Source organism: Pelodiscus sinensis, chromosome 1 (genome assembly GCF_052426305.1).
Source record: "Pelodiscus sinensis isolate ZL-2025 chromosome 1, ASM5242630v1, whole genome shotgun sequence".
Lineage (NCBI taxonomy): Eukaryota > Metazoa > Chordata > Testudines > Trionychidae > Pelodiscus > Pelodiscus sinensis.
This window is the reverse complement of record NC_143052.1, coordinates 151,477,742-152,566,198: the sequence shown is the minus strand read 5'-3', so window position 1 is coordinate 152,566,198 and position 1,088,457 is coordinate 151,477,742. Positions and strand designations below refer to the sequence as shown.

The 1,088,457-nt window shown below is 43.3% G+C and overlaps 5 protein-coding genes and 1 long non-coding RNA gene across 47 annotated transcripts in view; 3 read left to right on the top strand and 3 right to left on the bottom strand.

Annotated features, from left to right (window-relative positions):
* Positions 1-4,463: 4,463 nt before the first annotated feature.
* Positions 4,464-32,787, bottom strand: CCDC191 (coiled-coil domain containing 191). Of its 6 annotated transcripts, none has more exons than XM_075906459.2 (17): positions 32,582-32,787; positions 31,188-31,226; positions 29,151-29,292; positions 26,091-26,237; positions 24,817-24,995; positions 23,646-23,869; positions 22,774-22,924; positions 21,149-21,339; positions 19,950-20,199; positions 18,107-18,582; positions 17,360-17,454; positions 12,143-12,225; positions 11,206-11,307; positions 9,314-9,457; positions 7,214-7,366; positions 6,602-6,756; positions 4,464-5,192 (listed from the first exon to the last, which is right to left on the bottom strand). In XM_075906459.2, the coding sequence occupies exons 1-17, from the start codon at positions 32,648-32,650 to the stop codon at positions 5,060-5,062; spliced, it is 2,733 nt and encodes a 910-aa protein (XP_075762574.2). In that variant the 5' UTR covers positions 32,651-32,787; the 3' UTR covers positions 4,464-5,059. The 6 variants fall into 6 exon arrangements, with proteins under 6 accessions (XP_075762574.2, XP_014433200.3, XP_075762559.2 ...); XM_014577714.4 differs by lacking the exon at positions 32,582-32,787 and adding an exon at positions 30,526-30,626 and having other exon boundaries at positions 31,188-32,532; XM_075906444.2 differs by having other exon boundaries at positions 29,151-32,074; positions 32,582-32,703.
* Positions 32,788-32,804: 17 nt separating this feature from the next.
* On the top strand, positions 32,805-52,648 carry QTRT2 (queuine tRNA-ribosyltransferase accessory subunit 2). 2 transcript variants are annotated; one of them, XM_075906536.2, is made up of 9 exons: positions 32,805-32,960; positions 34,428-34,657; positions 35,465-35,520; positions 36,800-36,876; positions 39,779-39,988; positions 42,631-42,830; positions 47,397-47,548; positions 49,621-49,738; positions 50,331-52,648. In XM_075906536.2, the coding sequence occupies exons 2-9, from the start codon at positions 34,458-34,460 to the stop codon at positions 50,608-50,610; spliced, it is 1,293 nt and encodes a 430-aa protein (XP_075762651.2). In that variant the 5' UTR covers positions 32,805-32,960; positions 34,428-34,457; the 3' UTR covers positions 50,611-52,648. The 2 variants fall into 2 exon arrangements, with proteins under 2 accessions (XP_075762651.2, XP_089628677.1); XM_089772551.1 differs by lacking the exon at positions 32,805-32,960 and adding an exon at positions 36,334-36,440 and having other exon boundaries at positions 34,576-34,657.
* Positions 52,649-60,142: 7,494 nt separating this feature from the next.
* Positions 60,143-76,552, bottom strand: DRD3 (dopamine receptor D3). Its single transcript, XM_006112237.5, has 6 exons — positions 76,271-76,552; positions 65,699-65,811; positions 64,340-64,482; positions 63,399-63,595; positions 61,624-61,954; positions 60,143-60,941 (listed from the first exon to the last, which is right to left on the bottom strand). Exons 1-6 carry the CDS (start codon positions 76,550-76,552, stop codon positions 60,745-60,747), a joined length of 1,263 nt encoding a protein of 420 aa, XP_006112299.4. The 3' UTR covers positions 60,143-60,744.
* A 62,791-nt stretch (positions 76,553-139,343) lies between these two features.
* ZBTB20 (zinc finger and BTB domain containing 20) lies at positions 139,344-854,377 on the bottom strand. 35 transcript variants are annotated; one of them, XM_075906072.2, is made up of 16 exons: positions 807,895-808,261; positions 722,906-722,965; positions 695,745-695,906; positions 670,546-670,667; positions 594,089-594,168; positions 588,573-588,648; positions 490,513-490,597; positions 438,602-438,738; positions 302,382-302,436; positions 262,949-263,089; positions 226,246-226,330; positions 193,269-193,370; positions 189,422-189,517; positions 186,520-186,707; positions 152,673-154,274; positions 139,344-140,829 (listed from the first exon to the last, which is right to left on the bottom strand). In XM_075906072.2, coding segments are annotated over exons 13-16 (2,202 nt in total). In that variant the 5' UTR covers positions 189,424-189,517; positions 193,269-193,370; positions 226,246-226,330; positions 262,949-263,089; positions 302,382-302,436; positions 438,602-438,738; positions 490,513-490,597; positions 588,573-588,648; positions 594,089-594,168; positions 670,546-670,667; positions 695,745-695,906; positions 722,906-722,965; positions 807,895-808,261; the 3' UTR covers positions 139,344-140,419. The 35 variants fall into 35 exon arrangements, 34 of the variants coding, with proteins under 34 accessions (XP_075762187.1, XP_075762205.1, XP_075762186.1 ...); XM_075906090.2 differs by lacking the exons at positions 594,089-594,168; positions 695,745-695,906 and adding exons at positions 271,327-271,479; positions 375,571-375,657; XM_075906071.2 differs by lacking the exons at positions 594,089-594,168; positions 807,895-808,261 and adding an exon at positions 854,261-854,377.
* On the top strand, positions 853,543-854,673 carry LOC102452025 (uncharacterized). The gene is made up of 2 exons (XR_016347723.1): positions 853,543-853,721; positions 854,497-854,673. It is a non-coding gene; the product is annotated as an uncharacterized LOC102452025 (long non-coding RNA).
* Positions 854,674-1,060,851: 206,178 nt separating this feature from the next.
* Positions 1,060,852-1,088,457, top strand: part of GAP43 (growth associated protein 43) — an 85,127-nt gene continuing 57,521 nt past the window's right edge. Inside the window, exon 1 of one of the 2 annotated variants that reach the window (XM_075906409.2) lies at positions 1,060,852-1,060,999. In XM_075906409.2, the coding sequence (XP_075762524.2) occupies positions 1,060,982-1,060,999 (18 nt within the window). In that variant the 5' untranslated portion in view covers positions 1,060,852-1,060,981. Of the gene's footprint in view, positions 1,061,000-1,069,347; positions 1,069,682-1,088,457 lie in introns of those variants that run through there. The other variant, XM_006112240.5, reaches the window with a different exon arrangement.

The window sequence follows — 1,088,457 nt, the reverse complement described above, 5'->3', positions numbered from 1 at the left end:
AAGGGAAAAGGATTGAATGTCCCTGCTTACTACAAGGCCAGGATTAATTTTTATTTCAGGAAAAACTATGCCTTGCGGGCTGCCTGTGCCTTAGCAGCCCCAGAGCTGAGGGCTTCAGGCCTCTTGGCATCATTCTCCAAATAAACAAAGCCATAAATAATATATAAATATGAGCCAAGTCTTTGCTGTGCCATGGCTGGGACCGACAAATACTGTGGCAAGTTGGTGTTGGTGGGAAGTGAGTATATTTTAATCCTGTAAATATTTCAGGCACCCAGTGAAAGGTGACACAATATCCATGAGGTTTGCATGCCCCTTTGTTCTGTTACAGGATTCATCTGCATGACACTCCAGCTTGCTGTTCAGCAGTTTCTCTCTGAAAGTTCATTTATGACAAAGATGATAAATTAGGACTTTGCTCCATTACCAGCTAGACGTGGGGTGTATCTGCACTAGGCATTTCCCAAGCTGCCACCAGTTCATCTCCAATTGTGGGAGGCACTAGAGTAAATAAGGCTCTAGGTAACTGCCACTGTTTGTCTTCTCTCACCCTGCTTAGAGCAGGCTCAGATTAAAACAGGTAACACTGCTATGAGCACTTTCTGGTTGTGCTGCACTGGAGGGAGTTTTTAAGGAAAATACCAGTGTAAGCATGACCATAGCTCTGGTGGCTGAAACTATAAATGCACCAATGAGTGGAGGGGGCATCTGTAAATTGCACTGAGGACTTGAAGTTGGCTAGGTTGATCCTCCACTGGCTAGCCTCTACCTGGCTACGTCTAGACTGGCATGATTTTCTGCAAATGCTTTTAATGGAAAAGTTTTCCGTTAAAAGCATTTGTGGAAAAAAGCGGCTAGATTGGCACGGACGCTTTTCCACAAAAACACTTTTTGCGGAAAAGCATCCGTGCCAATCTAGGCACGCTTTTGCGCAAAACAAATCTGTGCTGTCTACACTGGCCCTTTTACGCAAAAGCGACTTTTGCCCGAACGGGAGCAGCATAGCATTTCCGCAAGAACCTACTGTCTGAAATCAGTGCAAGTCAGTCAGTGTTCTTGCAGAAATTCAAGCGGCCAGTGTAGACAGCTGGCAAGTTTTTCCGCAAAAGCAGCTGCTTTTGCGGAAAAACTTGCCAGTCTAGACACAGCTCCTGTGTCCTCTATCTGCTGATCTTTCTTCATAGCAGAACTTATCCCTTCTGCAGTGCCACCTGGTCTATGGATATTTCACTCTGAAAGTGGGAAAGGGTTCCAAAGAAATGCCTTTCATCAGTGCCGAATTCATTCACTAAAACAACCTCCCCCCCGTTTTCCAGTGGGAGGATGCATCTGGCCATGGAACACCTTCCTTCTAAGCACGTATCAGCAAGGAATGAATCTGAGCCAAGCTGTTGGGCTGATGCCCACATGATTCCTCATAAATATAGTTTTCTACCATTAAATTCAACACCAATTCAAGCTTTAAAGCAGGAGGCAAACTCTAAAACAGTCACCGAGGTTGAATTGATTTTTCTCAGCATGCCAAATCTCTTACACCTTGCCTCCTTTGTGGAAAGTATTTGGTGGGATAAAACTTTGTCTGGAAAACCTTCGTGTCTACTTGAATTATTATAAAGATGTCCTGTATGCTCTGCCAACAGCATTATCAGAAGGACCCTGGGCTCTGGATGCTCTGTGTGCAGTTAGTTCAGCTGTTTGGCTGAAATCAGCATGTGGCAAGGGCTAATTCAGAAGAAAACTGGTGTCATGATAGAGTTTCATGCCTGTGGACTGCAGTCCTGAGAGCTGTTTTTCTAATTCATTCACTAGCACTAGATTCATGAGAAACTATACCTATGTTAAATCCTAGACTGTGAGAAACATAATGGCAGTACCCGGGGCCTTCACAGGCACTTGAAAAAAAAGCTAAGTACAGTACCTCCCAGTGACATGCTTGCTGCTTGAATCCTCCAAACCAGGCAGTCTACCTGAGAATGGGTGGGCCTGCTAAACTAACAGGAAGACAAGGGAGCAATTAAGAAGGCTGAAGATGCTGAAGAGAGCTTAGGGCCCACCTATCAGGTATGGCCACTGGTTTAAGGTGCCCTGTGTTGTGTGCTCTTCCCAAGAGGCATTATTTTCAGAGGCATTGCTGAACACTAACTCAAGTTAGTAAGAACTGCATGTGCTCAGATCAAAACTAAGTTGTCACAAGTCAGGCATCCAAAAACTGAACCCATCCTTTTCAAGCCATAAGAGGGGTTTGTTCAAAAGACCCTTTCCCCAAAGTGAGGTAATCCCAGGCTCTTCCATTGCCATTACCAGAGACAGGATATGGGTGGATGAGAGCTTTTCCAGTACAGTAATTCTTTTGTTTCCACAACTACCCCTGACAAAGCCCTGAACTGCCCAGTCACCAGTTACCTGCAGCTCTATATTGATGAGAAACCCAGTGTGACCCTTTCTTTCTGCTGCTTTGTCATTTCACTAACTGCAATTATTTTAGCTATGCCAAGAACCCAGCCTTAGTTGGGGGAGCAGAATAGACTGTTCCCACATGACAACTTCCTGACTGGTGAATAAATACAGCAGGCTGAAGGAGGATTAAATGGTCTCTCTATAAAAAGGATGCCAGTAACCTGAGAACGGAAGGACCGGCTCTATTGCATCCTAGTATGCAGAGACTGCACTGGCGGAATTTCAGCAGGGTGAATGTGCACCAAGAAGCAGAACTGCTGCTGCACTATCCTCACACATTAGCCATTAATGCACCAACAAGTGGAGGGGCATCTCTAAATTGCACTGAGGACTTGAAGTTAACTAGGTTGGTCCTCCACTTTATTCCTCTAACCATGTCTCCTATCTGCTGATCTTTCTCCACAGCAGAGCTTATCCCTTCTGCAGTGCTCACACAAATGACCCCCCCCCCATGCTCTTTCCAGCTGCTGTTCTCTATCACAACCTGACCACGATGCTTCCAGCTGATTCCCCCACCACTCTCACCTACTCTCCACCCACACTTTCAACTCCTTTCCACCCCTAGATAAGTGCCCAGGTGACTAAACAGCAGTCAGGTATGGAACCAAGGTTTGGGTAACGGGGTGTGCATTGCATTCCTTCACATTTGGGAAGTAGGCAGTGGGAGGGAAAATTAGAAAATGATAGTCTTAACTTGTTAGGCCAGAACTGAGAACCTCACCCTACTCTCAATCCAGTCCTGGCACCCAAGCAGGAAAAGCCTGAGAAGAGAGGAACCCTTGTCTCCAGCTTTGTTACATCAATGGGAGAGAAGCAAATTCCAGTCTCCACTGCTCAGGTGTTCAGAGCAGAGGACTTTTAGCAACAGCAGATCTCAGCTGGCACATCAATCACAACTACCTAATATAGACAGGAGGGATGTAAAATCCCAGTTAATCAGTTAACTGGTTAAATGTTGTTTATCTGACTATGCGGGATCCAGGCTGGGGTTGCCACTGGCTCTCAGCCCCCATTGCAGCAGTCCCTGTCTGCGGCAGGCCTGGGCTCCCAGTGGACAGAGGCTGCTCCAGACACTGGAGCAGCACCCCCCTGCAGGATAACCAGGCCTGCTGCGGACAGGAACTGCTCCAGATAAGACCAGCCCTTGTCCAGGGCAAGCCCCCAGCCTGTGGCAGGTAGGGAGCTGCTCCAGTCCCCACCAGTTACCAGTTAATCAGAACCGGTAAGCATCACCTATTTAGGGTGATGCTTACTGGTTAACCTTTTACATCCCTAACAGATTTTTTTAAACAACCATACTAACCAAATTCCAAGGTAGCCTATAAACCACTCCATCTGTGGGCTCAGTTGCTACACTGTAACATGTTAAAATCTAATATTAACTAAGATGTAAAGGGGTGATGGTAGCTCATGTTAGCTATAAAGACAAAGCAAGTTGTACTTTGGCCTATGCTAACCTGGTAGAGTTAAATTAACTGGAGTTGAGGGGCAAGTTTCAGTACCACTAATTTAGCTTATGCTAAAGTTCTGGACCTTGTTCTGGACTAGAGTTTTAGACATCATCTGATCATGGGAGCTAGCTTGAGCTACCTCCCAATGCACCTTTAAAGCCTAGTCAAGACAAGGTCTGTGTGTGCCTACAAAGGAACTGTCAGCAATAGGAAAAATGGTGCTTTTTAAAAAATGGTGCTAGTTGCCATGATTTGAAACACCACTCAGCACCAAATGTAGACAGTTTCATGCCTACACACTTGAGTTAGCAAGTTGTGTTATAATTTAGAATTGCTGGGAGGGTCGATCCCCAAACTAATGGTTTTAACTAGTCAAGTGTCTACACAAAGTGCTTTGTTTGTGTTTCAGATCCTGTTACCATCTCAACTGCAAAGCTCCATCTAAGGTTTAGCTTCCCTATCATCCCTCGATATAATGGTTTAGTAACAGTTCCTCATGTGGACTGGGTTTTGTGAAAGGCTTAACAGGATGTGAATCACAGATAAGACGGTAAAAAGACTCCATCCATTTATTAGTCAGATACAGCCACACTGTGTCCAATCACAAGGCGAAATCACTGACAAGAGACAGGCATTCAGGGCTCTGTTCCAGCACAAAAAGGCACGTTTCAGTTCCTGTACCTTACGGAAGAAGTGCAGTGTCTCAGTTCGACACTGCACTGCTAAAGGCAACAAAAATCTCTGGGGAGGTTTGGAAATAAAGTTGGCATCTGGCCTGGAATTTATCCTGTCTTGATTCTTGTGCTCTAGCCTTGCTCACTGCCTGCCTGACGGGTTGTTTCTCTGGTGTGCAGACAGTCAAAAATATCCCATGCCAGGTAAGAACAACTCCCCAAATACATTTACCTGTCACTGTGGGAGAGCAGTCTGGTGGCTAGAGAGTGACGGCAATAATCCAGGTTCCTCGGTTTAGAGTGAATGTTAAAAGCACCACTCAAAATACCATCCTAGAACACCATCTCCACCCCCTGTTGCACCAAACCAGGAAGAGCCCCTGTCATTCACAGGGCTGAGCTCACATCGCTAGTTACATTCTTCGGCAGAGATCCATTTTGCTCATCAAGTATGGAGCGTGCCCAGAGTCCTTCCGGTCATTTCTGGAAGTCCAGGAGAATTTCAGCTACTCTCTTGCGTAACTGCTCTCTCCTTGCCTCTTTCTCTCTTTCCTCTTTCATCATTGCTGGGTACTGCCTCCAGGCCCTGAACATGGTCAGTGTTATTCTCCTTTTAGAAAGGGAGAGGAAAAGAGATGAATGGTCCAGACAGCCATTAAAAGCCTTGGCGCTATTCTAGAGTAGCCACAGACCTCCAGGATTCACCCCCTCTATTGCTATTGCCTGGCAGTGACAGGTTAAAACTCTCCAGTGCGGGCAGTTTAATTACAGATGTCAGTCATCCCAGAATACTAACACTTTGCCCTTCTCTCTTGCCCTCCCTCCAGCTCTCACTGGCAGGATTCATTAGTCATTGTCTGCTGAGAGCTCTGAGGATGAAAGGTGTTATATGAAGGCTAATGAGATCCTTTCAAAAGAGGAGGTGAAGGCAGCTTCTTTATGGGAAGCTCCCACATAGAAGGAGTGAGTGAGAAGAGCAGCTTCGTTCAGTGCAATTCAGTGGCTTGCCAGCCTAGTCACCTCACTTCCAGTCTCTCCAGATCCTCCTCTACTCCTCCAGTTCACTGTGCCTGTCACTGCTAACCAGGCACTATCCCGAACCTGCTGCCTTAGCCATGACAATCAGGTTAGGCATTAAACTGTACACGAGCGTGAGGTAAATTTGCAAACTAAAAGCAGAAAAACACATTGATTTCACTGATTCTTCCCAAGAGCCAGTGATGGAGCTTGTCTGCACAGATCCCATGTTTACTATACCCCATGTGCACCGCTGAAATATGATTTCAGTCAAGAGTAGGAATGGGATTTGACTTCTCTGCTACCTGCAGGGTCTTTGAGACTTAGCTCTTCACTGTACTGACTATAACCAAAGTCCTGTTAAACCTGTACTACAACACAGCTCTGGGCGGCTTAATTTGGAATCTATTCAGCTTCATTCATCCTCAACAAAACTGTCAGTTGAGTTCTCACTGCAGAATTGGGTAAGGAGCAGAAAGAAACACCTGGATTCTCAGCTCCCAAGTGGCATTTGCAGCTAATCAGTTTTGGATTCATAAACTCAGTCCATTCAGTCAGCAGTCACCCAGAACAGCAGCTCTGGAAACCCTGCAATGTTATTCCTACACACTCACTTGACTTACTATCAATGTACTTAAAAGTTTTTTCTAAGCTGGCTTTTTAACAGGAGCTGTGTGGCCAGATCCACTGACTGACTCTGAAAGTTTCAACCATTCATCACCTTTCCCCACTCCTCCTCCTTCAGTGAATTCAGAATTGCTGAAAAGGTTAAGAACCAATCTTCCCTTTCCAATCTGCATGGAGCCATCTGGCCTCAGATGCTGGGCACGGAGCTGACAGTGGGTGCAGGATGTGAGACCAGAACATCGGAAGCAAGACCCACCTTTCACATGTATTGGCTAAATACGGTATTGCCTAAATACGGTGGGTTTAAGAAGAAAAGCCAGACAGTCAAAAATATCCCATAGGTAAGAACAACTCCCACTAGGGGAATACATTTACCTATCGCTGTGCTCAGCTGCAATCTTCTGCTTTTCCCATAATGCACTTTTCTCCTCATTGAGCAGGTCAAACCATGCCCAGAACAGCTTCTTCTTGAGAGAGGCTGCATGGAGCCTGCTCGCTCTCTCTTCCAGAGCAGAGAGACCATCCTTGTACTGGGGAATGGAGACAGGGAAAGAGGTAAGCATGTTCTCCTGTCCTCCTCACTAAACAACTATAGCAGAGTGACAAGAAAACCCTAAGTGAAGGTAATGGGCACGGGAATGAGAAAGACAGGCATGAAGGAGCACCAGGCTATGGAGTAAACAGGTAATGACTCAGGGGCACAAAGAGGAGGAAGTGATTGAAGAGGTCAGAAGAAGAGCAATAGGAAGAGGGAGTGACAAGGTCAGGCATGAGGTGATGTTAGTAGAGGAGAAAAGGGCTGAAGAGACAAGGGACAGACATGAAAGGGAGGTTAGGGTGACAAAGCAGGCAGCACACAATGCAATGCCACTGTGATGCAGGGCCCACCTGGAGCCCACAGGTGCATGTGGGTAGGTCACAAAGTTGGGTTTGGAGTGTTCAAGCAGCTGGTTGGGTTCATAACATCCTCCCCCATTTTGGGCTCACCTTTAACCAGCTCCGGAAGCCTCTTCTGAGTAATATACGGGAAGAGAATTCCTCAGCCCGAGCCATCTTCTCAACAAGGCTCTCCTGGACATGCTGGAACCAGGCTAGCAGGCACTTTCTTTGCAGTCCTAAGCAGTGATGGTTTTGTGCCACCTGAGCAGAGTTAGGAGGGGAGAAAAGAGATAGTTACCTAAACAAATATGTTGTAGGGCTGCAGTCATGGAAATTCCACAGTAAAATTACCTCAGCTTGAATGTAACGGTCCCGTGACACACCATGCCCAACTGTGCCATGCTTACACGGCCTGCCTGTGTCTTCCTGACCAAGTGCTGATCAGCTTGTGGCCGAAGAGTGAGGACTGACAAATGATTTGCTGCCAATTAGGGGCATCTGAGTAAAGCAGATGCATTCCTTACTCAGACATAACGTCACACTGACTCTTACCATACTTCAGGGGATAGCCAAGTTAATCTGTACAGAAAAAAACAACAAATGGTCTGGTAGCACTTTATAGACTAACAAAACATGTAGATGATATGTTTTGTTAGTCTATAAAGTGCTACCAGACCATTTGTTGTTTTTTTCTGTACAGACTATCAGCCTCAGATCATGGGAATCACAGGGAATCGCATGTTCATCAGAAATTATTTGCTTTAAATTTGCTGTTTTTGTTTCACTGTGTGCCATTTTGATCTTGTATTCAGGAACCCGTGTCCAGTTAAGGTTTATTCTACCCTGCTTTATTTCATTTAAAACTACCATGTCTCCTTTCACTCTTCTCCTTTCAAATTAAATAGTATTAAGGTCAAATTTTCAAAAGTACTATGGCTCAGAGCCTCAAAGACATTTATGTACTTGATATTAATTGGTGTAAGGTGCCTAAATACCTTTGAGGATCTAAGCTGGTGTCCAATGTTTCCTCTATTTTTTCCATCCATGTGCAAAATAAATGTTGTTATATGCACTGAGGCTGTGAAGATGTGCACCACAAGCAGAAATGCATGCTGCCATCTCTGGGGGGCTGTGGGCATTCTGCCACTCAGCTGGGCGGCATTTGAATCTCTCCTGGGTGGCCACCCAAGCGCTCAGCTTACAGGGAACACTGCCTGTGTCCCATTCACTTCCAGTGAAACTTCAGGGTCCAACATGCTTAATTTACTTTTGCAAATAGACCCTGAACTCATAAGTAATCTAAGCACCTGTGAAAGTGTTAATTTTCCCTCTAATCTTCTACAGCCACATGTGCCTTTTATCACCTTCAGTGCCCTTTTCTGGACCTTCTGTGCCTAGATTTTGAAGAAGAGATGGCCAAACCTGAAAGATAGGCTTGAGCCCTGCAAAGTAACCTGAATTCCATAGGACCCACATACAAGGGCTAGGTCTGAAAACAATGCAACACCCCTGGGCTCTGGGTGGGTTGTCTCTGATCACCTCCTGCCTGTGGGGTTGGCACAGAGTGGCTGTATGCGCTGCTCCTGCCAGCCACCTCAGTCTCACTGAGCTGTGTGTGCTGCAGAGTGAGCGTGCAGACGAGTAACCGCGCCTTTCACCTGCAGTGCACATTGTGCAAAGACGCAGCAGCAGCCAGCAAGTATAAGGCACACAGCCGCACCCACCTGGGTCCACAAATGGGAGGCAACTGGAGATAGACAGTGGACATGGGGAGCTGGAAGCCCCCAACCAGGCTGAGCTCCAAGGATGATCTGGTGATGATGCTGACACAGATTCAGGGGAAAGTGTCGGAGTCAGGTCAGGACCGAAAATGACTCAAAAGTCTCAGATCAAGTTTGAAGGGACTGTGCTTGGCTTGGGTATGGGCCCAAGCCAGGCTTTAAAATGAGGCCCAACAGACCTCTACCCTGGCTAAGATCCTGCTGCATGAATTTAATATTGGAAACATCCTCTGTTCAGGAATGGTACAGTGCCTGCTCTTGGGGGGGAGAGGACTTGGTCAGCTAATAGTTTTTTCTATCTCCCTCTGACTTCAGAGCCCCATTACCCATTTCTCCCCCACAATCCCACTTGGGTCGCTGCTTCCCTTATTTCTCTTCCCCTCTCAAGAGCCCCCTTCCTCAGTTCTGTCCTCAGTAGACACTTTACCGCCATGTTTTCCTTGGCCTGTTCCCTTAGCCTCTTCCAGGGTTCCAGCCCCTGCTTTCTCAGGAGGACCTTCTCATAATGGTCTCTTGCTTTTGCCATCAGCTGCTGCTCTCTCTCCAGCCTTCTCTGCTTCTCCAGTTCTTTCTGCAATTCAAAGAGCAGCAGTTTAATTTATCCCGGGTAAAATGGATGGTAAGGCACACAACCACAAACAGCAAGTAGATGGGCATCCTGATCTGGCCAGAAATAGGAATCTGCAGATTGTTTAGCTTCAACCACAAGGTGGCCAAACATCTCTTACACACAAATGCATCAGCTGGTACAAGAATGAGCCAACAATGGCTGCGCACTGCAAAGGGAACAGTCTCCCTCAAGAAATCAAAAAGGCTTGCAATAAGGATGCAAAATCCCAGTTAATCAGTTAACCAGTTAAACATTAGGTCAACCTAATGCTTGACTAAGCACGATCTCACCTTTCCACACCCCTAGCCCATGGGGCTCCCAGCCCCCGTGCTGGGGCTGGCTGTGCTGGCTCGCAGCCCCACTACAGCCGGGCTGGATTGGCCCCTGCCACAGATGGGGCTGCTCTGGTCACCCGGAGCGGCCCCTGCCACAGATGGGGCTGCTCTGGTCACCCGGAGCAGCCCCTGCCTGTGACATACTGAGGCCACTGCAGATAGGGGCAGCTTTGGATGCCCGGAGAGAATCTTGCCTGTCATGCGTCGGGTCTGCCACGGACAGAAGCAGTTCAGCCAGTTTGCAGTGAGCCCTGCATGGCTGGACCAGCCCCCTCTCCACGGCAGGTGGGGTGCTACTCCAGCCCCTAACTAGTTAACCTTTCACATCCCTAGCTTGCAACCATTATGGAAGAATGATCACAGTACTAGGGAACGTCACTCCCCACTTGTATGTCAAAGGAATGGAGAGTCTAGGACACTTATACATTGGTATGGGTGTGTTTCTCAGGGTATGAATCACTTATCCCAACCTCGCCCCCAGTGTAGAAAGTGTTATGCCAATGAGAGAATTCTTCCACTGACCTAGCTTCAGCCTGTGGGGAGGTTGATTATCTACACCGACGTAAGAATTCCTGTTGGCTTAGGTAACATCTACACTGAAATGCTACAGTAGCATGTAGGTCACTGAATGGGAGAGAGGAAGCATCTCTCTGGGGTTTAAAATCATTCTGCCACTTGGGCTATAGCTACAGCTCATTCCCAAGCAATCACCTTGAGATGGCAGTTCCTGCCAGGCAGAAACAGATGATGTACCAGAGGAGACATTCCCATTCTTTGGGGGGAAGCTGAGCACTGGGAACTCTCTAGGGCAGTGTTTCTCAAACTGTGCTCCGTGGAGCCCTCTCCAGGGACTCCGTGAGGCTGACAAACTGGAAACATCGATAAGTACAACACATACAATCAGTGGACCGCTGGGGCGCCGCATACATTTTTACACATGTAAAGGGCTCCAGATCCCCAAAAGTTTGAGAACTGCTGCTCTAGGGCTTAGTTAGCATTGGCTATATATTTGTTACTGATGCAGCAGGGGATAGGGACATGAATGAAAGGAGCAACCCAGAACAAGGTATGAGTACAACACAGCCAGCCACAGTGCAGGCTCCCCTCATACAGTCTCCCCGATGCACCTCAAACCTGACAAAGCCTCTGCGGGGATGGACAGAGAGTTCAGTGTCCATGACCTATTCAGTCCTCGGCCTCTGCTGATACACTAGTAAGGAAGCATCCAACAGTGCTAGTGAGTTTTATTCTCTGGATATTAGGACACTGACTGAGATTCTAACTCATTTTATCATGGCCACTGAATAGCTGCCACGGGGCTTTTACTCTCTATGGACGTGGTTGTGAGGTAAAGGCATGGAGTGTCCTGTGCACCAGTTTCTGCTGTCTCCTCTCCTCTCGCCTCTTCTCCAGCTGGGCCTCTTTTTCAGCAGCCTCCTTCCTCTGATGCTCTTCCTCTTCAGCCTTCAGCTGCACCTTGGAAAGAAGGACATGGCTGGGACAAAATTTACTGCATTTGAACTTTAACAGGGACAAAGGACATTCAGACCAATGACCAGGGTGAGCATGCTGCTTTCAGCAGTGACCAGTAACTGTTGTGCAGTGATGTACATGAGGGTGGGGAAGGACACTGCTTCCTGAGACCTACAAGTGATCACTGTATATAGCCTGAAGCACTGCATTTGACAACCCTTCTCTTTGCCTGAATAACTTTACACATTCCTGAAGGTTATCCAGCCCCAGTGTCTCACTTGGCCATGATTTCCACAGGCTGCCTGCCTCTATGATCTGTGATGTTCTACTTTTATTCCCATGCAAAAAACATCAAAGTTAGTGTTATGGTGGCTCAGCTGTATTTCCCTGATGCGCCATGGACACTCAAAGTCAAGGAAGCTGTTTCACTGAGGCAACATTCAGACCCAGCACAACGCTCTTCTCCAAACATTCATCTATTTGCTTATGTTGTGAAATAATCTGGATCCGTGCCTGCTCACCAATTAAAACCTTTCTAAGGTTTGATTAAGCCTCCTCTACCCAGCTCCTTCAGGATCCTTTTCAGGTCGAGCGTGGACGGGGGCTGCTCTGGCCAGTAAGAGTGAGAGTTACTGGTTAACCCTTCACATCTCTAGTTGATATAGGGCTTAGAGAGGGTTTTTTTATAGTTTTTTGGAGTGTCTATTATAATTCACCTATGGGCTCAAGTTAAACATTTAAATGAAGGTGTTTTTCCCAGCACTTGACTGTGAGGGGCTTCCTTTCACGGTCCCTCTCTGAGCCAGGGTGTCTCCATTTAGTTCTTGGCTTTACATACCAGTTTCTCCTCCTCTCTTTTTCTCTTGATCTCTTCCAGTTCCCTCCTCCGTTCTGCTCGGTGAATTGCTCTCTCTTCCATGGCTAGAGAATTAGGACCAAGGGGACATGAAGTTTAAGTTTATAAAAGCTACAAGGCCATGGTAGCAATTGGGAACAGGATAGATGTGCAGTTCTGTCTCCAAACTCTCACTCAAGCTTGGCATGGTCAGTATTGAGGAGCTTGGGTCCTGCCAGGTCTTTAGACTGGCAATGCAGGGAAGGACTTGTAGGAAGAGTTCGGAGTGCTGACACTGACTACGACTGACTCCCTGTGGCCATCTTTCAGAGCAACTCACTGATGGGCTCTGGAAGGATTCATGTCCAGAGTGTCTGTAGCACAGAACTTTTAAGAGAAAGTGATACATGCAGAGAATCTGTTCCTTTCCTCTCTCCCACCCCTATGAGAGACATGATTGACCTTAGCAAGAAGCTGTGCGTGTGGCCAGGTATGATAAGAGCATTGAGCAGATCATACAAAAGTGTTGGTTAAATACATTCTACCAACAGCCCTTCTTTATCCCTGAAAATGGCCAGTTTAGGTGTAAGCAGAGTGTTCCCATGGATTTTGCTTGAGAAGATAAGCAATACTTTCTTGCAGTGCTTGGGGGATTATTCAGTATGGTAGGTTATAAATTATTGCAGCATCCACAACAGTCTCAGCAGCCAGTCAGCAAAAATTACACACATCTGGGGTAACAAACAGAAAAGGATACTCTTAATCCCCCCTCCCACCCACCGGAAGGCCTTTTGAACTGGGCTCTTGCTACAGTTCAAAAGCAGAGGTGCTGGTTCCCTTATAGACTAATCAAATAGCCATGGAAATCCCATTGACGATTTGATTAGTTAATTAATCTAAACTGAACAACTCTATTCTTAGGACTTTAAGAATGGTTTGAAACCAAACTCCAAGAAGGGCTGAGGTTCTTATTAACTTGTGAAAAGGGTCCAGGGAGGGAAACCAAAGCAGGGTGCCATAGAACTGCCACACAGGGGCACTTAAGAGACAGCTGATCTTGCTGCAAGTCCAAGACCCAGTCCCTCCACTCTACAATGGCTGGGGGTGTAACATCCCTTATCAGTAAAAACTGGCAGTACACCTCAAGTCAGACTTCGAGGACACTCACATGGAGAATTTTCTTCTTATTTTTCTGTTTGGATGAAGAGGTGCAATACAGCTGATTTAAGGGAACCTGCAATGGGATCACCAAGAGACCTGGACATATTGGCTGGGGAGAGAGGTAAAATCCATGACTATGGATTTAGGGTTCAGTCTTGGAGACCTTACTCACAAAGGACTTCAGGATGGATCTCTTGGGGTACGTGTACAGTTATAGAGTTGGCATTACTTCTCACATGGCTGTTGTGAGATCAGTTGAAATGCAGCAATCTCATTGGTCAGCAGGTAGGTGATGTCATCAAGGAGTCTCTCCTGTATGTTCTGTCAGAGCCAGTCTTTGCCCCTCTGTGTCAGAGTGACGCAGTGGCAGGTGCAGTCCCCAACCCAAAGGTAGTTTAGTCTTTTTAGCACAGTAAAGAAATTGCTTCCCCAGCTCTGCCTGGGCTTTCAAAGCCAGGCTGTTTTGCTATTATAGATGGGCCCAAGTCAACTGAATATGGACTATGATCCCTTCCTTCAAAGATTGTGGGATTTTGCTAGGGTCTGGGGTTTGGGTTCAAACCCATCTCGAGTTGATACAGGGATAACAACAGAGCCGGGGAGTGGGAACCATCAGCAAAGCATCTGATCTTCCAACAGATAAGTGCAATGAGTCACTGGACTGTAATTAGCAGTTGTTAGTAGGGATGGCTACCCACTTTCCAGCTGTCACTCTGTAGGAGTGGGGAAGAGAAAGCGGGGCTCCCAGGTCTCCCTGAGCTCACACTCATTGGTGTGTTCATATAAATACAAGAGATGGGACTAAGGTTTTAAATTCAAATCCAGATTTCATACACTGCAGTGTCTGATTGTATTTGGTTGGATCCATTATATGAATTGGGAGGCGAATGTGACCAGCTCAAATTTTGGTCCAAATTCCAAACCTATCTCGAATTTGGGAGTCCTTTGATCTGTGAATTTGGTTCATGCCCCTTCCGCCTTAGTATAGCCCAATACTGACTAAAATGAGGCAGCCTGAGAGAAAGTAAGAGACAGAGGTGTTAAATCAATGCAACATAGCACAGAAAGGACCCATGGGCTGAGGGGACTTCATGAGTTTTGATAAGTTTCTGCCAGAGAACAGAACAAAGAGTGAATAGGAATTATTCACAGCTTGACATGCTAGTAGTATCAGACTAAAGCCAAAGAAGGAAACACAACTGAGACCCAAAGGAAATATAGTAAGTAGGATTAGTTATTGGAATAAACTAGCAATGGCAGTTCCACCAGTGCAGAGATTCGAGAAAAGGCTTTAGCACAAATGGCATTTGGGTGGGATTTTTAATAGTACCTAAGTGAGGTAAGAGTATAATCAAAATCAATGAGACTTGTATTCCTAAAGCACATTTTGATTCCACTCATAGAGCTATGTCAATTGTGTAGCTTAAGTCAAAATAGCTTATTTCGGCTTTTGGTGCTCCAAAGCCCAAAATTTGGTGGTGATGGGGGATTTCAACTATCCAGATATATATTGGGAAAATAACACAGCAGGGCACAGACTATCCAATAAGTTCTTGGACTGCACTGGAGACAACTTTTTATATCAGAAGGTTGAAAAAGCTACCATGGGGGAAGTTGTTCTAGATTTGATCCTAACAAATAAGCAGGAACTGGTTGAGAATTTGAAAGTAGAAGGCAGCTTGGGTGAAAGTGATCATGAAATCATAGAGTTCACAATTCTAAGGAAGGGTAGAAGGGAGAACAGCAAAATAGAGATAATAGATTTCGGGAAGGCGGATTTTGGTAAGCTCAGAGAGCTGATAGGTAAGGTCCCATAGGAATCAAGATTGAAGGAAAAAACAACAGAGGAGGTGCATAACTGGCTGGATAATCGTACTCAGAGAGTAGTTATTAATGGTTCACAATCCTGCTGGAAAGGTATAACTAGTGGGGTTCTGCAGGAGTCTGTTTTGGGACCGGCTCTGTTCAATATCTTTATAAACCATTTAGATATTGGCATAGAAAGTACGCTTATTAAGTTTGCAGATGATACCAAGCTGGGAGGGGTTGAGGATAGGGTCATAATTCAAAATGATCTGGACAAATTGGAGAAATGGTCTGAGGTAAACAGGATGAAGTTTAATAAAGACAAATGTAAAGTGCTCCACTTAGGAAGGAACAATCAGTTTCACATGTACAGAATGGGAAGCGACTGTCTAGGAAGAAGTACGGCAGAAATGGATCTAGGGGTTATAGTGGACCACAAACTGAATATGAGTCAGCAGTATGATGCTGTTGCAAAAAAGCAAACATGATTCTGGGACGCATTAACAGGTGTGTTGTGAGCAAGACTTGAGAAGTTATTCTTCTGCTCTGCTCTGCGCTGGTTAGGCCTCAGTTGGAGTATTGTGTCCAGTTCTGGGCACCACATTTCAAGAAAGATGTGGAGAAATTGGAGAGGGTCCAGAGAAGAGCAACAGGAATGATTAAAGGTCTAGAGAACATGACCTATGAAGAAAGGCTGAAAGAATTGGGTTTGTTCAGTTTAGAAAAGAGAAGACTGAGGGGGGACATGATAGCCAATTTCAGGTATCTAAAAGGGTGTTATGAGGAGGGAGAAAAATTGTTCATCTTGGCCTCTGAGGATAGAACAAGAAGCAATGGGCTTAAACTGCAGCAAGAGAGGTTTAGGTTGGACATTAGGAAAAAGTTCCTGTCAGGGTAGCCAAACACATAAATTGCCCAGGGAGGTTGTGGAATCTCCATCTCTGGAGATATTTAAGAGTAGGTTAGATAACTGTCTATCAGATATGGTCTAGACTGTATCTGGTCCTGCCACGAGGGCAAGGGACTGGACTCGATGACCTCTTGAGGTCCCTTCCAGTCCTAGTATTCTATGTCCCCCTCTCAGTCTTCTCTTTTCCAAACTAAACAAGCCCAGTTCTTTGTCTTCCCTCATAGCTCATGTTTTCTAGACCTTTAATCATTTTTGTTGCTCTTCTCTGGACCTTCTCCAATTTCTCCACATTTTTCTTTGGGCCCAGAACTGGACACAACATTTCAATTGAAGCCTAATCAGCATGGAGTAGAGCCAAAGAATTACTTCTTATGTCTTGCTCACAACACCTCTGTTAACACATCCCAGGACCAGGTTTGATTTTTTTTGCAACAGTGTCACACGGTTGACTCATTTTGCTTGTGGTCCACTATGACCCCTAGTTCCCTTTCTGCAGTACTCCCTTCCTAGACAGTTGCTTCCCATTTTGTATGTGTGAAACTAATTTTTCCTTCATTCCTAGCTGAATGAATTAAAAGGGGGGGGAGGCGCTTTCCCTTCTAAACGATCTGATTCTACTCAAGAGATGGAGGCAGGACACTGGCCCATAGGGACCAATGGTCTGAGGCAATAATTATAAATCCAGTGCATATATTAGGTGTGTGATCCTGGCTAATATGCTTGGGGTTAAACAGGCTGCTGATTTGGGGCTGAGGATTTTTATCTCCAGATTAGATTGGTGGTTTTTTTGGCCTTCCTCTGCAGCATCAAGTGGCTTCATCTTCTAGGGTCCCCTAGGCCTACTGCATAAAAACCAGCTTTCTGCCATTGCAAGGGGCTTGCTTTTTAGAGCACCTTGGCCCTGCCTGTTTTCTAGCTGCTAGCTAAGAATAGTTTAGTTGCCTGGAACCTCCACATTTTGCAGCTTAATTAGCCCTGATTTGGATTTTATACAGCCGTGATAAAATTAACATGGAGCAACTGTAGTGTGAGATGTTTCTATTATAAAATCACTACTGTCAGATGATACAGAGAGGCTGCTATGGGCACTAGATCCACAGAGTTGGGAGCGTGAGATGAAATGTCTCGATGTTCCCTCATCATCTGCTGGACAAGTGGCACAGGCCCTGCCCTTGGCCTGAAAGATTGTCTGGAGCCACATGAGCAAGGCTGACAAGTGGGATTCAGATTCCCTGCAAAGGGAGGACTATTCAGAAGCAGGGCCAGAGGGATATAGATAGGAAGAAGCTCTATTCTCTGGAAAGGAGGGCAGAAATGGTCTTTGCTACCACGCTGAACAATACCTTTCAGTATGGGATGAGCCGAGGGCAGCAGATTTGAGTTCCTCCTGCTTTGGGTCACTGTTTTTGTGCTCTCTGGCCCCAACGACACAGGTGAACTGAGAAGTGGGGGGAAAAAAAAACACTAGCATCATCATCTTCCAGAGGACTGGAGGTCTTGTGTATAATAATCCAGGGTGAGAGTCAGGAGTCAGGGCATCTCTTCTCAGTTTTGCTGCAGTCTCATTGTGTGACCTTGGGGAAGTCACTCAGCTTCTCTATGTCCCAGTTTCCCTATCTGTAAAACAGGGTTAATGATATATTCCTACATCACAAGTGGGTTTTGAGACTCAATTAATTAATGCCTGTGAAGGGAAATAAGATCCTTGGCTAAGGCTTTTACAGAAACATAAAGTAGCAGATAGTGTTGTAGTAAATAAATCCATTTTGCTCCTATCATTAACAACAACAGAGCATCTTGCGTCCCAAAGTGCCTTACATGTTTAACATGCCTTTAAATGCAATGGGCAATGCAAAGTACTCAGAGAAGCATAAAGGATTTGACCCAGCTAACACCACCCTGAGCATTGGCTCAAAAGGAAGAGCAACACCTAATGCATCATTAACACCACTTTCAGCTGCATGGAGTTATGATGTGGAGATCTGCCATGCAAGTGCTGACCTAAATAACTTTGTTCATCTTATCAGAAGGACTAAGATGCTCTGGATAGTACAGTCTACCCCCACTATGGCTCAGTAAGATCTCTGTACCTTAAAGATGACATACTCTTGCAGCTTGACTGATCTCCTCTCTTCAGCATTTTTTCTTTAGTTTTTGGGACTGGATTGTTGAGTGCCATGGTGGCAGCTGTGGCTTGCTCTGCTTCCTGCTTAGCCCTCCTCAGCCGTTCGTTTTCCTGCAGTTCAAGGATCATCTCCCGTTGTTCTTGAAGCTGCCTCTTCTGCTCTTCAATCAGCTGCTGCTGGAAGGCATGGCGGTGCTCAAAATGGCTTCTGAAGGCGGGGGCCATTTTTTTGTCAGAGGTCCCAAACCACTGTACTGGAGCGAGTGTTTGATTACTGGATTCAGTGTGATCCTGTGAATTCCCAGCAGCATGTTGCAGGGCACCCTGCCAGGCATACTTGGGCTTCTTACATGAACGAAGACTGGGTGCGTGACGAGCATCTTGACAGTGAGTCTCTACTGGATTGTTGGGCTCTGCCAGAAAAAGGGACGTTTCAGTTACCTGCAAGGGAAGGATTTGTCATTGACTGAAGTCAAGAACTCCACTGCTCTTGAATAGCTAGGAGCATTTTTCTGAATGAAGCAACAATAAACTCAGTCTGAGAGGCAGGGTAACCTCATGTGTGTACTCTCGCTATAATTTTTACTAATTGTAGTGCTATCCCAGGGAGGGAGGAAGTACAGGAGCTACTAGGTGGGCAGAGGAGCTCCTGAACTAGCCAAAACCAGTGGATTTAAACCCAAAGAAGGATTAACACAATCTTATTTGGACTGGGGTGTTCTGATTAGGCATGAAGGCTTAGATTAAAAGAAATACAGATGCAACAAGGTAGTCTACAGGACCAATCTATCTGGGTAGTTAAGGAAGACATAAAAGGGACTGGTTTACAATGGCACTATGGCAGCTTTACACCTCAGAGCTGCACAGAAATCAAAATAGTTAAATAGTCATAAAACTATTTGGTGATAAACTAGGCTCAAACTTTTAAAACATGTGGCCTTCCCTCTCAGAATTGTATGACTAGTGAATACTGAGATCTGCTTCATAAGCCAAATTCTCCCCTCAGTTACAAATATGACACTCCCATTAGAATGGTGTATCTTAGCGAAGGATTCACTGGGGCTGCAAAGATGGAACTGGGAAATTTTGCTTTCACTTATCTCTATGCAACCCCACCGAGCTCAGAAGAGTTACATTGGCATAAGTGAAGGAAAATTTTGGTCTGACACAAGTATAATTTTTTTATTATTTATCTATATTATGGTAGCATCTAAAGGCCTCAATCAAGTATCAGAGCCTTGTCACTCTAGGAATTATACATACCTAAGGAAGACAGTCCTAGCTGACAGCTTACAATCCAACTATGCACATGCTTATTCTCTTCTTTGTGATGTAGATTAGACACTTCTTGGGCCAAATTCAGTTATCTTGTTCTTTAAACTCAATGGGATTACATTCATTTAACTAAGGGTAGAATTTGGCATTTTCTTCTAAGACCTTGACTATTGTCAATGTATATGATTCTTTGGCATATATAGTCATAAAAAGAGTAACTTTAATCTCCCTTCAAAAGAGATCCACATGGTGCGAGTCTCTACTTGGAAAACATCGTGGGATTATACTTAAAAAAAACCCAGTCTCTAGTGCTTTACCTTCCCATTCACCTCTAATCTTTAAAAACACATTTCTATAGTGCCTGAACAATAGGGCACGCCTAGAAAATGCACATGATGCAGCAGATCCATGAAGCTGTACTAGGGGAGTACTGAGCACTGTGTCATAAAGCACCAAGGAGGTCAATTTTTAGAGCTGTGATTCATGACTGTGGGAGGTATGGGGATGAGGAACTATATGAGAGAGAACTTTACCTCCTCTTGCCTCACAGGTTGATCCAGGGTCACTTTTTTCATCCTGGTCCTGCTAACATCCCATGATCCGTCTGTGTCAAGTTTCCCCGCTGATGCTGCCTCCAGTAGCTGCACCATCTTCTTCCTAGTTTCCTCCTGTTTCAACTGTAGCTCTCTCTTTTCAGCCTCAGCTCGGCTCCAGAGCTGCCACTCTGTAAAGCAGCAACGTAAAACCCGTTTCCGATTATGCTCAATAGCCAACATCTTTTTCCTGGAAAATAAAGCATTTCGGTTAACAGACATGAAACAGGCCTCTCTACTAGCATGCTTAAAATGAATAATATCCCACTCTTATGTAGCGTTTTTCATCAGTAGCTCTCCAAGTGCTTTACAAAGAAACTCAATGTAATTATCCCCATTTTAAAGATGGGGAAACAGAAACACCAAGGCATGAAGTGACTTGCCCAAGGACACCCAGCAAGCTAGTGGAAGAGCTGGGCCTAAAATCCAGATCTCCTAAATACCAGCCCAGTGCTCTATCCATTGGGCCACCATGTCTTGCCAGGTGGTGACCTTTACCAAATGGATGGAACAATCCAGAACATCATCAAATTTCATATTTTTCTGAGTTCTGCTTGATATCACTCGATTCTTTGAAAATCATCTACTACATTTACAAAAGATTAAAGGATGCTTATGATATATACAGATGACATAAATTGGGTTCTTTAAATATATTTTCCAGCTTGTTTTACAATCCCCATCCTCCTATATGGGAGTGAAAAGGATACAGTCCTGCCCACTCCAGCTGTCTAGAGGTGAGGGGTAGCCCCACCTGCAGAATATGCTACTGTCTGTGGGAGTCCAGCCAGCAAGTTCTTCTTGAAGGCATCAAGCCTAACTAATCTCTGATGTAACTCCAGTGAATCACTGGATTCATCAGTATGAATTTGGCTCTACATATATTTGGGACCTGGAGGAAAGAGTGAGCCAATGAAGGAAGTTCCATGAAAGACACTCAAATAGAGAAATTGGAGGTTGTTGGAAAGAGGGGTTCAAGTCCTTGATCAGATCCAGCTTCATTTCTCGAACTGCAGGTGATGTGTAGATTTATTAGGAACAAGACTTTCCACATACTCAGAAAGAGACCATACTATTTCACAACCTTCTGCTTAGCACTAGATTCTGTTTGAAGGCTGCTAGTTTCTAAGAGCCACTACCTGTTTTGATCTCTGAGATGAGTCTCCAACTGCTGAGTCTCCTGTTCCAACTTCTGGAACCACGTATAGTCCCTCCAGGCTCGCAGGGCCTTCTGCTGGCACTTCCAGTCAGCCAGGGCCCTGGCTTTCCCCATTTTAATCCTATGATCCAGAATGAGTTTGTACCAGGCAGAGAAATGCTGCTGTAGGCACTGCAACAAAAAAGCGTATGGAGCCATTGAGCAAGAACATTTCATCACACAAATACTGATCCTCGCAACCCTTCCCTTGGTCTTTCCTTTTGAACAACCTTGTTCAAACCCACAGCAAAGACTTGAGAACTAATATAAAAATAGCAATATTTATTATGCAGTTCTACTCTGAAAAGTGACTGTAAAAACAGCATCATGGAATCCATGTTCATTGTTTCATGGTGACTCCAAAGCAAAATGTGCTCAATTTACAAGTAAAAAGGAATAACTCATGAGAGAGAAATACAAAAATAAAATTCTAGAATTAGGATTGTCCCTAAATGCAGAAAGCACACGTTTCTAGAGAAGACTGCCCTGCATGTAGAACTCTTTTACAAATTACTCCATAAACTGCTTGCTTGGTTTTTAAAAAGCATCTTAATAAAGATAATTCCCAGTGCTAAAATTTACAATGTGACATAGAGTCACCCTCATTTTGCTGGGAAGTTGGCCCCCACCTCCCTCAATTATACTGGCTGCCTCTGCAAGCGATTTACACCTTGGACAGAAGAGTAATTTGCTATCTAATCTATCTCTTAATTCTAGCCCTGTCACAGGAGATGCTCCAAGTGGGTCAGCTCATAACAGTTCTTTAGCTGTTCTTTTGTTATTACCTCCTGTATTAATTGCATCAGCATTCCCAGACATGGAAATCCAGAGACTTATAAAGAGAACAACATGTTAGCTACTTAAGTTAATAATGAAGGATTCATTATTGCTTATCTCTGCTCAGTTTCTGCCCTTGAAAATGTACAGCTCAGATTATCCCATTCTTAAATCCCTCTGTAGTTTCATTTGGACTCTTCACTCCCTGTCTTAATTGTGATGTTGTGTTGCTAGGCATGCTCCACTCCAGTAGCACGGCATTTGAATTGTAGACAAAGTGATCCTTAGGGCTAGATGGCTTCTCAATTTGAGTATTAAAGGGTTCTACTGTATTAAATGTGCTTCAGGTATATATAATGTGATGACGAATGATTTATTCATTAAAAATATAGTGTAATGTCATTCATACCTCCGCACATGAACATTATTCCTTATAATGAGCTTATTCACTCTATAGGGTGTTCACTACAAGAGGCTTTCCATTTCCAAATGTTTAATAAACCTACACTTTTAGCACAGACTGGACACCCAGCAACCCAGAGGCAGAACAAGGATTACGATTCAGGAGTCCTCTATTCCCAGTGCCCCCTTCTAACCACTAGGCAAGAGTTTCCCAAACCATCTTCTACTTTCTCTCAGTGGATTTTTTATCTTACTCTCCCCACACAAGACACTCAGGAGGAGGCAGAAGGTCTGTCAGCCAGGGCTTCAGACTTCAGTGAGAGTTGTGTGAGTACATAGCTGAGCGCAGAATTTGGCTCAGAGTGCTAAATACAGGAAGATGCTCACTCTCTGGTTTTCACTGTGGATCTTGCTCAGCAGCTCTTGCAGTCTCCTTTGTTTCTCCTCTTTCTCCTGCTCCCGGGGTATTGGTGTAGTGTGAGACAGGCCCACTGCTGCCAATTTCTGAGCTTTTTCTAATTCTTGTCTTTTTCTCTCTCTGCAAGTAAGAATCAAAGGCAGATAGTAAATAAAGGAGGAATGCTGTGGGTATGGGTCTCACCCCTTTCTGAACCAATTTGCTGAGAATGACCTCTCTGGCTTGAGGTTCCAGAACACAGTAGTAGAAGAGTATCAAGAAAGCACACACTAAGAACTAGGATCCCATAGATGCCTATGGGATAGGTGACAGTTGCCACTGTGGAAAGTGCAAGCCTATGGAGAAAAGTGGCAGTCGCAGTGCCGCCATGGGCTAAAGCAGTGTGGAAGGTATGAGCCTAAGGAGCTCCTATGCTCAGCAGACCCAAAGATCCTGCCACTGAACAGTTTTGAGCTGCATTGGCCATGAACAGATACTTTCTTTCCCCTCTCCTAAAAGGAGATGGCTCCAATTGTAAATGCCAGAGTTCTGATGTGTACACGTTGATAGATGTTGGCACCGGATTCATTTTTTAAAACTGCCAGCTGCTGTGAAGTAACTAGAGACTGCAGTGGTGCTGCCTCCAGAGTTAATCATTTAAAATATGTACCTTATGAGGGCTCAGGACCCCAGGAGGCAGGGTTTTTTGACACTACAATGTCTTATATTTTTAGTCTGAGCTCACTGCATCCAGTAGCCAATGACTAAAGAAATTCCTTTTCATTTGGGGTCCAGAGGCCCTGTAGATCAAATAATTAGATGGAGCTTGAGTACCATTCTCTCCCTCCCCACTCCATCTTACATTTTTCGTGCTTCTCCCATGATGTGCCTCTTCTCTGCCATCTTTTTCCTCAGCTTCACCATCTCCCTCTGGAGCGCCTCCTCCTCCTTCCTGGCCTCCAGAGCCTGCCTTTTGTTCTCCTCCTGCACTCGCTGCTTGGCCTCAACAAGGGCTAATTTTTTCAAGATCTTTTCTCGTCTCTGGAGCTCTAGCTCCTTCTGACGCCTTAAACAGTTTTCTTTCACCTGGGAAGGAAGATCACAGCAATGAGTCAAGGCAGCAGTAGTGACAAGAGTTGTATCATCTGAAGAAAGACTTCTGGGGTTCTTTTTAAACTGTGAGAAGGTGAGTCTCAATCAGGTGGCCCATACAGGGAAGGTCACACCACACAAAAGCTCATTTTTTCCTTGTACTCCTCCCTTGATCTGTGCATTTCTACCTGTTTGTCTCTTGTCTTACTCTGAGACTGTAAGTTCTGTGTGGCAGGGCCCCAGGAGGCAGGGTTTTTTGACACTACCATGCCTTGTATTTTTAGACAGAGCTCACTGGTTCAGTGTTTGTATAGTACTTAGCCCAGTGGAGTCCTGTTCCCTGACAGGGGCTTCTGGGTGCTCTGATGATAATAATAGAAATTATCTACTATATATATATATATTTGAGAGAGTTTGGCTGTCTGTGAGTGAGTGAGCTTCAGCCCTTACCTCCTCCCCACATAACTTAAAGCAAGGCAAAGGTTTGGTTATGATAAAAGGAAGCTGTATACCAAATTTTGTGGTCCTTGCTCTTACTATTTAGGAGTTCTTAAACAAACAGACAGACAGATGACTGACTCAATCACTCAAAAACTCTCTCAGATATAGTAGATAGCCAACTGTAAGGTCATATCCAAGAAACAGAATGCAGGGTATATTTATAGGAGTGAGGAGTCTATTCCAGTAAGCAGGTACTCTGGGAAAAAAAACTTCTCTTTTCGTCTATGTAAGTTTTCATACCATATTCACTGCTAGCACTTTCCATTAGAGCCCTTAACTAATGCAAATGCTATCCTCATTCACAGAAACGCCTAATACTTTTGAGAACTGTCCTATGCTATTTGCCTCAATTATACCATGTAACGAGTTTCACAAGTTAATCTGTGTTCCATAAAGAGTGTTTCCTCATGTAGCTTTCCACGTGTTGCCTTTTCCTTTACCTGCTTGTGTCTTAGCTCCATGGTAATTCGTGGGTCCCTTGTTTTTTTCTTCTCCTTGATTTCTTCAGTCCTGAGGTCTTGCAATATCCCACAGCTTACCACTTCATTTTGCAGAAGATTCTGCAGAAAATCCTGAACAGTGGTACTTTCCATTTCTTGTTCCAGATAACCACACAAATCTGTAATAAAAAATCCAGATCACCTCATAGTAGTTTGTAATTAACAAACCACAGAGCCTAATGCCATCAAGCATAACATGATTAAACAGAGAACTGCTCAGTTTGTGATAAGGAAGTTAAATTGTGGTTATCTGACTAATCGTGTAGTCAATTTGTGATTAGTTGATAAGGGCCGGTCTACAGAGCTGCAGCGGGGGTAGCTCCAAGAGCCAGCTCAAGCCATACCGGCTCCAAGAGCCACCTGTGCTGCGGCTGTGCATTTTAAATGTAGTAAGAGCCGCTGGGATCTTACTACATTTAAAATGCAGAGATGCAGCGTCTTGAACCAGTGCAAATCTGAACTGCTTTGTCCCGGGGCTCGCACTGAGTCCAGCAGCCCCTGTTTGTGGAGGCCAGCCCTGTTCACTGCAAACATGGTGAGCCTCGGCCCGCTGCAGGCAGAGGCTGCTTCATAGCAGCCTCTCCTATCTCCCCCTGCTGCCTTTTAAACTGGTTCCCCCAGCACCAGCTTAAGCTGGATCCCCCAGCACCAGCACACAGAGGCAGCAAGGCGGGGGAAGTGAATACTCGATACTTCACTTGACTATCTGATAAGCTTATGCTTATCGGGTAGTTGACTACATGCTAACATCCTTAGTTTCTGAATGTAATCCTGCCTAAAGAAGTCATGTTCACTGCACTCCATTTCTCTTCAAGAAACTAAAGCAGTCTCAAATTCAGTATGTTTAGATGATGATGATGATGATATGATAACAATAATACTTTCCCAATCTTTACTGGCTTGTATTTGAGGATCTCAAACTGTTGTATAAATCTTACGTGCTTTATAGACATTCTGAGTTGGGGACATATTATCTCCATTTTACACAAGCAGAAAATGAAGCACAGAGTTTAAGAGGCCTATTTATGTAATGTCAACAGCAAGTTAATGTCAGAGCTGGGAAAAACCAGAGGATCTACTGACCCCGGTTGTTTTTAAGGAGACTCTTACCTTGGTATGTACATGACTTCTGGCTTTCAAGTCTATGAACTAACCACTATTATCCCTAACCAGTCTTTAAAATTAAGTTAAGAAATGTTTTGCTATGCTCTCACCATCAAACCTCTCATACTTCAGAAAGCCAGCAGGGGGCTCTTCAGCAGAAGTAGAGTCAGCAGCTGCGTCTCCAACATTCTCTTCTTGGTCACATTCTAGCTCTAATCTCAGTTTGGAATTCATCCAATCATTGAGCAGTTCCTGGGCTACAGGGAAAGGGATCAAGGGTTTTACTAGGGTTAGAAATATCGCAGTAAGTATAGAATGGTAAGACTCTGTCCTCTTGGGATTGCTATGCAATGTGCTTTGCAGTTTGTTTTAAATGACCAAAGGGTGATCTGTAAAGGAAAATCTCACTGAATTGACGCTTCCCCACCTCTTCCATTCTTCATATGTGAATAGGCTTGAAAGGTGGAGAGGCTTATTTTATGTGTGTTATATGTATTAGAAATTCAGGTCTTGTCTAGTCTGTTTTTCCTGCAAGACTCTCAATTATACCATGACAGTAAGAGAATTATTAAGATCATGACATCATAGATACCAATAAGGTGAAAACTGATTGACAGATGAAGTTTTCAGTTTTTTTAAACTGACTCCTTGAAACGTTTGTGTTTTCACTCAGGCCCCGATCCTGCAAATGTGTGCATGTAGCCTCAACATGGCTACACATAGGCATAAAGTTAAAACCATATGTTTTGTAGAAATGAGGCCATTTTTTGGCTAATATTTAACTCAAATGCCCAACAGTTGTAAGAAAAGCTTTTAAAAAATAAATACAAAACTCTACCCCTTTAATGAAGAACTAAGAAATAACTCACTCCAAGTCTTTGGTACTACAAATAAGTTATAAAATAAAAATGATGGAGGATATATCTTAGCATTCCAGATACATCTAAGGAAAAATATAAAAAATGAAAAAACAAAACCCAGCACAGCCGAAAATTTCCTTTTCGGGCTTCTGTAAACATTCTAAAAAAGTTCAAAAACAAACAAACAGAAAGACACAAACTCAGAATTTAATCCCTTTCAAGTCCTTGTATCCCAATTTTCAGTCTATAATTAGCCCAATTTAACAACCACAAAGTTTATTCAATCAGAAAAACAGAAGTCAGTTTATCTTGTTCAGGCTGTGTCATTTTTGGACAAAGTGCAGACTCCTCATGTTTGGAATAAAGGAGATTTTAACACTTATTACAGTAATATGTTTCTTAACATAGTGAGGTGACTGCAGAAAATCAATATTCCTATGCATCATAATTGTAGGGAATAGATAAAAGGCTTACAGGCAGTTCTGGGACACTCATGAAAAGATTACTATATATGTAAAGGAAAAAAAACCAAGAAAGACAGGGATTAAAAAATAAGGCATCTTCCATACTTCAGACACTTGAAGAGAGTCAGCTCCATCTCTGAGAGACATTTGAAATTATATACAGAAATCAAAGTGTACACAGATTTATCTGTGCTATTAATAGTGCCACATTATTATAAGTGAAAGAACTGACTTTGAATTTATTAGAAAGAGAGCTTTTTGAGAGACTTTGTATTTGTTTGTTCTGTTCTGTGGATAGCACATTTTTAAGTGTTGCAAAATAATGCAGAGTTATAAAAATCCAATTTGCTTCTAATTTTTTTTACTGACAGTTTAGCTTTTGCATTTCCTTCACTTCAGACAGCACAAATAAAAGTTAATTTCCCTTATGCTTATAGACATTTAAATTTCAAATTTGCAGCATTTGGAATGCAGACATTTCACAAGAAACTAGGGATGTGATAGTGTACATGGTTAAACAGTTAACCAATGAGCGTGGGCTCATCAGTTAACCTTCACAGTAAGGATGGAACTTCCATCGACTAGTCGATAGGCACTTCCGCATTCCTCTTTTGAAAGGAGGAATGTGGAAGTACGCATGCAGCCTGGGGCCAGCATCCCCCGCTCACAGTCCCCCGCAGACCCTGGGCTCCATGCTGCACTGCCACTTTAAAATGCTACGCAGAGCCGGAGTCAGCTGGAGACTTGCCAGCTGATCCCAGGCTGCAGCGCAGCATAGTGCAGAACCCGGAATCAGCTGGGGACTCCCACATGTGCAGCGCCACACAGCTGATCCAGCGTGTGGAGCCCAGGGTCAGTTGGGGACTCCCCAGCTGATCCAGGGTTCCAGCACAGCATTTCGAGGAACCTGGGATCAGCTGGGGAATTCCCGGGGTCAGTTGGGGATTCCCCAGCTGACCCCAGGCTCCATGCACACAGTGCCACACAGCTGATGCCGGGATCAGTTGTGCGATGCTGCCCCTCTGAAACAATGAGGCATTTGCTCCTCTGAAACAATGAGGCATAGTCAACTAGTCTTTAACATCCCTACTTCACAGTTACACATAACTCCCCCCAACCCTGTGCTGCTGCTTCTGATACAGAGGCAGCAGCATAGGGCAAGGGGGGAAGAGGCAGGTGGCTTCGCGGGAACTGATGCTAGCAGGGAGATGGCTTAAATGCCAGCTCTCCGTGCACACCAGCTCTTGCAAAGCCACCTCCTCTTCCCCCTCGTGTAAATGTTTAATTGCTGAAAATTTCTGCAATTACATGTTTACAATTAAAAACTCTTTTTAATATCCCTACAAGAAAAAATTATTTATTGGAAAAAATCTTCCACGGGAATGTAAAAGATCAAATAAAATTATTCATAGATTTTATGAAACTATTTAGGTCATCTAATCCTACCTCCGTATAACAAACAATTGTATGCAGTTAGTTGTGTAGGGAATCTCAACAGCATGTGTTTGACTAAAGCAATTCTTCCAAAAATGCATCTGGTCTTGATTTGAAGACTTCAGAGAGAATCCACCACTTCCCTTGTTTGTTCCAATGGTTAATCAGCCTCACTGTCAAATATGTATCCCTTATTTCTAATCTGAAATTGTCTGACTTCAGCTTCCAGCCATTGATTCTCATTAGACCTTTCTTTTCCAGATTAACGAGCTCAAGTCTATCTCATATTATGAAATATCTATTTATTCTCAGGTTTTGTAAAAAATCAGTTATACACACATCTACCTATTGGCCCATTTGGATTTCACAGGGTCCCTATAAGCAGCTCAGGGTAGGTACTATTCAAACTTACCTTCTGCATAAGCCTCATCATGATCCTGCAGCTGCTCTTTTGTTTCCAGATTCATCACAGGAGCACGTGACCTTTGAGGGTAAGCTGACTTTTTAAGAGAAAAAGCTTCAGAAACAGCAAACTCGGAGGCTTCTTCCACTCGCTTTAAAATAAATAAGGGAAGAAAAACATTTCTCATAACTTTTGCATACTCAGTTTCTAATACTACAGATTCCTGGTCCTGATCCTTTAAGATACTCGGGAGGAGTGGACTCCTGCACATGTGCAGAGCACCAGTAACTTCAGTGGGACCTACATGAAATAACATTCATCAATGTACACGGCACTGGGGCCCTAAGCATTACTACAGTCTCATTGGCATGAAGCTGTAGACAAGGCTGAGATCAGATTCTGTCCTTGGGTGCTTATAATTTTCCAAAAATATTACCCCAGTAGAAGATTTATCTGGTGTTGCTCGGGTCCTTAACTCAAATAAGTTTTGTTTTTCTTCATTTAAATCATTGCTCCAGAGTGGGGTTGAAGATGAGGGATTCAGTGTGCAGGCTGCCCCCGGGAAAGAAGACAACCCCAGCCCTCTCTCACAGCAGCAGCTTGGGGCTAGGTGAGAAGCACCTCTCCTTGCAGCAGGGAGAGCAGGGGAAGAGGTGCATGTCCTCTGGCTTAGAGACAGATAAACAGACACACAAACAAACAAAAACTCTCTGAAATATATAGTAGATAGCTGTCCCTTTCTCCACCCCTGTTGCCCCAATGGGGTTATAGATGTCCTGGTTCCCATCTCTGGCCCCTTGCTGTCCTCCTGTGGTCATGCTGCAGTATAACTCCCTCTTACCAGACTTCTCCATTTCCATTTTACGTGCAACACTTGAATTCCATGCACATCCCATTCTCCTGGCACAACCAACCCTGCTTTGCTAGGGATGTTAGCTATTGTGTAATTGAATAGTTGTGTAACTACATGAAATGTTAGTAGTTACACAACTATTTGACAGTTCCTACGGGCAGGGCCAGGGCTGGCAGCCAGTGCACTCCCAGCCCCACTCCCGGGGAGCCCCTTGTGGGGTGTCAGCTTTTGGTTTTTTTAAAATAATGCATTGTGAAGGTAGCACTGAAAACATAAATCAGCCAATAGGCTTGAGGGAACATGGAACAGTGGAGTTTCACTTCTACAGCAGAAGGACCTAAACACACTCATACATGCTTTTTATAACAAAGCATGTCCTAAGCAATCATAAAATCCCTCCCCTAAATTCTCAGACTGGCTCTCAGCATTGCACTGTAATAACAAGGAACAGATATGTGTTATAAGTGGAACTGGGGTCAGACAAATGTGTGTTTAATAAGCCTATGCCAAAATGTTAAGGGGAGCTCTTACTGTGTAACTGATGTCACTGGAATGTGGCAGCTATTTGATAACACACAGTAAAACTTCACAACAGGACAGGACATACAAAATACTGTACGTAGGTCCAACTCCTAGGAAAATGCAGGGGGACAGAATGTAATTACCAAACTGGGACTTGTCTAGGATAATTGACACCCTTACTCCTGCAAAAGGTTTCACAGGATTTTTTTTTAAACAACCACTAGCAGCCTGGATCTCAAATTTACATTTTAAAGAAGGCACTACGAATACCATAGAGACCGTGTGCATCTTGCACTGTGTGGGCTAACTACCATCTACTCACTGAATCATCATCACATCCTGCAGTTACATAATGCATCCAGGAAAAATTGTATCCAGGTATTTACTGGTTCAAAGAAGTAGTAAAAGGATTATAACAAAAGGGAATGTGGACTGCCACAAAAATTTGGGTTTTTTTTTTGTTTTTTGTTTTAACTTCACACTTCTCATGGACTTATTACCTTTGACATGTTTGAAGATACTTGATTTATATAGAATTAAGTTATAAGCACTGGTATGATAGTTATTTCCAGACTGAAAGGATTTCTGTCCTACTTTCATCCCCCTGAGCCTGCATGGTCCCTGACTTCATTATTTTTCTGTTTCCCAAGTTCATTTGCAAAAGCCCTTACCTTGATCCAGTGCTCCACATTATCAGAGTCAAAATTTGGCTGGAAATAAGATGTAAAATGTTAACTTAAAAATACTTGTTTACTTTTAACTCTCATTATAATGTTGTCAGGCCTAGAGCTGGTCACTTGACTAAAATGAAAAAGCCTGTGTTCTTTATCCAGAAATATTACTCCCCTCCTCAAACACCTCTCCATCTTTCTCATTCATTTCTGAATCAGATGATCTTATAGTTAAAACACTGGATGAGGACTTGAGATCTGGATTCAGTTTCAAGACATGGTCCATTTTATATGTGACCTTGAGCAAGCCTCCTAGCTCTTGATGCTGCAGAGATAAGCTCATCTGAAAAAGTGGGTTTTGCCCATGAAAGCTCATGATACTATATGTATTTTTGTTCATCTCTAAGGTGCCACAGGACTACTGGATACCTTTATCTGCTGCGCATGAGCTATCCAGTTGACTTCAATAGCACTACTCAAATGCTTAAAATTAAGTATATTTGTAAATCTTTGCAGAGTTGGAAACTAAATTGCTCTTTGCCTTAGTTTCCCTTTTGTAAAATGGAGGTACCATTTCTTTGGATTTCTGCCTTTCATTGTATTGTCTATTACAGTATAGCCAAGTCAAAATTGCCCTTCTTGCTTTATTAAAACCATTATGTCATTGACTTCGGGGATGCCCTAATAGTATCAATGACTTCTGTAAAGTTATCACATGCCTCCCTATAATTTGTTTTTCCTGAAAGCCCCAGCTCCTGGAGTCAAGTGATTACATAGGAATCTCTGCTGTCCTTTAAAAAAGAAAAAAAAAAAAAAGGTGGAAGCAATTCCAGTAGGCCAAGAAAAGCTTGAAAACGGAGCCACAGTGAACTCAAACACTGGGAAACCTGCAGGCAAATAACAACACACACAGTTTTTTAAAATAAATCTTCTGATTTTAAGGCAATCTCATGGTTTCCGAAGGCCCAGGCTAGACCTGTGCCCTAGTTGGGGGCAGCTGAGCTCGGGGGGGGGGGGGGGCAGCTGATGGGTTTGGCCCCATTGAGCCCCACAGGAAGGCCGGGGGCCGAACAGAGGCAGAGACCTCGACTGCCCGGGCTGACCTGGGACTCCCCTGCTGTGCAGCGCTGACGGACCCCGCGGGGTGACTGTGGGAGCGCCCTGATTGGCCAGCGGGGACCAGGGCGCCCCGCCTGGGAGTGACATTGACCCCGGGGGGGGGGCCCTGATTGGGCGATGGTGACCCCGGGGGAACAGGATTGGGCGGGGGTGCTGTGGGGCGCCCCAGGGATTTCCTGGTGACCTCCCGTGTAGCCCCCCCCCGGGCAGCGCTGAGCTCCGGGATTGGGCGCCGGGGAGATGCGGGGGCGCGTGGCAACGGCCCCTCCCGTTACCTTGGGCCTGGCCGCGGGGGTGAGGCGCTGCCAGCGATAGAGCTGAGGCCTGTGCGCCGGGAAGGCCATTGCCAAGGTTCGGGCAGGGACAGCAACCCCCAAACTCCGGCTCAGCCACACGGGGGGAGCGGTGCCGTCTGGGAAACGGAGTCCCGCATTCGACTCGACGCTCGGGAAAATGGGCCCCGAGAGAACTACAAGACCCAGGATTCCCCGCGCCTGCAGGGTCCCATCCCTATGGCAACCGCGCGGCCGCTTTTATCGCCCGTCCACGCGACCGCGGCGCTGGGGCGACGCTTCGTGATGACGTTTCGGGTGCTGATTGGGCCTGTCAACAGAGCGAGGGGCTCGTGCGACGGAGACGGCCGGCGCGAGTCAGGTAAAAGGGGCCGCTCCCGGTCGGCGGCTCGGGAGGCTGTTGGGGTCACGCGCGTTTGGTGCGGCTGCGTCTCCTCCCCCCCCCCCCGTAGGGACTCGGGCGATGCAGCAACCGCCGCGTCTGGACTCGCTCCCCACCCCCCCTACGGCTGGGTCCGACACCCGCCTCCCCCCCCCCCCTTTCCAGGGTGGGGAGGGGGAATGAAATAACTCCCGCAGCGTTGGTGCCCCCCCCCCCCGCTCAATATCCTGCGTTAGCCCCCCCCCCCCCCCCGCCGTGATCGGCTTTCACGGCAGGAGTCCTCTGCGCCTTCTGAGTCGCGCGCCTCCATTTTCAACCCCCCCCCCCCCCGCCCGGAGCACTAAAATCTGACTTCTTAAAATGCAAGCTGGGGCTCTAGGGGGTTTTTGTTTGTTTTGCAAGACTCCAGCGTTCAGGGGTTTATGATCAACATTGAATATGGGGCTGCCCGTCAAACTGTGATACTTAAAAATCACAGGAGTCCGCAACTCTGCACCTGGTTGTTCTCGTCCTTTATCAGCCAGTCGTTTTTAAACCACAGCTATTGTGCAGAGGTTTTCCTTGATCTGCCCCATGTTGTTGGTTTTTTTTAAATTTTTTATGGTTTTTTAAAATTTTTTAACGTTTTTACCGGTCACTTAGTTTCTCTCCTCCTCCCCAGTGTTGGTGAATAGTTCCGATTATTCTTTGCAATGTGCGTTACCTGGCATTTGTGGACACTGAATTTTATCTGCCTTTGTACTATCTTAATTAAATCTCTCTGGAATTCCTCACAGTTGTCTTTGTCTTGACTAATCTAAGTAAAACTTAAAAAAAAAAAAAAAGCTATTAGTCTTGCAGCACCTTAGAAACTAAAAAATAACAGATGGTATCATGAGATTTTTTTTTTTTACCGTCTACATTTTTGTTAGTCTTTAAGGTGCTGCAAGACTATTCAGTTTTTTTAATGTTTTTTTCCAGATACAGACTAAAATGGCTATTCCTCTGAAACTAATAATAATCTAGTAATTTGTATTGACACCCAGAGGTCCTAGTAATGCATGTGAGCCTTGTTGTACTTAGTGCTATAAAATATAGTGAGGGACAATTCTTGCCCAGAAAAGTTTGCAATCTATATAGACAAGACAGGCAAAGGGTGGGAGTGGAAACAGAAGCATGGGGAAATGAAGTGACTTATCCAAGGTCACACAGCAGCTGAACTAGTAATAGATCAAGGTCTTCTGAGTGAAAGTCCACACCATAATACCTATCTTGTTAGCTACCTTTTCCCCCATGGCTACCAATAGATCCACTGCATGCTTATTGCAATGGGGGGAATCCCCAGTAGCTTTAGAAACAAACAATTTACTTTTCCATTTCCTTGAGTTTCTAAGCTTTTACAGATACTAATATTAACCCAAAATTTTAAAGGAGAAAGACCTGCTTAAATAATGTCTTTCTTTAAAGGATTTGGACACTGTCTGCCAGTTAACCAGAATGAAGCTGAGTCTCTCCAAAGTGGTCAGTGGGTGTCGTCTTGGGACACTGACAAATCTTGGCAAGAATGGGGTTCAAACTGTGGAGCTTCCAGGCTGCCTACTGTATACCAAAACAGGATCCCCACCACACCTCACCCATGACACATTGCAGACAATTAAAGGGGTTCCTGACATTGTGCAGCTCACGCTTTCAACTCTGTAAGTATCAAGAACAACTGAGACATTGCTTTTGTGTACTCGGTTTTCCCACTGGAAACAAGAAACAATACTTCCTTGCTTCACCAGAAAGGGTTGAGACTTCTCAAAGTGAGACCATGAAATGAGAGACTGTTATAGCCCCAACTAGAAAATACTGACATTTTAGCTCAAGATGTAGCTGCTCGTGATTTTTAGCAAAGGAAGTCCCTGATTCAATCCCTGGTGTGTTGGCTGAAATGTTGGCCATCATGCTCTCTACTTTATGATTGGATTTCTTGGGGACGGATGGGTTGCTGTGCATTTATTGTAGGTGGGACCTACAAGCAAATATTCAAGGGGAAGCCTTCTTTTCAAAAGGCAACAGGATGGTATAACTGGCCTTTCCCTATTTCTTTATAACTTTTTGCAAAATTCTGTAATGAGCAACCTTTTATCACCCTAATATAATTCTAAGAGCTGCATTTTTAGGCTGCACATACATTGATAAAAATGGGACCTGTAACTCTCCACTTGTGCAGCTCCACTGTGGTACCAATGGTGGAAGTTGTAGTATAGACAGGGTTTAGGCTTCTTTTCCATTGTCTAGTAGTCTAATCCAAGTTTGGACAACCCTTTGATAAAGATGCCTGAGTCTTGTCTGCATGACAGTTCCGTCTTGCAGGGATAGGGGCAAGATCTTGTAAAATTTGGTGTATTGACTTTGCCATTCCTCCATGTCACTCCAATTGTGTCTTCTGATATACTGAACAATTAACTCATTCTCATTGGTTTTTTTTTAATGTGTATTTTTTTTATGTTTGGACACAGGGTAGAACTTCATGATGTCTTGGAGGAATTTAAAGAAGGAGTTGGGAAATTTATAGGTAAAGTTCTGTGTGTGTATTTAGTTGTAGTCTGATCCTATCTAAAGCATTTTCTAAACAGGGTGGCATAAGGGATCATTCGGCAAAGGCTTCCCCAGCTAACAGATCCGAGTCTAGACTGCTGCACTCTACCGGATCAGCTGATCGTCGGCACAGCACGGCAGCCATGTTTATTTTAATGAAGCGGGGATTATTTAAATCCCCACTTCATTGACTATGTCGGGTAGCTTAATCTACATGCCTCTGTCGGCAGAGGAATGTAGTCTAGACTTATCCTAACATTCACAGTTGTATGCACGGGGAGCTGACTTAAAATCTGGTTCTTCATATGCACTGGCTCTTGGGGAGACAACTGCCCCAACCAAAAATTTATGTGAGTAAAGGCCTGACTCTGCATTCCTTATGCACTGAAAGCTCCTACAAGGGGGAGTTCTGAGTGCAGAGAATGCCCAGTCAGGCCTTTGTGTGATTGTATTAGGTGTTGGGGCTGTTCAGCTCAATACAATATGACAGACTTTTAAAACCACCGAAAGGATTTAGAGACACCTTTCATTAATTGTCATGGAAGTTATAGCTGGAATTTTCAAAGGAGTCTAAGGATTTTAGGTGAAATTCATGTCCCCATACATTTTTGTGTCATTTAGGTAACTAACTCATTGGACTTCTTTGAAAGTCCCAGCCTATGCATCAAATCTACTACATGGTGTTGAAAAACCTCTACCTATATCTCTAAAACAGAGACCTTTATTGCATTAATTGCATCAAGCTTGTTCAATTACATGTGAAATGATCATACATCTCTTATTGCTGCAGCTCATTCTACTATCTTGGTGTAAACTCCAGGTCTGAGACTGGTTAGGTCACCCAGCCTGGATGATGTCAAGTGTCAGATGTCCCCAGAGCTTTCATTCAGCGGACAAGTGAGTCAGCTGTCATTGCTTCTGGTTTACTTTTGGCAGCAATAGCATTACTCAAGTAAACGGTCCAAAGGCTACTTGTAGTTTGTGGCATTATATAATGCTACTCCTTTGGTTTTATTCTCCCCTCTGTACAACCGATAGAGTGCAGACAGAGCTGTCCAACTGAATGTTTTGTAGCTATGGAGGTCAAACAAGCCATGTCTGTCTCTGACAAAGATGTCAGGTCTGTGCATTTATTTCCAGATTATCCTTTTGTGAATTCATAGCCATCTCTTAGCAAGTAGCTAATGTACCTATAGTGGTCTACAAGATTATATTTGACTATTTTTAAATTTTTTTTCTGGTGTGTGTGCCTGCAGGTATGCCAGATTCAGTGCTGTACTGCTCTCTCCATGACCCTGGTACTCCCTGCCCATTTGGCTACAATAACAACAAGGTATTGTAAGTGTAAAAACTTAAGAGAGTCCAACAAAACTTATGTCTCCCAAACGCCAAAGAGTCAGTGTCCACATCTACCACTGTATGTGCCCTGCTTAGCAGCTACAGACTGCCCTCTTTGGGGTTATAGGAAAGTGAACCAGTGAATTCTAGGATATAGTGTCCACATTTTCCCCACAGCTTTTGATGGGGTTTAAAGTAGAGGTATGATCAGATAGATGCATTTAGTTAAGCATCAGACTTGTTCCCGAGTGCCCATGGTCTATCTGCTGACTTTGTAGGGCTACACAAATATGGATGAGCAGACTGGATTCGTGTGCAGTTGATAATTTGTCAGTTAAAAAAGTTGTGGCTTGTAATTTGAGCATATTTTCTCTGGAGCCATTGACAATAAACATGGGATCCCATGAGACCACGTAATATTTGGATTCTCTCTATGGACCCATACATTCAAGAGGACCACATGAAAGGAAACTTAATGCTGGTGGAAGGTGCTGACATGAGTGCCCAAGAGAGAGGAAGCCTTGTGTGTATTCACAGATTATGTACAGGAGCAATTCATGTTCCTCACACACATTTTGCTCTGCCCTTACTGCTTACCGTGCTGCCTCAGCCTGTGAGGGCTGGGAGACCAAGTTTAGTCTTCATGGACCATTCATTCTTGGAAGTACCTGATGAAGGTGTCAGCAAAAGGGGGTGATTATTTTCTTATTTTGTGGTGGCGATATTTGGGAAGAGGATGCCACAACTGGGCTGAGTCCCACCCAACTCATGTCATACAGGCTACAATGCTGTCAGTTGGCAGCAACTTTCTGTTACTATTTGCTTAAGGCTTGATCCTGCTGTCATTGAAGTCAGTAGCAATTTTAACTTAAAAAGGAATAAAATCAGGCCAGTTGGACCTGATACTGTAACTGGAATTGCACTGGCAGATGCTTACCTTGGTATGAAGTCTCATTAAAGTTACTAGGAATTGGATCATAAAGAATTGCTTTTCAGAATCAGTGACCCAGGTTGGATTTGAACCTCGGGTGTGAGATTCTGTGGGCCATGTTGTTCCCCATGATTTAGTTTTATTAAGTAAAAGAATTGCCATTCTGGTTAAAAAACAAACAGACCCAAAACAGTGTTTACATGTTCTACATCAACTTGAGAAGTGAAACAAATCAGATTAGTTTCATTTTGTGGGTCTTGTGCACTGACTCAGTGCTTATTATTATGGGTTCCCATTGCAGCAGTAAAGTGAATTTTATATTTAAATATAGAAAAGCTGTTCAGTGAACCAAAAAAATTATGAAAACACATGTATTCATATTAGTTTTTGAGTGTGATATATATCTCTGTCTCACTATCTAATGTAGAGGCCTAAAATACTTGGGTGCCCATGAAAAAGCTAACATCCCAAGCATTACCAGACCAATAACAACTCAGCCGGAGCAATTGCCAGACAGCCTACACGTTGTAACCCTTCCTGAACTCTCATGTTCAGGCTTATGCATGACACCATAGAGGGCTGACACTTAGAGCAACCCTTTCATTTGTTCAGAAGCTTGCATGCAAGGATTACAATGTTGGGCCAATGCTTTGTCTTCCTAATATAAAAAGCGTGCATGGCATAATATGAGAATAACGAAAATGGAAGATGAAGGTTCATGCTCACAGACATGCTAGAGAGAATGGGAAAACATATAAGAACTTAATTTCAGGCCTCACATCTGCTCTTAGGAAATGGTGGAATTGCCCTCAGGAATGTGTGTATGTATACATTCATTGTTCAAAGACTGTGTATGTGTGGAAGGCACTAGGGATGTTAATGCGTATCTGTGAACACGGTTAACTGATAAGCCTGGGGCTAAACCCTCATGGTTAATCCTCACGGTTACACGCACCCCATGCCCCCCACTGCCTCAGCTTTTAAGCTGGCTCCCCGCATGTGCTGGCTCCTGTGGAACTTCCTTCCCCCCTCACCCTCCACACTGCTGCCTCCCACAGTGGCAGCAGGGGGAGCAGGCTGAAGCCAATGCTTAAAGGCCAGCTCTCCACACGTACTGGCTCCCATGGAGCTACCCCCCCCCCCAATCCCTCCCATGTGCTGCCTCTATATCAGAGGCAGCAGTGGGAGGGGGGGTAGGCAGGAGCTGGTAAACACAGGAAGCCATCTTTCAAGCCGGCTCCCTGCACATACTGGCTCCCATGGAACCACCTGCCCCCCAAACTGCAGCGTCTGTATCAGAAACAGCAGCAGGGGGTGCCGGGTGGTAGGTGGAAACTGGTGCTTTTGGGGATCCAGCTTAAAAGCCGGTTCCAGCTGCCACCTGCCCCCTGCATGTAAACATGTAACTGCTAAAATATTCAGCGATTACATGTTTACACAAATAAATGTATTTTAACATCCCTAGTAGGCACTGCAGAATTACCTGCCATTCCTTTTGCTACAGTTGGTGGCTATTCATGGGGTAGAGCAAGTGCTGGGAGTCAGGAGATCTTGGTGATTTCTCACACTGCTACAGATTTGTTGGCTGTCCCTGAGAAAGTCACTTCAGCTCTTAAGCCTGGTTTCCAACATCCCTGGTAGGTAGTTTAGTGTTGCCATCTCCATTGTAAAGATGGGGAAACCGAAACTCTGAGATGACTTGACTTGCTAAAGGTCACACAGAGAGTTGGTGTCACAAGCAACAGAACCCAGCGCTCCTAATTACCAGTCTCCTGCTCTAACCACCAGACCTTCATGCTGTATGCTACAGGCAGTTGCTTTCCTGATTTATTATCTTTGAGAGCTTGCCGAGGGAATATTTTTGCAGTAGTACACTTTTTACCAGGACCTCTCTGTTCCCTTGAAAGGTCTCTTAACTTCCCCAATTAACATCCATCCCTTTGTTCCCTTTGATTGCCTCTGACAGTCAGTATCTATATGGGGATACGGAGGACGCGTGGAAATGACAACTTCCAAGTTTATGAACATGCAACGTGCTTTCAAGCCAGACTGGATTCAGTGTCTCTCAGATGGAGACACTATTTCTGGTGAAACCTCCAGAAAGCGGGCCAAGAAATCTGTGGACAGATCTCTTTCTTTCCTGGATGAGTGCATTCAGCTGCAGGAGAAATCACCAGTAAGATCCAAATGTGTCATGGACAGCAGCACTGTAGCTGCTTTTCTGTGTGTGCTGTGCCTTGTGAAGATCCCAGAATGTTAGCAAAAGGAGAACTGAGGCACACAGTGGGTTTGACCTGGGTGACTTTGTCTGGAGTGGAGACGGATGTCTTTAGTCTGTCCATAGATCAGATATAACATAGGCAGCAGCCCAGAAAATTTCCCTCGTGCTGCCCCTGTCCTTGGTCCTCACTCTTGACCCAGAGGGACTAACCTATAGGTGAGGAAGAATTCAGCCTCCATGACTTGTAACTCATTCTGTTTTCACAAGACAATTGTCTTCTGTCCTTTAGAGCAGAGATGGGCAATAATTTTTGATGAGGGGCCATTCCAAGGTTTTGGAAAGTGGTCAAGGGCCACACTTCAGTGTGGAGGGGGTGTGGGGTTTGGGATGGAGTGTGGGCGCAGAAGGGAGCTTGCAGGGGAACCGCCAGCCACTTTGAACAGCTTCGGGGTCTCGGGAGGGTGGGCCGTGGACCAGATCAAGCAGCATGGCAGGCCGTATTTTGATCACCCTTGCTTTAGAGTCACTTTATATTCCTGGGAAGAGCAGGGAATAGATTTTCTCCTTGTTCAGAAATCCAAGAACTCACCCACCCTGTCTTTCCATTTTATTTTTTCCACCTTTAACCCTGTCAAGCCCTGTTTTCTAACCATAGTCTTCCTAGCTGAGGGGGACTAAACAGGACTTGTCAGTGCTATTTCTTAGTCCTTTCAGTGGGTTTGAGAGACGTATCGCCCCTAGTGGTGGGGGACATGCCTAGCCTGATGAGGAGACCAAGAGCTCAGCTGGAGGCTGCCAGTATCTGAGGCTGGAAATCCCTTGAAAGGCTATGGGACATCAGTAGTGGTGGGTGACAGGCATAGTAGTTGCAAGGCATTGGGGCTAGTGAATAAAAGTATGAACTGTGTAACCAAGAAACATTGTATCAGTTACACGGTTAACTGCTCCTGGCTCCCAGCCTCATGAGGCTCTGGGGACTGCTGGCGCTCCTGGCTCCCAGTCCTACGGCGTACTAGTGCTCTCAGGGCTCCTGGCCTTGTGGAGCTGGCAAGGCTTCCAGCCCCGCAGGGCTGCTGGCAGCCCTGTGCAGAGTTTAACTAGTAACGATAATAAATAAGCATCAGGTTATCGGTTAACAGGTTAAACTCTTACATCCCTAAGTGGGGCAGGATCTTCTATTGTGTTCTCTATTGATACTTCACATTTCTGTAGAGCATTTGCCTAAGAAATACACAACAGGTGGCAAAGGTGGGTAAGTCTTATTACCTCTTTATGGGAGATGAGGATAATGAGAGCCAGAGGTGAAATGAGTGGCAGGCAGAAGACCTGTCATATTCATCTGTTCTAAATACTAGACTACACCATGTCCTAAATAGTCCTAATTGGTACAATTAGGGATGTTAATGGGTAACTGGTTACCCAGTAAGCATCACCCTTAACAAGTGTTGCTCACCGGGTAACAGTTAACCAGTATCTGGGGAACAGCCCTGCTGGGTCTCTGTGCAGGACTGCCAGCTCCCAGCCCAGGCAGGTTAGGAGCCGGCAGTCCTATGTGAGGCCAGTAGCAGCAGCTCTCAGAAACAGTGTGGGGCTGCCACTTCTGGGGGTTGCTGGCCCCACATGGGGCTGCCACTACCAGCTAGGGATGTAAGCAACTACTTGAGTAGTAGTACTCTGTCAGAGGCAGCAAGGGTGGGGGAAGCAGGAACCAGTGCTGGAGGAAGCTGGCTTAAAAAGCTGGTTCCCCCCAGCACCGTCTCAGCGGGACGGGGGGGAAGGAAAGGCAGAGCCACAGTGGTCTTGGAGCCAGGGCGAGCTGGGTCTACTCAGTCCCTCCTTGCGCCGGCTCTGGGAGCCACCCGCACTGTGGCTCCGCATTTTAAATGTAGCAAGAGCCTGGCAGCTCTTACTATGTTTAAAATGCAAAGCCACAGCGGTCCTGGAGCTGGTGCAAGCTGGGACTGTTGAGTCCTGGCTCACGCCGCATCCCCTGCTGCGGCTCTGCCTTTTAAATGTAGTAAGAGCCAGGCAGCTCTTACTACACTAATAGCAAAGCCGCAGCAGCCATCAGTGGGGACCTATCCCAGACCTAACCCTGCTGTGGTGCTGCAGTTTAAATGTAGTAGGAGCCGAAATGCCTGTGCACCCAGCTCCTACTACATTTAAACTGCAGAGCTGCAGCTTATCGACTAATCGTGTACTCAATACAATTTGTATTGAATTCATGATTAATCACTTACCCATTTCTTAACATCCTTATTACCAGTCTTGCGCAGGCTGGGCTATGGCAGCTCCTCCCAGAGAATGGTCTTGCCACTCCCATTTCATCAGTTAATCAGTTAAACTTAACATTTAACTGGTTAACTAATTAAATGGGGTTTTACATCCTTAGTTGAGGGAGGTCCTCATTTGTCTTAATTGGTACAGCTTGAGGAGGATAAACTACCATTGCATTCAAAGGTGCCCAAGAAGCAAAGGTACAGTGCCAAGTGTCCAGACTCTGTGCCAATGCACCAGTTCCTGGGTGGTGATGGGCTTTCATGGAACATATTTGTTTAGTGAATTTCACTTAAGTTTGTAACTTTTGCCTGATCCAGGAGCTGCAGAGCAGTGTGATGATTGGAGTAATTGAAGGCGGAGATGTGTTGGAGGAGAGGCTCAGGTCAGCTAGAGAGACTGCCAAGCGACCCGTGGGTGGTTTCCTGCTGGATGGTTTTCAAGGACTTGCCATGGCCAAGGAGACCAAGCTGAAACTGATGGACTCTGTCACAGCAGAGCTGCCGGAGGATAAACCGAGGTCAGATTTAAGGGGAGAGACATCAAAACACACTTGTTCTAGTGTAATTACCACAGGATGACAGTGTCCAGGAAATCCATATATTATCCTGAAGATTTTTATATGAGCCAAATGCTGACTTAAAAGGCCCCAATTTTACTTTTAAGCCACAGTTGGCACAAGGTGCGAAATGGGGAACTGCCTACAATATGTATGTGATATCTTTCTTTCAGGAGGATTTAGGATTTGGGTTTAAACCTATTTCTAGACAGAATCGTGTGTGGGATTGGCATGATCCCTTCACCTTTACCCTCCAAGGATCATGACTGACTTGAAACACAGCTAAAAACAATTTTCAGTTGTTGCAGTTTGAAGTGAATGTATATCCACCTATCAGAAACTCCTGCCTATTTTTCTCTGTCTCCTGTAAGAGGACTGGAATAGCAATTCAGGAGTGATGGGCATTGGCAGAAGATGGTAGGGGATGTTCTGCATGAATTATGCCTGGCTCCAACCATTACTAATAATTTCCTGAATCTTATAAATGATAGACACTCATTCATGATTCCCTGAAACGTTTATAAACATTCCAGAGGCTCCAAAAACTACAAACCAGTGCAAGCTAAGAGTGCCAAGATGGTGTAGTTGGAGTTTTTTGAGGGGAAGGGTAACAAACAGACCCTTCATTTATATCCCTGTGTGGCTCTTCCAGAGCTCATAATTCATTGAGTTGAAACATGCCTTCCAGTGTCTCATGAAGAGAATGATTCAGGCACTACTACCTCCTGTAGCTGAGTTGCCCTTTCAGTGGGCCCTTGTCCTGGCCACCTTCTGAGACTTGAGCCAAAGAAAGGAAAATGCAAGAGCATGATTCTAGCTTTGCAGTACTCTCTTGCTCAGAGATACCTGGAGTTTGGAGCGCTTCATGACTAGTGTTGCTGCCATCCAAGCTATCTTAAATGAACCTTTGGGTCTTATCAACCCAGCTGACCTGAGTGACTGTACAAGTACATCCACCTTATCTATCAAACATTTTACTTCTCTGTTTCAGACAAGTGATAATGACCGCTCTTTTTAAGAGTAAAGGTGTTAACCGTTAGGGTTCTGTTTGAATTTCACTTGGTACTTACATCCTATTTCTCTACATTTACTTCTAAAAGCTATTTTACACAGATGCACACTATTAAAAATGTGTTGTATATTTGGTGAAGAACAGCTGCTGTGTTCCATTCCAAAGGTGACTGTGGTGAAGAAGTATAGTCTATGTGCTTAGCCTCTAAAGCCCTTTCTGGTCTCTTAGAATGAAAGATGCTACCTAAACCTATTGCTTACTCTCTATAAGAAACATTGCTATAAAGCGAGTTAATCACATAAACAATAAATGCTGATTTGATTATTAAACAGTATTTTCTTCCTATTGCAAGAACATGGAATGTAACAAAATCATCATGTAAGCTTCTCCCGTCCAAGTTCGCTGCTCATGCAGGGTCTTAGTGTAATTATGGTCATAAAAATGGCGCCTGATTTCTGCACATTTTAGTCTCTTTTTGCCTTGTGTTCTGTTCAGTTCATTGCTTTCGATTAGCTCTTACTGTTGTCAGCACAGCCAGTGCACCTGCGAGAATGCATGTCTATTGTATTCTCTTCTGCCTCATCCATTCTTAGCAAAGCTGCCAGCTGAATTTGGTTGGAGCAATATCTGTTTTACCATTGGTGATGTAAGAGGCAGGAAGAGCCCAGCTGGATTGCCAAGTCCCAAGGGGAGTTGATAGTGCTGGCTGTTGTTGGGAATTGCCTCTTGAGGAAAATCAGCTGAAAGAAATCCCTTGTGTAAACTGGGCATAGGAAGGGGAGGAAAACTGAGCCCTCCCAGAATGGTATTTCTCATTAGTGCTTCTTTATGTAGATAGATCCCAAAACTCATTATAAAGTAAATGTGTGCTTCCCAAAAGAAGAATGATTCTCCATCGCTGAGTTGTATCATCCCCTAACATCCTTTGCACCTGTTGGAAGTTACTCCCAGAGCCTTCCAAATACCTTCTACTTGAGGGTCATCTGTAGATTATTTCCCATGCACTGTGATGAAACAGTACAGTGAAATGTGGATAAATTCCTTTCTTTGCTCAGAGGACCCAGTTTTGTAAACATGAGTATTCCCATTGCCTTAAGGAGGACCACATACAAGTAAAGTCACTCACATTAACTGTGTGTTTACAATTTCTGGCTTTGGGACTCTGCCTCCACCCACTGTCTTTTGGGTGGATTTTGTGACTTTGTTGTGGAACTCAAAAGGACCCTCTGGCATGAAATGGTGCGTTACTAGTTTGGAGCCAGGTGTAGTAAATAATCCCCATACCTGGTAACCATTTGCTACGCAGGGCACAGAATATGCAACAAAGTATTCTGTGGCAGAACATAAGGTATGAGATGGATCACAACATAGAATCGATGTACATGGATGTGTAGGGATCTAGATCACATTGAACACAACTGATAAGGTTTTAACATTATCCTGGGGTTAATGTGTAGCTATTGTAGCCTTTCAAACAAAGACAGAAGAGTGGGCACTAGGAGGTAAGGGGAATTCAACTGTGCTGTGGTGTACCAGACAGATGGGATGTGGGAGAGGCATGGCCTCATGATTGGTGATAGCCCATGCATCAGATTTCAGCCTGTTAAGCAACTGCCTGGCTCACACGTTGCTGTTTTTACTGGCTTAAACACATTCCATTGTATTCCACAATTGTCCACTCTTGAGGTTTTTTATGTCTTTTACTGTTGAGGAATTCTGCCCCAGAATTAAAAATTTTATGCACCGTATTTTCAAATTCTGCAAAATTCTGTATACAGTAAAACCTGTGTTATCCGGCATGCTCAGGGATTAGGGTGTTCCGGTTATCTAAAAATTCTGGTTATCTGAGGGTCCCATCAACCTAGGAAAAACCAATGGACAATAATAGTAAAACTCAAGTTTTTAATACTGGTGGTTCTGTAGTGTGAGGCAGTTGGTCTCACATTTCTATTTTGAGTTAAAGATGATTAGTACTTCTTAAAAAATTGTTAAGCCAATCATGGTAAACCACGCCAGGCCTGTGCACCTGAAGATGTAACAGTATTGTGGCTGGGGGTAATGCCGGTTAACAAAGGTTTCTGGAATGATGGATTACAAGGGTTTCACTATATTTTATTTGCCAAAATAATACAATATAATCACACTGGTTTCAATTATTTGGGGTCATTTATTTCAAAATACTTGTCAGCAAGCATGTCTGTAACAGTACAGACACACACAAAATTCAGAAAATGTTTTTTGACAAATTGATTCCTTATTAGGCATATTAATACAGAACTCTGAGTAAAAATTCATTTAAACTGCAATACAAAAATATATTTTCTGCATCCCCCAGAAGCAATGCAAAGGCTAATGTGATTCAAGCGTGCTGAGGGAGAGGGAGACAATTGCTGGGAAGAAGGGGCCTAGAGGTGAATTTGGAGGGTTGATGGGTGTGGATGTGAAAAATATGGAACCAGGTGTTTTGGAGGAGCAAGGAGGGACTTAGAGCTCTTCCCCTAAGTAGACTCTGGCTGAACTCGCTAGCTTCTCCCATTCAGTCAGGCCCATGTGTCCTTCTATCTCCAATCAGACACTCACTCCCCCGATCCTGCCCGCCACCCTCCTCCCTTCCTATGAGTCTCTGTGCCCCCCCTTAATGCCTTTGTCTTTGTGACCCTGAACTCCCCCATCACCAGGTGTCCCTGTTCCCCCACTTAGCCACTCCCCTGTGATTCCAGTTCCATTCAGCCCCTGCCTCAGTCTGTCCTTTCCCACTAGTAGTTATGAGCTCCTGACTGACCCATGACCCAGCATTCTATGTTGTGTCCCACCATACCCCCTGTCTCCTGACTTGGCCCCACAGGTGTTTTGAAGAAGACACTGAAGCATGGGTGGTCAGTGAATGTAGGGCTGGGAGAGGCAGGCCCCAGCCCCACCTACAGCCCCGCCCCTTCTGCTGAAGCCCTGCCTCCCCACCATGGGGAGGGGAGGGGAGAAGGGGCGCACACCCCATACTCCCTGTCCCAGAGCACCGGGAAGAGAGGAGGGCGCATGGCTCCAGCCTCCCTGGCCCAGAGCACAGAGATGGCAAGCGTTCAGGGGCAGCAACCATTCACCCTCTTCACCCTGGGGGCTGTGTGTGGGTGGGGCCATGCCTGGAGATTTGGGAAAGCAAAGCCCTCCCCTGCCTAGGCTACCAGTCGCCCATTCACTGATAGTTCTTTCTCTTTCTCAGCTGCCTGTTGTATTCTATCACCACCGAGCCCTCTGAAGGGCAAGAGGCAAAACTTTCAGCAGAAGCTTTTTTATATGCCAAAAGTTAAAAATATGTGTTATTAATTATGTATGCACACAGTGGTGTAGAATTCCCCCAGGCATACCCTTTTCTGAACTATTGTATACTTGTTACTGTGAGGGGCAGGATGCTGGAATGTGTGACTTTAAGGCCCGATCCATTAAGGCAGTTTCTACATACCTGTTTTCTCTCCCTGTTGACTGCAATGATCCAGTATATTGTTGTATCTCTCTCTTAGACTCATCCATGGTATCGGTAAGCCAGACGAAGTACTGGAGTGCATCGAAAGAGGAGTGGACATTTTTGAGAGCTTTTTCCCCTACCAAGTGACCGAGCGGGGCTGTGCCCTATCCTTCAGCTACAATTACAATCCTGACCCTGAAGCTGCAGGTAGATTTTCACGCAAACCTTGCCATTAGGGTCGTAAGCTGACAAAATAGTGGTACCGTACCCTAATAGCTCACGCTCCACTGTCATGGTCTCATTTGTCATGGGAAAAAGTATTATAACGACTAGAGTCAGAAAAACAGCTGAGTCCTGCTTGTTCTGGGGAGAAATTGCTGTGAGTAGTAGTTAAGCAAAGAGAACTTGAGGCTTTCATTTAGGACTTGGGTTATCCAAATACAGTTAACCCCAAATGTTGTTATACATCCTCTGAGGTTCACTGAACAGAAGTCTTTGTATGCCCGATCCTTCTGTGTGCTGAGTCCATCTTCTTTTGGGCTTATACCCACTGAAATCTAGAGCAGAATTGCCCTTACCTTTAGCTGGCAGGAATGAGCCTATACATTTTAATGGAATTTGAAGGCACTTGGCAGTGTTAAATTTAGTGTGTAATGTAACTCCTCTGCAGCTGTGCAGTATTGGGGAAGCCAGTCTTCTTGGGCAATTCTTCTTTTCTGCTTTCACCCAGTTTGCTCCCTTGATTAATATAAATGCTGCCAAAAATAATGGAAGTTACTGAAATCCCTATAACACAAGATATCTGCTTAAATGAGCAAGTAAAGGCTTGATATTACACATGATCCTATCAAATGTCTCAGCAATGCAGAGAGACTGCCATGCTTCTTATATATGTCTTTTAATACAAAAAAAATCTAAATGTTCTTTTACTGGCTGGAACCTAGTTTTGTGTTTTGTGCCTGAGTAATTCTTATAGGTATGTTTTAAGTTCTTTGGACACGGGGCTATTCTTTTTTTCTGTGTTTGTACAGTGCCTAGCACAATGAGGTCCTGGTCCAAAACAGGGTCTTGTTGACATTATCAATTCACAATACAAAAAATACATCATCGTAATAATTTCCCACCATTGAGAACAAGCCTGAGAAATTTCAGATGTCAGAGTAATGATTTGTAAAAGATATGTGCTGCTGAAAATCCAGGTTTGGAATCTTCACCCATCTCTGCCAGCACAGTCAAAAATCTTTTACTTCAACCAAAGAAAATCAAACTGAGACATTACAGAAAAGTGGATTGGATGCATGTGAATCCCTTGTAAACTCCAGCAGAGGCTAAACTAATCTGTAGTATATAAACTGTAATTTAAAATGGTCTCTGTACCAGATGACTGATGGCTATCCAATGTAATGCTTATTTTTTTAAAAGGCTCCAGAGGGAATCCTGGAAATTAAGCCTAAGCAAATTGATTGAAACTAGAGTAGACTGTAGTAAAGAACAGAATGATCAGACACACAGATGAACATGATATGTTGGGGGAAGAATCAGCACTGCTTTTTGAAAAGGGAAATCATGCATCAGCAATGTATTTGAATTATTTCAACATGTGTGGATAAAGGTGATCCAGTTACATAGTATTCTTGGACATTGTGAAAGCCTTTCACAAGGGTCCTCCCCAAAATCTCCTAAGAAAAGTAAACTGTCATAGAATAAGAAGAAAGGTGTCTCAGGGATCAGTGATTGATTAAAAGATGGTCAGGGGCACAACTGCATGCTCTGTAAACCTCTGCCAAAAGCTGGGACTAGATAAATTGCCCTGTTCTATTTATTCCCTCTAAAGCAATTGGCACTGTCCACTATCAGAAGACAGGATACTGGGCTCAATGGACCATTGGTCTGACCCAGTATGGCCAGTCTAGTGTTCTTGCATTATGTTAAATAGATCAGTAATTTAGGTGATCCTACACTGCAAAATGCAATTTAGACTGCAAGGATTTTTAATGATCTTTAGAAAAGGCATTAAGCTCAGATCAACAAAAAAACTGCAACTATTTCAGTTCTGAATTTTTATCAGATTAGTTGATTCCCTCCGACCTGGCTCTTCTAATCAGTTTGATCACTTGAATTTATGTGGCTTAACTGTTGTGTGATAATTGTAGGGGGATAATGGAGATGGAAGTGTAGTCTGTAACAAAGGGGCAGCTGAGATGCCTCTTGTCAGAACACTTTTCACCCTGAGTTGTACGCTTCTGCCTACTGATGAAGTGATATTTGTTTTGTCATAGTCATTAAACAAAACGGGATCCAGGACACAGGAAAAAGTCACACTGAAAAAGACATAAATGAAACATCAAAAGCTGATCCAGAAATAACTTCATTCGAGATATTTTTGAAGGAAAAAAGGTAAGTGGATTTGTGTATACTAGCTTTTAAATAGTGTCTGTAGCCATCCCTCTTTGTGCTGTGATTTCATCCTTCAGACAGGGACACACTTGGACAGTTATTGGACAAGGAATGTCCATTGAACAGTTACGGTACGTCTACACTAGCCCCCTACATCGATCTAGGGAGGCTAATGAGGGTGACCGAAATTTCAGATCAAGCTCGGGATTTAAATGCCGCAGGTGTGTGACTTTAAAAGCTGAAGGAGGCATCAGTAATTTGATTTGATAATGCCATACAATAAGGCAAACAAAGCTGTTAATGACTTATTTTTTGCATGGCTGTAGTATCCCTGCTCACATAGCTTGTCAACTGACATTAAAACAATGCTTACTGCACTCAGTTTATGAACCTATGTGCAGTGCTCTTTGCAATGCAGTTAGTGTCAGTGAGTGGGTGTGGAGTCTGATGCAGTCCCTAATGAGCTGGACTGAAACCCTGAAAGCGCTTGATTCAAGCCACTAAACAGCTGCTTCATGGTAACTATGAGTGTTCCCTACTACTTGAAATGATTTTTTTTCCCATTGCCATTCTACTCCATCTGTTTTATTAGGTACCGGGATGATTTTGGTCCGTTGGTACATGGATGCACCTGTTACTGCTGTCAGAACCATAGTCGAGCCTATGTCCATCACCTCCTGGTGACCAATGAGCTGCTGGCTGGCGTCCTGCTCATGATGCATAATTTTCAACACTACTTCAGCTTCTTCCACTCCATTCGAGATGCACTGAGAGACGACAGGTTGGATCAGCTGAAGGAGCTCATCTTCAGGCAGGCATGTGAGACCCAGGAAATGCATAGCCAGGCCAGTGAGTGTAGGGGCAGGAGGTAAGAAAAAACTGGTGATTTTTCACTTCCTACTGAAAAGCTGGAGTGCCTGCAGTGTCTTCCAGATTTGAAAGGCCAGAAGATGGATTTGAACAGGGGACTAACTTGAAAAGACCTTCAAGGACCAGTGCAGCTATCTTTGTATTCATTGATCAAACAGCATTTCTGGGGACAACAAAATTATTTTGCTTGGGGGTGGAAAGAAAAGGAGACAAATGCATCATGGGAGACTCCCAGCTGCTATTTTGGGCAGTTGCTTCAACCTCTGTGACTATAACAGATGAATGTCAGTCTAGCTAGGATTTGTGTCTCTTTAAAGAAATCCCTGTGGGGGGCATGGGAAGGGAGAGTCTTCCCGTATTTTCTTGGGATGAGGTTCAGCCCCATCCTAACACCTCTCTTCTCAGGCTACAGCCTGATGATGGCTGCATGGGACACTTTCGAAGCTGTTCAATCCCAGGCCCTCTTCCTTACCTCCTTCATGCTGCTTAGCAGTTCCAGTTCAGGGAGAGAGGGATTGCATAAAACTATCTCCCATGTCACAAGGCAAAGTACTTGCCACTAAGTCAGCACTCCAATCCCCTTTGCCAGTCTGGGATCCTCTAACCTTAGTCTGGACTTGCATGGTACTTCAGGGAACCAGTCGCAGAGCTGTTCCCCATCTGTGGCTCTTTAGGCATTTGATTTATATAAGTGGGTCACCAATCAGTTGATTGGATTGACTGGTTGATGCTATGGAGTCTTCCAGTCGATCATGATTGGCTGGCAGGCTGCATGCCTGCCCCAACCCCACACCGCCAGCTCAGTCCCAAAAGTGGCCAGCATGGCTCCTGGTGTGGGAAGTGGGGCACTGGCTAATGGGAGCTGACTGGTGGGTGCCCGCAGAAAGGGACGGCGTGCAGAACCATGTTATTTTCTCTAGGACCACAGGAGTATGTTGGCCCCTTTCGGGAATGGCATGGGGCTGTGGGCAGGCAGGGAGCCTGCCTCAGCCTTGCTGTGCTGCCAATGTGAAGCCATTGGCGGTAAGCACTGCTCAGTGGGAGGCCCCCTCTTAGAGCCAGAGCCAGCACCTGCACCACCTCATGCACCCCAGCCCTATGTCACAGTCCGGTGAAAATGAGGTAGAGGGGAATGGACTGAGTGGGGTAGGACTTTGGGGAAGAAGCAAGGTAGATCTTGGGTTGCCCTTAAAATCAAAAAGAGATCTTGGGCATATAAAAAGGGTTGGAGACCACTGATCTATACACTTTCTAGCTATGTATTCTGCTTCAGGGTTTTTTTTTACTCTTCTTTCTGCCTTTATGAGCTAGAATCTCAGGGTATGTCTACACTAGCCCCCTAGTTCGAACTAGGGAGGCTAATGAGGGCGACTGAAATTGCAAATGAAGTGCGGGATTTAAATATCCCACGCTTCATTAGCATGTCCCCGGGCGGTCGCCATTTTGGAAATTGACTAGCCCGGAATAACTGCCTGCGTCTTCATGCGGCAGTGAAACGGGAATTCGAAGTAAAGCCCTTAATTCGAATTAGCTGGTAAACCCCATTCCAGGAGGAATAACAGCTAATTCGAGTTAGGGCTTTACTTCTAACTCCCGTTTCACTGCCGCATGAAGACGCAGGCAGTTCTTCTGGGCTAGTCAATTTCCAAAATGCCATATTTCCATATTTAAATCCCGCGCTTCATTTGCAATTTCGGTTGCCCTCATTAGCCTCCCTAGTTCGAACTAGGGGGCTAGTGTAGACATACCCTCACTCCCATACTGGCATGTGGATGGCACTGAACATGACACAGTCATGTTGGCTACTTCTGACTGCTGAGATCCTAGTGGATTACACAAACGCTGAGGTGAGATGAAGACATATAAATGATCGAAACCCAATAAGACAAAGCTTTGTTTTAAAACCATATGTCTCCTTTTTAATATTATTTTGCTCTATTATATTTCTCTTACCAGGTTTTTTATGTCTGTTCTACTGGAACCCTTGATGTATTTATCTCATTTTATGAAAATATCAATAAAACTATTTTTTACACTGAATTGTTTCCTAGTCTGAGCAGCCTAGCACAGGCCATACAGTTTCCCCTGTATTAATTCCTACTTCTTTCATATGGCCTTCAAACCTACATAGGAGCTGCATCCTTTTCTCCTGAAGAATCACAGGAACTTTTCAAGTCTCTTTTGTCAGCCCCACAAACACCTCCTTCCCATGTCCTGACTTCAGCAGGGCATTATGGATTTATATTATTTTTTACACGATGTTATGTGCCAGGCTTTAATTTCTTTTCCAGACTCTCATGAGCTGTTGGTGCATGCCATCATGACAGGTGGTTTGGTTGTGGTTTTTTGGTTTGTCAGTAGAGATGGATACCTTGATTATTTTTCTTTTTCACCAGTTGGAAACTAGGATTAAACCAAAACTAATATGAATGATTAAATATGCCTGTGTGGAGCTAGATTCTGAATGCCCCTGTATGGATATGCAAAGTGGCAGAAAGGTCACATACTCCATACTTTGTGACCCCAGAATTCCCATGGTTGTGCTTGAATATAACGTGCAGGTCAAAAGAAACACCAAAGAAGGTGGTGTGGGCTACAGCACTGCCTCTTCATACCACCTGGTGTTACTTGAAAAGGCACGTGCATGCAACATCCCCAAAAAAGTGTAAGAACTGCACCACCCACACCTACCAAAGATATTCTGCCTGCCAGAAAATTCCCTGAGCAGAATGTCTCTGGGAGCAGCTTCTGTTGACAGCGCCTCCACGCCACTCCCCAATACCTGTGCTTAGATGTTTTTATTTGTTATGAACAGACAGTAGCCTAGCTTTCATCCAGTAACAATGGCCAGTTTCAGACGCTTCTGTGAAAACCCAGACCATAGATAATGGTGTTAGTCAAGGATGTTCAGTGACAAGAGTAAGCAGCTCTTTTCTTGGTAATAGACCAACATCTCAGATCTGCTTTCAACTAAATATCTAGTTTCATTTGGGGCCCAAAATATCCTCCTTGCTATAAGCCAATTTCCTCTCCTTATCTGTTTAGTTACAGAGAAGCAAAAACTAGAAGAGCTGCATTTTATTTTGGTATTAAGCCAGCAGATCAGATGGGAAACAATCAAAAGATCCCTCCCAACTAAATTGCAAGCAAAAAGTGAGTTCCACTTGGCAAGATGGCAACTATTCTTCCCTGAGCCTGTCCCTGGTAGGTTGTGTTGTCTTTTGGAGCTGTATGTAAAGATTGTCAAGTTGCAATTGCGTGAAGGAGCTTAGTGCACACTGAGTCTTATACCACATTCTAGCTGCTAGATCCGCTGATCAAAACTATAAGGATTTTTGGAGAGAATTAACTGCCTCATATGGTATCTTTGTTTTGTGTCTTTTTCTGCTCCATATTCCAGTAGGTTGTTTCATTTTAAGTCTGGATGGAACACGGTTTGGTAAATACAAGGAGGTACATAATCTCTTCAACCAATGATGTAATTGAGCCAATCGGTCAGACAGATTCAGCAACAAAATGGCAGGGTCAAAAGTTGTTGAAGAAACATGTCTGCCACTCTATTTCTATACCCTGGCTGAAGGCAGCTTCCCCTTCCTAAAGCTTGTTTTTACCTTCTTCTCTTTCACCTAAAGAGAACACAACAGCCCAGATGTTGTGGTTGCTTCTTGCAAACGTAACCCTCAAGTGAGTATGGGTTACAGGCTCTTTTTATGTCTGATCAGCAGACAATGTCCACAGCAAAGACTGTTGCCGCTAATGGGTTCTTTTGGTGGCAGAGGCCAAAGATTGAATGGAACCATCAAGACTGAACTTCCCTCATCCTTCGAGGCTGTCTTTCCAAGTCGGGTGAGACACACCATGCTTACATCTGATTTATGCAGCACAGGTAGATGGAGAGAGGATGTCAATCTCCAGGACTGTCAAAATGGCGTATGGAATGTTTCCTGCCACAACAGAAACCAGATGGGGGGCAGGCCTTTCCCTGATTTGGTGGACTCCACCCACCATCCCAGTTCTTAAATAGATTGGCATCTCTCAACAGCCGTGAAAGAGCCACATGCTGGTGCTCAGTGCTGCTGGTGGCCTGTTTATAGCATAGTACCCAGCCTGGTTAAGGCACTTTTGCTGCCTGGCAGGTAAGGAGTGAAGGGGAAAGAACTATTACTGTTAAAACCCAGGTACCCGCTGCATAAACCTTCCCTGTCCCCTACTAATTGTCAGGTCACAATGGCAACACAGGGTTCTTTTTCATTCCCTAGCAGGGAGCCACATGACAGCACCTGCGAGGCTGATCCCTTTCTGTCCTGACCTCCAGGAGTACATTTATTTAGTCTATCTCCCCTAATGTGATTATCCAGATCTTAATGAAAATCAATAAAATAGCCAACCTACAAAATGAGACAACTCAGGCCATCAGGTGTCCCTGAGCACAGAACACAAAGTTAATGCTCATCTCTCCCCTCCTGTTGTTTTATAAGAAAAAAACAAACCAAATACGCAGCAAGGGCAAACATAATAGGAACTGGAAGTTAAGAGAAAGTATCTCAATTAAGAAACAAGGGAAGGAGTACAGTCCACTAGTCAGAGCAAGGGATCATGAAGCAGAACTCCTGAATTCTCACCCCAGTGTGACCACTGATGTGCTGAGACCTTGGAGATCGTTTCCCAGCATTCCTTGGAGGGACAGTAGCATTACCATCCCTGTGGTGAAACAAGGTTGCAGAACAGTGAAGTGACTCACCCAATGGTGCATGCTGGCAGAGCTGGTCAAAAGGATGTTTGCTTGTAAAATGAGCTGTCTGAAATACTCTGCGGGAAAGGCACTAACTAGAGATGCGAAGCATTAACTGGAGCCAAACTCTGCCTGTGTGACACACTGGCCCAGGATGATTGGAATGCTGAAAAAATCTTTACTTGTTTGGTAAGCAGTTTGTATTTGCAAGATCAGTGACTGTTTTAAGATCTGATATCTCCTAGCTTATTAACAAATAGGGATATACATTCATACTATATAGTGTATCAGTGGAAAGCTAGTCACTGCACACAGCGGGTCTTTCAGATCTCTGGTGATTCCCAAGAAATTTGAGCTTACAGCTTAGACCTTTATCACTGCCCTCTAAATGGCTCTCTCAATTCTGAAATGGTTTTAGAGGTTAGAGAACAGTTCAGTCTTGAATCAACAAGGTACCATTTGAGAGACTTTGTTCTCACTTTCTGCAGATTATTTATGTCACAGTACAGGTTAACCTCTCTGGTCTGGGATTCTGTGGTCTGGCTGGACCACAAATATTGCTGGCCCAGCGAGCCCAGACTGCTGCCAGCTGAGGGTATGGTTGCAGAGGGGCCAGTGGCTGGCAGCTCCAGGGGCTGGTAGTGAAACCTAGCCAGAAGCTGCTGGGGACTCACAGTGGCGTGCAGCTCAGCAGCTGCTGAAGCCAAGAGCAGAGCCCAGCTACCTTGGCATCTGCCAGGGGCAGGGTTGGTGGCCAGGAGGGGAGCCCTGACCCTCCCCTGGTCTGGCAAACTCCCTCGTCCAGGATCAATCAGTTCCCGATGGTGCCGATCCATGGAGGTCCAACCTGTATAGGAGACCCTGTCATGGACTAGGACCCCATAGCACTAAGCACTGTATAAACACAGAGCAACTGAGGTTGGTGCTGCTACGCTCTGCCATAATGCAAGTAATAAACAGAGGTTTTCACAGGGGACAGTGAGCTTCTTGGCTCAGAGCACTAGCATCAAGACAAGCTAAATTCCCCTACCCTGAATGTTCCACTTACTGAAAATACTCTATGACAATTGCTGCTGCTCTGAACGAACGACTAGCCCTGTGAAAGAATGACGCCACGGGCTTGTTTTAGCACATAGCAGAAACGTGTCTGCCATGTTTTTCAAAGTACAAATATTACGATGTGATCTTACCAGTGTTTGCAGCACAGACTGATTTCCAGCTATTTATAGGCCACTAGACAAATCTTCTGTGTGCCTCATATTCGCATATTGTAAAAAGAGAGGGGGAGGAGGTGCCAATCTCACAGGGGTTTTGGGTGGCCAACCATCGTTTTCATGTTTGTAAAGCCCTTTGGGAACTGCAGATGAAGGGTGTTATAGAAGTGCCAATATCATACCAAGCCACAATCTCAGACTGCAAACTTGCTTTGCATTGTTTTATTTGATTAATGCTGTTTCCAAGGCACCTTCTGAAACAAACAGACCCAATGGTGCCAATTTCTTGCATCCAAAAGGACATTAATAGATCTCAGCTATCTAGTCCAAAAGCTAAGGGGAATATTTATCCTTTATGCTAAAGAGAAGGGAAACACTTCCCAAAGCAGTTGTTAGGCAAGGGCAGAACTAGATGGACAGCTTCAAATGACAAGTGAAACTAGAACTAGATGGACAGCTTCAAATGACAGTGACAACACACTGGAGTCTGATCTCAGGAGCAAGAAAAGAAACTGAATTGGTTCCACTGATGACTCAGACTTAATATTGTACCTATGAGTGACTCTGAAGGAAATATGTTGAGATCAGCCAGGGAAGGGCTTCTTGTGAATGGAGATAAGCTCTTGAGATGAGACCCATACTACACAGGACTGATGTGATCAACCTATATAATACAGCAGAGCAACCGTTGCATTCAGGAATGACAAGGGATGATGAATATCCACCAACCAGGGAAGGAAGTGTAAAGGGACAGTAGTCAGCAACTCAGTCAGTCAAAGTGGTCAGGGGCTAGTGGGTTAAATCATTCAGTGATGGTCATCTCGCTGCATCTGTATCTCTTTCTATCTATTGGTTCCCATGTAGCAGCAAGAAGACCATTCATGGCAGAAGATAGAAATATGTGGCTGTCACTCACATTACAGTGGAATCCCAACTAATACCACTTGTTAAATGGCCCTGAGAGATGATAGCATATATTGTAGCTCATTAATTGCCAATTTATTGCTTGTCCTTGGGTTAGGCAGAAAGGCAGCATTATACATATGGCAACCTAGTGCATTTCTACTGATGCAATCTAATTAATTAATACAAATTTCACTAAGGGCACAACTATTCCACCTGCATGAAGTGTCATCACCATAGACTCTGTGTATGCAAGCTATACTATATTGGTATCACAACTGATTCTACAATTATTTAATTTTAGGCACAATTTATGTTTAACAACAAAAAAGGTACCAGCAGCAAAGAGGCTATGTGAAGTGAATGACAGCACTGCTAAGAGTGAAAGGACAACCTAAGCTTTGAAATCTACACTCAGGTCTTTCTATCAGATCCTAAGATAATGTAGACGGGCTGAGTGCTAGTGACTTCAGCGGAGCTATGCTGATTTACACCAGCAGAGGATCTGGCCCTGAGCTGATTTAATGGCTCATTTTATCCTCTTTTGTAGGTTTTCCTACTACACTCCTCTGTAATTTCTGAGTGCTTGGATTGTGTGGTCTGTTTTAACTACAAAAACTGAACTAATTGTAGAGGACAATGCCTCGATAACAGGAAAACAGTGAGACAACAGGAAAACACTGGGTCCTCTGTGAATTACTTACTAGCTGACTTAGGGTGTGTCTAGACTATAGGGTTTTTTCAAAGAAAGTAGCCTTTTTTTAAAAAAAAAAAAAAGTCACCTGCATCTAGACTGCTGTTGCGTTCTTTCTAAATTAAATCGAAAGAATGCCGCAGTTTTTTCGACTGCAGAAAACCTCATTTTATGAGGAACAAGGCCTTTTTTCAAAAGCGCTCTTTCAAAAAAAGGCTCCATTGAATGCAAACAGGGCTTTTTCGAAAGAGAGCATCCAGACTGCCTGGCGACTTGCTTTTTCGAAAGAAGTGATTGCTGTCTAGATGCTCTCTTTCGAAAGAGGCTTATAGTATAGCCGTACCCTCTGTCTCATCAGTAGATTTGCAGGTAGCACTTTCTCTCTTGCTCTCATACACTCTGGTGGGCACATTCCTAGCAGCTCATCAAGACTTAGTACAAACACACTTGCAGGTAGCAATGCACTTTCCACAGTGAGAGAACGCAGCAATGAAAGGATGAGTCAGTTCTCAAAGCATATGCACGGAAGCTAAAGGTATGCCTACACTACAGTCTGAGGTGTCAGTGCAGCACATACGGACAGACCCAAACAAGCTTTAATCTAGCTAGTATGCATGTTAGCCACAGTGGCAGCAGTTCAGTGTAGGCTGTACAAGCCCACCCAGGCCCTGGCTACTTACTTGGGCAACCAGCGCACACTTAAGTTTATGCTATCACAATGGCACTGCTATTGGTACATATGTTAGCTAGGGGCTCATCTACGCACGTTTGTGGCAAGCTGGGCTGTGGATCTACTCTCACTGGTCTGCCAGGGACTAACTCAGCGGTGCACAACATGTGGCGGGGGGGTTGCGGCACTAGGCCAGCTGCCATTTTGTTTTCTTGGCTTGGTGTCTGACATAGTGCAGCGGGGAGAGTGGCAGGGGAGCGGACCAACACTTCAAATTAAAGGGACCTCAACAAAAATGTTTCAGCTGGCGGGTTTTATTTTTTTTGCTCAACCAAAATTTTCCTGGCCCTGGGGGTCGCAAATTAAAAAGGTTGAGTATCACTGGACTAACCTGCTGATGTGCATTAACAGTGCATGGAAAACTTAACTCATGGTAGGCTTGTCTGGGACAGGGTCACACCCCATCTTGCTGCAAATGAAATGTGTGTGTGGATAAGCCCTAGATGACAGCTAACTTGAGTATGTTTACACATGCTGGAATCAGACTGCCCATCACACTGTAGACTAGTGGTGGGCAACCTGTGGCCCGAGGAGTGCATGTGGCCCATTGGGGCTCTGTATGGCTCAAGAGACATTTTGTTTACTGTTACCTATGTGCAGGGCTGCTGTATTCTGCTGGTTTTCGTACGCATCGTTTTTTTTCCTGTCACCATTAATGTGCTTGCACTTAAAGCAAGGGCATGTGAAGTAAGGTGCATGCTGATTGCATGCAACATTGTGAGAGCTGTGTGCTCCCTCTGCACCCAGTCAAAACGCTGCCATGGTGCAAGCAGCACTCGTGGCCCACTCGCTAGCCTAGGTTGCCCCTCACTGGTGCAGAAAGACTCCAAGTCTCCCATGTATCTTCTATAGTCCTAAAGACTAGAGATGCCTGAGGACTCTTAGGCTACATCTACACTGCAGGCTTTTTGTGCAAGAATGGCTGTTCTTGAGCAAAAACTTGTCCGGTGTCTACACTGCACGCGCGTTCTTGCGCAAGTAAATTTACAGTCCAGTGTCGGAAAATAGGGCTTCTTCCCAAAGAGTTATTCCTCTCCCCACAAGGAATAAGCCCTCTTGCTCAAGAGCTCTTCCACAAGAAGGCAGTGTAGACAGGCAACATGATTTCTTGCGCAAGAAAGCCCTATGGCTAAAATGGCCATCAGCTTTCTTGCGCAAGAGCGTGTCCACACTGCCATGGACGCTCTTGCACAAAAGCACATCTCTTCCACAACAGCACATGGCAGTGTGGACGCGCTCTTGTGGAAGACCTTTTGCACAAGAACTCTTGTGTAAAACAGTTCTTGCGCAAGAAGCCCGCAGTGTAGATGTAGCCATAATGAGGACACACTGTTGTGATTAATGTTCCAGCATGTGCTTGTATTCGAATTGGAGAGCCACTGAGGTGGGTGCTGATGAAGTTGCTTCTTTGGCTCTCTACCTCCCCAGAAACTTTAGTTATGCTTTTGAGGAAACCTTAAGCAGTTAAGGGAATCCACGTGAGAGCTTTGTGATTCAGCGAATGAAGCCCAGCCAACCTTCTCCCACTCCCATTTGTTTTGCACTAGTTAGGGTAGGTGCTCTTCATTCCAGAGAACACAGCTCCTGACCTGCTAGAGGATGTGGGGTCAGGCTGCTTTCTAGTGGCTACAGCTTGCAGGGGATAGAAACCCTGATAGGATAACGATCAATGGCAATTCTTCTTTAGCTGAAGTATTTGAGACTTGTGTGATAGAAGGCCCTGAATTCTCCTCCCGCTGATGGCTGAAAGTGTTTAATCATACGGCCTCTCACGATGGGACAAATCTCAGTAGATTCCCGCCTGCCTCACCCTTCTGGGTTTATTATTAAATCAAGCCTTTGTTCTTCCATGGACCGTCCCTGTCAGCAACACAAGATCTTGAGGAAAGCTTTGCGGAACTCGGTGTTAAAAGTTGTGTAGATGATGGGGTTGAGAGCGCTGTTTACATAACCAAGCCATGTGGTGGCACTATAGAGCTCTGGGGTGATGTGACAAGCCTGGCAGTGGGTGTTCAGGATGTGGGTCATGAAGAATGGCAGCCAGCAGACTACGAATGTCCCTAGGGTTTAAAGGAAAGATGAGAGAACACATTGACTTTGGATTCATGCTGTTGCTGTGGGCTAAACGTTGCCCCCACTTATACCTATTCCAGACTGTGTTCTGCTACATGTGTGACTGGGCAAGTCACTTCACTGCTCCATGCCTTAATTTCCCCTTTTGTAAAGTGAGGTTCCCGAAACCTACCACAATTATGTTTCCTATATGCACATGTTCACCAACTCAGACGGGTTCCTGCTCTTTAAGGCTCATGTAATTCACTAAACTACAGAAACCAACAGAAACGTAGAGTCTGATTTAGAGAGAGAGAGACACACTCATAATCTAAGGGACTTTTCTTATAGACACACACCTAGGATGATGGTGGTAAAAAATAAGCGATAATCAAAAGAATCACTGTCCAGATGGGCTCCCAAAAGTTGGGATGACTATCCAGAACTTTTAAGTAACCTTGCCCCTTGCCAGTTTCTTCTGCAAAAGAAGAGATCTTTCTGAATTTGGTGGAGCCACGACAATTCACACTGGCTGGAGCTTGCAGTTACAAAAGTCCCTTATATCACTTCACGCCAGTATTTTGAATGTCAATAGCATCTATCATGTGACGATCTGGAAGCACTCTCCAAACACACAGCCTCACTGAACCCCACCCCAGGATATGGTTAAACAAAATGCCCCTCACTCACCAAGAACAATAGCCAGCATCTGTGTGGCCTTCCTTTCTCTCAGCTGTACTGTCCGGGGCTGCTGGCTCGCTAGTCTCAAAGAGGTCAAGGTTTTGCCATTGCTGAGTTGATGCACCTCCAAGCCCTGGTTGCTGCTTCTCCTCTCCTCTTTTAGCTCATTTCCATTGGTCCCCACCCCGGAGAAGGAAGCTTGGTGGCAGAAGCTGCAGTACTGCTGCTGATCAGAGGGGGTCAGCAGCTTCTTTTCGGGAGAGAGCGCTTGGACTGGGGATTTTACCTGCAGACGGGCTGAGAGAGGGTCATGGTGCAAAGATTTCCTCTCTTTGTGCTCCTGAAAAGGAGGAATCCACAGAAAAGTCAGGCGCTATGGGTGAACAATACCGTGCCAGACCATATGTAAGGTGGGGCTCAGAGGAGCACCTTGTTCCCTTTTGGTGGCAAGCAGTAGGCCTGAATCAATGCCTGGGACGCAAATTACCCAAACTTTGGGGAGATTCAGATCCATTCTTGGAGCTGGAGCTGAACTTTGCACCCTGTCTCACAGTGGGACAACCTGGAATCCTGAATATCTACTTTGCTCCGAGGCCTAGATCCTCAAAGGTGTTCAGACTTCTAACGTCTATTAGTATCAGTGGAAGTTAGGAGACTATATTCCTTTGTGGAGCTATGCCTCAGCTTTATCTTTAATGGGATGGACAAGAGACCCAGATGTGAACCTTCCACTTCCCTATCACCCGACTTTGGAGCGTATTATGCTTAGTGGTATTCCCTGCCTCTCCTCATCCATATTTTCCAGTTGTGAGTAGGGTTGCCAGGTGGTTTCAGAAAACATACAGAACAACAACAAAAAAAGCATGCCAGGAAAAAGTTTGTTGAGCAACAAAAAAACAAAAACAAAACAAAACAAAAAAACACTGTGGCCCCTTTAAAAACCACGTGGTGAGGCTTTTTGGCCCTAACAGGCTGATGGCAGCCACCCGCCATCTTGCCTCTCTGCGCCGGGCCAAACAGCTCCCCCGTAAGCACTAGGGTTGTCAGGCTGCTTCCGTATTGAGCTGGACAGCCTGGGATTTTTGCCTCCTGGCTGGGAAAAAATCAGAAAGTGCCAGAGAACAACAACAATAAAAGGTGTCCAGTATTTTCTGAAATTTTTTACCAGACAGGAGGCGAAAATAACAGACTGTCTGGTTCAATACCGGACACCTGGCAACTCTAGTTGTGAGAAAACCTCACATGTTAATGTCATCTTGTGGAGTCACATACAGAGCAGAGCAAGCAGAATTCTGTAGCTGTTTGCCCCTTGGAGCCTGCTAGGTGAGGAGCCCGATAGCAGTTTACAGTCTCTGAGGCCCTGATAATTCAAGTATCCTTAAACAATGAAAAAAAAGTCAGCATGCGTCAGGGTCATTCTGTCACCGTTCTGAAAAAAACATTGATTTGTGCTGTGCCCTTTTCTGCTGTGATGGTCTTGGAGAGTGGAGATATGGGTACAAGTTCAAGAACAGCATCCTCCCCTTTGAGGACTGGGCAAGGCTTTGCATAAAGCCCATAATCTGTTGAGCAACAGGAGGGATTTTTCTTCCTCGGGGCCTGGCACTGAATGTCTTGACTCCTACCCCCTCCCTGACTGAGCAGCAAGAGCCGAACTCAGGTTTCCGATGTAGCAATGGAAAGTGCAAAGCAATAGGTCCTCAGGGTCAGTGCAAGGGATGGGAGGGGAGGCAGTGAAGGCCCTGACATTTGATGAGTTCACATTGCTTTCACGTGGGTCTTACTTGCTGTGTGTAATGGGCTTTGACACTGATGCTATGGCTGCCCTGCCTGGAGAGGCTTCGTTTCCTCTGTCTCTGCCTCAGCACAAAATAAATCCGGACATAAAGCAGCAGAGTGACCACGAAGGGAAGGTAGAAGGATACCACTGAGGAATAGATGACAAAATCAGGGTTGGATATGGAACAGACACTAGGATCCCCTGGAGGAAAGAGAGAGAGAGCAGAAAGAGGTTAGGCTGCTATGCACTTTAGGATGTTTTGGTGCACATCAAGGTGAACCAGTGTATGGCTAATGGGCCAAAAGTGGCCTGTATTTAATTCAGCTTAGGGCAGTGTTTCTTAAACTGTGTTCCGTGGCACACCAGTGTGCCGTGAGGCAGTCGGAGCTGTGCTGCAGAGAACAACAGATTTCAAAATGGCCACCCCTAAAGGGGCAGGCAACTTTTTTTTTTCTCGATAACTTTCCCTCGACTCTTTTTTTTTTGTTCAACAAAAAATCCTTGGTGTTCCTCATAAAAAATTATTGTTTGGTGTTCCTCAGTCTTAAAAAGTTTAAGAAACACTGGCCTAGGGCCTACATCACACAAATACAGCTCTAGAGATATAGGTCAGCATGACAAGTTACATCTTGGCCTGTCTTGCCTGCCTATCTATCTGCTCATCACAGTGGTATATGAATGCCTCCACTCTCTGGGTAAAGTCTAGGGTGAGCTGATCAAGCACAGATCAGTGGACTAGAACAGCAGCAGGTCCCAAAGTCCAATGCCAAACTGCAGAATGTCCTCAAATATAGGATCTCCTTGCGAATTAAATCCTTGCCCTTATTTAGATGCAGGATTTGTAGCTGTCAACAGCTGCCTTTGACAGACTTTGTAGGCCACATTTGGCCATTGAGCCACACTTTGGGCACCCCCCATATCTAATCCTGCTCTGGAAATTGTTACCTGTGGTATTGAAGCCAAACAGGAGGGGGCAGGACACAGCAAATGCCAGCATCCAGACCATCCCGATCATAATGGAAACCCTCTTGCAGGACTTCTTCCCTGTGCCGCACTGATACTGAACTGGCATCACCACAGCCGTGTACCTGCAAAAGGAATCCGCTCCAGAGAGGGAAAGGAGGTGGAAAGGAAAGGAGAAAAGGATCAAAACAAAGGGCCCAGATTTGACAGGAAGGAACAAAGGCAGTGTGGGAATGGGAATAGGATAGTGAAAGTAGTGGATATAGGAGAGGGGGAGAGAACCAGAAGATTGAATAATGGGAACAAAGTTTTAAAATGGCAGTAAGCAGGGTGGGAACAGGAACAACAGAAACAAGAGGAAAGCAGATGGTCATTTATCATACCAAGGATAAAATGTTGATTGAACAGCTGATATTGCCCCAGTGGTGAAACAGAATGTTAGAATGGAGGCTGCCAGCTGCGGATGCCATGAGAACTGGGGAAGCTCTCACATCTGGAAACTCAGAGCATGAGCCAACTCATTGATCCTGTCAATGATATCCATGAGAAGACTCCCACCAACTTCAGTGGACTTCGGACCAGGCCCCCTATGAGGCTGGTTTTGCACGGTTTCCTCTGAATCATCTCAGAAGGGGAATGGCAGGATGTGTTTCTAACCCCCAGCGCCAACCCCAGGGAGCTTCAGTTCCCTAAAGCTGCATCTCCCGAGGCCTCTGCTGAGTTTTGTGGCCATCTTTATCACCAGCACCCAGCCACAGATGCTCACTGGAAGTTGTTTTAAATAATAATCCCTTGAGTCCCACAATATAACCAATCATCTGCTCCACTTCAGGGTGCATTACAACTATGGCAAGACCAGAGAGCATGTCAAGATAATTTTTCTCTTTTTTTGCTGTGTTTATGAAAACCTTACAGGGGAGACTTTCACAGGCAAAAGGCACTGTAAGTGCCTGCTCCCATTGAAAGTCGATGGGCGTTAAATGCCTAACTCACTCCCCCCTCTATTATCGAGGCCTGGGATGACACCCCCGATCATTTTCCTTGAACAAGCTGTTTCTTTTCCTCTGTTTCCCTGCCTTTTCATAGCTCTTTCCGGCGGGGACTGTGCCATCTTTTGTGTTTGCACAGCATCTAGCACATGGGAGGCGTGATTGTAGCAGCAATACTAGTTTTAATGATGATGGTGGCTGGAGATTTTTAAGAAAGGACTCTCGTAAGTGTCTGGTGTTTAGACAAGATATCGATACCCAACCATTACGCAGGCACATCCAGCCTGCTGTCCCTTCCAGGCCCAGTGCCAAGACCTACCCCGAATTTCATGTTAATCTTCTTGGCTCCTACCTGTCAATGCTGATGGCACAGAGGTTTAAAATGCTAGCTGAGCACATCATCACGTCCATGGTGACAAAGATGTCACAGCAGGCACGGCTGAAATTCCAGACTCCTCCAGTCACCTGAGCATCAATTTCAGAATATTAGCCTTGCTTCACACTGGTTACTAATGTATTGCACTTCTATTCACCCTTCCATCTGAGGATATCAAAGGCCTGTAGGAACATTATTGTTGCATTATTATGCCTTTTTTTACAGAGGAGGAAACCGAAGCCTGAAATGTTTAAGCAATTTGCCCCAAATCACACAGTAATAGACCAAGAATAGCACCCAGGAGTCCTAATTTCCCATTCCACTGCTCTGTGTGTTCTGCAAGGAAATGAAGGTGAGAAAATTAAGAGAAAACTGCCCCTGCGTCAACATGTTAGCATGAAGACAGCCTTGGAAATTGAATTACAACTGATGTAATACATAGGTCCTCTGTTTAAGGAAAATCGCAGACAAAGCAAATAAAAAATGAGTGGCTAAGAATATTTCCCAGCTTGGTTTCTGGAATTATTACAGAGCCAATGAATTGGAAAAGTGACTCTGTTGCCCAGGGCTTCTGCATATTCATATGTCATGCAGATTCTTCTGGGATCCAGTTACTTCTCCAGGATCTTGTCTGAAATCTTATTTTACTTGTTCTAAAGAAGGGCCTGAGCTGCCAATGTTATTAGATCGGAATGTTATTAGATCTATTTGAATGTTATTAGATCTGAATCCAAACTTTCCCAGAATTCAAAGGATGGTGAAATTTGAGGTTTTCTATTTTCCTTTCCTTTACATTTAAAATATAATGTTGAATATGTGCAATAATGTTCTGGAGGTGACCAGTAATGGGTAAATCGTATGCTCAGCCCAACTTTTCAAGATTTTAGTGAGAATTTTTTTTCAAATTATGCACACAGTGTGGCATATAAATGCCTGTTTTATCTAGCTCAGCACCAGTGCAGAGGCTCAATTACAGGATTATAATAATGTCATCTTTACGTGCTAGTGTCAGGAGGTTGAATCTACAAGAGGAGCTTTGGGAATTTTGAACATACCAAAGGTCAGATGTGAACACCTCCTAGATTTAGATACTGAAGAACAAGCCATAGCTCCTTGGATCATTCATTGTCTCCAGAGTTGTAATAAAGACTCATGTCACTGATTCACCTCTGACAGTGAATCCAGGCAAGATAGACAGATTGCCACCTCCACTGGCTAAGTTGTAAAGCACTAAGGATCATTAAGCTCCGTGGAGCCCTTGAAGAACCGTCCATTATTGGACCTGTAATGAAATTGTTGCTAGCAGATCCTGAACTGTGATCCACAGAAAATCAAGGGCATACTCAGGATCACAGTTCAGGATCTGCACGAGTCTCATCCACTTCAATGCAATGACAGCAGTAATGACCAGGAGCACTTGATCAGGCTGTTGTGACCTTTCCTTTCAGATGTGGTTCATTGCAATGTGCTTTACACCTGAAAACCCTTTGGCCAAATCAGCGAAGTGCAGAATGTGGCTGCCAGCTCTTTGAATTGGGGCTTAGAGAGCACATTGTCCCTGCTGCTCTGTGATCTGGACTGGCTCCCAGTTAATTTCTGGGATATGTTGGGTTTAAATGATAAATCCTCAAACAGGATGGGGGTGCTGGTTATTGCAGCAGCTTCCTCCTACCATGGGCGATCTCTTGACAGCTCTGATCAGCAAAGGTACTCAGGTTTGCTATCCCCCAGTTGACATGGAAAGAGGATGGAGGTGGGGCATTTGACTCCAGAAGTAATTTTCTTCGTTGTTCCACAGGAGCCAGAAATTGTTAATTTTCAGGTCATGGTACAAAGACCATCCATTCTTCCAGGCTTTTTCCTGGGGAGGAGGGAAGTTGAGCGGGTGATAGAGAATCCAAGTCCAGGTGAGATCAGGAGGTGTTGGATCTGGACATTGAGTTATATTTTTACACTGACACCATTTTTAGATTACTCAAAAACAAATTAAATGAATGTTGACCCTAGAGGGGCCAGCTTTAGGGCTGACAGGGTTGTTCAGGCTCCATTGTCCCTTCAGTCCCTGAACTGTGTGCTGAAACTGCCAGCACGGAGTGGCTACTGTGAGATGGACAGCTGCCCACTACAAAGTGTAATAAGTCAGTGAAGAGCAATTGGATTTTAACCAATTGTTAGTCACTGCTGATGAATGGCTTTTCTCATGTGTAATTATCATTCGAACCAGCAACCTAGCACTTCAAAGTCTCTGTAGCTAGCATAGGCCTCTAGCACTTCTCTCCCTCCCCCAAGCAGCTAATGAACCTAGCCTCCTGATTGGTTGAAGACTCCAACAGGCACTTTCTTAACACCTGGAGCAGGGCTGGCTCTCTAGTTGTTCAGTACAGCTCTGTACTTGCAGCTGTGTTTCTAGTGCTGGTGCCTGCTGTGTCTCTGGTTCTGACTCTTGGGCCTTGCTTCTGGCTTTCTCCCTGGACTTGGTAACTGGGCTCCTCATTTGGGTCTTAGCCATGAGGCCTGATCAAGCAGTAAGCCAGCCGCCTGTCCTGGCCATTAGGTAAGGCTGCCCACAGCATGCTTCTTAAGACCTATGCCTTTCTCCATGCTGGAAAAGGGAGAGGGAGCTTTCAAAAAATAAAACCAAGTGACTGTGTTACCTATGGGAGCATGGTATGGCTGTAATAATCACCTCTGCTTCCCAGCTATTGGGCTGGAGTGAGGTCTTGTTCCCCAGCTTTTGCTGCCTTAGTGGCCTGTGTAGGAGAGGAAACCAGGAAGATGCTTGGCATCCGTAAACTAAATATAATCAGATGAGCAAAGGATGGCACAGTTAGTGCCAGGGTCTCAGTTTATCCTCCGGAGCAGTGGTTCTCAAAGTGTGCTCTGTGACCATCTTGCAATGGCCTTGGCCCTCTCCTGCAGTGGGGAGCCTGTGCTGGTGCTCCAGCCACCCACCACAGCTTGCAAAGTTGGTGCGAGTGTGCCATCCTCCTGCTGTGTGGGAGAGGGGGAGCCCCAAGTCTTGTGGGTCTGATCTGGCTTGTGGAGGGAAGGAAACGGCTCTGTGCACTGCCACTCCCGGCTGGGGAAACAGCCATTCCCCAGCTCCTACCGCGTTTTAAATTGCAGCACGTTAGAAGGGTTTGGTCCGGGGACTGAGTCAGGTTATTTGCTCACCCAGCTCCTCCTAGTCTCTTCATTTAAAATGTAGTAGGAGCCAGGTGGGCAGGCAGCCCTGCTTAGTCTCTCCTTGTGCTGGGTCTGGGACCAAATCCTGCTGTGACTCTGCAATTTAAAATGCAGCAGGGAGCAGGCTGCCCAGCTCTTGCTGCATTTTACATTGCAGAGCCACAGCAGGGTTTGGTCCCAGTGTGAGCCTGGACTGAGCTAGGCAACCTGCCCAGCTGGCAGCAGCCCCTGTTGATAGGAGGTCCCAGCAGGGAGTTGGGACCTCCCACAAACAGGGGCTGCTGCTGGAGCAGCCTTCCTCCCTCCTTTTGCCCCCCCCCCCGCACTGCTGCCTCTGCAGCAGTGGGGAGGGAGGTGGCACCACAGACAGTGCTGGGGGAACTGGCTCCTGTTCTCTCTCTTTTCCCCCCCCCCCCCTCCCACCTTACTGCCTCTGAGATAGAGGCAGCAAGGGAGGGGGGAAATGTGAGTAGTTGACTCAACTAGTTGATTACTCACTTAGAGCCTTAGGCCAGACCCCTCCCACCTTCACCCTGCTCCTATACCTTCCCTTTCACCCAGATCTAGCATTCCCTGTCCCCCTTTAGACCCATTTTGTCATCATGGGTGGCTATTTGGAGGTCCGTGGAAAGGTTTGTGTTGAGCAGGGTGGGCCATGAGCCAAAAACTTTGAGACCCCCTGTTCCAGAGGGGAAGCCTGTGGGGAGAAGTAAGGAGGAATCCAAATTCTCATTGCAGGAGGTTAGATTTGCCCTCCTTTTGCAGAAGGACTGGGGGTTCAGCTTCCAAACTCTGCAGATTTCCTGAAATCCAAGGGGATCCTGGATATCAAGCAGACATTTGCACTGGCCCCCTGCCAACCTGCCCTAGCTTCCTGATAAGCATGGCTTCAAGGACTCCTCAAGAGACAGCTGCATCCCCATAAGGGGATGCAGCACAGCAGAGCGGCTCTGCAGGAAAGCTAATGAGGAATCGGAGTGTAATTAATTTCCCTTCCCACTTCCTGTGGAGTAAGTATGGAGTGATGGGCTCTCTCTTATCCCCAGTCTGCATCCGAACTTCCAGAACCCACAGAAAGTGATGCGTGAGGTCTGAAGCACAGAATGATGGTGTTACGAAGGTGGCTTCCTACCCCTTGATGGGCAAAGGTGTCCAATTCCCTTCCTCAGGAACACTAACGCAAGGTCAGTCAGTAAGTGGTGCTGTTGTTAATCTTTGCTTCCAATGTAACAGACAGTATGGAAAGTGCAGAAATCTAGAAAGCAAATGAGGAGGCAATTCTCTGAAAGGAAACCACTCTGCTGCTTAGGGATTTTAGTTACCGAAAACTGCTTAAGTGACTAGAACATTTAGCATCTGTTCAACTCCCTTTCAAAGTCCTACTGCCCAATATCTGAAAAATCTTGTTGTTATTCACTAGCTGTTTTGTGTTTCCTGTTAGCATTCCAGCAGTCTCTCAACCTTTTTTTTTATAAAGTACCCCTTTAAAAAACCCCAAAACTATAAGTACCCCCAGTACCTACAGTTTTCAGACACACAAATATTTTTCTACCATTGCAACATATTTGTTTAAATAACTTAATTGTAGCCGGGTGGGTGATGACATTTTTGGGTGTAAAAAGTACAAAAATAATAAAGCACTGTAGAACTTAAAACAATTCAGTTTTCTCCAAACTTCAGTTATGTTGACGTATCTCCCCTCCCCCCTCACACACACACTTCTCTTGAGCACCCCTAAGGGTACTCGTACCACTGGTGGAGAGACACTGCCTGCAGAGATGTGCAAACAGGTTAGAAACAGAGCTGGGCTAAATACAGTGTTCTATTGTGCTAGCTGGTGCTTTTCATGAAAGCGAAGATTCTTACCTAATCATGAGTCTCCTGGAGACCCACAAGATGAGAATCTTAGTTTTCATTAGGGGTACGTCTAGACTACATGCCTCTGTCACCAGAGGCATGTAGGTTAGGCTACCAGGCATAGGAAAATGAAGCGGCGATTTAAATAATCGCTGCTTCATTTAAATTTACATGGCTGCCACGCTGAGCCGACAAACAGCTGATCAGAGCGATAGTCTGGACGCGCGGGTGTCGACATCAAAGGCATTTGTCGACCACCCAGGTATACCTCCTGGGATGAGGAGGCGACAAATGCCTTTGATGTCGACACCCGCGTGTCCAGACTACAGCGCTGAGCCGACAAACAGCTGATCAGCTGTTTGTCGGCTCAGCTCGGCAGCCATGTAAATTTAAATGAAGCGGCGATTATTTAAATCGCCGCTTCACTTTCCTATGCCTGGTAGCCTAACCTACATGCCTCTGGCGACAGAGGCATGTAGTCTAGATGTACCCTAAGTTTCTAGCCCATATGGCTGTGGAGAAAAGCCTGAAAGCCCCGATGGTTCAGATTATGATACTAGAAAACAGACTCTGCAAGTTATTTTTTTAAATCTAAATTTGTAAGCCGATGTAATGATATTTTGAGACCAAACTAATGATTTTATTGTTAATATGTGAAGTTGATAATATTGAAACCCTTTTTGTAATTCTGTTGTAAAAGTTATCTGGTTTCACAGTTTGATGCAAACACACAACTCATTGCAAGTCTGTCGTAAGATCTGTGAGGGTTCAGAAGCCTTTCACCAGAAGTCAGGGGTTTGCATCAAAGCCAGGTGCAGATGACACAGTTGGCATTTGTATGTCCAATGTGGTAGCTTCCAAAGTTCTGGGCTCATTAGCACAGAATGCTGGGAACATGAACCACTGGAAGTGAAAAATGAAGAGACTCTTGGCAGAAAAGACTCTGAAGTGCAATCTCTCAGGGTCACACATTCAGACTAGACTGACTACATACCGAGATATCTAGCATATCGAAGAGGGGCGTCTGTCAGATCAAAGTGATGGGTTGAAATGTGTTCTCGTTTGTCCCAATCAGCACTTGTAAATGTGGAGTAACTCCATTGAAGTCAAGAGGAGTTACTCAATATTTATCCAGGGGTAGCTGAGACCAGAATTTGACACAGATTATTACATCTGAAAAAAAAATATAGACCTAATTTGCTTTTTTGCTATGTTTGATTGTTCTTTATTTCTATTCCATTTAGCTTCATTAATGAAACTAGAATTTGCCAGTTTGCCTTTCTGGTTCACATATGCTAGTGGGATATTTATGACCTTCCTAGTGTCTTTCATCTGAGGATCTCAAAGCATTTCATAACAATTAACTAACTTAGTCTTCACAATCACCCTTGTGAATTAAGTGGGTATTAACTCCATTTCACAGATGGAGAACCTAAGACACACATGGGTGAGTGGAAGACAGGCTTCTGAGATCACATAGTGAGGCAATGACATGCTTGGGAATGGAGCCCCTAGGTGAAATCATGGCAAAACTTGTACTGGCTTCAGATTTAACTACCTGTCCAATGCTTTATCTGCAAGACACAATGTAAGGTTTAGATTTTCCAACACTGTTGGAAATATTGCAGTGAAAGGTATTGAATTGATAGCCATGGAGAGACCCAAAAAAAGGTAGAAAGTATAAATGGAAAAAAATTAATGTGAATGTCTCAAACAGTTTGAATGATAGGGTTGCATTCTTATATAGAACCAAATAGTATGTCTATCTGCAGATTTGGGAAGTTGTATCTGGGCATTGATTCCCTCTCAAGGAGTCCAGGAGCAATGATGAACCGCATAAAAACACGAATTTAAGAGTTGCTTTGATACCAGGGAGCAAACATGCACCCTTAGTTGAAAGCTATTGTTGACTTGATTTTCTACTTTATTGTGCTTTTCATTGTCAATTAGTCTTATCTCTCTTATTCCAACTTGGCTTCCACCATCTGATCTGCATCTGGACTGCAAACTCTACCAGATACTGGTGATAGCTACCTTCTGCATCTGGGGAAAAGTTGCTGGGTATCATTGGTATTCTGATGTTTGCCTTTACAGAGCTATAAGAGATGAAAGACTGTGCTGTAGGACTCCAGGACAGAGAGGCCATCAAAGGGACAAACAGTTGCCCACCCCCAAAAGCATAGTATGCCCACACCTTGAATACTACATACAGATGTGGTCGCCTCATCTCAAAAAACATATATTGGCATTGAAAAATATATTGGCATTCGGAGAAGAGCAACAAAAATGATTAGGGGTTTGGAACAGGTCTCATGAAAAGAGATTAAAAAGACTTTGACTTTTCAGCTTAAAAAAGGGGGGGATATGATAGAGGTCTATAAAATCATTACTGATGTGGAAAAAGTGAAGAAGGAAAACGTATTTACTTGTTCTCATAACGTAAGAACTAGGGTTCACCAAATGAAATTAACAGGTAGCAGGTTTAAAACAAACAAGAGGAAGTCTGTCTTCACACAGCACACAGTCAACCTGTGGAACTCCTTGCCAGAGGAGGTTGTGAAGACCAGGACTTTAACAGGGTTCAAAAAAGAACTAGATAAATTCACGGCGGTTAGGTCCATCAATGGCTATTAGCCAGGATGGATAGGAATGGTGTCCCTAGCCTCTGTTTGTCTGGAAATAAATGACAGGAGAGGGATCTATTATGATGATCTGTTGTGCTCACTCCCTCTGGGGCATCTGGCATTGACCACTGTTGGCAGAAAGATACTGGGCTTGATGGACCTTTAGTCTGACCCAGTATGGCTGTTATGTTCTTATTCTGAGATGTCAGACCATTTCATCTACCTCTGTGGCTCCAAAACTACATGGAGGTTCCACTCATGTGAACAGCAGCTCACTATCAATAGGATGAAAGGGTGAGGTTTTTTTGTTTTTTGAAGAATCGATCAGTAAAGGGGACTGGACCTTATTCAGTTCCCTCAGGAAATCATCAATCACTGCAGTGAATGGATGTTTTCTGTGCCTAAAAACCTGACTGGCAGGGCTCCAAGAATTTGAGGCTTTACAATGCTGCCATGGTTGGCCTGCTACCATCATCTCTGAAGCTTTCTCAGAAAGGGATGGTTATAGGCTGAATGACATTGGGCAAGGACAATAGGATCCAGAGTTAATTTCTTGTGCAGGGATCAGGGCACAGGTTGGGTGAAGGCTGCCTATTTATAAAAAAAAAAATGTTACCAAGTGCTTTGGGGTAACAAATGACTTGTAATTATAAATCCTTCAGTCACCTTTGGTTGTACCGTAAATCGTGACACACATGGCAGTAGGCTTCTGATGTGCCTTGGCTGTTCCTAAGGGGATGCAGAGCCTGAGGCCCTGCCCCTGCTCCACCCATGCTTTGCTCCCTCCCTTGAGCTTCATTGGCCCAGGGGATATGGGGCATGGCATGGGGAGGCAGCAGGGGTCCCCCTCGGCACTAAGCATGGCAGTGGAGAATAGGAGCAGCCTGGCAGCCTTCTCTGCCCCATTGTTCTGCCCTCCAGCCTGCTGTGCTCCGCTTCTCCATGGCAGCAGGAAGTGGAGGGCCCTGGGGCAGGGGTGCTCTCCTGCCCACTGCTGTGGGAAAATGGAGCACAGATCTCCAGGGAGAGGGTGGCATGGCAGAGAAGAGCAGACTGCCAGTCTGCTCCAGATCCCACTGCCACAATGAGTATGGGGGGTTGACCCCTTCTGCCACCCTGTGACAGGCTCTCTAATCCCCCAGGACCCTCCTTTTAGTAGGATAGTTGAGGCTTCCATCATGGGGACCCCCCCCCCCCAAGCCTGGGGCTGGGGCAGCCACCCCAGTTATTTAGGGTCTATGTTTGCCAAGACCAGCTATCCCTGGTCTTGGCAAACATAGACCCTAAACTGCATTGTTAAACAAAATGCAACAGTCACCCTCATACTAAGGAATGATACTCACAGGTGGGAGATTGAAGCCAACAGGTTGGGTAATCTACAAACAGAAAAATCCACCTTCTGTCTTTGAGTTTCTCACTTTTATATTACTAGATGCATAAAAGTGCTGTGTAGTGATCAAAGTAATAGATTGGGAGTCAGGAGGACTCCTGAGTACTCTTGGTAGTCTTCCTTTGGATAAGGCACTTTACTTCTGTGTTCCAACAGTGTAAAGATTTTTTTTTGTGCTGCTACAAAGTGGACCACCTTCCCATTCTTAAGCTGTTCCCACAAATAATTCTGCATTGAGATAGAATTCACACTCCAACATGCCTCAGATCCCTGATCCATAAAATGTGGATAACACAAGGACTGCCAAACTCATTAATGCTTACAGAGCACTCTTCATCCTGGGATATCAAGATACTGTATGTGCAGATTGTTACTGGTCTGAAGTGAGGAGAGTTTTCTAACAGCATTTCTCTTCCACTATTAAATTCCATTCATCTGGTCTCTCTCTCCTGAGCATTTTTTTTCTTTATTACACTTTATTTTGCCCCTCTTTTTTTCCCCCCCCTCCATTCCATCTGTTTTCTCCTTTTGAGATCATAGATATCACACCTTAATACTAGATATCCCTTATGTTAGCAACGGGATAGTTTTATACAGATTTTTCTTTATTTTGCTATTAACGTAATTACAAATGTGATGTGGCATGCAACATGGTATTCTGCCATTTCTGATCCACTGTGATGTGTCAAATGACCATCGGTGTTGCTATTCATATCACCTCTGAATAGAGCAGGTTCTTCATGGTGATTGTGCAGTCCACATCAGTTTAGGAGAATGACACGGACAATTTAAAGGAAACATTAATGGAATAACAGCCTCCAAAACCTTTGTAGGTTTAGCCGGTCTTAATGACTATAATCAATGCACATAAGTTACAATTGTTACATATCTCATACGTCGTTCTCTCTGAACTTGTGCAAAAATAGCTTTAAAAAGCCCCACATGTCACAAACCATCATGGATTTCCATCAATAAAAGTGAGTGAGCCAGGAGTGGCCCAATAGTTTGTGCTCTACGCTTCTGTATGAGGGAGCTTGAATTCTAGGGTCTGATTCTCCATTGCTCTGCACCACATGTAGTCATTTACACCCATTCTAAGCCAAAAGGTACAATTTTCTATCCATTTAGCATTGATGTGTTTGCCTGCAAGGGAACCAGGACAATGGAAAGTCAGGCTTCCATCTCCTCCCCCGCTCTACCCGCCTGTGCTAGCAGGGCTTAGAAATTATTGCCAGCCCCAGCAATAAACCCCATTAGCTCTCTGCTACACTTTGTAGGAAATCTGTATTCAGCTTCTTTCTCCTGGCCTCTTGCTACTCTAGCTCACCAGAAGGTGGGGCCAGTCTGGACCTTGGGCTCAGCTTGTGAAAATACAGGAATGGGGAATGTTCAACAGTGATATTCCTGCCTGATTCAGGAGAGGCCTCTGTGTAAATGCCCCAAAGTGGTGATGCTATTTAAACACAGCAGTGTGAGCTAAGATGTACTCACCTCCAGGTATACCACCCACGGCATCACCAGCATGGCCACCAGCAAGTCGGCTACAGCCAGGCTCACCACCAGGTAATTCGTTGTGGTTTGCAAGGTGCGTTCTCTTAGCACTGCCAAGCAGACCAGCACGTTCCCAAAGACGATGGCCAGAATCAGGGTGCAGTAGCAGAGGGGGTAGTAGGTATGGGAGTGTGGCAGGCCAGGCTCTGTCGAGTTTTCCTGCTGATGTGCGACTGAGCTAGTGATGTTGAGGTAGCTGTTGACTCTAGCGAAGAGCGCCATTGCGAGGCAGAGGGAGAGCTGAAAATAGACATTGAGCAGCAATAATTTTATCTATGACCTGTCTTTCATCCAAATGCTTCCACAGCCCTCTACAGGCTGAGAGCCAGACCCTGAAGCCTTTGCGCAGGTGGAGTTCTTGAAGTGAATGGGAATGTTGCCTGAGTATGAACTGAGAAAAGGATTCAGGATTTTAAGCTGCTGTGTTGATGCAGCTAATGCATGTTTCCTCTCCCAATGAGGTGGTCATGTGGCATGGGGCAACTGTTTAGCAACCTGTAGCAACACTGCACAACGGCATAAGAATTGGTTGAAAACACAATGCAACTGCGAGAGCAGGGGGGATCCAGGAGGGCAGACTGTATTTATAAGAGCAAAATTTGGCCAGAACCCTGAGGGCTAACCTCTCTTCAGCAAAAACTGCTATGGACTCTCTGCATGTGATCAGGATCTTGGTTGTATAGTTTGGCTGAACAATGTTGCTTCCAGTATCAGGAACACTCTATAGTCATAGCTGATCTTAGCACTGAACCTAAATCAGAGGGAAAGATGCTAATTTGCAAACAGGGGAAGTTGGGAGGGAGTTCTCCAGGTTAAGGAGGCGTGATTACGGGACCTTTAAGGTAAGTGCCTGGCTGTCGTGTGTGTTTTTTGTTCAGGGGTTACTTGCTGGTTGCTAGAAACTGTGTGCTGAGCTGGTGTCTGTCAATTCAAGTGCTGAGCTGTTTGTTTGAAGGACCATGTGCTGTGGCCGGCAGTTGGAAGCTGTGTGCTTCTTAACAAGGATTTGAAATCTAGAACCCTCTATTCATTGGACGAGCCTTAGCTGGGGGCGGGGCTATCAGGAAGGCCAAGGCTTTATAAAGCCTGTAAGTAAGTGACTAGAGAGCTTCAAAAAGATCTCACCAAACTAAGTGACTGGCCAACAAAATGGCAAATGACATTTAATATTGACAAATGTAAAGTAATGCACGTTAGAAAAAATAATCCCAACCGTATGTACAATATGATGGGGACTAATTTAGCTACAACTACTCGAGAGAGAGATCTTGGAGTCATTGTAGATCGTTCTCTGAAAACAGCCACTCGGTGTGAAGCGGTGGTCAAAAGCAAATAGAATATTAGGAATCATTAAAGGGATAGAGAATAAGACAGAAAAATATCGTAATGCCTCTATATAAAACCACAGTACATCCACATCCTTCAGATGTGGTCACCTCATCTCAGATATATTGGCATTGGAAAAGATTCAGAAAAGGGCAACAAAAATGATTAGGGGGTTTGGAATGGGTCCCCTATGAAGAGACACTAAAGGGACGGGGACTTTTCAGTTTAGAAAAGAGGAGACTAAGGGGGGGGGGAATATGATAGAGATCTATAAAATCATGACTGGTGTAGAAAAAGTGAATAAGGAAAAGTTATTTATTTAATTATTGCCACAAGATAAGATCTAGGGGTCACCAAATGAACTTAATCGGCACCAGGTTTAAAACAAACAAAAGGAAGTTTTTCTTCACACAGTGCACAGTCAACCTGTGGAACTCCTTGCCAGAGGAGGTTGTGAAGACCAGGACTTTAACAGGGTTCAAAAAAGAACTAGATAGATTAATGGAGGCTAGGTCCATCAATGGCTGTTAGCCAGGATGGGTCAGAATGGTGTCCCTAACCTCTGTTTGTCCAGAGGTGGGTGACAGAGGAGGGATCACATTAGGAGAGGCATAAGGATCTTGCGCAAAAAGGAAACGTCCATGCTGTTTGGTTTGCGCAAAAACCCCCTGCGCAAAAATGGACCTGAAGAAATTATGCAAACGAAGTATGAGAAAATGCTAATCTGCGCTTCATTTGCATTGCCTCTTCAGGCAAAGCATGCACTGTAGACAAAGTCCTAGAGAAGAGCTTGTACCAAGAATCTGCACCCATGTCCTAACAACATGGTCGCCAAAGGGCCAGTACAATGTTAATGAAAAGCTGAACAACACTGTATTGGAAATGGTTTTACTAGTAGAGCTAAATTGCTATTTTAGCTCCTTCTACCTTTGCATGACAATCTTGACTTGCTTCCTCCCCGTTATGCCAGTTGGGGGGCCCCAGACAGCTTTTGCCGATGAGAGAGTGACCTTCAGTCTTGTGCTGGAACGTTATCCCCTTCCCCAACGTACCCACCCACACTGCCCTGCTATTCCTGGTATCCCCACATGCAGCTCTACCAGTGTCACCTCCATCCTGACCTGTTTCTCCTTCCCTCCTGGCTCCCCACGTGGCTCTGGTAGCATGCCACACACCGGATCTGCAGCACCCCTTACTATTCCAGCCCGAAGCCTATCTTGAGCTCAGATGCCCTAGCATAAATTATGCTATAGTTTGTAGTGTGCAATATGGACAGATATCAGCTAGGGACTCCTTAAATAGGATTAGTCATTTCCTCCATGCATATGCACACAACTGCTCTGTAGGCTAATGGGAGCACCCGGAATGTGCATGCAAAGAGACAGCTGTGCTATCTCCTGTAGGGGGAGAGCACAGCTGGAGAGTGGACAGACCTTTCAAGTCCAAGATCCAAAGCTACAAGAATGTACAGAGAATTACATCAAATCAAGGAAGCAGCAAACTGTCTTAAAGAAACAGTACAGTAATTACTCATTTAACACGTGCCCACTTAACACGTTTTCACAATAACATGATTTTTTTTTTAGGGAATGTTTTTCAAATAATATGACTGTCCCTGAAATAACATGAAAATAATCAAGTGCCAGACTACTTCACGTGGCAGTATAAGTTGGTGAAAACAGTGGTAATAAGCATGAGCGGATGAATACACGTGGTCACAGCACTCCTCAGCTCACTTGTTTCTTTGTGTTTTAACAAACTGTGGCGACTTATGTTGCTAGTTATCCTGGGTTGCTAGATATCTAATGTCGTTGACGACCCTGCACCAACAAAAAATGGACTTTGCCACCACCACCACCTGAAACACAACCCCCACCTTTTCCATTATTTTTAATGGAAAAATTGACCCCGCATAGCACATTTTTGCTTAGCACGAACATTTTCAGAAATGCATCTATAGTGTTAAATGAGGAATTACTGTAACCAGTGTACCCAGCAAAATAAGGGTTAGGTGAAACTTCAGCCTTTAGCTCTCTTTCAGTGATTTCACTGTGAATGATATACATCTCTCTCATTCTGTTGGGGACAGATTGTGCCTGCTGTAGTGATAGTCTGGTTAGAGAGATGACCGATCAAAGCAGAGTTGATCCAGTGTGAGTTTTGATTCTGTTTCCTGTTGTGGTCTTTTGGGATACTACAGTCTGGAGAGGCAGTAACAACTTTGACATGCATCTGACGAAGTGGGTCTTTGCCCACGAAAGCTTATGCTCCAATAAATCTGTTAGTCTATAAGGTGCCACAGGACTTCTCGTTGTTTATGCAGATTCAGACTAACACAGCTACCCCTCTGATACTAGTAACAATTTTGTGAATCTTTTTCTCTGTTCCTATATTCTATCTCTTTCCCTTTTCTCCACATCTTTCCTGGCTCTCTCAACAGGTAGGCATTCCCCATTCAAATTCAAGGACAAAAACGAGGAGATGACCTAGAAGTGGCAGACCTTAGAAGCAGAGCCTTAAATATCCATAGCCCAACACAAACACTGGTACCTTAATATCAGACTCCATATGCTGCTGCTGTCATTTTGTGTGCGCATGTGTGTGTGTAAATCAAATGCACAGAGTGGAAGTAAAGCTGAGCTGCTATGAATCCTTTTAAAAAAAGGTTACTAAATGAACTTAATATCCTACCGTATGCACACGTTTGAAAATGCCATCAATAAAGACAATGCACAGAATTCCCATTTTAATTAGCATTTCTCTGTTGGAGAATCTTTTTTTCTCTGAAAACCTGTCTCCTTTGAAATATGTGATGCTTTAAAAGGAAGAGTCTCTGTCAGAGCTTTCTAAATTGGCACTCGGTAACATTAAAATGAAGAAATCTAAAGTAAGAGTCTCAACATTATTTCTTTTTTTTCCAGTCCCTTTTTAATGCCTCTTCAGTGTGAAAGAGGTTAATGAGCCTCTGAAAATCCAAGTAATTTTTCTTTTCACAAATAAACAAGGAAGAAAGAAAAGGTTGGTACCGGTCCCCCCCCCCCCCACACACAAACACTCAGACCCACAGGAGAGATTTTTGCAGACAAGATTGTAGTCAGCGAGCAATGTTTTTAGAGCAATAATTCCTTTTTCTTTTGGACTGAGTATATTCATACAGCCTTGTAGAAACCATAAGCCAGCTCTTCACAGACACATTTAAGAAACAACAGAGAGAAATAATGACTTACCCTCAAAATGTGGTTGTGTTCCTGAAGAATGTTAAGCTGAACACCTAAGCCCCTGGAGCTGCTTGGAGCTGACTGGTCATACCTGAGGGAGGCAAACTTCAAACAGAACCTGAGTGAATGATGGGAGACACAATCTGCCCATGTTCGACTCCAAAGTGGAGTCTGTGCTATGACTGTTCCTCAGGCACCCCGTGGCATCATACTTTGTGCCATGGAGCTGATTTTAGAGCCATATGTTTTCTTGATGATTTTGGAAGGGTCTCTGAGGGCTAACATGGACCAGCTGCTCCAAGTCTTCAGCCTTGACACTGACAAGATAAAAGATGGAAGGATTGCTCTGGTTCTCTCTCCCGCCTCTCTCTTCCCTTCAGGATAGATACTCACACTTTTTTTTCTCTCACACCTAATTCTGCATCATCTCATTGTCTCTTTCATCTGATGTTATCACTTGACTCTCTCCCTTTAAATCACCACCACCTCTCTCTTTCCCCACCTCCCAGTATTGCTATAGCAGCTGGTCCATCTTTTTCTTTCCTCTTTTTGTTGGGATGAGTTCTTGCAGTGCCATTTGAGATGTGAGACAGGATTGGGGACTGCAAACCATCAATATACAACAAGGCTTTATAGGGGGGGAAAATGCAGTTTAAAGGAGAAGACTTTAATAGGGTAAGCCTCAGATCAGATTGCTTGGAAGCAAGTTAAAATTCAGGGCTCAAATCCGGTCAGGCTTAAATTTGAGCTCTTCATCCTTTTGCATGTCCTTCAGTTTACTTTGCATGGGTTTTCCTGCTGAGAACTTGAGGACCTGTGTAGAGGCATTAAGGCCAATGCTTTCAAAGCTGGGGATCTAAAGCCAAGATCCTAAATTCCTGTTCAAACCCCTACAGAAAAGTGGCCTGATTTTCAGAGGCGCAGAGCAAGTCTGGCTTCTGCTGAAGGCAAGGGGAGCATCAGGTTCTCTCAGCAAATCAGGCTGCTTCCATGTTGGTGCCTGAAACAGAGATTTAGGAGCTTGTCTGTAGACTGCCACTTTTGAACATGTTGGCCTAAAGAATTCCCCCCTCTCCATGTATGAGTGGGGTTTTTTCTTTGGCCACAATTTTCCTTCTCCAAGCAATTGTGTTGTGTGCTGGTTGACTGTCACCTTATATCTTCCAGACAGCTTCACTTGAGAGATTCTAGGAGTTGTGTAGCTCAAATACTTTGGGTTAAAAATTGCTGTTTTAAAGGTAAAAATAATTAATGCTTGAAAGAACCCTACCAAAGGGGAGAGAATCTAAGTTGAGGCACAAAGAAAAGGGAGACTATTAAACACACCTATGAAAACTCAGATCGAAAGAGGAAAAAGGGCTGGACACTAGAGTCTACAAACAGCAGGAAAAATATAATCACAGCTGCTCTGTTGCCTGCATGATTTAGCTGTACATGGCTCTAGAAGTTCTATTCAGTAATACTTGGCTTGACAAGCTATCAAGCATGCCTAATACAAAAGAACAATAGAAATGTAAGATTGGAAAGGACCTCAAAAGGTCATTGAGTCTATCCCCCTGGTCTGAAGTCCCAGATGTCTGTACAAATCTGCCCAGGATAGGGCTTTACGGGATGCTTGAGATTTGATCCCCTTTATCCATGTACCATTACTGTCTATTCCTGATGTTGCAGTGACGTGTTCTCTAGTGTGATGCTATCTTTATTGGCTCTCCTATTTTTTGCAGCATTAGGCACATTTACTTCTCCCATTTTTAGCTCCATTTAGCTAAATAATACCATGGAATGTGTTGCCGCACAGGTGGATAGAATTTAAAACCATTTTTGATTTCTGCCTTCCTCAGGTGTATTTATTGACAAACTCATGGGAAACCCAAGCCCTCTTGACCAACCAAAATTAAAAAGGCCCTTGTGGCAAGCATCCCGATGTTTTTGGGATCCAACGGGAAACAGAGAAATGGGAAAGGAGGAAAAAATGTACTGCAGCCTGACACAGCAAATCCAGACCCACCCTTTTCATTGTGAAATGTTTGCCTTGGTTGTGACTGGTCTCATTAGTCACCTATGGATCCACCAGCAGTAACGAAAAGTGGAAGAACTGAAGCAGGTGATTGGTGGAATTAGCTTTTAGGAAAAGTGTTGTTCCTCTGATGTACAAAAGTTAGTGACATTGGGTGAGCTCATTGACAGACGAGAAGGAGAGGAAATGTAATTTCCATTTAGCTTACAAGTGGCCTAGCTTGGCTGGTATACCTTGGGAATTTCACTGGCTTGGTTATAAAGCCACACTGGTAATGCCTAAGAGATCCTTGTCCTAGGATGAAAAATGGGGCAGAGTTACACTTGATTCATATCTGCATGTGTGAAGTTGGAGAGTGCTTACATTGGACTGCTTGGGAGAAAAAGAGAAGGGGAGTGGGGAACAAAGCAAAACAAGTCTGCTAGACTGGATGTGGTGGGACAGACTGAGAGGAATCACAGGTTTTTACTTCTAAGTTAGGCTTTCAAATCCAACCCAGTTCCGGAGTAACACTTGTTACCATCCTAAAGCTCTTCAGTGGCCGATAGCAGATGAATGCGGTGAGTCTCAGTCCAGTTCTTAATAGACAGTTGTTCATAACCCATAAACTGATGCCCTAATTGGCCTCTTTGTTGGTGGGCCCAGCAGAAACAGGCCAAAGTCTGAATGACCATGGAGACTCAGGATACGTCTACATTGCATTCCTCTTTTCAGCAAGGAATGCAAATGCAGCTGAGCAAAATTGCAAATGAAGCGCGGATTTGAATTTCCTGCGCTTCATTTGCATAATTGCGCCTGGGCACTATTTCAAAATACCCTATTTCGAAAAAAGAAACACTGTCTAGATGCGGTTATTTCGAAAGAAAACCCTTCTTTTGAAATTGCCCTTATTCCTTCTAAAATGAGGTTGAAGGGTAATTTCAAAAGAAGGGTTTTCTTTCGGAATAACCACATCTACACGGCGTTTCTTTTTTCAAAATAGTGCCTGGATGTGATTATGCAAATGAAGCATGGGAAATTCAAATCTGCGCTTCATTTGCAATTTCGCTCAGCTGCATTTGCATTCCTCTCTTGAAAGAGGAATGCAGTGTAGACCTATCTACAGCGAGCCTCTTACCTGAAACACTGCATGTGGGTGCAGCGAGAGACACAGCAACAGAAGTTTTATTGCCTGTGCTGTAATTGTTCTGTGGATGAACAGAGAACCTCAGCTGTTAGTCCTGCTCTGCTCACCAACAGGGAATTCACTTTGAAATGAATGACGCACTTCTGGAAGAATATCTGAACAGGGGCACTTTAATGTCTAACAGGGAATATGCTGAGCTGGGAAACCAACCAATACTCCCACATCTTGGTACTAAAATCAAGGAGAGCAATAATGATCATTTCCATATATTTGAGGAGCACAGGAAAAAAACATTCCCAATCATCACGCTGACATTTAAGAAGGAGAAGCAGTAGGAAACAAAGGGCTGGAGTTTTTGGTCAGGCTATTGCGGAGATATTGGAGGCCTTTCACTGGCATTTGAAGAAAAGATGGCCCCTGCCAACAGTTAATTTTTACTTGACTGACCAAATCACCTCTTTCTGTACCAGCAAGGTCAAGGCGATGAAGTTAGGAAGGATGCTCCTATGGTTAAGGCATACTGCCAGCTCTGGAATGAATTTCTTTGGATATATACCTTTATATACCTCAGCTCCCCATCTGTAAAATCAGGAACCATAATGCTTTCCCTTTCCCACCCTTAATCTGTTCTGCCTATTAAAGGTAGTGCTACCTGTAGTTAAGGTTGCCTAATCTCCCGGAAGGGGCAGGACTGGGGGCCGCTAGCCCTCAGCACTGTCAGGAGCTACCCTCCCCCAGCGTTTACAGCTGCTGGGCATGCACCGCATGGTGCTCCAGCAGCAATTTAAATGGCCCAGGGTGCTGCTGCTCCTGCAGTAGAAACAGCTGGGAGCTCCAGGCCCTTGACAATCACTGGGCCCATTTCCCTCTTTGCCTCTCCCGCTTCCTCTCCCCCACCTTGTCAGCAGGTCTGGTCACAGACCCTTCTGTTTTTGTAACCCCAAACCTGGCCCTGTTTGCCTCTGCCCGCTCCAGCCCACCTCTGTGCCAGTCCTGTCTGCCCCAAGCTCTTCCTCAGCCTAGATCCCGCATTTCAGCATTAGCCTCCTGACTTGCCCAGTCCCAGTATCCTAGGCTTTTCGTTCCGGTTCCAGTCTCAGCAGTGGAGCTCTGCATCCAAGTGTCAGGCTTTCCCCAATCCCAGTTGCCAGCTCCATTCTCCCTCACCAGTCTCCTTGCCCAGCCAATCCCAGGCCCATCCCCAGCTCCTTGTCTGAGCTCATCTTTTGCCCTCTGTTGGATCCCAGCCCAGACTCCTTCCCCAGCCACGCTTCCCTGCTTCCCTGATTTCTTGTCCTGTGTGTGTGTGTGTGTGTGTGTGTGTGTGTGTGTGTACTTCCTCCCAAGCACTCAATTCCAATCCCCCATCCTAGTCCTCCCCCAATCTCCCAGTCACAGTCTCTTTGTTCAGCCAGTCTCAATATGCTCCTTGGCTTTCAATTCCCCCAGACTTTCCCCTCCTCCCGGGTTCCTTGACTTAATCTAGAATTACTACCATGTGTCCACAGGCCCAGCTCCTATCATCCCTCTTCATTACACTTCATTCCAAAAACACTAAGGGTATGTCTACACTGCATTCCTCTTTTGAGAGAGGGTATGTCTACACTGCATTCCTCTTTTGAGAGAGGAATGCAAATGCAGATGAATGAAATTGCAAATGAAGTGCGGATTTGATTTTCCCGTGCTTCATTTGCATAATCGCGTCCGGGCGCTATTTCGAAATACCCTATTTTGAAAAAAGAATTGCTGTCTAGACGCGGTTATTTTGAAAGAAAACCCTTCTTTTGAAATTACCCTTAACTTCATTTTATAAGGAGTAAGAGTAATTTTGAAAGAAGGGTTTCTTTTGAAATAACCGCGTCTACACAGCATTTCTTTTTTCAAAATAGCGCCTGGATGCGATTATGAAAATGAAGCACGGGAAATTCACATCCATGCTTCATTTGCAATTTCATTCATCTGCATTTGCATTCTTCTCTCGAAAGTGAAATGCGGTGTAGTCATACTCTAAGGTACACCACTACCCCACCTCCCATGGCAATATTTGTGTTGGTTTCATGTAATGTAACCATAACAGCGGACAGCATGCTTGGTGCAACTCTTAACACGTGCCTTTCAGACTCAGTAAACCTTTAGAATTCATTCCACAAAATAATAAAACCATTCACAATTAGTATTTTAAAAACACCGTGCCCAACCTATATAGGGTAAGTGTAACCCACATACCTTCTGGGTCTGGTGTACTGTCCCATAGTGTACTTGCTATCACTATGTCCCATGTAGTGGCACTTAGACCACTTGAAGAGAATGAGTTTACTGTATGGCCTTAGCTGATAGCAAGCTGGTGCTTAGCTCACACTGTGGACTCGTAGACTAAGTTCCAGAGTTCCCAGGTTCGGGTCTGCCTCTCGGCGTTACATAAGCACCTCCTGTCTAGTCCAGGAAAATCCAAGATGGTCATGAAGCTGCTGAGAATTATTTGTATTTCAATTAAGGAAAAAAGAATCTGCATACTGGCCCAGGCTGCTTTAATTTGCTTATTAAAGGTCCCCAATTTTACAGCTGCCACCAAGGTAAAAGAAATTCAAATCTGCTTGTGTAACTCAGAGGCGCTGAGAAAGGGAGAGGGAAGTCTGCTCCCAAGACTTGCATTTCAGCACCACGCCACTTGTGCCAAAAAGGTTTTGGTTTTGGTCTAATGTGGACCGAAAACAAACTTTGGAACCTTGGAAATGGTCACAGAACAGTCATCCCTGAGTCAGTGTTCTGCTGAACCCCATTTGATTCAGAGATGTCCTTGTGGAGAGAGGATAACCAGTGCTGTATGCAGTCAAATCAGATGAAGCCTGGAAGTTGAGAGTTTTAGGGAAGGAGGTTGACTTTTGAACTGCTTCCTGAAATGAACTGGGGGCAGGCGGAAATGTTGGAGAATGAGAATAATCTGATTCTGCTGCCTTGAATGGGTCAGTCTACATGCAGGCGTGCTCTGCACATCAGTCTGGGGATCTAGGACTTGAGGAGACCAAGCAATGGTCTTGCAGGAGGATATTCAGAGGGATGGAATCCACAGGTGATATCATGGAAGTGGTATCGAGCATCAAAGATTTAGATGGGGAGTGAAGAAAGCTCAGGGAAACAGAGGATGCCAGATCTATGTGCAGGTGTATGAGGGATCTGAGTCAAAGAATGTGATAGGAATGTGTTTGAGGATACACTTCTGTTTCCAGTGAAACATTGTCACTTCTTAGCAGTCTTGAGCCAAAGAGGCCATGGACTCAACAGGCCATAGAGGCTACTTTTCCCTCTCCCCATTAGGGAGGGGGTCCCTCCAGGCCAGGTCTGAGGTACGCTGCTGGGGTTGCTCTACATGTTCTATGGTGAAATGCAGTGTGCTGTCACATTAACACTTTTCAGTGGTGTTTAATTCAACAATAATGCTCAAACCCACTAACGATCTCACTTTTGGTTATTGCCAGTCCTGGTCACTTCCACAAGTTGCGTTTTCTTTATACTCCTGTTTAGAGAGCCTGTTGTCTATGAAAAAGGGATGGATCCCTTTAGGAATATGACTGTTTACATTTAATTGCTCAGATTAAACAACAGTGTTGATCCTAGGGTTATGGATATTTTGGCAGATCACAGTATTGTCACTCTTACTTCTGTGCTGCTGCCTTCAGAGCTGAGCAGCTGGAGAATGGCAGCTGCAGACTTGAGGGCCCAGCTCTGCAGACAACAGCGCAGAAGTATGGGTGACATTGGCCATACCGAACCATGTCATTCTTACTTCTGTGCTGCCGCTGGAGGTGGCTCTGCCTTCAGAGCAGGACTCCTGGCCAGCAGCAGCACAGAAATAAGAGAATCAGTACTACAACCTCATCTGCAATAACCTTGCCACCTTCCCTCTACAACGCCTCTTTGAGTCAGGACCCCTTCCATTACAACACCATAACATTTCAGATTTAAATAACTGAAATAATGAAAATTACAATTTTTAAAATCCTGTGACCATGAAATGGACCAAAATGGACCGTGAATTTGGTAAGTCCCAAGCTCTGGGGTCTGAATTAGCTGTCACCATTCAAGAAACAGATTTCATAGAATCATAGAATCATAGAATAGAATAATAGGACTGGAAGGGACCTCAAGAGGTCATCGAGCCCAGCCCCCTGCCCTCAAGGCAGGACCAAGCTCCGTCTACACCATCCCTGACAGATGTCTATCTAACCTGTTCTTAAATATCTCCAGAGAGGGAGATTCCACCACCTCCCTTGGCAATTTATTCCAATATTTGACCACCCTGACAGTTAGGAATTTTTTCCTAATGTCCAATCTAAACCTCCCCTGCTGCACTTTAAGCCCATTACTCCTTGTCCTGTCCTCAGAAACCAAGAGGAACAAATTTTCTCCTTCCTCCTTGTGACAGCCTTTTAGATATTTGAAAACCGCTATCATGTCCCCCCTTAATCTTCTTTTTTCCAAACTAAACAAGCCCAGTTCATGAAGCCTGGCTTCATAGGTCATGTTCTCTAGACCTTTAATCATTCTTGTCGCTCTTCTCTGTACCCTTTCCAATTTCTCCACATCTTTCTTGAAATGTGGCGCCCAGAACTGGACACAGTACTCCAGCTGAGGCCTAACTAGTGCAGAGTAGAGCGGCAGAATGACTTCACGAGTTTTGCTTACAACATACCTGTTGATACAACCTAGAATCATATTTGCTTTTTTTGCAACAGCATCACACTGTTGACTCATATTCAACTTGTGGTCCACTATGACCCCTAGATCCCTTTCCGCCATGCTCCTTCCTAGACAGTCGCTTCCCATCTTGTATGTATGGAACTGATTGTTCCTTCCTAAGTGGAGCACTTTAGGAGTCATTGTGGATATTTTTCTGAAAACATCCACTCTATGTACAGTGGCAGGGTACATTATGAAAGGGATGGATAACACAGAAAATATGATATTGGCTCTCTGTTTATCCATGTTGAATACTGTGTTCAGATGTGGCTTAAAAAGATATGTTGGAATTGGAAAAGTTCAGAAAAGGGCAACAAAAATATTTAGGGTATGGTGTGGCTTCCACATTTGGCGAGATTAATAAGCTTGAGACTCTTCAGCTAGGAAAAGAGATGACTAAGAAGGGATATGATAGAGGTCTATAAAATCATGACTAGTCTGGAAAAAGTAAATAAGGAAGTGTTATTTACGTCTCATAGCACAAGAATGAAGTGCTCGCCAAACAAAATTAATAGGCAGCAGGTTTAAAACACACACAAGGAAGGATTTCTTCATGCAACACCTAGTCAGCATGCAAAACTCTACCTCAAGCTAGGATGGATGACTTGATGATTCTCTGTTCTGTTCATTCCCTCTGGGACATCTGGCAGTGGCCGCTGTCAGAAGACAGGATTCTAAGCTAGATGGACCTTTGATCTGTCCCAGAATGGCTATTCTTATGTTCTAACCAAAAATCTAGTTCCATACATCCCTTGGCATTCTTTTCTAACTTTCATCACTTCTGGATTTACCCTGGTTGGTTGCTTGTGTCACTGACACATACACAAGACAGCACTTAAATTTTCAGACACGTTTATGCTGCTTTGAATCTTTTGGTTTATATATCATGTAGCCTCTTGCAGCATACTGGGTTTTCTTGCATATTCATTTTCAGTAATTGCACAAGTGACTTTAATTACAAATCCCATGGCATCCTATTCTCCCACTCAAGCCTGGCAACTTAGCACCCACATGTTCTCGGCTTGAATTTCATTTTCTGACATCTCTGTTCTACTCTCAGGGAAAATGTTTATTTTTATCACATTCCTATCAAAAGACTTAGATAATCTAGTTTCTCTCTTGCATGAGAAAATGGTGTGTGTGTTTTCAGAGCTCTTGTGGGAAGGGCTGCTTTGATGCCTTTCTCCTGTTTGCTGTTAACTCATCTCCAGCTAGCTGAGTAGCTAACTGGAGATGAGGCTATGGATCTGACAAAAGTTAATTGTGAAAACCATCACTTAGGGTGAAATGTTATTGCACCTCAACATTTTTTGTTAGACAGCTAATTTGTGCATTGTTAGTGCAGCTGTCTCTCCCTTATAACTAAGATTGGTAGGCAAGTCTTAAAGAATCTACTGTTTATAAGAAGTACTTTTTTTTTTCAGATGCTTCACTTTTTTCAAATCCAATTTTCCAAACTGCTACAAAGCACTTCTTATACCTACCTTCTAAATTATTGCTGTGCGAACAAAATGGCATTAGCTATATTTTATAAAGAGGAACTCAAAAGTAGTCCTGTGGCACCTTAGAGACTAACAAGAATATATAATATTGTGAGCTTTTGCGGGTAAAAAACCATTTCCTCAGATGAACTGTAGTGGGTTTTGCCCATGAAAGCTCATGATACTATATATTCTTGTTAGCCTTTAAGGTGCCACAGGACTACTGGTTGTTTTTAAAGTTACAGACTAACACCCTCTGAGACCTCATAAAGAGGAAAGTATATGTTCCCCTCATAATCTTCCTTTTGAAAAGCGCCCTAATCATTTTTGCTCATAACACCTTGTGATCATTAGGCTGAGGGCAGAATTGTATAATTACAGCCCCCAAAGTGACAATGCCAGGAAATCATGAGGAAACGTAGAAAGGAAATGCTCTGGTAACCTTAACTATAGCCTTCAGTAGTGTCACCTATCACATGCACATGCAGAGCACATAATAAAATAATCCCAAGTGAAAATTGCTTCTGTGGACTTAAGGTGTATGCACTAGACAGGTAACTCCTGGGGTGTGAACTTGCAATCTCTCTGTGTTGCCCTCATTTTTCCAGTCAAGGCACCCTTTTATTCCTTTCAGCTCACAGCTCAGCGATTGACTTGCTGACTCAAGTCCCCCAGAGTGGTCCTTCTAGTAAGCTCGGCAGAAACTGCCTTGCTGCCTGTTTTGAAAATCTTACAGTGCATATTTTTGCCACGTTCTCTTGCTGGTGGGGAGGACAAATAAGACATGTTGCTGCCTCTGTGTTTGTACAGTCCCTGAAGTGCACCTAGAAGAGAAGAACAGACTGTCTAACTCTCTTCTTACATGCGTTTGCCTTTTTACTCTCCATTTACAGACTGCTAAATTTTAAAATCTTGGTTAAAGGCAGTTCCCGAGGGACCTAATAGCAGCTTCATCAGAATCTATCTGCCCTGCTCTTGCTTTTGTGAAATCTTAATGCAGCCAGGCTACGCTTTATTTCTTTCAGTAAAATCAGAGCTCTGTGAAAAGAACTGACTGGAATTCGGAGATATTGATGTACAGCCCTGCACCAATGATAGAGTTTCTTGGAGTTTTCTTTTAGTGATGTATAGATTAGTCAGAGCAGGGTGAATGTGAGTGAGAACAATAGGGATGTCATGCTGGGAAGCTATAATGGAGAAAGATACACTTGATAAGTTCTATAGCCGATCAAACTGTTCAGAATTACTGTAACTGATACAATCAACGAGGTGTGTGTGTGTGCTTTTAAGAGCACTGGAACAAATCCAAGCCTCTGTGGTCTGGGTGAAATTGTTTTCAGTATTGCCATTCCCAAAGGTCACAGGATTGGCTTAAATATCAAGAGTGGTTTTTTTTGTTTTTTTTTAATCACTACATACTGGTTTTTATTTGCCTTCTGGTTCCCTGGCCTTTAGGGTTTGAATCTTCAAGCTTTTCTAAGTAACCACAAAGGCTAGAAATCTTTTTTTCTTTTAAAATGAAACCTGAAACTTCTCCCATAATCACATGCTTCTATGTGTTGGGGTTTTAAGAAAAACACCAAAGATCATAAAACTCATGATGCGCTGATGAGAGATGGCAAGACTAATTCTCTGCTGCCTGCCTTTTTTCTTCTTCTCCGTCTCCTCCATCTTCCTCTTTTTCTTCTTTTCATTCTCTGAATGCTAAAGTTTAAGATATAAGGGGGAGGGGAAGTCACCAGTTTAGTGCATGGCAAGATATACATTTTGGGGCAAATTTTCCACATGCTGATAACTGGCTTCCCTTTTTTGCGGGGGAGAATCGGATCAAATGTACCTCTGATTACTTGATTACCTGCAAAAGGGAGGCCAACTTTTTGAACCTACCGTCATTGGTGACAGATGTCTGATTGACAGCTCTGGTGAAGTTCCTCGCTTATCTCTCAGAACAGGCAGTGATACAAGCTTGTCCAAAGTCTCTTGCCAGCATGCTCCCACCCTGACCATGGGGGCCCACTCTAGCAGTGAGAAGAATAATTCAGTCTCTGTCAAGAGAGGACTGACAAGAGGACCGATTATGGCAGTGTGTGTGGTGTGATTAGCTTGATCACTGGGCGCTTGAGTCAGCAAAGCGGGTGGGGAAAGAGCAAAGGGGACTGTTGCCTGGGGACCCAGTGCTTCAAAAGGGCCTGGAGCTCCTGGCAGCTGCTGCTGTAGGAGAGGAGGTGGCCTATCCCCTGGGCCCTTTAAATTGCCACTGGAACACTGCATGATGTACTCCAGGGGGCTATGAGGACTGGTAGAGGGGGCAGTGTGGCACAGTCCCAGCTGCACAGAGGGCTAGCTGCCCCAGCTCCACCCCTTCTGTCCGAGGCCCCGCCCCGCCCCTTCCAGGAGTACAGAGCCACCCCACTCTGCCTTGCCCAGGGGCGTGACGAGTCTGTTGGCTCTCTGCTTAATTCACTACTAGTGCGGGCTGGATGTGAATCAGTGATGCTAACAAAAGCACTATATGCCAGTGCCGGTCACTGGAGCCATTTGGTTGATGAATGGACTGTAAGGTGGATCGAAAACTGGCTAGATCATCGGGCTCAGCAGGTAGTGATCAATGGCTCGATGTCTGGTTGGCAGTCGGTATCAAGTGGGGTGCCCCAAGGGTCAGTTCTGGAGTCAGTTTTAACATCTTTATTAATGACCTGGATGAGGGGATGGATTGCAGCCTCAGCAAGTTCACAGATGACACTAAGCTAAGGGGAGAGCTAGATCTGTTGGAAGGCAGGGTCCAGAGTGACCTAGACAAATTGGAGGATTGGGCCAAAAGAAATCTGATGAGGTTCATCAAGGACAAGTGTAGAGTCCTGCACTTGGTAGGGAAGAATCCCAAGCATTGTTACAGGCTGGAGACCGATTGTTACAGGCTGGGGACTGCAGTGGATGAGAAGCGGGATATGAGTCAACAGTGGGCCCTTGTAGCCAAGAAAACTAATGGCATATTAGGTTGCATTAGGAGAAGCATTGTCAGCAGATCTAGAGTCATGATTATTCCCCTTTATTCAGCACTGGTGAGGCCACATCTGGAGCATGTTATCCAGTTCTGAGCCCCTCATTACAGAAAGGGTGTGAACACATTGGAGAGAATCCTGAAGAGGGCAATAAAAATGACTGAGGAGAGGCTGAGAGATTTGGGCTTATTTAGTCAACAGAAGAGAAGAGTGAAGGGGGATTTTATAGCAGCCTTGAACTACACGAGGGGGGGGGGGTTTCCAAAGAGGATGGAGAAAGGCTGTTTGTTCTCAGTGGTGACATATGGCAGAAAGAGGAGCAATGGTTTCCTTGTTGCAGTGGGGGAAGTCTAGGCTGGATATTAGGAAAAACTATTTCCCTAGGAGGGTGGTAAAGCACTGGGGAATGGGTAACCTCGGAAGGTGGTAGAATCTCCATCCCTAGAGGTTTTTAAGTCCCAGCTTGACAAAGCCCTGGCTGGGATGATTTAGTTGGGGTTGGTCCTGCTTTGTACAGGGGGTTGGACTCAATGACCTCCTGAGGTCTCTTCTAACCCTATGACTCTCCAAACTGGGGACTCTGTTAATCCCTCCAGTGTGTTTTGACTGAACACTCTACTCAGATGGAATGAAGAGTCTCCCTCAACAAATGTACTGATTGATTAGTGCAAAAACACACCACCCTGTTGGGGCACATATGAGTGAGGAACACACATTAGGATGCTTGTACGGTTTCTATACTCTGGACAGAATCCATTTGAGAGTTGGATGGAATGGTCATATTGAAGAAAGATTTTACTGGAAGCGGAGGTAGTGATGGTAAAATTGTCAGTTGATTCAATATGATAAGATGTGCCTATATCTGATTTGTATGATTTATTAAATAGATTGACAGCACCAGTGTATTTCACAGTTCATCGAACATTGAGGGAGACAGTGTTCTATGAACTGTGAAATACACTGGTGGTAAGCAAATTGGAATATATGACGTGCCATACTAGATTAGACCAACAGACCATCTCCTTCGGTATCTGACAGTACCTTTATTACAGGCAACACAGGTAATACCGCCTGTAGTCACTTTCCATTATAAAACCTTATTAGTTGCTTCTAACTATGGCAAAGTTTGCCAAGTAGGTTGCATTTGTTAACAGGAAAATGTTGTTAGGCTCACGATGTACTTGTAATCCACAAGTGCGCGCGTGTGTGTTTGCGTGTTTGTTTTTGGCAGGTTTTTACAGATTCCAATCTGGATCTGATGCGCAGAGGATATGCATGTATTATACTTTTCTTTTTAGTTGTAGCAACACATTTTGTCTCTGGAGGTCCCTAGTTCAGTCCCTGGTATGGAACCATAAGGTAACAAAAAAATCTATAATTCTGAGCAGATCAGAATTTTTTCTGAAGATGCAACAGAGAAGAAAATGGACAGAGGTGAGACTGGAGAGGTAGTGGGGCTGGGTGAGGCTAGAGTGTTGGTGAGAGGTGTCAGAGGAGCTATGGAGAAAGCTGTGTGGGCAGCGAGAAAGGTGGCATGGCAAAGCGGAGTGAGGCCAGATCAGGGCAGGGAAGGAATGAATTAGTAAGTGTGATGCAGAGAGAGTGGCAACCATGTTCTTAGACTGAGTCTAGAGCTGCCTGGAAGCTTTGTTGGTAATTGATGGGCCTAGAACAATAAGCTGAATCAGTTTGTTGGAAGCGAGAAGGCAGAGCTTCTTGCATATGAAACTGCCCTCTGGAGCAAGACTGGAGGTAACTGGGCTCTGGCAATGTATTAGAAAGTGACGGCTCACTTAGCAGATCCATGATGGTCTTTGTCATTCCCTTGCTCCTCTTTCTTTCCTCTTAGTCTTTTAGATTTGTTGTTGTCATTTTAACAATAAACGCAGGATTTAGTCCCGATAATGGCTAGGGACATTTTAAAGAAAAATTCTTGCTTTTTTCATGAGCAGCTTTCCTTTGAACAGTTTCTACCCACTGCTTCATTGCACAGTCCCACTGGGACACCATGTGGCCATGGAGCAAACTGCAAAATGTGAAGTTCAAGTGCCGGCAGATAAACAGATGCATGAGAGGCCAGTCTGTTGCTCCCCCATCTGCAGTGTAAACCTAATCCATTTCAATCCCAGGCAGATTGACCATGTGGCATAGTCTTAGCACCAGCTCTGCATTGGCCATTTCCAACAGTGGAAGGCACTTCACTGACATCTGTAGAGTAGTGCTTGCTAACACAAAGGATGAATTGGGAACACAAAGTGAAGCTGGGCCTATAGGAGGGGTGGCCAAGTTTACCATCCCTCCAAACTGTTTATGATGATCTTCAGAAGTTTGAGAACTGGGGCGTGCCTTCTGGAGGTCTGGGTCCTGTTCCTACTGAAACTCGGAGCCCTGGTAGGTGTGCCCCATGGAGCTGAAACCCCGAGACTCCCCTTCTCTGCTGGGCAGAAGCCCTACTCCACCACCCTGCTGCAAGGCAGAAGTCCCGAGCTCTCCCCACTGGTAGATGAAGAATGGTGAAGGTGGGGGGCGGGCTCCGAGAGTCACACTTGAACTGTAAAAGAGCTGCATGTGGCTCATGAGCTGCAGTTTGGCTACACCTGGCCTGTAGAGTCATGTCTCCCATCCCAGTCCCAGAGCACAGCTCTCTCAGTGCAGAGACCTTGAGCTGTGTATTGAGCATGGTGAGAAATAAAATATAGCATTGTCCCCACTCCCAGAAAGTTATTAAAATTATACACAGTAGCTCCCTAGAGTGAATTCTGGAGGAGGACAAGAAATGTACTTTGCCTGTGTTCCTCCTAGGATGCGACACTGCAGCTGGTGACTAAGGCTGATGAAAATTGATTTTTTTTTGTTTTATTGCAAAACAATGAGACCCCAAGACTCTATTGTCTCACCACTGGTCAGGCTGAAGCTGGTTACCAGCTTTCAGCATTTTACTTGGTGTGTGTGGGGAGGGGGGGGGGAGAGGGCGGGTTATGTGGAACCTTCACGTTGAACTTTTTCACTGAACTTTTTCAATTCAAACACTGTCTCGAGGCTTTTTCCCATCAAAAGTTGATGGTGCCTCTGCTCAGCATTAACTACAGTTTAATGAAGGGGCTTTTTGACCTGACAACCTGGTATGAAGTTGGCTGCAGACAGGGACTGGAAGAACAGAGTGCACAAGAGCAAGAATAAGGTGTATTCCTATTGCTGTGTATGGCCCTGCACTAGCATAGCAGAGCATGTTGCCGATCCAGCTTTATGATGCACAGGCAGAGCTATGTGGGAGCTCAGGATTGCAAATGCAGGAAGTGGTGTAGGTCAGAATGGAGGTTTCCTGACAAATCCGCCCGGGACGAGAACACCAGGGTATCCTGCAGGGCAGGGGTGAGGGTCACTGGCAGAGATAATGTTTGGGGTAGGGAGAAGTAAAAGAGATCCTAAAATTACGGCAGATGGAATGTTTCATACACCTGTTCACTCTAGGGCTGTGTATGGGAATGTGCCATTCTCACAGGCTGTATGGGTGGCTCCTTTGTATGCAGGACAGAGGGCATGATCTTCAAGGAGACTCAGCTGTGTGTTCTATGTTGGGGGGTGCACTCTGGAGTCAGAGGGTAACAGTGGGGGCAGCATTAACACTCTGCTGCTATGCCCCCTCTTCTGGCTGCAAAAGAGCGGCGCTGCTTTAACTGCTCTCATTTCCTTTTCACCCGCGGTGGCTAGGGTCAGAGCTCAGTGTGGTGTCTTCACCTCACATTTTCACTCTGAGATTTGAGGCCTTTTTTTCTATATGGTAGTAATAATAGTACTTTAGGTGAGGCTTAAGTCTTGGCTTGGCATAGAGTAGTTGGCCATCCTATGTGTTACTCTCCCCAGGGTTCAAGAGTTGTCCATCGTGTAAGGGGCGGGGCAGCCTAAGAGCAACCCTCCCCCCCCCCACCCCCCCGAGGTGCTTGTAATGCCTCGGTGAGGGACACATTACAGAGATGTGCTCAGTCTGCAAATCCTTCACCACCGGGACTCAGGTGATGAGACTTGCAGCTGCACCTTCCACAGAAAACAGCCATAAATATTGCTCTGCAAGGACGCCCTGGCATAAGGGGCATGCTGGAGATGGAGGGTCTTGGCGTACAGCACTGCAGAGATGGTTGGTTGGGCTGTGGCCCACAGAACAACCTTGGGAAGGTTTTTGTAACTTGCCTGGGCCTTGAGTCAATCTCCAGAGAGCCCAACCCCACCCATCCCCTTGAGCTGCAAATTCTTTGTTCTGATGTTTTGTCAGGTCCATTCTTGAGGCAGGCAATGTAGTCTTAAGCAGTATGTTTGAGCCCCAGGTATTCATAATTCATAAATCCACCAGAGCCTCGCTTGTATAGCATCCAAGCCTATGACCCAGCCAACAATCACTGCATATGGCCTAAATCCCCAAGAAAAGCAGTGCCCTGAGAATATCCTCCTAAGCCCAGGCCATAAAGCAGTGGTCTCCAACCTTTTTGAACCACAAGATCATTTTTTCAATTTAAGTGCAATGAAAGATCTACCTCAAACCCAAATACCCTTAACCCGCTTCCTTCCCAACCGTTCACCACAGCCTTACCTGCTCATTCCATCCCCCTTCCTTCCCCATCCTCACTCACTTTCATCAGGCTGGGATAAGGGGTTGGGGTGCAGGCTCTGGTCTTGAGCCAAGGAGTTTGGAGTGTGGGAGGGGCTCCAGGCTTAGCCAAGGGTTGGGGATTGGGGTTCAGGAGGGGTTTCAGGATACAAGCTCTGGGAAGGAGTTTGGGTGCAGAGTGAGTCATGTCATGGGCAGGAGGTTGGGTGTAGGAGGTGGTGGTTCAGGGCTGGGACAGTCAAAAACCAAAAACAACATACTTTGCAAGCAGTGAAAGAAGTAACAATAACCTCCATGTATGTGTTGGGTTGGGAGATGAAGGGAAGGAGAGTGTGTGTGTGTGTGTGTGTGAGTGAGTGTGAGAGAGAGTGACAGACACCCACAGTGTGTGAGAGTGACAGAGATTTGCATTGCCAATCTCTCTCTGTCCCCTTCTCTCTGTTTGGAGATAGGGTACAGAAGTAGGGGGAAGAGGGACACCTTGACATCAGCGTCCCTTCCTCTTCCTTCTCCCACACCCTACACAGCAAGCAGGAGGCTCCCAAGGGGCAGCTCCAAGGCAGAGAGCAGGAGCAGCATGACAGTAGGTGGAGGGTCAACTGAAGTGCCAGTGTTTGATAGCTTCCTGGCCAAACCAGTCAGGATCCCCTGTCAGCGGCTCCAAGGTCTACTGGTAGATCCTGATCTACTGGTTGGTGCCCGCTGCCATAGATCAACACTGATTATGGGTTTTTGTTGGCTTCTGCATTATTTGGCTCTGACAAGCTGCCAAAAATAAGTTGCTTGGTTCAACAACAAGTTTTTTGAAGTTACTGCTTAGAATGTAAGTAGCTGCCAAAGGAAACCAGAGCCCTATTATGGTTGCTCTTGTGGTTCGGTGATCTTCAAAGCTCTCAAGACAATGCGCAGAGACCTAAAATGAAGATTGAAGGTCACCAAATTCCTGGGAGTATTTAGAAGTTGGAGGTCCTGTTCTGGCTTCTCAGATGCATTCAGGGCATCCAGAGATGGAAAGAGATAACAGTGTGTTTATACTCCGAAGAGGTCTGGCACTACTGGGCTCAGACACATTTTTCTGTCTGAATAGGTCAAACCATTTAGAAAACTGAGATGCTGTTTGAATCACAGTAATAGTCCAACCAGTCCAATATTGTGTTTGACAAAAACAAAGCTACCCTCCCAGATACTAGTGCGTACACTGATTAAAAGCTATCCCACTAAAAGAAAACACTGCACATACGATTTTCCTCCTGTGGGAAGAGAAACAATCACATGCAACAGGTATTAGTCATGTCATTTTAGTGCATTGCTGGAAGTTGCTCAAATATTATGGTAAGCTATAGAGACTAGAACAAAATAGAGGCCAATGCCAGAGAGGCTTCAGGAGATGGCGCAAGAAACTGTAATGCAGAACTGTAGAAAAATCTGCTCATAAAGTTTCTTTCTCACCTAAGATAGTTAACAGCTGGCTCATGCACGAGCACTTATGTCTCTTACTTGTTTTTCCTGACTTCTGTAGCCATATATGTTCTAATTATCCATGTAAGTGTCCAATCATCTTTTGAACCTTGCTAATATCTTGGCTGCAGTGATAGCTGGTGCCAGTGAGTTACACAGGTTAATTGCATGTTATGTAACAGGATGTGTCCTTTGTCAGTGTTAAATTGGTCGCTTTTTAACATAACCAAATGTCTCGTATATGAGAGGATAAATAGGAGTGCACAGTTTCTCTTCACCACTCATTATTTTATATACTTCTTATTTATCTCCTCACTTAGCTATGAGACCTGTACTTTGCCAATTAAAGGCAGTATTTGACTAAATAGTGAGGAGTGTTTTTCTGCCTCTCTAATGGTGTAGTAATAGAAAATGAAACTCCGGTCATCTGTGCTCACGAAAGCTCACGATACCATCTACATGTTTTGTTAGTCTATAAAGTGCTACCAGACCATTTGTTGTTTTTTAAGTGTATCCTGTACAGACTAACTCAGCTACCTCGTGAAGCTAACAGAAATGAATTAGTGTAGCTTTCAATCTTTATTTCTTTGTTGTGCTAAGGATCAGACCGGCTACAATGGGTACATGAGGGGGCAGGACCAGATCTGGCAATCACTAGCAGCAGAGGATGTCCTAGTCCGGAAGGTCTCTGCAGTTTTCTCTGCCTTCCCAGTTGCCAGGCTTCACAGACTTCAAGGTCAGAAGGGACCATCATGATAGTCTGCTCTGCCTGCTTGCTCATCGCAGGCCACAGAATTCCACCCCCCCCCCCCCCGTTATACACCCCTAACCGAGTTACTGAAGGCCTCAAACCATGATCCGAATACTTCAAGCTATAGAGAATCCACCACTTACTCTAGTTTAAACTGCAGGTAACCTGTATCCTATGCTTCAGAGGAAGGCCCTGACCGGGATCAGGGTTCTCATTGTGCTAAGCACTGTGTAAACACAGAGTTTTTCAGACCCTGTGTTTTTGGAGCCTGATGTGCCGTAACCTAGGAAAAAGAAGGTTTTGACATCCTTGGCCAGGTGGTGCTGTCTTGGAATGTCAGGATTTAAATGCAGCATCTGATTGAAATGGCCAGATCAGAGCGAGGAGCAACGGCAGCCCCTCTTCTTGGCCCCGAGGGGCATTGAAAATATTTTGTTAGTGGCTGGAGGGACCGCATGTTTGGCTTTGACTGCCCTGGCCATCCCTACCTTTTTGGCTAACCTGGGCATTTGTCCCATTTGTTCTTGCCAAATGATTATCTGCTGGTGAGAACAAACTGCACGTTTGTCAAAAGATGAGGCGGGAGCCCGAGCAGGCCAAAGAAGAACGTGCAGAGGTTGGGAGGGGTGAGTGGCAATGCCAGGCCAGCACTGGTGGGAAGGCGAGGGGGAGCAGATGAGCTGGCTGGCTCCCTGCATTGGTGGGCAGCCAGAGGGCTCAGTCTGGCCTCATGCACAGCGGGGAGAGGGGACCTCAGGCTGGTCCCACGTGCGTGTGGGTGGCCTGCTGTGGAGGGGCTTGGAGGACCAGTCCACGTACAGAAGATAGGTTGCAGGGAGGCTCAGAGGCTTGGGCCAGCCTTGTTTGTGGGGGGAGAAGGTGGCCTTGGGTGGACCACTGGGAGGACAGTGGTGGGGGCTGGGGCTAGCCAAGGGGTGTCCTGTTTTCCCTTATGGAAAATACGGACACTCGATTAGTGGCCAAAAAGGGAAGAGAATGAGGGCCATTGCTCACACCTCTGTGTTTCCTGTGCCGGGAGCCCAAGACCGGAATGGCAGGGGGTGTGCTCCTGGGGAAGATAGAGGTGCATTGGCAGGGCTGTGTTTCATATCGTGTTTAAGGAGCTAAGGCCAGATTTCCTCTTGCAATCTGGTCCTTTTACACTGCTGTGAAAGCAAATGTGACTGAAAATTGGCCGTATCTTCCCAGCTGACAATTTCTCCAGTGTGGAGGAATCCTCAGTTTACATGAGAACAAGCATAGTTGGCTCTTACACTCCACCACCCCTAGGCCCAGCGTGGGGCTAAGGACAGGAGGAGGCTGGGCCAGTCCTGGGGCATTCCAGCTATCCTCAGGTAGCCCCCTGGGGCCTGTTACTAGCCTTGCTCTGGAGTTTGCCTGGAGCTGGCCTGGGAATCAGGAAGATGTAACGGGCTCCTTGGAGGTGCCGCATCTCTCAGAAAGCAGGCCCAGAAGAGAGACAGTCTCTGCATACAAATGACCAGACTCACTGAATCCATATGGGAGACTTTACTCTGTGAGAAACCACCACTCCCATTAATTGGTTTGATACCCCGTTTGCTAGTTTCTCCATGTGGCTCTAATGGCCATTGGAAATCCAGGTGCTAGCAAGGAGACCGCATCGCATGTCTGTTGCTAAGGCTGGCCCACCAACATCCACCACTCCAAACTCAGTCCTGTCCTGTAAGCTGAGTTTTTAGCTCCTGAAAACCAAGTAAGCAACAAACTGCCCCACCCTTGATGGCTGCAGCAGCAAGTGCGTGAAGCACAGCACCATGACGACAAAACGTAAAGAACAGTCTGGACATGTGTCAAGGGCACATCAGAATGTGATAGGCACGTTGCTGATGTCAGCAGTACATGCTTGTGCTGTGCTCTGAAGCACAAAGAACATTCTATGTATGCCGACTGTCCACCAAACATGCCACAAGAATAAGCATAGAGGGTTGTGGTTATGATATTATATTTGAGATGATCTTTCCAGTGTAACCTCCAATTTTCAATTGCATGCAGCTTCCCTCCCTCCCCCACACACACATCCAATTGCCTTTTGGGCTAAAATTTCGCTCACAAAGTATCAATTCATAGGTGAACCTTTGTATGGAGAAGCTTCATATGTTAACTCATCTTTCTAAGTTTTCCAAATGTGTGGCAGTGGAATGGAGCAGGTGTTGTGGAATTCAGGACGGTATCCAGTGATGTAGTTAAGTGAAAGTTTTTTCTTGTTGAGAGTTATTTTTGGCTAGAAATTTAACCAGATGTGTCTGCCTCTAAGAACAGCTGGGCTGCCTGTTTGCTGAACCAAGGGAGAAGGTCTCAGGGAGGTAGCTGTGCTAGTCTGTAACTTTAAAAACAAGTGGTCCGGTGGCATAGAGATGTTAAATTTTGATTACCTAATCGAATAGTTGATGGAATTTCCATCAATAGTCGATTAAGGACTAATACAGCATTCTGCCTTTGAAATGTACAAGAGCCCCTGCTGGGCTGAGTCCCCTGCTGGCCTCAGGCTCCTTGCAGTAATTCCTCTTTGAAATGTACAAGAGCCCCAAAGGGGACTCTTGTACATTTCAAAGTTGGAACGCTGCCGCTGCGCACCTACCACAGAGCTGGAGCTGGGGAGAACCAGCTTTTAAGCCCGCTCCACCCAGCATCCCCTTCTCTTCCCCTCCGCTGCCTCTTTCTGATAGAGGCAGCAATGGGGGTGGGGTAGGGAGGGAAGCGATTAGTCGACTGATGTCGACAATCCAATAAGCTTTTACTCATTGGCTAGTCGACTAGTCAGTTGGTCGCTTACAATCCCTACTGTGGCACCTTAGAGACGGACAAAAATATATAGAATCATGAGATTTTGTGGGTAAAACCTACTGCCTCAGATGCGTTAGAGAAGAAAAAAACAGATATACATGTAAAACAACAGAAGCACCTGTCAATTGTAGGACCCATATTAATGAGGCTAGCTATGTGTCCCATTTGTAGCTTTTGATGTGAAAATGTGAATATTTAAGGCAGGAGAAATTGGCTTTGTAATGCACCCATCAGTTAATGTCTTTATTCAAGCCCTGGGTAACAGTGTCAAATTTGTATATGAATTCCAGTTCTGCAGTCTCTCTGTAATTGGCTAATGAAATTCCTTTGTAGAAGAATAGTTACAATTAAATTCATGACTGAATGACCAGGGAGGTTAAAATGTTCCCCTGCAGGTTTCTGTGTTACCATTTCTGATGTCTGGTTTGTGTCCATTTTATCCAGTTTAGCCAACATACATGGCAGTGGGGCATTGCTGGCACTTGATGGCATATCTCACATTAGAGAATATGCTGGTATAGGAGCCCCTGGTGTTGTGGCTTATATGGTTAGGTCCTGTGATGGTGTTGCTTGTACAGATGTGTGGACAGAGTTGGCGGCAGGGTTTACTGCAGGTGTGGGTTGCTGATGTGTGGCTTCTGGAAAGGAATTGCTTCAGGTTGGGAGGTTGTCTGAGGATTGGCCTGTCTCCCAAGGCCTGGGAGAGTGAAGGGTCATTTTCAAGGATAGGTTGTAAATTGTCAATGATGTGCTGGAGGCTATTGGTGATGACCAGTGGTGTTTTGTTATGTTCCTTGTTGGGCCTTTCTTGAAGTAGTTGACTGCTGGGTACTCATCTGGATCTGTCAGTCTGTTTCCTCATTCTCCAGGTGGGTTTTCCCTGTAAGCTGTAGTTCTACGCGAGGTCTTTAAGCAAAAATGTGATGTCCGACCAACTCCTTTTCTTTGGGAGGGGGCATCATTGTGTTGCGGGGGAGGGAGACCTCAGCTGCCAACTTGCTCTGAACTTTTGTGACTTATCGTCTCCTGGTGCTTCTACCTCCAGGGTCGGGGTAAGGTACTCTCTCAGAGATGCCAGCCAATAGCTGCCTCAACTAATATCCCCGTTCAGGCAAATTTAAATCAAAGAGGTTTTATTGGCAACTGTACAGAAATGGAGCAGGGGTGGAGGAAGATGGTGAGGGGGCTAGATCATCGGCTTCCATTGTGCTTTTCCAGTATACAGTTGTGGTAATACAGTGATGAATCAGGTCCTGAGTCTCAAGGCCTCAAAGCTGGTATGATACCCATGTCAAGGTCAGTCAGGTATAAGGAAGTGTCAGTTACGCCAACCTGAAGATACAAGTTACTTGCAGAGTTGAGGGAATTCAAGTGCAGGTGATGCGGGAAGATCCAGAACTACCTGAGACAGTGTGGAAGACAGGAGGTGCTTGAATGGCACAAAGCAATCTAGATAAGCTGCCTGTGTCATGTACTTCTACCATTCTGTTGTGCAGTGGAGTATGGTGCATGGCATGGAGATGCAGACAGCAGACTACATTGAAACTCTTTAAGCTATTCCATTGGCATTTAGAGTGGGAATATTCTGGGGATAAATTTCAGAGACTGATGATCTGCCAGCCTCGTAAGCTCTTATTCCAACAAGATTTCTTGCAGCTAGGAAATTGGATCTGCAACTACGTGATTTCTGAACAAGGGCATGGTCTCTTCCTCTCCTCCTCCCCCTCATAGTATCAAAGTGGAGATATCTTTTTGGAACTAAAACTAACCAGATGCTCAGGGCAGCCACGCTGGCTTTACCGTTATTTTAGAGATGGCTGCTGCTCTTCTATACCTTTTTAAGGTGAGTTCTTTAAGGTGGACTGTTCTTTTATGCAAAACCACAATCCAATATCAGCCCATAACTGTACGTACCTGCAAGAATACTGTTGCTTGTAGGAGCAAGGGTAGCCTTACAGAACATGTGGGCTCAAGCAGAGAAGGTGCCAAGTGACCACATCAAAACAGCAAGCCTCCCTTCCTACTATGCTGTTTTAAGAGGGACACTGGATTGAGAGCTCCTCCTTCCTCTCTCTCCCCTGCCCCCCCCCTGCACTTCAACCCAGTTGCAGCAGGGAACTGGAAGATGTCTCCTTCTGGGACAGTTGCTATGGTGTATAGTTTCTCCCCTGCATGCTTCACGTATAGTTCTAGGGATCAGCTATCTTCTTATGATTTCTTATAAGCTACTGTAGAGACCTGGGAGTCAGGGATCCTGGGTTTTATTCCTAATTCTGCTATTCATTTGCTGTGTGACATCGGGCAAGTGAGTTTGACCTTTCTGTGCTTCACTGGACACTAGTGGTATCTGAAATTGAGTAGCGGGGGGAGGAAGAGAGACTTACCATTTTCTTGCATTTGGGTCCCTCTTTTTTTTCCCATCAGCTGCTTTCTTTTTAGTCTTGCTCATTACAGGAATCGCATTAAAACTTTGCTAGCTCTGTCCTAGCCCTCTGGAAGCATAATTAGTGCTAATTGACATGAGCTTATTGAAAATAGAATTTCTCAAATGAATTTAATATTTTTGATGAGATTACAAATTTGTTTGATAATTGTGTTGATGTAATATACTTAGATTTCTATAAGGCATTTGACTTGACACTAAATGACACTTTGATTAAAAAACTAGAACAATACAAAATCACATGGCGTACTTTAAATGGATTTAAACTGAGACACCTTACAATTTCAGAAGGTTGGGTGGTTTTTTTTTTTTGAGGTGGGGGTTGTTTAGTGGGATCCTGCAGGTTCTTGGTCCTCTGCTATTTAATATTTTTATCCAAGATCTGAAGAACACATACAATCACCAATGGATAAAGTTTGCAGATTGGAGGAATGGTATGTAATGAAGAGGGTAGATCCTTGATACTGAACAATCTACAGTATATTGTTTAATAAACTGGATGCAAGCAAACAATGTATGTTTCAATACAGCCAAAGTCAAACATCTTGGAACAAAGAATGCAGGCCATGTTTAACTTTTCTGTTCTTATTCATTCATAGCATCTTTCATCCAAATGTGTAAAAGCTCAGAGACACTTTTTATGTACCCCCTCACCCCTTTTTTTTTTTTTTTTTTATGGTTGCCCAAAATGAACATTTGGGTTGACCAATACAATTCATGTGTTCAGGTCAATTTTGGACACTTGTATTGGTTTAAAAAAGTAGACCTGTTGAAATATTTTGTTTTGGAAATGCCAAAACAAACCATCTTTCTGAAACAAAAAAGGCAAAATGTGTTCACTTGGGAATTTCTCTCAATTTCAAGTTAAAATGTTTAAAAATATTAAACCTCAAAAACAAATATAACAATTTTGGAATCCTTTTGTTTTGGGTTGACCTTAAAAAGAAGCTTTGTTTTTCAGACCTGCCCCCTGAATTGAGTATTCAGTTACTTGGACAGCACTAATGCCAAACACTTTCCACATTAATGATTTAAAACTTTCAGTAACTCAATTAGGGATGTATTATTATCCTTAGTTTACAGATGGGGTAACTGAGGCACATGGTGGCTACATGACTTACCTGAGTTAGTAGCAGAAGTAGGAACAGAATAAAGAGCCGTTACTTGGTTCTTTTGCTCTGACAGCAATTCCTGCACCAATATAAATGAGTGTGTGTCTGGAGCAACTACATTTTTGCTTCTGATTCTAGTTTTTAAGTCCTGTGAGATTGTGAGGACAGGAGTGGCATTGGGGCATGGAGAGAGGAGAGTTAGTACTGCGAACATAAACTAGTAATATGAATTAGCTGCTCAAAAAAACCCAACCAAACAGAAAACCTTGCCTCTACATTCAAGACACTTTTATCCCATAGAAATATATAAGTTGCCCTACAGATCAAACTATGGATCATCTAAGTCAGAATAATGTCACCAGCAGCAATTCTGTACATAGAGCTTCAAAGGCGAACCTGCCCATGGTTTTCCCTACTCCCAAAAACCAGCCACCAAGTGAATACACAAAAACCCAAATCTCCAAAAAACTGTTGTTGGTATTTCCAAGCCTTTTGAGCCATATTAATATTTGAAACCAAGCGTTTCCCAAATTCCATGTCCAAGAAAGTAGAGTAATTTTAAATGAGTTGTGCATAAGTACCTTTGAGTGCTAATCTAAAGCTGTTGGGATGTTTGCTTATGGCAGTTGTATACAGCCATGTAAACGTATTTCTATCTTTCCTAACCTGGACAGATTCCTTCCTCTTTACTGAGATGAGACAGCAATATTACCACTCAGTCCTGGGCTCCTGTACATTGATCAAAGAATAGGCATGACCTTGGCCCTTCTGGGACCATCTTCCCTTAGGGCATGTCTACACTGCAAGGCAAAAGTCAAATTAAGATATGCAACTTCAGCTATATCAATTGCGTAGATGAAGTCAAAATAGCTTAATTCGGCTTTTGGCGCTGTTTACGCTATGGGAAGTCGAAGGAAGAACACTCTTCCTTTGACTTCCCTTACTCCTTGTGAAATGGGGGTTACCAGGAGTCGGAGTAAAAAGTCCTCCAGCTCAACATTATTTTGAAATAATGGCTTGCAGTGTAGACACACTCTGTTATTTCGAAATAACATCAGTTTATTCCACATGGGATTAATTAGGAATAATGAAACTGCTTCAAATTCACATAGTACGTTATTCTGGATTAATTTTTGCAAGTAGACAAATATGTAGAACTGCATGAATAGTCTGCAAGCTGTACTGACCCCCTCCCTCCCCCAAAAAAGATGCTAAACCAAAAAGTAGAAAACTAATTCATTCCAGGTCAAATGATTTTTTTTATTTGACTAAAAAGGAAATGTTTAGGTTTTGAAGTTTGCTAACTTAAATAAAATTGAAGTACATTTTGAAACAATTGTTTTGAATAAAAAATTGAAATATTTTGTCGTGATGTTTTCAAAATTATTTTTTTTTAGATACAATTTTTGAACATGACTTCCTGCAAGTTTCAGATGACTCAAATCTAGATTTTTCTGTGTGTGGGGGGGCAAGAAATTCTAGCTGAAAAATTTCATCTGTTTCTAATTAAGAGCATAAGAATGGTATTTTTGACACTTTTAAAAAGTCACCTCTCTAAGCTTATTTGGCGATTTTTATTTTGCAATTGAAGAATTAGCACCATCCAAAATATCCTTTTTCTTTCCCTAAAGTAGATTCATTTTATGGGTGATACAGCCAACATTATTATTTTTTTAACACTTATCTTTTCCCTGTTACTAATAAATTATATTATTAAAGCTTGAAAAGTTTTAATATATAATTTACTTTTCATCACAAACTTCTATGGTTTGTGTTCTGATTATTTACTTTTTGCATTTCTCACTTAGCTTGGACTATAAAGCTAGATTGGTTGATGTTACTTTCTGTTTATGATCATTTCTCCTTCAGCTCATTCTGTACTCTGCCAGATCCATTTACTTGAATTACAAAAGCAAAGATGGGTGACTGCACTTAGAGGGAAAGAGAGAGAGGAAGTGATCTGCCCCAGATGTGGCTTGTGAATTTGGCTCTAGTAATACTTGATGGCTGTGTCCTACATTGGCACCCTTTTCCGGAAAAGGGATGCTAATGAGACAAGTCGGAATTGCAAATGCCGTGGGGGATTTAAATATCCCCCGCGGCATTTGCATGAACATGGCTGCCGCTTTTTTCCGGCTCGGGGCTTTGCCGGAGAAAAGCGCCAGTCTAGACGGGATCTTTCGGAAAATAAAGCCTTTTCCAGAAGATCCCTTATTCCTGATTTTAAGAGGAATAAGGGATCTTCCGGAAAAGGCTTTATTTTCCGAAAGATCCCATCTAGACTGGCGCTTTTCTCCGGCAAAGCCCCGAGCCGGAAAAAAGTGGCAGCCATGTTCATGCAAATGCCGTGGGGGATATTTAAATCCCCCGCGGCATTTGCAATTCCGACTTGTCTCATTAGCATCCCTTTTCCGGAAAAGGATGCCAATGTAGACACAGCTGATTACTATATAGGGAGTTTGAGGATTAATTAGGGCCAAATTCAATCCTAAATACAAGGGTACAATTCTCGCTATAGGGGCCTGGTGCTGCTGGGGAAAGGGGAGAAACATACAATATTTGGTAGGGGTTTTCAGAACCGCAGCAGGGGAGCAATTTAACTATTTCATTTCAGTTGGTGTAAGGAATACATTGATAGGAACACAGCAATTCTGTCTGATCAAGGATTAAATGCAAGCAAGCATTCTTTTGTCTACTGTTACAGTTTATTTGATTTTAAGTACACACAGACATGAGAAATAGGTTTAGAAGATCCCAGATATTTACCTAACATCTGCAACAGTATTAAGTAATTAACAGCAAGTTCCCGTGGCCAGTTGCTCACCTGCTGGGGATATAGGGTGTCAGGAAAAACATCAGGATGGCTTCAGAGGACTGCTCTGAAGTCTAGTCTATTGGCTAATCTTTTATAACTAACTTCTAGAAAACACATAGGTCATAATGACTCGTACTGGATCACCTTTTTTCTAACTTTCAGTACACTTTTCCTATCTGAGGCATAAGGATTCAAGGTTTCCAACCACCAAGATTTTCAATCGGTTGCCTATTTGCATGGGCAGCCAGTGACCTGGCCGCCCAGGGAGTCTAGCCCTGGACACTCCCACTTCTACCTCCTCACCCCCACAGGAGCCCCAAATGCACTTATTGTGGCCCACCACCCCAGCACTGCATGGCTGAGAGCAGGGAGGCAAGTCCCCAGCCCTGGTGTGCTGCAGCTTCAGCACCCACAGCTTCTCAGTGGCACGATCACGGCACCCAGAGCTCCAGGCCCCAAAGCCCTGGGCTGGCAACATGTCCAACCTCGACTCCCTGTGGGAAGTACTCTGGCCTGGGAGAGGGGCCACCATAGGCTGTTTGGGTATGCTTAGCCTGCCCCTGCCTACAATACCGGCTGCCCATGCTATTCTATCCATAGTATATTAACCCATAAAGGAGTCAGACAGATTCCAGTTCTGTGTCTGTCGGTGTCCTGCTGAGACATGGAGACCTTGGCATGAGCTGGCAACGAGTCTCCCAACATCACCGCATCTATTTAAGGAGAGATTTTAAGTTAGTATAAATAAGGTAAAATGTCACACACATGGAGAAGCACTGTAGGCATTTCTGTAAACTCTGATCTCATTGTATAAGCCTTCAAAACAGGCCAGAACTAGAGCCAATACTGGTTCAGTATGGAAAGGAGGATGCACGCCCACACATGCGCAGACATTTTACCTTTTGTTTCATGTTAGAAGGAATCCACAACATCAAACCAAAACAGATGTAAGTTTGAAATGGTCTGGAAATGGGGGATTTTACTTGGTTCTCTTGGAAAGCCATGGAACCAACTCCGGCATGCTTGAAAGTTCTATAGCTCTTCCTGTGTACCTCAGGGCTCTTTCATAACAACACTGTGCTTGTCAGCATGGGTCCATGGCACTAAATGTGCATGGCCACGGTACATGGCTTTATTCCTGGCATTTAAAAGTGCCACAAAGTTATTACTGATCTGGAACAGCCAGAGTAATCCTGGATGACCACAAGGCTGCCACCTGTCTGTGGCCGGGCAACGTCTCTTCCTGACCATAAGTCCATTCTTCAAGGTTCTGTGTGCAGGGACTTGATCGCTAAATGACCAGGCTAAACAATCGGAAAGTTCCAGCTGGCAGTGACCAATGGGGACTTCAACCCTCTTGAGGCAAGTTCTCAGTAATACACCCCTATTGCTGATAAAAATCAGTCAAAAATGCCCGTCAGTTGCAGATAACACCGCATGTGAAATGTCTCCCATCTCCTCCTACCACTTGGCGTAAGACCCAGACTGTCCTGAAGAAGCAGGGTGCCCTCTCATCAGAGCCAGGATAGGAGGGTTTCTTGGTCAAGTCTGGGGTCTGATTCTGACTTTATAAACTACCTGCAACAAAATCATTTTACCAATCATTGTTTTCCACTCACATTTATCATTAACCTCTCTTGCGCACACTCATTGCATGATTTTGAACTCCTTTATATTTAAAAAAATGGTGATCCACATTTACAAAAAAAACACCCCACCCCCAAATTCCTGTGTATGGCCCTGTCTTGGGTCCCTCCTCATCCCCTAGAGCTGAAGGTGAAGACATGGTTCATTTTTTCCCCATCTGGGCTGAATGCATCTCAGCATCTTCTCTTAGATGAGTGTGAGGAAGGTCTTCTGAGTCAGCAGAGAACAGTGTGTGTATTTGGGTCCTCATTCTTTCCAGCTGCTTGCTGAGAGCACATTTCAGGTTCCTCTGAAGTGTGAAAGTGTCTCTCAGTAATCACCCCCCTTTTTTTCTTTCACTAGCTACTATGTGGGCACCCATCAATTCCTGCAGGAGTGTGTGTCCATTTCATGCCCCATTCAATCCCACTGCCTCATACTGGGGTTCCCAGCTAACTGGGAGGGTATGTTCTATGCCCCCCCCCTTGGAACAGAGGGGGAAGGATGGTGGAAACTTGAGCAGCTGTTAGAATTTAAGATGAGCCTGGCCTCAACCTGTGGGCAGGAATCCTGCCTATACTCGGAGGAAGTTTGGATCTGAATAATAACTAGCCTTTGGGCTTGTCTCTGGTTTAAAATGATTGAAGGGGAAAAAAACCTTCTGGCTTTGTTTTGTAGAAACAAACTCTGAAAATTCAGGTGCTGCCTCATGTCCCGCAGAAGGTTCCCTCCAACAGCAGCAGGAAGGACTGCAGATCCTCACACCGCGCCACATGCAGCTCAGCAGAGGCCAGGGTGGCATCCACCATCAATGTGGGAGCTCAGGAGGAGTCTGATGATGGTTGTGACTATTTCAACATCCTGTGACACACAAGCCAGAGCAGCAGGAGCACCGTGGTACAAACGGGGTAGCAGAGTGGGGAGGAGGGAGTTTTGGTTTTGGGGAGGCATAGCATTCCTGCATCATTCCTTTTGTCGAAAACTTGCTGCTTCCTCCTTTCAAGTCCTGTAAAATGGTCTGGAGGTTGGCTGGTCAAGCGGAAGGGGAAGTGTGGTGGTGGGAGTGAGAAGCACAGAGCATTCTTGTAGACAGACTCAGGATATTTGCCCCGGATGAATCAAGATATTGGGAAGGGCCTTCACCTTCTAGAGTTTTGCTCAAAATCCATCCATACTGTAGCAATGAGGAGTTGTTACTAACTGAAGGGCGGCATGGAGGTCTCAGGGTAGTTTCCTAAGGGTGCCGGTGAAAACTGGTTCAGTGGAGAAGCAAGGTGATGACTGAGCCATGCATATTGACTTCTCTTATTTCTGGAGATGGTCTCTTGAGTTGAAGAACAGTAATTGGCGGGGGGGGGGGAGAATAGGTGTGGGAATGGTGCCAGCCCAGTGGCTGCGGCTTGGGTTAGACTTGATCTCAGGGATAACTAGAGGACTTGAATCTCCAGAACTGTCAGTGCAGCACCATTCACTAGCAACAGAATTTAAGCATGAAAACGGCCATGGGGCAGCCAATTGACACTCACATTGTATATGGGACCTGCTAGATGTTGGAAGCAGCCTTTTGATCTCACTAGACCCTGGTGGTTAATGACATGCCTTAGTGTTGCAATCCTCCAGCTGAGAACCACTGGGATACATCCCTGGATTACCAATGTGGCCTTGGGGTGCAGATTTGGTGAGTTTCCCTTGTTTTGAGAAGTGCATCTCCTGGCTGTAGAAAGAGAAAATCATTCTAGATTCCCAATAAAATGCTCTTTCAACCCCCAGTATGGAAATGACGGTGCACTGTGTGTCTGTGTACTCTCATCTTCTAGCAATAGCATGGCTTCTGCCCTGAATTAAGTGCTTTGGAGGTGAACCTGTGGTCCTGTTGTGTCACAGGGAGGTTTGTTCTTAATTTCAGTGGGACCAGGAGTTGGTCAGGGATATGCAAGAAAAATAAAAACTAGCAATTGAGTTTGGGGAGGGATTTTAAAGTATCATTTGACCAAAAAGCTTCTATTTTTAAGAAGCCTGTTTTTGCCATGTTTTGTGATATGCTTCCAATCAGTGATTTCTCTGCTGTGTCACAGGGGCCTCTGGAGAAGCTTAGCCCCTGAGTCAAATGTTGCACTGTAGTCATACAGTGTTGCCAATGTGGTTCTGTCCTCTTATCTGCAGGATAGTGTTCTTACATGCACACTTGAGTGTTCTAGGAGGGAAATAAATCCACAAAGACACCTGCCAAGCTTTTTACTTTTTTTTACTTATTCCTTCATATTCAAACTTCACAAACAGTGTGAACTTGTACAATACCTCAGAAAGTGAAACTTACAAAAAAAGTGCTGGTAACATTAAAAAAAACCCAAAAACAAACAAACAAAAAAACAAAAAAACAAACATCATTCTTAGCAACATCAATTACTCTTCCACACAAAACAGAAACCTTGTAAAATTTATTTCCGTATTTTTAAGGCGTAATACTTCCGTATAAAGTATATGCAAGAGATAAAACTTCACAGTATTCCAAAATGTCACAATAATAATAATAATAATAATATAGTATAATGAAGCGCTACAGTTAATTTTCTTTTTTTCTTTTTTTTCTGTTTTAAATAACAAATACAAGTCACAGGTAAATATACGTGAGAAAAATACGAGGCTAATATTAAATGGCAGGTAAGGATACTCTCACTGTAAGAAAAAACTGGCAGGATGTGTGTATTTATTCTATATTTTAAAGCACTTGATAGAAAAGGCGTATGCAAGGGTATTTTTAAACAATTTTCTGGTTGCTTGTTTAATAACTGACATACCATTTACAGCATATAATAAGAGAAACAAAAGGAACTCATAGCCCCTCAAAACTTTTGACCTGCTCTTCATATCTTCACATACCATGTCTCTGGAGATGTCTGTGTAGCAGTGTGTGTGTGAGTGTATAGAAACTCAAAGAGCCACAACAACACACATTAGTAGAGGCAAAGGCCTGTCTCCTGAGGCGCAGCTTTGCTTGCTGGGGACCAAATCATGAAGTCTTTATTCTGGCATAACTGCCACTGAAAGCAGGGGGATGGGGGCTGCCTGCCCAAAGACTTCAGGATTTAGGCCTGAATGCAGTTTCCCATTCGCTCAGCTTTGAATGATTGTTGGGAGTTTCTTTGTTCCCAATAAGGAAATGTCCCCTTCATTCATCCGAAAAGGGCAGGGACAGGTTAAGAAATTTCCCTCTAAATTCAAAACAATGCACTGAGGAATAGGAACACAGATGGAGCGTCAGGCACACACATCATCACAGCAGGGTGTGCATATGTGTGTGTGCGCACATGCAGCGTTTCATAGAAAGGCCTGTGTGTACATGGAATGCACTAGGCGCATACAGCCATACCTGTGCCCTGGCACACGTGTGTACATGTTAACAGCCAGCCACTCAGCCAACAGGTAACAAAAAGACAGCAGATAGCGTAACACATCAATAAGGTGCTCAAAGAAAAAAGGTGGCTACCACTCCTGGAATGGGAAGCCACATTAAGGTGCTTCAAAAAGTGTTTATTTTCTTTTTTTCTTTTTTTTTTCTTCATTTCAGTCATTTGAAAGGGACTTATTTTGCATGTGGTAATTGAGAGCAAGGCCAAGAGTTTTGAGATTTCTGACATTTTCCATAAACAAGGGCTTTTTCAGGATAGGGTTTATTTTTGTGGGAGGATTATCTCTTGTTTTACAGATTTATTGTTTTAGTTACTGCCCCCCCCCCCCCCATACAACCAAGCTGAGAATTGGTATAGCACTTGAATTGTGTTATTGGACCAAGAGGGTTTTTGCCCATTCATTCAGTTGCCTTCAGTTAGCACCGTTCCTTTTTATTCTGGTTACAACCCACACCTAGTATAGTTATTGAACGTATAGAAAGAACCAAAGTCACTTGCAAATAGCTGTTTTCATTTTTTGTGATGTGTTTCAAGAGCCAACCGTATTCCTCTGCTGCCTTTGTGTTTGTATAGCATCTGATTTTGTGAGCTTAACTATAGACAGACTCTTTATTTAAGTTTTGTGTGTCTTGGTGTGTGTCTATGGATAGGGGTATGTATACACGTATCTGTCTATATACACACACCACAGAGTATATTTTAACTGGAGATAAAGTGAACTGGGTTCAGACACTCATGCACTATCTTCCTTCTGTATATTTGAAACCGTCTGGAGCGTTAATTTTTTTAAAGTGCATTTAAAGCAAATTAAATGGCATTCACGTACCCCATGGAAAAACACTTGTAGCTGTGGGGAAAGCCTAACTCATCCTCCTTGCACTGAACAATGCCAAGAATAGATGAGGCCATGCATGACGGGCCTCTCGCTGGGCAGCTATTCTTGAACAAACTGGACTCCTGCCAGTGTAGCAGCACCATTGGTGGGAAGAGGGGGAGAAAAGGTGGAAGAGATATTGCTCATATTCGGAATGTTTAAAATTGTCCAGGTTTCAAGGTGACCATATCAGTCCCACCATGGCTTCAGTTATCTTAGCTAATAACCTCTATCCTCCCTGTGTGTGGCCCTGAGGTACATTTTGACTCTTCCCTCAGTCTGTTATTTTTGAGGCTGAACTTGTGTGTGCATGGGCGTGGGTGTGTGTTTGAGTGCCAGCATCTATTAGGAATAAGGCACTGTAGAAGTCACAACTTTACAAAAGTGGGGGTGGGGGAAAAGGGGGAACCAGCCAACCAATCCATTTCCCACAATACTCTTCCACGTCTCAAAAGATTGCATGCAATACAAGTTGTTCTTGTGTTTGTAACTGTCTTTCTTCCAGGTCTTGGAAAAGAGGTTTAACCCAGTCACCACCAAAGACCTCTAGAAATGCATCCCTGTCTCCACTTCCTCCCCCAATATATGCGATAGTATGGGAAACAAATTCTCTGTACTCTCCAAGCTCTAAAGTTTAATATTCAAGTAGACATTTCAAGGCCTTGTCCAAGGTTAGCAACTCTTTATATTTATGGTGGAGAAATTTTTTACAAAAATCTTCCTTTGTGGTGTTTGCTAGTGATTAGAACACTGTGGGAAATTTGGACCAATTAACCCTTCCCCTTGCTTGCCAAATTCCCATTCCCAATGTAAATGTGTTTTTGTAAGTTTGCTAAAGGAGAGTGATGCCTCGCACTGAATCTTAAAATGAAAAGCCCCAGCCAATGCATCCTGCCTACCCTTGGCCCCCCCCAAAATAACTCTGTGCAACAATATGCCGGGGAAACTAGGTCAGAGTTTGGGGTTACTGATTCCGACAGTCTCACATTAAACTGTCCATCTTTGAACAGTAGCAGTTGTGGGGTGGTAGCTTAGTTTTAATGGAGCCAGAGTAATTTTGGTTTGTGGTCTTTAGACTGGGGCCAACACAGGTGCATAACAAGGTAGGGGGGTCTGCTGACCCTAGGAATACTGTGGCCAGCTCATCAGACACGTCTTTTGCTCTAGCAGCTGTTACACCTTTCCGCCTCTAAAACCAAATCAGCCACTTTTCTTAAGCCACCACAACCCTTCTATTGGGTCCCTGTGATACTCAAGTTGAATAGTAAAGCTGAATAGTAGGGAAGCACCGAATTTGATTGGCAGTCCAAATGTAACCTCTCGTCTACCAGCTTCACCTCCATCATTGCCACTACCCTCAGGATGGACTGAAAAAAGGGTGCTGAAGACTGACTAGAAAATTGAGTCAAATGACTTTGGGTACAAAGCGGGTTGGCCCTTTTTAGTGGGTTCAAAATCATTTTGATAAGGCCACAAACTTTCTTTTGTCAGTGTAACTTAAAGTGGTGTCAACCTGGACCAAGAGAAATTGTTTCACTGTGCAAGTATGGGAATGGGAGCAAAACACCCTCCCCCCCCCATTCCTATTACAATTGGTTTGCGGGTAAAAGGGATGTTTGGAAAAGCGAGGAAGAAGGCTCACTGGAAAGATTGGTGTTACGTGTGCGAAGAGAAAAGATTTAATAAAACAAACATCTCCCTCCTCCCCCCGTTGTTTTGCTGGAGTCCAGTTGACAAGTAGCACTTTTGACAGCATCCTCTGTCTCTTATGCGTGTGAGCCATGAGGAGGGGAAAAGGTTGGCTTAGTTACATAAGGGGAGGAAAGAAGGCACATGATTTTTAGTCAGTCTTGACTGAACCCCATGTTTTGAAAGCAAGGTCAGTTTAGCTGGAGGGTGAAAAGTGCTTACTGGAACAGAGGCCCACACTGTAGTAGCTTCAGGGGGAAGGGAAAGAGAAAGAGGCAGAGAAAGACTAAAAGGCAGGAGAACTGAAGGCCACGGTTTAGCTTTGTCTGTTTGACAATCTCAAGATTTGGCTCTGTTATTGTCCAGAATAGAAAAGATTCTGGTTGGCCTGGAATGTAGCCCAGTTACATATCTCCAGTTGATTGTTACAGCTGTTGGTGGCTCTCCTTTCCCTTCCCTCTAACCCACTGAGCTTTTAGATCACAGCTTTTACTCTTACTTTAGCCCTCTTTTTGTTTTTTTTCCTTCCAAACTAGAAACATGGAGAAGTTATGTGGCAACCTACAGCCTTTATCCCACCTGCTTAACAGATAGCTAGGTCTGGAAGGCAGGAGTGCCAAAGAAGCTGGACTTTGGTGACCAAAAATACAACCCATCCTAGAGCCCCAGTTTACAGAAAGCAATTGGAAACAAAGTGACAGAAGCCTAGAGGCTCAGCTGGGTTGGTAGGTTACACAGATCTTGGTGCTGTTACTTGGTGAGCTTTGCTGAGGCTTAGAAGAGTAGGGGCATGATAACTGAGAAACCACGATGTCATTTACAGATATGGATATGAGCACCGCTGTTCTCACTCAGCCCCATGCATTCTAAGCCCCAGGCTGAGATGTTATAAGCACCTCTCCTGCTCCTCACACTGCTACATGGAAGAGGAGGCCACAATACAACTTGACCTTTGCTTTTTCCAGCTTCTGTGTTGATGATTCGTTTGTTTCTACCTCCCACCGCCATCAGCTCTACCCTGTCACCCATCTGCCCCCAAATTCACCTCATTTGGCAAGAGGAAGGGAAAATAGGGTCACCAACAGCTCTATGAAGACACAGGGTGGTAAAACGCTTCCACACAAACTCACAGTCCAGTGTTTGTGACATTTCATAAATAACTTTCTTAAAAAAAATAAGAACAATCCCTTTACTTACTCATCTGAAACAATATTTAACAGCAGTGGATATAAACTTCTTCTTGTAACAATTACAAAAAAACCCCCAACAATACAATCCCCCAACTTAACACATCATGATTTTTTTAAACCTCAGAACTGCAGCATATCCTTAAGGGCAAACTTTTCAATTAGTTTTTTCTTTCTTTTCTTTTTTTTTTAAATAATGTCTTCACGAGAAAAAAATCCACAAAAGTCTTGTACCAAGAAAATGCATTCAAAAATAGAAAATATTACACAACAAAAATATGTACCCTTCCTTTCCAAATAAAGCTTCAAAATGTAGAGAAAAAAATCGGACTTTTTTTTTCCTTTCCTAAACATTTATCTTTCAGCCTAGGGCACAGTTATTTGATTTTAAATGTATGTTTTTGCATAAAACATGGAAGATACAAACCAACTGGTAGGACTGTGAAGAGACAAACAGTGGATTCTGCCTTCTCCCCACCCACATCCCCTCCTTTGAAAACAAAATAGAAGAAAGCAAACATTTCAACATATGACTTTGAGCCAGCAGGCTAGGAAAAATCATAAGCTGATATAGGGAAATCCAAAGACTATGGCATGAGGGGAAATCATCTGCCTTATTAAAAATGTTGCATCTTTGTAGTTTATTTCAACCAGAACATCAGCTCAACAGCATTCACCTGACAGGAGCCATGCTGCAGGGATATTGCTCAGGGCTGAACAAGCTATAAAGAGAACACGATCTGGGGAGGGTATTCTATTTCTTTTATTTGCAAAGAACTTTGTGGTCATTTTGGAAGACACACAGGACTTTCCTGTATGCCTGGAAAGTGCAAGGGAGTGAGGGACTTTGTTTGGATCAGACTATGGAAAAGATTTACTGTTTTGAGTACTCAAAATCAAATTTCCTGCACAGGGCAGGCTCTCTGCATTAGTGTCTGATCAGATCAATTTTTACCAATGGGGTGAATTACAACTGAAGTTTGGCAGGCAATGGGTTTTGCCTACTCTCCACTGAGCAACCTCCACTGGCTATTATGCTAATAGGGCATCTGACCAAAAGACCATTTTGACATTAATAACAACAATGGCTGTAGGAAGTAGTGTGCCATGGGGAAGTCTTGAGGTAGATTGCACATATATAGTCAAATCTACCTCTGGTGTAACTCACTTCATTGCAATTACAGATGGAATAAATTTGGCTCATGTGGGGCTGGATGTCACAACTGTTGCCCAACCCGGGAAACTCTGTGTCAAACACTCCCAGGTGCACTGCTGGGACCAACATTGCTGCTTTTGGCTTTTGTTTGGGCTTTTTAGTTTCTACGTACAAGGACATATTTTAGAGGACATCCCAAAATACAAAGGGTGATTTTTTTCCTTAGCCTATTCCGTTATGTGAGTATGACTTCCTTTTGAACCAGTCAAATGTTTTCAATTTTACTTCCAGTGCATTTTTTTCTCAAATTCAAAATAAAAGGAAAAAAATTCCTGTCCTTCAAAAAGAAACCAATAGAGTGCTAAAAATACAATACAATAAAAATCAGGCATTGTAAAAGACAACATTGTGTGCATCTGCAGTAACGCAAAAGAAATATATATATAAAAAAAATAGAATACAAGCGTGACTGGGCAGGGAAACCTATCCAAACCCACTACTGGGTGACTAATGAGAACTGGTTAAGAAATAGATTTCTAACTTAACATGATTAACCATTGCTTCTTGCTCACTTTTTTCCCCCTAATTCACTAACTGGTCTTATATGATTAGAAGTGGACTTTTCTTTTTCTTTTTTTGGTCTGAAGAAAAACGACACATTAAAACAAAACCAACTTATCACGAGAGGTTGGCAACAGCCACAGTGCAGAAGAGAGAACTCAGAACAGTTAGATTCCATTTTTAAAACCTGGCTGCCAGCAGGGACTGAGCAAACCAATTGGGAGAAGTAAGCAGGAGAGGATATAGGCTTATATAACCTCCTAGCAAATTGAGCCTGGCCTCTATTGTGCTGTAGTCCTCAAGGACTTCAGCAATCAGGCCCAACTCAGCATAGTAGCTTCTGTCATTTGGACCAAAAACGTATCTGTCCTCCACTCATTAGTAAACACTCTGTTGCCTTGATGGAAAAACAAAAGGTGGGGGCCGGGGTGGAGGGGGAGAGGGAAACAAAGATACGTCAGTGGGGCCAAGTAAGTATTTTGGGGTATGTCTACACTACCCTCCTAGTTCGAACTAGAGGGTAATGTATGCATACCGCACTTGCTAATGAGGCCCGGGATTTGAATTTCCCGGGCTTCATTAGCATAAGCGGGGAGCCGCCATTTTTAAATCCCCGCTGCTTCGAACCCCGTGTAGCGCGGCTACACGGGGCTCGAACCAGGTAGTTCGGACTAGGGTGCCTATTCCGAACTACCGGTACACCTCGTTTCACGAGGAGTACCGGTAGTTCGGAATAGGACCCTAGTCCGAACTACCTAGTTCGAGCCCCGTGTAGCCGCGCTACACGGGGTTCGAAGCAGCGGGGATTTAAAAATGGCGGCTCCCCGCTTATGCTAATGAAGCCCGGGAAATTCAAATCCCGGGCTTCATTAGCAAGTGCGGTATGCATACATTACCCCGCTAGTTCGAACTAGCGGGGTAGTGTAGACATACCCCCGGTGTTCTTGGTAGCCTTTAAAATACATCAGGGCATTTCAGAACCTGGCCTAACAAGAATGCCCTGGCGGGCCAGGGAAAGAGAGAGAGAATGAGTTTGAAGTTCTGCATCAAAGTAAGACTTCACCAGACAGTGTGAACATCTGAGATTTCTCAGCCTTCCGCTTGGGGGAGGATTAGTCTGGAGAAATGTGCAAGGTCACCCTTTGAGTGTGATCTCTCACTTTTGCAAGGAAAGGGATGCATAACCTTTCTACTGATTTGAAAACAGCCTTTAAGGTATTCACACATGACCAGCTGCCAGAAACACGTTCCCTATAAGCTTCGCTATATCACTGTTACTATAGGCTGTAATGTTTTCTAGGCATTTTCTGTTCTGATACTGCTAAAAAGTCATTTTCATTTCTCCCAGCCCTCGTCACAGTTAGTGTCAAATTACTGCTTGTAGAGCCATTGTAATGCAAACACCATTAATATCTTTTTGACCCATTGCTATGTCACACCATTCTGGATAGCACGCAGACATAGTGTTGCTCAATGATTGGAAAGAGAAGATATACAAACACACCAATGATTAACTTAGTAAGGCGCAGTTCTGTTTTGGATCTAACCAACTGCCCAGTGCCATTTTGGTTTAAGAGAAAAGTAGCACGATGACAAGTGGAGGAAGATTGTGGAAAAATTACGTTTCTCCATCTAGAGATAACCCAGGTCATTAAATTATGGGGCATCTCTAGGATTCTTAATATAAACCTCACATTAGCCTTAGTGTCTCATTCAAGCATAGGCTATAGTGGGCTTTGGAACCATGCTGGAAAATTTTGTTTTGTATTTAAACTCAGGGTGAGTTAAACTGGTTTCAAACAGGGCTTGGCTAAACATATAAATGGGAACAACCTATTTCAAAACCATTAAAAAGAAACAACCATACTTGCACAAGGTGGGAATCTAGTTGAACAGTGGCACTGTGAAAGAAGTGAGGCTTTCAAAAGCAGTATTAGACTAACCTGGCCTCATTTATAAGGATGAGCCAAACTTTGGATGAAACTAGTTTGGCTGGAATCGAGTTTAACCTGAATTCCAACCTCCTTTTTGAGCATGGTTCAAAGCCCAGTGGAGATAGGGCCTTTAATTCTTCAGTTTGCATTGTTAGAATCTAGTGCAAAATGTCATCTTATCACAGCAGTGCAGGCACGCAGTGTCCTACCCCCCCGGCAAAAGATGGCCATCATCCTGTCAGATCTCACAGAAGGAGTTTGCAGCAATCAGCCAGAAGAGCTCAAATTAAAGAAGGTTGTTATTTTACCCCAGTAGGAAAGGCACTCTGGCAGGGCCGGCCCACAACATTTTGGCACCTGAGGCGGGGAGCTCAAATGACGCCCCCATACCTCCTCGCTTGTGCCAAAACTTTGAAAGGTCTCAATTCTCTGGGTCATAGTGGTGACCCCCCACAGTCTGGCACCTGAGGTGGCCCTGCACTCTGGACCCAGCAGCCTCAGTCAACCCTCAGCATCATTCTTTCCTGACATAGTCATGGGACTGCCACTAGCAACACATGCAGTTGGCTTTACTACAGCAGAAGACAGCTCTACTTACTCTCTTCCAAACTTTACCAAAAGGGGTGGTTAAAACTAACCAGTCACTGGTACTTCAGGGCTCCCTAGAGACACACTCTCCTCAAACCAAACACTGCTTCCCCAGATAGAGATGTTTTCTCCCTGCCCTCTAGAACAGCCCTCCCCAATAGTCTAACAATTTTCTCAAGTAACCCTCTTTCTGACTACAGGGTTCAGTTCCAATGTTTCCTTCACACCAAGGTACTTGTGAAGCCAGATGTTTACTTCTGCTATGAAACTTGCTGGTTTGTAGAGAAGTAGGAGGAGGCTTTCAAGGGGGTAAATGGACAGATAGGGACACAACTATGCACTCAACTCCCATTGTTCAGCTTTTGAAAATCTTCACTCCCTGACCTTTTTTTGGGCCAAGAGTTGACTCCTGCACAGCAGGACTGGAGCAGGTACGCTCAAAGGCTTGGTCTTCTTCACAAAGGGCAGTGTTTCCATAGTTGGAGTAATTTGATTAATCTCTACCCTCTACCACTCTTTAATTCTATTACACTTGAGCAATTCAGTGCTCTATTGTGAGGTTGTGGCCCACATGCAGTTATAGCAGGGGTGAATCTGGCTCCATATTGCTAACAGTTCTTTTGTATTATTCATGTTCAAGTCAAGGTATAGACCAACCTACTTCATGGCTAGTTCAACTCTGGATTCTGTTTGTTTCCTGCCAAAAGACTCCATTAAGCTTAGCTATCCATGTGAAGGGCACATGAAAGAATCTTGGAACACTGATCAATCTCAAAAGGAACTTATAAATGCTACTGGGGATGTTCTGTATAAGCAAGAATATTGCAAATTTGGGCAGTTACATTGCATCCCTCCCCCGACACACAGGCTTGACCAGCACTTCTTAAAACACATGTTCATAATTCTTGTTTATTGCACTGTTCCCTTAACAGCCCTCTGAAAGAAGTGCTATTTCAATGACCTTCCTTCTTTTGGTAGCCTGTTTCACCCTTTGGGCTGAGAGTTCTTGCTTGGACTAAAGGAATACAAACTAGGGATACGGAGCAATCGAGTGCTTGGCTAGGAGTACGTCCAATGTTTGAATCTGTACTTGAGATTAGTGACTTTGTGCTGAAGCCTAGAACAGGGCCTAGAATGTCATATTGAGCAGTTCTCCGAGATCTCCTTCAGTCCGCACAGAAAACTCAGCAGAAAAATGAAGATTTATAACGCCCTGAAACCACTTGTCCTAGGATGCCTATTTAGTTTCAACTGCTGTGCTCTTTCTCCTATAAACTGATGGACAGAAGACATTCAGCAGAGCTGTCTCAGTATCTGACCAGTTGCCTGGAGTAAAGATAGCTCCAGTGTTATCCCGCCAGATGAAGATGGATCTGAAAAGATGTAGTGTTTTGCTACTCTCTATGCTCTGTCCCTACCCCTTCTCTTTTCCTTCACTTGGCCCCTGCATACCATTCCAATCCCACCATATGTAAATACATTTCAGTAGTGCAATGCAGTGCAGTCATACTTAGTGCAAAAATAAAAAGTCTTACACAGACCAAAAGCTCAAACCTCCCCCACCCCAACTCAACTCTCATTAAAGCATACACATTACTCCAAACCAAGTGGGATTTGCAGTCTCCCAATCATACTTCCACATGCCCTGTCTTCTCTCCGCCTGTTCATTGCCGTTCAATGCAGAGTTGTCATTAGCATATGTAACCTTTATTACTTGAAACAAAAAGGAACAATAAAAGTCAAATGGCTGAAAAGCAGAGGAAGCAGGCCACTGTGGAGGGGCAGTATGAGGAAGGGGGAATTGAATGGATACAAAAAAAGATCAGTAGTGGTTGTCACAAAAAGATTACCAGATGGCTCCATTGTAAAGGGCCTGTCTAAGTGTAGAAAAGATATAACTTTCTCTGTTCCCAAAACACAGGCCTTAATTTAACAGTGCCCAGTTGAAGGTTCTGTAGTGCAATCAACTCTTTGAAGTGGCAACTCTCAACAGCCACCTTAAAACAATCAGACAGATCAACACTAGCCTTAGTTCCCTCTCTCTCTCTCTCTCTCTCTCTCTCTCTCTCTCTCTCTCTCTCTCTCTCACACACACACACACACACACACACACACACACACAAAAAATCTATTTTCAGGGTGTTAAAATAAGTACAGATCTAAACTGTTGAGTATATGAAAGCAAAAATACACAAGGCAAACTAAATAAAACACACTTATAAAATGGAAAGCGGGTTACAGAATCCCAGTAAATCTGCGGTGCTCACCTTCCCTGTTTGTTTGTTTTTTAAATTTAAAACAATAACAATCCAGGGCTTTCCACTTTGTAAATGATCAATAGAAGATTATCTTGGAAAGAACCGGAAGGACCTGGTGCTACTCAATAGTTTGAAGATTATTTACACGTCTATCTTCAAGAGCCCCTGTTTACAACTCACAAAATTAGAAAAGAGTGTGGGGGAGCAATTGAGAACATGAAAATGGAACAGGGCCCATCATGGAGCAATGAGCAAAAACAAAGCGTTATATAATAGGAAATATTTGTCCACTACTATTTACCAGGATATTGAGTCCGGACAAACACCCCCAACCCTTGAATTTAACTGAAAGTGGGGAGAGGGGAGAGAAAAGACCTACTTTTCCCCTCTTAGGCCAGGTTTCCACTAGGGGAGAAAGTTGACCTAAGATACGCAACTCCTGCTACGTAAATAGAGTAGCTGTGTCAATGTACCTCAGGTCGAATTTCTACAGCATTCCTACTGCAGGAGATCAACGGGAGACCTGGTCGAGTACCAGTCAACGGGGGGTGTAATCAGTGGTCAATTTAATAGATCTCTGCTACTACTAAATCGACACCCAGGAGATCAATCTCCACAGCATCAATCTTCTAGTAAGTGGAGATGAACTGTTACCCTTCTGGGGAAGACAAGAGGATGCCTCACATTCTGTTCCACTTCAGTGCAGGGAAGATTTAACATGGTTTCAAATAATTCAAAAGAAGAAAGGAAGAAAACATATTCCAAGGCCAGAAGGGATCACTGTGATCAGCTGAATACCACCACCCAAAGTATTTTCCCCCAAATAATTAACAGAACAGATCTTTCAGAAAAATATTAATCTTGATTTCAAAAGCTATTAGAGATAGAGAATCCACTCCCACCCCTACTCTCCCTGGCAAATTGTTCCAATGGCTGATTACCCTTATGGCTAAAAATGTACAACTTATTTCCAGTTTGAAATTGGTCTAACTTCAATTTCCAGCCAATGGATCATGTTAGCTATATGGAACCAAAATTGATAGAGATGGAAAAGATGTTCAGGCAAGTCCCATGACATACTAAAGGGAGGAGGTGACATTGATATTTAGGGTTGTAGTTCTCTATATGGCTAGCTTTGCCTTCTTAATGCGAGTGGGGGTGCACAGAAGCCAAGAAGAATGTTCACATGACTAAGGCTTGCAGGATTAGGCCCACAAAGTAGTGCTCAGAGCCCCTTATGATAGCATGAAATGATTCCATTGATTTGACTAAGAATGTTCATCCCTTGTATTCTGACTAGCTCCTACTGCCCAGTTTTCTAGGCTAAGTTACTGTTACAGATAGAGTTCATGGGAAACTCAGTACTTTCCAGAGTTTTTTCTGAGCCTTTGAATCTGAAGTTCAGATCAAAACTTCAGGGATCTGCACCTGCAACACATCTGCACTGAGGAATAAAAAGACAGGTTTGGAGATGCTGCTTACCTACATCCAGACATTAATTAAAAAGATGAGGCAAACTACAAAACGGTGGAATTTGTTCAGGGTGCTTATGAACATACTTAGCCCTGACTCAAGTAACTGCACCCCACCAATAAAAAAGCATTCTGAATTTAAATTACAAAAGAAGCAGAGAAGACGCAATAGTTGAAACGTCACACTTTTCCTGTATTGGGCATGGGTCAACCAAAGTCCCTTCTGTAGAGTACCCTCCTTTTTCCTAGGAAGTCTCCCTTTCTTTGGTGCAATACTTCTCATTTTGGTGCAAGGGCTCCAAAGGAGAAACTTTCCCTCCTTTATTATCAAACCATACAGCAAAGACCTTTTTTATCCATGTATAAGTAGCACAAACTATGTTCTGTAATGGTAGGCGTGTTAGTCTGTAACTTTAAAAACAAGTAGTCCTGTGGCATCCATGAGGTAAGCCTACACAGCAGGGGAAATTTCAAATTAAGCTACACAACTTCAGCTATGTCAATTGTGCAGCTGAAGTCGAAATAGCTTAATTCGGCTTTTAGCATTGTCTACACAGCAGGAAGTCGAAGGAAGAACACTCTTCCTTTGACGTCTCTTACTCCTTGAAAAATGAGGGTTACAGGAGTTGGAATAAGAAGTCTTCCAGCTCACCATTATTTTAAAATAATGGCTTGCAGTGTAGATGTGCTCTTCGTTATTTCGGAATAACATTAGTTATTCCAAAATTACGCAGATGTGTAGGCGTACCTTAGAGACTAACACAAATATATAGATTCATGAGCTTTCATGGGTAAAACCCATCTGATGAAATGGGTTTTACCCATGAAAGCTCATGATAGTATACATTTTTGTTAAGTCTCTAAGTTGCCACAGGACTACTACTTGTTTTTAATTAACCTGTTGTGTTATTCAGCTGCTGTGTAATAATAGCAAAAAAGGAACTTGAGATAGATGTCTGCTAAATACAAGTGCTACAGCTTGCATTAGCACAGAAGCCCTACTTAATCAGATAAGCACTAGAAAGATAAAGTAATAATGAACGATATGTTGGAATAATACTTTTCCTTGATGTCTAAGCCCAGGTAGGTATCAAATTCAGGAATCTATATGTTTTTAAAGCCAGTATTCTCTTAAGGAGGACAATAAGAAAATGACAAAGAATGCTAGTTTAAAAATGGGTCCCTAGAACATCACAATCCTTCTGATTTATATTTCTAGAAAGAAAAGACAAGAATTCAAAATACTGCTCAAATGCAAGATTTCTGGATAACAAATGACTGTTTTGATATGTTAAATAAGGTTTCACCAGCTGGTTATTTTGTTAGTTTCACTTTCATTTAGGCAATTGTATCTTGTACACTCTATATTCTAAAAGTACAATCTCTAGTGTGGATAATCTATAGGTCTGTTGCCATCCTGTTTGTCAGACCACTTTTTAGCCTAAAAATACACACTGTAAACTGCATAGTTGTAAAATGAACCGAGGTTTTGCAAAAATAACAACAAATAAAATGCACTGGAAAAATAAAGGCAGTAGGAAAGATATCAAATCAGGAGACATGATGATAACTAATGCTTTATCCTAAGTGAATTACTGTACTTACAAAGACATAAGTTGCAAAGGAAAGTGTGCAATGGGTGTGTAGCTGCTTAAATGATCAGGCATTCACACCATGGAGAAAAAGCTCTTTAGGAAAAAATATGATTTTGAAAGTAACTGAAGGACAAGGCAAAGGTTGTGATGAGAAATCATGGACCTTTGGCTCAGTGCTCTCTGATGGGCTAAATGAAATTAACTTTATGAACATGGCAAGCTATAATTCCTTAGATTAACTAGACCAGGAAGTGCTTATCAGCAAGAAAAGTTCTCTTCTATCTCACAACATTGTAGTTTGTTACCTAATACAATTGCTTGAGGGAAACAATTCCCATTCCCCTCCCATCTCAAAGAGTCAAAATGATACGTAGAGAACAAAGAAAGGTTGGATGTTGACTTCATCACTGGAAGACCACAACATTTAAATTGCAAGTGGAAATGGGGCAAGGAAAGTAATGGGATGTTGTAATAGTCTGGTTTCCATGAAAGTACTTGTTAGACGTGTCTGAAGTCCCTACTTTATTATTGTATAAACTCAGTAAGAGTCAGTCTGTACTTCACAAGCTGCAGCTGTGTTGCCTATTTCAGTGGGAAGGCTTCTCCCATCAACCTAGGTAATCCTCCTCCTGTTGACATAGTATTATCTATACTGGGAGTTAGTCAGTATAACTGCATTGCTCAGAGGTGTGGAAATTCCCGAGTGACATAGTTATACAGACATAAGCTGCAAGTGTAAACTAAGGCCAGGTCTATACTAGACCCAGAATGTCAGCTTAAGGTACGTATCTTCGGATTCAGAAATAATGTAAATAATACAGCTGGAGTTGAGGTACCTTAAACTGAGCTTGATGCCATCTTCACAGCAGGAAGCTGATAGGAGCAAATGCTCCCGTCTGCTTCCCTTACTCCTTGCAAATTGAGGAGAACTGGCACTGACAAGGGGCACCCTCAGCATTTGATTTAGCAGGTCTCTACTAAACCCTCTAAATCGAATGCTAGAAGATGGATCTCCAGCATGGCAAGTGGAGACATGGCCTAAACCTGAGGATAATGTTTTCCCTCCACCCCCAGTTCCAAATAAACTGATTTACAGTGACATATTGGGGAAAGTACAGCTTCTATTTGGACTGTCCCTCATTCCCACCAGCTCTGTACAGAGAATGAAGAAATTAGGTACAACAAATACTTCATCCCCATCCATTTAGTTTTAATCTTATTCAGTTAGGAGAGAATGATAAATCTTGCCCGAAGAGAAATGTTCCTGAAACAGAACAGATCTAAATTCCCCCAAACTCATATGCAGTTTAGATCTGGACTTGTAGTTTGGGCTCACCTGGTATATCAACACTGATTCTATGATGAAAGAATAAGGGGCAAGAAAAGTCACCCTGTAATTTCAATCAGTGGAGGCACACCTGTTGCATTGACTCTAAAGAAGAGTCTGAATCATGAAGTCTGGCTCTAGGTCAAATCTTCCCCACAGTTTAGGAGCATTTGGAGATGGGGTTTAGTTAAGCCTTTCTCTAGTTAAATCTTTTCAGCAATTCTTTGGAGATAAAGTGACTCTAGATAAAATAAGATCTGGTCCAGACCTCAAATCAATTAGGCATTTTTGGAGTGTTGCATGAAAAAAAAACATCCAACATGAACATGAAACCATGACACCTCCTCAGCTGACACTAATATCTACTTGAGGTTGATGGCATCTGAAAATGGGGAAGGCAAAGATGACACTTAAGGTGGGATCAGAACATGTGTATGGTAACAGGTAAAGATAATTCTGTACCTTCCTGATATCGAACTCCACTGGTCACATTCAAGATAACAGCAGAGGATTTTGTTGCCACTACTGTTACATTAGCTTGGTGGGGAATCTAAGGAAGTCAAAATCTTTCCTTTGGAAACTTTTAAAACCAGAATAGAAAAGAGTGAAGAGATCGAGATACTTCATGGCACCAATCTTCAAGGCCAGTAATGGAAGAGGGAAACCTGCCACATGCCTTCCCAAAATGAAAATGAAACAATGAATCTGAATATCCTTGAAGAGAGCTCACAGATACCTTCATTTTTTTTATTATTTGTTTTTCTGATATAAAAGGGCTATCAAGAAACAACTATGAAGTTTTTGTAGAGCCTAATACTGTTTTCTGTTGGGGGTTTTTTTACATTCACTTTCTTACGTTTTGCTAAAAAGACTGATTAAAAAAACCTAGAAAAGAAAATCTGTAAAGAGAATATACAAGCCAATAATACGAAAAGCAAACAAGAGTTGTAATGATGATCATTAAATGCTTCAAAAATATCTGCGGCAGGTGTGTGGTGAATGATAAATGTAAAAAATAATTTTTGTATGATCATAGACAGATGCAAAATGTAAAATGAATATACTATGTATATATAGATATAGAGTTTATATATTGCGTACTGTATGTTCTAGTTTTTAGAAATACTGCCTTGTAGTGTACTGTATTTAACTAAGCAGAACTAAATAGCAACTTTTCTTCTTCCACCAAGTCACTACTACTGTTAATAAAAATAACCTATTTTTCCAATAAAAGAAATACCTACAATGACAGTCACAGACATTTTAACTATAGAAAGACAATGTACATTTAACAAAACAAAAAGAAAAGAAAACAAGAAATCGTTGCATTTGTTGCCTAACTTAAACGGGGAAGGAATATGCCACCAATACTTGAAGATACGGAAAGAGAAATAACATTTACTCAACTCTGTATGAGCAAAACAATATATATATAGACCTATGTCACAACAGCAAAACCCCAATCTGGCAAAAGAATTCCAGAGTGAAGAAATTGGTTTATATTATTTGAGGGCTATCATGTTTCCACTGTAGGAGACCAAAGCCAAACTTGCTCATTTAGCCCACTAAATAAACTAGTGACACATGATTTTTGGCAGTCTGATGTATGCCTGAACTACACATAGAATACTTATAGCTCACTGAAATTTTCCTCCTTCTGTAGTCTATTGGTCTGTTAGACACAGTAAAAACACACACTCCTAGAAAGACTTTGGCAAAGGCCACCTTGGTTTCAGGGGAGACAATTCATGAATTATCGTTAGTTGTTGCAAAAGCACACTGGATCACCAGATATATGTGTACCTGTATGAACAGGCCTATGCATAGCACAAGAGCTGGAGAAAGAGCCATTTGATACAGGACTTAAGAGATTCTGGGCCTTGATGTCCCCTGGCTAGTCCTCATTCTCTTTGATGCAGTGTGCTCCTGACTCTGATTTGCTAATTTCAGCTCCTATTCTTTTTTAGGGGGATGGAGGCATCAAATAACTCCATTACTGCTGCTGTGCTCAGATTGTGTAACTAGTTTGTGTTCTTAACTCAAGGACATGATAGCAGCAGATGGAAATAAGTGACTGATCTTGGGAGCAGAGCTCCAGAGCAGAGAGCCTTCATGTGTTAACATGTCTGTTGCAGTGAGGAATGCAGTGCTGGGCTATCTCAATAGTGTTGTAAGGCCACAGGAGGTGCTGTGAGGCACACATGGCCATCCCTGCAGTACTGATACATGTCACATGAAAATACACTGGGCAAAAGCTTGAGTCAATACTCAATTTTTAACTAAGATCTTGTTTGGGCAAGGACCCACTTAACAGCATTTGGCCCACAGAAATGGGTGTGTTTATAAAATAGAAAGACATGCATATATGTTGTATACATACATATATATCCATAATGTATTACAGAGTCAATTAAAGTTGCAACAATCCTTTCTATCTAAGCTCCAATTCTGATCACGCTTTTTGTTCAACCTTCTCCACTCTCAAACAAAACAGCCCCATATATAAAGAGCTAAACTAGAAGTCTTTAATCAGTTCTTATTCCAGCAAAGACCTCACTAATTTATGTCAATGAGAGTTCAGACTAAAGGAAAACTGACTAAGGACTTCATAGAAAGATCACAGGAAAAAGCTGCAATGGACTTCAATGAAATGTACGTTTGTGTGATTATGTCATAATTCTTCAGGAAGGCGACATTCATTTTCTATCTAATATTACATATTCAGTAATTAGGGTGATTTTGGAGACAACACAAGCATCAACAAATATTGACAGCATCAGTGCTACAAACTAGAGGTAAGAAGAGAGGAAAACCTAGATGGACAAGGCACCTAGTTAAAACTAGGAATCACACCATATACCTGGCTGTTACTAAGGAACATGTATTTGTAGAACCGAGAAGCCCCAGTTTGGGGTACATGTTTAGTGAATGAAACATCTCTTGAGAACATTTTTGAACACGATGGTGGAAATCGCCTGTGAGTCAGTTGCATGAGATGTACACAATGCATATTGCTGCAATTCTTCTTTTAAGAGCCTGTCTACGCTAGGACACTTTTTTTACCGCAGATGGACTATTGCTCCAAGTAGCCTAAGGAGTAGAGAAGACTGTGTGCAGATCTTTTTGCCACAATGTCACCTGAGTCTTGCCTTCCCTAGAACTGATATTGACAGCAGTGGTGCAGCCTGCACTATTGCTGAAAAACTGGTACAAAACGTCTTAGCATAAGCAAGGTTTAGCTAATAATGTAATTACATTGCATTAGGAAAGGAAATGCAAGCCTGTACCTCATGGGATTAATCTGACAGAAATATCATGCATGTTGGGACCTCAGCGATTCATCCACGGTAGGAAAAAGATTATGGGAGGCACTACATTTTCCCTCACAGAAGTCATCACTCAACACTACAAAGGGCCAATGTCTGCTGTCGGTCACACCCGTACAATCCCGACATCAAGGGGTCACATTGGCGTATACTAAAGACAGAATTTAACAAAGATTTGTAGGAAAGAAAGAGAAAGAAAGAAAATCTTCATAATAGTAGGGAAGTAACTTTTCAGTGGAGTCTCTCTCTCATCAATTCTCTCGGGATTGGTGGCTTTGTGTGCGCAGGCCAAATCATAAAGACTGTACTCAAGTAATAATATCAAGAGAGTGCTGCTTGACTGAGATCAGGACCTGTCCTGTAAAGAGTTCTGATGAGATATTGCCAAGAGCATGAAAATGACAGGAGAACTACAGATCCTGCACCTGGAGCCATCGCTGAAATTAACAGACAGCTGAGAGTGCAGTGCAAATATATTCCAGGTAACTTCTACATTAGCACTCAAGACTTTCCCGCTGGTGAAGTTGTCACAGCTCGTCTGTCCTCTCGCATCCCAAGAGCTGCTGCTCCTCTCATACAGGAAACACAAAATACTGCATTTCACATAAATAAATGTTTCAAATCTGACCTAATTTACACAGTGATTAAAAAAAATAAACTCCACTCTCCACAGAGGGATTTCTGTTTTAAGGCAGCAATTCTGCAAAACGATGCAATAAATTTGCTTCCCCAAGAAACAGTCCATTTGATCCTTCCTTACCTAGGTTTCCAACCATAGTACTAGGGGTGTGTGTGTGGGGGGGGAGGGTGTCTCATTTTATTTATTTATTTATTTTTAGCACAAACATGTAATGCTGAGAGTTAAAATCTAAATTAACAGTATTCTTTGGAAGATACTCCTCCTTCCTGACCCCACTCACTCCAATTTAGTACTCTTTTTCTCTCCCATTTCTCCCTGGAAGTCCTTACTCATAAGGACACAAATTCCTTGTTTTCCCTGCATGGCTGTATCTTGCCATGCAGAGTCCAGGCCAAAACAAAGGGCGGTACAGGTTACAGATGCTATCAATAATCAGATCTATGCTAAATTTTTGTTAAAGAAAGATTAGATGCTTGCCTTTAATATTTCGTTTTGTGCAGACAAGCTCATTTTACCGAGTGCAGGGAAGTGAATGGCAATAGGGAAGTAGATTTAATTTTAGGCTGGAGACATGGGATCCTATTTTTAACTTAAGAAACCACAAAGGTCACCTCTCAAGTTAATTGCACTCGTTATGTTAGCAAATGTCTCAGAACCTATGCAAGTTTGTCTCCTTTGTTGTTATTTTGGATAATTTTCAAATGATAATTTAAGGGAGGATATTATTAGATTAAAACCCCCTGGCCAACTCCATTCCTTGTGTGACAGCTAACTTCACTGCAGTTACAACTGGGATGAGTTTGACCCCCTCCCATTTTATAACAAACACACAATTATCCATACTTGTGTCACTAACAACACCTTAAGTCACTAGCCTGCATGGATGTTACAATTCCAATTTACCTTTCCTCATTCCATTTTAGTTCCAGCTCATTCATGCCATGGGCAGTGATACCTGTCAGTTTCGCCTTCTGGTTCTCATGCATTAGCACCTTGCTGGAGACTGTTTAATTGCAACCAAAAAATACTGTTTGGCTGTTAAACAATACTACGAGAACATTTCTATTTGGGTAGTAAAACATTCTTTTGTTTTCTTTTAAGCTAGAGAACCTATAGTTTGGACTAAAAGGACTTCACAGTGTCCTTTTTCACAACTAGAAATATTAGGGTAGATTTGGTAAGTTAACATAAGGGTGTAAAATCCTGTTTTATTGGATAACCAGTTAAATGTTGTTTAACCAGATAATTGATTATACAGTGGGCGGGGCCACAGTGGGAGGGGCCACTCCAGCCCAGCTTGGGGTAGCCCCATGCATGCAGCAATCACACTGGGGCAGGACCCTTGCTGCGCATGGGGGCTGCTCTGGTTGAACTGGAGCGTCCCAGGCCCACTGTAGACAAGGGCTGCTCTGGCTGGGTTGGAGCACCCCTGCCTGCAGCAGGTCCCATGCGGTTAGGACAACCCTCTGCCCACAGTAGTTACTGGTTAACTGTAACTGGTAAGCCTCACCTGTTAAGGGTGAGGCTTAACATCCCTAATAAAACATTGGGTCTGATTCTCCTCTTATTCAGACCAGTTTCACACTGATTATTCCTGGTGCTGATATCCTTGATGTCAGTTGAGTTACTGCCAGTTTACACTGGTGAGAGATCAGAATTACTAAAGCTTCCTCCTCTTTGTAGAGACGCTATTGTAGCTGAATAGATATTAGCATCAGAAATAATCAGAATAAAAACCTTGGCCTCTTTCTCCCATCTTGTTATTCGTTCCACCCCCTAAACTCTCTCTGTTTCTGATGGTCTTACAATATATTTAAACATTTCCCACCACTGTCACTGCAAGAACAATGAAACACATAGCCTTTTAGTCTTAATATATAATAGAATGAGGCTGCTTCACTTTTAGACAGGTGCTTCTTGACCTGGGTAAGCGGCATGGCAACTGACTGACTGTAGTGGTCTACTCCATGCTCAAGAGACTTTAAGCTTTCTTTTGGATTTTGCCCTGGGTTAGGCTAATCTGTATGAATAACATGCACCTTTCCTTCTTCAGACCACATAGTTTTACTTTGTTTTGACACTTTTTTCCCATCTCCCCTGTGACAAAGTAAGTGGGGGGTGTGAAGGGAAGAAAGCGGCAATTGTTTTCTGGCTAAATCGGATGCTGCTTCAATTTGACCCCCTGCTGAATTCATTTATACTGTGTTTATTTCCAAGACTCATACAAGCTGACATGGGGATAAACTGATGAGATAATCATAGATCTAGCTTCCCTTGATAGAGGACATATCAGGTACTAAATTGATACTATACTTATTCGTAGAGAAAAAATTGTTTGGAGACATCCTTTTCTTTAGGTATGGGAGGAGAGAGAGGGTCATGGGCACTCGGAGTAAGTCAGCAGTCTCATCTGTGCGGCTGTGGAAAGATGAGAGTGGGCAAATCTGAGCATAAGGCAAGAGAAAACCAGCAGGATAAGCAAAGCAGGTGAGAGAGAGATTTGTGCCATTGTGGTGGCAACCCCTGCTGTTTAAGAAACAGAAGGGACACTGGAAGCAGGGAAGTTCACTCTGAACCACTGAGACAGACATTGCTGTGATGCTGCCAGGGATGAGGAGAAGGAAGGGTTGGGCAGCCTCCGGCACCGCAGTATGTCCACACAGCATTTGGGACTAAGCGAGAGCAAGTCTCCCAGCCCAGGTGGACAGACTCAGGCTAGCAGCACTCTAAAAATAGCCAATCTCCCTCCCCAGGCTTCAGACCCCAAGCTCCAGGCCAACTCACAACTTCTAAGTTCTGTCTATATGCTTAGAGTGTTAATGCAATCCCCTCTAGCCCAAGTCTATCAATGGGGGGGGGGGGGAGAGGAGAGGTGTCTGAGGGAGACTTGGTCTTGCTCAGTTCAAAATGCTGGGTAGACATACCTCGAGGGGCTGGCCATATTTGAAATGGTTTGGTCTGGATGTTTCACACTTCAGTCTGGATTCAAGTATCTTGAAATGGGTCTCTCTTGTTTCTCTTCTCTCAGTGCTTTTAGTTTCACCCCTAACAGAAGGTCCCAGTGAAAAACACCTGCTGGATGCAAGAAGTTTGTTTCCCAAGCTTGCTGCTTGCAGAGTGACTGATCCAGCATTAAGTGGGCATCTCATACTCCACTGGGAGTTCTGTGTGGAAGAAATGAGGGCCTGGACTCACAGTGGTTATACGCACATCTCTCTTGGATTAAAACAATACTAACATCAAAGACAAATGGACTTTGCTTGGTCTCTGATCCTGGTGCAAATCTCGTTCTCCAAGGGCATCCGTGGCAGCCTTAAGTGCTTATTGTTGCCTTTCCAAAAATGTCCCTGTCGTTCTAATAGAAATTCATGACAAAGTGGGGTGAATCTGAGTGCAGCTAAGAGCATTGGCAGGAAGCAGACATAATGGAGACAGCTGTTGTGAAAGAGTCTTCAAAGTATCTTATGCAAAATACCCACACCTTTCCACTCCTCTTCTTCCCCTTATGAGATTATTAATTGTGCCAAACTGTGTGAGACTTCTGTAAGAGGGATAAACCCTAGGGCCTTGTATAAAACTCATCCTATTCAAGTCTCCAGATGCGTAAAGCTGGTGACTTCAGTCACTATTCTAGATAGCTCCTATGAAATACAAATTGTGCCTTCACCTCCTTTGCAAGAGATAGTTATAGTAGGACCTCACTAATTCACACACCTCAGAATTCACACCCATTAAAAAACAAGGCCTACACATTCAAAGATGAGTGCCTAAAAGGCTCTTGAGTCCATAACAAGGCACTGAAATAAGTGGTCTGATTTTCAAATGCTGAGCATTTATCTACTAGTGCTAAATCCAAACTGCAGAGTACACTGCCCTTTAGAAAAACCAGGCCTCTTACACTGAACCTAACCATGTACTTAAAATTGGTTTAAATTTAAGGCAACCATTTTTGAAAATCTTGGCCTAAACTGCTTGTCAAATCATTTAAAGCTCATTTGGGGATGCATTACTCTTGTTTATTTATTTGCAACCTATTTCCTTGCTTATTCTTTACTTGGCTCAGTTGAATCAATCACAATGGGTCTTTAATTAACTTGTGAGAATTGATGAGGTTCTGCTATAAATCTGCATTTGGAAGATGATGCTAGTTTGATTTAGGGAAGGTTGAAAATTGAAGATTTCTAATCTGAACATGATTGTTCTGTCTACATTCAACTTTCTGAGGCTGTAAATCTTGATCTTATGTCCTCTCTGGTATATCTCCCTTGACATCAGACTAATATTGCAACTATTCAATGTCTTGGCTTCTTAAAAAAAGTCTCAATGGCAAATTTCTGCAGGCCTCAGCTGATGAATGGGCACGCTATAAATATAAAGGTGTGGGAAATCTTTCATTCGGCTGAATGAGACAACACAGCTTTGTCTGATCATGTCACTAGATATCAGAAAACTCCTTTCATCCAAGGGACATCGTCAAATACTTTTGTATAGTCTCCCCTTCTCCCTGCCACGTAATGGGAACATTTTTTCCTGCACAGATTTAGTGGGTTCTGTATTTGGCAAACATTGCCTTTTACCCTTTGTATCGTAGGCTCTCTCTCTGTCACTTCCTGGTTCATCATGACAGCATGAATACTATCGATATGACGTGAGAATAATATTTGCTAATTAACTTGTGTTCCTTTTAGAGTCAAGCCAAAATATTGGAGAATTATACAAACATGTCACTTCAAAAAACTGGTGACAGAAAAACGTAATTAAAAAAAATTTAGGTCCTGGTTCTTATTTACATTTAAACCTGCATTGATGTTCCTTTGTACCATCTTATTGTAACTAAAATCACGCCTTTCATATTTAAGATGTTAAGGATATGGTATAAAAAACATGAGCCTAAAATATCTGACAGTATCCCCTTAAGCCAATAATCATATATTCCTGACCCAAAGCAACTAAGTCACCTATGCTAATTTACAGAGATCTGAAATAAAAGTTGTAGGGTTAAGAAACACTTAGCATGTAGTGAGAAAATCTACCGATTCAATTTTTTGAAAGTTGCCTAGCACTGGAAGAAGGTCTCCGAAATATTCAGATTTTACAAGCAAAGTTTTGTAAACCTAAGAAAGTTTAATTTAAATGCAGACACATTTAAAATCTAAAGAAATAATTTTTTTCTTTTCTTTCTTACTCTTTTTGTGTGCATATTACTGTTAGGTGGTCTTCTCTGCCTAAAATATTAAGTCCAAGTGCTAATCCTAGATAAGGATTTCAAACATTACTAAGTGTCAGACACTGTTTTAGATGAAAGAATCCACGTACGTTGAGAGTTTGCATTGGAAAGAATTCTCACAAATGTTTTAAGTGGGGGAGGTGAGGTACAACGTCAGGCCAGAAACAACAGAACAAAATAAAAGACAGTGACATACATGCTGATCAGGAATCTTAAGTGTTGGTCTTGCATTCAGTATATAGTTTTGGGTGCACAAAGAATGCAAGATATGTCCTTTGATTTGACATTTTTGCAACTGAAAGGGAAGGGCAGGTTATTTGAAATCGTAAGGAAAGTTATTTTGGCATCAATACAAATGAATGGGAAATCAGTTTTCCACACAGCTATGGAAGATCCGTAGTGAGCAAGATGGAAGTGTGACAGTAATACAGCAGATTACTTTTCTCCAGTGACCGCAAAGAAGGGAAATCCTATCCTTCAGATCTTACATACTTTTTGACTATCAATTCTATCATTCCAGAGGCAAAATGAACATTGCTAGAAAACCTGCTTCTCACAATGAACCTCCCCTTCAGTAGGAACAAAACCCTAGAGGGAACACCAAGAAAGAAATAACAGGGCCTGGATAAGAGCCAAAAGAGAAACACATATCCAAAAAAAGTACCAGTTCAAATGATACTGCAGGATGGACAGACTGAAAATGGTAGATGACCTCACAGTGCCCTCACAGACCCAGGTAATTCTCAAAACAATAAAAAACAAAGGAACCCGCCCCCCCCCAGTAATACTAGAAGAGAAAATGACGAAAATCCTTCCTCTTTTAAAAACAAAAATCAGGATAATTTCCCTCCCTCCCACTACCCCCTCCCAATCTGGAAGCAGGTTAGCTAACCGTAACAGTCTTAATTTAATATTTTTTATATATATATATATATATATAAATAAACACACATACACACATATATGTGTGTATATATATATATATCTATATAAGAGAGAAGATATTAGTGGCAGTGTATGCAAAACAAAAAAAGAAAACAAAGAAAAATTACTTTTAACAATCTCACTTTTTTGTTTTTTTTTTACACAAATACTGTTGTAAATATATTTAAAAAATCAGCATTCTATCTGGTAAATGTCACTTTTACCCCTCTATAAAATTTTCAATTAAAAAAGTCCCATGAACTATTTTTTTTTAAATTATCCCCTCCCTCCCACCGTCTATTCCTCTTTCTTCCACAAGAATAAATCCTGGTGCAACTTTTTTTTTTTTGCAAAGATTGTGGGAACTAATCCTTCTCTTGTACCTAGATCCGCAGGTTGCAAACCTCATTATTTGTTTTTCCTCTGCGTTTCTCTTTGCCTTCTGTGAAAGTCCCTCTTGATTGTGCTGAGGCTCTGGGCTCAGCGAAGACACTGAATAAATTACAAAAGAAAGCCACCGTTGCTTGCTGTCTGAATCTTCCCGGTGTCTGCTGGAAGGTGGTATTGGTGGTGAGGGGAAAGCAGGAGGGGAGGGTGAGCTAAAGAGTGTGGGATGGAGCAGAATCCAGGAGAAGAATGTGATTCTTATTCCTGATCCTGTGAAGGGACATCACACCATCCAACCCAAACTCCCTTGCCCTCTCCTCAGCCCTTTTAGTGTGTGTGTGTGTGTGAGAGAGTGTGTATGTGTATGTGTATGTGTGTTTGTGTGTGAGCAAGAGAGAAAGATAAAGCAGACAAATGGTGGAAACCAGCAGGGCCTTGTTTTGTCTGGCTGCTGCTCAAGCAGTAGTGATATATTCCACAGTTCTAACTGGATACTGTGAAGTCCAAGAGCGGTCAGAATTGTGAATGACGTCCATTGAAACACTGCAAGCGGTGTACTTAAAACGACAGTAGGCCTTGTAGATTTCGTAGTATACTCGTTTTGTTTTTTGTAGTGCTCTTCACAAGTGAGAAAAAAAAGATTTTTTTTGTTATTTTTTTGTGTTTTTTTTTTTTTGTAGTAAAGAAGGGTTGTATTTAGAGGCCAGTAGCTAGAGATCCAACCAGTGGAGCTCCTGAAGCACTACCTGGCCTTAAGGCCACCATCCAAGGGAGGTCGGGAAAACTATTATTCACCCAGCCTCCGGAAATGTAATGTACCAGCAGGCAAAAACAGTTCTTCATGTAGTACAAAACCAACAAAACTAAAAATAAAGAAAAAAAAGGAAGAAAGAAAAAGGTAAAAAGGAAACAAAAACATTTCGTAAATTCTAGTGCCATAGCTTTTTTGTTGTTTCTATTTTTTTGTTCATAACAAAGAGACAGAAATTCTACTTATCCGTCTGACACATGCATCCTCATGTGGTCGTTGAAATGCTCGATTTGGTCAAACTTAGCTGGACAGACAGAGCAGACGTACGTGGTCCCCTCCGTGCAGGCCACCACTCCGGCAGGGACAGCCCTGTTGCCGGTGCCGGTTGTGCCGTTGGTGGCACTGTGCAGAGCCACATGCCTCTCGAGAAGGGTCTTGTGGGAGAACTTCTTTTTGCAGATGTAGCACTCGTAGGACTTCTCCCCGCGGTGGAGGCGCATATGCACGTTGAGGGAGCTCTTCTGGGTGAAGCGCTTGTTGCAGATACTGCACTGGTAGGCCCTCACGCCGGTGTGCGTCACCATGTGTTTGATTAGGTAATCCTTTAAGGAGAAGGAGCGCCAACAGATGCTGCATTGGTGAGGCTTCTCACCTGCCCAGTGCCAGAGAGAGAGAGAAACATAAACAAACAAACAGACAACTATTTTTTAACAAATTAAACTCAGTTCAGTGAGGCTCTCTGGAATAGGCTAGTTCCAGGTCTTTCTGGAATCTCTGGAGACATGATCTGGGGGAGGAAGAATGGTCTTGTTAATAATAATTCAAAACTTGGGACATAAACAATACTTTTCATCCACAAATCTCAAAATGCTTTACAAAGGGGATCATCATTATCCCCAATTAAGCAGCTGGTGAAAGTGATTCAGCTCAGATTTGTAAAGGTATTAGCCATTGTTGTGCTCAGCATTGAAATGCCAGGCTCAGAAGACTACATCTCATTTTTAGAAGTGATCTAGGAATTCAGAAGTCTAAATTCTATCAACTGTCAGTGGTATTTTGAATCCTAAGTGCCTCTAAATCCTTTTAGAAATGAAACACAGGCTTCTAAATTTGTTTGGCATTGCACGAATGAGCATAGCAATACCTAAATATGTTTTAAAATCTGGACCTAGCTGACTTGTCCAAGGTCACACAGCAAGTCACTACAGAATCAGGAACACAACCCAACTATCCCTTGTAACCAATTATCCCTTAGCTCCATGTTCTAAGCCACAGTTGCTGGGAATTAAAAAGTGTGTTTCATTCATGTTTTCCAGCGCTCACCTTCTGGCTGGCCTTGGTCAAGTCACTTCATCTCTCTGTGCCTCAGTTTCTCCACCTGTAAATGTTGGATGGGGATAATGATACAGACACTAACCCACCTCACATGAGAGCTGCAACCCTTAATACATTTATGTTTGTAAAGTGCTTTGAGATTCTCAGATGGAAAATGCTAGAGAAGGGCAAAGGATTATCATTTCATAAAAAAGGTTCAACTTTGTTGCTCCTTGATCTGGTCAAATGTGGCAGCTAAACAATTTGCAAGAATAATAACAAAGGATATTTGAATACACAAAAATTCATGGCTCAGCTGAACAAAGCAAAGGCTGATACAATGGATACATCTCCAGTATCAGAGGGGTAGCTGTGTTAATCTGTATCTGCAGCTGCAAAAACAATGAGTCCTGTGGCCCTATAAAGACTAACAGATTTTTTTGGGCACGAGCTTTCATGGGCAAAGACCCACTCCGTCAGATGCAAATTAAACTGTGACGGCCGATTCAATTAAACACCAAAAAAGCGTGGAAATCTATCACAGAGTATTCTTCACCCATAGCCAATCTAAGATTGCCCTCAGTTTGATCCAGGAAATGCAGTGACCAGAAGAGTGCAACTGATGGCATCCTTTAGTTCAATATATGTGATAGATTTGTCCAGATTAGCTTCAATTGTCCTATGTGATATTCCTCCCTTTATTTTGGGAGACAGACCTCAGCCTCATATGCAGTATTATCAATGTATTCATGATCTTCACTACACATCTTATCATTCATCTAAATCCCTAAACACCAGCATAACTCCATTTTATTTCTTAAATTAAATGTAGGGTATTCAAGTGTTTAATTCATTATTCCAAGACTTCATGGTCACAGAGAGGGATTCTAACATTATACTTGAAAAATATTATAATGGCACTTTTTTCCCCCCACTTTAAAAGCATTTTCCTTTGGTCACTCATCAATTTCCTGTCTCCTGGAGTTTCACTTTTATGATGAGGCATTTCTTTTTTCTTTTAAAGTATGTGTTGGCTAATTTAAACTCTAAGATGGCCTAGTCTCATGTCAATGTGCAGAGACAGTACCATGTCATTGGCAACGTTTAATTTGTTCCCTGTGCTGTGAGATTATGTATATGGTTCAAACTGGTGCCAGAAAACAATTTAATTTGGACTGGGCAGGGCAGGATTTACACTTTTATTATGAGCCTATATTCCTCTCCAGCTGTTTTGCAGTAGACACGGAATGCATGGGGACAAACCAGAGGCTAGTGCAAGTTAATGCAATTCCACTGTCTCCAGGCACTGCACTTCCTTAAATCAGTGGTGAATCTGTCCCATAGCTGGCAAAGTTGTTGGCAAAAGCACTTCCTCTCCTCCCCTTTGTGCACCAAAGTGGTGCAAATTTACACCCCTTGTTCTGATATCTGCCTCTCTGAATAATAAATTCTTTCATCTCTAGAATTTAAGCAAAAGCTTTAGCAACCCTTGCCAGTCATCAGGGTCAAAGGTTTGCAATAATCTGCCTAGATAAATGCAGCTTAAGGGAGATCTTCCTTCCCATCTGCTATGGCAAACAGTTAAGGTTTTCACCTCTGCGGTCTTTGAAGAGATTGGTCGAAAGAACTGCTGGGTGTGATGACCTCAGACATTGTGTAATTGAGTTTTCTGAGCAAATGAAGCAGAGTCCGGTTGCCATCCCGCCATTTGCACATCCCCATTTTACCTCCTTCTTAGTGCAAGTGTGTATTAATCTGGATGGTACAAATACACAAAAGTAAGGACCTGTTCTCCACTATAGGTTTTTATTGAGGTTTTAAATGGGTAATAGCAGGTAGTGTGACTGACTCTAAAAAACATGGCAAGCACGTGATTTCTAAACATGATTTTCTGACTGTGTCTGTAGCTAATTTAATCATCTCATCCGAACTATACTTCCCCAGAGCCAATCTTGCTCTCCCTGAAGCAAATAAGTGTTTTGCCCATTGATTTCAATGGGGGCAGAAGCCAACCCATTACAATGCCTACTCCACACATTGTGTATGTATGTCAAGCAGGAAATCTCCCTTTTCACATCCTTCTGATTTCCTCTTCCCCAGCTTTTCAGTTAGTAAATGGTTTCCTAGCCAGGAAAATGTATTCTCCTGCCCTCCACTCTATGTTTGCTGGTGTTTGCATTATTATATCCTAATACAGATTGTAATATGGTATTTACCCTTGTCATTTGATTCAAACTCTTTGTGTGGAGTCTTCTCTCCTAGGAATATCACAAATACATCATTTTTTTCAGATGCAAATTTATTCCCTTACCATACAATGCTTCTGTCATGTTTCCTTACTGAGAGTAATTTGCCATAAAACAAGTAGAACCATGAAAAAATGGTCATTAACCTTTCTGTAACTCGGTCTTTGAGGTGTTTTGCACATGTGCATTTCAGTGTAGGTATGTGCATGCTCCATGCACAGTTGCCAGATTTTTTCCCCCAGTGGTAGCTATTGGATCAGCTTCTGATGTCCCCAAGTGCTGCACACGCATAACACTACTATCAAGGACCCTACTGACCCTGTGCCACCTCAGTGCCTTCTTTACCAGCTGACTGTGACTAGAGAGGAAGGGAGTCACAGTTTTCAATGGGCATGTACAACACATCTCGAAGAACATCAGCTACAGAAAGGTTAATTAACCTTTTTTCTTCTTCCAGCTCTTGCACTTGTCCATCCCAAGCAGTTACATAGGAGGTGGACTTAAGAGTTAATGAACATGCTGACTGCAACATTGCTCGGTCAAAGCTGGCATTGTCTCTGGCCTGCTAGACTGAATGTGCTATGCAGAACTCCCTTAGATTGATGCCTGACACAGAGGGGAAGAGCATGCTCCCCCGTGCCTGTCGAGGTAGGACATAACTGTTGAGTTGTTTGGGAGAGCTAAAATGACCTTGTTCACACTTTGAGGCAGGAATGCCAAGGAGGCTAGGGAAACCACCCTGACCACTCTGATGTTGATATGGAGATCTCTCTTCTTGGGACCAGAGACCCTGCATCTGAATGGACTACAGATAGGTTAGGTACATCTGAGAACAAAGACATTGAAGGTTGGGCCACAAAAAGGATACACCCATGCAGACCGTGCAATGGTCCAGCCACCTCTCCATAAAGCTGAGGACTTAAGAAGGTATGATGAGAACTGAGTCCAGATGAGGATGGGAAGGTGAATAAACTGTGGCAAGCCACACCAGAAGAAATCTGAGATACAGCCTTGTGTGCTGGCACAATGCCATGTGACCCAAGAGACTCAGACAGCTCTGTGTTGTCAAAACTGGCGGGGCCTTGAAGGACATTATCACACAAAATCAATCTCGTGAGCAAGGCACCAGCCTGAATGGAGTTAAGAACTGCCTCTAGATTTTTGGGGTCCTGCACTTTAGATCTTGCTTCTGCCAGTCCTTGGTGATCTCTTTCATAGATAGTTGAATTTACTAGGTATCTGAGGCTCACTGAATGGCCCACCACCATCAGTTTGTTCAGTAGGCTATGAGAGAACTTCTTGATCACCTCTGCCTGGATGCCCAGATTTGAGGTCACCCTCTTTAATTGGTGAGCTTTGTGGTTATCCTAAGGGGAAAGCACACCAAGGGTCATTCAAGCCTCGCCTGGAGATGAGTAGGAGGAAGGCAGCACTGGCTGGGGGGCCCTCCACCCCTCTTTTCATTTTGGCCCACACTCACAAGGCCTGCTTTTGAAGTTCAGTGCTACAGTGGTGAAGTCTACAATGAGACTATCAAAGATAGTAAACAATCCTGGTACCAGGCCATAGCTGGGGGCAGATGGTTTCCCTGTCACTCAGTGGCACTGGTGGCATCCATTACTGCACTGCCGAAGACCGAGACATTAGCAATGACAGGAGGTCCTTGGCTCTGTGAATGCCTCGCGCTGACAGCATTATAAACACACTGGAACCATGTTGCCTGTCTGAGGTGGGTGCCTCCCACGCCAGCAGAACCTGTGTATGTTATTGACTGTTGAGGTGCTGAGGTGGAAGATTGGCTTAGCATGGATCTCACTTTATCCCGCTGACTTTAGTGCTGGGGACTGAACTCTCTCAAGCTGCTCCTTATTTTTCTTTTAGGCACTGGAGAGGGATTGGTGCTGAGACTCCTGCCTGATAGGCAGAGTGCTCTGCACTGATGCCAAATTACTTATACCAAGCCCAAGTGATTCAGCTCTGAAGCAGGGCTCAGAGTTTTCTCCATGAGAATGACTTTCAATCTCACTTCCTAGTCCTTTTTTGTGAGAGGTGTAAAGTCCCTATAGATCTAGCAGTACTGCTGCCTATGAACCTCTCCCAAGCACTTGAGAAACCGGGAACGCATGTCACTCAATGACAATGACTTGCTGCAGGAAACACAGGGCTTTGAGCCTGGTGAGCAATCAGGATGTTAGCACATAGTCGATTAAACAATTCACCGATAAGCCATGCACTCTGTCCCTATTGCTGCTGTATCAGAGGCAGCATGGGGGAGGGGCGAGTGGGAGCTGGTGCCTGTCAGGAGCTGGCTGCTCCCCCACTCTCCAGTGCTGCTGCCTTGGATAGACAGACAGCAGCGCAGAGGGGGAGGGAGGAGGCTGGAGCCGATATGCGCGGGGAGCTGGCTTTCAATCTAGCTCCCTGCATTGATGGCTCCTGTGGATCTGTCTGCCCTTCTCCTTGCAGCCTCTGTAAGAGGAACCGGGGAGGGGTGGGGGGTGAGGCAAGAGCTGGTGCTGAGGGAAGTCGGCTTAAAAACCAGTTCCCCCCAGTACCAGCTCTGCAGTGCTGCCTGCCTCTCCATGCTGCTGATAGAGCGGGGAAGGCAGAGGAGGCTGCTGTGAAGAAGCCTCTGTCCACAGGAGGTCTGAGCTCCCCATGGACAGAGGCTGCGCCGCATCCCATGGTAGAGAGTCAGTAGCACGGGGTGGGGGTGGGGGCGGGGCAAGGGGCTGCCGGCTCCGCCCCTGAGGACTACTGAATAGTCGTGTAACCGATAATATTTTATTCAGTTATACAACTATTCAGTTGCAAGTTATCTAACATCCCTAGTATGCAAGGTATGCCCGGGCACTGGGAGACAGATAAACACTGCCAATTGATTGGGGAAGGGGTCCAACTCTAACATAACTAAAAACTGGCTAACTACAAACAACTGATTAACCATTTACACTAGAAAGATTGTGAAAAAAGCACTGGAGAATATACCAAAGCAACCACAGGATTCACAGCAACCACCACGGGGACAACAAGGCCAGCAGGGCTCTTTATACTGGCACAGAGTTCACAGTACCAGAGGGCACTGCAGCTGACCCAAGGAATACCATTGGGAAAAAAATTCCAGCGACTGTGCTTGGGACATGCACACACCTGCACTGGAATGGACATGTGCAAGCACTCAAAGAAGAAAGTACGATTATAGGAAACATTGCTTTTAAGGAAATGAATTCCATATCAGTTTTACTCATGTGTGTGCACCTTTCAAATGCATGTGTTCCTTATATTGGAGCTTTGTACCATCTCTGAATCTCACTAAGGAGAGTGGCATGAGATACTGACCAAAATTATCAAAGCATGAACATAAGAACGGCCATACTGGGTCAGACCAAAGGTCAATCTAACCCAGTATCCTGTCTGCTGACAGTGGCCAACGCCAGATGCCTCAGAAGGCGTGAACGGAACAGGGAATCATCAAGTGGTTCCTCTCCTGTCATTCACTTCCAGCCTCTGACAAACAGAGACTGGGGACCCTATTCCTATCCATTCTGGCTAATAGCCATTGATGGACCTTACCTCCATGAATCTATCTAGTTCTTTCTGGAACCCTGTTAAAGTCCTGGTCTTCACAACATCCTCTGGCAAGGAGTTTCACAGGTTGATTGTGTGCTGCATGAAGAAAAACTTGCTTTTGTTTGTTCAAAACCTGCTATCTATTAATTTCATTTGGTGACCCCTAGTTCTTAAATTATGGGGTCAAGTAAATAACTTCTCCTTATTCACTCTCTCCATAACAGTCATGATTTTATAGACGTCTATCATATCCCCCCCTTGTCTCCTGTTTTCTAAGCTGAAAAGTCCTCGTCCCTTTAGTGTCTCTTCATATGGGACTCTTTCCAAACCCCTAGTCATTTTTGTTGCCCTTTTCTGAACCTTTTTCAATGCCAATATATCTTTATTGAGATTAGGTGATCACATCTGTACGCAGTAGTCAAGATGTGGGCATACCATGGTTTTATATAGAGGCAATAAGTCTCTGTCTTATTTTCTATCCCTTTTTTAACAATTCCCAATGGAATGAAAGAAAAGGCAGTGAGGCTTTAAAATGTGTAAGGAAGGCTTTCTAGGGTTTTAGTTTAATAATATGGCATATCTTAGTTAAATGATTGCACTGTAGGATAGGTTAGTATCAGTCCACATGAAGCAGCTGAGAGTACGGATCCTGTACGTGTGGGAGTGAGCCATGTGTGTGTACTGCAGCATGTTTGTTACATGCAACTCCCACCAACATTTAGTTTTTGGAAGCTGAGCAGAGATTCCATAGCTCCAGGTCTCTGAATTCTCATCTGGGCTCAGAGTCTCCCATTGTTTCCTTTTGGGACTATATTTCATACAGCAAGCCCAGTCCTCAGCTTCTGCATTTTATGCTTCCCCACTTGTTCACTGCTGCTCTGATGCTTTTCCAAAGGTTCTGTGCTGAGATTCTTTTCAACCAATGGAGCACTCTGACACTAAAGCCACTCTTCCAGCCAGCTAAACAGTGAACGCAATTGGTCATCTATTCCCCTGGCTTTTGCTGTTTGCCCAAGGACCTAGTGCCTCTAAATCTGAACAGGATGGTAAGGGAATACGCTAAAGACTCCTTGTGTGTGTCTGGTATCTGCTCACCCAAGCTCTGGTTTTCAAGAGCAATCTGGGAGCCAATGAGCTCCCAAATGGAAATGTAAGTCACTCGTTAAGAGTTCCCCTTTGCCTCTTTGCCTACGGAAGCACTTGTCAACGAAAATATATGAACTCTAAATTCTCCAATGCAGTGTTTCTCAGCTAGTGTTATGAGTACCCTTATGGGTACTTGAGAGAAGTCTGGGGGGTACTTCAACACAACTGAAATTTGGAGAAAACTGAATTTTTGTTTTACATTTTACAGTGCTTTATTATTTTTGTACTTTTTACATCCAAAAATTTTATCGCTTGCCCGGCTACAATTAAGTTGTTTAAAGAAATGTGTTGCAATGGTAGAAAAAAAAATTGTGTGTCTGAAAACTGTAGGTACTGGGGGTACTTTTTTTTTTTTGTTTGAAAAAGGGGTACTTTATAAAAAAGGTTAAGAAATACTGCTCCAATCCACCCAGAATCCTGACTCAGAACTGAGAACATCTAGATAATCAGTGGCAGGTCCAGGTCAAATATTTAGGCAGGACCCTGAATGCTTCCTTAACTAGTCTGTGCGTGCCATCCTTCTGCATGCTTGAAGCTCCTCTTGCAACTGCAGTAAATATTCTGAGCTGCTGAAACTCTGTGACTTGATTTTCTGAATTGCCTGAGTGAGGCCATACCACCAATGCAGACCCTTTAGCTACATATCCATGGCTGGAAAGATGGAGCTCAGCCATGGCCACACATGGCATTTTTGGGATTCAGGATTGCTGATGCTCAGCAATCATGTTGTGCTTTAGTCATTAGGAGTGGCAGCTTTTACTCCTCAGAGTTTCACCATTCATTTGCTTTATATTTGGCCTAAAGGGAGAGGAAGTGAGATGTACAGGCAGTCCCCGGGTTACGTACAAGATAGGGACTGTAGGTTTGTTCTTAAGTTGAATCTGTATGTAAGTCGGAACTGGCATCCAGATTCAGCCGCTGCTGAAACTGATCATTTTCAACAGCGGCTGAATCTGGACACCAGTTCCGACTTACATACAGATTCAATTTAAGAACCTCAGGCATCCCCAAGTCAGCTGCTGCTGAAACTGATCAGCAGCTGATTCCAGGAAGCCCGGGGCAGAGCAACTCTGCCTCGGGCTTCCTGTAGTCAGCCGCTGGTCAGTTTCAGCAGCAGCTGACTTGGGGACGCCTGGGGCAGAGCAGCTCGGGTGCTGCTGGGTTGGTCCAGTAGCGCGGCCGCTCCTCGGCGCTACTGGACCAACCCAGCAGCACCCCAGCTGCTCTGCCCCAGGCGTCCTGATTCAGCTGCTGCTAAAACTGATCAGCAGCGGCTGAATCAGGACTCCTGGGGCAGAGCAGCTGGGGTGCTGCCGGGTTGGTCCAGTAGCACCAAGGAGCGGTGCTGCGGGACCAACCGGCAGCACCCCACCTGCTCTACCACAGGCCCCGGGCTTTGCTCCACGTCTCCCTGGTCTGCGTCCCCCCCTAGCAGACCAGGGAGACGCTGAGCAAAGTGGCGGAGGACTCGGGGCCGGACCCGCGGCGCTTCCAGATCAGCTGGAAACGCCACGGGTCTGGCCCGAGTCCTCCGCCACTTTGCTCCGCGTCTCCCTGGTCTGCTGGGGGGGGACACAGCTAGTGCCCCCCCCAGCAGACCAGGGAGACGTGGAGCAAAGCCCGGGGCCTGTGGTAGAGCAGGTGGGGCGCTGGATCAGCTGAAAGCGCCGCGGGTCCGGCCCCGGGTCCTCCGCTGCTTTGCTCAGCGTCTCCCTGGTCTGCAGACCAGGGAGATGCTGAGCAAAGCGGTGGAGGACGCGGGCCAGACCCGCGGCGCTTCCAGATCAGCGCGGCGGGTCCGGCCCGGGTCCTCCGCAGCTTTGCTCCGCGTCTCCCTAGTCTGCTGGCTCCCCCAGCAGACCAGGGAGACGGGGAGCAGCTTTTCTCGCCCCAGAGGAAGCGGGCGGCGGGACCAGGCATCCCGCCGCTCCAGTCCTCCGGGGCGAGAAAATCCCCGTTCGTAACTGCGGATCCGACATAAGTCGGATACGTGTAACTCGGGGACTGCCTGTATATGGAAATGCTCCACTTGGGACAAGCAAGGTGAACCTCATGTTGAACTGGTTCACTTGGGTGCATTTCTATGGTGGATTCTGGCTATTTCTCAACTACTAGTCTAATGAACGATGAACGACTGTATCAGCCAATGAACGACTGTATCAGCTGGGAACGGTAAGATATCCCGAGCCACAAGTGCTGCATGGACAGGAGAGACTGGCAAGAGGCTGCTATATGCCAGTTTTTCTGTGTCAGCCTTGAATGCTGCAATACTTTTGTACATAGCAGCTCCCTGCAGCCCAGCCCAACCCTGAGTAACTCTTAAGTGATTCTATAGTGTGTATGAATGGCTGAAGGAAGAAACTTCAATTCAGCTTGATGATTTTTAAGACTGCTTTCTATGCATTTACATGAAAGATTTCCCTCAATGATGCTCATGTGATTTACCTAAAACAACCTGCATAACTATATCCGATAACAGGGCTACTCAACTTTGGAAGCCCTGGGGGCCACAATGATACAGTACATGCTGAGGGCCGCAATTTAAGTGTGGTTGCACATACATGCAAATAAATATGCTTCTTTCACACTGATGGGCATGAATACAAAGTACTTCCCACAATGCTTTGGCGCTCCCGACACCTCCTTCCTGGGGGCTAGAAACGCTGACACTCTGTACCCAGCCAGCCTGCCCGCTTGCATCTTTCAATGTTCACCCCACCTGGAAGACTCCTCGCTGTTGTGGAGCATGTTCTCAGTGGAGGCCATGTTCAAAGGATCCCACCCACAGGCCGCACGTTATGCTGCACATAAACCCAAACTGCACAGTGGGCCGCATGTGGCCCGTGGGCCATGTGTTGAGTAGCCCTGTCCTATAAGGTTTAATAAGGCAGAAATCTTTATGTTTCCTGTAACATTTACTGTTTATATAGCAAGTACATATATCAGTGCTATGGGACTTTTATACGTGGTTTATAAAATGATATAATGTATATCTTAGACGTTTTAGAGCATACTTCACAACAGCATCTAAGTGCTAATTATATATAAATATAAATAAAAATACACATACACACACATATGCCAGGTGTGTGGAAGTGATGTGAGAGATTGAAGAGGCATGAGACACGTCTCTCTCTCCTGTGACTGCCTCTCCTACACTCTGCCCATTTTCCATCCCATCCATAAATAATTCTAATAATTCAGTGTTTACATAGCACCTGTTTTGTTGATAATTGCTAGATATTCTTCTTTCTCTTTCCAAATGTGAAATTCCTCTCAGAATCGTAACTGTCTGTCAGCCAGGATTTGGTCCTGAATCAAGGACAAGATTTTCCATACAAGAAATGTCATTGCTTTGAAGTCTCAAGCCTCTACAGGGCTAGAAAAAGGAGCTTTAACCAACGAGAAGTATAAAGTCCCAGTTTCCCAATAGGGCACAAATCTTTTGCTTCTAACCCTAGAAGGTTCCAATACACCAGCCTTTAAAGTAGATGCATTTTAAATGCATAAGAAAGCTGTGTTAGGTCATTTTTGCAAGGTTGTTTTGGTAGTTAGACTGACCTGCATAAACTCAGAGATGGCTTCATCATTCATAAGTAATGCAACCAATAGAACCTTATGCCACCACCAGGTATTTCAAGCATATCAGTGAATGACACAATACTAATGACCCTTCCTCCAACAGACAAATTCTGTCTTCCATGGGTCTGTTAAAGATTTCTCATATTGTTTCCAATCACATTTTATTTGACCTTTAATCAAATATTAATATGTACTAAGCAACACATGTTAATTAAATCCTTGGACAGGCAGTTATGATACGTTTCATTGTACTGAAAGAGTTTCCTTCCCTTGACACTGTTAGACTACTAAAGGGACCATTTGGAAATGTAACCAGAAGCCTGCCTGTGATCCTTACTCATCCACTGACTTCAACAGGAGTCCTATGTGAGAAAAGGCCGATGAATCAGGCACCCAAGTGTTTTCCCCTCCCACGTTGTAGTGAACACAAGTTATAATCTCAGCACGGCCATCACATTTAATTGGTGTAATGATTCTTGAACAGTAAGAGTGGCCAGCGATAACTGGAAACCTGTGAAGATCTGAAGGCTGTCAGGGACTAACAAGTTGGGAAACGGAACACCTGTCAAAAGCAACTGCACATTGGTAAAGGCCCATCTCTGGGCTTGCCCTATGAGCCTCATGGCCATGCACTCACCTGTGTGTACAAACATGTGCTTGACGTAGTTCTGTTTGGCGGTGAAAGTCTTGTTGCAGAGAGTGCACTCGTAAGGCTTTTTTTCACCCTGCCCACCTGCTGTGCTGTGGCCCGCAGATGGGGCCAAGGGCTGTGGGGCTGGCAGCTGGGCAGTAAAGGTTGACAGGCCAGGCTGGGACACTGTCACAAACTGTGTCTGTTGGCCAGCTAAGGGCTGGGGCAGGCTGAAAAGGAAAGGTTTAGGTCCGCTGCCAGCAGATTGTGTGGTAAAGAGGGCAGGCAGGTAAGTGTTGCCAGCTGTGCCAATGACCTGTGTGTTGCTGGTCAGGGTCAGTGGCATCCTCAGATTGCTGGTGAGGGTTTCTGTCTGGCGTAAGTAGAGCTGGGTGCTTGGCAATGGTTGGGCGACTGTTGTGTTGACAGAAGGCTGCAAGGCCCCCTTTTCGTTGCTGTTATTGACAGTGATCACTTTGCTGTCCATTTCAATGTCATTGCTCCTCTCCGGCGAGGAAGTGTTGGCATCTAGGTGCTGCGGCTGGGGGTGCACGCCTTCAGGGGGGACTTCATTTTGCTCTGCTTGGGAAGGTTCCTGCTGACCCTCTCGACCCAGGTTAGCCATGAATTGCTGCTCCACCAAGTCAGGCTCGGTCCCAATGGAGGAACTGACTCCAGAGTCAAAACTTTCCCCCTTGGGCTCACTCTCAGTGCCTTCCGCTTGGTCAGTGTCCTCATTGCATTCCTCAGACTCATTACGCTCCAGGATCTGCACCCTCTGCTGGCCATAGTAGTCATAGTCATCCTCCATCTCCTGCTTGATGTGGATGTTGCCCACTAGGGTCTGGATCCGGACGGGGCGTGGCTGCTTGCGGCAGTGTGTGGTCTCTGGAGTCGTGGAGAGGTACCGCTCCATCTGCTGTGAGCGCTCGTGGATCCGTGTAATCCAACTGGGGTCTTCCATGTGATGGTCTCTGGGGAGCCCCAGGGCCGTTTCGTGGTGACTGACCACTGCCCCACTGTAGAAGGAGCGCTCCCCACTGCCATTCTGCATGGAACAGGCATAGAGAGCTGAGTAAATCCTGTCCACGCTGTGCTGAGAGTGGCTCTGCAGGTAGCCAGACTCCGTGTCGCTGCTCTGCCCTGAGGTGCCCGATTCGGGGGTCCCCCTGGGCGTCTCCTGCCCAGAGTCCTGAATCACTGGGTAGACCTCCCCCACATTCTGCGAGACGATCCTTGTGCATTCATCAATCACAGTCTTGATCTGCAGGATGCTGGCAGCTGTGAGGATCTGCAGAGCCTCTGACTGTGAGACCCGCAGCACCCCACTGTACATGAAGTCAATGAGCTTTTGCACAGACTGGACTGATACCACTGAGGGGATCTCGATGTCGCTGTACCCCAGCAGCAGCTTGTCCTGGAAGAAGGGGCTGCCAGCCGCCAGCACGCAGCGGTGGGCACGTAGCATGCTCCCGTGGATGCGGACCGTCACGTCACAGAAGTGGCCACGGTTGCGCTGCTCGTTGAGGGTCTCGAGCACAGAATTGCTGAAATTGTGAAGGTTGATGCTGTGAATGCGCTCTGTCATCCCCTTGCAACTGATGTTACCTGTAGCAAAGGATGAGACAAAACACAAGGTCAGATCGGAGCTTGACTTCTGCATGTCCACAGCTGAGATGCTGGCTAAAACATATGTCCACTGGCTATATGCCACAGGGGACACCTTAGCAGTACCATAAAGGGGCACTCTGTGCACGGCAGCACCTCCATGTGTGGAGACAATAAACGCGCCAGAAAAAAGATTTAGCAGGGTCTCTATGATCTGGATGAGCAGCGACCCACACCTTGAGTCTGGAGGCAAAACTAGACAAGGCACTAAGGGTTAGATTCTCACTTATACTAATGACCTTTACACAACATTGGTAAAATTATGAGGCTATAGTTTTAAAAAAACTGGCCCTCTATCTAGATCTGGATTTTGAAATGACCAAAGTTAGAGCATAATTGAAGCCGAGGTATTGTCATTCTGCTCTTAATAAAAGGTGGCATCTGCAAAATTCAACTCTGGACTGTGGTTTGGATTTGAAACCTTCCCAAAATTCCAACAGTATACAAATCAGTCAAGAATCAAAGGAGTTTAATTTTCACTGAACCTTGGGGTTTCTCACACTATATTGGCTGGGACAAGAACTGCTGCAATACTAAGACAAATGCTGTCCTTGAGGGTATTTATTGCCTGACTTGAAGTGTTCTCAGGAGAACTTCACCAACTTGGCTTAATCAAGGAGTCTGCACAGTTTGCACAAGACCTAGAAAAGCATCTGAATGTTCAGGTACAGATCTAGCTGATCCTTTTTTTTTTACCTCCCACTGCTTTTACAGCTGGCTAAAAATACCTATTTAATCTCTCAATCCACTTTTCTCTCTCCCAAGAATTTTTGCTTTAATATTTCCTCCCTTTCTCCCTCTTTTGTTTGTTTATATCAGTGGATCTCAACCAGGGTTATATATAGCCCTGGGGGTACGCAAAGGTCTTCCAGAGGGTACATCAATTCATTTTGATATTTGCCTAGTTCTACAACAGGCTACATAAAAAGCAGTGGGGAAGTCAGTACAAACTAAAATTTCATACGAAGACTAGTTTATACTGCTCAAGATACTATACACTGGAATGCAAGTACAATATTTATATTCCAGTTGATTTATTTTTAAATTATATGGTAAAAATGAGAAAGTGAGCAATTTTTCAGTAATAGCATACGGGGCCCCTTTGCATTTCATAAGTACGTTGTTTTTAAGTGATGTGAAGCGTGGGGGCATGCAAGACAAATCAGACACCTGAAAGGTACAGTAGTCTGCAAAGTTTCAGAGTCAGTGGTTTAGATTTCAAGAATTTGGAAGCAGAGTTTTGTTTTTCTATGTGACTATGAAAATGTAGCACCCTCTGAAGGCTAAATAAATAATAGCCTTATTAATTATCTCTCACACAGTATGGTTGCATCTACACTGCACCCTTAGCTTGAAATAAGCTATGCAATTTGAGCGACGCAATTGTCAATTATTTCGAGGTAATTTCGAAATAGCTTATTTCGTAATTTTGAAATACACTACTATTCTGAAATGACCCTTAATCCTCATGGAACGAGGCTTACAGGGATGTTGGAATGGCAAGCTGATTATATTTCGAAATAGCGGGCTTGTTTCAAAGATGCGGAATAGCTATTTCGGGATACCGGAAGTATCCCGACAGCGCTGCAGTGTAGTTGTTGCCTATGAGAGTACTAAGATTCAAGATCAGTGCGCATACTACGTAAGCATGTTTGTGAATGTTCTATCAGAAATGTTCCCATCCCCTGTGCAAGCCACACTCAATGCCATCATGTGCTAGTGAATGAGAAACTGAAACATTCTATAAAAATCAGTAAAACAGACTCGTTTATTTTTATTACGAACAATCTACAGCTAATAAACAGCATCTGAGGTGATACTAATAACTAATGTAAGAATGTTTAAATTTTTGAATCTATGATTTTTAACCTGATAATGTTCTTCTAAATCCAACATAAAGAGTCGCTGATGTTATTCCCATCTTAGAGACAGGCAATAAAATATGACCAACTGCAATTTGCTGAACAATGGGGCACCCTTTCTCTCATGCCTCTTCCTCCTCATTTACCCACTCCTATTATCTCAAGCACCTTTTCTTCTGGTGCTTCAAAGAGCAACCATGTTAGACACAGGTGTGTATTTGAATTCTCTGAAACAGCTATGATAAAAGAGGACCAAAAAGGTCAGGAACTGGAAATCCTGAAAGGAACAAGGTGTCCAAATGAGCCTGATGCTAGCAGAAGGAAACATGCCAATATCAGGGAGTATGCTACTTTCCATTTGAAATTGGTCTCCTGGTGATGCTCACATGGCAGCAATGTTTGGAAAATTGCTAGTGGAATCAGTTAAGAGACTGGCGGCTCTTAATACATTTAAAAGGTGGAGCCGCAGTGCCAGAAGCTAACCCTGCTGAGGCTCTGCAGTTTCCCACCCTTATCAGCTAATCGAGTAGTCGATGGAAATTCCATCAACTAGTCGATTAGCTGATTAAATGCCATTTAACATCCGTAGTTTCAGCAGCAGCTCCCACACTAGAAGGAAGACTGACTTCAGATCTATCCTTTGTATCTGTTCCTTACCTATACAAAGTGTCAAACCAAAAAGTCCAAAGTAAAAATGTGAGCTTTGCTGTAGGGGCCCGAATCTAAAACAGACATTATCTAGTTACAAGGAATACAGAGTGCATGAACACAACCTGGTACACAAGAAAGAGTGTCAGTTTTCTCTTGCTCGCTCGCTCTCTCTCTCTTATGCCTGGCACAGGGGAAAAGACTGCAGTCTTAGACTAGTCCCAGTCTCATCACTCTTTTTAGAGTTAAGACAGCGGGAAACCTTTCTATGAAATTTCAAGCAGCCTTTGTCTCATGTTCCCTTTCTTTTCACCCAGTGAACAGCAACATATAGCTCCTGAGGGACTCATTCAGAGAAGCAACTGTAAGAAGGTTTTGTTAAAGTAAGTTCTGATTGGAAGGGTATTCAAAAATTGGGTAAGAAAGAAAGAGTGTGATAATGCAAAAGCCATTAGATAGACAGATAGATAGAGATAAATAGAGAGAGAGAGAGAGAGAGAAAGAGAGAGAGGGAGGGAGGGAGGGAAGAAGGAAGGAAACAGATTATATACATTTGCAGCTGTCCTGGGATTGGGAAGCTGTCATGGTATAAAGGTGAACTATATCACTATGCATGTCTGAAAAATGCTTAGTTTCCCCATAAGAAAATCTATTGATTATATTGATTAAATTATCAGATTATTCACAGAAATATGCATGGAATTCATCCTGAAGGAGCACAACATGGATGGGAAAGGGGAAAGACTTTTGTTGAGTAATACATGATAATTGTGCAATTAGTTTGTTTCTTTTCTAAATCCAGCTCTTCCTTCTAACCCATGTGTCCTAAAGGAAGTAGGTTTCAACATTAGAATAAAAATGAGAAAGGGAATTAATGCACAGTCTTCTAGGGAAAAGGGAGGGCAGAAGCAAAGAGCATGTAACAGTTTCCTGAAATATGTTATGGAAAATGTAAATGGTTGTGATGAAGAGTTGAATTATGGTATAATTTAAAATGTGAATTTCTGTGCGCAAAAATACTGCAGGAAGAGCTGTGCAAATGTTGACAGCTCTGGTCAATAAAGATGACCATATGTTCAACAAATGAAGAAATTGATCCTTGCAAACCTTCAGTAACGATTCAGTTAGTGGGGGATGTTTTGGTGCTGAAGACCATTACAGCCACCCATCAGTGTTAGGTACTTTAAAACTTATTTACTGCAGTTAAGTTTCTTGTGTGTGCCACTAGGTGTCCTCCATTGCAAAGTAAATGCTTGATTCTTCAATGCTGACAGCTGAAAAGTATCACAGAATTTGATTTTCTACAGTGTTCTTCATCATGATATCTCAAAGCTCATTACAATGTAATGACTATGGCACTGCTAGAGGTGCAGTGACTAGGCAACCACAGAAGCCATTAGAGCTTAACCGTATCTCTATAGACAGCCTCGTATTTTAAACCTCTTTGACACAGAAAGAGAATGGTGGGCAGGATCCCAACATTATCCCTTATTCTTTTTTGAAACATATGTGGAGATTTTTAATTTGGCTGACTAGGAAGCGGAGAAGGGGCCTGCTTCACTATCTCACCTGAAGGGCAAAAAGAAAGATGAGCCTGGAAGGGTTTTCTTTGCTGGACTCAGTCTTTGCCTAGATTATCTCCAGATACAATGGAAAATCATTTGGAAATCTGTGAAACTGATATCTGTACAGTATTAACTAGACCTAGTCATTCATCACTAATCATCTTATACTCCTGGGAGACAGATGGGCCAAACCCCAAACCCTGCCACCCAACTCCCTCACCCTGTGGCAGTATCTGAAATGCGATGTTGGCACTTGATTCAAATTTTGTATAGGAGTATTTTGTTTTAAAATGGATGCAACAAAAGCCCTCTTTGGCTCCAAATACCCTTCAATTTGAGTCGCTCTAAATAAAAATCTGGGAGTCAATTCTCCATGCAAAAGCTACAAGGGGTTGGGGAAAATTTCCCCCTCTTCAGTAGGAATATGGGGCTGATATAAACCCAGAACCTGGAGGATGCAAAAGTGGCATAAAGCCCTATCCCTCCAATCTGTGTCCCATGGAACTTTCTTCTGCTACTGCAGCACTGCTGAGCTGAGTCAGTTGTACAGAAAAGTGTTTCCACTTGTGCACCTACATTTTTCACATAGTGTGTTGTCAATGATTCAACAAGATATCCTGCTCTTCCCTGGAACAGCATGCCCCTAGATTAGTCAGTCCTGGATTAGCCTGGCTTTGAGCTGGAGAATCTGAATGTTGGGGTGGTGAAGGAGTCCCGCGTCCTCTGTGAGCTGGTGAGGCACAAAGGGAAGGAACCATGTGGGGGTTGTGGCCATCTAATTCAGGTATGGAAACCAGGTTTTTCTGGGCCTTGTTGGTGCAATTATTTTGGAGTGGTCCTTCTTGATCCTGTGAAGAACACAACTCAGCAGTGAAATCAGGGGAAGGCATACATCAGAGAGCTTCTCATTTTTTGAGGAAGGCATCCCACAGGGAATTTTGTCCACATCCTGTCCAGGAGCATATTGTGGGCCTTAGGCACTGTGGGACATTGCACAAAGGTTTACTGAGGGAAAGTTCCATTGTTGGAATATAATTGTCAGGATTCCTGGGTCCAATCCCATTTGTGCACTTGCAAGAAGTTTCTGCGTAGTTTCTGTATCTCCTGGAACACAGGCTGCCATGAGATCTATGTTGTGGGAGAGGCCCAATTCCCAGAGGTGAACTGCTTCTGTACAGAGTGCATAAGATTGGGCACTGACTTGGTGATTTACGTAAAACATAGCAACCAAGTTGTCCGTGCAGATCTCTACATTTTTGTTGTGTATTGGGGCAGAACATGGAAGCCTGATTTCGGACCGCCCAAAGCTTCAATTTATGTGGAGCATGGATTCTTCTAGTGATCATCAGCCCTGGATGGTACTCTTGGATGGGTGTGCGCCCCATCCCATGAGAGAGGCATCCATAGTGATTGTTGCCAATGGGGTATGTTGGTGGAATGGGACACATGTGCAAATGTTTATTTGATTTGTCCAACACATGAGTGAGTCTTACCCTGCGAGGCATTGTCAGTCATCTGTGGATGGAGTTTCTTTGACAAGTGTTAGACAGCATGGAACCAGGTTTGTAATAGGGATGTGAATGACTAGTTTACTATCCCATAAGCAAATGCTTATTGGACAGTCGACAGGCTAGTCGACTAGTCATTTCCCCCCGCACTTGCTGTCTCTATCAGAAAGAGGCAGCAAAGGAGGGGAGAGGGAGGAGAGGGTACTTCAAAGCAGCGGCACTGCGTGGAGCCTGAAGCTACTTTTGAAACCAGGATTGTAGTGAGGCAAAGGGCATCTTGGTATGTTGAAGCTTTCAGCAGACTGTCATCTAGGTAGGGAAATATAATCACACCCTGTCTGCAAAGGGGCGCTATGACCACAGCGAGAATGTTGGGGCCCTGGATAATCCAAAGGGGAGCAATCTGTACTGGTTGTGGAGGCTCCTGAGTGTAAAGTGGAGGAACCTTCTGCTCTCGTGATGAATAGTGACATGGAGGTATGCGTTTTGGAGATCAAGAGCCAAGAGCCAATCTCTTTTTTCTAATCCAGAATTATGAAGATAGTGTTACCACTTTGAAGGACTGTGTTCTGACAAACTTGTTTAGTTTGCACAAGTCCATGATGGGTCTCCATTCACATGTTTTCTTCTGGGCGAGGAAACAGAATGAATAAAACCCACTCCCCCGAGGCTCAGCAGGTACGGGTTCTACAACACCTAGTTGCAGGAGGTGGTTTATTTCCTGATATAACAGGTGCTCGTGAGATGGGTCCCTGTCAAGGGATAGGAAAGGGTGGTAGGTAGATGGGATAGAGGTAAAAGGGATGGAATAGCCCTTGCATATGATTTTCAGAACCCACTTGTCTAATGTAATGGTTGCCCAGACTGGGTAGTAAGGTGTGAGGCAGTAACAAAATGAGCTGGAATTTAGGAGTGACTTCAGCAATGGGGTATATGGGGCTTTCATGCCCTTGACGAACACTTCAAAATTCTTGTCTGGAATTGGGTGGTTGAGACACTAATGGCACTGGTTATAATGTCTTTGACACTGGGCATACGAGGCGGCATGGAAGTGCTAGGTGTAAAATCTGCCCTGTTTGTTTCTGTTACCAGGTACATATATTCCCAGAGTTTTCAGCGTGGCAGGGGACCATTTGAAGGTGTGTAAGGGTATGTCTACACTACAGCACTAATTCGAACTAACTTAATTCGAATTAGTTAATTCGAACTAAGCTAATTCAAACTAGTGCATGTAGACCTAAAAACTAGTTCAAATTAGCGTTTTGCTAATTCGAACTAGCATGTCCACATTGAGTGGACCCTGAACCGAGGTTAAGACTGGCCGGAAGCAGTGCTAGCAGGGCATCAGATTAGGACTCAGAGCGTGGAGCTGCTGTCTCAGGCTAGCCGAGGGCTGTGCTTAAAGGGACCCGACCCCCATCCCGGACAGACAGTTCTCAGGGGTGCCCCACTTGCAAAGCAGTCCTGGCTTGGAGTGCCCTGAGTGCCCACACTTGGCACATCACACCACTCGGCCATCAGCCCGGCTGCACTTGCCGCAGGCTGCCATCTCGGGGGGGCACTCGGGGGGCTGCAGGAGAGCTTCCACCCCGAGGAGCCTGCAGAGCCACCCCAGTCCTCCCCATCGGGGGGCTCATGCCCCATTCCTCCCTCACCTCCTTCCACTTACCCCTCCCTAGCCCCCTTTCTTGATGTACAAAATAAAGATGGTGAGTTTAAATGGAATCTGTCTTTATTGAACAAAACTGGGGGAGACTGGGAAAAGGAGGTGGGAGAGGGGAAGAGAGAGGGTGGGAGAGGGGAGGGCAACTAAAATGATCAGGGGGTTTGGAACAGGTCCCATATGAAGAGAGGCTAAAGAGACTGGGACTTTTCAGCTTAGAAAAGAGGAGATGGAGGGGGGATATGATTGAGGTCTATAAAAGCATGAGTGGTGTGGAGAGGGTGCATAAAGAAAAGTTCTTCATTAGTTCCCATAATAGAAGGACTAGAGGACACCAAATGAAATGAGTAGGTAGCAGGCTTCAAACTAACAACAGAAAGTTCTTCTTCACAAAGCAAATAGTCAACCTGTGGAACTCCTTGCTGCAGGAGGCTGTGAAGGCTAGAACTAGAACAGAGTTTAAAGACAACTGAGATAAATTCATGGAGGTTGGGTCCATGGAGTGGTATTAGCCACGGGGTAGAAATGGTGTCCCTGGCCTCTGTTTGTGGAAGGCTGGAGAGGGATGGCACGAGACAAATGGCTTGGTCATTGTCTTCAGTCCATCCCCTCCAGGGTACCTAGTGTTGGCCGCTGTCGGCAGACAGGCTACTGGGCTAGATGGACCTTTGGTCTGACCCAGTACAGCCGTTCTAAGCTCAGGGCTCAGTGTCGGGGGTCTCAGTGGACCACCTTGATTTTCATGCAAACTTGCTCCTGGGTGGCCCAGCTAGCAGCTATCCTGCCCTAGACGGCCACTTTCCTGTGTCTAGTGCGGAGGTCGTGGATGAGGTCCATGATGTCCGCACTAGACCAGGCGGGCGCCCGCCTCTTGCGGACCCGGGCAGGCTCCCGGGAGATGCCAGCCTGGGCCCGGGAAGAGGCGGAGGGCTGGGTGGCAGCGGGTGGCTGGCTCGAGCCGTGCCAGGTGCAGGGTCTGCTGGCTGGGTGCTGGCAGGCTTGCACCTGGCACGGGCACTGTAGCCAGCCCGTGCCCCTTTAAGGGCTCCGGGGCCAGGAGGGGGGGGGCAGAAGAGTTTCCCTGGTGTTGGCCAGAGTGGCCACCAGGGAAAGCTGGGGAAGGCTAGCCTCCCACTAGTTCGAATTAAGTGGCTACACAGCCCTTAATTCGAACTAGGCGTTAGTCCTCGTGGAATGAGGTTTACCTAGTTCGAATTAAGCGCTCTGCTAGTTCGAATTAAGTTCGAACTAGCGGTTCGCGTGTGTAGCGCCTATCAAAGTTAATTCAAACTAACATCTGTTAGTTCGAATTAATTTTGTAGTGTAGACATACCCTTAGGCTGCATCTGTGCTGTCAGTGAAGAGCTTCTATCCTTCAAAGAATAAGTCCTTGACAGTCACCTGAAGTTCTCTGGGGGAACTTGAAAGGTGGAGCCATGCTGCCCTCCGCATGACTATGGATGTGGCAAGGCAGTGGGTCACTGTGTCAGCAGAGTCCAAAAATGCCTGTAAGGCCATTCTGGCAGTGAGGGAGCCCTTTGTGAAATTGGCTTTGTATTGTTCTTTGTTAAATGAAAGGTTATGTTTGTGCAGAGATGTTGTGTCTGTACTTGGCCAGTAACACGGAGCAGTTTGCTAAGCAAAACTGAAGGGTCGCCGATGAACAGACCTTCCTGTCAAAGAGGTCAAGAAGTTTCCGATCTTTATCAGAAGGGGTGGTCTGAGCCAGATGTTGCTTTCCCCTTTGACTGACAGCTATCACCTCTAATGAATTTGGGGGAGGGCGGGTGAACAGAAACTCAGCTCCCTTAGCTGGCACATAGTACTTCTTATCCAATCTTTTACAAGGAAGTGGAGCTGTAGCTGGTGTCTGCCAGACAATTTTTGCTGGGTTTATGATGGCAGCATTGATGGGCAATGCAACCTTGGCAGCAGAAGAAGCATGGAGTGTCTCTGGCAGCTCTGCCAAGGAAATATCAAGGGAGTCAGCCACACATTTAAACAATTCTTGGAAAGATTTAAAGTCATCTCCTGATGTAGGAGGAGGAGGAGGCATTATTGTGTCCATCAGGAGATGATGAAGAAATGTAAGTGGATGAGAGAATGTCACCCTCTGGCGGCGCCTCAATCCTTTCTCCTTCCTCCTTTGAGGGCTTCTGGGGAGGCTGGGACAGAAGGTGAGGGTGATTTTGTTGATCTTGGATGTTCTGGACCCAGGTGGGTTGGATGCCTCAATATTCTGGGCCCTATAAAAAGCTCCTGTGACATAATATGGCTAGTTTGGCAGGGAAGCCACCATATGGCCTGCTGCTGAGAAGGTCCAGGTTTGGGCAACAAATAGTGAGGGATGCACATTCCTGCTGCCACTTCCTCCTCCTCCTCACTAGAAAGAGGAGGGCTGAGCTTGCAGAGGTATTAGTCAGACTTAGCCTTTGGTACCACTGATGCCAAGGAGAGGCATACCAGCAATAGGACTGACAAAGGTCTGCTGGACAGACAAACTACTGCAGCATGGTAGGGATGGAATTGGCATGCTATGCCTGGGGAGCACTGTCAGTGTTGCCCAGCCTGGAGGCTTGCTAGAAGTGTATTGGTGCTGCAGGAGGTGCCATTGCACCACTTGGTGGTGAGGTTTTCTTCTGCTCCATTGGTGCCGAGGTAACAGGCTTAGATTTGATATGATTTGGCACGCTGGGTCTTTTGCTCCGCGAGCGGTCCCGGGACCAGCTGGTGCCTCACATTCTGGAGCTCTATGTGCCAATGGTGCTGGGGCAGATTTGGCAATTGAAGATCGCTTTTTATGAAGTGAGTCTCTCTGGGATGAGGAATTGAACCAATTTTTTAGGCTTTTTGGAGGGACTGGGACCTTTGGAGCTGTCTTTGAAGAGGATCCCATGTCCGATGTGGATGAGCTCTGGCAAAGAGATGTCCTGGGCTCAGCATCAAAAGTGGATCAAAGGGATTTCTCCATCATCACTAGTTTTAGTTGGTGATCCATAGCTTTTCTTTTCCATGCTGTCAATTTTTGGCAAGGCTGGCACTTCTGGGCAAGGTGTATCTGCCCCGGACAACAGACACACCCTGCCTGCCAGTAGCTCCAATTGCACTCAAAATGGCTGCTCCTTGTGGCTGCTCTCTGGGCGCTGGGGAGAGGGGGAGGCTTTGTGCACTACCTCAGCAAAATCTCTATTGCCCAGTTTCTGCACAAAGCCTCCCTCTCCCCCTAGTGCCCAGTACAGAGAGCCACAGGGAGCAGACAGCTGCTTAAAGTGGCATGGGACTGCTCTGAAGCAGCTGGATGCTCTGTGTCTGAGCATCCTGGCAGGGAGGCCCATGGGCCGTAGATTGCCCTCCCACGATCTAGACTAAAAGACACTGTAGTCTCAGTCAATGTTTCCTTTCATTTCCCCCAAATTAACTTTCTGAGATGGGAACCACATTTTCATACGAACTGAAATAGCCACAAAATCCTCCAGATCCAAGGAATTCTTCATTTAATATTTAAAACATTATCCATTGTTGCCCCAATAAAAATGTTACAGGTTTTCATTAAAAAGCAAACCCACTTCTGAGTGAAAAGGAACTTTATTTGGGAGTGAAAACTTCAAGATCTGTGTAAATTTGACACTTAGTTCAGCTGCAGCTCAGCTTTCACATCAAAACACATGGACATGCTGGCAGTCCTGTGATTTGAGGAGAAACCAGTTTCCTAAATATTTTGAATTTTCAGAGCTGGAAGAACCTAGAATGGAATGCTAACATCTTTTCATAAAATGTCACCAAAAGGTTTTGTAGTCAACTGCCTCATTCTGGCTGAGACTATCTGATAAGCTCACATGATAAAGAACAGGTCACAGAAAGGGGAACTGAATCAGGTTTCTAAATCCTCAACTCACACTCTAACCACCATACTATTTTCCCTTTCCATTTCACAGGTTGTGGGATGGATTCACCATTGTTTTACTTTCCATTGAGATCAATGGGGTTACACCAAAACGAGACTGAAGTAACACAGTACAGCCTCTCCCCAAATTACGAATGAGTTACGGACCAAACACTTGGCCATAACTCGATCTGTTTGTAACTCGGACCCCACTGAGTTACACGCGACTGCGCTGTTTGTAAGTGCGGGTCGAGTTCGTAACTTGGGGATCACCTTTACGACCACTCCATGGGAGCTTTGGTCATGAGTGCGAATGGTCGTAACTGGACCATTTGCAACTCGGGGAGCGGCTGTACAATGATTTTATATTCCAAGCCTGTAGCAGGGTCCTACCTCCTGAAGCCAAGCCTACTGTGAGAACTTGCTGTTGATCTGCTTTTACATCAAAATGGCTACGTCTACACTACGAGTTTTCGCGGCAAAAATATGCTAATGAGGGACTCATTTGCATGAGTCATGATCTCATTTGCATATTTTCTGCCGATCCATTCTTGTACTGGGGTTTTTGTGCAAAAACAAGCAGAGTGGACATTTTCTTTTTGCGCAAAAACAAGCAGTGTGGATATTTTCTTTTTGTGCAAAAAGAAAACGTCCACCCTGCTTGTTTTTGCGCAAAAACGGATCAGCAGAAAATATGCAAATGAGATTGCGACTCATGCTAGAGTCCCTCATTAGCATATTTTCTGCCGAGAAAACTCGTAGTGTAGATGTAGCCAATGTGTGGAAAAGAGATCTATCTTGTCCTGCTCAGATTAGTACTTGTGAATGTACGGCCTGCTCAAAAAGGGACTTGAAGGGGAAATGCTTGTAGAGAACTGCAGGATGGAGGAACATTTGCAAACTCTGCAGGAGAGCTGACCAGGGACACCCCTGCTTTCTGTTGCTTTAAAGGTTTACTGGAGTTTTCGCCTTATCATCTGCTTGAACATCTTGAAAATCAGTATCTCTTTGTATACTATCTGTCTAAAACAAACACCAGATGACACCACACAAGTTGCCTTTAACCCTACCAGATTGTTGCGAGAATCAAAATATGTAGCAGTCTACATCTAACAGCAAGTACTGTATTTTTACTAACATAACAACTCTCAGTAATGTATTCTGTGTAAGAGAACACTGTGCGGTAAAATCTACCTAATGTCTTTGGATTTCTTAGTCCAGTAACTAAATCCATCTAAAAGAAAGAAAACACCCTTCCCCTCCCCAATGTGACTAAACATTTTCGAAGCTCTCCAGGTGTCTGGCGAATGAGTAAGGATTTGCAATTCTCATTGATTTCCTACCTTTGCCTTGAAATCTTATCTGTAATTATTTTTATTATTTGTAACACAGTTTCTTCTCCTTTCCTGCGTGAATCGTCCTGCACAATTGCCTGCTCTTCTGCCTAATTATGACAAATCCATTTTGCATCTAAACAAAGACTAACTACAGATCTTCCTTGAATAAAACTGCATGGTGCCCAGGATATGAATGTCCTACATCCAACAAGCATGGACCCCAGAGCTAGTGATGGCAGCCTCTATATTACCCTATGGGCCAGAGGAGCCGTCACTGTGGTTCTGCTTGCTCTCTGCTTCTTTACTTCAGCTTTGTGAGATGGAGGCAGTGGGTGTCTATCACCATCTTGTACCACAGCTTCCTCATCTGTAAAATGGGGATAAGACTACTGGTCCTAACCCACAGAAGTGATGTGAACCTTACATGACCATTGCAAACTGTCCTTGGATGAAAGGCACCAGAGATTGGGCAGGTATTAGCTCCTCTGCTTCCGTTAGAGTTTTGTTCTTTAAGCTTGAACACGCTGAGTTTTCGGTCTATGCTTTTTCAAAGCCTTGATCCCCACCTATGTCTCTGGACACTCTGCAGCCTACTTAAAATTGCAATGCGCTGGTTAGGAGCAGCAGCTTCCCTTCACAGTATCTTGGGGTATGTCTACACTACAACGTTAATTCGAACTAAGCTAATTCGAACTAACGGATCCAGACTAAAAAACTAGTTCGAATTAGCGTTTTGCTAATTTGAACTAGCATGTCCACATTAAGTGGACCCTGAACCGGGCTTAAGGATGGCCGGAAGCAGTGCCGGCAGGGCATCAGAGGAGGACTTAGAGCGTGGAGATGCTGTCTCAGGCTAGCCGAGGGCTGTGCTTAAAGCGTCCCGACCCCCACCCCGGACAGACAGTTCTCAGGGGTGCCCCGCTTGCAAAGCAGTCCTGGCTTGGAGTGTCCGGAGTACCCACACTGGGCACATCACACCACTCGGCCATCAGCCCGGCTGCACTTTCCGCAGGCTGACATCTGGGGAGAGGGGGCAATTGGGGGGCTGCAGGAGAGCTTCCACCCCCAGAAGCCCGCAGAGCCAGCCCAGTCCTCCCCATCGGGGGCTCGTACCCCATTCCTCCCTCACCTCCTTCCACTTACCCTTTCCTAGCCCCCTTCCTGATGTACAAAATAAAGATAACGTGTCTTCCAAAATGGAATCTGTCTTTATTGAACAAAACTGGGGGAGACTGGGAAAAGGAGGTGGGAGAGGGGAAGAGAGAGGGTGGGAGAGGGGAGGGTAACTAAAATGATCAGGGATTGGGAACAGGTCCCATATGAAGAGAGGCTAAAGAGACTGGGACTTTTCAGCTTAGAAAAGAGGAGACGGAGGGGGGACAGGATAGAGGTCTCTAAAAGCAGGAGTGGTGTGGAGAGGGTGCATACAGAAAAGTTCTTCATTAATTCCCATAAAGAAGGACTAGAGGACACCAAAGGAAAGGAATGGGTAGCAGGCTTCAAACTAGTAACAGAAAGTTGTTCTTCACAAAGCAAAGAGTCAACCTGTGGTACTCCTTGCTGCAGGAGTCTGTGAAGGCTAGAACTCGAACAGAGTTTAAAGGGAAGTGAGATAAAGTGATGGAAGTTGGGTCCATGGAGTGCTATTAGCCAGGGGGTAGGAGTGGTGTCCCTGGCCAAGGTTTGTGGAAGGCTGGAGAGGGATGGCACGAGAAAAACGGCTTGGTCACTGTCTTCGGTCCATCCCCTCCAGGGTCCCTAGGGTTGGCCGCTGTCGGCAGACAGGCTACTGGGCTAGATGGACCTTTGGTCTGACCCAGGATGGCCCTTGTAAGCTCAGGGCTCAGGGTCGGGGGTCTCAGTGGACCCCCTTGATTCTCTTGCACACCTGCTCCTGGGTGGCCAGGCTGGCAGCTCTCCTGCCCTAGCCGGCCACTTTCCTGTGCCTAGTACAGAGATCGTGGACGAGGTCCACGATGTCTGCACTAGCCCAGGCAGGCGCCCGCCTCTTGCGGAAGAGGGGGAGGGCTGGGGGGCATCGGGTGGGTGGCTCGATCCGTGCCAGGTGCAGGGTCTGCTGGCTGGGTGCTGGCAGGCTTGCACCTGGCACGGGCACTGTAGCCAGCCTGTGCCCCTTTAAGGGGTCCGGGGCCGGGAGGGGGGCATAGAGTTTCCCTGGTGTTGGCCAGAGTGGCCACCAGGGAAAGCTGGGGAGGGCTAGCCTCCCACTAGTTCGAAGTAAGGAGCTACACACCCCTTAATTCGAACTAGCTAGTTCGAACTAGGCTTAATCCTCGTAAAATGAGGTTTTCCTAGTTCGAACTAAGCGCTCCGCTAGTTTGAATTAAGTTCGAACTAACGGAGCGCTAGTGTAGCGGCTATGAATGTTAGTTCGAACTAACGTCCGTTAGTTCGAATTAACTTTGTAGTGTAGACATACCCTTGGTGAGCACAGGATTCTAAATGCCAATGACATGCTCAATGCTTTTTAAGTTAAAAGATTTGTTCCAGTTAAGAGCGGAAGTCAGGCAAAGTGGAAGAGATGAGAGGTCCTGCTTGCAAGCAGCATCCTGCACCTGTACAATTCCTTGCAATTCAGGGGAATGTTTTAAAAACTCATGCAATGTAGCTCACCTTTCCTCCCTTCTGCCACAGAAAAGTGCCTCTACCTTGAGGTGTACTGGAACAAGTTTCCTGATTCCGTCCTCCATCCTTGCACAGTGGAACTGCACTAGCACTACTGTGGTTAGGCCTTTCATGCCCACAAGGAGGCACAGAGCAGAAGGCATTTATCTTACAGTCGTTGGTGTTCTTTCCATTTTTGATAATTTGTTTTCTGATTTTAACTCACACATCACCTCCTCCAGCATCAATGTGTGTGCACATGCATGCACGCACGCGCACACACGTTCTTACTTTCCTTCTCTCCGTCCTGTGCCAGGGTTTGCTGATGTTTATCTCCAAGACTAACCGCAAGCCGGACTGAAAACAGCATGGAATCAGATGATCAATCAAAAACTACAGAGCCAGGTCTTCAGCTGGTAAAAAGAAGCATAGCTTCATTGACTTCACCCTAGCCACCTCCTACCACATATACTTAAAAAAACCCCAAACAGTGGTTTATAAAAGTGCCCTCCCCTGGAAACAAACAAAATAAAACAGCCACATGATGGCACCACTTCCTCAAAGGAGAAATCAAGCTACAGGTTGAAACTCTTAATCTGGATTCTCTGCTCTGGCAACATCCATGATCCGGCATGGACGTTGTGGGACCAGACAGTCCCCATGGGGAGTGAGCAGCAGCGACCCCTGCGGGGCCGTCAGGGCAGTGGGCTGCCCCCAGCAAGCCTGCTGTCAGCATGGCCTTCCCAGAGGGGTTGGGAGACACGTGTGTGGCTCCCTGGCGAGGCTGGGAGCTGTGGTAGCTCAGTGGGGCAGGGATCTGGCTGCCCAGCAGGTCCCGGAACCCCAGCATGGTGTGTGCAGCTGCCCTGCAGGACGCAGAGCCCCTGTGTGGCACGTATGGATGCCCTGCGGGTTCCAGATCCTCAGCATGGTGCACGTGGCTGCCCTGTGGGACCCAGAGCCAGGCAGCAATGACTACCCAGCAGGGTTGGCAGGGCAGCAGGCCCAGCAGGAGGTGAGGAGTTGGCTGGGAGGCCAGTGGGCCTAGAAATGACCTCCCCTGGTCCAGCAAAATCCCTCATCTAGGACTGGTCAGGTCCCGAAGGTGCCGGACGAGGGAGGTCCAACCTGTATTACTACTGCTACTGCCTTTATTACTGAACTTTTTTTAGGTCTCAAAGCAGACTCGTTCCATCCATAGGATGGTTGGGCAGTTGCTCCAGGCCCTGCCTTTTGGGGGTCCAGCGGCAGTTGCCCTCATCATCCATAGGATGGGACCCAGAGGATTATCTGGGGTCAGGGACCTGGCGTGGCAGCAGCAGGTGTCACAATCCCACACTCGCGATGGTGGCGGGAGCTGGAGCAGCCTGCCCTGCTCTGCCCCACCATGCTGCTCCCACTGCCATGGAGAGTGGGGGAAACAACTCCTGCTGTCACCATGCCAGGTCCCCAGTAATCTCCCGGGTTGCATTGCAGGTGGAGAGGGTAGGGGAGCCGGGAGGAGGTGGAGCCAGAGTAGAGCTTGAGGAAGGGGTGGAGCAGGAGCAGGATGGGGCCTGCAGCAGGGGAGGTACCCTGGGCTCCCCCCTCAGAAGGACCTTATCTCAATAAAAACTATTTCTCTGTTGTGCTCTCCTGTTCCCAGAGCTACAGGAGTTAAACCTGCTTACACCAGATTCAAATCTGGCCAAGGTTTCCTTCATCTGCTATGAGCTTAAGGCTACTTGACTGAAAATCCAGGTTGTTCTAGTGCTAATATTTTCCTAATGGAGCCAATCTGTATTACTCATAGGATATGCTGTACTCATTACAGTGTAACTACCTCTGAACAAATGATATGGAGTCAACAATGCCATGGAGTTCCTATGTTTTTGAGGGTTCTTCCTTTAAGTTTGAAATGGAGAGATGTTTACTGGTAGGGTTGCCAGGTGCCCAGTTTTGAACCAGACACTCCGGTATTTGATCTTTCTGTCTGGGAAACAAACTGAGAAAATACTGGACATATAAAATGTCTGGTATTTTCTATTAGGTTAGTTTTATTATTATTAGGAGTATCAGTATGTAGTTGCATACTGCCTGGCTGGCAGACATGCTCACACTGTGGGAGCATGTCTACCAGACAGGCAATACGTAGATACGCGATGGGGGGGGGGGGGAGAAGGGGGAATCCCCAGGGCCGGACTTGCTCGTGCTTCACCAGGACCATGCACGGGATGGGCAGCGCCCCAGGATCTGCGTGCGCCGGGGTCAGCTCCCCCCGAGCAGCCTTGCTTCCTGCTGGCTGGTTCTTCCCTCTCCTTCTCCCTATTTCCCCTGGCCAGCCCCGCTGCCCCCGACCCCCCCCCCAGCCAGCCCTGCTTCCCGCCAGCCAGACCCCTCCACCCCATCTCCCCCAGCCAGCCCTGCTTCATGCCAAACAGCGCCCCTGATATCTCCCGCCCTCCATCTCCCCCGGCTGGTCCCGCTGCCCCCGACCCTCCCCCAGTCCTGCTTCCCGCCAGCCAGCCCCCCCCCCTCCCGGCCAGCCCTGATCCCCTCCCAGCCGGAGCCCCACGCCTCCCCCCAATCTGAGATCAAGCGTGTTTGGTATTTTTTTAAAGCTACCTGGTAACCCTATTTAATGTACAAGGGAGGGGTTTGTTTCTAGGGAAATCTGAGCTTCCCTGGCAACATATATTTCTTCTATGAGGTGACTTTGGGCAAACCTTCAAGGGGCCCCTGAAATTGAAGCCCCATAAGAAATATGAGTGTGGGCCAGTAGTAGGCCACACGTGGTCCACCAGGGATCAATGTGTGGCTGATGAGACATTTTAGTAACTGCTGCACAAGTGCAGGGTTGCCAGATTCCACTGGTTTCTGTCCGCGTAGGTTTTTTCCTCAATATTAGTGAAGTGACATGCACATAGAAAAGGGGCACGTGAAGTGAGCTGTGCTGATTGCACACAACATTGTGAGAATTGTGCTCTCCCTCTGCATCCAATCACAGCGTTGCTACGGTTCAGCTGGCACACCCCACAAATTCTAGGTACCCAAGCGCAATTAGCAAAACTACTCTGTCCTGGGAGGCAGTCCTGATTATGATAATCTTGCGGCCCTCTGAGATGAAGGAGGGCATCTCATGCAGCCCCTTCACTAGCCAAGGTTGCCCATCGCTGGTGTGGACACTTGATTATTTCTCTGCATTTGACTGTAGGGATCCACACCATCAATGAAAAGTTCTTAATAGCAGAGTGATAGAAATAACAGGGGCTCCTGCACTGATGACCATTTCTCTAAATGGTAACTGTTAGCCTTTAAGCATTTCTGGATTTGTCCCTGTATCATTATCATTTCCTAAGAATGGAAGGAAGTTTCTCAGTTTGAGTGTGGTTAAATACAGTAAATCTGAAAGCCTGTGGTCTTTGGGTAAAAGGAAAATACAGATTCCCTTAAGATAATTACCTGCTTAGACTGTTTCTATTCAACCAAGAATCCTCTATAGGTAATGTTTGTACCAGTCTCTTAAGGAAAGGGAGGCTTTATAGGAAAGGAGAGTGCGGAATTTGTTCTATTTACAGACAGAGCAGCTGATCAGAAAAATGTGGAGTGGGTAAACAGCTATGAAAACGTGAGTCCAAAGTGGGATAGGGGTTTCTGTCTGGATAGAAGCTACCATCGGATAGCAGGCAGCAGGGAAGGAACTGAGGGCAGGGAGATCTTACAGCACTACATATACATCCAATGTATAGAACGAAAGAGGGAAGATGTGCATAGGTGGTCTGATAGACACTGCTATTGAAGATTTCCAATTCCAGACACAAAGGCACTGACATACCTACAGTGGAGCTCTCATGGGGAATTGCTTAGCCTCTTGATTTGTCTCCTTGCTCCCTTAACTAAAGGGTAATTTTTTAACTAGTAAGACTGGCTGCTGCATTAAATTTTTGAACCCTAGAAATATAATGGGGGGGGGAGGGAGAGGGAGAGAGAGATCTTCAGTGATGGACAGTGGCTTTTTTTGGTTGAGTTTTCAGGGCTAGGCGGTAAGGATGTGAACTTGTACTTGAGTACACGGTTAACCGATGAGCCTGGACTCATTGGTTAACCCTTACAGTTACCCGTGGAGCTGCTTGTCCCCATCTACCTGCGCTGCTGTTTCCCACAGAGGCAGCAATGAAGGGGATGAGGGGGCAGGCGGGAGCCAGTGCTCGCAGGGCGCTGGCTGAAAAGCCGGATACCTGTGAGCACTGGCTCCTGCCTCCCGCTCCCCCACATGTAAATGTGTAATCACTGAAAATTTCAGCAGTTACACGTTTACACAAATAAACACCTTTTAACATCCCTAGTACGAGGGAGCTTTCTCTCCCCAGAAGGAACACCAGAGAGCAGGAGTGCACAGACAGCTATTGTGAAAGCTCCACACAGGGAAGAAGCTCTAAGCATCCTTCAATCCCTGCACGGCTGCTTAGCAGCTGCTTGTGATCTATCTAGCCCATGTGACCAGAGTGATAATGGCACATACTCAGCATAAGATATGATTTTGTTTCTGGACATTACAGCCTGCTAAAACAATTCTGTCCTCTGCTACACCCGTGAAATACCAAGCAAAGATTTATCTCCAGCATCATCTTGTTCAGTTTTGGTGTGATGGGAACTTTAAATAATAAATGCAGATTCAGCCTTAGGCTACTGTTAGGGTTATTTGATGTTATTAGACTCATCTGTGGCACTACACAGATACACTTGAACCTCTTTCATCCGGCAATCCTGGGAAACAGGGTAGATTAAGGAAGTTTTGTAAATCATGGAGGGTGCTGGGGTATGGTCTGAGAGGGAGGGAGGGAGGGAGGGAGGGAGGGAGGATGCATGAGGGAGGTGGGGCACTTACCTGGCACCTCAATCTTAGGGGCACACATGGCTCTGTGTCCCCTACCACTATTAAACACAGTGTGGTTGTGTAAGGTATCCACGAATCTGTGCAGAGAAGTCACCCTTTTTGTTTTTACCTTCTCCAGGACACTCCTCCCCACCAAAAAAATAAATTGTCTCTTTTTCTCTGTCTGTATAACATCAATAAGTTACGTTACCCCTCTTATCTAGGTATAAAGAACTTTTCAAGATTTGTAATAGATGCACAATATTGCCATACTTGCATTGTCATTGGTTAGAACTCAAAAATAGCTATCGAGAGACTACTTTTAACTTACGCTACTTCTCTCTTGGGGGCTTTCATTGAGAAACATTATCCCCACATGTCACATACTGGTACAGAGTATACTGTGTATCCTAGCTATGCAGAGATTGTTTCAGTGTTTAACATAGCAAAGCACAGTGCACAATAGAGGGATGTGTGAGGGTTCGAGTATTTGTTTTTACATGTTTTTTATTTGTTCTGAAAATACCTCTAGGTACCTTACATAGTGAGGAATTAACTAGAGATCTAGATTTGTCACTGTATTTCAATACCAGCGTGGTAGAAATATAAGACTGGATCTCATGTTATTTTGTCCTTATAAATGATTCCATGAAACAAAGAAAATATTCACAGCAAATATAAATACTGAGACAGCACTGAACATATTGTTGGTGCCATTATAAATAGGAATACATGAATTGCTATGGAACCCAAATGCAAAATGTTTTCATTAAGACAACTGTGTTTAATCATCACACAGCATTACCTTTGGGAGAATTCTGCGTAAAAAAATTCAAAATTATGCACCAAAAATTTTAAAAATCTGCCCACAATATTTTAAAATTCTGTAAAATTCTGCCTATTTTATTTCTTAAAATGATGTGATATAGTCATGCTGGTTTCAATTGTTTTGGTAGTTTTATTTAATCAGTACAATGGATGGAGAATGCGATTGGGGAGCATTGGAGGAAATCCCCAAATCCTCTCTAACAATAATGTAGTTAGAATCTTTATTTCTAGTTATTAGTCAACAAATATATTCACCCATATTCTCAGTGTTACAACACAGGCAATTAAAGAGCATGTGAGAGCTGAGGGTTCAAACTCTCAATTTGTATTGACTATAGGTTGATCCTCTCTAGTCTGGTACTCTCTGGTCTCCCAACATCTGTGGTCTGGCATGATTTCAGTTAACTGGAAGTCCACTTATCATGGGTGTGGACCGTAACATTTGTTTGCAGCCACCAGTCCTGGCTCTCAGTGTTCTGTGCTGTTATTTGGCTCTAATTTACCCCTAAATGTTTTCTAAGAGCCCAGTAAGCAATGGAAGCATTGGTAAAGGTGCTAGGCAGTACTGACCTCCCCATGGTCCAGCAATTTCTCTGGTTTGGAACCAGTCAGGTTCCCAGGTTGCCAGCCTAGAGTGTTTCAACATGGACTGATCATCTCCAGAAAGGTCAGTAGTGAACAGTTCATGGACCACATTTTGATAGGGAATTTTTTGAGTCCAAAAATTTAGAGCAGTTCTAATCAGTAAAGAATCCTAAGCATTTATAAGGTCATACTGTCCTTTACAACAGGGCTCCTTTACAGTGGTCTTGCAATGTAAAGGAGCCTTAATATTTTGATACCTGTTTTATACTCGTGTAGGAATTCATTAAGAACAATCAGAACAATTAACTAAGCAGGTGGGCTGCTAAATTCTGCTCTGCTTGAGGGGAAAAGAGCTTGCTCCACATCTGCCTCCTCAGAACTACCCCCAAAGCCTTGTCTCTCCATGCTGAACATGCCACAAGAACACAATGTCTCTCGCTCTCACATGCATGACTGCCCTGTCCCTTTTCCTGGGAAGTGATTTTTCATTTCTACCAGGTGCTCTGGGCACTCAACCTGACCTGCACTTCTGGTGAGGGACTCATGACTACTGTTGTGGCTTCTCTTTACTTCCCCATCACAAGTCATTTTTCTCTGGGGAAGCAAAGAAATCAGCGGGGGCCATGAATTCTGCACATGCAGAATACCCCCAGGAGTAACTGAGCAGGTTGGAGGGACACGGTATCCCTGACAAAAGCAGCAGGCCGATCAAAAGTTTGAGTGGCCCTCTTCAGTCACACGTATCTTATTTTCAAAAAGTTCAAAGCATATCGTGTGTACAGTAATACTATACTCTTCAGTAGTGTCTTACACCAGTGAATGAAAAAATGCTTTGTAAACATTTATGGACTGTAACAACCAGGAGCTCAGTTTTATGTTTTAGTACTTCCAGCATGCAAGACCCCTCCTCAGCCAAGAACATCTCTTTAAATAGCATCTGGCTTTTACTTCTCCTTCAGGTGTTGATCAGGCACTACTCTATTTGGAGTAACTGTATGGGATCATGGTACAAAGTATTAAGATTGCTTACAAGAGAGAAAGCAAGAGGAGTGTGGAGCAAGTGAGTATGGAACACCGAAGGATGCTTAGCATAAAGTGATCACAACATCATAGTGATAAGCGAGCAAAACATCACAGTAAAGTAACATCACAGTGATGAAGAACAAAACAGCAAGAAAATCTACCCTACCAATAATTGTTAAATTTGGTTACTCAAAGTAGTTGGGTAAGAGGACATGGTCTTGAGAGATAATGCCTCGATCCCTTATATCAATGTTTTCCTAACATGTGTGCTGCACATTTTAAGGGAGTGCAAATGGCTGGCCAGGAGGGGCATGGAAGATGTGTATGATGAGCAGGCCTTTTCAACATGAAGCAGTGCTGAAAGGGGAGTGATTAGTTTTCATTTTCTTGATGGGAGACATATGACTGTTGAATGAGACAGCTCATTCTGGAGCATACTAGGAAGGAACAATTCTTAACTAAAAGTCTTCACACCAGAGTAGGACACAGGAGATGGGTCAGGAAATATGTGTAGTTAAGTCATCAAATCACAATGACAAGAATATGGAGGAAGGAGGAAAGGAGGAAGGAGAAAATTTGTTCCTCTTGGTTTCTGAGGACAGGACAAGGAGTAATGGGCTTAAAGTGCAGCAGGGGAGGTTTAGATTGGACATTAGGAAAAAATTCCTAACTGTCAGGATGGTCAAATATTGGAATAAATTGCCAAGGGAGGTGGTGGAACCTCCCTCTCTGGAGATATTTAAGAACAGGTTAGATAGACATCTGTCAGGGATGGTGTAGACGGAGCTTGGTCCTGCCTTGAGGGCGGGGGGCTGGACTCGATGACCTCTCGAGGTCCCCTCCAGTCCTATTATTCTATGATTCTATGAAGTTTGACACCCTTACAAAAAGATCATATCAGAAGGTAGGCTCTGACAAGCAACTTCAAGGAGGAGGATTATTAAGAAAATTGATTAGTTTGAAAGAGCTGAAAGGAAAGATAAGAAATTAAAATCTATAAAAACAGCAGGGAGGTGGCCTTAAAAATTCTTTAATAGGATCAGTATACATATTCCAGGAAAAAGCAACAAAAACCAAAAGAAGTGGACTAACACCAGGATGGTTAAATAACAAGGCACAAGGCTTTACGAAGGCTGAAAAAGTTTCCTTCCAAACATGGAAATCATGCCTAAGTGATGCTAATAGAATGGAACATAAACTGCACCAGGCAAGATGTAACATGGAGATTAAAGAAGTGAAGAGGAAATTTTAAGAAAAATAGCTGAAGGTATAAAGAAAGTACTGTAATAACAAGTTCTTTAAATACATCAGAAAGAAAATGCTCACAAGGCGATGACTAGTGCCTAGGAAATACCTCAGATAGCGGAGACAGACAGTTTAAATAGACAAATAAAGTTACTTAGCCCTGGTCTACACTAGGGCTTTATTTTGAAATAAGGTCCAATTTATAAGTGGAGTGTCCACACTACCAACCCTGTTATTTTGAAATAACAGGCCACGTATTTAGAATTAGCTTTTCTTGGGGAATAATGCTAATTGCAAAATAGTTATTTCAAAATAGTGGTAGTGTGCATGCTCCGGTGCTGCTATTTTGAAACAACTACTCCCCAGAGTCATTCACACTAGTTATTGCCCGGTGCTTCTTGGGGCTCTAAGATGAGGTAGCGTGTCCACATGAATGGAGCCTGCCTCGGACTAATTTCAAGGCTTCCCCATAATGGGGACATGCTATTTAGATTTTATAAAACTGGGAGTAATTAAGTTGAATTTAGTTATTTCAAAATAATTTCCTAGTGTAGACATGCCCTTAGTGGGTTAGCTAGACCAACACTTCATAAAAAAGTAGAGAAATCAGAGGACACAGATATTTTACAATCTATGGGATTTTTTTTAAATTGATTTTCAGCATGCAGGATGGTGGGAGAAGGAAAACTCTCTCAGGGTGTGAAGGTGATGGAACTGTCCAGGAAAACATTATAAAATAAACACATAAGCAAGTAGGTAAGTAAAATAAATAAATAAATGGGAGATAATAGACTTTCTTATGAAATTAAACTATAATGGCTGGCATTCATCAAGGAACTAAGAATGAAGCTGCTGAGCTACTAATACAAGTATGTAATGGGATTACAGGGTTACACACGCCCTTGAGGTGGTACTAATGGGTGACCTTGAGAATTAGAGAGACTAATTTTATTTTGATGTCAGAAAAATTGTTGGGAAATGTTAGTGGATAGTTATATCTAGGTAAGTGCATGATTCACAAACAAAAGTACTGCCAACCCGAAGTGTGCAAAAATCATGTGAGCAATAAATAAGTAAATAAATAATTATAATGGTGGCTCCCCCCCCCCTTTTTTTGCTGTCTGGTTTTCAGACCTTTAAGATACACTAGGAATAGGCTTTCAAGCTTTTCTCTGCAATCTTGAAGGCTAGAAACTCTTTCTTTTTTCTTTCCAAGGAAAGGAAAGTTGAGTCTCTTACATAATCATTTCACTCCAGAAGCTGGAGCTTTAAGAAAAGCACCAAATATCATGAGACTTGACAACACTGCTTTACTTAACATGAAGGTCACTCAACAAGGAAATTAGCAATTAAGGTCTCAATTAAGGTCACTACATAACGTTTTCAAATGTACCTAAACGACTTATGATCCTAAGAGCCATTGACTTAAACATCAATGGAATTTAAAGATCCCACTTCACTTATGTGCTTTTGAAAATCTACCCATTAACTAGGTAGCTGAAATACCATTCAACATCAAATGTGGGTTAACAAAAATATAGCAGAGAAAACTGTTAATGTGAATATGCTGCCTTCAATGGGAACAGGACTGGGGCTTTGCTGAGGTGCATTGTAACAATATGTCCCATTGTCTTCCCTGTGCTGCCCTGGGCTTCAAGGGCTCCATACAGTCCATAGGAGGCTGAGCATTGAAGCCCAGGAGACAGCAGGCTGGCACATGTCCTTCTTGTTCCTACTACAGAATCATGGGGAGTGCTGGGGGGGGGGGGGGGGCGGAGGGAAGAGGGGGCACATGAAAATTAAAACAAACCCCATAAATGACAAAGTCCTGAAACTTCACAGAAGCACAGCACTAACGTGAGGCAAAGCAGCCTTACTGAGTCACAAGGAGTGTGTATAGACCAGGATCTGGCAAAGTATAATCTGTGGGTTGGATCCAGCCTGCCATATCTTCTGATACGACCTGCCTATGATCCTCTGGGCCACCAATGTCCTGTGACCCAGTGGGACCTTTGGGCAGTCTCCCGGTCTGCTACAATCTGTACACTGCTCAAAGCAGCTGGCTGCAGCGCATGCCTTTAGGGGAGGTGTCTCTGTGCGCCGTCCCTGCCCCCAATATAATCCTTGCAGCTCCCATTGGATAGAAAGTGGCCAATAGGAACTGCCTGACCTGTCTTTGCAGCACATGCAGTGCACAAAACTCCTTCCCCCAAGGGGCATGCAGTTGAGAGAAGCACAGACACTTTGAAGCACAGAGAAGCCAGACACTTTGCAGGTGGGGAACTTGCCTGAGTGTCTTGCTGGGTTGCTAGCCAGGAGCCGCCTAGGGTAAGCACCTCCCAACCAGAGCCTGCAACTGGCACGCCCTTCCCACACCACCAGCTCCTTGCCCACGGTCACATCCCCATTCTGCCTCTGGTCACAAAACAAACTCTTTCTCCCCTTTTGCATGCCTGCCCCTGGTCACAACTCCCTCCCAGACCCTGCACCCCCTTCTACACTCCTCTCCAACATCAGAAACCTTTCCTGCTCCCAAACCACCTCCTGGACCCTGCACTCCCTCCTGCACCGCAATACCTCTGCCAGTTCACTCCTCCTCCCTCTTTCACACAAGCTTCTTCCTAAACCCTACACTTCCTCCATTAATATCATAGAACATCCCTTGACCACTTACCAAATTCTTGGAGTGGCCCTCATAACAAATTATTGCCCACCCTGGTATAGACCAGTATTTACTGCTCAGGAAACATCCCTGCACATCCTTCCCTACTACGTCAGTGTCATGTGGAGTTTAGAAATCCTGCAGGATATCTGCCTCCCTCTCTCTTTCCCTTAAAGGCCCTGTGGAGTTTAAAACACAAAATAAGGAAGTCAGATTTTACTAAGAGAAATAGGCAAATAGAATCTGGCACAATGTTCCTATCCTGATCTTCAATGCTGTGAAGCTCAGATTTGGATCTGATCAGATGCAAAATGTGGGAGTGTGCGGACATAGGGCTGTGATTCAAATCCATCACCAGAGATTAAAAAGTGCATTCCTTTCTGTCTGCAAGAACTGTCTTGGCCCCCAATTAAAAATAAATGACCTCCGCAATCCTACACCCCCACTATTTACAACTGCAGTTACACATTTCTTCTTTATCTTTGCTTTACTGTCCTGCATGGACTTGCACTGACCCTCACAATTTACCTTCAGCCCCCCCCACTTTTCTATGTCCACTTAAATCATAAACCCAATCCTTCCCTTTTTTCCCCCAATAATCAGACAAGCTGTCTTGTCTCTCAGTCCCATGGAAACTCTTTGCTAAAGTGTTGTCTTTCCCTTATCTGGAACAAATTTCTCCACAGATGGGCCATCTTTGCCCTTCCAAAGTCCAAGAATAATGCTTTTAAGTATCAGCAGACACAAAAAGATTCAGCTGTACCATTCCTGTGGGATTCCTATGAATTTAGACACATCTACTAAGATATCTATATCAGAGTCTGAATGGAGCTTTATTTTTATTATATCCTTGAGCAGTTGTTGAAATTTTCTGCCAGGATGTTCTTATCTTCTGGCACTCCCAAAAGAGGTCTCGAGAGTCACTGATGTTGTCTGAACAGCTCCTGTTGTCTGCCCTCTCTAAAGCCTAACCTATGTACAAAAAACCCCCCAACAAATGGTCTGGTAGCACTTTATAGACTAACAAAACATGTAGATGGTATCATGAGCTTTCGTGGGCACAGCCCATCTTCAGTGCCCACGAAAGCTCATGATACCAGCTACATATTTTGTTAGTCTATAAAGTGCTACCAGACCATTTGTTGGTTTTTTAGATAAATAGGTTGTTGTTTTTTTCTGTAACAGCCTAACTCAGCTACTCCCTGAAGCCCTATTTTATATAGGGCCATGTTCTGAAGTCCTTATTCACTCTAAATTCATCAAAACCAAGTGGAGTTTTGCCTGAGTAGAAGAGTAGAGCATGGCTCTACTGAGTAGGAGTTTTGCTTCAGTAGAGTACAGCATGGTCCTGGGATTTGGCTCCTACCGACCATTACCACTTGTTCTACTGATGATCAGGAAAGTGTGTGGAAGGAGTGCACTGATTATAGCCTCAATGCTTACTTATAACTATTCCTGATTTTATAGGATCGGATTTTCAACGGAGCCTCTTAGCTTGTGTCTAAATTTTGCACCCACAAATTTTAATTAGCATGCACACAAGCATCTGCATGTGCCCAATGAGATATTTAGAAATCTGACTGGGAATTAAAAAAAAATACACCAAAAAACAAATGGTCTGGTAGCACTTTATAGACTAACAAAACATGTAGATAGTATCATGAGCTTTCGTGGGCACAGCCCGTGTACAGACTAACTCGGCTACCCCCTGAAGCTTCTGGGAATTCAAAGTTCTGGTTGCTAGCTGCAAAGCATTAGGAATCAGCTAGCTCAGAAACAGCCTCTCTGAATTACTACTCCACACACTTTTGCCTGCAACGCTGAAGCTCATCTCTCCCAAGAAGGAACTTGAGGCAATGCATCCTAGACTGAGTCTCCTTGCTCCAGGAATTTCCTGTCAATAGTAATATGTTCTAAGTCCAATATTAGGAACATTTAAGATCCAACCCTGTATGGGGAAGAGTCAATGTGACTTTAAAGAGGGTTCATGGCACACTGCAGCACATAGGAGGCACTTACCGCCTTGCAGGAGGGGGCCCATATAGAGTGTTGTATAATACATCTCTTTGCCCAACATTTTTGCTAACGGCTTGTCAGAGCACCCTGGGCATTCAAACTCCTGCCTAGAATTTCTTCATCTCTGTTTTTTAAAAATGAGGTTCAGCTGGCTGCCTTGGGGTATTTGCTACCTATATTTGGGAAATTGCTCTTAAACTGAGTCATGTCTGGAGGACCCAGACACTATGGGGAAAATTAACTTGTAAATGTTTTTTGCTTTTAAAATAGTGAATGCACATTCCAAACCTGTTTTGAAAATACTGTCCATAAAATTTAAATCTCTCTTCCAAATGCATGTACAATAAATGAAGACTCGTGTAACCTGCTGTAATAGATCCTGCTACACTTATCTAGTGCTTCAACCACCTTCCTGTTAACTAGTTCTTTATGTTTATTACTGTTTCCGTGAAATAGTCCTGTCCAAGATTCTTATATAATCATAGTTTTAAAACTATAGTTTTAGATTATTTCCCAAGTTTGCAAGCTCTTTACCATGTGACGAATTTCCCTCTTCTAGCCTCTTTCTTAAGAACAAGTCCTGCAGGAACTTACTTTGACTTCAATGGAGGTCTTGCCTTAAAGGAGCATGCTTAATTTTGAAAGTTCCCATTAGAACCATTTGAAAACTTCTATTTTCCAATGAGAGAAATACTAGCTCCCTGAGAGTAACAGCTTTCAGGAACTTGAGATAAGAGTCATATAAGTAATAGCTCTGCAGACCAGTACTACACCTTAGCTCAAACAGTCTCCAGTCTTTGCCAAAGTAATTCTGTTTCAGCCTTGGGAGCCCCACTAACATTAAAGGGGATGTGGTCAAGTTATCTGTAGAAACCAGGAATTTTATGGTATTGGAAGCAGCTGATAGAGGGAAATAACAACATGTTGGTTCATGTTCATGAAGACACGGGAAGTAATTCTCAAGACACGAGAAGTCATTCTTCTGCTCCTCTCTGCACTGTTTAGGCTGCAGTTGGAGTACTGTGTCCAGTTCTGGGTGCCACATTTCAAGAAAGATGTGGAGAAACTGGAGAAGGTCCACAGACGAGCCACAAAAATGATTAAGATCTAGAAAACACGACCTATGAGGGAAGACTGAAAAAACTGGTCTTGTTTAGTTTAGAAAAGAGAAGATTGAGAGGGAACATGATGGCAGTTTTCAAATATCTAAAAGAGTGTTATAAGGAGGAGGGAGAAAAAATTTTCTCCTTGGCCTTTGAGGATAGGACAAGAAGCGATGGGCTTAAATTGCAGCAAGGAAGGTTTAGGTTGGACATCAGGAAAAAATTCCTGCCTGTCAGGGTGGTTAACACTGGAATAAATTGCCTAGGGGGGGTTGTGGAATCTCCATCACTGGACATATTTAAGAGCAGGTTATACAGACACCTGTCAAGGATGATCTAGACAGTTCTTGGTCCTGCTATAAAGGCAGAGGACTGGACTTGATGATCTCTCGAGGTCACTTCCAGTTCTAGTGTTCTATGATTCTCTCTCTTCACACCCTATATTCAAATAATGCTAGCAATTTTTCATCTCCATCATCTAACAGGAGGAGGGATGGGAGGGTCAACAGGACATCAGCTCTTCCCACAGAGTTAAGTATCCTTAACTCATACTCTGGCCCATGTGTACATGCAATTACATAAGGCTCTTCTATTACTTAACTATACAGGTATAATAGATATCTAATGATGCAACTGTTTACATATGTCTGAAATATAAATAAAAGTGTAGTTCCTTTATATTTCCTTTTACTGTGTTTGATAAATAATTTCAGCAATGAAGATATAATGATATAATGCCTCTGTTAAAGCACAGGTACAGGAGGACGAGGTTGAGTTTCCCTGATTATAATTCTTTGTAGTAACTCATGCGTCTGGTTTCCCATCTCTGGCCTTACAAGATATTTTTAATCCCACAAAAAGATATGATTAAAAATATCTTGTAAGGCCAGAGATGGGAAAACAGACGCATGAGTTACTACAAAGAATTATTTTCCAGGTGTCTGGTCACCCACGTGCCCAGGGTGTAACTGATCGCCATGTTGGGGTCCCGAGGGAATTTTCCCCCAGGTCAGGTTGGCAGAGACCCTTCTCTCTGAAGATCAGACTATATGAGAAAGGATGGACTGATCTGGGGTTTGAGTCTTGTCATTCACATTTTAGTATTGAATTTAGTGTTGGTGGAAAGCATGCTTAACACTGACAGATTTATAGATTGAAATCATCTGTCAGCAGAACAGGTACAGCATGGGCAGCAGCAAAGCAAACTTCCCCCACACTGCTCCCTGCCAATGTGTGTCACCCTTCATCTTGACCACATCCAGAGTCAAGGAAAGGAATTAATTCCACACGGCTTATTAAGTGCTTACTAGTTTCTGCAGTAAGGCTGCTTTTGTGGCTTTCTATTTGTGCTGTCAAAAATATCAGTATGACATTTCACATCTCATTAATGAATTTTTTTCATCTTTGTGAATAGGATAAGTCTATTTGTTTGAAAATAAGGATTTTTTTGTCATACTCATTTTCAGGCCTTTTCGCTTGCCTTTTGCTTTCCAAAAACATTACAAAGTAAACCCAACTCTTAGTTTTATCCAGTAGTCAGGTGTCTCAAAGTTAAAGGGCATTCTCCTTTACATCAAATTGTACAGTGCTTCTTCTTCCATCATCTCATACCTCTTTCTCTCTTCTCAAAGCATTGGGCCAGCTTTAGGAAAGCCTTTCAGTGTTGTTTATTGGTTCTATCACAACTGAGATCTCAAGAAGAGGCCTTAATGAACAAAGTCAGAAGGTGGAAGGAATGAATTGTTGTAGAAATGATTTGTATAGCAATGATCCCAACAATTTGGTTGCTTCCAAGACTGACCCCCAGGCAGGTTATTTAAGGATGTCTTATTTTTTACCTGATATTTTTATTGCTTTGTGCATATTTTCTTTTTATTGGCCTCTGCAAAGTTTAGCTGTCTTCTGAGTTCTTGGAAGCTGGCTGCTTCTTCCTACTCCTTCCTTTTGTACATTTTACAATATCTTAAAAACCACTCCAAAAGAGGTAAACTATATCACCTAGAAACTGATGAATGTGAGGCCTGACACAACCCAATGAAGGGATGATTGTAAAATTGCAATATATTGAAGATCTGATGTGTATTTCTGTCTTTTCAAAATCCAGTTCCAATTACTCATTTCCTTTTTTTTTTCTTTTTGAGGAGGGGGGTTATTGGTATCCTGGATAAAATGGAAAAGGTCAGGAAACCTGTGCGGACTCATCTTTGAGTTAATACAATAAAAATATACATACAGCAAAGGTGTTGGGCCTATTTGATTGTACTGGGCCCTGAGTCTTCCAGGTCCCCAACATGCATCTCACAAAGCATCATCCTGATCCTGTGCCCGAAGTTGCATCTCTGGGTCTGCCAGAGATTTGCATTCCCTAATTGCTCTCCTCCATTGTGGGTTGGGGTTGCAGCCAGAAGACAAGCCAGAATGAGGAGAAACAGAGTTACAGGAAGACAAGGAACCCCAGTTGTAGGGAGGGAGCTGGTGGGGAGTCCTGCACATATTACTTTACAGAAATTAGAGCCAGCCCTGCATATCTGACCTGTGTCACTTTCTCAGCTTTCTTAGGCTGACTGAATAATCATGATCTTATCACAGAAAACTTTCTGGAAAGTATTCTGAAGGAGACAAAAATAAATAAATAAAAGAGAGAGAAAGGGAAGCCTGAGGAGGCCTTGCTGATGACATTATGGAAATAACATGCAACAGGCTGAGAAAGCTGATCTAGTGTGTGGAACGGTGTTTCACCAGTTCCCAGCGACTTGTCAGTGCGTTGGTGTACTCACAATCAGATGACCCTGTGTGCACGGGCAGGTTTGTTGGTGACTGTGATGAGTGGGTGAGGGCTGGGCTCAGAGGCGGAACAGCTTCAAGGTTCAGGCAGGAAAGGCCTGGCTTGGCGCTGCATGCACCCGTCTGAGTAATCTCATTCTCCTCAGACGCCTTCTGGTTTTCAGCTGTCTTGGGTTTCTTCCTGAAAATAAACAAAGAGACTTTTGAAGGGACTAACTGCATATTTTGGAAAAGGCATCTTTAGAATCTCTTAAAGATAACTTGCTTTTTTTCCCCTCTCCTTAAAGCAGGGTAGCAGGGAGGATTCTCCTCCACGCCTCTTGTTTGGAAACAAACTGCTCCTTGTTTTCACTCTGATGCAGTGGCCCTGAGATCACACTAAAGTATATAGGCCACGTGAGAAGCTCCCCATTCTGTTCCTACTGACTATATATGTTAGAAGCTGTCCGAGTACTTTACACAGTCTGAGCTCCATGTGACAAATATTGATCAAGGCTTTATCACTGTGAATTGAAAATTATACAGACATATAACAAATTTATCTGGAAAACAAAGAAACACTTGATGTTTCCAGTTCAAGAAGTGTGAAAGTGAAGCTGGTATGTTCAGAAGAAGATTATGGGAGCATGGGGCAAGGATGGTGAAAGGGATTGATTCAGAAAGGCAAAGGTCATCTATACAGGTGAAGCAATAGGACTTAGAGCCTTATAAAATCAGCAATAGCCACGCTGTGGGATGGCTTCCTTTACTGCTCTTAAAAGAAGAGCCCTTACCTACTAAATCTAATATTTGTACTTTAGTGCACTCTAAGGCACTTTGAAAATATTGAGACTAAAGCTTCAAAAATACCATGTGAGGTGAAGAAGCATTATTATACTCATTTTACAGGTGGGAAAACTGAGGCATGAAGAGGAGACTAAAGCTTCAAGAATACCATGTGAGGTGAAGAAGCATTATTATACTCATTTTACAGGTGGGAAAACTGAGGCATGAAGAGGAGAAGTGACTTTCTTAAGGGCATACAGCAAGTTTGTCACAGAAAGGAAAAAAAGCCCAGATCTCTGTGCTTTAAGTCCTAGAAAAATGCTACCTCCTCTTTACAGACTTAAGTTACAGCTGGAGCTCTAAATGGAAGTTTAATTCACAAAATCATTATCCTGGAGAAGCAATAACCTGCAACTGTTGGCCAACAAAGTGGCTGCCCTAGTGTATGTCTAAATGCATCCAGGTGCAGTGCTAATAGAAGTAGTGAGCAGAAAGTTGCTGGGGTGGGAAGTAAACACGACAGTCCACAAACTACCTGCCATAATGGCAGGACGTGTCACGTACAGCTGTTCATAGGTATAACCCAATGAAACTGGATTTCAAATGCTTTTTTATTTGGCCTAGAATGATGCGAACTTCAAACACAAATAACTGTTGAAGAAAGAAACCGTCCTACAACGTTTTCTCTACAATGGTTATGCATTAGTTTTCAGCCCTTAATTTGTGTAACAGAAGCTCTGCAGGTTCTCCTATTGTTTTATCCAGTTTCCCCACTTCACAGCAAGGAGAGAGAGCACTAGACTACAAACAGAGCACCAAACTAACCATTGCCATAATTCCTGAAATGGCTGGAATGGATGCTAAGTCAGAAGCCTGTTTCCCTGGTAAATGCAAATAAATAACACAACCAGATTCCTCCTATATTCTACTCCACCAAAATCCCCACTTCATGTGTCCTGAAAAGACACAAGTTCATTAAGACAGCAAAATCCTACCTTTGAGAAACAGTCCTGCTGCTTGCCTATCCTTAAAAAACAAACAGATTTTACAAAACCTTTTCTAGAGTCCAAGCACCAGAAATGAAAAAAAGAATAAAAGACAAGGAAGAGACATACACACAAGAAGGAAAGAGCATCTATCACGCAACAGAGAGCAAAGCCACTTTGCCATTAATCAAGAACATTGTCTCCAGTTATATAAAAGAATTATATAAGCGTGGCATTTCTGAGGGCATAGCATGTGGAAGCTCTTGTTAAACCTCGGTGTCTGCCAGTTCTAGCTGGTCACCCTCAGAGGGCAGCAGAGCACTGCCTGGCTTCAGGCTATTCTGCAGTGAGACAAAACCTCCCTAGAATCTTCCTCCTGATCACCATGCCAGAGGGTAGTCTGCCAAGCTCTCTTTAAAAAAAAAAAAAAAAAAAGGCTTTGCCGTAAGTGTTAAAATTATACACTCCAATGAAGTGTCTCCTCAGCCAGAAAATGAAGGCTCAACTAAAAAGTTAAATAGGTCCGCCCTCCCCCACTACTCCCTCCCCCAACAAAACCCAACTGAGCACCCAGACACAAAGTAACACAATAGAGAAAAAAAAGGGGGGAAGGAAAATGCGAAAAAGAAGAAGAAATAAAGGAAAGGCAAATGCTACATAAACACAAAGCAAAACTGGGTGCATGCACATACGCACAGAGGCATGCTGAATCTGGGCCAAGAACCACGGGTTTCCTCATGTTCGGGGTCAGTTGTCAAAACTACGTGGCTGCAGCCATCTGTCTTATGCTGGTCAGTTCTTATTGGACTTCCCAAATTGGATGAAAAGCACAAAAACATTTTGGCCTTCCTGCTGCTCAAGTTTCTGATTCCAGAGGCTGCTTCAGGGTTTCAGATACAAGTTTTTAGGTGACTCGAGGCTGACTTACACTTGCTGTTAACCCCAGTGGTGCTGACAGCTATAGTGTGCTTTATGTTGGGGGAGCTGCCCTTCCCAAAATCAGTACAGTGGAGAACCATATTCCCATACACTGTATGGAAGGGAACATGTATTAAAAATACATTGAAAATATAATGGGCTAAATTCTGAACTCACACCAGAGTAAAACGGAAGTAACTCTGTTAGCTTCAGTTGAGCTACTTACATTTTTTATTGGAATAACAGGCTAGAACTGTATCACTGCAAACTGCATGAAAATCAGCCAGTTTTGAAATATTGTAAGTGTACTTCAGAGAAAAGCCTGAAAAAGAAATTGAGCATATCAGCCCCCCAGATCTCAGCATGCTTGAAGAAATCTGGATTCCAGTTCTGCTGCTAAAATCTACCTCCAGCCAGAGCCAATTGCCACATGGCAATATATTTTAGAAACGTGAGTAAGGAAAGTACATGAGAACACTTCAAACAACCACACAGACTAACTCTTGTTGCATTTCCTATGGCCAGTAGAGAAATATCCACCAAAGCTCTCATCCTCAGTAGCTTCCTCCCTCCGCACATGTGTACATCCCCACCCCTTTTTGCAGCACTATTAAGTTGTGAAGCTTTCAGGCAATGCAAGTTCTTGTTCAGCCAACAGTGGATCTAGGACCAGAGTGGTTGGAGAGGCTGGACATATGCAGACATCCTTGTCCTTGGTAACATATTTACAATATATTATAAGGGTTAGTCTTCACTGAAAGTCAAGTAACTCTAGTGTGGCTACTAACTCATGTCCCATCATCACACACAAACCCTGCGCTTGAGCTGGGTGACACTTTTCACTTGAGTTAGCTGACCTGTGATAGAGCATAGGCAACCCCTCTTATTAGCACAATTTGCCAGCTGACACCACTAGCACTTTGTGCTGCTAATCCAGCCATTGTGTGAAGTTCTAGGATCAGTCTGCAGTGTGGTTGCTCTCAACATGGACTAGGCTAACTTGAGAGGAGTTAATTCAAGTGTAGATAACGTAAGTTAACTCTACAATGAAGAGAGAGCCTGAGTCAATGTTGCTAAATAATTACAACTTCTCTGGCGCCATAAGCACCCAGAATCATGTACAGAGGCAGCTGGGCTGCGCAATGGCCTTTCCAGCTCTCCTCCCCATCTCATCGCGTGCTGACTCCAAGCCCCTCTCCCTGCATTGGGCCATGCTCCCAACCCCCACCACCTGCTGGACCACAGATGTTGCCGGACCAGAGAGTCCCAGTTTATAGAGGTGCAACCTGTAGTAATAGGCCCCTGCATACTATAACAGCCAGCTATTTACTGCTAGTTACTAGAGTTACTCAGTTTCATAAGGCCCCAGATGTTCATGGTATCAGGTTTGATTCCCATGGAAGACCATGCTCTTTCTTTGTATGTGGTCATGGTGTATTATATTAGCTCATTCATTTATTATATTAGTCATTCAAGCGGAGTATGAAAACACTCAAGGCACCATTATCATTTTTACCCCTCAAAATAAACAAAAACAGTGGACCATGAGGAAAAGGGGGACAGACAATGGGGAAAAGGACACTATGAGAGATGGCCCTGATGTATAGAATCCTAGAAGTTAGATACAACTTATTTATCTTAGTCAGTGCAGGATTGTATCTTAGTATTTATTTAGTATGGTTTCATCCAGTATTGTTTTAAATGGCCCTTGTAGCGAGGCTTTAACACGATTCTTTTGGAAGATTCGTCCTCAGCAAGATACATCTCTTAGGAAGTGTTTCATGATATTTACCACTTAAAATACTTCCCCTTCTTTCTTCGCTATATACTCTTCATATATCCACAGAGTGGTATAAGTCCACACCATGCATTAGTCATCGTTTAACCAAACTGCACTTATTTAATAGATCCTTCAAACTTTTCTTGTAAACCGATTCCTCCAGCCTCTGAGCCCTCCAAAGTGACAATATCTTTTTGGTAACTAAGTATCTCCTCCTCCCCCTTTTATGTATATAAGCACTGCAGTATTCTGTCATAAAGGTGTAGAAAACTGACATCTCACAATAATGCAGCTACAACATGATTTTAGGAACAGAATGTAAAGCAGCACGAATTTTTGTTTGTTTTAAAAGCAGATCAGATCAGAACTGATCGGGTGTGGCGCACAGCTTGAGAAAAAGAGGCCTATCTCCTTGCTTCAGAATGTCTCTGAAACCCAAAATTGCACTTATTTTTCTTGCTACGACATTACAATTCAACTCATACACAATTTGCTGTCCAGCAATCCTCCTCAGTCTCTTTCAAACATTATGTCTCCCCAGGTTTCTCCCTCACAACAATTATCTGTGTTCAGGATTAATTTCCCCCAGATGTATTAACATGTCACAACAAGCCAACCTCTCAGTCTGGTCTCTTTTAAAGATAGGCAATGTAGTTTGCTCAGCAGCTCGCATTTCTCCCATGTCAGCTAGCAAACATTTGAGGGCCCTTTTGAAACAGACATCGGCCAATGTCCCAGTTCTGAAAATGGACCCAAATGCTCTATGTCTGAGGTTCTCCGCTTTTAGAAGCATGCCAAGCCAATTTAAATTGATGCAGGTTATTAAAAAGATTCAATTTCTCTTGGTTACTCTTTAGTCAGGTGTGATCTGGGATTAGTGGATGAGACAGGGCAACTGAGTGGTTTTTTTAAGAGTTTCTAGTTACTTTCTCAAGCCCCATCTCAGAGCACAGATCAAAGAGCTAATCTGAGCAAAGGATAGGTGAGCCCAAAGGCAATATGCACAGAGCCCTTTAGATCAACATCTATTAGCACAGGGAGGCTCTGCGTTGGTAAAGGTGGTGGCTGAACTCTCCAGCCTCTAAAAAAGGAAATTGTTCATGGTCAGGCATGGGGCCCTATGGCTGCAGAGAAAATACAGAGAAGGTGCCTGTCACATTGTTTAGAGGAAAGCTTTTCAGTGATAAAAACAAAGCTGAATTATTTACTGGTCAAATTATGACTGCCCTGTGTCAATACACTGGGAAAGACAGGTGACAAAAAGGTTAGAATAAGCTCTGCCTTCCCTAATGCATCTGTAAAGGAGGCAGTCACAATGAGGCCATTTGCATTCCCTGAGTACAAGAGGTCAAGCAGATATGGCATGTAACTGTGGATTTTGTGTGTGGGGGGGAGGGGGAGAGAGAGACACACAATTTAAAGGTTCTGGTGATATTCAGCGGGGTTCAGGATAGGGCACGTACTAAGGATGTTAACTTTTTTTGTGTAAACGTGTAACCGCTTGAAATTTTAGCACTGGGATCCAACCGAGCAGGATAAAGCTATAATGGGAGGCACAAAAACCTGTCCATGAAAGCAGGAAGCTACAGTTAATTTCACCAGAGAAGGTTTTTTGCTTAAAAAAACAAAACCAAGCCAAACCTTATATTAAGGAGAACAGAGATCTGACCATTACATTTTAAAACTGGAAGATTACACAATCTAAGGCAGAGAGTAAGAGATCATTTCAGAACACCGTGAAACTACAAAAGACAGAAAACCCACTGAGAACGTCAGTGAGAAGCATGGGGATTCAACCAAGCTTCTGCAAAACTTCAGTGACAGAGAGACCCAACTTGAAAAGTACAGAGCTACAAGAACAACTGAGACTTTACAAAAGCAGTTCAAAACTTTAACGAGTTGCAGGGAAATCAAACTGCAACAAGAAGGAATATACATTGATTGCATCAAACTAGTAACTCTACAAAAGACAAAGAAATCTGCTAAAAATATAGGGCAAAATGCCACAGAGACATCAAGACTTGAATTTAAAATAATAGTCAGGGATATCCTAGTAGAGTAAGGCACAGCTAAAGGATGTAAGGAGGTCAAAGCTCTGCTGAACTATACTTACCAACTTTTTACTGATTTTTTACACCCACTTATTTCCCAGGTAAATGCGTAAAGTCAAATTTAACTTTTGTTGACCAGCAGTGGCCAGGTGTTAAAGGTTTTGGGGTGGGGGTTTTGTTTGTTTTCTGTTTCCTTTTTTGCTGAATCAAGAAGTTTTTCATAGGACATAAAATTTACTTACAGTGGTTTCCAAATGGTGTCACTCTTCTGGTAAATCACTCCAAGCTTTGGCCCTAGTGCAGATGTTCATTGGGGCAGGGGACAGAGAGAGGCTGTGTCTGTACTGCAAAGAAACAAAAGGAAAAGAGACGGGGGAATTGTTAATTATTTATCAAGAGTGAGAGTATTTGCTGCAAAGTTAATCAGTATTCTCCACGTCTATATGACAGAGTGAAACCTAACAGGGCTAAATTCTGTCCCGTGTTCCATCTGGGAAAACCCAGCTATAAATGAGGATAGATTCTGATCCCTTGTCTCCATGGCCCAACTATCCACCTATTTTGGGTAGGTAAGATAGGGAGAATCAAGCAGCAGACTGTCACACAATAGAATTCCTTCCTGGTCTTGCAGGTTTACTGATATGATTGCAGGTGCGCTGATCAACAGCAGGAGCCTTAGTGCAGAAGAGGCACCAAAGTTTTTCCTGTCATGTAACCTAACCCTGCTCAGAGCAGAAGACAGGAAGAATTGGCTCTAAGCTAAAATAGAGTTGAAGGGAGGAAAAAGACCTACCATGCTCCCCCCTACTTTCTTTGTATAAAAAAAAACAGCAGGTAAATAAAAGTGTATCCATCCAAAGGCAGAAACTCCACCTACTCACTCATTTGGACACCAGTGGGTATTACTTTAGTGACCCAAAATTAATTATAAAAACACCCCAAACCGAAACCAAGGATATGATTTATTCTTAGTCATTAAGCTACCATCAAACCCCAAGTAGCAATTTTATGCCTGAAATATCTTCTCTGGAGGCCATGTCCTGCTCTGAGAAAGGGGTAAACTCAATGGTTTAATTCAGAATGGGCCCAAAGAAAAACTCAGATCTAACCATTCAACAGTTAAACTTGACTTTTACAAATGACCCTTGCTTTTATAAGTGGCCAAACCACATCATTGCATCTGAACTCTACTAAAACACTAGGATTTTTAAAATCTTTTGTGATTGAACCCATCACTAGAGTAACAGGGCTGCGGGGGATGGAAACATATCTGAAACCAGCATCCAGATGATGAGCTAAATCATGAAGACATGCAAGTATCCCCATGGATATCAGTGTCTCCAATCCTGCCCATGCTGAAGCCAATGTGGCTACTCATAGGAACACTGGATTTTCAGTACAATCAATGAAGAAAAATGAATATTTGCTTCATCAACAAAATCAAACAAAGCCACAGGTGAATAAAAATGATACAGAGTGTCATTGTTATTTTACAGGTAATTAACATTACTGAGCAGGTCTGAATGCATGCTAGGAAACGCATCACAATAATATTCAAAACCACTAATCAATATAGCAGACAGACTGGAATGAGTGCCTACCAACACAATTAAGCATTTTCTCAGTGCATTTTAGATGACACTATAATAATGCATTTCACAAAGTATACTTTCAGGAACAGTTTAATGTACATGTTTTGTAATAACGATGGTTAATGGCAAGCTGGATCTGTGTAAATAGACAGACTATGCACTACTTGGCAGTTACACTTCACAGGGGCGCAAGCACACGTTTTCTCCAAGGTTCCAGTTTGTGTTGGCACATCCCCATCCCTAAAGTTTGTTTTGAATCTCATATTTAAGCAAATTTGAAAACTCAATACAAAACTTATTCAGAACCGCCAAGTTTCACCTGTGTTTGGAGTGGAACCATGAGGGAGCTCCTGATTTGCTTGAAAGGTTCACAAACCACAATGACAAATGTGAAGGGTTGAATTTCAAGAATATAATGATGCCCAATATGTGCACAGTTTTAGATTTCATTGCTAACATTCAGCACCAGTTTTCCTTTCAGACCTTCTCCCTGCTTATCTTGTTTTCCACTCAGCCCTTATCTGCCTTACTACTAATTTCAATCTTATTTCATCCATGTCATTCTTTCATTCTGCTTCTCTTCCCATCTTTATTCTGGAGTCTTTACAGAGGATCCAATCCTACAGGCTATCTGCATGTTTAACACCCAAAGAAGTTTTTGAGCCAGTAAGACCAAAGGATCAGCTCCCCTCCCCCGTCATCCTTAGAATCATAGAGCTGGAAGAGACCTTAGGAGGTCATCAAGTCCAGCCCCCTGCCCAAGGCAGGACCAATCCCAACTAAATCATCCCAACCAGGGCTTTGTCAAGCTGAGACTTAAAAACCTCTAGGGATGGTGTGACGGCGCGTTGGGGTCCCCCGTCTCCTGCACCCCGGAATGGCACAAACAGACTGCACCAGCCGGTGGAATAGAGGAAGTTTATTGCCTCTTCAGGATACAGCACAGCACAGATGTAATCTGGTCACAGAGCTGGGCTAGGATGCCTCAGGCCCCCTTGAGATGGGGGGAGACTGGGCCCCTAAACTCCAGCCCCGTTCCCTAGGCTGTCTCCTCCATGCTCCCAGACAGCCAGCAACCAACTAACTCTCTTCCAGCCCTGCTCCCCAGCCAGGCAGCATTCCACCTTCCTTTGTTCCTCTCCATGGGGGGTGTCAGGCAATACTGGTTTGCATAGTGACTCATCCTGTTTTGCTGGGTCGTGGGCAACCAGTGGGGGTTACCCCAGAGCCAGCAGCATAGTAACCAGCCAGGTACCCCCACTACGTCACAGATGGAGAGTCCACCACCTCCCTAGGTAACCCACTTCAGTCAGACAAAATAACTACTGACTTGGAGTTTCACACAAACCAAGACTATTGGAGGACAGAGTTAGCCATATGTGTTTTGTTAACACCTCTTTCTTTCTGTGCCATTTGTTGTGCCTCTGGTATTTGGGACCCTAATCTAGTTGATCCTTGGTTGTGGTGTGACTAGCACTCACTTTGTGGTTCATAACCAAGTATGGCAGAAAGAAAGGATGTTGGGAATGGGCTGTTCACAATCACATATGGGAATCAGATATTGAATTCCCACTGAAAGTCTCGGTTAGATTCTTTTAAAACTCCACTCTGGATGAAGAGCGTGAAGAAAGTGGTAAGTTCCAGAACACTAAGACAGCTTCATTGTTCCTTTTTTCAACACTTCTTGTAAGGCCTGCTGAATAGTGTGGCTGTTTTCATTTAAAATTAAAAACATATTGTACTGGTATACATGACAGCCCATTACAAAAATCAATTAAACTAAAGGTTGACTGGCCCATGAGAGGACACAATGGGAAAATCAGCATTCAGAAATACTAGGAAAGAGTCTCGAGCCAGATGGGGAGGCCAATAGGTGACATAGACTTTAGAGCATCAGAACATTAGTTCAAAAAATATCCATCACAAATGACAGTAAGAAAGCAGGGGACTGGGAATCAGGATTCCTAGGATCAATTTGTGATTCTGCCACTGACTCACTGTGGGCACATCTACACAGCAGAGCTAATGCCGACATAAACTACACAACTTGAGCTACACCAATTGAGTACTTTAAGTTGAACTAGCTTATTTCAGCATTTGGTGCTGTCTACAGAGCAGGAAGTCCAAGAAAGAGCACTCTTCCTCTGATTTCCCTTACTCCCCATGAAATGAGGGTTACAGGAGTCAGAGTAAGAGGTCCTCCAGCTCAACATTATTTTGACATTATGTGTAAACAAACTCTGGGAGAGCTCAGGAAACTCACAGAGTCCCTCTGCACCTTGGTTCCTCCTGCTATAAAACAAGAATATTAGCTTCTACTCTACAGGGCTGTTGTGAGGCATAATTTAGATTTTGGAGACACTGAATTTCTTGCATGAATGCACTATGGAAGTACAAAGTACTGGTTAAAACTTTTCCATTCATGTTATTAACTTGAGTATAATATATCTATCTATCTATCTATCTATCTATCTATCTATCTATCTATCTATCTATCTATCTATCTATATTTACATGCATTCCAACCTGCCTAACTCTTATTTAGTATTTTAGAGGGAGAAAGACACATTAATTGTTTCATTATTTTTATTACAGAATGTCCATTTTATGATAGTAGTGAGGTAATTCAGATAGTGATTTAAGAGGGGCACTTTCTGTGTTGGCTTCAGTGAAGTTGCAAGGGGCATAAAATCAGTACAAAACGTGGTCCTTTATAATAGCGCTGATCATTAATGGCTCCCTTACCATAACTCCACATGCCGATGTTCTGATCTTCCTCCTTCCCCTTCTATAATTTGTGTCTTCACCCTTATTTGTAATCTGCCATATATGAACTGTTTGCTAATCAGCACCACTGATCAAAAATGGTCTGTCACAGCCTATCATCTGAATTTCACATAAGCAGGTGGTGTTTCTATTCTGTTCCCAATAAAAAACACACTATAGGTTGTACCTCCCTTAACCGGGACTCCTTGATCTGGTATTTAGGGGGCACTGGCAACTCAGCTAGGAGCCCAGTGTCAGTGAAGGGGAGGAGGAATGGGTAGCATGGCAGGGAGTTCTGGCCAAAGCGGCTGCCAAGGAGCTCCAGCCCTGGCCATGAAGCTCCAGCCCCAGCCCCAGCCCCATTCTGGGAGCTCCACCCCAACTCCAGCTACAGACAGGGAGCTCTGGCCTCAGCCCCGCTGCACAGCTCCAGCCCCAGCCACGGAGATGGGTGGCTGCAGAGCTCTGCCCCAGCTGTGGAGCTCTGGCCATGGCACTCCAGCCCCAGCGGCAGCGGGGTTGGCAGCACCTGAGGGACTGGGACAGCAATGAGGGCAGGCTGGCGCTCTAACCCAGTGGCAGCATGGGCCAGGAGGGGAGGAACCTCTTCTGGTCCAGCAAATCCCCTCGTTTGGGATCAGTCAGGTACTGAGGGTACTGGACCAGAGAGGTCCAATCTGAAGCAATATAATTAGGATGTATCCACTTTCTTGCGGTTTCCTTTCATGTGATCTTAAATAACAGCAAACAGAAGTTTCCTGCCAGTGCCTGGACCTGAACTTGGCTGATTCAAGGGGTTGTTTCTTGCAGGGTGTGGGGGTTTCAGGGTGCGATCACCCCCTCTTGCCCAAAGAGGGGGGGTCAGCGAACCCTCGTGCCCCCCTTCTTGTGCCTAGTTGGCCTCGGGGCCCATAACGGGGAACTCCCGGTAATGGGTGCGATCACCCCCTCCCAGGAGGAAGGGGGAGGTCAGCGAACCCGGCGACAGTCACCCGTCTATGCGGGGTGGGGCAGCCGGCCCCTGGTTCAGCGTTTCCCCTTGCGGGGTCGTGACTTACAACGGCTCTCCGCTCAAGCCGCGGGGAGTGGTACACTCCCTTCAGGGAGGGAGGGGGACCCGGTCCCGCCCTCTCTCCGGGTCCCAGCCCGGGGCCCTAGGCGCCGGGGCTTGCTAATGCCCCGACGCGGTGGACGAGGGAGCTAATCCCTCCGAAACTCGTCCACCCAAGGTCGCCAAAAGCGCACTGCCCCGGACTCCTTCCTCCCCCCGGGCGGCGCCCGCCAATCGGGCCCGCCGCATTCACACCTACCCTGGTTCGGGGTCTCGCGGTGTCTCACTTCCCGACGTAGCCTTGGGGGATCGCTCTGTGGCGCTGTTCCGCCTCCGTGTGTCCCGCTCCTGTTGGGCGCGACGTGGTGGGGTACGCCCCCCGTCTGCTGATGGGCTGAGGGACCGCCAGGGGCAGTGGCTGTCCCGAAGACCCCGGGCCCAGCGCCGGTCTGGCAGCTGCGGGGTATGCCGCCCGGGCTCCGTCCTGCCTCCGGCTCGGCTCCTGTGCTCCTGCCGGGAGCCTGCCCCCTTCTCCGCCGGCGGCCAGCCCTTTTGAGCTGGCCCGCCGTATCCGCCGCTTCCTGGGGCCCCGCCCCTTCCGGGCACGCCGGCGTGCAGCGTCCCGCCGCCCAGCTGATACGCCCCCCCCACCCAGGGACGCGGGGAAGGAGTCGGCATGGCGCAGCCGGCGCAGGCGCGGGGGGAGTTCCCCCGCCCGCCGCCGCCGCCCGCTCGAGCTGGGGGAACGCCGGAGAGCTGGTTCCCCGGCGTCAGTCTCCTGGGGACCGGGGTTCTGGCCGCCCCGACCAGTGACAAGCTGTCACACAGGGCCTCTCACTTTCGGTCCCTATCTCTAGTTCCTTTTATTTTAGACACCCTCCAGTTCCTTTTCTACTTCCTATTTGGAGTTAATGAGACTCACAAGATCTAGATGTCATGGTCAATCAGGAAAATAGTCAGGAATAATTCTAGGTGTCCTTTACTGTTCTTTTGTAATGGGATGAAATGCACCTTGACTAATATGTACTGCAGACTGCTAGCATGCTAGGTAGGTACTAGCAGAGCCATGGAGAAGCCGGACTCTCCTCCTAGCAGTCAGCTTTTTGCACCAAGGAAGGAGAGGAAGATAGAAAAGTGTGTGTGTGTGTGTGTGTGTGTGTGTATGTATACACGTACACTACTCCACACAGTGCACACATACAACAGTGAGCAGAACTTGTCCCTCAGAAAATGTGAGATCTCAGGAGCACAGGACACCATGTAAGAAGGTCAGAGTGTGGTTTGTTTATAGCAGGTAGAACTTTAATAAATACCACCACTGAAGGGTGGTGCCTTGCCTTTTCCCTACCTTGCTAGGAGCACTGCATATCTATTTCAGACAATATTTCCTCTATGGATTAGATATTTGCAGATAAACCATTTGAATGAGATGCACTGGGATGCTAGTCTGGTTCAGGCCAGTTTCCCATAAATACATCTTTGCAAAAGTACTGGAGAGAAATACTTTCCCTCAAATCCCAAGGGTTTCTATTGAAATCTGGAATAGCAATTCATGTTTATAGTAAAAAGCTACATCATGTTCCCAGTATTTGTCATACAAAATCTCTTTACTTATCTATATCTGTTTCTCTCTCTCTCTCTCTAGTCTCCCCTCTTCCCCCCGCCTTTTTATCTGACACTAACATTTCACCACATTTACGCAGCAATTCTTTGCTTATGATGGAATTTGGCACTTTAAAAAAGAATACATTTCCAGACCCCGTTATAATATATTGAATTGTCAGTTCCTGGAGAACTAGAAGACCTAAGAAGAGGATTTATCAAGGGGTTCTTGTGCATTTTTGTGCTCCTCTGGCACTGATTGGATTGCCTCTTAAGTAGCATTCACAGTCAGTATTGGGTCGTCTTTTCCCCTTTGCAATGAGTATTCCCAGTTCACAGTCTCTTCTATCACAGAGCAGGGGTCTAAAGAACAAGTACCTTCTTGCCAAAATCCCATGGAGTAGAGTGATCCCTCCTGCTGCAATGTGCTGCTTGTCATTGTGTCAACCCAAACACCAGTGCCCTAACACTGTGATAGAGGGCACTGGAGAGGCTGTCTTGCACTTGAGATATAAAACAGAAGACCCAACTACTTGTTATTAACAAAGATTTCATCAAATCCAAATTTAGGCAACAGGCATAGGTAAGAAACACTCCCTCTCTTTCACACACAAACATGGTATGGTTCATATAGAATTGATATGATTTCCTTTTCTAAATTTTTAAAATATCTTATTCACATTTTGAAATTATAAATTAGATATTAAATAAATCACATCTAATTTTGTCTATCAACATTTTGCTAAAGTACCTGTCATTACTGTATTTGAGTGGTTCACAAAATTACAAAGTATAATCATTTCCTATTGCCTGATAAAAGTCAGACCTGAGTGAGACTAATATTTGAGGCAAGATTCTAGTTTTACTTACAGTGATGGAAATAAGGAAGAACTCTCCAGTTGTGAATGGAGTTACACCTGCATTAGTCCTCTGGGGTATGGTCTGTTTGGCTGCACAGTTATTTTGGAATAAACTATTCTGGAATAGTTATTCTGAAATAGCTTATTTCAAAATAGCACGTCTACACTGCACAGAAGCCTCAAAATTAGTCTGTAGCAGGCTTCCCTAATGTAGACGTGCTATCTCAATTTACAGCCCCAGGAGGAATAACTTAGAATGGCCCTGATGAGGGGCTATTTTGAAATAGCAGAAATGGAGCATCAACACGCGCCTTATTTCAAAATAGCTATTCTTCATAGAATGAGGCTTATAGAAGTTGGAATAAGCTGTCTGTTATTTTGAAATTATTTCAAAATAATGGAATTGGTGAGTAGACACTCACATTGTTATTTCGGAATAATGACCGTTATTTCAAAATAACGTTGCTGTGTAGACGCACCCTTTCATACTTCCATTAGTAAAGTACTGAGCACAATGGAGCCCCAATCCTGACAAGAATTTTGGGTGCTGTCCTAAAATATATATATTTACTACAGGTGGTCCCCAACTTGCGACACGATTGGTTCCTGGAGAAGCGTCGCAAGTCAGGGGCATCGTAACTCGAACCCTCATTTAGGATAGGCACCATGAGCCATCATAAATGCGGGCCAAAGACATAAGTCAGGGGTTTTTGGCCCCTTCCACACTTACAAAAATGGTTGTAAGTGTGGGGGGGAGGGGTTGTAACTTGGGCAGTCGGAAATCAGGTGTTTCCTGGTACTTCTACCAGTAAAACCTGTGTGAGCGTGGAGAGTCCCACAAATGTATGTGCCGAGAACCAACACTAAGTCACAGTCTTGTACTTAATTACAGGTTTCAATGAATCACATGTATAAGATAGGAATTCAAAAAGGTCACAGATGGAGAAAGAACTAAAGAAGAGAAAAAGCAGCTCTTCAGATGTTTTTGAAGCCATAAACAGCAGTGGTCACTGAAGATGGCCAGTGCAGGGTGAGGGCAGTTGCTGTATCCCCGAGAAAGGCATCTGGCCAAAGTGACATTGTCTTGCAATTGCAGTCAGCAGAGAATAAAGGTGACTCCATTCCCTGAAAACATGACTATGACTGAAAGATGAGTTGCCATCACTGCATCCACTAGAGACCAAGAAAATGACAGTGAATTAACATTGCAACAGTAATGTATCCATCCCATCCCCTGCTTTGGCTAGTTATGACAGATGAGCTTCATGAACATTTCATTGCCAAGGAACCCTGTCAAAATATTGGTGATTTCTCCAAATCTGTTCAGCATCACAGAGATGTCAAACGAAGTCTGAAAGGACATTTTTGAGGCAGAACAAAACAATTCAAGCATCAGAGAGAATGGCTGGTCTAGTCTTCACAAACCGGTTCAATTGATTGCTGTGTTTGCAAACTTCTCAGCACATCCCCCAAACAAAAGGCTCAGAGCTCTGTAGGGGTCAACAAAAGGAAGAATTCCTCAAAGAGGAAAAGAGCTCCATTTCTCATTTATAAGGGGACTGCAGATTGATAATCAATTTTCACATGCCTATGTTCACTGACTGTACAACGTAACAATAAGTAGATTTTGGATGATGACTATCTCCTGGCAACTGTCCTGGAGAGAACAGTCAGAAGTACAACTTCAGAAGTGTAGTAAAATTTGGTCCTTTTTGATGGTGACAAAATCCTTGGTTCTCACCCTTTCAAGTTATTTGCACCCTGGGTTCCTCCCTTTCTAGCTAAGGAAAAGAAACTACCTGTTAATTGATCCACTCCTAAGGTTCACCTTTACAGGAGATATGCTGCAATGTAAGTCACAATCATTCCTAGTGAGGTTCCACTGATGTCCATAGAGTTATATCAGGTATGTATTTGTCTTTCCAGACCAACTTGTCACAGAGTTACAGAGAACAAAAAGAAGCACATGAAAAATCTGGATTCATCATGCATCATCTACTCATTTGTTTCTAACACACCGAACACCAAAAAAAATAAAAAAATAAAACTGGGAAATGCAAGAATTAAAAATATCTCAGCCTCATGTAAGTAAAATTCTTCTCCTCTCAGCAAGATTTTATCAGATGGCTTTATCTGGAGGGCATAACTTGCCAGCTGATATGAGAGTATGATGATCTATACTACAGCATGGACCTCTCTGGTCCAGCACCCTCAGGACCAACTAGAGGGATTTTGCCAGACCAGGAGAGGTCATTTTTGTACACCTGTCACCAGTCACTGGCCTCCCAGCAGGCTCCCCACCTCCTGCTGGCCCAGCTACCCCACTGCCCTGATGACCCGCTGGGCAGCCTGTTGCTGGGGCTCCTGGTAGCTGCATGCACTATGGCTCTATGAGCAGCTCCACGCATCACACGCTGGGGCTCCCTGGGTAGCTGCATGTGTGCCACACGCCAGGGCTCCCAATCCTGCTGGGCGTCCCCGCTGCCACATGTTGGGCAGCCCTGCCATCAACTCCCTGAGGGCAGTCCACTGGCCTGCTGGCCCCGCAGGGATCCTTACTTTTGGCCCTCCATTGGGACTCTCTGGTCCTGCAACATCGATGCCAGATCATGGATATTGCTGGACAGGGGAATCCTGGTTGAGAGAGTTTCAAACTGTATTCTGATCATCAATGTTATAAAACTTTGACAAAGTATGCACAAAGTGTACCTTGTGATAGATCATTTGAAAATTCATAATCTGATGAACATTCCTGTCCTGGTAAAATATATGTATCAACATTGTGTATAAAGTTATGTTTCTACCGCTTCAACATGCTCCAAATTTAAGAAAAGCAGGCCCAAACCAATTTCTCTGGAACAAAAAGAACATCCAGCCAGGTGTTAAAGATCTATCACCTGCTTAAGCAGCCATTCTACAACTACTGGAAGGTGTAAACAAGAAATTCATATTTCATCACAGGGATGGCCAACCCTGCCATCCACAAGACTTCTTGTTGTTTGCAACCCACCTGGAGGTAATGCTCAAAGAGGGGCAGGTCGTATGAGAGAGAGAGAGAGAGAGAGAGAGAGACAGTGGCCTCCATTTTTTCCTCCTCCATCTCTGCTCATGACATCGACTCTCAAAAAACTGAACTAATGGAGGAGCCAAGGCTGAAAGGAGACACAGCCTATGAAATTTACTACAATATATGATGAGACAAAACCTTTTGCTTTTAATTCATTTAGCTTGTTGAAGTTAGGTAAGTTATCTTGAGTTTTATTTTTTATTTTTCTTTTGCAACCAATCCTAACTTTTATGCATCATCTTTTAAAATCTGTCTTTCTATAGTTAATAAACATATCTTATTGTTTGGTCTTAACCACTGTGTTTGGTTTAGAGCAAGGTATTCATAGCCAAACATTCTTCAGCGAGAATGTCTCCCCGCTCCTGAAATTCTCACCATGCTAAAAATGCTACATTTCACATGCTGTTACCTCCCAGCAGTATTCCCAATTCTCCTGCAAGTCAACAGTGTTGAGTCAGTAATCAACCCAATGAAAGGATTAGGCAAAAGAATCAGCAACATCCGTCTCCAGAGGTCTATACTGCTCTTCCTGTATACATGATGCTTTCTGATTCAAATTACACAACTGAATGCTCATTCAATTTATATTGAAAAGGATTAAAGAAAAATACACAGGATCCATGGTGAGAGAGGGAAAGGCTGAGCTGAGGTTCCATTTCCCACTAAGGGGTAACTGGTTGCAGTCTTGGAATCTGAAGAGTTGATCAAAGAGTTTGCTTCACGAAAAGCCAGGAGAAAGCCACTGCAGACTTCCTGTTTCACACTTCAGTGACAAAACACAAAGTTAAAAATGTTGAGATGAACACATAAATGTATTCCAAACCATTTTTTAATTGAAATGAAGGTTATGCACAGTTGTGAAACACAGAATTTTAAATGTCAAGTGACTGAATGTAGCAGGTCCTGAGATGTGATGTGTATGCGTGATAATTATTTGATATTTGGATTCCTGAAGTAAGTCTAAATGTAAAGATATCAGCTCAAGCTGCCAGATGAGGATCTGGCTTTCAAACATGTCAGGAAGGTTTTAGAATTTGACTGCAGGTCCCCCCTTTTTTGTGAGACTATGTCTACACTGTAGGCTTCTTTTGGAAGATTCTTTTCTGGAAGAGATCTTCCAGAAAAACTTATTTAGAAAGAGGGTGTCCACACAGCAAAAGCGTAAGGAAAAAGCGATCTGCTTTTTTGAAAGACAGCATCCACATTGATTGGACACTATGTTGCATTTAAGTTGTGATTAGTATGGACAGAGTGGCCCCCAGGGCACTTGTGATATTTCCTGGAGGCCTCTTTCTTCAAAATAACTCCCTCTTCTGAATCCACACATGCCTTTAAAAAAAAAAAAGGCAGCCTTTTCAGAAAAAGGCTTCTTCCTCGTAGAACGAGGTTTACTGCTGTCAGAAAAACCCTTCCGTTCTTTCGACTTTCTGTTTTTTTTCTGGAAAAATGCTTCATTGTGGCCCCTGTTGCATATGGCATAAGTGCATAAATAGGAATAACATAATACTAAATATTACTGTAATTGTTCTTATTTCAGTATTTGCCAGTCTTATTCTCTTGGGTTTATTAAAGTTCAATATTTAGCTCTCCCCTATGCATCTAAAGGGATCTTTATCTAGCTATTTCGAAAAACTGAAGGCAGTTGCCTCGACTGTTAGATAAGTGCTGCTAAAGTACAAGTGTTGTTTTCTGAGTACTAAAAAGAGCATTTCCAACTCCTTAATTTCTTCCCCTATGACAGCAAAAGTTACTACGTAGAATGGTTTAATTGCCTTTTGCTGACATTTACAGCTGTCTTCCAGGTGCTGCAGGGAGTGGCCCACGGACATTGTTCCTGGGGGAGCTAACAGCTATTGCAACATTTGCCTTTCCCAGAAAGTGGCACTGTAGGCAACGGTGTAAGTGTGTTGGTTTTGTGGGGCTCACAAATACTCCAACTCATATCAGCAATAGGCTATGACAAGACTGGTGCCGGATCAGCTGTTAGGGAAACTCTCTGGTGCCAGCAGAAATCACTGCAAAGAATGATGTAGATAAGCAGGGCTGTGGTGGTGTTCACTGTTACTGTGAACCTTGCCTCTCCCAGCAGGAGGTACTAGAGAGAATGACGGAGAAGTGCTGACTACCTGAGCACTCACAGAGAGTTTAGGTACAATCAGACTTCACAATTTGCTCTAATGAAGAGTGTTGGCCAAAGTTCAAAGCTACTCCTGGTCTCAACTCTTCTGCACATTACTTTAAAAATGATGTAGAAGTGTTAACTACAGAGAAGCCAAAAGCTGTCTTGATTCCATCCTTCACCAGAAGAAGTAACTGAGAAAACAGAGGAGGAGTGCTAGTTCTGCTCATAGGGTGTGTCTACCCAGTGGCGCTATTTTGGGATAACGTTTTCTGTGTCTTGACAGTGAGCCCGGTATTTCAAAATAGCTTTTAAAATAACAGGTGCGCTATCCCAATGTCTCTGTAAATCTTGTTCCATGAGGATTAAGGGATGTTTCAGAATAGCGCTCTATTTCAAAATTAACTCGAAATAAGCCACACAATTTGCGTAGCTCAAATTGCATAGCTTATTTCGAGATAAGGGTGCAGTGTAGACACACCATAGCTACTTCAGTCTCACACAGCATCACACAGACACTACTGGGAATGATGTAAAGAATGCTGACTACAGTCCATTGTCAAAGCTCCTGCAGACTCAGCCTCTCCGTGCAAGGCCACTGACACAGACGCATCAACTCAGTGAATCTGGGAGACTTCAAGAGATCCAGAATTAGCAGCAAACTCCGCTCCTGAAAACCCAAGTGCTCTGCTTGAGAGGCAGAAGGTAGAAGGAGAATGGCTGTACTCAGCCGGCATTGATTTCTCCAGCCTTTTGTCTGTGTCTGCTTTCTGTCTCGTTTAGAGGTGGTTTCTGTTACTACAAGTAGCATGAATCATGTCTCTGTTAAAAAACAGAGCTTCAATTGTCTTACATAACCCCTGGTAACTGAACGTCTAATAATAGCAAGCCATTTCCAGGTAGGGAATCTGTCTACCTCCCAGACATACACACACTCGCAGTGCCTCACTACAGGGAGGGAGTAAAGGTGATTTAAAAAAAACCATGCACTATACCTATTCTGAATTACAGGAGCTGGTGACTATTATTTTAAAATGCAGCTCATATATTAAACACCTCAGGAATGAAAATCTAATGTGAAATTCTTTCTGCAGAAACAGAGCACACAGAGAAAGCCAGTGCCTCTGAGCTTGAGACAAGTTTGAGCTGCAAAATTCGCATTTGGATCCTGATCTGAAAGCCCATGTCTTCAGAAGGCAGGCAACTTCTGAAAATATTTCATAACTGTATTATTCCAGGGGTGGGGGAAAGTTAAAACTGAGAATGTGTCACTTTGAAACAATACCATTTTTAAGGGGTACTTTTTAAAACTAAGTGCTAGAAACTCAGGAAATTCAAAAGTCTTCACCACCAATCTTCTTTCTGATCTACCCCAAACCCTCCACACTCCCACATGAAGTAGTAGAATAAGAGAACCTCACCAAGAGCCTAATTCAAAGCCCACTGAAGTTACTGTGAGTCTTTCCACAGACTTGAATATTGAGTTTTGGATCTAGCCCCAAATGACATAAGAAACTTAAATCTGCCCCTTAAAAGTATGGGGGCAGTTGTAAGATATGCCACTTCTCACCTACCATCCTTTCAACCTACATCAGGTACACAGCGATTCTTGCTGGGTGTTAGAATAGATTTACGGTAAATCCTTATACTTTGGGATTTTAATGAGAAGTGAGTTTTATTAGCTTGAGAATTAAAGAGCTGCAATTTAAACTAGGCAGGACAGTCTTTTTGTTAAAGCCCATGATTTGGGTTTTGGCACTTCTGTTTTTCCCCAGCTTCTGAAACCTGGTTAAGTTGCTTAGTTGCTCCATGCTTCATTTTCATCACATGTAAAACTGGGGTATTAAAACAAACTCCATTACTAAGGAACTCAGACTAAATTAATTCATGTTTCTATGGCACCTTTAGATTAAGGCATTGATAGACATTCAAAGTATTATTGTAACTCAAAAGTATTTTTCAGGAAGACAGTGGACAATTATATAGTGTGAATGAAATCTCACAGAAATTATAAACATTTAGACTATAAAACTAAAAAAAAAACCCATCTTGATATTTGATGTTTTGCAGGATTCTTTATCATCTGTACTTTTGTCTAATGGGACAAAACTTAGCACCTGATCTGTCATAGAGTATATTCTGGCCATCTCATTTCAAGACAGACATATTAAAATTGAAAAAAGTACAGAATCATAGAATACTGACTGAAAGGGACCTGGAGAGGTCATCGAGTCCAGTCCCCTGCCCTCATGGCAGGACCAAATACTGTCTAGACCATCCCTGACAGACATTTATCTAACCTACTCTTAAATATCTCCAGAGATGGAGATTCCACAACCTCCCTGGGGAATTTATTCCAGTGTTTGACTACCCTGACAGTTAGGAACTTTTTCCTAATGTCCAACCTAAACCTCCTTTGCTGCAGTTTAAGCCCATTGCTTCTTGTTCTATCCTCAGAGGCCAATATGAGCAAATTTTCTCCCTCCTCCTTCTGACACCCTTTTAGATACCTGAAAACTGCTATCATGTCCCCCCTCAATCTTCTCTTTTCTAAACTAAACAAACCCAATTCTTTCAGCCTTCCTTCATAGGTCATGTTCTCTAGACCTTTAATCATTCCTGTTGCTCTTCTCTGGACCCCCTCCAATTTCTCCACATCCTTCTTGAAATGCGGTGCCCAGAACTGGACACAATACTCCAATTGAGGCCTAACTAGCGCAGAGTAGAGTGGAAGAATGACTTCTCGTGTCTTGCTCACAACACACCTGTTAATGCATCCTAGAATCATGTTTACTTTCTTTGCAACAGCATCACCCTGCTGACTCATATTCAGCTTGTGGTCCACTATAACCCCTAGATCCCTTTCTGCCATACTCCTTCCTAGACAGTCACTTCCCATTCTGTATGTGTGAAACTGATTGTTCCTTCCAAGTGGAGCACTTTGCATTTGTCTTTATTAAACTTCATCCTGTTTACCTCAGACCATTTCTCCAATTTGTCCAGATCATTTTGAATTATGACCCTATCCCCCAGAGCATTCACAACCCCTCCCAGCTTGGTATCATCTACAAACTTAATAAGCGTACTTTCTATGCCAATATCTAAATCGCTGATGAAGATATTGAACAGAGCTGGTCCCAAAACAGACCCCATGCGGAACCCCACTTGTTATACCTTTCCAGCAGGATTGTGAGCCATTAATAACTACTCTCTGAGTACAGTTATCCAGCCAGTTATGCACCCACCTTATAGTAGCCCCCTCTAAGTTGTATTTGCCAAGTTTATTGATAAGAATATCATGTGAGACCGTATCAAATGCCTTACTAAAGTAGATATACCACATCCACCGCTTCTCCCTTATCTACAAGACTCGTTATCCTATCAAAGAAAGCTATCAGATTGGTTTGACATGATTTATTCTTTACAAATCCATGCTGGCTGTTCCCTATCACCTTGCCACCTTCCAAGTGTTTACAGATGATTTCCTTAAATACTTGATCCATTATCTTCCGTGGCCTCTTTCGTGGCACAGAAGTTAAACTAACTGGTCTGTAGTTTCCTGGGTTGTTCTTATTTCCCTTTTTATAAATGGGCATTATATTTGCCCTTTTCCAGTTTTCTGGAATCTCTGCTGTCTCCTATGATTTTCCAAAGATGATAGCTAGAGGCTCAGATACCTCCTCTATCAGCTCCTTGAGTATTCTAGGATGCATTTCATCAGTCCCAGGTGACTTGCTGGCATCTAACTTTTCTAGGTGATTTTTAACTTGTTCTTTTTTTATTTTATCTTCTAAACCTACCCCCTTCCCACTATCATTCGCTATGTTAGTCATTCCTTCAGACTTCTCGGTGAAGACCGAAACACAGAAGACATTAAGCATCTCTGCCATTTCCAAGTTTCCTGTTACTGTTTCTCCCACCTAACTGACCAGTGGGCCTACCCTGTCCTTGGACTTTCTCTTGCTTCTAATGTATTTATAAAAAGTCTTCTTGGTTTAGAAGTTAAGATCAACTGTTTAGGGTAAAAATTTGCATGTAACAAGTTTCTTAGCTGGCTTTTTTGTTTATTTTAATTTAGTAACTTACTTTGATCTGTTTTTATTTGCAACTACTTAAATCCTACTTTTTATACTAAATTAAAACATTATTGTCTATTATCAAGCACAGTATAAATAATTTTTATCCGGGGGGAGGGGAAGAACCACCGTGCATATGTCTTTTTTGTTGATAAAGAGGACTGACCTTATGATCTTCTCTATATAAAGTTTTACACAGACGGATTTATTTAGGGGTTTGGTCTCTTTTAGGACTTGAGCCCATATAGCTGAGCCCTCCCAGAGCTGAACTGGTTCACTGTCTGTGTTGTTCTGGAGGGAGGAGGTGACCTCAACTCTATGCCTTGGCTGGAGAAAAACAGTATGCTTCTGGCTCAGCAGGACGAGGTGGGAGGGAAGCACCAGAGGGCAGGAAGGTGGGTCTCAGTGGCTAGATCAACACACTAAGGGACAACCCCGAAGGGATTTCTGTGATCCAACGTGTCACAAGGGGTACACAGCAGCTTCCATATGAGGAGAGATTTAGAAGACTAGAACAGTTTAGTTAAGAAAACAGATAAATATGGTGGAGGTCTATAAAATCATAATTACGTAAACAAAATAAATAGTGTTATTTACCCCTCCATACCACACATGAACCAGAGGTCACCCAATGAAATCAACAGACAGCAGGTTTAAAACAAACAAAAGGAAGTACTTCACACAACACAGAGACAGCCTATGGAACCCATTGCCAAGGATGTGGTGAAGGCCAACACTATAACTGTATTCAAAAAAGGATTAGGTAAGTTCATGGAGGTTAGATCCAGTTACAAGCCAAAATGGTCAGGAGTGCAACCACATGTTCTGGGTGATCTCTGACAGATGCTTGGAGAGGCAACAGGATGATGATTGGCCTTGTCTAGATAGATCTTTGGACTGACCCAGTATGGTGGTTTTAAGTTCTTATTGCATAATAATGCCCCGCAGAGAACAAATTCTTGAAGTTTTTACCCTGACATGACATTAGACTATCTTGGATCTCCAAAATGAACTCAGATCCTGATCATCCCAAATTGCTATATTGTGACATGTTTAAAATGGGTCTGAGCAATGAATTTTGGAAGTAGATTTGAACTTTCCTAAAGTTCAGGGCTGCTCAGATCTGGACTTTCAATTTACACTTATCCCTGTTGTGTACTGCTGGCTTACAGCAAGTGGTCAATTTAATTGAGGACCTATTGAGGAAAATGGTCAGTTACAACGGTTATTTCTCATCTTAATTATTTCCTTAGCCATGACTATGTTTCCAACAAGTCTGTCACTCTTAAACATTGGAGAAATGATGAGGCCCAGTGTACAAGGTACCAAACTAACTACACATCAGGTGATTCTGTTTTATTCCAAATTATGTCAGTGACTCATTGTATGACTATGGGAAAAACAATTCTCCCTGGAGATAATGCTACCTACCTGCTTTGGGACCTGTGGATTATATCTAACTGTCAGGGTGGTTAAACACTGGAATAAACTGCCTAAGGAGTTTGTGGAATCTCCATCATTTGAGATACAGGCAGTCTCCGGGTTACGTACAATATAGGAACTGTAGGTTTGTTCTTAAGTTGAATTTGTATGTAAGTCGGAACTGGTACATATTGTAGGGGAAACTCTAGCCAAACATTTCTCCAGAGCTCAGTTTTATTCTCCCACACCTCACTTCCCTCAGTTCTTTATTCTCAAGCTGAGGTGTCTGCTGAGAAAAGCCGCTCCGCGTCTCCCTGCTCTGCTGGGGGGGAGGGGGAGGGAGGCGCTAGCTTCGTGTCTCCCTGGTCTGCTGGGGGGAAGCAGCTAGTGCGGGGTTGCCTCACCCCGTTTGTAAGTAGGGATCCGATGTAAGTCGGATCCATGTAACCTGGGGACTGCCTGTATTTAAGAGCAGGTTGGATGGTCATCTACCAGGGATGGTCTAGATGGTGCTTAGTCCTGCTGTAAGGGCAGGGGACTGGACTTGGTGACCTTCCGAGTTCCCTTCCAGTTCTAGTATTCTATGATTTTATGATTTGGGATATAATAAGTGTTGTTATTGTGAAAACAAGGTGGTTCTGGAGTTATCAAAAGCATTTGAAATAGGGCTGAGCCTGAACCCAAATTTTTTTAGGGGTGTTTGAAATTAAGATATGGTTCAAAAACTTCCATGGGACCAATCTCTCTTAGAAATATTTTATGCAACAAATACCCTTATTTTTCATTTGATGACAAAAAGGAGACCAAATGTATTTTATATCCAAAGACCATTGCTGGCCCGAAACAAAAAATGTCAAACTAAAGGATTTCAACAAAGGTTTTAAGGATCATTAACACAGCTTCTTAAAACTGCAGGCAAAACCATCACTACCATCCTGGTAGCATTGCTAGTGCAATGCTACAATATGTAGCAATGCCACTGACTCAAATGTTTGCTCAAGCACATTAGCACCAGGGGAAATGAAAGAAAATGGAGCAGGTTTTTCTCTTTCAGTCTTTGGCTGTGCATGGGTTCCACAGAACCAGCCAAAGGCAGGCTAGTTACCCTGTGCATGGGTATGTGCGCACATGTGCAACCTTTAGAGACTTCAGCATGTTTTTGGTGGCACCGATGTGCACTGCAGCAACTACAGTAATAAAGTCACTGTTCTTGTGGAGGACTAAATCCTTCCTCCCTGTACAAAGCTGAAGTAAATGTACAAACCTGCTGCCTTGGAGAGAGTTGTGACTTAGGGTAGAGGGCAGGAGGGTGCAGAGAGTTTGGATTGTGACCTGGGGTAGAAGATTGAGGTACAGGTTCCAGGAGTGGGTATGGGTGCAGGAGAGGATTCTGGCCCGGGGGAGGGGCACAGAAAGGGATGCAGGGGCTGGGAGGGAGTTGGGTGTGGGAGGTGGTGGGGTGCCAGAGGCAGGTTCTGGCTGGGAGGTGCTTACCTAAGCAGCCCTCTCAAGCAGACTTCCTAGCTGGCTGTTCCATGTGGCTCTCTGTGCAGAGGGGGCAAGGAGTGACAGGGGGACTTTGTGTGCTGCTCCCGCCCCCAACAAAATCTCTTAGCTCCTATTGGCTGGAAACTGTGGTTTGAATGGCACTGCTCCATATTGGGAGTGGGCCATGGGTTGGATTAGAAGGTTTGGTGGGCTAGATCTGGCTCATAGGCCATATCTTGCCCACGCGTACTCTACAGTTATTTCCTTTCTCCCTGAAACACACTGCCCTCCCCCTCTCTCACACCCAAACCCCTCTGTTTAATCACAGATCTTCTTGCCATGTCCTGCCTCTGTCCCCATTCCTTTATGCTATGGATGGTGCGCCTGCAGATGGCAGCCCTCCAGTATGCAAGCAATTCAGACACACTTCCTATAAAAACTCTTTGAAGTCTGTTCTTCTCTTTCCTGATCTACAGATCTATTTCAAAACTAGGGGTGCATCTACACAGCAGGGCTTAGCTCAAAATAAGCTACGCACTTATTTCAAAATAGAGTACTCTTCCTCTGGGTTCCTTTACTCCTCATACAATGAAGCTTACAGGAGTCGGAGTAAGAAGTCCTCCAGCTTGACAGTATTTTGACACTATTTCAAAATAACTGCCTGCTGTATAGACACAGACTAAGTTATTTCGGAATAGTGCTAGTTATTTCGAAATAGCGTTGCAGTGTAGACATACCCTAGGTTTCTATTACTGCCTATTACATATTCTACACATCTGTAAAAAAAGCCGAAAACTGGGCATAGCAAAACACCGCTGAAGTGGCTCACTAAAATCTGTAATCCAGGAAGGGAGTGGACAATGTTAATTCCTGGGCAGATCCGAATCCATTAGAAGTGTCAAGCAGTTTAGGATTCACTCAGAGAAGTGATTTATTTCACATCTTAAAAAAACCTAAATAACAGCCTTCCCTTAAAAAGTGGAGATGTAGTGAGGACTGATGAAAGCTAATCAGCAATAACTGACTTTCATGTAGCCAACCAAATGCTGCCCTCAGCTACAGCAATGCAACCTTGTTAATTGGCCTGGATGGGAATAACTGAAGTAAAAAATTGGGCTAGTAACTTAATTTGTAGTAAAAAAAACAAAATGCATAAAAACAGTGCTTTGTTGCACTAGTCTTCACTGTAAAAACTTGAAGGATCCAAACAAGGAAAAATTCCCCAAAAGCATGCTGGGCTGTAACTGCAGATGACTTCTATTATGTAGACATGGTCACAGGATTGCATTATTGCCCTGAGGCAAGGAGTGTTCCTTTTCCATAGCTCCTGAAAGAAACTTTTCTCCACATGTCAGGCAGTGACACATTCAGGGGTTGGTCACTGTGCTACTGCTTAAAAGTTAGAGAGAAAGATGCAGGAAAGAAGCTTATTGAAGCCTGAGTGTGGCCATGAGTTTCTGAATCTATAACACTAATTTGGGAATAACAGGGTTAATCTCAAAGCTGATCACAGCATTATGTCCAGGATGTATTCTCCTAGATAGCTCGGCACACACAAGTCCCTAGTGCACCCTGACAATTTTTCTTTCGATTGAAGGTAGTACAGAAAATTGTCACAAGCAACATAGTGAAGGGTTAACAGAAGTTAGACTCGAGTTTACAGAGCCATCTGAACTGGCTTCAAGTAGACGTGAAACATCAATGCATCTGGAAAATGGAACTTGCCATAGACTGTTCTTTACCATCTGGTCTCAAGAACATTTTCTGCTTGGGAGTTGCATAAGCAATGAAAAAAAGCACACAAACAACTTCCTGTACCATGTTTTCGGTCACTTATAATGACGCATTACAAAGTAAATCAGCTAAATATGTGCAACTGTGTCTCAGTCCAGATGACAACATGTATTATATAACAGCAATCCCTGACAGAGAGAGACTTAATATAAGAGATTAGGACACAGAGCATACCCAGGGTAAATACTCTGTGTGTGCAAGGCTTGGGGGCAAGCTTTGCTTCCATCTCAAAAACCCCAAATCCATTCTAGAAGCCCGAATAGTGAGGGGACACACTTCGTTGTTACAAATTAAAACAATATGACTTGTTGCTTCTGTGCTCTGAAATGGAGTTTAACTGTCAGCTTTGGGTTTGTTTGTTTGTTTGTTTAAAGCTGATTTAACACATTTTAGATTCAAAATGGATTTTAACCAAAATTAATTCCTTTAAAGATATGTCACTTGCTTGGGCTGGTTCTTATCTTTTGAGAGACTATGGCCAGATTCACCCCTTTCAGGGTCTCTAACAAGAGTAAACTCACAGAAAAGAACTGCCATAAAACAGAGCAATATTGTCCATCTATCTAAACTGGTAAAAGGTGATGTCTAATTGTGTAGCTTACAGCAGCACAGTTGTGTCGCTACAGTTATGCTGTTGTAACATACACAACTGTAGCTGCTGTTTGCTGGCAGGAGAGAGCTCTCCTGAGGACAACACAAAACCACCACCACCAACAGGCAGTAGCTTTGTGGATGGGAGAGGTGTCTGCAGCTAACAAAGTGCTGCACACACTGGCATTTTTTGTTATTAAACCTTTTGTTGGTCAGTTTTGTTGGTTATTAAACTTCACCCTATTTACCTCAGACCATTTCTCCAGTTTGTCCAGATCATTTTGAATTGTGACCCTATCCTCCAAAGCAGTTGCAACTCCTCCCAGCTTCATATAATCTATAAACTTAATAAAGTATACTCTCTATGGCCAATATCTAAATCATTGATGTAGATATTCAACAGAACCAGTCCCAAAACAGACCTCTGTGGAATCCCACTTGTTATGCCCTTCCAGCAGGATTGTGAACCATTAATAACTACTCTCTGAGAATGGTTATTCAGCCAGGTATGCACCCACCTTATATTAGCCCCATCTAAGTTATATTTGTCTAGTTTATTAGTAAGAATATCATGCAAGACCATATCAAATGCCTTGAGAAGTATGGAAAAAGTCACTGCTGAAGCCATACCCTCAGGCCTAAGGACCACATGATGAAAAGAGGAAACTGATTTATCAATCCAATGTCTACAGCAGTCAAAAGCAGCCCGAGGTTACTTCTCTTCCCTCAGCCTACTCCACTTTTGTTTTTAAATGGCTCATCCAACAGCAGCAAGGCTTCAGGTTAGTACAAACTGTTGTGAGATTTCACCTGAAATCAACCAGGTATGCAACTCATGCAGATCACCTCTGTATGATGGGAACATTACTAATAGCCACTTCATTTACAACAAAGTCTGAACTGCATCCACCCTTCTCCCCTGCCTATTCTACCGGCTCTAGAACACAAACACCTCTTTCCCTATCTCTAATATTTAACCACCACTCATCTGAAAGATTCTAGCGTAAATGCACCTCTTATTTACAAGGGTATCTCTCATGTTGATTTTAGTAGGTGGTGCATTCATGTAAATAAAAACAGGAAGACTAATGATCAAATAATTTTCTCACATCTCTGTTTGCACTTTCACAGTGTGGTTACATTGATTTGTGTCTCATAAGTAGACGTTTCCTTTCTTGGTTACAAATCAATGTTATAGACCAAGGCTGACTGCACATTTTCCCCCTCCTTCTTGCTTGTGTGAAAAAACAAAGTGTGGTTTCAATTCTGCTTGCTTTATACATATGAACTTTCTTAATCAACCGTACCAAAAAAAAAAAAAAAAAAAAAAAAAAAGGCTGAAATTCCAGCTCTCCCTTCAAAAACAGGAAATGTCTTTGCTTACATTTCTAATTACTGAAATGCTTTATGGTATGATAAACACCTTTATCATTCTGGTCCTGCCACTGCTTTGTTAACCTAGTTATAATCCTCTCCTTCAGACATCACAAGATTTCCCATAGTCGCCCACAGTGATATCACAGACAGCTATGACTTCATGTTGTGAGTAACGAAAAAGTAGGCAAAGGTTTTGGTCTGCAGCAGGATTGAGCTGCCATACAAATCTCCCAAGAAAAAAGGGAAAAAAGGATTTTCAGTTGGTTACAGAGAGGCAATGAGATTTCTGACTAGTGTATGAAAATATAACACTGAAGATAGCTAGGTATTTTATTACAAGTGGATAAGCACAAAAAAGAAAAGGATCAACAAGAAAACAGAATAATCAATCAGAATGTACCAAGCAAAGTAAGCTATGGGTGAAAATGCAGAGCAGCACACTTTAATTTGCATACAGTAAAAGAGCTATGCACATCTTTTTTTCAACCTCAAAAAGCCCTGATCAGGTTTGATTTGAAACAGTTTAGGCATGTCTTAAAGTTCTGCTAGTTTAGTAGAAAATACGTCTGCCAACAAAATAGCAGCTCTAATACAGAAGAAATAATCAAAAATAAGTTTTTAAAACAAAAACATTATTCCATCTTTGTTATAATTATTATCCAACAGAATATTCACCAAAGAAAGGGAAGCATGATCTAATGGTTGAAGTACATGGAAAGGAGTCATGAGATCTGCATTCTGTTCCCAGCTCTGCCACTCAGGCTATACATGGCTCTGTCCTTCTCCTCAGCTTTCCCATCTGGAAAATCAGGATAATACATATACTGACATATTCATTAATGCCTTGACCTGCTTGTGTGGAAGGTACTATAGAAGAATGTCAGAGAAGGAATGACGAGATGAGGGAGATGCTAAACACCCCCCTCCCAATTCACCACCAATCAGAATCCATAATACTAACTGCCTCTTGGGAAGCAGGCAAGGACATCAGACCACTTCTTGCCCTGGATGTCATCTTTTTCAATGATTCTCATATTACAGTGGTGGATGTGGTACAAAAAACTAGATAGAATAAACATGTAGAATGGGATAAGACACAGATAAATAGAGATTGGGATAGAGCCACTAGGCTACAGTATAGGTCTAAATAACAACCTCACTGTGTATAGGTCTAAATAACAGCCAAAGATGTAAGGCAGACAACAATCAGATCTACAGAATCTTCATATGTGTTGAGAAGCTTTGTCTGGGTTATCTGTTGGTTTGTTTTAAACCAACTTCAATTATGACTGTAGAGACTCAAATAAAATCGGTATCTGATTAGGACTGCCAAGCATCCAGTTTTTTATAAGAAAGCCTGGTTGAAAAGGGACCCTGGCAGTTCCGGTAAGCACTGTTGACCGAGTAACTAAAAGTCCTGTCAGTGGCACAGTGGCATGCCTAGCTCTTAGGTACAGAGGCTGCCTGGCTCTGTAGGTCCTATTAGCTGGAAACTGTGGACAACCGGAGCTATGGGGATGGTTCCTGCAGACACAGGCAGTGCAAAGAGCCCCCTTGTCCTTCCACCTAGGAGCCAGATATGCTGACCGCTTCCGGGAGCTGCCCAGTGCTGCCCTGACAGACTCTGCATCCCTACCCATGAAATCTCTTGCACCCCAACCGCCCACCTCACGTTGGTAACCCCTGATACATCCTAACTCCCTCCCAAGCCCACGCCCCAACCTCCTGCCCCAGGTTGGTACCCCCTCCTGTACCACAAGCCCCTTATCCTCAGCTCTACCCCAAAGCCCTTACCCACTCCCAGAGTCCAACTTGCTGCCCCAACCAAGAATATCCTCCCATACTATGAACCCCTCAGCTTCAGCCCAGATCCCCCTCCTGCATCCAAACCCTTCATCCCTGATCTCACCCTAAAGCCTACACCCCAAGCTGGAGGCCTCACCCCCTCCGACATCCTAGCACCTTGCCCCAGGGTACGGGTGGGAAAGAATGAACAACAGTGTGAGGGGGTCCGGGAGTGACCTGGGAGAGAGCCTCTGAGAAGAGGAAGAGCCCCAGGAGAAGGAGCAGGAGTGTTCAGTTTTGCTTGATTAGAAATTTGGCAATCCTGTATCTGAATCCAAACTTCTTCAGAGTTCAGATGTATGTGGATATGGGGTTTTGTTTCTGTCCACTCTTTATTTAGGTGGAAGTCATCCATCTGGTTTCAACTCCTCCAGAAGTTCAGGAGGGAGAAGTCGTCTGGAGCCCACATTTTGCTACAGACCCCCATGTCACTCTCCTGAGGGGACTACCCTTGGATATGCAAGATACCACACTTACCATAACATTACAAACAGCTGCACTTGATTGAGTTTAGTAGGAGCTGTATGGCTAACTGAATGCAACTCTGATATACATGGGGAAAAGTGGTGTAAAACCCAGTCCATGCGAGTTTTTTTCAGGACATAAGTGTAGCTGAGCCATTAGATAACAGTGACCATAACAATAGCCACACAGGGAGATCATACCAAAAGTTCAGTGACAAACTGAAGAAAGGGGAATTTAAACAAGAGGGTTTCAATCAGAAGTGGCCTGAAGGAAAAATTAAGTTCAGTTCCATAGAAACAGCATGGAGATTGCCAAATAAACTTGAATAAGACCCCCAGATGGTGGCAATAGTCCAAACAAAACACAAAAAAGTCTAGAAAAATTTGCACCATTAAAAAATTGAGCAATCACATCACTTGAACAGTAAGGTACAGTAACAGTCGTTATATGATTCAGCAGTGACATCACCTGGAATGCTACATTGATTTCTGGGCACTGCCTCATCAGAGTGATAGAAGAGAGTTCAGAGAAAAGCCACATACATGAATTAGGTGCTGGAAGGACTGACTTAGTAGCTGACATTAATAGCTCAATCTGTATAGCTTCCGGTTAAGTGATGGTGATTAACAGGGGAGAGACATGATAACAGTCTATATGTAGCTGAAAGGTGTAGATACCAAAAAAGGAGAGGAGTTTCTTAGAACACTACAAAAGATGTAGATATAAAATTAAGGGTTGGAAAATTTAGGTTGACAACAAAATATACTAGGCTGTTGAACAGTCTCTTAAGGAAAGAGATAGTAGCTCCTTCCCCTTTTAAAACTAGTTTGGAAAAAGCATTAGCGCTGTGATGCAGAGAACAATCCTGCCCTGGATCCTGCAGGGAGATAGATTTGCTGGGAAGGATCTGACATGACAGTTTTTACAATTCCATGACAGTAAGGTACAAGACTTTCTGGTCAAAACCCTGATTTGTTTTAAAAATATAGAAACGCACAAAACAAACTTCAGCAGACAAAATGATGACTAGTCAGAAGGAGACTAAATTAATGCTCCATTGAATTAGTCCCAGGTGGCACTGTAAAGAGACTGACGAATAAGCAGTGGGAAACTGTGTTCTGAGGGCATGGGGGAAATGGGCCTTTTCAACACAGTCTTTCCTCACTACATCACCTCTCTAGTGGAGCAGGATAATGGCTAGGGTGAATGGAGAGATACTGCTATGGAACAAGGATCAGATGTAACTATGAGTGGGGGCAAGTGACTCCACAGGGGGCAAATGGCCTTCTGAATCCTGGTAAGTGGCCCATTGAGGGAATAACTTGTGTCACTGCATTCAGCAGATATTTTAAACTCTGCAAACCGGGCCCTGCAAAGAAAGTCAAAACTTCCAGTGACATCAAGAGGAGCAGGAGCAAACTACAACAGAGAGGTCAATCTACATTAGTAAGGTAATTGTGAAAGGGAAAAACAACTCTCTCCCTAACTGAGGCATTTCTCAGGGTACTATTTAAGGAGGTATCTGAGAAATGTATGGTTCATCACTGCCCTCATGCCCCATGTGCAAACAAAGTAAAAAAGTTAATTTACATCAAAAAGTTTATTTATATCAACAGGTGAATATTTTTCTTACCCCAGGGTTCTGATCAACCTGCCCATCCCTGCAATCCTTCCCCCTAGGGCACAGCTGTTGTGACTGAAAGCTGATAGCATCTTTAAACATTTGAGCAGAGAATTACAAAACTCACTAGTGACTGTAGCAGTTTGAAAATAATATAGTTTTTCACCATTTTAATAATATTCAGAACAACTGTGAAAAGCACAAAGTGTTTTTCAGTTTTATTTACTAAGGTTTATAAAATTTAACCTATCCAAAAACACCTAGGCACAGATATAAGTTAAACCAAAAACTCAAATACAAAAAAGAGACTGGCCCACTGTTACCACTAAAACATTCCCAGGCCACAGAAACCAAACCCTCCCTTCTTCCCTCAATTCACTCACCCTCTCTTCAGTTCAGTCTCTCAGAAAAAGCTTGGGAAATAGATAGTCTTTTTCACTGAAAGTCAACAAACTTTGGCTCTCCCAAACCAAGAGAGGAAAATGAATGTCAGAGCTGATCATTCACCAAAGAGACACTACAGAATGACACTACAGGAATGCCAAGCACCCCCATCATTTGCTAAGTAAAAGCACCAGGAGAGTGTTAAATATGTAGGTCCCACACCCTCCACACTCAAAACCCCATCTCCAATGAACTCCCCACACCTGGACAACCCTGATGAGTCACCTGTAGCCCCTCCACCCCACCTAGCCCCACTCCCCCAACATCCAGACACTCCTGCTCAGGCACATGTAGACTCTTCCTGCCAAGCTCCAACCACTTCCCCCTGGATCCTCCTGCTGAGTCCCATTCCCCCCCTGCACCTGGTACCCTCCCCAATAAGCCCCTAAGCATCCAGATCCTTTGGTTTCCAAACCCAGATCCTCACTGAGCTGCCTAAATCCAAACTGCCCCACACAGAACCCTCTCACAACACATCGGGATTTCCCCCAACCCTAAGTCCTTCCACACTTAGATCCAGAGCTTGCTCACTCCACATCTGGCTGGGGGCCAGGGTTGGGTGTGCGTGTGAGACTCTGCTCCTCTTCCTTACTACCTTGGTGTACCTGGCATGGAGGGGGAGGGCCCCATGTATTTCTGGAGAAGACCTGCTCCTTACACTTGTCAGGGCTGAATGCAGCCTCACTGCCTAAACTCTGTTGTGGATAGGTGTTGCAGAGTGATCCCACCTCTGAGCAGCCAGCAGTCTGAGCTCCCCACTGCCATGCTGGAACGTCCACATTTATGTATTGACAAAATATGCAGAATTTTAAAATATGCAAAACATGTTTTGGCAGAGAACTCTTAATCCTGCAGGACAGAGTTCCCTTAGGAATAATCAGATCTAAATGCAAAGTTAGGACCTTTTAACATGACCCCCCCCCATGATATTACCAGATTGGGTTGACAATCTTACACAAAAAAGCCTCATCAGACAGAAACAATGCAGCACACGCCTATCCTACCACCATTGTGGGGCTACACAACAATAATGCCAGCAAAGAGCTGTACCTCCAGTGCACTAGCAATTTGGGTGCATCTACTGCTAGTAGTAACAGATGCTACAATAAGAAAACCCAGCTACCAGAGTGGAAGGATTAATAGGATATTAACGTGACACCTCATTTGTGGCTATTTAAATGCTAACAGGGAGTTATCCAACACACAAACTTAGAGTGCGAACCACGGATCTTAATTATGAAACATCTGGGGCCAAATTCTGCCCTGTGGATATGCACAAAGTGATTCTGCTGAAACTAATGGGAGGCCCGTGAACCATGTGGAAGGGCTATGCCTTGCTGTAGAAAAGAACTATTTTAACACTCAAGTAGAAGGTTAATTTTTACCAAAGACCTCATTTAAAAAAAAAGCCAAACATCCTTTCTTCTTTTTTAAAATAATCATCACCTAAACTCCTGGGTTGATCAGGCATGCCCTGATTTGCATTCTTCACTAATGTCCTTGAAAAACTTTAAATTTTTAAACTTTTAAAGCCTATCCTACCACCATTGTGGGGCTGCACAATAATAAAGCCAGCAAAGAGCTGCACCTCCGGTGCACTAGCAATTTGGGTGCATCTACTGCTAGTAGTAACAGATGCTACCACAGGAAAACCCAGTTTGTTGAATGAATGTTCTGTGAAATCTGGCAGATTTTGCCCAGGGTTTTCTATTGACCCTACTTTCAAATTTCTTTTTGACATTCTTCTGATGCACCTTTTCCCATCCAGAGGGCTTTTTATGGTCCAAAGATATTTTCTGCTCAGGCAAAGCAATTTTTCTCCTCCTTCCCACCTCCTAGAAGAATATTCCAGGGCAGATCAGGAATATGGACACAGCAACTCTTGCCTCACTGCTAACAGATCTGTTCGATTCCAAATCTTCTAGGCAGAAGTAGGTAAACACAAATTTTATTTTAATAGCTCAGTTACTGTTAAGTGAGCATCTGACCAAGTTAAAAAAAATAAACCTATTGCGGGTGTGTGTGGGGGTGGGGTGGGGGATAAGAGTCATTATATTTTGCTTCAGTTTGAATTTTGCCACGAGGACTTAGTCCCAGTGAGATTTTGGTTTCCAGCAAATTCAGAAAGCATTTCCCACTGCTTTGCCCCTTTATGACCATGCAAAATGACTGAAAAATATTCCTATTGGTGTTAGAACATTCTGATTTCTGGTTTGGTGACATCATACACCCATTTTGAACTAGTGACAGTAACTCCACAAAGCAATCAAGAATCAGGCCCATTATGTTCTTTGCTACATTTTAGAGGCAAGTCACCACAACTGTTAGTGGGTAGGGTTGCCAGATGGTTTCAACAAAAATACCGGACACACTTGACGTTACATCAAAATCTACATTACATCTTATTTAGAAAATACTGGACATTTCTATTTTCTCAATTTGTTTCCTGAACAGAAAGCTCAAATACTGGACTGTTCGGTTCAAAACTGGACACCTGGCAACCCTATCAGTAGGGCAGGAGGGGCAGGCAATGACAACACAGGAGAAACTGACTCTTCCTACTCTGGTGCCGAAATACCAACCCAGCACAGTCTGCAGCTACCCAGAATTGTGATTGCAGGGATAGTCCTGCTCAGCTCCCAGCTGCAGAATGCTCAGTGTGGACAAGATCTCCAGAGATCGAGACTAGCATATCTCTACTGAACATCGGTAACAGTGATTTTTCAGAGGCTTATAGCTTGGACAAATGTGGACAGATTTTCACCAGGATGCAAAAAGGAAGGTTACCTCATGACCAAATTTCAAGTCCTTACTTCAAAGCATGGGGGTGTTACAGCCATTCAAAGAAAAAGTTACCAGAATATTTTAACATGGGCAAAACCCCTTATTTTTTCCCTAGCTTCATTTCTGGATATGACTTAACAGCTTTGGATGAAAATTTCCACAACAACTCAGTCTAAATAACATATGCAGTATAGAAAAATTCAACCCAAATGTTTAAAATTTGGCAACGTTATAAGCAACTTAAAACAGGTCTTCTAATGAGAAATGGGCCAACTTAACAACTGGCACCGTTACCAGCCCCACCCATAACCCAGAAAAAATTCTGCCCCTCAGCCACACACACACTACAATATATGCATTAGCATTTAACGAAGTGCTCTATTTTAACCTTGATTTGTAGGCTTTTAGTCAGGAAACTCTCATTAGCATTAATGTATGCTGTTAAGAATATAAGGTGGGATTTTTCAAAAGCAGCTACCTGAGTTAGGAGCACCCGTCCTGTTTTATTTCAATGAGATTTGTGCATCTATTTCAGTTAGGCAGTTTTCAAAATCAGCCCCATATCTTTTAGAATGGATATTTTTATGAATGAATGCATTATAAATGTACCTGGTTGCTTCACCTCATTTTTCCCTTTTCCTTTTCTTACCATTTGGCTGCCCCTTACTCATCTTTTGTCCTTTAACATTCCACTTATTTGCTGTACTCAGATTTACTTACTTTATGATAATCATCTAAATTTATTTTCTTGCATTTTCTGTCCATGTCACCCATCAGGGTAACATGTAAGTGCAGGGTCACAATTTTTGTTTACCTTTAGCTTGCCTTTATTATGATAAACTCTCTCAGCCTTACTCCCACAATTTCAGTTAACTCTTATTTCCTAATCTCAGTTCATACCAAGCACAGAGGGGAATTAAATACTTACAGAAGCAATGCTGGCTGTCAGAGATTGATTGACAGCAAGCACAGCATCTGCAAGTGCCAAGATGCTACAGCGTATACAATGAGGTGAGACCTCTGTGCACAATATGCCTTCCTTGATTGGATAGACATTTTGAGTGTGACTGCTGATCATTGTTAGCCCAATGACTCCCTACATCCTCCTTCACTTCCTTCTTCCAGGCTGTCAGTCTGGTAAGCTCAGGAGAAATCACAGGTTTTCTTACTGGGTTTCTGCCTGCACAGAAGAGAAACCTAAATTCAGGCCAGATCTGTAACAATGATGAAGAAGCTACCACACAGATTCCAACCCTAATTACTATAAGTAAGTAAGTAAGTAAGGAAAGGGAAAGGGAAAAGGAAAAGAAAAGAAAAAGATTATTTGCAAAAATGTACAAACATTCCCTAAAGTCACACATTATTTTACCCATGGTTAATGTATTTCACATGTAACAAACACTCTTGAGGGCACATAAGACTCAGATGGTCCTATAACTAGCTTAGCAGAGGGAATCCATGCTAGCTTCAAAGATGTCAGACTGGAGATCACCGTTGGGGCTAAGTGGCCCTGTTCAATCTTCTTGACTGCTGCCTGCATGGATGTTTGGGAGGCATCATGCAACTCATTCCAAGGATACTTCCTTAGTGAATCTGTGACTGCCTCTGGTAAAGGGAAGGAATGTCCAGCAATATGGTCTGCCCTGAAGGAGTTTTTCTATGCTCAGGATGAGTAGCTGGGGAATTCAGCCAGGATATGCAGCTGCAACAGGCTGTGACACTGACTCTGTAGATGTAACATTTCCTTGGGTTTAACTAGAATAGGATGGGCCTTTGGCAGGTCATTTTTCAGCAAAGTGAGGATAAAAGTTATCTAAGTCTTACACAGCTCTAAAGCTCTTGAACAGTGATGTCTCTGGTGTTCTGATAGAAGGCAGAAGACACAGACAGTGAATCTCCTTAGTTTATGAGTGCTTTTATGGATACCCTTAGCTTACATAGCTCAATACCTCGTGACTACTGCAATAACAAAGAGTTGCTTTTTTTTTGCTATTTTTTCCAGGGCTCATGGGAAGCTTATTTTGCATACACTGAGAGTGTTTGCCTGATAAATCGCACGTACTATATGTCTGTCTGGCACAAATGAGAGCAATTTGTCCTCTCATTTACAACAGTCTATTTATAGTGGTACTTACATGACTGACCCATGGACTCATGGACTTCCTGTTCCCTCACAAACACTGAAACAGAGGTTTTCCACTGAGGGTGGTCACAAGGACCACAAATGCCTATGAAAGGTTCAGAAATCCACATACCTCAGGTTGCTGTGAGGCACCAAAGATGGAGATCAGGTGTCTTTGAACACATAAGGAATGTGGTGTTTGCTGTTACTATCTCCTCCTGAAATATAAAAAGTCATGTCCTGAGAGAAGCTATGCAGGTGCTGAACACCCAGGATCTGCCCCGAAGTACTTTGTAAAATTAGCTTAATAAGCTCTCAACCACTGTGATAAAATCTCTCCAGCATGAACTTCTGTCACCCAGTCAGATACATTCTTTATAATGTCCATTTTATAAAATAGCATGTACCATATATTTAGAACCGATATCCCTGCATTGGATTGCATAGGTATATGCTAAATAAATTTATCAGAGGCCTGCATAATCAATATACCACAAATCCTCTTTCTTAAGGCTTATCCTAATATTTGAAAACATTGTGCATCTTCAAACAACTACCATTTAAAAGGATTCAACAAGCTTGAGAAACAATTCCTACTTCTCCTCACAGATGCATACTTCCTACTTAAAAATCACACCTCCCCATGACATGGAGGTTCCATATTGCCTAAGGGACAAGTTTTCTATCTATACAAATATCACTGCTTTAACACCTCATATTTTGCAATGGAAGAAAGGAGAGATTTATCTTACGGGGAAGGACAGGTTCCTAACTTCCTAATGGGCCAAGCAGTACTCCTAGCCCTGACTGTGCCCAAGATATCCCAATTAATGTAATGTTATTCATAGGCTATTTTGGGTCATTTGTAGGGTTTTGATATTTATTAGTTTTAATATTTTCCTTCCACTGTGCCCAGCACTGGTGGATTTGTGTACTTAAGGGCCCTGGCTCTGCAGATGAAGACAGGTGACATACTGTTCCAATACATTTAAAAAACTCTCTACATTTTCCTGAAATATTTTCCCTATAATGTACATGGCATCTACAGAATACATAAAGCTTTGTTCAGCACCCAGGCTTGTTTGTGATGTGCTGTGTAAGTCACAAGTGAAGAAATAAATCAACCCAAACTCATGCAATAAATCCTTTATATCAGACTCTGCCCTGTGGTAGTGTCCAAGATAAAAACTGCATTATTATCTTCTCTGGACTATGCTCAGTAAACCAGGATCTCAGGGATTTCTGTTATTCTAATTCTCAGGGCAGTTTCAACAGCTGCCCCTCCAGCCTTTTTAAAAAATCACCATTCATGAAACTACTTCCTTTTTTGCCCTCAAATTGCCCAAGGCTTGAATAGCAATTTTCAGCCCTGGAACAGCAACTGGTTTAAGGTCTGGAGTTTGAACCCATGTGGAGAATTATATTCCTAAAGGAAAGAGGATATTCTTAGTTTCCAAATGGGACCCACTGAATATGCTTACTGCTCTGGAAAGTCCTAAATGATTGGACCATATAATCACATTATGTATTGAAATGCTATTTGAGGCTGAGCTGTAGAAGATTCTAAAATTCATTCTTAATTCTTCTCAACCTCCGAACCTGAGAAGGTGAGGCTAGATAGAGCTGTCAGTAGTAGTCATTGTGAATACATCACTAATCTCAGCATGTCTATCCAGCAGAAGCAGTGCACAGGCTAGTCTACCAAGCTTCTTTGAATCTGGCTGGTGTAAGTTACATTAGCAGAGAAGCCAGACAAAATGAGCAAAGTATGTAGTACCCACGGTTTGTGCCAGGCTTGTGCTACCCACGGTGAAGCCTGTACTACTAGTTTCTATTGCTACTATTTACCTGAGCTAGTTAGATTCAAGATAGCTTGGGCAGGTTAGCCAATATGCAGCTTTTACTGTGCAGATGAACCCCCATTTACCCTTTTTTCCCCCGTTTGTGAAGTTTTTGTCAGGCAAGGTAAATTTTACAAACATATTTGCTATTCCTAAGTATTTACTGTGTGACCTGGATGAATAAGTTTCATCCTCTTGACTGTCTGTGAACTACAGGTTGGACCTCCCTTGTCCAGTACCCTCGGGACCGGAGTGGTCCCGAACTATGGAGTTTGTTGGACCAGGGGAGGTCAAGGTCCCCCACCTGGCTGTAGGCTCTGCTCCCGGATGGAGCTGCACTCCCTGTCGCCTGTCCCGCTGCCTCCAGTCTCAGCTAGGGTCGTGCTTCCCCTGGCGCCAGCCTGGGCTACACGACCAGCTTCTGGCCCTGCCTCCAGCCCTGACCAGAGCTGTGCTCCCCACCACACCAGCCCTGGGAGGGATTGCACTTCTGACTGCTGGCTCTACTGCCTCCAGCCCTAGCTGGGGCTGCATTCCTTGGCATCAGCCCTGGCCGAGGCTGTGCTCCCCACCGCTCTGGCCCTGCTGGTACTGTGCTCCTCACCATCAGCCCAGCCTTGGCTGTGCTTCTGAAACTGGTCCACTGGGGCTCTCTGGTCCAGCAATGTCCATGGTCCTGCTGGAATACAGATGTTGCCGGACTAGAGAGTCTCAGATTTCAGAGGTTCAACCTATATTCACTTTTAAATTTTTTATTCATATTGCTCTATTCATGGGTCCACTAAGTCAAATGAATTGATTTCTGTTCCTTGATTTGCTGAGAAACTTTTCAAATAGAAGAATAAACACTAACAGGCTTACTAAGAATAACGAATATTCTTGTTCATCCACAAGAAAGCTTTCCACATATGGATATCTGTATGAATAGCCAGCCATTCTCCAAATATTAATGGATTTTTAAAATTTAAAATTAAATATTTTAAAATTGAAGTACATGTTTCTTTTGGAAAAATAAACCTATTTAAAATTAAATTTGAAATTATGAATGTTTATGTTAAGGCCTAAACTTATTATATTCTATGAATCATTTATATTACATTTTAAAAATAATTGGAAGCAGTGTATTTGCTGCCAAGGTTTAAAGTCAAACCACTGAAATGGTTGACGATCTGGAGTACGAAACTAGCTTTTGTCAAAAGTATTCTTTTCTGCAGCTGCAGTGAAAATATTTTACTAATTTCAGTTTATTCAAATTGCTCATTTCAATGACTCATTCAAAGAAAGAAATTAATCAGGAGTTGAAAAAGTAGAAAAACATTGTTTTCCTCTTCCAATATTTGAATAAAAACTAGATGTAAGAGGATGAGTTCTATTAGTTCTAAAATTTTGAAGGACATGGTAACTAGAAACAATCAGTTTAATTCAATAACTACAGATAATACTTCCTTTGTTTAACAAATCAATTATGTTTTAAATGCAAAATATATTTTGATAAACTTTCTGAAATATTTTTTTTCCTTCTGTATCCAGCCCATTTAAGGAAAAAGAGTGCTGGGCCTGTGCATTTTTAATTTAATTTGCATTTGCATCCAAATAGAGCTTGAAATAAAGCCCAAGTAAAAATTAATTATCATCTAGTAAATAAGAAATGCATCATTCACCACTGTAACATAATACAAATTGTAAACATAATAATAAACATAATCATAGCTTACATATGTGTAGATGGTGTGCAGACACTATGTATCTGCTTAGCTACTGAAAAAAAAGGAAGCACCAAATATAATGCAAAGGCTATATTTTTTATAAACCAACACTTTTTAACAGTCATTTCCAAGCTATGAGAAGCAATTTTTTTAAAAAAGAGAAATAACTAAAAAGTACAAATGCACAATGAGATTAAAATCAATGGTTTAAATCATGATTGAAATGAGTGGTTGAAAGCAGTCCACCCAAATGCTAACTAAAGACTTTTCACACGAATATTTGCAAAATTGCAGTAAAAAAAAATACATAAATATGGTCATCTCAAATATATATTAAAAATGTAAGCATATATTCATAGATAATGTTTTTACAGTATCCTGCGAGCTCTGGTATTAAGGTATTTTTAAAAGAGGAGAGATAAGACAGTTTATACAAACAACATAAACTCTCACATTTGCAAACACATATTTGCCGTAATATAAATAAGCCGCATATGAATTACATGAGAGTGTGGAATGGGAAAAAGGATTTCCCAGCACTCATGTTGGAAGTTCTACATGACTTACCTACTGATGATTTTTCTGCTTGCAAGAAACACGGTCATCCCACACTCATGCTGTACGGGGAGATTTCAGCAAACCCAGTAATGTGCCTGAACCGCTATTGCTTACTGCTTGAACTTTAGCAACCAAGCTAACAGGCCCAAAATAGGCCTAGACAGCATGACCAAGTCAGGGAGGAGGAAGAAGCGGAGTTTGGGTGCCACAGAGAGGGCAGCTTGACCCCGCGTCCTTCCTGAGGCCCAAATCTCTAGTGAAATCGCTGAGCTATACATTAAGAAAAACAGGAAGTTTGTCTAAATGCCTTAAAACATATATCTGTCAGGGCCCCTGAGCATGGAGTCTCTGAAAAAGAAAAAATGCATCTGGTGAAAGTGATGATCAGAAGAGAACCTCTTGCCTAATCTTGAAAAAGTGCTTGCCTAACAAGTTTTTGAGTTATTGTAAAATACTAATGGATAAATAGGGAAGGAAAGTTTGAGTTGGGGGGGGGGGGCAATTTTGGGAACACTTGGAAGGGACGCCTCGAGGACTTCTTGAGGACTCTTCACTTCTGGACACATCTTCGTCACCACTAGCAGACGGAAGACTGGCCATCGGAAGCCTGCTCGGTGTCACTCGAGAGCCACACTCAACTTTGGTAATTATCGAGGGTGCGGGTGTTTTACTACCCTGTTGCAGACGTGTGTAAGTGCTTGAAACTAAGTAAAGTTTAGCTTTAAGTGAAAGCACTCTTGTGTTGTCCTGTTTGTACCATCCATCTATCGGTCGGACGACCGTGTCTCCCCTGAATTATTTCCTGACACTACCTCGCAGAGAGTAAAATTTACCGGGGGTTTGGGTTGAAAGAACCTCAGGTAACAATGCCTTTAAAGACTTTATGCCACACAGCCTTGTCATGTACACTTTATTTACATTACATCAATACGAACTTAAATTTACACATTAGTTATGTGATTTAGCCTATTTCATGGGGATTTCAATTTGGGTCCACTTACTCCGCTACCAATAGAGGCTGAGAGAGCTATGGAGGCAGCAGACATAATTGCTGGGAGAAATGAATACGTGTCACTTTCTAGTGATCCCTCTGGTGATGGTAGAGAGCACCACTGACCTCACTGCAGTAGAGTCTGAAGATGGTAGCAGTGGGGAATAAATTGTGAGGTGTATAGGGAACTTACATGGTTCTTCCTCTCCCCACTGAAAAAAGTCAATGGATCGATTTATGCAAGAGTCCATCACCATCTCAAAAGCAAGTCTATCAGCTGGCTGCTTCCTTGCAAACTTTTGTTTTCACCTTAACTGAATTTACTAAGTGAGATAGTTGTGCTTTCACAGAGTAGGACACAGAACAATGAATACAGAAGGGAAGATGTTTGCCTGTTAGCACCACGGACAGAGCAGTCAGCAAAAGGGAATCTCTTTTGTGTCTGGGAGAACAAAAACAAAACCAGTTTTGTGAGTTGCAGTGGAACCTAAAATTGGGACTTAGGCACCTAATTAGTTTTGCGACTCTAGGCCTAATGTGACTTGCCCAAGATCACAGAGGAAATTTTTCATTCAGCAGGGAACTGAACTCTGGTTCCCCAAGTATCAGCCCAATGGCTTTACCACTGGATCATCCTTCCTTCTCCATTTTGGTTTTGAAGTAGGGAAGTAATAGGATAGGCGATTAACTGATAAGCAAAAGCTTATAGGTTAATGCTATAGACTACAAGCATTTCCTCTGTCCCCCCTTTGTCAGTACATTTTTTAGCAGGTTGGCCAGCAGCCCGACTCATTCCTGGCTTGCACCAGGTCCAGGACCTACCCCTGCTGCGGTTCTGCACTTAAAGTGTATTAGGAGCCAGGCAGGCAGGCAGCCCAGCTCAGTTCTGGCTCGCATGCAATCTAGGAGCTCAGACCCACCCCTCCCCCTGGACAGGGGCTGCTGCCACCCCACACTGGGCAGCAGTGTGGGATGACAGGCAACCGGCCCATAAGAGGAGCTGGTTTTTAAACTGGCTCCCCACATAGACCAGCTCCCGCCTGGCACCCCATGCTGTTAATAAAGAGGCAGCAGTGCAGAGTGGCAAAGTCATTTCTTTCCCCGCTTAGGAGCAGGACTATTCTGAGGGTTTCATGAGCTGGGTTTATTTTATTATATTCATTATATCTGTTGCTGAAGATAAACAGCCCTGCATCATATTGTGTATTTAATTTCTGTATAGAGTGCTTGGAGCATAGCACAGGGGTTGTACCACTTGACTGGAGAATTGCTAATATAGTTCCTATTTTTAAGAAAGGGGAAAAAAGCGACCCGGGTAACTATAGACCTGTTAGTTTGACATCTGTAGTATGCAAGATCTTGGAAAAAATTTTGAAGGAGAAAGTAGTTAGAGACATTGAGGCTAATGGCAATTGGGACAAATTACAACATGGTTTTACAAAAGGTAGATTGTGCCAAACCAACCTGATCTCCTTTTTTGAGAAAGTAACAGATATTTTAGATACAGGAAATGCAGTGGATCTAATCTACCTCAACTTTAGTAAGGCATTTGATACAGTACCACATGGGGAATTATTGGTTAAATTAGAAAAGATAGGGATTAATATGAAAGTTGAGAGGTGGATAAGCAACTGGTTAAGGGGAAACTATAGCGGGTCATACTGAAAGGTGAACTGTCAGGTTGGAGGAAGGTTACTAGCGGAGTTCCTCAGGGATCAGTTTTGGGGCCAATTTTATTTAATCTTTTTATTGATGACCTTGGAACCAAAAGTGGAAGTGTCCTGATAAAATTTGTGGATGACACAAAGTTGGGAGGTATTGCCAATTCAGAAAAGGATCGGGATATCATACAGGAAGATCTGGATGACCTTGTAAATTGGAGTGATAGCAATAGGATGAAATTTAATAGTGAGAAATGTAAGGTTATGCATTTAGGGATTAATAGCAAGAATTTTAGTTATAAGCTGGGGACACATCAGTTGGAAGTAACGGAGGAGAAGGACCTCGGAGTCCTGGTTGATTTTAGGATGACTATGAGCCGCCATTGTGACATGGCCGTGAAAAAGGCTAATACGGTCTTGGGATGTATTAGGCAAGGTATTTCCAGTAGAGATAAGGAGGTGTTAGTGCCATTATACAAGGCATTGGTGAGACCCCATTTGGAATACTGTGTGCAGTTCTGGTCTCCCATGTTTAAGAAGGATGAATTCAAACTGGAACAGGTACAAGGAAGGGCCACTAGGATGATCCGAGGAATGGAAAACCTGTCTTATGAAAGGAGACTCAAGGAGCTTGGCTTGTTTACCTTAACCAAAAGAAGGCTGAGGGGGGACATGATTGCACTCTTTAAACATATTAGAGGGATAAATACCAGGGAGGGAGAGGAATTATTTAAGCTTAATACCAATGTGGACACAAGAACAAATGGATATAAACTGGCTAGTAGGAAGTTTAGACTTGAGATTAGACGAAGGTTTCTAACCATTAGAGGAGTGAGGTTCTGGAACGGCCTTCTAAGGGAAGTAGTGGGGGCAAAAGATCTAGCTGGCTTCAAGATTAAACTAGATGGATTTATGAAGGGGATGGTTTGATGAGATAACATGATCTTGGTAACTAATTGACCATTCATTATCAGTGATAAATAGGTCAATGGAGCGATGATAGGAGATACTATAGAGTACTTTCTGGGTGTCTGGCCTGTGAGTCTTGCCCACATGCTCAGGGTTTAGCTGATCGCCATATTTGGGGTCGGGAAGGAATTTTCCTCCAGGGTAGATTGGCAGAGGCCCTGGAGGTTTTTCGCCTTCCTCTGTAGCATGGGGTACAGATCACAGCTGGAGGATTCTCTGCATCTTGGGGTCTTCAAACTATTTGAAGGCTTCAATATCTGAGATATAGGTGAGAGGATTATCCTAGGAGGGGGTGGGTGAGATTCTGTGACCTGCATTGTGCAGGGGGTCAGACTAGATGATCATAATGGTCCCTTCTGACCTTAAAGTCTATGAGTCTATAGAGCCTTTTATAAATCTAAATAAACACATCATTAAATACATGGGACTCACTTCCACAGCATGGTAATTCCCCACCCCTATTTCTCCTCTCTTCCTTTTCTTCGCCAGCATCTCCTGCTGCGCCAATCTATTGCATGGTGGCCAGTGAAAGACAGGCAAAGGGACACCAACCCTCGTTGCTTAGAGGTTCTCTCTGTTTATTTTTGCCACAACTACTGACTCAGGCTAAATGGCACTGGCAGTGACACACAACAGGGACCATGCAACCCTGCTCTGAAGAGACCACGGGCCTAGGGCCTGGCATGAAACAGTCCTCTCTTGGGGCAGAAGCTCTGTGTTTTTACATGTCAATCCATCCCAAAGCACAAGACAGGAGCTTGCCAAATAAGATGTGAGAAAATGAAGGTAGAGAGCAGTTCCATGACAGGCACAAATGGATAAGTCTTACATACTTCTGTTCCATGTCCCATGTACTGGCTCTAGGGTACATCCTTAAGCAGGGATTTCTTGGCTGTTATTCATCTTGCATTCTACTTTTAAAGCTCTGCCAGTGTAATTTTAATGTTAGAATTTATTATTCAGTTTACTGCATAAAAAGTTTCCAACCATATTAGAAACAAGGCTCCAGTTCTGGATTTTGGCATGGATATTTTCTGCTGAGATTTTGAATCCATTGCTATTATTGAATGGTGTTTCCCCAGATTTTATTCTTGTGCCTATCTCGGGATAACACTAAGGTGGGTCAGCACCTGGAGTTTTTTTGGCTTTCCAACACCCAGACTACAGCAATGACATCTCTTAAACTCCAGTGAGAGAAGATATGCTTTTTCTGTCTGGCAGCATTTCAGAGGCATTAAGTGTAAGAGGGAAGGTAAGTAATTCGCCATGCTTCCCCATTTCTGTAATGGGGGAGGACATCTTGATACATTTACAATACTCCTCTGGGGATATTTCATCAGTTATACCTAACTCTAATGGACAATAATTGATTTGAACTTTCTACTTAGCAGAGAGCTGTAAACAGCTTCACTCCAGGCTTCAGCAATGAACTGGCATTTTGTAAAAGGAGGGAAATTTTGGAAAACTATTGTAAGCATTAAGAAACAGCTTGTCCTCTTGATTTTAATAACAGAGCTAACAGTTACAAACTTAGATATTTTATATATATATATATATATATATATTCCATTATAATACCCCAATATTCTTTCATCAGGGATTTATACTACAGCTACATAAATTCACTTTCAGATGAGATTAGCCATACCAGGATACAATATGTGAATGTATTTTTATTAGCAACATATTAAATAAGTCAGGTGTTTTTTTTTCTTTTTCTAGAATCTAGAAGGGCAGATTCCCCATCTCCTGTTCATGGACAACAATTCCTAACTGCTAGTGCCCATTTACAAAGTATGCTCTAAGGTTGGTGGATGGATTTTTTTCTGGGCCATGCCTTGTTTTGTTTCACTGTTGGGCATAACAGCAAAATTCCATCATTCTAGATTTTACAAAATTTGGCAAAAATAACATGAAATCCTTGCCAAGGTTTGCAAAGTGAAAATACTGAGTTTCTTCTAGCTTTGCTAGGGAATAATTGAGCAACTCTTGCTATCACATGCTGTGTATGTAATGCATGTTGTATTAGAGAGTTATACAAAAGGTAGCAATTGCTCCAAATGATCACATCAATAATCTACAGTTTATAAAAACTCCCTATATATACACATATTTGCACCATAGTAAGCATAATGGTAAGCCCTGAAAACACTTTTTTAAGGGGTTAACTTTCCTTTACAAACAATATCATCCTTCGCAGAAGATAAGCAAAAAAGCTGTGTTTTCTGTTAACAAAGTTAAGGTTGGAGTACAGACAGAAAAATTGAAAGTTAAGACCAGCTCTGCTGATTTTATCTCAGAATAGCAAACATCATGTGGTCTGACAGTATTCAAGCACTCTCTCTGTTGTATGGGGGACACAGGGAACCCTTTTTTCTGCCTCATAGTCTAGAACCACCGCTGGAAACAATTTACTGAGTATGAAAGCTTTTTTACTGAGCCATAAAAGTGTTTCTAACACTGGCAGGTCACTAGAAATATGTCTAAACGGCAATTAAAGATCTGCAGTTCACCTGTGCTAGCTGACCCAGGCTCAAAGGGCTCTGGCTAAAGGGCTATTTTATTGCAGTGTAGACATTCAGGTAGGGGCTAGAGCCCAGGCTCTAGGACCCTATGAAGTAGGAGGATATCAAAGCTCCGGCTGCAGCTTCAGCTTGAATGTCTACATTGCAAATAAATAGACCCTTAGCCTAATTCCCAGAAACAAAAGTCAGCTGGCTCTGGCCAACTGGCATGGGCCAGCCACGGGTGTCTAACTGCAGACACAAAATCTATAAGACTTAAAAACGAACACAGTTGGGATGTTTTTACTGTCATGCTATTTGAAAACTGGTTTCTCAGCCTACCTTCAGATGATATCAAATACTGAGATCTGATTCTGAGGCCTCTCTCATGGTAGTAGTCTCATTTTCTCATATGGATAAGCCCTAAGATCAGAACCTTGATTTCCAGTTCTATTGGTTCTCAAGATCGTAGCCATGAAAATCATGTCTGAACTGAAATGACTAAAAGAGCAGGATCACCAGAATGATGTGACTTTAAGATTTCATTTATCATGGGCTGTCATAGTGAGCAATGAAAAGCATGCATTAAACCGCTGAAAGTTGAGAACCAGAGTTTTCCATGGGATACGGCAAACATTTGCTGCTCTGGTGATTTATCATATATTAGCTATTATATTACTACTGGTCTCCTAATTTGACAGTGCTTTTGGACCTCATCCAGAACTGACACATATAGTTCACAGTAAATTTTATTCCTTAGCATGTATGGTAGTACCTATGAAGGACCCCCAATGGTTCCAGCCATTGTTTCCTGTCTCCATTCTCATTTGGAGATTGTGATTACCTCTACAGTAGTCCCACTATTGATCAAACTTTGCATCTGCCTGTTGGAGCAAGGTATGAGGTCAAAGACAAGAATTCTATGTCTGCATGTTGAATGCAAGCATCTCTTTGTTTATTTCTTTGGGGGATTTTTATAATACAGTTTTGATGGCTTGATGTTACAATAATGGGCATAGCCATATTCTAAGTGTCCTAGTATGACCCTGTTCTCAGGGACAGATCTCTTAAAACAATATCTTATTCAGGATCATTGTGAGACAAACTTGCAATCTGGGAATGGTAGAAGGCGAATAAGAAGAAAAGCTTAAACAGACACAGAGCACAATGGATTTCAGCTGAGTATTCCACCGCTCCAGCAAATCGTAGAGGGAAATTCACTATGAATTACATTACAAAAGTAAGGCCATGTACACAGAATGGCTGAAATAATTAGACTTCAATATAATTACACCAGCAACATTTTTGGTTCAATTTCTTCCCCCCATTTTCAAGCAGATATTGACTGAACTACATGGTCCCCTTTATTTTTCCCATTTGTAACCTTCTTTCATATGGCTTAAAAACCAGCAACTTTAGATGTTAAGTCCAAACCGGTAAACCAACTGCTTCAGCTGTCACAGATTGGATGATAGAGATACCACCAGAATATAATCACTCGAGACATTGGTTGACACTACGTTTTGCAGCATGAAGTTCATTTCTGCAGTTACAAATAGGATTGTGTCTCAGTCCCCATTAATGGAAGAGGTAGATGCATCTGTCGTGGGAATTGCAGATGCAATTCAATATCATTGCTGGGAGTTGAAAAGCTACTGGATCCTGGAGGAGACTTTTGTTTAGGATGTTGAAATCTTTCCACCTTGCTCATCAGTGATCTTTAGGAGGAAAACCCTGAGCCTTTGAACACTTGCACTGAATGCCAAAAAAGGTTTTCTAGATTTAATTTTGAATCTCAATATTTTATTAGCTCTCCGTGTATTCAGAGACCCTACTTCCCTGGAATGCAATGGGACTTCCAAAGGATTCTTGTATCACAATGCATGTGGGGTTTGTGGATATGTGGGAAGCCATAGCTGTGGTGTTGATTTTACTGTGCTGGTAATGATCTGTATGGCAGTGTTAAGTTGCGAATTGACGAGTGATGTGTAGGAGCTGCTGTCAAGAAGGGTGAGGAATATTCGTCAGTGGTGCAGTAAACAAGAGCTAGTGAATTGGTCCATAGAGTTTTTGCGTTGGCTCTCCAAATTGTTCCTGCCAGTTTCTGAACAGAATTTACACACACCTTTATTCTGTCATGTCAATTAGTGCTTACGTCACACAGTACTGAGGTTTGCAGATGCCAAGAAGTGGCAGAAGATCTGACACTTAATGCTTTGAAATTTCCTCTTCTGTTGCAACAATAGTTAAGAATATAGGAATTGCCATACCAGATAAGAACAGCAATTCATTTAGTCAATTATTTTGCCTCCCACGATGGGCAGATACTTTAGAGGAAGGTGTGACGTCTCCATAAAGAAACAGTTACGGAACAACCTGGACACAGCAATAATTTCTAGCTTTAAATGTCCTCTAGTTTCAAACTATCTACCTGCTATTGAAATAATTTCACTAGTCTAATTCACAGACCACCCATAGATCTTTTCAAAGATAGGCAATTTTTGCTACCCTGCAGTTAGCAATTCAGCCACTTCATTCTTAAATTTCTTCAGAGCTCTTGGATGAATACCATTTGATCCTCAATGGCTCGTTGCTACTTATCTGATTGTTCTGACACTTCCTCTTTTGACACATTTATTTCATATGTATTACTTGAAGAGTAGGACTCTTCCTCAACATATGCAGTGATGATGCATTGAATTGATGCAAAGAAGTTGTTTACCTTTTCTGCAATATCCGTATCCTCCTTAACTGCTCCCTTTATTCCAGCAGTCCCACTTATTCTCTCTCAGACTCCCCCTGTTCTCACATACAAATTATCTTTATGCCATAGGTTTGGTAATTTGCTTTTTAAATTACCTCAGAGTCCTTCTTTTCCTCTTTCTTTTACCCACCATGTTCCTTTCCCATAACTTCATTTGGGTTGGATATGTGTTTGGCAAGAATAACCATTTATACGTCTACCATTTAACTCTGCTGGACTTTTCCCCTTGTCTTCCTGCTTCCTTTTTTGTTTTTGGCATGCATGTCTTCTGTGACACTGTTATAGCATGATAAAGTAAACTTTATGCTAATTTCAATTTCTTCATCTGAATATTAGGATCTTTTTTTACTAGTTTCCTCATTTCATTTAAAAAACTCACCCTCGTTCAAAACCAAAACAGATAAAAATAGTTAAAGGTGAATTGGATGGATGGTGCTAGTTTTTGGAACTTATTAATAAAAGCACTAAACCTGAAGCAATTCCTTAACATTTTGTAGCAAACTCCAAGTTCCTAAAAGATACTTGCTATGCAATGGACACAATCCCAAGCATATGATTTAGTTCCTTATCACTTTTATCTTAACAAGTGTAATTATTTTATTATTATTAATTTATCTTTACAAGAACCATATAGATGCAACAGCTGGCTTCAAGAGATATTCTGATTTTTACACTATTGCATATTTAAAGTGGATGAAGCCCAGAGAGATGAAATGACCTTCCAGAAAATATATAAGCAGAAAGAGGCTCAGCTCTGACAAGATGACAGGACCTTTTTAGCTCACACCCTTTACTATCCATTAACACTGTCCCCTCTATACAAGAAATAAATTAACGGATATACTGATAGTCACAAGAGGATTCTGGCAGTATGTTTAAGTCTTTGGGAACCAAACTAGATAGTCAGGGGTACAGAAAAAGTTTAATTTCAAGTAATTTCTTGAGTGTGTAAAACTACCTATGTACAATTTTTAATGTGGACTCCCCATATAGTATTATTAAAAGGGTTCTATTTTCCTTGCAGAACGTAGCAGATGTGATCAAAGCTTATACAAAATGCGAGTCTGATTTCCAGAATGTTTTTTGCTCATGGTGCTGGGTACATTCAACAGATGGCTGAAAGAAGGAAATGCCTCGGGGCACCCTTTTTATGGAATAAATTGGTAAAGGTGTAAAATAAATCACACCAATCCTTTATTCATGTGGTTTAGCATGGTTCCAGATGGAAGAAAGCTATTAGAACATCACTCCCATCACCTGCTAAGGGTAAGATATAGTCAAGATTGTAGGAAAAAAGTAAAGAAGGAGCAGCTCTCACCCTAAAATGCTCAGGTTAGCCCCTGACTGACTGGTTCTAGTCCTTGGAGAAAGGATTAAACATAAAGAGGCCTGTAGCACAGAGAGAGGACTGGGGATATTCAAAAAAGAATGAAGACACGCCTCCCATTCTGTGGTTATGCAAGCTATTAAACAGGATTCCTCCATGCATGCATCTATCTCAAACTTTAGAGCTCCAAAGCCAGTCACTGTGGTCCATTCCCCTATCTAGAACTCTTTACCAAAACTAACACATCTTGCATTTCTTCTACCAACCAAACTATTTAGTCAATTAAGTATAACAACAATTTTAATCAGAATACAGGCAGTCCCCGGGTTACATGGATCCAACTTACATCGGATCCCTACTTACAAACGGGCTGAGGCAACCCCGCACTAGCTGCTTCCCCCCAGCAGACCAGGGAGACGCGGAGTGGCTTTTCTCAGCAGACACCTCAGCTTGAGAATAAAGGACTGAGGGAAGTGAGGTGTGGGAGAATAAAACTGAGCTCTGGAGAAATGTTTGGCTAGAGTTTCCCCTACAATATGTACCAGTTCCGACTTACATACAAATTCAACTTAAGATCAAACCTACAGTCCCTATCTTGTACGTAACCCGGGGACTGTCTGTATGGGCAGCATATAACTGGGGAGGCCAGTGCTTTAATAGATATAATCAAGAAGCAACTAAACTAGAAGATCAGGAAGGGAAAGCCTATAGTGCCAATGCTGTTCTAACAGAGAGGTAACCTCTCTGTGGGTGCCAGAGGAAGACAAGTTGATTGGCCAAACTCAGGACTCGAATGTCTCTGCCTCTGGGAACTGCTACTTTCCGTCCCAAGGGATGGAAAGATTGCCCAAAGTGGTGCTATTGGCTGCTGCTGCTGTTGGCCACCATTTGCACTGCTGGTGAATATACTCCCAAGGAATGTAGGGCATCCCTAGAACTGTTGAAGGGGTGAAGAGTTTTGTCTGAGAAGAGCACACAACCATCCAAGAGCAAGTCCTCTATAGCATGCTGCACATCAGGGCCAATGCAACAGGATGCCCTTCTCCTGGTCACTGCCAGTTGAGGCAAACACTTTGGCTGAAGTGCTTGCAACATCTAATGCAAACTGTAGTGATATCATGGTCATAAAGCAGCCTTTAGTGATGAACACCCAAAATTTCTCCCTGGCGGTTTTAGGTGGCTGATCTGTAAATTCAGACATAGCTGTCCAATTAATAAAGTCATATTTGGACAACAATGCCTGCTGGTTTGCATTCTGAGTTTCCGGGGAGGAAGAGGTATAGATCTGTCCATCCATTAAAAGTCTAACTTCTTGGAATCTCTGTCATTAGGGGTACACTTAAATCTGTCCTCATGAGCTTGGTTGTTCACTGCAGTTACTCCAGAGAATTGGGGTCACGTGAAAGTAAAAGCCCTCAAAACCCTGTGCCAGTACAAAGTAGTGTTTCTCTAACCACACTGTACTAGGTAGAACCAAAGCCAGCATGTTTCAAGGATCACATCATTAAAGGGCAGAGTCCACTCTCCTTGGGTGCTGATGCCTGCTGAATATTCAACAGCTCATGAATATTCTCCTGTTTCAACTCTGCCTGAGTGCTCAGAGAAGCAGCCGCACATTACAAAAGGCTCTGGTAGGCCTTGAAGTCCTCAGGCGCTGAAGGGGAAAAGGAGACAGGCACCACTGAATCATTTAGGGATGAAGAAGAGGTAGTTATCTGCACCAATCCGGGATCCCACTCCTTAACTGATGGACCCAAATGAGACAATTTCGGAGGCTCCGCAAAAGGAAGATCACCTGGGACCTGAACATGTGGTGGGTTGACAGCTCCAGCCACCAACATGACTGGTGATCTTGCCCTGCAGTGGTAAAGAGCAGAGCGACCTCCATGACCGAGGAGCATCCCCATGGTTTCCATGGAGGCTACTGGGCATAAAGGTAGGGCATTAGAGACCACAAAGCACTAGGCAAGGGCACCTATACTAAGAGACAAGTGCCAATTTTGGTATCCAGGTTGCTCCATGAAAAGCCCTCGATGTGGGCCAGGTGATGGAGAGGGGGAAGAGGATCCCAACCTGGATGCTGAGGCATCTTGGGTTTCTGGGGATAAGGACTGAGCCAGCACTGAAGGCAGAAGCAACCAATCCAACAAATCTGTTGCTCAAAATATTGGAGGAACTGCTGTTGCTGGTTGAAACAGCACTAAGTACACCTCCACTGTCTCTGGTGCTGGGTGTGCTGTTGGTACTGAAGGCAGCGGTGGTGCCAATGCAGCTGACGATGGAGGTGGAGGGTGGAAAGTGTCACTACAGTAACATCAACAGTGAAAAGTGCAGAGTGATGAAGAGGCTGACTCCAGCACAGGTCTCACTTTCTATAGTCTAGGCATGGAAATATTGGGATATGGTGCCAATGGACCTAAACGTTCAGCAATCTTTCCAGACAGTGAGCTTGTAAACAACATAGACCTAGCGAAGCCCTGGACCAATGGAAAACTCATGATGAAAAGGCAGAGGTTTACTACCTCCAGATATGCCACCAGTGAGAAAGGAGCTGGTGCCAGCATCACCACCACTAGTAGTAGATTCAACAGATGCATGAGGGCCAGAGCCAACTGTTTAAAGTCTCTCACTTTCCAATGTATAGCAAGGAGAAGTTGGAAGGACATGCTCCATTCCACAGGATTGCAGTAATGCTATGCCGCTCCGTACCATTCCTGAAGGAGGAAGAACAGTCTTCACAAGACTTTATAGGTCTCAGGAGGCCTTTTTCTTGGTGAAATTGAGGGAAAACAGCTTCTCAGTCTTTTCAGAACGGCATCAATTCCAGAGCACGCAACAGTGGTATTCTCTGAACCGAAGGATGACCTCAAATCTAATGGAGGCCTCAGTGACAAAGCAGGTCGCACAGCCTGTTTGAAAAGGTGCTACTTTATGTGAAGGTTCCTAGCCATCCAAGTCCATTTTGTGAATAATTTACAAATCAAACACCACTCTTTGGTATGGACCTTCCTAAGCAAAGCAAGTCCCTCATGGTCATTCCTCCACATGCTGGACAGTGTTTGAACCCTAATGAAAGCATCATCACAGAATATTTAATTAAATTTAAGTAACACTAAGTGTATTAACTAACTATATACCACATGAGGAAGCCTCTAAATGGATAAAGGAATTGTGGGCTTAAGAAGCATATAGAGCTCTGTTTCCAGCTACAATAAGAAAGAAGGAACTGAGGAGGGGTTGGGGTCATGCTATCTCATTGGAGGGGCTCTGACCAAGAGGCACAAATGTTACCCCTACAGGTACTGCTAGGCAATGTTCTCTAGTTCCAGTACACTAGGCATGTGGAATACGTGGCTGTATCTACTCAAACAAGAATAATGCTCTTTCCTTGCTTAGGAAGATATTCAAGTGACCTCTTATTATGACCTTAAATGTGTCCAATGAGCATGATCCATAGATGCAGCCAATCCTCTCACATCAGTGGAAATTACACATGCTAGGGGACAAAGGCAAAAACTTATATGGACTGACATCTAGACTACAAACCAATGAAAACCAGTGATCCTTAACAGTAACTCATAGTCAAAAGCATACAAGCTGACTCCACAGTAGGCATATGGTGATGGAGGATTGGGAGAAATCCCACTCTCATGGATGAAGGATCAACCAGCCATCAATCCAATTTATCCCATAGATGAATGAATAATACAGACACATTAACAGCCATTTCCCCACAGTCCTAAATCTTGACTTCTAACCTAGGCTGTGTCCAGACTCCATGCCTCCGTCGACGGAGGCATGTAGATTAGCCAGATCGGAAGAGGGAAATGAAGCCGCGATTAAAATAATCGCGGCTTCATTTAAATTTAAATGGCTGCCCCGATCTGCCGATCAGCTGTTTGTCGGCAGATCGGGAGAGTCTGGACGCGATGCCCCGACAAAGAAGCCTTTCTTCATCGACACAGGTAAACCTGGTTTCACGAGGCTTACCTGTGTCGATGAAGAAAGGCTTCTTTGTCGGGGCATCGCGTCCAGACTCCCCCGATCTGCCGACAAACAGCTGATCGGCAGATCGGGGCAGCCATTTAAATTTAAATGAAGCCGCGATTATTTTAATCGCGGCTTCATTTCCCTCTTCCGATCTGGCTAATCTACATGCCTCCGTCGACGGAGGCATGGAGTCTGGACACAGCCCTAGTGTCAGAAATACACAATCAGAAATTCTGTTCACTACAGAAAGGAAACCCTGCAGGATGCTTTAGTACCCAAAGCTGCTTTTTCATTCCATTTGCTCCCCATACAGGAGAGTATCCACATCAAAATGAACTAAAACACACGGGAGTAAATTTCAATGTGCTGCACAGGGATTTAGCCACATGATTCCCATTGATGTTAATGGGAAAGGAGTATCTAAATCCCCATGTAATAGGTTGAAATTTTATCCAAACGAGTCTAGCCACAGAGGAGCTCATCAACACCTCTTCTTAAAAGTGCAGAGAACACGTCAATTCTGCCCTGCTTGATATGTCTTCACTGGTCCAGTTGATCTCTTTAAAAACTCCCCTCTCCCTCCAAATGTACCTCTATTTCAGCATTTAAAACCATCTGCCTTTAAACTGCTCGACTGCTGAGTAATGTACCTAATACACAGGCTAAAGGGCATGACAGAAGCTGACCTTGCACTAGTCGTGTCACTTTGACAGGAAAACAGTTCAATGGAAAACAGAAATAAAGGGATTACTGAATGAATGAATGAATGAATGAATGAATGAATGAATGAATGAATGAATGAATGAATGAGTTCAGATCCAGGAACAAATGCTCAATTTCTAGCGATAAGGACATCCTGCTATAAAATACATCATGAGGAGCTTCTAACCACAGCCAATATCAATAGGCTGTAAGGAATTCAAGAAAGATGCTAAGTCCCTTAGCTTTATTCCTGCCTTAAGGAGGATGGAGATAAGCATTTATTTTCCAATTATAAAGATACAGTCAAGTACAAGACCGCACATTTCTAAGATCCAAAATCTACCACCAAATCTTCTATATGGATCTCAGATAAAACATGAAACTACTGTATATGGATCTGATTTTTTTTTCATTCACATTGTTACTTTTGAGTTACACGAGTGTAAATTAGAAAAGAACCATGTCCTTTTCCAACTGGCATGGTGGTGATGTGCCAGTGAATCTTCCCGTCTTCCAAATAATGTTTTGTGCTTTGGTTGTTTCCTTTCTACGCTGGTGGTCAGAGATTCTCCCCTTGCCGGTCCCAAAATGGGGGAGGGTAGAGGAGGTGGTTTGACCAAACAATAATGTTTTGACATACCCTTTCATTAAAGTGGATTTTACTATACTAGTACTGGCTTAAATGTAGTCTGGTTCAGGCTGAATAATTGAAAAACAGCAGCATTCATATAAACATAGAGCTAGCAAAAAAGGTTGGTGTATATTTGTATTTTTACATATGTCTTTGCTAATATTAAAGTCTCAGGGCAAATATTAGAATTCAAGATTATGTGGATTTTTGATATACCTTGAAGATTTTGATCACAGTAGATATAAACAGCTTTTGTATGTTTCATGAAAGTTAAAGGGAAGAACATAAATTTTGTGCCAGCCATTGCACTGCAGTATCTAAAGATAAGCCACATTTTTCAGAATGTATGCACTCTGAAATACTGTAGATGTGAAAATTAATCTGGCATCCTCTTTTGAAACTGCAGGCTTCTGGGATGAGCAAATGGGTACAGTTTTCTTTTAACTGTTTTTGAACACCATGTGTTGAGAGAAAACAACAGAACGGAAATTGCTCATCCAAAATGTTAACTTGTGGCATGGCACAGCCAAAAAGCAGGTGTGTGGCATGCCGTTCACTTCATTGACATGCCTACCACATGTCACTCAGTTCTGTCACCCCCATAATTTTCTTTTGGTATTTATCTTCTTGCAGACGGTAAAATGTGGTTTGACAGAGAGGCTAGCATAGAAATGACATGACCTTTTAGTGAGCAGACATTTTGGGAAAACATTCACTGGGATAATCCATCACAGAATAATCCTTTGGATTATCTCTTGTGACCCTGGTCTTCCAGCACAAACATAAATGTGCTTCCGATAATGTTATTCCCATTAGCATAATATTTTGTATACCATCAGGACAGAGAATACAATCTTGCTAATTCACATTAATGACTGAGAGACTGACCCATCGCAAGTGAGTAAATGTTTTAAATTAGCAAAAACGTGAACAGACAATACCAAATAAAAATAAATATAAAGGATAATACATCACAGAACATACTTTGTGCATTTATTTTGACAACTGCTTAGTTTTAATTTATGAAAATACTTTACAATGTATCAGTAAATGTGCTATAGTAAACTTTATAAAAATAATGAAGTCTTCATATTGTGTGTGTGACTGTCTATTTATTGCACCAATTATAGTGGTAAATGGGAACCAAGAATGCAACAGCTCACTATATGGCACTTGTCTCATTTGTCTATGGGAGAAAATGTGTGAGAGAAAGCAGCATTATTGGTTGGTTTTCCTTCCTCACAGCTCTCTGTGCAGTTGGATATCCCTAAGCGCACTGCCTCATAGACAGCAAGTTTCACACATTGCGAATGACCTCTGTGCAATCTATCCTTCTGCTGAAATGTTATAAAATAACTGCCCAGTTCTTCCCAGAATGCACACTGCATATTGTGGCTAAGCAGATGTGAACCCACAAATATGTCTGGCATGTGTGTGTTATGAGAAAAAATTACAACTCAACTGGATCAGATGGGAGCGTTATGACCCGTCACTAAAGCGCACCTATACTTGTACTGTGAATAGGTCCGAGGGGTCAACTTTTTAAAGGGTCCTCAAACTGACATGTAAAATTGCAGGAGTCTTCTCCCAGTCACGATGTATATAACTACACTTATTTGAAATGAAGTAACTTGTGCGCACTGAGCACAGTTTAATCCGCTTTAAAAATTTTGCATTTGTAAGATCACATTGAGAGAGGTATGGGAATTATAGAATTTACTTTTGGAAATATAAACCTACCTGGTATAAAACATTAATCGAGCCAGCCTTTGGGGCTTTTTTTATTTTATGGATGCAAGCGAAAATGTTCTCTTTTCTGAAGAGGAAAGATACGATGCTTTTTGGGAGTGGCACTTTTCTATGAACTATGTTCTGGTCTACAACATCTAATTAAAGAAAAGGATATTTCATCTATATAATGTGAGAGGTGGTAGAGCTATGTGGAGGATTAACCTCAGGAATTATCAATCACTCTCTGCCTTTGAGAGGCACCAAACTAAACTGTTTACCGGTTTTGTTACTCCATTTGTCCAGTCTGGGTCCAAAATGCTACAAATACTGTTCCACAACTCTTTCATTGAAGAGTGCATGGAATTCTTGATACACTTTTGTAGGGGTTTCAAGGTTTTATGGGTCCCCTGTCAGAGAATGTGCTTTTTTCCTAACTTTTCCACTGATGAAACAGTATTTCCATTTGGGCATAAAATTCCTTTTCCCAGATAGACAGTGCAATGTCTGCCTGCAATTGGAATATTTTAAAGCTTCAAAAATGTAAACGAAGCAAAGCAGAATAAAATTTTCCTATTAAATGAGAGATGGGCATGGAAGAAGTTTAGAACATCCAGATAATAATGGAGCAAGTTATCAGGCTGGATGAAATGTGATAACTTCGAGTCAAGCAACTTCATAATGGCTGATTTAGTGGACAGATTGAGTAGCACTGGTCTATTGGCTGTACTGAGTGACTTTGCAGAATTTAAGTTTTCATTTAAAAACAACTACAAAGTTTTTACTCCTTCAAGTGGCTAAAGGAACCTGCTATGTGTGACCAGATGCAGGGTTTTCTATCTGAGGCTGCTGTTAAAAGAGCTTTAGGCAACAGTTTTAAGTTATCTGCCCCATTCAACTCCATTGGGTGTTAACTCTGATACCTAAAGATGAAAGGGGCAGCGTTAATTTCTTCTCTTCATCCATGAAATAGAAATTGAAGGGGGAAAAGTAGTTGAGGACAAGGTGTTGTGAGTGAGATGGACTGAATCAATGATGCAATCCTTTGCAGGGGATTTAAATAGACTGGAATGAGGTGGGAGTTAGAGAAGTATTGCATGCCAATGGCACATTAATTTACCCCAATATAGGCCCGATCATGCAGCTTCTCCCTACTCAAGTAAAATTTTCATTGTCTGGACTGGAGATAAAAAAAGGCTACAGAATTGGCCCCAATGGTTGCATAAGGGTTAACTTAGTAAAATGCAATGCTGCAGTGAATACCGTTAACATATTTATTACACAAATATTGTGTAGTTTACTGCTTAGTTGTCTTGAACTGTCACACAGTATTTCCAGGTGAAGAAGTATTTCCTCTCTGCCGCTTGCCAATGTAGACAGCACTGATGGAATGAAAGACTTACAGTTCCCCCCGGTCAAAAAGATAAATAACTCAAACAATCTCATGCTATTTCAAAATTTTGAATGGAAATGGGAGAACCAGGTCAGCACTCTGCACAAATGCAATTGCTCCACTGGTAGCTTTCCCCTCCTCTTCAGAATGGAATGTATTATCATAGCTCAGAGCTACGACTTCATTCTTGGTGGTTGCTTTTGTGTCCAAATTTCTCTTTGCTAGCTGCTTAGGCTGGGTGGGAGGAGCATCACCCTGGAGGATCATTCTGTTAGAGGACAAGAGATAGCTCAAAACACTGTTTTTTTAACCCTCATCTCATTTTCACTCTGCAGTGGTATATATGTAGTTCAGATAAGCAGTGAAAAGAGAAGATGAAATGTCCATGATGACATATAGAGGCATTAAAGTAAGAGAAAGCTGTCTCTCTTACTTATGGGTTTGAAGTTAGCACACCTACTAAAATGTATACAGTGGAAAAATGAAAATGTTTTTAACAAAAGGCGACTTGAGCCTTCCTTAAGATTGCTCAGAGATTTCACAGCACTGGAGAAAACAAGCCTAGGCGAACAGGCGAGTTATAAACCGTGTCCCTTTGGCCTGGTCCACCTTATATGGGAAGGTCGAAGTAGGATCCGCAACTTCAGCTACGTAAATTACATAGCTGGAGGCTACCTATCTTAAATCTCCATCCACACAGCGGGAGGTCGACGGGAAGAAATGCTCCTGTTGGCTTCCGTTACTCCTCACAAGGACTGGAGTACCAGTGCTGACAGGGACACCCTTTGAATTCAATCAAGCAGGTCTCTACTACAATCACTAAATCAAACCCCAGAAGATCGACTGTGCCAGCATCGATCTTCCATGTAGTGTAGACGTGACCGTAGAGAGCTGCACATTGGCTGTTGTTCTGCCTGTGCACTTCAACATCTTTCTATTATGCCATATACCTGAGACACCAGATTGATACCCTCTGTTCTGTTACAGCACCTGAAATTGTCAATGGAGTCAGTAGTGGCAAAGGCTGAGTCTTTTCTGTCAAAGGCCTGACTCTGGAAGGCAGTATTCTCTCATACTTGCCAAAACACATCTGTGGCACCCTTCAAATCAGGACTTAAGCCTCTTTTGTTTCTTTCTGCTGTTAAATGGGTGGGTGGGGGCAGAAGGGCGGCATCCGCCGTGTAGTTTTAAGGAAGGGGTGCTGGGTGTTGTTGGAAGCTTTGTCCATGCCACCTTATTCAGAATAAACTATGTTTTTATTTATTGTAACATATCAAGAAGTCCCAAGGCACGACAGGGTTTACAGCATTTGAGCTTAAGAGGGATGGAACTCAGATACTCCTTTAAAAGCAAAAGACCTTAGCTCGTGAGCTCTCAACTCTTCCCTCTTTCCCTGGGGTCTGTAGCCAAGGCAGGCTTTGTACATGCCCTCATTCCACATGGCTCCCAGAAGCAGATGACAGATTCCTGTAGCAGCCCCCTGGCGTGGGGTGAATAGGCAGAGGGGAGGGGTGCGGAGTCCCAGTGGTGCTTACCATGGTGCCTGGAAGCAGTCTCCAGGTCTCTTCAATCCCTAGGTACATGAGCAACCAGGGAGGCTCAGTGCACTGCCCAGACCATGCGCTAGTTCTCCAACTCCCACTGGCCAGGAAGCGAGACCAATAGGATCTGTGAGGGTGTCATGAAGGCAACGTGTGGTGCCTACCTGGCCACCCATGCACCTAGTGGCTATAGGGACCTGGAGGCTAGTTCCAGGAGCCATGGTAAGCGCTACCAGGACTCTGCACCTCTCCCTTCTGCTCCAACTCAGAACCCCCTCCCTCAAACACCTCATCCCTGGCCCAACCCCAGAACCTGGACCCCCATCAAGGTTCCTCACACCCCACCCACACCCCAGCACCCTGTCCCAGCTCGGTGAAAGTGAGTGAGGACGCAGGAGAGTGAACAACAGAAGGAGGGGAGCTGGGGTGAGTAGAGATCAGGGCCTCAGAGAAGAGGGCAGGGCGGGGGGTCCCCAAAAAATTCAAAACGAGAGTCCTCAGTTTGCTAAAATATGAGACTGCTGCTCTTAGCCACCCATCACGATGGCGATACAATAAAAAGCTCAGACTTCATTTCTTCCACATCTGAAGGACTTCAACAGCTTGTCTTACAAGGAAAGACAAAATCCGGGAAATGCAATCAAGTCACTGCTGTTTAGAACTAAACTCTCCTGGAACAAATTTCCCTGGCCTGTCACATCACGAGAGAGAGTATCAATAAACTTTGCAGTCCCCGTCATTGCATATGTAATACCCTGTCAAAACATTGACTAGCTGACATCCTCTCAGGTAGGGAGTCTGCTGTTGTCACTCAGTCGTGTACAGTACGGTGTCTGGGGATGAAACAAGGTAGAAACAACAGTGGAAACAGAATGCTGCGTCAGGATGCTTACTGCAACTTGCTGGCTTGCTCTTTTAGATCAGATGCAACAAATATCCCAACTCAGGAGGAGCTAGGCCAACCTTCCTCAAGGTGTCTCTTTTTCCAGTTTCGATTTTGCACCTTTTCTCATGCCACTGCAAGCGTTGACTCTGTAACTTTGCTCTCCTATTAGTGTGTTTTGTTCCTTTGAACTATTAATATATTAACATATTCAAAGCAAGGAAAATATAGAGATTCAAATCTTCAAATAAACAAATTCACAAAAGAATATCCAACAATCTCATTATTATGGCCCTTATCCTTCTCTTCCTCCTCAAATTTGGGCAATACTCACTGTGCTATGGTATCATTCTGTCTAACTGACAGCCAGTTCCTGAGGAATGCTGAGTGCCTACCACCTCTATGGAAGTCAGTGGGAGTAACAGATGCTCATCACCTTGGTCCTTACACAACAGGGCCACTGATTTCAATGGGAGTTAGGAACCAAAATATATGTAAGAATTTTGGTCTAACTTCCTTAGGGCACGGAGCTCTTGTTTTGTGTGTCAAGTGTCAGGCACATGAATAGCTTTGCAGAAATAATTAATAATATGAAAAGCAATGGACAAAGTCAAAATCTTGTTCCATCACTTCAACAACCAATTCTCTTCTGGTATGTCTCTACTGCAGTTAGGCACCCACAGCTGGCCCACCTCAAAAGGTCCTAGAGCCCAGGTCCCCACCCAAGACTGAATGTCTACACCACAGTTAAATAGCAGCTTAGTCCATATTCCAAGAACCTGAGTCAGCTGACATGGGCCAGCCACGGGTGTCTAACAGTAATGTAGACATACTCTTGGGATCTCACCTTGCTGAGTTTGGAATTCATAACAAGTCTCCAATTGACTTTAACAGTGTAAGAACATGACCTTATGGAGGACTCCAGCCATGACTTATTATACATTGCCTTGTAAAACCATAAAAAAGACATGCAGGATGGAATAAAGTCCTACTTCCCTCTTCCCACATACCACACCTGATAAATAAGCCTGGAATGAGGGCTTGCAAACTGGCTGCATATAGCAATCAGAAGCTCAGATCTAGGTCTAAGTTAGCCTTACTTACAGGGACAAAGGATAAAGATTTAAAGAAAACACATGAATGAACAGAGAGTTAAAACTACTAGAGAATACTCCCTGGGATTATCTGTACTATCAAGACAGGAAAACTTTGCAGATGCTACTGTCTCTCTAGAGGCACAAATGCTTGCATTTTAATATTCTCAGCAGCTGGTTCCTGTTGAATGCCATCAGGATGATTCAGCCACCCACCAGGAACACCAGTAAGCACCAAGTGCACGCGCACACAGAGAAAATCTGCACAAGTTTCTGCTGTTAGTACTAGGGCCGTTATTCAGGCAGTCCGATCTCTGTTAACAGTTCATCATTAAGTTTAGCTTCGTGTCAGGATGGTAAAACCGAAGAACTAGTTCACAGTCTCACAAAGATCCCCATAATCATTCCATCTGCCTCATGTCTATAGTGCATCTGACAACCCATATCCTCAGCAATTTACTCTGCTGTTATTTCACTCACCTTCAGCTTGGCCACAGACATCACATGCCTCCTATCAGCTTGTTTCATCAGACTAATGGTTCACGCTGTCTAGTATTGTTCCCTTGCTTCAGTGGCCAACACCTACTACTTCCATTGAAGGGGACAATCCCCAATAATATATGTAGCTAATTACTCAGCTCTACACAGTCTTTCTGATTCCACTGATGGTCAGTAGTATGAGGGTTGCTATCTCGTCTTGTTTTCCTAATCTCAGTGGCTTTCCAATTGTGGCCCATGGAGTGTGTGCTGGTAGTTTATGGAGCTGCTTCAGTAAGCAATGATGAAGCATCTGCCCCTCCTGAAGGAGCAAGGCTTCCTGATAGCTGTAGCCCAGGTCAGATCACTTAGGGATTTTAGGAGGAGAGGGGATTAAACTCCTGGAAAACTCAAAACAAAACACCCCTTTTCTGCCCATTCTGTGGCAGATTTGTGTCTCTCTTCGGTATAAATTCTATCACGATCAACTCTGCAGATACCCAAATTGGAGACAGCAGAAGCCACACAGAGGGCAGACCCAAGCTGCACACTGGCCTGGTGAGATTAGAGTAATGGGAGCTACACTTAGCAGGGGAAGCTTAATTTGAACCACAGCCAGGGAATGGAAACAAATAGCCCAGGTACAGAATGGGGAGAAGTAAAAAGCAAACCAATGCATGTTCTTGCTCTTCTCATCTGAAGGAGCAGATTGTGCACAAAAACAACGAATGGTCCTGCAGCACATAAGACACTAACAAAAATGTAGATCAGGGCTACTCAACACGTGGCCCATGGGCCACATGCGGCCCATTTATTTGTGGACCACAGTGTGGTTTGGGTTTATGAGGGGCTCAACATGTGACGAGCAGGTGGGATCCTTTAAACATGGCCTCCACAAAGGCGAGTAAATATAATGATCTACTGTTGATATGCGTTTTAGTAGTTAAATTCCTGAACTGTCATTGCTCATTAAAAGTGCTGTCACATGGGTGGAAATCAGGTAAATATTGCATGTTATTAATATCAGCAGAACTGACTTAAATGAAAGAAGCTATTTACATATATAAATATATAAATGCATATTTGCATATATATTTGCATGTATATGCAACCACACTTAAGTTATGGCCCTCCGCATGTGCTGTGAGTATCATTGTGGCTCCCGGGGGTTTCCCAAGTTAAGTAGCCCTAATGTAGATAGTGTCATGAGCTTTCATGGGCACAACCCACTTGTTCAGATGAATGGAGAAAGAACATACTTTGGTTTCCTTTGTTACCTCTGGCCCACTTGCTCCTTTCATTTGAAAAAGTGGGTTGTGCCCACAAAAGCTCATGACACTATCTACGTTTTGTTAGTCTCTAAGGAGCTGCAGGACCATTCACTGTTTTTTTAAGTCATTTCAAATGTTATAGATTTAATGTTATACCTTTCCTGGGGACTGTATCCTGAAGTGGTAGAGAGATTTGTGTGTTTCATGACCCTATGAGCTATGCAGGTGAGAGGTTTAACTTCTGGTCAAAGGTAGGGAGTAGACAAAATGCACTCTACAGCTCCTCTTGGTTGGGAGATGAGTAAAAGCCTAACAACAAGCCCGCCTATAAAATATTAAGTTATCAAAACACAACTCGGTTGCCATTGTGGCAAACAGCACGACAGACAGGAAGAGCAGAGCACTGTTATACAGGGAGATTTCGGCAAATCCAGTAATGTACCTGAACCACTACTGCTTACTGCTTGAACTTTAGCAACCAAGCTAACAGGCCCAAAATAGGCCTAGACAGCATGATCAAGTCAGGGAGGGGGAAGAAGCGGAGTTTGGGTGCCACAGAGAGGGCAGCTTGACCCCGCATCCTTCCTGAGGCCCAAATCTCTAGTGAAATCGTCAAGCTATACATTAAGAAAAACAGGAAGTTTGTCTAAATGCCCTAAGACATATATCTGTAAGGGCCCCCGAGCAAGGAGTCTCTGAAAAAAAAATGCATCTGGTGAAAGTGATGATCAGAAGAGAACCTCTTCAGGAACCTTTAAAAAGTGCTTGCCTAAGAAGTTTTTGAGTGACATGTTATTGTAATACTAACGGATAAATAGGGAAAGAAAGTTTGAGTTGGGGGGACAATTTTGGGAACACTTGGAGGGATGCCTCGAGGACTCCTTGAGGACTCTTCACTTCTGGACGCATCTGTTTTATATCCTGTAACCAATTGCACCCTGGATTCACACCTTACACATTTTTGTAATAGCCTCTGTACTAAATATGACTTATCAGGTATTCTTTGAGAACTAATAACTCACTGATGGATAATATCATGAAATATGTATAGCAGCAGTATATATAAAGTTCAGCTTATATTTTTAAGTTATAGCTGAAATATGTTTAACAGACAAGTCTAGGGAAGTGATAAACCTGTTTCTCAAAGACAAAGGGCAAGCTGATATCTCTAGCCAGGTGCCATCAAAGTTAATTGACAATCACGTGTCAAGTGATCATTCTTTGGCAAAGTGGGGGACAGGAACAGATCTGTCTTTTAAAACAACAATATGGAAACTCTTTCATCATGAGACTCCAAATCTCTGTTCTCTGTGTGGATTGGAACCTTATTGAGGGGTAACTCTCAGGAAAATGAATTTCAAAGGGTAACAGGACTATAAAAGCTTCAGAGGGATAGCCTAGCCGAGTTAGTCTGTAAATGGAAAAAACTAAAAAAAAGGAATAGTCTAGTAGCACCTTAAAGACTAACAAAACATGTAGGTGGTATAATGAGATTTCATAGTCAAAACCCACTTTTTCAGATGACTGGAGTATTAAAAGTCCAGATCGATAGACTATAAAAGTGAGGGGCAAAAACACCCCAGGTATCTCTTTCTTTCTCCACCTTCCTCCCTCCCACCTATGAAGACAAAGGAATGAGCCTTTGGATTTTGAGAGGGGTTCTGTCCTGAGAATTTGGTCAGTCTGTTGCTATTATCTCTTGGTAAGGATTTTACCTTGAGCTATGTGCAATTTGTAAAGTTTTAGGCTACACTATACATAAGGCAGCTTACATCTACCTAATTATGTCAGAGTTTACACTAAATCCTCGTCCTGCCAATGTAAGTGCCTGACTATGCTGACATCATAACTTCACCTCTACAGGAGGTGTTGGGCTTATATCAGTGTAGTTAGGGCAATGCAGTGTGTGCATAGATACTTGTTAATTACACCAACTATTAGTGCTGGAGCTGTGAAAATGACAAGAAAGCCAGAGAGCTAGAGTCTCACTGCTCCCTGCTTTCAGACCCCACTCTCAAATGGAATCTGTGGGGGGAAGCCCACATGGTTGGATCCTGCTCCTGGCAAGGAACAGGGAGGCAAGGAACCCTGGACAGCTTCCCCTACTTTAAGTAGGGAATGGGGATCTGAGGGCAGACAGACTGCCAGGAGTCTGTGGGGCAGCTGGGCTCCTGGCAGGGAGTAGCCAGTGGAGCTGAGAGATTAGATTCTTTTCTCCCCACATGAGCTCTTTTAGGTCAATGAAAGCACTCCAGGTGACGACATGCACCTTCGAACCAAGGAATATTGGGTGGACATGAACCCCTAGAGAAATTACTGCTGTAGCTAGACACTGGCTTAATATAGGTTGACTTAGGTTTTTAGTGTGGACATACATTTTGTTCTCAGAAAGCATTTTTTGCTTCTCTGGGAACATTTTCGACTTTAATGCCTTAAACTTGTACACACTTAGATTCTCTTTCTTTGTAGTTAAATAAACTTATTTTATTCTCTAATCAAAACTAATCCAGTGTTGTGTTTAAACTGAATTGTTTAGTAAATCCAGTTACAGCAATAAGCTATTGTACATTGACTGCTTAAAGGGACAATGGACTTACAACATTTGAACTGTCCAGGAGAGAATGGGCCAGCACAGAACACATGTTTGAGGGGAAATTCAGGACTAGGAATGTGTTGAGCCTAGGGATCTGAATGGTTAACCGGTAAGCATCACTCTTGCTGGGTGATGCTTAGCCGTTACGGTTACCTGGTGGACATGGTTGGACTGCAGCAGCTCACCACACTGTGGGTGAGGGTCGCCCCAGCCCAGCCGAAGCAGCTCCCCACATGGGTGTGGAGGGGGAAGGTAATGACGGGCCCACCGTGCCACACCGTGGGTCTTCTCCCACTTACCCAGGCTGGACAGTTCCCCCTACCTGTCCCTGTTTAAGCAGTTAACTAGTTAAACATAACATTTATCCAGTTAACTGATTAAACGAGATTTTACATCCCTTGCTGTGCTCACCCTTCAAGAGGTAACTATAGCTGCTGGAAGCCAGAGTGTGATTGGCATGTTTGAGATGGGCTGCTGGGGTCAGAGGTGCTGGACCAGGGCAGCAGCTATTAACAGACGCTGTGTGTACACTGCACGCTGTTTGATGGTTTGTAAGCAGCCCAGGTGGAAGCTACAGAAGCAAAGCACTGTCAAGTACCCAACATTGCAGGCAGATAGTAACACAACCCATCACCGATGTATACTGCACCCCCAGAACGAGATATTCCCTTTGCCTATCTTCAAAGGGGTAGCTGTGTCAGTCTGAAATGGGAAAAACTTAAAAAACAACAAATAGTCGGCTAGCACCACCGAGATTAACAAAACATGTAGATGGTATCATGAGCTTTTGTGGGCACAACCCACTTCTAGCCCCCCCCCAGGGGCTGTTGGGGCCCCCGAACACAGGGCTGCGGGACACCCAAGGGCAGCCAAGGCCTCCAGAAATGAATAGGGGAGGCACCAATCCCAGCCCCACTCCTGAGCGCCCCATTCCCCGTCCTCCCCTGTTCCAAGTTCTTTCCCCAGCTCCTCCTCTGTTTTATATCCTTCAAATAAAGAGACTTGTTTGTTCCAAGAAAAAAGGCTTTTTTATTCTCTCTGCAGGGGAGGAGGAAGGTGGGAAAGGAGGGTAGGAGAAGGAAGAGGAAAGGCACACAGGGGCAATGCAGGGACCCCCTTTTGAAAGGCCTGAGGGACAGTCTCACAGGTGGCCTTGGCGGAAACTCTCCTTCAAAGCTACCTGGATGAGCAAAGCCCCTTGACGTGCTCGTTAAATTGCACTGGTGACCAGCTGCTCATAAGCCCTGGACAGCTGTTCAGCCTCTGTCCCCCACCCTGGTGGGCAAGTCTCCCCCTTGCTCTCACAAAGGTTGTGGACCACATAGCTGGCCACCACCAAGAGGATGCTTCACTGGCTGAGGTCCAGCTGGGTGAGGCAACTCCTGAACCTCCCCTTCAAGTGGCCAAACACACACTTCACTACAATGTGGCACCTGCTGAGCCTGGTGTTAAAGTGCTCTTTAGTGGGGTCCAGGCTGCCGACGTAGGACTTCATCAGCCAGGGGAGCCAGGGGTAGGCTGTGTTGCCCAGGATGCAGCTGGGTATGTCCACCTCCCAGACCCTGATGGTGCAGTCGGGGAAAAAAGTGCTGGTGTGCATCTTCTGGAACAGGCAGGAGTTTTGGAAGACGCGTCGTGTACCTTCCCTGATCAGCCGATGTTGATGTCCGTGAACCAGCCTTTATGGTCTACCATTGAAAAGTACCCCTTCCTGTTTATATAGTCCGAGGCACAGTGGTCGGGGGCCAGGATGGGGATATGAGTCTCTATGCCCCCCCCCCTGGAGTTGGGAAAGCCCATGGTGGCAAAGCTATTGATGATGTTGTCAATGTTCCCCAGAGTGGTGACCCTCTGTAGCAGCATGTTGTTGATGGCCTTGGCTACCTGAAGAACCATGGCCCCGACTGTGGATTTCCCTACGCCGAACTGGTTCCCAATGGAGTGGTAACTGTCTGGCACAGTGAGCTTCCAAAGTGCGATGGCGGGTCTCAACTGGGTGTCCTGTTGCCTGAGGACAGGGGTGAGCCATTCTCAGAGCTCCAGGAAGGTAGTCTTCTGCATCCGGAAGTTCTGGAGCCACTGCTGGTCATCTCATCGCTGTAGGACAATGTGGTCCTACCAGTCAAAACTGGTCTCCCTCTGAAAGAAGCGGCTGGCCACGGTGTGCAGGGGGGTTAAGGGTATTTGCAGCAGCAGGAGTGCCAGCACTGGGGTGAAGGGGTCCTCCAGTTCGAGCTGCTCGTTGCCCTGCTGGAGCAGCATGTGGGCAGCGTTGACATACTGTGCCATGAGCGCAGCATGACATAAGTTAGCCTGCCATTGCTTGGCAGCAGCTCTGGCTCCATGTTAGTGCTGTGGTGTCCACAAGGGCAAACAGAGAACACTGCATCAGTTTGGTGTCCCATGAGGGGAGAGACAGCAGAGGAGTGGCATGTGAGATGCGGCCATTGAGAGGAGCCCCTGAAAGCATGTGTGTCAGCTTGCTGGACCAAGCAGCCACAGGAAGTGTCTGCCCTCCTGGTGCCCTGCCCAGAATGCTTCCGGGGGCTCTAAGTCCAAGGCAGGCTCCAATCAGCATGGATACGATATTTCAAAATAATTCTGAGTAATTTCAATGCTGCCTTATAGTGTGGGTGTGTTATTTTGAGGTTTTTTTATTGTACTTATTTTGAAATTATTTCCTAGTGTAGATATGCCCTACGTGTACTACAAAAGCATGTATCATGTTAAAAGTCACACTGATTGGTGAAAATTAGCAGTATCAGTGTTTAGTCTACAGTAGCTGCTTAGTCTGATCCTCTTTGTTTTTGTGGGCTGATTAGAACTCAGAACTGTGATTTCAAGAGGAAATCTAAGTCCTTCTAAAAATGCTTTTTTTTTCTGAATAGAAGCCAACTCTACTGCTACCTTGGCCAAATGAACTTATCAAGATTTAAGAAAGTGCTAATACATTACTTTCAATGTGTAGGGAATTTATTATCTTCACACATAGTACTCTTATAATATTACTGACCAGCATTATATCAAACTTATTTTACAAGTTAATAAAAAATACAAGACAGACTGGGAATCCGAGGGTACATCTAGACTGTGAGGATCTATTGGAAAAAGATACACAAAACACGCTCTGCATTTTGTGCATCTTTTTCCTATACTTTTGTCGGAAGAGGCTTTCCTGAAATTTGGCCCGTCTAGACTAGGCCAAATTTTGGAAAAAAAACCTCTTTTGAAAGCCCCTTCTTCCTCATGGAATGAAGAATACAGGGGCTTCTGAAAGAGCGCGTTTGCTCTTCCGCAAAAAAAAGCAGAGGAGCAAATGTGTTCTCTGGATGCAACAGAGTTTTTTCGGGATACCTCTGGTATCCCGAAAAATCTCAGCAGTCTAGCCGTACTCTGACAGACAAAGAAGTTCTCTAAAAATAACTGTTCAAGAGTCTAAGGGTATGCCTACAGGCTACAGGCTTTTGTCGACAAAGAGTGTCTAGACTGCATCCAGTTCTGTCGACAAAGCAAGCTGCTTTGTCAACATGAAGGCATAGATGCAAAGGACAGTGTATATGCAATAACGCCTTCTGGTGACAGAACTCTGTCGACAAACGGTATTATTCCTCATAGAATGAGGTTTACCGCCGTTGACAAAACTGCCGAGCTCTGTGGACGCTATGTTGACAGAACTCAGCGGTAGTGTTGACACAGGTATAGTTTTGTCGACAAAAGTCCACTTTTATCAACAAAACCCTGTAGTCTAGACACACCCAAAGATTAATAACACCTTTCTGTTCTATAACCCTTTGCTTCTAACTATCTCAAAGGATTGTACACGCCTTGCTGAAGTAAGAGTCTAATACTCTGTGAGGTAGAGAATTATTAGTCCCATGTTACAGTTAAATAAACTCAAGGAAATGAAATGACTTGCACAAGGTTGCATGCTGAATCTGTAGCAGAGTTGGAAACAGACAGATCAATGACTGAATCCTGTAGCCTAACCACCAGAACATACTTTCTACAGAAGAGCCAATATATCATTTCAATACTACAGCAAAGTATTCACACCAGAACAAACTTGAGAATCAAAATAACATTTACACAAAGACAGATTTACTTGGAAAGCTCAATTCTTTGGTCCCTTTGCTATTAATGAAGATAGCTGGGTATTAAGAAATGCTTTCTCCCTTCTAACTTATCTTCACTTTTGTTGGATCCTGAAGGCTAGGACTTTAATACTGAGGGGTGATGGGCCCACGTACCAAAGCTGAGATTCAAATTTCCCCCAGATTTGCACATGTGCAGGCCATAGGCTGAAAAATTTACAAGTCCCCTACTAATGTGATCACTGAAGACAACATTTTTAAAATAATCAAAGTGACCTAGGAGCCAAAGGGCTATTCCTCTGAAGGTATATATACAGTTTTTAAAAAGATGGCCCTAAGTTTCTATTAGTCAGGGTGAATATACACATGTAAAGCCACATTCCCTTCATTTTAAAACAACAGTTTGCTGTTTATTAAGTCCTGTATTAAACTGTAACATTGTTAATCTTCTTGGCATATTTTTAACATAACTTACTCTGTCTCACATACTTTAGTATTGTCTTCTCATTACTACTAGCTCATTTAACTTTTTTCTCTTTTTTGCCTATTGTTTTCACATCTCTTTCAAATGCTTCTCTTTCACCCCAATAATTTTCTCTTTCCTTTTTTCCAGTGGGTTCTCCATCTTTTTACGTATTTTTTTTCTTTTCCACCTTGCCCACCTATGAAAAAAATTTCTCTTCCAAAGTGTGATGCTTTTCTTTTCTGACACATCCATCAGCTTTCCATCCTACATCCCTACAACATCCTGTCCATCCACAAGCTAACTTCACCTGTACGCTCACCCCTGACCCTTCAACTGCACTCTGACAGACAAAGAAGTTCAGCAGACATCTAGCAGCCAGAGCACCAAGCTAAGGACTAAGTACCTACATGGGGAACCGCTTTCTGACAGTAGAGGGCTCTTTAATCCAGCAGACTAAAGCATAACAAGATTTAGTGTTTAGAATCTGAAAGTCAGCACATTCAGACTAGAAAAAAGGAGTAAATATTTAACAAGGAGGATAACTAACCATTGGAATATATGGTCTAGGGTTGCGGTAAAATCTCTAGAACTTAAAAGTTTATACATCAAGAGTAGATGTCTAAGAGAGATGCTATAGCTCAATCAGAAAATATGGGTCTGAAGCAGGAATCACCACTTGAGGTTCTATAGCCTGTGTGTGCAGGTCAGGTTAGTGTCACAATGTTCCCTTCTAGCCTTAACATCTATGAATATATTTCAATCAATGCTCCAGGTAGAAGCCAAGCCACTGCCAACTGGCCACCTCTGGATTCTGTTGGGCAGTTTTATCTTTTGATGCCTCCAGCTAGTAAGTGTTTAATAAATAAAAGCCACCCAGCTCCCCTTTGACTATTAGGAAAATTCTCCTTGTTCTTGGGTTGCCTCTCCCACCCCAGAGCTGCAGCTGCTGAAAGAGCAGCAGTGATGGGTATCTCCATTAATATACTCTCCTCCACATTCTCCACTTTTGGTTGGTCCTTCCTTGTGCACAGTTCCAGTGTCTGCCACAACTGCTGCTGTTCAGAGCTTTTGCCAAAGAGCCTCAGACGGAAGCTGACCTGATCCGTGTCAGCTTCACAAGGGTGCCCACCTGCAGCAACAACTGTCAAGAGTGGTCAGTTTTTCCCTTCTGTAGTTTGGCAAAAACTTTCAGCAGTGACACAGCTGTAAGGCTGCAGACGTATGAAATCAACAGAACCTTGATTTAAACTAAATTTACATTTGAACAATCATCTTCACAAACATAAGGGCTAGAAACTGACCCTTAAATCTGCAATTTTTACTCTTTTAACAGTCACTCAGGTATGTTTTCTACTGGCCTAAGCTGAATGAACTTTTCAAGCCCTGCTTAGACGCATTCCAAATTTTGGATTTATGGCACTGCTGTAACTTACTATAACATTTACACAGTGCTTTCAGATGACGAAGTATTATTGCTGTTGCCAAGATCTTACTTACAAGATCTAACTGTTGCACAGTTAAATAAAGAGAGAACATTAGTTGAGAGTGCGCAAATCACTGTTTAAAACAAATAGCTTTGGTAACTATTAGCAAATGTGGCAATATAATAGATGACAGTTTGTGTGAAAGAGAAACCAACATTAATAACAACTTACATTTGTAGTGGCAGCGTGGCCTACTGGTTAGAGTGTGGGCCTGTGATTCAGGATTCCAGAGTTTTCTTCTCAGCTATGCCAAGGATTCACTGTGTGAATTTAGACAGTCACTCAAAACTTGCTGTGCCTCAGTTTCCTCACCTGTAAAATGGAGATAATAGACTCATCAGCTGCGTATTGTGGAACTTAAATCACTGATGTTTATAAAGAATTGCATTTTCTTTAATTTCATGCTGCTGTAAAGTGAAATGTTTTAATGCTACTATTTTTGTTTACATTTCATCCTGACTGGATTCCCATATATTCTATTTTACTTATTTATCATTGAAACTCAGCAGTCTCTGGATGGGAGATAATGTAAGTGGCTTGTGCCTACGAAAGCTCATGATACCATCTACATTTTTTGTTAATCTCTAAAGTGCAGCAAGACTATTCACAAGAACATAAGAATGGCCATTCTGCATCACACCAATGGATCATCTACCTCAGCATCCTGTCTTCTGACAGTGGGTGATGCTGACTTTTTTCAGAGGGAATGAACAGAATATGTAATTATCAAGCGATCCATCTCTTGTTGCCCATTCCCAGCTTCTGGCAAACAGAAGCTAGGGGCAATTCTGACCATGGTTTTGCATCTGGTGCACTGTGACTAACAGTCATCAGATCTATCCTCTGCCAACTTATCTAGTTCTTTTTTGAATCCTGTTATAGTTTTGGCCTTCACAACATTCCCTGGCAAAGAGTTCCAAAGGTTGACAGTGCATTGTATTAACTACAGGTTGAACCTATCTAATCCAGAACTCTCTGGTCCAGAAACATCCATGGACCAGCATGATTTTAGTTAGCTGGATGACCACTTTTCATTGGTGGCGCCAAATTTCCTGTGGTCCCATGAAGTTTGTTTATAGCCACTAGTCCTGGCTCTCAGTGTTCTGTACTGTTAATAAGCTCTAATTTACCCCTAAATGTCCTCTAACAGCCCACAAGCAGCACCATATTGGTGCTGATGCTAGACAATATTGACCTCCCGTGGTCCGGAAAATTCTCTGTTTCGGAACTGGTCAGGTCCTGAGGGTGCTGGACTAGAGAGGTTCAACCTTTTGTTTGTTTTAAACTTTATGCCTGTTAATTTCATTTGGTGACCCCTAATCCTTGTGTTACAAGAAGGAGTAAATAACATTTTCTTATTTATGTTCTCCACACAGTCATGGTTTTACAGACTTCTATCATAACTGTGCCCAGAAACACTTTCGCAGCAGTTCAGGAATTAAAGAAAAGTACTATATCCAACTGAATTTAAGGAGACAGAATATAATGACCACAACTGAAATTCAGTCAGGACACAAATGCCAATCACCTACCTCTACAGGCAGGGGAACCTGATGGGGTTGGCAGCAAAGGTGGCCAGTCCTAACAGTGAGAGAGGGGACACTTTCTGAGGGACACCAGTTAGCTCTTCTCCTCTGAGACATTCTGACACGCAGATGAGAAGGAAGAGTGCTTACTAGACAGCACTTTTTAGCTCCCAGGATTTAACCTGGAGTGTGGGCGCTGCCGGGACAGACCTTCCACTCATGGCGAGCAGGTCTCCATACTCCATAACAGCTGTACTCCTTTGCATTTTGACAACAACTGCTGCTGTTGAAAATGCTGAGTATCAATTTGCTGCTGCAATGGAGATGAAAGAGACTCCACATAGTCCGCACTTCAGGTTGAATCCTCAGTGCTGGGGAATGCTAGCCATTTAGTGCCAGAGATTAGTTACCTGGTTTCCCTCAGCAAATGTCCCTTCCCTTGCTTCTGGGACTTTCCCCTTTCACTGCCAGTCCCATCAAGTTCCTGCACCCAAGGAGTCTTTTGAGACTGAACACAAATGGCCTAGATATCTATTTTACATTCTACCCAAAAGACAGCTCTTCCAGCACCAGAGATCCCTGCTACCCCACACAGAGGCATTGGGTCAGCAGTGATCAGATACAACAGTGCCCCCTACTCAAATACTGACTCCACTTTCTGCAGTGCACTTAGATGTCATGAAGGTCCTCCAGGACAAATACTGGCCAAGCCTGATCCTGCCTGAAAGGAACAAAATACAAGGTAGCATGGCTGCAAATTGCAGACTTACATTATATATGTTACTGTATGTTATATTTTCTCTTTATGAATATCTCCTTCAGAAAAGACATATAAATAGATTGGACCTTTAACTGTGCTATCAGGAGAGGCCATGTGATCAATGCCCACTCCTACCATGCCTTCAAGACACAGCTCTCCCACTACCTTTATGCAGGGAATTCCATACATAGAGCAGTTGCAAGATTGGACCCCGGGGGAAAAAGTTATTAGTTACAGAGGTAAAAATTCCCTATATTTGACACCCTGGGGCCCTGCAGCACATAGGCAGGAACAGTACAGTACGTAAAATACAGAGCAGCCTGCTGGCTCATTTCATTAGTGGGGAAGCCTGCAGTTGATCAGCTCTGTTTTCCTCTCTCCAGCTGTATAGTGTTGTTGTGGCACTGGGAATTTGCTGTGGCTTCTGAAGATTATGGGGATATGCTTCAGCAAGCCAGAAAAAGTCACAAACAAAATTTAAAAAAAAGAAAAGAAAAAATTTAAGAACAGCTGATTTCCTCGCTGGAGAAGACTCTGGCACCTTCCTACATATGCACAAGGAATTTTCTTTGGTATTTCCCAGTTTTCTGATCAGAAAAACAAATCATCACACAACTTTTTTATGGGGGGAGGGAATAAAAATTGTATCTCATTCTAGTTCTTCAAGCTTTATGGGCTATGTAGTTGAGATTAACAGGGAACAACTTATATGATGAAGGCTATTCAAAAATATTCTAAGTAATTTTTTTACTGCTCTCAAAACCGTTAAAACTGTAAATGCCATCTGACATAAAAGAAGTTTTTGGAAAATGCCATGAGAAATCTTATCCAAAGGATCCAGTTCTGTTCTGACACTGACTCCAGAAACGTACTTTATCTTAAATTAAATGCTATAATTGTAAATTTAACTGCTCAAAAGTCTGGAAATTAAATGTTCTCTTTTTCAACAGTGATGCACTCAACCCACAAAATATGGATCTGGATTCTCCATGATTCCAAATGTTCAGGAGTGTTTGGATTTGAGTTTCTGGGGGCACCTGTTAGATGCCTATATTTTCCTAGGCTTCTGAAAATGAGGATGTAAGAGAAGTGGCATCTGCAATGAGGAAGATGTACTGTGGTTACAGAAACCACTGCATAGATTTTTTTTAATTAAAAATTGTAAATTTACATACTTAAAGAAATTAGTTGCTTAAAATTTTATTAACCATTAATAATTACAATAGGAATGGACAAATAATGTATTTCAGTAATTAATCAGAAAATACAAATGTTTTGTTTGCCCAGTAGTAAAAACTCAAACAATTTTTTATGCTTTTAGTTTTCAAAATAATACTCACCTCTGAGCCGACAAATATTAGCCACTTCAGCACAGATTTATTTATTTATTGTGAAAGTGGCAAACTCCTGAAAATTGGTGCTTATGATGAAAATATGATATCGCCAATAAATAAATAATAAATAATAATAATAAACTCATCTAATAAATACATGTAAAATATATCTGGCACAACTAAACAAAAATTGCAAAACCTGCCCTGATATGGCAAATATAGAGTAGAGGAATGGAACATTCTGCAAAATACTAAATGAGCTTATCCTTTCTTGTACACCCTTGTTTTCACCAAGAAATTTAACTGCAGACTTCTGGTATCTGAAAGCAGCAGTGTAACCTATCATGCTAAAAGAAAACTCTCTGTCTATTGTCACCTAAGCCACCCAACAATAACTCTCTGATGCACTAAAGATACAGTACATGTGTTATACAAACTGGTTTCCCCTTGGCTATCACCCACCCAAATAACGATCAGGCCCAACTCTGCTTGGCTTTTAAAAATCAGATGGGAGTAGTCACATTGAACCAAGCACAACCCTGGCGTAATTTCAGTAGCTACAAGTTACATGAATGGAGTTATACAAGTCATGAATTTAGCCGAAGACCATTGCAGCCCTATACTACATTCTGCTACTGTCACTTCAGTTTTAATTTTCTAGACTCTGCAATCTCATGATGCACCTATATATCTACAATATTGTTCTTTGGATTTACATAAACATCACAATTTAATAATCTATTCTGCATATAAACAAGTTAAAAAGTTTCAGGGAGTGGTTGTTCTAGGATCAAGAGAATAAGTAGAGCACCTCCTGATCATATGGTCAAAGCTTGTAAGATGGGTTTATAAGTCTTCTAACATCACCTCTAGAAAGGTCTTCAGCTATAAATCTATCCCTCTACTGATTGTCAAGTCAACTAGATCCATGGGTGGCTAGGAGAATGATCTTGCAAATAAATATTTGCAGCTATGACTATTCAGAACATTAGTACGTGCTTAAAGCAACAAAGAACATAATGTACCATGCAGGAACAGGACATACTTTTAAATGTTCATAACAGTTGCTTGAAAACCAAATTTCTTCCAGCATGACAAACCCTAGCTATTAATTCAGGACCATGTATGTGCCTAAATAGGAAATGCTGAAAGAAAGACAGAAACAGACAGACAGATCTTCAAAATGTCTTAAGTGGCTAAAGGTTCTTTTTTATTCAGGCCTAGATGGCTGCAAAAAAGGGACATACATTGTCAGAAAACTGTTGAGACAGAACATGAAATATTTCTTAGAAAACTACCACTGAGGCTGAAAGAGAGGTGATGAAAAATAAGGTTTAAGAATGGAAGGGCCATTTCAATCACAGCTACAGCATCTCTACCGCAAAGACTGAGTGTTGTATATTATACATGTATGTTATTCTATGTGATTTTATGCATATATACATTATTTTTTCTGTTTACAGTTATAAGTGAATGGCCTATTCCTTAAGTCCAAACTCTTGTTTTCACTTCTGCTTTACTTGGACATACATTGAATTCAACAGAGTCAGCTCTGGATAAAAAAATAAGTAGGGACTTCTGTATTTAGAGTAAGACTGATATGAAGCCACCTCTTGGTCTGTAACAAAGTCTGTTATTAGTGACATATGTCTGACATATGGGACTTGAAGTGTTCATCTGCTGACTCAAATATAAACTAATAATAAAGTGGCCCATTTCTTATATCACAGCCTATCCACACATGTACCATCTATCCAAAATATAACATACTAACTGTATATACAAAATACAAATGTTCCTTCCACTTGAGGATGGCAACCAGCCAGTGCACAGCAGGTTGTAGAGCAGTGTGGGGAGAGGATATTTTGGCCCTGGAAAACCAAGGCAAAATGTCCACTTATTATAAAGAGTTCCACAGGTTTTCTAATGACTCTCTATAGCAGACAGGACCTGGTTTTTAAAGCCTCCTCCAATATAGACCTAAATACACTGAGTTTTAAAAAAATTAAACAATAATCTGCATATGAGTGATTTACTGTTAAAACCAGCACAAGTGGGGAACACAGTCATCTCCCTTAGCTAAAAGGAAGGTCCCTACAATAAATGCTGTTTCCATAAGGATTGCTCAAATGGTCATACGGCTCTAATTCTCAGTGGCTTTCTTCCCCTCCCCCACAATTATTAGCCATCAATGCTCAGTTACAGGCAACTTCCATTGTAACATACACACCCTGGTCTGATTTATATCCTGTACTTTATTCTGCATTTCCTGTGCAAGATATTTTTGTTTCCTAACAGCCTCTGCCTGAACTTCCACTGTTGTTCATACGGATACAGAAAAGCTCAGTCTGGAGTTCATGATCCATGCAGATTTCATACTCAATAAATAGATCATGTCAATTATATGTATACATATATGCATACATAGAAACAAACCTACAAAGAAACATACGTTGAATGAAGTGAAACTCGCAGGACAGGTCTGAATCAGCTATCAAAGGTCCAGTGTTTCTCTTGCTTACATTAAGACAGGTGGTTCCTAACTTATCCCACTAAAGTAGAAAGAAAAGAGGTATGTATGCATATATGTGTGTGTGTGTGTGTGTTTGTGTATGTGTGTGTGCGTACATATATAAGGAATAATAAAGGTAGTAAAAGGGAAAAATGACAGAAGTAAAACCAAAAAGAGGTATTTTTTTCAAAATCTACAGTGGAGTTAAATTTTGGCAGATGATTATAATCAGCCGTTTAATGCTTTGTCTTTAAATAAAGCATCGGAACAAAAAGCTGAGAAAATGAAAGCACAACAGACACACACACACACACAGACAGAGGGGAATAAGGGAGAAGGAAATGAAAGAAAAAGAAAACAAACAGAATCCTAACAGGCCCATTCTGCTAAAGGGAGTCCAAATAAGGAGTCATATGATATCTGATAGTGCAGGACACGTCGCCAGGAGCTGGAGCAGATTGCCTGCAGGAAGAAAGAGCCAGTGTGTTCATGCTCAAAGAGCTTTTCTTTCCTTGTTTTCTATCCCCCCCCCCCTTTTCTTTCCTACTGTGAATGTGTTACTCTCAGGTCAGGTCCATGAAGAATCCCAGAAAGACAGCTATCGTCACTCACTGTACTTTGGGAAGCAGAGATAGCCGGCAGAAGATGCTTTCCAGTAGAGACTGAGGGGGACTTATGTAGATTACAGTTCTGCATGCCCTGCTCCTTCTGTTGCCACCTCTGGGGTTGCAGACACAAAATGCTCATGTAGCACATTGCAGAAAAAGAAAATAAAAATATGTTGGGGGGAGGGGATGAGATCTCTTCCTATGGGAAACTTCAAAGACCAAGTTTCTTCTCACTGTGTTTTTGTTTACCTTTTTAGATTTAAAAAAAAATTGGGAAGGGGGAGAGAAGAAATCACAGAAAACATTAAAACAACGAGAAGTCAGGATGTGAGGAAAAGTCTCCCAAATGCAGAAGGAAATGAGGACTTAAATACCACAAAATAGGAGAGAATTATTGACATTCCTAATTGTTTGTCAATAGGTCACTAAACTTCTTGCAGTGTCCACCACTTTCTCCCACCCTTCTCATTACTCTGGCATTTCACACACAACTATGAAGCCCATGAGATACTTTGGACCCTGCTCTACCCTCAATTACACCACTGTAAATTCAGAGTACCTCCACTGACTCTAAGGAAGTTACTCTGAACTTAAAACATTGTAACTTATAGAAGAACGTGGCCCTTTCATCTTCCCTCAAAACATTAATTCCGAATATACACCTATTAAATGAATGGGATTGCCAAAACACTGTCATATAAATGTATGCAGGACATATGTATCTATCTATAAAAGATCACTTCTTGGGAAAGAGGCATGCAGCATGAATAAAAGAAAAAATAATACTAATGATTTTTTGTATTCAGAAACAATTATGAGAACTGCCTTTGATCTAGTTCTATACATTGTGTTTATGATTTTTTTTGGATGTGTATATATTGCTTTCCATCTTGTTTGCTGCACAATTGATAAATAATGTAGTTTTTTATCTGAAATTTGACAAAACAAGGAAAATATAAATCAATGAAGGAAGGAAGAGTTTGGCTAAAAACAGCATTTCCTTGAGCGTGCGAATTTGCAGCGGTCTATGTGTACTCAAACATCTGAACAAATGTACAGGAGGCACTATAGATGATATTTAATGTATTTTATATATTGTACACACATACATTTAATATATAAGCATCTGCTTTACCACAATATACAATTAGTTTGTGCCTATTTGTGATATCCTATGTATTTTACATGTACAAGTGCACATAAGAATATGCACATTACACAAAATGCACACACATACAAACCTATAACGCATATAAACCCATTGTGCAATCATTATCTGTGGCTCCATTAGAGAACTAAGCACAATTTATAGATGAAACGTAGCTACTCTGGAGAAGGTCCAATCTAGCCAAAGGAACCCCCCTCCTTCCAAATCCTAAACAAGCCCCCCCAGCAAACAAAAACTCAACAAAATCCAGAGTCCCACTAAACATCTGAGGCTGCCAATGACAGGTGACTTTTAGAAAGATGGCCAGGAAAAAGCTGTGGCCCTGGATGCCTGCCGTAGTGCCCCATCTGTATTTTAGAAACCCAGTTTCCACAAGCCATTACTAACTTTTTTGCTAAGTGGCAGAAAGTGAAAGATTCCTGCCCCACTCATTTATTTATTTTCCATCCCATCCGCCCTCATTTCCCCAATGAGAATCTGGTTGCTTGTTATTTTCTTTTGTTTTTGTTTTTTTTAAGTAAACAAACTGCTCACAGCATAACTTTTATGGTGGAAAAAAAAAGCCAGGTAAAGTCAGCAAAGCAGCAGTTGGATTTAGAGAGAGATTAAAAAAGAAGAAAAGAGCAACATATTACACTCACTTGATCCCGTTACCCCCTCTATCTCTCCTTTGATTTATTCCAAAATATAATTTTGGGGGTAAGGAAACTGAATCTCCTTTCAATATATTTTGTTGCTGTTGCATATTCTGTAGTCTGCTTCTGTCGCTTTCCTTTAAGGAGAAAAAAACCACCCTAATAAAAATAGAAAAACATATCTTAGGCATTAAGCTCGCTCTTCCCCTACCCTTTGTAAAGAACTCTTTGTTCTCTAGTGAAAATGCTGAAAAAATCCCCGGGCAGCGACTCCCTGAAACAAGTGCAAAACACTTAGAGGCTTTTGGGCTGGCTAAGAGCCAGAAACCCTCCCGCTGTCTGGTTAGGAAGAGAGGGAAAAGAGAGAGAGAGAGAGAGAGAGAGGGGAAAAAAATTGGAGCTTCCTTTAATAGATATAGGAAGCTTTTTTTTTTTTTCAAAACTGGCGGTCAAGCGTTAAGTAACTCCCCGTTTAAATCCACCTGCTGGAAATGAACTTGGGTAACCCCCCAGGAGTGCACAAAGAGAGGAGACACAGTAACATACTCCATACTCTTCTCCCCACCCCCCTCTTTTGCCCTGCTTCCATTCTTCCTGCTCCCATCACACGAATGCCCACAGAGTCTCTCCCCCTCCATCCAACAACAAACATACCAAAATAAATGCTCGCTCCATCTCCTTAAAAAAAAAAAAAGCTTTCCATCTTGCTGGCGACACAGTGATAAGGGGTAGGGAACATCTCATACCTGGTGTGAATGCTAATCAGCCAGGAGTTCTCCTTTTTTCCCAAGACAGGGAACTGTTTCCTTCCAAATTTATTAGAACCTCCTCCACTGCCTCTTTGAAAAACCTTCTTTGTCACCCTCTTCCCAAGTCCTGATACTTCTTTAAAAAAAAAATGGCTTCGGAGCTCCTTCTATTCTTGATATTGATTCTCTCTCTCTCCCCCCCCCCCACCCCTCCTCCTTTCTCCTGTCTCTGTCTCTTCTGAGTGGTCTATTGATAAGTCCCTAGAGGCACTGGGTCAGCCTGCCCGTAGGAAACCAGACACAATGCACAAATCTCCGAGTGCCATTCTGCCATCAGCAAGCAGACCACGTTTAGGAGAGAGAGAAAAAAAAAACAGTAGAGCAAAAGACAGAGAGAGAGAGAGAGTGTGAGAAAAAGACTGATTGGAACAGGAGGGAGGGAGAGAGAGAGAAAGCAAGCGAGAGAGTGAGAGACCGGGAGAGAGAGAGAGAGAGAGAGAGAGCGACGCTGCCAGTCAGGTTAATCATCCCTACTTTAATTAGCTGTTCGGCTTAGACATAAAACAATTGAATTTGAATGATCTGTCAGTGGGCTCAGTTGAACCAAAGGGGAAATGTGAATATTACAAAAAAGACTGTTGGTGTATTCTGATAAGCTAGCCTGAAAAATCCTCGAAGGGTAACTAGTAAAACTTACCACCAAACAAAAAGTACAAATACAAATGGCATTATACAGAGGCCCTCCCTAAAATGCTGGGAGATTCCTTCTCTCTCAAACATACCGCAGAAGGTTCTATTGATGGACCAAACACAAACAATTCTGGAACTCAATGTGGGTATATCTTTGGTATCAGTGGCTAAATAGGGTAGAGAGATGCCACAGATAACAGTTGTAGATGGATGGATACTGTAGATAGAAAGCCAAGCCCAGGTATTCTGGATAGATAAGTTCTAAGCATATCACCGAGTCTTCTTAAAGGCAAAATTTCCAACTACAAATAGGTGCAAAGCAATCTAGTCATTCTGCTCCGGGTTGCAATCTGAAGAGCTGCTAAAATGGATTAATTAGAGTGATAAACAGTGCTGTGGAAGTACTGTCTGGCAGGCAAGGGAAATATTTATGCCACTTCTGAAAACTCTGCTTTTAACAGATATGGAATTGCTACCTTCACTGCCTAAAAGAAGGGGAAGCAGGTAACATCACTGCTGCTACCAGATGTTTAATCCTCAGGACAGGATGTGCACAGAATATCCATTTATCAAAAAGGTTGTAATCTGCCACCCCAACACACACATGGAAAATGTATTGTATGCAGGGGGCATGGTGTGTTCTAGATATTCCAAATGGGGCTAGGGCTGGAGACCTAAATCCATAAATTCTACTTTATGAATATCTGCTGTAGATCACCATTTGCATAGATGTGGGGAGATGATGTAGAGCAGATGTACAATTGGTAATGTAGAGCAGATATTCATAATGTAGAATTTATGGATTTAGTTCTCTAGCTCTCACCCCATTTGGAATACCTAGAACACACTATACCCCCTGCATGCAATACATTTTCCGTACGTGTGTTAGAGGAGGCAGCTTCCAACCATTTTGATTTTGGAGGTGCGCAAAAGAAAATCACAGAGAAATACAGTGCAGTCAAGACCCCACAAAGGCGAAGGTCCCTCACTGTAGAAAAGAAGTGTCTAGAAAGCACCAAACTTGTACTCTTTTCTTTGGGTCAGTACTGAACTAGTAACCCAATGAGCTGCTAAATGGCCCTGGTGGGTGGAAGTGCCACATTTCTGATGAGATACAGCATGGTTCCGATCACCTGAGTCAGGGGTCCAGTGGAAGCAACAGTATGTACACATGCAATCACAAAGACAATTACATATTATCATTACGGAACAAAACAATATTATAATGGCACAAAGGGGCCAAACTAAATTTGCACAGGCAACATTAATAGTGGCATTTCATAATGTTTAATGTTGCAAAGTCAAGAACTCAATCTTATTTTAATGAATTTAAAAAAATATAATTTCCTAATTTTGTAAAAAATGATCAAATTCCACTATGTGTAACCCTACAATCCTGACATGGGTGGAAGACGTAGAGTCAGAGAACAGAATTCGAGCACTTGATCTGTCATAGTTACTGCTAGCAGTTGAACGCATAGCAGTTGAACGCACAAAGCGCACCAGCTATGAAAGAGAGATGAGAAAGTGGGTTTCACACCTATCTGCTGCCAGAAGAAGAATGCTGGAACTCAGGAATCTGGGGTCCAATTCCAGGTGCTGAAGAGAGGGCACTTTAATAGTTACAGACCCACTTGCCTCCATCCCCAACTTGTCTCTTGTGCCCAACTTGTACCACACAGTCTTGGCTCTTGTGATTTCCATATTCCCTTCTGTTTCCTATTCAGCTCCTATGCCCTAAGCAAATCCATGCCATTCCCCCTGTCCTTTTGCTTCTCTGAAACCTATCCCCTTCCACTCCTGCTACTGCTCCCCTCCATTCCTGCTGTCATATCCTGCCAGCCTCTTTCTGTCCCTAATTCTACTACCCCCACTTCTGCAAACTATCCCCATCCTCACCCTTCCCTATTCAAACCAGTCTGCTTCCTACTTCCCATCCATGCTTCCTTCTACATTGAGACTGAGAGCACATGAAAGGCAGTTTCCTTGCACTCACTTCTGATGTCTGCTGCCATTGGCAGCCAGGAGGAGAATTTATAGGAAAAGTAACGTTCGGCCCTTGGTTTGACCATGTCCATCACTATCAGTAGGGGTGGACTATGCTCAATGTGCTTAGTACAGAGCTCAGTACGGATGGTGCGTGCACCATTCCAATGGAATGTTTGGATTTTAGTTCATCTGCCAGTCTCTAATAAACCTCTACGGAACAGGAACATATATTATAATTTGTTCATATTCGGAAGGACTTGCACAGGGAAAAGAAAAGGAGCATCCCTGGCCTCTGGACACACTTTCTCTCCCACTATCCCCAGTCAAATGCAGCACATTGCTTCAAAGCATGGAGGCACCAAAGTGTCTAAAAGAAATATTTGTGAGACTTTTAACATTGGTAGAACACCATATTTTCCCCTCAAGTCATTGTCACAAATGGCTGAATATTTTTTTTCCCCAAAAGATTCAGTGGAACCTGATTAATTGAATTCTTGGTTCACTGTCTTTGTACTAGATGCTATGGTTAAAATCCCAGGCCTTTTGAAGTCAATGGGAAATTTACCATTGATTTCAGTGGGTCCAGGATGTCACCCTAGGTGAATTTGTCCTGCAAGACAGGTATTTCATTAGCAGATAATGAGCTCCTGAATCTCCTATAGTCCCTAGTGTAGAAAACAGCCCTAAAGGTGCTGCTTTCAGTGGGTCTGATTCCACCCTGAGTTACACTGGTCAAACAGCCACTGATTTCAATCAGAATTTCACCTGTATAATTGAGGGTAGATATGAAGTATAAATGGAAGAGTTCAAGAATGGGTCTAGAATTGATCAACACCTTCCACTCAGAAGATTTTACCACAGTTATTAATCCAGTGTTTCTATCACTCTCATTCTTCCTTCATAGAAATTTTTGAAGATGCCTCAGAGTTTTAGCCAAAAAACTGAATGTATCAGGCTGAGTAATATTTGCTGTTTCCATACTAATGAAACAAGTGAACTACAATGGCGGATTTGGGAAGTCCTAATGCATGGTATGCATTCTATAGGTACAGAATAAGTATATAATATAGGAAAGCAATTCGCATACGAACATTGCCAATAGGTTTCCTGTTAGCAAAGAGCAGGATTTATACAAGGAAAAGCCACCGTTAGCATAGCTCTAAACCTGCCAACTCTCTAATGTGTTACAAGTATGACCCATAACTAGGGCTGCAATAAAAATAGAAGGGTAGGAAAGAGCTGGAAATGACAGCATTCACTTCTTTAAGACATATAACTTTTGTGTAAGCCCACTGATGACGTTTAGCATTTCACATGTCAGTTCACATTAACGGGAAATCACCAGGTCTGTGTGGTACAGAGGAAAATTTAGTTCTAAAAAGAGTGAAGTGCTTTGTAATGAAGGAAAGTTAAGAAATAAAATGAGCAGGTTAAGAAATCTGTCTACCTGACAAAAGTAGTGTAACTATATTCTCTCAGGACAATTTGTTTAAATTTATTCTTTTAGACTTCACTTGCCGTTTCAGATATAAAGAGCTCTAAGGTTATGCAATGTGATTTTTATTCAGAGAAGAGGTCTAACTTTGCACAATCTGTTGGAGAGGGTGTGGATAGGGATAACTTTCTAAACAATAGGAATCTTTTGTTCAGGAAGACCTGAAGGTCTGTCCACTGTATACTCACTCCCCTTTCTATAGGTAGACATTACCAAAAAAGTTAGGTGACTCCATGTAGATATCTTGTCTAATAACTTTGCTATCAAACCTAAATCTCTTTTGTCTTAACTTTAGATTCTGATTACAAGGAATTTACCCTTGTTGTGCACAATAAACAGGTTCATTCTTACATCTTTACCCTAAGTATAGACTTCCCAAGCTTACCCCCTAGTGTACCATAATTGGATCTGCTTTCCAGCACCTGTTCTTGAAGCATCTGGTACTGGTTGTGTTCAACTCCCGAAGCACTTCCTCATAGGAATTTGCCTTCATTCCTTAAAATAGCCGGGGTAGCCTTTTGCTTCATCTTCTCCAATCTTATGGAGTGGTTCTATGCTGAAAAGTGACTCAATTAAAATGGCATAATCAGTGTTCCACGTTTATTGTCTCTTAGTGACTCCAAATCAAATGTGCTTATTTTTCCTGGTAAATTAAGCTTTCTTCAATTGCTAGCACTGCAAACTCACTCTGGGATCTAAGAATCAAGTCTTTTTTCCCCTTCTTGACATGATCAGCAATAATAAAATCCTGAAGGCCAAATTATGTCCTCAGAAACATCACTGCAGTCCTATTGCCTTCAATTGGTTTTCAAAAGTTCAGCCTATAGAGACTCTGTAAACAATCTAGTTGATGAGACACAACAAGGAATAGATTGTTGCTCATTTTCTTCTCTCAGCTGCATAGGGTCAAAAAATCAGTAAAAACTTATTTCTATAATTAAAATAAGCAGATCTGACTCACACACACACACACACACACAAATTCGGTAAGTTTCCATTTTTATAGTCACTGTTCAGGGTAGAATTTAAAAAGATACTTAATACTGCACTCTGTGCCTCAAGTAAGGCATGGAAAGATGTTTAGACAGTGAAATCATTGGCTTCCTTTCTTACCTATCACCTCCTCACAATCCATTTTTAAATTTTGATGTTTTAAAATAGAGGTACCATTATCAGTACAATATACTTTATTTTTTAATCAAAATGTAAAATGGTTAAACAGCATAGTATGTTAGATTAACTTAATTTTTTTACTTAAGAGTCTCTATGAACAAGTAAGTACCATCTTTTCAGTGACTTTGGATATGTCTACATTACCCCGCTAGTTCGAACTAGCGGGGGTAATGTAGTCATCCGCAGTTGCAAATGAAGCCCGGGATTTGAATTTCCCGGGCTTCATTTGCATGAAGCTGGCCGGCTAGTTCGAACCCCGTGCCGCGCAGCTACACGCGGCACGGAGTAGCTAGTTCGGATTAGGCTTCTAATCCGAACTAGCTGTACGCCTCGTGGCTTTTCTAGTTCTTTCCACTGAATATAGATTGCAGTTATTTTAATAAGTTTCAGTTAGGACAGAAGGTTGGAACTTTTAGTAAGTTTGAGGATACCACATGCTACTCACTCTCCCTTATAAGGTTGCCCCTAGCTGTCTTGCAAAATATTTTAATCTCTATAATAAAAGTAGAGAGACAGCATGTCTACAGATCACAGCACAAGAGAGGACTTTGAGGCAGGCACTCCTGGAATCATATTTTCTCTCATAGTGACTTGTTATTTATCCTTGAGCAAATTACTTATTTTCTCTTTCTCTCTGGACCTGATTTTCAGCTAATTTATCCTTTTGGCAAGAAAAGAAGTGAGAAAGGAGTGTTAAGAAGGCTTTACAGCACTTCAAGACATCTTTTCTTTTTTTTTTGGATGAAATCCTGGCCACAGCGAAGTAAGTGGTAAAACTTGCACTGTCTTCACTGATGCCAGGATTCACCCATTGTATTTTGGGACCACAAAGAATCATGTATAGCCTGTAGTTTAAATTAAATAGATTCAAGGCTGCTCTGCATTAAACTTTACTTCTAATAGCTCCTTAGAGTGACAGGGAAGTAGAGAATAGCCATGGTGCAGTGTATTCTGATCATGCACATTAGGAAAAATTTTCTAACTGTTGGGGTGGTTAAGCACCAGAATAAATTGCCTAAAGAGACTGTGGAATCACCATCATTGGAGATATTTAAGAGCAGGATAGACATCTGTACGGGATGATCTAGATAGTGCTTGGTCCTGCTGTGAGTGCAGGGGCCTGGACTTGACAACCTCCTGAAGTCCTTTCCAGTTCCAATATTCTGTGATTCTATGCCTTGATATGTCAACAACCCATCCCCTACACTGGGAGCTGGGAGCAGAGTATAAAGCCCTTACATATGTTCTGCACAGGAGAGGCATAAAGGGGCTTTCATGTAATTAAGAATTATGCTCAATGATGGATCTATCTACACTCAATCAATTGTAGGACAGAGCCATAATTACAGCCACTACGGTAGAACTTTTTACAGTTCTATTATATAAGGACAAGATTCTCATTTACATGTAGATCTCATTGAATCATGTTGGCAATGTGAAGTGTAAGGATGCCAAGGACTAGTCTACTATCCGATAAGCAAATGTGTATCAGATAGTCAGTTGACCAGTTGATTCTGCCCCCCTTGCTGCCTCTATCAGACAGAGGGACAAATGGGGGGAGAGGGGAAAGGGGGAAGGGAGCACTTCAATGCAGCAGCGCTGCATTGGTGATCCCAGGATCAGCTGTGTGGCGCTGTCGCTTTGAAACAAGGTTTCAAAGCAGCAGTGCTGAGCAGAGCCTGGGGTCAGTCAGCTGGGGACATTTTGTAACACTTTCTTCTTAAATTAAAGGATAAACTGTGGGCAAAAACACCACTACTTTCCAAACCATGAATGAGTCTAGCTTTAGTAGGATTGGAGAAAGTGCCATCAGTGCTATGGTATTACATAAGACCATGTTAGTAACAGAATAAAGAATCTTTTAAGATGTGAGTGCTATCTGACCTCTTCACAAAGTTCAGGAAGAAGAGCCATATGTCCATACATTCATTTTCTTGCTGGTGTTTAATATGTCAGTTTTTCCTAAGGGTCTATTTTGAGTGAAAAATGTGTGAAATGTGGCTCAATTTTTTGGCAAATGCAAATCATTTTGAAGTTTGCGATGAAATGTGAAAAACAAAATCAAATGTCAAGCAGATTTGCTTTTTGTTGCAAATAACACACTCCTGAGCCTGTAAACACACAGAATCAATTGCAATATTACAACCACGACTGGTCAAATCCCATTAAAATCAATGAGTCACATGGCCAGTTGGTGAATATCAGTATCGTTTTCCTGAAATCAAGGAGCTACGCCAATTTGCATCAGCTGAGGATCTGGCTCCCAAGGAAGCACAATGCCTGATAACAAGTATTTGCAGGATTGGGCTTTATAAGCTTGAAGCACGAGAATGGCAAATAGGAGTAGACCATGCTTGTTAGGAAAATATTTAATTGAAATAATTAACTGAATAAAGAAAGAATACCACACGACACTGCAGACTTTATGTATACTCATTTCTGGTCAAGAGGTGATGTGAGGTTTTCCTTTGAGTCAACCAATGTAGCAGTTAAAAAGGACCTGTATAGCCAGGGGGATTTCCTGAGGCCATTACACACCAGCTCATACACTGTTATGAGAGTTTTGGTTGCATTTGTAACATTTGCTCCAGGTCCCCTAGAGCTTTAAGTGCCACATCACACTGCTTCAAACATGGTACTAACTACACGGCACAGGACTAAGCATCTTCACTTTCTACCCTGGATTTTCAGAAGTCAGATGTCAGTTTTCAGTCTCTTTGTCTTACTTTATTTTATGATGGAGATTTTTTTATTCATGCAGGTTGAAGAAAATGTTACTGGCTTATATATTTTGTTTTGTTTTCGATTGGTGAATAGAAGTTACGTTTATTCAAATAGGTTCATTAATTTTTCTAAACTGAAAGGGTGGAAACCTGCCATTAGCAAAGCCTATCAAGCCTGATTCTGCTCTCCCTTATATTATACTGAATCAGCAGCAATTGTATTTAGGTCAGTGGAATTATTTTGGCATATAAATCATGGAACTGAAAGCAGAATCAGGCCCACTGAGCCAAATGAATTAGTAAGGTTAGTCATGATTAGAGCCCTGCAAATCAACAAATATCTGCTTTATATTCGCAGGTACTTGCATCTACAGATATGGATGTGGATATCTGTGGCCCATTTTTGCAGATATGGATGTGGATGTGAGTACAAATTTTGTATCTGCGCAGAGCTCTAGTCATGGTAGAAGTTAAATGTCAGGTCACAAAATAAAATATCAGAGTTATGAACTGGTCAAACATACACCTCATTTGAAACCAGAAGTACACAATCAGGCAGCAGCAGACACACACAAAAATAAAAAAGCAAATATAATAAAGTACTGTATTAAATGCAAACTACTAAAAATATAAAGAGAAAGCAGCATTTTTCTTTTGTATAGTAAAGTTTCAAAGCAGTAATAAGTAAATGCTCAGTTGTAAACCTTTGAAACAACAACCCTAATATTATGTTAAGTTACAAACACTTCAGTTACAAACAACTTCCACTTCGAAGTATTCATAACTCTGAGACTCTACTGTATGTGGGTAAACTTGCTCCAATTTGCCATTAGGGGTTCCATAAAACAAGCTGAACTTGCATGCTGGGGCAAAAGTCCATGCAGCAGAAAAAGAAACAAATAGGAAAGTATAGGGTGATGAAGTCAGGAGTACGGATATATATCAGTGGAATTCATACTATTTTACCATTACATTGTATTTTTTACCCACTTATGTCCAACATGTAACTCACTGTATGATTTAGGTCACTGCTGAATTTAGCCCCATATGTTTAAACAATTATTTCTAGTGACAGAACTATTTCATTTTAAAAACTGATTTGATCTATAGATTAGCACTAGATTAAGTGATTTAACTACAGGTGGATAGGTGTTTGCCCCATATTAGGCTAGTGTACTGCTGAGCAGGTATAAAGTTTTACATTTTAATGTCTTTATTAATAATTTTAAAGTATGAATTGGCAGAGCAGCCTTTTCTGTGGAACAGCATCGTCAATGTCTCCAAAGTCTAATCAATATCCAAAAGGTCTACTTAAATCTTTTAGGGTACATCTACACTGCAACATTATTTCGAAATAACTAGTGCTATTCTGAAATAACTTATTCCATGTGTACACAGCAGGCAGTTTTTTCAAAATAGTGTCAGAATACTGTCAAGCTGGAGGATTTCTTACTCCGACTCCAGTAACCCTCATTGTACGAGGAATAAGGGAAGTTGGAGAAAGAGGGCCCTATTTTGAAATAAGTGCTGTATAGATGCCCCCAATTTCGAAATAAGCTACGCAATTGACATAACTCGATTTGCATAGCTTATTTCAATTTAAGCTCTGCAGTGTAGATGCCCCCTTAGGGATTAGCTGTGGGTGTGAGCAAGTAATGCTACCTTGAAAGAGAATGAAAAGAATAAAGTTTAATTCCATGCGCAGCACCTTTCAGTACTTATTACAAAAGCCTCAGCAAATAAAGTGCCTTAGTTTCCCCATCTCTAAAGTAGGAATAATATTACCTAATTAATGCAGTGTTATGAGGCTCATTTAGTTCATTTATGCACCAAGTCCCCATTTCAGCACATCACTACAGTTTAAGTTTCAATCCTTTCCTCTTCAGCAAAAAGAATTAAGCATATGCTTAATTTTAAGTATCTGCTTCAGTCCCATTGGAGTCAACAGGACTGAAAAATGTTTAAAAGAAGCATATGCTTACGTAGTTTGCTGATTAAGGGTTTGACTCATTCAGTGCCTCAGTTTTGTCAGGTATAAAATAGAAAATAGAAAAATAATACCTGCCTACCCCACATGTGTGCTGGAAGGCTGAGTTCATTAATATTTGTGAAGCACTTTGAAGTCTATAGATGGAAGACATTAGACAAGTGAAAAATGATATCAGTGAATTGGAGCATAAGAAAACCTGGGCCCTGAACTCATTTCTTGGAAAGTTATAAGCATTTTGAATATATCTTTCCCATGAGAAAACATCTGATCTTGTGTTTTTTCCTTCTAGACCAGCACAGACCAGGAGCATAGTAGGTGCACTGTGCTTAGATCTTGGGGCAGGAGAACTCTAATGATAGTTCCTATTTGGTGGAAGGAGACTTAATCCTCTCTCTACTTTTCTGGAGAGAATGTCTCCATAAAGCTGTTTGGCCTTTGAAAGAATTGGAAGTCCAGAAGGGACAAGTGGAGTAGGGGAGACTTTCAGAGGAGAGAAATCCATCAAAGGCAAAATTTAGAAAATTTGATAATTTTTTGGCTTCTTCTTGTTCCTTTATGCCATTTTTCCTGGTGAGAATCATGGCAGCAGCATGAAGAGGAGAGCGCACAGACCACCTTTTCCTTCACAATAGGGTCCAGCTCCTCCTATTGCATTCCCCAGCTGGAAGACACAATTCCTCCAATGTGTCCTGAATTGGTCTTCGGATCTCTGCCCTGGTATATTTCCAACAGAAGCTTCTCAGGGGACATCCTCCTCAGGTGTCTGAATCACTTAAACTGGCACTTTTCAATTTGGAGGAGTAACAGCTATACGCTGAGGCCCTCCCAAACAGCCAACCTCCTCACCTCATCTCAGAGAGTAAGCCCAGCCTCCGTACAGAGAAACCTCATTTCTCCACTTGTACCTATGATCTTGTCCTTTCAGTCATTACCAAAAGTTCATGACCGTAGGTGAGTATGGGGACACAGAATGACCTGCTTCACTGCCAGCTCAGCACCAATCAACTGGTCGATTTCAAACTCCCGCTTGTCATTGCTCATGAAAAAGATCCCTAGATATTTGAACTCATCCAATAAGGGCAGCTGCTCCCCATCTCAGCTGGAGAGAGCAATCACTTTCTTCCAGGAAAAGACCATGACCCCTGACTTGGAGTTGCTAAGTCTCATCCCAGCTTCACAGTCAGCAGGAAAAGGTTGAGAGTGCAGTCTGAAGAAGTAAGGAAGACATCATCATCTGGAAACAGCAGAGATGTCATCTCTAAGTCCCCATACAGATGCACTCCACAGTTCAGCGACACCCTGATATCCAGTCCATGAAAATTGGAAACAGTAGCAGAGAGAAGACACACCATTGGTAGAGTCCAACACTCACCTTGAATGAACTCGATTTAATGACCAGGATATAAACAAAACCATTACTCCGAGAATAAAACGACCAAACACCATGCAAAAGCGGCACCCGGCATCTCATACTTGTGCAACATTTCCCAAAAGACATGTCAGGGAACATGGTCATATGCCTTCTCTGGGTCTACAAAACAAAGGTAGACCAGATTAGGAAACTCCCATGATCCCTTGCATATTCATGAGAGAGCAAAGAGCCAGTCCATTATCAATGGCTGGGATAGAATCTGCATTCTTCCTCCTGATTCTGAAGTTCAGCTAATGGCATAACCTCTTCTCATTGGAGCACATCCTTTGATCTCCTTTCTTAAAGACTGGAACCACCATCCAAGGTTTGCCTGCCCAGAGATACTGCAATTCCACTTTCTTTCATGCAAAAGGTAATGTGGGCCTATCTCCTGTACTCACTACCCACAAGGTGAAGGGTGAGAGTCAGGTGCTGTGCAAGAAAGGCAGCAGGAGGGATGGACCATGACAGACTGGCCTTCCACATTGGGAAACTGGCTAATTTTATGACAAATAGTAGTTATGTAAACTAAGATGAGTTACTCATATCTCATGCTGAAGAGGCTCCACCTTAGGGCTCAGGAAAGACATAAATTTAGGGTACAACATAGTACAGTTGATCAGGTGTATTTTCAAATTCCTTTGAAACTTCAAGTGATGGACGGGGTGTGGTTTGATCTGGTATATGGTAGAAGTGCTATGCTTCTATTAAATATTACTAGAGTCTCTGAATGATACCCACAGAAGGCAGAGCAGTGCATGAGAAGTAGTGTACATTATGAAAATTAATTGGAACTTTAGTTAAAGGTTAATGTCTTCTTCCCTCCACTTGCCATCAAAATGAACGACGCCCATTCTTGCTCCGGCTGAGGGAAGGACAAGATGAGCTAATAGCTCTTTTCCATCTTTAAATTCTCTGAATCGATGACTAACAGACTGCAGCATTTCATTGCAAAAGATATTAGTCTGTTTTCTAGTTAAGAGAAGCACAAACAGAATCCACAGCCAGTCAGTTTCAGGGTCAGAGGGTTGTTTTCACATTTAGGAAATACTAAAACAGATTTTGGTCTTTAAATTTGTAAAATGAAAGTCTTTCCTGACCTCAGATCTAATTTGCCAAGTTTTAGCTGGCAACAGACTTTTCTAGTTAAGCTAGAATTGTCAGAACAACAGCGTTGTTGTGGGTCATCGCTTCTGAATTTTTAAGACAGAAAATTGATAGACTCTTAACTATGGCATGGCTTCTGACTCACTCTTTATTACTAACATGTACAACTCTCATAGTCACCAACTCAGGAGGCAACCCCATTATTGTTACTTATTACTGGACGATACATTGCCAAGTACCGGGAAACCCAGCAGCTTGAGATGGCTGTTTCATTTGTATTTTCATTGCTTTATTGGCAACAGATTAATGAAAATAGGAACATTAGGATTTCAGAATAGATCTGCGCTAATGAGCTCATTTTAGCACACAGAACCCAGGTATTTCCCCTTGTTTTGTGTCAGTGTTTGTACTCCTCACATTGTCCTCTGCTCCAAGTATAAATGCAAGAAATTTTAACACTAGATGAATGGGTGGGCAATTGCAAAGCTGAAATAAAACACACTGGAAGATATAAACAGTATGAGACAAGGGCTCCTAAATAACCAGTATGGCCAAGCAGGTTACATGCATGCATGCATGCATGGAGAAGGCTTTAGTAAAACAAAATATATGTGAATACTCAAGCATCCAATTTTCAAATGGCCATTGACCAACAGATAAAGCAAAAACAATTTCCCCAGAAGCAAGGCCATGCATTACTCCTCATTGTGAGCTATTTCCATACCATATTTTCAACTTTCATAACCTTTGCCCCTTTCGTGGCTCAGGCTATTCAAAGGAAAGGTGGCAAGGTCATTTTTTTAACGGGACAGGAATAACTCTCTTGTTCACCCCCACTATACACACATGCCCTTCACTATAATGCAGCCAAACCAGTTTTGTTCAAGCTTCTGAAAAATAAAACTTGTTTTTAATTTAAAAAACAAAACAAAACACCTTTGCATTGACTCAAAGCCTGCAAAATTGCAGCCCAAAAGGTGATAGTCTTAGAAAGTTATTAGTGAGTGAAAATGAGGCGCAGAGAATGACAACCATCTGGAAACCATTTTTACAGTGGCCACTGCTGCTCCTGCCACAAGAAATCAATGTTCTTATATAAAGATTGTCCTGCTAAGGGAACTGTACACAATGGAAACTCCTTGGAATGAAGCAGAGGCAAAGAGATTCAGTCTCTAGCAGGCTACATTTATGCATCTGTATTATTAAAAATACGACAGCTCTAACAAGCTCACAGAATGGAGCAAAGTGCTGTAGTTACAGCTGGGAATGTCTCTTCCAAGGCTGCTTCGCTTACTAGATTTTGGCTTGTTTGTCCTTGGGATGGGCAGGGGTTGCACTAGGTGGGGCTTTTTTAAAGGGGACGTTTTGTAAATTCTAGTTTCGATGTAAGTGAATAGGAAAGCAGGGAATTTGCCAGCCTGTTACTCTGTTACTGTATTTCTAGGGCATATAAGAGGCTTACAGATCCTTCAGAGTGGGCCTTAAAAGATGCAACGCCTTCTCCAAGGAGGGATTTATCTCCATCAGATTAGCAAACAATGATTTTAACTTTCATATTTTTTTCCTGTTTTCTCCATCCATTCACCTCAATAAATCACTCTCTGGTTGACCAATACCCCAAATCATATGATGTAAAAGACACCAAGAAGTCTCACTATCCCTCAGTCTGACACCTCTTGGATTGAAAATACTTTAAAGGGTGAATCTTATTATTTCTATAGTAAAAATGTGTCCCATAAACCAAGAATCTCAAAACATTTAAACATTATGGGCAAGAACATCATGATCAGAAGTTTCTTTGCAAAGATGAACAAGTAAAGCTGTTGGAAAAGTGTTCTGTTTGCATCTCTGGTCCTGGATGGAGTCTTTGTGCTCCACTGAGGCACAAGGACTGCTTTTGGTGAGAAATGTAATCAGTACTCGTCCTCTTTTTCGAAAGAATCCTGTAAACCTCATTATTTGAGGAATCAGGGTTCTTTCAAAAAAAAGAGAGGCTTTTGCGCAAAAACCCCTATCCAGACTGCTTTTTTTCCCCCAAAGAATACGTAGAAAAAGGGATTGGAAGAAGATATGCAAATTCGTGTCTGGGTAGTCTAGAGGTGCCCAGAGAGAGCATGTCTGAGGAGTCTTTAGAAGTGATTATTCCCCTTTATTTGGCTCTGGTGAGGCAACATCTGGAGTACTGTGTCCAGTTCTGGGCACCCCACTATAGAAATCATTGAAGCAATTAGGAAACAAAGTCCAATAGAAAATAACAGCATACATCTCTCCAGTTCAGCTCCTCACCCAAGTGGTGAGATTATATTAAATCACTGGCAGAGGTTTCAGACAATAAACCATTGTTACTCGGTTATCAGTTTTATGCTACCTTGAATAATGGTCCTCAGGTCCTAAACTTAGCAACACCTTTTCAACTTCATTAACGTTCAGCTGGGTGGTGGGAGATGCAGAGTTTGAACTGGGGGCAATATATGGAGACAGTGGGTTGTCCAACTATAACTAAGGGCATAGTTTGGCATAAAACATGATCTATTGATGATATATACACAAGATGGAAAGCAGAGCTTGACTTTCAGAGCCCATGGTGAATTTATGGAGCTGATGCTCATGAACAAAAGGGATATTTCCTGTTGTGTCAGGAGGATGCAAACAGGTCTATATGGGGAACACTCCAAGACTTGGAAAAATAAAAATGTACCTGACCAAATCTGGACAGAGAAACTACTCATGAATGGTCTGATGAATGGTCTCCTAAGTTGGTCTGCCAGGCTGTTGCGGACAACTAGAAACTTGGAGGCTTTGTGGTGGATTGAGCTGGTGAAAAAAAAACTCCCAAGGCAATATAGGTTCTTGGCACAGAAGTGATGTTCTGGCTCTTCCCTGTCTGTTCACATCGGATAGCACCACTGCACTAGTCACAAGAACTAGTCATTTCCTTTCCTTGATGTGCAGAGTAAAGCATGACAAGCTAGATGAATGGCTCTCAACTCTGTGTGTGTTCCCAGATGGGCTCCCCACTGTTTCAAGGATAGAGTTAAAGAAAGGTTCCATAAGGAGTCTCTTGAGTATGTAAAATTACTCCAGTGGCTCCTGGAATCTCTTGTGGCTGGACTGTGCTTTGGGCCAAGAGCTGAAATCACTAAGAGCTGAGCTTGCTAGGTTTGGCCCAGAGTCAAATCCACCATAAGCCAACTGAAGATGCGACAAGCAGCATGAGCAGCTACCAGGGCAGTGATGGAGAGGCATGAGGAGCAAACAGCACAGTGGAGACAGCAAGAAGCAATGAATGGCCAGCAGAGTGGGGCCAGAGAGCAGCGAGCAGGTGGATGGCAAGTGACCAGAGGAGTGGGTGAGATGACTCTTACCCCCCCTTCCCTTAGTATGTGAGGTTTACTCTACAGAGGCATCTCTGAACTCTGATCTGCACTGACCAAGGGCCAACTGTGAGTGAGGTGGAGAGAAGGGCTGGGCATGTGAAGGGGACATTTACATTGCTGGACTTGAGAGACTGAGAAGAAAGCGACATTGCCCAACCTACTTGAGCTAGGACATTTATTCGTGGTTTTGGTTATGAACTTTGTGGTGTTTTCCCAAATTAATGTCACATTACTTCTCTCCCCTTTTATTAAAACTTTCTTCACTACACTTAGACTCTGTGCTTGCGAGTGGGGAAGCACTGCCTCTCAGAGATACCTAGGGGGTTGTGTGAATTTCCCAGGTTACTGGGTGAGGGCTCAAGCCAGTTTTGTGTTGGATAGATGGAAAGGAACTCCTAGATACCGAACCCAGCCCTGACTGCTGTTGAAGCCACCTGGCAGAAGGGTTACATTTGTTTTAAACCTTCTGACTTAATGTTATTGTATGAAGCCATATTCTTATATTATTTATAAGGAGTAAATAACACATTCACTTTATCCTCATTATCCAGGCTCCCATACGTCATCTCTTTTCCAAGATGAAAAGTCTGAGTAATTTCAATCTGTCCTTCATCCCCAAGAGTGAAATTGAGAAGACTGCATGCCATGGCACGTGCCTCAGGGGTTGATGGCACAGGGAGAATCTTTGCAGCTGCTGTTGCTGAACCACAGATGATGACATTGCTGAAAAGGATGGCGCACCCTTTTGTATGGGTCTCACTGGTGCTGGTACCAGTATCTGAGCCAGTGCCCCTGCCTGAGATGCTTTCTGTACCAGGGACTGCCTCAGGAGGATTATACTCTGTTCCTCCCAGCTCGTTTCCTGGAGTCTGGTGCTGGGCAACTCTATCTTCTGGATGATGGGTCCCTCCATGCACTCTTCTGGCACTTCTTCTTTGGTATCGGAGAAGGAGAAGGGAGGCAAGACTCTACCATCACAGGAGGAGCTCTTGTAACTGAAGTAGAGGTGCTAGGTGCCCTCCCCAAACTAGAATGCTTTGAGTGTGGGGAAAGGGCTGTCTCCATAACAAGGTGCTTTATTGTTACCTCCCCATCGTTTTTTAGTTCTGGAGTTAACGTCTCTGCAGCTTTGCCACATATTCCTGATGCAAGTTTCTCCCAGGCACTTCAGAAACCTGGAGTCAGAGTCATTGACTAGTACTTTGCACTACTGCAAGGTTTGAAGCTTGGAGACTGAGGCTTGCAGCAGCATTGGATGTCAGTATCTCAAACCAGTGGGAACAGAAGTGTACAGTAAGTACACTAATAAAAAAGGAAACCTACTAATGGAAAACTACACTAAGGCTATAAACAATCATCTGTTAATGAGTGCCCACTATACCATTACCCAGGAGCATGAGGGCACACACCGCAGAGGGTACATGTGCCATCCTGAGGGGTATCTCAAAGGGAAAATCTCCAGCACTAGTGCACTAGGAAAGCACACACCGGAAGTGGAATGGATATGCACAATCATTCAAAGAACAGCTTTTCCCCCCCAGACTGTATATGCATGTGACAAGGGAATCAGTGAGAGACCAGAAATATGGAACTCTACCATGTCACATTTAGAAAGCTGTGTTTGAGAAAAAAAAAAAAGTACTTTGAAGCAAAGGATGAGGAAACATAAGCCATGGGTGCTAATCCTGGCTTTGCTACTACCTTCCTATATGACATGTAGCAAGTCCCTTACAACTTTGTACCTCCCTTTTCCTGTTTGTAAGATGTGAATAACATCAGTTCATAAAGTCACAAGGATGGGTCAAAGTTTAATTCATTAAATTATTGTGAAGAGCTTTGAGATTCACAGAACAATGCTGATACGTATGTTAAAATTATCATTTTATTACAGCATCCATTAACAATGCTATAGTTGAAGCTGAGATACCTGTTTGCCAGCTTTTCTCATGCCTTGTCCTTATTCAAAACTGACATTTTAAAGAAAGTTTCACAAAAATCCAGTAAGCCATTTCTGAATCATCCGAGTACATAAAAAATAGTTTCCTGCTGTTAATTTTTCCATACGCTTTCTGCCCTTAAACATGCTTGTATAATTAAAATATGGATTTGTTTTAAAATATCAAACTTGACATATACATACATAGCCCTGAAAGAAAAGTAGCAACTTTGCCATATTTGAAGGCATTTGGTTTTGAAATAACAAATTATTACCATTTTAGATTAGCTAAGTGAGCATTTACTGCTTTAAAGATTTCAACATACTTTGTTTTATGATCTTCAGATTTTACTTATTACTGAATCTACTGAATTGTGTGAAAAATAATAGAGGTGTGAAGTTAGACTTGCAGACTATTTATTCCAGGGGAATTCTATGTCATTTTCAAAAGCAGAAATAATGTCCTCCACAGATTCCTTCCCCCAGAATTACTGATTCTGACACAGAGGCAAAAGTAAGTTGCAATTACACTCTTCATTCACCAGAGGCTGATGTGGTGCCAGAAGAGAGGACATCTGTCTCAGAGGCTGGAGGAGCAGACATCTGCAGAGAGCGAGGGAGCAGAAGCAGTGTTCTGCCCATGGGACCAGGTGAAGAGGCACAAGATATGGGAGGAGAGAAAGAGTGGGGCACATGGGGCTGCTGGAAGGTGACACAGACTGGAGTTAAAAACAGATAGTGGAGTGTACATACTGGAGTGAAAACACAGGAGCCGAGCCAGGAGTGGAATGGAGATGCAAGGCCACATGGGGATGGGGGTGTAGGTATGCATAGAGTCTGGGGGAAGAGATGGCTGAGTGGGGATGCAGGGACAAATGGTAACAGAGGAAGCTATGCTTGGCTGAATCGTGAGTGGGGGTGCAGGGCCACATGAAGACAGGGGCAGCTATGCTTGGCTAGGTTAGGGTGCGGGGCCACATTAGGACAGGAGATGTGCCTGACTCAATGGGAGAGACTAGGGATCAGCCAGGGTGTACAGGGAGGAGGCTTCCCAACCCTTACCAATCATTCCTCCTCCCAAAAACCTGTTCCATACTTCTCCCATCTACACACAGAAACTCTGCAGGTCTTCCAGGCTCCTTCTCAACAATGACTTCCTTCTCCCTCAACTCTTCCATTATCACTGACTTCCCCCAAGCCCTTATGCCAGTGGTCCCCAACGCGGTGCCCGCGGGCACCATGGTGCCCATCAGGCCATTTCTGTGTGCCCGTCGAGTGATCGGGGCCAGTCCCGCCCCCGGGCATGTGGTGCATGAGTGGTGCCGGCCCCTGGGCACGCAGCACATGTGCGGCCCCGTCCCCGGGCACGCAGTGCATGGGCTGTGCTGGCCCCAGGTGTGCGGCCTATGGGCATCCCCGCCCATGGGCACGCAGCGCAGGAGGGGCGCCAGCCCCAGGTGCACAGCGCGTGGGTGATGCCGGCTCTTGGACATGCAGCACAGGAGCGGTGCCAGCCCCGGGAGTGCAGCGCGTGGGTGGCACAGGCACTGGGCACTCAGCGTATGGGTGGTCCCGCCCCCAGGCACATGTGCTTCCCCGCCCTCAGGCGCCCAGTGCGTGAGTGGCCCTGCCCCTGGGCGCCTGGCAGCCCCCAAAAGGTTGGGGACCACTGCCTTATGCTGTTCCTGAGAAGTAGGGAAAACATGTTTCTGTATTGTAGTTTAAATCAATTATCACTCAGAGTGCTGTATTTATATGGCTAACATGGAATCTATTTGGACAAAAACCATATTGCCTGAATCTTTTTCATTGTCTGTATTATTACAGACATACTTGCTGACAGATATTTTGAAAAAAATTACCAAAATAATTGAAATTGGTATAATTATATTGTGTTATTTTGACAAATAAAATACGTAGAATTTTGCATAATTTTAAAATATTGTCAACAGAATTTTTATTTTTTGGCACAGAATTCTCCTAGGTATTTGAACTATCATTCAGAAAATGTGTATATACTTTAAAAAACTTGGAACTATTACTCAGATGACCAATCAACACCTCGACCCTTTCTCCTGTAACAAAAGCCTTCTATGAACTTTCAGTATATCACCTCTGAATTTTTTTTAAAAATTTTAAAATTAGTATATCAAAATCAAATGATGATAAGCACATTATTTAAGTGCATGCTGGGATGCATACATTATTGACATAAGAAACCAACTAAAAGGCCATTGGCTCAGGGCATGAAAAGAAATGGCCTACTGATAGAGTCTAGAAACTGAGCAGACTTATTATTTTGCTGGAAATGATCTAAATATATCAGGTATTAAAGTCTTCATGCTCTTCTGTGATGGTGTTGGTGTCTCGAAGATTTTGAGCCTCATTCTCCACTGTCCTTTACATCTTTGTATAGTGGGTGTAAAACGGTTCTGGATTAGATTCATGGCATTTTGCATTCACTTTATACAGTCATAAATGACAAAGTACTGGGCTGGTGAGCATCAGCCCCTTAACAATTAATTTAATGTGAAATGTTTTTTTTCTTACCTATTGGAATAATCTGTGGTTATGGTGTGTGGTACCCCAGTGATGGGTATATTAGCAATTCCTAAAACAGATTAGCCTGGATTTGAAAAGTGACTTGGGTTTGATTCCTGATCCTGTTTTCTTATTCCTACAATATAAGAGCACATGTATGAATACACAATGGGGTACAACCACTGGATGAGCTCAGAGTCTCAGCTGGAATTCCTCCTTCAGGTGGAAATAACTCTTTCAGGAGCAAATGGCAGCTGAAACACTTCTGCAAGAATGCAACATGTGCTATTCTTTGGAATTGTCTACACTACCACAATCTAACTTATGCCACTTCACTTACAAGAATAATGTATCTGAAGTCAGTGTAGCTAGATCCACTTACTGCAGCATTTACACCACGCTGTGTGGATAGGAGATGCTCTCCTGCCAATTCATCTTCCTCTTCTTGAGGTGCTGAAATACAGGAGCTGACAAGAAAGTGCTCTGTCACTAACTTAGTGGGTCTTCACCAGACTTGATAAATCAATGCCACAGTTAGGATGTTAAATATCGGTTAACTGAATAGCTGATCAACCTCATGAATTCTTACCGGTTAATCAACTATTCTATAGAACCTGGAGGTGGAGCCAGCAGCCAGTGCACTCCGGTCTCACTCTCAAGGGGCTCCCTGCCACTCTGCGCTGCTGCCTCTTTATCTGTATCAGAGGCAGCAGGGTGAGGTGCCAGACAGGAGCTAGTTCACGAGGAAGCCAGTTTAAAAACCAGCTCCCCTTGTGGACTGGCTGCCTGTCGCTCCGCACTGTTGCCTCTGCTGCAGAGGCAGCAGTGCAGGGTGGCAGCAGCCCCAGTCCAGGGGAGGTCAGAGTCCCAGACCTGGCGAGAGTTGGGACTGAGCCGGGCTGCCTGCCTGCCCAGCTCCTAATATAATTTAAATGCAGAGCTGCAGCAGGGGTAGGTCCTGGACCCATTGCAAACCAAGACTGAGTCAGGCTGCTAGCCAGCCAGCTAAAAAATTTACTGGTGGGGGGAAATTCATGTAGTCTATAGCATTAACCTATAAGCTTTCACTTAACGATTAATTGGTTAATGGACTACACTATTACATCCCTACTCACTGTATCGAAGGTCAAGGTCAGCAGTGGTGTTAGTGGAGCGAAAGCCTTAGGCTATGTCTAGATTGCGGAGTTAAATCAGAAAAAGATATGCAATTTTTTCTGTTTTTTCGGAAGAGTCTACAGGGGGCCACATTTCAGAGAAACAGGAATACAGGGATGCAAAAAGAACGTGTCTGCTTTTTCAGAAACTATTCCGAAAAAGCAGACGCGTTCCTTGGATGTGGCAGAGCATTTCTGGGATGTTGCCTTCTTGCAGAAGTGTTGCAGCTGCCATTTGCTCCTGAGTTATTTCCACCTGAAGCAGGAATTCCAGCTGAGACTCCTAGCTCATCCAGTGGCTGAATAGCTGCAATTTGTACCACATTGTGTATTCATAGCCTTATAGTCTTTGTCCCTCCGGAGCCTGATTTTTCTTTTGTTTATGTGAAAGTCAAGAGAAACCACTGATGTCAATGAAATTACAAATGGCGTATGAGAGAGGAGAATCTGACCTATATGGATACATATGTCTGGTTGTTGCATATGTGAGGAAGAAATTGAGAGTAAGAGAGATTCCTGATGCCCTCTCTCCCATATGTATATCAGTGTTGTGGCCCTATATGCCCATTAGATTAAAATTTGTGTGTGTGTGTTCTGAAAAGCACCAAACATATTATTGGTGCTTAGCAAATAAATAATCTTCACAATATAATTATAGAAAGAACAACAATTCCTTCCCACCTTACCTTCTTTTCTAAAAGTAGCATGTCACATTGCCCAACACACAGCACGTGATTGTGTAGTGAAAGACTTCACTGTAATGAACACAGTTTACGAGGGCAGAGGTAAGGTTGCTGTGGGAACCTTAACTCTGAATTTCCTGAGTTTAGTGAGATTAAAATCTCAATCTCCACATTACATCAGCATAATTTTTGTGTGTGTGCATATCACGCAATCTAAGTGCATTGTTTCGAAATGTAAAAGTACATTTTGTGTGTGAAAGGGCATCTTTTTACATTTTGGCAACTATGAGCCACTTAAATTAGTTTTGATCACTCCACCAACATAATAAAAAGAAAGTTAAAAAAAAAAACCTGCAAAAACAAACCAAGCAACCATCCAACCACATGGTACATTATGTGCTCTGCAGTTCTGAAATTCAGTATCAAGACAAAAGGAGACTGAGACTTTGTCATTCGCTAGCTGTTAATAATCAAGAGAAGATCTGCCAGACAAGCTCTTTGAGGGCTCTGCCTGTCTGGGCCAGGTAGATGCTGCAATATACAAAGGACTTCACACAGGGAGAAAGAAAGAGTGTTCATGGACAATGATGCAGCTTTCTTAATTAAGATTTTCATTACTGATACATACATTAAGGTTTTGCAAATGCAAGTGCCCAAGCACTCTCATGTACAGGTAGATGTCTCTGATTCTATCGTAAGGCACTAGACACACTTTTGCAAAATTATCGTGAACATTCAACAGCTAAGGCTCAAAGTCTGTTCACCTGCCCTTTGCCACAAAGACAAGGAAAATAAATGATATTTCACTTGCCTATCAAAACAAAATTAACCCTTCCTAGGTGAACAAATAAATGGAATTTTCCAAGTCTGTGCTACAGCATATTGAAATGGATTCTGATCTCACTTACACATGTTTTATGTTGTGTAATTTATGGGGTTTTAGTAGAATTAGTCCCGATTTACACTGGAGCAGTGTCTATAAAACTTGAACCAGGACTGTTAAATGTGCCCTCTTACAAATGTTGCACTGTGTGAAAAGTACCAGATAGCCTACTTTTGTGAACCCACAAGTTCCACCAAAGCTAGAGGTTGTGATCCACCCTTATAGAAGAATAAAAGAAGAAGTCGCATAGTGCAACTGCAGTGTCTACGTACCAGATATCTGAAAGGTGACCTCTCTCTTGCAGTAGTTTGCTTATTAGTTACATTAATCATTTTGTTTTGTGTGTAGACAGGGAGGTGGATAAAGAGGTGGAATTGGAATCGGAACCAAGATTCATATTCAAATTTTACAAATGGTCTCTAACTTTACAAGTGGCTATGGATATGAACACACCTAAAATGTGTGGTATTTGAAATCAGTATTTGGTTTCTATATTGTGGGTTTGGCCTACTCTAGCCTGGGAAATTTTGCTGTTTTAAAGAACCAAGCTGTCTACCATCTGCTTAACAAGCTAAAAATTGAAAAACAGAGATCACAGGGTTGACATTGTGGAACTATTAGAGACAGGAATTAGTTTGTTGAGATGGGTCACAATCAGACCTGAATGTTTCCTAAGAGAACCACCAGAAAAAAACTGCCATTTGGGTTGTCTTCAGAAAATTTGGTGTTGGCTGGTGAGCACTCAAATTATTTGAAAAGTATCCTCTGAGCATGAACTGAGTGTACACATGATAGAGAAAAAAGAAAGACAAAAAAAAGTGAAAGGGAAACTGGGAAGAGGAAAACACTGCTTTTGCATATGTTGTGGATCTTTCATCTCTTTCACCCATTTCCAGCCTCTAAATAAATTAATTGTCACAAAGTGTGGTTTGCAAATGGATCATCAGTGACATACATACAGATGTGTGTATCTGTTTGATTGTATATAGGCAGCCAGATGGCAGATGGATTTTTGTTTCAGAGGGGGAAACGGGAAAAGGAAATTGCTGAAACACTCTTAAGAACTAATATTTAAGCAAGGTACCTTATATAGGACACCCAGAATAAATTTGGAACTCTGTCTGGCACTTAGGTCTTTGAGTGGGTATAAAAGTGCCAGTTTGAGCACTCACATGTGAGATCTGGAGCTTCTGTGAAGGCAGTTATAGCTGCAAATTGGGATTTTCAGGGTAACCAGAACACAGTGTTACTCATCTTTACTGCCTGTTTTGCTTCAACATGTCTATAGTATAAATTACACAGAGACAGGTACAATATGGAAGTAGTCAGCACTGGATGAACTAAGCAGAGCTTTGTTGTCTGTAAAAATGTAACAGGGGCACTAGCAATGTACTCAAGGTGATGGTGGCGAATCTTCTTGTGCAATGGTGGACAATATAGGTAGAGAAGAACAACAATGTCAGATCCACCAAGATAATTTTCCACTACAGCAAAGGCACTACTCAGAAAACTGCAACATAGCCTGCAGTCAAACCACTGGCTCTAATGATAAAGGCTTAATATTTGGATGGAAGAACTCTAGATTACTGCAAGCAGCACTGTCATGGATTCAGCAAGTGGCCTTTTCCAACTGAGTCCAGTAATTAATGCAATAGTGTAGAATAAAGGACGACTGGGAAGTTACATGTCTTTCCTCTCTCTTTCCCTGCCTCCCTCTTTTTTTTTTTTTTTTTTGCTTGGTTCCTTCCTTAGTCTAAACTCTCTACTCACCCTGAACTTTCCAGAACCAGATCCAGATTTTGCAGCTGTAGCCTGTTGTGTCTTGGTGAATCCTATAACCCAAATACTTTCAATAACTTGAATTACATTACTCAGATGAGAGATAACATACAACAATATCTGAAGGGAACACTGTTGGAGGGCTCTTTATCCTAAATTGCTCTCTCATTCAAGTTCAACAGATCCAGTGTTGGGCTCTACTACCCATAAGGGATTCCAGGAGAACAGTTATAGTCATCATAGTCTATAAAACTATGTACTCTGAAGAACCTGTCTCTACTTTTCCTCCTTATTTTGACTTCTTGTTCAAATTTGCCATTATCAAGCATTAAATCATTTGAAAATTCACACTTGAACAAACAATATAGCCAAAATCCTAGAGAACACATTGGTTCCCTCTTTTGAATGGATTTCTGCAAGGTCTTCCCAGCTAGATTATCAGAACCTATTCTTAGTAGTTACAATAGGTAGACAATCATGAGGTTCATCTTATTTTTTTCACAACACTCACTTTTCTCATGTAATCCTGTTGCTGAAGTGCCTTCAGCAGTTACAGTTTATGGTAGAGAATTCAATTTATGGTCCTGGCTCTTGTGTTTAAGGTCCTTCATTTCTGGAGTGTCTTCTTAGTCATGTGATGTGACTTCTATACACACAAATATTTTACTCTGTTTCTAATTTCTTGCTTGTGTCATGATTTTTTCTCTTTGCAAATGCCAAGGTAAGAGACTCAGCTCATGTTGCTCCCTTTTCGAAGCACTCTTTCTCTTCAGGAGATATGCAGTAACTAGGAAAGGTACATTTCATTTTGTATCCCAAAATGTTGTATAGTATTACTACCCACTGCAAGCAGATGCTGCATTTCACCTCCAAGGAGATGAATTTCAGAGATGAATGGAGTGAGTCTACTGGATAGTTTGTATATCAGTTTATTACACAAACTGGGATACTTGAGGAGGAACATTACTAGAGACCATAAATGTAAGAGTTATTCTACTATAGACCATCTGTCATGCAAAAACTCTTTCACTGATTCACAGTTAAGGAGAGTTGGCCTGGATGGTCACCTCTCCTGGGAAATAATGGGGGAAATGCTAGTGTATCTAAATACTCAACAACTCTAAGAAACAGAAAGATGCTTTCCAGCATTTTTAATATTGTGACCATTGCTACAGCATTAGTTGGCTGCCACTGGCTCATTCAGTCTGCCTCATATTTCCTGAATTTGCTGAAAGTTAGTTTAGATCATTAAATATACTGACTGTAAAACACCCTTATTCAGGAATTGTATGCATTAAGCTATACCTAATAATCCCTGGCACCAACATGTTCACAGAACCCCAGATAGTCTACCTAATGCAAATAAAGGACATATAAACCAGAAGGATTGATGATTGTTACAGCAGATGTTTCCTGTTGGGGAAACAATAGGGAAGAATGCTATTGGGGGAAAAAGGATCCACTGAAAGATATTATCTTGAAGAACATCAGGGCTCTCAGCCATAAATAATTATGCCTTCATGCATAAAATCAGGTAAACTAAGAGTTCACAGATATTAAAGGAAACCCTATCAGACCATATGAAAGGACATCAGAAAATATGGTCCTGGCAGGGGATTTCTGGCAAAGATGGATCTCTTTGTCTAAAAACCTATTTAAGGACACAAGTTGTGGAATTTAGTTGGAGAATGAAACTGCGCATCCCACCAGTTCCAGTGAAGAAGAAACACAAAGCCAGCTCTTTATCTTACATCAGGAGTGGCAATGGATCTATCTTTCTATATTCTATATAGCACTAAACTAATTTCTGACTGATAATAAATAATTGATATTGAGCATGTTATTCAATAATGTCAACTCATCATTAACTCCAGATATACAAAAATGAAGACTTCTATTCTCATGTGAGGACAGATTATGTGATACTTGTGAGAGACAATGTGGTCTAGTCTAGTGGAGTAGATTTTTAGTACAGTCTCTATCACGGACTTCCTGTGTTGTACTGGACAAGTCACTTATGCTGTCAGTTTCCTCATCTGTAAACTGGGGATAATGATACTAACACACATCACAAGTGTGTTGAGAATGATAATTAGTTGACATTTGTACAGCACTGCTACAGCATGCTGACTATAGGATAATTAATTGACGAGCAAATTTCAGCAGCATGGAACACGCATATAGATATCAGAGACTATTTTGGTATAATCTGTCTAATATAATGAATACTCATGCTCAGACACTGGCAACAGACAGTTTGGAACACTGCCAATTGTGTTTTGACACATATAATTGACCATCTGACTGATGATACTCATATATGTGATGAGGTCAGCTGGATGCCCCTCAGCTTCCTTTAGGTCATCATTGCTCTACTCAAGAGGACTTCATGAAGCTATGGAATAAATGACTTTTTCATAGCACACCATTCAAAAAGATAAGGGTCATTAACACCTTCCAACATAACACACACACACACACACCTCATCTCAGCTCTGCCCTCATCCCAATAGAACTGAAATGTCTACACTATAAATAATTTAGCTTCCAGAAAGAAAAAAAAGATTTACCAAATTAAAACTTATTCAAGCTTACGTATTTATATAACTCACCATATTTATATACATTCCTGAAATAGAGAAGGATACGGTGTTGTGAGGGAGAGGGGAAAGGAAAGGCTTTGGTGTGTGCAACAAACTCCGCTTACAGACACAACTAAATGTGCAGTTCTCTACTGTTGCAGATTAGGAAACCGAGGTTTAGCCAGAAGCAATGATTTGCTCATCATCTCATGGTGAGTCAATGATAGAATGGGATCTGATGCATGAAGCGAGTTCATATCACGGAACTACAACAATGATGAAATGGTCAGCTGCAATAAAAGCTGATGACATGTGGTCCTCCGTATTGCCATACATATTTGTAGATACAGAAAGGGTTAATAAAAATGTACATATTTCAAGCCTCTGAACATCATTCACACTTTCTATCAATACTATGTTTATCTGCAGTGAGAACAATAGGATTTGTAAGGGGCCATTATAAACCAGCCTTGTTGGACAAATATACAATACATGATGGAAAAGGGCTGGTGGGACTTTAATCAATTTCTCAGTCAAATAAATGTCACATTAGATGTAAGCCATACTCCATTTTGAGGGTCTCTGCTCCCCTTGATGCACAAGCCTGACACTGCTACTAACATAAACAGTTCTATACATATACACAGACTCCAACCAATATTCATTTGTATATGTAGCAAATACATCAGAGTGAAAGTGGAGCTGGACATTGTAATTTATGAGTACGGGAAACCCTATAATGAAAGAGAAAGAGGAAAATAACGAAATATGGGGACCTCATAAGCATGATAGGCAAAAGCTATAATTTCTCTTATGTGGAAAAAATGTTCCATTTTTACTTCAGCAACCTAGCAAATGTTGTGAGTCAACTTTAAAGCTCAAAGTTACATGTTGTAATGTTTCATACCAACCAGCCAACACTCTGTGGGATGCCAGAATGTTTCAGCACACAACTGAAGAAATGAAAAATTTCCACCCCCTTTTCAGGTCTTTGTTGAAAAAAATCACAGAATCAAAAAAACTTGCAGATGCGTATAACTTTGTATAAACTTGTGTATAAACTTGCAGATGTACATTCTTCCAGCTAATTAAAAAAGGGCTGCTTGTTACATTGTTTTTCTTGCAAACAGTTTTTAACAGTCAATTGTTCTTCCATGGAACATGTGGAAAAAGTGGAACACATCTTAAAAACCCCAAAGTTTGGATCTGGAGTTTTAGGCCCAACTGTTCAATATCCAGTAATTTTGCATTTCCAACTTAAGAAATTTTGAGCCCCATTTTCAGAGATGTCCCCTTCAGTTGAAGTCTATGCGAGCTGCAGATTCTTAATGCCTCTGCAAATCAGATTCAAAGGGCATCAGTGTATGAAGGCACCCATAAATTGAGGGACAAAAAGTTAGTTGACACTTTTGAAAATTTTGTCCTTAGTGCTGACTTATCTCTAATTACCTGTCACAATTATAGCTGCTTGGCAGTATATTGTATTAGATAATCTTACTGTTTAATAGAATCATTAGATTTCCCAATGCTAATGCATTATGAAATATTAGGAAAATGTGAATTTGTTTAATTAAAAAACCACTATATCCTAGAACTTGGCAACATATTTAAAAAGCAAACCTCAAACCATGAGGATTTTACATTTTTTCTGCCCCGGATCTCAAAAAACAACTCCCTAGATTAAAGCAACTTTTTTTTTTCAATGAAAAAAAAGCCATTGAGCTGACAACTTACATACCAACAACCAAGCCCAAGTGAATCAAAACTGCTAAGAAAAAGCCCTGCATAACACAGGTTTGCAAAGGAAACCACGGACAGATTTTTTAACTCTGGCATGGTTGTGCAGAGATGCCTTGCAAGTGTTGATAGTGGGAGGAGGGGAGGAGAACACAATTTAAACAGCTTTCAAACTTTTTGAGCAGAGCTCCCCCCCCCCCTTGAATTAAAAATATTGGTTGCACCCCCTAAGCCAGACAAAAGGTGAATTGGGTGGAAGTGGTGCTCCCTTTCCAGTCCCACTTGGTTGAAGCCCAAGGCGTCTGGAGGCAGCACTCACCCTCCCCAAAACGCTCCTCCACACTCCCAAGGAGATGTGTCCCAAAGTTTGAAAATCTCTGATTTAAAAGTTCTGGTGGTATGCAGCAGGCCTCAGGGCTGGGATACGAACCTTTGTAGAAATTGGGAGGCGCATATGACCTCTCATGCATCTTCTCTGTTGTTGGGGCATGCTAAAGAAACTATATTACATATACCAAGATTTAAGGAAAGCTATGCTAATTGTCAGTCATACACATTGGTGTTAATGTAAGCAGTGTGGACTTGCATACTGCTGCCAAGTTGCAGTTGCAGGAATCCCAACAAGCACAGGTTGAAATGCTAATGAAATGTTTTTTGTATCTGCTCCAGTCTTGCATGATGTGGAATACAAGCTGCTTTGTGCTGAACAAGACCTCTGGGATGGGATAATACCCATTAGGAAATCTTAGCAGGTTTTCCCCATATCTAACACAAATCTTCCATCCACTGCTTTCCTAATTCAGTCCAGAAATGACCATACCACTTCTGCACATCCTTCCTCTTTTCTTCATCACACAGTAGAAATGAATCATTCGGAGTCTCACAAACTGATGCTGAACAGAAGTTTGGGACAATTAGCTAGAACAAAGATACACACGGAACACCAAGCCTTGCAGTCAAAGAGACCTATAAAATACTTCACAGGGGCTTCAGATTTGCTTGAATAGGTCTTGAATAAAAATGCAACTGGCCACTGAGAGGTACAAAATGCTTAGTACTTACATGAAAGCCAGGAAAGGTTCCTTCAGGAAAAGAGCACAAACTGATCGTCAAGGATCTGAGGGGAAAACAGAAAAAACAGCATGAAGAAATAAAGTAGGTATAAATAAACTACGTGATACAAAAAATAAAAAGGAGACCCAGGAGCCTCAGTGATTCTTGCAATTGCTGCAGAAAAAAATAAATATTTCACTTCACACATCACACAAACCCTGGAAACTCAGAAAATACCAGAAGCTGGGGACTGGATAGCACAGAGGATTGGTAATAGGCATGGGAGCCTTTTATCCCTAGGATGCTAGTTTGAATCCATTCCAAGTCAGCAGAGATTAAGTGATGTTACCATCTGCTGGTTGTTCTGTTGCTTGTGTGAAATAAGATGGTGGTCCCTGTGGACAGGTGTTCTCTTCACAAAGCTCACCACCATAATTGGCACTAATTGGCCTCCTTGTCAGTAGTCTCAGCAGAGAGGTTAAGGATTAAATTGGCCACAGAGAGTGAACTTCTCTTCTTGGCCCTAGATAGAGACCCTCCAGATTAGAAGTGAGGGCACATTATTGGGGCAGAATGGTGAGGAAGCTTACACCACAGCTGCTTGTTTTGGGAAAAATGGCAGAATGTCAGCCTCTTCTGTCTCTGACCTAAAACTGATGCATTACCTATAGCTTAAGGAGAAAAGAGATTGTTATTTCAAGGAGTCATGCAAGGCACTGCATTTAGCTGTATGGAGTGGAAATCTATCAACCTTGCATCTGACAAAGTGGGTCTTTGCCCACTAAAGCTTATGCTCCTACACTTCAGTTAGTCTATAAGGTGCCACAGGACTCCTCACCGCTTATTTCAAGAGAAAATATTTGGAAAAACTACTGCCTTGTGGTAGTCTAAGTACTTTGCAAAATGCAGCCTCTCTGGATTTACTAATATATGTTACGGATTATCTGAGATATACTGTAAACCTGTTGTCCAGCACATATTAATATCGAATGAAATCATGAATTTGAGTCAAACCCTGCAACTCTGATGAACTGTTCCAAGTGGATGATTTGTTCCTATCTGAGAACGAAAGCAAACATTTATACAAAAGACTGATGTTTTGAAGTAGCCATATCATCTCACTGAGATGGTTTGAAGAGCACAGAATTCCAGTGTGTTTTAAATCAAAACTAATAGGTGAGTGGTAAAGCAAGAGTAGGCGCTTGAAAGAAAACATATTTATTCTCAGGAGATAAGGAGGAGAGAAACATATTTAGCATTCTTGAGCCAACAAAAGACTTCACAGAATGGTCTACTTCCCCAGATCCAGGTTCTGAAACAACCTGGATTCAAACAGCATATTAATGCCTTCATTCTTGAATATATTGAGGAAGATGAAGTAGGAGTGGTGATGGTGGTGAAGGAGGAATGGAGATTTGATGTTGGGAGGGAAAAGGTCTTAAACACTGCAGCAATTGTGTGCATAGGGAGGCTGGGAGAGCAAATTCTGGCCAGGAAGAAAAGTTGAGTGGGGAAGAGGAGGAAAGAACCAAAGAAGCTGGTGGATTAGCAAGAGGGAAGAAATAGCTAGAATTCCCATTTAGAGAAGAATCACAAGTAGAATCATTGGGCTGGAAGAGACCTCAGGAAGTCATCAAGTCCAGCCCCTTGCCCAAAGCAGGACCAACCCTATATCATCCCAGCCAGGGCTTTGTCAAGCCGTGACTTAAAAACCTCTAGGGATAGAGATTCCACCACTTCCCTAGGTAACACATTCCAGTACTTCACTACCCTACTATATCCAACATAGACCTCCCCCACTGTAACTTGAGACCATTGCTCCTTGTTCTGCCATCCATCACTAATGAGAACAGCTTTTCTCCATCCTCTTTAGGAAGGTGAAGGCTGCTATCAAATCCCCCCGCCCTCACTCTTCTGTTCTGCAGACTAAATAAACCCAAATCTCTAAGCCTCTCCTTATAGGTCATGTGCTCCAGCCCCCTAATAGTTTTGGTTGCCCTCCACTGGACCCTCTCCAATGCGTCCACATCCTTTTTGTAGTGGGGGGCCCAGAACCAGACACAATACTCCAGATGTGGCCTCACCAGTACCGAATAAAGGGGAATAATCACTTCTCTAGATCTGCTGGCAATGTTCCTCCTAATGCACCTTAATAGTTAGAATTTTTTTTTTTGTCCTAGACATCGAACACTCTGGTCATCTGAAGAAGTAGACTGTGTCCACAAAAGCTCATGATACCATCTACATGTTTTGTTAGTCTATAAAGTGCTACCAGACTTATTTGTTGTTCTTTCAGTTTTCCTAATATGCCATTAGCCTTCTTGGCTACAAAGACACACTCATATCCAGCTTCTCATCCATTGTAATCCCCAGGTCCTTTTTTGCTGACCTGCTATATAGCCAGTCGGTTCCCAGCATATAACAGCGCTTGGGATTCTTCCATCCCAAGTGCAGGACTCTGCACTTGTCCTTGTTGAACCTCATCAGATTTCTAGTACTTCAGGCTAGCTAGCAAATTGCATATAGCTTGAGTGAGACTAACCAACAAACAGGAAGAACTGGAGGCCCTGGCCCAGTCCAAGAAATATGATTTAATTGGGATAACAGAGACTTGGTGGGATGACTCGCATGACTGGAGCGCTGTCATGGAAGGGTATAGACTGTTCAGGAAGAACAGGCAGGGGAGAAAAGGAGGAGGAGTTGCACTATATGTAAGAGAGCATTACGATTGCTCTGAACTCCAGTATAAAGAGGGAGAAAAACCTGTTGAGAATCTAGGGGTTAAGTTTAAAGGAGCAAACAACAGCATTGATGTTGTGGTTGGTGTCTGCTACAGGCCACCGAATCAGGTGGATGAGGTAGATGAGGCTTTCTTCGGACAACTGAGCGAAGCTTCCGGATCTCAGGCCCTGGTTCTCGTGGGGGACTTTAATCACCCTAACATCTGTTGGGAAACCAATACGGCAGTACACAGGCAATCCAGTAAGGTTTTGCAGAATGTTGGGGATAATTTCTTGACACAAGTGCTGAAGGATCCGACCAGGGGCCGTGCGCAGCTTGACCTTCTGCTCACAAACAGGGAGGAACTAATGGGGAAGTAGAGGTGGGTGACAACCTGGGAAGTAGTGATCATGAGATGGTAGATTTCAGGATCCTGACCAAAGGAAGAAAAGAGAGTAGTAAAATACACACCTTGGACTTCAAAAAAGCAGATTTTGACTCCCTCAGAGACCTGATGGGCAGAATCCCCCGGGATGCTAACATGAAGGGGAAAGGAGTCCAGGACAGCTGGCAGTATTTTAAAGAAGCTTTATTGAAGGCACAGAAAGAAACCATCCCGACGCGTAGCAAGAGAGGCAAACATGGTAGGAGAAGGCTTACAGGGGAAATCCTTGGTGAACTTAAGCACAAAAAGGAAGCTTACAAAAAGTGGAAACTTGGACAAATGACCAGGGAGGAGTTTAAATGTATAGCTCGAGAATGCTGGAGGGTTATCAGGAAGGCGAAAGCGTAAATGGAATTGCGACTGGCTAAGGATGTGAAGGATAACAAGAAAGGTTTCTACAGGCATGTTAACAAGAAGAAGGTGATCAGAGAGGGTGTGCGGCTCCTAATGGATGAAGGAGGTAACCGAGTGACAGATGATGTGGGGAAAGCTGAAGTACTCAATGCTTTCTTTGCCTCTGTATTCACGGACAAGGTCGGCTCCTGGACTTCTGTGCTAAGTGACACAAGATGGGATGAAGATGGACAGCCCGTGGTGGGTAAAGAACAGGTTAAGAACTATTTAGAAAAGCTAAACTTACACAAATCCATGGGTCTGGACTTAATGCATCCAAGGGTACTGAGGGAGTTGGCAAATGTCATTGAGGAGCCTTTGGCTATTATCTTTGAAAAGTCGTGGAGATCAGGAGAAATCCCGGATGATTGGAAAAAGGCAAATGTAGTGCCCATCTTCAAAAAAGGGAAGAAGGATGATCCAGGGAACTATAGGCCAGTCAGTCTTACCTCGGTTCCTGGAAAAATCATGGAAGGGATCCTTAAGGAATCCATTTTGAGGCACTTGGATGAGAGGAAAGTGATTAGGAATAGTCAGCATGGATTCACAAAGGGCAAGTCGTGCCTGACCAATCTGATTAGCTTCTATGATGAGGTATCTGGCTCTGTGGACGTGGGAAAGTCAGTGGATGTTATATACCTTGACTTTAGCGAGGCTTTTGATACTGTCTCCCACAATATTTTGCCAGCAAGTTAAGGGAAGGTGGATTGGATAAATGGACAGTAAGATGGATAGAAAGATGGCTAGAAGGCCGGGCCCAGCGTGTAGTGATCAACGGCTCGATGTCAGGATGGCGGTCAGTTTCTAGCGGAGTGTCCCAAGGTTCAGTTCTTGGACCGGTTTTGTTCAATATCTTTATTAATGACCTGGATGAGGGGGTGGATTGCACCCTCAGCAAGTTTGAGGATGACACTAAGCTGGGGGGAGAGGTAGATACGCTTGAGGGCAGAGATAGGGTCCAGAGTGACTTAGACAAACTGGAGGATTGGGCCACAAGAAATCTGATGAGGTTCAACAAGGACAAGTGTAGAGTCCTGCACTTGGGATGGAAGAATCTCAAGCATAGTTACAAGCTGGGGACCAACCACTTAAGTAGTAGTTCTGCAGAAAAGGACCTGGGAGTTACAGCGGATGAGAAGCTGGATATGAGTCAACAGTGTGCCCTTGTAGCCAAGAAGGCTAATGGCATATTAGGTTGCATTAAGAGGAGCATTGCCAGCAGATCCAGAGATGTCATTATTCTCCTTTATTCGGCTTTGGTGAGGCCACATCTGGAGTATTATGTCGAGTTCTGGGCCCCCCACTACAAAAAGGATGTGGACGCATTGAGAAGGTCCAGCGGAGGGCATCCAAAATGATTAGGGGACTGGAGCATATGACTTATGAGGAGAGGCTGAGGGTCCTGGGTCTGTTTAGTCTGCAGAAGTGAAGAGTGAGGGGGGATTTGATAGCAGCCTTCAACTTCCTGAAGGGAGGCTCCAAAGAGGATGGAGAGAGGCTCTTCTCCATAGTGACAGATGGCAGAACAAGGAGCAATGGTCTCAAGTTGTGGTGGGAGAGGTCCAGGTTGGATATTAGGAAAAACTATTTGCCTAGGAGGATAGTGAAGCACTGGAATGGGTTACCTAGGGAAGTAGTGGAGTCTCCATCCCTAGAGGTGTTTAAGTCTCGGCTTGACAAAGCCCTGGCCGGGTTGATTTAGTTGGGATTGGTCCTGCCTAGAGCAGGGGGACCTTCGGAGGTCTCTTCCAGTTCTATGATCTATGATTCTAAGAGCAACATGCTGGCTGGCATAGGTGTCAAGAACAGATCCCTGCACCCCAACTTTTGGGCAAAACCATGCACTTCTCCATGATGAGCAGTTGGCAATAGCAATCAGCATACCAAGTTTTGCCAAAAAAGTGGGGACAGCTGGAACAGGCTTAAAAAAGATACTGTCCCCAGCCTCAATGGAATATATAGTCTCCTTGCCTGGAGCTGCCAAATCCTGTCCATTGGAAACTGGACAGTGTGCTCTCCCCAGCCATTCATCCCTTGCCATGGTGGAGCATGGAAGTGCCAGCAGGAGCCTCCTCAGCCTCTCCCCAGCAGCCAAGTTCATTCAGTCATTCTGATGACTGTGGGCTGCTCTGCCAAACCCAGAAATCTCCTGCCCCCATTTTCTCCAAATGTGGGCTTTCCTACCCCACCCTCTCCAATTTCCTGCACATCACGGATGCCTCATTCCATCCTAAACACTCTTAACTCTTCAAATGCCTTTGGTCAGACAACTCTCCCACACAGCACTAGCGACTTAGGAGCAACAGAACCAAACACCACCAATATATAGCTACTAACTAACATGCACTATAGTAACAAGTATCTTTTTCCCCTGGCTTACAGGGAGGAAGAACCTTGAAAGGATCTGCAGAAGATCTCATGTTCTGCTGAAAATCTTATCTGGAGAGTGAAATGTCCAGAATTTGAGGGTATTTGTGCTCTCTTACAATGATTTATTCTGGTTGTTCACAGAAAAATTACAATTCTTGTAAGTAATGCATACTGTCATGCTATAGAGTCTGCTGTGCTAATGCTATAAATCTGTAAATTGAGTTGAAGCCATTACAAAGACAATCAACATTTGCAAAAACAATTTCCACAAATCACAGCAGCATCTATTCTGAGTATACAACTGTGGTTCTGTCAGATTTAATGGTGACTACTGTATGAACTGGATTGTTAAGTGCATGTGTACATGAGTGTGCGTATGTCCACAAACAGAACATAGTGCAACCTCATCATATCACATAAATACCTACAGCATTAATATGCAAATATGCAATTTTAAAACAAACAATGTTCCAGAATAAGGGTAGATTAAAATAGGGCACATGATCTGGCCCTGTAAGAGAGAGGCATATGTCTGTATTAAATTATAAACTTGTGTATTGTACTGGTTATGGTGCTACAGTAAAAGCCGAATTTTCTGGCCCTGTTCTAACCTGAAAACTCTATAAACCGGCATTTCTAATTTTAATAGAAAATTCAGTTTACAGCCTGGTTGGCACAAGGCCAGCAGGCTCCTAATCTGGGTCTGCCTAGATCCCCAAAAGTAGTGACATGTACCTGGTGCTTCGAGGTGCAGAAATGGCCATGGGAGGTTCAGAGTTGTAGGAGGGAACTCAGGATGCCTGATCTGGGGGGCATTTACTTTGGGCAGCTCCCTACAAGCGGTTTCCTGTCCTTTTGCTCCTGGCATAGGCCTGGCAGGTGGCTTGGCATCCACCCCCTGCCTCACCCTCAGATTGGGGTCCACAGCTCCCATTGGCAAGGAACTACAGCCAATAGGACCTGTGGGGGGCAGCATTTCCATGTGGAAGTGGCATGCAGAACCACTTGCCACGCCTCTGCTTAGGAACAGTTGGGACAAGTCATTTCTTGTGGAGAGCCATCTGAGCAAGAAACACTGAAAAGGCTCTGCTCAGACCGAGCTGCATTGAAAGTATGTGGGACACAGTGGCTGGGTGCACTTGCAACAGTCTGGTGGCATGGGCTACTAGGCTAGACCAGGGGTGCGCAACTTTTTTGCATTCGTGACCCTCGGATCCAATCAAAGGGGTCAGGAAAAATTTTCGTTGAGCCAAAAAAAAAAAAAAAATAAAATAAAAAGTGCAGCCCCTTTAATTACTGCTCCGCCACTCCCCCCACCCCCGCCAGGTATACAGGCACCGAATCAGGAAAAGAAAATACTGGCCAGCCTGGATCAAGGCACTGGGCCCCTCCCGGAGGACAGCCGTGACCTTCACCGGAGGACAGCCTCTAACAAGCCCTTCACCGACAGGGTCTCCTGAACCCATGCTATTTTTAATCCAAGGATTTAGTGTGTCCTTGTTGCAGCATTCCCCATTCTCATCAATCTTTGCTCCTTGTTCCACTCACAGTCTCCCAATCTCAGCTCAATACACCAGGCCCTACCTCTGTTTCTCAGTCCTGGTGCCCTCTTCTCCACACCTTCGTCTCCTTTTCCAACCCCCAGATTTCTGTCCCAGTTACCCCTTAAAGTTTGACCATTACAAGCGACCAAAACGAGTGTTATAATGGGAAGCATCAGTCAACCATAAGCATAGGTATTGCTAACTTGCATCATTTATAGTAATCATTTTAACGCCAAATTATAGGATTGGTCCCTAAATTTATAAAGTTAAGGGCGGAGCATTCATTTAATTTGGCAAGTGAGGGCTCTCACCATTTTGTAGGAGATATTCGGTGGCTTTTGCAAAATTAGGCCACAGAGACTGTATACAAAAATCACAACATTAACTACTGAAAGGCAGTCAACAACTGCCCACAAAGGGTGGTACTCAACAGCCGTTTAACAGTACATAGCAGCATTACAGCAACTTTCAGTAGGAGTAGTGAGGAAAAGAACTATATCCAATGAAAACTGAAAAATTTTAGATGAGTAATTACATTGGGCCTAACTTAGAATTTGGCAAGTCACCAGGGCTAACATTCTGCCAAACGTGCCATAAAATGTTTAATGATCACAAATGGTCCAGGTGCTTGAATTTAAATTGTGTCCAAAAATATAAAAATAAAACTTTGCATGTGAAGTGTTCAAAAAACAGGATGTATCTGAGGAAATTGAATCACTCCATGTTAGATAAGTATAGAAAACATATGACAAATGGGCCAAACTCTACTCTATTGCCCCAGTGCAACCTCACTGACTTGAATGCAACTAAGAGCAGAATTTGACCCATTAAAATGCTAGGGTGTAACTTTTTATGACACAGCACTTTGAGACACAATTTGTCACTAGAGACACACAACCTAATTACATTGCATTAACACAGCAGATTTCTCCAGGACACACTATTATATAATATGTAAAAAATAAAATCTATGAAAATTGACCATTTATTTTCCAGTGCTCCATGTAATAAATGGGATAATCTGACTCATATGCCACTGTTCTCCATCTCTTTTTAATGTCCTATGTTTTCAACCCAAAATTAATATAGCTGACAAGTCTGTACAAGATGACCAAGTGATCTTCTCCTTCTCCAGTTCCCTGGAATATTCAAGTTCCCCAAAAGCCACTACTTAACTTTAGCAGAACTTCATGTTTTACTACCCTCATCCGCACTGAAGCTTATGTAAGTGGATTTTCTGTAAGGGCCCAATGGCGTGTTGTGGAATAAAATCCAAATCCTAACTCACTAGCAAGATTTGGATAATGTAATTAATGCTCCCATAGCTACTACTAAGAGGCAGTGTTGCCCAGCAGATAGGACACTGATCTGGGAGTCCAGACACTCATATGTCCTATTCTTAGCTCTGCCATTAACTCCCAGTGGCCAGATTCTGCCACCTTTACTCACATTGAGTAGTACTTTCCTCTAATATAGTGCCTTGAGCAGTCCTATTTAAATCATGTGACCACTTGTGATCTAAGTTACTACTCCATAGGAGTAAGAATGGGAGAATCTGACCCTTTGAATACATTTTCAAAAACATCTAAGTGATATAGGTGTCCAAATCCCATTCTCAAAGATGACTCCGGCATCTACGAACCTAAATACAATTGAAATGGCAACAGAAAAAAAAAACCAATAAAACTGAGGGCTTATTTTCATAGCAAGCTAATGTGCCCTATTGGGGTATGATGTCTAAAGTTTACTAACATGTTGCACGTTAATTGGTTGGTAGACCCTGATGGTGCACGTTAAAGTTTCCTAGGCGCGATTTAACGTAGAAACATACTAGGCAATCTTTAGTGCGCACCAGAAGGGTCCACACAGACCACTTAATGAGCAATACATTTGGGTGTTTTAGGAAGCATGTCCCCACAGCACATATCGCTGCTCCATGCTGACAAGCTTGTAAGATCTAGTCATTTCTGCAATTGGACACAGGCTCCTAAGTCACTGACTGAGCTTCTGAAAAAGTTTATCATATGTGGCTTAGATAAAGACATTTCAATTTTTTGTACCTGTTTCCCAATCTGTCAAAGAGAAATACTTCCAATTACCTATCTTTTAGTCAAGTGCTTTGAGATTTAACAAATGAAATGCACTGTAGAAGTGCTGTTATTAATTCAAACGTTGGACTGGAACAGAGTGTAACTCCTGAATTCAGTTACACAGGGAAAATGGACACTGGATCCAAGTATTCATGAACTAACTGGACATTCTCCTACCTCAGACTGCCCTCTCCAAGGGCCTATGTGGAACTGGCAAAGACCAGCTCTACCACATGCAGCCTGCCCTGTATACCAACTCCACTGAAAGTTCTGTAAGCTTCCCATGGCCTTTATACTATTGCATGTGCTTTACTCTTGTAGTATCTGATATAGAAGTTAGTGCCAAAGGAGGATAGGGTGAACATGGCAATAGAGAAATCCTAATGTTATTACAGTCTCAATCCAAATAGGGCCCAAACCTATCCAAATCCATGTCTGGAAAAAACTGCAAAACACCAGACCCTTCTGAGCTGAAATTCAATAGAGCCTGTGGATGATCTGAATCTGAGGTGGAGAGAAAGTTCATTGCATGTCTGACACAGGCAGAGACAGATTACAGCAAAATTAAATTGAGGATTTTAGTGGATATAATTGTTGTTTTTATATATTAATGAACAACAATAATACGTGATCCTGAATTGAACATCAAGGCTGACATTTAATCTGAGCCCTCATGCTATCCATAAATGTTCATAAACGTCACAAGACCCCTGCCCCTTTATTGAATTACGACCTAGTATGCAATTTGGGAAACATGGATTAATCTACATAGATTCATATTTCTACAGGTTAAATTATTATTTTCTTGATTTATGCCCCTTTTTGCTAAATGTCCTTTTCATCCAGAACCAGGACAGAGCATGCAAATAGTTGACATGAGAGTGAAAGGATCAACTCAAAATCCAGCAGCCAGCAGCAGATGGAAAACTGGGATAGTGAAACCTGTACTAATTACCTCTTGCTATTTGCAGTCACCTCTGTTAATGGCCAGCAATATCTCAGTCCCTGTGAGATCGCCTATCTCCTTTATATTAACTCACGCTGCAGCAGGTGGCCACCTAAAATGCTTCTGGCAATGTGCTGACCTGCCCACCTGTGTAATAAACTATATTACAATTAGCTTGCAAAAGAGGCCAAAGGTGGAACCTTCTTTAATATTAGGGGTTCACTCCAAGAACATAATTTTTAACCTCCTATCAATGTGTGAGTGAATTGGCAAAAGGCACAGCATTAAATTGAGAGGTGTGCATCAGGAAAAGTGCCTTGGCAGAGCACAAAGAAAACTGATCTAAAAGGACTTCTTTTTACTGTCACGCTGTCTTAAATTACTACCTATTAACAGTTAAAGTACCCGTCATCCTCTTATTGCTTGTTATTAATAGATTTCATGGTCCAATGATATTTGCTTGTGGACTGATTACTATTATTATTTAGTATTTGTATTACTGTAGTGTGTAGGATTGCAGTCATGGACCAGGACCTCAGTGCTGCGTGGCTATTCAACCACAGTGTGTTACAGCATGGGAAAAAATTTCAGCAGCTAGTCAAATGGTGGCGCCCTCACAAATGCTGTTTTCAAGGGCCCAATCTTGCTTCCTTTGAAGTCAAATGAGTTTTCTTATTGGGTATATCCATATAGGAGTTGGAGGTGCAGTTTCCTGCTTATATGTGCTCTAGATTCATAGAATACTAAAACTAAAAGGGACCTCGAGAGGTGTTCAAGTGTAGTCCCCTGTCCTCACAGCAGGACCAAGCTAGCATACTGAAAGTAGCAGTGTTGGTAAGGACAGCCCTTATCTAATCAGCCTCTATCCAATCAAAACAAAGTTATTATAAGGGACGCTGCAAGTCACACTTAAGCAGCAATGGCAGAGCTGTGAGTCTCACATCTGGACTAGAAGTGAGTTGCACAAGTAACAAACAATTCGTGCACACATTTTAAGTTAAGACACTTTTTGATACACAGTGGAGGTCAGTTTATATGCATGTGTTGATTACATTTTTAAGGAAATTTTTAAAAAATAATTTTAAGATAAAAATACATGATACAGTTAAACAATGCGAAAAAGTCACCAAATTAGTGGTTCTGTAAGTTTTGCATAATGAGATGTGATAAAGACTTAACAGTTTTCATTTACTGATGGTATATAGGTTACCTATTTTTCAAGTACAAAGCTTATAAAACATTTCCAGAAGAGACATTTCGTAGGACAGGCAAAATAACTACATTTTCCTTTTCTTTACTTAAAGATAAGAAAGTTGCAGTTTCCTTAATGGCACATTTTTAAATGTACACAATTCATGAGAATGATACATTATCCTCCCTTTAGATAGCATAAAAGTTAGTTTGTCTTGAAATATTATGGTTGCATTTTGCACTTTGTACTGCAACAAAGAGGTTTTCCCCTCCTTTTTTCATTAATTAAAAACAGATGATAGGAACAGCCTTGACTGCAGCTTTTTGCTCTTTTGGTAACATACATGTTAAGGTAACAGAATACTAATTGCATAAGATTTTATATTAAATTATACATTCACACACACAAACACATTACACAGAAACTATTAATAAAGGTGTTCCTACAGCTTTCACTTGAAGATATTAAAGGAACAATTTGGGGAAACAAACATTTGAATAAATGCTGTATGATAGTAAGATTGGCTATACAGTTTTTTACATAAAGATACTGGAAGCTAATAAAATCAAATTTTAACTTTAATTATATAAAAGCTACATTGCACAGGTAACTACACCCAAAAGAAGTCCTAACTGAAGTTTTCATAGCAATCAATGAAAGACACAGGCAGTAAAACAGGCCTCTGGTATCTGAAAACTGAACTCCAATTAACATCCATCAGGAGTCTCTAGCTGCCTTAGGAGAATCTTCAATCTCTGCATACAAAGCACCTTTGAAGAGCGCACCTTCAAAGAAAGTGCGGTAGAGCTCTCCAGAAGATAAGTCATGTCACAACTTCAGCTCAGCTGTTTGCAGTTGAGAACAACTTTCACAAAACACCACAAAGGGTTAATTTTATTTTATCCATAAGCCAAACAAACCTACATCTGGAGCATATATTTTGCTTGAGATATAACAAGAAATCGTTTTAATTCTTATTTGTAATAGCTTGTGGAAATTCATAAAAGGCAGCTTAGGATCAGTTGATTTTAAGTCAATTTATTTAAAAATATTTCCTTTCCTAGCCATTCCTTTAAAAAAAAAAAAAGGCTTAATTGCAATATTTGGATTCAGCTTTAAGGCCTCGATGCAGAACAGCACTTAAAAACATGCCTAAGTTCAAGCATGTGCTAAGTATTATCCTAAATAGAGATGCTTTTCTGAATCACAGTCCAAGAAAACACAGGTTTCCTCTGTCCCCATCAGTGAATGTCAAAGAGATTACAAAGACCCAGAACATCTCAGAAAATTCCTCCCTCATCTGGTCGGAAATCAAAGCCTTTTGTAATATGGTGTTCCAAGACGCTGATGTTAAATTAAAATGAATACTGAAGTGTTAAGCAAACTGAGTATGAGCAACTCAAATACTAAATATTGAAATGTTAACTTGAAGAAAGTTGTAATAGTAAGGACCATGTATTGGTAGTTAATAAAAGCAATTACTAATCTCTGGCTTGCTGTCTAGTATTAATACTTAGATAACTACTTTAAAAGTCCAATGGTTCAGCTGGGGAATTAAGTAAGTTATTGATTGATGGGTTTTATTAATAATTATTACTTTCTTGCTAGGTATTAAAGATTTCTAAGGGTATCCAAAATATCTAGTGTGATCTGATAATAAGTCTATATGGTGGCTTTTAAATTGCAAATGAAACTCAAAGACCGAGGCACCCCAGTGAGTTCTATGTAATTCCTTTCCACCAATGTGAAGACCCCAGGACAGATGCTGCAGGAGAAGATTCAGTTGTATTTGCAGAGCGCTATAAAGACCGAGGAATGGAGTATAAGTAGGCATTAGAAATCAGGTTTATGGTATAGTGGGAGAGCTGTGCGGCCCTTTCAGTGTATTAGAACTGAAACATTAGGGTGCATTATAAGTCAGTGCGAAGTGTCTAAGTAAAATCATGATGAAAAGGCCTGAATATATTAGCCTACATGTATACAACAAAATTCAACACAAAAATTTAGAAAAACAAAATATTTCTTCTCCATCGGTATCCCCAATAACTCAATCATACCATGAGACTAGGCATACATACAGGAACATGCAAAATGGTCAGGCATCACACTCATAAGCAGCAAATCTCGGGCATCTTAAGCTTAATACATACATTTTGTTCTATAGTTTTTACAATTTGTACTGTCTGTAACAAACTGTGCTTTCATGGTAGCATATAATATCTGGAAGTAGACTAAAAGCATTACGGGGAAAATTGTGTTCTCGTTTACACCCCTCCAAACCCACAGCGGTCAATGGGGTTATGCAGCTGCATGAAGAAGTGCAGAATAAAGCTCTCAGTAAATAGAGAATGGCTGTAGTTCAATGGTATTGAACTTTTCCAGCCAGATGGCAAAACAAATAATTTCCAAAAGGCCAAGGAATCACAATCAATATTTCGTGATGATTCTCCATCTTTTTCTGTTCCCCTTTATGCTTCTTAGGAGCTAAAAAGGAAAATCCCTTCAGTTTGGGGAATTCCTAGTTCAAATGGCTTCACGGGCTCCTACACCTCAATTTACACAGTCCCTGACTGCTGATGGTGTGTTGGTACTAGGACAGGTGTTTTGGAGAGAACACCTGCTCTGGCTGAAACGGTAGATGATCCTTCTGGAAACAGCCAGCCAGTGCACTTAAGAGTATCCCTCAGACTCTAACCTACACTGGGGAAAAGAATCAGGTTCCACAGCTGTTCGCTGGCTCTCAACTTTTTCCCTCTCCTCTTCTCCTGAAATGCTCTGGTGGGGCAGCCATTCTTTGTGAATGCTATCCCAGCCTCAGAGAGAGACAGTCAGCCTCTGATCCTTCTCTCCCTAGTGCTTCCAAGTCCCAGCTGTGAAGCAGGCCATGGACCAGAAAGTGCCCTTCAACACTCCCTCCCTCTAGCAACACTAATTTTATGCTTTAGCCCTAACACTAACTGTTGCTTGTCTTGGTCTTAGCTCCCCTCGATAAGTGTCTACACAGCAAAGTTATTCTGAAATAACAAAGACTATGTCTATACTGCCAGCCTTTATTTCAAAATAAAGTTGAGATGGAGGACTTCTTACTCCTGTAACCCTCATTTTATGAGTAAGGGAAGTAGAAGGGAAAGTGTTCTTCCTTTGACTTCCTGCTGTGTAGACAACGCTGAAAGCTGAGTTAAGCTATTTTGACTTCAGCTAGACAACTGACGTATCTCATGTTGTGTAGCTTAATTTGACTTTTGCCCTGCTGCGAAGATGTACCTTCAGTGTCCATTTGTTGTTGCAAATAGGGGAGCATTGTGACATCAGATATAACATGGTTGTCAAGCAGCGGTGAGCCCTGCTCGCCAGCTGCACTGTTCTGCGCTCTGTGCATGCACAGATCATTCTGTGCATGCACAGATCGCTCTGAGCCAGCTCTTCCAGGTTGTAATCTACTCGCCATGAGTGAGTAGATTACTTTATTTGTCGAGCCCTGGATATAACTCATCCTGTCATCACTCACTCTCTTCCAGTAACTTTAACTCCTAACACTAAGCCCTGGTCTTCACTAGGGAGTTATTTTGAAATAACTCCCCTTATTTCAAAATAAGAAGTGGAGCGTGCACACTACCAAGCCCATTATTTCAAAATAATGGGCTGGTTATTTTGAAGTAACTCCTGCTTTCCATGAGGAATAACACCATTTTGAAATAGTGGTAGTATGGATGCTCCACTGCTGCTCTTTTGAAATAACTACCCCCCAGAGTCATTCAAAGTAATTGCTCCCAGTGCTTCCTGGAGCTCTACGTTGAGGTAGCATGTCCACATTAAGGGGGCCTGCCTCAGACTAATTTTGAGACTTACCTGTAGTGTGGACATGCTATTTTGAAATAGTTATTTCAGGAGTTATTCGAAATAAGTAATTTCAAAATAATTTCCTAGTGTAGACATGCCCTAAGTCTGCTGCCTGGACACAAAATTTTTTTCATCCGCACTACAAAACAGACACTGTTTAGCTGGTGTAAAACAGCATTGACTGGGAAAAGGCAAATCATCTTCTCTTGGGCAAAGTTTAGAGGGAGCCATGTGCAAATTTTCATCCTTACTCCAAATTAGCCAACGCAGTTTCTGATCGGAAGCATTCCCTATTATTCCAGTCCTGACCCTCTGCATGACTCCTTCCAGTTTTGACATGCAGTTTCATTTGCTCACTTATTGAAACCAGTGTGATTGTAATATACAATTGCACTGGAGGGAGAAAGTGAGGAGTCGCTGAGTTGTCTGACATCACAGTGCTCCTCTAATGCAGCACCAAATCGGCACTGTGCAGAAATGAGGCTTTTCCCACATTCCAGTTTCCCATTTGTCACCAAATTCAACTGTGTTCTTCTTCCCAATAACACCTAAAACATTCCCTGAAATTTTGGAATTGATCAGATGTGGTCTTCAAATCTTAATATAACACAGAAGAAATTTTTAAAGAAATTCCATCTGCAAATTTTTCATACCTGGATGACAGAAGCCAAACCAAATAGCAGAGAAAAATTTTACAAGTCACCGAGTTATGGTTTTCGTTATTTATTTGTTAGCTTTCCTACAAAGCATAGTTGTCTATTTCACAAAAACAACAACAGAGAGAAGATGATGACAAAGAAGGAAAAAAATCAAGAATGTATCCAAACTCAGTTATGTAGCTCTTCATATTCTTTTCCTGAATGGAAAAAGCCCTCTTGATATGGATTAGATTTGAATATAATGATTAAAGCACTTGCCCAGCTCCTATAAACAATATAAGAATTTACACCAATCAAGGCTGAGTCAGCATAAAGATCAGCACAATAAATAAACTAGCACCACTTTCTAAGAGGATGCCATTTCAGTACATGGACTCGGGCTCTTCTAGTCTCTTGCAGGATTATATTCAACACTAGTAAAGGGAAGAAAGAATCGGCTCCAATGTGTCTTGTAAAGATTTTGTACAGCATAAGAAAAGTGCTGGCTTCATTTTGTAACTCATTATCTCCATAAGAACATGAATCCAGAGATAAACTATGCCAATCTCTTCATAGCTGACTTGTTATAGTATTGTTTGAGTCTTCGCTAATGACTCCTTGAGGTTTGTTATTACTGTGATCAGGAGTTGGGAGGATAGAGGTCTGAGACCTTTCAAAGGAAACATTTTCCCTCAGTGTTTCTACAGAAAATAAAGCCAGCATTAAGGTAACTTTAACAACTCAACCAGGATAATGGGCTGTGTGTGCAGCCACTGCTTCTGTGTTTTAAATGAGGGGAATAAACTGTGCATAAACTGGGATGCTGAGCTAACCAGCTATTCAGTCTTGGGAACTAGGAAGCTATTAATTTGAGCAATGCGAGACTGTAGCAACAAGCAACGATCTAAGGTAGAAGAAAAGAACCATGGTGTAAAGGTTGAGTACTATCTTGGGGAATGTGATTTGCTTCCTTGCTCTATCATGGTCCCTCTGCATGACTGCGGGAAGATTAGTCTCCAGATGCCTGGGTTCTCCAACTTGTAAAATGGGGGATAATAGTATTTCCCTACCACAAAGGTGCATTAAGGATAAATACATTAAATATTCCGATGGGCTTCAATACTACAGTACTGGGAACCGTATAAATACCTTAAATAGACATATTTCCACTGCCCCTGGAATGCACAGAAAGGGTTGTTCTGTTCTGAGGGTCCTCAAATATCAACTGTCATACCATTCCCCCATTGATTTCAACCAGGTAAAGAAATCTGTGCTGTGTCCACAGCATTCTAATAATCACAGGCTGTGTCTAGACTGGCAAGTTTTTCTGCAAAATCATCTGCTTTTGCGGAAAAACTTGCCAGCTGTCTACACTGGCTGCTTGAATTTCTGGAAAAGCACTGATGATCTCATGTAAGATCATCAGTGCTTTTCCGGAAATACTATGCTGCTCCCGTTCGGGCAAAAGTCTTTTTCCGAAAGACTTTTGCGCAAAAGGGCCAGTGTAGACAGCACAGTAGTGTTTTCCGCAAAAAAGCCCCGATCGCGAAAATGGCTTTTGCGGAAAAGCATCCTGCCAATCTAGACGTGCTTTTCCGAAAATGCTTTTAACAGAAAACTTTTCCGTTAAAAGTATTTTCAGAAAATCATGCCAGTATAGACGTAGCCATAGAGTTTAATAAACCACCAGTGATGTCCCATCAGGTGAGCTCATGTATAAATCCTAAGAAAAGGATCAAGGAGAAGTTATGGAGCAGTCCAGACAGTAGATACTACATATACTGTAATAACTGCTATGTTGAAAATGCTGATGTTTCTCCAAAATGTGCCAGGGAAAGGAGCCACCTTGTAACCCCACAGATTATCTGAGTTTTCTAACTTCAGAATGAAAAAAAAAAACCCATGAAAATTGTGGATGATTTAATGGAATCAGCTTGTCAGAATGATGAATCTGAAAAAGCTTTTACAGAATATGTCCAAGACAAAAACTTTAACATTATATATCTAGTGGAGAGTGGTTTTTGTCATGGCAAAAAGGAAGGAATATCATTAATTTAGACACTAAGTGTAAGGTTCTGTTGAAAATCTTCATAGGATAAACCACAGAAATCTAGCCTTGGTTGGCCAGACAAATGCAGCCTGGCAAGCCCCTGTTCTTAGAGGCTATCAAAAAAGCCACTGGGCTTTTAAATTCTGTCATCTCTGGTACAGGATAAGAAAAGGGCGGGGTTGCTTTCTTCAGATCTAACAGCATCTGGTTCCAGTCTTATTGAGGCATATACATGATTGGAATGGAAAATGAGCTCTTTTAAAACTACTTTTTAAAGGGACCCTATTCAAACAGTACAATCCCCCCAAATCCTTTATGGGAAAGAAGCTCATTATGGTCACTGAGACACAGTCACAGCACAGGCAAATGCTGTATATTCTTTCACCCGTTCACCAGCTCAGCTTAACTTGCAGCACCTCCTGCTATTCTAGTTTTGGGCTCCCCACACAGCTCTGTTAATGCACTGCCGCTCTGACCTGCTGCTCCCCCTTTGCCCCGTTATTCCAGTCCAAGCCTTCCCTTGAGCACATAATACCATTCATGCCTAATAGCAAGGTAGAGAAACTTCATTATGTAAGCGTGAACGATTAAAATCTCTGTTCCCTCTCTTTCAGTGTGCCTTTTAAAAAAATAAACAAAAATGGGAAGGCCCAGAGATAGTAGCAGTGTCTCTCATTTCCAGAAAATAAAATTTCAATCCCATGTTAATTTATTTTTTGTGTTAAAACATTTCAGATAGCAGGCCCTTAAAATTCCTTTCCTAGCTGATTGATGGATTTGTCCCTACTATTTGCATCTGCCTCTATGTCAGCACTAGGGGAAATAAAAGCTAAAAATGAGAGCAGATAATTATTTTCAAGGAATAATTTGCTTGACTAATTTAGCTTTTTTTCTGCTTATAGATTATCCATTAGCAGATTGCAATTACCTTTAATGTAAATGGGGGTTTTGTTGCTGTTGTTAGTTGTTTTGGGACAATGTTATGGATGGATCATGAACTGTTTGCTCCAAGTATTTGATAGTTGACACACTGTGTTGGTTAGTTTGAACCAAACAACACAATTCTTTATACATAAGTGCCATGGTATTGGCTTTTGATGAGATTAGTGTTAAACTCCTGTAGGTCCTAAATCCAGCAAAACACTTAAGCATGTGCACACCTTTAAGCGCTTAATTATGTCTCACTGCCTACAATGATACTCAAATGTGATTAAAGTTAAACTCTTTGTTTTACAGGAATGAACTTAAGCATGTGCTTGAAGTTAAGCATATGCTTAAATGCTTTGCTTGGCAGGGATGGAGTCAGTCATGTCCTAAGTGTTTTGCTGAACTGAAGTCATAATTGGGACGAAATCTTAAATAATTCACTGGAATTTTGATGTTCTCAGGAGCAAGGAGTGGTTTAGAGAGAGGAAACAAATAGTTTTAGAGAATTTCATAAACTTTCTAGGCTACGCAACTCTTCCTGTTGCATGACTCCCTAGAATACTAATATTGTCCAACAGATTAGACAGACACAGAGTTTAATTTTCTCTCATAACATTCGCACACAATACTTGCATCTGCATGTACAATGCTAGTGGGAGAAGGTGAGGTCAGACTCCTGTTTGATTCCTTTGTCTGTGTGCCAGTATTCTCCACAGAGGGAGGAGAATCCCACCCTATATAAAATACACGATTTACAGAGCTAATAAATGAGTTAATAGTTCCCTATGTAAAAGTACAAGAGCATTTGATTTTAAAGAGTACTTTTGATTTCATTCATGAGAGTAATGCACACTTGCTTGAATGTTTGCACAAAGCAAACACAAAAGGGGTGTGGGTATGGCCAAAGCAATTTTTTTAATTTTATTTTTTGCAATGTCTACACAACTCTACTTCTGTTAGGCATATATGATCTCTCTGGCTCACATCAAAAAAGGACACATCATTAGTCTGCCTCTGTGAATATTCATACACAGCAGCCTACCTGATCTGTCAATATGCCCCGTGTATGAGAAATGAGTTGGACAGAATCAAAAAGTCAATGCAGGATTGAGAGTAGAGCTGAACGTCAAAGCAGCCATTCCATTGCCTCCATAAAGACAGACATTTTAAACAGCTTTTCCCCTCAAGGAATCAAGAATAGCCTGATATGAATAGCTGCAGAACAAAGTAAGGTCACAGAGGAAAATCTATTATTAGATTGAGTCTATGGTCATTGATTCCAAAAGGTTTAATGTTCATGAGACTTCTTCAAACTATTCTAGTAGCTTCCCTCTTCTCATTTCCCACTTCCCTGAGAATGCTTCAGAACCCCTGGGGCAGAGTACATTCCATTAGCTGGCATGACATGTCCATGTGTCCCTGACTTACAGAGTGTATCATATTCCCGGTGGAATGATACAACATATAACCTCCACATTCCCTACTAAAGGAAAGGATTATAAGGCTCTTAGAATATGAAACATGGCCCCAGTAGTCCCTCTGTCACCTCAATTCCCCTCTCCTTAGCCACATTACACAGCCTCTAAACTAATTTATCTTAGGTAAACAGCAATGAGCATGTTATAAACAGCATCAACTCCTCTTCAACTGTTTATACTTTTTCCCCACATTCTTTATAAACAGAAGTGGAAAAATGTATGTATGTAACAGCAAATGTTCTCTTGCTATTTCTTGTTCTGTTTTTTTAACTGTTTTTATCTTATATAAACAGTGGTGATGGAATTATAAACACCATTATTCCACCTCCATGTTAATACTTTTATTATCTTGCAGAAACAGAAGTGAATGAATATGTACATGACACCAATCAATCCTTTTTTATGAAAAAAGGAGCAGTTTTTATCTTTTGTAAACAGCGAAGGAAGAACTTAATGAATTCAAAATGTAGTTGTCCTGTTTATATTTTTCATGATACAAAAGTAGAAACCAAATGGCTGTATATTAAATGGTGTACATGCTGTCAGTTATGAAACAGTTCCTCTCTGTAAACTCTGCAAACTGATGGCCTGAGTTTACCTACAGAACAAATTTAGGCTGTTTCCCCAACACTTCCCTTGCCTTTTCATGGAGGGATCATTCATAGAAGAGACTAGTCCATGAGGTTTGCATTCCATATTTGGTCATTTTGCTGAGATATTCACAAAAGGCTGGGCTATTTTGGATTATGTGTGATGTGGATATCCGCTTGCTAGAAACTTGGCTCAAATCCCCAAAGCATTTCACACAGGCCATCCAGCCATTGTCATATTGTAATGACTTGTGGGCATTACTAACCTCACTCAGGTATAAATGTCTGACTTCAAACTGATGGGCTCCATAGGCCATTGCAATCCCAATGGTGCCACACAATCCTGAATCTCCAGAACAGTTAGGCGTTACTAGCTGGTCAAGAGGCCAATCTTAATTTCTTTTGAAAGCATGCACATTCTGGACCATGGGATTCTAAGCTGAACACGGAATTAAACCCTGCTTTCCCTTCCTCTGTTCTGCCGGGGCCCTACGTGTCAAAGAGGATCACTTTAAAACAAGGACTTAACTAGGCTGCACAAGAATGACAAAGCAGGAGCATAAGGACCACACACAGTATGATTAGGACTGAAAGAAAAGAGTGAGTGAGCTCTATGTGGGGGCAATTTGCATCGTTAACATCAGCACGGAGAGTAGAAATTTAGTCTTAAAAACAAGCTATTTAGAGATAGGAGGATAGCTCCACAATTACTTTTACATTTCAGCCACCTTTCAAATTGGCTGCCACACTAGCATGGTCCCAATCACCTAGTGCCCCCTGGCCTGAGACATCTGCTTAATACCTGAGACAGACTTCAGAGGTAAAGTCCAGATTTGTCAGATCTGGATCTGAATTTTTCTCGAGTGTGTGGGTGTTCAGATCTAGCACAAGGCCCCTGTCTATTTAAAAGCATCTTTGACAGAAAAATATACACACAAGAAAGAAGTAAGGCCTCTTAGAGGAGGCTAGCCAAATATAGAAGGAAAAACACATTTCACCATTTGTTTTGAAAACACCAAAAATGATTAAAACATATTATAAACTTAAAAAAATGCTTACCATATGAACTAATCCCTTGCCAAGTTTAATTTTTAAATCAAAACAATTTTTAGGCTCATATGTTGAAAAAGAGAGTCTGAAACTAACAAACTTAACTAATTTATTTTTTAAAAGCCACACTCGTTTAACTTGAATCAAAACAGTAATTTTTGTTAAGACCTACCAAGGGAGGAGCCTGCAGTGGTGTGGGTTTAAGCTGTATAAAACCTCTCCAAAACTATGACTCTTTTTGAAACTTATACAAACCATCAAGAAGCAGAGACAGGTGAATCCCATACAACTGGATTTCTTAACCATTAACCATACACTCCAAAATTCAGTGCAAATGTTACTCAGTTTCATTCGATTCAGGAGAGACTGTAAAATCAGAAGCAGATCTGAGGAGACAAACAAATATATACAGCAAGAAAAATACAACATAGCAAGAAGTAGGGTCAGAATGCTAATCAAATACAGAGAGTTAAATATTGAGAAGAGAGAAAAAAGTGAATGAAAATTTAATACCACTTGCACCTGCGCTGCTTTCAGGTTAGCAAAGGTTTTCCTTTAACTAGGATAATACTTTTAAATTTTAATCAACCTGGAAGAAAAAATATGGGTTTATATTTTAGGGGGGAGAAGGACTGCAAGCTGACTAGCTTTGTGAAAATTGCAAATCAACTATATATTTGAGAGAGTTTGTTTGTCTTTCTGTCTGTCCCTGAGTCTGTTTTTATATCTGAGTCAGAATTCCCATAAAAATGAAGATTAAAACAGATATGTGGGTGCTAAGCTAACCTTTTACAGGGGTCTACTGCATTAGGATTCCTTCACTAAGACCTCTATGTTATGACAAATCGTTACCCAGTTAAGTCATTCATAATTTGTTCGTCTACAGACGTGCTATATTAGATCAAGCACTGATGTGGTTTGCGTAATATGAAAAAACAACTTGAATATTAAAGTTGCAGTACCCAAGTGATCCCAATATTACAAGCAAGACCAGGAGGCTGAATTTGGCCTTCACTTACAACTACAAAATGCTCTGTGACTGGATACCTGGTGGCTGAATTTGGCTCCCAAGGTTTTAATCCATCCAAAATAAAAGAGCAGGTTCTGTGAAGTGTGGAGAGCTCAATTCCTACCAACTTCGGTGGGATGTGAGAGCACTCAGCACCTTGTGGGAGAGGAGGCACTTGACAGGACACAGCTTTTAGTCTCTGAGTTTCAAATGTCATCTTCCCTTTCCACAATAGACATGTGTGAACACAGCCTCACTGTGGCAAAGACAGCATAAAAATCACCTAGTTTTGCATGTGTAAAACCTGGCATTTGCTGGGCCAATGGCAAATTTCTAACTTCAGCAAACGTACGAAAAAAAAATTACAATTTAATCAAGAGAGAGATCTCTCACCATTTTTTCCATTCTCAAATTGGCATTTGCTGCCAGAAATGGCAAAGCTGTGACTCAAATCCGCAAATGCTTGTGAAAACATGACTGTTGGCAAGCGAATGCTCACCAAGTGCTTTAGTCACACACAGCTCTATAAATCAAAGTTGAGAAGGAAGCATGGTACATGAGTTAGGGGAGCTTTGCAAATCCGTCATGAAAATGTACCAGCTCTAGGGCAGCAGAAGCTTTTGCAGAAAGGCTTTCCCGCCATGCCACAGTCTGAGACAACGGATCTCTGACACAAACTCTACTTGTTTGCCTTTTAGTACAACAATGAACAACAGCAACAAAAAGAGTCCTGTGTTTAAAAAAACCCAAACAATTCCTTCGGTACCGTTAGATTTATTTTAATGATGATTTCCAGAACAGGACTGTGGTACAAGAAGTCATGAATTCTAATTTCTTTTCTGCTGGTGATGGTCTGGGGCAAGTAACTGGATATGAGAACTTCTTACTGCCCAGAGAAATATGTGGTTTTCCACCAGGCTCTGAAGAGTATGAGAAAGTACAGTAGGAGATTATTAAAATGAATCACCACATTATAGCAACAGTATGTCCTTCTAACGGGTCCATTCTTTAAACAGATGTTTATGCAGTGGCTGCATTGTGCTGTTGCTGGAGCCCCCAAAAATATACAGATTGTTCCATCTCTGATAAATACTGTATGGTCTTACAGCTAGGATATAAAGGCAAGATTCACCTGATCTCAACCCCCCTGAAATGGTTAATATATTACAAGAGGCAGGGCTGACCATCATCTTCAGCTTGCTTTACAGTTTATGTGGCTGTCAACACCACCATGTTGTGCTTGAGACAGAGAATAGGGGATAGAGATCTTATGCCCCATTTCATCCACCTTATCCTGCCTCTGTGCCAAACTATGCCAGCTTCCACCTGGTATTAGTCCAGAGCGCAGGTTTTGGAGGCAGAGTTCACCATATAGGTTTGGGTAGCAAGATGTGAGGGCTCAGAGAAAAACACAACCAGACCTGATCTCTTACCCAGAACTCAAACTGAGGGACTGATCCCAGAGCCACTGCAGTACTGGAATGACCAACAAAATCAACAGTAAGTCCATGCAGAAAACTGATGCATATTTGGGCCTTGAATCTTGCTTGAAGTTTGAAAATTGCAGTTGATTTTTCCTATCCCCCCAATGAATTGTTGTTAGTTGCTTTTTCAATCTACATTTCCAGATTCTATTTACAAACACTTTCTCTGCATAACTGCAGATTCCAAAACTTTAAATTTATTTTCTATCCTTTTGTGTGCTTATCTGAACACACTCTCCCAACTCTTGGACCACCACTCTAAAAGTTATGTGAATGGGGTGCAAGAGAGTCAGGAGACCCATGGTTCCCTCTTAAGTCACTGAGACTTTTGCCTTTGATTTCAAGGATTCAGGATTCACTCCTGGATTCTACGCCCAACTGCATCACTCACTCACTGATGTTGGGAAAACCACTTTCATCTATGTATTCCTCAGTTTCTCCGTTTGGCAAGAGGATATAGTCAGCTATAAAGCAGAGTGCTTTAAAAAAAAAGAGAGATAACACTGCAGGATCAAAAGAACAATCTAGCATCTAAAAATTGCATAAGGAGAACAGCTCCGTAGTTCCATGAGAGCAGAGTCATTTAATATCTCAACAAGAAACAGAGTAACTTAACATAAAGGTTGTGTGTATAGTGAACATGATCAAATCTTCTGTTACTATTTTTAAGAATTGGGAATCCTTTGAAAAAGTGCAACTGGATCGATATAGAAAGCAAGGTCTCAAAAGTAGCCTTGCTCGCTTGCATTCCTTCTGTAGCTTTCTGGAATCAGAATGTTCCAAAGTTTAAAAGGTTAACCTGTAAAAATGCATGAGACTGTGGACTATAAGAGGAGGAAGTATGATCCTGAAGCTGAAGCATTAAGCAATGAGATTGAAAGTCACAATATGTGGATTCTCTGTCAACCCTGTGTATGTCATTTCCTCTTTTAATATTTCAAATGCAACACTGAAGTCATGCAAAATCTGACATAGCCAAGAACACTTTGGCTGCTTTGATAGAGTTTTGCCCTAAGGTTTAGAATTCATTCTATTTTATATGGCCGTCACAGCTTATATGATGTCAGTGTCTGAACATAATCACAATCTTAAATGTATTTATCCTCATGACACCCTGTGATATAAGGAAGTGATACTATTCGTATTTTACAGATGGGGAACTAATCATAGAATACTAGAACTAGAAGGGACCTCAAGAGGTCATCAAGTCCAGTCTTCTGCCCTCACTGTCTAGATCATCCGTGATAGCTGTCTATCTAACCTGTTCTTAAATATCTCCAGTGATAGAAATTTCACAACCCCCCTAGGCAATTTATTCCAGTGTTTAACCTCCCTGACAGTTAGGAAGTTTTTCCTAATGTCCAAATTAAACTCCCTTGCTGCAATTTAAGCCCACTGCTTCTTGTCCTATGACTGGAGGCCAAGGAAAACAGTTTTTCTCCCTCCTCCTTGTAACACCCTTTTAGATACTTTAAAACTGCTATCATATCGCCTCTCAGTCTTCTCTTTTCTATACTAAACAAGCCCAATTCTTTCAGTCTTCCCTCACCTCATGTTTTCTAGGCCTTTATTCATTTTAGTTGCTCTTCTCTGGACCTTCTCCAATTTCTCCATCTCCAATTTCACAACTTTCTTGAAATATGGTGCCCAGAACTGGACACAATACTCCAATTAAGGCCTAATTAGCACAGAATAGAGCGGAAGAATGACTTCTTGTGTTTTGCTCACAACACACTTGTTAATGCATCCTAGAATCACGTTTGCTTTTATTGCAACAGTGTCACACTGTTGACTCATGTTTAATTTGTGGTCCCCTCTGACCCCTAAATCCCTTTCAGAAGTATTCCTTCCCAGACAGTCACTTCCCATTCTGTATGTGTGAAACTGACAGGAAGTAAGTAAGTGGAGTACTTTGCATTTGTCCTCATTAAACTTCATCCGGTTTACCTAAGACCATTTCTGCAGTTTGTCCAGATGATTTTGAATTTTGACCCTATCCTCTGTCTAATGCACAGTCACACAGAAAGAATAGGGTAGAGTAGGTAACTGAACCCAAAGTCCAAGGCTAAAACTTTAACTATTAGTTGATCTTTCCCTCTATCCTCATATAAAACCAAACAACAAATTAATACTTGCAGGGGTTGGCAAAGATAAGGGCTGTTGTGTTTCACACATCTCCGACAAACAGCTTATCCACAGTAAGCACATTCCTTATGCCTCCATGGTTCCTCTACTATGCTAAACTAGGCTCATCCGTTGTTATAATCAAATGGACAATCTTATCATCTGAGCAATACAATACAACATCAATTATCTGAATATCATGCAGGAACAATACATGCATTTTGCTAGTCGATATTTCAGATAACCAAGCAAATTTTTATTGGCATGAGTAGGCATCAAGGGGCATGGCTCTGATTCATATAACTTACAGCTGATCAAAATTATCCTATATTCTAAATTATTATATTTGTTAAAATACAATGATCCTCATATCTCATTCAGTGTCTTCTACCACACTACCATCCAAATATCTTTGCTAATTTTGTCTTCTTTATAAATCTCCATATTTTCCACCAGTCATAGGTAGAAATCAACATTACTAAACTTTCATTTCTTTAGATCAACAATTCAGAGATTTTTTTTCCCACACTGTAAAGCAGAGTTTCTCCCAAATACTAATTTTAGCAGTTTGTAGGAATTATTTACACAGGAAAACACTCTAAGATTGATCCAAATTAATTAATGGTATGTATTTAAATTGCATTTCTTAAACTGTAGTATCCCCTGTTGTGAACACTTTAATTCAGAATTAAAGTGACCTTAATTTGGTGTACCTTAATTCACTTTAATAGTGAATAAACTTAAACTACATTAAAGCCATTTTAACAATGAGTAAAAGTGTCCTTACAGAGGCTCAATGCAGATTAATTTATGTACTTTAAATCACAGGTTTAGGTAGTCCAGATTAATTTCCCTTGGTATTTCTATGTAGACAAGCCCTCAGTCTAACATCTGGTTTGTTTCATTTTTCCATATAATATTGACTCAAACCATTCAATATAACACTAGTTGATATAACACTAGTTGATAGTGATACAAAACCCCTTGACACACAGCATATGGGATTCCAGATAATTTTCAAGTGGAAGTCCAGGCCTCACTTTTTTTTCCTGCACCAAGTCCTCCTTCCCCCCAGTTTTACTTTCTAATAGTTTTACTTTTTGTGCTTAACACAACCCCTTTTCCCACTAATGTTATATAAAAGATGATGTCATGCTAGGGGTCTATTACAGACCATCTAAGTAGGAAGAAGTGGATGAGGCTTTTTTTTAAACCACTAACAAAATCATCCAGAGCACAGGAGTTGGTAGCCATGGGCACTTCAACTACCAAAACATCGGTTTGAAAAATAATACAGCAGACCACACATTATCCAACAAGTTCTTGGAATGTACTGGAGACAATTTTTTATTTCAGAAAACAGAGAAGACTACTAGGGGAAAGCTGTTCCAGATTTGATTTTAACAAATAGGGAAGAACTAGTTGTGAATTTGAAAGTAAAAAGCCATCTGGGTTAAAGTGATCACAAAATGATTGCGTTCATGATTTTAAGAAATGGTAAGAAACAGGGATGTCAAGGTGTAGTTGACTATACGATTAACCGGTAAGCCTAGGAGAGCGGAAGCCAGTGCCCGTGAGGAGCCAGCTTTAAGCAGGCTCCTCAGAAGTACTGGATCCGCCTGCCCGGCCCCACGTTGCTGCCTCTGCTGAGTGGATATGCCTCCAAATAATCAAATAACCCCTCTTTAACATCAGTACAAGTATGTAGGGAAAAAATAGAAAGGCCAACCCATAAAATGAGACAGAACTAGCTGGAGACATAAAGGATAATACAAAGACATTCTACAAGTACATTAGAAGCAAAAGGAAGACTAAGGACAGGGTAGGACTGTTACTCAATGAGGGCGGAAAACAATAAAGGAAAATGTGGAAATGGAAGAGGTGCTTAATGACTTCTTTGTTTTGGTTTTCACCAGGAACGTTATTGGATACCTAACATAACTAACACCTGTGAAAATGAGGTAGGATCAGAAGCCAAAATAGGAAAAGAACAAGTTAAAAATTACTTAGAAAAAATAGATGTTTTCAAGTCACCAGAGTCTGATGAAAAGCATCTTAAAATACTCAAGGATGTGATTGAGGTGATATCTGAGCCATTAAGGATTATCTTTGAAAAGTTGTGGAAGACAGGAGAGATTCCAGAAGACTGGAAGAGGGCAAATATGATGTCCATCTATAAAAAGGGGAATAAAGACAATCCAGGAAATTACAGACCGGTCAACTTAACTTCTATATCTGGAAAGATAATGGATCAAATAATTAAGCAATCAGTTTGCATACGTCTATAAGATAATAAGGTGATAAGTAATAACATGGATTTGTCAAAAACAAATAGTATCAAAGCAACTTGACAGCTTTCTTTGACAGGGTAACAAGCCTTGTGTCTAGTGGGAAAGTGGCAGACATGGTACATCTTGACTTTAGTAAAGTTTCTGATACTATCTCACATGAACTCTTATAAACAAACTAGGGAAATGCAACCTAGAGGACCTACTATAAGATAGGTACAAAACAGGTTGGAAAACCATTTCTAGAGAATAGTTATCAGCAGTTCACAGTCATGCTGGAAGGACATAATGACTATTGTACCAAAGGGATCAGTTCTCGGTCTGGTTCTGTTCAATATCTTCATTGATTATTTAGATAATGGCATAGACAATACATTTATAAAGTTTGCAGACAATACCAAGCAGGATTAAAATTCATAATGATCTGGACAAACTGGAGAAATGGTCTGAGATAAACACGATGAAATTCAGTAAGAACAAATGCAAAATATGCCACTTAGGAAGGAATATTCAGTTTGACACACACAAAGTGGGAAATGACTATCTAAGAAGGAGTATCACAGGGATCTAGGAGACATCGTGCACCACAAGCTGGGATGTATTAAATTAATGGCAATTGCCTATCTCCTAGAACTGGAAGGGACTTTGAAAGGTCATTGAGTCCAGTCCCCTGCCTTCACAGCAGGACCAAGTACCATCCCTGACAAATTTTTTGCCCCAAATCCCTAAACAGCCTCCACAAGGATTGAACTCTCAACCCTGGGTTTAGCAGGCCAATGCTCAAACCACTGAGCCATCCCACACCAAAGTTGCTGCCTCCAGATTAGTAGGAGCAGGGGCAGATGACGATTTTGCGGGACCCAGGGCAGCACAATTTCACGGGGCCCCCTCTTTGACATGGCGCATGCGCGGAACTTCTTGAAGCGCGGGGCCCGGGGCAGCTGCCCCGCTCGCCCTGCCCTATATCTGCCCCTGAGTAGGAGTGTAAGACATGAAGTAATTCTTCTGCTTTACTGTGTTGACTGGGCCTCAACTGGATTACTGTGTCCAGTTCTGGGTGCCATATTTCAGGACAGAGGTGAACAACCAAGAGGAAAGTCCAGGGATCACAACACAAATTATTAAGGATCTAGAAAGTATGACCTATGAGGCAATATTGAAAAAAATGGGTTTGTTTAGTGGAGAAGAAAAGACATAGCTGTTTTCAAGTACATAAAAGGTTATTACAAGGAAGAAGGAGAAAATTTGTCCTTCTTAACCTCTGAGGATAGGACAAGAAGAAATAGGCTTAAATGGAATCAAGGGCACTTTAGGTTGGACATTAGGAAAAACTTCCTAGCTGACAGATTGGGTAAGCACTGGAATATATTCCCTAAGGAGAATAATCTCCATCATTGGAGATTTTTAAGAGCAGATTAGACAAACAGCTGTCAGAAATGGCCTAGATTGGGCTTGGTCCTGAAATGTGTGCAGGTGACTGGATTAGATGACCTCTCAGGGCCCCTTCCAGTCTTATGACTATACGTATGGCCAACCTTAGGGACAGGCGATCAAGTCAGAGGCTCTAGGTATCAACTTTTGGAGGCATCAAATTGCTCAGCCTCGTGGCCATTTTTTTTTTTGGCCCACTACTGAGGAAAGAGAGTTCACCCTGGGCATGAAAACACTAAGGGCTGGCCCTGAACATATATTGCTTTACATCAGAAAGTGCCAGTTTTTGCAAAAAGTGAAATGTTTCAGAGAGACATGTAGATTCTGTTAATTGAAAAAAAAGAAAAGAAAAAAGAAACCAGGGCAGAGTGTTCCAATTAGATCACAACAAAAGATTTACAGTCCTCCCCCTCCCCCGGGCTATACATACTGAGTTAAAGATTGTGAAATTGATGCAGTTTTGCTGTGCATATGAGACTGACAGTGTGGAAAATCTGCACAACTCATAGCTTCTCCTGCACAGAGCTGCACTGTCCCATATGTCTGGATCTGCAGTGGAATGAGGAGTTAGAGGAAGTTTAAGTGAGAAGTAGCAGCATGGCTACAGCAGCTGTGATTATATAGATCCACTGACCACAGAGGATGGATACGACTGCAGCCCTGTGAATACGACCTGTGAATACGACTGCAGCCCTCAACTTGGAATAGATTCTGCAGTAGTTTCAGCCCATCCACAGGTTGGGAAGAAGGGCTTCATCAGTAGGATCCAAGCAGAACAGCTGCGGGCTATATTTAATATACAGTAAAGGGAATTCTTTACTAAGGAGGCTGGTCATAGAGTGACTCTGTAGTTTTCTCTGACTTTTGCCGAAAAACACAACACAAAATCTAACTAAAGGATGGCCTGGATGAAGCAGTCATGGAAGGGACTAGTGACTACACTGAATTTTATTTAAAAAAGAAGAGATCATAACAGAGTGTTTCAATTAGGTCAAAACAAAACATTTACAGTTTCCTCCCCAAGCGATACTTAATCATGTAGAGTGCTGTTGCAGAACCTACCTATACAAAGTCCAGTTACCTAGGCTTGGCACTTGAGCCAGGATAGTAACACAAGGAAATTAAGGATATATCATATAGAAATAAAGCCATAGATAATTCCAAAATGGTAACCCTCAAAGATCCTTCATGTATGTAATGTTGGGCCTCAAACTCCATAATATTCTAAGTATTCTTGTTATGACATGGACAATGATACTTTTGCTTTTTGTCTATGGAGGCAATAATTATCGTCTAGCAAACCAAAAGAGAAAGACATATGAGGACAGAGTTCAGACACGAGAAAACTTTAATGCAACAGCTGACGACTTTAGTACCATAAAGTGCTATAAAAGAAAGGATTCTGGAGAACATTAGGACAGGACATTAGGAGATTAATATTAATCTCTTATGTTCCAGATTCATTTCCTGTCCATGTTAATGTCCTCTTGATTACTATAGAAAACAATGATACAAAAATGTTCAATTACAAACAGTAGTGTGGAGACTTAAAATATTAACAACTTTTAGCGCTTTTAACCAAGTATCTATAATTAAATGGAAAAAAGCAAGGTTAATGCACTCTTAAAGTTGAAGTTTTAATTATTGAAAACTCAAGGAATTTAGAGCCAAAGTTCACACACTATGTTAATGCTGTCACATTGGCTATATTCCGCTCTTAGTTACACTGATGTAAATTTGAAGTATTCTCACAGAATTTCACTAAAATTATTCCAGAATTTTATGGGTGTAAACAAAGGCAGAACTGGACCCCTTATGTGTACATGGATAATAGAACTTAATTATATTTACACTATGTACACAATTCACATCAAAGCAGACACAAAACACTACATATATGAATCAAGAAGTTCATCTGAGTTATAAAACATACACAAGTAAGCTTCATTATACAGTCACTCTGGAAGATCAGTACAGAAAATGCATAATACCTTTCAATTACATTATGCTGTATTATTTGCCAACTAGCATCTTTCATTGCCCAATGTATATCTCATGAAAGATATATAACCCACACTTGCAAGGGAGTGGAGTTGTATTGATTGTGCTTTGCACAAGTAAAATCTCAATCTTAACATTTAATTAAGATATTTTTACAAGACTCTTGTTTTCCAAAAACGGCTTTCATTATAGTTCACAAAATCTTGAGCGTGACATCACATTTTCACACAATCTAGATGAACTATCACTTGCTTCTACAAAGGACAGATCTTTCAGTCACAGAGCCTGATGCTGAATATAACTAGGCTTTGCAACTCTAAATTCTTGTGCACAAGTAATAGAGGGCAAATGATATGTGCACACAACATAACACCTGTAAATACATTAAAGTCTTTGCTCTTTTTCAAAAAGGAAAAGTATTTTAAAATTGGGATAATAAATAACAGTATATTCTATTAGAATAAGTGGGTCATCAAAAATAAAAACACCTACGTTTATTGGAACATCGTGTCCTCATAAATGGCTTAATGGATTTTATTAAAAAAAACTTTCTGAAACAATATTCATCTCTGAGCTTAGAATAAGCTTGAACAATTTCAGCCAAAATAGTAATTGTTTCAGAAAGTTATAAACCACTGAAGATAGTGTGCTTACAATGAAAGTGCTGTCTCAACCATTACTACAATAAATACAGCTAATGAATAAATGCAGTCTGGCACGAACAAAAAACAAAGTCTGATGTGCCCTGCACAGACTACAGGAAGGTAACCAAGGGAGTAAATGTCAAATGAAGGATTATCCTTTTATTGAGGAATCCATTCCAGCACAAAATCAACAGACGACCGCAGCATCCAAAAGCAGTAGGGTTACTTTTTAAGATAAAATAATTTTTTTCCCTTCTATCAGTGTCAGTCTTATCTGAAGCCTGTTAGCAACAGTACATCAAAGATATATATGTTATTACACATACTGGTAATCCTTCATCCAAACAATAAGATGATTTCCTTCCAGAATATGTTGTGCCCAAACCAGTACCAGTGCTACACTTTCAAATATCCAGATATCAACTCTTTGTAACTCTCAGTTGCGTTGTGTCACTCTCATTTACTGACTTTGTTGTGGCACTCAGCTTTAGAATTGTCTAGGCAACAAACTCTGCATTTAACAGACGATAAATGGGAAAACTCAGGGCAGTTATAACTGCTTTGCCTCAGGCACAAAGAACCAAACTCTTAGAAGATATGTTTTCTATAAGGTATTCAGAAGTATCTCCAGGTCTTAATGATTGCCAACTCCAAATAACCGTGCCACAGAGTTCAGGATACAGTCCAGACCAGTAAAGAGTTGTGTCACACTTGCCGTGCAACCTTGGGTGTCTTACAATGCCTTGCTAATGTAGTTCCCAGCTGGGAAACCCACAACGAACCTACAGTCATGTGGGGCCACCCTCACAGTGTCTGTGAGCTAGACAGCCCTGGCTCAATAGCTTTGACCTCAGCAGCCAGTCCATAGCCCCAGAAGTTTAACCCATGCCTAGAACTGACGATATGCTGGATAGCTTGAGCAAAGCTAAAATATCTCAGCTCTGTTGAATTAGTGAATGGATACTGGCAAATTCCTTTATATAATTATGCACAGAAAAAAATCTGCTTTTATTACTAATGTGGAATTGTATGAATTCAAAATGTTACCATTTGGGTTAATGAAAGCAAAAGCCTCTCTTCAGAGGCAGGTCAAGCGAGTGTTAAATGGATTACAGGATTTCACAAGGGTCTATGTCAATGATATAATGATATTTAACAACATTAGACCACAAGAAACATTTGGGGATTGTGTCATCAAAGATCAATAGGAGGAGCCAGAATTTCTTATTTGGGATGTTGAGTAGGTGACGGTTAAGTCTCACCTGATCCTTTAAGGTTCGAAACTATTGTTAATTGGTCTGTATCTCAGTCCGAAAAGCAGATCCAGTCTTTCATAGGTTATGTAAACTATTGCTGACAGTTTGTATATGGTTCAATGACAGTGCAGATACAATTACAGACTTATAAAGCCAAATAAAATAGTATGGTCAAATGCATGTCAAGAGGGTTTTGATCAGGTAAAGAAAATCTTGTCTGAAAAGCTGGTTCTGGCTAGTCTGCACTTTGACAAAATATTTCAGCTAAGTACAGACACATGCCTTGTGAGTTATTATTTGAAAACAGATAACTTGTTGGTTAACAACATAATGGTTAACAACATAACCATATTATACATGAAGTTATCAATTCTCCTTATAGGATGTCACTAGCTGCTCAGTACATAGACATAGAGGCTGTGTCTACACTGGCATGAATTTCCGGAAATGCTTAAAACGGAATACTATTCTGTTTTCAGTTTTTCCGGAAAAGGAGCGTCTACATTGGCAGGCTGCTTTTCCGGAAAAGCCCTTTTTCCGGAAAAGCGTCTGTGGCCAATGTAGACGCGCTTTTCCGGAAAAGAGCCCCGATCACCATTTTCGCGATCGGGGCTTTTTTCCGGAAAAGACTACTGGGCTGTCTACACTGGCCCTTTTCCAGAACAGTGTTCCGGAATAAGGACTTATGCCCGAGCGGGAGCAGAATAGTTTTTCCGGAATAGCAGCTGATTTTGTACAGTAGAGCATCGTTGCTTTTCCGGAAATTCAAGGGCCAGTGTAGACAGCTCGCAGCTTATTCCAGAAAAGCGGCTGATTTTCTGGAATAAGTGGCCCAGTGTAGACACAGCCAGAGTGTGTGCTTATGCCTGACTGTGGTTATCCCAGGCAAACAGCTGCATCAGCAAAGTACTCAGGGTTACGTGGTAAGAGGTGTCACAGCTATTTACTGGTATGCATTGCACATCACAACATCATAATCCCTCACTAGGTTAAACAAGATGCTATTTTTAAATAACCAACTCTTATTTCAGACTCAAACTTCACCAACCATAAGCTAAGCAAAAGTCTATATTCTTGTCTATCTTCAGGCACTAGCACGAACCTTGCATTTGAGGGATTGGAAGGAAAGAGGATGGATTATTTATAAATTGGATTTAACTTTTTCGTTTCAAAGCTGCAACCACAGTTTTGGCTTTGAGTTGTATATAAAGCCAGATGGGCCTTGTTCCTGGTTCCAGTCCAAATGCAGCCAAAAATCTCCCAAGAACAAGCCATTCATGGACAGTTGTGGCACAACATAGCAGAAATCTTGAGAGACAGCTGTTCTTGCATAATTTCCACTGGAGATGTAAAAAATCTCACAAAAAAGAGCTCTTGAAATATCAGTGCAGTCGAATTCAAATTTGAACCCAAACTCTAGCCTTGATTTTACCATAAACCAAAGCTCCAAATTTCAACCTGCACTCAATCCATTTCTGAAATTGGCCTCTTCAGCCTATCTTTAGTATGTTATCCTATAATTATAACATGGGGCTACCCATGACACAAAGAAGCATCTGTGAAGTCAATATTTAATTGAGGGAGAGGAAAAAGCATTTGTCAATTCAAAAGTAACTTTTCCCACACACCCCAAAAAACTCACCCATAACCCAACAACCTATCCCAGACTTGTGAGAAAATACAATCTGAAAGGTAACTATGGGGAAAATTGTAAGTGTGGAAAGAAGAGCCCAGACCTGAAGATGTCACTTATGCATTATTCTCACTGAAGTCAAGGGGAGTTGTGCACACAGAAAGACTGGAGGATCAGGCATCTAAAATCAATGTGCCATCCCACTCTTAACTACAAAAGCTTCTGTTAAAGAGCTCAAGGCCATCCTTTCTTTCTGTGTTCTGCTGAACACAGTACATTGTGCAAAAGGAAAGGAACCAAATGATAAATAATCCACAATACCTTTAAGGGGGTTGCCAATGTGAACAAAGTGTCACCACAGTCATTTAAACATTAATCCAATAGAGCCCACTGTTCAAGCAGGATCCTCTTCAAATCCCACTTTCAAAGAGTCTTATGCCAGTGGTTTGTTAACTTGTTCCAAAAGCCGTTCTGCCCCTTGAATGTCTTTCCTTGCGGTCACTTTAACTTTCAATGGTACAGAACATGAACATCAAGTTTTTCCTTGGAAAATGTTTTCTTTAGAGCATTCAAGGATCTGTGATTGGACTAACTGGATGGACTAAGTCCAGGAAAAAACAAAACCAAATTCTTAAGAAATGGGAAGAACTTTTCAAGCTTGAGAATGAAGACTGGGCAACTAAATCCTTTTTTCAGTATTGACATAGGCAGTTAGGCACGTAGGCTCAAAGCTGTTCAGAAACTTAGCTCCCACTGAAATCAATGGCAATTAGGCATCTAAGCACTTTTTGAGGTTCTAGACCCTGGACCCCAATTCAAAGCCTACTGAAGTCAGTGGTAATTTATTGACTAATAAAAGTAGTGAGCTTTGAATCAGATTCTTATAGTGAGTGCTATTTTTTAAAAATGGACATTTTTGCAACCACAGTATTTTACTATGGTGTTTCTGTATTTCTATACCAAGGTACTTTCACCTTGTTAATTTCATCATAGCACTGAAAATAACAGAATGGTGCAGTTTGGCACAGTTCCTTTGCCAGACAAACTCTATATTTTTGTTTCCTTCATTTGGGTGAGAACATCCTAGATTTAACACAAACGAAATACAGGTTCTCTCATTCTACTTTCATGACTTTGGAAAGCAACAGAAAAAGGGCTGAGCCCTGCTGAGAAAATTCTCCTTGGCCAAGATTTTAAAAAATGGAAGCCTAAAGTTAAGCTAAAAATTCTAGTGAAAAGAATCTCCCATGCATGGTATGTTTGAACATCAGGCCACACATTTAGTGCCAACTATAGACAATGGATCAGAAATCACCATAGCGCCACTGAGATAAATGGAGCCACAATGATTTATATCACCCAAGGAGGTGGCCAGTTGTTTCTGTTGGTCATTCAAGATGTGTTTTGAATTGATATTTCGGCAGCTGTGCTTCCTACTTGCTTGAGAGCTTGAACCACCTTTTCTCTCCAAGTGCCACTGAATGTTTTATCCACTAATCTATGATAGCGAAAACACATACTACAGTGGACAGTTATTGTAATAGGCCCTCTCTCTCTCTAACTGGACTGGGTATGGGGAATATGGTCTATTACTGAGTATTTGTTTATCAAGCCACACCATGCTCTCTATTGGCTAGTTGGAGTTGATTTGTCCATACAGTATTCTAGTGTAGACATGACACCTAACAAACCTGCCATTCTTCTGATCAGTTTCCTCCTTCCTTAGGGAGCAAAGCACGAGGACAATGGGGATACATAAACACTGTGGCGCTATTTTGGGATACTTACAGTATCCCAAAATAGCTATTCCACATCTTGACAATGCACCCATTATTTTGAAATATCTTTCAAAATAACGGGCTCGCTATTCCGAAATCCCTGTAAACCTCGTTCCATGAGGATTAAGGGATGTTTCGGAACAGTGGTTTATTTTGAAATTTGGTGCTGTGTAGACAGCGCCAAATTACAAAATCAACTATTTCGAAATTAACTCAAACTAAACTGCACAATTTGTGTAGCTCACATTGCATAGCTTCTTTCGAGCAAAGGGTTCTGTGTAGACACACCCTAAGTGTGTTGTTCTGGCTTTCTGTGCGGTACTGATTATACATATTTTTCTCCATCCATTAGGAAGTCTATTGTCATTTCATATTTTCCAATTTCCCTTTTGCTCCCCTCTCCTTCTGGTCCTTGTTCAGCTTCTTCCTTGGTGGCTTTTGGGTCAATTCCTCATTGCTCAAAGCTCTTTCAGCACCTGTGTAATGGTTTGAAACCTCTTCCAGCGCTACTGCCCTCTGCTCAAAGCAGAACTGCTAAAGAAGATTTTGCTGTGATTTGAAAGCAGCACACTGGGAGTATTGTGCAGTTCCCAGGTGTAAATGGGACCAGACTGGAAGACACAGAATTCTACCAGTGACTGTTTCTATAACATTAGTGGATAGGGTAACCCAGGGCCAGATTTCAAATGTATGTAAGTACCTGTTGAAGCAAATAGGTGCTTAATGATTATTTCAAAAGTACCTAAGTATTAGATACCTACATCCCAATAATTTCTATGGGAGTTTGGTGCCTAACCTGCTTAGATGTTTTTACAAATATCTCTAGGCACCCACCTGCATCTCTAGGCACCTGAACCACTTGGACAATTTGGCCTGCAATACTCAGTTCCCCAGAATGGGCTGAAAAAATGAGATGGTCATAAGACGACTTTTGGCAAAATACAGCCTACAATATGCTACAATGTGGCCAACTGCCATCCTTCCTTCTGAATATGGAAGTATGTTCCACAGATACTAATGGAGCCCTAAAATGGGCTCATTGGATGCTAACCATAATTGTACATTTGTTTCTAGTTTAATAGTTTGTTTCAATGCACTATTCAGCAAATTTGGGATTGACAATAATTCCAATCATTCAGATCTCTGCTCATCGCCAAGTAGCATACACACATTTCCTGATCATTTATAAGAATAGCCTTATTCCACTGAAATCATCACTAGGAAGAACATTTCCTTAACAAACCAAGTCCAAGCTCTCACAGAAGCCAATAGAAGCTCAGATACCACAGAGATGGGCATGGCATAAAACCAAGATTAGATTAGATACAAACATAGATTGTAACCAGTGGTGGTCTATTCCCTACCTTTCATTCACTTCCCACACCAAGGCATAAACCTAATTGCTTTCAGAGAACTAACCTCTAGTCATTTCGGCTATGGGCTGCTGGGGATTCCCTGCTAGCATACTGAGGAAAGTATATGGGAGCATATACTGCCTCTTTCTGAAGCAGGTATACGGAATGGTGGCCAATATACTCTCCCACGAGCCCTTATGTGCAGGCACAGCGGCATGGAACTCCACTCCCCCATGCTCTTCCAAGGAAGAGAATGAGAATTTTGCCAACCATTCCTAAAATCTGTCCATATCATGCCTTACCAGCACTACTAGCTATGGACTAAACAGTATTTCAAAAGAGTGCAATTAAGTTTTGAGTTTAGGAAGCTCCCAGAGGAAATCTCACAACACATGTGACATATATGCAAAACAACAGATCCTGCCCTATGTTCTGTGTGTGTGCTGAAGGACCCAGGGGGAAAAGCTGCAGGAATATTATTCTCTCCCTTGCACACATTACCTTCTTTCTTCCTTTTTGCCAATAATAACAACATATCTAAGCTACTCAGCCATTAACAATGTGCTCATCACCATGATAGCTATATATCGAAGATTTACCTCTTCTGTCACTCACTCTTCACTAAGCTGTACACCAAATAGTTTCCATTTTCCTTAAAACAGATGCTCAAAATTCAGGATAAACTCAAGCAATGGCTATAGGGTTCACACTCATTACCTTATGTGAGGTTTCCTCTCATCCTCGCCACATGTGAATGGGGTGGAGGGGGAGAGAAGAAAAGAAAACATGCAGACTAAGTTTGGGAGGCCAGCCAGTCAGCCAGGTTCCACGATGCTTGCACAATCACTCCATATAATGTTCCCAGTTTTGGTTCCAGAGTCCTGACTGTCCTCCTAAACAAGGGTCTCTTGTGTGGATCTGTAATATATTGTTGCCAGGTGAATCATTATGAGAGATATTTTAATGGGCTATCTAGACTTGGCAGTGAACAAAGCCCAGGTCTGATCCAGCAGACAACCAGCAAAATGTAACGCTTTCAACAAATAAAATGACTGCACTCATTTTTAAAACTACCTGATACCTATTAAAAAGAACATGGGCTGGAAAAATTTTAACAGCAGACGTGGGGTCCCCTTATTCCCTTTCTTCCATCCACTGTCAGACTACAAATAGTTCATTGTTAGACTAGATATGAACTTTGTGGCTTGGACAATGGGACCCCCTTTTTCTGTTATACTGAAATTAAAATTTACATTTATAGAATAGAGTATAGTATAGTATAGTATAGTATAGTATAGTATAGTATAGTATAGTATAGTATAGTATAGTATAGTATAGTATAGTATATATATATCGAATTTTTCTTGGAGCAGGTCAAAATGTATTGCCATTCACACAAGGGTGACATCATTGTGACATCATTACTAGGCAAGCCAGTGTAGGGTAAAATCAGTGACTGCCTGCATCTATGGCCTTTGGTCAAACAGGGAACTAAGCATTTGAGAGCTGTGGCAGTGTCAACCTGTTTGGCCCCAACCCAAGTCACAATCTTTGCCTTTTCCAAAGAGCCTCCAAAAGGTGAAAGTAAAATTGACAGTCATTTTACAAGTCAAACTGATCTTGATTCTTCTAGTCACTTCGCAATTAATTGCAGGTGGTGCAATTGAGATGTTTACTGGTTGGCAGGTAACCAGAGGAACTGTAGATAATAATGATGGATGGACGATCTTTCCTGCTGACAAGGACAGCAACTCAGCATGGGCCCATGACACTTATCCAAAGCTTATGAGAGCTTAGAACTGTGACAATGTGTACAGACTGTAACAAACACTCCCTTCTTAATGTCAGTGTGTAACTACACTTAAGTCTTTCCAGCTCATACTTAAATTGCATGGCATTGATCAAGATTGTCAATGATGGATTGATTTGTGACCTAAGGTTTACTGTTCCATAAGAAGAAATCTGATCTGTTTAAACACCTAGACATGCCACCTCCCAATGACTCCCATTCATCACTGTTGTCAATGCTTCTCTGAAAAAGAAATGAGCCCAAGCATAGGATAAAGCACTATGGAAGACCTAGAAATGCTACTGTGAAGGGAAGAAATTGATCCTATTTCACTGGGATTTGTACATGCATTGTGAAAGACCTGCATATACTGTCACTGTTCACACCTCATATAAAAGCCAGACAAGTTGGAGAACCACATACCATGCTGACTTTGTTCCAAACATGGGTGTAATGGCTTTGGACTAGTTCACTCATTCACCTGAATGGATTTAAGCAACTGTGGTTGAGAATCAGATCGAAGTCAATCAGAAAACAGTAGAGTCAGTGGTCCAAATTCTTCTCTTGTTTTCACATGTGCAATCTCACTGACTGCTCATGCCTTTATTTTTGTTTTACTGTAAATGGAAAGCAAAAACCACCCTCTCATCCAACATATTGTGAATGCCTTTTGTCTCATCACAAATGCCAATCTATAAGGAAAACAAGGAAATTATATCCTTTATAGTGTTGTTTTAAAAGAAGCTTAGCATGGATGTTCTGTCCATACTCTTCCACAGTTAGGTGACTGTGGCCTTAATTTTCCTGCTCTGAAATGAATATCCATTTCCTCTTTCCCTAGTGAAAGCTGATCAGTCCTGGGCTTCAAAACTCAGTAAATGACCCCAGCGTTATGAAGGTTTTACGTCTCTTTCTAGATTTGTTCCAGATATCCTTCAAATGATCATTGACTTTGATTCTTCCCTGCTTAGCTCTATTAGGGGCCCTGTATTTTCAGAGCCTGTAGCTTATAAAAAAAAGACCATATATTTTTGACCTGTCTTTAATGATATCTTCCAAAAGCATCTTTGATTTTTAAATTCTGTTCAACTCTTTCACTATTAACCTTGACTTCATTTAGGAATTAAAGTAACTACAGTTTTCTTGAAAAGATAATTTAGAAATCTTGTCCTTTCTTGCACTGTTTTTCTTCTCTTTAGTTGGTGACTTAAGTTAGAGGTTACAAAAAAGTAGTCAGTTTAAAATTAATTTTCAGTATGCAACCATTGGTAGGCTATTTCTTTTCCACATTAACATTTTCCAACTAGCTTCACAACTTGCTTGTTAAAATATTAAGCTGCTGACAGGTGGGATGACCCTCGGGATTAGTAATGAACCATAGAGCCCTTCACTAATAAATCAATGGTTCAAATCCTGTCCAGGGTTGGTGAGGCATAACGTTTTCACTAGAGAATGACTGTTTGGTGTCCTCACACCTAGGAAACAAACCTTCACCTCACAAGAAACTCAGCTGCATTTTGTCTCAGCATAAAAGTGCTAAGGGTTGATTGGGTCATTTTTTGTCAGCCCCTTTACATATAAGCAGTATAGTAGATGGAATTTGTCACACTGTGAATGCAGGGCTCAAAAAAGAATAATTAACAGACAAGATTATTTTGACCTGAGGAGATATATGAAGGATGTCTAGCAGGGAATTTTGGGGTCCCTGAATCTTTTCCACTGGAATTTGTAAGGTCTCTGCTGTATGTTTTGACTGGTCTTGAAAAGCCTTGAAATAGTTTAAGATGGTGGGAGAGGCATGATGGCCTCATGTGATAAGGAGGTAGAAGTTTGGGAAGGTGGCATTTCTTTTTACTCAGCTGGCTCTTGGCTTCTTTATAAAATCCTCCTGTGGAGGAAGACCCGAGGGCTCAGATTATTGTTCCTGATATGCCTTCTTACAAGATTGCACCATGAAGAAATGGTCAACATAAGAGGCATTTGGTGAGAGAGTTTCTCCTACTGAATTTCTTTCTGGGGGTGTTCTACAAGGGATGGAGGCTAGAAGGAGGAACCCAATATAGACACCATGAATTGGATGAGGAATCACCCCCCATATACAGGAGAAGGGAAAGTGGTATTGGTACAGATGGTGTATCAGTAGTTACAATAGTTGATTGGCTGGTGAGACAACACAGGAGGAGTCATTACTACAGACAACATTCAACTCATTATCAGCTGGAAATGTCTCTGTGTAACCTCAAAGTCTTTGCATGGGGTTGGTGACTGTGTTGATTCTGGAGGATGAGCCACAACTTAAGTAGGATAACAGTCTAAACAGGCGACAGGAGGTGATTTGGTACCCGTGGAGAGAGTGTCTCCCAATAACCATGAAATAACAATGACTCAGGCTCTTTAGGATTCAAAAGAGCTCATGGAGTAACAACAACCTGAATGTTACCAGGGACTCCGGATAAGATCTGGAGTTCTTGTATTTTGAGGGCATTGAGAACAGTGCCGGTACTGCTCCAAGTTGTTTACTTGATGATTCTCAGTATATGACATAGTCATCTTAGCTGGCTCCATGGTCTTGATACCAGAAGTGATGGAAGTCTCAACAGTGTGATAGGTGAGATCTCCTGAGACAGAGTGATGAGATTACATTTCCCTTGTCTTACCCCATTCTGGAGAATGGGATATTTTATATTTTTGGGCTCTGGATGGTTCTGAAAGGCACCCAGTTCCTTTCCATGGCAGAAGACACAGCTGCCAGGGCTCTCTGGTCAATTGGTTACAAGGGGGTGAATTGGACCTTGGGCATTCCATTAACAGGAATTTTAGTCTGTCCTCTCTCAATTTCTTAGGTCTGAATTTAAAACCTGAGCAGATCTTACATTTGGAGGGCATGTGAATCTCTTTAAGATGGCAGAGATACCCTGAATGTTCTTCACTATAGGGGAAAGACCTATGGCAAATCTTCCAGAGTTAAAACCCAGGTCTTGGGCACAATCTCTACATAAGGGCATGGATCAAGACCTGTAGAAAAACCCCCCAAAGGCCCAGAATTAGTAAATGAAGGTGGTAAGAAGAGCAACCTCCAACATCCTCCAGAGCACAAACAGTGCTAAATGACTGAAAATAAAGACCACACCAAAGAAAAGAAAAGATTAAGTGAGAGAGGTAGCAAGCTGAATAGGAACCAAATGGACAGTGTGATGCTCCATCTCAAGCAACAGACAGTTGAGAAGGAACTACGGTAGCAGCAAATCTGCCTCCTCCCTTTATACTCTTGAACCAGGGCACAAAGACTTTAGAGGCACAAGTGCAGATCCACAAACATCAACAATCTCTGTTCAGGAGTGTAAGGGCATGCACACATCATGATGCGGGGCACCCAAACAATAACTGAGACTCTGTCTAGTCATCTTAAAGGCAACCCAGTAACACATCTGCTCTCTTAGGGCTGGCATCAATTAAAGTCTCAAAGGAAGAGATATTTTCCCTTAGACAATGGTGGAAAACCCATGACATGAGAAACCTGAAACTAGACTCTACAGAACAGTAAAGATGTACTATAGGAAAGAAACTTACATTGGCTGTCAAATACTCCCAGTAGGTATTTTCCAACTCTAAATTCTAAGATTCTCCAACTTTTGTTCCATATCATCTTGACCAAAACTTCTCAAAGAAATATTCAGTGACAACTGAATGAATGTAACAGAAGGTTCACCTCTAGTGGTAAGAAGGGACAGGTTAAGGCTAATCATAGACCGCATCACAAATATTCAAAATAGTTTAAGAATGTCAAAGAATCAAAGAGCTCAAAAATCCTAAGACTTCTTTACACATCCCTGCTACATGCAGGTGTCACTCAGATAAACTTCAGCTCCTTGAAAAAATACCCCATATACAGAACTTGTATCCAAATAAGTCTACCTTTTACTTGCTATTATCCCGTCTTCTTCCCATTTCACTTCTTCTCTTGATTTTTACTTCTCACCCTTTGCTGGAAGAGCTTAGAAGGCCTTGCCTTGAACCCCTTACTCAGGTGAAACTGAGAAATTGAAATGTATTTGTGAACTCCTTGGGGTACTGGAAATGAACATGTCTATCATTTACAGCCTGTGCATGCGCTCATCACCTCAGCCTGTCACCTTAGCTAAAGATCACTGGTGGACTCTAATGCTTCCTTCCCCAAGAGCATTTATCATGCAACCACAATTATCTTCATAGGATATCAGTCCAACACACAGGCCACGGGACTCTCAGCTTTTGCTGAGATGTCATGAGGGAATTGAAATTCAGGCCATCAGATACGTACCCTTTGCCCTGTTTTTCCCATCACTTATTTCACAATCTACGTGAAGCATCTGACAAAACAGCACATGCAGGGTGCTACATGACCTATTTACACCACTTCTCCTCCTCTCCCATTTAAATGTGTGGTGGTAATAAAATCCCACTCTCCAAACAGCCCCAGTCTCCAAACAGCCCTGCGGTCAAGCATGGCTCCCACATTGTGCATTTAAATTTTTGCTTAGGCTCAGTAGAGGAGAATAACATCCTGGTCCTGCTGGAAAGCATTCAGCATTGAGAGGACCCGTCTTTATGCTGATAACACTAAAATATAAAATAATGCCAACAGCTGGTGCTACAAATGGCTTTTAAAAACGATGTTCATTCACTAAAATTCCTCTTGCTACTTTTGACATGAAACACGCAGTCTCTAATTATTCTGATCAAGACGGTGAAATACAAAAACAAACTTTAATTGTGTTTAACAGATATTTAATCAGGACTCACTGAACTACAGATTAAAGCTGAAATTCATAAACCATAATTACCCGATTGTTGCAATCTTTTTGGTCCACATTCTGCTTCCGTCTGGGCGTCTGGCACTTTGCCCCGAATTTCTTTTAGTGTCTTCTCAGCTTTATTGCTGTTCATGTTTTCCAGCAGAGATTTAGCACAGATTATAAAATATCTGTTCTTGGAAACTTTATTATCTGGTTTTTGTTTAAAAAAGTTTATAACCCTACCCTGACTTCAGGTTGCTGGAACAGGCATATGCTGAGGGAACTGATGACACCAACTAAAGACCCAGATCGTCCCTCTGGTGTTTTTCGTGGAGGGTGTCCATCCCCCCCAGCTGATTTACAAGGTGGTCTCCTCTGCACCACTTTGCTCTGACTTTGTAACTCATAGCAATCCAATGTTGCTTTGCACTGTGGACTTCAAAGGCCGAGGCAGAGGTGAAGTGGAGCTGATACTGCTCTCTTGAATACTGTCCCATGCAGAACCCAAAAATTGTAATGTGTACATGCAATCAGGAGGTAACACAATTGGAAGTTATAATACGTCCTTCAGAATTCTCTCCAACTTTACAGCACTGAGGCTGGGTGACCAGGCAAACGCAGTGCTGCTCTTCCTGGACCTATGCTCCCAGAGCCAATGGAGCTACAGTAGAATCATAGAATACTAGGACTGGAAGGGACCTTGAGAGGTCATCGAGTCCAGTCCCCTGCCCTCATGGCAGGACCCAGTACTGTCTAGACCATCCCTGATAGACATTTATCTAACCTACTCTTAAATATCTCCAGAGATGATGATTCCACAACCTCCCTAAGCAATTTATTCCAGTGCTTAACCAATCTGACAGTCCAACCTAAACCTCCCTTGCTGCAGTTTAAGCCCATTGATTCTTGTTCTATCCTCAGAGGCCAGGAAGAACAATTTCATCTCCCTCCTCCTTGTGATACCTTTTAGATACCTGAAAACTGCTATCATGTCCCCTCTCAATCTTTTCTTTTCCAAGCTAAACCAGCCCAATTCTTTCAGTCTTCTTTCATAGGTCATGTTCTCTAGACCTTTAATCATTCTTGTTGCTCTTCTCTGGACCCTCTCCAATTTCTCCACATCTTTCTTGAAATATGGTGCCCAGAACTGGACACAATACTCCAACTGAGGCCTAATCAGTGCAGAGTAGAGCGGAAGAATGACTTCTTGTGTCTTGCTCACAACACACCTGTTAATGCATCCTAGAATCATGTTTTCTTTTTTTGCAACAGCGTCACACTGCTGACTCATATTTAGCTTGTGGTCCACTACAACCCCTACATCCCTTTCTAGACAGTCGCTTCCTATTCTGTATGTGTGAAACTGATTGTTCCTTCCTAAGTGGAGCACACTGCATTTGTCCGTATTAAACTTCATCCTGTTTACCTCAGACCATTTCTCCAATTTGTCCAGATCATTCTGAATTATGACCCTGTTCTCCAAAGCAGTTGCAACCCCTCCCAGCTTGGTATCATCTGAAAACTTAAGAAGCATACTCTCTATGCTGATATCTAAATCATTAATAAAGCTATCGAACAGAACCAGTCCCAAAACAGACCCCTGAGGAACCACACTTGTTATAGCTTTCCAGCAGGATTGTGAACCGTTAATAACTACTCTCTGAGATCGGCTATCCAGCCAGTTATACACCCACCTTATAGTAACCCCATCTAAGTTGTATTTGCCTAGTTTATTGATAAGAATATCATGTGAGACCGTATCAAATGCTTCACTAAAGTTTAGGTATGCCACATCCACTGCCTCTCCCCTATCCACAAGGCTCGTTACCCTATCAAAAAAAGCTATCAGATTGGTTTGACATATTTTGTTCTTTACAAATCCATGCTGGCTATTCCCTATCACCTTATTATCTTCCAAGTGTTTGCAGATGATTTCCTTAATTACTTGTTCCATTATCTTTCCTGGCACAGAAGTTAAACTGATTGGTCTGTAGTTTCCTGGGTTGTTCTTATTTCCCTTTTTATAGATGGGCACTATATTTACCCTTTTCCAGTCTTCTGGAATCTCTCCTGTCATGATTTTTCAAAGATGATAGATAAAGGCTCAGATACCTCCTCTATCAGCTCCTGCATTTCATCAAGCCCTGGTGATTGCAGACATCTAACTTTTCTAAGTGATTTTTAACTTGTTCTTTTTTTATTTTATCTTCTAAACCTACCTCCTCCCCACTAGCATTCACTATGTTAGGCATTCCTTCATCAGACTTCTTGGTGAAGACTGAAACAAAGAAGTCATTAAGCATCTCTGCCATTTCCAAGTTTCCTGTTACTGTTTCTCCCTCCTCACTGAGCAATGGGCCTACCCTGTCCTTGGTCTTCCTATTGCTTCTAATATATTTATAGAATGTCTTCTTGTTTCCCTTTATGCCTGTAGCTAGTTTGAGCTCGTTTTGTGCCTTCGCCTTTCTAATCTTGCCCCTGCATTCCTGTATTGTTTGCCTATACTCATCCTAGTCTGTGTAGGATGGCTCTTGTCTCCATGTGAAAGTGGTCTTCCTCCTGAAGAGCCTCCAAAACCCATGTTTCAAGCTCCTCCCATCAGATGGGACGGCTCCCGGAAAACTCCACAACAGGTCTTCTCACCAGTCCCCTCCTTTGGATTTGTCGATTGGAGATTGTGATCTGGCCTTTAATGTTCAGAAACAGTAGCTCAAATAACTGCAGATCTTCACTGAAACTCACTTTGCACACACCAGAGTGTTGAGGCAGAAGCCTCAGCTCACACCAAACCGGCACAGCAAACCTGCCCAACAATGGGGAAGATGCCATAAAAATCTCATACTTATGGGGTCAGAACTACTCACCTCAGAAACCCTTACAGGGCTGTGGAAAGGTGATGCCGAGGCTAGTCACTGAAGTGTTCCTGTAGACATGCTTCATTGAACTTTCTGTGCTGTGCCCTGTTACAGATCCCTAGCTCAGTTAGTCATTAGGTCCTGCTGGTTGCAAGATGCAGCCATGTTTTTGTTGCCTTGTTGTGACCAATGGGAAACAATTTAAACCTCTGTCATCTTCCTTAGGTCTATTCTGAACCAATGTATGAATAATTGGACCTGCTCTTGCAATACTTCAGTTTCATTAAAAAATGTAAGATGCTATTGAATAAATGCGTTTCTATAGGAATCACTGGGTCCTCATTTCCTCACTTCCTCTATTCCTCTCTCCACAAATCAACTGAACAGACCCTCTCCCACTGCCCAGAGATCTGACATACATGCCTTTACAAAACCTGCGTGGAATATCTCTTGCACAGCAGAAACACACGACACCAGAAATAACTGAAGCAGGTAAGCCAAAACATCACCCCTCTTCTAGACACTTTCTTAGGGTCCTTCATCACAGAGCTAGGCTACGTCTAGACTGGCCACAAAATCCGGAAAAGGGATGCAAATCAGGTAAGTCAGCATAGGGAAGTCCGCGGGGGATTTAAATATCCCCCGCGGATTTAAATAAACATGTCCGCCGCTTTTTTTCCGGCTTGGGGAAAAGCCGGAAAAAAAGCGTCTAGACTGGCGCGATCCTCTGGAATAAAGCCCTTTTCCGGAGGATCTCTTATTCCTACTTTTCCCCAAGCCGGAAAAAAAGCGGCGGACATGTTTATTTAAATCCGCAGGGGATATTTAAAACCCCCGCGGACTTCCCTATGCTGACTTACCTGATTTGCATCCCTTTTCCGGAATTTGTGGCCAGTCTAGACGTAGCCCTAGAGTAAATGGCTCCATTGGTGCTTGTAACCTAAATGTCACAGTTCTGAGATAACACCACAGACCAAGACAGGAAGATAACGAGATGAGGAGACATTTGCAATTTCTTTTTCTTATAAAGCCAAGAGCTCTCTGAAGTACAGGCTGTATTTTCTGATTCTTTAGCTGAACTTGGTAACTCAAAGTCCAGCCTCATTGAGGTCTTTACATCTCACAGACCAGTTTCAGGAGTGGATACGTGTTATTCAGTGGCCCATGGTGCAAGGCAAATAAGATTTTTTTTACTAACAAGTTGCTTTCTAGCTTGGTGCCGTCATCATTCATCCAAGGGTTTCACCTCCATATTTAAACAGAGATAAAGAAATTACTATACAGCGTTACTGTCATTCTTCATTCAGACTGTTCCTCTGAAAACAGCCTACAGCCTTTGAGATACAAAATGTATCACTTTAATGTAGTCGAGGTCCCCACTCACTGCATTGCTAAATCTATTTAGCAGATTTTTCTTAGAATAATCTGTCCCTAGACCTGAGGAAGCTCAATGATTTTAAGTGTTTTAAGCTAATGATAATGGTTAGTACTGAGAACAGATGTACCTGGCTGTGGTGTGATCTATTCTCTTAGGCTGTTATGAGCTGTGTGTTCATACTGACTTGGCATTTTATATCTATTTTCAAGGTGTAATGGCTGGATGGGGTGTAGTCTGCCTTTCTCCCTGATGTGTGATGTGTCATCATATGTATATTTTTGTAAACAGTGGTGGCTATGCCAACAATGGCGTGTGTGTGTGTGTGTGTGTGTGTGTGTGTGTGTGTGTGTGTGTGTTCCCATTTTGATGGCTGTACCACATATTGTGTGTATGTGTACTTCCCCAATGTGTTATGACTGTATTCAGGGGGTACTGTGTGGGTGTATGCAAACACGCACATTTATATATTTCCCAGTGTGAGGCTCGCACAGATGGGCTATAATGTGTGGGCATATGTTCCACATTGTACAGGGACTGCATCAGGTCCTGTGTGATTGTACTTTCCCAGCGTGGTGGCTGCTCGAGACATTGTGTATGCATGACGGTAACACTTCTTGCACTGCCAGTGAAAGACATTTTACTATAGTGTACTTCTCGGTCTACCATGCACTGGAATAAAACTTTGTGGTCATGTATAAAAATGGCACTTCCTGTGCCAGTGAGAGAATGAAGTGAAATTTTCACTGAGAATGCCTCAAATCACACTGCAGACTGGGTACTATTATTCATGAGCACTTTCTCCTGTCCAACTCGGGAGAGATCTATGTGAGATATGTTGCACAGGAGGTCTTATAGTTCCAGGTCTCCATCCTGCAATACGGAAGAAATGTGTCCCTGTTTATATGAGCTGAATCATTTGCCACTCTCCTCATCTGAAGAAGTGGGTTTTACCCACAAAAGCTTATGATACTATCTATGTATTTTTGTTAGTCTCTACGGTGCTGCAGGATGATAGGTTATTTCTTTAAAGTTACAGACTAACACAGCTACTCCTCTGAGATTTCACTGGGGACTGCTAGTGCAAGTAAGAGTTGCAGAACTGCTCTCTCACAAACTAAAAGAACCTTTGATTGGCCCATGCTACCATACTGCAATATTAGGTATACTGATTGAATATGAATACTAATTTTTTAAATAACTCCCATAAGGATAATTGCTACCCAACAAGAATCCTAAAAACAGATGCTCAATGCAAACCACACAAAGTCCCATCAGAAACACCGTATCCATCCTGATTAAATGAATGGAACAAGAAAGATCCAACCAGGTTAAAGCCCAAGATATTTAAACAACTAAAATATGGACAAGCTGGGAGGCATCAGAAAACAAGACAAGGCATGAAGTATCCAACAGAGACAAGTAAATTACTATCTTGAGCTGGGAAGAGTAACTGAAGGCGTCATTGCAGTTCAGATCAAAACACTGTGGGCCACCACAATATAAGTCCAATTATCATGCCTGATTATGGGCTAAGAACCAGTACCGACACTACAGAGTGATTCCAGGATGCACTGAAGTGCCAGAAGAACCATCGGTTAGATAAGAAGTTAACGCAAGATGCCTTCTGGCAAGGCCATTAGGACATAGGATCTATAGATCTATGCCTAAGATCCTACCTCCTGTAGTCATGTCATTCATCAACAACAGAATCTTAGCTTTCCTTGTAAAGCAACATATGTTTCTAGCCCACATAACTGTAAAGAAAACCCTGAAAACATAGAGCAAGTGTAGCAACATCTGCATGAGGATGCAGCAATGTGTGTCCAGGGCCCTGGACTGTCATGGTCCCTTTCAGAACAGAAAGAGCTAAACCCAATGTCCTGGACAACACTCCCATCACTTAATAAAACAAGTTCTGATCACCAAGTCTCTTTGGAAACAGCCCCTCTCCCTGCCATTTCATGGAAGGATCTTATCTAGCTCTTTGTTTTATGCAACTCTTTCAGATCATTTTAATCTGAGATGTGCTCAATAAAGGTATGTTCTTTTATATTCTTGACTTTCAAGACTCTGCATGGCTCTACCCCCACCTTCACCTCTGCTCTCATATCCTACTGCTCCCTCTCTCACATCCTATATTAGATTATATGCTCCTTGGAGCAAGGACCTAATATTGCTTCATTATCTGGAGAGCACCTTGTCCCCGTGATGTTATTTAAACAAACAACAATTATTACTTGGAAACTATGGATCTCACTGCCATAACATATTACATAAAACAAGAATTTAGTAGGATTAAAAATAGGATTAGGCATTTATATGGAGATGAGAACATCAATAGCTACAGTATATAGGATAATAAATTCTAAAAAATAGAAATAATAATGAAAAGCATGTATTTCAGTGGCTGTTAGGGCCACAAGCTAGTGTTCGGTCATTGGGTACCGGCACCGTATTGTGAAGTAGATACCATCCGAACTAGGACAGGTGAGGCATGCACCTGAATGGTACTAGAGAATCAGGTCCCTATTGTGTTACATATTGTGCAATGGCACTATTATATATATATATAATTACACCAGTGCCTAGAGGATCAGGTCCCTATTGGGTTACATACTGTACAAACACATATGAAAGGATGGTCCCTGTGTTTCTGCTTTAAAAAGACAACTTACATGTGATGACTAGCGAGGCAAAGGACACAACAAATCACATACACACATTTGCGATTTCCCCTCTTTTTTATTCTTACATATCAATACAGTAAGTGCCAACTATCCCCATTTATCAACAAATCCAGTTATTAGTAATTGGCAGGTTTTTTAATAATTGTCACAAAAGAAGTACGTTTTAAGGAAAGATCTGAAGGAAGAGCAGGATCTGTGTTTGCAGTCAGTTCAGGGAGAGTGTTCTATGTGTAAGGGGCAGCATGGGAGAAGGCAGAGAGAGGTTTGTGTAAGCAGCTGACAAATGGGTAGGCATAAGGGAGCCAACAGCCTAGCCAGCCAGGTGCATGCGTGGAGCCGGCTCCTTGTTCCTGGAAGGGTCAGGACAGCTAGCATTCATTGCCACCTGGACTACAGTGTGCCCCCATCCCAGTCCTCAGAGCTGCCCAGAGTGTGCTGCACAGCACTCTGGTGGTGATTTAAAGGGCCCAGAGCTCTGGGTGCTACTACTGCAGGCCCTTTAGCATTGCTAGGCTCCAGGGCAATTGCCCCCTTTTGCCCTCTCTGTCAGCAGACCCAGTCGGCATTGCTGGAAGAAGCAAGACAACAGCACAGGAAGAGACAAAACCAGCCAGAGGGGAGGGGTGGAGTTGTGAAGAGCACAGAGGTTTCAAGAGCCTTGAGACACAACAACATTCTAGACTTCCCAAGATCCCTACACAGACCTGGAATATAAAAATGGCCACCCTGGGTCCATCTAACCCAGTGTCTTGTCCTCAGACAATGGTGGTCTTCATGCTTCAAAGGAAATGAACAGATCAGGGTAATTATCAAGTGATCCAATCCCTATCATTACAGTCCCAGTTTCTGACAAGCAGAGACTTGGGGATATCCAGAGCATTGCATCAATGAACATCTTGGCTAATAGCCATTGATGACACTTTCCTCTATGAATTTAATTATTTATTGAATTCAACTATATTTTTGGCCTTCACAACATCCCCTGGCGATGACTTCTGCAGGCTGACTATGCGTTGTGTGACGCAGTATTTCCGTAGGTTTGTTTTAAACCTGCTATTAATTTCTCTGGCTGATCCTGGTTTCTGTGTTATGTGAAGGGGTAAATAACATTTCTCTGGTAAGGAGGTGAATAGACATGATTTTATAGACCTTCATCATATCCCTCCTTAATCATCTCTAAGATGAACAATCACAGTATAATCTCTCCTCATCTGGAAGCTATTCCATACTCTTAATCATTTTAGTTGCCCTTTTCTGTACCCTTTCCAGTTTTAATATATCCTTTTTGAGATGAGGCAACCAGAACTGCATTCAGTATTCAAGATGTAGGCATATCATTGATTTATATAGTGGCATTATGATCTTTTTTGGTTTATTATCTATCTCTTTCCTAATGGTTCCTAATATTCTGTTAACTTTTTTGATGGCTGCTGCACATCGAGAGGATGTTTTCAGAGAACTATCCAAAATGACTCCAAGATCTCTTTCTTCAGCAGCTAATTTAGATCTCAGTTTGTGTGTCTATTTGGAATTATGTTTTCCAATGTGCATTACTTTGCACTTATCAACAATGCATTTTATTTGCCATTTGGTTGTGAAATCTTTTTGTAACACTTGTCAGCCAGCTTTGGACTTTAGTATCCTGAGTAATTTGGTATTATCTGCAAACTGCCACTTCACTGTTTACCTGCTTTCAAGGTGTAGGCATATCTGCTTTCCCAGATCATTTATGAATATGCTGAACAGCACAGAGTTCAGATTCTTAGAAGGCCCAACTATCTACCTCTCTTCAATATGAAAACTAACCACTTATTCCTACTCTTTGTTTCCTATCTTTTAACCAGAAAGGAGCTTAAAAGGACCTTCCCTCTTATCCCACGACTGCTCACTTTGCTTGAAAGCCTTTGGTGAGAGCCCTTGTCAAAGGCCTTCTTAAAGTCTAAGTACACTATATCTGCTGGATCACCATTGTCCAAATGTCTGTTGACCTCCTGAAAGAATTCTAATAGAGAAGTGAGGTGGATTTCCCTTCACAAATGCCATGTATTCTTCCCCAACACATTGTGTTAATATGTGTGTTTGATAATTCTGTTCTTTACTATAGTTTCAATCAATATGCTTAGTATTGAAGTTAGACTTACTTGTCTGTAATTGTCAGGATCACCACTGGAGACTTTTAAAAAAACCTGCATTGAATTTGCTACCCTCCAGTCATCTGGCCCAAAGGCCAACTGAAGCAGTAGCTTAACATATCAGTTTGTAGCTCTGCAATATATTCTAGTTCCTTCAGAACACTTGGATGAAAACTCTCTGGTTCTAGTAACTTATGATTTAATTTACCTATGTATTCCAAATCTTCATTTACTGACATCCCAATCTGGGAGAGTGCCTCTAATCTGTCACTTTAAAAGAAAAGCTTTGGATGGGACTCTCCCTCACCGCCTCTGCAGCGAAGGCAGAAACAAAGAATTAATTTACTGTCTCTGCATTGGCCTAGCCTTCACTGAGTATTCCTTTAGTAATTCCATCATCCAGTGGCCCCACTGATTGTTTGGCAAGATTCCTACTTCTGATGTAATTAAAAATAGTTGCTGTTAGTGTTTGTGTCTTTTGGTATTTGTTCTTCAATTCGTTTTTGATCTGTCTGATGACACTTTTACATTTGACTTGCTAGAGTTCATGCTCCTATTTTCCTACGTAGGATTTGACTCCCATTTTTAAAGGAATATTCCTCTCCCCCCCCCCCCCCTTTTACTCTATTGTTTGGCCATGGTGGATTTTTTTGGGGTCCTCTTATTTTTTTTATATGGGATACCTATGTACTATGAGCCTCTATTATGGTGTTTTTAAATAGCTTCCAGCAGACTGCAGGCATTTCACTCTTGTGACTGTTACTTTTAATTTCTAACTAGCTTCCTCATTTTTGTGTAGTTACCCTTTTTGAAGATAAATACTGCTGTGGTGGATTTCTTTGGTATGTTTCCCCATACCAGGATGTGAAATTTAATTACATTATGATTGCTATTACGGAGCAGTTCAGCTATATTCACCTTTTGGACCAGATCCAAGAACTAGTTGCTCCAAGAAGCAGTCATTAATGATGTCTAGAAATGTTGCATCTGAATCCTGTCCCAAGGTGACATATACTCAGTGAACACAGGAATAGTTATAACCCCATTATTATTGGGGGCTTTTTTTAGCCTCTTTAATCCCCTTAAGCATTTCACTATCACCATCTTGAGTAGGTGACTGGCACCACATTCCTACTACTACACTCTTATTATTAAAGCATGGTATTTATTTTCACAGAGATTCGAAGGTACAGGTTAGACCTCCCTGGTCCGGCATCATCAGGACCTGACTGGTCCAGAATGAAAGAATTTGCTGGACCAGGAGAGGTCTCCAGCCACTGGCTCCCAAGACCCTAAATTGCTGCTGGCAGGCTGCCTCAGCAGGCACCCTGCCTTGCCCCACACACCCAATCCGGCTGGGCTGCTCGACCAGCTGCTACTGGCTTCCTGGGAAGCAGAGGCTCCAGCCCCGGACATCCAGGGGCAGCTAAGGGGCTCTGGCACTGGCTGTGAGCTCCAGGGGGCTGCTGCAGGGCTCGGGCCCTGCACTGCCATGGGGCTCAACTCCAGTCCCATGCACCCGGGAGCTGCCACAATACCCCAACCCCATGGTCCAGGAAGTTGCTAGAAGACTCCAGTCCCACACTGCTGCAGAGCTCCAGCCACTACCCTGAACTCCCAGGGACTCCCGTGGGGCTTCAGCCCAGTGCTACCAGGTGACTCTGGCCCCCGCACTGCCGCAGGCTGCTAGATTTTGCCATGGGGCTCTAGTTCCAGTCTATGTCTGCCCCCAGATGGGCTGCTGACCCTATTGGCCTGGTACTGGCTGGCCTACTTGCCCTTAGGCTCCCGGCTCTCTGGTCCAGGAGCATCCGAGGTCATGCCAAATGACAGATGTTGCCAGACCAGACAATATTGGTTTTTGGAGGTACAACTTGTACAATTTGATCAATTTAAGATTTTTACTATATTTCTTTCTATGCTTTCTTTCACAATCTGCTTGTCATTCCTGTATATTTTGTACCCTCATAAAGCAATAGGCAATGAAGTCTAGTGAGTGAGTCACATGGCTGACTCTGCATCTCAGTGGGCCATGAGATTGTTGTAACCAAAATGGTATCCCCAGGATGTCTCTTGCTCTATGGACACGGGGAAGTTGGTGAACATGATATACCTTGACTTGAGCAAAGCTTTTGACACGGTGTCACAGGGCAGACTCACCACCATAGTGCTTCCAGCCAGCAGTCCTGGGAATTAGCTTATTTGGCTGGCTGGATGCCTCCCTCTAGCTGGTGTCTCCCCGTGTTCCTCTTTGACCATGGTATCCTCTTCAGGACACTGCCCTCCAGAGGTGCCCACTCCAGGGTCTGAGCCCCCTTTCTGGGGGTTGGTGTTTATCCTGCTTGCACTCCAGGGTCCTCCCTTCCCCAGAGCACCCTGTTTTCCTCCCAGGGAACACCCAGTTCCCCTATACCCACCTTGCCTCAGTGACCCACTGCCAGTCTTCATCTAGCCCCTGCCTCCGGGCAAACTGCAGTCTGTAATGGCCACTCATCACTGGCAAACGGGTGTGGACCTGCTGCCTACCATGGTTGCCTCTCTACAGCCCTACTAGCTTCAGGCCCTGCAGCCTGGGAGCTTGCTTGGCCAGAGCTTCCCCAGCCCTGCCTTCCTTCCCCAGCCCTGCTCTGCCCCCAGGAAGCCTCCTCTCCAGAGCAGCAGTCAGCCCCCTCCCTCCGCTCCCTTTATATATCCCCCAGCTGGGCCCTCATTAGCAAGAGCTGCCCAGCTAAGGCTTCACTCTCAGCCTTCACTCAGGTCAGGTTTTGCCCTTCAAGGGCCAGTGCGGAGCAAACACCCTGTCACCCAAGGTCTCTCACAGTATTTTTGCCAGCAAGTTAAAGTAGTGTGGAATGGATAAATGGACTGTCAGGTGGATAGAAAGCTGGCTAGGAGCACTGGGCTCAATAGGTAGTGATCAATGGCTCAATATCTGCTTCGAAGTTGGGATCAAGCGGAGTGCCTCAAGGATAAGTTCTGGGGCCGTTTTTTTCCAACATCTTTATTAATGACCAGGATGAGGGTATGGATTGCACCTTCATCAAGTTCACAGATGACACTAAGCTAGGGGGAGAGGTAGATACATTGGAGGACAGGGATAGGGTCCAGAGTGAGCTAGACAAAAGGGAGGACTAGGCCAAAAGAAATCTGATGAGGGTCAACAATTACAAGTGCAGAATCCTGCACTTGGGACATAAGAATCCCAAGCACTGTTACAGGCTGAGAACTGACTAGCTAAGCAGAAATTCAGCAGAAAAAGACTTGGGCTATGTCTACACTGCATGCTTATTTCAAAAATAACTTACGTTATTTTGAAATAATAGAGTGCACCTCTACACAGCAAGCTTGTTATTTCAAAATTATTTCAAAATAACAGGCTTCTTACTCCAACTTCTGTAACCCTCATTTCATGAGGAGTAAGGGAAAATAGAAGGAAGAGTGTTCCTCCTCCAACCTCCTGATGTGTAGACAGCGCCAAAAGCCAAGTTAAGGTACTTTGTCTTCAGTTACACAATTAATGTAGCTGGAAATTGTGTATCTTAACTCGACTTTAGCCCGCAGTGTAGACATGCCGTTGGGGATTACAATGGATGAGAAGCTGCCTATGAGTCAACAGTGTGCTCTTGTAGCCCAGAAGGCTAACGGCATATTGGCGTGCATTAGCAGGAACATTGCCAGCAGACCTAAGGAAGTGATTATTCCCTTTTATTCGGCAGTGGTGAGGCCACATATGAAATATTGCATCCAATTGAAAGCCCCCCATTTCAGAAAGGATGCAGATGCATTGGAGAAAGTCCAGTGGAGGGCAACAGAAAAGATTAGGGGGCTGGGGCACATGACTTATGAGGTGACGTTGAGGGATTTGGGCTTATTTAGTGTACAGAAGAGAGAGTGAGGGAGGATAGGATAGTAGCCTTTAACTACCTGAAAGAGGGTTCCAAAGAGGATGGGGAGAGGCTGTTCTCAGTGGTGACAGATGGCAGAAAGAAGAGCAATGCTCTCCTTGTTGCAGTGGGGAGAACTAGGTTGGATAGTAGAAAAAAATATTTTATTAGGAGGGTGGTAAAGCACAGGAATGGGCTATCTAGGAAGATGGTGGAATCTCCATCCCTAGAGGTTTTTAATCCAAGCTTGACAAGGTCCTGGCTAAGATGATTTAGTTTGGGTTGGTCCTGCTTTGGGCAGGGGTTGGACTTGATGACTTCCTCAGGTCTCTTCCAACCCTATGATTTTATGATAGGGTAGTTTAGTTAACTGCATTTGCATACTTAGAATTTTCAAGGTATGCCAATTGAAATATAGCTGTGTTTTGATTGGATGCAGAAGGAGCATATGTCTCTCCCAGTCCATGTTGTGTGCAATCAACATGAACCTCACTTACATGTTCTTGCTTTACGTGCATGCCAATTTAGTAATACTGTTGGAGAAAAAACTATATGGCTGGAAACTAGTGGAATCTGGCAAACCTGCTAACAGTAAACAAAATGTTTCATGAGTCACACACAGAACCCTGATGGGACATAGGTTTCCCACCACTGCCCTAATATGACGATATCCCACAGATGACCATTATTCTATCAAGTTTCTGTGATGCATATTGTAGCCAATCTCCTCATTTATTACCAAGCACTCAAACTCACCTATCTGTGGGTATGTCTACACTACCCCGCTAGTTCAAACTAGCAGGGTAATGTATGCATACCGCACTTGCTAATGAAGCCCGGGATTTGAATTTCCCGGGCTTCATTAGCATAAGCGGGGAGCCGCCATTTTTAAATCCCCGCTGCTTCGAACCCCGTGTAGCGCGGCTACACGGGGCTCGAACTAGGTAGTTCGGACTAGGGTCCTATTCCGAACTACCGTTACTCCTCGTGAAACTCCTCGAGTTTTAAATCCCCGCTGCTTCGAACCCCGTGTAGCGCGGCTACACGGGGCTCGAACTAGGTAGTTCGGACTAGGGTCCTATTCCGAACTACCGTTACTCCTCGTGAAACTCCTCGAGGAGTACCGGTAGTTCGGAATAGGACCCTAGTCCGAACTACCTAGTTCGAGCCCCGTGTAGCCGCGCTACACGGGGTTCGAAGCAGCGGGGATTTAAAAATGGCGGCTCCCCGCTTATGCTAATGAAGCCCGGGAAATTCAAATCCCGGGCTTCATTAGCAAGTGCGGTATGCATACATTACCCCGCTAGTTCGAACTAGCGGGGTAGTGTAGACATACCCTAAGTATTTAGACTTCTAGCATTTGTATACAAGCACATACACAATTTGTTAATATTTAGCTGTCCACCTTCATGTGATGTAACTGAATTGGACTCTTTTATGTTTGACTGTTTCTCAGTTCCTGCTTGTTCTTTATCTTCTATTTTCTCCGGTTTATTAGGATATGAAAGCATCCCTTTAATAAATCATCCCTTAGATGATATGTATATTACAGCACCAGGTTCAGAAAGACCTGTCAGCTTTCCTATAGTTCTTACTTTAAAAACTCTTCTACAACTTTTTAATTTTACATACCAATCAAGTTCCATTTTGGTTTAGATGGAGCCCATCCTTCTTTTAGAATATGCTCCTCCTTTCCCAAAAGGTTCCCCCAGCACCTAAGAAACCTAAATCCCTCATCCAAATACCATTGTCTCATCTACACATTAAGACCCTGTGATTCTACTTATCTTCATTGGCCCTGTGCAAAGAACTGGAAGCATTTCAGAGAATGGTGCTGGAGGTCCTGGATTTTAATCTCTTATATAAGTAGCCTAAATTTGGTCTCAATCATTTCATTCCTCTATAATTGGTGCCTATATGTCTCATGACCACCTACTCCTCCCCAGCCCTACACATAAATCTATCAACATGTCTTAAGAGGAACCCAACCTTTGCACCCAGCAGCAAATTTACCATGCAGTCTCCCTGTCATCAGAAACCCAACTACAGTAAAACTCCAATAGTCCGGCACCCAATTGTCCGGCATCAAAATGGCAAGCGCTCCTGACGGAACCCGGAACCGCTCAGGTCAGCCACTATCACGTGGGTGATAGCAGGGAGGGGAGGTGTTTGGCTCTGGAAAAGAGGAGGGGGATTGGGTTACTCACCACATCCTGGCCAGCTGATTGAAAAGCCGGCCGCTCAGCGCACGTGCCCCAGCGCCTGGCAGGAGACGTGCGGCTGCTCCGGACCCAAGCATAAGGTTGGGGGTGGGGAGGAGGGGTGATTGAGTTACAGCAGGGAGGAAAGGTGTTTGGCTCCGGGGAAGGGGAGGACGAGGGGGACTGGGTTACTCATGGCGTCCCAGCCAGCTGATTAAAAAGTCGGCTGCTCAGCGCAAGTGCCCCAATGCATGGGGGGAGACACGGGGTTGTACCAGTGGCTCTGGGGACCCAAGCATAAGATTGGGGGAGGGGAGGAGAGGGATTGGGTTGGGAGTATGCAGTACCTCCTGATACTCTGGTATATCCAATAATCCAGCACCACCTAGGTCCCAAAGGTGCTGGATTATCATAAATCTACTGTACCTCTATTTCTAATAATTGAATGCCACCTTACTATTATCTCTCTCTTCCAAATACCTTGGATCCCTGACCCATGAGGGATACCCTCAAGGCAAGAGGATACCATAACCTCATCTGGAAGGATGATCCCAACTATGGGATTGTTTCACTTCACTCCGGCTCAATGTTCTCCTTCCCAGTCACTTTCTTCCTCCTCAGCAGTACAGAAGCTGTCAGACTGAGGGGTGGATCCCCTTAGCTATGTCCCTGAAAGTCTCCTCTATGCACCTTTCTTCCTTGTTCCTTCAGTTCAGCCATTCTGGACCCAAGAGCCTGTACTTGGTCTCTGAGGGCCATGATTTGCTTGTACTGAAGTGCCCACGTCACCTGCCCACCAGGCAGGCAAACTTACGTGCTGCATTGAGTGCAATAAACTGTATAGGATCTGCTGCAGGATTTCAGTCTGTACTTTTTTTTTTTTTTTTTTTACTATTAAAAGAATGTTTGTTTTGTTTTGTTTTGCAGGGGGTGGAATGGGTGCTTATTGGCTTAAGTTTAGCACATGCTTGCTAGGCATATCTGGTTCTCACACTCTCTCACAAAACTCCCATTTGCTGTTCCCATTCGCTAGCTCTTCTGGTCACTCAGGATTTTTTAATCCTGCTCTCCCTGAGTTAACCTCACCCTCTTGTCAAGGAATCTTAACGGGTGTAGGCATCGAAAGATAGCAGACTAGAGCCTAGGTAGGCAGATCTCAGCCTTGCCTCACAGACACATTAGCGGATTCTTCAACAGGGTGAAATATGCAAAACCAGAGCAGACACTTACCAAATCAGTGACCACAATTTGGAAGTGAAAACTGAGAGGAACAAAACATAGTCTGAAATCAGAGAGGAGGGACTGTTCAGCAACTGAGACAAAGGAGAGATGGAGACAATGGGATTGTTTCTTTTCCAAAGTCCCTAATGGGAGAAAATGTGAGAAAGATATTTCCTCTAATTATCAGGAATCATAAAAGGTAAATTCTCCTCAGAAAGGAATGAGGCAAAACAGTGCCCACGTCTAAGAGACAGGAAAGAGACAGCAAAGATGGCATCATACTCTCAAATCAGGAAAGAGCATTAATGATAAAGTGGAAACAAGGAATCAAACCCCAAGCACAGCATGTTACCCTGGGTCATACCTATCCTTCACAGATATATGGGCTAGGTGTCTCACTGACTGACTTTTTTCTTTTACTTTGGCAGCACCTGTAGAGCTTGTCATGTCAATGACTCCTTCTGGAATGGAAATGAATTGAACTGAATTAGGGAAGAAGCAGGGGAATTGAAAAAGAAGGTGATGTAGCCAGAGTGATGGACAGGGAAGATGATCTTATTCCTTTACACACATAATAATTGCCTCTGTAATCAGAAAGGAAATGAGAAGAAGACAAAAACCCATTTTTACTGATGCTGTGATGAAAATATTAATTACCTTCTAGTAACAATTTTTCTTTTAGTAGCAATCTTTTTAAACTGGCCACAGATATTAATTATAATGTGCTTGTCAAACCTACACCACTGAAATGCTTTGTGCTATGAAAAAAGCATTAAAAACAACCTAAGCCTGTGCCTTTAGGTCTAACACATGCTACCTTCAATCTGACTGCTCAAGTCTACTTATGGAAAAGCTATGGGATTGGACCCTGTATGAGTAGTAAAAGCTGCCCTTCGTTCTTCATTCTTACTATTGCAACAGATACTACGAAAATATAAGATCACTGGGATTTCTATAAGATTTGGCAGCTTTTACATATTTATTTAGACTGCAGGATATCATTTGAATTTGGGATTTGTTTCTCCTTCCCTCTCTAAGAAAAATAATAAGTTATTTGAACTCTAAATAAGTATTTATTAGCGGATCACACATGGATCAGGTATATTATTACAACTACGTTTGTTAGGTATTATTTACATTGTTTGAATGCATATCATCTTATACTGACTTTGATTTTACTATACTTTGGGGGGTGGTTGTTTGGTTTTATGCATTTAGTCACAGTTGGCTGTGTCTTGAACTTTGAAAAAAAAATTAATACAAAGGAAATTAAAAAAAGAAAAAGAAAATATTTTCAAAATGATGTGGAAATCAAATCTAACCCTCAGTAATTTGATTTGTAGGAAATGAAGAGCAAAGCATTACAAAGCATTACAAACAGAATGCCTTGAAGTGCATCATAATTACTTACATGTGCAAATACATTGTCTAGGTTTAAGCACACAGTTAATAACAACAATAATAATTCTATGCCCTTATAGAATTTCATCCAAGGATCTCAAGGCTTTATGCAAACATTCATTAATTAAGCCTCACCATTACATGATGAGCTACTTGTAAGCATTATCCTCCTTTGCCAGATGGTGAAACTGAGGTGCACCAGGCCAAGGCTCAAGGACATACTAAGAGGCAGAGCACAGAACAGGAGTCAGGGGGCAGGGAAGTGCCATGTCCAAATGGGCCAGAGCTGCAGAGAATTGGAGCTGAATTTGACTTTCCCAGCATTTGGGGCCACTTCAGTAAAAGGCTGAGCTGAGTGGTTTTGATCTGTGCTTTCCCAAGGTTTCAGGTGGAATTTGGATCAGAATTGGACCAATTTTTTGTTTCAAAACTCAAAGGCTGGCCAAACTTGTCTGGTTCTGGAATTCATTATCAATGTGAATCTCTCTTAGATCAGGTTTATAGAGGATCCCAGACCTTACAAGCAAATCTGGGACCAATATCAAATGAATATGACAAAAAGTTACAGATTTGCATCAAAACAATGTGAAATTGAGTGGCTTCAACCTGAAAAAAAAAGGAACATTTTGATGGTTTCAACTGAGATACTTTGAACTAGGGATGTTTGAGTGTAAAGAACTAACCATTTAACCAAAAAGCAACTGTCGTTTACACTCAGCGAAGCCTGCTCCCGGGGAGCTGGGCAGATAAGGAGGCATCACTGCTGGCTCCGCTCCCAAGGAGGAGGCTTCGCTGCAGCTGTGAAACCTCCTCCCCAGGAGTCAGGCTGGCAGGGGCTGGCAGCCTCGCTCCTTGGGAGGCTTCGCTGTGGGCTCTGCAGTATAAAGCTTATACAGAATAGGCTTTACACTGCAGAGCCTGCAGCTTGAGTAACTGTGTAATGGCTGAGGTTTTCAGCAGTTACACGGTTGCCCTAATACAAAATTTTTAACATCCCTACTTTGAACTTTTAGGCCATTTGAACCTGAAACTCAAAGCAAACCTCAGGACGTGAGGACAGAAAGTGAAAAAGTTTTGCACAATTCTCTCTAGTGTGAAAATGCTGAGATTCACACAGCTCCAGTGCTGACTTCCAGTCCCCAGCTCTCCCAGGTAAGCTATACCCCTTCCTGAGCCAAGAGTGGAATTCCAAAGTCTTGACTTTTTGGCCCTTTGCTACCTATTAGCTGACAATCTGTGACAATAAGCAATTTCCTCCTTCCTTTTCTCTTCCTCGTTCCCTTGCTCCCACCTTCTGTAGCTGATTCGTTACTGTATAATTTGTTTACTCATTCATTGTATCCCTTTTGTTATATAAAGGTCATACCAATTCACTTCCAGAATATGATCTGAAGAAGTGGGTCTGCCCCACGAAAGCTCATCACCTAATAAACCATCTTGTTAGTCTTGAAAGTGCTATATGACTGCTTTTTTTTGTTTTACCACGATCAGACTAACATGGCTACCTCTCTGTTACTTCCCTCTCTAACAGTCTTTACCTGCTTCATTAGATGACCATGAGCCAAGATTGCCTAGTTATCTTTGCTCTGTCATTTAGGCGCAGTAAAATGCATGCTCTTAATTGCCATCTATTCAAACAGTAATAAAGTGTACTTGTAAACTTACCTGCCCAATTTGACATACAATCTGACAGTTGGTAGGTGAATGACACCACAGTGTCATATTTACAATACAGCCCAAAGTTTCTGAACCATGTAGTTGAAGCAAACACACTTCTGTGTATTTTGATTACCTGTATGTTTTAACTAAGGGAAACACCAGATACTATTTTCTTGCCTGGCAGAAGGGGGAGAAAAAAGCTTCAAACATCACTCCAAGGTGTCACACACATCAAAACTATTTATGTTTCACAACTCTCTAAAGTAATCTCTAACACTGCTTATGGGTTTGGAGGTTGCCCTGACTGCCAACACTGTCCCAGTCTATCTCAGGATAGGTGGTCAGTAGTAACCCTATTCTCGAGGGAATGTTACAATACTGCATTTCCAAATTCTGGGACCAGACATAGTCAAGAGATTTCAAGAAACAGCAGCACTGTCTACATAAGACCAACAGTGTCAGAGCCCATCCAGTGTACAACTCTACACCATGAAATAACTGGGACACAGTCATCTCTGGTGTAACTTCATTGCAGCCAATTGATTTTAACCCAATAGATGATTTTGTCCCACTGACTCATTTTTTTTTTTTTGAAAACGTTCCATCTCCTCCTCTCCGCCGCTCCAAAGGAAGTACAAACTGTACTCAGAAGTGACTCTAGGGACAGATGGGCAGCTGTTCCTCAAAATCATGACTTCATTCTTCTAGTGCAAGCTCAATAAAATCTGTTCTTCTCATTCCCCTTAGTGAACTGAGAAACAATATAGATAGACGTTAGGTCAAGCTAGAAAGCTGCTGGTATGTCCTCTGCCTTTTCATAGGCCTTCTAATGCTAGCAGAGTATCTTGAACTGTGGACTTTACCCAATAAGGGAAAGAAATTGTGGTAACTCGGAAACTGTATTATAGTTCTGCCACAAACCTCAAGATGTTGTACCAGTTTTAAAATGTAGCTAAGGATGATTGAGGGGAGCAGGTAGAGAACAAAAGGTTCTGGAATTCAATCTTGAAAAAAGAAAATTACTACCCACCACCTCAAAATAGAAACAGATATTTATTTAGAGCCTAAAAATACTGTTATCTTGCTTTCTAAATGACAAAAAGAAAAAATGAAAGAAAGAACAAAAGAAAGAGACTTAATAAGGAAGCTTTTTTTAAAAAAAATGTAATGTGACTGTTAAGCACCATTAGAAAAAGTGTGATCAGGGAGCAATCAGTCGAGGGCTGCCAACTTTCTAATTGAACAAAACTGAACACCCTTGCTCCGCTCATTCTCCAAGGCCCCATCCTCTGTTAGTCGAGCCCCTGTCTGTCTGTCACTTACTCTCCCCCACCATCATTAATTTTTGCTAGCCTGGGGTGTGGACTCTGGGGTGGGATCAGAAATGAGGGGCTCAGAGTGCAGAAGGGGAATCTGGGATGGGACAAGGGGCTGGAGTGCATGAGAGATCAGGCTGCAGGTGTGGGTTCCAGTGTGGTGCTGTGGATGATCAGGTTGGGGTACAGGAAAGGGCTCAGAGCTGAGGCAGGAGATTGAGGTGTGAGAGAAAGTGCAGACTGGCTGGAAATGTGAGCTCTGGAGTGGGGCCAGGAAAAAGGGGTTTGGAGTACAGGAATGGGCTCCGGGATAAGGGGTTAGAGGGCAGGAGGAGGTATGGCTCTGGAAGAGGGCTCAGGGTTGGAGAAGCAGGTTAGGGTTCAGACTCTGGGACAGTCTTCAGACTGGGGTAAGGGCTTGGGGTACATGTTCTGGGAGAAAGTTAGGTAGCCACACAGTCAGGTGGCTCTGTATGGCACACACTGCCCACACTCACAGGCACCATCCTCCCAGTTCCATGAGCTGTGGTCCCAGCCAATGGAAGCTGCAGAGACAGTGCTGGGGGCGGGAGCAGTATGCAGAGCTTCCCGCTTTGTTCCCGGGCATAAGTAGGGTTACCATGTGTCCGTTTTTTGCCTGGACAGTCTGTTTTTTCTGGCCCCGTCCAGTAAACCCCCCCCCCCCCCCCCCCCAGAAAATACCAAACATGTAAAATGTCTGGTATTTTCTGTTTCTCTTGGACGGACGATGTTCCTGTGCTGCATCTGGCATGGGCAGGGGAAAGCAAGGAGCTCAAGGATTCTTAAAGGCGCAGCAACCTTTTTTTCTTTTCTTTTTTTTTGCCATGTTCGGGATTTTTGGTGAAAGCATCTGGCAAGCCTAGGCATAAGGCCGCAGGGATATGCTGGCTGGTCCAGGACCAACACGGAACCAGGGCAGGAAGGGAGTCTGCCTTAGCCCTGCTGCACCACCAACTGGACCATTAACAACCAGATCATCAGTGCTGACTGGAGCCACCAGGATCCCTTTTCAACCAAGAATTCAACTTGAAAACTGGATGCCCGACAACCTTAAATCTGACTTTACCACATTTAAAAGGGCCATGTGATGAGGCTGAGAAACCTCACACTAACTAGCACAAAACAGGTTAGAGAGAGTCTCCAGATCTAGTTAGCCCTGCCCTGCAATCCCTACAGCCAATGCCAGACCTGGAAGTAGAAGAAAACAAGAGAACCAGGCTCACTTCAGGGATGACTGGCAAAGAGGCAGGAGAGAGCTCTGTCCGTCTACATCAGGGGAACATTGCTAGGAGCCCGACAACTGGGACAGCCACCAGGGAGAAACACTGAATTCCTGACTGAGGGCAACTACTGAAGAGACAGCAAGTGAACTGTGTGACTGAATTACAGTTATGGAGTTAAGATCCTGCAATTTATTACATATGCTCCCACCAAGAGGGACACCAGGCTAGGGCTAGTTGCCACAAAAAGTCCACAAGGGGGAATCACTCAAGCTGAGCCACTCCAAAGTGTTTGGAGTACAGAAGCCGTGCCGCAAACTGAAGAACAGAGATAGGAAGTGGAGCAGGGCAGAAGATAGAATTTCTGCTGGGTGGATCATCCCATTGTTGCCACACACAGGGCACTGGCTGGAACTTGGAAAAGGAGGAGGGCCTGGGTCTCCCTCCTTCTCCTCAAAGATTGAGGCACTTAGTGGCCAGATATCAGGTGTTCCAATCACTAAGCTGTCCATCCTTTCTAGCACCGTATTAGACACCATAAAGCTGCTAGTGATTTTTTTTTTATTTTAAGATTTCTTAGGAGGCTCTACAAACAAAATATGGACAAAAAGAGAATAATATCTACAATAGTAGATATTTAGTGGTTGGTACTTTTCATTGTCTATTTCAGGAGTAAGGAACTTCAGGCCCGGGGGCTGGCTGCAGCCCCTGGCTTGCTTGGATCTGGGCCTCCCCCACATCAGGGAGCCTGTGCTGTTGTTCCAGTCCACACTGCTCCCCAACCACAGGGCTGGAACACACAAAATATACTAGCCTGCCCCTTCTCAGTTCTGGTGTGCCACGGGAATGTAAGGAGTATCTTTCTCTTTCTTGGTTGGGTGCCAAACAGTGAGGGGTTTTTGTGTGTGGCCCTCAAGTGATTTTTCTGAGAGTCAGTGGCCCTTGACTCAAAAAAGGTTCTCCACCCTTGGTCTAGTTTTTTATGAAAATCAATAAAAAATTAACCACCCATATCCACACAGAAATGGAAGCAAGTAGACAACATCATGTCCTTTCAGTTTTACTCCATGCACAAGCTGCCAATGGTTATCATACTCCAGAGCAGTGGTCCCCAACACGGTGTCCGCGGGTGCCATGGCGCCCACAGGGACATTTTTTTGCGCCCGCCAAGTGCTCAGAGGCTGGCCCCGCCTCCGGCGTGCGGCTGTGGGGGGCGCCAGCCCTGGGCGCACGGCTATGGGGGGCGCTGGCCCCGGGAGCGTGGTGAATTGGCCGCCCCGGCCCCCGGGCATGCAGCTGTGGGGGCGATGGCCCTGGGAGCGCGGCAAATTGGCCTCCCCGCCCCTGGGCATGCAGCTATGGGGGGAGTGCCGGCTTTGGGCGCGCGGCTCTGGAGGACACTGGCACCACGCTTGCTGCGAATGGGCGGCCTCCTCCCCATGGCCATGCAGCTCATAGGGTTGCTGATCTGAGGCACATAGCACATGGGGGTGTGGCGTATGCGCAGCCCTGCCCCCGGGTGCATGAGTGTCCCCACCCTCTGGCGCCCGGCAGGCAAACGGCCATGCCCCCTGGCACCCAGCAGCTTCAAATGGTTGGGGACCACTGCTCCAGATCATGTTTTGAAAACAATTTAACTAGTATATGACTGCCATGGCATTTTCCAGGATTTCTTCTGAGAAGGCATGTTACAGACTATGATCACTGAATGAGGCCTGCTTGCTTAGCAGCATAGAGGCCCCAGGGCACACCACTTACACATATGTTCAAGCATGTGCTCAGCTGATTTGCTGAATCAGAACCAGGACTAACTTTGCTTTTTTCTTTCTACATATCTTTGCATTTGTAGCGCTGTGCAACACTTTTACCATGAGCCTTCTTTTCATTTAGGAATTAATTTTCCCTACTTTGTTACAAATACTACTGTGGCTATTTCAAAGTGAAGGTGTGTTACAGACCTAATTTGCTTTTTCCTGTATAAGCTGTTTATTTTCTGCTTTTCATTCACCTTGGAGAGATGAACTAGACTAGCGGGATTCTCTTTGCAGCGCTCATGCACAAGCACCATGCAGCAGTGCTACAGGGGAATATTTAAATCCAAAGAAAAACGGTTTTCATTGTATTTTTAAAAATCATGAAAACATTTACATGTTTTGTAAATCCCTCCGCCCTTAAACTCCCACATAAAACATGCATTTTGGTCCTACAGTGCACAACAATTGCTCCCCTCCTGATCTCATTGATATCAAAGGCAAAACTCCTATTGACTTTAATAGGAGCAGAAGCAGATCTGGCTCCCGTTTATCCTTTGGATATCAGAGGGGGCTTCGGGAGACAGGTTAAAATGTTATTCTCACTTTCAGACGTGTAACCTCATCAAAGGCAGTGAAAATGCACAGGGACAAGAGAAAATTTTGGCTCAAAACCCATTATCACACAACTGCTGTCTGGAAAAGGCTATGAATATTCACTGTCTTGAAAGAGTTAAACAATACCACTAATACGAGCCCTGTAAGTGGGACAGTTTTGAATGGGGCAAATGAAATGATTGCAGCTCATGTTGGCACTAGCTTAGTTAAGGTTATGTCAGCATTTCCTTTATAAACTCTCTTCTGGAGGTTAATAATCATCCTTTCACATTGCACCAAGCTAAAAACTGGCAAGTAGGCTGGGAACAGAGATACAATTTTATTCTCTTTCTACAAAATTATATTTCAACTAGATCAGCCATAAGAAACCAACCAAAAATGTAGAATTAGTGCAATTTCAGAGGCTTTTCTGTGCCAGCCAATTCTTTACTACAGTAATATCTCTCTCATTGCATTTATAAATTTACAGATTTTTATACTGGCTATAAAGTCATTTTGCAATCAAAATTATCTGAAAAATAAAGAAAGATGAACACTGATAGATCACAGTTTATAGAGGAAAAGAACACAGAAGCACATTAAATTTACCATAAATGAGGGGCTTCATACCACGACAGCAACTGCTAATATAATTCATTTGTCATATAAATTATGTCCATGGGGAGGTCCCATAAAATTAATTAGGTCAGAGACAGAGGAAAAACAAATCAAAAACTTCTAAGAACTCCAGCAAATAAGAGGTTTCAGATAACAGCAGCATCCACAAGATCAGTCAAAAGTTCCTCCCCCTTGTCTTCTTCCCATGAGGCAAACATTGAGAAATATCTCAGGCTCATCAATATGACATAAATTATATTGGTTGTCAGGAAGGTACACAGCAATTTTGAAATTTCAAATTTTACAAGCAACACAGTCTTTCAAGTGGATTAGATTATAAATGGAATGAAAGAATTCCAGAAATGCAATTCACAAATACACTAGGCATTAATTTTGTGGAAGTGACATCAGCAAAAAATCAAGGACATGTTGCATTTATCATACAACATGGAATAAAAAAAATCCCAAGCCAAACATTTTTAAAAATTAGTCCATGGTGTAATTCCACTGAATTTTGTCTATACACAGATGTCAATGGAGTTAAAATGTGACTGAGTAGTCCCATTATATATCTCACATCACACTAGCTTATTTTAGTAACAAACATGTTCTGTTTTTTACTCCTGTTAACACAGCAAGCACAGTCAGCAGCTGCCACATGACACACCCACAGAAGTTTAACATTTGGCGTATGGTTTGTCTGAACTGCAGGGCAAAGGTTTTGAAACAAAGGTGCTCAAGATAAAAATTATCAGAGTTGTTTGGGGATTGATTAGCTGAAACATCCCGCTTCCTGACATTAATAAAAGTTGTGCAGCTAAAACCTGACCAGGCACTTAAGAGTTTAAAAGTTTGATTTTAGACACGGGCCCATCAAAACCTTAGTTTTGGATAACCCTGAACTTCAGTGGGCCTTATCATGCCTTCCAGATCTAATCCTTCCACCCATCTATGAACTTTTTGTGAAGTTTGGATCTGAACTTTGTGTTATAGCCCATCTTTATTGCTGTTCAAAAACATGTTAGAGTGCGGGCTCTGAAGTCTCTCTGTCACAAAATATTTGTGATAGTAAACTTTATAAAACAACTGTGCATCTTACAAGGCATTTGAGCATCTTGCCTCAGCCTTATGGAGGTTTTGGAGGACAGAAGCCATTTTAACTGCATTTTTCAGTTTGGCGAGACCAGGGTAGCCCAATCACTTTGCAGCTTCACTGCTCATTGTCACACTGTTTCACAACAAATTAGATATAGTATGGAAGCACAATACTGGTCAATGCTTCAGACCCACAAGGAATACTCATTTTTACAAAGCAATACAGATAAATATAGATATTATGAGCCAAATTATGCCCTTGCTCCCATCCTCCCATAAACCTCAGCAGGGCTTTAGAGTATGTAATCAAGGAGAGAATTTGCTTCTGTGTAGCAAGTTACCTAGAATTTCTAGCATTATTGCTCTTTGAGGGAACCCACATATAGGTACATAGATAGTAAAAGGTAAAAGCACAAAAAAGGCTGAGTTAGCAATCTCTAAACTTAGAATGTCATTTTTTATTTTTTTTTGTTTTAGCTCAGAGCTTTAAAGCAATTTAAATGTACTGTAATCATCTACATTATGTACATGCACAAACCCAATTACCAAGTGTGGCATGATGGTCGGAGGATAGGATTTTGTTTTAATTTAATTTTGAATTGATATGTTGAATTCTAGTGCACCGGAAACTGAAGCACTGACAGTACTAGTTGAAATTGGGCATTGTACAAACTAACGCTGTGAAAGATTTCATCACTCAGCTATGGCCGTGCACCTCACTCCTGCCCTACAGCCCCCTGGCTATTCCAGCCCTAGGCGCCTCTCACAGCCCTGCCAATGAGCCTCAGTCCCACCCTGCAGCTTCCCTGCTATTCCAGTCCTGGGCTCCCCACACAGCTCTGCCAATGCCCCTCAGTCCTACCCTGTAGCTCCCTTTGTTACTTTAGTCCTGTATTTACCACATAGGTCTATTTTTCCTCCCACCTGCCATGCTATTTCAGAAAAGGGCTTTTATAGGGGCATGACTGACAATCATGCCAACTTGCATGCATGCAGTGGAGATGTGATGCAGACATACAGCAGACTAATCAAAGAACTAATCTCAGACCAGAAAACTCTATTCCCTTCTGCCTTAACCTAAATTTGAACTCAGGTTTTTTCAGGCAAAAGGCTACTAAATTAGTCTGTGTACCTGATGTGTAGGTACAGACAGATATTGTAGGAATACAGATGTCAGCCATTCAAGCGTTCCAACTGGATACAGTCAGGAATATATTGCCAAGGGCTTTTTTGGTTGTGAATCAACAGGTGGCTTGGCACCAAGATTACTGTTTGCTTGTGGTTTTCACCTCTGGTTTCAGGATAGAAAATGTGAGGATACCTTTTCAATGCTGCATTTCAAGCCGACTATATGGAAAGCAATTTCTTTCTTTCTCTCACAACATAGAGGAAAAGTGCCAGCCACTGCCTGCTCTTGCCATCAATCCACAATGCAGATGTTGGGAAAATGCAAAGAAAAGAGGGGGACGGGAAGAAACAATAACATATACAAATTGAGTTTTGCATACATGACAATCAGAATATATAATTACGACATGTACAGAAAACAGTATAAAAAAATTAAAGCGCCATAAAGAAAGCAAATATAAAAATGTTGCTGGTCTGACACAATCAAAGGCTTTCTGAAACTGACAATTATAGGGATAAATTCAAAACAATTTATCCAGGAACAACAACAAAAGAACTCAGATTTTATTTAAAATCATAGCGACTTAACCTACTCCCTCCCCCAAATATTTTGGGGAATGTGCAATAAAATTAAAGAGACACCTGTTAAAAGAATACACCAATTACAAGAACATACTTTGCAGTCGCCAAAACAAAGTATACACAGAAACATACAAAAAAGTGTGTGTATATGCATATGAGTGTTTTCCCAGAAAGAAAAAAAAGATACAATAGTTGACAACAATCTGGTACAAAAAATTAACCTGTTATGAAGGCCATGAACTAAACCCGTCAAATGAAGCCTCCTGAAATTTGGATTAGATCCAGATTCAGATCTAAGCTTTAAGTAGGCTAAACTATAATTCCAGATCCTAATTCTGTACATTTGAAAAATATTCTATTTCTGCCACCTCTTTCTTCTGGGTGTGTCTACACTGCAGCTTTTTTCCGGAAAAACAATACTTGCATCCACACTGCCATTAAATTCTTACGACAGAAAGTCAAAAGAACGGAGGGGTTTTCCCGATGGCGGCAAGCCTCATTCTATGAGGAAGAAGCCTTTTTCCGAAAAAGCTTTTTTGGAAAAAGGTGTGTGTGGATGCAGAAGAGAGAGTTCTTCTGAAAGAAGAGCTCTCCAGTAAATAACACAGGTGCCCTGGTGGCCACTCTGTGAAGACTAATCACAACTTAAATGTGAGATAGCATCCAATTAATGTAAACGCTATCTTTTGAAAAAGCACATTGCTTTTTCGTTGCACTTTTGCTGTGTGGATGCTCTCTTTCTAAATAAGCTTTTCTAGAAGATCTCTTTCGGAAAAGCTTTTTCCAAAAGAAGCTTGTAGTCTAGCTAGGCTATGTCTACATTGGCAGCTTCTTGCGCAAGAACTCTTTAGTGCAAGAGTTCTTGTGTTAAAGTAGTTGCGCATGAGAGCGTCTACACTGGCATGTGCTTTTGTGCAAGAGCATCCTTGCCAGTGTAGACGCTCTCTTGTGCAAGAAAGCTCTGATGGCCATTTTAACCATAGGGCTTTCTTGCACAAGAAATTCATGTTGCCTGTCTACACTGGCCTCTTGCACAAGAATAGTTGCACAAAAGGGCTTATTCCTGAGCGGGAGCATCAGAGTTCTGACACAAGAAGTCCTGATTTCATACATTAGAATGTCAGTTTACTTGTGCAAGAACACGTGGCCAGTGTAGACAGGCAGGAAGTTTTTGCGCAAGAGCGGCCGCCTTTGCGCAAGATCGTGCCAGTGTAGACACAGCTCCATAGTTTGGAATCTTTTGCCCTCTATGTTTTGAGATGATTCAGATATCTGCATACACCTCTTCACTGAGGAACAGGTTCACCTGCTCTTCATGGCAGAGATGATTAGCAATGAAGGTCTGTAATTAGCCAGGACCATCAGAGAAAACTCCCTTTGACTGCATTGGGACCAGGATTTCACACAAAACTGGAGATCAAAAGGCTTCTTCTTAAATCTAGAGCAAGCAACAGTCTATTACATCCTACACCACGTAGCATTTTTATCTAAAGTTTGCATGGCCACAGAGATTAACAGTTTCCTTAGATCAGACAGAGGTTAGTGAGCAGTGATTCTTTGGAACTATACCTCAGAGCTTGGCTTTTGGGTCATCAATACACACTCAAAACTAATGTGCATGCTTGTTGCCATTAAATAACATGAAGAATCAGAGACAAAGTGGAAGGAATAGATGCCAAGAAAAAGAAAACAGCTGAAGCAAAGAGCCTGCATCCAGTGGGTACATTTTTATTCTATTTTACATTCTTATGGAGTTAGTTTGAAGAGACTGCACAGCTGGCAGAGCTACCTAGATGTAGCCTCTGTGCCTGTCATGTTATCATAAACCTAACACTAGTGACATCTACCTCTTACATGCCAAGGGTGGGATTTTTAAAGGCTCTCAATATTATTCTGCTCTAATTGAAGTTTGTGGTAAAACGCTTATGGACTTTAATGGGAACAGAAATTGGCTATGCTGAAAAGGTTTGAAAATCTTGTTCCATACATCTACAGTATCTGATTACGACAATCTCCCAGGAACTGGTGTCTAACAGAGTGATGTGAGCAATGCAAAGTTAAGTTGTACAATAAGCTTTTTGGAACCAAGGGAAAATGTTTCATTTTGGAGATACTTTGTAAGAGATGATTGAAAGGCTGCATCATACTCCAAAAAGAAGTCAGGATTAGGAACAGACTAAGCTGAAATGTTTCCTTGGGTGGAAGTTTTGAATGTCCATTTATATCACAGAATTCTGTAATTGGACCCTTTTGAGCAATGGATAGGAATAACTAAGCCTGGCCTTTTAGACTTCTTAGTCTCTCTCTTCTTTGGGGTAGCGAAATGCAGTAGTGATGATGTGTACAAAATCAATATGGCCACCAGCGGGCCCTTGTTCTTCAGTGACAACATGGGCTCATAAAGGGCAAGGAGCAGGCCTGCCAACAGGGGTGGGGGCAAAGAGCCTGGGGTCTGGCTGGAGACCTGGGCCCTTTAAATTGTCACCAGAGAGTTGCTCTGCAAGGCTCTGAGGGCGGGCGCAAGAAGTGACCGGTGCTGTGGCTGTATGGCGCTGAGGATGCCTCAGAGAAGTCAAGCGATTTTATTGGAAACCACTTAATATTATGATTTAATAGGCTTATTTTCAACCATCTGCCTGAAAGGTCTTTAAACATTCCTTCCATTGCTCATTGCCACTAAGGTACAAGGAACTAATATCAGCTGTTGCCTAGCTCTACAAATCATATTTTAAATTAATCATTGCTGTCCCATGCATCATGTTACTGATTTTTTCTTAAAGAATAGCAAGTGTCAAGTGCATAGGATCCTGTTCTACTCAGAGACAGGTGTGAGCTGCTACGTTTGAATCCAGAACCATATCTGACTTTCCCTGAGCTTGGGATTGTTCAGATTCATAGTTTTGGTTTGACCTGACACAGAGATACATGACAGCAGAGAAATTTGGTACTGGATATGAACCTTCTTGAGATTCAGTGTGCTTGATAGATCTGTGTGAATCATCTGCAAAATATTAAATATTTGAGAAATTTTACATTTTGTTTTTACTTCACAAAATAGTCAACAAAAAGACAGTGCTATTGTCTATCTGTTATACTAGTGGTTCCCAACCTTTTCGAGCGTACGGACCCCTTTTCAATCTATTAAAATTTCACAGACCCACCTCTCTAAAGGAGAAAAAAAGAAAAAGTAAAAGAAAGGAAAAAGAACAGAAAAGTAAAGAGTGGGCTCACTGCAGTGGGCCTTATCCTTATTTTTAAACTTTCCACGGATCCCCTGCAGTTTCATCGCGGACCACAAGGGATCCACGGACCACAGGTTTGGAACCACCGTGCTATACTAAATTATTTTGGGATAGTCTTCTGTGAAGGAAGCCTGTAGATTGTTCAAAATGTGAATTGCAACTTGTGCTACAGTGGTGAGCCATATGGTATTTGTTTGAGAGGTTTACAAAAACCAACCAGCCCCCCAAAAAAGCTAATTGAGAATTGCATAATATATTGTTAAAATTAGCAGCACATGCTAAATGACAGAGAATGAACTGCAAACATATCATTCAAAATTAATTTTTGGTGAATAGCTGGGTATTTGAATGAAAAATGTTTTCATTACTAAAGCTTGAGCATGCAAATCTTCATGGAAAGTGAACACAGTCAAATCAAAATTTCTTTTCAAATGTGAATGAATATCAACCAATTTTCTCCCTGCATTCTAATGTCTCAGTTCAAGTGTTTGGATCTGGGTTTTGCTTCAGGACTCTCTAATTCTGCCATTATCTGGGACACTGCAGATTTGCTGCACAGACTAAAGTAACAATAAATAACAAGATAAGGCCGATGCCCCCATCCATCGCCCCCCATCCACAGATTTATCACAAGAGGTTTTGGGTGAGAAAGTTGAAAGGAAATAAGTGGATGGTTCATAGTAGACTACTGCTTTAGTCACAGATGTCAGAGTACTCCAGAGGTAAGGACAGGACAAAGAGAGACTTTCATACAAGAGGAAACTAATAAAAAACTGGATCTGAAACATGCACAAAACTAGTCTCACTACATTAGAAAGGAGAGGAGAGGGTTGCAGAGAATGCAGCCTGGCCTTGTTTCTGACATTTTATTCATTGCTCCCTGCTTGACAGTCCATCTGACTCTGATCTATTAGGTCAAGGTCTGGCATTAGTGGTTTTAAAAATTATTAATTTTAAAAACTGAACTGAGGGAAATTAATGTTAACGAATTCTGCATGATGCTAGAGAGTCTGGTTCTAATCTTAAAAGTTCTTAATAGTTTACATGGCCTGACTGTCCTAGAGGCTGCCCTCTTCATCTGCCACTCACCAAGGCAACTAAGCTCAAAGGGAGATCATATTATTACTGAAAAATGAGACAAGACCCGATCTATCTGAGCCCTTCACGTGGAGCTTGAACCGAGCCAAGGGATTGTGAAGGCACTGCACACTGGAGTGAATTTCACCCAAGAGGAGCAGTAGGGATGACAAATCCCCAGATAAATCTCTTGCTAGTGACTGTAGTACACTCCAGGTCTCTTGACTGTGCAACTCCTTCGCAGAAAGCATCGGAATGTGCACTAGATGCAGCACATTCAAACCCCATCTTTTTGCACGAGTATTCCACAACAATGCAGGCTCAAGAAGGTCCTGGTTTTGTTTCTCATGAACAAAAGCAGCAGTGACTGAGGCAAGGAGCACAGATTAATTGACAGACATGTAAGGTGACAGTTAATTTTGCATTTTGCAATTTTGTACATACTATGGTGACGCCAATGGTATCAAAACATTCTGGACACAGATACACAGAGAAAGATACTATGGTGATGGCTGCATTAAAAATAGCAAGATTGTTTATCATCTCCTTGATAATATCAGCAATAAACAGCTAATCAGTTGCCGTGATTTGGAATTGGAACTAGGGGAAATCTCAGGGAGGGAATGATCATGCAGGAAACCCTAAATCATTATTTTTTATGTGAAGCCCTGGAGAACGCTACTTCTAGAGATAAGGTGGAGTTTAAACATCAGCAGTTTGGCCTCCTGGGAGGAACCTGTATTTCTTCACCTGCCTGCCTATTATTTTGGGAGGGGACAAGATTGGTAGAAGAGGAGGAAGACATATTTCTTGCAGTGACAAGAATGGTTGAAAGTGCCTGCATTTCAAACTTTGCTAAGAATGTATCTTTTGTTCATTCTCCTGCTTTGTTTCCCTTTAATGATAGCTTTGCAGCAAGTCCCATTTTTGAGCAGCTCTGATAGATGCAAATTTTAACTTGTAAGTAATACTTTTCAAAATACTACATTTGAAAATGAAAATATAAGAGCCTGAGGCATGAGACCTTCCTCACTGTACTCAACTCGCCAGAGTATAGCACTGCATGCCATTACTATTGTTGAATAGCACACAGGGTTCCTGGCACTGTACACATACAATGGAGACAATTTGTGAAGCTCAGGACAGCAGAATGGCTCCTGGATTACTAGGAAAGTCCACAGAGGTATTGAAGAAAGATGCACCCAATCATAATCTCTATCACTTTCTGCTCAGGGATTTCAAGTACTAAAATTCAGGTAGACAGAAAGGTTTCTTATACTTTTTTCACATTTCTTCACCCCGCACAGTCAGAGTTTGGGCATATACTTAATTAATGTTATTGCCTGCCTGCAATTACATATTGCAGTGTGTAACCTTCAAAGCAATATGGCCTAGCAGCTAGGCCATATGTCAAGAGACCTCACTTCTGTTCCTGGCTCTGTTATATGCCATAGGCAACATACTTCATCTCTCTACACCTTCATTTCCTTTCCCACTCTCTGTCTGATCTGCCTTTTTAGCAGGCCCACTGACTGGGGTTTGGGGCAGGGGAGCAAAGGGGGCAATTGCCCTGTGGCCTGGTGATTCTAAGAGGACTGGGATGCCCAGCTGCTGCCTCTGCTTCTGCAGCATTCGTGGCAGCCAGAGCCCTGCCCCCTTTGAAGTGCTGCTCTGTGTAGCTCTGAAGGCTTGAGGAAGGGATGCATGCACCATACCCTTCTACTACAGGCCCTGCCCCTTCGGGGGCACAGAGCTGCCCCCTCATACTTTGCCCCAGGGCAGCTGTCAGTTTCTTAGAATGTATGTTCTCCAATCTCTGTACAATACATAATAATAGGACTCTAGTAGGTTACTTTTGTTTTCCTCATGATTGTCAAAGACACAACAGTCTTATTAATTTATTGTGCTAAAATTAAAGTGTAAACTATCTCTTCAAGCAAAGTTTTAAAAGGTAGACAACCAGCAGCCAGCACAGCCTCATACAATGACAGGGCAGATCCCCAATACCTCTCAGCACTGTTGTGTCCACACTTCCAAGGACCAACCTTCACTTGCCCTCCCAACAAGGGGAAAATACCTGAAGTAAGAGAAAACTCCTGAACAGAATGGTAGCAGGAATATTCCACATTTTCTGCCCAAGGCTTTAGCCAGGAAACCCTCCTTAGTGCTCATGGGAATCACATAGCTAAATGACAGCCCCTTCAGTTACCAATAAGAGTGTAAGGAATGTCTCTACAGCACTAAAGAAAGTCTGTGTGATTGAAGGAAAGAGGTCTCTTTGGACTTGTTTTTCAATCCCCATGTATCCGAGGGTCCCTACTGGGTTCATGAAAAAAATTCCTTAGAATCTGATAGAAAATAAACAATACAAAAATAGAAAAATAAAGAAACAACGCAGATTCTTCAACTGCAACACAGAGCACTGATGCCTGGGCCAGGGGAATTTTTAAGAGCATAAATGCCCATCACTGATGGCAAGCGTTGTCATGTTTTTAAAACAGTCCTGAAGATGTGCCCCACTCCATGTTGAAATGAAGTTCCCTGTGTACAGAAGGGTGGGTTATTCTAAGCTCCTATGTTATTTCCGAGACAATAAAAAGGCAAAACAAAGCAGAAACTGAGAAAGAACAGTACAGACAATTCCTCTTAAAACCCTCATGCTGGACACCACTGATACTGGCCTGATCCTGCATGTTTCACTCACCTAGGAGTTTACTGAAGTTTTAACCCCACCCTGCTTGTATTTTCCTCTGGCTACTGTTCCATAATATGGCATAATGCATATTGCTGCTTCTGCTGCTCAGTAACAAGAGATCCCACTCACCCTTCAGAATCTCTATTCCCCAGAAGAGGAGTCTCACCCCCAATAGGTTAATAGTGGACTATTACAAGTCTACAAGCTGATCACTGAAAAAATGATCACATCACATCCAGAGTTATCATTTAGGGTGAACAAACCTCTCAAGATATGAGTGTTCCCACCCCACCTTCCCATGCTTAAGCAAGGAACAGCTACTATAATTCAAAATAAAGTTTTTTCCCCCTGCTGGTTGTCTATACTTATTGGCCAATGCTGCTGCCTTACCAGTAGCACCACCAGTGTCCATGTGCTCTTGAGCCTCTTTATTTTCCTTCTGCTTCTTGCTTGCCCGAAGCTGTGTTAATTCACCCAGCTGGCTAATTACCTCCACAGACCTATTCAAGAGCCTGCTAGAGTGTATCAGGACTGCTTAAGGCAAGGGGTGGGGGATAAACAGGTTCAGGTGTTCTGGAGATAAAACAGAAAATTGGGCCCACATGAAATTGCACTTGGGGGAAGGAGATATTCCGTATATGTGGAGGAGTCTAGGAACATTGGAAAGGTGAGGGGAGTAGCATTCGGAAGTAGGTAATTACTCCTGGCTCAATCTCCTGTCAACAAAGTAACAGATTGTCATGTAGAACTGTAGTGTAACTAGAGAAGAATTGGAAGTTCATTGAAGGGCATTTCCAGATGTTACCTGAAGTGGAAACAAGAGATTACAGGTACTAGTTGCCACACTAGTAGTTGCTGATGGCTGTTTTTGGAGAATGAACTAAGGATTATTAGAAAGTGATTTGGGGGACATTCAAAAAGTGGTGGGTTTTAGGTGGCATGACTCACTCACAATCTCTTTGAAACTGCCCTCCTGATACACTGATAAACTATTTGGCATTTTGAAGATTCAGTTCTACATTATGGCAGAAATTTCCTAGACAAGCTCACCCAGCAGCACACAGTGATCCATTTCCTTTGGTAGGTCCACAGTGGTAGGAGAGTATATTAACAAGTATATGAAATGAGACTGAGGAAAGGAAACTTTGATACAGAGTTTCAGGTGTTTCCTTTCTCCTTCTAATTCTACTTTGGAAACGGTCATCCCAATCCAAGCTTCTAGAAGTCAGGACCATTTACACCCTTGAACAATGCTGCCTCTGAGATTACAGGGCTCACAAACAGGGCAGGAGAAAATAAATGACTGCTTCTCAACTAGACAGGGGAGTCCTCACTCCACTATGGTGGTAACAGGACCTGGGTGACGTCTCCCATCTCACCCACTCCATCTGACCTTAAAGGAGAAAACTCCAAAGAGGAACTGGAGACACCCCACTAGGTAGGGACAGAAGCAGCAAAGCAGAGACATAGGGAGAGAACTTCCTAGACTGTGTTGACACGACTTTCTCTGAATTGTACTGATTGTTTGCTCTAATCCCTCAACACTGTCTCTTCACTCCAGAGCTGTTTCCCCTAACATCTTCTCCCCCATCAGTCCTCCTCACCCACTTACCTTCCCTTTTTTCCTCATTTAGCTGATTTCTTTTGAAGTATCCACCCCAAAATCACAACAGTGGCACTAAAGTGAAATTTGCTGCCACTATACAGCTGCTTGTGCATTATACCCTGGGCCCAAATATAATTTTTTGGGCCTAGTAAAAAGTTGTATCATAGGCCCTCTCCCACAATTTGCAGCTGGGCTGGCACCCCAGGTAAAGTGGGCCCTGGTAAAGTGTATTCTTCCCTCCCCCATCCTGCATGTGGGGGCCATGAATACCTTTTCCTTTATCTTGCAGCTGTCTGGTTTATTTATATTGTAAGTTCTGTGGTGCAAGGACTGTCTCTTCCTCAGCAAAATGGGGTTTCAGGTTTGGTTATTCCTTATTAATCATGTTAGTTATGGGACCCTAATAACAGTCATTAAAGGATTTTTGCCTATCCATAGTGCATGAGCAAAGCAAAAAAGAGTGTAGGGAATAAATGCAATGGAAGAGATGTTTTTTAACCAGAGTTTCTCTTTATTTTATTTCTCACTCATGCCAAAATAAATTAAAAATGATAGGCCATAATCTGCTCCTCTAATGCTTTTACACTATGTCAACAGGGTTACACCAGTGACTGGGAGTATTTGGCTTGAATTTCAAATCCAGTTTATGAAGAGTGGGGGAGGAGAGGGGAGGGGAAGGGAGGACAGTTTAAGGTGTGGATTCTGAACCTGTGCCTATGGGTTTGATTTTGAGTGTGAGCCAAACCCAGAAATTGCCCATTTTTCCCGTTCCAGTTTGGAGCTGGCTGAAATCTTACCACAGCAGCAGTTATCTTGAGAGTTTTGTCCAAGATTTTCACTATTGGGAGTTGAACTCTCACAAGATTTTGGCACCAGGAAATCTAAATCCAAACTGTTTCCAATTCATCCAGCCCAGATTCCACTCTATGCCTAATCTTGTTCTGCATCCAAACAGTCCTGACCAGAGTTGGTTGTAAATATTTCAGAGCAGCTTTTTTTTGTTGGAAAATGTCAGTTTGTTGAAACTGAAACTTGTCATGGAAACAGAGGGTTGAGGAAATGTTTGCTGAGAAAGGGTGTTCAAAACAGGATTGAATTTCTGGTTGAAAGCAGGGAGAGAGAAATGGAGCAAGAATAACTGAGGATGTGGGTCTCCAGGAGGGCCCTGATTACATGGCTACCCAGTAAGTCTCTCTTTGTGAGTGTGGGTCCTGTTTATACCCATAATTAAACATTCACTGAGGAAATAGAAAGAGGGTGATATGATAGCTCCAAGGTTAATAATACACTCACCTGGGATGCAGAAGACCTAGCTCTAAATCCCTGGTCTGTCTGATACACTCAATAGGGAATGAAAACAAATTCCAAAACCTCACAATTTCTCACAAAACACATTTCTTGTTTTTGAGTCAGCTCTAGCCTCTACCACTATTACACAGAGTATGCCACAACACCACCTTTCACTTCGGCTACGTCGACACTGGCCCCTTCTCCGGAAGAGGCATGCTAATTTCTAACTTTGGAATAGGGAAATCCGCGGGGATTTAAATATCCCCCGCGGGATTTAAATAAACATGGCCGCCGCTTTTTTTCCGGCTTGGGGAAAAGCCGGAAAAGAGCGTCCAGACTGGCGCGATCCTCCGGAATAAAGCCCTATTCTGGAGGATCTCTTATTCCTACTTGAAAGTATTCCTATTCCTTGAAAGTAGGAATAAGAGATCCTCCGGAATAGGGCTTTATTCCGGAGGATCGCGCCAGTCTGGACGCTCTTTTCCGGCTTTTCCCCAAGCCGGAAAAAAAGCGGCGGCCATGTTTATTTAAATCCCGCGGGGGATATTTAAATCCCCCGCGGATTTCCCTATTCCAAAGTTAGAAATTAGCATGCCTCTTCCGGAGAAGGGGCCAGTGTAGACGTAGCCCTCATGTTTTAAATAGCTTCTTTGAAGGATACATAGCTGTATGTAAATATATGAGCTACATCAGATAAAAAAAGAGGAGAAGCCCAAAATGAGAGGGGGGAGGGACTTAGATACCTACCAAGTGGTTTGTGTCTAAAGTGTTGCCAGACGTGAAAGGACTTGACGTGCTAATATCCGTTCATTCAGAGTCTTACAGACATGCTAAGAGCGTGACGGCTGGCAGGCGCTGCATTTAAGTGCTGTTACTGAGGCCCCCAAATATTGACAGAGTGCCAGACTCTAAGAAACTATTGATGTATGCAGCCGGCCGCTGCTCCAGACACCTCTCAGACAGAGTCTTTAAATGTCACAGATTAATGAATTTTCATAAAATGGAGAGTGAGAGAGAAAGAATTTAAAAAAAAAAATCCCACAGCATCTACATTAAAGCAACTTTTATCCCAACATAAATCTCTGCTTTAAAGGGTAGAAATCACTATTGGGTGGCATAGGATCATTACAGTTAGAGGGCGTGGGAAGGCAAAACCCAAGGATCCATTCAGATAATTGTTTCTAAGGATGTTAGCTATCGTGTAATTGAATAGTCATGTAACTGCCTGAATCTTAGTGGTTGCACAACTATTTGATAGGCCCCAGGCCAGTTTAAAAATGCTCTCTCCTCACAGACAGCTGATACAGAGGCAGCAGCTCAGCAAGACAGCAGCCCCTGTCTACGGGGACCTTGGACCTCCACATAGATAGGGACTGCTGCTACGGACCAGCCTCTGTGCATGGTGAGCCTGGGCTGCTGCAGACAGAGGCTGCTTTGCATCAGCCTCCCCAGCTCTCTCCCCAGTACTGCTACCTCTGTTAAAGAGGTGCACCGGAAGGGGAAGGGGGGAGCAGGTGGAACTGTGGAGCTGGTGCTGGGAGAGCAATTGGCTTTAAACCAGCTGCCCACAGCTATGGCTGCTGCCTGCCCCCGCTCACTGCCTCTGAAGGAGGCAGCAAGGGGGGGGCAGGAGGGTCCACAGGAGCTGATATGCACGGGGAGCCTGTTTAAAAGCTGCATGTGTCATCTCCAGCCTGCCTCCCTCACCCTCTGCACTGCTGCCTCTCTATCAGAGGCAGCAGCGTGGGGGTGGGGGTGGGGGCGGGGGCAGAGAGGTGGCAGGCAGACCCTATGCTCATGGGGAGCCTGCTTAAAGCCAGTTTGTCACAGGCACCTGCTCTCTTCTCTTCCCCTTTGCTTCCTCTGATACAGACGTAGCAAGGGGTGTGTGTGCATGTGCATGTAGTTGACAAGATTAACCAATAAGCCAAGGCTTATTGGTTAATTGTGTAGGCCACTACACTTAACATCCCTAATTGTTTCTCAGTCTTTTTGATACCAGGGACCAGTATGCTGCCTTCCTAAACTGTGTCAAAGAGATCTCAGGTCCGGCACTGGTCCACAGACTGGTCATTAAGAAACACCCTATTAGATCATCCTTTACATCAGTGGGTTCTATGCAGGGCCAGCGAGACCATTTTGTTCATCATTGCTCATCAGGGTTGACACATTCTGCTGCTTTCCATCTGTGTAGTTTTTTCCTACCAATATTACTAAAGTGACATACATGTAAAGCAAAGGCATGTGAAGTGAGGTTTGTGCCTATTGCACGCAACATTGTGAGAGATGTGAGCTCCCTCTGTAGCCAAAGTGTTGCTATCATTCAACTGGCTCATCACGCAGGTTCTAGGTACGCAAACACAGTTAGCAAAATCACCCTATCCTGGAAGATTATCTTGGTTACAACAATCTTGCAGCCCGCTCAGATGTAGGAAGGCCTCTCATGTGGCTCACTCACTAGCCCTGGCTGCCCATCACCGTTATACATCTTAGTGCCTAGACAGGATTGAGATGACAATTTTGCAAAACTATAAGCAGAGTTCATACAGATCTGGATCTCCCTTTATCCAAACCCACTAAGGCATGGGTTCTGTTAAACGGTTCTCATTTTGGGTGTAAAAGGACTTACACTACACAAATCTGAATCTGGGTTTTGGACAGCCCTGAATTCAGGACATTCAGGTAGAGAAAGTTCCTGTTTCCTATAAGTATTCTGCTAGATCTTAACCAAGAAGTCATACAAAGTTATCTGACAACATGAAATGTCATGTGATAAGTATGCTGATTATTTTTCTTTTGCATTTATACCAGTGAAGCCAAATATGTATACAAGAGTTCCACACAGCATTAAAATGTAATATGCAAAATGCAGTTGGCTTATAAATGACAACCCTATGCACAAGACATCATTTTAAAGAATGGGAAAATGAGAGGATAATACATGCAAAGGTAAAAACGAGCCTTTTATATCCAAACTACATTAAAAACATTGCTTTAGTGAGCCCCTTGATGTACTGTATGTTGGAGTCATGAAACCACATGCCATTTGTTCTATTGTTTACAGAGGCACAAATATTAATTCCTGACAGGCTGAATTGATCTCATGGCCCCAGCACCAAAACCTTCCTTTTAGATTTCTACTGAACGTAGTGACACCTAGTGGAGTGTGGGAAGAGATATTTAGCTTCTGGCTAGTTTTTCCCCACCTTCAACCTGTTTGCAAGGTCACTTAATAAGACTTGCACAAGAAATAAGGTGCCAGAATCACTAGGATTTAATCTGAGGTCCTGAGAAGCTCAGAGAATATTTCCAAAGCAAATTAAGTTCTGTATTAAAAGTCACCCATCTGTTACGGTCAATTTCCGACATCCCCCTCTCCCCCACGAAATGTGTTTCCAAAAGCAACCATATCCTACACACTGGAGGGGTGAGTAGTCTTAGTTACATATGCTACAAGTTGGGTAGCTGTGTATGATATACACCTGGCAAGTATGGATAGCAGTCCCTTCTACGGAGAGAAAGCGAGGGCTAGCAAGTAACAATCTATAAACTTCATTAACAAAAGACACTGTGGTTCTCTGGTTCCATTTTCAACTATGCGAAAAGTTAAATCTGCCCAGAAATATTCATTTCTGTTTCTTGGCCACCCACATTTTAAGAAGAGGAAACTATGCAAAAGAGGTTTTGTTGCCATATCATCTTGTCACTCAGGTTATTTGTGACTTAATTCCCCCCTTCCCTCCCCACTATATTGGACACTCAAATGAAAGGAATGGCACAGTCGGTTGCCAAAGCAAAATATTTTATTTTTAAACCACAAAACTCCTGTTTTGATAAGTCAAATCAAATTGGTTTATGATCCTTTTGATGCTGAATTCTGACTCCTGGCATCACAGATGACCTTGCTTTTCAGTAAGATGGTGGTGCTTGGAAGTCCTTTTAAACACAGTTCATTTACAGTTTTACCACCGCAGTTCGGCAGGCCACCCTCCTGAGCAACGTTCCCTAATCTTTTCCATCCATTTGCGGAATACATTTAGATGTGCACTGAGGCATGTGTGAACAGTAGAAACAAAACCTAGCAGCAGGCACTCTGCTAATCAGCTGGGTGGCTTTGGGATTTCCCACGAGAGACTGCACAAGTGCACAGCTTACAGGGAACGCCTCCCAACTACTGTTATACTGATCCAAGTACATTTCCCTGGAATGGCATCCAACTCTTTACCCCAGTTCATCCATCCATTGCTATCATCAATTCCAAAGGGAGGCATTTAAATCCTTTACTGCCGCCCAGTGAAGCTGGTTAGATTTGAAACAGGGACCGATAAAGTTGCACATGGAGATTTCAAAATTGTGCATGTGGCTGCAGCACCTCACAGCAACTGCATTCCAGCGTATTGGCCTTCCCTCCAACACTAGCCATCGAACACTTTCTCTCCAATACTGGCCATCAGCAGGGTTTAAATCAGTATCTTCTTCAGTGCTTCACAAAACTCAGCTGCTTGAGCTGAAGACTAAATTCAGGAGCAGGGATGAATAGCAGGCAGCTATCCTCAGTGGATCAGCCATGGAGAAGGGAAACAGAACACACATAGAGCAGTGGGTTACGGTGAGATGCATTTGCACATGGTTGTCAAATAATTGAGCACTCAAATAGGTGAGGCAGCAATGTGTCCAGGTGCTCCTCTTTAAATACTTCATTAATCATTAAAGACAAATTAAATACAAAATTTCACAAGGGACCCATTTAACACATGGCTGGAAACTGCGCTCTGATCGAATATACTTCAATATTCTTTCATTAGAACTTTTGAGCGGTGATTTGAACTATCTCCATATCTCCTCTCTACCACAGGAACTGCTGTACTGGATCAGACCAGTGATCCTTCCAGCCCAGAATCCTGTCTCTAGCAGTGGCCAGCACCAGAGGAAGGTGCAAGAAACCCCACAGTAGGCAGATATTCTCTTACTTCTAATGAAAACTGGCTTCCGCATTGAAACAGAAGATTCTTCTAGAATTTGGTACCATTAACTATTGTAATTGGGTATTCTTGGTATTCATAAAGATGATTAATCCCTGACTCTTGCTCACTCACTCTCAATCACTTGCACTGAAACATGTTTTCCTTGAACGTATTTTCTGCTCCGTTTGAGGCTGCCTTACAGACAGTACAGCATACTGTATTCCCAAGTCTGTGCTGTGAAATGACAGGCTATCACAAATCCCAGTCTGTGATGATCTCTGTCATTGCAAAGGTTGGGTGGACTACTGAGCAACGCAAACTCTGTCTCCTCTATGATCAAGTTGTACAGGTTTAGGTTTCAGATGGAGCTGTTTGCAACAAACTTCCCTGGAAAGTGTGTCTGCATCATCAAGGGGACATAATAAAGCGGGTTAAACAGATTTTTTTTTAAGTAACAGAAGTGGAAGTGAGGATATCAGAAAAGGACAATAGGTGCAACTTTTTAACTCACTTCAGAAATGGTGTATGATTTTTCAATTAGCTTTTGGCATTTTGATCAACTGAGGGTTAGAATAAGTCTTATGACTTACCCACAGTTATGCAAAGAATCACTGGCATAGCCTCATACTGATCACAGAATCATGCTGAGTCCCAGTCCTATTTTATACCCCTAGATGAGCTCTCACTACATCTCATTGCTATTTACTCCAAATAACAGTTCTAAAATCAGTCCTTTCATCTCCATCCCTAAGGCTAAAATCCTGCATCAGCCGAAGTGTGCTGGTGTCCTAGGACAAAATGAGCACAGGCTGATGCTGGTCAGCATTTAGGTGCATTGGCAGAGCTCTGTGGGGCCAAAGTGCAATATGGGGCTCTATAGGTCAGGATATGCACACAAAACTATCAGAACAAGCAGCAGCAGAAAAGAAAGGGTTACTGAATCATTGAAATTAGGGTTCTCATTGGTCATAAAATGGAAATTCCTTCCCCTTGTTTAGGATTACTCCATAGGTTCTCCCTACCTATGCTATATCTTTTGTTGTCTCTGTATCTGTCCCATCAATGAATTTATTCATTCCCTGTAATCAGCTCCGACTAGTGTTGCTTAACATCACTCTTTTTGTTCCCTTTTCTTTTCCTCCCCATCCCCCCCCCTTTTTTTGCTATAGAAAGGTCTCAATCAACCTGTGCACACCCCTGCTTGTTAAAAGTTGCACCTCTCCTGCTGACTTACCACTCTCTCTTAATCAAAAGGGCAGGAGGAAGCAGTTGGGATTCATTCTTCTTTTTATTTTTTTAAACCACACAAATGTCAACTTCCTAAAAGGATGTTTGGCATAGCCGAGTTCAGTCATGTAATGTACAAAGTCGGCATGATCAAAAGGTTGCAGGGCTGCCCACTGCTAAAAAAGAGGAAAAAAGGAAACTAGGTTCTCTTCTGAAGTGTTAGAGAACACAAGAGCCAACTGTCACCACAAGAAATGGTGTTTCTAGTAACAGCAGAGATAGGCTTGAGACACAAAATGTAGATCCAGATCCCAGCAACTAAATCTAAGAGAATTCTGATCCAGCTTTTCCAGCTTGAATAAAGAGGATTTATGTAGCTGTGGCACTGTGGGGGTCTGGTTGTGTTTCCTCTGCATTGCACCTTTACAGTTGTGAGAACTCTGCCTGTGTGGAGAGATAGCAGCTATTTTATCCTCAGTATTCTTGCAGTTTCTCTCTCTCAGGTACGCACAAACACACACAGAGTCAGTTTGGACTGAAAGTTTATCAAAGGCTTACTCTCTGCTGATGGAATCATAAAAGGGGTAGATTAGATGTCAAGGTATTTTTTGTTTTTATCATTCTTCTCTCTACTGTTCTTTCTAAATGATTCCTTGGAAGCTTTAAGAGGAAATAATTTCTCTGCTGAATTTTTTTATTTATATATTTTAAACTAAAGTGGTGCTAATTTCATGCTGGCAAAAGGCACGGGACTTAGCCACATCCTTATCCAAAGGTGTGGATATTGTGGATATCCGTGGATTTGCAGGGCTCTAGGCATAGAGTGGCCTCTTTGGCTCTTCAGTCTTTGGTATCTTTGCTGAGAATGCCCAGGAGGGTAAGTGTCAACTGTGGTATGGACACCTGTTGATTGGGAAGCAGACTGAGACCCATGAAACTCATTTCACATGGCCATCAAATAGTAACAATTTTTGGTTCACTACCAGCTTGGTAGTGCTAGTTATAAACATCTACCTAGAGATGGAAAAAGTCTGTTTCCTATGACAGCTCTGCTGAACTTTTCCTTTCAGTGCAATCACACGTGCAATCCAGTTTGTTATCGTAGGGTTGCTCATGAAAGCTGGGCTGTAGGCATTCATTTGTTCTTCCTTTTTTCTGATGCAATGTTCCTGCTGTTTCAGCCATACCATGTCTGCTCCATTTTTCTCTGCTTCTTATGAGAATTTTCACACTTCTCTGCAGAAGCTCAGCATTAGAGAACAGTTCAACTGTCCCATGGGCTTCAGTCAGATGCCTGAGCTCTCAGAGGCCCTATAGAAACACTGGTGGTCAGAATAGTTTGTGTTAACCCTTCAGTGAGCCGAGATTCAGTTTACCAGTCAGAAGAAAAATCAGAGGATCAATCTCCATTTAGTACCAAAATCTTAATTACAGACAGATTTCAGTCCAAGAATAGTGGATGAGAGCCTGAGATTAATTCTCACAATTTCAAAGCATGTGAATAATAATCAAAATTTGGAATCAATTCCCAAAGGGAAGAGCCGCAGAACTGTATGTCACAGGGATTTGGGGGACATTCCCAGAGGGGAAAATATCAGCTTGGGAATTGATAGAATGGGATTAATGTCCTGCTAATAGAATATTTGAACAGCAATACTCAGTCTGTAATGAAGAAAGGATGTGAACACTACTATCTATATTGTTTCAAAGTCTCTCTGTGTTAGCATACAGATAAAAATGAAGCAGGAAAAACTATGCCAATCATAAGCAAGTCACTGTGAGAGAAGCAGTATCAATGGACAAAATCCTAGGCAGGAAAACAGAGAGCTGGCTTCTATTCCTGACTCTGCCACTGGCCTACTGGGTGACTGTGGCTGAATGATTTCCAGTTCTCCGGGCCTCACTTTCCTTATCTTTTATTAATGGGGATGATGATACTTATTGCCTTTGTAAAGTGTTTTGAGATTAAAAATTCTATGTAAGAGCGAAGTGTTATTATACATTTGTTTATTGTACACAGGAGAAAATATCAATCTGAAAACAGCATTTTATTTTATAGAATAAATGGCATGCAAAGCAAAAGTGATTCTTGTTCTCAAGGAAGTATCAAAGTGGCAGAGGGAGGGGCAAACAACAAGACTCCTGGCGGGAGGGGGAACTCTTAAAAAGTTCCTTAGAATGTACTGAAATGGCTAATTATTTGCCAAGAACAAAAACAAGCGGGCTCTGCAAGTTCCTTTTTTCTTTTACTTTCTGAAATACATAGTTTTCTTTATGTTTTCCTCACAAGTTGGTGACTAATTTTAATTACCATGAAGTAGCCCTGAAGCTACACATGAAAAGACAAATCTACCTTCACATTTTAATGTGTATCATATACTATAGCGAGCTTCATGCTTCAGGTTTTAGCTGATCACTACAAAAGTGTCAGGAAGAAAATCAGTCTACATGCCAGAGTTTCAGTACTGTATTGCCCATTTGGCTCCTTACCCTATAGAAGTGGAAACACTTTCCCCTGAAAAACCAATATTGGCTGCTTCTAAGGTGGAATCAAGATTAGAAGGAGGTAAATACTGTGCTCCAGTAGGGTAAATACTGTGTTTCTCATGGATCTGTTAAGTCTCTTTTAAATATTCCAAAAACATGTTTTTAAACATCCCAAATTGTAGACTCTCCCGACTTATTGTTTGATGCAATGCTTGGAGCATTCACTGAAAGCACACAAGCCAGCTGGGGTTCCCTACTTATCTGCATCCCCCACAAGGCACTCCGATCCATAACTGTCCCAGGATCAATTCCTAATTCTCAAAAAATATCAAATGTGCTGCCTCTGCCAGAAGCCATTAATCATAAACTGCTATTGCTTTCATTTTACTAGTAAGCCCATCTTCTTGTTCAAATCTCTAATCTTCCACAGTGACAGAGCAGTTCTCTATACATCACTCAGCTCCACCAGCTTCCTAGATATGCACAGAATTAAAAAATACAGTCAAGTCCAGTCAGCCTCTTGCTCACTAAAACATGTGCCTTCTACGGATTTTGAAAGACACATATTTGCCTTTTCTTCTGCCAAAGGTGCATCTCCTTTCCCATAACGAAAACAGATCAAATTGTAACTAGTCATTCAGCTTTCTCTTGCGCCCATATCTTGCCCCTACATAAGAAGGTAGATGTTAGGTTAGATGGGAATAAAAAGTATCACTGAACAGGTTAAGAAAACTAAGATTAATAAAGTAAAAATAGCCATAACATTGCACACCCAACCAGCATTTCAGAATTGAGATTCTAATAAGGAGGAAAAGGAAATAGTCACATTACTTACTCTCATATGCAAGCTGGAAGTCTCATACTGAAGACACAAAATGATAATGGTGAGGTATATACATTAAAGCAACCCATCACAGCTCATTTTAAATGACTAATAAAAGAAAAAAAATCTAAACATTGAAAGCCAAAATTATCATCTGTGATTCTATTATTAAATCTACAGCTATGTGACCTAATGGTTAAAGCCAGGGTCTGATGGGAAGGACTCTGGCTCCATTCCTGATTCTGTGTTGAACTCCCAGTTTGATACCAAGAGTCATTCACCAATCTCTACCTTAGTTTCTCCATCTTTGAAACAAGTCTCAGAATCCTTCACAAACATTAATAAATTAAGATTCTCAGTCTTTTAGGGTAGTGGGTCACTGTCATAACCTTCTCTGGAAAACAGAGGAAATGGAGGCACCAAAAAGTGAAGTGACACTAGTTGCTAAACATTATCTTGTAGAGCGCAGGAACTATGATGATGGGCCTCTTAGCAATGCAAGGTATTAGATAGACAGAATTATATTTTAATTTTTAAAAACCTATTGTTTTATTTATTATACTTCCACCAGATTTTAGAAGAAACAGCCTTTGCTTTACATAATTTCTTGACAAAGTAAGTTACAGCCTCTACAGCCTCTTTACATCTAGAATCAGGAAGGTTATCCCATTGTGATATTTTCATTGAGAAGTTGTGTGCGCGGTATGTACATGCATATGGTGTTTATAAATTGTTTTTTAACTTTAGATATTTTATTCATTTTTCCACATGGCATAAGTAGAACACACATCTTTGTTGGATAGATACCAACACAGTAACATAACTTTAGATCTCAGGCACACAAATTCTGCATAAGAACGGCTCCATTCTATGAGCTGGAGGGTTGAATAGAGAACTTGTATCTTCAGGCATCCAGCACCTCACAGAAGGTACTTAGCACTGCATAGTTTCAGTTACCTATTTTGCACAAAATTTAAAAGATAGTGGCCACTTTCATCATTATTAAATGTAGACATGTGGCCCATGGAAACTATGGTTCCCAGCATGCACTGCATTATTTTGATTCCACTGAATGTGGGGGCCTCTTGTCTCCATGGGCTGCACCTTCACCTTCAATATGAGGCCAGCCATAGTCCATGTTTAGCTCTAGAGTGTCAATTTTCCTACATCTGCTTTATGTTTACAATCTAGTCTTTGACAACACCAGTGATCAGAACCTGACACAAACAATGGGGAGAAAGAAAGGATCAGTGGCATCCAAATGATTATTCTCAGAATAAAAGGGTTAAGAAGTTGGCCCAGTAACATTTTGATCATTGTGTTGGATGCCATTTGCATTCCATCGACAGGCAAACAGATTCAGAAATTTATGCATGCAGGTGCATCAGTATATCTCTAGCTTGCTCTAATTAATTCACTGAAAATACCTAACACAGCACTGGATAATGTATTTACACACACTACAAGGTGTAACCCTTTGCTCATGTAAATGGAAGAATGTGTAGCTTGACCATGGTCCAAAGAGAGGTCTGTCCTTTTAATGCAGACTTTCATGCCTCATGTTTATACAAAGTTGCTTATTTAATTTCTACACTGCTACTTCATTTAAACTGTGCCGCTGTCTCAGGTGTCACTTTAAGAAGCAGAGGCATCAATTTAATTGATTTTCCAGGCCAATGGATGCCATATATAGCACCAGAAGGAAAAATTAAAAAACATTTTTAAATCATGGAAGTTTTACTAACTTAACTGAGAGTTTTTTATGTAGAATTTTACATGATTAGATGTAATTGTGTTTAATTTAAATGAAATTTAAGAATGGAAAAATTGGCCCATTTAAAATAAATAAATAAATATATGTAACATCCTACTGCTAAAATTAGTACCTAGTTTTCATACAGAGCTCTCAAGAAAACTTACAGACATACACCCTTGCACATGTGAAGATAAATGTATTTATCCCTGGTGTATTTATCCCTGTCCTAACAGTTGAAGAAACTGAGCTAAAGAGAAGCTAAGATCTCAATTTTCACGTGCATACTGATTTTGGGCACTAATTTTGGGAACCTTATCTTCTTCTCTGTCTCTTGAAACACCAATGTTAGGCTCCTGAACACTGAGGCATACAAAATTAATAGACACGGTTAAAAATTTTGGCCTGTGTGACTTGCCCAAGGTCACACAGTCATTGATCAATAAAGGATTAGCAGTCAGGCTTCCTGACTTATCCAATAACCAATGGCTCACTTCACCTCCTTGATAAAAAACAACAACAACAACAAATATTCCTCAGCCTTCACTCACCCCTTGAAATAAATCCTAATGTGAATTTTAATGTTCGTGCAATGAATCAGATTGATAAACTGAGAGACTGGGAAGTCTTCTGTTTCTTATGAAAACAGAGATGCAGGATCAATACACATTTCTTACACCTTCTCAGTCCTGTAAAGATGAGAGTATATTTCATCTTAAATGGACCATTCCATTTTTGGAATTCTTGTTGAATCTCTAGAGATCCCATTGGTGGTGGGGGAGGGGGATTTCAGCTGTGGATAGATGTCCAGTAGGAGACAGACTGAAACCAATAATATCAATTCAGAGAGGCCACTGAATGGCCTTTATTTTCATTAGTGTCACCTGTGCAGCTAAAATGGAAAACAGGATGATTATAGCCTGGTCATTGCTCCATCCATCTCTTTTTGAGAATATTTGAGGAATCTTTGCTCTCAGAGTATGCAAGGACTGATAGAGTGTGGCAGGGGATGAATGGATAACCAAGGAGAAATCTTGCCTCAAAAGTCCTAACATTCATCAGTTTGACTTTCGCCCTTTGCATTACTGCACTTTTTTTTAAAAAAAAATGTTTAATTCCTTCCTCTCTTGTAGACGGTCACACTCCTGTGAAATTCTGGTTTCACCGTTTAGACACAACAAATCCTGTAGCTTGGCAGGAGGTCAGACTAGCTGACACTTGTGGTCCCTTCTAACCTTATGGGTCTAGGATTCTATGAGCACTCCATTCAATTATGAATCCTTTTCTCATATTTTCTCTCTCTAACTCTGTCTCTTTCCCTAGTAGCATGTCACTCGTGGGACTCCAGGGAATGACTTTAGTGAGGCATGGTATAAATAGGAATGTGCTCTGGTGGATCACAGGATAGCACAATACATTTATCTTCACATGTGCAAGGGTGTATGTCTGTAATTTACAAGTGGGAAAGGTCAGACATGTCAGCTATCATGGTAACAAACACTGGTGAGAGGGGGCATGTGCTTCTTTTGCTGCTCCTAATGTACTTCACCTTCCTGAGTCACATTGGGAGAAAAGACCGAGTTTCCTCAGCACGTTCCCTGTGCACAAAGCCTTGCCTTGTATCTTGACATTCTCGCCTGTTTTATCCTTCTCCCCCACCACTCTGCAAGTTGTGCTGCTTTTCCAACCACTGACTGCAAGGGTGGCAGATAACTGTCATTTTATGGAGCTGCTTGCTACACAAGCCTCTAAAGAGATTTATTATTTATAGGCATGTAGATGAAAACATTAAGTACATACATATGGGCATGCATACCCGGGGGGGAGGGGCAATTACTGCTAGGCAGTAATTTCAGCCTGAAGTTCCTATGACTTAAATAGCCACTTGAGCTCTGCACTTGCAGTTTACGATGTCAATAGAACCCCTAAATGAAATTACAGCCTTCTGATACGCAGCAGGGTAGCTTTTCTTTGCCGTGTAATATACGCGGCCAGGAGAAATTGCTCTATATATGGAGCTTCACTAAAGCAGAGTTTATCATAAGACTGTTCCCACTAAAATATGATTAGGCTTCTTGTTTGCTGGATAACACATCTAATGACTCAGGGTGCACTTGATAGCCATGTTTCTGTGAACTCAGACACATGCCCTGAGGTGAACTGGGCAATCCACTGCTTCAAAGCACCAGGCTATTTCAGTTGCACCGTAATTTGCACCCGCTTTGTTTTGCCAGCATTATAAACCCATGCTAGCTCTGGAACTGACATGTATTATAGGAACTCGAAACACGCACAGAGGAAAACGAAACAATCCAGGAATTCGGGTATCTCATTTGCTGTATTTATATGCTTTTCTATAACACTAATCACTGTATTATATGAGCCTCTCCTAGATGCTAAGGAATGTATGCTCCACTGCCCAGGAAGCAGATTGGGAACTGAGGCACAGGATGGAATTAAGGGACTTGCCAAACTCAGCCAATGAGAGAGGAGCTGGGATTAGAACTCTAATTTCTTGAACTGTAACAACAATCAAGAACTTTGTACCGGCTCCCACACAGGTGCCCATTTTTTAATGCCTCCAACTGAAGGCATGAGTAGAGTGAAAGTTTACATGTCAAAATTTGACAGATACAATTTTAGGTCTTAAAGAGATTAGTTAAATCATGGTACTTCAGGTTTTGGGTGCCCAATTTCAGATACCTTAAAGGTCCCTTAAAGTCATCTTCAGTTGGGCACCCAAAATCACTGATCACTTTTAAAAATCTTAGCCTGTGTCTTGAGAGAAAAATGATCGTTTGACCAGCAAAACGGTAGTGGTATCCCTGCTCCTGTGCACCTCTGTATGTCTGTAGAACTGGAGGAGAGCCCTTTCCCACAGTTTTCCTATGGCAGGCAGGAAAGGACCTCCATTGTTCTGCACAGAAAGGCTAAATCCACATTAGAAAAAATGGGTCAAAGTTAGGTTGAAGTCTTTCAACTAATCACAACTTTTCCTCACATAAGGATGCAGTGCATCCTTTATATCCTTTTTTCATGTTTTATTTAGAGGTAATGCTGTAGGTTTCATTTTTTCATAGGGGCTGCATTACTTATGTAACCTTAATTTAAAATTAATTTTATGCTATTTTCTAGTTTAGGTTGAACTATATCATCATAATAATTAACTGGTTTTCTTTCTTTTTCTTTCTTTCTTTGCTTCCCTGTTTTATTTCAGTAATTTTTCCTGTCATATTATGTGTCTTGTATGAAATCTAGTTTCACTTTTTGTTTTTGATTTACAAGAAGGTGGTTTTGTGACTTTGCCATTAAAGTGTGGATTGCTCTACAAATCTGACAAGAATGGATGTTAAGGCTATTGTTACATTTTCAGAAGAGGCAAATTGAAGATACAAAATTTAGATCTAGATTTAGGACACCTTCAAAATTCCAAGGTGCTTGAAGTGAGGCACTGATTTGGACCATTAAACAGATAGGGGGCATTTGCAAAATCAGCCTCTGGATCTAGCTTAATATTTTTACTTCTGATGTTTATCAAAGGGCGTATTAGTCTGTTCTGAATCCCTCTCTCTGCTGCGTTCATGACGGATGTGAAATTAACAGCTATGGATCAGCAAACATTTAATTGTAAAGTACACCACTGTGAAGATACTGATGACAGCTTTCACTCTGAACAATATACCAGTGCTCAAAAAGTATAGGCTAGTGGTTAAAACACGGGTCTGGAAGTCAGAATTCATTGTTTGCCTTTGGGCAAGTAAGTGTATCTTTCTGTGCCTCAGTTTCACAATGGGGCACCAAATGGGGAATTTTAATTTATCATTGTTTACAAAGCACTCTGAGATCCTCAACTGAAAGGTATTATACAACAGCAGGGCTATGATATGCAGATACCCATATTCATACAAAAATCCAAATACACATTCTATACATATTTGTACTGACTGCAATTGTGATAAAATATTGCACAGTGCACAAAGAGGTTACAGCTAATGTAATCTTTTCTTTAGTGCGCCATTGGCAATCGCTGAAGGGGATGGCTTAGTGGTCTAAGCAGGAGTTAAAATACCTCCAACTCCTTGAAATCACAGATTTTAATCCCATATATTTTAACCCCCAGGAAGCCCTCTTCCATTATAACCCTGAACTGTGGTCTATACAGTTTAAAATGTAGTGTGGAAGATTACACCACAGTTGTACCATAAGTATGAGGAAAGACAACATTGTTTTCTCTTGTTACTTCCAAGGCTTGCAAAATAAATACAACAATTTAAACTCCATGAGATTTAGAACAAGACAAATGTGCTTAAAAACTAAATGTTGTTGTTAAGCACTGCTTTCTCATCTGCAGACTTCTAGTAAAAAATGCCAGTGACAGCTTTGCCTTTGAAGTCTTCTGTGTACCCAGAGAAGAAGAACTGAATGGGCAGCAGAAGTTTCAGACAGAAGCACTTGAGTTTTGAACTTTTCATTTCAGAAGTACTGATGTTTGTCTGATCTACTCTACCTGGAGAGAGACTAAATAAAGGACAAGTTTCAAAGCTCAGATCTTAATCTAAATTCTCTTAAAACATGTGGGTGTCTAGAACCACTATAGAGACAAAGAATAACCTTTGTGTTTGGATCTGGATCTAAACTGCCTGAAAGTTTGGGGATGTTTTGAATTATTGGTTTGTTTCGGCACGTTAGAGAGATGGGGAACCAGCAGCCAAGTTTAGATCCTAAACTCAGCTTCCTCAAAGTTTGGAACTATTTTTATTTGGGCCAATCTCTATCTAGTAAATTATGTCAAGAAAGTTGTTTTACTTACATGTACAACTTCTTTACTGGGAAAAAAAAGGCAAAACCCAAACCACAACATTCACCTAGTTGTGGATTTTGTTAAGAGCTAGACACTTAGTTTAAGTTCATAGGAAGGTTCCCTTGATATCTGTGAATGTTAAGACCAAACCTAAGCCCAGTTTTGAGAAAACATTAGGGCCAGTTTATGGTATTATGTCGATATCATGAAGTCATCACTGATTTTGGTTCTGATGCAAAACCAGATGAAAGTTAGAGTTTGGACTGAGCTCCACTCAGAATTTTCAAATTCAGTCAAATTTAAAGCTGAAACTGAAACTGTGGGGAGGGACTAAGAACATCAAAAGGATCAAAACCACAGAAAATATGTGCAGAAGCAGCCACACAGTGAAATCACCAAACCTTATGTATTGTTTATAAAGAAATATGCAGTTTGCCCCTAAATTAAAATACTTGGTTTCATGCTGGGCTCAATTCTCTGCTTCATCTGAAGTTAATAGCAAAACTGCTAATGATTTCAGCTGGAGAAGGATCAGGTCCAAAGTCTTTATATGTCCTTCACACACCTTAAGAACCCTGATAAGGGGTGGCTGACTTTATGAAGTTCCCCAATATGCACTTATGGGTCAGTGGCAATGGCACGAGGAGTTAAGTCTTCATGGAGGTGGGGGATTCTTATGTGTTGATACACCCATTGAAAGCATCCACTTTAAAAGCAGGGGAGTGGGAGTGGATTACACTCCACAGTTAGTATCCCATGTGAGTTATGTTGGCACCATTAAAGATTTTGTTCATATGCCAAGGACAACATGTTTCAGAGAACAGAATAATACCTAAAAATGCAAATATTTTGACTCATACCCTCTGTTTTTTCCCTATTCCTACTTTACTAACAGTAAAAAAAAAAAAAAAAAAAAAAAAAAAAGCATGTATCTAGAAATCAGCTAAAATGGGAGATGAGAAAGGAGGATCCAAACAACCCACCTACTGCCCTGGCACAACGACAATCACGAGAAGAAGAAAAGTTATCTCTATTTACCATGGACTGGGGAAAAAGATTGGGTGTAGTTTGGGACTAGGAGTAAGAAGCTATGGATTCCATTTCTTGCTCTGTCCCTGACTCCTCCTTGAACAAATCACCTCAACTTTCTGTGCCTCATTTTCCCTATCTGCATAATTCCACCTCAATACCTCACAGTATGTTTTAGTACTTATGTCATTAATGTTTGAATAGGATGTGTATAGCAATTGTATCAAATAAATTATTTTCCTTAATGCCGTGATATACCACTTCTCTATATGGACTCAAAGAGAAAACAAGGCAGGAGAGAGAGCTAGGTCAAAACAAAACAACAACCCCAAACAAAAACCAAACACAAAAATCATGGAGCAGCAATCTACAAACCAACTAGTTCTTCCTATTCCCAGAGGTGGCTTTCATAGAACTACTTTCTTTTCCTATGCGTCCTCTGTAGAGTTTCTTTTCTGCTTGGTTGGGCAATCAGGTATTCAGAGCATAATGTAAATGCTCAGAACACAGAGACATGAAAAGTTGCCAGACAGAAACTCCAAGTGAAGGATTAACATTTTTTCTCTCGCCCCACACCCTCCCCCTTTACAGGCTCGCCATTCTGTCTCCTCCAAGCACCTTGTTAACTATTGCTAAGTCTGACACCCACTGGTGGCAGCAGGAAAGCCTACGAATACAGGATAAGTCACCCTAAACACAGAGTCTATTTGGTCTCTTACTGCCTAGTGAATACAAAGCGCAGTTTCCTCAGCTCTGCAAAAACTGTTAAAAGCTCCATCTTCCAGGGTGATTATTTAAAAAAAATTAAAAGCTTTGCTTCCTGCTTTGCTTCAAAGGCACCAAGAATAGAATCCTTGACACATCAAATTCTGGAACCTCACCACTCACCAAGGCTGCTGTTCTGATCCAAGCAATGACGAAGGAAAATCACCTCACAGTCTCTTGAGAGTGGTAAGGCTTGGCTGCTAAACTCCCCCTGCCCTGTTGGGCTTTTTGAGTTCACTGTGTTCCAGAGCGAGTGCCGAGGCAGAGAAATTAGGGAGGGGAGAGGTGGGAAGGAAAATCACTGGAGCCTCTTACGATCAAACTTCCACTAACCAAGAGGAAATGTCTTATAAATAAACAACAGCAAGAAAAACACAAAAATCCATCTCGTCCTGCCAGAGGAATGTACATTATTGTCTCTCAATGGAAAACTTTACACTACATCAGAAAGCAAGAAAGCAACCATGTCTCCTGAAGCTACCTCCGTCAAAAAAAAAGTGCAACATGAACTTGAAAAAAAAACAAAACAAACCCTTTGTTGGGAAGTTCATGCAATTTCCCAGTAGACAAACAAAACCGTCCAAATTCAACAGATGTCACTGTTCCAATGATTTCTTGTGGCAGCCTATTAACAAAACTTTTTTAGCTCTGATCATCACTGCGCCATCAGGACAGTTTCAGAAGGGAAGTTCAAGGCAAGGGGAAGGAGAAGGAAGGTCAAATAAAATATATAAAGGCATTGATAGGCCATGAGCATTTCAAGGGAGGTACTATTGCTCTCCCATTCTACTCCACCCCCTATTTCTGAGAAGATTTATGGGCTAGTAAGCCAATGCCATGATTCTCATCCCAGAAGACTGGAATTCATATTTACTTATAAGATAGGTTTTATCTTACCATAGGTCACAAGTGAAGTGAGCATGGTGATCTCAATACAATCCCTAGACTCTTGTCTAAAACCAAAACAACTGCACAGCTTGGCACAGTCAAGTGTGAGTCAGAATTCTCTGTTCATGAGAGACCAAAGACTGCAGCAGCAGCAGCACTGAGGGCTAGATTGCAGAGCTATCTTGGGAGAGGGTCCAGGACTGCAACGCCAGAGTGATGCTACAAGTAGACTGGTAAAGCTGTTTGTGGGCCTGGGGCTAGAATAGAATAGGCTGCTAGTAAGAATGAGGTAAACTAAAAAGCTTGGTGTTGGACCACAACAGGAACAGCAAGGGATGCTGCAAGTTAAAAGTCAGTTGTCAGGAAAGAGATGCGGGATGGAAACCATAAAGGGTGTTGGAATAACATTGAGTGAACTGGCAGAGCTGTAAGAGTGTGGTCCCTATTAACCCAATAGAGGCCCTGTTTTTCAAGATACTTTCAATGGAAAAACCACCCACTACTCCCCCATACTGCTTTCCTGTGCTGTGTTCATCAGATACAAATTAAAAATACGACTTTTAATATGGTGCCTTGCTGGTGAAGTGGTGTTCTCTCTTTCTGGACTCTCATCCAAGATAGGTGCTTTACACATGTAGACGGGTTGACAGACACAAGAATGTTTAGCAATGGGTAGCAAAATCAAAACTGAAAGCTGAGTAAATTGAAAGTTATGGATAAATACTGCTCTTCCAGACACGGGCCTCTTTAGGAAGCTATTATCGTTAAAACGTTTTGAGGACCAAAACTTCAAGCGGACCATAAAAAGAAAAAACCCAAAACAAAATAAACAAGAATTTTCAACTTCTCCTCCAGAGACAGAATAGTCTGAATGATATCAGCAACACATTGCATGATGAGCTGAGGGAAAGTGAAAACTTACACTATTTGATCATAAGCTTCAGGGGGTAGCCGAGTTAGTCTGTTAGGGTACGTCTACACTTGCTCCCTAGTTCGAACTAGGGATGCAAATGTAGGCGACCAAAATTGCTAATGAAGTGGGGATTTAAATATCCTGCACTTCATTAGCATGATCTCCGCTCAACAGCTGTTTCAAAAGTGAAAGTGAGCGCCGGGATGCAAAAAAAGAGGAGTAACGTTAGTTCGAACCAAGGGGTTTGGTTCGAACTAACGTGTCCCGGCGCGCACTTTCACTTTCGAAACAGCTGTTGAGCAGAGTAATGCGCCAGCAAGATCATACTAATGAAGCGCGGGATATTTAAATCCCCACTTCATTAGCAATTTCGGTTGCCTACTTTTGCATCCCTAGTTCAAACTAGGGAGCAAGTGTAGACGTACACTTACAGAAAAACAACAACAAATGGTCTGGTAGCACTTTATAAACTAACAAAACATGTAGATGGTATCATGAGCTTTCGTGGGCACAGCCCACTTCCTCAGATGACCGGAGTTATGCGTTTAGGATGTGCAGACTCAAAATAAATAGGAGAGGGGAAGAGGAAGGTGCAAACAGGTTTGCCTTAAGCTGTTTGCACCTTCAACAACTGTTAAGTTGGTGGGTCACTACCAACTTAACAGCTGTTGAAGGTGCAAACAGATCTTTGTGTAGACTCCTATGTCAGGAAGGATACTATCAATTGACTTTGATTCTTATCTGCTTCATTTTAACTACCCAATCTTCATATACTTACTGATTCCCTCTAGCTCCCTGTCTCCCACCCCTTTTCTTCCCCCCCCCCTTCCCTTCCTCTCTCCTATTTATTTTGGGTCTGCACATCCTAAACTCATAACTCCTGTCATCTGAAGAAGTGGGCTGTGCCCACAAAAGCTCATGATACCATCTACATGTTTTGTTAGTTTATAAAGTGCTACCAGACCATTTTTTTTTTACTATTTGATCATGTTAGTCTAACTGGTTAATTTTAGACCTGATGGATGCATAGTGATACCAAGCATTATAATGTGTAATTCGAATCCAAATGAACATTTTATCTAGCACCATCCATAGTAAATAGCTACCCTGAACCAGGCTTGTAAAATCCTGGTTCATCAGTTAACCAGTTAAACATCAGGCTAACCTAACATTTAACTAGTTAATTGATTAACTGAGATCCAGGCAGGGGACTGCTTCAGCCCAGCTGGAGCAGCTCCCAGCAGCCTCTGCACAGGGGTTGGGGCTGTTGCTGGCTTTCAGCCCCTACACCCATGTTCCCTGCAGACAGAGGCTGCTCTGGAAACTGCAACAGCCCCTGGCTGCAGGGGGCCTGGACCTGCCATGGAAAGGGACTGCTCTGGACAAGAGCTGCTCCAGCCCCCACTGATTTACTGGAATTGGTAAGCATCAAATTGGTGCTTACCCATTAACTGGTTAACCTTTCACATCCCTGCTCTTAACCCAAGGTCAGTTTATCAACCTGCTAATCTGACTCTGAAAAAACTTTGCCACATTTCAATTTCTTTTCCTATACACCCATCCTCCTCCTAGCCCCTTTCCTGGTATGTATAGTTTTCATTAAAATCTGTCTGTAGTTTCAAATACACTTAGATTTTTCCAAGTGTGGGTGATTGGTAGAAGTTATTGTCCCAGTAACCTTTGTCTAGTCTAGCCCTATCACTTTAATAGGAATCTCTGAAGATAGTTGGACTCTCCATACACCTTCAGAACACTTCTTCAAGCGCATGACAGGAACACTTGATAGTTTCTATAGAGCCTTCAATCCAAGGGTGTCAAATTATTTATGAACATTAATGTGTTCAGTCTCCCAAAACACACATGAGATATTGCAGGCTAGTATTACTGTCTCCATTTTACAGATGGTGAAACTGAGGCACAGAGAGGCCTAATGTCAAACAATGAATCAGGGGAAAGCCAAGAGCAAAATGCAAAACTCAGACCAGTGTTCTAATCTGCTCCCCAGAACTTATTTTCACCTGTTTTGTCATCTATTGGCTTACTCTCGCTTTCGTTTCTCAACTAGATGTTTTCTGCTTGGCTCTTGAGGAAACACTGAGCCAAATTCTACCCTCATGGCAGGGAAGCCCCATCGAAGTCAGTGAAAAGTCAAAAGGAATAGGTGCTCAGGTAGCATGATGGTGCATATGGTACAAGAACCTGAACAGAATAGAATTGCAGAAAATAATTCCTGACCAAACCTAGTAAAACATCCATCCAACACTTCCACAAAAGGTAAGATTTTCAAGCTGCTCAACTGACCTCGGTTTCCCAATAATTTTCTGAATTCTAGGAATTTGCATAGAGGAAAGTGAGTGTAGTATTTGGCCCTCTGTGATTAATAAGTCCTGTGCTTAATGGCCTAGAAATCAGTAGTAGGCATTAAATTAAGCACACTGGCAACTGGATTATTTAGTATCACTGAGTGTTACAGAAACTTGAAGAACAGGGAAAAGAAGGCAGAATTAAACCTTTAATTAAAAAAAGCCTATGAAGTTTCCCAAAATCAGGACTAAACAAACATCTTATGTAGCAGACACCTTATGAAGATCATGATCTGAATCTCTTGCAGATTGCCAGTCAATTTGGATTCTTTCCATTACAAATTTTAGGAGCCACTCTGAATTTTATTTCACCTCTGTTACCAGCAGCCAGAGCCTCAGTATCACAAGAGCCGAGAGGACAATCATTTTCCTCCAATTCTTTATTTTGACATTTCCCATTTGTGCCCTTTTTCAAAGTTTTAATTTGGTAAAGGCACTTTGCAGCCTGTCTTTTAACAGGTCACTAATAACTTGGGACACACGAGCTCGTATTTCATTTTATGCTGCTACTGCCACTAAATATTTCATTTACCTTCAATGTGGCAGGTAAAGTCTTAGAAGACTTTATTTTTATTTTTTTCTTCGCTGACATTGTTTACACCAGTGGCTCCCAAACTTTTCGGCAGCACGCCCTCCCAATAGCAGCAAAACTTGTTGAGAAAGGAACTGACCAGGGCCAAAAAACAAAAATAGCAGAAAAACTTAGGGGGGGATTGACGGGGGGGGGGGGGGGGGAGGGAGGGCATCTGGGTCGCCTTGCGCCCCCCCCCCCCCCGGAATTTCTTCACACACACCATGGTTTGGGAACCCATGGTTTACATACTGGTTTTAGGGACTTGTTCTTCAGCGTTAGACTCATTTGCTCATACCTAATTAAGGAAAAATAATCAGTTGGCCACAGAAACATCTCCATTCTGTGTACTCTGTGTTCTAGTGAGGTCTCTTTAGAGATTCCTTCTTGAGACTTTTTTTCTTTTTCATTTTTTAAAAAATATACTATGATATATACTACCATCACTGAAGCTTTACTGATACAGCCTTTCTTGCCTGTTATCTCTGGGACTAGAGTTTGGCAGACTGACATGTCAGGCTGTGATTCTACAGGTGCACTCCAAATACACAGCTTACCCAGTATTACTGAACAATGTCCATTAAGAAACACAAGAGCAACTCAGGGGCTCATCTTGCTGCCTGATATATGTTGCAAGAATGTAGATCTCCCAAAGTCTGATATTCTCATGCAAGGCAAAGAAGAGCAAAAACCACCAAAAGTAGGAGGGAGTGCAGGAGACTGACGCAGACACTTGCATATTCTCCTTCTCTTCATGCTGATCACGTTCTGTGGGTCTGGAGTAAGGATGTTAAAATGTGGCTATCTGGCTAATCGTGTAATCGATACAATTTGTATCGACATGATTAGTCAATATGTACTGCTCTGCAGAGCCCCAGCGGGGCTAGCTCCAGGAGCCAGCTCGAGCTGGGACTGAGCAGTCCTGGCTCATGCCAGCTCCAGGAGCCACCCGTGCTGCGACTCTGCATTTTAAATGTAGTAAGAGCCATGATGCTCTTACTACATTTAAAATGCAGAGTTGCAACATCCCAGACCAGCACGAGCCAGGACTGCTCAGTCCCAGCTGTCTGCCACAAACAGAGGCGGCTGCCAGAGCAGCCTCTGTTTGCGGTGGCCAGGGCTGGCCATGGGCAGGGGCTGCTGCCAGAGCAGCTCCTGTGTGCAGCTAGACTGGGCCGCCGTGATAGAGGCAGCAAGGGGGGTCAGGGCAGCACCGTGGAGACAGTGCTGGGGGGGGAACTGGATTTTAAGCCAGCTTTGCCCAACACCGGCTCCTGTCCCCCCACCACCGCTGGGTCTCAGAGAGGAGCAAGGATAGGGAGAAGTGAGTAGTCGATACTCCAGTCAACTACTCGCTAACATCCCTAGTTTGGAGCAGTGGCAGGCAACCTGCACACCAAGGGCTACATGTGGCCCATCAGGGTTCTATGTGCAGTCAGTCCACAAGACATTTTGTCAACACACAGGGTTGCCATGCCCCACTAATTTCCATATATGTAATTTGTGTGTACTAGGTATTACTAAAGTGACACACACATAAAGATTAGAACCCTGGAATCTGGACTGCCTGTACTCATATTCTTCTCTGTCCTAGAGCACACTCAATGACACCTTATCACTCCCAAGGAAATATCTATCCTAGCACATTTTCGCACAGTAATATAAAACTCATTTCACTAATCAAACACTGCCTCAGCCTATGTAACTAAGCTTGGATTTTGTATATGCTGCAGCTCACAAATACTACAAGCCTATGACATATGGGTTATTGTCAATCTTTCTATATATTTAAGAAATGTGTGTCTGTCTGACTGTCTGTTCATCTATCAGTCAGTTTGTTCAAGAACACCTCTTAAAGAGCTAGGACCATCACATTTGGTAGGCAGCTTCCTCTTATCTTAACTGAAAGCAAGGTCAGGGTTTGGTTGTGCCAAGATAATTGGGATGTACATGGAATGTGACTGTTTCATATCAAATGGAAAGGATGTGAGAGCAAGGACAGTTATACTCAGAAATTACAACAGGGGGACAGCAAGCACCAGAGTCACCAGTTGCTGGCCAGCAGCACAGCCCCTGCCACCTCAGCCTGCCCCAGGGAGTAGATGCTGTCCACTATGTTGCTCCAGGGACCACTGGGCTGCCCTGGGGAGATGCTAATGGGTGGTCTGCATGGCCTCCAGGCCGGCCCTGGGGAGAAGACGGTAGGTGGACTACATAGTCCTCACTGCCCCAGGCCAGCCTCCAGGACAAGTTGGAGGGTGGGCTGCATAGCCACCGCTCCGGGCCGGCCCTAACCTTGGGCAACGCTGGGTAAGTCTTCTAGTGCTGTTATGTTAGAGAAACCGGGAGCATGTGTTTAAAGCATTGGAATAGGCTCAAGAGACTTGCGTTTATTTCCACATAGACTCAAAGACTGACTTATCTCTCTGACCTTCACCTCTTTTATCTGTAACTTAGGGCTAATAATATTTCCCTATGACATTGGGGCATTACAAGGATAAACTAATCAATCTATATGGGTATGTTTACACTTGCAACCTAATTCGAACTAGGGCTGCAAATGTAGGCATTCGGAATTGCAAATCAAGCCTGGGATTTAAATATCCTGCGCTTGATTTGCATCTTCCCGGCCGGGCACCACTTTTTAAATTTACAAGCCCGAAGTAACTGCCCACGTCTACACGCGGCAGTGAAACGGGCGTTCAAAATAAAGCCCTAGTTCGAACTACCTGTTAAACCTCACTGCAGGAGGAATAACAGGTAGATCGAACTAGGGATTTATTTCAAATGCCCATTTCACTGCCGCTTGTAGACTCGGGCAGTTACTTCGGGCTTGTAAATTTCGGGCTTTGTAAATATTTAAATCCCGGGCTTGATTTGCAATTCCAAATACCTACATTTGCAGCCCTAGTTCAAATTAGGCTGCAGGTGTAGACATACCCTATCAGATATGATGGTGATTTTTTATAATGGAGATTGCCTATCTCCTAGAACTGGAAGGGACCTTGAAAGGTCATCAAGTCCAGTCCCCTGTTTTCTCAGCAGGACCAAGTACCATCCCTGACAATTTTTGCCCCAAATCCCTAAATGGCCTCTACAAGAATTGAACTCACAACGCTGGGTTTAGCAGGCCAATGCTCAAACCACTGAGCTATCCCTCCCCCATCTAAATAGCTAGATATTGAGGCCATCTAGATATCTAGCTATACTTGCCCTTTGGATGTTGCAGACCATTAGGGAGACTTCCATAACTCTCTTTTTCCAGTTTCTGAATCCTAAGAAAACTAAATTTGCATGGAAAGTTGGCTTCAGAAATGTTCATCTGTCCCATTCAATGAGATCAGTCTAATTGATGATAATGGTCCCTTTTGGCCTTAAAATCTATGATTTTTTTGAATGAGATGTGTGCGTGGCTTGCTTTGCTCTTCAAAATTCTGCTGCATGGCTAATCCTTATATACTTGTCCGCATTTATGAATGGTCACATGAAAGCTTAATCTGGTCTATCTGACAGACTGCTTATCTTCTGAGTGGGAGAATATTCTAGATCATATGACATTATTCCTCTATACTCTGCAGTAGTCCACCATCCAATTTTGGATTCCCAGCAAGGTCCTGGTCTCCATATTTAGGCCCTTTTCTGGTAAAGAACAAGCCTACTCCAGAGACCATTTCTCTCCTCAGACTGCAGAGAGCATACTATACCTAGGTTCTTTTAAAAACCCAATTAGGTACCTTTCAGTCTCTTTAGGCACATAAATACCTTTGGAAATATGGCCGTAAGTGACTTAACTAAAGTCACGCAGGAAAATCTGCAGTAGAGCTAGAAACGGAACTGAGGTCACAAGGTAGCATCCAATGTTCCCTATAATCTTTCCCATCTATCTGCAGAAGATACTTTTTTATGTGCACCAAGGTATGTGCGAATGTGCACAGTTTTGTGGCTTTTTTTCTGTTTTGCAGAAACCATTAAAATGTAACAACCTCCAAGATATTCCTGTGTTTAAAAAAATAGATCATGGATGCAGGAACAATCACTCATGGTTTGAAGTGGGACAAGTAAATAATTTTAACTTGACTGTGCTTTGTATTTGCAACTAGCTTTTCTGCTGTGACCCACTATACTTACCTTGTCTACTGCTCTAACCAACAACATGCCTTTTTAATCTGCCTTCCTGGGGTCTGCATTTGATTACAGCATTCATGTTCTATTTAGATTCTTTTGTATCATGCCCTGTGGTGCAAGCACGAAAGGTGTTATTTATAAAATGAAATTCTGTTGTATTGCAGCTTGAATTCAAAGACGACAAATGATATTAAATACTTACTTTATTTAATAATATCTTATATTTATTAACTCAATTTCTTTACAAGATTAGACATGGGTGGGCAGAGGGGATTATTAACTAATGAAAAGGTTTCAGGCAATCTCCCCCCATCCCATATATATATATTTAGAGGGCCAGAATGTGCACCTCCAGCTTACAATAGTGGCTTTGTGTACAAAAGACACTATATATAAGCATTGTTGGAAACCATGTATGGGGGAAAAATATACTACTCCTTTAAGGGACAACCTGGCAATAATCTAGGAGGCTCTGTCCTACCCTAGGGCTGAGCTATTTAAATACAGGAACAGGAAACTGAAGAGACACAGAAGAGGGAGAAAGAGAGAGGAGAAGCCAAGGAGATTGGAGGGGATGGTGATTTCTCTCTCAGGTGCTAGGAGATAAACCTAACCTGACTCTCAGATTTGGGTTTGTGAACTTTGTTTGGGAACTCTACACCAAGGTCCCAACAAACGGTTTGTTTAATGATTCTTGTCCTGAAAACGTATTAAAAAGGGACATGACATATGGTCAATGTGTATTGGCTTCCCATAAATCCCCTTCCCATAATCCTTTTTCCACTTCTCTTTCCACAGTTCTACTTCATCATGAGCGCCCTTCTTTAGAGGACAGGTCTTGTCTGGGAGGACAGAATGTATAAGGGGAGGAGAAAACTCATCCAACCCTGATACTTTATAGACTGGTACATAAACCATTCTATGATTCTATGATAAGTAGGTGCTTATGACACTTCTAGCCTTCACTCTTACTCAGAGGTGAGTACTACCAGCCTGGGGAGAAAGTGCAAGTATCCAAACCTGTGTCCCACATGTAGAAACATAAACTTTAGATTCAGGCCCATTTCTAAACAAAAACTAAATTCTTCAAGCCCCTGTTCCTAAAAATCTTTTACAAGTTCACGCAATTTGAAATCTGTCAGGTCCACAAGTAATATCTGAGCCTAACAGAGAAAAGAGAAAAAATGTCAATGTCAGGAATGCTATAGGCAGAAAATTCCCACTCTGAGGTGCATGTCAGGTAAAAATTTTCACCCCAGGAGCTATTGCACAGTTAGAGGTGAGTCACCAACATCCAGATTCATTAAACCCAAAGGTGCCACTCAAATCAGACAAGCTATTGCTAGAACAAGAAAGATTAGACTTTTTAAGTATCTGATAGATTAAAAGGAAATTGTCAGGATATGTTAAATGGATATTCAAGTACTTTAGGCCCCAATTTTCACCTACTTAAAGATCTTAAAGCTGGATGTGAGGCAGAGATAAAAAAATAAGGTGTGACAACTTTTTTTTTAACTTACATTGTCAACAACAACCAAGTGCAATGTAAGTAAATGCACTATTTGAAGATTATCAACAGCTGAGAACAGTTGAGGAATAAAAGATATTCAGAACCATGATTTGGGTTAAGGATAATCTCTGGATTTAGGAGAAGAAACCTTCAACATGGATCATCAGGGAGACTATTCCCAATGGAAAAGAGGAATAAAGAGGTTGACCTGGAGTCAAAAGTGAAGAGGGACTGAGAAATAGATGTATGATGAATCTTTCAAAAGTAGGCATAATAACTGCAACCACAAAAACCAGTAATCCACGGCAGCAATAAAAACACATGCCTGGACCCTGTACAGGTAATATGGCTCTTGCCTACCACTCCCACTCTCATCCTGACTCCAAGACACCTTTTATTTGAATTTTATTCCATAAATATTCCATAATGAAAAACTCTACTCTCTTTTTCAGGAAAGCTGGTGAAAACATTCTGGCTAATAAATGGAAGCATTATGATTTCCTGAAAATCACAAGTTTGTCACCATGAGCATGAGAAGTGATCTCAATGGAAAAGCTACAAAAGTACAGGCACAAAAGCTATTCAGTTTATCCATATTATGAATGTCACAAAATGCCACAATTTTAAACTACTGAACAAAATTTTGCTCATTATGTAGATCTCAGTAAAATCTATAAAACGAGCTAAATTAAGCCAAGTTTAAATAACACCGGTTTGGGGCTTATTTTAAATTATGCAGACATAAACTTTTGTTACTAGAACATTTTAGAGAATATATTTCATTCTCTCTCTCTCTCTCACACACACACACACACACACACACACACACACACACACACACACACACACTCTTCAAAAGATATTTTTTATTTTATTTTTTCAGACAAATTCACCTCTGAGCTAAGCATGAAAAATTTCAGCCTCAAATTAGTTTGAGAAAGTTGTGTGCACAGGAAAGTACAACATTTTAGGGGTGTCTATAGAGTATGTTACTATGCCTGAATTTGTTACTAAGGTCAGCATGCAATGAATAAGTAGGGAGTGAAAGTATTCTGTTATCCAAGAACACAGATTATAAATCACTTCTTTGGTGTGCTGCTTTCCAAACCCACCCACCTTCTATTCTTCCATACCTGCTTATTGAAGTTTTTCACATCCCCTTCCATTTGAGCATCACAAAGAAAGCAGAGCAAGGTTGAAAAATCTGTCCCATTGTTTTCAAGCTTTTAAAAAGAGATTAAATCCAGAAAGGCTGCAAAATCTGGATTCACTTCTGAGGGTGTTTGGCTTTGTGGTTTTGGTTCAGGTTCATTTCTAATTAAGTTAATTGAGAATTAGCCAAGAATAAGAAAAATGAGAATACAGAAAAGTACTTGACAGATACATTAAAAACCTAATACAACTCCCATCAAAGTCAAGATGTAACCATCCACAAGCTTCACTGGAGGCAGAGTCCTAAGAGAATGAACTTCAGCTATCTGGTGGGACTGACTGAGCAGCCAATACAGTAATGGGAGAATGGGATATAAACAGTTCAGAATGACGCAGAGTTAGGGAGAACGTTGCTGAATGCACTGTGCATGACTTAGGAGCTGCTGTGATGGATAGTAGTACTGGCCAGCATTCGTTGACTATAGGGTTAAACTCAGGTAGCTGGAGGTGTTGGCAGGGAGCCAGGAGAACCAATGGGAAAAAGTGCTGAAATCTGAATTGGAAGATATGCCAATATATCTGCTGTTTTAATTTGTGCGAGTTTTAAGCCCAGAGTTGGGGTAACAAGATGTGTTGAACCAAGCAGAACTACCATGACTACAAGGAATACTGAGCATGGATATGGACTGGAACGTGAAGCACGGATCATAAGAAGATAGGGAAATGTCTGTTCAGATGTGACCAGGTTATTTTCTTTGTTTTTGGTTAAACTTTTCTGTGCTAAATCTATTTTATGCTGTATCCCAAAGTCATAATTTCTCTGTGTTTTAATCTGTTTTCTTAGTTGCTCTGTAACAGCTAACAACTAAGTATGCTTTATCAAGTACATCTTTTTGTTTTGTTAATAAAATCACCACTTTTAAGGTGATGATTTGACTCTTGGGTCATGGAAGGTAATAAGAAGTCTATTTATGCATGCCTAAGACTGAGAGGTCAGCTATCACAGATTGCAGTTTGTTTTCTTCTTTTTTTCAAGCTCTCCTGTGACAAAAGACCTTGGGGTTTCTCTGTTGAAGAAGTTCAAGTGTTTTCTTCCTGCGTCTAAGAAGAAAGGGGTTTTCACTTAATGGTGGCAGCCTATGTCCCAAGACCAGGGAATCTGTGACGTTGGGGAGCTTTAAAGCAGAAGCCTATAGAGGCAAGGTATTTTTAAGGTCTCTTGCAGGCCTCCACTTTCTGCACTCAGAGTGCCAGAGTGGGAAACAGCTCTGACAGCTGCAATCACCGCAACTGTGATCACTATAGAGCTCTGTCAGTGATGTTACTATTAAGACATGACACACAGCTCACACTGTACCACCTTTCTAAACTGCTACTGCAATGCATTTTGACTTACACTTTCCAACCTCCAATCTGTCCCTCCATCCCTTCCATGCACCCTTTAAGACTCCATCTGAACATCAAAAGCAGATATCCCTCCCCCCCCCCCCAGTGTAAACTTTAAAAATATCAGATTGGAACAGATGTACTTTCACTAAACCATGAATCAAGTCACATCATATTGCAACTTGGGAGAATTCTACCCCCTCTCCAAATGCTCTCCCTGGCTACGTCTAGACTGGCATGATTTTCCGCAAATGCTTTTAACAGAAAAGTTTTTCCGTTAAAAGCATTTGCGGAAAAGAGCGTCTAGATTGGCATGGACGCTTTTCCACAAAAGCACTTTTTGCGGAAAAGTGTCCGTGCCAATCTAGACGCCGTTTTGCGCAAGAAAGCCCCGCTCACCATTTTCGCGATCAGGGCTTTTTTGCGCAAAACAATACTGCGTTGTCTACACAGGCCCTCTTGCGCAAAAGCATTTGCACAAGAGGGCTTTTGCCCGAACGGGAGCAGCATAGCATTTCCGCAAGAACACTGACAATCTTACATGAGATTGTCAGTGTTCTTGCGGAAATTCAAGCGGCCAGTGTATTCAAGCTACTTTTGTGGAAAAACTTGCCAGTCTAGACGCATCCCCTTTGTCAGATATTAGGGAAGTCAACCTTTGAAGCCTATATACAGTGTGTTGCAATAGCTCCTCAGCCCTTTGTCTCTGTAAAACTAACATTATCAGCTCTCTGTGAAATTTGAGGATAATCTATGGTGCAAAAATTACTGTCAAGGGACCTAGTTACAATAAAATTATAACTAAAATGCCATTTTGTTTTGTAGTCCTTAGTGGAAGCACACCATATTTTAAGTTTGTACCCAAAGTATGCTACAGCCTTGGGCTTTGCAAGATGGCACCAAAACTGGGGAACTTAGTTGAAATATAACTGGATTTAATTATAATTAAACACTGAAGTGTGATATAACCAAATGTGTGTGTGTGTGTGTGGGGGGGTAATATTGTTATAAATGAGGCTTCTGTTTCATAGCATAGATGAGATTTAAAACACAAGTTACAGAGAATGCACGTTCTAGCTATTGGAGAAGAGGCTTGGATTTCAGGTCTCCGGAGCACTATTCCCAGCTCTACCACTGACTCGTCTAACTTCAGGCAAGTAATTTTGCCACTTTCTGCCTCAGTTTCCACAACTGTAAAACTGGAACAATTCTTAGAAACTTCACTGGTAGGTGGAGAGCTTCTGAGGCATAGGTCATTAATTTCCATTAAGTGGTTTCTGATTCTCAGATGAAAGGCAAAGTAGTTCCATGATATTAATCAACTATTTTTCCTCACACTGATTTTGCCATAGCACTCTATGGCTGTTGACAGCAGCCAGCAGGTAAAGCAGAGGCATGTGAGATCTCATAAAAGATCACCTACATCTATTTTCTGTAGGTTAAGTTCATTTTCTGTGCCTGTTCTGCAGGCCCTTTGAGATTAAATACAGCTGAACACTATTAAACATTTCGCTTCAGTGCATGAAGAATATATTCTTTTAGCAGTTTTATTCCTTTGTCAATTACTACTTTAAGATGCTTCCACTGTATTATTTTATATCGGCCAGTTGTAAAGATAATTTACTCCCTGAGAAGTTTTATTCCTTTAACATTTCAAAATTTTTGTTCAGTATTTATCACATGACCATTCATGGCAGAAACACAGAGGAATTATTTACGAAAGGGAGATGATACACTGACAGACTTTCGTTCATTTTTACCACACTTCAGGAAAGAGACCTAGATAAGGTTCCTGGTGAAGTGCCATACATAGCTGTAAAGCAAAGTGAAGCACTTTCTCTCCTTTTATTGGGGCAAGCCCTTTACCATGCTTCCAGCTACAGCCATACAAGTATTCACATAGCAAAATATAATCTCATGAGTTTGTTACAAACTTGAAACTCAGCCCGAGTAGCATTGCTCTGTCAAGTGAACCCGGAGGCACTTTGGGTACATCTAGACTACATGGCTCCATCGACGGAGCCATGTAAAATAGTTTACTCGGCATAGTCAATGAAACATGGATTTAAATAATCCCTGCTTCATTAAAATAAAAATGGCCGCCGTGCTGTGCCGATGATCAGCTGATCTGGCACAGCGCAGCAGTCTAGACGCGGCGCGGTCAACAAGAGAACTCTTTGTCAACCACTCCGGTAAACCGTCGACGGAGCCATATAGTCTAGATGTACCCTCTATGTCTTCACAGAGTCCATGCTCAAGCCAAAAGAATTTGGCAGGGACAGAGGCCCACACTGCCACAGAATGAGATTAAACCCAGTAATTTATGTGAAACCCCAACCCAGGGACTGTTGCCTTGATATCAGGCAAGCTTTGAAGTTCTACAGAGCTTTTGCATACATTTTTTAAACCCTCAACACTCACCAGAGTTTTGCTTTGAACACAGAAGTCAAGTTGAAAGGCACACAGATGCTGGTAGATCAAACCTACTAATACCCAGCTCTTATACAGTGCTTTTCATCAGTAGCCCTCAATGAGCTTTACAGGGAGGTCAGATGGGAGAACTGAAGTGAAGAGAGGGGAGGAGACTTTCTCAAGGTCACCCAGCAAGCCAGGGGCAGAGCAGGCACTAGAACTTAGGATTCTTAAATTCCAGTCTAGTTCCCTAGATATGAGGCCACAATGCCTCAAGAAAATGCTTACAAGGTGCCACCACAGAGTTGTATTCAGCTCTGCTCAGCAGCCACAAGCAGGCCAATTCCTTAAACACATCCCTTACATTATAAAATTGAGTTCACTTAGTAGCTCTGGATGAAAAGAAGTGCCTTACTGTCTAGAAAGGTTGGTGTCAATCTTTATCTCTCCAAATAGCTGACTAATTTTAGATTCAAATACAGTTGTAAACTATTAAAGCAGTCTCCCTGGTGCATGGAAAACACACAGTTTGAACAATCTTAGTCCTTCATGAAGGACCAATTCCTGAGCGTTGCACTGTTTCTTTTAACTGCACAGCGTACTTGTTTGCCATGCAGAATGTTTATCTTTGTAAATATCATTTCCTTCTTTCCACAGTTATTTACTGAAGGTTATTTTTTACTTACTTACACACACAAACACACACACACAAACTTGTTGATCAAAGAACATCTTTTTGTGTGCAACTGTAGACTGCCAGTCAGGATGGAGAACATAACTGAGGTATCTTTGTGATTGATTACATGCACATTTCACAGTTTGTACATCTAACCAGATTAGACTGGGGGGAAGGGATGGGGATGAGGGTGGAGAAGGAGACAGATAGAAACTGCCCTTTGTGTAGTTTTCATTTGTTATATGTTCAGTTGATGCATTAAAATGAACAAATATGCTGAGAGAACAGTCACAGCATTCAACTCTCTACTAGTACAGAACTTCCAGTGTTGACCCAATGTCCCCAAAACATAAAGCTATGTTCTATCCTGAATTTTATTTTTGTGTCCAGACTGGAACCAGAAGAATCACTCATTTTCTCCCAATTCTAAATCTAGCTGCAACCACTGAAGTCCTAAGTCCCAACCAACAGCATTGGAGAAAACTCTGATCAGACTTTGCTAATGCTATTCCTTCACTGGTCAGATTATTACTGTTTTATGATATAAAATATGAGGTAATTCTTCCCCTGGTGGCACTGCACCTGTGCTAACTGTACTATTCCAACCTTATGCTGGCTGGTGAAGAAAATGAAACAGACATTTATTTCAGGTTTCCTGTGTGACAGTGAAGATCTCCAAACAGTAAATTATTTTAAACGTTAATTGTTTTATCCTAGAAGGTGGAAGTGAGATATGTACATGAGGTCATGTCAGGTCATCACTGGTAGCTGAGGACATACAGTAAACTTCCGATAATCCTGCACCTTTAGGACCCAGGGGGTGCCGGATTATCAGATATGCCGGACTATCAGAAGGGGGGGCTGAGGGGTCTGGAGTGGGGTGGGAGGGGATGCCACCCCAGACCCCTCATAGCCCCCCCTTACGATAGTCCGGCTCTGCCCCAGGCATCCCTGATTCAGCTGCTGCTGGTCAGTTTCAGCAGCAGCTGAATCGGGGATGCCTGCAATAGAGCAGCTGGGGTGCTGCCGGGTTGGTCCCGCAGCACCATAGGACGGTGCTGCGGGACCAACCTGGCAGGACCCCAGCTGCTCTGCCCCAGGGGTCCCCGATTCAGCCGCTGCTGAAACAGATCAGCGGCTGATTCCAGGAACCCCCGGGAAGAGCTGCTCTGCCCGGGGCTTCCTGGAATCAGCCGCTGATCTGTTTCAGCAGCGGCTGACTTGAGGATCCCGGGGGCAGAGCAGCTGGGGTCCTGCCGGGGTTGGTCCCGCAGCGCCGAGGGGAGGCGCTACCAGACCAACCACCCAGCACCCCAGCTGCTCTGCCCCAGGCGTCCGGATTCAGCCTGCTGGTGAAACTGACACTGCTGGTCAGTTTCAGCAGCGGCTGAATCCCAATGCCTGGGGCAAAGCAGCTGGGGTGCTGCCAGGTTGGTCCCGTAGCGTCACCCCTTGGCGCTGCGGGACCAACCCGGCAGCACTCCAGCTGCTCTGCCCCCGGCATCCCCAAGTCAGCTGCTGCTGAAACAGATCAGCGGCTGATTCCAGGAAGCCCCGGGCAGAGCAGCTCTGCCCGGGGCTTCCTGGAATCAGCCGCTGATCTGTTTCAGCAGCGGCTGAATTGGGGACCCCTGGGGTAGAGCAGCTGGGGTCCTGCCGGGCTGGTCCCGCGGCGCCGTCCTTTGGCGCTGTGGGACCAACCCGGCAGCACTCCAGCTGCTCTGCCCCAGGTGTCCCCAAGAGCAGCTGGGGTGCTGCCGGGTTGGTCCCGCAGCCCCGAGGGGCAGCGCTACGAGACCAACCCGGCAGCACCCCAAATGCTCTGCTCTCAGCTTCCCCAATTCAGCTGCTGGTCAGTTTCAGCGGCAGCTGAATGGGGGAAGCCTGTCTGGCTCCCCCAGCACTTCCGGGTTCCTGATGGTGCCGGACCATCAGGAGTCCCGGAGCATTGGATGCCGGACTAATGGAGTTTTACTATATTTGTCTTTGGCTATCATTTGCAGCAGGGAGGCAACAACAGGTGCTCACCAAATCACATCAGACTTTGGAGATAAAAGGAAAAGAGGCATCTCTCTCACTAGCAGAACTTGGATACGTCAACACTGCGGAGCTGGCTGATGCATGGCTTTCTATATTGCCTTTTCAAAGGAGAGGCGGGACTGACCCCACATCAATCCTAGTATATATGAAAAAATAATGATGGGAATTTTGTCTCTAATGAAAGAATAAGACTGAGCAGTTTTAAAGTTGTTGGGGAGATACAGAACTACATGTGGCAAGGAACATATATGAGTACAGGCAGTCCCCGGGTTAGGTACAAGATAGGGACTGTAGGTTTGTTCTTAAGTTGAATTTGTATGTAAGTCGGAACTGGTACATATTGCAGGGAAAACTCTAGCCAAACATTTCTCCAGAGCTCAGTTTTATTCTCCCACACCTCACTTCCCTCAGTCCTTTATTCTCAAGCTGAGGTGTCTGCTGAGAAAAGCCGCGCCGCATCTCCCTGGTCTGCTGGGGGGAAGCAGCTAGTGCGGGGTTGCCTCACCCCGTTTGTAAGTAGGGATCCGATGTAAGTCGGATCCATGTAACCCGGGGACTGCCTGTATATGTAAAGGACAGCCCTGGGGTTGGAAGGGGCTTCAGCCCCACTTCAGTCAGTGGAAGTGCTCCTTGTAAAAACACACGCTACTGACAGAAGCAGCATAGTGTGGATGCGAACCACCACTTTAATTAATGTGGTGGCTGTATGTCAACTTGACTTAAATTGATTTGATTTTATAGTGCAGACCAGACCTGAGTTTGGGATAGGAGAAAACTGTGTGGACACAATGAATGGCTCCGACAGAAAGAAATAGCAGGACAAGAAGTAGAGCTCAAAAAGGAACAGTAATTCTGAAAGGGAAAAGCCTACAAACATCGTAGCTGGATACCAGGTGATGTACTTGGAAGAAGGAAGAGGAAAAAAACCCCAGATCACTGTTTTTTGTATTAAACCATCTCTTATTTTCTTGAATGAGTCTTGCTTTCCTTTCTGCCCACGTATTTTTCACATGGAAGACTTGGATTGGTTTGGGAATTTGTACTCACACAGTTTGGGCAGAGTGACATTTAAATTCCTGGTCTGCCTAAAGAAATCTAAAACACTTAATGAAATAATGCCTGGTTGCAAAACTCACACATGTGGTTTTAAAGTCAAGATGGAAACTCTTCTTGAAAGTTGACCCATAATATTAAAAAATACAGATTCACAGATGTCAAGGCCAGAAGATGCAACTGTGGTTGTCTAATCTGAACTCTTGCATAAAATAGGCCATACTATTTCATTCAGTAATTTTTTCATGAAGTCCATTAGATAAGAGACATCTTAAACTTGTGGGAGTAGAAGGGAAAAATCAGAGAGTAGAAATCAAAGAAACAAAAGAGCTAGACTAGAGCAGGCACAGAGGAAGATCTATGAGTCAAGCAGATGCACTGAAGGAAGAGAAGTTGCAAATAGCTGCATATCTACTGTATTTAGGTATTTATGGAGGTCCTGGTAAATCAGTAATGATGGCACAGAGAAAAGACAGGAAAGACTCAGAGTGAGTTATGACACTGGAAAAGATAAAGATGAATTCCTCTGTAACAAGAAATGATCAAACCAATTGTAATACATACTTACTAGTTGAAATCTGAACTGTGATACTTGAAATGTGACCACCTGCTCCATGCAAAATTACTGTTCAAAGAGCCAAAGTGAGAAAAGGGAGGGAGAAGGCATTCAGTTCCCAGAAGGCATTTTGAGAAGATATACTACTTACTGCATTTCTCTATAAAGTTTCCTGCCACTCTTACAGATACAGTTGAATAGGCATAATCACTTGGAGTGCAATTATATGAGAGTCCAACTGCAAAAAGCCCCAAACGCAAGACTCATCATTCCTCTTACAAACTGAATCTCTAAGTTTCTACATCATCCTTTATCTGTCCAGAAAAAGCACTCAGATATCTGAAACATTCCTGGAATTAACAAGTATGTGCTGATACCACCTCACTTGTTACTTCCTGATATCTCTCTGGCTGGCACTGATTTACAATGCATGGCATTGTTGTGCTGCAAGAATGCATTTTGCCTTTTTATTTCTTCTTAAATTTCCCAGTAACCGCAAGAGAGAGGTTGAGTCATTGAGCCATAATGTGACTTCTTAAATCAAACAATGAGTAAGTGGAAGCAAGATTTTGTTATGGACAGTTTCTTACAGGTTAAGTCATTTGGCTTCATAAAAGGTCATTTCAATAGACAAACTTTTTGTACTCATGACTTTGTATTAAAACCAGGATAGGAACCTGAGCTGTAAAATGTTCCTTCTAAACTCCACTGTAAAAGTGATGTATATGTTCTGTAGCAAGAGTGAATCTAAGACCCACAGAATACAGAATTTATAACTTGGTAGAAAAAGACAAAAAGAAAACAAAGATGACAAATGTTTATCAATGTCCAAGTCAGTAAAGGTGCAGTGCTCTATGCAATATAAATGAACTGTGGGACATAATACACAAGATAATCAGAAGAGAAAAATCTAATGCGCCCTATTTTTGTGTTTTGATTACATAGAGAAGCCCAAAAAAGATAATTTAACCTGTGGGCTGCCAGCTGAAACTAAGCATGTCCGTCCGTGTATTTAAAAGATTTCTTTAATTAACAAGGAATAAAAGTAAATAAATGTGCATTGCCTGAGTTACTTACAAATACAGTACCAAACTTCAGGTAGTTTTCCTTGGCAATCATCAAGATCGCATAAGAGGGCTTAATCCCTCACTACTGCTTGTGCTTTTGCAGCACATTTTCATGCCAAAAAGCCCTTGCAAACATTATCTAGTTAGTTCTCACAACAGTCTTTGAGATAAGTATTATCTTTGCTATTTTACATATGGGGAAACTTAAAGTGGGAAAATGACTTGCTCAAGACCACAGAAGACAGTTGCTAAAGCCAGGATTATTTGGTGGTAGGACCACCTGGTCGCTATTCCTGTGTCTTAGCCACTGCCTCTCCTTGTTGCACAAATAACTGTGATTAACTCCACTTCCCTTCTTCCAACTCTTCTGTTTTAGGAGAGGGACATGTTTTTATTTGTTTTAAGAATGAACAGGTGACCCTAACTGCGAAGACCCTAAAGACCACTACCCTTTTCCAGTCTGAGTGCACACAAGAACAGGGAAAGCCAAGCAGTTTCTTCAATTTACACTATCATTAATTCCCACACCGATTATTTTTGGATGCCTTCCTAGAAAACTGCCTCTCCCCATTTTCGGAGGCAAGTGAAATCCGGATCTTACAGTTCAGATGTGATTGGGGAAACATTTCTGCAAGGACAAAATGTGCCATTTCTACTTCCTTTACCCAGAAGAAAAGAGTATTATGAAAATTAAAATCAATCTTACCAGTCTTAAGTCAAGATTACTGGGACTGGAGCCATTATATTCAGTCTGTCCCTAGGGTATATATTTTTTATTTTTATATACAAAATATACATACACATACAAGAAGTAACAATATGGAACAGGTTGGAATGGTGGCAGCACAACATACGTGGGACTTGGGCCAGAAGTGGCCTCAATTCATTCTCTTCCTGGCTTAGCAAAGAGTGACTGGAAAGCATGAAGGTGTCATTCTTGCTATCTGTAAGGGAAGGGTAACAGCTGCATAAACTCATCTAGCAATTTTTTCCAGATAAGTCCATACAACTGCTTAGCAAAGGGTCCTCAGAAAACCGAGCTTTCTAGTCTCCCCACTAGACAGAGAGAGGAAATGTACAGATGTGACTTTCCAGTTTAAAAAGATAATTAGGAGTTATCAGGAGTCAGTTTCTTGTCTCAACTCTTCTACATGACCTTGACCATATTATAACACATTTCTGTATCTCAGTTTCCCCATCAGTAAAATGAAGAAAATAATACTCACCTGGCTTTGGGCCACTGTCAGGTTTAATTTATTAATATGTATAAAGAGCTCTGAATCCCTTAAAAAGTGGTACTACATATAACTGTAAAATATTATTTATTAATTTGAGGAAATAAAGTCATGTGGGATGGATTGCATCTATGCTTATTACAGCTGGTTAGGAGACTAAAACCCTATCTGCAAATCTAACAGCAAACAAAACAAACAAACAAAAATCAATAACTCATAAACATGACTGTAGAGATATTGAATTACTATGAGATCACTTTGCCAGTTATTGAAAACTAAACAGCATGGCTATTCTATCTCATAAACATGGGTTTTTACATTCAGTAGTATTAAGAAGTGTATTTGGACTACTAGACCATCAACACCTTGGTTCAGCAGAGGTCAACATAAAACATAGTGGCAATCTATAGTGATATGACCCATGAAACCTAGATAAAACTTAATTCCCTAATTCTCAATTTTCAATACTTAAGCCGCTCAATGATTACTGGAATAAGAAAAGCAGCTTTGATGTTCAAATGGTAAGCTATAGGCCCATCCAGAAATTACAGTACAGTGATACACAACAATAACAATACTGTTCTCTAATTCCTTCTATCAGATAATCTTTATGACTCTTACAAACACTATGGCTGTGTCTACACTGGGCCACTTATTCCGGAAAATCAGCCGCTTTTCCAGAATAAGCTGCGACCTGTCTACACTGGCCCTTGAATTTTCGGAAAAGCAACGATGCTCTACTGTACAAAATCAGCTGCTATTCCGGAAAAACTAATCTGCTCCCGCTCGGGCATAAGTCCTTATTCCGGAACACTGTTCCGGAAAAGGGCCAGTGTAGACAGCCCAGTAGTCTTTTCCGGAAAAAAGCCCCGATCGCGAAAATGGCTTTTTTCCGGAAAAGCACGTCTACATTGGCCACAGACGCTTTTCCGGAAAAAGGGCTTTTCCGGAAAAGCAGCCTGCCAATGTAGATGCTCCTTTTCCGGAAAAACTGAAAACGGAATAGTATTCCGTTTTAAGCATTTCCGGAAATTCATGCCAGTGTAGACACAGCCTATGAATAAAACCTCACATACATCCCTAGTAGTATCATTAATCCCATTTTCTAGATGGGGAAACTGAATCACAAAGCAGTGAAGTGACTTGCAGAAGGCCCACACAACAACTCTGGAAGACCTAGCAAAAGAACATAAAGCTGCCTACTCCCAGTTCTGAGCCTTAACCACAAATATGTCCGCACTGTACTACCATCACAGAAAAGACCTGGAGACTTTGATCCCAATTTTTTAACTTGAGTGTCTAAATTCCACAATGATATAGTCAGACTTGTCATGTAGTACCTATATGGGACATTTAGTCTGTTTTATTAAGGTACATTTCTTTTTTTGTTTAAGCACATAATTTATGAGACACCTAAAGGCCTTTGGGAATCTGGTGAAATAAAAAATTACCATGATCATTTATCTTGGACAGATAAAGGCCTAAGTCAACACTACTGAGAAAAGCAAGGCCACTTACAGGCCAGAGAGCGAAAGCGGGCAGTTATCCTGGGGCCCAACAATTTTAAAGGGTCTAGGGCTTCTGGTTGCCACCTATGCTACCACAGTAACATCAGCTCCTGGCACCCAGGCCCATTAAATCCCCACTGAAGCCCCACATGGTGCAGTCCCAACAGTACTGAGGGCTGGCTAGAAGGGTACGTCTAGACTACATGCCTTCCAGGTCAACAAATGCCTTTGATGTCGACTGCGGAACGTTCAGACTACCGCGCTGAGCCGACAAACAGCTGATCGGCTCAGCGCGGCAGCCATATAAATTTAAATGAAGCGGCAATTATTTAAATTGCCGCTTCATTTTCCCATGCCGGGTAGTCTAATCTACATGCCTCTGTCGCCAGAGGCATGTAGTCTAGACGTACCCGAAGAGGCTAACCCTAGCCCCACCCCTTTTGCCTGATGCCCTGTCCCTTCCAAAGAGCCTGGAGCCAAACTTTCACTACCATCTTGCCCAGAGCCAGGTGAAATCTCTCACCAGCCTTGCTACTGGAACTCAAAACTGTGGCTGCATGAAGTCTATATAACCATAAGCCAGAATTACAGACAGGCTCATGGAACATTAAAGGAAAGGAATTAAAAGAAGAAACAAAATAAACATACAATCCTTTATCTGAACTCATTGAACTTTGGAGATCTAAAAAAACTGAGAGCCAGACATAAACTATCCTCATTTTTGCTTTTCCAAAACCAGTCCTAATTCTGTCCTCTTCTACGCATGAAGTATTGATGGGCCTGAGCCCTGGATACTAATTTTCTCAAGCTTTGGGGAAGTTTTAAGCCCAGAACCAAACTTCGCAGCTCAGATTTATTTCTGCTCAAATGTATTTGATTCTATTTCTTTTCAGAGAAAAAATAAAACTTTTTCTCTGAATATTTTTTCTTGGTAAAGTGGTAGATTTTTCATATTTCCCAATGGAGACTATTCCAAATGCACAGCTGGGAGGATAAAAACTTTGGGATCCCTTCTTCCCTAAAAATAAAAAGGATTTACATGCATGAATTCCAGTAGAATTAGTAGGAGTGCTCTGAGGAAATCTTCCATGTATTGAAATGAGAATATGACCCAGAGTTTAAACAAACTGAAAGTTCAGACATCTGGGGCCCCCTGCAATGAAGAAAAACAAAGAAGCAGAGAATGTAACAGAGCTCAGATTCACAGTAAAAGGACATTTAACCTGGCAAATCCAAGTCTCCTTGATCCAGCAGCAGAAACAATTTCAGGCTAGACATTTAGGAGGATTTGCTTTTAGTTATTGAAACATTTGGGAAACAAAGCTATGTAAACTGAACAGATGTATATTGAAGAGGAGTATCAACCCATTTTTTCTATTTTATTTTATATATAGCAGAGGTAGGACAATTATTTCCCATCACTATGTTACAGCCCTGTCATCTCAGCTTACACTCTACTCCTAAGTACTAGTTCAGGTTGTATTGTAGGGAAAGGATTATAGCCATGTATACTCCACAAAAATGTATTACCTGTTGAGATTATTAAAATATTCAGGTTAACTGTAAGTTCTGTTGGCTTGTTTATTAGAGGTATTAGGAATCTTTCTCATTTCATTTGTTAGAGAGATAGCACACAAGAATAGATAGTTTGTGGTATGTACAAATGGTGATGCATCTGTGGGGTTCAGCAGTGCACTTTGTGCCTAAAGAGAAACCCTATGTAGTGCTAAATTACATCAATATCTTCTTGATTCCTTACAGACTTATCAAGCAACTTAAACACTATATCAAAGAGCAGAGGAGTAAAAGAATAACTCTATAATATATTGCACCTATTTTAGCTTCTAATAATTTGGCCATTTACAGAGCTACTTACAGGGAGGCCAGGTCCAAACTGTATAAACTCCAAACCAAAATACTATTCAAATATCAAATGACATACCACTCAACCCTGTCAAATGCCTTACATGCATTCATGGATCTAAAAGATCTATCTTTGCCAGGCAAATCATGATATTTAGGTTGTCACTAGATCCCAACAAGAATTTGTAACATCTTTTATATGAGAAAAAATATGATAAATTTAGAATTTATGAAGGAATTTAATGTATTAATTCCAGTGTTCCAGACAAATTCCAATCTGGGTAATTAAATGTTATGTATGTATGTCTAATTTCAACTGGGCATAAGACTCTTCGCTTTCTGTCTTAAGCTACTCTGCAGTGTTGCTGCTAAACAGCAGCTGAATTTTACCCCAGAATGGAGAATTTTTATAGTGGATGATAAGATGCTTGCATAGTTTGTATAGAAATTAAAGACATATCATAAAATACTTATACATATTCTTAACTTTAATTGATCAAGCAATCCCACTGAATGTCATTCGGTTCAATGGGGCTATTCATATGCACAAAGTGCATGCACAGGCTCTGGGATAAATGCAGGCTCTGGGGCTAAATTTGTAAAGTGGAAATATTTGAGATCAAGGTAGATATATAAATGCAAAATATTACAACAGTGAATATGTTTGAAAAGTTTAATTACTTTGATTTTTAATACACACCTAGTCAGTGCTGTGGACATATTACAATATTTGTAAATACAATTCACAAAAATAAATGGACCCTCCCAATCAGATCGCTTAAAACAAAGCTCTTTTTCCCTGGCTACTGATGTATTACAAAAGGTAGTGTCCATTACATAATCTTTACTAATCCAGTTGATACCTATCGAGGCCAGGCAAGGCAGAAAGGCAGAAAGAAAAAAAGAGTGAATGTGGTTATAGACATCACATACAATATGCCATTGCCTCTGATTTGAGAACGTGAATACAGAAAGGCATCAGGGAAAGCCTGCTCAGTGATATTCAATCCACCACACTTCAAGCTGTCCTAATACAACACTAAAGAAACACACTGGTGACTTGTATAACTTGCAAAGAGAAATAGTTGTTTTAGTAATCACAGCAGAGTTCTAGACAATGTCTCATTTCTATATACCAGAACCAGATATAAAAGACTCCAGCAAGAATTTTCTGGGAGCACAGGGGTGATTAGATTTAGGTGAAGTGTCTCTAGAAACTGGTAATACAAATAATCTAAGGCCCTACAAAATTCATAATCCATTTTGGTCAAGATTTTTAAAAAGTGATACATTTCATTATTTCCGCTATTTAAATCTGCAATGTCATGCTCTTTTAACTTCAGGGATCCTGACCCACATAGGAATTATGAGGATAAAAAGATTATTGTGTGTGTGTGGGGGGGGGAGTAGTGCTGCCTTTACTTCTTCACTGCTGGTGGTGGTGATGCTGCTTTCAGAACCGGGCAGCTGAAGAGTGGCGGCCAGATTTCACTGTCCATGACGCATTTTTCATGGTCGTGAATTTGGTAGGGCCATACAAATAATCCAGGGGTTGAGATCTGTACTAACTTTAGAAAGTTGTCATGTAGCAAAGAACAAAATATATTTTGCTCAGTATAGTGGCCAGAAAGCCAAATGGCGATTTCTTAAATCTACTTCACAACCATGTGTCATTCTTCATTTGATCTTTTCCTTGGTCTTGCAAAACACTTACAAATCATGAGCTAACCAGGAAATTCAGAAGCCTGAGTATTGAAAAAAAAAATCAATCCCCCTGCATTAATAATGAGCAGATGGCACCAAACCTCTGTGTCACAACTCACACATGATAAGAATATTAGTACTTTCAAGAGCTACATTGATATACCATCCTAGGATCCTGAAGCTCTTTAAAAACATGTATGTATCACCCCAAACATATGTGAGGTAGGTATTTTTATTCCCCCTTTACAGATGTGGGAACTGAGACACAGTAGATTACTCCCAAATATCATGAGGTTTATAAATATGAAAAATAAAAAATAAATAGAGTTACTTGTTTGCTGTTTCCCAACAGGATCAGGTGAGAGACAGAAATGGAAGCCTTTTGTTTTTAGTCTTAGCACAGTGCTTTCATCACTAGACCATGCTTCCTCACATGCCTAATTTAAGAGTATCATCTTTCATGTTGTGAATGAACACAGGACCTAAGCAATGACAATGCTGACATAAGGTGGTTCTTGATGCACGTTACCAACATTGAGAGTGCAGGTCTCCGTAAGCATCCTAAACAACAACATTTTCGTAGTCAGCTTCACTTTTAGGGCAAGATTTTGTAAGCAGGCTCTATTTGTGCATGTATCACTTTGTCCATCCCGTCACTTGTGCATACACGGATAAAACAGACATGTTCAAAACCATTTGCACAACCATTAACATATGTGCACACAAGCGACTGTATGCCAGAAAAAAAACCCTGTGTGTGTACAAATGCCATGTTTTAGAAATGTGGTTCTTAATGGCTTTGTATACAATCTGCAAGATTTTATCGCTCCAACATTACCACATGGTCCCTTCTTGATTGAAAAACCCTTTAACTTGATTTCCAGCAAGAGACTGAAAACAATTTCTATTCTATTCTCCTATACAGTGACAGAGTATGAGAGTCATCAAAGAGTGTTTATTTGTCCCTCTACTTCTCCACTTTACATTTGTCTGCACACTAGACTTTCAGTCAAGACCTTTAAACTCATTTCATTTGTGATCCACAGCAGATGCGAATTTAATTATGCATTATATTAGTCCTCTGGTCTGATTAAAGCCTCCATATCGTCTGTTTCCCTTCCCCCTCTTCCCCTTAATCTCTGAATTCTGTTATGTGGAAGATGCCAACTTTACAGCAGATAGTTCTGAAAAGAAGGCAATTAAAAAAAACACAGTACTTCAGAAATTTAAACAACAGGCCTGTGATCAAAATAATTCATAAAGGAAAGGATTTTGTGAAGTAATTTCACGAGCACACAATGCTTTTTTTTGCTTTGTTTTTTAAATAAATCCGTCAGTACACATGCCAAGGCAACACATCTGAATACAATATCAATGGACACACCCTGAAACAATGTAAATGGGCTGTTCTAGAGCTGCAACAAAAACTAGAAGCTGCCCTTTCCTCCTCCTCTCTTAAAACGATTTTTACTTTTTTTTTAGTTTTGGATATTAGATAAAGCATTTCTTTTCCTCTTTTATCAGTGCTTCCTTTCCTTTCCCCTCACAAAACACATGATCCAATGGATTTTTTTCTCCTACTGACGGTAAGTGTATCTTTAAAAAAAAAAACACAAAGAGATCTAACTTATAATGAATCCCTCTGGCATAAGAAAGCCTGTTCTAATCTCCCTTTATTGGGCTTGAGTGATAGTTTTGCTCAACCACTATTGACAGGGCCGTCCTGTTTCTCAGGCTTTCGTTTTCCCTGAGTTGGAAAAAGGATACAGTGCATTTTCACATTCTTTAAATCTGCAGTTGTTTTTATATAAGAAGTAATTTGCTTGGGTCACATCAGGTCAAATGGGAAGCCTGCCCAGCTCTCGGTTTTAAAGGAAAAACATACAGAAAGACACAAAAACACAGCAGTTTCCTTCATTAAATTCCACTCTACCTGCCATGGGCTTTCAGCCACAATGGAATTTCCCACCCTGGCTGAGCACAGCTCAACTTTTATTTTTAGTTTTTAAAAAATCTTATTTCAAGTGAACTTAGAGGTAAGGGTTATTATAGTCTAGCATAACTGCCCTTTTAAAGAAATAAATAAAATAAAAAAACTACAGATGTGGGGCCAGATTCTGGTCTCTTTTACATTGGCGTAAATCAGAAGGTTTTGCCTGAATAAGGACTGAGAACTACTGGATCTGGCCTTTCAACAATCTTTTGGATGTGTATAAAGACTTCCATCCAGGGAGCTGAAAGCATTTATTTACTACTCTGGACAGTAGCTTGAAGCAGCTTGAGGAGTATGATAGCAGTGCAGGTGAGAATCTTCTCTGTCTCATGCTCATCAATCTGGAGAACAAGTTTGAGGTTTTTTTAAAACTAGATTTTCCTTTCAAACCAAAGTGTGGCTAGCAGGCTTCCTGACCTTTCTCTCTCCATAGTCATATAGTCCATCTCCTCTGTTTTCCTCCTTCACCTGAATTCCTGTGCCCTTCTAGCTGATTCTTCTATTGTCCTCCTTGACATAAATTTCCTTACCTAGCATGTCATTTTCCTCTGGCTATTACAAGCCCTCATCCCAGTTCCTCTTTAAATTTGTTTGCTGAAGCGTTTGTTCCTTCAGCATTGCAAAACATTCATAAACTGGAGATTAGTTCACTTTGTCTGGCTTCCAAAGCCATTTGCTGCTTGAGACCATTTCATGAGCTTGTCTACTCATGTGGATAAACAAAAAAACTCAGTTATAATGTGAATTAGGAAGGGGAAACAGCAGTTACATAGAACAAATACCAGTGAGGGTGAAATTAGAGACAATTACAGGTTTTATTGGTGCTATCGCCCCTGAATAGAGCTGCTTGAGCTATTCTACACAGGCTCATCTTCAGGTAGCAGAATTTTGCAAGTTAAGAGGATATTTCTTCCCAGCAGAATTGACTGACCTACCCTAACATTTTGCTTGTGATTTTACTGCTTCTGCTAACTCTATGCTAAATAACCCCTCGAGTCACAACCTTGTGTCCAGATGATTAATTGGAACATTTTTTCAGCTCCCCAGAGCAGCACGTTAACCCCCCTCAAAAGCTTTGAAAAACCTAGGATTTTACACTACTGTCTGGTTTGCAGATGTACTTACTCTACAGAGGTAACACATCTTCCTTCAAACCAAGGGCCAGAACTATCTGAGTTCAAATTCTCACAGACTTCAGACAGAATATGCTTGTGCCCTGAAGTAGGGAACTAGGGACTGACTGACTGATGAGACAGATACAATATCAGAATTCAGAATTGAATACAATTCTCCATATGTCCTAAGGTCTCCACACCTACCTGCTCATCCTACTTCTTGCAGACTTGTAAAAGATAAGAAACTTGGGTTTCCTCCATTCAAGTATTGCTCACTTGTGTGTTCAGATAAGTGACTTGCAGATGTATGATGCCTACTAAGGCACCAGCAGCTCTTTCTATTTATTATCTATAGAGTTAAGAAGCATAAATCAATTTATTGTTTTTAAAACTAAGCCAGGATGAAAATTTTCTAAGTGACCCAGTTTAGTAACTGTTGCTTTCGGAGTCCAAAGGAAACTCTTTGGTCCTGGCAGCCCATGATAGATTTCTAAATTTTGACCGTGTTGATTGTTTGCAGCTTGAAAAGATGGCCAGAAACAGGCAAAGGAGGTTTAAAGGAGAAACAACAGTTGGAGATGGAAACAACATAATTGTCTAAATTCAATAATATAAGGCCAGCAAGATGGGTTGCTCTCCCAAACCATTCCAGCCAAAAGTAATTAATGACAGAGGGTTCTCACAGTACCTTATAAAATCTGAGTCATCCTCACACGCCCTAGAAGGTTCTCTGAAACCCTATTTATGTAGATAGCTAAGTATGCAATACACTGTGCCCTATTTCTGCAGTTTAAATGCTAGCGATCTGAGTCTCCTCTCACATAAGTTTACAATGGTACAACTCTACAGACTTCAGGCTCCTGACTTACACCAATGTGAGTGAGTGAAGACTAAGTAGCTGCAAACATAAGGGTACTTTTTAAGATGAAGTGCAAGGAATTAAAGGCACAGTGCATTTTCAAATATGATGAAAATGTGCAGATGCTGTTACCAGTTCATCACTGACTGATAAGTGAAAGGGGGGCAAAGCTATACCACCAGATGTGCCGGTAAAGTCTTTAAAAAATGTGTGCGTGCAACTTCTCTGACAGTCAAGTAACTTTAGCAGACTTGAACCCCACAATCAAATAAAGATAATTTAAATTATAATTTTACAAATGACAGCAGAAATGCCTCTCATGACACATATTAGCAGATAAAATGCCTCTAAGGAATTGGATTATAAGGGGGATCCTTACAAATCAAAACAGGAAAAAGGTTCATGGAATACCTCAGGAACATAATCTCTACATTCATTTTCTATACCAGGCATAATTGTCATAAGACATAATTATACTGTATAAGTTCTAGGAGCTAGGGACAGATTCACGGTTACCACTCTAGTACAAGTACTTGGTCTCCCCTTCACCCCAAGACCATCTCCACCTGTCTGAGACAGTTAACAGCTCACTGCCTGTCTCTGCTTCTGTCAGTCAGGAAACCATAGTTCTGGAAACAGTAATCAGGGAACATCATGAACCCCATTGGTTTAGCTTAATCTAGTCCCCACACTTCCCTGTGATACCTGGAATCTTCTTGTGGCCAAGCAATAGCCAAGTATCTTCTGGGGGCAATATACTGTGACTTTTAGCTCAGAGTACTGCTAAACCAACTGCCTTTCAGCTCCAGGCCCAGGTTTCTGAAATCCTTAGCCAGACACGACCCTGGTGGTAGAGGTGTCAAGCAGCAGAAAAAGCTTCTTTATTTCAAGGGTCACCTGTTTCTCCCTCCATAAAATACCGTACTGACATGATACCAGAGCTTCTATACCTAATTAGGCGACTACCGATATTCACCAAGGTGCATCTCCTGGGAACCTGCAATCTAGTCAGGAACTGGCCAGGGGACAACTAGCTTACAAAGATGGCACACTTCATTCCCTATGCACAACTGCCCACCACTGAGGACACTGCCTTTTCGCTTCATCTCTCATTTTTTCTGACTCAATGTCCTCCCAGACACATTACTTCAGATCGAAGAGCCCAGCTTATATCACAGTTTTGGAGGGTTGTTTTCTATTTATTAGTGGTGCATCTCCATACCTCAATCTCATATCATCATCAAAAGACAGTCGATCAGAACGAACGAACTAGGCACTAGAATAGTACTTCAATGCTTCCCAAACTTCCACCAACATTTGTCCGTCAGTGTTCTATACATGGAATTTGCATATAACAAAATGGACCAGGCTTCGACATGACTTAGCCTGTTTTTTTTTGTCACTAACTACTGTTTTCATCCCCATTTTCATCTTGCTCTTCTCCCTGCAGCCTCAGAACTGATTCAGCACTTCCAACAAATCCAAGAGAAGCTAGCACAATATCTTGAGGCAGCTAAGCAGGCACATGCCATTAACAGGAAGGTTTCATTTTCACTCAGAGCCACCTGACCTTGCCACACTGCCTTGCCTGACTCTGTTAGATGCTTTGCTGTACCTTTCCCTATTCTGGCTTTCCCAATAATCAGGCCTCTTGTGCAAACTCTAACTACTGATTTGGACAACCATTTGATCTGCCTGACTTCCAGGCATTACAAAAATGCTCGGCAATGTACATTTTGAATATCATTTATTGTTTAATGTTTTTTTTATAATGCCCAAGAATGTGATAGGCTCTTAAACCAAAGTAAGCAAATGCTACTAGTAAATCCCTGCCCCTAAGGGCTTATAATTTGGATATTTACGATGAAATTCTGAGCCTGCTGAATTCAACAAAAAAATTGCCATTGACTTCAATAGGGTCAGAATTTCATCCTTACAATCTACTCACATTATAAATATCTACAGTATCATAGTACCTAGAGAACTGAGCTAAATATTGTGGAAAGGGATACAAGTGATAAGTTATTTACATATATGGGCCAAAATCTGCTTCATTAATTAGTTCCATGAAGTGAATGGGACTTACTTGCTTCAATAAAGCAAGTGGGATTTGGATCTATAATAGGAGCTTGGGGGATGCACGCTCATATACATATTTGAAGGTTCTGTAAAAACTAAATATGTAGCAAGAGGCTGATTTAGTATATCTGGTAACTTGTAATTTAGGTGGGGAGTAAATACAAGCTTTCAAACATTATTTCTTCTCAGTCACCACCTTTGAAAATAATGCATTTTTCTTTTCAGAAACACTTAGTTGCATTTCTAATATATGTATAACTGGGCCAAAATGACTGCAAACATCTTCAATTCCTGCATCAGAAGAGGGTGATTTAAGGAGCTAGTCAGATACAGTACAGTGCTACAGATATCATGGTGAGATAGGTGTCTTTAGAAATACCCATAATAGAATCAAAGGCTTCAATGAGATTTTCCTTGCTTTAATCGTTTCGAGCTAGAACTTCAGCATTCTTTTATGAATAATAGAAAATACACACTGTACTTTTATAACATCTTTCATCGGAGGATCTCATAACTTAATTAAGAGGGACACTGTCAAGTTACAAATCATATATTTTTATTAAGCAATTTCCTTACCTGTATTACTAATAAGGCTTGGAGGTATTAAGGTGAAACTAACTTAATAATCCTCTATTATTAAGTTTTGAGGTTGATTTATTTTTTACATGCTGCTTATCTTGCGAAATGAAAATTGGTTTCTCAGCTTTATTTTTGTTTCTAATCCTTTTCAGTTGGAGATTTTCCTATGCTAGAACAACGTATTTCCTTTGAGATTGAAAAAAACAATGAGGGGAAATATTTAAATAAAAAAAATCCTATTTCTATGTATATTTTAAAAAAGTAAATAAAATATTTCTATTAATATGAGATTTGTAAGGCACTCAATAAAGCCTACCCTCTGTTTGCCAGAATCTGGGAATGAATGATAGGAAATGGATCATTTGATGATTACTTGTTCTGTTCATTCCCTCTGGAGCAACAAGTACTGTCCACTGTTAGAAGAGAAAATACTAGGCTAAATGGACCCTTGATCTCACCCAGTATGGCCATTCTTATTGTGGTGCAAAGCTATCTAACACTGAGTTCCTGTTAGCCTCAATGCCACCATGAAAAAGGTAAGAACTATTGTAAGTTCTAAGCATACAGAAATGTGGCTTCTCAAGAGAGAAGGATGGCACATTTAAGGAATTTACTTGCCTTAGTCAGCGTCAGCTGACGAAATGTCTAGTTAGCTCACAACAGTCATGCATGGAGGCTTAGCATAATTATTAATTACCATTATTTATATACTAATACTATCTCAATAGTCACTCCCATACTAGTCACATAATTAGATTGTAAGATACTTGGGATAAGGATTGAGTTTTCCTTGTGTGTGCACAAAACCTACAACACTGTTGGCATACCAGAATACAAACAATTAAAATAGTAACAGCAACTATTACAGTACCTATTCTTACAACTTCCCCTTACCACGTGTGTAAACTGAGACACAGAGAAGTTAAATAAGTCACAAAGCATGTCAATGGTAGAACCAAGAATAGACTCTTAACTCCCACTCCACTAACTACTGACTAGCTCATTCTGTATCTCACTTCCATTTCAGTGTATTTTATATCAAGAACAGGAAAGTATTCTTCGCTTCACATTGCTGGCAGCTGAAATTGCAAAAAAACAGTTTTTTACTTCAAGCAACTCTCTTCACTCAGCATGATGTTTCCTCTTTCTCTCCCTTTCCCTTGGTGGAATAATCAGCAAAACAGTAATTTACTTATGTGATTATAGAGATCTTCCTTCACAAGCAAAAAGTTTTACCTTTTGGTTTGCTTTTTCCTGGTCCACTGCTCAGATGATCCCAGGGGACATATGTCAGCTACTAAACTTTTTAAACAGGTGGAGGTTGAAATGGGAAGCAGGTCAGGGAGTCAACAGCAGTGAGTCAGCTCGGCCTGCTGTTTAAAAAGAAAACTGCAATAAGACTGAAAATAATATATAAAAATGATCAAACAGACGGCTAATAGGAATCTCAGGAGTCAGTCAGAAGCAGCACAAGTGCACTAATGGCAACTTTGAAACATGATGATACAGCCTGATATTAAAAATAGATTCTGACACAGTTGTGCAGATGAATATTTTATATAACAAATGTTAGTTTTCTATAGGCTTCCTATAACATTTTTTTGGTACTCATCTGCAAACATTTTCTTGCTACATGTCTAGTTTTCATCCACAGTTTAGTAGCCCAAGATAACATGATATCAGGCCAAGGACTATCTCCTCATAAGAGTGAAAACATTTGCAAGACACAAAAGATCTGAATCAAGCAAACTTGGTATTATTCTATCTAAAAATGTGCGTTCTTTAATAAACACATGGGCTGCATCTAGACAGGCAAGTTTTTCCGCAAAAGTGGTTGCTTTTGCGGAAAAACTTGCCAGCTGTCTACACTGGCTGCTTGATCTTGCACAAAAGCACTGATGTTCTACTGTCCGAAATCAGTGCTTCTTGCCCAAATGCTTTGACCTTCCCATTCGGGCAAAAGCCCTTTTCCGGAAATGCTTTTGTGCAAAAGGGCCAATGTAGACAGCTGAAAACTGTTTTGTGGAAAAACGCCCCGATGGCAAAAATGGCAGTCGGGGTTTTCTTGCGCAAAACTGCGTCTAGATTGGCATGGACGCTTTTCCGCAAAAAGTGTTTTAGCGGAAAAGCGTCCGTGCCAATCTAGATGCTCTTTTCCACAAATGCTTTTAACGGAAAAACTTTTCCGTTAAAAGCATTTGTGGAAAATCATGCCAGTCTAGACGTAGCCATGGGCTATCTTTTGGTTGGCTGACTGGACTTGTAACCTATAGACATGTGTGATCATTTATTTGGTAATTTCTCACTTACTGTAAGAACACTGAAATCAGTCTTTTATTATTACATGTTACATTATCATAGGGAAGTGTCAGTTTTCCATAGCTATCAACTTTTTTTAATCGTTTGTATCTATTCCAGAATCAGAACATAATGTGTAAAACCCTAAATTTACATCCAACTGTGACACAAACTGTGTGTCACTGGTCTAGACTTTCAACTGTTTTGTGCCTCAGTTTCTTCATTTGTAAAGCATCTGGAATACCTGTTCAGAGAGTGCTTGAGTAGTGCACAGTTTTAAAACTATTAACCATATTTATCTTAATAGACCTATTCAATGAACTCCAAATAGTTATGGATGAAATGATCCATTTCAAAGTCCTCAGAAATATATTGATTAATTCAATCTGGAATCCAGAGACAATCATTTGGTGAGCTAAAGTGAGTAGGAATACTTATTTATAACTATTTTCACTGCTCATTAAATGGATCCTTTCAGTGATCAGTTGTATGTATGCATTATATCCACAAAATATAACCTAAAGGATGAAATAGCACTTGGCAAGTATATTGTAACATAATTTTTAAATGCCATTCTCAGGATATCTGAGAATATTCTGCTTTTTTTCATAGGCCACTACTGAAAGCAGAATACGGATTTACAGAAATACTAGTACAGTCAATCCTACTGGCCATATTCGGTCCCTAGTTTTTAATGTGTGCTACAGGCCACATGGCAGTTTAGGACCTATCTTCCTATATGCTCGTTGGGGGCAGAGACTGTCATTTTGTTCGGTGCCAAACACAATAGGTACTGGTCCATGACTAGGGCTTTTAGTCACTATGAAAGTAATACAAATAATTAGCAAAGCCAGTACTGACACCAGTACAGAAAAAGGCACTAACAGCTAATATAACTATCAGGTAATGCTCAAGAGGTAACATTTTTTGCTTCCATTACTAAGGAAAAAATCCAAAGCTACTTGCACCCATTTACAAAATAGTTTTACACAGACTTTGAAGTCTGATATCCTTATCTCAGGGACAGCCTTAACACACAGTGAATATGCTCATTACATAGTATCCTGTATTGCCATAAAGATGAGCCACAACACAGGTTTTACCCAGTGCCCCTATTCCTTTTAACATAAAGGTCAGGATTTTCAAGATGACTATTACAGTATCCTGAAATAATCCTGTTAGGACACGGCATGAGGACATTTATTATGTGTGTCCACTTTAAACAGAGGTAACAAAATATAGGTAGATGATTTTACTTTGTAGAGTTGAGAGCTCATATTGCTTTAAGAAAATACTCAGCTCCACAGCATATACTAAGAAATACAGTAAACAAAATGGTACTGTATGGGATGGCTACTGAAAGAATAAAGGAAGGGCATCTGTTCCACATCACTGTCTCCCTTGCCCATTCTTTCTCATGTGTGTTCATTCTCTAATCCACCCACACGTTGGCTCGTTTAGTTTTTCCTGTATGCTCTCAATCACTCTTACATTCATTCAGGCTCTCCTTCCATCACCCAGACACCCACTCATTTGTTATAACACATTCATTCACCCTCCCTCACCCAGCTACACTCACCTTCACCCAAACACATGCAGGGTCAGGGTGAGTCTCAGTGTACGTCTACACTGCACAGCTATTTCAAAATAAACTATTCCAGAATAGTTATTCTGAACTAGCTTATTTCCAAATAGCACGTCTACACTGCAGGGAAGCCTCAAAATTAGTCTGAGGCAGGCTTCTCTAATGTAGATGTGCTATCTCGATTTACAGCCCCAGGAGGAATAACTTAGAATGGCCCTGGTGAGGGGCTATTTTGAAATAGCAGCAGTGGAGTGTCCACACACACCTTATTTCAAAATAGATATTTCGGAATAGGCATTAGTCCTTGTGGAATGAGATTTACAGAAGTTGGAATAAGCCATCCTTATTGCTATGTAGACACTCACATTATTTCGAAATAACGCTAGTTATCTCGAAATACCGGTGCAGTGTAGATTCACCCTCACTCACTCTTGTCTACCAATAAACTTCCCCTTGAGCTTAGAATTCTCTGCAGGTGCCAGGAAAAGGGGTCCAGAATATCAGACACAACTGCTCCTTTAGCAGATGAGATGGTAAAGAGGAGGAGACAGGACCCTGCTTTTATAAGGGTTGACTACCAGAGGAAAGAGGACACTCCAAAGTAAAAGGGCCTCTCCTGTGTGGAAGAGTGAGAAAGCAAAAGGAGCACAGAAAGGTTCTTGCTCTGTAAGAGAAGTCACTTCAGTGGCATCTGGAGATGAGACAGTTGAGGGAGTGCATTAGGCTCTTTGCATCAAAGAATCAGGCAGGGGAACAGTGTATGTACTACAGCTGACGTTAGGTCAGCACCGCCATGTCATATGGAAGGGGGAACAAAAACTCTGGCTAAGTAGAGCAACACAGATCTGATCTCCTGAATGGGAGCACACTAGCACTCTGGTAAGTGCCATTCTCCTGTCCAGGACTAGTACAAATGCTTATGCTGTCCTATCTGGCAGGGACCCTGATGTGCGTTCTGTCCATAACTATCCATGTGACCTTGGGTAGGTCACTTCACCTTACCATGCCTCAGTTTTGCCATCTGTAAAGGCAATATTTAGTACTAATTTAGTACTTCCCTGTGTTGAAGGCTTCATTCATTAAAAGCTCTAAAGTGCTTTTATATCCTCCCAAGTCTGGTGTTATGTAAGTGCAAATTATTATTCTAGTTCTGAGTATGTCCAAAGCTATTTCAGGTATTACCAAAAGGCTCCACTATCAAACACTAATTGCTATCATACTGAAAAAATAATTAACAACCTACATTTTGGGGTCCATTATTTGAACCATTTGACTGATTAGTGACCAGAATCTTCAAGCTGTCAAGGAAGAAACTAGAAAACATTATAAAGCAGAGTCTAGAAAGGGCAGTGGAAAAAAACCTGAGACTAAGAACTATGCAGTTCATTGCAGCAAAACAGGAGATAAGAGTCAAAGAAATCAGATGCACTGGACAAAAGATGTTCCTGGTGATGCTCTATAAAGATGATCAAAAGAGACTGTAACATGTAATCAATGGACTGAGTCAAAACAACCACTAAAGTAACATAGTGATAGAGATGTAGCCGTGTTAGTCTGGGGTAGCTGAAGCAAAATGCAGGACAATGTAGCACTTTAAAGACTAACAAGATGGTTTATTAGATGATGAGCTTTCGTGGGCCAGACCCACTTCCTCAGATCAAATAGTGGAAGAAAGTAGTCACAACCATATATACCAAAGGATACAATTTAAAAAAATGAACAAATATGAAAAGGACAAATCACATTGCAGAACAGGAGGGGGGTGCGGGGGGGGGGGGGGAGGAAGGAAGGTAAGTGTCTGTGAATTGATGATATTAGAGGTAGGGAGAGTGGGATGTTTGTGAGTTAATGGTATTAGAGGTGATAATTGGGGAAACTATCTTGGTAATGGGTGAGATAGTTCAAATGTTTGTTGAGTCCTTATTGGAAAGTGTCGAATTTTAACATGAATGACATGTTTCGGGAATCCTCTGAACTGTCATTCATGTTAAAATTCGACACTTTCCAAAAAGGACTCAACAAACATTTGAACTATCTCACCCATTACCAAGATAGTTTCCCCAATTATCACCTCTAATACCATTAACTCACAAACCTCCCACTCTCCCTACCTCTAATATCATCAATTCACAGACACTTACCTTCCTTCCTCCCCCCCCCCCCCCCGCATCCCCCTCCTGTTCTGCAATGTGATTTGTCCTTTTCATATTTGTTCATTTTTTTAAATTGTATCCTTTGGTATATATGGTTGTGACTACTTTCTTCCACTATTTGATCTGAGGAAGTGGGTCTGGCCCACGAAAGCTCATCATCTAATAAACCATCTTGTTAGTCTTTAAAGTGCTACATTGTCCTGCATTTTGCTTCAACTAAAGTAACAGGCTATTAAGAATGGTATATACTACCCCAAAAAACATCATACACAACAAGATCTGCTATCTGTAAGAGAAACAGACTGAAGTGGTCTGAGCCTAAGGCTGGGAAGCAGGGAGTTTTGTTCCTGTCCTCAATGCTGTCTGACTGTGGTTTTAGACAAATTACTTTTTGTGTCTATATCCCTGGGGATAACAACATTCATTAGTTCTAGGCCCAAATGTTAACACTGCTAGTGAACATCCCTAAATCTTAGATGCATTTGGATCAAGATCCAAATTGTTGGCTGACCCCAGGATGAGCTGGACTGATATGCTGTGTCCAAATAAACCTCATATTAGAATGAACATTTGTGTATAAACTTTGTGGACCACTTATTTTCTTATCACGGAGTACTACGAGCTTCAGTTCATTAGTAACTGGAAAGTGCTTTGAAGATGAAAAAATCTCTGTAAAAAGTCCCAATTATTATGCATGCGAGAAACATCCAGCACACACAGTGAAACTATAAAGGAAATGGAGCTGTGCTGGTTAAGGAATCTGAGCCAGATCAACAGCTCTAGTGAAATGAGTTCAGCTATGCCAATGTACACAACTCAGAGTCTGGCCCTCAAGGTGCAACTGCAAATATCTGAAAAGCATAAGCTGTATTCTTTATACACATCTGTGGAACTTAGGTGTCATTGAAAGAACCTCTCCTGGTCCTGCCACTAGCGATTCCTTAAAATCCCAAAGGTGCAGAAACTTGTCCTCTTTTCCACTTTTTGTTCAACTATTCTGGTACAGACCTGCAACCCAATATACTAGGCTTCCAGACACTGAGGAATGTCTTGCCCAGGCATCACATGCCCAGCTGTACCCATCAAAAAGGAGAAACTGACAGCATTGTCTGAAAGACACAGCTTGGGATAATTGTTCCTTGTAGATCCACTGTCAGTGAATATTATCATATTCTTTTCATAGATAAGGTTACTGCACCTTTTCATATTCCCTCATGCTCATCCACATAGTAGATTTCTTTCTTTTACTGAACTGGTTCAAATGTAGCATAATGTGAGGTTCCATAGGTTTTAAAATCTTAAGAATGTCCATATACACAGCTGCTCTCATTACTGTTTTATATAGCCTAGTTGTGATGATGTGAGGCAATGGAAAGAAGACAGAAATGTATGTATTTTCATGCACAAGTACCTATTTGGCTTAGGATGGATGTTTATCATTAATATGTTACCATCAAGGCTCCCTCTAAGCTGCGTGGTAGCACAGCCCCGCAGCTGCTTAATCAGTCCTGCCCAGTCAGGCAGCTGGGTGGGGCCGATTAAGCAGCTGCTGGGATGTGCTACCACGCAGCTTAAAGGGAGCCTTGGTTACTATTATCATCATTTTATAAATCTAATAAGATTAGCAAACTTGTAATGCATATTTAAGTATTATAAATACTATTTCTATATTTTAAATGCTTTAATGACAAAACCAATTTATAATCGAATGTTTAGCCTAACAACTGAGCCGGCAGGCCTATGGCCATGATAATTACACATGGAAACTTGTGTAGTCACCAGGGGTCAGCAGTCACAATGATTAGTGCACATTCAACAGTCCCTAAGAGCGTAGAGGGAGTACTTCCAAGCATAGGTCCAAATTTCTACTTTATTCACTTGCCTCATCATATTGAGCTCCTATGCTTATTTTAACTAATTACATAGACCCCATAACCATAAGCAGCTCACAATCTGTAATGCTACATTGTATTTACCCTCACAATGAATCTATGAGGTAGGGAAGCGTTATCCTCCTTCTTTTACAGAGAAGGAACTGAAGTCACACAAGAAGCCTATTACAGAGAGGGGAACCAAATCCAGAACTCAAGTCTCAGACTAGTGCCCTAACCCCTGGCCTTTCCTTCCTTTTTCTCAGGTATGCTCTCCAAATTCTTTAGAAGTTTGTTATTGAAATCCAGGTCCTGTTGAGGTTAATTATAAAAATACGATTGACTTCAGTAGGGCCTGGATTTCACTCCTGATGATTATTTCTAGCATTGTTTGTTGTTTCCATTCTACATTTCTCTCCAGAGACAATATAATTAAAAGTGATATGTGGGGTTTGTTTGTTTGATGCAAATTATCATTTTTGTTACAATGCTAGCTGAGTTACACAACACTGGCCAGAAAAAAAGAATTCAAAGAAAAAAACCCAATCCAATGCTGTTACTTAACATACTATTGTACTCAAAATAGTTAAATCTAAAGACAAAACACAAAGCATCTTGTTTCCATTTCTTACTGCTACAGGCTAAGGTGTTATTGTTATTCTGATGTGAGGAAACAAATTTTGCATGCCTGTTGGACTTTCATGGTGGTCTCTCTGAACCATATTCCCCCGTCAGATGTGTGCATGCTGCTCCCAATATCTATGAGATCAGACTGTGTTGATCTCTTGCCTTTATGTTTGTAATGGAAACTTATATTACTAAAAATACATTAACCTGTGACTTTTAATGCCGCTCCACACCAGTCCCAATTTGGCCCATCTTACTTTGAAACAGAGACGAGTTAGGAGCAAACCCAATTAACCAGCCTGACAGAGTATGCCTATGATATGAGATAGATGTCTCTAGCAGTCTGGAAAATGTAAATGATTAATATAATGTTTAGGTGTTACCAGCATTAAAGTTGATAATTCAAAAAATGTCATTCTTTTTTTTTTTGTAGTCACTAAGGAAGCAATGTCTATAGTCTACTGAATTAATCACTAGTCCAAAGAGCCTACTCTCACCTTATTGTCTGGCAGTTGCATATAGACCCGCAGATACAGATTAAATGTACATACATAGAAAAAAACATATTGGTCTACATTTTCCAAAGTAACTACTTATTTTAGGTGACCAAGCTACACCTTAAAGGGACTTAACTGGGCACCCAAAAACTGAGTAACATAAAAATCAATAGCTAACTTTGGAAATGTAAAGGAATGCACAAGGAATCATATAGATATATTGAATATATTTATTACAATGGTTAACTCTTTCCTATACATTTTGTATGTTGTGAATTGAAACCACTAAAAACAAGACAAATACAAATACATGAACACACACAGAAAATTAAGAGGCCCTTTCTAGAATGAAAAGAAAATTAAGGGTTGAATAAACAACTCAGGATATGATGGAGCAGCTGGAGAACCACGCTGGGGGAACAGAACTTCTAAGTGAATCCATACGCAGTAAAATGTCTCCCTGACAATCTGTTGTTCTTCAAAGAGAATAATGATTCTAGAGATGAGCTTGCATTTGTCTTTGGATGTCACAATAAATGCTAAGAAAACAACTGAGAATTATTATTTTCTGTGCACAGAGGAGGATTTAACTAGAACCTTTACATTCTTGGGATCTGGGCCCAGCAATCTCAGGGGTGAATATGGGCATGTAGCAAGTTAGTGAGATATCCTGCAACTATCCAGGAATTCAGAGGGCTAGTTGGAGGATCTGTAGAAGGAAGATCAAATAATCCAGTGCTCTGAGGACCCAGTTATGCCCTTGAGACATGGGGACATTGGGAGTGGAGAAAGTAAGTGCACTGCTTGGGAAGCAGTGGCAGAAGGCATCTTCCTTGTCTTCAAGGCACACAGTATATACAGCATCTCCATGGACACAGTGCAAAATATACTCAATGTAGGACTTCGCTATATGTATGAAAAAAGCTCTGAGCTGGACTGTAGGAGGCAATGGACCATATCTAAGTCTACATCCTATTCAGATGTTCTCTGCACTGGAAGACTCATCATGTCAGACAGCTTTAGTCGGCTCCTTGTGCTCAAGAGCACAAACTGCCATATTATGGGCATAACATGCCCTCTCCACACAAAAGCATTCATGCAGAGGTGAACATAATCCGGGCCTTAATATAAAATCCAAGCCAACCCCTGAGAAAGCAAATGCTTTTCCACTTAGCTTGACCACTGTAGAAAATCAGCCTTGTTTTCGTTAACAATAAAAGTAGAAACCACTTGCATGAGTATTTAGATTTGGTAATGTCTTCCACAATATGGGCTGCAGTTTGTCCTCTTGCACCCAGTTAGTTTGCAGTCATTGCTTAGTCTCCGAAGTTCAGGCTCTGGCCTTGTTTGATTTTGTTTATAATTGAAAGGGAATGTGTTATAGCCAGAAGAGGAGCTATGTCCTTGTACAGTAAAACTCCAATAGTCCGGCATCCAATTGTACAGCACTCCCGATAGTCCAGCATCAAAATGGCAAGAGCCTAGTGAGTGAGCTTCGGCAAAAAATGAATCACAAGGCAGCAGCAGCAGCAGCTGAACTGAGCGAAAAGGGTAAAAAAGGAGTAAAAAAACTAAAACATTACTGTATACTGTATACAGTATGTACAATAAAAAGGGTTAATACACTTTATATACAGTATATACTGTATATAGTCCGGCATATCCGATAATCGGGCACCACCTAGGACCCAAAGGTTCCAGATTATTGGAAGTCTACTGTACTTGACAGACAGGGGACACAATCCAGAACAGATCACTTCACCCGTGCAGGAGAAGGCATGCACATGCTCTTCCTGTGGACAGTTATACTGTTTGAAAGAAGATATGTGGGACTGACCCATAAAGGTGTCCTTAAAACAAGTACATAGCAACTTGAATGGCAAAGATCACACACAACACTATCCCACCTCCCTTGAGGAGCCTCAGCTGCTGCTTTGGAACACTAGATTCATATTTCTATTAAACCCTTTGTATCTTCTTATTTGCTTACTTCAATGGTACATTTGAATGACTCTGAGTAGCCACACAAGAGCTGAAAGAAACCTGGGATTACGTGGGGGAAAGCATCACAATATTAAAAAGAAAGTGTCCAGGTAAAACACACACAGGAAGCCACTATGATGTACAGTCTCCTGAGCTTATGATCCTATTGTACAAGAGGGAGCAGAAAATGTCTCAACTGAGGAGAAAGGAGGAGGGGAAAATTATCAAAACTCTAACATTCAAAATGGGTCCCTCTTCTTTTTCCTCCCAAGAGAAAGATGGCACATAAATTTTGTCTTGGCAGGACACTGATTTCTAATGTGGTCAAATTAAAAACTGCTAATGGCATTTTGAATGGAAAAATCTCTGAATTTTTTTTTAAACACCCAATTCCAAGTCCTGGATTATTAGGTTAAACTCCATCATACCATATGATTTAACAATAAATAAATAAATAGACGGAAAAGGAGGAAGAGTAAATGTTTGGGTCCCCAATCCCCCAATTTCAACCTTTTACTCCTTGGTATCCAAAGCTGGGAATTCAGGCCCTAAGAATATAAAATGACAAACATGATTATTTTTTCCTTTATATCTTTTCTCAAATCCTTACAGATCATTCAAATCACCCAGTGTTCCAGGATCTCAATACTTTATATTTTAAAATAGAGGAAAGCAGCTCAAAATAAGTGAAGCAGCAGCCAATGATTTTTTCTCTCACACACTGAGAAGTGCTTGTCACAAGTATATGCACTTTATATTTGCTGCTTATGAGGTTTAATGTAATTATTCAGGCCTTCCATTTTCTACTGAAAAACAAATGAGGATGGTGCCCAGGAGTTGTGGATAGTAGGGAGGAAGCATGCCCTGCGGTGGAGGAGGGAGGAGAGTGCCTCAAGGAGATCTCTTCTGACCCCTGAGATCTACTAAGGAGCGGCTTTGAGAGACTCCAGAGGCACTCCTTTCTGATGGTGGGGTCAGGGAAGATTGGTGGGGAAAAAATAAAGGGGATTCCTAGAGAAGAACATGGAGAAGCTTTCCTCACCAACATAACAGAAAGGAAGATAACAAAAACAGCAAGAGATATGCCAATAAAGAAGAGAGATGAACATTAACCAAAAACATTTGACAACCAAATATTCCTGAAGTTTGTGGTGTTTTAAAAGAGGATCTGATTCAGGATTTTGTGGCTTGAGCTCTCCTCAGTAATGAATGCCCCAAAGCCCTGTGCTCTGTAGGCTCTCCTCCCATCCTAAACACCCTTGGAAGCCTTGAGAATTGTGATTATGTTTTTCCTCTTTCCTGGCCATGACTGAGAGGATCTTCCATATCTTATCACCGTCTTGGAATCTAAGAAGTCCCAAAGGGTTTGCAGATTCAAAATTTTGTACAGTACCTTTTCAAAAAAACTAGTTTTGAACTTTTTTTTGTTTTTTGTTTTTTGCATCTTCAATTGTTTGTAAGCATTTGTAGCATTTCCTCCCGAACAGATTCATCCCTTTTCTATATAGTCGACACCTTTTCCTTCCCATGCCCAGGGAACTGAAATTAAAATGCCTCTTTCTGTTCATAAATCCATCACCTTTGCCTTCTTCCCTACCACTTCCTTGCTTCCCTCTGCAACGCTGATGAAGGGAGATAGAGTTAAACAACAGAAATGTTTTCATTTGATTCCTGACTTCTGGCCAGTCCCTCCTCCTATGCACGTCACATTCCCGACCCACTGGCTATATTGAACTCTCTCTGGGTGGATCTGCATGTCTGCCCTACAAACTTAAAGTGACACAGGAGTGATTTTCGTTAAGAAAAAATGCAGTATAAAAAGTGTGGGTGGGAAATAAGCAGTGTAATGGAACTGAACTCCCATAAGGGAAATCAACACAGGCAGTCGCTGATACAGTATTTACTTGGATAAACCATTCATCTTCCTCCTAGGCATGATGACATGAGGTATCACCTACTCAGAATGGCAAGTGCAAATATAAATAAATAATAAATAAATAAAATGATCTGAGGAAGAATTCTAGCTGTAATGGTTTTTGTACAGGACTAAGTTTCAGTTAAACTTAATCCTTGCTGTCTTCTGTCTCTCCAACAGCAGAAACATCTGGTCGGTTTTAGATTCCCCTTGGATTCCCAACTTCAAAGGGAGTTATAAAGAATAACAAATACATGTACTGGCACTGAAAAAAAAATTAGAGCAGCAGGAGAGAATGGTAAAATTGTCCTTATTTGACTGCTAGTGACAGGCACCACAGGCAGAACTGTGAGAAAAAGTCTTAGCGACTAAGGCAAATCAGCAGTTCTTTGGTGACTGGTTCTCTTTAGTAATGGCTCACAAAATCTAGGGGATCTGCCCCCATGCTAGGGGGAAGGCACATATTTTTCCAAGGAAGACGCATGCAGAGGCATGTATGGAGTACAGATTTCATACAAGACATGGTCTAAATACTAGACTTTAAATCAAGAATTTCCTGCATTCTATTTCCAGCTCTTCAACAAACTGTTTTGTGAATATTGTTGGCCTAGATACTAAGGGCCACATTTTGGCTCTCAGGAGCACTGGGGAGAGTGACTATGTTCTCTTCTCAACTCTATTCATGTAGGACCAGCCATAATTTGTTTCTTACCCCAGTCTGTAACCTTCCCTCTGCTACTTCCATTCACAATGAATAAACAGAATGCACACTGCTGAGGTGTTCATCAAATAAATTCCAGTGAATATTGAATTCAGAGACTGATTGATTTGGGGATACTCTTGATTTTTTTTTAAGGCTACACTGGCCTCCAAATCATTTGTTGCAATGTGTGTGTGTTGGCCAAAATCAGAATTCCCCAAGAAAAATAATGATCTTATAGAAAACCCCCTTTCAACACAAGAAATCCTAAATACCTTTTACAAACTAAGGGCTCATTCCTGCAAATGACTCTTCATTGGAAATTCCGGCTCCCCTCTGAATCCTCATTAACATAATGGGACTCTGTGAAAAAGTAGGGAACTGCCTGCTTGTGCACATATGGGAGGATCAGGGTCTTACTGTAACATACAAAACTACCAGATACATGAGATCACAACATCTATCTCTGAAATATAATCACCTCTGGGAGGGAAAGCAACAACTATTTAACTGCAATGCTACAAAACAGCAACATTACAACATAGTTTAGGAAATAAAGTAAGGAAAGATTCCAGATCAACCTGAATCTGTGGGGAAGCAGAAACGAGCCAAATCTATCACTGGTGTAGTCTCAACAGGAGAGACGACAAGATGAGCTTGGCCCAATAATAATTACATGAATTTTGTCCAATATACTGTTTCTAAGACCCATGCTCTTTTGAAAAGTGAAATGAGAAATGTAGACAATGGCCACAAATGATCTCACACATTCTTTTACTTCTGTGAAAGATGATACCTTCAGCAGCATGATGACCTCTAACACGCTGATCCAACCTTGACTCAGAGGGAAGGCTGCTACCTAGTTATTGACTTCTAGGGCTGTTGATTAATCACAATTAGCTCATGTGATAAACTAAATTATTAATTACATTTACAAAAATTAATCACAATTAATCGCACTGTGAAATGATAGAATGCTAATTGAAAATATTAAATACTTTTGGCTGTTTTTCTACATTTTCAAATATATTGATTTCTATTACAACACAGAATACAAAGTGTGCAATGCTCACTTTATATTATTTGATTACAAATATTTGTACATTAAAAGTAATAAACAAAGAGTATTTTTTCCAGTTCACCTTATACAAGTATTATAGAGCAATCTCTTTATTGTAAAAATGTAACTTACACATACGGGCTGTGTCTACACTGGGCCACTTATTCCGGAAAATCGGCTGCTTTTCCAGAATAAGCTGCGAGCTGTCTACACTGGCCCTTGAATTTCCGGAAAAGCAACGATGCTCTACTGTACAAAATCAGCCACTATTCCGGAAAAACTATTCTGCTCCCACTCGGGCATAAGTCCTTATTCCGGAACACTGTTCCGGAAAAGGGCCAGTGTAGACAGCCCAGTAGTCTTTTCCGGAAAAAAGCCCCGATCGCGAAAATGGCGATCGGGGCTCTTTTCCGGAAAGGCGCGTCTACATTGGCCACAGACGCTTTTCCGGAAAAAGGGCTTTTCCGGAAAAGCAGCCTGCCAATGTAGACGCTCCTTTTCCGGAAAAACTGAAAACGGAATAGTATTCCGTTTTAAGCATTTCCGGAAATTCATGCCAGTGTAGACACAGCCACAGATTTTTTCATTACATAACTGCACTCAAAACCAAAACAACCTAAAACTTTAGAGCCTATAACCCATTCAGTCCTATTTCTTGTTCAGCCAATCATTAAGACTAACATGTTTGTTTACATTTACGGGAGATAATGCAGCCTGCTTCTTATTTACAATGTCACCTAAAAGGGAGAATAGGCATCTACATGGGACTTTTGTTACAACGTATTTATGTACCAGGCATACTAAGCATCATTATTGAGCAGAACCCATTATCAGCATGATGCAAGTCTTCTAGAATATTGCTTGAAGCATGAAGGGACTTGTGAATCTTTATACATCTGACACATAAATATCTTGCAACGCCAGATATAAAAGTGCCATATGAATGCCTGTTCTCACTTTTGGGTGACGTAAACAAGAAGTGGGCAGCATTATCTCCTGCAAACTGTAAACAAACTTATTTGTCTGAGCAACAGAAAGAGGACTGAGTGTTCTAAAGTTTGCAGGTTCTAAAGTTTTACATTATTTTATTTTTAATGCATTTTGTGCAATCTATATTTATAAGATCAACTTTCATGATAAAGAGATTGCATTACAGTCTTAGGTGAAATGAAAAATACTACTTCTTTTGGTTTTTACAGTGCAAGTATTGGTAACCAAAGATAAAGTGAGCACTGTATACTGTGTTATAATCAAAATCAATATAAGTGAAAATGTAGAAAACATCCACAAATATTTAAATAAATGGTATTTTTATTATTTAACAGCGCAATTAATCATGTGATTAATTTTTTAAAATCATACAATTGTGATTATTTTTTTAATCAGTTGACAATCCTTCTTACTGTCCCTTTTGTTAACAGCTGCCAGCTTAGAGGTGAATGTAGGTTATCTTTGTCAAAACACTTACAATCTCAATTGGCGAGCAAAATGGCGTACCTGGTATACCGAGCAGAGAGAAAAACAATGCAAAAGACTATGGAGGAATCCTTGGTGCTCCAGCAAAGGCATAGAGAACTCCAAATTGAGGAAGAGTTTCCCAAAGCAACATGTGATATTGTGACATCAGAAGGGTTATATCTTTAGTAGCTAGAGCAGCAGAGCAGCTGAAATAGTGGGCAGTACAGGCTGTACAAGTCAGTTTGGGAGCAAGAGAAAAAGAGGGTATCAGACTTGATCCAAAGCCCACTGAAGTCATGGGGTGGAACTACTCTATGTACATGACAATCTACCTTTCTCTTTACTAACACAAGACACAGCATATGGCAAAAGACATTTAATTATAAATCACATGAAGTCACATTACAAGACTATATCCACCAGAACACTCGCCTCTCCAGACTATAGAGATGGCCTTAACTTTCTGCAGAAAGACTGATGATAGAACCTGGACTCGAGGCAGAGAGAGATTTGATAGTATTCATATATTATAAATATAATAGAAGAAAAGAAAGAAATGGGGGGGAGACTGACAGAGACAGGCTATGTCTATACTGCAGAACTTTTCTGGGATACCAGATGTATCCCAGAAAAGCTCTGACGTGTCCAAGGAATACTTCCACTTTTTTAGAACAGTATCTGAAAAAGTGGACGTGTTCTTTCGGCATGCTTGTATTCCTCATTGTATGAGGAATAAGGGATGTTCCAAAAGAGGTTTTTCCAAAATTTGGCCTCATTTAGACAAGTCAAATTTTGGAAAAGCCTCTTCTGGAAAAAAACAGCACAAAAAGATACGCAATTGCAGTTCACAATTTGTGTATCTTTTCCCACTAGAACTTTGCAGTCTAGACATTGCCAGAGAGAGAGATTTCTTACTGTGTATAGTAAACAGCCAGGCAAGATCTACAGATGCTTACTGTTTGCTTGGGATATTTTATTGCTTATATTATTGCCATTTTCATGTGCTCTGCTTTACTAGCATGCAAAAAAAAATTGAGCATGTCCACATTATAAAATATTATTTTATTTATTTATTTTTACAGCTTTGAATTGGGGGAGCTTTTATTTTTTTTTTTTAAGGTCTAAACACATCAATATTCCAGCTATTCACTTTCGAGGCCAATGGAAAATGTATTCTTCAGATTAAATCAACCTTCTTAGCAATAAATTCAATTTACACTGATACAGGGTGTTACATGCTTAGTCACATACCAAATTCCTTATGAATATAGGAGACACCTGTTGGACAGACATCTCTTCTAACTATTTTATCATAGGCCTGTAACTCTGAAGCAGTGAAACTGCACAGCATTTATTTAATTAACAAAGGGTTTTTTTTTTCTATTTAACAAAGCAAGATGCAAGATCTGAAACAGAAACATAAAGTAAGTTGTTGAATGAAGGCAAAACACTCTTATTTTGGATTTGCATTTTTATGAGAGATTGGCTCAAATTACAAAGTAAGTCCGCAGACACATATATCCCCTAAGTTGAGGGGGGATGGGATGTTAAGATTTTAAATTTTGGATCATTCCCATCTGTAATATACGTAGATCTAGATTCTGACACATTTACTTTTATTAAGAAGGACTTTATTGTATCAGCTGAATGTAGGAAAACTGAACGTGACCAACCAAATTAAAATCTGTGCAGGGCACCACGGTTAATGTCCCAGTGCTTAAAAAAACTGTCCTCAGAACTTAGAATGAAATGTCATTGTGATTCTTATGTCGTAGCTGAAATAGCACTTCCAGCAGTATAGCACTCCCTAGCAATCTGCCCTGGTGCCAATTCAGTGTTTACTCCAGGAGGAAAGCATCCCTACTAGTCACAGATATCACTTCTTAAATCACATGAGCTTTCTATGGAGGTCTCCCATTTAATTATGTTCCAATCTCAGTTCACCAAACCAAACCACTGAGGGTACGTCTACACTACAACGTTAATTCGAACTAACTTAGTTCAAATTAGTTAATTCGAACTAAGCTAATTCAAACTAACGGATCCAGACTAAAAAACTAGTTCAAATTAGCGTTTTGCTAATTCGAACTAGCATGTCCACATTAAGTGGACCCTGAACCGGGGTTAAGGATGGCCGGAAGCAGTGCCGGCAGGGCATCAGAGGAGGACTTAGAGCGTGGAGATGCTGTCTCAGGCTAGCCGAGGGCTGTGCTTAAAGGGACCCAACCCCCACCCTGGACAGACAGTTCTCAAGGGTGCCCCGCTTGCAAAGCAGTCCTGGCTTGGAGTGCCCGGAGTACCCACACTGGGCACATCACACCACTCGGCCATCAGACCGGCTGCACTTGCCGCAGGCTGCCATCTGGGAAGAGGGGGCAATTGGGGGGCTGCAGGAAAGCTTCCACCCCCAGAAGCCCGTAGAACCAGCCCAGTCCTCCCCATCGGGGGCTCGTACCCCATTCCTCCCTCACCTCCTTCCACTTACCCTTCCCTAGCCCCTCTTCTTGATGTACAAAATAAAGATAAAGTGTCTTCCAAAATGGAATCTGTCTTTACTGAACAAAACTGGGGGAGACTGGGAAAAGGAGGTGGGAGAGGGGAAGAGAGAGGCTGGGAGAGGGGAGGGCAACTAAAATGACCAGGGTTGGGAACAGGTCCCATATGAAGAGAGGCTAAAGAGACTGGGACTTTTCAGCTTAGAAAAGAGGAGACGGAGGGGGGACAGGATAGAGGTCTCTAAAAGCAGGAGTTGGGTGGAGAGGGTGCATACAGACAAGTTCTTCATTAGTTCCCATAAAGAAGGACTAGAGGACACCAAAGGAAAGGAATGGGTAGCGGGCTTCAAACTAGTAACAGAAAGTTGTTCTTCACAAAGCAAAGAGTCAACCTGTGGAACTCCTTGCTGCAGGAGGCTGTGAAGGCTACAACTAGAACAGAGTTTAAAGGGAAGTGAGATAAAAGTGATGGAGGTTGGGTCCATGGAGTGCTATTAGCCAGGGGGTAGGAGTGGTGTCCCTGGCCAAGGTTTGTGGAAGGCTGGAGAGGGATGGCACGAGACAAATGGCTTGGTCACTGTCTTCGGTCCATCCCCTCCAGGGTCCCTAGGGTTGGCCGCTGTCGGCAGACAGGCTACTGGGCTAGATGGACCTTTGGTCTGACCCAGGACGGCCATTGTAAGCTCAGGGCTCAGGGTCGGGGGTCTCAGTGGACCCCCTTGATTCTCTTGCACACCTGCTCCTGGGTGGCCAGGCTGGCAGCTCTCCTGCGCTAGCTGGCCACATTCCTGTGCCTAGTGTGAAGATCGTGGACGAGGTCCACGATGTCTGCACTAGCCCAGGCGGGTGCCCACCTCTTGCGGTCCCGAGCAAGCTCCTGGTCCCGGGAAGAGGGGGAGGGCTGGGGGGGCATCGGGTGGGTGGCTCGATCCGTGCCAGGTGCAGGGTCTGCTGGCTGGGTGCTGGCAGGCTTGCACCTGGCACGGGCACCGTAGCCAGCCCGTGCCCCTTTAAGGGGTCCGGGGCCGGGAGGGGGGCAGACGAGTTTCCCTGGTGTTGGCCAGAGTGGCCACCAGGGAAACCTGGGGAGGGCTAGCCTCCCACTAGTTCAAATTAAGGGGCTACACACCCCTTAATTCGAACTAGCTAGTTCGAACTAGGCTTAGTCCTCGTAAAATGAGGTTTTCCTAGTTCGAACTAAGCGCTCCGCTAGTTTGAATTAAATTTTATGAAAAGCCTATGAAAGTTAGTTCGAACTAACGTCCGTTAGTTCGAACTAACTTTGTAGTGTAGACATACTCTGACTGGAGTGGTATAGGCATAGCTGAACTGTTGTGACAGCTGGGACTCAGAGTAAGGATGCTAAAATGCAATTATCTTAATCGTACAGTCAATACAATTTGTATCAACTATGTGACTAGTTGATAAGTGTCACTTTGCAGCGCCACAGCAGGGGTACTTCAAGAACTGATTCGAGCCAGGACCTAGCAGTCCTGGCTCGTGCCGGCTCCAGAGCCACCCAGTCTCCAGCTCTGCATTTTAAATATAGTAAAAGCCACTGGGCTCTTACTACATTTAAAATGCAGAGGCACAGCGATCAGCGCAAGCCAAGACTGTTCAATCCCGGCATGCGCTGAGTGCAGCAGCCCCTGTTTGCAGCGGACAGCCCTGTCCACTGCGAACAGGAGCTGGTGCTGGAGCAGCTTCTGTTTGCGGTGGCCAGGACTGCTCAGGCAGTAGCCCCTGTCTGTGGTCAGCCCTGGCTGCTGTTCATGGCAGCCAGGGCTGGCTGTGGCAGGAGCTCCTTATGGTTAGAGACTGTTCTGGCACCAGCCCCTGTTTATGGCAACTAGAGCTGGACCCTTGCAGACAAGGGCAGCTTTGCAGCAGTGTTCCCTACCTCCCACTGCCGTGTCAGATGGAGGCAGCAGGGGTGGTGGGGGGAGGCGAGGTGGCACCCCAGAGACAGTGCTGGGGGCAACCGGCTTTTAAGCTGGCTCTCCCCAGTACCGGTTCCTGTCCCCACTTCCCCTTGCTGCCTCTCAAGAGAGGCAGCAAGGGGGAGCACTTCAGAGAGCACAAGGCAAGCGGGGACTGCTTGAGTCCGTGCTTGCCTGGGGTTGTTAAAATGAATCAACTAATTGAATAGTCGATGGAATTTCCGTTGACTATTCAATTAGTCGATAAAGGCACTTCTGCTGTGAAGTGTAGCAAGAGCCCTCTGGGCTGTTGCAGCATTCTGCCTTTGAAATGTACAAGAGCCCCAGCAGGGGCTCTTGCGCATTTCAAAGCCTGAAACACAGCATGGAGCCTGGGGCCAGAGGGGGACTCTTGTACATTTCAAAGGAGGAACACAGCCACTGCACCCCTACCGCCTCTCACGGAGCTGGGGGGGAACCGTCTTTTAAGCCAGCTCACCTCAGCATCCTCTCTTCTCCCCCCCCCCTTGTTACCTCTTTGTGATAGAGGCAGCAAGGGGAGTGAAGTGTCTAGTCGATTAGTCTCTTACAACCCTATGCTTGTCCCATGCTCCCTGCGGCACTTCTGCTTTTTAAACATACAGGAGCTCTGCAGAACTCTTGTACATTTCAAAAGCAGAAGGCCCTGCAGTGGGAACCGGTGCAAATGGGGACTAAAGTAGTCCCTGCTCACACTGTTTCCTGCTGTGCCTCTCCTCCCCTGCCTCCTGTTCCTCAGCCTTGTAGCCTCTTCTCTATCACAGAAAGTGAGGTCAACAGTATCATTCCTTTGAAAGATATGAATAAATTGGGGTTCATGAATGTGAGTGACATCAGCTCAAGATGCAGTATAGTCAAATACAACCTGCCTAAGCTTTATCACGTGTCTCACTACTGACTGACTGTAATATATCCTGCTATCTTATTCCTGGACCCTGAGATATTTCTGACCATGCTCTTCAATCCTCCATTGCAGCACCCTCAACATTCCAATTCTGGGCTTCCAAACTGCTCTTCCAAAGTCTCAGCCAGAACTGTGCAAGTCAGAATTTCCATTTCACTGGAACCTTCACTGTTTCTACAGGGATTTTTGTTCCAAATCAGAATGAAATATCAAACTGCAAAAATTCCCAGAAAATAAATATTAAAAAAAATTGTTCTGGGTTAAACCAGATATTTTGTTAAAATAATTTCACTGTTCCTTTTAACACCTTCTTGTAACTATTGTTCTTTGAGATGTGTTGTTCATGTCCATTCTAATCAGATTTGCACACGCCATGTGCATGATTGTGAGAAAGGTTTTCCCTTAACAGCTCCCATCAGGTCATAGAGTGGTGCATTCATAGTGTTGGATATAGATCCATGCCCACCCACTGCCTCCTCAGTTCCTCCTTACTGGCTGCCCCAACAGAGAGGAAGGAAGATGGGTACTGGAATGGACTTGAACATCACATCTCAAAGAACATTTACTTGAATGTGATTAACTGTTTTTAGTTCTTCGGGTGCTTGTTCATGTCAGTTCAAATCAGTTGACACCCAAGTTCTACCCCTGAAGTGGGAGTGGAGTTACAGAATCACTGACTGGCGCCAGGGGCAGCCCGTGAGCCTAGGCAAACTAGGCAGTTGCCTAGGGTGCCGCCGGCCCGGGCGCCCAATGATGACGTCATGGGGCGCCGGGGCACCACGTGATTAAGTCACAGCCATTGACGGCCATGCAGGCGGGGGCGCCAATCGCGTCTTCTGCCTGGGGCGCCAGCTGCCGCAGCCGGCCTCGGTCCACTCCTGACTGTAGCACTGAGCTGCCAAATGCTGCATCATTTGTAGGCCCAGTCTTACGGCAAGGTGAACAAGTCGGTTGCTTTGGGCCCTGCGTCTTCAGGGCCCCACGCTGCAATTGACAAAAAAATTTGGGGTACTAGCTGCCAATCAGATTTCATGTAATGTGCAGGTCTTGAGTTGTGCTAACAGTTATTTTAGCTAAACAGTTATTGTTTAGCGATTAAACCATACAGCTACAAGCATCTTCAATGCATAAAAAAGGCTTGATGAGATTATTTCTTATTTAACATTTTACAAACTCCATAAATTAGCACAGATATGAAAATGTAATTATGTCATGTTTTATTTTGCTACACCCTGACCCTATGTACCATAAAACATCCAACAGAAGTTGGGTCTCAAATAAATGCTGGGTCTTTAATAGAAGCCAGGGGTATGGGGTGATTTGTACTGGCAGGCGCCAGGTCCCTAATGTAAGCCGGCTCTACTATAGAAGCTGGTATGTCAGCCACACATTATTACACCAGCTTACTGAAAAACAGAGTTGATACAATCATCTTCAACTGTCTTGAAAATGGTCTCAAGTTGCCAAAAACCATACAATAACCTCCAAAATAAAATTATTTACTTTCAATATGAGTCTTTTATTCTGTTAGACACCAGGAGTACCGACCAGATGTCTTAATAGACACCAGGACTGTCAAATGAGAAGAATCAGAGGGGTAGCCGTGTTAGTCTGAATCTGCAAAAGCGATGAGGAGTCCTGTGGCACCTTATAGACTAACTGAAGTGTAGGAGCATAAGCTTTCGTGGGCAAAGACCCACTTCGTCAGATGCATGTAGTGGAAATTTCCAGAGGCAGGAATAAATATGCAGGCCAGGATCAGGCTGGAGATGACCAGGTGGATCCAATCAAGGAGGATGAGGCCCACTTCTAGCAGCTGATCTGGAGGTGTGAATTCCAAGAGAATAGAAGCTGCTTTTGTAGTTAGCAAGCCATTCACAGTCTTTGTTTAATCCAGAGTTGATTGTGTCAAACTTAAAGATGAACTGTAGCTCAGCAGTTTCTCTTTGAAGTCTGGTCCTGAAGTTTTTTTGCTGCAGGATGGCTACTTTTAGATCTGCAATTGTGTGTCCAGGAAGATTGAAGTGTTCCCCTACAGGTTTTTGTATGTTGCCATTCCTAATATCAGATTTGTGTCCATTGATTCTTTTACGTAGGGACTGTCCTGTTTGGCCGATGTATATAGCAGTGGGGCATTGTTGGCACATGATGGCATATATTACGTTGGTGGATGTGCAGGAGAATGTACCAGTGACAGTATGGCTGATCTGGTTAGGTCCTGTGATGGTGTTGCTGGTGTATATATGTGGGCAGAGTTGGCACCGAGGTTTGTTGCAAGGATTGGTTCCTGAGTTCGAGTTATTATGGTGCGGTGTGTAGTTGCTGGTGAGAATATGCTTCAGGTTGGCGGGTTGTCTGTGGGCAAGGACCGGCCTACCTCCCAAGGCCTGTGAGAGCGAGGGATCATTGTCCAGGATGGGCTGAAGATCACTAATGATGCGTTGGAGAGGTTTTAGCTGGGGACTGTAGGTGATGGCCAGTGGTGTTCTGTTGGTTTCTTTCTTGGGCTTGTCCCGTAGCAGGAGGCTTCTGGGTACACGTCTGGCTCTGTCAATCTGTCTCCTCACTTCCTCGTGTGGGTATCGCAGTTTACAGAATGCTTGTTGAAGGTCTTGTAGGTGTAGGTCTCTGTCTGAGGGGTTGGAGCATATGCGGTTGTACCTCAGTGCTTGGCTGTAAACAATGGATCGTGTGGTGTGTCCGGGATGGAAACTGGAGGCATGCAGGTAAGTATAGCGGTCGGTAGGTTTTCTGTATAGGGTGGTATTGATATGACCGTCACTTATTTGTATCGTGGTGTCCAGGAAATGGACCTCCCGTGTAGATTGGTCCATGCTGAGGTTGATGGTGGGGTGGAAGCTGTTGAAATCATGGTGAAATTCTTCCAGAGTTTCCTTCCCATGGGTCCAGATGATGAAGATGTCATCAATGTAGCGTAGGTAGAGAAGGGGTGTAAGTGGACGAGAGCTGAGGAAGCGTTGTTCCAGGTCAGCCATAAAAATGTTGGCGTATTGTGGGGCCATGCGGGTGCCCATAGCAGTGCCACTGGTCTGGAGGTATATGTTGTCACCAAATCTGAAATAGTTGTGTGTGAGGATAAATTCACAGAGTTCAGCCACCAGTTGTGCTGTGGCATCATCAGGAATACTGTTCCTGACAGCTTGTACTCCATCTGCATGTGGGATGTTTGTGTAGAGAGCCTCTACATCCATGGTGGCTAGGATGGTGTTTTCTGGAAGATCACCTATGCATTGTAGTTTTCTCAGGAAATCCGTAGTGTCACGAAGGTAACTGGGAGTGCTGGTGGCGTAGGGTCTGAGCAGAGAGTCCACATAGCCAGACAGTCCTTCAGTAAGAGTGCCAATGCCCGAGATGATGGGGCGTCCGGGATTTCCAGGTTTGTGGATCTTGGGTAATAGATAGAACAACCCAGGTCGGGGCTCTAAAGGTGTGTCGATTTGTTCCTGTGTTTGTTTGGGGAGTGTCCTGAGCAGATGGTGCAGTTTCTTAGTATATTCCTTAGTGGGATCTGAGGAAAGTGGCCTGTAGAATTTGGTATTGGAGAGTTGTCTGGCAGCCTCCTTTAGGTAGTCAGGCCTGTTCATGATGACAACAGCACCTCCTTTGTCAGCCTCTTTGATTATAATGTCAGAGTTGTTCCGGAGGCTGTGGATGGCATTGCGTTCTGCATGACTGAGGTTACCAGGCAAGCGATGCTGTTTTTCCACAATTTCTGCCTGTGCACGTCGGCGGAAGCATTCTATGTAGAGGTCCAGACTGCCATTTCGGCCCTCAGGAGGAGTCCATGTGGAGTTCTTCTTCTTGTGCTGTTGGTGGGAAGGTATCTGTGTGTCAGTGCACTGTTCAGTGTCGTGTTGGAAGTATTCCTTGAGACGGAGACGGCGAAAGTAGGCTTCCAGATCACCGCAGAACTGTATCATGTTAGTGGGGGTGGCGGGGCAAAAAGAGAGTCCCCGAGATAGAACAGATTCTTCTGCCGAGCTGAGTGTGTAGTTGGAGAGATTGACGATATTGCTGGGTGAGTTAGGGGTACCATTGTTGTGGCCCCATGTGGCAGGTAGGATTTTAGACAGCTTACAGTCCTTTTTCCTCTGTAGAGAAGTGAAGTGTGTAATGTAGATCTCCTGTCTTGTTTTAGTAAAGTCCATTTGTGCAGAAGGTTGGTGTTTTATGAGAGACTCCAGATTGGAGAGCTCTTTTTTGATGTTTTCCTGTTTGCTGTACAGGATGCTGATCAGGTGGTTCCTCAGTTTTTTGGATAGTATATGGCATAATCTCTCACTGTAGTCTGTGCAGTATGTAGATAGCAATGGATTTTTCACCTTCAGTCCATTTGGTATAATGTCCATCCGTTTGCATTTGGAGAGAAAGATGATATCAGTTTGTACTTGTGCAAGTTTCTTCATGAGGTTGATAGATTTCCACTCCATACGGCTAAATGCAGTGCCTTGCATGGTGTCAAGTATCAGAGGGGTAGCCGTGTTAGTCTGAATCTGCAAAAGCGATGAGGAGTCCTGTGGCACCTTATAGACTAACTGAAGTGTAGGAGCATAAGCTTTCGTGGGCAAAGACCCACTTCGTCAGATGCATGTAGTGGAAATTTCCAGAGGCAGGAATAAATATGCAGGCCAGGATCAGGCTGGAGATGACCAGGTGGATCCAATCAAGGAGGATGAGGCCCACTTCTAGCAGCTGATCTGGAGGTGTGAATTCCAAGAGAATAGAAGCTGCTTTTGTAGTTAGCAAGCCATTCACAGTCTTTGTTTAATCCAGAGTTGATTAACTCTGGATTAAACAAAGACTGTGAATGGCTTGCTAACTACAAAAGCAGCTTCTATTCTCTTGGAATTCACACCTCCAGATCAGCTGCTAGAAGTGGGCCTCATCCTCCTTGATTGGATCCACCTGGTCATCTCCAGCCTGATCCTGGCCTGCATATTTATTCCTGCCTCTGGAAATTTCCACTACATGCATCTGACGAAGTGGGTCTTTGCCCACGAAAGCTTATGCTCCTACACTTCAGTTAGTCTATAAGGTGCCACAGGACTCCTCATCGCTTTTGCAGATTCAGACTAACACGGCTACCCCTCTGATACTTGACACCATGCAAGGCACTGCATTTAGCCGTATGGAGTGGAAATCTATCAACCTCATGAAGAAACTTGCACAAGTACAAACTGATATCATCTTTCTCTCCAAATGCAAACGGATGGACATTATACCAAATGGACTGAAGGTGAAAAATCCATTGCTATCTACATACTGCACAGACTACAGTGAGAGATTATGCCATATACTATCCAAAAAACTGAGGAACCACCTGATCAGCATCCTGTACAGCAAACAGGAAAACATCAAAAAAGAGCTCTCCAATCTGGAGTCTCTCATAAAACACCAACCTTCTGCACAAATGGACTTTACTAAAACAAGACAGGAGATCTACATTACACACTTCACTTCTCTACAGAGGAAAAAGGACTGTAAGCTGTCTAAAATCCTACCTGCCACATGGGGCCACAACAATGGTACCCCTAACTCACCCAGCAATATCGTCAATCTCTCCAACTACACACTCAGCTCGGCAGAAGAATCTGTTCTATCTCGGGGACTCTCTTTTTGCCCCGCCACCCCCACTAACATGATACAGTTCTGCGGTGATCTGGAAGCCTACTTTCGCCGTCTCCGTCTCAAGGAATACTTCCAACACGACACTGAACAGTGCACTGACACACAGATACCTTCCCACCAACAGCACAAGAAGAAGAACTCCACATGGACTCCTCCTGAGGGCCGAAATGGCAGTCTGGACCTCTACATAGAATGCTTCCGCCGACGTGCACAGGCAGAAATTGTGGAAAAACAGCATCGCTTGCCTGGTAACCTCAGTCATGCAGAACGCAATGCCATCCACAGCCTCCGGAACAACTCTGACATTATAATCAAAGAGGCTGACAAAGGAGGTGCTGTTGTCATCATGAACAGGCCTGACTACCTAAAGGAGGCTGCCAGACAACTCTCCAATACCAAATTCTACAGGCCACTTTCCTCAGATCCCACTAAGGAATATACTAAGAAACTGCACCATCTGCTCAGGACACTCCCCAAACAAACACAGGAACAAATCGACACACCTTTAGAGCCCCGACCTGGGTTGTTCTATCTATTACCCAAGATCCACAAACCTGGAAATCCCGGACGCCCCATCATCTCGGGCATTGGCACTCTTACTGAAGGACTGTCTGGCTATGTGGACTCTCTGCTCAGACCCTACGCCACCAGCACTCCCAGTTACCTTCGTGACACTACGGATTTCCTGAGAAAACTACAATGCATAGGTGATCTTCCAGAAAACACCATCCTAGCCACCATGGATGTAGAGGCTCTCTACACAAACATCCCACATGCAGATGGAGTACAAGCTGTCAGGAACAGTATTCCTGATGATGCCACAGCACAACTGGTGGCTGAACTCTGTGAATTTATCCTCACACACAACTATTTCAGATTTGGTGACAACATATACCTCCAGACCAGTGGCACTGCTATGGGCACCCGCATGGCCCCACAATACGCCAACATTTTTATGGCTGACCTGGAACAACGCTTCCTCAGCTCTCGTCCACTTACACCCCTTCTCTACCTACGCTACATTGATGACATCTTCATCATCTGGACCCATGGGAAGGAAACTCTGGAAGAATTTCACCATGATTTCAACAGCTTCCACCCCACCATCAACCTCAGCATGGACCAATCTACACGGGAGGTCCATTTCCTGGACACCACGATACAAATAAGTGACGGTCATATCAATACCACCCTATACAGAAAACCTACCGACCGCTATACTTACCTGCATGCCTCCAGTTTCCATCCCGGACACACCACACGATCCATTGTTTACAGCCAAGCACTGAGGTACAACCGCATATGCTCCAACCCCTCAGACAGAGACCTACACCTACAAGACCTTCAACAAGCATTCTGTAAACTGCGATACCCACACGAGGAAGTGAGGAGACAGATTGACAGAGCCAGACGTGTACCCAGAAGCCTCCTGCTACGGGACAAGCCCAAGAAAGAAACCAACAGAACACCACTGGCCATCACCTACAGTCCCCAGCTAAAACCTCTCCAACGCATCATTAGTGATCTTCAGCCCATCCTGGACAATGATCCCTCGCTCTCACAGGCCTTGGGAGGTAGGCCGGTCCTTGCCCACAGACAACCCGCCAACCTGAAGCATATTCTCACCAGCAACTACACACCGCACCATAATAACTCGAACTCAGGAACCAATCCTTGCAACAAACCTCGGTGCCAACTCTGCCCACATATATACACCAGCAACACCATCACAGGACCTAACCAGATCAGCCATACTGTCACTGGTACATTCTCCTGCACATCCACCAACGTAATATATGCCATCATGTGCCAACAATGCCCCACTGCTATATACATCGGCCAAACAGGACAGTCCCTACGTAAAAGAATCAATGGACACAAATCTGATATTAGGAATGGCAACATACAAAAACCTGTAGGGGAACACTTCAATCTTCCTGGACACACAATTGCAGATCTAAAAGTAGCCATCCTGCAGCAAAAAAACTTCAGGACCAGACTTCAAAGAGAAACTGCTGAGCTACAGTTCATCTTTAAGTTTGACACAATCAACTCTGGATTAAACAAAGACTGTGAATGGCTTGCTAACTACAAAAGCAGCTTCTATTCTCTTGGAATTCACACCTCCAGATCAGCTGCTAGAAGTGGGCCTCATCCTCCTTGATTGGATCCACCTGGTCATCTCCAGCCTGATCCTGGCCTGCATATTTATTCCTGCCTCTGGAAATTTCCACTACATGCATCTGACGAAGTGGGTCTTTGCCCACGAAAGCTTATGCTCCTACACTTCAGTTACTAAATGAGAAGAAGTTACTCACCCTGTGCAGTAACGATGGTTCTTTAAGAGGTGTGCCCCTGTGGGTTCTCCATTCTTGGTCCATCCTCATACTGGTGATTGGTGATTTTTGCCTAGCAGTGCCTTCCCATGTCATTCATACACAGCTGCCATCTCACGCTGTTTTCGTCCATTAGCTGCACACATGGTGTCGGTCCCCCTCCGTTCCTTTTCTACCAGAAATCTTCTAATGGACTCCAAGTAGTATGGAGAAAGGGAGGATAGTGGAGCACCCACAGAGGGACACTTCTCACAGAACCATGGTTACTGCAAAGGGCAAGTAACTTCTTCTTCTCCTTCGAGTAGTGTCCTTGTGGGAGCTCCACTCAAGTGACTCGTCAGCAGTACCTGCCCCTCACAGTGGTGGGTCTTGGAGTCGAATGTGAGAAGAGGCAAGGACCACATCGGCTAATGTAGTGGTGGGTATGGGTCCCTGCTGCAAAGAATAGTATTGTGGGAAACTGTGGAGTGAAGATCACGTTGCTGCTTTACACATTTCTACAAGGGTCACGTTATGCAGAATAGCAGCTGATTAGCCATCACATGAATGGAAAATGCTATAATAGTCCAAGGCGGTTCTTTTCTGCGAAGATAGTATGAGGTTATCCACTTAGAGATACACTGAATGGAGACAGCTGTTCCCCTGCAGGGGCTGGACATAGAAATAAAAGTCTGTCTGATTTTCTGAGTTCCTTGGTTCTATCTATGTAGAGTGCAAGGGCACATCTAACATCCAAAGTATGTAGCATCACCTCTCTCAGGGAGCTGTGGGGTTTTGGAAAATAAGTAAGTAAGTAAACAGGCTCATTAACATGGAAGTCTGATATAACTTTAGGAAGGAATTTTGGGTGAGGTCTAAGGATTTGTTCTTGGTATTAAGAACAATTAATTTCATTAAGGCTGAAATTTGGCTCACCTTTCTGGCAAAGGTTATACCTACTATGAAGGCCACTTTCATTGCTAGATGTTGTGGAGAGGCCGTAGCTAGTGGCTTGAAAGGTGGTCTTGTAAGTGTGCCAAGCACTAAGTCCCAGGCAGCACTGGTGGATGTAAGTGAGGATGTGTCTTTCTCAAGCACACCAAGAAGCACTTTGAAATCTTTGCGAAGAGCAAGAGTGCGTCCACTGTCTCATGGAAAACAGTCATGGCAGACAGGTGGATGCAAATGGCACAGATAGAAAGGCCTGTATCACTAAGATCCAGCAAGTATTCAGGCACAGTAGGTATGAGAACAGTATTTGGCTGCAGCTGATGTTGACAGCACCACTCTTGAAATCTTCTTTTGTTTTGGTAGGTGTATCTGATGGAGGAGTGACGACTATTCAAGAGGATCTGCTTCATTCTCTTGGAACAGGTAAGTTCCTAATTGAATCTTGAAGAAACCATGCCATGAGTTTGAGAGCATCAGGCTGGGGTGAAGAATTTGCCTTGATGTTGGGTCAGAAGATAGGGTATAATTGGGAGGGGAATTGGGTAAGCAACTGCTAGGTGACTCAGGTAGGGAAATCTTGACCAGTAGGGTGCTATTAGAATCACTATGGCTCAGTCCATGCAGATCTTCTTGATCAACTTAGAGAGTAAGGGGATTGGTGGAAAAGCATAAAAAGGGGAGTGTGGTCCCATGGTATTGTGAAGGCATCTCCCTCCAATCTCTTGCCTTGGCTTGCCTTGGAGCATAATCAGTGGCATTTGCAGTTGGCTACTGTCGCAAATAAGTCTATGACTAGGAAACCCCATTGTCTGAAGATTGGGAGAATGACATTGGGGCTGAGTTCCCACTTGTGTTGCTCTGAGAAATGCCTGCTCAGTTTGTCCTCAGTGCTGTTCTGCCAGCCTCGTATGTACGATCCCATTGGAGTTATATCGGTTTTTAGGCACCAGTTCCAGAACTTCATTGCCTCTGCACACAGAGAACATGATTGGGCACCCCCCATCTGTTGATGTAAAACATACAGGGTGTGTTGTCTGTTAGGACACATATAGTTCTGCCTCAGATGAGGGGAAGGAAGTGTGCACATGCGTTGTGAATAGCCCTGAATTCCAAAATGTTGATGTGAAGTCTCATCTCAGACCATGACCATCTGCCTTGGACTGTCTTTGTGTCATGGTGGGCACTCCAGACTAGTTGTGATGTATCGGTTGTTACCACCATTCAAGGATATGGGCAATGAAACGGTGCACCTGTGAGGAGGTTATTTGGGATAATTCACCATTAGAGAGATTTGAGGATTAGTGGGAGAAGTGTGAGATGTGCGAGACTATGTCAGTTGGGAATGTAAACGGATGTGAGACATGCCTGTAGGCAGTGCATGTGTAACCTTGTGAGGGAGACCACAAAGGTGGCAGCTGCCATGTGTCCGAAAATCTGGAGACATGTACGGACAGTTGTGAATTGGGTATGCAAGACACCATTGATAAAGTCGCATAGCATATGAAACCAATGTAAAGGAAGGTAGGCTCTGTCTGTCATGGCCCCAATAAACTCTATCTTCTGGGTTGGCTTAACAGTGGATTTCTGAGTACAGGCAGTCCCCGAGTTACGCGGATCCGACTTACGTCGGATCCGTACTTACGAATGGGGCTTTTCTCGCCCTGGAGGACGCGGGCGGCAGGACCACCCAGACGTGCTGCGGTCCCGCCGCCTGCATCCTCCACGGCTTTGCTCCACATCTCCCTGGTCTGCTGCCCCCCCCCCAGTAGACCAGGGAGACGCGGACCGCCCAGATGCGCTGCGGTGCCGCCGCCCGGGTCCTCCACAGCTTTGCTCCGTGTCTCCCTGGTCTGCTGGGGGGAGGGGGAGCCCGGCAGACCAGGGAGACGCGGAGCAAAGCCACAGAGGACCTGGGCGGCGGCACCACGGCGCGTCTCAGTCCCGCCGCATGCGTCTCCAAGGTCTGCTGGGGGGGGGGGCGCGCAGCTAGTGCCCCCCCCCCGCCCAGCAGACCAGGCTTTTCTCGCGGACGCCTGTGGTAGAGCAGCTGGGGCGCTGCCGGTTGGTCCCGCAGCACCGCTCCTCGGCGCTACTGGACCAACCCGGCAGCACCCAAGCTGCTCTGGCCCAGGCGTCCTGATTCAGCCGCTGCTGGTCAGTTTCAGCAGCGGTTGAATCAGGACACCTGGGGCAGAGCAGCTGGGGTGCTGCTGGGTTGGTCCAGTAGCGCCTAGGAGCGGCGCTACTGGACCAACCTAGCAGCACCCCAGCTGCTCTGCCCCAGGCGTCCCCAAGTCAGCTGCTGCTGAAACTGACCAGCGGCTGACTACAGGAAGCCCAAGGCAGAGTTGCTCTGCCCTGGGCTTCCTGGAATCAGCCGCTGATCAGTTTAAGCAGCAGCTGACTTGGGGACACCTGGGGTAGAGCAGCTGGGGTGCTGCCCGGTCGGTCCCTGGAGCACCACCTCGGCGCTGCGGGGACCTACCCGGCAGCATCCCAGCTGCTCTGTCCCAGGCGTCCAGATTCAGCTGCTGTTGAAACTGATTAGTGGCTGATTCCAGGAAGCCCGGGGCAGAGAAACTCTGGCTCGGGCTTCCTGTAGTCAGCCACTGGTCAGTTTCAGCAGCGGCTGAATCTGGACGCCAGTTCCAACTTAAGTACAAATTCAACTTAAGTACAAACCTACAGTCCCTATCTTGTACGTAACCCGGGGACTGCCTATATTTATAAATAGACCCAGGTGAGGGAAGCAGTCCTTGGAGATACCTTTCATGATAAGTGTTTGCTGGTGTGAAGATCCTTTGATTAATCAGTCGTCGAGGTAGGGAAGTATGATGATGCTTTGTCTCCTGAGGGACGCTGTGACCATGGCTAGAGTTTTGGAAAATACCTGTGAAGCAGTGGAAAGTCTGAAAGGGAGGACTCGATACTAGTAGTGATCTTTGCCTACCTCAAATCTGAGAAACCTTCTCTGTGTGGAATGTATTGTTATATAGAAATATGCGGTCGAGGGCTGAATTATACCTCAGTGCGGGTATAACAGTCCCGAGAGTTACCATTTTGAATTTAGCATTGTGTACAAACTTGTTAAGCTTCCTGAGATCCAAAATGGACCCTCCAACCACCTGTTTTCTTGGCAGTGAGGAAAGAGTTGGAATAAAACTCTCTTCCTTGAAATTTTGGAGGGACTGGCTTTATTGTCCCTAAGCAGAGTAGTTTTTGTACCTCTGCTTGTAGAAGGGGCTCATGGGAGGGGTCCCTGAAGAGGGACAAGGAAGGAGGGGTAGGGAGCATAAACAGAAAGGGAATTGTGGAGTCCATATTGACAATCTTGAGGACCCGTTTGTCCAAAGCGATGAGGGCCCACTGATGACAAAAGGTTTTCCAAATGGTAATGGAAAATAGGGGTCGTATGCACCAAACTGCTGGGGTGGTCGCTCAGACCCTTGAACACATCTCAAATTTGCTGCTTGGATGTGGAAGATTGATTGTTGGAGAGCTGGTTGTGCTGCACTCTACTTCTGTTGGATTGTTTGAGTCTGTAATCATACAGCCTCTACTGCTATCTCTGGCAGTTGATGTCTCTGATATGGAGTGTACCAGCATCTCCTATTAGGTGGGGTGTTCATTCCCAAGGTTCGCAATGTGGTGCAGGAGTCCTTCATGGAATGGAGGACTTTGTCCGTCTTGGCCACAAAAGGTTGGTTCCTGTCAAACGGGAGATCTTCTGCCTTGGTCTGCAACTCCCTTGGGACGCTGGAAGATTGTAACCAGGAACCTCAGTGGTTAGTCTGGAAAAGACCATGTTAAGGTCACAGGAGGGAACAGGCTCTCTGATCTGTGGATGTATCCATCCCAAACCCTTGAGAAAATGGCCAACCATGGGGCTGGTCAAGATGGAGTGTGAAAACCAAAATAGCAGCAAGGTGTACCTTGATGGATGACTCTGCCAGACATTGCTGTTTCAGGTGAAGAGAGGACTCTGTAATGAATGGTATAGGTGCCTGGAGTTAAGGTGTGTGATGCTGCACACTTTGCTAGATGTGTGGTCTTAGAAGAGGTTTTCCTGCTGCCAAGGAGGACCTCCCCTAGTGGCTTCAAGCACAGAAGCTAGATAGGGATTAACCCTAAAGTTTCCAGGCTGTGAAATTGAGGGACTGGAGGTTGGGGTGATGAAGACAACTGTGCTCATGAGTAATCAGGTCAGGGAGGAGTAGCAACATGATCAGAACATCCACTGACAGCTCTATGAGCCTGGTGTGCCAATGTTGGAGGGGTAAGCAGGGCCAAGATTCCAGCCGCAGCCAGGAGCCAACAAGGGTCCTTACGACCACACTCCCTTTGTTGCACCTCTGTGGCTAATTTAGGGAAAGAGTCTGGCCGATGGAGAAGCTGGCAAAGAGCCTACAGCTGGCTACCCACAACTCAGCTTCAGTGAAGAAAGCTGAGGGCTTCTGCTTAAGAAGGACAAGAGGACCTGGTTACCAGAAGGCAGCTCCACAGAGGAAAGCTGTTTAAGGAGTGAATGAGGGGCTAATGAATACAGCCCAATTCCAAACAGATTTGAGGCCGCCTACTTAAGGAAGGACTGAAAAGAAGTAATGCAGAGAAGGACCTGGGAAGGGTTCCAGAAAAAAAAGAGATTGTTTCCTCATGGGGAGCCAGAGACTGCCAGCTGGATTAAGCCCAAGACAATGAATGCCTTTGGGTGTCTCTAAGATTCTATTTATGCCTATGTCTGCTGTTAATAAATGAGACCTTTGGAAGGAGGCACTCTTTGATAAAAAAAAAAAATCCATCAGGACTCATTTCTAATCTGGGTGGAAAAGATCTGTCAGGACTCATTTATAACCTGGGTGAAGGGAAACTGAGGCAGGGATCATATGCTTGACTGAAAGGGAGCACACCAGGTTGACCTCCATTCCACCTCCATTCCACCACATCCACCCATAGACCAATAAGGGAAAATACAATATACCGAACAACTGATGGGGTACATTCATAGAGACCAAAACCAGGCCAAGATGCAGCTAGCCCCTCAGCTCCCCTGTTATTTCAGTCTTCACGTTCTCATGAGAATTTGCTGCTTCCTGTGCCACTCTTTAAAGAGCTATTTTGTACCATGGACAAAATTTCATTAGACATCAAATTAATTTTGCTTCTTACAAAAAGCAAGCTTGTGCATTCAACCCCATTGGAGTGAAAATCTAAGGTATTAAACTAAACAACTGTGCTGATTAGTTCTTCATGAGACCACTATTTCTAACTTGCACTTGGACCTACTGATCTGTGGGATGCCACCCTCTGTGTAACACAGATTGTGAACTTTTAGGGTGCGTCTACACAGCAGAGCTTAACTCGAAATAAGCTATGCAAATTGAGCTATGTCAATTGCATAGCTTATTTTGAAATAGCTTATTTCGAAACTGGGAGCATCTACACAGCACTTATTTTGAAATAGAGCACTATTCCTCCAACTTTCCTTACTCCTCATACAATGAGGGTTACAGGAGTCGGAGTAAGTAGTCCTCCTGCTTGACAGTATTTCAACATTATGTCCAAATAACTGCCGGTCGTGCAGACACAGACTGTTATTTCAATATAATGCTAGTTATTTCAAAATAATGTTGCTGTGTAGACATAGTCTTAGGGTGTGTGAATAGAAGTTAGAGCATGCAGCGGGTGTCTCAGCTACTTGATACTATTAATACAAACACTGTTTGGTTTCAAGGTTATGTTGCAGAGCAACTTCTCACCTGAGGGAGGCTAACTGGACACGAATTAACTCAAAGGTAGATTACTCAAATTAACACTGCAGTAAAGACAAGCCTGCAATGTCTCCTTGGTTGCTTTACATGGGCCCCCGCTGTAATTATACATATTCAGTCTCAAGGGCTTGTTACAGTAGTAAACATACACAAGTCTCATTACCATAGTACAGGGGTTCTCAAAGTTTGTGATACCGCAACCCCCCTCTAAGTTGCTCGCGACCCACCGGGGGGTCAGGACCCACAGTTCGAGAAACGTGGCCATAGTAAATGTACAAAGAGCAAATACTGCCTCCTCCTCCTTGTGCAAGAATGGCCCTTTGCCTATGACCAATGTGGTCCACTCCATGAAGCATGAGGCAGAATTTGGAGAATCCATATGGACACAAACACATCTTATACACCACAGATCTCAACATCATGTACCCTGCTCGCTGCAGTTCAAAGGAGGATTTGGCAGAAGGGCAAATAGACCTTTGTCTACAATCATCCATCACTCACTTCCCCCTACGTCAGACTACAGAGGCATACAGAGGCACCGCAGAAGCTTATTCAGCAATGAACGCCGAACGGTGAACTCCTCTCCACCCTCGTCTCTGAAAAGCTGCCCAGGCCAGCTGCTAGGTTGTTCTTTGTAGTGAATTAAAGCATGTGATAACATGCCATGGAAAGCATCATCATGGTCCAAATACAGATTCACTCCTCTTGCATTCCCAGAAGAGTGTAGCTTTAGCCATCATGCAATCATTAGTGGATGCTTCATTATAAAACTTCATATGAAGTGGGGTTTTAATGGTTTGTTTCTCTGGCTGCTCATGGGTTTTCTCTCTCTAGTCTGTAACCAGTTGTAACCAGTTGTGAATGAGTCCTTATCCCTCTGTGCAACTCACAGGAACTAAAAGAAACCAGTGTTGTTATGCATTTTTTTAAATGTTGCCGTATGGTTAATTATCCATGGTCGATTTACACAATAAATCAACCCATTGTCCACCACCAGGATTTGTAGCCCCACCTGAACTTTACTTTTCATTAATCACTTTATAAAGAAAAGCTAACTAGGTTTTTGCTTTGGTTTACTACTTGTGTTCTGGGTATAAATTGTAGTAATGGTGAGAGAACAAACTGAATTATTCACCCTCAGTTTCATGACTGCTAAGATATTGGGCTTGTCTTTTCTCCATGAACCTAAATAAATGCACAATACAAAACCTCTAGCCTCCTGGAGCAGACACAATCAAAAAAGGATGAAATGTTTTAAAAAACTAAAACTTTGTTTTCTGCCTAGAAGAGAGGGAAAGAAAATAAATGAAAAGCTTCCCTCTGAGAAAAGAAAACCACAATTTAAGATCCCAGTTCAGCAAGTCTTAACACATCGTTAAATGTATACATATGAAATAGACTACTCCTTTACATAAATGTAATTGTGTGTAAATGTTTGTGAAATCTTAGGTTTAACTATGCTCAGTTTAAAGTAGTGCTGCATGTAAGGATGGGGGGAAAAATAGGTGTCCACCTTTCTCTGTAATTTTATTATTTACATAGAACACCTGAACATTTTTGTCCAAAAGGTTTTCTTCTTTTATTATATTTATTATTAGAAAAATCAGGTCTTGTCTATTCTGGAAATCTATACGATGACTGGAGAACTTGTGATGTTCTGATATCACTGGGAGTGCGGGGGAGGGGATAGGGCAGGAGATTTGAAAAGTGAGCAGCTGAGAAAGGAAGGGCTTTTTAGTCAAACTATTTAACATGCATTTTACTGGCATGTATTTAACTCCAATGGATAAGAAATGTTTGGGATAAAAGATAACTGTGCAAAAGATATAAAATGTTCCTAGTATTTCAATTAAGAAAGCTTGAAATATGTATTTTAGATCATCAATAAGCCTTCAAACAAAACCAGAAAAACACTCCAGGCTTTTCTTATTCAACATAAAGTTGTCAAACAATAAGATTACCGCACATCCGGGTTTTACTGGACATTGACTCTTTTTTGAGGCTTCATCCTCTGTCTGGGCAGATTTTTCAAACATCAGGAAATGTCCAGGATTTTTGCAGAGCAGATACTGCAGCTCAAAGAGAGTCCCAAATGGACTGCTTTCTGACTGGTCTCTCTGCTGCATCTGCAGCAGAATGCCCTTGCAGCCACAGCTGCTGGATTTCACCCACCTAGCCTGTGGTTTGCAGTACATCCTGCAGAAAGGTGCTGACTGACAGCTGTCACTGCATCCTTGGCTTGTGGCAACCTCCAGTACCCCCAACTTCCAGTGAATACCTCTATTACAAGTACCTTTGCCAGCACCCTTCCTCTGGCAGTGTCCTCCTTTTGGGAACTTAAAATATATTAATCCTACCAAAAAGGGCGCAACTCTTGTTTTTGTTATGGATTGGATTTTTTTTCTGTCTGAAAAGGGATGTCACAGTTCAAGAATGGGATTTCACTGCACTCTAGGACAGACCTGTACCAAATCTCCTGATTAAAACTCCTGAGCTGGTCTCAACTATTCAACAACAGGAACAAAGCAACAGGAAACTTTTAGAAAGTTGAGGTCCAGATTTAGACCTAAGACACTCAATTTATAATAATAAATATTAGTAACCATAGGCGCCAAGAGAGCTATTTTTGCTTGCATGTTGGTGCTGTTTGAGAATCACCGACATCTGAACGTCAAAGAAACCTGCTGCCTCCTTCTTTGCTTTGCAGATGGCTGGGCTGCTTTAAACTTCATTTGCAAAAAATAAATTAGTTCCCACTTAAGTAAAACTTAAATTTAAAGTAAAATTTAAAACAGCCTACACCTGCCTGCAAAGCAAAGCAGTCACGCTGGAGGAGGTAGGGGTGGACCTCAAGAGAAAATAAACGTTGTTTTAAACCACTCCTGATGTGTATGTCTGCCCTTGCAGCAGTGTGCCATGCCACTACAGCCGCTTCCCATTATAAATGCTAAATTGGGAAATGCTTAACATTCCCTGTTTAATTTTTGCAGTACAAAACAAGAGTGGCTGACTTCTAGAAGCAGAGATGGGCCTGAACCAACATCACGGATCTGTACACCACCAAAGAGAGCAGATCAAGTTCAGTTGCAAACTATGGGATCGAGACTCCTTTATTAAAAATCCATATTCAAACGCATCCCAGAATTTGGGGTAAAGGGAAGCAGGTTCGATTGGATCCAAAATTTGCACCCCTCTTCAGTCAGGAGAAGAGGCATAGCAAATCCAGGGAACATAATCAAAACCTTTACAGAAAAATAATTTAAAAATAGCTGTATTTAAATATCACAAAGCAAAATGTTTTCAGCTATTTCCCTACCCTGTTCTCTTAATCCCTTTCTGCAAATAATCTCTGTGAAAAGATATTGCTATTATTCATTCATAACAAAATAACAATGGCCAGACTAGGTCCATCTATTCCAGTATCCCTTTTTCTGACAGTGGCCAATACCAGGTGCTTCACAGGAAATGAGCTGAATAGGCAATCATCAACTGATCTATCCCCTGTTGTCCATTCCCATCTTATGGGAAACAGGCAAAGAACACCATCCCTGTTCATCGTAGCTAATAGCCATTGACATTTATTGTCTATAAATGTATCTAAATGCATGTAATTAAATGTACATAAATGTATGTAATTAATTGAGTCCTGTTATAGTTTTGGCCTTCACAATATCCTCTGCGAAAGAGTTCCACAGGTTGTGCATTGTGTGAAGAAATACTTCCTTTTGTCTTGCATATTAATTTCATTTGGTGACTCCCATCTCTTGTGTTATGAGAAAAAGTAAATACAAAACCATCTATTTAAAACTCTAGATGGCTTTGGCACTTATTCAGAGCATAGTCATCAAATGGTGAAATTAGCATCTTCTTGCAAGTTTCATAGTCGGAAATTACCACACAGAATACTTAATGACAAAAGTCTTGTCCACAATTGCCAGTATTTGGTGGATCCCAGATTCCTCCAGAGTACATCTAAAGAGATGAGTTTTGCAGTGTGCCCTAAAAGTCAACATGCTTCTTTGGATAAAAGGGTGTGACAAACTCTAAAATTGAGAAAGAGAAGCTGAAAGCTGAGTACTCAGGCTATGTCTGCACGACAGGCTTCTTCCGCAAAAACTTCTTGCACAAGAGCGTATCCACACTGCAAAAGCGCATTGAAAAAGCGATGCGCTTTTGCACATGAGAGTGTCCAGACTGTATGGATGCTCTCTCAAAAGGAAACTCTTATTGCTATGCACAGAATGGCCACCAGGGCAGCTGTGCTTTTTTTTGATTGCCTCTTTTAAAAAAAACCCTCTTCCCTGTCCATACACACCTTTTTGTGCAAGAGCTCTTGTGTAAAAAGGAGTTATTCCTTATAGAAGGAGGAATACCTACACTGGAAAAACTACCTACTTGCGCAAAAACATGCTTGAGGTGTGGTTGCTCCACGAGTTTTTGTGGAAAAACGCCCGTGTTTGCTAAAAAACTCTGTAGTGTAGACCTAGCCCCAATGGAGAATGCTTCACCTGAGTGTCTCTGCTGATCTAAAATGTAGGGGTATCACACGGGGAGAGTGATAGCCCTTCAGCTCAGTAGGCACCAAAACATTTATGGTTTTCTAGGTTAAAACCAACACAAATAAGTTTCATCTGGAAACACCAGCAGGCAATAAATTCAGTTTATGCAGTACTAATGTAATGTGCCTGTGGGTAGACACATAGCTTAGCAAAAGTCTGACTTTCCAAATGGATTCAAGGTGTAATGCCCTGTGGAAAGGTCCAAATCCCAAAGAAAAGTTTGCAATCTCCTAATCAAATAGGCTATGTCTAAACTGCAGAGCTATTTGAGCATACCTGTTATTTGAAAATATAACAAGCTAGCTATTCTAACATCCCCGTAAACCTTGTTCCATGAAGGCTAAGGAGCATTTTGGAATAGCGCTTTATTTTAAAATTGGCGCTGTGTATTTAGAAATTACCTCAAAATAAGCTACGCAGTTTGTGTAGCGCACATTGCACAGCTTATTTCGAGGTAAGGGTGCAGTGTAAATGCATCCATACATATAGGGTGTTCCCTTCCCCCCCCCCCCCCCATCTTGTTCACCAGTCATACTATAGCAATGGTGAAGGACAAAAAAAGAAGTTATAAAAGTGTATCCAAATCATCAGTCAGTAGAAAAAATATTCCCCTGCAGATTTCTGTCAAAAAAAAAAAAATCCCACCCAGCACCTCACTCGTGTATAATGAACGGCTTTTCTCATCAATTCAACATCACTGGATAAAGCATGAGCATGTTTACCGGCTGTTTTTACAGTATTGCCCCCTGTCAATCCCAGGAAAAAGTCAGGTCACATAAATCTTGAGATTGACTTTAAAATCATGAGATTTTTTTTTTTAAAGTAAGCCACTTGAGTTTCTTTTTATTTTCCATCTCTTTTTTGAGACTTCAGATGGTCATATTGTCAAGCTTTTCCCCTTAACATCGAGACCTAAAAACTTGCTTTTTAAACACATGAATGCTCAGTGTCAAAATCACACAATTTGAGGAGCTGAAACTTTCCACAATATGGCAAATATTGAGAGACGAATGAATAAAAATCACATATATGTCAACAATGGGAATTCCTTTAAATAAAGCTCTAGCTAATAAAGTTTCAAAGTGAATTGGCAGTCATTAGAATTCAGCTTTACCACACTGTTGAGTAGAATGGGAGCAGTTCATGCCCCACTTTTTGCTTGTGAACACAGGAAGACAGCACCGCATAAGGTCATATTCCCAGACATTTCTTTGCAAACATAATGGCTAAAAACTTGCTCAAAATTGAAATGAGAGCTTGAATTCTGCAGAAAACATGAAATGTGGGGGCCACCTTAATGTGTATTACAGCCAGATTCTCTGCAGTATGTATTTTCAACTGTTCTACTTCTTGCTTAATGAGTAAGTACAAAGAAAATAATAATAAAAGTATATGTAACAGGACAAAATAGCTAACTCCCTGTTTAGACCTCTTACAAGTACAGGCAGTCCCCGGGTTACGTACAAGATAGGGACTGTAGATTTGTTCTTAAGTTGAATCTGTATGTAAGTCGGAACTGGCGTCCAGATTCAGCCGCTGCTGAAACTGACCGCCAGTTCTGACTTACATACAGAATCAACTTAAGAACCCCAGGCGTCCCCAAGTCAGCTGCGGCTGAAACTGATCAGCAGCTGATTCCAGGAAGCCCGGGGCAGAGCAACTCTGCCTCGGGCTTCCTGTAGTCAGCGCTGGTCAGTTTCAGCAGCAGCTGACTTGGGGACGCCTGGGGCAGAGCAGCTGGGGTGCTGCTGGGTTGCTCCAGTAGCGCCGCTCCTCGGTGCTACTGGACCAACCCAGCAGCACCCCATCTGCTCTGCCCCAGGCGTCCTGATTCAGCCGCTGCTGAAACTGACCAGCAGCGGCTGAATCAGGACCTGGGGCAGAGCAGCTGGGGTGCTGCCGGGTTGGTCCAGTAGTGCCCAGAGCGGCGCTGCAGGACCAATCGGCAGCGCCCCAGCTGCTCTGCCCCAGGGTCCAAAACAAAAGCCTGGTCTGCTGGGGGGGGCACACTAGCTGCGCCCCCCCCCCCAGCAGACCAGGGACACGGGGAGCAGAGCTGCAGCGGCAGCGGGGTGCCGCGCCTCTGAGGCTTTGCTCTGGCAAAGTCTCAGAGGCGCGGGACCCCGCCGTGGCTGCAGCTTCAGTCCCGGTGCCTGTGGTCTGCTGGGGATGGTCCCCAGCAGACCACAGGCACCGGGGCTGAAGCGGCAGCCGCGGCGGGTTCCCGCGCTTCTGAGGCTTTGCAAAGCCTCAGAAGCGCGGGAACCCGCCGCGGCTGCCCCTGGTCTGCTGGAGACGGTCTCCAGCAGACCAGGGGCACTGGAGCAGCTTACGAACGGGGCTTTCTCGCCCCGGAGCTCGCAGGTAGCAATCCGCCACCTTGACCTCCGGGGCGAGAAAGCCCCGTTCGTAAGTGCGGATCCGACGTAAGTCGGGGACTGCCTGTATACACAATGAAATAACAAGGCAACACTGGGGAGCATAGGCCCAATCAGGCTCTGGGGAGGGGTAACAGAGAATCCTATAAAGCAGCTACTTTGTGGTTTGGAAAGAACGAAAAAGTCTTTGAGAAGGAGGAACTGCATGCTTAGTGATTCAGATACTCTATTTCTGTAAACCCACTCTGTGTATCTCTTGTTTTGATTAGTACAGTCCAGAACCCTGATATAAGGTTGCCAGATGGTTTCAACAAAAATACTGGACACACTTGACATTACATCACAATCTACATTACATCTTATTTAGAAAATACCAGATATTTATATTTTCTCATTTATATTTTCTCAATTTGTTTCCCGAACAGAAAGCTCAAATACTGGACTGTCCAGTTCAAAACCGGACACCTGACAACCCTCCTGATGAATCAAACCCTGAAGAAGTCTGTTGAAAGACAGTCATTTTGAGATATCTGAGCCACTCCAACAGCTAACAGTATATTATCTGCAATGCTAATAATCATACTTAGAACTTTCATAAACTTCTTCATCTTCAAAGCAGTTTACAAATGTTAACCAGCTATTAATGAATGTGATTTTATCCCCTTCTACATGTGGTCCTCAAAGTGCTTTACAAACCTTAATGAAGTAGCCTTATAATTTCCCTATGATTTACAGTAGGCCAGACTAGACATAACTATTATCCCCAATGTTCAGAGGGGGAAATAGAAGCAGAGTAGAAGTTACTTGGCCAAGGCTACAGAAGAAGGCTGTGTCAGAAGCAGAAAAGGAAACCAAGCATTCAATAAACTTTTAATTACATACTTACTCCCCAAGATTTTCTGGGAACTACAAAGTCTAATGGTTCAAAAGCTCTTCCTATTTTCACAAAAATGTCTATTTTCATTTGAAGTTTCTATCTCAAGGACAATGGCTGAAAAGAAGTCTATGCATCAAAGATCTCTGTCTGGTAGCTCTAATTCATTTTACTTTTTATTCCTATGGAAATCCTATATGAAATCTTTGGTGATCAGTTATTATGTAAAGGAGAATTCTCTGGGTCTGATTCTCATTTGCACTAATGCTCCTTTACACCACTCTAGTGAATCACATTTATGCTCATTTTATGGCTCCTTAATACTGCCAGAGAGGCATAAAGGAGCCTCAGTATAACTGAGATACAAACCCTGTGACTTTATATTTGTCCAAATACATCCTTTGTGTTACACCAACAAAATCAGCATCATTACACAATGGAAGGATCAAATCAAGTATGTGCACCCAGCAGAGAAATCTGTATGAAGGGAAGAAGAGATCAAAACATAATGCATTTAAATACGATGGGTCAGATCCTCAGCTGGATTAAATCATTGAAGATTCAATGACTTCGATAAATGTAGAAACATTTTTGCTCCTAAAATGTGATCAGTCAAGGAACATCAACATTTTTCACTACAGCTCCTTCCATTTCCTGAACTCCCAGAACCCATTATCTTAATTTCTCTTACAGAGGATATCTATTTCAGTTCATCCATATGTACAAAGAATCCCTTTATATATCTGACAGGCAAAAATTCATTAAAATAGAAAATAAAACAACCCTTATTGGAAGGATTTTGGATCTCTGTGGAAATCAATCAGTTAACTAAAATGAAATATTATACAGGAAAAAATATAAATACCATAACTCTGGTCCACTGTAAAAATGTACTAAGTATCTGCACTTGCCACTGTCATGTTGAGAGTGACCTAATACTGGGGGTTAGGATGCATGGGGAGGGGGAGAAAGCTTCCATTGTATACATCCAAAGTTGAGAGAGAGAGAGAGACTCTGCAGAAGTCACGGATGTTCTAGGAAACATTGCAACAGGAAAATGCTCAATGAGAAATACACAAGCCAAAAAGAGATCTTAAATAGATCCATTGTCTTCCGGTCTAAAGCCTTTAAAAAGGCTAGAAATAAAGTCTGTACTGTGGGCACCCAGGCATTCTGCCCCTTCCTCAGGATATGCATGTTTGAATACAGTTTGTCGTGAGGAAAAACACTAGAGTTATACAGTCTGTTGAGGTAACAAAAGCAAGAAGCAGACAAGGGTTATATAACTTGGCTTTTTGCATAAATATTACATCAAAAGATAGTTTGTTTTCAGAGAAGAGAAAAAAAAGCAAAAACAGACATACACACACTAGAGAAATCTATCCACCCCCCCATCCTCATCCCCTTTCCTGTTCTAAAATTCAAAGAGTACCTTAATTGTTTTTTCTTCTTCTCTTTCCATTAAAACATACATAAAATTAAAACCAAAGCAGCCTTATGCATTTCACAATAATTTTTCTTCTTATATTACCTGGAAAGTGCCCCACATCATGGAAGGTCAAGAAAGTCTTATTTTAACGCAAGTTATGGCACTGGTAATTATGGCTTGTTTTGCTGCCGCCTAGGGCAATTAGAAGTGGCCATGGTTGTTAAACTAACTCCCCTCTCAACAGTCTGAGAGGAGGGAAAAAAAAACTGTAAGTCTCCCCATCTGTTATTTCCTTTTTTTTTTTTTGGCTGTAGAAAAGTAAAATTATGCAAGAGCTCTTGAATGTAAAGGCTGTGTGTGCTTTTTCCCTTTTTGTCTCTGTGTACATGATATGTGATGTTGCGTAACTGAGTACAGAGTGGGCGGTTAGCGTTTACTATTGATTTACACTACTCCGTATAATGAATTCAGAGCACTAAGAGAGGAAATACAAGGAAAGATACAGGGGGCAAGGGAGGGCTGGGAGGTTCAAGAGAGGGAAGGGAAAAGGACCATTTAAAAGGAAGGATTCCACCTGCCTGGAACGATGTTAATTTCCCAACATTTCTGTTCGGTTGCTCTGTGTTTAAGTCTTTGGGAAAATGGATGTGTGGTGCAGCCCTAACATAATGACCTCAAACCTGTGTCTAGTATGAGCCTTGTGTGAGCACCCTAACCGCTATCCCTTATTGTGAAACACTGGCAATATTACTAATTATGTATTATTTTTATTATTAATTATTAATATTATATATTGCAGGGGCACCTAGAAGCCCCAGTCAGGAGTGGTGCCTGTTGTGGTGGGTATAAAATATAGAGGAAGACCCATGTTCTGCCACAGAGTTTATAATCAGTCATGAAGATTAAGGCAAGGCATTATATATTGCATATTATATCAACTGCAGATTTACACCAGTGATTTTTAGCTTATTATGTGGGCTGCATCTAATACTACCTTTATGGCCCTGAGGATGTCACATGATCTGCTGCTCTGCGCTGATTGGGCCACAAGAAGCCTATGGCCATATGATGAGAACCACTGATTTATATGCACTAGAAGGGCTGCATAGATATGAAAGTCACAAGTTGCACTTCAGACATAATAAGAAAAGGCAAATATGCATAGAGCAGCATGCAGATTACATTTTCCCAGCACACCTACTGCCTCCTTCACCTGTTGGGATCTTCCTGCTCCCATACACCATATTCTGAAAAATGCACTTAGGTACCCATACGTCTTTAGCCCTATACTGACATGCACAATGAGTCAAAACTGACCACCTAGTCATTAACTGAATTATTTCTGGGGGGTTATGGATGATGTAAAAAAATGTCAGTCTCTTTTTGATGCGTCAATATCACTACTATGTCCTTATGGTGAAGATATAGAGAAAATTATAGTCAGAGTGGGACTGGATAGCTCAATGGGCTGTAGAGCCTCTTACTAAGTCACCAGCTGAGATCCAGTCCTGGTTCGTAGTGACTGTAAGGTGTTCTGAGCTGAATGCTATTTGAGGTACTCAGTGGAATAAGCTTGGTCTTCTTCAGTCCAGTTCACAGTGAACACATCCCAAAAACTATGGATACAACCTGGCATTAATTGGCTCCCTTATTAATATGGTCATAGCAGTGATGCAGAGCCTGCAAACTGCAGTGAGGACGAACTACCAGCATTTTTCAAGGTTGTACAGGCCCCTTGAAGGGCAATGCTGGGAAAGAATGCACCATCCCTGTGTATTATGTTAAGGGATAATACACTTTCAGCTCTGGATCTCACAATCAGCTTCCAAAATTCAAGAAACAAACCAAATCCTGTTATCACCAAATCCTGTTTTGAGAAAATGCCACAGGTGGTGCCAATTACACACTCAACATTTCTGACACCAGTTCATGAGCTATATTTGCATGCATTTTCTCCTGAAGTTTTGTGTGACAGTGTGAGGCAAGAGTAAGGGTACAGGCAGTCCCCGGGTTACATGGATCCGACTTACATCGGATCCCTACTTACAAACGGGATGAGGCAACCCCGCACTAGCTGCTTCCCCCCAGCAGACCAGGGAGACGCGAAGCTAGCGCCCCCCCCCCCCCCCCAGCAGACCAGGGAGACGCGGAGCAGCTTTTCTCAGCAGACACCTCAGCTTGAGAATAAAGGACTGAGGGAAGTGAGGTGTGGGAGAATAAAACTGAGCTCTGGAGAAATGTTTGGCTAGAGTTTCCCCTACAATATGTACCAGTTTCGACTTACATACAAATTCAACTTAAGAACAAACCTACAGTCCCTATCTTGTACGTAACCCGGGGACTGCCTGTATTTCTCTCTAAAGCACTAATACTCTTCATGGGCAATGCACATGAATCTTGTCCTATGGCATACCCACAAAGGGCAGCCATTACTATTAGAGCCCTACATGGATACACAATTTGTATCTGCATCTCTAGCTGCAAAAACAAGCCACGGATATCTGCATCCTCATCCACGGATGCAGATATCTGCAGATATAAAGCGGATATCTGCAGATTTGCAGGGCTATGCTGGTTAGATACTCTGGAATTCAGTGAAAGGGGAAATCACTGTAACCAAACCATCCAAATTGCATTAGCTGAGACACAAGTTACCTGAGACAGAAAATCTCTGTAAAAGAAATGAGAAAGAATATAATACTATTTATTATTATTAGCCTGATCTTCCAAGGCATTCATGTGTGATCAGCCATTCATTTTCTTGTTGAAGTTCCCTATGTCCTGATCCAGCTCTGACTGAACTGAGTGGCAACACTCCCCTTGACTTCAACAGAGGCATAACAGAAAAAAATACATTTTTTTTTGCCTCAAAGACCTTAGAGCCTCAGAATGTATGTAGCTTTTTTGCTATTTGGAGAATATTATTTAACGAATCCTTCCCACAAAAAGAGATTGTGGGCGTTTGAATACAGGGTGTTTGTTCAGGTCCATCAATACTAATATTCACTATCAACTACTGTCAATCCTGGGTTTCTTTCTGTCAGTACATTGGATAGATTAGATAGGGACTCACACATGCTCATTCATTTTGTTGTCTGCTGGGCAGAACAAAATGCACTGAAATTCCTCTGGGAGAGGTCTGCTGAAAAAGTCACAAGCTGCCCGTTTAACTGTCTGAATTGTTTTAAAATGAAACTGATCTTTACAGAACTGAAGAGAAAGTTATTTGTAAAGGGGGAATAAGGCATGCAATTTGCATTAGGCACACAAATTAAAATAAAGTGGGCTGATAAAAAATGTATTAAGGTGCATTTTCTTTTTTGAATAGGAGAATGCTAATGAAAGGAATGATCTATGGAGGGCATAAACACTACCTCAAAGTCCATGGGTCACTGGCAAAAGGTTTGACAAAGCAGCTCTCAGTGATGCCTTGAAAGATGACTATCTGGCATGTGTAGTATCAACTTAGAAAACAATTTAACAGCCTCACCATCCCACATTAGCTATGAGTTTTAAGGGTTAGGTCAAACACTTCACTTTGATTTCGATATTTAAAAGATTGAATGCAGTATCTACCCTTATAAAATGTTGCATCTCATGAGATATAGAGGGAGGAAAGAAGTACACAAGTAGTACACATGCACTGAGACAAATTCAGCTCTGGACTCAATGAGAGGAACTCCAAATGAATGGCATGATGCCTACTTCACTAGTAATGAACCTGGCCTACAATGTGTATATGTATTATATATAAAGAGATGAGCACTGTGTTATAAATTGCAGATACAGGTCAAGGTCTAAACTTGTTAAAAATTTGAGGGTTCATACCCTGTATCAGGGGTTCTCAAATTTCATTGTACTGCGACCCCCTTCTGACAACCAAAATGATTTCATTACTCCAGGAGGAGAGACTGTGAAGCCTGAGCCTATGCAAGCCCCACCACTCCAGGCAACGAAGGGCCAAAGCTGAAGCTCACAGACTTCAGCTCCAGGCAAGGGGCCTGAAACCTGAATCCTGCTGACTAGGGCTGAAGTCCTTCTGCCCTGGAGACCCAATTTATAGGGGGTTGAGATCCACTTTGCGGTCCCGACCCCTGCATTATACAGTCCTTATTGCAAGCCTGTTTTAAAAATTTGTAGCACCAAATGGAGGGAAGATAATGGAGTAAGTGATTAAGGATTCATCTGCAAACACCTGGAAGAAAATAAGGTGATACGTAACAGCCAGCATGGATTTGTAAAGAACAAATCATGTCAAACCAATCTGATAACTTTTTTGATAGGATAACAAGTCTTGTGGATAAGGGAGAAGCAGTGGATGTGGTATACCTTTAGTAAGGTATGTGACACAGTCTCGCATGACCTTCTTATCAATAAACTAAGGAAATACAACTTAGACGGGGCTACTATAAGGTGGGTGCATAACTGGCTGGATAACCGTACTCAGAGAGTAGCTATTAAAGATTCAAAACCCTGCTGAAAGGGCAATAACAAGTGGGGTTCTGCAGGGGTCTGTTTTAGGGCTGGTTCTGTTCAATATCTTCATCAACGATGTAGATATTGGCATAGAGAGTACGCTTATTAAGTTTGCAGATGATACGAAGCTGGGAGGGATTGCAAGGGCTTTGGGGATAGGATCATAATTCAAAATGATCTGGATAAACTAGAGAAATGGTCTGAGGTAAATAGGATGAAGTTTAATAAGGACAAATGCAAAGTACTCCACTTAGGAAGGAACAATCAGTTTCACACATACAAAATGGGAAGCAACTGTCTAGCAAGGAGTACAGCTGAAAGGAATTTAGGGGTCAGAGTGGATGACAAGTTAAACATGAGTCAACAGTGTGACATTGTTGCAAACAAAAGCAAACATGATTCTGGGATGCATTAACAGGAGTGTTGTGAGCAAGACATGAGAAATAATTTTTCCACTCCATTTTGCACTGATTAGGCATCAATTAGAGTACAGCAGCTCCCCGAGTTATGAACAAGTTACAGACCAACACTTGGTCCGTAACTCGAAGTGTTCGTAACTCGGATCCCATAGAGTTACATGGCAACTGCGCGGATCACTGTTCGTAACTCGGATCCGCATTTACGACCGCTTTGGTCGTAAGTGCAGATGGTCGTAAGTGGAGGTGGTCGTAATTCAGGGAGCGGCTGTATTGTGTCTAGTTCTGGGCACCACATTTCAAGAAAGATATGGAGAAATTAGAGAAGGTCCAGAGAAGAGCAACAAAAATGATTAAAGGTCTAGAAAACATGATCTCTGAGGGAAGACTGAAAGAACTGGGCTTGTTTAGTTTAGAAAAGAGAAAACTGAGAGGAGACATGATAGCGCTTTTCAAATATCTAAAAGGGTGTTTTATGAGGAGGGAGAAAAATTATTCTCCTTGTCCTCTGAGGATAGGACAGGAAACAATGGGCTTAAATTGCAGCAAGGGAAGTTTAAGTTGGACACCAGGAAAAACTTCCTGCCTGTCAGGGTGGTTAAACACTGGAATAAATTGCCTAGGGGGGTTGTGGAATCTCCAACACTGGAGATATTTAAGAGCAGGCTAGACAGACACCTGTCAGGGATGATCTAGACAGTGCTTGGTCCTGCCATAAGGGCAGGGGACTGGACTCAATGACCTCTTGAGGTCCCTTCCAGTTCTAGTGTTCTATAAAAGCAGCTAGGATCAAGGAGCATGGGGTAAAAAGGTCAACTTTGGCAGTAGCACTGGTTCACACCATTGAGAATAGTCTTGCAGCACCTTAGTTGTTTTTTAAGTTTTTCCAGTTATAGACTGAGGGTATGTCTATACTTGCAGCCTACTTCGGAATAGGGCTGCAAATGTAGGCATTTGGAATTGCAAATCAAGCCTGGGATTTTAATATCCCGCACTTGATTTGCATCTTCGCGGCCGGGTGCCATTTTTTGAAATTCACAAGCCTGGAATAACTGCCCGCATCTACGCGTCAGTGAAACTGGTGTTCGAAATAAAGCCCTATTTCAAACTACCTGTTATTCCTCCTGCAATGAGGTTTAACGGGTAATTCGAACTAGGGCTTCATTTCGAATGCCCGTATCACTGACGCGTGTAGACGCAGGCAGTTATTCCGGGCTTGTAAATTTCAAAAAATGGCACCCAACCGGGAAGATGCAAATCAAGAGCAGGATATTTAAATCCCGGGCTTGATTTGCAATTCTGAATGCTTACATTTGCAGCCCTATTCCGAAATAGGCTGCAAGTGTAGACATACCCTAACTTAGCTACCCCTCTGAAACAGCTGAGAATGTTATTTACCAAGTGCAAACTGTTTTCCACAAGAATGAAAACTTTCAGTGAGATATTCAGAAGTGTTTGGGGTTGGCCTGCTCTACTCTTAGGGTACGTCTAAACTACATGGCTCCATTAACGGAGCCATGTAGATTTGTTTGTTCAGCAAAGAGAAATGAAGCCGCGATTTAAATAATCGCGGCTTCATTTAAATTTAAATGGCTGCTGCGCTGGGCCGACAAACAGCTGATCAGCTGTTTGTCAGCTCAGCGCGCTAGTCTGGACGCTCCCCTGCCGACATGAAAGCACTTTATCGACCTCCCCGGTAAACCTCATCCTACAAGGCATAATGGGGAGGTCGATAAAGGGCTTTCAGGTCGACGTGGGAGCGTACAGACTAGCGCGCTGAGCCGACAAACAGCTGATCAGCTGTTTGTTGGCTCAGCGCAGCAGCCATTTAAATTTAAATGAAGCCGCGATTATTTAAATCGCAGCTTCATTTCCCTTTGCTGATCAGCCTAATCTACATGGCTCCATCAATGGAGCCATGTAGTTTAGACACACCCCTAGTGAAATCAATGGAAGTAGGATCAGGGCTTAAATGAATCAAGGGCTCCTATCTCACTGAGAAGCTATAAAATGAGTGAAGCAGCTAAGTGCAGACATTCTTGTCTCTCAGAATATACCCCTCATGTGCTTATGACATTCTGTGATGGAAGGAGTGGGGCCTAGATAAATAATATTCCACTTTCTTCCTTTTTCAAACTTAGGAAATCTCATAAAACACCCACAGTAACGGTTGCATGGTTAAGTACTCAGAAATCCAAAAGTTAAGTTTGCACATGCAAACTTAAATTGGCCTCTTGTGCATGTGCAACATGGTACAGCCTTTAATTTGGCCAATAATAGAGTATGATAATTTTTTCTACAAGCTTAGACGCATATGAGTAGCATAATTTCCATTAATGTTTTTATTTGTTTTGTTGTTGTCTGTAGGATTTGATATACTTAGGGTAATACACAATAGAATCTGAGTGTATCTAAGCTGCAGAAAGAAGTATGATACTATGCTTTTATTATCTGAGAAATAATGTCATTAAAGATTGAATCATTAGGTATATGTACTATGGACAGAGCTAAGTTCATAAGCAATTTTAACACTGGCATTTCTTTAAGGGCTGGCCTGTGCAATCTTAACATTCATTTAATACAAGTTTTGTCTTTTAATGGAATAAACAAAAGGGAAAAGTGTAGTACTATGCTGCTGTGGGCTGACAGTGACAAAATGACTATAAATAAAGGACAGAAATAATGGCCACAGGAAAATAAATGTGGTGGTCTACGGCAACTATTTCTGCCAGAGAAAGAGTCACTAGAACCTTTTGCAGACAAATGATAAAATTGTTTTCATTACAGAGATATAGCTGATAATAAATGTGCTGTACTTTGCTATTTACCTTTATTTTCCTCCCAGGGGCTTCTCTGTTTCATATGAACTTCCCCGGCTCCACCATTTTGGAAACTACCATGACACAGCAGAAGCTAGTGAAAAAAACAACAACACAGCATGTGTAACGGTATGGTTTGTAATGGCTGAATCACACTGACACATTTCCAAGATGTCTGTAGCTACAATGAACTGCTGTGCAACTGGCAGAGAGACTCAGAAAACAACGTCCAAGGAGACAAGAGAGAACTTAGAGAGAGGAAAGCATCTCTGGATATAATGGCCAACCCTGCCAGAATCACTATAATTGAGGTTGTGTCAGCATTTCCATTATCAACCTCATTGTTTAAAAACTTCATAACTCATCTGTCATCATCTGATCCAGGCTGAATCACAATATACATCAGGCTTTTTAAAATGTATCTTTGCAAATACTGAAAACAATACAGTTCAAGCCATTTGCAAGGGTAGAGGGGGAAGGGGGCTTGGGTGCTGGGCAAAAGGAATGTAGCAAATAACATTTGGAAATCAAGGTAAATGCTCTTGGCACTTAGTAGTTTGGTATGATAACCTACCCAGCAGACTTTGAAATTGTACTGTGAGTGGCCTGTAACTAAAAGCCCAATGTAACTACCATTCCAGTAACGGAAAGACATTCTCATAACTACACTCAGACTTGGCTTGGTTCCCATGGGAGGAGCTCTCTTTTGAAAACCAAAATACTTGTTAAACTAACTGGATAATACCATATTAAGCAGTTATAAATTAACTGGTACATAACAGAGATGGCCGCATCAAATGATGATCATATTTACAGTGCAAAAGGAAAACAAAGTATAATATTGACAATATTATGGAAATCCCCAGCTATCTCCAAGTTTTCCCAATGTCTTCATAGAAACGTCAAGAAAGGAAATGTTTCTGCCTTTTGAGAGTGACCTGAATATAGGTGTTGAGGAATATTTTCATCTAATAAGAACAGGACCCTCTTGTGTGAGGAAATCCCACAAGCAAACCAGGGCTGCTCAGTCAACTGCACTAACATACCCTTTCCACAGAGTCTGCATTGGCTCAGGCTTCAGGTTTGTGGCAGCAGGAAAGCCTGAGTCAGATAATCCCCCGGCTCAGGTACTTCCCCAGACTTGTCAGACCTCAGGATCTGTCTATGCAATAGCTCTATTTGGCCAGGAACCCTCCTGCTCCCTCACAGTGCATCTGCCTCTCTGGACTCCCAGCCTGATCCAGTTACTTCCCCAACCCTGCCTAGGCCCCATTCCACTTTTTGTCCTTGCCCTATGTATGGGAAACTGCCCCGTGATAGCCTAAGGGGGTCCCCCAAAGGCAGGATCGATGCCCCTTTTCTAAAGGGATATGTGGTCCCTAAAATATAATTACCTCCTTTTACAGTAAATATGGCCACATGGGCCTGGTCCCAAAGTCCTGTTCTCTCTCTTCAGGGTAAATACGGTCCAAACGCCTACCCAAAAGTATTGTCCCCTCTCTCAGAAGGAATACAGCCCAGTAGGCCTAGTTCAAAAGCACTGTTCTCTCTTTTATGGCCCTGCAGGCCTAGTCTAAAAAGCTCTGTGGTCTCCCTCTGGAAGGCTCTCTGGCCTGGAGGCCTTCGCCTCTGGTGAGTCTCTCCTGGCTATCAGGGAGGCGAGTGTTGCGGGGCAGAGAGGGAGGGGAATCCAGACCCTCTTGCTCCACCGAGTCCCAACCCAGGGCCCTGCTGGCAGTGGACGCTTCCACTGCCTGCTCAGTGGGGCGTCCCGCTGAAACGCGCTGAGCTCCTGGAGGGACAACCTCCGCCCTGGGCCGCTTCCTACTGTCCCTGGTGTTGGGGCTGTCACTGAGGCTACGGTGGCTGCGGCCTGGACGACGGCGGCTGTGGCTGCTGCCTGGGCTGTGGCTCCTGGGGCTGTAGCATCGGCTGCTATGGGAAATGCTCAGAAGCTCCAGCCTGAGCTCCTTCCCTGCTGGTGATCAGCCCAGACTGAGCTGCTCCCCTGGCTTTTATACAGCTCCTGCAGTTGGAGTATGCCCAGTCTGGGAAGAAGGGCGGGACTTCCTCTGTCCACAGGGTCTTAGCTCCCCCCTCTTTCAGTGTGGGGCACATCCGCCCCATCACACCTTACTTTGAGATTGTGCCAAACCTGTTACTGGCACACTCTAGCCTTGCCTCCATCTCCTGATCCTTTCAGACTCTGACCATCCAGCTTCAGCCTTTGGCCTGTATCTGGACTCTGGCTACAGTAGTGATTTAGCTTGTTCACTGACTTTCAGCACTTATCTCAGTTTGCACCTGCATTCTACTTAAGGTACTGACATCGTCAGAAGACTCTAGCCACAGCAGACTCTAACCAGTGGCTTGCACCTGGACTCCGACTATAGTACTGATATTGGCTGGTCTATGGACTCTGATCTCTATTCTGACTCCAGATTGTCCCTGGATCTCAATTCCAGCCTATACTCAGCCTAGTCCTTACCCTACTAAACCTGACTATTGGGAGATAGCGCTATATGTATATCACTATCACCACACAAAAGAATAGTCAAAACTCGGGTTGTCCTACAGGGTCAAACGGACTAAAGAAAAAACTATTTTCACCAGTAAAAGCAGACACAATGTGATTAACAAATGAGAGACAAAGATGCACACTCTTTCTTTCTCACACACCCACACCCTCTTACACACCATTAACCCTGATTTTTTCTCTCATATTTAAATCTTTCCTCATTCATGCCTCCCAAGTTCATTTCCAGAGGCAGGCAGAAATGAAGCAAAGCAGACCTGGCCAGCAATAGAAGAAACAAAGTTGACAATTGTGCATGTGGCTCACTATAAAAATAGAAATCAGAGGTGTGTGCGCTAGGTGGGATGGTTCCCTTTGCACAGAATCTGGGTCAAGATTTTTATATTATTTATTTTTTTTAGAGAAAAAAATACATATTTATACCTTGCTTCCACCTTCTTTCCCCGCCCCCAAGAAGATCACGCTAAAACTTTATCAAGCAAATAATTAAAGGCAATACATCATCCTGCTTAAATGCTCCTGATACTGGAGAGAGAGGTTATTTTCTTACCTCACACTATGCCTTCTGAAATCTGACAGTGTCACCCAGTCAGTCATTTCAATGTCAGCTACTCTTTTATTATATGGAATACAAGTAATAATGAAACTGTGCTGATCTGCTTGCTTTCACTCTATATAGTGTCTATATTTATACACTTATGCTTCTATTTGAATCTATATTTATCTGCTCTATCTGCCTACAGTGCATCTGTTTCTCTACACACATACATAATATATATATACACACACAAAATTGTGTGTGTGTGTATATATACATATATATATATAAACACATGCTGATACACCCAAGAATATGCATCAATTTACTGTATGCTCATGAATTTCCATCAGCAACAACACAAGGGTATAAATACAAACATGTGCAATATATAACACATGCATGATAGAAATGTGTATAAACACACATAATGTTATACACAGCTGAATTCTGAGGATCTGAATAAGTCTTAATAGTAGTTGGCTTTCGGAAGCTTTGTTAGCTACTGGACTACAGATTCAAAGGCCTTGCCTTGGTTGAGGTTTCCTTATGTTTCTCCACTGTTGTAGCTCTGCTGGTGGTAGCAGTGCTGTGAACATCCACATATTACAAGCTTTTGTACTCATCAGGGTTTTTGCTGCCACGTCACACAGACTTGCTATGAAGATGCCTGAGTGGCACAGTAGTTAAAAAGTTGAGTCTCCACGTCAACCACTGTTACAATTATTATACTTGCCCCCGTGCCACAGCAGGACATTTTATGAAAAGGATCAGTAGAAAGCAGCAGGGGAACTAGCAAGAGGTCTGATCGGATGTGCTGTTCGACAACAGGAAGCAGTGCAACCTGCTCCCAGTCATGCCACTCAGGGGAGGAAGTTGGGGGAAAGGGTTGATCTGCCCACACTCTCTGGTCGGGGGGAGCAGAGCAATGTGGCTGGGAGCTGGGGGAGCAGAACAGACTAGAGCTGGGTTGCTTTGCTTCCTTCCACCACCGCTGGTGACTCCTACTGCCAGGCTCCTTGTATCTCTTGGGGCACAGTTTAGGGTAAGAGGTGGGGAGAAGGTAGAGCAGGGGTTGGTTTTGGAGGAAGGGGTGGAACAGGGCCAGGGCAGGAAGAGGCAGGGCCTGGGATGGAGTGGCTGAGGGGAGGAGGCAGGAAGAGTGAGGCTCTCACCCAGGCTAAAATTGGCGTGGGGAGGAGTCACATGGGAGGATGGTCCCATGATTGGTGACCCTCTCTCTCCCCAGCAGTCTCCACTGTACTCAGGGTTGTGAGGAACCTCTCTAGTATCTTCCTTTAGTGTAAAGCAATTTAGTACCATGGATTAGCTCCCTGGAACCGCCAGCTTCTGGCAACACAAGCACTGCTTTCTAGGAAGCCACAAGCCTTGCTTTCTCAGTACAGGTTAACAATAGGCACGCACCCCCCCACACCCCCCCACACACACAAGTTTTTCAAGCATTCCCTGTTGCATCCATTCCCTGATCCACAGAACAAAAAGAGTTATCAGGACTGCTGGTTCCAAAGAAACAGTACGTCACAACTTACCTGTTACACCTCACAACACTGCTCTGCTGAACACACTGAACGTAGATATATTTATAGCAGAAACAAGAATAACTGTATTCGCAAAGAACACAGATTGAAGTGCAAAAATAAGGAGGTTAGTTAAACAGAAATTAAAAGGTACAGTGAGTAAAGTAAAATCCCTGTAAGCTGAATGGATACTTTTCAAAGACGCCATAATAGAGGCCCAACTTAAATGTATACCCCAAATTAAAAAACATAGTAAAAGAAGTAAAAAAGAGCCACTGCGGCTTAACCATGTAAAAGAAGCAGTGAGAGATAAAAAGGCATATTTTAAAAACTGGAAGTCAAATCCTAGTGAGGTAAATAGAAAGGAGCATAAACACTGCCAAATTAAGTGTAAAAATGTAATAAGAAAAGCCAAAAAGGAGATTGAAGAACAGCTAGCCAAAAACTCAAAAGGTAATAATAAAATGTTCTTTAAGTACCTTAGAAGCAGGAAGCCTGCTAAACAACCAGTGGGGCCCCTGGATGACTGAGATACAAAAGGATCACTTAAAGATGATAAAGTCATTGCGGAGAAACTAAATTAATTCTTTGCTTCAGTCTTCATGGCTGAGGACGTTAGGGAGATTCCCAAACCTGACCCATCCTTTGTAGGTGACAAATCTGAGGACTTGTTACATATTGAAGAGTCATTAGAGGAGGTTTTGGAATTAATTGATAAATCGAACAGTAACAAGTCACTGGGACCAGATGGCATTCACCCAAGAGTTCTGAAAGAACTCAAATGTGAAATTGCAGAACTATTAACTATGGTTTGTCACTTATCCTTTAAATCAGCTTCTGTACCCAATGACTGGAAGATAGCCAATATAATGCCAATATTTAAAAAGGGCCCTAGAGGCCCAGCAATTACAGACCGGTAAGTCTAACGTCAGAACCGGGCAAATTAGTTGAAACAATAGTAAAGAATAAAATTGTCAGACAAATAGAAGAACATAATTTGTTGGGCAAAAGTCAACATGGTTTCTGTAAAGGGAAATCCTGTCTTACTAATCTATTAGAGTTCTTTAGGGGTCAACAAACATGTGGACAAGGGGGATCCAGTAGATATAGTGAACTTAGATTTCCAGAAAGCCTTTGACAAGGTCCCTCACCAAAGGATCTTACATAAATTAAGATGTCAAGAGATAAGAGGGAAGATCGTTTCATGGACAGAGAACTGGTTAAAAGACACGAATAAATGGTAAATTTTCAAAACGGAGAGGGGTAACTAGTGGTATTCCTCAAGGGTCAGTCCTACAACCAATCCTATTCAACATATTCATAAATGATCTGGAGAAAGGGGTAAACAGTGAGGTGGCAAAGTTTGCAGATGATACTAAACTGCTCAAGGTAGTTAAAACCAAAGCAGACTGTGAAGAACTTCAAAAAAATCTCACAAAACTAAGCGATTGGGCAACAAAATGCCAAATGAAATGTAAAGTGGATAAATGTAAATTAATGCACATTGGAAAAAATAACCCCAACTATACATATAATATGATGGGGGCTAATTTAACTACAACTAATCAGGAAAGATATCTTGGAGTCATTGTGGATAGTTCTCAAGACATCTATGCAGTGTGCAGCAGCAGTCAAAAAAGCAAACTGGATGTTAGGAATCATTAAAAAACGAGTAAGACAGAGAATATCTTATGGCCCTTATATAAATTCATGGTACGCCCCCATCTTGAGTACTGCGTACAGATGTGGTCACTTCATCTCAAAAAAGATATACTGGCATTAGAAAAGGTTCAGAGAAGGGCAACTAAAATGATTAGGGATTTGGAACGGATCCCATATGAGGAGAGATTAAAGAGACTAGGACTTTTCAGCTTGGAAAAGAGGAGACTAAGGGGTGGGATATGATAGAGATATATAAAATCATGAGTGGTGTGGAGAAAGTGAATAAGGAAACATTATTTACTTGTTCCCATAATATAAGAACTAGGGGCCACCAAATGAAACTAGTGGGCAGCAGGTTTAAAACAAATAAAAGGAAGTTCTTCTTCACACAGTGCATAGTCAATCTGTGGAACTCCTTGCCTGAGGAGGTTGTGAAGGCTAGGACTATAACAGGGTTTAAAAGAGAACTAGATAAATTCATGGGGGTTAAGTCCATTGCCAGTATGGGTAAGGAATGGTGTCGCTAGCTTCTGTTTGTCAGAGGGTGGAGATGGATGGCAGGAGAGAGATCACTTGATCATTACCTGTCCAGTTCACCTGGCATTGGCCACAGTCAGCAGACAGGGTACTGGGCTGGATGGACCTTTGGTCTGACCCAGTACGGCCGTTCTTATGTTCTTATGAAGAATACTGGAAAGAAATGATTTTATATAAAACAAAATTTTAATACTCTTCCTAGATACTTCCTTAACTCATGCTATCCTCCTGTCTAAGAGTTCATCTAATAAAGAAGCCAACTTTCTACTTACACAAAACCAAGCGCACTTGGCCTGATGCCTGCCATGCCCCTCCTCCAAGGTCCTGCCCCAGTCCCTGCCCAACCCTTTCTCCAAGGTTCTGTCCCTGCTCACTCCATTCTTCCCTCTTTCCTGTTGCTTGTTGTCTCTAACCTCACTCACTCTTAGGCGCAAGAAGCAGAGGTGCTTTGCAGCCCACAGTCCCCAGGGGCCGTGCAGGCTCCGCTGTGCTCGGGGTCCTGCTGCCACGTATAGCTGTGGCTAGGTTCCCAGCATTCCTGGAGCAGATGGACTGGAGGCTATTTGTGGCAATGGCATCTGGTCCAGGAGAGTTGGCCACCCTAGGTGTGACCTCAACTTGGGGTGGTGAGGGGCACAAAAAGGTGTAGGGGGCCAGCTGAGCACCCCAAAAAATAGTCCCAGCACCACTACACTCACTTGATCATTTTCACCAGTCCAGGGCAGAGAGCTGAGGTGTGTGTGTGTGGGGGGGAGGGTTCTGGCTGGAAGTGCAGATTCTAGTGTAGGGCTGTTTGAGGGATTTGAGGCACAGGAGGGAGCTCTGGGCAGGGACCAAGGAGTTCAGAATGCTGTAGGGGGATCAAAGCTGGGGCAGAAGGTTGAGATGTGAGGGGGGAGATGGAGGGTTCTGGCTGGGAGTGTTGACTGTGAGGTGGAGCTGGTGATGAGGGGTTTGGAGTGCAGGAGGTGCTCCAGGCTGGGACTGAGATGTTCAGAGGGTGGGCTGGAGCAAGGAATTGGGGTGAGAGGGCTTCAGGTTGCAGAGTCTGGGTGATGCTTACCTCAAGCAACTCCTAGAAGCAGTGGCATGTACTCCCCTAGGTCCTAGGTGGAGACAAGCCAGTCAGCTTTGCACACTGCCCCATTGGCAACAGTTCCCAATGAGAACCAACACTTGGGGTGGCAGCAATGTGCAGCACTCCCTGACTGCCCGTACAGGTAAGAGCGGGAGTGGGGACATGTCACTGCTTCTGGGAGCCATGGCAGACTTTTAATGGCCCAGTCAGCAGTGCAGACCAGAGCCAGCCAGGCTCCCTTTTCAACCAGGTGTTCCAGTTGAAAATTGGATACCTGGCAACCCTATCATCTGACCCAAAGTTTTCTCCTGCATTTTCAACCAAGCTGTTTCATGAATGATGCCTGGGTAGCTGTTTGCACCCCTAAATATACAAACATGAATCTTTGATGTGTACTTCAGGATAGGGCCCACCCCTTCTCTCTGTAGTATACCACTTCCTAATAATTTTCTCTCTTTGAAGAGTTCACAATCGCTCATTAGCATTACATTGAAACTGGTAAGTGGAGGCCCACTGTGAACTATACAATATTTAATTTACATGTGAAAAAGCAGAGAAATACAAAAATGTTGCCTGAAAGATAACCTGTTTTTCCCCTTTGCTGGTGACCAGTCCTTAGACAGTGACCTTATGAACATGACTTTCAGTAGATATCCATAACTTCTTACACAATATCCATACATGCATTTTGCAATGATATTGATGACCAGTGTGACACTGGCTTTTCTTAGACGTCTCACATGACCCCTTTTGGTATCCCAGTTAACACCAGACCCTGTTACCTTTAGGCAGACCTTATGATTGCTGCTAGCTGGTATCAAGAGTTCCCTGGATCACTGTGAATGGATGGACTAGGCTGAGGTCCCCTGATGGAGACCCTGTGGTCCTGACAAACCCCATCCCAAAAAAAGTTCAGTAGAGAGGTCCTCCAAGGTTAGAGTGACTGCAGGGGGAAGCAACCAATCAGGGTCTAGTAAGGCCCTATAAAAGAGCTGCAGAGCAGAGCAGCAGTTAGTTGCTGTGTAGAGCTCAAGGAGTGAAGACTGGGTGGCTGGCTGGAAGAGTAGCAGTGCAGCAGACAGCTCAATGTAGAGAGCTCACAGCAAACAAGACAGAGTCCTGGAGTAGAGTCAAAGACAGCACAGACCATGGGGAAGCGGTTCAAAGGACTGAAACCAGAGGGGATTGGAAAGTGTGAAGATGTTGCTTCCAGGAAGGAAGCCACGAAGGCAACACTCTATTCCAGAGAGGGAACAAATTGAGAGACATTAAAGAAGGCACCAAGAGAGGGCTTGTACCCTGGAAGGGGGTTGTTTTATTTTGCACACATAGGCTGTGTGATTCGGGCAGAGGGCTGAATCACCAAAGAGTCTCTATAAACAAGAGAGAGACAGTGGGCATACACACTCAGTTAGAAGGCGGGAGGGGAGTGCAACCCTATTACACACACAGAATTCTCCATGATTTTTTGAGAGCGAGGTGATTAAGAACATCTGTATACAGCTCTGCTGCATTCAAGATGATGATCACCATTTCAAGAAATACATCTTCTCTTCCCAAGTACTTAGAAGTCATTGAAAACAGAAGTCAGAACTCAATATGGAACTCCTGGCATTTCCAGGAGTGAGTAACCCTGATCCAGTGCTATTTTCCCTCTGATCAGATCCTAAGAATACTGGATATGCAGGTAAAAGGGAAAAAGATAAACGGGGTAGATCCTACTGAGCATCAAGGACAGTTGAAAGACTTTGCCTTACCCCAATCTGTACTTATCAGCCTATTTATCTATAAAATCACACAACAGAGATTTCATCCAGTTGTTTTTTCAACTTTATAGCACCAAAAAAGTGCTTTCAATCCATCAAGGACTGTACTTAAAATCTAGGGTATTATGTATATTAGCTTATAACTACTGACCCTGAAGATTTTTCAAAAAAATGCATACTTTTATGGCATGTTTAAAACCCCTGAACAAGATCTGAAATTTGTGAGTCAAAAATTAAAAATTAAGAAATAAAACCAAACATAACTTTAAGAGACTTTAAAATATTTTGGTGTAAATTACACATGGTAATGTAAGACAGCAATATTATTTGCTAAATGAAACCCATTTAAATATTTTTTTTAGTTCTATGGCCCATGCGTAGCTGCAATGTTCTGTGCTAATTATTAGAAAATGTCTATAATTTGTAACAACCTATATAATCTATAGACAATTTAAAGATACATATAAGAAATCCCTTTTTATATCCTTTTCATATACATGGAAACCCTCCACTCTTTCATTTTTTTCTTTCTTTCTGGTCTTGATAGTCCTAATTTTTGATCCTCACATTAAACTAAGACTGCTAAAGAGGGGCAAACTAAAGTCCTACGCACACTCAAGAATACATCTTAACTCACTCTTAATGTCTGACACAGACAGTTTAAGAGGTTTGGATGACATATTTCATATTGTGCCATGGTTACATTTTTTTAATATTAGTTAAATTAGCAAATTTCATAGTGCTTGAAAAACTCCCTCTCCTAGAAATATAATAAGGATATAAAAGGGAAGAGATGACCATTAGTTAGCATGCTACTTATTTTCAGCACTATCAGATAAGCACCTTTCAGAGAATACTAACAATTAGTTAATAATATTAGTTTTGTGATAACCATAATGACTGAACATTTGTACTAATTTTATCTATGATCATTTAATAACTAGCCTATTAATTTTGCCCCCAGCAAGTCCCTGTCTATAGTTTTAGTGCTTTTAAGAACCCTGCTAAACTGAGAAATTGTATCTAATTATTCATTTTGCACCAGATTGATTACCTAATAGTCTACCTGTAGAGGGTGTCCTATAAAGCAACATTTATACAGAGAGGAGACTATTTAGACTAGTGCAGCCAACCACCTCATTTCTCCCATATTTGTAAAAATTCTGCACAGAGAACGAGTATCTACTACCTACTAAAATGCAAGGAAGTTCTATCTTTTCTTATGAAAAAAGGGGAATATTGCTCAAATTCAGGAAATGCATCTTAATTCTTCAGTAAACAATACATTCAGAAAGTACTGAGTGGGCCCTGCATGTAATGCATCCTATGTTGCTCGAAAGGCTACAAATGGCTATGTAATGTTAATACGCAAACAAATACCTCTTGCTTCTTGGCACCTTGTCTGGAAATAGGTCTTAATATCTGGTGCATGGAAGTACCTCTGTCAGATTTAAAAACCAATTACTACAGTCAGCCAGTATTGAAGCCAGGCTCGCTGGGTCTGTAGGTGGCATCCTTTGCCTCCATGCTACAGCAATAATACTGAACCACTGCCTCTAACCAGTGGCTTTCATGCTAAAGATCTAGAGCTGCAGCCTAGCCAAATCCCAAGCCCCTGACTGACTGGACAAGACAGAGTTCTCATTGGGTATCTGGACTGTATAATGAACAGGAAGAGCAAGCTACCTGAGCAGCAGGCCATTGGTTGCTATCTACACCATCTTGCTACCCTGTTGTTCTGTCTAATCCTGCCTTACTACCCTGTTGCCTTGTCCAGTCCTGCCTTCTTCCTGACCATACCCTGTCTTGTCACCTTGTCTGATCTTGCCTCCCTACTCTGCTATCCCAGCCCCTTGGGTTGGATCTCCCAGCTGCCAATCCTTGTGAGAAATCTGACCTTGCCCCAGGCTGATTGAACTCCTGGCTACCATACTATCCTTGAACCATTTGACTGTGAATCTGAACTATTTTAGTGACTGGGAATTCACTTACAAATATTAAATTAGTACTTGGAGAAGACTTTAATCCTCTGGTAGAACCCAAACTACACAACATGCCCCTCTATTTTCAAATGAACTGAACTCTAAAATATTCAGTACTATCCTTGATTAAATAAAAAATTAGAACACTTTTTAGAGATATAGTTTAGTCCTATAATAGGAAAATAATATACAAGACTGGTACGACACTCCTTTATACCAATACAATTGTGCCAAGAGTAGGGGATGTATTAGCATATATTAATAAATATTGGTATATATTGATAAAAGTACCATACCCCTCCCCAAAACAGTTATACTGATGCAAAAGCTGTGTGTAGACCAGCCTTCTAAATTCAAATGGTACAAAATTTTATTTCCAACCGCCATGATTCCTGATCTATAGGAGTTTATTCAGTGAGGTTGAAACAGCCCCAAGATATATTTTTAAGTGTGATATTTATCTCAGATTATGCACAAGCATACACCTTGCTAGAAGCATAGGATGTTAAAGACCAATCTAGTATTCAGGGATCACTCAGTGCTTAAAGCGTTTGCCAGATCTCTAATTTATTTTTGTGTGGTTCCAACTGATTGAGCATAAAAATAAGACCTTGACTGCACTCCTCTTGGTCTCTGTCTGGAAAGCTCAACTCTTAAATGCACAGTGCCTAATACCACAACCAGATACCCAGATGGAGATTCCCTTCTTATATGTTAAAAATGAAAACATTTGTCTATATATTCAACAGTGTTTTGGAATAAATCACAAAAGGCCATTCTTTTCCCAGGTTTTGTGGGAGATATTTAAAGCATCTATTAGAGGAATGACCGTGATACATACTTCATGCAAATCAAAGGAGCCATTTCATCAGATCCTCTTAGAAAGAAGCTCAAATCTCATCAACAACTGAGCACTGGCTCTTCCCAAAAAACAAAGCTGAAGCTGTAGATATGCATGTACAACTTGGCATCATTATCACATCTCTAGGCAATAGCAGCTCTCTCATATGCCCAACAACGGTTTTTTGAATTTGGAAAAAGAGCCAGCCGTATGCTTTCAAAAATATGCCATTCCACCAATGCCCCAATCATTATATCTCCAACTGAAACAGAAGAAAAACTTGTTAAGAAAGCACCTATTATTAAGTACCAAATCCCCATCCCTCCCCATTTTGAATACCCTCAGGGACCCCTTCTATAACACAAAGGCATACTTTTTCAAGAACACCCAAATCTTGTGGATTATTTAAGAACAAAATGTAATATCTGAAGCAGAGATATTGACAGATGAAGTTCAAAATGGTATATGGGACCTTCCAAATGGCAAATTTCCAAGACTTTAGAAATGAGTTCTATCCATCTTTCCAGGAGCTTTCAGTGCTTTGTATTACTCAAATGTTCTCTCGCTCCCTTGAACTGGGAAAATAGCCCTCTTCCTATTTGGAAGACAGTATAACCATACTCTTGAAAAAAGATGAAAAATTCTGAAGGCTGTAGATCATTTCAACCAATGTAATTTATTAGCCCACAGAATAAAATACAATTGAGAATCTTAGCAAACTAGATATCCCTAGTCCCACCATGACTAATTCAAAGTGTCCAATCTAACTTTATTTCAAGGAGAGCTTTAAACCATATTATTTTATAAATACTAAACATCATTCAACACAATAAACAAACAAAAAAGTTCCTTTTTCCTAACTTTAAGTGTGGAGAAGCTATTCAGTACAGTTCATAAAGCAATAGGGAATTTTAATTTCAGACATCAATTTATAATCTCCATCTAATTGTTAAGAACACAATGTAAGAACATAAGAATGGCCATACTGGGTCAAACCAAAGGTCCACCTAGCCCAATAATATACCTTTTGACAGCTGTCTGTGTCAGATGCTTCAGAGGGAATGAACAGAACAGAGCAATTATTGAATGAACCATCCCCCATCATCTTGTGCCAACTTCTGGAAGAAGTTTAAGGACTTCCCAAGCATGGGGTTGTGTCCCTGATCATTCTGGGTAATAGCCATTGGCAGACCTATCCTCCACGAACTTATCTAATATATCCATCTCTATTGCTTTATTTGGTAGGTTTCTGATCAGAGACTTAGGGCCTAATACAAAGCCCACTGAAATCAAAGGAGAAATTCCCATTGGCTTTTATAGGTTTTAAAAGAACTAAGGCATGGATGTCTTTTGTGAATGCCACTGTTTGCTTTGTCCACTGACCTGCTGTAATAGCTAAAGCAGATTCTCCAGAGATTTGAGACATCACAATCCCTGATAAATAATATAATCTTGCTCTTTTCATTTTGCTTTATCTCAATGAAATGTGACTCTTCATTAAATGCTTCAAATCAGTCTTAGAGATGTACAGTTCAATATCTGTTTTTATGTAAATATGACTAATCAGAGGCAATCATCTTAGGTACCCATTGAACAAGAGATTCTTTAACTTCCTAGGCCTATGGCCACTTAAGAGATTCAAATAACTGGGGTATAGCTTTCATCCATTAGATTATTAATATTAAATCTACAACCCCTTTGACATATCCTAAGTCCAACTTCTAAGATAGCATAATGTACCACTATTTGCAAGTGACTGAGTCAACTTGATAAAAGTGAATGTCCTTTCTTGAGCATTGTACTTCCACTTACTTGATATAAAAAAGGACTCCACAGAGCATTCAGGAATTGTATATGGCATGAAAAGAGACCAAAAAGCAGCTTGCTGGAGCACCAAACACAGAACAAAAATGAAGCAATGACCACTCCAAGTGGAAATTATAAAATGGTTCAGCTGTCATTTAATATGTTTGGGACAGGCTATATTTTACAGAAATTCCCAGCCCCAAAATGAGAAAGCACTGAAGAAGCATGCAGCTCTCTTGTTTATTTTTTACAGTCTCATTTGTGGCAAAACTTCTTTGCTCCCTGAGAATACCAGACAATATCCAATCCTGTGACTCCTCCTGGAAATACAGAAATAGACACTAAAAAGTAATTTGGTACAGAACCAAAATCCTTCTTAACTCTCCTGATACGCAGGCTACCAGGTTTCCCTCCAGTACAGAAAAATGCTAACTTTGAAAAATGGGATGCCAAGGGACTATCAATCACTGGAAACTTTTTCCAGGACACAGCTCTACTGAATTCTGAATAGCTCAGAATTGAATTGAATTTATTTTTTTGGAATTTCTATGTGTATCTACAAGGTAAATGCATTCTAGACAGAGTTACTAAAGCAAAAAATTCCAGAACAACTGATTAACAGAAACGATCAGACAGTGGCCTAAATAAAATAAGTTCCTATCTCTGTTTTACAGTTTCTTTATTGAGAAGAACTTGGTACGTTTTATCTGAAAACACTGGAACTTTTTTTATGTCGCCAAATGAACAATGCAGCTAAATCAGTACATGTTTTCTAAACAACTAAGTTGAGACAAATCTGCATTTTTCACCAAAAAGATTTTCAGCTAGAAAATTTCACCTGCCTCTACTCCTATTGGCCATTCATGACAGGGTCTGATTATAATCTCAGTTACACCTCCGTAAACCTGAAACTGAACCTCAAACATAGATTGTGGGAACTGAGGTAAGAATCAGGCCCTTGATACACTGCTGTGTAGGGATGTGAAAGACTAGCTGATTATCCTGTAAGTAAATGCTCCCCCCCTTGCTGCTTCTATCAGAAAGAGGCAGCAAGGGGGGGGGGGGGACAAGGGGGTACTTCAAAGTGGCAGCGCCACGTGGAGCCTGGGACTAGTCCCCAGGCTCCACATAGCATTGTCGCTTTGAAACGCGTCAGGCTCTGCCTGGCGTTTCAAAGCGGCAGCACCGCACAGAGCCCGGGGTCAGTGGGGAGTCCCCAGCTGATCCCAGGTTCCACCTGGTGCTTTCGCCTTTAAAGTGTAGCAACAGCCCTGGGGCTTTTTCTACACATCAGAGGCGGAGATGCCCTATCGACTAGTCGAATAGCTGATGCGAAATGCATCAACTATTCGATTAGCCAATTACCCAAAATTTAACATCCCTACTGCTGTGTTGGCCCCTTCTTGGTGCAATGAGAAGGTCATGTAGTAATCACACTAATATTTGGACAGTGATAAGAGACTCAAGGCCAACATTAATCTATAATATTACAATTCACAGATCCAAAACACTTTTCCAACGGGAGATATCCCTCTGCATTCTGAAATAGTCATTCTTTCTGTGGCAATGACTTCATTGGGCTTTGATCCTGCTCCATGGGCAAGATGGTATTTTCTTAAAAAAAAAACAAACCCAGTATCATATCAAGCATATAGAATAATGATTGATTTTTTGCATTTTAAAATATGGTACAGCTTCAATTATCCAACCATCAGTGAACCCAAACATGGCCATATCTCCTGTCATTTATTAATTAAATGGTAAATTGACTCTATTATTAAGTATTTCCACAAAGCCATAGGCATGCAGGGCTTTTTGGCTATTGGTAAACTTTATTATTAAAACTTATTCAGTGTCCTTCCTATGTTATTCATACTCTAATAAACACTGACAATTATTTATTAAAACAACATTTACAGCATGTCACTGGGTGGGCTACCACATCTCTAGGTCCCCAGGGATAGAAGCATCCCTATGACTTAGGAAGGCAGTACTCTTGACATGTAAACATACAACATCTCTGTGCACTGTACAAAAAACAAAAGCAAAACTATGTATTGTGTGCACTCTGACAATTTCTAATCCCGCTATGAGTGACCGACTGTCTCAATGGCATGTTATCGGGTAAGATCGTAGATTGGTAAGATCTAAATTGTCTCTTTCCTGAGTCTTACCCCTATTCAATAAAGTTTATGAACTTGTATAAAAGACAAAACTTCCAGAGGTATTAAGTAACATGATGTTCATTCTGATGGCTCTTGCAAAGAAAAAGTGGTCTGCAGTCCAGGCATGATGGGGATGGGGCTGAGCAGCGCCTCCCAGAGGGCTTAAGATATACTGGAAAGAAAAAAAAAAAGCTGACTGCTTGAAGACAATATGCCCAGGAAGAGTCCACTGGGCAACAGGATTTAATATGTCAGGGCATGTCTACAGTACAGGGAAGATCAACCCTCCAGAGGTTGAACTTTTATTGTTTGATTTGGTGGGTCAGTGTAGACCCATAAATCGAATGCTGAGGGCAGCCCTCACCAGCGTCCAATCCTCCTCCTTCTGCAAAGAGTAAGGGAAGCTAGTGGGAGTATGTGCTCCCATCGGGCTCCTACACCATGGACATGCCGGCGGCTCAGTTTAAGGTAAGACAAATCCAGTTAGACCACGCCTCAGAAAAAGATATAGCCCAACTCTTCCCCCGAGTCTCTCTGCCAGTGCAGGGAATGAGTAGAAGCATATCCCTTTTCCCATGCCCTCCATTACAGGCAATAAGATTATGGCTGACTCCTTTTTAGGTGAATTAACTCCACGTACTCTTTATTCCTTCTTTTATACCAACACAGCAATATTCACAACAATGTAGCATTTATTGTTGAAAGGCAGAAGCAGAAACATTACAGGCAGTCCCCGAGTTACGCGGATCCGACTTATGTCGGATCCGCAGTTACGAACGGGGTTTGCTGCCCGTCTCCCTGATCTGATGGAGACCAGCAGACCAGGGAGACAGGAAGCAAAGCCTCTGAGGACGCCGGCAGCGGGTCAGCCAAGGCGTGTCTGGGCTGTCCGCTGCTCACGACTTTGCTCCACGTCTCCCCAGACCAGGGAGACGGGGAGCAAAGCCGGGGAGCACGTGGGCAGCGGACAGCCCAGACGCGCCGCGGCTGTCCCGCTGCCGGCGTGTTCCGCGGCTTTGCTCCCTGTCTCCCTGGTCTGCTGGTCTTCAGCAGACCAGGGAGACGCGGAGCAAAGCCAAGGAGGACCCGGGCGGCAGGACCGCGGTGCGTCTCGGTCCCCCGCCCGCGTCTCCCTGGTCTGCTGGGGGGGTGGGGGCGCAGCTAGTACGCCCCTCCCCCCCAGCAGTCCAGGCTTTTCTCCGGACGCCTGTGGTAGAGCAGCTAGGGTTCTGGTGGATTGGTCCAGTAGTGCCGAGGAGCGGTGCTACTGGAGCAACCCAGCAGCACCCCAGCTGCTCTGCCCCAGGCGTCCCCAAGTCAGCTGCTGCTAAAACTCACCAGCGCTGACTACAGGAAGCCCGAGGCAGAGTTGCTCTGCCCCGGGCTTCCTGGAATCAGCCACTGATCAGTTTCAGCAGCAGCTGACTTGGGGACGCCTGGGATTCTTAAGTTGAATCTGTATGGGTATGTCTACACTACCCTCCTAGTTCGAACTAGCGGGGTAATGTAGGCATACCGCACTTGCAAATGAAGCCCGGGATTTGAATTTCCCAGGCTTCATTTGCATAAGCGGGGAGCCGCCATTTTTAAAACCCCGCTGGTTCGAACCCCGTGCAGCGCGGCTACACGGGGCACGAACTAGGTAGTTCGAACTAGGCTTCCTAGTTCGAACTACCGTTACTCCTCATTTCACGAGTTCGAACTAGCGGGGTAGTGTAGACATACCCTCTGTAAGTCAGAACTGGCGTCTAGATTCAGCCTGTTGAAACTGATCAGAGGCTGATTCCAGGAAGCCCGGGCCAGAGCAACTCTGCCTCCGGCTTCCTGTAGTCAGCCGCTGGTCAGTTTCAGCAGTGGCTGAATCTGGACGCCTGTTCCAACTTTCATACAGATTCAACTTAAGAACAAACCTACAGTCGCTATCTTGTACGTAACCCGGGGACTGCCTGTATACAAATGGTTGAGAAATGGGATGGCCCTCCTTAATATCTCTGGATATTAAGATAGGCCAGCCTGATATTATAACCAGTCACAGGTGAACAGTCACAACACAACTAAATTCTAACTCATTATTCTGTTTCAGAGAGGGACTCTAGACTCAATGGTTGCTACTGCTGATTTACTACTGCGCTGCTGACATGATGGATATTGATTATTAAGACACTAATCTTTCCATGCACATATGCTGCAACAATATATCTTCTCCACTAAGACTCCCCTAAAACCAAAGAACTGGGTGTTACAATACAATATGCATGGTGAGAGAAATGTATGAATAGTCATGAGGTTTGGGGTCTGAAGTGGGATAGTGTAGCCTTCCTCTGACCCGGCGGGGGGGGGGGGGGAGAGAACCACACTCTCTGACCTGGCAAGTGGAGCCAGGTTGAGCTCACCCCACCCACTGGAAGTGGACAGGCGGGGCAGGAAGTGGGAGTGGGAGTGGGAGCTGAACTAGGGAAGGAGACATATGTGTCCTGCTTGCTGCAGCCCACAGACCTTGATGCCAAGCCAGGCAGCACCCTGGACCTGGAGAGGCTCAATGTTGCAGAGGAGCTAGCACTGGTGAGACTGCCAGCAGCTGCTTACCTGGATAAACTAGAGGAACCTGATCTAGAACTTGGGTGGGAAGCAGCCTGTTTTTGTTTAATGACTTTGAGGCTTGACAGCAGGTCAGCATGTTGTGGGAGGATCCCCACTGACCTAGAGGCAAGACACCTCCTTTCCCCACTGTTAGCGCCCTAGACTAGAATACAGTGGCGTTGAATGTGACTGAATTCCCCTATCCTGGACACCCCAGTACAGAGGTAGCAGACTATTCAGCTAATTCCCTCAACAGTGAAGTGTGACATAGTGTAGTTCTACATTGCGAGGATCTATTGGAAAAAGATATGCAAAATGCACTGTCTAGACTGGGCCAAATTTCGGAAAACCCTCTTCTTTCAAAAGCCCCCTTCTTCCTCGTGGAATGAGGAATACAGGGGCTTCTAAAAGAGCATTTGCTCTTCCATTTTTTTTTTTTTTGCAGAAGAGCAAATGTGTTCCCTGGATGCAGCGGAGTTTTCTTGGGATATCTCTGGTATCCCGAAACCCCCCCGCAGTCTAGCTGTACCATTGTAAGGCAGTGTGTACCCCCTCCCCAACTAAGGTAGAAAGAGTGACTGACACATTACAGGGTCTATGTATAGCAGTTTTTCTAAACAGGAAGAAATCTAGCAGAATTTATTCAGTGTGTCAGTCATATACATTGTTATCAATGATGCAGCACTTACTGAGCACCTATCAGAATCAGGAACTCAGAGCCAAACTCTGGTTAATGACCACAATATCCCATGACACCAAATTTCACAAGTTAACTGCATGTTGTGTGAAGAAGTTTATGTTTGTTTAAAACCTGCTGGCTGTTACTTTCATCAGCTGACCCTTGTGGCATGTGAAGAGGTAAATAACAATTACCTATTCACTTTCTCCACACCATTTGTGATTGTATAGCCTTCTATCACATTCTTGCCTCACTAATCTCTTTTCTAAAATGAACAATCTTGGTCTTTTTAATCTCGCCTTGTATAGAAGCTGCCCCATACCCTTAATCATTTTTGTTGCCCTTCTCCATACCTTTTCCAATTGTAATATACCATTTTAGAGATGGAGCAACCTGAATTGCATGCCATATTCAAGTTGTGGGCATTACATGAATTTATTACATAAAAACTACACAAGTAGAACTCTAGACATGCAAATGATAAAAATATTAGGTGGTTTACCTGGCATTGCTTGGGTCCTTAACTCAATTAATTTTTGCTTTTCTTCATTTAAACCATTGAACTGAGAATGAGGAGTTCAACATGCAGGCTGTCCCGGGGGGAGAGGACTACCCCAGCTATCTTTCACCCAGGCAGCTTGGGACCAGGTGAGAAGCACCTCTCCATGTCTGCTGTATCTCCAAAGGGTACAGCCAGGGGAGAGGTGCATATCCCCTGGCTGGGGGATGATGAACAGACAGACACACAAACATACATAAAGTCTCTCAAATATAGAGCAGATAGCTGTCCCTTTCGCCATCCCTGTCCCCTGCTGCTGCAATGGGGTTATAGCTGTCCCAGTCCCCATTTCCGGCCCATTGCTGCCCCCGTGTGGTCATTATACAGTATAAATGTTCCTACTTTCTATCCCATTCCCAATACGTCCCATTTTCCTGGTGGAACCAAACCTTTACCTTGCTTTAAGTTATGATAAGAGGAAGCTGCATACCAAAGTTAGTGACCCTAACTCTTACTGTTTTGGAGGAGATCTTGAACAGACAGACACACACACACATACACACACTCGGAGGCAGACAAACTCAAATACGGTATGTCTACACTACCCCGCTAGTTCGAACTAGCGGGGTAATGTAGGCATACCGCACTTGCAAATGAAGCCCGGGATTTGAATTTCCCGGGCTTCATTTGCATAAGCGGGGAGCCGCCATTTTTAAATCCCCGCTGATTCGAACCCCGTGCCGCGCGGCTACACGGGGCTCGAACTAGGTAGTTTGGACTAGGTTCCTAGGTTCCTAGGTTCCACGAGGTGTACCGGTAGTTCGGAATAGGAACCTAGTCTGAACTACCTAGTTCGAGCCCCGTGTAGCCGTGCTACACGGGGTTCGAACAAGCGGGTATTTAAAAATGGCGGCTCCCCGCTTATGCAAATGAAGCCCGGGAAATTCAAATCCCGGGCTTCATTTGCAAGTGCGGTATGCCTACATTACCCTCCTAGTTCGAAGTAGGAGGGTAGTGTAGACATACCCATATAGAGTAGAAGAAAGCCTCACCCCGGAAATCTGACTTATTTCCTTGTTTTGGGAAACTTTACATAGCACCATTAGAACATAAGAACAGCCATACTGGATGAGACCAACAGTCCATATAGCCCAGTAACCTGTCTGCCGACAATGCCAATTGCCTAGATGCCCCAGCAGTAGGCAACACAACAGGTATTCCTCATGTTATCCCTCCCCCTTCACCCATTTCCAAACAAACAGAGGCTAGGGACACCATTCCTACCCATCCTGGCTAATAGTTATTGATGGACTAACATCAATGAATCTATCTAGCTCTTTTTTGAAACCCATTAAAGTCCTAGCCTTCACCACTTTCTCTGGCAAGGAATTCCAGAGGTTGACAGTGTTTCACCCACACTACTCAAAGAAACAGAAGCAGCTCGCAGCTTAGTCATGGGAAAATGAAAATCCAGTGATAAGGTTAGCAGATTTCAGACAGGGCATTGATCCCATTATTGCTTAATCAAAAATTCATCTTTGTTTCTCTCTATTTCCAGTATCAATGGGCCAAATCCATTCCTACTGAGTTAATTCCATCCAATATGTAAAAACCCAACTGGACAGGACAGTTTTATTTTCTCCAAACTACTTTTGCCTGAAACCTTGATCATACTAATAAACAAAGATTAATCCAGATGCAAAGCTCATATCAAGAACCATATCTAACCTGGTACAAAGTTTAGGGAGTGAGGGTGGGTCCAAACATTTTCTCCCCCCCCCCTTTAGAGAGGCAAGTGCTAGATAATGAGTAATAATAAGAAAGAGATATTCACCTTGTGCAGTAACGGTAGTTCTTTGAGATGTGTGTTCCCGTGGGTGCTCCACTCTGGGTGTTGGTGCATCTTCACGCCGGTGACCGGAGACTTTTCCAGCCGTTTCTACCGCGCCATGCACGCACTGTGGCTCCCCCTTGTGCCGTTGGAGTCTGTTAGTCGAGCACGCATGGCACGACCCCTCCGTTCCTTCTCTATCCATTAGAGCATGGGGCTCCAAAGCAGGGGAAGGAGGGAGGGTAGTGGAGCACCCATGGGGACACACATCTCAAGAACTACCGTTACTGCACAAAGTGAATAACTCTTTCTTCTCCGAGTGGTGTCCCTGTGGGTGCTCCACTCTGGGTGACTACACAGCAACTGTCAGCCCGTGGAGGTGGGTTTGGAGCCCCATGTTAGTCACTGTGGATAGTACTGCTTGTCCCACCGCCCTGGAAGATGCGACTGAAGAGGAGAGAGCATAATGCTGTGTGAATGAATGGTCAGATGACTAGGTGGCAGCATTACAAATGTCCTGGATAGGAACGTTGCTGAGAAAGGCGGTAGTGGAAGACATCACCTTGGTGGAATGTGCTGTGATGGTTTCAGGTAAGTTTTTATCATAGAGTGTATAGCATGTCCGAATACAGGAGGAGATCTATTCTGAGATCCTCTGAAATGAGATTGCTTGTCCCTTGGATCGTTCTGCATAGGACAGAAACAGTCTAGGGGACGCTCACCAGGCTCTGGTGCTGTTAATATAAAATGCAAGTGCCCTGCGGACATCAAGAGTATGCCATGCAGCATGCACCAGATCGGCGTGCGGCTTAGGAAAAAAGGCAGGTAAGTGTATGGGTTCGTTGACGTAACTAATAGGATTAACTGGATTTTTGATGGGTTTTTTTGACAGAGGTCGAAAGGAAAAGAGGCTCCATCTGCTGCCGAGGATGGCAGAGAAGGAACTGAGGGGCCGCACCACGTGTGTGCCTAACAGACTCTAATGGCACAGGGGGGTGCCACAGCGCGTGCGCGGCGGAAACTACAGGAAAAGTCTCTGGCACAAGGATGCACCAGCACCCAGAGTGGAGCACCCACGGGGACACCACTTGAAGGAGAATGGATATTTATACAGCACCTTTAATCTGTAGATCTCAAAGTGCTTTACAAAGGGCTCCATTTAGCAAATAGGGAAACTAAGGCAAAGAGAGACTTTATTAATGAGAGTCAGTGACAGAGATGGGAGTAGAACAATTAGCCACTGTTATGATGCTGTATTTCCCCATAATTTATGGGTGGTCAATCTGAGGTTTTTTAGTTTAGGAGCATCTTGATTAATAATTTCACAAGGAAAAATTATCTGCTTTTCCAATCCCTCTTTCTCCTGAGTGTCTCTGTTTCCTGTTCCTGTAGCTTCCTTTTTTAGTCATCCCTCACCAAGTATTTCAGAAAAAAAATGCTAAATAAAGATCACAGCCTGTTCCATTATGTCCCCTTCTCCTCCTCCTCCTCCCTTCTTGAATTCTGTGCAATGTTGTGGCACCTATTAACTACCAATGTTTTCAGAATGACATTATACAAGGTGCAGGCTGTACCACTGTGCCCTAAAAATATCAACAACTGCATTAGTCTCACAATAATTAATGGCAGGCATTATGCAAATGACAACTTTTTCACTGCAAAATAATGACATTTCTTCATTTTGAGCATAGTTATGCAAAACAATGAATTGGGGATGATAAATCACACATGAGAATTAAGAAAGCCATAACGTTCCTGCCCAAGCAGGCAGAAAGACAGACAGACCGACAATTTAGAACACATTGTTTGTTCTCACTCCACTGTTAAATAATAAAAGCATAGCCAGTTGGCTATTAGAATATATGTGCAGTTTGTTTTTCCCCCTTTAGGCAACTATGCATAAGGGAATGTTAAATTCGAGCAACTGGATCATTACAAGTCAGAAGCAAATTTTTCTTTATTAACCTTAATAAGTCATTCACTCAGAGACTATACTCGTCAGGCAAATAAAAAGTATCACATGTCATTCTCCTACACATTAACTAATTTCTTATGCAAACATCACAATGTATAGCAATTACTGCCGCTCAGAAAAACAAAGTTGTTTTCAATTTATTTTATTGCTTTTGCACTTGGCTATTTCCCAGAGCACTTTATTGTCTTTCCCTACAGCAGCTTTAGGTGCAATTGAAAAGAAATGCATGAGCTAGGAGCTATTTCTTTGGCACATTCTGACATCTTGATTTCCTTAAAGTGACTTAAAGTGCCGGTAGAGGGTGGGACAGATCAGGTACTTACAGGTCCTCAGTGCCTACAAAGCTCACCTGGAATAGCTACGAATGCCCCTGTATCCAAACTTTCTGCACCATTCTCTACAGCGCCACCTGTTGGGACAGAAGGAGCTGGTACTGGAGTACCTATGCACTCCTTAATAGGCAGCTCCCTACACCATTCTTTCTAGTGACTCCTGATACAAGAGACTGATGTATCAAAGAATCATAGAAATTAGAGTTGGAAAGACTCACTGTGATAAACCCTCTCCTCCTCCCACCACCAAGCAGGGGCTTTCCCCTTGCAGTATTTTCTTATGTTTTGTTAGATCTTATTTTAAATGTGCAATTAAACAGTGCTTTTACCCTGTCCTTTGGGAGCTAATTCCACAGCCTAATAAATCATAAAGTGAGAAAGTTTTCCAGATAATCAGCCTAATTTTACTTTTTATTAATTTCATTTTATTAAACAGACATGTTTAATAATCCTGTAACATTTGTTATCGTGTCTCCTGCTGGCAGACTGTGGGACTGAACTAGCTTTGTTGTCCCTTAAAGCAATAGCATCAGCATAGCATCAGCACTATACCCTGAAGTATTTCCCAGGATAAGGGCTCCTCACTGTCAATGAAAGAGACTGGAACTAGAACAGCTGTGAAGTTACCTACTGACAATGCTCTTATACCACTTTACAGTGACTGCTCTTGAGGGATAAGTATAAATACATAAACCAGCCAGCAATTCTATAACATTTTGTTATAATATTATTGCCCTTCCACTTCCACCAACCACACCCCACCACCATCTAGTAATGGCTGTATTTAAAAATACTCAGCGCACAGTCTGTCAGCAACGGGCACATATACCACATGATCTGTGGTGATTAAACGGCATGGCTCCCTTTAAGGTTAATGAGGAGTAGGAGACCAACTACTCATGCATCACAGTGAACAGTCACCTCTAATTGTACCCGAGTCAATAAGAAGAACAAGCGTCACATTGTCTTTCTCCAAAATGTTAAGTACCATTTCTGTCCCTTTACCTTCACCTAGAGACAACTCTGAACATCATTACTGAAGCCATCAGCATGCAAAGGGCTGAAGAGAGATAACTACTTGTAAATAGCTAGGTTGAAAATAACCCTTGCCCTCGTATGCATAGTGGGAGTGATTACCCTCTCCCTTGTTCTTCTACAACCCATTTTACCATTTTTAGATGCAGTATTTCTAACATTCTCCCCCCCCCCCCAATATTTGGAAAAAGTCCTCCTCACACCCTAAAGTTAATAACATTTTGCAGCTCTCCTTAAATAAAATTCAGCCCATGCTGGATCAATAAGAATGATGCCTATTTCCCTAATGGCAGCCGATTGCCATTTGCTATTCAAATCAGACTAGATAAATTACAGTACATGCCAAGGAACAGGCCAGTGAATTAAGACAGGCCTCCTGAGGACCAGCGATATTATTAATCTTTTAAGACACTATCATATTTCTTCTTGACAGTGTGCGTAGACTCACAGACACACTGCACCCAGATTGAAATATCAGCTGCTGCAAAAAATCAATAGTGTTAGAAACACAATCATTTTCAGTCCGCAGGGCCCTAGAAAGCAACACTTGTGTCCCTCTTTCCTTCTGCATCCCTGCCCCAATATGTATAAAAGAAAAATGCCCCAAAACTCCCTTGCTTAGGGAAAGTCACCATCATTGCCACCTTTTGCCACAGAGGCCATACTTTAATAATTTTCAATAAGGAAGTAGGGATGAGGTATGCCATGTTCATCTGTGGAGCCCTGCAAATCTCTGCTTATCTGTGGACTGTGTTTGTAAACCTGGCTCTATTTATCTGCTCACCTTATACACTTTACACCCCCAGTGCAGGTCTGTCTCTGCAAGGATTACAAAGTCAGACACTGCTAGTGCATCTGCTATCACCAGGCAAAATGAAAACAGGGACCTTGGACCTGAACTCACAGCGGGAAACTGTACAAAAAAGCCAAAAACTTAAGGGATTTCTCCGCACTAGCAACAGAGACCCAGTTCAAAGGATTTTGATCTATTCAGACTTGTAAATGAATTCAATAGATGCTGTGTCTGCCAAGTAAGTGCAGTGGAGAAACCAGGGGGACAGCTATGTGAGGAAGGGGAAAGGGATCCTTCAACTGACAATCTAGGAGCAAATCCTTAAAGAGTCAGTAGGGGAGCAGGCCCTGGGGGACTGTATAACTCGAAGGATTCAGAATGAGCTATGGAGAGCCGGATTCTCCCTTGCCTTGCCCGTGCGCAGTTGTTTACTCCTGAGAAAAAGGAAAGTAAGATGCTACTATATCAGAAATCTCTGCTCAGTTCTTACAGTAAGATCATCTTATATCCACTCTGATCAAGGACAAATGACTATACAGGGGGGCAAGGCAGTGGAGATTCAGGCCCAGGAACTTCTAATGGTGGCTTGTTAGCTTGACTCCAGCCCAGGTCAGCAGTGACAAAAAAGCACCTGATGAGCTGTCCAGCATCTTGTGTGACATGAACTGATTGATGGCCCAAATCTAGTTACATTGTGATTGTCATTAACTGCCCCCCTCTCTTCCCCACACATTGTTGGCATAACACTAGAGGGGCCAAAGAGAAATCAACTCTCCTCTTTCACTCATGATAGTCCCTGCTGGTTCATTAACATGCACATAAAGGAGAAACTTGTACTAAGCTTTACTCACACCCTCCTGTCTGGTGGCTAAATGGATGAACTAAGGCACGGAGGGTACATCTACACAGCAGCATTATTTCAGAATAACATCTACACTACAAGCCTTCATTTCAAAGTAATGTCGAGCTGGCGGACTTCTTACTCTGACTCCTGTAACCCTCATTTCGCAAGGAGTAAGGGAAGTGCAATCGAGAGTGTTCTTCGACTTCCTGCTATGTAGACAGTGCCTAAAGTCGACTTAATCTATTTCGACTTAAGCTACGTAATTGACATAGCTGAAGTCACATAGCTTAATTTAACTTTAGCCCTGCTGTGTAGACTTACCCCAAGATTCTCCGTCAAGGACTTTTCCCATTGCACAAACACTCACAGCAGAAGGGGTGTAGAACAAAGTGCCTGAAAACTGATTCAGGGCTAATGGGGAGGGATAATATTAAGCACAGCTGGCCAGAGGACAACAATTCCATTTCGTGACATCTTTCAATTATTCAAAATATATTTCTGTTCTGTATGGGACTGAAAACAACATCTTTCAAAAGCTTTAATGGAAAAGAATTGTGCCAAAATGGCTCGGTTTGGATCAAAGATCTCCCCCCCACCCTGCCTCTTTCGGAGGAGCCAGAGGACCCTAAGCCTCAAAACTCTCTAATCAAAAATTCTGTCAAAACCGATACATCTCTGCAAATCATTTTAGCTTTGAGGAAATGTCCCATTTAATCAAAAATTATCAGGGCTAGCTCTTAATATTAATGTAATGAAATCTACAATACAACCCTTGATTTAAAAAAAAATATTCACACAAATCAGGGCAAGGCTTCAAACCCCCTGAAGTACAACTTCGGAAGTTGATTCTCCACCAGTTTTACCAGCTCCCTTGGCTTCAATGGAGTTGTTTCTGATTTGTGCTAGAGTCTGTGATGGGAGGATGACATCCTTTATTTCTACCACCACATTTCACTAATTCCATTTTGGGGTACGAGAAGGGTTGATAGAAACCCTTGGGTTAAACATTTCATTTACTTCTTCTTTTTTTAAATGTGCTGCCCTCCTAAATTAACCACTAATCTTATTAATCCAGGAAAAACAATATCCTGATTATCTACCACCACATTTGTAAACAGCTGTCTCACCAGTTGCACATTAACCTGGGAAATAAACATGAAAGATGAATTGGGCAGAAGCACTTGCGGCTGCTGATGTTGTCTGAGGGCCTGATCCTATGGTCTTGACTCACAGGTAGTCCAATTAAAGCCAATGGGGTTCACAAAAGAAACTGTTCAAGCTTTTAAACTACAGCGAAAATTATAGTGGTAGCAGCACAGAGCAAAAGGTAAATAGGGAAAAAGAGGTAGTTCAGGTTGCACTGTTGCCTAAAGAAGAAGGAGACCTGAGGTCCCACAAATCACTTATTTATTTGTCACTCCCACCTGCCCATATGATCCTCTGTGTGAGCCATTTCCTTTGACTAAAGGGGAAGTCCCAGAGCAGTAATCCAAAAGCATGGTGCAGTTCACCTGAGATACTACAGCCACCAGCTGCACATTGTACAGAAACAATGACAACTTCTGGGGGAAGATATGGGAGGCAGAAGCTGCATAGCCAGAAATGAGCTTTTTGGTTTAGCCTATTGGCAAGCAACTATGGCTTTCCCACTACTATGCTGCTCCTGGGGTGATTCACTTAGCCTATGCTGAACTCCATAAGGGTGCGTCTAGACTGGCAAGATTTTGCGCAAAAGTGGCCGCTTAGGACTGGCCTCTTGAATTTGCGCAAGAGCACTGACTTTGTAATGTATAAAATCAGTGCTTCTTGCGCAAATACTTTCATGCTCCCGCTCAGGGATAAGCCCTCTTGTGCAAGAATACTTGCGCAAGAGGGCAAGTGTAGACAGGTACCTTAATTTTTTGCGCAAGAAAGCCTGATGGCTAAAATGGCCATTGGAGCTTTCTTGCACAAAAGCACATCTATACTGGGCATGGATGCTTTTGCGCAAAAGCACTTTTTGCGCAAAAGCATCTGTGCCAATCTAGATGCTCTTTTGCAGAAATACTTTTTCCGTTAAAAGTATTTCCGCAAAATCATGCCAGTCTAGACACAGCCTAACTGTACAGAAAGCCACAAGGAACATCATGGGTCACTGTCTTCAGTGGAAATTTCACCCTAAACACAAGGCTACAGATGTCAAAGTGTTTATCAAACAACACATTAAAGAACAGAATTATTCTGGATGAACTTCTATATGTGCACTGACCACTTGGACAGGAATTCAGGGTTTCTAGAATACTGGCTAATGAAGGCTCCTTCACATACCCAAGAGTGTGCATTGAATAATGCAGGGCAAGCTCAACCACACTGTGTGTGCTATTGCTGAGTCTGCAGGGACCTCTGGAAAGTAGCATCATTCACTCAGATCTGTCTGCATACATTTTGTTTAAAAGGTGCTGCTCTAGACTCCTCTTGCCTTCCACATTATACTCTCTACAGCGCTGTGATCTTTTGTGTATTAACTGCCCATCCACCCCTCGTCAGGCCTCAGTGAAAGTAACTTAAAATTTCGTACAGACGCTGTCCTATTGCAACCCAGGTCCCTGACAGTTCTTTAAATAGCTCCCTGCTGGCTTTGCCACAGCTCAGCCAGCTCTTGCTGGAGCGGCACACCAGGGCACACCTCCCTACTTTCACCTCTGCCTCAGAGACATTCGATATTTTTCCCCTGAGAAGCAAGATCATCACAGCAGTGGGATGGCACCAGAAAGGCCATATCACTAGCTGAACTCCTTCATGCTGAAAAATACTCACATGGGATTTAAATGGGGCTGTACACATTTTATTTCTGACATTTCTGTTTTGAAAACAAGGCACTAAACCAAGGGCAAAAGGAATGTTCAAGTAAAGCATTAGGGCCATTGCTGCTGATCAGAGTTTGATCAGGGAAGATTCCTAGGCAAGTCGCTCTGGGTGCATGCTGCCTAGATAGTGTTTTCACACTATAACATTTAAATACCATTCTGAAGTTTAAACACGAGTGACAAAACCCAGTTAGGTTTAAAGCAAGATTTCCATTGCAAAACATCCCTACATGCCATCCTTGTTGACAGGCAATGCTAGGCACTGTTGTCAGCTACAGGTTACAAAAGGAAAAGGAAGAAAGAAAACGTACTGCAAGCTTCGCACACACACACACACACACACACATACACAACCCCCCCCCCCAGTCTCAATCAAAAGATATTGCTCTGGTTGTACAGGGCAGGGAAAGGAAGATCTTTGCACTGAAATCTGTCCTGTATTCCAGCATGTCTGGCTCTGCTCAGGACTGGCTCTTGATCTCCTTTTGATTGGCCTTACTGGTCAAAAGTGCTGAACAAGCCCAGTTGCTAAGGCTATGTCTAGACTGCAGGCTTCTGTCAGAAGAACCGTTTTTTCAGAAGAGATCTTCCAAAAAAGAGCATCCACACACAAAAGTGTATCAAAAAATGTGATCTGCTTTTTCGGAAGATAGCATCCACACTGAATGGGACGCTATCTTGCATTTTAGCTGTGATTACTAAGGACGGAGTGGCCACCAGGGCACCTGTGCTTTTTCCTCTTTCCTCTTCTTTTGAAAGAACTCTCTCTTTCCCATCCACAGACGCCTTTTTCCAAAAGAGCTCTGTGCTTTCGATTGACTTTCAGAAGAATGTGACTACAGTGTTGACGTAACTCAGGTTTTGTCGGAAAAACAGCAATTTTTTATGAAAAAACATTGTAGTATAGACATACCCTTATGCGGAGGCAGCATGGGGAGGGTGAGCAAACTGGTAGGATTTCTCTGTGCCCACTCTGTAAAACCAGAGGTACAGATTGTAGATTTCTTCAGGGGAAGTCAATGGGCAAGGGAGAGCCTGTAAAGGAACTTCAGACGTGGTTAGGAGGGATGAAACAGCGAGTACAGAGGGCAAATTTAAAAGTGTAGGATGTAGGGAATGTAATGTTAGAAAAAGAGGAACCGAAGGAGAATTAGGATGGGTAAAGGAGAGAGAAGAGCCAGAAAGCATGGGAGGAAGGAAGGGATAAAGGCACAGAGCAAGAGCTGGAGTGGAGAACAGAGAATGGAAAGAAGATGATGTGGTTCAAGAGAAATCGGGGGCAGAGGGAGGAAAGGAAAGGAAAGGAAAGGAAAGGAAAGGAAAGGAAAGGAAAGGAAAGGAAAGGAAAGGAAAGGAAAGGAAAGGAAAGGAAAGGAAAGGAAAGGAAAGGAAAGGATAGGGCTGAGTTAGGCATGCTTCAATCTCTAACACTTCCAGCATCTGCATCGGAATGGATAGAAAAATACCCAAATAAAATTAGTGCTGGGGTATTTACCTTTCACCTCTTGGTCACTGGTCCAAATTCAGCCATGCTCAGTGGTGACCAAAAATCATTGCTCTTTAATGGCTGTTCAGTGACCTCCATGAAATGAGTGTGGGGGTGCAGTCCACCTCCCTGAGTACAAATGACTCCAGGGCACATTAAAAAGAAATCCCAGTTGATACTGATTGGCGATTATTCTGGCAGTCTCAGCAGAGAGGCCACAGAGTCGGAGGAACTAATTTTGAGATATGTTGAGAACCTACTATTCCCATTCATTACCCTGAACTGAAGAGCACTAAGCTGCTTGCAAGGAGCAATCAGCATTTCACAACACCAAGCAATGAGCCCTCCTCTGGCCCAAAGAAATTGTCCCTGCATATCAAGGATGAGTCCTGTTAATAGGCCATTAAAGGCAAAACCACTCGTGGTGCGATTCTTGTGTGGGTAAAGAGATGACTTCATGCTGGAGGGCTATCAGTTACTAGCAGTGAATTCCCATGCGCATGCACAACCTCCCCCCACCCTGAAGAAACATCTCTGAAGCCATGACTATTCCCCTAATTCAGTTACGAGATTTTAATTGCAAGGAGACACAACAGATGGTTGGTTCTGCTTGAACCTGCAGGAGTCACTGAAGTCAATGGGAAATGTATTAGAAAGATCCTCAATTTAATTAGCTAGAATATTTTACACCAATTACTTTCCATAGGCAAGTCCTGCCACACCTTACTCAGTACCCATCAGGTTGCTGTCTTTTTCTATGCTATCTCTCCCTGTCTCTTAAGAAACCACTGGCAATGATGATAAACAGATGCAAACAACGTTTTGGTAATTGCAACACTCAGGCTAGTAGTTATTTGAATATCATTTTAGTCCTTCCAAGCAAACAGGTTTCTTGGACTCCACATCGCTAGAGCTTCAGACAGAGGCGATGATGATTATATTATGACATTACAGTGCAGACTGGCAGATCAGACAAAGTGGATTTCACTCAGTAATTAAACAGCAGTATCTTTCGTCTAAAGTCCAGGGCAGGATTAATCGAAAGGTAGCTCTTTATCACTGCGATTAGTGCTGGGATTTGAAGAGCAAGTCCGCAGATTCCTGATTTGATAGCTAGTCCTGAGCACCAGCTGATGGGGTCTGCACATCTGTCTAACTTGCAAAAAATAACATCAGATCAAGAAGCATTTGCAAGGTCATACCCTTTATTTTATTTGTAGCGGAGGTAAATGCAGATTGATTAAAGCATTACAACGTCTGCCACTTTATTTGGTGGTCTGTGGATGACCATTTAAACCACCTGTCCATACAAAATCCCCCCCAGTCCCACCCTATAGAGTAGCTGTGGAATATACTCATCACTTTCTCCGTCTTCTGGATTTTAACCTGCAGAGCCTGAAAACCCCATTTGCCTGTTACAGATAAGCAGCTTCCTTGGCTAGTGCCATTGGTTTCTACAGTACTTACATTTTCATTTAAAAACCAAAAGAACTATATTCCTATGGTGGTAATCAGCATTGCTTCTCTGTTGCAAATAGAGCTATGCTGATTTACACCAGCTAAGGATCTTGCCTTAAATTTCTAGTTTTTATGCTGTATAATATACCTGTCCAATAATGAAGTAACTGCAATTGATGTTGTCTTTCTGAGTCTGCAGAGAGATAGCTCCAGCACCTCTGGTTCTGCCCAGAACTGTACCCAGATGCAGCAAAGTGAAAACAAACCAATATTGCCATTTATCCTCTTCCAGGCAGCTGTGAAATTGATAGAAAGCAGGTCAATTTCACTCTGCTGCTACCTAGGGAAACAATAGTAGAGGCAGACACGAGGATATTCACTGGGGAGGATAACCCCAAAATGGAACAGAATTGGGGGCAGTGGTGGAAATTTCTGCTTTCCCTCTCCCCACAGCAATCAAGAGACTCTATGATGGGAAGATATGGGGTGGTGGTGAGCAGAAACATCACATGAAAAACATCCATATTCACATAAAATTATATTAAAACTTTTAAAAAATGATATACAATTACAATATTTGCACAAAATACATGAATAAAATGAAGAAAAACAACATTTTAAGTGAACATTAAACTTGGATCACTAAAGTAGCATCATCACCAAACTCACACAAAATATTGCTAACACACCAAGTCAACTGAAAAATATCCACGTCACATGTCAAATTACTGAAGGGATAATCACCCTGGCCACAGTCATGGAACCACTAGAGCATCTCAGATCACTCCACCCTGACCTCTGTGTTCCGGTGAGCCATTTCAAAATGGCTAAGTTTGCCTGATGCAGGAAAGAGTTAGCCAGGCAAGAAAAAGACCAAATGTAAGCATAGTATTTCACTCAAAAAACAGAGGCTTTGAGAAAACCAGATCCAAACCACTGAAAAGAAACTGCAAAAAACCCAAAGACGACTAACCAAGTGGAGGCAAGGTAGCAAAAAAATGAAATGCTGTGTCTGAAATCAAACAGAAGGGGCACTTGCAGACACCTCACAAGTAACAGTGAAGAGAACACAGAATTCCCTCTGACAGAACAATCTCTGGGGGAAAAAAACCCATTCTGCAACTATTGCACAGTTTGCTGAAGTATCACAGCCTGGAGTTCGGAAAGGAGCTTATCCAAAAAATATGCCAATTAGATTCTGGTCTCCACAATCGGAGGTATCACCAACATCCCATTTGACCAAGTAGGCACCATCAGGTGAGACAACTTGGTTAACCCAGCTTTGTAAAGACAGAAAACAGGTTCCTGGAGGAGCAACAGCTGTTCCAAGAGCCATACTCTGGAAAAGACCTGAAGCAGATGCACACTTTGCAGCAGACACTGGAATTTTAAAAAAGAGCATTATAGAATGGAAGCAAATCTAAACTATGTACTCAACCAAGTGCCAACAAAAATAGGTGAATTAAAGAGTTGCCCCATGGCAATTGCTGAGACAAGAAAGGGCTGCACTGCTAAGAGCCCAGTAAAATTGAAAATCAAATTTTGCTCTCAGCCCAATTAGTGTGGGCAGAAGATGCCTGTTCATATACTTGTAAACAAGCACTAAGTGCCTGCACGTCACTGTCAGATGTGATAAAAAAAATGAGATATCAGCAGCAAGGCAGACAGATGAATCTGAGAAACATCCGGCACCATTGCACAGAAAGGCCACCATGGCGCAGAAAGGCCAGTAAGACAGCTTCGAGGGTGTGGGGGTAGGAAGAGGGGTAGACAGAGGATAACCCTGATGGATGCCTCTGCAAACTGGGAAGCAGTGACTAAGACTCCCATTTCTTTTTAGGACAATAAAAACATTATAGTATAGTAAAGAAATATCTGAAGAAAACACTGGTCCAATCCTCCTATGTTTTTTAAAAGATAACTGTGGTTAATTCTTTCAAAAGCCTTCTCCTGGTCCACTGAAATAAGCCCCATCTCCAGATTTGCCAACAATAAATACATGACAAACAAAAAATAAATTATAAAAAATACAGCCATTAGGAATACAATATGTTTGATCAGGATATGTAAAAAGCCCAGATAGTCCTGCAGTCAATTGTCCAACGTCTGGATAAAATCTTATAATCAGATAAGAGAAGGGAAATTGGTCTCCAATTTTGTAAGACATCGAGGTTCTCTTTTTGTGCATCAGGGTGTTTATAGTCCTACATCAACTGCGGGGCAATTCTTTCTCCTGCTTAGGCTTCAGCACCACCAGAAAAAAGCACCATCATAGCCTTTTTTCCAACATGAAAAAGAACATTGTGGGATGCCAATATCAAGCAGCAATGTATGTGTTGAACCTTTTTGGTCTGGACCTGACTGATGCCCAACCAGAGAATTTGCCGAACTATGGGAGGTCAATATTGTCCTGCATCATTACCAACACTTCCACCGCTTACTGGACTCTTAGAAGACATTTAGGGGTAAATTATAGCTAAATAACAGCACCAAACACTGAGAGCCATGACTTGTGGCTGTAAACAAACTTTATGGGACCATGGGAAACTTGGCCACACACATGATAAGTGGACACCAGACTAACTAAAATCGTGTCAGACCATGGATGTTGCGGGATCAAAGAGTGCTAGACTACAGAGGTTCAGCTTGTATAATGGACCTGATTCATGGTTTCTTTCTCTTCTTTTCCACCAAATATCTCAGGAGTTGATATGTCTCAGTTAAGGTTTGGTGATACTGCATTGAGTTTCCCAAATCAAGGTTGCCATGAATGTCCAAGAGGTCTCATTCCAGGATATGCACGGCCAGATGCAAGGACTGTGTGGCAACCTGGGTACATTTATGGCAGAACAGTTAGCTCTAGATCTTTCTGAGATCCCACCACTGTCTAATTCATTACTCCACCACCATTTCATACAGCAGCTTATGCTGCTGCCCATGTTCCCAAAACACAGCGAACATTTTCAGTGAAATTCAAGTCTTATAATAATTTGTTATTAAAGTACCAGTGGCAGCACAGGAAGGATGATGGACAGACACATTGACAGAAAAAACAATGATGATCAGAGACATGGAAGACCACACTGGTCTTCATGGTATAAAGGAGATACAGTCTAGCCCTTGAGACCTGCTTGGGAGCAGTATTCAGCTAAGAATACTACATAATCCTGGGGTGAGAGAACCTCCAACCACTTGCTAGCCCTAAAGTCTTCAGGAAACAACACAGCTCTTATAGCTAGGTGAGTGTGTAGCTGCTCCTGGTTCCTGTCTCAAACATAATCTACAGTGTAACTGAAATGTCCTCTCAGGACAATATTACTATCAGAGTCACAGTCAAGCATGTAATGGGCCAGAGTATGCAGAAAGGAAACACAATCTTGTCCCGGAGCAGAGGCATACACAGTAAAAAGATTAAAAACAGTTGTGCCCTGCTAATAGGGGTCTCCATCCAGAGAAACCAGCCCTGCACAAACTCCTTCACAAAGAGGATCTGTGTCCCTGCACTACAGGAAAAGATAACTGCTCTCCCAGTAATGCAACAATTGCACTGGAGCCATGTCTCAAGAAAGCTTTCCCTTCCTATTCCTTCAGCCAGATCAACTGATTATGAGGGTCTTAGTGTGTCTCTTGCAAAAGGAAAACATGAGCCTATTTTTGTCTGAGAAATTCAGAGAGTTGTGCCCTTCTGTGTCCATCTTGGCAGCCTTTAATAGTTAGAGAGCCAAGGGTGAGCAGCACTATAGTGACTAGAAAAAGAAAACAAAGTAGCAGAGGGAAGCACAGTATTTCCACTTTGCAGCACAATGTAAAGTGGAAATACTGTGAACAAAACAAGCCATGGGGTGGGATATTTATCTTAAACAATCCCCACAAACTTCCTCACCTTGTCCAACAACTTTTGGAGACAGAAATGTTTCCTATAATCAACCAAGGTATCTTTCAAGACAAGGGGAGCTGAAGGAATAAAGTGCTGTTAGTTAACTCCCCACTTCCTTTTTGGGCTATCCAAAAGTCACGAATCACCTTCGCGCTTCCTACCTCGGGGTACATCTACACAGCAACATTATTTCGAAATAACTAGCGTTATTTTGAAATAACTTTGTCCGCTTCTACATAGCAGGCAGTTATTTCGAAATAATGTTGAAATACGGTCATGCTGAAGGACTGCTTACGCCACCTCCTGTAACCCTCATTGTACGAGGAGTAAGAGAAGTCAGAAGAGAAGTGCTCTGTTTCAAAATAGGTGCTGTGCAGATGCTCTCAATTTCAAAATAAGCTACGCAATTGACATAGCTCAATTTGCGTAGCTTATTTCAAGTTAAGCTCTGCTATGTAGACGTTCCCTAGCTTCCTGGCTGGACAGCAGGAATCAGTGTGGAATTAAGAAACATTATTGTCATCCTCTCCATCTTCCTCATAAACCACCAACTCAAAAGAACACTGAGCCACCAATGTCACAAGGGCAGCTGGCATATATATATATTCTCAACAGGGATAGGCAATCAAAGGAGACTCACCATAATCACAAGCAGCGTGCAGGAACTTGGCTTCAGGACTCACAAGGTCAGAAGAGGAGAGCCTACCACTGGGAGCTCCATGCATGAAGCAATCACCCAACACAACTTTCTTCTTCTTCTGAGGACACACAGACCTATTCTCACCCACTGCCCGTAACTCAGGAGCTACCATGATCTCAGTCCAAGGAATAGTCACTCATAAATCTATCAGATCCGTCTGTTCTTCACCCTCATCTCTAGAACCTCTCTGTTTTCTTTGCAAGGAGATGCTCCTCAAACACCAGGACTAACTTATGTCCAGGTACAAGTGATGGGTCAAAAGAGAAGGTCCCGGAGAGAGCGCTTTTCCCTGCACAATGGGAGATCTTGTATGGCAGTGGTGAACGGAGAGAGAACCTGGCATGTACAGATGCAGGCTGTCTCCTATTGGCTCCTTGGATGTCCCAAGATCCTCTGCCTTCTACTATCCTGAAGGGTCCCATATTCTTACCAGGGACCTCCGAGCCAGCAGTACATGGGCAGAATCAGGGTTACCACACAGGAAACATTGCAAATTTTCAGAGGTAGCAAATATTATCTGTTCTGTCTATGTGGTGCTTTAAAACCAAGTTCAAGGGCTGTTCAGGGTATTTAGAGCCACATAACATACTCCACATTTGGGTTCTTGCAGACTAATGGAATCATCCTAATAGCAGGAAATACCTTTCCATAATGAGAGAGATGAGACACTGGTGTCTCATTGTGAAGAAAGGGAGGGGGCACTGGTACTTTAGTAGAAGGAGTAAACAAGGGAAAGACTTAAAGAAAAGCCTCCTTGACTCCAATACTACCTGTAATAAATGATTCACAAACTACACTTGGATCAGAAAAATCACTAAAGATTTGGTCATTCAAGAGGCAGATTTTATATTAGCATCTATACTCAGCAATATATCCTCCAAGTTTAGGAAAAAGCAGGCATACACCATGCTTGCAGATTAAATTGCTAAACCCCTATGAAGTGGACCCTATGGAGAAAATTCCTCTAACCACCACCCCCCCCGCTCCCACCCCAAGGAAAAGGATGGATGGGGGTAACCAATAACACTCTGAAAGCAAAGATAATATAACAAAACCACAAGTGTTTTCATTCTGGCTAGGAGACTAAGTCCTTGGGTTTCCCGATGTTGGGTGTATTTTTCAAGCTGTGCCAAATACAAAAGGTGTGAATCAAGGAGCACTGTTCTGAAGCTTTTGTTTGTTTGTTTCCCAACTAAGGTTGTTCAAAACTTTATTTTTCAACAGAAAATTGGGGTTTAAACAAAATGATTTTTTCCTCAGAAATGTCTATTGCCCTTGAAAATATATAATTTGTCAGAAAACTCGCAGTTGAAAACCAAAGTTTTCAATCAACACCCAAGAAATTTTCATCTGAATATTCATGGGATGTGTCCATGTAGGTGATTCCAATAAAAAACTTACTTACACATGAAGACTCAAAATGGCAGAGTGGGGATGGGACATGCAGTGTATGTGCAATTAGGATTTTAAAGGTTTCATTTCATATGAGAAATGAGCACAAATCAAACCCCAGGGTTTCTGAGTATGAGAGATTGGTTTCTGAATCTGGATTAGAAGAACTTCATAAAAGAACTGCATGTTTGTAATGGGACAACTCAAAATCTCAGACACATCTTCTGACATTTTGTTTATACACTATCACTGTTTGTCTGTCTTATTTATTTAGATTGTAAACTCTTTAGTGCTAGGATGGGCTGTTACTCAGTGTTTACATAACACTTACTACACTGCGGCCCTGATCTTATCTGGGGATTCAGGACACTATTGCAATACAAATAATTTATAAACTAAAATAATAACCAACTAAAGAAATGATCAAGCAAACAAGCTATCTTATTTGTAAAGCTTTTTGGAGCTGTTTTTAAATGGATTGCATGGAGAAAAGAATTAATACCCAGCTGTTCATTTTGAAGGACCAGAAAGTAATTTCGAAGATGCATAAATGTTAAAGCCAGAAGGGATCTTTATGATCGTCTAATTTGACCTCCTGCATAAAACAGGGCATAAGATTTCACTCAGCAATACTTGCATGAAGCCCACTAACTTTTTATTGAACTAGGGCATAGCTTTTAGAAAGACATCCAATTTCAACTCAGAGTTCAAGCTACAGAAAAATCACCACATCTCCTTCTAAGTTATTCCAGTGGTTACTGTCACTTCCCAAACACACTATTAGCAGAACTATTAGTCTTTTTTTAAAATCTTAATTAGGAATGGATCCACGCTGTAAAATTCAGGGTTATCAGATGTATATGTTCTGTGAATGCTTGAATGTTAAGGGGTGTTTGAATGTAACAGTTGAGTCAATAAAGACAAAAATCAGTTGCAGTGTTTGGACCTGGATTCACATACTAAAGAGCCATGAATTTTGGAGAGGCTCAGATCTATGCTTGTGATTCACACTCATTGCTAGTTTCAACCATCAACATCCATTATTTTAAATCCCAAATATGAAGTCACCCTTATGGCACTGAGAATATCTGTTATAAATATCCAGGTTTGCTAAAACAATATAAATACAGAAATAAAGGGAAAGTAAATGGGTTTGTAATCAATAATGAATGGAATGAGTGACATTCCCTTATGCAAATCCCTCACTGCTCTTTCACTGCAAGGCAATTCAGCCTTGAGACAGGATTCAGTGTAGCTCCATTGTAAATAAGATAACAGCTTTTCAAACATCCATCATAAGAATGCTTTCAAGCCTGTTGTCAGCAATTCTCCAAGTTTGTTAGAAAGGTATTTCTAAGAACACCTTTATTTTAACCTGCATTGATCTTCTTAAACAGTTGTCTATTTAATTGATAATCATTATTTTTAAGGTGTAAAACTGTATATATACATTGTTTGTAGGCTTGTTAGTTGCTCTGTGGCTGGGATCAGCATCCTATATATAGACTCTCAGGCTACGTCTACACTGGCGCGTTCTAATGCAAAAACTCTTTTGCAGAAGAGTTCTTCTGCAAAAACTCTTCCAGAAGAGAGTGTCTACACTGGCATGTGCTTTTGCGCAAGAGCATCCATGCCAGTGTAGACGCTCTCTTGCGCAAGAAAGCTCTGATGGCCATTTTAACCATAGGGCTTCCTTGCGCAAGAAATTCACGTTGCCTGTCTACACTGGCCTCTTGCACAAGAATAGTTGCACAAAAGGGCTTATTCCTGAGCAGGAGCGTCAGAGTTCTGGCACAAGAAGCCCTGATTTCATACATTAGAACGTCAGTTTACTTGTGCAAGAACACGTGGCCAGTGTAGACAGGCAGGAAGTTTTTGCGCAAGAGCGGCCGCCTTTGCGAAGATCGTGCCAGTGTAGACACTGCCCCATAGTTTGGAATCTTTTGCCCTCTATGTTTTGAGATGATTCAGATATCTGCATACACCTCTTCACTGGGGAACAGGTTCACCTGCTGCTCTTCATGGCAGAGATGATTAGCAATGAACGTCTGTAATTAGAAAGGACCATCAGAGAAAACTCCCTTTGACTATTGGGAGCAGGATTTCACACAAAACTGGAGATCAAAAGGCTTCTTCTTAAATCTAGAGCAAGCAACAGTCTATTACATCCTACACCACGTAGCATTTTTATCTAAAGTTTGCATGGCCACAGAGATTAACAGTTTCCTTAGATCAGAGACAGAGGTTAGTGAGCAGTGATTCTTTGGAACTATACCTCAGAGCTTGGCTTTTGGGTCATCAATACACACTAAAAACTAATGTGCATGCTTGTTGCCATTAAATAACATGAAGAATCAGAGACAAAGTGGAAGGAATAGATGCCAAGAAAAAGAAAACAGCTGAAGCAAAGAGCCCGCATCCAGTGGGTACATTTTTATTCTATTTTACATTCTTATGGAGTTAGTTTGAAGAGACTGCAATAGCACAGCTGGCAGAGCGCAGATCAGTTCAAGGTCCTTCACACAGATACTCAGAGCCAAAAGATTATGTCCCAAGCTTCCCCGTTCCAACTCCAATCATTGCATCTAAGCAAAATCTCAATTTGAAGACCCCCACACTATGTATAAATACTGTTGTCAACCAAATTTCTAATGAAATGCAAGGAAATATTCCATGAGCGCACAACCCCACTGAAGCCACCCCGGAGTGATAATCAGCAGCTAGCTAGACAGACAGGTTGTGAAAAACATCCTGCACTGAAGTGGAGAGAGAAATGCCATCAAGTTGCATTAGACCTTGGACCTGCCAGTCCTTAGTAACAAAGATAAATTATTTATCTTCACTTGTAAATGCATGTGGCTAGACAGAGCAAGCAAATTTTTAATCTGAGTGTCATTTCAATATTCACAGAGTGAAATTCATGCTACTTCAAAGGGCCAGCACAATGCCAAACAAAGTCCCATTGCTTTACTAGTCCTCTGCAGAGGGAGAAATTTCACCAACAAAAGCAATCAGCTTTAGGATCTCAGATGAAATACAAACATCTGTACACTACAAGGTAGTTAATTTATGTTGTTCAAAAGGATAAAGTACTGAGTTCACTGCTGCTGGGATACTGTACTTCATTTGCAGAGATGTCAAAGGTTTGCAAACCTGGATCACTAATCCACCCCTCTGGCCAAAATGAAAATATATTTCAAGTGCAACCTAGCCAAATCCAGGCATTGAATGAATCAGTTCACCAAAATCCTGAAACTGACTAAAAATCATGAGATTGAAAAAAATGCTGTTCAGTCCTTTTTTCTTGACTTGTGGTTTCTGAGCCTTTGCATTATCTTGGAATCACACATTCAAAGTTTCCTCTGCAACTTTCTTTTTAAATGAAAACTGAGATTCTCAGCTAAATGCCTAATTCCAAGAGATGAGGCTTTAAGAAAAGTATCAGAAATTACAAGACTCGCAATCAAATTGTGACAGTTGGCAGTACTATAAAGTGTCAAATAATGCCTTAACATCCCATCAGTCCAAGACAGAGCCATTGGTTTATATATCATAATACAAGCATTGAGATTACTTGTTAAAAACCTGATTCCACATGCTCCTGAGCAGCAATATGGATGTGCTGAGCACCCTAAGCATCCAGTGGCTTCACTATGCATGATAAGCCGTTTATAGCAGTACTTTAAACTTTGTAGAATGGGGCCCAAAAATTCCAAATCCTGATGCACTCACTGGCAACGCTCCTATTAACTTCAATGGGATCAAGATTTGCTCTGTAATAAGATGTAATAAGCATGAGTGTTACAAATATAGGAAACAGTTGACAATCTATGTGACCAAAGGACCTTAGGAACCACATACTCTTTTTTGCATTCCAGCAACCACTTAGAAGAAGAAAAACCTACGAACATGTCTTTCAGAATAATTTTGCTTTTTGAAATTTAAATCAGAGATGAATGCTTGGACAAGATCATAAACAGAGGAAGAGAACACTCAGACACCTATGCCAAAAGTATCTGCATATGTTCTCCAGACTCAGAAGAAACTCTTAGTTATTAGCCCATATGTTATTCAGATGAACTAAGTCAAACCATAAGTCTACAGGAAGATATTCTGGGGGCTGTAACTGTGATACACTGATTAAGAATCTGTACTTCCAAATTAAAGACATATTCATAATTACTTCCACTTGAGTCACCAACACTTTCTGTAATATGTATACCCTCAAAAGATATTTAGTATATATTAAGTGTGTCAATTAATAATATTTTACATAACTGTGGTGCCTTTTATCCAAAAAGCCCAGAGAAGTTGGTAAGTATTAAAGAATCTAGCCTCCCAATACCCCTCCATTAATGGCCCTATTGAAAACATAGGGAAACTGAGGCACAGAGCACCAAGCTCACATAGCAACTCTTGCCAAAGCTGGGAATTCTTTTGATTCCCAGACTTGGGTTATAACCACAAGCCAAGTAATTCAGTTTTTGTGTTCTACAAAACAGTTTTTGTGTTCTACAAAAGCATCAGTGGCTTATCACAGGTCAATTAACAGTGAATATGGCCATAAAGAGTTAGTCAAGGTAACCAATGAGCCTCACCTTTAAGGCATCCTGTCTTTATCAAATCTATTAACCACAACACATGAGAAATACAATTTTCAAGACCAAAAAACAATCTGTGTTCTTTTGATCAAGACAGGCTTTGCTAGTATAGCGCAGTGCCTCATTCCCACTGCATCAGCATTAGGAAGGATTCACAGTCTCTCTATCCCACGCAGTGTTTACAGAAAACAGTATTACTGAACAGCACACAAGATTAACAAATGAGAGGGGGAGGGGAGAAAATAAACCATTCTGAGGATTTCTGTTCTTTTAAGCTTGATTTCAGATAAGGTATCTTAGAACTTAATCTTTCAACCTTGATCAATGACAAAACAGAATTGGTGATTTGTACAGAATGCTTTATGGAAAAGGAGACAAGATTCACAATTTTCAGAAACTCTTCAAATTTTGCTGTTAAAGCAATCTGCTCCTTCATATCTCCTTCAGCTGAATGAACCAAATGCTGTATTTTACTAACTTTTTACTTTGTCTCTGCTTGGGTAAAATACCTAGTAAAATCACTGGGGATTTTGAGTGAATTGGGAAGAAAGTTTATAAAGGACTTCAGAATTTGTCTGATTATTTTCAAGATAAGCAAAAAAGTGTCCAGAAGACCATCAATAAAGGACATGGAAAGAAATGTTTCATGCATACCCATTTGTTTTTAACTGCCCACACACAAACAACACATAGTTACATAGTACAGGTAGACCTGACCTTTGAGGTAAAGATCCAAGGCCAAATCCTTATCTCGTGTAAATTGGTGTAGGACTTCAGAAGAGCTGAGTCATTTTACACCAATTGAGGATTTGAGCCCTTGCCTGTACACAAATCATGCTACATTACTTTAATGGATAGCTAAAAGATACCTCTACTGGCTACTAGGAGAGTATAGTCTCTTGGCTATCATATGATGGGAGTGTAGACAATAAATCATGTGCCAGTCATGGTAATTCTGCATGTTAAGTCACATTTTTATGCTTTCATTCTCCAGATTGTTAGTGCTTGTGTGTTTTTGTAGTTGTACCTTTCCACATCCTCATCGATTTTAGAGCTGTTATTCTCGGTCCATAGCAAATGCAAGAAAATCAAATTCCATCTGTTTCTGGCAAAACAAGAAAGCAGAATGAAGAAATCAACAGAAAACCCTACTTCCTAAACCAAACTATGCACTATCCATGTCTTGGCTGTGATCACTCATGCCCAAGTGATCTGTGCAAAAGAAACTAGCTGCAACTAGTGTGTAAGTCCCATGACCTATTGGATGTGACAGATGGTCACCAGCTGAAAAACAAAGCAATTCTGGCTATCTACACATGATGAGCTCGCTTTCCATTAAGTGTATGGCTCATCCAAATAAGTTCATTGGAGAACAAAACTTTTCAATGTACACCTCAATGAATAAGAATGTTATTAGGATATCTATGCATAGCCAGATTTCTTCTATAATGTAGCTCAGGATTATCACTCAATTAAAGATTTCCAATTTGAGAACGTAAGATTTCTGTATGTCTATTCTGTAGCCTAACCAAAACATATGTAGGCTTTTGGTAACTCTAAAAAAATAGCTGAGATCTATTCACCTCCTTTCTGAATAAGCTGAAGAAAATTGTGGGCCAATCTTGGAATTAAAGAAACAACATTTACCTTTACAAGATTTATTCTGCAAATAAAAAAAATAGCTCTGTGCTGGCAAACTGTACCTAACCAACAAACTTAGGGGAACATATAACATTCCTTTGTGAATATTATAGAAAATAAACTTCTGAATATCTGCCAAGTGAAAAATGAATATTAACTCCCAAATACACAACTCCATTTTTGCAAGATGTTCCAGACCATATCCTCAAGCAAAGCACATAAATCAGCTTGTCGTCTTCAAATGACGTAGTTAGCCAACTTTGGACTAAACCTAATTTTGTTAACATTGCTACTCATGGCTCAATAAACATATGCACACCAATCCAGCTGGGTCCAAAGGGAACTGGGATGAAAACCTCTGCCTTGTTATATTGGTTCAATACTGGAGTAGGATTCAACAAAATGTTTAACGGGCATTTTCATCACCTGCTCTCTGTTTACCCCCAAACCAAAGTTTTATAGATATTATTAGTCTTTAGGAAGATGCTACTGAGCTAAATCAACAGATTGCCAACATTAGAGGTATCATCCCACCATGGCATCTCACACAAGTCTGGTTCTGTGACATAAAAACCTTTTTTTTTTCACTTGAAAGCTTGTAACCTAACATCTCAAATTTTCCTATCCATATACCAACGATTCAGAGCCTTTTCCCTTTAGAAGAAAATACCTTATTTCATTGAACCTTAGAAAATCAGGTTAGAACATCTTTGAAAAGGGTTTCCTATGCCAAAAAAAAATCAATTATTTAATAAGTGAATGGAAGTAAGGAACCTCAACACTCATAATGGCAACAACAACACTTTTCAAGAAACAACCACCTGAGTGAATTCTTCCACTCCCAGGAACATCCACAAGATACATAATATTTTTCCCCATAAATCTCTTTTAATAAGCAATATTCACTAGCAGAACACTCTGGATATTTTCCCAACATTGTCATTCTCTGTCTTCCTCCACAACTCTTTTTGCTTCTCCAGTGCAATTCCACTGACTTCAGTGAAATTACTCCCAATTTTAAACTCTTATATAGTCAGGAGAGTGGTATATAATCAACTTGCTCATTGTATCAATGCCATTTAGGTTTCTGTAAGTACATGCCATTCTCTATCCTTCCAGCATGTGATTCTGTGTGTGTGTGTTTTCAAGCTTAAATTCATTATTGCATGCAGGCTGAGATGTTTCCTTAATAGTTTGAGCATCTAAGAAGGAAAGCATGTATGGCTTTATCACATCAGCCCTTACACCTTCTAATAATATTGGGCACAGTCCTGATGAACATTATCTGCCAAAATTCTTGTCTGAACACATCCTAAAGAACTCAATTTATACCCTGGTGTAAGCTTTGTCTGAGTAAGAGCTGCAGTATTCGACTCACTGGACCAGACCCTCACCAAGTGAAAATCACTGACATAAGCCACATTTTTGGCCCTCTGGTTTTAAAATATTTAGCCTGCTTTTTCTAAAAGGAGTTTTGCTTCTTTGTTCCTGTCCCTTCTCTCTCAAATACTTAAAGCCCTTGGGAAAACCAGCTGACATGAAGAAGCTTCTCTCCAACCTAGAAGAGCGTCTCTCCAAAGACCACACAACTGGCATGTTCTTAGACTTGAAAATATTAATTTACAAACTCAGAGACCAATTCATATTTATTCAAGAGCTCACTGAAATGACAAATACCAGATTGGGGTTTGGATAAAAATAATATCATCTGCTAACAGTGCAATCTTCTGTTCGCTGCACTAAATGAAAAAGCCTAAGATTGGTGGAACCACTCAGGCTGCAGCATAGATTCTGATGGCTCCATAGATTTCCTTTTATTTTATCCATGCTGTCTGGGTTTCATTGGTAGTGCTGCTTTTTAGGTGGCTATATTTCCCCTCCTCCCCCATCTGAACATTAAATATAAGACATTTGATTTAGAGCCCGGAAAGGCTTAGTAGTGCAAAATGCACCCACAAAGGAGACATGGGTTTGGATTGGAAACAATCTTGGGGACATTGGTCAGTGGAGAACAGACATATTATAACCACAAATTAATTGAAAAGGGAGTCTTCTAATGCAGTGTGAAACTGCCATGTTTTCAGCATTTTTTTCTCGCCTTCAGTGCCATGCAACTCTTCAAGAGACATTGTGCCTAGGATTTCAGCAGGAAACCAAGTCAAGACTTCCGGGTTCTATTCCCAGCTCTGCCCCTATGTCTTCCATGACTTCAAGCAAATCATTTAACATAAATATGCATTCATTTACTTACCTGTATTACTGCATGTGGATGTAGCAAGCCTGACTTTCAGTACTTTGAGATCCTCTGAGGAAAACTGCTATAGAAGTAGCAGTATTGTGATTTCTTCTGTATTTTTAAAGCTCCTTATCTGAAGTCATCTTCAGCTTCCTTCCTGAATTGTGAAGACTAGTCTTCCTCTGGAAGTTTCCCTTTTGGATAGCAATGCTGTTAATGGCTGGCATGCAGTTCTTTTAGAGGTATATGAGATGTTGACCTAAGGTCATTTGTAATGCCAGCAGAATACAAGGAGTTATTAATTGTTGTTAAGTCTTGATTGCACAGGAAGAATATAATGGGATATTTTGCTGGCATCTCTCAGTATAATATCTATTTGACTTTTGTTTACAGTTCTGGTAGTGTGTGGGGAGGGAATTCTATGTCCTTTTAATTCCTCCCCCTTCACCACCATAGATTCTTGTGAATTTTCTCTTTGTAGGGAGCCAGTCTCTTGAAAGAGTGTGTTCACTGTTTTCTATGTTGTTGGTTTTTTATTAAGCAAATATATAAATTACCAAACCAGGGGGATAGCTTAGGAGACCTGGTCATTCAAAGAACAAATCACTGCTAATCAAAATGCTAAGGTTCATGTGCAGTAGTTTAGGAATACTTTAGCGAATTCAGTTATATCAATTAATATTTAGAAAAGGCCAATAATCTCAAGCAAAGCCAAATTCAGCCTTTCATGTAAGTTAATTCCATTGTCTTCCACAGGAGTATCCATTTAGTCCCTAACTAAGCTTGACTGACAAAGACAATATATGAGAGACTGGACAGACCAAACAAATCATAACAGCAAATAACGTAGAATTTAATACTGGTTCATATTTTCAAAATGTTGTATAAAAAACTTAAAAAGGCTGAGCCTCTTCACATTCACATAGATATTTTAGTATCCACATTTTACTGGTTGGAAAATTGAGAAGAGAGAAAATTAAGTCCAGTGTTTCCAAAAATGGCCTCTGCTTTTGCGTGCTCATCTTGAGCCTAGTTGTAGGAGATGCTGAGCACATACTGCTCTAACTCCAGGCAGTAAATACTACAAGAATTCAGTATCTCTGTAAATCAATAGATGTTTCGAACGAAGATGGAGGTATGCAAAATGAGAGGCCACTTTTAAAAATTTGAATCCAAGGTCACGTAATGAATCCAACGAGTGCCAGAACCATGATTAAAGCTCAGAATTTGGTGACTAGTTCTTTAGATGGCACGACCTCTCTAATTATATGTGCTACAATCTTGAAATAGTTATTTGGGTCATCCCGTTCTTGCATAGCACATACCATCATTTTAAAGATGGAACAGAAGAGAAGACAGTAGCAGCAGGCCACACTTCAGAGTTCTGCAGGCTGCCCTCTGATCACCGTGAGTAGAAGCCTCTTGACTACCATCTTCATTGAAAAAAATCTACAGTTCATAGATGGAGCTCTCCTGCTTTCGACTGGAAGTCCTCTTTAGGTCATCTGAAAATTGCCTTGGTCAGTGGATACTGTTCTACATTTACAATTGCCTCTTTTTTGCCCCTGTTCAAAAAGTAAATCTATTCACAGACAAATTTGTTGAGTGGGATCTAAGTGTTACCTCAATACTGATGCTACCAAACATGCCAACCAAAGTGGCATAGTGAAGAAGGTATTTAAAATGGTTGCAATCAGAAGAGTCAGAAGTAGTGGGAGAGATACAGAACTACCAAAATAAGTAAGGTGTAGCTCACTGTATAAATTAAATCTAGAACACAAACTACAAACTGTAATAAAAGCAACAATATTAAATACATACATGTATTTAACATGTATCTATTTTACCACATGTGTGAACAACATGTTAAATGAGCAAGTGTGGAAGTATTTCTGCAGCATCTTCCACCACTGTGCCTCTGTCTTCCAGTGCTGTTGATTAGTTTCTCAACTGTCTTATACTCAGACAGTAAACTCTTTGGGGTGGTGACTTGTTCGGTGTTTGTACAGCATCTAGCATAGTGGGATCTTGGGCCATGATAAAATTGTCATCCGCAGTAAACTCTCACAAAAATGTAAAACAAAGGCCATAAATAAAGCAGGGTCAACAATCAGAGCGTGCTGGTATCTGATGTACTTCAAATTGGCCCCATTCCATCGTGCACAATGCCTAGATGTTATGGGAAGGGCACATTAGAATGGCCATAGATTAGATAAATTAGATCAGATAGACAAAATAACAGAATGACTCTTTATTTTGATGGCCACATGAGCATTTATCCCTTCACACCATCACAATAAACTTTTTGTTCGCTACTGGGGTCCAAGATGGCCACAAAGGAATTGGATAAAAGGACAGTTTTTATTGTCCTTTGTTTCCCCTTCACCGAGTGACTTTTTAGGGACTTTCTTGCATGATAAGCATCTTTTTTGCATTGTTTAATATTATCATTAATAATTCATATTTTTGTCTTTCTCCTCTCACTCTGACAACTTTTATTTTTAATCAATGGGCATGTGTCAAATTGCTTTGTTATTTATTTATAATGTAAGCTGACGCGGGGATGGAATATGTGGTGCAAGATTCAGGTTTTTTCGTGGGGCAGACTTCTCTTAGCAATAAAGATTTCCCAGGAGACACTGTGTGTATGTGTATGAAGCCTAGCCCTAATCTCTCAGCTGACACCAAAGGTTTCGGTTTAGCCTGAGGGTGGGAGATGGGGCAGGCGGCTTGGCTTCCTTCTCTGTCCCGCATGTGTTGGGTCTGGCACTGGTGGTGTTCTGCAGAGAGAACTCCTACTCCTGCCTGATGGAGGTGGAGAAGATGTGTGTGAGAGGGGCAGATTATTCTTGCTGGAGAGAGTGCTAATGAACCCAGGCAGGTTCCCATGCATGAGATCAGTCTCCTCCACATCACCATGCTTCCGGGAGCAGATGCTGACTGAGTGCGGGCATGACCCTGCACTGTGTGTGACACTGCTGTGTTGTTCCATGACCACAGAGGCCGGAGTAAAGCAGGCCTCTCCAGGAACCTTGTAAGAAGGACCGAGAGGTTCCTGTGTGAGACTGTCATGGAGCTAAGTGCTCCATACTGGCGCTCCATGTGCACACATGTGAACATGTTACTATGTGACCCCCCCCCACTAGGCCTAGTAGGTCGAGAGAGAGGAGCACTCAGCCCCTAATAGATGGTTGCCTGCACCCATGTGTTAATAGGGAAAGTTATAGAACTCACCTGAAGTGCCCTTCCTAGTTTCCTGTGAACCCTGGGAGATCTCCTGGGATGGGGGGAACAGCTCCAGAGTGAGAAGCAGCTCCTGGCTGGTGGGCATGGTCACCTGGCTGGCCGCCTCCTCCTCCTCCTTACAAATATCCCCCACCCAGAGCCTGTACCCAATCCCACACCACAGCCCCCATCTCAGCCTGGAGTCCCCTCCCAGACTCCCAACACCTCAGCTCCAGCCCCTAGCCCAGAGCCCCCTCCTTCACTCAAGACCCTCATCCCTGACTCTACCCCAAAGCCCACTCTCCCAGCCAGAGTCCTCACCTCCTCCTGTACTCCAACCCTCTCCCTCAAATTGGAACCCTGTGCACTCTGAACCCCTTGGCTCCTTCCCTCAGCCTGTAGCTCCCTCCCACACCACAAATCCTTCATTTCTGGTCCCACCTTAGGGCCCACACCCCAGCTGGAGTTCTGAACTCCTCTTGCACCCCAACTCTCTGCCTCAGCCCAGTGAAAATAAGCGAGTGAGAGTGGGAGAGAGTGAATGATGGGGAGGTGGAATGCAGTGAGCGGGGCACAAGGCCTCGGAAAAGTGGTGGGGCTGGGGTGGGGAAGAGGAGGCAGAGGCAAGGCATGATGCTCAGTTTTCTGTGATTAGAAAGTTGGCAACTCTAAGCAGAGATGAATCCCTTTATTACACTAGACTAACCATCATTAAGAACAATCTGGTGCCAAATCAGATTACATGCCAGCCATGGGGCTAAAATTTGGCCTGGTAGCTAGCAAATTTTATCCAAGGTTTCAAAACACTTTACCAACATTTATTATCAATTATAATAATTACAATAACATTATTGCAACTTTTTGCTGATAAAGAAACAGACACAGAGAATGGCTGATTTGCCTAAGTCACAATATAAATCAGTGGCAGAGCTCGGCATTAACCCAAGAATGCACACTCTCAGTCTCCAATTCTAAATACAATACTGTGTCCCCCTCACCCCTACCCCAAGAAGAACCTTATAGAGTTAATAACCTCCTGTTATCTACACTGCAAAGTACTTGTGAATGGTGCTTCTCAAGGAGATAAGTCCTTTGCCCAGAGACTCGACCACTTCATGCTGTTAAAAAGACAAGAGTCCTAGCCTTTTATCTGTTCAGAAAGATGGCTTCCTATAGCTTAGAAGAGAACGAGAAGTCAGTAATTTGGAAATCAAGACAATAAAGTGTGATTCCACAGCTCTCTCTTAGGTTAAGTAAGCCACTCTTCTCTCCACAGTCCTCTACTCATCTGTGTTGCTAAAAAATGCAGGGAATGAGGTTTATTTAGTCCTCCTATGGGACAACTTAATCCTGTTTAAGGATGGGATTTTCACAAGTACTTAGCATTGGCCTAACTCTTATCCTACTGAAATCAATGGTAAAAACTCCCATTCTTTTCCATTTGAGCAAAATTAGGCCAATGTTGAGCACTTTTGAAAAGCTGATCCTAAAGATAATGCAGAAATCAAATATTAACATTTCGTGCCAGTATATACCTGCCACATAGGTCCTGTCTCCTCTATTTGCTCTCCTCCAGGTATTTTCATTTCACCTCAGCTGAAGTCTCTCCTTCATTCTTCCTCCATAAAGTGACTGATTTTGTTGCAAAGGCACTTAGATACAGTATCTCAGTTGATATGCAAGAGTAAAGAAATCCTAAGGGGGAAGGGAAGGGATTCCCATAGATATTGCAGTTAAATATTCAATGCATGTGTGTGTGTATGTGTGTAATTACAATCTGCCAATAACAGGAGTTATACACAGTTTAAAATATGTTATTTGATATGTGTTTAGACTATAAACTACCACAGTATTAAAAAGGCAGAGCGACCTAGTAAGCCAGCATGACTATGCACAGAATCAATGATTAGAAGATTGGATCCTGCAACAATGATGGTGTTAAAAGAACTGGGCCAGTGGAGAGGAAGCATATTCTGCAAAAGCTGACATCAGTTTGAATTGATGTGCACACTACTGATCTTCTGCTTAAAGCACAGGATTACGGGTCAGGACTTATGGATACTATTCCTAGATTTGCCATTGACTTGCTGTGTGGCCTTAATCAAATAATTTCATTTCTCTGTGCCCCATTTTCTCCACGGGTAAACTGGAGATAATTATACACACCACAGAAACATTGAGAGATGTTGTAATACATTACTGTTTACAGAACAGGTAGAGATCTACATATGAAAGGTGACAATATTATTGTTGATGCGAAACCAAAGGGAATTTATCCTTCGATTTAATCACTTTATTTGGTATATCAGACTACAGTACCAGGCTGTTGTATACACTATATATAATCCAAAATTAATTGCAATAGGATATGAGCCTTGTAATTCAACACAGCGAACCAAATTGTATTTTGATTTATGCCCTGTGCAACCACACTGACTATCAAAGATATAAATCAGGGCAAAATTTAGTCCAGTATGTTACCTCACAACCACTGTTTGCTATTCCATGTCAGATACCTACAATGACCATAATATACTCCCATTCACAGGATTGGATACTGCCTTACACATTTTTAAATATTATTAAAATCAGGTATAAGGAATAGTGTATGTGAAGAGCTTCTTGACTGAAGATGTGCAAAATATCTACAATATTCAGAATTCTTGAATTTGAAATGGGTCCAACTTTTACAAATCTATTGCAACATTTTCATTTACTTTTAAGGAAAATATTTTCCCCTATTAAAACATATGCATTTTTGAATGTCTGTCAAGCCACATGATACCATTTTCACAAAATACAAGCATCTCAGGGGTATGAAAAAGGATGTAATACATTTGCAAAAAAAATTTTTCTGAACAATTGGTTCAGCAGGGTGAAAGACCACAAACCTGGGAAATGTGGTACAACAGAATTTTTATTGCCTGTCCTACTAGTCCCATACTAGAAAATCTTGATTAGTCATCATATTCAGGCAGATGCTTAAGCATACGCCAAACTTGAAACATACATCTCATTGCACTGTATGCTTAATGTTAGGTTTGTACATAAATACCTGAGGGTGTGTCTATACTTGCACCCTGTTTTGAGAGAAGGATGCAAATGCATCTGAGCAAAATTGCAAATGAAGTGCGGATTTGAATTTCCCATGCTTCATTTGCATATTTGCATTACGGCGCTATTTCAAAATGGCGCTATTTCAAAATAACAAACGCTGTGTAGAAGCGGTTATTTCGAAAGAAAACGCTTCTTCTGAAATAACTGGTAAACCTCATTGTAGAAGGAATAAGGGTTATTTCAGAAGAAGGGTTTTCTTTCGAAATAACCGCATGTACACAATGTTTGTTATTTCAAAATAGCGCTATTTCGAAATAGCACCATAATGCGAATATGCAAATGAAGCATGGGACATTAAAATCCACGCTTCATTTGCAATTTCACTTAGTTGCATTTGCATCTCTCTCTCGAAAGAGGGTGCAAGTGTAGACATACCCTAACTGTATTGGGGGTCTGGGTTAGCTGAATTCTAGAAATAAGTCTATATCAATAAGAGTACTCTCCTAGGAAAACAGATACTCATAAAAAGACAACTAAACTCCTTATCAATGCAATGTGCTTACTGCTCCTTATACTCAGAGAGGACATCGGTCTCATGTCCAGATGAGGAATTGGCTAGTGAGGAGCAGATGTCACTGACACTTCTACACAGCCCCTTTTTCCAAGTTCTTGGTTTCTGGTATACACATGACATTTAAGCACTTAATCTTTTTTTCCTGTCCTACTCCACTTTACTCATAATTATTTACAGACCTACCCATCTGGACACCGTGCAAAGAACAGAACCATTCAGCTTAGAAAAGATGAGACGAAGAGGGGATACGACCTACAAGGTCTATAAAATCATGAAAGTTGTGTGGAAAGTGAATAAGAAAGTACTGTTTATCCCTTCATATAACCAAAGGATAACAAGTCATCCAATGAAATTAATAGGCAGTAGGCTTAAATAAAACATAATCAAACATAAACAAGTTCTTCACACAACTTACAATTCACTCATGGAATCTGTCGCCATGGGATATTGAAAAGGCCAAAAGCATAACTGGGTTCAACATAAATTAGGTAAGTTAATGGAGGACAGGTTTATCAATGTCTATTAAACAAGATGGTAGGGAACACAACCCCATGCTCTGGGTGTCCCTAAACTTCCATCTCCCAGAGTTGTGACCGGATGACAAAGGATGGATAACTCGATGCTTGCCTCGCTCTGTTCATTCCCTCTGAAGCATCTGGCCACTATAGGAAGACAGAATACTGTGCTAGATGAGCCATTGGTCTCAACTAGAATTGGCTGTTCTTATGTGCCTGTCTGAGTTGGTTGATTTTTCAGCACCTCTCACTGGAATGCAACCATACAGTCAGAATGAAGGAATTGGGATTTTTAGGTTTCACCTATGATAGAGTTCTTTTCCTTTATTGATTCTCCTAGCCTCTGTCAGCTGCCTGCCATTTTTTCATCTCTGCAAAGTAGGCCAAGTCCCCAGCCAAGAGCCGGTTATTAGTGACAGTACCACTAGTAAAGATGCAAGCATTAAGGGCCAGATTTTCTAAAATGCGCTGGACAATTTCAGATTTTCGAAAGAGCTCACCATGTTTAACTAGAATGTCACAATGAGACATAAGGGAGCTGCTGGATACTGGGATCTTTTAAAAAGCTGGCTCTAAATAAATTAATATCTGCCACAACAATGTAAAGCAGAGGTAGGTTAGAAAGAATAATTTATTTATGCTTTTTAACTTCTTGCACTTTGGGATTCAGTCAAATGGGACTAAAACCACCTCCAACTTCCCATAATGTTGTCCGTTTCTGTTATAATACTTCACTTTGATCTGCTCATTAAGTGTTAAAATACAAAATATTTACATAATATCTCTAAACCTGCATTTTACTATCTGTAAAGGCGATGATAACATCTCCTACCTTATATCAGTACTGTGAGATTGCATCAATTGTTTATGAAGCACTTTGAAATTCTCAGATGAAAGGTGCAACCTGAAAATCTAGAGCAACAAAGTGCTTCACACTTTATAAGTCTCCCCAAATTCCTCTGATGTACGGATTTCTTGTTATCCCCTTTTTGCAGATGGAGAAGCTGAGGCACATAAACACTAACTGGTTTGCCCAAAGCCACACTGACTCTACAGCAGAACCAAAAAGAGAATCCATGCATTTTATTTCTAGCTCCTGCCTCTAGCAACTAGCCAACACTTGCTCCCTAAAGTAGGAGACGGGAATGATGGCACTGTAATTCAAAAGTGGGGTATTACCTGATTTCAGTAACACCAAACCAGCTCTGTCAACTTCACCCACTTATTAGATTCATGTGTTTGTCATCACCAGCCACAAGTGCGAACCACAATGTTTAATGCTGCAGAAGTACAAAGTCATTTGCACTAGATGGAAACTACCTGCTGGCAGCAGCTTGCTTTGTGCTAATCCTACGTGGCAGTTGCTTTTAACTTTTATTTTTTATTTAAAAAGCTTAATTGGGAGGAATGAAAACTCATCAGGATCGTAAGATTTCTGAATGTGAAAAAATGGAGATGGAAAGCTGAAGCAAACAGACATGGATGCTTAGAAAACACAGGACTAGAATTTAAAATGTAGCAATAAAAATGACTGATGCTGCTGTAGGGATTTTTACTGAGTCTTTCCAATGAGAGCCTTTACTTTTTTTTTAAACACATTTGAAAAAGGCGCATATACCAACATCAGATTAAATGGTTAACACCAAAAAGAAAAATTAACAGGAGTGCTGCAGGTACGCAATGTGAAACTTTTCTTCTGGCAGTGAGCTAGTAGATTGAAAAACAGCAATTAGGCCAGGGAGGCTTTGGAGGCAAGGGAGGTAAGAAAAGTGCCAAAAAACTATGTCTAGAGTAAAAAAAGCCATGCAGAGAGATACTTGTGGAGTGCTATGGGTGGGAGCCAAAGCCATAAAAAGTAGAGGTCCTGTGAAAAGGGAAGGGAAAGCAAACTGCGTCTCTAATTGTGAGTTTCTTGAATGAATGTGCTAAGATTCTGTATTAAAATAACTAGCCATCAGCTTCACTGAACATACACATATTGAGAACCTATGAAGAAGTGACTAGATCCATAGATTTTAAGGCCAGAAAGAAATATCATTATTTAGTCTGAATTCATGGATAAGACAGTTTCAGATTGTTGCCCCCCCCCCCCCCATACAGAAGCAGGTTGGGTCTTTTATAAACAGGATGTTTTGGGTGTGGAGTTTTCTTCATTTGTCACAAAGTTCTAATCAAAGATTTGGATGGGATTTTCCTATGACATTACAGACAGCACCAGGAGTAGAAATTCTGTGTGTAGGAAGCAGTAGGAGCTGCAGTTAGGACTTGAATGACTGGCACAAAGTCTTCCTGGCAATATTTTTTCACCACACCACAGCAGAATGATATTTCCTCCCAACAAGGCACCTTGAATACATTTTATTACCCATGGACCCGGCACCTTGCTCTTTCTCCAAAGTAAAACCCATCTTCCTTCTTTGTTCTCCCCCTTGGAGGGAGAAGGAAAATATCCAGGCCACTGGAGTTCGTGGTAGGATTCAGAGCATCAGGCATAAAACAACTGAAAATAAGGTTGTGGAAAAGTCATCATATGGAATAAACTTGGCAAATATGAAGAAGAGAATAACCCAAACCCTGGTCACCTGAGCTAAATTCTCCTCCAGTAAAGTGCACGTCAGGCCAGAATTTGGTCCAACAGAGTCTAAACATCTAGGGCACTAATAGGAAAGAGATGAATCCATTTCTTTGTACTTCATTTCACCCCGCCCCCCATTATTTATGTTAAGCCTGTCTATTGATTTGTGTTAACACCTGCTATTAAGGCAGGGAAGGATTAACACTCTGGAGCTTAAAAGGGGCAGCACATTAGGAGCCTGGGATCCATGCAGCACTGCTCCTTTGAAGTGCCGGTCCAACACTTCAAAGGAGCAGCACAATATGGAGCTGGGTATCAGCTCCCCATTACGCTGCACCTTTGAAGCGCCAGTCTGGAGCTCCAAAGGGGCAGCACAACAGGAGCCGGGGATCAGCTAGAGTGCCCAGCTGATCCCCAGCTCTGCATTGCGCTGCCCCTTTGAAGTGTCAGTCCAGCACTCTGCATTGCGCTACCTCATTTGAAGTGCCAGTCTGACACTGCAGCTGATCCCCGGCACCTGTTCTGCTGCCCCTTTGAAGCTCTGGACTGGCGCTTCAAAGGGGCAGTGTAAAACAGCTGATTCCTGGCTCCGCATTTTGCTCCTCCTCTGAAGCATCGGACTGGCGTTTCCAAGGGGCAGCGCTGCAAGGAACCTGGGGTCAGTTGGGGACTCCAGCTGACCCCGGCCTCCCGCGGTGCTGCCCCTTGGAAATGCCGGGACAGCTTTTTCAAGGGGCAGTGCTCCACCAAGCCAGGGTCAGCTGGGGATTCCCGTTGATCCTGGGCTCCCGCGGTGCTGCCCCTTTGAAATGCTGCCTCAGGCTTTCAAAGGGACACTGCATGCAATGAATCGCAATTAAAGTTTTTATCACTGGATAGCCTTAATTTATGTGTATATAGCATTTACTATCCTTTGCCCCTTAGAAGCATCTGGCATCTCTACTCCACAGCTTGTCCTACTCCCAACACTAAAATCAAGGCAAAGTCTGTCATATAAGACCTCCCTAACATCACAGCAGCTCACAAAGCTAATTCCCTTATCCTTTGTCTCCTGGTGAGTATCATTTCATGATGACTGACAAATGACATGGTCTTGAGGATAACTTGGCCCCACTGATTACACCTATTTTGTCTCATACGCTATCTATTCTTCTTGGCATTTCTCTGAGACTAAATCAGTTTGGGGAAAAGTGAGACTATACATACACATGTGGCGAAATAACCACCATACTCAAGCAATAGGATAGGGGCAAATCACTTCATGAAAACACTACCACAGGCTAAAGTCTATGTACTTTTCACATGTCACCTCAAAGGGCTGTTAAAACTTGAGTCTTCTGACAGGAGGTCCCATTCTGTCAGAGAGAGAAGGCAATCTAAAAAGGTTCTGAAATTTTTGCAAGTTTCACAGTCTTTTGCTAATAAAACTGAAAGTGTTCACTGTACTGTGCTCACTGCTACCTCCACAACACTGAAACCCCATTTAGATTCAAGACCAAAGAGGCTCTCTGGGTCATACTGTACACAGTGCTGCTCTAGGGATGCCTTCTATGCAAACAAAGATTTGATAACAGCCCAGGTAGGCGAGTGTGCATTAGTTTTAATCTAGCTAGCATAAGTAACAGCAGCAGTGAAGCCACGATAGCATAGGCTTCCACATCGAATAACAGCCTGCCATGGACCATGGGTGTGTGCTGAGATTGCTAGCTGAAGCCCATGTGGCCTCATCTATATCATTATAGTGACCAATGCTAGCTAGAATAAAGATAGCACAGGTATGCCTACCCTTTCTACAATCACACCCTCATTTGCAGTGTAGACATGTTCGTAGAAGTGAATTAAATGTGTAGTTATCCGAGCAATGCTTGAAATAGGCATGACAGTGGTGATGCAGTTATAGTGAACTGGAGTTGTTCACTATATGAGTATATGATGTTGCCCATTAATAGTGGGGTCCAGGGAGAGACTAAGGGGCATACTACTATTTATAGTTAAGGGAGCGCTCCTTTAGCTCAACACATAGAAGACACCGGATTTTAATTTTCTGGAACTGAAGGGCCAGGATTCATGTCCAACTCTATGGGTGCAAGAATAAGAGAAGGATACTTGTATATCAGTGGCTTATGTTTGCCACTGACTAGAGGACTCTTCTCAAAATAGTACACTCCAACAAGACTGGTCAGTGATCTCGCCCATTCTCTCCTTTTTCAAATATCTCTTGATCTGTTACTCCCCACCTCTCAAACACTCTAAGACTTTTCAATTCTATCTTCGTTCACATTTAAACTTTTCTCCAATTGTCTGTAGTCTTTTCAACTCTCTCGTTCTAATTTTTATAATTTTGTGCCTGCCGTAGAACTAGGGGATTATCTTTTACAGAGCAATTGTGGGTATACGAAGTTCCAGGCACCTGCATGTGTAGAGCAGACACTGTGATTTTCCCCTAGGAAAAATGTCTGAATAAAATTAATGATCTACAGTGAACTGTGCCCCGCTTCTGTTTTATTTCTTGAATATGATTATTAAGAGTTTATTTCGCAGTAGGGTTTCATGTGTTGTACTTTCCTAGTAACCTAAAGTTTACCGACTAATACTAACACTTGAAAATTATGAAGAGAGGGCCCAGTACCAGTTCATGCTTTGCCCCTCTTTCTTACCTCTCACTACTAGCCTAGGATTCTGAGCAGAATTTGAGTTCTGTGCTTCTTAAACCTTTCTTTTGCACTTAACCAAGGGACACAATCCTCTAGTGATCAAAGCAGAGGACTAAGAGCCAGAACACCTGGGTTCTAATTTTAGCCATGCCATTGAGTCATTGTGTGGCCTTGCATAAATCACTCCATAGGACCACTGACGAGTTCTCACCATTGTATGGAACTGTTTCAGCTAACATGTCTCATTGATTTCAATGATGCTACAGGTAGAACCTCTAAAATCCAGGGCTCTGTATCCAGCAACATCCATAGTCCAGTAGGACCATGGATATTGCTGAACCAAAAAGCTACAGTGGCTGAGAGTGGGAGACGACTAAGGTCAGATATCTGCTTTTTGAAACATATTTGTTACCTTTTGGGTAAGTAAGAAGGCAGAAAGTATGTTTTATCACCTTACTGCTGAAGATGATCAGGGCAGGAGGGAGATTGGGATGAAACTCAATTTCCTCCAGCAACAAAACTCAACATGCAATTGCTTTACATAGAGACAAGTCATCTTCTTATTGAAGCTCTTCTCCTTGATTGGTTTATTGTAAATAGACAGAGATTAAAAAAAAAGTCTGCTACTCTGGATTGGAAGAAGACTGGTCCGGATATTTTAATGTAATTGTTTGTCTTGAATTAATTTCTTGAATTCATATAATTCAAATATCATAGTGCTACCCTAGAAATATTCCCAGACTTTCCTTTTTTTGTTCCAGGAAGGGTAGACCAATGACTGATTCATACTTTCATTATATCACAATTGTGCTTTTGTTTGGCATCCTCATGTCTGTTGCAAGTCACTTTGCAGATGGTCCAGAAGCCACAGAACAAGCTGTGCTTCGTTCTCATTCCAGCCATCACCATTTTATGCAATCTTTCCAGTTTACCACAAGGTACAGATATGTTTTCTACTGAATCTTACTTTTGACATTCAAGCCTTTCAAGGGCTTTCTCTGTTTTAATGTTGAGTGTTAAATTCATTGTCACCACTCAGGGGGAAAAAAACTTGGGTGTCACTACAGCTAGTATAATAAAAGTTGCTCCATGTGCAGTAGCAGTTGAAAATGAAACAAAATGTTCAGATTTATAAGGAAGAGGATGAAAATAGTTGTGAGAATATTGTAAAGCTGTTATATAACTAACTCAATGTTATGGCATCATTCTGGGTCACCCAATCTCAGAAAGGATATAGCAGAAATAGAAGAGGTTTAGAGACAGGTGATGATAATGATTAGAGGTCTGGAGACACTTTCACCTAAAGAGAAGCTGAAAAGATTGAGATTGTTTCAATTGAGTGAAGAAATGAAGAAGAGGGTGTGTGGTAGAGGTGACATGAACATAAGTATATAGATATTATATAAATCAGGCAGTGCAATTTGTCCTTTCACATAATTCAATAACCAGAAGACAGTCACTAAAATTAAAAGGGCACTGAAAACTTAAAAAGAACACACATAGCCTGTAGAACTCACTGTCACAAGGTACAAGAAAGGACAAGAATGTACTAAGATTAAAGAAATGGGGCAGTCTGCTCTGTGCTGACTGCCTATTTGCTCCAACTCTTCCCCTTTCCATCTAGGTCCACCTTCCTCGCAGTCTCTTCACCTAAGTTTCACTTAACACCTGTTCCTCTCACTCTCTTCTCCACTGCTATGTCCCCTTATTAATCCCTTTCTGCAAGTAAAACCCACTTTCGCCTCGCGCCAAAATCATAGAACTAACACAGCATTTGCTGCCATAACACAGATCTTTCTGCTTATGTGGTATACTCCTTTTCCTCTCCTGTGTCTGCCTTATCTATTTTAGACTGTAAACTATTCAGGGGGCAGAAACTGTCTGCTTCTCTTTGTTCAGTGCTGAGCACAATGGACCCCAACCTTTGTTGACCCTTATGAACTACAATAATAAACATATTAAATAATAGAATAAGAAATGATAAAATAATTGGGTAGTCACATGGGTAAAGAGAATATCTATAGTTACATTACAGTATACATCTAAGGACAGTACATCCTCATGGTTTCAGGGCAGAAGCCAATCTCTAATTGATAGTTGTTAAGCAGAAACTTCCCCTATGGACAGGTTAATCCCGAGCTGTTCATTATGGAGGACTCTGGCATTTTTTTTTCTGAAGCATGTGATGCTGTCTACTGTGTTCCTCATTGGGAAGCTTCAAAGAAGGCAGATGATTTAGAAGGTGTACATGTGCTCACCCAGACAGCTGTCAGTTTGCTCAGCTCAGTGCCCAGAGGTCCCTTCAGGTGGCCAGTCTGCTGGCATTTACAAAAAAGCAGAAAAGCCTGCTTCCTGTAAAACCAACAGTGACATGAGGGCAATCCAGGGTATTCGGGGATACTTGTTTAGTCATTCAAAGTGAGCTTGTTTTGATCATTCACATTAATGCAGAGTAGAGTGTGAGCATGGGGAACTGTCACTAAAGGGGTTGGGTTTTTGGTGGCAAAATATTTCACAGGTTTGGCAAAAATTGTTAAAGATGGTTGTGTCCATGTAGACTAATTCAAATACATGTTCACATACATTTGTACTTGCTCATATATACAGTGTATACCAGGGCTACTCAACTATGGAAGCCCTGGGGGCCACAGTGATACTCACAGGACATGCTAAGGGCTGCAACTTAAGTGTGAGTGCATATACATGCAAATATATATGCGAATATATGCAAATAGCTTCTGTCACACTGACGGGCATGAATATAAAGATTAAGCCTTCAGTTGCGCTGCCGGACCCAAACATCGCCAGTGTGAGCCAGTCAGCACCTCTCAGGCTCTTCCTACAAGGCTAAGCAGCCAGCACTTCCAATAATGCCCTGGCACTCCCGGCACCTCCTCACTGGGGGCTAGAATCGCCGACACCCTGTACTTTTGTCTGTTCCAGCCAGCCTGTCCACTTGTGTCTTTCAATGCTCACCCCACCTGGGAGATGCCTTGCCATTGTGGAGCGTGTTCCCAGTGGAAGCCATGTTCAAAGGATACCAGCCACGGGTCGCATGGTGAGTCCCACATAAACCCAAACTGCACTGCGGGCCACAAATAAATGGGCTGCAGGCTGCGTGTTGAGTAGCCCTGGTGTATATTATGCGCATTATGATGCTAATCTTAGACAAACCTACTGATAGGACTATTCTTCTCTACCTATACAATGTGTATGGTGACTAAGGCTGTTAAAATGCAGTTAATTGACTAGTTGACTAGTCGATAGGCACTTCTGCATTCCTCCTTTGAAACGCACAAGAGCCACTACTGGGGTTCTTGTACATTTCAAAAGAGGAATGCGGAACTTGGCGTATAGCCCAGGGGCCAGCGGGAAGTCCCACCTACTCCGGGCTGCATGCGGCGTGCTTGCTTTGAAATGCACAAGAGTGCCCGCGGGGGCTCAATGCTACGCTGCATGCTGTTAGGAGCTTGGGGTCAGCTAGGCACTCCCCAGCTGATCCCAGGTTCTGGGGAAATGCTGCAGGGAGCTCGGAGTCAGCTGGGAGTCCCCATCTGACCATGGGCTGCCCCTCTGTAATGCGTGGAGGCTGTGTTTTAAACGGGCATCTGTCACACAGCTGATCAGCTGTGTGGTGGGCTGCCCCTTTAAAATGCCACCTCAGCACGATTCAAAGGGGCAGCCCTGGAGCCCAGGGACAGCTGGGGACTCCCCAGCTGATCCCAGGCTCCCCGCAGCATTTCCCCAGAACTCAGGATCAGCTGAGGAGTCCCCAGCTGACCCCGGGCTCCAGGGCTGCCCCTTTGAATCACACAGAGGTGGCGTTTTAAGGGGCAGCCCACCGCACAGCCGATCCATGAATCAACTGTGCAGCGGCCGTAACAGTCTCCCTGGTATGCACCACTGGGGGCTTGTGCCTCATTCCTCCCTCATGTCCTTCCACTTACCCCTCCCTAACCCCCCTTCCTGCGGTACAATAAAAGACATGTGCTCATTACAACAAAGCCTCTTTATTGAACAAAACTGGGGTGGGAGGGGAATGAAATTGAGGTGAGCCTGGGGAAAGAAGGTGGGAGAGGGGAGGAGGGAGGGTGGGAGAGGGGAAGGGGAAACCTGGGAGGAGGGAGCTGGCAGGAGGAGGCAAGGGGAGGAAGGGGGAGGAGAAGCTCAGGGCTCAGGGTCTCGCTGGCCCAACTGTATCCTAGCACCACAGGTGCAGGGGCCTCAGAGTCCCTGGGGGTGTGGGGAAGGTGGGAAGGAAGAAGCGGGAGGGGGAGAAGGAGTGGGAGGAGGAGTGGTAGCTGGGGAGGCAGCAGGGGCTGGAGCAGCAGGAGGCAGCAAGCTCTACCCCAGGGTCGATGACCACCTGGGGGGCATGGACCGTCCTGCACCCCAGGATGCGGTCCAGGGCGTCCAAGTAGGGGCAGCTCTCTGGGTCTGCCCCTGGTTGGGAGCTGCCCCCTGTGGCCCTAGCATATGCCTGCCGCAGCTCCTTGATTTTCATCAGAACCTGCTCCTGGGTTCGCATGTGGCCTTTGGTGGCCAGGCTGGCAGCCATCCTCCTGTAGATGAACACGTTCTTCTGTCTAGTGTTGAGATCATGGATGTTGGCGGCATCCCCTCAAACCTCAATCAGGTCCATGATCTCCGCACTGGACCAGGAAGGTGCCTGCCTTCTCCGGCCCCTGGCAGACTCCTGGGAGCTGGCAGACTGGTCCTGGGGAGCGGTGGAGGGCTGGCTGGCAGTGGGTGCCTGGCTTATGCTAGGGCCACTGGGTCAGGTGCAGTGATTGCTGGCTCTGGGCTGGCAGGCTTGGAGCTGGCACAGGCACTGTGGCCAGAGTCTACCCCTTTAAGGGCTCTGGGGAGAGGGGGAGAAAGAGGAGTTTCCTTGGTTGTGCCCAGTGTGGCCATGAGGGCACCCTGGGAAGGGCTAGAGGCAGCCTATTTCGAAATAAGCATCTACACAGCGCTTATTTCGAAATAGCAATTTTGAAATTGGCACTATTCCTCATGAAATGAGGTTTACCAATTTCAAAATAAGCCCTCAGCTATTTCTATTTAATTTTGAAATAGCGGTTTGGCTGTGTAGACGCTGGTAAAGTTATTTAGAAATAATGGCTGTTTGTACTTTTTTTTTAAGTATTTTTTTAAATAGACATATTGGTGCTGATACACAACACGTACAACAGCCTTCAGTGACCCTTCTGCTTCCCCAACTTTTACAACAAACAGCACTGAAACCAAATTTCCAATTTCTTTAAAAACAGAGTATAGTATTCCAGTAAACAACAGCTCGATCTAAATCTTGAGAAGAAACATCCATTAAGACACACATTCATACCTGCATGAGCCTGTAATACCAGCCTTTGTGTGTGTTTTTTTAAATGCACTCTGCAATGTACTGATGCATTTTTTCTAAGTTTCTAGTGCTTGGGAATGCTAAGAATTTAGGAAGAAAGCCATAGCTTAACAGAGCAATTATTTGCCAGTAAATACTCCATTTGCTTGTTCTGTGATTTTTCTTCTCCCAACTTACACATTCAATAATCCATCCCTTGCTGCGTCATGAGGACAAAAAGTCTTTTCTCCAAAGCAAAACACTTTCACCAGTCATTCTCCAAATATGCCAAGCCTCACTTAGCAAAAGGCTATTTTGTTAGCTTTAATTAAGAACTGCCTGTACTGATTGCTTTTTTATAACCTAACTACCTCGAGACCAAGACACAAGAAAGTAGTGAGTCAGTCTGCGGGGCTCAAATGCCATTTATAAGCACCTTCAACTACTTTCAACTGGCTTACAATATTCAGGACAACTCAGCTGAACTACTGCTTTGGGTCCAGTTTGTATTCAGGTGGGACTCATATGATCCTCCTTGTATTCGAGAACTCGTTCAAACCAAGACCCAAGAATGTTTTTTCTGTGATCCTCCATTTTAACTAGACTGCAAAAATGTACTCCAGATGAAATTCTGACAGAGAATTGCTGAACTCAAGAGTATTATTAATAATTTAAAATTATTTTCAAAAAATGAAACCTAATTGCTTTTGGTACAAAGAAGCTTTTAATGCCTATTGCATCAGTAATCCACTTATTACCCCTCTGAAAAAATAGGGAAATGCCCCCACTAAAACTATGTTATAGTAACTATAAGGGCTAAGTATTTATATGCACCCTTCCTTTGCAAATCTAAGCATTTTGGCACGCACATTGCGTCTCAGTCTCTCTTTGTAAATGATTTAGGCACACAACCTATTTTTGGAGAGGATGTAACTCTGCAAGCAGCATCACATAACTAGATTAGTTCATTGCAATGATGGATCGAGTGTGTGTCATTAGAAATCTAGATGTGCACATTCTATTTCCTAAAAAAAATTAAAAAAAATTGAATAGCCAAGTACCACACTACCCATTTAAGAGGAGGTCAATAAATAGTATATTTGGGAAAAGAATAAAATACAACAAGGGTGACTTGACTTACCCATATTAATTGCTAAATGCTGATCTAGAAAATGGAGTGAGAAGCAAGAATACCTTTACAAGACTCAAGGAACAACAGTCTGATGTGACCCAGAGCAGTGGTACTGTAGCTAATCCATCTGGTTCATGCAAAGTAATATATCTAGACAGGTGTATGACAAAGACCCCAAGTTGGATCACTCAGACTGTATCTTAGGGCAGAACATGGTCCTGTTTTCAGTCTCTTTGGGTCTCTTTTTTACTCAGATGAGTAAAAGCAACTTGCGTGAAAGTTTCCAGTTAAGGTGATGTATTTCTTGCTCTTTTGATATACAGATATATTTGGAAGCTCTGCACCTGTTTCAGATGATATGGTCAGATTCTAGCAACTATGGAATTAACCTATTTAGATATGACTTTTAACCTCAATATGATAAAATATGCCAGTGTGCAACAATAATTCCTTATGCGTAAATATAGAATTTAAAGCATCATGCTCTGGATATATGAACTGTATCAACGTTATTAATCTTTCCTAATGAAATGCATTGATTTCGTGTTTTTCACTATATATATCAGCTGCTTAAAAGCATACAAGGTATTCAGAGTTCTTTAAATTTGGTCATACAGCAAGCATGTGAAATTTAGCAAAAAGGAACTAGCGCTAGATTCTTGACTTTTATAAGGGAACTGAACATCTTCTGCATATAGAATGCCTTCTATGTAAAAAATATTAGACAAAAAACAGAGAGGAAGCAAGGCATATCTCAATGTCAAGAGTAAACATCAGCCTATATGGTCATAATTAGGCTATAACAAAATTGTGATATTTTGGGGGGGAAAGTGGCTCAAAGCATGTAACCTACACCTTCCAAAGCAGGGCAGCAGTGCAATGTGTTCCATCTGGCTCTTAAAGAAAAACATGATGGAGGAGTGGTTAAGTCAAATTTGAAAGAATGGTATTGTGATCTAGTGCATGGGGTCCGTGAGACCTCTAAACATTTTGACATCTACAAAAGTTGTGGCATATGTTAAAAGTTGCCGTTTTTTAACAAAATTGCTATCTGCGATTTTCTTACAGCCTTAATTACAATGGTTTCATCTGGCCTTCAAATATATAACTTTGAAAATTCCTATTGAAATTAGTTCAGAAGAGATGTCTCATTAATAGATTAACTGGCTATGCAAGTGTCTACAGAACAAGACAGATTTTCAGCATTTGCTTAAGCTCATTCACACTACCATTCAAGACAACAGCAAAACTCCTATTGATGTCAAAGATGAGGACCCTTTATGAGGGAAAGCCTTTGAAAAATGGAGCCATTTTTGGCTAAGAGAATTTCGGTGGTTTTTTTGCTCATTATACACTCATATATTTTTCCCAAGGGTCTTACCCATGCAATGAAATTCAGGATTAAAGCTGACTTTGATGTCCAGTGTGCAAGACCTATAAATTAAGGGCCTGTAGATCAGCCTTAAGGGATGCTCTGTGGTAAAAGTGTCTGCAATATTTTAGTTTTGTAGAAACATACTTTTATACCATGTAAAACCAAAAAAAATGTATCCATCATTTCATAAAATTTCTCCAAACAAACCCATTATCCTTCAATAAGTATAATACAAACAGGCCAATGTTGTGCTAGTGGTGCTGGCGCTTAGTGTTTTCGAAGTGTAACATTACAGAAAGTCAGATGGTGCTATTGTGGGTGGTCATCTTAGTGCTATTCACCTGAATATGAATTATCAGCTTTGATGTACATTTCTTTAAACATCAAGTATATCATCATTAAAGTCTGTTCTGCCTGAATCTCTCTGGATAAGAATAATTAAGTGTAGCTGTTAACAATTTATTTCCACACAAGGAAACAAAAACATTACATGATGTCAAAATATTACAAATAGTACAATGGCCATCTGGATCTACCTGAGCTTCAGCTTCCCTCTCTGTAAAATGGGGAAGAGTTGATATAATTAATAGAGATAACTATTTAAATGGGAATTTACTGGACCAAGTCAACACACAACAAATTCTCTTTTATCCAATGCAACTCACATAAAATTACATTCTTCTCAACAAAAACTGCATGATAAAAATGGGTATTCAGTTCGCTCAAAAGCTGTCCCTGAGAACTGTTTTTTTTAAATTGTAAGTAATCAGTCAGTACAGCCACTGTCCTCAAGTAACCTCGTGCAGTTGCCATTAGTGCAAAACACTGTTGTTTCTCAGACTTCATACATTCTGATCTGCTTAGTTCTATCACTTTCATCCCCCGAGCAAAAAGTGCACAAGTCCCCCTTTCTGCCACAAGTGTTCATGTGGCATGATGTCTTATAGGCAGCGATGGACTTGACTTGTTTAAACATGCATGTTTTGGAAGGTTTCCCTTCCAAATTTGCCTGAAAAAAGGGCACCCAGTCAATACAATGTCCCTTCTAGGTTTTGCTTGTATTTCTTTTCATTAGAAACTCTTACCACATTTTTTTTTTCAGTTTGAAATTTATACTTATATTCAGAAGTTGGAGACATTCTGAAGTCATGTCTAGTAAGAAAATGGATCTCTCTCCAAATGTCTCAATGCTTTTTATCTATACCACAGAATCTTGTTCTTCCCCACTGAATTGGCTATTAGCATCTATCTATCTAAGCTATAATAGTATAGTTATCGCCCTGCTATCAACCGCATATAAGCATCTGTGACCACAGCAAGTAAGCGGCACTCAGAACACAGAGCAATTAAACTTTGGTAAAATGTAAGAGGTGGGGAAAAGGCATAATAATTACAGAGGCATTACAGTTCAATTTCATCTCTGGTGTAACTCGGCTGAGATCACTGGGGTTAAATGAGGACTGAATATGGCCCAGGAGATCAAAAATCAGTTGGCAAGTCCTGAGGTCCTTATTCAGGCACATTCCTATTTAAGTCAATGAGCCAGTTTCTGTCTATTAGATTCTAAAACAAAGGTAATTCCACTAAAATCAGTAGAGTTAATTCCACATATATGCTGCCATGATTGAGATCAAATTCTGGACCATTGGGGATTTTGCCTGGATGAGGATGAGTATAAAAAGTAAGGGAGTTAGGATTTCACACAGAGAACTTGAAATTAGAAGCCATTTGAAAACAATTTGGCCTCCACTCATGCAACCTGTTCTAGAAGTCAGTGGGACTATCCATGGGCGCAGAGTTCTACTCAAGCAGAACAAGTTGCAGAACTCAGCCTCAGAGAAAAAGGTTGAACACTATCGGTACTAACTATGGGCATAAAACAAAACCCAACTTCAAACATTGATGTTTTCCAAAATCTGGATCTACATTCTGAAGCCTATCCTGAACTTTAATCCTCAATGAAGAAGAAAGCAAATATTAGCACCAATGCAAATAGGGGTGAAGGAAGGAATGCACAAAGTGAGCAAACTTGAGTTTTTATTCTCTTGAGTTACAGATGCTATAACTTACCAATTGTAGAGAAATTTCTTGCTTAATGTTGCTCAAAGTTTACAGAGAAAAGAAATGAAAAGGGGCAAAGTATTAGGAGAAATGACAATAGGTAGAAGATCTGAGAAGTGGTATGAAACTGTGCTTCCCAGTCTTATGATGGAATGTAACTGACACATATGCTTTTTTCTGCCTCCCTGCACAGAGTTGAATTTCTTCTTAAATACAAAATATACTACTACATATGCAACAATATATTATTATTAAAAACATGGAAATAAGGCATAGCTTGGATCAGATGGGAAGGTGTAACGTGCAAAGCATGTCAGAAAGTGAAGAAGGAAGATATGACATGAATGATTAACAGCCACATCCTGTAATAGTATATGCACAGACTTTCATGATAATGAGGGTCTGGTTAGTTTCAAAGACAGAAGAATTATTCTATGGAAATTATAATACATTTTCTGGATGTTAAATAAGCTCTAGCAATACACATTGTCAATCATCACTATTTCCTGCGTTTTAAATTTATTAATAAATATACATCTCCAGTTCCTCTTCATGCAGGACATCTTCTTTTCAAATCTGGCATGAAGATCTAGCATTATAGGCAAAAATGTAATAGCCTGCCCAGTTTTAATATAACATACAACTTACATGTCCATCCAACAGAATTGCTTGCCCTGGGTGGATGGGCAATAGAATTTTTAAGGTTTCAGTGCATATGCACAAATACAGCCTTGTCACTCTGGTGCTCCCAGGTCATATGTTATCAGCTTCTTTAGGTAAGGTCCCAATAAACCAGTGAATAATCAATACCAGGCAGATCATTACTGCCACACGACAGTTGGTAGATAACAGCATAGGAGCCATGGATTTTTGCAGTGGAAAGGAAAAAAGAAAAAAAGAATATGCTTCATTGCCCTAACTACTTGCCAGAAGACCATTTGCTGTAGCCTCATCCCTTTTCAGACCATGTTATGTGGACTCCCATCTTATGCTGTCCAACCTCACTGTCCACTGCGTTGGGAAGGAGGGCTTGCTACAAACAAATACAGCAAGGAAATGGAAGTTCTCAGAAAGCAGCATGGAAGTCCTAACTGCATTGCCCAAGTTATACTAGATTTCCTAACAGACCTCAAAACATCTGTTTGCTGGGAGGAAAAAACTTCACTGTCCATTGTGAACAGTGGAAAAATCCACTGATGCATGTATTAGCCCGCGTCTATATGCGGCAGTCCGATTTAAAGATTAGCTAGTATTCCTCCTGCAATGAGGTTTACCAGCTAATTCAAATTAGGGGCTTTAAATAGGACTCCCGTTTCACTGTCGCATGTAGACGCGGGCAGTTACTCTGGGTTAATGAATTTCTAAAATGGCGACCGGCCAGGAACATGCAAATCAAGCGCGGGATATTTAAATCTCGGGCTTGGTTTGCAACTTCAGTATGTTTCATTTGCCTCCCTACTTCGAAGTAGGGGGCAAATGTAGACATACCCTTAGTTACTGGGGTCATTTCCAGTGTCTGAGGGCCTCACAAATACCCACAGCTGTATTTTCAGAACACTTATGAAGTAGGGAACTAATGTCTCCATTATACAACTGGACAGTGAAAGCAGGGAGCTATTCATTGGCTTGCCCAGGGTCACACAGACAGACACACAAAGAAACCCCAGATTTCCCAAGTCACAATCCTCCTGCTTTGCTTCAAAACCATGGAGTTTTCCACTCAGTATTTTTATAGAAGGATCTGGGCCTAAGTGACAATGTAACAAACAAACAAACAAACAAACAAAAAAAGCCATTTCATCTTCATGAGAAATCTTAACCTTGAAGCAACCTTGAAATAGCAAATATAAGGAAAAACATTATTGTTACTTGTGACTTTAGCATATATGGCTTGAAGGTCAGAGAAAAAGGACTTCCAGAGAATGGAAACTTTTGATTTTACATAGTGCTTTTGCCACAGAAAGAAGAGGCTTCAAAAAAAATCAATGTAAAGTTGGATATGTGAAGTGTTTGTTTGTTATGTTTTGTTTTTAAACAGATTAAAAACTCTTCCTGGCTTAATTACTCTTAACATTGTATTCACCCCATTATTAACTTAATCAGTGCAAAGAAAAAATCAGCTTGACTTTTTGACAGAAAAGTCAAACCAACTGGAAAATTCAACTCCTACAAAAAATGTAGAAAGGGAAAATTTTGGTTAACAACAGTGCATAGAGAAATGTTCTCAAATGAAGCCTCTGCTCCATGACAGTAGAACCTCCTATTTCATTTTACCTACAACCTCTTCACTGCTTTTTGCGAAAAGAAAAAAAGGATGAAAATGTCCCAGGATTCAAACATAGTTTTGGTTTCCACACTCACAGAGAACATAGACATAAAGTCAGGTTCCCTTTGTTATATTTTAGACTGGCTGCACACATCTGCAAAAAAAGTGAATACATGAGATTAGGTTAGGGGCCTGATGGTTATACTTTCAAGATAATTTTGTTCTTAGGGATACCTTTTGCCAGAGACTCTCTCAGCATTTATTTAAGTTGAGTAAGTATTATTTTACCCATTTTACAGACAGGGACAACTCCCTGATGTTTTAGCACTCTCTGGATTCACAGCTCTGTTGTAACCACTAGACAGTATTCTTAATTAATGAATTGATTGATTGATTGAATGAACGAATGAATGAAAAGCTGGAATTCAAAAATATGGAATCTACTCTCTGAAGATATGGATTCCTTTTGCAAGCTAACAGCCAACTGCCCCAAATATATTTGTACCAGAGAATTAATCTCCTTTCGCCTTTCACCATGTTTCATTCACAAGGTTTGGTACTGCAGCTTGAGGAACGTAGTGGCACATGCCCTTTGCATATGGGTTTGAGGGAATTTGGCCAAAGGCATAGCCTGAAACACTACTGTGCAGATAAATAAGAGAAAATAAACAGGGAAACAGATAATCTTTCATAATAACCTCCCATTTTAGTTTTGGCTTGACTTAGTCATGTTTTTCCTTGGCTGTCTGGATTCTCTCTGGTCCGTTGGACTATGGGTTTCATGGAGTCTTGCACTCGAAAACTTTTAATCATTCTGAAAATTCATTGCCAGTATACCTAAGTACTCACCACTGGGTCCTGATAAAAAAGAGGTTACTCATCTTGTGCAGTAACTGGTGTTCTTTGAGATGGGTGTCCCTATGGGTACTCCATTGTAGGTGTCTTGGCGTCTCTGCGCTTATAATCAGAACTTTTTAGCAGCAATACCCCAGGCACCGGAGTGCATGCACTGTGCTGCTCGTGCCATAGCAACCATTTCAGTGTGCGTGCCATCAACTGCTCCTCAATTCTTTCTCTACCATGGAGAGATGTTACAACGTTGAAGCAGAGGGGAGGAGGGAGGACTGTAAAGTGCCCACAGGGACACCCATCTTGAAGAACACCAATTACTGCATGGGGTGAGTAACCCATTTTTTTTTCTTCGAGGAGTGTCCCTGTGGGTGCTCCACTGTAGCTGACTACGGAGCAGTGCCCTGAGAATATGGAAGGAGGGGCTTCGGATTTGAATTGTGAGAGGCGGATGGGATCACCATCCCAAACTTAGTGCACTGAGAGGCATACCTATTACATAATGTTTTGCAAAGGCGTGTTTTGAGGCTCATGTTGTGGCCCTACAAATGTTAGTGATAGGAACATTGTACAGGAAAGCTGTGGCGGTAGCTACCGCTCTGGTGGAGTGAGCCCATACTTGATTTGGAGGTGATACTTTATTGATCACAACACACGTTCTGATGCAATTTATATCCACTTGGAGAGTCTTTGTTTGAAATCACTTGTCCTTTAGGGAAATCACTTGTTCTTTAGGGTAAGACTACACGCTTTTGTCAACAGAGGCTCTGTCGACAGATACCGTCGACAAAGCCTCTGTCGACAAAGAGTGTCTAGACTACAGCCAGTTCTGTAGACAAAGCAAAACGCTTTTTCAACAGAGAGTCTAGACACTCTTTTGAAAAAGCATAGTGTGGATGCAATAACGCCTTTTGTCAACAGAACTCTGTCGACAAAAGGTGTTATTCCTCATAGAATGAGGTTTACCGCCATCGACAAAACTGCCGAGTTCTGTCGACTTACTGTCGACAGAACTCGGCAGTAGTGTAGACGCAGGTATAATTTTGTCAACAAAAGTCCATTTTTGTCCACAAAACCCTGTAGTCTAGACCAGTGTTACCCAAATGATGTTCTACAGAACCCCAGGGTTCCACGAAGTGAAAATAAGGGTTCTATGAGAAAATTCCATTACAATAACATTTTATGATTTTTTTAAAAATATTTAATTTTTGTGTTAAAATATGTGCAATTAAACTAAATGGCCCAAATGATGAAACATGGCCAATCTGAGCGTTAAGTTTTTCTGGTGCTCTCTGTATGACTGCTCATGATTAAGTTACATACGGGTATGTCTACGCTACCCCGCTAGTTCGAACTAGCGGGGGTAATGTAGTCATCTGCAGTTGCAAATGAAGCCCGGGATTTGAATTTCCCAGGCTTCATTTGCATGAAGCCGGCTGGCGCCATTTTTAAATGCCGGCTAGTTCGAACCCCGTGCCGCGCGGCTACACGCGGCACGGAATAGCTAGTTCGGATTAGGCTTCCACGAGGAGTACAGCTAGTTCAGATTAGGAAGCCTAATCCGAACTAGCTACTCCATGCCGCGTGTAGCCGCGCGGCACGGGGTTCGAACTAGACGGCATTTAAAAATGGCGCCAGCCGGCTTCATGCAAATGAAGCCCGGGAAATTCAAATCCCGGGCTTCATTTGCAACTGCAGATGACTACATTACCCCCACTAGTTCGAACTAGCGGGGTAGTGTAGACATACCCTACCTCTTCTAAATAGGTGAGGTTAGGCATTGTCAGCCCTGGACGAGCCAAGCCTGGAGGTGGAGCTTTTGAAGGTCTGAGTGGAAGATCTGACCCTTGTCTTGTGAAAGGAGTTTCACGAAGTGTGGGAGAAGAATCAGGAGAGCAACGGACATCTGAGACAGGTAAGGAAACCAGGTCTTCCTGGACTATGCCGGCGCTATCAACATGACCCTGGGCTTGTCCTGTTTTATTCCCTCTATGACTTTGTTGAGAAGTAGTAGAGGCAGAAAAGCATAGGCTACTTTGTTTGCCCAGTTGAACAACAGAGCATCTCCCATCGAGATCTTGCCCAGGCACACTCTGGAACAGTACTTGGGGCATTTTGCATTGTGAAATGTGGCGAACAAGTCTATGTCTGGAAAACCCCACTTCTGAAACATGGAATGCAGGACTTGAGGTTGGATTTCCCATTCGTATTTCTGATGAAAGACTCGGGTCAGGTAGTCTGCCATTACATTTTGCTTCCCTGGGAGACAGACCATGTGATGGTGGATGCACCAGTGCCACAATGCTGTGGTTTCTTTGCAAGATGGTAGGAGCTGGCTCCACCTTGGAAGTTTATATAAAACATGCACACCATGTTGACTGTGAGTATTCGCACTGACATTTTGAGAATCAGGGGAGGGAAATATTCACAGGCTCATATGACCACCTATAGCTCTACGATAGTGGTATGAAGTTCTGACTCTGGTGGAGACCATCTTTCCTGAATATTGTACTCACTCGTGTGTGCCCCAATATTCTAGCAAAGTGTCTGGGGTCATGCTCATAGAGGGAGGAGCTTGTTGGAATGGTACTCCCTTGCAAAGGCTGTCAGCCTGCAACCACCACTGAAGGATTCTTTTACCCTCTTGGGGAGGAAAGGGGGTGGCTCAGAATTTTGTGCAGATGGTGCTTGTGTGGTCGAAAACATGTGCGAAGCCATGCCTGAAAACATCACATGTGTAATCGGGCATACAGGACCACGTATGTTGTAGCTGACACGTGGCTGAACAACTGCAGGTATTGTCTGGCTGAGATCGTGGGGCTGTCGATGACCAACTAGTACTGTCGATGGGCCAGTATGGCTAGGGATTGAAAATGCTGATGAAGTGAGAGTCTGACTTGTGCTTGGACACAGTCCAGTGTTTTACCCATGAATTCCAGCTCTTGGGAGGGAGCGAGATGGGACTTCAGTATGTTTATCTGTAAGACTAGTGCACTGAACAACCGGATAGTCTTTGCTGTGTACTCTTGTGCCATCTGGGCTGTGGGAACCGTAAAACAGTACATTATACTTAAACAGGGCTTTCCATTCTGAAAGAGCCCAAAGTGCTATACATACACTACTAGAGACACAATCACCTCTGTGGTAAAAATCATCAAGCAGAAAGATAAATAGAATACAGCATAGTGCACTACAGTGGGGAAGGGAAAAGTTGTGGCTGAATATACCAAAGTAGACTCCTCTTCCTCCCAAATTACCCCGATCTCTTTTATATGATGACATCGAGCTAATAGGACCTCAGTTTTAAGGACTCATCTGGAAAACTATTACAGTAAATTCAATGGGTTTCAATTACCTTTCACAGAGGTATGAGGAGCTACATAGGTGTGAGGATTTGGCTCTATTACATAGCCAGGGAGTTTCAATGTTGAAGCTTACACCACTAACCAATCTATCAGGAAATCTATGTGATGTGGTTTTTCTTTATGTTAAGGGATACATATTCACCATGATGATTTAGCTATTGTATTAATGCACTGAAAATGTACCATAGTTCTCCAGCTACCATAATTTATAACAAGGAAGGATGTATCATACACAAGATATTTTCTAGCTGACATTCAAATCCCTCTCTGCAGTACGCTCTCCTCTGGAGACGGGCCACGGAATGAAATGCTGTGGAAAAACAAAATAAACCAAAACCCTGCTGTGGAAACAGGACAAATCTAGTTTTACATCCCCTGCAGAGAGCGAAACAAGACGGAAGTAAAAGGCACCAAATGGAGCTCACAAAGCTTCAGTATGATCTCAGCCTCCACATTCTGGCAGAGACTACAACCTATGATATTTGCTATGCTTCAAGTGAGAGCTGTTTTTTCATTGTACTATGGGTACAAAACTGTAGGGTCTATGAGCAAAATCCTCTTACCCTGAGCAAGTCTGGATTAAAGGGAAGCTGGAGGAGGGGGTAAAGGAAGGGGATGATGGAATTCTCTCCCTAAAGCCTCTTAGCATCCACACTCAACTCTATCCCTGCTACTGCAGCACAGCACTGTAGAAGTCTCCACGTAACTTTCCCCGTAAAGATTCTGTATCCTGCCTGAGTGTGTGGTGGAATCGCTCCATCAGATCCTACACACAGACTTAGTCCTCTATCTAAACCAGATTGTTATCATGCTGGGTTCATTCCTTCTTGAGCAACATGTCTTATTACAGGTGTACACCTCAATTGCTCTTGCACTATACTTTGTTGGCCTAGGTTTCTTGGTGATGACACATCAGCAGGCAAAAACACAGTTTGACATTTCCAGATGCCAACATGAGTTGGTGGCACTGGCAGTTAGAGAGAGCATCCCTTTATGTGAAAAGCGAGCATGTTTGTTTGGGAGTCACTGAGAGATAAACAATGCCAAAGCTCAGTTTTTGAGTAGACTGCATTTAACCAGGACTTTCGTCTGGAAATTTCAAAAAGAATTCACAGATCCAGGTCATACAAGCAAATCTGTCACACATGAAACCAGGTGAGCTACGTATTTTACTGTTAGGCTACTTCTATACTGCAAGGTTTTTGCGCAAAAACCTGTGGCGCTTTCACACCTCAAATGCACTTTTGCGAAAGTAAATCAGCAGTAAATCAGCAGAACAGAGGGCTTTTGCCGGTGCAGGTAAACCTCCTTCTACGAGGCATAACTCCCTTTTGCTCTACAGCTATTGCGCAAGAAGGCAAAAGTGGATGCTCCATAGGGGTTTCATGTGCAAGAAACCCCTATGGGATAAAGCACAAGTGCTCTGATGGCCATTCTGTGAATGGCCATCAAAGCTTTTTTATGCAATAGCATCCATGAAATGTGGACGCTCTCTTGCGCAAAAGCACATCGCTTTTGCAATGCGCTTTGAGGCGTGGACGTGCTCTTGCGCAAGAAGTTTTTGCGCAAAAACTCTTGCACAAAAGGCTTCTTGTGCAACAAGCCTGCAGTGTAGACATAGCCTTAGATTTTCTCTCTCAAAATGGTGTGGATTCTGCATGTTTTGAAATTAAGGGAAGACATGAAAGGTACACAACCTGCTGTAAGGAGGCCCATCATGCAAACACTTTTGCTCCTATGGACCAATTCAAGAAGAATATGATGAGCAAACACTGTTCTGCAAAGATCTTTGCAGGATGCAGATGAATTTGTTCCCTTTGCAGGGGATTTTCCAATACCTGATATGCTACTCAAAGCCTCCCTGCATCCTGCACAGGCTGAGGGAAGATCTGCTCCCATGTTTGGATCTTTCTTTCTATTTGGTTTCTGGCAGCCTGTCTATTCCAGCTTAAGTTTTTACAGCAAGAACATCTTAAAATGCCATATCGCTGGATCCCCTCCTGTTAGTCTTTCTTCCTTTATTTAATAAAACAGACACAATGTTCCGCAGTGTTTTTTGTTGTTAATTAATTCATTTGAGACAATTCCTTAAAATTTCATTTTAACAAATTTTTGTGTGGGTGCATTAATTACATTAAAAGATGCTCACAACTGACACTTACTAAAAGCCTTTGTACACACGCACACACACAAAACAACCTTCCAGTCTTGTCCCCCTCCTCCCTTCTGAGCAGGTACCTGCTATCAACTGCTGGAGTATGTTCACTCTGCACCTAGAGCTATAATTATTTTGCTTTAATTTTACTAAACCTTTTGTTCCATTCCCACGAGCCCACCTGATCCTTATATTACACTCGCTCTATTAAAACACTCATGCAGAACAAAGCACAGTTGTACTGATTCATAAGTAACTATCACCCCCCCTTTCCTTTCATAGTAGAAACACACCACTGGCTGGGTTTTCATGACACTGTCCCTGGTTTCAAATGCTTGGTCCCAGTTTTGTTTCTTTGCTCTTGTTTTTACACATTTAGTGCCTGATTGCACTGTGGCACTGCTGTTGTTTTGAAGAACCATTCTCAGACATTTTACATTCTGCTCTGTGACACTACAAGAGATTCACTGCAGAGAGTGCTGGGGAATTTATCTGAATTATAATCACAGACTACAGGAATTTTTTTCGTTGTATAGTACATACACCAGGGCTAGCCCTGCATTTCTGTGTGCTAGGCAGAATCCTGTCATCCTGTCTGGTACGGCAGGACATAGCAGGGTAGGGTCAGGGTACTCACCACTATCTGGACTTGGAGGGCCTCATCCTCTGGCTTTCAAACAAGGACAAGTACCCTGCCAACTCTTAGGGTGGGATTTTTAGAAAGACCTAAAGGGTTTAGCAGGCCAAATCCCTTTTGAAAATCTTCCCCCTAAATAAACGGAAAATCACAGCAAAAAGATGCTTGTGATTTCTAGGAAGAAAAACAGGGAGACGAGAGCTTCTTACTGGAGGTGGGAGCATCATAAGTGTTTCCTCATCCATCTGCCTTGTAGAATGCAAACTTCTTTGGGCTGAGACAGCCTGTACTTTGTGTCTTATACGGCATCAAACACATTGTCAGCACCAAGCAATGAACAAATAATAGTCAGATAGAAGGGCAAAGATGTGGGCAGAGAAAGTTTTGGCAACTGGGAAAAAGGGTTGGCTTCCTATAGATCAGCTTTTCAAGATGGGGGTAGGAAGTGTCACAATGGTCTCCTCAGTAAGGGACATACTACGTGTGCGTTGGGAGGCGTTGCTGGCAAAGTGAAAACCACATGCCAAAGCACAGAATAGCTGCAGAGCATGCAAGTAAATGTTGCAATTTGCCAAAGAATAACCATTTTGCATATTTTATGAAGCATGTCAAATCTATCAGATTTTCTCTTATGAAATCATCATACTACAGCAACAATCATTCTCTCAATCAATCCTCCATGCTGTTAACTGAGTAATGAGTGATTTGGGAGGAACTGACGTTTACATATATTTTAAAGTCCTGAATACTTTTCTCTATCTGTGTGAGAATTGGGGGTGGAGGCTGTCACCTGGATGATTTTTTTTTGTCATTTGGTTTTGAATGATGGATTCACTGAAAGAAAATTCAAGTTTCAAAATACATACACACATACATGTGCAGTGCACATAAACGTTATATGTTGGCTCTGAAAATTGGCAGTGGGATAGTAACAGATCCATATCACCTTTTGGTGGTAGGTTCAAATCCAGTCCCAGCTGAGATTTTACGATCTGATGGCCATTCTGTGGCTTGTTTGAGACGACTTTTATGAATCATTCTAGTTCGTGCTGGCCAAGAGCCCACATCACAGAAATCATCACCACGAAGGCAATCATTAACTGGCTTCTTTGTATGCAATCTCAGTGGAGATACCATGGAGTAAATCAGCAATGAAGACTGAACTCTCTTCTCATCCCGGTAGTTGACCTCTTCAGTACAGAGGGCGGCATGTGCATGTTTGTGTCCACACATGCAACTTTATAAACAGAGAAATAAAACTATTCAGTTGCGTTCACAACACCAGGAGTAGAAACATATGGACTAATCCTGACAAGTGGAAACGACCCACAAATGCCATTGAAATCAGCAGGTGCTATAAGCACTCTGCTGTCTTTCTGTAGCTTCAAATCAAAGAACAGTAGTGGCCACTGTGTGGCCAGATGAGAACAATCAAAAAGGTATTCCATCCTGTAGCTGAGGTGAGCCTGAGGACGATTATATTACATACTAGGAGGATTTTTACTCTATCTAGCATGTGGTTGATTATCTGATGATTATCAAATCCACTGCACTAAACAAACATCCCAGTGCATTCAAGAACACAGTGAAACTCAGGCAGTTTCCCCCTAGCTCCTGGTTTTTAGGGAGTATGAATCATTAGATTCTCTGAAGAATTAGGTTCTCTAGTTTTTTTATGATATGTTTACTAACCTGAGGGGACTAAAGATCTCAGGACCCGAGAGTAGTTTTAAGTTTTTCACCATCTGTCTGAAGTGCAGCCAATGCAAATTCCACCTTCAGATCTGCACTCCTGTGCCTCCCTGTTATGTTTCATTTCACACTTATTGTCTCTGTTCCTTAGAAACAGGAAAAATACGCATCTGATCAGCTTGCTGAAGTCATGTACATCATATAACCTGAAATTGTTCCTTCAGTAGGTGCTGTTTGGACTTCCATTTACATCTTCAAAATGAGCAAAAACAGAGCTTATTGAACAATAAGAATATTTTATGAATTTTGTTTGAAAAACATTGTTTTATTGAAATTTGTGAAGGTTTTCAAAATTTTTGATAAAAAATGAAATTTATTCATATTTTCCCTCTTCCTTTCTCTAATTTGTTTTTTGTCTCCCTCCTTCCCTCTCTGTCATCTAATTTTGTGACCAAAAAAAGAGGGACAGGTAAAAAACATTTTTTACTATTGTAATTTATTTTCAAAAATCATAAAATGTAAAAAGCAGGAAAATGTCTGCCAAAAATGTATCTTTCTTTAAAAGGCCATTCTTTGACCAAAAATGTTTCAAATTAAATAATGTGGGCATTGTTAATGGGAAACGGATAGAGCACATTATGGGTAAGGTCTGACAGTACAAGTTGTTTTGCTACCATGTTCCTTATGGTCATACACTGAACTTATATTCTGGTTAATAAATGATCTGCAAAAAGTATTGATGAACCCAATCCCAAATACTGAATCTGAACTTCTTCCTTTTCCTGGAAATACATGGTCTCAGTCTGGATTCAAATAGCAGTTCAAACTCATCATGTCAAGAACACTATAGCTCGGCTCAGCTTTTTCAAAGCTTCCATCAATTAAGTATTGTAAAAAGTTGGGAATTTCATGTCCCCAAAATGTCCCAGATTCCCAGTAAAATGTATGAAAATTCTCGATGCAGCAAAACAACTTTTCCAAAGAAATTGGATGAACCTAATTTTGTCCACATAGCTATACAAGTGACACCATCACAGACCTATCCTCATAGGCTGCATCAGGGGTTTATACAGCAGCACATTTTCAAATGTGATATATGCCATCAAGTGCCAGCAATGCCCCTCTGCCATATATACTGGCTAAACCGAATAGTCTCTGCAACGAAGGATTAATGGACACAAATCAGACATCAAGAATGGTAACATGCATAAACATAATTAACATATGGGGAACATTTTAACCTCCCTAGAAAGTCAATAATGGATTTAAAAGTAGCCATTCTTCTACAAAGGAATTTTATCATCAAATTACAGAGGGAAACAGCTGAACTGGAGTTCATTTACAGGTCTCACACTATCAACTTGGGCTTGAATAAAGATACTAACTGGTTAATGCACTAAAATTCAATTTCACCCCGCCTTTGATATTCACATTTCCACATCAAATGCTATGAATGGGACACATCCTGCTTGACTTAATCAGCTTCATTAACAGGTCCTACAATTGACAGCTAACTGTTTTTGCTGTTATATACACCCTGGATTCTGTGATTTCCATTCCAACTCTGATGAAGTGGGTTTTACTGATGGTTCCTCCTTTCTTCCACTCAAGATCATCTCATCTGAAGAAGTGGGTTTTGCCCACAAAAGCTCATGATACTATTCTTTTATTTTGTTAGTCTCTATGGGTATGTCTATACTACAGTGTTATTTCTAAATAAGCTATTTTGAAATAGTTCATTCGAAATAGCTCATTTTGAAATAACACGTCTATACAAAATGCATTTCGAAATAGTGCTTTGCTATTTCGAAATAGCACGTCCACACTGAGTGGATGCTGAATGACATTTAAGGCCGGCCAGAACCAGGTCTGGCAGGGCATCAGGTCAGGATTTACTTTGTGTGGCTGCTGCCTGGGGCTTTCTGAGGCCTGTGCTTAAAGGGACCCCCCCGGACAGCCGGTTCTCACCTTTCCGTGTTTGCTTGTCTAACTCAATGAGGGACAGCAAAGCATTTTGTCTCTATGTGCTCTGGTTGCCCTCACTCAGGACACCACAGCACTCTGCAACATGGAGCCAGAGCTGCCCCTGGGCACTCTGGTGCTTCTCTTGGACGCGTTGCTGTGAGCCTTGCTGTACTTTATGCAAGCTGCCATCCAGGAGGTCCATCGGGGGACTGTCAGTATCCAGGAGGCCCTGCAGGAGAGCTTCCACCCTGAGGCTCACTAACATTCTCCCTGGTCTGCCCCACTGGGGGCTTGTGCCTCATTCCTCCCTCACGTCCTTCGACTCCCCCCCCCCAACCTCCTTCCTGATGTAAAATAAAATACATGTATTTTCATGAATTCAAACTCTCTTTATTTAACAAAACTGTGGGGGGGGGGGGATGAAACTCTGGTGAGACTGGGGAAAGGAGGTGGGAGAGGGGAGGAGAGAGGGTAGGAGAGGGCAGAGGGAAACCTGGGAGGAGGGAGCTGGAAGGGGGAAGCAAGGGGAAGAAGGGGAAGGGGAAACTCAGGGCTCAAGACTGGGGGGGCTCGCTGGACCAACTTGATTGTCATGCGAACCTGCTCCTGGGTTCGCATGTGGCCTTTGGTGGCCAGGCTGGCAGCTATCCTGCCATAGACGGCCACGTTTCCCCATCTAATGCGGAGATCATGGACGTTGGGGACATCTCCCCCAAACCTGAATAAGGTCCACGATCTCCACCCTGGACCAGGAAGGCACCCACCTTTTCCAGCCCCTTACAGGGTCTTGGTTGCTGGCAGAGTGCACCTGGAGAGCGGTGGAGGGCTGGCTGCCAGTGGCTTGCTGGCTCATGTTTTGGGGCCACTGGGTCAGGGGCAGTGACTGCTGGCTCTGGGCTGGCAGGCTTGGAGCTGGCACAGGCACTGTGGCCAGAGTCTACCCCTTTAAGGGCTCTGGGGAGTGAGGGAGGGAGAGGAGTGTACTTGGTTGAGGCTGGAGTGGCCACCAGGGCTCCCTGGGAAGGCTGGAGGCCCCCTATTTCGAAATAAGTGTCTACACAGCACTTATTTCGGAATAGCTATTTCGAATTTGGCATTATTCCTCATAGAATGAAGTTTACCAAATTCAAAATAAGCCCTCCGCTATTTCGAATTTATTTCAAAATAACAGTTTGGCTGTGTAGACGCTAGGAAAGTTATTTCAGAATAAGGGCTGTTATTTCGAAATAACTTTGCTGTGTAGACATACCCTAAGGTGCCACAGGACTGCTCGCTGTTTCTAATTCTATATGACGATCTAACAGAAATAAAGAAACAATGTACCATATAACTCCTCAGACCTAGAAAAAACATTCTTTCTATGAGGTACATCCAAGTGCCTGACACAAAGGATGATGATTAGCTCAAGGGCCAAAAGTTTGGGGGTCTTTGCTTAGTGACTGTGAATCAGAAATCCACAGAATCTCTTCTGACTTTGGGGAGCTACCAGAATGAGGCAACAACTATTAAAAGGAAACTGTATCTTTATTGTAGCAAATGTTTAGTATCCAATATCTGAATTTACAACACAAAGATGACTTGGCCCAGCACAGATAGGAACTGTTACAATGGTGTCCCTCCTTGTAGAAGAGAGAAGGGACTGGTTGTAATGAAAACCAGGGGCATTTCTTCTGAAGCAGTTCATCAGGCAGACTTTGCAGTGCTCTTTAGCTCTTTATAACCTGACTTGATTAACAGTTAAACAAGAGACTGCTGGCTACAGTTACAAAGTTTGCATGAGAGAGGCTGAATTAAAGCGGGATCTATCGAGTGAGGGGTCACCTCCACAGTAAGCTGGGGTGCGCCAGAGGCATTGGGAGCAGAGTCAGGAGCATCACAAACAACTTTGACTTGTGTGTAGGGCCTTTGGTAGGAGTGAATCGGGACCCAATTTTGTCCTAATCCACCTCTGACAAGACTGGATTCAGGTTTTGATTTTAATTCCTACTACCAAGACATGAAAAATAGTTCACAAGAAAGAGCAAATTCAAGAACTGAAGATCTTCCACCCGCCCTTTCTGTCTCTAGGGGTGTGTCTAAACTACACTCCTCTGTCGGCAGAGAGCTGTAAATTAGACACATCAAAAGTGCTAATGAAGCTAGGATTTAAATATCCCGTGGTTCATTTGCCTAATGGTAGTTGCTGCTTTTTTTCAAAACGGGACTTTTCAGGAATAAAAACAAAAACTGGCAGTTTAGACTACTCATTTTTTGAGGAGTACAGGATCTTTCAAAATGGGGCATTTCTGCTGAAAATGCCCCATCTAAACTGCCACTTTTTTTCGAAAAACCCCGTTTAGGGGAAAAAGCAGCGGCCGCCATTATGCAAATGAAGTGCAGAATATTTAAATCTCGGCTTCATTTGCACTTTCGATACTTCTAATTTACATCCCTCTGCTATCTGAGGGGTGTAGTTTAGATGTACCCTAAAAGTTGAAACCTGGGCAGCCCATCAGTTTTATTAGGTGACCTAATAGGCCCTTTCTTCCTATCTGCTCTCATCCACTGTGTATAGAGATTTGCCAGGCACTTCTATTTACATATTTTGCTGGCTCATCACACAAGGTCATTCTGTTTTAACAGAGGTTCAAAATGAACCAAACCAAAAGTTCTTTACTTATTTTTGGTCCTGCAGGAAGAGCAACAATCAATAGTTATTACATGCCTACATACCTATTTCCCATAAAACCCTCTCCACTCTGGCTTAGACATCACTGGGGTTGTATGATGTATGAAATAGAAAAAAATAAAAACAATTTATTTTACTCCAGACCCATACAGATCTACAGGGCAGTGAGGAGCAAAATCTTGTTTGGACTGGCAAATTGAACAAACATCACACAGGAGCCACAGAGGAAGCAATTATATGCAACACCAATTCCTGTAATTTTTATTAAGTTAGGTTTGGGTTAGAATTTTTGTTTGTTTTCTTTTTCCAGTTCCTCCCCCCATCTACTCAATCCAAGACACAGTATAACCTACAGCTGCTAACAAACAGGTTTTTGGGAATGATCTGTGGATAAAGCTTATGCCCCATATTGAAACTGAATGAAAAATAAACATCTCAGCTTTACAAGACTGGGAAGAAATGCAAGACGTAAACTTTCAAGTATTCAGTGAGGCAAAATTCTCACTGTAGTTAGTGAGAATTGAAGTGTCACTGTAGTCACACAAAGACAACCATGATTCCTTAACACATCTCCACCATCTCCTGTATTTAACATTTAAATATACACACCACTTGAGCTGTCATAAGGCTAGTAAACCCAGATTTTTAATTGTCCAGAATGTGCTTTGTTTATTGCACTAAATTTACCCAAATACAGACCATGGATCCAATTCACAAGCCTTCAACATTTGGAATCACTACATGAAGAGGGCAGACCCATCTTGCATGGAAATACTGCCAAAAAGCTGATTTGGAGACTGGGGGAAAATGTGCTGTGAGAGCGGGAAGGGTTGGAGCTGGGAAAGGGTGGGATAGGGAGAATGGAGGAGGTGGAAAAGAGACAGCAAGAGGGAAAACATGGCAGGGCTTGGGCGGGGAGGTTGCCCTGGGCCCAGTGCCGCCCCCCCCCCCCCCCACCTCCAGATGGCCATGATTCTTCCTAACCCCTTGTATGTTGATGTGGTAAACTGAGCAATGAGTACTCAGACCTAGGGACTAAAATCAGAGTTTCAGCATGCTAGTTAGGATCCATGGGGCAAAGGTTCAGGAAAGAGTTCAGGGTCTGTGTTTGAAGGACAGAAGCTGAATCCCAAAGCTGGAGCCAAGGACTGAAGTCAGATCCCCCGAGAGAATAGGTGGAACCGGAGCAGATTTGGAATCAAAGCCAAAGCAGGCCAGAAACAGAGCAGGAACAAGGACTTGAAGCAGACTGCATCAAGGCAAGCGCAGCAACTGGAAGCAAGAGCAGGGCAAGTGCCAATGCATGGTATGTGTTGAGCAGTTACTGATCTGTTGTGGGTGTTAAGCTTATAAGAGGGGCTGCTAAACCAGCAGCCAATCAGGTGCTGTAACTACTATGTCAGTTCCAAGGCAGTGCATCTGGGCTCAGTGCAGTTAGTCAGAGAGCAGACCAACAGCTGGGTCCTAGCTGGATTCTCCCCAACAGCATTCTCCTCCTTTTGGAGCTACCTTCCAAAAGCCGTTTGGCCAGGTTTCTCAGGGCAGGATCAGTGCAAAACAATTTATTTTACTCCAGGCAGTCTGGGACATGGATGTGTTCCACAGGTTCTCACAACTGCTCCTCTGGGCCAGATCGCTCCCAGTCATTCATTACTGGCGGCTTCCTCAGGCTCAGCAAGAGTACAGAATCTGCTTGACCATGTATTTCTTTTGGTCCTATGTGGCTATCGATGCAGAAGGAGGAGGAGACTGGTGTGGGAAGGAATTCTTGTCAAAAGTTTCAAGAGGGAAATAAGGCACAGGGTTGTATCATAAAGGGTTTCTATCAGCTACAATCAAAAGATTGCTAGGTCAAGTTGTTCCGTGATCGCGTCTTGTGTTTTAGTTTCATGGATGGATGGGTGGATTGCCGGTTTTGGGCAGAGAGCCATAATTTTTCTCCTACTTAGAGGCTGGGAGTCAGGTAACAGTGTGTGCTTGTACACTGTTTCAACCTCTTCTAACTGAAATCTAGATTTTCTTGGTAAATGTGCATAGTACATGGCAAGGTGGGCAAAAGTTAAGTGCTGGTGAAAGAAAGACTGCTTGGTGTCACCTCAGAGCCCTGGCTTGCACCACGCAATGTCCCATTTTCAGCCATGGCTATCCCAATCCTTCAGAGTAAGGAGATTAAAAGCCTCCCAGAAAACAGTGAGGAAAAATATATTTGTTTTGTCTATCCCAGTAGCTGGCCGAAACCCTGAAGCATGAGACTTAGAAACATATGACATAAAGCAGAAGTGAGCCCCAAGATTGTTGAACCTAGTCCCCTACCATCACCAGGAACCCCATCATACAATCAGGCACACAATTTTTTCCAGCTCTCTCGAAACTAATTTGCCCTCACAACTCCTGTAGGGAGGCTGTTCCAGAACCCTACCTCCGATGGTCAAAAACCTCCTTCTAATGTCCAACCTGATTGTATTCATGGTCAGTTTATATCCATTGGTTGTTCTTCCAGCATGGTCCTTTAGCTTAAATAGCTCTTCATCCTCCCTGGTGTTTACTTCCCTAACACATTTTTAGAGATCAAGCACATCTTCTTTCAAGTCTTTTTTGGCAAGTCTAAATGAGAAAAGCTCTTTCAATCTCCTAAGATAGCCCCTCCATTCCCGAGATCAGCTGAGGAGCTCTTTTCTCTTCTCCTAGACAAAAACATGCATACAGTGATCACTACATTACAATTAAATAAAATGGAAAAATAACTGTGTCAAAAAGAATTTATTTTTAAATCTATAAAAGGACATCAAATATTTATCTTCACCCTGTAGATAAATTTCTTCTAGGTCAACTCAGGAAATGCCTGCATTTCCTACTTTAGCTTGAGGTTGACAACACAAGAGAAAGTATAGTTAGTACCCTAGCTCCTACACTCTAACACCATGATGAAAGATGAACCACAGCATCTTTAAAATGCTATTCTGTGAAGTACCCTATTACAAAGACTTAAAAATGCTTTGGGTGAAATCTTCACTCTATGGAAAGCAAATGCAAAGCTCCCATTGTCTTCAATGGGGTCAAGATTTCACCCTTTATTCTTTATATATAAAATAGAGGGCCAGAGGATAGTGGGGAGTGGTCTTCAGGCTACACCAGGGTGATAGGAGTTGTTATGGCTGCAAAACCTTTTTGGATATCATAGAGAATTTGCTCAGTTACATCAATTGCTAGACCTGTCATGAACTCCCTCAACACAGCTCTCACATTGCTGGCTGGTGTATGTGGAAGAAAGAGGGGAACGCAATAGGATCACTGCCACACCCCAAGTGTATTCAGACATGCTCCTTTTGTGGGTGGCATGCTCGCAGCAGCACTGAGAGGACTGCTGCCACACAACATCAATATCTGTTGCTTCCTGGCTTGCAGATAAGTACAGCTGAGGGGAGAACAAAGGCACACATATGCTCCTTACCTTCTTTATCCTCCACTTGCACACACAAACAGGGACAGCCATGATTTGGGTCAAAGAACTGAGGCAGCATTAAATAAGGATACATTAAATAAGAGCTTCTGCCCTGGGCATAAGGAGAGTTAAAAAAATTGACAATATATTATATTCTAATCAGTTTTATGCAGAAAGAGTAAAAGATTTCCAAAATTAAAATGTGTCTAATACATAATTAAATATAATAATCACATAGCGAACTGTGGACACGACAGTCTGACAAGATAGGACCATACGAAATATGTCTCACCACTAGAATGCATGTGAAATCTGAAACTGCCTGCATTGCTGAAAGGTAAATTCTATAGGGGAGATTTAAAAGTATGTTAGCTGCTGTTATATTAACAAAAAGTATAATTTACCTTACAGCACTGAAATTCTCCCAGACGCTATTGACTGCAGGAGCGAGAATGTCTTTTCTGTGTCTTAATTTACTTACTAGCAAGTGATCCAGTCCAATGAAATATCTGCACAATTTCAGCTCCCACTGAGAGACACTAACATCATTTAATTAATGGAGACATTGAAAGAGTGACAAGTGATTCAAAACATGATTCTGAGATGAGAGTAAGCCAAACAATGCTGATCTGGATATTGGTTTCAAACCTTCCTCTTTCCTACCATTTTTCATATTTGTGGTTTTGGTTTGGCCCATTATAGAGCAGTGTTCCCTCTAAGCTGTGGGGCAGCACAGCTTCCACAGATGATTATTCAGCCCCACCCAGTCAGTCAGCTCTGTGCCTGGAGCCCTGAGCCTCTGACTGAGCAGAGCTGATTAATCACCTGTGAAGCTGTGTTGCCGCGCAACTTAGAGGAAATGCTGTTATAGAAAGTCAATTATGAAATTTGGATCCAGGTTCAGATTCTGAAATCCCCTGAAGTTCAGTGTCTGGATGCAAGGATTTGGTTCAGGACTACTCATAACATATAGACTGCTGCCTCTTCTGGACTTTGAATATATGAATCAACTATATTCTTGCCTAAATTAATTACAACTCAAGACTGTCAAATAACAGGCTGAATTGGAATTATTTAATCAAAGATTATCAATCAGCAATTACTACAGCACCATACTGAAGGAAGAAAGAATACATTCATTACCACCTTTTGATGTGATGATGATGATGACAAAAAGCTGGCTCTGTATCTCTTCACTGTACCTGGAGGGATGCAGCAAATCCATTCCCCAACTAAGTCCCCAGATTGGTGTCATTATATGGGATTTCTGAACAAAGACAACCTCTTGGCCAAAATAATCATCTTTTGATGTCATTTCTATACATTGTTCATTTATGTGATTTAACAGTGATGGCATGATTATTTATAGCTAAGAGGACTAATGAGATAATATACTACAGTGAATCTTTCTTCTCCTCCTCCTCACATAATTTCTCTTCCCTTTTGCTGGAACAATTTGCTGGTACAATTACTGCTTATCAGATTCCCAGGTTTATATATGCTTATGTAAGCAATATATATTTGCAGGGAATGGTTTCCCAGACTATCTAGATTTCTGTAGATATAGAGTGCCCAGGAATAAAATGTACATACTAACATGGAATTCCCTCAGTAGAATTACTCACTGGTCAAAGACTAGAGTTCTGGGCCTTCTCGGCCTTCAGATGCCACATACTTTTTGTTAATATCCTAAAGAGTCTAAAGAATAGTTGATAAATAAATTAATCAAATATACAGAAAGAAAAGAACTAAAGGGGTGAATATTTACTGCTATATAACAATATAATACATGTTTTACATTATAATTATACACAGTAGTTGCAATTACCTTATTGCACAAAGAATTCATCTGTGTTTCTCCAAAGAGGCATATTCCACACTCCGCTGCTATTTTGTATCATTTTTCCTCTGGGAAGTCGGGTCCCAGAACCCAAGGATCAAGCCTCAATTCCTAATCTGCCCTTAGCAGGGATTCAGGGATGGCACAGAATGAGCAGTGACAGTTCCAATGAAAACAAGCCCATTCAACAGACATATTCCTACATGGAAGGCACAACAGAACAGTAGCAGGAAGAAGAATTTCTCAAAAGCTCCAGGGGGAGTGACTATGAGCATTTTTTTAGAGAAACAATATGAGCAAGAACAAAAGGCTATATTCCTGATAAATAAGATTTTCCCTCCTCCCCAGTCACTAGAAACTCTACTAAACAGACAATGCAACCAGGAGAGCATGTTAGAGATATTAGGAAAACGGACCAAATGAGAAACGGATTTTCCATTTCTATCTTTCCCAAGGAACATGGAAGCCACCTGTCCCAGGCAACCACTATGAAAATGGTACTAGAAATTCTTTAATTCAGGGCTTGATCCTGCAGCCTTTATTATCATTCATGTCCCCAATGAAGCCTACACAAATGAGTTAAAGCTGCAGGATCACAACCTAAGAGGGCTCATTTTCAGCAAGGGTTTGCAGTAATTTGGCATGCAATTCCCATCATTGCTGCTGGGAAATGCATGCCTAATTCCCTGAAAATGTGCTGCTGCTAAGAGTCACAGGACTCCTGATTACTTCTTGCCAGTCTTAAAGAGATTAGATAAGCTTCTTCCATCTTATAAAAGGCTTTCATTATTCAACATTTCCATGAGAACAGTATATGGAACTGGAATGAGACTTTTTAACAATACTTTATAGGCATCTTTAAAAAAAAAACCCCCACCAGAGAAACCAATTGGTTCAAAAGATTTGTTAATGCCATTTCTGATTCAGGGATGCCATCAATATTACTGACATTGAAAACATCTTGCAAAGCCAGACCCTGTTCCAAAGCCCTTTAACAACACATAGCCATCTGACAACTGCTTTCCATTTCCAATTGTGCTTCCCTGCTGCCATTTCCAGCAGGCTCTGTGATGGGTAGGGCTGCAGAAGCAACAGGTTAGGACGAAGTTGTTCCATTTAAATGGAAGATATGGGGAGCTCTGGGATGATGATCAATACAGCACAAAGTATTCTGGAAGCAGACTTCTGTCACTAGAAAATACAGGCATTTTAAAACACAGTCCATGAGAACATTTCCTGTCAGAGCTGAAAAGACTAGGCAGAGTTTGTATTGGCACTAGAGCTGCTGATGTGTCAATGGCTGAACTCCCCAAAGGACTCTTAGAAAAAGGGAGAGGGCAACATTCTGATTCTCATTACACCAGTAATGCAAATTACTGAGACTGATGGATTTACACTGGTGCGACTGAGATAAAAATCTGTCCCAGAAATTATATTGCTGAGGAGGTGTGCTGGTGATGGGTGAGATACAAACAGAGGATCTGATCGAGTGCTAGGATGAGTAAGCGCTACACCACTAGTGGAGGATCCTGCTTTGAGTGTTCATGTATCTCACATATCTGAGGCTTTGACATTTATGGGGATTTATTTAACTATCTCCATCCTAGTCTGCCAAATGCTTGCACCAGTGTAAACCCAGAATAACCATACTGCTTTCAGTGGATTCACTCCTGATTTACACTAGACTAGTTTCTGAATTTGGCTTTATGTGTTGAGAAGAAGAAATCCATTTATAGAAGGGCTGGCAAATGCCAGCATGTCTGTGTCAATTTTTCTTTTTGTAACTGCTTATCTAATAGCATCTCTGGCTATAGATTAACTTTCCTTGCTCAATGTTCTTTAGTCTTTCATCTCCTGTGAAGTGAGACCAGCAAATGCTTTGATAAGTGGAGTGAAAGATTGTCTCGTTTCACTGTAGCCTTTTTAAGTGTTGAAATGCTACAGTATTTTATAACTTACTAAAACAATACTGCTCAGGGACTCAACACTGAAATCCCTACGCCTTCTAAAGTGAGTGAATCACGACCAATATCCCTACGCCTAACAGAGCAACTGTACACTAGAGAGCTGTTTTCTTCTCTCTACCTAATGTAGCAAACACACCACTAAAACAAAAGCTGCATGCTACAATATACTTTCTGCACTTAAGTACAGTCTTAAGGAACGCCAGATATCTAAAACAAAAAATGGATGATGGATATAAATAACGTTCAGTCCTAACTGCTATTTCAGTTGACTTGCAGATGACTGATTAAAGCCAACCTGAAAACAAACAGAAATATCTACTAGGTTACTAGAGTTCCAAGATTATTGTACCCAAAATGGTCTCACTATTGTTCTTTTCAGGAAGTTTAGCTGGAGATTCAAATACAACAAAGAGCCAATCATGAAGTTGCATAATCTCCTGAGAAATTGCTTTTTTTGTAGAAAAGGATTACCATAAGCCCTGATGCATATTTATTCTTCTGATCATCCTCTGTATTTGTGCCATATAAATTATGACCATGTCTCATATCAGAAGACTTACAATAAGATGATTTTTAAGGAAGAAACAAGTAACTTTGTATTTTTCTTATTTAATCTGAAGTTTAAGGACCAGATATCCCAGTAGTGTAAATCAGCATTAGTTCACTAAATTCAGTGAAACTGTGCAGAATGGCATTATCTAGAAATCTGGACCTCAACGTCTACACTAACACCGTCCCCATCTTTGTCTCAGAAATGCGGTATAGAAGTTGTCACTGCCCCTTCAGTACAGAATTGAAGGATACCACCCCACAGAAGGATAAAATTTTCAAAAGTCCCTAAATCCCATTTAAGAGTCTAAACTGAAATCAAATGGAACTTGGATTCCTAAGTCACTTATGCACTTTCAAAAATTGTACCCTAGGTCAGAAGATGCAACAAAACAGACTTGTACCTTCTCAGCCCAGGAACTAATAACTGCCAGGGAAAACAACACGTCTCAGGCATACAATTTTGGTTAAAACGGTACGTTACAAGAGTGGTGAGCAGATGCCCATGTCCCCCAAGTGCTATGATTCTCAATGCACTGTGAAGGAGAACCTGAAGGATACGTTAGGGTTGACTATTGCTCCAAAATATTTTCTTCTTTTACCAGCACTCCTATAGTGGAAGAGGCCCTTCTTAGCCCTGACATTCTGGGATGCCTGCAATCCATATCACTTTGGTTTGGGTTCTAACAGTTCATTTCCTTATGCCTGCAAGCTCAGTTGAACTTACGAAAATTCAAACTGTCTTATGTCTGTTTCATACATCATCAGCAAACATAATTAATAGACAAAATGAATTTGTTCTTTGTAATTTGGAGGCTATGCAAATGTCTCTGCTGTACAGAACAGAGGAGGGGATAAAGTTTGGTAAGCAAGGTTAATTCAGCATGGAGGAAAGTATGAAGACAGACAAACAAAGAAAGGATGTTTGCAATAAAATAATCAACAGTGAGGAGAGTGACATAGGAAGTACTTTTGTAAATTACAATTAGCCTTGATGCCTTTGAGTGACAGAAGAAAACAAAGACACAAGGCAGTTATGAAAGATCACCCCAGTGAGCGCCTATATCTCCATCCCAGGTGTTTTGTGCACACAAGGTATTTGTTAACAATAACAATAATAACAATAACAATTAACACTTCTAAAAGCTTGACAAGCACTAACTAAAGTGTTCACATAGGTATGTCAGTATTATCCATGCCTTAAAATGGACATGAAAAGTGAACTCCAGAGAGGTTAAGTGACCTGTTCAATGCCATGCATGTCTCCATCAGGATAAGAATACAGGATCACTTGGCTGTTAATCCTGCACTCAGACCACTAGGCCACATATGAGCTGAAATTTTTCAAGGCAGCACATACATTAAAAATGTATCTACTGTATGCAATTCTTATAAGTCTCAGATAAGGGAAACATGGTTAAATCCCTAGACACTGCTTCGAAAAATTTATCTCACACCCGTGCATGTTTTGAACAATTTTAGTTCATATGTACAGCATCTTTCCTCTGTGCAAACATCTGACTTCGTTACTGCTCAAGCTTACGGAAAGCAAATACAGTAAAACTCCAATAATCCAGCAACCAATTGTCCAGCATTCCCGATAGTCCGGCATCAAAATGGCAAGCACTCCTGACAGAACCCAGAACTGCTCAGGTCAGCCACTCTCAAGTGGGTTACAGCAGAGTGGAGAAGTGTTTTGCTCCAGGGAAAGGGAAGGGGAGGGGTATTGGGTTACTCACGGCATCACAGCCAGCTGATTGAAAAGCCGGCTGCTCAGCACACGTGCCCCAGCGCCTGGTAGGAGATGTGTGGCTGTACTGGGACCCAAGCATAAGGTTGGGGTGGGGGAGTGGGATCGTATTACAGCAGGGAGGAGAAGTGTTTGGCTCCGGGGAGGGGCAGGGGCAGGGGAAAGAGGATTGGGTTGCGCATGGCATCCCGGCCAGCTGATTGAAAAGCTGACCACTCAGTGCACGTGCCCCAGTGCCTGGAGGGAGACGCGTGTCTGTACTGGCAGCTCCGGGACCCAAGCATAGGTTGGGGGCGGGGAGGGGGAATTGGGTTGGGAGTATGCAGTGTCTCCTGATACTCCATCATATCCTATAATCTGGCACCACCTAGGTCGCAAAGGGGCTGGATTATCGGAAGTCTACTGTACCTGGAACAGAGACTGCTCTTCATAAAGGGCTTGATCCTCTTAGGTGTAGCCCTGATACACCAAAGTAGTTAATCATGTGCTTAAAGTTAAGTATGTGAGTAATCTCTTTGACTTCAGTGAATAAATGTACACCATTAAGTATACATTTAAACACATTGCTGGACTGGGCCCAGAGTGGTCAGCACATTGCAGGTTCAATCTCCCAGCCATTTCCTCTGAATATCATGTCTGTACTTCCTTTAGAACGCCCACTTTTCAGGTGACTGTTGGGCAGACCATCAGTTGCATAAATGGGCATAAACTCCATGGAAGTCAACAGAGTATATGATTTACACCAGCTGAGGAGATGATCCACATTCTGAACAGTAAGATAATGTAGGGAAAAATAGCCTGGGAATCATCTCTCCAGTCTCCAAATTTTAATTTTTTTTTAAATAAGTAGTTCTCTATTTATAGGAAAGCCATATATTGGGATTGGTCTCATCCCAGATCTCAGAAATTAGCAGCCACTGTTCACAATGAACTTCAGTAAGAAACAACACAAAACTTCAAAACATCACTATACATTATAATTGTTTTATGTTACTGCCTACATGGCCACCAAATGTAACAGTAATATCCAGATTTCATTGTTATGATTTGCATATCCAACTATAAAAGTCCCTTCACCATGCTCATCACAGCGTGAGAATAATAAAGCACAGAGATCCTAATATATTTCCAAGGTGGGGCTGTATGCTGAGGCTAGGAGCATTTTGGTGTTTTCAGGCATAATACTTCCGAAAAATGAATTATGGAAGTAACCTGGAGAAAAAGATAATGCATGCCATAAAGGAGAAGTTTAGCTAGGAATGTTTGATAGAGGAAAAGGAAAGACTGAATTGTGTTGAACAAAGAAGGCTGGGGAATCAGGATTCTTTGTCCTATTCCCAATTCTAGCACTGATTCGCTGTGTGACCTGTAGCAAATCACTTAACCTTTCTGCCTCAGTTTCCACATCAGTAAAATGTAGATACTTATGTTCTATTTCTGCAGGTCAGATCCACATTTACCTTTAAAATTGTTTTCCTTAATAACTGATTTCTTGATCTACTTTCCAAGTGATATAGCCCACTCAGCTGGCGGACAATCACCAGGGCCATACACTGCTACACAGTACTCTGCCTCCCTGCTCCATGCAGAACCCAGTGACCATCTGTATCCCAAAGGTTCAAAGAACTAGCCCTAATTCACTTATTGAGCTATTAACTTTTGCTAAGAAAATGTCTAATGTATTCCAAGCAAAATTCTCTTGATTATTATTTTATAATACAGAAGGATTTACAAAAGGGCTTTTAGATTCAGTGTTCATGCATTCCAAAATGTTTTCCCCCAGCCCATCCTCTCTGCCCCCCACAAAGTGTTGTACCATTAGTACCACTAATTCTATAAATATTTTTAACTGAGATCATAGGCTCAGAGTTACAGTGATGACCATGGTGGCCAAGGGTACTGCTTATGGTAGGATGTTAAGAACTACGAGCAGAAAATTTTAAACCCAATTCACTTGCCACAGCCTGCAGTTAATGCCTAGTACTTAACAAAACAATGGCATGCCCCTGCCAGTAATGTAAAAACACAGTGGATTGGTGCCGGAATGGCACAAACTGACTCACTGACTCATGCCTGGCATTCCATTCCTGGAAGGGGTATTATGTACCCGCAGTATGCTGTATCCTTCAGCTAGTCTCCAAAGTATATTCATTAGAGTTAAAAGGGGGTGAAAACCCCTTATGTAACACTTAACACACTGTAACACTTTGTGCTATTAAACAAAGATACCGCTTGAGAAGAATTAAGAAGCTTCTGGATTTCATTACGAAATGTATATTTTGATCTTAAATGAGAAAATAAATCGATTGTGCTTTTTAGTATTTCAAATCTTTTATTGCCCAACTAAAATCCCTTTCCCCCTATCACCTTTAAGATTTTGTTTTGTTTCTTTTTTCTTTTTAAACTTAGAGCATCTGAATCTTTTACATTGTCTGGTCATTCACTTGCCTGTGATTCAGGCACTGAACCTCCAACTACTAATTATTCTTTAGAGTACATTGACAAAACAGCTTCTAAATAAGCATAGAGCAGATTGATATAGACTTTGACAAGCATTTATGGACTAATAGGACTCTTAGAGACAACCTCATCTCTCATTCGAAAACATAAGAAACGTTATTTTGACTGTTTACTAGCACAACAGGGAACACACATATGCCCATTCACAAAAGATTTATGCATTTCTGATCCCATCCAATGTCCTCAGGCAAATGAATACTATTGTGATGTCACCAGAAACTTTCTCTTTCTTTCAATTATTCTTATAACAAAGGACAAAAATGTCTAATGACATCACAAAGGAGAATGAATTCTATTTCTGATGCCATCAGGAACCTTCTACTTCCCATTATTCTGCACCAAAGTGCAGGAATCCTTGGTGACAGGATGACAGAAAATGTATGTCAAATGGGACAAAGCTACAGAGCATTCCTAATAAAATTCGAAACAGCCAGCAGAAAGAATTAGCAATTTGGGATTTGACATAAAACCTGGTAAAGACCTAGCACAACTTCCTTTAAAAAAATGTCATTTAAACTTGTAAATCCCATCCAAGGGCACTCTGACCTTTATCCATGTCCAGTTACTGTGCTAACACTTTTATTGTGTGTGCTGTATTCAGAGAAATACTGACAAAAGGTACCGGAAAAGCTTTTACTTACAGGAATGCAGTGCAGCTTAATCTTTTTGTTTTTAAGGTGCAGTGATTTCAGCATCTAAAATGTAACTTCAGGCAGTCTGAAAAGAAACAGGTTAAAATCTCTTTCAGTTATAATTGGTATTTCAGATTTAATTAAAAATTAAACTTTCATAATGTTTCACCATCCAAAGCAATGCATTATCAGTCAAGCGTGGCTTTTTTTTTTTTTTTTTTTTTTTTGGTTAAAAAAAGCTCTTCCCAGAGTAGTCTGTAATGAAGAAAGAGGGGGGAAAAAGGCAATTCACAAAAGCAAAATATGCCTCTGCATTAAAGGATCTCAGAATAACATGGAAAGAAACCTCCTGCCCCTTAATTTCAACAATCTACCTTCTAAAAGGAAAATCAGGCATAACAATTAAAAATGACAGAAAGACAACATCACATACCGATGAATGTGGAAAAAATGTTAATTTCAGCCAAATAAGGAAACTGTTAAGACCAGAATGTACAAACTGAAAGAGAAAATATGATTTTGAATAATGCTAGCCAAAATATTTTTAAAATCCATTCTACAGCACATAGGACTTTCAGACAATTGTACAGAGAGGAAAAGAAAGACAGGCAAATTTGAAAAGAGGAAATGTGTTGTACAAGGTGTAAAAGGTACGGGACCTATGTATCCTTTTGCTAAAGGATACACCACAGCTGACTTGGTTGTGAAGTTTTTTATGTTGTAACATCAATGCCCTTTTACTGTGCAAAAATTAGATCACAAAGTGATAGCTATCGACATGCACACCACTTGAACAGATGCAAAATCAAAAACAACTTTTATTTTTCAAATAACAGTTGGAATAACATTAAAAACTCCAAGGGTTACATCATAAGCATGAGTTTAAATGTCATTAGAGCATTTAAAATTAATGGGTTTTTTTCAGAAGTAAAACCTCTGAAACAAAAAACCAAAACACCACCCTCCCCAAAAAGGAAAAACCCAGCAATCCAAATGTGAAAAATTATTAATAAATTACAATTTGGCATTAAGCGGGATGGTTTGGGGCTCACAGTAACAAAACTCATTTTTAAAGATGTAAAGTTTTAATGGAAATAAAAACAAACAAGTACATGTCTTGGTTAAATTATTTTATTTTGAATATATGGCAGTGGAACTTTTAAAATGTATACATTCACAAGAAAATCTGTCCTCTTCATTAGGAGAATACAGACAAAGACCCAATTTATAAACTCGGGGTCTGAATCCAGATTCATACTTTGAACATGTCAGAGATCCAGGGTTATTCAAATGTAGAGTTTTAGTTTAGGCCTGCTTCTAATACAGTAATGGGGAACCTTGGTTAGGTCAGGGACCACTGACCCACAGAAAAATCAGCTGGGGGCAACACACAAGTGAGATGCAAAAAAAAAAAAAGAAAAAAAAGAGAGAGATAAAAAACCCCAAATCCTCACTGAAGTGGCCCCCAACTGAGAAGGAGAGACAATCTCCACATTCCCCATACACACCAGTGCCTAGGGGAGCCCAAGCTAGTAGATTTTGTGTGTTCCAGCTCCACAGGGGCATTGCAGGAGGGCCGGAGTGCCAGCATGAGCTCTCCAATGATGGGGAAAAGCCCCAAGCCTCCGGGGCCAGATCCAGAAAAGTCAGGGGCCAACATCCAGTCCCCGGGGTTTAGGTTCCCCACCCCTGCTCTAATAGAAAGTATGGATTTCTAGACACCATTAACTGCTTCTTAGTCCTGGAACACACAAAGAGAGAGGTAATATCTGATTCAATCCTAAGTGGAGCACAGGATCTGATCCAAGAGGGGAATATAGCTCTATGGCTAAATAATAGCAACCATAATGTAATGTAAAGTAATTTAATATCCTTATAGGGAGGTGATACCTTCATCTACACAGAAAAGGGGAAGCTAGTGAAATGAAAATTAAAGGGAACCTGAAGAGTGAAATACCTAACCAGTGCCTAGAAACTATATAAAACACCACAAATAGAGAATAAAACTAAATGTACAGGCAGTCCCCGGGTTACGTACAAGATAGGGACTATAGGTTTGTTCTTAAGTTGAATTTGTATGTAAGTCGGAACTGGCTCCAGATTCAGCGGCTGCTGAAACTGATCAGCGCTGACTACAGGAAGCCCTAGGCAGAGTTGCTCTGCCCCCGGCTTCCTGGAATCAGCCGCTGATCAGTTTCAACAGCGGCTGAATCTGGACTCCTGGGACAGAACAGCTGGGGCGCTGCCGGGTAGGTCCCCACAGGACCAACCCAGCAGCACCCCAGCTGCTCTACCCCAGGCGTCCCGCAACAAAAGCCTGGTCTGCTGGGGGGGGGGGGGGCGCACTAGCTGCGCCCCCTCCCCTCCCAGCAGACCAGGGAGACCCGAGCAAAGCCGTGGAGGCGCAGAGGTCCCGCCGCCTCTGCTCTGTCTCCCTGCTGTGCTGGGGGACTCCCCTCACTGAAGTGGCCCCCAACTGAGAAGGAGAGACAATCTCCACATTCCCCATACACACCAGTGGCTAGGGGAGCCCAAGCTAGTAGATTTTGGTCCCCCGCCTCTGCGGCTTTGCTCCAGTCTCCCCCCAGCTGCTCCGGAGTCCCCCCCAGCACAGCAGGGAGACCCGAGCAAAGCCGCACAGGCGGCGGGACCCCGCTGCCCGTGCGGCTTTGCTCCTTTGCCCCGGAGCAAAGCCGCACAGGCGGCGGGGTCCCCCGCCTCTGCGGCTTTGCTCCTGTCTCCCTGCTGTGCTGGGGGGGACTCCGGAGCAGCTTTTCTCGCCCCGGGAGACCCAGAGCAGCTTTTCTCGCCCCGGAGGACGCGGTGGCGGGACCGGTGCGCTCTGGGAGGTCCCACCGCCCGTGAGCTCCAGAGCGAGAAAAGCCCCGTTCGTAAGTGCGGATCCGACATAAGTCAGATCCGCGTAAGTCGGGGACTGCCTGTATATCTCAAATATAAAAATAAAAAATCAGGAGACCAAAAAATGCCATCATGGTTAAACAGCAAAGTAACGGGCAGATAGAGGCAAAAGGCATCCTTTGAAAACTGGAACTCACATCCTACTTTACCCGGAGGATACCTGATGTAGCACCAAAGCAATCCTGTCAGTTACAGATGAGTAAGTCTAATTTTGATACCAGGCAAATTGGGTTGATACTACAGTAAAGAACACAATTATCAAACCCAAAGATGAACAAAATATGTTAGGGAACAGTCAACATGGCTTTTTTAAAGGGAAACCATGCATCACCAATATACCACAATTATTTTAGGGGACCAAGAAGATTGTGGACAAGGGTGATCCTGCTGACACAGTATACTTGGACAAGAACCAGGGGTCCCCCAATGAAATTAATAGGTAGCCAGTTTAAAACAAACATAAGGAAGAATTTCTGTATCCAGTGTACTGTCAACTTGTGAAACACATTGTCAGATGATGTTATGAAGACCAAAAATAAAACTGAGGTAACCCCCGCCCTCCCAAGAATTAGAAAATGTCACCCATCAATGGCTATTAGTCAAGATGGTCAGAGATGCAATTCCATACTCTGGATATCACTAAACCTTCAATTACTAGAAACTGAGACTAGAGGACAGGGATAAACACTCTGTTCTGTTCATTCTCTCTGAAGCATCTGGCATGGCCACTATCAGAAAACAGGATTCTGAGCTAGATGGACCCCTGGTCTGACCTAAAATGGCCATTCTTATGGATCTCTCCAGTCCTCATAATCACAAAACAGTAAAAGGAGATGGATTCTCTCTCAGGATTGCAGGAGTTTCTGAGGGAGAGGCTGAGTTTGTTATGTGTTGTGAGCACTAGCCATGTTTCTGTTGTGTATGATTTGGTTTTGTTATTTGTTGTTATTTGCTTTAATGGTGTTATTGGTTCCCCATCCCCTTTTCCTTGCAGGGACTAGGGGAGGGAGGTTTTTCTGCTTCAGAGGGGTTTAGCAGTTTGATGCACAAGCATATTTGTTGCATGCTGCTGTCTCTTGCACTGTGGAGGATGTGTTGTGGAGTGTAGGTAAGGTTACTGGCTGTGCTAATATAAAATCTGTCTCTTGAATGAGCAAATTTACAGAGATTTTCTTGGCCCAAGAGTAGTTTGTCTATTGTTTGGTACAGGAAGGACTCTGGACAAAGGAGGCTTTTCTTCAAGTTTTTCCCTTGTTTATGCCCGCTTCCAAAGTAGATTTTTCCAATGTCTCCCATTCCTTCACAATGAGACACCAGTGTCTCATCTCTCTCATTATGGGAGCTATTTCCTGCTATTAGGATGATTCCATGAGCCTGCAAGAACCCAAATATGGGGCATTACAGCACCAGGGTTCTAAATACCCTGGACAGCCCTTGAACTAGGTTTTAAAGCACCACATAGATGGGGCAGATTTTATTGTATTTGCTACCTTTGAAAACATGAAATGTTTTGTGTGGTGACCCTGATCCTGGCCTGTTGGCTTGGGAGCCCCTGGTAAGAATGTGGAACCTTGGGATGGTGGGGGGCAGTGTTGGGACATCCAAGGGGACAGCAGGAGACAGAGCGTGAATGTGCATTGCCAGATTTTGTGTTCCCTCACTACTGCTGTACATTGTTTGCCATTCCCCAGAGAAAAGCACTCCCCATATTCTCTCTTGTGATTCCTTCATGTGACCTGGACAGAAGTTAGTCCTGGAGTATGGGGTGCCCCTCCTTGCAGAGGAAGCAGAGAGAGATTCTAGAGATGGGGGTGAAAAACAGATCAATGACATGGATTTATGCCTATTTCTAAAAGAGCTAAGACTTTGCTGGCCCCTGACTTGCAGGAAGTCGATGAGGATAGAGCTGTGTGCTCTGTGAAGAACAGTGTTGGGTAAGCACTACCAATTGGCATTCCCTGTGAGATACTGTTCTCTGCAGATTTGGTGAGTCCTCAAACCTGGGCCTGTATGCTTGTAGGGATGATGCTGGATCCCAGCCTGGGGCTGCGCTGCTCTTGGGAAAACAGATGTGGTACCTGATCACACAGAACTCTCCTTTTTGAGGATATGTCTATGCTGCAGAGGTTTTTTTCAGAAAAATGGCCATTTTTCTGAAAAAAACTTCACTTATGTCCACACTGCAATTGCATTCTTTTAAAAATATATATAGAAAGAACAGAGGGTTTTTTCCGACATTGGTAAACCTCTTTCTACAAGGAAGAAATCTTCTTCCATATGAGCACTTTCAGAAAAGGTATGTATGGACAGGGAAGAGGGAGTTCTTTCAAAAGAAGAGGAAAGAGGAAAAAGCACAAGTGACCTGGTGGCCACTCCATCCATAGTAATCACAGCTTAAATGTGAGATAGCGTCCATTCAGTGTGGAAGCTATGTTTTGAAAAAGCAGACTGCTTTTTCGATGTGCTTTGGCAGTGTGGGCGCTCTCTTTCCGAAAAAGTTTTTTCGGAAGATCTCTTCCGGAAAAGCTTCTTCCAAAAGAAGCCAGCAATCTAGACATTTCCTAAAAGATGAGAATATTACAATAGCAGCTTAATATTTTTCTGACCTGTTGGAGTCCAGTAGGATCGAGAGGGTGATGACAATCTCATTGACTTCTCACTGGTTTCTGATGTCCCAGCAAGTCAGCTAGATAGGAAGAGGGATACAGCATTAAGGAGATTAGTGACTTTTGGATAGTCCTACCAGGAAGTGAGGAGTTGATTAACAGCACTTCATTCCTGCAGCTCCCCTTGTCTTAAGAGATATCCAGGTTGACTGTAGGAAACATTTCCATCTCAAAAAGTTGTCAAGCAAGGTGAGGAAGATTGTGGGGATTGTTCAAGGTACAGGGCCCACCCCAATTACCTGTTTTGTTTAAAGTATTTTCCATTTTGTATTGTATCCCTCTGTTGTTTTGTTCGCTCCTTCTAGTCTCTATGGCATTGCTCATGCTTGGCTCTCTAATTAATGACTACCAGGATGGACACAGAAGGGCACAACTCTCTGAACTTCTCAGACAAAAATAGGCTCATATTTTCCTTTTGCAAGAGACACACTCAGACCCTCATAATCAGAGGATGTGATTGAAGGAATAGGAAGGGGAAGCTTTTTGAGCGATGGCTCCAATGTGATTGCTGCACTTCTGGGAGAGATATTCTTTCCCAGAGTGAGACAGATGTCAAAAAAGGTGCAGGTCCAACTGTTCTGCCACCAGTATACCCAGGCTGCCACACAATCCTTGCATCAAGCTATGAGTGTCCTAGAAGGGAGACATCTTTGGCCTTCATTGCAACCGTGATATGGGTAACCTGAAGCAGATTCACCAACCTTAACTGAGAAGTACCATCTTTTGAGGTGATTCTAGGAAAAGAATGTACAAGGATCCCTGATCTAGGCCTGATTTTTAATGCCTGGCATCTGCTGTGAAATTTGTAGTTTCCATACAATGTCTATTGGAAGTTTCCCTATTTTTAGCCCACTTTTTCCCGCAGAAGCTCGCTCCTTCAAGAACCTGTTTTCTGTCTTTATTCAGGCTGGGTTGACAAAACAGACACACTAGTTTGTTCCCAGTTGGTCTAGCTGGAAGTTGGCAACAACACTTGCTGTTCAGAGTAGAATATGCTCTGTGCAATTTGACACGGTCTTCTCTGAATTCCAGGCACCACTCCCTCAAAGAGCTGCTTAGTATTTGTAGATTTTTTTCAGGGACTTAGATATCCAGAAAGCCTTTGACAAGGTCCCTCACCAAAGGCTCTTAAGAAAAGTAAATTCTAACGGGATAAGAGGAAAGGTCCTTTCATGGATTGATAACTGATTAAAAGACAGGAAACTAAAGGTAGGAATAAATGGTAAGTTTTCTGAATGGAGAGAGGTAACTAGTGCTGTCCTCCAAGGGTCTGTCCTGGGACCAATCCTATTCAACCTATTTATAAATGATCTGGAGAAAGGGGTAAACAGTGAGGTGGCAAAATATGCAGTTGATACTAAACTGCTCCAGATAGTTAAGACCAAAGCAGACTGTGAAGAGCTTCGAAATGATCTCACCAAATTAAGTGATTGGGCAACAAAATGGCAAATGAATTTTAACGCTGATAAATGTAAAGGAATGCACATTGGAAAAAAAGAATTCCAACTATACATACAATATGATGGGGTATGTCTACACTACAAAGTTAATTCGAACTAACGGATGTTAGTTCGAATTAACTTTGATAGGCGCTACACTAGCGCTCCGCTAGTTCGAACTTAATTCGAACTAGCGGAGCGCTTAGTTCGAACTAGGTAAACCTCATTCCACGAGGACTAAGCCTAGTTCGAACTTACTAGTTCGAATTAAGGGCTGTGTAGCCCCTTAATTCGAACAAGTGGGAGGCTAGCCCTCCCCAGCTTTCTGTGGTGGCCACTCTGGGCACCACCAGGGAAACTCGTATGCCCCTCTCCCGGCCCAGGACCCCTTAAAGAGGCACGGGCTGGCTACGGTGCCCGTGCCAGGTGCAAGCCTGCCAGCACCCAGCCAGCAGACCCTGCACCTGGCATGGCTCGAGCCACCCACCCAATGCTCCCCAGCCCTCCGTCTCTTCCCGGGACCAGGCTGGCGGCTCTCGGGAGCCTGCCTAGGACCGCAAGAGGCGGGCACCCGCCTGAGCTAGTGCAGACATCGTGGACCTCGTCCACGACCTCCGCACTAGGCACAGGAAAGTGGCCGTCTAGGGCAGGAGAGCTGCCAGCCTGGCCACCCAGGAGCAGGTTTGCATGAAAATCAAGGTGGTCCACTGAGCCCCCCGACCCTGAGCCCTGAGCTTAGAATGGCCATACTGGGTCAGACCAAAGGTCCATCTACTCCAGTAGCCTTTCCGCCGACTGCAGCCGACCCTAGGTACTCTGGAGGGGATGGACCAAAGACAGTGACCAAGCCATTTGTCTCGTGCCATCCCTCTCCAGCCTTCCACAAACTTTGGGCAGGGACACCACTCCTACCCCCTGGCTAATAGCACTCCATGGACCCAACCTCCATGAATTGATCTAACTTCTCTTTAAACTCTGTTCTAGTTCTAGCCTTCACAGCCTCCTACATCAAGGAGTTCCACAGGTTGACTATTTGCTTTGTGAAGAATAACTTTCTGTTACTAGTTTGAAGCCTGCTACCCATTCCTTTCCTTTGGTGTCCTCTAGTCCTTCTATTATGAGAACTAATGGAGAACTTTTCTTTATGTACCCTCTCCACACCACTCATACTTTTAGAGACCTCTATCATATCCCCCCTCCGTCTCCTCTTCTCTAAGCTGAAAAGTCCCAGTCTCTTTAGCCTCTCTTCATATGGGACCTGTTCCAAACCCCTGATCATTTTAGCTGCCCTCCCCTCTCCCAGCCTCTCTCTTCCCCTCTCCCACCTCCTTTTCCCAGTCTCCCCCAGTTTTGTTCAATAAAGAGAGATTCTATTTTTGAACACACGTGTCCTTTATTTTGTACATCAGGAAGGGGGGCTAGGGAGAGGTAAGTGGAAGGAGGTGAGGGAGGAATGAGGTACGAGCCCCCGATGGGGAGGACTGGGCTGGCTCTGCGGGCTGCTCGGGGTGGAAGTTCTCCTGCAGCCCCCCGACTGTCCCCTCCCCCCGGATGGCAGCCTGTGGCAAGTGCAGCCGGGCTGATGGCCAAGTGCTGTGATGTTCCGAGTGTGGGCACTCAGGGCACTCCAAGCTAGGACTGCTTTGCAAGCAGGGCACCCCTGAGAACTGTCTGTCCAGGGTGGGGGTCAGGTCCCTTTAAGCACAGCCCTCGGCTAGCCTGAGACAGCAGCTCCACGCTCTAAGTCCTACTCTGATGCCCTGCTGGCACTGCTTCCGGCCATCCTTAACCTCTGTTCAGGGTCCACTCAATGTGGACATGCTAGTTCGAATTAGCAAAACGCTAATTCGAACTAGTTTTTAGGTCTAGATGCGCTAATTCGAATTAGCTTAGTTCGAATTAACTAATTTGAACTAAGTTAGTTCAAATTAGCACTGTAGTGTAGACATACCCATGGGGACTAATTTAGCTACAACTACTCAAGAGAGATCTTGGAGTCATTGTAGATAGTTCTTTGAAAACACCCATGCAGCGGCAGTCAAAAAAGCAAATAGAATTTTAGGAATCATTAAAAAAAGGATAAAGAATAAATAGAGAATATCTTATTGATTCTATATAAAACCATGGTATGCCCACATCTTGAATACTGCGTACAGATGTGGTCAACTCATCTCGATAAAAGAAATATTGGCATTAGAAAAGGTTCAGAGAAGGGCAAAACAAAAAGGATTAGGGGTTTGGAACGGGTTCCATATGAAGAGAGATTAAAAAGATTTGGACTTTTCAGTTTAGAAAAGGGGAGACTAAGGGGGGATATGACAAAGGTCTATAAAATCATGACTGGTGTGGAAAAAGTAAATAAAGAAAAGTTATTTACCTGTTTCTATAATATAAGAACTAGGAGTCACCAAATGAAATTAATAGGTAGCAGGTTTAAAACAAACAAAAGGAAGTTTTTCTTCATACAGCGCACAGTCAATCTGTGGAACTCCTTGCCAGAGGATGTTGTGAAGACTAAGACTTTAACAGGGTTTGAAAAAAGAGCTAGATAAATTCATGGAGGTTAGGTCCATCAATGGCTATTAGCCAGGATGGGTAGGAATGGTGTCCCTAGTCTCTGTCTGGAAATGGATGACAGGAGAGGGATCACGTGGCGATTACCTGTTGTGTTCTCTCCCTCTGGGGCATCTGGCATTGGCCACTATCAGCAGACAGGATACTGGGCTAGACTGACCTTTGGTCTGACCCAATATGGCCATTCTTATTGTTCTTTCGAGGGAGGGGGGAATCCAGTGTCCCATTCACTATCTGTCTGCTCTTCTGAGTCCTTGGCTTGGAGGATGTTGTACAAATCTTCTCTTCACAAGTGCCCTGGTGATTTGCAGTAAAGAATCCTCCATTACATTGTATCAACTAATCGCTTTGTGTATCATATTACCTCTGAGGTCTCTGCACAGGGCTTCTTCTGTTTGTTTTCAGACACAGAATTTCATTTGTTCCCTATCTTGCCCCTCTTTAATTCATCTTTTTGGGTTTTTGCAGCAACTTTCAAGCGTTTGCGACCAGTATGCTCCATGCCCTTGCTTGTTTTCAGAGTAAGATACAATGCTCACATTTGGCTCATTTCCTGTCTGGCTAACATTTTGCTGGGTCAGGCAAAACTAGCCATTTTGAAATCTCACCAGAACAGAGAAGCTAGGGTGGAGCTGTATGATGTGGTAGGGCTGTACCATGCATTGATTACACTTTTGATAAATGGACATGTAATCTGGACACTTTTCAGTTGTCTAGGCACTTACCAATATTTTGAGCGATGATGAAGCTACTTTAGTGAGTCATGTTTATTGTTCACCTAAGATGTGTTTTGCTGTATTTTATTCATATCTTTTGGTATATATTTTGTAAATTTAAAACATTAAATGAATAGTTGTAAAATGTGATTGTATATGAATAAAGGTGTTTTTCACGTCATGCTTCACTGCCTACACACAGTTCTGGTAAGGCACCAATCAGTGTGCTAATATTATACAAGAAGATATTTGCATATGCTTTTGTATCCCTCATATTCATATAATTTACACACTTACCCCAACACATGCTCTTGTGTGCACATATACAAAGTGCATATGTGAATGTGATCCCACAATTCATTCTAATGAATTCAAGTATTACTTTAACTCAGTTGCCAGAGGAACAATTATGATATTTTAGGCAGAAACAATTGAATGAAAGGAAAGGAAATCCATCTATGGGTGTAATACAACAATTCATAAAATAATCTTATTAAAGTAACCCAGGATCAAAAAGTAGCAAATGTTTCACATATCAGTGATAACTGTAATACTTCACATTGCCATCTGAAGATCTCAAAGTGCTTTCTAAACATTAATAATTAAGACTCAGAACCCCCATCAAGGTTGCATGTCATATACCAATTCTTGAGACACAGAAACTGAGGCACAGAGAGGTTAAGTGACTTACACAGTTAGAATCAATGGAAGAACTAGAACTAGAATTCCTGACTTCTTGTGCTATATACTTTGAGTACAAGACTATCCTTTCCTTTCTTGACTGGCATATACACAGCACAAGGAAAGAAATCCAGAAAAATAAACTGAGTCTATAAGAACTAGCTAGTAGTGCAGCTGCCAGGTAAGAGATAAAGTTTCCTGATCTGAATTTCTAGTTCTTTCCTTTTTCCCCCTGGTAACATCTCAAAGCTCACATTGTGGCTTTCTGGCAAAGAAGAGAATGAGGCAGTGAGAGTTGCAGCCAAAAGCGATTCCTTCTGATACATGCAACTGAAAACTAATCTCAACTGAGGAAACAAAAAATTCTGTATGTGAAATTTATCTTTGTGCAGAGAGTTAGCAAAAAGTGTATGTGTGTGTGCCCGCACACATACACCCCGAAGCCCTATTTTGACAGCTTATGTGGGACTTATGTGGTACACAGGCTTTATGTTGGCCCTCTTCACCACGGTGAATTTCACCAATTTTTTTTATTCTGTAGGGGCTCTCCTCTTTCCCAGGTAAATCCAAGCATATATTTAGCTGCCTTAACATGCCTAATTCCAACCTAAAGGCTGACCTCATGACTACTCACATCTTGTTCTATGGTATCTTGCTAGTGTCAGTTTCCCATCTAAAGCTCATGGCTATGGCTACACTGCAGCCTTCTTGCGGAAAAGCTTATGCAAATGAAGCATGGTGTGGAATATCACCATGCTTCATTTGCATAATTAATTGGCAGCTGCTTTTGCGCAAGACAGCTCCTTTTTGCTTGAAAGCCTCTTGCGCAAAAGCGGCTGCCAATTAATTATGAAAATGAAGCACGGCAATATTTCATGCATTGCTTCATTTGAATAAGCTTTTCGGCAAGAAGGCTACAGTGTAGACTGATGCCTACACCATAATCACCCTTTTAGTAAGAAAGGACACAAGAAAATCTAATGTCCAATATGACTCAACAAATCAACCGCTATTGTAGGTTAAAAGGACTCCCTCTTCCCAAAGCAATTCAAGTCTCAAGATCTCTGTCATGTGGCTAGGAGCCACCAGCTCAAGAAACAGGAGCCTCAGCAAGATTGCATGACAGCCTATTTATGTCATAGCATTTTCATTACCATCATGAAGAATTTGGGGGGAAATTGCCATAATTAACACACAATATATGTAACTTACAAATCCTGAGGGGTTATACTAGCTACACATTGGCAATGAAACTGAGTCAAAACATAAAGAAAATACGGCAGGAGTGAGAATATCATTTTGTATCTTATACCACCTTCCGTCCAAACATGTCCAATAACTTTACAAATACAAACGTTCATGCTGTATGCCATAAGTATTATCACCTACATTTGCAGATGGGAAAACCCAGGCATAGAGAAGGGAAATGATTTGCACAAGGTCAGTCTGTGTCAGACTCTGGCTACGTCTAGACTACAAGCCTCTTTCGAAAGAGGCTTTTTTGAAAGAATCTTTCGAAAAAGCCTCTTTCGAAAGAGATCGTCTAGACAGCAACCAGTATTTTCAAAAAAGAGAGCTGCTTTTTCGAAAGAGAGCACCCAGGCAGTCTGGATGCTCTCTTTCGAAAAAGCACTATTCCTTGTAAAATGAGGTTTTCTGTGGTCGAAAAAACTGCCACATTCTTTCGATTTAATTTCGAAAGAATGCGGCAGCAGTCTAGATGCAGGGGAAGTTCTTTCAAAAAAAGGCCACTTTTTTCAAAAAACCCCTGTAGTCTAGGTTTTTCCCCACGCAGGGCAGGTGGATTTAACCATAAGACCAGTTCTACAGGTAAAATGCTGACAGTTTTGAGGCAAGGTGGAGTTGTCTTAGGGTACTCCATTTGTAGCAGCATATGCATCATGTATAGCTACACATGGCAGTAAGAAGCAGGTGTATCCACACACTAAGCTGTGTATCTACATGTATCAGTGAAAGATGCTGACAGGTGCTGGGAGAAAAGGCTTCAGCAACATGGAGCTGCCAAAGCCTCTCTCTGCAGTGGGGGGAATGACTCCAACATCTTTAAAAATAGCAATGTAGAGAGGAGGTAGTCATTGCTCGGGCATGTAGAGAGGGTACATATTCACAGGGTTCAGGTATGCCTTTATTTATATAAGCAGTGCCTCCCTGTCTACATGGTTACTTATAGCTGAGCTATGGGGCTATGTGCTCTGTCACTGAAAGGAGTGTGCAGCATAGATGTACCTCTGATTACTCAGGTGGCTAACTGGCACAAGGAACAATACTCAGGCAACATCTGGTGAGCTTCTGCTCCAGAAAATCCCAAGACTTGGTAGGTACATTGGTAGACATTAGAACAAGTTTTAACTTTTAATTAATGTTTTAAATACAAATCTCATAAATAAGTCAATTTTCCTTCTGTTTGGTCACTCCTATGCTTTAGCAGGATTGCATGAAACTCCAGGATTGGGAAAGCAGAGCTGCCGTGGAAGGATTTAGGTTTACTGGCATAGTTGAATTATAGAAGTTTAATCAGCACCTGTCTTTGCTATGTCTGGTTCAAATCAGTACTCAAAATCTTCCACTTTCATTAGAAATGCATTTATCTGAAATTTGAAAATTAATAAAAAGAAAACCATTCCCTATCAAAGAGCATATTCCCTTTTTTGAAGCCTATTCCTCAGCTGTAGGTCATGCATACTCAGGTGTGAGTCTGAAAGTGCTTGATTTTTCTTAAACACCTGAATTCAGAAGTAATAAATTAATCAGGATTATTTATATTCCTTGATCAATTATTTTAATGTTTTCTGAATAGCAATCAAAGATTGATTTAATTTCCCAATCAAAATAGCACATCTCCTATGATAGCTTTGGGATTCAAATATGGACAATTTATAATATCAGTCAATTAATCATTTTCAGTACTCTTATTACCATCAATTCTATTGGTACTAGAAAAGGCACCAGATCCTGTGGATCTTTCATAACAGAATGTCTACACCAGCTGGTCATGAGGTGCAATGGATAACCACTGAAATCCAAACACTTCCGCAGGTGACGATTGAGTCGGCGTAGGTCCAGGATAGGTCTCCAACCCCCTGATTTCTTCTGGGTGAGGAATTATCGGGACTAAAACCCTTTTCCCCGAAACTGAGTTGGAACCCTCTCCACTGCTCCTATGGCAAGAAGGCGAGACACCTCTTGCTACAGAAGAATCTCGTGAGGGGGTCCCTGAAAAGGGATGGGGAAGGTGGAGAGGGGGGAGGGATTGAGTTGAAAGGGATGACTTATCCTGAAGCGACTATGTCGAGGACCCAACGGTAGGTGGATATAAGAGACCAACAGTGTTGGTAAGGTCTCAACCGGTGGTAAAATAAGCCTCGTGAATCTTGTAGAGCCTCTGTCAAAGGAGTGGTCCCTCGATCAACTTGCTGCCGATCCTGCTGGTGAACGGGTGCTTTGTTAGGTTGTTGCTGTCGTTTTTGTGGATGTTGTCTTTGTCTCTGCTGCTCGTATGGTCATGTGTAGGGTGCCGCATAAGAAAAAGGCCTCTGTTTGTTGTAGGGCATATGCCTCTTCTGCTTGTATGGAGGCGTGCTCATCCCCAGTGTTCTCAGAGTTGTGCGAGAGTCTTTGCCGGAGTGGAAAATCTGATCGGTGGACTGAGCGAAAAGCAGCTGATGATCAAAGGGTAGGTCCTCAACCTTGGCTTGCAGGTCTTTCAGGACAGTAGCCTGATGCAATCAAGATGCATAACGCATGACTATAGCAGTAGCTGCGGTTCATGCCACTGCGTCGGCCGTGTTGAGTGCGATTTGCAATGCTGTTTGCGCTGCTGTGTAGCCCTCCTGTATGACCACCTTTAAAATTTGTTGTTTAGAGTCCAGCAGATGTTCTAAAAGAGGAACCAATTTCGAATAGTTATCAAAATCGTGATTTGAAAGGAGAGCCGCATAATTACACATCCTCAAGGTTGAGGTGGCGGAAGAATAAACTTTCTTTCCTGAAATGTCCAGACGCTTAGCCTCTTTGTCACTGACGGTGGTTTTGGCTTGTGTCGTCTTCGACTGCTCTTGCTCAGCATCCATGACGAGAGAATTGGGTTGGGGTTGGGTAAACAGGAACTCCATCCCCTTCTGGCTTATTGGTTGGAAGAGAAGCTGCTGGAGTCCGCCACTTGTCATTGGCAATCTCCAAGATGGCCTCATCAAAGGGAAGTGCTAGCTTAGATTTTGGGGAAGGCTGCAGATTTTTCAGCAAGTGGTGCTTCTTTTGTTGCACATCAGTGGTTTGCATATCCTGAGATTGAGCCACTCTTTTAAAGAGCTTTTGAAACTGTTTGTGGTCCTCTGTCGACGACAATTCCTCTAGAAAGACTGCATCATCAGGTGACGATGATGACTGACAGGCAGGGGAGCCTGAATGCTGTTGTTCCTGGCATGGGACATGATTGTCACCTTGTTCCTCCTGACTATGGGCCGAGATTATACCCTCCACTGGTTTTGGCAGAACTGCAGGAGGGAGAGGTTCTGGCGGTGGGTGACGTGGAGAAGCTGTATGGCTGCGAAACAGAAATCGCGATCGCGGGTATCATCTGCTGAATGAGCATGGACAGTCAAAGTAATAATGGTCATAATATCGTGTGTGATGATACAACCTTGGCGAGCATCCTGGTGAATACCTTCGTGGTGATCCATAGCGATGTGAATATGCTGAAGGTCTTGAGGACCTTGAGAAAACAGATCTCATGGTGTAACGTGACTGGGAGCAAGAATAGTGATCTCGATAGTACCGTCATTAAGGGGAGTGACGAGGTGACCTGTAATATCGGTCCCTAGTAGATACGTGACATGGTGCACAGTGGTGGCTGGCAGAGCGGGATCATGCTGGTGATAATGGCCCCGGAGAGAAAGCAGTCCAATCTGGAGTGAGGGAGGGCGTTCTAATGCGCTTTGCCTTCTGCTGCGCCCTGGCTGGCACCGAGGAGATGTATGGAGAGGACGGTGCCGTGTGTAGGGGGCTGGCCACTGCAGAGTCAGCTTCAGCAATGCGGCCATTGCCTTCCATGTAAGCCGGTGCCGTTGGCACCATCAGCTGTTCCGGCAGCGGCACCGGTGAAGAGGTGTGCCTGGTGCCCATCTCTGGCCGCCATACCGGTGCCGATGCCTCTGGCACTGGAGAGAGCAACGGTGCTGTAGCCAGCACCACTGTTGCGGGTGCCGGCTGAGTTGCTTCCATCTGCACAGGCACCAGGGAAGCTGATGCCGGTGCGGCCAATGCTGGCTTCTGAATGGCCATTAAAGCTGGTGCCGGTGCCAAGTCGGCCCACGGCCCTTTAGCAGAGGCCGGTACTGGACATTTTGGCAAGGTAGAACTCGGGGCCAATGAAACTACAGTTCTTGCCCATCATCTCAGTCGGGTGCCTTGGTCGTATGCCAGAGGTATCGGGTCTATCCCCCACACTCACTCTGGGAGGGGGACTTGACCTTCTGCGCTGGGGCTGCTTAGTAGCTGGGCGAGTTTCATTCCTGCCTAGGGAGCTCGAGGGCAATTCAGTTTCTTCGGGCGCTTGGAGGGCTTTGTTGAAGAGAAGCATCTGTAGCTTCATCTCCCTATCGCACCTTGCCCTGGCTGTCAGTTTCATGCAGAGCACGCATTAAGCGGAATATGTCCGTCTCCCAGGCACTTGATACACCAGGAATGCCCATCCGATGCAGGCATTGCCTCCCGGCACTAGGAGCATTTCTTAAAGCCAGAAGATCCCGACACGATGATCTTGTAATAAAGTGTTGATTTTAAATACCAGAGAACTGGAACTGAAACAGTTTTTTGTTTTTTTTTAAACCGTGATAAAATCACTACAACTACTAACAGTAATTGCTAACATGAACGCTGAACTAACAAACTACTAACTAAGTACTAAACACTAAAAACTGAATCTCCCTTTCTCCTCAGATCGGAGAGGGAGCACGTCCTATCTCCATCTACGACCGTGGATGGTTAGAAGGAAACTGACAAGACCGGACCACGCTCAGCAGAGAGGCGCAAGCCGGTGGATGCTACTGCTAACAAAAATCCTCTGGTCTGCGGTGCTGGGACAAGCCCAGCACCTCGAGTGGAGCACCCTCGGGGACACTACTCGACAAAGAATAATTTCTTTTGTACAGAAACTGATCATGAGAAATTATGGCCTGAATAATGACAGTTTTAGAACGTATGGGACAAAAGAGGGCTAGCATGGAAACTGCTATGTACACATAATTGTAACGATCATTGCCATGTCGGGGCCTGCTGTAAGGTCAAAACTAGCTCTCTCGATCCCATTTTTCAGTTAGGCCACCTGGATCACAGTCGACTCATCTGAATTATTCAAGGAATGAGAAAGCAGCTCTTCAGAATCCCAGCTGCTAAAGCATATAGAAGCTGAACTTCTCACTTTGCTGAAGTCTCTGTCACTGTATACAAGACCTGGCCTGGAATCCTGAAATGTGTTATAGCTATTATTTGTTTTGCAGCTGAGATGGGACCCAGCACTCCTTTTAATACCTCTTGAAGCTTTCCTCCTACGCTGGGTGATGAAGATAATCAAGCTGGCTGCTGAAAACTCTGATATTCCCTATTCCAACTGTTTTCTTGCACAAGCTGTCCCTAGATCCTGTTTATGTTCCCAAGGAACAGGAATAGTGACAGCATGCAGCTTTTGCAAGGCCTTGCCCAAACAATTCTTTCTATAAAGATACAATTCTCTGTGAAGGCAGCTCTGATACTGGTATTCTCTGAGTATCACTCAGAACACAGCTTGAGTACTTTGCTTATACTTTTTACAAGTCATTGTAGCATATAAACCTCTCCCAGTTCTTTTCAAGGTTCATAATGCTCTGATCTTCAGAGTCCCACTGCTCCTGTTGAATGATATCATCTCCCATGGCTCAAATTATCTTTAGTGCATAAAATGATAATACCTGCTAAGAAGCAGGTTCTATCATATAATCACAGCAGCACCTTCACATTTGCTCTGGTTTAACACAGAAACTTACATCAATAAATGTTTCATTGTGACGGGTGTTTCAGTGCAGTGACAAACTGGGTGGATAAAGGAAATGTGGCGGATATAATTTGTTTGGATTTTAGCAAGGCCTTTGACACTGTACCACACAGGAAGCTCATAGAGAGACTACAGTATTATGGTCTGGATAATAATACAATAAGGTGGATAAAAACTGACAGATAGGAAGCAATGAGTTATTCATCAGTGATGTTAGATGAGAATGGAGGGAGGAATATACTCAGATGCTACAGTGATAGTTGCCAGGACCATTATTATTAAACAGATTTGTTAACGATCAAGAAAGGAATTTAAATTTTCAATAGTGATCAGATTGGTAAGTGACTCAAAGACAGGACATGTACTGAACACAGGCAGAGAACAGAGAGCAGAACTTTATTGAGTTCAGCATAACTGATGTGTCTGGGTCAGAATGGAATTATATTTATTGTAAATTAAAAGCAAAAAAATATTAAATATAGATGCTGCAGAAAACCAGAAATTTAAATCTAGGGTTCCACAGCAAACTGTCCTTTGTAGAAAAATTTTGATCACATGACTTCCAAGCAAGGTCCTGGTCCCTAGTGGGCATTCAAAATATCCTGGCATTTTCCTAACAATAGGATGTTAGCTCTGGTGTCATGGTCAAATTTCAACTCAAGTAATTCGATTTCATTTCCCTAAATCACATTTGGATACATTATTTTTCTCCGCCCCCTTTGTAAAGCTGTTGCGTAGTATGGATGGATACTGTTAGTTGCTGTTTCATGCCACAGGAGGTTGAGTTTCTATGATAGTATGCCCTTTACATCTCTCATTTACATCAAAGTAGTATTATGAAGCTTGATCAGTTAGGCTATGTCTACACAATCAGGTTATTCTGAAATAAGTTACTTGGAAATAATAACTCCTGAAATAACTATTTTGAAATAAGCTTATTGCTCTTCACAAGCAGGAGTTATTATTTTGAAATAACAAGCTCATTATTTCAAAACAACAGAGTTGGTAGTGTGGACGCTCACCTTGTTATTTTGAAAGAGCTCCCCAATGTAGACAGGTCCATAGAGATATGTGGTGGCCACTTACCTGGGAATGCTAGAGGCTACATGGAGTCCCATGTAGGAAACAGATATAAACTGGCTACAAGCATTCTGGAGAGTATGGAAGTGGGCAGTACAGTGCCAGTAGTACTTGCAGCTTCAGAAAAAAACATATATGGGTGAGGCTCAGGCATGTCCACTGTCTTAAGCCCTGTGTTGTCAGCTAGTACTGCAGGTAGTGCTTGCTATGCTTTTCCACAAGTATATCAAATGTTGCTTCCCAAGGAGTTTTCCTCAGTGTCCTAGAGATGTTGCACCTTAAACATATGTAATACCCCAGCTCTTACTCTACAGAGAGGACACCTCCTTCTTCCATCCTGAGTACAATTCTGCCTCCAAGAGTGACAATCTGTCCCATAATGTCTGTGAACTAGTTTAAGATCGTAGATGAAAGATGACAGAGACTTTATAATTGTGTAATGAAAAACCTTATTGCAATGCATACTTTTCAAGGGGCACGATAGAAAGGGTCAGAACAAGAATCTTATCTTCCTGAGTGCTGTGCCACTAAATTCTAAACCTTAACATTCACAGAATAAACTCAGAGAATAAGATAGGGATAAGACTTTCATTTTCCCTACCAAATGCAGGAATCTTTCTTTCTATAATACATTATCTAGCATTCATTTCAGTCTTGCTTTAAGATGTCCCAACAGGTGACAGGGCCTTCTACCATTTCTCTTGGGAGACAGCTTTAAGTCTAAAATTACTCAGCTTCTGGGAGATGTTCATGATTGAGATTCAACCTAAATTTTATTATCCTTAATTTAATCCTAGTTGTAGTCTCTAGAACACAAGCACCAAAATATTTTGCTTATTTGCATTCAATTTCCTTTATTATCTTCAAAAATATCTCAAATTAGTTTTTACAAGACTTTAAAAACATTTTGTCTGGGCTAGCAACTGGAATGTGAGAAAAGATGCATAGGGAAAAATAATACACAGGCCAGATTTAAATGAAGAGGTCATTATCTAGAAAATAGTTAAGAAGAAGAAAACAACCTTTGGAGTACCAACTGATAAACAGAGCAAGTAAAAAAATGCCATCCTGGGATTATACAGAGGTTAGTTAGCAAGAGAGGCTAAATATCACCATTTAATTTTGTTTTGGTAAAACCACAGATAAAATATTGTGAGAGTGCCAATCACCAGACTCTCCAGAGCGAGAGGATTCAAAGGTCATTTAAAATTATACGATGTCTTAAAAGTATGATAGTCATACCAGGGAATAAATTTGGCTAATTAAAAAAGACATATGGGTCAAATCCTAAAGATCTTGGTCTGTACTTAATCTGACCTCCCACTGAAATCATTGAGGAGCTAACCCACAGCCTGTTTAAATCCATGAGAGTATTATCCACTGAGTTCAATGTTCTTTGGATCAGATCTTGCATAAGGAACTCAGGCTTTTGCATTTTAACTTTAGAAATATACTGTCAGTTTGGAAGAACTGGCTGAGCAGGGGCATCAAACTGATTTCCCAACTATTCAATTATGAGGGCTCTGTCTTTTTCTAACACTAACTCAGTCGATGACATGCCACACTTGGCATTACACACAGCTAATACATTTGCTAACATAGCAATTTGGCCCAGGACTACCAGAGACCCTAAAACTACTGGTAACTTTAGAAATGCTTCAAAAATTCCCCAGGACCATGTCCATTATGCGTGCTCTGTTAATGAAGAAGAAGTCTACTAGCCTGGAGTTTTTGTGCAAGACTTTGAAGAAGATTTAACTGGGGTTATCAAGCCTCCCATTTCTGCTGGGAGCCTCCTCAAATTAGGCTTGATCTCCTGGAGGCTCCTGCAGTTAAAGTTCGACAGCTAAAAGTGCAATGGTGCAGTGGGGCTGAGGCAGGATCTCTCTCTGCGCTGGGCTGTGGCATTCCCAGAAGCACAAAGCATGTCCCTCCCTGTGATTATATCTACACTGCAGTTATTTTTCAGAAAAAGGTACACAAATTGCAGTTTGCAATTTGCGTACCTTTTTCTGATTCTTTTTTCGAAAGAGGCTTTTCTGACATGTAGCCCATCTACACAGGGCCAAATGTGGGAAAAACCTCCTCTTTAGGAAGAGCCCTTATTCCTCATAAAAAGAAGAATATAGGGCTTCCGAAAGAGCACGCCTGCTTTTTTTTGGAAACTGATCTGAAAAAGTTGCATTCCTCTGGTATCCCAGAAAAAACTCTGTAATGTAGACATAGCCTGTGAACCCTAAGTGTGTATGTGGGGGAGGGGGGAGGGCGGGGAGATGAACATCTCCACATGCTGCCCCCACCCCAAACAATGATTCCTGAAACTGTGGCCAATGGGAGCTTCAGGAGTGGTGTCTGGAGGCAGAAACGGTGCACGGAGCCTCCTGGTCTCCCCACCTAGGCTACGTCTAGACTGCAAGCCTCTTTCAAGAGAGACTTTTTCGAAAGATACTTTCGAAAAAGCCTCTTTCGAAAAAGAGCGTCTAGACTGCAAGCAGTACTTTCGAAAAAGCAAGCTGCTTTTTCGAAAAAGAGCACCCAGGCAGTCTGGACGCTCTTTCGAAAAAGCCCTGTTTGCATTCAAGAACGCCTTTTTTCGAAAGAGCACTTTCGAAAAAAAGCATTCTTCCTCGTGAAATTAGGTTTTCCGCCATCGAAAGAAAAGCTGCATTCTTTCGATTTAATTTTGAAAGAATGCGGCTGTAGTCTAGACGCAGGAGAAGTTTTTTCGAAAAAAGGCTACTTTTTTCTAAAAAAAACCCTTGAGTCTGGACACAGCCCTAGGGGGGGTCGCAGGGACCTAAGGCTTATTAGATCCCATGTGTTCCATTTTCCCTATAAATGCAGCAATGTCCCCTTCCATAGCACATTATATAGTATTTGATCCAGTCTAGTTTTCAAATATCCAGGAGGTGACAGGGCCTTCTACCACTTCCCGTAGGAAACAGCTGTCAATTTAAAATTACTCAATTTCTGCAAGCTGTTTGTGATTGACATTCAGCCCAAATTTTCTTATCCTTAATTTAATCCTAGTTGTATCCTCTAGAACACATGTAACAACAGTTTTCATTTATTTGCATTTAATTATCTTAAAAATAGCTGAGATTAGTTTCTTCAGACCAGAAGAGGCCAGGATAGGCAGGAGGCTGGGAGCCGCATGAGGTAAGCACCACATGGCCAGAGCCCAAACCTCAACTCCCTGCCCTAGCCTCGAGCCCCTTCCTGCAGTCAATCTCCCTAATAGAACTTGCACCCCTTCTGTACCCTTGTCCAGTCCTGAGACCCCACTCCACCAAGCTTTCTCCCAGAGCCCACACTCCCTCCTGCACCCTAACACCCAGCCCAGACTCTGCTCAGAGCTCCCTTCCACACTCCAAATTCCTCTGGCCCAGCCCAGAGTCCCCACCCTCTCCACACCACAAGCTCCCACCCCATCCCAGTGAAAGTCAGTATGGGGGAGAGTGATGGAGGGAGGAGGGATGGAGGGAGGGGACAGGGCCTCAGAGAAGAGATAAAGTATGGCGTGAGTCAAGGGTGTTTGGACCTGTGTGATTAGACAGTTGACAAACCTAGGTTTAACACAGCTCACAAAGAGCATCAGTGGCAGAGCATACCGCATAAGGTTAAAAGTGCCTCTGGATCTCAAGCTCCACTTAATGCAACAAAAGATTTCATTCAAAATGCATTGGATACCACAGAGGTTGCACAAGATAAAGCCCTTATCCTCTGATATTTGTTGGCGCTGTAATAAAGCAAAAAGAATACTGCTGCATATGCTATGAGACACAGTTTGATATGGAAAGAGGTAGACATGAGAGTTAAAACAGTGCTTGACATCAACAGCCAAACTTCTGCAGAAAATTATATCATTCTAGAATAGTTACCTGATAAGCTGGGTTTAACTCCACCACAAAAACTGGGTTTTGAGGGATGCAATGATCGCCAAGCACATGACTGTACAGAAATTTTACAGAGGCTGATGCCCAGAATAGAGCAGTAGTATTTGACTTGAGGAATAAAGAATGGCTTATCACTGCAGAGATCAGATATATGAATTTAAAGATATCTGGACTCTGTTTCTAGATACATTTGGATAAATATCAGACTGTTCAAAGAATACTAGGCCTCTATTCCACCTAACTCCCTCCTCTCCTCCTTCCCTCTCCCCAGGACCCTCACAATCTTCTCCCTATTCATGAACATCTCCTCGTTTATTAATGTAACCCCTAAATCTAAGTAATATTATCTGTTCTTGTATTGTCTAGTCCAAAGTCTCTCAACCTTTCCAGACTACTGTACCACTTTCAGCATGCTGATTTGGCTCACATGCCCATCCACAAGTTTCACCTCACTTAAAAACTACTTGCTTACAAAATCAGACATACAAATAAAAAGTGCCATTGGGTGCTATTCTTGAAAAATTGCTGACTTTCTCATTTGACCGTATTATTATAAAATAAATCAATTGGTATCTAAGTATTGTACTTACAGTTCAATGCATGTATATAAAGCAGCATAAACAAATCATTGCCTCTATGACATTTTAGTATGTACTGATTTTGCTAGTGCTTTTTATGTAGCTTGTTGTAAAATTAGCCAAATAGCTTCATGAATTGATGCACCCCATGGAAGTCCTTGGACTACACCCATATATGGATTAGAGTCTAGTCTTGCAAGTTGGACAAGTTGTAAAAAGGCACAATTCTTTTGGGGGGCCCATGAAGCATGCTATATTCAGAAGCATACCTTGGCTATAAGTCCTTTCTGTACTTCTAATTTATAAAAAATAATTTGAAGTGTACATCACACAAAAACTGTTTTATTAAGTGAAGACTTGAGCCAAATTCAGAATTCAGACCAGGTATAAAGAGGTGTCACTCCGCTGGAGACACTGGAGTTTTCTCAGTCACAAGTGCACTGCATTTTGACCTTAGTATGGGCAAAACCAAAAATCAGATATATGCTTTATCTTTGGCACATCACATATTCTTTTGCCACTAGACTATTAAACCTAAATTCTGCGGCCAGCTTCAACTGGCACAATACAAAGAGCCATGACCAGAGATTTAGCATTATTCCAGTTTATATAACTGCAGTATTAGAACTTGAGGCCTGGAGAACAATATCTTATTGTATTAGGAAACTAAAACTCAATCTTACAGTAATGCTGTCAGCATAAAAACACTTTCATACATCTCAATGATCCTTGGGTGAGCTTTTTGAAAGAAGTGAATGGGAATTAGGCTTCCAAATCCTCTAGACAAGCTGGAAAATCTGACCCTTATTATTTAAATGTAACCTACCAACGTAAGCCCCCTCATATTTACCAGCACACTCTACGCATAGGGACTCAATCAATCACAAATGATGAAATTCAGACCCACTTTTGAACTTCCCAAAAGTCTGGGGAAATTTGGCTCTTGGAGTTTGGCTTGATTCCAGATCTATTTTACATTTTTCAGGGGAAAGAATACAGAAAAGGAAAAAAAAAATCTAGAAGGCATTCATATGAGTCACCAGAGTTAAACCAGAGAATAATAGGCTGTAGTTGAGGCAGTGGTCATCTGAGTTCGTATATTTGTGTAAACAAACAAACTCTTTTGACTGACATTCATTCCCTGGAGCAGTTAACCACCTCAGCTGAGCAACAACATAATCACTAGATTTAAGGACCAATTAATAGGTTTATGGACAAAGTAAAATAGGGCCATTCTTGCTGAAGGCAGAGAGGATGGAGAGCTTTGAAGGACTGGGGACAGAATACTCAGTACCTTGCTGGGCTGATCCCATAGAGATGATTCCTGCATATATTCCAGGAACCACAGTCCTGATTCTCCATTGTTTTGTATCTTGTGCAATCTCTTACACCTATGTAACTTTTGCCCACTTAGAACATGTGGGGTAACTATAGAGGATATAAGACACATAAAAATTTGACCCAGTGAGTCTGCTGTCCCTTGTAGACTGCTGAATACTAAGAACAGCTGACAACAAACATTGCTTTGGATCCACTTACACCTCAAAAAGAATATGCTTAACATATAAGAAATGATAGCAGAGAGTTAAGGTTGTGTATCCAACCTTACTTGTTCTATACTTAATATGTAAAGAAAACAGAAAAAGACAAATTCATCCTTCGTGATCAGTGAAACTACAGAACTAGGACCAATCTAGCATTTTAAAATAATATTAAAGTTGTGACAAAACTATGTAAAGCAAGAAAATGCAAAGTTAGATTTGTCATATTAGTGTGAATGCCGGGGCAGCAACAACAAAGCCATATGCTAAAAATCTGTCTGAATTTTATCATGGCAGGGCGAGAAAAATTATGGTCTATGCATGGTGGCTAGATTTCTAAATAAAATAATAACTCCGTCATTTTCAAGTCTTTTCCAAAATACCAGAAGTGATTAGAACACATTATGGACCAGTCACTTGCCAAGTTTCATGTTTGAAATCAAAGCTGTTTTTGAATTTCATGAGCAACAAAAAAGCATTTTGAAACCAGTAACCTTCAGTTGTGGGGATATAAAGAAATAGCAGCCAATCTGATTTTTTTGAACACTCCTGAGATAAAACTTCTGTACTAACACTAAGCAGAGAGCAAATATTTAAGAGCAAGGTGGAAATGCAATAAGGGTGCTATTCATAGACAAAGTGTAAGAAAGCACATATTGCATAACCAGACTTTTTTCCATTGAGGAGTGCTGTAGGTATAGTACCATCAGTAATATTTCAGAGATTTATAATGTCCCTAGGACCCCGAGACAAAACTATAGCCAGGTGACATGTTGATGTCTTTATCACTTTCTTACAGATACCTAAAATGATAAACTAGAAAAAAAATTTATCCAGACATTTGTCGAAGGAGGTACCTTTCAGGGTGGACAAAGCTGGCAAGGACTCAAGGGGTAAGTGTACACAGCAGAGCTAAAGTTGAATTAAGCTACGCAACTTCAGCTACGTCAATTGCATATCTTAAGTTGAAATAGTTTAACTTGAGTTTTGGCGCTGTCTACACAGCAGGAAGTCAAAGAAAGAACACTCGTCCTTTGACTTCCCTTTCTCCTCATGAAATGAGGGCTACCAGGAGTTGGTGTAAGATGTCCTCCAGCTCAATGTTATTTCAAAATAAAAGCTTGTAGTGTTGATGTGCACTATGTTATTTCAGAATAATGTCACTTATTCTGAAATAACACTACTGTGTAGATGTACCTAAGGTGACCTCATTCCCACTGAGCTGGGGTTAAGGACAATTGCAGTCTTTGTGCTCATCATAAAGATGAGAACAAGCAGTCCTGTGGCACATAGAGACCAACAAAAATATAAGGTCATGAGCTTTCATGGATGAAACCCACTTCATGAGATGAGTTGGAGTGGAAATTACAGAATTTAGGGTGTATATATAACAGCAAAAGATGTTACCTGTCAGTTGTAGGACCAGTGTTAATGAAGCTAAATAAGTCAAGGTGGATGTGTCTCAGTCACAATATCTGGTTCACAGATGCGAATATCAAAGATGAGGAAATTGTGTTGTATATAGTGTGTTAACCAGTTGAAATCTTTATTCAAGCCTAAGTTGATAGTACTGAACATGTAAATGAACTCCAGTTCAGATGTCTCCCTCTGTAATTAGTCCCTAAAGTGCCACGGGACTGCTCCTTGTTTTTACAGTTAGGGAGGTATCCTGAAATCATGCTGCAGTGTAAACATAACTCTACGGACTAACATGGCTATCCTTCTGAGATGAGATGGGGCAGAACTGGCTAGCTATGGACAGAAGTTTACTTGTTCTCCCTCCATGCACAGGAACTCCACAGTGAACCCTGGGGTTCCCTTTGGTGTAGTTCAGGCCCACTTTGTACCACCACCAATATGGTCCGGAGCCAAAGAGACACAATCTGGACCTACATCTTCCATTTTGGATATACTTGCAAAAGATGAGGAATTTATGAACATTTTATATGAATGGCTTGAATTTGTTATTCCAACTGTACAAAGTGTTTTGCTAACAACTGTTGTATTTCTATTCCAGTCCACCAAGGAAAATGTGTAATTTTAGGATGCCAGATACCATAGCAAAATTTTGGGATGTCCATTTAAAAGGTGACAAATGCCAACAGTCACATATTATATAAACCTATCTTCTTTCATTATACATCTGTGTTTAAATTAACAAAAATAACCAAAAGAATATCACTATATAAAGTAATACTATAACATGTTTTATAATTTCTAGATCAAGTTTAGCCCTTGTTCACACACTATTTAACCCCATGGAAGAAATTTGCCAGTTATAATGGAAGTCATTCCTCTTATATTCCTACTGTTCTTCTTTATAATCATATTCTCATTTTTACAGGTGGGTTTAAATGACTTCCCCCAGCATTACCCAGTCTGTCAGCAGGAGATATGAGAACAGAACAAAGGAATTTCAACTCCAGTTCTCTAATTTAACCATTAGACCACAGATCTCCCATTTGCTTGTCTGTCTCTTTTGACTTAACCTTTTGAGCTTTATTGAGGCCCTACAACATTACTATCTTATATTTTGAAATCATAACGGAATCCCCTGATTGGCCAATGCAAAAATTCTCCCTCTTCTGAACCATAGTTCCAATCTAATTCAAGATTCCAACTCACTCATGTAGTCTCAGCTGTCCTTTTTAACTGGAACTCCTCATTACAGACAAACAATGAGGGCTGCTGGGTCCCTAACCTTCACAGGGACAAATATAGATCTTTCCAAAATGTATTTAAAAGTGTTCCTTTCATTGGGGAACTACAGGAGCAAAGTTGTTTCTCTTTGCTCAAAACCACAGACAGCCCAGGAGGAGGAAGTCCCACACAGTAAATGTGTACAGAACAGTTTCCTACCTCTGTGTGATGCAGAAAATCCCACTGTGTTAAGTAGGGTTCTACGAAGGCCACTTAAACACATTAGCCTATTATACCCTGCATTTCTTTATTATTCTCCAAAGGCTAATGAAATGTTCCAGTGCAGTGTTTATGCCTGAGTACATCTGGAAGGCAATACACTACCGATATTTCTCTTAAAGCAGCAGTTCTCAAACTGTGTTTCTTGCACCACTGGTAGGGCACTTGCTGGTGGCCTGCAGAGAACTGGTTGGTCACGTGGCACTGACTCACCTAATTTCAAGCTGTTAAACTGCATTAAAATGGAAGCTCAAATACATTTAATATTTTACTCTTTCCTATGAGCAGATGTGGCAGCTGTTGCCGAGAGCGCTATGCAACTGCAAACTGAAGGGGAGCCACTTGATTTCAAAGAGGAAGGGAGGTGATCCTGAGACAAATGCCCTCCCTTTGTATTGGAATACTAAAGTGTGTTATACTGTTCAGCCACTGGGTAGAAGTGTGTATAAAATACCTTATTTAAACAAATTTCAGCCACACCTGGAAGAGCATTATATGATTTTATATTGAACACATCTGGGAAAAGACAAGTTGTCAGGAATAAACTACAAACAGAGACAGAAGGAACACCAACAACTTTGCAGACAAAAGTAACAACGTAACAAAATTGTAGGATCTCATCAACAAGCCATTCTTCCATGCATCGAAGAATTTCAACTTTGACAAACCTTCACAATGGACAGACTGGAAGCACTGTTTTGCAAGATTTCAAATTGCAAACAAACTCCACAACGAAACTGAAGATATAAAGGTATCTTCTTTAATGCATATTATGGAGAAACAAGCATATTTTATATCTCAGAGAAGTCTGGTTTATGACAGTGCAGGTCTCCACTAGAGAATTCAAAAATGACAAGCTCTGCATATATTGGCTAAAATTAATTGATTTGCGGAATGCACATTTTGAAAACATCAGACAGGCTAGTTATTGGGTCAACAGATAAAAGGCTTTCACGACAGCTACAACTAATGAGAGATTTCTTTATAACTAGTGCCATTGGCTACTCAAACGGCAAAGCAGTCTAAACTGGTGAGATCACAAAACCAAGAGCAACTTGCCAAACCAGAAAAAACAAGAAACTGGCTTGGAAGATCTTAACAGTTACAACCTGAGTGATAAAATTCATTACCCAGAAGACTCCTGAAGCAAGGAGAGACAATGCCCAGAATAAGAGGAACAAATTCCCGGTGTGTGCAAAACGTGGGGAAAAAATCATATCTCAAGACATGATGCATTTCTAGCCAGAGACACATGATTTAATAAATGCATTAAATATGGACATTTTGCAACTGTTTCCTACACCAAAACAGTCAAAGTACTATTCGTATTACAGATAATCAAGATCCATTGTTTCTGTGACCTATCACTTGTGACGTCATAAAACCTCTCTAGAGAGCAAAATGGACACAGCAAGATTATAGACTTGATGGCTCAGGGGCTGATGCCATATCTCAGAAAGAACTTAAAATCACCTTCAACATCTTCCAGAGCTGAAGTCAGACACAGATATGACTAGCCCTGGGGTATTCTGAACTGCATGGCCCAGTATACCACAGAAACAACTTCAAAAAGACAAAAGTCATGCATTCAGAATGTACAGATTCAGAGTACGTCTAGACTACATGCCTCTGACGACAGAGGCATGTAGATTAGGCTACCCGGCATACGAAAATGAAGCGGTGATTTAAATAATCGCAGCTTCATTTAAATTTAAATGGCTGCCACACTGAGCCGATCAGCTGTTTGTCGGCTCAGCGCAGTAGTCTGGACGCTCCGCAGTCGACATCAAAGGCATTTGTCAACCTCCCAGGTAAACCTCATCCCAGAACATATCCTAAATGACCACAGAACAACAGATTTCTTTGCTGCAGCATGGCAACCATGATGGGCCTAATGAGCAAGGGGTAATAACTCAATGAGATATTTGGTGATATTGGACTTTTTAATGGTGAATGAGTACAAATAACCTTAAGAGACAATGCTAAATATATAGTGTCATCTCTCATAGGATACCTATCCCATTACTCCATAAAGTGGAAAATGAGTTAGCAGTGGTTCCCAAACTTTTCGGCATCACGCCCCCTTTTTGATTTTTGAGAAACCCTCATGCCGCCCCACCCCCCACCCCCAATAGCAGCAAAAATTGTTGAGAAAAGAAAAGGAACTGACTGGGGCCGAAAAACAAAAATAGCAGCAAAACTTAAAGGAGGGGGAGATTAATGGAGGGGAGGACTGGGTCGCCTTGCCCCTCCCCCTCCCCCCCGGGAATTTCTTCACGCCCTCCCAGGAAGGCATGCCCCCCAGTTTGGGAACCCATGAGTTAGAGAGTGGAACAGATTAGTATAACAGAGAAATAGTACTAGTTATAAAGAAAAAATTGAAAATATAAATTTGTGTAGCTCTTGAAAGACTTAAGGAAACTATTGTGAGAGAAAAATATACCCTTTCTGATACTGAATGGACTTCCTTTTCAATGTGAAAATCTTAGATGTCTGGAGTAGATTTTGGCAAATCCTTTTAGCCAACAAAAATGCTAAAATGGCTACATTTATCATACCTTTTGAGTGATTTTCCTTTCATATATTATCCTTTGGGATTAAGAGTTATAACAATCCATACTATTATGGGCATTTTTTGAAAGACTATGATGCAGTTTGTATGACACATGCCTTATAAGGTATCATTTAAAACTCATAAGCTGCTGAATATCATTATACTATTCAAATATATCTAGCAACATTATATGCAAAATTATAAGATTCTACTGCATGATTGTTACCAAAACATGATGTAAATCTGATAACACCTAAAAACTAGTTTTTCAGAGACAAGACTCACTAACCACCATGGACACGTGTTAAAGAGTTATCATCTACTTAAGTGGCCATCTTCCTGATGGAGGGAAGGTATAAACAATAATTTTGCATCATAAATACAGTAATTCCTCATTTAGCACGTTTTTGCGATAGCACTTTTTTTGAATTACACGACCGACTCTGGAATAACACAATTTCCCCAGCCGGCCCAGTGCTGGCAGCTGCGCAGGGCTTCCCCCGTGTCCCTGAAAAGCGGCGGAGGGTTTGCCACTCACCACACCGTTCCTCGCTGACTCCCCCTCCCCAGACGCAGTGCAGGTCCTGACAGACCTGTCACAGGGGCATACAACCCAATCCTCCTCCCCTTTCTTCCCCTTCCTTTCCCCAGAGCCAAACACCTCCCCTCCCTGCTGTAACCCAGCCCTCTTTCTCCCCCAACCTTATGTCCCAGTCCCAACAGACCCCACCACTTGAAACGCAACCCCCACCTTTTCCATTATTTTCAATGGGAAAATTGACCCTGCATAACACGTTTTCACTTAACATGATCATTTTCTGAAACATATCTATAGTGTTAAATGAGGAATTACTGTACAATTCAGATCTCATAACAACAATGGCTTACATGTTACCATTAGCAAGGATGTTTCTAGCACAAAGATTAAAGTATAAAGAAGGAGGAAAACAACTTGACTTCATCTCATCACCTCCCATCTCTCTGCTCATGTCATCAATGATTCACAAATAACTGAATTAAGGAAGAATGGTCCCAGACTAAAAGGAGATCCAGCCTGTAACATTTACAACAGGGTATGGTGTGATAACACTTCTGCTTTTAAATTTACTTTGTTTGATAAGTTAGGTATTGCTCTTATTTTCTTTGTAACCAATCCTCATTCTTATGCATCATCACTTGTAATCACTTATAATCTATTTTCTGTAGTTATTAAACTTATTATTTTATCTTAACACATATGTTAATGTGTGTGTGGGAAACTCCATTTAGGTTAACAAAGTGGATGCATATATCATTTTCCTTTAATAAAATGACAGACTTTGTATGAGCTTGTATTATTCAGTACTGTGCTGGACAGTACAAGAGGAACATTTCTGGGAGATAAGGCTGGTACTAAAAATTCATGATTGTTGCTCTGTAATTAATGAGTGACTGGTCAGAGGGCTCATATATTTAGCTGGGAGTGAATCTACATGCTTAAGGCTGCATTAGCAGGCCAAGACTGGATGTTCTAAAAGCAATGGTAATGGTTTTAAATCATTTTTTCATTTGTGGTCTCCTAAAAAAGTTCAAATGGAATGGTGTACCCCTTTGGAAATCTTAGACATAGTCTGCAGACCCCCAGAGATCCATGAACCGCAGGTTGAAAACCACGGTTTTAAGGTAAAAAGAAGCAGAAGAGAAAAACTCCTGAGACAAAATGAAGAGTATTTTGTTCACACTAGCTGTCCTGGGCTCTATCAAAAAATAAAGATTGAGATGGAGGGAGCTCCTAAACAGAGACCCCATTTCCAAGAAAAATTAAAACCATGTGGCCAAAAGTGGAGTTGCCACTTACTGGTAGTAGTAATCCCACCAGTCTGAGTATAGTTTAATGGAAAACTAAATGCTAAAATAACATGCTGCAGGAATAAAGTTCAAAGCCAAAAACAAGGGTGTAGAGATAAAATAATTAATCATAATTTTGGCACTGCTATTGCGATTTCCACTGCTCATGACAATGCCATTCCACGTCAAGTGAGATACATAAGGTGGGTCAAATCCTGTTTAGGGTTCATTTGGCTTGCCTAGTAAGATAACTTCAGGGACCGTAAAGGCATCTTATATTACGCCTGTCAACACTCCCCATAGAATATCAAAATAGCCTTTATCTTGACAGTAGAAAAGCCCATGCATGTTACTGCAATAGCTATGGATCACATGATACAGCCACAGACTCCTACAGAGTGTGAGTGATACTATGGAGCAACAATGGATTTTAAAAGGGCCAATGTTACCCTTACATGAAGAGAGAAAACAAAATTCACTGAATATGCAAGTGCTCAGTTTCAGCACCAATAGGCAGCTCACTCCCATTCTGTGCTAAACAAGTAGAATCCAAGAAAGATGGAACAACTTGCATCTCAGATAACCAGAATGTGCATATGGGGTGGAACACGGGGGAAGCCATGATATATGGCGCTGGAAGAGGGAAAAATCAGAAAGAGCTCTGTTCATCAGGTGAGAGACAGAGTCTCCAGGAATACAATGAAGAACACCAGGCCTGGGATATACACTGTCATAAAGCCATCTTTCCTGTTAGGGAGGGGTTAGAGGAATTCCAGAAAAATAGGTCATTGCAGGAAAATTTCTGAGGCGGCAGTTAAGGGACAAAAACAGTCAAGGAGCTGGTTCTCAGAAAGAGAAGGTGAGGACAAGTGCTAAGCTAAACGGTAACTACTATTCTCAGCTCCTTTCCCAGCTAACCTATGACTCTCCAAAATGAGGAAATTGGCTCTTCCACCCAGCCAATATGGCTGCGTGTGTGCGAAAAAGTATTTGAAGTGGGTTGACCCCTCTCACTATGGGAAGGCAAGGCAGTGGCACACACAGACAAGCTGTTAAAAGCACATGGCAGGATGGGACCTGGATAGGGAAGGAGGAGATGGAGAGCTCATAAAGGAAACAGATCCTGGCCAAGAAATCTGTAATTTATTGACTTGTTCCTAATTTAGGACTAGATAAGAGAGGTCATCTCAGACACCAAGTCTGAGGAACTTCAACCATGTAGTGGACAACCTTAGAGGCCATGCTTCAAATAGCTATATTTTATTTAGAAACGCAACTGCATAAGGCAAGGGTCTCAAACTCCCAGCCGTGGGCCATCCCTGCCCAAAGGAGTTGTGCAATCCAGCCCAGGAGGCTCAATGGGCTGGGAGGGGCTGTCCATTCTGGTTCACCAAACCCCGCACCTTCCCCACTCTCTCCCCCATGGCACCTGCCCTCTCCCCCCTCCCCCCCCCAAGAGATGTGGCCTCAGGGATTACTTGGGGGGAAAAGGACCTGGCATGGAGCGGCAGCAGCGGTTAGGCCCTCCTGCACTCCCCCAACGAAGTGGAGTGCAGAGGAGTGAATGCACTTGCTGAGTGCGCTCAGCTTCCCCGCGGGTCCCACTGCTGCAGGGAGTACAAAAGGGTCTGACTACTGCTGCCACTCTACACCAGGTCCCTTGGTAAATCCACAGGTTGTCCACCACTGCCGTAACACTTAACGGCTGGAATGCTTCAGCATTTGTCCTGAGGTATCCAACAGAAAATACTACCCAGGAATTGCAGACAGGCAAAATCACAGAGGCATGGAAATGTCTATGAGAGCTGGTCCAATTTAGGTGTCATCATAGTTGACCCTAAATTTAATTAGATGAGATAAGAGCCAGAAGATGCAAGGTTCCCAGCAGAAAGACATGAAGTAGTAGAAGTATTGTGAAACTAAATATGCAGTATAGAAATGTGTACTTTTGGACTAGTCTACTCCTAAAATTTAGGTTCACCTAGCTACATCACTTAGGGCTATGATGAGGGCTGAGCACCAAAGCAAGGTTAAACAAACCTCAGCACAGTTAGGTCAACAGAAGGATTTTTCAACCAACCTAGCTACTGCTTCTCAGAGAGATGGATTATCTACATAAATGACAACTCTCCTTTCACTGATGTAGCAAACATCTACACTATGTATGGCACTACAGTGACACGTCTGCACCACCACAACTGCTACTGTTTCAGCTGTAGTGTAGACATGACCTTAGTTTGTAATGCTCTTTAGTGCAATTTTGTTGCTACAGCATCTTCTAGTCAACGCATCGGTTTACTTCCTATGTCATAGATCACCCAGTGATTCCTGGATGAATCCAACAGGGTTTCATGCCCAAATAGCACTTGTGACTGGAGTGCCACCAGTACGTGCCTTCAGAGTTTGTTGTTGCAGCTAGCACATATGTCAATGCTACCAAACTTCTTGCAGCACTGCTCACACTGGATCAGGCTTATCAAAAACTATATGTGGGTTTGATTACAGCATAAACCACAGATGAGAAATGAGAATAAGCCTGAGTGTTTTCATTAGTTATAACCAAACTGGTATAAAAAAATTGGAAAAACTAAATTACCAGTTATTACATTTATATAATACATTGCCTTTCAGCGAGTGCCTTTCCCAATCAGCTCTAAAACAAAGAGTGCACATTGTGAAGTCTGAAAAATTCTCCTCTTACTGGGATCTGTCTTTATTTTAAAAAGAAATCAAAAACAATCATCATTTAAGAGTTCATCTTAAATCTTCTCTAGTAAGTGACCCCTAATGTATCCCTCAACTTACCCCTTTATGAGGCCAATACAGAATGCTGCACACTGTATAAAGAGCTGTTAAATAAATAGTATCTATTTGCTTTCTAATCGTCCACCTTTCCCTTCTCTGTGGTGAAAAGTTAGTGGTTAGACATGCCTTATCTTTGAGCCACAAACACCAAACCTGCATCACCCACTCATTCTTTTTGGCGAGGACAGAAACACTAGCACATAATCATGCTGCACTGCGAATGTATTAGTTATAAACAAGCTCTCAAATACTGTAAAAAGAAGTGAATTGGCAGTACTCCCATGAATCCTATAAGTGCAGAAGAGCTAATGTATGCACTAATTACAGAAACCAAAGAAGCAAGTGAATAGCTCCAACTGCAGTGAAGATTTTATGGGCCATCTTGAACAAAGGCCTTTGGTAAGTTAGGTATTTCTTTTGTCCCTTCTGAATCATTGGCAGTATCACCACATTCACTGTCTTCATTCTTGATACTAACCATTCCATGTGCAAAGCAGGACTTTTGTAGAGAAATCAGAGCATGGTAAGCCTCACCAATCACGTCCCATAATACCTTCCACTCACAATCCTGGTATTAGAGTTATACCCTGCCATGACAGATTGACTTGCCCTGATGAATAGATGGAGAGGAGGGGTATATTAACTAAGGGGACTGGTGGAAGAAGGGGAGTTTTAGGAGATGTTCATCTCCAATCTAGCTCTAGAACCAAACCAAAAACCATGGATCCAAACGCTCCAGCATATTGGGAAAGGTTGGAAACGTCTCTGGGCCTGAACTTGGTAGCTTAGGCCCAACTCTGCTCTCGTATTCCCTCATGCTGTACTTCACATCCCAACCCTAATGCTTAGTAGCGCACACTAGTGGTTTCCAAACTACAATTTATATTTAGTTCCCATTTCCATCTGCCCACTATAGGCCTGCAACTGTTCCACAAATAGAAATAATTCAAATGCTTTCCTCTAGGCCCCTGCTTAGGATTTCATTATTAATTATATCTGAAGGTTATTCAGTTAAAATACAAACTTTTTATTTAAACATTTATATTAAGCTGCTGAGATTTCTAGCAGCTTAGAAGCATTACTTCTATGTAAGAGAATAAGCCTCTTAGATTCTGCACACAGGCCTCTCATCTAAAATGAAAGATTTTAGAAATGCATTGAAAGGTAACACCAAGTTAATGATGCTTTTTAAACTGAGGACTCAAAGGCTGATCATGCAGAGATCCACTAGTTATTCAGCCCAGTGAACTCACTCTCTCTCTTGTGCTACCATTAAAACTAAGCTGGTGTACCACCAACACTTGTAGTTACTGTAGTTCAAATAGATCTTTCTGAGCCACAGTATAATATCTCTTTGTAGTGGCAAAGTCTCATTTTGTGTGTTAGCTATGGTCAGGATTTATTTCCAGGTTGTTATAATTAAATGCAAAGTGTAACCAAAAGCCTGGATATGAGCACCCCCAATTTTGGCAAAAGGTTGGCTCCAACCAATCGCCAGGCACAATCCATTACTTTGAAGATTTTACTTCCACTGAATAATAAATTCAAACAACTGGAAGTAATTCCCAGAAGATGGCATATAACTAATTTATATTATCGTTACTGGTGATAGTCCAGGTTAGATATGATACCCTGGTTAATGACAATTTTCAGCCAGGAATTCTAGGTGATATACCTGATGAGTCCTGCTCAAAAGAGATCTCTTCCATCCAAATTCTGGGTGTCAATGTGACATGCAATTTTCTCCTACTTTACTAAACAGCTACCCAAATTCTGTCCTCATCTAGACCTGTGTAAATTCAGAGCACCAGCATTATAAAAGTCCATGGACTTAATCTTGATGTACAATAGCATGAGGGAGATTAATTTGTCCTACTGGGCCAGATTTATCTATGGTATATATTAACATCAACTGATTTATACTAGGAATTAATAGGATCCAAAGGGTCACATTTTCAAAAACTACATAGTAGATGGCACCCAAAAGCAATGCAAGACAGACTGCACACAAACAAACAAACAGGTAAGCCTCCTCACCCAAGATGACTGGTGCCATTTCTGCATATATTGAATGTACAATCAGGGACTGATTTTTGGACCCCATTTTTATCCCACCCCCAAAGCTGAACTTTGCATGAACTCTCTATCCACTATACATCTGAAACTCACATATAGAAAGATTAATTTTCAAGCCAACTTTCTATTTCATGGCTGAATCTATCCAATTGTTTGAGTGACTGCACAGACTAACACCTTATACCATCTGCAGAGACAGTTGCAAAAGTGCTTAGGCTTGTCCGCAGGATATATAGAGCTTTGCACCAGCAATGGTAGCACTAAACAATTTTGAGGACAGCTTAAACCCTGTGACCTTCTGTAACATTAAGAATAGTTTCTTGCCTTTTTTTTCAACTCGATAGCCCAAAAAGGAATCTCATGTTTGAGAGACAGATGACCCCCGTTCTTTGATTTATTAAAACAAGGAAACCCAAAAGACAGTGTTCTTTAGTGTGATTACACAATGCCTTATATTGGCTTAGATGGGATCAGGGCAAATGTTGTATAATAGTAACCAGCCAATCACTATGATGGCCTTGAATTACACCAACTGTTATGAAATCATAATATACTTAGCACATAGATAGTGCATTACATCCTTAAAGCTCTATACAAATATTAACTAATGAATGGGATTTATTTAAATGGAAATATTAATTAATGAGTTTCATGCCTTAAAATGAGGAGAGAAAAACTGTTTTTTAATTAAAAAAAAAACACATAGGTCTTGATTTTTTTCCTCCCTAAGTAAATTAGGAGCAAACCTTTTGAATCAGGGGACTTCTACTTGGGTAAAATCAGTGAAAGTTAGATCAGAAGGAGTTCCATAGATTATACATAAAAATCCCTTAAGGATGCCATCTGGCATAAGGGTAGATCCCTTTAAAAAGCCAGCATTCTAAAGCCATCTATAACCTGAGGCATAATGCTACATCATAACCTGTCCTCTCATCTCCCTATGGAAAGGTATGGATTACACACATATACTGCATTTTGATGTAAGAAAGTTAAAGCAGGACAGGCATTTTTGGCACCACTTACTTAGACTTTGTCTCATGTGCCAAGGAGTGAATTTTTAACAGCTGAGTTATAAACCTCTGAAAATAGGGACTTACAATGGAACTACTGACAGACCCTTAACTATAGTGGTACACCCGGCGCCAATAATAGACAAAACTGCCCCATTTTACAGCACACAGAAAGGCTGGAATTCAGCTGTTATCAGGGATAATAATAAACTTCTGCTGGTGACTCAGGCTTTCAGCCTTGGATTTACATTCCCACTGTCACTAAGAGTTTTTAAGTTAAACAATTTTATATAAAAATGCAATAAACAACATTTATATTACCAACAGCATTTGTTCCCACTGCTTTTGCCCTAAAACATTGCACAATTCTCCTCCTGTTCTCCTTCTCCTCCTCCCTTTTGTCTTCTCTCTCACCCACCCTGCTTGCCCCACTGGAACTGCAAACTGCCTGGATAGTTGGACTCTCACGCATCCGAGATTAAACCCAGACGCGCCGATGGCACAGGGCCCATCCCCAGCCCAATGCCAACGGCCGGACTGCTGTGATACTAAGTTATTAACACATAGCTCTGCAAGCCTCAATTCCCCCTGCTCCATACTACAAGCTGTGTGGCAGCTCTCAGTTTAATTACTCTAGAGAGAGAGAAAAAAGAGGTCTACAACATTCCCATTATTTTTTCTTCAACATGGTTTTCACAGCACTCTTTAAACCACATCAAGGAAAAAAAGCTGTGGTTCCACATTTATATCTGCACTCCTTAGAGGGTTTTCCCAATTACGAGTCATAGTCAGAAATGGAGAAAGTAAGTACCAATAAGAGTTGCCTTTTATGTAACACATATTGGAGAAAATATCTGGACTACTGGAGGCGAAAGGTCTTGTGTTGCTACCCGAAATTCTAAAAATCATTTGTTTTCCCCACACTGAAAATGCAGGCAGAGTGACTGTACATAGCTCATGAATCTTTAAGTTTTTCTCTTGCCCAGATAATTCTTATTTAAGAGTAAGAATTGCACCAATCCATTTAAATTTATCTGCCCATGTATTTATTTATTTATTTATTCAGTCTCTCAGGAACAGCTTTTAACACATTTGGATTTTTTTGTCATAAAATATTCTATTTATTTCCCAGCAGCTGGTGTCAAAAAAGTTGTTGTTTTCTTTAAATATTACTCTTAAATAAATAAAATCTGTTTTCATATCATGTAAAATTAGTTTTGCCTGCTGTGAATTTGTGGCATTATGAAGTGATCATTTTCCATGAATTATTTAAAGTGAGGATATCTATATATATAAATATAGATATACAGATATCTAGATATATACGTATATATGAAAACTACACCATGCCATTTAATTGTTATAAATGCAGCATTTGTGCAAATTGGTTGTCATGCACAGCTCTGGTGCTCTACACCTCCTTTGGAGTTAGCGGCTACAGACGATGGACCTGCTGTTTCACAGGAGGTGAATTCTTTTTTGCTCCCAGGTGTCTATAGTGAATTTTTCAGTGGGACAAAAACATAAAAATAAAAATAAGCCACATTAGCCTGCAGCACCACTGATGTTTTAAACAACCCTTTCCTGGTTGTTCATACTGGATTTTGTTTCTAAACTGGCCCTGGATGGCATTTAACTCATTTTATTTATTCTTTGTTTAAATCTGTGGTTTGACAAACTCTCTCTCTTTCATGAAAAACTATTGGCATTGTTAGCAATTCCTTGGGAGTCTTCAGATTACCCTGTCTTTCAGCACTAATATAACTGCGTAGCTGTAATTATTCTCACTTTTTATTCTGTCGGTTTTGGAAGGAGGCGAGGGGTGGGGATTTAATGAATCATTCAAGCTCCCCAAGGCACAGGAAGGTACCATGCTAGATCTACTATGAGTTTTTAAGGTGGAGGGCTTAATGAATTAATAGCAAAACTGCTAATGAACAAAATACTGTTAATCAAAATGATAATAAACTTGAGGTTGAAAAATAAGGCAAGGACTAAAGATTTGTTTTCAACTTGTTTCATTATATATTTTAATATATGGAAGGGAAGGGAAATTCCTTTACCAAAATGGAATACTTCAAGATATACTACTTATTTAGACAACCTACTCTAGTGGTAAGAGAACGGGTTTAGAAGTCAGGAATCTTACAGCTGCCAAAGACTCATGACTACACTGACAGATTATTTAACTTCTCTGTGCCTCAGCTTTTCTCACCCATAAATTATCATCATTAAAATATTTATATCACAGTAATGCCCAGGGTCCCCAATCAAGAATAGGAGCCTTTGTGGTAGACACAGTACAAACACATACAAAGAAATGGTCTTTGCCCCCAGTGGGACAATTACCAACTTCACAAGAGTGATCCTTGTTCTGTGCAATGCTTTGGAGAAGAAAGGGATTATTAAGTTGATAGTATTTTTAAGTAAGAGTAAACTGGGTTGGCCTTCAAGCAAAAGAGACTTTTCTTTAGTTCCTGTTAGTCAACTTCATCCCAAAGGAAGAAGAAATGAGTCCAAACCAAAATCCTGGACCTGAGTGCCCCCTTATTTTGGGAGAAAATTTGAGACAGATCCTAACTTGTTGGCACAGGCCTATTTTCAGGAGAAAGCTGTGAGCTGCAAGCACTAACGTTATGTTCATACCATGATGTCCTTCCAGCATTGAGCACACATGCCTCTCATTAATAAAATCAGGATCAGGACAGACTGTAACCACCAGAGTTGTATATGCCATTATCTGTACCTGTGAGCATTAGTCTTGTCTGACTTTTTTTTTTTTTTTTAATAGACCAGCTTGCTGTATCTCTCTCTTTTTCCTCCACCATTGCCAGACAAATTTTCGCTCTCCTCTACAGTCAGACACAAATTCATGCATACATTTTTAGGAAATTTAAACATAAAAAGTATACAACTCAAGAATACATCATGCCCTCCCCTATGTTGTTCTGTAAGGTGGTCAAAGTAAAACAGAAAACTCCACAAAATCTTACTTGTGGAGACTCTAGTATGCTTTTGTAACAGGAGATGATGGCTATGACAAACATTTTATATTCGGCAGAGAAGGCAGGGAGGCTGAGGCTCCAAATGTCCCAAGAACTCTTGAGAAATCATAGATTTTTCAAACTATGCAAGTGGGGAGTTCGGGTATTTACATTAGTTCCCACTCTGCCTCTCCCACAGCAACACAGCTGCCTTATGACATCCACCTTACCCATGCCTATGACTCTGAAACTCCTTGAAGTATTCCTCTTGAGATTCCTAATGAGGACATTGAACAACACTGTAAGATGATTCAGGACTTTGACTTTGAATATAGATGGTATTCTGTGGACAGCCATGTAGTATATACAGGCAGTCCTCGGATTACATCAATCCAACTTACGTCGGATCCCTAGTAACAAACGGGGGGGGGGGGCGCAGCTAGTGTGGGGTGCCTCCCCCACTGTTGCCGCCTCCGGTGGCGCGGGGGGGGCTTCCCCCCAGCAGACCAGGGAGACATGGAGCGGCTTTTCTCGCCGCGGAGGACGCGGGTCTGCTGGGGGGAACAAGTCACCAGCCAAAAGGGGGCACTCTAGAGCGGAAAAATTAATTTCCTAGGGAACAGCAGGAGCAGCAGGCAGTGAGACCCATTGTGTTACAGTCCCCACCTTGGGAGCAACAGCTCTTTCCCTCTTCAGCATTACAGCTGCAAGTATCTTGTTAGCGTCACGTGAAATTAACAAGTCCCTTCCAGCCTTGCAGAGGTGAAGCTGAAAAATTACCCAGTGGTGTGGGTGGGCAAGAATGGAGAGGAGCAGGACAGAAGGGAAGAGGGGATAAGCCCCAACCCCACACCCTGGCTGGAGCGGAGCAGGGTAAGCCCCGAGGGGATGGGTCTGGTTGCAAAGTGGGTGAGTGGACAATGAGGACCCACCTGTGGCTAAACTCCTGTTCCCAACACAGAATTTTTCTTTAAAATTAATCCTGTGGATGGATTCACACACACACTTCACAGGAAGAGATTTCCATTTTCTGCTCAGCAGAATACAACAACAGCTTTGATTGTATCAATATTTCACTGTGCTCTCCAATGACTATTGATTACACTTAATACCCATTTCACTGAACCATCTGTAGCAAATTCTATTTGGAACAGTAATATGCATTGAATAAACTTTTTTTAGTTATAAAAAACAAAGATTCTGACTATTAAATGAATAACTGGGATCTTTCAGGTACCCCAAAAGGAAGATTTGGATATAGCATGAAACACTGAAACTTATGATCAATTTTAATTAAAATATCAACCAAAAAAACCTTCATATCAAAACAGTATGTGTTTTTCTTAGAATAAGGAAGTTGTATGAGAATCAGGGTCTTTTCCACCTAACTCCAGCTCCCCGTTCCCCCCCCAAAATATGTACCAGTTCCGACTTACATACAAATTCAACTTAAGAACAAACCTACAGTCCCTACCTTGTATGTAACCCGGGGACTGCCTGTACACAATCAGTAATGATCATAGTTGTGTTTTCAGTATCAAGTGCAGAATGGAGAGGGTCCAGCGGAGGGCAACCAAAATGATTAGGGGGCTGAAGCATAAGACCTATGAGGAGAGGCTGAGGGAGTTGGGTCTGTTTAGTCTGCAGAAGCGAAGAGTGAGGGGGGATTTGATAGCAGCCTTCAACTTCCTGAAGGGAGGTTCCAAAGAGGATGGGGAAAGGCTGTTCTCAGTAGTAACAGATGGCAGAACAAGGAGCAATGGTCTCAAGTTGTGGTGGGAGAGGTCCAGCTTGGATATTAGGAAAAACTATTTCACTAGGAGAATGGCGAGGCAAGCACTGGAATGGGTTACCTAGGGAAGTAGTGGAGTCTCCATCCCTAGAGGTGTTTAAGTCTCGGCTTGACAAAGCCCTGGCTGGGTTGATTTATTTGGGATTGGTCCTGCCTAGAGCAAGGGGTTGGACTTGATGACCTTCTGAGGTCTCTTCCAGTTCTATGGTTCTATGATTCTATGAATGACTGAGGACAAACCACCAACAAAGCTCAGGGGAAATATCAGAACCAGCATTAACCTTCATGAGAAATTTGACAGACGCATTGATGAACAAAAACGATGAAGATTCTGTCCAGGACTCTCCTTATATTCTCTCACTGGACAGTTAACAGCTGAGTCTTTCATGCATTCCACACATGCACACCAAAGAATAGAAAGTATGAACTGATTCTCAGGGACCTGACATTGACTAAAATACTTTACCCGTGGCATTTATAAAAAATGGAAACAAACCAAAAAAAACCCACCTCAAGCACACTTCAAAAAATATTGTAATTAAGTAAGCTACTAAATAGAACCATGCACAATTCTACTGACATCAGTGAAGTTGCACCCACATATGCCAAGGCTGAATTTATTGATAAAGAATCAAACGATAGGAATATAATTAATGCCAGTCAACATGATTTTATGGAAAATAGGTCTTGTCAAACAAACCTGATTTCATTCTTTCATGAGATTATAAGTTTGGTTGATAATGGTAACTGTGAAGATGTAATATACTTAGATTTTTGTGAGGCGTTTGACTTAGCACTGCACGACATTCTAATTAAAAAATTAGCATTATACTGTATACATAAAGCACATGTTAAAGAGATTAAGAACTGGCTAACTGACAGATCTCAGAAAGTAGGTGACAATGGGGAGTTATCAAATGGGAATGCTTCTAGTGAGGTGTTTCAGGGATCAATATTAGTTCAAATTCTGTTCAACACTTTCATTAATGATTCGGATTTAAATATAAAATCACTGCTTATAAAATTTGCAGATGACACAGAGATTGGTGGTAATGAGGACAAGGCAGTCATACAGAGCAACCAGGACTGCTTAGTAAAAATATTCAAACAAATATGTTTTTATACAGTCAAATATAAAGTTATACAGCTAGGAAAAAGAAATGGAGGCCACACCTACAATATCGGATAACATATCCTGGAAAGCAGTGACTCTGAAAAGGATGTAGGAAGCATAGTGGACAAGCAATTGAACATGAGCACACAGTGCAGCAGCAAGGCAAAAAAAGGCTGATAGATCTTTTGCTGTATATACAGGGAAATAGTAAGCAAGGAATAGGAGGTGATTCTATTTTTGTATATGGCATCGATGAGATCCCAACTGGAATACTGTTTCTAGTACTGATGTCCATGTATTTAAAAAGTTGAAAAATTGGAGAGGGAGCAGAAAAGAACCACAACATTATTTGGGGGCTCAAGAAAGCACCTTACAGTGAAAGATTTAAAAGGCACAATATGTTTAGATTTGATAGGTGATTTGATTACAGTGTATATGTAGCTTCAAAGGAGAAAAAAATATGAGGTACTAATGGGCTCTTTAATCTAGAGGGAGAAAGGCATAACAAGAAACAATCCCTGAAAGTTGAAGCCATAAAAAATTAAATTAGAAACCAGGCACACATTTTTAATAGTCATGGTGATTAACCATTGGAACAAACTAACAAGGGATTTGGTGGATTCTCCATATTTTGATGTCTTTAAATCAAGCATGAATGTCTTTCTGGAAGATATACTTCAATCAAACATAAACTGTTAGACTAAACATAGGGTTATATTTCATGGCCTGTGGTAGACAAATCAGACTAGATCTAGGTCTAATGCTTCCTTCTGGCCTTAAACTATGTAAACCGCTGAATCCCCCATTAATGACAATTGTAAGGTCATATTTTATGTGACCTGGTGTGTTTAAACTATGTGATGTTCTTCTTGTTGAGTGACCAGAAAAAATGATGTTCACACAAAGATACAGTTGAATGAAGGAGAGTCTATGGGTTTTGCTTCTTCTGAGCTTTGTCCATTTATGGAATCCTGGACCACGGATTGCCTGGAGGATAATGTATTGTGAGTTTTACTCTGAAAAAGGGTTGCTTTGATTAAGTGATTGTCTTTTCATTCTAATATGGTTCATTTAAATGGGTCTTCTACCAAAACCCTTAACTACTGAGTGCTTGAAAATCAGATAAAAATCTTAATTTTATCTGTGACAGCTGTTGCTCAATGTCTAGTTTTTAGGGCTCAGGTTATTAGCGTGCAGGGGTTTTATTGGTTCTGTTCGTTTGTTGTGGAGTCCGGGCCCTCTCATTCCACCAGGCTTCAACCCAGGGCCGTTTGAGGGCTATCAATGATATGACAGTCAAGGATGCTTAAGGCAGCCCTCCCTGGGCCACTTTCCATCACAATTATCCCCAAGTCCTCATTTAAGGTAAGGAAGTAGGAGAGCTGTCAGTTCATTAAAGGCGCTCCTGGTGATGGTGGTAGACATTGCGTCCTTCTGTGGGATAGCCCACATTCCTGGACCAGCTCCGTCCAAGGGCTTTCCTCTGCAGGGCAGTCCAAACAAAAGTAAGAGGTTGAATCAAGCCCAAAGTTCATAACAGAGGGGAGTGCTTCAATGCCAGGCTGTCCCTGCAACAGGCCTGCCTTCTCTGAGGGAGGGTTTTTTGGGGAAGATGTTTTGGGAGAGTTTCTGCCTTCCCTCAGCTAATCTCCCGTGGATTTGCCCACAGCAGGTCTGTTCTCTTTCCTGGTCTGCCCCCAAATGATCTGACATCCTTCCTTTTAAGTCCTCCTCCAGCAAGTGCATTTGCTTCAGGTGTGATGGGATTAGGCTAGCTAAATTCGGGGTAGTTTCATAACCCTTTGTTACTTGATATTGTGGTTATACATCCCATCACAGACTCATATCTACATTCAGTCTTAATCTGAATAGTGAAACTACCCAAAAGGTACTGATGTGTAAAAGGGAAGTCAAATCCCCCGGAGCCATTGATTCCCCTATGAGGGGCACGTACAATATACATACATTGCTAATGCTTAGATATATTTGCTATTTGTATAGGAGTAAGACATGACAAAGGTCAAGGCCTGTCACAGGTAATAACTTATAATAAGGAGACGAGGGGAAGTGAAACCAGTCTTCTGTTAAGTAGAGATATGGATAGATTCCACATCCTTTAAACTTGTGACCGGCTCAAGCAGGAAAGGGAAAAGGGAAGTATGGCTTGCCCATTGTTCAGCAAAAATGAATGAATGTAACACAGCTGTAACTGCAAAGTCAGCAAGTAGGCACTGTATTTAACCTCATTTGGAAAATTAACCTGACCTATAGGAATGCTAAATGTCAAAGATGAAGTAACCTATCATGTTAAGGCACCTAAACCAGGAAAGATGTGAACCCTATAAAAACCCCTGCCTATGAGATGTTGGGGGTCGGCTCTGTTTTGAACATTGAGTTCCTTAGCCGTACCTTGGTTGCAACCAATAAACTTGAGTTGGACCCAGCCTGAAAGCGTGACTCTCTTCTTGGGGTAAATCAGACTAGCCTCCAAGGGGACGAAACCTTGCAATTTATGCAACAGTACTCTATAGAGGGAGTGGGCAATAATTTTTTAGAGAGGACACTGAGAATTTGGAAAGTGGTCAAGGGCTGCACTCTTTCATGATATGAGTGGAGGAGGTGCAGGGTCTGGGATGGAAGTTGGGTGCAGAAGGGAGCTTAGGATAAGGGAAGGAGTTTGGGTGAAGGAGGCAGTTGGGACCTTTGGCACTTGACTTGGGTGCAGGGGTTGGACTGTGATGGAGGGCAGGGAATTGGGATACAGGAGGGGGTGCAGGGATTTGGGTTGTGAGCTAGGGCAGGAGGGGACTGTGATCTATAGCAGTGGATTGGGGTGCCAGATCTGTGAGGGGATATGGTTACAGGAGGGGGCAGAGGACTTGGGTATGTGGAGTGGGGGGCAGAGGGTTGGGAAAGGGAGGGACTGGGGTGCCAGAGGCAGGCTCTGCCAGGAGACTTATCAGCCAGCAGCCATTCCTGAATCAGCCTCCCTGCCTGCCCCGCCTCAGATGCAGCCATGTGCTCTGGGAGCCCCTTGTGCTTTGTGGCTGCCTGTTATTGAAACAGGCAGTTGCCACTGGCCAGATTCTGGCGAGAAACCAGCCAATGGGATTGTGCTGGGGGCAGAAGCAGTTCCTACAGCTTTCTCCTCTCCCCTCCAGACTGACAGTTATTAAAGAAAAAACTCCACTCAGCTGTGTTTCTGAGTGGTGTATGGGTGGGGGGAGGCAAATGGGGAGCCTGCCTGGGATTTCTTGCAGTATCTGCGGATGGGATCCAGTGGTTTGGCGGGCCAGATCCGACCCACAGGCCATATTTTGCCTAGGCATGCTCTACAGTAAACAGTCACATACATACTATAACCAGGGCATACAAAATCTGGCAATTTTCCTTCACAGTGGTTTGTGCTGTGTTTTAACTTTTTTTGGTTTTGGTTCAGGAAGATTAACAACCCCTGAATTCTGCTTTGAGTTTTAGGTTTGAATACACCCATAAAACTGTGAAACCATAGTGCATAAGCCCCAAACAAAAAATCATTTCAGATCCAAACTTCTGTGGATATCCCTAATTTTCATAAAAAGAGGTAATGGGATCTTAAATGGTTACAAATTGTAAGGACCTCAGGTTTTAGGCCTCATCTGAAAGACAAAACCTGCACAAACACATTGTACTTTTAGCACCTTGCTGGCCCTTGTTTCAGAACTGTGTTGGAAAGAAAAGCACCACATTACAGAATCACCATCATACCCACCCTGTAGCATATGTATCTTACCAGCTGCTACTGACCACACCCAGCTCAACTCTGGTTAGGAAAACTAACAAGATTATTGCCCAATGTGGTAGGGCTGCCAGCATGCAAAAGATATAAAATGTTCCTTGACAGTCAGTTTGAAATTTCCCTCCTGCCTTCTATATATGCTTCAGAATATAAATATAATAGATTTTATTATAGTTACAGAGGGTCAGATGCCACTCATCTACATACTCTGCCCGCTGCCTGAACAATAAGATTTAAGGAGTAGGTCTGCAGGAATAAAGGATTCTTCCCAGCAGATTAAAATGTGCGTTTTAAGAAAGAAAACACTCATAGAAAGCAGAGCATGCCTTATGTTTCTGTAGCTTATTCTTCTTCTTAACGAAACAATGTTTTCAGATTCTACAGTAGCAACTGCAAAGACACTTCATTAATCTCCTGCATGCACTGCCTCTCCTTAATACTCTACAGCTACGTCTAGACTGGCATGATTTTCCACAAATGCTTTTAACGGAAAAGTTTTCCGTTAAAAGCATTTGCAGAAAAGAGCGTCTAGATTGGCACGGACACTTTTCCGCAAAAGCACTTTTTGCGGAAAAGCGTCCGTGCCAATCTAGACGTGCTTTTGCGCAAAAAAGCCCCGATCGCCATTTTCGCGATCGGGGCTTTTTTGTGCAAAACAAATCTGAGCTGTCTACACCGGTCCTTTTGCGCAAAAGCTTTGCGCAAAAGGGACTTTTGCCCGAACGGGAGCAGCATAGTATTTCCGCAAGAAGCACTGATTTCAGACAGTAGGAAATCAGTGTTCTTGCGGAAATTCAAGCGGACAGTGTAGACAGTTGGCAAGTTTTTAGACACAGCCTACCTGTAGCGGCCCTGTTCTAGCCTCCTGAAAGTTACCTGCTGGCATTACTTCAATATCCCAGCACAAGAATAAATCAAGGACTGACTTATTGAGCTATTCAAACGCCGCGATTTTGTAGAGAAGGGGCCCAAACCAAAAATTCAAGGCCTTGATATATATTGAAATTTGGGAATCTTCAACAAGTGACAGGAACAACACATATCAGGTTTTATATGTATGGGCAGGGCTCGACAAATTCTGGAAAACCCTACTCCCCGGACAAAAAAGGGACTCGCCACTCTCCCCCCCAAAAAGTGTTTTTTTAATAGCATAAATTCCTAATAAGTATAAGAACAGCAATTACTAATAAGTTATTAATAAATATCACCCAAGTTATTAATAAATATCTTATAAACCTCTACCTTTTCCCTCTGCTGCCATATCTCCTCCCCTTGCTCCATCAGCTCCCCTGGTGCCTGCTGCCCCCCAACCCCTCACCCTCCCCTGCTGTCCTGACTCCTGCCCTTCTCACTGCCCTCAGCCTTCCTGAAGTCTTGCCCCCTTCAACCAGCCCTTCTCTCCTCCCTGTGCCCACTCCTCCAGTAGCCCTACTCTGATCTGATCCTCATCCCCTCTCCTAACACCTCCCTCTACACACCTGCCCTGCCTCTCTCCTCTGGTGATGGTCCCTCTCCTGCAGGTGGCTGCCCTTCTGCTTCACCCCCAGAATCCACTGGCACCTGCACCCTCCTGGTGCCTCCCCCTTCCCTCATTGCCCCTGCCCCCTTTGCTCTCTTTTTCCCTGATGCCCACCCCCTAATCGCCCTCTGCCCCCATTCCCCTCATGACCCTGTGCCCTCACACATGACTTGTTCCATCCCAGCCTTCCTCATGCCTACCCCTTCTTTCTAGCCTTCTCCCAGCACCTCCCCCTCCAGCCCCCAGTGCCTTTACTCTCTCCTCTCCCAGCATCACCGTGTCTCCCCTTCTGCTCTTTACCTCATTGTCTGCACTTGGCCCCTGGCATTTGTCTCTCCTGCACCTCTGTCCCTTGGTGCCTTCCCCTTCCTTCTTCTTCTTCTTCTCCTGACCTCCTCCCCTCCCATTCCCTGCCCTTAACACAAGCCCCTTCCCCATATTTTCCCTCTCCCCTTCCCTCTCCACAGTTCACTCCAGTCCAGTCCAGCCCCTTTCCCTCCCCCGGGGCCAGCTCTAGGTTTTTTTCTGCCCCAAGCAAAACATTTTTGCCCCCCCCCTTTTTTTGTTGTCTTTTACATGTTTGCATTTTGCAATGGGTTTTTTTTTTGTTTTCATTTTTGTCCCAGCATTTTAGCCCTATAAATAGCAAAGAACATTTTCATTTGTTTTTTTCCATAAAGGCAAAGGCGCTTCAAGTGAACTCCCCCTTTCACTCCCTGCTGGGTCATAGCAGCCTTTTCCCTGGCCTGTCCAGCCCCTTCCTATGGACAAGCACCCCTCACTCCTGACCCGCAGGGGAAACAGGGTGCAGGGACAGCACAGAGCCAGAGGGGTGCAGGGAACAGTGGGGGGGTACTGGGGTGGCGCAGGGAATGGGAGGCACAGAGCCAGAGGGATACAGGGTGCGGGGTGGGGTGGAGGCACAGGGAATGGGACGCGGAGAACGGGAGGGGCAGAGGGATCGGGGTCTAGGGGCAGTGCAGGGAACGGGCAGCACAGAGCTGGGGGCAGGGATCGGAGGGGAGCAGGGTGCAAGGGTGGCACAGAGCCAGAGAGTCGCAGGGAAGAGGGAGAGCAGGGGGTCGGAGGTACAGGGGAGCAGGGTGCAGGGGAGCAGGGATGGCGCGGGGAACGGGCGGCATGGAGACAAAGCGGCGCAGGGTGGGTGCAGCGAGCCAGAGCGGTCTCTCACCAGCGAGGGGGTTGGGGCCATGGCAGGACTGGAGCCAGCGGGGCGGATCCTGGCTGCGCTGCAGCCAGTTCCCAGGGCCACGCAGCCAGAGCCGAGCTGCTGCGGCCCTTTAAAATCAGCGGGGCCATGTCACGCCAGCGTCCTGGCGTCTGCCGCCATCCCGCCTCTGGCCCCGCCTTCTTGTGCTGCAGCTGCACACAGGCAGCCCGGCGCTGACAATCACTGCACTTCCCCTTTCCCAGCCGCGCTCCACTCCTCCGCCCAGCCTGAGGATCGGATGGGGCCACACCAGCCGTAGTGCGGGCATTGGCCAGCCCATCACAACCGCCCACCGGGCCAGTCCGCCCCTGCACTCGCCAGCTGATAAAATCTACTTGCAACGGGCAAGCGGGTGAGTGCATTTGTCAAGCCCTGTGTATGAGAAATAAATGAAAGGAGGATCTCTATGTCACTGGTCACCAACAGGCAGATCGGAATCTATCGGTGCATCTTGGAGCATTTGACAGGTGACCCTAACTTCATTTGGTCAGGAAGCTATCAAGAGTTGGCACTTCAATTGACCCTCTACCCACTGTCATGCTGCTCCTGCTCTCTGCCTTGGAGCTTCCCCCTAGGAGCCTCCTGCTTGCTGCGCAGGGTGTGGGAGGAACAAGGGGGGCGCTGATATCAGGATGCCCCTCCTCCCCCCACTCCTGAACTCCATCTCCACACAGAGAGAAGGGGACGGAAGGAGCTTGGCAATGCAAATCTCTGTCACTCTCACACACTGTGTGTGCCTCTGTCATTGTCACAAATACACACTGCTGCACTCCCATCTCCTACCTAACCCAACACATATGTGGGGGGTTGTTGTTACTTCTTTTACTGCTTGCAAAGTGTGTTATTTTGGGGGCTTCGTCTGTGCATTTCATAATTTTTATTTCTCTTTTATGCTTACATTGAATTTTTGGGTAGTGAATTCTAAAATGCCTAACGTGTTGTGGCTGGAGTCATTATCCCTGTGGTAATTGCTGCTCCCGGAAGTAGCTGGCATATCCCTGCAGCCCCTGAGAAAGGCAGAGGAGGCGTCTCCACATGCTGTCCTTGCCTGCAGACACCAGGCCTGCAGCTCCCATTGATCAGTAACAGGGAACCGTGGCCAGTAGAAACTATGGGCTCAATGCCTGTAGATGTGGGGCGCCATGGAGCCATTGCTGTACATGTCAGCTGCTTTCAGGAGTGGTGCAGGGCGAGGGCAGGAGTAAGCCTGCCTTAACCCAATGCTCTACCACCCGGAAGCATCTAAGTTAAGCGGTGCCAAGCAACAGCCCAGTTCCTGAACCCCTCTCCCAGCCCTGAACCTCCTACCACACCAAACCTCCTGCCCCAGATGTGGGTCCCCCTGCACTCAAACTTCTTCCCAGAGCTTGCACCCTGAAACTCCTCCTGGACCCCATCCCCCACCCTAAGCTAAGCCCAGAGCCCCTCCCACACTTTAAACCCCTTGAACCAAATCCAAAGCCTGCACCCCAACCCCTTAAGCCATCCTGGTGAAAGTGAGTGAGGATAGGGAAGGAAGGGGGATGGAGTGAGCAGGGTGAGGCTTTGGCGAAGGGGTGGAGCAAGGGCAGGGCCTCAAAGAAGGGGCAGGAAGGAAGTGGGACAAGGGTATTTGGGTTTGAGGTAGATTTTACATTGCACTTAAATTGAAAAAGTGATCTTGTGGCTTAAAAGGTTGGAAACCACTGCTCTATGTTTAGTAGCTATTCTTTCTGTACACAGAAAGTCAAACGACAGCCTCAGGATCAATATATACCGGGTCAAACAATGCAGTCCATACTCGACCAAACTTCCAGGTTTTTTTAGGAGTAAAGATTATGGGCAGAATTTTCAAAAGTGATTTCAGAGCCCAAGTACCACTGAAAGTCAATAGGACATGTGATTGTGCTCCAAAAGGCACTAGGGTATTTTTTAAAAATATTATTCCACATGACATGGCCCCAAAATTACAGTCTTTGGGTCCTCCTCCCCCACCCCCCCCGCCTTCCTCTGTAGTATTCAGATGGAATCATCTGTTTCTAGGGGCAACAGCAGTGAACCTCAGTCTTTCCCATCTCCTGTTTCTTAATGGAAATATGAAATGCTAATATGGAATGGTCAAAGACTTCTCAGGCTGTAGTGCATGTGAAAACCTGGAAAGAATTTGTATAGGGCTGCTTCCTCTAAAAAGAGTTAGCTACAGAGTCAAGCCATCAGGAAATGAACATTAATCACATTTAACTCTGATGTTGTATTGTGCACTACTTGATATGATATGGTGCTGGTGTGGGTAGATGGAGTTCCTAGTAGAATTGGTCAGAAATTTTCCGATGGAACTTTTTTGTCCGAAAAATGCCAATTTGTCAAAAGTAAAATATTTCATGGAAATATCAATTTTAGCACAGTTTGTTTTTGAAAGAAAAATGGGAAAAAACCCTTTTTGATATGGTTAAAAAGTTCCTTATTCAGCATGTCATGATGAACTATTTTGATATTCCACTTTGAAGCAACCTTGCCTTTCAATTTTGTCACATATTATATTTTGCATATGTATTATTCCATATTATATAATGGAAAAATTGATTTGGAACAAAATATTTTGACTGCATCAAAATAGTTTTTCAATCCAAAACAATTTTTTTAAATTTCATTTTTGGGAAATATCAGTTTTTCTTTTGTTCTGATTTACAATTAAAATAATTTTAAATCATACATTTTTCAAGAAAAGAAAAGAAAAGAAAAGAAAAGAAAAGAAAAGAAAAGAAAAGAAAAGAAAAAAGTTCCCACCCTGCTCCGGTTCCTAGGAAACTAGATAGAACAGGAATTCACTTAGCTGTCCAGCTTGTTCTTGCAGTTTTAATTTAACTCTGTCAGATTAATCTCTTCCTCTTCATAAAACCAGGTGAATGTTTTTTTCTTAACTTGCTTTCAGACTTTTGAGTTTCACTCCAGGCAAGAACCAAAAACAGGACACACAACCTTCCACATCTATGAGTTACATGCATGGAAACAGTGGCAGGGGAAATAAAGTGAAATGAATGAAAATGACAGATGTCTCCAGAACAGAGAGAAGAATTGTTGAATATGTATAGTTTATTCTGATAGTGAAGTGATCTTTTCAATGGAGGCCTCCAATTTACTGAACCTTTGATTTTTATTCAATTGACCATTTCCATTGTAAACTACACAGGGCAGGCACCATGTGTGTTCTATACAGAACACATGGTCAATCTGTGATAGGGGTGTAAGAGTGTAGCCATTTAAACAGGAACCACTTAAGCATGAGCTAATCGGTTACCCAAATGGTTAAATGCCACTCCCAGTCCGGTCCCCAGGGAGCCAACTGCTGCCCCATGCTGCTGCCTCTGTATCAGAGGCAACAATGTGGGGCAGCAACTGGCTCCCCAGAAGCAGAGCGGAATGCAGGATCCATATGACTGGGAAGCTGGCTTTCGGCTACTGGGGAGCTGACTGCCGCCCTGTGCTCACTCTCTGTATGAGAGTCTACAGCACAGGCAGCAGCTAGCTCCCTAAGGGTACATCTACACAGCAGTATTATTTTGGAATAATTGACTTTATTCCGAAATAACATAGCGAGTGTCTACATTACAAGCCTTTATTTCGAAATAATGTTGAGCTTGAAGACTTCTTAATCCGACTCCTGGTAACCCTCATTCCACAAGGAGTAAGGGAAGTAAAAGGGAGAGTGTTCTTCCTTATACTTCCTGCGGTGTAGACAACGCCAAAAGCCAAATTAAGCTGTTTTGACTTCAGCTACGCAATTGACATACGCATATCTTAATTCAACTTTAGCCTGCTCCCTACCCTGAGAGTGGGGACAGCAGCTAGGAGTGCACTGGCTGCCAGCTCCACTGCCAATGAACCAGCGTGTAACCACTAAATTTTTTAGCGGCTACATGGTTACAATAACAACCTTTTCAACATCCCTAAACAGTAATAAAAACTGCTTTCGTGGTAATTATTTGTTACTAAAAGATTTTCCCAGCATTGCTCGGGTCCTCAACTCAATTAATTTTTTTTTTTTGGAAAATAAAATTAAAGGGTGCGTAAGGGGTGGGAGGCTCAGGGCTGGGGCAAGCATGAATGGGGTGGTCCCCTATCAGTGTCTTTTACCTGCCTGGTGATTCTGTCTCTTTTCTGTATTGTTTTCTCAAAAGCAATCTCTTTCCAGGAACATCCCATTTTTCTGGCACAACCAAATCCTTCCCTTGCTTTAAGTTATGATAAAAGGAAGCTGTATACCAAATTTGGTGGTCCTAATTCTTATAGTTTAGGAGAGTACTTGAACAGACAGACAGTAGATATTGGCCCTTTGCAACAGACACCTCTCAGTTTTCACTCCCTCCACCTTCCCCACCCTAAACACAATCATCATTTGCTCAGACATTTGCTGCCCATATAGAGCAATGGCACAGCTAGCCGAGGAAATGCCTGCTAATTTGATAAAACACTATCATTCCACCAACAGGAAAAGAAGAAAGGTAAACCTTTGTTGTTGTGTTGGCTGATTGGTTGGGGGGGGTTGCATTTTTTTAACACAGAGGAAAACAGAAGCCAAAGTAGAGCAGATTAAGAAACAACTAACCAAAGAAAAACAAAACAGGGAAAAACAAAAACAAAAAAGAAAGGGAAAAAGAACAGAGGAAAAACAATTATCCCAAGCACTAGGCAAAAGTCTGTAATATTATCTAGAATGACAGCACAGCCATTGTTAGTGCTGCCAAGGCACTGCATGTTTACTATATCACCCGAGGTCCTGAGAGAATAATAAACTAAGCAGATTAGACTTAGACTGATGCCTCCGTGCCACTTCTACCATCACACAACACACACACTGTTCTGTGTTTCTGAACACATGCAGGTAGGTAAACCCAGAAAATGGGTACTCCATGTTGTCAGGAGGGGAGAGAGACTGCCAACAACCAGGGCCTGTTTATTATTTAACAGTTGGTATTGCTAGAGGCCTGGCACTGCAATAGGGCAATCTCTGTTTCAGCACAAGTAAGCCTGATTACAAGAGTGTATGAGCCAAATCATGTTTACCATAGTCTGTGAGAACCGCGGTGCCCCCAAAAGACATGGAAATTCTTACAACAGCTCTTGTGCAAATGGACAGGAAGATTCCTGCAGCAGAAGTAAAGAGCTGATTTTGCCTCCTATAAAATCCAGGGAAGGAGGAAGGCCCTTGGGAAAAACCACAAAAGTTACAGTCTATTATCTCAATGCCAGTGACCAACTTAGCCTGTCCTTCCTAATTTTCATGAACTGATGACCTGCTCTATTCTTCCTTTCCTTTTCTACTTCTAGTAGCTACCTAAAGTCACCCAACATCCAAACCTAAAATCAACTCCCAGCCTTGGTTGTAAGGTAACGGATGCTTTTAATGAAGAGTCATTACCACCTCTCCAGTCACGACATTCTGCTGGCAGAGAACAAATGAGTCAATTAGTCCAGTGAGGAGCTATGGCCATACAAGAGGGACCTCACTGACAAAGAGCTTCACTTAAAAGGCGAACCCATCATTCCATCCCAGCAGAGAGATCTTAACCTCTGCTAGAAACATCCGGTACCAATGACAAAATCAGAGAGAAAGGCCACTTCAGCAACTCCAAGGCTGTGTCTAGACTGGCAAGTATTTCCGCAAAATCATCTGCTTTTGCGGAAAAACTTGCCAGCTGTCTACACTGGCCGCTTGAATTTCCACAAGAACACTGACGATCTCATGTAAGATCATCAGTGTGCTTGCGGAAATACTATGCTGCTCCCATTCGGGCAAAAGCCCTCTTGCGCAAATCAGTTGCACAAGAGGGCCAGTGTAGATAGCACAGTACTGTTTTGCACAAAAAAGCCCCGATGGCTAAAATGGCGATCGGGGCTTTTTTGTGCAAAAGCGCGTCTAGATTGGCACGGACGCTTTTCCGCAAAAAAAGCTTTTGCGGAAAAGAGTCCGTGCCAATCTAGACGCTCTTTTCCGAAAATGCTTTTAATGGAAAACTTTTCCGTTAAAAGCATTTCCGGAAAATCATGCCAGTGTAGACATAGCCCAATGGTTTAAAATTGTTACAGGAATACTGCCCCAGATTCAAAAGTCTCAGAGGGGGAGCTGTGTTAGTTTGTAACTGAAAAAATGTAAACAACTAATGGTTCCACAGAACATTAGAGACTAACCAAAAATGTAGGTGGTATTATGAGCTTCCAAGGGCACAACGCACTTCTTCAGCTGAATGGAGCAAGCGCATGATACTATCAACATTTTTGGTTAGTCTCTACGGTATTGCAGGATCACTGGTTATTTTTTAAGTTGTCCCAGAATCAGTCAGTCTATAAAATGGATGTCATGGAACATGGAATCTTTTCTCTGTTGAAAATACTATCCTGAAATGAAACAGAACAGGGCCAAACCTGAATAGCTGAATAGAGGACTGAATGGTTCAGATGACTGATGACAGGATACAGAGCTTTCAGGTTTAGCTTGCTGGTTTAAATAGTCCCATTTTGGTTATGTCCTTAAGGGGAGAGCATCTGATGACTGTTCAGAGCTATATATGGAAGGAGTTTGATGGGCCTCAGTTCACTTTGCATATCACCTTTTACCTATCTCACAGATGTGAGTGAAGCGTAATTCAGGGAGTAGAATGACCCAAGATACAGGCCTGGAACTTAGGAGATATGGGTTCTATTTCCAGCTCTGACACGTATGTGATCTTGGGAGAGTCACTTCTCTCTGAATCTGTTTTCCCATTTGCAAAAGGGGAATAGTGGAAAACAACATGGCTACGTCTAGACTGGCATGATTTTCTGCAAATGCTTTTAACGGAAAAGTTTTTCTGTTAAAAGCATTTGCGGAAAAGAGCATCTAGATTGCACTTTTTGTGGAAAAGTGTCCTTGCCAATCTAGACGTGGTTTTGCACAAGAAAGCCCCGATCGCCATTTCGCCATCGGGGCTTTTTTGCGCAAAACAGTTTTTAGCTGTCTACACTGGCTCTCTTCCGCAAAAACACTTCCGGAAAAGGGCTTTTGCCCGAACGGGAATGTCAAAGCATTTGCGCAAGAAGCACTGATTTCGGACAGTAGAACGTCAGTGCTTTTGCGCAAAATCAAGAGGCCAGTGTAGACAGCTGGCAAGTTTGGTTTTTTTTGCTTTTGTGGAAAAACTTGCCAGTCTAGATGCAGTCCATATGTAAGAGCTAATTATTAGTTAATATTGATGAAAAATTTAGTGGCACTGAAATGGAGGGAACAATAGAAATATAATAAAACTGTATTATAGCTCACAAATCAGACTATGACAACTTGCACTAATTGACATGCTAAGCAGAGAGGTAAAGGCCTCAATGTTTCATGGTTACATGAACTATACTCTTACTTTAAGTGGTGACCCTCCAGGTCAGGATTGAGTTAGGGAAGGGGTGGATTAAGGCAGGATCAGAGGATCCACTGATCTTGGTTTCACACTGGAGATGACCCATGGACTCACAATGATGGAATCTGAGGATTCATGAGGAGTTCTACTGTTCCTAGAAAACTGTAATGTGCCATGGGTACTGGGGAACACAAGAGAGTATTTCTAGGACAGGATTTCTAGAAGCAACGCTGCACATCTAGTTCCAGACTGACCCCTCTACTCTGACAGCTTCTTTCTATAAATTTAGACAATTTATAAGCTGTTCTCAGCAGTCTAAGAACAGCTGCACTGTTAGGCTGAATGCTAGCTGCATACTGGAAGTAGGCAGAATGGAAGTGACTGCACTCTTGCTCCCTACCAAACAGAACCTTCGATGGTCAATCATGCCAGAAAAGGATGACCTGATCTGGAGCCGGAGCTGATGCCCTGAACTGATTCATGTCCCACTGAAGGGTTCTCTGTCTACTGTGACTCTGCTGACCAGAGAGGATGTCATAGGCAACCGCTATATCAGTCTTGTCTATCAGTTCTGGAGAAAATGGGACCCATAATTCTCCAATAGTGATAAAAATGGTAGTATAGAAAGGACTCAGGCAGTAGGGAACTGTGTGAAAAGCTTACCCTGCTAACTTTCTTGCTGTACCTGTTCCATGAATACACAGAAGGATTTCAATCTCCCTGGCTGACAATTTAGCACCTTTCACCGGCATGCAATTCACAATAATAATGTTTAAAGGTTCCAACAAAAATATTTTAATGATAGCAATTAGACAATTTACAAGGTACAGTTGTATTAGACATACAGTCCAGGCTGAAAGGCCCTTGACTAAAGAATCCCCACCTTGACAGGCACCAGAGGTGTGCAGGTATATACTATAATTGCAATCCTTGTATATTAGTGTTTTCATAGAAGAAATGCAAGCTGAGCTAGCACAGTGCCTCCTTCCTCAAATAATAACTAACTTTCACATGTGCTTGAAGTACTCTTTATATAGTTCACAGAAAATAGGTTGTGTAAAAATTAAAGCTATGTGAATTGTTCACAACAAAACTCAAAACCTGGTGAAAACGTGCCTAGGACTGGATCTCATTATTAGCTCAAAACTCAATCCAGCTTTGCTTTACTGAAACCATGTGAAGCTTGGTACCAATGGTGGTGGTAGAGAAGGAGGAGAAGGGGGAGGAGGAGAGAAAGGGAGAGGGAGAAAGAGAGTAAAATGACATGGAAGAGGCAGGTGAAAAGGGAAGCAGAAAAATACAAGGGAAGTTTCGTTACCTCCCTTGTACCCCAAGCCAGTGCTATTTCAAGGTGGGAGAGGGGAAGCAATGGCTTAATGACTGTTTGCAGTATTGTTGTAGCTGGATTGGTGTCAGGATATGGAAATAACAAACCAGGCAAGGTAATATCTTTTATTGAACCATCTTCTATTGGTGAAAGGAATAAAGTTCCAGGCTGCACAGAGTTCTGAAGAAGAGAAACTGGCCCAATAAATGATATTATCTTGCCTCTCTTGTTTCTTTCTTTTCCCCTGACTGACAGCTCACAGTGAATACATTTTGCTATATAGCAGCTATACGACAATATCTGGTTGTAGAATGGGACATCTGGATTCAGTACTGGGGAAATGCTCCTTCCTGAGTATGGGGCTACAGGATGCCTGTTCTGCCATTGTGTGATGTGTGTGGTTATAGGATGATTAGCTTCTATACAGAAGCAATGTTCCCTTCATACCCTGGTGAATGTGGTTGTTGAATGCCTGCATCCTATAATGCAGCAATATTTTCTCATTGTGTGGAGTGGGGGAGGATGGGATGCCTGGACTCAGTACTGGGGCAAGACTCTTTCACTGTGTGTATGAGGAGGGGATGCCTAGATTTTGTAGTAGGATAATGTTCCCCCATTGTGCAGTGTGTTCTCATCTGATGTTGTCTTTTCCACATTAAAAAAAAAACTAATAAAAAAGAAAATTAAAAAAGATACAATAATTGTTACTGCACACTCTAATGAATTATTGTGTTCAAGGTTCCTACAAAAAAGTAATATTATACTCGGCTTATGTTTTAATTGATTTATTAATATTTTATCACAGGAATGTAATTTAAGCTCCTCATGATTTAGATCTCATAAACCTTTAGCATTTTGCAAATTCAAATTCCAATTTAAAGCCAGGGCGAGCAATTAACTTTTCTATCATCTTGTCAGGGGAGAAGGTTCGTGTTTAATTTGAGACAAAGTGACAGAAATATATATACACTGTATGTATTACTCCAATTTAATTTATGAGTCAGCACCATCCACCTTCCAAATGTAGATTTAATAGATGGGGAGAGGGGGTGGGAGAAAGGCCCTGCTTTCATAGCATTTGCTGTGATATTTTCCCCAAATTTGCAATGAAAAAATGTCCCTGGTTTGTTGAGATACCAAGCTAGATTGATTATAGGTCTATTTTCAATCCCTTTGTTTTAATTTCCATTCACTCATCGCCTTCTCATATACAGCATATTCTTTCAAATATCACCCACCAGCTCCCAGCCAGTGTTGGACAGTGCTGTCATTGCAGGCTTGTCCTAACGCTTAAAGTACCAGACAATCCAAAGGAATCTGACCACAGAATTTATGAGCTAGTGCCTGTGGGGCAAAATCCAGCAGTCCTTACACACAGGGAAAGCTTCCATTGCAATCAATGCAAGTTTAATCTAATTAAGGAGAGGACTGAAAAGAGTGATGATACCTGGACATTTTAAAAAAATTAATTCCCCTTTAAACTAATAAACCCCTCACACTTATACATAATCGAATAACCCTGGCATCTAAATTTGCCTGGGCAAAAAGCCTCCAAATTTGCATGAACAAAGCAGGTAGTTAGATGGCTGACTACCTGATTTGCACAAGCAAATGTTCTTTTAAGATATGCAGGGAAAGGCTGAAACATGGGCACTGGGTCAGTGATTGTGCAGATCCAGCAGTAGCCACTATGCTCTGTGTGGTATGTCCCTAGAATTCAGCACAAGGACTAAACAGCTATGGAGGAACTGCCCCACATCTTGCCCACTGGATTTTACTGTCTACTTAAATCCCTAAACAAAATTATACACTAGCTCTCCATAGGGAGTGTGTCTGTGTGTGGAGATTGTGTGTCTGTATGTATCTACTGAATTTCACCCTAATAAAGGTTCTGAATGACACTTGATTGTGGCAGAGCTATTTGAAAAGGAATCAGGACTCAAAATCTTGCTCTAATTCCAGTAGTTGTATATAATGGGTGGAACAAACACCTGTCTTCAGAATACAGTAGACTTCCGATAATCCGGAATTTATGGGACCTAGGTGGTGCCCGATTATCAGATAAGCCGGACTATCAGGAGGTCCTATAAGCTGGTTATACATATACTGTATACATTATATACTGTATATAAAGTGTTCCTAACCCTTTTTATTGTACATACTGTATACAGTATACTGTAATGTTTTAGGTTTTTTTAAGCCTTTTTTCCTCTTTTTGCTCAGTTCAGCTGCTGCTGCTGTTACCTTGTGACTCATTTTTTGCCAAAGCTCACTCACTAGGCTCTTGCCATTTTGATGCTGGACTATCAGGACCGCCGGACTACTGGATGCCGGACTATTGGAGTTTTACTGTACTCCTAAAATGCAGATTCTCCAAATTTAAATCCAGACTTTCCTAAATTCTGGGATGTTCAGATTTCATTGTCCATTAGAAAGGTAATGTTCTAGTTGCAAACAGAGAACCAAATCTGCATTCAGATCTGGATACACATGACGGTAATTAGAAGGACTTTAGCAGAGTTGCAGTTATGCCAGCCAATTAATAGCTGGATTGGAGACATGGTTCAAGGTCTAGGTACGTTCAGCCATACCAAAATAGTAGGCTATATAGGACTCTGCAGCCTATGCTGGAAACTTTGTTTCGCAATTTATTCTCTTATGACACTTCACTCAAACTCAGAGCCTTGCCACTTTGAAAATTCAGGTAAAACAGCCTTTGCTGTCATGCATATTTTTAGACAAATTACAGCAGAGTGTCTTGCAATTTCCATTACTTTGTGGTGTCTGCATTGCTGATAGACACCAGCCCACATTGGCATTACTGCCGAGGTGTCCTAATACATGTCTGAAAAATACTATTAACTGCACATCACAGGCATTTGAAGTGCATAAGAAAACCATAAACTTAATTACTTTGGAGGACTAGTGTGATCTCACATGAAATGTGAGCTACTGTTATTAAAAATAGCGAAACTGCATTTACTTAATGCTTCTTACAGTAAACCAGTCAATTTTAAAACTTTCAAGGTTGTATGGTGAGACAAAACAATATTGGAGGTGGGGGAGAAACTGTCTGAAGAACTTAATAGTACAAGTATTTCACATGTCAAACAACAACATTTTGGAATATTCCTGTTAGTAGAATCAACTGAAATTATTGTTACATATTTGGGACAGAACTCTTAGGTTAGAAAGGGTAGGAAAAAATAATTGTCAGAAAGTGTTGGCTGCTGCAAAGAGCTCTTTTTATAATAAATTGTGGACAACAGCCAGAATTCAAAATATTCTCAGACCTATCTCTAGTGTTGTGCAGACATTATTCCCTGTAATCATACTCACAGCAAAAGTAACCTTTCCCACAGCATATCCACACCAGGGGAAGGAAGCAGTACTTTTGCAGTCATAGTATGTAGAATTTGCTTGCATGATCTAGGAAGTTTATTTGAAGGTGAGGGAGGCTTTCCATTTCAAAAGCTGCAGCTGGGGGGGGGGGAGGGAGTTGATTATGAATAAACAAACAAACAAACTCCAACAACCCTGTGACACTTTTTAAATGACTGATTCATGGAAATTTCAGCTTCATCAGTCACAACCAGAAACACTTAACACACCATCTCTCTTAGTTAGCACTCCAGGAAATAGTTAAAAATAGGGCATCACTTGAGCTGCCAGACTATGTAAGAAGGGGAAGGGGAGGGACTACATTATAATAATCCATCATTCCTCCCTGTCTGAACTTCAATATGGCACCAGAGCTGCCACACAGTTGCTACTATTCCATCCTTTTGCTTGAAGCATGCCCTTTCCCCGAAGGCCCAGGCTGGGATCGGTGTCCACAAGGAAATTGGCTTCACACAGTCAAAAAAGGAAGGCACACTTATCTAAGAAGTCGACAAAAACTGACCCATGCTCCCATAAAAGACCAGTGTATAAGTTAAATGTACTCAAGGCAAAAGCATGCTCTGGGTCTAATCCAGTGAGACTCTGAACACCAGCAATCTTGCTGAAAACAGTGGGAGTTGCAGATGTCCAATACCTCTCAGAATGTGGCATTTTATTTCTGAACATTACCACTTACACTGATTATTTTAAATTAGATATTTTTCAGCCTATAAACATCTCAGCCGCACAAATATGTCTTCACATCAGAGTAGTGGTTGAAGCTGGAGCCATGCAAAGGTTAAAGCCTGTGCTTTCAGGGGCTTTGTGCAAAAATTAAGTCCCTTATAACTGATTTTTAAAAACCACAAACTTTTAGACAAATAGCTATTTCCACACAGAAACAAGCTGATTGCCATTCTATTTTCTGGAAATGAGTCAGCTTTCCTCACTTTTCTTTGATGGTGTATATGAACTTTTTGAGGAAACTGTCTGTATCTGAGAAGGTAACAAAACGTAAACTACGCAGGTATTAGTATTTTGTTACAAATATCTCCCATAACACTAGCAACAGCTCCTCTTCTAGTGAATGCCATGCAACAAGCTGCACTGATGGAATGGGAACAGTTCCTGCTTTTTCTACCTCCTGTCTCAAGCTGAACTGTCTATTAAACACTAGGATGTAATAGTATAGCCAATTAACCGATAAGCCAAAGCTGATAGGTTAATGCTATAGAGTACACGTATTTCCCTCCCCCAACCCTTGCCAGTAAATTTTTTAGCAGGCTGGCCAGCAGCCCAGCTCAGTTCTCTACTCTTGCTGCGACTCTGGATTTAAAGTGTTTTAGGAGCCAGGCAGACAGGCATCCTGGCTCAGTTCCAGCTCATGCTGGGTCCAGGAGCTCAGACCCACCTTAGACAGAGGCTGCTGCCACCTTGTTCTGCTGCCTCTTTATTGAGGGTAGCAGCACTGGGCAACTGGCAGCCAGCCAGTCCACAAGGGGAGCTGTTTTAAAATTAGCTCCCCTCGTGGACCAGCTCCCGCCTGACACCTTGCACTGTTGCCTTTGATACAGCAGCTGCCGCCTCCGCCCCTGGGGACTATAGAATATCTGACTAACCAATAAGAATTCATGAGGTTATTCAATTAACCGATATTTAACATCCCTATGTGCATGAGAGTAACAAAGGAGAGAAACCATGGTTGATGTAACACTAGGCAGGTGTCTTTTGAGCCTCATGCATTTACTAGCTATGTTGTGTTAAGCAACACTCTTTTTATTCCTATCCTAAAAAGCACTTTCATATATACATGATTTTACTCACATAAGTAGGCACACATGAGAATATGCATGCGTAAGTGCTTTGCATGATTGAGGCCTAGGAGTCTAGACTCAAATAAGAAAATTAACAACAATGTTTTTGTTAAGTGAGAAATTCAGTACATCTTAAATTAAACTGCACAGGCAGGAAAGTTAGATCATGATATACCACAATTTGTTCTTCCTTACCTGAATGGGGCACACCACATTATAACATAGTGTTCTGAGTAGGTACACTTTATTAATGCCGTCAGTCTCTAAGGGAATATTTATACCATGGCTTGTAGGAAAACAAATCCTTTTTCACAGTAGTCAAGGAAATGATGCTAGAATTGAGATGGCAATAAGCATGCTAACTTGCTATTATGATTTCAAGAATAATGTGGATAAGGATCAAGATGATAAACAGTAGTTCGGCCTAGTGAGAAAGGATGCGTCAAAGACATGCTAAAAAGATATGTCTGTTACGTCCCTTGTTCAAGGGAGTTCCTTAGAATCAAGGAACTGAGACTTAATAGCAAGATATGTAACTGCAGGCCAAACTTTCACTATTTCCCCAATTACACCATAATGCCAGCAGAGCCTTTTGTCCACTGGGGAAAAAAAGGTGTATTTCTAGCATATTAGTTGTAGGGAGAGGGGAAATGCAGCAGGGATCCACTGTGTTCTGGGGCTTCTTCCCCCTGCTGAAAGTATTAGAGATCTCCACAAGGGAATACAAAGATTTTCTATAAAAAGTTCATTCTGGTAGCATTTAATACAGATGACACAATGGATTATCCCAGACTATACTTGCTGACTTCTCAAATGTCCTCTCCTTACACTATACTCCTTTTAAAATGTGAGGTGAATTCTTTTGGGGAAGTCTCTTTGCTTCCTCCAAAGTTCACATGAAGTAAAGTTGTCTGCATAACATTACAAAGGCCATACCAAGAAATCAACATTTTTCTGGATCATAAATTGGTAGACAAAGAGATTATTTACTTTTCAATCTGGCAATAACCGGGATTAAGATATAGAGTATGCAGGACAATGCTAGGGGCAGAGCTGCTTATACCAGAAAGCACTGAACATTCCTCAAAAAATGATTTTCAGATGCGTACCTACAAATTTCACACACTGCTTTACTTAACATTCCTTTTCATGGTTTCTACAAATTCATGTCAAGGATACAGCAACCCATAGTATTTCTATCATAAACCTTCCTGTCCATGATAATCTTCTCTTTCAAATTCAATCCAGGAAAATGAAAAGAAGTAAAATGAAACAACCCCCGTACACAGGTTCACTTGGCATTCCCCAGCTCTTATTGTGCTCTCTCTCTCTCATCAGGTCTCATTTACACAGACAAGACAGAAAGTGTACATAGATCCTATTACATTTTCCCACCCTATTTCTCATTTTGTTTGTAATATTTTCCCCTTCACATAATGCTGATTGTGTCAGAAAGAAAGAAAGAAAGAAAGAAAGAAAGAAAGAAAGAAAGAAAGAAAGAAAGAAAGAAAGAAAGAAAGAAAGAAAGAAAGAAAGAAAGAAAGAAAGAAAGAAAGAAAGAAAGAAAGAAAGAAAGAAAGACCCTTTGTATCTTGATGAAAATAAGTGACTCCTAGGCCTGGTTTCTCTTCATAGCACTCAATCTGGATGAAACAATTATTAGAAAACAGCTTAAATTCCACTGCTTAGAAAATGAAGAGGCCTAGCTAAAGGGAGACAAATTCTACTATCATTTCTGCAGCTCCTACTGACCAGTCAATAGGAGCTGTATGCTTGAATCTTAGGGTAAAATGTACAACATATGGGTGTGCCTAGACCACAGGGTTTTGTTGACAAAAGTGGCCTTTTTTCGACAAAACTATACCTGCGTCTACACTACCGCCGTGTTACGCTGACAGTAAGTAGACAGAACGTTTCAGTTTTATGAGGAAGAAAGCCTTTGTAAACAGAGATCTGTCAAAAAAACGTGTGTGGACGCAGGGAGCCAGTTCTGTCGACAAAAACGCTTCCAGGAAGAAGCCCTGGCAGACAGTCTAGCCTTTACATGAACACCTCTGTGGTTCCTGGCCGCAGGCTCTTAAAGGCACAAGCACCTAGACAGGCCTTACTGTCTGGCAGCTAGCCAGAGCACCACTGCCAGCTGTGACAGCCATGTCCCAGCCTCAAGGCCCCCCTGGCCCTTCTTCGGATAGAGACAAGGAGCCACCCACGGGCACCAAAAGGCGGGCACCAGCCTGGTTAGGGCCAGAAATCCAAAACCTCCTGGAGCTCTTGTCTCAGGAAGAAGCCCTGCAGACATGCTGCAGGAATGCGGACATCTACGAGTGCCTGGCCCAGGGACTGGCCACCAAAGGGCATCACCCCTGCACCATGGCACAAATCAGGACCCAGGTAAAGGAGCTGTGGCAGGACCAGAGCTCCCGCTCCATGGCAGCCCCCAAGACCTGCCCTTACTATGAGGAGTTGGAGCAGATCCTGGGCGGTGGGGAAGCCCAGACTCCACTGCCTGTGGTGGAGTCTGGGTTAACCCACCACATCGTGGACTGACTCCTCCTGACGGAGGAAGACCAGGCAAGAGAGCTGCACCAGGAGGAGGAGGAGGAGGAAGAGGAGGCAGCAGGGACCCAGACCACAAAGGCCTCCCAGGCATCCATGGACATCGGGGAGGGAACATCAGGTGAGTGCTTTGAGGGGTCACCACGCACAGGCGGGTTGGCAGTGTGGGGGACAAGCTAGCCCCATTTCCACTGTGGGGCCCCTGTGAGGCTTTCAGGCCACTGCCCAACTCACACACGGTGTCACGTGTAACACTCCTGAGTTTCCTGTCCAAAGGAGAGTCCCTGACAGCCCCGGCATGCCCTTGGGGACAGCAGGGGTGCACACAGACATTGATTGTCTCCTCCTCTTTTCCTCCACAGCCAGACCCTCTACCCAACAGGGGAGCACCACACCCGCCCCACCATCATCCCGGACCCATGGCACCCGCAGTCACTGGTTGGTGGGTCTACACAGACCTGCTGAGGGAGCACGTAGTGGTCCTGCAGGACCTGAACAGGACTCTCCAGCAGAGGCCGGAGGCAAAGGCCATGTGGCACACCAGGTTGCTGGATGAGCTGGTCCAGCAGCGCACTACCAGCTGTGCCACAATGCTGGAGGTCCTCGGCTTGCCTGCCTCTGTCACGGGCACTGCTCCTCCTGCACGCCAGACCCCTGCTCCTCCAGCTCCCCCAGCCCCTCCAGCTCCCCCTTCTCCCCTAACCCCACCTACCCACCCAGCTCCTGAGCCCTCACAGGCCCAACAGCTGCCCCCCCCCCCCAGGCCAGAACTAGGTCTTGCTCCACCCAATCCCAAGGCCGTGGCGATGCCAGGACACAGGAAGGTGGCAGGAACCTGCAATCAGGGAAGCAGCGGCCTACTTGAGCCCTCCTCCCCCATCCTGGTTTTCAGTCTCGCTCCCCTCTCCAGGTTTTCAGTCTCCTACCACTCCAGTTAAAGGTCATTTCAGTTATATAACAAAATCTTTATTTTTGAGTGAAAGATTTACCTTGTCTATAAACATGTGAACGGTACACAGGGAATTTTTTTTAAACAGTTAGCACATTTTCTTTGCTGATAATGTTTCTAATAAGAAATCAATCTCTGTGTACAAAGAAAACTGTGTGTGTATATATTCTTTATGGAAAGTGGGTAAGAGTAGTGGAGGGACAGGTAGGGGTGGGCCAGGCCAACCCCCCATGGGGGAGGCCCTGGGGAGAGTCAGTGGGCTTCTTCTGAGAATCTCTCCCTCAGGGCCTCTCGGATTTGGACACCAGCCTGGTGAGCCTGGCGGATGGCAGCTGTCCAGGACTGCTGAAATGGCCTCTCCTAGCCATCAGCACCTATTCCCCACCCTGGCAGGAAGGCCTCCCCTTTCCTCTCCACCAGGTTATGGAGGGTGCAACATGCGGCCACCACCTCCGGGATGTTGCGTTCGCCCATCTCCAGCCATGTGAGGAGGCAACGGAACCTTCCTTTCAGACGGCCAAAGGCGCATTCAACCTGGATGCGAACCTGGCTAAGATGTGTGTTGAAAAGCTCCTTGCTTGCATCCAGGTGGCCGGTATAGGGCTTCATGAGCAATGGCATCAGGGAGTAGGCCGCGTTGGCCACTATGCACACCGGCATCTGCACGTTCCCGAGTGCGAGGTGCCGTTGGGGGAAAAATGTTCCTGCCTGCAACCTGCGGTATAGGTAGGAATTCCGGATTAGGCAGGCATCACGTGCCCTCCCCAACCACCCACCACAAATGTCCATAAAGCGTCCCCGGTGGTCAGCCAGGGCCTGCAGCATCATCGAATAGCAGCCCTTCTGGTTTATAAATTGGGCTGCTCGATGGCGTGGTGCATGGATTGCGATGTGTGTCCCATCGAGGGCTTCTCCACAGTTCGGGAATCCAAGCGTGGCAAACCCCGCAATGATGCTGTCCAGGTCCCCGAGACAGATGAGCCTCTTCAGCAGTTCCACATTGATGGCCTCACCACCTGCAGCATGAGACAAATAGACAGAAACCAAGGAATTAGACAGGTTACCTAAGCACTTGGGAGGAGAACCTTCCCCCCACCCCCACAACCTACCCCTCCCCTTGTCAGGACACTCCCCTCCACCGCATCAGTGCAGGGGTGGCCGAGGAACGGCCTCTGAGTGCCATTCTAACCCCCACTCTCTCTTGCCCTTGCGTGGCAGACCTCCTTTCTCAATCCCCCCACACAGCAGGACCTGTCCCCTGACAATGACTTACCTTATTTATACGGCCCCGACGGTAGACCTCCCTACACCAAACTGGTGTCCCACGGAATGGTAGCTGTCAGGGGTGGCCAGCTTCCACAGGGGGATCGTGACCCGCATCTGCAGGGGGATGGCGGGCCGCAGGTGGGTGTCCTGGAGTTCCAGAGCAGGGGTGAGACAGGCACACAGTTCCAGGAATGTGGCCTTCCGCATCCGGAAGTTGCGGAGTCAGTGGTTGTCATTCCAGAGTTGCAGGACGAGCCAATCCCACCAATCCAAAATTGTCTCGTGCCTCCAAAAGTTTGGGGGCAAGGGTAGAGCTCCTGCATCCCGGAGGAGGGTATCCTTGGTGCAGTCCAGGTCCATGTGGGGCAGGAGATTCATGACAGAGTCATGAAGATGCAGCAGAAGTTGTAATATGGCAGCGTGGGGCCATCACCTGCCCAGGGGCAGCTCAGGCTCCATGGCCAAAACCATGGAGAAAAGCAGAAACCCCCCCCCCTGCAAATAAACTGCTGTGGTATCCGAGGAAGCAGGGCAACGAGAGCAAGAACTGCAGCAGCTTTGCTTTCCCTCTAGGAGGTAGGCAAGCCAGAAGCAGGAGCAGAGCAACAGCTGTCCACAGGATTCCTTTAAGCACGTGTCTCTGTAAAGGGCAGGCAGCAGCACATGGAAATAAAGGCTGCCTCCATGCCTTGCCAGAAGCACTTCCGGGTGCCTTCTTTTTTCGACAGAGCGTCTGGCAGTCTGGACACTCTCTTTCGAAAAAGCAGATAAACTTTTCGATTCCCGTAATGTAATCTAAATGCTCTTTTTTGACAGAGGCCTTGTCAACAGATACTGTTGACAAACCCTCTGTCGACAGAGGGATGCAGTCTAGACATAGCCATAGTGTCCGTACCAGCAAGTGAAAGCAGTATAGTCAACATTCAGGGATTTGCTAATTTATGAATGTGAGTAAGATTTGTTCAGAAGGAAAAGAGTTGTTTCCTAAGAAAGTAGTACTGAAAATATACTGATAGAAGGAGCAGGGAACTCTGCACAGACAAGATGGGATGTGGTGTTGTTACAGGCATTATATTTTTTACAAAAGAGAGTAGAAAGGACTTTGAATATAGGAAAAGATTAAAGTCGTACTGGCAACCTTAATAGTGGCATTTCCTAACTTTTTGGTAATTGACTTCATAATTTAATAATATTTTAACAAAGTTTTATGTATTTGTCATTTGCAATATTTTGAAAAAAGCGTACTGAAAATAAACCCAGAAAATCTATCATGTGACATCATACTGAGAAGCACAAGGGACATCCAGGGTATGTCTACACAGTAGCGCGTAGCTTGAAATAAGCTATGCAATTTGAGCTACACAAATTGCATAGCTTATTTTGAGATAGCCTATTTCAAAATCTGGCACTGTCTAAACAATGCTAATTTCAAATTAGAGCGCTATTCCGACGAGTCCCTTAATCCTCATGCAACAAGATTTATGGGACATAGGAATAACAAGCCCGCTATCTAATATAATAAAGAAGAATGTCTGTATGTTTGCGTGCTAATAAGTTGGGCACTATAAAAAGCTACCACAACCAAACTTTGCATGGGGTAACCTTTCCTCCAGGAGAAGGTTTTAAGGTACTTTTGGCAGTGCAGGGAGAAGTGGATTCCCGGGGGAAGTGGCGAGGACAATCACTCACTAAGTCCAGTGGCGAAGGCGCGAGGGGAGGGCGGAGCTCTGAGCGGCAGCTGCCCCACTCGCCTCTACCAGGCTGTTCCACTGCGCAGGCACGTCCGGGGCAGGAGAGCCCCCTCTTCCCTCCCGTGATGTCACTTAGCCAGGGCCCCTCCCCTCAGGCAGTGGCCAAGGGTTGCCGAGCAGCAGTCTGGGGCGGTTGTGGGCGCAGCGGGGCGAGCCCAGCAGGGAAGCGGTGGCGATGCTGGGAGCAGCCTGGGGTCTGGCACAGCTACCTGGTCACGTAGTGGGGAGCCCAGCACCTGCTCGCCATGGCCCACGGGAGAGGGAAGTCCCCGGCACGGCACCATGGTGTGGCAGGTAGCGGGGCGAAAGTTTCAGGGCAGGTGGTGGGGTAGTTGCCCCCCGTGGCACCTGCAGCCCCAGGACACGAGCTGGGCTGCCCCACCTTTAGATTCCTGTACACAGATCTCTGCCCCTTCAGCTAACAAAGTAACTGACAGCAATACGAGGTTATCATCCCCTGGACCAGCATGAGAGAAATACAAGACATGTACTTTCCTAGTGTGTTTCAGAGATATTTGATTACAGCAGAGGAATGGTGAAACTCAGGAATCTTAGGTTCCATTTCAGGTCTAGAAAAGAGTATGCTCTAGTGTGATGATTCTCAACCTATGATTCATAGACCTTCTTCAAGGAGTCCACGGAAGTCAGACTGAATACTCACTGAATAGAATACAGACAACAGATTCCAAATAGGTCCCCATCACAAATCAAGAAAAGGTTGAGAACCACTGCTCTATTGGACACAGACTCTTCGCCCCATTCCATTTCCTCCCTCCATTTGAAGCTTGACATCTTCTGCCCCATAATTCTGCAAAGCATCCTGGTCTTGTCTCAGCTCTACTCCTGGCTCCATGTCCCAGGCCCATTCTCATTGCCTGTCAAATCTCAGTCTCCACTCTTCAGGCTTGTCATCTCAATATTTCCGCCCAGTCAGTGCCAGTTTCCCTGCTCTTGTCCCAGCTCCTTGACTTCAGTTTCCTTTCTTGGATCATCCCAGTCACTCTGCCCCCAGCTCCTCATTCATTCTGTTTCTCTTCCCCAAATCGCCCACTGCCTTCTAATCCTCTCTCCCCCAGCTCCTCATCCAGTCTATGTCCTTCTCAGTCCTTCCCTCCTCCTTGCCACTGTCTTTGCTCACTTAGACCTATTTCTTTCCTCTTACTTCCACTTCTTTTCAGAACTGTCTCCCTTCCTGTCACCCCCACCCCATTTCCTCCCCACTCCAATTTGTAGACCCAATCTCCTTGTCCATCTAGTAGCAGCCTTTCCCCTCCCACCAGGTCCTCATCTGATCTCAGTGTCACTCTCCATCAACAGGTTCCTGACCCCCGTTTTCCTCAGTGGCTCCCAGTTACCCTTCCCTGAACCTGGCTCTAACTCCAGTCTCCTTGCGCAGCTAGTACCAGTCCCAGTTTCAAGTGAGGATGAAATTTTCAGAGATCTTAGCTGTTAAACTCTAAGAAGTCTCTACAGAGCATATGCAAGCCATGATTCTTCAAAGGCTTACAACTGGATTTTCATGAGGTCACAAAAGCCATATCCATGACACAAAGGCTAGCCACTGCCAGATTCCAAGGCCCTGCTGCAAAGCATGAATTGCTAGAGCTGATCAAAGGTCTTCAAAATTTTCTTACACAAACAAAACAACAGTTTTTTCCCTCCCACCTCATTCTTAGAAATGGCTGAATCATTTTGGCTTAAAATGAACTATTCATCCTGATACAGACATCTTGCAAGAAAAACTTCAGATCAAATGGTTAACATTTGACCAAGCTCTAAACAACTGAAAACGGGGTTTTTGTAATGGGAGTTTTGGGCAACCTGAAAAATAGGCACCTCTGTCAGCCACACTACAACATGTGTGTGTGTATGTGCATCTGTGCATGCATACAGTATGCCTACAACAATTTGGCGCACCATATAATAGATGATAGCATGCTAAAGACAGAGTTCAAAGAAAAGGTTCAAGGAACATTCACTACAGGAATGGAGCCTGATTGATTAGGTTAGATTCTTCCTTGGTGTAATTCCATAGTCTGTGGGGTTACACCAGTCCTCCTTCATACATCAAGAGGTGCCCACATCAGCTCCAGAGCGTTCTCACACACCCACATAGAGTTCAAATTGCTGGCAGTAGCAATATGTGAAGAAAGAGAGTATTTGATTTTAAAGAAAAAAGAAAACTGTTAAACCACCATCAGAACAACAGAGCAGAGAGCAGGATCTCTGCCGCCATGAATTTTGGTGTGTGTAACAACTTCAGTCATTTTACTCTAAGGGGAAACATACATCATCCTCATCGCCACGGAATAACCTAAGAGACCAATAGACCTGCTTCCTATTAGACAAAAAGCTAAACTAACTTGATTCCTACCAAATCAATCCTATGCAACTTTCCTTTCATATTCACCTGCATTAATTTGACCAGGGCACGGCATGTCCTGCTCGACTATAATGCCGGCTACAGCAGTCCCTCTGTTCCTTCACATACACAAAGACTAATTGACTGCACTGGAGGAGAGAAAAAAAAAAAGTTCATCTGGTCATGTTCATAAAAAAAGTCTTATTCTAAGCATACACCCAAAACTGCACCACTGCTGCAAATGTATATATTACAAACATATACAGGTCTGGGATTTACAGTCAACAAACAGCAATACAAACAACCACTGGGGAATGTATAAACACTCAGAGCAACATAAATGCTCAGCCTGGCTAAACCACACACAGGTTGTTTATTTATCTCAGTTACATACAATCAATGGGAGAAGACATTCAAAACAACTTTTTAAACAAAGTGTCACTTTGTGTTAGTTTATGCCAGTGGGGCTTCTTCCAACTATTTGTGTCATAATAAGATGTGTATGTGTTAAGATTTTTGTCTTCTTCTTTTACTCCCGTCATGGCAGGCTGGGTATTAGCAAACAGAAGAGGAAAAAGGTTGCTAGTCTAAGCAAGTTACTTTTCTAAAATTCTCATAATCTCTGCAGCCTAAAAGGAAGTTTTGTACATTCTTATCCTGGATACAGGTTACCAATTTACAGTGAGCACCTACAGTTTTTTCTTCATTCCCTATTGTTTCTCTCCTCTAATTTATGTGGTCCACTAACCACACATAGCTGCTGCTGAAGTGAATGGCAGGTGAGGATGTCTGGTACCTCTGAATAAATACACTCTCAAGGAGATCCAAAAGCAGTTTTGCAATGCTGACATTCTGACTTAAAAGATTCCTCAAACCTCAGGAAGCCTACAAGTCTTTGTTATTGCTTCCTTAACTAGTTCTAACCCCTTAGGCCAATACTATGCTGAGTTTTATTCCTCTTGAATTTCTTTAGAAGAATTTATATAAACTGTGAGTTTTTATTGTATATTTACTATAACTTCCTCCAGATCACTAGATTTGCAGTTATGCCATTTAATGATACGCATAATTACCCCCAAACACATTACACTTATATACGGGGAAGAGGGAGTTCTTTCGACAGAAGAGGAAAGAGGAAAAAGCACAGGTGCCCTGGTGGTCCCTTCGTCCATCGTAATCACAGCTTAAATGCGAGATAGCGTCCATTCCAGTGTGGGCACTATCTTTTGAAAAAGCAGATCGCTTTTTCAATGCACTTTGGCAGTGTGGATGCTCTCTTTTGGAAGAAGTTTTTTCAGAAGATCTCTTCTGGAAAAGCTTCTTCCAAAAGAAGCCTGCAGTCTAGACATAACCAGAAAGAGTCCATATCAGATTAAAAATAAAACTCAAATCTCCTGGATTCTAGTCACCAACCTGAGTCAAAAGAGTGACTTTCTGAACTACTCAAAGGCAACAGATATCATGATCATGTCTCAGGAGGGTTTAGACTAATGTGCAAACATGGCAGTGTATCGATTACACTGTGTCAAAATACACAACAACTGTTAGGTTAGAGGTGGTGAGGACCACTCATAGTATAACAAAACCTTTAACTATTTTCCTCATGTCAAAGATTAATTTGTAAAGATTTGAGTGAAGACAAAGGGATACAGTTAAAGCATCACCCTCACTTTCAGACTCACTCCCCTCCCATAAAGCATATACAGCCAATTAATAATGCAAGTGTAAACAGATAATCCAGGCGATATAATCCTAGGACTACCATTCTTCCTAGAGTACAACACCAAATGAGCATCTGCCTCCTCCGAAGCTGCATGATGCCAATGACTTCAGATGAGCAAATAAGGATTTTTTTTCTATTGTGGTTGACTACACACTTTCCCATTGTGTTTCATCAAAGAACTGATGAAGGAGGAGTGGAGTGCTCATAGTCTCCAACGCTTGGGAGAATCCAGCTGCCTGTAAATCTAAGCGAAGGTTAAACCTTTCTGACAGGCTAAATATGGGATTCAAAGACAGTAGTGAACCAAGACGGCTGCTTCCTGACCAGCTCGATTTTACTTGAGCTTCCAGCACTTACTATATCTATCCCAGGCGCCCAGTTATCACATCAGCATTAGATTTTTCTGTTCTCCAGTGATTGGAATGTGTTTAATTTCTGGAGAAACCCATTGTCACTCAATTAAACATTTGCCTAATACCATGGGAAAATCCATCCAGTATTAGAAAGGGAATTTTTGGCAGGGGAGAGTTTTGCCCTTAAGTAGATACTTAAAGCCAAATTCAGTGGCCACTGTTTGACAGACCAAGTGTCTCAGTCTAATCATTCACAAAGATGCAAGCTAATTCCTTATCTGACTTCTATGCTAAGCTTGCCGCTTTGTCTCATGCAAACAGTGTGTACATAATTCCGTCAATGTCATTACCAATATTTATGCTCTGACGGCTATAATATTGCTGTTCTCTGTGTATCAATATGCTTGACATTACCTAACCCCTAGTGGGAATTGTATCTCTAAAGCACAGTAATATAAATGCCATGGAAAAGAAAGTGTCTGTGTGTGAAGTTGCTGTGATTGCTGGTTTATAAATAAAACAAAAGCGACCTGAAACAAGAGGCCAATCAAGATGCCAAACAAGCACTCTGGTGACCACAATATGAATTCAGTTCTGATGGCTTCTTGGACTAGGAAGAAAGTTTGTTTCCATCTCTGAAAAGCATTTGTTATCCACACAGGATGCTGAGTGCACCTTCTAGCTCTGGACAACTAGTGGGCCTCCTGGGGCAACAATTAGTATCACATCAGAGCACAGTAACCAAGCATCTATAGCATGCTGACAAGTTCAGTGGATTCATTTCACACCCACCGAACACAGATTTGCTTGCACAGACGAGTTATTCAGGATGGAAGTAAACATTCCTGGCTACTAGAATCTTCCCACCAGTTGTAAACTATTTTGGATTGGTTAGTAAAAGTCATTGCATTTTGGTTGGTTTTGTTTAGCAACAGTCTTTTAGGCCCACTTCACAATTTTAATATTAGAATGGTGGACATTTATTCACTTTGTACCAACTGACATATATAGTTAAAAAAAACCAATTACATGGTTGTTCCATGAGGTGGAGAGGGAGAATCATTCAGTAGAAGTCAAAAGTGACACAAAACAGCTAGTAAGGACCAAAGTTACTGCTAACAATGAAACAAGAATGGCAGAATACATGTAGTCAGCCTGTGGATTTTACTTCCTCAGACTCGCAAGGCTAAAATCAGGCTTGGCGCAAGTAGATATGACTCCTCTACAGCAGCACCTAGAAAAAAGTCACCAGTGTTTCACAACGGACTGACTAAACTCTCATTGAAGTCCAAGGATCACTTTCCATTATCTTCAGTAGATGCTGAATACTTAAAATAACGAAGATTCGTGCTTCAGGCCATTTGTTCATTGCTGCTGGGGCCAGAAAGGAATTCTTCCCTTCATATATAATATTTGTACAAGTGTCTGGGTATACTAAGGGCTTTTCATTTTCCTCTACAACATCAAGCATAGGCCTCTTTCAGGGTCACGATACCTGACAAGCCATTGAGGTACAGTGATCCTTATGTTCCTGAGATTAGAACAGCAGTTTCTATAAAGGAAACACGCATAGGAATAACAAAGAGACAGTGACATATAAATGTAAACCCGGCCACCGGTCTAAAGACCCTTCTCTTTTCAGGTGAAAATTATTTCCCTAAAATGGCAATAGTTCCATTGAGTGATATTCACTAGCTATAAAGAAGGCAACACACATTCTTTTTTCAAATAATGGTATCAGCTGCAAATTACCAACGTAACTTTTTGTCCTGAATGTTCTTGATGATCTGGCAGTTATTTATAATGGTTAATTTCAAGCATAACTTCCACTGTATTGTTGCCTACTCTGCCCTTTAAGCACTAAATTTATTATTATCTAGTAGCCTCTTGTTTTGATGATTCCAGATTATTTTCAAGGCATTTCCCAAAACATGATAGAAGCAAGTGGTCTCTACTCTGGGTGTCCCAATTCCAAGACCAACACTAAAAATAATTCCTAATCTCCATACACCAGCACTAAAATGTATTGAGATAACAGATATTGCGCAGAAATTAGTTAATCACGAGGCACCACAAAATGGACAAGTTGGACCAACAATAAATTGTAAGGACCAGCAAAGAGCTTACTGGTAAAAGTATGTAACTACCGTACGATTGCAGACTAAAAAGGGCATAATCAAATATGAACCCTTGTAAAAGTAGTCAGAGGAATATCTACTTGTGAATAGGTTACTTAATGAAATTCATTGTGTGTGCTCATCTGATAATCACGTAACATAAACTTTTCTTTGTTGATCATATATTATGTTCCCTCTACCTCCCAAGACTCATTATCTGCATTCTGAGTACAAGTGCTCCAAAGATGGTTCTTTTTGTTAGATTAGGGCAGACTCCCTTAATATTTTCAGCTTCCTTGATTACACATCCCTCCCCACCAAGTGGCAGCCACTTGGACTCCAACCCTCTAGGAAAAATTGCCTGACAAGATTGTCTCATGTGACAACCGCTACAATGCTTCTTTCTACTATGTTTGTCCAAGTCAGTTCACAAAAAGTCTAACAATTAAATGAGTGTCCAACAGGCAGTATGAAAAACAAAAAATCTGCCTTGCTGTGAGAGAAGACATTGCCTTTCCAGAATCACCATCATCAGGGCTCTTTCTTCCCTTTTTTATTTTTTAAAGGAGGCAAAACCCCCGTCATCTCACCTACTCCTCTCTTAATAAGGAATGACTGCCGTGACTTTCTCCATCTCCAAGCGCCATTCACCACCAGCACCTCTGCTCTCCTCATGTGCTTAGAGAACAACTGATTAGCTCTTTGCATAATTAACCTGATTAGCACTGTGCATAATCAAACTGATTAGCACTTTGCATAATTAAAAAGAAATAATAATAATAATAACAATAATAAGCACTAGGTAATATCAAAAGCTATTAGTCCCACATTCTATTTCTTAGTGCCAAGATTAGTTTAGTGCAGCATATTTTATTCCATAAAACTGTACATAGAGAGAAAAGAAAGGAAAGAGAGAGAAAAAACAAAACCTCAAACTACTGAGAATTAAAAGTGGAAATACTAATTATTCCACAACTGTCCTCTACAGGGTTTCCTGCATCTTCTTCTGGAGGAAATTTGACTAGATGAACCATGGGTCTGATTCATTATACCCTATCTTCTACATTCCTATGTTACCAAGTCTGTATATTTAGCTTTCTGTCTGAGGTAGTTATATGGTGTTCATTACCATAGTATGTCAGTATAAACCCAGCAACAGCGATTGGAAAAGGTCCAGGGCTCCTGGTTGCGGCTACTGCTGGCTGGGGTGGAGGAGCGTGGAACAGTCCGAACAACATCTGGGAGCAGAGTCAGGGCCCCATACCCATTTTGCCCAGTGGCCTGGCAATTCTGTTGGTCTTCCTGTCTGAGTACCTCGCAATCTTTAGTGCTTTTGTCCTTATAGCATTGCTGTGAGGAGGAAAGTGTGTGAGGTGCATCACAGGGTAGATAAATTACTTACACAAGGTCACACAGGTAACCTGTAGTGGAACCAGGTCTTTCAAGTCCCAGATTAGCACCCTAACCACTGGACCCCATCCTCCTTCTCCCATCGGACCATTCTTATTTCCTGAATAGACTGGCTACCTAACGCAATTTATCTCCCAGAAATATATGTTTGGGGAAGAAAGGAAAGCACGGCCCTACATGCAATAGCAAAATAGCATTTGTTTCTGTTCCAATTTAAATCCTCTGATTTTTCACTTTGGTTTCAGGTTCACAAATGCTCAAAACTCTACAGAATCTGGTAAAATTGTGCATAGTTTGATTCAAACTGTGTTAAGCCATGAAATTTTCCATAATTCCATTATGTCTAAACTCTTAAAATAGGCCCAAATCTCCCAGGATACATTTGGAAACATTTACAAAATTAGTTCAATTACTGGGAATTTCCCTCATGAAATATATTAAGGGAAAACAACAAAAGGAACCTTACAGTAATTAAATAAAATGTATGACCCAGCCCTTTCTATTGTCATAAGAAAGAACCCAAATGAACAGTGAATTGTCTCCAGAGCCAGTCACCCATTTCACAAGTTGTTTAGTTTCAAAAGAAAAGTGTTGTTGCAGAGATTATTCAATTCCAAATGTTCCTGGGGAAGGTAGTTCCAGTAATTCTGGGAAGGAGGCCAATCCCTTTGGGTTTATATGTAAATATTTGAAAAACATTATTTTATATACATATATTTTATACACATATACATACATGACTTTACACTTCCAGCCTTGCAAAACTGCTATGAAAAATGTACCACTTCAAGCACAAATATCTACTTACAAGAACCATGATAATTGATAAGACTTAAAAAAAATGATCCCCCCCCTGTTAAAGTAGATGTGTTAAACACAAAGGCCCTAACCCTAAAAGCTGTTCTGTTCCTTGGATTTCAATGATACACACATCAGAGGAAACTGCAGAAACCTCTAAAAGAGATGAGAAATAGTTTTTTCTATTCCTAATAAAAGTATGAACATACGTCCATTACTTTAGAACTTACTAGTCTAAACAAACTTTGTGTCTTCTATTCACAAGCTTGTAATCTTCCACTTTAATGGCATAAAGCTCCTACTTCCTTGCATTGTAGGATACTGAAATATCAGATTTAAAATCTTGTGACTTTTTTACCTACAGAAAAACCTTTGCCCCAGGACTGACTCTTGCCCATCCTACAGGCAATAGTATTTTAGAGGGAGAAAAGAGAAATATTTCTGAGGAAAGCTGATTTTAAGTAATTAATTAAATGGTGGCTACTTGAAGCATCTTGGGAGTTGGGATGCTGGAATAAATCTGAGCAGAGAGATTGAGGGCAGAGTGCTGGTCAGGTGGTCAAAAGTGTATGATAAATAAATCATTCCACACCTTTGAAATGTATCACATGACTATCATCTGCACATATGTGGTATACAAAAGCACACACTAATAATTATATTTATCCTCCCATATACACACTATTAAATCATTTCATACAGATATACATAGAGAGCTTGGAGAAATTCTTGGACAAACAGTTTATTAGAAGAAAAGTACATTTTCAGTCTAATTAAAATTATTCATATATTTGATATTAATATTTTAGCCAATCACAAAATGGCCAGAAGAGAAGGAAGTGGCATCACTGCTCACTTGCCCTTATAAGTTTTAGCTCAGCATTATGGTCACTCATCTGGTATGTGAGAGATGCAGGTTCAAGTCACAGTATTGGAACAGAGCTGAAACAGACTTTCTAAATTCACCAACAATTCCAACAAATTTCAGATTTGGTTTGATCTGAACCAACTTTTTTTCCAGGAACTGTCACTGATCTGAAATATCAATTATTCATCCAGCTCTACACATATTAAAATACACATATTTTGTCTCTACCCACATATATGTATCCTAGATGGAGGTGATATAAATATTTCACATATATATAATAAATAATGCTATTTCTGTTAAATATTTAGATCAATGCCACATGTAAGGTATTTGTGTATTTTAACTTATAGGCACATAAAATGTGTAAATGTGTACATAGGTGTAATCTCTTACACAAATACATTCACGAATGGAAAGGCCAAGAGGAGAGCAGACCTTTTACAAAATATTTTAATAGGTTTTGTAAAAATCTTCACCCAAAGTTTGAGGGGTTTCTTTCTTTCTTTTTATTTTTTTCCTGTCTTACATTTTCCACTGCAAAATACACCTGCTTTCTTTTCTTTTCTTTTCTTTCCCCCCTAAACTAAATATTTCTTCCATCTAATGACTCTCTTTATTAGACAGCATCTAATTTGCATACATTTACATACAATTTAACTGCTAGCTTGTGAGAACAAAGAAATGGCTCTGTATTATACTGAAGGACAATACTCAGAAAAGGAAGGTATAAAAAACCCGCTAGCTCAGTGGCTGTGTATTCCCTTTGTTTCAGAAATACCAGGATTTTTACACACACCACTTAAAGGGTGAAAAAGATTATTTCATCAAACAATGAAAAAAGATACAGTGAAGCTCCCTTTTAACACATTTTCTCTCTGGCCTGGTTAATAGGATTTAAGGGTCCATGATTTTTGGGGGTTTTCCCCCCCTTTCCACGGTTTCCTTTTCAAATTGATGGCTTTAATTCTGTCACAAATGTTAGTTCATATTTATTCTTATAACAATCTTCATTGAAGCTCAGTTCCAATGATAATTCATTACCACCTTCTCCTAAGAGTCAGAGTAGGATATGACTGAATGATTTTTGATGGGTATCGAGTACTCTGTCCTCAACATCCAGCACTAATGGATTTTATAGAAAGCTGCCAGGACTTTACCCTACGGCAACAAGTATAGTGATAATGAAAACTTACCATGTAGCTGACTGGGAATCAACAGGAAAGGAAGCAAGGCTGAGCTCCACTTGTGAGAACAGGGAAGGACTGTGGTCAGAGTAAATGCAGGAGGTAAAGGAGAAGTCAAGCCCTCTAGTCCCCTGAAAGAACAGGAGAAAAGAATTTTTGAGGCCTCATGTAAGTGAAAAGTCTTTAGAGAGAGAAGTATATAACTACCAAAGGCCTTCCCTCCAAAAGCTTCACAATGGAAATTCCAGTTATAGTGATTAAGTCAAATCCAATCCATGTGCAAATGACACTAAAGAATCTCATGTGGGGGAGGGGGGAAGTACATAGCAAGATGTGTACTGGTCATCCCATTGTGCCCTCGGATGTGTTCAGCCCCTTGAGAAGTCCAGGTTTGCAGTGCATCCTGTGATTTGTTACTGTATTATGTCATAGCGATGGGCTTTAATTCCTAAATTACTCTGGCCACTCGTGCTTTTGACCTCTTCTCAATGGTGCAATTCTAGAATTTTACATCTTAAAAAGAGGAATGACATGTGGTCACTGACTGAGAAAATTACTGCAGCCATTTTGGGGCACGTGAGTGACCATAGGGGCTTGATCCTACAGAAATGTGCTAATAGGGGTAGCACCTTCTAGTGGGAGCTGATCCATTATAATCAATGGAATGGGATTACTCATGGGAAAAAAACATTCTACCCAGTAGTAATTGTTTCCACATCAGACCCAAGATTTAAAATCCTCATTGATCATTTAGGCTGCTTAGTTTCTCCTAGCCATATTAACATGACAAGTGGGGATCACTCCCTGGTCAAACCTGCACAGGTGTATGGTACTTACTAACAACAAAGCAGGGCTCAAGAGTGCCAGCCCAAATCAGGATCTCAGAGATTACAGGGTTTTTTTTCCTGATTTACCCTTGCTGTACCTCACTGAAGCTCTGGGAATATTACAAAATATTTGCCAATTGAAACATTCAATTAGTGCTCATTGAAATACTGTAACATTTTGAAAAATCTGACTTTTAAAATAATTCAAATGCAGGGATTTATTAAACAGATTTGAGTTATTTCCAAATAGTTTCCTAGGCTAAGTCTACACTGAAGCCTTTTTGCGCAAAAACATATGTAAATGAGGCTAAGCGTGGAATATCGTGTGCCTCATTTGCATAATTAATTAGCACACATTTTTGTGCAAGAGGCTTTTGCGCAAAAAGGAGCCGTCTATGGAAGGAGCCATCTATGCAAAAGCCTCTTGCGCAAAAATGGGCGCTCATTAATTATGCAAATGAGGCATGGCGATATTCCACGCTTAGCCTCATTTGCATATGTTTTTGTGCAAAAAGGCTACAGCAGGGGTGTCCAAACTTTTTTCAAAGAGGGCCAGATTTGATGAAGTGAACATGCGTGAGGGCCGACCATTTTGCCTGACATTCTTTGAACCATTAAAATTAAATGCAAATTAACTATTTTATGCAAAGTTTATTGCAAACGGCATACTTTTCATTTCGTCACATGGATGACAAATCTAAACAGGTGTTAAATCACTCTGCCTTTCATATCTGAAGGCCAGATGGAAAAAAAAATCCAGGAAGCTGAAATATGTCAGGAACATTGTAAAGTACATTACATATTATTGGTAATAAAGGTTGTCTGTCAACTTTTAAGTTCAAAAAATATGAACAGGAACATAACACCAAGTATACATGTTGTGTCCAAATATATTTATAACTGATTTAGACCAACTGACATTAACTGAGATTTTACAATGTATTTATCTCAATACATATGGATTCGTTGGGGGGCCATAAAAGATAGATATTGCCAAATTACCTGTGGGGCCGTATTAAACAGGAACACGGGCTGCAATTGGCCCGCGGGCCGGACTTTGGACATGTCTGGGCTACAGTATAGATGTAGCCCTACTGTAGACATACTCTTAGGGATTTACAGGTCAAAGTCAACACTTTAAATTTCAAATCAGCTAACAGGCAGTACAGCTCATGCAGAGGAAAAGCAATATACTTTTCACGAGTCATTCCACTGAAAAGGCACACTACATCTTTCCACTTAACACACTGAATTAGTGTGTTAAGGTATTGGGCAATACAGTAAACCTATCTTGGGGTGATAAAAGGCAAAGTCCCACATTCAAAATTAAAGGATGCAAGCCTCTTCTCATAAGCAAATAATAAAACCCCTTTTTAGCAATCACTACTACCGTAACATCCAAACTCATCTGAAAACCCCCCAAAACCACACAGGAAATGGACTTACAAATAAACAGCAGGAAAATGCCAGATAGTATACACTTATAATACTGACTACTTGCTTTGGCTTTCCCTACCCTTATATGCATTTCCTCTTGCTTGGAGCAAGTATCAGCTAGCTATCCATCTATTATGTCACCATCTCTGTTGAATACTGAGTAAGTCAATCCACAACACTGGTAAAAGTTAAAGTGATGGGAAAACAACACTGGATGTCAACTGGATTCTGAAGACAATGCAACCAAAATCTCCTCTTATTTGCCCCATTTACATGCAAAATAATAGGGATAACAAAATAAAACCCCACAAGCCTTCTATGAGAGTATACTCAGGGAAGATAAGTAATCATCCAACACTAGCCCAGGGATCTCTCAGAAAATAATTGATTCTCCCATGAGTTACCTCACCAGCACAGCGAACACAGATAAATCACCACCAGTGGTATAGAGCGGGGGAGGAGGAGGTGTCAAACTCTGGGTTGTGGCTTATAAGGGCAAGCTGCTAGCTGGCCAGGAGATGGCCTGAACATACAGAGGCATGGGCGCTTGCTGTTCCCAGTAGCCGCAGTAGACTGTTGCCATCCAGTGGGAGCTGTGGGAAGCGATATCCTATCTGCACCAATTCTCACAGCTGGGAATGGTGTACTGTGGCCACTGCGAAGGTGAGCGTCCATGCTGCGAGCGCTCAGGTAAACAAAGTGTCTCCCAGGCAGCTAGCGGCTTGCCCTAACAAGCCACAATCCAGAGTTTGAAAACCCCTTATATAGAGGCTTCTGACACAGGTAAAAGAACCAGTACACTCAGGATACCTCAGATTCATCCACTTTCAACAGAAGATCAAATGCAAAACACAACCAAAGCCATTGCTAACACACACTGAACCTCGCTAGTCTGGCAACATCCATGGTCCAGCATGATTTCTGTTAGTCAGATGTCCACTTATCATAGGTGTGGTCAAGTTTCCTGTTGTCCCATTAAGTTTTTTTTTAACAGCCACCAGTTCTGGCTCTCAGTGGTCAGTGCTGTTATTTAGCTCTAATTTACCCCTAAATGTCTTCTAAGAGTCCACTAAGCAGTGGAAGTGTTGGTAATGATGCTGGACAATATTGACCTCCCATGGTTCAGCAAATTCTCTGGTTTGGCACTAGTCAGGCCCCAAGAGGACTGGAATAGAGAGGTTCAATCTGTACTTTCTCAACTAAATTGGTTCAGATAGGGTCAAAGAAACCAGAGGACTCTACATACTTTACAGCGGTGTTTCTGAAAGTGTTCTGCGGAATCACTTAGAGAAACACATTAACTGGCTGCCCCGGCGTGTTTATTTACCGGTGTCGTGGCCACAGAGCCTCGTGGCTCCCATTGTCTCCGTTTCACACTTTGCAGCCAAGCAGAGCAGCAGCAGGAAGTGGCGGCCCAACCCACGCCACTTCCCGCGGCTCTCCTTGGCTGCAAAGGACAAAATGGAGCCAGTGGCAGCCGCAAGGCTCCGTGGCCGCGGCACCAGTAAATAAACAAACCGGGACAGCCAGTTAATGTGTTTCTCTAAGTGATTCCACAGAACACATTCAGAAACACTGCTTTACAGTACCCCTAAAGTTGTTTAATCATAATTTCTGGAATAATTTTCCCTCAAGGGACTGAACTAGATGTGGGTCCCTTCCAGCCCCACATTTCTATGGTTTCTATGATTCAAAGGTATCATCTCATTTGAGAACTGAAATGTTAACTTTGCATTTCTTGGGTAACTAGCACTAGAGAAGGTCTTTTTTGTTTTATGCTCTAACAGTTTTGGCAAATAATATGTCTTTAAATTCCTAATGTGGGCCTGCAAATTTAACTTCACATTAACAATTATTTTTTATGGCAGATAAAAGTTAAAATCATGTTTGTCTAATTAGAATTATTTTCTATATTTCCTTTTTCCTGTATACACAAAGGTCTGATTATCCTCCTTTAATGTACAGGCAGTCCCCGACTTACGCGGATCCGACTTATGTCGGATCCGCACTTACGAACAGCACTTTTCTCGCCCCGGAGCTCACGGGCGGCGGGTCGCCACCCGTGTCCTCCGGGGCGAGAAAAGCTTCTCCCGGTCTCCCTGGTCTGCAGGGGCGGTCCAGCAAAGCCGCCGGACCCCCCCAGCAGACCAAGGACACCGGAGCAAAGCTGCCGCCTGGGCGGCTTTGCTCGTTTGCCCAGGCAGCGGGACCCCCGCCGCCTGGGTGGCTTTGCTCCTGTCCCCCTGGTCTGCTGGGGGGGTCCAGCAAAGCCGCTGGACCCCCCCCCCCAGCAGACCAGGGACACCCAAACAAAGCTGCCGCCTGGGCGGCTTTGCTCCTGGGCAAACGAGCAAAGCCGCCCAGGCGGCAGCTTTGCTCTGGTGTCCCTGGTCTGCTGGGGGGGGGGGTCCAGCGGCTTTGCTGGACCCCCCAACAGACCAGGGGAACAGGAGCAAAGCCGCGGAGCACGCCCGCAGCGGGACAGCCCGGGCACGCCTGGGCTGTCCTGCTGCGGGCGTGCTCCGTGGCTTTGCACCCCGTCTCCCTGGTCTGACCAGCAGACCAGGGAGATGGGGAGCAAAGCCTCGGAGCACGCCAGCAGTGGGACAGCGGCGGCGCGCCTGGACTGTCCCGCTGCCCGCGTGCTCTGCGGCTTTGCTCCGCGTCTCCCAGGTCAGCAGAATAATTTTCTTTTCTTGCCTACCCCTGGGGTAGAGCAGCTGGGGGCTGCCGGGTTGGTCCCGCAGCGCCGCTCCGGACCAACCCGGCAGCACCCCAGCTGCTCTGCCTCAGGCGTCCTGATTCAGCCGCTACTGGTCAGTTTCAGCAGCGGCTGAATCAGGACGCCTGGGGCAGAGCAGCTGGGGTGCTGCTGGGTGGCTCCAGTAGCGCCGAGGAGCCGTGCTACTGGAGCAACCCAGCAGCACCCCAGCTGCTCTGCCCCAGGCGTCCAAGTCAGCCACTGCTGAAACTGACCAGCGGCTGACTACAGGAAGCCCGAGGCAGAGTTGCTCTGCCCCAGGCTTCCTGGAATCAGCCACTGATCAGTTTCAGCAGCAGCTGACTTGGGGACGCCTGGGTTTCTTAAGTTGAATCTGTATGTAAGTCAGAACTGGCATCCAGATTCAGCTGCGGTTGAAACTGATCAGTTTCAGCAGCCGCTGACGCCAGTTCCGACTTACATACAGATTCAACTTAAGAACAAACCTACAGTCCCTATCTTGTACGTAACCCGGGGACTGCCTGTAAATCCAGACTAAATCCATTGACATCATCTGTACTACACGAGTGTAAAACTGGTGTAAGTAAGAAGAAAATCAAGTACAAAGTGATTTTGCTTTTTTTATAATGTGTACATAAATTAACTCTTGCTATTATAACCTCTATATTTGGTGCTTCTGTTTCTTTTGTTTTGGGTTTATTTGTTTGGTTGGTTTTGGGGTTTTTGTTTTTGGGTTTTTTGGTACAAACCTTTCTTATTACATTTTAGATTATATGACCTGGATGGAGTTATCAAAAGCAGCAGTGGTCTCACTCTCATTCTACTTAAGCCAGGGGTGGGCAAAATCAGGCTTGGGGGCCGGATTGAGACCCCCAAGCATTTTTCCCAAGCCTACTCAGCTGATTAGCAGAGCATGAATTCTTACAGCTGGCAGCATGTGTTCAGCTATCCCTCACCCTCCTTGCTCTACCTTGCATCCAAGCTGCTTCCAGGGTTCTCCAGCTAGCTGTGCAGAGGGAGTGGGAGTGGAGGTGTATGGGAGTGTTGAAGTCTCATCTCTCCAGAGAAGGGGTCAGGGAGAGGGAGACACACAGCCAAGTTGCTCCAATCTGAAGCATGGATTGTAAGTGACTCAGAGGAGTGCCTGTCTTAAGAGGCAGTACTCTGTTTCTCTCCCACACGCACGCACGCACGCACGCCCCCCCCCCCCATACCTCATCTCTGCAGGCGGGGAGGGAGGAGACAACAGAGCAGGACAGCTTTCCCTGTCTTAAAGAGACAGTGTGTGGCTTCTCTCAGAAACGTGCCCAGCAGGAGCCAGCACACACACTGTCTTTCACAGTCACACAGCCACATCATTTCTGTGCCACACACACACACACACACAGTCACTGTCACACACACACACACACACACACAGTCACTGTCACACACACACACAGTGCCACATACACTCTCCCATCTCTGTGCCACACACTCAATCTGTGTCACAAAGTCTGTCTCTCCATACCTAGTGTCTCCCTTTCACACACACTTTTTCTTTCTCTCTGTTTGTTGCCCCCAGCCCCAATCTTTCTGCCCGAGGCCCCACCCCTTCCAGGAGGCCACAAGCCAGCCCCTGACTATGTAGCAAAATCCATGAAGTGGCCCCCCTGCAAAAATTATTGCCTACCCCTGAATTAACGCAATGTTAAAAATCCACTTAATGACTTAAGTAGAAAGAGAGATCAATTTTCAAAATGAATAGGCAGCAGGTTTAAAACAAATATAAGGAAGCATTTATTTGCACCACACTCAACCAATGGAACTCTTTGCTAGGGGATGTTGTGAAGGCCAAAACCACAACTGGGTTCAAAAAAGAGTGAGATAACTTCATGGAGGATAGGTGCCTCAACAACTATTAGCACCAACCGCTATCAGAAGATGCTAGGTGGATCATTGGACTGACCCAGTATGGCCATTCTTATGTTCTTAGACACATTTTAAATTCCCGCCTCACATCTAGTAAATTTCCATCATTTCTGCATCTACTTTTTGTAGCTACAGTGACAGCACTTACAGCTTTGTCCATTTTAAAAAGATTGGCCCTTCCCTTTTAAGTATGAGAAATATTTAAGAATGAGAAACATGAGAAAGGTATAATGTTTCAATAGGGAAGAAAATTCTAAAGTGTGACCAGTGTGATGAATTATGTGATCAAGGCATAACCCTATTCTCCACCAAGGTTCATCTCCACCAGCTAACCTGCATTAAAATACAACTTGCTCTCTTTACACTGGATTTTAAAACAAGTTTGTTAAAATATTCAAACACCATTTTCACTACTCCAGACAAGGTCCATCTGAGGAACAGTAGCGAATGTAGAAGGCAAGAAGTCTACTCAGACATTCCTCACAACACTCTTCTGTAACATCTCAAAGGAATCAAGATAACCACCATACACCCTGAGGATTATTTAGAAAGAAAACTGCGTCATTTGGGGGGCAGCACAACAAGTTTAAAATTTTCCCACTGAAAACAAAATATAAAATTTCTATATTTAATTGTATTTTAGACCTACATGAGCTAGATATTGGCGCTAGCTACCATACCAAGGAATATTCTGGTGAAATTACCAGATTATCCTCTTAATTGGGACACACTGGTGGATGACCTATCACCCTGATAAATAGGACAAGAGAAGAAGTCATTTGAAAAAAAAAATGTCCAAAGAGATCTGAAATGGAGTAAAATGCTGTACTAAATAAAAATACAAATAGAAAAATTATTTATGCTGTGTTTAATCTTTATTTCTTCTTCTCTTAACCTTTATTTGGCAACTGCTACTTTAAAATATTAGAATTTAAAATTTTGCACCCGTTAAACACCTGGTTAAACACCACTTAACCCACTAGCACCAGCCAAATGTGTCCCTATTAAGCAGAAATATTGGCATCGCTGTCCCGATTAAGAAGCATCTATTGCCATTCAGTGTCATTAAGCTAAATCGGTTCCCTGGGACACAACCTAATTTAACAGATTTCTTGATTAAGAGCATCTCGATTAAGTGGCAAATACAGAACCAGTAAATTTTCATGCAATATGTAAAGGCTTCTGGCCATTGAAGACCTATCCCATCTGTCTGGTTTGTGGGCCAAGCTTAGAATCTCGGGTGTGATGTCCTCTGCCTAAGGAATTGCCTAAGGAGAGTTGCACATTCTAACAGGGCTTCGGAGTTTTTCTAGGAGACAACTGCGTCAACTAGCAAAGTGCAGAATTGAGGGAGCTGGACTGAAATTCTTTCTTGGAAATGGTCATGTGAAACTAAAATCTGTTTCCCTTCCTATGGCTTTTCCTTCTCTGTGATTTGTATCAGCGTAGGAAATCACCCCTACTTGATTGGCATAGAGGTTTTAATTTGCTGGTTACACATACAGCACAGTGTCTTTTATAATCTCTGTAGTATTAGAATGTTGATTGTTTGTTTAATTTTCTAAGTGTGTGAATTCAGTGACAGATTTACGAGCCCAGATAATGAAGTTCTCCATTCATACATCAGATATGACACAGACAGCGGCAATGCAAGCTTCCCCCGTACGCCTCCCAATGTGCTGTAAAGGCTATTCTGATGGGATCACCTGCATGAGTTAGAAAGGAATTGTCTCTGCAATCTATTGAACCCCATGGTCTCTACTGAGACTGCAGACAAGGGTATGAACAAGTGCCAGGTCTGGTGGTAATTTATATTACGTGGGAATTTGTAGGGAAAAACAGACTGAGACTGTTAGGTCTTAGGTTGGATCTAAACAGTGACCTACTCAGAACTGGAAAACTCAAACTACGATGTCCAATCTTGTGCAGTTCCACTTCAGTGTTGACTTGTTAATGGAGTTTAGACAATATCATTTTATATAGGAATGGATTATATCAGTCTGTTGAACGTATGTTACTCCAGGGGCAAAACTTTAGCATAATTTGCATACACTTGGATGATTAACTGAATCAAAGAAAAAGGTTTACAATGGGGCTGAAGGGCCACAGACTGCACTTCCCCCCTTCCCTACCTCCGACCCTCTTATTCACCTTTCAGGTGTCTCTTCCCAGGAGCTTAATGCCCCTCAGCCCATTGGTCCCTACTGCCTACCCTTCCAATTTGAAAGAGTAGCATGGCCACTCAGGTTCGGCCCAGAGAATGAAGTTCTCCATTCACACATCAAGTATGGCCCTGACAAAAAGTGGTCAGGCCATACCTCTGCAGCCTATGGCATATGACTCCTTAAACTGATATTTGACTGATATGTAAATTTATACGCTATATAGTAACTGACCCAAAACTATGGTTATTTCACAGAGAACTATACATTCTGCTGTATGGATGTAAAATCCCACTTAATATGTTAAACAGATAAACTACGTATTTAACTGGTTAACTGGCTGATGCACCACAATGGGCTGAGCCAAGCTGGAGCAGCCCCTCACCCATGCTGCTCCACCTGGGCTGGGCAAGACCCACCATACAGCGCTACGGGCAGGAGCTGCTCTGGCCTAGTTAGCCGGTTACCCATATAAGCATGCCAATAAGGCAATGCTTACCAGACAACAGGTTACCCCTTTACATTCCTATTCTGCAGATCCTTTTTTGTTTTTATTGGCCTACTAGTGACACATAGGAAATCAGAAGGCAAATGTCTACATACTGAAACCTTGGTTATTTCTTAATAACTACTAAGTTAGCTTACAAAAAAAAACCCCTGCTTTCTAACGTACTATTGCTCTCTGTTCATGCATTCATATGACACCCCACTGTCTCCCTAAAGCAACTAACTGTCAGAGGGAGTCTGCATGCACAATTCCCTTTAACGTCAATGAGAGCTGAGGGTGCTCAACACTTCTAAAAATCAGGCCCTGGTCTACTAAGGGACTTAGGACTGTTAGGTGCCTAAAAAAATCACTGGAATGAAATGACAGCCAGCAAGACTGAGTCAGATACCTTGGATCCCTGTACAAATGGGCAGATTGGAAGTTTAGCACAGAACGCAGAAGCCAGCATGTTAGGCAAGGAGATGCCAAAGAGAGGGGTGTGTCCTAATCCCTGTCCCTCTCAGGGAGTAAGGCACCTATTTCTGCTAGATCTCCATCATCAAGAACCCCTCTCCTTGAGTCAGGTGGCTTAGGCAACTAAGCATTTTTTTTAATGAATCAGGCACCTATTTGTCTCCACATGAAAAAGGAGGGGAGGAGAAGAAGAAAGAGATGGAGATGGCCTGCCTTATATGCTTCAACTCAATGGTCTGAGCACACACTTGGGATATGGAAGACTTTGGTCCTCCCTCTTCCTAATAAGGAGAAGTGATCTGAACAGCCAAACCACAATTTCTAATGGTTTATGGTAAAAATAGAGGAGAGGAGGAAAATCTTTAAGGCCCAGTGAAAGAATTTCTGGGCTGCATCTTCATCAGGCATAAATCAGCATAGTTTCATTGACTTTGAAGGCATCAGGCCAATTTACACTAACTGAAGATCTGGCCCTCCTTGTCAAGGCAATAAGTGGTTATACCATAGTTGTATAGCCTATTGTTACAAAACACAAGTAAATGAAAAAAATCACAGTGATTTCTACTATAAACAAGCATCGATGGAAGAAGAGAATGCAATTACACTGAGATCAGAAAATTCAGTGTTCCCACGGCATCTAGCCACTACAATGATGGGCACCCTAAAATGACATGGATAGATTAGATAAATCATTTGAGGAACACCACAGAAGATGAAAAGAAGGGGTAGGTGTGAGGTATGGAATGTGTAAAAGAAGGATGGGAGAAACAGAAGGGGAAAAGGCAGATGTGGACTAGAGCAAGGCCAGGGAAAGGCTTAAAAACAACAACAACCCAGGACAAAGACTCGATGCATAAACTTGATACAGAAACTGTGTGAAATTCACAGGAGAGCTATATTCCGGAATTAATGTTTCAATATGCCATTTTATATTCTCACATCCAAACCCCACACCATGCTGTGTAGATGCCATACTTAACCAAGTGTGCCAGTATGTTTAATCTGAACATAATATTAAGATATGTTACATAATACAAGAAGGCAACCAAGTGACTCGCAATCACTTTTCAAATCTGAGCATATTATAGTACCACTTGAACATTTCTTAGACATTACCAAGCCCCACACTGTGCCAGCAAGACTGTTAGAGTAGCAAATAAATTTGGTGCATGCATTTTAATTTGATACAGCAAGGTATGGTCTACTCAATTTTCTAAGGAGGGAAGAGAGCTCCAGAGCACCTGATCATTATTAAGTCATCTCTTATTGCTTATGAAGAGGAGAGTCTGTGCAGTGCACTGGTTTAAGGATGCAGTTGCAGGAGGAGAAGCATACGCTAGTTCCAGCTCACTACCAGCAACTTTAATTCAGGCATCAGTAATGAGATGGCTAGGCTGGATGGGGAATGGGATACAGGATTTGGAGTATTTTACTGCTCCAAGACCAATGCTGATTTTGGCACAACTTTCACTGTAGTAGTTACAGAAAAACGTGCAGGTGCTAGCAATCTGAGAGACCTCATGCCAGCTACAGCTGCTTCAAACTGATTCAATTACATCTGCCTGAATAGTCCCAGGACATTGATCTAGTTGAGGAGACCCACAGCTTGAAGGGAGACTTAGTCCATCCTGATTTTAGTGTTCTATTAAAAGTGCAAGTCTTCCCTAGCAGAAAAAGAAAAATCCAAAAAGATCTGGAAGCAGGTGGGTATTTCCAATCCCTGGGATAAGAGGGAAGCATGTGTGAACTAATTCTACAATATACTGAAAAAACCTTTGGAGCTCAGGCCTTTAAAATACTCTGAAACAGTCTGACAGCATTGCCTTGTCTCCCAAAACACTGGGTGCAGAATATTTGCGGAACATGCTCTTGAGATCGGGACTTCACTCCAAACCTTGTTTGTGCAGAAAGGGGCCAAGCAGCTGGGAAATTCTGGAGTGCAGCATGTCCTCATTAGTTCCCATCTGCCATCAGAACTCAGCTCATGGCAAGTTTGGCTAAGTCCTGGTGTTCTCAGGTCCAAATCTGGGTCAGTTTTAATTACACTATACAGAATTCAGAGTGCAGTTTTTAAAACCTTATTATACAGCACAGAAGAACGGGCAGCTCTCCAACTAATCAATTTTTTAAAAGTACATATATAAAAATTTTAAACCAGGCTAGACAGACAGTGGGTGGAAAGGAAAAAAAATGTATGAGTGAGTACAGAGGTTAGTTAAGAGAACTGTTAGCAAAAGTGGGTCACTGACGGCAAGTTCTGCTTGAAAACTTCAAAGGAAGGGGAAAAAAACCTCTCTTCATTTAAGACAGAGAAACTGATGTATGTATACAATTCACATTGCTCTTACTGTCAGCATGAGTTACCCACAACAATGCTGCCGCCAGTTTACTGTAAATGCAGGAAAGATAGTTTCATGGACCTGGGTTCTATTCCTGGCTCTGTCACAGTCTCCTTGTGTGGCTTGGCACAGTTATTTTCCTCACTCAGTAGAATGTGGATTATACTTCTTACCGCACACAGATATAGTCTCAAGAGGGGTTCTGAGGCTTACCAGATGAAAAGTATGATGGGATGCTTGGGTAGAAGGTGATAAAGAGTTGCAGGATGATAATATAAAGGCCTACAAAGATAATGCATTTTGAACTGTAAAAGACAGACTTAATTTCTCCCCTTTTTGCGATCCAGTGGTCTGGGTTTGAAAAGAACATAAGATTGCGGACATAAATCACCATCATCAGAGGAACAAGTACTGCATATTGCTAACTAAACAGAAATTTAGATTAAGATTTGGCTCAGGATCCTATCTGTATAAATTGGACCAAAAACTACTTTCAAAGAAATGTCCAGAAACTATCACGTTGGGAATGTTAATCAGATGCAAGGAAGCCAGAACACATTTTCACGGAAAGGTGCTGACATATAGATAGTTCTGGAATGGAGGCGGATGATCAATGAGCAAAGTAAATAAAGATGAATTGACACACGCTAGTCTGGAAAACTATAATATTCTCCCACCCTCTACTCCCAGTGTTTTCTCGTGTTTCTAGTTTTACAGCAATAAGTCATATGCATTAACAAACCAATCCCTTGCTGTTGATTTTACTGTAGTCTTCACCGTGAACTTTACAAATTATACTCCCTTCAAGCTGTTATATGAAAAAGGTGTGATGCCGGATACTCCTTTATAACTGTTTCTTTGGCAAGGATGGTATGCCACGCTACCTCCAAATGCATGCTGCCTTTGTTGCTACTTGTATTTACACAGCACACAGCATACTGCGGCCCATCACAGTGCTCTGTTGGGTGGCTCAAAAGTAACTATGTGAGGCAACACTAAGCAGTCAGGATAGCTCAGTAGTGGTGGCAGATGATGGCTCCTGCTGGGCACCCAGCAGCTTATACCTTTGAGAGTTCCTCACATGTCTGCAAATGGACATGCAGGTTGAGCAGCAGAAATCCATTAGGATGGGGATTTTTTGGAGATGTAGCATTATTGCAATGGAAGTCTAGTCTTCTTTATAAAGACAATATAGGGCAAAACATACACACTCTAATGCAGCTTCCCTTCCTTTCCCTTCCTTTCCCTACCTTATGCTAATAAGAAGCAGTTTATGAATGAGCAGGTATATGAGAATATTAACACACAGGAGTGTACTACTCATTTAAAAGAGCTTGTGACAAAGAATAGTTGAATTAAATATTACAGAAAATTCACATGCATGCCTCAGTTTCTTGTATATTTAGTATGGCTACCCAGTAGGGATGGAGGTGGGGGAAGGATGAAGACTGGTCTCAGAACAGGCTAGGAGACATACAGGTGTTTATCTCCTAGCTGTCTGTGTCTTAATGGGTCATTAAAAAGGACTGGCAGCGGCTTACCCCATATCAGTGGAAAATCAAAGAATATGATGCAAGAGTCAATCAATAGTACATTGACACCTAGCAACCAAAAGCCCAGATGGAGATGGAGCCCCTTGGCTCTTAGATGGAAAGCTTTAAGATCCCAATTTGAGAACAAATGAATGAAGTTGGGAAGATAAAGTGTTGGCTTGATTGAATCATACAATACTAGAATTGCAAGGGACCTCAAAAGGTCATCAAGTTCAGTCCCCTGAATTCATGGCAGGCCCCAGCACCACAAAGCTCATCCCTGACACATGTCTGTTTAACCCATTCTTAAAAATCTCCAATGATGCAGATTCCACAACCTCCCTCAGTAATTTATTCCAGTGCTTAGCTATCCTGACAATTAGGAAGTTTTTCCTAATGTCCAACCTAAACCTCCCTTGCAGCAATTTAAGCTCATTGCTTCTTGTCCTATCCTCAGAGATTAAGGAGAATATTTCTTCTTCTTTCTCCTTGTAACAACCTTTTAGGTAGCTGAAAGCTGCTCACATGTCCCTTCTCAGTCTTCTCTTTTCCAGACTAAACAAACCCAATTCTTTCAATCTTCCCTCATAGGTCATGTTTTCTAGAACTGTAATCATTTTTATTGCTCTTCTCAGAACTTTTTCCAATTTGTCCACATCTTACCTGAAATGTGGTGCCCAGAACTGGACACAATATTCCAGCTGATGCCTAATCAGTGCAAAGTAGAGCAGATGAATTACTTCTCCTGCCTTGCCTACAATCCTGTTAATGCATCCCGCAATGATGTTTCCTTTTTTTCTTTCTTTCTTTTGCAACAATGTTACACGGCTGTTGACTCATATTTAGCTCCTAGATCTTTTTCCACAATACTTCTTCCTCGACAATCACTTTCCATTTTGTATATATGAAACTGATTGTTCATTCGTAAGTGGAGTACTTTGCATTTGTCCTTATTGAATTTCATTCTTTTTACCTTACATCATTTCTCCAGTTTGTCTAGATCATTTTGAATTATAATCCTATCCTACAAAGCACTTGCAACCTCTCCCATATTGGTATCATCCGTAAATTTTAAGCGTGCATGTCATTATCTACATTGTTGATGAAGATATTGAACAGACCTGGTCCCAAAACTGATTTCTAAGGAACCCCACTTGTTATGCCTTTCCAGCATGACTATGAACCATTGATAACCACTCTCTAAGAATGGATAGCCAACCAGTTATGTGCCCACCTTATAGTAAGCCCAATCGAGGTTATATTTCCCTCATGTACAGGCAGTCCCCGAGTTACGTGGATCCGACTTATGTCGGATCCGCAGTTACGAACGGGGTTTGCTGCCCATCTCCCTGGTCTGCTGGAGACCAGCAGACCAGGGAGACGGGGAGCAAAGCCTCTGAGGACGCCGGCAGCAGGACAGCCGCGGCGCGTCTGGGCTGTCCGCTGCCCGCGTGCTCCGCAGCTTTGCTCCACGTCTCCCCAGACCAGGGAGACGGGAGCAAAGCCGGGGAGCACGCGGGCAGCGGACAGCCCAGACGCACCGTGGCTGTCCCGCTGCCGGCGTCCTCAGAGGCTTTGCGCCCCGTCTCCCTGGTCTGCTGGTCTCCAGCAGACCAGCAGACCAGGGAGACGCGGAGCAAAGCCGCGGAGGACCCGGGCGGCGGGACCACTGTGCGTCTCGGTCCCCCACCCGCGTCTCCCTGGTCTGCTGGGGGGGGAGCGCAGCTAGTACACCCCCCCCAGCAGTCCAGGCTTTTCTCCGGACGCGTGTGGTAGAGCAGCTGGGGCGCTGCCGCTTGGTCCCGCAGCACCACTCTGGGCGCTACTGGACCAACCCGGCAGCACCCCAGCTGCTCTGCCCCAGGCGTCCTGATTCAGCCGCTGCTGGTCAGTTTCAGCAGCGGCTGAATCAGGACGCCTGGGGCAGAGCAGCTTGGATGCTGGTGGATTGGTCCAGTAGCGCCGAGGAGCCGCGCTACTGGAGCAACCCAGCAGCACCCCAGCTGCTCTGCCCCAGGCGTCCCCAAGTCAGCCACTGCTGAAACTGACCAGCGCTGACTACAGGAAGCCCGAGGCAGAGTTGCTCTGCCCCGGGCTTCCTGGAATCAGCCGCTGATCAGTTTCAGCAGCAGCTGACTTGGGGACGCCTGGGGTTCTTAAGTTGAATCTGTATGTAAGTCGGGACTGGCATCCAGATTCAGCCTGTTGAAACTGATCAGAGGCTGATTCCAGGAAGCCCGGGGCAGAGCAACTCTGCCTCGGGCTTCCTGTAGTCAGCCGCTGGTCAGTTTCAGCAGCGGCTGAATCTGGACGCCAGTTCCGACTTACATACAGATTCAACTTAAGAACAAACCTACAGTCCCTATCTTGTACATAACCCAGGGACTGCCTGTATTTATAGGAAAGTTCATGCAAGAATGTGACAAATGCTTTACTGAAGTCTAGGTATATTACATCAACCGCTTCCCCCTTATCCACAAGGCTTGTTATCCTATCAAAGAAAGCTATCTGGTTGGTTTGACATGATTTGTTCTTTACAAATCCATGCTGACTGCTTATTATCTTCCAGATGTTTGCCAATGGATTCCTTAATGGTATGTTCTATTATCTTTCCTGGCACAGAAGTTAAGCTGACTGGTTTATAGTTTCCTGAGTTGTTGTTATTCCCCCTTTTATAGATGGGCACTATGTTGCCCTTTTCCCGTCTTCTGGAATCTCTCCCATCTTCCATGACTTTTCAAAGAGGATAGATAATGGCCCAGATACCTCTTCAGTCACCTCCTAGAGTATTCTAGGATGCATTTGATCAGGCCGTGGTTATTTGAAGACATCTAACTTTTTAAAGTAATTTTTAACTTGTTCTTTTCCTATTTTAACTTTTGAGCCTAATTTGTAGAGGAAGCAAGGATCCTGTACACTCAGAAGGAAACTGATCAAGAAGAACAGACTTAGAGAGAAACAGAATCTGAACACATGTTCCATCTACAGCTTGCTCGAGACTCTGGGCTAACCCAAATGTTTTAACCTTTATTTCTCTGTGCTAACCTAAGGACTTGTTTGTGTTCCACATGATATAAAACCTCTACTGTTTTCACAACATTGCCTAAATGAAACTGTAAATACCTGGTGACGTGCATTAATCCCTGAAGAGTGTACAAGGAGTCTATCACTGTTGGACTTCTACAGCACTCAAGGTATAAAGTAGCAATGCTGAAGCACAAAAGGTTCAGTGTCAGGATGCAGTGAGGCCACATACAGGGCACCAATTTCCTACTCATACAAAACAAAACATCTTTGCTCTGCCCCTGTGAGGTCCTGCCTCTGCCTCATCCCTCCTCCAAGGCTCTACTTCTGCTCACTCCATCTTCCCTCCCTCTGCCACTCACTCTTTCACTCATTTTCACCAGCCTGGCTTAGGAGTTGGGGTGCAGTTGTGGTGCAGCCTCTGGGATGGGCCCAAGGATGAGGAGTTTGGGATGCAGGAAAGGGCTCTGGACTGTGGGGAGGACCTGGGGGGTTTGGAGTATGGAAGGGAACTCCAGCCTGTGGCAAGGGGTTGGAGTGTGGGAGGAGATACAGGGTCTGGGCTGAGGTTGAGGGTTCCAGGGTGGGACCAGAAATAAGCGGTTCAGGATACAGGAAGCTGCTCCATGTTGGAACTGAGAGTTCTGGAGCATGGTAGGGGCAACCAGGGCCAGGGCAGAGGGCTGTGGTGTGGGGAGTGGGATAAGGGCTCCAGTTCTATGGTGGGGCTGAGGATAAGGGGTTTAGGGTATAAGAGGATGTTCAAGGCTGGGATCAAGAGGTTTAGAGGGTGGAAGGGGAATTAGGGCTGGGGGAGGGGGATTGGGGCACAGGTGATCTGGTTGAAAAACAGATGCCTGGCAACCCTAACCAGGTGGCCTGCCCTAGAGGAAGAGTGAGATTTCTTGTGGTTTGGCACCCAAAAGGGGTTCCTCCTAAAGACTGTTCCCAAGCTAGGGATGCAGCATTGATCCCTTAGATATGTGACATAACTATGTACTAACCTCCACCCACTGCAAATAATATTTACTGAACTTAAATAAATAAGTGCCAGTCCTGCTTATGCACTTCAGTGTTCCCAAGAGGCTGGTCTTATTGCAGAGCCTTTCACTGTACAGACGCTAACTCAACACCTGCAGTGACAATAGTAACGCAGTCTTGCCTGTAAAATAGAGCTCACTTCAGCCTTGTATTAAAAAAAAACCTCAGCCTCCTATATAAGATCAGTTCCAGTGCACCAAACTCCTTAATGCCATGTATGTTCAATTGTTTTGTTTGGGTGTTGGGCTGATTTAAAACAGTGCCACTGAGTTGTCTCAGGATATAAGGACACATAATGGACATTCAAAGAGGCATTACATGTGCCACCCAATTAATTACAGGCCATTAAGAGTTATGTACCATTAGCTCTCTGGTACTGTATTGTATGCTTGCAGCAGAATTATGAGTTTTCAGCAATGAAAAAATGCCAGATAATTTGCCTCACTTGAGGCTGGTAGTGCAGGCCTGTACCCTTCACAAGAAAAGGACAACAAAAATATTTAGGGATATAGAATAGCTGCCATATGATAGATCAATATGATTCCAACTTTTCAGCTTGGAAAAGAGACAACTAAGGGGGCCTATGACAGAGATCTATAAAATCATGATAGGTATGGAGAAAGTAAATAAGGAAAAGTTACTTTTTCCCATTACACAATAACTAGGGGGCACCAAATGAAATAGGCAGCAGATTTAAAACACAGAAAAGGAAGGATTTCTTCACACATCACACAGTCAAACTGTGGAACTCTAGGCTAGCGGATGTTGTGTAGGTCAGGATTTTAACAGGGTTTTAAAAAAGAACTAGATATATTCATGGAGGATACGTCCATCACTGGCTATTAGCCAGGATGGACAGAAATGATGTTGCTGGCCTGTTTTCCAGAAATTGAGAATGGCAACAGTGGACAGATCACTTGATAATTACTTATTCTGTTCACTCCCTCTGGGGCACTGGGCATTGGCACCTGTCAGAAGACAGGATACTGGGTTAGATGGACCTTTGGTTTGATTCAATATGGCCATTCTTAAGTTCAGCCTTAGTTTAAAATCCCTCAAGCAATTTTTATTTACACATCAATTAATTTAATGAGTTTCAAGAGAAAAGCATGCTCCATGTTTTTGTTTGACTGTTTTCCAGAACTTTCCCTCCCTGCACCCATGATTTTGTTTAAAGTTGCTTTTCACTTTCATCTGCCATGGGCCAGCTAATGAGAGGTATCTAATGCTGTTTTGTACATTTCTGGGCTTTGATAATTACCTGTGGACCAGCAATACCACAAAAGGTATCACTCTCTGTTAATCCAACTGGCTGTATTATAGAGAAGAATGAACACTGGCCTCTGAAGCAACTTTGTACCCCACCTTCAAGACATGTGCAGGTTTTACAGTGGAAGTCAGAAAATTGTTATATTACATCTCCATATAAAAAGAACAAGTATATGAAAATGCAACACCTATTATCATGTGTTTAGTGAACACAGAACTCGTTATTTCAATGTACAGTGCAGGACAGATATTATTTCTGTTTTTTTTTTAAACTAGTCGGGGGGGTTTAAAAACTTGGATGATGAGGTAACTAGGGGGTAAAACGACGAATTTAACTGTTCTCTTCCCACAGAAGTGGCAAAGAGAGGGCTCCGTCTGCTGCCGAGGACGGTAGAGAAGGAACTGAGGAGCCACGCGCGCGCAGGCGCCCTTCAGTCCCAACGACACTAGAGGGCGCCACGGCGCCTGCGCACCGCGGCAGAAACAGCTAGAAAAAGTCTCCGGTCGCCGGCACGAGGACGCACCAGCACCCAGAGTGGAGCACCCACGGGGACCACTCGAAGGAGAACTGATATTACATGTTTGTCATTCCAAAATTAAACTCTGCAGATAAAATCCTGGCCTCACTAAGTCAATGGGAGTTTTGCCATTGATTTCAGTGTGGCCAGAATTGCACCTTGCACAGGCAAATAAAAGACCCAGAACCACAGATCTCAGATTACCAGGCACTCCATACTGATTTACCTTCCTTTTCTGACCAATCTCAAAAGCAGTGGCTAATAAACTCTGAAAGGACTCTATAATGAAGAAGAAATGTGATTTGAGTTTTAAGATGATAAAGGATAATGAGAGTAGACACTCTCTTTGAATGTATGCAAACTCCACAGGACTTAAGGACACAATTAAGAGGAGTTTACAAAAATATTTTTCTTTTTTAAACTATTTCCCATCTGAGGATCTCAATAATTCTGGCATCTTTCTCATCATCCTCATTTTAAAGATGAGGCAATCAATCCACAGGGAAGTTGAGCAATGTGGTTCAGACCATACAGCAAGTCACAGTGGTATTGGTGTAAGAAAACAGGATTCCTTGGCTCCTGGTGCTCTTTCCATTACACCACACTGCCTCTTATTAATTATTAGCCACATTTATATTACGCTTAACTACAAAGTTCAACAGCACTATCAAGTAAAGGTCCATGCCACAAAGTACTCAGATACTCTTCCACTCTTTTTTCATCTTCACTGATAATGTGGCTGTAACACCTTGCACTGTAATCAGTTCCACTGTGTGACTAAAGAAAGTTTCAGAAAAGAAAAGGCTGATACAAGCATAAGTAGAAAACAGACTATAGTGTGTTCAATCCTTCAGGGCTGAATCAGTATGTGCATAAACAGGGTTTAAAGCAATCTCAAATAAGTGCGAAGCTTGTCACTGTGAGGATGGGGGTATCAATAAATTATAATATTTTGAGATTTGGACAATTTGTTTAATTCTACCGATAAAATACAGACTTCCTCTGAGTAGGACAGAAAAGGGATGTTTTATACTAAATAACACAGAGTGGCCACAAAGCTAAAATCAGGGAATATTGTGTGACTGAATCAGTTGCTAAGATAATGCTGAAGGTAGACCCAGACTGGGCATGCAGCAAAGACTGACGTGATTATTAGCCCCAATAGGCAAATGACAAATTTCCCTATGTCAAGAGATCAGAACCAACAAGAAAAATTTGTAAAAACAGTATGAGATTTCCAACCTAAAATGTACACTTGCCACACCCCCAAAAAAACCCAAACCAATAAAAAACACACTGTTTCCAGACTAAGAGTTCTTGTGCTCCACATGGCATCACCGCAATAGTATCTGGGAAAGAGCATGAAATACCCTGAGGTGAGGAATGTCTGTGCTTCTCTCTTTGCCAGTTTAAAAAGCACTGATTCACAATTAATCCCTACCTCACCTCCCTGCCCGTTTCCAATGACAAACTCACCTTAGAGCTCTCTAATTCTTTTCTTGGCTAAGTATGCAACTCCAGGCAACCCAGCCTTGATCACAGGCACAACGGAAGAAAAATCAGCCAAGGCTTTGCCATGATCAGTGCCTGTCACATAACACGAGCAACCTGCTAAGGAGCTGCTATGTGCTCTCTCAAAGTCACAGCTGGCAGCAACAATTGAGCAAGTGCAGCCTAGCTTTTCACAGAATTCTTGCCTGTTGCCCAGGAACCACACAAAGCATAGAGATTTTAAACAGGTGCAAACAGTGCTTTTCTCCCTTGCCTTGTCCTCTAGTGCATCAGACTGCACAGCATCAGCAATGGCTACATAAGATGAACTAAACAGCAGAAAATTAAGTTTTAAAATGGGATCAGAGCCCATATTAATAAGCTACACTTTTATAGTGACGAGAACAATGGTCTGGACTAAAGTGGTGCATAACATGATGCTATACAAAGGATCAGTCATGTTTGCCATTGTGAGGACGTTGTGTGCAGTGTTGTAACCCTGTTGGTCCCAGGATATTAGAGAGAAAAGGTGGGTGAGGTAATATCAATGAATGGACCTACTTCCTCTGTTGGTAACAGAGTAGAGACAAGCTATCTTAATGATGAATGTGATGGGAAATGTAGGATATCACTTCAAAATAGACATTGCAACTTTATTCTTTTAATTTTTTAAACTACAGACATTATCTTTTTTTTCAGGATTTCATGACTATATTACAATTTCTGTTGGAATGAAGAATCCTTTTCAATTCGTCCACATTTTTATCTAAGAAAGGATTTTTAAATTTTTTTAAAAGGCATCACGCTGGAACATTATATGACCACCAAAATAAATGAGTATTTTAAGCAGAATTTTTTAGATAAGAGTATGTGTACAGATTTTATTTAATATATGTATATATAACGTTAAATTGTTAAGTGTACAATAGGCATAGTGTATATACATATAACGGGGCCAATGTTTTCATATAGTGCTGAATACACACACACACACATACACAATTATATACATGCACTCTGCATACTGTATATCTGCAGATAGCTGTTTAACATACTCCTCTTTTAAATACATAGTTCCTGTGCCTGGGTGGTATGCTGCAAACTGAAACATTTCTTTCAGAACTGAAAGTCCACAAGGTAAATATTTTTTAAAAGTAGATTTTGCCAGGAGAGATGTAATGGCTTCACAATGGTTATTTTGTCAGTATCATCCACATCTCATTCAATTCATCTGAGTATATTATGAGCCACAATCTGATATCATTACTTGACTTGAGCAGAAGACTTGCCTGAGCCTGGATCAAGAAGAACTGATTAAGGACTTCAGAACTGGCTCTGTTGCATTATGATTATGGTGGGCTACTGTCCATTTGGGGTGCATTGTAAGACTACTCACCCCAGTAAGTAAGGTCAAAAGTGGAGCAAGACTCAGTATTTCTACAAGATTGCTGTCATAGGAGGGCTTGACTCAAAATAAGCTACGGAAACTGAGCTATGTCAATTGTGTAGCTTATTTTGAAATTGGGAGCGTCTACACAGCACTTATTTCGAAATAGAGCACTCTTCCTTTAACTTCCCTTACTCCTCATACAATGAGGGTTACAGGAGTCGGCGTGAGAAGTCCTCCAGCTTGACAGTATTTCAACATTATTTCAAAACAACTGCCTGCTGTGTAGACGCAGACTAAGCTATTTTGAAATAAGGCTAGTTATTTCAAAATAACATTCCTGTGTAGATGTACCCATACTGACAAACATCAAGGTTGCTGTCTACAATATAACTACTCTGTTAGATTTTGCTTTCTCCAATTCTGCTTTCCAGTTGGATGGAAGGCTGCAAGGGCTGAAGGGTTTGCTTGTACAGAAGCCAGCAAAAACAAAGGTAAACTTAGAATTTTCATTAACTGTAAATTACAAGAGCAAACAGAAATAAGGATTGATGTGAGCAAGAGGGAATGTTAAAGCCTTACCAAATGTAATGTGTAATGCCTCAACCCAAACATATTTCAGGATGACTGCCAGGAAGATGGGTATAAATGTGGGAAGCTTAGCAAAGCACAGTTTGAGCTAAAATGTATAAAGTTTTCATTTGCACTAAGGAAACAGTCAGCACTATATAAAAACAGAGCCCCATTAAAAAACAAATTCTGCAACTAAACTAAATCTTTCTGGGCAAAGCAACCATTCCTAAACTAACCATATACGTAATTTTCAAGATTGTTTATGGTGGCATCTAAGTTTATTATTACGTGTGACACTGCTATAGATCAGTTTGGCAGCTGAACACTGCAATTCTCTTGTCCCCTGAAAGAGCACCTCATCTCTAGATGGTTCAATGCTGTGATGATGGTGACAGTTCCATTTATATAAAGATGAAAATACAGTTACTTATCCAAAGTTTTCTCAATCAGTCACTCAGTCAATCCAACCTCAGTTCTGGTCTATTCCACAAGCATCCCCACAGTCCATTTTGTAATACAGTGGGACCCAAACATCTTCATGTGCATCTTTCTCTCTGTGTCCCTTCCTTTTGTGTACGATTTCAGTTTACATTTGTTGTCAGCCAGCATCCCACCTTGCTTACCATCAAAGCTCTTAAGCAAAATTCCTAAAAGTAGAGGCTGCAGCACATTGAACTGCCGGACAGATTCTATAAAGGGACAATGTCTTTGTGAAGGGCAAACACTTATGGGATTTACATAAGAAACTCAAGTATCCTAGGTGATGGAAAAGGTGGGGTGGAAGAGAGCCATCATAAGAACTCCCACAATCCTGTCTAGATCTTCTCAGCTGTCTAGATCTTCTCATAAGGCACTAAATTGGTTAGGCAGTATGATAGGCATTAAACCATGGCTGTGATTATAGATAAACTGCAATGAAAGTGTATGTGATAAGAACCACATGGCCTGATTAAAGACTAACAAGATGGTTTATTAGGTGATGAGCTTTCGTGGGGCAGATCCACTTCTTCAGATCTGAAGAAGTGGGTATGTCCCACGAAAGCTCATCACCTAATAAGCCATCTTGTTAGTCTTTAAAGTGCTACATGACTGCTTTTTTTGTTTTACCACGATCAGACAGCTACCTCTCTGTTACTTCCCACACAGGCTCATTGTTTACCTTCTGCTTTCAGGCTGTTCTCCATGTTAGAGGACCATCCTCTTCTCTAGGCAAGCAAGGCATCTGCACCACAATTTCTTTTCTTTCGGGGCATATTCATCGTAACAAGATCCCCAAAGAAATTTTACTAGAAACTACTTGAACTTTTGTGACCTGGTTATTTCAGAGGCAAAATCGTGGATTACATTTGGGCTCTGATCCCTTTCCCCCTGGCTTCTGCAATATAAGATTTGTCAGGGGACTTTTAATCTCCCCAATCTGTGTTCATCTTTTTTATAAAGGGCAGACTCCTAAAGCTCTTTATCTCTGAAGATAGGAAAGTCTATACTGCCCCCAGCACCAATGAAACCCTGAGATTCAGGAGTTCTCTAGAGTTTTGCAAAAGGATTTGCAAACCACTCATTTGGCAGAAACCCAGGACCCTCTTGTATTTATTTCCTCCTGCTAAGAGATGATGACAACAAGGAGCCTCCCCCTTTGCAGAAGAGGGAAAATCTGAAAGAATTCTGCTGCTGTGCAATTTTTGTCTCAGTATAGCTGATAAAGACTAAAGCTACTAAAGAGCAATCTTGACAATATACGTACACAGTGCTATTAATCACCAAAAGGAGTTCTTAATTAACATCACTAGGATAGACTCAATAGTCTCTAGCTGTATTAAAATTTGTCTTCATTTTCTCTGGATAATGTTTATCTTCAGCCTACCACTGGCAAGAGAACTTGGAAGAGCAGTTCCAGTTATGTCCTAATTCACATAATCTGGAAATTATGATTCATTGTTTCAATCTAGGGTTGCCATTGACTGCATGCAAAGACACTTCTTAAGTTGTTCAAAGAATACAAACAGATGCTCACCCACTAGCATTTTATGGCATCAGCAATTCCAGGGGCTCTCTCTGAACATACAGTAAGCCATCCATAGGCAGCATGGTACCAGCGAGATACCAGGAGTTTGACTACAACTCTGGAGGCACTGCTATTTCCCCTCTAAAATGAGATGGTCAGAGGCTCTGACAGCTGTCAAAGAAAAAACATTGTTTTACCCAGTAACATCTACAAATAATGGGTTAAAACTTTCATCTGTATTGGTGCCAGACCATAGGGTGCTATTGACACTCCACTCCACATTAAAAGCTATCATACATTTTTAAAAGAGCATCAGTTAGGTATTCAGCCCCAGGAAGACAACAACACATCTTTAGATGTCTTATAGACTGTCCCTTCTTACTCAAGTTAAGGTTATGTAATTCATTATTCCGTAAAAAAAATCATCAAAATATAGCCTAGATATTCAAAAACCTACAGGGTATTCTATACAGATCTAAGCAAATTTGGAGACTACTTTTGAAGACCAATCTGTGTTACCATACATGCTTCTCATGCTTGTGTTTTAGATTAATACACATTAATTCTACGGCAATACCACACTGTTTCTGCAAGTATATTGTATTGCTGTTTGCTCACACAATTACTTACAACTCAATACTTTATCTCTTACTAACTTTCTGTTCTGGTCCAACACAGAGAAAATGTTACTTGCAAGGTAAAAATGCCTTTGAACCCAATACTTTAGAGATCAAATTCTGTCCTTTGGTCTTTGCATACAACCACAGTGAAATGAAGAGACTTACAACTACAATGCAAACAAAATTTCTTCAAACTGGCTCATGGATGCACAATACTCTCTTTTGGATAGAGATGAACCTGGGAACAATAGACATGGATACTGTTCCTGATTCAGGGTCTGAATTGTGGTTTAACCCTGACCAAGTCACTTACATGGTTTGTGCCTCAGTTTCCCCATCTGTAAAATGAAGATACTGACACTTATCATACTTTGTAAAGCACTTTGAGACTCTCAGATTAAAAAACATAAATAAGTAGTAGTATGCTGAAACTTCTAAAATATCCTGTATATCTGAAAGAAGATACAGATTATATTGTGCGTGACTAAATTTTGCTACTGAAGTTTCTTGATATAGTGCTATTAATGCAATGTATTCCTTTCTTTTAACTGTACTTAAATTATCTATATATATTATGTGTATTTTACCAAATTATTTATGGTTATTATAGATAGTATATGAGAATATGAAGATACAGTTCAATGTTAATATAGGATTTTAAATTTTTATGAGATTTTTTAGATTGATCCAATCCATGTTTAAATAAATAGGAATCTTCCAATTGACTTCAATGAAAGGTGGATTGGGCCCTACACTATTTCCTCACAGGCAATGATTTTTCAGCTAAGGTATCATTTAATTTTATGAAGCGTGCGATAATTAGGGAACTAAAACAATAGCAGAACATTGTGTTCTGCTTCCCCCACCCTCTTCTCATCATTATTTGAAAATTATTGCATTTGATATTGAGAACAAAGAAAAGTCACTACAGTATATAAATTCCTGGGAGACAAAGAAAAGTTTACTGTGATAAAGACTGTCAGTCAATGCATCCTTTGGTACGTCTTTAAAAAATCTCAAGCTTATATTTTATATCTGGGGATGGTTTAAATACTAATTTATTATGTATCTTTCAGAACACAAATAAACACATTTTGATGTTTAATAGAAGTTTAAACTAATGCAGACACAATTTGCATCGATTGCACCCTATTAGTCATTTGAGTAGCTTTTGAATTGTTCTTTGAATACTTATCCCATTTGTATATACACTTTCCTGATATAGATGGACATACTCCAAAATAGGCATCACATACACACCACAGTTCAAAGTCCTGCCATTTATAGTTATCTATGTAAGAAAAAATGATGTCAATTTTTTTATTATAGAAAGAAGATATTTTTCCCAGCCTTATATAACAAGAACAGACCAAGGAATTTTCCCCAACCAGTATGTATTTCAGATGTCACCAAGCATGGAAAATTTCAGCACCATAAGATTAATTTTTCTGGAACTCATGAGCAACAGAAAACATGGGGTAAGAATTGATGGAGCTGTTTTGCAAACTTAGTGATAGTATTTGCTGTGTAGTAAATGCTAAAATAATTATGCTGCTGGAAAAATCATGATAGGGCAGACCCCTTTTTCACAAAGTTACAGTACTCAGTTTTAGTTATAGCAGATAGGAATCTGCAGGTGTTAAGTAAGCTAGAGAAGAGCTCTTCTCCAGGTTAAAAATTAGCTATATATTTTAATACAAAGGTACCAATATACAAAACAAAGTTAGATTTACAGTTCTTATCAAGATTTATGTACAGTCAAATGTTAATACAAATTAGTCCTAACTTACTGAGAGTTAAATTTTAAGAATAAAATGCAAAATTTTCCAACATTTTAATCATTCACTCATAAATAAGGCTTGTAGGTGGCATGAATGAAAATGTCTATAGTTAAAAAAATTAAAAGGATAAAGTTGAAATGTCTATTTTGAAGTTATATCCTAATTTCCCCATCAAATTAATAATTAAGATAAGTACTTTCCTGAATTGGAACCTAATAGCATGAGAGTAACTTTAAGCAAGTATTCCCACTGAGGTCAGATGCTTAAAATTATGCACATTTAATCATCTTGCTGAATAACAATCATAATGATAGAACTTTTATTCCACAAGTCATTACTCCAATACTCAGTACATTTGCTGCCATATTGGATTTTGTACCAGTATGTTCCTTTTCCTGTTAACCATGGACTAGATCTTCAGCTGGTATAAACTATCTTTAGCTTTTTTGAATTTAATGAAGCTATATCAATTTATGCCATCTGAGACTATGACCCTGCCTTTGTGCCATAATATAAAAAATATAGCAGTATTGGTTACTACTTTCATCATGTTCCCCTAGTCTCACAGCACTTTAGGGACTATGTATTGTCCTTTATCTATACACAATATCCCATTAGTATCAATGAGAATAGCAAGCCTTAAGTTTTTATTCAAATACATTACTAACATGGATAACAATATGTGGTAAACTCAACACATTTCAGACCTCAGGTCCATCCTACCTGTCTTAAAAACACAATGGTCATTAATCCAATTCTAGGGAAAAACTGCTATTTTCTTAAGTCACTGACTGACAATCACTGTGTACTAGTAAATGTTATGTTTTTAATGACAGCCACACTACCACACGTTAATTGCATAACACCACTACTTACTAACCAAACTCTGAGGTCCCAGTTGAGGTTCTTAGCTCTGATGTATAAAGACATAAAAAAATATCTAGGACTATCTACCTATTATATTTTTAGAGCCCTGCGTTACTTTATGAAAATAGGTAAGTAGTGTCATTATTCCCACTTTCACAGATAGGAGAACCTGCGTATGATTGAGGGAGGAGACCATGCCAAAGCACACACACAGGCCCCTGACGGGATGGCAGGGGAGAAAGAGGGCAACTGCCCAAGGCCCTACTACTTTTAGGAGCACAGAGCCGCCCGACCATTATCACCTTCCCCAGTGTTCCGCCAATTCTGTCAGTACCCCTGCATACACAGACAGTGATAAAACTAGGAACATTACCCATATTCTTTTATTTCCAGTTCCCTGCTCTTTCCACTGGACCTCACTGTCCAGCGTGTCCTACATTACATTTTAGTAGAAACCTAACAGCCAATGGAATTAGAAGCATGTGATTTATGTTGCTATCTATATTGTAAATCCCATCTCGAAGGCAGGTTCTCCTCAACGAAGTGATCTGCTGGCATCTAATGTATAGGCTGCATGTCCTCAGCTCACTGAAGAAGGCAATCAGGAGTGCAGGGCCCATTATTGACATTTGCACATTAATTCATACCGTTCTTTCCTGAAAACAGTCTCCCGCGCACAGGCCCAAGCTGTTCCAGTCAAAAATATATACTCACTTTCCATGCAGAAAATAAAACCAAAAGATACATCCTATCAGTAAAATATATGCTTATTGATAGAATATTTTCTATCAACAAAATATTATGTGCGGTGAAATAGTCATTAATTCACAAGTGAGTTACTCCAGTCTGCTCAGTCCATCCATTTGTCAGTATATCAACAGCAGACTTGTTGGAGATGGGAAGAGAACAATAATGTTCTTTTGGGCACGAAGGTTATCTTGGCCCTCCATCCATTTGCACTCTCTATATTTTACATCTTCCCTCTTGCACCTAATTATCTTTTCAACACCTAGGTTATTGGGGGGAGGGATAGCTCAGTGGTTTGAACATTGGCCTGCTAAACCCAGGGTTGTGAGTTCAATCCTTGCAGAGGGGATTTGGAGCAAAAATTTGTCAGGAGTGGTACTTGGTCCTACTGTGAAGGCAGGGGACTGGACTCAATGACCTTTCAAAGTCCCTTCCAGTTCTAGGAGATAGTCAATCTCTATTATTATTATATATTGTTTTAAGCACCATGTATTCTTAGGACTCTCCATTTTGAAAGTTTGCTCAATGTTAAACCATATTTAAACCAATAAAATAAAACTTCTAACATTTCACACAGTAAATTCCTCACCTACTCATAAAAATTTGCATGTTATAGCATCATGCATATTCCTAATAAGCTTCCAAATGAAAAATCTGAAGGAAATGGAATCATTCTAGGAGTAAAAGAACAACTGATGTCTTTAGGCTGGCTTAAATATATAGCCCCAAATGCATACGTAGTTTGTCATAGGTAACTACCTGGAAGAAGTGAAGGCCAAAACACGGGGAGTTAAATGCTGCCTTAATAGTTTTGCCTGCATACAAATTTCATGGTTTGGCCATAAATGAATAGGGTCACCAAAGAGGAAATGAAGGAGGAATAACACTGAAGCTATATCTAGACTACAGGCTTCTTGCACAAGAAGCTTCTTTTGGAAGATCTCTTCCAAAAAAACTTCTTGTGCAAGAGAGCATCCACACTGCAGAAGCACATTGAAAAAGCGATGGCCAGAATGGCCACCAGGGGACCTATGCTTTTTCCTCTTCCCACTTCTTCCGAAAAAAATCCCTTTTCTCCATCCACACGCCGTTTTGCATGAGAGCTCTTTCGCAAAAAGGCTTCTTCCTCATAGAATGAGGATTACCAATTGCACAAAAAGCCCTCTGTTCTTTTGATTTATTGTCAAAATAATGCACTTGCAGTGTCAACATAACTCAAGTTTCATCGGAAAAACAGCCATTTCTCTGACAAAAACTCTGCAGTCCAAACATAGCCTGAGAGAAACACAATCTATTTAGCACACTAAAAAGAAGGTTAGGGGGATTTCTTGATTACAGACTGTGTATATTTATGTGGGGAACAAATATTTAAAAATAGACTCTTAATGTAGCAAAGAATGGTATCATCAGGATCCAAAGGCTGAAAGTTGAAGCTAGATAAATTCAAACTGGAAATAAAGGGTGAAATTTTGAATGATGAGAGTAATTAACCATTGAAACAATTTACCAAGAATTTTGATCCTTCAACGTTGACCATTTTTAAATTGAGACTGTTTTTTTTCCCCATAAAATCTGCTCTCGGAATTATTTGAGGAAGTTCTACAGCATTTATTATACAGGATGTCAGACTAGATGATCGCAATGGTTCCTCCTGTCCTTGGAATCTATGAATGTATGAAAAGGACGTATTATGAGAAATGATGCGGGGAAAAGGATGAGTAAACAGGAAAATTAGAGGTACGGATAGGAATGGAAGTATAGCAATGGAACTATATTAATTTCTTTAAACCATTTATTTATTAAAATGCACTAACTCTAGATGAAATTTCTTTGCTCAATGCTTAGTAGTATTTCATATTTTATGATAGATTATGCACTAACAAATTGAAAGGAAAAGGGAAGAAAAGGGAACAAATACAGAAATGTGAGAAAAAAGGATTGAGAAGTTAGTTTGGAAGAGAAATATAGCCTGAAATGTAGCCATGTTAAATAGCATAACATGGAGGTGTAGAATATCTCATGCCCTATTATGTTGGTGTTCCTGTATATGGGCTTTTGCCCCATGCAGGGACTGCTGGAGAGATGAAGAAGAACTCTAAACACTTGGGAAACTGTTTGATCTCTCTTTTAATAGAGAATGGAAATCCTATAGAAGTCCCAAGATAACTAAGAAGTTCTTTGGATCAAGAAGAACATTCCACAAAGTCTGATCTTTCTGGAGAAGAAAGCAAGAACAATGAAAGTCAAATTTAGGCATATAATTGGATTAGTGATCCAAGCAGCCATGAAGTCATGTTGCTAGTTTATATTATTTAATGCTTCTGCCTGTAATAATAAAGAGAAAAAGATCATAACAAAAAAGTTGCAAAATTACTGAATGGCCATTTTAAAGTGAATTTTCACTGTACAATTTTTTTCCTTGGTATTCTGACATCTGTCAAACAAGGCATCTACTCCTGGGATATCTGTAGAAAACAAAAATGATGAAAATAACTCCATAAAAATGTTCTGCAATACAGGATCCCTAAAAACTCCACATTTATGAATGTCTCTATGGAGGAGGAGAAATCTTCAGTCTGAGAAATCAGCTACCTTAATTCTCGTAGGACTTCCTTCAACCTTGACAGTGACCCTTATGTGCAATTAAATAACAGACAAAAGAAATCTCATGAGAAGTACAAAACAGAAAAAAGACCACAAAGAATAAGACTTCAGAACTACAATCTATGGAACTTCACAGCAAAACATGGTATGTATTTTATAGGAGAGATCCTCCCCCTTGAAATGTTTTAGGGAAGACTATATGTAAGCCTATGACGGCTCAGCAAAATTTCATATTCAAAGTAACCATATGGCTGATGAAATTACCATAAAACTGGATGTTTACGTATCAAGAGGAAGCCAAAGTAATGGTGGTATACTCAGATCTTTCTTAAGAGTCCCTGTCTATGTTGAACATAACATTTTGTTAGACTCTGATATTGAACCTAAGGGAAGTGTTGGAAGCCTTATTACTTGGGTTGTTTAAAACTCAACGGGACTGCATACCAAAAAATGTTTCATAAAGAACAATTCTGAACTTGAAAAAGTTGGACTTTTCCATAGTGTGGACTACATTTTAAGATGACAGATGTGGTTCATATTATAAAAACATTAGAGAACCTTTCACATATCCAACTGAAAGTGCAGTAGAAATTTAAGGATGCAGAACTTAACTAACACAACTGATATTTAACGAAATCATTGAAGGTTTATGCCCTTAACCTGGGATGGGCAATAATTTTTTATCGGGAGCCACTTCAGAAATTTTTGAAGTGGCCCTGGGCCACACTGGAAGGGGCAGGGCCTCAAGTGGAAGGGGTGGGGCCATGATACTTCCCTGCTTCCCCATCCACAGACCATGATTGGTCTGGGAAGGGGGAGTGCATGAAGTCTTTGCCCTCTCTCCAGAGGTTCCCCCTTGCCAACTTTGTGCGCTCCCCCTTCTGTCCCCAAGCTAATCAGCGTTTGGGGGCAGAGGAGCATGCAAAGTCTCCTCCCACTCTGGCAGAAACTTCGTACCCTTCTCCCTGCTCCTGGGCCCTAATTGGCCTGGGGGCAGGGGAGCAGCAGGGCCTCCGTGGGCCAGATCTAACCCTCAGAGGCCCTTTTGCCCACCCCTGCCCTTAACCATAGGCAACTGTTGCCTGCAGGAGGAGGGATTACATGGAGGGCCACCCAGAGGAACAGGGAGGGGGCACAAGGAAGCACCCCATTTAGCATTTAAGATTTTGATGGGGGCTCAGAGAAGCAGTGCACCTCCTGAGTGCTAACACAAGCTGCTGCTCTTAACCCTTGTGAAAAGTGTCATAAATCTTTACTGGCTAAGACTTTGATTTTGCCTTTCATCCAGAGGGCAGCTGTCTCTTCATTCAAATATAGCCACAATCATTTTACAAAAGCCAACTTTTCATATTATCAACAAAGACTGAGGAAAGAGGAAATTTAGATCCAGAAATGTGTGACTGACTCATCCAGAGGGGGATGGTGAGGGTACAACTGGCAGAAAAATGTGTGTCTTCTGAGGATATTCAGTGAGGAAATTTAACAGACAGCCAAGAAATCTCATTGATCAAATTAGATTTGACCTTATTTTTTAAGTACACTTCCTAATTTAAAAAATAAGCATTACTTATTTTTATTTTAATGGATTATCTTTACTCACATTTTTAGAACAATGCATGAATGTCCTTATCACAGACAACTAATGCAGTTTGTACAAATAAAATCTAATCACTTCAAGATAAGTATATGGCAATGGAAACACCAAGCTGGGACAGAGAGGTCACATATCTTTAAGATGCAAATTAACATCAAGTTCTGCTGATGTTACTGAGAAGACGCAAACCATTCTTCACATTTTTAGTCCTGCTTGGGCTTGTTACTTTGTTTCATAATTAGTTTAACATGAAAACTCTCAGAAGTAATTAAGAAGCAGCTGTTGAGCAATGATGTGGTCTGGAGGAAGGAATAAACCATTTGGAAACAGGAAACCCCTGAACTCTAATCTCAGCTTTTTTTTGCTGATTTGCTGTGGTGCCTTGGATATACCCCTTTGTGGCTCAGTTTCACCATCTGTAAAATAGGGATAACATCTAGCTCACAGGGAATTGTTGGATTACTTAAATGTTTATTCAGTGCTTTGGCCATGTAAGTACTAAGCATACGCTCTAAAAAAGCTAATGTTATATGTTTCTGGAAGTATACTTATGATGTAAATTGTTATTATAGCTGCTACACAGAATTATGATGTAGTTATAAATACTTGACAAATCTATTCTGATATCAGTGTCATTGTACTTGAAGAAGTTAAGCTTTCCTTTAAAAAGTCACTAGCCCCTAAGGATTTCAAAAATATGTTCCAACAGAAATGAAGTGTGACTTGCAGTATTCCTTTCCTTAGTCAGTTGGCCTCTGCTACTGCTCATACTTTTGCAAAGCAGAAGTAGTGAGAAATTAACAAGATTCTGGGTAATTGTCATTGCTGCTAATCAGAACCAGTGATCCCTGTAACCTGTGCATTTATGCGGCGATTCAGGAGAGATTCATATGCTGCCTAGATGATTAGCGGAGTGCCTACGGCTAGGATTTTTGTTTCTACTCGTGGTGCACATTCACACATGTCTCGGTGCACATAACATTTATTCCACACATGTATGGAAAACATCTTCACATGGATGTAGATGCTCTCTTCTGGAAGAGTTTTTGCACAAGAATTCTTCCTCAAAAGAGTTCTTGCGTAAAATCATGCCAGTGTAGACGTAGCCGAGGAGTTTAGGATGGAGAAGCAATCCCAGTCTGGAAGCAGGAGCTCTGCTGAGCCAATGCGGAGTGGGCTAGTATAAAACCAAAGGCTACCAACAGAAATGGCTGCAATGAGGAGGTCTGCAGCCACCCTCTGTGTGTGAGAGAGGGAAAAATCCTGGGAGCTTGGCCCTGAGGAAAGGGCATATCCAGAAAATAGAAGGGAGAAGAAGAATGCCTGTGGGAGGTATGTAGGCAGTAGCCCAGGAGAAAGAAGAAAGTTTGAGGACTGAGCAGCTGTGTTGGCTCTGTTGTAGGGACCCTAAGCTGGAATCCATAGTAGTAGGCAAGCCCAGATTCCCCTACAAGCCATAACAAAGTGAGTAGCAGGTCCAATGAAATTCTGTACCCCAGAGAGGCAAATCACGTAGTGACCTGGCTGAGGACCATATCACAAAAAGGGAGGTGCAGTTTCTAGAGAGAGAAAAGAGCCATAAAGTGAGAGAAACAATTGAGAAATTGCAAGGGGAGGTGTTGGATCTGGAACGGAGCCAATCCCCAGAGCAGCCAGGAGGAGATGACACCTGTAGTGAATGAGTATGCCATATCAAGATCCAAGAATGGTCCCCTACATGATGAACTCTTAGAAAATGTTCTATTTACAGTCTATGCTCAGTAGAGCCTTAGAATCACTATTACTCTTTTATATTTCTTCTTCATCACTGGTGATTTGTGCATTCCCATTATTTTTAATTGCTCTGTATGTTCCCTTCTTTGCCATCCAATAAAAAGTAATTTTAAAAAAGGTGCAGTTAGTAGGTCAGAAGCCTCCATTTAAAACTGCTGTAAATTTAGCTCCTTAAGAACCAATTCCCTATTAGTCTCTCCTCTCTTCACCTTATTTTAACTCCTGCGCAGCACATGTATGGTTTGATTGGTTTATCACATCAAAAATTCAGGGGAGAATGACAAAAATATATCTGTGACCAGAACAGGAATGATTCTATAGTGTGATAAATCTATAAAATGATATAGGTTAGTAGAGAAAGGAAAGTATTCTGAGACAGCTTCTCAGCAACCCATGAGAAATTAGTTGGAAGTACTTTGTTTTCAGTACATAAAGGACAGATGTCCACCCCACAAAAAGATCATACTTTGCACTGATTGGCCATTTTGTTCTCAGCCCTAACTGAGAGATCTGAATGGTCCAGGGAGACTAAATGTCTGACCATTGCAGGAGGGTCACTCCAGGCAAAGAGTAAGCGAAATATGCAGTGTCACTGCCCACATTATGATTTACTTGGATAATTATGATTTAATTTTTATATATTATCAAGCTACCTGATACTATTCACAAGGTCTAAATTTGGTTTAGAAGACTGCATAAAATGGAAGTAGGGGATTTCCTTTGTATGGAGCCAAAATCTGTAGGTATGAATTGACTTCGCTGGGAATTTTATTCAATAAACACCAAAAGATGTGACTCATGGTTTGGTATTGACCAAGAATTAATACATTTTTTATTTAAGCCACTGATTTTTAGAAGTATCTGCCATTGCTATTAAGTGAGTTGGAGGAAACAAACTTGATGTGATCAAAGAAGATTTTCATTAATTGTTTCATCCATTGTGCTCCACTGGACACTAGTTAAAAGGTTCAGTACTGCCTCCAGATGAATGGGAAAAGGATGGAAAAAAGATGGGACCTAATCTGTGTCTTCTTTCAGGTGCATAACATACAAAAGATAGCCATTTTCCCCCTAAAAGAGTTTGGAGTTCTCTACTTACTGGGTAGTGGAAACTGTCAGAACATGAGAATTGCATTTTTTAATTTTTTATATTTATGTCAAAAATAAATGTTGTTTCTCTCTTCACATGTTGTTTCTTTTTTCTTTTCTTTCTTTCTTTTTTTTAAATAAAGCACCTACAACTGCTACTAACATGCAAAAGCTTTCCCCCAGAAGGAACAGTAACTGAATCAGACTCCTGCACATGTAGCCATATATTTAAACAGCGTGTTATAATCTATATCGCACAGGCTATAGTTCACGTGACCTTTCACAATCTTTTTACTCTCCCTTTCCTGTTCCTTTCCATGAAGCCTACATTCCTCTCCATTGTGAGGGATGAAGGAGATGTAAAGAAGCAAAATGCATCTGCTTGAAAGCTCCCTAAGGAAATACAAGGTGGTAAATTGCCTCCAAAGCAAATTCAATGTGAAAGGCCCTGTGCTACATTTTACAGGGTTTAGTTGGGAGGGGTAAAGGAAACAGATGCTCTGTGTGTTAGGAATGGCTCATATCTGCCCTGTAAATTGCTTCTCTTGCTACATATGTTTTTGGTGCATGTCACACTTGTTTGGTATACCCACTAAACATCATATCAATGGACATCACTGTGCTTTGCCAGTTACATTTTTCTGACCATTTCACACCACTCTGTATGTCATTTCAGGATGTGACTCTGAAAATCCTAAACATAACACACATATCTCTGGCATTATCTGAGGTGCTGAACTCACACTGACCAAGACTGAGGCCAACATTTTAAAGCACTACAGTCAGCTATACAAAGCACTGCACAGTCAGTAGAAGATTTACCAGAGCAATAGGATGCTGTTGATTGGACAGGATGATATCTCATTGACTTATTCAAGAATCTAGAGACTCATTTAGGCTCCACTTCAGTGTATTCCTGGCTAGAATAATAGAATCATAGGGTTGGAAGAGACCTCAGGAGGTCATCGATTCCAACCCTATAGTAAAATCTATAGATAGATCTTCCTATGGGGAACAGAAATTGTTGTGGAATCTGTTTCTGTTTAAAAAAATCATACAGCACAATGTCTGCAGAAGTATAACTAATGATAACCTTCCTTGCCCTCCTTTGGAAGAAACCCTATAATAAGGGCTTCCCAAAATGTCAAATACAACTTGTTTCATAACAGTTCTTCTTTGTCCAATCACCATGTTTCCTTTTGATATGCACAGATAATAAACAGTAATGTACAACTAAAAGGCAATATATAGTAGAAATCAACACTAATTTTGCCCAAATATGTCTGGATTAATAAAATGCCATCGTAATGATTATATTATAATGTCATTGCTGTTTTAAACATCAGCGTTAAACATACTTCCATTCCTGATCTGGCTTTATCAGATAACCAGTTGAGATAGAAATGATGGCTTTATACCCCCAATTATTTCCCAATGTGTTAGCTCAGAATAGTTTTTCTACTGACTGTGATAGACCCAAACCAGCACGCTGCCGCACTCCAATGGAGGGCAGGTATACAGGGCTCTGGGTAAATAGCTTTCCCTTCTCCAAATAAGTTCCTAGAGGCTGCTGCCATGAAATGAAAGCAGGCAGACACATGATTTTAAAGGGCTGCCCCAGGTAAAGAGGTGGGGAAGACAAAGAAAGATGGACCAAAAGGAGGACGTGTGGTACAGAAGAGCTGTGTGTGGGTGAGCTGATGACTAGCTAGCAGGTACCAGAGGGAAGGCACTTGGAGGGGATTGTTTGGAGAAGTGGCCCAGGGAAAAAGCAGACATACTGGAAGCAAAACAACCCTGTCTGTTGCTGCTCCTTAAGGGTCTCTGGTCCAGAACTCGGTGTAGTGGGCAGCCCCGGGTTTCCCCTCACCTTCCCCATGCTTAACACAGAGACTGCCTAGAGAAGGGATATGAGGACTATAGAGGGATATCACCCCGAAACCATGAACTAGACTGTGATGAGTATTGCTCAGTAAGCTGTGGACCCTGCCTCTTGTAAAAAAGAAAGAGGTTGTGTGGAGGGCCACATTTAGCCTCTGAGGCTAACACTATCTGCCAGTATCATGAGACCCACGGAGCACAGCTGGAGCTTTGTCACATGACATATTAGTGTTTATGCTGACCTGGAGGCAGCTAATGTGAAAAACCAAGTTTTTCCATAAACCGACATCAATGTGCACAAATGTATTCAGGTACAAATATTCAATTGTATTAAGTAGTAACAGTAGTGACAAAATAAAATCTATTAAAGACTTAATCCTGTAGGACATAATTACCTTAGTAATCCTTAATAACATGAGTAGTCCCAAGTGAAGACCTTATTACGTAAAGGTTGTGAAGGGCATAGAATTATGAAGTGTTTATCATCTGCATTCTACAGATGGGAAACTCAGGTACACAAAGGTGAAGTTACTTAACTAAAGGAATACACAAGGGACAACTGAAAGTTCCAGAAATAAAACCTCATGAATTCTTGGCTTCTTTTCTTGTCTTTTGGACATAAGAACACAGAATCATTGAAAATTAGGGTTGGAAGATATTTCAGGAGATATTCTTTTGACAGCCTTCCTCTGACAATATATTTCCTGAGGTAAATGCAAATTCATCATCTGAAGATCTGTTGTATTTTTATCATTCTCTCAATACACTACTTGTGGATTGTATTCAAGACCATACCACAAGACCATCTTTAGAATCGTTAGGTAAGTTGTAAGTCTACAGTCGTCATACTACATTCCCAGGAGAAAGACGTGGGGATAACTTCTAAGAAAAAAAATCTGTGCGCTCTTCAGGTTGTGCTCCAACAGCAACCCAAAAAGTGATGTTCGTTTAAGTCAGGAAGAAGCAGCTATGCATGAGAAACTGGACCCTGCAGGCTCTATCAGTCAGAATTCAAGGATTTATCTTACTTGCCCTTCTAATTAGCCAGAGAGCCATTGTGCTTCCACTAGCATCACTCAACTTTCTTTTTTTAATTTGGTCTTTTTTCTCCAATGAATTTACATATTTCTCAATCTCTCATCCCATAGAATGTTTTATTTATAATACAGACTTTCTTGATGGTAACTTTAATATGAAGGAGATAGTAATTAGTGTCCATAGCTGCTAGGTTAATTCCTTTCCCACAATGTCTACAGAGAAGTTTAAGGTAACAGTTTACAGACAATATTAAGCTTAATTGTGCTTAATTAGAGTTACTCTCTCTCCTTACTAACTACACCTAGGAGTGTAGCTCTTAGATAAGTTTGCTTTCCAGCCTCCTTCTGGAATGCTAATAGTGCCACTGTGCCCTGTATGTATCATGCTTTAGTCCCTAAAACTACTTCAGGGGAGCCAAGCAAGTGAGATACTTGTTTCCAAATAGATGCCATGGAATACAGCGGATAGTATTAAAATACTGTCCACTTTCGGTAATGAGCAAGTTTCATTGCCTAGCTCTTTAGTGTAGGCAACACATGGAAGATAAGAAAAAAAATCCCAAACAATCTTCTCCACCCAATCTGTGTAGTTGATCCCTAGAAATGTCTCCTGTATAAGTTATTACCTGCTTTCAGTTAACCTAAATTCTAGTTCAATAAAACTGTGCTAACATTTAACACCTCTAAGGGAAATAAAAAATATTTAAGACTTAACTCTACTGTTCATCCATCATGGGCAGGTACAGTGTGCAACCAGCTTTAGGGACAGGATATAATTGTTAGGGATGTTAGATATCATGTAACTGAATAGTCATGTAACCACTTGAAATCTTAGCAGTTACATGACTATTGCCGCAAAACAGCCTCTATCCGTAGCAACCCAGGTTCACCGCAGACAGAGGCTGCTTCGTGCGATGCTGGAGCAGCATCTATCCACAGGGACCTTGGACCCCTCTTGGACAGGGGCTGCTGCTGCGGAGCAGCCTTTGTCTGCGGTGAGCCTGGATTGCTACGGACAGAGACTGTTTTGCGGCAGCCTCTCCTACTCCCCTCAGCCACGCTGTTGCCTCTGTATAGACAGCAGTGGGCGTGGGGGAAGGACTCAGGTAGCACAAGGGAGCTGGTGCTGGAGGGAGCTGACTTAGAAGGTCTCCCCTTCTTGCTGCCTATGTAGGAGGCAGCCGGGGTGGGGAGGGTCCGTGGAGTCAGCACACACGGGGAGCGTGCTTGAAAGTTGGCTTCCCATGCATACTGGCTCCAGCCTGCTCCCCATACCTTCTGCGCTGTATTAGAGGCAGCAGCTCAGGTGGGAGGGCAGGCAGATCCAGTGCTTATGGGGAGCCTGCTTAAAGCCTCATGGGCACCAGCTCCCACCCCCCAACCCCTTGTGCTGCCTCTGTATCAGAAGCAGCAAGGGGGAGTGTAGTTGACAAGATTAACCAATAAGCCCAGGCTTATCGGTTAATCATATTGTGGACTACACATTGACAACCCTAATAACTGCACCAAGATGCCTTCTTAAGATCTTCTTTTTAGATTAGAAATGCGCTCTAATAAAATCTCAGATCCAAACACACTCAGGCTTCAGATGTTAATTATTAGGTTCTGCATCATAATGATGTGGTCTGAGCTTGTGTTCCCTTGAGAAGAAAGAATGGATTTCGGGGTTGTCGCTTTATATTTTGCATTCCCACATTTTATCCTCTGCCATGGCCTTATCTGTTATACCCTTGGGGAACTTTCTGTGATGTAGCTTATCTTCAATGACCTATGAGAATGAAGGCCCTTTGACTCTTTAGGGTGTTAGGATGTCCCTGTAACCCTTTGACTCTATGGGGTGCTTGGATGTCCCTTGTGGATACTGACTGCACAAAGGAAATATCTGAAAACAGTGATTTTGTTTGCCATGAGAGATGAAGCCAGGAAAAATTGTTCTGAAACCAGAGGAGCTCATCCTTTTGATTTATCCAGAGCATTCCAAGGAGTAAGCTCTGCATGCAGCTCCTGTCAAACAAGTGTGAAGTTTGCTAGGTTAAGCACAGGATTTTTTTTTTTTTTGGTCTGGTGAGAATTCTGCATTAGGGATGTAATAGTGTAGTTAATTAACCACTTAATCAATAAGCAAAAGCTTACCAATTAATGCTATAGACTACATGCATTTCCCCTGCCCCCAGCCTCCACCAGTATATTTTTTAGCAGGCTGGCCTGCAGCCCAGTACAGTTCTGGCTTGCGCCGGGACTGGGACCTATCTCTGCTACAGCTCTGCACTTAAGTGCATTAGGGGCCGGGGAGGCAGGCATCCCGGCTCAGTCTTGGCTCGCGTCGGTCCAGGACCTACTTCTGCTGTGGCTCTGCATTTAAAGTGCATTAGGAGCCAGATGGGCAGCCAGTTGAGCTCAGTTCCAGCTCATGCCGGCTCCAGGAGCTCAGACCTCCCTCTGGACAGGGGCTGCTGCCACCCCACACTGCTGCCTCTGTATCAGAAGCAGCATGCGGGGCAACAGGTAGCTGGTCTGCAAGAGGAGCTGGTTTTAAAACTGGCTCCCCTGGTGGCCCAGCACCTTCTGGCATCCCAGAGAGGCAACAGCATGGAGTGGCAGGGGGCTCCGTAGGAGTGGGGCCAAAGCACACTGGCTGCTGACCCCACTCCCAGAGACTACAGAACAGCAAAGTAACTGATAAGAATTCATGAGGTTAATTGACTATTCAGTTAACTGATATTTAACATCCCTATTCTGCATTGGGTTCATGTGTTTTTCCTTACTTTTCCTGCTGAAAAAAAATCATGAACAGAAAATGTGAACATGCAGGCCCAAGTTTAGCGCTGGTGCCACATTGCTGATATGTTAATGGCATTCACTGCATTTGTCTATACTCCAGCTAGCAACATGTTTCCCAGCACATGTAGACAGACATGTACCTATGCTCAAGCATCCATACTTAAAACAGTAGTGTAGCTGGAGGTACTCGGGCAGCAGTGCTGGTTAGGTGCCTGAATATAAACTTGCCTAGACCCTCTACATACATATGTAGGGAGCTAACCCTAGCTGCTACCCCATGTTACCCCAGTTACACTGTTATTTTTAATATGCTAGCTCAAGCAGAGCGATCACGTCTGTACCCATGCTAGGAAGCACGCTCCCAGCCGCAGTGTAGATATACACTTAGTGACACCATGAAAAGACCTGTCTATTCAGTGACAGTATGAGATTCTTCTTGCCCACATGAGTGCTGATAAACAGAGAATCTATTTTGTGAGATGAGAATTCTGCACGCACACACAAACATGTTGTACATCGAAGTAGACGACAGATGTAGAGAGAGTGATTTTACTGGATGGGATCAAAATCCAGCAGTCAGCTTAATGACTTGCAATGCTACAGAAAGACTATGCAGGTCTGGAAACGTGCAAAATGAACCCTCTGACTCGAGAATGAAAACATTCAACACTACTGTCTAATGCTAGTTAAGGGGAAAGGAAGATTACTCCTCACCTGCTGCTTACTTTCAGTTACGGACTTGTAACCATAAACAAAATCCAGGCAACTGAACATTGACCCCTTTGTACTATACTAAAGACCTAGAGAAATTAAAACAAAATACAGGACTATGTAGCACTTTAAAGACTAACAAGATGGTTTATTAGATGATGAGCTTTCGTGGGCCAGACCCACTTCCTCAGATCAAATAGTGGAAGAAAATAGTCACAACCATATATACCAAAGGATACAATTAAAAAAAAGTGAACACATATGAAAAGGACAAATCACATTTCAGAACAGAAGGGGAATGCGGGGGGGCGGGGGAGGGGAAGTAGGTAAATGTCTGTGAGCTAATGGTATTAGAGGTGATAATTGGGGAAGCTATCTTTGTAATGGGTAAGATAGTTAGTGTCTTTGTTGAGACTGTCGAATTTTAGCATGAATGACAGTTCAGAGGATTCCCTTTCAAGTGCAGATTTAAAAGGCTTCTGGAGCAGGATGCAGGTAATTAAGTCGTTGAGACAGTGTCCTTTCTGGTTAAAATGGCAAGAAACTGTTTTTTCTTTGTGATCCTGTCTAGCTCACGGATATTTACCTTTCCCCACCTCTAATACCATTAGCTCACGGACATTTACCTTCCTCCCCCCTCCCCCGCATCCCCCTTCTGTTTGAAATGTGATTTGTCCTTTTCATATGTGTTCACTTTTTTTTAATTGTATCCTTTGGTATATATGGTTGTGACTATTTTCTTCCACTATTTGATCTGAGGAAGTGGGTCTGGCCCACGAAAGCTCATCATCTAATAAACCATCTTGTTAGTCTTTAAAGTGCTACATAGTCCTGTATTTTGTTTCAGCTACACCAGACTAACACAGCTACATTTCTATCACTAGAGAAATTAAGTTACTTGCCAGCACCTGGGATTCTCTTTACGAATTTTCTCCTCAGAAATCCATGTGCGTGACGCTCAGAACCATGAAAAGGAAATTACTTTAGGCAGGGCCACCAATGGGGAGAGGGCAAAAAGGGGCAGCTGCCCTGGGCCCCAGAGATTTAAAGGGACCCAGGGCTCCTGGTCACCACTGCCACTACTGGAGCAGTGGCCTTTAAATCACTGCCAGAGCCCTGAAGACCGCAGGCTGAACAGCACTAAATGGCTGATATACAAACATGCAATAGACATCTTGGGAGTGAATTTAACCTTGTTTGTGTATGTAACTTAAGGTTCCAGTACACTGTGTAAGAATCCTTGGAATTTCACACACCAAAAAATGGTAAATCTCCCAAATGAGTACCCCAATCAAAACTAGAAGCATCTATTCCCAGTCATGATGGTAATCAAAGGAGGTTTTTGAATCGTGGATTGAAGAGTCTAATTAAGCAGGATACTATTATTATTTTATTATATTATCATAATTGTTAGAAGACAGAGTCATGAACCAAGATCCTGTTGTACTAGGTGCTGTACAAACACAGACAAAAATATGGTACCTGCCCCCATAGAGTTCACAATTTTAAATATAAGACAAGAGGTAGACTGAGGGTGTGCCATAGGGAAACAATGGACAATACTGGTTAGCATGACAGATAGTGGTCTCAGCACACCAGCATTATGATATGCCCATATTTAGCACTGCAAAAATACTTTAATGCAGAGAAAATTACTTTTGGTAATTAAGGACCCAAGTTTTCTCCCTGTTGATGACCTGAGGTTATTACTTCAGGAATTTTTTTAAACACTCTCAGGGCTAACTATCAAGGTTACCCTTATTGGTCTCTTGCCACTTGCCAGCAAAAATTAAACAAATTTTCAGCTGCCTGTTTTCTTCCAGAAAAACTTTAAAAACAACAAATAGTCTGGCAGCACATTAAAGACTAACAAATGTAGATGGTATCATGAGCTTTCATGGGTACACCACTTCAAATGAAGTGAGTATTAAAAGTCCAGTTTCAAAATAAATGGGGGTGGGGGGAAGGAAGGGAAAAATAGTAATGAATTAAAGGGTTCATGTTACATGAAGCTGATAGGGAAGGTAGTGTGCTAGCCAGGTAGTGTCTTTATTCATGTCTTTGTGATGGGTCCCAAACCTGTAAATGAAGTTAAGTAGTCTCCACTTACACCTTTTCATATGTGTTCACTTTTTTTTAATTGTATCCTTTGGTATATATGGTTGTGACTATTTTCTTCCACTATTTGATCTGAGGAAGTGGGTCTGGCCCACAAAAGCTCATCATCTAATAAACCATCTTGTTAGTCTTTAAAGTGCTACATAGTCCTGTATTTTGTTTCTTCTCCTTATGGGCACTTACGGCCCATTAACATGAATGATAATTATTCTGATAAGAATCCAAGCACATAGAAAAACAGATATTGTAGACTTTATCCTTCTAAGTCTGAAAGCCCAAATGCAGCTCTGAGAAAACATCTTCCACTTGGTAACATACTGCTGCCATTTCAGTGGTCCAACCCACACACGTGTTGAATTTTTGATGTCTCCAACTCTGCCATTTTATTTGCTTCTTTCTTTTTCTTTTTTTAACCCTGTTGATGGTAATACTACTGTGGTGACTGTATAACTTGAATCAGCCTTGACTGAAAAACTTACAAATTAACTGGGCACCTGGAAATTATACTAGATAACATTACAACACTTATACTAGGTAAATTCCAAGAAGAAAATAACTGACTGAAAAGAGAGAGAAGAAAGTCTCTTATAACTCACCCAGCCAGTAAAAGATACTGCTGTTGAATTTTGTAGGATGCAGCAACATGCTGAAAGCAAAGATTCCAGACCTCCTGCTGGAGATGTTTGTCCCTGTCTTTACAGAAGCTCTGTCAAAACAAGTTCTTATAGTGGTAGCCATGACTGCAGTATCTAAGTGCCTGGTGGCTCTATGGATGTCCCATCAATGAAACTTGCTCAGTGAAAGGCAAAAAAAGCTACTTGACTGAGCTAAGCAAGTGCTTTACTGAATAAAGCTAGTTTGCTCCATGCAGAGACAACAGCAGCTAAAAGAAAACATTTTAAACTTACATCTGGACACAGGCATGTTAGTAAGAAAATGCATAGTGAATGGTTTCTCATTCTTGCTGTTGCAGTACATGAAATCACAGAGATGACAAAGAAATCAGGTGCACCAAAATCTGTTCACTCTGTTCAGACACAAAGGGTCATATGGACCACATTCATCTGATACTAAAAGAAAGCCAGTGGACAAGAGGAAGATGAAAAAACAGGGCTGTGAAGGAAAATCCCTTCCTGACTTCAAACCTGGCAATTAGTTCAATCATGTGCATGTGAGCAAGGATCACTGTGATTATTTACTTCCAAATAGAGCCCAAGTTTCCATCAAGATCCTAGTTATTGTCCACAGTTTTCCTGAATCCCAGTGATTTGAGTTCTGATAGATGAGGACAGGAGTGTTGTCCCATTTACTATACAAAATGCCAATTCGGAATCCTCACAAACAACATAGATCAGAGGAAACTCATCCTAAGATATTCTCTAAATCGGCCAAAACTGCAGTATCTTGCAATTCCATTCTTCCCGTAAAGCTGGACAAGGGGCAACATCACAGCAGAATTTTGCATAGACACTAAACATTTTTGCATGTGATTTGAGAAGTAGCAAGGAAGTGGGGAGGGACTTTTTTCCCCCAAAACACAAACAGACTGACAGAAACTGACCCCTCTCTATTAGCTTTACCAGAACATACACTGAGAAATGCTATGTATATGCATATGTGTAAATACACGCAAAGCTGAGATGTTGGCGGTACAACTGCAGATGTCTATGTAATCTAGGTAGTAATCAGTTGTGAGGGAATAGGAAAAAGTTACAATGTAATTATTAACTAGTACATTGGGCTATTATCCATAGCAGGTAGAGCAGCAGAAGCTACTGCAGCAATGCTGGTGGCCTCTCCCCATCAGGCAGTCCTGTTAACCTTGGCTGGATGCTTAGAACCAACCAAGACAGGAAAAACCACAAAATCCAGTGCCAGCAAAAGTAAGAATTCTCCATCTTGCATGAGGAACACTTCTGCAGAGATGACAACATTCCCTTTAGATTTGCATATCTGGAGTTTAGAGAATGTGACAAATACTGATATTACTATTTACCAACTATACATAGCAACATTATTGATACTACCTATCTAGAATTACTCCCTAAACTGCTGCAAGTGAATGACATTAGTTGTAGCTGGCAAGTATCAAAGTTGATAGGTGTGGCTATACAGGCAGTCCCCGACTTACGCGGATCCGACTTACGTCGGATCCGCACTTACGAACGGAGCTTTCTCGCCCCGGAAGTCGGGGCGAGAAAGCCCCGTTCGTAAGCTGCTCCGGTGCCCCTGGTCTGCTGGAGACCATCTCCAGCAGACCAGGGGCACCGGGCGGGTTCCCGCGCTTCTGAGGCTTTGCCAGAGCAAAGCCTCAGAAGCGCGGGAACCGCTGCTGCTGCCCCTTGAGACCCGGTGCCTGTGGTCTGCTGGGGACGGTCCCCAGCAGACCACAGGCACCCGGACTGAAGCCGCAGCCGCGGGGGGGGGGTCCCGCGCCTCTGAGGCTTTGCCAGAGCAAAGCCTCAGAGGCGCGGGGAACCGCCGCTGCTGCCGCTTTGACAGCTGCTCTGCCCCAGGCGTCCCCAAGTCAGCTTCTGCTGAAACTGACCAGCGCTGACTACAGGAAGCCCCAGGCAGAGTTGCTCTGCCCCGGGCTTCCTGGAATCAGCTGCTGATCAGTTTCAGCAGCAGCTGACTTGGGGACGCCTGGGGTTCTTAAGTTGATTCTGTATGTAAGTCAGAACTGGCGGTCAGTTTCAGCAGTGTCTGAATCTGGACGCCAGTTCCGACTTACATACAGATTCAACTTAAGAACAAACCTACAGTCCCTATCTTGTACGTAACCCGGGGACTGCCTGTACTGTCAGTGCTTGAATAGATAGTAGAAGCATGTCCATTTAATTGAGGGGCTAGTGTATGGATGCCTCTAGCCCTGATAAGCCAAACACCTCACTAAGGATGTAAGCAACTAGTTGACTACCCGATAAGCCTAGGTAGTCGAGAGTCACTACTCAACTAGTTGCTTCCCCTGCCTTGCTACCTCTGTATCAGAGACAGCAAGGGGGGAGAGCAGGAGCCAGTGCTGGAGGGAGCAAGCTCAAAAGCCGGTTTCCCCCCAGCACTGTTTCCACAGCGGACAGGGGAGGCAGAGGCCCAGTGGGGGAAATGGTGTGAGTTGGGACTGAGCAGGTCCCACATGCCGCGGCTCTGCTTTTTAAATGTAGTAAGAGCCACCAGTGCTCTTTAAAAAGTAGAGGCGCAAGATATGTCAGCTGTCCCGGCTTGCGCTGGATCCTACACCCTGTGCCTCTGCCTTCTAAATGTAGCTGGCAGCTCTTACCACATTTAAAAAGCAGAAGCCCAGCAAACCCTATATGGACTAATTGACTACTTGATATTGTCCATTGTCTATTTAACATCCCTACACCTCATAGCCACTCTTCCTGTTTGTTTTTTATCTACAACTCACAGTCTACTATGAAAAAAAAAGAAGACAAGCAAACAAAATCAAATCAGGAAATTCATAACCCTTTGTGCAACCGCTACATAGAAGGCTTTCTAAGAATTATAAAGTAGTATATTAAGGGGAAACCTACCACAAAAACAGCTGTACTTGTTCCAGAGTTGTCTCTGAGCATAAACACCCAGCAGAAATGTTTGATCTCCCATGTTAAGAAGGTGGAGTCATCCTATCCTGCTCTTAAGTTTGTCAGTGATTTAAATTTGCTCAGCTACAAAGATTTACATAGACATCTTCTAAGTTATAGGTTTATTTTTTATTTTCCAAAAGAAGCTTTGGCTGTTTATTTAACAAGACCTTGAAAGAAACTATTTACAAAAACACAAATTCTTCCTTCAACAAACTCTCTCCCTCAGAAAGACTTTTCTCTCTGTGTGGATTATTCATTTACTTTAATGATTTTAAAGAGGCAGTGTTAGAATGGGGGGGGGGGGGAGTGAAGAATCCACTAAGACTCTCCAAAAATAGTTGTTTTAACAAAATGTGCTGTTGTATATGCTGTCTCAAATTTGCTCAAGGACAAAAAAATCCAGAATTTTAGAAGCCCTTTTTCAGATGGAGTACTGGAAGCTGCTAGGCCAGGGGTAGGTAATAAAAAAAAAGGCACCTCACCAGAGATAGTCCCTGGTGGGGCGCCGCCACTATGTTTACCTGCACTTATGCAGGTTGATCACAGTTCTCATTGGCCAATCGTGATGCGCAGCCAACAAAGGCTGCAATTGTCCAATACCTCCAGAGGCAGAGGGAAACATAGAGGTGAAAATATGGAAACAGGTGAATTCATATTAGGAGTTTGCACAACCCATCCCTCCAACATATTAGAGGTCTTAAAAATTAGGGGGAAACTTGATTAGATGCACCTGGAAAACTATAAAAAAAACTTCCCTGAGGAGATTCAAATGCCAGAAATCTCAATGTTTTCTACAAATTTTCCTGCTCTTTAATCATACTTCCACATAGATTTATAGCTTATCTGCACTGCAACTGTGCTCCTCGGAATTAGAGAGATAAAAGCAGGGAGAATTAAAGAGGTGGGAAAGCAATTCTGCACTATGTTGACCACAGTTGGAGCCCAGATCTTTGGCTGTTTGCTTTAAAATACAAAGTTGTTGCTGAGGTTTGAGTTAAAAATCTTGTCAATTTTGACATTTAGGTGAAAGAACTGCTGCTAGCTCCTGAAAAACCTGTATAATTTATCACTACGTGAAATGTCTGAGGCATGCCCAAGTGTGAAGACATTATATGAGTTCACACACCCCATAACTCACTTGCACACATGGTCCATGCTACACAGACAGACAGGGTATGTCTAGACTACATGGCTAAGTCGATGGAGCCATGTAAACTAGTTTACACAGCATAGACAATGAAGCGGGGATTTAAATAATCCCCACTTCATTAAAATAAACATGGTCGCCACGCTGTGCTGACGATCAGCTGATCCGGCACAGTGCAGCAGTCTAGACGCAGATCTGTCGGCTGGGGAAGCCTTTGCCGACCGATCCCTTATGCCTCATGAAACAAGGTTTACAGATTCGGTCGGCAAAGGCTTCCCCAGCCAACAGATCCACGTCTAGACTGCCACGCTGTGCCGGATCTGATGATCGTCAGCACAGCGCGGCGGCCAAGTTTATTTCAATGAAGCGGGGGTTATTTAAATCCCCACTTCATTGACTATTCCGGGTAAACTAGTTTACATGGCTCCATCAACGGAGCCATGTAGTCTAGACATACCCACATAGAGACACACACATATGCAGGTTTGTTGGATCTCCTGTCTCCCTTTCCAGTGTAATGTAATATAAGCTACAGTTTACTACTCTGTAATAAATTATATAACCTATCCTTTTCTAGCTGGAAGGTTTAAGCATGCCTGTAAAAAGAAAAATGATAACAGTCCAGTCTTCTTCGTGCCTTACAGTTAAGCACCTAACAACATTGTGGATTTTTGTGGATAAACAGAAATTCATATTTTGCTTCTCTCAAACTGCCAGATGATTGGGGAAGATCCCATAAACCAAATACATTTTAACAAATGTTTTCCCACACTTTCAGCAAAAAAGAAATTAGAAACTAGGTCTCCAACTTTCTAAACACTTACTTGCTTGCTTAGCTTTAAATACTGCAACTAGTTTTATTGACTTCAATAGGACAACTCACTGTGCCTAAAAAGACATACACATATACGACTTTGCAGGACTGGGCCCTATTTTTAAAAAACAAATTTTGTTGGAAACAATTAAATGGAAAGCGTTAGAATTAGTCTTTAGGCTCAGCCCTGAATAAGTGCTGAGGAGCAGATGCAATCACTTTATGGAGAGCTCAGGAAAGGAACTGTCTTTCAAGGTCAAAATTATCTGCCTGGTTCCTGGGGAAAATAACTCGCTATAGCAGTTTAATAGATTATCCGATTCTTCCCTGTCTGAGCCACCACAGATGGGAGACACAACATAAGGTCCCCCATTTCCTATTCCCTTTCTCCCCACTCTCATACTTTGGGGAAAGGGTGACAGAACACACCAACCACACAGATCCTGCTCTCCCTTTCTCCAAACCCATTTACAGCCAGATCTAGAAGAGTAGCATGGGTGGGGTAGAAGAACATGTCCGCCTTCTATTTATGACCTAGGCAACAATGAAGCACTAGCATTAGAATTTACCCGATTAATCATTTAACTGATAAGGTGAGGCTTACTGGTTAATGATATTGGTTAAACCCAGCCGGCTACTGAGCAAGGTGGCTTAGCTGTAGCAGGGCACCAAAGCCACCTCCCTGGGAGCTTGGCAGAAAGGCAGCTAAGGTTTATATTGCAGTGCCCTCAGTTCTTCTAACCACATAATCACTAACAATTTTAGCTGTTACATGGTTATGGTATTGAATGATTTTAACATCACTATGCAGCACCAGGCAACAGCATGGCTCTTACTTCTAAAACAGGAGAAATATATGCTGCAAATGCTAATTACAGCTGAGCAAATGACTGATAACAATTTAAGAGAGATAAGGTGGATAAAGTAATATATTTTATTGAACCAACTTCTGTTGGTGGAAGAGACAAGATTTCAAGCTTCACAGAGCTCTTCTTCAGGCCTGGGAAAGATAACCAGAGTGTGTCAGCTAACAATAGTTAACCAATTACTTTTTAAAATATGCTCCTGAATTATCTATGCATTATTCTCATAAACTTGTTATTGAAAATTATTTGCCCAAGAATCTGTTTGAATAATTTGAAGTCTGTAACGCATTTGTGGGCAGATCACTATGAGCACTTATATTTGAAAGATAAGATGTTTTGACTGGACATATAAATCATATGTTTTCTCTGACAGGATGAGTAGCTCTCAGCATCTTGTTTCAAGTGCAACTAATTTTCAATGATAATTCAAAATTTGCTTTCTGTGAATATTCTCTAATATTTGCTTAAAATATGCTGTTTTCACAGACAGCTCTGCGTGTAAGTTTGCTCACTCAAATATTTGTTAGAAGGAACAGGAACAGAATCAAAGTTACTCCTTTACAAGTTCAAATGAAAGGTCTTGGGAAATATTTCACCTCTTCAAGATGAATGATAGAAAATGCAAAACTATATTGTGTCTACAAAGTTCACGTTTGAATATTGTCAATGCTTTGTTATACACAGAAGTAAAATAACTGAATATTTTAATTACTTGTTAAGACTTTATTCGCTCAGGCAAAACTCTCACTAAAGGATTCTCATCTGAAAAAGGAGATGCATTTCTCACTGAATTAAAAAAACTTAAATACATACACATATATTATCTATTGCATCATCGTCAATTTTAAATACTTCTGAAAATCCCATTGAGTTCCTTACATTTGTGAACTTGTGTGTGTATATATATAATTATTGATGGTTTCCAATTTGTAAACCATTCTTGTGTAACTTCTGCCAAAATTTACAAACTTTAGCAAAAATTTCTTGTAATGTTTCTTCTCTGCCTCCTGTCTCAGCATCCCTCCTGCTTGACATAATTTTCATTTTTGAGTTTTCTACAACCGTCAGCCTGAGTATGCTAGTTAAATAGCACTGTCAAGCAGATACAACCTGTACACTTAAATACCCAGAAAACATTGCTTAAAATTACCTTTTCTCTTCTGACTTCAAAAGGGTTAAGGGCAGCTCCTAACACTTCTCTTTTATGCAGCTGTAAAGAAAAGAAATGATTATATTTAGGGATTTACTCAGACAACACCTTGAGTTTTCATAACATTCAAATGACTCAGCATTCAGTTGGGGAAGTAGGTGGCTCACTGTGTATATATATCAACATGTATCCATCTGTTGGAATAAGACAAAACAGAGTCCTACACATTCACATACAGCATGCAGGTGAAGAACGTGTAAACAAAAAGTACTAGTAAAGAAAATATCACAACACATGAGTACTTCATAGGGAAAATGTTACACATGAGTACCGTATTATAGAGGCATTCATTCACAGAGACTTCAAAGCTACAAATCCCTTCATTTTTTCTTGTAAGTGGGGTTTTATCATCATTACGGACAAAAGAAATGTTTGTTATAACCAGAATTATACCACTTACTCTTACCTGTCAGAAGCAGTTTTGGAGAAAGTTACGAGTAAATACTTTTAATAGTTCAGAAGTTTTAAAAAAATCATGCATTTTCAAAACTGAAGAACTGGAGTCTAATGCTTTTATAATTATAGAAGACTTTGTTTTAACCCTGAAACTTTAAGATAGCTATATAGGCTCTTTAAAAACTAAAAAGCATCAAAGTTGTTAGCACTATTTATGATGATAACCAAAATTTTCGAAGCTGGGTGCCAAAAGCTAAGAGCAGATTTTTAAACACACACTCTCAATAACCAAGGACTTGTAATGAAAATTAAGTCCTTAACTACCCTCTCTGCCTTTGAAAATCTCCCCAAAATTCCTAACTCAATATTGAGGCATCTAATAAAAGTGGACCAATTATAATTGGTGCTCAGAACTCATCACTCCAAGCAAGCTAATAATTCTCCATTGCCCAAACAATTGAAACTTTTCAGAGTCTAATGGGGCTACTTAATCTAGTGTTATAGCCCTATCATAGAAGGTACCCAACGGGCCCAAAAGCTACCATGGGCCCCGGGGGCAAAGTGTGGGGAGGCCAGCTCCACACCCTGGAAGTGGCTGGGCTTTGGGAAGAAGAGGTGGGGTGAGGGAAGCCAGCTCTTAACACCAACCTGGCCTTCAGTCTTGTGGAGTGGCAGAGCTGTGCTGTTGGCAATTCAAAGAGAGGAAGAGCTCTCGCTGCCACCACTGCCTCAGTAGCAGTGGCCAGGCACCCCAGATCCCTTAGAATAGCTGGGTCCTGGGTAGTGTTCCCTCTAAACATGTGGCAACAGAGCTTCACAGGTGATTAATCAGCCATGCCCAGTCAGAGGCTCAGAGCTCTGTGCAGGGAGCTGACTGACTGGGGGGGGGGTTGTTTAATCACCGGTGAAGTTGTGCTGCCACGCAGCTTAGAGGGGACACTGGTCCCGGGACAATTGCCCTCTTTGCCCCCCATCAATAGACCTGAAGTTACCACATTCAAATCCTGAGAATTTTATTTTTCTTAAGTTTTTCTCAGTAATAATCCTCCCAAAATTTTATGTCAGCAAAAATTCAAGCCACCCCGGAAAGATCCTTTAGTTCCATAGAGCTACAGGGTCAGAAGTCCCATTATGATTAATTGAAGATTTTCATATCCTTTTAAGAGGGAAAAATGTGGGGGTAGGGGCTGGCACAGCCACCGCATTCACCTTACTAGTAACTTGATTAGAGTTTTTCATCATAGCAGAAAGGCATGTGAATACACAACTGATTCCCAACTAGTATAAAATGGTTATATTCATGTCCAGCTCATAAACAACATTAACCCTACAGCTGCACACAAAGTGTGAAAATTCATACGGGATACTCTCACTACAATATTAACTCTGGTTAGATCCTTAACTGCACAAACTTTTCAAAGGATTGAATCTAGATCTGGATCTCAACTTTTCTTCTCTGTTCCATCTGTATCTGAAACTTCACATAACTAGAAAAGCCATGTGTTATGTTTGCAGACAGAGTTAAGGCTGGTATTAGACTGTGCTATATGAATTGTCTCATAAACAGATGGAGTATTGCAGTCTTTACTTACACTATCTTAACTGATCAGTGATTATACTTTAATGACAACTGTTCTCACTATATCATTTTGTAATAGTTATTTTAATTGACAAGCTAAGTTTACATTAACAAAGCTTTATATTCATATTGAACACTGAGTATTTGAAATGGTGACACACAAAGTCCTATGGAAATTGCAAGGAGTCCAAAATCAAAAGCCGTTGGCTAGATTTTCAGTACCATATTTTTAGGTGCACAGATAATTGCTGGTGCAAATCTTACCATTTGAATACCTCATTATCTGATGCACTCACAAAACGTTAAATAGGGATGAAACTGGGTGAGTTTCCTCTAAAAAGCAAGTCCCATATAGTTATCAAAAGTTAATTTTGAGTAGATTTTGCAATATGGGGTCATATTTGACTTACTACTTCCAGGTTGCAAGGTATTAATGCTACTTATATAGGCTGCAGACAGGCAAACACACAGCATTTGCAATTTGCTGGAAATGAGAACTTATGAGAACAAACTCAATAAGATGAACCCACTGATTACTAAAAAAAATTAACTTAGTTAGATACACCCAAACACAGAAGTGCATAGGGACCAGTGTTCCCTCTAAGCAGTGGGGCAGCACAGCTTCACAGGTGATTAATAAGCCCCAATCAGTCAGAGGCTCCAGGCTCCATGAACAGAGCTGACTGAGTGTGCTGGAATGATTATCACCTCTGAAGCTCTGCTGCCCCACAGCTTAGAGGGAACCCTGATAGGGGCCCTAGCAAATGCCTAAACAATTAATATTCAGTAACAAAACAGAGACCAATGAAGTTACATATTGATATAGCCCATATAACAAACATAATATACTGTGTTAAACTAAATTTTTCACCCACAAGCAGTAACAGACTATATGTTAGCTATACTTCATTGCTTCCTTTTTGCACTAATATAAAAATAAGTTGTGTGGCATAATTAACGTCAACTATAAATGGTAAATGCTTGTGACCTTTACTTACAGTACTGATAAAAAGTTTATTCAATGAACTGCAGTCTGACCAAGAGAGACTGAGATAAGCTTAACCTTTCAGTTCAAGAACATCTGTGTTATTTATGTTTGCCCTAGAGTTTACTGAGATTTAAGCATGACTGAAATGGGGAAAAACCTTACAGCATAATAATTTGGGATTCTTAGCTCCCTTTAAGATTCTGTATTCAATAGAATATGCAATTTCCATTCATATTTTTATCATTCCAGCACAACTCTATACCCAGCAAACACATGCAAACCATTTTATTCAGTGTTTCACTATTGATTATGGCAAGAACACAAGAGCCTAAAGGATTTCAGCCAATGTTTCACAGTGTGACCACAAAGAAATCAGTTGGCTCTTCTCATGCTTCATGCAACCCGACATGCACACTATAAAAGCAGGACTTTGTCAAAATGGAGAATGAAACAGAGTTAAGCCCTTTCTTCTAAAAAAAAAAAAAAAGTTTGCCTTAATTTAGTACTTATGCAGCTTTGGAGTTGAAATCCTCTAGCTTGAAAACTGTTATCTTACACAATATTTTAGAAATGCGTGTGTGTTTGTCTGTCTGTGCATCTGTGAGTTTGTTTGTTCAAGAACTCCTCTTAAATGTTAAGAGCTCAGACCACCAAATTTGGTATGCAGCTTCCTCTTACCATAAACTAGCTGGAGTTATCCGGCGTTGCTCGGGGCGAGTGATAGGGTCCTGCCGCGGGTGCCCCGTGTGAGGGGCAGGTGGGAGGGGGTGAGTACGGGACCTGTGGTGGGCGGGACGGCCCAGCTTACACCCGTGGCTACAGGTGCTGCAGCGGGCAATTACCCCACCGCCCGCCCCAAAACTTTTGCCCCACTACTAGCTGTACCATGGGGCCGTGCCGGGGGCTCCCCTTCTCCCAAGGGCTGCAGCGAGCAGGTGCCGGGCTCCCTGCCACGCGACCAGGAAGCTGTGCCAGACCCCAGACCACTCCCAGCACCACCGCCGCAGCAGCCTCCCCGCTGCGCCCACAACCGTCCCAGCCCGCCACTCGGCAACTCTCGGCCACCGCTGGAGGGGCGGGCCTGGGACGGGCCGAGTGACATTATGGGCAGGAGGGAGCTCCCTCGCCCCGGATGCACCTGCGCAGTGGAACAGCCTGGTAGAGGCAAGTGTGGCAGCTGCTGCTCGGAGTGCCTCCCCTCCCCTTGCACCTCTGCCGCCAGTCTTAGTGAGTGATTGTCCCCGCCGCTTCTCCCGGGAAGCCACTTCTCCCCGCACTGCCAAAGTACCTTAAAACCTTCTCCTGGAGGAAAGGTTACCCCATGCAAAGTTTGGTTGCGGTAGTTCTTAAAGTGCCCAACTTATTAGCACAAACATACAAACATTCTCCTTTATATATTAAAGTAAGGTAAGGATTTGGTTGTGCCAGGACAATACAATGTGCTTGTTTCTCATAAAATGGAAAGGGAGAGGTCTGGTAGGAGGGACCTAAATACTGTAGAATGACCACAGGGGGCAACAAGAAGCCAGATATAAGAACCGGGACAGGTTTTCAAGGGCTGATATAGCTGCAAACGACACACTACAGGGCAATTACTACCAACAGAGATGATGATTTTTGTGGTAAAGACACTTGTCCAGTGAAAAATATACTGAGGATCCATCTAAATAATTTTAGGAGTTAAGCTTTTCTGACGGAGTAAAATTTAAAATACATTAACAAACGGCTAGTGCTAATTTACCAGACTCGAAGGTACACAGAAGAATTTCAACAAATAGACCGCAAAATGTAGACTTAATCTGCTGAGTACAAGACAACTAACTAACTACTGATTCTGAAGCTTCAGAGGGGTAACTGAGTTAGTCTGTACAGGATAAACTTAAAAAACAACGAATAGTCTGGTATCACTTTAAAGACTGACAAAACATGTAGATGGTATCATGAGCTTTCATGGGCACAGTCCACTTCTTCAGATGACCTAATTAGCTCTGCTACAAAAGAGGAAGTATGGTATGCTTACATAGCAAGTTCAAAGGAATAATACTCAGCATTACAAATCTGGTCTCAATGTACAAAAAAATTCTTAGGAAACAGGCAATTCAGTTTCTGTGCCAGTCTAAATTCCAACTGAAAAAGCTTATTCCTCCACATTCTTCTTTGGAAAAGTCTAATGTCAATTTGCGGAGGCGAGGGAAGGGAAGGGAAGGGAAGGGAAGGGAAGGGAAGGGAAGGGAAGGGAAGGGAAGGGAAGGGAAGGGAAGGGAAGGGAAGAGAGAGAAAGAGAGAAAGAGAGAGAGAAAGGTTTCCACGATTGTGGAAAAGAAACAGAGAATACCTGCAGCACTGTCCACTACACTGTCCAGACTTTACTTTTATGGGCTGAGTATTTAAATAAATTTAAAAGGAATAACAGTCTGGAACATAAGACATGAAATGTTTCAGGGAGGTAGCTGTCTTAGTCTGTAACTTTAAAAATAATGAGTAGTCCTGTGGCACTTTAGGCTATGTCTAGACTAGAGGCTTCTTTCGGAAGAAGCTTTTTTTCAGAAGAGATCTTCTGAAAAAACTTCTTCTGAAAGATAGTGTCCACACTGCAAAAGTACATCGAAAACGTGATCTACTTTTTCAAAAGAGAGCGTCTACCCTGAATGGATGCTCTCTTGGATGTAAGCTGTGATTGCTATGGATGGAACGGCCAGCAAGGCATCTGTGCTTTTTTCTCTTCTTCCAAAAGAACTCCCTTTTCCCCATCCACACACACCTTTTTGCGAAAGAGCTCTTTCACAAAAAGGCTTCTACCTCGTAGAATGAGTATTACCAATGCCGGAAAACCCCCTCTGTTCTTTCGATTTTCTTGCGGAAGTATGCAATTGCCATGTGGATGTTCCTCAAGTTTTGTTAGAAAAACAGCTGTTTTTCTGACAAAACTCTGTAATGTAGACATACTCTTAGAGACTAAGAAAAATATATATAATATCATGAGCTTTTGTGGGAAAACCTACTTCTTCAGATGAGGTGGAGTGGAAAAAATAGTGGTTTTTGTTAGACTCTAATGTGCCATAAGACTACTCATTGTTTTTAAAGTTACAGACTAACCTGGCCACCCCTCTGAAAAATGCACATAGTATCATGAGGTTTTGTAGACAAAACCCACTTGTTCAGATGAGCTTGAGTGGAGAAAACAAATCTATATATTTTTGTTAGTCTTTAAGTTGCCACAGGACTACTCGTTTGACATGAAATGTATTTTTGCTACATTAGAAAGATAGAAAGCCCAGAAAAGAGGCGCCAGTTGCAATATAGGTTTCTTTACAGAAAGTACCAATATAGATAGGTAAACAAATCATACTATGATAACACATGAAGACTTCAACTGTCAACCAAATCAAGTTATTAATGATCACAAACATTTTTTTACATCTTTAGTTTTTTATGTACCGTTCAATGATCACTCTCACAATTCAGCAGCTTTGTCTTTTAAGGCCAATTACTCCAACTGGTTTCTCTCACAATAGAGTGCTTTCTCTCAGCTTTGGGAAAGGTGAAAATTACCAAGTGATGTCTTCCTCTGCCTAGACCATGTGAACAATTCGAAAAATTTAACTGATTGATTTTCTTTGGGCATATCAGGTATTAATGGTGGGGTAGACAGCTTCCCAGCAAGGGGAAAACAAACAGCATATAATACAAACCTCTTTCTTTTGTCAGGTTTAAGAGGAAGGGTATCAAATGGCTCATAAGTTTTGTAGCAGTTTCTGCCTCTACATTACAGTTTCAAATCTAGTTTATGTCAACAATGATTCAATGTTATAAAATGAGGCGCGTAAAATTATTTGAATGTTGATCTCAGCCTATTTCTCAATAGTCAAGTATTCATCTTCTAAAACCAGATCATCACTATTTGGCCAGATCATTACTGATGACAGCAACGATACTAAACACTGAATGGACAAAGTAGAAAGTATTATTTTCTGCTGCTGGGCCTGGCTCCTCAAGGGGCAGTATCAAATATGTTGATGAGTGAAGTACTTCTTGCCATTGGGATGTTGTGTTGACAAGGAGGACTTTAGATCTCAGAGATGGCAACTTAGCACTTTCACCAAGATGTAATTCACACAACAAAAAGGGCACAGAATATTTCTTTCCCTCAAACTTCTATCCCAACTCCAATATTGGAAAAGATTAAATGTTGGTCATTTTCTTTGTTTGAGCTAAACCTGCCTCCACTCCATTAATAAAAAAAATAAAATAAAATGTTTACCTCCTAACAAAGAAAGTGTCCTTTATCCTTAGTCACTATCATTGAATATCCTGAATCAAAGTTCTCTCAGAACACCATGTGCAGTTGGGGCTGCTATTCGTGTAGGGAGAGAGCAACGGTTGTTGTTAGAATTAACTGCTCCCCATTCTTTCCAGCATGTTTCCCCACACATAATGGTTTATAGTGTGGCTTTGTGTAGCCTTTTTTTTTTTTTTTTTTTGCTCTCTCAGTCTAGGCAGAAGCTTCCTTAACTTACAAATCAGCCCACATGAACCAAATAAAAATAAAACAAAGCCTGCACATCTATAAGAAATACACAGTCTAACATGCTTAATTATTAACAGGTAAACACAACACAACTGAATTATTTATTTAAATCTTTTTTAACTACAAACCTCAGACTTTTAGAGCATGAAATATGTGCATTCTTTAAGGACACAAAACAGTTTCTCTATGCAGCATTTTTAGAAGGAATGCAGGCCTCTTGTTAACCCCATGCTGTCACCCTCCAAGTAGTACTTCTATGGAGCATGGACATAAAAGTCATGTTGCAGTCAGGAGTTTGCAAGTGAATTAGCTCTTTGCTCTGGCCTAGTAACTCTGAATGGAAACATGTTTCCTTTGAGGATATGTATGCACTGTATCTTTAAGTCTGCAGCAGGAATCCCAGAAGGAGGGAGAGAAAGGGAAGGTTCCAAACAGAAGTTCTACAAGTGAAGCAGAGAAAGACTGTTTTCTTTTTTCTAGTAAAGTTTCTTGTTCAATATTAGAACAAAGTAGCTCTTTCTGCCAGGTCAGTGCTTACTTATCTGATTACTATAAATCGAGTCATATCTACTATACCTTGGTTCAGCTTCAGCTTCTACTGATAAGCCATTCTTGTTCTTAAGCTCACTGCAAGAAATTTCTTGTGTGTGTCTTTAAGCAAAAAAAGTCAACATCATATATCCCTCAGGATCTAATCAGGCAATCTCCTAGGACAGACCTCCAGCAGTCTCTGCAGTGAGGTTCCTCCTGTTTCATTATTCTTCCTAGTGCATAAGGACTACTTGGTAGATCTTCAAGTCTTTCACTGCCTGATGTGATGGAATACAGTATACAGGCAGTCCCGAGTTACGCGGATCCGACTTATGTCGGATCCGCACTTACTAACGGGGCCCTCTCCCTGGTCTCCAGCAGACCAGGGAGAGGAAGCAAAGCCGCGGAACACGCGGTCGGCGGGCAGCCCAGACGCGTCTGGGCTGTCCGCCGCCCGCGTGCTCCGCGGCTTTGCTCTGCTTTGCTCCCCGTCCCCCTCCCAGGGGGACGGGGAGCAAAGCAGAGAAAAGCCGCGGAGCCCGAGGGCAGCAGGACAGCCAAGGCGCGTCTGGGCTGTCCCGCTGCCCCCGTGCTCCACGGCTTTGCTCCGGGCAGCTGTGGTACAACAGCTGGAGCGCTGCCGCTACGGGACCAACCCGGCAGCACCCCAGCTGCTCTGCCCCAGGCGTCCTGATTCAGCCACTGCTGGTCAGTTTCAGCAGCGGCTGAATCAGGACGCCTGGGGCAGAGCAGCTTGGGTGCTGCTGGGCTGGTCCAGTAGCGCCGAGGAGCGGCCGCGCTACTGGACCAACCCAGCAGCACCCCAGCTGCTCTGCCCCAGGCGTCCCCAAGTCAGCCGCTGCTGAAACTTCCTGGAATCAGCCGCTGATCAGTTTCAGCAGCAGCTGACTTGGGGATGCCTGGGGTTCTTAAGTTGAATCTGTATGTAAGTCAGAACTGGCGTCCAGATTCAGCCACTGTTGAAACTGATCAGTTTCAGCAGCGGCTGAATCTGGACACCAGTTCTGACTTACATACAGATTCAACTTAAGAACAAACCTACAGTCCCTATCTTGTACGTAACCCGGGGACTGCCTGTACTGATATGTTGGGAGAGCATATGGGATGAGGTGGAGAACAACATAATTCCAGAAAATATGACAGGGCAATGATTGTTGAGGACACGATGTGCCCTTTGAGCTCTTCTGTGTTCAAATCTCAAAGCAATTTTTCTCCCATCTAGCAGAACACACCATTACACATCTGGTTGTCATTACAGATGAGTCCAGGTCATTGTAAAAAGCTAAATTATTGTACTTCAACAAACGTGCTCCCGACTGGCAGGAGGCTTTTCCCAGCCACCATTTCAATGGAAGAGATCACATGACACCTCCTTCTTGTCTTAGGTTCAATAAAAAACATAAGCATACAAACCAAAGTTACACAGTAAATCATGCAAACATTTGCCCTTAAATCTCAACTGCCTCTCCTTGTGCATAAACTTCATCATAAATCTTTAATAATACAATCACATACTACTTCTTAAATAACATTTTACCACATTTAGACACACGTATTTTTAAACATTTTAATCCCTCTCTACTTATTTAATTGTTATTAGGATCCAGCATGATTTTATTGCCTCACACTTATTATATGATGCAGTTTCTTCTTTCTCTGTATTTTAATAATTTAGCCAATACCCATGCACTATACATTTTCATTCCAACCACAGCCTTCCTTAGGTGCAATTCAGGGGATGAGTTGGTTAATTACAGAGGTAACTTAGCTGCTATTTTAGGAGGCCTACATACACTAGCAAAATTGTATTGTCACTTTATACTTAGGGTTAATATGCTACATAAGCAAAGTTAACAGTATACTTTTCATATAAATTAAGTTGTTTGATACCCACAGAGTAATACAATTTGCCACACATATACCTAAGACTCCAGAAAATAATGATAATAAATACCATTTCTCAAATATCTGTAATATATAACTATTAGTTATGGACCATGTTTTACTGCATAGGCTCAAGCGGACAGAGTTAAGATTATATAGTCAACTTTAACATTACCTTTTTAAAAAATAAAAATCTTTCAACCTCAAATCCTATCCTCCAAATCTTTTGTGATATCTTATTGGGAAAGGGACAAAGTATATTTCCTAATTGCAGATACAAAGAATTTCATAACCTTTTTGTATCTCAGAAAACTGAGATGAATGGAGGCCCCTGACCAAGCCATAAGCGCTGTCAGCTGACTTTTTTTCCAAGCACATAAGGTAGCCACAGGCACATGTGTAATGAAACCTTCATTAGTGTAAACAAGTAAGCTTAGCTGGAAAAAAATTAAAAATGTCTTGTGCATGAATGAGAAGCATGACATTTCAAAAGGGTTAGAACTCAGCCAAATCAAAACCAAACTTCCCCAAACTTCAAAAAACACTTTGGTGAGGACCATGCCAAATTCTAACCGTCTACTCCCAACCTTTATGGCTGTAAAGCTGTTCAAAAATGGCCACAAAATATTTGTCTTTATTATGAGAAAAATATATTATGTCCATTCTCCTTGGACTAAAAAATATGCTTGAATTAGGGTACTTCTAGACTACAGGGTTTTGTCGACAGAAGTTTTGTCGACAGTATCTGTTGACAAAACTTCTGTCGACATAGAGCGTCTAGACACATTCAGTTCTGTCGACAAAGCAAGTTGCTTTGTCGACAAAACCCTGTAGTCTAGACGCAACCCTACAGGCAATAACACCTTCTGTCGACAGAACTCTGTCAACAGAAGGTATTATGCCTCGTAAAATGAGGTTTACCAGCGTCGACAAAACTGCTGAGTTCTGTCGACGTTATGTCGACAGAACTCAGCGGTAGTGTAGACGCTGGTATAGTTTTGTCGACAAAAGTCCACTTTTGTCAACAAAACTCAGTAGTCTAGACACACCCTTAGATACAAACTGACCAGACAACTCCGAGGTCCATAGGGACAAGGACATTCTGAAATTAGTTCACTCTCACTAGGGACTGAACTCAATGGGACAAATTCATTCCTGACATGATTTCTCTACTATATGGGTTTACACTAGGAACAGATTTGGCCATGTATCGGGATTTAGAAGTTGAGCCATTGTGGGTGGCTCCTTCTACTACCCACTTTTTATTTGAACAGGGTACACTAAGTGATTATTTTCTGAAGCTGGAAAAATACCCTGGGGTCTCTATCAAGTGCCTCAGTCACACCCCTCTATAGGCACTCGTTTTTCTGAAATTCCCTTAATGTAGGTGAATATTCATTGTGAGAGAAAGACAATCTCAGTAAAATTCTCAGCTGAGATGCCTCTTGTCTTGGTTCTGAAACCCAAAGAATCCCAGTTAAGAAAGTAGATGTCATCCATCGAGAAGTTCTTACTAGCTCCCACGATGCTGTGGATTTTTATATTTCAAAAGCCATAACTTGTCAACAGACTTACAAATCCTTTTACAATGAGCTGTTCAGCTCAGCTAGAAGTTGAAGCTTTAGCAAACAACAGACTTGTCTTCTGGAAAAACTGGATGATCACAGCAACAACGTCTTTTTTTTCATGGTGAGATATTTTTGTACCATTTTTAAAAAAGGAATCTAATTGTTTATTACAATTCCTGACAAATCTCAGTCCCAAAGCTTTTCTTGGTTATGCAGTAGATGTTTGTCAAGTGACATGCAAACCATTTTTTAATTAAGAGAGACACACATACAAAAACAGAATTTCACGTTCCTTTTCTTCTCCTAGTACTTCACTGATTTTTTTCAAAAATATTCCATCACTTCCACACACATATATCATTTAAATGGCATATACTAAAATTACAATAAAGGATTTCTGTTAAGATTTCCTCTAGGAAAAAGTCTACAAAACCTATCTGAAAATAAATATTTTTCCACTTATATACGGAGGAATCCATTAAAAATTCATGTTTGCCACTTTGCTGTCACTGATCCACTGCAGTGGGTTTCTCTTAAGGTAGGTATAGGTCCTTGCACAGTAAATTTTGAATATTCAGTGACACCTAACTCAGAAATAAATGTTCACATGGTTAAAGTTGTTCCTCTTCCTTTCTCTTTTTTAATTAATTCTCTGTAACAGTGTTTCAAAATGTGTATATTTTCCTCCAACCATATATATAATATAAGTATTATATACTTATTTTTTAATATAATGAAAGAGTAGAAATCAATACACACAAACTAAGTATCAAGAATAAACACAAACCTAATGTAATATATTGTTATTTTTACATGAACATTAATTGTTTTATATTAGACAAGATCAATTCCTGGACAATCAGGTCAGTAGGCTATTTAGAATTTTAACACGTAGTTTTAAGGACATTGGGATGACTGGTTTATTAATACCATAATTCAATTCAAAGACGTCGATGAAGTGTGCCCAAATAGTGAAATATCGCTTATTTTTATTATGTTGCAAGCTAGTAAATTTCTTCATGGCAAGAATGTCCCATACTTTGTTGAACCAAAGTCACAAAGTGTATATAGATTCTAGCTTAAAGGATATAACCCAACAAGAGGATTTACCTTTTCAGGTTAAGATTCCTTCTCAGCACTCAGCAGTGCAATGGAGATTTTATTGCATCAAGTCACCTTTGTAGGGCGATACTACTAAAGTCAATGAATTCATATGAAGTATGATTAGCCCAGTCTAATCAATATAATAACATTATTTTTAATTAACAACTTGTTAGTGTAAGTATTTGCTTACATAAAAAGTCTATTTTCTTGGGGAATAGCCACAAAAAATGAATTTGAGATCTCCTGGTTTTTTTGTATTGTTGTCTTATTTCTACATTTTGTGTTTCAAAATGTTTATATTTTCTTCCAACCATATATATAATGATTTCACTGATTTATAAGGTTCCTGAACTGTATAAGGTTCTACTATATTTTCAGAATATATATTATTATAGGCTATGTCTAGACTGCAAGCCTCTTTCGAAAGAGAGCGTCTAGACTGCACGTTGAACTTTCGAAAAAGCGGCTTGCATTTGCGAAAGAAAGCATCCAGTGAGTCTGGATGCTCTCTTTCGAAGAAGCCCTATTTACATTGAAGAACGCCTTCTTTCGAAAGAGGAACTTTCGAAAGAAGGCGTTCTTCCTCGTGAAATGAGGTTTACCGCCATCGAAAGAAAAGCTGCGTTCTTTTGATTTAATTTCGAAAGAACGCGGCTGCAGTCTAGACGCAGGGGAAGTTTTTTCGGAAAAAGGCTACTTTTCCCGAAAAAACCCCTGAGTCTGGACACAGCCATAGTTATTAATTATTTGTATTTCAGTAGCATGTGAGGCCCTAATGAGCCCAGGACTCCGGTATACTAGGCACTGCACAAATACATAGAGGCAGATAGTCCCCCAAATGTCCTCCCCTAAACAGGTTGGAGAGACATATAATGAGAGAAAAGGAGCTCCAATAACACTTCTAGATGGGAAATGGAGGCAAAGAGAGTACTTTGCTTGATCAAGGTCACATAGAAAGGTTGTGGCAGAATGGAAATTTGAATTTACACCAGCTCTACAATACAGACCTAAATAAATAAAATTGTGTTGCTTAGGAGTGTGAATAATCCCTACCCTCTGAGCAACATTGACATGCTGCATCAATAGGAATCCTGTCCTGTCAACATAATTGACCTTCCTTAGAGCTAGTAGCTAATTATGCCAATGAAAGAAGTTCTCCCTTTTTCACTTAAGCACTCCTGTGGCACAGCTGTGCCAATGTAGTAAGTGCAAATCTGGCCTTATATTTCCTGAGTTCCAGTTCAGCTCCTTAACAAGGGTTGTCCTTTCTTCTAAAATATAATACAAACAGGAATTCCTGTTATAAAACTCTGTCAAAATCAGTTTACATTTCTAAACCTAATATTTTACATTTATATAAAGACTTTCACCACAGATCTCAAAGCACCTTTAAGGTTGACTGAAGGCTCACAAGACACCTATAGAAGCAGGCATGTATTATCCCATTTTACAAATCTGGAAACAAGCACAGAGAAATTAAGAGACTTGCCTGAGATAGCAGTACAACAGCAATCAGTGGTGAGATTATGAACACTAACTTCTATCAGATAAACATCAGACATCTAGCGCTACTTCATCTGATCCCAACATACAAATCTTTATGCTGACTGAGGCAAAATAAATTTCAGCCTCCACCCACTCTTCACCCCCGGAATAGTCTCTTAAGATGCATCTACACAGCAGCATTATTTCAGAATAATGTCTGTTATTCCGAAATAACAAATGAGAGCGTCTATACAGCAATTCCGTTATTTCGAAATACATTTGACATAACGGCTTATTCTGACTTCTGTAAACCTCATTCCACGAGGAATAATGCCTATTGTGAAATAAATATTTTGGAACAGCAGTAGTGTGGACATTCCACTGCTGCTACAGTATTTTGAAATAACTCCTCAGTGAGATTTGCTCCTCAGTGCCATTCAAAGTAATTACTTCCCAGTGGCTCTAAATAGAGATAGCACATCCACATTAGGGAAGCCTATCTTGGACTAATTTTGAGGTTTCCCCTGCAGTATAAACGTGCTATTTTGAAATAAGTTATTTCGGAGTATTTCTTCCAGAATAGCTTATTTCAAAATAAGCATGCAGTGTAGATGTACCCTAAGACTGCAAGCACTTTGGAGACAGGCACGCCAGGTTTGTACAGCACTAACCACAAAGGGGATTGTGACAGGGTGGCCCTGCCCCACCCTTTCCCAAAGAAGAACCATACTTAAGTCCTTCAGGAGACTAGAGTGGCTTTTGAGGAACCAGACAATCAGGTGCTAGGAAGGCCTACAAAGGGAGCTTCAAAAGAGAGCAACAGTAGTAGATGGCAGAGCTCAAGCAGTGCAGACTGTGAGGATGGCTGGCTAAGGAAGCTGTATCCAGGAGGGCAAGCACTGGAGGTACCACTCTTTCTGGGTCAGAAACAATCTTAATGTGGAGAGCTTGAGCCTAATGAACTGTGATAAAGCCCTGAGTTGTCTCATGAAGGGGAAGCCCTGGAGGCACCACCTTCTCCGAGTAGAGAAACAGAATGAGAGACACTAGATAAGAGAGCACCAAGATGGGCCCCTATTAAAGGTGGGCCTGAGTAGCTGAAAAGGCTGATAGAGAGTGCAGGCACATACACAAAGGTAGAGGGTGATGTGTGCAAGAGGTGAGGGCCAGTCTGTTACCAGACCCCAATATAGTTCAGCCCTTGATATTCATTCCCAATATAAAATGAAAAATGCAAGAACAATTCATAGCAAAACAAAATGTCCAAAGAAAATCTATAAAAATCAGCTACCAGATGTTGCCTTGAAATTTTAATATTCAACAAAGAAATTTCCTGGAAATTGTTGTTAAAAGGTACCAGCCTGTGGCTGAAATCTCTTTTCAGAATAATGGGAAATATTTTGTCTTATTGTATGTAGGAATACAAAGATCAGGCATCTGCAGGGTTCAGAAAATTCTTGACTCTCACATAGACTTGCAAGGGGAGAAAATTATGGTATTAAACTGCACAATAGAGGATGAAAGGGCCGAACTCATCATGAAAGTAACATTTCAAACTGCCCCTCCAAAGAAGATTAACTTAAACTGAAGATGCTCTCCTTTTACTAAACAGGACAACATGCATAAAAGATACCAACATGTCAACAAGAGAATGAGTTACTCCAGCAGATTCCATTCTAAGTATATACTGCTGCATAATACATGTTGGTGCTCTTGCCACATACTTCATGAGAAAGATTTGCCTTAAAAACACAGGTTATGATGAAGCCACATTACGAGATACTGGTGCTTTCAGTTAGTCACCTTCTGAGACTAGGTCTACACTACCAGAGAAAGTTGACCTCAGATATGAAAAGCGTAGCTGGAGTTGAAATAAGTCCCGTCACATTTCTACGGCGCCCCGACTACAAGAGGTCAATGGGAGAAACTCTCCCGATGACTTCCCTGACCCCTCACTATCCAGTGGAGTAGCATGTTGAAGGGGGCACCATCAGTAGTTGATTTAGCAGGTACTAAATAGATCTGCTAAATTGAACCCCAGGAGCTCAATCTCCAGAGTGTCAGTCTCAGGTTAAGTGAAGACAAGCCCTCAGTCCTAAAAGGGATTAATTTGTCCTTTCAAACATGAACAAATGAATCCTGAAGTGCTAAATTTTGAGTGCAATTTTCTCCTTTGCTCAGTTACTGGCAAAAATCACCAGTTAGAAACATGCAGAAAGCATTTAGGACCTGATTTAGAATACAGCAGTGAAGTGTACTGTATTAACCTGAAGCTTATGTACTCATCATAACCCTAGTAATTAGTGTTGAGCCAGATGCTAGAAACATCGGTCTCCAACTCACATGATTCTTCCCTATATCATGTCTCTCTGTTTATGGTCAAAGTCATATGCCAGGGATTCCCAAACCATGGTTCATAGTGTTGTTCATGTTACAATGGAAAAGCATCAGAGACTAGGGCAGTAGTTAAAGACATCCTCCATCTCTGCTCCTTTGCTTAAGGCGGGAGGAGTCTAACCACACTCCTTTGGCACAATGTAACTCTCTAAAATAAGGCTGAAGCTTGTCTATTGGAGATGGAACTTCCCTGGGGCCAGTCTGATACTGTGGAATGAACTAAATGCCATCAAAATCCTCACCATCTTTCACTTTAAGTGCAAGACAGACTTGTTTGACTGTGCACTGTTTAATATAAATACAGAGTAACAACTGTTTTTAAAAAATGAATCGATAACCCTACCAAAACCTGACTCTCTACTGCACATCTGTCTCCTCACTGTAGAGATGGTGACAGAACAAAAACACAAGTGTTAGTCACTTTGCTTAATGCACTACTGGAAGGCACTCGGGGTATGTCTACACAGCAAAGTTATTTAGAAATAACAGCCCCTATTTCGAAACAACTTTCCTACCGTCTACACAGCCAAACCGCTATTTTGAAATAAATTCAAAATAGCAGAGCACTTATTTTGAATTTGGTAAACCTCATTCTATGAGGAAGAACGCCAAATTCAAAATAGCTATTTTGAAATAAGTGCTGTGTGGACACATTTCGAAATGGGGGGCCTCCAGCCTTCCCAGGGTGCCCTGGTGGCCACTCGAGCAGCCTCAACCAAGAACACTTCTCTTCCCCACCCTCAGAGCCCTTAAAGGGGTAGACTCTGGCCACAGTGCCTATGCCAGCTCCAAGCCTGCCACCCAGAGCCAGCAGTCACTGCCTCTGACCCAGTGACCCCAAAACATGAGCCAGCAAGCCACTGGCAGCCAGCCCTCCACCACTCCCCAGGATCAGTCTGCTAGCTCCCAGGAGCCTGCCAGAGCCCAGAGAAGGTGGGCGCCTTCCTGGTCCAGCATGCAGATCATGGACCTTATTCAGGTTTGGGGGGGATGCCCCCAACATCCAAGATCTCCGCACTAGATGGAAGAATGCAGCCGTCTATGGCAGGATAGCTGCCAGCCTGGCCACCAAAGGCCACATGCAAACCCAGAAGCAGGTTTGCATGACAATCAAGTTGGTCCAGCGAGACCCCCAATACTAAGCTCTGAGCTTCTGCTCCACCTTCTTCCCCTTGCTTCCCCCTTCCAGCTTCCTCCTCCTAGGTTTCCCTCTCCCCTCTCCCACCCTCTCTTCTCTTCCGCCTCCTTTCCCCAGTCTCACCAGAGTTTCATTCCCTCCTTCCCAGTTTTGTTAAATAAAGAGAGTTTGTGTTCATGAAAATATGTATATTTTATTTGACATCAGGAACAGAGGTTAGGGAGGGGTAAGTGGAAGGACGTGAGGAAGGAATGAGGCACAACTCCCAGTGGGGCAGACCAGGGAGGCTCTTAGTGCTCCTCAGGGTGGAAGCTCTCCCACAGGGCCCCCTGGATACTGACAGCCCCCCAATGGACCTCCCGGATGGCAGCCTGCAGAAAGTGCAGCCAGGCTCACAGCAACGCATCCAAGAGAAGCACCAGAGTGCCCAGGAGCAGCTCTGGCTCCATGTTGCTGAGTGCTGAGGTGTCCCACGTGAGGGCAACCAAAGCACGCAGAGACAAAATACTTTGCTGTCCTTCATCAAGGTAGACAAGCAAGCAGGAAAACATGAGAACTGGCTGTCCGGGGGAGAGGGGGGCGTCCCTTTAAGCACACACCTCAGATAGCCTCAGGCAGCAGCCCCACACAGTAAGTCCTGACCTGGCGCCCTGCTGGAACCAGTTCCAGCCAGCCTTAAATGCGATTCAGAGTCCACGCAGTGTGGATGCACTATTTCGAAATGCATTTTGTGTGTAGATGCATTATTTTGAAATAAGCCATTTCAAAATAATTATTTCGAAATAAGAGATTTCAAAATAACACTGTACTGTAGACATACCCTCCGTTACTAATGTGGTATGTGCCATATATGAACCTACAAGGGTGACAAGGGAGGGAGAAGGGAGGAAGAGAAGGACGCAGGATCACCAAGGGGAGGGGGCAAAGAGAGCGGTTACCCCAGGACCCAGAAATGTAAAAGGAACCAGGGTTTCTGTCAGCAGCATCTGGAACTCTGGGCCCTTTATATTGCAGCCAGAGCCTCAGGCAGGGCTGAGGGTTGAGTAGCAGGGGTGGCCAACCTGCGGCTCTTGAGCCGCATGTGCCTCTTTGATTACAAAAATGTGGCTCCTGCTGCTTCTGAGCCACACACCCGGACTGTTCAGGCCGGCTGCTCTGTGCAAGGTGTCCCAGCGTGTGCTCATGGCCGGACGCTCAGCACACTCGCCCCAGTACCTGGAGGGAGAATTGTGTGGCAGCAGCGGTGGCTCCAGGACCCAGGCATTAGGTTAGAGCTAGGGGAGGGGGTTCTGGTGGAGGGCAGGGAGATTGGCTTAGAGCAGGGGGAGTCAGGGGGCTCTGGGGGAGGGGAGCAGTACTGGGTTAGAGTGGGGGGTTGTGCTTGGCTCTGGGGAAGGGGGGGAGGATTGGGTTAGAGCAGGGGGGTGCCTGGCTCTGGGGGAGTGGGAGGGCATTGGGTTAGAATAGCGGGGTCTGGGAATGCCTGGCTTGGAGGAGGGGAGGGGCACTGTTCCCCAGCAACCTCCTCTGGCCAGATGCCTCGCTCCCTCTCTTCTGTCCCCCGCTTGTAGCCGGCCTCCTTGCGTCCGGTGAGGAGGGGTCGCTGGGGAACAGCGCAGTGAGCAGCGAACCTCTACCACTTTGCAAGGAGGCAGGGGAAGCCCCGCACAGCTGCCAGTGACCGGCTAGCTGCAAGTGGGGGGTGGAGGAGAGGGAGCGAGGCATCCGGCCAGATGAGGTCGCCATGGAACAGTGCGGCGAGTGGCAAACCTCTGCCGCTTTTACAGGGAGGCAGGGGAAGCCCCGCACAGCATCGTGTTATTGCGGGGACGGTCGTGTTGTTCGAAAAATGTTCCCTAAAAAAAAAAATTGTGCTATCACAAAAATGTGTTAAGCGGGCACGTGTTAAGTGAGGAATTACTATACTACATTTTATGTACTCTATCTATCTTTCTATAGATAGATATATAAAAATAAATATATAATACGTGACTCTTCACACTCTACTCACCACTATTTTGGCTCTTTGTCTCTAACTGGTTGGCCATCCCTGGTTGAGTGGGACAAGCTAGCTCCCAAACCCGCCCTTTCCGCAAAAGCCCTGTCCCTTCTGGAGGGGCTGGAGCCAAGCACTGCAACCCTACCCAGGGTCCAGTGAAATCTGTTGCCAGCCTAGGACAGAGGACATTTGTAGTGGGTACTCAAGATTGGGGGATCCATCAAAAAGGCTTTATAAACACCTCCAGAAAAAAGGGGGAGGAGTCCGAACAAATAACATGTGCCGGGGCCCAGAAATAATTACATTTCTATTGTTGTGCCTATCAAGTAGAACAGAATTTTCCTCCCATTCTTCCTTGGGCACAGTTCATTAATTCAGGTTGAGATTATGAGACCAGAATTTACCTAAGTGCATGATGTGCTCTAATCGAACACGAACTCTTTCATACATTAACCTCCTAATACTTCCCACTTCAGTTACCAATTTGTCAGTGGTAATTTTCTATAGTGCTTAAAATACCAGCAAACATTATAGGTTCTGGTTATGTGGCAAGTGTACCAGATCCTCAAAATCATCTTCTCCCACCACTCCTTTATCTGGTTTACATCTTGGTAGTTACAAACAATGACAAAAAAATGAATGTGAGCAGCTCACATTCTAATAGTGTAAGCAGGATCTGAAGGAATATTTCCCTTTCAGCTAGCTGGAAGAGGGAAGAGACCCTGGGTATGTCTATGTAAATACAGTTTGCTCCTACTTTACTTAAATTTGTTAGATACTCAGCAGATGGAGTGGTATTTTGCTCAACCCAACACCAGTTATGTTTGGGCTAAACGCAGGGTAGCTGAAATATAGTTGCAATTTTATGGGAATAAAGAAAAGCAGACCTGTACTAAATTCTTCCAAAGGAAAGGGCTCATATTTACCAGAGAGAACCTTGCTAAGCCCGGGTTCATCTTTCAGAGGGCTACATGCCCTCTCCTGGCATTTGGGGCCAATTTGACCTATTCTCCCCCCCATCCCATCCCACCTCCCCACATACTGTTCAAAGAACAGAGCTAAATAGGAATCATTAAAAGCCTCTTTCTTATGTAAATTGCATTGGAGCTGTATTTTTTCCTACCTTGTTTGGAAAGAGTTGAAATTACTGGGAGCTGAAATCACTTGACACTGTTAGGCAGAGGTTAGAGCCAAGAAGTGAATGGCAGCCGATGGCGACTGATAGCCAGCAGGGCAGTGGTGGATATATATGATAAGAGGGAGGCAGCAGAGAGATATGACAAGTGGACAGCAGGGTGGTAGCATGGCAGAAGTAGAGAGCAGTGAACAGGTGGATGGCAAGTGACCATCTGAGTGAGTAAAAGTCCTCTCTACCTATCCCCACCCACATTGGGAGGTGAACTCTGCAGATGCACCTCTGAACTTTGGGTCTGCAATGATATAAGGGCAGAATCTGTGAGTGGGGTGCTGAGAAAGGTTGGGCATGTGTAGCGGATTAGACTTAAGCACCTGAGAGGAAAAGGATACCACCCAACCTACTTGGGGTGGGACTTTAACTCATGGTTCATGTTTATGAACCTTGTTTTTAGTGTTTCCCCCAAATTAATGCCAAGTTACTTCCCTCCCTTTTATTAACAATTTCTTTTCTACACTGAGACTCTATGCTTGCAAGTGGGGAAATACTGCCCCTCAGCGGCACGCATGAGTGGTGTGTGAATTTCCCAGGTTGCTCTGGGCCAGCTCGAACCAGCTCTACATTGGAGGGATAGAGGAACCCAAAGATACTGAACCCAGCCCTGGCTGTTGCTGGCTCCACCTGGCAGAAGAGTTACATTAGTTTTGTCCAAGTGATGTCTGCATCTAGCCCCATAACACAGTGAACTAACCAATTCAGGAATACACAGAGAAATGTGGATAGTGTCAGTCTTAGGAATTTTTCTAACTTAACTGTTAGTTTTTAAGGGAAGGAGGAGAACATCTTAAACTCTGAACTTTCTACCTTTTGCTTATAATTGCCAAGTTATTTAAATATTAACTTTATTTAATTCTTAACTTATACAACAACATTAAATGTTTCATTTTTTCCTTTTCTTTTGTTTTCAGGACGTGCAAAGTGAGAGTTAGGCATTCAAACAAAATAAAACATTACTTCATAGAAGGCTACAGACCATGTAGTGTTTATCTGAGAATAACATCTATTATTTAGCTTGGAGCAAAGGTTAAACAATCTCTTTCAAATGGCAGATTCTTTAGATGTACAGAATGCCCCTGATACAACCAAACAGCTCTTTTTTTAACAGAGGAATCTGTATTAGGCAATTTTTAAAACGTGAATTACAGCATGTACCAGAGATAATTGCTTGAATGTTTACTTATCAATTATTATAAAATCAGGTTATGCTACCAAAGAACAAGGAATTTGTGTGTGTGGAGTGGGGGAGGGGTTAAGAGAGAGACTTTTTATGTAAAATTTCAGTTTTAAACACACAAAGCATTTTTTTAAGTGCTGGATATCTGACAAATAAAGGCAAAAGAGAAGCCAGTTGATGATAATGTAAGAAGAATACATAACTCCATCACCTGCCATCACAGGGTCTCAAAGCACTTTTATTAGGCTGGCACTACTCTTATTTTACAAATGGGGAAAATCAGACCGAGATTAAATGACACAGGGATAGAATGAGGAACTGAAATTAGACGTCCTAACTCCCAGTCCTGCGCTTGGACCATTAAGTTGCTGTTCCTGAGTGCAGGACATTTTGGGCCACTTTTTTATCATACCAATTCCTGTATTTTTAAAGGCCCTCTTGCATGCACAATTGCAAACCCCCATTTTTGTGAGCAATAGCATGACTGCAATCGTACATCCAGTATTTATGCATGAAGATGATCATTAAGTCCCTAAAATCACCATCTTTATGAACAATTTCAACCATTGGGGGTTTGATGTATAAAGCCCTAAATGTTTTGGATCCTGCTATTCAGGAGACTCCCTCCAAACATGCATATTCCTCTCAGTGTGATAACACAGCAATTCCAGGGCAGTGAAGCCCCATTAATTTAAATAAGAAGGTGATGATGGCAGGATGTTCATTGGAAAGGGGCCTCAACTCTTGAACTTGCTTTGCTCACACTGACAAATGCCAGATTTTTAACTTTCCAGATATCCTGCAAATCCATCTTTTCTGTCAGGATTTCAAGTAGATGGGGAGTTAAAGATGGATAATGGGATTGGATGAAGGCAGGTAGCTGAGATGATGATTATGATAATTACTGACTGTGGTTACTTTTTATTATTGTAGGATTATTATCCTTCTTTATGATCTTACGTGCCCATTTCCTTTGAGTTTCCTGTGCCTCTTTGTAATTGGATTAATTATTGTTGTATTTTAAATTACTGTAGCGTACCTACCAGTTCAAATAGTTACACTTAGGTCATGTTTATACTACACGGAAGATTGTTGCAGCTAGAGTCAGTCTTCTGGAGTTAAAATTAGCAGGTTAGTGGTGTTCCCTCTAAGATGCGGGGGCAGCACTGCTTCACAGGTGATTAATCAGCCCCGCCCAGTCAGTCAGCTAAGTGCATGGAGCTCTGAGCCTCTGACTGGGCACTGCTGATTAATCACCTGTGAAGCTATGCTGTGGCACAGTTTAGAGGGAACACTGGTCTAGTGTAAGGGAAGTCGATGGGAGCATTTGCTTCCATCAACCTCCGGCTGTGTGGATGTCCTGAAAGCATGATTTAAGATACTTTGACTTCAGCTACATAATTAACATAGCTGGAGTTGCATATCTTAAGTCAACTTTCCTCTTTAGTGTAGAGCATGCCTTACACTATATATTAGGAATAAAAATCAATGCAAGATTACATGCGTGAAGCTTAATTGAATATACTTTTGTATATGGATTGGGCCTCTACTTACTGGAAAAAAGTCCTTAATAATCAGCTATCAATAAAGAAAGATATTTAAAGAAATGATATTTCATATATATTTTGCAATTTGAGTACTCCAGATACGATTCATAATGAATATGGCCAAAACACTGAGCACCAAGACAGGAACAAACCTTTTGTATTGATGCAAAATTTGAATGGCAGAGAAAACACAGCAGAAGATAAGGGTTTCTTCTCACAATACAATGTAAATTAAAAAAAAACACAGTTACGAAAGAGCTGAAACAAGAAAGGCAATATACAAAACCTACAGTTAACCCTCTGTCATTGCCAGAATCACAAAGCCTAGGAGGCGAGGAGGGGGGAGCTTATCGGGGCTGCCTGAGGTGGCGAGGGTGGCACTGCTAAGGTGGTGACTCCTTGTAAGGAGCCAGGTCAGTGCTCCCCGGCCAGGAGTCCCACCCTCAGTTGGCCTATCCCGTGGCCTGCAGGCTATCTGGCCAGGACCAGACTCTGGAGGCTGCCCCCCCATTCCAGCGGCTTCACCCATGGCCTGCATGCAGTCAGGGGGAGGGGGCAAGGCTCCGGGGGTTGCCCCCAGCCTCTTGCAGCCTTCCCCCGCAGCTTGGGGCTGTTGTGGGGGAAAGGCTCTGGCAGTTCCCCCCCTCCAACTACCCACCCTCCAGCACCCCACCCTGTGGCCTACAGGCTGTCTGTGGAGGGGCCAGGCTCTGAGGGCTGCCCCCTCCTCTCGCAGCCCCCCTCCCCTGTGACCTGCAAGTTCTCCATGAGGTGGCTGTCCTTCCCACCAGCACCCATTCCCATGGCCTGCAGGCTCCACACAGACAAGGGAAGAGGTAGGGTCCAGGTTGGGGAGTTCCTTACCAGTGTGCTGGTAGGCAAGATGGCAGAGCCTGAGCGCTGCCGGTCATTCTCTTGCTGCTGCAGCTGCCCCCAGTGGCTACTCTCAGTGTCGTATTCCTCCTCTCTTTGTGGCCCTCCCTTTCATGTCCTACTCTCTCTGCCCTCTCCCTTTCCATGTTATAGGAAATAGTCCCATTCCTGGCACTTCCCATTTTCCAGGCACCATCAAACCCTGGCCCTGGTTTAAGTAAGGGTAAGAGAAAGCTGCATAGCAAATTTGGTGGACCTAGGTCTTACAGTTTAGAGGAGTTCTTGAATAAACAGACAGACGTACACACAGATGCTCTCTAAAATATATAGTGAGACAATAAAAAGACTACAAAGTTTGGGAGGCAGTACAGAGGTGTGGCAGACTTTTTTATAGTACACAGAGGGCCTGACACTGCTTCCAGAAATATGGCTTGACTTTGACTTTAATGGGAATATTAGTGGGGTCATAGCTTTGCCACAGTAAATCCGATTTCTGTTTAAGGCTCAAATCATAATTGTACTCTAGCAACAAAGCCAAAGAACAGACCACAATTTAATGTGGAAGAGATAACCTGGTGGAAAAGCTTCTGTCTGGATTTGATGCTGTAACTGCATCTGTACATCTGCCCCTCACAAGCCAGATACTTAGATGTCTATAGATACTTATGTGGATTATTAAATGGCCTGTTAGCAGTAGAGGTGGATTCAGGACACTGCCACATTTGAACTCCGTATATGCAATTGGACTCTGACATTTCATTTGGATACTTAAAGCACTAGTGTTATTGAATCATGTAGACCTATATTAACAAGTTTGATTTAACAGATGGGAGCATTTAAAAAATATATAAACAGCTGATCTGAGAGCCAGCGTACCAGAGACAGTCCTTTATACAGACAGACTCTGCAATGAAGTATAACAACTTTACTTTGTGCTCCATCAAACACATGATAACAATAGCATAAAGAGAGCACTTTATATAGTGAAGGATTACAATGAACTTAAAAGGCATATTATATCTCCAGATTTTCTTGTTTCTATCATTTCAAATAAGACTATTCCATTTGTCTTTTTATACTCCTCCTCTGGTGCTCTGTTCCCAGACTTCTTTCCCCAAAAATTTAAGAGCAGAATTTGCCATGTACTCATCAGGGTTGTTAATTTGTTCTGAATCTGAGTGTAGCTAACTGCAATGTTTCTTACTGTGTGTCCTTAAATGTGCCATTGTGCTGTCATTTGCCAAGACCTGAAACAGCTCTCATGGCATCTAACTAAATATTGTGGAACATTTTTTTAAAACATCAGCTACACGGGACCTTCCTGACTAGCTGTCCTCAAATGTGATTATTTGTGAAAGTATAAGTTATGAAACTTTTCCTTAAAAATAAAACTCCCAGTAGCAATAAAACACACCATGCAATGCATTTCTTGTATGAAAGGGGCTTGACCATTCTGGGTGGGTCATCCACTTCAAGTTCTGTCTTATCCAACATATGCAAGTATGTCTCTGATCAAAATTATTACAAATGTTTAATTCTCCAGTTTCACAATTTTTCCACTGCATATATCTTCCTTACCACAGTGGAAGCTTAAAGCAACAACTGTATATCACTAAAGTGTTTTTTCTCTAATGCAGTAATATGGATATATAGCGTCTTATGTGTCCTCAAGTGGATAGTTCTAATTACGGTACTTTTCAGTACAGGAAATTACCCATCGGATGACACTGCCCAGAATCCTTAATAGGAAGTTGAATGCACTTGTATTTCTGGAGTGAAACATGAAGCCTAGTGGATTGTTACTAGTAAACTATAAGGTCTCTGTCTTTATTTACAAACAAAACAAAGCACAAAATGTTATGTACCTCAATGGGTAACAGTCAATCCTTTCCAGCCCCAACCAAGTACAGGTTGGACCTCCCTGGTCCAGCACTGTCAGGACCTGACAGGTCCCAAGCAAGAGAATTTGCTAGACCAGGGGACGCCTCCTGCCACCAAACCACAAGCCCATCACCAGCTACCAGCAGGCTGCCCCAGCAGACACCCTGCCTCGCCTTCTCCCCAAACTGGCTGGGCTGCTTGCTCAGTTTCTGCACGCTCTTTGGGCATCGCAGGCACCTGCTCCTGCTGCGGGGGCTCCAGCCTGGCCCTGCACTCCCAGGAGCTACCACAGGGCTCCAGTCCCAACCACATGTTCCAGGGGGCTGCTTCCAGGCTCTTCCCTGTACTTCTGGGGACTGCCAGGGGACTCCAGCCCCGTGCTGGCATGGGGCTCCAGCCCAAGTGCTGCGTTCCCAGGGGCTGCCACAGGGCTCTGGCCCCGTACCAACATGGACTGCTGAGGGACTCTGGCCCCAGCCCTGCCCTGCCTCCAGCTGAGTTGCTGACCCTGTTTTCCCCTGCCCTGGCTGGCCCTTAAGATTCCCTGGCTCTCTGCTCCAGGAGCATCCATAGTCCTGCTGGGACGCAGATGTTGCCGGATCAGAGAATGCCAATTTTCGGAGGTACAAGATTTTATTAAATAAGATATATGAGGAAAAATAAAAATGCCAGTTCAGTGTAGTCAGTGAAACCAGGTTAGAACCTTACTTACAACATCTATTTAAAATTGACTGCAGTTAGCATGAGATCCCGTGAGGTCAGAATCACACACCCCTCACCCTGTACACAAACATCTATTTCCACAAAGCTCCTCCTCCCAGGAGTCTATAGTATGTGTTTTACATACTGATAAGATTTTCAGGGGGATGAATCTTCATCCCACTCTGCTAGTGACAGTGTTAATACAATTAGAAGTAGTTCAGATACAAAAATCATTAATTTTGTGCTTCTCTGTTTCTAACTTCCATTATCATTTCTCACTTATCTGCTTAGTTCTTTCATTTATTCTCCCAGTGCTTTTGATTCCTCTGCCACTCTTTACAGCTTTATATGACAACTGCTGTCTTTTTGGATATTTGGACATTAATTGGGCAGACTCCACATTCTGTCGCCATGCTAAAATGTTTTTTGAACAACTCTTCACCTGCACTTAGTACTAGATTTTCAGACTTTCAGTCACATTCGTTCCGATTCCCCTTTTTTCCCCTGTCCAGTATTTTTGTAATATAACCTTTATATAAAACAAATGTTTCAGCACACACAGAAGACTAAAAGAAAACAGGATGGAACTTAGCTGTTCTTTACTTTGCATGTGTTTGTTATCTCTGATAATTTTACCCATTTTCATTTTGAACCTAATCTACAAAATTAATTTTTTAAATGTACATAAGCCTGGATGCTCACAGTTTGAAAAAAATGAAATATAACTTGTACCACACACTGTAAGCTGAGAAAAGGACGAGGGACAGTGTTCATTGCCACTCTACCAGTTTTACTTTCTTTAGAGACAACTCAAGGGCATTTGGATCCCCAGTTGTGGTTTGGTCCAATATAGACAGGAACCCTCTATAAAGGTGTGCTCTAGCATCAGATTCCCAACCACTATTCCAATTGTGGGGAGTGCAATATTTGAGTTGGGAATTTTGATTTGGATCATTATAAAGATGGATTTGAGATATGAATACATAGACCTAAGGCCAGAAATGAGTGCTATGATCATTTAGTTTGACCTACTGCATAACAGAGCCTACCAAATTTCAATCCATATTTGCAGTTAAATTCAGATCCAGATCTTACTATATATAGGATTGCCAGATGGTTTAACCAAAAATACTGAACCCCCCCCCTAAAAAAAAACACTGTTGAGGAAAAAAAGGGGGGAGGGAGACCAAAAATGTTGAGCCAAAAAAAGGGATCCCAACAGTTATTACGCAAAAAAGGCCTTTGGGTTTTTTTGGCCGGTGACCATCTTCTTTTCTTACTCTGTGTGGGAAAAGAGCCCCTGAGGAACCAGGTAAGTGGGGAGGAGGGAGGACTCGAGGGGGTTGAAGAGGAGGTCCGTGAGTGGCTCGGAGGCTGGGTCAGGCAGGGGGGTTGCTGAGTGTGGTAAGGTTGCCAGGTGCCTGGTATTTTCACCTCCTGGCAGGGAAAAAACATTTTGGTGGTTTTTTTACCGAACAGGAGGTGAAAATACCGGATTGTCCGGGTCAATACCAGACACCTGGCCACCCTAACTATAAATCAAAGGTGACCCAATCTTCATAAGCTCTTTCCTCTAGTTCTGTTAATATTTCAATAAGCTGTGTGGATTCAGCATGAATCTGCATGAAGAAACTTTATTCCATCATGGACAAAAACTAATTTTCTACTTTTGTCTGAACAGACTTGAACAATGAAAGCATCAGTGGGAGAAAAAACCCTGCTTTTCTGGCAGTGCTCACTGAACGTTAGTCAGGGTGGGAAGGTGGAGTCCAGATAGCTTTAACCAATTGCTCGGGTCTCCATAACATTTCATTGATTTCACCTATTTACAGTTGGTCAACAGCTGTGAGCATGGTGTAGAAAAATACATTTTAAAAATGTTTACATGACACAAAACTGGTGAGCACACATCCAAAGCAGATCAATTGCCTTTATAATTTTCTAAGAACAAAATGTTCCACTAGCAGATTGAAAAGAAGAGCCAAAAAAAATGGAAAACATTCGCTACCAATTTACTGCAGTCACCCATAAACTATTACAAGAACATTATGTATTGGGGTTCAAGCCAGGAAGCTATTAAAGCGGATTGAATGGTATCTTCACTGTAATGCTACTGAAGCATTAATAAGTCCTCAGGGAATTGTATTTATGAAAAAAAATCATATAATCAAAACATTTTTTTAAAAAAGCATCTCTTTAGATGGGCTTTGTACATTTTCTTTCTTCCCCTCATTGACCAATATGTCACCACCTGCACAAATATCATAATCTTCTCATCTTTCTGTCTGGTCCAAACCCTTATGTACATCCTATGTGTTCCAACTTGGACACATTTCAAGATAAGTGGTGCTAATTGACAGTGTTAATGGGTACGGGATGTATCACAACTTCGCCCATTGCCTTTATATGTGAGTGTTTCTCTCTCAATACACACAGATGGACTAAGAGGAAGAAAAGAGTTAAAAGATAATGTTTAAAAAGGGTACGTGGTGTTTTGCTTTGTTTTTTTGCTTGGATACATAAATAATAAATACCCAATGTCTTTCTATGGGATTATGTGTTTAATCCCACTTGTAGGAAAATATCTAATAAATCAAAAAAGCCTCCTTTCTCATTTAAAAGATAACAGTGCTACCCAACAAGATGACTAACCCAATGATCTAATGCTTTTATCTCAACAATCATTATTTTCCCTTGGGTGATAAAGTCCTTATAGCCACACTTATAGCCATCTTTTCAGCTCCTTTGCGTAAAGGCATGGTACACAGGTATAAAAAAATATATGAGGCCCAATAGAAATATGGTAGGTGCCTATCTTGTTGGGAGCTCTTACAATAGGGAGTCCCAATTCTTGGTACTGAAGAGCTGAAATTAATTATAAACCCCCTCATCTCAAATATTTATGATGTATGGAACAAACATTATTAATCTGATCACATGGTACTTATGAAATTGTTTCAAATGGCCTGATCCAGAGAAATGCTAAGTACCTGCAACTCTAGGTATAGTCAATGGTAATTGCAAGTGCTTATCTACTATCTGAACCTTAATTTTTGAAGAAAACATAATCAGCCAAATGTATCCCTGATGTAACTCTACTGGAGTCCATTGTGTTTTTTATCTGATTTATGGCTGACGGAAGTTTTGCTTTCTCAAATACCATGGGTTTTTTCACTTTGTTGTGTAATTAGTTACATTCCAATCAAATATACATTAAAAATAATAAGTAGTAATTTTTACTTGTGCTGGTGCACAGGACACCTGGGAGTAATTTTGCAGCAGCTAAGCAGGCCAAATCTACAACTAAATCTCTCTCCAAGGTTTGTGTGTTCACAGCGGGATTCTAGGCTTTGCTGTCATCAAGACAGCCAATGAGGTTTTCAGTTCCCTGAGTCCCTTTTGACACTTGCAAGAAGACAGTAACATACGCTGGCATGACAGCAAGTCAGGAACTTGTTTTAGACAGACCCTTTGCACAATGCTGAAACCCTTCTTCACGCCTGAGAAGTAGAATGCAAATACTTAAGCAGAAAAATCTACACCCCAGATGAGCTTGGTTAGGTTTTAGATCTCAAGGGTAGCTTTCAGCTAGCATCTTGGGCTTCAGCAAACTAAGTAACTACACCTTCTGTTTGGTTTCATTAGTGCACACATACGTGCACACACATGTACACACACAAACTGTCCTCTGCTTCATTGAAAGGTTTACACTAAGACAGAAGTTTGATGCCCAAGAGAAGTGACAGAGATGTTTCCTATCCAGAGCAGGAAAGTTGTGCCTAAAATGGTTTTGCTGTAAAGGGCAACAGAAGTATGTTATTAATAAAAAATAGACTGTGTTAACTTATGTTAAATCTTTCTCTTCTTTCCAAAAATCACAACTGAAAAAAAAAATTATACTCCACCACCATTAGGGCATAAGCAAGTCCTCTCCATCTGCCAAATATCTAGGTCATTTCAATGAGTGACAGAGACAAAGAGGCCTGATTTTAATTCATGAAATATTCCTGCTAATAGCAAAGTTATTGAGACATCTGTTAAAAGCCTGACCTGTTATAATAGGGGAAAATCTAAAATGACTGGAATTTTTATTTAAATTACTGCTACAGTGTTTTATTGAGCATTTTAAATGGGTATTGCCATTAACAAAAATATTATATAAATTAAAATCAGGCAAACAATAATCCTCCAGATAAACTCTAGTGCTGTGTTATAATGCTATGGTATGAGCTTTAATTTTGTGTGTGTGCGCACACACGTGTGTACTTCAGTATAATAGACACAAAAAAATCCCAGAGTTGTAGCAGCCCAGTTTAAAGTTTGGCAGGGAACAGTTGGCAGAGCATGTGAAAAAAAAGTAAATATGTCTCATGGCCTGTATATAATTGAACATTCTTCAAATTCCTCAAGCGGAAATGTCAATACCATGGAAATCCTTGAAATGTGGACAGATAAATGTGACTGATCAAAGCTAAACACTTCCACCCAGAATGAATAACTGGCCGTCAAACAACATTTCCTCCTCCTCCTCATAAAACTATCCCTCAATAACCATATTGGAAAATACTGTAGCATGTGGGGAGTGGGTCCAACATTAGAAAAAGCAGAAAGGATGACGGCTTTATGAGGCGGAAATTGACAGGTCGGTCTTCCTCTATTTTTTCACTTGAACATAAAAAGGCATACTGGGTCAGACCTATGACCCGTATAACCCAGTATCCTGTCTTCTGACAGTGGTCAATGCCAAATATTTCTGAGGGAATTAAAAGAACAGGGCAGTTTATCTAATGATCCATCTCCTGTCATCCAGTCCCAGCTTCCAGCAGTCATAAGTTTAGGGAAATCCAGACCATGTGTAATGTCAACAGACTCTGCTTGTTTGTGGGCAAAACTGAAGCTGGGCCTTCTGGAATTTAGTACATGGGCCTCTACTACATGAGTTAAAAGCCAGCTAGCTATTACTTAAGGCTGTAGAACAGACTCATTATTTTCTTGATAAGTGATCTCAGTGCCACTAGATGGGATAGTACACCACACTCAAAAGGCGCATGAATTACACGTGGGCTTGTATCCCTGACCATCTTGGCTAAAAGCTATAGATAGACCCATCCTCCATGAATTTATAGAACTATTTTTTTAACCCAATTAATCCCAGGGCAATGAGTTCCACATGTTAATGAGCACTGTGTGAAGAAATACTTCCTTTTTTTAAAAAACCTCAATGCCTATTATTTTAAATGTATGACACCTGATTCTTTTGTTATTCAAAGTGTTAATACTTACCTAAGCATTTTCTCTGCACCACTCATTTTATAGACTTTTATCGTATCTCTGCTCAGTCTTCTCTTTTCCAGGATGAACAATCCCAGTCTTTTCAATCCCTCCTCATAGGTAGCTGTTCCATACCCATAATCATTTTTGTTTTTCTTCTCTGTACATTTCCCAATTCTAATTTAGCTTTTTGAGATTGGGCAATCAGATCTGCACTCAGTATCCAAGATGGAGGCATACCACAGGTTTACATACTGACACCACAATATTTTCTGTTTATTATCTAGCCTTTTCCTAACAGTTCTTAACATTGTTAGCCTTTTTGACTGCTCCTGTACATAGTTTTCAAAGAACTAGCCACAATGACTCCAAGATCTCTTTCTTAAGTGGTAACAGCTAATTGGACCCCATAATTTTGTTTGTATAATTGTGAGTATGTTTTCTAATGAGCTGTATTTTGCATTTATCTATATTTAATGTCATCAGCCATTTTGTTGCCCAGCTTTCTGAGATCCATTTGTAATTCTTCCCTGTGTCCTCTGGACATAACTATCTTAAGTAATTCTGTGTTATCTGCTCTTTCACTTATTCTGGTTTTAGGTGCTATCTGTAACTATTCTAGGTATATTTTTGAGAGAAGTGTGAATTTTAAGATGCCTGTATCCCTCTGAAGTAGAATGCACAATCTTAACTTTTCAGGTTCATAGATTATGTGTGCTTAACAGTACAACTTTAGACATTTTCTTAAATGTTCTTTGTTTGGGGTTTTTTATACAATATATTCTATATACACCCGATTAATAAAGCACAAAACACAAGAGGCAACACATAACTGAGCAATAATGTTCCAGAGAGGGCTAAATCAGGGGACAATTTGTTTAATGTATTTCAGCCCCCTTCCCAAATTTATATCCCTTGAAGCCCAACTTCTACTGGGGCATGTAAAGGACTGGTTTCTAACAAATTCTTCAGCCTTGTATATATGATCCCCAGTTAGATGGCATCAGATTGGAGCCACCAAAAAAGGCCAACGTGTTCAAACTGCCTATAAGTAGCCTATGACATTCTATACCTTGGCAGAGCATCATGTAGCCCCCATATTCCTCATTCATACATAATTGTAATACTGCATACAAAGCAGGCTGTGGGAGGTATCAGGGGAAAGATTATGATCTGCTAAACTTATTGTTCTATCTAGATATGTATATCATTAATACATATGAAGTTATGAGACTATGTTATTTGCCACTAAAATATGCTGTTCCTTGGGAAGCACCCAGATACTAGTTCTCCAGAGATAATGACAATAACTAATGCCTGGGGAGGGCTCTGAAAAAGATCTCACCAGCCATTGTCCAAGAGACAAGTTACAGTTCAATGACTCACCCACAGGAGACCCTCCAACATATTGCTTCACCTTAGGAATAAGCAATGACCACTAGACATGCCCACACTAGTGTTCTCCAATCACTTGGGACTCAGGCCAAGTCTACATTAGCCCTGGAAGGTTGACTTAAGGTACACAACTCTAGCTATGCAGATTATGTATTGGAGTCAGTTTACCTTAAACCAGGAGTGAGTCATAATTTTCACAGGAGGGCCATTTAATGAATTTTGGTACATGGTCACAGGCCAGCTCCACCTCCTGAAGGGGCAGGGCCTGTGGCAGAAGAGGTGGGACTGGGGACTAGCCTCCCCCCAGAGTTGTCTGAGGCTGGAGGCTTTGAATTAAAAACCACAGAAAAGGGCTCCTGGCCCCACTGCTACCACGTTGCCTAGCAGCCACTGTGGTTGCTGTGGCTATTTAAAGGGCTCACAGGTCTGGCCCCTTCTGGGGTAACACCACGATCATGAGACCGGGAGACATTTCAATAGGATCCTGCTACCTGAGCTACCGCGTAGAAATTTGATGGCACAGGCAGCAGGATATAAATAGAAAGCAGCCAGATGCAGTCACTGGGCTGGATCAAAATGTGTTAGGCAGGTTTGATCTGGCCTCCAGGCCATCTCTTGCCCAGCCCTGCCTTAAGCTGAGCTTGTCACCATCCCCACTGCGGGAGGCTAACAGGAGCAAATGTTTCCGTCGGCTTCCCTTACTCCTTGCAACTGCGAGGAGCACAGACACCAGCCGGAGCTGGCCTCAGCATTCAATTTATGGGTCTATACTTGATCCACTAAATCAAACATCAGAACATCCATCTCCAGCACAGCAAGTGAAGATGTGCTCTAAGATTTAAAAAAGAAAACAGTGGCCCCATGCTTCATCTTTTCTTCTCTCCCCCCCTATGCTGCAAATAGCAAGGACCCTCAGGGAATGTCTACCCTAGGAAATTATTGCTAAGTAACTTATTTCAAAATAGTGTGTCCACATTCCAGGGAAGTCTCAAAATTAGTCTGAGCAGACTCCCTTAATGTGGACGTGCTACCTTGACTTAGAGCTCCAGGAAGCACTGGGGAGTAATTACTCTGAGTGACTCTGGGGAGTAGTTATTTCAAAATAGCAGCAGTCAAGTGTCCACACTACTGCTATTTCAAAATAGCTATTTTGAAATAAGCATTACTCCTCATGAAAAGTGGACGCTCTGATTGTTATTTTGAAATCAGGGGAATTATTTTGAAATAACTCCCTAGCATAGACCAGGGCTCCAAAGACCAAAATCTCCAACTGAGGAGACTGGCCCAGGTTTCCAGGGTGAAATCTGTGTACTGTGATATGCAGAAGGGGGATGAAAAAACTTTTTAATCTAGCTATTGCTCATCTAATAGGGTGGACAGTTTAGGCCAAGTGCTTATATTTTCTTTTCGTTTGGTAACTAACTCTTGACTTTTTGCACTTCCAGTCACTTAAAATTCATTTTTATAGTCAATAAACCTGTTTTACTGTTTATTTTAACAGTGAATTTGCCTGAAATGTTTGGTAAATGTGCTCAGATTTACAAAGGCTTGTGTATTATCCACTTTCCCTTGATGAAGTGGTGAACAAATTAATAAACTTGTACCAGTGGCATAGCCAGGATGGGATGCACAAGTGGGCCCCAACTTTGGGTGGGTAGGAAATGATGGGGGACAAGAGCAAAAGGGCCACCTCTTGCCCTTCTCAAGCTGGCTTTGAGAATAGGAATAGAAGGACTGATGCTCTGTCCAGGGGCTCCTATAAAAATGGAGGACTCCATAAAAATGTACACCCCACTCCTCCTGATGCTTGGGGATTGCTCCCTCATCCAGCACTTCTGCCAGAAAGAGGTATTGGGCACAGGGGCTAGCAATTCTCTGACTCCAGTCCCTGACAGAACTGCCAGGTGAGCATAGCAGGGCAAGCCCCCATGTCCCAGCAGGAGTGCCGGGTGGGTAGGGGGAGCAGGACAATGCCCTGATCCACAGCTGGAGCACTGGAGCAGGGCAAGCCCCCCATCTCGATTCCATTCCCCAGCTGGAGCGCTGCATGGGTGGGTGGAGTGGGCCAGATTCTGGGGCACGATTGGAGCCAGAGCAGAAGAGGATGGGCCTGGATTCTCAGCAGTTGGGCCCAGGACAAGATAGGCTCACCCATGGCTATGCCTCTGACTTGCATTGCTCTGTGGCACAAGAGACTGAGTGATAATACCTAACCTCTGATAGAAGGAAGCAGAGTGTGTCACTTGAAGCATTTGGCAAACTACAATGAACTGCCTGTCCCACCCTTTTATTTTTGCAGATGGAAAAGCAGATGCAGAAAGGTACTTGCATAGTTTCCAGCATTTCCAATTCCTAATGATGTGCTTTAACAAAGACAGTATGTTTCCAGTCCAAGGGACAGTTTAGCTAGCATTTCAGGTTTTGGTTTTTTGAGCCCTAGTCCCAGTTCACAGAAATGAAGCAGCTATCTAGTTCTCTCACAATTCATTCAGAAGCTTACTTCACAGACCTTTGTTTGAAGGAAGCAAAAGAAAAAAATCAATCCTCTCCTTTCTTTAGGTTGGAAGGCAGAGATAGTGGATCTTAATGTTAGAAACTGAATTAGAAAGTAAAACTTTCCTTTCAAAGAGTTGCACTGCCACCTTTTCACATCACTGAATGCAAACAAGCATGTTCATACTTACGAAGCATATTATTAATACAAATAAGGAACTCTTACAAAAAGAGAGTTCTTGCACTTGAAAAATCCCATTTGTCTAAAAAAATTTTGTTTTACCATAGTTAAAAGTAAAAGTTAGTGGGAGAAAAATGTACCTAATTTCCAGTGTATCTGTGCTTAACAGGCCTTTATAAACATCTAGTTTCCCTGTTCCTCTCTACAGTTAGTTATGCCTCAATCCTGTGTGCATGCACCCTGAACAAATCCACTAAAGTGAACAGAGTGCCACACAGATTCAAAGATCCAACCATGAAGAGCTCTTTTTGCAGGACTGGAAGCTTAGTTAGTTTTTCCTTTGCTTTTTATATATAATCATTATGGGGTACAAGAAAATCTTCTAAAACTATGAAAGGTTTTTGTTTTATTTCTTGATGTGTCTGTGATTCATAGGGAGCACTATCAAAAACTGGAACTTTAAAAATAATTTAAATGCTAGGGGATTTTTGTTTTGTTTTTTATTCAGATTGACAGTGTTGCTTTGATCTCTAATTATGAAGCCATAAATAATGTAGAAGTTGTTGAGAACTCTTTAAAATGCCCTTGTAAGGAACCTGAAACCAAATGCAATGTTCATCTATGTTAATTTTGCACTTTCTGGCGAATGTGTATATGTGACTCCCACTGGAAGTTTTGCTAAACAGCTAAAACAGCTCCCTTTTCTGGCCACGAAGCTGTGGTGGAGTTTCGAGAAATTACAAGCTATCTACTTGGATATCCTTAACAAAATGTTTAATTTTATTTAACAGAGAAAAGAGATTCCGCAGAAGGAAATAAGAGATCCAAATAGAATTCTAATCAGCCCAGCAGCCAGCAGGCTTCTCCAGCAGCTCTCAAGCTTCACCATAGAAATATCCATATTTAACTAGATGAGATGTAAACACAGTAGGTGCACACCAGTTGCAACAGACTATAAACTGTTCTAGGCACTTCAGTAGGATTACAAAGACTCATAAAGGGCCTTTTCCAGCTCCAATTAAAGACAACAGAAAGACTCCCATTGACTCACCTGTGAAATGGCAGATATCTGTTCAAATCCCCTCCTATCTTTATCCAGGTGGAGGCATAACCTTAAGTGGGAGACTACCCTAAGCACTGAGCTAAAAGATCCCAAGGGTCCTGGTAGGGATGTAAAAGCTTAGTGGATAGTCAGTACACTAGTGGACTAGTCGTTCCCTTCCCTCCTCTTGCTGCTTCTATCAGAAAGATTCCCTGCTGGGGCTCTTGTACATTTCAAAGTGGAGCCTGGGGCCAGCAGGGGACTTAAGAGCAGCCCCAGCAGGGGCTCTTGTACATTTCAAAGGTGAAAAGCCGCATAGCACTTCTACCTTTGAAATATAGCAACAGCCGGAAGGGCTCTTGCTATATTTGAAAGCAGGAGTGCCTTTATTGACTAATCGAATAGTCTGGAAAATCCATTGACTATTCAATTAGTTGATTAATCTAATTTTAACATCCCTAGGTCCTGGCTCAAACTGCAAGCAAGGAGTCTTTTTTTTTTTTTTTTTTTTTTTTGACATGGTCAGTTTTTCCTGCTACAATTTTAGTGCCCTGTGTACATCTAGAACATCATACCAAATGCATTTTCTGTCTGTAAGGGTGTGTTTACACTGCACCCATAACTTGAAATGAGCTATGCAATTTGAGCTACGCAAATTGCATAGCTTATTTCAAGTTAATTTTGAAATAGAGTACTATTCCAAAACATCCGTACTCCTCATGGAACAAGGTTTACAGGGATGTTGAAATAGCAAGCCCATTATATTTTGAAATAATGGGCTTGCTCAAAAGACATGGAATAGCTGTTTCGGGATGCCAGAAGTACCTCGAAATAGCTCGCCATGTAGATGTAGCCTAAGAGGAAATGATGGAGGCTAGGAATGGATGTGACCTAGATAACATCTGGAAGGCAATTTAGGCAGAAGTCTTGGTACAGTACTTAAAACCACCTTGTATTTGTGAAAGATGAGGAGGAGCAAGAAAATGAAGCAATTGCCCCTTCTCTTTTCGCTAAAATAAAAAATGCTAAGAGTATCAGAGGGTTAAGGGAAACAGAGTGCATGCTACAGATGCCAGAAGCTCAAAGGAGGCCATATAATCTATCATGAATCAGGTTCAGGCTTTGAGGAGAGCAGAGAAGAACCTAATCTGAAAATAAACATTTAGGTTACATCTACACTGCAGGCTTCTTGCGCAAGGACTCTTGCACAAAACAGTTCTTGCGCAAGAGTGCATCCACGCTGCCATTTTACCCATAGGGGTTTCTTGCACAAGAAACCCCTGTTGCCCGTCTACACTGCATTCTTGCTCAAGAGCTCTTGCACAAGAGGGCTTATACCTTGTGGGGAGACGAATAACTCTTGCTCAAGAAGCCCTCTGTTCTGACGCCTTACTGTAAATTTATGTGCGCAAGACTGCACGTGCTGTGTCGACACACCGCAAGTTTTTGCGCAAGAACGACTGTTTTTGCACAAAAAGCCTGCAGGGTAGACATAGCCTTAGAAGATATAAACCTACCAGGCTGCCTTACTTAATTTCCCCATCTATAAACTGGAGATAACATTTACCTAACAAGTACAGGGGAACAAAGGTTTGAGAAGTAATTTGCTAATGTTTATAAAATGCTGAAAGTTGATCAAAGGTACAACACAAGTGAAATATCTTGTGATTTATTCTGTTTAAAGTGCTAGAGCTTTCAATGCAGGTCAGTGGCCACATCGTTTGTAGTCTGCATTAGGGAATTTTATGGAGCAAAAGGCTTCATAATTAGGCCATTATCCACGTTACAGTTGTGCTTTGCACCATGTTACTTTTTAGTCCAGGAAACAAACTAGTTCTGAAAAAAATGCTTATGACTAAGCTGGATTCTCAAGACATGACCCAGAACTCATTGAGTTAATGGAAAAACACTCACGGACTTTTGTGGGCAAGCACGATGGCTAGCTTTACAAAGAATCTTAGGTGTTGTGATGCTGAGCATCACCATGCCTAATTTTTAGGTACCTAGAAAATGAGTGAGATTCCAAAACCTGAGATAGGTGCCCCATCTACCTACACAATGAATGGGTCTCACAAAAGCCAACAGGCTAGGCATCTTCCCATCTAAGGTAGCCAATAGGGGGTATCAAGCAAAGGGGTGTATTCTAAGCCCAGTGTGTCTCTTGGACATAGGCGAAAAGTTCATTCTGTGGGGAGGTGGCTCCCTCTGCTTGGGATTCTCAGCTGCAAACTCTCTCTTGGCATTGCATCTACATAATTTTGGAAAGAAGCTGAGAAATGGTGGCCCTCCCACACAACTATTCTCACTTCTGCCAATGAAGTGCTTCATGTCCTTGGGCAAGCCATTTTATCAAGAATTTACAGGTCCTGAAGAAAATCCTCAGCTTTTCCAAAATAAAGGAAATTCTCCTGTCTCTCTCATAAACACTACCTGCATCACTTAACCAAAAAATGCTTCCCTGGGAAGAGGACAAGAAAGATTCTATATAACCACAAAAAGTATCTGCAAATTTCACATCCAGATCCACATTTTTCTAAAACTCCACTCCAAACTTACATTTATAGAAGTCATGTGTTTTATTACCATATGGCTCATTATAAAAAGGCACCTAAGAAAAGACCTAACCTCCTCTGGACCTCAGACAATAAAGATGAGCTTATCTTAAAAAGGGAGCATATAAGAAACTGTCTCAGTTTCTGCTTACCCAGGACTTGAATTAAAATGTCCTACTCTGCCACCGAGGCTCTCTGTCACTTTAAACAAATCATATAGACTCTTTGTGCTTCAATTATCCACCTGTAAAAAGAGAATAGCACTTCCCCAACTCACCGCATTATAAAGATAAATACACTAAAAAGTGTGCGATGCTCCGATACTATGAAAATGCTGGACACAAAAGTTGCATCTTAAGCTTACACTTCTGATGCTCAAGGTCTTGAGTTCTAATCCCACTGGTTAGCCATCATGGATTTTCTGCTAGTTTAGAGCCAGGGGTTTGCACTAGGCCCAGGAGCACATCTCCACCCCAAGACAAGGGCTGCTGCCACTCCATGCTGCTGCCTCTGTATCAGAAGCAGCAGTGCGGGGCAATAGGCAGTTGGTCCACAAGGGGAGCTGGTTTATAAATTGGCTCCCCTCAAGGACCATCTCCCACATGCACCCTGTGCTGCTGCCTCTAACAGAGAGGCAGCAGCATAGAGTGGCAGGGGCCACCACCAGGGACTACAGAATAGTCGAGTCACCGATAAGAATTCATGAGGTTAATCAACTGTTCAATTAACTGATATTTAACATCCCTTGTCCATTCTAGTGCAATTTTTTCAAACGCTTTTAAAATTTGTAACAAGCATTGTATTTATGATATTTCAAACAAGTAGCTATTGGATATAGATACAGAAGCAACTTTTTGGATCTTTTCCCATTGTCCAGTGTTTTAAGGAAGTATTTTGATGGACTAGAGGGATACAGTCCCAAGTATAGTGCCAGCCCCAAAAGTTGGGGCACTTTGAATATTATTCTTACCATCATAAAATAAATATTTCAATTTTTCTTAGACCAGAGAAAGCTTTTAGGGAAGGGAATGTAAGGTGAAGGCATAAGATAAGGATTAGAGAGTCCGCCTTTAGGGAAGAAAAGTGGTTTTCTGCATTTTATTTTCCCATTTGCCTTTAGGAGCCCTTATTTTCAGAGTCAAATCTCCCAACAGTTTCAAATAATATTGGTCTAGAGACTTTGGCATACAGTCCTACCAAGCTAGATTCAACCTTTTATCCCCTCTTTCTTCAATACCATCATTACCCAATAAAAACATGCAACTAATCTATCAAGCTGTTTCTGATTTACAGAGGCAAAACATTTATGTATTTCTCTGGATATTAGATGCTTTTCTTTCCAAACTCTAGACCAAAAACAAGAAGTTAGGCTTTAATGTGGGCTAAGTACTAATGACTGATTAGTTGATGGCAACAAGAATGACATTAAAGAAAGACAAAAAGGAAATGACATGACAGAAACCACAGTGGGTTGATCTATGAGTTTTTAAAAAAAATATATTTAAAATATTTATTTAAAAGTTTTCCAAATAAAATAATTTTATCATTGATCTCTTTCCAAAGAATGGGGGAAAACTCATTAATGAACATTCCATGTAATCAGAGAAATAGAAATCTGGAGAAAAGGGAAACCAATACAGAACACTGCCCTAATCCAATTCTCTCTTGCCCCATTAGTTAGCAAAAAGAGCTGCTCAAATGTACAGAATCAAAAGTAATAGCCCAACTCATCATGGCCTTATGTTGTCATTGTTTATTACTGCCATTTTGTCCTGTTGGGCCAGATTCTTAGGCGATGTAAACTGTAGCTCCACAACAATTTCTGACTTCAGTGGAACTATGTGATTTATGACATCTGAGCATCTCACTATCAATCTTGTCCTTACCATTAATGACCTCAGTAAGAGTATCTCAACCAAAGAGTTTGGGGCAGGAGTGACAATTTCCTCCTGTCTTCCAATTCTCTAGCCTGTTACAACTTTATAGAAACTGGAAACATCTCAAACACAAATATTTAACTTCATGATTGAGACCTGGAACCATGGCAGAGTGCCCCAACTACAAAGTGCAGTGTTCGCTGACATCTCCCAAAGTCAGCAAAATCTGCTCTTGTTGCATGCTTGATGAAAGAGCACATCCACAAACAGTGAACAAAGAAGGAAATTCTTGACCTGCATGTTTAGCATAGAGGGAAGCTAAATTCTGTCTCCACTTAAACAGAACCTTCATTGTCATCAATACAGTCTGTCTTCAAACTGCTTCCATGCCAAACTGAAACTACCAATGACCTTGAGACTCTCTCACCAGATTCCATTCATTATACTACTCAGTCTCACAAAAGCATGGATCAGCGAGACGGACGTACACAGAGCAGCTTTCTGATGAACTCAGTGAGTTATCTTCCTCGGGATTTTATTTTCTGAGCTTTCACGGTGTGGATCGTAACCACAGGTTTTTAAAAATGACTTCACAAAAAGCCTCATTCCTTCCAGTTTGCGACACACCAAACCCTGTAACTCCAAAGGGTGAAGCTTTACCTTCTCGAAATTCTTCACCAAATTCTCACTACACAGTAGCTATTATAATGTTTCTACAGATTCCCCCTAACTGTTCCCTGTCTCATTATTATGCTTGTATATCTAGTAGGGATTTAACTCCCTACTTGTTGCAAAATCCTTTCACAACTAAAATTTCTGCATTCCTCTCACCCTTCCAAAGAATCAGATTCCCATAGATTTTTCCTTGTGTTACTCTGCAGCCCCTCAAATTTGTTGATCTTCCTCCTCCTGAGCCCCATAAACAGACACTTTCCTTTTTTGGTTACTCTGATATCTAATGGACCCTGGGACAACCCATTACTCATCACATAGGTTACATTTTGCAAGAGCGCCTAAAGTTACATCCACATCACAAACAAAAAGCCAGCAACAGTCAGGCACAGCACTAAGGTCAACTGACTCAGGCTCCTTGAGGCTTATGCTATGGAGTTAACAATTGGCTATTTATTACACTCAGGCTAGAGTATAGGCTCTGAAACCAGCAGGAAGGAAGGGGCTTCGGTGCCTCTGAACATCTATTTTTGTGAGTTTTATCCTTGTAATGAAAGTATTACAAGAAGAAGTCAATGGACTCAGCTCTAAGACTTATTATTATGGGTCCTTATTTGTAAACCCTAAGTGACTAAATCGCATTTCCAAAATTGACTTATGTAATTAGGAACCTCAGCCTCACTGACTTTTACTGAGATCTAGTCACCTAATTACACAAGAAACTTTTTACAAATGGGAGTTGTTTGAAAATGTTATCTGAACTGCAGTTGTAGCTGATTCAATACAGAAATTTAGGAACTTCTCTCATAAAAATTTAGATGAAAGTTGCCTGTGTACGAGATGACAGTATGTCAAAAATTGTGTCACAGAGGCAGAGCAAATTCCGGTTATTTCAGTTACAACTATTGAAAAGTGGAGAATAAGAACTTTATAATGCTGTATCCAGTGAGACAATGACATAAAACTGACTCCATTCCAAACATAAAAATCTATTCAGGGGCCAAATTTCACTCCCTGTGAAGCCAATGGCAAAATTTCCACTAAATGCAAGTGACTCCAACACTTAGCCTTTCATCTCAACCAGCTAGTATATAGTCATGCAGAAGCAAATGTCCAACAAGGATGCTGAGACCTGCTATAAAGCCATGCCATTGGGCACAGTTGTCTCTGGAACTCTTGTGATTGGGGCAAATTGATTAAAATGGATAATGCTAAGTCCCTGTCTATTTTCACTAACCAAACAGGTGTGCTTCCAACATACAAAATGATGCTGGTTGACAATGAATACATATATAATACTGAGATGCCAAAATTTAAGACTTGTCTTTTAAAATGACTGTGTAGAAGCCCACTTTATAATTTTTCTAAGGCAAGTTTCAGAGGTGATTGGATTAGGAGTCTTCAGTTTGCATCCAGTTTTAATCTGAATCATGCTAAAGCTTTATCATTTTCTTATTATTTCCTCATGTCCTTTTTTCCCTTCCAAACTTTAAAATTTTATAGCTCTGGAACATGAGGAAAAAAATATACATTTGGATGTGGTCCTCTGGCATTCTCCCGCCTGCCCACCAATCCCAAACTTGCCAATAAGTACTACTCGGATGTGCATATGACAAAGCCAGACACCAAAATGCTTTCTATAATGCCAAGGAATCAAGTGCAATGTTTGGCTGTGTTGACTAGTCTGGATGAGCTCCTGAAGTTGGCTGCTAGAAAGATCTGAGAATCTTTCCAAAAAGTTAAAGCCTGCAGCTCATGAAAGAACCAGCAACACAAAGAATTGGGCTCTTTACCCTTTAAATTACAACCCATGAAGGCACTACAATAAACCCCATAATCTCTTTTTAAGTAGCTATTTTATCCCAACTTCCTCTGTGGTATGTACCCACAAAGTCCCCACATCACAATTCAAGAAATGTATAAGAGATGAGACTCAAGTTACTCAGCTTCAATAACTAACTTCAATAACTAACCATAGTTCAATAACTATAGCTAAATAAATATATAAAAATTCACCCAGAATGGACTGTCTTACCTATTAAGGTTCTCCTACCTGTTGGACACATATATTCACCACTTTAAAAATCTGGTCATGAAATAGGTCAATGCTGAAGGTGGTATAAGCCCTGCTATATGTTTATAGGCACACAGGTTTTTTTATGCTTTTCATGTGCACATTTCTGATCTTGCACCATTCAGAATGCTTCTGAAAACATGATTACCATTTTACAGATGGGGAAAATTAGGCACAGAGTTTAAGGCCTTTATCCTGCATTTAGAACTGCATGAGCAAGACCCCTGCATCCATTTCCATTGCCTAGAGTGGGGGACAAATGTGGGGGAGGCAATGCATGGTTTAAATGAAGGAACTGGGTGCAAGTGACTTGTGCCAAGTCACACAGCAAGTGAGAGAGAAACTGGGCTATTAAACCCAGGTCTCTTATCTCCTAGTCCTTTTTCCTAACTTAGAATAACACCGTGACAGCAAAAGAAAAACCTCACAAACATGTTTTCAAATGAAAGTCTAAATAATTAACTTTATATGGTGGTAATAACTAATTTTACAGATAATGTTTTATTTTCAGATACCAGGGCAAGTTTTCTCCAATCACAGTCCACCTCCTACAAAAAAAGTAGAGTATCTTACTTTGGGACATCATGTTCTTTGAACAAAGATAATTCCACAATTTCATAAATATATGGCTGTGTCTCCACTGAGCAGGAAAGAAAGAGGTGTTAGATTATGAAGATGAAAGTGTGTGATTACATATTTGTCTTCCATTTGATGAGAACATCAAATGATAACACTTAGCCCTTTTACAGCACTTTCCATCTTCAAAGCACTTTGCAAACATTAACTAACCCTCACAATACCCATTATGTAGGCAAATATCATTACATTCATATTACAGATGGGGATACTCAGGCAGTCAAAAAGATTAAGTAATTTACCCAGGACCACAGAGGTAGTCAGTATCAGAGCCAGGAAAAGAACTCAGTAGTTCCTGGCTGTAAGTGCTCTGTTCAAATCATGCCTCTCCATATTAAAGTCAATGTAGGTTGAACCTCTCTAATTCAGCATCCTCTGGACTTCACAAGTGCCAAACCAAAGAATATGCTTAACCACAGGCGGTCACTATTGTTTAGTAGTATTACAAACACCTTCACTGCTTACTGGATTCTTAGAAGACATTTAAGGGTAAATTAGAGCTAAATAACAGCACAGAATACTGAGAGCCAGGGCTGGTGGCTATGAACAAACTTTATGGTACCATTGGAAACTTGGTCACACTCATACATAGACATCTGGCTAACTAAAATCGTGCCAGCCTATGGATAATGCTGAACTGAGAGTGCCAGACTAGAGAAATTCAACCTGTACCATTTTTTTAAATTAAAATATTAATTTTAAGTTTTCCTTTCTGAGGAAGAAATTAGTCTATCAAAATGAAAACTAATGACACTTGTTTTACTTCTTGTGGTCTAGCTAAACATGCTAGCCCCAGAGGAGACATGAGTTTGACTCTGTAGGTTCTAAACAAAAAATATCACTACAGTAACCTTCTGATAAACTGGCATCTTTAGGACCCAGGGGGTGCCGGATTATCAGATATGCCAGACTATCAGAAGAGGGGGGGCAATGAGGGGTCTGGAGTGGGGTGGGAGGGGATGCCATCCCAGACCCCTCATAGCCCCCCCTTACGATAGTCCGGCTCTGCCCCAGGCGTCCCTGATTCAGCCGCTGCTGGTCAGTTTCAGCAGCAGCTGAATCAGGGATGCCTGCAATAGAGCAGCTGGGGTGCTGCCGGGATGGTTCCGCAGCGCCAAAGGACAGCGCTGCGGGACCAACCCGGCAGGACCCCAGCTGCTCTGCCCCAGCGGTCCCTGATTCAGCCGCTGCTGAAACTGGCCAGCAGCGGCTGAATCAGGGACACCTGGGGCAGAGCCGGACTATCGTAAGGGGGGGGCTATGAGGGGTCTGGGGTGGCATCCCCTCCCACCCCACTCCAGACCCGGGCTTCCTGGAATCAGCCGCTGATCTGTTTCAGCAGCGGCTGAATCGGGGACCCCTGGGGCAGAGCAGCTGGGGTCCTGCCGGGTTGGTCCCGCAGCGCTGTCCTTTGGCGCTGCGGGACCAACCCGGCAGCACTCCAGCTGCTCTGCCCCAGGCGTCCCCAAGAGCAGCTGGGGTGCTGCCGGGTTGGTCCCACAGCACCGAGGGGCAGCGCTACGAGACCAACCCGGCAGCACCCCAGATGCTCTGCTCCCGGCTTCCCCGATTCAGCTGCTGGTCAGTTTCAGCAGCAGCTGAATGGAGGAAGCCTGTCTGGCTCCCCCAGCACTTCCGGGTTCCTGATGGTGCCGGACCATCAGAAGTCCCGGAGCATTGGATGCCGGACTAATGGAGTTTTACTGTAGTATGAAAGAGAACATACCACGGAGACAAAGGGTTATGTAGCTAGGAAAAGAGTAGAACATAAATAAATTCCACATTCTACAGTCTAATTTCTCTGTTTAGACATAGGCACTATGATTATTTAGTAAACTTACCTTGCATCTTTACATTTCAACATTTGCATCAGTTCTGAAATATTTGTTTTTGCTTAAACAAAATAAAGTTATCTTTTCTGGAACACATACCTTCACACCTGGGGCTCCCATTTAAAGTCATAACACAGACAAAGAACTACTCTCAAACTGGGAAAAGGATGCTTTGTAGCTCAACCATGGGTTCCCTTTCATTTTATTGATGCATTTCTTTGAACTTTTCTGTCCTAAGTACGGATGTTAATGGGTAACCTGTTAACAGGTTACTCAGTAAGCATCATCCTTGATGGGACCCCCCCGCGGACAGTGGCTTCTGGATCCGGCACGACCCAGGACTGAGCAAGCCTGGCTCAATCCCAGCTTTTGCTGGATCCAGGAGCTAACACAGCTGTGGTGCAGCAGTTTAAATGTAATAGGAGTCGGCTGCCTGCCCACCCAGCTCTTACTACATTTAAACTGCAGAGCCTCAGCAGAGGGGTAACTTCCAGAGGCTTTCTCCCTTATCAACTAATTATGTAGTCTATAGAAATTCTATTGACTACTCGATTAGCTATTTACTTGCTTCCTAACATTCCTAGCTCAAATACAAGACATATTTGTTCTTTTGATTAGTAAAAAAAGATCAGGGAAGAAAAAAATCTGTTGTAATGGAAAAAAGAATATGAGACTTCTAATATAATGTTGAAAATAATTTTGTGCAAGACATCAATTTTAAAAAGGCCAAGAGTATTGTATTTTTGATAGAGAAAAATGAAGGCAATGCATAGTTTTATAGTGAAGGTTTTTTTATATTTTTATTGTAATCTGGCCTGCACTCAGACTGACATTTTCTAGCATACCAGCAGTATTAGTCTCTGCACTATTGCACAACGCTGAACAAGAAGTGTCCTTTTGTGCCAAAAGAGTAAAATTCTAAAAACGGACCATCTTGTATTTAGCTGTGACACCCTGAAGTATCTCTCCCAGACCTGAGGAAGAGCACTGTGTAGCTCAAAAGCACTTTTCTCTCCAATAAAAGATATTACCTCACCCACCTTGTTTCTCAAATATTCAGTGACCAATGTGGTTACAACACTGCACAGAAATTCTAAAAACATACTCTCCCAGTTCTGGGGCCCATCCAGGATTCTCTCTGTAAATCACCAATGTGTCTTTGCTGAATAAAATACTAAATCTGTCATTAATTATTTGGATCTCAATCTGCCTTTTCTCTACCCTTCCCCTATCAAAATTAATTCACCTACTTTTATTACATTGGGATTCAAATTTGCCACTATTTTCACTCTTCCTGAGAAAGTCCATCATAAAGATGAGAAGCAAGGCAAACTAACACAATATATTACTGAAGTCTGGGAAATGCTGGCCAAGTAGCTGTAACAACAGGGTAACTCTTCAAAATATCAGCAATTAAATTTATAATCCCTAGGCTAAATACATGCTCAATGAAAACCTGTATAAAACCCATAATCAAAGTAAAAAGTGCTTTTGAAGAAATCTATCACTTGCAAGGCCCATCTCCCCCACAAAAAAGTCTGATGGAAGTCTTCAAGAAGAAAGTTATCCCTAGCACCACATCTGCCCCTATGTTTTCTTGGTGATGGTCTTCTAGGAGAAATTCTTCCCCCGTGTCCTTGGTGAAAATCTTCAAGAATGTGCCTCTCTCATGAGGAGTGGAAGTCTTCAAAGCCCCTTGCCTCTTTGAAGAAGGCAAAAAGGATATCCACCAAATCCTTTGGTTTACGTAACTTTTTGTTTTTTTGTTTTTACTTACTTATTTTTTTAAAACTTTTAAAAGGTACTTCATACCTCAGCACTGAATGCTTTTTTCTCCTCTTTTTAGTATACTGTTTGACTAGTCATGTTTTTGATTATTTTAATATAATTTTCATTCTAAACTGCATCTGACTCACATAACCTCCATATTTTAGAAAACCACAACAAAAGTGTCCCAATATTAGCTATAGATGAGTCATGAATAGTTAAGGACATTCCATGGAAACACGCATTCCATTTAGTAGAATTTTGCTATTTTATAATTAGTTTAAAAATAACAATTTGGATTACTTGAAAGGAAGAAGTTAAGATGTTTGGGGGGGGGTTATTATTTGTTTTTTAGAGAGGAACTTTGTATTATGTATAAAGGAATCAAAAACTGAGCAGCTACATCAGTGTCCTCATCAGAAACCACTAATTGTTTTTACATACTGAAGTTAAATTGTTTCATAAAGAACTTTATCCTTTTTACTGTGCCATCACACTCTGCAAACTTAATGGGACATCTTGCCACATCTGCAACACCCACTGAAAAGAATGGCTTTAGAGCAGTCACATGATCCGCTACAGCAGTTGAGCACCACTTAGTCAATATTTACTCCTGATCTATTCTGTGCTCAGGTTCAATGGAAGGGAGGGGAAAAACCCTATCACTTCCTACATCGATGCCCATTTTCTTAGCTCTAAGGTCAACACTCACTGCCATGTGACTGAGATACAGGGAAAAAATAGGTGACTTACCAGTAACTATTGTTCTCCAAATACCACAGAGACACATTTGTGAGTCATGCCCTTTACTGCATGCATCACAGAATAAGTGCTTAAATAACTTCATATAGATCCTAACTAGAGACCACAAGTTTGAAATACAATTCCTACAGCACCAAGATCATGTCTATAAAAAGAGGCACAATAGTTCCCATTTTATTACTTTCTGAACAATCATATGAAATACAGAAGCTCTGAAACAGCAAAATACAATAGGTGTATTTAGTCAGGCAGGGTCATCCCAGTGGGTTCCTGATCTGTTGACGATGACAACCTGAAGACTGCTTGTGTATGTGCTCAATGATGTGTGTGCCGTGTCAACTTGTACACTTAGTCAAGTTTATTGTTAAGCGAAGTATAGTAATAGTCAGCAGACTCTACTGAACCACTACGCATATGTAATTCATAATAATGGAATGACTCAATCAGTGGGAAGTCCCACTGCCTGGTAGGTCATCTAAAGACTGTCCCCACAGGACACCACTTTATATACAGGTACAAATAAGTTACACATTACTGCTGATGTGTCAGGTTACCACCCTCTGATGCTTCTTAATACCACCTATCGCCCTATACCTCATGATTTGATTAGATCATCTCTATCCATCATGCTGTCATTTTAAACTCTTTCCTGAATCTGAGTCTGTATCTGTGGGGAGTATATACCACGGTTGGGTTTTGTTTTTGTTTTTAAATGAGCTGGTGGTACTATATGCTGTCAACTTATGACCAGTACCAATTACTGTTTTGCAATCGATACCAAGCACCAATTACAAGTCTATACCAGGCCTATTACCGATTAGTGTTTTGCATTCTCAGCCCTGTTCGTGCCAAGTTCTGTTAGCAGGGGCCTGCTACTTGCTCACAGCCTAGCTTTTCTTTATGTTAGCCATGTTTTGTCAGTTAGCTAGGCCTCAGGCTTCTAAACCGCCTGTGCTACATGGGCTTATATTTTAGGCCTTCATCTTACTACAATGAATAACAGTATGAAAAGACTGATGAAAAAGGTAAAGAAAACTAATCTGCATAATTTAATTCAGAGAATTGGTCCTATACCCCAAGAGAACCAAAGGTAAGTCCCAACTGCAAACCAGAGGAAGTGATCATTGGACTAAGTTGAAGGTGTAATCAGTCTTGTATCCCAATGTATAACCTAGACTGGAGTGTCCCCATACAATAATGTGATGGAAAAATCCACCCATCAAAGGACTGCATCATTCATTGAAGCCATAACATCTCTAGGAGAGCCCCTGTTCACACAGATGTTGAAGTCATCCAGCTGGGTGACTCCAGTACCAGGTCAGAAAAATAGCAGCTCTGACAGTGCTTCTCTTAAGTTTCATACTTGTATAGAGAAAGCTGAGCAAGTCCCAGAAGAAATATCCAGCCAGATTTTGGTTATTCAATAAAAATCATGGACTTCAAAAATCACAGATGACAGTTGCAGATAATCTTATCAGTCAGCAACCGGAAGAGCATGGACTATATTAGTCAACACCCTGAATTCATGAGATAAGATCACACACCTGACCAGTGGGACACACACAGTAAGTGACAAACCACAACTTTGTCAAACCACAGGCTCAAAATTGTGGAATTCTCTGCCTCTTCTTTCTCTGCATGCCTCTGCCATCCAAGAAAAGCTCAGTCCAACAAAAACCATTCACCAACCAGTACTCTATTCACTCAGCTCATGACAGCATTGAGTAACTCTCTCTGTTAAGTATCAGAGGGGTAGCTGTGTTAGTCTGAATCTGCAAAAGCGACGAAGAGTCCTGTGGCACCTTATAGACTAAAAGATTTATTGGAGCATAAACTTTTGTGGGCAAAGACCCACTTCATCATTTGATGAGGTGGGTCTTTTTGCCCACGAAAGCTTATGCTCCAATAAATCTGTTAGTCTATAAGGTGCCACAGGACTCCTCGTCTCTCTGTTAAGACATTTAGGGATAGCCACTTTTACAGCTGAGTACCTAAATAAACAACTCCTGGGTGGACTTCAAGAACAAACTTAAATTCAACAGGTGCGCCACACATCCAATAAAAGAAGGGTATCCCCAAAAGAGATGGGGGAAGAAGGAAATCCTGATTCCTTTCCCATATAATCTCTATATTTTATAAGTATAGCCAAAATAATGGCCCACCCACACAATCAATGCAGGCCAATCTCACCCTTCCTTGGATGGAAGACTTACACTCCCCTTGGTAATTCTGCCAATGAGGCTGGAAGGAGGAGTGAAACCTAATAAGACATACAAATATAACTGGATTTCTTGTTGTATCATTTGCTCTTTTTATTTTTGGACTGTTTATCCACAAAGGTGACATGATCTATAGCAACACAGCTCAGAGGACTAGCCCTAGAACCTTGTATCTCTCTCTGCAACACTGACTCTTGTGCATCTGTGCTGCTTTTTTAAACTCACAATGCTTGATGTTGCAGAAGAGGATCATCCAAACTCAGAAAATTAAATGCAGCAGACAAAGGAATAAAAGAATTCTTATTCTACAGGGTTTAGCCTCCAGCTGGCCATGTGTGCCAAAGAGCTGTGCCAGTAACAATGGAAAAGACACTCCCTGAGAGAATAACTGGGGCAGACAGCCCAAAATTTTCAACCAGTGAGAGACTTATTCTTCTGAGATGGAGGCAAATAGCTAGCTGTCTTCTAAAATGCAACTTTAGACAAGAATTGTTCAAGATGAATGAAGGTGGGATAGGTGATGGGCCAGAATTCTATAGGTTCTATGCACAGATCACACTGGATAAGTATTTTCCCGTGTGCAAAACTGACTGTGTTTCAAATCTAGCCACAATCAGAACCTTCACCAGTGGTCTCCCTACAACTAAATGGCCTGTGTTTTAACTCAGCCAAGAACATTTATAAGACCCAGACGCTATCAGCATACCCTGATCCTCTGGATCAGTGAGAAAGGTACGTATTTGGCTCATCAAGGTATGATTTCCCATTCTGCTTCCAGTGGCTTAAAGGAAAGGAGGACTTATTGATGTTGGGAGTGGTTCTCGGTTTCACATTCAGACTACTATAGAGAACTGTTTTGTTTCCTTTCTCATTGATATATCAACGCAGTCGAACCTTCTTAGGTTAAGTTGCTTCACCTTTAAGGTTCTTCTGCCCACCAATAGGATATGCCTACAAAGCTATCACCCAGATGTGGGTGTTCCAGGCTGCCTAGTGGATGATTATTCAATCCCATTAAAAAGAGTCCCTCATACATGGGATACAATTTTAACAGTGCTACAGTTGCCCCATGTGCTCCACAGCCTATCTTGATACTAGAGAAACTTCTATGCCTGATCCTGGCCTGCATATTTATTCCTGCCTCTGGAAATTTCCACTACATGCATCTGACGAAGTGGGTCTTAGCCCACGAAAGCTTATGCTCCTACACTTCAGTTAGTCTATAAGGTGCCACAGGACTCCTCGTCGCTTTTAGAGAAACTTCTGGAGTTAAGCAAATGCAGCACCTGCACAGGTATTGGGACTGAGCTGGCTCTATGCCAGTGCAGCAGTGAGATGTCTGCATCATAGTCCTGCATGTTTAGTTGACATATATAAAACTGTCAGGGGATTAGGAAAAAATCTCACTCTTTTTACTTGTATCACATTAATTAAGGGCTAACAAAGGTGTCCCCCTTAAGCAGAGTCATCATGCCTATTATGCAGCAGTCAGGGCTGTTAAATATCCTTAGGCTTAAATCAGTTCCCTGGGATTTGTCCTAATTATGCAGGTTTCCTGATTAAGGACACCGAAATTAAACTGAGTACACAGTATTACATCGGTACCATTATCTAGTTGAGGGCTGTAAGCATTTGGGACAGCAGATTATGTACACCTGTACAGATTGTACTTTCTTTAACTGGGACTCTGTGGTCTGGCAATATCCATGGTCCGGCAGGACCACGAATGTTCCTGAACCACAGAGTCCAGGTATAAGGAAGTTGAGCCCCAGGGCAGGAGCGGGGAGCAGGGACTGGGAACCCATGTTGAGGGAGGGGGTGCAGCAGGGAGTTCTGGCCCCTGCTGCTGGGCAGTAGCGGGGAGCAGGCAGCAGCTACAGAGTCCCATGGAGCCTCGGTCCCAGCAGCTGCAACAACCATGGAGCCCAGCAGCCCCAGAACTCCAGCCTGGGGAGCCATGACTGAACAGGCAGTAGTGGGGATCAGTTGGACTCCTAGCTCTGGTCAGCATGGGCCATATTGGGAGGGACCTCTCCTCATTGAGCAAATCCCCTTGTTCAGGACTAGCCAGGTCTCAAGGGTACCGGATGAGGGAGGTACAACCTGAATTTCCTTATAGCCATTTTTCTCTGTATGATTTTACCATCCATATCTATAAAGTGGGGAAGTCGCAGAGAGGTAGTCATCTTAGTCTGTAACTTTAGAGTAGTTGTGTAGCACCTGAGGGTATGTCTACATTACAGTGTTATTTTGAAATAATCTATTTTGGAATAATGACTCCCAAAATAACTATTTTGAAATAACATGTCCACGCTACAAATCCCCATTGAAATAGTGCAGATCTATATTGAAATAGAACGTCCAGACTGCTTGGAGCCCGAATCTCATTTAAGGCCCCCGAAAGCACCTGGGAGGGCATCAGGACAGCAGGCACTTCCTGGAGCTACTGCCTGAGGCTATCTGAGGCTTCTGCTAAAAGGGCTCCCCTCTACAGCTATGTCTCAGACTCTTCTCCATTGCCTACCTCCTAGAGGGACAACAAACACCATGCTGCGTGCTCTGGTTGCCCTTGTGGATTCCACAGCACTCCTGCCATGTAGCTGGAGGTACTGCAAAGCAGTCACTAGCTCTTAGACTTGCTGCTTTACCTCCTGGCACAGTTTATGCAGGCTGCCCTCCTGGCACTGCTTGAGAATGATGATCAGACTGAAATGGGGGAACACCTCACCCTGACCCGGTGCTCCTCATACACTACTTTCCCTCCCAAACTCCCCCAGACACGATGCACCGCTGCTTCTGGCAATGGGAAACCAGTACAGACTGGTGGGACCGGATCATCATGGAGTGGTGGGATGACCAGCAGTGGCTCCAGAACTTCCAGATGCGGAAGGCCACCTTCCTGGAATTCTGCAGGTGGCTTGCCCCTACCATCCAATGATGGAACACTCACATGCCACTCCATCCCCATCCAGAAGTGCATCGGCATTGCTCTTTAGAAGTTTGCCAAGCCAGATAGCTTCTGCTCTGTGAGGAACCAGTTCATTGTGGGGAGATTGACCATCGGGGCTGTGCTCATGTGGTTAAGACTCTCCTACCATTATCCCAGGAGGGTGGGAAAGCACTGGTTCCCAGAGGGGGAGGGAAGAGATGGTAAAATCACAAAGCCCTGGTGGGGATGGGGTGCTTGGGGTTGCTTCAACTCCAGCCACGCACTGCTGCCATCCAACAAGCCCATCAGAGGGCTGTGCACATCCAGGAGGCCCTAAGGGAGAGTTTGAGATAAGGCCAGCTGTGACACTCTCCCCCAGGTCTCCCCAAAAAGGGTCTCTGCATAGCCCATGTGTATCTTTCCTCCCCCCATCCCTCTCTTTCCCTGTCCACCCTTCCCTACTCCTCCCCTGCAGACCAAATGAAAATGACTGTGTTCAAAACAATAAACTCTGATTTGTATTTGGGAAATCTAGAATTGGGGAGGGACTGGAGAAAGAACCCAGGAGGGAGGAGCAGTGGTTCAGGGATGGGGTTGGGAGTGGCGCCTGGCTTAGGTGGTCCCACCACCTTGTGTGTGGGACCAGGTGTGTGGGGGTGGAGGGACTTGGGAGGTTGCGGGGGAGTCTTGGGAAGGAGCAGGTGCAGGGAGAACTTGGGAAGGAGCAAGTATGGGGGGATGGCTCCTGCACTGCTCCGTGGCGGTGACCATGCACTTGATGCCGTTGGTATAAGCCATGCACATGCTCTCACGCTGCCAGGACAACTGCTCTCAGGTGGTGCAGCACAGCTCCTGGTCAGCACAGAGCTCCTGCAGTCCTCCTCAAAGTTTGGTTGAGGGAACAGAGGCACTGCAGGTGTTCCCTTGCCAGGTTATCTTGGGGTCACCCCTGCTGGCGGGTCTTGCAAAGTCAGGAAGATGGTGCAGGAGGTGTTGAACATGCCCCACTTGCTCCAGCTGTGAAGAAAAGCAAGAAAGCCAGTCATCCCAGGAGACCCTGTGCATGAAGCCTAGCTCTAATGTGTGAGCTGACAACAAAAGGCTTTGGTTCAGACGACGACAAAGTGCTTCGAGCAAGGCCATCTGTGGCATAGGCAGGGGCCAATGTCCTGCAGGGGCACAGACATCCTGGGGGAGCCTCACTACACCTATGACCTATGGATAAGCAGGCATGGGAAGGTGCGAGCCAGGCCAGGAGCCGCAGGTGGGACGGGGCAACGGGGAGGCTCGGCTTCCTTCTGTGTTCCACACACGCTGGGTTTGACAGTGACGACATCCCACAGATAAATTCTATCCCTGCCGGCTGGAGGAGAAAAAGAAGGGTGTTGGGGAAAGTGTGTGTTGGTGGCAGAGGCCGCTTTCCGGGAAGGGTGGTACTGGGGTCCCCTCCATTTCCTCTCCCTGGCAAGGTTCCGATGTCCTCCGCCACGCTGTGCTTGATCGGGAATGGATGCTGCCCCGAGAGTGCAGGTATGAGCCTGTACCATGTGCAGCTCTATGATGTGATTCCCTGATCCCAGTCTCCTTAGTGGTGGTTTGTAGTGGAAAGGTGTCACACCATGGAGTCCAGAGTAAGGCAGGCCTGTGCAGGAACCTTGTGAGAAGGACCAACTGGTTCCTGCGTGGCAGCTTCATGGGGCTGTCTGCCCTGGACTGGCGTTCTGTGTGCACCCACGTGCACAAGCTGTTATGTGATCCCTAAGCCAAGAAAGCTGAGTGAGGAGTGCACAGCCCCGTGCAGCCCGCCACCTGCCCCTGCGTGTAGATAGGGAAAGTGATGGAACTCACCTGATGGGCCTTCCCCAGCATTGTCCGAGGCCTAGGAGACATCCTGGGAGAGGGGTACTGGCTCCAGGGACATGATGGCCTTCTGGCTGGCGGGCACCATGTTCTGCCTAGTCTCCTCTTCCTTCTCCACCAACCTCCTTCTCCTCGTCCACAGCCCCAACTTCCTGGAGGCTGATGAGGAGTGTCTCCAGGCCAGAGTCAATGACAAGGGGTTGGAGGGACCAAACACCCCTCCCAGGATGCGATGCAGCTGCTCAAAGTAGCAGCACAACTGGGGTGCCGCGCTGATCAGGAACGTCATTCCCTGGCCTTTGTGTAGGCTTGGTGCAGTTCTTTTATTTTCATGCACACCTATTCCTTCTGGGCCAGGCTGGCAGCCATCCAGGCATAGACTTTGGCATTCCTGCGCCTGGTGTAGAGATCCTGAATGTCCAATGAGATCCAGACCAAGAAGGGGTCCTCTTCTTCTGCCCCTGGCCAGGGGTTTCAGAGTTCGCTGTCGGCTCACTTGCAGCCCGGGGGGCTCGGTGGGAGCTCTGGGGTCGCTCATGGCTCTGCACCAAAGGGTGCTGTTCTGTGGCACAGGGCTGGCAAGGCCAGTGTGGTGGTACAAGCCCTTTCCCTTCTACCTGCACCTCTAAAGGCTGAAGAGGAAGGGAAACAATAGTGTTTTGAGGGATGTGGACAGAGTGGTCACCAGGGCAGTTATGAGAAGCCCTGGAGGCCAATTATTTCGAAATAAGCACAGCTGCACCGTCCACACTCACCCTATTTTGAAATAGCTATTTAGAAATAAGTGTTATTCTTCATGAAATGAGGGTTTATTAATTTGAAATAAGAAGCCCATTATTTCAAAATAATTTCAAAATAATATGTTTGTTGTGTGGACGCTCGCCTTGTTATTTCAAAATAATGTGAGTTATTTCAAAATAATGCTTTATAGTAGACATACCATTAGAGACTGACTAAACAATAAAGTGCGGAGTGACTGAAGTTAGAGATGGCGAAAAATCTAACAATCTTACCCATCCCATATATTACTCTTTACTGTGTATACTTTACTGCTTTGTCAATTCTAGTTTTGTTCTTCAGAACTGTTGTTGCAAATAGTTGCCTAGGAATTGATGAGATGGAGGTCATAGTGTCTTCTTTTCTAAACATGACATTAATGCTGTAAGAAATTATTAAGATTTCCACCACATACTTTGAGAGCTATTCATATATTTAGTACATCTCATTGCCAGGAAGATTTTCTGATATTCACTCAGATGTTCTTATACACAATTTTATCTCATTACTTTTACTCACTGGAGCAACTTAAATAAGTTCTTTTTTGTCTTAATATTTTACACCCTTCAAATACATGTAACTGGTTATTATATGCCTTAGTCATCATTTAATCCAAACTGTGCATATTACATTCTTGTAATCTTTGTTCATAAATTCAGTTTCTACATACAGCCTTTTAACTTCTGTTGATCTTCTATGAATTCTGCCAAATAATTGCTGACAACTTTTTGGCTAAAAAAAGGCCAGAATGGTACAGTGCTGTGGTCTCCTTTAATGCTATATAGAGGGACACAATATCATTTCCAGGGTTCGTGATGTAATACAGAATATTATGCAGTGAAGAAATAGCACTCCTCATTCCCTCATGCCCAACAACATAAACTACTTGTTGTCCAAAATCATCTGTCTTTGTCAGATGTCTGCACCAATGGAGCCCTGCAAATCTGTGGATATTTGCTTTGTATCTGTGGGAATCTGTATCCATGGATGTGGATGCAGATTTCCGTGGTTCGTTTTTGCAGATATAAATTTGTGTTCCCATCCATATCTAGAACCCATGCAAATTTGCAGATATCCACATCCACAGATGTGGATGTCTGTGGATCATTTTTGCATATACAGATACCAGTTTTATATCTGCACAGGGCTATGCATTAACCATTGCTATAAAAATGTGTGTAATTTAAAAAAAAATCACATAAATCTTAACACATATAAAGAATTTAACATTTTCAAAGCAGTGTGAAAATGTTAACTAACTAATCCTCACTGCTTCTTGAGAAGTATATGGAATAATATTTATCTACAATTCTGGTTTTTGGACATTATCACGCAGAAAGGGTATGATATTGAATTTTTAATTTACTCCTGGAGAGCAAGTAGCTCAAAGATCTCAAAAGAAAGTGAGCCAATGTTTTAATACCGTGTACTAAAAGGCATACATCCCAACAAATATAGTATTGGTTTCACCATCACAACCTCATTAATGCAGAGTTATTACCAAAATGTTAACAAGACATTGCAGGAATTCAAGGATGCTTTCTCAAAAACCCTTCACTTTTCAAAGACTGAGCTACTTGAATACAAGGCATTCCCCCAGAAGAAAAAAAAATCAGACAAACATAAAAACCCACTAAGGAGCAAACAAGTTTGGGCTCTCCTCCTTTGAAAGCAAGTCCTGCAGGACTTAAAATCCAAAGCTAATAATGGAAATATCCTTCAGATGACTGAAGCAGCAACATCAGCTATGCAGTGAAGGCTAGACTCACCAAGCAAGATGAAGTGAGTATATATGCTAATAACTTTGCATTATTTAGAACCCAAGCAAGGATTTGCTTTCACTGAGTTTGAATTCCAGTATGGCATAAGAACATAAGAACGGCCGTACTGGGTCAGACCAAAGGTCCATCTAGCCCAGTATCCTGTCTACCGACAGTGGCCAGCACCAGGTGCCCCAGAGAGGGTGGACCGAAGACAATGATCAAGCGATTTGTCTCCTGCCATCCCTCTCCAGCCTCTGACAAACAGAGGCCAAGGACACCATTTTATCCCCTGGCTAATAGCCTTTTATGGACCTAACCTCCATGAAATTATCTAGCTTCTCTTTAAACTCTATTATAGTCCTAGCCTTCACAGCCTCCCCTGGCAAGGAGTTCCACAGGTTGACTACATGCTGTGTGAAGAACTTTATTAGTTTTAAACCTGCTACCCATTAATTTCATTTGGTGTCCTCTAGTTCTTCTATTTAGGGAACTAATAAATAACTTTTCTTTATCGGCCCTCTCCACACCACTCATGATTTTATATACCTCTATCATATCCCCCCTCAGTCTCCTCTTTTCTAAACTGAAAAGTCCCAGTCGCTTTAACCTCTCCTCATATGGGACCATGTGCTTGTAAATGTAGCCCAAGATAAATAAGGGCATGCCTACACCACAGCTGAGAGTGAGCCTCAAAACTGGAAGAAAGAGACTCACACTGGGGAAGTTCGCATTAGTGCACTAAACATATGGGTGGCTGTTCCCCAAAGGAAGTCTCAGGTTTGCAACCCAAGCTCAAAGCCCACCTTACCCTCTGGGTCTGAGCTCAAGTGGCTAATCTAAGCCTCAATCTCATCTGTAATGAAACATCCACAGAGCTTTTTTTAGCACACTGACATGAAACCCGCTACCACAAGTCTGTCTACTGGGCTGCGAGTCTCGCTCTGAGCTGCAGTATGGACATACAAGTGACAGCCCCTCTTCTTACGAACAAAACAGCCTCCTTACACTGGATTGCCAAATATCTAAAGTTGTGAGTATGCACCTCATGCTTTAAAACAAAAATATGATTTTATGAGATGTTAAACTGGATATTTGGGGTATAGGCTAAGTATCTGGTGGGCCCTTCCACCTCAAACACCATGACATTCTAGCAGGAAGTCACAGCAAACAGTAGTAGTCAAAAATCATAGTACAATTACAATTGTATTCGTTCTTCCCTCCTGTACCCCACTAGCTGTAAGGACATATGTGAAAGGGCTTGATCCTGTTCTCATTTTGGTCAGTGGCAAAACCTTTTACTTCAGTGGAGAATGAGAGCAGGTCTTAAATGATGCAGAATTTTTTTCAACAGATGATTATCATAACATTTATTTTCTCTGTCACATCAAATTTAATTGAGTATTAAACACTGTTGTTCAGATTCTCTTTTTGTACAGCCTGATTGCTTTCCAGTTGTGCTACCTATAAGCATAGGCAAGTTTTATATCAGCTATTGCATATATACCATATATTGTGTATTTAATGGTTTTTTCCTGATTAATACGGGCAATCTTGCTTACAATAGAATTCTGCTAATGGCAGTTTACACAAGTCTACCTAATAACTGGAGCTGGAAGCCCAGGACTATATTTACAAAGTGGTAAATTACATACCTGAATCTTATCAAGTCAGTTCTATCAAAGATTAGGGTCTGTACGTTCATGACCATTTTGAATGCTTGCTTCAAATTTTCAAGCATCTATCCCAGCCTCCACACATAACTATTTGGAAAAATTAGTTTTTGCCTTTCACATGTGGACTATGTCTGTGAAACTTCCTATCACTGCTCCAAAATATTAATATGACTTAAAGCTTAGCAGAACATCTGAAATTACATTGGATAGAATCCTAGTTATGTAAGGGATATACACCATGATTGTTCAGAAAAAAAGCCATATATTTGTAGATAGGAAACAATTTCCCCTAAAGGCAAGTTATTCCATAATTGTCCATTACATGGGTTCCTGTATCTTCTTCTGAAGCATCCAATTCTGGTCTTGATTGAAGTCAGGCTACTACATTAGTTTAACTATCTGCCTTATGCAGTTCACCATTCTTATCTTCCCTACAGTTATTCATGCTGACACTCCTAGGTAAAATTAGTACAAAGCGCTGTATACAGAGGCTATTTGTGACTATCAGACAAGAGCTCCAGCTACTGCAAAATGTGATGGTGAACCTACCCAATGGTGTTTCTCTTAGGGTATGTCTACACTACCACCCTAGTTCGAACTAGGGTGGTTAATGTAGTCATATGAACTTGCAAATGAAGCCCGGGATTTGAATTTCCCGGGCTTCATTTGCATGTTGCCGGGCGCCGCCATTTTTAAATGTCCGCTAGTACGGACTCCATGCCTGCGGCTACACGCGGCACGAACTAGATAGTTCGGAATAGGAAGCCTAGTCTGAACTATCTAGTTTGTGCCGTGTGTAGCGGCGGGCACGGAGTCCGCACTAGCGGACATTTAAAAATGGCGGCGCCCGGCAACATGCAAATGAAGCCCGGGAAATTCAAATCCCGGGCTTCATTTGCAAGTTCGTATGACTACATTAACCACCATAGTTCGAACTAGGGTGGTAGTGTAGACATACCCTTAGGAAGTATCTGACACCTCTGTTCTGCAGCATGCACTGGCATTTAGTTAGTTACCAGGTGCAGTATAGTACATTACTTTTACCTAACACCTTGTGAGTAAGATTTTCAATAATGGGTTCCTAAACTAGGCTTCCAAGTCCATATTTAGGCTCCTGATGTTCAAAGGTTCTGAGTACTCAGAAACTCCTGTTAAGTTCACGGGCCATTTATTAGGCTTTTAAGTCCATATCTAGGCTCTTAATTCTAGCCATCCATTTTTAAGAATCTTAGCTTATACAGTCTTAGTCTTAGACTGCTTCTCTTCATGTTTAACCAAGAGAATTGAGATCAGCCAATCCAGTAACGTTTCCGATTTTCAATGCCTTTGAGGCTAAAGAGTATCTATTTCCAGTTATGGGCCTTCAGTTCTACCGTTTGCTTCATCCACTAGTCCGACAGAACTAGAGATTGTTAAGCATCCAGCCATGCTCTCCAGGCCCATCTGTTTGCAGATGGTTTTGTGCAGGGGGGTGCTCCAAGACTTTCATTCTTCTGAGTGGAGATTTCACTGACTCCATAAATTACAATCAATTACCAATTTTTAACTTTAATTAATTAATGTGCTTTTAATGTTATTTGCACCCTCAGAAATAAACTAATTTTAAATAAATACAACCGAGAGCGCAAAAGCAATGATAATACAAACTTACCCTCTATAGATCACTGCCTGAACACTTATCATATTCCGTTTTCATAAGCAGCTTGGACCTCTCTAAGGCTACGTCTACACTGCAGGATTCTTGTGCAAGAAGCCTTTTGCGCAAGCGTTTCAGTGCAAAAACTTCTTGAGAAAGAGCATGTCCACACCTCAAAGCAAGACAGCGTCCACACTGCATGGATGTTCTTGCGCAACAAAGTTCTGATGGCCATTCACAGAATGGCCATCAGAGCACCTGTGCTTTTTCCCCATAGGGGTTTCTTGCGCAAGAAAACCCTCTGGAGCGTCCACAGTTGCCCTTCTGTGCAAGAACTCTTGCACAAAAGAGAGTTATGCCTCGTAAAAGGAGGCTTACCTACAGCAGAAAAAGCCCTCTGTTCTGCTGTTTTACTCTTGATTTCCTTGTGCAAAAGCACATTTGAGGTGTGGACGCTCCATGGGTTTTGTGCAAAAACCTTGCAGTGTAGACATAGCCTAAGAGAAAATGTATTTCACTGAGGTTGGCCAGTCACTGTCAATGGTCCCACCATACTCAGGTTTGGCATGACAACAAGTGAAATACTCATTTATTTTTCCATCCGTCTGATATACATTACCACATCAACTTAATTCTAGCAATGTTGCCGTTAGAGTACATCTACACTGCATCACTATTTTGGGATACTTCTGGTATAGCTATTACGCATCTTTGAAACAAGCCAGTTATTTTGAAATATAACGGGCTCGCTATTCCGACTTTCCACGAGGATTAAAGAATGTTTCAGAATAGCGGTTTATTTTGAAACTTGACGCTATGTAGAAATTTTGAACTTAATTCGAAATAAGCTATTCTATTTGCATATCTCAAATTGCATAGCTTATTTCGAGCTAAGGGTGTAGTATAGACACACCCTTAAGGCCCCAAAAGAAGAATTCAGCTCAGCAGCTGCATTTCCACTCATTTTCTTTTTAAAGTCACCGAATTTTGAATTTTTGACGATATTTACATTTAAAAGCCAGGGCCTTAAGCCCTTTAAAGGGCCGAGGAAGAGGGAGCGCAGCTCATTCTGAACAGTGCTAAGGGCTGGGTGAGCCCAGCCTCAGTTCTTCTGGCAGAGACCCCACCCCTTTGGGGAATGCGGAGCTAGTCTCTCCTCGCTCAATTGCCTGGCAAGACTGTTAGCCCCCCCCCCCCTCCCCCCCGCACCCTTCTCCATAGCACCTTTTATCCCCAATCACTTCACAGCATTCATTGTCATTGAAATTAAGCCATGCTTGGGGCTGACACTCTGCAGCTCTCAGTAAAATGATGGTGTCTAAGGACAGCAGGCCAAACTCCTATTATAAGAAGAGTGCAGTGGGGTCTTTAATTTCTTTCTAGAGTAGGGTGATAATTGAGGTGCACTGTCTTGTTCAGAGTCCCCACATACAGAGATCTGTATGGAAGAGTGTATTTGTTTCTTAAAAGAATGATGAGTGCAGCTAATTCCAGCAGGTTTTAAACCAGTGGTTTAAGGGAGTTTAGATATTTCAACCCTGAAGCTTAGAGCATTAATGGGATCCCTAAATAGAAGTTTATTTCGAAAGAAATTTAAAAGAAGGACCCTGCATTATTTAGCCACTTCATGATCCAAGATCAATAACTGGCTTTGTTGGAGTTTGCCATTACTTTGTTCCCATTCTCATTCTCTGACATCCTGTAAACCAGTCTCAGGAAATGACAGAATTAGTGTACAGGAAATAAGTGGCAATAGGCAATGCAAAAAAGCAACAGATAAAATAAGCTGGAGAAAAGTTTTTTTTTTTTTTTTAGTTTTTCAAAGATGCTAATGAAATTATCTAGATCTGTAACTAAGATCTGTGATTTTTAAAGGAAAGGAGCTTTCTTCTAACCATTATGGAGAACAACTGAATAATACCTATTTTATGTAAATCTAAGTGCTTAACATAATTACAAAGTTCTCTTGTCCTGCCCTAGCGTCCTTAGCCTATGTTTCTACTTCTTCAGCAATCTGGAAGCCAGCTGTACACTGGTCTGCTATGCCCCCCACCCCTCCATCTCAAAGGTGATCACCTGACTCTGTGTGTGTGTGTGTGTGTGAGACACACACACACACCCCTCTGGGATGGGATCCACACAGGAAGAAAGTTCCTATACAATTATTTTTATTGGCTAAGAAATCTGAACCTCATTCCCTATAATAAGCTGGAGGTAATTTCCCCTAATAGTAGTTGGCTATTAGGCATTTAAAAAGTTATGAGGTTATACAGAATGCCTGGTGTTTTTTATCCCCAGAATAAATTCATTCATTATAAATAAAGGCTGTGTCAGTTCATCTTCTTTTGAGATTGCAAGTCATGTCAAAGCTATATCTAGCTCTACTGTGCTTGATTCATCAGGGGCTGGAAACTGTCATGACATTATTATGGTTCTATTTTTATACTGCGCCTACCATTGTGGTATCTGAACATCTTCTGCAAGTGAATCTTAGTTTCCTGAATTCCGAGCTACATCTAATGCCTCACGACAACACAAATCTTGTTCAAGCAAGCAGCTTTCTAAACGTCACAGAAAGAAGTGGGTTCTACTGCAAATGAAAAGCACTATAATCTAACTAGACTTTTACTTGCATTTTTAAAATGATGCATTCAAAAATAAATTTAAAATCATTAATTTTTAAACATTGCAAAAATTACACAAATCACTTTTAGGAAATACTATAGAGCACAAAATCAGGTATGTTAACATATTTAATTACTAAAAATAAATAACAATACTAATCATAATGCAAATTAAGTCAAACCTGATAGACAATATTTTCACGTGATTTGCTGGAGAGAAGGACCCCTAGTGTCCATCTGGATTTTAGCCAGAGTGGAATGTGTGACTGGTGACTGACTGTACAGCATCTGAGTCCATGAAGAGAGAGCAGTTTACCTTGTGATATATTTCCTGCAAATAGACTCTAGTCTCTCAAATTTGGAAACACACAATTTAGAAGAAAAAAAACCTGATTTTATTTTTAAAGGAAAAACATTATCTAAAAACATGTTATCGAGCTATCTTGTGATAATTTGGACTCTCAGGAGTCATCATTACTGATGGATAGGAATGTGTCTTGACAAAATAATTTCAACAGTTGATTACACATCCCAAAAACATATAGGTAATATTTATATTTATAAAAATTAGCACTGTGTCTAGTAGCAGCTTCTTATGGGGTTTTAAAGGCAGCAACAACAAAATTAATGCTGAAAGGATGAGGAAGCCCAGCCCAGCAGTACACTAGCATTGCTTCGTAAAGAAAACAAAGTCTGCACCATTCCTTATGATCAGGGTTTTACCGGTTTATTTGGTTAATCATTCAAATGGCTAAACAGACCTCTAATTTGAAAATAAAAAACGATTGATGCAATCACAAACAAGTTCTGAAATTGAGGTTTAGAAAAAAAAATAAGAAATCTTGTTCAAAGCCAAAACACACAGTTACCTTTTTCTAATCAGAGCATTCATTTCTCCTCATTATGATCTCACAAGCACATTAAAATCTTATTAACATTAATTACTTCTGAGCGTCTATGCATGAGCAGCGACAGGCTTGCGTGCTTGTGTGTGTGTCTGGATCATATCTACATTTATATACCTTGCTGCACTTTGCTTATAAAACATGTGAAAATATTGCTGCTAACACCAATTAGCTAATTTCACACACACACAGATAGTAAACTGCTGTCTCGCTGCACAGCTTATTATAGACTGGCAGACAGATGGACAGACAAACAGACGCAAAAAGCATCACGACTCCTCCTAATGTAAGAACTGGAATGCCTGACACCCCCAGGAGTGTGAGTTTTAGCCTTCTAAGTCTGAGGTATGAAACAACACAAATATAAAAAAAACCAAGACAGACAAATATCCCATTTTCTACACAGATGGGTTCAATGATAAAGTGATAGAGACAAAGAAAAAACTGGCAAGCAGACAAGCAGCAGGCACACAGAGAGATAGACGGAGACAGATAAACAAAGCTACAGAGAAAGATTTTATATATATATAAAATGTATGAATATGTATATGAATTTGGGCTAAGCAATATAAACTTTATCCTTCCAGTAAGATAAGAAAAAATGGCAAAGAGAAAAGTCACAAAAGGTCTAATCTGACAAGCCAAAAAAAAAAAACCCCTCAAAAAACAAAACAAACAAACAAACAAAAACGGGCTCCCTACAAAACTATTCATGGATTCTGTTTATGATGAGCACATGACATTCGGTTATTCAGTTTTGCCACAGAAACTCCATAATATATGCAAACATCTAGATAATAACATCTGCAGAACTATACCATCTTCTTTTCTTCCAGCTTTATGTTCCTTTTCAATCTTTGCATCCATCTATTTTATTATTCACTGATGGCCTCTCTGCAAATAATTTCCTCCTGAAACCACCCTCTCTCCTTCATAGGTAAAATATAAGTCACATATCTGCACATACATCCCCCTCTATAGCCCAAACCACATTCTTTCACCACCTAGAGGTTATCCTTTCATCTTCAGACACTCTAACCACCAAGAGATTGCAAGTGGAAACCCACTTGCCGTCCCTACAACATCGTACACTGGCTCAGTACCAGTATAAACCTCTTGTCCTCTGCTGTTTGGTCTGAAGGAGTGTCCAGCTGGACACTCTAATTGACAATTTCTTTCCCTCTTTTTCTTCCTCTTCCCTCATACCCTCTCTGTGCTATTTATTTGAAAACTGGACCCCTTAAACTCCATTCATCTGAAGAAGTGTGTTGTGCCCATGAAAGCTCATGATACCATCTACATTTTTCTTAGTCTCTAAAGTGCTGCAAGACTATTTGTTGTTTTTTGACTTAAGAGAAATACAAAAATCAAATATAGCTTTGAGAAACAAAGCATTACAAGCAGTCTTAATAATTGTTTCCTTTAAATCATAAGAAGTTGAATATGGCAATAATGCTTGCCCCTCTCTAGTGCCTTCGATCCAAGAAACTCAAAGCACTTTGCAAGCATTAAATAAGCTTCAACACACCTGTGAGGTTATCATTACCACCATTTTGTAGCTAGAGGACTAAGCACACAGAGGTGAAGTGACTTTCTCAAGATTTATCAGGAAGCCTGGGACAGAGCCCAGGAAGAAAACACAGATCTTTCCATGCATAGTTCTACACTTCTTTCTCAAGATGATCATTCCCTTCCTATAGTTTCTCTCTCTAAGTTCATATTAAAGAATAGTAGAAATCAGAATTCCCAGCTGTGTACTTTAAATCATCAGATGTTTCTTCCTTTAGGATTAGATCCACAAGGTGACTTAGGCTGTGTCTACACTTGAACTTGATAAACAAAACTTTTGTTGTTCATGGGCACTTGACCTCCCACACTCCACCTCCATGAATGACAAACTTCTGCTGTGGCAAGTGCACAAGTGAACATTGCTTTGTTCGCAGAGCACTCTTCTACAAAGTGAAACCTGCTCATTGAGGGTAGAAGTATTTTGTCAGGAACAGTACTGACAGTGTTCTCAAACAGTGACTTTTAGCAACAGAGACTTTTAGCAACAGAGCTGTCTCGACATTGCTTAGTTGCTAAAAGCTGCATAGTATAGGCGTATCCTGAGCAATGCCTAATTTTTAGATGCCTACTGTAATCTGCATCCATGAGCTAAAGTAGGTGGCTGCCTATACAACGCAGGGGGAGAGTTCAGTGCCTATAAGATGTACAAAAGCCAATACACTGTGCAGGGACATGCCTAAGTTAGCCAAAAGGAAATGCCAACAAGTAGACCCTAAATCCCTACCTTCAAAGGGATTTATGAATGTAACTCTGGGACAGAGGGAGGTACCTACCCTTGCTTAAGATTTACAGGCATGAACCCCTTCAGAATCTAATCCCTTTCATACAAAAACTAAGAAGAAGAAAGCAGTAATGGTGCCTACTTGCTAGGGTACTCAGGATATGTCTAGACTACAGAGTTTTGTCAGAAAAACAGCTGTTTTTCCCACAAAACCTGAGTGATGTCCACACTGCAAGTGTGTTCTTTCGACAGAAAATCAAAAGAATGGGGGGGAAGGTGCGCAATTGGTATTCCTCAGCGCCATTGACCTATGAAGGAAGGAACATGACCTATGAAGGAAGACTGAAAAAATTGGGCTTGTTTACTTTAGAAAAGAGAAGATTGAGAAGGGACATGATAGCAGTTTTCAGGGATGTAAAAGGGTGTCACAAGGAGGAGGGAAAAAAATTGTTCTTCCTGGCCTCTGAAGATAGAAGCAGCAGCAATGGGCTTAAACTGCAGCAAGGGAGGTTTTGGTTGGACATTAGGAAAAAGTTCCTAACTGTCAAGGTGGTTAAACATTGGAATAAATTGCCTAAGGAGGTTGTGGAATCTTTTAAGATATTTAAGAGTAGGTTAGATAAATGTCTATCAGGGATGGTCTAGACAGTACTGAGTCCTGCCATGAGGCTGGGGACTGGACTCGATGACCTCTCCAGGTCCCTTCCAGTCCTAGTATTCTATGATTCTATGAGGAAGAAGCCTTTTTGCAAAAGCTCTTTCGCAAAAAGGCGTGTGTGGATGGGGAAGAAGGAGCTTTTTTTGGAAGAAAAGCCCTTGCACCATTCCGTCCATAGCAATCCCTGCTTACATGCGAGAGAGCATCCAAACAATCTGGATGCTATCTTTTGAAAAAGCGCATCACTCTCTTTGAAAGAAGTTTTTTTGAAAGAGCTCTTCCGAAAAAAGCTTTTTGCACAAAGAGCCTGTAGTGCAGATATAGCCTTGCTGAGGAGGCAGGAGGCCCAGATTCCATCCTGCCTAATTCAATGAATACAAAGTGAAACAACTCCCAACACCAGAGCTTGAGAAAGAAATACCTCATTGTCCAGTGGGTAGGACACTCTCTTGAGAGGTGGGAGACTCAAGTTCAATTATCTGCTTGAAAAACGGAGAACTGAACCTGGGATTGTTGCAGCCTGGGAAAGTGCCTTACCCACAGGGGTAAAGGTTAGAAGAGGATTAGTACCATTACTGTTTGGGGGTGGGAAACTCAGCAAATGGCCTCTAAAAGTGCCTACTAGATTGGGCTTGGCAAGCAAGCCAGGCAAAAAATGCCAAAAAGTCCCTTATACCCCATTACCCCCAATACAGAGGTACCTTTGTATTAAATCTGCTAAACAAATTCAGAAGAGTATATCTGTAAGTAATAATTTGAAGGCCAAATTGAGATGTTTATCTAGTGAAAAGTTTGCAGCTTTATACAAATTGAACATTGTAGTCCACTAACATCCATATACATCAGGTTGTACAGCCCCTATGGTGCTAATGCTGCACACCCAACAGTCCCTGCCTCTAAGAGTTTACAACTTAACATCAGATAATAATCTTTAAAAGACCTAAAACCCAGGAGAATAACGATTGCAATTATCCATAGGAAGATATCTCATTGGCTCACCATTGCTCCAATCAGGTGGACCAAATGGATTTCAGAGCCCTATGAACAGATCATTGTGCATAAAAGAGAAAGAAACTCGGAAAACTTCCCTACAGGAGAAAAGCACATACAGCCGGTCCCCGACTTATGAACGAGTTATGTACCAAACACTAGGTCGTAACTCGATCTGTTCGTAAGTCAGATTACCCTCACTGTTCGTAAGTGCAGATTTCGTTTGTAACTCGGGTTCCGGCTGTATAGGAGGTTGGTCATAAATACAAACAGTCGTAAGTCGATGAGTTTATAACGTGGGGACCGGCTGTATATAGTTTTAGTGCTACAATATAGAGACACTGTGATTTACTTTCTACATTATGTCAAATCAGAATTCTTTCCAGCAACTCCAGATCCTTAATGGGTTATTATAGTCATGTAATCAGACTATGCCAGTACAAAGTTGTATGTACCATAGCAGTACACAGGAACAACAGGCCCACACAAAGTGAAAATGCGTAAGAAGTGTACATGGCATCTGGACCAACCCTGTGGTCTGCAGACTTCTGTGTCCTTTTGGAGGCTAAAAACATGAGGTTTTACTGATTCTGTCCTGGCTTTTAAGAGCTTCTTAAGGATTACTGAAATTGGAGAGTACATATGAGAAAGCTAGTTCATCAATTGCTTAGAAAAGACCTTCATCCAGATTGCCCTCCAATCTGTGAAATGTGAGACATGCCTGAGGAATGTTCTTGGTTACAGTGTCTCAAAAATATATCCAGTGATGGTGAGTCCCATATGTCTCTCATAAATAAAAATCCTTATTGAACATTCCAATCTTTGCCTGTATAAATACTCCACACTAGCTGAATTTGATGCTCAAGAAAAAAGTGTTACTTGTGCTGGCCAATAAAAAATCGTGTTTTTTCTCCTCGGCCCTTGATTTATCCTGAGCATCACCTGACAGAAAAAATGGTTTTGAGAAATGGACAGATATTAATTAGAGACTAAGACAGAAACATTAATCTTATTTGCAAGCTTGAAAGAATTGAGGTTTGAACCCAAATCTCAAGAACAGAAAAGTAAGTGCAACAATCCATTGTTCAGTCTTATCACTTACAAGTTCCAGTTTTCAGGTTGAATGTATTTGAATGTATGAGCAATTCAGTCTACCATAATGTTTATTCTCAATGACAGATATATCAGCAGAAATGCATCTCTGCACAGTCCAGCACTTGTATGCCCTCTAGTATTACTTGCATGTGCTTAGTCTCCATTGATGATTTAAACAGACAGCTAACAATCTTATCTAAATATCCTTGTCTGGAAAACCCTTAGGCTATGTCTAGACTGGCCACAAATTCCGGAAAAGGGATGCAAATCAGGTAAATCAGCATAGGGAAATAAACATGTCTTGAAAGTAGGAATAAGAGATCCTCCGGAAAAGGGCTTTATTTTGGAAGAGCGCGCCAGTCTAGACGCTTTTCTTCCGGCTTTTCCCCAAGCCGGAAAAAAAGCGGCGTACATGTTTATTTAAATCCGCGGGGGATATTTAAATCCCCCGCGGATTTCCCTATGCTGACTTACCTGATTTGCATCCCTTTTCCGGAATTTGTGGCCAGTCTAGACGTAGCCTTAGGGTTTATATTCTCCCTATGTCTTTGTAAATCTCGTTGAGGTTAATGTGCATCTACCTAGTTGTGGAGAATCTCACATAGGACACTATGGCTATGTCTAGACTGCAAGCCTCTTTCGAAAGAGGCTTTTTCGAAAGATACTTTCGAAAATGCCTCTTTTGAAAGAGAGCGTCTAGACTGCACGCGGAACTTTCGAAAAAGCAAGCTGCTTTTTCGAAAGAAAGCAGCAAGTGAGTTTGGATGCTCTCTTTCTAAAAAGCCCTGTTTGCTTTCAAGAACGCCTTTTTTCAAAAAAAAAAGCTACTTTTTTCGAAAAAACCCCTGAGTCTGGACACAGCCTATGTTCTTTTGCAATTTCTTTCATTTCACTGAAGCAGGTAACACCACCTGCCTCTCAAGACAGTTACACTTTCCCCTGTGGATATAACTTGCACAAGGAACAAGTAGCAGAATGATCCAACTGTCTAACATATCCTTCTGGACAGAACTGACTTAGTACTAACTCAGGAGCTCAGAGGGGCATCTACAAGTATGGGAAAGCCAACTGGATAATTATTTTATGCTAACTAGAGCTAGGATAGCACTTTAAAATAATAAATTAAGTAAACGAAGAAAGCCTAAGAATCATTCTGGGGTTTATTGATTGTTTGTTTGTTTTTAATTCTAACTGCTAGTAGAAGAAAGGATTTGTTGACATGTTAGCAAATCCTTCTACACGTTTGGATGAAATTTCAGTTACATTAGAGCCCTTTTATCTCACCCTAGCAGTGCAAAGGGGACCCCCTAATGTTGACACAAATGTAATTTACAATTGATGGGACTCCCTTTTTAAATTTCCAGAGGCTAATCTGAGCTTCCATAGTACAGGATTTTGCCTTTCCAAGCTTTATTTTTTACTTCTATACATTAGGAAGGAAATGAGGAAGAAGAATGATACTGTGACCAAGTCATGGGCTCTGAGTCAGATCATTAAGTTTCTATCCTAGGCTCTGCGACTGATTTGCTATGTTGATTAATTTACCCTCTACTAGCCTCAGTTTCCCATATTGCAAAATGGGGATAACAATATTGTCTTAACTCCTCAAGGTGGTATGAGACTAAATTCATTAATTTTGTAATGTGCAGTGCATGATATTTGGACAAGAGTTTCTACAGAAATGGAAAGTATGATTGCTGTTATCATTATCTGCCTCTGATTAAACTGCCCAGATAGTCTCCTTTTCTGGAAGTACTCCATTGATAACTGTTCTCCATTTTTATGTGATTGTGTCGCTCCATTAACTAAAGAGCCCAGGAGAAACTTAGGTGGAGTCAATATTATCCTTTGGCAAGAACCAAAAAAAAGAATCAAACTAGGATCATGGTCTTATTCTGATACTACAAAATAAAAACTCACTATTACACAATTTGAATCAGCATTGGAATAATTTTTATAGTGTGGGTGCGGAAAGGAAAGCAATTGAATAAAACTGTAAATTCTGATGGAAACTACTTCAAGCCAGGGAGTGCACCATATATACCCCTGTTCCTGCACCATTAATTTGAACCTATATGAACTGACTTATAAAAACTCTCTCTAGCAGTCTTCAGTATTTTTGAAAGTTTCCCAAATATGTAAGATGGACAAGGAGGAACATGTCTTCTCTGACTGCAGAGTAAGAAGCCAGAAGCGAGCCGCCTCAGAAATCTGCCTCAAAGTTCTCCGGAAACCCTATGTACAGATATTCTTTGAAAGAATGCCTTCATTAGGTAAGATTTCAAAGAAAGATCTCATAAGAATCTTGATATTACACCTACATATGCTTCCACTGGAGAAATTATATTTAAGATAGTGAAGATGTCATACTGTACAGCACCATCCTAACGGAAACTGCTGCTAGATAGCAATCACTTGCATGTGTGGTATTTTCTCCTTCAAGTGACATCTTCTTTATTCAGCACTACCCCCCTGCATGCATCTCAACTTTCATTCGTTCCTACTGCTCACATTCTTACCAAACCTCTCTATTATACTGCCCTTTTGTATCTTTCTCCCCTATTGAAGCCAATGTTCCCTGGTAACATTACAAAATCAAACTTTAATAATTGTTTAAATCAGGGTTCCATCAACTAAATTTTGGTCCAGAGCACTGGCTTTGACAGGGAACTCCCACAGTTAGTGTTATCTCTTTTTTGGTTGTTTTTTTTCCTAAAAAGTGGGAAAGAAAAGTTAGAAGAATTTTGTAACTCTAATAGCTTTTAGGGTGTCATATTTGAGGAGCATCTATCCAATTTACTACAAATCTTCCAGAAAAATTCTATTTGGACCCTGTAACTAAAGTAGAAATTTTGACACTGATCTGACTGTCTTCGTGGGTGACAGGAGAAATCAGATGCAATTTTAACCACGGAGCAAATTAACACAGTCCTATGATGCCAGCAAGGTATGCTTGTCACAGGGTTTCCCCCAGATCCACAGAGAAAGCTGGACTAAGCTTTCATTTTCAATCAGCTATGTATTCTCTGTCATGAAAGCTCTTTAAATAGAAATTATCACACTGGTGTTTGAAGCACTCTAACCAGAACCACAGTCTGTACCATGATCCTTTTCTATTTTCAAATCCCAGTCGAGTCAGGGCCTAACTATATAAGAGTCACACAGACATGATACAGTATCACCTACATCCATAGATAATCTATCACATGAGTTTGTAACCCAATTTATAACACCACTAAGGCCCAAATCACACTGGGATTTGGAATATTATGAGAGCCTTCCGAGCATGAACCACACACGTATGCTTCTGCTGAACACAATTAAAATTTGGGAGCAGACAGAGCCTTTATCTAACAAAAGAAAAATAAACAAAACTAGTTGAAAAGCAAAATAAAACAGCTTCTTGTATTTGAAATAACTGTAGACAAAGTCCAAATGAGATCTATGATGCCACCCCTTTTCTAAAATCAAGAAAAACCGTAAGTGTTCAACAACTAGACCAAAAAGGCCAAAACAAACTAGGTATGTAAAATCCCATTTAATCATTAACCAATTAAACATTACATTTAACCACTTAATTGGTTAAGTGGGATCCCATGGGTGGCCTGGCCCAGCTGGAGCAGCCCCCAACCCAACAGGCTGCTGGATACTAGCTCCAGGTTCCATGGGGCTTTCAGCTCTCAGCCTCGTGGGGCTCCCACCTACTGGCACCGGGGAGCAGCTGACTGCCAGCCCCACGGGCTGCTGGCCTGTAGTGCAGAGGGTTTGGTTGGGTTGGAGCAGCTCACACATGGCAGGCTGCTCCCAGGCACCAGTTAACCAGTTATCCAGTAAGTATCACCCTGACTGGGTGTTACCCATTCATGTCCCTAAAGCAAACCCACTGAAGTGAGGAAGGAAGATTGTTATGCACCTCTGAAGAGGTGTTGTGAGGCCTAAGTCTGAGGGTAAAAAGTGCTTATTATAATGATATTATATCCAATGCTTCTTCATCCATTGGACTCAAAGCACCCTCCAAAGGTTTGCATTTTGCGCTCTGAACTGTCGTTTTGTGCAGACAAAAATACTCTTATTTTTCTCTTTCCATGCTGTGACGGGGTGTCGCAACCCTGCACTAACCGGGCCCCTCCCCCCGGGGGGACAGAGAGCCACGGAGAGGCTTCCCCCACCGCAAAGGAAGTGGCGGCGGAGGTGGCAGGAACATGCCACCCAACTGGCGGCTTGGCTGGCGCTCCCCCGGACACATCGTGGGAGGCTCTCTCTGCTCTGGGAGAGACGGTGGCAGTGGCGCACGTGCGCCGCACAGGCAGCAGCGGAGTGGGTGCCCCTGCTGATGCCCCAGGGGAAACCACAACGCACGCTGACGTCAGCACGGGGGAGAACGCTGGGGGTGCGGGCAGCAGGGAAGGGGGAGGAGCTGCCCTGGGGGACGCCGGCACAGGCGTCCTGGAGGGGAGGGGCGGCACCCTCCACAAGATAAAGACGGCAGAGGCACTGGGACAGAGAGGGGCCATCCAGAGCGCCAGATGAGGGGGCTCAGGGCCTCAAGGAAGCAGCACACGAAGCACCCTGGTGAGCGGGAGTGGGGAAGCAGCTCAGGGCAGGTGCAGACAGAGGCCCGCGAGCTGATGAGTTGCGGCACATAGCCCCATCAGCCAGGCGAGAGGAGAGAGGAGATTCTCCCCTGCCTTAGGGCCCTGGGCTGGGGTCTGGAGAGGGGGAGGGCCCAGACCCCCTCACCTCCCCGCTCGGGGGATTGTCGGGACAACCAGGGAGTGACGGAACCTCACGATCCGGTGGGACGGGAGGAAAACCGAAGCAGACAAGGGGGCTGGGGGACATAACCAGGGAGCCCTGTGACACATGCAAGTAAAGAAATTTTTCGAGAAAATGCTAAGCAAAGTTTTCATTTGGATGCTTTGTGCCCTATAAAGGAGGCCGGTGACAGAAATGTTTAGAATATTTAGAAAAATCTTAAAGTGGGAAAGGTAAGGTTTTTCTCTTAGATTTTTTTATTCAATATTTAGTGCAGGTTAGCTGATGTACCGTGAAAACACTTAAGACACATCAGAGCACCTGCCTTCATAGCAATGAAACATTTCAGACCATGATAGATTGGTTTGGTGGACAAACAATTTGAAATTTCTGTCTGTACAACTCAGAAAGAACCAATTGATTTAGAAAATGTCAGTATCTTTTAAATTCCTTCCAAGTGGAGTAAGTTTTGAAGCTTACAAAACTTGGCAGTCATTGGGAGAAGAAAAAAAGCAGCATTTTTATGAAATGCTGTAAATTATGAAACAAACTTCTTGGAATTCAAACAGTTTGTCTGTGATTCAGTGCTGACTGAGCCTTCGTACTTTTGTTTGTTTAGTGCTAGTGAAAGGGGGAGGACTGATGTCCCAGGGCCCTGAATTCTCTATTTATTCTCAAAGCAGGTTCAGTAGCAGGAAAAGGTGCTGCCACACCATCCCCTGCTACTGTGCCTCATGTCTGACCTGGAGGGACTCATGTGTCAGAGAGCAGTTTCAGTCTCAATGGCTCATTCACTTCATAACATCTCTGCTGACACTGCCCAAAGTCAGGTCAATTTCTTACCTCTTTGGCCCAGATAGATGGGTAGCCATGAAGTGGGGTTTGGGAAGAGGAAATAAACAAGGATGATGCTGGAGCACCTCTCCCCAAAAAAGGGAGGACTCACAAGGAAAGGGTAAACACATCAGTGAGCATTTTCTATTTATTTTCTGATCCTTTAAACATGTATGAGTTGTAAGAAATGGGCTGTGGCCACAATTATTTCAATTTTTCAGTGAAAATGAGATTTCTATATGGGTTGGGTCACTCCAATGAATGAGTAGCCAAACAGTCACCTGACAGGGAAACATGAGACTCACACCAACAAAAAGCTTCCATAAGTCTTAGTTGAAAACTTGGGCTCAGTCTTTCAATAGCTCCACAGATAACTCTTTCTAAAGTCCGTGGCTGAGAGATAAAGCTTTTTTTATAATGATGTGCTGTTTAGGAGGGAAGGGCAGCAGGCTCTTTTAAGACTTCATCGCCCCTTCAGAAATTTTCAATGCATTCCAGATTTTCCAGGGGAATCTGAAATAATTCCTGGGTTTTACCCAGGACTTGCTCTTCTCTAACATTCAGAAATCTTTGATACTATAAAGGTGGAAAGTGATAGATGTGAAAAACATGAAGTTCGAAGCAAATGTCCCTATTAAGAAGGGAGTTCATTAAATCAACAAGTCTATACCTTAAACACAAAGTTAGAGCCACCGCAATGGGGAAAACAGTCTGAAGACGACTCTGAAGAATAGCAGCTTTCCAGGCCATGCAACAGGATCAGATGAGCAGAACTCTTCTCAGCAGAGGAGCAGATTTAATTGAAGCAGTTGTAAAAATATTGAGAGCTACCAGAGCCTTATTTACACTAAGATTCCTGCCACTACTACCATTAGCTCAGCTGAAACTAATGGCTGCAACAGTGAGAATACTTTTCTGTAGCACCCTCACATAAGATATATCTTAATGACAGCAACAACAACAGGGAGAAATTCAGACTTTGGGAATTGAAACTGAGAAAGATTCTTGACACATGGAAGAATGACAAAGCAACAGCTGACGGAAAAACCAGAGGTTAGGATATTTCAAGTGTTAAAAGATGTAAAGTGGTTTTCCTAGGACCCACTACTTTTCATATTCTTCACATGAGACCTTCTTTCTTTACCAATGTTGTCCATTTCAAAATAGTTTTGAAACTACTTTTTAACAATTTCATTTCATACTGCAACTTCACAGAAGGTGTGGGTATGATCTCTAGAGATAGCATTTATTAGTTGTGCAGGGAACCAGCAGAGGGAGCACAAGAGCAAGTCAACAAGTTATCCGGGTATCCAAATGATATTTTGTTGGTTTGTTTTTAATTCTCAGCATTCTATCCACCTCCATTTTTTGGAATTCAATTATCTACTAAATTTCTAGCAGTGAAGAGGCCGACACAGTGGACAGACACAGGTCCTGTAGCACCTCTCACTAGTAGAATATAGAGCCAGAGACTAAGGGTTATTGGATGTGAAATGGGTACCACAGAAACATTAAAAAACACAATTTCCAAGCAAGGATCTGTAGGCTTTGTGTCACCGTCACCTATGGGCAGAAGAGACAATTTGGTTCTTAAATAATATCTTTGAAAGAAAACATTAACATACAGAATAAGGGGGAAAGAAGGAACCAAGGTATAGTTTCAAATAGGTAATGAAAAAAAGACCTTTACTCAGTAAAACATTAACACTCTCCCCTTCCCCCCCCCCCCCCCCAAAGCATACCTAAGGACATGCTTTCAATTCCTATCTCACTTCCTACCTGGAAGTAACCCTTTTGGAGCTTCAAAGATTCTTCCATAATCATTATCCTCAAATTCCTGCATTATGGCCACTATATATCCAGCTAAAGATAATGGCACAGGTCTCTTGGGAACACATCAATAATTAACTTTCTTTTGGTCAACAGAAAGGATTACAGAGAGGATTTATAAAGCACTTTTCCCACCCCATGTCCATATTTCCAAGGGACTGATCTCATTCTCAGTTTCTAATCACCTTGGAATACAGTAACTAGAAAGCAACTAGTTTCAGAGGGGGACACTAAAAACAGCAAATAGTCCTGCAGCACCTTAGAGACTAACAAAAAAATGCAGATGGCATTGTGAGCTTTTGTGGGTTCAATCCACTTCTTTAGATGAATGGAGTTGAAGGGGTCCAGGTTCCAAATAAATAGCAGAGAAAGAGATGGGCAGGGGAGGCAGCAACTACTTTAAAAGTATTCAACTAGAGTGCAGATAATTTTCCATGATGAATTGCCCTCAGTGACGAAGAGCAGAGTACCTTTGCCTACATTAGTAACAGTGCCACAATCCCAAGGTAAATTTACTGTGTGAGCTTCAGGGATGTTAAAAATTGTGTAACCACTGAAATTTGTAGCAGCTACATATTTACAGATAGAGAGGCAGGTGTGAGCCAATGCACAGAGAGCCAGCCCCTGCCTACCCCTCCCACTGTTGCCTCTGACAGAGAGGCAGCAGCACAGGGGGTACAGCTCCACGGGAGCCAGTGCACATGGGGAGCCAGCCCTCGCCTACCCCACCCCCTGCTGTCTCTGACACAGAAACAGCAGCCACAGGTATAGGCAGCTTTGCGGGAGCCGGTATGCATAGGGAGCCAGCTTGAAAGCCAGCATACCTCGTGTACCAGCTCCCACTTGCTCCCTCACCCCCTATGCTGCTGCCTCTCTACCAGAGGCAGCATTGCAGGATGGGGAAAGTGGCTCTGCAGGAGTTGGTGCTCTTGGTGAGCCAGCTTTTAAGAGGCACTGCTGCCTCTATGGGAGGCAGGGGTGGGGGCAGTCTCTCACCTCCCTTCCTTTTGCTGTGTGTAACTGTTAAGATTAACTGAAAAGCCCAGACTTATTGGTTAATTGTATAAATGAGTACATGCTAACATCCCTAGTGAGCATGATATTTCAGATGATTTTTATTCTTTATGTAATTTATAGAATGGTAATACCTCAGTACTCCAAAAATGGATATAGGTACTACACAGTGTATTGCATGCAGATTCACAGCCTAACATTCAGATTTTCTTTCTTCTTCCCTGCTGAGTTTATCAAAGTCAATATATTAAAAATATAAAATTAGATAACCACTAATTTCAGGTTAGCTGGGAAATCTAGGAAGGAACACACTGAGCGTGCTTTGTGATTTTCTGGGACCTTGCACAGTCACTTTTGCAAATTGCTACCAAAGCATAATAGTCTTCTCATGCACTCACATCAATATTTTGCATTCATTTTACACAGATGTAAGTAACTGCACAAGACTTTAAGAGAATCAAACCCTATATGTTGTGCCAGCGTTTGGATTAGGCATAACTGTTAAGGCATGTCTACATAGCAACACCATTTTGGAATAACTGATGTTATTTTGAAATAAAGTGCACATCTATATAGCAAGCCTTTATTTCGAAATAATGTCAAGCTGGTGGACTTCTTACTCCAACTCCTGTGACCCTCATTTCACAAGGAGTAAGGGAAGTCGAATGAAGAGCGTAGACAGTGCCGAAAGCCGAATTAAGCTATTTAAACGTCAGCTACACAACTGACGTAGTTGAAGCTGCGTATCTTAATTCAACTTTTTCCCTGCCATGTAGACGTACCCTTAGAGAGAGAGAGAATTGCTGAGTAATGCTAGACTGACAGCTGCAGAGCTACAGATTAGGTACAGGACAGACAGTAGCAATATCTTCACATTTTGCCTTTGATGTGGGTTATCCCTGTTGAGGGAACCGATTCTTATGAGAGTTCTGGTTTAGTGCCCATTCAGTCCTTGCTCTTTCTTTTCAGACTGCCACCTAGTGCCAATAGTTTTGATGGTTTGATTTAGTAATATGGACATCTGCTTATTAGGAAATGGACCGAGAGCCCTATATTAATTTCATACATACAAAGGGATGTTAGATAGCAGTTATTTTATTTTTCAGCATGATATTCTGTCATTACTCTAATTTTCCATCCAGGCTTTTCAAATGCTCCAAGTCAGATACCCTTTCCTACTGAAAGCTGGATATACCTCCAATTCCCACTCCCTACTATCTATCAACACTGATCCCACATTGTCACATGTGTCTTGTATGCCAATCTGTCTCCATAATACTATCTGGTCCTACTGGCTCACAGACCATGGGAAAACCATATACTGTATCCCTGCTAGCCACAATTCAGCTCATTTTTATGAGCCTATTCCTGCAACCGTATACAAATAGAACTTCCATTGAAGTGACTTCAATGTATACAATGCACATGTGGAGACAGTACTATCGAGTCTCATATACACAAAAATATCAAACATGTATAATTAGTAATCATTATGAAGTGCCAGATTTCTACTAAAAGGAGAATTTGATAATTACTATAGGACTAAGAATTACAACTAAAAATAGATAAATAATGGGAATAGTGTTGAATTAAAAAACAAAATAAGGTAAGTCCTTAGATCTTCACTCTGTTCACTCCTTACTCAAACTCTGATAAATCAATGAGAGCATGCCTGACCTAAAATTAAGTAAACACTTCAAAGGTTCTCAAGATTTAGACCTTAGTTAAAAATACCGATAAAGCCTGGGATTATTATAGGAGAAAAAATATTAACAATCCAATTTGATACTGTTGATGCTGTTTGTTTATTTTCTGAATTTTCTTGGGCCAGACAAGCAAAATCAATGAAGTCAGTTTCATTTTTGTTTATAGCCAGTTTCACAGTGCTGCAAGATTTGAGTTGCAAGCCCTGAAGACAGAACAACTGGTTGTTTTAAAAACAACTGCTTCCATTGGAATGTTTAAAAGAATTTTGAAACACTTCTATGGGTCTTATGCTTAGTCAAAGTATTTTTCTCAAAAATCTACATCTCCTGAAGTTAGACTTTAGTTATTAATTTCCCTTTCACATTTGTAAACTACTCACAATAGGATTCATCTTCCTCAACACATCATCATGAATAGTACCTAAAAATTATACAGGAACTAAACTAATTGGATTATATGGGGGCATATCATGCCATCAGTTTATAAACAAAATCCCTGTTTGATATATTTCTGCTTAAAAACTAATGGCACAACATGCACCATAGAAATGGAATAGGAGTCTCCTTAAATGACTTGTAAAACCTATACAACCTGAGTGTGCACTCCTGCCTGTGGGATTTTTAACCACCATACAGAATTTTATAGTAGAGATCTCATTCACCATTTACATCTCAATTTTATATAAATGATAATAGATTTTCTAAAATGCTCTGCAGCTGTTCCCTTATGAATAAGCTGAGCCCATGGAGAAAATGTGGAAAAGGGAAAACTGTAAGTAATATTTACTGTTATGATATAGCCAAATCAGGAAATTACTATAACTGTGTATATCAAACTAAACAAGATCAATATTTATCTCTCCTACTGAAAAAAATACTAAAAAGAATTTGATGTGGTATTTATTTGACATTTGGGTTTAATTATCTGGCATTCCCACGTTTTGGCCTTGCTAAAAAAAAAAAAAATCTAGCACTCACATTGATATAAGAAAAGTTAAAGAGGCATATATGCATGCCATTTAGTCTAAAATTATGTTAGCTACAGGGCATGGCAAAGCATGAAATAACTGCTCCAGAGTACTTCCTCATGAGGGTGTGTTAGATAACTGTCTGCTCCAACACTAAAATAAAGCATACTATGAGCCACTCGCTACTGTGGGGTTCTACTTTGACTAAAAAGGTTGGTAAGACTAGAACATGTAGAACCCACAACAATCAGTGAGGTTGTGTAATATCAGGTCTTCCAACTCTGTTAAACACCTCTGCACCAAAACACTTTTGGCTTTTGAAGTTCCAACTACATCATCATATGCTGCCTTTAAGTTTACTTAGGCACATTCTCCCCTTTGCTGTTGTATACACACTACAAGTAGACTTTGTGCCACAGACAGAGCTGAGATTTTCACTAGAAAATACTTGGGTTTCGCAGAAGAATTAAATCATTTTAATGGCAAGTATTACAGTTTCTTCCTATTGGATGATAAAAAATGTTTCTCATATCCTGTTTCTCCTACTAGGTAATTCTTCTTGCCAGGGTTTCCATAAAATTATTTGATTTTTTTAAAGTTATTTGGAAGAGTTGGGATAGGACTATGGCTTCTGTTAATCATATGTTAAAGAGTCCCAATGTCAGGTTCACAAAATCTCACACAGATAAAAATTGGTGCTGTAAGAGATCATGCACCTGTATTGATTCAAAAGAAAGTGGCAAATGTCTGGAAAAACACACGCATACTTCATACTGAGAAATGTGTGTGTGTGGGGGGGAGAGAACTGCTAATATTTCAACTCCATCCTTCCAGACTAACTCCCAACAAAATGGCATCAAGTGTTCCCCCATTTGATACCCCTTAATTTTTGGAAATACTTCAGTTCACTCTATGCTCAAATCAAAGCTTCAAGGCTTAAGATTAGGGGGAATGGGAATATTTTACTATTATGACACGTAATTTGTGGCAATAAAAACATTTGAAGTTTGTCGACCAACTGTTAATTAGGTGCCTGAGTTGAAAAGAGGCAGGAAAGGGAGTAGAAAACTCTAAATTTCATTCCCGAGCTAACAGAGGGACCACCGATTCTTTACAAAATGCTACCGAAAGCCACTGAGAAGTTCCACTTAGGCCATGGAAAAAATTAATAAAACGGAGCAAATAAGTTCTGTATTTACAGAGCCAGTGGATTATTTGCTGTTTTGGATTTAAAATAACTTAGTTTGTCCAGTGAGGAATCATTTTAGTTGAAATGAGAGTTATAAAGATACGGGATGTAAAAATACAAAACAAAAACCTGTTGGTACCAAAAGTTGTCTACTGTTCTAAAACAAAAGATTTTTAATAAACCTTTCACAAAACTTGAACCCTGATAATGTGTTGAAAAATCTACTTTACAGTCCCAGGTGGGCAAGGAATATTGCTTTATGGACATGTGTTATCGGAAAGGCCTAATGGATTTTTTTAAATAGTCTGCCTCTTACTATTAAATAAATAATTTGCTATTTAAAAAGGTGATTGTTATTGTCAAGAGATTTCCACTGATCAGCGTCCATTTTCTGTAATTACTCACGGATTCTTCAGAATGTTTTATATAACTCAATTCCACTCACTGTCTTAAATTTTTCCACCAACAGAACAGAGGAGCAGTTTTACTCTCCGACAGCACCGACAAGAGCTCAGATTAAAAGCCCATTTCAAATGGATCTGTTTAACCAGCCTACAGAACCTATGAGAAGCCTAGTGTTGAAAAACTCAACATTGTTAAATGGGCTGTGAAAGGCAACACAAACCCAGAAAAATAATAATTAATCCACATACACACTCTATGTTTGAAATAACAAATACAAAGGTTATTTATGGAATGAAAACATGGTAAATAGTTACTGTTTCTAGACAAAATGGCTTAAAAGATTTCATAATTTGCTTCCTCTGTACACGGGTATCTACCTCCCCCCTCCTCCAAATACACATACTGAAACACAAGCACAACTGTGTATAAAATGGGGAGGGCACTCAAAGATACAAACTCCCTCTTAGAAAGTTTGAATTCATATTAACCTAGTCATGCCTCTATGATGTTACATTATATCAGCAACATAAAAGTTAGAATATATCTCTTACTCCCTCTTAAGTAAAATAAAGAGTTAAAAAATTAAAAAGATTTAAAAAAAATCTATCAGGGAAAAAGTACACAAATGATAGTTAAAATCACCTCTCCTTCTCTTGTCCCCTCCCCCCAAAATTTTTTTAAATAAAAATCCTGGAGAAATAGTGGAACCTGCTTTCAGTTTTTATTTAATGTACAATAAATATGGACTTTAAACTTACAGTAGATATAAAACAAAGAACAAGAGTCACAATTAAACCTGGCCACTGGCAAGACAGCTAAAACTCATTGGCAAATACTAACAAAAACCCATTTAACAGTAAATAAGAAGAACATGATATATGGACGGACAGATGGAACTGCATAAACAGAAAAGAAAAAGCAGAGACCCACAGACATACGGAGAGGGCTGTTTTAAAAGAGTGAAAGATACTGATTTCCTTGGAACTAGTGTAGGAAAACAAACATATTTGTTTCCTTCACTGATGTTAAAAAAAAGTAATTAAAGTGAATCATAAGGGGGGCACACCCTGAAATAAGTAGAAGGGGGAAAACATTTGAAAAGGCTAAGGCCTTCTATAGATGTTCCAAATTTTAAGCAAGCAAATAGGTTTCACAAACTTAACATCTCTATATTAAAAATAAAGAGGGTGTGGTAAAAGGATAAAGAAGTGTCATGGGGTTTGGGGGAAGCAGGATTTTTTTTTTATAAAAGTTGACTGGCCTACCTTGTTCCCCAGTCCTCAGTTTGTCTCCTCATAGTCGCTGTCTCCCTGGAAGTACAGTGTGAGTGGTAATGACTGCCTGCCTCCCTAATGAGTCCATTTTCCTGCTCTTGATGTTGTGTATATACACACACTGCAACCTACCTTACAAACCACAGAGACGGGAAAGGGAGTGTGTGAGAGAGAGAGAGAGAGAGAGCAAGCGAGAGTGTGAGGGGGGGAGAGAGAGAGAAAGGCACACACAGACAAAGCCCTCCTACCAGACAGCAGACAACCCTCCTTCCCCTATCTAGCAAAATACAACTCGGCTAATGCAGCAACAGGTTCAATGCTGCCAGACTGAGAGTGTAAAAAAGGTATACAGTACAGATCAGGATTGCTGGCAAATAAACTGTTTACAGCCAGCTGGCTCCACCTTCCTTATTTATATTACAGAATGTTGGAATGCCTTGTTTCAGACAGTCCATGTAATTATCATAAATACATTTTTGTGCATATTAGCATGAAGCACTGAGACATATCAGCCATTCTGCTCTGTAACCTTATAGTTTTAACACATGCAGGGAAGGTGTAAACATATCTCTTTTGATAGGCAGGCTACACAAAGCTCACTGATGATTTTAAAGTCATGAGATCTTTCATGAACCAAGCTCCTGAAGACAGGTTTCCCCAGACAATAGGGAAGCAGGGAAAACTGATCTGGAGGAAGAGAAAGTCTCTACAAGAGGTTGCTCAGTAAGCAAACTAAACGAGAGGGCCATTCTCCCCCATTTTATATATATAGTATATTATATATAGAGAGAGTAAGCTTCTGCCCCTACAGCTATAATAATAAACTGTGCTTATGTCTGAACAGGTGCAATGCATATAGTACATAGTGTTACAAGGACAGAAATAAATCCTTCAAGTAAAGAAATATTTTTCCAATGGCAACCAGGCCGAGGCTATTTAAAATAAAGGTCGGGGCTGAAACATGCTCCCCCACCCCCACCACATTTTTCCCACGGGGGGGGGGGAGGAAGAGGGAAGGAGTGATAGAACCAAGTTTCAGTGTTGCCACGCTGATTATTTTTACAGAAAATTCAAATATTACTAAAAACATTGCCACATCTGGAGAAAATATATGGTTCACATCAGTAAACCATAGTAAATGCTACATGCTGCCCCTAAAATGTTGCCACAGCCTTCCTTTTCACCACACAAACTTTATATCATTATGCATACAAAACTTCTCTTGACTTAAATAAGCCCTAAGGTTGCAGATTCAGGAGAATAATGATACGTTGTAGTTATACGCATATCACCTTGAAGCTGAGGATCTCAAAGCATTTTTCAATGATAGGTACGCATTGATATTTTTATTGTCCCCATTTTAGATGGGGAAGCAAAGGCATAGAGAGATGAAGTGATTTGCCCAAGGACACATTGTGAATCAGTGACATAGCTGAGATTAAAGTCTAGCTCTTCTGGAGGCTAATCTAATGCTTTAATTATTAGGGAATTCTGCATCCCATGCTAAGTATTTAATCCTCCACCAATATGTTTAAAACATGTTGCTCCAAAGTGGATGGCTTAGTGATTTAAATAGGAGGTCCAAAACATCCAGACTCTCTAGATCAAGGTTGGGTAATAATTTTCACGGGGGGGGGGGCACTTAATGAATGTTGGTAGGTAGTCACAGGCTGGTTCCACCCTCTGGAAGGGGTAGGATCTGGGATAGAAAGGGCAGGGCTGGGGACTAGCTTCCCCCCGCGTTGTCTGTGAACGTAGTCTTTGAATTAAAAACATAGCAAAAGGTTTGCAGCTCCCAACCTTGCCACTACCATGTTGCCTGGCAGGTGCCCAGGTTACTGACACTATTTAAAGGGTTTGTGGCTCCAGCCCCTGCTGGGGTAGTGCTGCAACTAAAAGACGGGGGCCATTTAAATAAGATCCTGCTGCCTTTAGCCAGCGTCTGGAAATTCAGTGGAATGGGTAGCAGGATATAAAATAAAGTAATCAGATACAGTGCATGGGCCAGATCAAAGTGTTATGAGGGCCACATCTTGCCCAGTCCTGCTCTAGATCCACAAATCTGAATCCTAACAGTTGTCTACTTCATGCTTCATATAGTGAGTACATAATTTTAACTAGTCTGTAGCTGGTGCTTTTCTACATAAATAGCAAAAGCTCCCTTTACATGGTGATGTACTGTAAATACAGAGAAATTAAGCATGTTTTTCAGAAAGTTAATTTTTCAGAAACAATCTCCTCCCCCACCCCCATCAACAAATGCTGTTCATATTTTAGCGATGGGAGGCAGGGGAATATATAGAGTCAGAGTCTTAAAGATGGAAAAGTCACCAGTCCAACTCCTTAGGTAATACTGGAGCAAATTCACTATTGATATAAGTGAGGGAAAGACTTCTCTAGTCAATGAAATTGCTCCAAATTTATACAAGTTTCTCTGACACCAGAATTTGGTTCTAATACCACCTTTGTTTTCCTGAACTTCAACAGCATATACTACTGGAGAGGATGTATGTTCTTGTGGTTAGGACATGGGATTAAGCATGAAGTGGCCTCCAATTGTGGCTTTACCACTAATTTATTTCTGACTATGGAGGTATCACCTAATTTGTTAACATTTGTAAATGTCTTTGGTCTTTCTACGAAGGAAGATAGAATGATGTAGTATCATTGTCATTATGACAAAGAATACAGAAACTAAGTTCAGATTTACTGATAAGCATGAGTTAACCTGTGTGAAACTTCAGCAATTGAAGTTATTAGGGGTTTGTACACACACCTATACTTTTCATGTCACATGGGTAGTCCCTGAGGATATGTCTACACTAGCTCATTAGTTCGAGCTAGGTAGGGTAATTAGGACAAGCGGAGTTGCAAATGAAGCCCGGGATTTAAATATCCTGGGCTTCCTTTGCATGTTCCTGGGTGCTACCATTTTTAAATCCCCCTTAGTCCGAACTCCGTGCCCGCAGCTACACGCGGCACGGAGTAGGTAGTTCGAATTAAAGATCCTAATTCAAACTACCGTTACTTCTCGTGGAGTAAAGATTGTATCTTTAACTGAACTAACTAGAACTGATCTTCCTGAATCTTTGCAAAATTCAGCTATGTATCTGAGTCCTCAAACTGCAGCAAAGCCGAGATCTGGATTTGAACTTCCTAACCTGGTATCCTTCATAAACTGAATTTAAACTATCCCATCCTTCCAATCTCACAACTTTTGAGAATCTGGAAAAGTTCAGCTCTCAATCCAAACTTTGCAACATAGGCTCATCTCTACCAAATCTTAAATCAAAATACAGTTAAAACTACCCCCAAGAAACCAGAGGAATGACTCAAGAAGAATCTGTTAGTTATCTTCCTCATACAGAGGCAGTTTAGAAATTTTCCTGGCAGGCAGAGGCAATTAAGAGTATGTGGGAAATGGCTTCCCTGGAGGCAGAGGCAGTTGTGTGCCTGGTAGTAATGATAGAGGGCTGTAGGCAGACACATTTGACAGGCAGATGTGGTGTATATCTCTCCCCTTGAGAAGAAATAGGAAATGCGGGGGCCCCTGTAAGTAGTGGCAACTGAGATAACAAAGGTGCAGATTTTGCAGATCCCAGGGGCTAAAATCTGTTGTTACTACAACACACAGCCCTGCAAATCCTGTCCCCTCCAGCAGACCTAACATGGAGAAGGAGCAAGCTATCTTGATTCACTAGTGTTACTATCAGTCATGATTCGCATGCCTCTAAGAACAGGAAAGTACCTGACTACTGGGATCTCGGCCTAACTGAGATACAACATCGAAACTGTGGGCCTGATTTTCCATTATCTTATAATTCATGCAGCTAGCTATTTAAACCTACCCAATAAAGTTGTAAAACATTAATGGGGTGTATGAGACTGGAGAATTTTGATTGGTGGTATCCTGCAACTCTATAAATTGCAATTAATTCATGCAATTGTCTCACAAAATTGTGATTAAAAATTGTGATTAACCACACTTAAAAAATAGAATACCAACTGAAATGTAAAATATTTTGGCTCTCTTTCTGAATTTTCAAATGTATTGATTTCTATTACAACAGAATTCAAAGTGTACTGTGCTCACTTTATATTATATTATATTATGCTTTTTTACAAATATTTGCACTGTGAAAATGATAAACAAAAGAAATTGTATTTTTCAGTTCACTTTATACAAGTAAGGGAGTGCAATTTGTAAGTGTAACTTTAAACATGTAGGGTTTTTTTTTTTTTTGTTACATAAATGCACTCAGACACAAAACATTGTAAACCTTTACAGTCTAGTGATCCACCCAGTCCTCCTTTTTGTTCAGACAATCTCCAAGACAAAGTTTGTAGCAAGTTTGGTTACAATTTGCAGGAGATAATTCTGCCCCCTTCTTGTTTACAGTGTCACCTGAAAGTGAGAACAGGCTTTCGTGTTGTACTTTTGTAGCCAGTATTGCAAGATATTTATGTACTACCAGATATGCTAAACATTCATACATCCATTCATGCTTAGGCCACCATTCCAGAGGAGATGCTTCCAGGCTGATGATACTCATTAAAAAAATAATGTGTCAATTAAATTTGTGACTGAACTCCTTGGGGGAGAACTGTATGCCTCCTGTTCTGTTTTACCTGCATCCTGCCATATATTTTATGTCGTAGGAGTTTCTGATAATGATCCAACACACTTTGTTTTAAGAACACTTTCACTGCAGATCTGACAAAACACAAAGAAGGAACCAATGTGAGATTTCTAAAGACAGCAACAGCACTCAACCTCAGGTTTAAGAATCTGAAGTGCCATCCAAAATTTGAGAAGGATGAGGTACAGGGCACGCTTTATAAAAATAACACTCCAATGTACAAAATACAGAACCTGAACCACCATAAAAGAAAATCAATCTTCTGCCGGTGGCATCTGACGTAGATGATGAAAATTAGTATATTTTGCTCAGTATCAAGCAGAAACCATCAGCAGCATGGATGCATGTCTTCTGGAATGGTGATTGAAGCATGAAGGAACATATGAAACTGAAGCACATCTGGGACATAAATATATTGTGATTCTGACTACTACAGTGTCCTGCAAACACCTGTTCTCATTTTCAGGTGACACTATAAATAAGAAGCAGGCAGCATTACCTCCTGTAAATTGTAACCAAATTTGTTTGTCTAAGCTGTTGGCTGAACAAAAAATAGGACTCAGTGGACTTGTAAGTTCTAAAGTTTTGCATTGTTTTATTTTTGAAAGCAGGGGGTTTTGTACATAATTCATACATTTATAAGTTCAACTTTCATGATGAAGAGAGTGGACTATAGTACTTGTATTAGGTGAATTCAAAATACTTCTTTTGTTCTTTACAGTGCAAATATGTGTAATCAAATATTTTGTATTTGTAGTTCATATTCTTTGATGTGATTGAAATAAATATATTTGGAAGTTTAGAAAACATTTAAATATTTAAATAAATGGTATTCTATTATTATTTAACAACATGATTAATCATATGATTAATATTGTTAATTGTGTGATTAATCACGATTAATTTCTTTAATTGCTCGACAGCCTGACTATAAATGATAGTACAAGTTTCAAGACTCTTGGGAATCAAGCCCCATGAGTCTCGTATTATGACAGAGTGATAACTTGAAGACAGTAACAGTCCTTAATGCTTGTGTGGTCACTTTCATCAGAGGATCTGAAGATACTTACAGACAGTGCTTGATTTATCCTCCCAATCCTCTTGGGAAATAGTGTGGTACTATTATTCCCTTTTTAGAAAGGACACAGACTCAGATTAATCCTTTGTGTAAAACCATAAGGTTAATGGAGGTTGAGACAAAATTATATTACATTCCATTTATACATTTATAACAGTAGGCATCTAAATCCATATTTTGGTGCCTAAATAAAAATAGGCTGATTTCAGAGGTGCTGATAACCAACAACTTCAAATGAAGAAAATGGGAGCTGGGAAGCGGAAATACCGACTTCCAAGCTGATAGTCTAATTTTGGGTCATGGCTTATAAAGGTAAGCCACTAGCTAGGCACAAGATGCTTTTAAACATGAATGTCCTGGAGGTAGGGCTGCTCGCCATTCCCATGACTGCGGTACACCATTCCCAGCTAATGGTAGTTGCAGGAAGCAGTGCAGGCTGGACAACTACTTCCTGCAGCTCCCATTGGCCAGGAATGGTGAACCATAGCTATTGAGAGCTACCAGTGGCTTTAACTGCAGACACTCAGGTAACAAAGCATCTCATGGCCAGCTCGTGGCATACCCTTACAAGTTGCGATCCAAAGTTGAAAACCCATGCACCAGTACATAATTCTCTATCCAGCTTTCCTCAGTGTCTGTTGTCTTTCCCATCCAGGGATGAGTTTTAGAGGGAACTGAAATCTAGACATTTGCAGGAAGATACTATCTCTAATAAAGCCTTAAAATTAATGAAATAATGACAGACTCGTAAAGGCAGGTAAGGAATCACAGCAATGCACACAGCAGTGGCCCCATCTACAGTTTTTCCCAGGAGCTGCAGAAGCATGCTGATCTTCTTTAGTAAGGGGAAGATTGGGTGAACCCACAGAACCGTTACTGCTGGAAAGGAGTCTTTGCTTGCAAGGGACAACATTCTCCCATGCTCACTGCTGTGTTGTGTAGGAATGTGAACAACTAGTTGACTATCTACTGGATGGTCAACATGCTAGTCGACTAGTCGCTTCGCTTTCCTTTGCTGCCCCTATCTGAAAGAGGCAGCGGGGAAATGGGGGGTGGGACATCAAAGTGGCAACACCGCCTGGAGGCCAGGGCCAGACTGTGGGCTCCAGGCCTTGCTGCCACTTTGAAGTGTCGCATGCAGCCCAGGGCCAGCTGGAAGTCCCCAGCTGGCCCGGGCTGCATGCGGCGTTTCAAAGCAGCAGCACCATGTGGAGCCCGAGGTCAGCTGGGGACTCAGAGTCCCCAACTGACCCCGGGCTTCATGATGCACTGCCGCTTTGAAATGCTGCAGGGAGCATGGAGCCAGAGGAGGTCTGCTTGAGTCCCCACTGGCCCCGTGCTCCCCGCTGCGCTTTTGCTTTTGAAGTGTAGCAACCGCCCTGGGGTTGCTACACACTTTAAGTAACACTGCTTTAGATCACATATGCAGTTAGCCCTCTGCATGCAGTTGTGTTAATTCTGGCCCATCTCTTGATAGGTTTGTTATCCTAAAATTGTGCTTTCATGCAATCTGGTCACTGATGCAGCAGGCACAGCTAGCCAGTTCTAGACGTGTCTTTAAGAGGAGAAGCATCACATGTCATCTAGCCACTACCAGCAACAACTGAAAGGATGCTTTATATCAGGGTGGGAGCCTTTTTTGGGGTCAGTGGCTGCTAACCTGCAGAGCTTTCAGTTGGGGGCCACACAAAAGTGAGAAAACACACACACACAAATTCCACAAAGCACCTTGATGTGGTAGGCTGTTCTTTTTTTATTTAGGATTTTAGTGTGATGGCTGAGTTTGCTTTTTGCAGGGAAGGGGCTGAGGGTGTGTGTGATTCCCACCCACCCCTTCCCTCAAGTCCTGCATGCCTCCTTAACTGCTAAGGCATTGCTGGCACTGTGTGGCTGGGGCCAAACTATACAGGGAAGGAGTTCTGGGGCTTGCCCCTTCCTCCCTAAAGGCACCCCATGCAGGGAAAGGTTCTGGGGATTCCCTTCCCTCCCACTCTGGGAACAGATCCCCCCCTTCGGTTCCTCCCTCCCACTCTTCTGGTCCCGCACTTCTCCTTACCAGCAAAAGGAATTTTGCTGGTAGCCTGTGCAGCTGCCGGAGGCTGGAAAGAAGCTCCAGCCTTTCCCACTGCCACCTCAGGGAAACGCCGCAGCGCTCCAACACATGGAGCTTCTCCCTCCCCCCAGATCTGCGCGGGCCTCTCCCAGGTGCAGGAGAGGCACTGGAAGCATTTGGTCCCGATCCTCGAGCCAGAAGTGTGTGCGCCCCAAAGGTACAAAAAAAGAGTTGCTGGGGGTCGGGGGAGGGAGCGTGCGCCCCGGGGGCGGAAGCGCGCCCCGGGGGCAGGGCTGGGTGGATATAAGTGGGAGGGGTCTCGCACGGTTGTCACAGGCTGCACTGGATGTCTCGCGCACAAATCCGGCGGGGCAAAAGAGAAGAGCAGGGATTCTCCTTTTAAGGTGGCCATCTTAAAGTCTCTTCTCTGTGTTTCACCGTCAACTGCCTCGCAGCACAGCAGTGTGCCATGGAATACCATTTAAGAAACACTGGTCTAGCAGCATTACCAACACTTCCACTGCTTACTGTGCTGTTAGAGAACATTTAGAAGTAAATTCGAGCTAAATAACAGCACAGAACTCTTAGAGCTAGAATTGGTGGCAGTACAGGCAGTCCCCGGGTTACGTACAAGATAGGGACTGTGGATTTGTTCTTAAGTTGAATTTGTATGTAAGTCAGAACTGGTACATATTGTAGGGGAAACTCTAGCCAAACATTTCTCCAGAGCTCAGTTTTATTCTCTGACACCTCACTTCCCTCACTCCTTTATTCTCAAGCTGAGGTGTCTGCTGAGAAAAGCCGCTCCACGTCTCCCTGGTCTGCTGGGCGGGGTGCTAGCTTCGCGTCCCCGTTTGTAAGTAGGGATCCGATGTAAGTCAGATCCATGTAACCCAGGGACTGCCTGTAAACAAACTTTGTGGGACTGTGGGAAACTTGGCCACACTCATGAAAAGTGGACATCCGGCTAACTAAAATTACTCTGGATGATGGATATTTCTGGATGAGAGAGTTCTGGATTAGAGAGGTTCATCCTGTAGTACAACTGATTCTGTGAGTTGATACAAGGTGGCATGCAAGGTGTTGCAAGTTTGTTTGTTGCAGCTCTCTTTCATGTACTGTAGGCAGAACCTACAAGTACTAACAACAATATATCTGAGCTCTTTTACTTCCAGTTAGCCCTTGCCACCACACAACCAGGTCTAGTGGACATACAGGCATGACTGAAAGAGACAACTGGATCACCAATGTCCTGGAGTGTGTGTGCAACTTTGTTCAAATGTAATGAGGAAAATGCCAATTAAAAAAGCAGAAGAGCCCTGCAGTGCAGTAGTAGGATTCAAATTAGATACCTATATGAAGTGATTAAAAAATAGGTTTTCCAAACTTGAAGATAAGAGGACAGCAGGGGTCAACAAAAATGTAAAAGAACTATGCAAATGCTTCTTATCCCTACAAAACTGCTGCTGAAGATGCACTAAAGACAGAAGGAGAGAATGACAATGTGTTTTTGGCATACTGAATAATGCGCAGCATCTCAACATTTCTCCTATCTCAGCAGTCATTACTGAAAGCCAGACCCACTTCAACAAAATAATACTTTCCACAAATAGAGCAGCTTTCATCCACAAATCTCAAAATGCATTACAGTCTCATAGACTCATAGACTTTAAGGTCAGAAGGGACCATTATGATCATCTAGTCTGAACCCCTGCACAGCGCAGGCCACAGAATCTCACCCACCCCTCCTAGAATAATCCTCTCACCTATATCTCAGATATTGAAGCCTTCAAATACTTTGAAGACCCCAAGATGCAGAGAATCCTCCAGCTGTGATCTGTACCCCACGCTACAGAGGAAGGCGAAAAACCTTCAGGGCCTCTGCCAATCTACCCTGGACGAAAATTCCTTCCCGACCCCAAATATGGCGATCAGCTAAACCCTGAACATGTGGGCAAGACTCACCAGCCAGACACCCAGAAAGTTCTCTATAGTAACTCCTATCATCCCTCCATTGACCTATTTCCCACTGATAATGAATGGTCAATTAGTTACCAAAATCATGTTATCTCATCAAACCATTCCCTTCATAAACCCATCTAGTTTAATCTTGAAACCAGATAGATCTTTTGCCCCCACTACTTCCCTTGGAAGGCCGTTCCAGAACCTCACTCCTCTAATGGTTAGAAACCTTCGTCTAATCTCAAGTCTAAACTTCCTACTAGCCAGCTTATATCCATTTGCTCTTGTGTCACTAATGAATCTAACCTTACCACTCCCTCAGTTGAGAGGCTGTTATTATTCCCATTTTACGGACAGCAAAATGGAGCAAAAGGAGGAAATTGCTTAATTTGTACCACCAACAACACAACTCGGATTTTGGACTGGGAGTCCCATACTCAACCATTAGAGTACACACCCTTTTTGTACCAGAAATAGGATTTCAGTTAGCCCAGTCCATTAACAAGAGTGAAGTCATGGCCTCTAAACTGTAGATGGTTTCTTCTAATATTATTTAATCAAATGTCCAGTCAAATATTATGGACCCGATCCTAAACTAGGGAAAACTGACACAGCTTTGTTAACTTCAGTGGTACTATTTCCAGTCTACACCAGCTAAGGATCTGGGTCAAAGTCATGACGCTGTCAGGTGTGCAGCATGCCAGGGGGCAGGGCACGTGCTCATTACAACAAAGCCTCTTTATTGAATAAAACTGGGGGGGGGGGAATGAAATTGAGGTGAGACCGGAGAAAGAAGGTGGGTGGGGGAGGAGGGAGAGGAGAGGGGGAAACCTGGGAGGAGGGAGCTGGTAAGGGGAGGCAAGGGGAGGAAGGGGGAGGAGAAGCTCAGGGCTCAGGGTCTCGCTAGCCCAACTGTGTCTCAGCTCCGCGAGTGTGGAGGCCTCAGCATCCCTTGGGTGTGGGAAAGGGCGGGAGTAAGAAGTGGGAGGGGGAGAAGGAACGGTAGGAGAAGCGGTAGCTGGGGAGGCAGCAGGGGCTAGAGGAGCAGGAGGCAGCAGGCTCTGCCCCAGGGTCAATGACCACCTGAGGGGCACGGACTGTCCTGCCCCCCAGGATGCGGTCCATGGCATCAAAATAGGGGCAGGGGCCTGGGTCTGCCCCTGGTTGGGAGCTACCCCCTGTGGCCCTGGCATATGCCTGCCGCAGCTCCTTTATTTTCATGCGAACCTGCTCCTGGGTTCTCATGTGGCCTTTGGTGGCCAGGCTGACAGCCATCCACCTGTAGATGGTTGCACTCCTCTGTTTAGTGCGGAGATCATGGATATTAGAGGCCCCAAACCTGAATTAGGTCCCTGATCTCCGCACTGGACCAGGCAGGCACCCACCTTTTGCAGCCCCTGGGAGGCTCCTGGGAGCTGGCAGACTGGTCCTGGGGAGTGGTGGAGGGCTGGCTGGCTAGCTCATGCTGAGCCACTGAATCAAGTGCAGTGACTGCTGGCTCTGGGCTGGCAGGCTTGGAGCTGGCACAGGCACTGTGGCCAGAATCTACCCCTTTAAGGGCTCTGGTGAGGAAGGGAGGGAGAGGAGTTTTCTTGGTTGTGCCCCGAGTGGCCACCAGGGCACCCTGGGAAGGGCTGGAGGCCCCCTATTTCTAAATAAGCATCTACACAGCGTTTATTTCGAAATAAGCTCTCCAGTATTTTGATTTCATTTCGAAATAGTGGTTTGGCTGTGTAGACGCTGGTAAAGTTATTTCGAAATAACTTTGCTGTGTAGACATACCCTAAGTCTATGAGATTCTGGACATTACCTTTATTTGCATTTGTGGACATTTCATGACTGATTTAGCTGTTCAGACAGCTACTGTATAAGACTCACTCCCACACAGTCCAGTTACAATGGAATGGGATCTTGTTACATGGCCTAGTCCATTGTGCAAGGCACCCTCAGTTATATAATTATATGGTTCCCAAAGGCTACCTATAATTGAATTATAGGGTGCCTTGTGGCATTTCAGACAACCTTTAAAGGACTATGAAATTTGAGCAGTTCTCCTGCCATCTGGAACAAGAATGAGACACCCCATGATTCAATTATAAATAACCTCTGGGAAGCACACAATTATACTATGAAGTGGTTTTACAAACTAAAAATACTCTATTTTTAAAAAGGAGGACATTGTAATGAACTGGTTAGTATGTGCATTAACCACTGTCTTCTGTTGGATAGAATATGAATTGCCCATCTTTGTGTCAGAGGTCCTATACTGTTATGAGAGATTCTTCTTTGGCTCAAGTAGTCAGACTTGTACAGCCTGTCCTTACTGTCACTAAGAAGTGTCAGATGACCATTGCATAGAACATTTGTAGAAGCAGAGGATATGACTAAGGTTGCATCTAGACTGGCAAGTTTTTCCACAAAAGCAACTGCTTTTGTGCAAAAACTTGCCAGCCGTCTACACTGGCCGCTTGATTTTGCACAAAAGCACTGACGTTCTACTGTCCGAAATCAGTGCTTCTTGCCCAAATGCTTTGACGTTCCTGTTCAGGCAAAAGCCCTTTTCCAGAAATGTTTTTGCGCAAGAGGGCCAGTGTAGACAGCTAAAAACTGTTTTGCACAAAAAAGCCTCGATAGCAAAAATGGCGTTCGGGGCTTTCTTGCGCAAAACCGCGTCTAGATTGGCACGGACGCTTTTCCGCAAAAAGTGCTTTTGCGGAAAAGCGTCCGTGCCAATCTAGATGCTCTTTTCTGCAAATGCTTTTAACAGAAAAATTTTTCTGTTAAAAGCATTTGCGGAAAATCATGCCAGTCTAGATGTAGCCTAAGTGTGCAAAAAAACAAAGGGAAACACATTACTAGCAAAGACAACTCCAGATGAAATCAATGAGCTCTATGAGTGCTTTAACTATGTCAGAAAATCAGGTCCAGAAATGTGGGCACCCATAATTAATGGCCTCTTTTGAAAAAAAAATTACTCTGATGTGGCTCAGAACAAGGAAAGAAAAAATAAAAAAAATATATTCTCTTGTTTTTTAGATTTATCATTTCACAGAGTAAGCACAAGAATATCCAAGAGACTTGGGATACAATTGTGAATTGATGACAGTTATGAAAAGGAGCAATATTGGACCCCACTACAATGCTGACTACTGCCCCATATAATTCCTTAAGTAAGTGTGCCATATGAAACCTAGCACTGACGATGGGGCAGGCCTGTAACATGCAGCTATAGAGTAGCCTTACTGAGGAAGTCACAAACACGGTACAGTCCCCTTTTCCCTCACTTCTATGAGGTTTAGCACAAAATCACATCCAAAGTGTACACAAATATCCTGCACTCTGCTTCTGCTGTCCCCCAGCAGTCCAAACGCTGCAAAGGGTGATGTGGCCAGTAACAGTGCAGAGCAGAGAAAGTTAACCAATTAAAATATCAAACAAAGCTTTCTTATAATTATTATTCTGAGGAATCCACAATTGAATTAGCAATCTTTGCATCCAAAAGCTCTGAACCAACTTAATGAAGAGTTCGCTGTTTCACTAGAAATGCAATAGATTAAAGGCCACATCTTGATAATTTGTTTCACAATTTCAGTGGGATTTAGGGCAGGTGGGTAAGCAAGATTCAGCCCTGATGATCTTTAAAATGTCTAATCACAAGAAGAACTAGTGAAGAAGCAATAGCTAGATGCATTAAAGCAAAGGACTGTCCTTATTTGAATATTACTTGATTTTATATAAATTTAAGATCTCATGCTTGATATCAACAAAAATGTAGCAAGACTGGTTCCAATTAGAACTCAGTTCTTTGCCTGGAGGTGAATTTTTTGGATAGTTTAAACACAGTGGGTGCATCTAGACTGGCAAGATTTTGCGCAAAAGCGATTGCTTTCGCGCAAAAACTTGCCAGCTGTCTACACTGGCCGCTTGAATTTGCGCAAGAGCACTGACTCTGTAATGTACAAAATCATTGCTTCTTGCGCAAATACTTTCACGCTCCTGCTCAGGAAAAAGCCCTCTTGCACAAGAATACTTGCACAAGAGGGCCAGTGTAGACAGGGAAGAACTGTTTTGTGCAAAAAAGCCCTGATGGCTAAAATGGCGATCGGGGCTTTCTTGCGCAAAATCACATCTAGACTGGCCATGGATGCTTTTGCGCAAAAACACTTTTTGCACAAAAGCATCGTGCCAATCTAGACACTCTGTTGCGGAAATATTTTTAACGGAAAAACTTTTCCGTTAAAAGTATTTCCGCAAAATCATGCCAGTCTGGACATAGCCAGTTTGTTCAGCTGTTTTAAAGGATGCGCCTAAAGGTGCGTTTAAAAAAACACTATTAATTGAAATTATTTTTGATGAAGAGAGAAGTGTGGTTTATATTATTAAAAGTCATGCGAATTAAAAGCAAAAGCTTATGTTAGTAGAAAATTAAGTTTCAGATTTCAACTACACAACAGTCAAAGTTAAGAAGCCCGATTCTGTTCTCAGTTGTACAGTAAAATTCACAGGAAGCTCCACTGAAATCAGTGGAATTAAATCAGTCAATCTGGTTTAAGTGAGATTACAATCCAGCTCAAGTTTCCTAAAGAAACCTCTTCCTGTTTTCATACATTGTATTCTTTACAAGGTCTTTCGTTACAGTAACAAAAAACAGGACTATGTAGCACTTTAAAGACTAACAAGATGGTTTATTAGGTGATGAGCTTTCGTGGGCCAGACCCACTTCCTCAGATCAAACAGTGGAAGAAAATTGTCACAACCATATATACCAAAGGATACAATTTAAAAAAAATGAACACAGATGAAAAGGACAAATCAAATTTCAGAACAGAAGGGGGTTGGGGGGGGAGGTAAATGTCTGAGAGTTAATGATATTAGAGGTGATAATTGGGGAAGCTATCTTTGTAATGCGTAAGATAATTAATGTCTTTGTTTAAACCTAAGTGTAAAGTATCGAATTTAAGCATGAATGACAGTTCAGAGGATTCTCTTTCAAGTGTGGTGTGAAAAGGTCTTTGAAGCAGGATGCAGGTAATCAAGTCGTTGAGACAATGTCCTTTCTGGTTGAAATGGCAAGAAACTGTTTTTTCTTTGTGATCCTGTCTAATATCTGTTTTGTGGGCATTGATCCTTTGGCGAAGTGTCTGAGACGTCTGTCCAATGTACATAGCAGACGGCCACTTTCGGCACATGATAGCATAAATTTTATATATATATATATAAATTATATTTCTGGATGCGCAGGAATATGTGTTCTTGTTTTTATTGGTTAGGTCCAATAATGGTATCAGCAGAGTGAATATGTGGACAAAGCTGGCAACGGGGTTTGTTGTAAGGGAAGGTACCAGGGTTGGTATTAGTGTGGTATGTGCTGTGGTCGTTGGTAAGAATCATCTTGAGGTTAGGTGGTTGTCTATTTGTTCCAGCTACACCAGACTAACACGGCTACATTTCATTACAGAAGCATTCAACACAGGTTAAGGTGACATAGTATTTGCAAAATGATATGATGGAAAAGAACTAAACTGTATTCTATACTGCTCCTCCAGTCAGGCTTTGCAAATACACTCTGTTCTATACATACTAGTGTAGATAACAGCATTTTTATTACTGCATAAATGATCTATGATCATGTAATATGAGACCCCCACTGTAATAAGTCTATGGAATTAAACACAATTAACGTTGCAATAGCTATGGGAACTTTAACTTAATTTCTTGACTTTCAGTCAATTAAAATATCAACTATAATGTTGCACTCATTTTTTGCCAAATTTCTCCTGCTTTGAGGTCAGACACTGAAAGTATTTGATACTTTCAATAAAACATTGATAAAAAGCAGTATTATGTTAACTGCTGCATTGCCAGGCTCCTATTCCACCTGCTGTGTTTTACTGCACTTTACAGTGAAGTTAATGGAAGATCAGGATATACAACATTGTGCATTTAACTGGACATATTGGCTACATTAGGTAGCAGGAAATAGGTTAGTGACATAACTAAAAACAATTGTTGTAGCTGCCTGATGATTAAAGGATATCACCTCTACAACATTATGCTAGCCTCACAGATTTAATGATAATAAATAGGACATTTGCGTTTTAAAAATGAAGGTGCACCCACTTGAGCTAAAGGAAACTCTCCATTAGCTGTAAAAGTATTAAGGCTTACCATCTCCATGTGCAGTCAAGAGATGGAGGCAAAATCTCATCTATTTCTTCATACCTGATAGTCTCTCATATAAAAGATATAAGTACCACACATATATTTCAACCTCTACAACATATAGCCATAAATTAGGCAAAACTCATGCATAAATCTAGGACTCTCTGGACTTCAAACAAACAAACAAATAAATAATATACTACGATCAAGCACAAGTGTACTACCCAAAGACAGGAGGAAGTGTTGTTTATCTATCCAAAATACCATAAAGCATCACTGCACATAAGTGTATTGATAAGAAATTTTTATTTCCCATTCGCTATTTAAAACAGACATAGGAAAGGAGCATCCAGGGGCACTGTACAAAATTAAGGGGTGACGTTTTCAATCCAAGCTCCATCCAGTCATGATGCTAAAATATTATCGTACTTGTAAAAATCTTCATAAATATGATCGTCCCTCTTCTTCTCATGTGCTTTGATAAGCAGTGAAATAGTTAGCAATCATGACATTTATATGAGCACTATTAGACTTCAGAGTTAATGGCTCAGTTCACACCTCACAGCACAGCATCAGTTCACATCCAGTTCACGCTTGAAAGCTTATCTTTGTGGCCATAAGGGATAGAGGCTTACTATTTTCTAAATCAATGGTTTTCAAACTATGGGTTGTGACTCAGTACTGGATCTTGAATACCAGGCACTGGGTCTCATTGCTACAGGGGGACCAGGTGACTAGTGGGAGTGCTTAAAAAGTCTACTTGCCTGTCCTGGCACTGCAGACTGCCCAGCAGGCCTGGCTCCTGAGGGGTGGGTGGAGTAAGAGCACCCAGGGCTCCGCCCACTGCCCCAAGGACTAGCTCCACATTCCCATTGTCTAGTAACCTGCTGCTGGCTGCTTCTGGGGCACAGCATGGTCTGTGATGCCAGGTGACACAGGATGCCTTAGTATCCCCACTGCACTGCTGACCAGGAGTCACTCAAGGTAAGTCTTACTGTCCCAGCCCTGACCCTCCCCCAAAGCCAGAGCCCCCTCCTACATTGCAAAGCTCTTATCCTCAGCCACACCTGGGAGTGCGCACTCTAGTCTAGTGATTCTCAAAGTGTTCTGAGAAACCTCTTTGGGAAACCTAACTGACCGCTGCAGTGTGTTTACTTGACAGCTCCATGACCACAGAGCCTCATAGCTCCTATTGACTCCAGTTCACCATTTTGCAGACAAGGGTAGCTGTGAGAAGCAACATGGGCTGGGCTGCCGCCTCTTTTCTAACTAAAGCTAACAGAAGTAAGGATTAAAAATGTGACATTAGTGAGAACCAAGGAGGATATTAAGGGTCCTGGCAAACAGAGTCCATAGAATTGGAGAGAAAATTATTGCCTTAACTCCCCAATATCATGAGTCTGTGGCCCAAAATCACTTCACCACAGTCGTTACATCTGAAATACGAGACTTCATTGTTGTAAAGGGCATTGAATTCAAGCCTCTTGATGACACAAAATGTCTAACCCAAACTATTTGAGTAGAGGTGCCAAATGCACACTATCTTGCTCCTATTTTGCACACTATCCTGCTCCTAGTCTAGCAGTTGCTATCTTATAATTAATGAAATACATCCATGAAGAGTAACAGGTAACTGGAAAATCTTCACATGAACTGATGGAAGGTGAGAATGGAAGTAGTCAAGCACTGAAGGCAGCAAGATTGGTGCAATCTGGATAACATAAAACATTTCTCTTTATTAGATCGAACCTTGTGATACACAGCAAGTATAAAAAGATGTGACTAAAAAAGCCTAATAAAAGATAGGATTTATGAGATTGTGTTATATCAGATTTGCATCTAACCAGAAGTGCAAATTGAGTAGGAACATTGCTACTCTAGACAAAACAATTATTTCAGAATGTTTCTCTACCAATTGATTATCCAAAAAGATTGGAACTTTTTAGCTTGGAAAAGAGGTGCCTAAGGGGGGATATGACTGAAGGCAATAAAATTATGACTAGTGTACATAAAGTAAATAAGGAGGTACTATTTACTCCTTCCCACAACACAAGAAGTAGGGGTCACTAAATGAAATTAACAGGCAGCAGGTTTAAAATAAAAGGAAGTTTTTCTTCACACAACAAACAATCTGTGGAAATGATTGTCACAGAAGATGTGGGAAAGGCCAAGTCTTCAACAGGGTTCAAAAAATAACTAGATAAATTTATGGAAAAGAGAATCACTGGATGGTTACCTGTTCCATCCATTCCCTCTGGGGCATGTAGCATTCGCCAGTATCAGAAGACAGAATACTGGATTAGATGGACCTTTAGTCTGACTCAGTATGGCCGTTCTTATGTTCTTAACTGTACAAGTAGTGATAACTTACTGTGGTTTTGTTGCTGTTATTTATAGCCAGCTGAGCAAGTAATTTGAGACAAATTTGATTTGAGAAACATTTTCATATATAACAATAACCAAAAAATTATTTTAAATTTTCTCTTTTTAATGCCTGTTACTCTGAAGCATTGATCTGAAGATAACATATATTTCAAAGCATTTTGATACTAGAAACATTTGGCTTCAATTTTAATCTGTGAGTGAAAAAAATTAACCATTCTAAAATGTTAATAGAAAGGTGATGAGAAAATGAAGATTTGTATTCGTTTTTGTAAACTGTTAGAAATTTATCAAATTGCCTAGACGCCTGCAAAATGAATGGTGTCACTGATGACTAGACAGAGGAATATGGATAGTGGACAGTACTTTCCGTCATTGGATGTTGTGGATAGGCTAATGTGTGAAGATGAGAACAAGTGAGACAGCTTGGTTTTCAAGGGTCTAGAAACCTCTGGTACATAGCAATGGTATTTGATAGTAAAGTTCTAAAGAAAGCTAGCTAGCTCATCTCACTTTACATTTTTCACAACACTGAATTAATTATACAGTTGTTTCTCATTCTAACTGTAGTCAATGAGAAAGATTCTGATCAATGCTACTGTGTTCAGGGTTTAAAGACCACAAACCATCAGTATACGGAACTGACTCATCCTGCCTAAAATCAAAGAAAGTGACAGGAAAGAAAAGCCTGAATGGACTGACATAATGAAGAGAGATAATTCTTGTAAAGTAACATGTAAACATTATAAAGAAGTGTTAATGAATAAGATAGGACAGATTTATGCTCATCATACAGTAAATTTGGTTCTTCTGATCCTTGAAGATCTGGTGTACCTTTGAATGAACACTAATTAGTTTGATGATCCCCAAAGTGATTTTCAGTGCTATCATCAACATAGAAATATAGCTGCAATGTCAGTTTAAGTCCCTGTTTCAACCTTCTATTAGCTTTTCAACATTAGCTTAGTTTGTAAAAAGAGAAATACTTTTACTAGTCCCAATCTAAACGATAGAGATAATCAATAAGAGAATATCAGTGTCCACAATGAAACCCATATGAATTATGAAGAGAGTTATGAAAGAAATTAATCATTATTATGGGATTTGCTGCAGGAATTTAATAGCATGGGCCAATTCTACATGACTCTTACAGTGCTTGAGGTCAAATATGCAGAGTTTAAAATAAACTTTAATCTGCTCTAACCTCGCATTGTATAAAAAACTTCACATAAGTTCCATATTTCTGCCCAAAATAACAACCCAGCACTTTGTAATAAGTGTGTGTGGTCTGATAGGCCATACTAAAAATAGATGTCAATGTCTTTCTTTTTTTCACTAGTATTATAGAACAATTATATACACTGCTTAAAAGAGAAAATTAAATACAGTAGATAAGCAATAAATATATTTTTAGAATTATTTGGTGCAACTTTTCAAAGCAACCAGTCTTTCAAATAAACTGAGCAATGTTTATGGAAATAAAGAAATAAATGATAATTTTAGGTATCATACTACAGTCAAATTGTTTTCTAATAAAACAAACAGACAGAAACAAATAATAGAACTTAACCCATAGTTACTAAAAACAAAAAGCTCAGTACTTTCAGTTACAAAATAACAAAGCTCTGCTACTTAAACTAAGGAATTATCTTCATCAGTCAACTTTGTTATGAACCAATCAGTCAAATGATCACTTTAGAAAGTAAACTCTCTAGGGTCAGATGGGTTGATTTTTCAAAAATACTCAGCGCTGGACTAAATCCATTCCCAAAGAAGTAAAAATTCCCATAGAGTTCAACAGGACCAGGACTGGGCCAATGTTGAGCTCTTTGAAAATCCCAAGCTTTGCAGGTTATTTATTTCTATTAAATACTTCACAGTGTTTTGGGCATTCCAATGTAAATAATAGCACAAAGACAAAAGAAATATTCCAGACTGTGCCATGAGATCCATCAATGAAGGAGACCTTACTCAGGTGGCCACTGACACATCCACCGAATACAGACATTCCCGTACTTCCAGGAACAGCATGGTTTCACCCCTTCCTGTGTGACCTAGCCTTTGCCAGAGACACCATACACATAGGGTATGTCTACACTACAATGATATTTCTAAATATCTTATTCCAAAATAGTAGTTTCGAAATAATGTGTCTACACACAAAATGCATTTTGAAATAGTATTTTGCTATTTTGAAATAGCGTGACCATACTGAGTGAACTCTGAATCGCATTTAAGGCTGGCCGGAACCAGTTCCGGCAGGGCACCAGGTCAGGACTTACTGTGTGGGGCTGTTACTGTGCCTGAGGCTATCTGAGGTCTGTGCTTAAAGGGATCCCACCCCCGGACAGCCAGTTCTCAGGTTTCCCTGCTTGCTTGTCTACCTCGATGAGGGACAGCAGAGCATTTTGTCTCTGAGTGCTCTGGTTGCCCTCACTTGGGACACCACAGCATTCAGCAACATGGAGCCAGAGCTGTCCCTGGGCACTCTGGTACTTCTCTTGGACACGTTGCTGCAAGCCTGGCTGCACTTTCTGCAGGCTGCCATTCGGGAGGTCCATCGGGAGGCTGTCAGTATCCAGGAGGCCCTGCAGGAGAGCTTCCACCCTGAGGAGCACTAAGAACCTCCCTGGTCAGCCCCACTGGGGGCTTGTGCCTCATTCTTCCCTCACGTCCTTCCACTTACTCCTCCCTAACCTCCCTTCCTGATATCAAATAAAATATACATATTTTCATGAACACAAACTCTCTTTATTTAACAAAACTGGGGAGGAGGGAATGAAATTCTGGTGAGACTGGGGAAAGGAGGTGGGAGAGGGGAGAAGAGAAGGTGGGAGAAGGGAGGGGGAAACCTGGGAGGAGGGAGCTGGAAGGGGAAAGCAAGGGGAAGAAGGGGGAGGGTAAGTTCAGGGCTCAGTATTGGGGATCACGCCGGACCAACTTGATTATCATGCAGACCTGCTCCTGGGTTCGCATGTGGCCTTTGGTGGCCAGGCTGGCAGCTATCCTGCCATAGATGGCCGCGTTCCTCCATCTAGTGTGGAGATCATGGATGTTGGGGGCATCCCCCCAAACCTGAATTAGGTCCATGATCTGCACCCTGGACCAGGAAGGCACCAGCCTTTTCCAGGCTCTGGCAGGCTCCTGAGAGCTGGTAGACTGCTCCTGGGGAGCGGCGGAGGGCTGGCTGCCAGTGGCTTGCTGGATCATGTTTTGGGGCCACTGGGTCAGGGGCAGTGACTGCTGGCTCTGTGTGGCAGGCCTGGAGCTGGCACAGGCACTATGGCTAGAGTCTACCCATTTAAGGGCTTCAGGGAGAGGGGGAAGGAGTGGAGTGTTCTTGATTGAGGCTGGAGTGGCCACCAGGGCTCCCTGGGAAGGCTGGAGGCCCCCTATTTCGAAATAAATGTCTGCACAGCACTTATTTCGAAATCCCTATTTTAAATTTGGTGTTATTCCTCGTAGAAGAAGCCCTCCACTATTTTGAATTTATTTCGAAATAGTGGTTTGGTTTGGTTGTGTCAAGGCTAGGAAAGTTATTTAAAAATAAGGGCTGTTATTTCTAAATAACTTTGCTGTGTAGACTTACCCATAGGCTGTGTCTACGCTGCACCCCTTTTCCGGAAAAGGGATGCAGATTAGACACTTCGGAATTGCAAATCCACGGGGGATTTAAATATCCCCCGCGGCATTTGCATTTACATGGCTGCCACTTTTTTCCGGCTTGGGGATAAGCCAGAGAAAAGAGCTAGTCTAGATGCGATTCTCTGGAAAATAAGCCCTTTCAAGTAGGAATAAGAAGTCCTCCAGAAAAGGGCTTATTTTCCGGAGAATCGCATCTAGACTGGCGCTTTTCTCCGGCTTATCCCCAAGCCAGAAAAAAGCGGCAGCCATGTAAATGCAAATGCCGCGGGGGATATTTAAATCCCCCGCGGAGTTGCAATTCCGAAGTGTCTAATCTGCATCTCTTTTCCGGAAAGGGATGCCAATGTAGATGTAGCCATAGTGTGTTACACTGATGGAGGTGGGACATCACACTCTTCAAAATGGTGTTCCCATCCAATTCCAGAAAAAACACCACCACACATCTGGTTTTATCTCAGAACCAGAAAGGACAACTCTTAGAGAAGCAAACTAATGGTCCATTTCAAATGGCCTGCTCACATAACTTTCCCATTCTCATACAGATGGGGGAGTCAGCCACCTCCACAGCACAATTCCCTCAGAAATCTGTCGAGGCCAAGATGCATGCAGAGGAAAGAGAAGAGTGGGGCTATGTTTACACTGAAGAGTTTTCTGGAAAAATGGCCGTTTTTCCAGAAAAACAATATTTACATCCACACTGCTATTGAGTTCTTTCGACAGAATGTCGAAAGAATGGAGGTGATTTTCCAACAGAGGTGAAGCTCTTCCAATGAGGAAAAAGCCTTTTTCCGGAAAAGCTTTTTCAGAAAAAGGCATGTGTGGATGCAGAAGAAGGTGGTTTTTTTTTCAAAAGAAGCAGCCTTCAGGAAAAAGCACAGATGCTCTAGTGGCCACTCCATCCAAACTAATCAGAACTCCATAGTTCCTGTCTCCTGCCAGCTCTTAAAGCTGCAGGCACCTGGGACAAGCCTTGTGGCAGGAAGCCGGGCCTAGGAGCGGCATCTCACCGTACGGCTTTGACTGTCACCCACTTTTGGAGCAATGGCCCAGCCTCAAGCCCCCTGAAACCTCCCTGGCCCTCACAGGGAGCAACACCAGCACTCTCAGGACCCAGCCAGGGGCACCAAAAGGCATGTACCCTCGTGGTCTGGGGTGGAGATCCTGTCCCTCCTCGAGGAGGAGGCGAAGACCCTGCAGGATCTCAGCTCCCAGCAAAGAAACATCATCTATGGCTGGATGGCCGAGGCTCTGGCCAAGAAGGGACACTCCCCCTGGACATTAGAACAGGTCCGGAGTAAGATGAAGGAGCTCCACCAGAGCCAGAGGGTACAGCTCTCACTCTGGGGCAGAATCCCACTCCTGCCCTTACTTCCAGTAGCTCCACTAGATCTCGGGGTGTGGGGAAGCCCTTTGCTCACCCATGATGGTGGACTAAGGGCTCAAGATGCATGTTGTTGCCCACCCAGAGCTCCCTGCTGAGGAGGAGGAGGAGGAGGAGGAGGAGGAGGAGGAGGAGGAGGAGGAGAAGGAACAGCAGCTGCAGGAGGAGGGGGAGGAGATGGCCAGCACAGTCACTCTCACCCTGGAGCCAGTATCCCAGGCCCTGGAGATCTGCCAGGCATCCTCTGATGGCAGGGAGGGATTCTCAGGTGAGTGCTCTCAGTTTTCCACACACTTAGGGCAGGGGAGGTGGGCACAGAGGGGATGGGGTATGATTATCACTCGGTTTGCTCAGGCTGGACATTGTGCTGCAATCCATGCACGTGGAACCATGTGCAGTGCCAGTCTGCACTACGCGGCCTCAGGAGGCAGCCCCAGATCACTGCCAGAATCCTGCTCACAGGCTGTGGGGAGGCCCCACACACACGTTACTCCGGGGGAGGACACACTCCCATCACCCACCAAAGCTGGAAGAGGCTGGGCACAAGGACACACGCACAACCCCACACAGAGGGTATGTTGTCTACACTACACAGTTTTTTCAGAAAAACAGCCATTTTTCTGAAAAAACTTCAATTACGTGCACACTGTAATCACAGTGAAAGAAAACTGAAAGAACAGAGGGATTTTTCCGACATTGGTAAACCTCTTTCTAAGAGGAAGAAGCCTTTTTCCAAAAGAGCTCTTTCAGAAAAAGGCACGTGTGGACAGGGAACAAGAAGTTCTTTCACAAGAAGAGGAAAAAGGAAAAAGCATAGGTGCCTTGGTGGCCATTCCACCCATAGTAATCACAGCGTGCATAGAATCATAGAATCATAGGACTGGAAGGGACCTCGGGAGGTCATCGAGTCCAGCCCCCCGCCCTCAAGGCAGGACCAAGCTCCGTCTACACCATCCCTGACAGATGTCTATCTAACCTGTTCTTAAATATCTCCAGAGAGGGAGATTCCACCACCTCCCTTGGCAATTTATTCCAATATTTGACCACCCTGACAGTTAGGAATTTTTTCCTAATGTCCAATCTAAACCTCCCCTGCTGCACTTTAAGCCCATTACTCCTTGTCCTGTCCTCAGAAACCAAGAGGAACAAATTTTCTCCTTCCTCCTTGTGACACCCTTTTAGATATTTGAAAACCGCTATCATGTCCCCCCTTAATCTTCTTTTTTCCAAACTAAACAAGCCCAGTTCATGAAGCCTGGCTTCATAGGTCATGTTCTCTAGACCTTTAATCATTCTTGTCGCTCTTCTCTGTACCCTTTCCAATTTCTCCACATCTTTCTTGAAATGTGGCACCCAGAACTGGACACAGTACTCCAGCTGAGGCCTAACTAGTGCATGAGAGATAGCGTCCCTCCAGAGTGGATACTATCTTTCGAAAAAGCAGAGCACTTTTTTGATGCGCTTTTGCAGTGTGGATGCTCTCTTTCAGGAGAAGCTTTTTGGAAGACCTCTTCTGGAAAAGCTTTTTCTGAAAGAAGCCTGCAATCTAGACATAGTCTCACTGAGGAGTGCCACACACAGCACACGGGCATGCCTGCCCACGTGAGGCACCACCCACTCTGCTCCCGGCCCCTCTCCCGCCCATGGTCTCCCACTGTGACCAGATACTTCACTTGTCTTCTTGTCCATGGGCCGGAGGGTGGGAGCAAGAAGCATGGTCCCTTGGGCACCTCAGGGCTCCTGTGAGGCAGAGCTCGCTATGCAGGCTACACATGGCCTTGCTCCCAGGACCTCCCCATCCTTCGAGGACTGTTGGTTGCAGCTCACAGAGGAGGGCACAGCCTCAGGGATAGTGTCTGCATAGATGACTGACCACCTCCCCGATCTTTATTCTCCACAGACAGACCAGCCGTCGCTGAGGGGTGATCCACGCCATCCAAAGTGGCTGCCCAACTCCGGGGGAGCTGCAAGTGCATGAGGGTCCAGGAGAACCTCGTGAGGCAGCATGTAGGCATCCTGTGCGACATGCAGGGAACCCTGGCCCAGATCTGGGAGAACGCCGAGTGGTGGAACCACATGTGGGACAAGCTTGTGCGGTAGGGTTACAACATGTGTACCAACATCTGGGAAATGATGGTACACTGGCTGCTGTCCCCGCTTCTGCCCCCTCAGCCTTCCTTGTTATGCCTATGCCCCCTCCCTTTGCCCCCCCGTCCCTGCTCCAGTCCGCTCCCCTTCTGGCCATCCCCCTGTTGTCCCAGGCCCCACCCAACCCCAAGTTCACGGACGTCCCAGACCCGAGGTGGCACTTCCAGCTGCACCACACACCACTCCCAGCCCTGAATCCTCTTCCTCCCTTCCCCACCCAGGTTCTCAGCCCCCCTCCTTTCCAGTTTATTTTATTATAAAAAAATACAAAGTTTGTTTTGTTCAAATCGAAACAGGTGTGTTTATTCAGAGTTCAGGGAAGGGGGAAGGGAGAGGTTGTGGTGGGAAAGGTAGAGTGGAGCAAGGCACAGTCCCCTACTGCAGAGGTCTAGGGAGAGTTATTGGTGTCCTTGAGAAAAACTTTACCTCAGGGCCTCCCGGATGTGCACCCCCAACTGATAAGCCTGGCGGATAGCAGTTGTGTGCAGCTGCTCAAAGGCCCTCCCTTCCCGGCTGGCCTCTGCCCCCACCCCAGTAGGTAGGCCTCTCCTATCCTCTCCATAATGTTGTGGAGGATACAACACGCAGAGACCACCTTGGGGATGTTGTGCTCCCCCAGGTCAGAAGGCACCTGAACCTTGCCTGGAGGTACCCAAAGGCGCATTCCACCTGCATGCGGGCCTGGCTGAGGTAAGTATTGAATTGGTCCCTGTTGGGGTCCAGGTGCCCAGTGTATGGCTTCATCAGCCACGGCATGAGGGAGTAGGCCGTGTCCCCCACAATGCACAGTGGCATCTGCATGTCCCCAACCCCAAAGTGATGCTGGGGAAAGAATGTGACAGCTCCAGCTTCTGGAGGAGGCTGGAGTTTCTAAATACGCGGGCGACATGCGCCCTGCCTGGCCACCCAACGAAAATGTCAGTAAACTGTCCAGGGTGGTGACCAGGGCCTGCAGCTCTATCTAGAAATAGTCCTTCCTGTTGATGTACTGGGCAACTTGATGATGCGGTGTGCAAATTGGGATGTGGTTTCCATCAATCGCTCCCTCGCAGTTGGGAAAGCCCAGGGTGACAAATCCTGCAACGATTGGGTCCAGGTCTCCCAGGTAGATGACTCTGCGCAGCAGGACACAGTTGATGGCCCTCACAACCTGCAGAAAGAGACAAACACACATACAAAACAGAGACTGAGAGGGAGTGCCTGAACCCTTGGGGGGTGCCCGCCCACCTCTCCTCCCCTCAAACGTCCCAGGAGCCACCCCGTATTAGGCCACCCCCCAGCAGCAGGACTATGTGAGGGCGGGATGGCACAACCCCCTACTCCCAGCCCACTCCTGCACCTCCTCACTCCCCTTTCCCTAGGGTTCCCCTTTCCAGGACTCCCCCTGCCACCTGCAGAGACTGCAGCCCAAGAGTGCCTTACCTCCATGAGGAGGGCCACGATGGTGGACTTCCCCAGGCCAAACTGGTTGCCCACTGACTGGTAGCTGTCTGGGGTGGCGAGCTTCCAGATGGTGATGGCGACCCACTTCTCCAGGGGGATGGCAGGCCGCAGGTGGGTGTCCCATCATTGAAGGGCAGGAGCGAGCCAGGCATATAGCTCCATAAAAGTGGCCTTCTGCATGCAGAAGTTTTGGAGCCACTGCTGGTTGTCCCACTGCTCCATAACCAGCTGGTCCCACCAGTCGGAACTGATGTCCAGCCTCCAAATCGTCTCTCCACCGTGGGGTGCGATTGCGAGGGCCTTGCTCCTGCACACAGGGAGAGGGTCTCAATGATGAGCTCAGTTTCGAGCTCATGCAGGGCCAGGAAGGCAGCCAGCTAAAATTGCTGCAGAAATTGCAGCATGGCAATGTGGGGCCATCGCACGCCCAGAGGCAACTCCAGCCGTATGGCAAGAAGTATGCTGTGGTATTCAAAAGCTGGGCAAGCAAAGCACGCACTGCAAATGCTTTGCAGTCCCTCAGAGAGGCAGGAAAGCACACAGCAGAAGCAGAAAAACAGCTGTCCAGAGGGGTCCCTTTAAGTACGTGTCTCAGCGAGCCTTAGGCAACAGCACTCAGAAGCAACTGCTGACCTAATGCCCTGGCTGAACCGGTTCCCGGTGGCCTTAAATGTGAGATAGCATCCAATCAATGTGGACACTGTCTTTCAAAAAAGCAGATTGCTTTTTCATTGCATTTTTGCTGTGTAGATGCTCTCTTTTGAAAAAAAGTTTTTCTGGAAAATCTCTTCCAGAAAAGCTCCTTCCAAAAGAAGCCTGCAGTCTAGATGTAGCCTGGAAGCACTAGGTGAGGATTAGATGAGGAATGGGTAGGCCAGAGGCAGAGCTGGGACTAGGAGGACACATACTGTCCTCTCTTTGGCTTTATGGAGATTCCCCACAAAACATCAGAAAACCCAGGGTATGTCTACACTACCCTCCTAGTTCGAACTAGGAGGGTAATGTATGCATACCGCACTTGCTAATGAAGCCCGGGATTTGAATTTCCCGGGCTTCATTAGCATAAGCGGGGAGCCGCCATTTTTAAATCCCCGCTGCTTCGAACCCCGTGTAGCGCGGCTACACGGGGCTCGAACTAGGTAGTTCGGACTAGGGTCCTATTCCGAACTACCGGTACTCCTCGTTTCACGAGGAGTAACGGTAGTTCAGAATAGGACCCTAGTCCGAACTACCTAGTTCGAGCCCCGTGTAGCCGCGCTACACGGGGTTCGAAGCAGCGGGGATTTAAAAATGGCGGCTCCCCGCTTATGCTAATGAAGCCCGGGAAATTCAAATCCCGGGCTTCATTAGCAAGTGCGGTATGCATACATTACCCCGCTAGTTCGAACTAGCGGGGTAGTGTAGACATACCCCCAGTTACTAGCTTTTTCCCTATTTCAAAGTTCGAAATTAGCATGCCTCTTCCGGAGAAGGGGCCAGTGTAGACGTAGCCTGGGAAATCTCAGTAAGGGGATTCTCAGGAGCAGGAGTCCCAAACTCCTGGACCATGGGCCAGTTCTGGCTAGAGCAATTGTGCAATCCAGCTTGGGACTCCCGGCAAGCAGCGTGGGGTGTCCCTTTCCATCACTGGGAGAGTGAGGGAAGGGAGAAAGCCCAGACTGACCCATTTTTCACAAGAGAGGAGGAAGCAGAACTGCCCTGAGCTCCTGGGATTCTTTCTACTCGCTCCTTTCCAATCCCCATGCCATGTGAATCATGTCACTTCACCCTCTCACCTTCCCAAGAACTCTAAGCTCCTGAGGCATTTGGGGAGAGCTATGCTTGCCTCCCACAGCAGCCCTGATTTGCTGCTCTTCCCTATTAGCTGGATAACTGTGGAAAGTAGCCAAAGAGAGTGGGGCTAGAAATTGTATCAAGGATGGAACGCCTTATGTCACAGCAAGACTACTTCCAGCAGGAAGGGCCAAATTTTTACATATAATTGCAGAGTTTGCCTAACCATTTCAAAATTATTTTTGCGTGGGGGCATATAATTAATGTTAGTGCACAAATATAAATTGTGTGCACAAATCCTGAAATTTTGACCATGTTAAAATAAATAAATAGATAATGATATTCACAAAAATGTGAGAGTGCAATCTAAGTCATGCAAAAAAAAGGGTGGGTCAAAACTGCATGAAAAACTTGACTCTCATTGCCTAAAGAACAGTACAAATCCCAAGAAAATGTTGTTTTAAATCTGCTTATCTTTACACGGCTCTTTATGTTTTCTCCAGTGCCCAAAGAAAGGGTGAAGTCCCAATATACTTTTATGGTATATCCTCACACATTTAAAGCTATTTTATGCAATTCCAACTGACTCTTTAACCCAATATTATTTCATTTACACAGGTGATGCTCCTATTGAGGTCCAAGTAATGTTTGCATGTGGAATCAGACACTTTCGGGGTTATACACTGAACTCATTTTTGCCTTGCCTCTCCCTTTACCCCATCCTAACCTTTGGAATTTTCTGAGACCCTATAAGGGTGACAAAAATATGGCTTTGACCCCTGAACTGTGGCTCTCTGTTCACATGTAGTTTTCTGCAACTCTTCTATATGAAAGCATAACGGACTGCCATCACTTGCAGCCATTTGTGCCACTTTTTGCCATAGGTTAATGAATAAAATGATAGGAGTCAGGTCTTGGAGAAACTGTAAACACTGGGGCCTTATTATGTGAGAACTTGATCCATCAATCTTCTTACTAAAAATAGAACTGTCCACACTGGATTAATCAATAGGAATTTGCTCTAAGGACTGAATAAGGATGGTCCTAAATATTTTAACCAAATTTTGTGTGACAGAGAGCTATCATATGCATGCCAATAAAATGATCTAAGACAGCATGATGGACCTGGTCTTGTTGTCACTGAAGATAATGGGAACTTTATTCTTGATCTGAATGGGAGCAGTATTAAGCCCAAATGTATCAGCAATCCTGCACTCAAAGCCTAACTTTATGAGCAATAGTTTCAGAAGGGTAGCTCAGTTAGTCTGTAATAAGAAAAACTTAAAAAACAACAAATAGTCTGGTACCACTTTAAAGATCTACATGTTTTATTAGTCTTTAAAGTGCTACCAGACTTTGTGAGTAATGTGAAGCAACTGTGTCAGAAAGTGTAGCTGTTGTTAAGCTAAATGAATTAAAAGATTCAGAAAAAGCAGTATTATTTTTCCTTTTTGCAAACTGAGTGACTACTTATTTTTTACTCTATTCTGCCTTCAACACATGCATGGAAATCCTATTACCATTAGTGACAATTATGTTTGCAGAGGGAAGAACGAACCTCTACAATGTTACAAGAGCTAAAAAAAAAATCTAAGATCATTCAAGAAAAGTTTAAAGACCAAATTTCTATTAACTTGATTTATTAATGGTGTGGGATTTATTTTTTGTCCTACAATTCTGTTCACTGCTTACTAAAATTCTCTTGGTAACCACATATTTCCTTGCTTCTGATCTCATCACATACACAGATGGCTCATGTTTGTAAAATATTATTAGGAAAGGTACTGGAGGGGCCTGAGCACAGGTTACTCCAGAGATGTAATCTAAGTCCAACACCTTCTGTGGCCTCAGACAACCTCTATCTTTACCCTCTGTTTCCTTAACTGTAAAATGAAGAGAATAATGCCCATCTCCCAGGAGAGCCATGAGGATTAGTTAACATTAATACAAATTTTTTGAAGAGGAAAAGTGCTAATTGCTTTTCGGGGAGATAGAGATATTCATGTGGGCCTTAATTTTACTTGTGTCCCCAAACCAAATACAACCCAGTTATAAATAGTGTTTGTACAAATACAAAGGGAAAAGTTGATTCTGTATACCAATTTTTAGTTTTGAACTTGAAGTGTGTTTAAAATAGATTTAAGAATTCTGCCATGTACCAACATTTTGCAAGGTGGATTTTTGAACAGAAGTGTAATAAGATGACAGTATTTACAGACCAATTCTTATTTCCATAACAAGATCATGATTTTCTTTATTGTGAATGTTAGTTAATTTATTTCTGCAGTCCATCATTTTGCTTTTATTTAGGAGGATCTGTGTAAAAGTAAACTGTTTACAGACTCTGCTCTGTTTTTACCAGTTGAAAAATATTTAAAGTAGAGGAAGAATGGTCTTGAGGGGAGTTGAGATCAGGGTTCAATTCTCAGCTCTACAACTAATTCTGTGTAGAGATTTTCAAAGGTACAAATGACATTTAGGTACCTAACTCCCACATGGACTGTAATGGGAGTTAGGTGCTTTTGAAAAGCTCCTTTCCTCCTCCCAAATGTGATCCTGAGCAAGTCAGTGAATCTCATTATGTCTCAGTTTCCTATTTGTACCAAGGGGATAACAGTACATACATTTCCCCAGCTTTCTTGTTTGTCTTGTCTATTTAGACTCTGTAAACTCTTTGGATGGGGACTGCCTCTTACTAACATATGCAGAGCACTTATTGCAATGAAGCCCTGGTCTCAGTGAGAGGCCTCAAGGTACTACTGTAATACGAATAAATATCATTAATACTAGTTTAGGTGTCTACATAGCATTAAATAAAACTGATTTCTTAAAGTCCTGGTTATAATGCTACCCATAGTTTGATGCTGGTAAAAATTGCCAGATTAAATGCCCTAAAAATTAAAATCCTTTATTTATCTGTAAGGCAGGTTCAGCACTGGTGTATTACTAGCAACAGAATAAACTTTATTCACATTGCCCTCAAATGCAGCACAACACTACAGGAGGTCAACCTCTCCCCACCCCCCCAACCCAAACATTTTGATTTCTAAATCAATTAATTTTGTCCTTGCTTGTACCTTTCATAGACTTCATTCTGTGAACATTCAAGAGACTTTTCAAGAGAGCATTCAAGAGAGTTTTACCCAAACAAATGTTCATGGAATATGAATTTCAGAGTCATATGCAGGGCATTTACAAAAAATAAAAGGTAAGTCTGCACATGCATTTGCTCTACTAGTAATGCACTCAACCATTCAGGGAACAGAAACAACATCATGCTACTTATCTGAGCAATCACAACTGAGCGTAAATTTATTTTCAAATGATGAAGTGTCAGATTCTCACAGGTGAAGTGTTTGTGATCCATCCATAAAGTCAGAGAGAAAATATGTTGAACAAATGTGCATAACAAATAAATGCAAGGAAATCACAATCTGCTCTCATTTACTCTGCAAGTGGAATGACAGGCAGAATTCTTGGAACACAGTTATTCACTGCACACTGTTCTCTCAACTGTACTGAACCCAAATCCAGAAGATTTTATCTAGGGATAAAAGACAATTCATGTTCCGCCATGCCCACTCACTGTTAGCCTAGTAGCAAGTCACCAATTACAACCAATTATGATAAGAGATATTGAGATCTGAATATAGACTCAAGGCACTGGATTACTACCCAGCAATTGAATGATGATGGATTTTGGCCACTCACTACCAAGTTAGGCCATCTGTCTATTGATGACTTAGAAATGAAAGTCTCAATAAAGGATTAACAAACATGAGACATTCATTTTTCCCAGTTAACTCCTTTAAGAATATAAGCAGCATCCTTGGCTCAAAGGGCCAGTTTTGTCCCTGATATAATTCTGCTGAAGCCAATGGAGTTATACCAAGTATTTATTTCATTCAGTACATACAATTCATATCTTTATCTACTAGGCACATCCACTGTTCATTGCTCAGTTTTAATCTATGTAAAATCAGCAACATATGCAACATGTGACCAGAATTCCTGTATGTTATATAAATAATTCAGAAAAGTTCTTAACTCCTGGGGGAGATTTACTCACAGATCACCTGATCATGGGGCTTCAAGAGATGTCAAAGAAATTCTGTGGTTGTTATAGTCCAATGATTCATTACAAAATGTTAGCATTCCCTTTGTGTAGAACAACAGAATTGTTTTAATTCTAGATAAATTAGTAGAAACAGAGTGGATACAGAGGTGGATTGGTCTGAATTTGCCAGTTGAGGAATGTTGTACAACTGCATCTGCTAACTGAGAAGTTGCTATGGTTGGATTCAGAACCAATGACTCAGCACAGTTCCACATGGCTCTGATAACAGAAAGGTAAACGGCTGGAATGCCAAATCCCAGAGGTCAAAAAAACATTGATAAAGCAACTTAAACATATGAGATCTTCAATGTGACATAAACAGAAAAGTCCAAACAAATCCAATTCCCAATCCTCATGTCTCTCTGATGCAAATGGCACTATTACAAGTGATTCCTGGAAAGAGCAGGAATCTTATAGGAAAATACTCTGCAGTGAGAATGGTCCGTGCTGAATCTGCCAGTTGTTGCATTGATTCAGACTTGGCCATATCTTCACGTTTTGCAGGTGACTTAGGCAACACATATGGTGCTGGGCTCAGAGGACACAGGTTCACTGCTGTTTTTATAAGTAACAAAAGGGAAAATAGAATGTTTGAAGTAACATGTTTCAGATATTCTGTATGTAGACTGATTTTTCACTAATCTTCTGGAACTTTGTAGAATCTTACGGAATCCTCTCAATTTTCTGAGCACTACTTTTTCCTCAAATCTCCTAAATTGTTGTTGTCCATGCCCTTGTAAACATATATGGGATGGGGCATTGCCAGCCAGTCAGTGATATAGAAGAATGATCAGAACTGAAGTGAGGGTGTGTCTAGACTACAGGTTTTTTTCAAAAAAAGCGGCCATTAAAAAAAAACAACTTCCCCTTCATCTAGACTGCTGCCGTGTTCTTTCAAAAGTAAATCAAAAGAACGCAGCAGTTTTTTCGACCGCAGAAAACCTCGTTTTACGAGGAAGAATGCCTTTTTTCGAAAGTGCTCTTTCGAAAAAAGGCGCTATGTAATGCAAACTGTGCTTTTTCAAGAGAGAGCCTGAGTGCTCTCTTTCAAAAAAGTGGCTTGCTTTTTCAAAAGTACTGGTTGTAGTCTATCTAGATGCGCTTTTTCGAAAGCCTCTTTCGAAAGAGGCTTGCAGTCTAGATGTAACCTGAGATATCAGCTGTGGTATTGTGAACCTTGTTTTATTGTGTAATTGTGAAAGCGTACTTGTGTTTTAAGACTTCAGGAGTATAAGTAGTGACTCTCAAAGGACATATTTAATGAGATGTCAGAGATATCTATTGAACCCCTATCTACACAATATAAGACATACTGTTACTTCTTTTATCATGTTTAACAGGTAATGTTTGATGACTTTCTAAGTCTGTGTAACAGACTTTTACTCTCCCGAATACTGTGTTTTCCCCCGTAGAAAATAAAAGATGTCCCTGAAGAAGCCTTTAAGAGCTCAGTGTAGGAAGTGAAAAGCTCATTTGCAATCTAGTTTGTATCCAGGAGCAAATTTCATGGTAAATAAATGGGTGGACTGTCAAAGATGCTCCTCACATGTGACTCCATTTAATTTAGGGCCAGCCCTGATCAACTCACCCTAAAAACACTTAGACCTTAAGGTAGGTCTGCCATATCAGGTGACACAGCTCCAAACTTTTCCTGTCAGGCAACCTTTATATTTTACTCAGAAAGCAGGAAGTGAAAGAGCATTTTACACGTGCCTAAAGGCCACTAGATTGCCACTTTTTTTGCTGCATATACTACATATATCTAGGGTAATTGAAAGGTTATTTAAGACTGCAAAGGGGAAATTAATACTCAGTGCATTACCAAAGTAGGAATTGAGAGTTGCTGGAATCACTTATTTAAAACTTTTTCTTGAGTACAGCAAGACGAAAGTGAAGTAAAATCATCTTGAGTGGGTTGGAAACACTCTCTCCTGAAGCCCTAAACATCACTTCTAGTGACATTAACTTGAGCTACATGTCCCATCGGAGAGTAAGTGTCAGCAAAGTAAATGCATTAGTTAAAGCTTAATAGTAGTTTAGTGTTCAATATCTTGAAATATTAAATATGTTTTTTCCCAAAGTAAACTGCTATTCAGTTTTAATGAAGACATTAACCTGCTTGATTTGTAAGCTCCTGTGGGAAGCCAGTCTAAAATACTGTCACAAGAGGTGGGCAGAAGTAACAAGAGCTATGACAGAAAATCAAGCACATTTTAAATGTTAAAAAAGCAGCCAGAAAATGAGTCTCAATATGCTCTTGTTTTCTTTTAATTTTGTTTATTTTTTAGTAATGTGATTTGTGCCCTTTAAAAGATGCCGATTGGGGCTGGTTATAATATTCATGGCAACAGTGGGTGTTGTAATCTTGGTGAGTTTTCACTAATGATTTAGTCAACATGAAAATGGGAAAGTTCAGATTAAAATTATTTGGGTCAGAATCAGAGCTTTGAATTCAAAGCTTTGAGGTTTTTGGCATAGGTGGTTTGGCTGCTTTCAAACAGAATCCACCCCTGTGGCTTTGATCCCAGTTTGAATTTTCTGGATTCACTATGGATGCAGGATAAATCTCATAGAAACAGACTTAAGAATTTTCAACTAGAAATGCTAGAGATCTGGTGAGATCAGCTGAAATAATGAGTTTCTGAGAAATTAAACTAGGTGTATACTTTCCCTGAAGTGCATATTGGTGAACTAACAATGGAGACAAGCTGACTGCTTTGTTTCAGGGTAGCTGTGTTTATTTCATGCTGTCAAGCATGGATTCTGACACTTAACAGTATTAATATTGCTATTTCTATTGATATAATTAGCACTGCTATAAATAATAGCTAAGGCTGCCATAGCTAAGTATATCATTGCAATCAGCAATATCAGGGGCTCCTTTATTACACAGTAGCCTAGAAATACAAGCTGACGGATCTAAAGAAGAACATAGTCACTTAGCAATACCAGTGATTCTAATGTCCCAGTTAAAAGTGACTACTGCTGCATGAAAGACTCTTCTAAACAAACTAATTTATATGTGTGAGACTAAAGTTTCTCACTAGTCTCACACTTGCCAACATCTGAATGCTATAAATAGGTAACCCTGCTTTCCAGCCACATGATACAAACAACTTGCAAGGACTTTCAATTGATGTTATTCACATGTTATAATGGTAGAAGAGGGATTAGGTATGATTAGGACAGAAGGAGGGACAGAACTTTAAATTCTACTGAAATACACTAGTTAGGAGAGCTTTTTTGGCAAGATGGAGTGGGAAATCACTTTCTAACTAAACACAAGAAGAGGCTGATCTTCCTAAATAGGGATGGCAGCACCTGCTGTTTCAATCTCACAGTGTACCTTATTATTTTTAAGAATATTTAAGTGACAACCCAATCTAGTAACCCAAATTATTGACTAGGAACCAGGAACTTTAAAGACTCTCCCAATGTATTTCAATGGACTTTGCTACACTTTTACTATGCCATAAGTGTCCACCAGCATTTATTTTTGTGTCCAACATAAAAAATCTTGGGCTGATTTTAGAGGTGCTGATTACCCACAATTTCAAGTGACTCCAAAGGAAGACACGCATGTTCATTACCAGTAAAAATGCATATAAAAGTCTCAGGATGTGTAGCCAAAAACAGAGGTAACCTAAATTAACAGCAGTTTTTAAAATATCAGGGTTTTCTTGATTTATCCTCTTTTCATCCCTTATAAAAGAAGAATGATACTACTGTATGTACCTCCCAGAGAGCTTGTGAACACTGTTTGCATATGTAAACTGGATCCTTTTGCTTTTATTTTTTCAAGCAGCTCAGAGCATGGTTTCCCATGCAAGTTTTGAGCGTTATGACCTTTTTAAGAAAAAGCACTAGCTGTCCAAACTCAAAATGGATGAGGAAGATGTGTGTAGGAGATTACGTCATTTGTTTAATTATCAGTGGGGGTGAGATATATGCATTTTCAAGTACTACAAGCGAGCAAAACCAAACCATTTTGTATTCTTTTTAAATTAGGACTGGGCCATGTTAATACCCTCATTTAGAACTTGGGAAGATCATTCAAGAGACAGAGTTGCTAGGGTCAATACACAGAAACTTACAAGAGTAAACTGGATAGCAATACAATTCAAGGAAAACTTTGGATTATTTCACTGATGGCTACACTACAGAGCTTACAGTGGAGCATCTGCACCCTGTGGCATTACTAGTGCAGATGCTCTAAGCCGGCAGTTTTCACACTGTGGGTCAGGAGCCTAATGTGGACTGCAACCCCATTTTAATGGGGCTGTCAGGACCAGCATTAGTTTTGCTGGGACCCAGGGCTGAAGCTGAAGCCTGAGTTCCACCTCTACCTGGGCCAGCAGGGCTTTGCCTCCTCTCCCCTACTCCTTATCCAAGATGTAGGACTTGAGCTCTGCCTACCATTCTGGGGTCATTTAGTAACGTTGTTGTCAGAAAGAGGTCATAGTGCAATGAAGTCTGAGAACCCCTGCTCTGAGCTAACGGGAGAGAGCTCTCCCAGGCCTGGTCTACACTAGGACCTTAGTCTGAAATCACAGAATCATAGAATACTAGGACTGGAAGGGACCTCGAGAGGTCATCGAGTCCAGTCTCCTGTCCTCGTGGCAGGACAAAATACTGTCTAGACCATCCCTGATAGACATTTATCTAACCTACTCTTAAATATCTCCAGAGATGGAGATTCCACAACCTCCCTGGGCAATTTATTCCAGTGTTTGACTACTCTGACAGTTAGGAACTTTTTCCTAATATCCAACCTACACCTCCCTTGCTGCAGTTTAAGTCCATTCCTTCTTGTTCTATCCTCAGAGGCCAAGATGAACAAGTTTTCTCCCTCTTCCTCATGACACCCTGTTAGATACCTGAAAACTGCTATCATGTCCCCCCTCATAGACTCATAGACTTTAAGGTCAGAAAGGACCATTATGATCATCTAGTCTGACCCCCTGCACAGTGCAGGCCACAGAATCTCGCCCACCCCTCTTAGAATAATCCTCTCACCTATGTCTCAGATATTGAAGCCTTCCAATACTTTGAAGGCCCCAACATGCAGAGAGTCCTTCAGCTGTGATCTGTGCCCAATGCTACAGAGGAAGGCGAAAAACCTCCAGGGCCTCTGCCAATCTACCCCGGAGGAAAATTCCTTCCTGACCCCAAATATGGCGATCAGCTAAACCCTGAGCATGTGGGCAAGACTCACCAGCCAGACACCCAGAAAGTTCCCTATAGCAACTCCTATCATCCCTCCATTGACCTATTTCCAACTGGAAATGAATGGTCAATTAGTTACCAAGATCATGTTATTTCATCCAACCATCCCCTTATCATAGAATCAGAACTGGAAGAGACCTCAGAAGGTCGTCAAGTCCAGCCCTCCGCTCTAGGCAGGACCAATCCCATCTAAATCAACCCGGCCAGGGCTTTGTCAAGCCGAGACTTAAACACCTCTAGGGATGGAGACTCCACTACTTCCCTAGGTAACCCATTCCAATGCTTCACTACCCTCCTAGTAAAATAGTTTTTCCTAATATCCAATCTGGACCTCTCCCACCACAACTTGAGACCATTGCTCCTTGTTCTGCCATCTGTCACTACTGAGAACAGCCTCTCTCCATCCTCTTTGGAACCTCCCTTCAGGAAGTTGAAGGCTGCTATCAAGTCCCCCCTCACTCTTCGCTTCTGCAGACTAAACAGACCCAAGTCCCTCAGCCTCTCCTCGTAGGTCATATGCTCCAGACCCCTAATCATTTTGGTTGCCCTCCGCTGGACCCTCTCCAATGCGTCCGCATCCTTTTTGTAGTGGGGGGCCCAGAACTGGACACAGTTAACGGAGCTTGCCTCAGACTATGTTTGAGTCCTCTCTGTAGAGAGGACGTAGAACTTTGAATTTGTTAATTCGGGAGTCCATTCAAAAAAATTTCCTAGTGTAGACATATCCCCATTTATTTAATTACTCCAACCCTCCTGAGCATAGGTAGGTATGCAGCAGGAGACTCTCTCCCACTAATATAGTGCTATCCACACCAGCACTTAGGTTGGTGTAATTTATGTATCCCAGGCTACATCTACACTGCAGCCTTTGTTGGCAGAGACAATGCAAATGAAGTGCTCATTAGCATTACTCATGCTCTCATTTGCATAGTCTCTTCTGATCCATTGTGCAGAAGAGTTTTTTGCGCAAAAAAACCCGCAGCGTAGACAGGGCAAAAAACCCTTTTGCACAAGATCCTATATACCTGCTTTTTTGAGGAATAACAGTGCTTGTGCAAAAGGGTTTTTTTTTTGCGCAAAATGGCCCCGTCTACACTGTGGTTTTCTGCACAAAAACCTCTTCTGCATTACTCCTCATTTTTTGAGTAATGTTAGTTCGAACCAAGGGGTTTAGTTCGAACTAATGCGTCCCCATGCGCACTTCCTGGTTCGAATCAGCTGTTGAGCGGTGTAATGCGCTGGCGAGATCAAGCTAATGAAACACGGAATATTTAAATCTCCACTTCATTGGCAATTTCGGTCGCCTATATTTGCATCCCTAGCTCGAACTAGGGAGCAAGTGTAGACGTACCCTAAGTGAAGAGTAGAGTTCAAGACTATTAACATACGTTCCTCCATGATCAGGAGGGAATCCACATGAATCAAGTTTCACTGGGTTTCATTCAAGCAACAGACCATATAAAGTGGGATTTTCAAATGTGTCACCAATATTCACAAGTCACTAAGGTGCTTTTGCAAATCCCACCTCTACTGAACAACTTTTATTTTGGGTTGAATATTCCCAATGGTAAGCCCCAACATATTTTCCTCATGAAAATAACAAGGAGTTAATTTTGTTTTCATGGTGTTATTCTGCTACTCTGCATCAAGGGTCTTCATGATTACAGTAGGGATGTTTTAGTATAAACGACTAACCATTTTACAAACAAGTGAATGCTTATTGGTTAACAGAGTCCGTTACACTCAGTGAAGCTACGTCTCTGGGAGCCAGGTGGCAAAGGCTGGCAGCCCGACTCCTGGGAAGCTACAGCGTGGGCTTTGCAGTATAAGGTGCTATAATGCAGAGCCCACAGTGCAGGTAACAGTGTAACCACTGAAATTTTCAATGTTTACACGGTTACCCTATCACATGATTTAGATTACAATAAGGTAAACAATCCAGGCTTAAGAAAGTCACCCATGTCAGCCTCCAATTATTGTCTATGCCAGTAATGGGAAACATAAGTTAGGCTATTCTAGACTGCAGGCCTCTTTCAGAAGAAGCTTGTCCAGAAGAGATCTTCTGAAAAAACTTCTTCTGAAAGAGAGCGTACACATTACAAAAGCACATTGAGAAAGCGATCTGCTTTTTTGAAAGATAGCATCCACACTGAATGGACACCATCTTGCATTTAAGCTGTGATTACTATGGACGGAGTAGCCACCAGAGCACCTGTGCTTTTTCCTCTTCATTCAAAAGAACTCCCTCTTCCCCTTCCACACATGCCCTTTTCTGAAAAAGCTCTTTTGAAAAAAGGCTTCTTCCTCATAGAAAGAAGTTTACCAATGTTGGAAAAACCCCTCTGTTCTTTCGATTTTCTTTTGAAAGAAAGCAATTGCAGTGTGGACGTTAATTGAAGGTTTTTTTTTAAAAACGGCTGTTTTTCAAAAAAACTCTGTCACGTAAACATAGCTTTAGTGGGTGGGCCGCATTAATGGCCCTCCTGCATCTCAGTGGGCTGCAAGATTGTCATAACCAAGTTGGTTAGATACGTGCTTGCATATCTCAAATTTGCGGGGTGTACCAACTGAATCATAGCAGCGCTTTGATTGGATGCAGAGGGAGTGCATGGCTCTGACAGTCAATGTTGTGTGAAATCAGCATGCACCTCACTTCAATTGCACTTGCTTTACATGTGTGTCACTTTAGTAATACCAGTAGGGAAAAAAATTACATGGATGGAAACCAGCAGAATGTGGCAACCCTACAAGTGGGCAATGATAAACAAAATGTCTTTAATTCAGGCAAAATCATACATGCTACCCAAAGCCCAGGGCAGTAATAAAAATAGAAAAATTTTATTTTATTAAGTATGCAAGCGTACCTGAATCTTGATTAGTTAATATCTGCTCAGCACTTTGAAAACATTAAAACAACATTTTTCTCTTGTATATAATCTCTCATACCAAGGTTCATAAGTATTCACAAACAGTAATGAATTAGCCTCACAAACCCCATCCCCATACCAGCAGGTGGGTAAAGTATTATCCTCTTTTTACGTATGTGATAACTTGTTAGACCTAGAGCTTTAAAATCCCACCTGTGCTCAGATATCCTGCCCCTATTCAAACATACATTTGAAATCAAGTAAGTTTGCAAAATTTAGGAAATAACCCAGAATTCCTGAATATAGGGGCTGTGGTTTAACCTCTAGAGAATACTATAAAAATGCTGTATTTATATGATGGGTGCTAAGGATTATTATAAATTCTTATCCATCTGGATAACTCCCCACAGAAGACCTGGCACCCCACTTTTCATCAATGATTTAATAGCAAAGACAGTGCTATAATAGTCCTATGAGACTTCAGTATACTTATACAAAAATACATAACAGAATATTTGCAAGAATATTAAATTACACAATTGTAATAATAATGGTGTTATTTTCAGGATTATGAATGAGGCAGGAGGTATATATGCCACTGCCCTCTTCCGTATTAATTTAGAATTGTTGAACTCCGTGTGATTGAGCTTCTATCGCTAACAATACCACTAACAATTTTCTTTTAGTTTAATTGGCAGAGACCTGTTAATTTAGAGCAGGAGGCCCATGTGTCGCAACTAAGTAATGGCAACCATGAAATTCTCTCTGGCCATATATTTCTTACCGTATTATTAGAGACCTGAGTTGAGGACTCATTTCTGCTAATTTTTGGAAAGGTGTAAAATATCCCAAACTCTGGCAACTGATTAGATATTTAAAAAATCACAAATTCTTTCATATATGCCATCAGAAAGTTTTCTTCTGTTAGAAATCTGGGATTTTTACACCTACAGATTAAATGATTAGATTTAAAATAATGCTCAAATCTTCTGTAATGTTCTTCCTGCATTACAAATGGACTATTAAATCAGTGGAATGCCAATCAAATGCTTTTGTACTTTGAAAGAAAGGTTTAAAATAACAAAAGATGTTTTTCAGGCTTCTCTCTCTCTCTTTCTCACTCTTAAGTCAGTGTTCCATATACATTAATTACAACCTATTTACTATCTTTTCGAGTAAGACCACAATTCAAAAGATTTTGAGAATATGAATTTTTAGAAAAGTTACAATCAGGGAGCCTCATGAATACTGGATCTCATTAATCAAACTTCTCGGGGAAGAATATAATATTCTGTTCTAAACTTCAAGATATAAACAATGTTTATATGAAGGAAAAAAGAATCTGTGATATAATTGTTCTAACAGTGTTGGGCACTGGGAGCTCTGGGCACAATTCCTAGCTCTGCAACTCATTCACTATGGCAAGTATCAGAGAGGTAGCCGTGTTAGTCTGAATCTGCATACACAGGACTCCTTGCCTCATTCACTATGGGAATGTCTACACTACAGAAAAGATCGAAGCTGCCACTGTCAATCTTCCAGAGTTCGAATTAGCGGGTCTTGTGAAGACATGCTAATTTGAAGTGAGAGGGGCACTCCAGTTGATGCCAGTAGTTCTGTTTCCACAAGGAGTAAAGAAAGTCAAAGGGAAAACGTTCTCCCTTCGACTTCCTGCAATGTGCACACCAATTAACATAGCTAAAGTTGCGTATCCTAATTCAACCTTATCCCATAGTGTAGACATACCCATATATATATATGACCCTGGGCAAATCACTGATGAGCTAGAGACAGATTTTTAAGAGATTAAACTCAGTGAGGCTACATCAGTTTGTACCATCTAAGGATCTGGCCCTCAGTATTCAAAGATACTGAGTACAGCTGGCAGGTGAACAGAATTTCTGTCCCACAGAAAAAATCAAAGTTCAGAAAAAACTTCATCCAAATTTGTGACAAAAAAGAAAAACCTCAACATTTTTCAGAGGACAGAAATTCAGAAAAATGTCATCAAAACTCATACGGATTTTCTTCTGGAAGGCTCTTGTCAATTTCCATTCACCCAGCAAGTAGAAAGCGTAACTCAGAAGAACCCTCCAAGCAGCAACCCATTATTTTGACATTCCCTATAGAAAACTGAACTGTTCTGGCAAAACTGACATTTTCCCCCAAAAAAATTGTAAAAAGAGAATTTTCTATCAGAAAATTATTCCAGCAGAAAATTCCCAAATAACTCTAGTACTGAGCATTCACATTTCCTATTGAAGATAGTAGTCTCCTCATGCCTCAGATTTTCTCTATTTGTAAGCAGGGGATAATAGTATTTTCCTATCAAACAAAACCGGTTTTTGGCTTAATTTATTAATACTTGCAAATCACACTGAGCTCCACACATGTAAAATTTAGCAGAAGAGCAGTCATTATTATCCTATTAATTTCAAAAACATGATTTGTATATAAAAATGCACTGCAGAAAAACTCACTGAAATGTGCACATTTCAAGATTGTCTTCAGAATAATCATAAATAATACATTTCTAGAATATAAAGACTTTTTGTCCTATAATAATTACTTAGATCTCAGAACTTAGCTTGGATATCAAGCAGGTTTGGTTCATTTTACCAGATTGAGATGCCTTTATTTATTTTATAGCAGTTATTACTGGTATGCTGTTTAACACAAGGGCCAATTACAAGATTGAGCACATAGGATTCTGAACTCATTTTAGATAGAGAAGACAGCAGGATCTTGTTTGTAACTGGTTAACAGGACTAAGAGTCAGGAGACCTGGTTTCTGGTCTAATTCTGCCATTTCATCAGCAACTCACTTAACACATTTGCCTCAGTTTCCCTTCCTATGAGGATAATGCTTACATACCTTACATGGGGACTGTTACATTTAATAAACTAATGTCTGGAGAATGCTACAAGAGTCTCAGATGGAAGGTGCTATTACTGATGGGATTCTAGAATCGAACATACTATTGATCTGATGAAAAATTTCCTGGAGACAAATATATGCTAAAATTTTCTTGATACCTCATTCAAACTCACTCCAACAGAAAGAGTTGGTGTAAGTTACCATGTTTCCGAGGTGAGGACAGAACATCATTCTTGCTGACCAACCTACAATACTTTGGGAAGTCATAGACATTTGTCAACCAGCAGCCTCAACCTCTAATTCATGTAACTGATATCCTCTCATCACCAACTGAGATGGTCAGGATGTGGTAACAGAACCAACCCTTCACTATTTGTCCTTTGTTAGCCTTGGAACATTTATAAATTATTGAAATTATTTTAAACACTGGTATAGCTATTTATGTTTTCACAAAAAAATTCAAAGTCAAAATGTATTTGTCCCGATTCTGTATTTTTCCAAACACCAAAAAGTGGATTTTCTCCCTACTTGCATCTCAGGAAACACTGCCTATCCACAGGGCATCCTCATTTCAAACTTTTCTTTCTGACAGGTACAATTACATCACCTTTTTTTAGGAGGTGGAGAAGTAAATTATCTGTATTAGCCTTTTCATTTAATTTCCAATTCTGTTGTGCAGTGGTTCTCAGAGTGCAGTCTACGGACCACTAACAGTCTTGAACATGAGTGGCACAGGCCCCCTCCTGCAAGGTTCGAGCACCAGCACATGCTTCCTACTGCGAGAGGGAAGGGGAGGGTGAGCTTTGCAGGCTGGATGCAGCTTGGGGGGGAAGGAAGCAGTTCTGCACACAGATGATCCCTCTTCCCCCATCTGGGAGAAATGGCAGAGCAGGCAACCACTTGCCTGGAGGCTTTCCCCGCTGCTTCCATTGGCCAGAATCATAGCCAACGGGAGCAGCGGGGGGGGGGGGGAGTGATGATGCTTGGGAGCAGTGGGAGGCACATACTCAGGTAAACATCCCCCATCCCTCTCATGTCCAGACCCTAGACTCATTCCCCTCATACACTCCCCTCCTGCTGAGACCCCACACCTCCACTTTTTCTTCCTAGATCACTACCCTCAGCCTGCTCCTGTGCCCATCTTCCCTCCCAGACTGCCCAACTTCAGCCCACTCCTGCACCCAACCAGCCCCCACACTCCAGCCTTCTCCTGCACTCTCCCTTCCAGCCAGCCCCTCCCCCCCACGCCCTCCTGTACCCATTTTGTCATCATGGTTGGTTGGCTGGTGGTCCCCAAAAAAGTCTGTGTTGAGCAGAGTGAGCTACCGGTCAAAAAGTTCCAGGAGATACCTGCCCCTGAACATGCAAATGACTGACTTTCTTGCAAATGTCAAAACTGCACACTGTTCAAAGCAGACACTCCAGTACATATTAGCTGTCCTCCATCAGAATTAAAATATATGCTTTCTCCACTAGTCTGAAAGGTGAAATCCAAAACAGGTATCTTTTGTGTCACAAACATTCCTCCACCTTCCTGCTCCTGACCAACCAAAATACTTTTATTCTCCTAATTTGTAATACACTTACTACTCCTTACTTAATTGCTAGGCAGCAAAGCAAAAATATTTGGTAGAGCAGGAGATACAGGTGTTATTTTGTGAGGCACAAAATCCAAAAAGTTCCAAACATCTGGTATCAAGAGTGAGATAAGCTCAACTTAGCAACAGAGAGATTCCTCTGGGACATTTTTCAGGCCCAATGTAGTATCTTCTGTTTAAACACGTTAATTTCTTCTGGACAATTCAAACTCCACGTCTTCTCTCCTCATGAATCGTCACCCCCTCCCCCAAACACCCCCCCCCCTAGTTATTTTCAGCACTCTTTCCAATCCGCCTTAGATACGGGTGGTTTGTCAGTTTCGGAGTACGTTGGAGGGGATGGAGAGAAGCGCGAGAGAAGAGCGCGCTGGCAGGGAAGGCGGCGGCGGGCTGGAGGCAGGAGGCGAGGCGCACTGCCGGAGGCGGAGGGGACCGAACAGACTGAGGGCAGCGGCTGTCGCCCAGGTCTGGGGTGCAGGTCGCGCACAGGGCGGCGGGAGAGGCGGGTCCCGAGCCCGGCCGGGGATCCAAAGCGCTGGACGCGCGCGCGGGATGTTCTGACACCCCCCCCCCCCCCAACAGTCACTGGAGGGAGCTGAGGCTGCCGCCGCCGCGTGGGAAGAGATTTAACGGTTTCCAAGCGGATTTGAAGCCCAGGGCGGGACCGACGCGCCTACGGCAGAAACTTTTTTTTTTTTTCCCAAACTTCGCCGCGCGGAGGCGGCTCAGGCGGGCCCCGATCCGGAAGCAGCTGCCAGGTCCCGAGAGACCGACCCGCCGAGGGTTCCTGGCAGTGGGTCCCGCTTTGCCCGTCCCAACCCCTCTCCCCGCCAGGGCGCCCCAGCAACGGCCCGGCCGGGGGAGCCGCCTGCCCCCCCGAAACCTTCCCCTCAGTCCCACCCCACGGCACTCCCCCCCAGAACCACTGCTACCCCCCCATGGGCGGGGCGAGAAACCTGCCAGCCCCGCCCCCTAACCCTCGGCTGACCCCGGAAGCGCGGTACCTCTCTCATCTTCTCTCTTCCCCCTACACCAGCCCGACACTTTCACATGCAGCCGCCGCCGCCTAGCCAGCCACCTCATTGGCCCCTTGCCCCGGGTCTCATACACCGATTGGCTCAGAGCCACGCTACTCCCAAGTGGGCCCGCCCACAAACGCGCACACTTTCCCTCCCCGCCCGCTTCTGGTTGCTCATTCCTAATTGGGCTAACGGTACTCTCTTTTCCGCTATGCGCCCAGTCCATAGGTTCAGCCACATGTTCATCAAGCAACGTTCATTTGTCATTGGCTGAGATCCGAAAGATAAAAGTCTACTTTCGCGATAACAAGACGCTGATTGGATAGGTGGTGCTGTCACTTCTCCCGGCGGATGAGTGGTGATTGGCTACCCACGTCACTCCTCCCCCACACTAGCAGGATAGGTTGCGAATCCTCCCCTTTCTACGCATTTCTATTTCCCATTTTATTTATTTATTTATTTATTTTCCTCATAAACTTAAATGACCCCGGAGAGGAGGCGGGCGGGGCGGGGCCTCACGAACACGACTACCAATGGGAGTGGAGGAAGGGGTGTGGCCGACAGCTGTGCTGGCCAATAAAGAGAGAGACGTCGGCTTAGCTCTTGGCATGCCGCGGGCCAATCATACCTTCTCCCCCCTTTAACCCTCTGCCTGGCACCGGCGGCAGTTAATCACTGTCCGTGCGGGTAGAGCGATGTGGATTGCACCATTCCTGGGGCCGGGGGGGGGGGGGGAGAGAGACGGGCTGTACCATCACGTGAACTAGGGGGGTTGGAAGGGAGTGGGATGTGGCACTGGTCCAGCCTGCGAGCGGGGAAGGTCAGTTCTGCAGCAAGGCCGAGGGGGAGCGAGAGAGCTTCCCGGGGGCAGGTGCCGGGGGCAGGCAGTAATGCCCCTAGGGCAGCGTCTTACACTGTGTTCCCGCGGAGAAGAGACTTTAAAATGGCCGCTTTAAAAAGGGGAATCCCTGCTCTTCTCTTCTGCCCCGCCGGATTTGTGCGCGAGGTAGCCGCGCGCGACCCCTCCCACTTATATCCACCCAGCCCCGCCCCCGGGGCGCGCGCTCGCCTCCTCCCTCCGTCCCCCTGCCACTCTCTTTTTCTACCTTCGGGGCGCGCGCACTTCGAGGGGCGGGGCCAAATGCTTCCAGGGTCTCTCCTGCACCTGGGAGAGGCCCGCGCAGATCTGGGGGGAGGGAGAAGCTCCATGTGTTGGAGCGCTGCGGCGTTTCCCTGAGGTGGCAGTGGGAAAGGCTGGAGCTTCTTTCCAGCCTCGGGCAGCTGCACAGGCTACCAGCAAGGAGAAGTGCGGAAACAGAGGAGTAGGAGGAGGGAACTGGAGGGGGGGGATCTGTTCCCAGAGTGGGAGGGAAGGGAATCCCCAGAACCTTTCCCTGCATGGGGTGCCTTTAGGGAGGAAGGGGCAAGCCCCAGAACTCCTTCCCTGTATAGTTTGGCCCCAGCCACACAGTGCCAGCAATGCCTTAGCCGTTAAGGAGGCATGCAGGACCTGAGGGAAGGGGTGGGTGGGAATCACACACACCCTCAGCCCCTTCCCTGCAAAAAGCAAACTCAGCCATCACACTAAAATCCTAAATAAAAAAAGAACAGCCTACCAGTCAAGGTGCTTTGTGGAATTTGTGTGTGTGTGTTTTCTCACTTTTGTGTGGCCCCCAACTGAAAGCTCTGCAGGTTAGCAGCCACTGACCCCAAAAAAGGCTCCCACCCTGATATAAAGCATCCTTTCAGTTGTTGCTGGTAGTGGCTAGATGACATGTGATGCTTCTCCTCTTAAAGACACGTCTAGAACTGGCTAGCTGTGCCTGCTGCATCAGTGACCAGATTGCATGAAAGCACAGTTTTAGGATAGCAAACCTGTCAAAAGATGGCCCAGAATTAACACAACTGCATGCAGAGGGCTAACTGCATATGTGATCTAAAGCAGTGTTTCTTAAAATGGAGAAGAGACTTCAAAATGTTTTTGCTCAACAACTTTCTCCCTTGGTGTTCCACTTAAAAAAATTATCATTTGGTGTTACTTAAACTTTTTAAGACTGAGGAACACTGCTGTAGTCTCTGCTTCCTATTCTCACACTGCTGAAAACATTTAATTATTTCTTTACAGAGCTGTTAGGAAGCTTAGTAAGTTAACATCTGCAAAGTGTTTTGCGGCTGTTTGGATGAAAGATACAAAGTGTAATTATGTAACCAGTCACAGTTTTGTATAGTTTGTATGGTTGCAGGAGACAACCCTGCCTCCAAACCTGAAGTAGTGGAATCCAGTTAGGTTTTCTTCCTTTTTGCCTTTGAATTAAAGTTATATTTGAATCTTAGCCCCTTCTGACACAGCTATTCCATGAAAAATTGACTGTTATTTCATGTATTGATGTGAAATCCATTCTTGTATTTCTCTGGGCTTCTGAGATTGGCCTCTCTCCCCTATTGTCATTATTCTGAGAACTGAGCTTTAAATCACAGGGCGAGGGCGGGGGAGCGGAGGGAAGGGAGAAGGGGGAATCCAACTTGTTCAGAGAGTGAAAACAAACTTGAGAAGCCTCTCAGGCTGCCATTTACTTAAAATCTAAGAAAGGAGTTCAGACTCTGCCACCTTTTGGTGGACAGACAGAAGAGCAAATAAACAGTGTAACAAATGTTTGCAGCATGACACAAAGTTGAGCAATTTTGCTATACTAGTTGGTTGGTATAACTGAGATCAACATTTGGCCCAAGATCAGTAGCTTCTCCCCAAAGAATTTAATAATTACAAATATTAAAATACTTGTAGTTAGACATTAACTAGACCAAATGTTTAGATAGCACAGTAATAGGCATTTGGTTGTACTTTATGGACTGAAACTCAAACAAAGAGCCTTATTTAATAATAATTGGGATGTAGTTTCTACTGGATCAGAAAGGAGTGTTCAATAGGTCTTACACGTCTTTTACATCCCTTTGGAAGTTAAAAAACTATCACTTGGAATAAGAATGTGAATTTCTTCAAGTCAAAATTGACATGTGGATTTTAATTGTATTGCGATCAGTTCTTTTCCCAAACCCACTTATTTTCAGTGCCAAGGCCACTAAGTATTTTTCCAGCACCACAGTTAGTTAAGAAACCCACAGGAAGGGCTGGATGTTCCCACCATTAACTGGCTCAGAGGGAAGTGAAGGATTAGCAATCAGCCGATGGAAAAGAGGAGAAGGAGCCAGTGGATCATACTTCCCCCTTTCTGAAGCAGACGGAATCCTCCCGCCCGAAGGTTTTTTGAAGCAGAGCCATGGAGTAACACAGTTTGCAGCTGCATCCTACTGTGTCTTGCAAATTCCCACTCAGAAAGCCATATGGGAGTTCATGCCGATGAACCCATTAATTCCATCAGGGACAACTCTGAAGCATCTACTTCTCAGTCACAGTGTGTGGGTAGGGGTGAATTCAGTGCCAGCACACATTCTAAGGAGCCATGGTGCCAGAAGGACACAAAGAGCAGTATCAACAGCAAGGCCTGTATAAGTAGTCCTGGAACCAAAGTTCCCTGCAGATTGCCAGGCACAGAAGGTTCAGACTACAACTGGTCAGAAATGTTCCAGCAGAACAGTTTTCCTTTGGAAAATGCCAACTCATTGAAAGCAAAACATTTTGCAGAAATGCATCACTTTTGATGAATCTTCTGCCAGGGTTTTGTTGAAAACTGTTTCCTGTGAGTTCACCTACGTGGTTCCATGGCAGCCTAGCTGAAGGACTGCCTTTGGAATCAGGAATCCTAGGTTTTTAGGCTATGTCTACACTACCAGATTATTTTGAAATAAGTTATTTTGAAATAACTCCTGAAATAACTATTTTGAAATAAGCTTATTCCTCTTCATAAACAGGAGTTATTTCAAAATAACAAGCCCGTTATTTTGAAATAACAGGCTTGGTAGCATGGACGCTTGCCTTGTTATTTAAGAATAACAAGTGTAGACATGCCCTCTAGTGTCCCTGGCCATGGGGGACCTCAGCCACACAGCCTGTCCCACAGCTAGGAACCCAGGACTTTCAGACCCCTGGGCCAATTGTCTCCCCCAGCAGCCTGATTCTTGCAGCTCAGGGATCCAAGTTTGACAGCCCTATTCCTAGCTGGTGCTCTCAGGATATGTCTACACTATGGAATAAGGTCAAATTAAAATACACAACTTCAGCTACGTTAATTGCGTAGCTGAAGTCGAAGTATCTTAACTTGAATTTTGGTGCTGTCCACACTGCAGGAAGTCGAAGGGAGAACAGGAAGCAGGACTACTGGCATCGACCAGAGTACCCCTCTCACTTTGAATTAGCGTGTCCTCACTATACCTGCTAATTCGAACCCTGGAAGATCAACAGTGGCAGCTTCGATCTTCACTGTAGTGTAGACGTACCCCAAGGAGTCTGCCAGACTTCTCAGGGCTGCCAGGCTCCCTGATGGAGGAGCTAGAAAGTCCTGGGAAGTGGGGCTGTCATGTCCACAGCTCCAGGACAGCCCCACCATGCACACTGTCTCAACACCAGAAACCCCAGGTCTTCCAAGTTCATGGACTGGTTGGCTCACTGGGCTGCCTGAGTTTTACAGCTTGACAAGCCAACTGCTCTGAGAGTTGGGCAGCCCAGTGAGCCAACTGGCCTTGGAGTTTGGAAGCCCTGGGGTCCCTGATTCTGAGACAATCAGCATGCTGCAGCTGCCATGGGACAATGAATTGGGCAAGGCCTAGGAAGAGCTTAAGTTGACATGTTGCTTGTCAGTTCCACTGCAGCAAATCTGTGTTTGGTAAAATCATGTTAATTTTAGTCACTAAGGCTGTGTTTACACTGCACGGTTATTTTGGAATAAGCTATCCCAGAATAGTTATTCCGAATTAGCTTATTTTGATGCAGCACATATACACCGCAGGGAAACTTCAGAATTAGTCTGAGGCAGGCTTCCGTGCTATCTCAATTTAGAGCCCCAAGAGGAATAAGCTAGAATGCTCTTAGTGAGGGGTTATTTTGAAATAGCAGAAGTGGAGCATCTACACGCCTTATTTCAAAATAGCTATTTCGGAATAGGTGTTCTTCATAGAATGAGGTTTATAGAAATTGGAATAAGCCGTCCATTATTTCCAAATTATTTTGAAATAATGGAATTGCTGTGTAGATGCTTGCATACTTATTTCGGAATAACGTCTGTTGTTCTGAAATAACTTTGCTGTGTAGTCACACCCTAACTGTCAAGGCTCCCAGGAAACATAATGCAGAACTCCCTTTATCTGTTCTAATGGATACCTGGGCCAGATCGGATAATCAAAAATTCGGATAATTTGGAGATTGGGAAACCGTGAGGCTGCAGCACCATCTAGTGGGCACAAGAGAGATCGTTCGCTTGTGGACCTGTGCATACTGGTTGTTTGGTTAACACAGAGAGCAGGATGATGGAGACTCAGATAAACAGGGTTCTACTATGCTTTGTTTCGTAGTATGTCAGAGTTTCTGAAACAAGATTCTGGATTTTCGATTTCATGGAAAATTTCATGATTATGTGTATTTTTTTCCTGAATCAGAACAAACGTATCTTGCAGACCTTTCCATGAAACAGAAATACTGAGTTTTGCCCAGTTTAGACAGCTTCATTCCGTTCCCTTCAAACATCAGAGGGAAGCATTATTAGAAGCTCCATGTTGCTGAATAAACACCCACCAGTTATTCTCCCTTCCAAAAGGTCCATGCATTTGGGATGTGAACATAGTAAGTGGCGAAACCATTCCTACTTCTGAGTGTTACTATGGATCCAGCACATGTTAAGCTGTAGGAAAGTGAAACCCCAGAAAGGCCCAGTGGGTGCCTGATGTTGGAGCCCTTCGGTACTGCTTTCCAAATGACCTTACACAATGTGGCATGACATACCAAAGCTGTTTGCTGCTATGGGAGGGGGGTATATCTAGTTTGATTTCGGCACTTGCTAATTGTTAATACTTCATAAAGTCTATTTAATATGTGTGTGAGAGAGAGAAAGAGAGAGCTAGTCACACACAAGTAGGATAGCTATTTCCTATCAAAGAGGTACGTGGGTCAGCTAGAAGCATGAAGGTCCTAGATGCCCCTTTACTATTTATTACCTTTATCTTAATCAGTTATGTCTTTTCATAATCTCATAATCTGTGAGCCATTGGGGCAGGCTCTCTTTGTATTGTTTGTATGTATAGTGTCTAGTGCAATGGGTCCTTGATCCCCGAACAGTGTCTCTAGGGGTGTGTCTAGACTGGCCGCTTTTGTGCAAAATCTTGCCGCCTGTCTACACTGGCCACGAGTATTTGCGCAAGAACTCTGACTTTGTAATGTACAAAATCCGTGGTTCTTGCGCAAATACTCCGACGCTCCCGCTCAGGGATAAGCCCTCTTGTGCAAGTATTCTTGCGCAAGAGGGCCAGTGTAGACAGCCATGTTAATTTCTTGCGCAAGAAACACAATGGCTAAAATGGCCATCGGAGCTTTCTTACACAAGAGAGCGTCTACACTGGCACGGATGCTTTTGCGCAAAAGCAAATCTTTTGCACAAAGGCACATGCCAGTATAGATGCTCTCTTGCACAAATACTTTTAACGGAAAAACTTTTCCGTTAAAAGTGTTTGCGCAAAATCATGCCAGTCTAGACGCAGCCTAAGTGTCACTGCACAACAGATCAAGAAGGGCAGTCAATGGCTACCTTGGGTGGTCCACTGCAAACCAAATGGGTAGTGCCTGCTCCACTGGAGGCTGGGTCAGGATGGCCTTACATAAGCCTGAATAAAAAGCTCTTCTCTGAGAAAACTTCTGACATAATCAGAACATGAAAACAGCGAGTCCCCAAAGACTGAACTACACAAACATCACAAGGAGCAATAACGGGTAAAGCATCATACATCAAAGGTGACATCTGAACTTTCTGAGGAGGAGGATTAAGATCCTACATCAAGAAGCATAGGCTGGTATTAAAATGAGAGATGAAACCTTTTTAATTCATAGCTGAGGCTTACAGAAAAATCATGGTGTTAACCTTTATGACTCACAAGTGGTGATGCCAGCATTTTAGAGTGATGCCCATGGCACTATACTTAGATATCTGGCCCTCTAAATATTTCTCCCGTCTTATAGGGTATGTCTACACTACCCCGCTAGTTCGAACTAGCGGGGTAATGTATGCATACCGCACTTGCTAATGAAGCCCGGGATTTGAATTTCCCGGGCTTCATTAGCATAAGCGGGGAGCCGCCATTTTTAAATCCCCGCTGCTTCGAACCCCGTGTAGCGCGGCTACACGGGGCTCGAACTAGGTAGTTCGGACTAGGGTCCTATTCCGAACTACCGGTACTCCTCGTGAAACGAGGTGTACCGGTAGTTCGGAATAGGCACCCTAGTCCGAACTACCTAGTTCGAGCCCCGTGTAGCCGCGCTACACGGGGTTCGAAGCAGCGGGGATTTAAAAATGGCGGCTCCCCGCTTATGCTAATGAAGCCCGGGAAATTCAAATCCCGGGCTTCATTAGCAAGTGCGGTATGCATACATTACCCTCCTAGTTCGAACTAGGAGGGTAGTGTAGACATACCCCCAGGGATAGTGTGGCTTCTTTTATAGAAATTCAATATTATTCAATGGAATTCACCCTGCAAGGTACAAAATAAAAGCAAAACAGTTTAGTCTGCTGCATCAGATTGCTGCAAACTCCAGGAATTTTGTTATAAAATATACATCTAATTTGCTATAGAGCCTTGTTTCTTAAACTGTGTTCCGCAGAGAATTCACAGGTGTTCCATGACAGTTTGAGGAATAATAATGGCTGCTAGAGCCGCTGAGATGCAGCGGGTGGTGTGAAGGGTGAGTGAGTGATGACTCACAGGAAATGAGGTGGGGCTACCCACATTCCTCCTTACATGTTTGCAATCACCTGGGAAAGCTCTGCGCCTCAGTTGCGCCCCTTGCCAGAGGGGAGGAGCGTTGCAGGGCCAGCAGCAGGGCCAGCTCCGATTGGCTGTCTTCGCTGCTGGTCTGGGGATCCTGCCTGCCACGGGGGAGAACTGCCCTACAGCCACCACCCCAACCAGGTCTTTGCACCACTGCCTTTAGCCCTCACTTGTTACCCAGGCCTGTTGAGGGGGGCCAGATGCAATGTTCCTTCTTTGTTTAACAACTTTTTTAAATTTAATGGATAGAGATTGACAGGTTATGTTTGGGATACTTAGATTAAAAAAGATGTTCCACTTTTCAAAAGATATAAAAAGATACTTAAATTGCCTTTGGGCAGTGAGCGAATATTGTTGTTGTCAATAAAAGTGTCGTCTGGTGTTCAAGGGGCAAGAGTGGGTTTTTTGGTTTTTTTTGGCTCAACCAAAAACACTTGGTGTTCCTCATAAAAAAAATTGTTTGGTGTTCCTTGGTCTTAAAAAGTTTAAGAAACACTGCTATAGAGTCTGTAGGAGGTTGGTATTATGTAAAGCCCTGCACAGATACAAAATTTGTATCTATTTCTGTATTTATATTCACAAAAATGAGTCTCAGATATCCACATTGACATCTGCAGATGCGGATACTGATGGATATAAAGTAGATATCTGCAGATTTGCAAGGTGCTAGATACAAAATTTGTATCTGCATGGGCAATTGATTTGGAAAAATGAGCTGCTGATATTTGCATTCACATCCGCAGCTGCAGATATCCCAGATATAAAGCAAGTATCTGTAGCATGATGGACTTGAGTGGGTCAACCTGTATTATTATTAAAGAGAAAATAGGATAAGAACTGCAATCAATGATCAGTGACATTACATGATGTGGGAATAGATTTACGCTATATTGGACCTTGACCCCACTAAAATATTTCTAATTTTCCTCAACTTCCACAGAGGAATGTTGGTTCCTTCCCCTGAACAACACTACCAGCCTAGTGATCAAATAAGAATTGCGGGGCTTCTAACATATGCTGCTCCGTCACTTACCCATGTTCACATTGTGATATGATCTATGGGGTGAATGGGGAAACATGGTGCTTGAATGCCAGTGCATCTCCTCTCCTTCCTGGGTCCTAGCAGAAGCAGACAGTCAGCTAGAAGCAATTAGCACTTCACCATGCCACCTCTATACTGAATCCCTCTCCTGCCATTTCTTATCATGGGATGTGGCTCTTGGGGCTCATGTCTCAAACATCATCTGGCTAGCAGTTTCTTGTTTGCTAGCCTGGCAGAGTGATCGGAACCTTATGTTTTAACAACAAGTTGTTGTGAAACTGTGTTGTGGCCATCAATTTCATTTAGTGGAAGGTGGTCAGATTAATCAATCAGTTTCTTGTCCACAAGTGAGTGCTCTTCATAGTATCACAGCAGGAGTTACTGCTTTCAGATTTGACAGGAGGGAGAATAAGCTGGCATATAGACAGCTTGTCTTCTTAGGACAAAACCAAGAAGTTATGGAATGGCCCACAGGAGCGCCAACTCAGGAGCATTCCCCAAAATGTTACCTAAGGCTGAGTATTTACATTAGCATGGGGAGCAGAAGCTCAGTATAAAAGGGGGAGAAGCTCAGTATGGGTATGTCTACACTACCCCGCTAGTTCGAACTAGCGGGGTAATGTAGGCATACCGCACTTGCAAATGAAGCCCGGGATTTGAATTTCCCGGGCTTTATTTGCATAAGCGGGGCGCCGCCATTTTTAAAACCCCGCTGGTTCGAACCCCGTGCAGCGCGGCTACACGGGGCACGAACTAGGTAGTTCAAACTAGGTAGCCTAGTTCGAACTACCTAGTTCGTGCCCCATGTAGCCGCGCTGCACGGGGTTCGAACCAGCGGGGTTTTAAAAATGGCGGCGCCCCGCTTATGCAAATGAAGCCCGGGAAATTCAAATCCCGGGCTTCATTTGCAAGTGCGGTATGCCTACATTACCCTCCTAGTTCGAACTAGCGGGGTAGTGTAGACATACCCCAGCAGTGGTGAGAATCATGGGGAGTGGAGCTGCCAAGCCCCAGCTTGCTCCGCTCCCTTGAGTTACTTGTCTGGGAGCCATGCTGGGGCGGGGGGGGAGCAGAGTGGGGCAGGGCTGAATTACTCTGCTTCTTAATACCCTAATGACTTCAGGGAGTGACCCCTGCTACCGGCACCAGTAAACTTCTGGGTCATGTCGGGGAAGGGGTGTAATGGGGGCAGGGACAGGATCAGGAAGAGGTGGGGTAGTGGTGGGTCCTGGGACAAAGGGTGATGAATCATCCTCTCTAGGGACAGTCTAGGCTGTACTGACCCAACAGTGTACTGAGCCACCAAAGTGAACTGGATGGGCGGGAAGATCGAACCATATGTAGTTTGTTTCAGTAAAATGTAATTCACATACTCCATGGGTGATGAAAACATGTCTGAACAATGGCTAGGATGAGAGGAGGGGGATAACAGTGGAGTTCATTGTGTTTGCACACAGTCACAAAAACTATATTGGAGTTGTGTAGATGTTAACACAACATATAGATGTTAACACAGCATCCTGTGGCTTCCCTCATTAATTTTTACCCGGTCCTGAATGCTAATAGCTGTAAACTTTTCCCCATAGCAGGAACTCCAGATAGGTAGGCACGTTGAGGAAAGGGCTGGCCAGCCTACTCCACTCATAGATGGGCTTTTCAGTCACCATATGCTTGAATACTTCAGTAGCATGCACAACTGACTTGGAGGTGGAAGCTTGGAATAAACATTTTCTTTGCTATTTAAGGTCCAGAAGAACATCCTCCGAAGAGTGGAATGCCTGTAATGGAAAATTTGTTGAGCAAAGAAAAAAAAAAAGGTCCAGGAGTAACCAGTGGGGAGGATTCAGGAGGTCAGGTCAAAATGCAGTTGCTGCAGCCCGCCCCTAAGACCAGCTCTGTTGGCGGCCCCTTGAAAATGGCGGCTCTGGACAACCACCCAGCTCACCCACCCCTAAGATCAGCTCTGCTTCTGCCAGGTAGCACCAGCAGCATTCAGGGCTAGGTTCAATATCTAGGGGTTCCTCTCCATACATCTAACACCAAACTGGTTCGAGCCCCCACCCAGTAACCTGGGAAATTCACAAACCAACTCTGGGCACCTCTGAGAGGCAATGCTTCCCCACTCACAAGCACAGAGTCTGAGGGTATGTCTACACTCAGAAATTATTTCAAAATAACTTATTTCAAAATAATAACTCCCAAAATAATAATTTTGAAATAGCATGTCCACACTACTGGGCAGCCTCGAAATTAGTCCGAGGCAGGCTCTGTTAATGTGGACAAGCTACCTCGATTTAAAGCTCCAGGAAGCACTGTGGAGTAATTAGTCTGAATTACTTAGGGGAGTAGTTATTTAGAAATAGCAGCACTGGAGCATCCACACTACTGCTATTTCGAAATTAACATTTTTCCTTGTGGAAAGCAGGAGTTATTATTTCAAAATAACCAGCCTGTAATTTCAAAATAGAAGTCTTGATAGTGTGGACACTATGCTCATTATTTCAAAATAAGGGGAGTTATTTTGAAATAACTCCTTAGTGTCGACCAGGATTCAGTGTAGAAAATAAACCTTTAATAAAAGGGGAGGGAAGTAATGTGGCATTAATTTGGGAAAACACCACAGACAGAATTCATACCAAAACCATGAGCTATGGTCCCTCCCCAAGTAGGTTGGGCAATGTCCTTTTCCTCTCAGGTTCTTAAGTCCAGCAATGTAAATGTCCCCTTCACATGCCCAACCTTTCTCTGCACCCCACTCACAGTTACTGTCATTGGTCAGGGCAGACCCAAAATTCAGAGATGCATCTGCATTGTTCACCTCCTGCTTGCTGCTCTCTGGTGCTGCTCTGCTGGCCATGCATCTCATTTCATAGCCGCCGCTCTGCTAGCCCCTCATTACACCTCTCCATCACTGCCCTGCTGGATGCTCATTACACTTCTCCATTGCCCCTCTGCTGGCTGCTCATCGTGCTGCCTCTGCTTCTTGAATCTTCTGCTGGCTTGCGGTGGATTTGGCTCTTGGCCAAACCTAGTGATTTCATTTCTCGGCCCAAAGCAAGTCCAGCCACAAGAAATTCCAGCATCCATTGGAGTAAATTTAAATAATAAAAGAGACTCTGTACAGAGCCTTTCTTTAGTACTATCATTGAAACGTAGAAGAAACAGGTTGAACCAGTCTTACATTTCACACCTGGAGAGCATGTAGCCTGCTGACCCAGAGTTCTGCCCTCCCCAGCTTAATCTCACAGGGCTCTGGAAGTGGAGCCTCTGTCCATCCAAGTTTATTTACACTGATAGTGTCTCTCTTGCCTTGTGCCAGTTAAGCCCAGACTTTCTTCTTTTGTATTGCCATAGTAATTACAAACATTGCAATTGGAATTAACAGAATCTGTGACCCATCACCAGCCAGTTTGATTACAATGAGCAGAATACTGTTCCATCAGCTGAATATCTAACATTTCTTCATTGAGTAGTGTCCCCGGGGATGCTCCACTGAATGTGTCGGGCTCGTCCCGGTGCCGCAGTCCGGAGAATCTTCATCAGCAGTAGCCCAGCCGGACTGCGCATGTGCGCGTATTGTCTCGCGCCGTTCGGGCCCTTTCATGGAGCGTGATCCTGCCCCGTCAGTTCCTTTCTAACTGTCCATGGCTGCAGACAGAGTCAAGACAAACTTTCTCTCCTCTCTGAGGAGAATGGGAAAATAGAAGTAGAAATAGAAATAGTTAGTTCATTGATTCACCAGTTCTTGTTAGTAGTTGTTTCGTTAGTTATAGTTCATATACTTCAGTTTAAAAAAACACCAAAACTTTTAATCCTAGTTATACATCCTTGTTAGAGTAGCCCTAAACAAACAAACAAGCAAACAAACAAGCAAACAAACAAACAAACAAACAAACAAACAAACAAACAAACAAACAAAGATAGACACAACCAAAGACGAGCAAGGAAAAAAACAATCATTATGCTGGGGTCTTCCAATTTCAAGAAATGTTTGGCATGCCGGGATGCCATGCTTGCATCAGATGGACACTCACTTTGTATTACGTGCCTAAGAGATGGGCACATTTCTCAGAAGTGCACACACTGCACTGAACTAACTGCGAGCGCCAGGCGCAATAGAGAAATGAGGCTGCGAATGCTTTTATTTAATAAAGCACTGCAAATGCCCAGCACGGACGAGCTGCCTGACGAAACCGCAATGGTGCACAAAACTCGCCCGATCCCTGATACTCCGGACCATAGGACTTCTAAACCCACTGGACGAGTGAGCGTGGGTGGCAGGCTGGGCACTTCACGTGTCCTGCAGAGGCAATCTGCTGATAAAACAGGCAAGGGCCACAGCGCATCGGCTCCAAGCCCTGCTCTATCAAAATACCTGGCACCAGCACCGCTTAAGGGACTGCAATCAGAATCGACACCAGCAATGGCCCTAATGGCTTGCACAAAGCCCATACCGACTGCCTCAGCATCGACCCCTCCGGCACCCGCACACAGGGAGAAGAGACTGCCAGCACCTGCAGCAGCGGTGCCAACAGCACCGGCACTGACTTCAACAGTGCCACTGCCACTGGCAGCTGAGTTGGAATCCACGCAGCCTTCATCATCGGCACCGTTACCACCGGTGTTGATACCACTGACAACACCAGTGGTACCGACGCACACCGGCAATACCAACTGTTCCAACCATGATGTCTCCACACCGGCCAGCCCTCTGAAGACGGCCCCATCTTCTCCACACATCTCCTCAGTGCCTACAAAGACACAACGGAAGTCCGGTCGCATTCAAACGCCATCCCTCAGCCCAGACCTAGCCATTTTTCTCCAGAGCCTCCCTTACTAACTTCTTCTTATTCTGGCAGTCATCACCGTACATCGCACTATGTCTCTACCAGGGAGCGCTATCACAGGTCACCTCATCACTCCCCTCCTTTGCGACGATATTACCGAGCTCACTATTTCCGGTCCCCATCTTGCTATACTATGAGGTCAATGTCACCAAGATCTTCAATGCCTTAGGCATCCTCCCACCGCTATAGGGCTCCAAGAGGGTGCTTTCCAAGATATTCACCGGACACATACCATCACAGGTGACACTACGACTGCTATTTTCATGAGCACCTGTGTTTGCACAGTAGAGGATAACCGCGATCACGATCTCTGCGTTATAGCCTCCAGCCTTCCCACACCATCTTGCTCAGGACACTTAGCCTCCTTGTATGGCTCCGCTGACTCCCACAGGAGACACGATCTCGATCCCTAGCCACAAAAAGCAGAATGACAACCACCCTCCGCAGCAGGAGCAACAGCATTTGGATTCCCCAACCGATCAATCTTTGTCATCACTGAATGACGCAGTTTTCCAGGGGGAATCTTCCCCAAGAGATGACCACAAGCAATTTCAAGAGTTTTTCAAAAGAGTTGCTCAATCTCAGGAGCAACCACAGACATGGAGCAAAAACAAAATCGCTTGGTAAAGAAACTACAACTGTCCCAAAAATTGAAGCTAGCACTCCCCTTCGACGAGGTCATACTGGAGATTGCTAATGACATCTGGCAGACTCCAGCAGCCACTCTACCGACTAACAAACAATTAGATAAAAAGTACTTTGTGTTTCCAAAGGGTATGGAGTTTTTGTTTACGCACCCCCAGCCCAATTCCCTCGTCATGGACTTGGACAGAGGTCGAAAACAACACAGGGCAAAACCACCGCCAGTGACGAGGAAGCTAAACGTCTGGATATTTTAGTCAGAAAAGTATATTCCTCTGACTCCGCAACCTTAAGAATGTCTAATTACGTGGCTCTCCTCATTAATCATGACTTCAGCAACTATACAAAGTTAGTCCCTCTTTTGGAGCATTTACCAGACACCAAGAGGCAAATCCTAAAGGTGGTAGTCCAGGAAGGCTACTTGGCAGCTTGTACCGTGCTGCAGATGACCCTTGATACCACTAACGCAGCGGCATGAACCACAGCTACAGCCGTGGTCATATGTCACGCGTCCTGGCTGCATCTGGCGGTCATCCCAAAAGACCTGTAATCCAAGATTGAGGACTTTCCTTTCAATTGCCAGTTGCTCTTCACTCAAAATACCGATCAGGTCTTCCACTCAGGCAAAGATTCCTGCACTACTTTGAGGACGTTGGGATGTATACGCCGCCATACTGATGGAAGAGATACATGCCCTACAACAAACAGAGACCATTTTCTTATGCTGCTCCCCATGTCAGGCCATACAATCAGTCGAGACTTAGACAGCTCCCACAAAAACGGTGTCAGCAGCCCAACAAAGCTCCCACTCAACAGCAGGGCCTGCAGCAGGTTTGACATGTCGGTCAAGGGACTGTTCACCATCCCTTTAACAGAGGCGACATAAGAGATAGATAAATTATTCCATCACCGGTTGAGACCGTATCACCAGTGTTGGTTTTTCATAACCACCGACCGCTGGGTCCGAGACATAGTCACATCGGAATACGCTATCCCTTTCAACACACTCCCCCCTCCTGCCCCACCTTCCCTGTCCCTTTTCAGGGACCCCTCTCACGAGCCTCTTCTCCAACAAGAGGTCTCCCACCTACTTACCATAGGAGCAGTGGAGAGGGTGCCAGATCAGTTACACGGGAAAGGTTTTTATTCTTGGTACTTCCTCACTCAGAAGGAGGCTGGAGGCCTATATTGGACCTACACCGGCTCAACCGTCACCTATGCAAGCAAGCAAGCAAAAATTCAAGATGGTCACGTTAGCCTTTATCATCCCAGCTCTTGACAAAGGGGATTGGTTTGCTTCCCTCGACTTACAGGACTCCTATTTTCATGTAACGGTACACCCGACTCACAGGCGGTTCCTCTGATTCATAGAGAGTGTTTTCCAAGACCTGGTGGTTGTGGCTGCCTACCTTTGGCATCTTGATATCACGATCTTCCCTTATTTAGATGATTGTCTACTGAAAGCTCCCACCTTGAACGAGGCTACATGGGTGGTCACCACAACGATGACAGTGTTCAAAGCTCATAATCAATTTTGACAAATCTTCCCTAATGCCAAATCACTCCCTAGAATTCATTGGTGCCAGGCTCGATTAATCAACCACAGGAGCTTACCTACCTCTAAAAAGGTTTCACAACATCCAAGACATAGTTCAAACTTCATTGATTGCTCCCATATCCCATCTACTTACATGCCTACAGTTGTTAGGGCACATGGCTGCCACCATGTATGTGGTGCCACACGCAAGACTTCATTTGCGGGGCCTGCAACATTGGCTATTCACACTATATACGCCAAGTGTCCAGAGCACGCACAGGTCAGTCTCCATTCCAGAAGATGTCAGGGGCTTACTAGCATGGTGGAGCAATCCCAAGAACGTGCCAACAGGTGTCCCCTTTCATGCTCAGGAACCCACAGTCCAAATCACAATGGATGCGTCCTTACTTGAGTGGGGTGCCCATTTGCAAGACCGCCGGGCTCAGGGTCTCTGGACGCCTCAAGAGTCCCTGCAGCACATAAACTTCCTTGAGTTACAAGCAGTATTCAACGCCTGCAAACATTTCGTTCGCATGATCCGAGGTATTATGGTTCAGGTCCTCACCAACAATATATGCACGGTTTACTATATCAACCAGCAAGGCGGCGCTTGTTCTCAAACCCTCTGTGCGGAGGCCATCCAATTGTGGAACTGGGCCATTCGACATGGTATTACCCTTACCGTGACATACCTTCCCAGCAAGGACAACATCATCGCCGATACCCTCAGCAGACAATTCCTTCCACAACACGAATGAGAGTTTCACAACGAAGTCATCCGCAATCTTTTCCAACACTGGGGACTCCCCAGTATAGACCTCTTCGCCACTCACTTCAACAAAAAGTGCAATCGTTATTGCTCGCAAGCGGGCATCAGTGCAGCTTCCTTAGGAGATGCCTTCCTGCTCGACTGGAGTCTTCACCACTTGCTCTACGCCTTTCCTCCTCTCCCACTCATCCCGAGAGTACTGGAGAAGATAGAATTAGACGTTGCAGCAGTGATTCTGATAGCGCCCTTTTGGCCCCGACAGACGTGGCTAATGCAGTTATCGCAAATGTCGGCGTCCCAACCACGACCACTGCCGAAGCTATACAACTTACTGTCTCAACAGCATGGTACAATAATCCACCCGCACATCGATTGCATGCACCTCACCACGTGGCTCCTAGCTGGCTCCAAGAGCTGGAAATGAGCTGTTCTCAGGCGGTGAAACGTGTTTATACACAGCAGACGCCACAACACTCGAAAGACACCTCCACAAATGGTATCAGTTCCAGTCCTGCTGTTCAGCAAGAGGCTTTGACCCTCTGTCCCTGCCTATCCAACAAATTCTCGATTATATCCTACATCTAAAGACGGTGAGCCTGACGATTTCTTCTCTCATTACGCCCTTGCGAAAATACTGAAGAATGATTATGCAGTGGCCCAACCGGTCCTATCCACTGTACAGAGACCATAAGTCTGAAGCACATGAATAGCACTGGACCACTGCTTCGTACTCACCTTCAGTGGAGCACCCACGGGGACACTACTCGATGAAGATGAGAGAGTTATTTACCTGTTGCAGTAACATCTGTTCTTCGAGATGTGTCCCCCCGTGGGTACTCCATGTCCTGCCCTCCTCCCTGCTTCGGGGCTAGGTTTTTTTTTGGGGGGGTCTTTTTCAGACACCCCCGGCTGGGCCTGACGGAACTGACGGGGCCGGACCGCACTCCATGAAAGGGCGCAAACAGTGCGAGACAACACGCTCGCATGCGCAATCTGGCAGGGCTACTCCTGATGAAGATTCTCTGGATTGCAGTGCCAGGACGAGCCCGACACCTTCAGTGGAGCACCAACAGGGACACACATCTCGAAGAACAGATGTTACTGCACTAGGTGAGTAACTCTCTCATAGAATCATAGAATCATAGAGCTGGAAGAGACCTCAGAAGGTCATCAAGTCCAGCCCCCTGCTCTAGGCAGGACCAATCTCAACTAAATCAACCCGGCCAGGGCTTTGTCAAGCCGAGACTTAAACACCTCGAGGGATGGAGACTCCACTACTTCCCTAGGTAACCCATTCCAGTGCTTCACTATCCTCCTAGGGAAATAGTTTTTCCTAATATCCAACCTGGACCTCTCCCATCACAACTTGAGACCTTTGCTCCTTGTTCTGCCATCTGTCACTATGGAGAACAGCCTCTCTCCATCCTCTTTGGAGCCTCCCTTCAGGAAGTTGAAGGCTGCTATCAAATCCCCCCTCACTCTTCGCTTCTGCAGACTAAACTGACCCAACTCCCTCAGCCTCTCCTCATAAGTAATATGCTCCAGCCCCCTAATCATTTTGGTTGCCCTCCGCTGGACCCTCTCCAATGTGTTCACATCCTTTTTGTAGTGGGGGGCCCAGAACTGGACACAGTACTCCAGATGTGGCCTCACCAAAGCTGAATAAAGGGGAATAATGACATCTCTGGATCTGCTGGCAATGCTCCTCTTAATGCAACCTAATATGTCATTAGCCTTCTTGGCTACAAAGGCACACTGTTGACTCATATCTAGTTTCTCATCCACTGTAACCCCCAGGTCCTTTTCTGCAGATCTACTACTTAAGTGGTTGGTCCCCAGCTTGTAACAATGCTTGGGATTCTTCCGTCTCAAGTGCAGGACTCTGATGAGAAATCTGATGAGGTTCAACAAGGACAAGTGCAGAACTCTGCACTTGTCCTTGTTGAACCTCATCAGATTTCTTGTGGGCCAATCCTCCAATTTGTCTAAGTCACTCTGGACCCTATCTCTGCCCTCAAGCATATCCACCTCTCCCTCTAGCTTAGTGTCATCCACAAACTTGCTGAGGGTGCAATCCATCCCCTCATCCAGATCATTAATAAAGATATTGAACAAAACCGGTCCTAGAACCGAACCTTGGGGCACTCTGCTAGAAACCGACTGCCATCCTGACATCGAGCCATTGATCACTACCTGCTGGGCCTGGCCTTCTAGCCATCTTTCTATCCATTTTAAAGTCCATTTATCCAATCCACATTCCCTTAACTTGCTGGCAAAAATACTGTGGGAGACCGTATCCAAAGCGTTGCTAAAGTCAAGGTATATCACATCCACTGACTTTCTCGCGTCCACAGAGCCAGTTACCTCATCATAGAAGCTAATCAGATTGGTCAGGCACGACTTGCCCTTTGTGAATCCATGCTGACTATTCCTAATCACTTTCCTCTCTTCCAAGTGCCTCAAAATGGATTCCTTAAGGATCCCTTCCATGATTTTTCCAGGAACCGAGGTAAGACTGACCGGTCTATAGTTCTCTGGATCATCCTTCTTCCCTTTTTTGAAGATGGGCATTACATTTGCCTTTTTCCAATCATCCATGATTTCTCCCGATCTCCATGACTTTTCAAAGATAATGGCCAAAGGCTCCTCAATGACATTTGCCAACTCCCTCAGTACCCTCGGATGCATTAAGTCCGGACCCATGGATTTGTGTACATTTAGCTTTTCTAAATAGTTCCTAACCTGTTCTTTACCCACGAAGGGCTGTCCATCTTCATCCCATCTTGCGTCACTTAGCGCATTAGTCCGGGAGCCCACCTTGTCCGTGAATATAGAGGCAAAGAAAGCATTGAGTACTTCAGCTTTCTCCACATCATCTGTCACTAGGTTACCTCCTTCAGGGTATGTCTACACTACAAAGTTAGTTCGAACTAACTTTCATAGGCGCTACACTAGCGCTCCGTTAGTTCGAATTTAATTCGAACTAACGGAGCACTTAGTTCGAACTAGGTAATCCTCATTCCACGAGGATTAAGCATAGTTCGAACTAGCTAGTTCGAATTAAGGGGTGTGTAGCCCCTTAATTCGAACTAGTGGGAGGCTAGCCCTCCCCAGGTTTCCCTGGTGGCCACTCTGGCCAACACCAGGGAAACTCGTCTGCCCCCCTCCCGGCCCCGGACCCCTTAAAGGGGCACGGGCTGGCTACGGTGCCCGTGCCAGGTGCAAGCCTGCCAGCACCCAGCCAGCAGACCCTGCACCTGGCACGGATCGGGCCAGCCACCTGATGCCCCCCAGTCCTCCCCCTCTTCCCGGGACCAGGCTGGCGGCTCCCGGGAGCTTGCCCGGGACCGCAAGAGGCGGGCGCCCGCCTGGGCTAGTGCGGCCATCGTGGACCTCGTCCACGATCTCCGCACTAGGCACAGGAAAGTGGCCGTCTAGGGCAGGAGAGCTGCCAGCCTGGCCACCCAGGAACAGGTGTGCATGAAAATCAAGGGGGTCCACTGAGACCCCCGACCCTGAGCCCTGAGCTTACAATGGCCGTCCTGGGTCAGACCCAAGGTCCATCTAGCCCAGTAGCCTGTCTGCCAACAGCAGCCAACCCTAGGGACCCTGGAGGGGATGGACCGAAGACAGTGACCAAGCCATTTGTCTCGTGCCATCCCTCTCCAGCCTTCCACAAACCTTGGGCAGGGACACCACTCCTACCCCCTGGCTAATAGCACTCCATGGACCCAACCTCCATCACTTGATCTCACGTCCCTTTAAACTCTGTTCTAGTTCTAGCCTTCACAGCCTCCTGCAGCAAGGAGTTCCACAGGTTGACTCTTTGCTTTGTGAAGAAGAACTTTCTGTTACTAGTTTGAAGCCTGCTACCCATTCCTTTCCTTTGGTGTCTTCTAGCCCTTCTTTATGGGAACTAATGAAGAACTTTTCTGTATGCACCCTCTAGACCCCACTCCTGCTTTTAGAGACCTCTATCCTGTCCCCCCTCCGTCTCCTCTTTTCTAAGCTGAAAAGTCCCAGTCTCTTTAGCCTCTCTTCATATGGGACCTGTTCCCAACCCCTGATCATTGTAGTTGCCCTCCCCTCTGCCACCTTCTCTCTTCCCCTCTCCCACCTCCTTTTCCCAGTCTCCCCCAGTTTTGTTCAATAAAGACAGATTCCATTTTTGAACACAATTGTCCTTTATTTTGTACATCAAGAAAAGGGGCTAGGGAAGGGTAAGTGGAAGGAGGGGAGGGAGGAATGGGGTACGAGCCCCCGATGGGAAGGACTGGGCTGGCTCTGCGGGCTTTTGGGGGTGGAAGCTCTCCTGCAGCCCCCCAATTGGCCCCTCTCCCCAGATGGCAGCCTGCGGCAAGTGCAGCCAGGCTGATGGTCGAGTGGTGTGATGTGCCCAGTGTGGGTAGTCCGGGCACTCCAAGCCAGGACTGCTTTGCAAGTGGGGCACCCCTGAGAACTGTCTGTCTGGGGTGGGGGTTGGGACCCTTTAAGCGCAGCCCTCGGCTAGCCTGAGACAGCATCTCCACGCTCTAAGTCCTCCTCTGATGCCCTGCCGGCACTGCTTCTGGCCATCCTTAAGTCCGGTTCAGGGTCCACTTAATGTGGACATGCTAGTCGAACTAGTTTTTAGTTCTAGACGCGTTAGTTCGAATCAGCTTAGTTTGAATTATCTAATTCGAACTAAGTTAGTTCGAATTAGCGCTGTAGTGTAGACGTACCCTTTGTTAGGTGGATCCCATCTCTTCCTAACAATCCTTGTGCCCGGAACAGAGTCCCATGGTCGAAGAAACCAAAGCCCTCTCTGCGACACCACCTGCGCAACCACGCATTTACGTCCTCAATTTGACGATCCCCGCCCAGTCCTTTCCCTTCAACAGAACACCACTTGCGCTCTGAATTCTTGGATCCTTCTTTCCAGTGCTACATAATCCGCAGTAACCCGCTCAAGGTCATTCTTGGCCATATCGTTAGTTCCCACGTGGAGAAGCAGGAAGGGGTAGCGATCCGAAGGTTTGATCAGTTTAGTAAGCCTCTCTGGATGGCAGATGGATGACTCAGTCCCTCTTAGGAGGGAGTCCCCGACCACCACCCCCCGTCGTTTTCTTTTGGAGGTGGTGGCCGTGGAACCCCCATCCCTAGGACTATGCATCCCATGCCTTCCAGAAGACGGTGTTCCCTTCCAGTTTCTTCCTTGTGAGGTCCCTTCCAAAGCATTCAGCACTGTAGAGCCTGTGTAGAGAGCCTGAAAGTGATTACTTACCTCTATAGCATTGGGGGATTCCCATGCTGGCCTTTTCCCCCTTCTAGAAGTTACATGCTGCCAGTTCTCTTCCTGGTCACGTACTGCCCTCTCTGGCTCCTTCACCTGCCATGCTTGAAGGATTAAACGCTGCCTTCTATCGAGGAAGTCTTCATCCTTTCTGATCAAGCATAGCGTCGACACTTGGGCCTCCAGTCCTCTAATTTTTTCTTCCAAAATGGCGACCAGCTTGCACTTAGTGCAGATGAAATCCATTCTTTCTTCTGCGAGGAAGACAAACATGGCACACTCTGTGTGGGTAACAGCAGCAGACCTATCACCAACCATCACTGCTGTCCTGGAGAAGGGATTTCAAAAGAAAGGCAAGAGAACCTCGCCCCCTTCCTAACTCCCTGTTAGCACTCACCTGTTCGCAAGTTCCTTGATTGCTTGCCCACTGCCTTATAAAGCCCTGGAGTGCCTGAAAGTCCCTCCCCCTACCAAGGCTCAGCCAATCAGCAGAGGCTTCTAGAATTCAAACTTTAATTAGAAGCCAACAGTTTCCAACTGCCAATCACAGCACACATTCCATGAAGGGGAGGGGGAGGACAAAGGGGAAGTGGGGAAAAAAAGCCTCACTCTCAAACACAGGGGAAAAAGCAAACAAAAACAAAAAAAAAGAACACACACACATTATCTAAGCAAAGCAGGGGAAACTGTATTTACATAGACACACTCAGGGTTTCTCTCTCATTCTAGCTGGCTGCAATGGAAGCATTGATTCAGACCCAGCTTACATCAGCATCCCTCTCACAACACACTGACGTTAATTTTTGCAAAAGACCATTTTATGTGCTTGAAATTCTGTACTCAGGCAGTGAGCCATTTCATAGCATGTTCTGTGCCTTGTCTGCCTCTAGGCTTCTTGATCTGTACAAGCTGCAGTACCTTACTTGTTTGCTCACACTCCTGTAGAAGTAGCTTTGGACATTGTGGTGATGCGGACCTGTCCATGTGAAAGGGTTTGCATTGTGAACTTGTGGTTGATATCTCAGACAGCCGCACAAAGCAGGTCCAATGTCAGAAAAAGGACTTAAGGGCTAGAGGAAAGATAAGGGGAGAGACAGGAGTGTGGGCTCCTGATATATGCAAGTCACAGCCTGACAGCCCTCCATGGTACAATGTGCTGCAGACCAAGAATAGTTCCACAGTTAGGCAGCCCACTGAAGCAGGCCTCAGCAGGACATATTATACCCCTTGCAGTCCACCATGTTGAATTCCTCCATCGCCTGGCCCAGCTCTAAGTGCATAGTGAATGTGGAAGGAAGAGAAAAGAGAACAGGAGGCCAAGGGGATATGCAGGAGTAGGAGGTTTCTGTCTTGGAAGAGGTTTAATTGTTTGCACTGTTCATACACATTGTTTTTATCTTGTTAAAGGTTTTGGTGTTACTGATATTCTGTTTTGCTAATGGCATTTGGTCTACCTGCTAATGGTATAATATTATGCTTTTCTAACAAATGTTCACATAATTTTTTATTTTTTAAAGAAATTGTATTGCCCACACAGCATCAGTCATGTGTTTTTCAAACAATAAAGGTGAACACATGATAAAGGACAGCTGGGCAGTTGCATGCAAGCACTGTTTATCAATACAGTTATTTTACAAGAAACCATTCAGTAAAGCTACAATTGTTGCCCTCCATTTGCTAAATGATCATCTCAATCATAGATACAATGGTAATCAATCCCACCATTTCATAAATGGTGATGTCATAAGTATAATGGCTGGCCATCAACCCCCACCCCATTTCATTGCAGGGTGCAATGGTATGTACTGTACTGTAAACACATTCATAAAAATACTCTTCTCCATCTGCCGTCAGCCAATGCAAGTCCAAAATGTGGGACCTCAGAGCATCCCGGATTTCTCTAGGAGAGATTCATTACCCCTTCACCCTCTTAGGTCTGTTCAGGGGGAAATGGCTCTAGTTAATATCTGCGTGTCTCTGTGAAGCAAGTTGAATAGGTCTGTCTCCCATTCCTAGTGGATAAAGGTGCCTATCACAAAAGCAGGATCACAACTGTCCCACTATGAGGATTGGCACAGAATGGTCTAGGAACAAATGGGCACAGAAATAGTCCTTCTGTGTTCCCCAAATCCTAGAGCTGGTCCCTGCAGATCAGGAATGAGGCATGTCATCAGGGCAGGTCATGAGGGATGATTGTGCCATATCTGTTCTCTACATTAATCCAAGGCATCCCATAAAAAGCTGTTGATTCAGGATTAAATGGACTAAGATATTATTGAAAGTAGCTTTATAGATTTTTTTCCCCTTCTACATATTTTCAGGTCACCTGACAGCTAAACCATTTTTTTCTACCTAATACAAAATAATTGAGTCCATCTTCCCATTTGGTTCATCTGAGATATTAGCTGCCAGAAGGCTGGGACAGGAAACATCTGAAGAAACGCCAAGTTGCTCCATAAACTTTTGCTGAAAGTGCACTAGATGGCAGTCTTCCTTTTGAATTGTAATAGAGAGGTAGCCATGTTAGTCTGATCTTGCTAAAACAAAAGGAAAAACTATGTAGCACTTTAAAGACTAACAAGATGGTTTAATAGGTGATGAGCTTTTGTGGGCCAGACCCACTTCCTCAGATCATATTCTGGAGGAGAATTGGCATGACCATATATACCAAAGGAATACAATGAAAAAAGTGAACACATTATTAAACTGACAAATCAGATTTATTACAGAAGGTGGGGTGAGGCGGAGGGAGGGAGGGAATAGCTATTTGAGTCAATGAATGGCTAATCTGGGGTGAGAAGGGAGAAGCTATCTTTGTAATGGTTAAGGTAATTAGCATCTTTGTTAAGGCCCATTCATAAAGTGTCAAATTTAAGGATAAAAGAAAGTTCTGAAGTTTCCCTCTGTAATCTGGTGTTAAAGTCTCTTTGAAGTAAGATGCATGTAGTAAGGTTGTTAAAAATATGTCCAGGTAGGATGATTTTTCCTTGTGAAGATGTCTGATGTCTGATTTGTGGGCATTAATTCTTTGGCGAAGTGTCTGAAAAGTCTGTCCAATATACATAGCAGAAGGACACTATTGGCACATGATGGCATAAATTATATTTCTGGATGATCAGGAATATGTGTTCTTGATCATTTAACTGACTGGTTAGGTCCAGTGATGGTGTCACCAGAGTAAATATGTAGATAAAATTGGCAACGGGGTTTTTTGCAAGGGAAAGTTCCAGGATTGGTATTAGTGTGGTATGTCCTGTGGTTGTTGGTAAGAATCTTCCTGAGGTTAGGTGGTTGTCTATAGGAGATTATGGGTTTGTCCCCCAGAGCCTTTTGGAGTGTAGTATCCTGTTCCAGTATAGGTTGTAGGCTATTGATAATGCATTGGAGGGGTTTAAGTTGGGGGCTACAGGTGATGACAAGTGATGTTCTATTGTTGGTTTTCTTGGGCCTATCTTGAAGTAGATGGTTTCTGGGTATTCGTCAGGCTTTTTCAATTTGTTTTTTTATTTTCCCCAATAGGTAATTGAGATTTACAAATGCTTGGTAGAGATCTTGATGTTTCTGGTCTCTGTCAGTGGGATTAGAGCAGATGCGGTTGTACCTAAGGGCTTGACTATAGACGATGGATCGTATGGTGTTTCTTGGATGGAAGCTAGAGGCATGTAGGTAAGTGTAGCAGTCAGTGGGTTTTCTGTAGACAGTGGTATTTAATTTTCCATTAGTGATTTGTACTATGGTGTCCAGGAAATAGATCTCTCATGTTGAATGGTCCAGGCTGAGATTGATGGTGGGGTGTAGGTTATTAAAGTCCCTGTGGAATGCATCCAGTGTTTCTTGGCCATCGGTCCAGATCATAAAGATGTCATTGATGTAGTGTAAGTAAAGAAGGGGTAAAAGGGGACGGGATCTGAGGAAACGTTGTTCTAAGTCAGCCATAAAGAGACTTTAACAAGTCAAGCCCTTAGGTACAACCGCATCTGCTCTAATCTCACTGACAGAGACCAGAAACTTCAAGATCTCTATCAAGCATTTGTAAATCTCAATTAACCACCGGGGAAAATAAAAAAACAAATTGAAAGAGCCAGACGAATACCCAGAAACCATCTACTTCATGATAGGCTCAAGAAAACCATCAATAGAACATCACTTTCATCACCTCAAATAGCTATTCCCTCCCTTCCTCCTCCTCGCCCCACCTTCTGTACTAAATCTGATTTTTCAGTTTAATAATGTGTTCACTTTTTTCATTGTATTCCTTTGGTATATATGGTCATGCCAATTCTCTTCCAGAATATGATCTGAGGAAGTGGGTCTGGCCCACGAAAGCTCATCACCTATTAAACCATCTTGTTAATCTTGAAAGTGCTACATAGTTTTTCCTTTCCTTTTGAATTGTTACTGAACCAAAGCTCTGCTGTGATGTCCAGGGAGTACTGTGCTGCTGGAGGTGCTGTCTTTCAGATGAAACATGAACTGAGGGCTGAGCCACTTGTGGATATTACAGATCCCATGATCCTTTTTCAAAATGAGGGTTGCTAAACTTGGTCCTGTTCTGATATGAGATATTCCATCCTGCCACCCTAAATTCTCTTTGCTGCCTCTGCTGTGAATTCTTCCTCACTTCCTATTCATAATCTTTGTTTAAGGTTGCTATAGTCCAGCCTTTGGTGTTGAATCCTGGAATCAGCAGCTTTTCAAAATTAGGGGAAATTAGTAGTACACGGCCAACCTTGTTCTTATTTAAATTTGCAGTAAAACTCCCTATGTCTACACTGGCCCCTCTTGTGCAAAGAACTATGCAAATGAGGCGAAGCATGGAATATCGCCACACCTCATTTGCATAATTAATTAGGCTCCGTTTTTGTGCAAGAGGCTTTTGCGCAAAAAAGAGCCATTTACGCGGCTCCTTTGTTGCAAAAAACCCCTCTTACGCAAGAGCTGTTCTTCCTGAAAAAAAATGTGGAAGAATGGGTCTTGCGCAAAAAAGGAGCCTAATTAATTATACAAATGAGGCGTGGCAATATTCCACACTTCGCCTCATTTGCATTTTTTTGAGCAAGAGTGGGCAATGTAGACATACCACAAATTGTATTCAATAATACTATCTTGGTCTTGTAACTTGCACAGTGCTTTGGGATCCTTTGGTATTTAAAGGTGCTACAAGCAGCTACATTGACATATCAACGTGTTTGCTGCATTTGCAAATGATATATTCAGCTCTCAGATGTGAATTTGGGGACACTTCCTGTTCCAGAGTCTCAGGGATTCTGTGCATAGCTTCCTGAGCCCTGAAACGTATGTGTCATGGCAGCATTGTATTTAATGTCAATGTAGTTGAGCAGTAATGAGTGAATGTAGTACATTCACAAGAACTTTAGAGGGGGCCCAAGGGGTGAAGTCAGCTAGAGAAGAGAAAAGAAGATAATCCTATTTGTGAGTTTGCTTGAATAAAAGAATCTGATTATATCCACCTGGCAGTTTGCTCATAGTGGTGAAAACAACCCTGAGATTTGCATGGAAGCATAGTAGACTCACATTGGGGACTCAGTGTCAACTGGAGCCCCTGCTCAGGAGAAAACTCTGTATAAACTGATATCATAGAAGATAAGTCTGACTGTGGTTTAGTGTTAGTCAGTTTGGCTATGTCTACACTGCAGAGCTATTTTGGGATACCAGAAGTATCCCAAAATAGTTATTCTGTGTCTTTTGAGCAAGTCCGTTATTTCAAAATATAATGGGCTTGCTATTCTGATGTCCCTGTAAACCTTGTTCTATGAGGATTAAGGGATGTTTCGAAATAGGGCTCTATTTTGAAGTTAACTTGAAATAAGCTTCGCAATTTGCGTCGCTCAAATTGCATAGCTGATTTTGAGGTAAGGGTGCAGTGTAGATGTGCCCCATTAAAAGCCCACTGAACACCCAATCTACAAACTAGTCTTTAAAGAAAAGGGCCATGTTGCTCATCAAGCCTCCTAAACTCTCCAGCCCTCATCCCAGTCTTTGGGAAGGATAAGTTATTGTAATTATAGCCCAGTTCTGGAGTTGAATTCCACAGTTTTCTCTTATCTCTGTCATGAGCCCAAACAGTTCTGGACAAGGGGATAGAGTGGGGGTAGTTTCTTAAAATCCAAACCACATTTTAACCATTTCCCCCCTCTATTCTCAGGGTAATCCCAGGTCCAAGCACACAAAACTTAGTGGGATTTTAGAATCTACAGATCCTGTTGTCTTTATAACAGGTCAGACTAAAACCTGAGACCCTTGCACTTTACATCAGATGAGCTCTGCATGCAAATATTGTGTCCCAAGCATCTCTCAAATAGCCAGCCTCTTTGGTTTGGTTTTATTGTTTCATTTTGACTGGCAGGCATTCTATTCTTTGTGGACTTAGTTTGGTGGGTCTGCAGTTCTTTTCCTCATACTAGAGGGGGCAGCATACTCCCTCAGCTAAAAAGAAGGGAGCTGTCTGGTCACACACCCCTTTCTTTCTAGGAAAAGGAATGCGCTATCAGATGGCATTTTAGAACAGACAATCATTTTAAGCCCCTTTTTTATGTGCCTGTTTATAGTGATAGCGATTGATTTACACCTCTGAGTTGCCGGGGACAATTTATCACACACCTATAAATAAAGTAAAGGTGAATTCTTTCTATGCCACCTCACGGTTCCCCATCCCTGCCTTTGTCACAGCCACTAGGCGTGGCAGTCTCCGCTACAGACAGCTCCATAAGGGTGTCTGAGAGGAACAAAGGCACCAGCTCTATATTTCACCATGGACAGAAAGACATTTAACTTAATTGAGGGGTGTGGTGGAGGAAAAAGAAGTGAGGGGAGATACTCTATTTTTTCCATTACCTATGCATGAATATTAAAAATGTAGACGGTAAGAAAAGCAATCAGGAAATGGAAATAGAGGACAGTCTTTGGCTAGGTCTACACTACAAAGTTTTTGCGCAAAAACACCTCAAGCGTGTTTTTTGTGCAGATAAAATGAAAGAACAGAGGGTTTTTTCTGGTGTAGGTATTCCTCCTTCTATGAGGAATAACTCCTTTTTGCATAAGAGTTCTTGCACAAAAAGGTGTGTGTGGATGGGGAACAGGGTTTGTTTGTTTTTTTTTAAAAAAGAGGAAATCGAAAAAAGCATAGGTGCCCTGGTGGCCATTCTGTAAATAGCAATCAGAGTTTCCTTTCGGGAGATCATCCATGCAGTCTGGATGCTGTCTTGTGCAAAAGCGCATCGCTTTTTTTATGTGCTTTTTCAGTGTGGGCGTGCTCTTGCACAAGAAGTTTTTGTGGACGATCTCTTCCACAAAAAGCTTCTTGCGCAAAAAGCCTGTAGTGTAGACATAGTCTTTGGCTTGTAATACAGGGCTGTAGGTGAGCTGCCTTCTCCACTGAGATTTTTCATACAAAAAAATCTTTGCCTGTTGTTCTGATCGCTGCCCAGAGAAGCTCAAAGGGAGGCATGAAGAGAAGTAGTATCACAGAGTGGTTAGAGCACTGGACTAGCCCACCCCCATGAGTCCTGGGCTCTATTCCTGGTTATGCCACTCACTTGCTGAGGGACCTTGGACAAGAACATCATCTTGTTGTGCCTCAGCTTACCAATCTGTAAAATGGAGATATCATGTATTATTTATGAAACTGCACTTAAACCAAGTCTTAAATGTTCATACAAAAAAGTCAGGTTTATCCATTATTAATACTCTCAACCTATCAAGCCTTTTAAACCTTCACACTCTACCCAATTACCCTACCTACTCAATCAATGTCTTCAAAAAGCCTTGGAAGTGAGTTAGGCTTTGCAATGCGTAACAAAGGTCAACCAGTTTGGCCTAGGTCAGAAGAGAGAATATTTCATAGTCTATGGACCTACACTAAAAATGCCAAGCTCCCCAACAAACAGCTCTTGGGACATTCAAGCTGTCATTCCCATTGGAGATCAACTGCTGGTTTAAAACATCAGGAGAGAGGCAGGTATCTGTAGCATACAGGACTTAAACCACAGTCGCTATGAGACAGCAAGCTAACTCCAGAACTACCCGCAGACACAAACTGGATACCATGAAGAAGTAGTTCGGGGAAAGCCTGGTTTAATCGGTTGGCCAGATGTACACAAGCGGCGGCTGCTGACTGAAAGGCTGCTAGAAGGCAATTAGAGCCCAATCCTGTGAGATGGGGAACATCTGCTGCACGGGACCATTTGTGTGCTCCCCGCTGCACTTCAGTGTTGTGGGGGAAGGGAAGCAGAGAATTCTCAGCCTCGTGCAGGAACAGACCCTACTTGATCTGCTTGTCATCACCTAATGCGTTGATCCTAACTAATTTTAACAGGAAGATGGAGGACACTTCGCATGCCCAATAATTAACTTTTCCAAAGATCATGGCAAAGGTCAGAGCAAGGGTCATCTGATTTCTTTCAAATGCTTGTCTCCCATGGAGAAATTAGGGGATTTGCCCTTCTGTGACTGGTTACAACTGGAAGTGAAGACACTTGGTGTGCTACAGGCAAATGAGGTCAGTGTTTTCCTTGTATTTCTTGCATGCACTAAAGGGACTGAGAGCATTGGAGCCATAGGAAAACACATTAATATCTGATGAGCTTCTGGCAGAATGCAAAATGCACCCGAGGAACAATTTTGTCAAAACATTCAAAATGCACAGACTTAGACATTAGGCACTGAGTAGCTGCCAACTATGTGGAGCGTGTGGGCTAGTGATCAAAGGACAGACCTGGGTATTGGGACTCCTGGGACTCTATTCTCAGTTCTGCTCTTGATTTCTTGTGTAATTAGTGAACACCTGGGGATGAAAAGTACTAGATAGAATTTCCTGTTTAAAGACATTTGGTGTTTGCAAGGAAAAGTAATTCTGTGAATAAATGCTACCAGCATTTAATAGACCAAATCTGAAAAGTCTACTGAAGTAACCTTTTTGCTTGTGTATCTTGTTTCCTCTTTTCCTCTCCTCTCACTAGATATATCTGCATGAAAATACGGTTTTTGTTTTATGGCTATTCATCTGCAGCTATTCATAATTCCCCAGTTATTCTTCTGCAAATAGCCACTATATGAATTACAATATTATTTACTTTCTTCAAAAAGCTTAAAGCTTTTTCATTCACGTGTATACAAGAACCACATTATTCACCGCTGAAATGCAGCAACTTCTGGTATAAAATGAAGCTATTTAATTGTGCTCAACTCACAGTGCACAGTATTTTCAGACAGAAGGTGAAAAATAACTTTGAATCTAACTGAGATTGCAGAAAAAAATTAGTTGGAAAAAATATACTAATTTGCATTAAAACTGGTCTAGTACATTACAAGGATGATGTGCTACACTTGTAAAAATGCTATGGAAACAGATCCATGAAGGGACTTAGGATATGTCTACACTAGCCACCCTAGTTCCAACTAGGGTGGCTAATGTAGTCATTCAAACTTGCAAATGAAGCCCGGGATTTAAATATCCTGGGCTTCATTTGCATGTTCCTGGGCGCTACCATTTTTAAATGCCCGGTAGTTCGAACTCCCTGCCGGCGGCTACACGCGGTATGGGCTAGGTAGTTCGAATTAAAGATCCTAATTCGAACTACCATTACTCCTCCTGCAATGTGGAGCTGGGTCTCTCCTCGGCTCTGCCTGGAGCGGGCCCTGGATCCAGCACCCCCCCCGCTGGTCTCCTGCGCATCCTCCCACCCTGCCCCCAAAGCATCCCCCTAGGCCCCAGATGTCCCTGCCGCGCGCAGCTCCTCCTCGCCGCCTGCCGTCCATGCGCGGCGTTGCGTGTGGGAGGGGAGGATGCCTGGGCGTGACGTGACGTCACGGCCTGGGGTTTTGAAACCCGCGGGAGGCATGTGGCAGGGCCTGGCTGGCTCTGGGTTCGGCCTCCGGGGCCTGAGTGCGGACTCTGGCCCCGCAACATGGAAGGAGAAGGTAGGGAACCGGCTCATGCAGTGGCTACAGCGGCGGAGGCGAGGGGGGTGGGGAAGGAGAAGGGGCTTGGGTGGGGGAGGGAAAGGCACCAAGGGACAGGGGTGCAGGAGAGACAAATGGCAGGGGGCCAAGTGCAGACCATGAGGAAAAGGGCAGGAGGGGAGGTGTCAGTGGAAGGGGGGACAGGCTGATGCTGGGAGAGGAGAGGAGAGGAGAGGGGAAGGGTACTGGGGGCTGGAGGGGGAGGTGATGGGAGAAGGCTTGAAAGAAGGGGTGGGCATGAGGAAGGTCAGGATGGAACAAATAGTGTGTGAGGGCACAGAGGGGCAGGAGGGGAATGGGGCAGAGACAGCTGAGGGTATTAGGGAAAAAGAGGGCAAAGGGAGGCACCAGGAGGGTGCAGAGCTAAGGGAAGGTGCAGGTACCAGGGGATTCTGGAGTGAGGAGGAGGGGAGAGCTGGCCACTGGAAGCAGAACTGGACGAGGGAATCAGGGCAGGCTGGGGAGATTGGGGGGGCTGGCGGAAGCAGGGCTGCAGGGGGGAGGGGGTGAGAATGGGGGCAGGGAGCTGGCCGGGGAAGATGTGGGTGGGGTGGAAGAAGCGGCCGCTGGAAGGAGGGCTGGATGCAGGCAGCGAGGCTGGCCAAGGGAGATTGGGAGGAGAAGCAGGGGAGAACTGGCTGCCCAGGAGGGGGTTGGGGGAAGTGGGGCTGGCCAAAGGCGCAGCAAGGGAGGAGGAATGAATTGGCATGCAGGGAGTGGGACTGACCCGACCCCGTTCCCCCCTTCCTCCCCACCCACAAAGCACGAGTTAGTCCGGCACAGGGATTCTACTGCCCACCACACACACACACACACACACACACACACACACACCCAGGGTATGTCTACACTACCCCGCTAGTTCGAACTAGCGGGGTAATGTATGCATACCGCACTTGCTAATGAAGCCCGGGATTTGAATTTCCCGGGCTTCATTAGCATAAGCGGGGAGCCGCCATTTTTAAATCCCCGCTGCTTCGAACCCCGTGTAGCGCGGCTACACGGGGCTCGAACTAGGTAGTTCGGACTAGGGTGAAACGAGGAGTAACGGTAGTTCGGAATAGGCACCCTAGTCTGAACTACCTAGTTCGAGCCCCGTGTAGCCGCGCTACACGGGGTTCGAAGCAGCGGGGATTTAAAAATGGCGGCTCCCCGCTTATGCTAATGAAGCCCGGGAAATTCAAATCCCGGGCTTCATTAGCAAGTGCGGTATGCATACATTACCCCGCTAGTTCGAACTAGCGGGGTAGTGTAGACATACCCCCCCCCCCCCCCACACACACACGCGCGCTATATGTCTGGTATTTTCTCAGTTTGTTTTTCATGTGTTTATATTTTGGGGCTGCAAAAAGCAGAACTGAAAAAAAAGGGTTCCAATTAAAGTAAAAAGTTTGGGAAACCCTGGTCTAACCAGCTTTCTGTCTGTCTTACAGCCCATTTATCCAATCCATATTCCTTAACTTGCTGGCAAGAATATTGTGGGTGACCATATCAAAAGCTTTGCTAAAGCTGGCACTGGGAGATTTGGGAGGACCAGAAACAAGTTATTTGAATATTCATCATTTGATTAATGAATATACAAATATGCAAATGAACATTAGTGGTCCTCCAAAAGTTCGTGAATGGATTTACTGGTCCCTGTGTCAAAAAGTTTGGGAACCCCTGCCCTATCCACTCATCTAAAACTTATTAGGGAAGTCCTCCTCCCTCCTGGCTATTTCATGTGATCAAGTATGCAAAGTGATTATTTGAACACAGAGCCATCATACTTGTAAGTGTGCCTTTTTCACACATAGCTGTGTGTTTGCATGTGATGTACTATTCTGCTTTTGTGTGTGACTGACCCCCCCCTCCTCCGACTCCTTCCCTTTCTCTCTGTCAGGCCACTTCCTCCTTCCCTCCTGCATTCTGAGGCTAGTCTCAGGCCAGTATTCACTGGGTGGCTGATAAAATGCCAGCAGTCTAGGCCTTAAAGAACTCCCTCCACGGGGTTCTGTTTTTCACTTCAATATCGGCCATCCAGCTGAACTGACAAGTCCCGGAGCCCAGGGTGAGAGGTCTGCAAGCTGCCATATAACAGGCAGGATGTGAGGTGCACTCAGAGCCAGGCCAGTGGCTCCAGTGTGCCGGGTTAGGCCACTAGGCCCATCTCCATGGCAACTGCTGTAGTGCAAGAACCAAACTGCACCGTCGATGGGCTCCATTCACAGGGCTCAGTCTGGGAGACTCCGGGCACGGAACAGTTTCTGGGCCCTGGAAGAGTCTGACCCCTTCATGGCTTGGCCCTTTGCTCTGGGGACTGACCCCCACTCTGCCCTGATCCAGCAGGTTCTGCATCAGCTCCTCTCCACCTGGCTCTGCAGGCAGCAGGTGAGTCCCAGGAGAGGGGGGACTGAGTGGGAGGTGGGGATTCTGGGGAGAGGCAGCATGTAGTCTTGGGTGAAGAGGCATGGCAGGGGTCCAGGCAAGGGTGTTTGATTTTCAGCGATTAGAATGTTTGTAACCCTAGACTCAAACCAGGCTACCACTGAGCACACCCACTGAATCAGGTCCCCATATGCATCACAGGCAGACATGGCCATCTTCCCTTGGTTTGTGACTTGCTCTAGGTCTGAGTTAGGACTTGTGCTTTCAGATGTCTGGAGTGATTTTGCAGTGCACATGCCCAGCTGCAGAAATGTAGGCATTTATTTAGGTTCAGCAGCTGCCAAGGAGGAGTTTAGTGGATCACAGTGGTGCCTAAAAGGAGTTAGGCACATAAGTTCCTTTCAGGGTCAAGCCCTTAATGATTATTATTATTTAGAATCTCAATTTTAGGTTTCAGGCAAAGGATGGCACATCAAGTAGCTCCAGTTAGTTTAGAACCACGTTGGTTCAGGTGTTTGTGTGTGAAAAGGGGAATTACAAAAGTTAACACAAATAGAAGTATATTTATTATTTTGGGTCTAATTTCAGTGAAAAAAGTTACCTTGATTTAATTTAAAAATTCTTGTTAGGATTGACAGCTCTCCAAATTCACTTGGAGTCTCCAGGAATTAAAAGATGAATCTTTAATTAAAGATTATGTCATGTGATGAAACCTCCAGGAATATATCAAACCATAATCAGCAACCCTATTTTGCTTAAATTTCTTTGCAAACACAATAGCATTCTGCAAGTGTGCGGGAACTAAAAAATGACACTGACCTGAAAAAGGATAGCAAAACTTACCAAGCTAGTTTTGTTATTAGTTTTATCTGAGTTTTATATGTACACAGAGAAAAGAGATTAACACTAGCGATTTTGGCCCTCTGTGGGAAGAATCATTGTGAATCTAATTTTTTGCTGATAGCAAAACAATGGTAGAGTTTATAAGCAGAGAGATTTGAGCTAAAGATTTCAGTTCTAATATTCTAAGTATAGACAAGAAAAATATTTTTAATCTTTACAAGCTCTCTTAAGAAGAAAGTCTATTTATATGTGTTATACAAACCATAAATATTTAGTGTGCTAGACAAGTAATAATTAATATGAGACATGCTCAAGCAGACTTTTTTCACCTTTAGCATTTTCTAAACATAACATTTTGAACCAGAGGGTTTGAGCAGCCAGGCATCAGGGCAACCAGGAGAGCATAACAAGGGGCAGTGAGAATCAAGAGATGCCTTGAAGCACAGTTTTATGCATGGCCAGTTTTGAGACTTTGCCACGTGGCTCTTCACAAGTTGCTCCTGCATTCCCTGTGTTTGCCTTTAATTCCCCACCCCACCCCTGCAGTTCAAGCAATAAAGAGACCATTGTTCGATGAACATTAGTATTTATTAGGCGAGAACAACAGGGAAGAGAAAGAAGGGGGAACCAGAAAGAGGGAGGGGGCTCAGGAACGCGAGTGGTATTGCCTTCTGAGGTCCTGGAGGGTATGACTCCCCTTGAGTCATCCTCCCCATGTCCTGGGACCCTGGCAACCTCTGGGGATCCTAGGGGTGGAAGCCACAGGGCTGGTGGAGGAGGAATTAGGGATGTCATCAAGGCGGATGGGGTTCTGGGAGGAGACCCTCTCCAGACAGGATGTCACATGCTCCATTACTGTGGACAGGGAAACAAACATGGTCTCATCCTGCCTCACCAGCTGCTCCCTGGTGGCTGTCCTCTCCTGCCACTCTGCAATCTGGTCCTGCCGGTCTGCCTGCATCTCTACCACAAGGGAATGCATGTAGTCCATCTGCTCATGGAACATGTCCTCCATTGTACATTTTTGCCTGTGGATCTGAGCCAGGTGGGCAGATGCTGGAAGAGGGAGGAGGAAACACTGAGCTGCCTGTTGTTCCAGCTGCAAAGAAAAGTTAAAAGGGCAGACTTTAAAGCACATACATTGAATTAAGCCTAACTCTAATCTGTTAGCCTACACTGAAGGTCTCTGTAAAGACAAAGAAGATGTGTTCCACACAAGGCCAAATGTTTGCTTTGAAGTGGGCATTTTACAGCAGGTGCACAGACTTCTCAGGGGAGCATCAGGATGCACTTGGTCTGGAGGCAGGCAGGCATCGTAAAGGGCCAGCCTGGGCAGGAGCCTACAAGCAGGTGCGGGGGTGGGGCGTCAGAGAGCACAGTTTCCTGCTGTGTCCAGCTCAAGACGGGTCCAGCACTTGTGGCGTCCTGGGAACACTGCTTTCTTTTCTTCCCATAGAGGGGATGTGTGTCCAGCACATGTGGCCTTCTGAAGAGAGTGCTACTAGATTGCCCTCCTTCATGCAGGTTGCCATACAAGATATCAGTCTTCTCCAAATCACACAGAGTGATTGGGAGCATATGCTGACTGAATGTGGCCATAAACCTGGGCCTTATGCTGCACTGCTTTGTAGTTCAGTGATGCCAGACCACTTACTGGTGGCTTGGCATGGGAAGGTGTCCTACCATGGAGGATGGCATAAGACTGACCTTCCCGAAAACCTTGTGAGAAGGATCAAAGAGTTCCTCTGTAAGATCTTCATGGAGCTGTGCAGAAAAGACTCCCGCTCCATCTGCAGACATGTGAAGAAGCTGTTCTGGGCCCCCCGCGCTGTGTACAGAGCCTGCACTGCACCTCACAGCCCACTGCCTTAACCCGCTTGTAGTTAGAAAAAGTCTGTGAACTCACCAGAAGTGCCCTCCCCAGGGTTGGTGCTGGATTGGGAGACATCCTGGGAGGGGTGGACTGGCTCCAGCATTAGGAACAGCTCCTGGCTCTTGGGGATCACTGGCTGGCTAGTCTCCTCCTCCTCCCCCTCCATCACCATGGTGTCCTACAGGTGTGTCTTGGCTGAACTCCACGACTATGCTAGGGAAGTTGGCTGCCCCCCCTCGCCGCATAATGGCATCCACCTGGTCATAGAAGCAGCACGTGTGAGGTGCTGCACCTGACTGTCCGCTCTCCTCCTTTGTGTTATGGTAGAACTGGCGAAGCTCCTTAATTTTCACTCAACACTCCTGGCTATCCCTGAAATAGCCTTTATCCCCTAGGCAGCTTGCAATCCTGCCATAAATCTCAGCATTCCTCTTGCTGATTTGGAGCTCACTGAGGATGGATTCATCTCCCCACTCCTCAATGAGGTCCAAAATCTCCTGGACAGTCCACGTTGGCACTCTTCTGTGCTCCTGGGAACTGGAACCCCTGGGAGCAGAAGTGCTTGAAGTTGTTGCACTGTTGGTCAGATTACTCAAAGCCTTGTCCATGTGTGCTGTGGTGTGCTGCTTGCTCAAGAATGGGCTCACAATGCTGGCCACACGGGAAAGGCCCTTCTACTGTTCCCGGGCCTTTTTCAGCTCAATGGGAGAGCAGTAGAGGTGCAAGTTCTGGCCAGAAGGGGCAGAGCAGGAAGCTGTGGGAGGCCTCCTGGAGGCCAATAGTATCGACTTTCTGGCAATGCTGCATCTACACTACTGTAAATTCAACCATGCAAGGTCTAGAATAGCGTTATTCCTCGTGAAAAGCAGGAGTATTGAAATTGACTTCTGTGGCCCTTAAGGTGGATGCGACAGGCTTGGTAGTATGTACACATCACTTTTTAAAAATCAACCATATATGGCTAAATTCGATGTAAATTCTTAGTGTAGACCAAACCTGGATGCCCATATTACTACTTTTCTGGAATCAGCCCCAGAAGTTATGTCAAATACACATGCCACAAAGTTGGTGTTACACTGAATTAACATATTTTACATTTTGAATGCGATTCTAACAGGAAAAGTGAAATGGAGTGCTAGATTCATCCCTGAGATATGTTACTGCTTCAATGTTAGAGACGAGCAACACCACAGAGTTTGATGGACAGCTGAATACAGGAATTCCCTTCACCCATTGAAGCCATAGTGTCAATGGAAGAGAGAACCAAACACAACTTTAAAATCAGAAGTAGCTTTCAGGGGGTTGGGAGAAGCCAGTTCTCCACTGTGATAATTCCCATTTTGCTTATTAGTCAGGGTTGAGTAAGTCAGACTAAAGTGCAAGAGCAAAAATCCAAGTGGTGGTTGTTAGAACTGTGATAAGAATTCACTTCACAGTGCCTGAAAATGAGAAGCAGGAGGGAATGACAAAGAGCATAGGCATACAACACAACTCTTGGGAAGCCTGTACTTAACTACAAGACAGGACCTAATGAACACCATGCTGATGTCCTTACTCTATGGCAACTAGGCTCTGTCCTAATAGCAGCACCTGTGGGATTCCCTTATTGAGTGCAGAGTCTTTTTCTGCGGACGATGGTGTTCTGAGGAAAGGTTCCAGTATGACAGCCGTGTGGACTAGACCTAGGCCACATTTTATCCAGAGTCAGAACACCATGGGTAGCTGCAAACTTCTCAGCACAGCTAAGCTAGAGGAATTACTTTTCTGGATAGAGAGATGGATGAGGGCCAGTTTTAAACTAAAGAACATAGTTGCATCATCTCTTCAGCCTCTGTGAATGGAGAGGAGCTGGCCCCTTCTGATCTGGCTCAGGAGGAACAGAAGAAGGTGTGGGGAGAGCTGCCTTTGTGACATGAATTCCTCAACCTCTTCCCCTCCCAAACCCCACTGAAAGGACTTTGTAGTATCCTGATATGTCAGTGAGGATGGGGCAGGGAAGCCATCCACTCCTAGTAGATTCTACTATCCTGAAGACCATGATGAAAGCACTTCAGTGGAATTTACTGAAGAGTCTGTAGTAACTTGGCCAGCTTCCTCCTCTCTGTTTTTTCTCCCTCTCACAAGTTTCCTATGAGAACCAAGTTGTTGTGGCACTGCAGAAAACCATGTGGAGCCAGCAGAAGTCCAGAGGCAAGGCACATGGGTGGATTCTCTAAGAACCATAGAAATAAAGGAATGAAGGGGTCCCTTGGTTTAGCATGCTGCATCCCACCATCTCTCATGATGGTACAAACTCCTGCCCAATGGAAGAATGAAGAAATTCTGTGCAGATTTGCCACTCTCTTATGCTAAAATAACCCATACAGAAGTGGCTCCACATGCTGCCCCTCATCTATAGGCACCAACCCCACAGCCTCCACTGGCCACCGCTCTCCACACTGATCAATGGGAGCTGCAGGAGTGGTGTCCGCAGGCAAGGACAGCATATGGAGACCTCCTGCTCTGACTTTCTCAGGGGCTGTAGGGACATGCCAACCACCTTCAGGAGCACAATGTGTCAGGACACCATACTATAACATAGCTGTGCTCTAGCTGTATCATAACATAGTTTGGTTCCACTTGGGTAGATGGAAACAAACTGTGTTTATAATTATGTTTTAGCCCTTCAAAGACCTGGCTCCCTATCCATTAGTAGTGAAGTACATTCAAGGTGCTGGTAAAGATTTACATAGCCCTTAATACTTTCTGTTCAGAGGTTGCCTCTCCTTCTGAGACCCACAATGGTAGTTGTTGTAATCCAGCACATTGTTCTAGCCTGAGATCTTTTTCAAGAGCAAGTCTAAAACTCTGCAACACAAATTATACATCCCAAAATGATGTTGACTCCGAGATCGCTTTCTTGAATGGTAACAGCTACATTAGACATCATGGATGGTTCTCTGAAAACAACTGCTCCACATGTAGTGGCAGTTAAGAAAGCTAGCAGAGTATTATGAACTACAGGTTGAACATCCTGGTCTGGGACTCTGGTCTGGCAACATCCAAGGTCCAACAAGTTGCCAGACCAGATTGCCTGGGACCAAAGACCCCAGGGAGGCTGGTGGCAGAGAGTGCAGTTAGGAGCCCAGCAACCGGGGCTGGCCATGGAGCCAAGAGCCTGGTGGCCCAGCTATGACGAAATCCCAAGGAGCCCAGGGGCTGGCTATGGAGCCAGAAGCCCATTGGCCTGAAGGCAGAGGAGCCTGGGGGCTATGAAGGGAGCCTGGTCAGATCTGATGATGGACCTGGGGACTGTCCAGAGTCCAGCAGCAGAGGGGTTGGAACTGACCTCCCTTAATCTAGCAAACTCCCTCTTTTGGGACTGTTTAGGTCACAAGACTGCTAGATTAGGGAGGTCCAATTTATATTGGAAAAGGGTTAGATAAGGCAGAAAATATCATAATGTCACTTGCACCTTTAATACTTCATGCAGTTCTGATTGCCTGTGCTCAAAAAAGATATATTAGAAGTCAAAGAAGTACAGAAAATGGCAACAAAAATGATGAAGGGATAGAGCAGCTTTCATATGGGAAGAGATTATAAAGACTAAGACTGTTTATCCTGGAAACGAAATTACTACAAGGGGTACGATATAGATCTAGAAAATCAAGAATAGTATAAGGAAAGTGAATAGGGAAGTGCTATTTCAAATGTAAGGAAGTACTTATCATAATGCAGAGTCAACTTGTGGAACTTGTTGTGGGGGATATTATGAAGGCCAAAAGTGTAACAGGGATCAAGAAAGAATTTGATAAGATAATGAGGAATAGGACCATCAATAGTTATTAACCAAGATGGTCAGGAATGTAGCCCCCTGTTCCAGGTAACCCTAAGCCTCTGAAGCTTGGACTGAACAACAGGGAATGAATCACTTATAATTGTCCCATTCTGGTCATTCTTTCTGAAGCTTCTGGCATTGGCCAGTTTCAGAAGACAGGAGGCTGGGTCAGATGGACCATCAGTCTGTCCCAATATGGACATTCTTGTGTTTTTAGTTTAACATCCTCTTGTAGATATCCAATTATACATATCCAATCCCTACTGTTCTCAGATGGTGCTACACGATTTGCCTCTTTACCAAAGCATTTCCCAACAATTTGGAGCAGAACTGAAATCCCACTCAGCATCTTGGGAAAACAAGTACACAAAAGATACAATGCATTTGAAGCAGTGTTCCCTCTAAACTGCCTGTCAGTACAGCTTAACAGGTGATTCATCAGCCCAACCCAGTCAGTCAGCTCTGTGCAGGGAAACCTGAGCCTCTGACTAAGCTGGGCTGATTAATCACCACCTGTGAAGCTGTGCTGCTGTGCAGTTTAGAGGGAATGCTGATTTGAAGTATATAACAAAATACTGTAGTATCAAGATGATGGTATCAGCTTTTGGTCATTATTATTGATCCTAGGATGGATTTGAACCAGTGACTGAGAGAGAGAGAAGGATTCTGTCACCAATGTCCTGAACTAACATCTCTGCCTTATTACCACCAACATGGGTCTTGATGTGGAGAACAGCAAAGTTGTCAGAGGTAATTTCATCTGAAGATTTCCTTCTAGATATTTATTATTAATACTTCTCCTTCTGTCACTGTCATAGTTAATAGAGTTTCTAGGTGTGCATGGCATTTCTCACTCAGCTCTTTGCCCTGAGAACCTATCAAGCTTCAGGGTGTCTTCTATCTGGTGATATTGTTTTCCATGGATGAGTTTTCAGCAGCAACATGATTCAGTCCACAAGTTAGATTCTGATGTGCAACTGCCTACCATTTATTTCCAAAAGCTATTTAACTGATTGTCATCACTCACTGCCAATGTTTGTGTGTTCTAATGAGAGGGCCAGTGAGAGCAAATTGATAGTTGGTCCAGCTTGGAGGTAACATGCATGAAAATGTCAATGCAAATATTGAGCAAAAAGGATTTGAAAATCAACAGCCCTTTCTGTCACTGAGTACAGCTTAATCCTCTTCTAGGCCTATTGAGAGACATCCTCAGTGAGTCTCTGACGTCAGCGGAGCTGTTGCTCTCAGTCACATTTCAAGACACTCAACTTTTTGACTGAAGTAAAAATAAACTGCAGAGAGGGGGAGAGATTTTTTTAAGGCAAAGAAGCCATACAGCTTCATAAGTGATGTTGTTTTTATTCCAAGACTTATGTGCAGTGAAAGAGATTAAGGAAACTGGGATAAAAATAGCATTCTGTAGATATCTGAAGTGGTTTAGCCTTCTTAAAAATGAAACACTTCATGATTTCTCTTTCTTTCAGTCAAAGGGTTGAAAGTGAGCTAAAATGCTCCGGAAAAATCCAGTTAGATGGATGTTACAACTTGGTTGAGGCAACTCTCAGTTATATCCTGAGAATTTTAGATGCAGGATTCGTATTAACACAAATGAAGGATGCTAAATAAAGGGATGTTGATTTTCACAAATGATGGAGGAGTGGCTTGAGTTCTTCACTTTGAGCAAAGAGGATACTTTGGGAATATCTGCATTCAATCAAAGGCAATGTATGAAACTTCCTAGGAGTCTGAGGATGACCCCTAATGTTCCTTAATAAGAGCAAATTGCAGCCCATTGGATTGCATAGGTGCCTAGAGATGTACTTTGAAAAAAATGAAGACAATTGAGTGTAGTCCAAAAGTCCTAGCATGCAATGCTTCATCTTGATCCTATAAGTCCTCGCTTGAACCAAGATGAAGCAGAGCAGGGTGGGATCTGGTCTCTGGGTGAGTGACACTCCATATTATAAATGTGGATGGCCCTGGAGCTCTTTGTGCTGTGTTTAGGCCATCTGTAGCCTTCTGAGTTTACTTTTCGCAAAGCACCTACATAGTCATTCCACTCCTACCTTCCAGGAAAGGGAGAGAGATTTGTGGTAACCAACCACCATACCCCTTTCAAAGAGATAATCATTGTGAGTCCTACTTGTGGCAAAGGAAACGAATTGCAAACATATGTAGGATAGCCCAGTTCCCCTTTCTCATTGGAAGCCTTCTACAAGCAGGCTTGTTGGCTGTGTATATGTAACCAATATGTTGTGGATACCGAAAAGCAAGTGTTAGGTAATAACTCTTAGCAAATTACTTAAAATTTATAAGTGGTTATAAATATTGAATGGGTGCACTTCAGTTTGAAGTCCGTGTATACTCTGTAATTTAAAGCTTCCATCTGGAAAGGGTGTTTCAAGTTTTAAAAAGCCTCATTCATTCTCTTATTTTAAAATATAACCTATTAAAAATTGAGACACCCTTTTAGGAGCTGTTGGGGGCCCTCAAGTAACTAAAACCTAACATGGTTCCCATTTGTTGTGGCTCCCAATGACATTGCAATGTAATCCTGCCTGACTGAAGAATGCAAGGATGTCCTCTTGTGGTTGCCCTGTGGTCATTAATGTCATGAATATGAGTGGCCTCAGTTGCTTGTCATATCAATCTTATTCAGAAGATGTGTGTGAGATGACCTTGGCAGAGACACCTGCAAAGCACATTAAAATTAGGTGCTGTGGATTGAGAGTTCTTTAGGGTGCTGAGAATCTCTTGGAGGTGCTAAGCACCAATGTCATCAATGAGAGTTGAGGGCACCAAGATCCACCAGGAGTTAACACGTCACAGAAGAGAAGTCTTAAGTCCTGATCAGAAGCCCAATGGAAAGTTTCCTAAGCCCAGACCCTTAAACGTATTTAAGCACCTAACTCCCACTGTTAGGTGCCTACATATTTTTGAGGATCTGGAACCCAGACTTTAATAGGCTCATGTTAGTCCCTCAGAAAGGAACCTGTAAGAATACTAAAACAAGAGCTTCATATAGAACTCTGTGACTGTGATAGCCTGTAATTAACGCGGCCTCTGCTGTCTACTATTGTACACATTGATCGAAGTAGACAGGGTGGCTGTGCCCCTTCTTGAATGATCTATTTTGCCCAGAAACTATATGGTTGTTTCTGTACCAGTCACCCCAGCTTGCAGATTTGAAGCTAATAATATTGAATTCTGGAAGAAGCTGAGTCTGCATCATCCTTCTCAAAGATTGACAATAGTTACTAAACACAGCACGCAGGATAGTTAAGTAATAACCGGAAATCATCACCCACGCAGGGTGAAGAAGAAAAGGGATGTATTTATATATTAACTTGTTTCAAAATAAATATTGATTCACTCTCCAAGTTACTAATTAAACAATTAGTTTATTTTGTAGCACTTTTTTTAAAAGGAGAGAAATTTCAGTGATTTCTAGTTTGTAAATAATTACTGAAGTCAAAATGAGTTAATCTATTTAAGTAATTCTTCAGTGCCTTTAAACTTTCATTTCCAGTTATGGGTGACTTTTTTAATGTGCTCAATAAAGGCAGTGTGAAGTTAGCAAGAATGTTAACAATTGTAAATAATGCTGTTGTATAAGCTTGTCCTCACCTCCATCTCCATGTATGTTTTTATACTGGAATATCTCAGCACCTTAAATTGCCTCTGTTCTCCCTGCTGTCTGTCTGTCTCTGTGCTTTCCTCCTACCTCTCCATTTGTCTCCCCCTCAAGTCTCAGCACTTTCTATCTTTCCCCTGGTAATTAATGTAATGATATGAGTGGCCTGTCCACCTCATTTTTGCCCACACTCTCATCCACTGCCCATTGATGTCAGTGGAAGTCTTCTCATTGACTTCAATGGGCTTCAGATGGGGCAGGTCCACATTGCAAATGAAGCGGGGAGTTAAATATCCAGTGCTTAATTTGCATAAAAATAGCCACTGTTTTTGCTGGCCCAGCACTTTGTCAGCAAAAAGCAGCAGTCTAGAGGGGGATCTGTCGAGAAAGAAAGCCTTGCAGGAGGCATAAGGGATCTGTCAAAAAAGAAGGAGAGTTTGTACAGGGCACTGAAAGCAACCGGTAGCAGAGTTTTGTGTATGTCTTCTGGTTTATTTGACTGAACATAGTGCTGGTGAATTTATTTGCAGCACCTGAGTCTGGAGACTGATTCCATGAATAATAAAAGATACAACACAGACTTCCCCCATACTGGTTCACTAATGTGCATTAAGTCTATTACGAATAGGTCACCAAAAAACTCCTCCATATTTATGCAGTCCTTGGCCTCTCTACTCAGATTGTCTATGTGTTATAATTATGGAAGTGTGGTGATGCAGACATCTGTCCAGAAGGAACTAGGCTGAGACTTACCAAACTTATTTCATGGGCTACCAAGCAAGGTATCGTATGTTGCAACTTTGAGATGTTCATTCAAACCACACCTTGGGAAGTAAACATCCCCATAGCTCATTGCCAATTCCCAGAACCATCCAAATGCCAATACTATGTTCAGATGGGCATATGAAGTGGAAAGAAAAAATGTCCACCGATGCTTTCAAAAGCTTGGAGTTCCTCTAGGAACTCCTCCCAAGAGAGAGGTTTTATTATTCTTGTCATTTGCTGTTTATCAATATAAAAGCAACATTCAAAGTCACAGAAGCTACCCTATCCACAAAAGGCTCAAAGTATTGAATTGTGTCCTTCACACTGGTCTGTGGGAATTGCCGCAGCCGCTGCACAGCAAGAGAGGAACCCCTGCTGTTTAGAAAAAAATGTGGGTTGCTATAGAGAGCTCTGTTAGTTCTCCTAGGAAACTGTCAAAAGCATATTCTGAGTAACAGCTGGAAAAAAAGCAATTGAATAGAATTAAAGGGGCAATGACATCCTGTGTTTGGAAGTTTCTCTACTGATGAGAGTAGAGGAATGGGAATCAGGATTTCTGGGTTCTTGCAACATGGTGACTTGCCGTGGGGGCTAGAGATCTTGGGCTGTGCCAATCTACTTACAAGATGAGCCCCATTTGAGGAGAATCCTGTGAGTTGAGTATAAAAGGAGCAAGAAGCTGCAGTGAAGGGGGAAAGCTTGGGAAGTGGTGGTAGACTCTGCAGAAAAGGAAGAAAACTTTCCAGGAAGGAAGGCCTGGGTGGAGGAAGAGAAATCTTGGATTGTATGGACTTATGAATGGACATTGTTTTGGGATACTGAATTTTATTCACAGGTTATTTTACATTAAGAACACCAGTCCCCAAGGAGAGGTATTTTTGACCAATTGAAACCTTGAAGTGAAGTTTATTTGAACAGTCCAAGAGGAGAAACAGGAAGGTTACCTGTAGTGTGACCCTAGGCCATGAGTAGTGCATAGGAGGCAGCTGGCCTCGCTATAGTTCTTTTCACCGCTGTACTATTGAGTTGCTTGGTAACTTTAGTCAATCCATTTAAAAGCTCAGTGCCTCAGTTTGTCTATTTGCAGAACTGGAATAAAATGTCTGGCTCTAGGGTTTCTGCTATCCTAAGCTAGTGAGAAAATTATTTCCCCTTTCAGCATGTACTCACCCATACAGAATTACTGAAATATTTTTGAAGCTCAAAATTACTCCTTGCTCTCTGGCTATGGCTACACTACAGGGTTTTTGAGCAAAACCAGCCATTTTTGGGCAAAAACCTGTGGAGCATCCACACCTCAAGCATGTTTTTGCGCAAGAAAATCTATAGTCAATTGACAGAACAGAAGGCTTTTTGCAATGTAGGTATTCCTCCTTCTACGAGGCATAACTCCTTTTTGTGCAAGAGTTCTTGTGCAAGGTGTGTGTGGCTGCTCAACAGGGGTTTCTTGTGCAAAAAGAGCCTATCACAAAAAGCACAGGTGCTCTGGCCATTCTGTGAATGGCCATCAGAACTTTCTTGTGCAAGAGCATCCATGCAGTGTGGACACTCTCTTGCACAAAAGCACATCACTTTTGCTATGTGCTTTTGAGATGTGGACATGCTTTTGAGCAAGAAGTTTTTGCGGAAGATCTCTTCTGCAAAAAGCTTCTTTTGCAAAAACCCTGCAGTGTGGACAAAGTCCTGGACATTATGGGAACGTCTATACAGCAGCGTTATTCTGGAATAACGGACGTCATTCCAAAATAACTGCGCGCGTCTACAAAGCAAACCCATTATTTCGAAATAATTTCAAAATAACGGGCATCTTATTCCAGAGTCTGTAACCCTCATTGTACGAGGAAAAACGCTATTTTGGAATAGGGTGTGTGTAGACAGGGCAGCTGAAACTATTTAGAAATAAGAGGCCTCTAGGAAATCCCACAGTTGCCCTGCTGGTCACTCTATCCACAATCATCAGAACTCTATAGCTTCTGTTCCCATGTAGCCCTTAAAGCTGCAGCCTCAGGGGAAACAGTGTGTGGTACACAGGAGGCCCTGTCTGCCCTGAGCCACACAGCAGCTGTCACACCAGTGCTTTCTGCTGTCATGAGTGACTCCATTGCTCTGACTGGGCCCTCCACAGCTGCAAGGGAGTCAGCAGCCAGCTCCCAGGATCCTGGCCGGGGGCAGAAGAGGTGAGCACCTTCCTGCTCTGGTGCAGAGATCCTGGACCAAAGGTCTGGGGAGAGAAGGCATCTCTGCACAAGATGCAGGATGCAGACGTCTACAGCCAAATGGCTGACAGCCTCGCCACCAAGGACCACATGCTCACGCAGGAGCAGGTGCACCTGAAAGTTAAAGAACTTAGGCAGGCCTATGCCAAGGTTAGGGAGCTCAGCACCTTCTTCCCACATTATGCCAAGCTCCTCTACATCCTGGGGGGTTGGTCAGTACCCCCCCCCACCCGGGGGGCACAGCTGATGATGATGATGAGGAGGAGGAGAAGCCAGATGAGGCCAGCACCAGCTCGATACCTGTTAGCCAGGAGGTCCTGCTTGCCCTGGAGCTGGCACCCCCATCCAGGATGTCTTCCAGGCATCATGCAAAGCTGGAGAAGGCCCCTTAGGTGAGTGCCATTACTTTCCCTAGACACACATGAGTGGAGGTGGTGGGTGGCGAGAGGCTGCTGCGTGCTCCTCACTTGGCCTTCTTGGCCTGCTTGTCCCTGGGACGTGGAGGTAGTGAGGCTCCCCTCTGGAACATATGTGTCCCTGCAGGAAAGGGCCCACTATCTTGGCCACAGATGCACATCAAAGCACATCTCCTTCGTCTGACCTGAGACCTTTCAGTCTCAGCTCACAGATGAGGGCTAGGCTTCATGCAGTGTCTCCTGAAATGACTGTCCTTCTCTTTGTTCTCCACAGCTGGACCAGCTATGAGAGGGAGTGGTCGATACCTCCTGTGCCATCCTCCCAAACCTGCATGACCCAGTGGTGCAGGAGAGCCCACAAGGACCTCCAGAGGGGGTTAGCCTCTGCCTCCCACCCTGGCAGGAAAGTCTCCCCCTTGCTTTCACAAATATTGTGAAGGACACAATACACCAACACCACCAGGTGGATGTTTTGCTCACCGAGGTCCAGCTGGGTGAGGAGGCAACGGGACCTCCCCTTGAGATGTCCAAAGGTACCCTCCACAACAATATGGACAATATGCTGAGCCTGGCATTGAAGCATCCTTAGCTTTGGACCAGGGGTCCAGTGTAGGGCTTCAATAGCCTGGGGAGTAGAGGGTAGGCTGCATCCCCTGCAATACAGACCAGCATGTCCATATCCCCAACCTTGATGATGCAGTTGTGGGAAAAAGGTGCTGGCATGAAGCTTCTGGAAGAGGCTGGAGTTTCAAAAGACACGTGTGTCATGCACCTTCTCCAACCACCCGACGTAGATGTCTGTGAACTGGCTAAAGTGGTCAATGAGGGCCTGCAGGACTATTGAAAAGTACCCCTTGCAGTTAATGTATTCGGGTGCTTGGTGGACGAGGGCCCAAATAGGGATGTGGGAGCCATCAATAGCACTCCCCCCCACAGTTGGGGAAGCCCATGGCATCAAATCTAATGATGATGGTGTCCATGTTGCCTGGGTTGATGACTGTGCAGCAGGACAGTGTTGATGGCCCTCATCACTTATAGAAGGAGACAGAGAATCACAAGGTTGTCAGGGCCCTTGGGAAGCCCCTGAGACCAACCCCACCCTTTCTTGCTCCATCCTCTGTCAGTGGTTTGTGAAGGCAGGACTGAAAAACCTTCTGGGGAGAGGGCTTCCACCACCACCATCATCATCCCCTGTTGCCTAGGGAACCCCACTCTAGAAGTTCAGTTCATTATCCTCCTGGGACAATAGCACAAGAGCATCGTACTTGCATGACCACTGGTCAGTCTCCCCACACCAAACTGGTTCATGACAGATTGGTAGCTCTCTGGTATGGCGTGCTTCCAGATGGCAATGGCTACCCGCTTTTGGGGGGGATGGTGGGTGTCTCATCGCCGAAGGGAAGGGGAAAGCCACTCGTGCAGCTCCATAAAGGTGTCCTTCCAAATACGGAAATTGTGGCGCCACTGCTGGTCGTCCCACCACTCCAGGATGATCCGGTCCCACCAGTCGGAGCTGGTGTCCAATTGCCAGAAGCGGTGGTGCAAGATGTGCAGGGAAGGGCAGGTGGCGTTGAGCTGCATGAGCAGTGCCTGGAGAGAGGTGAGGAATTGCCCCACAAAGAGCTGGGGGTCCTGTTCCTGCAGGACCAGGGAGGCTGCCCACAGAAACTGCAGCAGGAGGTGCACTAAGACATGTAAGAGCAGTCGACTGCTGGGAGGCAGGTCCGGCTCCATGGCAGGAGTGCTGAGACGTCCACAAGGGCAACCACAACAGGCCGAGAAAAGGCTTTGCTGTCCCTCAAGGTGGTAGGCAAAGGAGAAGAGCCTAAGACATGGCTGTACAGGGGTGTCCCTTTAAGCTGGAGTCTCAGCTTCAGGCAGCAGCTCCAGGAAGAGAGTGATGTCCTGATGCCCTGCCAGAAGTGCTTCCGGGTGGCCTTAAATGCGATTCAGGTCCAATGAGTGTGGATGCTGTATTTTGAAATAGAATTGAAATAGAATGCGCTATTTCAGTTGTCATGTGCTGTGTAGATGTGCTTTTCTGAAATACTCAGAAATGATGTAATTCCTCCAAAATAGATTATTCCAAAATAAGTGTGCAGTGAAGACATGCCCTTTGGGGCTTAATTAATGTTGCTGAAATGCTTTGAGATCCCATGCTTTGAAATGCTTTGAGATGAAAGGTATTGCTCCAAGTATTGTATTATCATTGGGCTAAATTATGGGTGGCATTATGTTCCTGTGGCTGCCCATGGAGTCAACTGGAATTAGGGGCGTTGAACACCTTTAAAGATTTTTTAAAAAGTTTTCTTCTGTGCCATAAAAAGCCCCCAAATCTCTCAACACCATGGGAAAATGAAGTGTTTCATAGATAAATAGAAGACATGATGCCTGCCCCATAGAGCTTAAATAGCTCGGTTATTTGTGTATGATATCTAGATGGAGTATTATATGCAGCTGTTTCCTTTCATACCTATTTAAATTGCTTTACTGTACTGTGTTGAAGGGGAAAAGAGGGAAACCCTTTGCTTTAGGGCATTTCCAGAAACAACTTTGGAAACCACTGTTGTCTGCTGACTAGGAGGTCCTTGATTCACAGCACAAAGCCTCAAGAATGAGATATGGAATGATTCACTTTACTGATTGTATCTGCACTGCATGAAGGTCCATACGGTGCTCACTAAACTCCCCAAAATGCTGCTCCAGTATGCATTTGGCTACTCTCTTCTCTGTTCCAAAATACTGGTCTGACTACTACAAGCCACTTAGCTGGAGACTGATAAGAGCAGAGGTTTTGTAGTAAATATATATATTGGCCTCAAAAGGTTTTTTAACAATACCACTGAGACAATTTTGACAAATACTTGATTAACTGCCCATCTCACTCTGAAATCTCACTGTGCAATGGTTTCTTTAAATCCCAAGGACAAAGGACTCTTTATTTTCAAGTATCATAAATAAACCCGTTAAAATAATACATCTCCTAGGAATAATAAAATAGGCAACTACACTAAACACATTAGTTCTGCTCCACTTTGTGTAAGTTATGTTTGCCTCTTTAAACTACAGATGTCTTTTTCTTTCTGGGAGAAAAAAGTGAAATTAGCATTGATTAAAAGTGCTGTATTAATAAACCTGGAGACTAAAGCTGATTCTTTATGAACCAGTATTGCCAGCAGCAGCACAGTACAGGTGAGAAGGGAGTTCATGCTTCTTGGCCCCTTCAATGGAGCTGTCACTTAAGTTATCTCTATTTTATGAGTTCTTGTTAAATGGACACGTGTCCATTTAAAAGAAAAACTAGACCTCTTTTCAAAAAGGTTTAGGCACTTAGATGCCTAAACCTCTTGGGAGTCTCTGCAACTTACATTGTCAAGTGCCTAAATTACTTTTGAAAATGGGAATTAAGCTCCTTCCTTCACTTTGGAAAATGTTATCCTGAGACTCACCAAGTCATTTCTCACAGACCACCAAACTTCGATAAGAAATCTCTACCAATTGATGGCCTCTACTGTCTTGAGTCAAAGTCACTCTAGTCAGCTAGAGGTAAAAAGCTCTGAATCCCATTTCCAAAGCTAACTATTCCCTGGAGAAAATAATTGAAACAAATGTATAAAAATTAGCACAATCTAAAGGGTGAGGGCTAGGTGTGCAATGATTTTATGTATGCATGTCCTGTAAATCCTACTGGAGGAATCACTTGAGTGCAGTTACTAAATCAGCATCAATAGCAGCATGCAATTCGAGTTGAAAGGTTGTTTGGAAAGATTTAGTGGTGTGTGAGGGATCCCAGAGACTTCTGGATATGTTGTAAGGGTTCTCAGGCATGCACATATGGATCTTTGGACACCATTACCTCTGTCTAAAGGATTTTTGTAGGCCAAAGCCTCCACCTCTCTCTCAAATTTGTCTGTACTTGTTGCCAAGGTGATGAAGCTGTTCAGTAGAAGCAATTGATCCTTCCAGGTAAGTTTTCCCATTCTGTGAGGCTTCATGCAGGACAGGAAATTACAGTCCTTGATGTCTAGTTGTTGAAAAGATGTTGCTTTCCTCTGTATCCCTGACAAATCTAAAAGGCTTGAGTTTTTCTCTCTCTGCTCCTCATACCCCGAATGACCCTCCTTTATCTTCTTCTTCAAAGTGAGACCCAAGCTGCCTTCTCACTTCCATCCATGGGATCAGAGGAGGATACTGTGTAGAAGCTGAGGCTGCTGGGATCATATTAAACCCTGTCCTGCTAAAACACCATCCAAAAGGTGTTAACCCAAAGAAGCAAGGGCACACACAGAATGAGAAGTTGCTAGTCAAAGGCAAGGCTCCATCTTCACTGAGCTGGGGCTTTGGGTTTCTTGGAATCATTGATTACTATAAGTGCAGGTTGATAACCGCTTTTGTTTTTGCATGTAAACGTTAATCAATCACATTTTATTAAAAATTTAAAGGGCCTGTAAGTGAGAGGGAGGAGAATGGAAAATGTTTGGGTTGGTGGTGTTGTGGCAGGGAAATCAGATCTGAAGTTTATCTACTAGTGAGAGCACAACTTGCCAGGGTCAGGCTGGAGTTTTAGGGCCTATCTGGCTTTTGGATACTGCAGGTCTTGTGCACAACACAGTGTAGTGGCACCATATATATATTTTAATATATAATTAAGAAATGTTGGGACTCTGACTTTGACTGTGCTGGGTTTCCAGAGGACACAGTCTGATCATGTATCATGTTCTGCCAACACAACACTCTTACACTTTGTAAGAGTACTATGCGTCTTTTTATCAGTGCAATTGTTTAAAGACCCTTCGAACTGTATAGGCTGTGTGGCTGGATAGTGAGACAAAAGACAGGATACTAACTGCATCTGTAGTATAATGTGCTGCAGACTCTGTAACTGTGAACAAGACACTTATCTGTTCTCTCTGCCTCCGTTTCCACATATGTGAGATGGAAGTAATGACATCCATTGACCTTCATGAAGTATTTGGAGACTATTGGCTAGAAAGGGGCAACACAAGTGCTAAGTATTATCTTTTTCAGACAAAGGAAAGCACTGAGCAGAACTTGCAAGCTGCTGAATGACTGATCTGTTCAATGACAGAGTAACTGAAAGTAGAAATTCATGCATCAGAGCGATGTTACAGGGAGTAGGAAGCCAGAGAACACAGGTACTCAATAGATTAGACAAACTGATAAGAGAGAAAATGTTAAACATCTAGGAGATACAGACAAGAAAACAGAGCATAAATCTAAGAGGTCAGCGAATTATTTGTGAATTGCAGAGACGCTCAGTGGTATATACAAGCGTCCTTTTATTAGGCCTGTTTCTGGTACCTGCAACAATGAGTAACTAAACTAAGCAGAGGCTTCGAACAAAAATGATAGAAGGAAAAGCACATGCACCACTTGCTTTGTATCATCCTAAAAGCTCCCTTAGAAACCTGACCTGAGCTCTTGTGCTACATTCCCCAGCACTGTCACTGGGAAGACTCAGTGGAGGAGTTCAGCAGCATCTCTTCTATGGAAAATTAAAGCAGGGAGAAACATGGCTATGGATGCATTTTCTCCTGCAGTGAGATTGTGATGATTTTAATGGAAAAGGCTGGTCAATTCTGCATGTTAAGGAGAAGTCCTATTTTTCTTCCTAATTATTTCCAAGTTCTAGTCCAGATCAATAGACCTTCTGATATTTTTTCAGGGATGCTGGGCACCTGACGTTCCTATTATCCCACTGAGTGATGGGTGCTCAGTATTTCAGAAAATGAAGTCAAGCATGCTGATGACAGGCTATGTACTGGTTTCAGGCCAGGGGCACCACGCTGCCTCCCTACAGCCGCTGTTGACTCATTTGCCATCCCACAAACCAGTCCCAGAACCCTGTCACGTGGTTAGGGCAGGGTGGCAAGCACACAGGCGAGCCATTTCACTCCCTCCCCAAAGTCTTGGCCCATGCCCAGGCAGGGCTGGGAAAGAGACAAAAAGTAACAGTTTATAAAGCCAGGCCCTGGGATCAGGGTGGGCGAACAAACAGTCACACTTTGAGCACAGGTGGTTTGCTCCTTGAGAGGGAACTTGCCATCCAAAGGAAAGGGTGGCAGGAGGGATGCAGGCCCTCTCTCTCCGCTGCGTCCAAGCCCAGGGCCCTATCAGTGGCAGCGCTGGCTGCCACTGGGTCAGCGGGGTCCTGGCTGCAACACGCCGATCTGGTCAGTGAGTTAGTAGGGATCCAGGCTGCAACATGCTGCCCAGCTGACCTCCATGTCCTCAGCCAGCACTGGGGTGGCTCCCCCAGGCTACTTCCTTGTTCCTCCTGGGGTCCTACCTGGCTCCATGGTGGGTCGGCCAGCTCTGCGGGGGTCGAAGGAGCTGGCAGGGTGTCCATAGGTTCTGGGGGTGAAGAGGTGCAGAGGTCCAGCCCATTCTTCCAGGCCCAGCCTGGGTTCTAGGGATCCAGGATAGGCCTCAGGCCTTAGCAGGGGTCTCTGCAGCCTCCCATAGTCACCGGGCTCCAGCAGCGGTTGCGGCGGCCTGGAACAGTCCTTGGGGCACAACAATGGTCCCGGTGGCCCAACCCAGTTGTCCCGCTGAGGGCGGCGGGGTGAGGCTCTCTTTCACTTCTGGAGCCTTGGCCGAGCCTCATCTCTACTCAGCTGCTGGGCTCAAAATGAGCTGGGAGCTCCCACTCTTACACTTCCAGTCCTGCCCTTCTGCTTCCTGTGGGCAGGGCCGGGGCGCTCTGGCACCACCCACCAAGAGTGTCTTTAGGGGAGCTTCCTCCGGAGGTCATCAGGAGGCCACGCTGCCTCACTACAGGCTCTCTTAGTCTTTCTTTTCCCCCATGCGCTGGAATGGCCGTTATAATCACTCTATCTGATGGAGCTCAGCAAGGAGCGAGAGCTTTCTCCAGGAAGGGCCTGTCACTGAGGGCACGTCTACACTACAGAGAAGATCGAATCTACTGCTGTCAATCTTCCAGGGTTCAAATTAGCAGGTCTAGTGAAGACACACTAATTTGAACTGAGAGGAGAACTCTGGTCAATGCCAGTAGTCCTGCTTCCACGAGGAGTAAGGGAGGTCAAAGGGAGAGTGTTCTCCCTTTGACTTCCTGCAGTGTGGTCAGCGCCAAAAGTTGAGTTAAGGTACTTGAACTTCAGTTACACAATTAACGTAACTGAAGTTGTGTATCTTAATTCAACCTTATCTTGTAGTGTAGACATACCCTGAGGGATTTTCTTCCACTGGAGATCAGCCTATATCTAGTAATTTTTAGAGCCTGGTGAAAGGCTCCCTGTCAAGGCTGTTCCCCCATTTGGCATTTTGAGTGCAGAAGGTGTGGGCCCACAAGAGACTTTAAAAGTACTTTGCCTTTATAGACTTCTGCTTAAAAACTCCCCGAGGTGACAGATTCCCTGACCTTGGGTGGTATGCTGCCACTAACCAAGTGGGAAAAAAAAACCTTTTTTAACCCACGAAGATTTACTTGGAAACATCTTTCAGACGGGTACCCTAAGCTCTTTTACAAGAGAGTTTGAAAAAAAAGAAAATAAAAGAAAACAAACTGTAATCTCTGATAGCTGACCTTTCAGTCTTAGTCATGCATACACAGACCTCCTATTACCTTCCAGGACACAAGAATCAGATCATAGTCTTAAAAAAGGTGATTTTATTAACAAAACAAAAAGATATACTTGGAAATGCATACTTGGTTGCTAGATATTATAGAGCAACTAAGAAACAAACAGATTAGACCACAGAGAATTGCTTCCCAGGGTTTCAACTTCAGTTACAGTATCCTTGGGGAGAGTGGGGACACACAATCCAAGCACAGAAAAATTCCAAGACAGGAAAGAAAAGAAATTAACCTGATCATGGCTAACTAAACATTTCCTGTCTACTTACATTTATTGCTTCAAGGTTTTGTTCTCCTAGGCATGGTTATTGCTATAAATGTTATTCCTGCCTTCCAAGCTCATTCCATCTCTCTCACCACTCTGTTGCTTCTCACACACAAAGGAGACTGAAGCAGGCAAAACCTATTTTTCAGTTCACTTTCTTCCCATTGGCTCTTCTAGCTCTCTGCCAACACTTCCTGGATTTTTTTCAGGAAGTCTCTGAGTTTAACCCTTTACAGGCAATACCCTCCCCTTCCCCCATATATCACTTGAGGCAAACATCTTCATAACTAGAAGTCTCCTTTTGTAATCAGACCCTTCAGGTTATTAGGGTACCTGTCAATGCACTTGGATACTGTAGTTATGTCTGCTTTGGAAGTATATTATGAAGACAAGTGCTGAATGGCCATAAAGAGAAGAGAGTCATCAGACCCTTCAGGTTGTAAGTGCTACCTGTGTGTGTAGTGTATTTCTAGTGAACATATAACTACAGTATCCAAGCACATAGGCAAGTGCTGACTGGTTGTACAGAGAGAAGAGTCATACTTCTTCATGGGTATTCCCTGAGCTCAGTAATAACCACAAAGAGCAGCAGATACTGCAGTAATGATAGTGACCAGATAGTAAGTGGGAAATTGGGACGGAAAGTGAACGGGTAAGAGGTGCTTTTATAAGACAAGTCCTGAATGTCTAGCTCCTCCATGTAAAATTGAGACATTTGGTCACCTTAAGAGATGGGCTTTTTGGAAACATAGCTATACATATAACAGAGAGTAGTTGTGGGCAAAATATTCTCAATGAATATCAAAACCACTTGAAACTTGTTCTGTGCCATGTTTCAATGACCGTTTAGCTCCAGGTCTTTGGAAACTTCCCTTGTAGGAGGGCTGCTGATGGGGGATGAAGAGCAAAAGGGGCAGTTGCCCTGTAACCCAGGGGTTCAAATGGGCTTGGGCCTTCTGATGACCATCACCACTATTGTATGTGTGGGGGTGGCCAGAGTTCCATGCCCTTTAAATTGCCGCAGTAGTGCTGCACAGTACACTCTGGGAAGCTCAGAGGACTGCTTGAGTGCATGGTCACAGTGCAGTGTGGGACGCTCTGGGAGGTGCTGATGGCAAGATGCTTCCAACCCCATCCCTTCTGCCCGAAGCCCTGCCTTTTCCAGGAGCATGGAGCCAGCTCCTCCTACTTTGCCTAGGGTCCCAGCAAGTCTGTTGGGCCCCCCTGCCTGGGATTCAGGAACTTGGGGAGTGGGAATGCAGTTTTACATAGAACCATATGGGAGTTGTGTGGTTTTGAGGCAAACCAGTTAATAAAGCCATTTTGACAAGACATTTAACCATCCCGTGGCTTTAGTTTTCCAATTTGTAAATGAGGATGATAATCATTGCCTGCCTCATGGAGGGGTTGTGATTTTTAGTTCATTACTGTTTAAAGAACTCTTTGAGGATCCTTGGATCGCAGGGTTTCCTAATCTTTTTGATACTGGGGACCAGTAAATCCATTCACGAGCTTTTGGAGGACTGGTAACATTTATGTGCATATTCATTAAGCAAATGCTGACTATGCAAATATATTGTTTCTGGTCCTCCCAAAGCCCCCAGTGCCAACTGTAGCCCACAGAAAAGTCAGTCGGGGCCACACAAGTGAGATACAAAAACACAACCCCTCCAAACCCCTCAAACCTCACTAATGTGGCCCCAACTGTGCTGGGACAGAGTTCTGGGGAAGGGTGCCAATGAGTGCTGGGGCAGAGGACAGGGTGCTTGTGGGTGCTGGGGCAAGGGACAGGGTGCTTGTGGGTGCTGGGGCAGGGTACTTGTGGGGGTCTGGGAAGGGGGAGGGGACAAGGACCGATACCTGGGGATCCTGTAGCTGCCAAGGCCCAAGAAGTGCGTGGGCTGCTCCCCCAACCCCCAAACAGCAGCGCAGTACCTGACACACTGGTCCGTTGCACGCCTGATGTCTTCCTGTGCAGTGGGAGGAGGAGTCCTGGACTGCACCAGTCCCAACTGCTCAGGCAGCGCGCGCCTCGCTTCTCTGCTCCCCATGGCAGTGTGTGCCGCCCAAGCAGCTGGGGCCGGCGTGCTGGGGACTTTATTCCCCTGCTGCCTTCCCGCGTGAGGGGAGGGGACAGGGGAAGTCCCGGACTGCACCTGCCCCAACCGTTCGGACAGCGTGCGCCTTGCTCCTCCGCTTCCCATGGCAGCACGCGCTGCCCGAGCAGCTGGAGCCAGTGCAGTCCCGGATCCCTACCCACTCTCCCGCATGCAGGAAGGCAGCAGGGGAACAAAGTCCCCAGCGCACGATGGACCGGCTTTTTAGGTACCACAGTGGCTGTTGGGGCGGGGGGGAGAGCAGTCCCTGTACTTCCAGGACCTGGTGCACAGCTGCAGAACTGCCCCCCGACCCTGCAGGAAGCCCGCACTACCTCCGTTGACACTGGGAGTTCAGCGTGGCGTTCATCATGGGGGTTATGGACAGCGAGGTGGGCTCTCACAAAAAATTTTCTGAGGCCCGGTATTTTTTCCTAAGGACCGGTACTGGACCGCGGACCACAGTTTGGGAAATGCTGCTTGGATGGAAAGCACTACAAAGAAGGACAAAGCATAAATTCACATGGGATAAAAAGTATGTTTAAACTAGAGTGTGAGGAAGGGTGGAAAAGGTAAATGCAGAAGAAGTGAAGTAGTCCTTTGGGGTATGTCTACACTACCCCGCTAGTTCGAACTAGCGGGGTAATGTATGCATACCGCACTTGCTAATGAAGCCCGGGATTTGAATTTCCCGGGCTTCATTAGCATAAGCGGGGAGCCGCCATTTTTAAATCCCCGCTGCTTCGAACCCCGTGTAGCGCGGCTACACGGGGCTCGAACTAGGTAGTTCGGACTAGGGTCCTATTCCGAACTACCGGTACTCCTCGTGAAACGAGGTGTACCGGTAGTTCGGAATAGGCACCCTAGTCCGAACTACCTAGTTCGAGCCCCGTGTAGCCGCGCTACACGGGGTTCGAAGCAGCGGGGATTTAAAAATGGCGGCTCCCCGCTTATGCTAATGAAGCCCGGGAAATTCAAATCCCGGGCTTCATTAGCAAGTGCGGTATGCATACATTACCCTCCTAGTTCGAATTAGTGTAGACATACCCTTGGAAATTAGAAGTCATCAGGCTGTTTGAGGTCCTGATGTTAATTGGTGGGGAATGTTTTACCTGGAGTCGTGACAAAATAGCACCTCTCAAACAACAGGAATACTCAGGTGGCAATTTCTTGACCCATGATGAAATAGATTTCCCACCAGGCTGAAGGACACTAAAGACCAGGAAAAAATGCCAAAAAGAGGTTACTAGATTGCAGGACTCTGTGCTTATTTACTAGGGAGATCTCTCTCCACCACCTCCTTCCATAGAGATTTGAATTCAACAGGATAAGGAGCAGATGTAAGTGATGCAGGGACCTAACACAGAACAGTTTAGCTAACATAATAGTGACTGTGTGCATCTGATGGGGAATGATAATATCAAGGGAAGAGCAGGTGTGAGTCATTTCCCTGGAGAGAGAGGGGCATATGTGTGCACACACTGCACACACAGAAAAAGAAGGATGGGGGTGGGGAGGACTAAAGCAAAGGAGATTATGTCACCCAAACACATCCACCACTACCCCAGTACATCTACACAAGCAAAGGGATTCATTCTTTTGAATCCAAAGTCCCTGTCAAAAAGAACTTGCTTTTTCTTCTCTTGCCATCTCTCCCACTAACTAGGGCCATTTCATATGTGGCAAAATAAAATTTGAGTTCTTCAATATTTATTTACTTTCTGCTGTGCATTAGCCTAGTTCAGTACTTTGTATGAGAAGAACTCAAAGAAAGTAGGTTTGGGAAATTGGCATAATTGTCTGCTGAGAGATTTTCACATAGAATTATTTCCTCTTATTTTATATCACGTGATGCATTCCATATGTTGCCCTAAAATAAATTGAAAATACAAAAAGGCATGACAAACAGGGCAGGCATTGCTATAGGTTTGTTACATGCATTTAGAAAGAGTACATATATCTTTGCAACATATGAAAAATAGGTTTTTTTTATGTTGGCTTCACCAATGTTGCAAATGCTCCCTCCACTACAGAGTCAGTAAGGATGAAAAGACACTGCAATTTAATGAAAGCATAATCATAGAACAGGAAGGAATCTCAAGAGGTCATCAAATCCAGTCCCCTACATTCCTAGTAGGATTAAGTGTATGGAGCTAAAAGCCATCTCGCTCTGAGCTTAGGCTGTAGAGCTCCTTTGTTTTTATTTTTCACTGTAAGTGGTCTAAGTGCTACTATATGGGACAGTGAACCACACTAAGGCTAAGACTACGACTACATTGGCCAGTCTTGCGCAAGAACATATGCAAATGAGGTACGGCAATGAATATTGCTGCACCTCATTTACATACTTAATGAGCCATCATTTTGTGCAAGGGGCTTTTGCGCAAGAAGGAGCAGTCTACACTGCTTCTTCTTGCACAGTCATAGAATCATAGAATACTAGGACTGGAAGGGACCTCGAGAGATCATTGAGTCCAGTCCCCTGCCCTCATGGCAGGACCAAATACTGTCTAGAGCATCCCTGATAGACATTTATCTAACCTACTCTTACATATCTCCAGAGATAGAGATTCCACAACCTCCCTGGGCAATTTATTCCAGTGTTTGACTACCCTGACAGTTAGAAACATTTTCCTAATGTCCAACCTAAACCTCCCTTGCTGCAGTTTAAGCCCATTGCTTCTTGTTCTGTCCTCAGAGGCTAAGATGAACACATTTTCTCCCTCCTCCTTATGACACCCATGTAGATATCTGAAAACTGATATCATGTCCCCCCTCAATCTTCTCTTTTCTAAACTAAACAAACCCAATTCCTTCAGTCTTCCCTCATAGGTCATGTTCTCTAGACCTTTAATCATTCTCATTGCTCTTCTCTGGACCCTCTCCAGTTTCTCCACATCTTTCTTGAAATGTGGTGCCCAGAACTGAACACAATACTCCAGTTGAGGCCTAACCAGCGCAGAGTAGAGCGGAAGAATGACTTCTTGTGTCTTGCTCACAACACACCTGTTAATGCATCCTAGAATCATGTTCGCTTTCTTTGCAACAGCATCACACTGCTGACTTATATGCAACCTGTGGTCCACTATAACCCCTGGATCCCTTTCTGCCGTACTCCTTCCTAGACAGTTGCTTCCCATTCTGTATGTGTGAAACTGATTGTTCCTTCCTAAGTGGAGCACTTTGCATTTGTCTTTATTTAACTTCATCCTATTTACCTCAGACCATTTCTCCAATTTGTCCAGATCATTTTGAATTATGACCCTATCCTCCAGATTAGTCGCAACCCCTCCCAGCTTGGTATCATCTGTAAACTTAATAAGCATACTTTCTATACCAATATCTAAATCGTTGATGAAGATATTGAACAGAGCCAATCCCAAAACAGACCCCTGCAGAACCCCACTTGTTATACCTTTCCAGCAGGATTGTGAACCATTAATAACTACTCTCGGAGTACGGTTATCCAGCCAGTTATGCACCCATCTTGTAGTAGCCCCATCTAAGTTGTATTTACCTAGTTTATTGATAAGAATATCATGTGAGACCGTATCAAACGCCTTACTAAAGTCTAGGTATACCACATCCACTGCTTCTCCCTTATCCACAAGACTTGTTATCCTATCAAAGAAAGCTATTAGATTGGTTTGACATGAATTGTTCTTTACAAATCCATGCTGGTTGTTCCCTATCACCTTGCCACTTTCCAAGTGTTTACAGATGATTTCTTTAATTACTTGCTCCATTATCTTCCCTGGCACAGAAGTTAAACTAACTGGTCTGTAGTTTCCTGAATTGTTCTTGTTTCCCTTTTTATAGATGGGCACTATATTGCCCTTTTCCAATCCTCTGGAATCTCTCCTGTCTCCCATGATTTTCCAAAGATGATAGCTAGAGGCTCAGATACCTCCTCTATCAGCTCCTTGAGTATTCTAGGATGCATTTCATCAGGCCCTGGTGACTTGCAGGCATCTAACTTTTCTAGGTGATTTTTGACTTGTTCTTTTTTTAATTTTACCTTCTAAAACTACCCTTTTCCCACTAGCATTCACTATTTTAGGCATTCCTGCAGACTTCTCGGTGAAGATCGAAACAAAGAAGTCAAGAGCAAGAAAATAGGCGGCAGAATGGCTCTTGCGCAAGAGGGATTTTGCGTTCTGCCTGAAAATAGGTGGCAGAATGGCTCTTGCGCAAAAGCCCCTTACACAAAAATGGTGGCTCATTAAGTATCCTAATGTGGTGCTGCAATATTAATCGCTGACTCTTATTTGTATATGTTCTTGCACAAGACTGGCCCATGTAGATGTAGCGTAGTTGTGTGGGGGTATGTCTACACTACCCTCCTAGTTCGAACTAGGAGGGTAATGTAGGCATACCGCACTTGCAAATGAAGCCCGGGATTTGAATTTCCCGGGCTTCATTTGCATAAGCGGGGAGCCGCCATTTTTAAAACCCCGCTGGTTCGAACCCTGTGCAGCGCGGCTACACGGGGCACGAACTAGGTAGTTCGAACTAGGCTTCCTAGTTCGAACTACCGTTACTCCTCATTTCACGAACCAGCGGGGTTTTAAAAATGACGGCTCCCCACTTATGCAAATGAAGCCCGGGAAATTCAAATCCCGGGCTTCATTTGCAAGTGCGGTATGCCTACATTACCCCGCTAGTTCGAACTAGCGGGGTAGTGTAGACATACCCTGGGTTACATAAGCACTATCTAGACCATCTTTCACAGGTGTTAAGTTTAACCTACCCTTAAAAATTACCAATGATGGAGATTCCACAACCTCCATAGGCAATTTACTCCAGTGCTTAACCATCTTGACAGTTAGGAAGTTTTTCCTAATGTCCAACCTAAACCTCTCTTGCTGCAATTTAAGCCCATTACATCTTTTTCTATCTTCAGAGGTTAAGGAGAATATTTTTTCTCCCTCTTCCTTTTAATAAGCTTTTAAGTACTTGAAAGCTGTTGTTATGTCCCCTCTCAGTTTTCTCTCTTCCACTAAATTGCCAACCACTTACAACTTCTCCCATCTTAATATCCTCCACAAACTTTATGTGTCCTTTCTATGCTACTATCTAAATAATTGATGAAAATATTATCAGAAACCAGAACTGATCCCTGTAAAAACCCACTTGTGTCCTTCCAACATGACTGTGAACCACTGATAAATACTCTCTGGGAATGGTTATCCAACCAGTTATGCACCCATCATATAGTAGCTCCCTCTTTGATGTATTTCCCTTGTCTCTTAATGAGAAGTTCATGTGAGACTGTATCAAAAGCCTTTCTGAAGTCTAGATATACCACATCTGCCTCTTCCCCTTTACCCACAAGTCTTGTTAATATTTAAAAGAAAACTATCAGGTTGGTTTGTAGATGTCTGTAAATTGATTCCTTAATTGTTTGCTCCATTATCTTTCCTGGTATAGAAGTTAAGCTGGCTGGTCTGTAATTTCCTGGATTGTCCTTATTTCTCTTTTTAATAGATGGGCACTCTATTTCCTCTTTTCCAGTCTTGTGGATATCTCCACTATTCCATTACTTTTCAAAGATAATAGCTATTGGCTCAGATATCCCCTCAGTCAGGTATTCTAGGTTTTATTTCAGCAAGCTCTGTTGAGCTGAAGACATCCAACTTCTCTAAGTAATTTTAGTTTGTTCTTTCTGTATTTTAGTTTCTGAACCAACCCCATTTTCGCTGTCATTCACTATGTTGAGCAACTAATCACCATCAATCTTATTGATGAAAATTGAAACAAATAAGTCATTAAGGGCCATTGCCATTTCCAGATGTTCTGTTATTGTTTTTCCCTCTTCACTGAATAATGGATCTACCCTGTCCTTGCTCTTTCTCTTCTAAAGTATTTCTAGTAACCTAATCCAACCTTGTAAAACTGCAAGGCTAACCAACACCAACACCAGTCTCTAGGACCATGGAGCAAATAATCTCACCTAAATCAATCAATCAATCAATCAAATTAAATAAAAAGGGGACGGTACTCAAAACACTAGATAAAAACCTAAAGTAACAACGTGTGTATAACTGGGAGGAAGAGATTGAAATCAGGAATCAACCAGTCTGCTACAGATCCATACATACAGTCTTCTCTCTAGCAAATGAAATGTGCCATGTTCAGCCTGATTTTTACCAAATATGGAATCAGTGTTTGTAAACTAGAAGTAGGTTATGGCTGTGCAACAGACTAGTGGAGGAGAAGTTGAAATTGAATTAGAAAATCTTTCTCAATGCTCAAAATAAGGGTGGGAAAGTATGTTCCCCCTAATTATTAGAAGTGAGACAAGAGTTTCCATTGAAAGGCAATGAGGGAAAACTGTGCCTAGCCTTGAGGAAAGGATAGAGTCAACAAAGACAGAGCTACATTACATTCTGATTCTGTCACTGAATCAGAAACAATAAATGGGACATAGTGGATTGAACTCTAGATATGTTGGGAAGTCCCCTCCTGAGCAGACACTTGATTTATTGCATCTACACATGACAAAAGCCCCCAAACTTTTTGTCTTGTTTGTACCTTGGTTATGCATGGCTAGCTTGTAATTCCAATTTTCAAATTCAAAATTCTCTATTGGATTCATGTATACCCACATTTACTTTATGGGTTAATTCATTTTAGTCCCACAAATAGGGAATATATAGTGAAATCTAATTATCTCTGGTAACAAAGAACCCCTTTCTTCCACAATCATTGCATCACACCATTAGAATGACTAGGCTGAACTAATTAAGACAAAAAGAGTGAAGATCAAAGCACCAAGAAAACCTTCGTGACCCAAAGATTTAGTGTTCATCAGTGGAGTGAATGAAGCCTGTACCTACTCTAAAATCCTTATATGTGTTGGCACAATACCATTGTCCTTTTGATCTCTGTCTGTTCCAGCTGTCATAGGATCTGAAAGGACAATTGGCATTGTTATGCTGGAGCCCTACATGTTATCTGTTACTAGTTTCAGAATACAAACTGTTCACATGGGTTCTCATGTATGTGCAATACATACCATGTGATTATCACATACTTTGTGCAGTCTATATTGGAATCAGTGTACTGGCAACAGACAATAGGATGACCTGAGAGATAATTGTCTTACATAGGATATGACTAGTTTTAAGACTTTATGAGCAACCATTTTTCTGATGAAAAATGGCTTTTTAGTTAAATAGAAATTTTAGTGACAACTTTCCTATCTTTAGAGAAAACAGTTAAATTTTTGTTGAAAAACAAAACCTGCTTTTCAGTTTTGATTGAAAATCTGAAACAAAATATTTTGTTTCCAATTTTTTGTTGAAAATTTTAGTAGGGGAAAACACCCTTATTTTATGGTCAACTCCCAGTCTCATGTGACATGGAAAAGGGTAGTCTAGATAGGTATGGGGTTTTTATATGTATTTATAATTTTTCAAGCGCAAGAGAAGATATAGTTCCATCTGCCCATCTGGCATAAATCAATAGAGCTCTGTTGACTTCAGGAGCTATATCAGTTTATACCAGTTGAGGATCTGGCCCAGAGACATAGCTAAAATACAGGCCAAATCTTAAATATCGTATTCAGTCCTTGTTTCCTGCAGGTTTTGGTCAATGCAGAACAGGCACTAAGTTGGAGTGGCAGTTAAGGATAGGTGCAGTGCAAATAAAGCTAAGCACCAGAATAGTCTTCCATCCCGAGCCATTGCAGTCAAGAGCTCAAGTGAGTTACTGTGGGGTGGAGAATGAGTAGAGATATGGGCATAACTCTATCCTCAGCATGATACTATGAGTTTCTTAGCTATATCTGCCTCTCTTTGGCTTAATTCTTGTTATTGTGGTAGCCATGCTATGGCACCTTAAAAAGCAGGATCCAGTTTGCATGCACTGCTAGTCCTACAAGGCTCTGCATTGGCAACTCTGCATTGGCAGTAGACAGAACCAAGATCTGAGTCCTTGCTAAGTGGAAACTCTCTTGAAGGCTGGGCCAGATTGTGTTTATTTATTCCTCTCAGTAATGTCATTGAAGTAATTGGGATTATGTGAGCAAAGCAAAGCAGGTTGTTTTTGCTTGAGTAAGGACTGTGTAAAAACTAAGTAATGGCTTTAGGATTAAGTCCCCTGATTTAACTCTCACTATGTGTGGATCAAAACCAGTATTGAAATACATGAGCATACACTTCTCTTCCTTATCATACCTCCCGCTCTGGTGCACTGGTGGTCCACTAATTTCTGCCTTTTCTTTTTTTGGTCTTGTGCTGGTTTGTTCAGGCCTCTGCATCCCACATTCATGGATCTGGCTTCTTTTTCTAGTCCATTCTATATCATTGTAACCAAGGCACTGAGACCACTGCCACTGGCTAGGGAGAGTGAAGTCCACTCTATGGCATTAGCTCAGCAGCAGTTGGCTTTTAGCTCATGTGGTAGAAGCGCGTGGCTTTAGATTCTAAGGTCCCAGGCTCAGTCCCACCGGCTGACAACTAAGGTTCATTGGCTTTACAAGTGGGGGATCATTTCTCTAGCTTGTCCTCTTTTTCTTTTCCCAGGCATTGTCTGTATTTTCACTTGCCAAGGAAGTTGTATTGTTGGCACTCTTACAGTGTATCCTGAATATGATTAATCTTCCTCTTTCCATGTTTGATGCTTTAGGTTGCTTTATTCTAAGTAGAATTTCTGATGGTGCAATAAACTCTTTCCCATGGATTATGATCATCTCCAGCCATTTACTTTAGAATAAATTGATCGTATCAATTTCTGTGATAGATTTCCATGACTCTGCTCCATATAGGAGGACAGAAACAATGCTAGTGTTAAAAATTTGTATTTTGTGTCAGTGCCAGTCATGCTACTTTTCCAAATCTTTTCAAGTTTATGAAAGTTGTTTTCTGCTTTTGACATATATTGCTTGGCATCTACATGATGCTGCTATCATTGGACATCTCACTCTTGAGGTAAATAAAATTACTTCCTTCTTCACAGAGTCTGGGTCTGATGAACCTTTTCACAGAATAATGTGTGATATAAAGTTGAGAGACACAGTTTTCAACACTATGATAGAGGAGGCCATGAATTAGGAAGATCATTATTTGCATTGCTTTTAATAAAGCTACACCAAAACATTACACTCTGCTAGATAATATTGTGTTTTAAATATGATGTTTTGTAAATGACAGTTTCTAGAGCATAATGTGTCTTTAGCTAAGTCAAAGTATTATCTCTGAAGATTTAGGATACTGTAGAATTTGTATGGCATAAAATCTACTGGAACAGAAAAATCTATGCTTAACATACTAAAGAAATGGGATATAAACAGCAAATTTTCACTCTAAGGGCATGTCTACACTAGGAAATTATTTCAAAATAATTTATTTCACAATAATAACTCTTGAAATAACCATTTTGAAATAGTGCATCCACACTACAGGGAAGCCTCAAAATTAGTCCAAGCCAGGCTCCCATAATGTGGACACACTACCATGACTTAGAGCCCCAGGAAGCACTTGGGAGTAATTACTATGAATGATGCTGGGGAGTTGTTATTTCTAAATGGAGCAGAGGAGCAGCCACATAACCACTATTTTGAAATAATGATTTCAAAATAAGCGTTATTCCCCATGGAAAGCAGGAGTTATTATTTCAAAATAACCAGCCCCTTATTTCAAAATAAGGGGTTGGTATTGTGAATGCGCCACTTGATATTTCGAAATAAACCCCTGATGTAGACTAAGACTAATTGTTGGTTTAGGCATTTTGCAGAGATTCTTTAAGGCTGACAAGGGAACACATGGGGGGCCACCATCAACGTGAACACCCCCCCACCTGGGGAAGGGCTGAGACAATCCCCCTCATCCCCAGACCCCATCTGTCTTTCTCCTGTTCTGTCCTGCCCTTGCTCCACCCATGCTCTACCTCTTCCCTGCTCATGCTCTGCCCCTACCTCTTCCTCTAATTGATGTGGTCTGGGGGGACTACTGAGGACAGGGTCTAGTGCTGGTAGCAGAGGTCCACCCCTCCCCCCACACTCATCTGTCAGCAGTGTCAGGGGAAGTGGAGCAATGTGGCTCCAGCTTGCTCTGCTCTCCTGGCCATGTAACTCCGCTTCCCACAGTGAGTGTGGGGGAGGTCCCACCCTTCCCCTGCACGATGCAAATGGGTGAGCAGAATGTCTTGGGAGCTGGCTGTGCTGCGGGCGCTGCAGTATAAGTTTTATACTGCAAAGCCTGCAACATGGAATGGCAGCCAGCTCCCTAGGAGCAGGGCCAGCAGCCAGGAGCTGGTACAAGCCAGGAGCCAGCCCCACTTCTGGGGAGCTGTCTGATGCCTTGTGCTGTATCAGAGCCAGCAGCATGGGGTGGCATCTGGCTCCCTGGAATCAGGGCTAGCAGCCTGGGCTAATGCACACTGGGAACTGGCTTATACTCTAAGCCTACTCCCAGCTGATGGACCTACTCCCAGGTAGCCAGCTATACTGCAGGCTCTGCAGTATAAGCTTTATACTGCAGAGACTGCAGCGTGTGTAATTGTGTAACTGTTAGGAATTTTAACAGGTACACAGTTATATTTTAACTGTTTTTTTGCCTCCCTAGAACCTGCACTCCATGATTCAGAGCAGGCACTCAAACCTAGCTCATATTCTCCAGTTGGAGATGTTCATTCCAGTTTATATAAATAGTCCTAGTGTGATTGAGAGACTGACTCTACAATCTCGTGAGTAGAACACTCACCAGGGATGTGGAAGATCCAAGTTCAAGTCTCTGTTAGGCAGAGCAGAGTCTTAATGTATTCTGCATCTTAGCTGAGTGCCCTAAACCCTGGGCTATAGGGGGGCAGTGTCTCTTTGTTACAAAATGTTTTGAAAGGTCTCAGTTTTCTCTTGACATGGAAAGGGAAAAATCTTCAAAATAACAACAGTTCTTGTGGGATGGGAAATCCATCTCTCATTCAGTTCCAATCATTTCACACCTTCAAACTTTTATCATAATCATGATGATTAGAAACTTATCTTTAAAAAGTGTGAGCTCGAGAGTCTCCAGCATTTAGAAAAATGCCAGCTGCTATGATTTGCTCACCATTCTCATTATATTTGGTTACACCCGTTTTTTTTTCCCTCAGACATCTCTAATGCCGACTCCCTGTCTCTAGCCAAGAGTATATGAAGACATCTTCTGAAATTGGAAGCAGCCATACTTCAAGTATAGCCAACAGAAATTATGCCAACCCTGGAGTCCTGACATCCAGTCCCCTTCTGTCAACACTTGACACCTCTCTGATGTTAATTTGAAATTGAGCCTCCCATGCTGACTTCTGTATTTTTAACTAGTCCATTGTATCCTAGGGTGGCTTTTGGATTGTATGGTTGTGTTTTTGAGTGGTGCCTTTTACGATCTTATTGCTCTGTTTTGTTTCACTTTCCTCTTGCGTTGTCTTCAAACATAAATATTATTTTTGGGCTCTCATGCCTCTCATGAAATGCCCTCTTTACTTGACCAGGATTATATTTTTCATTTGGTACTTTCTGTTTTGATTGAAGGGGCAAAGGTATGGGGCTCATCTTCTTTGTTTGTGTCTGGGGAATGAATGACTTCAACCTCTGTGGTGGGACATTAGGGGATAAACATCCATCCTGGCTGAATGATAGAGTTATTAAATAAAACAATAGGTGAAATAATTCCGTTTAGCTTGGTAATGTAAGATCTGCTTCCTTTCCACCCTCAATCTGGCTTTAGAACTTCCTTGAAACCAAGTTCACACTCTGGCTTTATTGTGACATTATTTAATTACTTTTTATTGAAGACCATTATTTATTGACTTGACTATTGCAACCTTCTCCCTTTTCATATGTCACACTGCACCCTGTAGGTCCATTATAATGAAAGTCGCCTTTGTTTGGAGAAACAAATGCATAATCACCTCCTTGATTCTTGCATTGGCTTTTATCATCCTTCCATATCAAATACCAACTCCTTATGATCCTCATGAGGCCCTATATAGCTTTATCCTTGCCTATATCCATCTGCAGCTGCCCCTACTCCTCCGCTCATGCCCTGTACTCTGTTGGCTCACTGAGCCTTTTTAATCCTCTGGTGGACTCCTAAGGTACATCTGTATTGCAATTACAAGTCCACATCTGACTTGGGCTTAGGCAGTTTGGATTAAGGGGATGTTTAATTACAGGGTAGGCATTGGAGCACAGGCTCTGGGAGCCTGTGAATGGGGAGGGTCCCAGAGCTCAGACTCCAGCCTGAGCCTAAACATCTACCCCTGACGCAGTCTTTCGTGCAACCTAATTTGTTTATACATTTTGTCTCCTTCACTTTTTATTGGGACTCTTCATCCTGACTTCTTCCTTGACTTTGCTCCCTAATAGCTAATTTTAAAGAGTTTCAGAGGGGTAGCCATGTTAGTCTGTAACTTTAAAAATGAGTAGTCCTGTGGCACCATAGAGACTAACAAAATATATATAAGATCATGAGCTTCATCAGATGAGTTGGAGTGCAAATAACACAATCCAAGATATATATAACAGCAAAAGCAGTTACCTGTCAATTGTAGAAGATCCTAATTTAAAGAGAAGTAACAAGAGGTGTACATAGCAAAAAGCACAGCAAAAAGCATATCTGGCTCTCCTCAGTTTTGACCCCAAGCATATTGACAGGCCTGGCCTTACCATGAGGCGAACTGAGGCGGCCTCTTGAGGTGCCAGACTGTGGGAGGGTGGGGGGAAGGTGCCACTAGGACCCAGAGAATTGAGATCTTTCAAAGTTTTGGCCCAAGCGAGGGGGCATGGGGGCGTCATTTGAGCTCCCTGCCTCAGGTGCCAAAATGTTGTGGGTTGGCCTTGCCTATTGAAATGAGTAGGAAGGCTACACGGCTTTGGATCAGGCTTTGCTACTGTATCTCCTTTGTCAGTTTATTAATCCGTTGCTCCAATTCAGATATTGAACAGTGTCCTATCTCTTTGATATGGCCATGCTGCATTATTTACTCTCACGGTGCTATACGAACCAAATGTAAAGAACAGAAAGTTGTGCAATCAGGGTACATCTAGACTACATGACTCCGTCGACGGAGCCATGTAAAATAGTTTACTCAGCATAGTCAAAGAAGCGGGAATTTAAATAATCCCTGCTTCATTAAAATAAAAATGGCCACCGCGCTGTGCCGAAGATCAGCTGATCTGGCACAGCGCATCAGTCTAAACGTGGCACGGTCGACAAGGGAAGCCTTTGTCAACTGCTCTGGTAAACCTCGTTTCATGAAGCATACTGGAGCAGTCAACAAAGGCTTCCCTGTCGACCGCACCACATCTAGACTGCCGTGCTGTGCCGGATCAGCTGATCGTTGGTACAGCTCAGCAGCCATTTTTATTTTAATGAAGCAGGGATTATTTAAATCCCCGCTTCTTTGACTATGCCGAGTAAACTATTTTACATGGCTCCATCGACGGAGCCATGTAGTCTAGACGTACTTTCACTATTTAGCATATGGAAAAACTATTTGGATAAGTCATTTAATTAAGAACTGCACTTGGCTTAGAACAGAAAGTTTCTTTCAGACGGCATCATTATAATGGATCTGTGTTTGTGAAATTGAGGCCAAATCCTCATTCCACTGATGTCCATAATGCAATTAATCCTTCAACTGTAGGGCAATGGACTAGGCGTTCATTCTAAGAGGCCTTTTATGTACAGTATAAAGCTTCTATGCTCTCTCTCAGGGTGAATGGCAAATAATGGAAAAGGCAAGTATTCCTGTTACTAAGATGTAATGACTTATTGAATAAACTGTTTTAACTAGCCACGTTTAATACCTTTATACAGGTAAAAATCATCTCCCACTTCTATATTTCTCTCTACAAAATCTCTCTTCTGCACATTATGAGTCTATCAATACCCTACTTGCTTCTACAGTGTGTGTGAGACTGTATTTCCCAAGATCCACCGGGAAAAAAATCTGCAGCTAGCTCTAATCAAATTGAACTGTTGTTAGGACTTCCTGTGAGGTTTCGAGGAAACATTTCTGTATATTAGAGGTGGATGGGAGGAGTAGCATGAGGGGATGGGGATGGGGGGAGGGAAAGCAGGACCATTCCAAGGCTTAAGTGGATTACGTAGCTATGTAATCAAGTTATGGGTATGTGGACTTGAGTGAGCTTTTTTTCCTCTGGCTGTCTGCCCTTCATATAGTTCCCCTGACAGTCAGGCTTTATTAGCTTCCTCTAGTCAGCTTTCTGTCTCACTCTCATATTCCTCTGCTACATCCCTCAGCTGCCTGTCTCAGCCCTTCCGGTATCTCTAAGTTCCCCTGAGTCCTTCATTTAGCTGTACCAGCTGCCTGCACTAGCTTCTTTCCCCACCCCCAGCCCTCATCCTGCAAGTGTTTGCCATGCCTAGAGCGGCTGTCTTTCCTTCTGCTAGTCTCTCAGATGGATGAGTCCAAAGAGGTTGGGTTGTTCAGGCCAGATAAGGGCACTGAAGTTCAAATGATCTGAAACTCTTGGTTTAAATCACCCAATCCCACCCAAATCCCCTTAGATATTGGCTTTCAGATGTTCTGAGCTCTTCTGTTCCAGTTTAAGTCAGTGGGAGCTGCAGGTGCTTGAAAGTCAAGCACATCCATATTTCCATCCCTGCGTAGGAAAACAGCATAGGGTGACTGAATTAATGATTAGCTTGGCATTTCATTCAAATCCATGAAGCTTTCAAATTAATATCTATGCACTTGAGACAGGAGTGAGCCTGATATTGGCTGGGACAAGACTGTTGCTCAGAAGACCAGGACACCCTTACAAATGTCTTAATACCGTTAGAGGTGGAGAGAGAAGTGCGGATAGGAAAAACAGGGGCAAAAGCTGCCTCTCTGCAAGTGAGAATCTGAAAATGATGGACCAAAAGCAGCTCCACCAGAGTCAAGATCTCCGCAGGTTATAGAGGAGGCACAGAGAGCATATGCCCCCAAATGCCGTGGGCAGAAGAGACAAGGAAACTAACAGGGGGAGGGCTGTCCCTGGCAGCAGGGTGTGCCCACCCTCTCTGCACTCTCTGGAGGGAAGCAGAGCGATGTGGCTGGGGGAGCAGAGCAGGCTGGAGCTGCATTGCTCTGCTTGCCCTGCTGCTGCCGGTGAGTTCAGGGGGGCCAGAATCCTGCTACCAGCATCAGATCCCCAGCCCCACTAGTCCCCAGGCCTGCATCAGTTGGCGGAAAAGTCAGGGAAGGGGAAGAGCCAGGGTAGGGGAGAGGGCAGAGCAGAGTTGGAGCAAGGTCAGGAAGAGGTGGGGCCTGGAATGGAGGGGGGTTGTCCCAGCCCTTCCTCAGGTGTCACATGGCTTCACTTGTCACCCCTGGGTCTCTGCAGGACATAATTGCTAACCTTCATTCCTTCCAAATCAGCAGTGTCCAGGGGGTAAAATGGGCTATGAAGACTGAATTCCCTTTTCACTCCTAGAGTGAGTCAGTCTCTCAAAGGCAGGGCTGAGGTAAAAGAGCAAGTCAGGTGGTGGATATGTACACTCCTGGGCTGTGTCTACACTGGCCCCTTCTTCGGAATAGCCATGCTAATTTAGAACTTTGGAATAGGGAAATGCGCGGGGGATTTAAATATCCCCCGCGGGATTTAAATAAACATGGCCGCCGCTTTTTTTCCGGCTTGTGGAAAAGCCGGAAAAGAGCGTCCAGACTGGCGCGATCCTCCGGAATAAAGCCCTATTCCGGAGGATCTCTTATTCCTACTTGAAAGTACTTGAAAGCACTGCTTTTTTAAATTATAGAATAAAGACAATCCTTCAAAAATCCTCCTGTTTGTTTCTGCCAAAATACAGCTGCTTAGCCACAGCAACAAGAACCATCCAACACCAACACATCATCCCTATTTCCCTCTTCCTTCCCACTTTTGAGAAGTTGAGATAGGAGGAACAAATCATCATTGTCCTAGAGCCCCAAACAGTTCCGCTGACACAAAAGAGCTGAGGTTGTGTAAAGCCTCCTTAAGCAGAAGTATTGTCAGCGCGGAAAGTCCCTACATCAACCCCTGGCACATGGGGCATTTTGAAGCAGATGAGAGGCTGGAAATGGATGTGCTGAAGAGGGAAAGGTGCAGAAGGGGTGTGGCATGGGCACTCTTGCAACCTGGTTTTTCTGTACCCAACAAGTCAGGGCAGCTTTTAAAGTTGTCTTAGCCTGCAGGAGGTCAGATTTGATGATCATGATGATCCTTTCCAGCCTTAAAGTCTGTGAGATAGAAGGAATGATTATTAAAAACCAGTTGGCTCTTGAATGAAAATAACTTAATTCTCTGGATAAATGGAAAGTAATTTGCCACCCGTAATATAAATGTTATATGTGCTCGTATCCAGATTCATTCCCACATCAAAGAGGCCCTTAGACAAATCCCTCTACATGTAGATGTGGAAGCAGTGGCACAGGGCCTGACACTCTTTAGCTAATCACTGCATAGCTCTGATTTCTCTCCTTCCCTATGAAGAACAGAGAAGGAATCTCTCCATCTCTGCACCCTCATCACCATCTCTGCCAGAGCAGGGGAGGACTTGGGGGAATAGTTGGCACTTTTGTCATGGATGGTCTACATGCATTATTAGTTAACAAAATGCAGTCAGAAGATGAGTATTGGAGTTGGCGTCAAGCCAGGTCAGGATACCATAGAATGAGGGTCAGGCACCAGGTTAGAAGCAGCAGGCAAATAGCAGAATTGGAGCCAATCAGGACCAGAAGCTAAAATCCAAGGTCATAGCAAAGTAAGGTCTGGATCAGAAGCAAGCATGCGATCTACACTATTGTTGAGAGAGCTCTTTGTGAAGGCTTCTTGGTTTATATACCAGCATGAGCCATTCAGTGGGCTTTGAGGGGCCACCACTCAGGCCTAGTGCCACAGAGTTCTCCAGTAGTAACACCAGCTAAGCTTTCAATGCTGATCCAAAAGCTTTGGCAACTCTGTGATCCCAAATGTTAGTGTCCACAGGTTCTCTCAAGCTTAACTTGCCTTCCCCCATAAGACACATTGCTCTTAAATGTATAGTCTGCAGAGAGTGTCTGGGGCAATATCCCAGAGAGAGATCCATCCATCATCACAAGAGGTATCCACTCAGAAGTCTAATGATAACATTGATAACTAATTCACTACTGATGATTTTAGTCAAGCCAGCTAATGTGCTTCTCCATTGTTGCCGGTTACAGCATTAGATCCTGGAGGTGAAAGGGAGTTTTCGTGAGTCATAAAAATGCACTGCTTTAACAGTGCTGCCCCTTTTTTCCCTAGTTCACAGTTTTGGGGTCCACCTTCCTAGGGAGGTACCTTTCATTGTCCAGAAGAAGATGGATGGACAGAAATAAGCTATCATTGGGCATCATCCCCTCTTGCCCCAGAAAAGTAGGTGGGTGTGGAGGAAAATCCTCTTAACGTGTAGTCATGTCCTGCTTCTGCTATGTCTATCTAGATGTAAGGTGAAATTGTACAAAGTACCCAAGTCCCACTTATAATGGTGTTCCAGACATGTAAGAACTTCAGCCTCCATGATTTAAGCTCCTAAGTATCCAAAGTGCTTTTTGAAAATGCTCCTGAATTACTTTGGTCCTTTTGAAAATGTTCTCTAAAGCTTTCTTTGAGGCAGGGACTTAGCCTGATTTTTGGCTCACAGTAATGTAAATCAGCACTATACTGAGGTCTATGGAACTACAGTGCTGCATAATTAGGCCTTTTGTCCTCATACCTGTCCAGAAAGCACCTAGTATGGGGTGGGTTGTGAGTGCTATGCAAGTAAATAAAGTAGCAATAATAATGAATGAATATTGAATGCAGTATCAGGTATGTTGCTTTCTTTTCCTCTCCTGCTGTTTCCCTAGACAGCTGCTTCTTTATTCAACAGAAGTAGCAGGGGGCCAGAAGGGGAGGTGAAGAGCCACTACTGCAGTGGGAAAGGGGAGAAGATGGTTCCCTGACTGGGATTCTGTGGAGGGTTATTCTTTGAGACCTATACACATGTAAGAGAGGGAATAGGTGGATGGTGGTGTATAGGTGAGTCAGGAGTTATATGGTGGGAGAGTAGGAATTCCACCTACTCTTTAAAGTACTAGTTGGTTCCACTTTTGAGTAGACCCGAAGGGAGACCAAATTCCTAGGCAAGTACAAATCTCCTCATCCAAAGAGATTAAATCCATGGCCCAATTCCCTGTTTGTCCTCAGTCTGCTTGGAGTCTCACTATTGCTTGGGGCTAGAGCTGGTTAATATTTTTCCTGTGGTACTTTTTTTTAAATGTAAAATTGCTTTCTGATCAACCTCCCCCACCCCCACAAATGGTTGTGGGGAACAAGAAAACATGAATAATTTAAAGCAGAATTTTTGGTTATATTTGTATTTTTCAGTGGAAATTCTTTGTGTGTTCGGGGGGGAAGGTTTTTCAAAATTTCTGGCAAAAATAGTTGGTATTTTCTTGCAAGGTTCACATGGCACCCTGTTATGGCAGAGTCAAGATGCCAAAGAAATGTACAGGGAACTGTGTAGAAGCTAGATATCTAATGGCTACACCTTTCTGAATGGGACTGTCAGAACACCTCTTCTCCAGGTGGTGTAGGGGTACTTCTTGAGCAGTTGCAAGTGACTAGTTACCTAGTACTATGTCTTGCTGCTACTCAAACTACAGACCCAATTCAACACTGGTATAAATGGGTGCAAATCCCATTGACTCCAGTAGTTGCCCAGGGCTGAATGTATCTGTGAAGTTTAAGCTTATTATAATGAAGTTGCTGTGACATTAGGAGGTGTGCATATAGCACATGCATTTCCCTCTATACTTAACTCTCTTCCCTTCCCTTCCCACTCTTTTGTCATCCTGAGGGACTGATGCTGATGAGGCTGGATAGGAACAGACCTGAAGCAGAAGTCAGAGCTTAACCTTCCAGCCTGAGGCTCCATAATGAGCTGCCATGTGACTGGCCGCTAGTGATGAATTTACAATAAGGTAGATGTCTGGAGAGATAAAACAACCCTGCATTATATCTCTAGCATCCTGTCACCACCTAGAAGGCTAGATTGCACAAACATTAATTTGTGAAAAGCCTGATTCTTGGGGCCTCATTTCCAAAGGTGCTGAGATCCTGCAGTTCCTACTGAATTCTGCTGGGCTTATGGATTCTCTGAAAACCAAGCCCTTTCTCTTCTTTACTGAGCTATCGCATACTATTTGCTTTTTTAAAATTCTTATCTGTCTGGGTTGCAGTGTTGACAGATAAGTTCTGCTAGGTTGGGGAGGTGGTTCATAAAAGACCCTGAGAACACTCTTTACTTGCTTTATGTCAGTGGCTTGGTTAGGAAAGCCTGTCTGGGGGAGAAGGCCGGGGCTCTGTGGTCTGGCCCTGGCCTCCAGCTCCCCTTCCTGGCCCACTCTGTCCAGAGGGACAGGGCTATGGAGGCCTCCAGCTGCCCTTCCCCATCTGCAGCTGGTCTGGGAGGGGGATCTGGTGGCCTCCCTGCCTGACAGCTAGACTGAGAGATGGGACTCTGGTGGGGGGTGCGTTCCTGGCCTAGGCCTCTCTTTTGGGGAACCTCTCATGGAGGAGGCTGGGCTGCACTGCCTGTCCCTTGGAGTGGTCACAGGGGGGCTACAGCAGAAAGGCTGGAGAGTGGCTCCCCCAGCATTGTTTGGGACAGAAGGATACTTACCTGGTCTGATGGCTGGCAAAGTGAAGCCCTGTACTTAGGTGGACACTCTTCAGCTGGTGAGGTTTCCCCCAATAGTCACTCTGCAGTATCACTGTCCTCTGATCAGCCCTTCTCTTTCCATGTTATAGAAAGCAATTGGAGGGTAGGGTCATAATTCAAGTGCTTTGGGAGATAGGATCATAATTCAAAATGATCTGGATAAACTAGAGAAATGGTGTGAGGTAAATATGATGTAGTTTAATAAGGACAAATGCAAAGTACTCCACTTAGGAAGGAACAATCAGTTTCACACATACAGAATGGGAAGTGACTCTCTAGGAAGGAGTACTGCAGAAAGCTAAATATAAGTCAACACTGTGACACTGTTGCAAAAACAGCAAATGATTCTGGGATGCATTAACAGGAGTGTTGTGGGCATAAATTGCAGGAAGATAGGTTTAGGGTGGTTAAACACTGGAATAAATTGCCAAGGGAGGCTGTGGAATCTCCATCACTGATGATATTTAAGAGCAGGTTGGATAGACCTCTATCAGGGATGATCTAGATCAGTGTTTCTCAACCAGTGGCACAAGTACCCTTAGGGGTACTCAAGAGAAGTCTGGGGGGGGGGGTACGTTAACACCACTGAAATTTGGAGAAAACTGAATTTTCGTTATAAGTTTTACAGCACTTTATTATTTTTGTACTTTTTACACCCAAAAATTTCATCGCCTGCCTGGCTATGATTAAGTTGATTAAACAAATGTGTTACAATGGTAGAAAAAAAATTTGTGTGACGGAAAACTGTAGGTACTAGGGGTACTTATAATTTATTTTTAAAAAGGGGGTAGTTGCAATTTTTTAAAGGGACACTTTATAAAAAAAAAGGTTGAGAAATGCTGATCTAGCTGGAACTTGGTCCTGCCATGAGGCAAGGGACTGGACTTAATGACCTCCCAAGGTCCTTTCCAGTTCTAGTGTTCTTTGATTCTATTATTCTAGGCACTTCCTATTTTTCTGGCACAACCAAACCCTGGCCTTGCTTTAAGTTAGGATGAGAGGAAGCTGCATATCAAATTTGGTGATCCTAGGTGTTACCACTTAGGAGGAGTTCTTGAACAAATGGACTCACAAACAGACGGACTTTAATATATATATACTAGAGCATCAAAATACACACACTGTAGCCAAATTTACATTTTTAAACTGTTAAAATCCAAGATTTTCCAGGGGGAGAACTCCCTCGCACTGCTGGATGGTTGGTTGTTTTTTAAGTAGCAACATCCTGAGACTCAGAATTCCCACTTTCCCTCTGATAGAGGGTCCCTAGAACTGGCCATAGATCTTTATGTCTGGTACAAATAACATTGTTGGTGTCATTCTAGAGTCTGAGCATGATTTTTTCCCTGCTGCTCATTTGCTGATGAGTGTGAAATGCAAATTCCCGAAGACTTCTGTCTCTGCAAAATATTCAGAGGAGCATGAAGACAAATGTGTGTGCAGGGTGGGTGGAAATCTACAAACAGTGGCAAGAATTTTACCCGCTGTTATCCTTTTGTCTGCAGTTTATAGATTACAATCTACCTATACCACTGAAACCTTTAGATCAATAATCAAGTCTCCATAACTGTTCTTAACCCTGTTTTCCCTGAGCCTGATAATTATGGTGTAAAATAGCATGTCAGGTATTCATATTCAAGTTCCAAATCCAAAGTCATCAACAGTGTAGCTCCATCAAACCTAGTGGATGTACCTTGTAGACCAGTTTGGCCCAGTGATCTCAGTGTAAGTACACCAGAGCAGTATTTGGCCCATGCTGTGTTTCTCAGTGCAGCAACAACCCTGCCCCTTTTTATATGGTGTGATGATTCCAGTCTAAACACTGTCAGTTTTCTGGAAATGGCAAGTGAGACACTTGTTGCCATGGTGATCCTTAATAGTTCTGACTCAGATGTAGTGTTGCCATGGCAACAGTATCCGAAGCCCTTGGGATGTGGTGCAGGCTTTTTTTTCTTCTTCTTCTTCTTCTTTTTTTTCCAAGTGGCAGAAAAAGCCTCTAAAGGCCCATTTTACTAGCTCCTTGCTGCAGTGCAGTGACGAAGCTTTCAAGCCTGTTTCATTATTCTCTGGATAAAAGATGGTCCTGATCCTCCACTAAAGAAACAGATCAAGTATTCTGCAGTGTAAATACATTTCTGTACATCACCATCACAGACACATAATCTGCACATTAATGCATTCCCTGCCTCCGGCCTTAATGGCCCATCAGGAAAATGATCTATGTTTATTTGTAAAAAAAGAGCAGTAACACTTTATCCAAGGGAAGAGCCAGATCTTTTTCTCTTGGTGCTAAAGACCAGGGCCAGTGTGAGTATGTGATTTTTGAAGGACAGTATGTGTGTGTGTGTGTGAGAGAGAGAGAGAGAGAGTAAATTAATGTATGTTTGAAAGATTATGTATAACAATGTGTGTGTTTGAGAAGTTGTGTGAGAAAGCCTATGTCTTTATGTGCTGTATAGTGCATGAAATAGTGCTTGCATATAAGAATCCAGAGAAAAGGCCTCTGTAATACAGAGACAATCAAGAGCACATGCTTTCTTTCTTATCCTTATTGCATAGTACAATGGGAATGGCTAACACAGTGAATTCCTGAAAAGTACAATTAGCTAGTTGGTGTGACAGGGAGATGGGTGTGATTTGCTATTCACAAACATAGCAGTAGTGTCTTCATTAGCACTAAGCAATCAGGCCAAAATATTCTTAGCAAAATTCTGGGGTAAGGAGTGGTAATACATCTCAGTGTAGACCCTTATGGTTCCCTACCAAAGTCTTTACTGTGGTGACCTGCCAGCTGAAGGAAGCTGGGAATGACTTCTGCTGTAACACTTCAATTCCACAATACACTCAACCAAGTGGGGTCACTACCGAGTTATATAACATTATCCTCCCAGGAGAGGTGTGCAGCACTGATGTCATGATGGATTGCATTATGTTCTGCTCTTACAGACATGAAATACAGCTCTTATAGACTGAAATACTACCCAAGCTCTAGCTGGGCCCTGACTATTAAGCTTGGATCCCAGTCAGAACTGCCCCAAAGTTGCTGAGATGTATAGATTGGGGGTTTGGTTTGATCTCATGAAATCTGAGCTTTTTGAATCCCTTCTGCCTACGGCATCTTTATTTCCTTCCTGAACATATGAGATACACATGGTACATTTTGATTCAAAATTCCTTTTATTTCACTGGTGCTTTTGAAGGAATGGGCTGTTTGAAGGCTCTATTCCTCCCAGTGGAAAAGCCCAGAAATAAATATCTTAACATTTTAATTCTGATTTTGGCATGATTTCTCTTTCTCTCCATTCCACTCTTCTTTGTGGTCCTGATTCTCCATTGCCTTGTGCATGATTTAAAACAGTGTGAAATGGGTATAAGCTAAAAGAGTAGCATTTTACATGCCCTCTGTTTTTACTTTGCACAGAAAGCAGAGCAATGGAGAGTACTTATATTCTGCTTAACCATCATATCTACTTCTCCTCTTTCTGTGCACTGCTCCCATTGGCCAAACTGCATTTAATGGGAGCATCCGGAGGCGGTGCTCCCGCATCCCTCTCATGCCCAGAAGTGGGGAAGCATTTGTGGCTGCCTTGATAGTCAGCTCCTTTGATTATCTTTAGGATGGCTAAGTGCCTCCTCTAGGGTATTACAGTTATTGGAATATCAGAGGAAGACAAAACAGGCTTAAAATGCACCTCATCACTTGTTGGTGCTGCAGAAAGTGGGAACATTTATTTCACGCCCTTTTTCAACAATCACTTTGCACCTTATGATTTGAGTTGATTCCTCTTAATAATCACCGGCATATATAATTATTAGTCATAATGTTACCTGTACCCCTTTCCAAATATAGATATACTATTTATCTATCAGCTTCTGAAGCAAGGAATTCCACTGATATCCAATGTGTGAGGAATTTATGTGATTTCATTTGCATTTCACTTGATCTGGATAGTGTAGCTAGACAATGAATGGTATAACTAATCTGCATAAGTTGGTTTTGCTTCTTCCTTAGTGTGATACTTTTCACTTATGTGACTCCTTCCATCAGAAGGGCTCCAAGGGTGAGCCTACACAGTACCCTTACCTCGAAATAAGCTATGCAATTTGCTCTATGCAAATTGCATAGATTGTTTCCAGGTAATTTCAAAAGATCTTATTTTGAAATTTGGCACTGTCTACACAATGCCACATTTTGAAATAAAGTCCTATTCTGAAACATCCCTTAACCCTCGTGCAATGAGCTTTACAGGGACATCAGAATAGCAGGCCCGTTATAGTCAATATCATGGGCTTGCTCTTAAGATGTAGAATAGCTGTTTTATAATTCGTAGGTATCCCGAAATAGCTCCGCAGAATACACATTGCCCCAGAGCTTTACACATATGTTTAAGGTAGTGCTATGGTCGTCATTCCCCTTCTATGAATGAGGATACCTCAGTACAGGAGAAGTGAAGTGACTTACCTGAGAGCCCACAGCAAGTCCATCACTGAGCAAGGAAGAAAGCCCAGACTTCCCAATTTTTTTCCTGTATCTGTGCCGTAACCTCAGTACCATTCCTAAAAGCCCTTTCCTTTATTTAAATAAAAATAAAAAAGCCTACATGAAGGGATGTGTACCTCAAATAGGCTGTGAATGGGTTAATGTGGACCAGGGGTGAAATAAACTTACTTTTCTTACAGGTACACAACGTACCTTCCCAATGGGGATGGGGAAGGGACTCTGGGCAGGAGTTGGGGGAAATTTAAGTTTGGGGTAAAGTGTGGAGGGGGGGGGAGGGACAGGGCAAGGGATTGAGAGGTGTGTGAGGAGTGCAGGAGTCAATGCAGGGCCGTGAAGTTCAGAGCATGGGTGTGGAGGTGCAGGAGTCCAGACAAGGTTGGACTGGATCTTTGGGGGGTGGTGGATGCAGGAGTCAAGGCAGGGGTGAGAAGCTCAGGAGTGGGGAAGTGTGGGAGTCAGGGCAGAAGGCTGTAGGGAGCTCGGAGCAGGGGTGTGAGTGGGCTCAGGGCAAGGGTTTGGGAAGTGTGTGTGGGAGTTTAGGCTGAGAGTGTTGCCACTGCACTGCCTGAGTGCTGGATCCTTCTTGCCCTAAATGTGTGGCCCCTCCTCATGCCACACTGCCAGCTCCTCCATCAGGTCACCCCAAGATCCACCAGGAAGCAGAACTCACCCTCCAGCTAATCCAGGTGCAGGAAGCCACTGAGGTAACAGAGTCAGTCTGGCCTGGAGCAGTGTGCTGGGATCCCTTTGGTACCTCTGAACCTGTAGCACCTTGGCATCTGAACTCAGCTACCCCACTGTGGTCCACACTGGAGTCCCAGGCCAGCAGCTCTGCCTGCTGGAGCCTGGTCTACAGGGCCCAGTAGGAGTGCATGAATGCCACACTGCAGAGCTTGGCTGGTAGTGCTGCCTTTTTCTGAGTCTCGAGGGGAAGCAGTGGTTCAGCAGCTCTTCCATAGCCAGGCTCAGAGCCCCCAAGCTCAGGAAGGTGGCAACGCCTGACCCCACAAGGCCCGCACAGGGCTCATTACTGTGGGGCTATGCTAGGATGCCTCAGCAGGACCTAAGGCTGATGGAGCAGGTGGCACAAATAGGAAAGGGCCCAGCTGGCTCATGCTGGACAACCTGCACTCTGCCAGAGCCCTCAGCCAGAGTCCTCGCAACATTCTAACAAAGAGCCTGTTGGGTGGCATGGTGAAGACTGCACTTGCCAGAACTCATGAGTTATCCATGGAGGCAGGGACTGCACTCCCAGCTGCCCAAGCACTGCAGCTGGGGCCTCTGTGCGCTGTGGCTGCACTGCCCAAATTGCTGGCAGGATCCAGAGGTCTGCCCCCAGCTGGCCAGTCTCTTACTAGAGCGCTGCACCAGGGCACTTTCACCTGGCTTACTTTCACCTTTGATGTGGACCTAAGAGGCCAGTCATGTTCCAGTGCTGCTCCTAGAGGGTCAGAGCAGGCTGCTTAGTATAAAGAGAAAAAGTTTGTAGTAGAAGGGGGCACAGATGGAGAATCTGCAGTCACTCTCAATTGAAGCTGAGAGGGTAGCGAGGAGGAAGCAGGAAGATGGGGGGAAGAATAAACCCTGGTATCTTAGCCCTGGAAGAAAGGCCAATCTAGGCTATGGCTACACTGCCATTTTTTTTTCAGAAGAAGATATGGAAATCGCGTTCGCATTTGCATATCTTCTTCTAATTCTTTTTGCAGAAGAGGTTTTTCCGATATTTGGCCCTGTGTAGACGGGGCCAAATGTTGGAAAAAAACCCTCTTTCACAAGACCCTGTAAACCTCCATTTACGAGGAATAAGGGGTCTTGCGAAAGAGGGGGGGTTCTGCCATTTGGCCCTGTCTACAAGGGGCCAAATATCGGAAAACCCTCTTCCGCAAAAAGAATTGGAAGAAGATGTGTAAATGCGAGTGCAATTTGCATATCTTCTTCCGAAAAAAACCAGCAGTGTAGCTGTAGCCCTAGAGAAGTTGTGGGGAAGAAACCCATGGAAATAACAGCAAGGGTTACATCTAGACTGCATGCTTCTTTTGGAAGAAGCTTTTCTGGAAGAGATCTTTCAGAAAAACTTCTTTTGAAAGAGAGTGTCCGCACAGCAAAAGCGCATTGAAAAAGCGATGCGCTTTTTCGAAAGATAGCGTCCACATTAATTGGACGCTATCTCGTATTTAAGCTGTGATTACTATGGATGGAGTGGCCACCAGGGCACCTGTGCTTTTTCCTGGAGGACTCTTTTTTTGAAAAAAACCTCTCTTCCCTGTCCACATGTGCTCTTTCGGAAAAAGGCTTCTTCCTTGCAGAAAGAGGTTTATTGCTGTTGGAAAACCCCCTGCATTCTTACGACGTTCTGTTGAAAGAACACAATTGCAGTGTGAACATAAGTGTAGTTTTTCTGGGAAAATGGCTGTTTTCCCAGAAAAACTCTGTGGTGTAGTGTAAGGGGGTAACCACCCCCCTCCCCCTTGACCCCGCAAGAGTGTGGGGTAAGGTGGGCCCGCGTTCTGTTCACGGAGGGGCCCTCCCCTACTCTCGGTCCGTTTACTCTAGGCCTATAGGGCGTAGCAGGGTTCCCATGTACCGGGAAGTCCCGGTGGGCTCACACCCTCCTACTTATACCCTGGGGCCCTTTGCCTATAGACTGCTCCGGCGTTGGGGGGGGTCCCCTTTGGCCCTACGAGGCGGGGCACCGTCCCGAGCCTGCGCCCTACTGGGAACGGGGCATTGGGTACTTCCTTCGTCAGGGGGCTTCTGCAGGGCTCCGGGTGGCTTCGGCGGGCCTCTTCCCAGATGTCCCTTGGCCGGTCCTCGTCCGTCGAGGGTCCTGTTGTGCTAGGTGGGGGTACCTTCTTCCGGTCCTCCCCCAGTCTCTCTCTGTGAGGGGGCCGAGGGGTGGTCGCTGCTGGCACGCCTGCCGGCCGCAGCCCAGCCCTCTCTGGTGATGCTCCCCCTTCCGCGGCTTCGGCGTCCCTCTCCGCCCCGCGGGGGCGCGCCCCACCCCAGGTGTGCCGGCGCCACGCTTAAAAGTGGCCACCGGCTTGCCGCGCATGCGCAGCAGCACAGCCAGCATTCCTCCGGCTCTTTGTGAGCCGCGTGAGTCGCACGCGTGCGCGGACCCGGCACGGGTGACGGGGTCAGCCCGTCACACACCTTCCCCTCTAAGTCTCGGTTTGAGCTTTCCTTTTCCTCTTCTTCCATCATCCTGGAAAAAAAGTCGGCATTATTATGTTTCCTACCTGGTGGATGAGATACCTGAAATTCATAAGGTTGCAAGGCTAGATACCATCGCATTATTCGAGGGTTCATTTCTTTCATTGAGTTCAACCACCTTAAGGGAGCGTGGTCTGTAACTAGGAGGAAGGGAGCTCCTAGAAGATAGTATCGTAGCGCTTCGACTGCCCATCTCACGGCGAGCGCCTCTTTTTCAATAGTCGCATATTGGCATTCCCTAGGGAACAGCTTACGACTCAAATAAAGTATGGGGTGTTCTACTCCTTGTTCTTCTTGTGACAGGACCGCACCAAGGCCCACCTCCGAGGCATCAGTCTGTAAAATAAAGGGTTTAGAAAAATTGGGTTGCGCTAATACCGGAGGCTGGGGGAGTCGGTGTTTCAGCGTTTGGAAGGCTCGTTCACAGGGTTCCGACCAGCTGATTTTTCATGGTTGGTTATTTCTCGTCAGCTCTGTTAGCGGGGCTGCTATTGTTGCAAAATGGGGGACAAACCTCCTGTAGTAACTGGCTAACCCTAGAAACTGCCGTACTTGTTTTTTCGTGGACGGGGCTTTATACTCTTGTAAGGCCTGTACCTTCCCAACTAGAGGCTTCACCTCCCCCCCCCCCCCGTGTATCCGAGGTTCGTTACCTCATTCTGCCCTATGCAGCATTTCCCTGGGTTAGCCGTCAGACCCGCCTTTCCCAGCTCCCCGAGTACTGCCTCTACCTGATCTAAATGGTCGGCCCAAGAGCGGCTATAAATGATGATATCATCAATATAAGCAGCTGCATATCCCTGATGATTTTGCAACACTTTGTCCATTAGTCTTTGAAATGTGGCCACGGGCCCATGTAATCCGAAAGGCATAGTGATAAACTGAAAGAGGCCGAAGGGAGTTGAAAAAGCTGTTTTTTCACGGGATGCTGGAGTGAGCGGGATCTGCCAGTACCCTTTAGTGAGGTCTAAAGTAGATAAATACCTGGCTGACCCTAGCCTTTCTAACAAGGTGTCTACTCGCGGCATTGGATACCCTTCAAACCTTGAGATCGCGTTGACCTTGCGGAAGTCTATACAAAAGCGTAGTGCTCCATTGGGTTTGGGTACCAGGACTATGGGACTCCGCCATTCGCTCTTGGACTCTTTCACGATGCTCAATTTTAGCATGGTCTGGAGTTCTTGCTTAATGGGGTCCCACATCTTGTAGGGTAGTGGTCGGATTCCGTCCCGTACTTTCTGGCCTGGTCTGGTGGCTATATGGTGGCTCGTTAATGTCATCCTTCCCGGGAGAGACGACAGGATGTGATCGTAATGTCTCACTAACTGTTGAACTTCGGATCTTTGTTTGTCGCTTAAATTGGCGCCCATAGCCACGGTCTTGTATCCCCCCACCTCTCCGGGCTCGGGGCCTAGTTCCATTTGGGGAGTCAGGGGCATAATCAATAAGGCCTCCCGCGGCCGCCACTTCTTTAATAAATTCACATGATACACCTTGGTATCTTTCCTGCGTCCCGACAATTTAATTTCATAGTCTATGGGGCCTAGCCGTTTCACCACTTCGTAGGGGCCCTGCCAGCATGCTAATAACTTTGACTCCCTTACAGGGAGCAAGAGTAGAACCCTATCGCCGGGGTTAAACTCGCGCACCTTGGCCGTCTGATTATAGTGTTGCACTTGCTGGGCCTGGGCTTCCCGAAGGTTGGCTTTCGCGAATTCCCCAAGTCGCTGCAACTTTTCACGCAGCTCTATAATATAGGATACGGACCCCAGGGCATTGGACCCCTGGTCTTCCCAGGCTTCCTTAAGTAGATCCAAGACCCCCCGGGGTCTCCTACCGTATAATAACTCGAACGGGGCAAACCCTGTGGACACCTGGGGCACCTCGCGGATTGCGACTAGCAGAGCCGGTAACAAGCGGTCCCATTCTTGTGGTTCTTCAGCCACGAATCGCCTCAACATCGCCTTCGGTGTCTGGTTGAACCGTTCTACCAACCCGTCGGTCTGCGGGTGGTAGACGGATGTGTGCAGCGCGGTTACTTTGAACAGCTTGCACAGTTCCTTCATTAAATTCGAGGTCAGGTTAGTTCTCTGATCAGTCAACATTTCAGAAGGAATCCCTACCCTTGCAAATATTTCGACTAGTTTTTCAGCTAGCGTAGAGGCTAGAGTATTCTTTAGCGGTACCGCCTCTGGGTAGCGAGTGGCGTAATCTACCACTACCATGATATACTTGGAGCCCCTCTTGGATATCTCCAATGGTCCAACTAAATCTAGCCCTATACGGGTGAAAGGGACCCCTACCACAGGTAGAGGCACCAAGGGCGCCCTTGGGGCTGGCCGTAGATTGGCGCGCTGACACTCGGGGCAGGATTCGCAGAATTCCCTAACCTCCCTGTATATTCCGGGCCAAAAGAACCTCTGGAGGATGTGTTGCTCCGTTTTTTCGTGGCCTAAGTGCCCGGCCCATGGATTGGAATTTGCCAAGTCTAGGACCTTCCGGCGATAGCCTTGGGGTACGAGAAGTTGCCTCCTTTGCCCCTCTCCCTCAACACCCTTGACTACCCGGTACAAGAGGTCGTTTCCTACCTCGAAATAGGGTCCTTGGGGTTCCCTTGACTTGGGGGCCTGGTCCTCCATAGGCCCGCGGGCTTGCTCCCAGGCCCGACTTAGCGTGGGATCCTCCCGCTGCACCTGCAAGAAATCTTTCCCTCCCAGTTCCTCTAAACCTGGGGCGGGATCACTTATTGCCTTGCCCTGGGCCCCGACCTGCGAGGCCTCCTCGACTGTCCCTTCTTCGGCGCGGGATTCTTTGGGGTGGCTCCACTCTCTCAGGATCCGGCGGAACTCAGGCCAGTCCCTCCCCAATATGGCGGGGTACACCAGGTCTGGCACCAAGGCCACGCGGCAGTAGCTCTCGCCTTGTTGGTCTCGTACCCGCACCCTGGTCGTGGGATAGGCCCTCACGTCACCATGGATACACTGCATTTGTACCGGTGGCCCGTCGGCCCGGGCCTCAGGGATTAAGCTGGCCTGGAGCAGCGTCTGACTGCACCCTGAGTCGACCAGCGCGGTAATCTCTAGACCATTAAGCACAATTGTAGCTGTAATGCGGCGGGGCCGTGGGGATTCTTCCCCCGGCCCTTCCGCCATCAACTCTCCATATGAGCAGTCCATAAAAGGACAATCTCTTCTAAAGTGGCCCTCCTGGCCGCACTAAAAACAGATGTTTCGGGGTGGGGTTGGGGCCTGTGGGGTTCGTTCTTCGCCCCTGGGCTCCCTTTGCTCGTCCCCGTTCCCCGGGTGGGGGGGCAACCCCCGACCTACGCCGGCCCTTCGGTTGGATATGGGCTGGAATGGGGAGCTGCTTCGCGGCTCGCCCCTACCTCGGGGCTGTGGTGTTCTTGGTTCCTTTTCGGGCCCGCCCTGCCCTACCTTCCCCCCTGGCTCCTTCTCGCCCGGGCCTTCTACGGCCACATAGTCCTCCATTAGAGTTACGGCGTCTGACAGAGCTTCGGGGCGGTGGCGCCGGACCCATCTTTGCGCTCCCGTAGGGAGGATTTGCAAGAACTGTTCTAGAACTATTACCTCCGCTACCTGGGCCCCTGAGCGCTTGTCAGGCTCCAGCCAGCGCCACCCTAGGTCCCTCAGTTTCTGGGCCACGGCTTTGGGGCAGGCCCCTGGAGGGAATCGTTCCGTTCTAAATCGCTGGCGGTACGATTTGGGGTTAATTCCCGTCTGGTCAAGAATGGCTTCCTTGACTTTATAATAATTCAGTGCTTCTCGGTCTGGCAGCCGATAAGCCGCTTGGGCTGGGCCGGTGAGGTAGGGGGCCAGCAATGTGGCCCAATGCTCTTCTGGCCAGCGGGCCGCAGTAGCCACATGCTCAAATGTAATTAAAAAAGCCTCAGGGTCATCCCCCGGGCCCATCTTGGCCAGATGCACCGGCAACTGGAGGAAGTCGGTTTCTTCCCCTGGCCCACCTGTGACTAGGGGCCCTCCCAGGTTTTCCCGAGCGATCCATTTTTGGAACCACTGGTCCTGTTGAGCCTGGTGCTGTTCCATTAACTCGTGGACTAACTGCCGTTGTTGTTCTTGCTGCTGCGTTGCTAACTGCTGCAGCAGCTGAGTCTGTTGCTGGTGGTTTTGCTGGTGCTCTGCCAGCCAGTCTAACAATTGTTTTGCCTCCATTCTTCCTTCCCCGAAATCAGTCAATCGTGTTCCCCTCTACCGGGGTGTGGGTCTATGCCCACATTCTCCAGCATCTGTAAGGGGGTAACCACCCCCCTCCCCCTTGACCCCGCAAGAGTGTGGGGTAGGGTGGGCCCGCGTTCTGTTCACGGAGGGGCCCTCCCCTACTCTTGGTCCGTTTACTCTAGGCCTATAGGGCGTAGCAGGGTTCCCACGTACCGGGAAGTCCCGGTGGGCTCACACCCTCCTACTTATACCCTGGGGCCCTTTGCCTATAGACTGCTCCAGCGTCGGGAGGTCCCCTTTGGCCCTACGAGGCGGGGCACCATCCCGACCCTGCGTCCTACCGGGAACGGGGCATTGGGTACCTCCTTCGTCGGCGGGCTTCTGCAGGGCTCTGTGTGGCTTCGGCGGGCCTCTTCCCAGATGTCCCTTGGCCGGTCCTCATCCGTCGGGGGTCCTGTTGTGCTAGGTGGGGGTACCTTCTTCCGGTCCTCCCCCAGTCTCTCTCTGTGGGGGGGCCGAGGGATGGTCGCTGCTGGCACGCCTGCCGGCCGCAGCCCAGCCCTCTCCGGTGATGCTCCCCCTTCCGCGGCTTCGGCGTCCCTCTCCGCCCCGCGGGTGCATCCCCCCCCCAGGTGTGCCGGCGCCGCGCTTAAAAGTGGCCGCCGGCTTGCCGCGCATGCGCGGCAGCACAGTCAACATTCCTCTGGCTCTTTGCGAGCTGCGCGAGGACCCGGCATGGGTGACGGGGTCAGCCCGTCACATGTAGACATACCCAAGGTGTGAGACTGTGGAAACCTAAACTACTGTTTACTGGTCATTGGGTGTAGAAGGATGGCCGGGTTCCCCACCAGCCACTGGCAAAGTGGCATGAGCCCACAGTTAGCAACCAGAGACCTGACACAAGGTATTGGAACTATTTGCTGGACTTTTGTTTATTGAACTTTGTTACCTTGAAATGGGAGGACATTAATCTCATGCCTTTGCCTCAGGTTTGAGTTAGAGAGCTGAAACCATTGCAGCAAGGGAGTGATGGCAGCAAGAGGTACTGGAATGAAAGCCAACCATCATGCTATGTCTGGCCATGAGGAAGCACTCTTGTGTTATGGCCCCCTTTACAGCTAAACATGTGAAACTGCCCCTTTAATCCTGTGTTCTAGCATAAACAGGGCTCAAAGCCATACTGTAGTGTTAGCTCAAAGCAGGGGAGCTGTGGTTTCCTTGTGCTCCTTACACAGGGATGCCCATGAGGATAGAATTTACCTTGATTTAATGTCTCATCAGAAGCATGACAATCCCAGCAGCCATGATGTGGCACAACTAAATGAAGCGAGTCCTGTTTCCTCAGTGGGGACTTAAACCTTTGCCCTTAGAGGCCTGAGGATGGGGGAGAGACACAGGGGGAGGGTGATTGATATTGACCCACCTAGCATGCACACTAAATTAAATAATAGGCTTCATTTTAACCCATTTAAAACAGTTACAGTTCTCTGCAGAATTGATATTTGTGTTTGTGAAGGTTACCAAGGTTCCAGGAGCTGCAGCATGAGCTTCCTCATTGTACAGTCCTGTCTCTTCCCTGCCTAACATGCTGCAAGTGACCTTGGTGCGTAAGGCCAACTGCTGTTTTAAGGCGCAGAAGAGATCATTTTCTCTGCCAGTTAACAGAAGCCAGGCCTTTCTTTCAAGTCATACTTTTATCTTTCATCACATTCTTTGAAACCACCGTTCGCTCGGAACCGAGATCCTGAAATCCACTATCCTCCCTTTCCTAAAGATGTCAGACTAAGATTTGAACTCTATCCATTCAATTCTGATTTACATCGGGGGAAGACCTGATTCAATGATTGGCTTTATTTGACAAACTTCCAGGTTTTTCTAATACTTCCAGCTCTTCTCTATACACCTGTCAAAATATTTATTCGCTAAGAAATATTTATTCGCTAAGAAATATTTGTAGCAAATCGTTTTTCCCAGGGCCTATTGTGGCAGCTCGGCTTTCTCTTTGGCTACGTCTACACTGGCAGCTTCTTGCACAAGAATTCTTTTGCGGAAGAGTTCTTGTGCAAAAACTCTTCCAGAAGAGAGCGTCTACACTGGCATGTGCTTTTGTGCAAGAGCATCCATGCCAGTGTAGACGCTCTCTTGTGCAAGAAAGCTCTGATGGCCATTTTAAGCATAGGGCTTTCTTGCGCAAGAAATTCATGTTGCCTATCTATATTGGCCTCTTGCGCAAGAACAATTGCGCAAGAGGGCTTATTCCTGAGCGGGAGCATCATAGTTCTTGCACAAGAAGCCCTGATTTTATACAGTAGAACGTCAGTTTACTTGAGTGCCAGTGATGAAGTACACTTTCAGGGCATTTTACTTTATCTTTGTTTGATATTCAGACTTAAGGGTTTTTTTCCAAAGGGAAAAGTAAGACTTCCAAAAATAAGCAAAATTTGAAATAGCAATTTGAAAGGGGAGATTGAAAAGTGTGTGTGTGTGTGTGTGTGTGTGAGAGAGAGAGAGAGAGAGAGAGAGAGAGAGAGAGAGAGAACGCCTTGTTCCTATCAAATACCACTAAATGTTTTACACCTTAAATTCCCCCTGGTTGGGCTTATAGATCTGTTACAACTTCTCAAATTCACAGGTTAGTTGAAAATCAATGACATGTACACTTTTGTCAAGACCATCTTGAGATCTGAGTGTTCCATCAGATATGCTGCAGACCAAAGGACAGCCATGTAAAAGTCTGCTTTCTAATCCTCTCTCTCCTTCACAATGTTTCTGGAATTGCCCTGATGTAGCAAAAGGTTAACAAATGCTTTATCCACTTGTAGTACCATCCATCCATTTCAAGCTCTTTGCATTATGACTCACAACTCTCCTGTGACATGTGAGGCATTATTATGTGGCCATTTTACAGAGGGTGAGAAACTGAGGTACAGAGGAGTGAAACAATTGCCAACAATCACACAGGAAGTTGGTGGCAGAGCCAGGAATAAAATCCAGCAGCCTCCTGTTCATACCACTAGACTCTATTGCCTCTCCAGAAATAGCCTTTTTTAGCACTTCCTCTTCTGTCCATTTCTCTACTTTGCTAGGTACAAGATGGATTCTTCCAACCCAGGGAAGGAGCCAGCTATAGGAGCAGTTCCTTATGGTTACCTGCTCCCTTCTCAAATATGGGCAGATTTCCAAACATATCAAATCCAACCCCAAGCTACCATAACCAAAATTTGGACCCAAGGATCAGTTGTTCCACTGTTTTCCAGTATAAGAAACACAAAGGGCTAAGGGTAGAAGGTTAATTTTAAAAACTGGGAAATACATTTTTGGAAAAATAAGTGGAAAGATCAGATAGACACTTTCTTCTAGGCACTCACATTTATTTAATTGTGCTCCTGGAACATCCCAGGACCTGGGCTTCCTTTCTTAAAGCTATCAGAAAATTTCTGAGGTGTTTTCTTTTTGAAATGTCATTTAATTAAAACCAAAATATTGCTCTGAAATGTTTCTGTTTGGACAAATGTCCAACAAAATCTGTCTGTTTTAGTGACTGATTGGCAGGAAGTGGGCGGGGGGAGTCAGCTTTGCCAGACCCTTAGGCAAGGTATATGTGTGTGTAGTGTGGGTCGGTGTTCTGTGCTTCTGGGAGGGGCGAGGTCTCAGGTGAAAGGAGTGGGTCTAAGGACAGCCAACCCTCAGCGCCGCCTGGAGCACACCAGGGTGTGTTCCCTCCTTTTCAGCCAGCCTGACTGCTGCCTGGAACATGGAAGTGATTTTAAAGGTCCTGGGGCTCCAGGCATCAGTGGCTGGGAGCCCTGGGCCCTTTTAAATCACTGGGCCCTGGGGTAACTGCCCACTTTGCTCCTCCCGCCTGTTGTGGGTCTCATTAGAATCATAGAATCCTAGGGCTGGAAGGGTACGTCTAAACTACATGGCTCCGTCGACGGAGCCATGTAGATTTGTTTGTTTGGCAAAGTCAAATGAAGCCACGATTTAAATGATCGTGGCTTCATTTACATTTACATGGCTGCCGCGCTGAGCTGACAAACAGCTGATCAGCTGTTTGTCCAGTGCGCTAGTCTGGATGCTCCCCTGCCGACATCAAAGCCCTTTGTCGGCAGCCCCGGTAAACCTCATCCCACGAGGAATAACGGGGCTGCCGACAAAGGGCTTTGATGTCGGCAGGGGAGCGTCCAGACTAGCATGCTGAGCGGACAAAGAGCTGATCAGCTGTTTGTCGGGTCAGCGTGGCAGCCATGTAAATGTAAATGAAGCCGCGATCATTTAAATCGCGGCTTCATTTGACTTTGCCAATGTGTCTAATCTATAAGCCTCTGACGACAGAGGCATGTAGTCTAGACACAGCCGAAGAGACCTCAGGAGGTCATCAAGTCCAGCCCCCTGCCCAAGGCCGGACCAATCCCAATATTGGGAGGGTACTGGGATCCCTAGACTTTCAGGTTCCCACTATGAAGCTGGGATCCCCTGCTCCCCAGGGCTTCTTAGTTCACCATCAGTCCCAGTAGAGTGTTATGGATCTGGGATCCCTGGCAGCCACTACCAAGGTGGAAGCCACAGAGCCTGCGCTTTCAGGGTCAATTTTGTTTCAAAACTTTCTCAGTAAAACATTCTGATTATTTCAAATCAGTTTTTTTCTCCAGATTTTTCCTTCATAGGAGACTTCACATTTTCATACAAAATGGATTTTTTTGATTGCCCTATGGATCTTGACCAGTTTTATAAACATTTGATTATATCCCCATCAGCAGCAACATATTTGTCAGGTAACAAATGGGTTTCCCATTCATTATTGGTCCAGAAGGGTAATTGGTAGTATGAGTGAATTCTAGAGAAATGGCTTCCTCCTTTCAATCCATAGTCTGAGCTGCTACCTCTCACTGGCAGCTGGGACGCTCTTATTGTGTCAGATTTTGTGCGTCCTGTTGGGGCATGTAATAATTAATAGGTCTGAAATGGCTCTACATTAATGGTTCATGGGTCAGCCACAGCATTACCCTTTAAACATGCTTTTTCCTTTTGTTTTGTAGTTTGGGAAGATAACAAACGTATGTGACCATGCCCCCCTTCTTTGTGTCTGTGGTAGCTTATGTCTGCCCTCCTTGGCTGGGCAGTCAGCAGCCACTGTCCTCCAGGCACCCAGCTCTGAATGCCGAGCAGCAGCTGCTGGCTAGGTATCCAGCTCTGAAGGCGGGACCATCACCAGCAGCAGTGTAGAAGTACAGGTGGCAATACTATGCCTCCCTTACTTCTCAGCTTCTGCGGGTGGCAGTGCTGCCTTTAGAGCTAGGTGCCCTGTCAGCAGCCATCCAGCTGTAAATACACATAAATACATGCAGTCAGTGTTCACCCTAGAGCTTCTTATGCTCCGCCCACCAGTTACACAACTGTTCAATAGTCCCAAGGGGTGTGACTAGCAGCCAGTATGCTGGGGAACTCCCCGGTACCCTGCACTGCTGCCTCTGTATCAGAGGCAGCATCGTGGGGTGGCAGGAGGAGCTGGTCTGCGAGGGGAGCCAATTTAAAAACAAGCTCCCTGCGCTGATACAGAGGTAGCAGCACGGGGTGGAGTAGCCCCTGTCCACAGAGGGTCTTCATCCTCTCTGCAGACAGAGGCTGCTCCATGGGATGCAGAGAAGCCTCTGTCCATGGGAGCTTGGACCCTCCCGTGGACAGGGGCTGCTTCCATGAAGCAGCTGTGGACATAGGCTGTTTTGCAGCAGCCTTCCCCACCCACCCGCTGCACTACTGCCTCTATCCCTCCCTGGCCCCTGCCTGCCCCCATTCGCTGCTGCTGTAGGAGGCAACGAGAGGAAGGGCAGGCAGGTCTGTGTAGCCAATACATAGGGGGAACTAGCCTGAAAACTGGCTTCCCATGCATATCGGATCCAGTCTGCCCCCCTCACCCTCCATGTTACTGCCTCTCTATCAGAGGCAGCAGCACAGGTGTAGGAAGGTGGATCTGGTGCTCATGGGGAGCCTGCTTAAAGCCAGCTCCTCATGGGTACCGTCTCCCTCCCTCCTGCCTGCTGCATCTGATACAGAGGCAGCAAGGGGTGTGTGGATGCGTGTAGGCTTATCAGTTAATCGTATAATCGAATACATATTGACATCATTATGTGGTGGTCCATGTGAAATGAGCTGATGGTCTCAGCTCTTTTCCCAGTGGACTTACATCCATATCACAATCCCCTGTCAGAGCTGGCACTGGCTAGAGTTTAAGCAGAGAAGCTAAGGCCTGAATAGGTCCATGGAGATTTAACTCTCCTCTCAGCCTTAGATGGTTGGGAAAGAGCTAAGCTGCCCTGCTAGAGTTGATGGAACAGTTTGGAGGAAACTTACTCAGTGCTCCCCATGTTGGAGACAGAGGATTATTCTCCAGGGCTATCAATCTGGCATCTAGGGAAGCCAACAGCCATTCCGGGTTCCTGGGCAAAGTGAGGGGGAGCTCTGTGCTCTTGGAAGGGGTGGTACCTCAGACGGAAGAGGCAGGACCGGGCAGCCATACCATTCCCCCCATCCCTCAGAGCTCCCTGGAACTTGGCACCCTCTGCCCTCCCCCAGCCCTTAGAGCCACCCAGAGTGGCTCCATGACACTTTGGCAGCAGTATAAAAGGCCCATGGTGGCCAGAGCCCCAGGCCCTTTAGAATCGCTGGGTCTAAGGGCAGTTGCTCCTTTTGCCTTCCTCTATGTCCCCACCCCCCCCCATCGGCAGATCTGCTGGCATCGTTTACCAGCATGTAAAAGTAAAATGGAAATATCTCTTGCTAACCACATCACCTAGGCTACGTCTACATTGGCAAGATTTTGCGCAAATACTCTTTAACGCAAGAGTTTTTGCGTTAGAGTATTTGCGCAAGAGAAAGTCTACACTGGCATGTGCTTTTGTGCAAGAGATGTGCTTTTGCACAAGAGCATCCATGCCAGTGTAGATGCTCTCTTTCGCAAGAAAGCTCTGATGGCCATTTTAACCATCGGGCTTTCTTGCGCAAGAAATTCATGTTGCCTGTCTACACTGGCCTCTTGCGCAAGAACACTTGCGCAAGAGGGCTTATTCCTGAGTGAGAGTGTCATAGTTCTTGCGCAAGAAGCACTGATTTCTTACATTAGAACGTCAATGTTCTTGCGCAAGAACTCGCGGCCAGTGTAGACAGGCGGCAAGTTTTTGCGCAAAAGCAATTGCTTTTGCGCAAAATCTTGCGAATGTAGACACAGACCTACAGTGAAGGTACATTGTGCGAATAAAATATGACTACAGGCAGTCCCCGAGTTACGCGGATCCGACTTATGTCGGATCCGCAGTTACGAACGGGGCTTTTCTCGCCCCAGAGGACGGGAACGGCGGGACGCCCAGATGCACCGCAGTCCGCCACCCCCGTTCTCCGGGGCGAGAAAAGCTGCTCCCCGTCTCCCTGGTCTGCAGGGAGACGGGGAGCAAAGCCTTGGAGCACGCCCGCAGCGGGACAGCCCGGGCGCTCTTGAGCTGTCCCCCTGCGGGCGTGCTCCGTGGCTTTGCTCCCCGTCTCCCGACCAGCAGACCAGGGAGATGGGGAGCAAAGCCTCGGAGCATGCCAGCAGTGGGACAGCCGCGGCGCACCTGGACTGTCCCGCTGCCCGCGTGCTCTGTGGCTTTGCTCCGCATCTCCCAGGTCAGCAGACCAGGGAGACGGAGCAAAGCCGTGGAGGACTTGGGCGGTCCCGCCACTCCCGTCTCCCTGGTCTGCTGAGTGCCCTCCCCCAGCAGATCAGGCTTTTCTTGCCTACCCCTGGGGTAGAGCAGCTGGGGGCTGCCGGGTTGCTCCAGTAGCGCCGAGGAGCCGCGCTACTGGAGCAACCCAGCAGCACCCCAGCTGCTCTGCCCCAGGAGTCCCCAAGTCAGCTGCTGCTGAAACTGACCAGCGGCTGACTACAGGAAGCCCAAGGCAGAGTTGCTCTGCCCCAGGCTTCCTGGAATCAGCCGCTGATCAGTTTCAGCAGAAGCTGACTTGGGGACGCCTGGGTTTCTTAAGTTGAATCTGTATGTAAGTCAGAACTGGTGTCCAGATTCAGCCGCGGTTGAAACTGATCAGTTTCAGCAGCGGCTGATGCCAGTTCCGACTTACATACAGATTCAACTTAAGAACAAACCTACAGTCCCTATCTTGTACGTAACCCGGGGACTGCCTGTATAGAGTTTCACACTGACATAAGATACCGTATAGGTCCTTGAAAAACCTGTTGAAAGCATTGTTAACTGATTTGGGAATTATAACATGACATTCTGCTCTGCCGGTGAAATGTGTGTATCTCACTGACTTCCCACTGAAATAAACAAGAGAAACTGATATACAAACCCTTAGGATGTTAAAGCAAGGAAAATTTCACACTTTGTCCCCTTTGTCCCCTAAGTTTTGTCTTGTTTTTCCTAGAGCAGTCTGGTCAGGGCACATCCTGCAGCCATGTGTAATGTGAAATTAAATAGCCTGTTATTAGGATAAATAGGCAGACCACTTGGACTCCCATCATCCCCTCAGAAATAGACATGGCAGAGAAGATGCAAGCAATAGGTAGGAAAGACATTCCAAATACGTTGGTGTCATGAACAGTACAGGTTTTGTTGCTGAACCTCATTCAGTTTGTCCCACCAAATCATTTTAAGTGATATCAAAGGAGGCTGTCCCTAATATTCATTTCAAACAGCCTCAGCCAGAATTCCCTAATCTCCTGCTATATCTTTCCAACAGTTTCTTTATCTTTTGGAGGAAGGCACTGATAAGAGGCAGATTAAAGCTGCTTGTCAGTAACCAGGACTATCTTACTGCAATAACTCAAACCTTCTGTTTTACTGGCGATCATTTGAGAAGGAGCTATGGCTGTCAAAGGTTTGTCCTTACTAAAAGGTTACTAAAATAAATTTTTGAACATATATAATTCCTTTCATCAGGGGGGCTGCGTTTAGACTGGCAAGTTTTTCCGCAAAAGCGGCTGGTTTTGCGGAAAAATTTGCCAGCTGTCTACACTGGCCACTTTGAATTTGCGCAAGAACACTGACAATCTAATGTAAGATTGTCAGTGTTCTTCTGCAAACACTATGATGCTCCCGTTCAGGGAAAAAGCCCTCTTGCGTAAACTGTTTTGCGCAAAAAAGCCCCGATGGCGAAAATGGCGATTGGGGCTTTCTTGCGCAAAATCGCGTCTAGATTGGCACGGACGCTTTTCCGCAAAAAATGCTTTTGCGCAAAAGCATCCATGCCAATCTAGACACTCTTCTCCGCAAATGCTTTTGACAGAAAAACTTTTCTATTAAAAGCATTTGCGGAAAATCATGTCAGTCTAGACGTAGCCGGGGTGTCCATGTGGGTATTAGCCCCAGTTTATAGATGAGGAAACTGAGGCACAGACAGGTGTTTTTGTTGTAATTTAAAATTATTATCTTGGCAATGCAAAGGCAGGGTTAGAACCCAGGTCTGCTGATTCCCATTGCTTTACTCTAACTAGCCACTGCCTCTAAAAAGGCTCAGTGAAGTCAAGTGTGCACAGCAGAATTGAGATAATAGCCCTTTTTCAGGAGATGCACATGTATCTAAAGCAATAAATTACCTTACATATTTAATTCTTCACATTTATTAATGGGCCAGCTTCTCAGCTGGTAGAAAACCAGAATAGATTAATTGACTTCATTGGAGCTATGCTCATTTATGCAGATGAGTGTCTGCCCCATTGTGTCTTTCATCTGAATCATGCTGGCCCGTGGGTCCAATTAGTTTCAGCTCATATCAGGAGAATAGGAGAGAATTAAGAATCTATGACGGAGATCCTGTACAGAACCCTAAAGGGGGAAAAAAGCTTGGGATTGAAACTCAGTTTGCAGTTTATGTTGTGTAATTGTTTTTGAATTATCAGTAAAATCCAGACCCAGGAAGGGGGTGAGTCTGGCATTGGCCATGAACTCAGGGTCTGTGTACTTAAGTTGAGGCTATGATAAGTGCTCAGCCCATTCGTACTTGTGCACAGGAGGCTTCTAACCAGTGATTCCGTTCTTTCATCATCTACTCCTGGGTTAAAGTTTAGAGGAGATGCTCTTGATTGTGCAGAATGCATTCCAAACCCACTAAAATGACATAGGATTGAAACAAGCCTTGCAACTAAGGGAGTTGATTGCTCAAAATATTGCTTGCAAGCTGCTTCACATTTTCCTTACGATGAGCCTGAAATAGTTAAAGCCCAGGGTTTTATGTCCTTTATGCTGGTTATAAAATACCTCCCAGTAAATCTAATTGCATCCATTGTTCAATCTGCACATATTCAGGCTGAGATGGAATATCTTAGAGGAGGATCTTCTTAATGCATTGGGAAATAGAGAGATGGGTCTTCTTTCCTGTAAAAAAAGTTTCATGCCTCAATCAATCAGCAGCTATTTATCGGAAGTTGGGGGATGCTGCATCATCATCAGTTTAGTAATGGGTAACATTCATCTGGAGTTTGCCAGTATATATCTAGCCCATGTCAACAGTGACTGCACATTTCTACCAGCTGATTGCTGCATGTCAGCCTGTATGAAATGAGTCTGGTCTCAGTCCAGTTCCTAGTGGAGAAGTGACCATGTCAGAAAAATTACAACTGGCACTAACTGCCCCCCTTCCTGGCTGGCTCTGCAGAGAGGCCATGAGAGAATTAAATAGGCCATGAATCCTAAACTATCTTTTCATGCCTACTTATGGTAATTGTAGGTCTGACTTGAGGCACATTAGCTGGGGCAGAGTTGGAGAGGTTTGCCCTGACACTGACTATATTGAACCTGTGGAGAAAGGCCTGACACTTTCACCAGCGTTAAATTAATTAAATGAGTAAGGAGAATAGAACTTGGATGTCTGTCAGGAAAGGCACTAAATAATTCCCTGAGGCACAGTAAGGGGTGAGAGTGTTTCTTCAGAAGAGCTCACAGAAGTCCAAGTATTGGTATTTTTGCTGTTTGGATGCCACTGTCAGTCTGTAAGGTACAAGACTGGGACTAGCTTTTCTGACTGACGTACAGCACACAACATTTCATCATGGCTGGGGATTCCATCACGGCTGAAGCAGTATGCTTTCTGGGGGTGGAGAGTGGGCGGGGCCATACCATGTCTCTTCCATCTGCCACCCAGGAGAGCACAACTAAGGAAGACAGAATAAAAATATCCATTAAGAACATTAATTAATGTGCATGTGCACATCTCTGACAATCTGTACTGAGCTGGGACATGGATCCGTTTCTTTATTAGTTATCCACCACGATATCAATGTTACCTGTGAACAGAAGCAGCATCTGGCTAAAAGCAGCTCATACTTTTAGTTTTGAAGAGTGTTTCTTTCTCTGTTTCAGTTGTCATGATAACTGGAAGCAGAGTGATAGTTGGATCCACTTGTCAGCTCTTTGGGATGTCACTTTATTTTGAAGCATCAGAGGGGTAGCCGAGTTAATTTGTAACTGGAAATAATTCTTCCTACTAAAGAGTTCAGAACACTGGATAAGTACCATTGCCTTTTTTCCATGCGGGGAGGGAGGATTGAGACACAGACTTGTCCAAAGACTTGCAGGGACAGTGCTAGAACTTGAGAAAGAACACTAGCGTCCAGTCAGCTCTTCTCCTGTCGTATCCACTAGAATGTTGCCAACATACTACCTTTCTATCAAGGCATCCTGTTTTCAAGGCAGCAGTCCTATTCTTGTTGATCTGAGCTCTCTTTTGTGCTATGTCTTTCAAATCTTAGAAGCTGTGATGAATATGTATCAGCATTTGCGAGATGTCGACCCTGTGGTGCGGGGGGAGAGAAAGAGAGACACAAACGTACAATCTAATTCATTGTCAAATGTCTGTAATTCATCCAAGAACATTATCAATAATTACTAGAAGAAAGCAATAACGCCCATCAGGAAAATCAGTGCTTTGGCAGGAAGCCTGCATCAGGATTTGCAGAGATCACGTGCACACAGAGACTTTCTTGAGCATACTAATTGTCTGTGGAAAACAGCAGGGAGACTTCAGCCTACCCAGGGATAGCAAACTTTGGCCAGGTCTTGTGTCAGCATTGTGCCTACATCAGACAACCTCTAGCCTGGTGTATACAGGTGAACACCATTGTGGGTCTGATCAGTGGCACGGGGTGTAGTTACTGGGATTTTCAATAGAGCTGAAGGTGCCCAAGTGCAATTGAAAGTCAGTGGGATTTGGATGTTCAACGCCTTTCAGGCCCTTTGAAAATTCCAGCTTGGGTATATAAACACCTGCCTCCGCGCTGCTCTCAGACCCATTCCAGTTTCATGGCAGGGCTGTGAACCTGCTCTGATGGTCCATCCTACAAGAGGCCTAGATTCTGCTGCATTCAAGTTCTTTGAGAAACTACAAAGCCTGAATCTAGATGTGACCCTGGTGGGATATTTCAGCACTGTGACATTCACAACCATTAATGTCTATCCTATCATTTCCGGCCATAGACTGCCACAATCTGTGGCTAATGAAGTGAGTTGGGAGGAGAAACTGCTAGATGGGCGTGCTGACAGCAGACATTAGAAAGTGAATCCAGTCATTGGCGTGTCATTCTTTTGCCACAAGTGGGGGGAGGGTAAAAGTCCTCCTCCCTTCCTACCATAGCATTTATGAAAAGTCATGTCCTATGGCACTGTTCTGGTTCAGTGATTATTAACCCATAGTGCGTTCACACATTTGTAGTCAGCTAGTTTTTACTGCCTGAAGCTCTCATCTAGCTCACAGCTAAGACTTACCTTCCCTCCCTGGAGCTGATTGCCCTCATCTTCATCACTTGCAGATTGTATTACTCTCATGTTGTTCTTTACACAGCACTACAAATAAAGACTAGTTGGAAGTTCCAGCCAATGTAACAACACAGCGGCTGCTTCCTTTGTTGTGACTCCCATGGACGCACATAACATCTGTACTCCCTGGGTCACACTGGTCTCCAACCCATTTCTGGGTGCAGTTCAAGTTTGTTTTGATCTATAATGTCCTACATGTTTTGGGTCCTGCAGTTCTTCATACTGTCCATGGGTGCCTTCAGTAGAAGCAAGTTCTTATACTACTAGGCTACGTCTAGACTGGCATGATTTTCCGGAAATGCTTTTGACGGAAAAGTTTTCCATTAAAAGCATTTTCAGAAAAGAGCGTCTAGATTGGCAAGGACGCTTTTCTGCAAAAGCACTTTTTGCGGAAAAGCGTCCGTGCCAATCTAGACGCGCTTTTCCGCAAAAAAGCCCCGATCGCCATTTTCGTGATCGGGGCTTTTTTGCGGAAAACAAATCTGAGCTGTCTACACTGGCCCTTTTGCGCAAAAGTTTTGCGCAAAAGGACTTTTGCCTGAATGGGAGCAGCATAGTATTTCCGCAAGAAGCACTGATTTCTTACAGTAGGAAGTCAGTGCTTTTGCAGAAATTCAAGCGGCCAGTGTAGACAGCAGGCAAGTTTTTCCGGAAAAGCGGCTGATTTTCCGGAAAAACTGGCCAGTCTAGACACAGCCCACATCTCTGAACTGCAAGCTTCACTGTGGAAGGGCCTCAGTGCTGGAACTCACTGTCCCTAAAGGTTTGCCAAAGCACAGTTCATTCAACACCCCGGATTTTCAAGGGGTGTTTGGAGAGGTTAAGTTTCTTTCCCGCAGAAGATGTTATTGAATTCTATAACTGATATTAAGTCAGTGTGGGTGAGGTAAGCTTCAAGTGTGTCTCTCTCACCTACAGAAGTTGGTCCTACAAAAGATATTACTTCACCTACCTTGTGAGTCTAAGTATCCTGGGACTGACATGGCTACAACAACACTGCATACACTGAGTGAATGTGTCAATTGATATTTGTTATGTAATTAGTGTGTCTTCATAGTCATGCATATGCCTTTGGGGGCTAAAAAGCATATTTTATAAAATCAAATAAATCCAATACTTCACAATGGGAAAATCTCCACTCGGTCTTTCCCATGAAGATTCTACTGCTGCATGCCACATCTAGTCAGTTTCACTTTGGAGTCTAGGAGGAATGTGTCAAGGTATATGCACAACATAGCTGCTATCAGCCCTGAATTTTGTGAGGTCATCCCACTCTGAAGAATTTTCAGATCCGCTCTTGCATTGGACAAGCAGTCTAGAGGAGGGCTATGCTCAAAAAATCCACACAAAACAAATACCATAAGAAAATGTTTTGTTTTTGTATGTGAGTTAAACAACATTTTCCATGGGAAAAGGTCAATTTTGGGTGGAATATCCCCGTCAGAGAAATTGGAACAAATCAAAATAATTTCAGTTTGTGTCAACGCACAGTGAAATATATAATGTCATGAACATTCTTACGCGTGTTCTTGAGCCATTGTTGCACCCTATGGGAGTTGAAATTCCAGATTCTTTGTTCTTTGATCCCCCTTGCTAGCTTTTATTTCCCATCTGCATTACAATTCCCAGTATGCACTGTGATCTATTCCTGTGGCTGAGCTCCTGTGATGTCTCAGAAGATGAAAACAAATATTGAATTTTCTGTGGGACAAAAATTCCATTTTTCAGACAGCTTTAGCATGGAGAAGAAACATGGCACCTCATCAGCATCTTACACCATGATATGATTGTGATATCAGACATTACAACATTATCCTGTAGGATAAACAAATGAAATTGACTATGTCTACACTACGAGCCTCTTCTGCAAGAGGAAATGCAAATGGAGCACTCATTTGCATATGTAGTACTCTCATTTGCATTTCCTCCTCGGATCCCTTTTGCACAAGAGGTTTTTGCGCAAAAAAGCGCTGTGTAAACAGCTCCTTTTTGTGCAAAAAAAACCCTTTTGTGCAAGAGCCATTCTTCCTCAAAGAGGCTCATAGTGTCTATATAGAGAAAGTGACAACCCTCATGTAAAAGAAAGAGTACAAAACCAAATACTCAAACATGGCTAGGTAGTTTGGGCTTTTAGCTGTACATTCAGATGCTAAACAACAAATTCCCCAAAATGGAAACCTAAAGCCCTGAAATTGTAGATCAGATTCTGCAATCGAGACCATTTTTTTTGGTCTTTTAAAAGAGATAATTAAGTTTTGTGGGGTTTTGGTGTATTTAGAAACCCATTTCAGTGCACAGCTTTGTAAGCACAGATGGTGAAGATCATAGCTATCTGTGGCCAGTGAATTAGTACATTATCAAGATGCTGGATTTCATGGATGCATTGCACACCAATGTGATATGCAGTATACTGCCTAACAAGATTTATGTGCATGTTGATGCTGTACATTTCTCTTGAATAATCTCTGAACAAACAAATATTTTACTACATATTTAAACCTACTCAGAAACCTCAATATGTCCCTCCAGAGTAAATTATATAATGAGGGAGATGGAGTGTAATTGTCCTGATTTTCTATCTTTTTTATTTAAATAATAAAGTAGAGTCAAGAAATGAGATGTGTACTGGAGGGAGGGATGCATATATTTGGAATTACAATTTATTTAACCCTAAATATGGCTTGATGGTTGTTGGAAATGGGGTAAGGGACATGTCTGCTGTTCTCATGTTTCCAAAGGCTTTATTTAGTCTTTTTAATTTCTTAGCTATTTTTGTTCATTTCTTAAAAAACAAGTGGAGATCTGGTTTCACAGGGATTAGAGTTTCCATGGAGAATCCACAGCCTCAGGCCCCTGCGGCCCAGCTGTAATAATAGCCCTAGTATGGTTTAGTCAGAACCGAGGCATTGGTATTTTATCAGCCTTTATTCTTTTTATGAGATTTTGGTTTTAATTGTAATATGAATTTAATGCTGGGGAGAGGTGCCAGGTTAACAGCTCTGAAGGCTGAAATCTATGTATTATAACATGATGGGCAGTGGCAGGACATGCTTCCCCTCTGCCACTGCCAATGTGCCTGAGCTCCCACGTGGGGTGAGTGTGAGGTTGTCTCCATGATCCAGTCAGCCCTTGGCCTCTTTGATGAAGCTACCAGCCAGGAGGCTATTAAGTGACAGCTATGCTGCTGGTGGTGTGTGGTATGGACAACTGACCAATAGGAACTCGACTGACACCAGGAAAACACGTTTTTTTCCAGAGTGACTTTTCCTCTTCTGGACAGTGAATGCCACTCCTTCCCACCCATCTGATGCAAAAGAACCTGAGTAGTGGGGATATGGGCAGTAGTTTAATTAGATGATTTACAGTGGATTTGTCCTGACCTGTTGTAAATCTTCAGGTTATTTCCCTAAGTCCAGACCCAGGTTAGAGACATTTAATCTGCCAGATGGTCTCTGACTGATGGCTACATTCCAACTAAGCATTCAGGGAGCAATGAGAGCATTGGGGCTACGTGTAGACTTGAAGGTTTGTGGGGCTCTAGGCCAGACCAAGCAGGGACTCTTCCATCCCACCCTTTCTGCCTGCAATTCTCCTACTCACCCTCCTGGTGCTACTTCCCAGTAAATAGCGTTAACGCCTGCCAGAAAAGGTGTTTGGCATCTTGTTTAAGGACTGTCACTGAGAGCAGTTGGGGGCTGTTGACACTGAATGGCTCAACTATGTTCCCTGCCCATGGAACATGAGTGCCTACTAACAGACGGGGCAAGGTCAGATGAAGAGAATGTGCATCTCAAGACATTTGTTATTGTCAAATATCTATAACAGAAAAGTTGCTAGTACTTAAGAAATTCCTAAGCCTGTGTTCCTTGCTTTTCTGTCATGTTGTCCCTGAAGAAGTTTAACTAGAAGCCCAGAGAGCCCACACCTTAGTTAGGGCTCTGAGGGAGTGCATGTAAGCAACTGGGGAATTCAGGACATCTGAGACATTAGTTTTAGGGTACAGTGCGGCTGGTATCTCATGTCTTAAGGAATGGGCTCAGACAAGAGGTCTGAGCCTGGGAGTGTGACCTATAGAGTCCCACAACTAGAAATAGTGACTAGACTCTGTTCAGATTCCATTAGCTTGGAAGCGCTTGGGGAGATTGTGTCCACTTGCCACAGACTGATGACCATACAGTGGGGTCCTAGGCCAGGTTGTAACTTTTATGTTATGCTACTTTAAGATTCCACAGTTGTCTCTCTGTGTATCATTCTGAAACCTAAAATGTCTGAGTCAGTTTGAAGTAAGTACAAGCGTAGTTCAGAACTCTTTTGTTTAAAACATCATCAAGTTCAATCATTGCTGAGATTCATGGTTTGTTACCATACAATTTTTATTTCTCAGCCATTTTGACTTTGTGAATTACAGCTTTGCAACGGCACAGACTTCCTGCTACAATGAAGCCTGTATCTATGTCAAGCCAAGTGTTACAGGGTATGTCTAGACTACAGAGCTTTTCTGGGATACCGGAGTATCAAGGGGTGCATCCCCCCCTCAACGGTATGAGCGTCTCTGCAGCCTAGTGCAAGGCCCCTTTGCTCTAGGGCAAGCACAGTCCATGGGCTGTTTTATAACCCAAGCTGCTCTATCAGAGTATTTATGGCCCTGAGGCCTACTCAAAAGTGCATGCTCCTCTGGCAGGGAATATATGGACCGGAGGCCTAGTCGCCAGGTAAGGCTCACCAGGCTAGGGAGTCGTCTGGTTGTAGGGTGGGGAGATAGGGTGGGTCCTCCTGCTCCACCTGGGCCCAGCCTAGGGCCCTGTAGGTAACATCGAGTTCCTCTGTCTGCTCGGCGAGGATTCCTACCGATATGCGCCCAGCCCCCGGAGGACAATCCTCCACTCTGGGCCATTTCCTACCACTCCCGACAGGTTGCTTCACTCTCCGGGTGTTGCTCGGTCGGTCAAACCCCTATTGGCAGCCTCCTGGGTCAGGGCTGTTGTTGGGGCTGTGTCTGCTGCTCTGGGGGCTGCTGTGTCTGCAGCTGTGACTGCTAGTGCTGCTCCCGGGTGGCTGCTGCAGGGCTGCCCGAGAGCTCCTGCCCAAGCTCCTTCCCTTCTGGTGGTCAGTCCCAACTGAGTGGCTCCCTGGGTTTTTATATCCTGTCTCCTCTGGAAGCATGCCCAGCAGAGAGGTGGGGGAGGGGCCTTTTTGGCCAGCTTGGCCAGGGCAACTCCCTGCCCTTCAGTCCGGGGTAGCTACACCCCGTCACACAGAGGTATCCCGGAAAAACTCTGCCGCATCCAAGGAACAAGTCTGCTTTTCCGAAAAATTTTTTTTGGCATTTCTGTAAACCTTGTCCTACGAGGAAGAAGGGATGTTCCGAAAGAGGGGTTTTCCCCCCTGACATTTGGCCTCCGGGTAGATGGGCCAATGTCGGAAAAGCCTCTTTTGGAAGAAAAGCGGAAAAAGATATGCAAATTGCGGTTTGCCATTTGCGTATCTTTTCCGACTTTTCTTTGTAATGTAGACGCAGCCTGAGACCATTGTTATATCAGAAGTAATTCAACCAGTCATTACTCATACTCTACCCCTAATTCATGTGCAACAATTTCATTGAGAGAGATTGAATAGAGGGTGGATTACTTGCCCCCAATACCCATACTCAAAAGACATCACAGGCTTTCAGCTACTAGGAATTAATATAATATAATATAATATAATATAATATAATATAATATAATATAATATAATATAATATAATATAATATAATCCTCTTTCTATTTACAGTTTTTCAACTTCTCCTTTACCTAGTATTATTTTCATTTAAATATACCTGTATGCTTTTCCCACATTTCTCTCAAATAATGAGGTCTCTCTTACTACATTAGCCCCTCAGCCTTTCCTCTGTAGGGCTAAGAAGCAACTGAGTTTCTGTCAGTCATGAAGGGATTAAAACCTATTGGAGTCACATGTTGTATACAGTGCAGCGCATGTGGACAACAGCCATTTGTCGAATAGAGAGGAACTTGTAACACTTGTAAATAACCTTCTGAACCCCAGGATGTGAACATGTGGCTGGCACTTAGAACAGGGGAAAAATTGATTAGGGAACTCTGGCTCAGGGCCCTGAAGCAGAGAGATTCTGGCAGCTTGCTGTTTGGCCATTGATCTCATTCTCATGCTCTGTGTGCAGGAGCAGAGAGTGTGTAAGGGTGGAAGTGAGGTGAATAATTCATTGCACTTATGAAAAGTTGTGGTAATTATTCTCAATAGTCTCTATTTACCACCCTATTTCAAAAGCATGTGCAGTGAAGTGGTGGAAGAAGAAAAGACTCAAATGTGAGCCTTTTATGTCCTATGGCCGTCTCTTTGCCAGAAGACGAATGCTTGAGCTCTGAGTACCTCTCCAGAGATCTAATGGCCGACATGGCGTTATTACTAGCCTGCAATGAACTCCTTTTTTTTTTATGATAGTAATTTGTTACACCGGTTTGCCACAAGCCCGCTGCTTCCTTGTTAATCCAATAATCTATATGAGAAAAGCAATTTGACATTCCTCCTTCCCATCTGCCACCCATCACCCAATCTATATCTTAACTATCAGTGATTTATTAATGGCGTCTGAATTAAGCACATCTCTGCTTCATTGGCGCCCTCCTACCTTCTCTCCTAGACACACTCTCTGGATAAGTTTAGAGAGCAGAGTCAGCATGGAGATAAAAAGCAACAATCAGAACAACCGAGCTGTGGGAATTACTATGCTTCATTCAGATGATTCACACACATGGGAATTACTGTACTTCATTCAGATTATTCTCTCTCTCTCTCTCTCTCTCTCTCACACACACACACACACACGATTGTACCAGTCACATCTCAACCAATGTCCTCCAACAGTCAAAGATATGGGAAATCCAGAGCTCTGTCAAGTTTGCCACTTGCCCCCTAATCATTTTCTCCAACATTGATCTGAATCCAACACAGGCTATCTTAGAATTAATATTAAAAGGGCTGCATGTTGTTGCTGATGGGTTTCAGTCCAGTTCCTGGTGGACAAAGTGTCAATACAGCAAAAATCTACCAGCAATATTTTAGCTCCCTTGTCAGCAGTCTCAGCAGAGAGGCTAAGAACTGCATAGGCCTGCAGAATGAACTCCCCTGCTCTAAGAAATTACCTCCCCCCAAAATCAGCTTTAGGGACCATTTGCTCAGTAGCATGTTGGAGTTCGCAACTCTGCTCCTGTTTGCTGGGTATTCAGGGATCTTTGGTTTATAGGGCTGTCAATTCAGCTCCTTTTACAAGGCACTAACATGACTTCCCAAATTAAACAAAACATGAAAACAATCATCCCTTCTGTCTGGGCATCACAAGGGGTATCATGGACTAAATTGGAGTATTAGCTTATGGGCATTCAGAATGTCATTTAGCCCTACATCATGTCATGTTTCTCACAAAGAGAAACTTTCACGCTGTGACTTCTGATTTAGATTATGGGAGTAAAACAAGGAAGAACAAAAGTAAAGTCCACATGAGAGATCATTTGGCACGTCTCCTTTGTAAGTGTACACTGAATTAAACACATGGTTAATAGGAAGCCAAATTCTTGACCATTTAAAGGTTCAGAACAAATCATTATGACTCCAGTTACTTCATTAAAACCAACAAATTTTGATAGTCTAGTTTAAAGAGAAAGTTCATATAGTCAGTGAAGTACTATGTAGATTTTAAAATCACTGGTGTGTGTGTGTGTGTGTGTGTGTGTGTGTGTGTGTGTGTGTGTGTGTGTATGTGTGTGTGTGTGTGAATAAAAAAAACCTGTGTGCCACCAGTTGTTTTTTAAAGGGAATTTGTTGACTCTCATACAACGCAAAATTTGTACCTTATAAAAATAGATTGTTTCCAAATATGAGACTGACAAAAATGTTTCCAGGACACTTTATTTAAAAAAAAAAAAACTAATCAGAAATTGTTAAAATGTCTTTGAAGTAGTTGCAAGGTATCCCCAAAATGGGAGCATTGAGAATGTGGCAGTGAAAACAGCTATAAATACAAATTAAACTGAATTGATATTTACTATCCAACTTAAGATAGTGAAAAGAGTAAACAAAAGAAGCCACATGCGATGGATTTTCAGACTGTAGATTTCAAGTCATGGCCGGTGTTTGGAGAGGACTTTGAGAGGCCTAGCTGGCTCTGCCAGATTTGCTCCTCAGGCTTCTAGAGACCACATTCTGCAGCATAAGCTGTGCCACCCATTTAAGACAGCAGCATGCACTCCTCCAGAGCATCTGTCTGATACAGAGATGTGTTTGTGTATTTATGTTCCTGTTATCTGAACTGAATGGTAGTCAGCATGGTTCCCGGTTGCCATTTTGGTGTCACATAGGAAGACCCGAAGCAAAGCAACATTTAGAAAATTTTGTATGTTGTATCTCAGGGTATGTCTACAATACCACCCTAGTTTGAACTAGGGTGGTAATGTAGGCAACTGGAGTTGCAAATGAAGCCCGGGATTTGAATTTCCCGGGCTTCATTTGCATAAAGCCGGGCACCACCATTTTTAAATGTCCGCTAGTGCGGATTCCGTGCCGCGCGGCTACACGCAGCACGGACTAGGTAGTTCGGACTAGGAAGCCTAGTCCGAACTACCGTTACTCCTCGTGAGGAAGCCTAGTCTGAACTACCTAGTCCATGCCACGTGTAGGCGCGCAGCACGGAGTCCGCACTAGCGGACATTTAAAAATGGTGGTGCCCGGCTTTATGCAAATGAAGCCCGGGAATTTCAAATCCCGGGCTTCATTTGCAACTCCGGTTGCCTACATTACCATCCTAGTTCGAACTAGGGTGGTAGTGTAGACATACCCTCAGTGTTTACAAAGCTACTACTACTTCCTCCCCATTCTTCCTCCTCAAATCTCAGTGCTTCCAGCCTCTTGCTGTGTTTTCAGCTAGAAACACCCATTTTGGGGAGCTCTGTGGTGGCTGCTGCTCCAAAAGGTGTCTGGGGTCTCCCTCCTTTGGGAGGGAAAGTCCCAGCAGAATTGGAGAAATAGTAAGTTGAACCTTTTTTGAGGGATCATAGAGCAGAGATGGAAAAGACAAAATTCTTCTGATTATTTCCCCCATCTGTTATGGGTTCCTGCTACAAAAAGGTCAGAGCAAGGGGTAGATTCTGCAAGAGCAAGTTGCATACTCCAGACTGACAGCTCACTTAAGCTATTATGTCTTAAAAGCACAATATGTTAAGGGTGACATAAGCTATTTAGGGATGTAATAGTGTGTAGTCAACTAAAATGATTAACTAGTAAGTGGGTGCTTATGGGTTAATGCCATCAACTACATGCATTACACTTTCCCCCTCCCAGCAAGTACATTTTTTAGCAGGCTGGCTGACAAGCTGGCTCAGGCCTTACTTGTGCTGGGACCTGACAGGGGCTCTGCACTCCAAGCACTAAGAGCCAGCGCAGGGGTTGATGCTGGGTCCTGGCATGAGCCAGGACTAACCCAGCTTGCCTGCACGCCAGCTCTTAGTGCTGGGACCCGGCATCAACCTCCGCTGCGGCTCTGCAGTACAAGTGCTGTAGCACAGAGCCGCACGTAGTTGCTGGACCCAGCAAGAGCTGGGACTGAATTCTACCCCTCATCAATTAATCATGTAGTCTACACAAATTTTGTCAACTACACGATTAACGAATTACACGCTTCTTAATATCCCCAAAGGGATTACAGAAGCTGCAGTAGACAAAATCCTACTTCTGGATCCTACTTCCCCACCTCCCTTTCTGCTTTAATAGAAGCAAGTTTACTTGCCCTATTGAGCCAGAATCCTAAGGGACTGAGGCTTTTTGTAAACCAGCATCTTGAAAGCTGGAATCCTCCTGCGCACTCCCACACCAACACAGCAATTATTCCAGGGGAGCAGTTTAAATCTAAAAGCACTGCCAAAGAATGGAAACAAGTTTTAAATGTCATCCTTTTATACTTTGAGCAGAACTTGACTGGTGCTGTGTATTTGATGAATGAGGGAGGAGCAAGGTGATGGATTGCTTCTGTCCCTGCTGCAGTAGGAGAGCAATTCGGCATAGGAAGGAAGATTTCATTAATGGCTTTATAGAAGACACAAGTGAATCCAGAGAAATGTTTGTGACCAAGATTAGTGCGTAGCAGGGGTGTTAATCTCCAGGCATGTGTGTTTTTGAGAATCTCTTCAACTTCTTTTTGAGATATAGGCTAATAATGTCTTTTCCTCTTGTAATTTCTTTGATTTTTCCCCTCACACCACTCCCTGTCCAAGGGCAATTAAAAATAGGGTCTGTTTTTTTTCTGACTAAAGTGAAACGTGAAAGTGTTGGCACTAGGAATGGAAGAGCATGACCAAAATGATACTGCCTCAGAGGCAACCAACCTTTGTGTAATTGTGAGGGCTGAAGTTTTGAAGGCAAGCATCTATTTTCTGAAACAATTGCAATTTTTTATCAAAAAAATGTAAACCAAATAACTTAATTTTTGGCCAAAAATATTCAGTTTTGGGTAAAAATTCAAAAGTTTTCTGCTGAAAGTTAAGCCTTTTTTTATTTGTCATTTTTCACAGCGGGGGGCACAGCCATTTTTGACCAGCTATATTCGTCATATTGATTGCTCATTTTGACAGTCTTTATTTGCTCTTCTACCATCTCTGCTTATCATTTCACCTTCTTTCTCTCTGTATTTATCTCTTTCTGTGTCTCTCTCTCACTGCGGCAGTTTTTGTTCAATTTTTTCCCAATAGGCACTGACTTTGTGGGTAATTGGCAGCTGAAGCACCCCTGGAAAAAATTTAGCAGGAGCTCAGCACCCACCAGGAGCCAGTACCCTGCCAGAGTGCCTCTCACCCATTGGTGGCCCTGCTGATCAACTCTTCCCCCTCTCTCTTAGTACCTACAGCCCGCCACAATCAACTATTTCACAGTATGCAGGAGGCTCTGGGAGGGAACGGGAGGAGCAGGGCCTGGTTGCACTCAAGGAAGGGGGTGGGAAGAAGCAGGAGCAGAGGCTGGAAGAGCCGGAGTGAAGGAGGGAAGTTGCAGAGAGGGTTGGAGTGAGGGGTGGGCCCTGGAATGGAGCAGGGCTGGGAAGAGGTGGGACTGGGTTGCGGACTTGGGGGAAGGGGTTAGATACAGATAGGGTCTGGGGTAGAGCAGGGAGTTGAGCACCCCCTGAATCTGGAGGAAGTCAATGCCAATAAATGCTTTGAAAAATCATGGAAGTCAGGAAAGATTCCAGAAGTCTGGAAAAGGGCAAAGATAGTGCCCATCTATAAAAAGTGAAGTAAGAACAACCCAGGAAACTACAGACCAGTCAGTTTAACTTCTGTGCCAGGGAAGATAATGGAGCAAGTTATTAAGGAAATCATCTGCAAACATCTGGAAGAAAATAAGGTGATAAGTAACAGCCAGCTTGGATTTGTAAAGAACAAATCATTTCAAACCAATCTGATAGCTTTCTTTGATAGGCTAACAAGCCTTATGGATAAGAGAGAAGGAGGGGTGGTCATGGTATACCTAGGCTTTAGTAAGGCATTTGACACTGTCTCTCATGACCTTCTTATTAATAAATTAGGGAAATGCAACCTAGATAGGGCTACTATAAGGTGGGTGCAAAACTGGCTGGATAACCATTCTCAGAGAGTAGTTATTAACGGTTCACAATCCTGCTAGAGGAGCATAATAAGTGGGGTTCCGCAGGGGTCTGTTTTGGGACAGGTTCTGTTCAATATCTTCATCAATGATTTAGATGCTGGCTTAGTTCTGTGGAATTCCTTGCCAGAGGAGGCTGTGAAGGCTAGGACTATAACATAGTTTAAAGAGAAGCTAGATAATTTCATGGAGGTTAGGTCCATAAAAGGCTTTTAGCCAGGGGATAGAAATAGTGTTTCTGGCCTCTGTTTGTCAGAGGCTGGAGAAGGATGGCAGGAGACAAATCGCTTGATCATTGTCTTCGGTCCACCCTCTCTGGGGCTCCTGGTGCTGGCCACTGTCGGTAGAAAGGCCACTAGGCTAGATGGACCTTTGGTCTGACCCAGTATGGATGTTCCTATGTTCTTATGTAGACATTATTAAGTTTGCAGATGACACCAAGCTGGGAGGGGTTGCAAGTGCTTTGGAGGATAGGGTCAAAATTAAAAATGATTTAGACAAACTAGAGAAATGGTCTGTGGTAAACAGGATGAAGTTTAATAAGAACAAATGCAAAGTACTACACTTAGGAATGAACAATCCATGTCACACATACAGAATGGGAAGCGACTGCCTAGGAACAAGTACTGAAGGAAGGGATTTAGGAGTCATAGTGGACGACAAGTTAAACATGAGTCAACAGTGTGACACTGTTGCTAAAAAAGCAAACATGATTCTGGGATGCATTAACAGGAGTGTTGTGAGCAAGACGAGGAGTCAATCTTGTGCTCTACTCTGCACTGATTAGGCCTTAAATTGGAGTATTGTGTACAGTTCTGGGCACCACATTTCAAGAAAGCTATGGAAAAATTGGAGAAGGTCCAGAGAAAAGCAACAAAAATGATTAAAGGTCTAGAAAACATGACCTATGAGGGAAGACTGAAAGAATTGGGCTTGTTTAGTTTAGAAAAGAGAAGACTGAGGGTACATGTAGATTGGAGGGTTATTCCAAAGCTTTAGAGAGACAGAAACATTTTGAACTGCAAGCGTAAAGACTGGCAGGGAAGATGCATGTGTCCCATTGACTTTGAGAAGCTAAATGTACTGCTGTGTCAGAAGCTCTATGTTGTGGTAGATATGACACAGGACTGGGAGACAGGAGACCCATTTCAGCAAGTTACTTTCACAGTTTGACCCCCATACCTATGTAGACCTATGTAGAGTCTCATTTTCTACAGTGTAGCTCTCTGCAAGAACAGGAGTCCACCTGTATGCAGCAGCTTGCAGCAAGATGAGAGACCTCTCCTGTCTTCTATGTGATTGACTGACATTAACAAAGTGAAATAATTAAGGGAAAATATAACAGCCTTTTGCTCATATAATATTATATCTGCTCTCTATATCAGTCTTAGAAACCATAAATTGTGCTGTGTCTACAGCACAGTGAAATGTTTGAAATGAAACTGAAACCAAGTGAATTTGTGTGTTTTCAATTATCAGTGCAAATGTCAGATCAGGTTATTTAAGAAGTTCATTTTTGTAATCAAAACCAGATCTGGTTTTACTTTTGATCCATACAGAATAGCTGTGTTTTGCACCATTTTTATGCAAAATATGTTGGCTCGCTTTCTACTGTGTTTCACACCGAGTTTCTGAATTTGTTCAAAACTGTTGCTCAAGGCAAAGTTCAGAGCTAAGGGAATGAAACCCCATGAGAATGGAAATAGCTGAGATTTGAATCCACAAGAATAGAAGTGGGCAGTATTTGCACTGCACTAGTGCTCTCTGAGTTGATGTATGAAGGAAGATGGATGAAGAACTCCATGTGTCCTTTACTAATCCTTTCCTGGGTAGAGACAGATGGCATTCTCAAAGGGTATGTCTAGAACTAGAGATCTTCCAAAAAAACTTCTTCCGAAAGAGCGTGTCCACACTTCAAAAGCGCATTGAAAAAGAGATCTGCTTTTTGGAAAGATAGTGTCCACACACATTCGACGCTTTCTTGCATGTAAACTGTAATGACTATGGACAGAGTGGCTACCAGGCCACTTGTGCTTTTTCCTGGAGGCCTCTTCTTTCGAAAAAACTCCTTCTTCAGTGTCCACACATATCTTTTCCCAAACAGCTCTTTCGGAAAAGGCGTTCTTCCTCATAGAATGAGGTTTACCAATGTTGGAAAAACCCCTGTGTTCTTTCAATTTTATTTCAAAAGAACGCAATAGCAGTGTGGAAGCAAGTGAAGTGTTTTCGGAAAAAACCCTGCAGTCTGGATGCACCCAAATGGTTTTTTGATGGTGTGCATTCCTGACCAATACATTCTAATTGGAGACCTTTCTGAAAGGGTTTAGGGCTGGGGAAAGAGAGGGGAAGGAACTGTGGGCTGCTTGATCATTATGTAGAAGCTAGTGGTGTTACTGTGAAGGCATAGGATGTATGAGATGACTGGCTCAGCCATGACAGACTATCTTGAGCAAGTCAGGCATCTCTTATGGAGACATGAAAAAATGGCATCTCTTAATCACACTCCCAATGAGTGTGTCTATAGAGGAGTCATGTATGTCAGGTGTGCAAGATATCTCCCTAACTAAGCTAAGTGGATGAAGGACACTCCTTGTGTTTCTTTTCAGCCTCTTTGGAAATCTCATAAACACACAGAGGTCTAGGGAAACTAACACATCACAAGGCTCTTAGACACTGCTTTCTTCAGCCCCCTCCTATGTTCTTCGGGGTGAGTCCCATTCACAGCTCTTCTAAACTGATCAGCCAGGGAGATAATGGAAGCTAGGAGATGGTGTATAATTGAATTGGTATCTCTGCTTCTTGTCACTACATATTGTGCTGGCAAAGGCACAGAGGAAAGAGACAAAATGCAGAAATTCTAATTGAATTTGGGCAGCACAAAGGTAACAGGCAGCTGAGGCTCCTGGGTGAAAGGTGATGGCAGGGAGAAGAAAGGGCTTCTGGGAGAGGTATCGCTTTTCTATGGCCAGAAGAGACCATTTTAATGATCTGGTTTTACCTCATGTGTAACACAAGCCAGAGAGCCTCTCTCAGTAATTCCTGCTTCAAACCCCATAACTTGTAATTGGACTAAAGAGCATCTTTTAGAAAGTCAGTCTAGGCTTTAGATCATCCTGTCCTAAATAGTCCACCTTCTTTTTGACATTTCTAGCTTTCAGGAGCTTGGCTTTGCCACCAACCTCACTTTTGTGTTTTTCATAGGTATCGAAAAAAGATTTGAAGAAAAAAACCTCCATCTTGTAGCCTCATATTGACACCTTCTCGGGGCAGATTTGCTGATTTGAATGTGTGAGCGAATGGCATTGGTGTCAGCTATCCAGTTCTCTCTTATTCTCCCGGTCTTGTTTTGTAATCGAACTAGAGATGTGATCTTTTCAGGTCCCTGGGGCAAAGAGTTCAATCTGGAATGAAGAAAAATAACAACCATTCTTCCTCCTGCATCCTGGCCCCTGCCCCTGCTCTTGCAGCCCTGGAACCTCCTGACCCTTTTAAAAGCAGCACAGCAGCCTGCCCCATCTTTTATTGAATTGAATTGCAAATCTGGGGCTGCCGTGCTGGGGGCAGGGCATCCATTTCACTTCTGTGCTCCTGCTGTCCCTCCCCTGGGACAGGCTTAGGCCCTGAGGAAGGGCAGTCAGCCTTCATTAAGAAAGGCATCTGATAAGATTAACTCCCTGTTTTAAAAAAAACCCTCCCTCCATCAGTCAGACCCAGCTGTGCTCAGTCCCGTTCCAGCCAGGATCAACACTAACTATAAAGCAATGTATGTAGCCCTGCTGCACACCCTCTGTGACTCAGGGCCAAATTCTCACCTTTCCAGCTCCTGTTCTGAAAAGGGAGACTTACATAGACTGACTTCCCCTCAATCCTGTCCCTTCCCAGCAGTACTAGATCTGAAAGACATCAAGGTGACTGAGGGTGGAGGTTGTCTATCTATATAGCAACTAGAGAGTGCTTCTGCCTTGGGACCAGATTGCCTCTCCTCTAGGGAGCCTTTCAAGATAGATCACTATCGCGACAGTGCTGTGACCTGCGGCCAGTGGTACATGGCATTAAACAGACCTAACCCTAAGGAAATCAGCATAGATACTCACCAAGGTACACCAGAGTATTGTGAGTGTCCTTGTTTACTGTGACTAATTCTGCCCAACTGTGCTGTAACTGTGGCCAGTGGTGCATGGCATTAAACAGACCTAATCCTAAAGAAATCAGCAGAGATACTCACAAGGTACACCAGAGTATTGCGAGTGTGTCCTTGTTTACTGTGACTAATTCTGCCCCTGACTGTCAAGGGAAAGGGGTCACAGGGGAAGGTCAGATGGGGTCACAGATCACTGGAGAGAATACAAATCAAAGCAGAGCCCCTTCCCCTTTGTTTTAGTTTGTATTAATAGTTTGATCTATCTTTCTCTTTTTTTTAAACTCCAATCACACTTGCCCTGTGACCCTTTCAGGGGAGTGGCTCAGAAAAGGGAAGTCATGCTTGCTAGCTCTGTGCTTGATATCTTTCCCTGGTGATCATATTACTGCAGCACTTCACTGCACTGTCTCTTTGGGCCTGCTCTTGGGCTCCCATCGACTTCAGTGACAAAGCTCGCAGCAATTCGCCCTTTCAAGATTGGGCTCATAGCTTTAAAGAGTGTGCAAGGTGGCCTCTCAGTCCTAAGTGGTCTGATTGGTGCTCTCTTTATATCTCACACAAGAGAACTATATGTCTATGTCCCTGCTTCAGCCTGCTACGTTCTTACTGTAACCTGAGCACAAACACTTTTCCTGTTGCTCCCTTCCCATGGGTGCTTATTACTTAGGTTTCAAAGGAGCTGCATTTATGGGATCGAGGGGAAAAGGACTCCTTCTCTTTGTGCTTCTTAACCTTTTTATGTTATTCCTCTCCTCCTACCTTTCTCTTGCTGGCCACAGCTGGAGATTAGCTCTGACAATCCAATGTCCCATCTGTGGTTGCACTTCATAACTCTATGGGCAGGTCTAGACAAGAAGTTTAGTAGTGTGTCTGGTGAAGATGCTATATGCTGATCGAAGAACATTTTCCCATCAGTATAATAACCCCACCTCTGCAAAAGGCAAAAGCTATGTCCCCGGGAGAGCAGGAAGTCTTTGCAATCACTGCTTCTTAATGGTGCCCTTCCCCAATGGCTGGTATGGGAACCAAGACCTGTAATCTACACTGGGTTCCAGCCCTGGGACTCCACAACAATCAGTCAAGGTCACTCAGTACTGAACTTACTGCTTTGCCCTGGGCTGCTTCCTACCTTGCTTTCTGTCACTGTTACTGACCGCTAGAAGCTAGGACTGGACAATAGGAATGGATCACTTGATGGGTACGTCTACACTGCAACACTATTGCAAAATAACTAGCTCTATTCCAAAATAACTTAGTCCGTGTCTACACAGCAGGCAGTTATTTCAAAATAGTGTCAAAATACTGTCAACCCGGAGGACTTCTTGCTCTGACTCCTATAACCCTCATTGCACGAGGAGTAAGGGAAATCAGAGGAAGAGTGCTCTATTTTGAAATAAGTGCTGTGTAGACACTCCCTGTTTCAAAATAAGCTATTTCGAAATAAGATACGCAATTGACGTAGTTCAATTTGCATAGCTGCTTTCGAGTGTGGGGAACATGAGTGTACTAGTAGGTCTATATGTGTGTACATTAGTTTCCCTCTGTCACTACAAAGATGCAGCATATTAGCATATAAAACTGAGAGTCAGGAGAGCTAATTTCCCATCTCAACTCTAGCTTGGAATTACAGTGAATTTGTGTAGATGGTTGTGCCTCAGTTTCATCATCTTCAAAATGAGAACAATGAAACTAATGCTACTATCAAGTGTTCAGACCTCCTGTATGCATGTATAATAGACAGCAATATTTGAACACACACCTGCTCCTGTGCTTGCAAACATTACCACACCTAGTACCAGCCCTCCTACATGCATATACACCTCTGTACATATATTCCTAACACAACAAAAATATACATTCATGCACACATACAGCCATTAGTATATACACAGTCATGCAGAGCTGTATTCATATACACTTGTCCAAACAGTAACTGTGAAATCAGTAGAGCCAATGGAAAAATTTTCAACAAAAGAGTTTTTAGCAGAAAATGCAGTTTCATTAAAATCAAACCTTTTTGTGAGAGGGTATCAATTTTTACAACATTTTTGATGGAAAAACTTCAGTAAATCATTGAGAGTTCTAATTTTCTTTTGATAATGTCAAAACGTTTAACTTCAATAAGATAAAAACATTTCATTTGATTGTATTTCATTTTGTTTTGATGCTTTTATGTTAAAATATTAATACAGTAAAACTCCAATAGTCCAGCATCCAATTGTACAGCACTCCCGATAGTCCGGCATCAAAATGGCAAGAGCCTAGTGAGTGAGCTTTGGCAAAAAACATGTCACAAGGCAGCAGCGGCAGCAGCTGAACTGAGCGAAAAGGGTTAAAAAAACTAAAACATTACAGTATACTGTATACAGTATGTACAATAAAAAGGGGTTAAAAGAACTTTATGTACAGTATATACTGTATACAGTATATATATAATCAGTTTATAGTACCTCCTGATAGTCTGGCATATCCGATAATCCGGCACTATCTAGGTCCCAAAGGTTCTGGATTATTGGAAGTCTAGTGTATATACTATAGTAAATATTTTACCATAATCTACGAGGCAACATGAAATTCTCCAAAATGGTAATGTCTTGCAGTGGAATGTTTTGCCATTGTTGAAATGCAACAATTTGATTCTGTCAAACCAAAATATTTAAAAGAAAGCTGGGGCTTGACACTGTCTTGTTGGCATCTTCCATTGCATAGCTTAGGCAGCTCTTGCCTAGAAAACTGCCTTTGCTGGATTACATACTTAAGCACCTATCTTTCCCCATGCTTCCTATAGAATTGTAGAATCATAGGACTGGAAGGAACATCAAAAGGTGATCAAGTCCAAACCCCTGCTCTCATGGCAGGACCAAACACTATCTAGACCATCCCCGATAAGTGTTTGTCTAACCTATTCTTAAAAATCTCCAATGATGGAGATTCCACAACTGCCCTATGCAATTTATTTCAGTACTTAACCACCCTAATAGTTAGGATGCGTCTACACTGCACCATAGGTTGAAATAAGATACACAATCTGAGCTACACAAATTGCATATCTTATTTCAATCTTCTTTTGAAATAGCTTATTTTGTAATTTGGTGCTATAACCTGCTATTCCAAAATGTCCCTTATTCCTCATGGAATGAGGTTTACATGGACATCAGAATAATGAGCTCATTATATTTTGAAATAATGGGCTTGCTTGAAGACATGGGATAGCTATTTTGGGATATTCTGTGTGACAGGGTCAAGCCAGGGAGCTGCTGCAGAGAAGGGAAAAAGCAGCCTGAAAGGGAAAAACCCTGTGAGAAGAAGCAGAGAACTGCAGCCCAGTTAGATGCAGCTGGGAGGGAGCTGGCTCAGGCAAATTGGGGCCAGCTGACTTCTCTGCTGTCTGTCTGAGGGCCTTTAAAAGCCTCAGCAGTTGGAGGCTGGTGAGGGGGGGGGGAGGAGAGTGAGAGGATGAAAGGAAGGTGGTGGAGAGACAGAGAGGAAGAAATCGGAGAGAACAATTTTGACCAGCATTAGGTAAAGGCAGCTAGCGAGGGAGCCTGTGGGCCCCTGGCCGGGCTCCCTACCATTGAGACCCGCTGAAAAAACCTCCAAACTTGGAGGCTAAGGGGGGGGAGGCCTACCCAGTGGTGGCTTGGGGAAGAGGGGCCCTTGCCACATCTGGTATCACACACACCACCTTAAGTCCAGTTCCCGATTATCCGGACTGAGCCCTTGGTCCTCCACCAGGCGAGATAGCGCATTGGCATCGGCATTTGCCTTTCCTGCCCTGTGGTGGATGGAGAACACATAGGGTTGGAGGGTTAAGTACCACCGCAACAGCCCATTTAATGGCTAGAGCTTTTCAATCATGGAATACCTGTGTTCCTGGAGGAATAGCTCCCGGCTGATGTACACAATGGGATGCTCCTCTCCCTCAACCTCTTGGCGAGAGTACAGCTCCCAACCCACTCTTTGAAGTGTCCATCTGGACTATAAGTGGTTTATCAAAGTCAGGGCTAAACAGCACTGGCTCACTGCATACACAAAGAACAAGTTAAAAATCACTTAGGAAAGTTAGATGTCAGCAAGTCACCAGGTCCTGATGAAATGCACCCCAGGATACTCAAGGAGCTGATAGAGGAGGTATCTGAGCCTTTAGCTATGATCTTTGAAAAATCATGGAAGACAGGGGAGATACCAGAAGACTGGAAAAGGGCAAATATTGTGCCCACCTATAAAAAGGGGAATAAGAACAACCCAGGAAACTACAGACCGGTCAGTTTAACGTCTGTCCCAGGGAAGATAATGGAGCAGGTAATTAAGGAAATCATATGCAAACACTTGGAAGGTAATAAAGTGATAGGGAATAGCCAGCATGGGTTTGTGAAGAACAAGTCATGCCAAACTAATCTGATAGCTTTCTTTGATAGGATAACGAGCCTTGTGGATAAGGGAGAAGCGGTAGATGTCATATACCTAGACTTTAGTAAGGCATTTGATACGGTCTCGCGTGATATTCTTATTGATAAACTAGGCAAATATAACTTAGATAGGGCCACGATAAGGTGGGTGCATAATTGGCTGGATAACCGTAGTCAGAGAGTTGTTGTTAATGGTTCTAAATCCTGCTGGAAAGGGATAACAAGTGGAGTTCCACAAGGGTCTGTTTTGGGACCCGTACTGTTCAATATCTTCATCAATGATGTAGATATTGGGATAGAGAGTACGCTTATTAAGTTTGCAGATGATACCAAACTGGGTGGGGTTGCAACTTCTTTGGAGGATAGGGACATAATTCAAGATCACCTTAGCAAGTTAGAGAAATGGTCAGAGGTAAACAGGATGAAGTTTAATAAAGAGAAATGCAAAGTGCTCCACTTAGGAAGGAACAATCAGTGCCATACATACAAGATGGGAAGCGACTGTCTAGGAAGGAGCATGGCAGAAAGGGATCTAGGGGTCATAGTGGACCACAAGTTGAATATGAGTCAACAGTGTGATGCTGTTGCAAAAAAAGCAAATATGATTCTAGGTTGTATCAACAGGTGTGTTGTAAGCAAAACTCGTGAAGTCATTCTGCCGCTCTACTCTGCACTAGTTAGGCCTCAGCTGGAGTACTGTGTCCAATTCTGGGCGCCACATTTCAAGAAAGATGTGGAGAAATTGGAAAGGGTACAGAGAAGAGCGACAAGAATGATTAAAGGTCTAGAGAACATGACCTATGAATCCAGGCTTCATGAACTGGGCTTGTTTAGTTTGGAAAAAAGAAGATTAAGGGGGGACATGATAGCGGTTTTCAAATATCTAAAAGGGTGTCACAAGGAGGAAGGAGAAAATTTGTTCCTCTTGGTTTCTGAGGACAGGACAAGGAGTAATGGGCTTAAAGTGCAGCAAGGGAGGTTTAGATTGGACATTAGGAAAAAATTCCTAACTGTCAGGGTGGTCAAATATTGGAATAAATTGCCAAGGGAGGTGGTGGAATCTCCCTCTCTGGAGATATTTAAGAACAGGTTAGATAGACATCTGTCAGGGATGGTGTAGATGGAGCTTGGTCCTGCCTTGAGGGCGGGGGGCTGGACTCGATGACCTCTCGAGGTCCCGTCCAGTCCTATGATTCTATAAGGCGTCCTTAAGCTGCTGGAACGCTGTGTCATACTCTGGACTCCATCTCACCTTCTGGGGGTTATCCTTTGTAAGAAGGGTAGTGAGAGGGGCAGCTAAGGTAGCAAACTGGGGGACAAACCGGCAGTAGTACCCTGCTAGCCCCAAGAACTGCCGCACTTTCCTCTTGGTAGTCGGGACAGGGTAACTCCAGATGGTTTCTACGTTCCCCACCAGTGGCCGGACCATGCCCCGGCCCAGGTGATACCCTAGATAGGTGGTCTCTTGTCAGCTGATTTTACATTTCTTTGGGTTGGCAGTCAGGCCCGCATCCCGGAGGGTCCACAACATGGCAGCCACTCAGAGCCCGTGGTCTTCCCACTCATGACTATAGATGACCACTTCGTTGAGATAGGCTGTGGCATACTCCAGATGGGGGGAGAGCAGGCAGTCCATCATCTGCTGGAACGTGGCTGGGGCCCCATGGAGGCCAAAAGGCATCTGTACAAAACGAAACAGTCCTGATGGGGTGGTGAAGGCGGTCTTTTCTCGTGACTCAGGGTCCAATGGAATCTGCCAGTAACCTTTTGTAAGGTCTAGCATTGTTATAAAGTTGGCCTTTCCCAGGTGATCCAACAGTTCATCAGTCTGAGGCATTGGGAAGGTGTCGAACTTTGAAATGGCGTTGACCTTTCTATAATCAATACAGAACCTGATGCTCTTGTCAGGTTTGGGGACCAGTACGACGGGGCTCTGCCACTCACTTTTTTTTTTGTATCGCTCTATCACCCCTAACTCCAGCATGGTTTGGACCTCCTGCTCCATTACTTTGTGCATCCTCCGGGGAAGGGGCCAATTACCCTCCTGGACGACCTGGACAGGAGTGGTGCAGATATTATGAGTGATGACCGATGTTCGGCCCGGCTTAGTGGTAAAGATCTTGGCAAAAGCCTCTATAAGCTGTTGTGCTTCTTTCTGCTGTTCCCCTGAGAGGGTGTCCCCCAGTTGTGGTTCTCCTTCCTCAGTGGCCTCAGGTACCTGGGGACCCAGTGCGGGTTCAGAGGGATATGGGACAATCAGCAGCCCCTCTCGTTCTTGCCATGGCTTTAACAAATTCACGAGGTAAACCTGCTTTTTCTTTCGCCGGTCTGTCTGATAAACCTCGTAAGTGATGAGGCCCAGGGGGCAAGTGATTTCATATGGCCCTTGCCAGCGGGCAAGCAGTTTTGGCTCTTCCGAAGGGAGTAATAGCAGCTGCCTCTGAGGGCTCCGATATGATTGGCAGCTCTTTTTAATTCACCTGAGGGGCCTTCCACAAGATCTCTGAGCTGCCGGAATTCTACCAGGAACTCCTCCAGACCTGGAAGCTGTTCTCAGAGACCAGGTCCGTTGCGGCCACCAAGGGAGCAGATCTCCTCGTGGAGCCCCTGCTCCACAATCCAGCCTTGTGCGTGCAGATGGTGGTGTCATGGCTCCTTCCCCACTCTGGCATGATAAATGCAGAAGTGGGGGCCAGCAAGTGTACCCCAAAGCCTTATCTACCAGGCTTTGGTATAAAAATTCCCCCAAGAGCTTAAAAACCTAGATCTTGGGAATAAAACTTCCGCTGCCACCACCCAAATGTTGATAAGGAAATCAGGGGAAAGATCATTTGGGAAATCTTACCCCTAAAATAAAAATCAAGGCACACAATTAACCACTGCCAGGTTAATAAAAAGAAAAGAAAGAACCTTTATTATTACAACAATATTCCTGTTGCAAACATAATGACTAGATAGGGAGGTAACAAAATATACTCATGGAGAAACTCCATGGGCCTAGAACTTAGTTACAAAGAAAAGCCAAAACATCTTTTAAACAGTGCCAGATCTCAGATCCCATACCCAATCCTTAAAACAATAAAACCTAACGAAACTGCCTAAACTTTACCCTACTTACAGAAAATGAAGAATGGTGTCTTGGAGAGAGAGAGAGACATGCTTGTCCCTCTCTGTAGCTGCAGAGAACTCACTCAGCGAGACAAAAGGGCGAAAAAAGAAAAAACCCAAATTCCTTTGTCCCAGTTTGAAAAGTCCCACCTACACTCTTATTGGTCACTCCACCTGGCTAGGTGTAGTTAACCCCTTAATCCCCAGGCTGCTGGCTAACCCTCATAATCATGACAGTGGAGTCTCCCTCGGGGCACTGGAGGCTGATCCTGACAGAAACCACCAAGGTCAGAGACCTCCTGGACTACAACAGGGGGGACTGGGTGGATCCCCGAGCGCTCACTCAGAGCATGGGGCTCTCCACCCCTCAACTCCCTCTGCGCCTACTCCAGGAAGTGAAGGCAGCTTTGCCGTGGCCTGCTCTTGATTTCCTGCAGAGAGCCCTGCAAGAGAGTACGCTCCGTCCCTCCCTTCCTGCAAAGCCTCCGTCCATTGTTATTGGGCCCCTGCTCCATGGCGTCTCCTTTTCCCCCTGGCCACTCCATCCCTGGACACCAAGCTGGCTGCAAAATTTGCAGCTGGTCAAATTCTGAGCCACGCCAAGGGAACATCTGTACACACTCGTGCTCCACATTCTGCATTTCCTCACCCTTGTGTCCCACCCTGACACCAAATGGTGGGACTATTTAAGACCAGTGGAGGGTGGGGAACCCCAATGGGTCAGCGTATATTCCACAATAACTCTACGGCCCATCAGGGACATCAGTTGGTGGCTCCTTCATGGAGCCATGAGCATGGGCATGTACTTGGCGCGGTTCACTCCCATCCTGGACACCTGTCCCTTTTATGGCGTGAGGGAAAACCTGGCACACGCTTATCTAGAATGTGCCAGGTTGCAGCCCCTATTCTGGCTCCTCTAGAACCTCTTACTGAGGTTCTGGCTGCACTTTTCCCCACACCTTTTTATTTATGCACAACCCATCCGTGGCCTCACAAAGTCACGAGACCTTCTCGTCAACCCCCTCCTGGCCCTAGCGAAAGCTACAATATATAATACCAGGAGGAGAATGCTAGACGAGGGGGTTCTCTGCGACTGTGGGGGCCTATTTCCGTTCTTCCCTTGTATCACGTATCCGGGCAGAGTTCCTCTGGGCAGCATCCACGGGCTCCATCGATACCTTTGAGAAGCAGTGGGCACTGTCCAGAGTTCTTTGCTCAGTGTCTCCATCTGGTTCTCTTGTGACCCCACACCTGTGACCTGTGACCCCACACCTGGATCCCTTTTGTCATTATTTGTCCCCAGAAATCAGTTGGAACCTGGATCTAGTTGTCCCTCCCCCAGAGCTGGGGGAGGGACTTTGAGAAGTGGGCAGGCTGCACCCGCCCATCCCTCCCATGGTTTCCAAATAGTGCCCCACTACACACTTGCAACCCCTCCATGCTTGGTATCATCCACAAACTTTATAAGTGTACTCTCTATGTCATTATCTAAATCACTGATGAATATTTTGAACAGAACTGGTCCCAAAACTGATCTCTGTGAAATCTCACTTATGACCTTCCAGCATTACTGTGAACCATTGATAACTACTCTCTGGGAGTGGTTATCCAACCAGTTATTCACTCACCTTATAGTAGCCTTGTTAAGGCTGAATTTACCTAGTTTATTTATAAGAGGTCATGTAAGACTATATCAAATTCTTTACTAAAGTCTAAGTGTACTACATCGACCACTTCCCCCTTATCCACAATACTTTTTATCCTATCAAAGAAAGCTATGAGGTTGGTTTGACATGATTTATTCTTTACAAATCAATGTTGACTATTACTTTTCACCTTATTATCTTTCAGTTGTTTGCAAATGGAATGTAAAGAAGTGGAGGCACCTAACTTAGGCTTTGTAAATCGTGGTGATTTTTCTAGATGCCCAAAAGTGAGGCATGGCAACACCTTCCTCCTTTTGTGTATCCAGCACTACACTGATTTTAGCAACAACACAGCCCTGTTACAAAAAATTGGGAAGTGTAAAGGGCATTTGAATCATTTTTGCTGACAATAAACTTCCACACCCAAGAAGTGGCATTTGCTTTGTCTGCAGGAGAGCACTTCTGTCCACAAAACACTGTTTACACAAGCACTTGCAATTGCAATGCTTTTGTCCTTGGGGCAGGAGAGGATTTAAGCACCTGAGAATGAGAAAAGCTTTATCACTCAAGTACCAGTGTAGACAAAGCCACAGTCAATTAGCAGCCTCACTTTCTTTGAAAGTCAAAGGCCTTCACCTTGTAATTACTTTCGGAAATGGACCTTGAGCTTTTAAACCATCTAGGTACATCTGAAAATTTTACCCATAGTCAAAATATAGGATGAAGCTATTTTTTTCTGTATTTCAATATGTATAGTATTATGATAGATATAAATGCCTTCAGTGATAGCTGAGAGTACCTTATCCTCAAATAGCCAAGCTTTTACTAGCAGATGGCTCTAGTTTGTGTACATGTGACATCTAAGGCATGTGGGAAATGTATGTGATGTGTCCATTTCATGTGTTTGCAAGTTTGCATGTCAGTACTGTTCATGTTTTCTTATTCATGTGCCTGATGTGCAGTGTGCGTTTGTATGGTGTGTTCAAAACAGGTGTAATACCTATGTGAGTTTTATTTGTGTTCAGCTGGTGCAACTAGTGTGGTGTACTTGGCTTCTGTAAATGACAGGGATAAGTCAAATAGAAACGTGCAGAGCACTGCACCATGCTCTGCTTTTGCTTCAACCCTGACACTTCCCTCAGTTGCTGCTTCCCTCTCTATTTCTTTGTGACATCCTCATGTCAGCTACATGTCTGCCCCCAACCTGCTTCCCTGCCTGCAGAGTAGGAGGGAAATTAGCACAGGAGAAAACACAAATAACAAACCCAATGGAGCGAACATGAAAAAGTCTGTGACAGAAGAAACTGCACGGTATCTGAGTCTGTCTGGGCCATCTCTGGAGGATGCAAGAGCAGGACAGTTTCAGGCCCTGGCGCCACTGCTCCAATAGGGAATCACAAGCACTTTAATTAGGAGCTAGCATCTCGCTGGAGCTATGGGAGAGGGAGGGTAGATGAGAGTCTCTAGAGAGGAGGGAGCAGATAGAAACCAGGAGCAAAAGACAAGCTTGACAAGGAATAGCTGGCCTGGGTTCCCCGAGAAGACATACCTTCCTGCACCAGAAAAGAGGGAAAAGAGGAAAAAAAATATTTAAAATAAAATTTAAAAAGAAGTGGTGATGGAGAAAGAGTTTTCCCCCAAAATAGGGAGTGTTGGCAAAACCATAGCCTCTGTGCTTATTTCAGGTGTGCTTGCCTTTCATGCTGACTGGTCCCATGGCAGATTATGAGTTGAATGCTTTACAGAGTCTCTTCCTTTGATGTACAAGAACATCACTGAGGGTATGTCTACACACAGTTTTTATTTTGGGAGAAAGATGCAGATAGCACTGTACATTTGCATACTTCCTCTGGGGTTTTCTTCTGAAGACGCTCTTCCGGTATTTACCCACGTGTACACGCGACCGAATTTCAAAATAAATCCCTATTTCAAAAGACCCCAGTAAACCTAATTATAGGAGGAATAAGGGGTCTTTCGAAATAGTGGTTTATTTTGAAATTCGGCCGCGTGTACACGTGGGTAAATACCGGAAGAGCGTCTTCAGAAGAAAACCCCAGAGGAAGTATGCAAATGTGCAGTGCTATTTGCATCCTTCTCCCAAAATAAAAATTGTGTGTAGACATACCCTGAGGGTGCATCTACACAGCACTCCTAGCTCAAAATAAGCTACACAATTTCCGCTATGCAAATTGTGTAGCTTATTTTGAATGTTTCAAAATAGCTTATTTAGTAATTTTGCGCTCTCTACATAGCACCAAATTTCAAAATAACTCGCTATTCTGAAATGCACCTTAGCCCTTGTGGAACGGGGGTTATCGGGGTGTCGGAATAGTCGCCCATTATTTTGAGGGTTACCGGGATGTTGGAATAAGCTGCCTGTTATTTTGAAATCTTTTTTTAAATAATAGGCTGCTTCAATAGACGCAGAATCGATATTTCGGGATACTTCCGGTATCCTGAAATAACTCCGCAGTGTAGGCGTAGCCTGAGAAACCTGCTACAGGGCCACTTGGAGCCTGCATTATGCTGGGGACAGGAAGAATATTTGCAGCCTGTGGTGAAGGGAGGAGATATACAGTCAGAACCTGTCCTGAGGGTGGGGGACACAGTCTGCAGTGAAAGGGTTGATTGCAGGGGAAGGAGGAATATAATCAGAGCCTATAGGGAAAGGGCTGGGATGGAGATAGAGTCACCTTTGAGGGGAGAGATGCGATGATTCTAGGCTTGAAGGAGATGTAAGGGACTGTGAACAGGAGAAATTCATGTTGGGAGGGCAGAAAAAGCAGGGTTTCTGGCACAGTGGTGAGCACAAGAATAGCTCTTCCCTGGAACCCAGAAACCCTCTCTTTACTTCATGACAGAACCTCCAGGTAAATGGCCATTTCCATAATTGTTAAATGGCTGGCCCTTAGGATGAAAGCACTATGCAGTGCCAGGGAATTCAGTCAAAGCTAGGCTGGCCACGTATGCTGGAAAGAAAAACCCTTTTGCACAATGCCGTTATTCCTGAAAACAATCAGCGTAACAGCATTGTGCAAGAGGATTTTTCTTGCGCAAGAAGGGGCCATGTAGACAGCTCCTTCTTGCACAAGAGCCTCTTCCACAAAAATGGTGGCTCATTAGGTATGCAAATGAGGCTCAGTGATATTCCACGCTTAGCCTCATTTGCATAGCTCTGGTGCAAGATCGCGCCAGTGTAGACATAGCTTTGCTGTGTAAATCCCAAGACTGGCTGTGTTGCAGAACTTGACCTCCTGTGATATACAGGGAGGGACCATCTTTGCCTGTTTTCAGGAGGCTGGGTAACAAAGCTGGCTTTTGGAGTAAAAGCCTGAGCAAGCAAACAAACAGGATCTTCTATCTAAGGACAGGTCCCCACCCTTGCTGAAGGTCTGGGGGGGCCTTTTGCCTATCAAACCCCCAAATGGAAGATGAGTGATTTCTGGTATGTTTATTAGTAAGCATATAGGAACTATTGTAATTTGTATGTTTTCTCTGTAAGGGTTTTGCTCTGGAAGAGCTGTGTAGTCACTAGTAAAAACACTGTCATTATCCTTGGAGAGAAAGCACAGCCCGTGTAAATTGCTAAATATATTATGGCACATGGCAGTGGGCAATGCAGCCTTTAAATCTTGGTAAAAAGAAGCAGGATAAGGGTCCCTACCCAGGAACAGATGATGGCTAGAAACTTGAGACTTCACAGGGAATGAACCAAGGAGGGGTACAGTTACCCTGAAACTGTGACATAGCTTCTCCTAGGTTTATTTGCAAAGTATTGCACATTTACATTTTTAAGACCTTTGTTTGTATGTACAAATGGCAGCAATTTTGTTCTTGGAGGTGTTTCAATCTGTTACAGAGGAGTCAAACACACTGTACTCTCCCTTAGAGATTTCTCCCCGCCCCCTTTTGATTTCTATATCTACAATAAAAGTCAGTTTTGAGAGAGAGACTATGGCCGTCAGTGACTGGGTGGTTGGACTTAGTGGATAGTGCAGGCATGATTAGAGCAGGCCTCTGTAGCCATGAGTGAAATTGGAGCCTAGTGCCACAGTTGGAGTCAGAAACCAGAGCCAAGGCTCTGGACACAGTTATCTGAAGTGAGGCAAGGCAGGGCAAGGACAGAGCTGCAAACAATCCTGAAGTTATGAGAATCATGTGCAAAAGCTTTGAGCTGTTACTGGGCTGCTGCTGGTGGACTTAAGAGACAGTCTATTGATTCTTCCATGCAGTCAGGCAGTTTATCCAGATAGGCAACCTACTACAGGCCAGCTGTGTTCATTAGGGTCCCTGGCTACTAGCTCTTCTGCAGACCCTGATTCCTGATAATGCTGCTCTTTGTGCATGGAAAAACTTCCCTTCATTGGTAATGTGTCCTGGTCAGAGATTGGTGAGTAGATTTTATATGATAACTTCCTTTCTCTCCATGGTATTTTGTCAGCCCTCAGTTTTAACCAGATATTTAGACATGTTGAGAATCCACTAGTTCCACTGAGTTTCCCAAATGTTCAGAATGGCAGTTGCATAGGGGGTTTCTTGACTTCTTCTGCTAAGTGAGGTGTGGGTAACACTGTGGGTTTAGATCTCAGTTAATTAACTTCCTGCAATTGCAGGAGCCTCAAACATTAGGGTTGCTATGTGTCCTGTTTTTGGCCTGCACAAACAGTTGAAAAGAGATGCTTCCAGCTCTAGTCAGCATTGCTGATAGGGCTCCTTTAAAGTCTGACTGGTGACACAGTGAGGCTGGCAGGTTCCCTGTTTGGCTCTGTGTGGTTACTGGGAAGTGGTGACATGTCCTTCTAGCTCCTAGATGGAGGAGAGGCCAAAGAACTCCACTCACACGCCTGCCCCCAGCACTGGGTCCATGGCTCCCTTTGTCCAGAAACCACAGCTGTGGGGGCAGTGCCTAAATGTGGAGATAACACACAGAGCCCTGGGGCTTCTCCTCTGCCTAGGAGCTGGTGGGAAATGCCACCTGTAGCCAGAACCCCCTTCCGTACCCCAGCCATAAGTCTCCTCCACACTCCATATCCCTTGGCCCTAGCCAGGAACTCACTGCTATATCCCAAACCCTCATCCCTGGCCCCATCCCAGAGGATTCATCCCAGAATCTGCACTTCCAGCCAAAGCCATCAACCCCCTACATGCCACAACCTTCAGCCCCTGCTTGGAGCATCCTCTTGCCCCCAAAATCCCTCTCCCAGTCTCACCCCAAGATCACACCCTCAGCCAGAGCTGTCTGTTGCACCCTGAACCCCTCATTTCTGGCCTTACCCCAGAACTTGCAGTCCCAGCTGTAGCCTTCATCCCTCCCCTCACCCCAACTGCATGCCCCAATGTGGTGAAAATGAGCAAATAAGCAAGGGTGACAGAGGGAGGGAGGATAGAGTGAGTGGGAGAAGGCCTCAAAGAAGGCGGAAGGCAGGGGTGGGGTAGATGGTAAGACAGAGGTGTTAGAATGTTGGCAACCCTATTGGGAACTGGTGTACCACAGTCCCTCCTATTATCTGCCCTTGGCATATTACAGCTGAGTCTGCTGAGGTCTGTAAGGCCTTCCTCTGATTTCAGTTATTGGCTTTAGTATTCAGGTACTGGCTGATGATGGTGGGTGGCCTGCGAGATACAGGAATTCGGATTTGCTGAGCTGGTGGTCCCTCTTGGCCTTGAATTCTTGGCCTTGAATTCTATGACTAAGTTTGTGGGAATTATGGATGTGAAATGTCTTAAAAATCAAGACATTTGTTACAAAGCAGTTATTCCACATTCCTTAGGTGCATTTCAGGGAATCAACTGGGTAAGTACACAGCTAATGTAATTCTGCATACATGCGCAGGTCAGAGTGTGTGTTTTTTTGGGACTGAAGCAGTTAACTCTGAGTCTGATTTAGCGGTGTACTTAGGTGACCACATATGGCAGCAATTTTTCCTGGTATCCTGTGTTGTTCTACTTAATCAGTAGCATATTGCGTAAAAACAAGTTAAGTACTTCTCATATAAATTACTTTTGTGGGCTCTGGTTATCAAGCATACACAGAGCAGCACACAATAATACAAAATGCTATAAATGTGTATCTAAAATTGCAGAAAAAAGATGTATGATATTATATTGCATTGTTTGAGAGAGGCTGTATTCTAAGTAAAGCACACTGGAAAACTGAAAACATTTTGTGAACATTTTATAAATTCCCCTCCCCCATCTTTTCAAAAATTTCTGTCCAGCTGCAACCATAAGATAAATGTACCGAGTTAAAGTTTCATGGAAAACCTTACTTTTGACATTTCCTGCCTATGGAGCGCTTACCCATTTAATCTTAGCATTATCTTTAGTATTTTGGGCTGGAATTTCCTAGTGGTTTTTGAAAGAATGGAGGAAATAAATAAATTAAATCTCATCATGCAGTGTTTTCTCAAACAAAAGCTTATGCATTTCCACTTGCAATTATTTTATTTTAGAGTACACAAAACAAAGAATATCAAGTCTCCAAAAGGGAGAGAAGGTACACTGACTGATTGTAATATTGTGCCTCAGGAGTGAAGCACAAAATGGAAGCTGCCTTACATCTTGTCCTTGCCGTACAGCCGAGAAGACTTCTTTACTATTTCTGTATGGGAACAGGAAACAGAATCACATCAGCTTCTTTCAGTTACATGACCACATATGCCTCACTCCATCCTTGAAAGTATTTTCATCTTTTATCTTCTGCCTGCTCTGTGTGTCTGCTGTGACTAACACTGTCTGAGAAGGAAGGTTCCTCATGTGCAACCTCAGATTCATCTTCTAGAGAAATATATTTACAGTTACAGGCTCATAGAGAGCAGAATCCTTTTCTTTCCAGTAGTTGCGTGATCAGGACAGTTTCATTCTCAGTGCCTTTTTTGCCTTTTGGAATCCTTTTGTTACCTGCGTGCTATAGGACACCCCACCTTTATCCTTCCATGGGCTCAACACCTAACCTGGCTGATCTATTCTCCCAATCCTCTTCCTTCCATGGACTATAGGCAAACGGCACCCATCCTTACCCAGTTCCCAGGGATAATGGCACTCTTTAACCCAGTCCTAGGTTTCAGGATATTATCTCCGGTGGGGTTTTCAAGGTCTTTTAACAATGAAAGAGACTTACACAGTAATATCCTTAACCTCTATTTATTAACACACACCAAAACAGAATGCACACACTAAGCATGCAATGCTCACCACTCTCAATAAGGCAGATGAAATTTTCTAGATGGAAAGTTAGGATAAGGTCCTCTGGGGACTCTAGCTTGTGCACGGTAGGACAGTGATGCCACCAGCCACCACCGGTCCCAGGGCAATGTGTGGGGGTGGCTTCATGTCCCTGGAAGGAGTGGGGCCCAAGGCATTCAGCCGTTAGCTCCATCCGGACCATAGCATGCCCCTACTTGCCCTTGGAGCCACTTTGACACCAGAACGCCAGTCCATGGTTTAATGGTGTCAATTCAAATGGGCTCTGGGCTCCGGCTGCCACTGCTGCTGCAGTATGGCTATGGCAGCTGGGAACTCCATGTCCCCTTGAATCTGTAGGCAATTGCCCCCTTTGCCCCTTCCCCCACCCTCTGTTGGCGGGCCTGCAGTAAGGTATTGAGGTCTGAGAGCTCTGGTCTTGGGGCTATGGAGTTGGTTCCAAAAATTCAACTTCCTTTTAGACCTCAGTTTTTATATAGTCAAATTTGAGACTTGATCAGCTGTATCTTAACCAATCATTTAACTAAAATATCACTAAACATTCTTCTAACTAATCCTAACATATTGTAAAAAATTCTTTAACCAATCTTACCCCACCACTATTGTTGATTTACACCGAGCAAAATTAGTTATGTAACAGACAGAAACACTCGAAGTACCACACAGATAGATAAACAATAGAGAACTGAGGACCAGAAACACAAAACAATAAACAATCAGGGATTTCACAATCATAATTGTTAAGGGATTTCTTGCCAGACAGAATCTTATCAAACCAAGTTTTCTTAACTGCTTAAGATTTGTTCCTTTATTCGGTGGTGGTGGGAATTATTAAGTCAGGATCACCTTCTCAACAGCCCAAATTACATTGTTTTATTGTAATTTAGATGGAATGTGAGGATGTGACTCTCTGCTTCTTGGCTCAGGGTTGCTACTTTCCTAATATGGCTACAGGAAAAGTCAGTAGCCTTACACTTTGTCTTGTAATAGCTGATCCACACCTTTTTCTTTTTCTGGTTCTAGAAACTTTCTGGCACATTATCCCTTATCAACCAGGGGCGGCCCGCCCATATAGGCGAACTAGGCAGTCGCCTAGGGTGCCACGTTAAATGGGGCGCCAAATGGTGGTGCAATATCATTGAGGGGTTTGGAGGTGGGGGCATGGTTTGCCTAGGGCACCAGTTGCTGGCACTAGTCTAGGGCCGCCCCTGCTATCAACACTTACGTTCTCCTTGTTATTTCACAACCAACTTACTGATTTAGGTATAAAATCATAGGAGGCATATATTGTTGTTTTTCTGACTTTTTTGTGCTAAATCTGCTATGAGTAAATCACCATTAATCTGTAAATAATGGTTTAAAATAATGCTGCTAGAATTTTCTGAGTCATGGACCATAGTATTGATTTATATGATAATAGTATATTTGCAATATGACAATGCCAGGTTCTTCTTTTAATGTTTGTCCTCATGCTTTTGAAATGTCTTCACACTATGCTCTGCTAACCAATTTGATGCTCAGTGACAAGCAACAAATCTAGGATGTTTTATTGCATTTTTTCCGAAGGACATTTGAAATTTCTCAGAGGGAAAACTGAGGATCATAATGTGAAACAGTGTATGAAATCTTGACTCCACAGAAGTCAATAACAAAACTCCCGTTGGTTTTAATGGGCCAAGATTTCACCTAATATAGGGTACATCTAGACTACAGGAGAGGTCATAAGAGTTTTGGAGGATGGTGCCATCAATATGCAGATGACACCCAACTTTATTTCCCTGTGACATTAGAACCAGGTGTGGCAGTGACTGATATAAATCGGTGTCTGGAGGCAGTGATGGTTTGGATGAAGTCAAATAAACTGAAGTTGAACCCAGATAAGACTGAGGTCCTGTGGCTCAGGAGGCCATCTGTTCGGGAATGTGTCATGGCACCTGTTCTAGACGGGGTTACTCTCCCCCTGAAAGAACAGGTATGCAGCTTGGGAGTCCTCCTGGACCCTTTTTTAACATTTGAAAATCAGATTTCTTCGGTGGCCAGGAGTGCCTTTGGGCAATTTTGTTTGATCCGCCAGCTGCGACCCTTACTGAACAAACATGACTTGGCCACAGTGATCCATGCTCTTGTTACATCCCAACTGGATTACTGTAATGCACTTTATGTAGGGCTGCCTCTAAAGAGCCTTCAGAAACTTCAACTGGTCCAGAATGTGGCTGCTCAAGTTTTAACTAACACTAGTTATACGGAGCACATTATGCCAGTGCTTCAGTAGCTGCACTGGCTTCTGGTATGTTTCTGGGCACAATTTAAGGCTTTATAGGTCATAACTAAAACCTTAAAGTTGGGTCCGGGGTATCTGAAGGACCATCTTCTCCCATATGAACCTTCTTGGGGATTGAGGTCAGCTGGGGAGGCTTTGCTTCGTGTTCCCCCACTTGTGGAGTTAAGATTAACATCTACGCGGAACAGGGCATTCTCAGCTTTTGCTCCCAGGCTATGGAATTCTCTTCCTTGGGATATTTACATGGCGCTAACGCTAGCGTTGTTTCAGCATCAGGCTAAAGCCACCCTTTTTACTTGTGCTTTTATTAATGTTTGAGTCTGTATGTATGTGTTCCTCCTCTCTATGGCTGTGTCTACATTGGCACCCTTTTCCGGAAAAGGGATGCTAATGAGACAAGTCGGAATTGCAAATGCCGCGGGGGGATTTAAATATCCCCCGCGGCATTTGCATGAACATGGCTGCCGCTTTTTTCCGGCTCGGGGCTTTGCCGGAGAAAAGCGCCGGTCTAGACGGGATCTTTCAGAAAATAAAGCCTTTTCCGGAAGATCCCTTATTCTTGATTTTAAGAGGAATAAGGGATCTTCCGGAAAAGGTTTTATTTTCTGAAAGATCCCGTCTAGACTGGTGCTTTTCTCCGGCAAAGCCCCGAGCCGGAAAAAAGCGGCAGCCATGTTCATGCAAATGCCGCGGAGGATATTTAAATCCCCCACGGCATTTGCAATTCCGACTTGTCTCATTAGCATCCCTTTTCCGGAAAAGGGTGCCAATGTAGACACAGCCAATATGTTTTTAGCTGGTTATGTCCCTCTGAAGTCTCATATTTTAAATTTTTATATATATTTGTATTGTTTGTTTGTTTGTTTGTTTGTTCTTGTAAGCTGCCTTGAATATTTTAAATAGAAAGGTGGGGTAAAAATATTTAAATAAATAAATACAATAAATAAATAAATACAAAGCTTTTCTGGGAGACTGGAGATCTCCCAGAAAAGCTCTGCCATATCCAAAGAAGTGTCTGCTTTTCTGAAAAAAAAAAAAATCAGAAAATCAGATGCGTTCTTTTCAACATCCCTATAAACCTCATTTTATAAGGAAGAAGGGATGCTCTGAAAGAGGTTTTTTTTTTCCTGACATTTGACCCCCTGGTAGATGGGCCAAATGTTGGAAAAGCCTCTTTTGGAAGAAAAGCAGAAAAAGATACACAATTTGTGAACTGCAATTTGTGTATCTTTTTCCGACTTTTCTTTGCAGTGTAGACATAGCCTTAGTCACATCACCCATATGCAACAAATATATTCTACAATGTCTGGCGGTGGGAAGATGTAGTTTCTTAGGTGGGTTCCTTTTCAGTCAAGTAGCAAATGCAGTTTGTTACTTATACTTGTTAGTGCAGTTCTCTTTCCTATATTCATGGATTTTTAAGGCCATACAAGACCAATTGATCATAGAATCATAGGAAGAGACCTTGAGAGGTTCCAGTTCCAGTCCCCTGCACTCACAGCAGGACCAAGTACTAGAACATCCCTGACAGGTGTTTGTCTAACCTGCTCTTAAGTATCTCCAGTGATAGAGGTTCTATAGCCTCCCAAAGCAATTTAATCCAGTGCTTAACCACCCTGATAGGAAGATTTTCCTAACATCCAACCCACTTCCAATGTTGCAATTTAAGCCCATTGCTTCTTGTCCTATCATTAGATGTTAAGGAGAATAATTTCTCTTCTCTCCTCCTTATAACAACCATTTAGGATCTTGAAAGCTGTTTATTACGTCTCCTGTCTTTTTTTCGAAACTATACAAACCCATTCTTTCAGTCTCCCTTATAAGTCATGTTTTGTGGACCTTTATTCATTTTTGTTGCTCTTCTCTGGTCTTTTCCCAATTGGTCTACATTTTTCTTAAAATGTGGTGCCCAGAACTGGATTCAGTACTCCAGTTGAGGCCTAATCAGCATGAAGTAGAGTGGAAGAATGACTTCTCATGTCTTAGAATCATAGAATCCTAGGGCTGAAAGAGACCTCAGGAGGTCATCAAGTCCAGCCCCCTGCCCAAAGCAGGACCAACTCTAACTAAATCATCCCAGCCAGGGCTTTGTCAAGCTGGGACTTAAACACTTCTAGGGATGGAGATTCCACCACCTCCCTAGGGAACCCATTCCAGTGCTTCACCACCCTCCTAGGGAAATAGTTTTTCCTAATATCCAGCCTAGACCTCCCCCACTGTAACATTGCTCCTTGTTCTGCCATCCATCACTACTGAGAATAGCCTCTTTCCATCCTCTTTGGAACCTCCCTTCAGGAAGTTGAATGTTGCTATCAAATTCCCCCCTCACTCTTCTCTTCTGCAGACTAAATAAGCCCAAATCCCTCAGCCTCTCCTCGTAGGTCATGTGCTCCAGCCCCCTAATCATTTTGGTTGCTCTCCTCTAAGCCCTCTCCCATGCGTCCACATCCTTTCAATAGTGGTGGTGGGGCGGGAGGGGGGGGCAGAACTGGACACAATAATTGTCTTGATTACAACACTCCTGTTAAAGCATCCCAGAATGATGTTGCTTTTGTTTTTGCAACAGTGTCACACTATTGACTCATATTTAGCTTGTGGTCCACTATGACCCCTAGATTCCTTTCCACAGTATTCCTTTCTAGGCAGTCATTTCCCATTTGGTATCTGGGCAAATGTTTGTTCCTTCCCAAGTGGAGTACTTTGCATTTGTCCTTTACTGAATTTCATTTTTCCCCTGAAGTCCATTTCTGTGGAGTTGTGGGGTCTAGGTACTTCCTGGAGAATCAGTGGTGCATCTTGGACCAGACACAGCAACAAAAGGGGCAGAGTTGCTTGGCAGTTATACATCTTTACTGACAAGAGACAGGAAAAGCCCTCTCCCCCTACCTTCCCCATTTTCTTTTTCATTAGCCTCCTGACACTAATCTCGGAATAACTTTTAAAGTAAACAACACATAAATATTGCACAAGTTTCCAATAGCAAAAGCTGATAAAGTTTATTGCATGTATAAAATAAATAGAAGGAAATGCTTTCAGTTTCCTATTTATAGGTCTCTGGGGAGATCTCAGGTATGATTTATCACTTCAATTTTGGCAATGCTATTCTCTCTCGCACATGCATGCATGTGCACACAGACATGCACTTCTGTCTCTCTTTTTTTTTTTTACTCTCCGATATCCTTACTTCCTCTTTTTCTCCTGTACGTTCACCCACACATTCAGTGGTTTGCACATACGCATTTGTTCCCTCCTTCCTTTTCTAGCATATTAGAGGCTTTGGGCCCAATCTTACAAGATGCTGAGTGATATCAACATCTTGAAGTCAGTGGGCATTGGAGGCTCTCAACATCTAGGAGGAGGCACTTTGTAACTTATAATGCAAATGAAAAAGACTATGATGAAGTAGACAAAATGCAAAAGAAGCAGCAAAGCCAAGAACTGAGCAGGGCATGGAGAATGAATTCCATTCTTGCTCCCACAAGATGGTCTCTACAAGTCAATGGTGACATAGAGTCTGAAATCAAGATTGGATTTTTTGTAAAGATATGCTCTGGTTCCCAAGGATATTTTGGAAGTTAAAGGCCTGTGCTATAGAGGGGATTAGACAAGATGATCACAACGGTCCTTCTTACCTTGAAATCTGTGAATGTATAGTAGTGGTAAGCAGTCGGTGTGTGTGGGAAATTTGTACTGTGGATGCCAGCGATGGTCCTGCTCTGTGGACAGAGGCCTCCGGGGCTGTTACTCTCGCACCTTTCACAAGCAATAAATTAATCTTTAAGAAAATAAAAAGGTGACATAAAGAAACTTGAGATATTTGGGAAAAGCCCAATGAGTAGCAGAATTGGAAATGACAGTTAGTTATTATTCAGGGAAACTTTGTGGTATTCATATTGCTGCACCAATAGCTTCAGCCTCAACTTAGTTTCCATAGGAAAGGCTCTTGACTCTACAGTAATTAGAGCTGAGACACCACAGCGGCTATCTGATCTCTGGCTGACCCATAGGGTTTGGTCCAAGCATTGCCTACAGAACCAAGATGACTGAGAGAAGAAAGGAATAATATAAACGAGGAGGAAAAACAGGAGGAAGCAGGGAGCCAGCATCACCACTTCCCTAAGGATGGGCAATTTTGGATGAGGTTTTTGTCAGTGAAGCAGCCAGGAGGTGCAAAAGTGCAACATGTGATTCTTGGAGAAAGTTAAAAGAAAGGTGAGGCTGAGACTCAGCACTTGTTCTTTGTTTCAGGTTTGGCAGAATTGGGAACACGATGGAGACAGCACACACTAGGCTTGCCAACTTTCGAATTACACAAAACCAACCCCTCCCCTTCCCCTTTCCTGAGGCTGCTGCCCTGCTCCTTCTTCAAAGTCCTGCTGCTGCTCGCTCTATCCACTCTCCCTCCATTGATCACCATCTCCTCCCCCCCATCCAATTTCACCAGTTAGGGCAGCGGGATGAGGGCTCCAGCTGGGGGGTGCAGGCTCTGGGTGGGGCCAGGGATGAGGGGTCTGAAGTTCAGGAGGATCCTCCAGGATGGAGCAGAGGGTGGCTGTGCAGGGTGTGGGAGGGAGGGAGCGCTCTAACTGGGGCCAAAAATGAAGGGATTGGGATGCAAGAGGGGGCTCTGGGCTGAGGCAGGGCTCTGAGGGGCATGCAGGGGGATAAGGGCTCTAGCAGTGGGTGCAGGCTCAGGGGTATGGCTGGGGATGAGGGATTTGGGGTGCAAGAAGGAGCTAAATACTGAGGAAGGATGTTGGGTGTGGTCTTCAGGAGGGAGTATGGATTCTGGAGAAGACTCCAGGCTGGGGGTAGGACTGTGGGAAGGAGCATGGGGATTCTTGCATACAGTCTATATGGACACACTCAGGAAGGTTGAAACAAACAAAAGGAAGTTTTTCTTCACTCAGCGCACAGTCAACCTGTGAAACTCCTTGGCAGAGGATGTTGTGAAGACTAGGACTTTAACAGGGTTTGAAAAAGAGCTAGATAGATTCATGGAGGTTAGGTCCATCAATGGCTATTAACCAGGATGGGTAGGAATGGTGTCGCTAGCTTCAGTTTGTTGGTAAATGGGTGACAGGAGAGGGATCATATGCAGATTACCTGTTGTGTTCCCTCCCTCTGGGGCATCTGGTATTGTCCACTGTTGGCAGACAAGATACTGGGCTTAGATGGACCTTTGGTCTGACCCAGTATGGCCTTTCTTATGAAGCCATTAAAAAAAAACAACATCTGGCTATGGCCCAGTGGCTGCCCTGTTTGCCCCACCCTGCTGATCAATGCTTGCCCCTCAAATTCTGCAAGCCCCTTTTACAGTGCATTTCTCATAAGGCAGCAAGGATGTGAAAGGGCTTAATGAGGCAGCTGCCCCATACAGCGAGAGCTCTGGGGGTGTGACAGTTTCAGAGGATGAATTGCAGGGCAGGTGCTGTAAAGTCAAGCAACAAATAAATACAGCCACAAAACAGATGCGCCTCTGAGCTAATGACACTGAGAGAAGAAAGTAAAAAGAGCCTAGAAGATGCGGAGGGGAAGCATGACAGGCAGCCACCAAAAGGCAGGTGAATTTATCTGTCTGCCAGACAGCAATGGGGAAAAAAACATGGCAAAAGCAAAGCCTGGAAAATGTTAAACATAAATGTCAGTCACAAGTGAATACTGTGGAGCACCATGAACAACCTCAAAAGAGCAAATCTGATGTGTCAAAGCTCCTTCGTTTTCAGAGGTCAGTCCTCTTTCCCCTGGAGCTGAACATTGACCTGCAGGGAGTTCTCCACATCCAGAATATGACATCCTCCCCACTCTTCCCTTGAATTTCATCTGTCCCCAGGACCGGGGGCGGATATATGGCAGGGCGAACGGGGCGGCTGCCCCGGACCCCGCGCTTCAGAAAGCCCCGCGCATGCGCTGTGGCAAAGGGGGGGCCCTGCGGAAGTATGCTGCCCGGGGCCCCGCAAAACCGTCATCTGCCCCTGCCCAGGACCACCCATGCAACATGACAAGGATGCTTCTGGCTGAGAGTAGCTGCCCTTAGTGCTGAGCTGCCAATCACCATCATGGCTTCATCTACCCAGCCAAGCCAATCACTGTGGAATGATGCACAGAAATACTTCCTCTCTCCAAAACCTGCCTGCCAAATTGGGAACAAGAGCCCAGGCGTGACTCTGGGTCGTGGACCCTTCACCCAGTGTCACACTGAAGGATGCATTGCTGTAGACTCAGCAATATTTTTCCCTAAGAGCGGATGAAAGAGCACTGAAGACTGAAGTCCTCTGTCTAGTAGGTACAATATTGACAGTAGCAGGGTACTGTTGCTCAGAGTCCCATTAATATGCCACAACACTCAACTGGAGGACTTCATCTGAGGCAGGTGAGTTCAGATTCTAAGGCTTATTCAGTCCTGAGTCTCTCCATTGTAACTGCCAACAAAAACACAAGTCATCCCAAAAGCGCTGTGGTTTTTGTGGTATGGGCCTCTCTCCACTAAGAAGTGCATTGAAACCTCCAACTCATTTCACATATTCCATTAAAGAGCCATCAGATGTTAATAACTTTCAATAAGAGCTAACCAGAGTTGATTTTTTTGGCCCAGCCACCTGGAAGTGAAACACTGCTTCTCCCACCACCAACCTCATGGCATAAGTAAATTCTAGCATTTGGAACCAATGCTGCGGTATATTTTTATTACAATGATAGCTTCCTTTAGATATTTATGTTCAATTTGAAGAATTCATATGTTCTATGCTGTATATTCTATGTTGTATTTTCTTTCTTGAGTGTGTGTGTGTGTGTGTGTGTGTGTGTGTGTGTGTGTGTATGTAAAAATATATATGTTTATATACCACGTGTAGTATACTATATTCTCTCTCTCTCTCTCAGTCTCCACATCCTTTTATTTTTATCCACATGAAATTATTGCTTTAAATTGCAAGGGATAGTTTCTTTTCATTTTTGTTTAGTCACAAAATGTATAATCCTATTGATTTCTTTATATTTGTTTAAAATGTGCTGATCCACCTAACCAGGTGTGCATACAACATTAACGATGTCCACCGTTAAGTCACCTGCCCTGACCCTCTTCATGTTTATGTTCCTACTTGTCCACTCTCAGGAAAAATCTGAGAGACTTCAGTGCAAACTCTAAAATCAGCATTTCTGGAACCAAATCCAACAGCCTTGAAGGTAATAGACATCCCTCTATGAGTGAAGATAACTCATGTGAGTGAGGACTTGCATAACCTAGCCCTTTCTGAATTTGGCATTTGTAGCCTGGCTGAAAGCCTGACACAACACTTACTGACGTCAATGGAAAGCTCCCCAGTGACTTCTGCTAGCAACAGAAGTGTGGTGAGTACTCAGTGATTACTGGCTTCACTTTGATTTGAGGTACTGAGTAGCTGGCAGGATGAGACCCTCGATACTGAAAGCCTTGTGGTAGAGTGGTTTGTAATAATTGATCACAAAGGGCCTAGCTCCAAACCCATTGGAGTGAGTGTGGACAGGCTCCTATTAACTTCAGTGGGCTTTGAATCAAGCCCTAGAATTGGACAAAATAGATCTTAACTGCAGCTTGGATGGTTATGGATGGGAAGTAGTTATATTCCCCAGTGTGATTTTTGGACTCATAACCAGAGTCACCTCTCAGGATCCCACTAACTCTAGGAAGAATGGCATGTAGTGCATGAGAGAGACAGACAGAAAGCTGTTGGTTTAATATGAATGTATAAAACAGGACATGCACAGTAAATTTCACTGCCACAGAATGATTAATCACAGAGGGAGAGAGATACTGAAGAAAAGGTTATATTTTTCCTCATGCACAGAAAGCTGACTTGGGGAAAAAAAACTAAATTAGGTGCAAGAGTAGAACGTGAAAATGAGCTAAATGAAGGGAAAGCAGCGTGGGAAAAGTCCATGGGAAATTGTTTTAGAAGAGCTGGAGCTGGAAGACAAAATGAATTTTTGCTCTTTAGCAAAATGAAAAATAATTCCTTCTCCAACCTCTATCTCTCTTCCCCCTCATCTTCTTTCTTACCCCTCAACCCCTGGCCTGCTGTCCTTTGACAGACACTCTCTTTCCTCCCTCTCATCTTTGCTTTAAGCAGTTCCCTAGCAACAGCTGTTGCAATTAAAAAGGAAATTATAGGCATTTTGCAGGTGCAGTGATGGGCAGGAGGTTGGGTGAGTGACATCTGGGGGTGCTGCTGACACTGGGTGGGAGGGGAATGGCATTGCTCTTGTGGAACAGTTTCCAGGTTGATAGTCCCAGATGATACCCATGCCTCAGCTTTGTCCCTCCTCTGCCAAAATGCTACTCACTCTTCTTCAGTGGAATGCTCACTTTACTCTCTGGGACAAATCTAGCTCATCTTAGTTAACACCCCGAAACTGTACTTCAGAGTGTGACTTAGGATCAATAGATGGATATGGAGTGGCAGTAGTGGCTCTGTTGCTATGGTTGAGGCTAACATCCCCTTATGATAATAAACACTATTTTCAACCCCCTTTTAGCCTCCCCTGTCCTGAAATTTCCTATGCCACACTACACCATCTCCCCATTTTTGACATCACTCACCCACCCTTAATTTTGCTCCTTAAAACATGTTAAATTAAACATAAAGGGTAAGTTCCAAAAGTACTTCAGTGCCTAAAGTTCCCAAATCCCATTAACTTTAATAAAATGCAGGTTCATGAGCACCTTAGTCTTTTTTTAAAAGTTAGAACTTAGGAGCTTAGATCATTTAAGGTCTTCTGAAAATTGTATCTAGAATGAACTACTAGGCAATTATAAAATCTCATTTCCTGTTCAAGAGATCCAGTTGCAATTTACAGTAACACTAACCTATATTATTGCATTCCTCACCACAAAAATGAACAAAAAACCCAGCTATGTTGACACAATATTATTATTATAGTTAAAATAAACACTTTTAAGGTCTTACGTAAACCTTCAACATTGTATAATCTACACTCTTCATAACACCCAACAGATCAATCATTTCAGTTCAAAACATTATTCTTTTAGTCATGAAAAACATTCTTCAGCTTCTCCAACACATCACCCTATGAGGAAAATTTATAAAATGTAATATAGTGTGCCCTGGGACTAGAGTACTCTTGAAATCTTTATTGCACATTTAATAAATAATATATAAAATCAATAGTTTGCTTCCAACAGCATAGTTCTATTACAGAACAAAGGAAGAGGACAAAGTAAAGCTGGCTGGTTATTCTATGTCACTTGTGGTGATGAGATTATATAGCAATGAAGAAGTGGCGGAATCTCTTCCCTGTTAGAGTCCAAAGACCTGGAAACAGAGTTGAATGAGGAGTGTATAATAGTTTATGACGAGGGTTAAGTATCCTGGGGTCAGTGAGTCTGATTCCACTGAAACAAACTTTCAGTCTTCACTCTCTTTAATGTTGTACAGTATTTCAGTTTGGAATATAGTCCTGTTTCTACCTCTGCACTTGTACATTGCTTAGCCCAGTGGGACTTAGGACTCGTATACACTACGGCTGTGTCTAGACTGGCCAGTTTTTCCGGAAAATCAGCTGCTTTTCCGGAAAAACTTGCCAGCTGTCTACACTGGCCGCTTGCATTTCCACAAAAGCACTGACTTCCTACTGTAAGAAATCAGTGCTTTTTGCGGAAATACTATGCTGCTCCCGTTCGGGCAAAAGTCCCTTTTGTGCAAAACTTTTGTGCAAAAGGGCCAGTGTAGACAGCTGAGATTTGTTTTCTGCAAAAAAGCCCCGATTGCAAAAATGGGGATCGGGGCTTTTTGGCGGAAAAGCGCGTCTAGATTGGCACGGATGCTTTTCTGCAAAAAGTACTTTTGCCGAAAAGCGTCCGTGCCAATCTAGACGCTCTGTTCCGAAAATGCTTTTAACGGAAAACTTTTCCGGAAAATCATGCCAGTCTAGACGTAGCCTACCAGTGTGAAAATGCACTCAACTTTATGATCACTATTATTTCTCTCCTTTCTTTCCTCTTCCTTCTCTCTTTCTTTCTCTTTGTTTCTCATCTTTCTTTGTGTCTTTCCTTATTTCTTGCATCTGCACTTCCTTCCTTGCAGCAGTTTCCAGTTTCCAACCCAACATCACTTCTACATCTTTCTTCATTCCATCCATTAAATGTCCAGCAATGAATTAGTTAATTGTGCCATTTCAAGTGCAATCCTTAAGCTTGCAGTGGAGTCATTGGGGGACATAAGGAAATCACGCATCTTACAGATGTGTGAGATCACCATCTTCTACAGGTTTTAAAAGCTTCAGGGGGGGTAGCCGAGTTAGTCTGTAACTGGAAAAACGTAAGGTGCTGCTAGACTATTTTTTGTTTTTTAAGACTAACAAAACATGTAGATCAGTTGTCCCCAACCTTTAGAGGCTGCCCGGCACCAGGGGGCGTGGCCGTTTGCCTGCTGGGCACCAGAGGGCGGGGACACATGCATGCCCCCCCCCCCATAGCCACGTGCTCGGGGGCGGGGCCTCCCGTAAGCGCCGCGCTCCCAGGGCCGGCGCTCCTCCCAAGCGCGGCGCACCGGCCCCCCCTCCAAATGCTGCCGCCGGCGCCCCCTCCAAATGCCGCGTGCCCGGGGCCAGCATTCCCCCCCCGCAAGCGCCGCGCGCCTGGGGCCGGCGCCCCCCCGCAAGCGCCGTGCGCCCGGGGCGTGAGCGGCCAATTCGCGGCGCTCCCGGGGCCGGCGCTTACCATGCGCCCGGGCTGGCTCTGGCACCGTGCATGCACCACATGCCCGGGGCCAGGCCAGCCCCGAGCACTTGGCGGGCGCACACAAATGGCCCCGCGGGCGCCATGGTGCCCGCGGGCACCGTGTTGGGGATCACGGATGTGGATGGTATCATGAGCTTTTGTGGGCACAACCCACTTCTATATGTTTTGTTAGACTCCAAGGTGCTGCAAGACTATTTGTTTGGGCTTTTAAAAAGTTTTTCCAGTTACAGACTAACTCGTCTACTCCTCTGAAGCTTTTACACATCTCAAGAGTCATTGTTTCGAGATGAAGTAGCTGCAGACTCAAGCAGATTATCAGTTCACATTTGATAGGTTTTGCTCCAAACCATGGTGGCTGACATTTCTTAAAAAAAAATTAAATTTTACATTCTGCAGAAGCTGAATATGTCATATGGGCCACATAAATACACCAAGGGGGCAGCTGTTTACACCACTCCTGGGGGCATTTTGATGATGATAAAAAAATAATAACAATCACACAGGATGCTCCCAAGAGGACAGTTTGATGTTGGATTAGGACACAAGAAATGGAGTTTATCATTTGAATGCTAGAAAACAGCAGACACTTTCACAATTAATGGAGGTAAATTCTATTATTTTTCCATAAATGTGGTACTGTCTCAGGTTCCCAGAGTAACCTATGCTTTACTCAACTATATATTGTGAAAAAAGATAAGTATCCCATTATATGTCTCACAGACCATCTTAAATTATTGGTCTGGAAGTTCTTCTCTAGCATACTCTGACTTCAGTGGAGTTACACTAAGGGTGAATTTGGCTCAGTATATAATAAACCAGAGTGGTTATATATACCATCTATAGACATGATCAATAGTAAGAATGAATGATATATAAGGAATCAAATTCCCCATTACTTTATACCTCTTTTAATACTGCTGAAATCACTGAAGCTGCTTGTGTGAGAGTGAGAGCGAGAACAAGAGAACGAACACACTGCATTTGGCCCAAGAGTTATTGTCATGGTGATAAGTCTACAAGAGATTAAGACACACATACTATTTCTGCATTTTGCAAAATGTTATCAACTCCCGGTAATGCTAATAGAGAAGATAACGTCTTATGGTCTATAATAAAATATACTCGCATTGAACTCAGTACCAGAAATGTTTGTTCCTAATACAGCTCAACCATATGTGTAAAGCTATCAGACTCACTACATCCTCTCCAAGATAAGCCTGTAAGGAGGGAACACATTTTAAATTTGTCATATGGAGTAGTTTAAGTTCATGCTCATAGACCACATCAGAGAGTGTACTATAAACACAGAGGCTACGTCTACACTGGCCCCTTTTTTGGAAGGGGCATGCTAATTTTGAAAGTGGGAATAGGGAAATCCGCGGGGGATTTAAATATCCCCCGCGAATATAAATAAACATGTCCGCCGCTTTTTTTCCGGCTTGGGGAAAAGCTGGAAAAAAAGCGTCTAGACTGGCCTGATCCTCCGGAATAAAGCCCTATTCCGGAGGATCTCTTATTCCTACTTCAAAGTAGGAAAGGGGCCAGTGTGAAATCCTGACTCCAGTGAAGTCAATGGGAATTTTGCCATTTATTGCTGTAGCCAGGATTTCACTCATTGCCCCAGTCCTAGAACTGGCTCTTACACTCAGATCTAGTGGCTGTCTCTATGGACAAAGGATTTCTCCCCAGAGGATCTGATGGATTGGAACCAAAGATTCAACAGAAGGTTGGGCAGATTGATGGACATGCGGATGTTTGAAATCTGGAGTCAGATGTGAATTTTGCAACTTGAAGTGGTCTCTAAGGACATTCCATTGCAGCCATTTAAATACTTCCTTTGATCGAAAGCACTGGGGAAAGGTAGAAGGACCAAGCAATACATAATGGTAATCAGCAATAACATCAAACAAATTCCCTAAGTAAGAACAACACTTTTTGTGTTACAAGAAGATGAAGAGAAGAGACATCAGGTCACTAGCTGAAGAAGCACCATGGAAAGGACAGAAGAGAGATTTGTTCATGTGGAGTGTTAAAACCATGCCCCAGCATAGTGTTAGGGGAAACTTTGCTGAGAGAGCGTGTTTGGCCTGCAGAACAGAGTACTGGACTGGAGTCAGGAAGCTAGGGCTCTTGTCTTGCCTTGTCCAAGGTTGGTCAGAAGCCAAGTGTTTTCAGTTTCTATGCCTCCATTTCCCTTTTTACTCTGTTCATCTTTTTAGAGTGTAAGATGTTTGGGGCAGTTCCTCGCACTATATGCTGCTTAACAGGATTGCTCCTTTTGCTTGGATGTATTCCTGGAGGTTTCATCCCATGACATAATCTTTACTTAAATCTAATTCCTGGAGGGTTGTCAACCCTGTGTTGCTACCGCATCAAGCACAGTGAACCCTGATCTCTGTTGGATCCTCTAAGTGCTCCTCCAGTACATATACTTAAGATATGGGGTGCTCTCCTCCTGACCACGTATGATTGTTAAGACCCTTTGTGATACCATTCTCAAAGCTTGGCTTTCCCTATCTGGTGTGTAAAACTGGAGAAATCAGTCTCATCCTTATGTCGTGGTGGGATACTAACACAAAATAACTGCTGTATTACAGCCATGGCAGAGGTGTGGGAAGTCCTGTCTGCATACTCAGCAGAGTATGTAACAGGCATCTGACCCCTTCATGAGACAGTATGTTGCAAACACAGGAAGTGGTGTTAGTTTCTCACTACTCCTCTTGAGCTAGACAGTATGTGACAGGTTTCTTGCCCTTCCAGTGGGGAGAAGTGGCCCCAGGCTGGCTTTCTGTCCTCCCATTAGCCAGATGGTCACCATGTGTTTCAGGTGAGGGAAGGTGGCTGGCTTTCTGAAGGGAATTTGAAGAGAAGCTGCTGTGATCTCTTTTTTCTGTGGCTCACAGCTGTGTTTCATTTCTTCAGTGCTTGAGTGAAATGCCCTCAAGGGAAGTGAGAGGATATTCAAGGTCTTTCCCAAGAGGCTCTTGGCTGTACAGCCAAGAGAAACCCTATAGTTTTTCAGCATTTCATTAGTGACACCACATGCTTGCTACACTCTTTTCTGTCCGAGTGGAGGAGTAACATGACTTCATCATGAGGAAATTTGGTTCTGCATACACTTACCCTAGATAACCGTTTCTAACTATCCACTACACTTAAGTCTGTGTATATCATCTTAATTAAGACTGTTGGGGCCAGATGTTCATTCCCATTAAGGCCCCTTTACACTGCCATCTGTGTAAATGTCAATATATTTAATTAGTCACACTTGCTTTAATCCTCTTTACACTGCCAATGCTAGTGTAAGGGGTCTTGGTGTAAATGAGTCCAGTCCAGGGATTGTTCCTCCCTGTGTGTTTTATGCTGCCCAGCACAAGTCACCTGATCCCCAATGGGAGCGTCTCAGTGTGATCACAGTAAAATTTAATGCATTATCATCTTCATAGTAGTAGTAATTCATTCAACCTAATTCATTTGGCAGGTGAATTATAATTCAGCACCACCCCTGGCTGTTGTGCTTTTGGAATATTTCTCTTCCCATCACAGTTCACTCAGCCACATGCTGGGAGGGGCTGTCTCTGTACTTCTCCTCTTGGAGTCTCCTGTGGCTCAGGAATAATTGGAAACACACACAGGGAATGATTTGCTTTTTTGCGTCTGCTGTATTGTCTGCCACTAGTACAGGCCTCTGAGAGTAGCAGGTTTCCGAGTTATGGATGCAGTATAAGACTGTTTAGTTCTTTAGTCTCTGACTACTCTATACCCACACTGGGGAGGGGCTGTCTCAAACTTACTCATCAGTCTCCCATTAAGTAAATGTTCATCTTTGTAACCTGCAGAGCAACTTCTGCCCTTTCCATCCAGCTATGTTGTGCTTTCTATTGAAACAATTATTTATTACTAGGCACTCAAGCAGGGCTATAATTATATCATGTCCACGTCTCATCCATAGCCGCTGAGACACTGATTTCTAGGATTTCTTGTCAGCGTTTCTTTTCCTGCTATTGTACACTGTTGTAGCTGAGAGGGTAGGATTCAAGGGGAAGTAGAATCCGGCTACCAACCTTCAGAAGAGCCCAACAACTCTGTGCATGCAAATAGGGATAAGACACAGAGAGGAGGGTTCTGGGAAGCCGCAGCACTGCTGAAAGACACCAGAGACTCTGTCAGTTGAGGAAGTGTTAGTAAACTGTCTGGATATTGAGCCAATAAGCTGTGCTACAGGGGCTGAATATAAACTACGAGGATGCGGCACCAAATGAGAGGTTCCTTACATTTGGTGGCTGAAATGCTGCCAGTCTCACCATGGCTCCCCCCTCCCCCCGCAAAGTATATTCACGGCTTGTAGAGATAAAGTTCAAAGTCTCATTCCATCTCGATGGAGCTTTTATTACTAAAGTACCGAGGATAAGAAAAGACCAATTTGTAGTTTTATTGATCAGGCTAAAGGTCAGGGGCAGATGTGTAGGTCATGATGCTTCCTCTGAATAGACCAGGAACTGAGCAACAATTGATAGGCTTCCATCTACAGAAGCATGTAGAAAAAGGTAGGAGCGAGGGGGAAACTATATTAATGAAGCATTAAAGTTGAGATTTTAATTGCATGAAAATCAAAGCAATTTAGAGGTAAGGCTCCCACAACAATCGTATCACTGTCCCTTTGCTCATACACCTTGCAGGGGAGATCTCATTATATGACCATTAGGGCCCTGCCAAATTTACTGTGCATTTTGCTCAATTTCACCTTTAGGGGATTCTAAAAATGGTTAATTTCATGATTTCAGATATTTACATTTGAAATTTCATGGTGGTGTGATTGTAGGGGTTTTCGCCCAAAAAGGAGTTGAGGCTGCAAGGTTATTGTGGGAGGATTGTGGTATTGCTATCCTTACTTCTGCGCTGCTGTTGGCAGCGATGCTGCCTTCAAGAGCTGGACAGTTGGCAAATGGTGGCTGCTGGTTTGGGAGTAGGGATGTGAATGACTAGTTGACTAGCAAATGTTTATCGGGTAGTCAACAGGCTAGTCAGCTAGCTGCTACCGTCCCCCCGCCCGCCCTGCTGCCTCTATCAGAGGCAGCAAGGGTGGGGGAAAGAGGAATGAGTGCTTCAAAGCGCCAGTGCCACGTGGAGCCTGAGGTCAGACCCTGGGCTTCACACGGCGCTGCCACTTTGAAACACTATGTGCAGCCTGGGGCCAGCTGGGATGTCCCAAGGCTGCATGTGGCATTTCAAAGCGGCAGCACCACATGGAGTCCAGGGTTAGCTGGGGAGTACCCAGCTGACTCCAGGCTCCACGTGGCGCTACCACTTTGAAATGTTGTGTGCGGCCTGATGCCGGGCTCCCCGTGGTGTTTCAAAGCATCAGTGCCGCATGGAGTGTGGGATCAGCGAGGAAGTCCCCAGCTGACCCTGGTTTCCATGTGGCGCTACCGCTTTGCAATACTATAGGAAGCACGGGCTGCCCCACTGGTCCTGTGCTCCCCGCAGTGCTTTCGCCTTTTGAAGTGTAGCAACAACCCTAGGGCTGTTGCTATACTTCAAAGGTGGAGGCGCCCTATCGACTAATCAAATAGTCAATGCAAAATGCATTGACTATTCAATTAGTCATTTAATCAAAATTTAACATCCCTAGTTTGGAGTCCAACTCTGAAGACCGAGCTACCACCAGCAGCAGCACAGAAGTAAGGATGGCATGGTATGGTACTGCCACTCTTATTTCTGCACTGCTTCTGCAGAGCTGGTACCTTAGCCAGCCGCTGCCACTCTGAGTGTCCAGTGCTAAAAGCAGCAGTATAGAAGTCTGAGTGATGTGGGTGTGGTACTACCACACTTACTACTTCGCTGCTTGCCGGTGGGGCATCCAGCCAACAGAGCTGGGCACCAGTGTAGAACAGGGTAAAAGCACACAGAAGGCCAGATTTCATGGAAAGACACTAGGTTTCATGGTCCATGACATGTTTTGCATGACTGAATTTGGTAGGGCCCTAGTGATCCTCCAACACTGGACACTGAGCCATCTGATTCTAGAAAATGGCAGGTTGCCACAAAATATAACGTAAGCCCGACTCACTCTAGCTAAGTCTATGGCATAGAGTTTCCCTGTAATAGCTGACCCACAAAGAGGATAAGCATCTAGTGCTAAAGGCATTCAGCTTCAATGGTAGGAAGCAGGTGGTTCTTTCTGCACAGGTTTCTATCTGGGCTGGTGACTCAGGAGGGGTTCATTAAATAATATAATGGTAATGGGAAGTTAATGCCTATTACGCCCACTGGCGTGTAGGGCAGAAATGAAGATTCTCCATTTTTGTCTGTCTTTGGCCATTTTCTCCAGTGTGTCCTAGTTGTAATTCATTCTCTTCGTGTCTGCCTCAACAGTACGCCACCATGTTGTCTTGGGCCTCCCACGTTTTCATTGTCCTTCAGGTGTTCAGTGAAGTGCTATCTTTACAATGGCATCTGCCTCCCTTCTCATCATGTGCCCTATCCATCTCCAGCGTCTTCTCATAATGATAGTGGTCATGTTGTCATGGTTGGAGATTGTTTTTGGCCAAAAGATGTGAAGTATCTTACGAAGGCTGGTAGTGTGAAAGGATGAGAGCTTGGCATGGTCACACTCTGTCATTTGCCAGCACTCTGAGCCGTATAATAGTGTTGATATGACACAGCTCTGGTACAGCTTAAGCTTGATGTGGACATTGTACTGTGTAGATCTCCATACATTGTTTATACTCATGGGGACATTTCTGGCTTTACTTAGTCTGCTCTGAATGTCGTTCTTGGTGCCTCCATCATGGCAGATGATGCTGCCTAAGTACGTTAAGCTGTCTGTGCTGGGTAAGTGTGCATTATCTGTCTTGATTGGTGCTGATGAATCTATTTTGAGAGTCATAATTTCTGTTTTCTTCTGGCTAACTCTTAGTCCAACCTGGCATCCAAAGGTATATAGTCATTATCTTTTCCTGCATGTGTTGATGGGTATGGGAAAGCAACGCAAGGTTGTCCTCAAAGTCAGGGTCTTCCAATGTGGAAAAAGGTGTCCATCTGATACCCCTTGACACATCTGCTGTTGTTCTCTGCATCACCCAGTTGATCACCATGTTGAAAAGTAGTGCAGACATGATGCATCCCTATCTGACCCCAGTCTTGACTTAGACAGATTGCAGTATCCCACGCTGCATGTGAAATTGGTATGTAAACTCTTAATGGGCTGGACCACTAGTAGAGGGATTCCGTAGGCTCCCAGAATGCGCCGAAGGCTTTCTCTGTGTACGCTGTCAAAAGCCTTCTTAAAGTCAACAAAGATTATGTACAGCTGTCTCTGTCACTCTGTGCACTGCTCTATGATGTTTCTCAAGGTGAAAATCTGGTCTATACATCCTCTTCCCTTGTGAAATCTGGCTTGTTCTTTCCTCAGAGACTTGTCGACGGCATCTGAGATCTGCTGGATGATAACCTTGGCTAGGATCTTCCTGGGTTCGGATAGAAGGGTGATCACACACCAATTGTTGCAGTCACTGAGTGCTCCTTTTTTAGGAATCTTGATGATGACTCCTTTGGTCCAGTACTTGGGTATCTGTTGTCCTTCCCAAATTGCTACAAACAGTGGTTGGAGTGGTGGCTGCAAGTTCTGGGTCTGCTTTAAACAACTCCATGTCCAGGTTGTCAAGTCTTGGAGCTTTGCCATTTTTCAGAGATCTAATGGCTGCATTGATTTCTTCTTTCTCTGGTGGATCAATATTAATATCAAGGTTCTCCTCAGCTTCCTGAATGTCCGCTTCTTCTTCAGGTGGTGGTCTATTCAGAACCTCTCTGAAATGTTCTGTCCAGCATGCATCTTGCTCTCTCTCTCTGTTGACAGTAACTGTCCTTGTTTGTCCTTAATGGGGGCACTTGTCCTGCCACGATACTTGCCATAAACAAGCTTGGTGATTCTGTACATGTTTCCTTGCTCCCCTCGATTAGCTGCATCTTCAGCTTTTGTTGCAAGGTCCTCCATGAAAGCTTGTTTGTCTGCCCTCACTAGTTCCTTTACTTTTCAATTTGCCTCTCTGTAATTCTACTTGTATCTTCTTGAATTCTGGCTGATTTGGCATCTACCAGTCTCTTCTTGATATCCCATCTCTCTTCCATGGCTTTCCATGTATCAGGCTTAATCCACCCCTTCCTCTTCTTTCTATCCTTGAAACCGAAACAGGCCTCGCTGCTCTTTGTGTAGACTGATGCAATCTGTTCCCATGCCATGTTGGCTTTTATCTGTGATACTGGTAGATATGTCATCCCTTAAATCTTGCAAAGCTTGGAATCTGTTCCTCAGTTGAATGGTGAAGGCAATCTTTGTGGTGACATCCAGTAGTTTTTCAACATCGGAGCGTCTTTGTATGAATGTCTTAATACCTGTTCTTTGCAGCTTAAGTTTCACAAGTGCCATCACTAAATGGTGATCACTACCAACATCTGCTCCTCTCCTCATTTTTACGTCTTGCAAGCAGCGTTTCCATGTACCGTTCATCATCAGATGGTCGATCTGGTTCTTGTCTCTGCCATTTGGTGAAAACCAAGTCCGTTTGTGAATGTTGCGGTGTGAGAAGAGCATTTTGTTGACGGAACAAAACCCTACAAGTCTCTCACTGTTATCATTCATGGTGCCACCCCCATGTCTGCCCATGGCCCTGTCATAGTGTGTGTTGTCATTTGCCACTTTGGCATTCAGATCATCCATGATGATGGTGAGATCATGGTGTGGTGTAGACTCCACTTCTGCCTGAAGCTGCTCATAGAAGATGTCTTTAATTTTTTCACCGCTATCATTGGTTGGAGCATAAACCTGGATCTAGGTGATGGTCACTTGTCTTCCTTTCAGTCTGACCCTCATCAATCTGCTGTTGACAGGTTTCCACTCTAAAAGACATTTCTCAATCCCCTTCTTAAGGATGAGAGCCACTCCCTCATGATGCTGGTCATCGTCTCTTCCGGAGTAAAGCACTGTTTCTCCTGTAGAAGTCTTCAGTCTCCCTCATCCTGTACATCTACTCTCACTAACACCAAGGACATGTAGATTGTGTTGCCTCATTTTGGCGACTATTTGTGCTAGCTTGCCAATATCGTACATGGTTTATACATTCCAGAATCCAATTCTGGTTTTTGTCTTGGTGTCCATCATCGTGGCAGTAGCTTCCTCATGGCTTTCACTACTGTCAGTCATACAGGTCCCCAGAGAGCACTTAGGAAGGCCATTGCACAAAGTTGTAGGAAAATTCTTCGTTGCTGTTTCCGTAGCGTAATTTTTTCTAGGTCAGGATTGTTAGCTCTGAGCTGAACCTCCAACCTGGAGGACCAGTAAATCACACTTAGTCTGGTCTCTACCCTTCGACCTTTCCAGCATGGATGATCCTACCAGGAGCACTAGGCTCCTGCTGACATAAGCCCCCCAACTGTGACAAGGTAGTGATCCATTGGGCAGAATGGCATTGGGAAAGGCTACATTAATTCACAGTTAAGGATGCATGATTTAAATCTAAAAATGTTAGGAAATGGGGTGAAGAAGATTCCTATGCTGATATTCAGGGCTCGTCGAACTGGGGCGAGCCCTGCTCGCCAGCCACGCTGTCCGGTGATCTGCGCATGCGCAGATCACTCAAACCCGGCTCTTCTGGGTTGCAATCTACTTGTCAAGGTGAGTAGATTGCATTATTTGTTGAGCCCTGCTGATATTAACTTGGCCTTTGGCACATAGTGGGCCTCCTTTTGTTCTCCTTTACACACATGCAACTTTGCTGATTTCAGTGGGATTGCACAGACATAGATGAGAGGAAAAAATTGGCCCATGGAGTATATTTTATTACCTTATCCTTGTTAAATCTGTATCTCAGTATATCATTCTTTATGGGTCAGGCTCTGTGTTTGCAGCCCAGTGGGCTTTAAGCTACCTGTAAGCCCTCCCAATTCTAGGCTGCTGTAGTGGTCAAAGCATCCTCAGGGGATTAATCAAGACATACTGGAGGGGAGGTGGCTAGGATATGGCAATCTGTCCCTACTTGCCAAGGGGCCACACCGGTGACCAAAGTTTCCACAGTGTTATGTGCTGCAGCCCTGTCCCTAATGTGCTCCTACTGCTCCCAGTCATGTTCGTGACAGCCCTGATGATGAGGGACTTGTGAGGGTATTCGGAAGACACCCTATGGCTTTTAGAAGCCCTTGATGCTTCTCTGACTCCTTTACCCGGGTTCCAGAGTCCAGGAAGGAATGAGAATCTTCCCCCTATGGGTATGTCTACACTACCCCGCTAGTTCGAACTAGCGGGGTAATGTAGGCATACCGCAATTGCAAATGAAGCCTGGGATTTGAATTTCCCGGGCTTCATTTGCATAAGCGGGGCGCCGCCATTTTTAAATCCCCGTTCCACGAGGAGTAACGGTAGTTCGAACTAGGAAGCCTAGTTCGAACTACCTAGTTCGTGCCGCATGTAGCCGCGCGGCACGGGGTTCGAATGAGCGGGGATTTAAAAATGGCGGCGCCCCGCTTATGCAAATGGAGCCCGGGAAATTCAAATCCCGGGCTTCGTTTGCAATTGCGGTATGCCTACATTACCCCGCTAGTTTGAACTAGTGGGGTAGTGTAGACATACCCTGAGTCATTACATGTCTGCCATTTACAGGATGTCCAAGGTGGCACTACTGTAGAAGCCTTCGTTTATGCATTGCCTGGCTTTCTTTTTTTGAGATTTAACATGTGCAGCCCTAAAAAGCATTTTTTAATTTAAGCTCTTCAGATGAAAGGTAGAAAGGCCCTTTCATGTTCATAAATGACCAGTTAACAGGGCACATCTCTGGACATAAGCACACTGTAAGCTAACCTGTTCCCTTAGTTACCACTTGCCTCTGGTTCCCAGTCTTGCCTCATGTCTCCAGCCATGTGTGAGGCCTACACTGCAAGTTGATGCCCTGTCCCAGGACTCTGTCACAGGGTGATGATATGTCACTATCATGTGCATGGCATCTCTAAAGAATTAATGCCCTGCACATTAACTAATCAGGTGGCTTGAAAATTTCTCAACAGTCCACTCAGTTTATGATTAATCAAACAATGCTGACCAAGAAGAAGGGCATTTCATGGCTGCTAATGACCATGTGGAAGAACTGAGGCACCAAAGGTCCAGGTGAATTCAAATTCAGGACTGTTATGTTAGGCAGTATAAGTTATACATTGACAAAGGAGCCCAAGGAGACCTAAGTTGTTGTATCTTAAGGCGTGTCTAGACTACAGGGTTTTGTCGACAAAGCAGCTTGCTTTGTCGACAGAACTTAATGTAGTCTAGATGCTCTTTGTCGACAGAAGCTTTGTCGACAGTATCTGTCGACAAAATTTCTGTCGACAAAAGCCTGTAGTCTAGATGTACCCTTACACTCCAAAGAGCTAGAAAGTGTCAGCTAAAGTGGAGGGAAGGGCTATTTTAATATATACTTTCTTATCTACTCTTACTGGTTTGTTTTCCTTCTATCGATATCTGCCCTCCTGCATAGCACTCATTTTGCTGGCATCTGCACTCCTCACAAATTCTAAAAAGAAATATTGATTTAAAACCCGTCTGTTACCCTTCCTCTACCTTTTGTTAATTACTTCCTTCATTGTTTGTTTTATTGCAAAGTGAGAGTCTAAAGACAGTTCTGCCTGAGATTTCAGGAGCGTTCAAATCCATGGTCATTTTATTCACTTGTGGACGCGAGTTCCAGAGTTGTAGGGTAGCTGCTGAAACAGTTTCATTCTGCTGCATTTATGGATTCATTGTTGAGTGTGGTCATTCCATTATTCCAAAGGAATGCGGATACCATGGAAAAGCATAGTCATGTAGGGGAAGGTGATAGATGGCTAGAATGTGTCCCATGGTGGGGTTTGAGGACCAGAACTAAAACCTTTCATCTTGACACTATTCAGTGGGAAATGAGTTCAGATGTAATGTTCTTAACTGAGCACTGATGTAATGTGTACGCTCAGTGGCTCATGTTGCATTCTGAACATATTGGAGCTTTATCAATGTCATTTCAGTAGACAAGCCTTGGAAGTCACAAATGTGTGAATCCTAATGTCTAGGTTCCAATTCAAGAGGAAAGAGCACAATCTCCTGAAAGGGCAAAGGAAGATGTCAGCCACACTTAGGAGAAATCTGTATATCCAAGAATAGTGGGGTGTCAAGTATGACATCTAAAAATCTGTGATTTGTGTTCTTTCTAACACCTCTATTGAAGGTAGGGTTAGGGAACTAATCTACCGTCACATAATCACATCTTGAATGCCTTAGACTCTTTGTGTGTTTAAATCACAACCTTAACATTGCATGAATGTGTATAGTGCAGTGCCTTCAATACCCTCCTCCCCCTAATATTTGAGAGCGTCTGTGTCTGTGTCTGTGTCTGTTCAAGACCTCCTCCTCCTAAATGGTAAGAGCTAGGACCACCAAATTTGGTATGCAGCTTCCTGTTATCATAACTTCATAGTCAGGGTTTGGTTGTGCCAGGACAATGGGATGTGCCTCGAATGCGATTGTTTCTATAAAACAGAAATGGACAGTTACCTCCCTATCGTCATTATATAGTGTAACAAGGGGCCAGAGATGGGGACCAGGAAAGCTATACCTGCAGCAGGGGTCAGGAGTGGAGAAAGGTACAGCTATCTACTATATATTTCTGAGATTTTTGTCTGTTTGGGTGTCTTTCTATGTGTCTGCCTGCTCCCCAGATAGAGGACATGCTCCCCTTCCCTGGATGTGCCCACTGCAGCGGCCATGGAGAGGTGCTTCTCACCTGACCCCAAGCTGCTGCAGTGAGAGGGTCCTCTCTCCATGGGGCAGCCTGCATACTGAACGCCCCCCCCCCAACACCTCCCCCACCCCAGAGCAATGTTTTAAATTAAGAAAAACAAAAATTACATGAGTTGAGCACATCTGTATATACAGGTGTGCATGGCTGGTAGGTGGGTGACTAGTAGGGGAACTGACATTTATTTGGCATAATAAAAGTATATCAGAAGCACATAAAAGAAAATCAGTTTACACAGAGCTGTCAGCTCTCTCACCTGATGCTTTTCAACTGAGATGGTTCACATCTAATAGCCATATCTATTAGATTGTACCAGATCTTATAATTAACTAATGGCATTGAGTGATAGATGTTTCCTGAGTGACATCAAACTACAGCAGCAGTGCTTGTGCTTCTGTGTATTAGGGACTGTTCCTGTCTGGAGGTTGTGGAGAGCAAAGGGAAAGATGGAACTGATTGACAGAGCCACGGCAGGAGGTGTAACCTGCAGGAACGAAGGGGGAAGGTAGTGGTGGCCTTCAAGCAACAGATTCCAGTTTCAGATAGGCATTTGTCTGATTCACAATCAAAATCTTAGTCTTGGAAGAAGACTGAAGGGGGGGGGGAGAGAAACTGTTTTTGCTCTTTGGCACATACCTACAGCCAGGGATTGGGGCATAAGGTATCGTTACAAGTTGGGCAGAATGGGACTTGGTCAGAGAGGCCTAGGGACAGGTTTGCTATCAGGATGAGATTTAGGGTCAGGGAAAAGGCTAAGGCAAGAGAGAGGGTTGGGTTCAGGGCTGGGATGGAATGAGAGTTAGTATTACGCAAAGGGTGAGAGAGAGGTTTAGGATCAGTGGCAAAGATAATATTGGGGTTGAGGCCAGGGCTAGGACACAACTGCAGCTTTATATCTGAGTAGAGGTAATGAGTTAGAGACTCTCCAGGGGATAGTGTTTTGTCAGCTATGGGATATAGGATATGGGCATGGGGTGAAATATAAGGTACAGTGTGAATGGGAGGAAAGCCCCCATTCCATAACCTTGTTTAATATAGCTTGAAGACATCTCGGTGGCTATTTCTGCATTGCAAGGTTAAGTTGGGTGATCATGTGGGTTAGCACAGGCCAGGTATGAACTGCCATGCTTCAAAGTCATGTTTAAGTTCCTGCACTCTCCATATATGTTGCTGCGATTTCGGGAGTCCTTAGCTTGTGGCTCTTTGTGCGGCAGTAAGGTAAGTTGCTCTATGAACCTTTCCTGGAGAATATCGAGAGCTTATCTGTCCTTTCAGGTACAAGAGGGAATTGTGGGGCTTTGGAGGACCATCAGTACTCAAGTGGTTTACCCTCTGTCCTTGCTGCAGAGGTTACCAGCCCAAGTGAAAGGAGTGCCTGGGTTATAGCCTCTTGCCCAGGATGGGCCAGCTAATCTAGACTGAAATCACCACTGCACTTGAGTGAGAGAGAGGGTAATGTGGGTGGGTAGGTGTCACATCGAGGCAACATCCAAGTTAGAGCCTGGGCTAACTCTGCAGTGGAGACATACCCTCAATAGAAGAGGAATCTCCAGAGGAATATCTGAGCTGGAGAAGTCATTTATCCCAGCTGAGACTGAAGCTAACCTACTATGTTTCAGATGAATTTGCCCATTGGAAATCCATTTGGATTTCTTTCTGTAAAAGAGCAAAAGACAAAATGGATCTTTGAATTCACACCAACACCCTTGCCATAGTTTTCACTACAGATTCAGGAAAAAAAAGGAACCTGCCTGGTGCACATGTGCCCCACTAAAGCTTTGTCTTTACTCTTAAGGGTAGCATAAGGCAGCCTAGACTGACTGCTCCTCCCAGCTTGAGAGCCTACCGACCCTGCAGGCTTTGATTCCATCGCTGGATGCGGTGAATGGCAGAGATGGGATTCACTTAGAAGCTCAGGAAAGAGAAACCTCCAGGTTGGAGCTGATGCATCCATAGGTAAAACAGTGTGGAAGGAAGCTGGGACTGAATTCTGCTTTCCCAAGGGTCCTCTCCAAGGTAGGAGGCAGGTTTCATCATCCTGCTTCCACTCTTTTTGCTCTGTAGAGGAGGTGGCTGATGTTGACACCCTCCCCTCCTCTGCACTAACCATGCTTCCCTCTGCAAGCCCATGAATGTCTCAATGAAGAAGGAAAATGGCATCTCTTCAGAAAGGTCTCACACCTCTTTGCTGCTGCCTCTGCCTTTATCTGTGAATTCTTGGCTGTCTCAGCAGCAGCAGCAGCCAGCTGCTAGTGTTCTGGTTTCCATGGTGATTCGAACATGATGTAAATTGGGGGGAGATTGTGGGAGGAAGGACAAGGGGGGGGACATTTTTGTATTTAAATAAGGGATAGTGGGGGAGGGAGGAAAAGGGGAGAGAAAGGGAGGGAGGGAAGGAAAAAGAGAGAAACCGAGAGGCAGAGGGAGTTAACCCTTTGCTGTGCAAATATTCAGACTATTAAATCATGTCACAAACCCGAGGGGGGGGGGGAAAATCAAAGGAGAAGGCAGCAGGGGGTGTGTTTATTTCATGCTTGAGAAACATATTGTAGAAAATGTGTCTTATTACAGGGTGACACAAACAAGTGGCTCCTTTCCAGGACCGCTCTCCTCTCCCCCCCCCCACTTGCCCTTCCCCTCAAGATGTGTTTTTATCCCTATCTCAGGAAGTCACCGTTCTCTCAAGCACCATAGGTGCAAGGGTGGGCAAGACAGCTGTGCCAATGCACCATGCCCATCACAAATCCAAAGAGCAGTTTTCTTGACACACTCCCCGCTACCCCTCCTTTCTCCCTCCTCCTCTTTCCCCCTACACACACCACTGGGAGAGAGAGAGTATAATTGGCCAGTTTCTGGATCTCAGCTCATTGATTGGGCACAGCCATTAGTGAGGTGTTTGGGCATACAGGGAGGAGGAGGAGGAAGAAGAGAGTGTTGGGATTCTACTGCAGTAGGCTGCAGATTACATTAGCTCTGAGAAAAGTCTGGCCCAGTGAATGTTAAATACATCTGAGCAGCTGTGCCCTGCAAGGAGCGGTGTCAGGAATCTCGTTAGAGGCACTGGCCATTCTTCTGTAAAACATTTAGCAGGTCGGCCCAGTTGAATCCTGCAGCTGCTGTTCCCACAGCTCTTGTGGGAGGGTTAGTTCATCTCAGCACTGCTTTTGTATTGGATTATAGGATGCCAGAAGGTGTTTTGCAAAAATAAAATTCTAACAGATCTAGAAAAGCCAGGATAGGGTGCAAATAGAGTCCACACACCACTGCAGCACCTCCTTGTGGCTGAGGCTGGGAATTAGCTCTTGCCCCAGCTACTGACACGAACATAAGTTATTTACACTCTCATCCCTCTCTTGGGGTACGTCTACACTACAGTGCTAGTTCGAACTAACTTAGTTCGAATTAGTTAATTCGAACTAAGATAGTTCGAACTAACGCGTCTAGAACTAAAAACTAGTTCGAACTAGCGTTTTGCTAGTTCGAACTAGTAAGTCCACATTGAGTGGACTCTGAACAGGGCTTAAGGATGGCCGGAAGCAGTGCCGGCAGGGCATAAAAGGAGGACTTAGAGCATGGAGATGCTGTCTCAGGCTAGCCGAGGGCTGCGCTTAAAGGGTCCCGACCCCCACCCCGGACACACAGTTCTAAGGGGTGCCCCGCTTCCAAAGAAGTTCTGGCTTGGAGTGCCCTGAGTGCCCACACTGGGCACATCACACCACTCGGCCATCAGCCCGGCTGCACTTGCCGCAGGCTGCCATCTGGGGAGAGGGAGTAATTGGGGGGCTGCAGGAGAGCTTCCACCCCCAGAAGCCTGCAGAGCCAGCCCAGTCCTCCCCATCGGGGGCTCGTACCCCATTCCTCCCTCACCTCCTTCCACTTACCCTTCCCTAGCCCCTCTTCTTATTGATGTACAAAATAAAGATAACGTTTCTTCCAACATTGACTCTGTCTTTATTGAACAAAACTGGGGGACACTGGGAAAAGGAGGTGGGAGAGGGGAAGAGAAAGGCTGGGAGAGGGGAGGGCAACTAACATGATCAGGGGTTGGGAACAGGTCCCAGATGAAGAAAGGCTACAGAGACTGGGACTGTTCAGCTTAGAAAAGAGGAGACGGAGGGGGGACAGGATAGAGGTCTCTAAAAGCAGGGGTTGGGTGGAGAGGGTGCATTCAGAAAAGTTCTTCCTGAGTTCCCATAAAGAAGGACTAGAGGACACCAAAGGAAAGGAATGGGTAGCAGGCTTGAAACTAGTAAGAGAAAGTTGTTCGTCTTGACAAAGCAAATAGTTAACCTGTGGAACTCCTTGCTGCAGGAGGCTGTGAAGGCTACAACTAGAACAGAGTTTAAAGGGAAGTGAGATAAAGTGATGGAGGTTGGGTCCATGGAGTCCTATTAGCCAGAGGGTAGGAGTGGTGTCCCTGCCCAAAGTTTGTGGAAGGCTGGAGAGGGATGGCACGAGACAAATGGCTTGGTCATTGTCTTCGGTCCATCCCCTCCAGGGTCCCTAGGGTTGGCCGCTGTTGGCAGACAGGCTACTGGGCTAGATGGACCTTTGGTCTGACCCAGTACGGCCATTGTAAGCTCAGGGCTCAGTGTCGGGGGTCTCAGTGGACTCCCTTGATTTTCATGCACACCTGGTCCTGGGTGGCCAGGCTGGCAGCTCTCCTGCCCTAGACGGCCACTTTCCTGTGCCTAGTGCGGAGATTGTGGACGAGGTCCACGATGTCCGCACTAGCCCAGGAAGGTGCCCGCCTCTTGCAGTCCAGGGGAAGCTCCCGGGAGCCGCCAGCCTGGTCCCGGCAAGAGGGGGTGGGCTGGGGGGCATCGGGTGGGTGGCTCTGTGCCGTGCCAGGTGCAGGGTCTGCTAGCTGGGTGCTGGCAGGCTTGCACCTGGCACGGGCACCGTAGCCAGCCCGTGCCCCTTTAAGGGGTCCGGGGCCGGGAGGGGGGCATAGAGTTTCCCTGGTGTTGGCCAGAGTGGCCACCAGGGAAACCTGGGGAGGGCTAGCCTCCCACTAGTTCGAACTAAAGGGCTACACAGCCCTTAGTTCGAACTAGCTAGTTCGAACTAGGCGTTAGTCCTCGTAAAATGAGGTTTACCTAGTTCGAACTAAGCGCTCCGCTAGTTCGATTCAAATTCGAACTAGCGGAGCGCTAGTGTAGCACCTATTAAAGTTAGTTCGAACTAACGTCCGTTAGTTCGAACTAACTTTGTAGTGTAGACATACCCTTGGTTCACAACTCAGAATGTTCTCTCTTCATGACTCAGCCCTCCAGTAATGTCACAGACCCCACCCCACACACTGGCAGGGCCTTGACGTCCCGCTGTACAAGCTGTCCATGTGCCATTTCCGGCACATTTTAGCTCCAGGCCCTGTGCCACTTTCCCAGCATCTGATAGAGGAATCCAGGCTCTAGCTGGCACTCTGGGTTCCAGCTTAGGGACCCTATGATTAACAATCTTGATTAGCTGTTCCTCTGATCCTGGTGCCATTATCCTGGGCTCCTTCCTACCTCCTCTCTCTTGCCCAGTCCCCACTACAGCCAAAGGTTGGCTTAAGGTATGCAATGATAGCTATGTAAAAAAGTAGCTGGCATTGATGCACCTTAAGCCAGGCTTTGGGGCCATGCTCCCAGTACGAGGTTAACAGGAGAAATGCTCCTGTGGACTTCTCTTACTTCTTGCAAGGAGTAGGATTTCTGGTATCAACTGGGGCACCCTCAGTATTTGATTTAGCAAGTGTTTACTAGACCCGCTAAATCGAACTCCAGATGATCAACTGCTGCAGTGTCAGTCTTCAGGGAAGGGAAGATGTGCCCTCTATCTTAGCAGTTATCAAGCTTCATTGCACTGTCACTTCCTTGTGACAAGAAAATTACTACACAACTCCATGCCACAGCCCCCCATCCCTCCAAGTGAAGTTGCTCAGGCTTGAGCTTCAGCCCTATGTAGCAAGGCTCTGGCTTTGGCAGACTTAGTCCTCACTGCAGAGAGAGGTATACGTGGACTTAGTTCTCCCTGCAAAGTTTAGCATGATTTCTAGCATGCTCAGGAAAATTCCCATGGGGATGTAGAGAAACAGTGCCCTCCATGAAATATAAAGTGGCAATACCAGGGTGTTACAGTACTGTATGTCAAAAGTGAATTAGGCTGTTTGGTCAGGGACACTTAATAGCCATGTAGATCAAAATCATGGCATAGCTTGCCCAGGCAGTCAGTTTCTTCTTGAGAGAGGGACTGGAACAGCAGCAAGAAGCTCATGAGTGAGGGCCTTGGCAGAGGTATGCATGGGAAGCCCAGGACTGAATAGCAGGGGGACTGCACATCAGATTGAGGCACCTGAGAAGAGCTAGCCAAGTACTGAAATGATAGATAGTTTTGCATGTCATGATTGTTTAGGGTTGCGGGAAATGTGTAGAAATGTGTGCTTGCCATGTGGATGTAAAATATCATATTTGAATGCTCTCGTTGTACACCCATTTTGTGCAGGTGTAAATGAAAGACAAGGCTCTCAAGGCAGTGGTGAATCAGGCCTGAAGCATTCATGCCAGCCTATTGTTTGTCTGACTCAGTATACTTGTTCACTCAATTTCACCAACCTAAGGAGTCACTCAAATATGCTGGAAATTCTTGTTGAAAATGTAAATCCCACGTGACTCCCAAGAATGATGCCAGCACATGATCCAGCCTTAGAGGCAAAGTGGGATGACCTGCATGGCCCAGGGAACAATGGTATGAGAGGCAGCCTAGAGGTTTCTCTTTAGCTCTTAAGCTGGGGGTGCCGAAGAATGTGAAGCTCTGAAAGGAGGAAAGTGGCTTAAGGCCCTGTTGCCACGCCCATTAAAGTCAGTGGTAGTCTGTTGACTCTAATGGGAGTTGGGACAAAGCCTGAAAAAGCAGGAAGGAGGAGCTCTTAGGGTACATCTACACTACGGGACAAAGTCAAATTAAGATATGCAGCTTCAGCTATGTTAATTGAGTAGCTGAAGGCAAAGTAGCTTAACTCAGTTGTTGGCGCTGTCTACACTGCAAGAAGTTGAAGGAGGAATGCTCTCTCTTTGACTTCCCTTACTCCGTATGGGTATGCCTACACTAGCGCCCTAGTTCGAACTAGGGAGGCTAATGTAGGCATTCGAAGTTGCAAATGAAGCCTGGGATTTAAATATCCCGGGCTTCATTTGCATCTTCCCGGTGTGGCCATTTTTAAATGTCCTTAGTCTGAACTCCATGCTCGCGGCTACACGCAGCACGGAGTAGGTAGTTTGAATTAGGATCTTTAATTTGAACTACCTACTCCATGCCGTGTGTAGCCATGGGCACGGAGTTCGGACTAAGGGACATTTAAAAATGGCCGCGCCCAGGAAGATGCAAATGAATCCCGGGATATTTAAATCCCGGGCTTCATTTGCAACTTCGAATGCCTACATTAGCCTCCCTAGTTCAAACTAGGGGGCTAGTGTAGACATACGAAAGCAGGGTTATCGGCATCGACCTGAGTGCCCCTCTCACTTCAAATTAGCTGTCTTAACTAGAGCACTAATGCGAACTCGGGAAGATCGACAGCGTAAGCTTCATTCTTCCTCTATAGTATAGCTGTACCCTTCATGTATATGGATAGGCCCAAAAATCCTGCTGAGTAAAACTAGTTCATATGGCAAAAGTTAATGCCTGTTGGGAGATGAGAACACCCAGGGAGGGGGCTGTATGACTGAGATACCTTGCTCGGATGTCTGTGCCATAACTAGCCTATTAGAAAATCCCCTTCCTGATTTCTCCTCCTGAGGCAGTGTAGAAATAGCAGCAGCAGTGGTACTGCCTGTCAGGAGATTAAATTCCAAAGCAAAGAACAAGTGGCCTCAATCACATTAATTTAACCCTCAGTGTAATTAAATGCAAGCAGTGAGTTTTCCAGTCTGTGCTGTGGCAAGCTTAGCAGCTATTTCAAGAGATGGAAGGCTGTATTTCACAAAGGATTTTTCACAGAAGTTGTGTCCTAGAATGCTTGACTGAAAGAAATAGTTACAGAGTTAATATCAGGAGAGATGAATTATGAAGAAGAAAAGACACCATATATATCCATATGTCCCTGAGGGTACATCTACACAGCAGGGCTTAGCTCAATTTGCGTAGCCTATTTGTTAGATAGCTTATTTTGAAATTGGGAGCGTCTACACAGCACTTATTTCGAAATAGAGCATTCTTCCTCCGACTTCCCTTACTTCCTCGTACAATGAGGGTTACAGGAGTCAGATTAAGAAGTCCTCCAGCTTGACAGTATTTCAACATTATTTTGAAATAACTGCCTGCTGTCTAGATGTGGACTAAGTTATTTCAAAATAACGCTAGTTATTTCAAAATAATGTTGCTGTGTAGATTTACCCTAAGACATTTCTGCTGTCACAGTCATCTTATGCACAAGTTAATGTGAAAATGTCTTTCTTCCATTCAATCCTGCACTTGGTGTTCCAAGCAGGACCTGCCATTCCCTCTCTTCGTCCTATGGGGTAGAGGGGATTGTTAGATAGGAAACATGTCTGATTCCTTCTCCCTTCTGGCAAAAAGAAGAAATCTATATGTCTCTCTAGTGGAGCAAAGAGATCAGCTGATATCCAGGTCCATGTATAGGCAAGAACACAGTGTACACTCAGCCAAGAAAAGAGAAGATGCAAGATGAAGAAGATGAAGAAGGGGCAGTGAAGTTGTTTTGGAGAGGAGATAACACTTGCAACAACACAGGTTGAACCCTTTCTAGTCTGGCATCCTTGGGACCTGGCTGATGTTGAACCAGAGAATTTGCAGAACCATGGGAGGTCAATGTTGTCTAGCAGCGTTACCAACACTTCCACTGCTTACTGGGCTCTTAGAAGACATTTAAGGGTAAAGTAGAACTAAATAACAGCACAGAATAGTGAGAGCCAGGACTAGGGTTGTAAACAAACTTTATGGGACCTTGGGAAAGTTGGCCACACCCATGATAAGTGGACACCCAGGTAACTAAAATCATGCCGGACGTTCCTGGATAAGAGAGCACCAGACTAGAAAGGTTCAACTTGTAGTAGTAAAATGGTGGGCATGAACAGAGTAGATGGTGGTGCTGGATAAACAGAGGGAGCCAGAACTAAAGGATTGGTGTGAAGAAAAAGGAACAATAAGTGCAGGAGGTCTCATGCACCAGGATGGCAGATGCCTATCTGTGTGGGTCTCATACACCATGAAAATCATTTTCCAGGCTACAGCTGGTCTTACGTATTTGTTTGCGACTTGGGCTATGGGGAAGTGAATGAATGATTTCACTTGTAGGCCTTTGCCTGGGACTCAGTACACACAGTTCCAGATGGTGCAGAGCCTCTCCTACTTGGATATGTCCTTTTCTTCAATCAGCTTCAGTTCACTCATACTTGGCTCTCTTCACTGGCTGCCTGTTGTATGAATAAAATTGTGCTGTTAGGAACATTTGCAAACAATGCAAAATAAAGCAAAATCTGGTCCCTAATTGGGTGAAATGCTCACAGGTGTTTATGCGGTTTGACCAGCTCTAACGTGTATACCCCCCCCCCACACACACACACTTACACCCACCTCTCTCTCCCAAGCATACACATTCACCTCTCGCAAAGTCACTCCTCCTCTCTCTTTCTCTCTCTTTCTTTCAAACATACATACCTGCTCTTTCACACCTCAAACACTAATCCCTCCAAGCAGACAGATGCTCACATAAACACACACACCTGTTTCTATGGGGGCTATGCACAAATTTGGGAGGCAGAACTCATGCTGTGAGATGACATCTGTTTCTGGGGGAAGAGGGACCCCTTGCAGTGGTGCACAAAAAGACCCTGGCTGAACCCCACATAAGATAATGTTGGCACAATTCATGGTCCCAACTATTTCCATCCAACACAGCCCCTTTGCTTGAATATCTCCCATGAAACCTTTCTTGTTGTACTCCCTGCTCTCATTAAATCCTACTGCTTTCATCCATTTTTCTCCTTCTTCCGCATCATCAAGCTGTTTTTTCAGAGTGAAAGATAAGAGAACACCTAACCTTAAAAGAGAGGGTAGTAGCGGCCTGTCACAACTCGTGCCAACCTAATGCTGACTTCTACTTTCTCACTAAGGGAGTGAGCCAGGATGACTGATGGACCTGCCACAGCATGACAGTTAGTGGGGTGGGAAATCTAGCAGGTTATGGTAAGACCGTGAGATCACAGCCAGAGCCGATAAGTGGCAGGATGACTTCGATCGGTACTGCCGTCCCGGCACTGCTGACTCCACTTGGCACCAGGCCTGTCTCTAATGGAATGTGACCCACAGCTGGGAATGAGCTCCTCTGTAATCTACTTAATTGAGTTTGTGGAGCAGGACTCTCACACCAGAGAGCCACTCTGCCTCCTTCCTAAGAATTGCCCTCTGCATTTTACTGGCTGTGAGAACATGCTCTAGGGAGAGCTTCGTTCTTCTGCCTGCTGGCTGGTCTTTGATCTTCTACCCACCTTGGGGAAGGTGAGGTGTCTGCCCTGCCATCCCCAATAGAGAGCCTAAGTCTGGAATTGCCTAACATAGTTGTATAATTTCCTTTTATAGTAACAAGCACGGCTCGACAAATTATACAATCTACTCACCTGTGGTGAGTAGATTGTAACCCGGAAGAGCCGGGTTTGGGCGACCTGCGCGTGAACAGAACGATCTGCGCATGCGCAGATCGCTGGACAGTGTGGCTGGCGAGTGGGGCTCGCCGTGGTTCGGCGAGCCCTGTTAACAAGTGATACTTGAGCTCCCATAAGGCAGCAAGGGTGGCATGATACTGGGCCCTTCTATTTGTGTCCCAAGCACTTGGAATCCATAGGAGATGCAGAGCATATTTACTATGATATTTATGGGACTCCTGCAGCGTGCACATGTAGCACACTGGTCTGTGTGTTTTGGATCCCCCTTCAAGCAACCCACAAGCAACCAAAATGATTAGGGGGCTGGAGCATATGACCTACGAGGAGAGGCTGAGGGACTTGGGTCTGTTTAGTCTGCAGAAGCGAAGAGTGAAGGGGGATTTGATAGCAGCCTTCAACTTCTTGAAGGGAGGTTCCAAAGAGGATGGAGAGAGGCTGTTCTCAGTAGTGACAGATGGCAGAACAAGGAGCAATGGTCTCAAGTTGTGGTGGGAGAGGTCCAGATTGGATATTAGGAAAAACTATTTTACTAGAAGGGTAGTGAAGCATTGGAATGGGTTACCTAGGGAAGTAGTGGAGTCTCCATCCCTAGAGGTATTTAAGTCTCGGCTTGACAAAGCCCTGGCCGGGTTGATTTAGATGGGATTGGTCCTGCCTAGAGCGGGGGGCTGGACTTGACGACCTTCTGGGGTCTCTTCCAGTTCTATGATTCTATGATAAGGGGATGGTTGGATGAAATAACATGATCTTGGTAACTAATTGACCATTCATTATCAGTTGGAAATAGGTCAATGGAGGGATGATAGGAGTTGCTATAGGGAACTTTCTGGGTGTCTGGCTGGTGAGTCTTGCCCACATGCTCAGGGTTTAGCTGATCGCAATATTTGGGGTCGGGAAGGAATTTTCCTCCAGGGTAGATTGGCAGAGGCCCTGGAGGTTTTTCGCCTTCCTCTGTAGCATTGGGCACAGATCACAGCTGAAGGACTCTCTGCATGTTGGGTCCTTCAAAGTATTTGAATGCTTCAATATCTTTGATATAGGTGAGAGGATTATTCTAAGAGGGGTGGTTGAGATTCTGTGGCCTGCACTGTGCAGGGGGTCAGACTAGATGATCATAATGGTCCCTTCTGACCTTAAAGTCTATGAGTCTATGATATGCTATGACAGCCCCTCATATTGCAGATTGTTGTAGTTTTAGCTCAATAAGTAACAGCTCCTGTGTTCAAGTCTGGAGGCCTCACGTTCCACTGCTGGTATGTCAGCCAAAATGGTAATATTACATGCAGACTTGCCATTCAGCCTCACTCTTTGAAAGCGGTGGGGTGGGGATAGGAAGCATTTCATCCATGGGCTTGTGGTTCTCCAACTCTCAGAGGGTATGTCTACACTACAAAGTTAGTTCGAACTAACAGACGTTAGTTCAAACTAACTTTCCTAGGCGCTACACTAGCGCTCCGTTAGTTCGAACTTAATTCGAACTAACGGAGCGCTTAGTTCGAACTAGGTAAACCTCATTTTACGAGGATTAAGCCTAGTTCGAACTAGCTAGTTCGAATTAAGGGCTGTGTAGCCCCTTAATTCGAACTAGTGGGAGGCTAAGGCTTCCCAGGTTTCCCTGGTGGCCACTCTGGCCAACACCAGGGAAACTCTATTGCCCCCCTCCCGGCCCCGGAGCCCTTAAAGGGCCACGGGCTGGCTACACAGTTTGTGCCAGTTGCAAGGCTGCAAGCACTCATGCCAGCAGACCCTGCACCTGCCACAGGATGAGCCAGCCACCCTAGGGCTCCCAGCCCTCCACTGCTCCCCAGGACCAGCCTGGCGGCTCCCAGGAGCCTGCCCGGGGGCGCAAAAGGCGGGCGCCCGCTTGGTCAAGTGCGGAGATCGTGGACCTCATCGAGGTTTGGGGGGAAGCCTCCAATGTCCACGATCTCCGCACTAGCCACAGGAACGCGGCCGTCTACGGCCGCATGGCTGCCAGCCTGGCCGCCAGGGGCCACCAGCGCAGCCGGGAGCAGGTCTGCTGCAAGGTCAAAGACCTGCGGCAGTCCTACTCCCGGGCCTGCCAGCCAGGGGCCGACCCAGAGGCCTGCCCCCACTTCCACGCCCTGGACCGCCTCCTGGGGGCTCATGCTGTCCCTGCCCCCCGGGACGTGATTGACCCCGGGGCAGAGGGCTCGCTCCTGGAGACGGAGGAGGAGGAGGCGGGCTCTGAGAGCCAGGAGCCTGCCGCCAGCCTGCCCGGGACCCCCGAGGCACCCCACAGAGCCGCTCGCCAGCGTCATCTGAGGCCGGGGAGGCGTCCACCTGTGAGTACCATCGTGTTCCCCTTATGTGTACGGGGGGCTGGGGTGAGAGGGAGCCCCGGGACCGTGCGCCTGGGCCTTGCCCACCACGGAGCAGCAGCTGGGGATCCTGCAGGGGCCCTGGCCTTGCAGAGGGGAGCTGGGTTTCACACACTTGGGCCCCTGGGGTAATTGACCGCTGGTCTTGTTGCACCACAGCTGCAGCACCTGGGCCTGCAGGGCGCACCACACCGCCTGCAGCAGCTGCCCGTGCCCGGGCAAGCAGGAGAGCCAGGAACAAGGAGGAGTATCAGCGGCGGCACCTCCGGTTCATGGACCACCAGCTCCGCACCCAGGACCACTGGGTCCAGGAGGACCTGAGGCTGCGCCGGAGGAGTCTGGAGGCCCTGGAGAAGCAGGGCCGTGCCCTGCGAGGCCACCTCCAGAGCCTGCTCGACCGCTTCCCATTTCCTCCTTCCCCTGCTCCCCCTCCTGCTCCCCCTCCTGCTCCCGCTCCTGCTTCCGCTCCTGCTTCCTCCACACCCCCTGTCCCTCCTGCCCCCCCCCTCCACAACCATTTCCCACCGACGCCCCCGGACCCGCAGTGTGGCGAGATGGGAGAGGCAGCCGGACTCCCACCCCTGAGCTTTCCTTTCCCTTCCTCCCTTCCCTCCCCTTCCAGCTCCCTCGTCCCAGGTTTCCCCCTCCCCTCTCCCACCCTCATTCCTCCCTTCCACCACCCAGTTCTGTGAAATAAACAGACATTTTTGTTTCAAAAACAGGTGTCTTTATTTGACAGTAGGTAGGGAGGGGAAAGGGGAAGGGGGGTAGGGTGGAAGAAGGCCCCAGTGGGGCATGCAGGGAGAGGTCAGTTCTCCTGCTCCACCAGGAAGCTCTCCCGCAGGGCTTCCCGGATCCGGACGGCCCCCCGCTGGGCTTCCCGGATGGCGGCGGTGCGGGGCTGACCGTAGTGTCCAGCCATGCGGTCAGCCTCAGCCATCCAGGCTGGCAGGAAAGCCTCCCCCTTCCGCTCCCACAAATTGTGGAGCACACAACATGCTGCCACCACGGGAGGGATGTTGTGCTCGGCCAGGTCCAGACGGGTGAGGAGGCATCGAAAGCGGGCTTTCAGTCGTCCGAAGGCCCCCTCCACCACGATGCGGGCCCTGGTCAGCCTGGCATTGAAGGCCTGGCGGGAGGGATTGAGGTGCCCCGTGTAGGGCTTCATGAGCCAGGGCTGCAGTGGGTAGGCGGCATCCCCCACCAGGCACACGGGCATGTCCACGTCCCCGACCCTGATGTGGTGGTTGGAGAAGAAGGTCCCGGCCTGCAGCCGCTGGCACACGGAGGAGTTGCGGTACACCCGGGCGTCATGTGCTTTGCCGGACCAGCCCACATTAATGTCCGTGAACTGTCCCCGGTGGTCACACACGGCCTGCAGGATCACGGAGAAGTACCCCTTGCGGTTGACGTACCGGGACGCCTGGTGTTCCGGGGCACGGATGGGGATGTGCGTCCCGTTGATGGCCCCCCCGCAGTTGGGGAAGCCGAGGGCGCCGAATCCCCGGATGACGGCGTCCGGGTCGGCGAGGCGGACCACCCTGCGGAGCAGCACCCGGTTGATGGCCTTGACCACCTGCGGAGAGAGACACAGCAAAGCGCCAATCAGTGGGGCGCCCGGGTGGCTGGGAGCGTTCGTGCCCTGGCAGTGCCCCGCGCCCCACTCCCGGAAGCAACCCCCCTGGCAGCGTGTAGTACGGCCGGGACAGCCTGACCCCTCCAGTGCGGGGCGCTTTCGCCTCCTCCCGCCCCCCCTTTGTCCCTGGGGCGGCCCATCCCCTCCTCGCAGCCCTCCTCCCCCCGGCTTGGTGGCCGACGAGTGCCATACCTGCATGAGCACCGCTCTGACGGTGGATCTCCCCACGCCAAACTGGTTCCCGATGGATCGGTAGCTGTCCGGCATGGAGAGCTTCCAGAGGGCGATGGCCACCCGCTTCTGGAGGGGGATGGCGGGTCTCATGCGAGTGTCCCTTCTGCGCAGGGCAGGGGCGAGCCACTCGCAGAGCTCCAGGAAGGTGTCCCTCCTCATCCTGAAGTTCTGGGTCCACTGTCGGTCCTCCCAACGCTCCAGGACGATGCGGTCCCACCAGTCGGTGATGGTGTCCAGACGCCAGACGCGGCGGGGCACGCCGGTGCCGGGGCGCCGCCGCGGCTCCTCCATGGCCCCCAAGGCGGCCAGGCGGAGAGGCAGGGGGCTGACGTTCACCAGGTGGTGCCAGGCAGCCTCGAGCCATTGCTGGCAGGCTTGCAGCAGCAAGTCCAGAACGTGCACCAGAAGGTGCAAGGCGAGCCGTGGCTCCATGTTGCCACCTGCGGCGGCCCCCCCAAAGGGAAGCACCGACACAGACGGGCACAGAGACCAACGCTTTGCTGTCCCTCGGCGAGGTTGGCAAGCAAGCAGGAAAAGCTGAGAACCGGCTGTCCAGGGGGGTCCCTTTAAGCTCGAGCCTCAGATAGCCTCAGACAGCAGCCACACAAAGCAACTGCTGACCTGATGCCCTGCCAGAACCGGTTTCAGCTGCCCTTAAATGCCCCCCTGCGTCCAATCAGTGTGGACGCGCTAGTTCGAATTAGCAAAACGCTAATTCGAACTAGTTTTTAGTTCTAGATGCGCTAGTTCGAATTAGCTTAGTTCGAATTAACTAATTCGAACTAAGTTAGTTCGAATTAGCGCTGTAGTGTAGACGTACCCAAAGCTCTTAGCCTTACTCTGGTTTTATACCCTCTGCTCCCTTTCTCACCTTCAAGCCATGTGCATCAGAGCAAAAGCCAATATGGCTTCATTGAGTGTTGTTCCTGAAACAGCTAGAGGGGCCGCCTGGTGAAAGATCAATGGGGAAATGGAGGTGGAATGTGTGATCTCTAGTGCACTGATAGCCTTGCTCGCCTGAGTCGGAAGACTGGAGAAGGATGTAATATCTTGCCTCTCAGTAAAGATAAAGGGAGAGAAACAGACCCTGGAAGGCTGGCGGTACAGCACTCACCTCCCTTGGGAAGTTCCAGGAGAGACAAACTGATGTGCATTGCTGGGAACCACTTCCCTTTGAGAATTCCAATCAGGTGTGGATGTTGCATTAGCAGAAAGTTTTGGTTTGAATAAAGAGCCAAATGTAAGCTCTACAGTGGGTGCAGCTCCCACTGCTTTCCAGATTTACCGGGCCAGTGGTGCTTAGCCAGGGGGATGTATACTCCTGGGCATGCGCAGAGGTCTTCCAAAGGATACATCAGCTCATCTAGATATTTGCCTAGTTTTACAACAGGCTACATAAAACGCACTAGCAAAGTCAGTACAATCTAAAATTTCATGTGGACAATGACTGGTTTTTTATAGCTCTGTATTCTATACACTGAAATGTAAGTGCAATATTTATTTTAAAGTCAATTCATTCTATAATTATATGGTAAAAATGAGAGTCAGTACTTTTTCAGTAATAGCATGCTGTGACACTGGTGTTTTTGTCTGGTTTTGTAAGTAAGAAGCTTAAGTGAGGTGAAACTTGCAAATATGCATGACAAATCAGGCTCTTGAAAGGGATACAGTAGTCTGGAAAAATCAAGAGCCACTGTGATAGGCTGCCTTGTGGGGAAGAAGTCTTGCCACCAGTTTAGGTCTGGCTTACCACATAATACAGAGGAGTAGTAAATGGTTCACAGGCCCTGGATTGTGGGACAATACCTCTGAATTTCTACAAACCCATCAGCAAAACACAATTGTGAGCCAAGTGTGCAGTGCCGCTGGAACTATTTTTAGGGTGTGGGTGTTGAGCTGCACCTCCCCCAAGCCTTTTTGCACCCCTCACCACTCCAGATGGGAGTCAGCCCTAGAGTTGCCAACTCTCCCCGATCGGACACCATTGCCAGTAAGCTGGAGGCAGCTGCAGAGCTCTAGGCCCATGGTAGGACCTGGAATGGCAGTGCAGCCTTTTGGGATGGTGGGCTGGACCCCATGGATGGCGAGCTGCAGAGCCTGCAGGGATGGAGTTTGGCAGGATCCGAAGAGGAGCTGAAGCCGGTGGGGCCAGTGGGACCCCAGAGGCTATTTGGCCTTCACAAAGATGGTTACATAGTTCGTGGTTGACCACACACATTACCAATTCACAGTCCTCCCCTTCAGCCTGTTGACAACCCCCGAGTGCTCACCAAATGTATGTCGGTCATAGCAGCCTTCTCTGAAGGAGGCAAGTGCAGGTATTTTCCTACCTCAATGACTGGCTGCTCAGTCGACTGGCGCTCTCTAGAGAACAGGTGGAATTTCAGTCCAATTGGTCAGATCCACTTTCAAGACACTGGGTCTCCTTGTCAATGTGAATAAGTCAACCTTGTCACTGTCCCAAAGAACAGAGGTCGTTGCGGCAATTTTAGACTCGGTACAAGCAAAAGCATTTCTGCCAGTGGCCCGATTCCAAGCAATGACAGACATTATTCAAGGCCTCAGGCAGTAGTTCCTGACCACTACAGCAAGGGGGTGCCTGAGTCTCCTCTGCACATGGCAGCCTCCACTTATGTGGTCTGGCATGCTAGATTGAGATTCAGACCCCTCCAGGTGATGCTCATTTTGGCCTAATGTCCACGGCATGACCGCTTGGACTCAGCAATCACTATGCTTCAGCAAGACTTCAAGTCCCTCCAATGGTGGCTCAAGTCTTGGGCAGTGTGCTAGAGAGTCCCCTTCAACATCCCCTAGTCCTCCTTGTTCCAGGTAATGGACACATCAGCTCTGGGGTGCCCACTTGGGAGCCCTCCAAATACAGGGCTGGTGGTCGCAGAATGAACTCTCACTCCAGCTCAATATCAAAGAGCTGAGTGCTGTGTAGCTAGCATGTTGAACTTCTTAGGCACGACTACCAGTACAGTGTGGGGCAGTTATGATGGACAACAACCTGCCATGTTTTACATCAATAAGCTGGGTGGATCCTGTTCCTCCCTCCATGTCAGGAAGCCTTTCAGCTGTGGTAGGTCCCGTCCATATGCAAAACTATCTCCCAGATGTTCAGAATGATTTGGCCAACCTTCTCAGGAGATTCTTCCACTACTACAGGTGGCCCATTGCCCTGGACATCATACGCTCCATCTTCCAAAGGTGGGGGTGTCCCCAAGTCATCCTGTTCACCACCTGAAGCAACAGAAAGTGCTCAGGATTCTGCTCCTTCCAGAGCCTCAATCATGGATATATTCCTGCTACTCTGGGGAGGACACCTATTGTATGCCTTTCTCCCAATCCCTCTCATGCATAAGGTCCTACTCAAGGTCTGCAGAGACAGGGTGAAGTTAATTCTGGTGGTACAAGCATGTCCTCACCAACACTGGCAGACCATCCACCTAGAGCTGTTAATGGATGCCTTGGTCATGTCGCCACTCCTTCTCAACCTGATCGCTCAGGAATTGTCTTTATTGCCCCAACCTCCTTCACTCATGGTCTGGAAGCTTCATGGCTAAACCCTAGCCAGCTTTTGTGCCAGTAAGGGAGGTCCTACTTGGCGCACCAGGAAACCCTCCCTTTGAGCCACATATCTAGTGTAGTGGAAAAGGTTCACTTCCTGGTGTGCTCAGAATCGGATACTTCCACTCCAGGCACCTACACCATTCATCCTAGAACACTTTCTGCTCCTGAAACAGAAAGGCCTGTGTCACGTTATCCGATTGTGAGGGGAGCAGCTGCACCCATGGGGGGGTGTTCGCCCCAAAAGTGGTACAAAAGGGGCCATGTGAGGGGCCAAACAAAAGCTTACTTTCTTCTGATTCTGTATCTGCTCTTCATATATCTGTATAATGTCTGTGTGTGGAGTTAGGGATCTGTACTCTGTATGGAGACTGGAAGTCTTTCTGAATGGGCTTGAGTAATGGGCTAGGAATGTTTGCCTATGGACATGCTAATGAGCGAAGCTCCAGGAGACAATGGGCCTTTGAAGGCCAAAGACACACCTGGCCACTAGTCATGTGACTCTAGCCAGCCAAGAAGAGACCAGGAAGGAGGTAAAAATATGCCATGTGGCAGACTCCATCTTGGTACTCAGCTCAGCACTTCATCCCAGAGGCAGCAGTGCAGGGATCGAAGGGCCAGAAAGAACTGTGTACCCATCCTGACCTAGGATGCGCAACAAGGACTTTTAAGCCAGCAACTGTAACATCTCTGCTAGAGCCTGCATTGAGAACTGGGAGATTCAATGCATGTAATGTATGATACTTTAGCAACCTTACTCTCATGCTTTTCTTTCTTGTGGTGGTAAACCTTTAGATGGTAGATTCTAAAGGATTGGCTCAGCGTGATTTGTGGGTAAGGTCCAGAGGGCAAATTGACCAGGGATCTATGGCTGGTTTCTTGGAACCGGACAGAACTTGTTGGGGTTAGGTGGGATTGGGTTCTAACCCCCCCCCCACCTGTGTATGAGGCCCGGGGCCATCTGGGGCATGGATATTGCTGGGGTGTCGGAGGGGTTTTGCTCGTGAGGCTTCAGGCAGGCTGCTGAAGTGCTCTGTGGAACGGGTTTGTGGCCTGTTTGGAAAGGTCACCAGTCTGGGGGCTATAAGGAGCCCCGAAGTTGAGCAATTTGCCCTGAGCGGATGCCCTCAGCTGTGCCCAGACACGGCGTGGTCATTCACAGCCTGGCAGCATCATCCATCAAGGTAAACCTTGCTGCTGTTGCAGCTTTCCACTCAGGAGTGTCCAGATGCTCCATCATTGCCAACCCCATTGTTGACTGTTTCCTCAAGGGTCTGAAATGGCTACATCCACAGATTAGACAGCCTGGTCCCACATGGGGCCTTAACCTGGTCCTCTCCAGGTTAACGGTACCCCCTTTTGAAGTGCTGGTGACTTGCTCTCTTCTCTACCAGTTACATAAGGTAGCCTGTCTGGTTGTCATTACCTCAACAAGGAGGGTGTCTGAGTCAAAAGACCCTCACTTCCAACCCACCCTCCCCCGCTGCATGGTTTTCCATAGGGACAAAGTATAACTCAGACTTCACCCGGCCTTCCTTCCAAAGGTTGTGTCATATTTCACCAACCAGGACATTTTTCTGCCTGTCTTCTCTCTTTAAGCCTCACACTAATATTTGAGAACAAAGGCTCCTCTCACTGGACGTTCAGAAGATGCTAATCTTTTACAACGAGTGCATGAAGCGTTTTGAAAGTCTAACCAGTTGCTCACTGTGATTGCAGACTGGACAAAAGGGCCCTTGATCTTCTCAGAGGCTCTCATTGTGGATCACATCCGGCATCCAGACATGCTATGAGCTAGCCAAGCTGCCAGCCCAGCCCTTCTGTGGCAGTGTTCCTAGCCCAGGTCCTGAGATCTGTAGGGTGGCAACATGGTCCTCAGTGGATACATTCACCTTTTGTTAGGCTATCATCCATCATTTCAGAAATGGTGCAGCATTCAGCAGAGTGGTTCTCCTGTTAGCAGTCCTGTAACTCCCACCCAACTCTCCAGGTAAGTCTTGGATGTCACCTAACTGGACTCATTTCAAGCAATCACTTGAAGAAGAAAGAACCTCATATCTGTTCTTTGAGATGTGCTGCTCATATCCAATCCAGTACCCACTCACCTAACCTTCTGTTGGAGTAGTGAGGTGTCAGGTTGGCAGGGACACATATTTGGCACTATGAAGACACCACATCAGAGGACTCCACAGCCAACCTGATAGGAGCTGCTAAGGGAAAAGCTTTGACAACTGTGCACATAGTGCACGCACACCTATTTGAAACTGATATGAGCAACATGTGTGGAAAAACAACAGTAACGAGGAAGTAAATAACCATTTTTTCTAACTCTCAGAATCTTTCAAAAGCTTTAAAACATGAGCCAAGCACAGCCAAAGTCTCAAAAGCCCTAAGGAAAATAAAAAGAATCTACCATGTATTATCCACCATATATTATGTATTATCAAAAATCTCATGATTTTTGCAGGCCTGAGTCATCAGTTTTGAATAGCTAGGGTTGGCAATACTGCAAAAGCATTACAGCTGAAATGCACATCCTCCACTCCATAGCCAAGGGATGGCCTTTTGAAGCATAATAATCCTTTGAACAAGCTGCTTTCTTGTGCATCCAGCTCTTGTCTTTCCCCAAATGCCTGGAATTGGCTCTAAGCTCACAGGGCCGCCTTGGCCATGTGCGTCCCAATGTGGCCAGCTTGCTCCCTCTTCCAGAGCTTTGAAAAGGGTTTCTGGAAAACACACACAGCAAGCCCAGATGCTTCTTCCCACAGCCAACTCCTGTTTTCCTTTCCCCTTGACTCTTCAGCAAAGGTATGGATCTTGGAAAATGGACTTTGATTCTGAGAAATGTAATGCTCATGTCTGACAAACGAAGCCCAGAATGTTGGGATTTAATTGGACAAACTCAAAAAAGGGCTATCCTGAGATTTAGTAAGTCCTGTTTTTTTCCCCCCATCCAAATAATTCACCTTGAGATCTGAAAGCAACTGTCCCAGCATTATACCAAGCTCCAAACTGATCCACATACACTGGTCATGGGAATATCAAGTACTGGAAATATCGCCATTCCCACCTGCGCACACCCTTACCATGCCTCACAATGGGAAACTCTGACAACATGTATAGATACATCCGTAGGATAACTGTTGATCCTAAACACATTTGATTGCCAGTTGGTAAGTGGTGAGTACACACCAGCTGCCCAAAACCTGGCTCTGACAGTTTGCTCAGCCCCCTCCCATCCAAGCCCTCCACAGAAGACAGAAGGGACATGTTGCCCTCTGAACAGCAGTTCTCTCAGGGACTTGGACCTACAGGATGAAGTAACCTACCTGCAGACAGGGAACCTAATGCTACAGACTGAAGCTATGCAGTTTGCATTGAAGCACAAACCCCTTGGGCAGTTTGCCTGGTTGCAGGCCCCAGTGACGCAGCTTGCTGCCAAAGCACAGCACCTACATAAGCAGCTAGATAAAATTAATGGAGATTGCCTATCTCCTAGAACTGGAAGGGACTTTGAAAGGTCATTGAGTCCAGTCCCCTGCCTTCACAGCAGGACCAAGTACCATCCCTGACAATTTTTTGCCCCAAATTCCTAAATGGCCTCTGCAAGGATTGAACTCAGAACCCTGGGTTTAGCAGGCCAATGCTCAAACCACTGAGCTATCCCTCCCCCCTGTTCTAACAGTAGGGAAGCTAGTATGCTCACAGGGAGAAGCACCCATATGATGTGCCAGAGCAGACCACTCATCTCCTGAACTGGCTTTTCTGGTGCTTCTGCCCAAACAGTTTGACTGGGACCATCAGAAATTCCAGGGGTTCCTGAACCAAGGCAGGCTGCTTTTCCTGCATCAAACATACCCCGCGGATAAGACAAAGGTGAGGTTAGCAATCAGCCTTGATGAAGCTCTCGACTGGGCTTCCCTACTGTTAGAACAGAACATCCCTGTGCCCTCTGACTGGGATACCTTCCTGGGAGTCTGCTTAACCATCTTTGACAATCCACAACATGCCCCTTCACAAAGGGCAAGTGAACCTAAAGTGAAGCTTCAAAAATAGCATTCATGAAGATCACGGAAGGACCCCAAATGTCAGAACAATTGTCTTCATCAGGAGCAAGCAAACAAGCCTGGGAGCAGCTTAGGGTACCTCAGATCACGTCCCAGTTTATGTATTAGTTTCTATTGGAAAGGCAGTTGTCACACTGTCAGTAGTTTCAGCACAGAGGGCAAGAAGCAATATTTCCAAGTGGTTAGAGCACTGAGCTAAGCTCAGGGCAGCTTACACTCTATTCCTGGCTCTGTCGCAGGCATGCTGTCAGTTAGTACCCCCTCTGTAATACAGGGGTGATGATGCTTACTCAGAGAAAGGAGAGGCCTTGCAGTTTAAAGTTTGTAAAGAACTTTGAAACGCTCAGAGAGAAGCTGTATCTAAGTATTGTTATTGAATGGGCCATGGAGATGCAGCTTCCATTTCACAAGACCAGGGGAGAGGAGTGAGCGAGAAGCTTTATAAATCCCACAGTGGCTCCTGCTGTATCAGTTCTGTGGAGAAATAGAGATCAACGCTAGCCTTTGTCATGGGGGTTTCTCAAGGACTGTGGTGAAACGTTCTGCCTACTATAAATTAGAAACATTTTTTTCTCTTGTCAAAGTGATCAGAAAGATTCCAGTTTTGTCATGTGCCTGGTTTTATTGACTCACTTAGGGTATGTCTACACTACCACCCTAGTTCGAACAAGGGAGGCTAATGTAGTCAACCGAAGTTGCAAATGAAGCCTGGGATTTAAATATCCCGCGCTCGATTTGCATCTTCCTGGCCGGTTGCCATTTTTTGAAATTTACAAGTCCGGACTAACTGCCTGCGTCTATACGCGGTAGGGACCTGGTAGTTTGAAATAAAGCCCTAGTTTGAATTACCTGTTATTCCTCCTGGAATGAGGTTTAACAGGTAGTTCAAACTCGGGCTTCATTTAGAACTACCGGGACCCTGCTGCATGTAGACACGGGCAGTTAGTCCGGATTTGTAAATTTCAAAAAATGGCGACTGGCCAGGAAGATGCAAATCGAGCGCCGGATATTTAAATCCCGGGCTTGATTTGCAACTTCAAATGCCTACATTAGCCTCCCTTGTTCGAATTAGGGGGCTAGTGTAGACATACTCTTAGGGTGTGTCTAGACTACATGCCTCCTTCGACGGAGGCATGTAGATTAGCCAGATCGGAAGAGGGAAATGAAGCCGCGATTAAAATAATCGCGGCTTCATTTAAATTTAAATGGCTGCCCCGATCTGCCGATCAGCTGTTTGTCGGCAGATCGGGAGAGTCTGGACGCGATGCCCCGACAAAGAAGCCTTTCTTCATCGACACAGGTAAGCCTCGTGAAACCAGGTTTACCTGTGTCGATGAAGAAAGGCTTCTTTGTCGGGGCATCGCGTCCAGACTCTCCCGATCTGCCGACAAACAGCTGATCGGCAGATCGGGGCAGCCATTTAAATTTAAATGAAGCCGCGATTATTTTAATCGCGGCTTCATTTCCCTCTTCCGATCTGGCTAATCTACATGCCTCCGTCGAAGGAGGCATGTAGTCTAGACACACCCTTAGTGTCTGCGGAAACCAGATTGACATCTCTGGAGAGCAGTCTCTTCAGTGTCACAATAGAAAAGGTATTGTGCTGGCAGAAGTCAATGTACCTAAATCCTGACCTAGAAGCATCATTTTTAGGCAAGAAAGGATAGTTTGGTCACCATGGCCCATTCAATACTACTGAAAATGCTCAGGAGAAACCATCTGAGATGCATGGGCAGGGATTGTGGTGGGGAAATAAGCCTTCTACAAATTGGATTGAAGCCATTGAGTCACTTTCAGTCTGGACCAGATTTAAACCAGTGATCTAGAGGTGACATGTTCTGTACTCCATTCCCTGAGCTATTGAACCCCCATTATATCACCAACCTATGCTCCCAAAAGCAGTTGTTCCATTATTCCAGTTAAAGAACTAGAACAACTTGCATTAATACAGCCGTGCTCACCATAGACTTTTGCCGTGGAAATAATAATAGCTTCAGTGGAGGTGGAACCTCCTCTATTCATTTTTCTCTTTTGCTTATGATTTCTCAGGGTTTATGGCACATTATATGTCACAGGAGATACTGGTGTAACTGCATATTGTAATTTCCTTGTAGTATGTATCCTGAAATATATCTATACAATGTTTGACAATGATAATAATATAGCCAATATTCTAGTTTTGCATAAACGCTCACATTTTTACCAAGCATTTGAGTCTCTTATTATTTATGAGTTATCCATAGATGAAGGGCATTCAGAAAGTTTGCACCCCAAGAAAAAACCCCATGATTGGTGTTCAATAGTTTATTTATTTTTTAATATAATCGCTCTAGACTTTGATGCACTTGATCCGCAGAGGAGCTGCTTGGCTATGCCTGTCTTGAAGAAATCTTTTCTTGCATATGCAGGAATTACTTGTTTTGTGTAATCCAGTGGTGTTGGAACAGTTTGTATAGTTGGGGGTGCTGAGAACCATTGAACCAAACTGTAAACCTCATAAGTGATGGAAGCCACTCTTACCCAGGTGGTTCTGCAACACCCATACTGGCCCTACTCACAGCACCCTTGCTGCAATCACCTCAGTATCCTATTTGAAACCTTTCCCCCTAAGATCTTCTTTCCACTTGGGAAGCATGTAGAAGATTAAGGGAGTGAAATCTGGTGAATGCTTATAAGCACTCCCAGATTTTTAAACCCTTTCTTAGAGGTCAGGTTTTCTAAATCTCTTGTCATTTTTCTTGCTCTCCACTGAACTCTTGTCATTTTTTCCACACCTCTTACACTCTGTGCTCAGAGCAGGAAAGAACACTCCAAGGCTGTGTCTAGACTGCATCCCTTTTCTGTAAAAGGGATGCAAATTAGACATATCGCAATTGCAAACGAAGCAGGGATTTAAATCCCCCCCGCTTCATTAGCATAAAAATGGCTGCCGCTTTTTTCTGGCTCGGAGCTTTGCCGGAAAAAGCGCCAGTCTAGACGCGGATCTTTCGGAAAATAAAGCCTTTTCTGAAAGATCCCTTATCCCTTATTTTAAGAGGGATAAGGGATCTTTCGGAAAAGGCTTTATTTTCCGAAAGATCCGTGTCTAGACTGGCGCTTTTTTCCGGCAAAGCTCCGAGCCAGAAAAAAGTATCAGCCATTTTTGTGTTAATGAAGCGGGGGGGGGGGGGGCGATTTAAATCCCCGCTTCATTTGCAATTGCGATATGTCTAATTTGCATCCCTTTTGCGGAAAAGGGATGCAGTCTAGACACAGCCCAGCTGAAGCCTTACCCATTGCTGGGTAAAGTGAAAGTTACCTCAGAATTTTACATATGACACTGCTAATAATATACCCCAAAATGACATCAGCCTCTTTCACAGCTGTTTCATGTTGTTGACTCGTATTCAATTTTTTGATCCACTATAACCCCCAAAATCCTTTCCTGCAGTACTATCAGCTAGTCAGTTACTCCCCACTCTGTAGCTGTGTATTTGATTTTTTTTCTAAATGTAGTACTTTGCACATCTGTAATTAATTTTATAGATCTGATTGTCCAGGTTGTTTTGAATTTAATCCTGTACTCCTAAGTGTTTGCAACCCCTTCCAGCTTGGTGTCATATGCATATTTTATAAGCCTGGTCTCTGCTCCATTATCCCAGGCATTAATAAAGATATTGACTAATGTCAGATCCAGGACTGACCCTGTTAAACTCCACTAGACTCCATCCCACTTCAGTTTGATAGTGAACCGTTGATAACTACATTTTTAGGACTTTTCAACCGCCACTTTATAATCATTTAATCTAGACTACATTTTTCTAAATCCATTTACTAAAATCATGAGATAGCACATCTATAGCTTTCCCCATCCGCTAGGCCAATAACCTTTCAAAGAAGAAAATTAGGTTGGCTTGGCATAATTGGTTCTTGACAATTCCATGCTGGCTATGATTTATTACCCTGCTATCACTAGATGCTTACAAACGGATAATTTTTCTAGTGTCTTTCTGGGTATTGAAATTAGAGTAACTGGTCTATAATTCCCCAGGTCCACTTTGTTCCTCTTTTAGAGAGAGGTTCTATGTCTGACCTTCCTTAGTCCTCTGGGACGTCACCTACTCTCCATGAGTTTTCAAAGATAAATACCAACAGTTCCAGCATGGCTTCAGTTAATTCCTGGAATACTCTAGAGTAAATTTAATCAGATTCTGCTGACTTGAATATATTTAACTTATCTAAATATTCTTTAACCTGTTTTTTCCCGTTTTGGCTTGTGATTCTTCTCCCTTGTTGTTAGTGTTAATTGGGTTAAGTATCTTGTCACATTTTCCTGTTTTACTGAAAACTGAAGCAGAATAAGCATTAAACACCTGAGCCTTTTTAATTGTGTCCATTATTGGATCTTCTTTCCTCCCACGTAGAAAACCTCACTTTCCTTTGTCTTTCTCATGCTACTATTGCAGATACCATAGTTCTGTGTGAGTGAGACTGTGTACATATGTATGTGTGGTTTAAAATTACAGTGTTTGTGTGTGTGTGTGTGTGTGTGTGTGTGTGTGAGAGAGAGAGAGAGAGAGAGAGAGTGAAAGGGAGAGAGAAATTACATTGTTAGAGTGATTATGTGAGTTTAAGGGTGCGTCTATAAGCAGGGCGTGACTCGAAATAAGCTACACAAATTGAGCTACGTCAATTGCATAGCTTATTTCAAAATAGCTTATTTTGAAATAGGGAGTGTCTATACAGCACTTATTTCGAAATAGAGCACTCTTCCTCCGACTTCCCTTACTCCTCGTACAATGAGAGTTAAAGGAGTCAGGGTAAGAAGTCCTCCAGCCTGATAGTATTTTGATAATAATTACTGCCTGCTGTGTAGACGTGGATTAAGTTATTTCGAAACAATGCTAGTTATTTCAAAATAATGTTGCTGTGTAGACGCACCCTAAGAGAGAATATTATGTTTGTGTATTTGCAGAGAGATTATGTTGTATGTGCGCGCAGAGGGGCCAACAAACTTGCTAGGCCCCAGAGCAAGGTGTAGTGGGGGGAAGGGGCAGTTCTGCACTCCTGGAAGGGATAGGGCCTCCGGTGGAAGGGGCTGGGCTGGGGCAGCCAGCCCTCTATGCCATCCGGAGCGTGCTGTGCTGCCCCCTCCTCCCAGCCACCTGGAGCATGCCACATGGCATTCCAGTGGCAACTGAAAGGGCAGCCAGGAGCCCTGGGCCCTTTTGAATTACTGGATCCCATGGCATCTGCCCCGTTTGCCCCATTTCTCCTCTCCCCTACTGGCAGGCCTATGTGTGTGCATTATATGTATTGGAAAGAGAAAGCTTACATCATGGGCTCGTCTACATTGGCCCCTTTTCCGGAAGGGGCATGGTAATTTTTGAAATCGCAATAGGGAAATGCACGGGGGATTTAAATATCCCCCGCGGCATTTAAATAAAAATGTCCGCCACTTTTTTCCGGCTTTTAAAAAAGCCGGAAAAGAGCGTCTACACTGGCCCCGCTCCTCCGGAAAAAGCACCCTTTTCCGGAGGATCTTATTCCTACTTTGAATAAGGAATAAGATCCTCCGGAAAAGGGTGCTTTTTCCGGAGGATCGGGGCCAGTGTAGACGCTCTTTTCCGGCTTTTCTAAAAGCCGGAAAAAAGCGGCGGACATTTTTATTTAAATGCCGCGGGGGATATTTAAATCCCCCGTGCATTTCCCTATTGTGATTTCAAAAATTACCATGCCCCTTCCGGAAAAGGGGCCAATGTAGACGTAGCCCAAGTGTGCTAAAGCAGGGGTTCTCATACTTTTGGGTTGTGACCTCTCTGGCATCATGAGCTCTCAGCCTTTACTCCCAAATCTCGCTTCAGTTTCAGCATTTATAATAATGTTTAATATAAACATCCGTGTTTTTAATTTATAAGGGAGAGGGTACACTCAGAGATTTGTGATGTGACAGGGGTCACCAGGAGTGGGCACAAGTTTGAGAACCTCATGCTAAAGGGAGGGAGATTACATTCTGCATGTTTGAGAGCATAGGCCTCGAGTTTTACTTTTCCCCAGGGGTGCTACATCCCTGCTCTACTCTGAGGCCCCACCTTCATTTCAGTCCTTCCTGTCAGGCCCTGATCTTTCTCTGTCCTCTACCACAAGACTCTGCTCTGGCTCTGCCTCTTCCTCTCCCTGCTCTACCCCTTCCCTGAGGTCCCCACCCACTTGCTGCTCTCTGCTTTCCCTAAAACCCCTCTTCTCCCAGCTTTCTGTTGGTGTTTTGATCAGCTAATTGGGGGCACTGCCAAACAGCAGCCTGTGGGTGCCACCAACAGCTGTGACTGGTGGGTGCTGAGCACCTATTTTTTCCATGAGTGCTCTGTCTCTGGACCACTCAATCAGGGTATGTCTACACTACCCCGCTAGTTCGAACTGGCGGGGTAATGTAGGCATACCGCACTTGCAAATGAAGCCCGGGATTTGAATTTCCCGGGCTTCATTTGCATAAGCCGGCCGGCGCCATTTTTAAATGCCGGCTTGTTCGAACCCCGTGCCGCGTAGCCGCGCGGCACGGGCTAGATAGTTCGAACTAGCAAGCCATTCCGCACTATCTGTACGCCTCGTGGAACGAGGTGTACAGATAGTGCGGAATGGCTTGCTAGTTCAAACTATCTAGCCCGTGCCTCGCGTAGCCGCGCGGCACGGGGTTCGAACAAGCCGGCATTTAAAAATGGCGCCGGCCGGCTTATGCAAATGAAGCCCGGGAAATTCAAATCCCGGGCTTCATTTGCAAGTGCGGTATGCCTACATTACCACCCTAGTTCGAAGTAGCGGGGTAGTGTAGACATACCCTCAGTGTCTGTGTTTGAGAATCCCAGCCAGAAACCCCACTACTTTCAATGTCCATTGTTTTTATTGATGACACTTAAAAACATTGAATATTATTACTAAAAAAAAATGTGTAACACCCAGTAGAATGTGCTCTGCATTTACCAGGAATGAACAGTCCACTGCCAATGAGAGCTTAGTGTGATGAGCAGTGGTTGGATTGAAAAATCAGATGAGTATAGACCCAGTCAAAGCTGTTGCCCAAAGTAAATGTTCACGATATTGGTTGGAGCTTCACGATAAACTCGTACAGAGCACTAAGTTACTTGACAACATCTTCCACTTTGAGAAATATGTACAGGTCACTGTTGAGTCAGAAGCTGACAACAGTAACAGCAAGCATGTGCTTTTGAAAAGGGTGTGCTGTTTGCTTTTTATTACCCTAAAACTGTTGGCATAGAAACGTCCTGTTTTTTATTTTGTAGATATGGTCACCTTAATGGTGTGGTGTGTGTGTGTGCATGAGAGAGAGAGTGGGAGGGGGCAATAAGATTTTGCACTTGAAAGACAGAGAGGGAGTGGTAGGGTTGTGTGTATGTTTTGCAGAGAGCTATAAGGTTACACTGAATACATTGCAGAAAGAAATGTGTGCTCTGCTCACTGACTCATACATCTCTGCATCAATACAGCAGCTTCTGCTTTCCCATCTCCCACCTGTGTTTTGCTCTCCAATTCAGGCATCAGATGACTTCATGCCTCTTCTGAAGTGGTGTCTGCAGTGGCTTCCACCAGTACTTCTGCTTGGGTGGGTGAAGACTGAGGCCTCTGGGATGGAACATTGTCCTCCTGAAAATAGAGAGCTGCATTCCTAGGATGAGGGAAGTCTTAATCTGCTCACAAAAGAGTTGTGATGGCTTTCACCCCAGTCAAACAGAGGGATTTTGTGTTGGTGGCCTCTGTCACTACCACCTCAAGCAGGGGTTGGGTCATAGCATGTGGGTGGGGCTGTGGAGGGCCCATGCAGGATGGCTGTGCCTACAATTTGACGTTGTCTTAATCTGGTTTTGGTTGCATTGGTCAGGCTATTTGTTCCCTGTGTTTTCATCCTGCTGTGTATGTGTGAGAGAAGATTGCCCTTAATAGTGGGGCGCTGAGACAGGTATGTGCTATGACTTCCAATTTTGCATCAAGCAATGAAGAGCTGGCAACTTAGGCATTGCTTATTCTTACAAAAGTACAGTGTCTGCATCTAGCCTGGCATGCTCTGCAACAACCCTTGCTGTTTTAATGGTCATTGCTCTGATGTCATTGCCATTTAGCCTGGGATTCATTTAGGGTGCAAAGTGTACCTGTCACAAATAACAGGTTCCTTATTTCAGATGGCTACTTAGAGTTAATTAAAAAGATGACATTGGTGAAGTACACACAGAAACTTTCAGCTTTAGTTCACACAGCCACATATAATTGAAATAATAGAAAAATCAATATACATAAGTATAAGATTGAGATAAGAACAGTAAAGTGGTTTCCTGAATTGTCCATACTTACAATCTGACATTACGCGTACTTACAACCTATGGAGACAATTTAGAAACTATTGCCCCATGTTACCCCCCTGACTTGGGATGGGTTTGACAACCTTTTGTACAGCTTTTTCCATTCCATGCACAGACTGCTAGGAGAGGGATAGCAGTCCTCTGTCCAGTCACTTGCCTCAGTGGCAGGCTGCAGTCCAGGGTCTAGCCACTCCCATCAGTGACATGTGCAGTCGGTGGGATGGGGGTATGGACCACAGCTTGCCTGCTATTCCGGGTCCTGGCCCAGGGACCCTTCAGTCAGCTGCCATGTGCTGTGTCAGCTTCACCCCCCACCATTTATTTCTCTGGGCCACTTTCCCCAGCCCTAGCACCTTCTCCACCTTTATATAAGGGCCTCAAGCTGGCTGTTGTCAGCTGGGAGCTCACTTGCACTCTCCTGTCCCTGTCCCTGTCCCGGGTGCTATCTCTTCTCCCTCCTTATGGGCAGCCTGTTCTCCCACTGAGCTCTTGGTGGTGACTGAAGTTGCTCTCTTCAGCAACCCTTTTTATATGGCCCAGCCTGGCCCTGATTGGTTAACTCTCTAGGCCTCCTTCTGATTGGCTGTTTCTATAGGCTTTTTCCTAACTGGCTGTCTCCTGAACAGGATGCCCAAGGTTGCTTTATCTCCTCTTCTGCCAATGTGGGGCAGATACCCTCCTGCTCTTGGGTCAAATATGCATCATTTCATAAGCTTTGGTCAAGTAAATAATCTTCGTGCCAACAGCTGGCTTCTAATGGTTTCACACTCTAAGCCCTTCACACTTCATGCTTGAGATCTATAACCAAGCCATTTTTACTACATATATTTTGGTTTTCAAATTGCTGTTACAGCTTTGGTAACTTAAATTATGATCCCAAAAAGCATGCTTAGTGGATAGATTATATTTTACTCCAAACTGCAGAAAATCCAAGATTAGGTCTAAAACCAGTGGTCACACCTGAAATAACTTCCATTGAAGCATGACAGCTCTGGAATAGACTGTCATCCTGCTCACACTGGTGGTCCTGCATTGTATTCTAAGAAAGATGTTGAAAAAGCACAGTTGTTATCCTTCTCAACAACTGCCTCTTGGATGGAGTTCAAACCTCAACACCAGCAGCCAGGAGCGGTCCTAGACGAACTGCCGGCAACTGGAGTTCTAGGCGAAATGCACGATCAGCGCCCCCGCCTCCAAAGCCCTCAATGGCCGTTTATCTTGGCACCCTAGGTGACCGTCTAGTTCGCCTGTATTGACGAGCCACCACTGCCAGCAGCTTTTTACTATCAATGACTTGAAATCATGAAGTGAACTGGGAATCAGCTTAGATGAGCACTCTTGGCATTAATGTCGATGCACCCATGTCATTCTATTGGACAACCATGGCAATCTAGTGTTAATAAATATTGGAATATATGTCTGACTCTGCCCTGCAGCTGTACCACTATTGCTGGCTACCAGACTGATGGAGCCCATAAGAATAAGCAGTGTGAGACCTGGTGAGTGCTAGTATAGGATGGTCTTAAAAGAAAACTCAAGTGATCTTTGTGAGTCCGAAGACAGAGCTCTTTCCTCCTTCTCAATGCTAATCTTAATGCCTCTCCACAGTGTTGCTGGAGGTGTTGTCTTTCAGATGAGCCACAAAACAAAGGGTTTTTCAACTTCTGGTCATCAACCAGCCAGTCAATGGCATGTCTCAAAAGCAACCACAGCCTTGTTTTTCCCCAGTACCACTTTTGTGATTAGGTATGAAAAGTCTCTGATGGGGGTTCACCCCACACCAGCCCCAATGGGGTTAAAGTGGCAAGAGAGATGAATTAGTCTTAAGTGGCATCTGTGGGGGAGATAAGAGGCAATGAAACTGATTGTGAATGAAGATCACCTGGGCAGGAACAGATGGGGCTTCCTAGAAGCTGAGGCTAGAGCAGAGGCTGCAGTCACACTCCTTCATAGAAAGGGGAGAATAGGACCTGGAGGAAGGCAGAATTGGAAGCAGTCCAGGGAAGTAGCAGGTCTGAGGAAGGATGGACTTGAACTGCTGGTTTGAGGGTCCCTGGACTGCAACTGGGTGTAGAGGGCAGACCTGAGTTCTCCTACCAGCACTGAAGGAGTGCCACAGCAGACAGCACAGTGGAAAGAGAGAATGCCTGAGACTTTGAGGAAGGAGACTCTGATAATACCCTGGAAGAGGAGGCAGGGCGGAGGATAATTTTGCAGGGCCCAGGGCTGTGTCGCGGGGCCTGGGGAGGCACAATTTTGTGCATAGTGATAGAAATGTAGCCGTGTTAGTCTGGGGTAGCTGAAGCAAAATGCAGGACAATGTAGCACTTTAAAGACTAACAAGATGGTTTATTAGGTGATGAGCTTTCGTGGGCCAGACCCACTTCCTCAGATCAAATAGTGGAAGAAAGTAGTCACAACCATATATACCAAAGGATACAATTTAAAAAAATGAACAAATATGAAAAGGACAAATCACATTTCAGAACAGGAGGGGGATGCAGGGGGGGGGGGGGAAGGAAAGAAGGTAAGTGTCTGTGAATTGATGATATTAGAGGTGGGGAGAGCGGAACGTCTGTGAGCTAATGGTATTAGAGGTGATAATTGGGGAAGCTATCTTGGTAATGGGTAAGATAGTTTGCGTATGCGTGTCAGCAGCAGCCGACCGGAAGTAGCGTGCGTGAGGTGCATGCGCGAGGCCTATTGAAGAGCGGGACCCGGGGCAGCCGCCCCGCTCGCCCTGCCCTATATCTGCCGCTGAGGGAAGGACAATGCTGATTTGCCCAGAGGGTGATGCCACAAAGAGGTGGTGCTGCAGCAAGAGAGGGACCACAGAGCAAGTGATTGAGGTAACAGGCTGAGCAACTGCCAGATGGAGAGTGGACAGTGGCAAATTGATTCCCCAGGTATCCCTGTCATTAGACAGGTGTGAGAGAGTGAGCAATGTTGCCTTCTAGAGGCTAGTCCCCAGAGAGTATGAGAGATTTAGTACCAGTGCGATCTAATGGTGATCTCCTTTAATACCAGCGATACAAGGCTATAATTTTTGAAGATGAAGGATTAGTTGCAAGTCCCAGATTTGGAGGGGTGGGGGAAGAGAGAGAGAGAGAGAGAGAGAGATTTAAACAGTAATTGCCTCTTGTTTTCAGCTGGTGGATTTGAAACTAATACACATTCTCTGGAAGATGTGCATTTGGCCTTATACTCAAACACTCATTTCCCTCCATGCTCATGCACACCCCAAAATGTACATGCATGTGGTCTTGTGCTGGGTGGATGGTAAATATCTCTGGCAGCTACCAGGGAGATCTGTCTCTGATACATTTTGACACCACTTACATTGCATATAGTGCCAATAAAATGTCATTGAATTGAACTGAAATTGCCTGGAAGTACTCACATGTGCACACCTAGTTATACACAAACACTCTTCACACACACATGAGAGACTGCAAAACTGCATGATTTTATTGGGAGTCACACAATATTTGTTGGAGTTGTTTTTTAAACGCTTCAGCTCCAGGAGTCAGCTGATTACATAAGAATCTCAGCTTTCATATGTGAAACAAAGTGAGGGCTAAGGTGTAAATTTAAAAAGCAAACAATTTCACACTATCTTTAAATGTAAACATTCTTATTCCATTTCAGAAGTGCTATTTTTTGTGGTGGAGGTTAATCCACTTCCAAAGTGGAGTACATTAAACCACACAAAGGCACTCTAAGTAGCTATTCTGCATTAGCTGCTGTGGGCTTTTTCCTGTGTAGTCAAGTTTCTAGTCTTTATGGTTGAGGAGAAAAGCTTGAAAATATGACCCCCGAATTGCTCAAAAATCTGAAGCCAATTAAAAAGTACCCTGCAGTTATTATTAGCATTATTTTAAAATCCCATGATTTTTAAGACAACTTTGTGATTTCTTAGGGGCCCAACTCAATTTTGAACCACTGGGGGTTGCCAACAATGCATTTGCTCATTCATTCACTTCTGGTTATAGTCATACATGCACAGTGCACTGATACACCCTTGAGTACGCACCCAAATATTCACCAGCCCACATGCAAATACTAAAACATTGTGTGTGTGCTCTCTCTCTCTCTCTCTCTCTCTCCTGCATACAGAGATGTGAGCACCCCCACTCTGTGTTGCTTCCAAGTATCTTTCTTTTTGTAAATTTAGCCCTTGTCCTGTCTTTTCCTACAAGAGCTTGACTTCCACCTCTGTTTTTACTGAGTAACCACCTCCCCTGATCTGCCAACCCCGTCTTCCCTCCCGCCAGGCAAGCTATTTCTCATTCTCTTTTCAGTGATGTCTGGTGTTTGTGCCTGGGAAGACAGAGAAAGGCAGGAAGACAGTGACGTGAGCAGACAGAATAACCAGGGAATAAAAAGGAGCTGGTTGAGAATCTGTAATTAGAAGCCCAATTTCCGCTTCCTATCTAGGCGCTTTTTAAATCCCTTTCAGGGGTTTCTTGACTGTCACAAAATTGAATGTCATTGAGGTTTTTTTTTTGCATCTTTCTGTTTCCCTGGCAACCAGTTGATGATGCAAAAGCTAGAAATGTGCTCTGTCTCCGTGGAGATGTTGGCGTGGGTGTGCCGTGGTGACAACTGCGATGGACGTATGGTTCTGCCAATCCCACATCACCACTCACATCATGCACTATGGGCCCAGCCTTGGAGGTCGCACTTTTATTTTTAGCTAGATAGTGTTAATTTGTCTGGTTTTCATCACACATACACCATGACACTGAGTCGTAAGTTCCAGAAGCCTTGTTAATTACATCAGCACAAAGTGACAGAGCTGGCAAAGGTTATGAAAGGCTTTTATGGCCAATCCTGAGACCCTTACTCAGTGACATCTAAGTGAAGACTGTAGTCTCTGCTTTTCCCCTTTCCTCAATCCAATTATGTGTCTAGCATTATAGTGTTCCAGGTCAGGCTGAGTGTTTCTCCAATGGCTCATCAAAAAGGCAGCAGACGGAATTGGGACTCATGGGTTCTAGCCCATTATCAACAAGACATTCTCCTTTTAGGGTATGTCTACACTGCACAGCTATTTTGGGATACCTCCATTATCCTGAAATAGCTGCCCCACGTCTACACAAGTCACCCGTTATTTTGAAATATTTTTCAAAATAACGAGTGTGCTATTTCGCCATACAGTAAACCTCGTTGCATGAGGGATAAGGAATGGCTCAAAATAGCATGTTATTTTAAAATTTGGTACTGTGTAGATCTATTTCAAAATAGATTAGAGATAAGATACGAAATTTACACAGCACAAATTGCGTATCTTATTTCAAGATTAGGGTGCTGTGTAGACACACCCTTAATGTCTAGGTTTCCTTATTCATAAAATGCAGATCCTGCTTATGCTTCTCTCAGAGGGATGGGGGAGGGGGAGGGAAGAGGTTGTATTGATCTATGAAAGATTTGGTTGTTGAATACTACAGAAGTCCAAGGTATTTGTGAAGCTGAATGGAGTGGCTCACTGGTGTGAGTGTTAACCTTAGGGCAAATGGTGAAGAAGCAAAGCCCAAACCCTAAATTGGTTGAGAGTTCTATACTCGGACTTCACCAACCATGTGTCAAGTATAAACTCCTCAAGCACTAGAACAGCCTTAATGTGGAATCACAGACAGGCCCTTTGGGCCTCTAGTCTGTCTTGCCTTCCAGATAAGCGTGCCATTGTAATAAATAGCCCTTTCCACCATAAATCATAACCATATTCAGGTTACTCCTAGTCTCAAAGAACTAGTCACTTATTCCAGGTCAATTGCACTTTAGAGCCTATATCAAAGATCACACTTATAGCCAATCCCATAATAAATTAACTAAAGATGTGTTACCTAGGAAAAAGAAATGAGGGTTATTTATAAGGTTAAAACAGGTACACACACACACACGTTACTGTCTACGGATACGTTTACACTATGGGCCAAAGTCGAATTAAGATACACAACGTCAGCTATGTTAATTGCTTCCTTGTGGAAGCAGGACTACCGACATCGATTGGAGCGCCCCTCTCAGTTTGAATTAGCTCGTCTTCACTAGACTCGCTAATATGAACGCTGGAAGATTGACAGCAGCAGCTTTGATTTAGGCATACCATTAGGTTCCAACACGCTGTGTGCCCCCTAGGGCTCACCCAAGATAAGCACCATAAAAAGACTCAGTTTCTTCTTGTCAGGGATTGTTATTGCCTTTTCCCAGACTTGAAGCCGATGGGATAAGTCAACCTACGTAACTCCTTCTAATGAGCATGGAAGGAGCGATCAACATAGTCTTTTGTCCTCTGATGTTCCACAATGAGGGTATGTCTACACTGCCACTCCAGTTCGAACTAGGGTGGCTAATGTAGGCATTCGAAGTTGCAAATGAAGCTTTATTTGCATCTTGCCGGGCGCCGCCATATTTAAATCCCCCTTAGTGCGACTCCGTGCCCGCGGCTACACTGGTTCACTGGTGTGAGTGTTAACATTCCACGAGGAGTAACGGTAGTTCGAATTAGAGAGCCTAATTCGAACTACCTACTCCGTGCCGCGTGTAGCCGCGGGCACGGAGTCTGCACTAAGGGGGATTTAAAAATGGTGGCCCGGCAAGATGCAAATGAAGCCCGGGATATTTAAATCCCGGGCTTCATTTGCAACTTCGAATGCCTATATTAGCCACCCTAGTTCGAACTAGGGTGGCAGTGTAGACATACCCTGACTTGTGTGGTGTCTAGGAACCTTCTTTGGTGGGGCAGGAAATGACATCTCTTGTAGAAAATTAGTATTTCTTCACTCTTGCCTGGGGGAGGAGATGGGTGTGGCTTATGGAGTTAACACCTAAATACTACCTCATAGCATGGGATAGCATACGTGAGATGAAACTCACATGCATTTCATGAAATCTAAATGCTAATCTCATCTTTAGACATTGAATACTTATTTAACAATGCACACACACAGGTAAGCCAGAGTGGTTTCCAGCTTTGCACTTGTTTGTGTTCAGTGAGGCCTAGAGGCCTTGGCATGAGCTGGCACTTCGTCTGCCTGCATCACAGTACAGTATTGTCAATATTTTGATAAGAGGAGTTTGCGTCCTTTTTCAAAGAGCCCTTTTCATTTTGTTCTCCCAGCCTGAGTCGCAGTCCCTTCCAACAGCATGTAAAGTGTCCAGAAGGATTTCCAAACAAGAACTGTTTCTTCTAAGGGCAAAGGGTGATTAATTTAAGACTAGGCCTCCCAAAACATCTCAATATAGAAAACTCTCTGATCATTTTTGCCCACAAGCTGAATGGAATATACTGGAATATTTCATAAGATCTTTAGTACCCCCTCTGCACTGTTGTACTAAGCTGCATTCTCCAGTTATTTGTATATATACTAAAGACCCAAACTCCCCTTTGACATAGCTCTGACTAGAAGCAGAGGCATAGTCAAGGCTCATTCCACAGTCTGGCAGAACCAATACCTATGCTATGAAGTGGTGCCTGAATGTCTGGATGCAAGCCAGTCACTGGGCACCATGTGCTCCAATGGACTCCCCAAGAATCTGTGCATGGGGACTGCAGGAAGATCTGTATGCCTCAGAAGAGACTCACATCTCGGGAGATGGGAGAGGACAGGACTCTAAGCCAGTCTAAGGGTTTAAACTGCTCTGAAGAGACCTCCAAGTATCTGAAAATAGGGTCTATGAACTGATCAAAAATATTACTAGATACTTTCAGTTGGGTGATATGGAGTAATGCATAAGTCTGAATGCCACAAAGGGACCCACAAGTAGTATATCTGTGGCACTCTGGTGTCTATGCTGCTATAAAAAAAGGAGCCGTAGCCCCATTCTATTCTTCCTCACACCAAGTCTCTGTGACATCATACAGTAAGCTGCAATGTCACTAGAATACCCTCTGCCATGCCTCCGAGACATCCACTGTGGCATCGCTGCAAAATTCAATTCCCTCTTTATGGTGGTCAATTAGGAACTCTCTGGAAAAGCATGAAAGATGCTTTCCCAGGATCTGTTTTCTGCCAAATGAGTGTGACCTAGTCCCAATGAGATTTGCATAAATCTCATCCAGGAGGTAGTACAGCTAAGCATCAAATTCTCCTCATCAGAAAGATCAATTAAAGGATTACATGTGAAAAACTGATCCCTACAATATCCATGGGGCCAGGGCTTTCTTTTCCTTTTTTAAACTGTAACCATCTTTTTTAGAATGTTGTTCTGGGATCAGTGCTGCTACATTAATGCAGTGACATGCAGAAAGAAGCCAAGGAGAGGACCTAATTGAGCCTAGAGGAAGTCCCTATGCCAGCCAATTCTGGCCAGTTAAATGTGACAGATGAGTTGTGACTCCTTTCTGTACTCCTCCAGTCATCTAGGATGGTATAATGTGCTGGCATGCCCCTGAAGGCTGGAAGGTCTGGGGCCAGCCGCTCCTGATCACAAAAGAGACACCTGGGAATGGTCAGGTGTTTGCCCTATAAAGGGCAGCGTGCACCTGCAGCAAAAGGGGGAAAAGCTTAGGATCAGAGTAGATGGGAGGAGAGAAGAGCATGATGAGGGCCTAGCAGACAGTCAGGCTAGAGACTCCACCCAGGTAGGGATTGCCAAAGAAGGCCTGGGAAGAGGGGAAAAAAAAACCTTTGTTGTTTATGGACTTTGTTTGGGGGATTTTGAGTTTTACCTGGAATTTATTTTACATTACTTAACCCAGTCCCCAAAGGTGGGTATTTTTACCACGGAAAAGCCTGGGTGCAATTTTAGTTGAACAGTCCAAAAGGGGAAAACTAAGACAGGCTGCATATGGTGTGACCAAACCATGAGACAATGCATGTTTAATACTGCCTGTCGAAGACTCCAAGCATGCTTCCACCATATGCATTCCTGTGTCTGGAATAGGAAATAGGCTGTTATTTGTGGTGCACATACACTCCAGCATTCCAGATCTCTTTTGTACTGTAACACCCAAGTATCTCATAGGGAAGGGTTCTTCCACTGTAAAAGGAGGCTGTAGACTATTCCATTTCCAATGGGGGAACATATATCCACATCTCATTCTTTCCCTTCTAGGGTTATATGGAAGACTCCATTCTAGAAGGGCAGAGAAATCTAGGTCAGGTTTCTTTCTTCCCAAGGAGTTCACTGATGGCCATTTTCCAGTAGACAAAGAAATCAAATTCAGGTTTCTTCTTTTGGTAGCAGAACTATTCAAGGTGAAAACAGAAATCTGATTCAAGTTCTATTCCTCATAGAGGGCGAGTCCAGAATGTATCTCAGGTGGGCAGATAAATCTAGTCAGACTTCTTCCTCCTTATTTCTCTATTGAGTTAAGAGACAAAAAGGGGCTAATGTTATTTGTCAAGCTCCAGATATTTGCTGAGCATTGTATTAGATGCTCATAAGACAAGTCCCCTACCCTCATGAGCTTACCACCTAAAGGCCTGATTCCGGAAGATGCTAAAACTCATCTTACAATGACCTCAGTGGGAGTCAAGGATGCTTGCTTAGCACCCCATGAAGCACTCACCACAACTGGCCTGCCACAGACACTAACAATACTATGTATATACAGTATAAGATGCTGGGGGATTTGCAATAATAAATATCTAGAGAAGCTTGTAGCTGAAAAGTATGTGGGAGGAAATGTTTCTTACGGTCTGAAAAATGGACTGAGAAAAAGAATTAATGACAGGGCTGTTTAGAATTTTCCATCAAAACTATTTTTAGGGGGAAAATGGGGTGTGTTTTTTTTACTGGACAATTCTTTTTCACAAAGTTTTTCCTGACATTTTTTCCTTAAATTCAATACATGGATTTTGACCAAAAAAATTCCATATTTAATCAAAAGTCATTTTTTTCTGAGACACACCTCCCTTCGCCTAGTCCCCTGATTCCTCTCCCACCCTCTGAACTCCCAGCCTGGAGTATCCTCCTGCATCTCGTATCCCTCATCCCCATTCCCATCCCAGAGCCTGCACTCAGAGCCAGAGCCCTCATACACCCCACACTCCAACCCCCTACCTGACTCTGGAGCCTGAACCCCTCATTTATGGCCCCACCCCAGAACCCACACCATCAGCCCAAAGTCTATACTTCCTCACATATCCCAACCCCTGCCTCAGCCCAGAGCCCCCTCCTGGACTCTGAACCCCCCAGCTCCACCCCCAGCCCAAAGCCTCTTTACATACACCAAACCCCTCCTCCCTGGCCTCACCTCACAGTCTGCACCCCCTGTCAGAGCCCTTATCACCTCTCACAAATTAACTCTCTGCCCCAGCAGAGTTCTTATCCCTGCCTGCACCACAACCATCTGAGCCAGCCTGATGGAAATGAGTGAGTGAGGCTGGGGAGGGCTGGGGAGAGCAAGCGACAAGGGCAGGGGGTGGAGTGAGCAGAGACAGGGCCTTGGGGAAGGGGTGAGGCTTTGGGGAAGGAGCTGGACAGTCAGGCCTGCCAACAGGGTTGGGGCAAAGGGGACAATTGCCCCGGGGTCTGGAGATTTTAAGGGGCCTGGGGTTCCCAACTGCTGCCACTGCTACTGCAACAGCGATGGCAGCCGGAGCCCCAGCCCCCATTGAATTGCCACCGGCGCTCCGTTCCACCACTCCACGCAGCTCTGAAGGCCTGGTGGGACACACACGGCTGTATAGGTAGTGCTGAGAGCTGGCTGTTCCCAGCCTGGCCCTTCTGCCTGAGGTCCCACCCCTTCCAGGGGCACAGAGCTCTCCTCCACACACCTTGCTCCAGGACCTGCTGTGGCTGTTGGCCCCACTAGGGGTAGTGTGGGGCAAAGGTTTTGTGCAAATAAAATGTTGCCATCCGTCTCATGCAAGTGACTGCTATTATCCCACAAAGTGAGAATCTCATTCCCCTTCTCTAATTTTCAGTATTGGCTTTAGGCAAAATGTACAGAAACAGCCACTTGTGACCTGTGTCCCTCCAAACTTACTAGCTGCTAACTCTGAAATACGTAGCCTGTCTGACCTCCCTTTCAGCTAGCAGGACTTGAGAAGGGTGATATCTCTGATTCCCGCCCCTTGCTGTCACCACACCTCCTTACGCCAGATCCTAACCTATCTTCTTTGTACCTCCCTTCTCTATCCTGCAAGACTATAAAAGCAGAAGCCAGTGTGCCAGGTCTGTACTAGCGAGTGAAAATCTTGCTAATTCTGTTATACCAGAGTAGGGCTATGTTTGGCTGTAGAAATAGCTCAGGGCTGAGGATTGTAAATTGAGCTGAAACCAAGCACCATGCTGTTGGAGGGGGAAAAAATCTTCCTTCAGGGAGAGACAGTAGATTACACATGCAGACACCATTGCCATCAAGCTAGGTTATGCCACAAGAATAATTTCAAACTAATATTTATCATACATGGTTTGCAAGGAGGGGTCCAATGAATCACTTATCTGACCGTTGTAATAAACCTTATGCAATTGCTTTTCTGGCTGCTCTGTTGCCTGCCAATTGCCTGGTTTGCAATGCCTCTTTGCTGCTTGCTTGCAATTAAAAAGGCACCTGTAGATTGGAGAGAACAGTAAAGTCAATATGAGGAAATAAATAAGAGGCTGCTGCTATCCTATACTAAATGCATGCCTCTGTTTAAAACAATGGGGATGCTAGAGCCATGCCTCAGCCAGAGAAACATGAAGATTTTCTTGAATGGCTGCAATGAGAGCTTGACTCTAGAACTTGCATTTGCCCAAAGTATAGGGTAGGGCTCTGATGTTCTCATCAGGAATTATCAACCTGTAACTTTCTAGCTCGTGCGCAAGTACCGATGCATCCTACTGGGTGGAATCAACCTTGGCCAAAAGTGTGTCCTTAGCTCTAATATTGCTGCAGCTCAAGGAGATACTCCTTCAGGTCAGGTGGCAGGGGACTTGTGTTTTTGTATTAAACTATTGCATGTTCATGGTGTGCAGAATGCTAGCAACCACAAAGTCCTAGTCTTAATTGAAAAGAAAAGAAATCTGGAAAAAGTGACAGTGCAAACCACAGTAGACTTCTTTCTGAGTCTGCAGACACCTGTAATAACAGAGATGTGAATTGTATCATGCATCTCGGTGGGTTGTTAATGCTGAAACATAACAACAACCTTTTACTTAGCAACATTAAGTATTTTCACTGACAATTATTTTAACAAAAATAACCAGCCAATATGCACAAACTCAGCTTGCCCCCCAAATCACCATAAGGAGTAAAACCTCTAGATTTACTCCTGGCAATTTCTATGATATGATTATATCCGATAAAGATTAAAATATGTGTCATGATGAAAACTGAATATGTGAGGAAAATGTAAAACCAGTTGAATTCAATATCAAAATCAGTAAGGGAGGTCATTGGATGTATTATATTATTCAAATTTTCTTATTTAATGCCTATTTTTTTCCATTTATTTGAAATTCCCACAGCATCCAACTGTTTTCTGTAGAACTTAGGTGCAGTTTGTCTCAAAGTATACAGATCCTTGAGTATAATTGTGATTGATAGATAGTGATAACATTCAAAATCCTGATTTTTTTTTTCCAGTTACTTACAACCTTCTTCAAAATTCCCTTTCTGGCAGGGATTTCCTTCGTGTTTTATCTGAGCCCAAAATCAAATTATCCTGGAAAGCTTAATTTAAAAAAAAATGGTTCAAACTATCTTTGAATTATTTGAATGTGGACAAAACATCTAGGTGTTCTGTTCCTAATGCATTTTAGGGGCTTTTTCTCCCCCTTTGGTGCTCAGATATTTGAATAACAGCCCATCCTTGAAACTTCAGACCTGGAATGTATTCAGCCCTTAATGAGAAACATAGTCTTTGCCTCATATGGTTTCAAAATGACCAAGCTTACCACCTAAATTATTATCCCCATTTCACAGAAAGGGGAAGAAGAAAAATTAAGTTGCGCAAGATCATAGAAGCAGTCAGGAATAGATCCCAAATTCAAATATAATAGCACTATTTGAAATGACATTGGAAAAGGGTAGAAGTGCTTTTGCAGCTCCCCACAGCACATTTATATAGCTGTTAAATAGCGGATAGTCTAAGATGTGCCCTGCCCTCAACACTGTAACAACCCTCTTTTGTCACCAGCACAGCACTATGTAGAGTTTTAAAGCTAATGGTGTAACTATCTTAGGGTATGTCTACACTACAGCGCTAATTCGAACTAACTTAGTTCGAATTAGTTAATTCGAACTAAGCTAATTCGAACTAACGCGTCTAGAACTAAAAACTAGTTCGAATTAGCGTTTTGCTAATTCGAACTAGCATGTCCACATTAAGTGGACCCTGAACAGGGCTTAAGGATGGCCGGAAGCAGTGCCGGCAGGGCATCAGAGGAGGACTTAGAGCGTGGAGATGCTGTCTCAGGCTAGCCAAGGGCTGTGCTTAAAGGGACCCGACCCCCACCCCGGACAGACAGTTCTCAGGGGTGCCCCGCTTGAAAACCAGTCCTGGCTTGGATTGCCCAGAGTACCCACACTGGGCACATCACACCACTCGGCCATCAGCCCGGCTGCACTTGCCGCAGGCTGCCATCTGGGGAGAGGGGGCAATTGGGGGGCTGCAGGAGAGCTTCCACCCCCAGCAGCCCGCAGAGCCAGCCCAGTCCTCCCCATCGGGGGCTCGTGCCCCATTCCTCCCTCACCTCCTTCCACTTACCCTTCCCTAGCCCCTCTTCTTGATGTACAAAATAAAGGACAATTGTGTTCAAAAATGGAATCTGTCTTTATTGAACAAAACTGGGGGAGACTGGGAAAAGGAGGTGGGAGAGGGGAAGAGAGAGGCTGGGAGAGGGGAGGACAACTAAAATGATCAGGTGTTGGGAACAGGTCCCATATGAAGAGAGGCTAAAGAGACTGGGACTTCTCAGCTTAGAAAAGAGGAGACGGAGGGGGGACAGGATAGAGGTCTCTAAAAGCAGGAGTTGGGTGGAGAGGGTGCATACAGAAAAGTTCTTCATTAGTTCCCATAAAGAAGGACTAGAGGACACCAAAGGAAAGGAATGGGTAGCAGGCTTCAAACTAGTAAGAGAAAGTTGTTCTTCACAAAGCAAAGAGTCAACCTGTGGAACTCCTTGCTGCAGGAGGCTGTGAAGGCTAGAACTAGAACCGAGTTTATAGGGAAGTGAGATCAAGTGATGGAGGTTGGGTCCATGGAGTGGTAGTAGCCAGGGGGTAGGAGTGGTGTCCCTGCCCAAAGTTTGTGGAAGGCTGGAGAGGGATGGCACGAGACAAATGGCTTGGTCACTGTCTTCGGTCCATCCCCTCCAGGGTCCCTAGGGTTGGCCGCTGTCGACAGACAGGCTACTGGGCTAGATGGACCTTTGGTCTGACCCAGGATGGCCATTGTAAGCTCAGGGCTCAGAGTCGGGGGTCTCAGTGGACCCCCTTGATTGTCTTGCACACCTGCTCCTGAGTGGCCAGGCTGGCAGCTCTCCTGCCCAAGCCGGCCACTTTCCTGTGCCTAGTGCGGAGATCGTGGACAAGGTCCACGATGTCTGCACTAGCCCAGGCGGGTGCCCGCCTCTTGCGGTCCTGGGCAAGCTCCCGGGAGCCATCAGCCTGGTCCCGGGAAGAGGGGGAGGGCTGGGGGGCATCGGGTGGGTGGCTCGATCCGTGCCAGGTGCAGGGTCTGCTGGCTGGATGCTGGCAGGCTTGCACCTGGCACGGGCACAGTAGCCAGCCCGTGCCCCTTTAAGGAGTCCGGGGCCGGGAGGGGGGCATAGAGTTTCCCTGGTGTTGGCCATAGTGGCCACCAGGGAAACCTGGGAAGCCTTAGCCTCCCACTAGTTCGAATTAAGGGTCTACACAGCCCTTAATTCGAACTAGCTAGTTCGAACTAGGCTTAATCCTCGTAAAATGAGGTTTACCTAGTTCGAACTAACCGCTCCGCTAGTTCGAATTAAATTCGAACTAGCGGAGCGCTAGTGTAGCGCCTATTAAAGTTAGTTCGAACTAACGTCCGTTAGTTCTAACTAACTTTGTAGTGTAGACATACCCTTAGAGAGACATATGTGCTTCCTTGAATGAATGGCTATTTTCACAAACTCTAAACAGTAGCCATATACTTCAACAAGAAAGGCCACCATACTACTCTAGTCAACACATGCTATTACAAACTACGCAACCTGTTCGGAGTGCTGTAAGAACCTGGTGCTCTGTAGAACTGAGACTTTTTTGGGCTTGGAATTGTCTTATCACAACTTCTTGTTTTCTCTGGTCACTTTTTAGCCTTTTCTCTCTAGATAGGAGGCTAATCTCATTTAAAGATTTTGGCCTTAGCTGGAACTGCTATTGAATAAAAAGGGCACTTCCTTCTTAGCTTTGTGTTATAGGTATCCCTGAGATGTATCTGATGATGACACAGATATCTTTTGTCTTTTTTCACAGAAAAAAATCAAACAAAATTCAAGGAAATTCTATGCAAAACCCAAGTAACTACCACCCTGAAAGCAGAATCAGGATCTGACAGCAGCTATAGCTCTGCCATTTTGCACATATTCACAATAATGGGATCTTTCATTGCATGACCACACAACATCAGGTAAGCAGATTATCAAATTCATCATTTTTCACTGAACAATACAATATAATATAATACAAAGATGGCACTTTTCTCACCAGTGCTTCCCTTTCATGAGAGTCAATGGATAGAGGATGGCAGGACAGGTGCACGCTGTGTATTTTGGTTTACAGAATCTGCTTTTTAAAATAAATGTCCATCTCTCCCACTCTGAGATGAACACACCACAGAAAACATAAAAAGGCCAAGACCTGACTGTACTTATTCTCTCTGCTGTAGGAGCTAAATACATAATCTCCTCCTCCTCCTCCTCCTCTCTCTCAAGCTCTGGAAGACTGTTCCCCCACCCAAACCTCTTTTGCTGAGCACCAGATTCCTCCTACCACCACCTGAGTAGGTAGAAAATTTCCTGTCCTCTCTGATACTGGGCCTCACTTATCTGCTGTATCCCACTGCCTTCTTCATACTTTTTCTCCCTCCATGACCACAGCTCATGCTATGCTTTTCCTCAACACCTAGACAGAGGGCAGTAGGCCTGAGGGCTGAAGGGCAGGAGGATGGGGGATGCTGGACTTGTTGAGAGCACAGATAGAAGGGTGATAGAAAAGTTCTTAGTAGGACTATAGCAGGGCTGGCATCTCACAAGTGTCTTGCTACAATGTATACATGAGAGATGTTAAATCTGTCACTTATGGCAGTTCTGGTTGGTACCCAAATACTATTGTGATGTGGGCTGTAAAGGAACCTGAATGGAATAGAAACTGCCCCAAGACTCACCCAGAAACCAATCCTGCTCCCCATTGTCTTCACAAAGACGTTGGAAACTAGCAAGTCTTCCAGGTATTAAACATTGTGGGATTAAGCACTATCCAGAGGGCAAATACTGATCAGCCAGAAACTTGATACAGATAAACCATAGATCAGGGTCTAAGCTAGCCCTTCTTCTGTAATTTTAGATGCATATATACTGTCCTGGTCACTTAAAATTCCATCTGTCTTGCAGGGTTATTTCTGATCACTATAGTGACATTCACTGAATAGCAGCGGGTTCATGAAAGAACATTGTAGGATCTCCAGGGCCATGTGCTGTCATGCCCCTATAAATACAAGGGCATGGTCATGTTGGTGAGAGGAAAGAGGGGGAAGGGCAGGTTTATGGTTCCCAGGAAACCTTTACTATGAATTTTCAGATTGAATACAATGTTCATAGGCCAAATCAAGAACCATTCATGTTTCAAGGGATTTCAGTCCCTTTCTTCACATCCCATACAGTTCTGTGTCAGGGCTGGATTGAAAGCGAGAATGAGCCTACTTTCTGCTTCCTATTGTGATTCAATCAAGAAAAAACAAAAGAAATTGCATAAGCTGTTAGCTGTATCAAGTCCAAGCCCAGGCCATTGGCCATCTTCAGATCTGAGCCTGGACCTTGGCCTGAGCAACTCTTCGTGAACTGGATAGTTCATCCCACCCTTTATTTGATTCTCCACCACTGTGCCCAAATCTGAAGGACCCTGGGTATTCTAAAACTATGACAGGAAGTTTGAGGATTTGGGGGAGTGGGAGGGGCAGAGTTTCCCCTTTTTCCAAGAAGAAATCCCAACTATCAGTAAAGTTAATGGAAAATACATGCAATCGCTTTCAAGCTCTCTCCACAGGCTCTGCAGTGCTGAATGCTCTGGAAGGGACCTCACAAGGTAGAAACCAGAAGGGAGCACCATCTACTGAAAGGCATGGGATGCGTAGTCCTAGGGATGGGGGTTCCACGGCCACCACCCCCAAAAGGAAACGACGGGTGGTGGTGGTCGGGGACTCCCTCCTAAGAGGGACTGAGCCATCCCTCTGCCGTCCGGACCTGGAATCTCGAGAGGTGTGCTGCTTACCGGGAGCTCGCATTCGGGATGTCACTGAGAGGCTTAGCAAGCTGATCAAACCTTCGGATCGCTACCCCTTCCTGCTTCTCCATGTAGGAACGAATGATACGGCCAAGAATGACCTTGAGCGGGTTGCTGCGGATTATGTAGCACTGGGAAGAAGGATCCAAGACTTTGGAGCGCAAGTGGTGTTCTCGTCCATCCTCCCTGTTGAAGGGAAAGGACTGGGCAGGGATCGTCGAATTGAGGACGTAAATGCGTGGTTGCGCAGGTGGTGTCGCAGAGAGGGCTTTGGTTTCTTCGACCATGGGACTCTGTTTCGGGCGGAAGGATTGTTAGGAAGAGATGGGATCCACCTAACCAAGAGAGGAAGGAGCATCTTCGCGGGCAGGCTTGCGAACCTAGTGAGGAGGGCTTTAAACTAGGTTCGTCGGGGGACGGTGACCAAAACCGATGTTTTCAGAGAAGTATCCACAATGACTCCAAGATCCCTCTCTTGAGTAGTTATAGCTAAATTAGGCCCCATTATATTGTATATATAGTTGCGATTATTTTTTCCAATGTGCATTACTTTGTATTTATCAACATTAAATTTCAAAGAAACAGGCATGGCCAGTTAATAGGTTTCTCAAAGTGGTTTTGTGGACCACTTTGAGATATACTGGTTTATTGAAAGATGGGATTTAAAGCCATTTAGGGTTTGTCTCCCAGTGCATGTAACTTCTGGCTGCTGTGTAGACAAACCCAGCTATAAACTGGTGCAAAACCTTACAAGGACACTTTTTATGTCTTTTGTTTCCAGTATAAACCAGGATTATTTTAGTTTATTTTAAATGAATCAGGAATAAATTAAATCTAAACGGCAATAAGTCACTCTTCCATTGAAATGAAGTGGTTTACATTACACAGGATTTGCACTGGTTTAACTAAATTGGTTTTATAGTTCCCAACTATACTCAGTACTATACTGAGGGCATCTCACCACTACCTGCCCTTAGCATGAGGCAGACTTTTCTGTGCTTCCTGTGGGTGAGCTCCCTGAATCTACCAGTCTCTGCCATAAAGTACAGGCAGTCCCCGGGTTACGTACAAGATAGGGACTATAGGTTTGTTCTTAAGTTGAATTTGTATGTAAGTCGGAACTGGCTCCAGATTCAGCCGCTGCTGCTGAAACTGACCAGGGGCTGACTACAGGAAGCTGGAGGCAGAATTGCTGTGCCCTCAGCTTCCTGGAATCAGCCACTGATCAGTTTCAACAGCGGCTGAATCTCGAGCCTGGGACAGAACAGCTGGGCTGCCCGGTAGGTCCCTGCAGGACCAACCCGGCAGCACCCCAGCTGCTCTACCCCAGGGTCCACAACAAAAGCCTGGTCTGCTGGGGGCCACCAGCTGCGCCCCCCCCCCCCAGCAGACCAGGGACACGGGGAGCAAAGCCGCAGCGGCGGCAGAGTCCCGCGCCTCCCCGGCTTTGCCAGAGCAAAGCCTCAGAGGCGCGGGACCCCTCCGCCTCCCCGGCTTTGCTCCAGGTGTCCCTGGTCTGCTGAAGACGGTCCCCAGCAGACCAGGGGCACCCGGAGCAGCTTTTCTCGCCCCGGAGTTCGAGGTGGCGGGACCGCTGCGCTCTGGGCGGTCCCGCTGCCTGCGAGCTCCGGGGCGAGAAAGCCCCGTTCGTAAGTGCGGATCCGACATAAGTCGGATCCGCGTAACTCGGGGACTGCCTGTATCTGCACGTCTCATGCTTTCTGTATAAACTTAAAAAACAACAAATGGTCTGGTAGCACTTTATAGACTAACAAAAAATGTAGACTACATGTAGACTATTTATTTGGCCCACTTCTTCAGATGACAGGAGTTTTGAGTTTAGGATGTGCAGACCCAAAATAAATAGGGGAGAAGGGAGAGTTTATCCTTTACAGACCAACTAAAGCTTGCTTTCTGTATAGTTGGTAATAGGCACGCATCAACCTCCAAGCTTGTGATCCACTGGATGCTCAGGGCATGTCTACATTGGCGAGTTATTTAGAAATAACTCTTCTTAGTGTGGATGCTCACCTTGTTATTTCAAAATATCAAGCCTGTTCTTTCGAAATAATAACCCCTGCTTGTGAAGATGAATAAGCTTATTTCAAAATAGTTATTTTGGGAGTTAATACTTTGAAATAAGCTTATTTCAAAATAATCTGGTAGGGTATACATAGCCTCAGAGAATTACCAGGTCAGCTTTTCCCAAAGGAACAGTATACACTAGCTTATAAGATTCTGCTTAGGACCAGCACTATGGTAACATCACAGCACTAAGGTATATTTATATTGAACCCAGGAACAAGTAAGAATATTGGAAACAAATGGTTACATATGAGACAAAATCAAATAACATGCCTTCTAGAGAGTAAACTTAACAGGTTAACTTCCTGTCTAAAGAAATTTTGTCTCACTCAAAGTTCTCTTCAGCATTTTCATCTCAAGTTGGCTGAGATCTGGCTTTCATTAATATGAATGTACTATATGTTTACTGCCTCGGAACAGGGTGCAAGGGTATTTTATTTTCTTTCTAGAAATATCCCCAAAGTGAATTACCTTTACTCAGAGACAGCACAAGCCCCTGTGGCTTTTTTTTTCCTGCGTGCTCCTTTCCTATTGATTTCACATCACTTTGTTCACATTTGACTTGGTATATAAATAGGCATCTATTGTGTTAACGTACAGTACTTAATTTACATCCTGATGCAGAAAGACAGAAACATCTCCTATCCCTAGTCTGGTGCATCTAGTCTACAGCATGTCACTTTCTTTTAGTGACCTGCTTTTAACTTTATATATTTAGGAGCATAACTTTCTGGTACAGATGCACAGATACCCCATACATAGCACCCTTACATACATTTCAGAATGATTGTTATGGTCAGCGTGTCATTGGCTTTCATTTGGGACCTGTTTTGCCTCTGCCTCCCCTGCCACCCCCACTGTGGAGATGGTTTCGAGTGGTGAACTGGTTTTTAAGCCGGGTCCCTCCAGTACCTGCTCTTGCTTTGTCCCCTACCCCGCCCCATTGGTTGCCTCTGATATAGAAGCGGCAGTGGAAAGGGGGACATGTGAGTAGTCGACTTGATTAGTAGTTGACTAATCAACTACTTTCTTACATCCCTAAGCTGCACCACACTGCCCATTGTCTGAACATGTTTGTAGTTAGGAAAATGTTTTGAACTCATGAGAAGTGCCTTCACTCGGGTTGTTGATGGGCTGGGAGATGTCTTGGGTGGGGAGACTGTCTTCACCATCATGACGAGTTCCTGGCTCTCAGGCGTCGGCTCTGACTTGTCTCCTCCTTCTCTGACCCCTCCGACACCCTGCTCTCCTGCAGGCTGATACCAGGTGTGTCTTGTCTGGACTCGATGACCATGCAGGGGGAGCTGTTCCCCCCCCACACACACACACCAAGTGTGGCATCCAGCTGGTCATAATAGCAGCTGGTGTGTGGTGTTATCACACAACGTCTGCTCTCCTTCTTCGTTTTCTGATATGACTGCCTGTGCTCCTTAATTTTTACCCTGCACTGCTGGGCATCCCTGGAATAGCCTTTCACTGCTAGACAGGTTGCAATCCTGCCATAGGTGTCGGCATTCTGCTTGCTGATCCTGAGCTTGTGCAGTAGGGCTTCATCTCCCCAAACCTTGATGAGGTTCAAGATTTCCTGGGTGCTCCAGGCTGGTGCTCTTCTGCACCCCTGGGAAGTGGAGGCCAATGAAGCAGAAGCGCTCACAGCTGTCAGAGTGTCCAACAGAACGTTGGAACTCATCTCCTCATTTGTCGTGATGTGCTGCTCACTTGCAATGCTGGCCATGTGGGACAGGCCATTTTACTGTTCCCAGGGCTTTTTTGAGCTCAGCAAGAGAGCAGTAGAGATGGAAGTTGTGGCCAGAATGGTCAGAAGGGACAGCTGCAGGAGGCCTCCTGGAGGCCAATAGTACTGAATTTCCAGCAACACTGTACCTATACTAGTGTTACTTCGACTATGCAAGGTCGGGAATAGCTTTACTCCTGGTGAAAAACAGGTGTACAGAAATTGACATCAGAGACTTCTAAGGGCAGTACAACAGGATTGGTAGTGTGGATGCGTCACTTAGAAATTCAACTGTATGGGGCGATTTAAAGTCCTACTGTAGACCAGGCCTCAGAGTATCATGTGAAAACCACCAATATATCATCGCTGGGGTCTGAACCTGGGCCCTTAAAAGCATGGAGCTTTTCCACCTGAATTAAAGGAGTAATTCTAGTAGGTATTAGATGCAATAGTCATGTACTTTCTGGACCACTTAGAGGTGAACATGTGACACACACTAAAGAAAGAGTTAGGTATCACATTGAATAATTCTTCTCTGTCTTTGGGCCTTGTGTTTTTGTCATGCTCTTCCATCCCCTTACCTGTCATTTGGTCAAACTTCACAGATTTAGCTTTTTTAATTTTTCTTCATCACTCACCCCAACCTACCAGTCCCTCCCCCCAATTTTTGTTCCTCTTTGTAAACTCGCTTCATTTTATCAGAAAAGATTGATAAAGTGTATGGCCAGAAAGGACCATTAGATCATCTAGGCTGACATTTGGTACCGCAGAGGCCTTAAATTTAATCCAGTCACTCCTCTAGAGAGCCTAGAAACTTTGGTTCCTATGTGCCTAAAGATGATAATGTTCAGATGTGCCTAAGAGACTTAGAATCCAAGTCCTTTTGACTTTCAATGAGACCAGATTTTTAAAGTCATTTAAACCCCCAAGAGGAATTAGGCACCTAAACACTTTTAAAGTAGGGTTCCTACTCTCAAGTAGGAATAAGAGATCCTCCAGAAAAGGCTTTATTTTCCGGAGAATCACGTCTAGACTGGCGCTTTTCTCCGGCTTATCTCCAAGCCGGAAAAAAGCGGCAGCCATGTTAATGCAAATACCGCAGGGGATATTTAAATCCCCCGCGGACTTGCCTATTCCAAAGTGCTACATTAGCATCCCTTTTCCGGAAGGGATGCCAGTGTAGACACAGCCTTGGTCTATATGTATTGTTCCTCTGTGTCAGGTAGTATTTGCAACTCTTTTCAGTAAAGTATTGTCTGTGAATTTCATTATGATGCTATATGTCCAGAACACAAATCAAACCTAACACTGCTCCAGTTGTACCATGCGAGGAAGTTCCCCTAAATGACATACACTGACATAGACAGATAGGCTTTCAAACAAAATCTTTCTATTTACTTTCCTTTTTCCAATAAAGCCCTACTGGGAACTACAGTGATGTCATAGCAACTGAAATGACTATGAGGGAATGTGCTCTGAGGATATTCCAGTAACCACATCTTACATATATTTAAAAAGCAAAGGCCTTAATAATTTTGGGGGCTACGTTCTGCTTTTAAAATGGTTTACAACAAATCCGAATCGGAACAGTATAGTAGCTCAGAAGCAGACTTCAGTGATGTTACTGCCTGATTTACACTGGTGTAACAGAGATTGGAGTTTGTCTCTTAGTAAATAAGAGGGTTAATCCAAATTTTGTTAGTAAGATTATATCTATCTTTTCTTTTCTAGCGTGTTCATCACTGTCATATTTTGGCAGAATTCCATACATTGCCTAGATTATCTTTTCTATATTATCAGACATTGTCAGTTTGCTATAAATTCAGAGAAAGCACAATGTTATAACATCTGATAGGTTTATATTTGGGTGCATTTGTGTGTATATTATTGTTTGTGAATTTGTGATTGTGCCTGTGTCCTTATTGGGAAGTTGTATAGACATTAATTAAAAAAAACAATCAATGTGATTCTATAGAAATGATTTTAAAAATCAATAGAGAAAGACAATAGAGAACACCATCCTTTCTATAGGTGGCTTCTAAAACCGTCCTCTCTAAGTATATGACAGGAATTTAATTTTCTATTTAGTTCCACAGAAACCTACAGAAAAGTTATGTTCCATTACAGTTCATAGGACCTTTCCATTTGGGGCATGTATGCAGGTATAGGTGCATATCTGCTCATATGTGGAAGTGCCTATCTTTTTTAGAGTGTGCATGTGAGGGGGAGGGGAGACGATCCACAGACATTTGAACATATATTGTTATTCTCCAGGTACCACAGCTCCCACCTACAGCTTGTCATCCGTGCAGGAAATGCTGTGGAAATAACTCCACTAGCTTTCTTAACACACAAATCCTTCCTTGGCTGGGGCCCTGTGCTCTCTGCTTAACTACTCCCGTGTGAATGGGAAAAGAGTGTCAGAAAAATGTAAGCCCTCATCCACTCCCCTTTCCCAAGCCCCCGCAGACACACCTCACCCCACCCCCTCAGCAATCTGTAATGTTCCCTTTCCTGCTTGTCTCAGTACAGTGGGAAAGTCGTTGGGTAATTGGGTCCAGATTGGAGATGTTTAAATATTCATGAGTCTGGCAGGGGACTGGGAGGGGGTGGCTGCCTGGATTGTAGTGGGGGGTGGGGTGGGGAGGTGACTAGTCATTGAGAGCTAGTGAACAATTCTGGGAAAGATACAGAGAGAGAGGAAGGCAGGGAGGGGGAGAGAAAGAGAGAGACAGCCAGAGTGTGCATGTGTGATGAGCAATAGCTGTGGACCTTACAGTTGCAGCTAACTGCCCTGGTGTGTGTGTGTGTGTGTGTATATGTGTGTGTATGTGTGTGTGTGAGTGAGAGAGAAAGGGAGGGAGGGAGTGGAGAGGGTGGGGGGGAGAGATAAGAGAGAGAGGAGGAAAAAGAAGAGAGGAGAAGGAAGGAAGAAGAAGGAAGGAAGGGGACAATACAATCATGCTGTGCTGTATGAGAAGAACAAAACAGGTAGATCTGAAAATTTTATATTTCTTTCTGTGGAGAGATTCTCAGGCTGTTGGGGGGTGTGTGTGTGTGTATAAGGGGCGGGGGGAGGAATTTTTAACTGCTTCTAAGCAGATGTCTTCTTCGCAATTCTTTAGCATCTTGCAACTGAAGGTTCTTTTCACACCCTTCCTGATGCCTGTTTGTCTTTCTGCAGCTGGTGATGTGGGGAGAGGGTGGCCTATCTTCATGTTTGGGGAAAAACAAGGATCCCCCTCCCTTTTTTTAAACTGTGGGCAGATGCATTGCATAGGGTTTTCTGTCTCTGATTCTGAGGGTGTGGATGTGGAAGGGGGAGGAGGGAAATGTGATGAGAGGTGGTTCTACCTCAAAGATGGGGGAAGCAATTCTTCATTTTATGCCAAAATAAATAAATATAAAAAGATTCTTGGTGAACCCTGATCCATGATCAGGATGCTGGCTCTCTATTGCTCTTTGCTCTGACAGATGAAAGCTGTTATCTGGGCATGTGCTTTGAGATGGCAAGGGGGACAGATGCATTTTTTTCTTTTCAGTGTGGTTAAAATAGTGTGAGCAAAAATACAATTGGTAATTTCTTTCTTTGCTTTTCTTTGTTTTAATAATATCAAGTGCAATTAATTAATAGCAAAACTAATTGGCCATGAAGTCAGCAGAAAAAAACCCAGCCCTCTTTACAATCCCTTTCATAGTACGACCAGTTAGACAACTGTGCACCAGCTGGTAAAGAGACAGAGGACCACGCCTCTATTAGCTCTGAGCTCCGATGGGATGCGAGAGACAGTATGAACCTGTTGGAAACCAGTTTGTTCTCTCTACTGGTACCTCCTAGCATTCCTTGTAGAGGGTCGCAAGAATGGCTAGGATACGGCTAATTTTTAACTATAAAAAATGACAAGCCCAAAATAATAATGAATTAGAAAAGCTAGTTAGCTCATTTCCCCCTCAGCCATGCCCTTTCCATTTCAAACTGTTCACTTGAAAGCCAAAATCTCTCAGTTACCTTGGTTTAACTCCTTTGACTTCAGATTTGTACCTTGGTGCATTTAAAAGGTATTATGAGAACTTTATTTATATGGATAATATCAAAGGGGTGGGATTCCGGCTTTAAGGGCAAATCTCATCTCAGTCGTGTAACTACAGAGCCGCAAGTGGACCTGCATTCTAGGTGCCTTACAGTGTATATTACTGCAATATTCTTTAGTGACAGCCCAACCCACAGCTGGAAGCTGTAGAGATTTGGACAATTACTTTAGAATACTGTAGTATTTAATTAAAATCAAAGTAAAGGTGCATTTGTGCACCTCGTGGGTGTTCCCAAGCCCAGGATTCATATTGTAGAATAATAGGATGGGGCAGGTGAATGGGATAGAAAGAGACCCAGCATTTTATATTTTTCCCTATGCAAGTTTCAGATGCTCTACAATTAATGATACAGTTATTAAAACCTGGAAAAGGATGGGATAGTGAACACATTGCAATCAGCCAGCAGAGCACATTTAGTTGGCCAATGTGGGATGAAAAGAGAGGAGAAGGAAGGCAGAATGACAGAGCAGTGGGTGGAGAAGCACAGCAAATTTTAAAATATAATAGCAGTCTGGTTGGTTGGTTGTTTTTTTTTTTTTTTTTTTTTTGAGGCAATAGGCTGGAAAGACCCACACAGGGTATTTTTCACCATACTTTAATAGGCTGGGCTTTTAACACACATTGTTTAATAGCCAGTTCTACCCATTCTTTTAATCTATATATATCATTCCTGACCATTTTATTATTGCTACATCATATTTATAAATGATCATATACAGATTCCTAGATCAGTTACCTACCCAGACACACCCCTTCATTCCCCTCCCTGCCTTCACACATACATCCAGCCTCAGCACAACTGCACACATTCACTCAGCCAGACACACCCATTCATACGCCTACACCCATACATGCATTCATATATATTCACACACAAAGATTGCTACATTGACTATGAAAAACTTCAGAGAGCAGAAGTGATGATACACTGCAAGAAGCTTTAATTTGGAGCTAAAAAAACCCCAAGCCTCTGGGTTTTAAGCCTGCTTTTTTCTCTCCCACCTCAACCTTTCACAAATGGAAAGGCATCAGATCAGTTCTTCATAAGGAAACAAGAGTTTCCTTCCCAAATAAAGATAGCTTTCCTCTCTCAGGGCATTTTTCTGGGAAAGCTCCCATCACCCTGCCTTTCTGATTGTAAAAGAGCAATGTGCTGAAATTACAAATACACATTCAGAGAAATTTCTTTAAATATATAAAAAATTACAGGAGTAAGTGTGTATATGTACATACACACCGGTAGAGAAAGTGTGTGCACATGTACATATATATTTGTGGCTGGAAATGGCAGCATAAAGCACTAAGTAGCTGACTGGCTGCACCTGCAAATGAGAAATCTTAATGTGTAAATTCTTTCATCTGCACCAAATGATTGCACCTGTGAATTTATACCCACAACATGTTTGAGCTAAACTGATGCAAAATGAGAGGCTGGGCTGAAGAACCTTGCAGTATGCCTTAAAGTTTATTTAATACTATTTGGAAACATACCGTGCTATTTGCTGGAGCTCTTGTTAGCATAGCATGCATAGATAGATCAATAGAAGAGCATTCCATATACCTACATTAGAATGAATAGCTATTACCAGGGCAAGTGTTCACTACTAGATTGCAAGAGTGATTCAATGATAACTCAGAAGCCGGTTTCTCACTTGTGGGTGAAATGATTTTCATTCATTGCCAGACATGTTTTATAGCTTTCCCTCCAGTACAGTCCTCCATTCCTCACACTTGTGCCTGAGGGAGACTGCAAAGGTTTGAACTCTGCCACACCCATGAAATGAAAGGCAGAAGGAGGAGGGGGAGGAGGAGGAGAAGGAGGAGGCAGAGAGTCTGCATTTCTTTCCTCTTCCACATGAGCAGCATGAATAAACAGGATTGTATCTATAAAGATGCAGTTTAATACAACTGGAGAGGAAGCAAGCATTAGGGAACTGTTTCAGCAATTGTAGCCAACCAGCATGGTTGTCTGTCATGCTGGGAACCAGAGAGGTGAAGTGGGAGAGGGGAAAAGACAGAGAGAGAGGAATGAACATCAACCTGAGATTTTATGGCTTCAGGATATTAAAATGTCTCAGACCTCATTTAGAATAACTTAATTATGCCGCATGATGCAGATGCTGCAAAACTTGAAAGACACGTTTGTACCTTTAAATGCCAGCACAGAAAGAGAGAAGCATTTTTCCTGCTTAAAAGGGCTTTTCAGGCAGGCTGCCAGTTGATGTAACTTGTAGAGCTGCTGGCTGTAACGAAGAGATGCCGATTTATACTAGCTAAAGGTCTGGCTCTTGTTTCTTTTGGTAACTGATTTCTGCATGTGAGATTATTAGTTGCTTAAAGTTCTCCCAGCTCTGATTTTCCTTCCTTGGATAATGTCTGTGGCTGTTGGGGATTTCTTTTAAAATGAAAGTCTCTGCAGAAATACCCATCCCACTCTTCCCTACCTCATCCTATGCTGCCTTCAGTGGGCTCTTTACTCTTAGATAAATTGATTTCTCCTAAATCATGTAATATAAGCACTCTGGATGGCACGTGTGAGCTTCCTTGGGGAATTAATTGCAGGCAGTTATTTTCCCAAGGGGAAAATACACTCATAATGCTTAGTGGGAGAGATACCAATCTAACTGCCAATCTAAGTTTCCTGTCACCACTGACAAGTGCATGGAGGCCATAATAGAGGAAAGAACATTTAGCCAGCCCACAACCGGATGAAAAAGACCTCCTATTAGCACCTGCAAACTATATTCATAGATGGCTATAAGAGCCCTGTCGCCTGACGTTGAGAGGATGTGTATAGCCTGAAGACTCCTAGTGTCTCATTGAGAGGGTGTATACAACCGAGGGCTTTCTGTCTCATGCTGAGAGGGTTGGAATAATTTGAGAGCCTTAAAACCTGATGGTCGCATCTGTCCCATGCGGAGGCAGGCTCTGTAACCACAGGGCTCCACTATCTCCTATGATGAGGTGTGACTTAACCGAGGGCAACACTTGTGTCGCCCTGATAAGCTGTCATGTGTGCGGTTACACCTGGATGGCTGCCTGTCTCATGCTGACAGCATGTTTTCAACCAAATGCGGGTCTGCAGAACATGCTGTATAAAACTTGGGGCTTCCATGCTGACATGGCGGTTTTAGCTGAGCTGTGCTAAAGGAGGCATGTTAAATTCCATCTTATGAGAATAACCTCAGGGCTGCTCTAAGTGCATCCTGCCAATGGATTCATTGGGCCATTCCCGGACCTGGAAATAGCATGGTTGAAATGACTCCATAGTTTAGTTTGACTGACTTTCTTTTGGCCATGCCACTACATCACACATTCCCCCTATAGAGAGGGGATTCCCAGCTGGCCACAGCTGCAACCTATAGGCTCTGGCTGTCCCAGCCTGGAATGGTGTGTTTAACCTGCAGGCTGGGACATTCTGAGGTTGTATGTAACCTGAAGGCTCTGCCAACCCAGGCTGACCGAGTGTCTTATCTAAGGGCTGAGTGGGTTTCAAGCTGAGGCCCTGCAGAGCCTGAGGACGCTGCCTTCCCCATGCTGAAATGGTGTGTAAACTGATGGTTACACTGGACCCAAACTTAAAGGCTGTGTCTACACTGGGCCACTTATTCCGGAAAATCAGCCACTTTTCCGGAATAAGCTGCGAGCTGTCTACACTAGCCCTTGAATTTCCGGAAAAGCAACGATGCTCTACTGTACAAAATCAGCTGCTATTCCGGAAAAACTATTCTGCTCCCGCTCGGGCATAAGTCCTTATTCCGGAACACTGTTCTGGAAAAGGGCCAGTGTAGACAGCCCAGTAGTCTTTTCCGGAAAAAAGCCCCGATTGCGAAAATGGCGACCGGGGCTCTTTTCCGGAAAAGCGCGTCTACATTGGCCACAGACGCTTTTCCGGAAAAGGGCTTTTCCGGAAAAGCAGCCTGCCAATGTAGATGCTCGTTTTCCGGAAAAACTGAAAACGGAATAGTATTCCGTTTTAAGCAGTTCCGGAAATTCATGCCAGTGTAGACGTAGCCAAAGGGTGCATGTAACCTTAGGCTTCAGCCTGCTTCATGCTGGCTGGGTGTGCATAACTTGAGCAACAGTCGTGCTTTCTTCCCCATTGTATCCCTCTTTAACTCTGTCACTGTCCCCTCAGCCCAGTGACTTCCTGCACCTTATGAACCTCATGCTTCTCTCAAATCCCTCCAGGCTTTATCTGCACCTTACCTGGATTTCAGAATGGATAATGGATCTGGTCACAGGCCCAAGCTGCTGCTGCCTCTGTGCTGCCACCATCTCTGTGTTAGAGCTTGTTTATTCCGTGCTCTGTGCTCAGGGATACCTGGGAATGTGTTGCCTGGTTCTTCCCTTTTCAGTGAGATTATGTATCCTCCTTGGGGGATTTGGCAGACAGTGCACACTCTGGCACTTCCGAGCAGTGAAGTCCCAGGGTGCATATTCTAATGTAGCTGCTGTGGCCCATGACTCAGCACAGGATAGTGTCACAATAAGGAAGGCCTGTGGAGGGTGCTGTGTCATCTCTGTTGGTATGGAGTGGGGTTTTACTGTGAAGAAGGGTTGGGAAACTGTGGAGTATTATGGGATCAAATTTAAAGAAACCCAACATTTAATCCCCTTCAACTACGGTCCGAACTCCAATCCTGCACATTCATTTCATATGTTACCGCAGGAGTCCTCCTGAGAACCCTGAGAGAGCCTATATGCTCTCAGAACTCCTGCAGGCCTGTGCTCATCACTGTAGAGCTTAGTGCTTAATGCCCAGAAATGAGCATCAGTAGAAATGGGCTCGAGTCTCAGTTCTGCCAGTATCCTGCTGTTTGACTTGAGCCGAAGTCAGGTATTTTGCATCTCAGTATCTGTCTCTGAGAGAGTCCTTCCTGTGGCTCGCCCCAGCTGTGGTGTTGCGACTAGTTTAGTTAACATTTGTAAAATATTTTGAGACCCTTAAAATGGAAGGTGCTATAAATAGCCAAAGGATTTTACTCTCCATTCTAGATCATTTGTGGAACCTTAAGGTGTTTCTCACCTGTTTGGGTTGCCTTACACAACCCATCTCTTGTCCTCCTACTTCAAGGTTTATTGGACTTGCTCTTAGTATGGCCCACACCTTAACAGAGCATTGGCATCATGGAGATTTCCCTTCCATTTGCTGTCACACCAGCCACTTCCCTTCCCATCTGTGGTCATGCTTCAGACATGTAGCAACCTACAGTGATTGCTTGCATGGAAAAACAACATTAAGAAAATGTTGCATTTTTAGCTTCCTTTAGTGCACCAAGGATTTAGTCCTTTCTGAATGAAGTTAAATCACACTGTCTCCTTCTGTTCTTCATTTCATCTCATCTTTCCATCTTCTCTGTCCCTTGCTCTCCCCCTGCTCCCTTGCATATGCATCCCAGATGCTTAGTCCTCCTCCCCCTACTTGTGCACATACTTCCCTGTCATGTGGTCCTTTTTTTTGCATATGCCTACTTTTTCTCTGTTCTGCTTTCCCTCTCCAGTGTTTGCATGGACATTCCTCACCTAAGGACAGCTGTGGTCACTGAGAGCAATGTCCATTTCCTCTCATCCTCCCTCCACTTTATGTCAGCAGCCCAAGTTTATCTCTACTTTATCTCCAGTTGCTTTTACAGGCCTCAAGGCATCTCTTTGCTTGGGTGTCTATGGAAGCAATTGGAAACTGTCACCTCTCATGGGGGGAGGGGGGGAGCAGGCAAAGTGCCATGCTTTAGGGCATGTCTACAGTGGGGAGTTATTTTGAAATAACAAGGTGAGCGTCCACCCTACCAAGTCTGTTATTTTGAAATAATAACTCCTGCTTGTGAAGAGGAATAAGTTTTTTTGAAATAGTTATTTTGGCAGTTATTTCAAAATAACCTGCTAGTGTAGACACAGCTGAAGTGAATTGCACCTCCACATCCATGTATTCTGGCTGCTAGGCAGGGTGATAGCCTCTCCCACCCCACAGTTGTTTCTCCTAATGATAGAGGGGTTGTAACTGCAATTTCCTCCCCTCCTCCCACCCCAGCAGCCATCTCTGAATTTGGAAGGGACAATATCTGACTTCAAGCTCTTACTAACATTATCCCTGTGCTGGGGATGGAGAGTGGAAGTGAGGACAAATACTCTGAAGCAGTCCTAAAGCAGGCCAGGGTATGTGGTGTAGAGCAATAACTAACCCCCTGCTCCTTTTCCTGCTAAATCTGTTGTGGCCACCTCCACTACTCATCTCATTGTGGTAGTTGCAGACAGCTCTCCTCCTCTGAGGCCAACAAGAGAGTAGTTCTCTTGAGTCTGTACTCTCCCTAGGGTTCATTGGGCTAGATTCCTCGAAAGGCAAGCAAGGAGATCTTTATCTCCTTTCAAATTATAACCAATAAATGTCAGCCTCATTCATTACTCATCTTCTTTTGAATTTCCTTGAATTAATTCCAGTGATAATCGTTGTACATCTCTATTTATAGAAAGCGGGCTCAACTCATAATATTGAACCATTCTTTCTGAAGGAACTGCCTTTCTCTAGAGGCGCAAATCTGATAATTAATAGGGTCTGAGTCAACCCCACCCCACTCTGAATACCCCTTGAGTTTGGGAGGTTCATGGAGCCAGATCCAAACTCTGCAGCTGGCTTTATTCCTACTTCTCCGTAACAGGTTTAAACCAAAAGTCTAGGACCACAATCCTCTGTACCTGGTAGTTTGAGCCTGCAATAGTAATCAGTTATACTTGAATGTATTTAATTTTTTATTCAAATAATTGATAAGGCTCTTATCAATAAGCATTTTTCTCTCACTCTGTCTGATGAAATGCTCCAGGCATTTTACAAATGTTCAATGCTGTAAACAGTGGGGAGACACTCTGTCTATTGCCCTGCACAATCTGCTGTCATTTACACCAGGGCAAACTGAGTGCAGCTGGGCACAAAACGTTACCATTCTGATTTGACAACCTCAAATTAGACTCAGGATCTCTGGTCTTCTCACATGCTCTTCCATTCCCCCAACTTCCTCTTAGGAGTAAATTATTTTTGAATGGTGCTTTTATGTCACTTTCCTTTTTTATTTTATTGCTGGAAAGTAGGGTCTAAAGAAATGAGCTTTGCATTTTGCTCTGGAGGTAGTGAGATTTGGTGATCATTGTGATCCCTTGCAGAAGTGAGTTCCGCAGGTGTGGAGAAAGCTCTGTCTCATTCATTCATTAGTTTCAGTGATGAGACTGACTAGTCCTTGATGAACAGGTCTCTCATCAGAGACCATATTCACAGACTGAGAATTGCTGACATAGGTAGCTCAGGCCAGTCCTGGGCTGGGCTTTGAACAGCTGTACCATAACATTGAACATGCCTTTGTATTCAATAGGGAGAAAATGCAGAGTGGAGCACTGGAATGAAATGCGCTTGGAAACTTGTTTTGCTTAGTAAATGGCTCTCTGCATCCTGAACCAACTAGAGTTTTTCCAGAGTCAGTGGTTCCTTCCTCTTCCATTGCACTGCAATGGTCAAGTCATAGGTCACAAATGCATGGGACACAGTAGCCAAGTTGGAATCTGTTGGGATGGGTCAATCTCTTGGACAGCCAAAGGTGGAAGAGGACATTTTGAACTACTTTGTGTATCCATTGGCAGTGGGGGAATCCAGAAGAACCCATACCATCTTGAGACTCTTAGAACAGATGTCCCCATCACAGGACTATGTTTCATTGAGGCAAATCCTTTGAAGGCATCATAACAAACTTATTATAAGATGTAAATGAAGCAGCCAGTCCAACCTGAACCATAGGGTCTGATAAAAGGTCATTCCTTTCTGGATACTGGGCAACCAGATTAATAACTGGAAGAATGTAACCCCCAATTAACTGAAAGAACAGGAAAGGAAGAGTAACTAGGAAAAACAATCTGTCCCACTGCCCCCAGAACAAATAACAGATGAAAAGTTAAAGATTATCCAGAGGGAATAAACAGAACATGCATTGTACCCAAAAGACAGCAAAGGTTCTTTTTGGATAAATAAGCAGGAAATTTCATGTTGTGTGTTAGAATTAGATAAAGGGCAACCCCCCCTCAAAAAAAAAAAACCCTCCCAATTTCTGTGCCACTGGATCAGATTTTGCAGATAAGGAGAAAAAAAATAAAACTTGTAAATTAGCAACAGTTGAGCCCAAAATAATTCAAGGAAATTTGGATCAGAGAATCCCACTCTTCAGGAAGAGTAGACATATTCTCTACACACGTGGTTCTGTAAAACTGGGTGGGGTATCACAAAGAGAATGCATTTCTTATGGGATTTCTTCTACTTTATACTGAGGGGGCTTAGCTAGAAATTTGTCAGCAGAGCCTGTAATAGGGTAACTCAGGGCTTCTTATCTGGTCAGAACCTGGAAGTGCAGAGGCCATGCAAAAACAAGACAAACCTTTTGAAAGGTCTGCCTTCACCACTACCCCCATTCAGATTTTTATTTTAATAATAACTCCCTAAATGTGCCTGGTGCTTTACAGAACAAATACAGAAGTTGAACTCTTTGAAGGGTCTTAAGAGAGTCTAAACTGCATGCGAATTGGGCTCCTAAATCCCTTATGCACCTTTGAAAATCTTAGGAGAGTAACTGCCAGTAAAGTCTTAAAATCCAGTGATGCATCCCTTGAAATCTGTAAAAGTTTGGCCATTATCTTTAGCGGGGGCAGAATCCTGTTTAGCTTAACTTACAATATTTCTGTCATGGAGGGACTCATGCGGGCCATCCATCATTGGCTGAATTTCATCCTTGATGAGTTGTTGTCTTGATTCAGTATATTTTTGGTTCCAAAAACTGTGAAATTTCAGTTCTCCATAGTTAACCTTCTTCTAGTGCCCAAAGTCTTGCAAATAGACATGCTGAGGCAGATAAGATACCTGGAACTGCACACTGAGATTTTCTTGTGATCATCATGGTGATGGATTATTATATGGGATTTAATAGTTCGGGGGCTTCTGGTTGTTAGATGTGACAGTCCTTCAGAAATTCCCATTGGAGTTTTGTGTGTCTCTCAGAATTGACCTGAAATTCTTTTTCCTTTTTGCTCAGTATATCTCACCTTGTACCGCCGTAGTTTCTGGGAGCCTTAAACTAAACCTATTAAGATACCATTTGAAAGTAAAGAAGCAGTTCCTTCACTGGATACATGTTCATGTGGCTGGGTGTGTCCTCTCTCGTGCCAATTCCCGTGTAAAACCTAGAGAGTCGTTTCTTCCTCGGTAATTCCAAAATCCTGGTTTAGATTAGGACCTTTATTGAACATCTTAGGTCGGATTGTCAGTGCTGCTTATAGTCAAGGCTGATTAACTCTTTCTGTTATAAGATCCTGCATTCAAATGCTTGTAAGTTTGCCATACTTCAAGTATTGGAGCAGAAAATGTCCATGCAAGGGTAGCTTTGAGGGGAAGGAGACATGGACAAGCTAGGGGAACAGCCTCATGGGAAAAGAATGGAGAAAACTAAGAGCAGGTGGGTCAGGGACAACAGATGACAGTTTGGGGAGGGAAAAGGGTAGAAATAAGAACATACACAAAAGAAGCCAGGTAGCAGGGTCAAAGGAAAACACTCTGGGCACATCTATGCAGCAGGGCAAAACTCAAGATATGAATTTCAGCTATGTCAAATTGCATAGTTGAAGTCAAAATACCTTAACTCGGCTTTTGGCGCTGTCTACACAGCAGGAAGTCAAAGGAAGATCACTCTTCCTTCGACTTCCCTTACTCCTTGTAAAATGAAAGTTACCGGGAGTCAGAGTGAGAAGTCCTCCAGCTTGACATTATTTTGAAATAATGGCATGCTGTTTGGACACGCTCTTTGTTATTTCAGAATAACGTCCAGTATTCTGAAATAATGCTGCTGTGTAGACATAGCCTCTGTGTGTATAGTCTTTTCCAAAGCCTGGATTTCAACCCCAGTATTCTTGAGTCACGGCTTTCTTTTTCTGCCTCCAGGGAGCTGCAAAACTCACTGACAGAGTGCATGCTTCATGCCTCTCTCATGGTAGTGCCATACAGAGGATAATAGCCTACTTCTGCTACCAGATCAGGCTACCCTGCTGATGAGCCATCGAGAGTCAATGTGGTTCCATTCAAGGGAATTTCTGCTTAGCCTGGGTTTCTACTATTTATTTATTTACTGTGGGGGAAATTACACACAAGTGTGTTAAGGATGTACTGCCCTCTGGGAATGAGTCAGAGTTGTGTGGCAGAGGAGACTGCTGCCTGTGGGAACCCCACCTCATTTGTCACAATTGAAAGGAGGACCTCATTGCTAATGCAGTTGAACATAGCCCTGGAGAGCTGGATTCTATGCCTGCTTCTGCCACAGAGTCTATTTGTAACTCTAGGTCAAGTATTTAACCTAATTTCGATAGGTGGCTGTTAATTGTATGTTCCTCATTTTCTGGGCACCCAGCTTTTCCAGGGTGGTGTTTGCACAAGGGGTCCGCATTGAGGTTGACTGGAGTCCCTGAATCCTGGTATTTCTAGCTTTGAAGTGCTTGACTTGGGACTGTTATACCCATTGCCCATGTTAGTGAGTGTCAGTCTCCACTAGTCAGGCTTCCTGCCCCGGTCCCTGTCTGTCCCATTCCCAGTCTCCTTGCTGGCATATTGAGTTCTCCCCCTACTCCAAGCTCCTTATCCCCAGTACTCTTGCCAGTCCAGTCCAAGATCTCTTCTCCAATGCTTCATCAGCCTCTTTATCTCTCTTCCATGCCCCCTGGTCTCCAGTCACCATCCACACCCATGTTTCCCATCTCAATGGCTTCCAGCCCCAGTCTCTCTCCACGGGCTTCTCATTCCATCTCACTGTCCTTGCCTTCCCCAGCTCCTTGTCCCAGTCTGTTTGTCCAGCCAGTCACAATTCTCCTTCCATCCTTCAGCTCCGTGTCTCCCCTGCCTGCACCTTCTTCCCCCCTCCCTCTTGGCTCTCAGTTCCCTGTCCTCTCTTGGCCCTGCCATTCCCTGTTTTGCCCGTCAGATCCTTCCCTAGTCGGAGTTTCCTTCTGACCCCATGGCTAATTCTCTTCCTGGGCCATTTCCATCTCCAGCTCTCAGATCTTTGCTCCCCCAGTCTCAGCCTTTCGCCAACCTCCAGTCCCAGTCTTCACCTCCCAGGCTCCTTGTCCCAATCTATAGGCCCTGCGATGCCCTAGGTATGGCTTTTCACCCCTATGCATTTAAATCAGATGGCTTTCTGCTCCATGCTACTTGGCTGCCAGCAAGAGGCATGCATCACTGAGACAACAGAACAGATGGGCCCCTGCTCTCGGTTCTAGTGCCTGGTCCTACCCTGGCCTGGAGCAGCTGGGAGCAGTCGTTAAACAGTCACTTGGAACCCCACACCCATCCTGGTAGCTCTGGCTTGGTGCATGCCCTGTCACTTGGTGCATGAGCAGTTTGGTTACATGTAGGAGTCGTGTAGGAAGGGAGCTGCATGCTCACTTGCTCTGTCAGGGAGGGCACATGGGCGCACTGGTCAATACTAGGAGCTGGGAGATTTTCCAACATGCTCACTGATGGCTGAATCTTTGAAGATTTTAGCTGGGGGTAAGGAAGTCTTGGCTGAGTATGTGTGGAGTATTGTTTTGCAAAGGCTCATAAGTTGGCCTGATTTGGGTAGTTTGTCATAGGGAAGGCAAAAGGCACATTTCTTGATACCAAGGCCATGTGCCTGCTATATTGCAAGTACCACCTCCAAAGCAGGGGGGCATTTGAATTTTCTAAATAAAAGGTCACCAAAGTTTTGTTCACATTATAAAATAATATTTTTCCCTAGCCTTGTGCTCAAAAATATATGAACTGATTTGGCTGAAATTATCCAGGAAAATTTCGCAGAGCCCTGGCATGGAAACCTATGGCAAAACTTTCACTACTTCAACTGAAATTGGCCAAGTTTCATAATGAATTAAGCCTGAGAACTCTCCCTTGGGGCAGGTCCCTAGTATTAGCCTCCTTTCAGATGGGGAAACTGAGGCATGAAACGACGTGGAATTACGTTGTAAGGTCACTCTTTCTGTCTCCTCCATAAGAGTTGTCTGAGTGTCTTAGAAGAATAAAAATGGAAATGACAATAACAGTATGTTTCTGTCTTTCAAGACGATAGAAGAAATAGCTTGATTAGTGTGAAGGCTGTTTCTGTTTGTTTTTTATTTGTCTGCCTGTTTCTGTTTGTTTTTATTTGTCTGCCTGTTTCTATTTGTGTGTGCTGCTGCGTGGGTGGCATTTGTGTGTGACGAGCTTACTGGAGGGCTCTGTTGGAGAAATAAGAGAGTGGAGAGGTCTCTGGCCATTCGTGCTGTAAGGCAGGGGTGGGCAAGATCCAGCTCATGAGCTGTATCCGGTCCACAGGCCACCCGATACGGCCCACGGGGCACTTGATCTGGCCCACAGGCTGCCCTGCTGGGACCTTCTGCTGGCATAGAGCAGCCACACACTGCTTTAAGTGAATGGCAGCGCCCTGTGGCTCTCTGTCCCAAGCACCAGGGACAGGGGGAGACACTGGCCAATGGGAGCAGAGAGATTTTGCTAGGGGCAGGGGTAGCGCTCAGATCCTCCCCCTCCCTCCAGCACCTAGAGTAGAGAGCCATAGGGAGCAGCCAACCATTTTCAACAACCTGGGGTTGTGGTAGGCAGGGAGCCTGCCTTGGGGTTCTGCAGGGCTGCTGGCCAGGAGCCACCTAGGTAAGCGCCTCCTGTCCAGACCCAGCCTTTAGCACCCCCAACTCCTCCCTCCCCACAACTCCCTATCCCAGGCCACCCCCTCCAGCCCCAGGTCACCATCCAAATGCTGTACTCTCCCTTCCCCTTCATCCCCAGGTCACAATTCCTTCCCAGACCCTGAAACTCCTCCTATACCACTCTCTCAGACCAGAATCCTCTCCTGCACCCATACCCGCCTCCTGGACTCTGCACCCCAAGCACTTGTCTCAGTTCACAACCCCCTCTTTCACCCAAACTCCTCCTCAGACCCCACAACCTTTCCTGCACTCCAGTCCCCTGCCCCATGTTTCTTTCTGCACTCAACCTCCATCTTAGACCCCCACACCTCCTCCATAAAAAAGTGGATGTATCAAATTCTTGGAGTGGCCCCCCATGAAAAATTATTGTCCACCCTTGCTGTACGAGGACTGTGTTCATCAGTCTGGGTCCTGAGTGGAGGACCAAGAACTTACACATGAGCCTCCCATTTTTGGTTAGCGAGTTTTATTGTTGCCCGGGAACACAGCTGTTGTTGGAGGCCAACTAAGGGAGAGGCAATCTCTCTGATATTGGTTAGTTCTATCGGAAGCTCTGAGGTGAGAGAGCTCAAACAGGACTCCAGGGGAAGCCATTGCAGAGAGAAGAGCATAAGGGTGGTACATTCACAATGAGTCATGTTGCTAAGGAGACTGGATGTTGTGTTTTGTACCAATTAGAGCTTTTCCAGAATGTGTTGCTTCCTTTCTAGATAAAACAAGTTGCATCATGAATGCCAGTATTGTGGCTCATAAAATGGGGCACAATTTTCAGGCCAGTCATAGGTGGAGCTGGGTGGCTTTTATCACCACAGTTATTTGGGCATCCATTAACAGTAAGGCGTGCAAAAGGCTTCAAGCCAATTTAACTGACTAAATCCTGATACCCTCAGTAGTGGGAGATAAGAAGCCATGTTCTTTGAAGCGCTTTGTTCTGACTACCAGCAAAGCAGGCTGCCGACCATGTATGTGCTGATTTCAGCCAGCATTCAGAAAGCCACGAGAGGGTTTGATGTACAGGTGGTGTAGAGCTGCGTCACATTCGCAGAAGAACATGAACTACCCCCTAATGGACCATGATGGAATCTCATGGGGAAGTTTCTTCCTCTCCTAGAGGAAATTTACACACTTAATTTGTTGTGCAAGCCAACCACTAAGGTTTATGTCTCTTACAAGTGTATCCAAGGATACATCTAGACTACACGCTTCTTTAGAAAGAAGCTTTTTTGAAGGAATATTTCGAAAAAGCTTCTTTCGAAAGAGATCATCTAGGCAGCCACAACTTTTTTGAAAAAGCAATCCGCTTTTTCGAAAGAGAGCACCCAGGCAATCTGGATGCTATCTTTTGAAAAAGCCCTGTTGGCGGTCAAGAACACCATTTTTTGAAAGAGCTCTTTTTAAAAAAAGGCGTTCTTCCTCATAAAATGAAGTTTACTGCTGTCGAAAAAACCACCGCGTTCTTTCGATTTAATTTTGAAAGAATGTGGCGGCAGTCTAGATTCAGGTGAAGTTTTTTTTTTTTAAAAAAAGGCCACTTTAAAAAAACAAAAACAAAAAAAACCCTGTAGTCTAGACATAGCCCAAACTATTTTAGAGCCCCGCAAAATTTGTATCCACATCCACATCTGTATCTACAAAAATGAGTCAAGGATATCTGCATTGACATCCATGGAGGCGGATACCTGCAGATATCTGCAAATTTGCAGGGTTCTAGATACAAACTTTGTATCTGCATCCATATCCATGTTCACAAAAATGAGCCATAGATATTCACATCCACAGCCACGGATGCGGATACCAACAGATATAAAGTGGATATCTGCAGATTTGCAGGGCTCTGCCTTTTTTGCAGAGCTTCTACTGCAGTGGGTTGAAATTGTGTGTCAAGTTTGCACTCTCCTGGCTAGTAATAGGTTTCAGACTCCTCCTTCCCTACAAGCCCTCCATTCATTTCCCTCCAAGAGCTTCTCTTCCCCCACACCAGATCTTCCCAAACTCCTTTGCAACTTGAGTCCACCCCCCTTCAGGGGTTCTGCATGCCTTGTCTCTCATCTCCCCAGTTCCCAAACTCCTGCTCCATGACAGGGACTTTATGGGGGGTGATATAGCCTGGGAAAGGATATAATTTCCCGCATATGTTAGATAATTAGAGTATCCCATTGCTATATTCTAGTGTATTTTTGAGTGAGTTTGTCTGTCTGTTCAAGAACTTCTCTTAAATGGTAAGAGGTAGGACCACCAAACTTGGTATGCAGCTTCTCTTATCATAACTTAAGGTAATGTAAGTGTTTGGTTGTGCAAGGAAAATGGGCTGTGCCTGGAATAATGGGATTACTTCTCAGAAAACCATACAGAAAAGAGACAGAATCACCAGGCAGGTGAAAGAGGCTGGCTGGGAGTCCCCCTACATTTTGGACTGCTCCAGCCCTGAGCCTCCAACCCCTGGGTGTCCTTAAGGGAGAGTAGGGATGGGGCTGAAGCTCCCCCTCCCCCAGTTAATGCAGACATTGCTGGCTGTTCCCCTTCTTCAGGGAGTGAGTGGAAAGTGCAGTTTGCTGTGTTACTAATCCCCCATTTCAGCCTCTGGCTGGGAAATGCAGGGGGTAGACAAACCTGGATCTGCCCCAGCCTGGGGACATGCACCCCTCCCTCGGCTGTGCCCGCTGCAGCAGCCATGAAGAGATGCTTCTCACCTAGCCCCAAGCTGCTGGTGGTGAGAGAGGGCTGGGGTTGTCCTCTCTCCCTGGGGCAGCCTGCATACCGAACCCCTCATCCCCAGCCCCACTCCAGAGCAATGATTTAAATGAAGTATGTGCATTTTCATTTTATTTTCCTAGAAACAAAAATTAATTGAGTTAATTTGACTCGAGCAACACCGGATAAATCTTCTAGTTGTTTTACATAGGAAATGGAGTTCTCAGGGAATCTTGAGAATGCCTCTCTAGTATTAGATTTATTTGTCACAAAATGAAGAGGTCCTATACCAGCAGCAGTCTGAGAAACAAGAGAGAAAAGTATTTTCCCATTAGATTTGGCTATTATCAAGTGGCAGAAGTTAGACACTCGGGGTCAGCCCAATGGTCTGCAGTTTGGATTCTGAGCAGCTGGCCACCTCCCACCTACAGTTCAACAGTTTTGCCCACAGACCACTCAGCTACCCCAAACTTAATGCACTTGCCTGGTAGGCTAAAAGGCTTATTACAGCCCTAGGCTGAGATGTAGGTGGTCCAAAGAGAGGCTCTATTCTTCTGCAGTGCTACTTACAAATAGAAAGAGGGAGCCTGTCCTTTTAGGATGTGTGGGGTGAGGGCCCAGTTACAAAGTGCGACTAAGGGCACGTCTACACAGCAGGGCTAAACTTGAAATAAGCGACGCAACTTGAGCTACGCTAATTGAATAGCTAAAGTCAAAATAGTTTAATTCGGCTTTTGGCGCTGTCTACACAGCAGGAAGTCCGAGACAGAGGACTCTTCCCTTACTCCTCATAAAATGAGGGTTGCAGGAGATGGAGTAAGAAGTCCTCCAGCTTGATATTATTTTGAAATAACTGCTTATGTTATTTTGGAATAACGTGAGTTATTCTGAAATTACGCTGCTGTGTAGACAGAGCCTAAAGTAGGTGGTTTGGGGTAAACCCTGCTCCTGTGCATGCCACCGGAGGATCTACTGTGCCTCAGTGTAGTGGAATTTGTGGTGAGTGCAGAGAGAGGCTGGAAGAAGAGTGGGATTAGGCAATCCACAATTACATGGATCCACTGGCTGGTTGGGGATGACACGGATCATAGAGCCTACAGTAGCCCTGAGGTACCAGGAATATTGCAGCACAGCTATGTGTCCATTCCACACCCTGGAGGGGCTTCTCAGTGCGCTGTCAATCTTTCCCTGATGCCAGCTACTATGTGCTAGGTTTTCTACTAATGTTCACTTTGCTGCTCTTCCTGTGCTATGGTTCTATCTCTACTGACCTAGCTCTGCTGCCAGGGAGACTCACCCTTTGACACTTCCCATCTAATCCCTGAGTCTCCAAAGTCTTGCACAGGAGTCCCTGCACCTCAGCCTGCACTCAGAGTAGAAGCATGGCCATTGAACCACCAGACTCTGGACCCTCTTCTCAGTATTTGGCTCCAAGCTCTTCCTGGTTTCAGGCACAGCCAACAGCATCTTTCCTCTAGGAATGCACTGAGTACCCAACAGAGGCACCACACACGCAGACTTCTGTTTGGGGATGAGGTTCTTGGATCTTAGAATAGGTCAGAAATGGGTGGGAGAAACTGATCACAACTGAATGGATGAGAGAAACAAGACTTGTAAGACAGTTTGTTTTAAAACAGGGGAGAAACTTGAAAATAATGGAAGTAAAATAGTATAAGATTTAGTAGTATGGAGTACAGACAGGTGCTTCAGCATTCCACCTGTCCTCTCTCACAGCTCTGCCGGTGCCCCTCAGTCCTTCCCTGCAGCCCCCTGCTACTCCAGCTCTGGGCTCCCCACACAGCTCTGCCAACGCCCCTCACTCCTGATCTGCAGCATGGGGTGGTTTTTCAGATTTACAAATGGGTTATTGAAGCACAGAGAGATTAAGGTCCAAAGTATCCACTATTTTTGAATGCCCAATATGAGATGTCTAGGACCTGATTTTTCAGAGTACTTACTATTTTATAGCAATGCGGACCATTGATTTCATTGGTAGCTATGGGCACTCAGCACCTCTGCAAATCAGACCCCACAGTCTTAAGTCAGGCACATAGAAAATGAGGAACACACAATTAGTGACCACCTAAAAAAGTTTGGTTTAAGTGAATCGCCCACCATGACACAGGAACTCTGCCAGAGACGCAGGGATAGAATCCATTTCTCCAGGGCAATGTTCAACGGCCTTAATCATGAAAGGGCCATTTCTCTGTAATCCCTTGCGTCATTCCCTT

Bases quoted from the DNA above. Each gene is read 5' to 3' on its own strand.
- CCDC191 (XM_075906444.2), bottom strand. From the start codon at position 29,457: ATGTTATTTCATGTAGGTCCCACTGAAGTTACTGGTGCTCTGCACATG. The intron at 26,238-29,150 runs GTAAGTTTGAAT...CTTTCCCTGTAG, and splicing joins TGATGAGGCTTATGCAGAAG to CCCAGGAACTGCTCAATGAT. The intron at 20,200-21,148 runs GTAGTGGCTCTT...TTTATTTTCCAG, and splicing joins CATCTCAGAGATCAAAACAG to GAAAAAGATGTTGGCTATTG.
- QTRT2 (XM_075906536.2), top strand. From the start codon at position 34,458: ATGAAGCTGAGTCTCTCCAAAGTGGTCAGTGGGTGTCGTCTTGGGACA. The intron at 39,989-42,630 runs GTAAGATCCAAA...TGCCTGATCCAG, and splicing joins AGCTGCAGGAGAAATCACCA to GAGCTGCAGAGCAGTGTGAT. The intron at 49,739-50,330 runs GTAAGTGGATTT...CTGTTTTATTAG, and splicing joins ATATTTTTGAAGGAAAAAAG to GTACCGGGATGATTTTGGTC.
- DRD3 (XM_006112237.5), bottom strand. From the start codon at position 76,552: ATGGCGCTCTTCGCTAGAGTCAACAGCTACCTCAACATCACTAGCTCA. The intron at 65,812-76,270 runs GTGAGTACATCT...ATTGATGCTCAG, and splicing joins CGTGGGTGGTATACCTGGAG to GTGACTGGAGGAGTCTGGAA. The intron at 63,596-64,339 runs GTAACAATTTCC...TCTTTCCTCCAG, and splicing joins GTTTGGCTTCAATACCACAG to GGGATCCTAGTGTCTGTTCC.
- ZBTB20 (XM_075906071.2), bottom strand. The intron at 154,275-186,519 runs GTGAGTACACCA...CCTTTGCTACAG, and splicing joins GCACACAGGGTCATCTGATT to GTAACATCAGTTGCAAGGGG. The intron at 140,830-152,672 runs GTGAGTGCATGG...GGCACTGGGCAG, and splicing joins GCACATGTTTGTACACACAG to GTGAGAAGCCTCACCAATGC.